The 1,131,739-nt window shown below is 39.9% G+C and overlaps 5 protein-coding genes and 1 long non-coding RNA gene across 14 annotated transcripts; 4 read left to right on the forward strand and 2 right to left on the reverse strand.

The window, feature by feature from the left end:
• Positions 1 to 39,357: 39,357 nt before the first annotated feature.
• On the reverse strand, positions 39,358 to 745,474 carry RBMS3 (RNA binding motif single stranded interacting protein 3). Of its 7 annotated transcripts, none has more exons than XM_063408744.1 (17): positions 744,654 to 745,474; positions 743,821 to 744,011; positions 639,485 to 639,553; positions 531,870 to 532,043; positions 388,210 to 388,379; positions 360,991 to 361,049; positions 300,613 to 300,704; positions 193,104 to 193,261; positions 181,705 to 181,784; positions 128,468 to 128,574; positions 117,540 to 117,586; positions 110,289 to 110,385; positions 107,667 to 107,717; positions 78,220 to 78,330; positions 52,036 to 52,116; positions 49,398 to 49,525; positions 39,358 to 45,492 (listed from the first exon to the last, which is right to left on the reverse strand). In XM_063408744.1, exons 2-17 carry the CDS (start codon positions 743,998 to 744,000, stop codon positions 45,486 to 45,488), a joined length of 1,611 nt encoding a protein of 536 aa, XP_063264814.1. In that variant the 5' UTR covers positions 744,001 to 744,011; positions 744,654 to 745,474; the 3' UTR covers positions 39,358 to 45,485. The 7 variants fall into 7 exon arrangements, with proteins under 7 accessions (XP_063264814.1, XP_063264807.1, XP_063264823.1 ...); XM_063408737.1 differs by lacking the exon at positions 744,654 to 745,474 and adding an exon at positions 744,403 to 744,606; XM_063408753.1 differs by lacking the exons at positions 531,870 to 532,043; positions 744,654 to 745,474 and adding an exon at positions 744,403 to 744,605.
• LOC134556331 (uncharacterized) lies at positions 95,282 to 101,630 on the forward strand. Its single transcript, XR_010081650.1, has 3 exons — positions 95,282 to 96,260; positions 98,017 to 98,133; positions 98,792 to 101,630. It is a non-coding gene; the product is annotated as an uncharacterized LOC134556331 (long non-coding RNA).
• Positions 745,475 to 804,866: 59,392 nt separating the features above from the next.
• Positions 804,867 to 829,956, forward strand: AZI2 (5-azacytidine induced 2). Its single transcript, XM_063408796.1, has 8 exons — positions 804,867 to 805,095; positions 813,388 to 813,617; positions 817,064 to 817,189; positions 817,512 to 817,611; positions 819,276 to 819,424; positions 821,870 to 821,931; positions 824,721 to 824,836; positions 827,573 to 829,956. Exons 2-8 carry the CDS (start codon positions 813,393 to 813,395, stop codon positions 827,959 to 827,961), a joined length of 1,167 nt encoding a protein of 388 aa, XP_063264866.1. The 5' UTR covers positions 804,867 to 805,095; positions 813,388 to 813,392; the 3' UTR covers positions 827,962 to 829,956.
• A 4,281-nt stretch (positions 829,957 to 834,237) lies between these two features.
• Positions 834,238 to 876,963, reverse strand: CMC1 (C-X9-C motif containing 1). The gene is made up of 4 exons (XM_063408797.1): positions 876,806 to 876,963; positions 863,839 to 863,931; positions 835,772 to 835,862; positions 834,238 to 834,498 (listed from the first exon to the last, which is right to left on the reverse strand). The coding sequence occupies exons 1-4, from the start codon at positions 876,828 to 876,830 to the stop codon at positions 834,384 to 834,386; spliced, it is 324 nt and encodes a 107-aa protein (XP_063264867.1). The 5' UTR covers positions 876,831 to 876,963; the 3' UTR covers positions 834,238 to 834,383.
• Positions 876,964 to 934,839: 57,876 nt separating this feature from the next.
• Positions 934,840 to 1,061,265, forward strand: LOC134562933 (basic proline-rich protein-like). 3 transcript variants are annotated; one of them, XM_063420612.1, is made up of 5 exons: positions 934,840 to 935,661; positions 1,030,912 to 1,030,991; positions 1,058,574 to 1,058,747; positions 1,059,495 to 1,059,584; positions 1,059,697 to 1,061,265. In XM_063420612.1, the coding sequence occupies exons 2-5, from the start codon at positions 1,030,972 to 1,030,974 to the stop codon at positions 1,059,794 to 1,059,796; spliced, it is 384 nt and encodes a 127-aa protein (XP_063276682.1). In that variant the 5' UTR covers positions 934,840 to 935,661; positions 1,030,912 to 1,030,971; the 3' UTR covers positions 1,059,797 to 1,061,265. The 3 variants fall into 3 exon arrangements, with proteins under 3 accessions (XP_063276682.1, XP_063276665.1, XP_063276673.1); XM_063420595.1 differs by lacking the exons at positions 934,840 to 935,661; positions 1,030,912 to 1,030,991 and having other exon boundaries at positions 1,058,317 to 1,058,747; positions 1,059,495 to 1,061,265; XM_063420603.1 differs by lacking the exons at positions 934,840 to 935,661; positions 1,030,912 to 1,030,991; positions 1,058,574 to 1,058,747 and having other exon boundaries at positions 1,058,755 to 1,059,584.
• Positions 1,061,266 to 1,066,526: 5,261 nt separating this feature from the next.
• EOMES (eomesodermin) lies at positions 1,066,527 to 1,072,678 on the forward strand. The gene is made up of 6 exons (XM_063420625.1): positions 1,066,527 to 1,068,428; positions 1,068,777 to 1,068,931; positions 1,069,186 to 1,069,307; positions 1,069,757 to 1,069,915; positions 1,070,011 to 1,070,072; positions 1,070,597 to 1,072,678. The coding sequence occupies exons 1-6, from the start codon at positions 1,067,674 to 1,067,676 to the stop codon at positions 1,071,330 to 1,071,332; spliced, it is 1,989 nt and encodes a 662-aa protein (XP_063276695.1). The 5' UTR covers positions 1,066,527 to 1,067,673; the 3' UTR covers positions 1,071,333 to 1,072,678.
• The last annotated feature ends 59,061 nt before the right edge of the window (positions 1,072,679 to 1,131,739 follow it).

A 1,131,739-nucleotide genomic window follows, 5' to 3' on the forward strand; every position in this document is an offset into this window, starting at 1 on the left:
AAAGGCAGTATATAAATACACTCAGTACACATAAACATATAAAGAGATATAAAGCATGTATAAAAATAGATATGTATACAAAATATGTGTGATATTAGAAGCATTAAATGTGATTCCTAATTCAATTTTTTCTTAAGGAAGAAGTCAAAACCAGTACATCCCAGATATGGTAAATATATTTTTTAATGAAACACTATAATTCAATTTATTCTAGCTTTCCTAGAAGCCCTATACAATGGTATCTACTGACAAAACATTAGTGCAAGTTTGACTGAGGCTAATGTCTATACAAAACAAGGTGTAGAGCATTGAAAATTTAACCCAGAATAAGATAAACTTGATTTCAATATTTATGGATACATGTTATGGATAAGATGAAGAAGCATACAATCCTTATTAAAGATTAGTAATATCTTACCTGTTATCTACCTTTAAAGAAACTTTGAGTAAATTTTTTGCTCTCACAATAGGTTTTTATTCAGAATGAATCAAGTTGTTAGGATTTGTATTGCAGTAAACATATCTGATTGAGTCCTGCAAGTATAGCTTGCCATGGAGATTCAGTTGAACATTTGTGGATAACTACCCCATTTTTACAGTGTCCTTCTGTCTGCTTTCTGCAGTTTTGTATGGTTGAGAGCTCTTACCACAGGGATAGCAAGTAAAATATTCCCCAAAAGAGAGCTTAGGGTGTTTTCCATAAGCACTTGTGTGCATCATATAGTATATATAGATATATAATAAAAATACTAAAATTTGCATTGTTATATCACATTTTAAATACTGCAGTTATTTTAGAGATGACTAGACTATTGAAGTAATTCCATTTGTAACATTTCCTAAAACCTCCAAAATGAGATGAGAGAAATAAGGCATAAATTAATCTCCTAAATGGCCCTTTCCAAAATGACCTAGGTTAACTCCTTGTATTTCTCCTAACAAAAGTCAATTGCTAGCAGGCAAAATGAATAGCTGTTAATCTTTGTTGCTAATAATCTTTTCTCAAGACTAGGCAAGATAAAAGTTGAATTAGTTCTTCATGGTTCAAAGACTACCTGATAGAAGTTAATGCCACATAAAGTGATATTATGGCCTTCCCTGACAGAAAGGGGGCAGAATGACTTTATTGGTATAAGGGTATTACTTTACCAGCCCAACAGAAGAAAATGATTCTTCCATAAGGGATATCTTTCCTCAGTTGCTAATAATTGATTTCTTGCTTTAAGTCAGCAATTTATTGCTGTGCAACTGTACAAAGTTGAAGACATTATTCCAAAAAATATGAAAAGTTTTTTTAAGTTCAAATATTGCCTATTGTAGTAGTTTAAATAAAATATAAGGAAAAAACAGAGTTCCTCTATTATTTTCCATGTATTGTGCTGACAACACTGTTACAGCTCATGAAAGATTTGTAGGTTTCATGATTTTATTTTTTCCTGACACTTCACTGATTTTTTTGCACATCCTGCTAAAAAGGCAGGGAGTGCTAGATTTCCATGTGTGTTTTTAAACAGCAGCTCATGAGGCTGATCACTATTTGGATTGATTTATGTTTTAATTTTATGGATGATATCACACAATTATCTCCAGATGGAATAATCGGGATGAAGCATTGCCAAAGAACATTAGACACTAAAGAAGTCAGCCAATGCAATCCATTCAGTACTGTAATTATTTTTGTTTTGGCTTCAGATATTTCTGCAGAGGCACAAACTCGTTCTGGTAGGGCCTTGTTCAGTATCTGCACAAGTCAATGGAAACACTTCCACAGATGAAAGGAGGCTCTGGCTCAACACCCCATAACCCTGCATTCCCTCCACACATTCCCCTGTTGTATATCTCAGATTCCTTCACTGCATTTCCTTTCCCTTGCCTTCCTCTCTTCTGGAGTCAACCCTTGCCTTCCCACCCTTGTGTCCACTAGTTGTTTTTTTTTCCCTTCCCAGAAATCTGCAGCTGATGTTCAGACTCATTGTTTTTGGTTTGCTAAACATAGACGAAATCAGAACTTGTTCAGCCTGGGTAAACCAGGAAAGTTTTAATTCCTATAGCAATCTCTATAGTTCTTATTTGTATGCTTTTGCCGGATGAGCAAGATTGATGACTTTGGATTTCTTTGTGTTGAACTCAACCAAATATTTCTTCCTAGATTAAATCTAACAATCTAAGAGACAGAGAAGTTTCTCTTTTTTGTTTTCTTCCTTAGAAAACAAATACTTGTCCTGAAGTGTTATAAAAACAAACACTTGCTTTACAGGTCCCATTTTACTCTGCACCCAACATTTCAATACATACAATTAATTTTGTAGAAGTGAATTTTCAGAAGGACCTGCCTCACCTAGTAGCACACATCCCACTACAAACACACAAACTATATTTAGAAACTTAAATAAAACCAAAAAATTGATTCTGAAGTATAAGTGTAGACTCGAGGTTGTGCCTATTTCCTGCTGCAGAACCCAAACAATCACCACAGGGGAGCACAGCAGATGTCCCTCTCAGGACATGTCTGCACTGGTAAATGCACTAGCAGAGAGCTAACCAGCTACCTCAGGAACGGGAAGCAGCATCACGACACTAGTGCAGCCTGCTGAAAGGCAGAGATGATTGCTGTGGATTCAGAGCTGTGCCAGTGTCTCTGTAATGCTTTCAGGACGTGCCTTCCATCGTGGATTGCTTCTATGCACCCACACAGAAGTAAGTCAAATTTCTACAAACAAGTCTGACCTGACCACAGACCTGAACGAGTTACTTTGTCTCCCTGACACACTCATGCTACCTCCAGTATGTTCATTTTTTATCACCTGTTTGTGTCTGGCTGGGTGAGGCACGACAATCTACATTGTGTCAATGTGTAGGGTTCCACTTCCTTCTGCTCCTGAGTCAATGAATGAAGCTTTCACATTTAAGGGGTCTGAGCCAAACTTTCTGAGTTACACAGCTTTCAACCAGGTTTTAGATCAGCTGCATAGGCTGTGACTGGCACTTGATATTAATTGAACAGCATGTTCTTTTTCTTCCTAGATATATAAACATACAAAGATTTTAGGGTAGGGTATTATATCCGATTATTCCAACTAATTCCTGAAAATGCAAAGGAGAATATTATTTGATGTGTTTGTGTCACATCTGGGAATCTTTTAACATCATTTTATTAACCCCCGCTATAGACTTTCCCTCAGCTTTTTCTGAGACATTCTCTGTAGACTAACATTGACTTAAATATAATTAGGAAGCATTGGAAAAACAGACAAAAATTTGCCCTTTCTCTTTGCACTGGTTCACAAAAAGTCAGATAGTTGTAATGACCATTTCCTTACAAAATTCCTAAGACTTTTGGTCAAAAGTCATACAAAAGAAGGGTTGCTTGCCTCGCATTTCATATAAAATAAATATATATTTAAGTTTTTAGCCTTAACCTAAGAATCCAGGATATGAGTTTACAGTTTATGAGCTACTCCAACAAAAGTACCCCTCTGTGTGGTCTGTGGTGGCTTATCCTTTAACAGGGCAGCAGAAAGCTACCTCAGGGGGTAGAACCTCCACAGCAGCTGTCACAGATCAGTTGATGCTGTGTGAATTTGCTGAGCTAGCCCCCAAAAAAAGGAGGTAATGCAGCCACTTGGTTATTCTTACTACTTCATCCTACAACTCAGGTGATTTCTCACTTCCTATAAGTAACCTGGCAGGACAAATCCCATTTAAAAAGCTACTGTGTCCCATTGCAGTGCATGCAGAAAGCATAAGAAAAATAAACAAAGCTGGGATCTGAAGCACTATAGGCACCACAGGCTAAACTGCAATACCTTTCACCAGAAACTTCACGCTGAATTCAAAAGGCTCTTGCTGAATAAGGTGCTTGCCCTACAAGCAGACATGCTGACAAGATGTGATTTACTAGATTGGCAAATAAATCTTCTTGGAACCTCCTGAGCTGTATAGAGATGTCCAGGGGGCACTCAAGAAGCCTGGCTGGCTTTGCACTGCCTCTGTGCAGTCCCATTCCTTGTGGAAAATAGGAACACAGCGCTGAAACCTTCCTGATGACTCCACAAAATGAGACTGGGTCTTCAGGGCTATGGTTTGTGTTCCGAGACACAGTGTGGCTGAACTGCTCCCAGACCCAAGCTGGCTGGGAAGGCAGCACAGCTGCCTCTCTCTGGCACTGGGCCTAAACTATTAAGTGTGGGCAGCCCAGTGCTGGCTGGGGAAGGAGAGAGGCTCAAGTGTTTCTGCTTCCATTGTATGATTAACCTCAAACTGGTTAAAGCATCCACAGCTAACTGAGTGTTGATTACAAATAAGTTCAGGATCACACAGAAAGCATGTGGCAGGGCTCAGGGCTCATTCAGATCTACACCTCCTGCATCCCAATCCTGTGCCTAGCATACAAGAGTGTTTCCCCTCACCAGAAATGAGTATGTTCTCACTCATGTGCCAGTAAGCAAAAGGTAGCTTCTGTCAGTGTCTGACAAAATCACAATTACAAACTGCTTATCTGAAAACTGCAAATCATTTCTTACCAAGTTCCCTGTACTCCCTGCACAGCACCAAGACAAAATTACCAGTGAGAGGTTTTATTTCAGTCTCTGGATTCGGAGTGACCCATGTGATTACTGACTGGACTGTAATCTATCAGAGTCTGCAGCTTTAAGCTGAAGTTGGGTGTTGCATGAGCACATTATGAAGATGCTTGAGGGGTAAATTCTGCTGGCATTATGTTGACAAATCATAGGAGAAAGCACCACCAGACATATGGCAGCTTTACCCAGTTGTCTTCCCACAGGGGGAAGCCTGTGGAGTGTGCACTTTCACAGAGTTGTACCCATGTGGTGTCTTAGAGAGCCAGACTGTATGACCCAAAACAGAGCTGGGGTGGGGAGGAGGTGCAGGGTGGGCACTAATCCTGACAGTCCAGGATCCAGAGCATGAGTGTTGCCTGGTCCCTTTTTCTTGAAGTGTGTACATTTACCTTGATGTTCACAAACTCAACTGGTTTCAAAAAAGATATAATTACATTTAGAAGGTATTCATGTATCCCAGGAGTGATGATGGACAGAACATGTGAATATTGGCACTACTCAGTAATTTCTTAGACATAAAAATAAAATAGCCTTTGTTGAGCATCCTGACAAGCTTTCAAATGAAAAGCTTGCTAAAGTTCATTTCATTTCCATCCTAGCGTTGTGCTTAGTGCTAAAAGAACTGTCCTAGGAGGAGGCTATAAATATCTCTTTCTCTCTGTCTCCTCCCCTATTACTAAAAGAAAACACATTCGATGGTGAGGAAAACAGCCTGAGAGAAAAAAACAAAAATCAGAACTTTTCAGAAAAAAAGGAATGCATCTACCATTGTATTGTGACACATCTCCTTGCATTTGTTTGACAAACACATCTAGTTTGTACAATACAACAACTGAAAATGAGAGAAGTCACCTTTGCCTCCCCCTAATTATTATCAAAGATTGTGCAATGAGTTTGAAAAATTCCATTACTGGCTTGTGACTTTATTATTTGCAATAAAAAGCATCTGTGCTAATAAAGATAACACAAGTAAAGGAAATGAAAAAGCATTCTGCATGGATAGCAGGACAGAAATCAAAATTCAGCACCAACTTACAACATCCCTCCTAACCTCTCAGTGAAGATCAGCGCATTCTCCTCTGCATTGACAGATCCCTGTTTCAGAGGAACACAGCAGAAAGAATGCAGAGGTGGAAGAAATAAGATCACAGTCAACTCAGCTAGCCCCCTTTGATTCCCAGATGAAGGCAGAAAAATCTTCATTGACCCACTCTAAAAAATTTATCCTCACCTTGCACAGCATTTGAGGGAGCATAATCTTGAGCACTAATGAAATACTAAAGCCATCAGCAGAAACAGCTGTGGATAAAAGGTGTGGTAGACATTCCTAGTATTTGGGAGGCAGCAGAGGGTGTTGGTGATGGCTGAAACTGTTTCATGACCAATATATTGCTCCATTACCCAAAACAACATGTCACTTTCCCTGCTCTATAGAGTGACACAGTAAACAACAGCTTGTGGGTTATGCTAGTTCATAAACAGCAGTATGAATCTTTTGTCTTCTAGCACCTCCTCTGAAGACAACCTGAATCATGGCAAGTAGTCATAAGAATAGCAACTATTTATTATTGAGACTGTAGAATTAACTTTATGATAAAAACATGCTCCTGAATTATATATAACTATTAAGAGGCCCTGAAATTTTCCAGTTAAAATCTGTCCTGTCACCTAAATTTCCTTCTATGCTACAGGAACTGCCTTGTGGCTGCAATGGGGAGTGAGGGTTAAAAACCCACTAGACACAGTATATCTTGATTTTGACATAGAATTTCCATCAGCAGTCTATGAAATGAACTAATGACTCCATTACAATACAGTGGGTGAAAAAAACCAGTTGCTTTGGCTTCCAAATGGGTTTTAAAGGCATGTGCTCTAGGCCTGATTCCACTCAATGCTTTCTAAATGACCAGGATGAGGTATGAGAGAATATGTTTATATATTCAGTAATGATAATAATTAGGACTGCAAAGGGTAGGGTTCATCATAGCACTGAAAACTGAATCTGGCTGAAATAACAGAAGTCAAAAACCTCAAAACAAATGTAAAATACTACAGGCTGAAAGGACAGATCAAATATAAGACATGGGATAAAATATGTAAGCTGTTTTGCAGCAAAAGAGAAGCCAGGGAATTGAATTAAGTAATAAATAAATTTTGAGGCCAAAACATGGCATCACTTTTCCTCAGTGCACTGTATTTAGTGGAGGTGAAATTTTTCTGGCGCACCTTTCAATTTGGGACATGAACTATTGAAGAAGGGAAGAAAATAATAACAAGAATGGCATGAAGGATAACATGCTAATCAGTGAAGAAAAGCAGATAGGTTTGATGAAGTAGTCTTCTCTGCAAAGAAGAGAATTAGTAGAGTTGAAGATAGACATTGCAACACTTTTCCAGTATATACAATGGAGAAAAATCAAAAGCTACTATGGGAAGCCTAAGAAATATTCTGAGCTTCTGAGTGTAATCAAGAATTGCAACATATCAACTAGTAAAAAGGAGTTATTTAGAAATATTTTCTACTAGAATTTATTTTTTTAGATAGCTCCAGGAGAGGCTGCTAGCATATTAATCCTTCCAGCAGGGGAAGTTCTCACCCACAGTCTCTGAAGTCCCTCCTGCCCATATACTCCTAAAATTACACCAAAATTTATTTGTATGACAACAAAGAAGTGTTGGTACAGTGCTCCTGCATAAATATGCTTGGAGCTGAACAGCCCCACAGTGACTCTCTTCTGTGCCTTTTAGGTATTTGTGCTAGGACTCCACAGGAGTTTAAGCAGACAAACACTTCTGTGCTTCAAAGGATACGTTTACCAGAAACCGGGAATCTTGATCTAACAAAAATTTACAAAAATTGTGTTTCTGGTCTGCATTTCTGTTTTTCTTCTCTTGATAATAGGACATAAGGTACAGAATTACACTTTTAGCAGGTGGTGGGAGTTCAGTGCACTAACAAGTGCTTTGACCCTCCAGAGTAAACATTAGCAAAGGTCAAAAGCTGGTTTAATAACACACATTGTTTAAGGTAGCAATGCCTCATATTTAAAATGAAAAAAAAAAAAAAAAAAAAAGTAGTGGAAGTCATTCAAAGAAAATTCTTACACATTGGAATTACTCCTAAAAAACCTGTTACTGACTTATCTGTGTGTCATGAGGCCCATGCACAAACCTGTCTGGACCACTGAGGTGTGATTGGTCAATTCATTACTTGCTCTAATTCTAGGAAATCTCCCCTTGAAGGCTGAAATGAAAATCAGCCAAAAGGAGACATGAAAATGGTGTTTGTGATGTCTCGAACTTTGTGGACATCGAGCACAAACAGGATCTCCTAGGAAATAATCTTCAACATGTAACTTTTGGAAAGCTCAGTTACAGATCCCCTTTTAACCTAAGACAAAACTAAATTTGCATAATCTGCACTCACTTTCTCTCTGTCACCCTGTCATAAATGGCAGTCTTTTGACTAGTCAGTTGAAGAAATAAAGAACATCATCTTCCCATGGCCCTAAAGTTTGGCTGGTCATAGAAGGCAAGGCAGGGCAAGCTTTCTGGCATAGAGTTTTAAATTAATTTACTTCCTCTCCTTAAATTAAACTATTTCATCATTAATGCCAGTTTCAATAGTGTAATAAAATAATTTATGGGGCCCAAAGTTGATAAATACTTAAAAAAAAAAAAAAAAAAAAAAAAAAAGTCCTAGAATTGATGATCTTAAAAGCTCTTGCAGAACAATAAACTATTGTTAACTGCTGTATGGCAAGACCTGTGGCAGCTGTCTGTTGTAAGGAGAAGGTATTCTACCGAAGAAATTAATCTCTCCTTTAGGTAAACTTTGCTCTCAGTGGAAATAGAGGCAAAAACCAGAAAAAAAAATCACCACAGCTATAATTTTACACCCACCTGCTGGGAACATAAAGTCTGTCTAGCTTTGCCCTGGCACTGCCTCAGTTCCTGGAGCAGTACAAAACACACACTCCTCTGCTCTAGTTCACCCTGACGACGCACGCAGAATAGGAAATGCTTACAAGGGTAATTTAGTTTATCTGGCCTGTGTAAGGCTCTCCTGACAATCCTGGATGCTGTGCCATGTCTTTGAATAAATGAGAAGTATGCCTCCCTTTTTTTTTTAATTGAAACTGATTTCAGTGTACAGACTTGCATTACCACACCATTCCCCTGAGATTCTGCTGAATCCAGGTGATGACAGTATTGCCAGTATCAAAGTTTATTTCCCTGCAGTCTTGCCTAACATTGCCCTGTTGGGAAAGAGCCCCCAAAAGGGCTTGGAAAAGTAGCCAGTCTGGATAAAGAAAGCAAGCAGGCTTCAAAATCTGAATTCTGACTGCCTACTGCCAGCCAGTCTGAAACACTGCCCAATTGTCCAGGCTAGCCTGCAACCATGTGAGAATACAAAGCTACACTTGTAATCTAGACCAGCAAATTGGCTGCTGTTTCCTGCACAGTGATATGGATTTAACTGGAACGCTCTCCACTGCAAACACAGCCGAGGTAAAATCCCTTAACTGTGTTAACCAACAGCCTGGATTTCATCCTTTCTTCTTTACAAAGTACCAGAAGACTAAACTGAAAATATACAGATTTAAAATTGGACACATGCCTATTAATATTCAAAGTACATCTGCTTGAACCTCATTCTAAAAGGATGACTAATAATTAGATCTTCTTTTTTCAGAATCTAGGATGTGGTAGTCCCTATTTTGGTCACCTACTTAAAATGCTAGCCAAGTTTCTCCTCACCACACTCTGCAACAGGTCTTCCTTCAACCTAGACAAATGCAACCTTGCCCTGCACTTAGCCATTCAAAGATCATTTTCTTATCTTGCCTTCCTGCTCATCTCATCATCCATATCTTTTTTTAATTCCCTCCCTAATTTTCTTACTCTACCCAATCTAATCCAAGGTGCTTCTCTTCACTTTTTTTACATAGACCACAGATTAACTTTAATGTAGCTGTTTATTCACAGTAGAAAAGCTGACTTTTACCTCACCATCTGTACCTGCCATCCTTGCCTTAACTCACATTTGCAACCAGTTATCTGAGCTGTAAAACTGAATAAATTGGTGCAGAAATCAGCTTCTAGCATCTGTAAGTATGAAATTTTATTCTATAGCAAAAAATTCTCAAATACTGCAGAGATGTAAATTACAGAAAAGAGTACTTGTCTAACACTCTAGAAATCTCCAGTAGTCCTCCACTGACCACTGGGCTTAATATTTTAGTTACTAAATATGTGAGACTGAGCTTTCTAAGCTCAATAATGTACTTAATAATTTTCAACCACTCCAGTTCCTCCCACTTAACCTCACTGTTGGTGTGTTTATACTCATTAGCAATGGAGCCCACAAGCCTGGTGACAACACTTCCCTGTAAAAGACAATTTGCCATTTTATCACAGGTGTGGTCAAAAACCACATGTCCCAAAGCAATACACATCAGCTGTAGATTAGACTTCAGACTGAATTTTCATCCTCAACTTAAAGGACTGCCATCATATCCTCTAACAATTTAAACATTTAAAGGGTGAGAACTCTTCACTAAGATTCTGGCTTTGCCACTTAGAGGAGTTGAGGTATAAAAGTGAATTTCAGTTGTTTGCTGTTTATTTAGAAGGAGTACCAGAAAATATGGGCCCTTTGAATCTCTCCCTCTCCCCTACGCTCATATGTATGTTTATAAAGTTTTCAATCCTTACCTATATATATATTATTGTCTCCAGAATCTGAATCTGGACTGTTGTGAGCTGAATGGGTCTGAGTTGTTGTTTTGCAGAAGTTTTCTGAGAGATACAACAGATGCTGTTTTCAACCAAATTAGACTTAATAGACCTAAAGATTCTTTATTTATTTAAAATTTCTGCAGTTGCAGAGATCACAGGCTACTAAGTCAACAGAAAAATGCATATTTAGTCTAAATAATTCCCACAAAATGCTTCTTTAGCCTGTACTCAGAAACACTTTCCTTAGCCTGACTGGGTATTCACCAGCTGTTAAAGTCAGCATCATTCTCAGTTGGAAAAGAAATCTCACAGAAATCTAAGTCCACTTCTTGTCTCACCTGTCATTGACAAGGAAAGCAAAGACTCCTTCCTTCCTTTACACAGAACCCTTTCATATTTTTGAAGGCTGCTACACTGTGTCCTCCCACTCTTCTAATGGAAAAATCTTCCTAGATCCTATTTCCCAGGTGTCCAACAGCTTTCCTGGGACTGATGACTTCTCTACATCCCTTTGCAACATGTGTTTGCCTCTGTAACACAGTAGCTGCTCTGGGGAACTGACATGCATTCACCTAAGTCTGACAGGCATTTAAATCCCTATTTGTCTTGTTTTGAAGTTTTTGAGACTCCTCACATTGCCTTCAGCGGGGGCAATGTCAGATCCCATTCACAGCAGCCCATGCATTCAGCTTGATTACTACAGGTATTCTGAAAGCTATGAGAGAGCCAAGGTTCTCTTCTGAAAAAGGATCACACACATTCTGTAATTCCCTTCAGAGCTGAGATAACCCATGAGAACAAAGCAGTAATCTTGGCTCCGACACGTACTGGCTTTGGTCTTTGTGTTACACTTCAGTGTTCCTTTTCTTTCTGAGCAGCGTTTCACAGGGGCTGTTGCCTCTCTATCAGTGAGGCTCAGACAGGTCAGCAGCTCACAAATCAAACTTTCTTGGACATCTGATTTGCAGTTAGTCGAGCAGTATGTATACAAGTTCTTTAGTTGATTGAAAACCTAATTTGCATCCAGGAAGTCAAAAGAATTGCTTATTATAATTATAGCCTAACATCTATCAGTACAGTGTGTTTAGGCTTGAAACTGAAAAATAAGAAAAAGCTAAACCAACCACTTTAAAGATATTGAGCTAATGAAAATATGGTTTCGGTTTCCCCTCCACCCTTTCTTCATTAAAAAAAAAAAAAATATATATATATATACACACACACACATATATATGTATATATATATATAAAGAAAGAAAACATAGGATCAGATATGGGCAGGATAGCAGAGGAAAAAAAAATAAAAAACCAAGTGAAACAGCTATAAGCTTTGACTGAAAATACACATAAAAATTGAACTTACCCCTTTACCTGTACAAAGAGCAATAAAAAAATAATAATAATAATAGGCAGTAGTATAAAATCCTAAAATACCAAACTGAATGAAAAAGATTGTTTGGGAGTGACCATGAATGAACACTGAAGCTAAACAATTTTCAGACACTGTTTGATAGCCTACAAGAATGGACAATCTTAGAATAAAATCCTTACGGCTTTATGTGGTTTTATCCAAATCTGTACTGGAAGAATTTAATGGAAATAGAAACCAGCAAATAACAGCAATAATCAGTGAGGCCAGCAGAATCTAAAGAGGTCCTTTTCTTAGCTTGAAAGGTGTTTATAAACACATTGCCTGTTCATTTATTATGTACTTTCTCTATGTATTTTTATACCTTAACGTGGTTTTTCACCTGCAGAATTCACCATACATTGCATGCTGCACAATGAGTTACCCATACTGCACCTTAGACAGGAAAATTACCTCATTTCAGCTGGAGTGACAGATCAAAATAGGTGAAAAGCCTTTAAATTACTTGGAAAATATTTTTGACTTCACTGGTCAAGATCCATAATTTATGCATTCTCTTTTGAACTACTTCTGTGCAGCCTTTTGCTGCATGGGACAGGACAATTTGTTAGAAACTGATTCTAGCCAACAGTGAGTCAAATGTATCTTCGTGATTCGTGGTGGAAGGTGCTGCAGTCCTGAACAGGGTTTAAGAAAACAATTGGCCAAAGTTATTTCCTGCAGAAGTCAACACAAACTGCAGTATTAGGTTGCTATAACTAAATACATGTAAAAAGGATGGGTTACAAGCATATAGAATATCTAAACCACTCCTTCCTCTGAAGCAGAAGGTGCTGGCAAGAAACTCATTCCCCAAACTGGGCAGCACAGCTAGGATAGGATTAGGATGGACAGGGAAGAAACAGATTTATCAGCTTTTCATGCTGGCTTTGAATGAAGAAGAAACTTGTCAGTCCTCAAGACAGAAACTGCTGCCCAGAGATGTTTTCCAGGAAGTTTAGTGTTAGAAACTGTCTTTATTGGGAATATATGCTGCCTAACAAGGGGCTCATGCTGTCCCACAGATATTTGAAATTCCTTCATAACTAGACCAAGGGATGTCTCCACAGCACAGAAAAAAATATTTTTAGTAGGATCAGGACAACAGGACAGGTTGGATGAATTATTAGCATATTTGGATAAAATTCAGCACATACTTCAAAGAAAGACAGCTGCAGTGGTCTCTTTTGGCAAATACAAACCAAACCCATTATTATTTCTTCAAACATCATTTGCAATAGGATGAAGTGCAAATCCCTCCCTTCTAATGCATGTATCCATATTAAGACACTGCTTTAAAAGGTAGGAGAATGAGGGTCACTTTCCACCCATACCAGCTTGGGGTAGGGCCTCACTGAGAAGCCTCTTCTGACTGAACTGTGCCAAAATGAAAGTCTTTCCATCTTCCAAAGTGGATGACATCCAATACTCCCAGCTAAGAATTTAAACTTCACCTATGTGTGACCACAGATGGGTTGAAACAATGGCTCCCACCTCTCTCTAAAGTGCCTCCCATCACAAGCTGTCTGTACACAGCCACTGCTTTTCTTCCTGTCCTGATGAAGCTGGGACAGGCCATTCAGCTCTAAGAGAAGATGCCCACCCTCTCCATACAGTATTTTTGCAGTGGCAGCACAACTCCTTTCTCCTAGTAACACAAGTATCAGAAGGAATGATGATCAAAATTTCAGTTCAGAAGACTATAGGAAGCTGCCTGTGATATACTTCCTTTTATATTTAAGACTGATTTTCCACCACATTTTCTTAAAATCTATTCCAGCAAGCTTTCAGCTAGCCACTCACCACTTTTCATTGCTATTCTACCTTCTGAGGTACTGCAGGAAGGAAGGGACCTTTCTGCTTCAAAATATCTATGGAATTTAGGTCAGAATAGCATAATACAAAGGCTATTAAATTACAGAAGGCTTGCTTTCTCCACCTAGTGGCTAAAATACAAAGCTAATAGCCTGTACAATAGTAACACCCTAAGGAGAAAAGGCAAAATAAAAAATAGAATAGCAATAAAAAGGACAAAAGATAAACCCTCTGATTCACTAATACTTAGTGGCCTAATGTTACTGAAAAAACTGACAAATTTTTCATCTTTTCTCATCCTCAATAAAAGAATTTCTGCTTTTTCAGGCAAAATTTGGATTTTGGACATGGATTATGCCCTCATGAAAGCTGCTAGAATAAGATCCCTGGGGGTTCAAATCTCCTGATTTTTTTCATGGAAGAGGCATAGTGCAAACAGAGAAGACCACTTGTGTGACACTGAGAGCTCTCCAGATGCTGAGCAACACGACAGGAAGAAATGCAAAGGAACTATTTTTCTTACATTTGCTCTTGTAAGCTCACTGTGGGCAAGTTTTCCTGACTGCCATAAATAGAGCAGCCCAAAAGGGGAAGAAAACAGTTTTTTCTCTGACTACTTTAAAGTAAGATCTCACCCAAGCCTGGGGACCTCAAGTTCGACTTCTACAGGCAATGTAGTTTCCCTGGGCTTTCTTCACAGTCAAGGGAGATAAACAGGTGCCTCCTAAGACTGAGTCCTCTGGCCTTTCTCAGAGCTGGGCTCAGTAGGAGCAGCACTGGCCCCAGCAATGTTCATCTCTTTAGAAGAAACCTAGGAAAACTAGCTCAGACTCAAATAACTTCTAATATGAGGTGCTAAGGTAGAGTAGAAGATTGGTACCTAGCATAGAAGGATGGGAATTTTTAAATATTACATGCTTTACTTTTCCATCTGAAGAGGCACTGGCCTCTCTGAGTGATTAATACTCCCAGTGAGCACTTTGTTTTCAAGATCAAAAAGCCCTGTCAGCATTTTTTTTTACTATTTCAAAATAGGATTGGGGCAGAAGAAAGTTTTCTGTCATATTTACCTCCCCAATCAGCTAATCATGTAAGCTAACTGGCTTCACAAAATGAAGAAGCAAGAAATGGAGGAAATGCTGAGGTAAGTTTTACCACTTTCTAAGGCCCACTTGGTGAATTCTTCAGTATTGCGCAAATAATCTGGCTCAGCAGCCACCACTGCTCATTGACATACACAGATTTGTTTGGAGATCACAAACCCCTTGCAGGCTGTGTCATAAGAGGCATGGTTCAGAAAAAAACATCTCAGTCATCTTTCTGGTAACGAGAAACAACAGAAAAAAAATCCTTCATTCTTGGTGTCCAATACATCCAGGCCCATCTAAAAGCATATGTTTGCACATGTTCTAAAAACCTTAGGAATTCAATGTGCTTGTGTCTACAAAGAGGAGAACCAGAGCAGAGTCAAATTCTCCAAGCAGAATGAACTTTGTAAAATAATTGCAATTACTAAACCCCTGGTTTTGGTTGCGCAGAACACACAGGGTTGGTTTGAGTTCAATGGTAGTTTTGCTTGCACTTTTATTTAAGCATATGCTTAAGAGCTTTCCTTATCAGACATTGATTTAAACCTGCATGTAAATGTTTTTTGAGATCTTCTTACATCAATGACAGTCATAAACAGGACCTAAGAGAACCATTTTGATTTCAAATTTTCAACATCACAGGAAAATTACAGAAGACAATGTGCAAAATATCCCTAAACCTACAAACACACCAACAAAATCCCCCCACACCCCCACCACATGGGGAAAAATAGGTCTTATTTTTATGGTTTCTGATGTCATAGGATGTGCTGGGGAAAAGGATTTTTCTATTGTTTTGGGGATTTTTGTAACATTTGCACTGAGAATATTCAGTTTATATATCACTATCTTCATCAATGGGTCATCAGCATGAAAAGCTGGACTATATCATACTTAGGAAAAGTTTATCACTTATATTATCTAAGATTTCTCTGAAATAGTTGTTTAATAACCCTTAATGTCCTTTCAGATTTACAATACCAGATTTCTCAGAGGAAGGCACTTCCTGAACAATATATTGAAAGAAGAATATTGTTACTGACCTACTTTCACTCTTCTCTTCAAGCAGTGAAAAGTATTGAACAGATACTTGCAAGGCTATGGAACACTGTCAGTTTAAAGAAACTTAAGAAGAACCAACACCCAGCAGCTCAGCACCATGCTTCAAATTAATAGACTTTTCTCTTTTTCTAATTAGCAATGGTAGTTCATAATGCATATCATTATAGTTGTGTATGATACAGTAGTATACACCAGTAATATGATTTTTGCTCTCAGATATAACATCTTCAAAAACAACTTCTTCAACCTGCCTCTGACAGGTTGAAAGAAGCCCATGACTTCTGCATCTTTCACTCTCCATCTCTGAACAAGCTTATTACCAAGAGATAACTACTGCATGATTCATTCACCATCTTTTTCATTTATTTTAGTGTGTTTTTCTGTGCCAAATTGAAGGGAGAACAGCATATTCTGCATGTTTCCACAAACCAGTAGAGGGTCAAAACACCCTCTTCAGCCAAAATAGGTTATGTTATTATTTCAGTACTGCATTACTGACAGGGTTTTTCTACAGTGTGGCAAGATTACTGTAATATGCTAACATGATAACATTACTAGTCACACTGCTTTTCTCTCCACAATCTATCTTAGCATCTCCCTTTTCAGTGAAGGATAACAGCAACCCAATGATGTATAATAGCTGACATTGCTAAATCTCCTTTTCTATGCTGTGAAGACCCATGGTGGAAATCTTGGAGCAGCTCCTTTGTTAAATCCCTCACTAGCAGTCTCCAATTTAAGTTCCCTCTATCTGACCAAAGGTATAGAGACACACATCAGTAGTACTGGGAGACGGAATAAGATGACTCTTTCAAGAAATTCATAGCTTTTCAGGAAGAATTTGCAATTGCATTTCAAACAGAGTCTAGAAATACCTGTGCACTGTGAGCTTTCTGAATTGTTTTAATAGCATTATCTGAGCACAAAATGGATTCTTTGACCAATTGCTCTGAAAACTTGTGCTTTGGATGAAATCTACTTTATTAAACTACTTCTGCCCCCAGAAAAAGACACCCCAAATATAAGCAAGGACATTCACATTTTCAGCTAAGAAATTTACCCAAATATTTGGAATATGATACAGGTTGACAGAAGTCCCACAGACAGACTGCCAGAATAGAGCTGTTTGCATTTCCCACTCAGACACAGGCTATTTTTAGATGATACTGGTTCAGCAGCCAAGCAAGATTTACTGCTGTCCTAAAGGTGAGATGGAAGGGAAGTACAACTCTTCACTGGCTCAGTAAAAATGATTGTTACTGCTGCAAGCGTGAGAGGATTTTGCCTTTATTTTTTTGAGGATATTATTAATATTCTCTGAGTTAATTAAGGGGGAAAAGCATTTTGTTTCCTTTTGCTTTTCTGCAAAGATTGCTTCATATTGCTTAGATACACAAGTTACATGTTGCAGCCAGCAGTCAGAGGCAATCGTGCATTTGTATACTACATTTCCACTAGGAAAGACAATATGTTGGTGGTATAAATGACAGCTATTTGCACCACTTGGTCTTCAGATCTGGCAAAGGTCATTAATAGTCAGTTTGTACAACAAGACTTTTTCCCTGTGCTCTTCTACAGCACTCAGGGGACTGAAATAATGAAGCTGTTGGTGACATCTCTTCAGAAGGTAATTGCAGGTAAAAATACAAGCAGAAATGAGAAATAAGTTAAAAATTCCTGGCTATAATTAGTGAATTACTTGGGTAGTGATGGAGAAGAAAGGGGAAAAAACACTCACCAGCAAAGTCTGATTCTCACTGGCTCTGCTCCTGCCCACTCTGTCTTAAGCTATTTCATTCTGCTGAAGCAATTTCACATTGTAGTGACTGAGACTTTCAGAGGCTGATTCCTCATCACCGCACACCTTGTATTTCTGGTGCAGTGTAGTTTCATTGTACAATGTTTTACTTCTGCTCATCTTGAGCAGACAATTAAATACAGTACCACATTAAGCTTATACTCTACCACTTACTAGGAGGCAATCCAGCAGACGAAATGTAGATTTCAAAGCAGAGCTTCTGCAAATAAGGAAGAGCTTGTAAAAGTAGGAACCTAAGATAAAAAATTATGGTTTATACAAACCTGTTTTCTAAACCCCTTAGCCTCTATTTTAGCTTTCTGAATCTCTAAGAGATTCTGATTTAGACTGGTACTTAAGGGTGAGGCCCCTAAGTTTCAGTTTGGATTTCAGTTTGGGTGTAATTGAGCTAAGCCATGCTTTCATTTAGATATGGTCTTACATTTCCAACTGCCAGCTATACATATGACTTTAAATGAGACACATATTAAGTGTCTTAATGCAGTCCAGATAGATGACCTCCACCACACAACATTTTTTGTTGCAAATGGGGTCGTTTGAACAAGTAATTTTTTACCTGTAGAAACTATTTATCCTTCAACTTCTGCCTAGCACAATGCAAGTTGTAATTTCCAGATAAATCTCAGGAGACAGACTGACAGCTGAAAGAAAGTGAGAAGCCTGCAGCTATGCAGTGCACAGTACATGACTAGCTCTCATCTACAAACTGCTCCTAAGTGTGGCTTAGAGTCATAATAGACACTGATCTGATGGAAGGCCTTGTTGTTTGTTTGTGGGTAGGGTATTTTTATTTTTTTTTTAATCATAAGCCCCACAGAGTGAGTGCAGTATTGTAATCAACACTGTAACATGACTTTTTTAATTTCTCATACTTCAGTCTGACTGATGCCTTTCAGCTCGTTTCAGTGCTCGCTCTATACTAGTGCAGCACTGAAAAGCATCTCTCAAGATTTGCTTTCATGACCTCTGAAACACTTGAAGGTCACTTCAAATGCCATGAGTTCCCTCCTTGTCTCCTTCCTCTCCAAGCAGACACCAAATACCTAAAGTTCAAGTATGCACAGGTCATGCCTAAGTGGTGGCCAAAGTATATGGTGGGTGCTCAATAGTCCTGCTCAACAGGAGCCCTTTGAGGGAGCAAAGGAGCATCTGTTCAATAGGTGCACCCAAGAATGTCCAGGACATGCTTCTCTGTCTGCACTACAAACAGAATCTCTGTCACCTAAAATCAAAAGGATATGCCAGATTCATGGCAGGTATAATTCTTTGGTATAATTGTGTTGCTGAAACAGAGGGAGCAGCTTCAAGTTGAAGTTTCAAAGACGCAGAGTCCTGCTTCCTCCCTTAACCGGAGAGCAGAGCCACAGCTAATGGTTCCACAACTGGTTTCCTGATGCCCCCTCTTCCTACAATCCTGCTGCAGCACCAGTATCAGTGAGCACAATATGAACTCCTGTGCCTCAGAGTAGTCCTCTGCCCTCAGCAGCTTTTTATCACCCTGCTGAAAAGATCTCACTTTTTTACTGAGGCACTAGGAATACACCATACACTCACATGAGCTGCTTCCTTACAATCTGCTGTAAGTAAACATTTTCAGTTTGTAAAAAAAAACAAACCTAACCCAACAAAAACACCAACCAACCCTTTCAAAGCAAAAAAAAAAACCCCTCAAACACAAAATACCAAAGAAAACAAAAAACAAAATCCACACAAAAATGAACCCACCACCCCATACCTCAAGCCACAAGGGTGAGTAAACATAAATAATCTGTGTGGTTTGGTGAGGTTTTTTTTTTGTTTGTTTGGTTGGTTTTTTTGTGGTTTTTTTTAAATTATGGAGATTTTTATGTTTTCCTATTGTTTTCTGCCTGTTTGGATTTTTTTTTTGGGGAACAAGGTATTCCTATTGTTTAACTGATCACAGCTCATAATTTCTGAACTTCTTGGTTAACTTTACCAAATCTGAGAGTGAAACAGAGATCTCAGAGCAAGAGTATGTTCTTTTAATACATGGTTTTTTTCATAAAATGGGCAGAAGGGCAGTTCAAACAGGAAGCAGATGAAGCACTCAAAGGTTAGTTAGCCTAAACAGGCTTGACGTTTGCCACCCATCAACCAGGCAGCCAGTCAGGCCACATTTATCTGTGACTCAGTTATGGTATGATGGACTTCCAGATCTGGAAGGCTTGACAGGGGATAGATTAGAGGTTTTACAATGAGACAATAAGAGCACAATGGGGAAAACAGCAAGAGATGCAACAGGAAACTCATGGGGAGGCAGGGGAGTGAAGAGAATGCAATATCTAAATTTATAGCAATTCAGGATTCATTAACTCAACTGCAACCAATTTATTTTTTCCCAGTATTCCTGTTTGGAATTACAAACCACAGCTTCATTTATTCTTCCTGCTTTGTTTGTTATTTCTACAGGAGACTCCAGTAAAAGTACATACAACAGCAACAAATTAAGCTTTTCACAACTGCACACACACAAACCCAACATCCTTCTTCCACCTTCTCCCACACCCTCAGAAATACACAGCTGAAGAAGGGCTGAGCAGAGAGCTAAAACTTATTACTTTGCACTAGTATGTGAAAGTGCACTGTCTGTGTATGTGCTCTCAAATTCTGATGCAACCCTCTTGTATGTTTGTACTCATAAGAAAAATAAAAGATGGCTGAAAATTAATCTTAGTGGGAGATACACTAGATTTTAGTTAAGAGGGCATATTACTTAATATGTTCATCTTCCTTAATAGCTCTAAAGTAGGCAGGCAATTGTGCTGCATGTATTTTGTATAAAATTGATTTTGTATGAAAATTACATTCCATAAAAATATTGCAGCACACTCAAGATTCAAAGGCAGTCATATATCATAATTCCATCTTAGAATGCACAGTGGCCATGTTTTACCATGTGCTTTGTTTCTAGGAAACACATCCTGGAAATAATACCACAATGCAGTACACACATATTAAGTAAGCACAGGGAATTATTTCTCCTCTGCCATGGGTCTACGTCTTCCACTTGCTTCAGAGACTGCACAAGGCAGACCTGGACCTCTGTTTTCAGTGTAAATTTAAATGAAACATTAGAAGTCTACCAGCAGTAAAGCAGAGAGAAAAGAATGCTGCTCTGCCTGAAATAAAGAGATAGGCTATAATTTCACTGTATTTGCTTAGTTTTCAGTTCATTCATTAAGAGATATTAAAATATAGCCGTGCAACCACTACTTTAGTTAATTATAGGCCAAGAATCTCAGAGGATGATCTGGCATGCTTCTGCCATTGTTAATGAAGCAATAGTCGTTTATACCAGCTGAACACATGGTTTCTGTTATAATGGAGAAATAGCTGGCCTTGCCTTTGTACACTTAGGGAGCAAGAAGGAATGTAGAATGAGAAGGCAGAAGTACTGAACACCTCCTTTGCATCAGGCTTCACTGACAGGACCAGCCCCCAGGAATCTCTGGCCTAGGTCCAGGGAAAATCAGAGGTGGAAGGAAGTTTTTCCCGTGGTCAAGGAGGATTGGGTTAAAGATCAGCTCATCAAACTTGGCATCTGCAGCTCCAGGGAGCCTGAGAGGATCCATCCACGAGTGCTGAGAGAGCTGGCAGACAAGAATGTGGTCAGGAGCAGTGAGCATGGATTCACTAAGGGTGAATCCTGCTTGCCAACCTGATTGCCTTCCACAAAGGCAAAACTATGTGGGTGAATGAGGGGAGAGCAGTCCATACTGTCTACCTGGACTTCAGCAAAGCTTCGGGCTATGCTTCCCACAATATCCTCACGGGCAAACTCAGAAAGAGCAAAGGGTGAGGTGGGCTGAGGACTGGCAGAGTGAGACTTCCCAGGGGTCATAGTCAGTGGCACAGGGCTGAGCTGGAACCTGTCACTGGTGGTGTCTCCAACAAGAAGCAAGCAGAAACTTGATTGCACAGGAAGTTCCACCTGCACAGGAGGAAGATATCTTTTACTGTGCAGATGACTATGCACTGGAACAGGTTGTCCAGAGAGGGTGTGGAGTCTCCCTCACTGGAGATATTCAAGACTTGTCTGGACAGAGTCCTGTGCCACGTGCTCTAGAATAAGCCTGTTTGAGTAGGGAGACTGGACCAGAAGGCCCACTGGTAGTCCCTTCTGACCTTACGGTTCTGTGACTCTGTATTTAATTACAGAGTAATTAAATTATTATTAATAATATTAATAAGTAGTGATAACATCAATAATAGTATTAATAATATTAATAAGTAGTAATTATTACTACTTATTATTATTTATTTATCATTAATTTATTAGTTATTTCTGAGAAGCTTATATTTCAGGTTGTAACTTCTAGCTACCAAGAGAAAATTCTTTAGAATCTGTTAAAAAAAAAAAAAAAAAAAAAAAAAAAAAAAAAAAAAAAAAGGCTTCATTTGATTTTATGGTTTTGGTTAAAATGGTGTTTGTCTTTCTGCCAGGCTTCTTAATGCATCAAGGAGTCATACATACAGTTGAGCTACACTGCTTTAGTATGATTTCATTCTAGGATTGGAGAAAATACCATGAAAGAAAAGGACTCAATCACACCTTACTTTAGCTCCAGAAATGCTTCTCTCAGGTACTGAAAAAAGTAAATACAAATCCAGTAATAGTACATTTTACAGTTGGTTAACTCACTACCTTTATTTTGACTTTGCCTGAAATCAAATCCTGTGCTGCATACTCATGTGATAACATGTTCACCTGCCCAAACAAACTTTCTGGTCATTAAGTCCCCCCCTCAAATAAAAAAACCCAAAAACAAAAAAAACAACAACCTATGAACAATTAAAAAAAAACCACCCAAGAAAACAAAACAAAGCAAACAAAAAAATAACCAACCAAAAAAACTGAAAAGGCAAAGTCTTGTAGCATTCGCTGTTGGTGTTGAATTACATATCAAGGAAAAGAGTTTTATTTCCACAGGTTTGTTTGCTGTGGTAATTGATGTCTCTTCCTCTTGTGTTTTAAAGCTGTCTTTAACAAAATGACAGCTTAAAAGCCCTCCTTATTCACAGCTTGAGGCTGAAATGGAATCAAGCCAGAGCTGGAACAGCTTTCCAAATTAGCAAGAGAACCTACTGTTGAAGTAGACTATTACCCTGCATGTGTTTGTGCACACAGCCTTGTTTCTCGTACCCACAACAGGGCTAGCTATCATTTACTCACCTCACAAAGCTGCCTCCTTCCTGTTCTTCTCAAAGAATTTAGTTAAAACAAAAGAAAAATCAACTTAAAGTCTTTTGTGCTTGAAAGCGCTTTTCACTTCAAATGGCCGAGCGGCATCAAATCATTTAGAAAATAACACAGAAAGAGGCTTGAAGTGCTCAAGGCAAACACAGCGGGCTGCAGTTTCAAAGGGGCTGTGTGAGAGGCTCTGAAAGTCTCATGTCTGGTGAGTACTTACACGATCTGAGCAAGAGGTACACAAAAAGCCAGGGCTGCAGTCACATCAAAGTCACAGTCACAGTGCAAATTGCACAGATCATCAGGCTTGCAGGTCTGCTGGGGAACCTCTTAATGCACATACAAAGATAAGGCTTTTTTTGTTGTTGAATTCAGCCAGTGCCATCCATACATTTTGGGGAGACCAACAGGTGCAAGGCACTTTAGAAATGGGGAATCTAAGCCACATAAATGCACCAAAACATAAAAAGAAGACTCTCAAAAGGTTAACAACAAAGGCAGAACATGTCCTTCCTGATCTAAGCTTTCTACCCTTGCACAGAAGAATCCTGAATTTCAATGGAGATTAACAGAAATTACCTAGCTGTTGGGCTTGCTTGCTTACCGATATTAGCGCTCACAAAGCAGCCTAGCATGCAAAGATGATGGGCAATGATTTCCCAGACGTCTCTTGATCATTTTCTCCTTGATTTCAGTTTGCACTGAAACCCATACAAATCGCCAGTAAATGTGCTCCTTACAAAGACACTCCAGAGCTCAGGAGCAGTGGAAAAGGGCAAGATGAACAGCAAAACTACTCCACAGCTTTTTGGAGATAAAGGGAAAATGTCACACTCAGTCAGCTGTGTACGTCTATTTGCTGCAGTCAGAGCACTATTACACATTGCTACCCAAGAGCCCTGTGCTAACAAAGCCTAAATTAAAGGAGCTAAAAGTAAGAATTTCATAACTAAGTAAAGGGCACATGCAGAGCCTAAAACCACCAGCAAAATTGCAGCAACAGCAAAATGAGACCACATGTCAAGAAAACTAAAGAAACTGCTGACTATGATAATGAACTACCTTGGAAAAATCACAACCTTATTCCACCTTGCCAAGAGAGCTGGATCACACATTAGTCCTCATAGCAACTTAATTATTACTCACAGTTTCCTTTCTCAGCTGCCTTGCTGCACTCCTTGGACTCCAGCAATAACCATGGGATGGAGCACCACACAGTCAGATTCTGCTGGGTCAGCATCAAGGGCTAGGTAAAGGGAATCACATCTGATTCCATATGCCTGGTTACTTTCCTCATCAGCTGCAAGCACTTCTATTTAGCTCTCTGAAAGAGCTAATTAGGAAAATATGTGAAAGGAGGTTGTAGCCAGGCAGTTCTTTCTCCCAACTAACAACTGATAGGATGAGGAAATGGCCTCAAGTTGCATCACAAGAGTTTTAGATCAGATATTAGGAAAGATTTCTGTATTGAAAGGCATGCCAAGCATTGGAACAGGCTGCTAAAGGAAGTGTCTGAGTCACCATCCCTGGAGGCATTTAAAAGACCTGCAGATGTGGCACTTCGGGATGCAGTCTGTAGCAGACCTGGCAGTGCTGCATTAATGGCTGGGGTCAATCTTACATGTATTTTCAACGATTCTGTGATTCCCTGGAAAAAGTGGTTGCAGTTGGAATTAACTCAGTTTTCCTGCCTTAGGCACTAATCCCCAAAACCCAGGTGAAACTCAGTCTAGCTCTATTATCTGCTTCCAGTGACAGGTCATCAGAAGGGACAGCATGAGATGGCTGCCCCTTTCTGCATGGCCCTGAAGGGGCGTGTGTGCCCTTTCTCACCTCCCTGCCCACAGCACAGCCTAGTTTGCAGGGCATTCAGGTGTTAGTTTTGGTAGTAAATCCCAAAGCCAGGCAAATGTTATTGTGCTTCTGGTATTTCACTGGGCATTTTTTTCATAATTTTTAGGGTTTTTTTCCAGACTAACCTTATTTCCTAGCCGCAGATCTTTCTTTTACTTAGTTTATTGGAAATTACATGGTTTCAAAAGATGCAGAGCAGACAGGGCCTTGGAGTTTTTTTCACCACTAAATTAAAAAAAAATCTTGAATAGCTTCACAAAATCTCAGTTTTTAACACAGTTTTCTACTTGAGAATCATTATCTCAGCAAAGTGTTTACCTTGGGATCAGAGATAAGTAGTGTGAAATAGAGGAGCTGTAGATGAATGCAGAAGCAGCAAGGGCAAATCCTGCCCACGCTCCCTAACCTTGGTGAGAAGACAACAGCATTCATGTTGTATGCATGTTGCAAGAGGCCAAGGTTTCTGAGGTGACGATGGAAGAGAGATGTACCCATGGCCAGCCGTGGTCACTCAGGGTGCTGCTCCCGGCTGCAGCAGCTGAGCAGACACCCACACACAGGTCATGGGGACATGGGCTGCCTGTGCTGGCCCTTGCTCTTCAGCCACTCTGGTGGGAAAAGGATAACTTGCAATGGCATCAAACTTCCTCCAGTCTCTCCAGACCTTCTGTCCCATGTCCTACACAACACTCCCAGGGCCTGCCTAACCACAGTCCCCTCATACGTGCCCAGCTGCAGGATCCATACAATTTTGCTCTCAGAAATATTCTCCTGATGGGACTCAGGGGAGTCAGAAAGATGAGCTGGCAAAGGGGTGTTAGACATTAACCTTAATGGCCAGGAATACTTGGAATTTATATTTTAAAATAGAAGTGAGTCTTAATGCCAGCATGTTTTAATATTATATAAAACGAAAATAAATCAAAACAATTTACTGGGGAAAAGCTTCAGATTTGCAATACATTGGTGGGGGTGGGGAGGAGGGAAAGCAAACTTTCTGTTTTTCTGGCTTTTTATTTCAGGTGTTCCATCACTCAACAGAATCAGTCTTCACTTAAAATTTATGTGCCGCTGTGATGTGTTACTGTTTTCAGGGGACCTATTTTCACAGCAGAGTGCTACCTGGCATGAGTGAGCCCATGTGGCACGTTCTATCTGTCTGAAAAAACCCGCTTGGTTTGGGGTGTTTCATCATTGTACCAGCAAGCTTGATATTCATCTCTCTCTAGCCTTTGTTCTCTGACCTAGGGCTCTCCCACCTTTGTCTCTCTCTCCTCTTTCCCAGTATCTCCTGCCTTTTGTTCTTTTCTGTGTGTTGCAGCCCTCGAATGACGGCCCTGTTTGTGTGCATGGGCACTCGAGGGCGCAGCGTGTGTCCCCCCCGGCAGCGCCCGCTCCTTTCACACCCGGAGAGGAGCAGCGATCCAGCGCAGCGGGGCCGCGTACGGAGCGCAGCCTGCCGGGGAGCCCGAGGAGACAGAGCGCTTTCCTGGAGCTTTCAGGCTCCGTTTAGCCTCTCTAAAAACAGTAGGTTAGAGTATCCTGATATTAAGGACCATGTGAAAGCGGAAAATGAAGAAAAAAAAACCGAAAACACCGGCCTAGAGAGCGGAAGGAGGAGGAGAAGGGAGTCTTTTTATAGGAAAAATTTCCTTGCAGGTAATGCACATAGAATTCCTTCCTGATGTGTAGTACAAAGGATGGGATTATTGTGCTTGGCTCAGGTGTTTGCAAGTGTAGCGCTTTTTTTTTTTTTTTTTTTTTTGCCAGAGTCAGGTCTGAGCTGTCACAAGCCTAACCACTCTTACTTCAGCATCTGGGTTTGGTGGGGGAGAGACTGAAGAGGAAAAGGTAGAAAAAATATTGTCACTTACAGTTCATACAGACAAATCCAAAAATAATCTGTGCTGTATCCTTAAAAAAGGAGAAGCATCTGAAGGTCCCAGATTCTTTGTAAACACAATCAATTATGCTTTCAAACAGGTGCTGAAGTGCTGAGCAAAGACTTTTATTCCCATTTTTCCATGTGGAGAAACTGAGGAACCTTTCCCAAAAGGTAGTGTGAGACAGCTCTGGACTGGCCAGACACAGGTGAAGGGATGGAGACATCACCATTAAAATGAAATGTAAAACTGCTTGTTAATGGAAAACACTCAGAGAACCATGAGGCAGCTACTGCTTTAACTTCATTGCAAATACTAATGTAGACTGATAATGAGGGGGAAAAATAGATCAGCGAGCCAAGGCAGTTTTTTTAACCCTGAGTTATGATGGATAAAGGTGTTTGAGTGGGATTTTATAATACATTATTTCTGTTTTAATCAGGCACTATAAAGTAGCAACAGGGCTTATATACTTCACAGCCACTTTGGATTATTGAATGCACACAGTAGGCTGAAAGAGCACTTACAGTTCATCAAATTAAGCAAAAATATATAAATTAGGTACCATCAAGCCCACAGGCCAATGCATTTATGAGGAGTGAAGAAGGGGAAATAGATTTAAAGGATGAGGCATTAAAATGTACTTTAGAGTGTGCTTTTAAGAAATGACTGAAAAAAACAATTAACAAGCATCTCAGTCTGTTTCTATCCATTGTGCGAAGCTAAGACCTATTTCTATGTGTCTCCCCAGTCAATTATCCATCTTCCCAGGCCAGCTATCTGTCTTCCCTGGTCATTGACTATTGCAGTATTTCCAAAGAGCATGATTTATTGTCTCCCACACATGTTGCAGCTTATACAGCACGGCTGTCATGCGAGGAAGGCTCAGCCTGGGGTTTAATGTCTGCAATGTGGGTACAAAACTCAGGGTCTCACACACAGAACCTGTTCTGCAGGACACCTGTGGGGCAAAGGCACTGGCATGCTATGAGACAAAATTGCAGCCTTCTGAATGCAGAGCAGCTTTCCTTTTCACATAGATGCCTCATCCAGGTTTAATGATCCTAGGAATTTTGGTACTTCTCCCTGTCTCTGAGCCATCAGAGAGGGTACCTAAGGAGAGAATCTCAACTTGCTTTTTGGCACTATGAGTTTGCCAGTCAGTCACTATTCCTTTCCTTTGCTGCTGGTTCCTGGGCACCCACCATAAATCAGTGATGCACTTTTTCCCCTGGTGGTTCCCAGGCAAGTTTTCAATATGTTCAGGATTGTTTAGGCTCCTAGTTAAGACTGGAGGAAAAGACAGCCTGAAGATGTCTTCTGCAGGTGCCAGCCCACTTCAGAAGGGGCTGGAAATTAATGTCTTACAGGCGTAGGGGGAGAAGAGGGCCGTGTCACCTTTGTGACACCTAATCGTCAGGAAGGAGGGAAGGAACAGCTGGACATGGACAGATGGAGAAAAAAGGCAACCAACCTTTTTTCTTCCATATACACTAAAATGGTATAATTTCTGTTGTGTCCTTTGCTGTTGTGATAAATTACGAGAATTGCCGCAAAGTAAAGATAACAGCACAAGCTAACACAGCTCTTCAGAAGCATGGAGGAAAAGTCATCAGTATTATGAACATGTCAGAAATTAAAACAACTTGGAAATGAATCACAAACCAAAAGCCTTTATGCATCTGATAAACGGTTTGTAAACGATGGTCATATATCTTTAATCTACATTGCAGCATGAAACATCACATTTTCAGCAAGGTCTTTACAGTAACAACTAAATACAACTGCCCTCAAAACAACTACAATTATTTCTCATCTCTATGAAGGCAAGACCTCAGACATAAAGTAGTCAGCTGAAAATCCCCTTGAAGACTTTTCATATCAAGGAGAGGTTTTGTTTCTAAAGGAAACTGAAACAACTGAGAATTAACTAAGAAAAAATGGGAATACTAATTAACAACCAAATTTACCGACTGTGTTTTAAATACCAACCTGCTAGATAAGGAATATTTTATGAGTATTATTTGCCAGTTTCTTCTAAAACAGTTTTTCTGTATCTATTATCAATTTCTGCAGATCTTTTAGATCTCTACAGTATTCTTACAGGGAATGTGTTAGATGAAGCTACTGAAGAGTCAAACTAAGATAAGGCAGGTAACCATTTAAGACAGAAAAGTGTTCCCATTTCCTACAGAAACATTGGGTAGGCAGCCCATATTTGGATGTGGAACAGCTGGTCTAAAAGATTTCAGATCTGGATTACATAAAATAATCCTTCAACTGAACTTTATATTGGAATGACCATGCATTAGGTCTTGCAGTTTAGAGGAAATTGGCTACTTCAATTTATACTAGGAAGTAAAATTCTTAAAATGCACTGCCTCCTTAATATTTTTTTATTTTAAGCAGTACAGAGTGCCTGTACCCTGAAAGTGGCAAGTACAGAAGCATTATTTTTTAGCGTGGTCTCACTGCTTGGCGTTGGTTGGTCTTGCTCCTCCTTCTGCCTTGTGTGGTAGGATAAGAGGCAAGGGAAGTGAGGATTGCAGCTGGGTATCACTCATAGGTTTTCTCCAACAAACACATATCTGTGGCTACGTTCACATGCGCATACATTTATACAAATATGTACACACACACATATAGAGCGCGGCTATGGCTCACAGTCTGTGGTGCCATCTGGTGGAAAGAAGTCAGCAGCGGCCCTACCGCTAAGAAAATAAACGTACGAGTAGCCTTAAAATCAGGAAGGAAGCGATGAAACCCCCAAAGGAGGAAGGCCTGATCATATGATTAGTGGAAGCCGCAGTGCTCATCAAAACACAATTAATTCCAGTCTGTCTCAACACCGAAAGTTTCTTGCCTTGACTCTCTCAGACTGTCACGCTCATTGATATGGATCTGCAGTCACTGAGGAACATTTAAAGCCACAAAAAAGCTTGAATGGCTGATGGAAAGACTGAAATTCTCCCTGACGTTTCTAACTGTCTCCTTTCCCGGTTCTGTCTGTGTTAGCAGGGTTGGAGTCTTTCTGACATAATGGAACAGCAAACATCTTCAATGTCTTCCACATCTGCATTTCATAGACAGCCTTTAACGATGAACAAATATCTACACGAATACAGGCTTTTTTATTATTTTTTTAAATTTTTTTTTTTTAATTTTTGTCCCCTGATGCCCTGTCAACTTCATCTGGTTTCAGTTGTCTCCTTTCCTCTCAGTAGATGCAGTTCTTGTTATAAAACTGTATGCTACAACTTTTAGACAATAAAAGCAATCATCTGGTTTAAAGATTTCTTGGAGTAATGTTTCCCATATAGGCAAAAGGAGAAAAGGAGGCAGTCATGTTTTATATGAAGGATCTGGGTTGGTTTTCTCCATTTTTTTTTAAGAAAAAAGGATGGACCATATTTTTTTTAGAGAAATATTGTATCTTCAAGGACAGCACTCACATCAGAACATATCAAGACCTGAGGGAGCCTGCCCAACATGAGTAGGGTCTTATTCTTAGCTGGGCTATGCAAAATTTGGTCATTTGTGAAATGTTCTTTTATACAGAGTTATGATATATTTCTAACTGTGTACTCACAATTACACTGAGGACGAGGGATAGGCATAATATTGCTTCCATGGCAGAAATGCATGCAGAAAAAACAGCTTTGTAGAGAAAAAAAAATAGTTGAAATGTTCATCAGTAAGGGTGGTGACACTATATCATGTTCATATTCTCATAAAGTAGCTTTAAATAACAAAATGTAGCTGACAAATATCAGCTTTCCTTTTTTCAGATTAAGATCCTGAAATTATTCAGTGAATTAAATAATGCTCAGGGTTGTTTCTTAAAAGGCTTGAAAGTTTGTCATGTGTTCTGTGTCTCATAAAGAATATATTCTGGAATGCAGAGACTTTAAGTACATAGCTAAGCAACCACAAATACATATCCATCTACCAGCTGTAATTAGTTTCTGCAGCTGAGGCAAATGTGCCCCCTACCCTTCTTCCTTCATTTTCTTTCCCCAGGTGCCCTTTATCCTTTGCCCATTCAGTGGTTATATATCACTTCTCCACTTAGTTCTCAGGCTCTCTTAAGACTCCATCCACCCCTCTGACAGCCATCAAACCCTCTCAAAAAATGAGATGGAAATGCAGGGGGCAAGGAGGTGATATGACTAAATAAAAGTCCCATCCCTGCTGAGAGAACATCCTAATCCATTGGCAGTCTTTCTTGATAAAGAAGGAGAAAAATCTTGGATAAGATTTCAGAACTTGAGTTGTGCTTGAACCACCTTCATAGCTGCCAAATTAAATATATCCTCTAACTTTCAAAATTCATCATTGTCAAAATGTGTCCTTAAATCTCACTCAAAAAAGAAGAGTTAAAATGTATGACTCTTGTTTCAGCTGTCGCCTTATTTCTGCAATTCTTGCCTTTTGCTCTTGTGTTCTTTTGTTTCCCACTGCTTATATTATGATGTCTGAATCACAGGCTGCTTCTTGTATCCAATGAACTCAGCAGAATAATTTGTATTGACTTTACTTGGTATAGAATTGGATTTACTATCCATTGCTCTAATCTGTTAGATTACTTTTCTCTTGCTATTTCTTTCCTATATGTAAATAAACAATGAATATAGAGAAGTTGTACTTACTGGCTAATGTGGTTGTTGGAAGAATGGAAACTAAACAAAAGAAATGTCTATTTTGGAGAACATTCTTCACACAATTTTTTAACAAAATATTTGTCCATAAGTTTTGACTATGAGTTGTTAAAAAGCAAACTTCCATTTATTACAGAAATGAAACATTTCCAAGTAACTATAACCTCCCTTTCTGCCTTCCTGTAGCTGAGATTCTTCCCCACCCCATCATTCAACAAATCCATTGGGAGAAAATTATCTTTTTTTCTCACAGTTTTTCTAACAGAATTCCTTAGTTTCCGTGCAAGCTCAGAAATAATTAATTACTGAGAAAGGGAAGGTTTCATTTGTAGGACAGTTCAGCAAGTTCAGTGGTGAATGCCTGGAAGACCCTGCTATGTGCATTGTACTATGATTAATGACTCTTATTATTGATGCAGAACCATAAATTTATACAGGATCTGTCAAGAATAAATAAGAGAGCAATGTGTTCTGCTATAAAGAGTTACGTCAGGAAAATAGCTAAGATTCATAAAAAGCAAATCTTAACAGATAAACAAACATACAATCTAACTGTGAACATGATATGCTCCCTTTGTAGTTCTTGGAATGTTGTCTTTGAGATGGGAGGTGGACTGGGCTCCTAGTGGATATAAGAAAACCAGAACACAAAAAAGAATTTGAATTTAATGAGGGAGCTGATACATTTCCTCCTGAAACCTTGAAAAAGTCGTTTGAAGACAATTTATTTACAAACACACACCCATAATGAAGTCTGACTGAAGAACTGACAGTAAATGGGATGGTGTCACAATTTTGGGGAGCAGGAAAGGAACCTCCTTTTCAGCCCCAGTGATTTCTGTTCAAGTTCAAAATGGGCACTACCCCTGTGGTCTCGAGCTGCTCTTTTCTCTGGGGTGCTGCTGCGTATCCTCACTCAACCATAAACTCCATGCATACGTAGTGACACAACCTTGGAGAGTGGCAAGTAGGGGCTGATAGTGTCTGGCAATCTGCAAATTATTTAGGTAACCAACAGCCAAAAATATACACTCTGGGATTTGGTAGTATCTGCCTTGTTTATATATCCACCTCTGCCTAGGGCCAACAAAGGGAAGCCAAAGTAATTCAAGTAATTCCACCTGGGGCCTCAAGAGCTATCAGAGAGATACAGTAGAAAAATCCATCAGGGAATTGTGGCTTCCATAATAAAAGGAAGTATTCTCATACTGTGAGTCAAGCTCATTTCAGTGGTTTTTGGTTGTAAAATGGTAGGAATATCACCTATTTTTGTTCCTAATGGAATGTATGAAGTGGAATGGAATATCTGAAGTGATTGTGATTTTAAAAAATATAATATGGAAAAAGTAAGACCTAAACTCTTGAAAAAACCTCCAAAGCTTGTATTTGGATATAGGAGTGAAATCTAGTATGATGAAAGAGTACAAAAATGAGAAACCAAGTGCCATATGGATGTTGTACTGGCTATATGCAGGCAAGGAATGGGTTCACATGTGTTTCAAAGCTGAGGCAAGAGGGCGTAGACAGGATTGGCTTTTCCCCCTTACCTCAGTGTCACAAGAATACCTTACATGACCATGTGCATCACAGTTCTGAAATCACCTCTGTCTTTCCTGTGTTCTCATACCGTACTCAAAAGCACAACTGAGGCTCCTTCCATGCTTGATTCTTCTGGGCTGCTCTTGTTTTCTCCGTGGTGGTATTCCATAAGGTTTCCCATTCCATGTCATGCTCAGCACAGGGACTCCTTCTGTTGGCACCTCTCACACGCTGCTTCTGGCTTCATTCTTAGAACACCTCATAGGTATTTCCACTGCTTTTTCTGAGCCTTAATTACTGAAAATGTGTCTGGGAAGCATCAACTGACACTGAAATGATTTCCTCTTTAATGTCAATTGAAAAATGAGTTCCGTTTCTTGCTCCAAATGCTACTTTCATGTCAGTAATTTCACGAGGCCCCCGAGAGTTTTCCTAGAGCTGCCAGCTGCCGTGGCGGAATTGTGCCGTGTTGGACCAAGCCCTGTGAGCACACACTCAGCTGTTACTGGCACTCTGCATTTTGAGTGTTCAATACTTACAGGAACACCAAATATTTTGAATAGATCCGCACTGGGTGAGAAGTGGAGGCTGTGCTGCAGGAAGCTACTGTGCAGACAGAAGCAGTAATGAATTCTACTGCAAGAAAAGGAGGATTGGAGTCTTCTTAAGTAAAGCTATGGGAAAGGACTGAGAGGGGTTTTTGGTGCTCATTAATGGTGAAAAGATTTCCCTGCTTAGGTCTTTCTCTGACCTCTGCAAAGAGATAATTTTTCCTGTCTAGAGACATGGACTTCCATGCTTTTTATTCTCTACAGACTACATCTCTGCTGTGTCTGTTGCTCCTAATGGCATCTGCAGCTACTAAAAGGAAGGGTGGCCAAAGCCCAAGCTGGCACTGTGGTGTGGATCAAATAGACAGGCGCATTTTGCACGTGTGCCTTGCTACCAAGCAGTTTTTACTGCTGAAACTCTTGTAGGAGGAAAGAAACAGGTTCTCAGCTCTGTAGCTTGTTCTTTCATTTGAGTTGTGAGGCTGGGTTTTGGGTTAAAGAAGACTGAGTGTAATGCACCGTGCAGTCCCTCTCACGTAAGATTATCCCAGATCTGTTTATTCACGTGTACACACAATCATATCCACAGCAGAATGCCTTTCCTAAATGGCATTTGATAAAGGGGCAGAGAAAGGACAATTTTGCAAAGGATGGAAAGCAGACATCTTTTGAAACTCTGGTCAGCACCTTATTCTGCAAACAAACTTACCACACAAGTGTGAATCTCCTGTAACTCTTTCTGAAACTACTCTGAAATACTCAGTGTCTCTCACTGCACTTCTGCTAGGATCTGTTGGTAGGTGTAGCTGTGCTGATTAAATGTCTGTGTGTGCCGGGGTTGGGGGCAGGCAACAGGAAACTGAAAGAGGAAAGTGGGGCTTTTTTTTTTAATAATTTATTTTGGACAATTGTAGATATCACTACCATAAAAAGTAATCCTGCTATAAATTTTTTCATCCTGTGTTTCTGAGCCCTTTTCACAAATAATGTGAAAGCTTGTTTGTGCCACAAGGAGAGAAGGAGAACAATTTTCTGGGCCAGATGCTGATGTCTTGCTATTTACTATTCAAATTTCCTTGTTCCCTCACAGCCTGCATGCACCTCAGCCATTCAGGCTGCTTCAGCTCTTTCCCTTTAATCTGTGCACAGAACTAATCATAATTATTTGTTAATTCACCCACCAGAGCAGCTCACGGTAACTTATCTAAACCTTTGTAGCAGTCTCCAAAGGCGAGGCAAAATAGGATAGAGATTTACTTCCCTGCTAAGCCTAGAGAAGATTCTTTCCTACCTCTTCTCTTTGGGAAGTTTGTTTAGTTTTGTTGATAATTTTTGTCCAATTATCTAGAACATTTAATACTACTACACAGCAGACAAACTGCATCTCTCAGGTAAACAGTCCGCATTACCACAGTGAGGTTTGATACTCAAGTCCCTGCTTTTTTATAAGATCTTTCCAAGCTTAATAAAAAATTATATACTTTGGGAAAAAATAACTGAAGAATTCCCAGCAGAGAATCCAGTGTGGTTATAGCTCATTGAAGCTATACTTTTTGAAGATTTCTCTTTGGTGCTGTGTGGGTAAGTAATAGAAATCCCCTCAGAAAGTTACACTCTGCATGTCAGAGAGGATGTGTCATAGGGAAGGGAGAGATAAATGAGCTTGAGGTGGATTGGGAGGAGCAGGATGTTCTAATAAAACCAACTATAATTTAGCCAAAGAGCGGAGGTTTTTGCTTTTGTAATTCCCTGATCCTGGGTCTCCACAGCTGGAGGAAGTTTCTGACACCTGTGTTTTTTGGGTTTTTTTTTGGTGGAGAGGAGACACGAAGGCCTTGTTCTCAGGACTTCCTGTCAAGAGGAGATGGCTGCAAGAGCTGAAATATATTACAGTAATAAACATATTTCACACAGGCAGGACTGGCAAATGGAAGGACTATTACTGCAGTCAAGGGAAGCCCTTGATGTGGAAGAAAACCTTCTTTGTCCAGGGGCCTCTCGTGCCTCTGTGCAGGGGCAGAGTCCTCACTAGAAGTACAGACACGATTTCCAGCACACAGTGAGCATGGAAAGGGCCGTTTTCCAAGGGAAAGCACGGAGAAAGTGTCCTTTGCAGAAAACACTTCCAACTCAAGCCCTTTGTCAAGCAAAAGACAAAAAGCAGGGCCAGTTTTACGGCCAGCTCACTGCACAAGACATTAAAGTTATGTTCAGGTGAGGCACTCTTCCACAAAGACAATTCAGTTCCCTTGTGAGGTAGAAACAACCCAGCTGTGAGCATCCTGTCCCAGTCATTGCCACAGACAACACTCATCACTGCTCAGAGCACGCTCAAAGCTTTAGTACCTTGTAAAGGTCAGCCTGGCCCCCAAAGTCTTTTTGGATTGAAGAAATATTTCATCCTCGCCATACAGGTCTGCAGAGGGCTGAATCATACACTTCAAGATGGTTTTTGTGGCACTGAAACTACTGGGTAACTATTTTTCTGAGCAGTAGTAGTAGATGTTTCTTTTGAACATTTTTTCTTCTGGAAAAAAGAATTGGACATTCACCAAAAATCAGCATCTGCAAACAGCTGTTTACATCCCAAAGCCCTCACAGCACAATCAGTATGTGGAAAGGGAAAGAGGTTTTGGAGAGCAGTCCTTGTACTCTGTGTTATAGCCAGCTATTGTTGTAAAAAGTAACCAGAAACACCAAATCCCATCAGAGGGTCTAGCAGAAATCTGAATCACTGAATAGATTAGGCAGATCATTTTTCCTTCCCTCATAAGCCTAGTAGAACATGTCTTTTTTTCTGTCTGCGTGGCACCTGGTGGAGACTGAGGCCACTGTTTTGTGTTACTGTAATAAATATTTCCTTGCTCATTTGGAAGCATGCGTGAGACATAATACTAAAGGGTCACAACTGAAAAACAGGGAAGAAACATTGCCAATCTCTCTTTTTTTTTTTTTTTTTTTAAAGTTGCTACTCTCTGGGCCTCTCAAAAACTCACCTCTAGAGCAAGAAAGCCAGGCTGTCAGAGTGCTGGCTGCTTGCTAAGAAGAGAGCCTGGAACTTGCAGCACAAATGGAGAAAGGAAGCACTGGGTCAGCTCTCCACCTTCTCCTGGTGGCTTACTGAGTTTGCTGTGCAGTGGTGGTTCGTTACTTCAGCTAAGTACTGCTGTAGAAGATTGTCTTGGTATCAGCTGAGGAGACATGTCTACTTCCCTGCTTTTGCCCTCTGTATTGACAGAGACTCAGTGGTGGCAGAGCAACTTGGCATGTCACCAAGACTAACTAGAAAAAACTAAGATGATGTGTGGAAAGCTCAGAGGAGCCTGGACTCCACTGAAGGGTATTTCATACAAGATAAACACCAGGCAGAAGTTGCTGTACCTGAGGAAGAGAGCATCCCAGTCAGCTGCCATGTGATGTAGCACAACTGTTAATAAGGAGGAAATTATTTCTGAGTGAAAAACATGGAGCTCAATCCCACAGGAATTATGTTCAAGGAGCTTACACAATTTTCAGTTGGCTGTGCGTCAATGGCTGAATTCCACAAAAGACAGAGAATGTACTGACTGGTAAAAAATGGTGAAATAAATAAAATGATAGGTGTAAATCATGGTTTATATCTTTTTCTCACACAGATCTATTTTTCAGCAGCAGTTCCATGCAGCAGAATCTAAGGCCTCAGCTAGTCACACTGTAAACATAAGCCCATTCAACTTTTAAAAACAGCTGCATCATTTTAACTGCATCAACTTTCAACTCCTCCATTTAAAGCAGTGTACATATCTAGTAGATTATTTAGCTACAATTTATGCTCCTTCAAGTAAGTTCAGTGAGGTAACAGTGCAAGGCATCTGCTAAAAGCGAGACCACCATTGGCAGAGGCCGATACACACAAACTTTGGAAAGGAAGGAAGCGGTTTGGTCACAGCATCTTGCCAGAAAGCGGATTTTTTTCAGGAACATTGTAATGTTGGTAAACAAACCCTGATGACCCTGCATGTGTTTCCCCAACTGACAGGCTCTGGGAGGGCTTTAGTGGAGGGATGTGCTGTCTCCTGCCTGTCTCCCATCCTCACCGCTGCCTGCCGTGCGTGCAGCAGTGGGCAGCTGCAGCCCGTCTGGATGTGGTCTGGATGTGCTGGGCAGCACGTTCCCCTGCAGGCAGGCTTCTTATCTGCCTGGCACAAATCCTCCCATGCTGCGTGCAGCCCCAGGACCACTTCTGCCAGCCATCAATGAGTACTCTGCTCCTGCTCACCTGAGCCAAAGGGAGGTTTCTGCCCAGGGAACAGCGTTCTGCTGAAGCTCAGCTCCACACCAATGGGCCAAGGAGCTGAGGCACACAGACAAAGGCTGCAGAAAGCTTACCAGCAGTCAGGTGGACACTCAGGTTTGAACCATGGCCTGCTTGGTACTTTCCATAACTTCTGCTGCAGTCCTGTCTGCTCCTGACCCTTTGCTTCTGTGTTTGCTGATCGTTATTGGCCCACTGGGACTTTGTTCTTAATGTGCAATCTCCAGTCATCCAAAAGAATAAAATTAAAATTTACATAGACCTGCTAATTACGAAATTGTGCTAAATTATGCTACACCAGCCAGCTATTGATTTGTTTTCTCTCTTTCTCTCTACTTGAAATCTCAAGGAGTGACAATCAAAAGGACATGGCTTTCTCCACATGGAAGTCATGGACATCCATTCCAGATGCAGACCACTGATATAAACCCTCTGGAAGAAACACATGCCACACATTACAAACCCCCATTTGTCCTTGTTATTTTAATTCTAAGCCAGATACAACCATATAATTTGCCAATTAATTTTTTTTTTTTTTTTTTTGACAGTGGGACCAAGGGGATGAGAAGACAAAGCCTTCTTACCTGAACTTCTGTGGAAGCTGCTGCAAAGCCCCCCTTAGACTGGTTCCATGTGCACACAGAGAGCAAACTGACAGACAATAAAACCAAAACCACCAATGCCACAGTTGTTAGCAATTTCCTTTTAGCAGAGCTTGAAGTGGAATGATCTTGGAAATGGAGTAATCCTGGCAGTGACAAAGATGAACCTGACACTAGAACATCAGATATAAACCACATTTGCACCATCTGTTAGTGGAACACAGTGTCCCACTTCCTGCTGATCTCCCCAGCCTCCTCAGCCACCACTAAGAGTTCCAGGCAGGCTGCAGTTTCAGCCTCCTGCCTTCCTCCTCTTCTCACCATCATCATGGCCAGCAGCAATGCACATTTTAGCACAGGTGCACTTGAAAAATCTCCTCTCACCTGCTTCCTCATCTCATTCCTCTGTCTTCTAAGGATTTCTTTGGTCTCTCCTGGCTAAGCTGAAGGGAATTAGAAGCTCATTGATATTTGTTCATTTGCCCATTTCACTGGGCAAAACAAAGTGAAAAGAGGGTGTGCAGGCAATCCCACAAAACATGTATAAGGCTGAAGGAGACAGGCACATTCCTGGTAGGTAAAAAGGAGCACTCCGTGACTCCCAGCCTGGGAACAAAGCCACTTGGCTGAGGAGGAGATTGGAGCTGGACCCTTCCACCCCATCCTGACCTTTGCCAGAGAAACTGTGTGGTGGAAAAAATACTCATGGCAAGAAGAGAGCTGCTGAGTGAAGCAGCCATGGGGAATGCACCAAATATCTTTCTTGTTCCCTGTGAGATATGGCTGAGGAGGCAATTTACTTTCCAGTTTCCTTTCAACATGAAGTATGGCTCTCTGTACCACTGCTTAGGCTGTACTCACTCCACAAATAAAGATTTTCTGTCTTCCATATGGCAACTTTTGCCCTGAAGTCACTCTTTAAAACAAACCTCAGAAACAGAGGCACTGTTCTTCTGGCAGGTGCACAGCTGAGAGCCTGGGCAGCAGATACCCATCAGCATTACACATTCAGTCCTGGTGTGAGAAACACCTCCTCCTGTATTTCACCTCCTGGCACACGGGTGGCTGTGCTGCTGGCAGGGCAGAGCTGTCCCGTCCCTCTGATTCCTCCCTCCCATTTGGTGAAGATGCAGAAGAAGCAGGCTTTGCTCTGCAAAGTCTTTCTGCTCCCTCTGAGCTCAGCACAAGAGTCACAGCCTTGGGAAGCCTCGCCAGAAAGGTGCTGCAAGAACACAGAGTCACCCAGCTCTTTTTTTATTTTTTTATTGAAAGCTTCATCAAAGAAAACAGAAGTTTAAACCTAACATCCACTGATCTACAGAAAGCCCCAGGAGTGGGAAAATGGCAGCTATTTAGGACTGTGTTACAAATGGAAAACATAAAAAAAATCATAGCAGTACAGATCTTTCAGAGACATTCTGAGACATCAGCACACAGATGTCCATATAAATAAGATTCATAATTTAATGTATCACAGAGGTTCTGTATTTTACATTTTGGCTGCAGTGAAGTCTGTAAGGGCTGTAAAGAACCTCTGAACCATTTTTCTGATGCATGTTTTCTTGATAGGAAGTTCATCTGCTTTCAAAGCTGCTTTGATTTTTCTTACAGATAGAATCTATTCATTCGCCTTTAAAAAGGAAAACAATTAAAATTCCTAAATTAATTCTGTACACTTCCTGGTTTTACATAAAATTGTTTTGCCTCAAAAAGATAGTAGAATTTTCTTCCACTCTGGAATACATCATATTTAATAATACTTCAATTACATAAACATCATGTTCTCTTCTTTAGGCTGTATTTTTGGGCTCTTAAAAATATAACTGGCTTGAAATTTCACCAAATTCATAAAATTATTATCCAAGAGAAAGACACTTAAAGGCAGAAAATCAACATTGGGCAGATATTCTTTTAAGGACAACAGATCCAGATCTTGGAAGGTGCTTACACCTTGCAGGCTTTGGACCTACAAGGAAAAATGGATTTGTGAACCTGTCAGGGACTGACATTTTCCACTTCATTACACGTTTTTATTAAGGTGAAAGAACTCAGCTGTCCCTGTTGGGGAATTAACAGCTGAACCGAACAACTTCAATAAACACAAGAATTTTTTTCTTATCATGGATATCTGAACCAGCGCTGGGATTAATTTCTTTTACAGCTTTACTCTCATAATTTTCTGTTCAATTTTAACAAAGAGCATGTTAATAAAGGGGAGAAGAAAGGGTCTCTTCTGCCTGCTTTGAGGCACAAAGGTGAATAAATCTCTGGGGTACATACAGAGCTCTAGCCTATTTCGGTGACAGGAGCAATATAGAAAAAAGTTGGTGCTCTTTTTGAGAGGAAAATAACTCTCCTTACACTGCATCTTTGCTGCCTGCTGAGATTCTAGAAATCTGCTCCACTGAAGGGGAGGAGAAGTCTGCTGCTCACTCAGCCCTCCTTCTGAGAAAGTGTGCGTGCATGACTGTGTGTATGCGTATTAGAAATGAAAGGAATCCTCATTACCATGGCCAATTGTCATTAAACAGAAAAGGCTAACGCACCAAATGCCAGCAGTTTTGTTGTTTTCTGTTTTGCATTTCCATCACACCGTGACTGTTTTCTTGGCTCACGTGGGCTACAGAGAAAGACCAGGAAAATCCCTTACCCTAGGGCACTTCTTTTATATCCGGACCAATTTCATGTTAAATAAAGTTTTGAAAGGAAATGTTGACCATGCGTGTATCAAACATTACTATCTTCAACCACCACATTTGGTCTCATCACTAAAAATGGATCGATTCATTACCTTAAGCACATTATCACTCTTTAGCATGACTCTTGCCATAGGTGGAGTTGAGTCTGCCTAAACCTGTTTTGCTCATGTCAACCTCAGCATTAAAATGAAGTGGCATGAGGAGCACCATCAAGCTTAAAACCATGAAGCATGGCAATTTTTTAAACACTTAGGATCAGTCTCAATCTTCAGTACCATAAACAACATAATATAGATCCAAGTACTATGACATATTAAAAATAAACTTTATTACAATGCAGGCTTCCTCAAATTTGCTGTGTTTTGGTACACATACATACATAAATATTACCCTTCATTTGATTTTTACTCGAGTAAAAATCCATTTGAATGCTACAGCCCAACTGCCCATTGAAAGTTTAAGCCCTCACTTCTCTAATGACCAGCCTTTATCTTCCACGTTTGGGCATGCATCCATAGCAGAAGATGATACAAGGTGATGCAATTGCTCTCAGATATGCCTCATTCTGCATTATGGTGAATTTCTTGACCAACACAACCAAGGCAGTCTCTTGGTAAACAGAACTATACAAGTAAGCACAGGCTAAGGACATTTCAAGAGTCTGTTTCACTGGAAGGCAATAAGAGGACATTCACAAATTGAGGCCTGACTGTCACAGGTGAAAAGTGCTTACAAAACCAGCAGTAGAGCCAGATAGGAAGAAGAGTCCCTCTGCAATCTCAGTGGGAACAGCGAGATTTTTTTCAGTGCCCTGATCTACACTTGGGTCAGCACCTGCAAATATAATACTCTCTTCAGTTTCACTGTATCTTTTTTTTTTTTGTTAAGTGACGAGCCCAGGTATTCAGAATTTTTCTAGCCATAATTCATAGTTTTCTGACACCCTTTTTGTATTTATCTTTTAAGGTAAAAAACAAACAAACAAACAAAACCCAACAACCAAACCTGAACATCCAGATTTGATTATTTACAAGAATTCAGGTGTGATGGAAAGTACACACGCAGTTCAGTTTATGGATTTGATGCTACTTCTAGACCTTTGGGCCAGGCATCATTGCCTTAGACATCCAGAGTTGTTTCTGCAATCTTTCAGGAACTCTCTTGATATTTAAAGCTAAATTGGCAAGACAGATGAAGATATTGACTTTAACAATTCACGTCTTCAAAAAAAACCAAAAAACCCACAAAAACCAAACAGAGCATAATAATAAACCTTTAAAAAAACCATATTAGCCAGAACAAAAATAAAGAAAACCAGTTTAAGATTTCAGAGGCCACCAAGCGACAATACCCACGTAGCAAATGTGTTGCTATTTCACTGTTCACTTTTATCTCATTTTTAACTTTTAGAAATGAATTACCACTTTCTGAGCATTTCTGTAAGCTCCAAATAAGCTTTTTTCTTACCTTATGATCTATGACTGCTTATAGTCAAGGCTCACAGTGTTTACAATTCACAGATTTCAAGTACCAGTTCACTGTTTTTTTGGGATCAGGAAGATGATGAATTGTATTTAAGGGGTCCATTTTCTTTCCTCTTCTTCTTCCTCTACTTCTTTGCTTTGTTTCTTTTAATTTCAAATACTATTGAACATTATAGCATGGAAAAGAAAGGGAACAATTCTAATACAGAATGCACTTGAAACACTTTAAAGTGACAGGCACTATGATACCGTGTTGCCTGCCTGGCTTAATAAAAAACACTGAAATTGTTTAACTTTGCTGAAAAAAATAAGAGAAATGTTTCTGAATGTATAAATAAAGCAGCAGAGTTCTGAATAGAAACAAGAAGGTACCTCAGCATATTCATCAGCCACATGGTAGCTACCTTGTAGCCTCATTGTTGATAGTAAATGAGACTTTTTGTGTGTCACATTAAAACTAACACAGAAACAAATGTCTTTATTTCATATTTCACTGACTTGTGCCTGGGTTTATCTCCATTTGTACAAATAATTCAGAGAGAGACAGAAAGAGAGTATGTGTAGAGAGGAAGAAAATAAGGCTAGATCGATTTTTTTCCCTCATATGCCCTCTAAAGAAAGAGGGAATCTTTATCCAAGGACAAAATTCAAGTGTCCCTCTCAAAAAGCAACAAGTAATGAGACAGCACATGAAACAGAAAGAGAGGTTTGGGGTTTTTTTCTGAATTGAAAACATGCTGTGGATGATGTTCTTTTACTTTGGCATCATCTGGTTTTCAGAAGTGTTGAGTATCAACAACTACTCTGGAGAAAGCAGAAGTTTTATCACTTCTGAAAATCAGGCCCTCTTCCTATGTTGAAGAACTGTGTGAATTCCCACTTCTCTCTTTTCTATGTTGCATACTTAGCAGCATTTACTTGGGTAATCCCCTCCCCCCTCCCACTATGTTAAAAAATACGATCTTGTTTTATTGATTTAAAAAAATAATTGTGTTCTTTTCCCCAAAAAAGTCAGGTTAGGGAAACACAGGCCTCTTTTTACGATAGGGCAGCTGAATCAGATTGATCCAATACATATGTTTTTATTTTCCTTATTTTTAATGGATACCCTGTCTCTAATCCACCACAATAAATGTGATGAGCATTCCCCTGTCTTCTGGATGGAGGAAAGTTTAAAAATGTTTGGTTTAATTTTTACACATAGGTATGTGTGTGTGTATGTATGTACATACGGAAATGCTGCTTCACTTCTGCCTCCTTAAGGAAAAAAATCATCTTTTGACTTCCTTCTCACCTTTTTCATTTGCCTGCCTGGAAGAAGTAAGGGCCATAATCAAGATTTCTGTATGGAAAATAACTGTCATTCCTAAAACAGGTTTCGGTGGATTAAATTTAGTGCCTTTTTTAAATTTAAATTTGCCTAATCATACTAATTCGTGATTGTCAGCCAACATATTAAGACAACAGAAATCATAGCAAAGAAGAATAATTTTAACTTCTTGCCTGCATGACAATACAACGTGATTTTCAAAATTTCTGTTTGCATGGAAAAGCTAAAATGAGAACAAAGATCAAGTTTGCTTTCTCTTTTATCTACCTGGCAACTCAAATGCAACACCGAGAAATAAATGCAGAATTAAGGTGGCTATGCATGCTGGACGATGACAAAGACTGAGGTGAAGAAATGAATTGTTATGTTGGAATTCGGAAGGAAGACTGTTGTTTCAGTAGAAATACCAAAGATCAGGTAATTAAAGAGAAAAACTCACCAAAATTAAAGCCTGCCTGGACAGATTAGTTGGTAACCCAATCCCCCTTGCTTTGAGATGTTCTCCAAAGCGCACCATCAAAAACCCGCACAGTTTGGACACCAACTATTCTGAAATTTCCACTATAAACATATGCAGTATGTAAAACACCAGTGGAAGATAGTTTAAACAAACAAGAAAGTAAGAACTGGTCCGGCCATGTAGGTCAAATAAAGATAAAAAAAAGAAAAAAACCCCTCTATCTTCTGGACTGCGTTAGGGTGTCACTTCATCTTTGGTATAAAATAGGCCATCCATAGGCTGCATTTGTTCACAACTAGGAAAGACTACAGAAATTGTCAACAATTTCTTCTATCTATTGCTTTTTTTGCACTTTTTTGACCATAAGCTCCTATCTACTTAAGTTTTTTTTAATGCTCTTAAGCTAGGTTTTTGCAATGTGACAAGCAAAGCGGACTAAAAACTTCTTAAAGCTCATAAAAAAGACTGCAGATAAAAAGCACTAATGCTTTTGCTAGCGATCACGCTTTGTAAATAAAAAAATCTGCATTCTGCAAGAAAAAAACCCTGCATTTTCTATAATGCAGCAAGTTTTTTTCTCAATTCAATAACTTTACTGTAAAATGCTTTAGCCTTCTAGATTTTTTTTCTGTCAACACTTAAGACAAAGTTCATAAAAGTCCCAGCATTTTTCCAATTCTTTCAGTTGCCACAGTTCCTTTATCATCAACTTTTCTTCAAAAGAAGAAAATCATTTTCTTTTAAACTGTACAGTTTATTTTTTGTTCACCCCAAAAACTCAGTCTATTAAACTTCTGCACCAGCACCGGTGTGAGCAGTTTCAATTCATTCTCGGGTTTTCTAACAAGACGTTGACAGCTTGCCTTGAGAGCCTTTGACGTCCTTAAAATTAAGGCAATTAAGATTCAAGATAAACCTTACCTAAACATTTCTTTAAAAAAAACCAAAAAACAAAAAACAAAAAAATACTCTAGTTTTAAAACAAGAAGAAAAAGAAAATGAGAGAAAAAGAGTAGCTTAATTTTTGAGGAAGACAATTGGTTTTCATCGCAACTTGCTCCCTCTTGACATCATCAGTTTTTCTGTTTAAAAAAAAAAAAATCTAGCTACACCTCCAGGTAAATTCTGAATTCAAATGTTCGTCCAGATGAAATGTCAACCCAGAATTTTTCCTCTGGGTTTTTCCTTTAGTTGAAAAAAAGAAAATAGCAAAAATAAAATTGTCAGACTACATGACGGAACCATTTGCACAGCACATAAAAACACTGTTTTGTTTTCGTTGGGAAAGGTAGAAAAAAAAAAGCATTCATTTGACGCCTGTGCAAACTGGAAGCCAACTTCTTGCTCAGTGAAGTTTCTCCATTCAAGGCAAAGATTTCAGACCGACATTCTTCAGTCCTGTTTATTGTCTGTAAAAACAATTGAATTAAAGTGGTCATTAAGTCAAAACAACTTTGAAATAGCCTCCTCTCCTTTTTTTCCACCCAATTCCTTTTAAAAGTCATCCAAGCTAAACTAACTTTGCAGCTGTTTAAATATGATACCACCGCTAAGCTGAAAATAGCCAGGCAAAAATAGGGAACTCCTACTTTGGGGACGTTAACACATCCTAAGCAGATGAATTTACTCTTTGAATGCTAGGCATTAATAGGCAGTCTAACTACACTGAAATGAGATGAATAAATGGCTTAACACCGTGTAAATCTTTCACAGGTAATTCAATAAGAGGGTGAATATTTTCATAATAATAAGTGCTACTATTTATTTTGAGTATTAATAATAATAAAATGAAAAATAAAATTGCAGTAAAAGTATACAACCGATTTGCTAGAAAGAACGCATTTTCTGATGGCAAGAACAATTAGAGTGTAGAGCAGTCTGCTTAATGAGCCAGTTAAGGCTAACTTAGCAGACACCTTAAAGGCAATATTAATTAGAAAAAAATACTTTATTTTTATCATATAGTGTCATATCTTTCTAAATTTAGCACAGAGAATAAGCAAAATTATCAACCTTTTTCCTACAGAAGATACATCCCATTTTGTGTTTTTGATGCTTTGTGCCATTTAAAGATATGTCACATCTAGCTTACTTTAACAAGACTGGATGAGATCTTTGTAACAGAGACCCAAGACCTACAAAAAATTCTATTCAGTGTCCAGGGCTATCTGTAAGGGCCAGCTGTGGCTTTTCCTACAGTTTTTAAAGATTACATGAAAAAAATCCTTTCCTGACCAAAATCCAACTCAAAAAATTCCAGCACCTTTCCTTTTGCAAACATTTAAAACATTTGCTTTGCCTAGTTAAAAAAAAAAAAAAAAAAAAAAAAATAAAATAAAAAATAAAATAAAAAAAAAAAAAAAAAAAAAACCCAAAAAAAAAATTAAGGGTTAAATTGTGAGGCACGTCAATGACCTAACATTTGCCACAGAACTTTTTGTCTGGAAGTGTAAACATAGAACTACAATTTTAAATATTAAATTTGCCAAAGGGTTTTTTCATTGCATGACATTTAAAAATTAATATTTTGAACGTTAAGAACAGATTTATGTGGAATGCAACAATTAACTCTTTTCTTCAGATTTTCTATGCATAATTTCTGTTAGGACTACTCAGGTTGGAAGCTCAGCTCCTGAGATCTTACTGCCCCTATGGGTCGAGTGGGTGCCATACATCACCAATGACATCACTAATGGGTCACAGCACATGCCCTCTAATCTAACCTGGTGCTGAGTTTGCCTACAAAAGGCTCCAGAAAAACATAATTCTTTCCACATTTAAAATCAGAGCATGTTGTCCAGCAGAGTTTTGCTTGGAGGTAAGAGAGTATACTTTTTGGGGGCAAGGATATCCATTGATCTCCGCTTCATAATCTTCATGCTTTTATGTGCAAAATTAAATATTTACAAGGAAAAAGGGGGGTAGGGTTTAAAATATTTAAGGAGATTTCCTCATAAAGTAGATTCCTCTGCTCAGAATCAAGGACTGTCTTCATCTAAACAATACATAGCCAGGTTTTTGCCGTGAAGTTACCATTTCTGAACTCTGTGGGTGTGATCCTCAAGTACAGCATTCAGCATATTAAATAAAAGATCACGTATGCTGATTAGAAAGTGGAACTTAAATTCCATGTTTCATGGTTTATTTTTACTTACAAAGAGAGTACAGAGTCCTTATACCACCCAGTTCATTCTTAGTACATTGTCTCTCCTTTGTTGTCTGCAATTTTGTGATTGTTAAAAAGAAAATAAATATAAGGAAATATGTCATTATAACCTTTCTTCTGACTGACCAGCTTCCATGAAATAATTTTATATAGCCTGCCTGTTCCTTTGTCTATATCTGACAAAATCATTGTCCAGTCATGTTAATTACTTTCTCATACCTCACATTGACAATTGCCATTTTATATCTGGCATGATGTTTGTTATTAATAAATGTGCCCTTTGAAAAGCAGAGTAATAAAATAATATTTTAATTTTAAAACAAATTCACTTGTTTTTATATTAACAGTGCCTGGAATATTTTCTATTAAGTTATTTTTTGAAGGCAGAGATTGTGTATATTTTGGTGTGTTTCTGCAGCTTCCCACACTGCACTTCTGCCTGCAACTGGCAGATATAAATAGAGGGCCCATTTCAGATTAAAAAAATACTGAAATAAGCATAACAAAAAAATCTGTAGTGGATCTGCCTGTCTGATTAAAAAAGAAAGAAAGTCCTCTGAATATAAATGCCAGTGCCATTACAAGTATATCCATCACTGCAGAAAGGCTGTAGCTGACGAGGAAAGATGAGGGATCTCATTTTCAGGGAATTCACCACATGAGCAAGAAACACAGCACCCATTTCAATAAAGAATTGCAATGTAGTTTTCTCCTGTGCTGGAAAAATGCCAGAATCTACCTTACGAGGACTTCTAGACCTAAGTCCTTATGAGGTCTTGTAAGTCCTTTTTCTTTGAGATGTAAGAGAAAGGGAACTGAGATACAGAAATCATCAGATACAAATGCTACAGAGCACACTAATTAAAAACAGCCAACAGGATGGTACAGACATATATTTCTCTCTCTGCCTTTTATATTCTGTAAGTATTTTGCAACCACTTATTTATAGGTGCTAGAGAGACTGGCAGCTAGAAAGGATAAGCATATGTAGCCTGTGCCTCAATTGGGTAGCTTGTGATTGATTGTTTTTGCAATATGCACATACAGACAGACAGAGGCAGGACAAAAAAAACTTCTGTTTTATGGTGGTCAAAACCAGCTAAATCTGAAACCATTTGATATTCATATGGTAGACAAACAAATGCACCTTCCACTTCCAGAGGTCAAAAATGAAGTAAAGCAATTGACAAAGTGGTATAATTCTAATCTTTCCTATACCAGCACATATCTGATGCTTCTGTAAGAACAGAGTCATGATGTATTGACTGACATATCTATCACATTTCTTGTCTGGCTGTTTCTCTGCTTTCTTCCCCAAGATAAAACATGTATAATTCTATTTTCAATGTGATGCTGGTGTTCAATATACATGTGTTAATGAAAGACTGATTTTGTGCTCCTTCCTAGAATCTGTCCAACATTTATCAGTCCCAGAGAGTATCCTGTCACTATGCAACCTTCCCTTTGTGAAGATTTTTATTACAGCAAAGAGAAGTTGTGTTTGAAGAGATTATTCTGAAGTTGAAGGGACGCCTTAGAAGTTCTAAATACAGTTGTCAGTTTATAAATTTTGAACTTTCCAAGACATTCCCTGGGACGTAAACAAAGGGAGTGGAAAAATGGAGACAGATCGAACAGTGCTTCTACCCACCTCTTTTTATCTCTTCTTCCATTTCCAGGTCCTGCCTACTCCATGTCTGCATGGCAGCTTTGCAGAATCACAAATACCAACTTGGGGTAATTTATACTGCTTCATTACCTACACTTTCAGAAAGAAACCTTTCCATGTGCCAATGTGCACCGTGCCAATATTTTCACCACTGCAAAATTTAAGCCTTCTTTAATCCCTGATGCCGGATGCAGCTTTACCCAGCATGATGATTGTTAACGCAGTTTTTGAGATCCTTCTGAGTCCAGAAAAGCAGCAGACAGTTAGAGAGCATATCATTGTGGGCAGGAGCTCAAGGACATTTTGCCAAATGGAGGCCGCCAGCCAAAACCTTTTGCTAATTACACAGCTATATATCCAGAATTCATCTGAACTTAACGAAGCTGCTCAGAATTTATATTTCTGAAGGAGGGAGTCAAATTTGGCCTGCTATGATCAAGAAGCAAACCCTTCTGGCTCCAAAGCCTATGCCTACTTACTTAGACTGTTGGTAAGAATATGCAGGGGCATGTTCACTGGATGTTTCCACTGTCATCTGTTGCTGTTGACCACTGGCTTCCTGTGATGAAGATGCTACTGTCTGTGGAGAAGTATCAGCAACAACACCCTAGGGAATCAAATGAGAACATGAAAAACTTACTACTTTTGCTCATGGCGGTGAATTACGTAAAAGAGCACCAGCTCACCGTTCACGCATTTCTCTAGAGATTGGGAGAGTTTGAAGTAGCAGAACCACATGCTAACACAACAAACTCCATCAGTTTTAGAAAGCTAATTCAGCAACAAGAAGCTTTCTCAGCCTACCAGTAGTACTTTGCTCCCACAGTTTTCAGTGAAAAATACCTTCCCCTGTGAGGGCAGTTCCCTGCCCATTCAAAGCTAGAGGCAAATCTGATTTTGGTGGATTCTGGGTTTTACTTCTTGGCTTTTTCTCAACATATATATGCCTCTTTTAATTTTTGCTTACCTACCCCAACTTCACAATGAGTTTACATTTACTTTGTTTGATTTAAAAGGTGATAAAGTCAGAATCTAGGCCTACTGCTCTCCACTTTATTACACATCCAACAGAATTTTAGTCACCTTAGAGGAGTGCTGCCCTCTTCTACACACTGTTTCTATGCATGTTCCCTTCAAAAATAAATTTGCTTTGATCTGTTAAGTCAAAGCTCCAATGAAGTTTTGTTTTATTTGTATGTTTGTAAAAAGTAGATAAGTAAACACATAAAAGACTACATGCATGAATGTAACATTGTGCACAATTTCTTATCCTATTTAGACAGTCTGAATAATACTTGGTTTAAGTTTTTTGTATGCTTTCAAAGCAAGATACATTTGCTTTCCTCTATTCTCATGCTGGGTGTGTTGGTCACATGAATAGCAAGTCTCTTCAGGGAACATGCTTTATTACTCTATTACACACAACAGAGCCAGAAGAGGGAGCACAAAGCACTTGCTTTGTTTTTATTTGAGTCCCGTGTAAACAACAGGTAGTTTATTTTAAAGCATCTGTTAAAATATCAGTTTCATTTTTCAGAAATTCTTTGTATCTACTGTTTAGCAGACTGCCAGTATCATCTTTTTCTGTCTACTTCCTTGTCTTTATCCTTCTCCTTTTGTCCATCTCATCTTGAGATTGCATGCTCTCTGGGGCAGAGACTGTATTTTTTGGTCTCTGCTTGTGGAGCATCCAGCATGGTAGGGTTCTGGTTCATGATGCTACATGAATACAGATAAATATTAACACTAATCATCATCACTGGATAAGAGCAAAACAGGCTGTATATTCAGCTAATGTTTTGATTATTATAGTAGATAATTATGACATCGAGTTACTTTAGAAGGCATGAATATACTAGTGAGTGATGGCAAGGAGGGCTCGACAAGTAATTAAAGTTAACCTTAATTCTCATTTGGACAGGTCAGCATGGTGTGCAGCCAATCCCGTGGTATGAACCAACTCCCTATCCCACCATCTCCTTTTAATTCAGACTTGAATCTGCCTGACTGAGACTTAATGGTAACTCAAAAGAGGCACTCATAGTGCATTTGCAAACAAATGAGGATCAGGGCAAAATTATACTGAGGCAAAGAAGACTGAAACACAACCAGCTCAGTGTGACAGAACAGTAGTAGCCTTTTCTGTGGGACCTTATCTGGGAATAATTGCAAAGATGTAGGAGAAAACAGGATAAGCCCACTTGACTGCTGGTGAAGCCATGCCAGCAGTATCACTAACTCACGTCCTCAAAGCACAGAGTAGTAAAAGCACAAAATCCAAAGTCCACACAGATGAAGACAGAAGTAGAGACCCTGGCACTCCTTGCCCTACCCCAGGGCAGGGCAGAAGTTGTTAATAAAGGAGGGTAGTGCCAAAGAAAAACACACAGGGAAGAGGACGCCAAGGCTCCCTCCTCTTGCTGTGCTCAGCTGCCCTTATGAAGCTTCACAGAAGTGGAGGCCAAGCTGACGCTCTCCCAGCAGCTTGTGGTCTACAGGGTTGAGTAAATACTTACTCATTAGACTGTCATCAGCATGACTCAGCCCCAAGGAGGGAGGGAGCGAATCCTTCCTCAAGGATGAAAAGCACTCAGTCAGTGCAGCATCCTCCACGTCTGTATATACAAGAGGAAGGTTTCCATTGCTCAATCACTTTTTCTGGTGGCTAAATGTTTCAGCAATTACCTATGCTTGCTAAGGACCGCATCAAACCCTCTTGCAATCTTCTCTTCTTGAAATCTCTTTTGGTTTCGTGGTCTGCCTGCTGGGTTTGTTTTCCTGTCTCTTCCCATCTCCCTCCCAAGTACATGGGGAAAAAATAGTCATAATCACTGATGTTTTTATTCCATGTCCTGCTGTACAACAAAACAATGTAAAACAAGAGCCCTTGCAAATAATTAAAAAAAATTTAAGAGGGGTTAGAAAAAAGAAGGAAAAGGAAAGAAAGAAAACAAAAAGAGAAAGAAATGTGCAGTCCTCATTTAAAAAGCTGGCAGCTTCCAGCCACCACTCCATAAAGAACCTTTTGGCCCCTTTCAAACAACAGGTGCAAGAAGGCACAATAAATAAGAGTTCTGCTCCCCCTCACTCTACTTTGATGGCTGGAGATAAACTTACTTCAATAGGGACAGCTGTTGGAGGCACAGGAGTGTACTGGGGAATGTAGGTCCCTTGCATAGGTGCAGCAGCAGTCATGTACTAGAACAAATCAAAAGCAAATGAACAGTAGAAAACCACAATCAAGACGCATAAAACCATGTTCAAAGAATGATACTATTTCAATTTCCCATTCAGAGCTTTTAGTTAGGATATTATCTCTTTTAAGTAAGGACTTTAGGTAACAGTACAACTTAACCCAGCTACAAAAAAATCGTAATCTTGAACTTCAAACTCAGGTCATATCTGAATACAGACAATAGTAAACCTTTCACTGACAGAAGCAGATTGTTCTCTAACGTTGAGAGACTCCTATTTGTACTTACAAAGATCTCAGTGGAGACATGACAGCAGCATATATATATATATTTATATATATATAAGTGGTTACAGATACAAAGCAGTATAAGCAATATTATGGAGTCTTATTGACCTTATCTAATGACACCTACAAAATATGAAGCATGAAATTTGAGAGGGTAATTCCAATCTATATTTAATCCTATCAAGAGCTGCAGTTGAGTTTACAGGAACACAAAGCTGTAGATAGGTGCAATCTGAGACAGGAGAAATAAAGCAAGAGTACGATCCATCTGGAGTTTCTCCTTTTGTACACAGGTACCTTAGCTAAATTCATATGGCTTATTCTAACTATCCAGGGATCTTTCCTATGCAAATTATTATAGAAACAATTTGTATTAGCTTCCCTGAAACACTGTCTCTCCCCAGTACTACAAGACAATCTTAAAATTCATGTGTGCATGTGAATTTTGTCATTGTTATGGCACTGATTTCTTTATATATAGCACTTCTCAAAAAGCTCTTGTACTGAGTGCCACAGTCATTGTTCAAAAGTTCAAATAAATTATTGGTATTAAGTCCTTAGATCTATATATTCTTTTCTTTCTACAATCCTCTCCTAACTACCTGTCTTCACTGACAAGAATCTCAGAATGTGCCCAATCCCCCAACTGACTGTATGACACTTCCACAACATGTTATCTTCAAAGACACACCAAAGATCTGAATCAGCCCACAATGTATTTGATGAATTTTAAAATGAGTTAAATATAGCTTTGCTTCCTGGCAGAGCTAGGAAGTGCTTGCAAGATTTTATTCCACTGTTTATAGTAAAATTTACATTTAAAGCATTCTCCCACCTCAATTCTAAACTAACTAGATGGTTTGATATGCCTGTCACAAACATGCATTACAAAATTGCAAAGTGGGGTGCAGACTGCAGCAATGCTGGAGAAACGCCTAAGGGAATGACAACAGCATATGTAAGAATCTCACAGCTAAATTCTGAAGTATTCTTTCACGCAGAAGAAAATAAAAAGTATTTAGGTGAAATTGTTTTCTATTAAAAAAAAAAAGTGAGGATCATATGTGACGTAGAATGGATACTCGCAATGTGAGCAAGCATACAGTGTTGAGAACCATCACAGTATTTTTCCTCAAATTCACAGTGTTTTCCTGAACTTGAGCAAAGAGACAGGAGTGCTCTCAGTGCATGTACCTATATCAGGCCATGTTTTTCTGCAGCTCTTTTTCCTTGCTCTTCAGGAAGAGAATTGAATCCAATAGTGTTTTTTATGAAGCCTAGCCCACCACAAGCCTTAGGCCAGTTCTCCCTGTTGTACTCAGTGCAGCTGGGCTGTTCTCCTGCCTCACAGATTAGGAGCTGATGGGAATGCTGCAGCGGGGTGCTGCAGAGCTGCTTCCACCCCACTCATTCTGCCTTGCAAGGGTGCCCGCACACGTTGGGAAGACATCTGCTGTGTAGCATTGTTCTAAATGTGTCAGCATTAAACATTAACCTGAAGCACACATTCTGAGAGTTGTGCAAAGCCCTGCAAGGGTTCTAAACATCCATGCAGTCTAGCTTCACTTGCACAAATATATAGAGAGGTTTTTTGAAAGTGTTAATTTAAATAATAAAGTGGTATCATTCAACTTGAACTTCCTGTTTTCTTCCTTGAACCTGGCAGAAGATCAACATTCAGACTCTTATAAGATGCAGTTGTCTGCCATTCCCTATCTTACACACAAACCCATGTGACTTAATACACAAATATTAAATTATTCAGCTGCCTTTTAATTCAGATCACTCAATTTTTGCAAAATCCTTTGGCACTGTGTTGTGTAGCACAACAATGGAAACTGTCTGGGAATTAACTGATGTCTTTGCTGACTCTAAAAGCAGTCCTCTCAGTAGTTGTGCAGTTTCTTACTCTATTATTTTTTATCTCTTAAGGCAGATCCTGATCTCACTTTCCAGCCTCCTTCACGTTGCTTCTTTCACTGCCAGACAATCTCAAGGGAAAACTGTACTGTTGACTTGAGTGTCACTGGTGGCCCTGGCCAAAGCCTGCTTGCCCCGGTCTTTTCAGATACCAGCACCTCCTGGTTTAAATATTTTTCGCAGAAGTTTTAACTGAATTCAGCCAAACAGCAGTGATTTAAAACACCAGGGACCAAAGCTATCCAGTTACTTGCCAGACTCCCTGGAGAACTGTAGAAGAGTGAATTCTTCCCTGCATATAACATTCTGCATCTCTAAATGTCTGTACTAATGGTGGTTCAAATTTTTGGATAAATCCTTTAGAGTTCTACAATTAAAAAGAAAAATGTTATCAGCCAAATTAGTTCCACCAATGGCACAAATGAAGTCACAGTACTTGTGGCAAAGAATTTGGTCCTAGGAAAATGGCCAAGGCTGGGTGCTGGAGAACACTGGTGTCTAATAAACGGCCCTGGATCACACAGGAGCAGTGGTCTGTATCACAGGCACATGTACTGTGCCCTTCAGTGGAATGTGCAAACATATTTAATGTCTTCCTCTTTACCAGTGTGACGATACCCTCATTTCAGGCAAGAGTTATCGGGTTGACAATTAAACATGTTATGGGAGATGGAACTGATTCTCTGTCTCCAGGGTCTCACTGAAGGGTTCATTGACGTTTCTGTAAAAACCTTTACCAATCTATAAAGGACAACTACAACTTAATTCTCAGAGAAACATAATTGGTGTCCAGTATCTGAAGTCCCCTTGCATGCAGCACAGGGAGCCCCAGCTGAGACCACATGAATTCTGGAGCGTCTGCCCTGCTGGATCAGTCTCTGCCATGGGAAGACTAATGCTGAGTAGCTGCTTTAGCTTAGATTGTTTACTAACAGTGTAATGAAAAAGAAGACAGATTAATTTTTATTATAACTGACACTAGCTCAAGCAAGTTTACATGCATTTCTTTCCTTTATGAACTACATAATCCTGATTCTCTGATCTCACAGGATAAATAAAGATTACGCAGTGCTAAGGCACAATATCAGTGTTGATACTTACATCAATGGGTTTGGATAATGCAGGAGTTGGATTCCTTGTCATGAATATTCATGGTTATTTAGCAAAAAGCTTCCTGAACACTGCTGTTCAGTAGCTTCCATATCCAGCACACAATGAGCCCACTGGAATCTGTGTCTCTCCCTGGGTCCCCTGGACATTTTACCTAGCTATTCTATTAAAAAAATGTGCTCTGGATCTGTTAAAGTGAGTAAAGTCCACGCTAGGAGGTGGAAAAGAACTTCAGAAATTAAAAGTTAAGTATTTTATATCTACTCAGTTTAAGACCACCCAGGATGAAAGTTTTAGTCTAAGGACATCCTTGAGCTGAGGGACTCTGTTGTAATGCAGCTTGATTTGGATTACAGTTCCTGTAAATGTACATACTCTGCACATGGCTTCCCATCTACCTCAGGAACCTCATGGAACTTGGAAGTGGCAGATGGCAAACAAAGAAGACATCTATGTCAGAAAGCCATCACTGACATTTATTTTCTCCATGAACCACACTCACTACAGTTTGTTATCCACACATGTGTGAAACAGTCAGCATGACTCACATGCTCAGCTCAGCAGCACCCAGCTAAATCCACTAAATATTAATATTATGAGCACTGAAATAAGAGAATCTGAAAAACTCAAATGCATGCTTTCTTTGTCATGTGTTTCCACCCGGATTAAAGATTCTTGAGCTGTGATGTGATTGGCCATTCAATAAGGTATGTGCAAGGCAGAGGAAATCACTGCTCATTCTTCCACAGCTGTGGAAGGCTTTGTAGGCCTAAAAGTAGAAGCTGCTCATTTCTGACAGTAAAATGAATAGTGACTGTACAGGCAAAGATAGTGGATCTGAGGTAATAAGGGAGCTTTTCCAGCAGTCTGATCCTTTAAAAACCAGTAACTTCTACAACATAAAAGGACTACATTGCTGATGGCAACAGGCTCTTAATTTGGTTGTAAACTATTGTTTTCTCTATACAGTACAGAGAACAAATGTTCTCATCACTGAAGATGTGCAGTATTTTAATATATTCCATGCTTTATGATGCCAAACTCTTTCATTCACCCTGCACTTAGCAGGTACCAATTTAGTCTATATGCTACATTAACAACTGAAGTCATGCCTTTCCCCTTTTTCATGGGTTTCTGTTTTTTACCATTTTGAAACTACTTAAGTGGAAGAATACACAGCTAGGAAACGAGAGTGTTAATGTACACTTCCACCTCTGTTCTCCTTTCAGATACTGCCCCTCTGTGACTACAAAGAGTTAAATGCAGTCAGGTAACAAATGAGGAGGCGGGCTGAGGGGACAAAACGAGATCCCTCAAGAAGGATCATATTTAATTCAGAGAGCAACATCACTTCTTTGAGATCTGCAAACAGCAGGGTGTCCCAGCCTGGCTCCAGCAAGGATCGTGTTAAGCCTGCAGCAAACACCAAACCCATAAAGGTGACAGGCACTGGGAAATAAAAACCAGAAGGAAGGCAGCTGCCTGTACCCAGCAGAGTGAGGGAGCGTGCTGCAGCAGGATAATACGGTGTACCCATCAAAGGTGGAGCTGAGTCACCTGCAGGGAATTTGCAGGAGCTTTTACACTGAGACTGTGGCACAGGTAATGTCCATTTGTTCATCTGCCCTAGAAGCTCTTAGCCTGCTTTTCTCAGGCCCAGGTTAATGCAGAGTCAGGCATCTGCCTAGCAGCTGAGGTACATAGCAAACACGCCTTACACCAGCCATTAGTTACTGAATTTCAGCTGAGACACTGCCTGAAAGAGTGCCTCTTGCAAGACCAAACTACTGCACTGACATCACCAGAAGAGTTTGGCTGCACACTCTGTTTAAATTCTGAAGACCATCATTAACAGAATGTATAGGAAACCAGCCTGAAGTTCAATTCTATTTATAGGTCTAGTTGCCTATGAAATAACACAGCTGGGATTAGACAGAGGCTGCTGCAGATACATTAACTCTCTTGGTCACTACTGTGAGATTGTGGAGAGTGACAACAGCTAATAATCTGATCAATGTTGAGTGAGTTTCCCGGTATAAAGACAACAAAAAAGAATTTACAAAATGAGGTAGCAACAGATAGGTTGCAATAAATCTGGAAATCTCAAACAACACACAGCATCAGTAGATTTATTAAGGACAAACAGCAATGAGCGAGGAAAAAATGTTAAAGAAGCCTTTTATACTTTCTACGTGCAAATGCTCTTTTCTGGTGTTTTGCTTTGGTTCTGTTACATGAATCAAAGATCTCTTTCCTTGTATCATCAGCCTTCATGTTCCTGAGAAGCCACAGAGCCTTTTCAGTCAAGTGAGAGCCAAAATGCAGAAGCCTTGTACCAGAATATGCTGGTAAGTATTTACACCAACCACCACAGCCTGCTGAACGGGGATTAAAGGGGATGTCTAACATGGGCAAAAGCTAAACCACGCATCTGAAATAAGCAAGGATTCCAGAATCTGGTCTTCAATGACTGTTTGTGGTTTCATATCACTGCATAAACTATAGAACAGTGATAATGACTTAGCTTTTCAGAATTCCCAGAATTAATGCCAGGGTTTGTTTCTGCCTTTATTTTATTTTTTTTTTTTTAATCTTTTAAACCCTCTGAGAAGTCTAGACAGTGCATCACTAACAGAATTATGTGAAAAACATTTGCATTGCTGGAAAACTGAAGGAAATGAGTCTGTTGGCTGAATTTATCTATGGTGGTGTGTTTTTTTTTGTTTTTGTTTTTTTTTTTTTTTTTTTTTTTTTTTTAACCCCGTGAGGGAAACCTGCCCTTCCACTTTCAAATCTCTTTCCCTGCAAAGAACAAAACTTGCATCTCTCTTTGACCATTGTCAAGCGGTTATAACTTTAATGAAATATAGAAGAAAACCACAGCTTTTTTCTCTCTGGTTCCACCTTCTCATTTGAAAATACCCTGTTCTCCAATAGAAAAGAACATTGTCTTGCTGTGTCTTCTTATCCCATAGTCTGGCACGGAGACATGGGAACTCAGGAAGAGAAAAGGACCATCTAGTTCATCAGTGCCAGTGGCAGTTCAATGAAATACAATATCCACCTGCCACAGTTTTCACTTTAAACTTAAAATATCTTTTGCTACCCAGAAGCATTCTCATTTTCCAGCTCAATCCTGTACTTATTCAATGGCTGTTATTAATTTCACTTTCTCCCAATTAAAGAATGGGAGAATAAGTGATATGAAGTTTTTGCATATATTACAATAATTTTGCTAATAATATCAGCCAGGCCAAAAATACAATAATATAATTCCACTTTACTGCACAATTACCACAGTCCTATCAAGAGCAGCTCTGTCATTCAACAGAATCCCATCGCTGGGCCACTGCACTCATTGTTCAGGCAGAGAATAGAAATCTTTACCGGATTTAACATTCCTTCCCTGCTGCTCGGTAATACAAATGTATTTAGGAATGCTGGCTATCAATTCCCTTTCAACCTTCCTAATGAGATGTTACCTAATTCTCTGAGCAAGTTAAATGAAGGTAGAGAGAATAATAACTTCAGGAACTATATTTGCAAACTAATCTCCTTTTCTCTTCAGGAGTTCTAAACATCCTTCACAAATCCCTATCTTTGGAAATCAGAGTAATACAAAGGTATAGAAGAAAAACTGTGGATGAGCTAACCCCCCCATAGCTAACAGGTCTTTTCTTCTTTCTGAAATTCAGTCCTGCTCCTAAAGCAGAGTGATCAGGACTAATCAGATAGAGACTATTTAGAGTAAACAAATATGAGAACAGTCAGATCCCCACATGCAGCTGTGCGCCATGCTCTCACTAGCACACAATTTGTAACAATGGTAGTAAATGCAAACAGTATAAACAGATAAATAAAAAAATGGCTCACTCACTTTAACCACTCTTTAGTCTAAAAGCTGGCACTACAAATGAACTCAGTAAAAGTCTCAAACCAATTCCAGTTATCTCATCAATACGTGAAAAGGGTGAAAATGGAGGAAAACTCATCAGGATGTGAAAGTAAGTTCACATTCTGATTGAATCTTTCATTAATTGGAAACAGCCTTTAGGAACTTGACCTGAGGGTGCCAAAGATCCTTGCAGTCCATGTGAGTGTACCAATGCCCATGATATTTTCACTCTTCCTTGTGCCATTGTAGGTGAGGATGCACGGGGACTGTACAGAAATGAAAACTGATCTCCCATGTATGACTGCATATATGAACAGCCCCAAGATGTGAAAACTGCTTTTTTTGCATAATTTGAAATATGCCACAGGTCTGATGGATACATTTGCAAGAGAGGAAGACTTCTGTACTTAAAACAAAGCACAAGACTCTAGAAATTTGTTGTATTTTCTTAATTCTTCAGTTCTGACATATTTCTCTACAAGACAGGCATTTTTATTTTTTTCTATTACCCTCCATGTACCTATGTACGTGTTCTATGAATGCACATTATGAGCTCTCTGGGGCAAGTTTCTGAGCATGGGTTAGTGCTTGATTTATTACAGTCCTGTCTGCAGCACCCTATATAAAATGAGGGTATAGTGACTGTATACAACATACGAGTATACTGCAACAGTCTTGGTCAACCAGGGTTGGTAATCCCTGAGATTCTGTCACATTTACATTCCTCTTTCAAATCCTGTATACTGAAGAATTAAGGGTGATGCAGCAGAATTATAACTGTGGCTTCTGATATGGAAAAAAATCCCTATGCACCCTTTTAGTTGGAAGTTCTTAGACATTTCCATTTAACTGAAATTCTGCCAATTAGTCCCTGATGAATAGCTGCTAATAAGATGAAGGAAAACTGATCTGTACATTTTCATATTTTCAACATAAGTAAAAGAAAAAATAAATTGTGTCAGTGAATCTCTCAAATATGAGCACATTGAGCTATTATTAATAACACATCTATTTATATGAACAAATAATTGTTTTCTAGAGGTAAACATGTCTTCTAGATGCTATTAAATCTCCATGAATTTGAAGACTGCGGTATGCAAAGGTCCCTACTGTATAGATGAAGTTGTATAAACAAAAGGAGAGCTGCTTAGACTTGTTCAATAACAGTAGCTCACCAATCATCACATGTACTTTCCATTGCTCTTTCAGACCAGGGATAAAAGTGGACAGCTCATGGGCCAGCTGTCCAAGACTGAAGGATATGAAAGCCAGGACAATTAGTTGGAAGCTAAACCAAACCAAAAAAAGGACAGCAAAAACAGACAAAAGGGCACGTGAGTATTAGTATTTCCAGTTTTCCTAGAAACAGGAAAAATTTCAACACCTCCTGCTTGAAAAGGCAGTCATGCCAGAGAGAGGAAAGGTAGTAAGATAATAGAATTACACCACCAGTGTACACCTTGGATGTTGTTAAGAGCAGCTAATGCATGATATTCTTCAGTCCTTTACCTCTAAAAGATACCTAGAATCCAAAATATTTGGCTGAGTAGAATGAAAGATATTACTGTGGGAAGGAGGGGGAGGGCAGGGATCATTTCAGTCCTTCATAAAAAAGTCCTGGTGCTGCTCACCACTACCCTGCATCCAGAGAAGGAGGAGAAGTTGTCAGTTCAGTGAGCCTGAAACACCTGGGAGACACCACCTTTTTGGGCTTACCCTGGGAGAACAGAGGTGCTGGGGATGCCTGGCAAGCTGGCCTTCCTGAGCTGTTGGTGAACATGCCAGTTCAGCCTTAGGCAGGGGGAAACACATCCCCTCTGGGAAATGCTGGGCCCTTATGCCTAAGGATACAAGGAAAATCAGCCTGCTGTTGGGCATGGGTGGATGAAAGTCCCACAGATCATGCACTCAGGTCCTCCAGGCAGCTCAACTCAGAGATGGCATGGCTGAGTAGGGAATTTGCAAGCTGCAAGAGCCCTGCTTCATACAGGCCCTCCTGTGAAGCTCTGGGATGTTTTTACCTCTTCCTACACATCTGGAAACTGGCACTCCCTCTTCAATCTTCAAGCCAGTGCCCCACTTTTTTTCCCAGGAGAGGCCCACCAGGTTGCCTCACCAAAGTAACATTCCTGGGTTATTGGCTGCAGACTGATCTGGCCCTCAGTGAGCAGACCTGTAAGCTGACCCAACAGGAGGTCTGGAAGCCTGCCCAAAGCATTGGACATGGTGAGGCTGCTCTGGAACATGAAATCCTGGGAGTGTTTTGCAGCTGCTGCCTGAGAACTGACAGAAACCAGGATGGACATTTAAGCCAGTTGGCAGCTGCCAAGATCTTGCAGACTAGATTTTGTAGTGAGAACAACATGAGGCATTGTTTCTGAAAATTAAATTTTGTTTGGAATTTCTGGCTCAAGGGAGAATCTTTCTGGTTTGTTCTGAGCTTTTAGAATATGAATCAGAATGAAACCAAATTTCATAAGATTGATTTCCCACAAACTGGAAACCTTGAATGTTGCTTGGCCAACTCTTCTCTCTGCAGATTCAGCAAAAGGATCAGCCATATTCGTATTTGGATAGGGTGGAGAATACTAACCTTTAAAGGCTCGTGCCAACTTCAGTGCATTTACATTAAACACTTTACTTTTAAAGTGTTTTAAAGTGATGCAAATACAAAATATTGCTTCTCACTAGCATCAAAATTGTTGTGTTAAAATCCTTAAATGTATTTACATGATCATTAGCTTTGCTTATACGGCAGGGCTGTGGAAGGTGGTAGTAGTAAGAATTTTTGGGGAAGACTGCCTTTTCCTTTTCCCGCCTTCCACAAACTTTTGAAATTCTTGTGGGAGAAGGATCACCTTAAAATTCAAGTCAATGCCCTACTGATAATGTGACTGTGCATGAATATTACAGTCTGCCCCTAGGTATTGAAATTATCAGCTGTGGGAGGATCTCTGAGACACATGGGACCATATCAGCAATAGGGCTACAAAGGCAAAGGAGAAACCTTGACTTTTAGCAGAGTGGGCTGAACTACACTGCTATGCCATCATCTTATCTACCATGTAATGATCTGATAACAGTGCTGAACTCCTAAACATGCCTGATAAAAATGACACAGATTCTCTCCTAATTTGTCATTGTTTCATCCAAAAGATGAGGGGAAGAGCTGAGGAAAAAAAAAAGATACCAAAAATTAAAACAAAACAAAACAAAACGATGAAAACCAGCAGAAGAAAAAAACAGAAAATGCAAGAAGGAAAAAAAATCCCAATACCTCAAAAAATAGCCCTCCTGTCTTATCACCTAATCAATATTCACCTCCTACAGAGAGACCCCTTTAGAATGCCTCCCATTTTTTACTCCTGCAGGTCTTTCATACTATTTCCCTTCAGTATTTCCTTAACCTACTAGATACTGTTTTGTTGGGGAAGTGTGATCAACACAGCTGATGAGCCCTAAGTGAAGTAGCCAAGATCATGAGCCTGATGTTTCAGCTTTAACTCTCACCTTGTACAGGTGAGCGACTTAACACATGGGAAACATGAGGTTTGTTTGAAAAATAAAAAAGTGCAAGTGCTCATTTTTCATAAGACGCTATTAAATAGAGCTTTATGGGTGTGCTTAGTAGTTATTTTACCAGGAATAACATGAGCAATGCTTGAAGGGGCCAGTACAACAGATGTGCCTAAGTGCTGGCAGAACAGCAGCATTCCAAGGCTGTTCTTTTGGTTCTTTCAGTGCTAGTTTTCCAAAGGAGACAGAATCACCTCATATGTATTCAAATTATATACAATTATCATTTGGTATGGATTTGTGCTTTAACACCTCCTTACAGTTCTGGAAAATACAAGCACTGAAAGTTTTCAGTGCTAGTGTATGAATTTTAATAATTTCTAGGCCTAATAAAGACTGGGCCAAGTATAAAGTAATTCCCATCACTGGAGAAAAAACATTGTTAATCAGTCTTGTCCTCCCTCTCACTGTACTGATTGTAAAAAGTTTTAGACAGGGCTAAAAAAGAAGTGTAGCACCAGTCTCAGCTTGATAGATGCGTATGCTGAAATGGTTGCTCTTGATACATTTTTTTCAGCTAGCACATTCTGTGGAAAATTAGAAGCAAAGCAAAATAACAAAATCTTCCCAATTTCCTCCTCTCTCTAATTCTGACAGAGATTATGAGGAGAATAATCCAGGATGGGAATCAACATTGGGGAAAATATAAATACATGTTCAAATACCCATATTTCCTCCTTATGAATGCCCTTTATATGGCAGAGATGTCCAAACAGCACTTAAGGAGCAACAGCAAAATTTCTGACAGACAGGCATGATAAGTAATGGCTCAAAATATTTGCAAGCCAGACAGAAAGGGTGACTTTTTCTTTCCTTTTTTTTTTTTTTTTTTTTCCCTGAAAATCCTTTAAGGTAAACTCACTCCATGTCTGCTGGCATGCAGCCATTTTCCTATAAATTCATATTACAATGCTGTATTTCTAATGGATTGGGTATGGTGCTTTTCCATTTCGCTAATGAGAAAAGCTAAAGGCCATTACTTGTTCTGATTAAGATCCCAAGGGAAGAAATGTGATGTGTATATTACCAGGCCATACTAAAGGAAGTATTTGGCATTTCCAATCAATCAGATGAAGGGTAGAGAGAAAAAGTCTTATCCTGTTACTGCAGAGGAAGAAGATATAGGGGGAAAAGAAACCATAGAAAGTGTCTTTAAAAGGTGACTTACAGGAATCAGTTATAATGATATTAGTATGATCAATGACTAGGGCTACTATCTGGGAAGGATGTAATTACCAAAATGAAAACTTTCAAATGGGAAGCCTGATCAAGGGCAGAGGTACTGTCATATTTCTCAGAGCACTGTCAGCTCTCATCCAGGCAATGTATTAGTGTGTCACTCACGAGCACTACGAGGTTGTGCTTCCCTGGGCTGGGGGCAGACCAAGGAAGCAAGGGGTTGGGAAACTTTGCATCCAGCTCAGAGACATGGGGAAGTCTGGCCCCAAAGGCAAATTCCAGATAGAGAAAGATAAGGCTGGGAAAAGGGGAAACCAGAAAATTCCCAGTCATGATTGGCTTTAAGGAAGGATTTGCAGCAGTGGACATTTAAAAACCATTTCAGGAGAGAAAGAAAATGCTGTAGACCATTGAGCTACTTGTCATAAAGGAGAGGAAACAAAAAGGTGTACCAAGAGGGGCAAACAAAAAGGTGTACCAAGAGGGGCACTGCGCAATTAGCAGAAGGATAGTCTAGAATATCCTCCAAGATCTTTGAATATGCAATTCCAACATGTTTAATCCTGTTGTCATAGAATTTCTCAAATTTATACCTGAATGAAATACAAAGTTTAGAGACAGTTTTATATCCCTTTTTCAGTGGCTGCATAGTAGCTTGAAAACAGTACAAGATAGATGCTCCAAATGGCAAATAAAATGAATAGAGCTTGGAGATAGGTGTTACAAGAGAGAACAAGATCCCTTGACTGTGTCACAATGCATAGTCAGAGGTGTAGATATACTTTAAATAATATATTAATTTCACATTATGAATCACTCTGGAACATTAAAACTGACAAAAAAATCTACCACACTACATCCTTTGAGAAGAAACCCAGATTAATGGAATGTTATTGTCAATGACAACAAAACTATAATAACTGATAAGGTCAGCAGGAGAGATAATCTCCTGTACTCTCCCAAATCTGTGTTAGGGCACTTAGCTTTCCTCTTTAGGACACCACTGATTCTTTACAGAGGCTTGTGAACACTTCAGATACTTCAACTTGGGAACAGAAAGAAAGGCTGTAACACTTTCCCCCATGTGCTTTAAAAGAGCATCTTCAACCCTTCCCTTGCTCATGAGATCAGGAGGCAAAGCTAAGAGATGTATTTCCCTTAAATATCACTGGTGACAAGGCATGGATGCAACATACAGTGCTGGAAAAAATATAAGAACCACAGCTGAGAAAGCCCATCTACAGCTATCAAACTGAAATTCAATCATCTTCGGCTTTCCTTAAAGGCATATATTTAAAATATTCCACACAGGCCCTAACAGGAGTTCTCAGTGAGCTCTTCTGATCCCTCTGCTCCAATCATGCAAAAAGGAACAAACTCTGCACAAATAAACCCCAGTCTGTACAGGCAAACAATTCTGGCCTCTTCTAAATGCCACAGCCGAGTCAGGGAATTGTTCCTCTCAGGAGGATCTTGCAGAGTATCTGTTTCTAGGCTGGGTTGTCTATTCTGGTTCTTTGATGCACTTCTGGCTCTGGCACATGGACTGACTGGAAAGCTCAGACATCTTCATTTTGCACTGGTGCTCACTGATCAGCATAATGTTCCTTTTCTCCTTTCCTTTTATAAATTTTATATATATATATATATAAATATATATATATATATATAAAGTGCTGTGCAAATATTTGCAGTGGACAAAGTCCTAACTGCACCACAGATTTCCCTGCCCAAGAATATGACAGAAATGACAAAGTGGCCATTTTTCTGTCAAATAAATTTATATCAAGACTTTAAAGCCACAGGACTTTGCATGATTTACCTCACAAAGAAGGATGGCTGCTGACATACAAGTGTTATACTGAACTCATAGGCCACACTGCCAAAATACAAATTAGCAGAGTTAACACTTAGAAACTATAAAAATGGCTATTCCTGAAGCTGAATGAGGGCATCTGCAGATTCCTCACACTTGGATGATGTCAGGGACAACGAATTTCATCTTAGGATGGGAGGGTGTGTGGGGGACGGTTTGCCAGCCTGCCCAGCTGTAATATCCCCTAACAGCCTTGAAGGAATGGTAACTGTGAACTGAAACAGCATCTGCTAAACTGTCATCCTTGCCTCAGGACTGGAACTTTTTTGCTTGTTGTGAAGACCATAGAAACACTACACGGAGCGTGAAGATGAAAACAGCACAAGATTAAAAACATTAAATACTACCACCAAGACACAGCTGTCCATACTGCTAGTCAACTCAGGGAAATATAAATGCCAAAATGTATTTGACATTCATGATATAATTTGGTATGGGAATTTAACCCAGTTAACGGAAAAATTATATTTTAAAATATTTTTCATTATTATTAATATAGAGGACAGATTATTGCAGATTATTCAGCAAGAAGCAATTAATATTCACTGCTAGCCAGTAAAGCCAAATCTAACTTCAATTGGTAAAATCTTCTCTTTTCTTACTGAGAGGAATGGGACAATTAGTTCAGCTGCCTTGACCAGAACAGCTTAAGGCAGTCCATCACACTGAGGCTTTGCCTCAAATGTACAGCTGAGCATCCCTGGGTTTGGAACAGGAGCTGCTGTCCATAATATAAGAAAGACTACACTGTATGGAGGTCATTTACCTCAAAAGGAATTGAAGAAAATTGTTTGCAATTATTTGATTATTTTTTAAGTGATGCTGTAAGGTTTAATTAAAATTTTTAAAACACCTTGAGAATATAAAATTCAATATAGGTGCTGCTGTTGCTATTTGTCAGTTGTTCTCTTCCTCAGGATGTCTGAAAAGACTGGAGGCCTGTTGTGTTTGGGAGGAACAGCTACAGATTCCCTCCCGTATAATTTGTACCTTAGGGAAAAAAAAAAGAAATATTTGGCATAAATCTGCAGGATATGTGCAGATGGAATTTAAAAACTTCCATAGAAATGCCACAGCTTCATAAACTGAACTAACTGAACTGTCTAAAAAATAAGTGCTTCAAACTATCATCAATAAGTACTGGAATTTCTTAGTTTACAATAGGATCAGCTCCGCCTGCAAAGATCTCTGTAGAACAATTACAGAAGAGAGACACTAATACTTTACACTTCTTTGCCAGACTTGTAATTGCAGTCATATAATTAAGAGTCCTTGGAACACATATCCAATAGTGTGTGCAATAAAGCCAAAATCCTAATACTAGAAATAACCTCAAGATGATGCCTTGGTGTTTAAGCCATATTTTTCTGTTTTGAAATGCAAGAAAATATAACACTGCTCATGACATTTGTATGAAAATCAATGGAAAAGTGGATTTATAAGCCTTGAAATGTATTCTTTTCTTTGCCTTCTGTTGCAGATTAATTACTTTAAATTTTCCCATCAATCATTTTCTGATTTCCAACTCTGTTACACTCAGTTTTAAACAGAGGTAAAGATTTCAGCAAGGTCAGTGGTCTTCTGCTCTCAATATCATTCAGGTACAAAAAAAAAATAAGGAAACCTCCTTCTCCAACCAATGGTCACACACAGAGTGGAATTTTTTTTTGTTTCTAACTATTTACTTACGTCCCCTTCCACATCAAGGAAATCTGAAATTGTTGCTACTTGCATTTTTTAGTTATGGATAAACTTCATGTAATACAATAAGCTTATAGAATGTGTATAGGAAAATATTACCAACCAATCAAATTATGGCCATTTTGTTGGAACAGCCATTTATTTCCAGAAAACTGAAGATTCTGAGGTAAGTCCATTGTCTTCAGATGAAATCAGTTCTACTAAAGCTAGTTAGGAGCATCTGTATATTAAAAGAAAGTCAGCAAGATAACTTTTGCTAAAAATTTAACTTTGAACACTAAAATTTTGAGCACCACTTTGGATTTGGTGGATAAACTAAGCAAGGTTATTGGTGGGAATACCATCATAGCTCAATTCTCACTTCCCCTGGTTACTGTATTTTTGTCACTCTGATTTGCACTGTCAAAAACTGCAATTGAAAAAAAGAACAAATACAACCAATTTTTGGTCAAGTTCAGGTGTTTTAGGCAGAAAAAGCTGGCAGCAGAGCAAAATCAGAGAAGTCAGGTGCCTGAGCAGTTGAAAAAAAATCACTTTGGAAATCACAGCACCTTTGGTCTATACTGCAAACTGCACACAGCTGTGGTTCACAAGCCAGAGAACACAAACAGCACGAAGTTCTTGCACCAGTGAAATCAGGTTGTGTCATATAAATATTTATATTGATCTAAGAGAAATCCCCAAGGGAAACACAGCAAAGGAAAACTGGGAGTTGAGGTTGGCAAATGCATAAGAATTTGGACATTTAGATACTAAAGTCTTAACAAAGTTTCTGTTGCTGTATTACAACTACTAATATTAAAAAGGCAAAATTAGAATTATTTAGGAGTGTCTACCACATTCAAACGTCACAAAATGTCATGAAGGATAGAGCAGTCCTTCAGGGGAGCAGAAAAGGGTGTGTCTCTGGGATACGAACAGATCCCGATGAGGTGTGGCTCACCTCTGCCACACAGCAGAAATCTGCTGTGTTCAACAGTTCATCACCTTGCTAGAAAAACAATTCAATTCAGCAAACTCCCAAATTCACTCAGCACAGCTGCTCTCAAACCCCTTGCTACATACAGCTCAATGAAAGGTGCTGACTGAGCTGTTTCATAGTAAATATTAGGTGCAGCAGAACTCTCCTCCCAAATTGAGTCTTTTAGGAGCAAGAGGATTCTACAGCCTTGTAGCCCTGACACAGAATCACCCATAACTCACAGATAATAAAAGACCATCTGAGGGCACAAAGGTTATTGCCATCAGCAGCTCCCTATAGAATTGTAAATCATTTGAACAAAGCTTATCCTTTTCAGAGAACTTCAGGCTGAAATCACTGTATATACAGGATCCCAGTGTCTCACACAATGTAGGAAGACTGTACCTTTAGCTCCTTCATTTAACCTTGCTTCACAAATGAGTGAACCCTGAACAGGCTGCTCTTTCCAGAAGGAAACAAGAAAGATCCCTCAAAAGCACTGGTAATTTGTCTTATGGGAAGTTTAAACCTTTGCGGTACCAGTTTGCCAACCATCTGATAAACCATGTGGATTACCTGTAAAGTGCACTGTGAGCTGAAATTCAGTGGGATATGATACGGGAAAAAGCAGTGATATTCAATTGAATGTTATTTTTGTGAGCAGCTGCAGGTCCAGGACTTTGTCCAATACACAGGTTATGTTATGTCTGCCATTGTGATTAAAATACATAAAATAAGGAACATCTTTCAGATTAAATTCACTTTTGACTCCAGTGTACATGTTTTCAGTAACATGGCAACAGGTCACCTTCCAAAACCTGCAACACCTGCAATCTAGTGTTTCTCTGAAGTCCCAGTGTCTCTGGAATTAAAAAAAAAATCCTTTATGAAAGAACACAGGAAATGTAATTCAAAGGTTGCTGCTCAGAGTAGAAACATTTTGCTTAACAAGATGTACCTATCTTATTGGAAAGAAAAAAAAATAATCCAAAGAGTGCAGTGTACTTACTAATCACACAACACATGTTGAAATGAATTAATCTTACCTCTTGGCTCCAAATATTTTTTAGTAAGAGAACACTGTGAACGGTCAGTTGCAACATATACTTACTCTTTGACTGTAAACCTCAGACATTGTAAATAAAATGTTATTTAGATGCACAGCTCTTTTCTGTGTCCTGGTACATCATGCTCAGTAAACATTTTCAAAAGTTTTTCTAATATCCTGAAGTCTCAGTACTTAAATGAATATTACTTGTTTTGAACTGAAATAACAATGTTTCTCTGTGATGAAAAACAGAGGTTGGAGATGAAAAAAGGCTATTAGCCCCTGCTCTGGGTTTGTGTCAACACCTGGAAATCCCTCCTGTGGATTTTAAAGTGTTTGGTCCAGTTGATTGCTAGATGTCCCAAACAATGAACTTCCTATGCTTCATTTCAAACACTAGTCCAGCTCTTAATGTGTTATCAATATCTGCAACATAATAAAGTTATGCTTTCCCTAATCTACTTTCACAACCTTATTGGAAGCACCACTAAAATTTCTTTTCCTTTCCATGGATACCCTTCTTGCACCTGTGCTGTGTTGTAAACCACTGCTGTCTTTTGCCTTCACACCCTTTTCTTTCAACTGAAGTTCACATCTCTCTCTGAAGTTGATACGGCTCATGTGCTTCACCTTAGACCTAAATAATACTGTGTGAAGGACTGCAAAAATACTTAGGATAAACTAGCTGGTTTTCCATATAATTTATCAAGTTGCTCTTTTCCACTGACAACACAGCCTCTTCAAGGATTTCAAGACTTCTTGCTCTGTTTTTGTGCACTGGTACATGAGGAGAAGTGACCCCAGATCTGTTTCCCAGCTCTTGGCAGAGAAGAATTGTGGCAGCAGCACCTCTGGGAGACACTTCTTGCTTTTCACATGGGCAGAGTTTTGAAAGACACCCTTCACCTCTCTAAGATCCTCAAACTTGCCTTGTATTACAGAGCCCTACAGAGCTTGTCTTCACCACTTATGTTTGGATTTACTACCTCTCTGGAAAGCCATAGTCCTCATTTCAGTAAAAACTACCTGAGCTTTGTTTAAACACAGGCAGGACAATAAAAACAAATTTCATTCTACTAAGGCAAAGAGTTCTCTTCCTGATTGAAAAATGGAAAACACATTTACAAAAGAGAAACACATCAAGAAAATACAGATGACAGACCTGACATTTAGAGTACTTTTGTTTTCCACCTCTTATTGAGTTTGCCAGCTGTGTGTGTGGCAGGATGTTCCAAACCTAGATTTTCAGGGTTTTTTTTTTAACCTATTATTTGTCCCTCTCTTCTACTTCTCTGCTAAATAAAGAGATTCTTTCTCTCCCCAAAACTTGCCCTGTCATTTATAGCATCAGCCCAATTTCACAAGAAAATGTGTGAACATTATATTCTTCCTCTTGAAATTCAAAGTATTTAGGTAAATGACTTACTAGTAGTTAGAAAAATGAGTTCACAATCTTAGTTCATCTGTAGGAGAGATATCAACAAGAAATTCTGGGAGTATGACTACAGATGAGCTTTTTTTGGGGGGAGATGTTCTGCAGATCATTAAGTTTATGCTGGATACTACCAGTTTTATGGCTTTCAGTTTCTACTCATTACTACAAATAAAAAAAGTTCATTTTATATGCAGTGCATGGAAAAAATTAAAAAAAAAAATAGTGCATCACTAAAAAAACAAAACAAAACAAAACCAAAAACACACCCAAAAAACCCCACCCAAAAACCAAAAACAAACAAACAAACAAACAAACCCCCAAAAACCAAAAAAACCCCACCAAAAACCAAAAAAACTCCAAAAAAAGACATGCTTGGAAGAGGTGGCTTTGAACTGCACTCCCATTCACCAGGTGGCTCTTCTAGAAATCACAAAAAAGAACTGCAGCAGTCATATTTTAAAAAAATATATGAGAAACAAGCCTCTAAATGTTCTAGCTTACAGTTATGTGAAGTCATCTGCAAATCAGTTTGAAGTTAGTTTGATGATGCAAATGCAGTTATATTAGTTAGGGCTTTTCTGGCTGATACCTTTTGCTTTGCTGATCCATCACTCTTGCTTTGTGTTGATGCGTATTTTTATCACCACAATCAGGGAGTTGATTCCTTCTCTGAAAGGGAATCTGGGCTAATGTCACTTTGAGTCAGTAGCTGATACCTCAAAGAGAGGCAAGGAGTCCTTAACAAAAGCTCTTTGTTCGTTTGTGGAAGTGTTGTGTGAAGGTAAAATTTAACACAGAATAAGAGCTACTGACCTGCTGGGCTCAGATGAAGTGCTGCTTGGACCAAAAATGGAATTCCCTCCATCTGTGTTTGTTTATCTTTTACATTTTCTCTTCCTGCCTATGACAGGTAGTGGCTTTGAAGATTGGCACACTTGCACATAGAGACAAACAGTAGGCCACTGCCAACAAATGGTAGGAAAGTTGAGCTGAGTTCAGAAGAGAAGGGGGAACACTACAGATACGTGTTTTACAAACTCTATTAATTCAAAAATACCATCTAACCACAGCTATGGTCAGACAGACTGTGGAACCCGTGTTGAAACAGGTGAGCAGAAAGGGTCTCATCTGCACAAGAGCTGATCTGCCCAGTTCTTCCATGAGTCTGTGGAATTTCAAGATGGTCCAGAAAGTGAACAGATCAAACCGTTGCTTGCTTACTTGAGCAGGTATTTGGCCTATGCTGTCAATTTAAGAATTTTTCCTCAAAAAATGCTGTTGCATCCACAAATGTTTCCTTATAGAAATGCTGAATCTATTTTTAAGATTGCTAACCTTTTTGTCTCAATAATATTTAATGGCAGTGAACTCTGCAAATTGATTTAATCCTTCATGAAAAAAGTTCTTAGTCTCATGTTAACTGCTTAAAATCTGGTGCTTTTCAGTTGCACTGTGTGCCCCTTTTTATCTCAAATTACACATGAGGTAAATTGGAACTGCCTTTCAAGACAATGTTTGGGAAGAAAGGTGCAGGGAGAGTTACTTTTTTTTTATAAATCTCATAAGAATTTTTTCTGATCTTCTCCCTTCTAACCAAAATCAATTCTCCTTAAATAGATCTCCTGCCCCAGACAGCTCCATGTTGTTAATCACTTACATTTGCCCTGAGTAAAAGGATAAGGAAGATCTTAGTTTCAGTCTGAACTAGGCTATTTCATTTGAAATAGGCTCAGTCCTATATTTTCCACACAAACAGTAACTGAAACTGTCAGCCAATAAATAAAATAAAAGAGCTCAAAGATTAACACTTGATAATGTGAAAGGCACAAGGCTGCAAAGAAACTTTGCTCCTGTAGCTCTCCAAGGACCTTGTGACACACAATTAGAATAACAGAGAGTACTTTTTGAACAAGAATCTGAACACGAGGGGAATGTGATGATGTTTCAGCTCCATGTAGCTGTAGTATCTGCAAATAGAATGGAAGATTAAACAATAAAAAAAAACAACCCTATCTGACAAAGCAGTTATTCTGCTGAGACCTTCAGGTGACACTTTAAACCACCGGTGACCATGGAGTATCCAAAGGAAATAAAAGATAAAAAACCTATAACAAGCTTGTTGTTCCATTGAAGGGTTCTGGAGATATCATCAAGCCTTGCTGGCAACAAAAAGAACTAACAAAGTAAAAGATAAGACTGATGTACCTGCATAACAAGCCTGCTATTCCACTGAGAAATTTTGGTGATACTATAAAGCCGGAAAGCTGACTTAGGGTAGTTTGGAGTTACAACAGGATCCCACATTATATCATTGCAATTCTTTCACCTGACTGCATTTTTAAGACAGAGAATCTGGAACAATTAAACTTTTTTTTGTTTGTTTGTTTTGTTGTTTAAAAAGTGCAATGGAGGGTTTATTTTGTAAGTTGACTATCAAGTTTCTAAATTAGAAACTGAAAGCAGAGTGAACTTCAAGTGTGAAGAACAATTAAGCAGCCAGTGGAACTACCAGTTTTAGTAAAAAAACTTGGCTTCTACTCACTCTCCCATTGGTGAGGACCTCAAAGGTTTAAGATGAAACAAGGCTACAGCAAGGCAGTTCCAAAGGAGAGGCTCCCCCTCTGCCTATGAGGACTAACAAAGGCTGCCTCAAACTATTGAATGAAACTGGAACCCAAGCAGTATCTGAAATGGATGCTAACACCAGGGAGGGGAAGGAAATCCCAGCCAAGAAAGTGCAGAACAGCAAACTTCCTTCAGGAATGACAAGCAGAGGAGAAAGAATAAGCAAATCTTTTTCCCACCAAAGTGGCAGATTATTGCTGCTGATGGCCAACTTGGAAGTGCCGAGCAGCAATGACTGAAAGCAGTGATCAAACTGCTCAGTTTTTACATTTATAAAGGTTTTTGTATTATGTGCACTCAGGCATCAATCACAACATTATTAAACAACGAAAGAGATGTCAGATCAATGGCTGTATCGGAAACATTCTGAATGACAGGCTGATGATGGAACAATTCCAGCCTCCATACATTATTAAATACACTAATGCTACTCCTCAGTGCTACCCTTACAGACTCACACATTGTATTCTCCCTCTACAGTACCTTTCTTAATAGCAGACCTAATTGTAGATGAATATTACATAGGAAAAACAAGGCTTACTACAATAAATAATAATAAACTAGTAAAAAAAAAATATCAAGCTTTAAACCTCTTGTCTATCTTCACATGATGCCTTCTGGCATTAAAATTTCATTTTAATACAATTGTAGGAGCTGAGACTGGGTTGTCAGCCTTAATCAGAATATTCAGAGATATTGCTTTCTTGCTGTAATGTTGACATAATTTAAGCTTAGGTTTTCTTTATGTATTTGCCCACAGCTAGCATAGCCATGTAAATGCATTTTGCTCTTTTTGAGTGAAGAGGTATCTATGAAAAAGACATATAAATACGGCAGAAATGACCCCTCTGGCAGATTGTCTGCTTAGCTCCAGATTTCAAGCAGAATGGGGAAGTGATCAGAGCAGCACATGTGCCTCTCAATTCATCAGCAACAAAAGCTGCATTTTCACCGGCAGAAATCAATTTGATTTTCATAAAGGCAAAAAGAATTATGTTCTTGGTGGATGAAGCACAAAGCAGAGTAACTGGGACATGCAAATGCTGTACCAGTTTCTCTCACAACACAGGAACACAGGGTGGAGGTGCCATAAATGGCCCACCTTTACCTCCTCTTTCCCTCCAGTGCCCTATACCATCCTTTGGCACTGGAATCAAACCAAGGTGGATTTGCAGCTTTTCCTTTGGCCTGGAATCTTGATAGCCTGGTTAGGCATCCTACTGATTAGGGAGTGCTTAGTATAGCAGAGATGACTAATTTTATGCAGACAATTCAATAACAGACAAGAAATAAGAATGTTAAAAATATAATAAAATAAAATGAAATACGCATTCTTTGGGAGTTTGGATAGAAGGAAAACTTCTTGTTTCATTCATGGCAAATGGTTTCCTAAACAAAATTATTTGTGTTTTGGGGGGAAGGCTTTGGGAAATGCAGCTGACTATGAGTGAGTCTGTAGGAAAACTACTTTGGTTTGACTGAACTGGATGCTCCCAGATGGAAGCAAACAGTCCTACCAGCATCAAGCTCAACCTGAGCTGGTGACAAAATAATCGAGTGGATGGAGGCAGCTGCCCCCTGGATTCCCAAGGGTTTTAATGTGTGCTTCAGGGCTGAGAGATCAAAACTCAAATCCAGTTTTTGGAGCAAGGCAGGAAATGGCAGAGGCTGCTGTTACTCAGACCACTTGTCTCACCAAAGAGCTAAAGACTGCTCCTCTGTGAAGAGAGAGGGAATGGCTCCAGCCTGGACAGAGTACTTTAATCTTTTAAGGAGCACCAAAAGGCCAAGTAATTCTCATTAGATACAAAACTACATAGGCCCTTATGCCATGTCTCTAGCTCACTCACTAGAGAATAGAATTTCTGTGGAAGCAATGTTTTAGAAATCCATGTTCAGCCTGAATCAGGTAAGTGTGGAGGTGGTTTTGAAGTCAACTCTCACCGAAGTGACCACAGGGGTCTGTTTTGGCTGAAAAATATGTTAAGTTAATTAGCAAAATGCTTTGTTTAAGGAAGTGAACATATGAAACCCTTCCCATAAAAACTGCTTTGCATACTGGAAGCTTTTAAATTAAATTGGGACAGAGTTACTGCCAACAGTGAGTAGAATTATTTGAGTAGAATTATTCGTGACTTTTTGTCTTGTTTCCCTAAAAAAGTCTGGCTGGTTTCTTGCAAGGTAGCAGGTGTGTCTTTACTGCACTCTGTTGCACAGTTTTAAGGATAAAATTGAAAAATATATTCATAACAGAAATCTATCATTTATATCCTTTATCTCCCATAAAACCTAGTCCTGCTGAGGTAGCCACAGTAGTACAGCTTGGACTTGGCAGAATTCTTCATGCTTTATGCTCTCAGTGCTCCTCTCTCAGGACCAAAACTCAGAATTCCAAATAAATGAAGAAAAATATCTCTAAATGAATCATATCTCTAAATAGCTTGTGTTCCTCATATTAAGTGTGGTGTGTGGTTTTTGTTGGGGGTTTTTTGTTTGTTTGTTTGTTTGCTTTTTGTTTTGGTTTGTTTTGGTTTTGGTTTTTTTTCTGTAACAGAATACATGCCAAAGAATGAATTTCACATCTGAATTTATACATCTAACAAAACTGCTTGTGGCAGCCCAAATCATGATTTCTGATAGGAGGAATTCCCAACAGGAGGAAATCTCAATGACATCCATGACTATACCGCCTGCATGAGTACTTAAACAGAATATGGTGCTGATGCTTTTTTTATCTAGGAGAAATCCTGTATGTGATAAGATAGGGTGCCACTGGAGATGTTTGAAAAGCCTATGGATACTGTAGCACTTATCAATAATTTACTCTTTCTTGCTCTTTAAGTTTTCTGTAAATGACTTAGGAGTTATGCAGATAGTAAACATAAACCTGTATGGTATACCTCTGAATGTGTTTCAAGATATCATCACAGGGAATGCTGTGACCTTGAAAGACAAAAGTCTGTAAGGAGCTAGGCAAAGACAGGAAAGATTTTAATTTGGTTGCAGTAACAAATTCAGGATCTCATTGTCACCACTGGATGACCCACTGCCTCTCAGCGTCCTTTGCCTGACTCCCCAGATGGATTTGTTACTGTAAGCACTGTAACAGCAGTCTCAAGCAAGAAGAGAACATTAACTGGAATTTTCTAGTTTGCATTAAGATTGTGAGACAATGAGTGCAGAAGACAATGTCTGTTAAGAGTTATGGAATTGAAAATGACAAGGCAGAGGAAAAAATTCATAGGAGCTGCCCAACAGCATAACCAGAATTCATTTTCCATTTCCTTGTCTTAACTTTTAAACATGCTTTAGAATCACAATAATTACACATGCAGAGATTCTTGCTAGACCAAGTATTTCCTTTAATTCCATGATGGGGAAAATGCTGAGATTAACTTTGCAATGTAATTCCTAATTCTGATTATTGAATGCAACATTTAAAATATCAAGAATAATCAATAAGTCATCATATTTAAGTTTTCTAGGGAAAAAAAATACAGAAGTCTTAGATCTTAACACAGTTTTTTTAAAGAAGTGTGAAGAGACATTGGAGTTAGAATTAAATTCAACAGATAAGGAAGAAGGAGGTGAAGAGAAGAGATCAGGAAGAGACTCAACACAGTGGGTTAAATAACTTTGTACAGATGCAACTGTATTAAGTACCTTATTAAATTAAAAACAAAGTTGGAAAACTGTGTTCCTATAGATTAGTATCCAGTAGAACAGTGGTGAAAAAAAGGGTAAGTGCATAACAGAGCATGTTATGTAATCATGTTTCATATAATTATTACATAAAGAGTATGTGCTAAAGATACAGAAGTGTAACATAATAATATGTATGCCTATATTTTTGCAAAAAGTTACATTGCATGCAGTGTGCACACATTCACATATCACACCACCATATATAGTCTGCAGTTGCTTTATTTTAGGAACTTTTCAGAGAGCTTAAATGATTTTAATTAAGAGGGTTTTTTACCTTTCTCTGACTCTGGGGATTTAATTGAGTATGACCTACATACGCTTAAAAAAAAATTTGAAAATAGTTGCTGAAATATGCATGTTTAATTACGATATACTGGAAACACAGCTGGCCTTGACCAAAAATCACATTTCTAAACCTGGAACAACATATATATGGCTGGCTGCTATGGTTTGAAGTGAGTAGTGGATCCTACCACAAAGCCAGAACTCCTGATCCCAGTGGTACGCTTTCTAGACTGACAAACAAACAATTTAAAAAACAAATTGATAGATCAGTACTTCCATAATTACATGAGAAGTAGTACAGATAGTTCCTCTTAAATATAGATCAGGTTTTGTTGGCCTACCATTTTACTACTTATACTACTTTGTCATTTCTGCTCTGTCATAACTAATGGTGCCTGTATGATGGTGAAGCCCTGAAAAGCACTGAAAATAGTAGTAAATTACCTTAGGAGACCCACTAAGCAATAGGTGCTTTGCAATGGAGAAAAGTAGTAGTGATCTTACCGTTCCTGTTGTGCCCAAGGAAAGGTGGTTCATCTGTTGGGTCAGAGGGCCCATCATGCTTGCTGGCTGCATTGACATAGTGTGGTCCATTGTTGGTGTTATCACAGCACCCTAGAAACACACATTATTTACAGTTCAACCTCTCTCATTTTTAAAAAAAAAAAAAAAAAAAAAAAAAAAAAAAAAAAAGGAAAAAAACCCTGCATTCTTTAAATGAGTAAACCTGACTGGAAACTTGACATGAATCTTAAAAGACACTAATATATGTGTCAGAAGAAATATGTTTTGTTCCTATTGACAACCAAGATACACACATATATTATTTGTACTGCTAATGAGGCCATTTTATGTCAGTTCCAATTAAGTGTCATTTTTCACTTCATCGCTTCTGACAAACAAATGCATATGTTCTTTCTATGATGAATGCTACTGTACATTGCAAAATGCCTGTCATTTCCATTTTCCATATCCTATATAGAACAATCTTACAGACAGAACACATATGTCCCAAATTTTCTCTGACTTCTAAAGCCTTCAGTCTCAGAGATCTTCACCCTGTTATGGTAATTATCCTGGATTTTTCCAGTCTCAGTTAAGAACCCTTACTCAAGATATTTTATAGCTGATTAAATAAGACTAGCTACTGACAGTGAGTTTGGTAGTAACATCCATTTAAAACACATACACAGGGTATAAAAGCATTTTTCTTCTCTGAATGAAAAACAAAGACATTAATAACAAAGAGCATATGTACTACAGCAAGACTGAGACTTTGACCAAAAAATGAAACAAAAGACATCCCAGAGGAGCTTTGGAGAGAGAGCTTCTTTGCCATTCATATTCCTTGGTTTTTGCTCTCCCACTCCCCAAGATCCCATGCTGGCAACACCATGACTTAGTGAGGTGCTGATTCTCTTCAGTTCTATGTTGTAAAATGCTATTTCCTGTGTTGGTTAGAGAAAGTCAGTCAGAAAGTGTGGTCTGCTCTTTTTCTCGCAGATAATGACACAAGGTGGTATTTCCAGTCATTTCTTCATATGAAATAATAACTTTACTTTGTATGTACCCTTGCGTGCACAAGTCACAAACTTGCACAACCACATTACTTCTGCTACAAAGTGTGAAAAATGTAGATGAATGTATTTGTTAAAAAAAAATTACTTTTTTTTCCCTTTGAGAATACTGGAAAAATTCAATATAAAATTCAAAATAAAACAAACTTGTTTAACCATCCTGTAAAACAAACTTGTTTCAAAACTCATAGCATACCTGTTCTTACACAACTGTCTCCAATTCACATAGATCTATTTTTGCCAAGGATGTGATTAGAGGCTAAAGATTTCAAATTTTCAGTTGCAAATAAAAATAAAAAAAATACAAAATTCTGGGAAATACAAATTCAATTTTGCCTCATCTTCCAGCAATATTTTTTCCTGTGCACATTCTATCTGTGAAGTACAGAGTCTGCAGTCCCTGCAAACTCATTCCTTGCATGCAGTGGAGTAAGAAGAGTGGATAGAAGAATGTATCATTTCGGTCAGTTCTTTTTGTAATACCCTCAGCATACGAAATAAATACACACTTGTTTCATGTCACAGAGTGGATTACATTTCTTGCATTGACAAGAGTCCCTAGAGAAATCTGACAAATTTCAGAAGCTAGCCTCCATGGACTATCTGTCCTTATTCCAAATAAATGCTTAGGAAACAAGCTGATACAAGTGTGTGTGTATCAAACCTGCAACACTTGCCACTTTTGCCACTTCATTGCGATATTAATTTGCACTGGTTTACATAGATTAATCTATTGATTATCTTATTTAATGAACTACCACAGTGAAATCTTCCCTTTGGGTAAAAGAGTCTAAAAGCAAATCTGTGGGGCACACACCCATTCAGTCCATCCAGCAGTTCCTGCATAGCAGCTTCAGTGCAAGAGTCTGAAGAAGAGCCATGCGCAACGAAAAAATAATGTTCCTGTTTTGTTTTTGAAATCAGTGGTCTCGGATACCATGCAGCCAGATGAGGTCCTAGGGTTTGGACTTCATCTGCACTTTTTGGTTATGATAGGAAATTGTGAGCTCTACATTCAGGGTGATCAGCATTTTTACTCTATCAAACCATATGCGCTCAAATTAAATCTGTCAACTGATAAACTGTTCTCTGTTCCCTCTACAAGCAGTGTTCTCCTTTAAGGCTAACACGTGGAGAATTGCCTCAGGGCTTTCCATGGCAGGCAAACTGGGCTCCCACTCGTGATGTCAAGGAAGGTGACTCTCCCTCTCCTCTCCATACTCCTGAGATCCCACTTTGAGAGATGCATCCAGCTCTGGGGGGCCCCAGTATAAAGAGAATGTGGACCTACTTGAGAGGGTCCAGAGGAGGGACATGAGGATGATCAGAGGGTGTCAGTGTATGTAAGCAACTCAAGGAAAGGTGTAAGAGCACGGAACCAGGGTCTTCTCAGTGTTGCTAAGCAATCAGGCAAGAGACTGATGCTTAGGATGTTCCTGAGGAAGAACTTCACTATGCTGGTGATCCTTACTGGATCTAGGTTGCCTAGAGAGGTTGTGGAGTCTCCCTCACTGGCGATCCTCAAGAACCCTCTGGATGCAATCCTGTGAAAAGATGCTTATTGCAAAAGTATGGTTGGAGGAACTTGCTGTGATTACATATCTGTCAGACTGATAACTATTCCTGGATATAAATTCAGGAACCTGGAAATGAAGAAGGGGCAGTGGTAAAGGAAGTCTTATGGTTTAGTGTAAGAAACGCAACTGCCAGACACAGAATGGAAAAGTCTGAGAGCAAATGTCTTTCAGCAAGTAAGTAAGCAGGACAGGTATTGCAAACAAACTATTAAAAAAATATGGACTGGAGAGAAAATATATCAAGGACAAAAAAATTGTTCAGAGACAGAAAACATATCATTTTCAAATAGGAAATAAATATATTCCTGTTCCTAAATATATGCCATATAATATGCTAGAAAAAAGAAGCTGGGAAAACAAATCAAGTATTTGCAGCCTTCCTAAGACAGCTTAACATGTTTTAAGCTGACAGTTACCTAGAGCAGAGAATTAGATGCATTTCCCAGATCATTAATTCACCAGTTCAGAATCTTCTTGTGATCACGTAGGAAAGAAATTATACTTAATTAAGGAAATATCGTCTGGTTGTTAGGGCGACACGCAGTCTCCAGACCATAATGCCTTTCATAATACAGGCTGTCAAGTCCATTCATATTCAATTTATTTAGCTGTAGAAGACAAAAATGTCTTGCATCAGATGTTGCCATCATATTAAAAGTAATTTGATTCTTTTCAGCCTATAATATGTAATTGCTGATAAACATCCAGTTGGTTACCGGCAAAGGTTACATCAAACATATTGTTTCATCTTCATCTGTTTGGATGTCTGATTTTACTGAGTTCATAAATGTATAGAAAGGCATCTTAACATAGCAAACTATTACTCAAGGCCCAGTTTAATTGCAAAAAACCTGTAGAAGAAATTATCATGAGGTTTTTGCCACTGTCTTTGCCAAAAAAAGTACTTGGCTTGTCAATTATTTAGATCTCTCCTGGTGCCCTGTTGCCTCAGCATGATTACCTTTTTGTTGTTGTTGTTGTTGTTGTTGTTGTTGTTGTTCCCAAGAAACAAGAAACTGATTATTATAACGACTTTTAAATTTGGCAAGATAGTCTCAGCATATCATTTGTCCTACAATTGTGTCAATGCTAGAGTGGTTTTAAAAGAAATTAACAGGGCAAATGGTAAGGAATAATGATACAGACCTGCTTGTTTTTTGCAACAATTTGATAAACTTAAGCTGACATGAAGATTTGATTTCCTCGTTTTTATTTACTTTATTTGAAACACCTTGCTGTTTTAGAATGCTTTAAGCTTTATGAAGGTACTTTTCTTATAACAAATTAATGTATGTATTTCAGAATATAGTTATCACTTACAAGCAGAGAAGCCTGGCTCATTAACTATGAACACTGCACATCCCCTCTATGGCAACAAACTCAAATTACAGGAAGGACACCAAATACAGTTTATTATATGAGGTAAAATATCTTTAAGTATTTGTCAATATCTAAAAGCATCAGTGGAACAAGTCTATGTTGGTGCAAAGACCTATGCCACCTTTTGTCTCTTGAAGGGTGGGAAAGTGACATCAGAAATAAAAAGTGTGTTAGGAGGCTTTAGGAATGGAGAGTTCACTAGCTGAGAGATGCACTTAGGGTCCAGTGGGAGGATGGATTAGTTAGTCACAGCTTTCTCCAATAATGAACAGCATTAAAGGCTTCTATTTTATTTAAGTGTTCCAATACTGATTTTGGACTTACGGGGAAAATACCAGCTGAACAAATAGTTTTTAAAGCTTACAGTAAGCATCTGTTTATTTTAGAGTTTACTTTTCCTTTATTTAAGAAGTTTTAACAAGTTAACCATACTTACAAATTCTGCTTCGTAAATACTGGCCAATGTAAAGCCAACAAACTTTACAAATTACTTTTCAACTTGAAACTTACTTTTCAAATTTGTTTACAGATATCTTGTGCAGACATATAAACACCAGACCATTCCATCTGAAAATGTATTACCCTGCTACCAAGGGAATGTCTTTAGGTTATCAAGAACATGTTGTTTCTTGAGGTTTTATTAAGCTGAGTGAAAGGATGCCATATACTTATCAGACAGACATATCTATCAAGAATTAATATGAAAAAAATCAATGTGCATGCTTTTTTGCAGATAAATACACTCTCTCTGCACACAGAACAAATGATGGGCATATTTCAATTGATTTACTGTTCTGACTAGTCTGACTTGTCTGATCTTCTTGGGTTTCTCCATAAGGAAGCAAAAAAACCCAGGTCCCTTTGTCAGAAATGAGTCCACTGAACTACTCCAAACTGGCTCTGGTAAGGGCCAAACTCCTATGACTGTTGCAGGAAGATGAAAGGTAGCTTTGAAATCCTCTGTCATCAGCTCTCTGGGAATACTTGTTGATATTCCAAAACAAAATAAAACTTATTTCCCTTTCTCAGTGAAAAGGTAGCAATTGTCGTGACATTTGGCAGTTTATCAGAGATTAAATTATGATTTGATTATAGTGAAGAAGATCAGCAAAGTACAGTTAAAAATGTATACTCTGCAAGTGTTAGGATTTGATTTGATTAGCTTGCTAATTTGTTGATTTCAAAAGCTTGCTAAAAATGTGGTAAAGCGAGCAAGAAGCCCAAACCCTCCACTAAATTAAAGCAGCTTTAACTTTGGAATAGGCAAACCTGATACACACCTTCATCAGTGCTGAGCCCTGCTTCTGTACTGAATACTAAACCATGAGTTCACAGGTAATATTTTGAATCTTGGGCATAAATTCAAATTCTTATTTGACATCGCCGTCATAACTTTGTTGAACCTCCTAGGAGCAACGGGCATATTTGCTTTCCCTTTCTTATGTTTTTGCTGTATGTTTGTGAACTTCTTTCCTCAGCTGAAAGTATATGTCATAGGTCCAAGAGAGTTACTGCCCAGAAGCAACTGGTTTTAAAGGATTAAGAATCCAAATATAGTGTGGTAAATAAAGAACAAAGGTGACCCTTGTGTAGGCTTCACCTTTCTTACAACAATAGCCAAGGGTTTTTTTGATGGTTTCTTTCCCACTGTCCTTCTTGCCTTGTATTTCCTTTCTCCTAGTTTGAAATACAGCTTTTGATAATGTGCAGATACTAGCCTACATGTACAAATGCAGACTAAAAAGATTTAGAAATGGGAACATCCAGACATAAAGAAAAGACAGTTGATACAATAGGATGAGTTTTATATTAGTAACTGTGTGCACAAATAAAGCAATACCTGAAACAGCATTGTACCAGTTAATAAATGTGTTATATCAGGCAGTACTAGAAGGGAATGAAAATCTCATTTGCTTTTTTTCCTGCTCTTCAGCTTATGAGTATGCACTTGGCTGTATGATGGCTTTATGTAGCCATTCCACGTATCAGTGCTTTTGTTATGTCAAGAACAGCCACCACGAACAAAAGAATCCTCACAACTCTCAAATAGGGTTTAGCATCCCCGGAAGACAAAAAAGAAACACAAAGGTGGTAATTTGCCTGGGACATAACTACTGTAATACACAGATCAAATCTTCTCCTTCCCTTCCCACTATCAGATTTCACAAAAGAAAGATTTCAGTCTATGTCAAAACAAGCAATTTCACTCTGTTTATATTCTTACATATATATATATTCTGATGTGGATTAAATCCTTCCTTCCTCCACTGTCTCCCAGCAGCTGATGTGCCATCCCAGTAAATGGGATTCAGGAGTCTCTTTTCTGTGGACTAGTTTTTCTTATCATCGGAATGGAATTTCATCTATTAAAGTTAAATCCAAATAATACTTCCCCTCAAATAGTTCTGTTGTATTCCTTCCCTTCTTGCCTGCAACCAGGTGTGAAAATTCACTTAATGGCCTGTCCTAGTTCTAACAAGGTAATAAATGGATATTATCAAACCATACGACTAAAATACAAGCCAGCACCAGTCTTTAGCCTAAGTTTTCACTTCCTTGTCTTACTGGGTTCAAATGAAGCTTTCAAAAAGGATGTCATATTTGTATTCTCAATAGTTTGATTTTACACATACATATAGGCACACACAAAATTACACATGGGAAGACAAATTGTACTGCCAATTCTATTACACCCACTCAGGCCACAACATTTTTTCAGTATGTGAAAAGGTTTTCTTTAATGTTTGAAACTCTCAGTGCAGGATTTATCACGGCAAAGGAAACTAAGAGCAACAGTGACTGGTTTTTAAACTTCTTGTTGATGAGCAACATTTAATAAGCAATGAGGACAAACTTCTGTTATTGCCTGAAAATGCTCACTAATTTTATTTTACTCAGGCAAACATGCTCCTAAACCAAGGAAAATGCTTGACAGGAAATTTTGCCTCCAGAGGCTTGTGCTTTTATCTCGAGGTACAGAGAAGGTTGGTGACATGAGAGCACGTAAGATGTGAATTTATTAGTGATGGACAATACAAATAAGGCAGCTTCACACAGCTGCTCCTGGACCTTGTGTCAGCCCTTCCAACGTCAAGCCAAAGGCAACTCTTCAACATCAGAGCTAACTCCTAGGCTAAGCCCAAATCTAGGCTGCACTCTCAGAGCCACGCTGATGTAAGGGCTGCCATGTAATCCGGCCACACAGCTGCATGGGGTGGGTGGGAAAGCCACCCTGAACTGCTGAGGTTAATGTTGCTGTATCACTCCTGAACTCAGCCACAAGCACAATGTCCATCCTCCATGAGGATACACTATGGTGCACTGTCATCTGCTGCCTGTCTCAACTCCTTGTTGGCAGCTCCTGTACAAAGGAAGATTAAAGGTATGGAGAGTCTAAAAATTATGTCCTTTCCCTCCTCATACAATTTTTCAAATTTAAAAGTTCTGGAAAGCTGATGAGGACTAGTAATATGCACATAATCTTCACAAGAATCCTTCTTATCCTACCTATTAGGAAAGGCAGATAGCAGAAGATGCAATAAATGAAATCCTGGGTGAGTAGGGATGCTTTTCTAAAGATATGCTTCTGTTCAATAATAGATTTTAGACCTGAAGAAGATAGACTGGGAAATCTTGTACTAAGCCACTGTTCATGTTATGTACCAATTCAGTTCTAGATCACAGTGATTCATACCAATCTTTAAAACTAAAACTGTGCCCTTATTAGAGAGGACAAATACAGAAATCCATCTCTCTGTCAGGTTCTGTTAGATTTGTAACCTGTAATGTTAAACAAAGCCCTTTCCCATACAGTTATGGAAAGAAAGCTATTCCAGCCTGCCTTTCCTCTCATTTAAACCCCAAAATTTTCACAGCCTGTATGTTCTGCCCCAGATCCCAAATTGCATTTCATTTTCTGGACTTTTAACTCCTTAGGGGAGGCTACGGATGGAATCCACTCCATTCTGCATTGTGATTTGTCCTTTGACTGGTGAAAACTGGCAGTTTTCATAGTACTTTGTGACAGACCTCAAATCCAAGGCTGAGGCACATATTTCCAACATTGCCTTCTTACCTTATATTCCATCATTAAAACTAACACAAGACTATGCCTCCCTCGTGCCTTTACAAATTTTAAGTGTGATTTTTCTGACTAAAAACTCCAGACCAGTTGCTCCTTGGACTCTCTACAAGCAAAATGCCACCAACACCTGGCTTTTGCTGCTCCTGGACAATCCATCCCCAGCTTTGGATGATACTCCCAATGACAGTATTGCAGTTCATACACTGTTTTGAACAACTGAGACTACAGGCACAATCTGGACAAACCGTGGCTGCAGAAAAGTGTCGTTACCTAAAACTTCCCTCCCAGATGCATGAGACCTCAAGAGGCCAGTAAAGCTGATGGCAGCAAGCAGAGAGCACGTCCTTCGAAGGTAACCACATCCAGATCCATGGAGGCACAAATCATATAGATAAAATCAAATTCAAGCCCTCAGTATGTGTCACTAGTCAGAAAAGATGGAGTCTAAAGACGGTAAACAGATATTTTAAGTAAAAAACAGGTATTTTAAGTTCTTGTTGACTTTAAGGTACTTCCAGTGACACCAGTTGATGTCAAGAGTAAACACTTAACATTTATAAGTCTTCCTTCTACCAAAGACCTCAAAGTGTTTTAAACCCTGTGTGATATATAGAGGACTCAGGAGCTGGTCTGTTGTCAGGGTTCTGGGATGAGTCTGGATCTACATCTGAACTTTCCCAGGTCCATGAGTGTTCAGACTGGGGGTACATCTTGGGTCACCACCACTGCAGGCCCAAAGAGAACAGGTGGTTCTGATTACATATACCAATCCAAATTGATCACATTTTCATTCTTGATTCATACGGAGCAGATTTGAAATAAATAAGAGAAGATGGCTAACTCGAGTCTACTTCACTCCACATTCCATTATCTTTTAAAAGCAAATGAACATATTGAGGAAAAGCAATTTAAAAGCAACCTAGTAAATATTCAGTGTGAAAATGATTCAACAAGTCTACGAAGTAGACATGAAAAGTTCAGAAAGATGCAGGTTTTGGCTATTATTAAGCTAGAAAGGAGAGAAAGTAAGCGATCCAGCAAGGATTACTCTACTTTCTTTTTAATATATCTTTACTGATTAAGAATGACTAAATTGATATATTTTCCCTTTTGTTTTCTTCCAGATAAAGTCACTCTTGGGCAGAAATCTTCCTTATAAAGTTTCAGCCTAGAGCACATTTTTACAGCTGAGTTATTATCCTTAAAATACGAGTTCATACTGGAAATGCTGGCAGCTCTCTTAACTATTGTATAGCAGTGAGCACAGCTGTAACATGTTAAATATGTTGAAAGTACATGGTGGGGGGGTGGAACAGAGTGGCTTAGGGGCCTGGTAATAGAACAGGGAGTCTCAGTGCTGGGTCACCAAGTTCGGTCATTGCTGGGACTGAAAGTTAGCCAGCAGCTGCTCAGTTATGTTCAGGTATCAGCTGCCCACAGAGAAACATCACTGGGACTGGTGGTGTCCAACAGCCTTCCCAAGGGTTGGGAAGGGTAGGGGGCTGCATCTCCACAGGTTAGCTTGAAGGGGGAGAGCACTGATGACACAGAAGATAGAGACTTGCATGGTCCTTGTCGTGCATGCTGCTCCGTCTACAGAGGGTGCTGCCACCAGCCCATGGCTACTGGGTCTTTTCAGGTCACTCAATTTTATCAGAGGGATGGTAACCACCAAAGACTGCTCCTTTCTCTATGCTAGTGAAGACCCATGCCATCACACTACCAGTTTCAGAGGAATTGCCAAAGCAACATGGACAAATGAAGACAAAGTCTGTGCTTCAGTTTTCTCTAAATGAATTTACTGGAGTAAATCAGGTAAGGAGCTCCAGTTTACACTTATCTATACATGCTGCAGTAATCTCTACAAAAAACTTCGATTTATTATAGCTCTTTTTTGTATACCACCATTTCCTACCAGCCACTGTGTACTAGTCCACGTGAATGCACAGCAAGCAGTCAGACCCTGACATATGACAAAGATCTTCTTTACTTCTTTGTGACTTTGTGGTTTCCACACACCGTCTGATTTGCAGAAGTTTAGGCCGAAATCAAAAAAACTTTTTTGGCAGCTTTCTTGAATTTCTTTCATCTATTTGAGTATTGTAAAGGTGTTCTGGAAAACACCTTTTAAAGGTTTTCTCTGGAAAAAAATCTTTATGTTTATTTTCTCTGGATATAAAATTAACTGCCATTGTGGTCAACAGTAATTTCAGAGGTTCCAGGAATGAGCCAAAAAAGAGCAGTTCAAGCTTTTCAAAGTAGTTTTCTAAGCCCTACCTGAAGTAAATTCTTCAGGCTCCAAGGCAACTGATGGGAACTGCCTGCTACCAAATACTGCTCTGAAAATGTCTCAGACAACAGAAAGCACCTTGCTCTGTAGCCAGAGAGGAGTCAGCTGGTGAGTCACTGCTGTGGTAAATGCACCAGAGTGAGTCTGTGACCCAAAGAGAATGATCAGCCTTCTATGCAGCACTGATCAGGCAGCTGAGGCTGCCATGAGTTCAGTAAGATGTCTCTTACATAATGGTAAGAAGATGCTTTGGAGGAACAATTCACAGAGCAGGCTAGAGAAAAGAAGGCCAGCTGGATGGTATACATATATTGCTGAGATGAACAGTAAATTCTCTGGAAAAAAAAACCAAAACTCTGAGGGAGAATAAAACATCCTGTGAATCCAGGTCACACTTGGCACATAATTGTGACCAAAAGAATGAAAAAATTGGAGCTGTCAAAAAGCAATGTTTCCACCATATTTCAAAATGACAAGTCATTTCAGAATTTATCTAAATTTGAAGGGAAAAAAAAAAAAAGCTTAAAATTAGTTCAATAACCCAGAAATGAAAACAGGGAGATTATTTTGTCTTTGTTCTTCTTCTCACCCTTTCCCAGCTCCCTAAGTTCTCTCTGAGAGTGGAGTCAAAACAACATTTTCACAACTTTTTCCATGTCACTACCCTCTCCCTCTGCACATTTTCACTTGAAGACAAGTTTTAGAGCTATTATTTGATTCTGCCCACAAAGCCAAATTTTATTATCCACAGAGTATTATATATGTAATAGTCGTGTCAGTCCTAGCCAGAGGCAAAGGGTAGTCTCAGAGGTAAAGGAAACAAGAAACATCTAAAGGAAGATAAATAGGAATGAGATGATAGGCAAATGGCTAATACTCCCATCTTTTGTTGAGAGCTGTGTGGATAGAAAAATAGTGCTCTAATTAATTCCAGAGTGACAGAGACTCGAGGGCTGGGTTCCGTGCACTGCATGCTTGTGAATCTTCATTATATGTGAAACCCCCTTCCTCCAAAAACCAAACAAACCCTTGTTTGGTCTTTGACATCAAAAGATGCATCATAACTAACAGCAGATGTTCTGATAAACTGCAGTAGAGACCAACCTCTTGGCAGCCACATTTCTGTTCTGCAGCGACCTTTCCAGGCACACAGAAAATCCACTTGTGGGACTGAAAAGTACATGAAATGGTTTTCTGGTAGTATTTCCTGTGGTATTTTCTGTCACTATTGAGGACCTGCAGCATCATGAAGGACTGTCTCCTGGTGTTTCAGTTCAGTGTCACTGCAAATGATAATGAATTCAGGGAAGCAATGCAGAAGTGCACAGCTTGAAGAGGGAACTAGATGAGGCAAAAATTTTAGCAGAAGCTGTTTGCAATTTCAATGGGTCAAACGTCCACAATTCAACAATCACAGTAATGCACAGATCTTAAAAATTTGGCTTGAAATCCCGGCCCTGCTGAAATTAATTACAGTTTTGTCATCAACTTGAATGCTACCAGGATTTCACATTGTTTTAATCCTCTGAGACAGTTGCCAAGCTGTACATTACTATGCAGGTATCCAAAAGATTTTTATACCACAGACAGATTTTCTTCAATTATCTCTAGCAGAGATGATTCTGCTCTTGTTTTGAGATTCAGATTGTAATTCAGTGATTTTGGGGTTTTTTTTTTGCAGTAATCCAATCGTAAATTTTGTGGCCCTATGCTGCCTGCAGACTTGTTTAATCAAGAAACAAAATTTTATTTTCTGTCAAGACAGCCATCTTGTCTAGAAGCTGAAGTAATTAATAAAGATAAGGACAATCAACCTTGGAACAGGAAAGAATCAAGTCTAATAAAAACTTCCAGTAAGAAACCATCTAATAAATACTTGTTATGCACACTGAGAAGGATCCTTAGGCTGAAATGTTGCCATAAATTATTCATATGGAAGTTTTGGACTGTAAACAAATTTATGAAGATAATGATCTCTTTGCAATTCATGAACAAAAGTGGAGGGAGGGGTCAATCCCCAGAATAAACTGCGATGTATAAATCCACCAGCTGGAGGCATAAAGAACTGATGCAGAGATTCACTGCAGAAATTGCAGAATAATCCCTGTGTGTTTTCTCCTTCCAGAAAGACAGCTTTGAAGAGTAACTGCAGAGCCAAATAATTTAGCGTATCCTCGTTTGCTGTTCTTGACCAGAGCAGTAATCACAAGTTAGAAATCAAAGCCTTTGGACTATAATGGGTGAATCAAATGAGAACTGTGCACAGCATTAGCCTGTGCCTGCTTATAACTAACAGCAAGTGAGCGTGAAACCTTCGTCAGTACAGACCGCAAGGGGTTGTTGCAACTTTGGGAAACACTGATGTTCATTTCTGTTTGATGTACCAAACTGCTTCTCCTCAACTGAGGATTCATACTGACTGACTAGGTGGTTTAATAGGCTGAATGAATTTCACAATGGCAAAGTTTACTTCCAGTACATTTATTTAATGGCTGAGGGAACTGATGAAAGGGAAATAAAAATCTGAGGAGAAAAAAAATTAGTCTAGAATCTAGACTCCCCCAGGACAATTTCTTGTGCTTTGTATCCTCTGTACTGACAGACAACATATTTGCTTTCTAGCTAATTACCAACAAGACTAAAATTTTACATCTTTGATGTGCATGAGATCAAAGAATATTAGGAAATAAAAGTAAGATTAACATAATTGTCTTGTACAGCTATAATAAATTATGACTACATATACAATCAGACGCCCTGCTCATCAGGAAGGCATAAACCAGAATCAATTGAACTATACAAGAACCTTGTTTAACTTTGTTTCCTCTGCAGCTTCTCACCTCTCCTGACACCCACCACTGGATCCCAGATGGAAAGCCACAAAAGAGGCCCACTCCCAGTGGCCTATCTGACACCCATGAGATTCACACAAGCTCCTGTTTCAGTTGTTGAGCCTTAAAAAAACCTAGAAGCCTTGTGCACACATGGCAGGGGACGAACTAAAAGATTTCCAGGTCCAAAATCACAAATCCCTACCACATGCTTGATCTAAAGTAATAATTTCTATTTAGTTTTTTATTTTATTTTTTACTACTATTGCCTATTTAATGTGCTTACACAGACTGGGTACCCAAACCTCTTTGGGAGCATTTTTGTGGTAGTGCAACCTTTTCCTATTATGTATCTAGGACACGATTCTCATCCATCAAATCTGTGTGACAGTTAGCATGCTCAATTTAGGAAAAAAGGAAAAAAAAAGAGGGGAACCAATGCTTTGATGTATACCTGCATCTAATTCATCATTACCATGGCTGAAATAATGTATTAGGAGTGTTGTGGTTTTTTTAGGCTGTCCATGAGAACAATGCTGCCCTATAATAACTGATAAAGACCTGGCTTTGATTGATTTGTCTTCAGTCTTAATACACACAGCATGTTTGTTTACTCCATAAATATCTCAGTATTCCTACTTCCTCACCAGCTCAACTGCGAGAAACAAAATCAAAGGCAGCCAAAAGTAACTGCCTTGTAAGAGTAAAATGAGGTGGGAATGTTTGGATGGCTGTGGCTCATTAAGGTGACGTGAAAGGTCTACTTCTGGCTAGGAGCTGTGAGCTAGTCCTTCAAGCAAAAGCATTTTGAAGGTTTTATTTGTCATCAGGTGGCAGTGACAATGAAAAACGTCTAATGCACTTCAAGACAGGTGGTAATAAAACAGCAAGGGGAACGACTGACAGAGTAACACTGTAGCTTCTATGTTTTCACAGCCACTCAGCTGGAGTTATACCATTGTATTAAACGTGGTTTAGGGTATAAAAAAACATTTGGTACAGAGGGGTTCTCTGCCTCCCCACTGCTGTATGAGGAATCAGTGCAACAAAATATGGGTAAAGACGGTCTTTTGTTTAATTGAATTTATGTGTTTTTACTATGTAGCTTTGCTTTAGTTCACACAAGGGCAAGCCTAAAAATGTTTCTGACTTTCTGACAACTGCCTCATTCAGCACCCTTGCAAGCAGCTCCCAACAAATCCCAGTCTTCAAAGGCACATTGTTTTTGTTTGTTCTCATTGTAACAGATGTTTTGTATCATGTACTTCAACGAACTAATTCATCTGCAGAGGACCGCCTACTCTGGCTGGTGTGCATCCAGCTGTGGAAATAGCTCAAGTGTCATCTGTGACCACTTCCATTCCATTCTTCTGACCTCACAGGATCTCAGTGACCACATCCAAGCCCATTAAAAATAAACGGACTTGAGAACATCCTTTAAAAACTTTCCAGTGGAGGAGTAACGCTACTCTAGGCAGGAAGCCTTTCTGGAAAGAATGTAACTGATGCTGAAGGAAGATTCACTCAGCTCTGGAAGTCTCCTCCAAAACATGTTGCTTTCAGCATATGAACTACCCAGTCAATATTAAGAGGCACAGGAGCAATGTCATGTGTGATTTTGATGGAGCTGAGAGCTTCTGACTAACTCAGTGCCATATCAATTAGCCTGAGCACCAGACAATCAATCACCACTTCTGCTCCAAATGTACTGAGCTCCCATTAGAAGCTGCAAATATCATGAGGCTACTTCATCTCAACACACTGAGCCCTTTTATATACTGTGGCTCTACTGTAATATATTTCTGAAGTAGAAACAAAATCAATCTGAATTGCTCTGGAGTGGAAGCATATCCCATTAACAGCTGTGCACCAAGATTAAAATGTATTAGTGGATAAAAAATAGTCTGCGTCTGTAAGAAGACAATTACTGCTTTCTTGAAAGTGACCAAATGAAACATCCAATAGCAATAAAGAATAGGCTTTCTGAAAATGCCTTTAGAATCAGTTGAGATCACTTCATCACAAGTCAAAACATGCCTGGGATGGTCCAACCATTCCTTGATTAGCTTCCTTCGAAGCAGAAGCAACAAGTTGCTTTCCGAATCTCTTGAGAAGTCGACCGCAGTTTTCCACAGGAAATAAGCAGTTCCTGATAAGAAGCTGAGCAAACACTTGAATACTGGGTCCACTGTGTTTGCTAATTACTTTCAAACCACTTAGTCAAGTCACCCATTAAGAGGAAGTGATTCAATTGCAGCTCCACTGAACTGAGAAACTAGGTGACCAAAACTCCTTGAGGAGCTAGAATTATCCACCTGTGTGAGAGGGCTCGCAATATGTCAAACCAAGTACTTAATTTTGGTTTTGAGAAGCAATCATGGCTGTAGTTAATTAGACAGCTTGGAAGGATTTTTAATATCACCACCATATAATTTAATATCAACACCAATAACTAGAATATTTCAGAAACATTTCAGAAGCCTTTGAAAATCTTCAGGAAAATTAGAGCCTTATATCAATCATCAGAACTGATTCATCAGAACTTTCAGGAAGTGGCATTCCAAGCCCCGTATTCTGCAGAGAAAATTTTAGAACTTTCTGGCAACTGTCCTATATTTTAAGGGTGGTAATTCATCTCTTCACTTCAGATCAGGTGTATTTGCTGTAAACTTGCTATTTGGGTATATCTAGGGGTCAGCTGCTTCAAGGTCTGAGCAGATCATGCAGAAGGCATGAACAGTTGGCTGCAGCTCGTGACATTTTCTGTAGTTCCTAACTCAGAGGTCAGCAAAGTGGACTCTCACAGTGACATTAAATAATTTCACATTAGTTTTCACTGACTTCACAGTAGCTCATTAAGTGGTGATACCTAGGGTACAAATGTGTGCCTGACAGAAGACTCTTCTGGGATTTTAAGTCTTTTGGGATTTTAAGTCATTCCAGCCTTCTGCTGATTTTGCTGTTGCCTGGTTTGTTTCATTTGGGCTTCCACTTTGGAGCATGTCAGAATGATAGACAGCCTTCTTTGAAATAGAGAAAATACTTCTCAGAGGGAAACCAGCACATTTGAGTAAAACTATCGTGCTTCAGCACATATACAAAAGTAATGCCTGTGATGCTCCAATGATTTATACTGGATATTGGAATTGTTAATGTCAAAAGAGTTCTGTCCCATGTATTTACCCACAAGAATTTTACCACCACAGAAGAGTTAACGTAGCATTTCATGTTTTGAGAGGCAGAACAAATATTGCATAATGTCTGGTTACATATTGTCCCAGCTTGGCCAAATAGATGAAAGGAAACAGCAAAGCACAATCTCATACTTCACTGGATACAACAGCACTTATGACATGTTTCTACTTATTCCTTCACTTGTCTGTTGAATAAAATAATGAAAAGAAGCTCAGAGAGGATTCAAATACATTGTATATTGTCGAAACAAGAGAATATCACCACAAGCAGATCACTGCTAATTACCACAGCCCACACTCTCAGAGCCATGACCTGTACCCCTGATTTTATCTGGAAGACAGATTTGAATGGCACGTAAAACTCTAGAAAGAAGAACAAATGTACCCATTTTGAATACTGTGAGAAAGTTTGCTTCAGTTGTGGCATTTAAAACTTCCCAAGCTCTCTTACAGCACATTTATAATGAGTTCACCTGGCTTGCACACATGTCCAATATGTTGTTTTCCTGAATGGATGCAGTTACACACATTGGTACATTTATATTATCTCAGCTAAAACATCCGTGGTTGCCTTCCACTGAAGTATGAAGTCTAGAATCTCAAATATGTGAGATCTTTGAGTCACAGGCCCACATCACCTGTGTGGGCCAAGCTAAATGTTTGTCAGGGTTATAGCCAAACCTGAACTTTGTCATCCAAGGATAAATAGTTGTGCTTTTCTACCCTGGAAAGTGGACTGCAAAGCAAAGGAAAGGGCCAAACTAGCATGGAGTTCTCAGTACTCTATGTCCATGCTTTTAACATGAACACTGGCATGGATTGAAGGTATGTTTGCTGTGAGAGTTCAAATCTGAGCTCTGAGCCATAATTCTTCTCTAGGCAGCAGCAGCAGTACCAGGACTCCCTTTCAAAGACCAGTTCCCCCCCACCCCATTACCATGCTCTAACCAGCTGCCTAAAATTTGCTTTATAGTCATCTCCTGGTAGAACCAACACACCCAAGGTGTTGAATACCTGTGAAGATTTAGGTTAAAGGGTTATAAAATTGGATATCAAGTGAAAGTTGAAGATGTGAACAGGGTGTTACTGTCTGCAGAAAGCAGCATGAAACCAGGGGAATTGCATAGGACTTTCTCTTCAATTTTTTCTTATTCCTGTGTTGTTCCCAGGGCAAGATGTGGCCTGTTGTCACAGCTTTAGCTGTCATGATGAATGCCTGCTTGCTGCACCTGGAGTGGAGTTAGTGAGGGAGCTAATACAGCTTTGCTACTTCCATACACATAAATAACTGAGATGGGGTTCTGCATCTGCTTGTCTATCAGAAACACTCAAACTCCCCCCAACAAATGTCCACCCCTTTCTCTCCCTGAAGCAAGACCTGCGACAAGCACCAGGAAACGATCCTTGCATTAAACACTTCATCCTCATTTAAAATAAGTACATCCAGAGCAATCCTCTCTTTTCCACAAAAATGACATGGCCTGCCAGCAGGAAGAAATGTCAGTGCTGGAATGCATACAACCATGCTTTTCCTGGAACACTGCTTGTTCTCCTGGACCACTGAACTCTGGGTTAGCAGCTGTGGCAGTGCGGATGAACCAGCTCCACAAGGGTAGGTCTCTCTCCCTACCTGCCCTCGGAAAATACACTTCTAGCCACAACCCTGTCAGATGTGGGACATCTGTGAATGTGACACCCACCCTCTTGGCTAGAGGAAGGCATTAGACCAGTAATTTCCAAAGCTGGAAGCAGGAGATTTTATTGATAGTGCTAAAGAGGAAGGCTATCAAGCTGGGAGCTGACACAGACTCACATCCTGTGTGGATTGGGCAAAGAGGGGGTGCATAATGATTTGCAGATTGCTGTACTGCAGAAGTACAAAGGCTGTTTGAAAGCAGGCTGTGTGCTGTGTGAATCATATGCAGCCCTCTTGTCCCACCACGGATATCAGTAGCAGGGTGTCAATCCTGTGATCCTCAGCTTGAAGCTGAAGTAATCATCCAAGTTATCCCAGACTGAACCCCACACGAGGACTCCACGCTCTGTGAGCTTACAGCATTTTAGGAGGCAGAAGTAGACAACTGGTAATGAGGAACCCAGTTGTCTTCTTGCTTCGGAAAGTGCTTACATGGTTTGCCAGGCACAGAGAAAAGATAACTTCCACTCAATTGCTTGCTCGGAAGAGCGCAGCGGTGAAAGGCTACCTGAGATTTGGGGTGGATGTTAGAGACAGGGTCTCTCCTCAGCAACAACACCTGCAGTGACATCACAAAATGTCCCAGGTAGCTCATTTAAAAGACACACATTGGGAAGGGCTGTCCAGAAGATATCCTTTAGCAAGAGGCTGTAGTCAGTAACAAGAAATAACAAATTGCATTTAAACTGTGATAAGAAGAAGTGAGATTTCAGGCCCTAATTTCCAATATCTTGTTAACAATAAGATTCCGTTTGATAACGGAACCTACCCTGCTGGAAGTGCATCTCTTTGGCAGGTAGTCCAAAGGCAGTGGTTTCACTAAATAACAACTTGACACTCCTTCAAAATTCTTCAGATTCTGTTGATCTCTTACTGTGTTACACAACTCATTCTTCATCAATCCACTATGAAACAGCCAAAGAATGTTCAGTGTTTATGCTATTACATTTCACTATTTGCTTTCCCAATCATGTAAGAAAGAGGTTGGAACCTCAACAGCACGGCAGATACCACTGACTCACAACAAGAGGCTTTGTGGCAAACACTGCTGAATGCATGGACTTAATCCTAATTTCACACTGTTTTGAGAGGAAAACAAGGCTACAAGGTTACAACCTGAAAACTATAATTAAGCAATTACTCCACTTCAGTGGGACTAAAATCAGTTTAGGAAAGATACGCATGATTTGCCTCTGTACTGCAATATTTAGGTCAATATTATATTCTTCCTCAGGACATTTGAAATGCAAAGAAAACATTTTACCTATGAGAGTAAAAAAATGAATGTCAAATACTGTTAGACTACATTCAATAGTTTCAATAATAAGCTACTGCTTATGATATCTTGAATGTTTCTAACTTCCAGGGTGTCAGACCACAGCGTACATTTACACACTGAGATAAAAATATAAATTGTTAGCACTGCCTCTGCAAAAATAATTTTAAAACAATTATGTTACTAAGATGCTTCAGCAGTTACAGTTGAGAAGGTTTTAATTTATCAGCCACTTACTCAGACACCTCAATAAGTCTATCAGGAATGAACACAGATAGGAAGGGAAAAAAAGGCAAGAATATGCTACATTTAAAGGCCAGAAATAAGATTGGCTATAAGTGTACTTGAGACTTTGTAAATGATATTAAAACACCTAACAAAAGGTTTCTTACACAGATAAGTGACAACCAAGGGACAACCCAGAGCTTGGCTTGCCATGCAGGGTGGATGGTGGACACATTAAGGTGTTTGAGAAAGAGCCCCACCAGTAGAAGGACACTACAGCAGAATAAGGTCAGTATCTCAATTTCCTACATGAACCAGCACACAGCAGAGGCAACACTCACAGAATGAGTGTTTGGGCAGAAAAATGAATACAAAGGAGATGAAAAACCCAGAGAAGTCACTAAACTCAAGGTGAATTGAGGAAACAGGACTGGATGATCTCTACTGCAGAGCTGGAACATATAAGTCCAGTGGCCAGGACTAAAGGATATTAATGAAGATATAACATAGATAAATCAAAGACAGAGCTAGCTAACCTAATTTTTTTTTTTTTTTAAATAAAATGACCTATTTTCTCAACAAAGGACATGCAGCAGATCTAAACTCTCTGAAGGTCAATAAGGTATTTCAAGCAGTGCTACAGGCAGAAATTACTAAACTTTGGGGAGGATAAAGGATTAACTAAACTGTAAATGGTAACATGTTGTGCTAAAAGACAAGCTATCCTTCTTCAGTGGGAGGGTCAGTAAAATCTCCATCAGGATTGCTCTCATCCAATGTTTTCAATAATTTGCTTCAGTAATATTCGGGGAAATTGCAAAGTTGTAGGGCACATTAAGTAGAGTAGCAAATTAAGACTACTATACAGGAAGGACTAGATTAAACACAGCAAGGCACTAACTCATCAAGTCAATCAGGCTAACATGTGGTTTCCTTTATCATGTAGGAGCATCTGCTGGAAATGTAGAAGGAGAAAACCTAGATATATCAGTGAATTCCAGGATGACTGCATTACCAGTCATGAGCACCAGGGAAGGAAGATATTTTACAATGCAGCAAAGTCATCCCAGAGAAGGGAAGGAAGCATTAACGCTATTTGCACAAAAGGTTTGAATCCTGTGAGCATTGGCTGCCCCAGAAAAATGAATTCAAAGTGAAATAGATCCAAGGAAGGCTCATCGTTGCAGCCAGAAGTATAAAATCCTTACATTACTGCAAATGAAGTGATGTTAACGTAGTTAGCCTAAAAATGAAAACACAGGTAAAATTTTTGTCTATAAATTAATGTGGAACGCTGAGAAAGGACAACAGTTACTGAATGTAAGAAGAATGTTTGAACAAGAACAGATGGAGGCAAAATGAATAGGAGCACCTTTAGGTTGGAAATTAAAAACTTAGTGCTAAGCCTCAGAGCAAAGGTGTTTTGAAACAAACCTCCTGATAGGATTATCAAGAGGCATAAAATCAAACTATTTAATCAGGTTTTGCATGGGATTATGTAGCGTGCCACTGAGATTAGCTCAGTTGGTTAGAGCATGGTGTTAATAATGCCAAGGTTGTGGTTTCCACCCCTGTATGGGCCATTCACTGAAGAGCTGGACTTGATGATCCTTGTGGGTCTCTTCCCCAATTCTGTATGGTTCCTGGATACAGGAATTTTGAATCTTATAAACTGGTCACTAAGTCCTTAGAGTACATTATTATAATTTTTTACACAAGTCCTGCACTAGAAAAATCATGATGCAATCATAAGTAATACATAGATTAGCTAGTTTCCCCTGCTTATGTAAATTGGTCCTTGAATACAGTTGGTGTAACATAACAGTAATTTATGGAAGTGCTTTTGTTCTAAGTCTTAAGAAGGTGCCAGAGTCTCCTTCATCAGCTTATTGCTGCAGGCATGATTCTCTTCTAATTCTTGCTGTTTCACACCTATGCAATTCAATTTTCTTAAGTGAAGTTAACTCTTGATTTATACTGGTAAAAATCAGATCCAATTTTTTTTCCTTTCATAGCTGGGGCAGGTTTATTTTAATAATTAACATGAAAATCCTAATAGTATCACTGTGAGGATGTGTTTAGAGGCATCAGTCAAGACAGGATCTTGTTCCACCAGACTTTTCACAAACTTCTACCAAAAACTATTTAGCAGTATGACAATTTTATAATCTGAATAGATTGGTATTTTAAAAAAGAAAAACTGGAAACTAAGCCTGAGAGAAAGATGTTTTCTCCAAGGTCAAAAAGCTGATCAGTGGCAGATGAAAAAGTATCTGTCACCAAGTGCTCTAAGTGTACACGTATTCTTTGCAGCCAGTGTGAGAAAAGGCAGGCTCAGGTCAAAAAGGAGCTGCAGCAAAGATAAATATAGCTATAGAATACATTTGTAACTGAACAAGTATGCATGATTTCCATTTGGAATTTTCTTTCAAAACCAGCTGAAGCCTCTGGGACAAAACCCCGAATGAATACCGTATTTTTTAAAATAGTAAATTAATTAACCTTGATTCATACACGATTTTCTTCCTACTGAATTGTTTATAAAAGGACATCTTGTCAATAGTGTAAAACTTGGCTTGATACTTCATGAAAAAGAATTCACCTTTACAGCTTTGACAGGTTGTACCACTCTTTTTAAATCCTACTTTGGAGTTATCACAGTTACGGTGGGGTCCTGGCATTACTGTAGTTGTAAATCACAGGCTTTCCTCAAGAATCCTCTTCTGGGCTTGCAGAACCCCAGAATCTCTTTCCTTCTCCAAAGCTGCCCAATGCTTCCTCTGTAAATGGAAATTCTGATTTCCTGCAGGGTAGGGCATGGAGTGTGGGAGGCAGAGAGGGGATCCAGGTCCCCTTCTGCTGGTGAAGTGTCCTCTGGTAACATCTTGTATTAACTGCGCCATGGAAATGAGAACCAAATCTCCAGCATGGGAAAGGCACCCAGAGCTCATTCCCAGCCTTGTCACCAGCTAGTGTGAAACCTCTGTGCTCTCAGACCACAGAGCACATTCAAAGCTCTCTGCTGTCTGTGGCAGATGAAAATTGTTGCCTTTCCCTTCCACCATCCCAGAGCTCGCATGTTTGGCAATCCCACCACACGACCACCTCTGTCACAAGCAGGCTTGGGTTCTGTTCACAACCCCCACATCCTCTGTAAGCTGGCAGAACACTGTCTGCGGAGGGTGCGTAACATCAGCATCAACTGCGAGACAGCAGACAATGCCAGGCACAAAATAAGGGAAAGGCTCATGACAGAGGGTAAATTTGAAAGGACTGTAACACACATGTCACATGCCTCAGCCTGTTCACAGCACACATATGTATGCACAACCAGAATGCATCACATGGGGCAAAACACCTGATGGCCTGCTAAATTCAGCACTCTGCTGAGCCTGTTACTTTCTGCAAACTGATTAATCTAATTCTTGGCCTACCATTAATAGCATTTGTTTACACAGTCCACCACTCTCCCTGATCCTATCACAATCTGCCTATTTACTAACCTACCTGGTAAGTAACTAACTTGACCAGTGCCCACCAAATGAGGAACTTTTGCTTAAAATGGCAAACAAAACATATGAATCTTGCAGATTTATGTTCAGGATTTTGACTGTGTAAATCTAAAACTTGATGAAGATGCAAACCTCCATGAAAACAGAGATGTTACATATATTAATATTATATAAATTAAGTATTGCCGATATTCTTAGGTGATGTACATGGAGTGGGAAAAGTGAAAGCAGAATGCAGGCTTTGTGCAAAATTAGACATTGATTTTTTTTAAAAAATGCACTACATTCTTCCATAGAAGGTACTCTAATGTCTATTGATTAATAAATACCTTAAAAAAATCCCCTTTGATGAAACTGCTTTTAAACAGCTGTTGTATTAAGGCTTTTCTTGACAATGAAGGTTGATGGGTAAGGTTGCATCTTTTCTGTTAAAAAGAAATCAGTATTCCATAACCTCAACCAGAATTTCCTGGCTTCAAAAAACTCTGGGGAACCTTTCAAATTTAGTGTCAGACACTTTCTTTTCCAAATATCTTTTTCATTTATGTTTATAGATTTATATGAAACATAGACATTATGTTTTTTTCCACTAATGTAAAAGTCTTTAAACAAACTGATGGTTTATCCATTTAGTGTTCATGCTATCTGTAGCATATTTGAAAGAAAAGAAAATTTTACTAGCGCTCTGAAGTCTTTTTAGGATAAAACAGCACACCACAAGTTCCTCAAATGCAAGGGCTTGTCTGCTGGAAACATTTGTGGTTCTCCTGTCCATGTTTTCTAAGTGCATCCATATGTGGTGTGTCTTGCTGCCATCACAAAAAAATGCTCAGTTTCACTAGGGGGCTCTAACAGAGTGTTAAAAAATGTTGGCAATCTAAATTAAATATATCTTTTTCTGGCACACACATTAATATCTACGACAGCAGAACAAAGGACTGGAGCAATACTTTGATATGATTCCAGAAGCATTGTATAATCAGACTTAAAAACCACTGCACTTGAGTAGGAGCTGTAGCTTGGCTGAGTCGCTTACACCTGTTTGCTTTTAGAGGTCTAAGTTGAGCTTGGGCATTGCTTTTCTGTCCTGGGTGCTCTCCCCAGTTCAACAACACCTGGCACCAAAGGAGGTCAGCAAGCACATGCTCACCCACGTCTGCAAAACCCGTTTAGGCAGCACTGAGACAACATCTGTGTACAGAAGGTGCTGGGTGAGAGGGAGCCAGAAGTGACCTCACGTGAGCCTGCCTGTCCCAAAGGAACATTGCCAATTAGTGTCTTGATTATCAGAGTTATAGAATTTGCAGTCCTTGATTTTCTGCCTCGGGAAACACTGGAATTAAAATTGCTCAGCAGAACTTAGTCATTGGTATTTGGTTAGTTATTTCAACCTCTAAACACTTTAGCCTTAAGAGTTCAAGTAAGTTCATGTTCAAAGGATCTCTTAAAAATACACAGCTAAAAGTTGAAAGACTTGCTGGAGATTCCAATTTCTAAGGATTATTTCCTGTTTACTTTTCATACCAGCTAGCTGAATTCTCACATTTCATCTTGGAGGCAGGACTCAACTGTCTGCAGTTGAGGACATACTTTGTTTTCTTACGCTCAAACAGGCAAACTCAAGATAGACTCCTGGCTCTGTTTACTGAAAAGGTAGAGCAATAAACGTGAGGTAGAGAAAGCCGTCTTAGGAGAGGGACGTGGATTGGAGCACAAGGAACTTCTTTGTTCCAGAGTGTAGGAATCAAAACACTGAAACTGCTGTGGTATTTTGGGTATTATCCAAAACAGCAGACTCGCTAGTGAGAAAATGAAAACTGATCCATTTCAGTTGAACAATTTGTACCTTTTATGCTACTACATTCATGTACTACAATCAAAAGGCAAGAATCTGGAGTCCTTAGTCTTGCTTCTCATCAAACTAGGAGTTTTACACTGCTTATAAAACAAGGCATGTTTTTGTTGATGGTTTTAAAGAGAGACAGATTACATTCAGCCATGGGCCACAGGAAGGACAACAGAAAAAAAAAATAATAAGGGTGTTTGTTAAGACATTGACCTTTCTATAAGGGCTATGAGGGCTTGAGAAACTTTCAGAACACAAGTTCTCCCCAACATACTTTAACATTATCAGTGGTACATTTTTCCCTATGCTGCTCTACTTGCACCCTTCCTGCTGCCACTGGCATACTCTTTCTCCAGCTATTATGCAGAAACTATTCCAGACTGACATGAACATCTATGTGCATACACAGTGACTACACACAGTTTTACTTGCAAATAAAAGAGGATAAGTGTAAACCCAGTGTGTACTTCGAGCATTAGGGTAGGGCATTTCTGTTGGTTCACTAAAAATATTGCTTTGAAATAGGAAGAGTACATGCATTTTTTGTAATAAATATTTGAATCAAAATGTTTTGAACAAATGCCCTTATCAGTATAAACGAGATTGTCTACACAAGAATTGACACATAAACATGTTTTTCAAAGTATCCCATAACTTTCAAAGCCTTCAGGGACTACAGGAAAAACACAGTAATATGGCAAATGTCATAAATCTCCAGAATAACTCTTATCCCGTTTATGTTTTGATTCTGTCACCACTATCCATCTATCCTTATCCTGAGGCAGTAATGAAATACAAACTTGTTTCAAACACGGAAGAGTAAGCACTGTGCTTGGAAAGATATAGTTAACTAAACTGAGCCTGGACTACCATCAGTGCATTAAATGTTTTGCCAATTTTAACCTAAACTCACACTGCTGCAACTCTTTTGGAGCTTGTCTTCCATTAAAACTGTGGAGAGTGATCAGGGCACATGGCAAAGCAATGAAACTGCCAAATTTTAGGTATTGTTACTTTGACACAGTGAAATCAATATCGGAAAAAGTGGTGAAGGTTCAATTCACAAAGGGTGCTTTTTTCAAAAGTGTCTGAGTAACATGTGAACCTCCAGGCAGATTTTGCATCATGTCCACATGATTCAGGAATACTATATTCCAAAACCTTGAAGGTTCTATAAGTACTAGGTTGTGAGAAATTTTCATGTGTGACCCTTCTATGCCAGCAGAAGTTTACTTTTGATACTACTTATTCAGAAATAGCAATCTACCTCAACCTATCAAGACCAGCAAAAATCACTGATAACCAAAAATAAAACCTCTTTAAAAATTGTATCTGCAGTTGTTTATTAGCAACACCCTACAATATCAGTTCTATAACTGCAGAGTCCTTGACTGTTCATCTGACTTTCTCCTTTTAGGACAAAAATGTTCTCACTGTTATTTTCTTAGAAAATGTGATTTTGTTTGATTTCTGTTTTTAAGGATAGCACAAATGTAAGAAGGCAAACAAGGCTGAGAAAGGAAACCAGTACACATAAATATTTTCCAGTTAATATATATGTCATTTTTGTTTGTTAGGGTCAAAATTTATCTGGTTGCAGTTAAAAAGCTACAGAAGGAACTGGAGATACAATCTTTTGCTATCGTTGGCTTTTTAATCCACCAAGTAAATGGATGAAGAATGCACACATGAGGAAAATGCGGCTGAAATCGAGATACGAAGGGAAATAGAGAACAATGTCTGGCAGGCTGACCTGCTGCAAGGGATCTCACTGAAGAAAGAGCTTTGTATTTGCAGCACGGGGAGGCAGGTGGGAAGGGAGATGAGATGGGCAGGCAGAAGAGGGACAGGCAGACACAGGATGGTAGTGCTGTGCAGCATGGCTCTTCCCTCCTGTCAGCAAGCCTGCCAGTCTGGGAAAACACTGCCCTGTCTGTGCACAGCACACTGAGTGAAAAACCCCCTTTGTCTGCTCTACAGCATGGTTCTGCCTACCTTTTTGTCATGAGGGATGCTCCGTGATGTTAAATTATACATAAATATCAGGTAGGACTTTCTGTCGGAAATGAAAAGCTAATCATCCAGTAACATGATTTAGTGATACTTATCATCAAAACAAAGAATTAACCACCACTGTTTGAGCAATTCAAACTGTGCTTTCTGTATGAGTTCATCTCTACTGACAAAGAATAATAGAGGCTTAACAAAATGTTCTCCTTCCCGGGGCAAGGGGAATGCAATATTTATCTGCAGTGGTGTCCAGGGGGACATCACATGCCGCAATAAATCACCTCATAAAATACTATGAAGCAATGTCGTGGCAATTTAGATAATAACATGGAAAACTAGCTTACAAGAAGAAATAAACAGCTAACCAAATTAGAAAATTTCCAGTTTCATCAGCTCACAGGATTAACAAAACTCACGTACTTAATTCTCCCAACTTTATTGTAATCTTTTCCCTTTTTTTTTTTTTTTTTTTTTTTTTTTTTTTTTTTTTTTTTTTGCTATGGAGGTGCCTAGAATAGAGTCTATAGGTAGGCATGAAACTACAGAAAAATGAATACAGATTCTTTATTTTCTTTCAAAACAGACCATTAATTCTGAAGTCTCCCAAATTCTCTGTGTGGTAATACTCTGACAAGTTTTCAGACATTTCTACTAAAGAATTAATCTCTGAATGAAACCTGGGGAATCGTAGTTTCGCCTTTTTGCTTTTATGCTTCTTTGGTACTAAATGCCTCATGTCCTCTTACTTAAGAACACAGTTTTGGGAAAAATCTTTCAGTGAAGAGACTAACTACAGAAAACACATGGAAGTAACCCATGACAGCAATGAGACTGGAACAGAAATGGTACACCACTTATTTACTGTCCCTCTGCTTTTCCATCTAGAATCACACTTCCTTTTTGACTCTCTGGTTGACAATGAACACCAATTTAAGCATTTTGAGGGTGTCACTCACTATAAAAGACAGTTTTCTCTTCATGTCCTTACTAAGGGGTAAATACATTGAATTACCTCATCATAATACTTCTCCTAGTACTGCAGAAAAATGGTCTGCTCAATATTGTCAAATAAAACTCAAACACACACATACACAAAATCTGGGATTGGTAAAATGCTTAGCTTTTCTTTTAGAAAGGGAGTTTTTCTGCAAGGGTTGGAGATTCTTTGGCTTCAACAAGTCTCTTAACTCATCATATACACATATACATGTAAGACTTCTTGTGGTCTGCTATTAAATCCAAATATTAGGATACAGGACCGATGTTAACTGTAAATTTGTTCAATACATTTCATCTCCCTACAAGGGATACAGCAACAGCTTTACTCCACTGAGATGGAAACTTCCCCCAGGTCTGCAGAGAGGTGTAGCACTGCAGCAGTAGGAATTGGGTTCCCAGCCAGTCCCACAGTACAGTCCTTGCCTTGTGAGAGAACTGAAGAACTTGCCTCCAAAGAGCTGAGGGGTGTGGAAAGGAGGCTGCAAATTGGGATGAGAAACTTGTGCAACTACACAGATATCTAGTGTAATTATAGCCCTCTTTCTGTTCAGCTAACTCTCACCAGAAGTTATACTACTATGCAGTCAAAATATTTGAACAAAAATATGAATAACATACAATCCTAAGCCATAGACCTTCATTTTAATTTCACTCTTCTAGTATAAATCAATGTATTGATGATTATGTGGAGCATACATTTAAATTTTGATTAATGACACTGTCAAGTGGATCTATACCTGAGAAACTCATCAAAGGCAGAAATGTAACTAAAGTGATCTGTCTGCAGTGGAATTCATTATGGTGTTTTTTGCTGGTATACTGCTAATATTTAGGCAAAGTGCATCGAAACTCTTCTGTGAAGTAAACAAAAAATCAGTTGCACTCCTTTTAATGAATGTTGGTTAGAAACATAATGCAGCTTGAAGTAGCCATAAATTGATAAAAATGACTCAGTGGGAAAAAAAAAAAAAAGAGTTGACTGGTCAAATCATACAGCAGATTCGGGTTTGGTAGAGACTCGCTAAGACAGTTGTGCTTCACCCTTTTCCACTATGCTGAAATTACCGAGGCACCGAGGATCCTTTATCTAGAACTACAGAGGACGTTTTTGATGGCTAAGCATATAAGGGAATGGTCATGTGTTGGTCCTGGCAATTCAAAGTATGCAGGAATGCAGTCATCTTGCAGTCCCTAAAGCAGAGCTTCGGGAGCAACACTTCAGAACTTGTTACCCTCTTACAGTCGATGCAATTAGATAACACATCACCCATCCTCCCCTTTCCACTACATCAAACAGTGCTCCTCAAAGAAACAGAACCTTTATGGCAGAGGGCTCTTGTCACAGGGAGCAGCTGGCTGCTCTTACATGACCCAGGACTTCAGTGTGGCTGGACAAGCAGAGCAAGGCTACAATGGAAGCACTTTTAGCCAGAGATAACCAAGTATCCACTTACTGTTGGTTGCATAACATATGGCGGATGGGGCATCCATGAAGTACTCTGGACCTGCACATCAAATACTTTTAATTAGCACAGAAAAGTTTAAAACCTTAAGATTTATTTGAAAATATCCTCTCTAGTACAACTGAGGTGCTAATTTTTGCAAAAGACTTAAGTCTTATAACGCAACACAAAATTAATTTACGCTTCATAAAGTTATTGACAAAGGAATAAGCTTTCAAATTTCATTTGATAATGTTTTCCACCAAAGTCAGAAGCCTGAGTGATTGCACCACTTCTGTGAATCACAACATTTTATCTCGTAAAGCAGTCTTCAATATTCCATGGTGTCCTGTTTTTTTCATTTGCATTGTTTGCTTTCATCCATCAATATAATCATGAACATGTCATCCAACCGACAGTGCAGGAGACATAAAATATTCAAAGTTTATTTTCAAAAGTATCTGTATGAACTTTTAAAGGTATAACATTTTCAGAGATCCCAGAATGACTTATTCTGTTTCCAGTAAGAATTACAGACCTAATTCAGAGTTTTTGAAAATTATTCTAATTGAAAGCTTTCACGGCAAAGCTGGTTTAAGAAGACTGCACCTCCAGGATCATTCTTAGCTTCAGCATCCTGGGGCCCATTCCCACCAGAACTCCATATGCATCACCAAAGGCTTCCTTTGTTGTTCTGCTTTATGACTGCCATGTAACACATTTCAAGGAAATAACAATATTACTAAGAATAAACACGTTATAGTGTTTGCCTATTTGTGGTGGCATCTCTGAGCCATAACTCCCTTTTGTGCTGTGTGAGAGGCCCACATGCTATCATCACTCAGGCACAGCACCAAGAGTTCTGTATTTAAGTTTCCTTTTGCATCAGTCTGGGCACCACAACACACAAGTACACAAAAGATGTAGCTGTGCTAGAGCCATCAGAGGACATCTCCGTTGGTGTCACAAGACAGGTGTGCAACACCTCAGACTGAGCACGACCAGGAATAACAAGGGGAGAGCTACAAGGTCCCACTCCTCCACATGCCCTGTGATTTTGTTCATGAAGAAAGTATGGACAATTAATTGTATAACAGTGTGCTCCAACGTTTGTATATGTTTATGAAAGTCTATTTTTTGTTGAAAAGCAAGTTCAGCAAAACATCTTTAGAACCCAAACCAGCACACCCACATGTAAACACACCTCTACTACAACATTTTCTGCTGTGAATCCCCAGGAGCTAAAACACACTAGAGCTGCCACAGCTTGCTGCTGCTCATTGCTCTCACCCCTGCACCACTGCAGCTCCTTCACGGTGCCAGGGCAGATGTCTTTGGGATTACATTGCAAACTATGTAAGGAAAATGATACGGGTTAAAAAAAAAAAAAAATGAATGGTTTTGGTGCAAACTCGTGAAACCACAAACTGATGCAATGGTTGAAACCAGAATGGGAAAAGGGGAGCAACTGTGAACTGTGGAGCAGTGATGAAAGTAAGTGGCTGAGTGGCCTGAACTCAATGGCCTGAATGGGAAATAGTATGGCTCTTAAGCCAGCTTTGCTACCAAGAAAATTGTGTGTGAGCTGCACTCGTTTATCTCTGGCATCCACTCTACTTTGGTGCTGCCATTACTGAAATTTACTGAATTTACCTCATCAAAACAACTTTTGTTTGGCAAGCGCTACATAGCCATCTAAAATAAAATAAAACAAAAGTCAAAGAGAATTACAAGAATCATTTATCTTCAAAGATCAAGGTTAAGGTAGACTAACTCCCCAGAATTACATGTAAGCAGTACCATACCATCTGCAATCCCCCAGCCCCAACAAAGCAACCCTAACATTAGGAAAAACCCACCATGCAGCTTTGAAAGTTTGGACAGCTTATTTCAGGTTGGACTCAGGGCTGGATAAGCACTGATGGCACAGGAGAGAAATAACTAAAATTGGAAAATGTATAGTCAATGACCAGCTTCTGTGAAGTGATAAGCTCCCAGACAATGGCTAATAATAAAAATATACAATCTGGTTTTGACTTCCATTTCAGAAAGCCAAAACAAGACAATAATTTCCCAGTGGAGAACTGAGTGGGATATGCTGAAAAGAGAAATTCTGAATGACATGGTATGTAGCAGACTGAAGAATGATTTGAGGACGCTCTTCCTCAAGTAATTTGCTTTGTCAGGGATTATTGGATAAAAATTAGTACTTTTAAAGGATACAGTTACTGGAAAAAAAATACAGCTGAGGTCAAAAGGTCAAAGTATAATGCAGTCAACATAAATTATTAAAAAAAAAAGCACTTAAAAAGATTTGGCTTATGAAGGGGAGCCAGAATGAGGATACAGTTCAATAAGAGTGTTAAGCTTCTGGTATTGTCAACTGGAAATTAAGCAAAATGTTGTTTATCAGAGAAGCTGATTGAAAGGAAGAATTACAGTGGCTTTCATTACTGCTGTAAAGAATGCAGGAAACAATTAAAACACTACCCAATGATACCTGAATATTGCTGGAGAGCCCTTTGTTTCAAGTGTGACTCAAGAGTGCAAGCACTCACACAATTTTCTGCCTTCATCCACATCCGAAACATAATTAACTGGGAAACAGAGTAGACAAGTGCATATCTGACGTACCTGATATGTGGAGACAGGGGAAGCAGCAATGAATGGCGTGATTGATGTCTGTGGGATCATGCGGTTTGTTGGAATACTGTACGGTGAGGAATAAAATCTGCAAACAAAGAACAGAAGCGAGATTTTTTTGAACCTTTTGACTACTTAGGCTCTCCTCCTGGGCAAAGACAAAAAGCGTCTACCCAGGTAATTATGTCCATCTATTTCCAAAACCACAATAAAAAAGATGTGATGGCTCCATTGAGCAGATCTTGAAAATGGAAAGGAGGAGGAATATTTACACAAAGCATATTTTTTTTCACTTCAACTAGCACAAATATAGAACTTCACAATATAAGAAGCAATTATCTGAAATGCAAAGACAGCTGATTTTCCTGGGTGCTAGCTAGCAAAAGGAAATTTCTTACACACTATTGAAGATAACATTACTGATTTCATTTTTACACAGGGTACTGTTTTCTTTTCATATCATAGTGCTTCAGTGCTGAGAATAATACATTCTATACATGCCTGAATTATTTTATTAAGGGGTGGCTACAAAAACTCTGGCTGAAATTTTCATATTCATCTAGGCAGAGAGCAAAACCCCCCTTTTTCTGGTGAAATGTATCAGGAATTATGAGGCTAAATGCCCCAGGCAGCACTGAAAATCTCAGATTTAGTCAGTTTTATTTCCACTGTTGCACGCTATGAACAGAAGCTGCACCATCTCGTGCTTGATGGTAATAAATGTTATATTCTTTCTCCTTCCCTGTGGGTTAATGATTATTGATAAAATTATCACTTGGAAAATATCATTACTACTACTGGATTGTGTTAGTACTTAATATGCGTGTGCTTGTAAAGATTTTTGCATTTGCCCTTTCTGCAGTTTTAACTGTAAGCCAGAACGATAAAATTGCTTAAAAAAAGAATGTTTTACAGTGGTTTTACAGTTGTCTAAATGTCTGTATTTTGGACTGAGAGAGAAACACTCATGTGCAGTGTTCTTTTGTATGATTTAAACCTCATGTACCTCCTTCTCATATAGGATGCACCAGTAAGTAACAGAAGATTCTGCACAGTGAAGTGGATTGCATTCCCTCTTTTTTATATTTTTCTCCCCTCCTTATTCTGAGGCAATCAAGAGCAGCTTTCCATGAGAGCTATACAACAACAACAAAAAGTCATTACTGGTGTTTAAACAAGTGCTCTATTTCCTGATCTCCCTGGCATCACAGATTTAGTACTAATCAGTCTAGTTCAGACTGGATGCATTCATTCTGGATGAAGGCTCAAATAACCACCGACTTCAACCAATAGCCTTGGAAAAACAGGCTGCTCTCTTTCAACGTTGGGTGGAAACATTCAAAGTTAGGAGGGGAGAGGGAGACAGAGAAGCAATCATTTGTTCTTTCTATTCCAAATCAGATTTTAAAATGCCAAAAGCAGCAGGTGGCATCTGAGTGATTTTTTGTTTAATAGAAATATAATGCTATTTTAGGACCAGTTATCTGCCCTCACAATGCTCGCACAGAGACTATTTTAAAATTGTGCCTTTGCCCAATTTTATATATATCCTATTATGAGAACTTGGAGGCATTTGTATCACCATGCTTACAGCAAGTATTAAGTTCATACGACATTGAGGGAGAAGAGATTTTTACACCACTAGGCAGGTTCATCCATGGCACTAGCATGTTGCATGTCATCTGACTCCTTTTACAGGATACTGCTGCATCCAGATCAATGTTAACCAGAAATCACTTGGGCTATGCTCTTGCTAAGTGGGTCAGCTAAGGAATGCTGTGTGCAGCAAATGAAAATAGTCAATGGCAGACTGACAGAATTTAGTCTATGGGTAAAATGTGTAATGTACAGAGAAATATGTAAACCTCTTAAACTAAAAGATAATATAAAATCAAAACTCTTTTGAGAAAACCACACATTTTTTGTTCATTGTTTCTCATTCTTTTCATAAACCTGGCACTGAAGCTGGGCTCATACTCATAACCACGCATGAACTGCTCAGACAAAGACAAGTACAGGGAAGAAACAACTTTCCATTTGGAAGTAGTGCTGACTCTTTGGAATAAACTCTCCAATAAATCCCAGCAAATACTAACAAATTTAGAGAAAATGTGTGCTAAGCCAAGAATTTGACAGACAGCTTGCCATTTCAGTTTCAGCTTAGAGATGCATTTATCTGAACAGTACACAAGCCTGTAGAATATATACTACGGTAATGTGGAAAATACAGCCCTGCCAATACCATTTATCTGTCGCCATTTGGAATGCTCTCAAATAAGCATCAAATAAAACATACTACCAGGACACTCAGCTACATCGGGAAAAATTCGTGTCCAAGGGCATCAAGGAAGAGAAAGGAAGAAACTCTGATGCTGCAAAAGACACCGCATGAAAATCCAGTTCATATATTTAAATTTTAATAATAATAATAAAAAATCAAGTGTAACAATCCCAGTCACTGCGACAGGCTGCAAAGAAATCATTTTGCAGTCAGAAATTTCTTACATGAGGAGGCAAAGGCTTGTCTTTCCTCAGTGCCACTTGTGGCCAAAAGGATCTAATAATAAAGGATGTGGATGTCTCTGCCTTGCATGAAGTACAGTGGTGTGGTGAGGACAGAGGTGTCCTTGCTGGGGATGGACTCAAGGAGAGCCACCCTCAGGAATGGGATGCTCACCTGCCACACTGCTGGAGTCACTGCTGCCAGGACAGGGCTCATTGACAAAGAGGGCTCAACATGCCCTCACCCCTGGGACACCAAGGCATCTCCCTAAATTCTCTTTACACACAAATGGACTAATATCTTCAAATGTAACTGGCATAACTGGCATGCTGGGGATCTATTAGGAGACAAGGGGAACAAAGACACAAAACCAGAGTGGCCTGTTCTGGCACAAACCCTACAGCACGACAACAAGATTTGCAGCTGAGGACCTTGCTATATTCAGTCTTCCCTTTCTTTTTTTCTTTAGGCTTAGGGAGAGGTGAAATGAGGTGGAAGATGCACGTTGTAAGTTCATTCAAGGGAATACAGGACTCTCAGTCATCAGAATAGCTACATCAAAAAGAGGAGTAGAAAGAGATATGAATTATACTGGCTTTGACTTGTTTTACATATATTAAATTATGCCTCCAAGTTTCCTGGCATTAAAATGCACAGTGTACCTAGTACAGTGCACTAGGTACTATGAGAGCGTGTGGTGTGGTTGACCTGTGAGCTCTAATGAGAGTTCTCCAGAAGGCTCAGCAAATTTCCATTTTCAGCAAATGCAGTTTACATCTTTACATTGGTCCGTGCAGTTTTTTGCAGGTGCAAGACAGCGTCCCTGTTCTTCAGCTGCAATTGCAATACTAGGAGCACAGGCATGCAGGTGGCAAGGGCAAGGCAAAATGGACATCACCCTTGTACTAAAAACAGACTTTTTCAGCATGCCTAGATTCCATAAGCCAAGGGGAAACTCATCACTTGTTGGCAAACTGCAATGCTCCTGGAAGTTCCTGAAGGAGGGTTTATAAGGGGCTCAAAGAACACATTTTTAAGTGATGTAAAAGAAGCATATTTCCAGTACATCATCAGGCACACAGAGGCAGCGCTTTAACAACAGTTTCTGTTGCTTAACAGACAAAGCACATACACCCCTGCTACACCAACCCTCCCTTTGCATTTGGGGACTGCATTATCTGCAGTGTCTGGTCACTTTTTCCCTGCCAAAAAGTGGGGAAAAAAAATCCATATGGTTGCCATTCTACTGGGGAATGTGCAAGCTTCCAGACAGAATCTGCACAAGAGCAAGATCCAATTTGTGCTGCAATAAACACCATTTGCTCCTGCCTCGTGCCTGCGGGCAGTACTGAAAAAGTTTGATTCATAAATAGTATCCTGGGGCTCACATAATGTAAGAGTATTACCAAGCATTATCAAGGCAGCAATTTTCTGTTGCAACAAGCCACACAGTCAGATGTTGGAGCTGGAAAAAACCTATCTGAATATTGAGCCCATTGGCCAGCAAATGCACAGAATTGTCCCCCAGATATGAGATACTAAATTGATACAGTACATTGCAATCTTAGACAAATGGTCAGGAGGACACCAGCCTCAGGAACATTTTAAATGAGCTTCCTTACAGTGCAAGTACAAGACCTCTATCCTGTTCCTTGTATGAGTGCATAAAACTACTGAAATAATGTTAATGCCACAAATTGAAAAATCAATAGCATATCACAATAGGCACACTACTCCCCAAAATAAAACCTGAGTACCTTTGTAAACACAATTCAGAAAAGGCTGATTATAAAACAACAAAAAAAAGGCAGAGTGGTTGCCAAGTGAGATCTTATCTACTGAAGTGTGTGCTTACCATATCTTCAGTACCTCATACTGCAATGCTATGGTACACTATGGGCTGCATTCTCCACACCATTATACCAGTTTTATACTGATGTAACTCCACTGGATGCTTAAACAGAGCTACACGGGCATAAAAACAATATAATGAAATGGAGAATCAAGCTTTACAATGTAATAGACTCAGAAGAAAATCATCTATTCCTTAGTGGGGAAAAAATCATAGTAATTTTTACTGAAAGCCTCTCTCACTCTCTCTTTAGTTTTATTCCTGCTATAGATTTTCAAGGCAAATATGCAGTTATATGGTAATAAAAGTGATAGTACGACACCATGAACAATAAGAACCTACCTTTTCATTTGGAAACAAGAGTCCAGATTCTTCCCTGAGGTTTGGTTACGGCCCAACTCAAAACCTAATATAATCCACGCCTCTTAAGGAACTGTGAATTTTAAATACCACCCCATGACACCTGCTGCAGAGACATGTTTCTTGAGTAAGCTTCCATCCTCCACATAATCCTGTGTGGACTTAGCAACTTATATGCCTCCAAAAGCAACCTTATCAACCTTATGAACAACTCTAGTAAATGTCAGCATGTGCAGTTAATATTTCTATTAAAATTTTGTTGGTGGTTCATAACTCTTCTGAATATCACCTTGACTTGGTATTATCTTTATATTTCTCATCCCCAGACTTAGCTCACTGAGTTCCACCATGGTGGCCCCAGCTGAGTGCCACAAGGAAAAAGCCTTTGTTTCACAGATTTTTGGGTGACACTGCTCCACGTAGACCTTAGTGGCTTGGCCCAACCTACAGCCAAAGCATTCTGCACTCTTCTAAGCACAGGGTGGGTGTGGGCACAGCATCAGCTCTGGCTCACTTCCACACTGCCTTCCCCGTGAGGGAGATGCCCCTTGGCTGAGTTAACCTGTGTTACTTTGTAGAGCTTAAGAGCCTTTAAGTCTCTTTCCCCACGGCCACACACCGATGCCTGAGTCTTGTGTCAGCGAGCAACAGATCACACCTACACATTTCACAAGCAAAGCATCAAGGTGCTCCCAGACCTTACTAAAATAAAACTCCTGACCTAGAGTTTCACTGTACTTGCAAGTAAAGAGGCTTATGAAAACCAGAAAAACTTAAAATGACAGGATATGTACAGATTACTGTGTGAATGTCTGGGGAGATTAAAAAAATCCTGTGGAACCAAAAGGGCCCTGGTGATCCTTATGATACTGCCCACAATCAAGATCTCACCATAAGAGCATTTTGAATGATGGGTTAGTTTTGATAAAACTGAAAATATTTTGACAATTCAGAAAAAAATACATAAGTCAAAGTAGTAATTAATTGTCACTCTTGGAGAGATATCTGGTACTGTAATGTAATTAATTTCTTGCCTTAAAAATAAAAGAATATTTTAAAACTGCAGAATAGGAATTCTCCAGTGGGTACAATTTCATTACTCAATGATCTGACAGCATTTTCAAACAACTAAGTGACCAAACCACCTGAGCAGCCTGAACACCATGGGTGTCCTTTGATATAAATAATGTCTGATACTGAGATAACTTTCATGACTTCAAAGAATTATTCTTGAATTAAAATGACATAGGTCTCAATGGATCATTCAAACTGCGATTCCCAAAACACTCATACAACCAACATGCAGGAAATTATATGAAAAAAAAAGCGCCATTTCTCCACATGAAACACTGGTGGATTATGAACCAGTGATGTTTTTATTTATAGATTGCAACGTTTTACCAGCTGAAAAGTATGGCAATAGAGAAGAATGACTCTTTGGAGGTCAAAAAGGGGAAACAGAAGCAGAGAACTCTGAAATCACAACTACAAACAAGCTCTCTATTCTTCTGAGTTTGGCCTCTTCTTCCACAACACAGGAATATCACAAGCCCTACAAAATTACTGCTTGTAAAATTAGGCAAAATAGACCAACTACCACAACTGATGGTTTTTTTTAGCTACTTGGAATGTTAGGGGACTTTTTCCTAAATGCTTCAACTAGCAGCGCCCTAACAAATATTTAACAAATATTTAACAAATAAACCCACTCTTATTAATATCAATAAATTCTCCCCTTCAGCTGGAGAGCACAGGTGGGAGTATGCACGAAATTGGATAATCATAGCATACATCTCTCTGATCAAAGAGTCACTGTCAAAGAGTTCAGGGCTGAACTTCCTGCCTTTTTTCAAATTGTTGTTAACCTAGCTGAAAAGAGAGCTAAATTTCAAGGATGTGTTTTTCAAGTTTATGAAATAACTGGAAATGTAATCATGCAGGTAAATAATACAGCGATGTGATTTCACTGCTCAATTTGAGAAAAAAATGCAATTCCTTGTGTCAGCAAATGGTAGCTGAGAAATAAAGAAGAGTGTTGCTCAGAATTTTACCCTTAAATCCCATCTGCTTACACACTAATTTAAGGCTTTCTCCCTATCTGGCATTTTTATTCAGACAATGCCATGGAAGGCAGCCAGCCTGCAGAAAGAACCCCAGATGAAGTAACAGTTCTATTATTCAAAATACATTGCAATCTTCAATGATTATTTTAACAAAAGCCAAGTCAGTAAAGGGAAACTTTACTGGTTTCCACTTCATGACAGAGAGAGATTAAAAAGACATCTACTAACATTTGCCAAAATAGAGATGGAAACTATTAGGAAAAACAACTTCCCATTCAAATGGATATTGCAAACAAGAAGGCACAAAAAGAAAAGGAAAACTAAAGAAGAACTTGACAATATGCTTCAGACAAAATATGACTGACTGGATAAGCTTTTCAAAAAGTTTCACTACAGAAAGAGAAAACAGAAGATGACATTCAAAATAATTTAAAAAAAGACATAAGAAAACATGCATTTCTTACCCATTCTGTATAGCAGCTGTTGGATCATATGTCAAAGCCATGCCAGCCTGCACATAGTTAGGGAAGAAAAACAGATTTTTACTATTACTGCAGAAAAATAGGGGGGAAAAAAAGAGATGAAACATATTCAAAGCCAATATGAATAAAAACTTAATGCAGCTTAAATACAAATCTAAATTCTGAAGGGAAGCTTAGATGGCCCAAAGCAGCATGGACAGATTGGGTGCCTCCCCAGCCTGAGAGATCACTGAGAAACAGATCTGTTCAGTCTGTTGGTTGTCATCTTTCCATAACATTTAGGGCAAATGGTGTTTTTGTTGCACCGGTATCAATTAATAACTCCACTGAGATCAATGCCTTTACAGCTGATTATTCACTATGACAAGACAGGCCCAAATCCTGCCGTTGCCTGTAAGATGGGTGGTTGGTAAATATTCCAAAGCCAACTTCATGAGAGCTTCACAGGAAGGAGTCTCATCTTTCCTACAAAGGTCACACCCCATATGACCCCTGCCTACCATTTCCCTGGGGTGTAACTCGTACTTAGAGTTAATTCATTACCATGAGACAAGAAACAAAAAATGGGCTGCGAAGCACAAAAGCTCCATCTTTCAAACAAGGCTTTTAAAATACTTCAGAGATCTGGACAGCAAAAGAATTTGTTAATGTGTTGCACAGAGCTGTTCAGCTGCCATTTACCACCAGGCAGACTGTGACCTGTGCAAAAGGATTTGGCAGTGTCAAAACACTGTCCAGTTAACAACTGTCATCACTGCCACCATTAGCAGACATATCCACAGGTACCACAGGAAAGGCAGTGACAGAGCAGGGCTGCAGACAGAATTAAGCACTCCACCTTACGCTCCAACATAGCAGTCAGGGTCAGACAGGAAGGACCTTTTTTCCCCCAGCATTTACTTAAAGACATGGAACTGACAATCTCTCCTCCCACAGAGTGCATTTGCTTTGACTTTTTGCCTTCCTTATCGATTTTTATCCCTCCCTTTGTGAAATGCTTTCCAATGTAAGACTACCAAGACATGGGAAGACATTGTCCTTTGTGCAGGGTAAAGGAGCATAGGGGAGAGAAATTCTATTGCTCAAGGTACAAAAACGTCATGGCACCATCCCACCCCAAGACACTGTGTTCCTCTTCATTTTGCATACACATCCGACTCTTGTTGCCTGAGACAGGCAGCATTTCCTTCAAGGACAGATGCTTTACCCACCACGTGGCACAGTGCGTGCTCCTGCTGGGAGCTTTCCATGCCCCTACAGCCGTCTAGCAGAGCACTCTGAATAATGGCATCTGCCCCCTTCCAGATGGCTGCGCAGACAGGTCAGGAGAGCGCCTGGGCTTGGCTGCCTCCCAGGCAGGCGGGTGTGCAGCCAGGGCAAAAGCACTGGTGACGAGCAGGCAGCGAGCGGGCAGCGCTCCTGGAAGAGCTGGGTTAGCCCAGCAGCCCAAACCTGGTCTAGGAGGAGATGGTCTCAGTTTCCAGAGGCCAAAAACAATTTCTGATCTGAAAGCCCACGTTTCTCGCTACCTTGTGCAGCCAAAGAAAAGGTTCGTGTCTTTATTAAATTTGTATATTTCTCTCATTATTCTTTTAAGCAGATGCTAGGGTAAACATTTTGCTTTATGAAAATGCCACTGTTTTAATAAAATATGTAGTCTCTCTCAAGCAAAGGATAATTCAGGAGACTAAGTCCAAGTGCATGTGCCTATTTTTGAAAGAAGTATTGATTTCATACAAAGAGAAATAAAATGGCTATTTCTGCAAGTTTAAAATGTCAGAGAACTGAATATAGGGAGACCCAAACCACTACTAATTTTGATCTAAAAAATAAATTAGCTTAGAAAATCATAAGCCTTTACTTAACTTGGCTTTATAGTCTTATGTCTTATGCTTGCTCAGCACATTATTTCTTTGGTAAGGTTGCATTAATTACGAATGGAAATATATAAATTTCTAAATAAAGAGAAAAGAAAACTTTTTGGCTGCAATACATTTTGAGGAAGCATACTGTCTTGTTTTCCTTTCTCTTTTCAACACGCATAAAATTTATTACTGCTCTCTTTTTCTATTTCTACACCAGTGAAGACAACTTAAATATTATGTACAAGCCCTAGAGGGACAGAAAAATTAATTCTAACTTTTTTTTTAGTACTCTTTAAAATAACTTAAGATATTCCCTTTAAACTGAGGTGTTTACATTTTACCTCTTATCACACATCTACTCAGACTAAGGGGAAAAAAATTGTAATTTTGGGAAAGGACAGATCCAAGCTTTCTAAATTAAGGAGTTTCTAGATCTAGTTGTCCTTTGAGTTGCTGGATCAGGGCTCACTATATCCTGCAGCTTGCTTTAGTGACTGGGGGATAAAATGGCAACAAGGTAAGTGGGTCTGGGAGGAAAAGTGAAAATAAACAACCTGTCTTTTTTTTAGGTTGACATAAATAAGAATGAAGATGCAGGAATGAAACCTGCAGCAGCTCTTTCACTTGCTGTCCTTGTGAGACCTGCAAACATGTTTGTGCTGCTTTCGTTTACTGTCCTTAGGGATAGTTGGGCACATGGTCATGGCATAGACACTCATCTCACCCTACAACCCCATCACACCCAGACCTGTGTGTGGGTCCATACAGACAAACTGCAAAAACTCAGTTCTCTCTACTGGTATCAAGAACAGGGGACACAGCTGTGACCCTGAAGAGTAAAAAATATGAAAGGCACTCATCTCCTCCTTATCCATGTCCCACATCCACACTGGATGGAGACAGACTACCAGAATCTGTTCAAGCACTGCAGCAGTGACCACTATAAATACCACCATCACATTTACCAGTAAATGGGAAGTTTCACATTAGACAAATAGGGCACAGCATGTGGCAATATGTGCATATGGTAACCACCTACGGTTGACCCAGTAATATTGCTAATATCCCCCCTTGCTGCATTGCCTTAAACAGCTGCTATTTCAAATAGCTGTTAACACAGGACTATTTACTTCTTTCTCATCAAGTTGTATAATTTCTCCCTACAAAATTATGCTGGCTAGAAGCCCAGAAGTGGCAACATTTAGCCTGGACCAGTCAAAGATTTATGGTCTGAAGCATCCTCATTCATCAGGAATAAAAACTGATGAGCAATAATAACTTACAGGAAAATTGTCTGAACTTTCCCCAATAGCAGACAAACAAGAATACCAAAAATACCAAAAATTCTGTGTGACAGAGGTCGAGCCCATTCTGTTAAAATCAGAGTGGAATATAGCTGTCATAGTGCTAATACAGGCTGAACAGTACCAAGCACTGGCTGATGCCTCTCTAGCAGAGGCATACAGATACCTCTGCTGTGCTGAGAGACTCTTCTGAGCCTTTTCACCCGCTGGTTTGCTTATGTCTCAGCAGAAGGAGAGGGCCTCGTTCCCTCTTCTCACAGTGACACTTCCTGATAAAATGGCGCCTGAGGGAGTGGCACTGACGATGGAATGCTACTTTAGGAAAGTATTTGTCAGATAAATATTCTGTTTAGGAACACCTGAACTACATAATTTTCATGCCAGTCAGCCAGATAATGGCCCTAGACTCAGCTATTGAATGAAAGCACGCTAGTAGAAATAGAGGTCATTCTTAATGACTACTGATCTGTTCAGAAAGCCAGATGACACAGAAATTAACCCAGCTTGTTAAAAATACTGATTTTTAAAGAAGATTACTTAAACCACATGAGTTTATTTATCTCTTATTTTCACAGAAGTGTCTGAACTTAAAGAACATGAAGAAAGGATGAAAGTTTTTTTGGGTTTTTTTGCTGCAGTTTTCTAACAGTTGACATCAGTGAAAGAGATTCTAAGAACAAGAGATTCAGTCTGCACCTGTCATTAAATTTAAGCTCTTTCATTCACTAAAGAGCAAGAAATGTCAAAAAGCCTCTGAAAAACAAGGGTTTCCCCAGGAAGTTTGAAGGTCTTTTGTTCAACACTTTACTGTGAATTTTTTTCCATGGGTAAAGACAAGATGTTCTGTTTCTGGTTTCATTTTTTTCCCCTCTTTGTTATGATTTGAACATAAACAATCAGATCTTTAATATAATGTGAAATAAAGTGGGTTTATAATTTCTCTACCCAACCCCGGTGATATCCCACAAGAAAAAACGTATCAGTGCAGTATCTGTCTTCCAGCAAACATAAATACCTATAAATGACTGATTTCTTCTGTACATCTTCTGTGCAGCCCAGTGTCTTCTGTGTTGCTGGGAAGGTGCTTTCCTGAACAACTTCACCGTTCTATCACCATCTCCTCTCAGGGTACATGTCTTTCTGACACTGTGTAAAAATTCACCACAATGCTGACCTCTACAAGGCGAGCTTTGCCTTTTCCTCAGAGGTGAGACCTCCTCATCATCTCCTCAAACCTGCCCTGTCCAGTCTCTGACTAGTGCTGGAGACCCTCTGCAAGGGGAGGCTGCTGCCACTGCAGGATCTAGGGCTGTGCAGGAGGCCAAGTCCACTGGAAAAAAAAATGGAGAGGCCTGAAAATGAAAAAGGGGTGAAATGTATGGAGGTGGTGGGTTTTCCAAGCAGAAGGCCCCTTGGGTTTCTCCTCCTTAAGGTGATATTTGGGAAGGTAAGGTTGTACAGTTGCACTGAAGGGATTTCTGTGGTGAACTGACGTGGGAGTTAGATGCAAAGATAAGCCTCCCCATCTCCACTGACTCCTACCTTCACCATTTTACACTGGAGGATGCCATCCCAGGGCATGCTCTTGGCTACTACAGTGGAATCAATTGAAATTTCAACACTCAGAGTCTTGTACTTGTTTTGTTTCCATCACTAATATCTGCCAGGCATCACAACACAAGGATCTCTTGTGCCCTGACAGAAGATACCCTTACTGAAATGCTTTGAAGAAAGAAGAGAAAGTAGGGAAAAGAAATCATCGACCCAGATGAGATTCATGCAAAATACTGATTTAATAAAATAAGCTCAGTCACCAGTAAACTTGGCAGAATTCCTTTCTTTGATTATTTAAATAGTTCTGACAGAAATATTCAACATTATTAGAAAGACTTCTGAAACACCGCCCCTCACTTTCCTTTTTAGAGAAGGAGAAATCTAGAATATAAATGTGACACCTCCTAGATATCTAGAGGCATATGAAAGGAATGGAGCATTTCCCAGTGATGTGTGCTCCTTAAGCAGCTGTAGATTTTGAGGGGAGAAGTGGTTGTGGAGAGAAAAATATATACTGTTGATGTCAAACTTGGGAAGTGAGCCTCAGAACATCAGAGACTGCACTAATAAACACGATAACAAGTTCAGACACCCAAATGAATGACAAGAAACCCTTTTGTCCTACAGAACTGGAATGTAAGTCTGACATACACAGCTTCTGCTCTTGGGATTGAGTCATTTTCTTCCCACTTCAACTAATCCTGTTAGTTAAAACACAAGTGCTGAAATCTACAAAAATTGAAAAGAAAAAAAAAACAAAAACAACAAAACTGAAAGAGAACATATGTAATATAACAATTATTCTGTTTCCACAGCCAGTCTATACATTTAACCATTTAATCTTCAGGTCAATGAACCATCTGCTTTTGGGATCTGGCACACCCATTTTTGCCATCAGTGTGATCCAGTGCTATATCAGCTGTGTTTTACATTGACTTCTGCACACGAGATGCAGTGAGTTGGGAACATTTCTGGGGATGGCTGGCAGCACTCCTGATATCTGCTGGTGATACAGCAGAAAAAGGTATGTTCTTTCCCTATCTCCAACATTTGTTTATTCTGCCTAAGAAAACACTGTTGTAGCAGCAGAATTTGGAGGACAACCCAACTGCAGGAAAAAATCTCCAGGGCAAATGGCATGACATTTTTCACCAGAGAAGGAAATTCAAAGCTAAAACAAAACAAAAAACCCCTAATCTCTAAGAACAAATACACTGCTGATTCTATTTTAACCAAACTATGGTCCTTTTAAAATCCAGACCGCAGTGACAGTGATTCCACTTAGGCAATTGGTTTAAATTATTTCTATGTACTTAATAAGCTCAAAATCCAAACTGGTCTGTGGTACTTGCTGAGGCATCCACTGAGGCATCTTTTAAAGATGTTGCCCATAGCAACAGCACCTTGTGTCATTATTCTAGGTCTTTCCACCTATTGGTCAGATGCCTTTTGCCCTTCTCTTTCTCCCTCTGGAGTGAGGGCTTCTTTTCAGGTTCAATGTCTCTCTTTGTTAAACTAAACTTTTGTTGAAAATAAGCATGCAAAGTGCCAGTGTTTAACTTACAGGCATGCTAAATATATACAGTAAATGTCTTTGTGCACGGTTTACATATGAGGGTACTTGTGCTTATCTCACAGAACTGGGAATTGCCTCTCACAGCCAAAAAAAGTTACTTGTTTAGGTATAAAACACATCTGCCCTAGACACCCAGGGTTATGGAACACAACTAAGTAGTACCTATTTCCTTGGAAGCATAAAAACAATCCATGCCTGAGTTATAAACAGGCCTGACACAGAACTACTAATCATTTCCAAATGTATCTGCGGGTAAAGAAGGGGCCACTGGCACCAGGATCAACTGCTTCAGCCCTTCACTGGTACTGACTCCACAAAACGTTTGGGAAGTGTCTCAAATTACCTGTTGTATGTTTTTTTCTCTAAATTGCTGCTTGCATTAGGCAAAGTTGTAATGAATCGTGGCTAAAAAGAGAAACTGCCACAAAAGCAACATTCCCAAACTACCAAGTCATTTTGTTTTTTTAATAAAGCATTAAAAACATGTTTAATTCTTTGGATATTACACAAAATAAGCTTAAAAGAAAACACAGGAGAAGAGAACCAGGAGGAAGAGAAGAAAGGGAAGGAAAGGAAGGTAACCTATTGACCCTTCAGAAATAAAAAATGTAACTTTGATTATGGAAGCAAAAAAGAAATCAAGGAAAGAATTACTAGTGACAATTATTGAACATCAATATATACATCAGACTAAATTCAACAACAAGAGGATTGAATTCAATGGTGCATCTCACTGCTGTGATAAAAGCAACAATATTGTAAGGGTGGTACTCTCTTACAAGACAATGCAACTGTTTAAGTAGCCCAAATTTTACAGAAACTTGCAAATGAAATATCAAAGAGTTCAAAATACTGTGACCATTAAAAAACCTTAATCACTTTGGCCTGACCAGATGTAGAAAAGCTACAATTTCTAGAAAACAATAATAAACTAGGCAGAATTCTCCCTGTCTACCAGGTAATTTTCAAATAAACCTGCTCTTAAATACATGTATCAAAATACTTTATTTCTGAATAACTAAAAAAAAGGTTTCCTTAAATCTGCATAGAAGATTATGTTGCGAAATTTATGCTGCAGTTTTTAATCCAATCTGATCTCATTTTGTGACTACACTTGATTCCCCAGGTGCATTTTTGACTAAAACATTTTTGGGGATTTATGTCACCCACCTCTAGATTTGTCAGTTGCAATTTAGAGGTAAATTGAATCAAATATTTTACAGACAGAATTTGAATATGATTATCCTCTATCACCTCTATCATCTCAATTCAATCTTGTCAGGTTAAGCTTCAAAACAGAGTGCTTAATTAAACCAGTGTGAGGACAAACTAGCCCAAAAAAACAAATTAGTGAACTTTTTGCAGAAATTATGTCAGTTGCTGGGTCAGAATTTCACTGCAAATATTTCCAACACTGACAGGTTTCACTGCACATTTATTGCACCTGTCTATTGGATGCCTAATTTGACAGCCTCATATAAAGCCATCACTAACATAAACTCTCAGCTCTGTCGTCCAGAACTGGTCAACCATCACAAACACTCAATTAAATGTCTCAGTAAATCTGCTGAACATTTCCTGAAACTCCAAACAGGAGTGTAAGGGTAAGGACTAGAAAGCACTACTCAAGATCTGGCATTTTTCCCTGGTTACAGCTGGCCAAGTAACCAAGCACCAACCCCACCGCCCCAGACCTCCCAAAAAGCCCTAGAGAAATTCAGTGAATTTCTAAATATTTGACTTTAAAAGGGCAGGTAGTCAAAGTATTTCTGTATGATTATGAAGCAATCTACAAATGTAAGATATGAATAAGAATTTCTATTACGTTCTGCAGTATGACCTGACAACTTTACAAAAAAAAGAAATCCTGCCTTAAAAAATTCCATAGAAGCTCTTCACAAAAGAGAGCAAAACCTCTGAGAACAGCAAGCCTGCTCCTCCCCATACACCTCCTGCCATTCCCTCCCCACAGCAGAGTGCCGTGCCCAGCTGTCTGTCCCTCCTTTGCCTGCTCCAGTCTGAGGCCCGTGGCAGAGCTGTTGTTATTTCCCTGGGATCTGCCCTTCCCAGAAATACCCTTATGCACGCTTAGGGCTCATGCTGGCTCTAAACCTCACGCTTTAGAAATGCCCTTCATGAAAGTATTCAAGAATGCAAAGGCTTATCTGAACAACAGCCAAAATACATCTTGCTGATACCACAGGATTTGGCCAGGGTGGAAACAGCAAGGGAGTAATCTCTTGGATGCTCTTTCTTTCCTTTGGGGAAGAAACCAAGAAAAAGCAGAGGTGTAGGGAATATTTCCAGATCTCATTTGTCATCAGAACTATGACCCTTGTCATAGATCAGTTGTTTTTCACTACTCACTGCCTGTTCTTTTAAAAAGAAATTAAAAGAAATTAAAACTTACAGAAATAACTGTAGGAAGGTTACTCAAGTGCTGCTACTTGAAGAACAACTGAATGGTTGATCATTTTTAGAATAAGATTGTTAAAAGACAAAAAATTTGAAAACCCTTATTACATATGAAATATGAGAGTAATTATACAGAAAGGATTTTATGTTGGAAATAAGAAAAATAAAGTAGAGAAGAAACCCAGTAAATGAGGGACCCTAAAAGAGAACATGCATTCTTGTCTTTGATGCTCTGGGTAGTAAATATCCAATGTGCAGCAATGTATTAACCAGATGTTAGTAAACAGAGAAAATCTGAGAAAATCTAGCCTGGCATATTTCTGAGTTTGTATCTTTACAATCTTCTCATGTGTGTACATCACACCCTGAAAACAGCTCTGTAGCTGTCAGTGATTGACAAGGAATGACGGTCAGCAACAAGGGATGACCAGCACTAAAAATCAGTTTTTAAGTGTTAATACTACAAACACACCAGCCACACCCTGCCTGTAGGTCACCAGGATATCAGTGAGCTTAACAGGCACCACTCCAGCAGCAGCCAATGAACTGCACAAGATGCAACAGGCTCATGTCCTGAGGCCACAGGCATGATGGTGACTTGCTGGCTTCAGCTTCATATTCTCCTTTATTATTGATTTTAACTGAAGGAAGTATAAAACAGCGGACATAACAGCTACAATGCTATTTACTTTTTTAAACAGGGATTTAAAGGTCTTAAAATATGGATTTTTGACCTTATTGAGGGTTTATTATTGTCTCCTATACACAGATCTTTGTTTTCCAAGCTCTTCATAGGCTGACCTGAGCCTACTGCTTGAAGTACTTCTCGGGCACTTGCTCCTCAGTAGATCCCAAATATAACAAACCCTAATGGCTCCTGAGAAGATAACTGCATTTTTTGAGACATACAGTGTAAGACTCTGCAATGAGCCTTTGGAGACTTCTGCAATGTCCTGAAGCAAAAGTGTCTGCCACTCTGGGATTTTCAGCCCTCAGAGCTAAAATTGGACCTTTTTCTCTTGGAACAATGTAGAATAACCATGGGATGGTGGAAGAAATTTCTACACTTTCAAAAGGCCTTTTTGTTTGCTTTAGGAGCTCACCAATAGTGCTTGAGTAAATATGTCATAAACAAATGGTCTGAAAAGTATCAGCTAGAAAAATCAAGTAGTTACAAAAAAGCATATATACTCTAGAAACACATAACTCAGAAACAGCAAATATTTTTTTTTAGTTTGCCTTGTAAAATTGAAATAAACATTGCAACACTAACCCTCCCACCCAAAAAAGAGACACTTTCCTCCCCCAGCTTGTATTCTAGATAAGCACAATTGAGACCAATACTTTTTTTCCTTGAATGCTCAATCATAAACACAAAGAATGGTTGTTTAGGATAGAAATACTTACAAGTCTTTCAGCCTTGATAGCTAACACCATGAAAAAGAAGGCACTGTGATCAGATCTACCTTATTTATTCAAGTCTTTTCTAAATAATAAAATTCAAAACCAGTAAACAACTCTTGAAGAATCAAAAAAATGCCTTTCTTATCTCACCTTCATTTGGAGTCACTTCACATAAAAGAACACAGAAAAGGAACTCTAGTAACAGACTACTTGCAGCAGAGCAGAGGGCAATCATTAGACTACTTTATTTTAAAATGTATAATGATGCAGCTGAGGCTACTGTAAACTGCTTTGTCTGGAACAGAATGAAAAGCTCAGCTCAGATGAGCTTTTGGAAAACTTACATGGACCCTACATCTGGATGCACATCTCTCTCTTTTGGAGCAGCTCTCATATTCCCTAAGAATATATTGTACCACCAGGGACTAGATAGAGGAAATAACATTGTTGAGTTGCTTCAGTGTAAATTGATTTGGTTAGTAAGAGGCACACCTTGGGTGCTGGTGGCTCATCAGTTAGAGAACCCTTGGCTCAGGTCCACCTGCAGAGCATCACAGTGGGACCAGGCTGTGCACAGCTCCACACCAAGCTTGGAAATTCTCCTTTCCTGTAACTTTACACTCTGCCCATTATCATAAACCTCCATCTCCCCACTGCTTACATAGCTTTTTCCATATGAAACTATTGCATTTTGTGTGCAATCTTATTTCTTCACAGCCTGAAAGGCAGACCTCCAGGTCTGTTGCTGACTTCTGCCAAACCCCAGGAAAATAATTGCTACGTGGCACTTACCTCTCCTTCTCTGGGCCATGGCCTTCCATTCTGTGTGTATTTGCTTTGATTCTGGCGCTTCTTTTGCCCTCCATCAGCAAATTTGCACAGCAAAGGCTCAGTGGGGGCTGTGAAGACAAGAACCAGTCTATATTAGCATCCCCCCCAAAGAAAGTGATTATACCAGCAACAGTAGTGCTTTGTAATACTGATCTTTTGAAGTAAAATCTTGCCTTCTGCAGATATTTTTTGCCTCTTTTAGCCTTGACTCCACTGGCAGCTGTTCTTATTAACTAAGCTTCAAAAAATATATACTGGCAGCCCTTAAAAGAATTTAGCAAATATTGTTGAAAAAATAATCAGCCTACGCAGAATGTTAAGTTGCTGTAGTGGAACAGTATAGTCAGGCATTAGTTCCAGCTAAGTTAGACACGTATTCATAACCAGCATTAGTGCAAGCATAAACACGGCTTTACTAAAGCAGCTCTCTGTTTTTAATTGTAAAAACTTTGCAAGAACCTGTTTAAGGAATAAGAGTTCTCACTATTTTGGTTTTTCTCAACATTCAGTCCTTTCAAAACCCGACTAAACAGAATAAAATGGAGATTTTGCCAAGCCCAGTCCAATCAGCTTTCTTTTCCTCTTAACTCCTGTCTTAAGCCAGTTGGCAGCTGAGAGAACCCTTTTCCTCTCCAAGTGAGATCTGGAGTATGTGAATACAATAGTCAGGGGGGGCAGAGTCCCAGGAAGAAAGGATAATCACAGCACTGCACACCCCAAAAGGCAGCCAACAATAGGGCCCCCTAGAGAAGAAATTAACACACATCAAACAGGCACAACAGGAAGGGAACTGGGTGTCTTGGGATCTCTTTCCCACCTACCCAGCTTTTGACAGCCTCCTAAAACATTTTTTTAACCAAAACTTGAATTACTCTGCTGCTGGGAGATTGTCTCTCCTGCTTCATCCTTAAAAGGGGGGGCCAAATTCTACCCATTAACATGTATTTTAGGGTTGAGCTTTACTGCCTACATCAGCAGAGAAGTAAACCAATAGTTGCCTGTTTGAAAGAAATCTAAAAATCATGTGTCACCTCTGAGTCTTTTCAGGAATCTTTGAATTCCCAGGCATGGTAGGTCTGTCATTAATTAACCAAGAGTTTTGATGGAAAATTTAAGAAATCTCCCCATTTCCTGTTTCTGAGAGCCCAGAAATGTTGAAAGAATACAGCTGCAGACACACAAAGTAAATTTTTGGGTAGAGGGGCTAATCAAGTTGTTGACTTATTTGTTTGTAATAAAAAATATGATTTAATTAAGGGACAAGTTCATGTGGTATTAAAACAAGCTATACTCCATCAATCTCTGATTATAACCAATTCAAAATGTGTCAGAGTGTAGATTAAAACTGTGATCACTCAAAAAACTGCAACCAAGAAACAATGCACGGAGAGAATCTCACATCGAAAACACAATTTCACATTGGGACAGCGTCACTTTGGCTACTTCTGAAGCTATAGCAGCTTTGTTTTTTCATTACCATTTTACCAGGCTAGTAATTTCCAAGGTCACTAGAAACTGAACTGCGGGAAACAATCCATTATTGGCAGAAAGCTTGACTGTGTGACCCCAGAGGTCCTTCCCCACCTCCAACTTTGATTACTGTATCAGATTTTTCTAGAAGCAATGCTCGGCCAACCATTTTAAATTTAAAATAATGAAGGTTTAAAAGCATCCAGGTGGCTTTGGAGATTCTTTCTGCAGATGGAGGGACTTTACAGGGCTGACTGCCCTGTGCTTTGACTGGTTTTACTCCATGGCCTGATGCTGTGTGATTTCAGAGTGGTTACTTACAGTTCATTTGATGTGATTGTGAGGGAGGAGCAGGAGCTAAGCCAGCATTAGAGAAAGACCCATTAAATGTCACATCTGAAGCTTCAAAAGTTTTTTTGTTTTAAACACTGAGCAACTACCAAGCAACATATGATACTGTCGGGAGGACCAAGCAAAAAGCATCTGCACAGTGGATATTTACACATGCCCTGATCATCTGCTAATGAACACGTGGTATTAGCCCATGCACTGTGATGTGGCTTAGCAAGCTGGGAAATCTACACATCCTCTCTCTCTGTGTTAGCCAACCACAAACAGGAAGCTGTTACCATTTCCAGAATTCCCCTCTCCAGCATTACCATCTGACCCCCTCATATTTGTTAATTAATGGCTTCCTAAAGTCGATTGAGATTGAACAGAGCTACCAAACAACTTTACTAACCCCATCTAGAAAAATGTGAAAAAATATTGTATAGGTACTTAGGAAATATAGGAAAGAAGGTGGAAGAAGACAATGCTCTACCCAGGCAAGTTTCTGCATGGGAGATTATACTCCTCTATGATGAACTGAGGGTAATTCCGTGACTAAATTCAGTCTGTGTTGGCCAACATCAAATGAAGTAACAATTTCAAAAATGTTCTGACAGGAAGACAGAGCCCATCTAGGATGGGTTTGGGTTGATGATTTTCAGGGTTTTGTTGTTTTCGTTTTTTCCCCTAGACACAGGCATGTAGCATCAAACAAGACAGAAAATTATCTTAATAACTCTGAAGCGGTGTAGGTCCTAATGGTTTACACCTGGAAACAATTATGGTAACCAACCTCTATTTATATATACTTATATATATATTTATAAAACCAAATTAATAATCTCTCTTCTTTCAGGACATAAAGTAGAATGTAACAGTCTTGGGAGTTCAAAGATGTTGCTTTAAGTACACAGAAGAACTCAAATCTTGGTTTACTTCAGCCCTCTAGAAATGTTTTGTAAGAAAGGTCCTCTAGGCTTTCCAAGATCAGATGCACCCGAGTATTAATACCATCATTCTTACTGGTCAAACACAGCAGCAACAGAAGACACTAGAAAGAACACATCCCATTCCACCATATGAGCATAATTATTTCTAAGTAGAATTCTTTTTTAATGGTTTCATTAAACTTCCAATGTGCTTTAAAAATAATAAACTTACTTCAGGCAAGAAAATAATCACAATTAGGTACCTTGGTTATCAATTCCAAAAAGAAAATATTTAGGAACTAGTCAAACAATATCAACATTAGATGAATAATATTTATGGGTTGCAGTAGAAGTGGTATATTTCACCCCAAATACTTCAGAAGGGGAGGAAAGAAAAAGGGAATATTTTAAACTTTTCTGTTTCTTTTCTTTTCCATTCCATGTAGACAGTCTTCAGTTTATGGACTGCATTTTTACTTTTCTCTTTTTCCTTTGTATGAACACATGGACTGAAAATAAATGCCTGTGTCTCTGCCTTTTCTCTCACCTTTTGTACTGCTGACTTAATAGAAAATGTAATTTGGATATCTGCAGATGTTCACATTTTGAAGTGATAAGCAGATATTTTTGTGTGGTTCTTGACATCCTCTAAGTTTTAAGCATATGTGGTATTTTGAAGCATATCTGGAAAATCTACTGTTGCTATTTTCCTGTAAAAAGAGTGAGAATTGATTCACTTGAAACAAATTTCAGGCTATTCCATCCTGATAAACTCTTCAAGATAGAAGGCACTGCTCTTTCATTGACTTCTACCTGACACCAACAAACACAAATATCAAGAATAAATAACTGCTTTAACCTGAACAAGGTTCATTAAGCCATAACCCATTTTTCAAGGCGAAGACTTAAATGCTTGCTGCAGTTCACATCAAAAGCCTTCTCTAGTTAATAAGACATAAATAGCCCTGAACTTGGCTTTGAGTCTTGAGAAGGAAGTGGGATCAAATTGATAGTGCTTCTAAACAGCATTTGCCAAGATATTCAGGGCTGCCTTAGGAGAGGGCAGTAGCTGCTAGTGTTCAGATTCTGTTCCCATGGAAGTCAATGGCTAAAACCCTATCTCACTTTAGTCAGGCCCTGAATTTACTCTAAGAGTTCAGTGGAGGTGAAAGAGAGAGACTGGCTTTGTGTCAATCAAGCCTGTCGATATTGTTGGAGCTCCCTCAGGAGATCAGCTTCTCATGCTCTGCTACTTTAGATGGACAGATTGTGCAGACAAACGGTGCAGAACTGCCAAAAGGCTGCTAGCATCACCAAAAGCAGCACTGGTGCTTAAATAGCACAAAAACTCCTGGAGGAAGGAGAAGGGGTAACAGTGCCCCCTTCTCAAATCTGGCAGTCTCTAAGAAATGTTCCAGCTCAGGAAGGGAATTTCAATTAAATTGGAGAATTCAACAAAATAAAGCAAACTTCTAACTAATTCTGAATACCTAATTTCCGTATGCTTTCATTCATCGGAAGGCAGATACACTTGAGCTCCTACATGTGCAAGAATGTATATATTCATGAGCATTTGCTTCATAAAGGAAGATGAAAGCTGTCATTTGCATTTGGTGAGTCTTTTTCATTATTTCAGGTGCTCTGAAACTTTTACTGTCTTAAGAGTTACTGAGAAAAGCTTGTTCCCCACTGTCATATAGCATCATCTGTCCAGCAATGGGAAGAATTACACATACAAAAAGCAGTAACAGGACATTTCAGCTGCTTTTACTATGAATGTTTTTGAAGACAGAGTATTTTTCAGCATGTCAGGAAGAGTTTAATCTCTTCTTCTCATTTTTTGCAACAATGAAAGTAACATTTTCAGTAAAAACAGCCATGTGCATTGTGACCATTCATGTGGGTCTTTAGCCACTTCTGTTTTGTTAATGTGAAGAAAAATAATTAGAAAGTCATTGGTATGACAATGAATGGTCAGTGCACAATTAATGATCTTTTTCAAAGTATGTTTTAATGAGAAAGTTGGATTAATTTCTTTTTCAGCCTTGGAAAATCCTCCTCCACAATAAAAAACTGTAATAATTTGGTTCACAATTAGACCAAGCATTCATACTGACCAAGCTCTGATAACTATTTTAATTCCTAACTGCCTTCCAAATTTTAAGTACTTTGGTAACATTTTCATGAGGAAATCACACAGAACATCTGATTGAAGCACCCATGTAAGAACCAACCTCTTTGTCTGTCACAGGTCAAACATTTGTAGTCTTTAAGAAAAACTTCACCTTATGGTAACCCCAAAGCCATTTTGTAAGGAGGCAGTATTTCACAGGGAGACATGAGAGACACAGAAGCTCTAGAGCAAGGCAGGACAGAACAAGTTTAAGTTTTGATTTAATATCTGGGCTCAGATGGATGTAACCAGCAGGACTATGGTATTTACAGAGACTACAGAGTTTATTTACTAAATGAATTTTGCTGTTGTAAGCTTTGAAAATGTAGAAGTTCCAGGACCTCATCAACAGAGTCGCTCTCTGCTCTAGTGAGTCCACTGGCTTCTAAGAAAGCCCTGCCATGCAATACTTTTTCATCCCAAAGCCATAAATAAACAAAACTTGAGCTTCAGGGAAGATTACAAAACAAAACATTGCTATTCTGCTCTTAGGAAATGAAGATGAAGAAATACAAAAGATGGTACGTGACAGAAAAGGCCATGTAAGGACAAAGCATTAGCTGAGTAAGGAAGCCATAACTAACATGGCCAATAACCACTTCATCCTGTCCTGCATGGAGTTGTTAAAGGACAGAGTAACAGATTTCATCCTAGAAGTCCATGATCCACAACGTGATGTCACAGGAGAGACTCTAATGTACAAGAGTTAGCTTTTAGCAGAGGTCGAGCCATAGCAGCACATTTCACAGAAACATAGAATATCCTGATTTGGAAGGGACCCACTAGGTTCATCAAAGTCCAATTCCTGGTCCCGCACGGAATAGCCTCAAGAGTCCCACCATGAACCTGAGAGCACTGTCCAAATGCTTCTTGAGCTCAGTCAGGCTTGGTGCTGTGATCACTTCCCTGGGGAGCTGTTCCAGTGCCCAACCACCCTCTGGGTGAGAAATCTTTTCCAAACTCCCAGCCTAGACCTCCCCTGACTCAGCTTCAGGCCATTCCCTTGCGTCCTGTCACTGGTCACCACAGAGGAGAGCTCAGTGTCTGCCCCCCCACATTCCTTCAGGGGGAACTTATGGACTGTGATGGGGTCTCCCCTCAGTCTGGTCTTCTCCAGGCTGAACAGACCAAGTGACCTCAGCCACTCCTCATTCGGCTTCCCTTCAAAACTCCTCACCATCTTTATATATCCGGTATCTTAGTTAATCTTAACTACATTATATTAATTTGATTTGTACAGATGATTATGAAAGCAAAACAATGAGTTACCATTGCATTTTAGTTTCTGTAACACATCACAATTATAACATAATTATAAAAGCTAGGGGAACAGCTAATAGAAAAGTATACCAAAGTGAAAAAAATATAGAGCAAACATCTATTTGGGTAAAGAAGAAAAAAAAGTGATTTACTTTTGATAAATTGCATCACAGCTTAAGTGATTATCTTTTGTTCACCTCTTTATTTTAAGAAATGGGAAGCAATCCTTTCTTCTTTTTGTATACTGATTATTTCTAAAGAGCAAGAATATGTTAGAAAAGAAAAATAAATCTAAGAGAGAAATAGTGTCAAGCACAAAGTTGGGACTTCTATCCTGTGAAACAGAAATTACTTAGAGCAGGTGGAACAGGTAGCCATGTGTGTATATGTTGGAGAAACAGCATGCCAGCTTGGACGTGTAGAGCAAATCTTGTTGCAATCAATCTAAACACTCAAGCTAGTATATGGAGAACTTCAGCCTAATCATATTGTTGTCAAAATGTCCATAAATATTTGTTAGAGCAGACCAGAAACTGGAGTCGCCTTTCTATAAGAAACTGCAACATTCACTTAACAGTCTGGTTTGTTTTTTTTTTCTTTTGTTTTGTTTTTGTTTTTTTTTTTAACTGTTTTCCTTTTAAAATTTTCAACGGAAGGGTGGACTGAGAGCAGTTGATTCAGGCCTATTAAAGTGCCCCATTCCAATCTGCTGATAAGGAGGAACGGTTGCAGAGGTTATAGAACCAGATGCTTCAATATGGTATGGAAAGTTAAATCAATCAAAATAGCAAAAAAGAGATACAGTATTAAAAACATGCTGAAATGTTGTAATATGATGGTCTTTTCTTATTTTACCAAACTCCATTTCTCAAACAACTCTAGTGCTGGTCTCTGTTGGAGAGAATGAATACATGGTGCGCAAATCTAGAATATAATTTGGAATTTTGTCACTTAATTTTATTAACTATTAAATAATTATAAAATATGCTGCACTTTAACATTGGATTCTGCCTTTATTTTAAACAAAACGCCTGAATTAGTGCTCACAGAAATGAGACATTCTCGTTGAACCCAAAGCCTCTCTGTGGAACCCAGCTTTAAATCTGAGGCAAGCATAAGCAAGAGCAGATGCAGGCCCGTGAGTTTTGTCAGAGAAATCAGCTTCCTCAGACTTGATAATACAGCAAAGTTCCGCCCTATCAGAGGTCCCCAGCATAATGCTGAAAAATTCCAGCTGTAGCTCATCCTTTGTACCCAGTGCTGTGACAGCTCTTCACAACCTTTAACCTCTGGACAAAAAGGAAGTGGAAGGAGTTATTTATCTTGCAGTTTTAAAATTTCTCCCAGAGCCTTTCCAGCAAAAGAGTAGATCCTCTTAGTGAATAACTGTCCAACCAAACCAACTAAAGAAAGCATTTCACACACCTACGCTTAAACCTAATGTGTTTTTTTTCTATGACTTTCAAATAGGATCTGTTACAAACTGAAATTTAGGGTACATTCTTTTAATGTGTCAATTCTAATTGCAAAACATGGCATTCAGCTGCGTTAATATCTCCTCCTGATGCCTTAAGTTTTAGCTTTCATGTTTTTCAGATTCTGTGCTACCTAGGGCTGTAGTTCTGAGACTCATATCAAGTGCTGGTGAGCTCTCTTCACAGAGTAGGTAGACAAAACAAATCCTTTTCCTGCTGAAGAACAAGGACAATTTCAGGCCCAACAGCAAAACAACGGTGGACTGAAGGGAGGAACAAGAAGGTTGAGACATCACAACCTGAAGCTGTAATTGGACAATTAAACCTCAATATGCAAATGGAGCAAAACTGATAAAAATATAAGATCTCATGACTGGTCAGTCATTTTGTGATCATTCTTGATCCACCTTGGCTGTAGCCCTGGTCAGGCCCTGTCCTGCTCAAGGTGTATCCTAGAGGCCTTTCTTTCTTTATTCACTTTATTCATTACCTCTGTCCAGTCTCTGTTTCAGGTCAGCCTTCCCAAGGCATCACTCCAAAAAACTCCCTTGGATTCATCCCTCATTAGAAAAGCCATGTACAAAAGAAGTGAGATAGTGCCATGTTTTGAAGAGAAGCATTTGTTACAAGTCATTGTAACAAATCACTGCACATATTATCTGTGAGACAGATAATAAATAAGTATTGAACTGTCAATTTATGTTAAATAAGAAAAATTTCTTACTTGTTCAGTCATCACTGTTAAAAGGTGAATGCTTAAGAAACCCACCCATCTTCCCTTATCTGAAGAATTTTTTGTGTGGAACTTCCCTGTTTTTCTATCTTGCCAGAGTAATTAAGCAAGACACCGAAGAAAGAAGAGTCTATGTAGCTATTCTGGAAACTATGCAAGTAATCAGTGGAATAAAGATTTATGATAATATAATGGTTCCCTACCAAGAATTTCCTCCCATTGACAAGAGCGGACAACTGTGAACAGTTTTTCAAAACAAACCAAACAAAACAACAACATTTATATTTTTCATGTTTTTGTATAGATTTTGCAAATATTAATTATTGTCTGGGATTCTGACTTATATAGTTAAAGGGGGAAAAAACCCCAGAACAAACAAAAAACCCGGAAGGGTCACTTGTACCAGTTTTATGCTATTGACTTACTGCATCAGATGCTCATTGGACTACCTGATGGGCAGGAGATGATTCCTCCAAATAAAATGAAAAAAAAATCCAAACTTAAAATATATTCCTATATTAAAAATAATTTAAAAACAATTTAAAAACCTTTTTGTGTCTTTCGTCATAAATTTCTATTTCATGCATGATTTGCCACACAGACACGCACTTCTCCTGAGTGTGACAAGAAGATTAAATAGAGATGTCCATCCCAAGATCCCAAATCCCAAATCCCAAATCCCAAATCCCAAAATCCAGTGCAGTTGATGAAAACATTTTCAATACCTTTAATAGGCTGGCTCCTAGCCTATGACTTGAACTGGAAGTAAACTGGAATATATCTTACAAACTTTGTTTTAGTGTTTTATTTAGTCTTTAAACTTAAAGCTGCAATCCCTTCACATTGGCAACATGCCAAGAGAGTGAAGACAACGGCTAGCCTGTCATCAGAACAGTTTTCAGAAAAAGAAAAAAAAGTTACAACATGAGGTTCTACTGTCTTACTGTGTTGCTCGTCATCCCAGAGAAGCATTAAAGCTGAAAATTATTAACCTCAGTGTATGCACTGAGGCAGTGAACTAGAGGAGAGGTCTGAGTTGTGTCACATTTTTAGACCAGTAGTACCCTGACTTTCATGAACGTGCTCCATACTGGTGCTCCTGAAGTGGCTGTGGCTGATACACCTGCTGCGTGGGGTCCCAGCACTCCAACCTGCAGGCACACACTCACTGAGGAAACCTGGCCCTCTAAACGTGAGTCCAAAATCACTCTTTAAATCCCCCTCTGAGAGCATCCTGTGAGCTTCTAGGAAGATTGTACTTCACATACCTTTTTCTCCTCTCCCATCTCATAAGTTACTTTCATTGAATGAAAATGGAGATCTTGTATTTCTTACTGTTCAATTATTAAGGAACAGCAACAGAGTTGGCTTCATCTGAAAGGCTGAGCAGATTTTAAATGATCTCATGTACCGTAATTTATAATGGAAAATGGTACAAATAGTGTGAGATGCTTTCTAGTTTCTCTCTAATGGAAATAAAATGAATCCCTAGTAATGGGTGACCCTGCTTGCTTCTGTGGTCATCCCTATTACTTTTTCAGTGTTCTCTTTAGTAATCTCAGGAGAAAAGAACAAATGCAAAGCTTTTATCCAAAGCTGCTTCACAAAACAATAGCTCTATGCTTCTGCTATAAAATCTATTTTTACTATTCTCAGAAACAAATATTATTGATCACACAGACTTTGCTATTCTCACTGAGAAAAACTTACTTGCACTGACAGTCCAGAGATAAAATTATTAGGATTTATGCTGTACAAATTATTAATTCTGGTTCTGTTCACAGAAGGTTATTTCATGTAGCTGTTTAAGCATTACTCTAATATCTAGTATGGAATCTATTTATTTTAAATTTAATATTATTATGCTCTGTGTTATTTTTTTACTTTGTAATTATTTAGGTAAACCAGAACATTACCATCACATATTCCTCTGCATGACACTCCTAGAATTAACACTAGTGAGACAAAAAATCCTCTTCAAACATGTTTTCAATATAAACTAGGAAACCAGGATAAAACAAATATCTCATGACAACTCAATGATTTCTTTCCACCAGCATAATGGTAATTGCTGTGCATACACATTTATTTTTTAATAACTGAGGTTGAGTTTTGGGATTCCCTGCTTACACTCCAACACATATATTCTATTAAGGTCCAGAAGAGCTTATGCAACTCAGGGTTATACCATGTGAGGAAAAAAAAGCTTCAGTTATGACCACTGGCCTATTTAATTCACATGTGTGTGTTCTAATAATACTTTTTTTCTTTTTCCCAGTTAAGTATAGACACATTTGTTATGTTTTTGTGAATAGCCACTGTAATTTAAATAATAATAAAAAAGTATATATAATGCTAACACTATTTGCAGCTCTGCTTACAGCCTGTTAAAGAGTAGCAATAGAAAATATATACAATCAAAAAATATTTGGTTTGTGTAAAGATGCCCTGAGTGTCATCAAAGTAGTAACACGACCTTGTTGATATCTGAATTGAAACAATCTATTTCTAAAAGCACTCATTACTGCAGATGCATTAAATATTCCAGTGTAAATGTAAAAATAAAGCTAATTTTCAAAGCTAATTTTTAACTAGCTACCAATCTGTTAAAAAGTTTTAAAATATTCAGCAATATTCAGACTTTTTTCTCAGACTGCCTAGTGAAAATCCTTTTATTTGAATCAGTTCTAATTAACACACATTCTAGTAACAACTGCTGGGTGCAGCAGCAAAAACTCCAACCACTGATAATCTAAAACATAGCTCAGCCATATTATTTTGCCATTAAAGAAAGAAAGAAAATCTGAAGGGATTATTTTTAATTTATTGCCTTTCTTTCATTTTATTCTCCTGCATAGCTCTTATAATTTCCATTGAAAGTTGTAGGAGCTAACAGATAGCATTACTGGCTTTCTCACTTCAACACAGGAATAACTTTAAAAAGTGGATTTGACCCTGACTGTGACAAAACCAGGGCTGGGTACAGATTCCAAAGCAGAAAGCATTAAAAACCAGTTACTGACTGATTCTTAAAGGCAGGAGTTCATTTTGCTGTGGTAGAGAATAACCAAGTCACGGTAAACACCTTGGACAGAATAATTTGTGTACCACAAAACCCCACTGTGTGCTCTCACCATCTTCTGTAAACAAGCCCAAAGGGAGGAAGGGAATACTTTGGAAACAATACACAGGCAGGGATGCTGATACTCCTTACCTTTTTCTCCCCAGAAGGGGCGAGCAGCAGCTCAGAACAAGGGCTGCAAACTATACAGCACCCACGGGACACATCAATACCCCTTGCAGCTCCAGTCTGACGCACTGGCTGCTCCTGCTGGCAACTCCCAAGCCCTGAGTCTGACAGACAGACTTTTTTTGGGTAGTAACTGTGCTGAATAGCTACTGCCTCCTTCACCAAGCACCTGAAGGCAGGGAGCAGATGTGGCACAGGTACTTATGTGCTAGAAAAGGAAGATAAGACCTTGGAAAAAACATGCTCAGTAACTCCCATTTCCTTGAAGGGCAGGAAGGCAGAAAGGCCCCGTAGCACGCGACCACCTGGAGTTCCTGTCACGACACAGAGGCTTCAGGCACCAGCTTGAAGTAAGCCTGTGCCTTCAAGGCACATCTGTACTTGTGGCTTCCATGACAGAAGTGCACAGTGGATTCACTGGGAATTTTCCACTAAGTCACCTATTTATGATGACACTTTATCCAAAGGAAAGACAAAAAAAGTGAAATGACAATCTTTTCCCAAGACAATGGAAGCTCTTAGTCATACTTCTCAGCTCTTTTCAAAATGTGTTGATGATACCAACACTAAATCTAATGTGCTATAACATAAGGAAATTCTATCCCTTGTAGCTTAAAAATCTTTTATTATCATCTGAGACAATATCCTAGAATATTAAACAGATAACACTAAACCCTTCTGAAATTTTCAACTGCAGAGCTCTCAGCTGTGGGTAGAAAAGGAAACAAGCTTAAATATTATTGACTGAGTGACAGAGTATCTTTAATGTAGTACATTGCTCAGAGATTTTTGTGAAGGTCATACTAGATCCTACTTTGCCACGCACCCAAAAACTACAAAAGGAGTAGGATTTCAAGGCTAAGGATGGCAAAGCAAAAAAATCAGCTGTCTACTCCTTCAGTTAAAAATACTGGCATAATCAGAACATGAGAGAGCCAAGCACAGCAAGGAAGAATACATGGAAAGGAAAGAAAGGTGCAGAAATATTCGAAGAAAAACACTTTAATAGAATGAATGGAAAAACAGGGAAAGAAGAGAGAGCAATGCTTCTGAATTGCCTTTGAAAATGTTCTAGCTTTACAGAAAAGCCAGTGCAACTCATGTCTTCCATTTCTGGATGACAACAGGGGCCTTCACAAACACTTCACAGAGACTGCAGCAAAAGGAAAATTCTAGCAGAAATGGCTGCTCAAATGTCACTGCCTACAGCAAATACAATGACAGAAGTTTATAAAAGATATAGTTTTATCTGAAAACAGAAAAGGAAAAGCTGTTCTGTTGCATTATAAGGAACCTCCTAAGGCTGTGGATGGTCTCAGGGCAATCTTTTGGCATCAGATCACTAAAGAAACTGTGGGAGACTACTGAGTCTCCTCTACACAAAAATAACAAGGCTCTGTTATCAAAGTCAATTCAAAAGCTTATCTCAAAACTCTACAGATGAGCCAACACTTACATGCCACAGAAGATAAAATTAGAGATGACTACATGAATGATGAAAAAGCAAGGACCTCTCTTCCAGATAAATGACATTATGAGGAACAGTAACAGTTGCTTACACCAGAATGCATCCTTTTTTAATGTTTTGTCCCCATCTGAGTGGGATCCTTCTTTGGTTTACTGGCACATGGGTGCAGCCATGCTGGCATGATGAGTCTGCGTGCTACTCTATTCAAAGCGCGACTGTAACTCGACAGCAGCATCAAAGTCTGCTCTGGCAAAAGCCGTTTCCAGCTGATGTGGAACAGCAATTCTCCTCACAGCAAATTATTCCATGAATCAGCCAGCAGGGAGTGACAACATTCTGCCGCCAGTGACTAAGTATGTGACCTCTGGGTTGTAATTTCCACCAGCTTAAGAAGAGTTCATTGCAAACATGAGCGTATTTTTCACTCTACTGTTAAGAGAGATGCTAATCTGGCTCTTGGTTTCCTTCCTTTCTTCTTTTCTCTTTTCTTTTTTCCTTTTTACCAGCTTTATTGCTTACAATGTAGTACTTCCCTGGAGACAGAAAACAAAGTCCAGAACAGGTTGCTAATAAAACTTGAGGACAACACAGTAGAGTAAGAATTAAAGGGCAACAACTTTTCTACTTCAAGCAATGTGGCAGGCCTAGCAGAGACCTCATGAAAAGGCAGGTTAATACTGAACCTTGCAACTTGGCAAGAGACAAGCAAATGAAGTGAGGGGGGAAAATCTTTTTGAGAATGCTTTCTGATATAGAACCACAAACAGGAAAAATCCCAATACTGAGCAGGGTGAGAAGAGAAACAAAGAGTTTTAAATGAAGGGTGAGGTAAAGACTGAGTTATGAAAATATGAATATTACCAAAATTATTAAATGTTCTCCAGGTACTTCAGATAGGATCTGTACACAAACAAAATTTTCAGCTAATGAACCTCAACAGTCAGTATCAATGCTACTGAACTAACACAACAGTGTAATACTGTACTGCTTTAAGTGACTCGGTTCTAGCAATAAACCATGGTAGAAATTGCTTTTATACCCTTAACAGAAGTGTTGAGTAGAGGGAAAATGGAATCCTAGATTTTATTCAGCATTGAGATTCCATTTGATTGTTGATCCTAGAAGGAGTGACAACCAATGGATAAAAGAGCTGTTATTAAGCCACATTTGTTATTTCTATGCAGTGCAGTTCTGCTTCTTGGGTTGTTCCCAGTGGGAAGAACAAAATCTCGGGCTCTAGAGCTCAGCTCCGAATTGAGAAGGACAAGCGTCTCATACTGATAACCAGTGACTCTTAGACTCTATAGCAAGAAGAAGGAAGCTGTGTTGAAAAGGCCAGCACGGACTTGTTGGTGGAGCAGGAGATGAAAAATGCAAGATTTCTTTGTCTCCACCTGTGTCTGAGGTGCCCTAAGAACTGGATTACTGGGATCTGTGCCATATTAATGTGGGTCTATCAAACTGTGCATTCAGAAGGACAGAGTAATATGAGATTTCCTGGAAACTTACTGGTTGGCTACACGGTATGTGTGGGGTTTTTAACTATCCTGGACAGAATATATTACTTGGACTGAAATACAAGCACATATGACATCAGCTAACATCACAGTGACCCAGGCCTCAGCACAGCCTGTTTCCAACAGGCTGCTTTTGCTAGTGGATAAGCAAAGATGAAAGCACATTTAGACAAAAGCTTTTGCTTTAAGGGTGCCTCTGTGCCAAACCAGAATAACATTGCATGTTTGGTCCAGGAAGACTTGTTTTGTAGTACCAGAAGAAAAAAATGTATTTGTTTGAAATGGTCAACTTAGCTTACTAGCCAAACTAGCTTACTTTTATTATCAGTTTTTACTGTGTTTACATAGCATATAAAATGAGCACAGTTTTATTCCAGGTTTAATCCTGTATCTTTTACTCCTGCTTTGTAATACCCTTGTAGAGAACCTTCTCATACAAACAGAACTATTCATATTATATTCTAGTGCTGCAGGATTAAGGTACAAACATGCCCACGTAGTTCTCAAGCTGTGTCATGCCGTGCTCCTTCAAGGTAACGTCTGCTGCCACTTTTTGCATACTAAATAAGGTGGGAGTTTTTGCAGTGCTTATCACTGACTCTGTTTGCAAACACCTTACAAGCACTAATGATTTCATTCGCCCGGTAGGCAGCAAAGTATTTCCTTTGTTTCACAAAGGGTTGAGATACAGCATGGGGATAACACAAGTTGTCCAGTGTCACGGTCACTGAGTACAGATCTCCTGAGTTGCTGTGCAGTATTTATTCACAAGTTAACCCTTCTCAAACAGTTCTCCCTAGCTGCAGTTTTCTCAGCCTCATTTCCTATTTCAGCCTATGTCAGGAAAAATCTTTCACCGATCCAAGTTTGCAATGCCACCATCAGCTCATTGAAGTGCTTTATCAGAAGGCAGCCTGATCTACAGCACATAAGGACTGGATGCAATTACAGACACACACATTCGTCTATACATGTTTGTACATAACACATGTGCATGTACATATCTGTATTATCAGCTATCTGTAAAAAGGTATCAAATACAGAACATCAGAACAGTCAATGTGCAGTTATCTAAAGCTTCAAACAAAGTTTATTTGTTTATTCACTGTAATATTGAGTTATTCCAGGCTTACACTCCTATCTAGATCCCTAGAGGGCAATGTCACCTAAGAGCTTGTGCTCACGTCCCTGTCATCTTCATGTGAAGTCAAAGATAATGCTATTGCAAAGACAGAAGTAAATTTGTACTTAATAAAATTTTCTGTAATTAAATATAGACTTGCCTCTGTTTATATTCAAGAAGTTTTGAAGCCTGATTTCAAGAACAGCAAGGTATAGTTGATTACCCCAAATTTACCTACCTTCACTGGGATTTTCCTACTATGTCCCAATGTCAAACAGTGTAAGGCATAAGTAGAGAAAAAATTCAAAACCCTAGGGTCTTAGAGAACAGCATGAAGAAAACTAAATCACAGGAGAAACTCGAAGGGAGAACAGAGCATTCATTTTCTTCCATACATTTACTGTCTTGCTGCTTCACAACTAATATTCTTTCTTCAAAGCTAAGTTTCCTGTTGGCAGGGCCTCTGTCTGTCCCCAGGTCTCACTCCACATTTACTCTCAACATTGTTCAGCTTGCAAACTACGGTGCTGCCAACTCTGGTGGACATAATTTCAATGGTCTCTTCTTCATGTGTGAAATGAAACCCCTCACTTCAGCAACAACATTCTACCTCTGAACAGAAAATGATGTTGTGGTGGGGAAGTTTCCCAGCAAACCTTCTGACAGTGCAACTGTCTTTTAAAATCGGAATAATGCCACATTATTGCTTTATTGATGGATTTAGCAGCCTGGATTTGCTCTCTGAAATATGAGAAAGAAGGCTTCTGTTGTTTGCTTCCTTTTTGTTTTAAATGATTGATAATTATTTCACAAATGTCTTCCCCTGACATTTGATTTGCTAGATAATGCACAAGCATACAGTTTCTAATGGGTTTTCTGGCCTTTTAACCTAATTTCTTTTCTCATTACTTTTCATTTTATTTCCAATTCCAATATAAAATCTGTTTTCCAGAAGACTTTTGCATGATCTGAAGCTTCCTCACTCTGATAATATACAGAATGATATTTTAAAACAATACAGAACCAAGATCAACGATAGCAGAGAAGCAAAATCAACCCATATTTTTGACTTTTCTTTGTCTTTTTGACTTTTTCTTTGTTGAATTCCTTCACATGCATTCTCTTCAAGAAGGTTCCAAAATTATGATGGAAATTAATAATAATTTTGTGTATGTTAATCTTTTAAAAAAATCTGCTACTTGAAAACAATTAAGTGAGGACAAAACAAGAGAGTTCAGCATAAGATGTTTTTTCTGTCAAGCTACTAGCTGGCATTGTTACTGTATTGCAAGGATATATTAGCAAATTATTGATTAGGGAGATAACAGAGATAATCACTAAGAAATGAAAATTATACAGTTTACAATTTTGTAACATAGAAGAGGAACTAACAGCTAAAACTTCGGGGTATCTATATGAATGTGCACAAAATAATGAAAAAAACTCAGTGTTAAGGGAAGTAGTGGGTTGGAATTCGAACATACTCACTAATTGCAGTGGCAGTGACTAACAAACTCCAGTAATTTATTTGCTACAACAGCATTTACACTCTTTGGAACAAAGCAGGTTGTAGCAGCAATGTACTGAGTGTATCTTTGGGATTGTAGTAATTTACTCAAACTTTATCTGTATGAAGAATTACACGGCTTTTTTTGTTTGTTTTGTTTTGTTGTTTTGTTTTGTTTTAGTTTTTTTTAGTTTTCCTCAGCCAATATGAATCTGGTGAAGTCAGCAGGACCTTGTGATTATTGGTCTTACGGCACTGCAGGTCCACCCACCCCTCCATTCATAAATGCATGAAAATGCAGGTTGTCTTCCTAAAGAAAACTACTTAAAAGTATAAAGGACAATAGCCTTTTGTGTCCTTTGCTGGAATCTTACGTGACCAGGAGGAAGACAGAACTTTTTTTTCCAGTGAAGATTCTCAATATGCCATCCATATATCACCATTCCTTACAAAGACCTACCGAGAATTCCTAGCACTGCATTAAACAAATTAAATGCATTTTTGTATTGCTACCCTATTCAAAAGATTGCTCCCATGCTCTAAGACTCAGAATAGAAGGAGCCTTCTGAAAGAGAAGTCTAAAGAGATCATATCCAACCTGCTATTTAACCCATTTTTCCCATTCTAAAGACTTTTTTTTTTTACCCTAAGGTGTGGCTCTGGTTAGAAAGGATAACACAATAATGATCTCCAAGCAACAATACCTGTATTGTAAAATGGCAATTTTTTCAGATGTCCTTTCCAGTGTAGCCAAAAGAAATAACCTGACATGCTAACGGACAGGTTTCTATTTAAACAAAAAAGAAAAAACAGAAGTCCTTAAGAAATGGCCTCTAAAAAACATGTTTTTGACTCTTCTCCTTGAATTCCACTGACAAAAGTAATAAGTGAGGTGACAGGAAACCTGATATTAATTCTGCAAGTTCTAACTAGATGTGCAAGAGATCTAAGTTCAAGGAATAGAGCTCAAATGCAGAGCAAATAGGCAATTATTCTGAGCAGAATTCTGTGCCTGATGATGACTTGCCTGTCTCCATTCTCTGGGGTCGGTTCTACAGAGACTGTAATCTTCTATGCTGATGCCTATATTCAATCTTAATGCCTGATACTGAGCAATGGCAAGCTGTAGGGATTCTTGCAAGATTCACTGTTAATAGGTTTAACTCAGTCGCCGTGTCTGCCGGGATATTTCATAAATACGTAACCCATGCTATGTGATCGGAATAATTAACTAGAACCACACTGAGCACACATCTCAACACAGCTCTAAAACTTTTGCCATCTTCTGCTTTAGCCACTCGTCTTCTTAAAATAACAAATGCTGGTAAGAAGGCATGGAGTGATTTCTCCTTTGCATGCATTCATGGTGCACTCACACAGCTCCTGCCTTTCTGCTTCTGACAGAATCCAGGTTTCAAAAAACATTTTTTTCCCACATGCTGGGATGGCTACAGTTCTTCTCTACCATCTCTATGGACCATTCCACAGAATATATGCAAGTTATACTGAGAAACTGAAAATTCTTGTCAGAAAGAAAACTTCAGATGTTGAATGGAAAAGTTTTGCAAAAGAAAATCCTGCTGCAAACTTACTTTTCAAGCAGCTTAAAATTTATCCATCTGCTTTTTCCCATTATTAATCTTCTGCTTCTTGGACCTTTATTTCCCAAATGCAACATCTGCTCTTTTTGTTAGCATACGACTTGCAGGAGGTTTATTTTGTCTGTAAGGCCTCTCCATACATAATGCAATTGCTATGGCTTCTGACCTATCTGAACTCCAGCATTTGAAGTGGACTGCATTCGTTTATATCAATGAGCTTCCACAAAATGGATCTCAATGATCCACCAGGAGCAACCTTCTCAGTATTTGCCTTTCTTGCATTATTGCATTAAACAGAAGGAGGAAAATGACATAGGCTCCACCCCAAGGGAGGGTGATCAATTTACTGTGCCAGGTGTCTGACACATGATTCAAGCATAGTGGCCCCATGCATGGCTCCTTCCTCTAAATCTACCTTCTTTTTTCTACAGCCTTGCCAGTTCCTTCAAAACTAAGAAAGCATCCTGAACAAAATATCTGCTCAGAGGTACAGGACTATGACATGATGTAAAGTGTTGCTACTCAGTCCATATGAGAGAATCCCAGGGGTACACTCACTCTGCTAATAACAATCTTACTGCATCATCACTACAATGCAATCTTCATTTCCAATCCCAGAAAAACACATGGCTAAAAAATGTTTCCTGAAAGCTGGATCTCATCAGATCTTCTCATAAGAGTTAACGTGGCTTTCCTGATCATCAACACGAGCATGAGAACATTGGTCCCAGAAACTCCATAAGGTAAGGGTGACAAGCATGAAGCCAGCAAAATTAAAAAAGGAACAACCATACGGTTTGAGTTTTAAGATCAAATTGACAATGGGTTGTTTTTAATAGTCATGCCTAATAAATTCCCTTCAATTAGTAGTTGTTGAAACTTTAGTTTGAATTAGAAAAAATGATATTACTAAGTAATTTAACAATAGTTATTACTGCTAAAGTGTTTCAGATGTGCAATTATGAAAATGCACCAAGCACCTTTCTGACTATATTTTCACTACTTGGCAAAAATTGCTGATAGAGGAATGAATTTACATAATGTCATCTGCTATTTCATTTACAATTTGTATTTCAAAAATAAGGTGCGGGTAAGATACAACAGTTCCACTGTTCCTCACCTCCAATTGTTGCCATTTTAATTTTTTCCTACTTCTTTAGTAAGGATGCAAACACAGGACTGAGAATAAGCAAGGAATCAAGAACACAGCTTAGGATATTTCCCAGTACTGGTCTCATTTCCAAAGCACATGCTCTCTGACATATGCATACTTCAATTTAGACATAGCCAGAACATAAATGCACATCTAGATACAATAAAGCAATATTTTGGTGTACTCATTTTTGGTGCATGATGAAAATGCGTATGTTTTACAACACTCAAAGCATAAAAACAAAACCTGAGATATTCATCTGAATGCTCTCTTCTGACTCCCTCCTCCATTTCTCCTGAGTTAAATATTTGAAGATTCTGGGCTCTTCAATACCCCTTCACATAGCAAATTAAAAAAATGATCCTTTATCCTTACAACCTTGCTCTACTGCATTTCTGTCAGTTCTCACTGTGTATTCTTTGGATCAAATTCCTTACCAGTCCAGTTTTCTGTATTGCACTGAATGACTCCACATTTGGTGACTGTATTTTCCATTACACTTTTTGACTACCTACTTGGTTGACTTGAGTATTACAACACTTAATGAGTCAAAAGTAAAAAACTTGGCTAAAAATTCCTTTATGTTTCAATAACCTCAATGACACTCCCAGAATAATGCAAAAGAAAAAGAAGGAAAATAAGAAAACCACTCTAAAGGTCTAAACAGACCATTTTATTCCTACAGTTCTATGGCATACTGGGCTGAACATCCTGTCATCACCCTCACCTTTACTATGGGCTTGAATTAATGGAACACATGGTATTAGCTTCCCTACAAGGAACAAACAAAGCATTTACTGCTGAAGTACAACTAGAAACAGAGGACACAGACAATATTTGGCATTTTTCTTTATGCACAAATAATGTAACTCATCAGTTTTCTGGTAGTAGATAGAGATTTCACAAACAGAGATTTTAGGATGGATCACCAGGAGAAGAACCACGATAGGGACTTTCGGTCACTTCTACATTCTAGATAGATACAATACAAACTAAATGAAGAAGAAAAACCATGCACATTTTACAGGAAAGATGGACCAAGGAAAAGGTGTTAAAACCCAAATGAATGGTAGTTCAAACTCACATTCAGGAGCATTGAAATATCTCGTGTTTGATCACGAGGAAGGAATTTTTTGTGATTTTCATTCAAGACAGAAATGCTACAAAATTGCATCCCTTTGGACAGAAAAACAAATACTTTGGAATAAAATAAAATACTGTACTTTTGCCTGGTTGCAAGTTTTCTGTTTGTTTTTGAATTTTCTGTCCTTGTTCCAAGTCCTCTCTATTATTTCAACTTAAAAGTTTCCTTCTCATTTTTAAAGGGGAAAAAAACCAGCACTTCCTTTAGAGGCTAGCAACTCTTCCAGAGTTCTGCAACTTGTGCCCTTGTCTAGAGATATTTAACTTTGACTTCAACTTCTCCTGCTTTGAGTGACAAAATGAAAATTAGATCAAAGTAGCTGGAGTTCAGAATTGTTGTTGTTGACACTTTCTTTGTGAATTCTTTCTCTTCCTATTTTCACCCAAGATAGTTCTTATACTTGTTCCCATTTTTTTCATCAAAACATTTCACTTTTATGTATCTGCGATACATTGTGCTGCACAGCTTCTGGATATGAAAACACTGAATCTGTGTTTTAACTGACCATAAGAAATAACAAAAGAAGTAAGTTATGAAACAATTTACAAAATGTTTTTTCCATTCTTTTGGTACTTTGGGACTAACTTGAATTTTAAAGTTGATCAAAGAAGTTGTTGTCTCCCTCTGGAGACAACAAAACCAAAGTTAGTACACACATTCATTGCACATACTTAAATATACACATTTATACCAAAATTCAGAATGATTCAATAGTCAACTGCTACTTGTTTCACCTCTGTATAGAAAGAATCACAGAAATAAGGACTGGCTCAGTAGGTGATTATTCAATTATCACTAAAAGTGGTGGTAGCAGTGTGTGCATACTGACTTGGAAAATACCAATATAATATCCATGCCACACAGAGTACACTCTAAATTAGGGAGACAATATAATGAGAAACACATAGAGTCTCTGAATAGCACATTTGCACATAAATGAATTGAAAATAACACATATTCCATATAAACACTTCTTGGTCTTTCTTTTTTTAACTCCTTTAAACACATCTTACCACATTACAGCAAGACTGCTATGTTGCAAAGATACCAAAACCAAAAAAAATCTGTGTAGGTGTTTATTTCTGCTTGTAGCATGCATTTAAGAACCGCAAAAGAACAAGGAGACTAGATCCAAAATTCTTTGAAGCCTATTCATTCAATGTCAGCATTAAAAACTCAGTTTCTTTCAAAAACGAGGCTGAGATCTGCTATTGGGCTTTCCATTTCAAGCCAAGCTGCTAAATAATATTTTGATTTTCTACGTAAATGACAAAAACTTGCTTCTGTTACAATAACCCTGAATATTCCTTTCCTTCCCCTTCTGTAAGAGGGACAACCCAGGATGTGTTGATTTGACACTGGAGACTGGCACTGCCTAGGGTACAGCATCTGGTGGAGCAATCACTATCACCACAGTGGCACACTGCAACTCAGTCCTGAGTGTTTGTGTTCACAGCACAAAGTAAAGAAAGTTTATTACAGATAAACTACCAACTTCAAGCCAAGTATGCTGCGTTATCACATGTTTTATTATAACTTGTGATACCCGACTATGCTCAATGTGCTGATCTGCAAAATGGCTTTCTGAGGGAGGAGATGGGGGAGTCTCATTTCTCTGCCAGAATGAACAGTAAGACATCCAAGTCCATAATAAAAGATTGTGCAGTGCCATCCTCAGTTCATGTAATTTTTTATATTTTACTGCCTTCAGTATTTAGCTTTAACAATGAACAAGTTACTTCTCTCTTGCTGACAGGTTAAGACCTTCACAAATCTCTTTTTAAGAGACCTGGCAAAACCTATACTGCTCTTCCTCTTGCTCTGTGGAAGAGAAACACACTTAAACCTCCAGCCCAATACTAACTGTAGGTACAATCAGAGCTCATTTTCTATGAAGTAGAATTCATGTAGGTGGTTTCTCAGGATGGTTTCCCAAAGCATCACCTAACATGACAGAGATGGTGGCTATCTGCTTCTGCTGGACCCTGCCTGAATAAAACAAACCCAGCAGGTTTTACTTGGAACAGCTGTTAGATTTTCCTCCTAGTAATGTCATGTTTCCTGTGAAGTTTATATACATACTGACTGGGTAAAAACCCTGCTTGAGGTACGTGTCCTCTTACCAGAGGCGGAGGAAAACGCAGCACAAGTACACAGAGCAAATGGAACCACACCACAAATGCAGAAACACTTTGACATCAGCCCTGTGCTTTCTAAGCAAGATCCTTTCATGTTATTGAACTTCTGCTTTTCTGAAGGAATTGTTTCTCCTTAAAACAGAGAGGGGCATTTCAGGTCTCTGCATGTGAGCTGCTCCTCCTGAGATTCCTCTATAATCAATTAAGAGATAAAAGAGCAGACTTGGGACACATAGCCAATTTCAGAACAAGATGAAACATGAATTGAAAATGTTTATTTCCTCCTCTTAACTGTGAGAGGAGACCAAGTGATGTAGCGAGATTCAAGCTTCTACATCCACCTTCTAGTAGGTAAATTCAGGCCCTTGAGCCTAAAGATTAGAATTCCTACTCACAGAAGTGCTTACCAAAATGGAGACAGATTTGATCTTTTCTAATCTGACTAGCAATACTATAAAAACAACAATATATTTAATGTACCGATGATTATGGTAAGAATATATAGAAAGGATAAAAAAAAAAAAAAGGACAGTAAAAGCATAAAATCGACTAAGAAAGTAGGCAATAGTACTTTACATATGGAAGTTAGTGATTCTGAAGTTAGTTATTCTGATTAAAATAGCAAAATTTCTTGACTGCTTGTTGATGACATGGCAAAAGTTGAAGTCACTGATTTATATCAATGCAAAAGGCAACTTATGCTGCAGTATTATGTCACTGCCCTACTGTAAACAGAATTCCTTCTCCAAAGCCAAAATGAAAATGAACCTTGATCTTGTACATTAAATGTAAGTGTGCATATGTGTTGGTGACAATCTGTATTTGTATTAGCTGTCTCCAGTATCAACTGAAGCTGCTTATGCACAAGGACATTCTCTTTGTATTATGTCACTGTTAGATTAATTTATTTTTTAGCTTAACAGGTCTTATTTCTGACACACTGATACACGAATGTGAATGAGAGGTCAGGGAGGATCCCTTTCAACCTTCTTTATTGTGTAAAACAACAAAGAGAACCTAATTATGAAGAATTTGATTAAGACTCCGGTCTCCCTCTCTTTTCTCCTTGTCTGTGAAAACTGTCCTCACCATATGGATAGGTGAAAGACAAAAATAATGACAAAAATTACCATCATCTCATTTTCTTTACCTACAGAAGACACTCATATTTGATCCAAATCCTGGACTCAGTTATTGTCTTCTGTCCCTTACTTATCTTAGCCACTCACTTACTTGCATATCACACCAGTCCAGCATAGCAGATGCTTTCATTAAGTATGCTGAGAAATGCTGGTCTGGCCTGGAATTCAGAAAGAAACTCAATTTAAAATCAAAATGAATTTAAATGTCTCTGGATATGACACTGCTGAAAGCAGTATTGCTGAATCTCTCAATTTATTCCATCAAGAACTTTCAGGTTAATATATATTAATGTATTTTTGGTAGGTCTGCAATGCAGGTTTGATTTGTTTCTCCTAGAAGTAGTTTAAATTTAAATTCCAAAGCTGTAGACGTCTGAAGAATGCTTAGGTTCTCTTAATTATGGTAAAACACCATATACAGGGATTAAAAGAAGCAAACAGCCTATAGAAAGTGTATTTAGAGAAGTGGCCACTTGATAGCATTAAGGTGGGATCAAAAAAAGAAAACAAAAAAATCCCTCTTAAAACTTCCAAATAGATTTTTAGACCCAGCAGGCTTGATTCTGGTGTTTAACCAACAGAACTAATCACCTTCAGCATAAGAATTGTGAAAGGAAGAAAAGTGAAGAGACCTCTTTAAATCAGCATCTGAAGGTGTGTCCAGTTCTGGGCTCCTCAGGACAAGAGATACGGAGCTCCTGGATCAGGCCCCATGGAGGAGAACAAAGATGATTAAGGGAAGGGAGCATCTCTCTCACAAGGAAAAGCTGAGGGAGCTGGGCCTGCTCAGCCTCCAGAAGAGATGACTGAGAGGGAACCTCATCAATGTCTGCCAGTATCTAAAGGGGGGTGCCAGTGGAGCCAGGCTCTCCTTGGTGGTGCCCAGCAATAGGGCAAGAAGCAACAGCCAGAAAGTGATGCACAGGAAGCTCTGCTGGAATGGGAAGAACTTTTCTGTGCAGATAACCAAGCACTGGAGCAGGTTACCCAGAGAGATTGTGGAGTCTCCCTCACTGGAGATACTCTGGAACCGCCAGGACACAATCCTGTGCCATGTGCTCTGGGATGGCCCTGCTTGAGCAGGGAGGTTGGACCAGGTGACCCCACTGTGGTCCCTTCCAACCTGACCCATTCTGAGATTCTGTGATTCTGTAAAAGCTGTCTTCACATCCACAAGCCCACTCTGACTCTTTGAATTAAAGAAGATGCTGGAGGGGAAGCTACAGCAAACATTCCAGCTGCAGTGGGCAAAGGCTGTGAGTCAACAGCTCTCCTCCATGGAGGACAGGGTTTTCTTTTCCTATTTTCACAAAGTCTGAACTAGCAGAGACAGCTGTGCCCATTGGGACTCTTCTGTCATGTAGGGGGTCTGTGGCCTCCAGCTGTCAGAGGAGGAAAGGGGAAAGTGTGAGAGTGAAGGAGATGATTAACCCTTACAGTCCCCAGTAACAATCGCCACATGCAGAGCACCCAACCAAGGAGCACTCCTTGGAGAAAGGGTTAAGCTGGACTTTTTGAGGCTTGACTTGGGAAACTTTTTTACAATGATGTTAGAGGAGTAGTCCACCTTCTCTGTCAACAAGGGAATGTCAGGTCTACTTATCCTGGGTTTTCTTATCTTCATGCAGCTGCCTTTCACAAAACTGGCCATTCATGTCACGGCAGTTCACAAATTTATGCACAACAGGCTGGTGTCAGTAAGGAGAAAGTGGCAGGTTTCTAAGTGGTCTGGTTTTGGTTTTGCAATTTTATTTTTCTTCTGGAAAAGGTGAAAATTCTATTAAAATAACCTGGCTGTCTTTCACTTTCTTTACTAATCAGACTGGCTAGTAAGTGATTTCTTGGTAGCTGAGAAATTCCTATCTTGCAGGCTTTACTAGCAACACCAATTAACACAGCAGGAATTGTAAACATTTCTACCACAAAAGTGATTATTTTGAGGCAATCACACTCTGTTGGCCAGGGTGAATAACTCCCAATACCTGAGAAGCTTTCTACTCTCCAGCACTGGGAAAAAATTAAAATACTAATAAAAAAAGTTGGAGAAATGTTTTGGTTTTTTTTTACATCTTCTTTCTCAAGAGAGAAAAGCCAAATTCTCAATGAAAAAAGAAATACCCAAACTGTATTTTTCAGAATGTGAAAATGTATGTGAGATGTAATGTCTATTAGCTTCTATTTAGTGTCTTCCTCACACCAGGGAACTTTATAATAAGAAGCAGCTGAGGAGAAATCAATGTTGGCTTCCATGGATGTTCTGTATTCATAGGGATGGCTCCTCTGATTGATTAGTTGGCAACATGAGATAAAAACAATTTAAATTAAAAAAAAAACTTAATGAGAGATAAAGCCTATATGAGAGAAGAGTGAGGGACTAACACTAAAACAAGCAAAAGATTTTTAACAGCTCCTCTAACCTTGCTTTATTACAATTTTTGGGGCATGGACAAGGACAATGGAAGGAGAATGGTTTCTCCCCTAAATTTGACCTGCTAAGATAAAATAATCAGGTCAAAACACTTGAGGCCTTGCACAGTATGAGAGGACACATTTGGCTGAATTAATACCGGAGAGACATTTATTCTTTTCCAGTTTGCAAACTAGATAGCCCTAATTTTATTTTTTATGCTTTCTTGTTTCCTATGGGAGACTTAGTCTGCTTGCTGTGTGGCAAAGCTAATCCTCTAAGATTCCACAAAACACTGTTGGGACAATGCAAGAGTACACAGTGGCTTGTGGGTCAATCCAGCACCTGATACTACTTTCAGAATATAGTCCTCCCCAAAGAAACACTTCTCATAACAACTAAAGCACACACAGAATGCCTCTTGCCTCTTCCACACAAATTTTCAGGCTGTACTATATACATGAATGCTTCAAAGCCACACATAACTATTTTAGCTAATATTTAAACAGGGAGCCTCCACCTGAAGGCATCAGAGGGGGACCTGGGGCATTCACAGAGGTATTAGATGAACGAAGCTTGAAAACGGTGTGAAACATAAATTACACTGCACATAAATTCAGCTCAGTGTCACTCTCCACGTAAAAAGCTAACTACATGTTCTGGGTGGGCAATGCTCTGATGCATATTTTCTTTCCAACCAGTATTGTGCATCTCTTATCTGCACCACAGGTCTCTGCTGTATATCCTGACAGTGCCTAGTGCACAGAAATCCTGTTGAGATCAATGAAACTTCGACGCATAGAAGGGACAGGGAAGGAGCAACAGAGATCCCTGAGGTAGATAAGTCTTTAAAATCAAGTTCATGGAAGGTGAATCTGCCCTGCGTGACTGGTAGCAGATTTATTTCAGGTTTTATACAATTCACTGAATGCCAAAGATAGGTCTGGGGTTTTACCTGTCACTGTTTAAAGGAACACTGAATTAATTTTATTTAGAGGCAGATCATGCAGGTCTGTACACTGACCAACAAAAAGAAGCAACTATGACATCCAGCAGAGACACAAAGTCAGCGTATAGATGCACTGAGGTGTAAAAATTCCAAATCGAGTAGGATTCTCGAGCCTTATGTATAGCTGTGCACTTAGTCTGAAGTGCTTTGGGCAGAAAAGAATCAAGATATAACACTTAGGCTTAACAGCAGAGCACTTACTCTTGTCTTTTGTCTCCTGGTGGTGGTTAAGTGGCAGAACAGAGCTGGTTATAATGCAAAGTGCTTTCATCCATGCAGGATTATGCCACTCTCTCTTCCTCAAAATTTCCATTTTTGTGCTTTCCAGGATCATGTATATTTTCCCAACACAAGACAGAATTACGGGGGAAACTGAGCTCCCATGAGGATTTATACCTTACCATCACTGAGCCCATCCTAGTACTTTATACAGACTTCCTGGGACAACAGTTGCTGTAAAACACAGCAAACTCTGAAGGACACCAAGATTTTAGGACAGCTGACAACACCACCAGAACACAGAGGAGAACGTTTGCTTTAGAGATCATCTGTTTTTGTGATCCACCTTGTCTCAAAGCTATGCAGTTAGATAAATGTCTTTTTTCTTCATCTGAGTTAGTGCATTCCAATGCAACATCACAGTCTCTGCAGCTCATCCCCCGTAACTCATCACTATAATCAAAACGTTAACATGAATGACCCAGAAAGCATGCAATCACTCAGCATCGACACAAAACTACCTCTGGCAGGCCACATGGGCTTACAAGGCACAAAAGAGCTTTTGGCTGTGAAGGACAGATACTTCAGCAAGCACACTCTGCTAAACATCTGCCTATGAAAGTTAAAGCTCTTCATCACACAGTTCTGATCATACAAGTATTCCCTAACTAAAAAATAATATGCCCTTGTATTTTAATCTCTGCAGCAGATTTCCATAACTTGTCAGTCCATTCCACTGCATTGTATATCCACTCAGCTCTATTTTCCCCCTGATTTAATGCTTTACCATATTCCTTACATTTTTAAGATTTTTTTTTTTTAAATAAAGGAATTTTCTCTCTCCAGAATGAGGAATCACTGCCTGTTCTGTGCATGATGAAGTACACAAGCTGCCATCCACTACAGGGCTTCCTCTGTTACTAGTTCAGTTTCATCACAGTGAAACCAGTCTGCAACTGTTCCAGCAGTCCACTACATTCCAAGAGTAATCACATGTTACTGACAAACTGCTGAAACTTAGAAAAAATACCAACCAGTCAGTGCAAATAAATGCATTGGCTTGTGCTGTATTTTTGTCCCATCCAGGTTAGTAGCACAACAGACAGCACTTCATCATTTGACCATAAAAAGTGTGGAAGGTGTAAACCTGGAACCCCTAGCAGAGTACGGCCGGGGGCTTTTCCTTGTGTCAAACTCTGGAGCATTAGGAGATATTTCAAGAAAAAAAATCAAGCCTCAAATCCTTTATATAGAAAAATCTGTCATTGTACTCAGAGCAGAGAGAGCTTTCCTCAGTTAGGGATGCCCAGCTGATGCTGGTTATGACTGCTATGCAAACTTTGTTCAATTCCTGACTTTGGCAGCACAATTTATTTACATACAGGTGATAAAAAATCAGCTCAAAAATATAATACAAAACAATAAATCATCTATTCAGATATACTGGTCTACCACAAATGAAGACACACCAATGGAAATCAGTGAAATATATATTCAGCAAAATGCTCCAAAAACATAGGGCCCAACCATTTACACTAAAATCACTTCTCACTAATCCCAAGATCTATACTGTTTTGAGGGCAAATCAGTAGAGATTAGGAGGATTACAAACATATGTTGTGGTCTCAAAATTAAGACCCAGGTATAGAAAGCAGGAGATCTGGGCTCTGTTTCTTCCCAGGCCTCAGAGACTCATGCACTGCACAGGAAAAGCAGAAGTCTTTGGAAGGTGAAGTCAACTCATCTCAGCAGGATGCTTTTCTGTAAAAAAAGGTACCAAGCACTCCAAAACATCATCTCACTATATCTTTACTGGGGAAACTGGGATGTTTTCCTCATACACAGGAACAGAAATAAGCTAAAATAACAGGTATTTGGAAAACATTACTTTGAATACTGCTGACAGAAACCAGATTTCTTAATCTGTTGAGAAGATCTGACAGAAGAAAAAAGACAGTATTCCTGTGCTGGCTCTAAATATGAACAACTTTTTATCCTGAGGCACGATGAAAGAAAGGGGCAGGTGTGGTCATTACTTGCCACTCTGTGGTGGCACCATCAGCCAGTGAATCTATCACCAGTAACGGACAGATTTTCATCGTTTCATCCTGCAAAACCACTTAAATTAAGATTAGCCTTTGAAAAGCACCCTGCTCCTTTTAACACCCATTTTGGCATTTAAGACTGCACACTTTAAGGATCTGAAAGACTGGATGTTTTATTTTTACTGGGCATCACAGGAGCTCAAACCATTAAAATCCACTCACCATTGATCACCCAAAAGAAGAGAATATCCTTCAAAGTCATGTAAAATTTTCAACAAAAAGCATTGACTTCTTTTGCACCAGTTTTGAGAATCTCTACAATGCAATTTCTTTACATCGTATGAACAAGATCTTCAACAATTTACTGAGAGAAGCATGTGTGAATTTTGTTTTACTTTCCTTGCCAACCTTCCCCTCCAAACACATAACCAGGCCCAAAGAATGATTAAATACGTAATGGGATGAGGCACAGTGCAACATCTTACTGAAAGATAAGAGGGCAAACACAAGTATTTAAACTTTTCTTCTAGCATGTGACAGATAAAGCAAGCACCATTATGTAGAATAGGCTTCATGTTACTTTAAATATCCTGTACAATTCCTATAAAGCTTTTGTGTAAAATCCTGCCCTGCATATATAGAAATGAATCATATCACATTATAGCTTGCTAGGCATTCTTCCCGAAGCACACTATGTTTTAAATTGCAAAATCAATTTTTATTTTCTTTTTCATTTGTCACCTCACCACTGGAAGGAAGGTTTCCTGGCGCGTATTCCATTGCATGCTTGACAATATCAAGTCTGTCTTCAATATATTAGTATAAAAAATTGAGGATAAATGATTACATGAGGTCAATGAGCAAGCACAGGAGACAGGAAGCCTACAAGATTCATTGTATTTTCTGCTACAAAACTCTCAGATTTTTTGATGAGAATACAGATACAATAAGTAAGCACTTAGCAGAGAAATAACTCTCTTTTTTTAGTACTCTGATAATTTTCAGATAATTTGGATAAATAAACCTGATATGAATGTGTCTTTTTTGTTACCTGTCATCTAACAATATAACAATGTGCTGCACAGTGCTAGCCTCTCATAGTCCTTAATGTAACTCAGCCACTTGGAGATGAGGCACCGGTAGAATTTCTCTCTCAGGCATTCTCCTTTTTTAATTCTGAATTAGTACAGCACCCCAATCAATGTATACATTCACAACACACACAATAAGGCTTTAAAACTGGTGCAAGCACCTTATAATGCTTTGTCACGCATGTGTTCTTGAAAAAAAGAAAAGTAAAAAGAGTAACATGTTAAACATGTATAAAGCAGAAAGGCTGAGCATGCTCTGCAGGGCTGAAACACTTTTCAGAGGACTAAGGGAGAATCCGTAAATATTTAACGTTGCTACAAGCAGAGGGATTAAAAGAGTAGAGCTCTTTGATCAATACTTGCAGCATCATGTATTATTTCCAGCGGGCATGAACAGCAAAATGCTATTTATTGACTGGAGTATGCTACACATCATTGAAGTTTAATAAAAGGGGACATGAAATTCTCTCTTGATCAGAAGTAAGCCCTGACCTGACCGTAGCCTAATCAACCATTTCTTGCACTGCAGTAGCACTTGATGGTTCCCAGACTCATTTTTCTGGGAGCTTTCCAAGACATAGACAAATCCAGTCTCTGACATCAAGAGATTAAAGTATTAGATAGTTTAAGATGAAATTAAATAAAGCTGGCGCAACAGAATGAATAGAAGTACAAGTAGTGAGAGGGCAAAAAGCACAAAATCACTTGGGTTCATAGACTAATTAGGACTTCAATTAGGAGTTCAGAATAAGAAACTTTTGGTTTAGTTTTCTAGCTTATAAAAATAATAAGAAGGAGTTTTGGTAGCTTTTGTCCCACTATCACTGTATGCAGTGCTATGCAAGCCAAAAGGGAATAGCAAGATGAACACAGCTGCCAGACAGAAGAGAGTTCTTGTTGGGGCAAACATGAAATGTCCCACTCAGACCAATGCCCCATCTGCCACAGACAGTGCCCCATGTCAAATACATATAAGGAAAATTCCAGGAAGCAAACTGTAAACATCTGTGAAACAAATGGATGGCAAGAAAACATTATTTGCCCTGTCATCCTGAGTCTCTTAAAATATATTGCAGGATTTTCACTCAGTCTCACTGGGATGCATATGAAATTACCTAGCACTACTTGGGAAAAATCAGCCTGTGAACTTAACTCTGCTCTTTTAAATTTCACATGCTTTCAGTAGCTGAAACACCTTGAAACAAATGGCATGGTCCCCATCCTTAATGCAAAACCCTGCTGCACATACAACTGCCAAGGATAAGCACAAACAAGGAATTTCCATCAGTCATTCCTAACACTAAGACTTTTTGAAGATAAATTATTGTAGTCCACTGTCCTCCAAGTCTGTTCCAAATCGCCACCTTTTCTGTTGCTGTAGCATGCAGTATTTGTTGTATTTATGATAAAGTTGGAGTAGATAATTGACCAGATAAAACTCCATAATAATACAAGCGCATTCGTCTAAAGTCCGGAACCCACCCCTAGAGGGACAACCCAGACAACAGACTCAGAGTCCACATGAAACTCTTTTGCTGTTGGTGTTGAACACGGATGAATTAATCCCTCAACAGTCAGCACCTTAAAACTGTGGCTGCCTGCTGCTGAAGAGCCCGAACGCTCCCTCAGGTGCAAGGAGAGGCCTCCAGAGCACAGGGGCTCAGCTGCCTCCAGAGCCACCCCCTCGCAGAGCTGAGCTCGTCTCCCACAGTTCATAACCTGTATTCCACACTGCTGAACCCGAACCTGTGCTGCTTGTTTGGAACTAGCTAATCGGGATAAAATGAAATAACTTTTCCTCAGAAGGGAACCCGCTCAATTTTCCCTTCACAGCTGCACTTTCTGGTACTCAATTTCAAGGAAACCAAAGTGACTGAACGCACCTGACAATCTTTTTAAAGGGCTCAAATATGCCTTTCAATCTCTTCCTTGCTGACTGACGTCGTACCACATCCAGGAAGCAAAGGGGTGCTTCCCTTGTAAATTCTGAATAAACTTTTCCAGTGAGTGTATTTCAACTCTTGTTTTTGAGAAGGACAAAGGTTATTCAAGTAGACAATTGCTACTTCTGAATTTCACTTAGCATATACCTCTCATGGGGTTTCTAAGTGATACATGTCAAAAGCTAAATGCGAAATTCCAAAGAAACCATAAACCCCTTACCTAAAATGTCATTTCTTGCCAAAGAATGATTCTGGAAGGCAAATCCTTAAATGACCATTTTATACTTTCTTCTTTTCAAATATGGTCTTCCTTTCACCTGACAAAGCATTTTGAGTCCTTTTATACAGTTATAAGCTTTTCTTAAGGTTTTTCAAGTGTTATGATAACATTTTATGATTGCTTTTAACAATCACACATAATCCTAAACACCTATGAGGGATTTCAGAGAACAAATTTCAGCAGCCACTGAAATAAGAAGTCATCAACTTCAAAAGGTCGCCACCTCAAGCTACCAGACTGACTTGTTTTCTGCATCTGGTTTAAAGGATACAGTAACTCCACAATGCTAAAATAAATGAAACCAAATCAAGCAGTGCAATGGTTGAAAATACTGACAAAGAAATTATGAATGGAATAAAAATCCTTTTCAGCACTCCAGCCAGCCCACAATAATTCCTTGGAGCATCTGATAGGTATTCTCTTGGCTGATAGCAGGACTGATGCAGAATACATTGTGGACATAAATTACACGAAGTGATGAAAAGAGGACGAAGAGGATATATGCACTTAAAGAGGAACAAAGACATCAGGAATAAGTGAAAATATCCTGAAGGAAAATCCTAAAGGCACTAAAGAGGTGAGTCAGAGAGATTCAGAAAGGCAAATGATAGTGTCTGCTGAGGTAGGTGGTTAAAAGCAGTCCATTGGTATATATTTAACAGGCAAAAAATGAAGGAAGAAGGGAAGCTGATGAACCTCCTTGCCATGAAACCCTTTTCCACCTTTTTTTCCTTTTAAAATATGAATTGTGTACATAAATGTGTGTAAGGAATTTTAATGAGATGTACACTTTAAATGTATTAAAATGAATTATGCAGAAAAGCAGTAGGAGAGCAACAGATGTACAGATTCAAGGGTGACATGCTTAGTTTCACTTGATGAATGTTTGTTTTGTTGCTTTGAAAAATTAATGTAATGAAATATTTAAAGTGAACAAGAAACTTTAAAATTAACTTGGGAAATGGATTACTTCCTTACAAGGATGGGGTTTTATTAAGGAAAATATGCTCTTAGCATTTGAATCAGGACTCTATGAACAACCATTAAAATAAACCAGATATTTTAGGAATGCCTTATAGACAGTGTGTTTTCAAACCATGGTATAACACCTCTTATCAACCATGAGACCAGAGAACAAAGTCTTCACAGCCAACTTACAGGTGGTGTTTCCAGTTTAAAAGGTGGTGACATAACAAACCTGAAAAGCTTTTACTGACTGATAGAAAACCAAGGCTGTCCACTGGTCCAAAAAAAATTCTGGACCACTGCTTTTACCTATACCAAAATAGTGACAGTAATAATTCTAGAAACTTCATCAACATTTAATTGTCTTCTTTGCATGTACTTTATCAAATAAGGGAATTAGAAAATTATGAGAACTCCTTCCATCCTCTATTTCTGTTATTAACAGTGTCTGTTTTCTTGTCTAGAGCAGGATTTTCTGAAGTTTATGTTAAGCAGTGAAACTTTCAGTGGTCTTTAGATTCAAAAACTAAGTTCAGGTATTTAAATTTAGGTATCTACACCAAAAGGACATCCAAAAACTAGACAATGGGTTCTCTGCCTAGGTTCTTCAGCTTTCACTGCCAGCAGTTATGAGGGGGTCACATGTGTCTGCCTGATTCCTCAATGGAGTCTGTACATCACATAGAGAAAAAGCAAGTACCAAGCTTTTGATTTCTGAGTCCAAGGTAAAATTCCAGAATTGTAAATAAGAGGCTGTAATGCCCAATGTAAAGTTGACTGTGAATGAAGCAACAAACTGGAATTGTTAATTTTGCTAACAGCACCTCAGAGAATCAGAAAATTTTTTAGTTTTCAAAGAGAAAACAGATTTTTGAGAATATCCAGCCTCTCCTCCATGAGAAAATTGTTCTTGAGGCAAGTAAAGGAGAATAGAGGAGGTTATGATGACATAGCTTGCATGCCAAGCCTTTGAAATGATAGCCTCATGAGAAATAACATGAATCAGAAGGATTCTTTGATTTTTCCTTTTTAAAATAAGACCCCAAAAGCTCACATTGTCCAGTACTATGCACTTTACCATTTAGAATGGCTGGTAGCCAAGAAACGCAAATTAACCACATATGAATGATACACATCAAGGTTGTTCTGCAAAAACAAAAGAACTTTTTGTGGCCTAATAATATTCCCTGACTCTAATCCATCTATGAAGAGATTGCTACTGATAACAGCACCAGCAGCAACGGGAAACCTTCTGGGTGAAACCATAAATTCCACAAGATGTGGAAATCGTATTATTTTTGTAACAATTTAACCTCAAGTCTTATCTGTGTATCTGATAAGACACCCTCCCTCTCCTCTGTATCTTGATCCCCTATATAGAGGATCAACATGTAGAACACATTTTCATGGCGGACTTTACCAAGATCTATTTTACTATCACAAAATTCAGTTAAACAAGAGAGTGCAATTATCTGTTTACTGGCAAACAGGCAGTCCACATTAGTTCAGCTCTGCTTTGGTGAACTGTGTTCATCTGCTCAAAGCATTCACAAGTTTTATTATGAGATTTCATCAGACACCCCTGGCTCCAACACCATGGCACAGAAAATGGAATGCACAATGCCCAACACTCTCCATATTCTGGCTGCAGCTTCAAAGCTGACCATGCTCTCTACAGAAACTGTTCACAAGTATAGCAAAGGTTAGGACAGCTGCATACATATATGATTTGTGTTATCCACATCCAGGCTACTCCTCCTTTCCCTTTTTCTAGCCTGGAAAATTGAAAATTAACTTTCATGGCTTTGCTTTTTCCTCACTTCGACCATGATGCCTAAAAAATCAATGGTATATATAGTATTTTATACTCCTTTAATCCCATGCAGCCTTATGTCCTGGTGTAACTTCCCACCAGTGCACACAAAGCCACCCTGTCCCCGCACGGCTGAGCTGGCAGCCACGTGCTGATGGCTCAAAATACACCTGACTGAATTGCCATTTAAACCTGAAACTCCTGACGGAGCCAGAAAAGGCCTTGATCATGGGAAATGTTTTAAGTGAGCTGTCCCCCTTGCTGAAGCAGACAGATCTCACATCAGAAATGTCACACCCAATTACCCTAGAGTCTTTGACTCTGAATCTCCAAACAACTCCGGGCATTATGCAGGCTCTCCTCTTCCCCCACCAACTTCAGGACCTGATTTTAGTGAAATATAAAGATTTTTCTTTCAGAAGTAATGGCTAAAGTGAGACCTATGACTTGGTATAGGAAAAGAAATATTACAACACTGATTCTTACAAATAAGCAGAAGAATGCAAACTGATAGGAAACAAATGGTAAGACTGCCTCAATATATGTAGGCCATCTAAAGATTTCCAGGCTGCTTTTTAGTCAATCTGTGTTTGGGACTTCTCAAATGAAGACAAAACGTCTCTCTTTGTGATGGTGGAGTGTAAAAAACCACGGGCATTTTGAATCAGGTTTGTGTTGTGATTCAGTATTGTGTATTACAATTGCTGCATCATGCTTGTGTTGTGATTTCCACATATTGCTACATGAATCTTACAAATCAAAATCCAATGTAACATCAAATACCTTCAAAAACCTACGTTTGGCATTAGAACACTGATCAGTCCTGCTACCTCAGACGTGTTGAAGAGACCACAGTTTGCAGGCCAGGACTGGCAGTCACCAGGTTTTCTTAGCGCTACAAGGACGAGGAGCTTGGGGAGTTCTGTGCCAGCAAGAGGGGTCTGTGGTTCTTGGGGCTCAAGAAGTAAGGCATGTGGCAACTCAGGACATCAAGAAGTTTCTTTGGTGGTCACATGCAGGGACAGTCACCTGAGTGACCATCAGAGCAGTCTTCTGATGCTCTGTGTCCGCAAGGATACCCAGGGCAAGCAGGACAGAGGAAAGCAGAGGCTGCTGTCCTTTGGTGGCATGCCAAAGAGACACTTCACTGAGCCATGGACTGGATCGCTCTCCTTGGCAAGGAAAGGCAACAGATTAAGAAAAGGGACACCAGACATCTTTGTACAGAAGTTAGCACTATCAATTGAGTGGATCACCTGTTTGTGTAAAGGGAGCTCCCTGACTCAATCCAAAGGGTGTGAATGTTCTTCTTAACCATGGAGGAAATGTCCACAAATTTCAGGCCCATGTAAAGTATAACATATAGGCAACTAATAAAAGAAATTTTGAAAAAAAAGAAAAAAAAGAAAAAAAAGAAAAAAAAGAAAAAAAAGAAAAAAAAAGAAAAAAAAAAAAAGCAATGGGTTTGAGCTGGCTTTGAGCCACATGTTCTTCTGCAGTGACTGGGAATGTTTGGCATCATAACAAGGCAGCATTAGACTGGCCCTGGGAATCATGTTTTTATTCTGATTTTGTTGTGTAAAACCATTGCCATGTCATGCTTTCAGTGTATTCCTCTTCTAAATCACAACCCCACATAATGTCAAATATCTTTAAACAAATCTGGAACTCTTCTCATGTGAAATGTCTAAAGGAACCAGATTACAGAGTACTGGACTCTGACAAGCGGAGTCTCAGGAGGAAAAATGTTTTTTGTGGGCTGTTAAAATGATACTACTTAAAATCTAGGGGTCAGAGATTCCAAACTTTCCCCTTTTTATTTTTGTACAGTGAAAAAAACAGTAATTATAACTAAGAATATAAATAGAGTAGATAAGAATCTTTTCTCTCAACCAAGCAGTGAGAGCCATGGGAAAGCAGTGATGATGCCACTAAGTGCTTATTCCCCAGCATCCCCTTCCTGTGAGCTCACAAACCCAAAGACATTCTCAGAAGTGTCATCTCACTGTGCAGGGAAACAAGCAAACTATTTAAAGGCAAATAAGGCTGAAAAAAAAAATAGAAAAAAAAAGAAGGTGAAGTCCTTTAACCAGGAAATTAAATTCAGAATCTGGAAAAAGCCTTAAGCATGTTTCTAATTTTGGCAAAGGAAGAGACTGAGCATCATAAAACTGTCTTTTTGTTTGGAATAGAGCTTTGAGATTTCCAAACAGGCAACAAGCAGTGAAAAAATTTCAATGCCCAGCAAAAAGAATGAAACTAAAGACCAAATATTAAAAGAAAAATCTATCAGGATGTCAAAGTCAAAGGGACTTTTCGAAAACTGGATGTTTCTAAGATTGATGCAACTTTTAAAAGCTAGCACGGAAGAGGAGGAACTGTTTTAAGTTGACAGATGCTTTTGAGCTCTTAACACAAGAAAACAGGAAATACCTAAGGAATTGTTATTTTGGTTTTGGCAGATACTGGGGACAGACCTTTAAAGTGCCACAAGAGCAAAAGGATATCCTCTTGAAAGGAACACAAGTCCTTTTCTGAGAGCTGAGCTCAATTGCAGAAGCTCCTAAAAATGAACTAAGGCAAGTGAACGTTAACATTCATGGCTCAATTCCCCATCCAGCTCAGCTGAGATCTAATTCCAAAAGACAGGTATTTCAGCACAAAAGCATTTGCCAACAAATGAAAGCAGTATGCAGAAGGAAGATGCAGGCAGCAGTGGTCTCAAAAATCGGCACACAATGGTAAAATATCAGGAAACTTAATTCCTTAGAATGGATTACCTAGGAGAACAGATTTATAATCACTAAAACCAAAATAAAATCCATCAAAACCATCAAAATGAACACAATCTGACTTTAAGAAGAGTTAATGAGCTTGAACTAAGACGTAGGATTAAAAACTAGATTTCTTTTGAGCTCCATTAGTAAAAAAGTATATGAAAAAGCTATGCATTAATTATTGTTATTATTAGCACTCCAAACCTCCTGCATGATATTTTCTCGTTTTTGGTGTCACCGTCGCTGCCAAAGAATGGCCAAAGATTTTTCTGTGTATTATCCTGTGATCTAATTCATTTGTAAGATGGTAAAATACTAGGGACATTGAATGCAAGTAGATATGCATATTGAACAAGCAAAAATGTCCAAAGTATTCTGAGTATAAAAGGAACATAACTTTTTTTTACTGTAAGTGGATATCAATATGCCTCTAAAGATTTGGTGATTCAGAGGAGTTCTTGGCTTGCTCAGTCAATTCAGGTAAATTGATTTTGTTCTATCCAAAGTTTTTAACTTCCATTTGTTGTTAAGAGAAAAATAAAAACCATCATTCAAAACCTTGGCAGATGTTAGAGAATGAACTTTGCTCTCTCACCCAGATGCTCTTTTAATCTTTATACAGTAGGTTCAGACTCAGGAGGCCACTGCTATTCAGGTAAAAAAATCAAGCATTTATTTAAAATTTGAGTAGAGGTTATTTAAGTATGTGCTAAGAAACCTTTCTCAATCAAGGTCATCAATGAGATTTCAGGGGGAAAATAAACCAAATATATATATATATATATATATATATATAATTTTTATTTTTATAAACACACAGAATCCTGAGATAATCGGCTTTAATGGAAAATGGGCTTGCCAACAATTCTGGCATGACAGGTGGAAGCACAACTCAAACTTTCCTATGCTGTTGGACTGTATCTTTATCTACAAAAAGCAACAATGCAAGGCATATTCAAGTCAGCGTATTTCACATGTATCAGAGCTTGAAAAGCCCGAGCAAAAGGGATATACCAACACAAGTAACTGTCACACAGATTTAGCTCCAGTGACACAAACTTGTTATCAAAAGAGGTTATCAGAAAACAGAAGGTTTCTGCTGTCTAATCTGTCACAGGCTAAACCATTAAGCAATTTTGACTGCACTGAGAAAAGGACACAACAGTCAGGCTCTAGGTCAAAGTCACTGTGCCCAGTGTGCCTACCAAGAGTGGAGGAATCTGTGCTGTGTCATCATCCAGCAAAGCCCTTCCTTCAGGAGAGGATAAGTGACAAGATGCAGACGGTGTCTGATCTAGTGCTGCAGGCACAGCACATGGAGATGCAGGATTGTATTTACAAGAAGTTCAGTGCAGCTGAGGCTGCTCAAAACCTATGGAGGAAAGTTTTGAAATGTTGGCATAAAAGAGATGGTGACAGCAAGGCAATGCTAGCTGCAGGGAAGACACACTGCACTGAGCCTGCTGGGAACAGGGAAGAGTGATGGACAACCATTTTATTAATTGAGATATACTCTGCAAGGTGCAAGGAAAGTGAGAGGCAGTCAGCTGTTTTCTGAGTAGTTGATTGTACAGGTTAAGCTGGTTCTTACCAACAAAGTAGCAGTTTAAGAAACACTAAAAAAAATTTACAAACTGTGGATTAAACCAAAGACCAAACATACCATATTCCTAACAGCTGAACTCTCTCACAGAAAGAATGATGTCTGGAGTTTCCAAAGGTCTCTGCTCACAGGTGTAGTAAGACTGACATCTCAATGGACTTGGCATCACATCTTTCCCTGCCTGATCTTTCCCTGCCACATCCCTCTTAGATGCTGAACACAAACCATCGACAGACCCCAGTCTGGAATCCATCAGCTATGTTAGGTAACTGAGGTACTGTGAGTTCTTAACTAGTGTTTGTAAGTTCTGACAGCCACACTTAGTTTTATTAAATGTACTTGTGCTGGCTAAAGCCTTTCCCAATACCTCCTTAGGGCACTATTACAGGTTTCAAATTGAGACTGGACTGCTTGGAAATCATTGTGTTCCTGGAAAATGGGCTAATTACAGTGGCAATCTTGCACAGCAGTTACCACTAGTCTCTGCCTATATTGTTTTTCCCCTGCAAAAGGTTAGAAGCTTGAAAATAAACAGAATTTAGTCTGTTTGTTATTAGAAGATATGCAGCAATCAGGCAGAAGTGTTTTCATGTTCACTGTTAGGTACAGGATCTGATGCATGAGAAATGGTAATGAAATAACAAATTAGCCATTGATTCAGACACATCAGTGATGACTGAAAGCCATTATGTGGTGACTGCTCTTTTCTGGGGGTCTGTTTGAAGTATGTTGGTGGTCCTCATGTATTTCCTAGGAGAAGAACATCTGTTGAACAAAGACCACTATCAAAATCAATATAATTAGCATCTTTTTGAAACTCTTCAGTTAAAGGAAGGGTGGATCCTTTTCCTGATCCTGAGTTGATCTTTCTTGTGTGACAAATAGAAGCTTTCAGCTTCCAAGTTGTTTTCATTGGATGAAGAAACAGTTTTATTTCCCAGGTCTGAATGTCTGGCTCTATCTATTAATTTTCATACACTTGGTTACATTAATGTTGATTAATGGTCAATAGTTTCAATTAAGCTTAAAAGACTTCAATACCTAAGTATCCCTGCAAATGAATGGGACTGACTGACTCTCTCACTCAAACTAATTCAAAAAATTCGCAAAATGTTAAATTAGTACCAGATACCAAAGGAGTAATATGCAACCCACTTACAGAATAAGCCTCCTTTACGTCACTACTCTGGCATTCAGAAAAACCTTCTGGAATCAATGATCAAAAAAATGATCAAAATGATCAGAACAGCAGAACCCTGATTCAGACCACCCTTTATGTATATTTTTAGGGGTGCTGAATATTTTTTACTCTTCCAAAGCCAGCAAACTGCTTCCAAAGCAATGTCCTGGGGGGAAAAAAGCTTGAAAATTAAATTCAAGGCACACCCCAATTCCAATATCTTTAATATTTTCCACCTTCAAATATTATTTCCCATCTACATCTCTTATTTTCTTAGCACTAAAATTAAATCCCACTTTGGATGCAGCTCCTAGTACACAATACTGTATCAGCAGCCTGGGTCATGCTTTACACAAAAGGATTATTTGGTTGAAATTACAGACAGGCAAAACAGATATAAATGAAAAACTGCCTACCAACACTTTAATTACAAAAAAGAAAAAGAAAAAGAAGAAAAAAAAGAAAAAAATAATTTAAGCTTTTCAATGACTATTTCTTCTTACATTATATACAGTATGCCAAAGTAAAGATAAGTCAAATGGAAAAGGAACTGCTCAACCTTAACTTGTATCCACCACACACTTGTTGGAATTAAAACCTCCTAAGGCAAAGGCAAATTTCTTGGTGCTACTGCTCACATTCAAGAAGAATGTTTTCAAAGAATCCAGCTCACTTTTCCCTGGTTTCTATTAGAGCCACCCTTGAGGCTAGTCTGAAACAAGATAAATTAGAGATGAAAATAACCAATGACATTAACTCCTACATCAGTGAAATGCAGGCTCTTGCAATATATTTACTCCTATGCTACCAGGCTTCCTTTGAAAACTCCAAATGCTGAGGTTTTCATTACACTGTAATGTAAAATTCAGATGATGAAGAATTTCTTTGAAGGGCAGGTGCTCATTCATGGTGCTGTTACCATGGGGGAGGTTGGAAGGGGAAATCCAGACAAGAATACAGTTGGGAAGCTGCTGGGTCATATTTTCTCAATTTGAATGCATATTTCAATTTTTATAATATAAGCTCTGAAACAAAATGCTTCACATATGGTCACAAAGTTACAGTATCCACTGAAATGGGGACAGAGGGAGAGGAGGTGAAGAGGGGAGAAGAGGGAAGGGGGAAAAAGGAAGAAAGAAAATGAAGAGGAAAAGGGAAAGGGAAGGAAAAAGAGGGGGAAAAAAGGCTCAGAATCAGTGAATTAATTGTGCAATCAGTAATTGAGAAGGATGCTGATTGTATTCAGTAATACAACACTGTAACTGAAGAGCCACCCATGACAACTGAGATACGTATCTTTTTAGATTTTGAGGGGGGCTTTCTTTTGTCATTATAAAAGTCTCATGTGAAGTGAGGATTGTTAAACTTGGCATTTGAAAGTTATTTTTTCCTACCATATCTGTGCAATCTAAAAGTTAAATTACTCCTTTGCCCCTTTTCTCTCATTTTTTTTGGTTTCTCTTTCTTTGCTGAATGGCAGAAATTCCAAAAATACTACATAGTGAAAGATTATATACTGGGTGGTAGGGTAAAGGCTATAAACGAAATGCTGCTTTAATGAGCTTTAACAAAAAGCACAAATGTAAAATCAGATATCCATCACCTTTCCCCTCCCTCTTGATGTCTCTTACATTGTAGAAGATAAATTGCAGACACATCATAGATACTGAGGCAGCCCAAGTAAAATGTAGGCTGCTTTGCCCTTCTTTCAAGTTCCTGTGATTGAACCTGGGAAAGACCTTTCTATGATCCTGTGATCAAATGCCGACATTCAAACAAGAAAGGCTCAGAGAAATGGCTAAGAAATGGGGCTTTCACAGCTGCTCAGGACTGCTGACCAGAATAACAACATTGATGCTGCTGCAAACAAATAAAAAAATCAAATAGAATCTTAGCCTTCTGCTTTCCCAGTGCTTTCAAGGCTGAACTGCTTTTCTCTGTGCTTTGTAGCACCATTCCAGGAGAAGGGTAAGAGAGAGACTTCAAGTATGCAAGAGGCTCCTGGTAGTCAAAACATATGGAAAAGGGAGAGAGGGGATTCTGGTGTTCAAAACATGGAAACTGCTATTGTGATACCACTCATCTCACTTTGTCAGGATGAATCTCAAAGGGAAACACGTTCACAGGTTACTTCAGACACTTCATGTCCCTTCATGCTCAGGGGGAAAGGACTGCAGAAAGTCCTCAATGCTCCTCTGGTGCCAGGGACAGGTTTACATTTGGAGGGAGGGAGTGTGGCAGAAAGGCAAGACTACAAAGGGAGGACAGGCCCTGTGCAATTTTTCCCCTGCTGTGTCTTCCCTTTCTCGTGACATCCACTTTCTCACTACAAAGTCCTTCCTAAAGGCATTAGCACCAATTTTTTCCCGGAATGCTTAAGGACACACCAAGCACCTTCAGGATGACTTCTGTTCAGACAAGTACTCAGAAGTTCAGATATGTATCCTCTCTTTACAGCTACCAAATTTTTCACATGGTCTGCTGGTGAAAATGTCTTTGTAGAAAATTCTCTGTACCAGCCCTGATGGGACAAACCCAGCTGAGAGCCTCCATAAGGCTGTCTGCCACCTGAGGGCACTTCACGGCACCTCTCCTGGATGTTTGTTGATTTACAGTGGTGTTCCAAAACATTTGAAAATTCAATACTCCAATTCTATTGGGACATCTGAAAAGTCCATTCCTAGAGGCTTCAACTTCTGGTTGAAATACGGATGCCTAAAGGAGTGTGTCAAGAAATATCTATTTGCACATTGTTAAGCTTCAGTAAAACTTTTTTGTTCAACTTAGTTGGAATTTAGAGGGTAAAAATAAAGAAGATTGAAACTTCTGAAAAAATTTTTCTAACTTTGAATTTAAAAGTGTTCAATGTGTAAGCATGGGAAAAAGTGTGAGGGAGGGAGGAGGAAAGAAAGAATTTTTCTATGAAAGGCCTGAAAAGGAAGTAATTTTCCTCAGTTAAAAAACATGAGATCATGCAAACTACTTGCTGGGTATTATTATTATTGAGCATAACACACTATGAGCTCAAGTGGTTAGTCTGTGCTCAGCCTTGCTCAAGTTGGCTTTTTAAATTACTTTTAAACTAGTTGGCTCAGGTGTGACAACACTATACTGCAGCAGTAGGGTCTGCAAAGCAGATGTACTCCATCATTTAAAGTGTCCTGGAGGGACTAATAAAGTAATGCAGGAGGGGAAGAAACAGGAGGAGTTGTGCCATTGCTGGCCACAGCTGATGCAGAAGCAGAATTCCTCCCTGAAATCGGAATCACGTACAAATAACTTTACAACGTTCCACACTGTTCCATGCTCTGATTTGCGTGTTTTTATTTATTTGCATTGCTTTGTTTTAAACTGCCAGCCCTTTGGACCTAAACAATCTGAAATTCAAGCTGTGAATCTTTCTGGCTCATAAATTTTGCCTGCCACAACACCTGCGCAGCTCGTCTGTCTTGTCTCGGATTTTATGAGTGCATCCAAGGAACAGCACTGTCCCTGGACCAGAAACTTGTCGACACTTCTCCTGCTGATGTATGAGGCAAGATAGACTTTGGTGCACACACTTGCAGCTGTGCTGGTTATGCAGCAGTAGCATACAGAAGGGACTTTTTTTGTTCTTAAGCAAATATATCCACCATTTCCCATCAAGGGAATGGATTTTCTGAATTAGAAGATTTACATAGTCACCCCTAACAGCAAAAAATGCCCACGAGATAAAAGAAAAAAGAATATATTGAAATTAGTTCAGATAAACTGTGGCACAGTTCATTGCCACTAGATATTATGAATGAGAAAGGAATGCAGTTCTCTGTTTATGCTGCAGACTTTTAGAAATCTTAGGAAAGATATGACAGGTGCTACTGTGGCAGGAAGGAAAAAAAAGGAATAATCTTTTCTCATTTATATGCCATATTGTTCTCTAACTTCCATTCTTATAAACCAAATGGAAGATTTTAATCCAAACTGTAGTAATGCTATTTTATACATCATGACCTGAATTACTGTGATATCACAAACAAACCAATCTCATGCACTTTTAGTTACAAAGTAATACAACCCCCCTCAACCCTGCAAAAGACTTTCTCCTTAATTATACAGCCAGATTACAAAACTCAGTATTTGATCATACAGGTTTTTGAAATACAGAAAGATACAGTTCTTTTCCTAGGAACTTACAGACCAGTACAAGATCAAATGAAACACAAAATCAATATGTAACATTCAGATCTTTGAGACTGTCCCCATCATCAACAACTTTATGTATTTCTGGAAAAGCAGGCTTTAGATGATGTTAGCATTCTGTGTTCTCTCACACAGCCTTCCTCATGAGCTCAAATCACATGACTTAGCACTGATACACACCTTTTAATATCTTAAATACAAATTGGCTCAGCCCTCATTCCTCCAAGAAATTAGTGTGTACCAACTACTGGGGTTTACTGAGTAAACAAATAATTCTTTATCCTCCTAACCAAAGGGAGTCTTTTTTGAACTAAATGGAAATGAGATAGGAATTCTCCTTTTTTGCTTTTTAGAAAAACAACCCTTGCCTTTAAAGAATCAAAAGAATATACAATCTTTAAGATCAAGAAACCTAGGAAATTGGAATGGATGTTTGCATCCATTTGCACAGTATGGAAATATATGCCATGAAACCAGAAGCACCTACAGGAATGTCAGCACAGTAAGGATAACTGAAGGTTACATAAACATAATTCTGAAGAAATTAAAAAACAAAAAAACGGAGCTAAAAACAGAGAACCCTGCCCTGTTCAGCAGTACAAAAGGACACACTTCACATTTGAAACTCTTAAGAATGCCATGAAGCAAAACAAGTATCATCAGATTTTAAAGGCTGTCTTTGGAAGGAAGGAAACTTTGAAAGTCCAAGAAACACTTGACTCAGGTGAAGTCAAAAGCTATGGGAAATCTATTGCTGAAGAAGTGGTACATGTTGGATTAACTACAAATGATGTTTGGCCAAGTACTGGAAGGAGGGTGAAGCCAGGAGCCTGTGCTGGTGGTGTTTGACAGCTGTGACTCTAAAAGAGTGGGCAGAACATGGAGCAGTGATGAAGTTTTGGCCATATCATAGAAGCCTGCACGAGCCACAAACCAAAGCCAGTGAGATCTAAACAGGGAACTGCTTGTTAAGTAAAAGGTTTTATATTTTCCAATAACTCAGTACCCATTCTGCAGATCCTTGGTTATAAAGTCCATCTTTACGACCACATTCTGCAAAGTCAGTGTGATGTCTGGAAAATGAAACTGTTTCCCTAGGGACCCTCTCTCCTGAGAGCTGTACACACCACCCACGCACCTCTTAACACACAACATGACCCAGGCAGCAGGACCAAGAGCCCGTTCTGCATGGAATTGTTTGTCAGAGAGACTTGGACATTGCTGAGGGCATGGGGAGCACACGGGGTCCAAAGCAGGACAGGGCTTACAGAGGCCTCATGGCCATCAGCAAGGCTCAAGCAGAAGTTAAAAATTTTCACTGCTTGTCAAAGATGAAGACTTTGAAAGAAGATGGAACCAACAGAAGTTAAAAGAATATTCAGAGGGTTCGCGATGTAAAAGAAATCTCTGCTAACATTGAGCTGAGTTTGTGTATTTACGGAGCACAGAAACAAAAAATGACAGCCTGAAATTAGAAATGAAAATGAGAAACAGAAAATTTGTTAAATGGTTATTTTTATGAAGGTCTTTACAAAGATCATATTTTCTGATACCAGAAGGAAGAATTTATATGGGGCAGTCAGAAGATAACAATTAAAATATTTACAAACTAAATTCTTAGAATTCAGGTAGACAATACAAAAGACTCAGGAAATATTAGTATCAGATAAATGAAAGGAACTGAGAATATAAGTGAGAAAATTTGGGGATTTTTAGTAAAGAAAATTTTTGTGGATAACAATATGTAAAAGGTAAACTTTCTAAATGAGTTTCACTGAGTATTACCAGAAGAAAATCTGGGAGAATCTCCTTTATTCTGAGTTCTCTATAGCATTCAACAAATGTTTTAAGATATCTACAAACCAATACCTGGTTTATAGTTTTGGCTGCTGTTTTACCTAGTTTAAAATGTCAAAAACATATATATATATACACAGACAGCTACACAAATGCCCCAAGAAGAAATATTTGGACTTTTCCAGTGTTTTATCTACATAAATGAACAGAGAATTAAATAAAAGAAGGCAAAGCGCCAAGAGACAGGGTCTAAAAGTTATCAAACAAAAGTTTTAAAGTTCATTCACTCAGAAAAACAATTTACAGCATCACTGATGACTAACAAGATAGCATTTGTTCATATACTAAGAGAAGAAGAGTGGAAAATGTTGATAATATCCAGTACACAGTTAACCCTCAACTGGAATACCATTCCCTCATCACCATTTAAGAGACAATATCCTAGAAAACATGTTGTTCTGAATAGAATATTCCAAGTTCTAAGTCCACTTGTCTGAATCAAAGGTTACTATTTGAATTTACTCTCTGTGGTGGAAGAACCTGAGAGACATCCTAAGAGAAATATTTAAGCTAATAAGAGAGGCAGAAAATATCAATTGATTTTGGTGAAATGAGTCTATAAAAATGCAGCACTTGGAACCCTTTCAAGAAGAAGAAATAGAAGCATGCCCAGTAATGATTAAAGCAAGATATGAGGTATTTGCAAATACATCTGTATTGCTGCAGATAATTTCTATTGAAGAGTTTTTCCTCTAGTAAAAGTCAGTGTCATCAAAATGACACAGTCACTTGTTACTTGTGGGGTTCTTAATGTACACAACGATAATAATTCCCTCTTCTTTCTTTTTGTCAGATATCTGTAATTAAATTAATAATAAGAAAAGGAAGATTCTTGACCATGTAATGTAGCATTCATGTCTCACTTGCTTTAAATTTTCTCTGAGGAAGTAACTGGCCCAATGTCCTCTGACAACTCAAAGCATCTACAAAGCAAATGATATTTAGGAAGTACTACAATAAGTAGAAATTTCTGTGAGAGAGTATAATGGACATACCAACATAGGATAATTACTGCAATTGAGGCTTGTTCCTATGAAATTCCAGAGAGAAAAGTAAGAACTCGATAAATTTTTGCATTTATTCAGAAAGAGAAAATAAAGCTATCTAAAATAATCCAAGGATACCAAGACATGAACAAAAAATGTGTAAATATCATACCCTAAACTTGCCCATCCAAAGAGAAGCCAACTTGTTACTGAGAGATGAGCTAGGAAATTTTAATTTAATTCAGTGATTGAAAACCGTCAAAAATTAGCAGGATTTCATATCAAGTCTCCTATTCACCAACAAAAATACAGAAATACGGTACAGAAAGGCCGAGAGAGAGCTACCTTCATTATTAGCCATGCTCTTCACATCTCAATGGAGATGCAGAGTGATACAGAATTCATTTGCTGACTTTCAGTGTGGCTGTACAGAGTCTATACCATTAGTTTCATTCACATGGGGCTGAATTCTCTACAGGATAAAAATATACCCACTAGGCCATGTAGGTCTATTTATCTCAGGAAAGCAGTGCTAATAAAGGGAAAACAAGAAACCTCTAACAAATAAAACCCACTAAAATCATATTCATTCAAAGCTGCTCAGAATATTTATGAAGTTGACATGGAATCTGCCAAGCATTGAAATTTTGCAGATTTCTGGAGATGACTGTGCTTTCGCAGTCTGAAAAATTACTTTCTTTCAGAAAAGACATTAACTAATTATTTATGGGACAACCAATTATTTTGTACTGTAAATCTAAGACTGAACATCATGAAATGCTTATTAGTTGAGCAAGCAAGAGAGTGGAACAATTCCTTTTGGAATGGAATGAAGCCAAGGAGTTCAACAGAGAAGGCCCCTTAATGAGAATGATTCACTAACACAGACACAGTGATGCTCAATTTACCTAGGCACTATACAACTGACCATCAAAATGTTTAAGGAGACAGAAAATAATCTTTACATTATGACTGGGTTGAAGAAGAGGGCTCTGGAGCTATTCACATGCTCAGTTCTACAATTTTTAAGAAACAGACTGTGAAATTATAAAGTCAAAGAAGGATGGATGTGTTTTTGCTTTCAGAAGGTACAGAGAACAGTGCCTCCAAAGTGCTCTGTGTGCACTCCCTTCCTTGCAGTTTTAACACTGCTTTCCTGCTGCATTGCTGGCCTGGGCCAGCTTAGATGTGTGACTCTTGGCTAGACTCAAACATCCAGATACAAAACAGTTACTCTCTTGTAACTTTTTTCTAACTTCCAACAAGAAAAAAAAAAAACAAACCCAAGCCTGACAACAACAAAAAACAAATTAAAAAAATCCAACTGCATTTACATCTCATTTGCCAAGAAAAAGCTAGTCGAAAAAGAGCTCTGTATTCAAAATTAATGTTTGAGATGACTTTTTGGGAAGGTATAGCCATGCTTTATTCTGACATGAAAGCCAGAGCCATGGCTCCCAGTCTTTCTAACGGGCTGCCCAACATCATGTGAAAGTGCCTACTCCAGATCTTCCACCACGACTGCGTAACAAGGCAAATCTGCCCCTGTAGCACATGAGCATTTTATCCTCTAAACATGCTAATCTCATGAACATACGTCCCACAGAGCGTATGGTGACACAGCACCAGGATCACATCTCAGGGAACCCAGCAGGGAAAGCTAGGATGCAGGAGGGCTGCCAAAATGGTTTGTACGGTACCAAATTCCACAGCCTCAGGCCAGTAGCACATGGCCAACAGCCAGGCTGATTTCGTTCTGGATGGGCCTCATGAAACCTTCTAAGAGCTGGTGAACCTGAACCAGAATATTAGAGCTCGGATGAGAGGTATGGACATAAACGCAAAAAACTCTTTCAGTTCACTGCTACACCTGAAAGAAATCCATCTGAAAATCCAAAATCAATGTAATTTAACCCTTGGATTGATGAATTGATCCATTTTCCCTTTCAATAAGATCAGGCCTTTGAGTAGTAGAGGTTAATAACAGATAGCATTGCATATTTCTGCTAATGTTCTCTGGTTCTTCATTTTTTAACTGATATCCATAAGGAGGTCACAGCAATAAACTAGAGATGATTCTCCTTCTATGCCAATTACTGAGATGCTGGGAGGATCCTTTTCAGACTTCAATTGTGATTTTCCAAGTACATTAAGAGACTTGATTTTCCTTCCTGTTTCATGCAAGGCACTTCTATCTTTGCTGAGAGGCTTAAATACAGATGTATGATGTATGTATGGATGTAGAAACTGAGTTCAAGACTTAACAGGAATCTACAACATGAAGAAGAAACTATGAATGAATAATTTTTTGCACTGGATAAAATGTAAATGATCCCTTGAATAGATCCTTCTTCTAAGGTGATCATGTTTGTGCCTAGCTTCTTAAGAAGAAGAGTAATGAATACAACATATCTTTTAAATATGAATTTAAAGAGTGCTCTACTCTAACAAACAGCCTCTTTTATGTGGACCACATATACTTTGACAAGTTCTAAGGACTTGTGTTCAGAGATGCAAACTCTGTCTCTCAAAATTCAAAGATAAAATGGGATCTTATGGATACCTCGTGCATAGTTGAGTGAGTTCAGTTAATGGTTCAGTGACTTTTTTCCAAGATGCATTATGTTATATCTGCATCTGAACAGTACTCAGGTAAATTAAAACCCTTAATATAATAGCTTCCCAAATAATCCTTGTGACTTAATGGCATCTGACAACAACAATGATGAGACAAACATAGTAGACAATCTTTTCACATGGACACCTTTTCTTCTTCAAGGAACTAATTCATGCCCTTTAAGAAAGCATCAAAAGTTATAGCCATTAAAATCCAATTTCAGTGTATCTCTTGAAACATGAGATAACAAGAAGTAAATAATCATGCTATCTTATCAAGACTCCTGTTTTGATTTCTGACATTATTCATATTGAATATCCAGTAGATATCCTGATTATTTAAAAATTAAAAAAAGAAGAAAAAAAGGAATTTTTTATACCTTTCATTCTTTACCATTTAGCTTTCTGTCTCAAGCAGTCTCTGTAGGAATATTCTACTTCAATACTGGATCTAATGATGTATCCTCTCTGAGACAACTGGGAATGTGACCATGGAGCACATAGGCTCATACAGACAAAGCCAGCCTTACTGACTCCTTGCTATTCACACTCCTTCCATTGGGTGTTGCTGTGATATTAAACAGATTACTGCTGGGACTCAAAGTGTGTGTACAGAAAGGCAAGCCAAAGGTTAAAGTTCTTTGCCTGTGTTGCTCAGCCCATTGTTCTACACAGCCCAAGTTTGTACTTGATAAAGTTGGTGGTGTAACTCATTAGCTGGTCCTGAGAAAAACTGTAAGTGACTTCTTTTGAAAAGGCAGTCTTAAAATGGGGTCTTGCAGCTTGTACTAAAAGCTTTATATTCTTTCATGAAGGTGATCCAACTAAAATTTATATGTACATTGCAGCATTCAATTACTGTACACTGTAGCTGTGCAGATGGCTTTCTTTTAATTAGAGTATTTAGTACATCTTCTGCATAAAGAACCAGGCCATGAATAAGAAGAGATTTAATGAAAGTAACCAAAAAAGGAAATAGTTTAAAGGAAGCTGGGAAAAAAAAAAAAAGGGGGGAGATAACAACTTTGGACACAATTCTTGCAAGTATTTCCTGTTCATTTAATGCAGCCCCTAAGAAAACCCAGAAGAGAAATCCTTGCAAATCTGTGGCCCTGGAGAGGTCTTGTCAAGCAGTAAGGATCAAGCAACTGATCACTAAACTTTGCACAGCTGATAAACGCACCGATGATAGCTAAAGATTTGAAAAGCAAAATAATAGCTGGAACTTGGCTTTCAATGTGGCACAGACACACACCAGCGAATGTGTTCTATGGGTATTGTGAGAAAATGTCAAGACTTCATTAAGTTATGGTAAGAAAAAAATTATATAAAATAATTTAATATTTGAAATATTCTCAGTATTAACAGCTACTGCTGAATGAATATAAAGCTTGTACAGCCTGAAATCCTGGATATTTTATAATCAATAATGAGGCAGCTAGGCTTATATTCTTGTATAAGTTATATTCCTAGTTTGTTAGAAAATCATTGGCATCTAATTATGTCGCCTCTATACTAACTGGAGAAAAAAAAAACAAACAAACCACCAAAACCCAAAACAACATTCAAAAGGAAAAAAACACAGTGAGACAACACAAATTTTATATGTTCTTAAATTTGCTGCTGTCAGGCATAAATGCTTAAAACACACAAACTGGGGAAGAAAAAGTTGCTATGGATAGGCTTCAGCTAGGGAAGTTATATGCCTTCTTAGCAGGGGTAGTAATTTAAGCCACCCTCAAGATAAATTCCAGTATTTCTGGATTTTAAACTTTTCAGTGAATTTTAGATTTCACAATGATGGCTAGACTTACCTGGTAGACCAGGTGGGGTTTTCAGATATTTGCCATTAAAATGTTGAATTACTACTTCACATTTTTCTGTAGACTCCATTCTGGAAAAGAGAAGAGAGTGGGATATGGGTAGAGGCAATATGTGTTACTAGACTGTTATGGAAGCACTCAGTCAGCAAAAAACCAGAAAGCAGAAGGAGAGAAAAAAAAGGACAAGCACAGATGCTGAGAGAAATCTTCAAAGCTGTTGTTGCTGATTTCTGCAGAGAAACTGGTTGAGCCCATTAGGGCAGAATGTGGCTCTGGAGGAGGACCTGCCACCCTCCCTGCCTGCAGCTGTACTCCCAGCTGTGTTTGAGCCACGGCCCTGTCAATGAACAGTCCCCTTCTGGCTCCAGGGCATCACCCTGAACAAGGACACTCTTTATGCTCTCACGTGCTGCTTGGAAAAGCAACGGACACGTTTCCATGCTCACTATGCACCCAAAATAACTTCAAATGGCTTAAAGAAATGAATCGCAGGATTTGGAGAAGAACACAGAGGATTAGACAACAATTATTAAGGATTACAATGTTAAGAAAACAACCTGCAAAGACAGACTTTACAGTACAACCAAAGACAATGCACATATGACTATAACACCATGAAGCCGAACTCTGGGTGAAGACAGTAATTTATGTGTAACACTGGCAGGGGAAATGCCTGACTGTTCATCTTCTGTGAGTTAAGGATAACTTTCAGCATCAAGACATCAAAACATTAACAGTGAATTAGTAAATGTACTGTATTTTAAAAGAATTTTTAGGAATATAAAGTTACTAGTCAAATTCCAAACCATGGTTATACCACATCTGGGAACTCACCATTGTTTCAGATCTTCTAAATTAACTGCATACAAATCCAGAAAAAGAGTTAACTTTGCTACAGAGGGAGTTTAGAAACTTTGAAAAGAGGAAAGAGAGAAATGGAAAGCTAGTAATTTCCTAGAAAAGTTGTGTTTAAAAACCATGTTCAATGCTCCTTCAATACACCAGTACCTACCTCCAGGTAGTCTCCACAAAATAACTCTGCTGACATATATATTGCTTACTTCTCACCAGTCGAGACAGTTTTAAATTAATTTATCCACTACCCTTCCCGTCACACAGTTTGGGGAGAGAGTGGTTCACATACAGCAGCAGTTTGTCTCCCAGGATACAATTTTGCCAGAGTCCAAAGGATCACACCACACCACCAAAAAACCCCAAAACCCTAAAAAATTCTGCTTGTCCATTCAATTCTTTGAGGAAGTCAGTCTATTGTCCAGTTGTTTCAGGTGAAGTTATTAAAACTTTCCCTTTCCAGGCTGTATCGCTGTGTATCGTGGGCTGGGCTACTTCTACAAGCACAAAGACAGTGACTTAGATTGTTCACTTTGGCTTCATTCAGATTTAACTAAGGGAATGTCTGCGCTGAGCCTTTAGAGACTCTCGTCTCTGAAAGAATAAATGCAATAAAAGTCTGTTTTCTGTAGCTGCAGGCACTTGGTGTCAAACCATGTTATGTTGCACCACACAGCAGTGACAATTTCATTTTAATACATGGGGTACGTTTTAACAAGCCAAAGCAATCCCTGCAAAGAATGCAATATATAAGCTGCTAAATGAAAGAGACTCAGTGCACTTCATGCGTTTTATGTGGGAAGAGAATAAAAGCGAAACCCACAGTGTTCTGGGATAAAGAGCCCATCACTCGAACAGCACTCTGAGAAAGAATGTGCCCATTTTCCTCTCAAGTTTCACAATTAGCGGCTCTCAAACGCCATTGCTGGCTATCTGTAATCTGGCACACGCTTCGCTTGAAACCGACACCGGCGCTATCGACTCAGCCTGGAAAGGCAGCACAACAGACAAAGCCCTCTATGCACGTTCCCCTCGGACGTGTTGCTGAGTAACAACTGCATCCATCCTCTGCCACCCCACCTGAGCTCTCGTGTGCTTTCTGCACCTCCTGCCTCTGGGGGTGGCCTTCCCCCGGCCGGGCACAGGCTGGCCAGGCAGCCACTCACTAATCAGGAAGGTGTCCTCCCCAGGGCCACCAAAACCTGAATTATAAATGTCCACAATAGCCCTTTTCTTAGAAATAACCCTTTCAGTTTGAGTTCTTCAGGGTGATTAGCTCACTCACTGACTGGGAGAAATTAAGGGTACAGAGCAACTAGATATATTAACAAAATTGTCTGATTCTTGCCACAACAAGACCCTGGTTTCAGTTTAGTCAAAATTCTAACCAATATTAACCACTTAGGTGTCAATGCCTGTGTCAGGCACCTACACAAGTTGAACCTTAAAGAAATGAATCACAGGATTTGGAGAAGAACAGAGAGGATTAAACAACAATTATTAAGGATTACAATGTTAAGAAAACAACCCGCAAAGACAGACTTTACAAAAAACCACAGACAACGCATATATGACATAACATCATAAAGCCAAACTCTGGGTGAAGACAGTAATTTATGTGTAACACTGGCAGGGGAAATGCCTGACTGTTCATCTTCTGTGAGGAGAGGAGAGGTTCGGAGAGGAGAGGTTCGGAGAGGAGAGGTTCGGAGAGGTTCGGAGAGGTTCGGAGAGGTTCGGAGAGGAGAGGTTCGGAGAGGTTCAGAGAGGTTCGGAGAGGTTCGGAGAGGAGAGGTTCGGAGAGGTTCAGAGAGGTTCGGAGAGGTTCGGAGAGGTTCGGAGAGGTTCGGAGAGGAGAGGTTCGGAGAGGAGAGGTTCGGAGAGGAGAGGTTCGGAGAGGAGAGGTTCGGAGAGGAGAGGTTCGGAGAGGAGAGGTTCGGAGAGGTTCGGAGAGGTTCGGAGAGGTTCGGAGAGGTTCGGAGAGGTTCGGAGAGGAGAGGTTCGGAGAGGTTCGGAGAGGTTCGGAGAGGAGAGGTTCGGAGAGGTTCGGAGAGGTTCGGAGAGGTTCGGAGAGGAGAGGTTCGGAGAGGAGAGGTTCGGAGAGGAGAGGAGAGGAGAGGTTCGGAGAGGAGAGGTTCGGAGAGGAGAGGTTCGGAGAGGAGAGGTTCGGAGAGGAGAGGTTCGGAGAGGAGAGGTTCGGAGAGGAGAGGAGAGGTTCGGAGAGGAGAGGAGAGGTTCGGAGAGGAGAGGAGAGGTTCGGAGAGGAGAGGAGAGGTTCGGAGAGGAGAGGAGAGGTTCGGAGAGGAGAGGAGAGGAGAGGAGAGGAGAGGAGAGGAGAGGAGAGGAGAGGAGAGGAGAGGAGAGGTTCGGAGAGGTTCGGAGAGGTTCGGAGAGGTTCGGAGAGGAGAGGAGAGGAGAGGAGAGGAGAGGAGAGGAGAGGAGAGGAGAGGATTATCAAAACCATTGATTCACACATTACCCCTCTTCTTCTTTTATCCATAAAGACGAGCTGTTTCTGGGCAGAGGCCCCAAAAATACACTTTCTTTAGGTTCACATTAATAAATTCCTCCTACTTTTCCTTCAGAAAGTTGCAGCACTCCTCTATTGTAGAATGTGCTTTGAATTATTCTTCCTCTATGAGCTGGCGATGTTTCAAAATGTTGCTTGAGACTGGTATTTGATAAAAATATCACTAATGGAATTTTTACACGTTAAAAGATTTTTCTGTAAAAGAATGTCACCTGAGCACAGGTAAACTTGGGAGAAGAACATACTTAAATACATTTTTTAATATTGGCATTCTTTTCAGAATTGATAGAACAAAAATATGAAAAAAAATGTAATATTCTGCATAAAAGATAAAGACCCTAGATACTTCAAAACCTTCTACTGACAGATATAGATATTCAACATTCCTGCTGGAAAGGGAAGAAAAAAACCAGCTTCACATGATAATAGAAATTTGGTTCTGATTTGAATATTTGTGAAGTATCACTTTCAAATTCCTTTTTTAACTGTATATTTTTGGTGTTGATCCTAAGAGGATCTAAAATAATAATTCACGTTTAAATGCAATTTGGAGATAACTATACTGGATCTGAATAGTATTTTGAACCCGCAAGTGCATTGCAGAAAAAAATAATTACCAAAACCATAGACTTTTATAATTTTTTAAAGGTAGAGATAATGATGTAAGGAACTAATAAAACCATGATAATTTATTTTTACCTGTGTCTATATATCTCCCAGTTCTGGAAACCAAGTTGTAGGGTTCCCAAATATAAACTAAATAATAAGACTCTCTATATTCTATCCAATTTGAAAAGAAGTAAATTTAAAAAAACCCAAACAAACCTGAAGATTTTTTTTTTGTTTTTTTAGCTATAATTTGTAAACTAAAGATATTTCAATGTGAAAAGTAAAAGAAAAAAATCCAAACAAATCCAAAACAGTGGGTACTTAAACAAGCATCAGAACCAGATACTTTGATGTGCACATCTTGCTATTATATAATCAACTTTATATATATATATAAATATATATATAAAAATATATATAAAAATATATATATGTACTTTATATATATAAACTTTATATAATTCTATTATAAAATAATAAAAATAATTAATTCTATAATATAAAATTTACATTATACGACACTCTAAAGACCACAATGGAACCAAAGTAGTCATTATGTGTTGTTAGAAGTTATAGGGGAGGAAGAGGAAGAGGAAGAGGAAGAGGAAGAGGAAGAGGAAGAGGAAGAGGAAGAGGAAGAGGAAGAGGAAGAGGAAGAGGAAGAGGAAGAGGAAGAGGAAGAGGAAGAGGAAGAGGAAGAGGAAGAGGAAGAGGAAGAGGAAGATATTTTAATCTCCCCTAAATCTCTTATACATGCTTTTTATAAAGATTGATGCAGTGTCAAGAAACAACTTAATACAATTTTTATACAAGGAATAACATGGTGATTACATAATTATTACCTGAGAAATGTTCAGTACTATGTAATTACCACTTAGTGGAAAAGTGTGGGTTTGGTTTACATATATTCTATAGTCACTTTGCTTAATAGTAATAATGTAAATGATAATCAGGACTATATTTTTTTATAAATATTTAAAGATTAAATTGTTACTACCACATTTATGTTATAATCAACATATGACTATTGTTTGCATTTACAAAAGCAGGAATTATAAATCTTTGATAACAATGTTTCCTTATTATTTAAGGCATTTTGCAAAGATGGAAATGGGTAGGTAGTAACAGTATTATACTGTGATGGGAGCCCAGAGAATGGAGACTAGTTAGAATACACACCAGAGAACTGAATTTCTTTAGCATATCAAGAGGGTGACTAGAGGGGCAGTCTGACAGCACTGCCTTTGTGGGGAGAATAAACTAGGGAGCAAGGACTTCTTGACTCTTCCTGAGAAAGTTGTGAGAGATGAATTCGAAAGAGAAATTAGGCAGAAATGTTTAACTGCTAGGAAGATGATCCATTGGCAAACATTAGATAGAAAAGAGGTGGTCCTTTTTTTCTGGCTGATGTCTTTCAATAATTTCTGAACCTCTAGTTTTAGTAAGACACCAGTATTACTGCAATATTAGGTAACAGGCAGTATTTCAATTGCCTTTGATATAAAAGATGTGAAAAAATGTAAAAAAATATCTTCAGGTCTCAAATACTCTAAAGCTACAAGATAGTTTTGATTAGCATGAGGTTTCCTATGCTTTTCATCCTTCCATGGAAACACATTCACTAGTATTTTAAATTTACTTTGGTAATTTAATTCCAGGCATTCTAAGATCCTGATATGGCTGCAACCTGTGATTTCCTCCTCCCCTGTAAACAGACTTAGGTATCTTATCTCCCCGATTTTTCAGTTTTCAGAAGAGATTGCTTCAAGATGTTTGTGTTTTTTGGTTTGAATCTATTTTCTGCTGGAAAAAAAGCTATTCCTTTTGCCACTCACAGCCTAAGAAGACATTTATTTTGACAAGTTCTCCTCATTGCTCACAAATTATATCTTTTCCCAACACGTCTTGCCTGTGTTTTCTTCAACTGTCTGCTTGAACAACAGGAGGCTGTTTGCTTTCTCAGATAGATACAAAAAATCTACAGAAACTACTCTTTTCCTTTCCTCTCGAGATGTGGATCATTCTATACCTTGCAGCATCACCCATTATGCTAAGGTGAGCTGCCCAAGTATGTCTGCCCTACAGTATCTGTATTTGCAGTGCTTTCCATAGAGAAACTTCTTTGGGTCACAAGAAATAACTTCATTACACCTATATTACCCTGAAAACCTCTGAAAGATGCATGGCTTCCTTTAAGGAAAAAAAACCACAAAAACATAGAAATTAAAGCCTCATCTCTCTCATTTTACTTCAGTGGAAACTGGAGCATAATCATTTCTACTGAAATCCATGCAAAAATTCTATAAATAGTATAATGGTCCTGTGATGGCTAAAAATCTTGTTTCCTAGTTTCTGTTGCTCCCTTCCAGTTGCCGAGCTGAATATTATTTCCAAAGACTAAATTTAAGCCATATAAAATGCGGACAAGCAGGAGCTACGTTTAGTAAAAGAGAGAGGCAGGCAAAGAAAAGCAACCCATTGGAAGCTCTTCCAAAAGAATAAGGTAGGGGAAAGATGAGGATGAGGCCCAAACTCCCAACAGCAGAGTGTTTAAATGCCTCACTACAGACCCCCCCAGCCAGGTCACAAAGGGACAGAAGCATCTCCGCGATGTGCACCTTTGCTCTGAGGTGACAGCTAATTGAGAATCTCCTGACTTGGTCATTTGCTGGGAACAGCACCGTAACATTCTTTTATGACAATTTGTGTTGTACAAATTTCCTCATGTTACTAGAAAAGAATAGTATGAACAAACAGTCATTTCCACCTAGAGCTGGGTTGATTTATGCTACTGTCTTCACAGTCTCAGGTTAAGTATTATACGGGTGCCCGCCAGCAGTGCAATACTTGACTGTCTGACTGTCAGCATTTCCATCATAAATTTCTGTTTTCAGAAGCTTATGACTTCGTTGTAAAATGTCGCTTGGGGGAGGAATCTTGCAAGGTCGTTTTAAGTTACAAGACAGCAAACAAAATAAAGTTAGTGGTTTCTAGCTCTTTCTTTGCACTTTATCATTTAAAAGGACCCATAAAATGCTTGTTCTGCTGTTCAGCTGAGTGTGACAAACCTGTGTATGGTATTATTAATACTACTATCTCTTTAGGGAAGATACTTAAATAATACTTGAATGGTATTTTATTGTGGGGTTATAAAAAGCAATTTTATTTCATTGATTCAGTGGTACCAGCTAAGTCCCTCCCCAAGGTATATACCAATATCTCCTTGCTCCCTTTTTCAAAGCCCAAGGAATTCTTCAATTAAACTCATGGTACCTCAGGCTTGGATTATGCAAATTACTCAGCCAAATTATCTGATGCCTCCCAACCTTCCAGTTTCCTCCCTCATCACCTTTCAGAGCTGCATATTCATTTTCATCTTACAGAGTCCCACTGTATTTGTCTAGGGATCCTGACCCATCTGTCCTTCCCTGGAGTTTGCTTCTCCCTGAAAGTGCTGTTTCATGCCTGTCAATTTTCTTAGGGTTATACAAAGTCCACCAACATTTTTCCAGGTTGCAAGAGCAGATGGATATGTGAGGGTCTCAGAGATACACCCCACACAGACCACTCCACCACCCTGCAGCGTTGCTCTGAGGCTTTTCCAGGTAATGGAAAATTCAATGGAAATGCATCACTGCAGGCATCGGAATATTTTAGGTATCATGCAAAGTCTTTGGAGCACGTTTGGGATTTCCAGTTTCACCTGAGATACTCACATACAAAGCAACTTCCTTGGTAAGATACAGGATGTGACAGATCACTCTTCTGACTGAAAGTAGGAATGATCCTTATAATATCCAAGCCTGTACTACCATCCCAGGTGATGGATTTATTCAAGCTAAATTATAGCACCTTTTCAGCTACCTTCACTTAAACCCTTGAATAAGGAAGAACACTTTTCCTCTTCACAAATCCATCCCTAAACTGCCTGAATGCTCTTTATCCCCTAGTGCTGCTGACACTTCTATTTCTCCAAAGTAGCAACATCACTGATCCTCAGAAATCTCTCTCTAAATAGCCCTCCTTTTATTTAGCAAAACAGCAACGCTGCTTTGCCGCCACTGTGATTTTGTCATTCCTTTATCTTTTCCCACCTTAACATCTGGAACTCATTCTTTGTGGGCCTGTGGAAAGCCAGGTCTTCCAGCACATACAGTTACCTCTTTATAAGTGGCAACACTTCTTCAGGATGAAGATAAATATTTCCCTCCATGCTCTCAATGTAATCCCCTATCTAGTAATTCCAGCCTCCCTCGAAGACCTTCTTACTATATCTGCTCTGCTTTTTACTCATACCATCAACCACACCATTAATGTTGTTTGCCAAACTCCTAAGATATCAACTTTAAAATTATATCTTGAAATAAGTCTTCAAATTCAGTTTCTGTGGATTTCTTTCCACTTGTTTTGGTTTTTGTTTTGTTTTGTTCTGTTTCATCTTGCTGATTTTTTTTTTTAAGGATGAAGGTCTATGATTTTGTTCTAAGCTCTGAAGAATACACTTACATTTTTAAAATGAAAGATCAGCTGCTGAAATCATTAAATGACTCCCAGCAACAAGTATTTAAGAGAAACATCTACAAATGTAAGTGTTGTGATGGAATTCTGTGCAAGGGCATCACGGTGTCATTCCCTCTTTTAACAGGCAATATTACGACAGATGGAACTCAAAGCTTCACATCTAAAGAAGTGCTTCCTTTTTCCCAATATCCTACATTTAGTAAGCATTTCTGTCCCCTCCTATTTCTTCTCATTTCTCTCTCTCCTCTAGGACAGGCTGTGTTTAGTCTCAGCTTCTGCTCGCTGGTGCCAACAGAAGCACTCCTGCCGGAACCGCGGCAGTGTGAGCCCTGTGGAACGCCAGCTCCCACAGCGAGTCCGAGGGCAGGTAATACATACAGCCTTGAAGTAACAAGCATGGGCCAAGGGTGAGCCACAGGCAGATGTGCAGAGTTTATAGCATGGACTGGCCTTTATGAAGCCACAGTCAGAGTCTAAAGTTTCCCTTCTCTGGCCCCTTGCTTGTAACTCTCCTCCCCAAAATTTCCCCTGGGGTGTACCCAGGCACAGTTGGCTCAGGCCACAGTGAAATGCTCTGGAAAGATTCAGGAAAATTTGCTCAGTTTCTTTTGAAGGATGCAGAAGAGAGGAAATTTTTACATGGTTTAACTTTCACTCGGAGCTAGTTTTGTACACACATACTCTAAGGGAGGCTGTTTATGTCACCAGACATAACTGAGATAATTTTGATCCAAGAACATTTGAAGTTCTCCAGGTTTTAAATGATTAAGTAGCCACCTGCAGTACTATAAAACTGCTAATCATACCCATTTAGAAGAAAAACGTGACAATAGCTGCCTATCTTCAGTCTTTACTTCTGATTGCTTTTTGAATGAATGTACTTATTTTAGATTGACTATTTCCATGATTGGGCAGACTCAGAAAGTGACTTTTAATCATCATAAAACGTAATTAATAACTTTGAAACATCACATTTCAAAATTATTGGATGCTGCATCATTTCAGCACATGCAAACTTAACTTTTTCTCCGGTTCTTCTGTGCCTCTGTTTAGAGCTTTGCTAAGCACCACGGCACAGTCCACAGGCAGGCAAGATATACTGTGATGAAAGGTCTCAGGTCAGAATAGCCAGGATCCTCACCTGGGGGGCTGATCTGAACTTCCAAAATCTTATTTGAACTGAAAATCCAGCTTCTATGCCCAACCTGCGTTGGTACCCACTAAAAATGTGCTCATGCCATAGATACACTAGAATGAAACCTTCATGACTACAAGCAAAGCTAAACAAATTAACAACCTGTTTGGTTTGACATACAGGAAAAATATACCAGATAGCACTTCTTTACAAAAAGAAAGTCAGCTGGTAATGAAATACTGTATTGATAATTCTGCAAAGACAGGAGTCAGCATTCAGCTATGGTTCTAAATTCCAGGATTAACTTTAGCCTCACTCAAATCAGTGGGAGACTTTGACGGAGTGAAGATTTTACCCCACTGTCATTTGCACGGTGAATTACACAACCTACAAGTTAGATCATTACAGGGTTCCTGAAGTATGTTCCATAATTAAATACATTTTCACAAAGTAAGTCAATTTTCAAAAATGTGAGTTTATCCATGACTTAGACTAATCTATATTTAGTGAGATAGAAAAATTCATGTTATTATCTGCAAGAATGCACAAGGAACAGTGTGCCATCTTTCAGCATAAATGTTTTACCTTTTCCCACTTGAATTCAGACAATATTATCTTAACATTTTTTGGGCATGATGACCTTTCATATCAAGGGCAGTGGTAACACTACAGTGTCACTTTCTTGAAAGCTAACTTTTTATCACACAGTACCTCATTTCACTCAGTGGTATTATGACATGGACAGAAGTGCCGTGATATATCAAGATATGATTGATTTCAGGGAAATCTGCAAGATGAAGAAGTCATTTTGCCTCTTCCATAAAGCACAGTGTTACGAATATTCTGTAGAAACAATGATCTGGGATTTTTTTCCCCTTTTATTTTGAAGCAGAAGACTGATTTGCAGCAGAATTGCAAATTTCTCTTGTTTTTTCAATACCTTTCTATATATAGCACTCTATTTCTTGGCTTTTGAAAAGAAAACTATTTGATTAGAGAATGTTTCAAGCTGAAGAGAATCTATGTAAATATTCCCTGAGAGTAAACATGGAGCCTTGTCTATCTGTACTAACAATGAAGTACATGGTAATAGTATGTTAACCCATTCTGTCTAAAATGTCTGACTACTCCATCAGGGTTTGTTCTATGCAAATATTTCTTCTTAAGCTCTTTTCATAGCTGCAGTTCAAGGAAGCCGCAGCTTTCAAGGAAGACATGTTTCTTCAGCTACAGTTCCTACCCTTTGTTCTTCCAGCTGCTGAGTTTACTTTCTCCAGTTGCAAAATCTTTGTCAAGTATTTAAACAGTTTCATAGAGTGATTTGGGTTGAAAGAAACCTTACAGACTATCCAGTCTCTCTCCAGATTTCTTACAGGTACTGAAAGACTGCAATAAGTTCACCCCAGGACCTCCTAAGCACAGGCCTTGGTTTCTTTACCAAGTGTGTGCTTTTTCCTGTAGCACATTTATTATTACCCGAGCTTGATCCTGAGTGGATAGCTCACTATTCCTAGCCATTTTTATTTACATATACCTACACAGAATCAACCAGTTTTTAGAGCAATGAAATGAACATCCTTCTGCACTGGCATTTCTGGGTGGAAAGAACAGATACAATCTGATAACGGTGCTGCTCTGCATCTTCCATAGCTGTGAGATTTTAGAGCTACAGAACAGACAGCATTTGCAAAGGACCAAAGCTGAAAAAATGTGCATGAATCAAAGTAAGAGCAAAGGTTTCACCTGGCAAAGCCGACTCCTCTGCTGACTCCATTTGCATCTCTTAATATTCTGGTGGAAATGACATGTCCAAAGGGTTTCAGCATATTCTCCAGTTCCTGCTCATCCATGGACACAGGTAAATTTGAGATGTATAGATTTGTGGGATCTTGCTCTTGTTGCTGTGACAAAATAAGAGAAATATCCTCAGTTAGGCTTAACACAACAGAATAGCTTATGGCTTGTACAACAAGGGCTACTCAAAATTGGACCAAGCCAAGAATTCATTTCTGCATTAGAAGAAAAGCTGGGTAATTTCTTCATGATGGCAACATACTTGCCAAATTTCTGCAAACTCTCATGCATGTGCTTAACTCTGTGTGTGATTGCTCTTATTGAACTCAGTGACACTATTCACTTATAGAAAATTACTCTCAAGCGCAATTGGATTTGTGTCCCTGTTTAGCAGATTGTGAAGAAAACGGGATTTCCACAAATTTGCTAATGTTAACATAAATAAAGAATAAAAATTCAACATATACTTTAATCAGATGTGCTTCCCAGCCTGAACACTTCCCACTCAGCCTGTACATCATGAAAAAGGTTGGTTGAAAACACAGAACACTTTTCACAGTCTCTTTTCCCTTTCTTTCCTAATCAAAAATGTCTTTCTTAATAATAAGCAACAAGATCTAACTGGGTCAGGGGCAGGAGACGGAGTTCTGCAGTTCAACCTATGGTCCTGCTGAGATAGGTCACGTTTATTCTGAGACTAAATCAAAAAATCTTATAAAACAAAGCCTGTAGCATGAATAATTTAAAAAACAAATTTGAAAGCAGCTTTCTTGTTCTATTTCAGATCTTTAGGCTAAACTTTCCATGAACCACTCCAACTCCTTTCTTTCTGAACTACTGCAAAGAAATATGAAAGAGATATAGATGCCATATGTAAAATAAGTATATTAAAGCAGTAAAAAAGCCCCTTGTCTACAGACAACCAGGTCTTGATTGCATTAAATCAATTTAGTTATGCCCTTGCAAATTTTCATGGCTCTGTCCATTTTTATTGATAAAAGCTTTACATTATGTCTGATCACCTGCCAGTACAAGCCCGACTGTGATCATGTATTACTACATAATTTCAGCTAATATTAAATAACCAAAAATATAAGATGCAATCATTATACTGTGCAGTAATCCAGATAACACCTTCTCTGAGAAAGTTCTCTGAGACAGAGTTTTTCATTCTTTTTATTACACATTTTAATGGGCAGAATTAATTTGTACTTGTTCAACATTGAGTTGACAACAACAATATCCTTTTTTTGCTGAGTTGTCCTAAAATCAGATTAATAACCTTGCAGCAGCACTGCAGCCTAGCACTATTATGAAATTACACGCAGCCATCTGTCCTGGTTTAACTAAACTAGTTTCAAATTACACTCCATTAAAATCAGTGAGAATGTGTCTTGTCAAAGACAATCATGCATTCTGTTTAGAGAAGATGTACGAAGACAGGACAGAACCAAGAGGTCTGCTCCATCACTGCCTTGTACATTCAAGGCCTCAATATTGGAAAGAGAAATTGCTCCAAGCTGTGATCCACTCACACCATCTTTGCAGGGGCAGGAATGACTAAGGCAAATCTAATGTAGCTAAATACCACAATCAGAAGCTGAAGAAAGTTTTTAGCTTCTCTTACCTCAGGCTCAAGGGAAATTTTAGCCCTTTTGGACAAGACAAAAAACTGCCAATGGATACCCCAAAAGGTCCAAAATCAGGAGGCTTGTAATACTGTTGTACTGTTTAATGTGGAATCTGCTCACAGGGCTATGGATGCTTGTCTTTGGAGGTACTGGCTAATGACCACTGCATTCTAGCTTTGCATCTCCAGACTCGCTACCCCACGAAACAACACATTGCCGTGCACAATGAATTCTGCACTGTTTTACAAAACATAAATAAAAGACCACAGGAGGCATGTTTTCAAGCTGCTGAACTTAAAAATATACCCAGTTATTACCATGTCTTACAGTAAGGGGCAGAAGAGAGGAGAGAACATCACACACATGAACACTGAATTTACTGCAAATTCAACTGAAGTTACAAACCTCACATCTAGGAAAACCTTCTTTCCCTTTCCAGTTATCTTTCCCTGCAGCCATCTTCCTTCCTCTCACATCAATTTACATTTATACACATCCAAAAGCTAGTTCCTCTCCAGTAACCAAAAGATGCTAGTGAGGGGTCAGAACTGCTGCAGTACTGACAATGGAAGGGAAATCATGCAAACAGTCCCGGAGGGAAGGTAGACAAGAAAAGAAAAGGAATATGAGCTTCAGATCACACTTCTAGGTTTTGGAAAAGCAAGGATACAAGAATGCAAGCTACTTTATTTCTTTCTCTCTCTGTCTTTTCTTTTCTTTACATTTTTTACCTTATCTGTATGCAAACTATTTAAATTTTATTGATTGGTACTTCCCCCCTTTATCCACCCTCCACATTCCGAAGCCACACAAAAAAGTGAAAATGTAGGAATTTGGAAGCATCTTCATTGTTACTAAGTACTTTGAAAGGGTGAGCAATAGAGGCAGGTAAAGCAGAGGCATTCAAGAAGAAAATTGAAGGAGAAAGTTTTGCAATTCCAATTGGCACACTTCTTCAGAAATAATTCCATTATTATGCAAACCTCTACCTATTGATTGGTTAAGGGCTTTGATTAATCCACCAATCAATGCTCAAGGACTAACATCACTTGCTAATATTTAGAAAAAAATATGCTGATGAAATCCCTATAGCCAAAGAGCAGACTAATGTGGAAAAGTGGAGTTATGCTTCAGTAACTTCATGACAGCCTCTGCTTTCACCGAAGCAACTCAGTCCCGCAGCACATTAAAAGGAGAACTCTTCCTTTGACTACTCACTTTTCAAGCTGGGGCAAACAAATAAAATAAATAAGAACCATTGCCAATGTGTCTCACTTGTGAACCAGGAACACATAAGCCTTTTAACTGTGCCAGAGATTAAATGTCGTTGTTTTAAATATCCGTGGAAAGTTAGCTACCCTCTGAGGATGAATGAAAGACTAGCAGACCATAGTCACTCTTTCACAGGGATTTGCCAAGCCTATCTTTTATCAACGTGATAAATAAATGTTGCAAACAGAGAGAGACAGATGAAACCACTCATGCTACCTCCACAACACAACAGTGTTTTCTAAGAAAGGGAAAAAAATCACATTTTTTTCCTTACTATACAAATATAGCATTTAGAGAAATACCCCTTTCCCTTACAGAGAAATATCACCCCACAGAAGCCATAGATCACAGAACAGACTGAAACAAGATGAAATGCCTTCACAGTAATGCAGCTGGGAGCTGAGCAGGCTTTACAGGGGCGGTGTGGAACCCAGTTGCCCTATCACTGTGCAGTCAGGCCCCACTGTCACCTACCCTCATGAGACCCTGTTTCTCAGGCTTGGTCCCACTCCCAGCCTCTGGCACTGAAGCTCTTTGTGCCCTTTTTCAGTTGTGCAGAGAACTCTGATGTTCGGCGTGCAGGTGCTGACACACGCCTCTCCTTTTGCCGAAGCCTGTTCATCCCAAATTCCACAAGCTCCTGTGTGAGATTTTCTCTTCCCCATCCCAATGCCACTGCTGAGCTTTTCACTGTCGAAGGTAGAGTGTCCTGCTGTTCAAAATGTGCCTATTTGTTGACAAGATAAGCCTAACCAGAACCATAAGTCTGAGCACCCCATGAACTACTTGCCTTTCATAATCCTAAACAGTTGACAGCTCAGTTTCTGCCTTCAGTGAAGGAACAGCTCCCCAGGTTGCAGGACTGATGGCAATGTTGGTGTCTGAATCAGGCTTCCTGTGGTTCATTTAATTGTCTCTAACACTTCTCACTAGACATTAAAAAAAATGCAGCTTCCCATCTTGGGCCACTAAAATCCCATTTATTATTGTCTCCAGTCCCAAAATGCATTGACTGACCAGTCATCAGTGAGAGAGCTGGAAGCCTTCTGTTTGATTCTGAAGGTCACTTCAGAGCTGCATTTTCCTCCTATGCCCCTACATAGTCTGGGTACGAACCAGAAGGGTGGGTGGCAGAAAGCCACACGCTCACCACAAACAACTCCAACTGCACCATGACTTGGATGCCATGCAGCTGCAGACTCGGAGCCAGCGCTGTGGGGACACCAGCCAAGCAGAGCCTGGGCTTTGCTAGCGATTTCATAGAATCCTAAAATCATTAAGGTTGGAAGAGACCTTCCAGATCAAGTCCAACCATTAACCTAATGCTGCCAGGTCCACCACCAAACCATGTCTCTAAGCACAGCATCTACATGTTTCTTAAAAACTTCCAGGAACACTGATTCTTCCACCTCTCTGGGCAGCCTGCTCCAATCCTTGACCACCCTTTCAGTGAAGACATTTACCCCTCCCGACCACACAAGAGACACCATGCTGGCCCTGCGCCGTGGGGGAGTGACACACCTGTGGATACAGCCTTCCCAAAGCACTCCTGTCCCTTGGCCCTGGCCCCCACGAGTGAGAAGGGCATCCCCAGGGGAGCAGGGCCAGCCACTGCAGCTGACCGCTGTGCTGGAGGTTTGCAGGAGCAGGGGGCTGCTGGAGCAGTGAGGAGCACTGCTCTGCAGTGCAGCAGCACAGCTCCTCCTCTTTCCCAGGCCCCCAGCCAAACACAGATAAATAAGGGGTACAACGCCAGGCCAAGTTGCTGCTTCATGAAGAGAGCGGTGAAGCAACAGTGCAGCCTGCTGCATGTGCCAGCTGCAGAAGAACCGTGCTCCAGACATGCAAATTTGCAAGCACAGCCTCAAGGCTCCATCAAAAGCCTGCTCCTGGCTATCCTCACAAATGTTCATGGCAGCCAAGATCTCCCATCTGACAGGCCAAGGATTTTCCATGTACAGTTTGCTCTCACACTGCAGCCCCAGAGAAGCAAGGATAAACTTATCCAGTCAGTCCCAACCCTATGAAATCCTGGCACAGCCTCGCACCTTAGGCGATGGCATTCTGGGATCCTGGTGTGTGCCTATGTGTGTGGGTACCCTGAGCGCCCAAGAATGAGCCAACAACAACGAAAAAGAAATTCAGTCAATTTAAGATCCTCTCCAGAGAAGTGCATGGCTTTTTGCAACTCCCTTTGCTCCCAATGCAGCCTGCTTCACCATCACAGTATGAGCATAATACCTCAGCTCCTCCGGCCCTTGCACTCCAGGGGCTATAGCTGCATGCATTTGTTGCAGTTGGGCAATCTGGCTGGGGATGTGTATGATAGACACTCTCAAAGTGGTCAAAACCACACCCAGAAAGGCTTAAAATTGTGAAAAAATAATAATTTTTTTTAATTCCAATTTGAAAAAAATCCAATCTTACAATTGGAATATTTAAAATTGTGAATACTGCAAACTAACAGTAGGTCAAGCCCATGTTTTCAATGAGCTCAGACCAGCTCCAGTGGTCAGCAGAGGAGGTGTCCTGCTGCCAGGCTCTGGAGTTCAGCAGTCAGGAGTAGTTGTACTGGGGAAACAGCCAGAAATTTTGTCACTGCCTTTTAGCAAGAACTGGGCCAGTCACTCAGCTCCCAAGGCCAGTGCCAAGAAGCAAAATAAGTTTATAATGCAGAGCATTTGCATTGCACTACACCAACAGCATTTCAAACAGAAAACAAAACAAAATAAACCCTATCAGAGGGTGTGCTGCAACTCCAAGTTTGCTGTTTGCTTTGCTGGGCCCTCCCAGACATTTCTGAAAGGGAGGACAACGTTCCCAAAGATGGGATTTTCCCTCCCATCTTGAGATAATCCTTGGAAGCAACGCGTGAAAAGCTGAAAGAACAATTCCTGCTTGTGCGAGCTGAGGCTGAGCCTCTTTACACAGGACGTTTAGTAATGCATTCTTTGAAGACACGTGTAGGGAGGGGCAGACAGCTTTTGGCAATGTTATTTTTTTGAGAGGAACTCAAACCTCTTCTAATCTGTGATCTCAGTAGGACTGGAAACTGAATGTGTTTGGTTTATCTGGAAACCTTATGTACCAATTTCTTTTATTGAACCTAATTTATTTCTCCTTAGAGCTGCTTGCTCTAGGAAACTAAGCTCTGATTATGAGTTCAAATGATTTCTTTTTCCATCTTCCAAACTTATTCTGGGAATTTAACTTTGTATGTGGATCGATACGAGATTCTGAACGCCTCTTTTAAAAGAGATAATCAATATTTATACTAATAGATCATATCTTTTCTTGTCTTTAATAAATTGAGACTTCATAATATTAATTTTGACACAGGTCAATATTACGGCTCACCTTTAGAAACACAGTTCTTTTTAGATGCAGGTTCAAAACACCCTCAGTCAGTATTTTCCCCAAATTAGTTCATCTCTGCCTTATGGCTACTGCCCAGATCTTCAGCCTATGGATTGAACTCCTTGTCTTCTTTAAAGATTTGGGTTGAACTTCTCCCCTTAAGATAAAAATAGTCATTTTAAAAGAAAAAGCCATTATGTGGAAGCATATGTATGAAACCAGACCATGTATATAGAAACATTTATGTGCCATTTCATACGTTTTCCAGTGTTTGCTCACTGTTTTGAAAACTGCAGTTGTATGTTAGCATCAGTCTCATCTCCAGGTTATTAAATTATTTCTAAACTGGATTCTTCACAGCCACTAAGGTTAAATGAAATTTAGAGGAAGCATGTAATACTTTCTCTTAGTAGATTCACATTCAGTAACTCTTCTTGTTGTTCTCTTTTGTAATATTTATGTTTTTAGTACTGCAGATCGTGAGAACTTTTTAGGACATCTAAAAGAGATATTCATTTAAAAGCTGATTTTATGGGCATTTGGTTGGAGTCACACACCAAAATTCTGAATGAAAATACTTTCCCCCTAGTTTTCTATTGTTATTTATTCCATTTATTGTTATTTACTCCATTTATTCCTGCTGTTTTTCCACATTAATGTGGCATGTTTTTTCACATGTGAGAAAGATGCCTGGTTTCAGACAGAGTAAGGTACTGAATTCATAATCCTGGTGTGTAACTGCAGCTCTAATACCTAATGTCTTAAAGGAACATTTGGAGATGTTCTCCCTTCACTTACCCATCCAAGCATGGCAGGATGCTCCTAACTTACTTAATCACTATTACATAAGATGAATATGGGCTAGTAATGTGACATTTGGGAGAAAGTCACCCCAAACTACACCACCTCCTGGTGTCAGAGAAGTGACAGCAGGAGCTCCTTTTTCTTTTTCTCAGTGAGGATGGGAGGGAAGGGTATGGTGTAGTAGTTGGGGGTGGCGATCTTGCCCATGTACGTTCATGTGGTGCCTTTCCAGTCAGTGAAGATATACTGATATGAATTCAGTGACAGTAGTCTGCTCTCAAAGATTTTTTACATTACATATTTGTTTTATAAAAGGAAGGAAAAAACAAACTCTCATGAAACCTTTGCTATAGCAATGGTCCAGATGATGCAGCCTTCCAGATTTCTCAATGACATATTTTGAGCCATCATTCCAGTAACACGAGGTGAACAAAATGAATGAAGTGCAGCTGCCAGGGTTCCCTTTGACTTTTTCCTTGCTTATTTTCTCTCCTTTGTGTGGGCACATTTTTAACAACGTAGACAGCTAAATCAATGGCCAGTTAACTATTGATCCCTGGCTAGTTTCACTGTCTTGTTGAGCACCACACCAAAAGGCTTACAATGCTGTATAGAAAGCCTAAACTTCGCATGGATTTTATTAGTACACAATGTAGTAATAATATAATGGATACAGTTGAAAGAAACTGCCAGAAGTAATGCAGGCCTCCTTGTCAAGAGTATTTCCAAAGCTCTTTCTAAGAATCTTGGAATTGTTTAAGTTGGAAAAGACCTTTGTGATGATTGAGTCCATCCCTTAACCCAGCACTGCCAAGCTTGTCATTAAACCATGTCCCTACCTGCCACAAACGTACTTGTCTTTTAAATCCCTCCAGAAATGGCGACTCCACCACTTCCCTGGACAGCCTGTTCCAATGCTTGATGATTCTTATGGTAATTTCTTTTCCTAATATTCAATCTGAACTTCCCCTGGTGCAACTTGAGGAAATTTCCTACCACTTGTTTCCTGTGAGACTGACCCCTGCCTGGCTGCACCCTCCTTTCAGGCAGTTGTAGAGAATGAAAAGGTCTCCACTGAGCCTCCTTTTCCCTGGGCTGAATAACCCCTGCTCCTTTAGCTGATCCTCACAGGACTTGTGCTCCAGACCCTTCACCAGCTCTATTGTCCTTCTCTGGACTCACTCCAGCACCTCAGTGTCTTTCTTGTGGTGAGGGGCCCAGAACTGAACACAGGATTTGAGGTGTGGCCTCACCAGTGCTGAGCACAGGGGGACAATCCCTGCCCTGGTCCTGCTGTCACACTTTTGCTGATACAGGCCAGGATGCCATGGGCCTGCTTGGCCACCTGGGTACACATTGGCTCATGTTCAGCTGGATATCCAACAGCACCCCCAGGTCCTTTTCCACCAGGCAGATTTCCAGACGCTCTTCTCCAAGCCTGCAGTGTTCAGTGGGGTTGTAACCCAAGAACTTCACCTTGTTGAATCTCATACAATTGGCGTTTTCCCATCATTCCCGCCTGTCCAGATCCCTCTGTAGAGCCTCCTTACCCTTCAGCAAACTTTCCTGCCCACCTTAGTGCCACCTGCAAACTGACTGAGGGTGCACTCGATCCCTCATCCAGATGACTGATAAAGAAATTAAACAGGCCTGGACCCAACACTGATCCCTGGGGAACACCACTTGTGACCAGCTGCCAGCTGGATGCAGCTCCATTCAGCACCTTTCTCTGGGCCTGGCCATTCAGACAATTTTTATCAAGTGAAACCATATGCATCCAAGCCATGAGCAGCCTGTTTCTCACAGAGAATGCTGTGGGAAATGGTGTCAAAGGCTTCAGTAAAGTCTAGGTAAACAGCATCCATGGTCTTTTCCTCATCCAGTAAGTGTCACCTTGTCATAGAAGGAGATCAGGTTGGTCAGGCAGGACCTTCCTTTCACAAACCCATCCTGCCTGGGCCTGATGCCCTGGTTGTCCTGTACGTGCTGCGTGATGGTGCTCAAGATGATCTGCTCCATAACCTTTCCTGGCACTAAGGTCAGGCTGACAGGCCTGCAGTTCCCCAGATCTTCCCATCCCTATAGATGGGTGTCACATTTTGTACCTTCAAGTCAACCACAAGCTTCCTGCTGGGAAATGATTGAAAGTGGCTCGATGAGCACTATGTCAGCTCCCTCACTATCTTTGGGTGGATCCTGTCTGGCACCACAAACTTGTATAACAGAACACTAACCATTTCCCCTGGGAATATACGGGCTTCATTCTGATCCCATCCCCATCTTTCAGCTCACCTGAACAACTGCTGGTCTTATTATTAAGTACATCAGCCTTTTCCTCATTCTTTGTCACTGTTCCCCTCTACATAAATAATGTATGGAAATTTTTCTTAGCTCTCCTCTTATTGCTGACGTATTTATAGAAGCAATTTTTGTTTTCTTTCATTGCAGTAGCCACATTGCCTTCTGGTTGGGTTGTCAATCCCAACATGTTTTTTGGGGAAGAAGCCCTAATTATTACATGACCATTCTCAGGTGCCTCTGAGGTTTCTAACCCATCAAAAATCCCCGTGTTGTTGCTCCTGCATGGATCTCCATCCCCTGTCTCCACTGAGACAGCAGATCTTGCTAGCACATTATCCCTCAAACATTGGCATGATGCCCCCAGGCTTATCTCTACTGAATCTGGCCTTATCACTTTCCCACTTTAAATTTTTTAGCATTGGACATTGTTGGAAGCATGAGCTATCTCCTCAACCAAGACTGTTTAAACACGGACAGTTTCACAGGGAAAATACTGAAGAACAGAGGACATTTGGTTATTCAAAGCAGCTCATTTTGTCTTAGGTATCTTCAAAAGAATCTGTGTGGTGTTTGATGGTCTTCCAAAGACTCCAAAACACAAAGATTTAACATCTTGAGATGTTAAATCTCAAGATTTCACCCTGACAGATCAACTTCACAGTAGTCACTGTGCCTTTTTAGACTTAGTGCTGACTACATGTTTCATAAATTATCTTCCTTGTGTGCCCAGCCCTACTTGATATTTACACTATGATGGCTCAAAACTTATTAACTGTGTTTCCAAACAGTCACAGATTTGGCCACAGAATAATTATGCAACCACTACACAGCAATAATTAAGCCAAATCCATCAAACAATATAAATACAGCTAAAACTAAACCTGCAGCATCCTTTTTCTGTATAAACTTGATTGTCACTAAGTCATGTCAAAAGTCTGTTAACTATGAGGTCACTTTCTAAAGAGACACAGAAGCTCTGCATATGAACACAGAAAACACTCATAAGTGCTATTCTAAAGAATTTTCCCAATGATTTTCAAAAATATTTCATTGTTATTTGCCTAAGTAAATTTAAGCATTTCTGAACTTTATAGTGACCCAAGAAAAGAACTCGTGCCATTTGAAATCCTTCTCCTGGAATCATCTAATCAGAAAAGAGAGATGTGACCTGGCACCCATCACTGAAGCACTCTTTGCAGCTACTTGTTAAACAAGGCATAGGCTAAAATTTACTCTACCAAATTTTGTCCAAAAATTGCAAACAAGCAAATTCCTACACCCCATGACCTATGAAGAGAAGAAACAAAAGATATTGTAGAAATTATTTGTCACAAATACCTGTATCAGCTCCACAGTGGAATATTATTTATACGTACTGTTTTAATTAAAACCATGAACTTTAAAAGAGTTCAGAGTTTATATATGCCCAGGATTTCTTCTCTCTGTGCAAACTATCAGAGTGCTGTGTCTGCTGTGTAAGCTGGACTCAGCTTTCTTTTAATTAAGTTTGTTCATGGACAGCGCAGCATTTGCTGAAGCTAAATATTGCTGGGGCTGAATTGTTACTGCTCTGTCCAGCACAGAGCTGCTGCAAGACCTTCCATCAGGTAATTCACCTGCCAGTGGGGATTTGATTTGCCTTTTGTCTTCTGTGGAAAATATGGGCTTGAGTCACCATGGTTGCTGCCTTCAGATTCTATAAGATACCTGGTACTTCCTTTCACTTCCACAGAATACAAACCAGAACTATCAAAGACTGACATAAAAACATCTTATTTATATTTTTGCTATTACAAGGTGATATTTTTACAACTCCTTACTTCTTAATCTTCCTAGAAACAAATTTCCAGCTTCCAACTTGCACAGTACAGTGCAGCCAAAAGGGCAGATCAACACAAAAAACCAAATCATTGTGTCATTCCATCTTTGAATATGTTCAGTTGTCTCCATATTCTCTTTCATACTGTTTTAGTGACTGGTTTGCTATTTTTACTGCTGTTAAGTACAAATCAATTAATTACCTCAGATGATCTGATGGCTGTCTATAGCAATTTCTGAAAATGCTACACTAACCCCTACCCGTGAACCTGAAATCAGAAAATCACTTATAACCTCTGGAAGCAAGAGGCTAATTTGCCCGATGAGATGCAATCTAGGTTGAATAACTTATCTATTCATTTTGATTTGTCATTGATGGTGTGCTGGTGAACTTATGACAGTTTCCTATTGCCCATTGGACAAAATTGCCTCAAGTAAGTTTGTTTCCTTTATGCTATACTGGCCCAATGACATGCTGATTGATATATACTTTGCAGGATTCTCTTACTGATGTTTAGACAAGAGTCAAGTCCTTTTTCCCTGCAGAGAGATAATGAATCTTGCAATTTAGCTCTGCTATTTGCTTTTTCCCAGAACTGTGTTTTACACGATGCTGTCCAACAGAAAGGATGCATTTGTGATGTGCAACAGAGCACTAAGAGGCCATGGAAGAGATTTCTTGCTTTGCAGAGGACAGAGCATGAAATCAGGCCACAGTATAAAGTTTCCATTATCAATAAGGGAGGAAAGAGAACTAATCTGACCTAAATTTCTGTAGGCACTAAGTCAATAACATTAAATTAACAACTTAATTTGAAGTGCTCTTAAAAAAACTCCAACTTAGAAGAATGCACTCAAATATCCCATTTTAATGTATTCTTGTGATTATTTGTAATTTTGAAAAACATGATACAGCAAAAAATAAGTATTTAGCAGCAGTGCTTATTTCAGTTCTTCAAAAAATATCTGCAGTGCCAGTGACATTAATTAGTTGAAATGCTTTTTATTATGTATGTAAAATGCTCAGTGAAAAAAAAATCTGATTGCAATAATATATGAAAAAAGAAATTAACAATTATTTTTGCTCTACTTAAAATCATACTTCCAAACACCTGACATAAAACCAAGTATTTCAAGATGAAACTCTTGTTATGTTGAGGTAATATCACTCTTACAAAAATTCTACAGTTCTACTTTGCATAAGCTGAAACAGCAAGAGTTATGATAACTGATACTCAAAAGCTGGATTTTGATGCAGTGCTGTGCACAGAACAATGCAGATTCTAGAGTAAATGGTTTAATTTATTACAGAATTTCTAGATCTTGCTTTTTTAGTCTACTTTTGTCAACATGCCAGCTCTCAAGAGTGGTGAGTCCTGGAGCTGACTGGGCTGTTCTACCTCCTTATCTCAAAGTTTAAAGCAGAATGTCTGTGTTCTCATGGCAGTAATATTAGACCAAAAGGATTGCAAATGGCAGTGGAAACAAATGGTCTTCTCCCCAATCTCTCTCAGGATACAATACCACTTGCTCAGTGCAGAGGTCAGAGTGCAGTGTTATTGTAGAGGACAAAACTGGGTTCCTCAAACTGTAGATAAGAACAGTAGTTTAGACCAAGCTGTGCATTGGCCCCTCCTGTGTAAGTTTTGGAGACTGTAGCAGGTGTTAGAGCAGAGGATAGATGCTCCTTCCTTGGCAAGAGAAGCAATGGGACCTCAAAACAACAGGAGCATGGCAGAGGTGAGGACCTTGCTGTCTGATTTTCCAGTGGCTACAGGATGGCATAATGGAGCAGCAGAGCCACAAGTTACAGATGTGTTCATGCACACACAGCTGTACTTGGCCATGGTGACTTTAGGACTTTCTGTCCACTATTTTTAGCAGCTGTTCTTTTCAAGGACAGAGTATTTGCCCTGCCATGGCCTGCTCCTTCTCTAACTGAATGCTACAGAAAAATTCTCTTTGGTTTAGTTGGTATCATCAGGATCTGTGCTCATAAAATATTTTCAGAACTGCACTCAGTTGCAAATAGCCCAGTGAATGCATTTCTTCTGATTATTATGACAAATTTATTGTTTTTCTTTAATATTTCATTTCAAAGCTGCCAAAAATATAAAGACAAAACAGATTTGCACACGAGGTTAAATTAGTGTCAATGTTGTATCCACCTGTAGATCAGTAGGAACTCAGGTGTTTCTCTAGATTTTGGGCTAAGACTGAGGAATCTAAGGAAACTCAGATTCCTTTGTTTAAAATGTAAAGACTTAAGATTTAACTGTCTACATTCGGACCGGAAAAATACCATAGCCATTAACAGTAGTAAATTATCAGCACTGGGACAGCATTAAAAGCTTTAAAAGGACTTTTTGGGACAGTAAAAGGCTTTTTAATATTTGACCTACTGACCCAAAGGCGAATTCAAGCAGTGCACAGGTCCCCTGTGATTGCCTGTGAAGAAACGGAAGGCTTTCTTTTGTCATGTTTTGTGTTACTTCCTATAAACCATAAATGAAGTCAGAATTTTCTAGTCTGGGAATTCCTGTTGGGATAAAGGTTGAGGCCTACTTAGCCTGAGTCCATACAAGCTGCTAGAGAGCAGTTATTCATCTTGATGCACATGCCAGAAATAGAAACCTACTAGTCCTTGAGGATGCATCAATTTTCAGGGAGTCTGGATATTTTAACTACTACAGAAACCTAAGGAAAAAAAAAATCTACATAGACACTACTTAAGGAAACCAAAATCCATCATAAAACACTGCCTTGACAGCTTTATTTTGAGAAATCTGTATTTAAAACAGACAAAAAACCCCCATTTCCATTTAAGATCAGGCACAGCTCACAAAATATACACTTCAGAAATACTTGCACTATGTCTAAATGTATCAGATATAAAAAGGCAACGAAGTCGTGTTTCAAATGTGACAAGGGATGGTTATCACTCAGAAGTACGACAGACACAACACTACCACATTCCCTCTATTTGTGGAATTTCCAAAGCTGAGTCAGCACGTCCCTGAAGAGGGGTAGCAAGAAGGCCTTGAAATAATCAGTTTCCACTCCTGCTGATGAAAATGAGGAAATATTATGAGTAAGGGAGGAAAAGGATATAAAGTATGTTATGCTTTATTTAAAGCATAACATACTAAAATAGAACAAAAAGGCAGGGTTGAATTGCTGTAATTAACATTGCTGAATCCCACTGCATGACACAGTCCTGCACTGCTGAGCTGCCTGTGCTTTCCTCAGCACACATCAGAACAGGTTCTGCTCTGTGTGATGAGACTGCCCTGACAAATGATGGTGAGATTAGGGGCCAGCATCAGGAAAGAAACATGCAAGGGTTAATGACGGGTTAAAATCCTGCCTCTTTGCCAACAGAGCAGGCATGGATGGCCCCATGGTGTCCAGGCTGGAGTCTCAGCAGTGTTGGCACTGTCTGTCTAGATTTCTCCTGCCAGGGAAGTCTGCTGCTCCACAGCTGCAGTCATTGTCAGAAAGCAGAGCCTAGACAGCAGATAGCTGAAGGGGAGACTGGGTTGTGTGGGATCCCTTCCCTCCCTGCTCTGCCCTCAGCTAACCTGGGGCCGTGACCGGCTCCAGGGCAGCTGCAGAGGCTACAGCTAATGAACAGGGAAAACACAGCAATGACAGGAATCAAATCAACAACCCATGGTGGCAGGGAAGAGGGGCCAGGTGTCTGTATTTCCTCACAGCCTGCTTGGGAGAATAAGATGAGAAAGTGTGAAAGCTTACCTTCTCTGACACAGAAACCAAGTACCACTGGGGAAGGAAGCATTATTTAAGGATATATTATGCTTTGTGTAGGCAGAAAATAAGGATCTGAGGGGTTCAGTGGATTACCCAGAGGTTTGAAGAAAGTCAGGAGAGAGTAGTAAGCACTCCTATGTCTCTACAATACTGAGAGAGAAAGGAAGGATACAGAAAGCAGTACAAGAACCATGGTCGTCCTCTTGCCATTTGATGAGCACAGAGAGGAGAGGGGATTTATTGTACTTTTCCATCTACAAAAGAACATAGGGCAAGATGATGGTGGGGAGAAGCAGTGAACCAAAAGGTATTCTGTGAACTCTCTTACATCCAAAAACCAAGGTAAGCACAAGTTCTTAATGAGTTTTTCTACAAACCTTTCATTAGTTCTTTCCACATTTCATATCAGCTAGAAGAACACTGTTTTCTCAGCAATGAGCACTGATTCAAGTTTTCCAAGCCAATGAATGTTTCCAGTTGCATATTCACAGAGAAAAAGACAAAGTCAACAATTATCTGCAGAAGGAAGCAGGAAACCACTCTGAAATTAGAATAGGGATAGCAAGGTGAACAATGTGGCCAGTTCTATCCACCTATGAAGACAGAATTGTAAAGCAAATTTTGTTGAGCCATGAGGAGCCATAACCGAGTCCTACTGTGGAGAGGAAAAAGAATTTCCCTCTGCTCAAGAGACTGGTGTGAAAGGGCACATGTTCTGTTCTTTTGACAGAAACAGAGTTTTGAGAAAGCCAGTAGGCAAAGATATCTGGCAAGCAACATGAAATAACAGATTCTGTTGTCAGCTGGTCAGCTGGTGAGGTGCATCGGGACTGGGGTGGCGGGACAGGGCTGTGCAGCACAGGGCTGTTCACAGTGGGAAGGACAAGCCCAGAGGTGCTGCTGCATGAAGCTCCTGCAGTTCATTGCCTTCGTAACCCAGAGACCAGGAGGCAAACCTTACAAAGATGGCACAAGAAGATACAAAAGAACAGGACAGCAGAGATTGAAAGATACTACAAGTTGAATTCAAACAGAGCACAATACTTGACCTTGAGCACACATGACCAGACCCTGCAAGAAGAGAAATGGAAGAAGGAAATTGTCCAAGCCCTGTAACTCCATATTTCCTTTTGTTTCCTGAAATCTGGATTTGGCTGGCTGTGACTGCTCACTTGTCAGTGACTTGCTGTGTTGTACTGAACTGGCCTGTGAGAAAATGCACTAGCATTTCAATATTAGGCTCCCTGAGGTTCATGCCTATCTCTTCTTATGTCTGTATAGTATTTCAGCTGTGGGTTAGGTGTATATGTGTGTGTGATCATCTCTGTGTGTGTGTGTGTATGGGAATCATAGAATGGCCTGGGTTGGTAGGGATCTTAGAGGTTTGCTAGTTCCAACCCCCTGCCTGTGGGCAGGGACACCTTCTGCTACATCAGGCTCCTCAGAGCTCCATCCAGCCTGGCCTTGAACCCTTCCAGAGATGGGGTATGCACAGCTTCTTTGGGCAACCTCTTCCTGTGCCTTGCCACCCTCATGGTGAAAAATTTCTTCCTAATATCTAATCAAAGTCTACTCTCTCAGATTTAAGCCATTTCCCTTTGTCCTGTCACTACATGCTCCTCTAAACAGCCTCTCTCCATCAATGATGGAGTAATGTGTTTGAGTACATAAGTATAGTGCTAAATTATATGCATAACAAAAAAATACACACATAAAAGGGCATTCCAGTTTACATATGATTTCACTTTTGAAGATCTGGCTAAACATATGCCTATGTGTAAAAACATATAAGGCTGAATCCAGACTTCCAAAAAAAGGATGCACATTTGCAATTATGCATCATATGTGTAAGTGACTGTGCATGAAAAGTAGGTATTCCCATATAGAATCACTTAATGTGTTTAGCTGGTGGACTGCTTGTGTGTGATTAAATATATCTGCATGCAATAATATTTTACATTTACTTGTATATGTGTATAAACTGTTCATATAAAAAGTGATGGCTGCACAAATACAACAAATGAAGAATGTTATTATTCTCTTTCTCACTTATAAATCATAAGCAACTCTAAGAATTTCTGCAGTAATAAAATTGTGCGACAAGATGTACAGGCATTCCTTGAGTCCCAGACTGGAAAGGAATTATAGTTTGGCATTTTGGATGTGGTGGATGGCTGGAAAGTTAAGACAAAGGGGAATCTTCTGCAGGGTATAGAGGGAGTGGTGTGGTCTCCTTCTAGGATGCTGAAAGTTGGACCTGGTTCTTGGGTTGCTCCTTAAATGATCTGAGTCATCAGGACAAGGCAGAATGGGTTCAAACTGAAAGAGGATAGAGGTTTAGGTTAGATATCAGGAAGAATTTCGTTACTCTGGGGGTGGTGAGGCACTGGAAAAGGTTGCCCAGAGAAGTTCCGGATGCCCCTTTCCTGGCAGTGTTCAAGGCCAGGCTGCAGTCCTGAGGGGGAGTTCAAAGCAATCTGGTCTAGTGGGAGGTGTCCCTGCACATAGGCAGGAGGGTTGGAACTAGATGATCTTTAAGGTCCCTTCCAACCCAAACCATTTTACGGTTCTATGACTTTATTCCAGATTCAGAATCCTTTTTTTATAATGAAAAAGACAGCATCAAAGAAGAGAACTTGAACTACTGAACACTTTAGCTCAGGTGCTGTATTCATAACTTGTTTTCAGAACAGTTTTAGTGAAAAGAAAAGCTCAAGACTTAAAAGTGGAACATCTTAAAAACTCTTAGCTCTCTAATATTATACCACTAGAGCAGAGAAGTAGAATAAGAGAGAGCCATTTTATTATGTAAATCAGGAGTGCTTTATCTGAGGTGCACTTGTTATGCCAGTGTTTTTCCTTGCTGATACTGATATCACCAGCTGATAGCATAAATAAAAAAAAAATCAAAACAGCCTCAACAATTTTTTGTGGCGGTAAAATGCAGCTGTTTCTAAAAGAGGTAAGGTGGAAAAGAAACCTGTGAAATTCCAGAGTTTGTGTGAGGTTCTTGTCTTGACTGTAGCAATTCCTGGTGGCACATGGTAAAACATACTGCTGTGGGTGTGGGAGCTTTCTTTACTAGCTGTGTAAGCACCTTAAACCTAAGGGACCAAACCTGACACTATGCAGTCCTGAGAAATCTGTGTTTAAGTCAACTTTTTCAACAGATTGAGCTAACATAACATGTATTCTGTGGACAACTTAAAAAGAAAAAAAGAAAAGAAACCAAAATCACCCCCCCCCCCCCCAATCTATGTGCTAAATATGGAGTTGGCCACAAACCCCCGAATCTACCAAAACAACCCTTAAAAATGCTCAGGTTCTCCAAGAGAAAAATAAATATCCACTGGATCCCACTGAGTGATGTCTCAGTGTGATGTTGACTCAGTTGTGGACCTGCAGATCGGTGACTGCCACAGACAGATTGCACATCCAGCAGCCTCAGGATGGGATCTGACACTCAGAGGTTTCCCAGCCTTCCCACGCCAGGGAGCGGATGAGGCTGGCTCTGCTGGGGAAAGCATCAACAACCTCCGCAGCTTGTTTGTTTTTTTATGGGAAATAGTTTCGAGTTACATGACCCTACTTTTAAAGATCAATCAACTAAACCTGCTAATCCACCTTTCACAGGTTCTTGAGAAATTACATTGTTTCAAAAGATCAAGCAATTCGCTGAGAAAGTGAATCGCTAAGGAGTAGTCATTTGCATTTACTGTGCTATTAATTTTAAGACCTTAAACAGCAATATTTAAAGGGTTCAAAATAGTCCAGTGTGAGAAAAAAATATTTCAAAGTAGTCAACCAAATCACAGGTCATGCAGTGAAACAAGATGAAAAACCAAAATACACAACCAGCTCCTGCCACTTGTATACACCTAAAAAATTGTATAGTTCTGCAGTGTTGCTAATCCCTATGTAAGTAACAAATTTCCCGACTTTTAAATTCTGCTAAACCTGCTATCCAGTCCATAAGCTCAAAAATTAACATGAAGGCCCTGAGTACTCTGGGACAATTAAAGTGCAGCCTGGGTATATTAATCACAGTCTTCTGGCCCATTTCCAAATTGGGCAATTACAATCTGCCTACCTCAAATTCTCCCCAGAGTTTCAAATGCAAGAGTTATTTGTGATTTCCTTCCTATAAAAAGTGTTGTTTAGCACAGTCAGTAAAGACTGGTTTCATTCAAGTGATGGGTAAATAACCCACATTGACTATAGAAAATGTGTAAAAGCACTTTAGGATCCTTCAGGAAGAAGGACACTTACTACATGGTCATTTTATGGTGCTTTTATTATTCTAAGAGGAAGTACTCCTATCTAGATATTTCTTCACTGGCCTCCTAGTAACCCAGTAGTTCAGAGGTTAGACTTGTTTTTCTAAAATTAAATTATGGTAGATTGGTGGGTTGTTTTTTTTTTTTTTTTTTGGTTAATTGAAGATGAGAGATTTGAAATGCAAGCACTGTATCACAAAGACAGTTTAGGAACATATACACAAATTCTACTTTGAAAACTATTCAGACAATTTCTGAGCCAAAAAAGATTAATGATTTATTATGGGCCTCATTAATCAAAAATTGTGTGTGCATGTTTTTTAAAGGACCAATTCCACTGTTCAAGTCAATTAGGCCCTCTAAAGCTATTACATCGGGAAGGAGCCACAATATTACCAAGACTTCCTGCAATATTGTTGAGACTTCCCCAAGTGTATTTAGAGTATAAAATAAATGCTATTATTCAGGAGATACTGAATTGCTAAGCTTCTTAAATTTGTACAATTGGGAACTTGAAGTACATTAAAATGCTGAAACTCATTAAGAGCCCTTTTCACAGCTGCAAAATCGTTGGCATTCACAGCACCGTGCAGAACAATAAAACACTCCCCACACCTTTGAACAGGGCGACTTCCGTTCCTCCAGCTCTGCTTTAATGAATCACTGAGGCAGAACTGGTATCTCACCTCTCCGTCAACCTCTTTCATTGAAAGTGAGAAACAAAAAGCCACAATAACACTAATATTCTGAACAGAGAAGGAAAATGTACAAGCATATTGTACTAACCCTCCCCTAGCACAAAAAACTCAGCTATCGCTGTGCCTTTGTTAGAATGTAATTCAATTTTCTCCATCAACAAGAAACAAACCATCTTCAGATGCAGAAAACAATCCATGCTTTTTTCTCAAGCCACCCACCAAACTAAGTAGACTTTGTTTGCCTGGGTGTCACTTTTCTGAACCCAAAGCACAGGACTCAGCATCTGGGGACACGTTTCCTCTAACACTAGCTGGGTAAGGTCACTCTGCATGCCTAAATGTCCTCCTGCCCTAATCATTGAAGGGCTGGATTTTGTGCCTCCAAAGGGGTACCAGAACAAACAGCCCAAGTCCTCAGGAAACTTGTGGACACCCCATAAACGTTTCTGACACATTCTCCAGCAGATGCACAGTGCTGTCCTGATGATCAGAGGGCAGCGCCTTTCTGAGATTCAACAAAATTCCATCTTTCTCCAACTGCACCAAGGTAACCAGTGCCCAACCCTTCCCAGCCAGCTGCCAGCCATTCTGCACATCAGGTACTGCAAATAGCACTTAAAGCCAATCCCTCCCTTTAATGTGGGAATTCTGTCTTCTCCGAAGCCAGGAAGTTCACAGCTGCACCTCTCATATCTACAGGTCTCAGCAACTCCAGGGCACAGAAACCCAAGTCCTATCAACACTAGTGTGCATCAGTCTGATTTCTTCAGCTGAAGGATTTATTTCTAAATAAATCTCCATTGGGCCACCTACTGTGTTTCCTTTGGTATTTGAAAAAATGACGAAAAAAGTCAGCAACCAACTAAAAATTAAGTGTGAGTAACAACTATGGGAATAGTGACTACTCTAGACATTTCACAAGATTCATCATAATCTTGGTGCTGGAGAAAACTGCAAGAAACAGTCTTGAGGTTATTATTTAGTTCATTAAATTCTTTGTGCAAACTCTATCTTTATTTCAAACTATTCCCCAAAGCAACAAATGGATTGTCTCCCTGAGAGGGGGAAATTGTTCCCTTTTCTCCTCTAAACATTTTCTGAAAGGAATGGAGGAAAGTACAATGGCAAACTGGTGAAAAGATTATCTATTTCAGAAGTGGGTTTGAAAGATTCAACAAGAGATATTCACAATAACGATCACAGAATTAATTACAGAAAAAGAGGGGGTAGGGTTCTGTGTGGGAGTTCCTGTCTACATCAAACAAACTCAAAGAAAGCAATATTATGAGGGAAGATTATAGTATGACAAAAACAAGGGATGTGGTTAAAGCAAAAGATGCTTTGATAGTGTACAAGCTGAGATGTTTTTGTTACTGACAACAACAAAAAAAGTAGTTTTCAAAACTTAGCTGAGGAGTTACCCCAGCCCTACAGTTCTTGACAAAACATACCACCACTGGCACATGGCTCTGGCTCCATATGTTCAGCTGGGGATGCCTAATGCATGCCAAGTGAAGAAAGCAAGAAAACTCTCCTGCTGACTGCCACAGGAGCACACACAGGTATATGTGTATGGTGTATATCCCCTCCAGGATCACAGATCACCCCTCCTCAACTGCTTCCTGGCCACAGAGACCTGGGACCAGGCACTGCTGGTGCATGGCCATCAGCACTGTGGGCAAAGCAGGCGTCTGCCTCCATGTCAAATGCTGCAAGATCCACAGCAGTGGCAAATCCCACCTTTTTTCCTGGAAACAAACCCAGTAAATAAAGGGCTGTACCAGTTTCATCTGGCCAATTGTTTGGGGAACTGATTGATACTTGCATGGAGACAGTAAAAAGAAGGAAAGGAGACCTCTAAGTTTTTCAAAACATAAGCAACTTTTTTCCATCTGAACAGGAAAACAGTGTCCAGCAGAAAGAGAAGCATTTTCAACAGCTTTTTAACCTTCATGTGTTTTGGCTATCCCTTCTGAATCCATCTTACTCTTTCTATTGCATCATTTCATTACAGCAAGAGGGAAGGGGTCACTGTGGAATCCATTCCCCTTGCTGAGTCAAATAGAACTCAGGCTTCCACCTTGCAATCACACAGTAAAATCTGTCTTATGCTGACAGCTGAGGGCCTTCCTTGTCCTGTAATTTAGAGTAACTGCACTTCACCATCTTGTATTTTGCAAACTTAAAACAGAATAACAACCTTCTACCACAGTCTTATCAACCATCGTAATTTATTTAGCCCAAGCTTTTGTTCTGGAAAACAACACAACTATGCTTCCATCCAAGCAGCACAATTAAACCTCTCTCCTTCTGCAGTGTGATCAAGTACACCTTAAGAGCTCTTATTGGTAACCATATTCCTTTCAGAGTATGGGCCAGTATTTTTACACAGTAAGTTCCCATCTGTAGAAAAGATCTTGGCGAGAATTATTTTAAAATTACAAATCAAAATGTTCCATTCTGCATCCCAAAATCATTGCACTTGAATAATACTGGGCATTTGGAGCTGAAAGCAGATGGTTGAGCTGAAAGCTCCTTGCTAATAGTGACTGAACTGCACACAGAGGGAGAGGTATGAGCTCAGCTTTCTGCATGCCCACATCATGGAGGTTTGGATGTGCATTATGCACCTGGCTTTGTATATCCTGCTCTGGCTCTGGGAAAAGGATTTGCTTGATTTTAAACATGGTGCCTTCAAGCATGAAATATTTTCTATTTTTCAAACCAACTTTTGAGAACAGTTCGAATTATTTGCTTTTTTCATTAATTATGCTTTGACCCTTAACATGGGAAGTTTTTTCCTGAAAAAAAATAAAATCTGAATAGTTTCCAGGCATTGTCCAGACTGCACACTGAGGAAAGAAAATCATCCACTAATGTTTTAGGCTCACAAATGAAATATTAATATTTATATGCAGTATTTAGAGTATCTGGCTTTGGAGTTGGGAGTAGGTGCCTCATCACATGGAGTTTCCCCCCCACATATGTAAGAGGCATTTAAGAGATGTTTTAGCTTGAGCTGTTGTCATAAGGGATCTCAACTGCAGTAATCCAAAACTGCCCTGCTTTAGCCCCTCACCCTGGTGCCAAGATTCACATCCAGGCAAAGACTGTGTGGACTGCAGACCCCAGCCCGAGGACTGTGTCTGATTTTAAAAGCTTTTTCTATGCACTGCCTATGATTACCCTTTTAGAAAAGGAAATGAGAGGAAGAAGCCATTCTAAATGACTAGACTAAATTTAACTTTGGTATCTTAGGTCAGACCAATAATTTTTGTTTAAGAGTTTGGGTTGTGTTTGCTTTTACTCCTAAATGATCCTAGAAGCCGCCTGTGGCAGCTGAAAATGGTACCCTCCCTTCAGAACTCATCCTCATACAGATCTCAGTACTATCCCCTGCAATCCCCTGTGGTTTTGAGCATCTGCTTTTTCCTTGCCAGGTGACATTAAAAGGACGAGTGTAAGGCTCCGAGTGGGGTGAATGAACAGCTCATTTTCATGAGCAGCACCTAATGTGCAAATACGGTCTGAAAAGACATGAAACACCAGAACCTGTATTTCTAAAACAAACAACAGCAAGCAGAAAAAATCCCAAAAACATCAAACCACAAAAAAACCCCGAAAACAAACCCAACGAAAACCAAACCACCTCCAAAAATCCTCGCCAAAGAAGCAAAATAAAACAAACACAAAAAAGGATTTCTCTTTCAGCTGTTTCGCATATATAAGTCAATGATGTCCTAATCAGCCAAGCATTTTGCTGATCTAACTTACACTAGTTATTAGAAAGCCTCTAGCTGCACCAGAAGCACAGAACCAAAATAATCAGGGAAAATATCTTTCCTTATCTTTTGCTCTAAATAACCTATGCATAAGTAAATCTGAAAGTGAAAGACTTCCTATGTTTTTGATACAAGGTAGCTAAGATTTAGTCCAACCTCATTGAGGTAATTAGTCAATTACACAAGTAATAAACAATTGAAAAAACCCCAGAGACTAAATATTAATTTGGCCAAGCAGGTTCAACACCAAATTATGCTGAATGGGATGGGTTATGCACAAGCTAAAGCACAATACTTGTTTGTAAATCCCAGGATGAAAGGCTATAGAAACAATAAAATAGTGCATATCACTAAACTCACAGGGTAAAAGAATATCTAAACATAAGGAAGATTCTTAACCAACATAAGCATGTACCAAATGTTCTTTGGAGTTACTTTTGCAAATGCAGTCCTCTGGGTTTAGGTTTGTGTTTTGACTCTTCTACACTTTTGCCCACTCTATTACAAAATTGCTAATTTATTTTTTTATTATTATTATTATTTAACACGTCAAACTTATAGCTATACTCGGACTACTAAACTTCCATGTTCACATGGTTTTAAACAAATTAATTAGTTTGCTAGCACAAAGAGAACCAAAATAAGTTCATTTCTTCTTATGGAAACGTGTTCAAAGCTAGGAACAGACTTCTGTACCTAGCAAGCTGAACAGAGTTGAAATTTAAGCATAGTTCAAATCCCCTGAGAACTACTACAAGAGCACTTTCCTTCTGAAAATACCTAAATAGTTAATAGAGGAGTTAACATTAAATGATGCTTAAAATATGGACCTTAACTCATGAATTTTATGAGAATGATCAAATATAGTGATGGGCTTTTCTAATGGCTTCCACAGTTCAGCCATCATCTCTTAATGGGTAGGACCTCAGGCTTTATGGTAAGCATAAAAAGGCAGCACTTGCCATCCCGGGTGAGGTTGCTGGCCCACCTCATGTGATGATTACATCCCTTTACATCAGTATTGGCATTGAAATGCAAGACTAACAGCAGCTTTCACTAATAGTTGAATTTATTCGTATATATGGGAAAATGAAAATACAAGTCATCACTGCTTTATGCAGTACATAGAAAATGGCCTAACTGAAGATACATTTCAGATCTAAAGTTTCTTCAGGACTTGTCTTTGTCTGCTGTTAAAATAAAAGACTGGGTTAGAAAATTGCAAGACTACGTTATGACATTGGGCCCTGCCTGGCCCTTCTATTGCCTTCATTGCAGTGGCCGTGGTTTAGGAAATCCACGGTCCCTGTCTTTGGAGACCCCAGGACAACACCACAGTTTCTGCCGTGTGGAGAAATGACAAAATGTTTTCAGCAAGGCACATCTTTAAAGCTGACATCATCCTTCCAGAACATGTCAAACGCAGCCACTAAAACTGCAACCTTCATATGGTTTAGATTAAAACTAACAAACAAACAAACCAGCCCTTAAATTATGAGGCCTTCCAGCAGCAAGAAGCCAAAAGTACAGTAATTGCTTTATAGAGCACCGCAGGGACTGCCAGCAGAGCAGCACATCCAGCGCCTCTCAGAGGAGAGGGCGCTCCCCGTTTCCTGTGAGCACCATGGTGGGACACCCTCTCCCAGGGCAAAAGGGCTGCTGGGATGCTCCCATCCCTGCTGCGCCCTGGCTGGCACATACCCCCAAGGGCACCTTCACTGACAAAGGAGTGAAGAACATAACACAAAGCACAGAAAATCCCTCCGTGTAGCTCTGTGCAACAGGCTTTGGACCTCTGCCTCAAGGAGAAAAGAGCTCCAGGATGGTTTGGTACTAATGACAAAAATGAAATTAAATTTGTGCAGCTTCCTACATTTAGGGAAGGAAATTATGCATTTCCCACAAAGCCTAATGCCAGCTCCACAGGGATTATATTGCTATTTATTGTTTTGTTTGCTCAAATAAAACACCTGTTGAGGTCAGCTATTCAAAGAATTTTTAATATACAAGCCTTACACTATTGAGAGTAAGAAATGTTTATAGAGGCACTCCTGGTAAGATTGTTGGCTTTTTTTCCCCCCAGGTAGGTGCATAATGATTTAATAACAGAAACAGCATGCCCACAAACCTCTGAACCTCAGATTTAAATAAAAACTAATATATCTGAAATCTGGATATCGGTCTTCACAGCTCCTTCAGCTTTCCCTGTTATGGAAGGAGGCGTAACCCTAGGATACGGCATCCTTCTTTTATAAAGTCCCATCTTAAAGTGTCAGGAGTCAAGGAATTAAAAACAAAAGCAGCATAAATCGCTGTCAATCATTAAAGTCTTTGATCTGCTCGTTTCTTCAGAAGGCATTATGCCTCCTTAATGGAGGGATCAATCACCCTACGCCAGGCCCGCTGCTGGGCACCCCTGTGCCGCGCCAGCGCGGAGGGCAGCCCGTCACAGCGCATTCCAACTCCCCTTCCAGCCAAACCAAGGGGCAAAACCACACCAGCAGGAAAACAAAACAACACAACACAACCCCCTTTGTGCAGCTACACAACATGACTGCCTCCCCTTTTGGCATATCTTTAGGCTTTTCTGTTAAACAGCAGCTCACTGTGGTCTGTCTTTCCCGATACGTTTTTCAGTGCGTGTTCCACCATCACCATGCCTCACTAGCAAACAGGATTATTGGGGATGTTTTTAAAATCAAGGAGAATATGTTTATATTTTCACTCATCCGTGGCCATATGAAATTATATGTTGGCCTGCCTTAGCTTGTCTCCTCCTCTCTTACAGTAAACAAACAGGCTGAATAAGTAAAGGGAGAGAAATTTATTCACCTCTTCCTCAAAAGCCAAACCTCCTCAAATGCAGCACATTTATCTCACAAGGAAGACTGAGCAGTTAAAAGAAAAGAAAAAAAAAAAAAAAAAGAACTTTCTCACCACGACATATATGCACATCTCTACCTATGCTAACTTAGAAAAAGCCATGGTTCAACCCAACAGGCCCTGCTGTCCTGTGAGGATGGATTCTGCAAGAAGGCTCAAAGGGAATGCAACCTCAATGCCTTGTGCCAATGCAGGAGATGCAATGAACTCCAAACAAATTCAGCAGGATTAGGCCCTCGATTACCATCCTGGCTGCTGATAGAGTTGTACAGATTTGATAGAGAAAAAAAACGGATTTTAATAATAGCAAATGGTATCAATCAACTGCTGGCCAAGAGGGGGTATGAACACCTGTTTAATATGTGTGTGCTTGGCCTGTGGCAAGAGTTAAATAGGTTTTCATCCTAATTCAAACATGTTTGTCACTTAAAGGTTCCTATTCCTCCCATGTCTCCCAGGCCTTAATTCTGTTGCCCTTCCTCATTTTGAGAACTCTTTTCCATAAATATTCCTTTTAATTTCAGATTATGGCAATCACGAGCACAATCTGGTCCTTATAAACAGGGAGTTGAAGAAAAAACAAACATCAAAGAGATAAAAGTAGCATTGAACTTTTAATTATCAAAGTATTTTATTTCTTTTAAAGGAACAGATTCACTGGTCCTTTCCAGCTGCCTTGCACCATCAGAGCAATGCAAAGTATTGTAAATCCAGTTCAGGGGAATGGTTACAGTGAGTTAGCAGCTGCTTTACATCACTGGAGCAGCATAAAGCAGCAAGCATTTCAGCCTAACCCCTAATCTTTCAAGGTACTTTACAAAACAAGAGGAAAGGCTTTTCTCTCCCTCAGTGACTGCTGCCTAAGTGAGAGCACAGAGGCATCTAGTTAAGAGGAATAAAAGGGACCAGAGGAAAATCTCTGCAAACAGCTTTGAGGAAGAATTCGTACACTTTATTCTCCTTTGGCTAGCAAGAACACTTAAGTCTCCTCAGTGTAACAGGTGGGAGAAAACTGTTTGAAACAGTATGCCTCATTTTCAAACCTGATTTTAGACAGGTTGCAATATAATGCTTCAACACAAGTTGGAAGGGCAGATTCACTGTTACTTAGAGCTTGGAGCACAGAGAAATCAATGCTCCAAGATAAAGACAGATAAGCACTTGAGGCGAATATGAAATAGGAAGAAAAATACCACTCTCAAACCCCTCCTGCTTACCTAATGCAAGGTAAGTGGAAGTGTGGGATCTCCACAAGGTGACTGCAATGCTTCTCTCACTTCCGTTCAGTCTTGAGTCTGTTCAAGGCTTCCTCCGTTCATGAGCTGCACTGCAGCCTGACCAGCCGAGCCATTAACTGTGCCCTACATTGTTCTTTTTCACCTAACTATTGCTTCATTTCTCAAGTGGATGGAAAAATTGCTCCTATTTGGCTAAGCTCTTAACAACCACAACTACTAATTTCCCATGTTTTTTCAGGCAACCCGCAGTTCAGAGCAAGTATTTTTTTCTACCTGGATGCCATAGAGAACGTGGGAATAGGGCCATGGGAATGGCATCCCCCATCAACATGTGCTCCACTGCACATGTGCATGTACACACACACACAGTTATTCACTTTCAATTGCCTTATTTTTCCCTGCCATGTTTGGAAAATGACTACAAAAACAAAAGCAGACTTCACTGCTATCTCCTGTCAGTAAACAGTGGCTGTTTTATCCAAGTTCCTAGGCAAATAAGGCAAACATGGCATCATAGAATACCCTGAGTTGGAAGGGACCCACAAGAACCACAAAGTCCAGCTCCTGGCCCTGGACAGGACAACCCCAAAACACACACCACATGTCTGAGAGCATTGTCCAAACACCTAAACTCTGTTAGGCTTCATGCCGTGACCAAACATGCTGGTTTCTGTTCATAATTTTTTAACCTAATATTTGCCAAACCCTATAGAAAGATAAGGTTTTCAAAGACAAACTACAGGTCTACATGTCTTTTGTCATAAAGGAAGATGAGAGACCGAGCAAGTTCCCCCACCTGTAAGGAAAAAAAAAAAAGTATGTGTTCACATTTTGTTGGAGAGGCCTTACAAGTGCTTTCATATGAAAAAAGTGTCACTCAGATCTCGTGAACTTCTGAAACACCACCACTGATCAACTTTGCAACAGAAATCTGCAGGAAAACCAAGGCTGGCTAGCCCTGGTCTTGAGGGAATGATGTGTTAACAATGCTGTTGCAGATAACTGTGCAGCATCCTTTCTTGGCTCCACTCTGTGAAATGCCTGCACTGTGGGTGGTTGCATTGCAGGAACACTCAGGTTGCCTGAGTTACCTCTGTATTTGCACCCCCATTGATCTGCACCCTTGTGCCCAAATGCTTAACTTCATTTGCCCACAGGATTTCAGCATGTGAAATTCTTCATGCTTACCTCCCTCCCTCCCATTGACTGTGGCATGTGAGGTTGTTGGGCCCAGCACTGCAGCCCGGCTGCTGCATTACCCCTGATGGACATCCTGGAAGCACTTGGCTGGCTTCCCCATTCAGAAAGTGAACATGGGAGCTTGAGCACAGACAACACTATTCAAATGACAATTACTGGAGTGCTTTCTTGCAAGCTGTTTCAACTCAATTACTTCAGTGAACAGTAACATTTAATTTTACAGCCTGGGAGCGCAGTGATTCTGTAATTTAAATGTTCCTAAAAATTTCAATCCTACTACAGTCTTCGTGCAATTTTGTTGCTGACATTGAGTGGCAGAAACTGCAGAATTGATGCCACTTGCCACAGCGGCACACGCTCATAATCCTGCTGTCACAGCAACCTGGCAGCCTGGCACCCATGCCACCACGTCTTGGACACATCTATAGCTCACTAGCACTGACCAGCCAGGTAAAAAGGACAGCAGATGATGGGGAAGAAGGCAGAGTCCACACTAACACACCTGCTGCTACTTTGGGAAGCCAATGGCTGTAACAACAGCAATTCACCCTCAAATATCCCATTTTCTGGATTCCTTATAACACAGGAACACCACATAAAATCCCACAGACCTCACACCAGTCTGCCAGTCTCATTTTCTACTACAGGCGTTACACACCCAGAATGTGCTGCAGGAATGAGATTCTTTCTTCCCCTCCCCGAAGTGCAAGGAGGAGCTCAGTGTGGTGGGGGAAACTGGCAGCTCACTAGGCAGCAACACAGCTGTGCAGCTCCCACCTGCTCTGCATTTCTAAAGGATGGCTGAAGTCTACATCCCTGAAAAAGAAGGACCTCACTTTCAGAGGGAAGCAGAGCTGCAGTCATGCATTCATCAGAAATCACAGTGAATGTGCACACCTCCTTCTCAAGAAAAGCTAATAATTAAAACAAAAAAAGGAAACAACATCCCTATTTAGGTTTGAACGCATAGAAAAAGCAAAGCTTTTAGACTTGTCTTTCTACAATTAAAAAAAAAAAAAAAGGAGAAAAAAATCAATTTGGTTTAAAATTTAATTATGAATACCAGTCACAAACATTTCTGATGACTACATGGCATCCAGTTTGGACTGTTTGGCCTTCTGATTTACTAGTACTGACACCCTCACTTTCTATTTTCATGCTTGAGAAAGTTAGGGATGAGTGGCAGACATGGACAGTGACCTGTCAGACTTCATTTTCCTCCTCTACCAGTCAAAATGAAGAGGAAAGAGAAATTAACACCTTGGTGAAACAGGGGGCAGCTGAATGCAATACCATTGGCACCATTGCCATTCTGCAAAGGCACTCTTTCATTCCTGTTTATGCAGCACTCCTTGCCACCTCGCCAGCACAAAGCAAGGCAAGCTGGAGGAGAAGCGAAGGACAGCTCTCTGACCACTGAGCAAGGAAAAGTGCAGGGATGGCTCAGCACCGGGCACAATCCTCCTCCTTACTTCTAAGCTAGACATGGAATAACATTTCCCATTCTTCCTTGCTTTCCCTCCTTCCTCCACCCAGTTCTTTTCTCCCAGAGGACAGGAATTATCATTAGGAAGGTCACTTCATAGCTGCCAAGTTTCTCCCTGGCTGTACCTCAGCTGAAGCTGAAGTTAGCACACTGCTGGGTGTGAGGCACAGCCCAGCAGACCAGCTCCTATCCAAATCCCCAGCTCTATAATTAAAGTAATTGCTATGTCCAATGAAAGAGGTTTAATTTCACAGGGATTCAGGCAAAGCCAGAGTGTGTCTTTCCCTCCTGAGAGCTACATAACAAATTTCAGTGGCATGGAATTTTATTTTGTCATTTTTTAAAGTTATTAATTTTGAGTAAAACACCTCAAATGTTTCCACAAGTACAATCAAATATGTTAAGCTGTAGAAAATGTGCTATCTGCAATTGAAAGCAATTATAGACAATGTATAAGAATGCACGACAGAAAGTGATTTCTTTCTCAGAAAAAAAAAGTCTACTCCAAATGAATATGCTTCCCATGAAGCAGAGTTTTACCTACAGAAGATTTTTTGTGCTGGAGCAAGTATTTAGTTTTGAAAGACAACCATTTCTTGACTTCTTGATCTAAAGATAAATAACACAAATAAAACCTTTTTTTTAAAAAAAACAGACACAGTACGCAATTTTAATGCCATCCACATTAGTTTTTCTACTTACACCTTATGAAACTATTTTTCTGTGTGAATTCCAACCATTTTATCCAGAAACCTTTTGGAGAGAAATCTATGCCTATAACTATTGCACGTATTTGGTAAATGCAATTCAGAAACACTGTACTCTATATGTTCTTTACAAACAGTCACCACGTCCACATGTAAAAGCCAACACGACAAATGCTGCAATTATTGCTTCACACAAATCATCTGGGTGACACATTCATGGCTCAGCGCTCTGGATCCGCTGTGCATTGCGACACAGCAAAGCATGCATGAGCAGTGACTTCAACCACGCTGCACAACATCTGCACACTGTGGACATGGCTACGGTGCACCGAGCTGCCCCGGGGACCCCTAAGATAGTTGGCAGGGAAAGTGGAGTTGAGTTCAGTCAAACAAAGATCTCATTTATTGCCCAAATAAAAAGTCTTGAAAATCCTCCCCCGACAATTGTGTTTGTAAAAGAAAGGCATTAATGGAACAAAGTGGGTGATGATCCTTTTATGAAACTCCCCTCTGTACCTTGGTTATCAAGAGATGACCATTGCAGGAGCAGGAGGACTGTTTGGGTGGTTGCTTGTTTCCCAGGGAGACACAGGAGCTGTCTGCAATGCACTTATTTCAGAAAAGAAAACTTAAAACATCTGGAGTTTTTATTTTCTTTCCTCCCAAAGAAAAAAAATGAGTTAAATGCTTAAGAGCCTTGGGAGAGTTGATGTGCAACTACTATTAAAGCATCCAGTCCCCTCTGTGTGAATTGGCTGCTTGATACAGCTATGTGGAAATTGTGGGGCTCGGGGAGCTGTTGGGTAAAAAGGATGAGAGTACATTTTTCCCTGAGGCTGCAGTTTCAGTCCAGCTCCAGAGTGCCAGAGCTGTTGTTGCCAGACACCATTTCAGTTATTCCTGTGAAATGATGAATGGCCTCAACCCATTCCCTAATGAAGATTTCATCAGGAAGGCTGCCATCGCCATCAGCTTCTTTTTAAGGGCAGCCTTAAAGGATAGGCTAAAGAAGAGAAAAAACAACAAAAAACCAAACCAAAACACTCACATCCCTGTGCAGTTCTCTGTGCAATTCTGAAAAGTTGAGGTGCTAAATCGCAGCAAAAAAGTCTTTGAGAGATTCCTTTATTGTATTTATTAGCATCTCCTTTGTGTAAAGCAGAGAGGAAAGAGGGAGAAAAGGCCTTTCCTGCAGGCTAGGACCTCAATGAGCAGTAGCAAAAGATGGTGTTGAAGGAACCAAAATGTGCATGCCAATTCATGCTATGAATCCAGGATATCAGCTAGTTACTATGAGAAGGAATTTCTGTTAAATTCTACAGCATAGAGGTCAACTTCATTGGATACTTCCACTACTGAATGTTCCACCAAAACCTCCCTCAGGTGCCTCTTGTTTTCTTGAGTGTGTTTACAACAAACTCATGTCATATATTACATTTGATTTGAGAGAAATACAGGAACAGAGGAAGGCTATACTCCTGTACACGAACAAATACATTACACCAATGTATATGTTTTATATAGATATAGTATATATATATAAAATATATATAGCAATATGTATATTATATATAGTTTTGTATATATTACACCAATAATGAACCAACAAGTTCATTATTGAACAGAAAAAATAGTTTTGATCATTCTTTTATGACAACGACTACCTTAATTAGAAGTGCAAAACAGAGAATAGTAAAATTAGAATTGAGCATTTTCTTCTAAACATGAAAATATAAGTTGTTCATGTCTACTAATCAGAATAATGTATGCCATACATAACATTTGCTGCAGTGAGCAATAGTTTTGTTCTCTAAATTGAGCTGGTGTTCCATGTTTGTTGAGGAAAAAATGGTCCCTCTTGCTTAGTGCTTTTAGCCATAAAATATACTTTACATGTAGAATACATGAAGTGTTAACATAAACCTCTGAATATTTTACAATAGATCTGTTTTGGTTCACAGTTCTGGAGCCATTGTTCACTAAATTTCTGCTCTGGTTTTTAACACTGTCAAATTCCCTGGTTCTCAGATGGAAGAACAGAGCAAAATGGAACAGAGTATTATTTTAGCTAAATAAAAACCAAAAAAGAGCAAACCTTACTTTAAAGTGTCTTGTACTAACTAGATATAACAAGGCCAGACCAAAACTCCAGTAAAATAAATACAACCAACCACCTAAAAACTGATTATTCTTTTAACCATATTCTTTTTATCTCAAGTACTACGGTCATCTTCATCCATCTTTTTAGGAAGAATAACTTGTTCACCAGTATTATACTACTTTATCAGGAATTGGATACAAAGTTTAAAAAAAGGTGCCATTTAGTCATCTCCTCTATAAGCATAGTTTATAGGAGGATTGTCCCTTCAAAAACTAAATACAGAATAATGCAAGTAGCTGAAACCAGGACAAACATGCTACATTTTTTCTAAGGAAAGAGCACTGTCTCTCTTAAAGTAGAATAAAGCCTTAAACTTTCCACAAAGTCAACAGCTGAGTGAGAGTAGCACCAGGCTGCTCCCACTGTCTTCTGAAAATCCACAGAAACTTCTTGAATTCAGATCTTTAACATCGTTGCTTTTAATTTAGTACCAAGAAAGAAAATGGCCCTGCCTTAAATTTGTCCATCTTAAGAGTGCACAAACAGGTCATCCCACCAGCAGAAGACTAGATGAAGAATTTATTTGTAACACCCCCAAAGATTAAGTTGAAAGCTGAGCAACATCACAGCTGAGCAAGGTGTGATTTTAAGAGTGCCAAGACCCGGGAAGTCCAATGCACTCTTTACTCAGCTCCCACTGCTGTTAGCAGGGGGGAAACATTCCAAAGAATATTGACAGTCACTATTTCCACAGCTCAAAATCTAAGGAAACATTACTGCCTCACCTAAATTCCCATATATTGCTTTCAAAGAAGCACTTTTGCAATGGCAATGTTGATAAAGCTGGACTTCATAAGAGTGGTGCACACATGAAAACTTCAGGGCACTGCATCTGAAAGTTCCTGATACACTACGGATGCTACATCAACAATCACAGAGTTGAGTTCAGTATGAAAACCTGGGGGAAAAAAACTTTTTTCTCACACTCAAAATTCAAACTGTGACTTTATGCACATTTGGAACAGACTGCTGGGCTTCTGACTGTACTTGCTGGTATTAGCAGCACCTCCTTACACATTGGTGATATACTCACTCCCTGCCTCCATCACTTGCCACGTGGTGAGTCAAACCCTATACCCAGTCAGATATTTCAGGGTTAATGAAGACTAATTAGTTGAGGTTCTAAGGTCAGTTTTATGCAGAAAATCCTCTGTTGCACCAGTATCTATGAATGATATGAGTGCCTTGTACTTTCAGAAAGACCAGCTGTGAAGAGAGGTAGCTGCTCGCAGACAGAGACATCTTTTCACACAGCTTTTGTACTTATTAATAGGTTCCTTCTTCTTTAGTGCTTCCCTCACATCTGGAGCAAATACAAGGATGTAGACTTTAGCATCATAAATAGGGGGTGACTCCTTTAGGAATGTGTTAGTGTTTCCAACAATCATATCATATGTCTTTGTTATTGCTCACTGTTTTCCTGTGTGGAGAAGCTTTCCTTGTTAAAAAGTGTCCGGTAAAAGAAGTGCAGAGAGTAACAACAACTGAAGATGTTTTCGAGTCTTACAGAAAATAGTTTTTACCCTGGCAATAATATTAGGATTTAAAAGTTTAAAGTCATTCAGGGATAAAAACAAATATTAGATCACTGCAATAATGGGTGTTTCTAGTTTCGTTTTACGGAAATGAGTTCCCCTCCTAACTACCAAAAAAATGTATTATTGCACTGTTTGGAGAAATATCCCACTATACTTGCACAGTACTTCAGCCTGTTGCTTCCACTTCTGCTAAGAGCCATACTGCATTTGGCCAGGTTCAGCACAACTGCTTTTACCTTGTCTGGTCCAAAGCTGCAACTTTCACTCTTTTTAAAGTGGAAATGACATCACAGCAGAAAGATTACCTTCTCCTTTCCAGAGCATCAGTGATGTGTGCTTTATGCTGTTCAAAATTTTGGAATGTGACAAAAAAAAAAAAATTCAAGAAAGATGAACTAGAGGAGTATGCAGGTCAAAATGTCCAGATTTCATCTTGTACACAAGCTGGCATACTCAATACTTTTTTTCTCTCTCTCTTTTTCTTCTGTTTTTTGTTTTGTTACATTTATTTACCTTATAAATGCAACTCTGGAAGTAATTGTCATATTCTGCCATCATATGTATAGAGAGACATGTAGAAATAATATTCCCTCCACTGGTAATTGGTATTATACTTTAAGACATACAAATTATACTTTAAATAATTCTGGTTGCTGTTCTTCTGTTTATTTGAATCAAATTTTTTTTCAACTAAATGCTATTTTATTCTTACTTGTCAAATCCCTTTATCAAACAATAAACAGGAAATGTCTCTCTTTACTAGCTCCATAATACTATAAGTGCAATGCAACTAAGCACTAAAAAAAGCATAAGAAAACCACTGTAATAGATGACAAACTGGGATTGCTTTGTAGCTCACTTGAGCATTGTGAGGAGTGGGTCCAACCTCAGCAAGCCCTGCTTAGTTTCAGCACACTGTAAAGCTATCTCATGTTGGGACTAAGAGAAAAATTGAAGCTTCCATTCAATACAACAGGCCACGTCAGAAATAAATCCTGCCTGGTCCTCATTAAACTTGTAAAACATGACTGCAGGAGGGCAGTACATAACACCCTCTAACAGCACCATTTAAATACCACTCAACACTATAGAAGAGGCAGAGAAACATGACAGAAGTATTAAAGCTAAGTCAGCCCTGAAACGTCTGGAGTTTAAATGTCTCTCCAAATCTCTTTGGACTTGGAATAAAGAAGAGAAGTCTTGTGTGAACATAGAAATGTTTTTCTCCAATATCTGTTTGCATTCAGGCTTCAAATACCAAGAAAAAAAATAGGAATATCACAGAAAAAAATGTATTGTTGGAATAAAAAGAAACATATCTTTTCCTTTTCACCTCTCACTGGCTGAAATCGTTCTTTCCCCCCACAGAATACTTAATTCCAATGAAATGCTTCACTTCAAAGAGTTCCTCCATTATCTTAAAAAGGAAATATGAAGCAAGCATTCTCCAGGGGAGAGTAAACACTAATCTAACTTGCTGCCGAATTTTAAGAGTGAGGGTTGGGGGAAAGACCATTCAGTAAACATTAAAAGCAGGTCCAAATAAAATGAAAACAAAATCGGGAAAAAAAAAAAAAAGCGGAGGAGAAGCATAAACTACAAATCCAGGGACAATACAAATTGATTTTGAAAGGAAAAGCACTTTTCCCCTTACCATTTTCAGCACTATGACAATTTTCTTTTAAAAACACTTTATCTGTTATTTGTCTTTAAGTATGTTATGCATGTATGTGTGAGTTGTTCCTCTATTTAATTACTGTTACAGCATTATAAACAGGAAATTAGGTAATACTGAGGGGTTTTAGTTTTGCAGAGGTGTGTCTAGCCAAACTTTCAAGCTTTGCAGGAAAGACTGTGCTTGTCTCCAACGTTTTTAATTTTGGAAGAATTTTCTCCTTTGAGGATGACATCTAGTAAAATTTCAGTGCTGTTGACTTCATGGAATTTATTTATTTTCAAACTTCAATATCAATAAAAATTCAGTGCAGTTGTCTGAAAATAGGCTTATTGAACTTATCTCAAGCTCTACTGATGGATAGGAAAATAATTTTCAACACAAATAAATGTATAAAACATTTCTAAGGATCTGAAAGGCTCTCATCCAAAAGCAGATTGTTTCAGCAAGTCTTTTTCTACCTTTCTTGCTTAAGTGCTGCATGAAATAAAATTATTTCCAAAACGTTTCTTCATAAAGTAAGTGTTCAAGTGAATCAGTACGTGTAAACAAGCTCTACTGAGGATTCATGCTGCCAATTTAGGATAAACTATTTTGTATATTCAACTCTATTTCTCTGGTAAAATTTCCCTAATGAAATGTAGTAAAACTCACAAACCATCAGATCAACACACACCAGCAAAATTAAACCCCTGAGAATATTCACTGCTTTATTTTTATTAGTACTGCTTTAAATATTCAAAATGTATGGGTCATAAAATTATGCTTAGGGCAACATTTTCTCATAAGTTCATTTTTGCATGTTTTAAAATAGATTTTAAAACTAAATAATTTTAAACTCAACCTTAATGCAGACAAAACCAGCAGAAGTAGTGATGGAGGCAGATCTTAACAGCCCCCCTCCTCAAGTTGTTAATTTTAGGGTGTTTTAAGGCAGGAAAAGGAATGTATTTAAAAGCCTGAAGCAATTTATTTAATGCTTCAAATTTCTAGAGCAGCCCCCACATTCCCTTCCTTACAAATACAAGATAAAATTACTTGGAATTTCCTTATATTATTACTGAATATAGGACAAACAATAACACAGTCAAGAGTCAGACAAGGTGACCCGTGATTATTTTTCATGGAAAGATCACAGGACAATGTACAATCTGAACAGTCGACTAGAAAAATGGGCTTCCATGTAGTTTAGACACATGCATCTCAGCCTGCAATTTATCATGTTGTTACCCCAATCACAAAATGCAAGAGGAAAAGTTCATGTCTACTTTCTCACAGATGTAGGGCGTCACTGCAGCCCTATGCACAGGAAAGTCACAATGGGATTTGAATGGGAAGGGGAGTTTAGGGGGTTTTTGTTTGTTTGTTTGTGGGGGTTTGTTTGTTTGTTTAAAAAAAAATTCCCTCTCAAGGAAGCCAAGACAGCCTGTGATATGACACAGATACCTTCAGAAAATAAAAGATGCATTATTTGCAGCAACTGGAAGAAGGGTGCCCTCATGTTCACCCCAAAAATCAAAAGATGCTAGACCCCTGCTAAATCACAGAGGACAGCCTTGCAACTCCTCCAGAGCTTTTTTCCCAGGTCTGAATATAAAAACAAGACTGAAGAAGAGGTGGAGGAAGGTAGCAGGTTGTGCAGGGAGCCTGGCAGCACTGGAAAAAGAGAAACTGCTGCTAGCAGGATCAGCAGGGCATGTGACACCTCATATTTATCCCCAAGAACTTGGAAGCATCAGGGAGGATATTCAGCACAAGCCAGGCAGCTCCATAAAAACACTTCGATTTGAACTGCACCGTGCCCAGCTTTTGGGTTATCATGAGCAAGAGGGTAGACAGGCCAGTGTCCAAGCCTTCTGATGAGGTATTGCTGCAGCTCTGTGTGTTCCACCAGGAGAGGATGCAGAAGCTGCAAGAAAAGTCACTATGAACGGCCACCTCATGCACATAAAAAAGATTTCTCTCCTTTCCTTCTCTTTCTTTCCTTCTTTCACCTCTTTCTTCTCCCCCTGTCCCTCTCTCTCCACACTCCTAGTAACAGATATTACTTTTCACTTCCTTTTACTTCTGCTTGAAGGCAGGAGCAGAACCTTCCACAAACAGAAAGCTCCAATGCCAGTGACCTCTGGGTGCAGGCAGTACAACTGCCCAGTGCTATCAGGGATTCTCTGCATGCAGAAATCAGGGGTCAGTGTCTGTCTCCTGACTTCATAAGAACTATTGACACTGTGCAGACTGCCTGGAGACTGCCTAGAGCAGACGACTGCCTGGCTGAGGCCTTGGTGTTCAGGTAGCCACAGACAACAGAGCTGGCAGCACAGCCTAAGAATACTGGGAAGGAACAACAGGCTGGGGGCTTGATTCCAGCACTTACCACCAGGATAAGTTCTGGAGCAAACCCCAGACTGCTCCTTTGGTCTTGAGGTAAATCTACGCATCGAGTTTTGTCCTTCCACGGTACAAAATTTTGCATCCAAGAAAAGCTTGCCTTGGCTATTACTGAGAACAGGCCTAAATGTAATTTCACAGAAAGTAAATTAATAATTGAGAAGAATCTGAAAGCATACAACTGGTCATCCCTACAGAGAAGATCACTCTTGTAGGGAAAAGGAATGAAATCTGATGCACATCACTTAGTGCAGGATCTTAAGAGAGACAAATTGACCCAAAATGAATATCTAATATTGCTTTCCTTTGGGATATTTTTTTTGTTCAGACCTATCATGCCAGAAAATAAGGTATCTGGATAAGAATCCAAACTGATTTGACATAGAAAACCCACCATATTTGACTATGCAATGAGGGCAAGAAGAAACTTTTGTCTGAGTTAAAAACAAACAAACAAACAAACCAACAAACAACAACAAAAAACACTTTCTTGGGAAATACAGTCAAAACATAGACTAGATAGCAAGAAGAAATGACACTGGTGAGGTGTAGAGCATTGTAACATTTCTCTAGAAACTTGTCAATGTTCAAAAATGACAGGACACAAACCCACAAACATGTACCCCATAACAAGACCACCCCAAAACCACCATGTGATGTTACAGCTGGTTGAAAACAATTTTTAATGAAATAAACCTTTCAAATGCACAGGGAAATAGAACAGCCAAGAAATTACCTAAATGCTTTTCATAACAGATTCTCAGTAGAACATTATTTAAATATTAAGACATATAATTGATGAAATTACTATTATAAAATATTATGTTAGCAATAATATTCCCCAAAACCTCTTTGTAGCATTATACTGCTCCTTATTCTATTTTCAGGCAGCCTTTCTAACTCGAAATGCCAACACTGTACACATCAATGGCCTCGAGGGTATAATTAACACTTGTTATTTACATTTATTTTTTAAAATAATTAACTGGGAGCATGTCTAACGAATGGTAATGGGGCCTAAATTGAGACACAATATGTCAACTACCTTGCCACTGGGAAGCGAACTCCCACGCAGCTCGGTGTGATCCCCGGGAGCACGGGGCCGGCGCGGGAGCGCTGCGGATGGCGCTGCTGGTATGAAGTCAGTGGCACACTTTGGCTGGTGGTTACTGTGAACCACCTGATTTTCACAGATATCTTCATTTTATGTAGAGCATTGATGAGTTAGGGAACTGGTTTGGTTTTGATAGGTGTCAGAGGTTAAGCAGAGGCTTATCCATACCCTCAGCCAAACCTGCTGCAGTCCTTTGTTACTACACTCCCTCTGTTTTCCACTACTCATAGGTGTGTCCTCAGTTGACACGGTTTATAGGACATAGCATAAGCAGCTACTCATGCCAGAATAAGCTTCTGACTCAGGGAGAAGCTATGCATAAAGAAAATCCTCACTCACAGTGATGCACTTTCAAAATGCATGACCTCATTCTCCCCCAGTCAGGCTCTCAAAGGAAAACAGACCCAAACAAAACATTGTGTGGAGTGAAACATGAAACCAGTGTCTGCCAGTTCACTTCCAAGAGTGAAAGGCAAATTGCGAATGTGTAATCAATGTAACAGTGCTTTTGTCCATTTACTACAGGTATAATAAATCCATTTTCCCAGCATCCTCAAAGATTTTGTCAACATGGTGCACTTGGGTCAAAAGCAAAGAATTGACCTATAAATGTGTACTAATTCAAACCTGATCACTGCCTGATGGTGCTAATCTTGTCCATGAGTTTAAAAATATATAAAAATCTACTTGCAATATTTTGTCTAATGTTTTCTCTAATAGACTCTTGTAATCAGTTCAATTCATGTAAGTTTAGACAAACTCCCTAGTTTTTATATATGGCTTCAAATGTATTTTCATCAAAGATTAGCAGCTTTTCGTGTGTAATACATGCATTTCATAGGATGAACAAAAATAATCTCACTAGGAAAGAAGCCTGAAGGTATCCATGTCAACAGTAAAACACCTACCAAACGTCAAATAATCATATGAATGAAGGTGCAGGTTTTAAATACAAAAGGAAGGAGAAAGAACATGATATTTTTCAAACACAGCATTCATAAGCTGAAGAATAGTTAGATATGTGTTATCACTGTTTATCTTTCCCCCCCAACGTTTAACTTCTTTCCCTAGGTCTATCTATTTCCAGGCTACTTTTTCCTTCTAAAATCCTTCTTGTCCATCCTCCTTCCAGGTAATTTTTTAGCCTATTGTTGTGGGCTGCACTGCTAATATTTGATGCAACCTAATTCAGGCAAGTCTTGCACACAGCAATAACCATGAGTTTGTAGTAAAGGCTGCAACACCTAACAAAGCTCATTTGACACCAGCATGACTACTTTATATGGCTCTGTGAGGACGAGTTTAAGAAATACAAGTCAGGGATAAAGAAATAAAGTGATTTATTTATCTAGATCTATTTTATAATATGTGCTTGATACAGTGGAAATCACCTCAAATAATGAGGCAAAAATCCATTACTTCCTTACCTCAGCTAAAGCGAAACTGTGGCCCATACAGTTATCACTTCAGACTATAGCAAATCTACTCTTTTGGTCCAAGGATCTGTTCATCTTGCTTTAGACATAAATGTGCATGTATGTGCATCGGTTCAGGGTAAAAACAGAAGAGAAACAATGCTTCTATTTCAACATTAAATATTTCAATTTTCAAAACAGCTAAAAATTTTTGAATAATTGTACAGGCCAGGGCAGTTGTTCTAACTAGGTGATGCTTACTTTGTATGATATACAAGAAGCAAGGGCATCACACTCACATCTATACAGCTGGGTGCACTTCTACAGAGCAGGTAGGAAAACAGCAACCATAATGCATATGCTAAGAGAAAGTAGAAGGTGGTATTCTAGACAGAAAATGTTCTCTACCTGTAATATCTGTCAGTGTGAATAATTTCTTGGCTGCTGGCTAGAATATATTCCGCAGTTCATTTTGTTTTATCACATTATTCACACTTTTTTCTGGAACAAACCGTTCTCTTCTTATAAGACTACACTCTAGTGGAACAAATGAGCTCAAGCCTGTGATTGATTCTCCAACACAGCTGAGATGCTATAGCTTTATTCACTTTTTTTAAACTGCTTTATTCATTTACTACCTCCAGCATGACTCCAGAGTATCAGCTGCTGGGAAACAGCATTTTGAAAAGTTCTTTCCATGCTCAAGGAGGTGGTGGTAGCTTTTTTTTAATAGTAAATTCCATGATAAGGAGGAGGAGAAGTGCCCGACACAGACAGACTGTCTCTGCTCACCAGTTCATAAAGTGCACTCCCAGAAATATTTTCTAAAAGCTTATCAGTCTAAACATTCCTCTTCAGCTCTGTTTCCCTTTTGAAATGCTGTGTGAGTCTATTTGGATCAAGGCAGCAACTCCCTGTTTTATTTCCTGCTGAGGAACTGGCAAGGGTGGGAAATCAACAGCAATCTGAGCAGGGTCCCCGGAGAAGCTAAAGCCATGCTATAGCTGAGAAGGTTTTGTACAATGCTGCTCTGTCACAGTGTCGCCAGAAAAAAAACCAACCAACCAACCAACCAACCAAAAAAACGAAAACAAAACCAAAAAAGCCAAAAAACCAAAACCAAAAAAAAAACCCCAAAAAAACACCCCAACCCCCCCCTAAAAAACAAAAAAACCCACCAAAACAAGACACAAACAAACAAGACAAAAATTAAGCAACCCCAAATTTCAATAATGTAACACACCAAAGCAAACAACCACTACCCTTTTTTTCAAAGCTATATTTTTTCTTTTTCCTCTGCAGTAACGAACTAAAATAAGCATATTCTGGGGGATACAAAATTCACACAGAAGTCACCGTATTATTTTCTTGAAAGACTCTCATGTTAAGAGCAGAATGACTAGGACTACCAACTACCACGGATTCCTCTTTCTCAGGACTTGTTTTGTTCAGTGAAATTTTTTTATAGGAAAAAAGAAAACAAGACCCCTTTTCCAAGATTTTCCTTGATGTCTTAGACCTGCAACACATCAGCTAAATAGCTCACACAGAGTTATTTCTGCTCAGGAAATCCTGTGAAGAAGTATGGGACACATTTATTTGTTCTCATTTTCAAATCCAGACATTCAGAATAATCCTGTACAAATAACTGCATTCCTTATGCATCCCAGTAAAGGAGAGATTTCCAAAAAGCCACCAGGAAAGAAAAAAAATTAACTAAATTAACTGCTAGTTTTACAATTAAAAAAAAAACAAAACAAACAAACAAAAAAAAACCAAAAAAAAACCCCACAAAACAAAACAAAAAACCAATATCAAAGGAAAACATGGGTTTTACATACAATTTAAAAGGTACAGATTTAGTCACAATCAGAAAGTGACCTAGGTTGCTTTTCTTTATGACCAAGGAAAGCACCTAAACTGAATTGGGCCCCATCAACCAGAAACAGTATGAACATACAGCAAATTCAGCAGTGTAAATGTTAGGATCTGCAATAGGTGAAATTCAATGGCAAATGAAACTGATAGTAGAATAAATTGTGAAAATAATGTTGCACATGTGGAATGATAACAGCCACTGATACCTCGCACTATAATATTTTTGTTCTTATTTTCCAGAAGTATTTAGTTTTTCTTTTAAAGGCAAGAACTTTACATGGTGCAGCAACCATGGTTTATAAAAATGTAAGTCTCTAAAAGGGAGACAAGAACTAGAAACATGCATGAATTTAACTCAGATCTCATGTAACAAAATGACCTTTTAAAGCTCTGCTTAAAAGCAGCTGCATAATTTACTCTGCCACAATCTTAAGAATGCTCAGAAGGCTGGATAGGGAACAAAATTCAAATATTTGGAACTCAACCACTGAATTTTGGACTCTTTCCTTTTCCAATGTCTTAACTTTGTTTATCAGCAACCCTTCTGCTCTGCAAATAAAATTATAATCACTTAACTGAGCAAGCAAGAGATGCCTTAAATTAAAAATGCTCTGTGAAGAGAGCAACTGTGTAAAAGCATCAGGCCAACCAAAAATGACTAAGAGCAGAGGCAAGCTAAGCAAGTTCATGAGCTCAAGGATCTCAAGAGGAGAAAGTTTTCATTTTCCAAAAGCCCTGCCTCCCCCTCCTTTTCCAGCATACAGGATGGGAGAAATGTGAAGGGAGCAGAATTTCCCAGGGATTGCAGGGGTAGAGAAACAGGGAAAGCCACAGCCAGTTCTTGTGTCTGCTCACAGAAAGGCTCCTTACCTTTAAAAATATCTTAATGTGACCTCTTGCTGGGAGAGAATAAGCCTGCCGCTCTGTTATAAAACTAATACTCACCAGGTGCTCCAGCAGCAAAATAAAGAAGTAGTAAACATCATCTTTGTCTCTCTGACAGACGTAGGGGTGGGAATCACTGATTTTACACCATTTCCTTTAAACTTGGAAACAAACACCAAACCCCTTCCTCCTGCAGTAAGGGACCAGCCTTTCTGCACTGCACCCTGCCCCAGTGCTGCACACCGCTCTGCCATTCTGTGCTACTACAGTTGGTGTGATTCACCTCCGGTACGTACTACACGTGAAGCTTTTTTTTATTTCTGCTCATTTTTAAAATAATTAACGTAATTTTAGGCTTTGGAGAGAATCTGTAAACTCTTCTGGGCTACCTAGAAGCCATTCACCATTTGTGGTTTGCGTGTTTTCTTCATTTGGCTTCTTCTGACATCCTTGTCAGCAGTTTTGGAAGAAAGGGACTCCAGAGCTCCTGCATGACCCAGAACCCCTTCACCCCATCCCACCAGCTGCCTCAGGCTCTGCAAGGCAGCGCAGCACTGCAGCACCAGCTTCTCTCTCTGCCTTTGGAAGAGACTGAGCACTTAGCACTCTGCTGAATATTTATTTCAAGCACAGCTAATGGGAAAGAAACGCGCACTTGATCTCGGCCTCCTCCTCACAAGCAGGGGCTTCTTATCTCTCCTCCTACCTCTTCAGCACTGTAATTTAGAGCACAGTTCTGGGTCTGTTATGTGCTGCTTGGAAGTTATCATTGCTCCAGCTATTCATGGCTCATAAAGTATTGTTCTCTCAATTGCACTGTGTGGCTCTTTGTGTGGAAATGATGGATGAAATGGGATACATATTACTTAATGATTAGACTTCTGCAAAACATGTTCAAACAGATATGCCAGGCTTGATGATACCTTATTATCATCAATGAAACAGAGACAGCATAATGGTGCCATGTATGTATTTCTCAACAGTAAATGCAAGGGAAGTGTCTCTGTTTCAAACCACGACAGCTCTTTAGTCTCAGTTATTTCAGTTCAGCTAAAGATGACATGCTAAAATGAGGGCATTTATTACTAAGTGGTATTAAGAAGGGGGATATTTAACCTACCATTGCTTACAGCAATGCATGGAGAAATCATCTAATGTGTGCTGGCAGTAATTTATGACATTGGAAAAAATGCTATCATCTTTTCTCCCCCGTCTGTGGTCTGGCTTTGCAAACTACAAGCCCTCAGGAGCAAGTTTGATATAATGCGGCTAATGAGAATAAGTGAGCATACTGCAATATTCTTAAAGGGTTACACTGCTGAGTCTTTGACTCTTTATACTTTTTAATTTCCTTGTACAAACAGTGCAGTGAAAAACGGCAAAATCCATTTGGCTGGTCTGTGCTACAAATTAAATCCTTGATTAAATTTTGGCAATTACTTCTCCGGGTCTTTTTCATTTAAACATTTTTAATTCATTTGAATAAGCTTCTTAATCATGATTCTGGCAATCCATTGTATAGCAAGACAAACTGTAATAAATACTATAATGCAGCAACAGACAAACAGAAAGATGGATGGATGCTGAAAAGGAAGGGTTCTGTCTTTTGGGCTTTTTTTTTTTTTTTTTTTTTTTTTTTAACTTGGTAAGTGTTGCCTGTATCCATCTTTCATGAAAGTTGTATTCCGGTCTTCTGTGATGTTGAAATTTATCTCATTATGTGTTGACATTTCCCTTTGTGATGTCAAAAGCTAATAAAGACTCCAGGCAGGGTTTCAAACCCTCATAATAAGAGGGTGGAAGAAAGATTAAATCATCCCTAATGCACAAATCAATACTATAGTCAACCAAAGGGTACAAATTAAGAGGAAAATGTGAAGGGCTGTCACTCATGTAGCAGGAAAGATGCTAGATGGACATTTTCAGCAAAGGTGCTTGAATTTAGCTGCTCAGCCTGTGCTGCACAGATCTATGGAAAAAGTATCACAGAACCTGAGCTATTCTCTGGAGGTTTTGGGTGGATTTTTTTCATCTGCAAAGACAGACAGGAGACAGCAAGAGGTAAAGTACCTCCTTAGTCAGAGAGGGACTGTCTGAGCATGGAGAGCAGCACCGTGCGGTTTTCTGTGCAAAAACAGTGTGAGGAAAAGCAGCGGCAACTTCATGAGCACAAAGAATCAGCAGAGAACAGAAATTTAAAGAAATCCTACAGGAAAAACAAAACTTGGTGGAAATAATAAAATGTTAACCATTTGTTTCTAAGTATTGTACTACTACTTCACTTCTGTTAAAATGTGTAGAAAATATAGATATAGAGATTCAAAATTCATACAGGGTTTATTAGTGGCCTTAGAAAAGAAAGAGTTAAAGTCTTACCACAAGGCCAACTCTCTAGTCGGACAGGAAATATGCTAATATTTAACCCACAATATCCCTGTTCTGTAACCTCTGCAAACAATCTCACCAAAACAGAAAAGGAACCTCTGTGATCCTGAGAGGATGAACAAAGGGGAATGCACATGCCCTGTTTTTTTCCTCTTCACTCTAAGCCAGAAGTCACCTGTAGATAGATTTTGCTGCTTTTTCCCACCGCATTCCAGAGGCCTGGCTTTATGCAGTTCATAAAGGAGAAGAATTTAAAAGCTGCACATTGATTTAGGTGCACCTAATTGCAATTTCACTATCACATTACATTGCAGGCTCGGTGTGAGGTAAAGGCACAAAGAAAACAGATATATAGAACACCGACAAGGAATACCTAGATCATACTAAGAATTAAAAGAGGGGAGACACTACCTCTTAGCAAGCTGTAATAATGCTGTATCTGCCTCTTCTTGTCCCTAAAGCCAAGGCACTGACTCTTGGGGATTTAAGCTGAAAGGTGAAGGTTCTCCATACAGGTTTGCTAGCATGCAGGGGGTACAGAGTGGGTGAGCTCATCTGTTTGGTATCAAACAGCAGTGGATGAAGATATAGTGCCCAAATGATAAGCCTGTCAATTCCATATCATTATGCTTATGCTCAGTTTCACCAACAGCACATAAAGACTTTTTAAACTTCAAATGCTGGGCCACCACAATTTAGTGTATGAGTTAATAAAATCAGGGAATTTTTTAAAACCTCTTCTCACGACAGAATTTCATTCTCTGGAGTGTTCTTATCAAACTTCTGTTATGATCCTGAATAAAAACCTAGTGCCTGAAAAATACTACAGTGAAGAGGGGGGGAAAAATCCCAAACGAAGTACAGGAGGGAAAAATCCTTACCAAGATAAAAACCTTCAATATATCACAACAAATCATATTAGAGCACAGGTGACAAACACTCCAAATCCATCACCAAGGAAGAAAAATAAACTATGATCTATTTATACAAGTATAGTGATATGAAAGGAGCAAGAAAAGAATAATTCACAAGGAAATTACAAGCTCTGAGCTTCTAATTTTGTAGATTATTGTCATTTTCTCTACAGATGTTGGCACAGAGAGACAACTTTAACCCTGAATTCTCTTCTTGCATAAATGAGGGACTACAAGCCTCCTGCTATTGGATTCAATATAATATGAAAATTAAATTTGGCAGAAGTAAAAGTAAAATGTTGTGTAAAAATCTATTGAAAGGGTAAACCATAGAAGTCACATATAATATCTTCAGGATCAGCATTCTATTGCAAATGGATTTTTTTTTTCTGTAGAATCCCTTAATTTAGTAAAGACTGGTAGAAGATGCAAAGACTTGCTCACTGTGATTAGAAATTTAGGTCTGAATTATACTTCTGGATGGCCAGGGATTTCTGTAATTGAAGCATAGGAGGGGGAGACATGCAGCTCACTATCTTTGATACGGAACCGCATGATGTCAAGTGAGAAGAACTCAAATCCTGCTCTAAGCTGGGCTCCTCAAAGGTGCCTGTCATCTGCTGGTAAGGCTTTCCTATTTGTACACCTTCAGAACATTACCTCAGTTTTGGTGTGAAGGGTAAGACCCTCTGCTTTGAAAGCAATGAAAATATACCTACTGGCTAATTAATTAGTGTATCAATGCCTTTTTATAGCAATTATTATGTACTTGAAGCTTGGCCAAGGACTTCCATAACCAAAAATCTGGCAAGGATGACACAACATTCAGACAATTCCCTCTCTCAACTAGCCATCCATCAAGCAGCAGGCTTTTCTCAAAGCTTTTTTTTTTTTTTTTTTTTTTTTTTTTTTTTTTTTTTTTTTTCATTTTAAAACAAAATCTTTTTATGAGCCTCAACTCCAGCACATCACAGCCTGCCAAATTCATCTGCTTATGGCCCTAGGCAGAAACATCTTTTAATGCTCAGTTTCTACAAAGCCTGAGAAGGACAATTCCAAGGCCTGTGTTGTATCCACTCCTTCCCTACCCTGCTCTATCCCGCTGGCACCTCCTGCCCAGCCCGAGGGGCACCTTCAGGATCTGGCACTGGCAGAGAGACCCCCTTTGTTAGTCAGTGCTGGGGGCAGGCTGCAGCCCAGGCTCATCAGGACACTACCATGCAAGCCAGCATGTTGCTCTTCTCTATTCAGTCCCTAAAGGAATCGTGTTTGACAGAAGCGAACAGCTGCTGTGTATTTAGAGATGTGAATGTATTGCATTATTTAATGAATTGTGTCATTTTAATATAATTATTACTAAAAGTCCAAACGTAAGCCTATTTTTATTTATGCTTAAAATTCTTACCCACTAAGCATTTTCAACTCTGTTTGCAGCCAGAAGTGCTTTCACAAGGTTAGACCACCACAGTACTCTCAGTTTTGTTTGTGGATCCTTATTCAGCCCCTTTCTTTTCAACAAGAATGATCTCCTCCTTTCCAGATAGTACCAGGACTGTAGCTGCACTGCTTGCACTTAAGCCAGCTCCTCTGCATGCCACTAATATTGCTATCTCACGTATGCTATTTCTGGGCTTTTAGTAAATTACATCCATGCAAGGATTCCTGTTTCTACGCCTTTTTTTTTTTTTTTTTTTTTTTTCTGTAAAACTCTTTTATTTCTCCCAGTGCCTCCACCTACATGTTCACTTTTACTTAATATCATGACAGTACTACCTATGCCAAAAAGTCTTGACCATGAATTATTCCTTCATGTGCTAAGAGAGTACCTCATGTGGAGCAAAGGATGAATTTCAACAAGCCACTTGATGCTACCAATTTCTTAGCACACAGCAGCCTAACAGGCACGGCTGCAGCTCAGCAGGTCTCGCTGTCAAGCCCACGGCACAGCTTGGCTCCCACCACGTCCAAGGAAATTACAAGGCAGTTTTGATCCCGGTGTTCACTTTCCCTTCCAAACAGCACCGCTAATAAACTCACGGGGTTTTCAGAACAAGAGGGAATAAAAAGGGAACACGGGTTGTGACACTTTGCTGCCTTATTACTGGAATCCAGAGCGTAACTCGACTCTGCCTACATACCGCTTAAAATTACAGCGAGGTGAAAGGATTTCAGGAGCCGTGCTCTGCCTCTAGCAGGAGCTGGATCCAAAACGACTGGTCACACAGCTCTGCTGATCACAAGCATTCACAGGCATCTCATTTTATGCACTTATGCAACAACCTCATTTCTGAAAGTCATCTGGAACCATTCTCCGGGGCTGGGACCCCGGGCCTGACACATGTTCTTCTTGGAAGGTATTTCTGGTTTCCCAACTGTTGTTCTGCATTGCTCTAGGGCTTACAGACACTCTAGCGATGGCCACAGCCTCATGCTTTATTCACATACCTCTATATTGCTACATTACTGGGTGGATACTGCATTAGTCATCACCAAGGGTCACTGAAATATTCACCTATTACTTCATTTGCAGTAGATATTCGTGTGGATGCTAGCCAAGTTAATGCTGAATATGTATTTCACTTGCAGTGTTAGACAGATGATGTCCTTCTTTTTTTTCTAAAATACCTGTTGCTATCAGAAGGAAAAAATGTCTATCCATCTTCCCATATATGTCACACACATCTGTATGAAATCTATATAAGACAGGAATGTTGCTAGCCCACCTCAAAAATGCTTAGGTAAAATTTATGGACACCAAACTACCACATGTTGGGTTTTTTAAGATATTAAGTGTTTATTTAAAGTAGTCAGACCAAATAGCCACTGGGATAAAACTCAATTCAATCTTAAACAGCACAGAGAGAGTGACAACAGAAGGGTAGTGCCTTATTTCTTTCTAAATAAGTAGAGAACATCCATCGTATGAAACTCTCAGAGGCCTAAAACAGATACACAGAATTAATAAAACTCACTGGCACAGGATGTTTTAGATGTGTATGCATTCACAAAGCGGTAAGTACGGAAAAAAGATCCCCTGTGTGTGAAGCAATATGACCCAGGGATGTCAGGGTACACCCAAAAATGTCTGTATTTGCACACCATACCCCTACATGCCTGAGAAGCAGGACATTGAAAGCCTCTCTCAGCAGTGCACCCAGGCATGATGCTGTTTAATCTGCCCCTTGTTATTAGTTTTCATTTGCAAACTGAAAGGGGGAGCTGTGGGCAGGAGGGCTGTAGCTTGCTCCTCCCAAAGGGGTGATTAAAATCCAACCCCTTTTTTGAGCAGCCATAAGAACAAAAGCAGCAAAAAAAATCCTGCCTGGCACTCTAATGAAAACACAGCCTGTTGTAGTCCCTGTGATAGAGAAAAATTCAAAGAAAAGGAAGGAGCAGCCGGCGGGACTTCATGAGGGACTACTCTGAGGGTTTAAAGAAAAAAAACCAGGGATATTTGAAATAGAGGGGATCCACATAAGGCTACAGAGGATCAGTAAAGACTTGCAGGGAAAGTAAGAGTAACAGAAAAGCAAGGGGAGTTCATGCTAGCCAAAGGGATTAAGGGGAGTAAGAAAGGCTTTTACAAATACTTCATGTCAGGCAGGAAAAAGATGGAAGAGGCTCACTAATAAATGAACGCCAGGACAAAGAAAAGACAGGGACTCTAAAATGAATAAATCGACTTTTAACAAGGGACATAAATAAGAGAAAGCCGGATAATCAGAGGAAAACTGAGTGATAAGAGGTGGGTAAAGGGAGGCCTGAGTTGGGTGTTGCAGCACTGAGGCACAGGGAACACAGGGAAGCAGGGGAGCCTCTGCAGGCACTGTTCCCTCTGCATGGGGCAGAGGGGACAGCACAGCCCACCAAAGGCTCCTCACTAGTGCCATAAGGCACAGCATGTGCCTGCAGCTCTGCTGTGTCCCTCTGCTAGAAGGTAAGGAGGAAGTGAAAGAGCTCTCCTCTGCCTCCTCACAGACCTCAGGAGGATGGGGAGCTTCTCCCAGGATCTTGCAGATGTAACTGACTGCACAAAGCTCAAAGGCATGTGAAGTCAATAGTTCATATTTTGGATCCAGAACCACGTTGTGAGGCCACTGGGCAGAGAATTTAGTGAAGATCTTCTGCCTGTCAGTCAATTCTGTCTCCCTTTGATGATACACCTGTCCCCATGCCCTGGTTTACAGATCAGACCTGCCGTGACATCTCTCATGGCACCTCCATCAAGAGTTTAAAATTTAACCTGCTGATCACGTTTAGGCTTTTCCCCAAAGAAGCACTAAACCTCAGTGGACAGCAGAGGTGGGGTAGCAAATCTCCCCCAGAAGACTTGACCTGTCCACGACACCCATGGAGGTGGGTGACATACAAGGCCAGCAGCTCAGGTAAAGGCTTCCAGAACAAACCCAGTCTCACTGCAGAACATCTATAATACAGGTAGAGATAGATCAAAATCACCCATCAGTTCTAAACTGCCCTTCAAATGTGACCTTGAAAAATGCCTCCCTGGAAAGGATCAGACTTGCCTCAATCTTTTATTTTTGGATTCCACTTATCAAGAAGAACACTACCAATATGATGGAAAAGTGTGGGCCACTTGATTGCTGTGTGCCCGTTACCATCTCTAAAACTAGGCCAAAATGACAGCAATATAGTCAGATCCCCATGCCTTGAGAGCCACACAGCAATTTCTGAAAAACCTTGAGAAACTTTCTTTCAGAGGTTAAGATCTTAAATAATTTATATATGCTTATGGAAGTTTTCCTGATAATCATCTCACCCAACCAAATAAACATGTGTCAAATGTACACTCTGTATTTTTGGACTCTCCACTTTGGCTATATTAATATGTCTCTGGGGAAACTGCAGCAAGTTCTCGAGTGCAGCCCTGACCCAAGCAGGGAGTGAGCCTGCAGTTCTGAGCCCCCTTACCCTCCTACAGACCCTGTCTGTGAGAAAGTTTACATGGCTCTGAGGACCCAGTGCTGCACAGAAAGCAGCTCCCATCAAACCCACTGCTGCTAACTCAAAAGCACCCAAGGGCTGCAAACCCAGGGCAGCCTTGCTTGCAGGGGTGGTGGGATGATGCCTGCCACCTTTGGCCCTTCTCATGCAGCCTCCATCTCTCTGTGTATCCATTTCCTGCTTCTTCCTTGCCCCAGAAGAGAATCCTTTATCAGTTTAGGTCCTATTCTGCAGGAGGCCCTGGTGCAGGAAGGAGGGCTGCTGAGCGCTGTGGGGAGGCACGGCTCACCCCTGCTCTCAGCAGGCACTGTCCCCCAGATGCCAAGGCCACCTCCTCCCCTGCTGCACTAACAGCTTCCTCCTAATGGTCCTCAGCTCCACACCAGCACAGAGTGAAACAATTTACACCGGCAAACGGAGATGCACATAACCCACGTACCAAACAGCAGGGACATTCAGCTTGTTCTCTGCCTATTCTACTCTCAAATGCACCCAGTCTTAGTAAATTGCTGAGCAGAGGTTATTAACTCTGAATATTTCCTTCCATTTGTCCATCTGCCTCTTGGTTTTCCCCATCACCCACCAGAGGAATCCACTAAATTTCTACAAGAGTTTTAGTCAGTTTAATAAATTTAAAAAGAAGCAAGAATGAATGGAGCTCTAATACAATGTGTACCAAGTGGAAAGTAGTCAGAGCTACTATGTTGTTGGAAAATAAGCAAACACAGCCATTTACACTGAATCTTTCTCCATATATCAGTCTCTAGACAAAAGCACCTGACACCACTTCTCCCGTTTCAGACAGGACATACATTAAATTTACTTCCAACAAGGATGGATAATTAAGCTCAGGATCTATTAAAACCTTGACATCTGATTTAAAGTACAAGTATACATGAAACAATACAAGTCAAAGGCTCCAGAAATTTCCAGGCATTAGGACACGGGAGAAGCAAAATGCTGCAACAGATTGACCCCAATTAATTATTCCACTGGAAACCCAGAAGCTGTCAACATTAAGTATGGATACATCAACTACGTTAGAGAAACAAAAATTTACTTCAAAAGATATCTATTATTCTTTGCTAATACCCCTAACCTCTCCTCAGTGTTTTTGGTAAGCTATTGACAAAGGCTGCTGGGGGAAGAAAACCCTGTCATGAAGGAAGAATTGGGTAAAGCCAGAAATCACATCTCATACAGGAGTCAGAAAATCAAAATGATTTTAGATACAGGATAATTTATGCACTAATTTTGCTTTTTAGAATAAATTTGCTGCTGAGGCCCCAAGGATGCCCCTCACTGAGGCAGAATATTTTCAAACAGGAATGAGTGCTTTGCTTTCTCGAAATCCCAAAGAACTCAAAGAAGAAAACCTGAAGCTTATTTACAAGCATCACTTGTGCACTCTCAGCCATGAGTAACAGATTTCCATTAACACTCTGAAAAAGAGTATTTGATTTTTACAGACAAGCTACAGGCTATGCTTAACTTTGGATGCAGCCAGTGACCAAGCCTCAGTGATTAATTTTTATGTGAACCACAATCATTGTGAGAATGTCTGTGCTGTTTTCTTCATTTTCTGATTTTTCACTTTCATGTATTTATGTCAGAGACTGCAACAAAACAGATTTATAAACAGCGACTTGCATTATTACCCTTGACTCTTTCATCTTCTGAAATAATGTAGCATCTAGTGTAAACTTGGACAAAACCAATGAGATATACACAGTTTATCTGCTCACAATAAAATTACACAGAATAAAAATGACTTAAAGATTATTTCATCTTTTCTCATCTTTCATGTAAATTGAATTTTGCTACTCTGAGCTCTTTCTGTACACACAGGGGTGGAAAACCAACTACTTTTTATGGCATAATGAACACTTAGATAGCTGCAGAGAGAAGCATTCAATTGCATTTACGTTTCACAATTATTTAATGTCACCTATTAATATCCAGCTACTGTCTCCAGCAGTCCTACTTTGCAAGGTGGCTGAGCATGCAAAATGTGCTAAAAAGGAATTTCCTCCTCATTTCCATCTTTGTTCTGCTAACCCATGGCTCCCATTGTCCCTGCACACCATTCCCACCAGGAAGGCAACTCGCATTAGGCACAGCCCCAGCACACCAAGCCTGCTGCCAGCACACTCTCAGCGCTGCTCCTCCTTTCTGCTCACACTGCCTTACTCTTTTTGGGTTTTGTTTTCTGTAATCACTACCCTATTGTTGCTTGGGAGGTTGAGTTCCTTGTCTCCCCTGGAAAAAACCCCAACAACACAGCTTTGAACGCCTCAGGCTGTGATTTTGTCTTATCCTTCCATCTATCGGGAAGATTCAAGTGCAACATTGAGACTTGCAGAGCCAAGTTTATACTGCGCTGCTGGTATTGCAAAGATCATCTTCTGAGAAGCAGATATCTGTCTAAACTGATCTCATGGCTAAATTTCAGTGTTCATAGTTTGGATCCCTGCACACCTTACATTTGATTACTGTTTTCCAACCTGCTGAAAGCACAGAGTGGAACTGCTGTGCCATGAAAACCCTGTGGTGCACCTGTACAAAGACAGATGCATCTCACCCATGCAGACATCCATGTCAAGCCAGACGCAGAGTGATCTGAGGTCTGAAGCACTGAAGGAAGCTTGTAATAAGTATGCTTTCAGAGATTTACCATATTATAGACCCTTTTCTTTTACTTCAGCAGCCTGCCCACTTTTAGTTTCCTAACACACCTTCCTTCACCAATTCTCAGGTGCATCAGCATCTCCCTCAGAAGCCCTCATCTCTCCTGAAAACACAGTGAATACACATGAAGTCAGATCAGCTGACGATTAATCCCACTATGTCTCTAAAGGGTCAAAATGTTGGCAACAGAAATCAGTGGTCAATCATGTAATGACCTCAGCAGGACTCTGATTACACGAGCACAAGAGAGCTTACACAGAAAGCTGGCTGCCATGTGGATCTCCTTTGAAGCCCCAGGGTACTACAGAGGCTGGCAGCCAGAGCACAGAAGGGCAGCAATTCTCTCAGGCACACGTGCAGATGGATTTGTAGGTACGCTGCAAGCAAGTCCCAAAGGCAAGACAAACCACCCCAGCTTTCTTCCTAGTGTCATTTCATTGCTAATGACTGGTAACACCTTTCGACTCTTCTCTTTTCTCCTTTGCTCTATAAAGTCTGTGCTAACAGAATAGATCCCACGGCATGAATCCATGAAGACAATTGACCCATCACACTAGTGCTGAAACTTCCCTTGGCTTCAGTGTGAGAGGAACTGATCCTCCAAGTTTCATTCAAAGAGCCTGAAGTTTACCTCTGAAAACTCATATATGAATTTGGGCCAAAACTTGCAGAATTCCTACAAATCTGCTACGACCAGCTCAGAAAATACATTTATTTTCCCTTGGGATATGAAAACAAAACTCCAGAGAAAGGCCTGCTGAAGACCAACTGCTACTCTCTCCAAATTTTAAGAGAGACCCTCAAATGTTTACACAGCATTCTTTCAGCAACAAATAACTATTCCAATCCTATCTACTGCAGTCACATCTGGTTTAGACAAATATTTTAAAACCATTCTGCCCAGGTGGGAATTTATTTAGATACACAAGCCAATTAGATACACAAACTCAATTTGGAAGAGGATTGTAGAAATGCTGAGAAGAGACTACTTCATGAAAGCTTTCTGACACTCTGCTTTGGATTGAGTGGATCAGCAGCCAGCCCAGGTGTAATTCTGAAGTGTTGCAGATGGCAAGATCATACAAAACATGTAAAACAATCTCACCAAAAAGCTGAAGTGCTGAAGAAGTCACTGTGCCAGTGCAAAAGTTCTGTAGCATCAGCACTGAGCCAGTTCTTTCTGAAGGACATTGATTCACATCCATGGAAAGACAGTAAGGTTTCCCAGGATGTAAAGAAAATCCAAGATGCAGTTTGAAGTAGAAAGCCTTTGAGAGAGGTATGGCCACCAAGTCTCTGTACTTTTTTTGGGGAGGAGGGTGGTGGAATTTTGCTCCTTTTGTTTGCTGTCCCAGACAAAACAAGGAAGGAAGAAAAGTTCTGAGAGATTCAAATCTGGCTTTTAAATAAATGTCCCACTGTCTTGTGAGAACCAGTCTTTTGTGGAACAAGTGTCCCTCCCTCATATGGGGAGAGAAAAGGGAAGGTTTTAGATCTTGACTAATAAAATGAATCTATGAAATACTGACCAGAGCTGCTACTCCTCACAAAACTGTTACACAAAGACATCATTTTGTGTTGCTGATATCTGACCAAAGGCAAAGAGTCTGAGCAATGCGCCTTCACGTCAGGAAAAATAATGCAATGCTTAGATTGTGCCAAGTGTGGAAGCCCACTGGGGCTGAAAGGGAGGAAATGCAAACAATAAGCCTTTAGTTTCACACTCCACAGCGCTACTCTGAGGCTGAACATCCCAGACCCTTTCCAAGTGCTTCCTTCAGAGACTTACAGTATTCTTTCTGCATGACTGAAACAAAATAAAATAAATAAAATAAAATAAAATAAAATAAAATAAAATAAAATAAAATAAAATAAAATAAAATAAAATAAAATAAATTGTAAATCATAGGTTATTCTTCTTTCTCTGAATCACTAAGCCATTTTCTTAAATCCATCAGGTGGGGGTTTTGCCCAAGAATCTTACAGCCCAGATCTCATCTGTACCAGAAGTTATATGGTAAAATGTCCCCAAAGATACTAAGAAGGCTTTGAAAACTGTTAGTCTGATATTCCTCTTCTAAAACTTGGTGCCACTGAGGTACTACTGATGAAAAAAAAACCCTGATACCCAAAGGCTCCAAAAAGAACAATATCCAAAAACACCGATCTGCACCATGTTTCTCAGCCTTCTTGCAAATCTAGCTTTTAAAAAATTTAACTGCTATTTTAACTTTCTTAATTAAAAAATGAACTAAAATGAATCAAAACTATTTTTGGATTTAACCTGCTTACCTCTTAAATAAACAACTACCTTGAGACCAACTGTCTGAAACACACGTAAAAATGAATATTAAACTCTTAGTATAAAAATACCTCCTGTGGATTTCAATTTTGTTTTTAGGCTCCTCCTGGGAAAATTATTTTAAACACAGGTGCAGATAACAGTAGGCTTAGATAAAAACTGCTTTTCAATAATTTGGGGCTGGATTACGAGCTTGTAATTCCTCTGTAAAGCCACAACAGTAAAGAGAGCCTGGACACACCCTGAAAGCGTCCATTTGTACATTATAAATCTTACACAAGATTAGATACTGCACTTAAGGGTGTTAAGAACCTAACAAAACACCCACAGCTCTCATGAACAGAGCCAAGAAAGACAACTAAAACATGTAGTTTTGGACACCTTTTCCTCCCACGAGAGGCTGAATTGTCTGAGAAAGATATTCAAAGCATACCATTAGCCTAAGACTTTCCAAAAAAGCACTCTGGGTTAGATTTTTTTATGGAATTTCCATGTTTAGGAGTTAAGTATCTGCTTTTAAAAATCTGCCTTCAAGCATAAGTGCATCTTTAGATATCTAAAATAAATTTAAAATTCTGGCCAATAATGCCCCATTTTCTCCCATCTAGCCTCCATAACTTAATCAGCCAACTCATCACTTTGAAAGCAAGAGCAATTAAATCCTTGTATTAGAACTGGGTCCCATTAGATCTCCTCCAGCAGAACGTCTTCCTAAATGAGATCTGCAGGAAAAAGACATCTGCTGGAAGAACTGGGCTGTAAATTACTATTTGAATGCTGATGGCACTGAAAAAAAGGAGAAAGAACTAAAGGCATTTAAATTCCTATACCTAGAGAGGTATGTTTTTTAATTAGATGAGAGAGTTAACAAGGCTTGGAATAAAAATATTTTCATGTGCTCTGCCTGAAAATACAGATCTCTCTCTTCAGTCCTAAGAAAACTCTCAATTGGATGTGATGGTGTGCTATAATTCTATTTATGGTGGAGTCTAACACACTGCACCAATGTGTTCCAAGAGGTCCCTCCCTAGGAAAAGCCAGCAGACATGCAAGCAAGGAAAAAATTTGCCTGTGGAAGGCATGGCTTGCCTTGCAGTGCAGGGGGCCACAGGATGGGTGTGTAAGTACGGATCCACCGTGCACTGTGCTCTCTGAAGGCAGATAAATAGCTCCAAAATGAGAACAATCCCACTGCTCCACATATTAAATCAATTTGTCCTCAAGGAGGCTGTGCTAATGATGGCAGAAAGAAAAAAAAAAATCTGTCTCTCTTTTCCTAGTTTGACATTGGATATAAATCTGTGGCAAAAGAAACATTTGTACCTGGTCCAAGTAAGTTGTTACTGAGTGAGTTTGACAGATTGATAACATTTTCTTTGATGCAGTAATAAACATTTTCAAACAGAAATCAAAATTCCTCTTTTCTGTTTCAAATAAGTATCTGAAGAGGTCCAGTATATTCAGTTCAATATTCCAGGCATATATTGAATTAAGACCAGCTTGGTAATGAATATTTATATTTTTTTTTTTGTCAAGTACTATAACTAAAGAATGATGTGGAAGGACAGCTTTTACCCCCTTACCCTGTAGCTAGCACAGAGATGCCCAGTCTGACCAGCATGTGAAAACAGTGGCAGGAAGGTTAAAAGAGGTGCAGCAATGTCTTCAAGAGGTCTCCCAGCTCCTAACCTGACACAAGGCTAAGTACATTTACTCACTGTCCTTTATAGGGCACAAGATTGATTTCAAGTGCTGGGTAAGCAACATGGATGAGCTGGAGGAGAAACCAAGGTTAAGGAGATGGTTTGAGGGAGCATTACTATGCAAACTGGATCTCTCCCCATTTGGCAGGCCTCTGAACAGAGATGAAGGGAACTGCTTGCCATAAATATATGTAGGGCTGCAGTGCACCAGCTCTCCTGTGAGGAGCAATAAGGGATCAAAGCTGATCCCCAAGGCTGCCATGTGCAAGATGCCAAGTCTCTTATGGACTTCCAAACCCACGACATTTCTTTCCTCCTTCCCTTTATTTTTTCCCCCGTTATTCACAGATGCCCAAAGATCTCTGATATTTCAGCAATCTACTGGGGATTGCCAGATGAATAAATGGCTGGAAAGCCACAATAACAGCCCACACCCTGCCCTCTTGCCTGGATTCACTGAGTAATGCCAGGAGTTTCATGCGCCCCAGGAGCTCAAAGAGCAGCACGGGCGACTGACTGTCTAGTAAAATAAGGATGATTAAGTCAGATCAGAGTCATTGTTTGCCTTTATGACCCACGTCTAGTCTTTCATCACATTTACAACACTTAATCCTTAATAGGAAATGCTCCATTTATTTTGACCACTGATGTATTCAGGACAGTCTCAAGGGTCAGCACAGTTTCCATCTTTCTTCTTCCCAAGCTACATTATTATTACTGTCCCATGGGAAAATCAGGCTTCAGCTTATCACATCAACTTCTTGCAATTTTCTGAAGATGCTCACTGAGAGAAAAGTGAGGGAGAGCCAGGGCAGAGCTCTTCCCCCCCAGAAGCATATCTACCAAATACATGTTACATGAGCTTTGGCTAAGTGATCACAGGGAGATTCCAGCAAAGCTTGGCTGACATCAGCAGCATTTCCCCCAAAATAAGGACTGCAGGATACTGTTCCTCCACCTTGACTTGTGTTGAAAATGGTATTTACATAATATAGCTAACCTGGGGTGATAATCACTGAGATTATTAATTGTGTTCATATTAAATTTTTAACATATTTGAGTGATCTGCATTAGGATAATAATGACTATAATACATTTAAAGAAAAGAAGTCATTATTTCTCCTTTATAAATAAGTTATTCTATTTATTATTCACAAAAGACCATGTATTTTTACATCATTGCATTATTTCTGTGGTCTGTTCATTTGTAAAGTCTTGAAGTCACGGATATCACATCACTGAGAGACCCGATTTCTTTAAAATGACTTCCCAACTTCTTTTACAGAGTTTTGAATCAGGATAAAATATTTCCCCTCACAAACACAATGTGACAGCTCTGCACTTCACATATTTGTCATATTTTTATTGTTTAAAATAATGTAACGATAGACAACCAATGGAACCCTGACAAACTAAAATATGTAGGCTTATAAAGGAGGACTGCACAAATGGGTACATTTAGCAAAGTCATTTTCCACCACCCTATGAGTATCAAATTCCTAAATTCTTAAGTCTTTATTCATTCACTCTTGGAAGGTTTAGATGCCAATTCATTTTCTCAATCTCTCAACTTCATAAATTTTCATTATTTGCATTTTAATTCAAGCACGACCTTCATTCTAGATTTAGAATGAGTTAAGATAGGGCAAGAACAAAAGAAAAAAAACCATTCTTATAGATGGTAGAAGTAGAGTGAAATGAAGGAAAGGATAAGAATTGATTACAGATCTGGAAACTTAGAAACATCAGAGAGAAAGCTATTTATTAAAAAATGGAAAAGAAGAAGGGAGAAACTCCCAAAATAAATGGAGCACTGATTAAAACCTCCACATTATTAAGCAGGATGGAAAGAAATTTAACATATTTTTAAAAGAATGAAAAATATTATAAATATCAGAGGAAATCATAGGCAGGGGACAGCCTCAAGATGAGAAGATGTCAAAATGAAGAACATGGAGCACAGAGGAAAGGTACCCTTAAAAGGTCATTCTTTCTATTCATTGCATAAGTTTGACTTTGCCACACATTTCCAATACTCACAGCATTTTCTGTGGTATGTGCTGACCTTTAAGGTTTGTCTACTGTAGTATTTTCTTTTGCTTTAATATCTTTTCTTTAAACGTTTTGAATCAATTATTTAATGTCTTGTAAGGTAGAGCACTAGTAAAAATAAACCCCTCCGCAGAGAACAAAAAGAAATTCCATGAGAAATAACCCTCCAGAACATTTCCAGCTTTGGCTCTGGACATGGGCGTTAGACCTCCTTCTCAGGGCTAACCTGTGAGCTTTTCTGGGGTCACCTCAGTGTCTTGTGGAAAAGCTGCCTGGTACAAACACTTCTGTAGGCAGCATCTCTTAGGACACTAAAAGCTTAAGGATTGATGTAGCAGAGTGTGAGCCAGTGACTGATGTGGCACCTGAGTATTACGCTGGGAGCAAAGCGATGGGTTATAATGCCAAGCTCTGACATAATGGCCTCAGCCAAGTGATTTAAGCTCTTCGGGCCTCTTTCTCCTCCTACAATCTTACAAACACTACACAGACCACAAAGACTTTTGTCTCTCAACATTGCCTGCTCACGTTGTTCCACTTTAGGGATACACAGGCTGTCCAGTGCTGGTGTTGAAGAAGAACAGAAAGGGAATTTTTCACACACAGCAGTGGTATCAGTAGCATGATACCATTTTTCACATATCATCAATAGTATTTCTGGTCTGGCACTAGGATTAAGCAAGACTGACAAAACCCAAACTCAAATGAGGCTGGAATTCATGGTCTGGTTAAATACAAATGCTGTACTTCCAGTCCAGAGTATTTCATTTGATGGCCTAAAGAGATTGAAAGACTATAGCAACAACATTGATAAAATCAGTCAGGAACCTGACCACAGTTTATTAATACCAAAAACGTGAAGCAAAACAAACAAGTGAAAAATTGGATAAAAATTGAACACCCTATATATTACACCAAGATTTGAAATGATAACTCCAGCATCATTATCCAGAGTTCAAAGTCCACAGTTATTTCCTTGTACAGAAAAGCAGACTGATAATTCCCTTACGTCAATTACGGTCTTTTTCCCCCCTCACTCCTTACACAAAGCCCCTTCTTGTCACTGGGAAATTCCTTAGACAGCAGCAGGCTCTCTTGTTAAGAATGAACAAGACACAAAGCTCAACTTCTGCAAAGCCCTCCTCATTCAGCAGATATTAATTTGAACACTGAAATCAAAGTGTCTGCTGACAAACAGCTCAACATCACTGGAGAAATGCAAGACCCCTGATGTAAAGCTGTGAAAGGGCCTTCAGATTTGTACATACCTATGCATTGGTGCTGCCCCGCTCAGCAGGAGTTTTAAAACCGATACTCTGAGTCTCAACATCTCACTCGTTAATCACAATTTAAATAATGAATTAAAATGGACCTCAAAAGACAAGGAAGCCTTTCAGCTATCCTATGTCATTTGGAGCAGAAGTTTGAGGATGGTTTTTTTTCTGCTTAATGAAGTTGGTTCCACAGGCCCCTATCTGCACATTGAGGCAATTTTACTTAAAAAGTTATTTTTAAGAAAAAAGCCAAGCAAAGCATGTGTATCTTATTTAGCCACATAAGGAATACTCAAGGCACAAATCTCTAAACACAGTAACGAGTCCTGCTTGTTTCAAGACACTGGTTTCATGGTCTCAAAAAGTCAATCACATAAGCAAATTTTGCACATAGGTAGCTAAGAGTAGAAATATAATTGATTTGTAATTTTTTAAGGACTAATTATGAAAGAGGATTCCTGAAGAACTTCAGGAGAATCTCACTGATATTTCCAAAAGTTATAGATGACTACTGGCCAAGAAAAAAATTAACTAGAAAAGGGGGATCTGAAGCTCCTGAATATAAAACAGTGTTTAGAAGAACTATATTTACATATTAAATACATTGCTGTTCATTGCTACTTGAGATAAAAATGTAACTACGTTGGGCATACTAACAATTGTGTACATAACTCTACTAGACCCTGGGATGGAATGGCAGCACCTTCAGTTCTTAGAAGTGCTCTGCAACTGCTGTTTCCACTAAATCAAGATTAGAAAATGAACCATACTTTTGCAAAGATGGCTCCTGCAGACTTTTTCTGTCAAACTTTACAAGTGCATTTTTGAAGATCGGCTCAGATCTGGTACTCATTTGCAAGTGAAATGCTGAATTTGGCATGAAGTTTAGCTCAATTCTTCTCACAGGGTCACTTCTTCCCATTCTCCCTTTTGATGCGTAATGCCTCCTTGGTGAGTTCTATTTAGTCACTAGAGTCTCACAGGAGACATTGGTATATCTTCTCAAGGAATTATTGTTATTTTTAATTAGAGCCATTTGCCCTTCTGAGAAATCCACAGCACTGATGGCAGCTCTTCTGTTTCTGACCTCCACCACCTCCCTGTCAAACCAGAATGGAAAACAACCAGCTCTTCCATTTAAATCAGCTCCTGCTGTCAGTGACAACACCCAGAGTTACACAAGTAAAGCTGAAAAAATGCACAACCAATCTCTACTGCTGCTGCACAAGCTGTCTTCGCTCAGTTCAACTCCCTTAATCTGAGCAAGGTGAGAAAGATGAAAGGAATTTAGTTACAGCAAAAATCAAATTGAACTGCAACATCTGGATCCAAAGTGTAATTCCTATGTGACTGCTGGAGGGAGAGACAAGGAGTTTCAAGATGGAGCAAAGATGCAATTTAAAGCACACTGAATAGGAACACCACCAAATTTCAAATATTTCATTAATCAGTTGTTTTCTAGAGATAGGAGAAAACACCATACCCATCTTTCCAGGCAGAGTTGATATTCTGGCCTGATATAAGAACAAGCAATCTTTCAGGCAGGCCAGCTGCTTTAGCGCTCTTTCAATTAAGCAAGGCTTAGAAAGGGGAACTGAATGGGCATTTTTCTTCTTTCTTTTAATTCTTCTATTTGAAATTTATTTCTGCTTTATGTAGGGGTAACTTTTTCATATACAATGATGTTGTCCAGAGACAGAACTGCAGTCCCATTGCAGGGAGTTAACCAAGCCAAAAGGTACCTGATGATATCTAAACCTTCAGCGAGTTCAAGCCCTCTGCTTTCACAGGAAAAGTTGAGAAGTGAGCATTTAAATATTTTCTGGAAGCCCACAAGAATTCTCTTTTAAATGCACGTGTAGGAAATGCCCATATTTAGAACATATCTTTCTTCTTCTCCTGAACTAAGAGCAAGGCATATCTTGCCCACTTACAAGAACAGCAGGTTGGACTGCAGAAATAAATATATGACAGCACGAGGTCTGCTGCCCTTGCAAAAAATGATGAAACATTCAGGGATCAGCATTTTTTGCCCCAACTACTTACAATCCAAAGTAGATATTTCAGGCTGGCAAGTTATACCTCTGAGGACAGAGTTATGAAATAATTTCTCCCCTGGCTTGACAATAAAATGGGGGAGAAGAAATGACAGTAAGGATAAATGTGCCTGTCACACAACTAGCAAATAGGAGAATCAAGCCTTAAGCACTCTTAAATAAAAAAAGAACAACAAAAGCAGAAAACCCAAACAACTGAACTTTTGCCACAAACTGAATTAATTTTTCTCCATGAAAAATCCCCCCACAACCCACCTTCCATACCGTAGCTATGTCACGTTGTTTGACAACTGGCCTGAAGACAATTTGACAATTGTTGGCTAGGTATATACTAAGGTATTGCCTGATTTTGGTTTGTTGTTATGTTCCTCAGTTTACCATAGGACATTAGGGAAAAGGATAAAAAGGAAGGAGGAATGATGATTTTTGACAATGTTATCAACGTTAACCTTGTGTGACACCCCTTTTCCTACATCTTAAAATTAATAAGTACTTTTCATAGTTAATGATTGATGGTGAACTGAGAAAGTATCAAAAGAGGTTATCTCAAAGAGTGAAAGCAAGTCTGAACAGAAATGCTTTATCATAATTTAGAAAAAACAACCTGACAACAAACAAAGACAATGACATGATGCCTCTCTTGTGTCTTCCACGGGCTGCACTGGGCTAAGAGCTCATCCCTAAAAGCTCTGCGTGTGCAGCTGCTAATGCACGGGAAATGTGATTAACTGACTTGAGAAAGGCCCAGAATTACTCCCATTCTGACTAGATTACTGGATAATTAGATTGGTGGCACTCTTCCCTTACTGGGCTGTCAGATTAAATCCTGCTGGTTTTCTTCAGATAACTGTCATGTTTCACAATAATAAACAGGGACTGACACCAAATCTCTTCGTGTTCAAAGGAAGCAAGTGCCTTTTCTACCCCCACGCATCCAAACAGAAAAATGCTCAATGCACTTCCTATTTCATTGAAAATGTCATTAAATTTGATTAAAACATACCTAGTCGATGAACCTGGTCAGAAACATTTAATTTGACTTGATAAATGGGAATCACAGGGCTTTGAATACTCATCTGGAAGATTACTTAATGGAAGGGCAAAATCAAATTATGCTTTAATGGGGATAAAGAAGGAACATTTCAAAGTTCTGCTTACGGAGAAACAAGTCTCTTCTTCACATGCCCCTAATGGGGAATTGCTCAGTCCTGGAAAGGAGCTGGCAGGTATGTTTGGATCTTCCACATCTGCTAAATGCGGGAAGTGAAAGATTTTTGTATTCCTCAATTCCTGTAACCGGTACTGCACCGCATGCTGTTAGAACAATAATCAGTGTATTTATGGTATTTGGATCATCTCTTCCTTCCATGAAGACCTTGATATAAACTCTATAATTTGACCAGAATGTAAAGTTCAATTACCAGTTCCCAAAATACACAAAGAATGCTACCATTCTCAAACCCACACGTTTAAATCTCATGAGTGTCAGTAAGGTTGATGTTTCTTCCTGAAGTAATCAGCGGGTGGGGAAAGTCTTCTGAAAGATAAGAACAGACACACACCAAACCTGAGCCAGTATCTTAACTCAGCTGAAAACAGTGCTGAGCTTCCCATTGTCCTGAAGAGCGCAGAGTAACAGACCTTGAAAGAAGGGCCCCTAACACGGGGAACTTGGCTGCCCCATTGTAACCCTACCCCAAAACCAAATCAACCCCCCCACTGAGGCACTCACAAGCTCTCTCACAGCACTACTCCTGTTTTGTTCCTGCAGATTTCGAGAACACTGCTCTTTGGAACGAGGCACAAAGCTTGATATCCCAGGTTTTTTTTCTTCTTGTTTTAAATTACATAATAGTGCCTTATTTGAAGTATTGCCACAGCTAATTAATAAAGACAAAGTTTTCTGTTTGTCTGGTCGCACTGGCAAATTTATGCAATGTGATGAAAAATGTCTCTTTTGAAGTTTGCACAAGAAAGAGGAGATCGAAGTCAAAGTAAAGGTGAAACATCTCTGATAAATGTACACCAGAATATCAAAAACATTAGAAAGTGTAAATCTATACCTGCTTTTTTTTTTTTTTTTTTTTTTTTTTCTTCTCTGCCTTCTAAAGGCTTTTGGCGTTTTTGCTTATTTTATACTGCAAAAGTTGTTTACACTTTTGGATGAGATTATGTGCAATGAAATGGGGAAGGGGTAAAGGGGTAGAGTTATAAACCACAACGGCAGTAAATTAGAGGGTAGATAAGCAGCTAAAACAGTAAACTATAAATGTAAAGAGCATAAGCTAGCATTAAAAAATATGTCACTGGTATATGGCTTGCATTTACAACACTAATATATGTTTACCATATTCAATATGAATAATAGTTCCAAGGACTCGCAACAAGAGTCAGAATAACAAAACTAATCACGTTAACTATATGGAGATACTTATCTAGAGAACCTTTCTTTTTTCCACCCACAGGTTCTGTTTTCTATAAAACTAGATTAGAATCATTTGTCTCTTGCGCTTATGGCTGAAACAAAACCACCTTGGAGGGAAAATGAACTGGCTGATCTACAGTGCCCAGCTACATCAAATAGCAAGTTTGGATAAGAAGTGACTGACACTTTACCTAAGGAAAACAGAAAAGGGATTACAATGAATTTCTTGAACTAGAATTTGAAAAAAATGTTCAAATTAACTCTTTCCACTCTCATAGACTAAGATAATATAGTGAGATCCTCTCCATCCAAGTACAATAAAAAGGGAATGCTCAGATACTTATATTAACAAACTCTATTTGTGAATACATGCTAAATTGTTGTCTTGAGAAATGAGATTAGCAACACAGTGCCTTGAAGAAATCTTGACATTTGCATATGTCTGCTGAATGCTATAAAAAACTAAGTTCCCACAGAAAACTGATGTTCCCAACAATTAGGGCCTTTGTGTGCCTAACAGAGAACTGGTGTAAAACTTTAAAATTCCATTTGCTTCAGTGGAGCCAGGCTGATTTGTATCAATGATTTATCACACACCCTCACCCATTTTAAACCCAGTTCTATGACATTTCTTTAAAAAACTCTGCATAAGAAAATCACTAATGAATTAGAGCCTTGGACTGATAATTTTGGGCTACTGGGTATAAACATGTTCTGATCACTACTGAGGGGGCTGGGATTAAAATCAATACAGAAAGGGGTTCGGAGTAATTTTTTAATAAAGAATTCTTTCTCTGAGTAAGGGAAAGAAAAATATCTTTGACTACTTGACAGAAGTAAAATGGCACTTGTTTAAGGTTGCTCGGGGACTTGGAATGGCAGAAAGTGACCTGTGAGAGATGGATTAATATAATGTTAATCTTGTCATAAGTACAAAAAATATTATTCACCTGTCTGTGCTGTTTATGAGATGGACAGATACATGTCCATGCAGCCATGCCCTCGTAAAACCTTGCCTAATATTTGAAATGCTTTGCTTTTGCTTAATTGCACTATAGCTCTTCATGCTTTGAGGCTGCTTTGACAATGCCTGTTGAAGGAAACCTTCTTTTAGCAGCAGAGGAACTCCATTCTCCTGGGTTTTCATGGTCAGGCTCGCTCAGGAGCAGGTGTGTTTATGCTCACTGTGATGGAGGTCTTCCCTGGACACCTGTCCAACGTGAGCTGATAAGAAACCCCTGACACCCTTCACGGCGTCTAACAACTATCAGATGTTAATACCTTTTGGCTATTAACGAGTGGGCTTATGATTAAAGCCAGCATCGCAGGAGAAGGAGGATTTTAATCACATTCTTATATACACTGGGGAGGGAGAGCTCTCCATTTTGAAAAGCTATCATCCAGTCCCTTTGTGAGAACTAACCCCACAAAACCAACAACTGAATAGTATCCACCACTTCACATACTTTGGGTGGCCTTTCTCAACAAAAGGTTATTCATGCTGTTACATTACAAGAACCTCTAAAATCTCATTAGCAGCAATGAAGCAGATCCAGTGGCACTAATAAACTCCAGTTTAAATTAGAAACAGCTACATTTTGCACATTCACATGCGTATACATGATCTGTTTGTTGATAACCCAAAATGACCATTTTATTAAAGTTTAAATAACTCAGAGATGAAAAATAATAATCAGCAACTTCTGCATTTAGAGTAATAAATCCTTTATTCATCCTGCAGCTGAGCTGCTCCTCTGATCATTAAGGAAAAACTAATTAAAACAGGGGTTCATACACCTTTGCAGAAACTGCATCCCAGGGTGAAATGTGGTAGAGCCAAAGTAGGCTCGCATTTATTTGCAGTGTGTGGTCCCTGCTGTGAAAAAACACACAACTTACAAGAGTCACTCACATTTTAAACATTTCCAGCTTGAACATTCACTGCAAAACATCATTGCTAAGTTTGTATTCAAAAGACACAGCGTAGTAAGAGTTCGCTTTAAATGCAAAAGGAATGCTTTTTGTTTTACAGCTGAGCACTCCTCTCCCTTTATTCCACCAAGGAAAACACTACATACTGCAATTCAAATCAAGTCAAGTTTGCTTTCCTGTATGAAAATTCCTATTTCAACATCACAACTGCTATTAACTTCAAAGGAAGCTGACAGTTCTGCAGTTATTAAGTTAAAAGATGGCCAACTTTCAGCTGGAGTCATTGCAAATTAATTCTGCCTTACAAGGCCACATTAGGTCATTTCCTGAGCTGGTGGTAATAAATAGCCCTTTCCGTAATGCAAGAACAAATGAGCGCAGTGAGGCTGTCCTGATGTGAAAGCAGGAGGGCCAGGCTAGGCTGGGCTCAGGGAAGTGCTGCAGGGCAGCCTGAGCCACCCACACTCGCACCCACCTCCAGCTGGAACCTGAATCTTGCCATGCAATGAACGTGGGTGCATGTCCAAGCTAGAGTGTGGCAGCAGGGATGATCTCACAGTGCCTCTTTTACTGCCCCCTTTGCTTTCTCGTTTTACATTTTGGGTTGTAACTGCACTTGCCAGCTACAGGACAGAGATGGCAGAGTGGAATCGAAACGGGCTGAGATCAGCAGGCTTTGTCTTACAGGTTTGATCTCTATTATGTCTTCAGCTTTGAGGGGCATTTATTTATTACTGGATGTATAGGAAGGAATAGATTTGGCAGGAACATGCTGTGTAAACAAGCATCAAACTACTGGCATTTTCCCTTCCTGCCTTTGTGCTGAGTAATTTGCCACAGCCATGTGAAAGCACTATTTAACAAAGCCTAAAACCCAGGATTTTCTCTTCCTACTGAACTATTCCAGTAGCTTAATTTCTTAGAATGCAATGACCTCCAGGCAAAACATTTCCTCAAGTGGTGGGGAAAAAATAAATTCTGCCTAAACCTTGCATGGTCTCAGATTTGTGTAACCCTATCTCTATAGATACAGAGATGCCACAATGTGGCCACCCTTTAATACACTGTATTATCCTGCATCTTTCATCACCTGCTGTCTTCCACCCAAATCTGTTCTGCTTATGGAGCAAGGATTGCTCTCCTCTTTTGGTTTGTTCAGTACCTAGTGGAGTCATGGGCCTGATCCATTACGACTCTAAACCCAAAGTCCCCACGAGGTCCGTGTGACAATCAGGATCAAATGACACAAGCTGGTGAAGAGACAGTTTTTCTGAAAATAGCAACAAAACTTAGGGGAGTTTTGCCATTAACATTTAGGGAAGCTACCACTTAACCCAGAAGATCCACAACTCGCGCTGCAAGGTGAGTAGCAACAAGTCTGCACTGGGCCTCTGACACCTTTCATTATGGGAACACAGATTTCCCTTTCCTAGCATTTCTGCTTTTTATCATTGAAACCTCCATATCTGCACTCTACACTGGTTAAGTGAATTTCAGGGAGGATGGCACAGATTAATTCTCATTATTACTATTACTATCATTATCACTAATTTAGTACAAAAAAAGGCAAAAAAACCCCCCAAATCTCAGACTCCCTGGCCAACAAATGAGCTTAGGTTTAATTGTAAACAAAATGGGCTTGATGGTAGGCTTTTGCACAAGCCTTAGACAATCAACACTGCAGATAAGCAACAGGCATTACTTACCATGGGAATACACTGTTTTTTGCTTACAAAAGAAGGAAACCTGAGAGCTGGGAGAGCAACAGGGTACCTCCATGGATTAAGAAGTGTATCTTACAGCACACAACATATTAGTAGGAAAACCTATACAAAGATGGCCACGCAGCCCACTGCTGGGCTTTGAGGGACTGAGGAGAATGCAGGTCAGGAAGAATAGCTGGTGGATTATCCCACCTTTGCCCAAATCAGAAAAGAACATTAAAGCACTGCACACACAATCTGACAGCGCAAGGCTCCACAGGGATTCCAGGCTGCTCCAGCAGGATGTGAGAGCTCTGGGTTCAAGGCCCTACATCCCTGATACCTAGCAGGCTACAGCTTCAGTCTCTTGCCCTGCCCCAATGATTATTCAATTATTCATACAAGGTGAGAAAGGTCTGGGTGAGAGAGAATGTCTTCTTTCAAGACAGCCAATAATCTGATGGAGGGGCAATCACCTGGCATGTAAAAGACCCTCCCTAGAGCCATGAGAGATCCTCCCCAGAGGTCCTGCTGCCAATTAGACTGACTCAGGACTGAGGCCAAGCCACCAAAACCAAAGTGAGTTCCCTGAGCTCTGAATTATTAACTGTTCCAAAGAAAAGAGATTCTTTCACCATTAAACTTGTGCAGCTCTTTTCTTTTTCTTCTTTTGGGGGTAAGGTCAAAAAAGACCTTGCCTTTTTTACCATCATACTTATCTACTGTGGTAAGTGGCAAAGCAAAGTGAGGTTAAGTGGTCCACTGAGACTCACGATGAAAGGTAATACACAGAAATAAAAGAGATGTACAAGTATTTAAGTCCAGAAGAAAGAAGGTGGAAATATTGAAAATTAATAAACAATCTATGTAAATTGAAGTTTCATTGACCCTGCATTCAGAAAACTGCAGTGGGAAGGACTTTTGGAGTGCATCAAAGAATTAGAATCTGTGGGGTCATTGATACCTTAAGTATCACCATGATAAACAGAATTTCTTCAAGAAAAATAAAGTTACTTAACACAGTTCAGCAAAGAATACAGCAGCTAGTCAGGTGATATCATAGATATTTAATATATACAATCAGGATAAAGATAATTTGTTCATACAACACACTGCAAAATAAATCAGACAGGCTGATTATCTCCAGCTATACTGAAGTCAGACATAATTGCTAACACATCAGCACATGCTATTCATCATAACACCCATCTCTTTCACCTCAGAAAATAGCCACTCATTGTCCTTTGTAAGCATTTAGTCTATTCCATTGCTCGGAGACCTTAGTATTCTCGTTGTCATATAAAATGCATTATGGCTACTACACAAATCCTTTGCAATCACAGTCAAATTTTCTGAAAATGGAAAGAAACCCAGCAATATAACCAAGGGAAGCTCATGGAGCTCAAAATCCCAGGAGAGCTGTACAGTGCAGACAATTAGTTTCTGCTTACCGGTAATGTTTTGCAGGCAAACACAAGAAAATAAAATAAACAAAAAAAAAAAAGTCCCCTCTTAAACAAGGAGAATGGATAAGAACTCTGAAAGGGAAAAATTGCAAAGCATAGGAAGAAAAAAGATCAAAAACATAATTTGAGACTATCAAAGCTTGCCTGTGTTTCACCTCTGTAAGGTCTCTGCACGTACCTCTACCTATTAATGCATATCCACTGACATTTTGAAAGCAACATGAAATAAAGCAGGTCTGTTTGGAATAGCATCTTTCATTGTTTATTTATTTACTATAAACCACAAACTGCTATGCAATGCATTTGCTGTGATTGGGAAAAAAATACCTTTTATTACAGTCTGAGTCATTTCCTATTTTCTTCCATTACCGAATAATAATTTAACGCAGTAAACAAATATCCACTCATTAAAGTTTCTTAACAGACAAAAGTCAAAAGTTTTGAGTCATTGTTCTGGCAAAATTTACTTCTCTGAAAGCTCTGTGAGATGCTTTGTGATCAATGTTACACAGGTAATGAACACATGAAGATAAACAACAAATGTTCCGTGTTTCAGCACACTGAAAATCTGATCATGCAGAAGAGCTGTACATTTATTAGGTCATGCTCATTTTACAAATGTCCTTTAGCAGCTCTCAGGATGGCAGTCACCAGCCTTGTCACTGGTTTAGCCCAAAACAACACTAAGTGGATCTCATCAGAAAAAAAATTCTGCTGATTAGTACACAGCTCTGGGATGCAAAGTCTTGGTTCCATGATGGGCACAGAGACATGGGGGAATAAGGCTGAGAACAGCACACATAATATGGGCAGTAACAACCATAAAATCAGAGTAAATGATTGAAAATTACCTCCTGACTGCCTTGATTAGGTTTAACACAAGGCAGGGTTCAAACCAACCATCTTGAGATACATGGTGAGGCGTGACCAGCTCTGTGGGACTGTATCTTGTCTCCAGGGAAAGCACAAGTTCACAAATGTGAGTGCTGAAAGTTTAGAGACCAAGAGGGAGAATAGCATTTAAGAAGTTTTGGTAGAATGGAGAGAGGAAGCAGGAAGCCATTTTCAGGTGTTCTTCAAGATTATGCATGGCAGAGACAAGAGAAAGTCTGAATGAATCTGGCCTTCTCCTAAAAAATAAAGGTGAGGACATGTGCATGCACTTTTTGTTTAGACCTGTACTTCTCCGGTGTTTTGGTCATCAGGCAATACTGCTTGGGTGTAAGCAAGGGGTTTGCCATTTATGATGGTCAGTATTGATGGTGCTCACAGAGGTCAGGGAGCTGCACGTGCTGAGTTAAAACTAAACCTGCTGAGATAATCACCAACATGTGTTCCTGCCCAGGGTATTCAAATAAAATATCGAAAAATTGCACAACCCTGTCCCAAGACTTGCAGTAACCAGGATGCCAAAGACTGGAAAAGACTCTGGGAAAAAATCAAGAAGTGACAAAAGTCAACCTGTAGCACAGACTGTTAAAATCCTGATTTTAAAATTAAGGAACAGATCCTCTTGTCCTAAATAACCTCTATCAACTTTCATGTAACAATAGTAAGATAGGGCCTATATATCCATGAAAATGAAATTTCAGCAAGCTTTTGGTGAGGGGGACAAACATGGCCCAGCCTGGGCAAGCTGAAGTCAGCATCCCTTCCCAGGAAGATTGGCTATGCAGCTACACAGTTAAAAATAGCTGGAGCTGCACCTAAAAATCCCTCGGGAACAGAGTGGGAAAGCCAGGACGTCTCTGCAGCATCTTCTACACCCATGCACCTGTGCCCTCTTCTGCTAAGCTCTCACAGGAGAGCTGCTGAAGACTTCCCCAGTTTGCAGAGAAAGCATTAAAAAAGAAAAAAAAAAAGTTCAACAAGCAAATCAGACCAGAAAGTCAGACACAATCCTGTTTTTCCATAATGTATCAGTGAAATATTTTCAAGCTGCAGGCCCGCTGGAGACACATCTCCTGTGCAGTGATGCTGGAAAAGGAGATTGAGCTGTCCCAGTCCCAGGGGAAGCAAGAGACAAGAAGCCACAGCAACACCATAGACTTCAGCAGCAGCACCAGAGGGGAGGACCTGCACCCACCAGCCCTCTCATGACACCCTCTGTCCCTTACCTCCCAACATGTTCTGTACAAAGAGGAGGCCAGAGCTTCCCTCTGAGGGACCTCCTACAAATAAATAAGGTGTTACTGTTACAGCAGATAGGGATCTTCTTGCAGCTCTGATTTCTTTTAGGTTTCTTGCTGCAGGGGTAAGACCTCTAGAGGACTGAAAATGCACACCACACCAGCATTGTCATGTACAGTGAAACCAGTGGCTCTGAGAATATTTGGAATTCTCGGCTTTTTTTCATTAAGCATCTGGGACGGGTTATTTCTCTCCAGAAATTTAACAAAGGGCACCCCTTCTCCCCTCCCTCAACTCTTTGCAAAACATTTCTTTTTCCAAACCATAATCAAAATTTATTCAGCAGGTATTTTAGCACCTGGCATTCAAAGAGGCTGCAGAAGAAGGAACAAGCTGAGAGAGATAAGGAGGTAGAGCAGAAATAACCCGAGTTGAGAGGGAGGAGGTTCAGATTGGTTTTGCACATTTCAAAATATTTTACATTTAAAGATAGGACTGTGAAGCTCCAGAGAACACAGAGGTCTACAGTGATATTCCCCACCACAGTAATCTACAGCAGTGATATAAAATACCAGGGGAAGAACAGATGTAACAGACAAATATTATAAAACAAACAAATAGCCAGTCTTTTTTTTTCTTCTTCCTTATTTTTAAATCCTTAACATTCAAGAATTGCAAATCTTCTGTCAGGAGTGGCTCCAGAGACTTCTGAGCACAGTTTTAAAGGTTTCCTTTTTATTTTATCATTTCTTTTTCACTTCTTCAACCTCCTGTCTCTCCATTTAATTATAGAGGTGTCAATGAGGTTGATTAGAGCAAGGTTTTTAGGAGCCAGGGGAATGCCATGATAAAAATCTAAGGAGAGACAGTTCTGATGAAAATCTTTTATAAATAGCTGCAATTTGCAAAAGAACTTAGTCTACTTAAGAAAAGAGGCCAGAGGAAAAGGGCAACTCTACCTCCTTCTCTACCACTGCACGGCTCACATCACTGCACTTCCTGATCCAGCCTTTGAGTACCTGGCCATACCCACCTTTACAAAACTTCCCAAATCCTTAAAACCTCAGGTACAAAACCCTTACAGCAATCCTCTGGTAAAGGTATATTAAATCCTCTGCATGCCTGAGTCCCCGAGCCTGCAATCCTCCTCAACGTGAGCACTCAGTGCCTTAGCTCCGGCTGTACCACAATATGCTTTTGAACTCCGGCAACTCAGCACAGACTCTGTTTGCAGAAACATGAGAGCAGGCATTGCATGTTCCCATCTCCATGCTTTTAGATGACTTACTCTTGACAGTGCGTGTTGCAATATTCTATACTGAACAGAAATTTTGTTACAAAGGCTCAAGGGACTAAACTTGTAACTGAAAAACAGAGTCTGCACTGCTATGAACAAATAACAATACAGGCAAAAGATGATACAGTATATCTTTTTTAACCTTATAAAGCAATCTACTTGCTCTATCAGGCTCTTTTTCCAATAATGGCTGTATGAAGTTATTTACAACATAAATTAAGGCAATTACCAGCCTTGATTCCCAGTTACCCAGACTACAATTATTCCCATATCCTAATCTGCTCTCACTTGTTTCCTTCACATTTTCCAAGAGGTACAAATTAGCTTGAATATAAACAGGCACGAAGCTCACTGAGGTTGCATCTACATTTGCATTTCAGTGTGAATCAGGAATGTGTCTTTTATGCAAATTTCCTAATTATTCCCATTTGACATGTGCTGGTTCATATCACAGAGCCATTGTGCAGCACAGGGAACTCAGGTACTTTCAGATTTAATTTACCCAGAAGTTCAGTTCAGGATTTCACTTGATGTATTTCCACCACGACCAAGCCTGCTGCCTCCAAGGCCTGATGAGAACTGGTGTGAGATAAAACCTCTGTGAAATGCACAGTGTGGCTGTCAGCTCTGCAGCGCCGATTGTCTCCCCAGATCTGCTCCTCTTAGTCCAAACCGCTCCTTACTGTGGACACAACCTGAACTGGACTCGGGCAAAGACCTACAGTTCTCAGCTGAGCAAACTGCCCAGCTGGAAACCACAAACCCACTTTGCTCTCTGTTAAATAATATACCTGGATTCTGCAGATCTAAAGCTAAAGCAAGTGAGGGAGGAGTTCAGAATCAGACATCATTTTGGTGCCCCTTGTGCCACCCCAGCATTGTCCTTAGCAGCAATGCCCAAGAATGTAACATACAGTAACACCTCTCACTCTTTACTGAGTCCTGTTAAGGACAGAAAGGTTGACTGCCCACTGCTGTCCCCAGGTCTGGACAGAAATGATGAATTCTTGGAAGCACCAATTTAACACCTAAAAACTCCTTTGTGATTTCTGTGGGAGTACTAGTGCTAGTTTCAAATTACTCATGTATTTATATTTTTCTGGTAGTCTGAAACTGAAATGGTTATTAATTTCTTTATATATATTTATGTATGTGTATATATATATATATATGAAAAAGAAATGGAATGACCAAATTTGGTTTTATTAACGAGGACATAATTCTTACAATGAACATGCCCTGAAAAGTTGCAAAACAAGTGAAGGAAAAAAAAAAAAAAAAAAAAAAAAAAAAAGGTCCCACTTTGAAACAGAACTTATGGCAACGTAGTCCCAGTGATCATTTGATCATTAAACAAGATCTCCTTTCATGGCAATGGCAAATGCTGCCTAGGACAAGGAAAAACATATTCTGCAAACATAAAACAGATTTACTATGTCCTGAAGTGGTTTGTAGGACATTTACTAGTATCTGAATTTTAGAAGTTATCTTAAATTGGTAAGTTAAATAACATATCTGTATCTAACTTCTTATAAAGATAATAAGCAGATACCTGTACAGTTTACCCGCATATTTGCTGTCTACAAGACAAAAAGCATCATCATACTCTCCTGGGGAAAAACTGTATTTCTGACAGGACTTTTTCTTGTCAAGGACAGCACAAAGACAACATAATACACAAACCACAGAATAAAATGAAATACTTAGAATAAACCTCAACCTATCAAATCATCATTCTGTCTGTATAAGAGGTGTCTTGTTTAAAAATGGCAGGAGTATATCTCTTCCAATTTGCCAGTTCCACGCCATAGTAATATCAATGTTGTGTGTTTCCTGGCAGTTTTACTATAACGATTTGCACAAAAGAGAATGTTTGAATTCAAACATTCTCTTTTGCTTTTGATGAATGTGGATTTTCTCCCCCAACTCCTCCTCATCTTCATTTGCCTTCACAGAACGGAATTAAGAGTTTTCAAAAGTATATCCAAGAAAATAGTTTTGTTGTGGCAAATTATAGAAAAAAAAACAGTAAAGCACTGTTCAAAAAACAAACAAACAAACAAAAAAAGTAGGCTTTTTCTTGTTTTTTTTTTTCCTCTGGAAAGGCTGAGCAACAAAGCAGGTGCACTGGGGAAAAACAAATCTGCTGGCTTTGCACAATGGAATGGAAAGTCCACTTTGTTTTATTACCATTTCAAGCTGCTTACAGACTTCAGTGTGGAATGAAAAAAAAAAAAAAAAAAAAAAAGAATTAACAAAATCCAGATTTTTCTTGTATATACTTCAGGAAATTCCCTTGCTAAAGCAGAGCAGTAAAGGTTTTCTCTTGTTTCCCTTTTCTCTCCTCCCTTTAGAAAGGACTTTTGTGATCTTGAAAACATAATCTGGGAAGAAACATCTGGTCTTCACTTTTTAATTACATCTCAGTCATCTCAAAGGCTTTCCTGGAGCTAGACCTACCTACAAGGGCTTACTGTCAAAACTATAGGAGTTACGGGGCTGCTGCGTAAACGGATCAACTGTAACGGTGGATTTGGGACCAGTCTAAATAAATAAGATCATGCCGTGTAAAACTTCAGAAGTAGGGACTGCACACAAGCAGATTGGGAGTTTTTGATGCTGACAGAAGCACGGCTTGAGGAAGGGCAGGGAAACCTTCAGGGAGAAGGTAAAGCCAGGGACAGAAGAAGCATCCAAACTGGATGGTGGGAATAATCTAGCAGCCTGCCCCTGGCCACTGCCCAAACCTTTTTACACAGAGAGCAAGAGTAGTGCCTTGTCAAGGTGAAAAGCAGTGCCCTCCCTCAGCATTATCTCCAAATGAAGATGGAGGGAAGAACAGTGGCGGGGTGGCGGCAGCAGGGTGGGGAGCCAGGCAGCCACGCAGGAGGGCTGCACCGCCTGCCCCGCGGCTGGGACTGGCTGCCTGAGCCTCCCCCAGCTCAGGTGCTGGCACCCGTGGGGGGAGCAGGAGAGCTGCCAAGCACAAGGTGTTACCCCGGACACTAAAATGCCTTGCTACAGCTCTGGAGCATGCAGTAATGGAGATACAAGAGGATAAGGAATTCACAATTTGTTCAGGCTGCGATCCAGCAAAAACCACTTAAGCAGGTGTATCACCAGCAGAGCCACCAGCTCCATCACACACAGGAAGCAAACATCCAGCTTCCCAACAACAGGATTCACACCATCCCGAGGGAGCGGGGGAAGCACTTCGAGAAAAGCCCTTCTTCCCACTATCCATTTCCAAATTTCGTGTCAACCTGGCCACAGTATTCCCTAGAGTGCAGCGCTAACACTGAACAACAATCAAGAGAAAAATGCCTCTCTCCTTCTTTTCTCTAATATTTATGCTACAGTGACAGGAACAGGGCTGCTCTGTGCTACATTCTGCACAGATAGAAAGTGTCCAAGAGCAACAAGTATCAAAAAGGAAAAAGCTAGAGGGAGTACAAAGAGAGAAGAAATGTGTTGTCCTGTGTCACACAGTAAACCACCAACAGAGCATGGAAAAGTATCCACACTACCCTGAATTTTTTGCCTCTTAATCTTGAGAGTCCGTACTATCTATTGTGTCATCCATGCTCTGGCAGCCTAGAATGAAGGATCAAAATCTGAATTACCAGATGTAAATATTTTTTAATAATCAGTACTATGTGCCATACTTAAGAGTACTTTGGGGACAACATATCCCGTGCCAAAGCCCTGAATCCTAGCAAGTATTTTGCCATTTTAAATTATCTAATAAAAAATAGTTAAATAGTTCTCTTTCTTTTTAGAGCTCTGTGCGTGTATATATACACACATATGTACATATTAAATCTCTGACAAGGCAAAGTGGTTTTCCCCTATTCTTTCCTTTACTTGAACCTAATGAGGCTCTGCAAGGCTGTTATGTCTCAAAGTACCGTCAGTGACAGATAGGTAAATAAATAATTGTGTCATCCACATCCCTTTTTAAGATCTCTGCTCACAGTGTCTCTTGCTGGTAAGGTCAACCTGACATAAACCAGTTCTCAGCAGGCATCTCCCAGCTTTCAAAACCCACTGAACTTAGGCTCTGCAGACAATAAAGCACCTTGTGTCAATACCAGTGCCTTGTGACTTTGACCTTGCAGTTAAACCTCAAAGGTCTGTTCTGAAATTATGTAATCCACAAATTATTTTTATTTGTTACTGTTTTTGAACTTCATAATGGTGAATAGATTAACAGAAAATCATGGCAGGCTAGAAAAATACTTACAGGTAACAAAGTGAGGGCAGAAATTACTCTTAAATTTTCATTAGCCTTCCTTACTACAGGTAATTAGCAAGATGGAAACAGTTGATACTACTTGAAGTAGCCTAAGTCAAACAAAAAGGTCCCACTTTGATTAGCACTCAAACTCCCAGTAACCTCAGGTTTTTTTCCCAGGTGGCAAGGAATGAGTGTGACTTTCCTTGTCCAGAATAGAAGTGTGCTGACCCTGAACTTGACTCAGCCGCATTCAGGGCATGGAGTTTTCCCAGCTTTTACACCTTGTGCTGGCTGCTGTTAGTTTACACAGCCTTTCAGTTAGACACAAGACCTTTCAGTCCTGAGCTAGCGCCACACTCCATTTAAAAACCCATTTTCTAAGAAGGAGCAGCTCTATTAAATAACACTCTCAATGTGATCCTGCCAATATTCATATTCAATTGCTTGACCTGTAGTGGCAAAAATACTTCACTTCACAAACCTATTGCTACACATGCACTAGACTTGCATTTGGCAGTGATGGATACTGCTGGCAGGCAGTGCTGTTGGCCTAGTCCAGCCACACGAGGCAGCCAGTTGGGGTGTGGATGTGGTTTCTTCACTACACTTACTAATTTCAGCAGCTTAGATGATATGTGATATTCATGGATTAGAGGCAAAGATGGGAAACAGTTAAATTTTAAAACCACTAAGCCTTAAATTTGGGATGAGGAAACACAGAAGGAATCCCAGCTCAGAGGGCAACTTGCTTTTCAAACCACTGCAGCCAGAGAAAGGCATGTGTTTGGACAAGATTCATTTTTATGTACTTGGGGATCAAGAGTAAAGCCCTGTCACACCCCTTCCAAACAGCTCATGAAGAAGTAGTCAAAAAGCCAAATTGCTTCATCCTGTTCCCCCTTCAGAAACCCTGCCACACACAGGTGATGCACATGATGGAAGGCTGCCAGAAAGTTAGTTAGACCCCCAAATTAGTTTCATATACATATTATTTATCTTACTAACCACCTACTACAAGAGAGAGACACAAACAAGCAAACAAAAAATCACAAAAGAGGCCTGGAGCTGAGGTACCCTGAACATTTTAGGGAATAAACTATCCAGACTACAGGGCCTTGTACACTTCAGAGTAAAGAACTGTTAAGAAAGATATGGAAAGGACCCTGAAAATTCTGGGTATTTCAGAAGTACAGGGTACTTGAAGCCAGGTTTTACAGCACAGAAAGTTTGGTATATTGGTTCTGTAATGACCTTTGGATTTCTGGTGAATAGAAATACAAGCATTCACAAAGACACACAAAGCTGAGATCAAGATAAAAAGAAGCCAGCAGTGCTGCAGTTAGAGCAGCACCAGTGACAGTGGCACATGCCTTTTTGTTACCATAACATGAAAACATATGTACAGTACTTATATCCTGTGCCAGGGAGCCTAAGCCCCTACAACTTTCTCTTGAGTGAGAAAGAGAGCACAGAATTTCTGATCTGAATGTGGCCTGGACAGGCACAGTCCTTGGCATGAACAGCAGTGAGGGCTGGTTGTCTGCCTGCTGCGCAAAGTTTTGGAGGGGATGTGAAGCTCCAGGACGAATGAGGACAGCACCTCAGAGCTGCTGAGCCTCCTTGCCAGGACACGATCCAGACACAGCGGCTCGCTTCCACGCTGCGGCTCTGGGCCTCCAGTCCCTCTTCCAGCAATCAGCAGTGCTCCAAATGGAAACACAGCCATGGGAATTTGTTTCATTAGCCTTCTGCACATTACATGGTTCCTTCACACTCCTTTAATCTTTAAAGAAGAGCTACAAGATTTTAAAGATCTTGGCATCTCGTCCTTCTTGTGCACTAACCCGTCCTGCACAAGACAAGTTACCAGCACCTTTATATATCTTTCCAAAAGAGTCTCTGGTTTCTAAAAGAAAAGGAAAATGAAAGAGATGTGATTCTTCCCTGAAGTCTCCATGGATATTTATTTTCTCCAGATTACTGTTCTACATTTCAGCAAATGGCCTGGCTGTGTGACCCTCCCCCTCAGCACCTGGGAAGCACATTCTCAACTCTGGAAGTGTTTATTCTCTGTAGATTAAACAGCATTTGCTGGACAGCGATCACAGAAAGTTGTAAAAACAGATGGACAATGATCTGTCCAGACTTCCAGAGCTCACCACGAGAAGGCTACTTACATAAAAACATTTTGCTGAAGGATCAAAGGATTTTCTTCCCCCCTCTCTATACTCAGTTACATGAGGTCTTTTATATAAACATGGGAATGGAAAACAATCATCTTAAATAATGCCTAAATTCTGACTTTTGAAACTAAGATGTCAAATTAGGCTAACAGAATTACTGGATCTGTTTAAAAACTTCCCACAAAACCAAACCAGTCCTATGCATGGTCTTTTTCCCATTTCACCTGCATCTTGAAGTCTTTTTCTTTTTTTCCGGATATACAATCATTCATCTAATAATCATGCTATTTTCAATGAAAATAGTAAAACTATTTATTCTCACTAGAGCTCCAGATCACACTGATTCAAAATTTGACATCCGTGTGCCCTCTCATGCATCAACACAACTAAACAATGCGCTGTTTAAAAACATACAGGCATTCATCTAGGAATAAGAAATAGCGTTTTTCTAGGTGGTGAGCTCAGCCCTGAGCTGTACCTCTGAAAACTCTTGAGGTCAGGCTAAATGAGAGGATGAACATGAATTCTTAGAATAGCACTGCTTCAAGAGGCTATGATGTGATGAAAGGGGGATACAGGATGAGTAAGCACAACACCTTGGCTCTAGTGCTTGCAATCCAGGAACTGTGAGGTCCAAGTTCTCACTTTCACTACAAGGACTTGGGAAAAACTAGAGCAGTTGCTGGGGAAAAAGCAAGAAGAATGATGAAAGGATCAAAGCACTTGCTTCACAGTGTGAGATGCAAGATGATCAATTTATTTAACTCATCAAAGGGATGGTTTAGAGGTGACTTGATCTCAGCCTATGAGTGCCCATATGGGAAACAGAAATTTAATAGATGGCTTTCCAATGCAGGAAGAAATTGCTGAGATCAAGCAGCTAGAACCTGGTTTGTTCATATTATAAAATCATTTGCTACCTCTCTGCCACCAATCCCAACTGTATAACCATCTGGTCCTTCTTCACATACTTGGAATTGAAATTTACACACAAAACTAACCAAAGAACTAAACACAAATATATAAAACAGGAGAGAGAATTTACATGAACAGGAAAAACACCAGAGATCTGAGCAGTATGCAAATACTTTTCTTCAAGGTCTGACTTCTCCATTCCATGTTCATGCATTTTGTGTTTCTAATTATCTCATTTACTGTTTGTTGGCAGAGAACTAACTTCTCTGCCAACAAACATTGTCTTTACACTTACCTTCATGCAATCAGCTTTCTTTATTGCCTAGGAAGTCAGTATGAATAGTACCCTTACTTTGTGTACCAGAAATCTTGGGTTAATCCCTCACCTGGGGAGCAGCAGTTTTCAAACTGGAGACAGAGCATTGCCAGTTTAGTGGCCTTTGAGAGGTTATCAAGGGGACAAGATGATTAGCATTTCTGCTCCTGTACAAAATGTGGTCTCCCATGCTTTCAGGCATTTTGTGATACTCTTTTGCAATCCTCGCGGAGCATGCATCTTTGTACAGGCATTTAAACAGTTGGGACATTGGGAAAATCTACTGTACAGGAATGTCACAGTGCTACTGCCCAGAAGGCAGCAGTACTCTTTTGCCTTTTTTTGGCTAAAGAGGATTTTTGTATAATGTTTTAAAAAGTCTGGGTAATATTATAAATTTGCACGTGCAACTTTTAGAATAACGTCCATAATGTTTTGAGAGTAATTGATGTTGTTTATTTTCTTCTTTTATGGTAGTTAAGCATTGGGATTTGACAATCAGTTTAAAAATAAAACATAAGGAAACTCCCAGAATAGGTTTCAATCTAAACAAGGCAGATAAATGTTGGGAAAGGGAAAGACCCCATGTCAAGAGCACCATATTGCCTGGCATGCAAAGCACCAGCGTGACTGGAGCTGTGTGCTTTCTTGGTCACATCCTCAGTATCATTATGCTGCATCCAGAAACTTATAAGGAAGTGGGCAATATGCCAGTCTTTATCAGAGGAGGCTGAATGCTTCAGTAGTAGTTCAAAAGCTGCTAGTGCAGGAGAGCTGCATGCTGTACATATTTAATCCACAAGCACCAGCGCTGTGCAAACTCTCTCAGACAAGTATTTTGACTTGTGTGGGGTTTTATTTAATACATTTAAAGCACTTTGTAAGAGGAACAGTCCTGAGATGCATAAAAAGAAAAGAGTTTGCCATACCAGTGTGCAAAATCCCTGAGCTGACAAGCTGTGTTATAACACAGAACAGAAGAACACCCCACACTTGACTTAGCTAAAAAGCTCTTCATGAGCATCTGAGTTGGACTCAGAGTCCAACTAAGAAAAGGCTAATTGGGAGCTTTCTGTTGTGAAAAGTTAGGAGCAAATTACAAAAGTACAAGGGAGGACAGAGGGACATGAAAAGCCCAGCCCTTCACCTGCAGGATCTTTGTAGGGCAGCAGGGTGTAGGGAGCCCAGCAGTCTCTCTGTACCTGCTCTGATCCCATGAGCAAGCAGCCTGCCTCTCAGAACACAGTGCAACGAGGGTGACAGCCTACTCCTTCCCTGTCTAGACTCTCACACTGGGAAAACACAGACACTCCCCCTGAACGAATAAAATAGCAGACACTACTAGCAGGGAAGGAATGAGAAGAATCCTCTCAGAAAGTCCTTCAGCTTTCATCCCATACCATAAGCTGCACCTTGGTGACATAACCATGCCTGATGATGATGATGATGATGATGAGGATGAGGATGAGGATGATGATGATGATTATTTAGAGGAGCATCATCATGGAGGAAGTGACAGTTCAACTGCCTTTTTCAGTGGTGATGTTTATAGAAGATGTCCTCTGGGTCTGGCTAAACCATTGCTCCTCATGGTCCTAGTCCTGCCAGGCCCTGGTGTGAATGTCCACTCTGGGGTGTGAGACCAGGACCGCTTTTCAAATGACACATCTGTGTAAACATGCTCACAAGAAACAAAACATGAGGGAAACAAGGGCAGTTACGTCATTCACTCATGAGCAAAAAGAAAGCCATTTAAACAATGAAAGCCAAGGATGAGTTCAGTCTGTCTTACTCCTTTCTAATGATGTGCACAAAGTTAATTCTCCTTTTCCCTATCTTTGTCTTCCTCCCTTCTCCCCTACTAAATGATATTACACATTAATACAAGTTTCAAATGGATTCTTTGCCCCTGACAATCGGCTCTTCTTGCTCCCTGCCTCAGGAAACACAAGATGTTTGGCTAACCCTCCTCTTTTAATTTATGGAGAAGAGCTACAGTGCTGACTAGCAATTATAAGCAAGATTAATGATTTGCCAAGAGACCTCTTTGTACTTTCAACTACCTATACAAAAGCTGCTCTTTGTCTGTAGAAAACAAATAGTATTTTGAGAGAAAATATGACACAGTTACTAGACTGGAAATTTTCCCCAGAATATTACAGTTGAATATTTTAAGCCAGCACTACAGTAAGGCCTGCTTTGCACAGTGTCTGTTTGTATTAAGTATGCCCTACCAGGCAGAAACTCCTCTAGCCTACTCAAACCCTTACACAGCAAAGTTTTAGGGAGGGAAACGTTCACGAGAAAGTACCAACCACAATGCAGACACACCATGTAACTAGTTAAGCTGCCTTAATACTGATCTGATTTTTTTTCAAAATGCTGCTACTTCAGAAATAGTTGTTGGATCAATTAATTGTAGAATCAAGCAAAGATAACTTTTTAGATACCTTCTTCCTGTCACTGATAATATTTTTTGAAAAATTTGGCAATTTTTTCTAGGAAATGAGAAAGGGATCATGGCTCACTCGTACAATGAGTTAAAATATCTTTTCCCCAAATCCCTAGGAAGCACTGGTATTGTTTCTAAGCCTCACTGTGTTTGCTGTGAGGACTCCTAAATGTCCTTTCTCTGTGTTGAATTCTTCATCTTTGTGTAGCTTAAAATTTAACAAATCATTTAAACATATCACTGCATGAAAAAAAGACAGAGGTCTAGTAAAATGCATCTAGCCATTATATTTTCTTAATACGTCTTTCCTGCTGCTTGCCTTTTTGCTTAATTGCAGGGAAAAAATTATAAGCAATACTGAGAAAAAAAAAAAAGGAGAGTTATTCAAAATAGGAATTGTGGTACAGAAAACAGATTTCAATTTAATAGGCTGTACATAATATGCTCAAAACTGTTTACTACCTATTACAGCTCCAGCCTCACATATACATGTACATATACAGAGTGTAGCTGTTTCCACTCTGCACATCTGGAAAAGAACTGATAGCTTGCAAATCCCACTAAAATTGGTAAGAATTGCTGAAAATTAATTGTATCCTGGAATTGCTCTACGACTTGGAAGAATAAAAACTAGGACAGAAGAAATAATTGCTGTGACCAACAAAAATATAAATGGTTTAACAGGTGAACATGCTTATTGCCTACATCTATCCTTTTTGGGGGCAAAATTATTACAAACAAGGAGTCACTGTAGGTGTTCTCCTTATGACTGCTTATCATTTCAACAATAAATTTATGTATAATTTCATTTTGCTATGGATATATTCAGATTACCAACAAAATAGTGTATATACCAAACAGCGGCATCTGTTTTCCAATACAAAAACTTTTTAAAAAAGACAAACAGGTCTGAATCTTATGCCTTCTGACATTGCTACCATATTCCTGGGAAAAATATTTCAATAATTATGATTAGTGCTACTTTATGTTGGGTACTAATAGCCCTGGATAAATGTGATTTTCTCACCATCTTTATAAAAATACATCTTTTCCTTTTACTCCAGGTAGTTAAACTAAACACAGTCCAACACATTTTCCCTCACACAAGCTGGGGAGGAACCACAGTCAGCCTAAACATATGTGAGGCTGTGACCATCTCTTGCTTACACAGTGACATCAAAATCACCAAGCAAAAAAACAATTCAGGCTAAGACAGTTTATTGGAAACCTCTGACTGAGCTCACTGCAAATGACCCCCTGCTCCAAGGGCAGTGTCAGTTCTCTTCCTCAGCAAGGAGGCTGTGCTTGTAGGGTAATTCTGTAGGGATTTTCCCAGGAACTCATTCTGCCCATGTTATGAACAAAATGAAAATCAGAGAGCTGAGGTTAGAAGAGAGCCCAGCTACAGACAGAAAAAACTGGCTGAGCAGTTCATATATTAAATTTTAAACACAGTTAAGCTCATCTGCTGAACAAAAATATGATCAATTACAATACTGGAATTGCAGCATATTTTTAAATATTTTTCTGAACTAAGGCTGGGTTGCAGTATCAGATAGAATTTGGTAAAAAGAGGGAAGAGCAGCCTTTCCTGATAAGGCTGTGCAGATGTGTTAATGTAAATGATTTGTAATTCAGTTGCTACCAACAATAAAGCACTTTAAAAGATGATGACACTAAAGGGAGCACACGTAAAATAATGCAAATGGAGAAAAAAATGTAACCATAGTATTGCAAAAGCTGAGAAAATAGTGACAAGATACACAAATAGAGAATGAGGTTTATTACTCAATCACAATGCTGTTTGCAAAATTCACTATTTTTTTCTTTTTTTTTTTCTTTTTTTATCAACATTTGACCTGCATTTCAAGTAGAGAAGCATGCAGAGAGGGAGTGATTGCTGCATTATCTGTTATATTCAAAGATTAATATTTGCCTTAAAATCTGAAATTTCAGAAATAAAGGGAAAAATAAAGATGGTTTAAAATGTTTGACAAGGCAAGGCAATTAATGCTTATTTCTATGAGCCCCAGAGCAGAGTCTGAAGAAACCACAGGCAGTTTGAAGCTGGTTCTAGAGCAAAACTTTTGGAAAAGTCTGCTTTATGTGACATAAGCTACTTTAATAAATGAAGGCAAGCTGAGTATTTAAACAAACATTTTCACCATCAAATTAAATGCCTTCAATGAATGTCAGCCTTCCTTCCAGAAAAGCAAGCCTTCAAAGCTGCTTCCTACCTCCACAACAGCTACAGATTACCTGGCTATGGATGGTAAACACACTGTGTTGTATTTAAAGTATGTTTTTTTAAAATGCTGGGCATAGCAACCAGGCATTTAAACAAGGTATTATGCCAGTGTCATTATAGCACTAGGTTTGCAGGTTGATTGGTAGAACAGAGCATAGTCCCAACTATCCCTATTTTTGTTTTCTGCAAAGGAGAGGATTTGTGAAGGAAAGGCATAAAGCATGCCACGTATATCTGCAACCAAAGGTTCAATTGCATTCCTATTTCTCAGGATGGTGGGTCATTTACATTCTAACACCTCCTGAAACATTAATGCTTTTTCTGTAATTGCTCTCCTTCTGATGCTTCCAACCCAAGGCCGTGCCACACACTGGAAAAGGGAATTTAAACAGGGAAGAAGAAATGCTACCAATGTACAGGAATAATGGAATAAATTCCACCTGTTGGAAAGCAAGGGGCATTTATTTTCTACATGGAAAAATGCCAAATTTTAAAGAGGCATCATCTTAGGCTTTACATCTGGCTTAGCACTAAGTTCCCCTTGATGTAAAACAATATATACACAAAGATCAGTACTTCTCTGTGGTAAAAAACCAGCTACTACAGAGTTCCATTACCTATATGTATAATCATCTTCCATGATTTCTTTATGCTGGCAAATTTTCTGTGGATTACATAGACAAGGAAGAGACTTACCGGGAATGCTATGAATTTATACAGCTTTTTATCTGTCACCTGTGGACCTGACTATTCTCACTGCATGTAGGACTCAGTACCATTTGTGCATTTGCAAATTCTTCTGCCCAGAGAAAACCAAAAAGATACATATTTTTGGTTTTTTATACCAGTTCTTATTGAAAAAACTTCTCTTTTTAAAGTTTCTATTACTCACTCTGAATCCATTCTAATTCATTCCTTATTTTTACTTATGTCTTTTACCAACTATCTGTAAAGATGTTCAGGAAATCTGCCTAGCACCAGTGGCAAAAACAAACAAATAAACAAACAAACAAATTAAAATCCCAAAGAAGGACAACACTTTCTCTTATCAAAGTTTTCCACAATCAGGTCTAACATACTTGCCATAACTACACAACCTACATAGACAAGGCAAAAGCCTCATTATGTAATTAGACCAAATCTTTTAATGCCACAATGTGCACTAAATGTCTACCTGACACTCAATAAATATGTGGGAGGCTTTCCATTTACTTCAAAGGTTACTGGACTAAACTCTGTGTGGGCTCACTAATGAGCAACCTGACTTGTGCTCACGAGCCTGGCAAAGCATAGCTCCAAGAAAATGCAATCTCTACAGCTCATAATTGTTTAGATGCTGGAAAATGAAAATAATGAACTGGTAGAGACACAGTCCATGACATATTTGCTTTTCATGTATGCCACTAATCAAAATTTGTGGCGTATGACTGGAAGAATGAAGAATTTTTTTGAAAAACAGGAAAAAAATAGAGCCTATATTTGTTATCTAGGGTGGATTGACAGCTCATTCATAACTCTGGCAGGAAAAGCCTGTCATTTATTTGGAGACATGCATGGAGACAGTGCAGAGAGAGGCACACTTAAGGGCATGTTCACACTGCAGTGCAGGAGAAACCCAGCCATGGTCTTACAGAGTTCTCAACAAGCTAATTTATCTTGCTATGCAAATTAGATATAGACCTAACAGGAATTATTTTCTCCAAAGCATCTTTAACCATCACACACCCACTACCTAGTATCAATCTAAAGCTTCTTTAAAGCATCAAGTCCTGATCAGATTAGGTTGAATTACAAACATGAGATTGATACTTTGATTTACTTTGTGCTAAAATACAGCCAGCACACAACATTGGTTTTTTACTGTTTTATGGAGTATACAATTACATGAAATACACATCAAACTCATCTAAATAGCTGGCCATTTAACTGTCTGTTTGGAGCAGTCGCACACTTTGTCATCCTGTGTGATCTAAAGCACAGAGTCAAGTCTGGCTGCTGTTTGTAATTTAAGATAGGTAGCTCTGAACAACAGGGCCTTTCCCCCTCCTCCCTCCCAAGCAAGGGAAAGCTCTTAAAAGGTCAGGCACCAATGCAGTTTACTGAATAAAGCTCAAGTTTGAAGAATGTGCCTTCTAAAGTGATTTTACTACCTGGGATGTAATGAGTTTTACAGACTCGCTTTGTTAAATTGCCCTGACAATTTCCATTTCCACTTGCTTCAATCATATTAACAGAAGCTAAAGTTCACAAGTACTAAAATATTTCAGAGTACTGAGTTGGGTCTCTAAAAAATAGATCACACACTTGACAAACATATAGGACATAGCATTTGGCATTCCATTTCATGTTTGGCTTGGCATGTCTCGTTTAGGGCAGGACAAGATGCCCTATCAGAGTGTCTCATTACTCATGGAAATAAAACATGGTTACACCGAGGACTTGACAAATCCCATTAAGTATGTCAGAAGGACAGGACTGCCCCAGTGGCTAAGAGTGGGAATGAAAAGGGAAATATTGGAGATGCTCCACTGAAGGGAAATATACTTGACATCATAAGACATGAACATACAAAACCTGGGTAAATAGGTAAGAAATCAGAAATCCCTCACTGAAATGAGAAAAGGGACCGAAAAAGTGAAGACAGTGAGGATAAGTCTTGTAAATGAAGGGATAATTCATTAGGACATTACACACACTACTCTGTCACTACCTTGTGTGATTGCCTTTGTATTGTTAGATCACACAGTCCTTGGGCCATAGGATGGACCTTCCTCTGCCTTTGGTAAGTGTCCACTGCTCCTTGGAAGGTACTGCAATCCAAGCAACAATGACCAACAAATGACAGTTTCACCTTTTCCAATGCTAAAATAGTTCTGAAATCTTTTTAGAGCTTGCAGAATATAGGAAAGAAAACTTCAGTGAATGATTATATCATGCCAAAGAGGATTTGAAATCTTGCATTAATCCAAAGCAAAAATTTATAACGTGCAACACAACTCACCCATGTATGTTGATTTGCAAATTTTACTTACCGAGTGTTTTTTCTACATTATTCTCCTTAAGTGCCATAGCTCTGGCTACCACAGAGACATCAGCACTATACCAAGATTTAAATCGACTTACTATGACTTCAATTTTAAATGCAGCTTGGTGCAACCAAGAGAAGAGCTGGGCCAAGAAACGCTTTTGCTCAGCTAACCCCCACTAAGTGACACATAGAACAAATAGAGCATCTCAACATATGTGAAACATCCAATAGCAATCTACAGACTCACTGAATGAGGGTGCCTGACACATATCTTTAGGATGCTGGTGAATGGACTACTGAGGCTCTTCAGAGGAAAAAAAAAAAAATCAATGATTTTAAAACAATTTTAAAACAAAAAAATTGTAACTACACATTGTCATCTAATTATTCTCACAAAATTTAATAATGCTGAAGCAGGTTCAGATACAGTCAATACTTAACATAAAAACAAGGGGAAAACAAACACCACATTAAATAAATGCTGTGTTCATCACTCATTGCTCCTCCTGAGTCCCCGACTCCAGTAACTGGCCTGACAGCACGGTAACCAGATCTGATGTAAAAGATCTTTATTATATATACTCATCTGGCAGCACTGACTGAAGGTGGCAGACAGTATGTGAAGGGAAGATGAGTGCATAATGGGAATACAGTTCCCAAGATCCCAGAAGGAATAAAAACCCGTAGCGATCAAGGTAAATCAAAGCGGAATGAAAAGAAACGCTCATCTCATTTAGATGCAAATATATCCGGATGTCACTGTCCGCCACCTCTAAACGGGATTGCACAGACAGTATTATTGCCATTGTACCAACAAATGCCTGTCTTCGCTCTAATAATGTTCTCTTTGATGCACATGCTGTGGAACAGTTAAGGCGTATTTACATTCAATCAACAAAACTTCATCAGCACAGCAAGATGAACAGAGATCATACCCATAGCCCGCGTCTGACCTTTTCATCGCTCTCTCCCTGAATGCACACGTGAGGCAGGCAGGCGTGCACACGCACAGCAGAAACCAGAGATAATGCCTGAAATCAGCTGCTGCCCAAGGCATCCTGATGGTTCATCCTGTGGTACGTATTTTACTCACTTCAAACACTGGATTTTAATTTGTAACGTCTACAGAGCTATGCACAGTGCTGGTGCTCAGGTAATGAGCATTGAATGGAATGAGAAGAAGAAAATAAATAAAAGAACTCATGTTTGTTAAATAAGTGCATTACCTTTAATTGAAACTACATATTTAGTAAATTACTTATTTACTATTTCACAGTATTCAGCCAGATTCATGACCTACGCATCACAGACCTGTGCATATTGCAGGACTCTGGTCCAGAACCAGGTTATTACACATCAACCACTTTTCAGAATCCATCCACATGAATATTTTTCTCTGAAAATACACGTAACAATTTCAGGTTAGTTTATCCTTCAGTAAAGGAAGGATAAATCAGCAATGTACTACTATGATGTAATCTGTTTATGTGTCAGAACCTTGTGAGTTTTACACAGTTGGACCTTGATCCCACCTGTCATTCAGCATCTAGAAATAAAATCCTTACACATACAGCGAACAGCAGAAGTTAATAACACTTTTGATGCTACAGTTTCATCTTAACAAACACAGGGCACAGTAAACTGTATTGGTATAACAGGGCAAACTGTAAAGGTGTAACAGGGCACTGGATGGAAAGCTTCACATACAAAGGCTTCTTTCTCACATTCTGCAGAATGTGAGAAGCTATTGACTTCTAATTTTAAGCAAGCACGTTAATTGTGGCTTTTTACTTTGATAGGACAGGTTTTGAAAATTCTAAGCTGTCCTAAAAGAGCTAAAATTTTTGCCTTAATGTACACTGCTTATACAAATCAGCTGTGATCTGCTTTTGAAAGGGATTTTTGAAGAAACTGCTGGAACCTCACCTATGATTTAGGTCCCAACACGGCTCAGTTGCACCTCCTTTCAGCCCTTCAGAGTTGTGAGGGAGGATTCGGCAGGTGAAAGCACACATCACTGACTGTGGCTGATAAAGAGAGAGTTCCCCAGAAGGCCAGATGCTTAGATTTTGGGTTCAGCTTGATGGGCCAAGCTGACCTCTGGGAAAAAATCTGTTATCTCAGCTTTGCCTTCAGGCTTTAAACTATCCACAGCAGGCACAGAGGGACACAAGAGTTTTGTGGAATCATTTAATATGGATATTTTCCTCTATTTGGGACTTGAGTTTTAAAGGCAAACTTGACCCCCACTTCTAAATTCTTCCAGAATAAAATCTTGCACCACATCACTAAGGGTGGAAACAAAAGTTTGTTGCTTGTTTTCAAAGAAAAAGTTTTTGGTTCTTTTTGTTCTTACTAATATGTTAAGGAAAGGCAGCTACATTATTGATGACCAAGAAGAACAACATCAAATCTTTGAGGGTTTTTTTGCCAAATAAAATTTTTTGCCATACTACCTTGAATTAGTTTTTTCTAAAACAAAAACTAAGAAAAAGTGCAAATGGAATTAAAATTAAAAGACCAACAGAGATCATCTGTTGAACAAAACCCTTTATTCCATTTCTGCTGCAAGATACAACAATGAGCAGAGATGACACACTGAAGTATTTTACATAGGTAAAATTACATTAGCTGGGGACCCAGACTGTGAAAATCTTGAAACAATCCAGGAAATCTTTCTAACAAATGACTTTATACTCATTATTGCCAACTGAATATACATGTGTATATGAACCCAGTTAACTTTGGGTACAAAATATAGGTCTATATTTTAAACCAACTAACTTCAGAACCACAAATGACTGCTATGGGACTCTGAGTAATCTTGTTTTCAAACATGATTAGAAGTGGCAGTACAAAAAGACTGAGGGTCATCTGAGTCATCCAAATTTTCAGATCTGAGCTCCTACTCACAAAAATCAAGTTCTGCCTTAAAACAAATGAACTTGATTCCCTGAAAAATATTTGTACATGTACCTGTCATCTGGATATTTTTATTGGGACAACAAGAATTCACAGTTGTCTAAATCAAGTATCTAAAACATGTATCTCAAGAGTACCAATTTGAACAGAGTGGATCATTCTCTTAGCAACACTTTGCACATCTCAGGGTTTTCCTCTACACAATATTTACGTGAACAGTAATTCTGACAAAAAAAAAAAAAAAAAAAAAAAAAAAAAAAAGGACCACAACACAAACAACCAAGAACATGAAAGCAGAACTAGTAAAACACTCATTTGTTTCTTATTAGCTCTCTAACTTAGACCTATATTTCTCACCATTCTATTTTCACGTTAAACCTTTTAGCAGTGAAGTATCTGCATAGATAATAGAGTTTGTGGTGGCTGCTTTTTTTGTAAAAAAAAAAAAAAGAAAAAGTAATCTTAAATGTAATAAAACCCTGCCAACTTCATGGAACTTAATCCTCATTTCTTAAAATGTGAGTTTTATCATAATTGAAGCAAGTGTTCCCATGGGGCAAAAATTCCAAGATTTAATATGTTAGAAACCCATCTATCCCCTATTGCTATTTTCTCACATCCACTTTTCTTTGTGAAATGCAGCATTTCAGGAAGCATTTAAAGTTTAGAAACACGTAACTGTAACTTACTTTCCATATCTCCTATTTGGCTTACTATATTTTTGGAATTATACATAGCTAGAAATTAAGCTCTGGGACACTAAGTCTCTCCTAGAACAACTCAAGACACTTGAGGTGTCACATTTATGGTGTTAAACAGCAAACCAATTGATGTACTCACCAAACACAAGCTGAAGAACAGACCTTCAGCTGTGAACGTTTGCAAACGCTTTTTTGTGGCATCATTTTAAAACTTGTGCTTATAAAATGTAACATCTGCATTTGAATCTAGACCTGGTAGGGCATCCAGAGATTTAATTGAGCAAATGAAATGTAACAATAGATCATGCAAAATAGTGTAGATTATACAACTGCTAAAAATAAGAAACTTTAAAGCAAACTCTACAGTGCCCATCAACTGACTAAAAGGCAGTGAGATATACATATTACAGCACTGCAAACTCTCTGAAAAATAGCATACAGCTCCACTTAACCAGATTTAAGAAAGATGGCTTGTAAATAGATAAGGTATAGAAAAACACTATCAGTCAGTGGAATATCACAAGAACAACTGTGAATATCCTAGAAGAGAGACTTTGTCTGCCTATTGCAAAATCTACACAGCTCAGATCCAAATGTGCAACAGGATTTTGATAGGTGTGTAGGAACACCCTAAAAAGAATGTGTTATATTCACAATAGCAAAATGCAGGATGCAAATGTGGTATCATTCTGCTCTCCAATGCTTTGTGTGGATTGACTAGAGTGAAAAAGACTAAAGTGAAAGGACTACACTTACATGGGAACAAAGGGGGACGTTACAGAAGGAAAAGCATTTGTCAACTACCATTATAAACTTCTAAAGTATTAAGTTAAAGACCAACACAGCGGGTTACCAAAGAAATACCAGCAAACAGGCAATAAATAGTATTTGCAGCTATTATTCAATGCTTGATCTGATCTGATCTATGGACCATTAAGAACAGGTGACTTGAGAGTGCTGTGTTTTGTGAGAGCTTTCCACCACAGTAAAAAGTGCTTCAGGTCTCAGCTACTACACATTCAAAGGACCTTTAGACAAAGAAATGGAGAAACCTTCAGTAACACCTAGTATAAAGGATCAAGTACCAGATGATGCTCCCAGGAGGAAAGTGCCTAAGTTGCTACTTTTTCAGACTATGTCCTTTAGGTAAGTCTGCACCAGTCTTCCCAGATATCTTGGGATCAAAGACAGCCAGCACAATAACCACTTAGAGGAGTGCAGAGAGGTGCCCCTGTAATTAATCTAATTGCTCACTGACATAAAATGTTGAGCCTCTTCAAGGTACCCCTATAAGCCAATCTGGAAATTATTTATGTACTTGAGAGAAGTAAATAACATGCAACAATGTGATCGTGCAAGATGAAACTATTTGTTTGAACTTCAAGCAAAGCAAAGCAGAGTTTAATATAGAGAGCCTGACTTCAAGCAGACTCAGAAGACTGATCACACAAAAGAGAGCCATTATGTATTTCAGCTAATTAAATTTTATTCTGAAAGGGAAGGATTTCCATTACTCTAGGCTCAGCAGCCCCAGGAGAGAGGGGAAGGCAGCAAGACCCTTGAGACCCCGTTACAGCCAGACTTCAACCTGGTTTGGATCAGTTCTGGCTCCTTTATCAAACCTGTGATTTTACCATGTGAAATGTGCCATGCAGCAGGAAGGCAGGCTGAAGTGAATCACGTCATGCTATTAGGAGTGGTGACCTTTCACTGATGAACAGTTTTTAGGTAAGGGAAAAGATTTTTTGGAAGCTAAGACACTGAAAACCCTCACTTCACTGACTCCAGGTGCTGCTTTATGCTGCATCCCTATAATAAAGCAACACAGACATATAAATGATAGTCTTGGCTTTCCATAACAAGCTATAATTGGAGTAGGTGACTAGGAAAATGTTTAGATTAGTGGTGGGATCATAACCTTTTATGTAAAATGGACAAATAAGTTATGGAAATATCTGGGAAACCCTGAGGCTGTGTAGCTCTATTGCAAGCCATAGGCACAGTTAAAGCAGAAAGTAAATCACTGAATCTCATCTCAGAGTTTACAATTTTGGTGTTGTTTTGAAGTTTTTTGCCAAGTTTTGCTGACAGATGGAAAAATATTGGCTGATTATGACCAAAATTTCCAATTTCTTTCCTATTTCTACAGCACATTCCTAAAAAACATATACTATTTTATTCTCAGGGCTTAGAGGTATTACAAGCAAACAGTCATACTCCAACAGCACATATTACGAAAATACCACTGTAATACTTTTCGCTACTCATGAGAACCTTATTGTATTATAAAATTTTCTCAAGAATATTTCTAAATCATCATCTATAAATCTGGGCATACATTGATATAAATATAGTTTCTTGAATACTTATCAGCTAGGCGTGCCCAGAGTAAAACCCCCCATGTCCATACACAGAGAGACAGAACTGTGATACTGCACTGGAACAGCATCATCCATGCACTAAGAGGGATTGTAAAGTGCCAAAGATGCCTTTGAAGAGGGGAAGCCTTTCTTCAAGGTGTCTTCTCTTTCTTTACCTGTCTACTGACTGAATTTAAAGCCCAAAAATGATTCAACTGCATGAAGAAATGACGTCTGAGACACAGACTTCAGTCTCAACTACTAGAAAGGTGTGCTCACTTCTTCTGAGCAATTCAAAGCCAAGCTTTCTAGCACCAAGCCTTAATTATCCCAGCTCCAAAGTTTTTGACTAGAAACGAACATCTTTTTTCACTATCTCATTTCCTCTTGTGAATCGTGGTGGATAGAAGATGACTGGCAAGTGATAATCATTGAACACACCCCACTCTGTTACTTACTGGCACACAGATAAACAAAGCTGTATCCATTTTAACAAGGGAAAAACATACCTCCTACCAAATACCATACCCATATTCTGTGTGTTCATGTGGGGGAGGTCCAACTTTTCCAACTACAAAAAAGCCTTTACAGCTGCTTTCATCAAAATTTTCATTGTGGTTTCTGAGAGCACAAAGTGAGGCACAGTAGAGGAAATAACCATTGCACCTCCATTAATGGAGTGTAAGAGGTGTCTTTGGTAGGTGTAAACCTCCCAGATATACTCAGTGCATACCTTTGGGAATTACAGAAAGACTCCATCTGCCTACAGAGTAGAGGAACTGGAAATTTAGGGCCCCTAGGTTCTTCTACGTGTCCACCATTTTGAACTATGACTAATAAAAAGGTAATTTTCTTCCACGAGCTCTAGAGAAAGCAGAATATGAACATTAATCTCTCCTAAATAAGGCTTCATTGCACAGCACGACATCTGCTGCAGTCCTTCCCTTGGTTTAGAAGGCATGTGCTGCAGCACTGCTGGCCACATCATGCCCGAGCTCTGGGTGCAAGACAAAATGCACAGGGGTGCTTCAGCAGCAAAGGTAAAGCCCTCAGGGCTGCTGACAGAGCTGGCCAGATACTGATCCACTGGTGGCATCAGTTCCAGGTATTGTCCATCAATATGACAGATACTAATTTGATCTAATATTTAGGAAAGCTGTGACTAAACAATCCCAGACTTTAAGGTAGGTGTTTATAAAGCCTTATTTAAGCACAGATGGCGGGAGTTGGGTATATTTCCTTTTGATACATTGAACACGTGTCCTCGTACTAGAGGTTCTAGTTCTCTTCACTTGCTGCTTTAAAGGAATAGCTCTGTTACTTTATTTTAACACTTCAATTATTTCTGGGGTACATTTTTCTAAAGCTGACAGCTCTTATTTAAAAAATTGATCTTCCCAGGTTTAATCAAATATGTGCATTTATCCTTGTGCAAAATGAGGACTGCCTCACAAAGTGCCTGATACCAGTCAAATGTACCCTTCCTCTATGTGTCCATTTTCCCATTTCCCAATTGTCCATTTTCCATTTTCTCATTTCCCAGGCTGCAGCATTACACAGCATTAGCAATACTCGCCTCATGTCCAGCACATTGATATAAAATGACCCTCTAAGCTTCCTGTCAGCTCTGCTCTCTTATTAGAAAGCCACTTTAACATGCTTCACGTTCATTACTTAGCAACTGCTCCTTGCTTCTGAGAACCACATCCTTATTGACGCACACACATCCTGGCACATCTTTCTTAAAACTGGAAACAGAACAGGGATTAAAGGAAGTTATGATTGCATTTTATAAAATTGTAAGTGCCATGAAAAAGGTTCATAGGGAACGAGAGCCTTCTGTCTATTCTCATACAAGAATTAGCAAGTAATCAATGAAATCAGCATTGCAGGCCTAGAGCAGGCAAAGGAGATGGATCTTTGACATACATGAAGATAAACTGAAGAATTTATTATGGCTGGATGTTGTGCTGCCAAAATTTTAAATGTAAAACAGGCAGCATAAATTGTTTATTTGGGGCTGGGGAGGCAGTTCTACAAATGTCTACTCAATACAAGCTGAAGAAATCCCAAATTGCAAATTGCTGGAGGCTAAGAGACTGCTCTGGGGAAGTATCCTCAGATGCTTGTCTGGTTCTTCTACTCCACTGCTGGCACGTGCTGTAGTGCATTATCAGAAAGAGAATCTGATACCAGAAGAAACTTTATTCTGGTCTGATATGGCCAGTTTTGCATTCTTATATATTTCTTACATTTATTTTGGTCACATTAAAGCTAATTTATCATGGCTACAAATAGAATTCAGCTGTTCATGTCATCATTATCTCCCTTTCTGCGTACAAATTTGTAAAGGGAAAGGACTAAAAAATTCAGTGAGCTGCCATTATGACTCAGTATACTGCATGTAGCATGAGCACAGCCTAATTTCATATTTTTGTACAAAGGAAAAATAGAGGTTCCTTTTATAGTGACAAAAATTATCATTCATTAGTGAACGAAACTGCATCTAAACCAAAATTTATTTAGATTACAGCCAAACCACTCAGACATGTTGGCTGAATGGGAGACAGTCATTAATAAAGAAATAACGAGCAGAGTATTCACTAATAAGTAACATTTAGATATTCAGAGGGGGATGCATAGGTGCAGAGGGAATATCTATGCATATTAGTGGTAGATTTGTGTTTACTGGCAGAGGGTGCACCTGTGTATTTGCAGGCTGATGAGCTGTTCTGCAGGCACTCACATCGACTCAAGACATGCTACTGAAGTTTGCACACCTGCTTTCCCAATCAGACCAAATAATCAGAAAGTGGCCCGGTTTGCACACAAACTGCATTGCTTTGTTGAAGCTGTGTCTCAGTCCAGACTAAGTGGTACCCCAAAAAGCATGCACACATCCTCTTGCTGGTGGGCACATGAATCATCATGCTAAATACAGTGAATTTTTGTTTCTCACCTTATGAAAGCACTGTCCTCAGGCTGATCTACAGAAGAACATAAATTATATGTCACTGAAAGAAAGGCTAAGTCCATTTTCTACCACAGTAATATTTTCTAAAACCACCGTTTTTTGATCATTTCAGAGTGTGCTGGATTTTTCCTGGTGAGTAAAGCTGTGCTTACTGAATTTAGAACATAGTTTTGCTCAGTCTGAGCTCCAAATTCCCAAGCTGCATAGTTGTGGTCGGATAACTCCTCTGTGGGGCATTTGGAGTTTCCTGAGTATGGAGGCAAAAAAGAATTAATCTGACTCTAGTGTTTAACTCATTTGCAGGACTCAGATTTCCAGTTCTGCAAACATAAAGGGGTTTGCAAAGAGTGTGTAAGAGCTTCCAAGATGTATAGCTATGTGAGTGCTAAAGATAGGGAGCCCCATTCTTCTCCCCAGCTTAGATTGCCAAAGCTCTGTGGATTTCAGCTGTATTATTACCAATTCTAATGTGTTCCAAGTCAGAGGAAAGTCAAGAACAATGTGTGTTTATGAAAAAAGGCCAACTCTTGTTTGGCTGAAGTTCATAACCCGAAAAGAACCCAGTAATTCCACTATTGTTCAGCCTAAAAGTTGGCTATACTTTTCACTTCCAGCATCTGTTCTGTGGTGCAAGGCATTAATAGCATGGAGGTGGATATATTTACTGATTGTTTGTATCTTCATTTTCAAAGGCAGAAGAATGTTTTAATGTTAGATGAAGTTACCGTATGGAAAAAAAAAAAATCAAGTAAATGTAGAGACTAAAGCAGCACTTGAAAAGGGAAGAAAAATACCACGGCCAGGTCTGTCTGAGGTGATAGCTAGAGAATAAACAGGATTGTGTGTGCTGTAAGATTTTCTAAGCTAACTTAGTGGTTAAGAAAGATGCTGAGCTACAATTTTTGGGAACAAAGGAACATAGTACTGACCTAATTCCTCTCAATTAGCCAACAGTAAAGTTCCATGCACTTTCAGAGAGCAGAATTATGTCAAGTTAAGCACTTCTGAAAACCCCCAAAGAAATTTTTGTTTATAAATTTGGCAGGTGTGGTTGAAACACTGTCTATGTGCATACTCTCCTTCATGCTGATCTATACGTTTCACACACATGCAAGAGTGAAAGGACTGCTGGTTTTTACTACCCCCAGGCTAACTTGATGTTCTTTCAAGAATGGTTCAAGCTAATTCATTCTATATTGGCTTGTGAATGCACATCTAAAACCAGGAAAAGAATCCTAGGATCATTTCACATTGACTACCATACAGTTCTCAGGTAGAAGCATTAAATTTTCAAGGCTGAATAAGACTAGCAAGTCCTTCCATTAATGTCACATATCTTTGCTATCTCCCCAGTCTATCATTGTTTGTGCAAAGCTGCTCATTGCTTTAGTCTTGATTGTCTAGGACATTCACAGGACACTGTCATCTGCCACTGCAGATATTCTGAAATTTAAAGTTAGCCCTTTGCTAGCACATCTGTGATACGAATCCTGAATTTAGACAGTATTTCATCTGGGGGGAAAAACAAAAACAAAAACCAAACAACAACAACAACAACAACAAAAACCCCACAAAACCAGCCAAACACAAAAAATCTTCCAGGTTTTAAAAGGCATATCTTCCTAAGAATTTTTGAGATAAAACCTAATACAAACAAATAATTTAGCATCTTGTTAATGTTCTTGCTTTGCCAATTGTTATCCTTTAAGAAATGGAAAAATATCCTATATTTACAAAACCTGCACTTAAAGACCAGCTCCATCTGGGAAACTACAATTCCTCATCCCAAAAGTAAAAGATAGTTTATGAAAAACAGAGGCAAGCAGACAAGAGAGGATGAGGACAGCATGATTTGGTAAGCAGCAGTACATGAAACTTGGAGGTCTTGGTTTGTGATTCTGCAGGACACCTCTGGTATGGCTGACTTGGTAAAAGAAATCAGAGGAGAGAGACACTTGCATGTGTAATTTCCAAATCTAAACTGAACTACCTCTCATTTCTTTCCAGCTATAACTTTTCATTCTGATTAAACCCAGGACTGTTACCAGTTCAGGTCAGTGTTGGTCAGCCAGTACATGCTGTGCAAAAGCACAGGGAGAGAGGCTGCACATTTTAGGAGGATAAGAGAGAGCTCACTGGAGAGTGCTGCACACACTTGGAGGGGTTGTGCCAAACGTCTCTGACAACTGTTGCAGCAGCAGCAGCCTACGCCTGGCTGTGCAATTCATTCACAAACGAGGTGGAATGTGGCCAGCACAGCCATGTTCTCAGCTTCTCCTACGCTGCTGAGCATGGAGAGGTTTCCAGAGGCTCCAGCTCCTGCTCCAGCAGCAAACGACAACAGTGCTTTATAAATCATCCATACAAATATTAGACTTCATAGAAGTTTACTGGGGATTGGGCATCTGATAACTAAAGCACGGGAGTAAAAACAAGCCTGACAGTTTCACTACTGAGCTCTAAAACTCCTAGAAACCCACTTTGGTTTCAAAAGGAAGGTTAGCTCAGTCAGTAGGGCTGTTTACCAAAAATGTTATCAAAAAAACCTCGACCAACCAGTATCCTGAAGTTTTGTTAGCTAAAATTTGCAGACGTTTCAATCATGAGTTAGGAAACCAGTGTATCATGTATAGGCCATATTTCATATTTTGTAGGAACTGCATTCTTACTATTTTCAATAATTTTTAAATTTCAAAAACAAACAAAACTTTTCATTAAACATCTAGTTTAAAAAATATTGGAAAGAGCAGTCTTCACCAGCGTTTTTCCATTTTAAGGATCAGCACTATAGAGTACTGGCGTCTGACAGAATAAAAGGAAAGTAATTTAAAAAGAAGAGAATGTGAAGCTGAAAAATAAGCAGACAGAACGAACTTCTATGGTCAGCTAACTCATACCAGAGCAATGCTTGAAACCTACACAAAAGTCTAGAAAATAAATAAGATTCTTCTGTGGGATTTCCTTTTCCTTGGTCCTTGGAGAAATCTGGCTATTCAACCACACAGCAACCAGCTCTCTGTTCCTGTTTAGAAGCTCTTGTACTTGGCTCTGCTCTGTGGGAAACAACTCCCTTTTATCTTTCACCTAGATGGTGATTACTGCCTGTATTTAAGCTTCTGCATGATGGAAAGATGAGAAAAATATCACACAAGAAGCAAAATCACTTTCTGCAATTCCACTTGTGGAGGAAAACACATCAGAGCCCACTGGCACAGCCCTTTTTCAGAACCAGATCCTGCAGCGTAATTTCTGGGTGGCAATTACTGCAGCAGAGTAGTCAAGAAATGGTCCCTTGGACTTAGACAACTGCCAGTGCTAATTAAATATTCCTCCAATATCCGCATTTTTCACGCAGGACTTGAGGATGTCTAAATGCATTATACGTACAAAAGGAAAACCCAGAGAAGATACACAGCATCACATACATTTTTAATCCTTCTAAAAGCAGGACTGAAAACACTTCCTTGGTGAATGTATTTGTTTCAAGACTCCTGCTGGGCTGCTAGGTATTAAAGAAGCTATTAGATACTCTGCAAGAACCTAACTTCGCCTGAACTTCCACATTGTGCAATCTTACAGCAGATTAGGACTGGAAATAAAAAATGGTAGAGAGGAGTTCAAATGTCTGCGAAGGGATAGACTGATTGCACAGTTCAACTGCAGGCTGACACAAGCTCAGATGCTCAAATTTATTTAGACAGCAGACTTCTATTGATTTTTCAGGTGATTTAGACTCCTTGGCATCATTAAAACTTACATATAAAGTAGATTAAGAAGTTTCCTCATGAATGTGTAATTCTGGGTGAAGGACTATAGCAAATCCCAAGAATAGATGTGGCTACAGATTTTATTAGAACACTGATACATTTTTCATGTGTATTAGGCTTCCTTGCCTACTTGTCTGAGCCAATTCCCATATTACTAAGATTCTCCTTCTTAATTTTCCATGTTCTGTCTATAATATTTTTCTAGGAAATGCAGGGAAGGAGCATCTGGAAAAAACCTAAACTGATATATACATCATGCATATAAGCAATGTTATTTCTGTCATGTTTCTGTAGTCCCTAGCATAAGGAGACAACAAAATCAGTAATTCCGGAGAGATTATCCACAGGCATATCAGTTGTGCCATTTTTAACAGGAGGACAAACCCAAAAAAACACCAGGACTCTACGAGCCTCAGCAAGCAGGCACTACATACACACAAATGAATCTGCATGTCCAAAGGCACGCAGGAAACACACAGCAAAATAAGCCAGGCCAGCTCGGAAAACACCCCTCAGCAGCTCCATTGCATTAATTCTTCTCAATAAATGAAATGCTTAAGAAGCACTTCGGAAAAAGATGGACAACTTAGATGAATATAGGACAGCAGTAGTGGCCAGAACTCCTGGTTCATGTGCCTCTGAGAGAAATGCTAAAGAAACCAGGTGACAACACACGAGTGCAAAAGCCTCACACAACTCTCCCGTGGATGGGAGGTTATGTGGGTCCTTGTGTGGGTCCCTGCCATGAGACCTCATCTCCTCAGCTGCCACAACCACCCCTGCAGGCACACTACTGCTGTTCCTCTTTCTCAGCCGAATCCTTGCCTGCCTGCTTCAAACCAGAACAAAAAGAGAAATTCAGACATGTTTAACAGTTGGGGTTTTTTCCCTTTGTGGGTTTATGGGGTGTATGTATTAGCCTCAACAGAACAAGTTTTCCAATACTGATGGGACTTGGAGCATCAATCCACCAGAGTTTAATCTTCTCCCAGAGGCAGCACTCTCAAACAAAATCAGCCAAAATGGTGTCCAAATGCTATAAAAAAAGAGGGAGGCGGCTGTATTTTAGCATTGATAAAATGAGTATATTTTACCCAAGTATCCACAAGATACTTCTGCTAGCCAGCATGGGCGGGGGTTCAGTTCTGCTTTTTGTTTTTCAAAGAAGATTCCTGGATTTCTAGGAGAAAAATTATATTGTGTTAAAACTGAGAAAGAACCACTCTTTCCGAGCAAGAGTTCCCTCCAGGAAAACATCACAGACAATGCCGACACTTCAGCATACTTTCACTACCGAAGAAGGCCAGCACATAGAAAAAGCTGGAAGATGCCTCTTTCACCTTTACTCAAAAGCATCCACAGCTGGACTGAGATTTTTGACATTTGCTGAAACCCAGGTTACACTCTGTCTCCTCTCTGGCCTCTACACGGGGCAGTCTCACTGCTTTGCAATGCAAAGTAAAAGATAGATGACACTGATATTATGAAAGCACGGCACACAAAAGGTTTAGGGAATTTCTTCAGACTTGACTGTTTTTATTTTGATTTCATTTGAGAGCCACCATTCCCCACTAATTAAAGCAGCTCTTGTAATAAAACTGCTCTGGATAAACTTCCAGAAATGCAGGTTAAATTATTATTCTGCCCCTTTCCTCATAAGCTCTTCTGAGCCCTCACTGTTAATTCAGACACTGGCAGGTAATGCTGTCTTTCAGTCCTGTTATGCAACTTGGCTCCCAACATGTGCAAGAACTAACATGTTTCTCCAGATAGATTTGCTTTCCCAGGCTCCTGCCTTCTCAGCAATGCAAGGTACTTTGTGTGGAGCCATCTCAATTTCCTTCGAAACCCCATTTTTCTAAATACTTTGATTTTTTCAGAGATAAGAAAAGTCAGTTGTGTATTTCTCTTGAGCTATCAAACACATTAAAAAGAATCTATCTGAGATTCCAGGCACCATGACTAAATAATAAAAATACAGTCAGTCTTATGCAAACAAACGTGTTCACACCAGATGCCTCAAAATCTCACAGGGCAAAAAACTACTCCTGCCACAGGTTCCCCAGAAAACAAACCAACCAAGGACTGGTTCAGCCCTTCCCACTCTGAAAACATCAGGCTTTGCTTTTAGTCCCTAAATATTGGACAACCCAAACCACAATGCTTTAAGTCGCCGTCTTTTCTGGTGTTTCCACGAATACAAGTACTGCAACTGTTCGTTGTTCTGAATCTTGACAACCCCAAGCATAGATTTATCTTTCAATTCTATCTTTAAATCTATATTTTTAAATCTATAACTGTAGAGTTTTATATGGATTTAGATTTTTTACAGATCTATATAGATTTACTCCTTTCTAGAAATGGCTATTTGATATCAATCATTAGGACAAACCATATCTCCTGTCTTCGGTTTCTTTTCCACAGCCTGACTAATGCATTAAATTGCCTATATTTTAACAAGGAGATGCCGTATATCGGAGAAATAAAATAGCACAGTCCTTAGTAGAAGTCCACATTCTTCAGCTTGCCATCTTTTACCCATTTGAAGCAAATATCTTTTATCACCATGTCAATAAAAACTAAGAGCCAATAAAACAGCCCAGCTTGCATTGTGGGGCACTGTTAAACAGAAATACATCTATGACATCCCCTTTCTTTCAGGCACAGTGAGTGTAATTCAGCAGAAGGCAAATGAACCTCATTTACCAGCAATTACTTTTCTCTGTAAAATAAAATAATAATAAAAAAACCCACAAAACAAAACCAAAACTATGTTTTTACTAATACATCCTTGAAAAACAACATTCCTTTAAGTGGAAACCTTCAAATCTGACCGTTGTTTATTAGTTGATTTCCCTCTTTTTTTGTAATTACCTGTTTGCTTTCACTCTTTTAGATTCTAGGACAGCATCATTTCTACAGAGACTAAATCAGGCAATATTAAGTGCTTTTTGTGATTCTCAGGCAAGCCATTTTTAAAGTACAAAGCAACAGCTATTTTTGCTGGCTGACACAGTCCAGAGCCCAAAGACACATTATTCCACCTTCAGAAAGGCAACAGCTGGACCACACGATGGTCATTGCTGTAACCCCTGTCCCACCATCAGCCCCATTGCCTGGGGATGCATGACGATTCTAAGACCAGAGTGACTGAGCTCGCTGCACTTGCTACGGCTCCTGCAGTCTCTGTGGCATCTGTGAACAGATGCCAGGCACCTCCAGACAACTTTTAGCAGCTATTCTTTCAGCAACCTTCTACACTTTCATTCATGTCCTCAAAATAAAAAAAAAAAAAAAAAAAACCAAAACACCACCCCAAAAAACAAAACTCAACAAGCAGGAGAAGCCAAACCTAGGCAGATCAACCAGATTTTCCTTATGCTCAATCAATCGCTCCTTCAGAGAAGCCCACCAGCCACGTCAGAAAAGAGTAACTTTTCCAAAGCAAAGGAACCCACTGAAGACAACTTCAAGGTGAAGAAAAGGCAACTCTTTCACCTGGTACTTAGCAAAGGGCATTTTCAAAGCTCTTCCACTTCAGTGGTGTCTTAAAACCCTCTCCAGACAGAGGGACAGAGAGAGAGTCAGAGCAGAGCCCATTACATGAGACACAGCTCTCAAGAACACAAACAAACCATGGGATTAACAAGGCGTTGGAGCCAAAGGACAAAAGAATCTTTGGAATAAGCAATCCAAAACCTTAAGAAAAACAGGAGCAAAACAAACCCTTGGAAATGTAACCCAACAGCTGAAATAATCCTGCAATGACATAGTTCTTCTTACCTTTGCCATCTGCGCCTGCACGCCATTTGCTTTGAGAGATGCTACTGCTTTCTGTGCTGCTGCGGGACTGTCAAAATCTACAAAACCATAACCTGAAAAATAAACAGATAAATACAGATTTTCAGTATTATCCATCTGTATGAGCACAGATAAAGATTTTCAAAAGTAAGGAAAACCTTTCCATTCTCTCACACTGTCTCACAATCTTCCAGTAGCATTGCCACCACACCTCTGTTTGTCACATCTTTTCTCCTGAACCTTGTTGTGGGGTTGTGGGGTTTAAGGGAATGCAGTGAGCACAAGGTTCAAAGTGCCAGAAGATATGCAGCAGAGGAGGAGTGCAGGCAAGTCTCTGTCTGTCCTAACAGATTAAAGGTCCCTGGCAGCAGAAGGGCACACATGCTCATGGGACTTCAGTTCCCTGGAGTCCTGCCCCATGTCTTTCATAGGAGAGGGTAACATTGGCAACATTATGGACCTTCCTGGGATACAAAGCTACAGCAATGGCTCGTTTCATGACAAAACACCCCTTCTCCTGTCCTTTAAACCCATACAAAGATTAACCTTCAGATGAGGAGGGCAACAATCTCTGTGGCAGGCTGGGGCCATATATGCAGGGGCAGGGAGAGCAGCCTTCCAGCAGGTGGGACCAATTCAGGGAGAAATCCCAGTGTGTGCTCTACAGGCAACTGCCAGATAGCTCTAGAAGATGGTGAGATAGCAAAGTCCCAGCTTTGGTTAAACCACATCCCTTTCATCTCACTGCTCTCTGCTGGAACAAGGAACAGATCTCTGCCAGGAATTGCTTTGGGGTATCATCTGAACAACAGCTTAGAGGTTGGATCTTAGGGATTGGCAAGGGATAATCATCTGCTTTTAAGTGGCTTTCTTACTCCCGGTATTTGCATTAGTTTAGTATATTAATCAGCCAGTCACTTCCTATCTTCTCTTCCTCCCTCTCCATTTTTTTCTTCCTTTAGCCAGCAACACTGGAATGTTCAAGGAAGGCCAGTGCTGTTAAGGCCCTACTGGATAGCAACAACTTGAAAGTATTTTTATTTTCCTCAAGACATAAAGAAGGGGTAAGAGGGCAAGGAATCAACTTTTCACGACTTTTAAAGCACTGAGCTCTCTCTGATCTTCAACAACATTCAAATGTCTTGCTCATAAAGATTTCAACTGAATTAGGAAGATCTAAAAGTCTCACCAAGCACCTATTTAGGCAGCTGCATATATTTCACAATCCATCCAGGGAAAACCCCTACATCTTATTAAGCAATTACAGTGCAGGTAGGCATGTGCTGCTCAGACAGGCTGTGGCCAGGGGCCACATCTTTGGCATCTCCCTGGAAAGCCATATGGATGAAACTGAACCGCCTGAAAGCATTAATAATATTAGCACAAGCATATTTATAGCTGCTTTGCAGACATCTCCATTTACTAGGTCAATACACATCCTACAGGAGGCAACCACAGATTTTCTGCTGTATCCATTTGTATTTTTTTCCCAGCCTTTCTTCCTGCTCCTGGGAGGCTTCATTGCTATCCTCTCTGCACCAAATCTAGGTATAAGAGCGTGCACTTGTGATCACCTTGCCCCTCAAATTACAAACATCTCTCTTATTATTTTGGTATGCATACATTGCTCAATGCAGGAGTTAATCCAATCATGAAAGAATTTTGTGTACATGGATGTTTTTGTTTCTTGACTTAAATCTTATACACAAAGTTTTAAGAAAATTAAAAGAAAGAAGAAAACTGCTGACTTAAGGAGAGTGAAAAGCATTGTTCTGTAGCAAAGTCAAGATCTGAACCTTTCTTTTCTTTGCTCAGTTTTCTATTTTGGTTTGTTTAGTGGAGGGTTTCTTGTCATGGGGAGGACTGGGGGAGATTTTTTTGATAGGGCATTACTACAGATTGAGGGACACTGTGATACAGACACTGACAGATTGAGGTGATAAAAAATCTAAATCTAAAAAATCTAATAAACACCAGAGTTTGAACTTCAGAACATGAGGAGTGTTTGACCTTCTCTGATTCCCTCATTTGATTTTCCCTTTTTACAGCAAGCCATTTTTAAATCAGCTTGTCCTATATCGTATTTTCCTTTGCAGTGCTGTCCAAGCTCTCTTCTCACTGCAGAGCAGCAGTGAAGCTGATGCTGCTTTGAACTAAAAAACATGCTACAAGACAGCACGAGTCCTCTCTGGATTTCTCCAATGCCTTTGCCCTCTGGGAGAGTAACTTCTGGGAGGAAGAAGGAGACACAATTAGATGCAACTTCCATTTTCCTATATGAGAGATCCTGACAAGAAGCCAGAGCTGTCAAATGGGAAATCTGAAATGTCTGGGGAAGTGATGGGATGGCTTGGATCAAACACCGAGGAAATTACTTTTTAGGACAGTGAGGAGGTCTTCTCAGGAAATGAAATAGTTTTTTATTTCTCACCATTTCCATGCCCAACAATTAGGAGGCAAAAGTGCAAAAGTAATTTTAACATTGTAATTAAAAACAGATCATGGAGTTAGATTTTTATTTTTAGCATTGGTGTAGAGTGTAAGCTTCATGTATGAAGGAATAGAAAGGAAATTATTTTTAATATGACTTTCTAGACAGCACAGTAATTATTTACATCTAAGTTTTGCTTGTAAATAAAAACCAAAATTTGTAAGACTGTTCCAGTGTTGTATCATAGATATCAGATATGTCTAGCATAATAAATTATTGAAGAGTAACATCAGGCCATAATATCTAAGTCTAAGCACTTTTTCTGTGCGCACCAGGGGTTATATGACCATATCAGAGAACAAGCGGAGTCTGGAGACAAAAACCCCACATCTTTGGCTGCCCGTTATGCATTCTAATATTACTACTCCCAGGCTCACTGCAGAGCTGTTCTTTTTCCTTCCCTCAAGCTCATTTTCACTCCAAGTATCTTTTTCTAGCCCTCCCCGCTCCTGACACATCTCTCCACCACACACAGAACATCAGGACAAAATCACTCCATGGCTGAAAACCCGTCCAAAGAACATCAATCTACCGCAAGGGAAGCCAAGTTCCCAGGCTGTTTCAGCATTCAAGTATCCTTACAAGAACCCTGCAATGCTATATAACAGAAAACCAGGCATGCTGCCTTTTTGTACAGTTTCCGTTCTTCCACGTAGATGTTTGTAGTCTGTGTTAGTGACCGACGCTAACATATTTCATTGGTTTATCACTTTCATTGGTTTATCTCACTTTATTTCTTCTGTCTCAGGCACTGACTAAATAGTGTTGGTTTTTCTGTTGGGGTTTTGGTGTGTTGGGGTTTTTTGTTTTGTTTGTTGAGTTTTTGTTTGTTTTGGTTTCTTGTTGTTGGTTTGTTGTTTGTTTTTTTTAATTTACTTGTCTGGGGAGATGAAATTTAGCCCCCACAAAAGCTAAAACTGGGTTGTGGAACATCCTCTCCAGTGTTCTCCAAAGTGTAAATGAAGCCTCAAACTGCCTGTGCTGAGAGTCCTTCCCCCTTGGCCAGGCTGTGGCTGAAATGGGTTGTGCTGCCTGTTAGCAGAACTGGGCTGCTGTGGCTGCCCCTGGCAGGTGCACTGAGGCTGGGTTTGGCTGCTCCAGCATCTATCCCTGCTCTGTTTCCTGGCTCCTCCTGGGAAAAGTTGGGAAAATGGTTCAAATCATCCCCCGGGATGAAATTCAGATCAGGGTCTGCCAGTCAGACGCTGCTCTAAGAAAACATCTACATTTCTTTTTCCTCCTTTAAAAACAAGTGCATTCCCACCAGACTGTCCCTCTGCTAGACTCAAATTCCACAGCTTTTTTTTCTTTTCTTTCCCCTGCATTTTTATTGTGTGTTCACTGCCTTGTAAACATTCTGGTCAATGGATTATACATTTTTCCCCCTCAATTTTTATGCAGAACATCATGAAAAAACAAACTCAGACTGCTAAAGAGGACCTTCAGACTATGCTCACAAGAATCCATCACCACCACAGGAAACCAAAACCAAAACTATTTCCCCTATTTGCCTGAAGCATCCTGACATTTTCCTTTAAGAACTCCAAACACAAATGAAGAAAGCTCTGTTGTCCCCTGCTGCTTTGAGAGATGGGAATTGAACTTATCACTAACATGAGCCCATCACCTCAAGGGTACTTACACTGATGGTGACTTTGATACTCCAGTGCAACAAGTCCTCCAAGATCCCAAGTTTGTTTGTTTTTGGGTTTTGGGTTGTTTTTGGGTTTTTTTTGTAGAATGCCATATCACAAGTTCCTACATGCAAGCACACACTCAAAGAAACCCAGGACAAGACTATCTAGAATAATTGTTAAACCTTTCCTTTAAGAAATACAATGCCTGTAATTTTGTATTGGACTGATGCCATTAGGACTAATTAATTAAATTTAAATAATAAAAACAGGGTGTTTTGTTTGTTTGTTTGTTTTTAACCTGTGGGGGAAAGAAAACAGCTAAGCATCAGCAAACTCAAGTTTATGGCCAGCTGCAATAAGTGCTACCCAAATACACTGGCAGACACTAAACATCTCCGTCTCCTATAACCTAAATGGCTGGGGGCCTCCCGGTCTCAGTTTCTCAGTTCCATAATTAAGCTTGGCAGCAGGTTCAAATGAATTAAAACTGAATGTCACTATTTCCTCAACAAATCCCTCATCCTTGTTTTTTCTTACTTGTCAGGAGAAGACCAGCAGAACAGCAATTAGTGGTAAGCAGTGCAGTGAAAAAGAACCAAGTATACACTAATTAGGTCACTCGCCAAACACGTTCATTTCATTGGCAGATTTAATCAATGTTTTCCTGAAATGTCTTAAATCTCCTATGCTAATTTAAAGTTTTGTTATTGTTGTTGCTTTAAACACAGATGGGATGCCTGGAGATTTTCAATTGCTTTCCACAAATCCATTTCAAAATAACAACCCCTCATATAGTATATCATCAAAATTTCGGCACAGGTTTTAGGAAACGGCCTCTAATTTTATGCCAACATTTTTGTGCCTGCAAATACCTATGGGTGCAATTTTGTGGATTTAAGTAATTGCAGGTGTGAAGAGGTCTTCGACATCAAACTCTGAATTGCCATGATGGATTGGGTACTTAGGGGTAATGCCAAGTAATTTAAGGGACTGCCTGCCACCTGAGGTTCCCGTAATTCTTGTGAAGTGCTGGATGGTGGCACAGAGCAAAGGTGAGCTTCCACTGGCACACAAGGGGCTTTGCACTCTACCTCCGGGGAGCTCCGCTGGTGTAGCGACAGGAATGAGAGCCTTGTGCCCTTTTGGAGTGTTGAGGCACCTCCTCAGGCACTGCCAAAAGCAGCACGAGTTGCTCAAAGCAGATGGAAACAGAGGTTTCAGGGTGTGCCAGCAGCTCGGTGCCCCGATTGGTGTGAACAGCGGGCACACCCAGGCGCGTTTTTGCACGGAAGACGCTCCGTCGGCAGCGGTCATTGCTGACGCCGTGGGAGAGGAGCTGCCACACTGCTGAGCTGATGGGCAGCACCCCAGCCTGCTCTGCCCTCCCTCCCGTCCTGACTGCACACCCCCGAGTCCTCGCAGCGGCTCCGTCCTTCCTGCTGCTGCTGCCCCCAGAACCCGCAACCACCAACTGAAAGGGTAACACGCAGCCAAGCCACAGCTCTGCAGCCACCTGATCAGCCAGGGTCAAAATACAATGGGAAAAAACCCACCAAAGAGCAGGAGAAGTGTGGTTTCCTAGAAGTGAGGAGTGGAGTGCCCTGCCATGCTGCTGAGCTGGAGCTCTGCAAAGACAGGAACCTCTGGCAGGGGGCTGAGAAAGGAGAAACCATGACCAACAAGGGAAGATAAGTTGGGGATGGTGAGCTCTGAGCCTGACCCCGACCCAAGGCCAAACACCACATCTGACCTCTGACCATGTGCTGCTTTAAATCTCTTGAATTCAAGTCAACCACTATTCTCTCTTTTCTGGCTCCCACACAAACACAGACAAGAGACAGAAGACCTGACCCATCCAGCCAGGAGACCAGCATGGAGTCTGGGCACTAATCCAGCCAGTGTTCCTGGGTCACTAATCTTGAAAGCTCCTAAATACAGATGGGGAGCTCACATGTACTGAGGAGCTCTTCTGGTTCCACTGATGCCAACCAACTCACTTCATCAAAAGAGTTGATGCTTGGTTTCTGTAAGTTAACATCTTTGCTTCCTTCCTGACAGACTGAAAAGGCCGACTGTCCCAGGCAGCCCCCACTCCTGCCAGACCCTCTGTACTAGGGGCTGATGTGGGCATTTAAGGGAAGCTGTGGCACAGCAGGAACTCCAACTCTGACATTCTCCCACCTTGGAGAGCTTGACTTGGTCACAACGACTCCTTTCGGCAGCATAAGAAGTGTAAATTTTGCATAATATTACACAATAGCAGAGAAACTTTTAAAAGATGAACACAGATTTGCTTGTGTGTAATTACAATTCCATTATAGCTAAACTTTTTTTCTAGGTCTGATGTACCAGACCATTTGGAACGTGTTTCCCACAATGTACAAAAGTTCCAAGTCCTTGTTTCTGACCATCTAGAATTCAATATATCAGATCTGAAATACAGAACAGAGAAGACTGAGCATATCATACGGGTTGGGTCTTCAAGAGTGTAGAGGTTGTTTGGACAAAAAGAAGGATAAAGTAATTTTAAGAGAGTGTTTGCTCTTTTTTTCATCAATGTTTCTGCTAATGTTACTTAGAGACTGGAAATCAAAAACCACCACCAAAAGGAGACGTGATGAGAGTGAGGAATACCAGCCTAGGGAAGAGGCAGCAGTCAAAATTACTTGATGAATTAAGAAACCATGAAATAGAATATATTTATCACAAATACCTTATTTTAACTTTATGATATCACCTCCACACATCTGTACATATATATGCATAGACTTGAAGACACAAGAATGAAGTTTTGACACAAACACTAGTATAAATACACAGCTAAGCAAATATGTAATGATCAAAGAGATGTTTCTCCACACTTAGAAGAAACCACTAGGATTTCACAAAAACTTAAGTTAATTTGAGTTGTTAAGTTCACTTTTGCCCAGCAGTTATTTAGAGTGTCTCTTAAAAGGCAGTATTCGTTTTGACAATCAGGTAGTCTGCAAAAAAAGTGATTATCTAGTAATTTACTATGCAATTTTCAGACATTGTTTTATGCTCAGATAAAGAATCAAATTAAAGTTTTATAAGCCTGGGAAAATGAGAGCTAGCGAGCAGAGGTTGAATCACCCTTGAACACAAAATTACTGAAAACAGCTTTTTCTTTCATTGTTCAAATTGTGCTAAAATATTCCTACAGCTCCAAATGCTCAGAGTAATAGTAAAATAGTCTACATCATTACTATTTTTAAATCTCTACTTTATAAAAATGTTCTCAGTAGCTAGAAAGTGGTGAATCATCACCTTTTAATTAAAACAGCTAATACATAGTTAGAAAAATAATTGGAAGTGGAAACTCTTAAATGCAAGAAAGAAAAGATAGTCCCTTCATTTCAGATCACTCCCCAGAGATGCACCTACATTGTTAAGTATGCATATATTGCCGATTTTTGTTTGTTTGCTTTAGCATGATATGGAAATACAGCACAAAACTGTCACTTTGATTATGTTTTTGCAGTGATTTCTTTTGTCTCTTGCCTTATTTGAATCCCCTTTATAAATGGAGAAAACCAGCACTAACAGAATTTTTAGAGATCTCTTTGCAAACACCTTCTTAATTTAAACACTCAATTACTTTGATTTAAGCAGAGCGTACATGAATACAGGTTATTATTAGTTGCATTGAGTAATTAACGATAATATTTCAATGCAAAACTGAAGTATGGAACTCATGATGATATTTTAATGTATTTTAAACTGCTTCTAAATTATTTTTGTCAATTTCCGATAAGTAAATGAAACAGTACAAAGAAACCTGTAAAATTTTGCTACGTGGGAAGGAAGTACTTATACAGTAAGTATATGTAAGTATCTACATGTACATGTATATTCATGTCTATTTTTCTGGAACTGCATGCGTCCAAAACCTTCCTCTCTGAAGGAACAGAAGCAGATCTCAAAACTGACAGAAGCTCTTTGTGAAAGATGGCTGCAATAACAACTGTGAGGGGGAGAGGCATAAGAAGTTATGAATTTAGCAAATATACCTATCAAGAAAGCAGTATTGCACATGAGTACCCTCTCTCCATTTACACTGCATTCCTGGCAGTTCAGAACCCCAAAGACTGGCAAACTGAAGAAAATTCTAGAAAGAGCACAAACCTAGCCATAAAAAGCCAGATTTTGCAAATGGCAGAACACCATTGGTTTATCCCTAACAATGACAAATGTTTGGGGCCTTGAAGGTGAACCTACACGTGAGTAAATACCTATGGGTAACACTAATTGCAGCACGTCACCAGCACAAAGGGAGAGACCTGAGACTCTGTGAGGACCTTTCAAAGAACTAAAATCTTGATGAAAATAAACTGAGAGGGAAGTTAAGAAACATTTCCTGGTATTTGCTAACAGTGCGAACTTAGATTAATCACACAAAACCAATGATGGAAAATTCATTGCTCAAGTTACTAAATATGGACTGAATAAAGAAAAAAAACATATTGGAAATCTTGCAGTGGCAGAACAACAAGAGATAAACACACTTTTCCATCTTTAACTTTTGAAGTAAATCTCTCTGCAAGTCTCATTGATTCACTGTCAAAATCCAAAATGAAGATTAACTCTATTTTTAAATACAGGGATAGCTCACATCTACAATTGCCATATAAACCTATGTATGATTCAGCATTACAGTTATTTATTACCATTACGTTTTTATCAATATATTAGTTGCATAATGTAACCAGGAAGATTATTTTTGGTAGATTTCTGTAGCATGAGACAGGCATTGTGGCTCTGCAGCTGAGCCAGATTTCACACTTGAGGCAGTGATTGAAGAAAGCAGAATGTTCTCCCAAACTCAAGTACTGCAAGAGGAGTGCTTAGTTACATATTTATATAAAAGGGAGGGAAGGATACAATAGCTGTTTCATTCCTCGACTGGAGAAACACTCAGTGACTCACAAGCGATAATATTTTGCAATACCCAGAACAAAATAACCACAATTTGCAGTTTCAGATTTAGATCACCTGCTTTGAGATCCAGAGTTACGGTATCAATTAATAGCTTCCCTGAAAAACTTGTGAGGAACCCTTACCCCTAAGACTGGAAAGGGGTTGGCTTTTTAAACCGCTATTTTTCACATTCACTTTCCTCTGATTACAGCGACGTCCAGATGCTGAAGTTTCAAAATACCACAAGAAAGACTATTTTCTCGGTATTTCCAGACAGCAGGAAACTCTGACACTCTCATGAGAAAGTCTGTTCTTCTGAGGTTTCATGCTCAGTTATGCAGACTCCAGAGCTTTACTTAGCTTGGATAATGTTTGGGTAAGATATGAAACCAAATCTCTTGAGATTTGTCCATCACTTATTTTGGACCTGAGTGACTTGAGTAAAAAACCTGGTGTAGAGAAACAGTTTAGAAAAAAATCATTCAGCCATTAGTTCTGAAAGCTCCCAGTGCCTGTGTAAGACAACTGATTTTCTCTTCTAAATACAGGACCTCAGTTTACCCAAAGTAAGCAAGTTATCCACCAGCTGCTCACCAAAAAGGCACATAACCTAAGAAACTATGAGACTAATCCTAGTTCCCGTGGACTAGTTAGAAATGAACATTAATGCTGTCTGCATCTCTCAAGGTTGGTATCTGGCATGGCATTCCAGCAGGCATTTGTGGACAGACAAAACAAGATCTATGGGTGCTTTACTTCCAGTGCACCACACCTACGGAAGACAGCTATGAAATACTGGGAGGGGGGAAATGAAATCTCTCAGCAGCCAACCCTGCCAGCATTCATTTTAAACAATGATACTATTCTAGGAGGCAGAGGAGGATGTTGTGTATCACCCAGGGCCCTTTGTCAGCAATGAAATATTCCATTCTCTTCCTCCCAACATGGGATTGCTCAGCAATCTTACCATTAAGTAACTGCAAATCCTTGCAAGTAGGAAGAAACAATCTGACAAGAGAAGATGCACTTGGTGATCACACTGTGATTACTGTACTTTATTAAAAATAATTTTCTTTTCAGTATGTTTTGACAAGAAAATAGAAAGCATCTTGTGCAGGCTTCAGGAAATATTAAAATAACCCAAGGTGATGAACATGTTATTATCCAGCCTGTTCCAGAGGGAGGATGCTCAAGTACTGAAATGGTTTTCATTTCAAATACACATTCATTTTCAAGACACTGCACTTGAAAAATTGGACTGTATATTTGTCATACAGTAAGCAGTGATAAAGAGCACAGCAATTTATGTTCTTTATGCAAACCACTTGTAATTCAGAAAAAAACTATAGTTTCTAAAAGGCAGCAAAGTGATAACACTTTCCCAAGAAAGTGAAATGGTTTTTTTCATGCCAGTTGGCCAATTTTGGCATGCCAACCTTTGCTGTGATAAACATTTTGGATAACATGCAAAGAGATCCTATTTCAACCCATCAACACTCATGATGTCTTGGACCTTTAGGCAGAGATGAGCAATACCTTCTGAATACTTCATATTTCTAAGAAAAGGATCCTGATACCACCACCACCATCATGCTGAAATATTGATGACCTTTGAGCAAGAGGTCAATGTGCTTTCAGGAAATGACTGGTGGTAACAACCAGCATTCCACCTGGGCTATGAAGGAGAAGCACAGCAGAGATGGACAGCACAGAGCAGGATCAGCCAGAGCACACAGGTGGGAAAAAAATCCATGTCAAAGACACAGTGTACATTTATGGACCAATGATTTTGGACTTGGACAGTATTTCAGACAATCAGAATTTAAACATCCTTATAGCTTTATAGCTATATTGCCCAGGGTTTTATTGTTCTTTTGTGCTAAATACCAGTTGCACCTTCCGAGCCTTTTTTCATGTATCTACCACATTTAGCTGTAGCCTGAAGTTCAAAAATGCTATTATTATGGCAGCCAGAAATGGCTACTAGTTTTCCAGGATGTAACAAAATGGGGAAAAAAAAAAAAAAAAAAAAAAAAAAAAAAAAAAAAAAAAAAAAAAAAAAAAAAAGGAAAATCAGAAAATCTCTTTTCAAGATCTCTAATCCATTTTCTTCAGATTTGAGATAGTTCTGCAATGTAGGTAAGTGGAAGACAGTGATAAAGTGGGTGAAGTGCAGGCTGTTAATCAAGTCTGAATTGCAAACTAGTAGAAGTTTCCTATCACTACAAATCACATATCTCTAATACACGAAAAAGAATCAAGTGAATAATATAACATTTGAATCTGAAACTAACACCTTCCTTGCCACCTTGAATTTAAGGTAGCTCCACAGCATCAGCTTGTGTGTAACACTCCCTGCTGGTACAGAAAGGGGGTCACACGCCACAAAGGTCTGAGGAAGGTGCTCACTGAAGCCACCTGGATGATGACTGTGGGGCTTCAGGAGGTCAAACCAGCAGGAGCACAATCCCCTGTGCACAAATGCAAATATGTAGGAAGCTTCTTGCACACTGAAATTCATAGCCACAACTAGCCTTCACAGAGCTTGTAGAGAAGAAAAGGCACAAATATGGGATTGGAAGAGACATCCTGGGTCTTTGTGGAATGTGGATGATGAAAACCCAACATTAGATGACAACATGGGGCTACATCAGTGACTGACATAATTCTTTTAATATTACCCTTTACTTACTGGAAGGATCTCACCTGACACATCCTTGTACCATATATATTGCGTTCACATCTGTGCCCAGTACTGGCTTGGGCACTTACAAAATCATCTCATATTTTCCCTATAAATATTCTTCCAACTTTCCATTCAGAATTTCTTCTATTACTTGCTAAGTAAATGATTTTACTATTGGATATTTTCTCTGTTCCTCAAAATCCAATCCTCAGAATTATCTAATTACTTTTCCATGTAATTGCCTAATGTTTCCCAACTTTATGTAACAAGCAGGTATTGAGGGAGCTTTGGCAGCAATATCATGGAAGAATAAATGAGAAATCTGATACCTGCCTTAGAAAGAGGGGGAGGGCAGGCACTGCTGATGGTGGTGTCCTATCCTGATTCTGTGATTGCTGTGTCCTATCCTGAGTTCAGATCATAAGAATATCAGCAAGGACTATGTTCAGTAGCTTTTCCTAAATGCTCAGGCATCCTCTGAATATAAAGGTGTAAGGTTTAGGGTCTCCAGAGACCCTTTAGGATTAACTAAGAAGCAAACTCATTGATATATATTGCCAGTGAAAGGCCAAATATACAATGGAAAACAACTTCCACCACATTAACCCAGTTTAAGGTATGAATTTCAAGGCTTAAAAATAAAAGGGAAATGTGAGGAAGGGAGATATGCTAAAATATTATTTTTAAAAATGAAAGTGAGGACAAGTCAGATACAGTCATGTTCTGCTATTAATGAGGGATATTTTATTATTTAAAATATCACCATTTTTATAAATGATACAGAGAATTACTGAGATGCCCAGGTCTGTAATAGTTTGCAAAGAGTGACTGTGCATCAGTGTAGTACAACAAATAACCAAAAATAAAAGAGGAAGCAGCGAGGAGTTTTGCTGGGGCACACAAACCCAGCAAACGCATTTTGCCTTGAAAGCCAAAATGCACAAAGAGAGAAAAAGACATTTTTCTCTCAATGCCCACCAGGATCCTCAGACACCGCATCAAAGAAATAAAGAAACAGCAACCAAAAATCATTTTTTGGTCTTTCAAGGCAGAGTGTGAAATCTCCCCACAGTTTTGTGTGTGTGTGTGTGCTCTTGGTCAGTCACTCGGCCCATGTTTGCTGTGGCAGGCAAGGCAGAGAATAGACACAGGCTCTGCGGCGCATCTCTCTCGCAGATGCCAAATACATGTTGGTGTTGTCAATGCAGAGATATGTAAATGTTTTGAGCCTGAATGTCTGCTTCCTGTCAACAGCAAGAATTAGCCAGACAAATATCCGGCAGGCACGACTGTGCTTTCTTAAGAGTATAAAACTTGTACTACAAAATTTTCTGCTTGCTTTATGGCTGGCCTGTAGCTCTCAATGCCATTTTTGTGACCAAATGCAAAGGAAAGCACCTTCCCACACCACCACAGACCCTGAAAGCAGTGAGGAGAGTGTATGGAGGAAGGTGATGAGGTACTCACTGTCTGAGAAAATGAACACAGGGTTACCATGACCAAAAGGGTGCCCACAAAAGGAAACCTATCTCATTTCCATTACACAGAGAATGCAGCCTTGGCAACAGCTTGCTGCTCTACCCCTACACCTTCCTAGGCACTACTTTGTGTTTCTGGGGCAGACCTGGGACTCTTTCCTCCAGAGGCAACACAGGCAGGTGGTGCATCCATCAGATGACATCGTGTTTCTGTATATAATGCAATCAGAAGATCCTGTACTGGGTATTTCTATTGCACTGAGTGACATTGTGTTATACGACCCTGAGAGCAGGTTTATTTGTCACTGTTTAAGGGCACAGGTAGGGGGTAACATGGAGCTGAGGTGTAAATTCCTTCACACGCCAGGTTTGGAACCTTTGACAGAAATGGGGATTGCCACTCTCATCTATTCATGGGGTGGAACAGCTTCACCCTCCCAGTGCTCTCTCGTGCACTAGAAGACAATATGAGGTTCCAGCAACAGACAGAAAAGACATCTGGAAAGAGAAAACCTCCATAGTCTTTCATAAATTACAGCATTCTGTCATTTCATTACTTATTTTTTCTTTTTACTTCCCAGATGGTTGGGACGAAGAACATACATGAAAAAGAAGTAGCCTTTCCTTGCCTGTATCTAGAAACAAGCAGATGGAGCAGATGAAGGACCTCATACAAAGCATGATGGTGTGACATGATGGGAGACAGACAGTATTAGACCGCCTTTCCCTCCCTTACTCTACACTACATCTAATTAGGATGCCCATTTCACCTTCCTATCAGGGATTTTGTCACTTAGGAAGTCTGCATTTACTGCATCGAGGCATTGTTGTCCTGGATAAAAAAAACCTAAGAGCTTTTGAAAAAAGAAAGAAAGAAAAAGTCCAGTAAATCACGTGACTCCAATCCTGATTCACATATGCAGCAGAAGTGCATTGCACCTGTTTAATGGGCAACCAACAGAACCAAGCTTCCCTTGGGAAAGTCAACATTTGAGTGTACACTAGGAAAATTAAGAAAAAGTCATCTTCCAACCAAAAAATAAACTCCACATTTAATAGCTTAAAATGAAGCCACTGAAGACTAAACATCTGGGCTTTTTGGATATTATCCCAGATCCTGCGTGTAGCTCCGAAGCTCCTCATCACAGTATTCTCTTAAGAATTTGAGTAAGATCATTCCTCCAGTATATGTTGCTTCTCTGCAGAACACCACAAAAACATGCATGTTGCAGTAAGATCTCTTTGCTATGTGCATGGAGATCACACAGAACCACAGCACTTCAGATTTCCCTGGGTTCTCCAGGACTTCACATAATACTAATCCCCTATCTGCAGCAGTAGCAACAGCAACCACCCATGTGAACCACAAAAGCCAGTTAGAGAGGGATTATCAGAAACACTCTAATAAATCAGCAGTCTTTCTAGAACTGCCACTGGAGGCCAGTGGGATCTTTTGTTCCTGAAATGCAGCAGGCACATCCACATCCATCAGAGACCTTCCCACCAGCGCTGAACAAAGCAATATTGCCTGCAAGGCAAAGAGGAGTGCCTGAACAGTGTGGTCCTCCCAGAATATTTAGGACTGTTTCTCATCAAGTATAAAAAGAATTAGCAGAGCACCACTGTGTCACCGGTTTCAATACTAGTTTGGATAGATCTACTCAGTACAACACCGTGCTTTTGAAAACCCCAGTTCCTGAAGAACTTGTTTTGAGATCTCCACTGGTCCCATCTTCCAGGCTATGCCAGCTGTGCTGAGATGCAGCCTGGATTTACTGGGACCGCTGCACAAAGTTCTGTAGCTGGTTCTGAGCAGAAGGTCAGACTGATCAGTGGATACATTTAAGCTCTATGAACTTCTGAGAAAGAGTATGTGGAACATGGCCACTGGAAAGCAACTGAACCAGCACAACATTTCATAGGCCAGAGGCACGCCGATTGTAACTATAGCCAAACTACACAGTGTGAGAGAGCCACACAAAAGACAAAAGTATTGGATAAGGCTGAAACAGAATTAGCCTTAATAGACAGTGCCTCCCTAGAGCTTTTATGCTCACAGCCAAGCAAAACGGTTCTGCAGAGGAAGACAAGAACTGCAGACTTCTGGCATGGGTCTTGAGACATAAACACTATGAGAGACTTGTTCCCATAGTGGAACAAAGAGGTGAAGCAGACCCCCTTGAAACAAACAATTCCTGGCCATCATACCATCCAAACAAGCACAAAAAAGATTGTGTATTTCATTTAAGCTTTCCCTTTATTTTTAAATATATAAAGTAGAAAATAACATTTTTAAAAGCTGTGAGCTTTTTTTTATTGACATTCCTCTACTTCCTCTAGCAAATCACCCACAACAACATTCTCTATTTTTTTAGAGATACATTGGTAGTAGGAAGCTCTGTTGAAGACTATTTTTATTTCTTTTTTTTTCCCAGACAGCCTTGTCCATTCTTTTCCAGTCCTGAGATGATCACTCCTGTTCTTCATTCCTCTTCTCCCTGCTCCTCTAAGATGACTTAAAGAGAAAGACTCACACATAGGCTAGGAAGATGGCTTGATTAATGACTTTTCCACTCCTGTAAGTAATTTCAAAGGTATCATTCTACCCAGGGATGACAACAGGAAAGATGTTTCCATAAACCCCAGTACGCTTCCTGAAAACACATAAGAATTCCAACGCAGGCAAGGAGAGAGTTAAGACCTCATTCTCTGGCAATGCAATTCTTTTCCTTTTCTGTTTGCTTTTCTCTCCCCATATTTACTGTGTTTTATATATTTCTGTCATTTTCAGCCACCATCTCTTCTTTCCTAGCCTATTTTTCTAGCTTCTCCAGCCTCCAGTTTCATTTGTCTGCTAATTTCAGCAATTAAGATGGAAACAGTAGTTCTCAAAAAAACCCAACCAACCAACCAACCCCACCCTCCCAAAAAAAGGTCTCAGCTTTTAATGTTGAAGTAAGAAAACTGGACTTTGAAAAAGGGTGAAAAGTAACCACAAAGGTCTGTTTTGAAGTGATAGTGCTACAAAGGAAGCAATTAGGGAACAAAAAAAAAGTGGAAAACTAACCCAAATTTTCACTTGGAATTCAAGTTTTCTTTCAGCTAAAAAAACCAGTTCTTGTCCAATATGTTTCTGTACTCACTGATTTTATCCATAATGGGGAGTAGACTTGTCAAACTATCATGAGAGTCTTACTAGTAATGAGACTTTTAGACAGAGAAAATGCCAGAGTTTCTAGATAAATCAGAAACAGAAAGTAGTAAGTATTTAAATGGAAAATTTCTCTCATGAAGGAGTGCAGCCCTGTATCTCAAACAAAACCAGGCCCACAAATTGCTGTACTTGCAGTTTTAATAGTCTGCCATGTTAACTTCCTTATATTCAGTCTAGCTGCCTCAGGAAGGGCTTTGTTATCCACACCCTGCAACATGCAGGAGAGTTTGGTCCTGGCTGAAAGGCAAAGGTCACAGAACAGAAAACGCAAAACTTTCTCTTAATGGATGCTGCAGTTTGAGGCTGCAGGACATTTCTAGTGCAGTTCGAGAAAGCCAGTACTCTGCTGCTGTCACGGCTTTTGGTTGCCTGCTGCAGGGATTCCCTGCTGCAAATTGCTTCACAGACACTTGTTTCTGTCCTATAAACACAGCTAGAAAACACTGAAAATGAATTTGGGGCCTTGGAAAGTTTCTGAACACACTTAATATAACTATCTTTTTTATCAAGGGAACATGTATTACAAGATTACTGTTCTGTTTCTCAAAGTATGGTTGCTACAGAAGAAAACTTGTTCACCGAAGGACAACTCAGAAGATAGCTCAGCTTCTGAACCTCAGTTTTGCCCAGCTTCAGGTAATGTTGACTAATTTAGGAGACAGGAGCACCCCGTTCTTCATGTGTCAGAGGAAATGGAGAGCAGCTCCTGTGCAGGGCACTTCAGAGCCCCAGAGGTAAATTCATTTTCTGAACCACCTCTGAAGGGCTTCTCTCTGCAGGGTTCATACAGATTCTAGGAAAAGCAGTTTTTAAACGGAGAGTTTTGCATTTGTTTCTGAAACTGGGCAGGGCAGACATTTCCCTCTGCAAGTGTCACTATTCAGCCTTTATCAAGCTTACAGCATGGGGCAAGATCTTGCCAGCTCATGGCATGTGCCAAAGGGAGAAGAAAGGAGGGAAAGGAGAGTGAGACTCTCACACTGGGAATCCTCACGCTGCACAGAGGAAGAAGGCACAGGGTAGCGAGGCACTCATGCGAGGCACAGCATAGGTGGATAAGGAAGCAAAAAAAATTTAGGGATACATGCACATTGGATTGTAGTTGTAATAAATAAAAACTAGGGCGATGCACACATTTTTATCAGCAGGCTTCACTAATGAGAACACTGCTAATGAGAACACAACATGGACAAAAGCTTCTCTCAAAGCTTTTTTCATTCAACACCAAACACTTCCCAGTTAAAATCCAGAAAGACTTCCTAACAGGGATTAGCTCATTTTCATTGTGAGCCAGAGGCCTTTGGAACAAAAATACCAAGTGTTTGGTCAGGAAAAGTAATTTGGGCCAAATATTGTTCTCATTTGCGCTTGGTCTCTCTTTCCCTGCTCTCTCTGTTCTCTCCCAGTGATGATGAAGGGTACGACTGTCACCACTACTTCTTCCTGTTAGCACATAGGAAAGACTCAAAAGGCTCCTGCTCGATCCCATTCATTGCAGCTGGGTCATGCAGACAAACCACAGCAAGCTGATACAATGGAAAGCAAGTTTTAGCTGGAAAGCATGATTTTTTTTTATTTTTGCTTCAAATTGTTCTGCTCTCTTATATAATTTTAAAGCAATGTGCTACTATGTGTATTTTTAAGAAGCTGAATAAATTGAACCAATGAATCCTTTGTTCTTGAATTCTTTTTCATTACAAATCAGGCCGTATTATTATATGTACGCATAACTTTTAAATAAAACTAAGAGGTCAAGTTTGGTGTGATTTACTATACTGACAACATATCCCCACCAAGTGTGCAGCACCCTAATAAATCCTGAAGTGCTCCCTTAAATTTGCATAATGTGTATGCACTATCACTCAAATCCAAGTGTGGATTGATACAGACATCTCAAGGAACAAATAACTCACTGCACAGGCACAGGCTACAATAATAATCATTCTCCGATTGTGGCTGATGCCCAAAAGATTAGCCAGCTAGCAGAAACAACAATTTACCAAGCTGGCTCAATTTAATGAGCATTTCATTAACCCTCAATAAGATTCTCTTTGAAATAAAAATGAAAAAAACCCAAGACTGTGGTGGGGTTTTGCTTAACTGAAAGTGGAAAAAAGCGTTACAGACTTCAGGTAAATCTGCTGTAGTTCACCATTACCATGGGAGATCAAAGCATTTCTCTTAATCTCTTCTTAACTAAAACAATTTAAGCCCATTTTCATTGTTACTTCCCCAGGCTGTCCCTTTCAAGGACAGTTCCACTGTTTTTAATCTAAAATACAATAACCCGCTTCATACACAACACACATAAATTTCCAAATCTCCCCTTGCCAGGCAAGGGCAGTAAATTGAGAAAAGGACAAGGACAGTAACTTCAGGTGTGCAGAGCCTGTTTCCTAGCAGGGGATCAATAACAGCTGACTGCATTATGGTCACAGAAAGCAGCAGCAGCTTTGCTGTTTTGCTGCTGGAGGTCACCACTACCCTCAGTGCAACTGAGCCTGATGAGGTGCATGCCCGGGGGGAAAGGGCCAGAGATCCCTGAAAGAGCTCCTAACAAATCAGCCTGGTTGTTGGAAGCAATAGAGCTGCAGGACACAGGGAAAATGGTCAGGGCAGACCCAGGTTAGCACAGCAGGTGCCTCACAAATACCTTCACTTCTTCCACAGCTTAAGTGGGACTATTTTTAACTCTTTTGGCCTCACACATCACAGCTTTACCAGCTACATCCATCTCCCTAACAAAAATAATAATGCCAAAACAATTCTGAAGTACAAGTCTTATGAGGAGCAGCTGGATTGTTCAGCCTGGAGAAAAGGGGGAGGCTCAGGGAAGATCATATCACTCTCTACAACTAACAGAAAGGAAGTCAGAGGGAGGTGAATGTTGGTGTCTTTGCCCAAATAACAAGACATAGGACAAGAGGAAATGGCCTCAAGTTGTGCCAGGGGAAGTTTAGATTGGATATTAGGAAAATTTTCTTCACTGAAAGGGTTGTCAGGCATTGGAACAGGCTTTCCAGGGAAGTGGTTGAGTCTCCACCCCTGGAGGTGTTTAAAAGATGTGCAGATGTGGCACTTGGGGATACTGTTTAGTGATGGACTTGAAGTGCTGGGTTAATGGTTGGATTCAATGATCTTAAAGGTCTTTTCCAAACTAAATGATTCTATGGTTCTTCTCGTCCTAGTTTTGGTCTTTGCAAGGGTTACTCTTTCCTCTCAGAAAGGAAGGATGAGTTGGTCCACCTCACAGAGCTACAACTAAAAGGGTGAAATGAAAGACAGAGCTCTCACTGATTGTCCTAGAGCACCAAAGAGGGAATGTTACTTTATCTCCCTTTCTGTTTATCAGTTGGGCTTATCCTTCTTCTTCCCTTTACTACACCAATGCTAGGGTCTGCAGACCTTCCTGTAACTTAACCTCTTGCTGCCTCAATTTCTTCTTCTGTAAAATGGGAGTAATACATTTATATTCACCTTTTGGCAACTAGATTAACTAATCAAATTAACCAGTTATCACACATTTGTAAAGAACTGTAAGCTCCTCAGAAGCAGAGCATTACAGTAACACAAAGTTTTATTGTTATTGTTGTAAAAATAATCAAAATTCAGAGGGAAAGGGAAGATGCCAGCTGGCAGATGGAATATCCAGTCTCACTTACTGGCAGCAGGACCACTGCTGATTATGCAAACTTGTACTTCCAGTCTTCAACTGGTTAAGGAGCTGTTGTCAGCTTATTTCACAGAAAGCTCCTTGTGGTTCAAAATACTGTCTGATCAGCTTTTTTTCATGGATCCAGGATTCCCCAAAGCAGAAGTCCTTAAGCACATGCTTAGTGTAAACCCAGCATTTAGGTGCTCTGGTTAATCAGACTCACAATAAAAAAACCTGCTCAGTGCAAGAAAATAAGAAGGTTTTTTTCCTCAAAAAAATACACACATATTAGAGTATTCGTGGCCAAAATTTCTCTTAATTAAACTCATCTCCAAACCTTGCATTTGCACAGAGTTTGTTTCAGCTAAGTATATGCATACATATATACATAAAAGCATATATAACACATAACATACATATTTCATTTATTTTAAATAAACTTTTTCCCTGGTGCTTGGATCTTGGTGTTGCAGAAAGACTGTAAGACTCTACTAGGCTTTCACTCCTATTCAAGATATCTGAACTATTCTGGTCTAAGGGATATATTCCAATTTAAAAGGGCCTTTCTGGCTAAGAAAAGTTGTGTGGCCAGGGACACAGGAAGATGGATGTGTGGCACAGAACACACCAAGGTAATACTCTATACTGGCAAGCATGGAAAGTTGAACAGTAACAAAACTTGTGAGGATGTACAACAACTTTTGAAATAGAAGTTTGGAACATTTGGAGCATGGCTGCATCAGCAAAAAGGTAAAAACAAAGGGTTATGATAAGAGTCAACAAACAAAATCTCCTCCTGGAGTAATTACTCTTCCTGGAATAAGCAACAGTTAATAATGAGAAGCAGACAGCCACTGAAAAATAAAAATAAAAACAGGACTTAGTCGAAGAGAGAAGATGGTTACCACACACAGGAAGCATCATTAATGAGGATTTCTAAAAGAAGATTTCTCATCTTGAAGGAACTTATTAGCAACTAATTGCTCCAAGGTAGGTTTCAAAACATGTGAAAATAACAATTATAGAATGTTACTAGCTGGAAGATGACTAGGATGATGAGATCAAGGATTAAATCTTCAGGTTTTTTGTTGGCAAATTTCCACAAAAGAGAATGGGAAAATGGGAAACTTCAGCATAATGGAGATATTGACAACTGAGTAGAGAAAACTACAGGCAAGTCAGACACTGATAACCATTGCCTACTCATTAGAAAACCAAATTAATCACCAGAGAGCTGTTTCCCCAAATCAGTGCCACCATATGCCCTGAAATGTATGCATGTATTAGACCATTTCACCAGGATGTTAGAGGAACTAACATCATGAGCAATGCAATTCCTGATAGGTAAAGATAAAAATCTAGCTTGAAAAAACATGATGCTCTCACTCTTTTAGGAAAAGCAATAGCTAGCGGATGGCTGGAGGGTCCAGCAGAAGATTTGATACCACTAGAGGAATCTGGGTTGACCAGAAGAACAGGGTTCAGTGTTCTTAGATCAGACCTCAGGAACTGACACACCTGAGTTTTGTCTGCAACTGAAAGGCAATGCAGCAGCTACAGCTGCAAATAACTCCAGGGAGGCTCATCTGAAAACCTGCATAAGCGAGGATACCAGCATGAGAAAGAACACAACCCAAATAAAAAGTTAATTTCTCCAAAATATGTCCTCAAAGAAAAAGGCAGGCAAACATAGTGTGTAAATCAAAGGTGATCTCAATGAGTCTCATTATTGGTGACAGGGAAAACAGATGACCCATATCAGCATATCTAAAAGAAGAGTAGACTGGATTTCAGAGTCCAGAAGTTCGTGTGCCTACCGCATTTTCACCTTCAGAACAGTTACTGAGAAGCACATCAAGTGGCAAAACAAGCTCATTAACTTAATCAGTTTTTGATGGCATCTGACAGCCTCCATCACTGCTCACTTAAACACTAACAGAGGCATCTGAAGGTTGATCAGAGGCAAAACAGACCTTTGTTGTTGCAGACACAGGGGGCCACGGCTGGATTGTTCTTTTCACCAAAGAAGAACAGCATAAACGATTTATTTTTTCAGGTCTTGAAAGACAATGTGAAAAGAGTCCCCTTACACTGTGCCCTACCCCAGTAGTAGCCACCTTCCAGCCTATCCCAACACCTTGTTGGCCACAGCACCAAAAAATGTAGGTTCTCTATAGGCCTCTGGACAACTGACAGACATCGGGGTCACTGCTATTATCATCCCCGTTGTTGGTAAATTTCCTTACTTGTAGCACCTCTGTATCTTTATATGCCACGGATTCCTTTAAAAATAATGGCAAGCCATAACATGAGCTATCAAAGTGAAACAATAAAGGCACGGGAGCCAAATATGTTGTCTTCTGCTGGACATTGTCACAGACTTTGACATAAGGAATGGATAAATGGATACTGTCTAAAATTAGTACCCTTTTTAGCATGAGGCCAAAGTTTGCTATTCAATACCAAAACAGCAAAGTAACAGTTCAACTATCACTATAGATGCCTCAAAACTTCATACCTAGTAATGATAACACAAACAAGATGCTGCAAATGCTAAGTTAACAAAACCCATAAATCACAAAAGAATTTGTAAAGCAGAAAACAAGGCAGAAAAAACATATATTTGCACTGGCACGCACGTTAAGAGGGATATTCACAAAGACCTATCAGCAAGGTGTTAAGCACTTATTCATTCAAACAAACTCAAAATCTGGCTGTCAAATCCAACACCTAAGACTGCAATACATGTCCTCCTTCCCTTAACGAATTGGCATAAAACAATACCCTTGAAAGATAGATTTGTGGTAATAGTCCCTGTGATTTATCTTAAAAACAAGATGAAAATACCTAGTTCATTTGCTAAGAACAAAGCCTTACCACCAGGCAGCTGGGGAACATGTAAGAGTATCTCTCCTTTTGTACTTCTTTTCTTCAGGAAGAGATAATCTATGGGTGCTGATGGAGAAAATGCACTGAGACCAGGCCAGAGGTGTCCAAGAGTGAGTTACCATTGGAGATCACAGGATGTATTCCAGTTAAAGTACATCATCTATATACATTTATTGCCCTTACTCCATTATTGTCTATACTCCACAGGATATATCGCTGGACATAAATGCATTTCTGGGGTTTTCTTGCTATGAAAACAAACCCTGGGTTTCTACTGTTGGTAGTTCTTTTATCTGAGATTTCTTGGTATTGGTGACTCATCTCAAAGTCAAACTCAAGAGTTTATTTTCCTAGTAATTTTTGATCTGTTGGTGGTTTTCTTTTCTCGTGTTTGGGTTTGGCAAAAGATGAGGCTTCAGGAACAGGAATAACAAACCTGACTAAGCACAATGCTATCTCTTTGAGTGCTATTTTAAAAGATGACAAAAAATATGACACTGTGATAACCATTGATTATTTGCACTATATTGTAGAAGAAAGGCTTGCACTACAGTTGGGGCCCACATTGCAAAGCCCTGTAAGGCAACAAAGAAGATATATTTCATGTCTCAATCAACTGTGGATAAAATATGCATGACAACTTCAGCTTGGGAGGCCCAGAAAGGTTATTTATTTTTCCTGTCTGGGAAAGAGTTATTTGTTTGTTTAATTGTACTGTGCCTTTTAATAAGGAATGTTAAGGAATCTTCTGTTGACAGGAAAAACAATACAGTCCAAACCATTTCAGCAAGAATGCCTATTATTCACTGGATAGTATTATGCATATGACATGCATTGTATTTGCTGCAAACAGGGAAAACATTTGCTGTTTTGCTCAGCTGAACAGAGAACAGCTTCTCACCCATGCTTTATCTATTTTTTTCAAACACTAAATATTACATCACTGTGAAATAAATTAATTGACCTGTGCTACGAATAAATAAATTTAAAAATGCAATATGCTGCTTTGAATTTGCAGCTCATTTCTCCAAGACGGTTTTGCAGTAGCTCTAACATATGAGTTAAGTAAGCCTTTCTGACAGGTGTAAAAGCCTTTCATACCGCTGCAAGGTTATGCTAGCGAAATATGACAGAAAACGTGGACTAGTCACAATATCATATGTTCCATATCAGCAAGTATCATAACAGAAAGGCTCACTACACCAAATAAAATGTACTGTGTGGTAAAACAATGGGTATGCAGAAATAATGACAGAACAGATAGGGCTCTAGATTAGGGCTCTAATTTGGCACATTGCTTTGCCATAGGATTAACCCAAATGAGGCTCATTATCTGGGAAAAATAAAATAATGAACTTTTCCATCAAGACCATTACCTTATGCTTGGCTAAGGAGAGAGGAAGAAATGTTTATTTATTGGTTTGGTTTTTTAGAGCTGAAACAAACTCACACAAGATTTTGGCAGTTTTCATATGTACTGCCTTTCTCTGCCACCCTGTTGCATGCACTTTCTCGAAGGGACTTTATCGATCTCTCTTCCCAGATGTTTCATATTTGAGGAAGTGTCATAAATCACTGCTGGAGAAGAAGACATTGCTGGCTTTCACCCACACAGCGCTCCAAATCTGAATTTGATTTTGTTCTGCCTTTTGAGTTAGTAGCTCATGCCCAGCCCTTGGCTCCTGCGCCTGTACCCGGCCCATGCTGGGGATATCCTGCGTACTGCACAAAGAACATTATCATGGCCTTGGCCAAGGGATGCTCTTGGTTGCTGTCAAAGCTGGGTGACTCTGCTCAGCCACTCCATTCAGAAGAACATGGAATGCTAAGAAGGAACTATTTTTCTATCATAAGACTGAACAGCTGATGAGCCAAACATCATCTAACTACTCATTTGTGATTTTGGAAAGAGCTCTACCCTGGAAAAAAAAAGGAGTCTGTGTGGAACTGTGAGCTGGACTTCAATGAGGGTCTCTGTGCTACAAGGCTCGCACTTCATTTGGTATGTGATCCAGAAACTTCTGCAGAAGGTTTATGTGAATTACACATTGCCTCATGTTGAGAGTCAGGCAGTTAAGACATACTGTTCTAAACATCCTTGTTCACATGAACTTCAACCATTATTTACTAGCATTCAAGAGAAAAAAATAAATAAAAATGACATCAACACTGATCTAATGCTTCGATTTTTCACTAGGAGGACAGCTGTTTATACCAGTCTGCCTCACATCTGTGAAAGAGCACAATTTACCAGGACAGCTGAGGTATGTAGGAAGCAGTACTGAAAACAAGATTTTAAACTTTCCATACCTGAACTGACACAAAAAAGTAGGGGTTTTTTTATTGCCTCCATTAAAAAAAAAGCCAAACAAACAAAACAACAAAACAAACCCACAACACCATAACCAGTCTTCAGAGAAAGAAATATGAACAAGCTAGGTATCAGCAAACAAAAAACCAACCCACCAGGATATAGAAACTAGGGATTAATTGTTTTGCTCTATGACCATCAACAGAGTCTATCTGCTAGCATCTATTTCTAGAACTTCCAAATTCAAATTACATCTAATGAGTTTACAGTACAATTTTTAAAGGGTCTCTCCTGAGTCATAAAGACTGAAGCAACCATTAAGGCCCATTTGTTAACAGCTATGATAACTGCACTGTCATTACGCTCACTGTAGGACATTGTGCTACACAAAGGACTAATGTTATTGCACCAGACTAGAAGCACTCTAAAGTCATCTTGTGCAACTAGTAAGACAGGCAAAACACATTTTCTGATGGTAAAAAGCATTCAGGAAATTGCCAAAATTCATGCATTAGCATCAACTATACATGTAAAATATGACGTTATTTTACCATTTAAGTAGACTGCATTAACCTGCTACGTTTAGCTTTGAAATTTCATAACTACGGTTATCTAAACACCACTGTTACTGTTATCTATGCATTTAGGTTTGATGACATTTTTGTCCTCTTATGCCCTTTAAATTATTTTCATTTGAGGCACCAAATTTGTCATCCCTTCTTTTTTTAACAGTATTAATTAACATGTTATTTGTATTATAACTGTTCACAGAGTCTAGACAATGACACAGAGTGTCAGCAAGTATCTTAGCAAAAGTGATGAAAACTGTGGATCTCTGCTTGAAGCTTGACGGGTAATCAGAGCTTATCTACTTGCAATTAAATTGTCACCAGGCTAAAGATTTCAAATTGAAGGCTACTGACCAGATCCTGCTCTTAATATTTACCTGGAGAACACTGAGGATGTGAGAGATGATTCTAATTTAGAGGGATGCAGCTAAAATTGGATTCTGAGGGTTTGTGTCTTCAGCTCTAGAAACCAGGGCTTTTAAAAATGCACATCTAAGATATTGCTAGGAGAAGTAGCTTTATCTCAATCTTAAGGATATCTTTATGTTCCCACTTATTTATAGAAAATCAAAATGGAGCAATGGTACATCACAGAACCTTGTGGCTATGACCTGTCAGGCTAAAAGTCAGACAGGAGACCTCTGATAGTTCTTTTGTATCAGAAGGGAGATGTCTCTGACAGCACTGACATGAGGTACTGCAAAAGAACTGAATCAGTTTTGAGAGGACTGCTGGAACAGGTAACAGCTGCTACCCTACCGTACCTTCACCCCAAGAAAACATGTAGCACTCACACAGGCTGTGTGAGTGTTTCAGTTCAACATTTCATCCAAGGTATTTTAAGAAAGCCTAATGACTTAGAACCAAAGAAAGCGGAGATATTGCACAACATGCAGTGGTTTAGAGAGACAGACCAATCACAACATGGCATTATGCTTTACACGGAAGGATGTGAAAGACAACTTGGAACAAAATTTTAAAAAGCCAGTCTCTTGAAACCCCAGTAATGATCCATTTATATACAGCTTAACTATGATCCTGTGATGACTTTTCTAGATAAGCAGGAAGAATTTTTATATAGACTCAGGAAAAATAGAAAAAAATAAAGTCTTGGTCAAATCTGTGTGTTAAAGGTAGAATCTGAATGTTGTATGTTGGTGTGTCAGAGAATTAATTATAACACCGTTTGTTTATACGCTTCAGAATAAATAAGGCATCACAACAGGGAATGAGTCCACGTCCTCTCTTCCTTACAAGTCACTTTATCATTATAATTTTCTGAAAGAATTATTTATAAAAGATTCTCTATAGATATTCATTTGGGAGCATATGCCTAAAGAGATAATCATTTAATATACAAACATCTTAATTTAGAGCTAACATTTGGCAGCATGTTCCTCTTAATGTTCATCTGGTAACCACCAAAATGTCTCAGCTTAAAGAGGGACTTTCATCTGAGGGGAGAGGATGGGAGGTGCATAACGTCTAATGTCAGAGCAATGTTTTAATCCTCTTATCAGTCATAAACCTTATGTCTTACAGTGTTTATACTACTTACTGTAGCTATTTAATTTCTAAATCAAAGGCTTTCCCACATCTTACTACAACATCTTCCTACATGCTCCTGCCTGCAAGGTTTTCACTTCTACTTCCCACATACGAGCCAATACCGTGTAATGCCCCACACAGTTACAGCTGTGTGCTGGTGGTCAATTCATGTCTGAAAGCTGGATGTCTCTTCTGATTGAATTTAACTTCTAGGCCTCTAGGCCAGACTAGTGAACTCCTCACTGCTCTGATTATCTCTGGTCTTACAGCCTTAGTGCCTGCACAAACTATGCCAAACTGCTTCAGGCTTTCCTCCGAGCAGGTGCAGTCTGCAAGCAGTCCTGCACACAGGCGCGTTCACTCTCCTGGGCTACACAACCCAACACTTTGGCTCTCCAGGTCATTAATACTTTTCTTTGCAACTTGTTCCCAAGGCAGATACAAATACTGCAGGCTCAGCAGCAGAACGGGCTGGGAAGTTGCCAAACAAATAGCTCTCCTCTGAAAAATACCCCAATCTATTTAAATTAACACAAAACAATATCATGGTTTCCATAGACCTTTCACCTCCATATCATAATTTCTACTAAAAGTTGTGACAGAGCTAAGGGAGGCAGAGCAGCCTGAGGGTCAGGACACCCTCACTGGGGGTGGAAGGGGTCAGGCTGGGTGCTGATTCAGACCCAGAGCTCCAGCCTGAGCTTTTCACCTCTCAGCCAGCTGTCTGGATGGGGTGTTTCTTTCCGTGGTTACTATTTAACAGTGCCAAGCTAAGAAGAGGAAAAATGCAGGTACAGACAAAATACATTTTACTAGACAGTTGGAAAACATACTTTAGTACATACAAGTTTTCCTTCCAATTTGAAAAAGCTTCTGTTTCTTCCCCTACTCCCTGCCTCCATTTTTTAAAAATCTTGAGTTCACCCCAATCCAGAGTAGATGAAGAAATCCTCAAAAAGACTTAACAGATGGGAAATCCCAGTTTCATCCAACAGTATTAATTCACTGCTTACTGCAGCTGACAGAAAAGTTGGATCTCAAGGGGAAAAAAACCCTACTGAAACAGCACTCCAAAAGGACACAGGAAAGTACTATGCAAAAAGCTTATTTCTAACTTCAAAAAAATTCATGGAAGCCTTGTTCCAGCTGACACAGCCTGCTAAGGCAGTAACTGGCAAAAAAAGTGACTATTTGGATTAAAAAAATGCTGCAGAGATTTGGGGGCTTGAGTCTGAGGGTCTTATCTTTGTGATGGCTATCTGCAACTACACCTACTTATAACTAAAATATTTGCATACAAGAACATTTATGCCTGGGAATGATCCACATTCTTGGCTTTTTCACGATAGCCAAGAAAATAGTCCTTTCATTAGCTCAAACTCTGCATTGACACATGGGCTTTGCTATCCAAACAGTAAAAAACACAACTCAGCCGAGCTGCACAGATGTTTTGAACTGGCTCAAAAGGCCAAGCAATGTGATCAACATCCTATCACCTAAAGCTGTCTCCCTGAGCACTCCAGTACACATCTGTACTGCATATTTCTTCTTTCACCAATGACATCCAATAAAAAAACAACTAATTTAATGCAATTGCCAGCAGATTCCTCAATATTTCACTTAAGTCAAAAAGAAAACAGATTATTTTTAAGAAAACACAGCTATTTAATGTATCATTGCTGCTTGGACTTGGAGACCAGGCAGCAGACACTCAGCTTACAGAAGTCACTGAAAGCGGAGAATAAAAATGTATTTTGAAACAGTGTATTGATTTTTATTTCTTTTCTAAGGGCATGTGGAATTTTCCCTGGGTGTAATTCAGCTTGCCTTGTCGAGGAAGCGTTCTCTTTGTGTGTGCAAATGGAGTGTTTATCCTTTCAGCCACTTGGGAGCCGGTGGCTTTGTGCTCCTGGTGCCCCTCATGCCAGCACCACGAGCACGCTTGGCTCATTCATTTCTCACCAGCCTTTCAATGCTGTGACACTGGGGCCGAGCTAAACACTGCCTCTTAGCTGCATGCACTTGTGATATCATTGTGTTTCCTTTGTAGTCCTTCAAAAAAGGACAAATGTCAAAGAAGCCGTCTAATACTCAAACTCTGAGCCCCTCCACGTTCCCAGTTTGCAGCCACCGCTGGTGCCCACTGGTCTTGCCCAAAGGCACAAAAAGTTTCCAGTGAACACACACATTGCCTTCTTTTGTCTTCCATTTCACAATCCCACCCCCTCTTTTTTTAACTCTGTGTATTTTTAGGGTAATTTGGTCCTTTTTACTATACGTGATCCATTAGCTCCATAACTTACCAACAAAGATGTAGGTTCCAAAGGGATTCTCAGGCACCTAAAACCTTGGAAACTAAGGAAAAAAATGGATTAAAGGAGCCTAATTTGTCTGGTTTCCCATGCCAAAACCATAAAGATGACATGAAAATCAGAGACATAAATGCAAGGATAGGTGGTCTGGCTCCAAAAAATGATGGTTCTTGAGTCCTAACATATGGGAGTGGGATCATTTTCCATGTGTAATAAGCTCAGCTATTTATTAACATAAAAGCATTTTAGAAAGGGGAAAGCTTTTTTTTTTTTTTTTGAACAAACACACAGTTAAAAGGAACAAAAGAAAAAATTAAGACATTTAATTTTCCATATTTAACAATGTTTGTTCCCATAAGTATAAAGCACTGCTTTTCTTCCTTTATGCTAATTTAAAAGGTATGCTATTAAGAGTACAAAAATACCAGGAATGTATAGAAGGGAAAAATAAATTAAATTGTATTGATAAATGACAGGAACAAATAATGGCATTCTACAATTAGAAATACGACCACATTTTTTCCCCTGTTTAGTATTAGTAACTATTTATGAAATTTTTTTTGCAATTTTTTGGAAATGTTGAATTAACCTCACAATTTCCCCTTATCCTCCAGCCATTGGAAGCAGCGTGTTGACACTCAAAAATTATCTGCAAGTACTGAAATGTTTCAGATTGGAAAACAATGTGGAAGTTAGGTTGGTTGTGGGGACACTGCCCTAGTCTTTCACCTCTGTTGAGCTGGGAAAAGAAATCTGTCTTAGGTCATAAGTCAAATGGGCTTCGTGATATGAAGGAGTCCCTCAGGAACACAGACACAGAAATGAGGAATGAGAGAGACACACACACTAAGACTCATAACCTACTTCTGTATTGCTCTGAGCCAGCTTCCTATTAAATCCTCATACAAGCAAGCTCCTTCCTACCAAATTTTACCTGGACATATCCTCAAAAATCACTGAAAAAGCTAAGCTTTCAATCTTCAAAATCACATGCACAGATACACAAAAAGCTCAACATTTTTTGGACCTAGATTGATCTTCATTCAGCACACTGAGCTTTTGGCATGGAAAATGCAGGCTTAGTTCTTCCCACCCCTGTCTGCATAAACAGGCATTTGTGTCCCATGCCCTGTCATGTTCAGAGAGGTGACTCACAGCAATGCCCGGCCACTGCCCTCAGCAGCCTGTGACACAAGCTTGCTCTCTGAAAGTGGGTTTGGATGTTCAGCCTCATCATTCTTTTCTTTATTTAATTCTGCAAGCCTTCATCTTACTCTCTTGAATCGTCCTCCAGGCCATGTAGTTAAGGAATCTCCTATTTCTATCAATCCCCTGTAGCTCAGGACAGCAGTAAAATGCTGGTGTGCCAGGAGGATTACCTGAGCAGAGAGGTTTTCACTACAATACTTTCCAGCCACATGCACTAAAAAAGCAAGAAAAATCCTATAATGCTCACAGGGAGTAGCAGTGACTTTCTGTAGTCCAGCTCAGGTAGCTGAAAAGCTTTGGGGCACCAATGACTTTTTCAGGGCCCCCTGTTTGGTCACTGCACTGCTGCAGCTACAGCTATATATTTATTCCCGTGATAAACACGTATCTATATGTGCACAGAGGCATACATTGATACATGCATGTAGCAGAGGAAAGGAGCCAGACAATGAGACATTACAGGCAATATGACAAACACATCCTGCTACAGGCTTTGCATTAAAGGACATGTCCAAATCCAGTTCTTTCCTCCAGCTCCTGAAGGCTGTGCTTAGGCTGGACATATTGCAACAGAGCTGTAGCAACCATATTAAAATTGTTTTCTGACAAGTAATAGCAAATTTTTACGAGGCTTTACACATGGTCAGAGATTCAACACTGCCATTAAGAAGAACAGTCAGCCAGTAAATATCTTGTGCTGTTCTTCCCTAGCAGGGGTGTAATTACACCCCAGCACACCAAACCGCTCTACCTCGTCCTTGCGACCTTTGTCCTTTAGCAAACCCACATAGGGAAAAGCTGGTATCCCTGCTCCAGGAGCATCGCACACGGGGTTTAATCTGCCTCAAGACTGCGCTGCCCTCAGAAACACTGAACTCTGCTCTGTGTGAACAACCTGACAAGACGCCAGGCAAAGGGCCACGCGCCGGTCAACAGGAAGTGAGCTGGGACAAAAGGTCCAAGTTGAGGAACGCTTCTCTGGGCTCTCTGTCCATGTGCAGCCTCGGCAGCCTGCGCTTGGGGCAGCGCCAGCAGAAAAATGTACTCCGGGTAACTGTGGGCTTTGATTAAAAAGCCACAGTGCTTAATAACAAAACCTGACTGGAGAGAAAAGAGGACTGAAAAAGAAAGAGCCAAGCTTATGAAAAATAGCTCTTGCCTCCAGGCTCATTTTAAAAATGTGTTTTATTGACTTTTTACTCGATTAAAGGATATTCTTATTCTCTCCTTAGATACTGTCCACTGCTTCATACTGCACATCAATAGATGACGAACCAATGCAAAAAGCTCAGGTATAGCAATCCAGAGCCACTGTGTGAACGGGTTCAGGTTTCTCTCAGCATCTTGGAAAAATGAGCTCTTGAACTATTCGGAAATCCCATTAAACCCACACATGGACAGAAAATAATGGCATTTCCAGAAAGTCTGTATGTACACTGACACCATGAAATACTAGGCAAGAGTAGAACCGATGTGTTCCACGAGCACTTCTGAGTTAACTGTTGTGAGAAGCTTGCAGGCAGCAGAACCTGGTGGCACTGCAAGTACCAGAAGATGTTTTTCACTGAAAAATCTCTGAAGTAGGACTTTGAGCAGAGATACGAAGGCTCTTTAGAGATCACATCAAGTGCTCAAAACCAAATCCCTTTCCTCACTTGAAACAGCCTTTGTGCATACAAAGAACATGTAAATGTGTCTCATGTGGGAAGATCTGTCTGTAGTCATCCCTGCAATTTTACTGTATGCAGCTTTGGGGGACTCAAGTGGATGTCTCTTCCTCCTCTCCCTCTCACCCTTTTTAAAAAAGATTATGAATTTCTTTTGCACATGAGGAAAAAAAAAATCCTTAAAATGAGATTTAGCACAAATATTACTTTCTAGAACAGGACTGTGTATTCATCTCCAAGTAATTTTAACTGAATGACTAAACATTTCGACTGAATTATTAAAAATAGAAAGATTCTATTTCCTTACTGCCAGAAAATTTCTGAGTGCTCTGAAGTCAGTTGGCTCAAAAAGTATCACTAATAAATAGAAAGAATAAAAATAATTCACAATTTTAAATTCAGCAATACAATTTCTAGTTTCAATTAGGAGACTTTTCCACTACATTATAAGTTATGCATATGAAGGCCTTCATATTTAAAATGTGGTTAGTTATTTTTTCTTATCGGTCAGGATGAAACCAAAGTAACCATATAGGAACAAATTACTATTCATCATGTGTTTTGCTACCCCCTTTGCAAGTTCTCACTCCATAACAAATGCAAAGCAGCTTGTTGCTCCTTTGCTGAAAGTAATCTCTCTGGTAAATAATGTGATTTTACCCCAGTGTCCTGAGATGTGTGTGGACCTGAACAGTCCCTGAGGAGCATGCAAGAACTTGCTGCTTCACAGTAACCTGCACATCTGAGTCTTCACTCACTCCCTCTCTCCTTCCGTTGTTGACATCGCCATACAAATAGTGAGAACAAAAACAAAGTTTTAAGAAGAGATTTTGCAACGAAAGAAATCTAATACGATGCTTAGGTCATACTAGGGACATACCTTTAACTAAGGAGGAGAATGACTGCCTGGCAACAGCTTTGAAAAATACATGCTGGAGTTGATAGTGCTAGCAAAGTGACCAATGCCATCAGGGCACCGAAGGGCAGATCTTTACTGCAGTGGATGAACGAACAGGAAGGTGGTGCAAACACCAACTACAGCAATCTTTCCACTGTTTAGTTTGGAGGTTTGTGCCCTTTTCTGAAAGCCACATTTCATGACACACTGGTAAAGCCCAGAGTCGAACAAGAAAATAATTACAAGATTAGATAGCACGAGCTAAGAGAAAAGACTGAAAAACTTAGGGTCCAGTTGCTGGACAAGGCTGAGCAGAGACAGGATGGCAGTAATCTGGCAGATTAACAGTGCTGCAATGTATAAAACTATGTTTGCTTGTTCATTGGGAATGGTAGCCTGAAACACAGGAAGAAAAACAGATATGGTGTCAAAAAAAACTCCCAAACCCTGTGGGTAAGCATAGTATGAATTGCCTACTAATACTTAGGAATCCAAATCATGGAACTTTCTGAGGACAGGATGCAGGAATAACTGTAGAAAATACATCAACCTGCCTTAAGATAGGTGAATGGACTAGATAAATTCTTCCCAGCCCTATCTCCTGTAAGTATTATTTTATCTAGCCTCATTTTAATCTCACTTGGAACTGCAGAATTTATGCTAATATTACAAGGAATATGTCTCACGACAGGTTTATACTACCAAGAAGCCATTGATAATTTGAAGCCTGTAAAAAATATGTTTTGTAACTAATGAAAAGTTATACATATTAAACTACTAGCTGAAGAAAGACTGCACATTTCATGGCAATATTTTTTTCGCTTCTAAGGATAGCAACATTTTTCTCACGTTAACCTCTGTGAATTAAAAGACAGACTAGTGTTCAAAAGCTCATGTATGATGTGGATATACAAATCTCAATTTTACAAAGAAAAAGAACTGCACAGATATAAATTTGAGGCTATCCAGATAGTAAATTACTACCACAGCTGGCACTTCTGTTGCTGTCTATTACAGTCTGTTTGAAATTACGACCATCTCTCACTGTAAAAGCTTGCAGAAAACTTGACAATGGTTTCTGATCCCTTTTTTTATTTTCACTGCCCAGTAACAAGACCTGTGGAGGACACCTGCTTCTACCTTCTGGATGTAACTTTTCAGTAGAAAACAATAAACTTCATTACTTCATTATAATAATAAAAAACTTTAAAACTTCATTATAGCAGCAGCCAGCTCTGTCACAGGGGTTTTCCATAGTCATCCCCTCTAGAATTCAGAAATTTAGATTGATTTATTAGGAAAATCTGAAAGATATTCTGGAGTACCATATCTGAAACACCAGGAACACTGATTTGCTATTTCCTTCTTTTGTGCATTCTGTGTTGCTTTCCTCATTTGTTCGTGTGTTGCACTGTCAGGCACACTGGAATTAACCAGAAGATATGACCCAGATGTCAGCGCATTTGTAGTGGAAAAAGGCAATTTCAGAGTCTAGTGCTTAATAAAATTTTTGCATGATTTCCTACAGCTGTTATCCATGTGTTATTTCAGGATAGCTGAAACACTGCACTGTTAAAGAACTGAAACAAACACTCAAAACACGCTGAAAACGCAAATCCACAAGTTACTTTCATGTGGGATGTAAGCCTAACAGAGTATTTGGGGCTAGCGCTGATAAATAACCACTGTGTTATCCTTGCCACCAGGTTCTGGATCCCAAAAACCTACTAAACACGTGTATTTGCCATACGTAATTATGACATCCTGATTTAGTCACTGGAGTCTCTTCTATCCCTGAGGTTTAATCTTGTTTATTTTTGACACAAAGTGGGTTCTTGTTGCAATCTAGAATCTAGAGACAAATACTAAGTCTGTGGATTAAAACAAAATTATATAGAAGGATTTCTATATGAAGTCCATATCTGATGATTCTAAAGGCCACAACTATATGTAAGTTTCAAATTATAGCCCTGAAACTTTAAAAAAACAACATTGTGCTTTCTCTTTAAACATTAAAGACAGCAGGAATTGATTTGCCCTACGCTATGAACCAGGATGTGATCCTTCTTCATTTCCTACCCCACTTTTGAACACAGAGCTTTTGGCCTGTCTGTCGCTCAGTAGATATGTGAGTTCAACAAGTGCTAAGCTTACCCTAAAAAACAGATGAAAACAAACATCCATGCTTATGAATACACTGCTACTGCACTTGGGTGGCCATCTGCAAGGGAAGAGATGCTGGGACCAAAGTCTTGTTTGGTACATTTCCAGTGACCTCAAGGTTACACCAAGACCTACTTGCCCACTGCACTTACTGATACACATCAGGATTTTTAAATGAAAACATATCTTGGGTGAGAGAGTTCCAGAAACAGATGCACAAAGCCTTAGAAGGGTTTTGTACTCAGCATGGTGTAACTGAGTGATCCTGTCCAGCAAAACACCGGAAAAGCACATTAATCAAGAGCCAAAAGCCCACATTCTGGATTTTTTGTTTATCTTAACATAATTTGTTTACATAAACTTTGCACAATATTTTCAACCCACTGTTCCTTTGGTATTTACTTATCTTCCTAGAAAAAGCTTCCTGCCAAATAAATAATTAGAAAATACATTTTCCCCTTCCTAATTATTAATTATTGCTGCTTGTAAGAGAAGATATTTAAAGAGACTTGATAGCCAAGAACAGCCTTCTCTGATACGTTCATCAGCAGTCCCACAATTTCAGCCCTTTGCACTGTTTCAGACAAAAACAGAATAAATGGATAGATAAAAATAAATAGATAAAAATAAAATTATTAGAAAATATAAGGTTTATATTTTGGCAGATGGCTGAAAAGATCATTTCAGGTACAAAAAAAAAAACCAAATAAAACACCAAACCCTGGGCTGTGTTTTAAGAAGACCTTTTGTGAAGGAAAGGATATTTTGCAGAATTTCACAAGGGCAGGAGTTAGAAAGAGGAGAACCAGTAGCAGACACCTTGGAGGTGGCCGAGTATTCATTTCTGCAGAGTAAGGAGCAGGATCCAGATCAACAGAGAAACTCTGGGGTCTCTAAGAATGAACCTTCCATGCCCAGAGCTCTGGCTATAATCCCAGGTAAATGCTGACAACTGTGCTGTCATGCTTCAGAGCAGAACGCTGGATACCTGACCTTCAAATGCTCTACTGCTGCTGAAAAATTGTTTTTATAAAACTATTGGAACTTCATGTATCAAATCTCCTTCTAATACCGCCATTAGAAGTAATTAATGATGGGAATTTATGGGTTTGCACAAAACTAGTCACTTGCAGGATAAGTCCCTAGGAGTGTTCATGACAGAACTTGTTTTTCTTTTTTAAAACACCTTAAATAACCACTGAACAGACACCTTTGAAACAGGTTTCGTTGTTAAAAAAGTGTTGGTCTATCAATAACAAAATAATACATCCTCAAAACCAGCTGCTTCCCATTCCATTCATCAGTCTTTTGGTTGCTTATGTCAAACATTGACAGGTTTAATGTATTGAGAGGTAGGAGTTTGTCCTTGGCTGTAGCAGGAGGGAGGAAATGACGGCTGAGCACCAGCTCACAGCACACATACTGAAAAGCCTCTGGACTAAACTGGGGCCTTGAAAAAGCTCATCTTTCCATGCCCTGGGATCACCCTGCACAGACACCACAGGAGATGCAGATGTATGTGCGTGTCACCCTGAGCAAGGACAAAAATAGCAATCCCTGAGCTTCTCTTTGGATGCACTTTGGGCAATGCAACAATACCAGATATGAGCCTCAGGTATTCTATACTGGGCAATTCCAAATCTCCCCTAGGCTTAAAAACAAACAAACAACAAAATAAGTATGTTTATACAAACACATATCCCAGAATGCTCTGCACTAACACAAAGCAAATAGCCCCTGCAAATGTAAGCATACCCAAAGCGGCCAAATAGTGTGTCCAGTTTCAATTTTGTGGGTGAATCTGAACCATGGAAAGAAAGTACAGGTATCTTCAAAAAACACATGTGTCCTCAAAAGAGCAAGTGGTAGTACCTGCTGTCTGATGAGACAGCTGGCAGAGGAGAGAGCTGGAGAAAAGAGAAACAAAAGTGGAGGCTGTTGTTCTGAAATATTCCCATGATTTAAGGAAATAAAAGGCATTGGTGTTACTGAATTAAGATCTCTGTTTCCCAGCGGGAGTTTTATACATAGTGTTTGGGAAGCCATTTGATCACAGCTAGCACTGGAATTTTGTCCTGTCTTGCAGTGTCCCTGAAACAAATGTGTTTACCCTGGTAATCTGCTGATTAAAGGAAAAAAACAGGGCTGCAAGGCAGAGCTCGAGTTGGATCTTGTTTCCCAACAAAACTGGGAGCATCTCCAACAGTTCTCAGGACAGTCCTTGCTTTCCTTGGGGCTTCTTCCCCCCAGCTGCCTCACAGCTTGCTATGAGAATCAGGGCAAGCTCATTCCCACGTACACATACCCAAGATAATTTGTTTGGGAAAGAAAGGCATCAGCTTCAACCACAAAGACAGCAATCTTTCCTGTAAGTCTGTAACACCCTCTGGTGCAGCAGAACATATCAGTATTGCATAAGAAATCTAAGACACTTACTTCATTCTATTTGTGGTATATGTTATTATTAAATTCATGTTGAACACCAGACTGAGTAGGTTTTAGATTTTACCAAAAACCTGGTCATATTCCCATCCTTACACTGGGCACCATTTTCCAGACAGAAAGAAAGGTTACGTTCACACCCTGGTCTTGATCTACTTTAGCCCAGGAAATACAGTGGCTGCATTACTGAAGCCTCTTGGGACTGCAGCCTCTGTCTTATGAAAATAGTCTGAGGGAACTCAGACTCAGTTCAGTTTTGAGAGCAGATGACCAAGAGAGGGCCTCACCAATGTATATAAATATCTAAAGGGTGTGTGCCAAGAGGGTGCAGCCAGGCCCCCTCAGTGGTGGCCAGCAATAGGGCAAGAAACAACAGCCAGAGTTATGCACAGGAAGCTCCACTGCAATGCAAGGAAGAAATTCTTTACTGTGCAGATAACCACGCAGTGGAACACATTGCCCAGATTGTGGAGTCTCCCTCACTGGAGATACTCTGGAACCGCCAGGACACAATCCCATGCCATGTGCTCTGGGATGGCCCTGCTTGAGCAGGGAGGTTGGAGCAGGTGACCCCACTGTGGTCCCTTCCAACCTGACCCATTCTGTGATTCTGTGAACAGCAGCTTTGGCCACCCAGCTCTAATCTGATTAGGAATACCAACATTTGACTGAGTAATACCAGTGGTGTAGTCAGTGTCACAGCATATTTCCTGAAAGATTGTCCTGGTTATAATGTAAGCAGGGCCTGCCTTGGCTAAGAGAGGCAACAGTTATTTAGCCAGCTCAACTACCCAATTGACCCCTTCACCAGGAGGATAATAAACAAAGTAAATGTTACTCTCAGGATCCTCCACCTTCTCCGGGTATTATATACAGCTATAGGGAAAAATGTCTCATACCAAACACTGACCTGCAAAATCTGCTCTACCACACATTCCTTAAAATTCTGTAAAAGGGTATTAACAGTATGTCTCCCACATCCTGGGGTGCTGGGAGATCAAATACATCCACGACTGGGAGGCACTCAGATACTTCAGTGATGCAAGCTACGGAAGAATCCAAGATAGACAGATAATCCTCATTTATACCATATGGGGAAACACTGAAGCAGAGAGAAGTTAAGCAACCTGTCACTCAAAAAAAAAAACATACGTGCAGAGTGCCGCAAGGAGAATTTCATCCCCTCTCCCCAGTACTTCAGACATTTGGAACAAGCTTCAAGATGAAGAATATTACTGGGAATAACAGCATGGAAGACAAGTGACTAGCGGATTCCCAACTACATAGCCCAGTGCATATAAAACAGCCTCTCCTCTATCCCGTCACTGGTATTAGCATATAGAGCACAAAATGACTGAAAGCAGCATGACTATAATCATTTTGATAGCGATTGTTTAAGTCAGTCAAGAGAAGAGCTGGCTGTCACTTCTAATCCTTTTGCTTGAAAGGTGGCAGCACCAGCCCTGCCTCAATCCTTCTGCAGGATCTTACACCTCTGAGCATCAAGGGCTTGTTACTACCAAAGAAGTTTCATGGCAATGTATCAACTAATGACATTGGAAGAATGACTCTGGATTTCCACTGGCATTACCTCTGCCTGGGTGGTTTAAAGAAAAGAGTTGTCAGTTCAGGAACAGCAATTTAGAAGCCATAAATGTGGGGACAGAGACGCCCATGGGATCTGTGTGTTAGCTTTGCTTGCAACAATAGATTAGAAAATCAGATCAAGAGTTCAAGAGTTACAAAAAAAAAAAAAAAAGGAGGCAAGAAACTAAAGATAGACTGACAAGAATTACTGCAAGCCCTGCACTTTTGAAATATAGGTCTAATAAGAAGATATTCATGGGTCCAGAGAGTTTATACTTCCCATGTGTTCATAACGACAGTTACACGCCTACTGTATTTTCCATGTCCAAAAAAATCATATGTAGTGTTTAAACTACCCATGAAATCAACACCTTAAAGAATTATTGTTTTACTAACAAATGTTCAAATGAACACTCAATGTTTTTCAAAATAGTTTACAAATCAAAAAAATATAATGCCACATCATTAAAATAATAAGCACCAATATTTCACCAGGTATTTTAGTACAAATTTCATCAAGCTCAGCTATCCAGAAATGTCCACTTTGAAACAACACATCTTTTTAGAATTATTTGAACTACAAAAAACATGTTTATAATATTAGCAAAGAATGTGTAGCAATTTTCTGTGGCAACACTACTTCAGAATGATACAATTCCACAAGAAAGCAGCTTTCCTAAATATGAAATTTTATGTCTGTCCTTATATGACATGCATATTTAAGCTTTTCTAGGAACAACATTGACATTCATGTCAATCATCTAAAAGGAAACACAGGTGTCTGATTTTTATTTAGCTATCAAAATCCTTTCATTGTGTACCACTACATTCAGCAGTTCTATTGATTCTCTCCAGAAAAAAACAAAGTGCTGAGCTTGTCAAGTTTAAACTTAAAACAGCAAAGTACCATGACACACTCCTGCTTTCTGATGGCAAATGCTGATGGAATACTGTCCTCCCACCAAGACTACAATGTGTCTCACACTAATCTAAATAGTACTTTCCATAAACAATGACAACTGTGAAGCTCACTGCATTCAAACAGTAATGGAGAAGGACCACAATGATGTATGGCCACAATAAACTCATTATCAATTCAAGAGCATATGCGTGGGAACATATCTGCAACTGTTTATCCATCACTACTGCTATATTTTTATTTTCATGAGTCACTGTAACTATAATTTGCATGATGTGTACTGCTACATGTTTTAGTGGATAAATGTGGAATTTTCATAGCACTTCTAGTAGTTTGCATGGCCAGAAATCATAAAGTTTCCCTACAACATGAAAAAGGGAGATTCTCCTTTTTGAAACTCAGGTTTACTACACAGCATTTTAAAATGCAGACTTCATTTTTATCGTTCAATAATTTTATTTCACTTGCCAGGACTCGCTGTTTTAGTTTTCTTAACTACACCAATTAATGCAGACTTTTTCTGGTTTAAATGGGTTTTATAAATTCTCTGCCTCCTGGAGAGAGTTGTAAAGAGTTTTGCAAAATGCAGATGAGACAGCAAAGAAAACTCAGAAGGTTTAATCCTAGCTTTGCCAACACTTCCCCCTGAGACTGTGGATAAAAGACAACCTCACCCTCCCTTCTCCAGTAGCTTCGGTTTCCTTGAGAGGATCTCAAAATAGACTAATAGACCACCTGCGAGGAGATCTTAAATTCATTAAACTCTTATAAGGAATAGAATTTCTCACTATTAATAATTTAGTCTTATTGCTGATCCATTTAAATAGAAACACTGCAAAGGCACTTCACATGTCTATTAACTCTGAAGTGACCAGTAGCCCATTATTTGTGACGGTTCCCAATCTGAGCTTACTCAACCTTCCTGTTACATGCATTAGGACTCCTCTCTGATCTCTAAGGTAAAATGCATGAATTCAGAGCACTCTTTCAGAGTATTCCTTATTCTTACTTTTATTAGTGGCCTACAGCAATTTTCCTCAGGCCAAGTACTATCCTCAGTGCTTTTACACAGCCAGGCCTTTTTTCCTAATCAATCATGGAAACACAGTACAGGGAGGATTTCCTCTTTGTCAGGTGTCAGAAAACCAGATTGTTTTTCTGTTATTCATTCTATAAAAATATTGAGTCCTGGAGAACTTTCAGATGATAATTTACAGGACATTTTGCAGAAGGAGTTGGCCAACATAACCTAACAGACATAATTTCTAATAAAGGATTTATTCTTTTCAGAGAAAGCTCATATCATTCCTTCTTTTTGGAGTAGAATGTACCATATTTGCCAAGTGACAAAGACATGTTCTTTCCAGCCTTTATTTGCTCATCAGCTGGGTTTGGTTCGATTTTTTTTCCTACTTGGGTTTGGTTGGGTCTTTTTTTCTTATTTTTAAGGTGATTGATAATATGTGATGGCACTGTGCTCTGTTTGAAACAGGACCACAGACTATTAAATGTAAAAATTATCCAAAGTGCCCTTTTTCACAGAACCATTAAGGTTGAAGAAGTTCTCTGAGATCATCCTTAACCCAGCACCACAATGTTCACTGCTAAATCATGTCCCCAAGCGCCACATCCACTCAGTTTTTTTAACAACTCGAGAGTGGGTGACTCAACTCACTGCCCTGGGCATTCTGTTTCAATACCTGAACCCTCTTTCAGTGAAGAATTTTTTTCCAAACATTCAATCTAAATTTTCCCTGTCACAACTTGAGATAGTTTCCTCTCATCCAGTAGCTTGTTACTTGGGAGGAAACACTTGACTCCACCTTGCTACAACTTCCTTTCAGATGGTTTTTGAGAGTTGTAAGGTCCCCTCTGAGCCTGGAAGGTTCTCTAATACAGACAAGATCCCAATTTTTAGAGCCCAAAGCTTTGCTCCTTGCCTTGAAAGCCTCCTGTGTATGGACAAAGCCTCATTTCAGGGTGAAATCTCCTCACTTACAGTTCAAAGCCTCACGTTCTTCATTTTTAATACCTCATTTGGAGCATCCAAAGACATATTTTTAGGGTGTGAAGTCCTGTTTTTAAGGCCAAAAGATTCATTTGGGTCCAAGACTGTCTATTAATGCCCATGGAAGGAAGAGAAGAAATGATGGTTTTGTCAAGGTTCAGGTGACTAACGACAGACTGAGCACTTGTTTCATCACTGAGTTCTTAAAGTTTACCTACAGCTGGCATGTGATATCTGGGGCACAGATGATAATAGCAGGGGAAAAAATGTGGGAGGGTAGATGTGATAGCTGTGTACAAATATAAGATAGAATGTCATTAAGGAACAGAGAGTCTAACTACTTATTTAACCAACAAAGGGTAGAGTAGTAAAGAAGGGCCTCAAAATGTTAGGAAATCATTCCAGAAATAGCATTGATGGAAAAGGAGAGACACACAAGCCAAGACTTTTGAAAGGTTCATGCCAGGATACCCACATATATATCAAATGGCAAAAATCAACAAATTATTAAAATCATCCATGCCCTAAATACTTATTAAATAGGACTTCCTAAGTACACCTAAGTGTCAGTCTGGTTTGATTTAATATCAGATCATTAAAAAACTACAATCAATCTGCCTCAAATTAAAAAAAAAACCAAAACCAAAACCAAAACAAACAAAGAAACAAAAAAAAATCCAGCAGCAACAAAAACCGAAACCTTTTTGGGCTAATAAAATAGCCCAAGAAAAAGCAAACAAAAATGGTTTAAAGGCATTGATATATATATAAAACCCCAGTTTACAATGTCACTCACACATTTACCTGGGGTAATGCATCTTGTTCTGATGAGTTTCATACGAGCAATTTGTAAACAAACCAGAGGGTTTTTTCACTGATGAACAATAACATTGAACAGAGGTCAGCAGAAAGTTTTACAAGGAAAGATTGCTGGAGCTCAAATATATCTGTTGAGCTGAGTAAATACAAGAAAAGAAGAGTGCATTTTAACATTGAACTATAATATTGAAGGGTAAGAAGCAAAAACCAAAGAGGGAGATGAATTAATTAGCGTGGTGCCCAGAGGTAGGGGAGGAAGGATAATGAAGAGTAGTGGGATTAAATTAGGAAAAGCAAAATTTAGGCTGAGTATAAAGAAAAAAAAAACTTACTAATAATGAGTTTTATTATTTCGGGAATTAGTCTCTCAGGTGAAATGATGGCAACACCTGTCTAAGATTGAGGTCTTTTAAATTTAGGTTAACGCAGAGGCGTTAACACGTGAAACACGAAGCATGCACAGAGGCACACACGCTTTGGGGAACAGGACAGTGACCACATCCTGCCTCAGCTCCACGGCTCCAGTGCAATTCCCAACATCCTCCTCAAGAGCTGCCCAAAGCACGGCCTACACACATGGCACAAGCTCTGCTTGGAAGCACTGCCCGCGTGGAAAGGAGAGGGGCACGTGCACAAGCAGTGTTTGGCAAGAGTTCCTGGCCCATTGGGGTTCCAAGCACAGTGACCCCATTGCATGTGCATGTGCAAGGACATATCAGCACACCTGGTCTTTGCTCTCCATTCCAGCATTCACTCTCCCTGCCACCTTTCCAGGCCTTCCAGCTTGATGGTAACAGCAAAAGAAATCCATAACCAGAATTGTAGCATTTTGCTGTTCTAAATCAGGTAACTGTGTTTGGAGACCAGCGAGCTCGTGCCACACCATTCAGAGGCCAGCCTGGGTGCTCCAGTCACAGCTCTCTGCTTTTGAGCACTTTCTGGAGTCAATAGTGCAGTTCAGAGGAACAGCTGCTATTGCTCCTGCTTCTTCATTTAGTTCACAAAGGCCAAGCAAGCCAGCTAACACCATCATAAAATGAAATAAAGCATCCCTTCAGAAAGGGCTGCAAGACGAAAATGCCATGCACTGCAGTTGGCAAAGTGATGTCTCACTTATAGCAATTTTCCTGCTATCTTAAGTGGGAAGCATCACCCAAAACTGTTATAACATTTTTTTTCTGGGGTTTGCTTTGCCTACCTCACATAAAAGTAAAAAACATCGAAACCCTTGCAGCAATTCTGAGAGCACTGCTGGGACCACAACTGGATAAAGAGTTTGTGCCTAATAACAGGCAGGCTGTTCACCCAAGTGAAAAAGAAGGGTTAAACACTGTAGCTTTATCAGGAAATTTGAGGCTTTACACTGGAAGCAATTTGTTCAATGGCTATTTTGACCATAGAACTTCCTAATCTCAGTTCCCATAAAGTTTGGCTTGGAGCCAGCCAGAATGGTTCGTTTCAGCTGCACAGATATCTTCCACAGAGGAAATAAAAGGATTTCAAACCCTGGAGTCATTTCCTTTGGTTCTCGGCTCATTCAGAAAAAATGTCCTTTCGGTCAGTGATATCTCCAACTTAATTCCTGCAGCATGACTTTAAAAAAAAAAAGAAGAAAAAGCCTTTGTGGGAAACTTTTTCTGAAGGTTTGGAAGTGTGCCCTATAAGCTCTTTGCCAGTTGGTGTAAAATACCTTCTTTGCTCCCAGAAGTTTGTAAAGAAAAATGTCCTCTTCAGTTCTCCGTTAACTCTGAGCTTTTACTCATCTAGCAGTCCTCATTTAATGATGAAAGGAGATATTTACACTGAAACACACAGATGTATGAGTTTACAGAACTGTGCATCAAAACAATCCACTAAATGTATTTTAATCACAGGGACTGATGCACGTGCAGCTTCACAAGTAGTAGTGCAAGCAGAACAAGAAAGCACTTACTAAGTGCAGCAATGTATTTCCCAAAAATATCATAGACTTTGAGACATTGTAAGCCTCAGTATCTTGCTTTTGAGAGTAGTTTGCAAACATTTGAAGATTCATCCCTGAATCTGAGAAGTCATCCAAAAGATCCAAACAGGATATGTTTAAAACAAGCATGCAGGCCAGCCAACATAAATACCAGGAGTATAATGTCCTCTCCAAGTGAGGGGGATACGTACTCCGCAAGGCTGCCACCACCTTAAGCACGTAGTCAGGGTTTCACTGAAATAATGGAGATAACATTTTTGACACGCAGTCTAGCTGTAACGATCAAATTCATTCCAAGCACGTGAGACCCGTGACCACCACCTTTACATCATCATGAAAGGGAGAGGAAGCTTTTCAAATATATCCTTGTGCCTGTGATGTTTCTAAGGGTTCTATAAAACAAAATAGCGAGGTGCAGGGCTCAGTGTAAATGGCAGCATTTGTGGGTTCTGTAATAGCGAGCTGACGCGTCCTTTGTCCTAAGATGAACTTTGAAGCACCAGGATGCCTAGGAGCTGACACATGTTTCATCAGGAAGATTGATTTTAGTGAAACCCAAAGCCTTCTTCAGTATTGTGCTTCAGCATGCATCTAATATGAAGGGTACACATCCTGAGGTGGCCCCGTCTTATGTTTAGAAAATTCAGAAAGCAGAGTAAATGACACATGCAAAATAGAAACATTAATGAGTTGAACCCTACTGTCAACCTCAAATGTCAGCGCCCATCTTGATAATTAAACTACTCTTTCTAGGAAAGTTTATCACCAGACCAAAATTATAGTTTTAATTATTATTTATGTATTGAGCCTTGTATAACTTATACTTAAATCAGAATTGTTTCATCCTGCATTACAATGATTTAAGATGTTATATGAGATGGACTGACACATCAACTCCTCACAAAGTAGTACACTCATATTTACATGTATCTCCATATATATCACAAGCTTCTTGATAGCACTTTTCTGCAGAGGGCAACTGAGGCCTTAGAACGGAAGACCTTCTTTAGCCTAACTCAGTTATTTTCTTACAATGTCTCGAATAGCACAGATTAGACCTTCAATCTGCGGATCTCTACAAAGAGAAGTTAACCTATAATATTAGATCCTATTTCTGTTTTCTAAAGGGATGGTGGGGGGGTATTCGATTTATTAAATAAATAAAAAAAGTAAAATAAATAATGAAGCACAATTTTCTATATGCCAATCCAAACATTTCTGTATTGCAAAGTTCCCTCTATTTAAATCATTATTTATCAGGATAAAACAACAGTGCAGAGATACTGATGAAGCATATAGAAAGAAAGGCATAGGGGAGATTTAAAGAACAGACAATTTTTCTGAGGATAAAGTAATGATACCTTTTTCCTTTTTCCCATTCTTTTTTAAAGCTGCATGTAAATTCAAACCAAATGTTGACTGGAATTTTTTCCCCTTTTACATTCCACTCTTCTTCTCCCTTTCAAGAATGCCAAACACAGGAGCTGAGTGTCAGTAAAGACTGTCCAAATTAAAACAAAATTTCTGGTTTCACTTAGTGCTATGGGTAACATGTGCTTCTACTCTTCACTAAAACACAGTGGGAACATGGGGCTTTAAAAGTGTAATCTGAAAATCCTATTTTCCTACAAGCCTTATTAATAAGAAATGACTCAGTGACAGTTAGAGCTTCCACTCAAAATAATAGAAGAACATTTCACAGCCTATCCTCACTTCCAAAACACTGAAAGCTCACCTTGCTGGGCTTTTAAAGGTTAATTTGACAAAATCCATTTGGGAGGGTTATTTTTTTTTCCCCTTCTTTAATGTGCAAACCTGCAGACATTTCCTAGGCCTCACACTGGCAAACACACAGGTAATTTGCAAGGAGATGAACTGTAACAGAGCCACACTTCACTCCTCCAGCTCCTGCTCCCAAGCATTTCAGCCAACCCATCACAGCTTCCCCCACACCCTCCCATGCACCCCAGGACACCCAGTCAGGCTGGCTCAGGATGAGACAGCTGCCCCCTGTTTTAACCCTAGAGCCAGGCTTTTTCTTCAAAGAGCTGCCCTAGGAGCTGCCTTCCATGTAAAGATCTGTTCAGAAGGGCTGTAGAGAGCGTGGTGGTGTCACAGTCAGAGCCCCGAGCCACCACCCAGCCACAGTGGCCCCAAGGAGAGCAGTCTGAAAGGGAAGGTGTCTTCCAGTTCCCTCCCCAATGCTCCTTGTGGGGCTGCAGCTATGGAGACGATAAAAGCAGTTGTATGAAAATACAACTTACAATATTTGCCTGTCTCCAGACTCAGAACACTGGGGGAACTCTTTGAAATAAGTGCATGCAGGCTCATGCCACAACTCCTGCTGTTATAAAAACTGAGTTTACTCCACCCTCCATACCAAAACAGCCTGTTTACTCTCACTTATTCTTTCTGCCAGCATTGTGCACACTTTTTTTTTCCCTTGCCTAATACCAGACACTGACTTCTTCAGAGACATCCCTATTTTGTTCTGGTTTTATGCATGTTCTTTTAAATGCTGTGTTTTCCATTCCTCACCAATCCTCCTCTATACTCTTTCGAGTATGAAGAGCCCCAGCATTTCCAAGAACTAAGCTGAGACCACAGGAGCATGAGTTTGACTGCATGGAAGAAGGAATGAACTCAAACTTTTGTCTTTAGGGCAACAAGAGGAGGGGAGGTCAAACAGGTTACCTGGAGAGAAAGAAGAGGTAGGAACAACCCTATCAAATAGTTCACTAGAAGAAATTAAAGTAGGAATTAACCAATTTAGTATGCCAACTGTCATTTCTATGTTTTGCCCATGGGAGAGCTGCACACAAGGGCAGCAGGTCCAGATCTCTTAGGGCAGCTCCCACTTCAAGGCAGGACTCAGGTGGTAAAGTCGGATGTAATCCAGTGCTGGATCTTTCCCACTGACAGCTACTGACATTGCATCTTCTTGAATCGAAAGTGTCCCTCTAGAACTTGGAGCTAACCACAAGGCAGGAGCAGGCTGGAGTGATGACAGTCTCTCTCTCCAGGCAAGCAGATGGGGGAGTTCATAACCTTTGAGAAAATCAGAAGGTGATCACTCAATCTATCCCTCTTGCAAATAAAATACCAGGCTGGAGAAACCAAGTGGACATACTGTAATGCAAAGTAACCATGGGGTCACTCAAATGCAGTGCTGACAACACAGCTGAAACATCAGTGGCTCCCAAAGTGTTTTAAGCCTTAAGAAATAAGATGGGTGAACTTATATACTACAGTCAGAAAACAATCACAGAAAAACTGTGAAGGCAAGGCAACGAGCATCTTAACACCAATATCTAACATGCATGGCAAAGGAAGAACACTGTGCCAATAGGTTAGAGGTGATCAGACAAAGCATGGCAGAGATATCCTGCAAGAACTGAAATGCAGAACTGTGCAGAAAAGCAGTAAGTGCAGTGCTCATAGAGGACTTTTATCATCCCTACACAGATTGGGCAAAATAGGATGTAATACAAATATCACATTTTTAGGTGCTGTTTCAGAGAGCAGCTGCTTAGGAAGCCCAGAACAGATGCAGCTCTTAATTTTAAATGGCCACAGAGAAGGTTATAGGACAAACGGACAAAAGTGAACACTAACAAATTGCAACAACAGATGGTATTCACCCTCCCAGTTTGAAAAGAGCTCCAGGACGCAATAACAGACTACACACACTAAGAAGTGGTGAGCACGTTTTTTTTTTTCCTGAAACTGACTTTGTACCTGAGGAATGGAGGACCCATGGTCCCAACGTTCTGAAAACACACCAGGTAAGATCCAGGTGTGGAAAGATCTGTAAACTTGATGTCATGTCACCAAAAATTACAGAAACAGAGTAAAATCAATGGAAATAAAACACGTTGAAAGAGTTAACCTGGTTTTAGTAGGTTTGTCTCAGGGACTTATTGGAGTACTTTGAAAAGGTCAACAAGCCTGTGGATAAGGCTGATCTGGCTAATAGAGTCTGCTCAGATCTCCAAAAGACATTTGACAAGGCGCTCACAAAGGACTTCTCAGGGAACTAAACAGCAATAGCTTAAGAGGGAAAGTTCTTGGGTAAACAACTGGTTAAGAGATAAGAACAGAGGGTAGAGGGCATGATCCTTCTTACACGCGAGGGCAGGACCAGTGCACTTCCACAAGGAACTTTGCCAGGACCCATACTGTAGAACTCGCTCCCAAATAACAAGAAGAGGCTAAGCAGTGAGGTGACAAGATTATTTAGGAGACAAAACAGGAGATGCATCTGTGACGAGCTGCAGAAGAACCTTATTAAAGTAAGCAACAGGGTAATAAACCAGGAGAAGAAATTAAATGGAGATAAATGTAGTGATGCACATGGGAGAAAATTCTGGCTTTGCATTATGATGCCCTTTGAAATGTCCATAAAAGTGTCAACTTCCTATTTGCTCAGAAAGGCAAATTGAATTCCAGGAATTACTACAAAAGAAGCAGAAAGCAAGGCAAAGAACATCCAGAAGAAATATCTACATATATTTCCCTGTCAGTCCCTCCTTTCCCATGACTTTTGAACTGACTGACCCCATTCAAGCAAATTTGACAGAGGTAGCAATCTCAAACACTTTTAAGTTCCAAAACCTCAATCTCATTACTAGACACTGGTGAAAACACAGCAGAAGTTTGTTAATCCCAGAAGCCTCAGAAGGATTTGTTGCACAGCATACACCTCTGTCCTTTAAGTGTAACAATTTTACCACTTCTGCAGTAAAAACTCAAGAAAATAGAACATGGTAGGCAGGGCTCTGCAATTCTTTCTGATGCAAGAACTCAAATTCACCCAACTTCATAAATATGTATGTCTCAAAAACTCAAAGCATATTTAATGTATGTTCCATGACTTTCTTCTCTAATAATTGTCTATACAAGCAATAAAACCTGTTTCTGCTTAAAAAGGAAATTGTTAAAACAATGTCTAACAAATAAACAAAAATTAAACACTAAAATATTGAGCACAGATTTTTTTTTTCGTTAATTTTGGGGCTTTTTTCTAAAGATATTTTCCACCAATTATGTGGAATTTACCCTGCAATTTACTGCGAGCTGAAGTGACTGACAAGAGCAACCAAGATACCTGAGGCAAACCAGGTCACTCAGACCTTTTTCTTGCTGTTTTGCGATTAAAGGCTGTCCACAAACCCCTTTACGTTGTGCAGAATGACATGCTTGGTTGGTTAATATGCAGGCAATTAACACAGAGATAACACGCATTTAAATGGCGGTCCCATTGACCCCCATCTCCTGACTGCAACCTCTGCTCTGAAAGCAGACAGCTTAGCAAAAACATTCAATTAATAAAAAGCCATGAAGGGCAACGAGTCCATTCCAATTAATTTAAAAATAAATAGTGTTTACTGCTCCACATTTAATAAGTTAATAAAAAACAACAGCATAGTTAATATCACAAGCAGCAGAGGAATGTGCCTGAAAGATCTTTATAAAGATCATATAAAAATGCCCAACCCTTTTTCTCCTTTGTTGAGAACAAAACAGACCATTCTATATGCAATGAAATAAAGAAAGCCTGTTGTTTTATACATTTGAGCCCTTTCTTTCTTGCCCATGTCCTATCCCAAGTGTGATGCTACAACTCGCTGCAGTGACTCCCATCCCTCTCTTCAATCATTTCCTACTGTTTACACCTTCTACTCTCATACCAACACCTCCCTCCCAAACTCCTTGTTGGCCAAAACCAGCACAAGCTCTGGCTGGTTCCACCATAGAGGAGCAATTAGTGAAAAACTGCAGTTACTTCAGGTGAACCAAAACTAAATCCATCCTGTGCTTCTTGTAGCAGGACAACTGAGTGTCCATTCTACATAACGGCCCGTTTTCTGAAAATATTTGACTTGGTTCTGTTTGAATGTCCCAGCCCTCTTTTGCTTTAAACTGGACAATAAGTCGTAAACTTCCATGTGAATAAAAAATTGACAGCTTGGAGACTCTGAAATTGGAAACCAAACGAAGAAAATTTAACCATTTGTAATTTTTTATTAAAACTTGTAGTTTGGGGGTCCAGAGAAACCACATATCACACCACTGCCATCTAATGGAAGAAAACATCAGCCAATTATTCGTCCTGGGGAAGACCCAGTCAGACAAAAACTATTTCATCAAGTAGAAGAGTCATTTCTAGCACTCCTAACATGGCCTCCTCCTTTTCTCATCTATAAAATTAGCTCTCCTCAAAACATTCTTGGTTGAAAAAAATCACTAAATGTTATCCAAATGTATGATTATTCTCATGAGAGCTGAAAGACTGGTTTGGTTTGGGGTTTTTTGGTGGAGAATTCAGTAATTTAAAGAAATGTCGTTTAACTTCATTCAAAATCCTAACAACTGCTTACAGTACCTAAACTGGTTGTAGACTCTGCTCTTTTTCAAAGACCTGGGCTGCAAAGTCCATAGCACAAGGTTGCCTTTTAGTTATTTTTTTGTAGAGTTGAACTGTTTTCTTTACTGTTGATTAGCGCCTAGAGCTTTAGTGCTCACATAACTGCATATGGCCACCATAGCCTAAATAGATGGAGTAATATTATTAAGGCTGGCCAGTTCCTTTCCCAGAAGTGGCGTGGGTGGGTTTTTTGATCAGCATTGAGGGAAGTACATCTTTATTGCCAGCGGTTATGATTTTTCCTCCTGTGTTGCAATCAATTCCTGCTCAAGCAATCCTACACCATCTCCAGACAAGCAGCCCTCAGACAGAAAGACAGATGTAATAAAAACAATGGTACAGTCTCTTAGCATTTCACAGTACACTCTCTACCAAGAAAGAGAACCTTCCTTAATTCACTTGGGCAAGCGAGCGCTGCTGTTCGAAACAAAGGCAGGGGGTGTGCAGTAACAGGGGAACAGCCAGCAGTGACCTCTCTGCTGGCAAACCACAGCAGTGAAGCCGTGTTGTAATTCAGAGATCTGATCCAGAATGGTTCCTGTTGAGTACCCACGTTCAATAAGAGCCTGTCAATTGGATTCATTATCAAATTGTCACTATATCAAGGCAGCATATGTTTGGCATATGCTCTATACTCTGAGAGAGCCTAACGGAGCAGGGTCTGGCAAAACTAAGGAGCTGGGCACTGTCCTGCCCCTCCTGCCTCTGCCCCAGCAGGTCGGCTGCTGTGCCGAAGGTCTTGAGACTTTTGAGAAAGTAATTTCTGAACAGAGTACCAGCACTTTTGGAAGAGATGACTTGCCTTCAAACAACCAGAGGCCAAACAGATAAACTGGTATACAGGATGCTGTATCCTGGCATCAAGAAGAAAAAAGTTTAAGCAAAGTGATTCTTCAAGACATTTGAAAAGCCAAGGTATTGTAAGGAAGCTTTCAAGAAAAGTGACTATGAGCCATTGTTAAGTTAAAAAAAAATCTCTTCTGTTCGTTTCTGTGATATGAAATAGATATTTCCAAATCTGCTGAGACCACTAAGAGCCTACTAGCATTACCCAGTCCCAAAATGCACTTCAAGTGCATGCCAGGCTATTGGCAAAGTTTTATACAGACCAATGAATCAAAACATTAATCACTGTGTACAAATGGAAATTTTACTTTTTTTATTTCTCTGGAAGGAAACAAAGTTAAACCAATTATTTGTCAGTGATATGGGCCTGCAGATTTTGGAAGCAATAAATTAAGAATAATCACAGATTAGATATGTCACAGAATACTTGAGCATCTTGGGTCTCCTTACAGAAAATATTTGCTAGGCCATGAGTTCATTTATGAAAAGATAATGACCCAGGAAATTTTTTCCTTAATTGCAAAGAAGCCGTTTAAGAAAGTGTCTGGGGAACTAATTAGGAAGGAGTTTCCTCTGTAGAAGACCTGGCTTTAAACTCAATAAACAACTTTTAGAGGTCTTGCTTGAGACAGAGCACTGTTTAGAGGCAGTCAAGAGTGCTTGCTGAGGTGCAGCTGCGTTTTGCAGGCATTGGGGTGAGTATGTCTCTGAGTCCTCACCACAGTGATGCGCTGGCCAGTGCTGGTGTGCTCCAGCAATGATGATTCGCTGGGCACAACACAGTGAATCCTTTCCTATTTCACTTCAGCAGATGTGAAAAGCGTTCAAAAACATACAGACAGCAGAATCTCTACCTCCAAGCTAAAATCAGATTTTGCAAAACATTTGCACATTTGCCAAGACATAATAATGCCTCCTGGCCAACCCAACAGGTGCCAGGAAAATTGCTGTGTTATAATACTTAAACACCCATGAACACATCATCTGTAAATTCAAGGAGACAATTATGTAGTTATTTTTAATATATAGATGCAGCTTTCCTACCCCTCATATAGTTTCTGGTAACTTCTTAAAGTAGTCAGATTTACAGAGCATCATAGCTCATGAGCCCAGAGATCAAACAAGCTTTTATTTGCTAAGCTAGGGTGTGAATTTATACTTAATTTGTGAAGGAACAACCTCACGAATGTTTTTTTACTGGCAATTCCTTCCACTTTCATTTTGATGTATGCCTGCCATCATGGTGTTTAGATGACTCCTTCAGTTATTTTTTCTTAAGACTCGACTCTTGGTCTCATGTGGTTCCACAGCAGTATCACTTTTTAATTTAAACAGAAAAAAATATTATCTCTACCTTTACTTATAAAAACCACAGAACTGAAAGTAAAAAAACCACTGAGGTTTAAAAAGACATCCCAGAAAAGAGATGAAAAAACCTCCAAATAATTACAAATTTTAAACAAGCAGCCTCATGTTGTCTAATGTATCTTATCAAAACACAAAGCATTGCAGCATTACAAGTCTGTTTTTTTCCTTTCGGCTGTTTCAAAAGGGGAACCCAGTGATACTGTTGAAGACTTTGTCCTTCTATCTCTGGAGATTTGGTTTTATCAGCTGGCTTGCTAATAGTTTGTGCACTCTGTTCAGGAGATTCAGGAACAGAAGGACCAGATCAGCTGTGGCTGCTGCAGGTCAGTGGTGAGATGGATCAGCAGAGCCACAGAAAAAAGGACCAGATGAGATGTGGCTGCTGGTGAGATGGATCAGCAGAGCCACAGGAAAAACTCGCCAAGCGCCCACCCCACACTCAGCACGTGTCTGGCTCTCACAAACACCTCACTGTCACAAACCCTGCTGAATTAAAATATTCCCTATTGCTACACTTTTAATAACTTCAGAACTATTATGCCACTGATTACATAATGCTTTGGAGTAGATCAAAAATAAAAATAAATAAATAAATGCAAACAAACAAAACCAATGCACAAAACCCAGCACATCTATTGCTACTCTGGCATTGAAAACAGGACTGATTTATTAGCTACACAAGTCTAGAGTTTCAAAATTAAATAAGTCTGTTTTACAAATTATTTACTTTCTACAAGATCCATTTCCCCTTGAAGCACACTGTGCATGCCCTCCTAGTGTGAACAGTTTACAGTCTGTGATCAGGCAGAGACCTACTTGTCTGGATTTTTTTCCCTTTCAAAATGGCAATTCTGAGAATCATAAATTACACAGCACAGTTATTGTAATTCGAGCTTATTCCCAATAAATAAAATTTATTAACTAAATAGCTTTCTATGTCGCTTGGCTCTTTCCCAGCAGCTTATTATTTTACATAGGCTTCCTTCACATTGCTAGTCACAACTAAATTGTGCCATCTTAATTATAAGAATATGAATTTAAAAACATAAAGTAAAAATGCATCATTTCATATAATCACAAATAACTTTCACTCTTCATAGAATATGTCCAGAGAATACTTTGTAAAATTTGAAGGTTTGAAAGTATTTTATCTAACACACATACCAAGGTGTATCTACTCTATGAATATAAGCTTTGTTTATCAGAACACCCAAGCAGAAGCCTCCAGCTCATTAAGCTCCAATGCATTAGAGTATTTGGGGATGCTGGTGAGCTTAAGCATAGGAGTAGCAACACTGAAACACAGCAGGACAGACTCCTTTTGGGAGATACGAAACACCACTTTATCATGCCATTCCAATTATATCCAGCACTTATAGTAAGGCTCCAGTTATTCCATTTTTGTTACACAAATAAAATCTCAATTTATAAAATAGGTCATGGTAAATTTTATGTCCTGGTTTAAAACAGCAAGGCAACTTGAAGAAATAAAATTGTATGTGATATATGGTGGGTTAACACAGATGACCTCATGGCTTTTTTTTTTTACCATAAACCTACCACAATCCTAATGAGTGCATAGCTGCATTCACGGTTTTCATATTTTGAAAAGAAATAGCTCATTGCTAACATTCCTCAACTACAAAAATGTCATAATGAAATACTAAAATTATGAACCAAGTCACTGTAGTTCCCTTCTTCATGTTAGGCACATTTCTCTCCTAAGACAAACACCGCTACTCAACATATCAAGTCATTCATAGTTTGAAATATATATATAATGAAGAATATACTGCTGAAGTGTTTGTCTCCTACAAATTACTGATTCATAAGTTTTATTTATTAAAAAAAAACCCTCCACAGGTGGAATTTCAGACTTTTAGTCATTCCTCTGTGCTCATCTTCTAAGGTCCTAGCAAAATACTCAAAATCATGCAAGCCCCTGATTAAACCAGGAAGCCAATCTGCATGCATGCAATTACAGTGTCTGCAAGGGCAGACACAGATGACAGTAATTCATACTCTAAGAAATGGGCTTGTGTATTTGGCAGATTAACTGTTCTGTATTCCATTGCTATGAGGTATGGAAACTGTACTGTGAAACAACCATTACTCATTCCCTCAGCTCTGAGCACGTAGGTCTATCAAAGGCAAGCCAGGCTGGGGAGGGTGGGGGGCCAGGGCTGGAAAGAGAAGAGGCTACACGGTTCAGATTAATGCTTCTCTTGAATGGTTTCTTTTATTTAATTTCCCCCACTTTTTAAATTAGCAACTACAGTAGGCCCAGAAGGGGAAATGTGCAAGGAGAAGAGGGAGAGAGGGGAGGGAAAGGGAAAAAGCAAAAGCAGCCAAAACTCTCCAACTGGTTCATTAGGGGGTTTGTGTTTGAACATCTGAATGAATCATGTGTCTGTTTTTCATTATTCTCCATATGTATTTGTTCTTTGCTTTGTTCAGAGATTTCTGGCCATGTTGTCATGACTGTGCTCATTTTGTTTTATATATTGTTCTGTTACAGGGCGATTGTTACTTCTCCTCTCCCTCACTTAGCAGTTACACCAACAATAAAGAGCAATCTGAAAATGAGAGGTTATGTCAAAAGGTGTCCCTGGCGAACTCCCTTGCAGCCTATATGGTTACTTTAGATCTGACTGCTTAATTCAGACCAGGGAGAAATCCTTAGGTAACACTGCTCCTTATCGTGACAGGAATGTTGTGGGTATCTTTTTAAAAATCTGAGGAATAATGGAGAATTACTTAAAGTATATCACTGAATGTTTTCCTCATTTCTCCAAAAGGAAACCTAACACTTCTAGCTAAGCAGTAACCTGTTTTAACAGATTTGCTGTTACATGGAAGTTTGGAAATTATTTCCTTGCTAAATTAAATATTTCTACTTTCAGCTTTACTCTACACCTTGGTCAACACGCAAATGACACTGAAATAAATTCTGAAATCACTCATCATGTGCTAATTTCTATCATCTCCTTGAATTTATTCCACTCTACTTCATTGGATGCACATCACAGGACAATGTGCTCATTTAACAAGATAATCTCATACTTGGCAGAAAGTGAGAGACCCAAAAGACTGGAAAGGAGCAAACAAATAGTGTGGTTTTTTTCCTTTTTTGTTGTTTGAATACTAGCTTTTGTTTGAGGTTTTTTTAGGTTTAGGGGGAAAGGGGGATTGTGTTGGGAGTGGGGCAGTTGGTGGTGGTTGTTGTTTGTTGAATTTGGCTGGGTTTTTCTAAGGCATAGATGTAGATTCCACTGTTTTAGAGACACTTTCAACTTCTGGAAAAATCTTGGAGGAAATATTTGCCTGAATCCATTCACAGAGCCTCAAAGGTGGTGATTAGTCCTATGCAGCACAGATTCAGAAAGAGTAAAAAAGTGTCATATCATAATTTTGTCTAAAAGTATGTAACCAGCCTTATGAATAGCTCAGTATTACATATTTCGGTTAAACCTTGCTTCTCTTTCATAACTAGAGCAGATAGGAGAAAAAAGGTCTAGCCGAAAATGCTGTGAAGTAGGTGTCAAACTGATCAGCAGATCCAATTTAAAAAATAAGTTCTCAATGGCTCAGTATTGCACTGCCTGGTGTACCGAGAGGGTTTCCTCAAAAGTCTTCCCCAGGTCTGTTATTATTCACTCTTTTCCACATTATCTTGTCCAGTGGATTAGAGAAACCATTTATTAACTGTGAAGAGTATACTAAAGAGGTAAGTGCTGCAAGCACTCTGGAGGCTTAAGATTATACTCAAACCTTAGTAAATTAAGGAGACCACAGGAAAAAAAAGAGGATAAAATTCAATACAGACAAATGAAAAGTTCTAGCTCTAGGAGGGAATAATCAACAACCCAGAGCAGAGCACACAACAAGGAATGCCTGGCTGGCAGCAGCACTGAAAGACAGTAACAAAACCAGGGGCTGCACAGACTCTCTCAGCAAAAACCAGCACCATTTTTCTCATGCAACACCCTGTGCCTCAGAGATGCATCTATATTTTAAATAAATATAAAATTATTTATATGCATGCATCAACAAAGAGGAGAGTCACATGATCACAGAGAAGACAAATGAAATCCCTCTATACTATTTAAAATGATCAAATTTAGGCCATCTAAAATCTTATGCCCAGCTTCAAGTTCTTCAGGTAAGGACAGAGCTGATTAAAGAGACCAGCAAAGTGCAATATATTGAGAAATTTAAAACAAATTGCCTTTAAGGAAAAAGTTAAAAGACTAGTGTTTAGTCTAAGGAAAAGATAAGGCAGATGCAGATCACTCTCCAAATATATATGTTTGCCGCAAAAAGGAAAGAAATAAACTGCTCTATGTGTCCACTGGGGACAAGAAAAGAAGCAATAGACTTGAATTGCATCAAGAGAGATTTGGGTTAGACATTAGGAAATGCTTCATTATAGGAGGAGAGGGAGTGTTATCACAGACTGCCTGAGGAGTTCGAGGAATGGCCACCACTGGAGACCTTTGAGCACAGGTTACAGAAATACCCCTCAGCAGTGGGCTAGAGCTGATCCTGCCCCAAGGCAGGTCTTGACCTCTGCAGGTCCCTTCCACTTCTGCTTCCTAGGAAGCTTTTTTTTTTTTTTGACAGCCTTACTGAAGAGAAAGGAAATTGTACCCAGCATTTAAAGCAGTAAAACATCTATTCTTTTTATGGCATAAAGCATACTGTTAATAAATCCAATTATGTTTATGATCTTTTAATGGCACTACTTATGTCATAAAGATCCATCTTTGAAAATAGAAATAGATATCTCTGCCCTACAGTGTAATACAACAGCACGAAAGCAAACTAACAGAAAATATCAACTCATTGTTATATGGCTCATATTAAAATAATTTTAAAGCTAACTATAATATAAAGAACACTAAAACCAGGCATTTTGCTTTCTCAAAATTCTACCGTTCAAATTCTTTACAATATTTTCACTTCACATTTTGTGTTTCAGAAACAGATCCACTCCTTTCCTTGTTTACCACTGGCAATGAGAGCAAAGGAAGTTCTGCTCACAAGGGTATTCTTTTGTAACGCAATCAAAAAAAAGCAAAAACCACCAAACCCCAAACACAATGAAGTCTTGTTCCTGGTGTGATATTCAAAGAAATACAGAGTGATGTTATCAGAATTCTGACAGAAGAGTGCCCTGAGGAAATCAAATGCACATTCAGGCAAAAGCAAATGCATAGCAGTGCAACTTATGACAATGGCCCATGACCAACTGGGTTGGTGGAGTTTTCTAAGACTACAACTGCAGTCTTCCAACTTGCTTTTCTCCTGAGCAGCTAATAAATGCTATTTCTGGCAGGCAATAGATTAAGTCACACACTTCTACAAATCTCAAAAACATCCTTGGTACGTGTAGCAGGATTTTTCTCCCATCTCATAATTTTCCCAGGATGCTGCTCTGCTGCTTCTCTTCACCCCATATCTGGCCACTCACAAGATAGTCCTAAACTGCAATTCCTTTTCTTTTTACTATCATAAATGGAAATGCTATCCAGGAATGCTTCTTTTCAGGAGAACTCACTCTAGTAGATCTTACTGCTCCAAAAGTATTCTGTACACCACTAGTGGAAAGCTCCAGAATCATTTTAGGGCACAGTTCCTCCTCTATAGACTCAGTGACACTGCAGACTCATAAATGAGGAACAATTCTTGTCCTGAGATACTACTACACATTAGTCAATATAGCAAATATAGCTACACATACACACACAAAACATGCTATATTTAATTTAAAAACATTCTCATACATTAGCAGAAAAATTAAGGACATAAAACTGGAAGAGGAATTATTTCTGTATCTTGGTATTGCAAGATATAGATATATTGTAGATATATTGTAGATCTATTTGTGTCATAAAAAATATTTCCTTCTTCCATTAGCATAAGCCAAGACTTCACAAAAATATAAAAATTAGATCAGGTTTTCCTTGGGAAACTTTTCCCAAAGGTTCCTCAGTTTTATATAGGAAATCAATTTGCATCACTGATGATATCATTCAAATCAGACAACACTATGTGGTTAGAAGGTAATTTACTCTTCTGCCGAAGCAATTTGATACTTGTTCTGATTTGTGATTTTCATTTTGTTTGTTAATGAAAAAAATTAATGAGCAATGTTACTGGAAGCACAACTCAAAGCTTTGGCATTATTAAATACGTTTGTAATATACTGTGCATTATGTTGATTGCACAGTTGGAGCTAGAGCTTTGGCAGTCAAGCCACCAGTCAATCATTCAAACTGATAATGAACTCACAGGGTGGACACTTTGCACGTACCTTTGCACTGATTTGTGTTTTTGTCAAGAATTGCCTTTGTGGATACAATTTTCCCATACCTATGGAGAAAACAAAAATCAGAGATACAAGTTACTATATTTTAGTAAAGTACATAGTGATTTTTGCATGCATATATAACACATCTCCTAGGAAGAGGTCTAGAGCTCTTGAAAAACATTCATCTGATAACCCTGGAGAAAGCCCTTATGCCACCAGTTCAAACACCTTTAGAGCTCCCCTGCAGAGCACTTGTCACAGCCTGTCCATCTCTGCTCCGTGCACTGCCAGCATAAATGCCAATCATAGTATGGATTTTACATTGACACTGGTAAAGAGGCTTCTTTGACTAAATTATTTTGAGTTTGTTTAGTTTAAATACAGAGGGACCACATTCCTTCAGGATTAACCAAAATGCAGGAATTTCTGTCACCTTTCATACACAGGCACGCACCGCTGTGTTCATGTGTGCATCCATGTCTATGGATACACACTCTATCTAGTTTGGATAAACAGAACCTTTGAGGTTTGTGTGCCATCTCCCAGCTCTTTCCAAGATGAATGTTAATACTAATTTGAATTTATATCACCTCCCATGGATAGCATGGCACTGCAATTTGATAGACTTAGCATGGTGAAGAGGGAATTCGGGCAGCTACAACTTGTTATAAAAAGCAACTAGACCATAAAATAGGTATCTGTGTTTACCTCACAGAAGTTAAGATTAAAAATGCAGACTTAATAGTAAGTATCACAAAATCATGGTAAAAGATCACAGAAGATGGCATTTATCAGAAGAATAAGTAAAACCATTTTGTTTCTCAAATCACTGATACATCTTGGTCTTCACAGAAGAGAACTTCTTTTAAAATGCCCTTGTCCACATTTTGTAAAAAGCATTATTGATACTCTGATATACTGGGCTTTCATTTGGAGGATTTCTCCATGAAACACAGGTTTCTCCACAAAGGACATATTACTATAAAAGATTTAAGAAATTATATCTTCTAATGGCAAAGCAACACCCATGGAAAATAACCAACATAAATTATAAACCATTGAAATGTACGGTAGACAAATGCTTATTTGTTAATCTTTATTAACAGCAATATAAATTTGGTGTTAGTGGCTCCTACTTGAAATCCAGAAACTGGAATGTGGAAAACCTTGCTGCTATTCCTTTCTCTGTCTCAGGAGGAAATCCATGTCTCTCAACATACAGAAAAGAACTCAAGAACTCTAAGGGCAGCTAGAGTACTGTACTACATATTCAGCGACACACTCTTCTTTGTCCTATGGTCTGTAAACATACTCAGGAAACCAGGCAAAAAAAGAAAGAAAAAGAAAAAAACCACACATCACTGGGATCAAGAAAACACTTGAATAGTTCATGAAGGGGAGTAGCACCTACAAGAGACTGGCAATGGCCTAACTGAACATACTCTTTGATACCAGCAAAAATTTGAGACAAAGTTTTCAACTGAAGTTTCCATACTGCAAGTGATACATATCCATTCAGCTTAAGATAAAGAGCACCATCTCTCCCTCTCTACTCTGCTTTTGTAAGTGATGCAAAGTGAGACTTTCCATTTCACTGTTTTTCCTTTCCCTAAGAACCCGCAAAAACATTTGTTTCCATTTCATTTGAGGAGGAAAAGCATGCTGTACTTCATTTGGTTTCAGTCTGAAACCAGTCAGGAGCAGGAGGAAAAACCGACCTAAGGGTATTAACAATTTGTGTCAACTAAGTCAAGCCCCAATTCAGCTATCTTTTAGGAACCAAAAAGAGTCACACAAGCCTTCCTCCCCTTCACCTCTCTCCACCCGCTGGTTTTTGCTGACTCTGTAGACCAGAAGGACTTTGGGCTCTGAAGGCAGGCACAATCCATTGTTCACTGCATTATGATGGGTACATGGGCAGGTAGTTGAGAATCTGTTTTGCCACAGCTGGCTCCACTCCAACCAAATACATAACGGATTTAATGTTAACCCTGAGATCACATGCTTTTCTAACCTCAGGTGTTTCCAGAATTGGGGCCTTTAAACTCACTCATGTTCCACTTAATTTTATAATTCTTCATGGTAGTACCTGAAGTTGACTTTGGCCTCTAAGATATTACAGCATATGTCTTAAGAAGGCAAAGAAAAATTCAATTCAGTGATTTATGGCTGTTCAGTGGGTCAGCCTATCCAGCAGGAAATTTGCCCCGTGCAGTGTATCTTCATTTATTTGATTTACTTAGATTTAATAGCAAATATGTGAAAAACATGCAAAATCACACCTATCTTGTAGAGTAATGTGCCTCTGACAGATATATGGAAGAAGAATCCAACAAAAATCAGCAGCTAACCCACAACAACCTCAAATAAAACACAACTCCTACCTAAACTGCCGCCAACAAAAACCAACACACCGCCTCCATTTCCGTCCCGCCACTCCTAATGAATTGATACGTTGTTTCACCCAAGTCACCTGAGAGCTAGACGTTTACATCTCTTGCCAGCAGAGACAGGCATCTGTGGTTCCACTTCTTTTATTATAGATGTCACAGAGTTATTTGCAACATACTGCAATCCTGCAAACACTTAGTTACACTAGAGATTTTTCTCACAGGATTCTGTTCAGTTCAGCAAACGCTTCTCCCCACACTCAAAGTCGTGTGCACACCTTCGCATTTGCAGGAACAGACATCAGAGTGGCAAGAGGCACCACAACAACAAACACTGCCATAGGCAATTAGCCATATGTTGGCGATTTAATCTGCTGCTGTAAACCCTGAGTGCTGCCACAAGAAAGTAATTGGAATTAATTTGGACACTGTTTTACTAAATATTTCAAGTGATTATTCTACAGTAATCAGAACATCAGTTCTGATGAAGAATGTTAGTTGGTGTGCTGCATGAAATCAGGAAGGTATTTTGTTCCTACAAATGCAGTCATATTTCTTTCTCTCATGTGTGAAGTGTGATATTAAGCTATAGCTCATCTCCAAAGTTGTTTGGCTTTCTGCTTGTTTTACCTTTAATCGTGATTTGATTCACCCAGAAGTACTAAAAAATGTACTCAATAAGAATATTCACAAAAATAAGGATAAAATACATCACAAGAGCTTACCTCTTGTTTTCTTATATTTAAATGGAAATTATTACAAAATTCAACAGCCTGCACACCTGTGTTCTGCAAACTACTGGTATTAACGTAAACAAAATAACAGGTATGGTCTCCTTTTTGTGAGCACTATTTAATTTTCTCTTGAGTACATCTCATGGAAGTACTCTTTCAAAGATACTGAATCAAAAATTCTGGTTAAAAAAGGATGACTGTAGAATTGAGTTCACCTCACTGCCATATTTCGAACCCTTCAAAATAATGGCTGTATCGTTAAGGATAACCTACTGCATCACACTGTCCAAGGAAACAGACGTAATGATCTGAGATGGCTACCTCAAGAATGTCTATTGAGCGTCTGAACTGAAATTGCTGCTCAAAAAGGTTTCCAGACAGTCTTCCTGAAGTGTTATATAAATGCATAGTAACCACTAAAAAAATTGTTCAAGTGCCTTTAAAAATCCTTCTGATTGTTTATATTCAATTATGCTTTGGATTCTTATTTATGCAATAATTTTCACAGAAAACCAGGTGGTCAGATTTTGAAAGAGTTTCCATGTCAGAAGCAGCTGCACAGACTAGGACTTCACCACATTAATGAAGAACCCGTGCAGTGAAATAATGACTAGTTGTCTTCATTGTTTCTCAGAATATATAAGGACTGCCCAGAAAATTATAAAGTTTAAAATCTGCAGGTTCCAGAATAAAGAGCTACTTGAGGAACTCATTGCTACAGCCCAACCAATGACCCAACAGAGAGATCACTACAAAAAGCTATCCGACAGCTTCTAGGAGGGAAAATCTGTCATAAAAATAAAAGCAAAGTCATACTTGTGCCCTGGAAGTCACACACCACCAGAAACTGAGAGGATACCAGAGCAGCATCATCACGTTGTCCCTGTTTTAACATCACGCACCTCCACAGCTGCCGAAACAAATTCCTCTCAGGCCCAGCCCAGCCACTCTTACATTCCAAGAAAACATTCAGCTGAGGCTAGAAATACCTTCTTACCAACATAACTCATTTTACTATACAAACATAACTAATTTTACTGACAAACATAACTAATTCTTGTATATAACAGTGAAACTGTTGACGTCATCTGACATACCCTATTAAAATTACAAAGGTCACTTAAAAACTCTTCACTTAGCAACAGCATCTGACACCATCTCACACAAAAGCTAGAACTAAGGGAAGAGCCCACAGAGTTCTGTACAGAGAAATAATCTCCCTGTTCAGTCCTGGTTATAGAGCTGTGTCAAAAATCACTTTTGAGACCCCATCCTGTTGCACCCCACGTTTTCAGAGTACTCAGCAGACTCAGAAAAGATGCAAGCAATGCAAAAGAAGCCCTTAATGTATGTACATCAAAGCAGATCACTTTAAGAGCTTTCAGGCAGGCGGTCGATCAGCACTTACACTGCAGACAAAGCTCAACGCGATCATTTCCGGGACGTTATTTGATAACTGTTGTTAAAATGGAGATAGTGCCTGAAGGAAACCACTCAGCTGTGAGTGATAGCCCTTGTAAGACGCATGAACCTTAGCCACAGCCAACTCCAAACACAGGGAAATTTGCTGTCTCCAAGCACACACAGAATTTGAACCATTTCTCCTCCTAGCTGTGGGAAGCCAGGGTGCAGGGAAGGTAAGTGGACAGCTAGGGTTAGGAGACAAGTGAGATCAGCTAAGGACTAGCTCAAGGCAGAGGAGCCAGGTGCCACCCACCCCACTGCTGGCAGGCAACACGCCAAGAGGGGAAGCTGGCTGAGTAACAGCTGTGACCAGGAGCTGCTGCATCAAAGAATGGATTTCCTACAAGGCCAGGCTGGTGGGGGGCCACTCGAAATTTTCAACCCATGTCGTTAAGAGAAACAAAACCTCTGGGACAGGCACAGCATATTCTGTCTTTCAAGCCAACCTTCAGGCTGGCCACAGCTAGTGCTGTAACACCAGATGTCTGTGGGGCCAGACAGGATAAATCTCTCAGCACTCACCCGACTCTGTGCTGCACATGTGCTGCCATCCTCATCCACAAGGCAACGGGTGCACAGGCAGGTACAGAATACAGCTTTTACCCACCTCCAACCACTGCCTGCGCCCTTCAGGAAAAAGTGAGCCTTGGAATTGAAACTCAAGTAACCAGTGTACAGAACTCTTCCTTGCTTAGTAAAAACCAATGGAGTTATCTCGTAATTTCCCAGTTCAGAGCTTAATAATTATATCCCCAGCATTTGAGTTCACTCAAGGCCTCAAGCATTGCTCCGAGCACAATCCACCCAACTGAAAACAGTCTGCGTTTCTGGGCATTTAGGTAATGTATGCTTTTATCTTGGGAACTTTTACACTGGGATGAATTTGACCAGCAGTAATTGGATTTAGATAAGCAACTCTGAGGCTCTTTCATTCTTGTGAATTAATATCTAAATACCACAACCAGGTTTATTTTGTTTAAAGCAGACTCTATTAGGCAAATCATGGGTTTTGGGAGAAAGTAAAGCCCACATTTTGATGACCTAAAGTATGGAAAGAACTGCTGTTGAATTTCTTGGAGAGAAATTCTTCCTATAATACACGGTGGCGTGAACTTAAAAAAAAAAATTATATATTTGCATAATAATTTCTGGGCATTTCATCTACTGCATGGTATTCTAAATGCTTACATTTTTTTCCCCAAAATATAAGACATTACTATTCTGTCCCTTAACAAAGACTGAGTTGCTTTGTTGCGCTTTCTCTGTATGCTATTTCTAATTAAAAAAAAAAAAAAGACGAAATTTGTATATTCACTCAAAAATACAACAGAAAAACACATGCCACTCAGAGCACCTCACACAGACCAGTGTGTGGCTTGGGGAACAAATAAAAGGAGCCACTTGCAGGGAACTAATGGTGTACAGGACTGACCAGACCATGCTTCAGTAAGAGTTTAATGTTTGGATGCTCTGCTCTAATTACTTTGGTCTGGCTGTCATGTTTACAAAAATCATTCCTTCACTCAGGAAAACACAAGCTTTTGACACTGTCTCTCACACTGGACAGCACACAAAATGTCCAGCACAAAGCTGGATAAACACATTGTGCAATAATGGGTGAGCAACTGGCTCAATGGGTAGGGCACAAAGGGTTACAGTGGATGAGGGGATATTTGGATGGGCATGGTCACCAGTGGGGTTCCACAGGGCTCCATCCTCAGCCCAGGGCTGAAATCTTCATAAATGGCTTGGACACACGACTGGAAGGGATACCAAGTTTGCAGAGAGGAGGAGGTAAATAAAATTGGGAGGAGCTGGTGTGTCTCTCAAGGGCAAGAGAGACCTTGATAAACGAGAGGACTGTGCAACCACCAACAGCACGAAGTCTAACAAGGGGAAGTGACAGGTTCTGTTCTTGGGACAGGGCAACCCTGGAGGTACGGACAGACTGAGGAACAACAGGCTGGAGAGCAGCACTGCACCAAGGGACCTGAGGACCTGGTGGATGCAAGTTGAATGTGAACCAGCAGTGCCCTGGCAGCCAGGAGGGCCAACCCTGTCCTGACAGGGACAGCATCGCCAGCCAGGCAAGGCGGAGCACTTGTCCTGCACTAGCGTGGCCTCACCTTGAGTATTGTATGCAGTTTAGGGTGCCACAATCTAAGGTATAAAGCTAGCAGAGAGTACCCTAAGGAGGGATGTGAAGATGGTGAAGTGGCTGATGTCATCCAGTTTGTTCAGCATGGAGGAGGCTGAGGGGAGACCTCATTGCAGTCACAACTTCCTCATGATGAAGAGGAGGGGCAGGCACTGATCTCTTCCCTGTGGTGACCAGGGACAGGACCCGAGGGAATGGCCTGAAGCTGTGTCAGGGGAGGTTTAAGTAAAAGGTTCTTCACCCAGAGGGTGACTTTGATGATCCTAGTGGGTCTCTTCCCATTCTTCACAGAATACTCTGTGAAGTTAGTAAGCAATTCAGACTAACAACTTGTCCAAGAGTTTCAGAAACATCACCAAAAAAGGGACAGGGTCCTCTTAAATCTTTTGTTTGTACATCTAAACCAGCCCAGGACTTTCAGAAGGGATCTTGAGTCATTAGCACCGAATTATGAAAGGGCAGCTCAGCAGTTTTGAAACTGAGACCCATTTCTGTTCCTAACAGCACAATTAGAAGCCTAGATTCAAGTAGACAGTAATGAACATTGTAGCATGTGGGAAGAGTCAATTTCCAAGAGAATGCAAGCTGATGAATCACTAAAACAACATATACATATTCAATGGTATCTTCTGGTAGAGATATTTACTACTAAGGCTCTAGTGATTTCACACATACATGGACCTATTAGTCACTATTATCCCACATCCACTGAAAATATACTTTTCAGAACTAGGAGAGAGAAAAAGCTATGAAATCCATAAAATAGCTGTGTTATATAACATGTCTATAAACACTATTATTGCTTTAGACAAAATCCAAGATCTTACCATCCTACTGAAGAACAGTTCCATGTTAGGAAGGAAGAACCTAAAAAGCTATTTCAGATTATGTATCATGCCATTTACTTTAACACTGCATTTACAGATAATTTCAGAAATCCCACTTTTCAGAAGATGCAAGCACCAATTATCTCAAATCACAGTGCTCTAATACAGCCCTGGAAGGCTGTGTTAGGTCCTTTGGTGCTCTTTTATTGAAGAATAGGGAAAGCTTGGTAGTTTTAGTGAAGTTTGCTTCTTGTAAAATTTCAACAACCTCAGAAAGATAATCCTGTAAATAAATAGGCATGTAAAGAAACACCTATAACTAAAAAATTCCTCTGCTGTGAAAATTCTAGCTTTTCTTTCAGAAGGAAAATCTACTGCTATTAAAGCTCAGGAATGCGTGTCACCTTCACCCTCACTAAAATGAAAGATGTGTCTCACATTCAAGTTAGAAATGTATTTTCAAGACAACACATAGTTACCAAGAAAGAGAGAGTCATACTTTGTATTCAGACTAATCTGCATTTATATATTTATATATGAACCCTCACTTCTGGAAAAACAGTTTCATATGAAAATGTACAGGCTTGAAGGCTTATTGCAATTGTTTTAAGTACTTGGGAAACTAAACCAGGTAAAACAGAAGTTAAAGTAAATGAAATTTAAATAGACACATTTGTTGAAATAGCAAGACCTTGAACTTTCAGACCTGCAAGATGTAGATCATTCTAGTAGTTCACAGGAAAGTTTTCCTGTAGGCTTTTCCCTTTCTTTGCCAAAATCAAAATAAGACTTTTTTTTCAGCATGTAAATGAAATTAAGTGGTTTAATCTAATACTTGCAGAAAACAAAGATATTTTTTTCTTTGCCTTTGAAAGGTACAAACTCAAATCCTACTGACAGAGTTTATAATAAGGCCATCACATCCCTGTTACCCAGGACAGAATAAAACGCCACTTATTAATGTGGCACTCCCCACAGCAGCCTGACGTTTTCCAGAGTTTCTCCTCAGCTTGTTGCAAGTAAGACACTTGGCTATTAGCTGCAGTTTCTATTCTAAACGCTGTTTATTCTTAATTAGTGCTATGTATTATATTCATATTAAATCTGTATATTTAAATATTGAAGCTATTTAAGACTATTTAAAAATTGATTACATTATTGTATATCATATTAAAATTACGACATTTATGTTTTTACTTTGATAGAAAGCTATGTTTTTCCCTCACAGTTCTGCCATGAAAAATAACCAGTGTTAATAATTAATTAGCAAAATATTCTACAGTTGCTAAATTAAGTATGGAAAATGAAATTCATGCACAAATTAATAACTATGATTTCATGCAGTACAGTTCAGTTCTTTTTCTGGGCCATCATTAAATCTTCAATTACTAATTATTCCACATTTTCAAGAATTCAGATGTCTTAAAAAATAAAATGCAACTTTTGTTTGCAGACACTTAGCAGTGCCTCTAAATTTTCTGTATGATAGGAGGCACTCTTGGGAAGAGAGTTTAGGGATCTGAATGAGATGTGGTTTACTACAGCTTGTCACAAATGACAATGCCAGGCATATCCTAAATTTCGAAGGGAAGTGGATTTAGAAAAGTCCAAACCTTTTCTACTGTAACGACACTGCTCATTGGCACTGGAAATAAAAAAAATGAACCAGTTCTTCAAACTTGAGGAATTTCCTCTATCCAACAATTCAATTATTTTAGATGTTGTGGAAATACCCTCCCTCCTCCCCAACATACCATTCCAAAGTGTAGACTTTATTTGCTCTGTATGTTCTAGCATGCTGTGCTGTCTTGAATCTGATGTCTAATTCACAGCCTTGCTTACTTAAGGAAGATTCATTGTTAAATTACAGTTGGTATGAACCAGCATGCCAGCATACCATGATATTAATCTCTGAAGTGTTCAATCATTTAACAATAGCCTCATTATTCAAGGGAACTCAAAGCATTCAGTTTGGGAAGATTTTCTGACACTTCACTAAAACAATTTACTCTTAAAAGAATTCAATGACTGCAACATATTGTAATATATATATATATATATATATATGCCTCAATCAGATGGTTCCTCTCTTATAATAGACAAGAAAAAGAAGAGGAATTGAAAAGAAAAGGAATTACAGATAAAAGCAAGAACACCAGCTACCACCAGGGACCATGAACTCAAACTGATAATTTAAAGCTAAAGTATTTTATAGGGTTCACACAGAGGCCACTTGAGTCAAATGTGTGAGTGAGACTTCTTGAGTTTACGCAGCTCTCATTTCATTATTTATAAGTCAGAAAAATCAGGTACTTGGGTTGTTTTTAGAAACAATACAGTTTTGAGAGGAACTGTTTCTTCAGTATTTTAAATTGCAAAATACATCATTCAGGAACTACATCATAGAAAATATTCTTTTTCTTCAATATATTTATTTTAATCCTTTTATTTCCAGGGCTGGAATGTCACAGTTGTATTCATTTTCCAAAGGCTGAACTTTGAAAAAAGTGGCACAGAAACACATATTTTTTTCTGCCTGAAATTTTCAAGAAGAAACAACAAGCGCTTGGATTTGGATTTTTACAATTATGCGGGCAAAAGTTCACACTGCTTACCCAGAACTGGGACAGAATACCTCTGGGTTTGAGTTCCTTTGAATTTTAATTCCATCTAGTATATTTATAAAAGCAAAGATTTTGCAGTCCATTTATTTGTACAACTCTTACATATCGACAGGCTCGGGAGAGTGTGTGAAAACAGATTCGATAAGCTATTTGTTCGTGATATTTTTAAATACTCATGCACGTGTACAATTCCAGGCATGTTGAACTTAAACAGGACGAACAGCATTTCTCAGGGCTAAATTATGTTGTAGGCTCGTAAATTAACGTGCTTGTTTGGTGTGGAAGGTCCTCCCTACAGCCTCGACACAGCAAACAGATGCACACAGGACATACAATGGCATGTTCCCAGCCAGCCAGGGCTTTGCTCTCCTCAGTGCAAGGCCTACAACCACCACAGTAATTAGCCTGAAGAAGACAAATCTGCTCTAGCTGGTAACTCACCACAACTCCCAGGCATTCACCAAAACCTTCTCCTGAGTGATAATTATGTCAACAACTAAATTCAAACTGGGCGAAGCTGCCCCACATGCAATACGGATACATAATTTATGAATCATGTAATAGTATTTTTTGTTTTCAAATCCACTAAAAACTTGCAAGTGAATGCAGCATTAAATGAAGAGTCACCTGATATAAAACACATTTACAGGTTTAAAAAGGTATTTAGTTTAGAGTCTTTGTCTATTGTATAAATAATTCTTTGCTCTTTATTATCCAAAAATAGGTGGACATATTTGAACATATTAGCCTCACTATGTCAGGTAAATAAATATATTTGGAGAGGGAAAGCTTATTAAAAACTTCACTTTGGATCAGACTTTTGCTTTCCAGAAATGTGGCACCCTTCTGCTGGCTGCCCTGATTTACCCTGATGGAGCAATTGCCTCATGTGCTGAAGTTCTGCTTTAAGAAAACGTCAAGGGGCAGGTTGTGCAGCATAACTAGGACATCCTGTAGCTCTCTGCTCATCAGTCAACACTTCTGAGCCTAAGAAAGACAAGATTTTAGTTAACCAAAAGCTCAGGTTTTGTGCCAGCTGCTCCCACTGGACACCTTGGCCATGAGTCTTCTACAGAAGAAAAGCCAACACTGGCAATTGCTGTGCTCTGCTGTGGCTAAGTTTGTGCCCAAAAACAGCCAGCAAGGACCAGAAAAGGATGAAATAAGCCATGGGATTCACTAATGAAATAAACTCTTTGCAGCCATAGAGTCTTCTGTCCTTAAAAGGACACTTGGTTGGTCCTGCTACGCAGAACCCTAGATGGAAAGCAATAAAGAGATGCATTGTAGCCCATCCTTTCTGAAATATCCATGGGCAGATCTACAGAAAAGCACAAGAATTTAAATATTTTATGTTTCTGCCGAAAATTTGTACCCCAGGAACAAAAGACTCACTGAAAAGACACAGTGAGCACATTTTGAAATCTGACCAGTAATGCTGAATTTGGAAGCAATTTAGCTTCAGTTGCTTGGGAGCCCTCAAGAAAAGACTTTTGTATATTACTGGCTTCAGGCATTTTCAAATAAACTAATTAAATAAGATACAATCCTCAAACCATATAAAGATACACATGGAAAATCTGAGACCTCATTCTGAGTATTGGGCTTACTTGAAGAGAGAGAGAGAGAGAACTGTGATTCACTGGGATAAATCCACATCTTCCTGAAACTGGTCAAGGACCACAGCACTGTCAATTGCTCTTTAATGCACAAGAAAAGGTTAGGAAATTTATTTTGACATTAAAAAATTACAAATAAAGATGAGACGTCCTTTTGCTTATATATTTTAAGCCTTTGTGATAAACTCAGGCTGTATTTTCATGCTTCTCTTTAGAGCCATGAGGGAAAGAAACCTACATTTTTATAAGAATTGAAAGCTGAGTTCTCTACCTTATCACATGCCTAAGGAACTAAGGGTTTAAGAAACAAATACTGTGAACCTAGCAATAAAATTTTAAGGCATGGCAACACCAAGGGCTACGTCTTCATCAAATATTAGTGAACAACCTCAGGTAGGGTAAGAATGCTCCTTGACAGCTGCATGGTTTGGTCCCAGAAAACAATACGAAGGAAAAAAAATATAGCAAGGAACAAATCCAGCCTGTGATCTATTTCCCACCTTATAAAAAGAGCTGGATTTAAAGATGGATCAAAACTCCAGTGCTGACACCCCTCAGTTACTGCTAACACACACATAAATAAAAAGTATATCCTATGCATAAATTATATTATTATAAATTATATTAGATAAATTATATTCCAGCACGTGTATTCTGCCACACAGTCTCCCAAAGGTGCTGGGTTTAAAAATTAGTAACACAAAATTTACAATGATCACTTATAGCAACTTTTTGAACATCCAATCAGAAGTGAAAGTACAAAACCTATGTAAAAGGTCACAGTCATCCTTCACGGAGTCAAACATATTCTTTGAGAAACAGGCAAATATTCTGCAAATATTTACAACTGTGAATGACTGAATTCATATCCTGGACAGCCTTGAATGCACCCAATGGCCAGCTTTCATCAACCTAGCACTTGCAGGATCAGACCATATATTTATGCATTCCTGAAACATCTTAGTCATCCACAGCATTTGCAGTCTTTTCTCCCACTTACTCAGACCTAGGGAGTTTCTGATCCTTTCTCTTTCTGCTGTTCAGGAAAGGAAGTTCTCAAAACACCAACATCTTGAATAAGAAGCCAAGGCAAAAGAAAAGGTCTGCTTTAGCAACTCATTTTCCATATGCCTTTGCCCTTCGCTTTACTTGGGCTTGCTCCAGAGACCACAGAGATCAAGAGAAAAACCTGTGGATTTGCCCTCTTTTGCAATTTCTGAGAGGCATTAAATGTTACTCTAAAAGCAACATTCCATTTTGTAAGACCATTTCCTATGTTCAAACTTCATTTTCTTTTTCATTCCCACATTCTCGGGACAACAGTTTCTTTGTTCAAGCTTCCATGTTTATAGTATGTTATCTTATCTCTGGTTTAGCCTTTAATATTAAGCAGAGTCAGAAAAGAATCATCCTCTTGTTTGAGTTGCAAAGGTTTATGTTTGCTTACATTTTTAAGATATACAAACATACTTTTAAAAGTCTAAGAAAATATACTCTTATTAATGCTGGTATCTGCATGATGATATTTAACACCAGTTGCATCTTAGTTCCCTTATCTCCCCTGTGAAACAGCTTTTTTTTTCTAGGATGCTGTTATTTTACTCTCATATCAGAGCTTGAAAAAACTTTCTCCATCTCTGCAAAGGGAACATCAAGGTTTGATTAGAAGGAAATCTGCAGAAGTGAGAGTGAAGTCAACTATTACAGGGGGGGAGGTGGGGGGGGGGGAATTTTCGTGGCCTCAGGGCCACCCGAAGTTGAGAGAGACACTCAATGTCACAGTGAAACTGATTCAGAGAAGAGACAAAAGCCTAAGAGTGGAGAATGGCAGAAAAATTCCAGCCCTAGTCTGAATTCCTGCACATGGTGAGGAGCACAAGGACTCATCCACACCACAGGCATGCCAGTTTTGCAGGAGAACATGGAGCCACCTCAGCTGGCTTTGACCTGGCCCCAGGTTTCACTGCCTGGCTCTAAAACCCAGAAGCATCTTCAATAGAGGCTCCTTCAAGAACTGCACACTGAATATGAAATGCACACTACTTACTCAGTTCTGCATGTTTGTTCTCCATCTAAAAGAAAAATGCACTTTAAAAAAGAAAAAAAGAATCATTTGTTTAAACCCCAGGCAGTTTTCTCCCCAACCTCCCCATGTCCCGTGTCCCTGACCTTCTCCCAAAGGCTGATTTCTCCCACACCTCCATGATTAGTATGTTCAAGACCTGCTCAGTTTTGACAGGGAAAAAAAAAAGCCACCTGGTGCAGAAAGCCTTTTGAGTCTTCCCTTACTTTTGAAGCCTTTGTATTTTTTAATCCCTGCTCTGCAATTTTGTCTCCCTTTCCCCTCCTTCCCTTCAGTGGAAATTTTCTACTCTTTACAAGCCTGGCTCTCTGCAGAAAATTGATTTCCCCTAGGATACAGCCATCCTACTGTTCTATGCATGGTCATTAATGACCATCCTGTTCACCACAGAGACAGACAGACACGGTGGCACTCCTCCCCAGCTCCGTAGCACAGAAAGCAAATGGGGAAAAATTGTAACAGCCTCAGAGCTCAACCATACCAAGAGTTCATCGTCCCCAGAAAACACCATACAAAATCCCCAAATGAGCTATTACACGAATAAAATGATTCTTGCTGGTTTCTGTCACTCTTTACTTCACTGCATTAGATTGATTTTTTTTTTAATCTCTCCCAGGTAAGAGTCATTATGTAGTTTCCTCTCTCCCAGAGGAGGTAGTTCCCTTCTTCCCCCACGTAGGAACAAACTCTAATCAGATGTTACTAGGACTCGCACAGGTTTTACTTGGGGACTGGCATCCAAGGGCAGAATACATCTCAGCACAGATTGCACAGTCTGCCTGAAGATGTGAGAAAATACCTGGGTGCTGCACTTCTTGCCATTTTAACTGTTTTGCAAGCAGTGTACCTGCTGGCTTCACCATTCCTGGGAGATCTGCCATCTCACATCTGTCTGCAACAACAGCCCATCCTTGGAGGGACAGACAATTCTCCCCTTAACTCTTGGTGCCTCTGATGCCAATGGGTAAAACAAAATGACTGTACTCACAAAACTGCTTAAGCCTTTTGTATAAACATCTTGTGAATAGACTCTAAACTGATTCCCTATCTCCTCCTTGACCCATGGGGTTCTTGCAAGAACTCCCCTCTGTCTTTTCTGTACAGGGAGGTACAATGGAGGATTCAAAGTCACAAGCTACATAAATAGTTTCAGCAGTACCAAAAATAAAGAAAAATATTCATAAAGCCTAAAGATGGATATAGAGCTGGCTTTTATGGGTTCTGTTTAGTATTCGGCTTGGTTCCAGTGAATTTACATTAAATAAACAGTAGTGTCTTTAAATTAAAAGGTAAATTTTAAACAAAATCTTTTTAGTGACTATGATCAGAAAAAACCCAAATCTAAAAATTAGTTTTGAAACTGGAGGAGGGCCTTAGCTACTGAACTGCAACTTGATCTGAAAAATGTCAACACTGAATGCCTGATGCAGTACTTCAAAAAAGCTGGGGTGGGGAACTGCCCAAACCAAGACATTCATATTTAAATCTCGCATTGTCCAGCTACACTTTGTATATTGTGCCATGATTTCTTTACATAACTCTCAATAATGCTGGCTGATATTAACCAAGGAAATCCTCTGCATACAAAACAGGACAATCCACCCCACAATCCCACAAAATCACACGCTCTGGAAATTTCCAAATACCTTGACACAATATGGGTGAGTTGAGGATAAAATTTCAAGCCTGAACTCCACGATTTCCTGTCTTTTGCTGGTCTAGGCAGCCCTTTAATGTTACGTCAGTATCATGTCTGTGGGTGCGATTGGATTACCCGCCACTCCTGAAGGCAGCATTAGTGATTTCTGTGTAACAGGAGAGCACGCTTTCCTGCTCCTGCTGCCACTGAATACCATGAAGCAGAGCAGCTGAAGCCCTCCTCATAGCAGGACTGCAGTGCTACCTTGTTAGGACGGGATAAGCACTTCACTGCTGGCACACAGCCTGAATCCCAGGAGCCCTCAGCACGTCCAATGTGCCTCGATGTCCCCACCGGGCAGCCTGCCGCAGCACATCCCTCAGCCAAAAAGGGTCCCCAGGCCTGTCAGTCTGCTGAGGTGCAGAGAGCTCTCTCACAGGCTCCATATCGCGAGTCCTACACGATGATGCCGTGACTTGGCAGCCTGAGAAGACAGAGATGTATTTACTGGGCGACCTTTCGGCCCCAGGTGCAACAGAGGGCTGCTAAACTGTCCACAGGGAGCACACCTCACACACTGGTGACAGCTACTAACTAGGGGCACCGTGCTTCAAAAATCCCTTTCCAAAGTTTTTGTGGAGAGACTGCAACGCCACACGTACACGAACTGTAAAAACTGCATGGCAGCCTCCAAAGGGAGATCTAACATGAGTTTCTCATCAATACCCTTCCACTGCTAACCAGCACCTAAGCAAATTACGAGCCTGACTACACTGCAGACACATCCCTCTTTAGAGGAGGATTGCATTAGAGAAGAAAGGAGGACATGAGGAGCCATGGAAAAAAGAATGAGGGAGAATGAGGAGTTTACTTCTGTTCCACATAGGTGGCTCCCTACACACTGACAGACAACACCATCCAAGCAGTTGCAATGTGCTGTAGTTACACCTCCTGCCTCTCTAATCCACCTCTTCCTCACCACAAAACGCCTGAATGCTGTCCATAGAGCTATACTTGACCAGAAGCAGTGGGAGATTCGGCTACTAGTGCTGAATTAACAGCAGCTCCATGTCCTCAATGGACCATGGGAACAGCATGGCAGGGACACAGGAGGGACAAGAAATGTGGTCTTGCGATTGAGAGAAATTCTTGTTTCTCCATATCTAAGTTCAGTAAGAATCAATGAACACAGGAATCTAATAAGAACTAACACTTGCAAATCCCATGTTATAAAACACAGATTTTTTTCTTACCACTCCATGAGAATCGAGATGGAACAACTACAATTCCTGAAAGTGCTGATAGCATTTAACAGCTGTATCATTACAACCTGCCTCCCACATCTCTAAGACCTGTTAACAGTCATGTCTGTGGTCCAATCCTTGGACTGACCAAAATCATGTCATGAGTATAGCACCCTGCTTTCATTTAAACCCACCAAATACTTGATCATTTTCCATTTTTTCCACCACAGGCATCATTTTTCCTTTCCTTCTAGATGCACTTGCCTTGACTTCATTTTATTCTGAGTCAAGAGATTGTCCTATATAAATGTTTCAGGTCCTTGAACTGGCTGTGTGTTCATATATGTGATAGGAATTCATTTATTATAAGGCACTTCATTTTTTCCTGAGGCATTTAATAAACTTTCTATTGAATTATTTGTGCTAAATTATTATAGTTAAAAAAACATTCTAGCCATAGTCCATTTAATTGGCGATTCTAAATTTGATGTTGATTTAAGTAAAGCAGAGGAGACCTGGTACTTTAAACATGAGTAAAGACATTGTTAGGTATGGCTTAGATCCAAATTCCTTACTTTTAATAGTAAAGCTTCAAGGGTGCTGCAGTTTTCTCATTCATAGGGTTTTGTTGCTCACAGCCGAGGATGGACAGACACATGACTTCAAATTAAAGGTAATCAAAAGCACAGAGGATTAGAGATGAGCTTCTGCTTCTGACATAATGCTGGTCCCAGTGTTCTGTGTTCTCACAGAGTGCATGTGCCACCTCCTGACACTCCCACTAAGACACCACAGCAGCTTTTGAGTATCATTTCTTGTGCTTCATAGGAACACAGACGTTCCACTAATACATTTCATCCACTTAAGGACACATACGAACATACATAAACTAAGGATAATAACAAATGTCCATAAATATGAAATAATTAGTTTTAAAAACATTTAAATGATGCCTGCAGTCCTTGATGAAATTATCCAAGGGCTGGAGAAAACTGCCTTACAATCAGATACTTAAACTGCGCCATCTATTTGGATTCTTAAAGAAAAAAAATCCACAAAGTGACTGCATAAGTGCATCTGGGAGAAGAACGGAGCAAGACGATCAGAGAGATCCTTAATCTCATTACACCAGGAACAAACAACGAAAAATTAAGACCAGAAACTTGATTTGCAGATGGGTTAGAAATTCTGACCAGAGAACATGGTTAACAGGAACAAACTCTTAGCAACAGTGGTAGGTTTGCTGTTGTTTTCATACCTTCAGTTCCAGAGTGGGTTCTTTCCTAGAACACATTCTTTACATCAAAATAAATTTCTATGTTTAGTCCAGGAACAAAGAAAGGAAATTTAAAGATCTGAATCAACTAGAAAATTATGGTAGACCATCCTTTGGTTTCTTCTGGATCTTAAATTCTATGACTCTGTGAATAATTTTACCCCTTTTAATTATTAGTTCCCTACTATAAAGAAACTAAAAAGTTAATGTTCTTCTTGAATCAATGAATTACAGAAAATAATTGAAGTTTCATAATTGGATTATAACCCCAGGAGAATATGAAAATGCTGAACTGGGAAGCTGAAGCAAGGAAAGCATGTCTGTTTTCTTTTTTTTTTCATGTGATCACCAGGCAGTAATAGCCATAAATGCTTCACTTATTACCTGTATTACACTGAAACAATAACATGCCTGTGATCCTTCAATAACTGCTATTTGAACAGACTGCTGTGCTTCCATGAAGCTTCCATAGACTTGGGTGTCTGTTGGCAGAATTTCTGTTTCCAACTAGGTCCTGTAATTCTACATTGCTACTGCCTTCATTGTTTTATTTCGGGTTTCCCCAGAGCTGTGGCTAGATACCTTCCAAGAGAACTAGAATCCAGAGGACTCCACATTCCCTAAGGCTCATGATGGGCACATAGAAAATACATGCCCAAAACAGAGAAAATCTTTTTAGATCTGTCAGTTTAACATCTTTTAAAAATTAGGCTGAAAACATTCCATCATTCCCGTCTCTGTTTATAACGTGGCAAATAGAAAAACTTCTGACGTAGTTGCAACGACTCTAAGAAATTCCTTCTCTAGTGAACATCCTTAAAAAAATTAAACCCTTTGCAGCCTTTAGCACAAATGTAGTAGCAACACTTGTCACACAAATAATTCTGGGAAGTTACAGAATACTTGGAATGAAGAACATTGCATGCTACATAGCACAGAGCTCTTGTCGATGCTTGTTTGGAATGGTATGAGAAAGTCTAGCGGCTGAACACAATGACATTTTTGTTTCGTGCTGATAATATTCAATAGCTCTGCCACCAAAGTTGGCCTGCCACTTCCCCTTGCATAGAAACTGCAGGCATGCACTAAGATTTTTGCCATTAGCTGGAAGCAGCGCCCAGGTTATTGTTGGATTGGGGAGGGGGGTTGTTAAGCATAGCTCGTATTGTTTTCTTTCAGTAAAACTTTAGGACAATGTAGTTCTCAAACAGAGCAGAACATTATCTGCGTCATACCTTCAAGGAAAAGGTTACAGAAACATTTCTGCCACACAAATGTCAGAACGTGAACAGCATGTCTCCATCTCCTCTCAAAAGCTGGTGACTCCTAAGGAGTATAAACCACATGCCAGTCACAGAACTTCCACTCTCTGCCCATGTAAGACAGCAACTGGTTCTGCTCTCCCACTGCTGCCAACAGCTCTCAAAGGATATGAGATCACAAAGACACACTCAACCTGACACCATGGAATTTAAAAGAACAAACACCAAAAATGCAGACAAATCTAAAACACATGGATAAGCTTCAAAACAGAAGAAATAAAGATAACCAGAACTTGCATTGCCACTAAAAAAAAACCCCAACAAATCACCACTGTGCCTTAAAGGACAACAGTGAAGCAACCTTTATCAAACCAACAGCATTCAGCCAGCTCCCTCACCGGAAAACAGAAACCAAGCACCAGAGTTTTACAAGACACCTTAAGGGGCTGAAAAATTCAGCCTGTCGATAGATCCATGGTTATGAAAGCCCTTCCACAGAGAACATCCACATTACAAAAGTTTATGTCTCACAGACTTATATGGTGGAGAGCCTGTCCATCCTTTGGACAGTTTCTGGCCATGAGCAGTTTCAGACTCAAAGGGATGCATCAGTAGCCTCATGGATGGATGGTGATGCCACGGCTGACTGGCTGCACAAAAAATATGCTGGAGAAGTGGAGAAAGGAAGAGGACAAGCAAAGACTGGAATCATACATCTCAGAACAGGTTAGTAGAAGCTCATTAACTGTGTTGCCCTCCTATCTCAACATCCCACTTGCACAGCAAGCAAAACAAGTGGCTGTTATGGTCATGCCCTTCACACTGCTACAGAAAACTCAATATTTCTGAGTTCTCTTTTTAGTTGTGGGTGGGTTTTTTCTTTTCTTTCTTTTTTATTCCACAAGGACTTTAATTAAAATTCATCAGAAGAAATATTTTCAAGCAGCAGTGTCTGAAAATGCTGCCTCCTCCCATATCTTCCATTAAATCAGGTTCATCCAACTTGAAAGGAGATGAGAAACTCTCACTGACACTGTCACACTCCAGTGAAAAGACAGGCATGTTCAAAACAGGGGAGAGTGCAGGTGCTCATTTATTATTTTACGCAGATTATTTTTCTGCCTTTCTTCCTGACAATGGGAACGTTCACATCCGAGATGGAGCTCTCTGTAGTGCTGTGGGCATTTGCTGCACTAAAGTTTTGTTTCCCCTGATGAAAGAGGAGGTAAGAAAGTTTTCCCTGATGAAAGAGGAGGTTTGTTTTACCCTGAAAGGTAAGAGGAGGACTGGTTCATTGCCTGCTGAGGCAGCTTTAATGTTTGTTTCTAACAATGGAAGACATTTGGGGATTATTTCAACAGGAATGAATGTACAAATAATTTTTCAACTACATCAGGTAAAGAAGAAAAACACCTGTACACATCCATGTCCATATTTACACACTGCAAAAATCTAATATTCACATAGCTGGCTGCAAAAATGCAAAGCAACTGATTTCAGAAACAAAGATGTTGTTCAAAGGGAATACAAGGTCACTGCATTGCATCATTTCAGACCTAGAGAGTAACCCCCACAGTGTTTCCCCTAGCACTGAGAAGCATCATCACTATAAAGATGTCTTCAATGCAAAAATTAACAAATCTGGTTTCTCTGCTTTTATGCCTACTTTATGCATCCTTAGCATTCACCACTTGGCTCCTGATCAAAAGCATTTTGACTTAAAAAATTAACCTTTCTTCCCTATCCTGCCCCTCTCAATAAACTTTTAGGAAAAGTCCATGATATCAAGAACTTGAGAAGAATACAGATTTCTCCACTCTAACCCATCAGTGTGTTTTCCTCTGGTCTGGAGATACAAACTTAACAAATGAGAGGAGTGTACTCATGTAGCTCCTTCGTTGCTTTCTATCAGCACATTAGTCCAGCGAGGTGCTTGGTCCAGCACTACACCCTTCTTGGGACTTTGCTTTCCTCTTTTACTTGGAAAAGCAAAGAAAATCCAGGGGAGAGGAGAGGGGGATTTGTGATTTTTTTTTTCTTTTTTTCCCCCTCAAGTGTGGGCATTTCTTTAGCTCGCATGAAGACTGATCTCTTCAGCAGATTTCATAGCCGTTCTCATATTACCAGGATACACTGAACCAAAATACCCACCAAGATTTTAAGCAGGAACTGTTCCCTGTGATGCCACATGGTTCCTATATGAGCTAATCCCACTGAACGAGTGCTCTCACCTTCATGCCCTCTCAGTCTCTGCTGCATCACAGAGCAGTGGTGTCAGCTGATATTAATTACAGGAGAGAGGAAGGTTGTGGTTTTGTTTGAATTAATATGGCAGACAGAGTGCACATTGCTTGAACATACAGAATGTTACAGAATGCAGTCAATTCCTTTACCACTCCAAAGATTACTTCTTAAAAACTGAGGAGCAAACACAGCCTAAAACTCTGTAAGTCTCAGACAGTTTGGGTTTTGTTTCCACCAGGGTCGGCATGAGAACATCAGTTTACACTGGGTACAAGTTTTGTCTGACTTCATTGTGGAACAGATTTACTGCAGAGATTGCTTTGGTCTTTTTGGTCCTGAGCTCACTATGGCAATTGCATTTTGGTTAACGTTTATTTTATCCATAGTTCACAATAATTATTTGTAATTAACTTTTTTATGCAGTAAGAAATGGGAAAGGAAGGGAATTTTCTTTCCCCACACCTTCATTTCATCAGTTTTCATATAATATATTATAATATAATATTGTCTCGTTATTTAAACAAAATAAAGGGAAAATAAAAATAGTCAGGAATGTATAATTCTTGCTGCCTTAACACATGGCAGAAATGATCATCATGAACTTGCTATAAAGCCTGGTCTAATGGAAATGTGCTTATTGCAGTTGTTAACAAGACAACCTATCCTGAAAGGCACCTTGAACCCCTCTGAAACCTCAATGAACTTGGCCTTTTTCTGTGAGGGCAAAAGGAATGCTCACAGTTCATTTCAAAAATAGTCTAGAATTTAAGTAAATTAATGTGTGACTTTTCAATTGATAACCTTAGTTACATTAGCCTTGGGACTAACCCTTTAGTAGAACCTAAACAGTGACAGCCTGAATATTTATTCAGACATTCCACAAGACAAAATCAAGGACATTCAAAATTAAATGAGAGGCTAAAATCTCACGCTTGATGAATTGTCTAGGAGTCAATCAGGATACCTTCAGACAAAAGAAAAATTAAAAAACCAACAACAACAACAAAAAAAACCACAATAAAACAACCAACCCCATTAATCCAAAACAACCCCAAAACATTGAATAACCTGCTCAAAAGTATCAAATCCAAAGTTATTTAAAGAAAGCATCACTCATGGAAATCATCAGGCAGCAGAGATTTCCCATACCTGGAAAATCTCAGAGAATTCTATCCCATCTTCCTCAAGAGTTAGCCTGAGCAGAATACAGACTTACTCTCTTTAGGTTTAGATATTTTTATTGTTGTTGTTGTTGTTATTTCAATTATTAAATAGGCCCTTAATTTTACCCTGGAACACAAAGAAGTCAATTGACTGAACCAAGATGGACAGAGGTTATCTTTTGAATACAGGTCAGTGTCTTAACTGTGGCATGCAGAATGCTTTGGTTTTAGCCAAATGCTGGAATTTTAAGCCAACTTTTCAAAATTACCTGGGGGGGAGGAAGAGATATAAAATAACACTTTTCCCAAATTTTCTTTCCCTACTGAAAAGCTTATTTTAAGACATTTTGGGCCTAAATCTTCTTTGGTGCAAAAATATAAGGACAAACAGAAATACCAAAATCTTGAGAAGCAGACTGACTTCTTTAAATTAAATATACTTTAAAATCATAAAGCTCAGATATTTAGTCTGTGCGTGAGATTTCTTTCAACTTATCTTCACCAGGATGCAGTCAGGAAGAACAGGATGTGGCTAGTATAATAATAAGGCACTAATTCATCTGTGTATGTTTTTAAGAAGATCTTGGAATTTTTCTGGGTGAAACTTAAGACAATGCATGAAAATTCAAGTGACAGATTATGACTATTTCAGAGATAATAATTTATATTTTGCTTGTACAATGACACACCATACAAATTTTCCTGTCTATAATGTTACATTTTAAGGCTGATTATCTTTCCCTTTTGATGAGAAGCATATTTTGACTGGACAGATATACAGACAATGGTGTATATCACCACACCAGCAAAGAGTGTGTACGTTTGAGAAATAATGTGATATACTTACTATTATCTTTACGGAATATATAAGCATTTAAGTTTTAGACTAATAAGTTCTGATGATCAATATAATCACAGATAGGTATAATGCCTCTTTTTTCGAAAACCTCAGAAAAGGTTAAGAGAGGCCAAGGTCCATTTCTGGAAGTTCCTTTACTCAGCACTTATGAAAATCCAGAAAATGATGCATACAGAAAAGAACAACAGATTCTTGCTTGCTTTAACACTTTCACTCTTTTTTGATGTAACTTTTGAAAGAGTTATACTATGAGTCCGAAAAGTTACAGTGCAAACTAGCAGCTCCCTGCTGCAAAAGCGAATTTGATGAAATTCTGCTGGACACATGTTAAACCAACTACTGACGACCAGAACCACACAAAAAGAAAAATCTTCCGGTAGCAATTTTTCTTTTTTCATTTACTCAGCTACTGTACAGCCTATGATGACTTGTTTTCCTTTAGTTATATGAACAGTTTGACAGATTACTGTGACAAGGTTACTTTCAAAGTGATAAAAGGTTTGATAGTGTCAGAACATTTGTCAGAAATGTCTCACATCACGTGTAATGGACTCTGCACTTCAAGCATCAATGGTACTCCAGTCTGTTGTTTTCTGTTTAGTGTGCAATGCACACCAAAAAAAACACACAGCAGAAAGACAGAAAAGCAGGCAGGATTCATCAAAACAACCCTGTACTTTATCAAACAATTCTGATTAAAGGGTTTCTCCTCCTTAATCCACCTCATAAAATGCAATTAAATGAAAAACTTTACACGAGGCTTGAAGGGTGGCCTCCTTATGGGACTAAACCTGAAAATGGGATGGGATGTGATAATGTGCATAAACATAATTGTTTCCAGCATTTCCTGTACTTCTGAAAGAGAAATGCTGTGGGTTTGGAACATTAGCCTCAGCCTGCCAAATGTGAGACATTAGAAGTGATAGTTGTACTGCTAGCAGCCTTATCCCAGGCTAGAGCAGAGGAAATGGGTTCGGAAGGGCTCATTTTAGGCACTGGCAGCGAGCCTGTGGGAACCAGTGTGCTGGACAAAAGCCAGCTTTGGTGAATACTTCCCTTAAACACAGCTCTCCAAAAATACTCTACTACAAAATAATAATAATAATACGGTTTATGGATTGGAATTAAGGTTTTCACTTCACATCTTGCAGCAAATGATGCTAATATTAGGCTGTGCAGGAAGCCTAGGAGCCAGCACCTGCTGCTCATTTGTAAATACCTGTTCACATGAAGACTTTAATGCTTGGTGAAGCCCCAGGCATGTAAGCTACAAGAGAGCTCTACAGAGGACAACACATCTGAAAAAAATCGTTCTTGTCCATATAGCAGCAGACTGTTTGGTTAGGTTTTAGTGGGGTTTTTGGGGAGAAGGGTTGGGTTTTAGGGTTTTTGGGGAGTAGGGGCAGGTGAAGAGATAAGAGCTTTGGACCTTTATCTATCTCTACTGTGTAACCACCTGTAAAGAAAATATCTTGCAATACATTACTTAAAATCTACACACTGCTGTCATTAGAGAGAGTGTCTGAGATTGCTTAAAAAAATCACTGACAGGGGTGTGAGCAGAAGTCATATTTACGTATTTCTCAGATCACACTGCAGCCTGGAAAGGAGGAGGGGGGTAATGCACCACCATAGCTGCCAGTAAAAATTCTTGTGTTTTCAAATGTTTAAGCTTCCCTACATTGTATTTCTCTTATGCTTAAATAAATTCTTTTAATTTTCTGAAAAAAAGTCAGAAGAACTATCTGGTTTCTCCTCACTGACATTCAGCCAAAGGATAGAAAAATCAGCAAAATCAGTGTCAGCATTTTTTCTGAAAGAGCATCTGTTCACACAGGAACCCCATGACAGCAAGACAAAGCCCTCTAATCTCATATCAAGATTAAGTTTGGTGGAGCACGTTAAAAATTTCGCCACAGAGCTAAAAGGAAGCTCTCAGATCCTTGATGTGCACTTCCCATATGCAGACAAGGGGTAGGGACACACTCTCTGAACTTCATGGTTCAAGTATCACTGCTCACACCACGACAGCAGCACTTAAGCACCAGAGCTGTGAGGCTCCTTTAGGAATAGCTAGTTCAGTCCTGATCAGCTGAAAGCATTTATGTGAACTGGAGAAGGGTCAGACTGCAAGAAGATGTATCGCAAAACAGCTTTTTGAACATCAGCAGACTACAGTCAATTCATACCTACTGAGGATCTGGCCCCTGAACTGGGATTATCTGCCACTGTCACATGTGGAAAGCATCAATGAGTGCAGTTTGTACAAATGTCAGACAAGTACACTCACATTTCAGCTTGCATGAAACACGAAACGTCACCGGCACACTATTCTCCTGTGAACACTGAGTCAGTTCTACCCACAGGAGCTTTAATAGCAGAAAGTCACAGGGATGAGTTTCATGCTCACATAATTTCACTCAAGTCTGGATATCACTTCAGTAGGACTGTTAGCTCCACTCCTGGCCAGTCATGCCCACCTCAAGTGTACTGAGGGAAGTCTTTTAGGATTTTAGATCAAAATCAGAAAAGGCATAATGTCATAAAATTGTAAAAACCCACTAAATGGTTACTCCTGTTGCAAGCTTCAAAACAACAGTCATTTGGATTAAGGTCTGTAGATCAGCCCCAGACTGTTCCTCACTTCACCAAATTTCATTTATTGATACCTATTTGAAAGGCTGATTTTTGATGACAAAATATAGAGATGATGCCATCTTTTGGAATATATGACTTTATGGCAAAAGCACTGCAGTTCTGCATCATAACAAGAGTGGAGTTTTATTTTTCAAATTTCTCCTTGAGATTATTTCAATGCAAAAAATTGTGTTATGCTAAATTCCACCATAGTGATCTCTGGCTGGAATCTCAAACTGGATTATTCCCCTCCCACATGTCATCAATAATAATCAAGATTTTGGAATTCCAATCAGGTTGCCATATCATATTGCCCACTACATTTAGTCAAGAGAAGAAGGGCAGAAGAGTGCAACATTTTAGGAAGTAGTTCTTTTGATGATGCATGAGGAGCAAAGAGCTCTTTTATGCCACCTCTTTGGTTTCAACACAAATAAAACACAATAAAATCAATGTTTATCAGTGCACTCTGCAAATACGAATCTCAAGACAAACAGGGAGGTAGAAGATGCCACTTTCTACAGCATCATTTTTCAGTGGCACTGCAGTTAATTAGATGTTAATTATATGGCTACAAGGCCACCTTCAGTGGGTTTTATACTTCTCAATCTTTGAGCCCAGCAACATGTGACACAGCAGTCATAAAAGGTGATAAATGATGTTGTGTTGTGCACCGGGTTGTGATTCACAGATCATTATAACTATAAAATCCGTCATTAGGGAGGTTTTCCTGCCTTGCAAGTTTTCCTTGTAACATAAGAAATGAACCAGATTACAGCAAACACAAGTCAATGTGAAGGCCCTCACCTGTCTTCCCCTAAACTCATTACCTGAAGATTTTCAGCAGGCATTAATTAGCCATTCAAATTAAAGGAAAACCAGTCAACCTTCAAGTGCAGGAGGCCTCTGATCCCTTCTAGTGGCCACACCAGTGTAAGCAGGAAGGCCAGCTGTGGCACCTTCCTGCAGACAGACACTGAGAATTTCAAGGGCACTTACGGCTGGCACAGCTTGATGAGGTCCTGGTCGGTGGTGCCGGGTGGAAGGCCTCGAATGTACAGGTTGGTTTTACTCAACTGCTCTCCGCTGCTGTTGTTGCTGCTGTTGTTGCTGCTGTTTGTGCTGGGGCTGGGAGGAGCCATGGGGTGGGGAGCTGGTGCATAGGACTGCTGGAAACAGAGCAAAACAAAAAGGCTGTTAGTGGAAGAGGCAAAATAGCGTGGCAGGAGCGTGTGCTTGACCTAGGTAAACCCAGAACTATACCATGCTTGTCCTGCCCTCCCTGACCACTTCCAGGTGCCCGCTCCTACGGCATCTCTACCCACTGCCAGCCAGCAATGCCTTCCAAAATGCAAAACACACCAACCAACATTCTGGGTTCAGCCATAGCTGTGAAATGCATTATTCTACTATACTTTTTAATTTGGAATTAAAGTAGCTAGATCACAAAACAAAGCTTTGAAATGACAGCTACTCAAGGTACTCCTAATGTACTAACATTAAAGAAAGAAATTAAACACAATCTGCTCTAAGAGTACGCTAAAACACAAATAAGAATATTGAGCCAAAGGTACAGAAGCTGATGCCAGAAGCCAAGCTTGTCTTTTTTAAACACGAGGAGCACCCAGTACACACAGAGTCAGGTGGCAGAGGGTTGGCTAGTCTGAGAGGAAAAAAATTCCAAAGCAGCCTGAAAACACTCTGTTGTTACGGATGTCTTTTGCAATAGAGAAACAGGATTTGGAAAAGACGATCAGGCCGAGACCTTCTGCTCTCAAAATCTTACCCACTTCTGAACAACCACAAACCACACACAGCAACTGAGAAATATTGCTTAAGAAGGGAGGCATTCTCACAGGGAAAAACAGTAATCTCCCCTAACTCACTGGTAAATACATGCTGTGAAAAAAGACACCCACACGCTAGAAAAGTTACCTAAACATCTCTGATCTGAGGCAACAACGGGGAATTTCAATTGCTGCAACCATCCCTGGCTCTCTGACCACTGGAGTATTTACTCACAGCACAGGGTGCTTGCCAGGAGAACAAAGGAGCAAAGGAGGAGGCCATCCTGTCACCAGTGTGACCTGTGCAGAAAAGCTGAAATCTAGGGAAGAACTTGGAGGAACTGGAGGATCCTGAGCACCGAGCTCCAGACAGGCAGCCATGGGAACTGGAGTCAGAGCTCCAGGAATGTAACTGCCTGCTGAGAGGGAGAAAATCCCATTTCCACAACCTGATCAGCACATTCAGCTGATCATACCAGCTTCATGTGTAGTGACAACTGCAGGTAAATGTTGGGCCAACGCTAAGCTAACTATGCTATGCTAATGGACTAATAAAAGCAAAACATCTGCAATTTTCATTACAAGCAGCAATGACACTTTAGTGACTTCTAATATGCTTGTTCTGCATTTAGGCCTTGAACAGAGAAAATATTTAAGTCTGTGAGTAATTCTGATCATGCTAATCAACTGCCCCTTTATGTCAGTGGCTCTACTTTAGTGCTTATAATCATGCACACACTAAATCAGTCTTGGTAGATGGATGTTTCTAAATAAGTAGCTCTAAACTCTTTCAAACAACTCCCTTTATTTAGTCCCTTATTTAGAGGAAGGAAAAAAAAATTGGAGAGCATAAGGGGAGCATCAATGACAGGTGATGATCAGATGTTTCAATGAAATGAAACACCACACTTGCACCGATGCCTTTCCTCCTGGCATCTTTCCTTCTTCCCAGTTTCTCCCATTTAAACCAGGGGAGAGAGAACATAGCACCAAGTGTCAGGACATCAGAATTCCTCTGCAATCTCACCTAGTTGTAATGTGACTGAAGTAGGAGCTATTAAAAGAAAAAATACTGTTTTTTAGTGTGATCACCATGCTATCAAGTAATGACAGTCACTCTCATCTCCAGTAAAAGAGAAGGGCAATGAGCTCCCTTCCCCAAGTCTCTGCACAGATACTTTTGCTGACAATCAAAAGCACTTAATGCATATGGATCATATTTCTCTGCACACACATTTTATGACTGGGTAATCCCCACCCACTCGAGCTTCAATGTCATTCCCAGAAATAGAGAGCTGAAGCAGCAGCCTGGAGCACCAGCACAGGCAGCCAGCTCAACTGAGCCCCAGCACTGGGGACACATCTTGGAAATCAGCTCCATGTCTTGGCCACGGCCCAGCTGGATAACGCTGTAGGCAACATCAACCTGTATTAAATACATAGGCATCTCCATATCATAATGTCCTGTCTGAAAGCATATTTAAATCTCTGTGCACTGCAGGGCCATGGAAGGAGCAGGTATGACTGTGTATAACACGTTGGGCTTTCACATAGCAAGGGCTCAGGAAATATCCCGTGGTAATCTTGCACATTTTGAGCATTACTAAGGTTAAATAAAAAGACAAACAGAGTTTGAGGTTACATCCTTACTGCTTTACTCTACACCTCCCAGATCACCATGCATACTGAACGCACGTAAATGACGTAAAGCAACGAAAGATCTTTCCATAAGCCAATGAAGTGTTATATACTTTAATTATTAATTGTTATTCTTGTATATGTCTTAGCAGGAGATAATGAGTAAATGTCCTATTCTCATACCAACCAAATAAGCAAAAAAAAAAAGAAAAAAATAAGTGGAAATTTACCTTTGAAATACAAAGAGTCGTTTTCATTCTATTACAAGATCTTTATCCTCACACAGAGAAAAATACTGGGGGCCTAATCCTAATTTAAGTGTAAGACATTTCATCCCTCTCAACCAGCTGAAAGTGGATGGAGAAGTGAATACGAACTACATTTACACCAATTCTGAGGCCACAGATATTTTAAAAAAGAAGAAAAGTCCTCAGTATACAGAGAATGAGGCTATACAACAGGCTGTGCCCCAAGTAAGAGCTGCTCAGACAACAGGCACACATGGATTCACAGCAGTAGCCTTGGAGATGCTTTAAGGGTGCGCAGAGAGGCAGCCACACTCCACTTTGGGGGATGCTGGTCTTCTCTGCCCAGCACACACTGCTACACTGCAAACCCTCTTGATTAACAAATCTCAGCCACAACAGCCCACAGTAATTTCCATGCATATCCAATACCCCAGAATACCATCTGCAGAAAGATTACAAAATTGCCTCTACTGAGGCTGATGACATCTTCTGGCTGGTTGCCAGACTAAAACTTCAGGTCAGAAGAAAGCTTCCAATTCTTGTTTCCTGAGCTGCTGAGTGGATGACTGATGGCAGAAGTATGTGCTTTGCCTCTAAATGAGCAAAGGATCTGGTTTGGTAATCTCCAAGTAATAACTGGGGTGAAAGAAATGACTGGCAACCTAATGATGATCCCAGATATGGACCACTTGTACAGGATCCTGGATGATACCAAAGTAGGGTGCTATCTGGGGAGCCACCTCCACAGCTGGTAGCAGGAAATCTGTGCCTTGCTCTGATGCTGGACCCCTCCATGGCTGGGGGCAAAGCATTTAACTTCTCTGCCTCGAGAGCCAGAAGGAGAACCACTGTCAAGACTGGCTCAAAACACCCTGACACCAGCAGTAGAAGTCTGAAAAAGAGGTTTTGCCACCACAACCAAGCACAGGACCTGCACCTCTAGGGAAAAAAAAAATATACATATATAGGCAAAATCTAAATGTTTCACTTCAAAGGAGAGCTGGAATTCAGAGCTGGTTTTGCCATTAATTTTTTTACATAACCAATGCAACCAACTCATTTTTCAATTCTCATGCTTCATTATTCAGTGGTGAGTATGTGGGGAATGAACTGGTTTGTAGATCATTCCAAGCAGCTTATTAATTTAGGATGGATGGCTAATAGGATTTGTTTTCATCTTTGAAAAATGAATGAAATTTCTCCTTTTTCATTATTTAAAAGTGAAAAAAATTAATGTGCTAGTTCTTATCCATTCTCAGGAATGCACCCTTCTGCTTAAACCTTACAGTTCAATTCTCTGAAACAGTGTCCTGTGAAACTTCACACGGCTAAGCATGAATAATGAGATACACCTTGGTCTTTCTAAGGAGCCTAGAAATGCTGAACCAGAAACCTCTTGGATACTAAATGAACAACGCTCCTCCTTCCAACATCCAGCCTCCTCACACAAGAACAGTATTTATCTTTCTATGGCAACCAAGTACTCTTAGGTAGTTTTTCACTAGTTGCGAGCTTAGACTAAAGTATTTTCTTTCCAAAGCAAAACACTACTTAAAAAGACAAATTTCAAATATTTTTCACATACAATTCCTTTTGGATGGGAATCACAGGCCCCAGATGCCAAGTTGTGGAGCCTGCTTTATTAGCAGCAGCTGGCTCCTTGGCAGGCTTCTGAGGCGGTCGGGCTTGTGGTTTTGGAGTGGCCTCAGAGCCTAGGATGCAGCTGGACAGCTATGCTAATGGACCAGCCAATTTGTTTGTAGTCACCTTTGGCTATCCCAGATTTGTACTCTTTTATCCACTTGAAAGGGAGGTCTTGGAAAGATTCCCTATTAACACCGATATGTTGACTTTCCCTCTCAGAGTTCATATTTTATATGAAGAAATGAGTGCAACACACAGTCCTACATTAAAATATGCGTTATTTAAGAAATTGTGAACACACACTATCTATTTCACTCTGAATGGAGTGTTTTCCAGCTGCTAGATTCACCTAAGTGCCCAATTACAACACAGTTCTCTTCGCTCCCAGTTGAGAGAAATAAAATAAGACAAAGTAAATACAAATAAATTGTGCAAATACCACTTTACAGATCACATTAGGAAAACACTGCTCTCTCTACACCCTACGAAGGAGTAATTTTTGTGAGCTGGAGAGTTCTTACTAGTGAATTATACAGAGGATGCTACCAACTCTTAGTCTGTTGATGGGATTTTGGAGCTGAGTGAACAGAAAATCTCCTATTAAGCAAAAGACAATCATCACAGTTGAAGAGAAAGCAGAGCAATAAGGGAAATATAGGAAAAAAATGAGATCAAAGTAACAACAACTCTCCTGCCTTTGGTTTGCTTCCTCAGTGAGCAACAGCACCAGAAGGTGAGTTGCATTTCTCATCCATAGACAGGTGGAACAGAAAGGTGAATAAAAGATGAATAAAAGTGAATAAAAGGCAACACAGACTCCTCACATATTTTGGGAAGCCTGCAGTCAAGGGAACCCGAGTTATAATTTCCTTCCCAAGTCTGCAGGGCATTCACTGCTCTTGCAGAATCGAGCCATGACTATTGCCTAGCTCCCAGCTGGCCAATGAAGGCCTGGAAGACAGGGCTCCTTTTGGATGCTTCTCTACAGTCAGGTCTTTCCCTAGACATGTAAGAGAAAATAAACAGATGTAAAAGAGTCTGAGTTTTCTAACCCCTCTGCACAGTAACAAAGCCTCCTAGGCTGTTTCTGTAGAAGCACCAACTCACCTCTTGGCAGCATTTTCAATTTGTATAGGAATGGCATGTGAAAACATGAGTAAACTCAGAAGATGAACACAGACAATAAGGTTCAAAGTCTATTCCCTCTATTCAGTTCTTTCAATCAAGAAAACCAGAACACACCTCAAGAGGATTTTGATTTCTCTGAATTCCTTCCAAGACCTTTAAAAGTGATTTGCTAGATACAAGAAGCCCACTGGGTCAGAGCTGCTAGGTTACACTCTCTGTACTGCAAAATCACTGCACTACTCCAAGCAAGTCATTTAAGTTCCTTACATCTCAGTTTACTAATCTGTAATGATTCTTCCTTACCTTCTTAAGGCATATATAATGCTCTGTGATTACTGGATGAAAGACACTACTAAGGATTGCAATATTACTTAAAGATGGGGAAAATATTATTAAAGTTTAACTTAATATCTAGAGCTAAACCTAATTCTTTGGCAGATAAAAATGATTTCTGCATAAAGTGATTTTGCTATTCTGTATCTGAACTGAATAAAATAAATAATTTGAAATAATAAAATACCAATCAAATTAGTTCTCATTAATAAGTTTTTTTAATTTAAAAACAAGGGCTATTGTGATGGTAATGTATGCATTGAACTTACTTCATTCCAAATGATATCTTTATTACATGAGGAAAAGATGTAATTGTGTCTTGCTTACCCTTTCATTTCACACAGGGAAAAAAAGGTCACTTGGGGAAAATGGAAATTATGAAAAAAGCCCGAGTCCTCCAACAGATACAGTAGTCATTCAACAGTCAGATTGAAATTGGGATTTGATGGATCAGTAAAATACTTTAAGATCTTTGCTTCACAGAGAAAGCTGTTGAAATCAGTAGGCTAAATACTCCTGAGGCTTACAATTCCCTTGAATCTGGCACAAAGCATTAAAGATCTGTAGAATGAAAGTACAGGCAGAATTTGGCTCGATTTTCTCTGTTCCAAAATACTTCTCTTCCAAATCATGACTATGCAGATTTTAGCATTCTATAAATATTTACAGGGAGACAATATAAAGAACAGAGAAGTTCTTTATTGGAGATTACCCACAAAGTAGGTCTCATGTTATACCGTTTTCTGAATTAAAACCAAACAACAAAGCAAAGAAAAAGCTCCAGCAATTCACTGTTCTGGCTATCTTGAAGAGCACTGAGAGTTTAGCAGTCATTAGCCAGGGTGACATACACTGGAAGCCTGAAAATCTTGTCACTAACAGTATCTCCTATTTCCAGTAAGACAGACTGAAACAATCTGCACTACTACCATTATCAACAGGAAATTTCAAAAGCAAATTGGCCAGATGTAAAGTAGCTCATTTTGAAGTGTGAGGAAGTCAAAATAATACAGTGGATTGGAGAACATATCATTAGGAGAATCTGAAGATCACCCCACCTGAGGATGAATGGGCCCCAGCAAAAACCAGTCCAAGAGAGAGGGATGGCACAGAAATCAGAAGCATTGTTTGCAGATGAAGAACACCCTGGCCATCGCTGCCTGCCTGGGTTTTGGTCACTGAATAGATGTAATAGATGCTGCAGAGCTGCCAGCTTCAGCTCTCCACCCTCTCCTGCCTGCATATTGTTATACCACAGATGGAGCTACTCGTCCCTCATATGCAATCTTCTGTTTATCCACAGACTACCTGGAGTTCGGGTCTAAAATACGGTAACTTCTCTGAATTTAGGGCTTCTTACATCCAGCCAGGAGGGCAAAATTTAGTCCCTAGCATTAAGAAGCCAAAAACTAGCAACAGGAGCTGTGTCATCAAATAAATATTTTCCAGAGTGGAAAATAACCTTCACAGCCTTGTCTCCTCCCATTCATTTCATGGCAGAAGGGTCCCATGACAGAATATTCCTGAGGCATTATTTATTTCTCTGCAAGGGAGAACAAGAATTCTTTCTGTAGATAAAGTATTTTGGCACTTTGGCAAACTCATAAACAATAGCCTATATCCTTTGACATAAATTAGCGTTATTGCTTCATTATCCAATCCATTCATATTTTATTGATGTACTGAGACTAAATGTGAACAGACTCTAGATCTTAAAATTACTAAATCTGAGCAATCCAGACAATAAAACATTGCAGTTCCTCTAATACGAATATTTTAGACCACATATCAAAATATGACAGCAATTACTGTTTGTGATACAACAACTCTGTGGTAAAAAAAAAAAAAAAAAAAAAAAAAAAAAAAAAAAAAAAGGGGAAAAATAACAAATTCAAGAAATTATTGCTTGTGTTTACATTTCTACATAGCCAGTTTTGGGGCTATCATGAGCTGTTGGTCCATTTGAAGGTTAAGAATAAAAGTGCAGACCAAGAAGAGGCTGATACTTAACTTTCCTAATGTTTGCAAGAACAAACACATATTTGGTTCTGAGAAATTAAATTCGCTCTCTGGGTGTTTGTTTACATGTGGCAGACTAAAAGCATCTTGGAAATGAGCTGCTGCAGGGGCGTGCTGCATTGCTTTGCTTTTCTGCACAAAGTCCACACATACCCCACCATCAACACTGCTGTGAGAACCTGGCTGCAATAAAAGACCCCCACATAAACCTGAATTTACAGCACAGAACAAAACTAAACGTCAATATCATCTCTTTCCTCTCTACTTGAGAATTTGGCAAGCAGAGATCAGAAGCACATGTGTTTTCATTCTGCATAAAGAAAGCCCAACCAAAAAGGGTTTTTCAAGATCCAACCCAAGTTTCCTCAGTTTATCTTTCTTATAGAAGAATTAAGCAGGAAATCTGCCACTGTTGACATAAGCACTGTTGGGATGGAGGATTCAGGGATGGCAGAGCTCCCCAGGAATGTTGCTTATCATCTCCCCATGTTACCACAATGACCTTTTGTAGATGTGCATGGGGAAGCTCTGCCTCCTCCACCCAGTATATATAAAGACGAGTTGTGCCTCTTGTCCTGTGGACAAAAGAATCCACAGAATGCAGAGTCTGGGAAAGGCTTTTCCTTTCCACAACAGCGTGGCACCATCACCACAGAATCTGGGCATTTCACAACAGGCACAGTTCATGTTTTCTTTGAGACCCCTCAAGCTACAGCAACACACTGGTCCCAGGCAGGGTGCCAGAGGATGCCCACAGAAGATATAAGCCATCACAAACCTGACCACATTTTTGCTTCCAGTGCAAACTCATCCAGCACATTCATCACAGAAAACAGCTTTTAAAAAAATTGCCCACACAAGTCATTACAGTTCATACATACATAATTCCTCACTTAGGAAGAAGGGGACACGACCAACCTGGTGAGACCAATGTCCGCAATTTCACTTATAGGAGAGCTAGAAAGCCTTCAGAGAATAAGCTGATATGGTGGGGCTAAGAATTTAAGTCTAGGATAAAATTAAGGTGCCAGCCTACAGACATAGTTGGCCAAGGTGGTGCCAGTCACCTTCATGCTTCTGACAGCCCTGAATACTCTACCAAAAAAAGGCTAAGGGAGACAGAGAAGCTGAGGTAGGGCTCACTGGAGGCAGCTGGGTGTGAAAACCCATGTTAAGAACCTCTCTGTCCCATTCTAGATACTCCTCTACATTCTTAAAACCTCTTGACTGTGTAAGAGAGAGAACTTCATAATGAAGTCACTGTTATACACAACCTGAGAAACTGGGCCCGTGGAAAGACTGAAGGATTGGGACTCCACCAAGCCTTAACCTGGTGAGGAGGTGAATTCCAGACTTTCTTCAGGTCAAAAGGAACTTTGAACATCACATTACTGGCATCCCAGGAGCACACAAAACATAGTGAACATGGGAAGGTGAGCAAGATATGCCAGGAACATTCTGGGATGTCAACTACAGACTTTAAATCATATGCTAAGGGAGATGAATAAGCACTCTCCACTTTGTTACTGGAGAGTCTGATACCTTATCAAATCTCCATTTTCTTTGGATATCATGTGGCAGACTTGGGAGGTAGTATGGGAAAAGCTGTTTAATTTTATTTGCTTTAACAAGCATCTAATATAACTTACAATTAAAATATCTTCTAGACATCAATCAAATCCACTTGAGGCAAAATTTACTAAATAAAATGAATAATTAATGCAAAAACCAGAAAACTTCTTCGTTCTATCTTTGGAATTTTCAGAATTACACCCAATTTATTTACAGACATTTTTTCCCCTTAAAATTCAATTTTCTGTAAATTTTCTTCATTTTGGAAATGAGCTTACTTAAGCACGCTGAACCTGTGAAACAAAATATTGCCATACTTTTGTTTCCATTCATACTCTTACAAGGAAGTCATACCTACCTTAGGCTGAACTGAAGCCTGAGCACTAAACTCTCAAGCTATACCCTATATTCACACCAAATGCAGATTGAGGCAAAGCTCCTAATTGATCAGCCCACTCTCAGGGGTATTTGGTGACCTGAGTATTTGCCACAGCAGTTAATGCCCAGCAGGCACTTTGTTGCCATGACTTCAGGTCCTGGAACCACACAACCTCTGAATGATGGAAATTCTGTAATACTCTCAGTCACTGAAAGATGACAACTATATATATATTTTTTTTTTTGGCAACTGGTGAGATTATGGCATGTTTTTCCTACAAGGCAAATAAAAACTATGAAGCTTTTTTTGAAAGGTAAAAATAACTTCAGAATGCCCATTTGGCTTCAATAACAGTGAATCTGAATATAGATAAACCTGACCTGCTGCTTAGATACGCAAAAGACCCATCACTTTAAAAACTTCAGTATTATTCAGTAAGTCCTTTCCCATCTAATTCCCAGGTCTTTCTTCAATGTTTCTGATTTTAAGCAATTCTCAGGGCAGGGAGGCGGGAGAATTTAAAAGATCTACATTTACTATGGTATAAGTTCTCAGTCTCTTCCCATTTCTTCAACAACAGATCGTGCCACTGTGCTTGTCCGAAGATTCAAATGTCACTTGACTCATGCACTAAGAAATGTTGACACAATTAAACTATCCACACAAAACTAGCTTTCAGTTTGGTAAAGGCAGCCTACTCTTTTTTTTCTGGTATGCTTCGGATGTCTCATAGTGCAGAAACTTGATTTCACCACGACAACTTGCTTTTTCTCAGTTCCCCAAAGTCATCACTATTTTCTGCTAAATGTTGTGGCACGATGAGCCAAGTGTTTTGCTAACAGACACAGACTCAGCTGAAGATGCTCTGCCTAAACCATTTTGGGCTCTGTGCCAGGTGCTTTTCCAAACTGTGCAATGTAACAATACGAAGAACCCGAATTTCTGCACTCAGAGGTGAGGAGCTTTGCAATGTGGGGACGCAGCTGCTTCGTTACGCATCTGTGTAAAATCCAACGCACCACTAATTGGGATAATGAGGCACTCCTGTTGCAAGCAATAGGAATTCAGAGTAACACGGCACATATGTTAAATTCCTGAAACAAACCACCATTTACTATTTACTGGTTTTCATCCAAATTATATATTTCCTGATAAACAAAAGATTAAATTTCCTTCTGCCTCCAATCTCTTCTGTTAGATTTCTGACTTTTTGACCTTTTAATATTCTTCATTCACACATGATTTATTTTTTAAGTTGGCATTTTTTTTCCTCTGGAAAGAATATTTCAAATGTTAAATCAGGATAAGCAAAGGAAGAAAGAAAATCTTCTTAATACATTTTCGTAACAAATTTTGTACCGTGCTTTAGAATAGAGGCTTGAAGAATTATGGCATGTAGCAATAAGGTTTATATTTCAAATCAGATACATATAAATATTCTACAAGTCTTAATACCACTTAATGCCTGTGTCATAGGCTCATATGCACAAAATGTTGGGAGGGGAAATAAAAAATGGTTCAAATCTAAAATGAAAAATAATTTACATTAGAAAAACCAAACCAGAATGGAGAAGAGTGGCAACTACAATACTTCTAGCAAGTATTACAACTTTTGTGACAGTAACACACAGTGTTACCAGCTGGAGCATAAAGACAAACTGGTCAGGAATACCAGCTTGTCTACATATGTGTCAGCAGCAAAAGGAAAACTAAGGAAAAGATTTGCCCACTGCTCCATAGAACAGGGGAAAAGTGACAAAGGACAGATGAAAGCACTTGGGCGCTTTCTTTGCCTCAGTCTCCACTGGCAAGGTCTGCTGCCAGTCCTCTTGGCTGTCTTCCCCTAGTAGTAGGGCCTGGGGTGAGAAGTGCTGCTGAGCAAGAGGAGCATTAAAATAGAAACTACTCCAGGAAGCCAGGGAGAGGTTACTGAACACAAGCTGTAGGGACCTGGCTGGTGTCACCCAGAGGCTGCTCCCTCTTATCTCTGAAAGGCCATAGCAACTGGAGGCCATCAGGATGTTCCTGATGTCTGGGAGAAAAAGCAAACATTTCATCTGCCTTCAGAAGAGAGAGCATTTGGGAGTCATCAAGCTGGCCACAGCCTAGCATAGCTAAAGAGAAAAGCCTCATAGGTGCTGTGTCTAAGCATGTGAGGGACAACAGGGACAGCAGGGACGAGCAAAGTCAAACAAGACTTGGCCACCTCGCTCAATTTCTGCACTGGGACAAGCAGCTCCACAGATCAGGGGAGAGGAGTGAATGTTGCTTGCCTCGACTTGAGCAAGGCTTGTGTCGTGGTTTGAAGGGAAGTGAGTTTTTTTGGAAGTAGTGGTCAAACCAATCAGTCCTTAGGTCTGAGTATTGGCACCTTTGTTGGCCACTAAGAGGTTGGACACGCCTCTGAGGGCACGAGGGGTTAAAAGCCGGATTTCCCAGCAGGACTCTCTCTTTCCCTGCTCTGCTTTCGGAGAGGGAGCGTCTTCTCCTCTCCCCTGCCCAGGCCTGGCTAGGCCGGGTGGGGGAGGGGAGCAAGGTGGGCCTGGCTGAGCAAGGTGGGCCTCGGGGTGGGGAACAGAGGGAGCTGGAGTGGAGCTGGTCCAGCTTCCATCTAGAATGGAGGGGTGGAGGGAGAACTTTGGAGGTGCCTTCCGTCCCCCTCCCTGTCCCATCCCCTTCCCCCCCCTTCCCCCCCCCGGTCCCGTCTCTCTCCTCCCCCCACAGAGAGAAGGTGCCGAGCTGGAGCTGCTTGTGAGAGCTGCAGTGCCTGCGATCGCCTGTGCCTGACCTTGGTGGTGGGAGATAAAAGCTTTTAACTCTTTCTAAGGCAGAAGAGAGTTATCCCTGGACGCTGTATTCTCATAGTTGGTGGTTTTAGAAGAGAGAGGACAGCCTGGGACCGAGAGGGTAATGTGAAATGAAAAGAAGCCCCTTCGATTGCCGGAATGAAGAGGAGTGGCCTATGAGGCTGGACTTTTCCTGCATAATGATAGCCATAGACGGACCCTGGACCCTCCTGACTATAAATAAGACTGTGTTTGGGTGGATGTTTTTGGCTCAAACCCAGAGACGTTCTGGCCTGCTTCTTGGAGCCCCCGGCCCCAGGGGTAAATGGGGGGGACCTGAGTCCCAAAATGAGAAGATGGCTGGTTTTTGGTACTTGGCCAAAACATCCTTAAAAAGAGCCCTGTTGCAGTTCAGGTCCATGGACGGCAGTGAGAGTGCTGGACATGGAAAGGAGGGTGTCACCCTGGCAGACTCTTCTAGGCAGTGCCATGGGTGACGTGGGAACACGGGATGGTGGACCTGTGTTTCCTGTGGGGGGGGGGGGGGTCTGTGGTGCGAGAGAGACTCCTCTCGTCCTGGATGGAATGTGGATTGTCTGAATTTTAAAGGATGATGATTTGGATTAGGAACCCAGGGTTGTTGAGGGATTAAGCAAGTAGATGAAGGTAATGTGCTGGAGTCAACTGAGTGAGCATGTATGGAATGGAAATTGGGGGGAGGAGAAGCAGTGTTTTTGGGAGGTTTTCTCTTCTGCTTTTGGGTGGTTGGGTTTTTCTTTCCTTTTCTATTGTCCATTGTTATGCAGTATAATAAATTGTCTGTCTGTTTCAAGTATTAGGCCTGCTCTGCTCTGTTCTTGACCACATCTCACAGTCGTTCATTAGGTAAAATATACCCTCATGGGTGCATTGGCATTTTGTCTAATGTCAACCCATGACAGCTTGCCATGTGGCACTGTCCCAACAAGCTGGATGACAGGAGGGAGTGCACCCTCACCAACACTGCAAGTAACACCGAGGTGGGGGAGTGGTTGGTCAGCTAGAGATAAGGGTGTCTGAAAATATTACTGTCAGTCTATCCAGTGCTACAAGAAAGAACTGCTCAGCCCAAATCTCCTTCACCTCACACATTATGTATGCTAAAAGCTCTCCAAGTTTACTTACAGAACAAATGACTACTAAGTGATTTGTGCAGGTACATCCTATAATCAAATTCAACTGCATAAAAAGGATTTACTAAAACTGAGACATCTGAACTTTATTCCTTTGCTATGCTTTGACCTCAAGTTTAGTTCATTTGCTAAAGTCATTATTAAACAACAATGTTCCACACAGATTTCAACAGCAGTAGTATTTACATTAATGCAATATCCGTGGATTAAAGGAATTAGAAATTCTGAATATCCTATTTCTCAGCTTCTTTGAAGATCTACAGAGTAGACTAAGGAAAGACTCTCTAAGAAAAAGCAGCACTAATTTAAGGGCAGTCTGGTTCTCAATCATTTGAAATTAAATAAACTGAAAAGTCTTTAAAAATCCCTGAGACTAAAAGTTACACAATTAATGGCACTACCAGGTGCCATCAGATAATCAAAGTTCAGTCTGGGAAAGATTTTAATACATTTTATGGATACATGTATTCATAGTTATAAAAAATTGATTTTTTTTTTCTTTTTCTTTTTTAATCATCTTCTTAAAAGAGTGAAGGGAATCTGACTCCCTCAGTCATATCAAGGCATAGGTCTCAATGGGCAGCATACTCTGTCCAGGTACTCAGAATCTCTAGGCTCAACATCACACACAAAGTGTCACACACAATAGGTCTAAAGGGCTAACTTCACCTTTAGACCAGGTTTGGGGAATTTAGTCCAAGAACATTTGAAAAACATCTGCAGTGGGACACTGAAAGACAGCAGCACAAATACTGCAGGTCTTCCAGGTGGGTCTAAGGACAACTGCAGGACTGAGTCATAGTTACAATGAACCAAGCTATCACTAAACACAGCAAAGCCTGGGGTCTTGTGGAAAGCACATCATATCCAATCAAGTGTTCAAATGACCACATGCCAATGACTACTCACAGAGAATCCAAATTCAGCCTCATGAAGAATTCCAGTATTTCCTAAATTCTGACTGTTTGACTATATAATTTTAACTTCCCCGACAGGATTAGCAGAGCACAATAAAAGAAGCTGAGACTTAGCTTCTGTAAGAAACAACCCATTTGGGAAAACAAAAGGCCTGCCTAGCAAAAAGACTTACATTTGGGTGTTGCTAATAACAGGTGGGAACATCTCAGGAAACGGCATGAGAAATGCAAGCAGAGAGTAAATATCCCCAGAATACTTTTCACTTCACAACCTCCTAACCAGATGTTGTACACAGATAATCATCCTACATCTTCTGTGATTTGACCCATTAGACTTAAGTCCTCTAAAAACCTAGTGGGAATAAGCTTTAGAATTAGATTCTATAACAAAGAAAAAAAGAATCTGTGTGTTTTAAATCTGTCTCCCAAGAAGTGTAATCGATGCTGCTTTCCCCTACTCTTGTTTTACAAGAAAAATTTTGCAGTGCTTCTTTTCTCCCCCTTCTTCCCACCATTCAGAACATTTTACATGAAACATTTTATCCCATGTCTTATGTGGACAATCCTCAAAAACACGAGGAGGTGGCAGCCACACAGTCAGGGGACTGCTATCACATCTTTTGCAAATAAATAGAAACACTGTTAACACAGTGATGCGTTTGACAAAATACAGAGACAGACTATTAAAAGCACTGGATGTTTTTAATGCACTTTTAAAAACAAATGTCTGTATTTAAAAAAGTTTTTTTTCAGAGGGATTTCTCTTAAAAGAAAAAAACATGGAATCCTGGACTAAAAATATATTGATACTCTTAACTCTGCTGGTGTTAAATATCTGTGTTTCCCCTCATATGCCTAATATATTGTTTGCAATGGCTTGCCACTAAATTTCCTTTTGTGAACCCTGGACTAATGCAGTTCTTGCCAGGCAAGAAGTCTGTCAATGATAGAAAAAACTGGTAATCAGGCTATTGTATATTTTACTGAGGTCCATTTGCCATTACAATTCCCTCATCCTACCACCCCCAACAGATGAAATGCTGCTGCAGAGGAAGAAATAGATACAGCAGCATGACACCTCTGGGGAGGACCATGCCACAACTTTTGGCTGCCAAATAGAGCCCAGGTTTCCCTGCTCCCATCTCAGATCTTGAGACCTTACCCTGCTCTGAACACATCTGGAACAGCTTCTGCGTCCAGCAGACCTTCGATGATCCACTGGTCTGGCAAAGAGGACACAATTTAAAAGTTCCTTTGCAGGTTGTATACTGAGGGCTTCAGAGCCACAAGTGGTCTCCTGACATCTTCTACCCTTTCTTTCCCTTTCCCCTTCTAAACATCATCAGCTGCATAAAGATGACTCAGAAGATCTGGAAACACAGGGTTTGTTCAGGCTCTGATGGCAAAATGGGGGAGTATAGGTGAGAGTCAATCTGCAGAGTGATTCCTGCAATTCAGTACCATAGCTCTGCAAAAATACAGCAATGGCTGTGAAGTTGCATATATGCATCCACTGCGTTTTTCAGTGCCCATATCTTACATTTATTTACCAAAGTAACAGCTTTTCTCTTCTCATTAATGCTTTTTACAGTCCTGAGTAACTCTTCTGCAGGACACCATTGGTACATTAACACTGGCCAGGAGAACAAGATGTTGAAATACCCTCCCTGTCGCTCCCTGCCAGGAGCGTGGCACAGTGCAGCCCACTTTCCCTCAAAGCACTGCCACCCTCCCGAAGCCTTAGCTGCCAGCTTTCTGCAGTAACAGGTTCTGCAAAGCTAAAATTAGCCAGCAGCACCTTCCCTTGCACCTCATCACATGATAGGAAACAAACATAAATAGTGAAATACAATATGTTCCTAAAGGTGGAGTCGGATACTTTCATCTCTGTAACAGTTTCACAGAGGACACTTATACAAGCAGCTTCTCATAATGTGTCATCTGTTACTTGCACCGTCATATGCTTTCTGCATAGTGCTACAGAGGACCACCTCTAACTGTGCTCCTTCAGAACCATTTCTGGCCTGAATCAAACTACTTAATGTCTGTGCTACAGACAAATTGTTTCATTAAGCAGCACTGTGTTATCAGATGCCTATTTATTCTTGCACCCTTCTGCACGGATAAACACCAACCTTTCAGTGAATTCATATCCCTGGCAGCTGTCGCACATTTCACCCTGGACTATCCCAAACTCCTCTGCCGGCTACATCCCTCCCTCCTGCTCTACTGAGGTGCAGCTAATCGAAGGCTGCATGACAGACTTGAAAATAAAATACCAGGTCATGTTTCTCTTTCTTTTCCCTTTCCTAAACAGTGCCATGCAGGTCTTAACAGACATGCAAAGCAGCCACAGCTCTTCTTCTTCAAAATGCTGTCGAGAGCACTCACAAAAAATTAGGTGTATTAAAGTCAGTTTGCAGATTCAAACATAACAAAGGGCAGAATTAAATCTGCTGAAGTTGCATCACAGACTGCACACGTAAAGAAAATGTAGCCAAGTTATTAACTCAGTTAGGACCTTTATTTCTCCTGCACAGGCAAGCATAAATAGTCCTTTACACATACATCACAGACATATATCACAGTGTTACATAACATGACACAGCATACAACAGGAGGGCATAGAGCTAATGTGATTCAACTCACACAGAGCCCTGAGAATCTGCTTCTAAAGCTTATCATCACCTCCCTGGCTCAGGTCTAGCACAGCTCAATCAACTACCTCATGCGCTCCTCTTCTTGTGCACTGTGCCTGGGGTTAAGGAAAAGTGCCTTCTCCCTGAAGCAAGGTTCCAGCTTGGCCACAAATTCCCAAGGCAGGACCCGGGATGTGCTGGAGCCACAGCCGTGTCAGCAGAGCTGAGGTAGGGAGAGGCTGAGATTTTGGGGGGTTTTTTGTTTTAAATCCTCAGGGATCTGACTGCTTCTGTTTTAGTATCCTTAATTACCAACATGGTTATTTTGGTCCTAAAATGTTCTGCATTTTATAAAATTAGCCATGGCACTTGAAGATGCCCTGGCAGAGGGTAGTTCCACAGACTAGCAGCCTACCTGCTAAAATAGCATTTATCAGCTACTCAGTTGATCACAATAATATTTGTCAGTTTACACTTGACTTCAAATTTAAAAACATCTTTAAAACACCAGACCTCTTGATTAGCAGTTCTCACCCAACATCCCAAGTGTGCGAACTGACCTTGATGTTTAATAAAATCATTTATGCCAATAAAAGGGAATTAAAAACAAACAAACACAAAATCCCCTCCCCTGACACAATTGCTAAGGAGCAAACAAGGCCATCACCCTTGATTCCTCTCAAGCCATTTATCAAACTACTGGCATGAAAAATAAAGCCCAGCTTCATTACAAAACGAACAATAAAGAAAAAGAAGATTGAATATAAAGAAAGTAATGCTCACAGACAATAGATGAGTTTAAATTTTTTTTACAATATTTTTAGTCAATGGTCCAGGCACTAGGTTTTTTTCTCTGCACTTAAAAATTACCAACAAAAGTACTGACAAAATAATGCATCTGTTTCTGATTGTTTCATGATTTTGAATTTAAATTTGTTCTTGAAATATTTCATTATTGATCAGAGCTTTTAAAAAATATTTTTATATATACAACATTCATTAATGAAATCACGGCAGGACAAATCACTTTCATCTTCATAAGCAGTAGCTGGTCTCACTCAAACAAACACCCAAATTAGCTTACTTGTGCTGCTTATGTTCCCAGACTATCATTCCTATTTACAGGTTTTTAAAATGAGCTCAGCCTTTTTGAAAAACAAAAGAATATCAAAGTCCTACCAAAAAGAAAAACCACCACCTAAGAAAGAACTTTCAGCACTCTGAGAATATACTTATATTTTCCAAAATAAGCCCGCAATTTTTGTATTCTGCAATCATGGGCTTACAAGTGCCCTAGCTGCATTTCTTAGCTATGGGTAGCATCAGAGGATCAGCTCCCTTTGCCATCCCACACAGACCAAGAGACAGACACGTCTCCCATGAGGTTGTGGCCCCAGGGTTTGGTTGTGCTGTTGTCATCACCAAGGAGAGACAGCACTAACACGCAAGGACCACCACAGTCCCCCAGGGCAGACAAGCTTCTTAAGCAGGGGGAGATGCTGGGCAGAAGAGCACGCAAGTCCCACCAAGGAGGGGATGCCAACCCTGAGGGTCTCAGGGCAGCATCACTCAGCAGCAGGCCACTCCTTGCAGCTGCTCTTGACCCCTTCTTCACACTGGTCACTCTGCGAGGGAGCGGAAGCTCTCTGGAATGAATGTGGGCAGTGCTGTTGGCGCTTTGTACCAATTAAGAAATTGTAAAATAAATAATATCAATTGTGTGACAAGGCTGGGGAGTGATTACCAAGATGCTGCATAAATCAGTATCAACTTGCCATATTTTGAATTTAAAGCAGTCACAGCTATGAAAGGACAGCCTTTTTTTAGGGAAGGTAAAATTAGCAGGATAGGAGGTCTCTTGACATCTAGTACCAATATTAACACTTGCACACTAAGTGAGGTAGTAGGATAATTACCCTTTCTGAAGATCTGGAGTATTGGTTACATTAGCAGGTTAATTTTCTCCATTTTCTAAGCTCCCTTGCAGTGATCCACTGACAGTTTATCCAAATAAGTGACACTATTGCTGTTATCATTAGAATAGCTTCTATTCAAGCTGCCATTGTTTAACAGCCATGGTCTGTGTATATGAAAAGAAAACCCATTAAAACACATTTCAAAGATCTCTGTTAGCCTAGGAAATATTTAACAGCAGCAGTAGCTATGCAACAAGAAGGTTAAGCTATTTAGTGTTTGTGACAATTGCACTTAGCCATTCTATCCAGTGGCAAGAACATCTTTGCATTTACCAAGGGAACAGATTTAGTAAGAAACTACACGCAGCGAGAAATAAATGAGAGATGCGGGGAAAACTCGTATTATTGTGGCATCTGCTCGAGCTATTTTAGAACGGTGTCCCCCTGTGCTGCTCTACTGATGGGCTTGTGAGTATTGACTAAAATTAAAATCTGTTTCTCAGGCACTTGTAAATAGGCCACAAAAACTTAACACGTCTCAGGTTTTGTTTTGGTTTTTATGTAGTCCCATAATTTTCTACATTCATTTAGAAAGTGTTTCAGCCAATATTTGTGCCCTGGACCTGCTGTGAGAAAGGCTCTGCACTTCTCTCCTCCTCTGCCAAAGAAGATATCCCTTACGGCACACCCTCATCCCTCTTGCACATAGGGCCAGTTGCAGCAAGAGTTTGCCCTAAGGAGTATTCATTTCTCAAACAGGACTTCAGTATTAAATCCAAAATTTTTGTGAGGACAAAGCAGGCTCTTTGTTCCCAACAGCTTTGGGCATCCAATTTTCTTAAAACGTGTGCAAAAATTCTGCTTCATCTTCTACTTTGCCTATGCATAGGAATCCTTTCCACAGAGAAGGCCAACCATTTATGCCTTTTCACAACTCACCAACGTTTAATTGCATTTTGGTTCCCTTTAGGATGTGGCAGTCTGACCAGACAGCCAGAAAAACATAAACCCAGAAATGGATTTGAGCAAGATTGAAAGCCCTCTGCTCCCCTTGGCAAATCTGAGCTACTCACACAGACACTGAAAGAATTGGGGCAGCTGGGAGAACAAGGGTTGTGCAAAGCCAGCCACAAATATTAGAAAAATGCATATACCATCTCTCTTACCATGATATTTATATTTTTTTATTTAATTTTTTTTAAATGCAAGGTCTATGTTACCTCCAGAGACAAAGAGAGGAAAAAAGAAGGTCTGGGAGCCTAAGAGAGAGAACCAAACTGGTACATCTGAAATTTGGACTAACATGCTAATCTAAAAGCCTCCTTACTACGTTATTGAGTTTGGAACACAGAAAGCAGAATATGACATGATTTGAATAAGTTGCACTTGGCAATACGAAGGAGAACTGCTGAATCACTGATTTCTATTTCTGGAAAGATGAAGTTTATACTGATTCTGGCTATACCAACACATTAACCCTTCATGGTCATCAGTCTCCACACAGTACTATCCAAAGTGCTTTTCCTCCTCCTCAACAGGATGATAAAGGGAAATCCCACCCTTGTAGCTATGTAAGTGTTTCCATGAAAACCACACTCCTTACTTTTTGGTGGGAAAAACTGTATCTGTATCATCAAAACAGTCATCAGCTTAGGTAGAGAACATTCTCTGCATGCTGAAGAAACAAAGTGCCAAACTGAGAGCAGAGCATGTGCTATAGAGAAGACTATAATTATCTCACACATCTGAACACCAATGGGCATTGAAGTTACTCCAGCTATTTTGCCAGATACTCTGTGTTCAAGACTCTTTCTTGACACCAGCTGGAAATAATCAAGAGCTCGAGAGGCCTGTCAATATAGACCTTACACACTTCCAGGGCACTACTTTTGATGTTGTATGCCAAGTCTTCTTGCTCTAATGGGACGAAAATCTGAACTATTTTGCTACCACTGTCTCACATTACAAAACTTCTGTAACACTGCTAACTGTAGCACTTGCAGGGTAACAACCACTTCTGTACCATCCATCGTGGTGTGCTTCACTGGTTAGGCATTTTAATGGAGTCCTTGGCAGAAAGAAAGCAGAAAACAGCAAAATTACCACTCTGCCACCTTACCTCCACCCAGCAGAAAAAGCAAGTGGTTTCCCTCAAGAGATGTACAGTAACTGTTGTGGCAGGAACTCTTCCCTGGGGATGCCAAGCAGAGAAGACCCGAGTCTGCTCCCAAAGCTATGTGCAGGAGCTGGGCTTCTCTGTCTCTGCAGAGGCAGCTCCCAGTCCCAGGCCCCACATTCAAATCCTCTCAAGGAAAGTCTTTCACAGGTGCATTTTTGGTATTTTGTTAGCTTATTATGCACTTCTGGTCCACTCACAGAGAACATATCAACTGCAGCTGAGCCCCAGCAAGACTTTTTTTAAATCTCCACCTCATGCATGTCATCAGCAGATCACACAGGAAAATATGAAAAAAGCTTTGTAAAGCTGTTCTTTCAGGACAACACATAGATACTGTTCTATTTTTCCACAAGTAATACACATAGATGTTCACTTATGGCAAAGCAACTGAAAAAAAAAAAGTAAAACACATCTTTCCCTGTTAATTCTCAGCCTATGCCTGTGCTTTTCTGGAATGGGGATCAAGGTAGAAAAGGAACGATAAAAACACAAACAGCAGTAAGAAGAAGAGCGTACAACAATTTCCTTTGATTCTGGGAACACTAGAGGCTAAAAGAAACTCGGCTGCCTGGGTATCTCAAGGACAGATTCCCACGTGAGACTCCAGCCCGGCTGTGTCACAGACACTGACAGATGGGTTTCCCCAGCCTTGAACAACCTAATGGAGCTTTTAGCCAATTTGCATAGTGGCTGTCCCTGGGTGAAATGGGTACGTGTCAAGGACATTAAGCAGGCCAAGACAAAAGTGTAATAGCCTTGTATACAATATCACTTCTTACTGCTTGCTATTTTTAACCCCCAGGGGGAGGAAAAAAGAAAAGGAGATAAAAAGAAGCCTCGCTGAAAGCCAGTTCTGAGGCAGCAAGTTTCTGCTTTGGGGAATGGGCTGAAGCAACAAGACACTTTTCTTGCAAAATGGAAGAACAAAAGCACTGTACAATTACTAGCTAGTTTCTTTTCTTTTTTTTAAAGCAAAACATTGTTGGGAGTCTCCCAAAGCCTGTCTATATTAGTGATCTATTTTGATCTTAAACCCTCAAAGAGAAGCCAATTCCTGCACCTGAAACAGAAGCCAAAATATCACCTCTAAAGCCCCACGCAGGTACAAGAGCCCGGCTGCTGCAGCTCCGTACAAGAGTTAAACCTAAGACTAAATTTTCTCAGGCCTAAGTCCAGATTTTCTTTCATATCTCCTAGCACCTCGTACATGGCTGCTCCTTAACAAATTAGGAAGAAGAATGAAAAAATTCAAACTGGACTCAAAACAAGAATGTTGTGAAATATAAGGTCAAGCCCCGAGGGTGGCCGAATTACCTGCTGAGTTGCTGCAGCCCTCACGCACTCCAGGGAAAAGCACGTGTACTTCGTATTTGCTCGGCAATCACCACAACCTCCTGGCTAGATTCTGCTCTCAGCCACATTAGAATAACTCAACTAGCAGACAATAAGCTGTGATTGAAAAGTGGGACTGAACTGCAACTTGTGCAAAAAGAGCCCCTGCACAGAATAGCTTAATTTTGTTGTCTTGCCTTCTTTTTCAGACTTGTTCCTTTCAGCTTGCTGTAATGCACAACAGAGGGTCTGCCAGTGCTTAAACTAATTCTTTACCATTTAGTAGAGATCAGATTAAAAATTAAGCATGCAAACAGAGGCTTCCCTGAGGAAAGATTCAGCTCTGGCAACTAAACTCTGCACACAGCATATAACATACCACTGAAAGTTTCAAACGGTATTTTTGACAGAAACAAAACCCACACCAAAAAGGCTTAGGATTTAACCCAGTTGAGCCATAATACTTGAACAGTGAGTGAATACACGCACATGTGATGCTACTAAAAACTAGAGATCTTCAGCCTGTGCAGATCTGAGATCTGTTTATGATCCTCCTGCTCATAGTGAATGATTATCCATCCTGAGAACACAGGAGGGACCAAGAAGGTAGGTCCTGGTTTTGAGTGCAGCTACCTCAGTGCTATTTTTGATTTTGTCATTAGCTGGCTGCGTGATTTTGACTAAGCTGTCACTAGGGACTCCCATTTCTCCTAAGCGAAATGAGAACACTAACTTTATTTTAGGCACTTCTGAGGTCATTGGATAGAAAAGCTCTATAAATGAACATTATTACTGTCAGCAATACTGCTCTACCACTTCCATGGTTATTCAAAATCAAAACCAGCAGCAGTGCACAAAAGAGCTATCTAACCACTATCTGCAAATCTAGGTTAAGACATAGGTCACCACTTTATGTGTTAAAAAGCTGCAGGATTTCCAGAAGAGCATCTTCAGTCATCATAATATCTCAAGCCCAGTTCTCAAGTCCATTTAATTAGAGGGGATGGAGAGGGATAAAGCCCAGAGGGTGTTTCTGATTGGGTAATGTGTATACCCCTGTTTATTTAGCATTACAAAAAACTGCTATGAGATTAAGTGTAAATCATTTCAGCCTTTGGCATTATTCAATTGTATATGCTAATTTTAGATGGAGTAGATTGTACTTGAAATAACAGGATTGCATGTGAGCAAAGCCTTCTGTGGTGAAATTGAGTTGATACTCTCTCAAATCTTCTCCCTTGCAGAGACCAGCCCTTTCTCACTGCTGGACTTTTATTGTGAAGAGAGGATTCACTCTTGGTGTGACAAATAAGCATTTCAATTTAAGCTCCTCATTCAGTTCAATTACACAGGAGCATGCATGTATCTACTCAGTAGCTAATGATAGGAAGCTGTAAATATTCCCACATCACTTGATTTTAAGACTTTCAATGTTATTAGAAATATGTTATCTACTGAATCTGTAAATAATTTGATTTCTACAAATTAGGTGAAAAGTTGTGGTCATTTAAAATAAGTAAGTTCAATTTTTTTAACATGTTAACCAATACAATACAGCATTTCTTCCCTTTGTCATTTCACCTTTTATAGATGTAGACTGGATGACCAGCAGCAAAAAGGCCAGTATAATAGAACCAGAAGAAGTAAGGCTGAGACTTAGTCAAAGTAAGGCTAAGCCTAATAGTAGAGATAAACTGCTTTTTGCACCTGAGTTGGTTGCTCTGCAGTAGCAAGCACAGACCCAGCAGCTCATTCACAGTGAGCTGAATTAATTTAAGGTTGCATTATGACAGGTAGATAGCTCCTTATACAATTTGAAAAAGAATGGTGTATAAAAAAACCAAATATGCAGCAACAATATGCAGCCATATTATACAATAAGGCTGCATATGGTCACAATACCCAATGCCTAAAAACCTAGAGCCTATGTAGAAACCTATCTTCCTTATGGAAACATCAGAATAACATGCAAAAATATCAGGGACATTTAAACGAGGGAGATTTTTTGCTTCTTCTGTACCTGTCCTGGAATTAGGAAAAATTAAATTCATATCAGAAAAAAACTATTCAGGGGTTGACTTTGGTGGCCTTTTCTTGGTTTCAGGTTGGTGGGAGGGGATGGGTAGTTTGGTTTGGGGGGTTTTTGCTCATTTTTAACTCAGTTGCATTTAATTGATAAGACAGACATCTATCAAATACATTTAGAAGAGCAGAGACCGTAAAAGTGAAAAACAAATTTATCATTATTATTAACAATACTTCCTTCACTAAAGAAGGTTTAAGAGTTTTATATACACAGCAGCAGTCTGAAATGCTGACTCCTCTAGGTCTTGGGTTCACACCTCACCCAGCAAGGCAGATTCAAGATTTACAGCTCAGTGACAAGTCTGCCAATTCATCACCACTAAACCATCTTGAGCCCTCTTTGGAAGTGGCACAGGTCAAAAGAGGAAACCGCCAGCTGCTGAAGAAATCCCTTCTCAAATAAATTCATTCCACAAGTAGGCAGCCTGGCACTAGCTGTCTCATACACCTTCCCCCCCCTCCACCAAAATCTGTGCTGCAGTGGGGCCACACTCATCTTGACTTTTCCACTTATCTTCCAAAACCACAAACATGAATTTTAAAGTGTTACCAAACTTTAGAATGAGTTCATAGAAAGAAGTCAAGAATAGAATAAAATACAATCACACAAAGCTCCAGTGCTTCAGATGGTTGAGTTTTCTCTAAAGACAAGAGTGGCTGTCCTATTATCCTCCAGTCTATAGAGGCACAATGGTTAGACATCTTAAGCTGTAGAGTACATGAAAGAGAAAATTTACTTCTATCAATCTTTTAAGGAAACTACAAAATAATTTAACAGCTTGTGCAAACACCCAAAGAGAGGATTTTTGTGGAACTAGTGTTCTGGCAAAGAAAAATGAGGCAATTTAGGTTAGTTTGATCAGGAAATGCATATCCATATCTATACACCTTCAGTATGCCTACCTGCATAGGTATTTTACCAAATATACTCACAGTTCAGTTTAAGAGTGACTACCTCAGTTTAAATCTTTGTCCCAGATAATTCAAACAAAACTATAAAGCCAGCAGAATGTGGACTTAGGCTTGTTCATACCATCTTTTGCATCAGTTTAACTACATCAGTTTGAAATTACACCTTAAGTTGGACTAGAGTCATTCTGCATAAGCTTAGCCTTTGCAGCATCAGACACCTAAACCCCATCGAAATGCTGTGACATTCTTGTGCTTAATTCCCTAAAATTCCTTAGGAAATCCTAGCCTAAACTGTGAGCAGGGAGCAATCAGGCCAAAACCGTTCAGAAATGAAGTGGGCAGCTCACATCTCCACCAGAGCTATTGCTGTTTTCGTAGCACCCCTTGCATAACAGAACACTCTAACCACATGCTCAGTATTTTACAGAGGGATGGCAGAGTTACTCAGGTGTTTATGGACAAGATGTGCTCAATTCTTTGCTGGGACCTCAGAAATTACTGTTTTGGTTACCTCTGCATCAGGTACAATATCTCTGCTCCTCAAAATCTGCCAGCTATGCTTAGCAGATTTTGCATATTATGCATAAAGAGCACTATGGCTTCACTGAGGATTGGTGGGTTAGGGACCAGCCCGCTAGGTCATCTTCCCCATCATCCAGTGCCCTCTAAAACATGCAGTGGGGAGGGCTGGAGCGCTGCCTGGCTCATCTCTCCCCAGAAAACTGCCCCCAAGAGCTACTGAACAACCACTGGACAGCCTGACTGAAGAGACACTCCTAGACTGCCTCTCCGTCACTGCAGTTACTCCAGGGCAGCTAAAAAACACAAAATAGTCTGAAGGTTGTTCGCATGTAATTTTGCATACTTCATGGCCGCTATTTCAGAAACAGTTTTCAGATGAGTAATTTGGCGAGATTCACTGTTTGCAAACTGCATGATTAGTCTAAAGAGCATCAATGCTCAGGCCACAGATCTCTGTTTACCCTGCTTTTCAGACCACCCAATCTGTCTGCTTCCTCACACTGTTGATTATTACTTACTCTTGTAAAACTTCTTCTAATGGCTCTTCTGACACAAGGACTTTTTTGGGTTTAGTTTGGGTTTGTTTTAGGGGGACTTTGGGGTTTTTTTTTGGGGGGGTTGGATTTTTTTTCTTTTTCTTTTTTAGAAATAGGGAGGGGATAAATAATAATGTTAAAAGTAAACCCTAAACTAGTAAAGTTCATGTCCTGTCATTCACCAGCTAGGAGAGCTGTGAGGAGCAGCGGGATACAAAAAGACAAGTTCTCTAACTGGCAGGTCTCCACCAGCCTCTACAATTAACAAGCTAGCTCATTGTCTGGGTTGTTATCTAAATTACAGTCTAGGCATTTTCTGCTAACATATTTTCTGACTTTTTAAACACTATACTGTACAGTACCTAGTACAAAGGCGTCTTTCTCCAATTCTATTTAAATCTCTATTTTCCTGTTTTAAAAATTAACTACTGTAACCATAGCCCTAAGCAAAGAAAAAGAGAAGGGGGAAAAGGAAGAGAATGTACTTTTAGCAAGGGGGCAAGGGAGTTCAGGTGTTGGAGTTTTCTTTGAGGCAGAGGCAATAAAAAAACTCACCACTTGTAAAAAGACTTAAAATCCATTTTTGGTCCCATCACATTTGTTTTATCAGCATTCATCAACAGCAACAAGCAGCTGACAAAAGAACAAGATCAGTCCTTCCTTATACCATAGCTGAACCACTGAACATATCTTCATTTTCTTGTTTTCTTTTTTGTTGTTTTTGTTTTTATATCTAATTCCAGTAGAAAGTAAATTACTATGAAACTTTTTTTAAAAAGGTATCATATAGTAGAGGCTACAAAATAATAAACGTTATGTGTCATAATGAAAATATGTTCCACTATATTTATTCTAATTATAGCACATAAAAGACAAAATGCACAAAACTTGGGAAACATATATTAGCCGTTTTACTAAATCACATAAACAGGCGTCTTGGATCAGTCCTCCCAAAAACAAGCACTTTTTCTGCTTTTACTTAATTTCTGTTTCTTGAGATTCCCCTCCCAAGTCATCTTTTGTATGTGTAAGTCTTGCACATATAGGCGGGTATGCTTTTATGCTTTTCAACCATTATTTTTTATTTCAGATATTGGAACTGCTTTTAAAACACGTTAACCATAATTACACATATCCCATACTCTTCTTTTGGCCAAAGGAAAAAGGATTAGGGAAAAGTAGAACCTGCTTCATTTGTTGTTTATTTTGCATCTGTGGAGCCCATGAAATGAATGTTTCACTCCCAGTTAAGGAAACATTGTTTTCTTCCATTCCAGAAAACAGAAAAGCACCAAGGATTTTTTCACCATGTTTATCATCATCAGCAGTATTACTTCTGTGACTGAAGGCAATGTAAAAGAAAAAAAACATTTGCCATAACTTTAATAGTGAAGTTATAGGACAGCCCATCAATAAATCTATTAAAAAGTCAGCAATAATTACAAACCATTGAACAACTATAAACAAAATTTCCATATTATCTTTGATGTTTGCTTTTCAGCACGGAGTTTTACTGGTGCCACTTGTCAAATCTGGCTGACATTATTTAAACTGGAGAGCAACAAAAATAAAGCTTTTTTTTTTGACCAAGAAAGATTACAGATACGAGAAACTTCTCAAAATTTACTTCACCTTCTTACTGAATGGTGGTCCTGACACACTAAATCATTACACTATGGGAAAGCACACTGAATGCCGAAAACCCCCTTTAGAAGATATCTACCAGCCATTAAGTTAGTGTTTTCCAAGGAATTCATTTTCAATTAAAATACATACTAGTTGAAATTCTAGAGATTGATTCAGATGGTTCAGATGATTCAGTACACCAGTAAAGAACACGGATTTGGTTTCACTGAATTCCTTACATTTCTCATGGGATGGAGTGACAACAGCCTTCCCTCTACAGGTGCAGACACAATTTAACATGATCATGGGTGGGGCCGTTTCTCTCATGCAACTTCATTGAGACATTGGTAATGCAAGGAAGTGAAGACAAACCCTCTCACTACTGAATGTATTCTGGTAGTTCCTCATTATTTCTGAAAATTGTTTCATCCTCACTTTTCCCAAGCAGCATTTATAGCAGAGACATGGTACCATCCCCTTGCTTACACTCCGCACAGCCAGACAGTACAGGTGCCTCACAGCAAACCCTGAGTGCCAGCAGCAGGCTGACACCATGAGGTATAAACTGCAGCAACTTTTAGTCTGCTCCATCTGGCACCTGGAACAAAACCAGTGCTCTGATGGAAAGCTGTCATTGGTGTCAAGCTAAATCTGACCCATCCATTCAGCTCAATTCCAGCCAAAGCACAGAATCACTTTGGGATCAATAACTTAAAAAGCTGTTTGCTCTGATTTGTAATCCAAACAAGTGTGTGGGAGACAAAGAACTGGAGGATTGAGCCCAAAGTCATTACTTCTGACTTTACACTTCCAGAAATATGCCTTAGCCATGCATTTTACTGGTTAGCCTTAAAAATATCCATATTTTGAAGGTTAAACATATATAAATTGTAAAGAGAGCACAGCATAGACTTAACACAGAGTTTTGAACAAGAACCATTAATATTTATTCAAAGTGTAAGGCTTTTATGTGAAAAAAATAATACCTTCTCTTAGCTGAAACATGTTTAAAGGTTCATCTTCTCTGAAGAAAGTATCAAAATGCAGTGTGACAGATAAAAATCCAGCACATACCATGTCCATATTCACATATAAAAAGATATTGTCAACCTTTCAATTCAAAGACCAGCAATAAAAAAATCCCTCTCCTTAGGATGCTAAATAATCATTTCATCCATGTCTCAGTATTGACTTACAAAGACATGACTTGCTTTTGCTCTGTAGTTTTTATATACAAATGAGCTGAGGACAACTCATTGTTACAGAAGCCAGTGGGATTGTCAGCTTCTTTACAAAAAAAAAAAAAAAAAAAAAAAAGTCAGCTAGATGCAGATGGCTCACAACTCTGGAAAAATATTAAAGATGACAGAAAGAGCATGATGTTTTGGCTCTTCTGCAGTATTATGATATTGAGCAATATGCTGCAAAGAGCCATTGCAGTAAAGTGCTGCAAGACCACCTCCTTGTTGAATAAAGGTCATGCAAGGACTCTGTTAACTACTGTGAGCTGCATTGCTATGTCTGCATCTTCCAAGTTATGATTTTATGCATCTTTCCACCATGAATTTTGGGCTCCTCACATACTGACAAGTTCTGGGTTGGTGAGTAAGATCTTCCAATTCCAAACATGACTATAACACCTAAATTATTTGTTTCATTTTTACCATTGAAAACGTATTAGCTGTTTGGCTCATAATAGCTTAAAGAGCTTTTCAGATGTACAGAAAGAGCCCTGCCCATCTGACAGGTCCTGACATCCACCCAGCACCTGCCTGGCCAGTACCCAACAGCCATCACTAGCCTGGGACTCAAGGAGGTTTCCCTCTACTCTGTTTTGTTTCCATTACGTTATCCTTTGGTGCCTTATATATGAATATAATGTATACATTATATAGATCGTGTATATTTGTGCCTACATAATGTATACTATATCTAAACACGCACAGTAGGGAACATACTCCAGCAAAAGGCCTCCTTTATTGCAGGGATTGCATCGGTCACACTAACAGCTGACACGGTAAAACAATTCTACAATTTGTATTCTCTCCCATATTTTATATTTTCAGAAGGGGAAAGAAAGGGAAAGAAGAGACTGGAATGTCTTCCTCTAGTTACTCAGACCACAGAATCAATGTAATTCTGTTGTCTTCATTACATTCTTTTTCCCCAGAAACCATAATAATTCAAAAAGATTAAATTAAATAACACTCAAAAAAAAATCAAGCAGTTTTTTAATTTCATTTCAATACCATCTTGTTCTTCCAACAGCCTCTCAGATGTGCAGGAAATGGCTTAATGATGTGCCTTTATTAAAGGGAAGTGCTGAGGTATCTCTGTAGGTTGCTCCCATCCCCCAAAAGTTTGCACAGCAACAACTCTGAGAATACATATCTGCCAGCAAAAAATGTCTTCCAGAGCCTCCTTTTATCACAGAAGTTGCAACAAAAACAGCACTTAAAGGACATAATCATCTCTACTCACAGTACCTCCTGAACTGTAAACACAGTTTAGAAACTGCACGCCATGGAGCTCAGGCGTGTTATCTAATCCTTTAGAAACTCTATCCTACTACAAACACAGGGAGCAGCAATGCCAGCCACACCATGTGCTTCCTCTCACTGACCCACTCCCTTTCCACAGGCACACACACACCCTCCCTCGCCACCCAGCACAGAAATGCTTACACAGCTCTCGTGCCCGAAACACTTGGGGCCTCACCTGGGAAGCAAATCCTGCCCTGCCTGTTGCCTTCCCAACGCCCCCAGACATAACAACAAGTGCAACTATGTTATATATGCTGTTGTCTAGAGTTATATTCCCTCACCCTTGCCTGCACCCCCCCAGCACTATAGCAGAAAAACAGAATGAAAGGAGTGGGGTTTTTTAGTGTAGTATCTAGGGCTGCTGAGCTTACTGTCTTGGATTATGTAACCAAAAAACGTGTATTCTATTTTGTCTGTTGAAACCAGTTGCGGAGATGGTTTTTTTTTTCTTTATCTCTTGAAACTCCAGGGGGTAGGGGGGCAGATGCCTTCTGATAATAGACCATCTGTTAAAATCAGGTGGGGCAGTGTTTCTTATCTCTTCCACCACTGTCCACCCTTGGGGGATATCTTCTGTTAATGGGCCATTAAGGCTCACCAGTGACATGACACATTGCACCATCCCATTGTGAGATGCTCCACCCAGTGAGGGGGGAGCCAGTCGTTCTTACCAAGATAAAAACTGAGATGCAGGAACACCAAGCAGCCTGTTTTCCACTGGGTTCTCGGAGGAAGACTGGACCTATCTCACCAGCACTGGATCCTTTTTTTTCTACAGAATCATCTCTACTCCACAGAGCAACATCTGTTACTCCAGGAGGACTTGTTTGGACTGTTTCCAACAGCCTGACAACAGGGTGTCAGGTCATATCTCTGACTCTGTCAAGGTTTTCTAAGACTTTTGTTTGCTTGTTTGTTTTTGTTTTTTTGGTTGGTTTTTTTTGTACTATGGCATTTGTATTTTTAATATTCCTAATAAAATACTGTTATTCCTATTCCCATTTTTTTGCCTGAAAGCTCCTAATTGCAAAATCATAATAATTTAGAAGGAAGGAGTTTCACATTCTCCATTCCAAGAAAACCTCCAGTTTTCCCTGACAGATACCTGTCTTTCCAAACCAAGACAGTTACCCTGGCTGGTGGCATGTTAGAAACATTACTTACCTGAGCAATTGTTGCAACACTCTCACCACACTTATTTTCTTAGCAAAACCGCCAAACAGCTTGGGTGACTTTGCAACTGCCTTGCAGGGCAGCACTGCAACAGTACAGACTCTTACAGCCAGACCTGTCATAACAAGGAGGAAACAGCTTTTTTTTTTTTTTTTTCCCTTTTTAATTTTTTTAAGATCTTTTTTTTTCTTGCTAATAGTGCCAAAGACTTCTGACAACAGGTGTGAGCACAAGCCTCACTCAAAGTGGCCTTGGGAGCACCAAGAAATGCTTGGTACCTGTTTCAGAGCTTCATGTGCTGGGGCAGGAGCAGCCCTTCACAAGTCATCCTTCCAGTGGTCATTATGGAGCCAGGGCCTCATTTACAGTGCCAACACTGCCGTAACTTGCAATGGAATACAGCTTCTCCACAATAAAAACAGACAGCAACTGGTGGGTGAATAATTCTGGGCAAGACAAGATAACTGAAGGGTGTGGGCTTTGCCCCATACCCCAGATTGAGCCAGACCAAACCATGCCTGAACAAACTCTCACTTTTGTAAATCCTAGTGCTGTGAAAAGCTGATGGTTTTTCTGAAGGGTAAGCAGAGCTGGTTTTTTCTGGCTCCATACTTTCAACACTACTTAGATGCAGTAGTTTCAGTAAGGACCAAATGTCATTTCGTAAAAGCTGTTACCCATTTCTGCCTTTGTTAGTCTCTGTCCCAACACTCGACATCACATTTGAAATGCTGAACCAGAGAGCACTGAAGTCCTAACTTGCACTGATTTAAAAAATCTGCCCACAGAGAAAGAGGAATCCTCCTCTACAGATCAATCTACATGACCATCATGGCACTAAGGTTACAGACACAGGAACAATCTTCTGCCACACGGCTACCCTGTAGGACCTGAAGGAGTTCTCCTAGTAAAATCAGCTTTGCCACTGGAAACACACAGGACCCTGCTTTGGATGATCTGAGACTCAAAAACTACATTTCAAAATCACACATAGAACAGATGAACATTCAAAGGTTTATCTTTTACCTCCTCTATTTCTTAGACAACATTTGTTTAAAAAAATTAAATGTATCTTTGTTAAGGGTCAGCCATACTGTAGATGACAATTTAGGTCAAACAGTACTGATCAGCTTCATCCAGCTGCTTCATGCATCTCAGATCGTGTACTCACCAAGAATAACTTCAGTACCAAATCATTCTTCACACAACTACTTCAATGATCCCCATAAAGTTTACAAGATCTCAGAGACAAAAAATGAACATCTATACAGGTATGAAAACAAGAGCAGAAGATGATGTATCCCTGTGCCCAAAACTGTACATTCTAAGAGAATTCTTATATTGTGCCCAGATTAACTACTTGCTCCAGTACAGGACAATTTTTACAGGATTAGCACACATTTTTCTAACAAAGGGCTACAAAAATTTTTGCTTGCTTCAAGACAAACATGATTTCCAAACACTAGTGAAAGCCACACACTAAGCTAGACCTTAGCAGCACCCACACAGAGCTGTAAGTCATGTTGCATTAGACCCTACGAAGTGAAATTACAGCCCACATCCAACACACAGATTGTGTCCTAGCAGGCCAGATGTTGCATGCATGATTAACTACCAGCCTTCTAGGGGAATGCGACAAGCATACTTGTACATGTCCTCTACTCAGACTGTCCCTGAAAATCTTTTTTCTACCTTGTGAAACAGAGCTAAGCTGCATTTCAAACAGATTTTAGGTGCTGTTTGATTCCCATTCTCTCACTGGTGGGTAGAGTGATCCACAGATAGGAAAAGCAGCCCCAGCTCTCAGGGAGCAGCAGCTGCCCTGCAAGCACCCTCTCTGGAGCTTTGTTGGGAACTATGCACTGCTGTACACCCAAAATGCTCTCTCAGACTCAGTCAAAACTACATCATGACCTTAAGCAAGGATTAATCACAACGACAGGGAAAAGATGCCTGTCCAAAGGCACTGCTACCCTACCTAGAGAAAGACATCACAATTGATTCTCATGGAAGAGATGGGGATGGAAAGGGGAAAAAAAGGGGGGGGAGATATGGGGGATCTGGACTATGAAACACACTGGGCAAGGAAGAATGAGTGAATCTTCACTGGCCTTCACTCTTGAGGCACTCAAAATTAAGAGGGCAAAGATGCTAATCTGACATTACATGGTTGCTTTTTAATTTCTTTTTGTTTTATTCTTTCTGTGTAGAAAAAAAAAAAGAAGTTTAGACATCACATGTTTAAAAATGCAGCACAGAGTTCTTAAAAGGTTTCAAGGACAGGGTATTAGCAAAGACCTTACAAATCACACCTGGCTGAAAACTAACAAAGACCTTAGAGAAAGCTAACTCACATTTTGAAAGCCGGTCTGAAGACATTCTATCTGTATTTATCTTATTAGCATCAAGCAGTTGATAGTACCATGAACACTGCAATGCAAAGGCATCATGAATCTGTATCATCCATAAGTGTCTCCGTTGTACAGCTGAGGACTTAGGAGAGCGTCAGGGGGAGGAGGAGATTTTTCTGCTTCCTAATTAGCTGTCAAGTGACACAGTTCTCCTTATTGTCTGCAACAGCATTTTGGGAAATGGTTTCTCAGTACATTAGGTCACACAACCCATGGAAAGCTAAATGCACAGTTACTGCCACAGAGTGTGAGGGGGCTTTAGTTTTCACCTAGTCTACTTATTCTGCCCTTATTTGCCAGCTACTCTTAATTTCTTCCACATCTCACTCTTTGTTGGTCTGTTCCCCACTTTACCCCCAGTACAAATAACATGGATCTTTTTGAGCTCTTCATCTACATTGGGCAAAACATTTGTTCAACTGTTTGTCCAATAGTTCTCCACTGTCATTTTGCAGATGTTCCACTGAATTCATTTAAATCTTAAAGCCTGCCACCGACACAGGAAAAAAATTTTATCAGCACATGCTTCAAATGTTAGGCAGGACTTCTAAGAAACTACGAGATTCACATCAAATTTTGCTTCCTTGAAGGGGAAAAAATGTTCTGCTCACATTTGTGCCAATTTCTTGGACTAAATTTATCAAAACTTAGCTGCACCTGTAGGTCACTGAAAAATAAGCCTCTATCTAGGAGCTTTCTGCACCACACAGTAACAGAGTACCTCAAACAAGACTGCAACTCAGAGACTCACCACTAGCTGAGCAGCATCATGAACCCTTTCAGCTCCTCCCTCGCATTTTGTGATCATTTATACTTCCGGATGAGTTTTGATTATAGCTCAGCCAATGTTAGACAAAAAGTAATTAACTATAAGTGTGTTCATTACAGACACACACCCATAAACTGCAAATATGAACATCAACTGTGTTTCCCTAAGTGACAGGGCTCAATTACTTGCCACTTTTTGCTCCATTTCAGATGTTAGCAGCGCTACTCTTCTACATGGGTAATAACTACCAATAACCATTTACAAGCAGCAATTAAGAGTTTTAAACCAATACCAGTGACTTCTTTCAAAACTGGGACCAAGTTTTACTTATTTTTTCCAATTTCCTAGATAATTATTCGAGCGTTACCCGTTTCCTACATATTTACTGAATCACTATTTTACACAACATACATGTTGTTTATTGAAAATCCCTGGTCTGTAATAGGGAAGCTGAAAGTGTTGATAGCTCAGATGAGTTCTTCTCTATAGCATAGATCCAAGAATGGTGACTAACTTTGGGTGAGGCAGTTAGTTCAGAATATCTGCTCATATCCAAGTACAGCAGACAAACCAGGCTAAATAAGTTTTCAGAGTCCTACTATTCCTGAAACCAACTTCTACCCCTTCTCTATAACTGAGCTTAGCATGCCAACATAATTCTAGGAGCTATTGGAAGGAATCAGTATCACACAAAGATTAATCACGTGTTAATTAACTGTCTGTTGCACGTTTCCGTGACCACGCTTGCGCCGCTCCTGCACTCGGCCATTAGCTGCACACACACCCATCTGAGACAGGAAACACCACAGGACACCCCAAGAGAAACAGGACCTGTCCCAGCACACCCAAAGTGATCAGCCAAACCAGAGCCTGATAACACCCTCTGAATGTTGACAAAACATCCGAATGCCTGACAGCCTGCAAAAAGGAACTGAGAAAACTCCCAGCAGAGGCATCTGAGCTGATCACAGCAGCGAGACTCTCATTTCACAACACAACAAGAGCGAGCAGAAGCCACAGAGCTCTCAGCACCTGAGACCAGCAGAATTACGCTGAGTGATAAAATACAGTGTCAGGTGTTTCAAAGTCTTTATCAACACCCGTTAAAAATATTTCCTTTGTTATCTAGATTTTTTTTCCTTTATCCTTTTAACCTGAAGAGCATGGCACTTTGCATTCTACTTTATTCACTAATTAGTGATGGTTTTATTCTCATAATTTCTGTTAACCAGTTTTATATACCAAGTAGATATTTCTATGAATTTAAAGAAAGTAGTGGATAGGTACTCCAGACAGTAATTTAAAGATAGTGCAAATGTTCCACGTGTTAAGAGTGAATAATGTACCCTTTTTACATTCCTTTTATTTAGGATTCACTGTAGAAGAAAAACTCTACTCTTCAAACTTTTTAAATTGACTTTTTTTAAACCCTTTTGTACCACCTGCATCTCTCCTTCCCAAGGTTACACAGCTTGTGGCAAAGCATACATATGGAAGTAGAGTAAGAAAAGTCCTTTCACAGTTATTACCCTGAAACCTAGTTAAATGCCAGACCTAAGTAAAAATTAAATGAAATAGTCTATATTTTTGATTGTTCAACTCTTATTTTTTGGGGTTTTTTTGGGGTTTTTTAAATTATTTTTAAACCAAGTTCTCCATTTGAAAAGAGCAAAATTTTAAAAAGGCACAAACAAAACAAGACAACCCACAATATAAAACAATACAGAGGTTAAACATAGTTTCTGGTGGGTTTTCTGGTGGTTTGTTGTTTTGTTTTGGTTTTGGTTTGTTTTTTTTTCCTTATGGTACTTATATACTCTAGTCAAAGCAGGAGACAGAAAAATAGGAGAGCATAATATATTCATCTTCCTTCAGAGTCACATGAAGATGTACTGGGATGAGGCTAAGGGAAAAAAGGAATAGAAGTGATGTCTTTTTTACAGTGCAAACTTTCCAGTTAACATCAAATATCTAAACGTAGCATCTGTAGTAGTCAACAAAAAACCACAGATCCAGCTAACAATGTTGTTGTTTTTGCCGTGATCTCTGATGCTGATCCTGTGCTGCCTTGAAAACAATGAAAATTAAGGCTCATAAGCAGCAGCAGTCAGACCTCTCAAGAATGTTGATACCTCTCTCTCAGAGTGCCATCGGCTCCTGACAGCCAGCTGCAGACAGGCAAGGTAAAACGTTTCAATCTGTGCATCCCTCTGGTCTGTCTGCAGTGCAATGTACGGCTTCAAACAGCCCTCAGTAAACAGTCTTCTCATCACTCCAGCCTGGGCTGAATTTTAATCAGGGTCCTTTAAATGCCATTGAGCAAATCCATATACTATGGATTGCTTCTTGCGTGCCTCCGGCCAACCACTATTTGGAGGGTCATTTATTATTTTTAGAAAGCCCAAACAATCCAAAGTTACAGTACCTATCACAGCACATCTCAAAGCCAAGCGCAGTTATTTCTGGACATTTCATATTGCATGTAAATGAAGCTTTTAATTATTCCTTTAACGTGACATAGTGGATGCATCCATCTGTTAGCCACATGAGAAAAGGAGCTAGGTTTATCTCACGATAAAACAGCAGTTAAGTTCTCAGGCTACTCAGATGTAAAACTTGGTTTCTAAAATTCACATATTGTGCACTGAAGGCAAGCAAAAAGCAGAAATATGGGTAGAGCTCCCAACCATAATAGTAGCAATAAAGAGTCCACAATTCAGAAGGGATCGTATGCATGATGAAAACGCTAAGCCTGCTCATAAACTACTTTTTTTTTTTTTTTTTTTGCAAATCTGTCCCAGGGAAGGACAGGCTGTGTGCATCAATTATCAAACCAGGAGTATGTCCCCAGCAGAACTACAAGCTCAGCAAAACTCATTAGAAAGTGTGTGTGTGCAGGGGGGGGAAATGTGGTCATTATTTGACTGCTCTGTTCGGCAAAGAACTGTATTAGGGAGGAGTAAGCCAGCAGAATGCTGACTGCTACAGTTCTTTCCATCTCCCATAGATAAGTCAATTAATCAAACTTTGCTTACTCCTGTCAAAAGCCTGTCTCTGTCCTCTTGTTGAAATACAGAAGGAATGCAGGGGCACTTCCTCCGCCTGCAGGTCCTCTCTTGCGTAAGGAGTGGTTCCAGTCATTTTGAGAAAACATTATTTCATCCTGTTAAACAGCTTTAGGAAAATCTCCTCCTCTCTGTCTTTCTTGCAAACAGAGCAGCTGACAAGCAGGGAGTGAAGACTTTCACCCGAAGAGAGGAGTGGCACTTAGCACAGCATCTGAGTGCAGCCCTCAAAGCCACTGCAGTGCTTCTGACACCTCCCTCCTGTCTAGGGCTTGGTTTGGGCCAGACACCAACGTGGGCATCATCCCTTGGCCTCACAACTGTCTGTTCGAGTTTGAATTTCAGACTGCATGGGCAGCCTCAGGACCTGCAATCCAGGTAGTTCTGCTGGCTCAGAGGAGGATAACAAAAGCAGGTCTTTCAAGAAATACATGTCTGGGAAAAATATTCCCTTTGCCTCTCTGTCAGGCCACCATGATAAAATCAGGGCAGCAATGTGAGATGAGATGATGTTTCTCTTCTGCCATAACAATCACAGGCATTACTTCCATTATGGGAAATGTTTGAGTTTATTCTTAATTAGAGGCTCAATAAACATCCTTTAAGAAATGATGTCATGTCCTCTTAACAGGAGCAGGGGGAAAAAAAAAGGAGGAAGAGTTTTCCCCTACACCTTGAAAAGCCTGAGGAGCTGGATTTGTACATATCTGGAATTCAGGTAATATACAAGTGGTGTCCATAGTTCTTGGAAGGTATCTCAAAAGAGGGATGTTTCCCTGGGACTTTGTGGGAGAAAAATAGAGTGCCACAGAGGCTGATTTTCATCCAGATTTGAGGAAAATGTGAGAAAAGGCTACACATATAAATCCTGAAAGATCTTTGTCAGGGAAAACAAATGCAGGATAAGGACATTATTGCTATTGCTCACCCAGGCCAAAATGAGCCCAAGAATCTGGGCAAACAGTCACCAGATGATGAATTTAGAGTCCACCAAAGTAGATGGAAACACTACTATTTGTTACCATTTGTGCTGTCCACTTCTGGCCTGTGATTGACTAGGTTTTTCAGCACTTTTATAGTAGATATTTCTTTCACACTATTGCTTGATGAAATGCTAAAAATGACCAGTTGTTGAATACAGCCAATTCCCAGAATACTTTTATTTTGGATTAGTTTCTGAACTAGGTTCAGACTAAGCATTTTTAGGTCTATTTTTATTTGTATTGAAATAGATGCTTCAGTGTGTTTAGCTGTTTGAGCAGCAGCTGTTGCCACAGACTACTTTGTGGCAGTATGAGCAAGAGTTGGATTCAATGTTATTATTTGGAAAGCATTTGAAATTTTTTCCCTCTTAAAACTGTCCTGCATATAGATTTGTTTCTTATGGTTTCTGCAGTTTCTATAAGAGAAAAGAAAATGTTCTCAATTAAGCTCCCCAAACCAAGCATGAGTGTGAGAGGCCACACTTAAAACATGAAAACATAATTCTGGCTATGGTTGAAGACAATAAGACATTTAATTCCTGTTAAAAATGTATCCCTTCCTAATTATTGTTTATTAGACTTTCTGACTAAACTACTTTATTAGGCAATCACAGCCTAAGGTATCAACTAAGAATTAAATTTCTAGTTAGAGGATCCAGCATCCTCCATGATCATAACCTCCAAACATTTTTAAAAAGCCTCACCAAATCAAATAGTCTGGTGTTTTCATTCACTAGCTTTTAGGCAGAAGCTTTCAACTCACAACAATCTGTTTCATTAATTGAATTTTCCCACTGAAAAAAATCAGAATTTTGGAAATGGAAGAAATTGCAACTTCTGCCTAAATACAAGTATTTTTTTTCTCTCTAGTGAAGTCAAAGTAACTTTAGTGAAATTTATGAAGGATCATTCCACATCAATTAATCAAGGTATAAACCAAATTCTTAATTGGAAGATAAAGATTACAGCCCCCTTGCAAATCTGTCTCCAACTCTTCACTATTTTCCTCGTGTATTTGTCTTCCTTCACACATTCTGTGCTCCTCCCCCTCAGTCACAGGCCTGGCATCGGTGAGTACCCTGTCATGCGTTAAGTAGTGCAAAGCAGCTAAAGGTAAAATGTTCCAGGTCAAGTAGGTAATTCTAGTGGTTCAAGAGACAATTTTTGACAGAACATGAAATATATTCTTTGGTTCTGGCCCACTTCACTAACTGGCTGATAAGTACCTTGAGACATCCAAGCAAACACACTCATCAAATGAAGCAATTTAACGCAAGCAAGTTGGGTTTGGGAAACAAAAAATTGACATTAAAAGGCAGTGTTAGCCTTTCTTACAGAATTGACTCTGCAGATTTGTACACACACTACCCTTACAGACTTCTCCATGAAAGAATTGCTCCCACTGGCCCCCTGATTTTTGGATTCTTCGAGTTATTATTCTAAGCCATGTTGCTCCAGGTGCAAAATCTGATGAAGTTCATTTGTCATCCTGATTACACAATGTATTCAATGAGTCCATTTTACAATATAATATTGACTAAAATATTAATAGGAAGTGTTGACATGAGCCAATACAAAATAGCAACATGCACTCTGTTATTAGCAGTGTAGTTTCCACCATTAAATAGTCTAAAAAAGCTTACTTAAATTTTAGCAGCCCTAGAAGTCAAGAAAGGAAAAGAACCTTTCAAAGTATTAACATCTCAAGTTCTGCAGCACGTTTCAGGAACCAGCATGGCCCAGTGACTTGTTATGCATGTAAAATATTGCAGAAGATCACCAGTCCTTTCCAAAGTCTTGTTTCTCTAGCCCTTGAAAATTAGAACGTGGCATATAAGGAATTTTCACCTGAAGTTTAAAATGCCTGTATACATAGCAGTTTAATTTATTATTCTAATGACTTTCACAGCTTGAGATTCTCACTGGGAGACATGCCTGTATGCATTTAATAAGGCTGCAGAGATTGGGACTATTCCTGAAGGACTTTCCGAATCATTTCCAAAGCATCTTTTTATAGCTGGCAAAGTATAAATTATGTAAAAAGGCAATTAGATAGATACCATCAAATCTATTTGACTGTTAACCCCTCTTTGTTAGATTAATCTATAAACCTGAAAAGAACCCACTTTTAGCATTCCAAGACCATGCTCACATATTTAGATGTGAAGACGTAATCATTCAAATAACTGCAGCAGGGGGGCAGGGAAGGGAGGGAGGGAGAGGCAGGAAGTCTTCATGTTCTCCTTTTCTCTCGAGGCCTAAACAGCACGTTCATGACAAATATGCTGTCCTATTGCTATGATGCTGGTAGCTCATAAACATTACTAGATTCCCAAAAATCTAATGCTGGTATCATTAGTTGAGCTCTGATACGCATATGTATAAAAAAAAGATTGTTATATCTCCTTTCTTTACTGATGAAATCTTCGTTCTTTGGGGATGCGAGAACTGGGAAGAAACATTCCCACACTTCCCATAAATCTTCCAGCAGCAGAGAATGAAGAGAGCCAGTGGCACAAAACAGAGTTCCAATTAAGCCACATAATTTTTTTTTCCACAAGATCTTCCCACAGGTAACAAAATATCAGGGTTGGCTCCACAGCTCTCTGCTCCTTTTCATAAAGGGCCCTTCATTGCCTTCTTGGAATTCACATATCACAGCACTGAATATTAAATGCAAGTTTCACAGGGACAGCAAGAGCACGAAATTCCCTAGAGTTTCTACTAGAGCCTAACTCTAGGTCAAAAATTTCTCTTCTCCTCATAAGGAAGTTACAAACAACACAGGGTGTGTTTCTGCTATTCGAGGCCAAGATACTCCTGAAAATTGCCTGTCTCCAGTGTCAGTGCCCTTGAAGCCAGACAAGATCATTCAGCCTCAAACACGAACTGCAGCCTGCCTGTAAGCCAGACTCAGATCTGAACACCCTCTTCTTCAACCACCTCTAATTATGGGTAACCTTGATTTGCTTTTTAGCTGGATAAACAGACAGGCTGGCTCAAGCGTTTCTCACCCTGTGGCAGAAGAGTGGATAATACATACATCAAAAGTGCTCTCTTCCCCTTCACCGCATGACTTCTGTTTTACGAGGCATGCCCAGAAGTAGAGATCATGTTAAACCATTTGACAAGAACATTCACTATTTTCCTCCCCCCTCCCAGAAACTGACTGCGAGATTCTAGTTACAAAGACATTTTGTCAGTTCACTGCTGTAAGTGGCCACTTTTCATAGGTGCCAGCTAAGCAGAAACAACCTGAGAGTTATGAATACTTATCAGATTGTGTGAAAGTCACAGGCATCACACTGCTGTCTGCCTCTCAATAGCAGGGGACTTCTGGGTGTCATTTGGGAATGAAAGGATGCTGTCATTACTCCAAGAGGAGAAAGAGAGCCAAATGAGACTACTTGTGAAAGCAGCCCAATGATAGAACATTTTGATTAGAATAAATGACACCAAGAAATTGTCTACTGGCAACCACACTTTTTCCCATTACAAAAAGATGATACAATAAAAGGGAATTTCTTTGCCAACTCTCGTTCTACTGGGAGGTTTCTGAAACCTCAAATTTCATGAGACAACAGCTTCTAGAGATGAAGAAACAGAGGAAAGTACTTTCAGCTAGTGCTTTTCCGGGGGACAAGAAAAATGTTTCCTTTTTTATATATACATGCAGTTCCCTTCCTACAACTGATCTTGTTCCTTTAGAGGGTAAAAATCTTGCATTTCAAAAATACCAGACTGTTAAGAACACTCTTCAGTAAAACAATGTTGCCCGGCCTGAAAGCTCACCAGTAGTACCAATGGGTGCTGCTTGTTCATGGCCAGCAAAACTGGTCTTCACAAGGAGCAGATGAGCACTGTATGAAGAGCATTTGAGAGCTGCTGCAGCATTAAAAACTGAAGCCCAGCCCATTTCAGAGCTCTCTGCATGCTCTGCACCTCAGTCAGTGACCCATCCCAGGGCAGGGGTTCGGAGGCATCTGTGCTCAGCCATCAGCCTCTCTGTCTCCAGCTCTTCTCTCTTCCCCTGCTGTTTTACAGATATTTCTTCTATTCACATTTGAAGAAAAGAGGCATTGCTAGTACACAGCTGTACACGAATATAATTCATGCCTTTCCTCCACCAGATCCTTTCCCTCTCAGTCACCAACTAGACATTCCGCCCTGGAATAAAGCTCTTTTCCAGACGCCTCAAACAGATGGAAGGATTCGAAAGAAGTCGTTCTGATGTGTGTGCCATAGTAAGTGCCTGATCCATGCAGCTCGAGAGCCAGCCCTTCCTGAATGAATTCATACTTAATTCTACAAAACTGAACCAGTCTAAGAGAAGGGAAACAAAGTGTTTTGGGTATGGGAAACCCAGAAACCAGGGCCCACATCCAACTTAGAAAGCAGCTGGAAACTGCACTGTCATCATGTTCTTTGCATGGGGTTAGCCCAAAAAATGCATTAGTGGCTACACTGGACACTCTTCCTTTTTCTCAATTAAAAACTTAGAGTACACCTCAGAAATATTTATGTAGATTCTTGTTGAAATTGGTAGGTACTTGAGTGGTAAGTCTGGAAGAAGAGGTATTCTGTAAGAGGTATTCCTACCCAGCTTTGCCTGCAAATCTCTCCAAGTGGTTATTCACAGTGAAAATTGGTTTAAATGTTTACTGAGAGCCCCAGCAAGCCTGAAAACTGAACTGACCTTGGACTGAGTCACAGTTTGTAGAAAGCTAATCATGTACCTGCAAGACCAAATAAAAATAAGCACATAACACTTTCAGCTAGATCAGGGAGAAGGGAGGAAATCAATACTAAATACACCGCAAATTTTATTTTCTGTTTTGAAATATGAAAAGAACCTATCCATGGTTCAAGCTCAGATAATAGTTTCTGTGAAAGGAAGGCTTCAGCTCCTGTATTAACTGAGAAATTTAATCCATATAAGTAGTAAGGTTTTCCTCCACATTTTTTCACTAAATCACTTGCAACTGACATTGTTTAAATATTAAAACCCCAAACAAACCCAGAAGTGAGCAACACTAGCAGCAAAAGGTGAGGTGTTTGATCCAAACACTTTTACCTTAAAGGACAAAGTATCATTAACTAAGATGGAAAATTTTAGATTTATTTGGTTCAATGCAAATCAAAATTTCAGCCAACTTTTCAATTATTTGTCAGACTTGAAAACCCCGTATACATCCAGATACAAGTAATGTATCTCCCACCTTGCTCTGGTCCTCCAGCTCTCTTTTGGGTCACTTCCTACGTGGCTTGAGATGGATGTCCCCAAAAAAGTGGAAGCACTCAAGTACAAATGAGCTGCTGAAAAGCCAGTGGGTAAGTATGGCAATGCTACATCTCTCTTACTTCTCGGAATTCAACCGCTCAAGTTTCTGGAAGGTAACTTGCAATGGATGAGTGCCCAGGACAGAGCAGTTTCAGGGTGCCCCAACCAGGAGGAACCTAAGTACCAGATCTAAAAATAAAAGCACTGTTTTGTCAGGTCACCACTTCAGCGCTCTTGGGAAGTCATCCAGGTAGGAATTGAAGTCTTCCCCCAAGAGCCACATCCAAACAGTCTGAGATCAAGGTGCTGTGATCAAGTTGCAGCTGTGGTGTTTTTCACATTTTACACCAAGACACCAATCTCCACATCAGCTCCTTTCTGCCATATCCCAGAGGTGTGGCAGCCTTGCAGCTGACCTGCGGAAGATGCACCAAAGATGCCTGAACTGAGAACAGTTTTAAAGCTACTCTAAGTATCACACTTGTCCCCAGCAGTTACCCTCCGGAAAGCTGCAATACTCTCACACCACCACTCATGCAGTGACTACAGACCACTTACACAGGTTCCAACCACATGGTCGATGCTTAAAAGCCTTTTCTGGAGCTCTTCACATGGGTAAACCTGACAGCAAACGCACGACAGCCCTGCATGAGCAGAGCCACCCTACGCTCCATGGAAGAGGGACTCCATCTCGCTGCTTTACAAAGCATCACACACATCCTTGGGACTAAGGAACACACACTAAGAGCCAGAAAGACTTAAAATTAATATTCATCCTACAGCTTTCTGATCACAGCGAGGCACTCTCCTAGGCACAGGGGCCTGTCAGAGCAGAGTTTAACTCTGGCAAGCAGTCATTTGCAAGCTAATGCTCTTATTAGAAAATACCGATTCATACCTTTGAGGATACACAAACAATGAAGTTCTGTGGCCAAATCAGACCTCAAAAAAGTTCATCGAAAAAAATCACCTGCTTGTAATTTAAAGGTTTGAGCTTTGGTTGTTTTATTTGTAGTTAATTCTCCCAAAGCTGTGCTAAATTCCAGATAGATACACCACTTTTCAGTACCATTCTTGCGTGCTCTTTCCACCACATTTTATTAACGCACACTACAAATAAATTCTATTGTAGAGCGAATGAAAGAGAGAATTGTAGAGAGAATGAACACATTTAGTAGCACACTACAGATATTAGGCATTCAAGTAAAATACAGGTCTCAGAACTCCTGATGTAAATGTGAAGACAGCAAACTGAAAAAAGATGGGAAAGAAATGGGAAGGGAAATCTTCCTTTTGCATTGAAAAGTTACTTTTGTTCTGAAAAAGACTAAATCGAATAGTAAAAATTCTTGTGACTCAAACTATATTATATTAATTTGGCTCCAAAACATAGTATGTTGCTACACTGTATAAACTGACTTTCCTTTTCTGGAGACAGTAAGTACGGAGTGTTTTGTCTGGCTATATTAGATCATGAACAATGTAACAATTTCAAAGCATTCCCTTCACGTAAAAAAACCCCTCTGCATACTGTTAATATATCCTGACTAGATTAAAAGTCTTGCAAATGATTTTGCCTAAAAAGCCCTAGTATGAGATCTCCTTTAGGGAAATATCTTCAGCACCAATTAGTTTAATTGACAAGGAAGCCTAGAGAATAGCAGCAAGAGACAGAGACAGAGCAGACCAGGAAAGGCTCTGTTTCCCCATTCACTCTCACATCCTGGAGTCTATTTGCTTTTAGTACTTGCAGCCTTCCCCACCCTAACTATTTATATTACTACCACTTCATGGAGATGTTGAAACTTTAAATCATGGGAGACCAGCAGAGTAAAACTCAATAGGCTATCGGCACCACAGCCATGCCTCACACACCTTTTTTTTTTTTTTTTTTTTCTTTAAAAGCCCTACTTTCATCACTTGCTGTCCCCAAATAGCTGGTATGCTTTTGAACAGTTTTAGCACACCACCATTATTTTCCTCCACCCTCCAGGGAGGAAACAAAGGAGAGCAAATTTAACCTACTCGGTGTGATAACAACTGTGAAATCTTCTGCTTTCCTTCCTCACTCCCCCCACAGTGCCCTCCAGAAGTAACCCGAGCCTACCATCCCATCAAATCAGTGACATTTTAAGGCCCCTGTGTAAGGGGGGGAAGAAAAAAAAAAAAGAAGTCGTTTCAACCTTGGGAATCATGTGGAATTCACATAATTTACTATTTCCTGTGATTCATCAAACTTCCTTCTTCCCAAGAGTAATTGGTCACCACTTATTTATACACCACAGAGAGGCTTAACTCCAAAGGTCAGTCCAAGATTAAAAAAAAAAAAAGCAGACCATTTATTCAAGAAACCTGGGTGGTTTTGGGGTTCTTGGTTATTTATTGTTTTTTTAAATTTTTGTTGGGGTTTTGGTTTTGGAGGAGGGGGTTATTAAATGTGCAAGAAAAATAAACTTATATGTCCTAAGCAGGCATTTAGCTTTTCAGAAAATGCCTGTGTTACCATCGCTAAGGCAGTGTCACAGTGTAAACTCAGGATGCACAATCTTTAGCAGAGAGAACTGCTCGCATGTGTGGTAAATCAGGCCTCAGTTTCAGGCAGAAGAAGTAGGAAAACTGGGAGCATCTCGCTTTGGCAACTCCTTTGCCCGTTTTAGAAAGGATGTCACACATATGATGCAGTCCTGCCTTGATGCCCAGGCAGATGGGGTGAGCGCCGGGAACAAAAATACTTTTGCAGGAAGAGTGTGTGTGTGTGTGGCTTTGTGTTTACAAAGCAAACCATTTGGTTCCCCTACAATAAAAATGTTTAATCTTTACTATAATAAGAAGTCAGGAAAAAGCAATTATGAATCTAGAAGCCCAGAGGAGAGAAACAAAATAGTCCTTAAGCTGCATATTTCAGACAAAACTTTCATTCTAACATTAAACATCTACTCTTAACATACATGTAATAAACAAACATATTTAATAAACAGTAAGAGACAATGGAATTGAATGCTTTTTCTCTAGCTACAACTTCTGCCCAGTTTTCATGTTCTCTCTGCACCTCACAGCCCTGTAGCTGTGAGGTAATATGAGAAGAGATAAACAAGTTAATATCACATAAACTGCAAGCCCCAGTTTGGGGGAACAATTCATATTACCCATGTTAGAGATTTGAGTAATTAAACACTGAGATATAAGATGTCCAATCAAAAGGAAACCTTACATATAAAAGCTTAAATGCACATATATTACAACAACCATGAAAATACAGCACATGACACAGCTGACATTAAGAAGGGGACATTCTAATTCAACCTGTTTAAAAACTAGAAAACCAGGCCAGCTCTTCTTTTAGGATATAACTGAAGCATATCAAACATAATTATTTATTATATCAAGAAAACAAAAGAAACTCGCAGAAGTTAAGCCAATTCTTATAGAACAACCATGTTTTTTCTAACCCTCTTACAGATTCCAAAGATCTCCTTTATGGGGAGCAAAGGAATTCCAAACATCTTTGCAGGGCACTTTGCCCCAGGCATTAACTGCAATTCTCACAATGATCAAGACAGAGAAAGAGGAAAAGAAACAATGTGTTTTTTAAAATATATATGTATACATACACGAATATATATATAAAAGTAAAATTATATCTATATATGCAAACAATATGTAGCCAATTGTATTTCAGATGAGGAAACAGATGGAATTAGTCATTAGGAATATTTATACTCTTAATTATGATGTTAAATATGATTCTCTGTGACAAAATGGCACATGGTGAAATCCTAAGATATTTAGGAAAGAAACTGTATGTAACTACTTTTATTCATATGTTTAGGTCAGGTTTTGTTTCACTTTTTTATCTTCATTTTTTCATTAGGAAACATCTGATGTCTGAAAAAAGAGGGATCTGAGACAAAGCCTTCTCTCCTCCAGCTAGAACACTTCAAGTTGTTTTTTCCCTTTAAGCATTTCAATGTACCTGCCTAACACTGGTCAGATGTATGGTCAAGATCACAACCATTTTTTCAAATTAGTTCAAAGTACTTCTTCTACTCCAAATTAATCATTTTAATTATGCTGTCAACAGCTGCATCAGGGTTTCAAACCAAATCTGTTTCGTTAATGAGATCCTGTTGCCATACGCTTTTTTACCCAATATTCTTTTAAATTGCTAAACTACATGTTAGGATATTCCATTATAGGCAGGTCTTCATATAGACAATCACTTCAAATAATTTAAAGAACACACTCTGAATTTTCATATGCACATAGAAAAAAAAACCCAACCTCCAAGAAGTCTTGTCTCAGGAACACAGGAATTTTTGTCCTTCATTCGAATTCTCATAAAAGTAACAGGGGGAAAATCGGTTTAAATGCAAGTGTAGCAGAGCAAGAAGATAATAATCCATTCCTTTTTGCTTTGTGATGAGCTGTGATCCTTCCTGTTTCTGCATTTGCTTCAGTGAAGCCTTCCTAAATTGGCAGAATTTTAATGCAACAAAAATATGTACTGGCAAGGTTGGGATTTTGCTCAGCTTTTTCCTCCCCTCCCTGGTGTTCCTTTAAACCTTACAAAAGAGCCTGTAGACAGGACTGTCAGGTAAAATTCACAGAACAAAAGAATGCAAATTGCCACCTATTACCTCTCAGGCACATTTCAAACCACCAAAAGAAGTCTAGATAAATGATAAGATTCCAGTCAATAGCTCATTTCTGCTATAACCACACGGTTCTGAAAGGAAATACACTGCCGTTAAACCAGTAGTGATTACTGGACAAGAAAAATATAGTTACCTTTTAACCATGGCACAGCAGCATTTACAGATCAAAAACATGTTATTAAACTCACAGACTGGCCACTCTCCACGTCTTCTCAGAATATTTCTCAAAAGCTAGCATTTCTAGGAGCACAGCACCTGAAAGTATGCATACCTCGCATTTTTTTGTCCTGGCTACAGCTTCCATAAATCCCATCTGCCCCTCTAGGAGACTGAATAACTATCCTTTTAAGAAAAGTATTAGCCTTTGTAAAGTCACACGCTTAAAGCTGTCACTGAAGCAAGGTGCTTATAAGCACTTTGTGGTGGCCTAACCCACCCTCTTTGGAAAATACCACCCTCCGGCAACTAAATCCTTGGCCTAATTTTCAAAATTGCTGAAGATTCAGCAGTCTCTAATCATTGCAGAGGAACTAATGGGGTGTTAGCAGTTTGAAAAACAGGCCACTTATTTGAGTCCCTTAGGACCAGAGCTTGGGATGCTTAATTTTACACAGCCATTTTTAAACAAAACAGCCTTAAGCCAGGCTTTTTGCCTAAACTTTGCCCAAGCAGCCTGCCCCTTACCATGAGAGGCTAAAAAGGCTGACACATTTGAATATGGAGAGGGGGATGGGCAGTAATAAGAGCAAAGTTCACAAAACCAGCATGGGCAGTGGAAGAGGTGAGTGCAGAACTGCTACCCCACAGAACTGCTGCTGCATGGCAAGTGCCAGGAAAGGAAGAAAAGGGGAGCAACTAGAACCATCATGAATTGGCTACATGGAAACGAAAAATATGTATCCATCTTACAGGAAGACATAAATGAGGGCTATAGCACTGTTGCTTAGGCTCTGTGCTGGATCATAAGAAAGCTGTGTTATGAAAATGCTGCTTCCCCAATGTCCTAACTAATATCCTAGCCTCAGTATGCAATCCCCCCCCAGCACAGCATTCCTCAGTGTAATTCCTGCTGTTTGTCTAGCAGTAACAACTGGAACAGTGTGACAGCACTGCTGACAGATCAAGGTGCTGGTGTGCCCTGGCCTGCCTGTGCTGCCAGGGAAGAGGTGAGCTTGGAGGGTCTCAAGGCACTGGAAAACTCTTCATACCGGGCATGGCATTTGCAGTCACACGAGAAGCTCCACCTCGAGCTTCAAAACCAGCCTCCAGCTGCTGCTGTACTTTGTGTGGCTCTGTCCGTATTACAGCTGCTCCAAAACTGAAAATAACACACCCGGGAAGGGACAGCCTGACCCTAAGAAAGCAGTTCTCTTGTGGAAATATCGAGCATCTGGGGTTTGTAAAGCAAGAGGCAGCTCGTGTTTGTCACCAAATTTCTGAAGACTTAACATAAACAGCCATATCTGACGCTTAACAATGTAAAAGACACTGCCTTCATGTCATTGGGCAACTAAAAGGGGAAAACAATTATACCTAAGGTCAGATTCTAGGGATTTCCACCACTTTTACACAGATTTGCAATAACTGTTTTCATTCATAGAGCAAACAACAGAAACAATTATCAAGGCTCGATCTAAGTTTTTTGAATATCCCACAGGAAGGCATTTTATAATGCACTGAATCTATTTAGCAGTTTGAGAACACCAATATCATCAGCCAGCTAATAGAAAAGTCAAACCATTATCTGGGCAAAGTAACATGCAGACAAATTCTATCTCCTAAAAGTCTGAGCTGTATTGGAACGTATTTTTCTGCATAAACATTACTGGTGTAATCCAACAGATTTATAAGATACATTCTTAAAAGCTTATCATCAAACAAAGGTGTTATGAAGGATGGTATGTTGTGCTTTATGGCAGGGTTCTGAGGTAAACTTTCAGTTAAATGCATGCCGTAAAATGGTCTAGGCATTATTTTGGCAACTTGATGTGCACGGAATTCATCCCTGCTCCAATTTTGTAATATCTTTAATAAATTCTTGTCGACCGAAATTGTGCCTAGCAATTATTTAAGAAATATGACTCAAAAATCTAAATATAGATTACAAAGATATTTTATTGCTAAAATATTTACCAGGAAAATATTGAAGCCTTTTCACTTTCCCCATAATGTAGTTAGATTTCTCTTTGGGGTTTTTTTCAGTGATGGAAAATAATTTTTCCCTTAATATCAGAGATACAAGATCAAAGGACAGGGCCTGTCCTGGTTTAATCAGGCAGCTCTGAGTAAATCTATTTTGCTCAACTGATGATCCCCCTCAAAGAAAACAACTCCTGCTTTTTATGCCATCAAACGACTTTTCCCACCATGAATTTCCATTGCATCTCTCTTTTATGGAAGATGAATTACAGCAACAGCTTACACATCTCTTCTAATTCACTTCGACATATCAAGGTTTCACTAGCCTCTGTTACCTCCTTCTTTCCCACTACACTCAATGCCAGGATTGCTTTCTTCTCTAAGATGTCCTTCACATGCAAATGCTGGAGTTAGCCAGGCTGGGCACCTCTCCCCTCTCAACAACAGAGGGAAAAGAAAAGCTACCTGATATGATGAATGGCAAGACTTCAGTGCTGTTTCTAATTTCAACATTTCATGTTCAAGTAATGCTGATCACAGACTTTTCTTTCCTAATTCCTGTTTTGGATGAACTATATGATCTTTAGAGCTGGTAGAAGAACATCAAAAATGTACAATAGGCAAGCAGGGCTGCTGAGAACATAACACAGGCTAGCAAAGGAAAGCCAATAAATAAGAGATTGAAAAGGGGAGCTAAATGTATCATTAAACAGTTTATTCAGTGCAAAGTAATTTAAATAAATCAAGATTTGAACAAAAAAAATTATTTTTGATGATGATGTAAGTCATGTTGGTATCATTTCATTCCTCCATATATTTCCTCTTCATGCTCTTAGGAAGAATTTAATATTTGCCCATTGAAAGAAAGCTGAAATATTTGGCTATTTTACAAGGCTGTAATAATAGTAAAAAAATATTTCTAGTTAAAATTTGTGTCTCAGCAAGGCAATGTGTGATAACAAAGATCTGCATAATTAAACAAAGGTGGTTTTGCCTTCCAACTCAAGCAGCACCAGATACAGAGAACAAATTCAAAAATTCCCATTTCCAAGCAAAGAAATTAAAATAGAGCAAATTTTATTAGAAATGCTTTTTCACCTCAAAAACCTTTCTCCAAGTCTCTCTGCATGCCACAATCTTCATGTAAAGAAGAAAAAAAACACAGCACAACAGAAACAAAACCAACATGTCCATAACCCAAGCAGCCTCATACTACTACCTTGAAGTGGCTTTTAGCTAAAAATTTGACCTGAGAAATCAGATCCTAAAAAACAGTTCAGTTCACTCAAAAAACAAGTTTCTGGAATTGGTTTCTGCCCAGCCATGCTTGCTCTGTCCTGAGCCTGCACATGTGCTGTTCACACTGTAGACTCCTGCACTTTGTGCTCCCCATCATATCCACACATCTGTGTACAGGTAAGAGTTTAACTGAATGAGTTACAGTTACTGACTTCTAACACGGCAACTCTATTTCCATGGTGCAAACTTTTACTGAGACAGATTACTTCCCAGTTATCAAGCACAGTTGGCTTGCTCCTTAAACTCCACTACTTGGGGTTCCCCTCATCTCCCAATTTCCAGTTACTTTGTCCTGAATGATTGGTTTTTTCTCAGACAACTTAGCATTATGAAACTTTTGGATTTATGCCATGCAAGTCACAAATTAAAAATTACATATATGCCTATATCTACACATGTCCAAATGCAGAAATCTCTGCAGTACATATCTAGGTTATTCAATTTATTCATGGTATACACTCTTAGGACCAAGTCTCGTTACCACTATTAAATTACCAACAGGGAGGGCGAGTATGAATCCTGTGGTTATATCTATCTTAGTTTTCAGCAATCTTAAGCAAACTGCTCCTTATGTATTTAATACAGAAATTCTTAAGCAGACACATACACGTTTATTGTTATCTCTATTCTATGTCCACTGTTATCTGGAGAATATTTTGATGCATGTGTAGTATTGGTTGACATGCTTTGTTATAAGGAAAACTACTATTACCTAGAGTAACTTCCTCTAAAAAACTGAAGAGCAGTAAAACATTTCTTACAATTCAGCAGGTTTAAGTAAAACAAGTATATGGCATTCAACTGCTCTTTTAGCATCAAGAACTTGTCTGCAAATTCCCAAAATACTTTATTTGTCATATTTGCCTGGCTCATTCACTAACATTTTAGGCTGACTCAAAAGCCAGGCTACATAACCAGGCACTGTATGATCATCCTCAAAGTTTAGGTGGTATTTTTACCCTATTTCAACAAGCCAAGTTTAAGGTAGAGAGGTAAATGGTGATCCAAATCATCAAAGCTTTTGTTTCTTGGCAACACTGAGTTTAAGCTATTTCCAAGGGGCACTCAATAATCATGAACTCTCATATGCTGCAGTCCTAGTGTTTTACCTTGACCCTGACTAAAGGTGTTTTGGGTTTTTTTTCCTACATCCTGTCAGTAAAAAGGATTTTCAAGAACTGCATCTCATCATGTCAGCTTCTCCTTGCAGAGCCAACGTCTTTGCAAGTCAGAGCCTGGAAGCATCAGGAGAAAAAAAGCAGAGCAGCTTCAGCAGGAGTCATACATCACTTACAAAGACCAGACAGACTCGAAATCACATTCACATCAGTGATGCTGAAGTTACAATACAAAATCAAGTCCAGGAGTTCTCTCCCTCCTTCCTGGCATTTTTTCTCTCCAGTCATTCCTAGTCGACTGTAAAAGCTGCACATTCCTGAAAGTGAAGCACACTTCTTTTGGGGGCTTTCCCAACATTCCGGTGTATTTCCCAGAGGAATTTTTTGAGAGACCCTTTTTTCACCAGAATAGATCAAGAGACAGACAAATCACAAGGAAGCACTAGGCTACTGCAAAAACACTCAGAGAAGAGAAGACAGGACTACTGGATGAGCCCCTGAGCTCCTGTGCCATGACCTGAAGAGCTGAAGCAGCTTCTGCTGCCTCTTTTCCTGACACTGCTGTGGCTGGAAGTGTAAGTCTGGATAACAGTCCAGCTGTGCTATGCAGAAAGGGATCTTTAGACTCTTTAAACTCCACCCACATCTGTAGTATCATCACAACTCAGGTGCATTACAAAACGCATTGCATGTGCTGAGAGCACATTTCTCAAAACCTATAATCCTGGACTATTCTCTTGTCTTTTCGACTTCATGAAAGCCCTGAATTTGGGGTATCTCCTCTTTCCACACTGGACACAATGTAGCAGCACTCCAGGATCTAGGGAGCATTCCGGAGTCAGGCCACAGATTACACACCAGGAATTGGTATTCCCTAATAGCACCTGACTCCTAGTTAAACCAAATGGTCTGAAATGTGCTATATAAGAGATGGGTATTATCACTATCATTTGTCTCTTCTGTGCCAGACAAAACATTCTGAATTGCAGCTTTCCTTGTTTACATGAAAATAAGGAAGTTACCTTTCTATCCAGGGAATGAAAAAGGATGCCCTACAAGAAAGGCTTTCAGAGTTTGCCACAATAAAGGTACTTCTGGGCAGGAAACAAAAACACCTTTGAAGTGGGAACTGCCACTCAAGGGCATCCTGAATATGAAATACATTATTGTACCAATCCAGTTATTAATCTGTCTACTAAATCTTATCCATATATTAGTACTCAGACATACATGATTACATAATATTATAGTTATTATGAATATTAATTATATTTAATTAAAAATTGTTATATTTGTATAAGTTACATATATAATTATATTTTATGCAGAAACACATTTCTAATCCAATAGCCACATATGCATAATGTGACGAAAATTATTTCCTTAAGAATTTAGATGCTGGTTTATCAATATAATTCCTGAGCTTGTATGCTCTTCTCTGATTGCCTACTTTTCTTCTTAAAGGACACTATGCCAGATACATCATATAAAGAAACAGAGAAGATCTCAGCTGGCTCTTTTTTTGGTTGTTTTTATGGGGGGTTGTTGATATTTTTGAACATAGAGCAAGTCCACCATAAGGAAAAGGAAACACTGTATTTTAATTGTACTCAGGGATACTTTGTAGTTAATTCCACTTGTGCTTTCTCAAGCAGCTCAAACACCACAAAGTCACAATCCTAATGAAGTAGGGAAATATTATCTTTTCAAATGTGAAGACACAAATAAAGATGAAGTGACTTTTCCAAGGCCACTGACAGCCTGGAGAACAGAAAGAAGCAGAAATAGCCTTTCAAACATTTGATCTCTTACTGGAGAGAGGCCTTCTTCTCAACTGAAACAGGTCTATTTTGAGGACAGTTAAAAGAAAGTAGTTTCAGTTGAAAATCAGGGGCTTTTTCTATTTGGCTTTCTGACTTAGTTGGAATGGGTAAGTAATGGAGAGACTCATTAACTCCCGTGCTTTTCACCACTCCTTTCAAAGCAATCACGGAATTAGCTGAAAATTGTTCTCTGGCCTGTCCGTGTTTTCTATTGAACGATTCTCATGATAGAAGAGCCAAGATCTGTGACCTAAACTTGGCTCCAATAATGCAGAGAGCAGCCTCTCCTCTGTGATGAACTGAGCCTTGAACAATTTCATTAAAAGGAATCATTGGAAATGATGAAATCAATGCTCTCATAACACAATAGCCTAAATCGTTAATACAGATCCTAATTTCAAGCAGGCAAAAATGTAAATTTTCCCTATCTTCTTTTACAGAATGACATGTGCCAGGCTTTCAAGAGAGGCATAAACTCACCTGCAGTGCTGATAGCAAAGTCCAACATTTATTAATTCCAACAACGTGAAAAATAACAAGAGTGACAGTTCCATTCTGTAACATGGAGCTGCTCTGACCCAAGCACAAAGCAGCAGCAGGTGATCTACCATGCAAATGAGATAGATGGATGCAATGAGATTGTCATGTTTGTCACCAAATGATCCTACTGCTGCCAAGCAATTTCAGTCCATGCACAAATAGCCCAAGCACAGGTCACGGTAAAGCATTCAATTCAATACCAAGAACCTTATTATATTATTTCACATGAAGAAAGATTGTACAGCCAAGCAGTCTGACAACTCTGCCTATGAAGGACAATTTCTCCAAAACAAATGCCAACAGCTTATTAAGTTACCAATACATTGCTAAGCTATAGTGACTTAATGCCACCAGGCCATAATATTTTCTGATGGTTTTAAAAGGGCAGTGCTGGGAGGCTTGCAAATCACACATTCACATTTTAATGAAAGGTGCAATTACCGAACATTTACCTTGTATTTAATAAGAATGAAACATCAATAAGGCTCATTTAGCATCTTTCTGATATGCCAGTAGTTTTTTTTAAAGGTGGTAGCAAGCATTCCTTTTTGATTTATAGTTATGCAGCTTTGCATTTGCTGGGTTGCTACTAAACGACTGAATGACAAACGGTGCAGTTTTGTCAGTTCCAAAGCAAAGATAACTCTGCTGTGGTTCCTGCACAGAGCTCAAATCAAAGACTAATTTAAAATCAGTATAATTTCCTTTAAAATAACAACAATGGATTGGATTATCATATGCAATTACAATGAAGGAATGCATCTGTTTTTCTGACCTAGCTGTCAGTGTTTTGGCTGCTTCCTAATGCATTCAAAATTACAAATAACTGATGTATCTTTTTCGAAATTAAAAAAAACCAATAAAGATAACAAGGCAATAACACAAGAAGACCTTTGCTGAAGACATCATATGCAACACAACCCATTCTACTTTGCCAGTCTGGTTTCAGCATAAGCTGTTCTTTAAGCGGCATACCTCAAACTCCCTTTCAGCTGGTGGCACAGTGACAAACCAGACACAAGGTGTACTAATACATTTCCTTCTAACTCCACAGTATTTTGCTGTTTCAAGCATACTTGTAGTCACAAGACTCCAGATCTAGATCCAAATTTCTCTGAAGATCTGCTGATCGAGGAGCAACGCAATGACTCCAGCTCCCCTGGATCAATTTCTTCAGAGATAAACTATAGAACCACTTGCAGCTTCTTTCCCAGAGACCAGAAGAAGATGAGAGGAGTAATGGAATATAAACAGAGGAAAAAACAACACATTGGAACCTTACAAGGTTTATCCAAGAAATGTTTGTGTCCAGACTGGAGCAGAACTTGCTCCTTACATCCAAGTACTCAGGTACTTATGTATTAACACAAGCTTGCCATGTAATGCTGTGGCAGCTGGGATGCACACAGACTCGTGGAAAAGACCATGGCATGTTTGGCCAAAGTGAGCTCACAGCATGCTTGATTAACATGCTGCTTAAACAACAACAACAAAAAGCACCCTTATGACAAATGCCAATATGGGAGATGTCCCATGAAAGCCAACAGAACAATTTCCATGCCTTTACTCAACAGTACGAGCCAGCTGCAGGTGCTAGTTGCTACTGACAAGGCTCTTCTGCCATGACATTCTTTGGAAATAAAACCCTTAATGCCCAGAGTAGGCACGTAACCACAAAATCATTATTGAAAAATCTTACTTTCCTCCAGCTCAATGCTTGTGCATTACAACCTAAACAAGAAAACAACTTAAAAGAAACTTGCCCTTCTAATTCAATATTGAGCAGCAGCCTACCAGGTAGGAATATATACCTGTTACAGGAAAAATTAAATATTTAACATCTTATGTGATAAATATCTAATATTTACTCAAGCTCATAATAAAAGCTTATCTAGGAGGAGGACATGAAACTGCACTACAACTCTGTCATTAGTTAATTAAATTTTTCTTTTCAAAAAATTCTAATTTGCCAGCTAGCTTGCTAATGATTTCATGACCATGCTACGTAAACATTATTTCCCTGATTTGCTGTAGATGTTTTCAAGCAGGTATTGAAAGGACATTACATTTGCCAATGGCCTGTCTGCTCTAATTCATGGGAACTCATGAAAAATATCTGCCATAGAGGGCTTAGGAATCAGAGGAAATGGTCAGACACATTCAGAAGGTATCCTGAACAGGTCAGGGGTTTGAAATAAAGCAAAACTGACCTTTTCAAGGCTTTCTGATTATTGCCTGATCCTTACAGGTCACCCGTGCACAGTCAGGACATTGAACCAGGAACATCTTTGAAAACAAATGACTGCAAGAGACAAAAAGGACCATTCTCTGACAGAAGATCTGGACTGCATCTCATGAGTTTTGAGTTCAAGTTCAGGATTCTGCCAGGCTGACTGTGGGATATGAGATGTTTCACCCTCTTTGCCTGTCATTTCCAAAGGGGGTTGTTTGTATGACTTACACTTCTATGAGGCCATCACCTACAAAAGGAGCGGGGTTTAGGGGCACATACATCCCTGTGCACATTCTGCAATTACAACCAGAAATCAGTAAGTTTTGAACAGATTGCAAATATCCTTGTGCTACAAGGAAAGGAACAATCTGTGAGAGCATGTGTGTGGTAACACTGACCCCAGCTGCCCTCAGAAGCAGGTGCCAGGTCTCCGTATACTTACAGAGGATTTAAAAGCTCTTCTGTCAAGTCACTCTCAGGCAAGTGCTAGACATCCTTCTGCCTAAGCATACCTCAAAACTTCTTTGCACTCACACTGGCAGGTCAAATTCGTGTTTTACAAACAAGGCACACACACAAAATAAAAAAACAAAGAAAAAGCTGGAATTACATTTTTTGATGGAACTGATGTAACAGACTGAAAGGGGAATGAAGTCTCAGAAGAAAACTCTAGCAAAACCATACTTAAATGTGTTTTTAATTTACAACAATGCTAGAATCCAGGACAATCATGAACTTGGTTTGTTCTCAGTTCATGCAGACTCTTTCTTCCCCAGAGTAACCGCACAGTATTTCTTGCCCTCCCAATTAGCACGGTCTCCCAACCCTCACCACAGATGAGGTTTATGTGAGGGATGGAAGGCAGCTCTGCCTGTCTTTCTGCAGGTAGCAATTCTGTTACATCAACCTAACACACACCTGTCTCTGAGAAAACTGCTCTGTGTCACAGGCCATCTTGTAACCATCAGATGACAAGTTTTCAGCACTGCTGAACCGCATTCAGGTAATGACAGCATTGACAGTTCTTCTGATTTTCTCATATTTGATGTTTTATTTAAAACCCCAGCTGCTCCAAACAAATGATCCTCTAGGAATGTCAGCTTTCACTTCCCAAAGCATACTTTCAGCCCTCATGTTGTACATAAAAGCCTGGGAACAGGAACCAAATGTACCTTGATGGCTCAAAAATTCAAAGCAAAACGTAACAACACAATGTGTACTTACATATCATTTTAGGGTATCAGACTCCTTTCCACTAAGATTAGGATTTTTTTTCTAAAACCAACATGACTAGCTAGAAAATTTACCTTGAATTTCAATGAAAAATTTGCTTACAATAGGAACTGTTTAAAAGGCACAGGTGATACTAAACAAGTTTGAACAAAGAGCTGTTTGGGTTTTTTCCTTCTCCTTCTCTTTCCATCCCTTCCCCTGGTCTTGATGGGTGTTCATTAATCCAAAGAGATGGAGGACTTAATATTGGCTCTGGCTTAGTATTTATGAGGTGCCTGAATATTTCAGTGTAAAGTGGATTTGTCTGGAGTTTTTAGTTGAACTTGTACAGGGACTCAGAGATGGACTGATTGGTTAGAAAGGATGTCCTGAGGATTTTGACAAAAATCTTTAAGGCAAGAAGATACTTTAAATTATCAGAGAAAGAAAGGAGGGCACCCCATTGCTTAGCCGAAACAAGAACCACAAGGAGTTAATTTCTGACCGACTTGCACTCTTTCCTCATTTTTCACTCAAATGCAAAAGAATGAATTTACAATGCCAAGCTTCAACTTTGCAAAACACTGCTCTCCCAGCATCATGCATTTTAAAAACTGGTTTACTAATATATATTCATGCACAAACCAATGCTATAATTCAAGATTCCTTAGAACAATGAAAGACTAAACAAATCCTAAATTCACAAGGCTCTGTGGTACTATTTAAGGGCATCCCTGTGTTACTGTAGAATTTCAAGCCCAACTCTCACACTCCCTTGCAGGGAAGACCCAGCTAATCCTGCACAGTAGGGGGGTTTAGTAACTCTTTACAATCAGCCTGAGATGAAGACACGCAAAGCTACCTCCATCCCACTTTGGGTTGTAACACGCTCAGACTCCACAAGACTTAGAAAGCCCTTATCTCCCAGAAGGGACCCCAGAAAGATGAAGAGAACTTCTAACTGGGCTGGACTGGGGGAGAAGCCAGTCCCCAGTTATTTGTGAACAGCTCCCACCCAGCTGCCATTTGATGCTGCAAGACAAGGAACCTGCACACAGACAGGCTGTGCTTGGGTCCTTGGGAACAGACCATCCAGGAAGGAAAACATCACCAAGGGAAACTCAGCTTCAGTTCAGCATTCAGTGTTTTCGTCATCATGGGGTTTTGGGAAGAATAGCAGCTTAAAGAATACAGCAGTTTGCCAGGAAAGAGAGAAATCACCACACAAAGAGACTTCAACTCAGAAATACCAGTCAAGGACACTTTTGGCTTTGTTCTCCTCCTATCTACCCTGGTGCAGTCCTAGTAACACACCTAAATTCAAAGGAATTTTACAAGAGAGGATACAGTATGTAAAAGAAAAATCAAATCTGATGGGACGTTCCTGATAAAAGTGTAAAAGGAGCAATTATAGGAAAGTAACAGATATTGTGGCACTTCACATTTCCAATCAAAAGGTGTGAAAGAAAAAAAAAAAGAAAAAAGGCTTGCAGTCTTTCTACCTTTTGTATTACCCACAACTGCAAAAAAAAAATCAAATTTGGAGGACTAAGGCTCCTACCCCTTCCAGTGGGTCATTGCATGTACATTTTCCATGCCTTTTTCACTGCAAATCTAAAGAATTTCAGAATTAGTTTAAGAATGCTGATTTTAGTGCTAACTTCTCAAGACTTACAAATGAAAAAGCAACATGCCATTCTGAATTAGTTTCTCATTCAACTTCTATAATCCTGCAAACAGGATTTGCACACTCATCATCCATACGCTATCTTGAAACTTTTCCCCAGACTGACTACAGAGGCAAATCTAATGTTCCTATCCAATAAAACTGCTTTTATAGTAAGGGTAAGAACAGAGTTCCCCGCACTTGTATAGTCTCGAGGTTAAAAAAAAAAAAATTAAAAACCCACAAGCCAAAATAAAAAAATATCCTAATCAGGAGACATACAAATTGATTGATATTTGGAAGAAAAGATGATGATTTTTTTTTCTGCAGCTATTAATATTTCAATCAGCTGTGCTGTAGACCCATCACAAGTAAGATGTTTGCAACACTGATTAGACAAATTCAGAGATTACAAGAGACCACAGAAGCCTTCATTAATCCGTGGTCAAACCTCATTATAACTTCAGTTATGTGATGTGCAATCCCAACTACATGTGTCCACAGCATTTCTGAACAGCACCAACCTGTGTTTCAAGGCAGCCCTCACAAAATGCTCTCAAAGCATCAATGCTTTGATACATCATCACTGATGGTTAGAAATAAAAGTATCAGTGATGGAGTATCAGTGGAAGTGAACAGTTAAAGAAAGTGCCCTACTTTAATGTAAGGAAAATCTTTTCCCACTTTTGTAGCGATATAAAAATTGAAGGTAATAAGCACTACAGGAGACAAAAGTTCCCCACTACCCCACCAATTCTCATGGAATAACCCCATTTACTCCAAGCAAAATTTCTCCAAACTACTGTTTAATATGGCTAGAGAGGAGGAAGATGAGCACTCTTCTCTAAAATCTGTGATAATATTTCCCCTAAATTTTATTAAAAACATATGGCTATTTCTTTCACTCAGCAGCTAACTTTGAGTTAGTTTTTAAATACTAACTCCATTCTCTCTTTAGCTCCCCTTTACAAGGACAGCAGAACAGTTCCTATAGAAGAATTAAAGCCGGATGCTGACAACTGGGCCATGAACCAACATATTTCTTAAATCCTGTATTTATACACCTCCAACCTCCTTGGTATCTCTGGCCAGCTGTACCAACACACCTGTTGCTCAGGGTACCATTTGTGAGTGTGAGGAGCAGCACAGTCAGGCACCTCCAATTCTGAAAATCTAGCTCTTCATGAAAGACAGTAAAGACACAGAGTCAGCAATATACTTTCAGAATTGAGAGACATTTTTATTGAACCGTTCCAAAACTATGCATATGATAGCAAAGTCATCCTTCTCTCACTTGCCTTGAAAAAGGATGTATCAGCAAAAAGAGAGAACAAAGTAACTGGCATGAACAATCAGACTCCTTTCTTTTCAGACCACAACTTCCCTATTACCAAGGAAACACATGAAGGAAAAACAAAGTACCGTTAAGGACAGAACTTCCAAAATATGTAAAAATAATCTCTACTAACATGTTTGGTAATCCTGCCCTTTGATCAGATGAGCTCAGTCATGCCTAATATGGAGCTGGGAGCTTTTGCAGAAACAAAGTTTCAAGGATGCAGCAGTGATGGAGCGAAACATTCCTGCCTTCCACAGGCCTGAAGGATCCTGCCTCGGGACAGGGTGTCTGGAATGGACAATGGAATGGACTCCCACAAATCTGTAAGCAGATTTGCTCTGGGTACCACCACTGACACTCAGAACTTCTCCTCCCCTGTTCTCTCTAAACAGGAGAAGTAGAACCCAACCCCCCGATGAGTGATTTTGCCAGAAGGTATCCCTGAACCTTTTCCTCAGTCAAATACCACGAATCATGTGAGCAGAATAGGAATGGGAGAAACCTGACTCTATAGAAATGCCTTCAAATAGCCTACGGACTTGAGCTGAGATTTATGGGTCTGATCTAAATCCCTCTGAGGGCAGTGTAAAGACTGGGGAAGGCAGGAATTCTGTTCCTGCTGTGAGAAAGAACAGAAGATATGCCATCCTCTGTTAATTATTTTATTTCTACAAGGAAGTCTCAGGAAAGGAAAACCAAGCCCTAAAACATGAGAAACAATATATACTACTCAACATCAAAGCTTACTTTAGCAAATCAATAGGATTTTATCTTTTTTTTTTCCTCAATAAAAATAACAATACTCTGCCTAAGTTACAAGCACTTTGATATTATATACATCTTTATTAATCAAATGAGCACATTCACTAAGAAACTCTTGATCAAATCACACTGATAGGCAGTTAAGAATGATACTCACTGTTGTCGAATAACAGCCCTGGAGTAATCCCATTTGATTATTTCTTACAAATATCTGTGAAAGAATGCTCTTTTATTTTGCTATATTAGGTGTATTTGAGGGTTTATAATGCACTTAAGGAAAGTACATTACAGTTCTTCTTTGCTGTTATTCACTAGAGTTTCCACCTGCCATTTAATATGTATACAACAAAGGCCAAACAGAATTGAAACGGGGCATGTGCAAGTTTACACTTCTACTTTGCATTACTTCTCACATTTTTAGATATTCCCCTCCCTTCAGAAACATACTTTTAAGGGTTTTTTCCTAGCAGCACTGACAAGTCCAAGCCAAAACCCTGCTCCCTGCACAACCTAAAGTCAGATGTTTCTGCTTCAAAATGTTTACAAACTAAAGAACTAGGAAAGCAAAACAAATGGATAGAACAGTTTCTACTGGGATAAATGAACAGACTGCCAGTGGAATGATTTTTCTTGCACACATACCTCATTTGTAAAGCTGTATCATTCATATGTCCTCAATATCAAAACCGTGAACTTAGCAAGTCCTTGGGACAAAGAAGGATAAAGATACAGAGATGTCTTAATTTAAAAAAAAACTCTATTGCAATACTAAAAGTTGTTTTCTTAATGAAGACAGGATTCTACTGGCAGCTGTCTGCATTGCACTACTGAGGTTTTAGGGCCACTATAATTTTATTTCTTTTACTCTTATAAATGCAGAATATGTAATACTGCATTAAGAGTGATGCAACTAAACTGAGTTCTTACAGTGAACTGTAATTCTTCTTTATTATCTTTATTCAAATACTGCTTGCAAGCTGTACTCTGGCTGCACAACTATTTATTTCAGGTTTGCTTTCAGAAAGCTAAATAGGAAAAACATTGTTTGCATCATAAAACCACTTCTTTTTTTGTTAGCTTTGCTCTACATTATGAGGAAACTGTTATAAAAGCAAAGATTTCACACAGAAGACATACAGATTTCCATTACTACATTTGTGTTTACTAATGGAAGAAGCTGCATGTAGAAAACTAAAAACTGCACATTTGTTCCTGGTTCCATTCTTAGCAACGAAGCCCAGAACTTGCTGAGGCTACTTGTGTGGCATCCCACTCCACAGGCAGCTCTACAGAAACTGCTGGGTTTCTACATTTGGCTCAAATGCAATTTACCACCCAAACCGAGCACACAGGCCCTTGGCAAATGCCTGGATATCTGTAACCACCGTGCCTTTGCTCAAAAAGGAATCAAGGCTTTTCCTAACTGCTGCACCCGCTCTGCAGAGCAGTATGAAACCCCTGCCCAAACATCTCCCCTTGTGCAAGCCTGAAGGCTGCTCCCAAAGCCAGCATCACAACCCAGTGCCAGCATCACCATCAGCAATATCAGGCTGGTGAACCCCTGTCCCCATCTGTTCCTGATACCTGGACAGTGAAACATCTCCTAAGGAAGAAAACATTTTGCTTAGAGCTCAGCAAATTTCTGCTTTGCTTTTGCAAGGGTTGTAGTACTTGCAGAAATGCAGCCACAGCTGCATATTTTAGAAGTTTTAATATTCATGATATATTATTGGATACAATATATTCATGATATATTAGTGGAATGAAAATCAGCCAGCCAATCTCCACTGAGGCTCAAACACGACTTGGATACCATACTCTTTTAGAATGTCTTAGGGAAGTGAGGAAAACAGAAACCTCACGGTCCAGACTTGTATCATTTCATAAGGATCACAGGCAATGGGTGAGGGGAAGGAAGAGACAATTGTTCAGGAGATGGCTAATGATATGAAGGCTTTCCTCACCAGCACAATGAGATGTTTGTAAACAAGATGCCAGATCAGTGATGACTCATCAGTTTTTAGCAAGGGCTCAAACATTGCCTTCTGCGCCTGAAGCTTTTACTCTCATGACAGTTCTCACCCATCATAATGAGATTCAGCCACGCTGGGGGCAGCAACACAAGCTTCCTCATGCTGTGCCTACTCATATAGATTTTTGTACCAAAGACAGGATAAAGACTTCAGATCAGCTCAGGCTAAGCTAAAATTGGAATACTACTCTAGCACAGCAAGAGGCAGTTGTGCTTGTGTGCTACTCTGCTTACGCAACAGCATCACACACTTGAGAGGAAAACTGAGATTTACACCAGGCACTTCTTCAGTATCACCCAATCTCTCAAATGCAACTAAACCTTTGCATAGTGCACTGAGCCCACTCTTCTCAGGCAAACACAGTGCACCAAATACCCACCACTTTCTGAGCAGCAAAAGCAGACATTGAAAATAAACACTTCTGAATAACGCAAACCAGTTTATGACTACATTAGACCCCTTCAGAGAAACACTCATGCCAAAAATCACTTCTACATGTAAGAAAACCTACAAATCAGAATTACTGCATAGACTTTCCCACATATTGAGAAATAACATCGATAAAAGGAAATCTGATACTTCATTCATAACTACATCTTGGTAATAAAGAGGTTAAAGGCAGATCATAGACTGCAAACACAGCTTTCATCTCTACAAATGGATCACCTGACAAGCAACGCGTATGTGTGTGCCTGTGTCTGTGCGAGTGAAATATTCAGCATCTCGTATGAAATCAGAATTAGAGGATGTTAATTATTTGCTTTCTAAAAATTTAGACATGATACTTTATTTCTTCCTTATTTCCTATACACAGAAATACACACTGGTTCCCAAGTACAAGCTAATAAGCAACTTCTAAAATTATTATAATATATATTCTAGAGATATGAACTGTAGAGCATGCTCCCAGTAATAGCAACCAAGTCACTTTCTGACTCTTTCCCCTCCCCACAATCTGTTTATTTCTAGCAAAGTTGTGCTTGTGGATCATCTTGTTCAAAGAGAGGATTTTAAAGTAAATACAGACACATTTCTTGCTATCAATCATGATCCTAGGGATCAAAGATCCATTGTAAAAAGAATTTCCACTTCTTCCTCCCAAATGCATTCCTTAGAATATAAATACAGAGAATGAGACAAGTTGTATAAGGTTTTCTCTCAACGCACACCAATGTGCAGAAAAGACCTGGGGACACGCTCTTAAAGGACTGGTGACAAAGAAGCACAATGGGTGAATTTCTGTATCACTAACCCTGAGGCCATTTGGCCTGTGCCACTCCAGGCAGAATGATTTCCCTGCCTTGAAATCCTAAAAGTTCCACAGGACTACATCTTGAAGTTTAACAGAAGGAAGAAAAGATCTCTTACATTTACATTGGGAAAACATGTGAATCGGTTGAGAAGACTACTGCTCTGATTTCAGAGTATAATATTAGGCTTCAAAAATTGTCTGATTAGAAACAGGGCCTCTAAACACATCTATCTTGATGGAAAAAGTAATATAATGTTTATTTTTGCAGGTATTCGGCCTGGAGAGAAATATATGAGGCAGACTGAAGTTTCCAAATCATTTTCAATTACTCTGTTGGACTAAGGAAGAACAGATCCTTCTTGCTTGGACAGCATTCTCCATAAAAACACAAACCCTCCTGAAGGAATCCATTTAACATGGTCTTTAAACAATACATTTTGTCTAAGCCATTATTGTATGTCTACTTTTCTGCATCTGTGAGAGTAATAATGATTTCATTCAAGTATCCATTTCCTCATCTGGTCCCAGACTGCACTGCAGACCAGCTCTGCAAGCTCAGTATGCCACATCCAGGGATACATTTTCCAGATAGGAACTTCAGCTCAAAACCAGTACCAACAGCACAGTGTTGCTCTCCAGAGTCTGAAAAAATACAGATTGAGACACAGCCCAGTTTCATGAATCATGCTGCACCCAAGGGAGATGGTCCAAGGTACAGTACTAGTATTTCAAAATGCAAAATGGTCAACCACCAAACTGTCTTGGAGTGAAAATAAGAGAAAAGAGAAAGAAAAAAAAAAAAAAAAAAAAAAGGTGATAAAGGGGTCAAGTCTTCATTCTGTTGAATTTTCCCTCTATTAGGCAATGCTGAGAGGTACAATAAGCTCTGTATTATCCAAGAGAGGTTTGCTCAGTAAATCAGCGTCAGTTTGAGTAGGTTAGCTGCTCACAGAAAAAGCCTTACTCTGAGATCTTAGTGAATCACCAAGTTCAGCTGGATGGATGTTTTTCCTTTTTCATTTTGGACCTAAGTAAGCACCTTTCCTCTCTGCATCTGAAATGAGGATTAAACTGACCACAGAGTCATATCCTCTATTCAGTCAAGACAGCAGAGAAAGAATAAAAGATGATGATCATCATAGCCAAGGTACCTTCTAATGTGAAACAGGGAAGAGATAACAGGAATTAATGGATATCTTTTGGATTCACAGAAGATCTTTGTGCAAGAAGGGCTTTCCCAGAGGGTTCAAAAAGGATGTATTGTTTTGATTTAGCAGCAACAGCTCTATTTTTTCACAGTGATTTTCATCTTCAGTTAACATTCATCTGAGCTGAAACTCATTCTTGACAGCATTTATCCCCTTGTGTTTGTGGTTACAGCAAATCCAGGGTAATCCAGGAACTAAATTACCACCTATGATTCCCTCTGCTCTGTCTCTGGACAGAACTCAGATCAGGTAGAAAAAAAATTCTGAGAAGTAAAAATGAATACACTTCTACTTCACAGATAGGCTGGCCTTATCTGGGAAAGCATTTGAACAGGAGCTACCTAAGGCTGAAAAGAGAGGCTACCATTCATATTCAAACTAAAGAGAGAACCAGGATGCACCTATTTTGGAATCTACTTAGATACACACCACACAGAACTTTACTCATTTCATTCTCTGGTCACTTTAAGTCAGAGGAGGTTGTCAATTGGGTTGCATTGTTCCAATCTCACGAACCTGAAAAAAACAGCTTCATTCATGTCTGTGCAAGTCCATTGGTAACAACAAGAAAGCACATCTGCACTCCTGATTTTTGCTTATTTTCAGAGCACAGCCTTGCTGAATAAAAATGTCATTAGGATAAATCGAGCTAATAGCACCAAAATTCCCAGCCAGGCAGCAAATGTAGGGAAAAAAAAAAAAAGCTCAACTCCATAGAAGACTTCTCACACACCTTCATTTACATCCATGGAAAGGAGAATTTGTAGCCTCTTTCTCCCTAAGAATAATTTATGGTTTGCCCCAAAGCTCTCCCATTCCAGAACAGAAAACCTGATACTACATGTAGAACTTGCCAAGCTCCATAGAAAAGAGATCAGAAAAGAGAGTGAAGAGGAGGGCAAGGACACTTGCTTTCATCTTTGACATGGCTCAGGTCTCTTTCCTAGAGGTCTGTAAGAGCAAAGGGGGACACAGCTCCAAGAAACAGCAGAATTAAGATTACACTCTCCTTGTGAGACAAAAATCTGTCCTGTGATGTCCTGTAACTAAAAATGAGGCACAGACAGGGTACTGCTAGTCCAAAACTTGAGTGTCTCTAATAATAACTCAGAAGCACAAAGGCGGTTTTGAGCCAGACAGAAGCTAAGTACAGAGCATTCGTGATTACTGCCGTCCAAAGTTCCCCCTTACCTAAACTGATCAGGCTGAAGCATCATGTTAGGCAGAGGACCTTGACAAGATGTAAAAAGAAACACATGGCTCACAGAATGCTAATTATTTGTTATAAGTGAACTTAGAATAAGATATTAGATAATACATTCCAACCAATATTCTGTGGGTTTTATTCCCAAATATGTGGCAGTACCACAGCACTAGCCATGTCAAGACAAATGCACACTAGCACTGTGTAAAAACAGCAGCACTAATGAAGTAGATATCTTTGGGGAAAAAAAAATCACTGATGGTAGGAAAGTTACTGAGCATTAAAAGAATAACCTATATAAAACTAAATTGGTTCCCTATCTTATTTCTGCTGGGGAAAAAAAGTCAAAAGCTGGATTCATTTTTCACTGGATCATTATTATGCTCTTCTGGATATTGTCTGCAGTGACTTTCATTCCAGGAAATAATATAAATCTAGTATTACAGCTGAACTCAGGAGTCACATGCACTTTAAAACCACAAGTTTAATTGGGTTCTGGGATCAAAAAGTTATATCCAGGTTGCATTTGCCATTCTTTCAGCCTCCAATTGTCCTTTCCAAATCAGAATTGCTAATAGAAAGTTTTACAAGTCGGTAATAGTGAAAACTCTCACATACAGATAATGGGCTGGATTGTGCCTGGCTCTGTGAAGGTGTGCAAATGGGAAAAGATCACAAAAAGCCTACAATACACAATATATTTTCTGCAGGGCAAGCCAGGATTCGCAGCCTTCCAATTTATGGAGCAGAGACTAGTGCTAGACTCTCAAAAGCACTCGAGGAGGGTTCTGCCAGCAGCAATTGACTTGCCTTGCACAAGAGAAAAGGACAGACATGGTGCACCTTCTCAAAAGGGGCAGTAACAGCCAGGCTTTTAGAGAACAGCTGCAAGTTTTTCTTCTGCTCAAGCCATAATGGTCTTCAGGTCTTTACAATTGTACTAATCTCACCCCTACTTTTAAGAACCCTGCCAATTCTTATCTTTGAGTTCTGGCCAAGCCAGAGATGCTCATGTAGGTTTTGAAGAGAAAGCAGATTAAAACTCAGTACTTCTTACGCGCTGCTCCTGGAGAACAGCACTTCCCAGCTCTGATTGCACCCTACAGAGCTCAAAACCACATCCCTTTCTATGCCAGGAGCACGATAAGCTAAGCCTAGCTGTTCTCAGAGAGGATGCTAGTATGTAGCACTGGACGTGCAGGAGCTGGCTGACAGTAATAGTTTTAGAAGAAACACATGTTCCAGTGACAGTAGCAAGTTTAAGCTCTGGGTCATATTAGTGATTCTGTATAGTGCTGATAAAATCATGATGGCCAAACTGCAGCTAGAAGACCAATAGTTTACATAATAAATGTTCTTTCTCTGCTCTAGAATAGGCACTTAACTTTTTTCCCCCCTCAGGAAAAAAAAAAAAAAAAAATCTATCTTTGCTATCAGAATCAGTCACCAGTCTTTCCTTTCAAACAGACCAGGAAGTCAAATCATCAAGGGAGTTAGCTGGTGTTTGTTTTGGGAGTTTCATATTTGCAATTCAAATTATCTAGTACAGTAAAATTTAATTCTATATAAGTTGCATATTATTTGCAAACATTATTCTAAAATAATTGCTGACATTAAATACAATCACTTGAGAAGGAATGAACATAAATAACAAAAATTAAAAAGGAAAACAAACAAAAGAAAAATCCTGCCACTAAGGTGTCCTAACATCAGGAAGTTACTCAGAGGGAGCTTAAGGTTTTGCATCAATCTCAGCAAAAATGTGGGAAAGAATATAATTCACCTTGTTTGTGGAAATCCTCAACATTTTTCTTTTCTGTTAACATGTACTCACAAATATGAGCCCAGAACAAATCTATCAGCTGCAGGGAGTGCCTGTACTTTCAACATCCTTTACTACCAAAGAATGTTTTCCATTCTGCTGAGGAAGTGCACCCCTTTATAAACATATGAATCAAAGCCCTCTATTCTTTAACAAAACATGTCTCAAATTAAAGCATTAAATCTTTCCTTAATCAAAGGAGCAGCAGAGGTTGAACAGAAAAATGAGTTGAACAGAAAAATGATTCTGCTCAGATGTTCAGATTTATCATTATTATTACTAAAGTAGTGAGCAGCAACAAAAAAAATGGACTGAGAGCTCCTTTGGGCAAAGCACCACACAGAACATGGGGACCCCGTGGGCACAATGGAAAGCTGGGGAGGTAGGACACCCTGGGACACCACCCCATCTTACTCAATACATGTGTGCTCCTCAACTATTACAATTTCAAAGTGAGTGTAATCTATTTCAATGGCAATGCTTCAGGATAGTTTAATTTAACCTGCTTTAAAGTGCAGCCACAATGGAATTCTGCTGAGAAGCAGAACTTCCAGCAGTGCAGAGCCAAGTCTTTGAAATGCTTTGCCTCACTTGTGACTCTGCAAGCGTGGCCTAAGAAAGTCCTCAGCTGACAGAGATGGCAACTGAAATGGGAGCACAGAAAAAGGGTGTGTGTCAGGAGAACAGGAGAGTCGAGTCAAACAGATGAAATAACTTGTCCTGAGCTGAAGAGCACACTAATGGCATAGCTTAATTAGAGAAGTTAATGGGTTCCCCTCCAGACTACCGACCCTATCAGGGTAGCTGTCAAACCCACTCACCATGACCCTGTACACAAACAGGGCAGTACACAAACACCCCTCCGAGGGCAGGATCTCCAGACTGGGTTATCAAAATCGCTGTCTGAACTAAACTCTTGTGCCTACAGTTACAATACTCTACTTGCTGGATCCTGCTACTTCTAAAAGCATTCTCCCATCAAGTCGCAAGAACGCCTATGTCAGTTCATAGCATTTTTCCATCTAGCCCCAAAATCTTGTCTTCAACAATAAGCAGAAGTAGATGGTAAAAGGAGAGGACAGGAGCAGAGGAAACATACAGATAACTACCCTTGATCATATTCCCAGCCTTTAACAATTTGAATGTTTGGCACTTCTCAGTCGTTTAGAGGCAATTACTCAGTGATTTCTATGCAGTGAAATTATCAATTCTGATTTGGAATCCAGGTGAACTTTTAGCATGCCATTATGCTATGGCAAAACATGTTTTTTTCTCTTAAACTGGGATCAAATTCCCAGTTCTGAGATTCAAAGTCTGGTGCTCAAGCCATGCAGCTACCCAAGGTGACCCATCACTATGGCTCCAGACAACTTTTAAAGTTTTTTTCCCCTTCACTCAGTCAAAAGTCACCCTTGTCTACATTTACCACATTACCCTACTTTTCAAGTATCCCTGTCCTTCTGTTCCACAAAATATTCAACAACGAAGCCAACACAGGCCCCAAGAGCAAATGCAACAGGGAGGAAAAGCCTCTTTGAAAACAGGATATTGCTAAGGGTGGGAAGCAGGCTATCTCTACACCTGTTGTCTCTCTGTATCAAGTCTCTATTGGATCAGCAAATAGGCATTGTCCTCACAACACAGGAGATGAATACTGGCATCGTACCTATATAATTTCAGGTAGAGAGATAAACTCATTCTACTGCTGAAGTAAAACCAATCATGTCATTCTTGATACCCATGGAGTATTGCCATCACAACACAAACAAAACCATGCAACTGTTATCCAGGCTGCCAGTTTATCTTACCTTAACTTTGAAACAACTTCTGTGACCAGTACACATCAAACATTCCTGTGAGGGCAGGATTCCCAGATCAGTTTATCAGAACAGCTGTCTACACTAAACTGTCGTGCCTATGGTTACAAAAATGTGCCATGGCTAATCTGGATCTGGGTGGGATTAACTCCCTACAGCTGCTGGTGCCGAGATTTCTGGCTCTGTTTAATTTGGCAAAGAACTGCACAGGAAGCTGAAAGACTCACTCACTATAGTGAAGCTTCTGACATTTGTGTGCCTGGACCCTGGAGAACCCAAACACAACTCGAGCCAGAAGTCACTAAACTATTCTATTTACACAAACATGCATGTAAACTCAGGTCGCAGTTTTGTAACCAATTAAATTGCCCAAAGTGCAAGTTGTCTCTGCCCTCGGTACCTCCCTTGGCTGGGTATTTGCACTCTCTCTTGGATGCCAGTTCTAGTGCTTGTTAGACCATGTGCTGAGCTGGCTCCGAGAGCCCAAGGACAAAGGGAAAAAGAAAAAAAAAAAGAAATAAGTGGCAGAAACCAGAATGCCCTAGCTTTCAGCCATATCTGCTCCCTAGCCTGATTCTCCTGGTAGCCACACAAACACAAATGTGTGCACCAGAGAAGGTGCAGCTTACAGCAAGGACAGAACTACCTCCTGCCACTAGGACTGAATTAAATAACCATGAAACAGCAGTGTGGTAGGGCTGCACTTGTCCTCCACAGAGCTCAGTGGTGTTGCAGCAAAGGAACAGGTCTGCTTGTCTGCAGCACTGCATAGATCATGAGCCTGCCATGACTCTGGACAGCCACTCCTTAAGATGATTTAAATAAAACTATAAACACTGCCTGTTCAAAATTAAACAAATTAGTTGATCTGACAGTGCACATTTACTAATTACTTCACCAACTCTTGGATAGTTTATCTAAGCCAGTAAGCCTGGCTCAGCTCTCTTAATAGAGAACACACTTTGGCAACAAAGTGCTGTACAGAGCCCAGCCTAATTTCACAAGGAGTTTACAACCTGCCATCTTCATCTCTGCTGAGTCAAAAAAGGACCACCCTTTGTTCTCAGCCCTTAGAGAAACACAAAGGTCTATGTAAACCTAGGGCAGAGTACTCCATTCTCCACAAGACGTGATTTTTCCCTATTAACATTAAATGGGATTATCAGGGAGGGATGGGACACTTGCACTGACCCTGCCTGTTCTGTGTTTGGGAAGCTTAGGTTGCTGGGAATGCCTACATGGTGCCTATCCACAGCTAATTAGTGGTAAAGACCCCTCCTGTGGAGTCCATCAAAGCCACCCCACCCCTAACGGGGTTGCCACACAGATCTGAAGCTCTGCCTTCCTTCTAGAGGGAGACAGGTATTCCCCTGACCATACAACAGTGAAAAATCAAATCCAGGAATCAAACTCAGGTATCTCACTCATGAGATCACTACGGCTGGCAGAAACATCGATTTTAATCAAAATCAAATAAAAAGTGAGCCATTGAACCTTCAGAGAGCTGCCACAAGCAAAGCATGTACAGCTTCACTTTAAAAGACAATAACAACAAAAATATCATAGCCTCATCTGTGCTAAAATACCTTTGACATCAGCCACATGAGCCATCCCAGTTGACTTATTCCCACTGGCATGAGGCTTCAAATTGCATCCCTTTATACAGAAACACCTAAGAGGATTTGCCTCAAGAGAGAGCTGTCATGACTGCACCAACCTTCACACAAGGGTTCTTCTCTATGGAAAAAAACCCTTTAATTTGCAGCTAATGCTTTACAGTACTTTCTCCATTTGAAGCTGCAGGGAAAGAAGGCTGAATCTCTGCATCTCTATGCAGCCAGGACCAACTACACCTCCTCAGTCTTTCAGAGAGAAGGAATCTTGTCTTTTCTCTACTGAGAGACTCTTTCCTACCACCAGGATCTTGGATCCAATGTCCTCACCAAGAAGAGGTCCAGTCCATGGACTTGTGCATTCTCAAATATTTTGTGCTTCTAGTATGCCTCCATTTGATTTCTCAGTGACTTCCTCACCAGGAAGCTTAACAAAGGACTGTATGAGATACAGCCAGAAATGTTTCCCCACACATCCCCTTCAAAACTTCCAAGATAAAAGTCATATATATAATATCTTCTGTTAACAAAGGACTTTCTGGAACTAAAATCAGAAACAATCTGTAAGATACTGCAGGTGAAGTTGTGGAAGGATGTTTTAGGAATTAAGTAGAGGTTTAAGAGTCCTTAGATAAAGAAAGAGCCATGATGTCCACAGTTAAATATTTCAAGCTACTTATTTAGGCCTGTCAAGCAGCATTTGTTTTTCCCCCTTACCCACTCCATCTCATCTGAAGCATCCTTCTGTACCTTAAAAAAAAAAATTCTACCTCCCACGTAGCCAATAGATTGCACTAAGCAAAAATAACAGAAAAAGTAGAAGAAAGACTAAAAGAGTCCCAAGAAGATGTAGCAGGCAACACAAACCTGCCTTCCAAGCTGGCCTTTCCATTTTAGTTAGGGAGTTTCATCCTTGTTATAGAAACAGGGACGATTATGTTCTCCAGTCTTTAAGGAGGGTGGCTGAAAATCATTAGCAACACCTGCATCTGCAAATCATTTTGTAATGCTCTGAATGAAAGATGATAATAAATTGCACTGACATTCATGGAACATTTGCAATTTCATCATTCAAGAGAACACAGGGATTCTGGAGGAGAAGCACGATTGAAAATCTTATATGATAGGAAATAATATGGGTAGTTTGCATTTATATAGCTGCCACCACCTGAGAATATTAAAAAAAAAAGATATCAACTGTATCTCTGAACATCTTTCATAAGAATCTATAGGCCTTCTTGCCAACCTCAGATCAGAAAAGGAAGACAAAATAGCGAGTTTTTCTTCAGTTCATACAGCAGGGTAAAAAGCAAAAGAAGAAACCAGTCAGGAATTCCTTGCTCTACCTACCCTACGGCTTCCTAAATGCTTAAGTGCTGACATCAGAAAAAGGAAAAATTCTCTAAAACATAATGAAGTGGCACAGCAACATTTATCAATACTGCAATCTGGAAGAGAGTTTAGCCTCTTAGCAATATACTCTGAACTGAGAGATGAAATAAGCTGCATAGCTTGTAACTTATTCCTAAAGCAAATTCTAATGTAACTTAATTAACATACAAATACAATTTTTCTTCTATTCATTAATAAATAGAAGGGAAAATCCATTCTATTCCCTAATGAACTACAGTTAAAATTTCCTTTGTTTCATCTCTCCAAGAGTGGAAATGTTACTAGTTCATGCCTTGACTTTTTCTTTTAACCTTGTTTGTTGCAGGAATTTTGGGGAGTACAAACAACCATAAACTGAGAAAACTTCCTAAAACCACTTGGACTTGTTTTCAACACAGTAGTTTATATTTCAGCATTATTGTGCTGTCTGCTCCTCTTCTAATTTTCCCCTACCCTCAGAACATGGTTAGCTGGGGAGCAAAGAGGAAACCAGGTGGCTTATGAATAATTAGCACTTATATAGTACTTCTTCACATGCATTTCTACCAGCACACTGTTCCAAATTTAATGGGATTCTGACTACTCTGAACATAAAGAGAAGTATTTACACGGAGCAGCATTGTCTGTCTTGATTGATTTATTGTTGGTAGAAAGAACTCATTAGCTGTCAGGCCAGTTGCTGAAAAGACTGTAATGCCAATGCACAAAGTTGACATAATGAAAATAAAGGAAAGAACCTGGGCCAAATTCAGAGTCAATCTGTAAGGTAATGTAATTTATACCCACTTATGTTCACTCAGATTCCCTTAGAGCTTGTTCAACCCACTCTACTGGTGCAGGAGGGAATCTAAATTGATGTAATTTATATATGAAAGAGTCAGAAATGCTATAAGGCCCCTAAGTGTGGGGCACTTTAAGTCATGCTTTCCTACATATTGTTCTCTCTGTTAATCTGTCCTGAATCCTCCCTTTCATCCTCCAGCCTGTGATTTATACCATCAACAATCCCTGAAATGCAATGGGCCAAGTGAGAGGCAGAGTGTAGGTAAATGAACATGACTTAAATGAAATCTAAATAGATGTAATGCAAAAGTTAGGGAAGCTAGATGTCTCTCATATGCACATCCATTCTTCCCAGTGCTTGGATTCAGTTTGAGATTTGGCTCTACATAGCCTCCATTACCACTGACAACTGAATTTGTTACTCAAATGATACAAGCAGTCACAACTCAAAGACCTTCAATTTAGGGCCAGGGGAAACACTACAATGGCCTAGTTTGACCTTTTGCATAACAGAAGTCATCACATATAACCCAGAAACCTCTGGACTGAACACAGCAAAGATGAATGAGAAAGACCCAATGTCAGTTTAAAGACTTCAAGTGATAGGGGAATCTGCTGCATCCCTCAGCAATATGTTCTGGTGGTAAATTACCATTGTCTTTCAAAACATGCACTGTCATCCCCTGAATTTTACTGGCTTCAACTTTCAGCCATCGGCTCTTTCTTTGTTCTACTAAATTTCTCTATATATTTCAATTGCCTCCTACCCTTCAGTTCACTGTCGCACATTTTCTACATCCAGACTCAAGAGAACATAAACTTTGTACTCAAAATAGTTTTAGAATGAGTTGAGCTTGCAATGAAAAGTATTTATATATGCACTCTGATAAAAGCTTTTTCATTTGGGAGAAGAAACAGGACAGCTGGAATCTGGTGACCACAGTCTCTCCCTTCAGTATCTGAGCACTCCAGGATACTATCAATTGAAGTATTTACTCTCTCTACTCTATCTGAACATACTGGGAAGAAGGGAAAGAGAGCCACGGTTGCAAGAGGCTTGATTGTTAAATCACTGCTCTTCAGTTCCTTCCACAGCTCTCTGACTGACAGCTATTCTGCCATCCCATTCTAAGCGAACACTCCAGCACACAAAAAAATTCCGATTTTATCACCATCTGCCAATATACAGAGATGGGTGGCCAGCAGTAGCTCTAGGGGCAAGGATATATGGTCATATTTTCTGGTTTCCTGTTGAACTACAAAATACTGTGTAACAAAAAATCCTCACACCTTAAGGGAAATTACAAATTACATTACAACATAAGGAGTTGCAGGAACATATGAGAAACACATAAAGAGATGCTCTGGAGTGGCATTCTGGTTTTCTATCAGCCACTAAATGGGACTGTCCAGAAGAGGATGTTTTCACATTGTTTGCATTTTTGTTTCTAAGCCCTCCAAGAAGATTTGTCAGACAGTACAATATATGCCACTGTTGTTTCTGATTTCAGAGGCTGGCACATTAATGTGCTCTGCACAGGCATGGTTGATGCTACCTGTCCCAGTCAGAGAGATGTTAAAGGTCTATGCTCTGTATGACTGAAAGGGATGAAGCAAAGACTAGCTCAATTTCTCTTCTGGTCAGAATCTAACTCTTGGATAGAAACTAGCTGGCTCTGGGCAAAGTTAATGTTGCTTTATTATCTGTCAGGACTATCCATTGTTCATTTGGAACATCTGCTCCCCAAGAGGGGGACCGACTTTGCACAGGAGCATCAAACAGAGCCAGGAGGAAGCACATGGCTGCAGCGAACCACAAAGAGCAGCCAGCATCAAACACGGGTTCAGCGCTTCCTATCGGCTAAGGCCTTTCATCCCATGGCCTCCTTCACCTCCAGACTTGGCCTCTGTCTGCATTTACACCTTCCCAGAATAAAATCCTTGCTTCCCCCACCCACTTGGTAACCATCATTCAGCTAGTTTGTCTATGACTCATGCACTTCAAAACCCTGCTGACTCACAGGCCTCAAAAAGGAAACTTGCTCAAAGATCATACTGAGACGTGGGCACGCCGTCCACGCCAGCGAGGAACCCATCCAAGCTGACCCGGGCTCTTCACCAGTGAAAGGGAAGGAAGGGGTGTTTTCTTGGGGAATCTTTATCATTTTAAAGCCTAATTAGCTTACAGATATTTATAACCAAAGTATACCTCGATGGCCTGATTTCCAAAACATCATGCACCCAGGAGCTCCCACCAAACCTAATGGGCACTCAACAGTGAAAAATAAGATAAAGCTGCACAGCTTTTCAAACAAGAATATACAGGCTGACTTCTTGAACCCATGGGTAAAAACTGACAACTCATGTGACAAGGCATGTTTAACACCTTTGAAGAGCATGTTAAATTAAAATAGCAGTTATAGAAAAAAAAAAATTTAGACATTTCAGATGGACCTGTCACACCTGAGTTGACCATGCTCCTTTATCTTCACATGTCTAAAACTAAGGGCGTTATGGAGGAGGGACAGCAGGCCCTCCTTGGAGGAAAAAATTAAAGAACCAGAAAAATTTGCCTTTGTTTTTTCCACTTCACCATATAATTACAAACACATCTACACAAGTAGGTAGCAGAGCCCTCTCTAGCCAAGGGTGAGGGATTCAGCAGCTGCCTCAGCCACATCTCTCACCATGAGGTAGGAATTTCCTGCGCCTCCTCATAATACAAACCACTGAGACATGTCTGGAAGAGTTTCTGTAAATCCCTTTGATTTCGCTTCTCAGGAAGGGAGCATGCTCTGGATGAGGTCTCTTCTAATACTGCACACTTTCTAAGAAAATGCTATCAGCATATTGAGGAAATGAAATTTCACACTGCAAGATTATCCTCCCTGCTCTCCCCATTTCTCCTGAACTCTACCATGATTCCTCCTCCAAAAACTGCCTACTAAATGCACAGCCTAGTTCAAATCCATGCCTTAATGATGAGTGGCTTACCTTCAATTTTCTCTAGCTATGAAATGACCACCAGTAATTTTTCAGTCAAATCCACCTTCACTAGGACACCCCTGGAAGCACTCATAAATTGGCAGTGGGACAGGTCTAGCTTGCTCTAGAAAAACAACAACTAAGCAATGACAACAGGATCAGTCATCTTCTGAATTAACCACAGGACTCATTAGTACAATTTGAGTTTCTTCAAAAATTTCTTACTGTTCACATCCAAGGAAGACACCCACGCATATAAACTAAATATAAACTAATCAAGGTGTTTCTCTGACAGACTAGAAAGAAAGAGAGAAAACGATGTTATTTTTATTTCTCTTTGAAATTATTTGGGAAGAGCCAAGTACCTTGTTTAAACAGAGGACATAGCTAGATAGATAGATTATCCACATAAGATTAATATTAAAATGGTTCAGAACATAATATGTAAACCAGTTAGTAAATCCTCTCACTGTAATCTTTCTAGCTTTAAGAACTTCATCCTATGTATTAATTTAAATATTTACTCTTACTAGAATAATTTTGAAAGGTAAAATATTACATCTAACAATTTACATTAGCTGATATAGATCTGATATGCATCACCTGTAAAAGTACAAATATTATTCGAATGTTTTTCAAACAATTTAGATAACATAGAACAAAAAGAAAACCTCGGTAACACTGGATATTTGATAACCTATCCCTTATCTGCTTGATGTGACATTTAGGAAAACACACTTTTAAAAGTCAGTAATTTATTCTGAATGTAACACTGAACTTCTTGTACCCCATAACCTCAGTCAAATCATGAAAAGGAGAAGAAAAAATTTAAAAAAAAAAACAAACTTAACATATTCCAAAATAACAACATTAGAAAATACTATTAGAATGGAAAATTACATAATACAATTATTTTATTTAAAAAAAATCCCAGCTGGTATATTTTCTCAGCCCCTAAAGAAAGATGTGTCAAAGATTGCACAGTTCACTGGGGACTTCAAAGTGCTATCAATCTCTACATAGAAGGCATTCGGATACTGCTGTGATAGGCAGCAGTATAAAACCCAAAGAGAGAGAGAAAAATAGATAAAATGCCCTCAGGAACAAGTTTCTTTCCAAGAAAGCTTACTAAACCAAGGCTTAAATTGAAACAGTATTATTTTCCTACGTAGAAGCAGTTTTTCATCTTTTAACTCTCTCTTGTTTGTAATACACGCACAAAATGAAATTTCTATCCTAAAGGCCAAATTCTGCCAGTCCTCTTCCCATGGAATAATTCCTCATCCTGTATGCAGTGCTGCAGTTTCAGCAGAGTTGCTTACAAGGCACTGTTCAGCTGTGAGCACACCTGGACAACAGGATGGGGCCCAAAGGGAAAACACCTCACAGGTTACCAGTCTCCCAACACCAGCACTCCATCTGTCCCAATAAATCACTCCTACCAACCTCACTGGGAAGAAAATACAATTAAACAAATCAGGCATGTTTTTGTTGTTTTGTTTTTTTTCCTCTAGTTGTCTGCTTTGGATATTCCCACTGTAAATGCTGAGTAAGCAACAGATACAGCAGCACTTGGCATCAATATGAAACATAAACCCAGAATTTCAAAATGCATGTCTAATTAAAAAAAAAAAAAGTCAATCATCAGCTGAGTGTTAAAACTACTGTCTATAAACTCAAAAAATACTCAGCACTTCAACCTACACCTAAACAGGGAGCCCTAGTTGGGCTGCATGTTACATCCCAAGCTTTTAAAGACTGCATTCTGCTTTTCACTGTTGACTTTTGAACCTTTTAGGTCTATCTGGATTAGACATTCAAGCTTTTCCCTACAGTCTAGGGGGAGATTAGAATTGGTACATATAAAAACACACATTTTGACAATTTAGACCCTTTTGAACTAATATACCTTAGGAAAAATAAATTCCTGCTATCTAGTATAACTAGAAGAGATGGTAACAGACCAAAGCAGTACAAATTTCTCAAAATGCATGTTTAATAAAAATAAACTTCACATAACTGCTATAGAAGCTTCTGTTGCATTTTTTCTAAGCAAATCATTTCATGGCAATCCATGCATCCCAAATGCTACAGTTTTAAAAATTAAAATGAAATAAGGGAAGAAATCACATCCCTCTTCATTATCCAATCTAAGTTGTGGAAACTAAATAAACTAAAGAACTAAGTAGTTCTTTAAATCATTAACATCATGCCACTAACAAAATGAAGAGTTACCTGTTAAGAGAGATACCTGCTTTTGGAAATACATTCTATTCGTGGCCATAAAAAAAGAATACAAACAAACAAAATCACCCCAAAAGACTCCAACTTCTTCTCTTTGTCTCCCAACTCTCTTTTTTCCCCCCCTACAAAAAATACAATAAAAGTGAGAAGCTTCCCTATCAGCTTGCAAGTGCTATTTGCAAAGAAAACGTAACATTTAAGCCCTCAGGAGCTCTTGGTCTTCAAAAATGCAAAGTACATACGGTTCTAGTGGAAATTAAAAGGAGCTGCAGGTGACCAACACTTCTGGCTCTGAGGCCCCAGGCTACTGCACAGAGCGCTGCCCCTTTGAAATCTCAGCATTTAGCAGCAGCCAACTTGCTGAAGTGGAAGACACATACACGCCTTTGCCCCTCAGTATATCCTTTTCAAAAGCACCGAACGGTTGTGGGCAGCATGGCTCTCCTGCATCACTGCAGCCCTGATGAAACGGGAAGCAAGCATGACAAAATACCAGCTCTAATCCTCACCGAGCACGAGCCCCCAGCCACTGCACACAAGGATATTTCCAGAGCTCTCATCTGCTGGGAACAGACTTCTTGTCTCGCACTGACCTCAACTGCTTTGCTCTTTTGTCCAATTCCATTACGTTCTCTGTGAAGTCAGCCAGCAACATCAGCTCAAGACTCTGTTTGTTCCGTGCCAGTTTACCAACACAGGGAACTCCAGAAATCCACTCCATGGCTTCCTTCACTTGGCACACTTCCTTCACACCCCAAATCTGCCAGACAATGCATGGGAGACTGGCCACCAAACAGGAAAGATGGAGAAATTAAAGCCCAGGTAGGCACAAAGGTAGAAAAGAAGAAATGACCCCACACAACTGAAACTCTAAGTATTGGGGAAGAACATGAAAAAAAAAATCAGCAATGCATGAATTGGGAAGGCAGAGTGACTCCTTCCCAAGGTGATGGAGTAGCGTACAGTGCATGGGTAAACAGTAAACACTATTTGCCATCTACCATCCAGGTCCTGGCACTGCTTTGCAATGCTACCTCCTACCTGGCACTTCTCTCCTTTGCTGTTCCTACCCAGCTTTGTGAGGCTGCCTGATTTACATTGCTCATAAACTCTTGCAGGCAGGGACTACCTCTTACCCTGGCTTTGTATGCCGCTCAGCACAACCAAACTGCACAGTCAGAGGCAGTCTGCAAACAGCAAAATACCATGAAAAAAACAAAGAGGGAAGAATATGACTGGCTTAGGAAATACAACAGCAATGTCTATCTGTAACAAAAAAGTTTTGATGGTCAAATGGTAGAACAAACACCGTGGCATATATATTTAGAATTAGGTGAAAGAAAAATGAGAATCAGCAGAGTTCTTAGAAGGCTAAGAAGAAAACCAAAATAACGGAGGGGGGAAAAACCAAAACTAAGACATTGGTAAAGAAGTAAATTTGCTAAATCACAAATGATGGGCAAATTGTAGAATAGAAATCAGGCTTCTGGCTGTCCTTACATTAAATTCATGGTAATGATGCCCTTATGCCTCAGCTTTTTCAAAGGCTGTCCTTGTCACCTAAGCTTCAGATCACCTCTTTGACCCTCAGGCTGGTAAAAAAATTAAGCATGAACTTAACTGACAATCTATCCTGAGAGCAAATGAGAATGTGGGAAAGAGGAGGAAGGAAATAAAATCCACCTATCTCTACCTCAAAATAGCTGACTAGTGCAGAAAGGAAATCACCCACTGAAGGTTAAGAAATAATAAACAACTAATAATTTACTCCCTTGCTAAAGGACCAGGAGAGATTAAGCATAAACGCCTACTTCATCGGCTGTTGCTGGGGCATGGCAGTCCTACTTCATTCCTCAACACACATTGTAAAATCACAAGCTACATCTTTGTGGCCATTGGCACAGTTCCTTGTTCAGTTTTAAAATGCCAATAATCAACCCTTGTTTGTAGTGTTTTCACATATTTAAAACAAAACCCTTGGGACACAAGAAGTTATCAGCATCAAGAATATCATCATTTCTCTCCCACCCATGAAGTACCTTTGAGCCAAACAAGATGTGATTTTTAAAACTGCAACTATTTCCAACACAACAGAGAGGGAAGCACATATGATACTGCTACAAGCCAAGGTGAGAGGAATAAAAAGAGTAATGACAACAGAAAATCTAAAATAAGTCCTGGCAAGGCACACGACGTCAGGCATGAGAAAACCAAAGCCAGTTGGCTGTGACAGTTTTGTATCTATCAACTACTACTTAGACTAACACCCACCCATAAATAACTTCTTTGCTATTGCCTTGGTGATTAACAGGGTGCTGTAGATTTAGAATATTAACCTGAAGGACTCTAACACACCAGTTTCCTTACACAATGTTGGTGGAATTGTGACAGTTGTTTTTTCTATAACCTTCCCATCAGTGCCTGACAAAGCTGGCAAGGGCCAGTGGGACCGGGGGCTGTGCACATGCACTGTTTGAAAGAGTTTTTCTCTCTTTTACTTGGAAGAATGAAGAAGCCCTTTGCATCTTTGTCCAGGTGTCTGCTAAGTTTTTGTCTCCTGGAAACATTTGATTTGAATCTCTAAAAGATTGCAAGCTGCCCCTCGTAGCACTGGTCAAACACCACAAACATCTTTTTCAGTCACCTTAGCAGTCAGCCTCCTTCCCCAACACTGGGGGGAATTCCTCTCCTCTTGCCCTGCTCCATGTGTCCTCTTCCCTGGCAGAAAGGCTCAAGAGGAAGGTGTAATGTTAAACCAGCAGGCAGGTTCAGGCACTAGCCTCGGGTAAGTGGTCTTGCACAGTGCTCTGTAATTCTGTGAGTCACACTGGGTTTAGTGTCAAACGTCTTTGAGAACTCCATCTGCTAAAGCTGTGGGCACTCAACACTTCTGGATAACCAGAGATTAACATGTCACCTTCTGAAAATGCTTTCCCCTTATTTTTGTCCAGGTTTTTCTCCACTCTTAGACCACTCATGCACCACATTTGCTCAAAACAGCAACAGTATTCCTCACCTCCAGATTCTGCCCCAAGAGAGAAGGTGTGGATGCCACATATGTCTATCCCCCAACTCTTGACAGTCCAGTACAGGCTCCTGAAAGCTGAGGTCATTACTTGCATGCAGCATTGTATAAGCAAATAAGGTGTTTAAGGCACCTCTCAGAATGGGCTCTGAAGATTAGTTAATGTTTACACAGCCCACTGAAAATTGAAATGACTGCTACATGCTAAGTATTACCATCACCAGGGATCCGTTTAAGTCAAAGCAGAGCAGACAGTGAAGGAAACAAAACTTATTTTTTCTGTCCAGCACAATTACTGCCAGACTTATGCATGCTAAAAACACCCAATAACCCATCTAACACAGTAAATTAATGTTTATGCTATTAAGTTTAGACAAGCTGAAAGCTTTTCAAACTGCAGGAAATTGCATGTTGCACAGGGACAACTGTATACAATTACAGTGATTTCATAAAATGGCAGAGATATAAAGCAGAAACTGAATGGCCAGCAAGGCTCCTAAATCACACAGATAACAAGTATGTCCTGGTGGGCCAGGAGTCTACATCTTTCTCACAACTGTTCCTAGAGACAGGAATTACATTCGTAATCTCAAAATTCACGACAACTCAGGGCATTGCACACCTGTATCTGTGAGGCAGTGACAGACACATCATTGATCAGCATGTACTATTACTGCCATCGTGGAGTCACCGTACATCAGCCAGATTTATTATCACCCCATCTTGCACCCCAGCTGACACTCGCAGCAAAAGCAACACCAAAAAGGACATGGAAATATTTGGACCAACCCATGTGTTTCTTTAGGGTGCAAAAGCTCCAAAGAGACACAAAAAGCACAAACATGAAATGCAAGGAGTGCGATGCTCCCCCAGGCAGAAAGTTCCCAGCTGCTTTGCTAAAGGCCACAGCAATATGTCTGCTTGCTTGTTTTCACCAAGGATTGTTTAACAGCACACTTAGTGCAGCTCTACATTGACACAGTAAACATCATCTTAATACAACCTAGGTAAAGCTTTCAGCTTACCAAGTCCTGCTGCACGCTTTGTCAAACATCTGAAGGACTGCAGTGCCTCTGACTCTTTTGTGATGTCTTGCAGGTACAGAGTCATATTGAAGGTAGTTTTCATGAATGCAAAACCAGGCAGAGGCTTGTCTGAGAGCTATCAGCCCTATTTTTTTACCTCATTCATTGTACTGTTCACAGCACATTTTTATCGCCAGTCTCCCTTCTGCTAAACAACTCCAGAAGTGTCATTTGCACACCGAAGGAGTGGATATTGCACCATTCAGTTACATGGGCTAGGTTACCGGGTGGTGTATAGCAGCTAAGCAGAACATCGACAGCTGCACAGCCACATCCCAGCCGATACGAAAGAAGCCTTGTCGGCAGCTCTGATCTCAAAGTAAATACACTGAAAAACTTAGCTCCAATTAGGTTGAGGCTGATACAATTTTCTGGAGTGAACACTAAACGAATGTGGCCGATAACACCACCTTTGCAAAATATCTTGTTCGGTTTGTCTTTAAAACATTACATTTTCAAGATAAAAATGTTCTGAGTTAAAAGCAGTATGTCTCTGCTGTCCGTGTTCACAAAAATCTGAATTTTGTATTTTAAGCCGTGTGTTATGCTTCGTTAATATGAAATCCCCACCCTGCATCACTGACATATTAGCCGAGCTCCAAATGACCTAATTCATTTTTAATATTTCATAGTTTGTTAAAAGCTGTAACGAGAGATCACTAACACGGCTCTGACACTCCCTGTCATGAATCAAAAGATGTAGGGAAAAGGTCATGTACTTACTAACTGGCACCAAACCAAATTCATCACTACAAAATGAGAGAACAGAAATGAAGACTGCATTTCCCATTATGCTTCTCTCTTTGTAAGAGTATCTATCAACTTGTATGACACCAAAAGCAGAATTTATTTATATGCATGTCCCCCAATAAAATGTCAGAGAGAAGTGAGAAAAAGAAGAAATAAGGATTGCCGCCTTTGTCTAAGCAAGTAGTTCCTTCCCTTTAAAGCATACTCAGCAGCAACAGCCTTTGAAGACTAAAAGGAGAAACAATTCCCAGCCACATAAAGAAACGAACAAGTCCCTTATATGGCTAAGAATTGCAATGCCATTTTTTTCCACAGCCAGAAAAATTAGAGCAAGAGGGGAAAATAGAGCAAACTTTAAACAGGCAGTTCTCTGAGCACCAGCGAATTCACACAGGCACATCATTCCAGCTTTAAGAACTGTCAAACACTTTCTTCTTTAAAGGGAAGGAGGACATTACACCAGGTGAGTCCCTGAAATCTAGATTTTACCTCTCCTGTTGTAACTATGGATACCCAGCTTTAAAAACCTTTTGTGATGTATCGGTACACCAGGCTCCCCTATCTCATCCTCTGGTGAAACGCCTCCATCTGAAGTTCCCTAATGTCCCTTTATCTCACAAGTCACCCATGCACCACCACCAGGTTTTGCCAGCTCTGGGGCTGCACATCCGAAACTGCTCTCTGCCCTCTCCCCTGCATCTTCAGCCTGCCTTCCAACCCCCATAAGCCTGGCACAAACGTTGCCAGCTTCTCAACATGGAAGACAACTAGACTGCATCACGTGTCATTCCAAATCACCAGAGACTCTTGCAGGCAAGACACAGGAGACTCAATGGTTGATGCAGTCCTGCCATCTCCCATGGGCAGGAGGCAGAAAGGTCAGGCTCCCGTGCATCATCGATACTCAACTCCGAATGGCTCAGCCTGGCTGGTCCCTAAATATAGCTGGGCAGAGGAAGGGCTGTGACAGTGGGTGGGGAAGGGAGTGGAGCAGAAGCCAAATGAGCAATCAGTTAAATACAACAACACCATGTTGGTCCACCAGTAAGACTTCCCCTCTCTACTCTGCCAGGTTCTGCAGCAGAGTATTTAAGCACAACTTCAGGATTAAGTCTATGAATGCAACTCACAGAATAAAAACAAACTGCTAGTTGATTTATACTTGGGGAGGGGGGAACACAGATCTGTTCAACAACTTATCTTCTTGAATAAATTTAAATCACACAGCAGTGACATCACTTCCACAACATGACAGCACATAAATCATCATCAAACACATGGTACTAACCATAAAACATGTGTCAGGAAGACACCAACAAGGAACAAAATATCAGAGTGCTTTACATTGTAAACACACAATCTTATGCGTCTTCTGGCTTCTACTATGATCTATATATGTCAGGTGGTTTGTTTCCTTCATTTGCATCTGAATGAAGTCAATACAATTAACAGAGGAACCCTCATAGAAAATCTGTCCAAACAATTTCATCTGCATAAATATACCACAAATTATGCACTTAAAAATGTAAATATTTACTTTTAAATGAACTATTACATTTGATGCTGAAGTTAACTTTACAACAAATAAGAACAGAGGGAATTTATTTCCACCATTTATTTCCAAGCCCCAAAACAAACAAGATAAATAAGAAAGAAAGAAGGAAGGAAGGAAGGAAGGAAGGAAGGAAGGAAAAAAAATCTTTCCATCCAAAAACCAGGAAAAATAACCTTGTTCTCTTACTTGACAATGTCAGACCTAAAATCTTTCACATAATAAAAAACTTCTAGGAGAAGAGATTAGACTTTGCTGTAAACCAACAAAATATAAAAGATAGTATGACTGAGGAATTCAAAGGGAGCTTCCAATCTGTAGCTACAGCTAGGACAAGCAACCTTTGCTTAACTTCTCCATTTGGAAACAGTGTATCCTCAGAAAAAACCTACACGGAAAACTGACTTGTTTCAAATTTCAGAGGCCACACAATATTTTTATCTTAAGAATTACATAACTAAAAGCAAAACCAGCTCGCTGATACTTATTCTTGTGGATTAAGCCCACTTAGACTCTTACAGAAATTGTTAATCTTTATTATAGGCACTGGGCTCCAAGTAAGAGATCTCCTGTGACAATTAGACTTCCCCTCTGTATAAAATGTATCTCAACCGGCAGAGAGAGAAACAGACAAAGACAAAGCATCTGGTTTATGTTGCTCATTCTCTAAAATTATAAATCACAGTAAATATTGTTAAATAAAAATTATAGCCACAGCAAACACAAAATGCTGTTAAGTGTCAGATGAGGTATGTCCTCAGCTCCTTGCACAACGTAGAATCATTTTGATTTACTGTTTTTGTTTCTTTTGTGACTGTTATTTGTTTGTTTTTTTTAAACCTGCATATAGTTCAGCTGTCCTGGTTTTGCCATGGTGATCAGTATGTGCTCTGTGGGCCTGATTCTGTCTTGCCGAAGACAACTGAATCCTTTTCCTTGATTTTTCAAAGGAATCAGAAGAGATCGCTCTCATTACAACTTCTGTTCAATAATATCATTGTTAATCCTCTACTTAAAATATTGGCACATCATTCTGCATCAGTCAGCACCATTCTTGGGCTGTTACCTGCTTGTTTAGAATAGTTCTCTTGGTAAACCTGTTTACTTCTAACCTTCCCTTTGTTACCCAATCTTGCCCATATGAGCGGGAAAGCAACTGCCAAACACCAGTACAGGAATACTCCGAGTACAGGCATTGACAACATCTGAGTAAATCACTGTTCTCTGTCTTCCTTCTCTGCCCATCTGCAGTCTTTGGTATGGAACAACTATATCATAAAAGCTCTTATTCACACATGCTTTTGATATTACACTATTTAATCACATACAGCTGTAGCTGATGAGACTGTTACAAAACACAATTTTAATGCAGCACTGGAAGCAAATTCTTGAGACACATTAACTATTTTCCTCTACATACAATTTCTAGCACTAAAATTCTTTTCTTAAAAAAAAAAAAATAAACAGACTATTTGTTTTTTTTAAAAAAGTCTTTAAAAAAGTGCTTCTCTTCCTGGACAGTCCAGAATGGGGTTGTTTGCAAGCAAACTCAGTCCCCGCCTGGGGTATGGATAGTGGAAAATTCACTTCCCACCCCTTTAAAAAAAAAAAACTGAATTATAAAATGCTGCTTGCAATTATATGCAAAGGGAATACTATACAGGCTACTCACAGCAAGACCTGAAATGAACTCAGACATCCTACTTGAAATACATCCTTTCTTATTTGTTTTTTAATTCATGGGAATTTAAGAACTGACAGTCTGATGATTTTTACCAAGATACTTGAATTAAAGTGCGAGCATACCATCATGCTTTCTTTGAAAGGACTTCGTGCATTAAAAGCAAAACCAGTTCCCTTCTGAACTACTGCACTTCATTTTGAAAGGGCACCTTGTATAAGGCATTCTAAATTATAACTATTAACACACTTGCCACAGCAAGATCTTTGTAGCCTCATCTGGCAAACGCTTGCAACTTACATCTTTTGTTACAGAAACAAAATATCTGCTTGCAAAATAAATAGCCATAGAATATCATAATATGTAAGTGTTTGAAAGAGTAAAAATTTGACTATTCCTTTTCCATGGGTTTGGTCTGGGGTTTTTTTGTTGTTGTTGTTGTTGTTGTTGTTGTTGTTGTTGTTGTTTTTATTTTTATTTGGCGCTTTCATTTGTGGGTTGGTTAGTTTTTAATTTAAACAGACTTGCATTGAGCACACATGAAAGGAAGATCAATCAAGAAATTTAAGATCAGTTTAATACATATCATAATGTCCCTTAAAACAACATATTTTTATCCAGGCGTGCAAAGATAAATAGAAAGCAAATGAGTTCATATATTCCTGCATTTTGCAGAGGAACACAACTTTTATCTTCCTTATTGTTTAAACCAATTGGCAAATACTAGAGCTAGATATTAATACTACTATCAATATCATAGCCAGGCTCAAATACTTTTAAATGGCATTTAAATGAATCTGTACTCCTTTTGGGCAGCTCTCTGAGGCATTTAAAACATGCTGCGATATACTGAATCAAACAGGGGCTAAATGCGAACAAACTTCATTCCTAGAAATGCATTTCTCTATTTGCAAGTGTTTGCCTTTACTTTGGCAAGATCACATGGGCTCCAGCTAGACTTTTGAGCTCTGGCAGTGATCCAAGCTGCAGATGGTTGGAAATGCAGCCTGAAATCAGTGTGTGGTTGATGAATTACTCCTTACACCTGACCCCTGCTTCACACCAGGCACCAAACACAATCTGAACACTACCAGCCAGAGAAGCCCTGTCAGGCATCTCCGTATCTGGAACGCTTTCTTCAAGGCCTTCTGTATGGCCAGATGGCCAAAAGTGGGGAATGCCGTAAACCCGCTAAACAGAAACGTGAGTGGCGAGAGACCACAGGATTGGGAGGTAAAAGGTGAAGAGAGGCAAGAGCTTTGCACCAATCCCAAATGCACCTTTCCTAAAAGAGAGTGATGGAGAAAGGAGGAAGGTATGCTCATGCCACACAACTGAAGGAAATCCCCAATTCCCTCATGCCTAAAGATGCCCTAAAACATGTCAAAAAGGAGACATACACACCTGAATGTGTGCCCATAAAATCCCTGTATCAGACTTTCTTAGTACACCTGTTTGAACTCCCTAATTGTTTTTCTGGGGCATGTACCTGTCATTTCAGGAACAGGCCCATTAAGCCCTCCTGCCTGCAGGTCAGCCTGCATCTCTTTCACAGCCACAGAGCCGGGTTTTATTCAGGTAGGTGTTGGGAAATCACACTTCTTTCTTTTGCACACGTTCACACGTGCACCAGGCATACAGAGATGAAGAGGTACTGTGGGTACTGTAAACACTGCCTCCCCTTTTGGGGTCTTTCTGCCATCTGACTGGGTTACAGAGTCAACACCACCAGAGTTAAACAACCAGACCCAAACCATGACTAATAAGTAGGAAATATCTGGAGAATGCATGAAAGCAAACCACACGGAAATAGCTGCTTAACTGGCATATTTTTACCCCGAGTGCACGTATAGAGATCGTAAACCAAACAATTCCTGTCGACAGGTAACTGGGGCACCTTCTCCTTTCTACCCAAGTGATTCAGGTTTTTCAGCAGACTGTTTGCAAAGAAAGCTGACCCCAGCAAGAGGTCTAATCATAAGCAGCAGAGGACAAAGATAAAACACATCACCTACTAAATCAATGAGACTCTTTCAAATATATTCAGAGTTAATTTTTTCCCTTTTTTCACATCATTACATGATAGTTCATAGTGCTTATTTTTGTTTTCTTCAGTGCTAAATGGCAAAGAGAAAAGAATTTGCTTTGGCAAGCAAGAAACAAAAGAAAGAAATTCAGACCATAATGCAAGATTTGGCCTCATTAACATTCTACGTGACAATTTGCAACAGACTCCTGTAAACCAGTTGTTTGAGTAGTTACACCATTAGCAAGGATGCAACTAAGGAATTTCTCTTAACATCTCAAACTACAATAAAAAAACTACCACAGATTCTCATCAGATATACATGAGCTGAACCACCTCTCGGCAATATATTTTGCAACAAGAACACAAGACTATGTTTCACTTACAACAATAAACAGAAACACTCACTCTGAAATAAACTCCTAGGATAACTGGACTCTCCCCCTATTCTCAGCATGTGCCTAAAGTCCCAAAACTGTACGTTCAAACTGAAGTTGTCAGACAGAGTCACACCGAAACAGAAATAAGGTTATGTCTTGCCTCAAACTCAGTGCTTGTCCTTAAGAGACATATTAAATTCCTTATAATTTTTTCATAAGGATTGATGAGACTATCATCAATCCTTCTTCTCAATCATCCTCCCCTTCTTCTCTTTTTTGTATGACAATGGCTTTTCCTAAACCTGAAATTAAAGTTTTAGCTTCAGCGGCGGCATTTGATAATGAAGGAGCACAAGTAAATGGAAGGAGCGCATGCTTTGTGTTCCACAAAAGGCCACAAAACACCAAAAAGTTAAAGCAATCAGACAAACATATGGAATCCATTTTTTCTATTTATAATCCCATTACCCATAGAGCTATTCATTTACACCCTTTCTGCACAACAACATGCTAGCCACGTTAGGAGGCACACACGCAGGCTGTGGGCTGGCGTCCTGCGCAGCTCCCCCGTGAGAGGGACGTGATGTGCAGTAATGCAGTACTTCCCAAAGGAGAACCAAGGCAACTTCACCAGGCAAGCAAAGCAAAAGCAGCACTTCACCCAAACATGCTGGGGAGCATGAACTTCCAAACTCTGCCTGTTGAACACGGTGCTACTCTGAATTTCAGAAGCTGTACAGAAATGCTGTAAGAAAGCCTAGAATTTCTTCCTTAATTACAAATGAATGTGCACCCCCTCCCTTTCCCCCCAGCATGCATGACTATGAGCATAAAAACACATTCTTTCTGTAGAGCTGAATCCTACCATGCTTGGTACAAAGAGCAGTTTTTGGAAAATAAGAAGCTGAAATTCTCAGGCCGGCTGGAATCATACAAAGGTTTATTTATACGTGTTGCTCCAATAGGGATGATAAAAGATACAGCTCTCCACCACAAGATTATTTGATTACCCAACTATTAGCTTTAGACATACAATGGATCTAACTGCTTTAAAACATCCCAGAAGCTGATGGCTAGCTTTAAGGTAACAAAATCCAGATGCTGCCTGTCTACACTACTTTAAAGTCTTATGGTCTATAGAAGAGAAATACTTGCATCTGTGTGTGTGTGTGTGTGTGTGTATATATATATATATATATATATATATATATATATATATATATATACACACACACGCACGTGTATGTGTGTTTATTATTTAGAGTTTAGGTACGTCCTTAACTGGACCGAGGAAAATAAGGAAAAAAAAAAGGCATATAAAATGGATCACCAATTTGAAATTTTACCTGTCCTTACTATAATAGTGCAAGTGTGCCAAGACTGATGCACATGATAGCTTTGATAGTTTTATATATTGGCTATAAAAATGCATTTAAATGATTTTTAAAAGTAAGGAGTTAAAAAATGTCATGGTACAGAAAAGCTACTTTTCTACTTTAAACTCAAATATAAGGTAAATTTTATCAAAAAGCTTATTTTATAAAGTTAAAAAAACAATGAAGGAAAAAAGAAAGAAAAAGGACAACTGGCAAAATGTAAGCTACATGAGTAAAAGGGATGGAATGTCCAATATTTCTCCTCCAATACTCGAGGCTATTGTACTTTCAAAAAAACACCATCAATTGTTTCATGTCCTTGGCTTGCCAGGTTTTGAGGAATAGCATCAGCCTGCGTTCCCCCAATCCCCCAAACAGTTAAAGCTATAGGCAATATTGCAGTCAAGCTAGTGACGGGCTGCTGCTGCTGCAACAGCAACATTACACACTAAATGGTCACAAAGGTAAAATGCTACTTGGATTGACCTTGAAATGAAGGCAGGGAGAAATGATAATTTTTATGCCAAAACACAAAATTTTAAAAAGGATGAATTTTATACAAAAAAAAAATATATATATATATATCTGCATGATGCAGTGAAAGAAACAGCAGAGCAAAGAAGTGAGAGGTAAGCCTGCCATGAATTACAAGGCTGTAATCATACTGAGTGCTTCTGGTGTCATCACAACTCCAACCAGCCTGAATCGTGGTTTTTACAATTAGTTAATTTATATAATGCAGTAGTCGGGCTATAAATGTTAACGGGAAAGTAATTTTTATTAACAAGGAATATAATTTATCTTTTCGCAACCGCAGCCAGATCAACGTGCTTCAAACCAACAAGTCTGGAGAAGTCAGGCTCCCTTGTGGCCCTTCACCACCCACAGCTGCACACATCCAGTGTCCCATGTGTTAAATTTGCCACGGGAGCGCAGTGTGTGTATGTGCACGCAGTACCATATGCACGTGTGTGCGCCCTGCCTTGGCTCTTCCCCCCTAAAGGATGTTCCTTCATTTACTGAAACTGTTAATCCGTGGCTGCGGATGTGTATTTTTTCCTTTTTCTTTCCTCCAAATTCAGTGTCCTGACAGGGTTTGCAAACTTTCGGTTTAGGGCTTTCTTTTGCTACTGTCCTTTAGTCACACAGGAAATCTTTTCAGAGAGCAGACTATTATACAATGGCATTATAAAAATAAGGCTTTAATTAACTAACTCATGGCCAGGTAGCATAGGCTTCACTCAGCCTTTCTAGAAGAGGCCAGCCTGCTTTCCAGTCTGCTGGCATTTTAAAAATTATTAAGAAAAGAAGAAAGAAAACGGAAGAGCGTCCGCGCTTGGATACAGTCTCCAAAAGTAGTTACCCTCTCTTTCTAGACCTTTTATAAATGCACCAGAGTACAGCCGTATCACCCTCAATATTTAATGAAATATTAAAACCAGTGCAATGCACTGAAACAAACTCCACCAGATTTACAGACGGCTAGCTCCGAGCTCTCCTCCGAGCTCCACAGCATCTCCTCCTCAGCTGATTAAAAGTTTGAGTTGCCACAGGCAGCTTTTCTAACAGCAAAATGCTTTTAAGCTGTGAATAAACTGTAGAGATCACTGGAAGACCCACCAAAAGTGTTTTATGTCCGATGCTGTCCAGAGCAATCTTTATCCCGTGTCATAACAAACACACTACCTGCCCACTGTTACGATAGCGTTAACCACACTGTTCTCCCCAAACAATAAATGGAATTAGCCGACGCCAGCAGCCCTTGGGAAAAAAAAAATAAAAGAAATAAAGAAATAAACGGCAGGGCAGACAGTAACCTTCCTGCCTCTCTCACGCCTGCTTTCTGCCTACCAGCTCTCCTCTGTGTGACAGCAAACCCGAGAAAGAGACAGAAAAATCGCGGAAGAGAAGAGGCGAGCCCGCAATTCGCGCGGCTCCGCTCTCCATCCCCCGCCAGGCGCCCGGCCCCGCCAGCCTTACCTTGGTTTGGAGATAGTGGGGGTAGTAGTAGGTGTACTGGGGGTACATTGGCTGCTGGTCCAGGCGTTTGCCCATGTAGCTGGAGTCCTTCTGGCTGGTGCGGGGAACTCGTTGGCAGGGTCTAGTGCCCCGGGGCCTTTCTTCCTCTCACGCCGCTATTCCTGACAGCGCGGGCGACAGAGGAGGCTGCCGAGACTTCCTCGCCGTCTACCGCGCGCTACTTCCAGCGCAGCCAAAAACGCGCCCGCACGAACATATACGTGTGTGTGTGTGTGTGTGTGTGTGTGTGTGTGTGCGCCGAGGGGTGTGTGCGGTGTGGGTGCGTGCAAGCCCCGGGTGCCCGCGGCGGAGCAGCCCGCCTCCCCCGCTGGCAGCGGCGTGCCTCCGGCGGTGCCCGCTGCCCGGCTCGGGAGGGAACCGTCCTGCGAGAGGAGCCGGGAAGACAGTGCAACTCCAAATCTCCGCAGAGCCGCCCGCCCGCCCGCTCGCTCGCTCGCTCGCTCGCTCGCTCGCTCTCCTCGGCTCGCCCCGCTCTCGAGCCCTCCCCTCTCGCTTCCCCACCCACCCCCCTTCCAACCAAATGCAAAAAAAAAAAAAAAAAAAAAAAAAAAAGAAAAAAAAAAGAAAAAAAATAAAGAAAAGAAAAATAAAGAAAAAAAAAGAAAAGAAAAAAAAAAGGGGGGGGGGGAGGGAAGAGCCTTCCCCAGCCTAGTTGCCGCTGCCTCCCTCACGGAGTGACATGGTGCTGAGGGCTCGTCCTGTCTTTCATTCAAACCCCCTCCGCGCCGCGCCGCCGGTGGGAGGGACCTCGGCGCGCCGCTCCCCCGGGAGGTCGGCGCAGGCCGCGGCCGCCCCCGCGCCCCCGCCCGCTCCGCGCCCGGGCAGCTCCGAAAGCGGCCGCGGGACTCGGGAAACCCTAACGCCGCGGAGCGGGGGACGGGGGAGACCAGCCCTGAAACGCGGGCTTATATTTATTATTTTAATTTTTAAATTCTTTTTTTTTTTTTTTTTTAAACAAGCGGGAGGGGGAAGGTCACGGAGCTTGGTCGCCGAGCAGGGAAGTCGTCGTGGTCCTCCCCCTTCAGCAAACTACTCCGCACCGTCATCCGGCACTACGCGGAGAGGCGATCCCGGGCCAGACATATTAAATACATACTTTGTTAGACCGCTTATATAAGACTTGGTTTATTTAAAGTTGGAACAAAATGGAGGAAGAGGGTAAGGAGGAAATTCGGCCGGCTGACGTGCGGGTACCTTCCCCCAGACGTGTGAAAATACCACGGTGCCACAAAAGTTACCCGCGGCTGCGTTCCCCGCGGCCGGGCTCCCCCGCACGCCGCAGCTGCCGCCGCCCGAGCCCAGGTGAGGGCCAGGTGCGGCCCCCGCGTCCGGCCGGAGCCCCACACCTGCCACAGATCCCAGGCGTGCAGGACCCGTGTCAGCACCGCCATCCCAAATATTTATCCTCCGAAAGACTCCAAGGAAGAGTCTGTCTTGCAACAGGGCTATAAATCATCGGGGGGAAAAAAAGTGCGTGAATAACAAAATGTTTCCTCTTGTATGCAAATCCTAGCGTCTCTCCTTTTTTATAATAACATAGTTCTTTAACATGTCATCAGATTCCTGGGCCTTTCTACAGTGGTTTTGCCTATTTATAAATTTTTTGGGAAAAAATGTGGGGCAGCAGTTTCTTTTTGTTTTTATTTAAATCATCCGTAGTATGGCAGTGGGATTGTCAGCTGCTGTATTATCAACCAAATTGCTTCAAAAAAAAAAAAAAAGGAATTATAAAAAGAATTTCTTTAAAGGGACACTTCTCAAGGCTGGTAGATCTAAAATTAGACTTGCCAGCTGTGTTTTGGTTTGCGGGCACGTGCTTGCCCATGACAGGAACATGGAACGATCACGCTTCACTCGGGCAGTTTGCTGTTCTCGTAAGCAGAGGGTTTTGTTACGGATTCCCGTAACTGCCCCACAGCCGGTCCAAAAGGGCAGTGCGGGAAGCCGTACACACGCTCACAGTGCTGCCTAGGCACTCTGCTTCCATCACCACGTGTTCATGATCATCGGCACTCAGGTACCGGCCCTCTGCCGTACAGCGGGAACACCATGCCATGCTCGCACAGGTATTCACCTCCTATGGCAGGAGAAAAACTTCTGCAAAACGAGTGCTCTCTTCCCAGAGTGCTGTGCAGGCATTCAGCGGGTTCTTGCACACCTGGATGAACCCTGTGGAGCACTACCACTGCCCCAGTTTTCAACAGATGCAGAAGAAAAGCCTGGTTGAGTAAACTACTGAGTATTTTGATTCCCTATCAGTAGTGTTATCGTTCCAAGCTGGCCAGGACCGTGTGGTCACTCTTCTGAGGGTTTCTCTTTTTCATTCATCTTCTCTTCTGAGAAGTGACTTTAGAAAAAAAGATAGGAATGGGAGGAGAAGCCTGCAATCCCCGCCTCCCAGCCCCACGGTTTGTATCACTGCTCAGCTTTAAATACGCTGCCTCTCATTGTAGTGCGTGATGCTCTTGCTTACACTTTCTTCTCCCCTCGCCCGGCTTTCCCTGAGGGTGAAATAGACTGCTTGAGGGTTGGGATCTGCAGAAGTGAACAGTGATTACTTGACGGTACGTGATACTTTGAGCCGAGACAACTTTCAGATTGTTCTTTCAACTGCCAGAATTAAGTTGTTGTGCTTCTCTCCTCACCTTCTCAATTTTCCCTCAGGATATTAATGCAGTTTTTCTTGCTAAGCAGTTTGCTTGTAGACGTGGATGTAACCAGATTTGGGAGAAGAAAGAACCTATGTGTAAAGGGTGAAATAAAAGATAAATGCTAAAGGAAGTAGAAAACTGTGCATTCTGACCAAGTAAGCTACATGAACATGCAAGGTTTTCCATGGTCATTATTTTAAATCCAGGAAGGTCTGTTTTGACTATGTCATCCAACTACTGTGAGTATTTCAAGTCATGCCATAAAATTTCAACCCAATATTTCCACACACCTCCCCATCAGATACACTGGCTAGTAGCTCAGCAGTCCTAGCAACTGAGAAAAGGTGAAAAGCTTCAGAAGTGGGACTATTATCTGAGTGGGGAACAGCTCCACCTTTCATCTGCTCTCTCTCAGCAAAAATCTTCAATATGCAGATGCTTTGGATTTCCCTTTTTACCTGTAATCCTGACCAGGTGCTGAGCAGCCTCTGCTGTTTGCTCTGAGTGCTCAGCATCTCGCATGATTGAGCCTTCAGAGATGCAAGACAGAGTGGAGGCAGCAAAAATAGGAATTCAATGTAAAAGAGTGGGGGGCCAAGGGGAGAAGACAGGAGGCAATATAGCATAGCAAAAATGCAAATGAACAGCCACAAAAGCAGATTTAGATAGCATACAGCCTCTGAACAAATGCTACTGCTGGAAAATGGAAAATTTCCATTTGCAAAATACAGACATCAAAAAGATCATCTGTGACTTGGGAGCACACTGTTTAAATAGAATCCCCTTCATTTTCTGGCCTGTGCATTTGAATAACTGAATCCACTTGCACACTGAAATAGCAGTTTGCCTACCGAGTGTTAAGTATAAATGTTCCTCAAAAGAAAAGACAAGCTGTTCGATCCCAGTCAGCAACAGTGAGCAAACTTCACAACTTTTTTTTTTTTCCCCTCCTATGGGAGGGCTCATTATCAAGCCAGTCCCAGCCTCGGGAATCCAGGGATCGAGCCAGATCCCAGGGCATCTGCAAAGGCGCTGCTGCCACTGGGGCCACAGACCCAAGGGCAGATTCAAGGGCCAGGTGAGCAGTAAGGATCTCTTCAATGGAAAGTTTAGAAATGAAATTAAATAAGTGGGAACACGTCATCTGTAAACTTGACAGCCAAGTACATTCAAAGACAGGCACCAAAGGATATTACTAACCCAGCAACAACCAAAGCTGTGGATAAGAAACCTGGAGTTAACCAACAGAAGGGGAAAAGAAAAAAAGAAAAATAAAGAGACTCATTCTCCTGGCAGCCTGAAGTACAGAAAAATTACATATGTTTGCATGTATTTCTACCTGTCATAGAATGCAGATTTCTTAATTCATTAAAACTGAGTTGAAAGAAAAAAGCAGATACCTAGTAGATAATTTGGGGGCTTTTATCTGATAAAATACATTTCCACATACACCTTTTTTTTTTTTTTTAATAATAAGCTTACCTATCCTATTAAAACCTTCTAAAGTCATAGGCAGCAGAGTCAGGGAGCAATTCAAACATTTTCTAGCTCCTTGCTCTTGAAAAGCAGCAATACATATTCTAGAAGATTTAACTTCTGGCAAAATTATGTCAAAATTTTCTAAGTCAGGACTAGAGAAATAGAGATACAACCACCTAAAGCAATATAATAGGTTAAACAACTACAAAAAAACAACAATTACATTTGGCTTACATTTCTTGTCTTGTCTCTCTATTTTTATTCTTTCTATTTACTCATTAAAGCTATTAGAAAGGAGACCATAGTGATGCTTGACAGCTTGTTTACAATGGATTACAAGAGGACCACTGATTTAATTTTTAGATCTCTCGGCTCCTTCAGTCCAGCTCCCTTAAAACTATATTGATGAATACAGAGTTTTACTATTTCATGGATCATTTATCAAGGTGATTTACCTAAGGAGAGCTAACCAAGTTTCTAAGAAGGGACATGTCCTGGTGCAACCATGAGTAAAGCATGTGATAGCCACGGAGAAGGTGAAAAGACACAGAGGATCAAAACATTAGCTTAATGACAGCATTAAGTGTCTGGGATTGACAGAACCTCTCTGAGTCGGGGTATGTCACTGTTTTCAGGCGCTTTCCTTTCATAAGAGACCAAACACCACTGGAGGTGGCTTTACTCACACACACACACACACACACACACACACAGCCCTTCCCTACCTGTCTGAAAGAACCCAGCAGGTTTGCTCTCCAACCCTCAGCACTAACCATCACAACAGCACAAAGTGTAGAATTAGGCAGAGCTACAGATGGCTTAAAGTAAATCTGAAAGAGTCAATGGATAAGATTTTGGACAACAGCAAAGGATTGCCATCTATCATCATACTTCATTATTTTTCACTTTATCATCTTCTGTCTTCACATTATGGCTCAGGAGTTTCCATTAGTTCTACTTTTACCTAAACATTCAGTCCTAAAGGAAATCTTTGGACAGCAGCAGAGTGAAAAGTTTTAGATGAAAAGTGAACAACAATGATCAGTCACTAAATTGTTTGTGTTTTCCACCTGATATAATCCCTTACAAGCATAAGCCAGTGAAACTAGGAGTCAGTTGTACAGAGTGAAATTATGCACTAATGTCTTCTTTCTGCAGATGTTAATGGATACTACTAAAGCAAATAATACTTAGTCTTTTGTCTACAGTCTTTTTCTACACATCTCTGAACATTTTGCAAGAGTTAATTCATCCTGCAGTGTGGAAGAGGATAAAGTAACATGACCAGTCAATAGCAATGCCTGAGTTATGATAAAAATGGGGAATTCCTCTTGCCCTCCAAATCTTCATTACATGATAAAAGCCACAGAAAATAAGACCAATGAGGCAAAAGGTTGGTAATTTCAGTTCTGGAAGGATTCACGTGGGGGGGAAGCAGTGCAATGGCAGTGAGTGCAATGTGAAGAAATGGAAGAGAGACATTGGCTGTAGCATATCATAGGATCACACATCAATAGTTTAGGGCTTTCAGAAAATGCCAGGATTGTGCACGGGTTAGAAGAGATGTCTTTCAAAGGTGGCATTTTCTATAGCAGCTCCACATCATAAGTTAGTAAATATTGCATCTGGTCTTGAGTCTAAACTCTTAGGATAAAAAAGGCAAACAAACCCCCGAACACTAAGAGGACTAGCCAAAGCCATTTCTCTCTTGCAGCATATTAACTTAATACTACCAGCATTAGATGTGGTATGGTTCCACAGGGAGAAAATTCTTCACCTCCCACCTTCCTCCCTCCAAAGTCCTGCTTACTAGTCACTTTCCCCACCCCTTGTTTACTTAAAATTAGATTGTAATCAGGGAACACGAGTTTTTTTGCCTTCAGGAAGTTTATTTCGGAAGGTAATGGGGAGACGTAAATATACTGCCTGTTTACTGAGGCTCATAAACATATACTAACACAGGCAATTTACTGTCACTGAAAGAGTTCCAGCAAAGATGGAAAATCTTAGCTTTTTAGGGCATGTTTGACTAAATGTTCACCCATCATGTACTGAATTACTTAGTGAGATATTAATTTTGTGCTCCAGCTGAGGGTAATCACAGAACAAACTGGCATTATTCAAGTTACTCTGTGAAATTACAGCAAGGGTAAGCTTAAGAACAAAGGCCAGCAGGAGTTGAGCCTCTCGACTTGATAGGAATTATCTTTTCCTCTAATTGAAGTGAGGACTGTTTTGTTTTATTTATTTCTTTCCTTCCTCTTGCTGGATTTCCAACGACACTCTTGGGCAGAAGGTCTCCTTGCAACGGGATTTTATGCTTAAAGTCCATGAGCAGGGGCTCATCTGCCTGGGAAAGTTGACTGGGGTAATTGCACCAGCATCCTCAACAGCCAAAGTTATACCCACGTAATGCCTCATATGGGCATTCTTCCCCAAGGGTGATTACGCTGGTAAATGCCCCTATGTACACAAACCCAGACCTCTGGGTCCGGTTTTCCTGCGGGTGCTGCCACTGACCTACACCATGACCTTGGACAAGCCACTTCTCCTGCTCCCTCCTGTCTGTCTCTGTCTCATGACTGTCAACTGGAACTCTTTATGGTGAGAGTTTTTAAAGTACCACAGGGGAACCACAGTTTTGGTTGGGCACCAAAACAACACAGCAGAAATATGTAATAATGTATGTAAGCAGTTTGCTGTTCTACCATCCAGACAGCTGCTATTAGAGAATTCACTGGCTGTGGCGCTTTTTTTTTTTTTTTTTTTTTTTTTTTTTTTTTTTTTTTTTTTTTTTAATGAGAAGAAGTTAACAATAGACAAGAATGGAGGGTCATTTCAGGCGACGTTCCATCACTATCAAATATAATAGATTCTGCTTGCTCCATACTTATATCCTCCCCAGCATGCCAAGACACATTTCTTTCTGTCTCGTTTGTATCTGGCAGGCTTATTTGCCCACTAAGTAACACTTTATCTATGCTTGCTGTAAATAAGGCCTGAAGGAGCCTTTGATAATAATTTCTATTTCATCTCCTATTAGACCCCCTTCTAAAACATGGTACAATTATGGCACTACCCTTGCAATTTCATCCAAAACTTCATTCAAAAGTGTTTGTAAAAATAATTTTTCATTACAACTACTGGAAATTTTATGGGTTTGATGAAATCTCAAAACATTAGCTCAATTTCTTTTTTTGTTTAGTTCAAATTTGATTTTTTATTTTAATTTTTCCATAAAAAAATTTGCCTTCACCCAACTGCAATAAATATTTTCCTAATTAATCCCCCTGAAAAAGGAAAAATGAAAGTCTAAAAAAATTCTCTTAAATATTTTCAAAAATATCTTGAGCCAAAACTCTCTTTTATCTCTACACATGCTGGAAAATATTATTTAGGAAATATACAAATGAAATACCCCTATTTAAATCAGTCTCTAGGGAAATGTGTTCATCAGTTGTTTGTTTTTAACTGAAATTCATGACTGGGAAAAGCAATCTGCACTTTATCTTGTGCCAGTAAGCCCTACAGTAATTCTGAGTCTATTCAGTCTAAAGTATTTTAGTTATAAAGAAAAATCACAGGTTGGGAGGAACTGTAATCTTCAGCCATTACAAAATGCTATTCTTTTCCTTCTCACCTAAACACAACCGGGAACTGAAGTGGAAAGCACAGAAAAACACGTACTAGGACTGCTAGTGCCTTCTTATCAACATGTAAAGCTTCCCTGAAAGCATTACAAGAAAAATTGTAAGTGTCCACTAAATATGGAATCAAAAGATTGTGTGTAACGATTCCCAACAGAGGGGGAATTTCCGGCTCTCACATTCTGTCTCACCAAGATAGGGAGAGAATGCGTGGCAAATGGAGAAGTGCAATACTGGGAGCTGGGTAAAAAGTTCCATGTCCAGGTAAGCTGCAGACTTGAACCAATTCTCCATTTTTCAAATCAGGTCACTCTTTATAGGAATAATGACTTTTTTTTTGTAATGGACAGCTTCCATTTACTACAGAACCAATGCAGCCCACTGTGCAAAATCAAACCTTATGTCACACTAGATTACTGTCCATCATAGCCAAAGAAAATGTATTGAACTGAATATATTTGGTTCAGGAAACCTGTATTTTGTCAGCTGCAGTATAGCTCATTGTCCACTAAACAGTACCAAGCCCGTTCTGAATGCTGTAGAAATGTTTAACCTCCTAATCCTGACTTGTACACTTGCCAGAAAAAAAGGGAGGGTAGTACCTGACATCTAACAAAAACAGGGTTAGGACTGACACTTTCCTGTATCCAAAGAAAAATTCGTTGGGTAAGAGATCATTTATTTCCTGAAACAGACAAATGCTAATTATAGCATATTATAATTATAGGGTTAGAAGCTATATCTTCCCTCTTTTTCCTCTACAATCTTTTTTCTTTTTTTTTCCTCCCTTCCTTTGCGCATCTTTTCTTCAGTCTTGTTCATCAAATACTTTTTGCCTTCAAAAAATCTCATCAAATCTCTACATTCTCCTTCATCTGAAAGTTATCTGACTTGAGAATAATTTCCCTGCCTTCTTTTATGTATTCCAGCTGGAGTTTTTAATAAAGCACAAGGACTCAAGGCTACTGTATTTTTATTAGGAAATAGTGGAAAGTTTATAGTGATTTCTCTTCACATTCAGCAAATGTTCATCCCTATTGTTCTTGCCTATTTACCGCTCCCAACATCCTATTCCCAAATAGTTTTTACTCTTTAATCCTTCGTCTGTTTTGTTTCCTCTTTATTTCTGTCCCTGCCTAACTGCCTGTCTTGCCAGCACAAGCACTTACTTTTGCTCAAATTTTCTCTTCATTTGTTTTTTCTGTTGCCCCCATTTCTCAGCCACAGATGCTTTAGGCTCCACTCATGTTGCAGTTCTTTGAATGTAGAACAAAAATACTCACAGGGGGAAAAAGATACCACTGCTCTGTTCTTTTTAACTTGGAAATCTGTCCTACTAGATGGAAGGAGAGAGCACAGTGCCATAAACATCTAAATTCATGTCAGCCAAGATGCCTTGGCAGGGTTGTGGACAGAGTTCAAATAAAGTAGAAAGTGAGAATATTAAGTTCATTAACAGAGGAAGAATTTGGTCTCACAAACTGAGGATCCAATCAATCTCACCTCTTACTGACTTCTTTTCAATAAAGGGCTTTAAAGACATTTCTGCTAAGTACAGAGTTACACAGGTCCCCTTCTCCTCCCAACTGCGAGTTGTACACCCCCAACATCAACATGCTTGTCTTTTCAGGATCCTATGGCAGCAAAACATATCAGCTTAAAACCTTAAGAGCAATCTTTGCCAAAGAATTCTCACCTCATATAGCAGGATAAGAATTACAAGCAGAAACCACTGAAAGTGAGTGGGAGTTAAATATTAATCTTTTGATATAGCTTTTCAGATGAAATACTGACACAAATTCAGCTTGCAGATAATTTGCACTTTGGCCATTTGGTACATTCCCACCAAGCAGAGGTAGATGTTTCTGTAATGTGAAAAGCTTGTAGGAGAAAAAAACCCAAGCAATAACTTAATATCATTTAACTGGGAAATTGTATTTTAGCAATAGTTATTTATCTGTGCTAGTCAATTCCTTGAATGTTTTATCAGAAGGGCCAGGAGTGTTCTGTCACTGTGGGGGCTTGACATTTCCCGTGGTCTCAGACATTCATTGGAGTGAAACACTGGTTTGTCAGATCTCTAGCACTGCAGTGAAATATTTCCATCCTGCAGATCACATCCTCCCTTCAAATTCATGGTGAGAAATTTCAGCCAAACCATTTGTCCTTTTCCTGTTTCTCAAGACAGATAATTTTTTTTTTACCTGTGTTGGAATAAGGTGGTGCCAAATGAAGGCTAAAATAGCCATGCTCATCCAGCTTCTTCTCCTTGGAGAGTGGCTGGAAGGAGCCCTCAGGAAGGCAAAGTTCCTTAGAACATGTGGAAGAGGAACCAGAAATTTGCCCTAATGGGTGACTCATTCTGCTAGGGATGTACCTTCTACCTTGAAAACTTCCCAGGTATGGCCACATGAGAAACACTTGAAAAGGCACACTCCCTGCATCCTCAGCATATCTCCCTGAAATCCCTATACCTGCTTCCCTCCCAGCTTCCACAGATGTGTGCAGACAGATACAGAATGGCACTTTCCTCCCAGGAACAGGAGCTGTACAGAGCAGGAGACAGGGACGACAGGCATGGCAGGAGACGCTGGCACATAACTCTAGCACTCCTGTGAAGTGTTGCTCTACCTCTGCTGGGCTGTTGGGGGGCTGCCCAGCACTCACTGAGATGAGGAGGTGTGGAGGAGAGGACACAAAAAGAGACTGAGGAGTGAAAGAGGGACTTGCCTTGGTTACAGGGGGAGTGAAGACAATACATCATTTTACAACTGATGTTGCAAAAGGACCCCAGGGTGAGTAAGCATTGCGGTCTGAGGTGGAGAAGAGTGAAATAGGGATCTCAAAATACCTGAGGAAATTGGGATCTGAGATTAGGAATCAACTAAAATTGAGAATGAAAAAGCAGTAGTGATGGCAACCAGGTAGTTAAGACGATCCAAATTGATTAGGAGGGCTAGGCAGGACATGAGAGGAGCCAAAATGGGTGAGAACAGAAGGACAGAGAGACATACCAGGAAAAAAAGAGGACAGCCCTTTTCCCTCTGCATCCTGGCTACAGCCCCCAAATTCCTGACATTGTCCACTCCTCTGTTGTCAACAAAAATCATCTACACCCAGCTGCCAAGTGATCCAGCCCCTTCTAGCACTAGTCCACACAGACTATTAAAATCTAATGCTGCCAGACTCTCCATGTCTCTGTGATAAATAGAAAGATTTCAACCTTGCTGACAATCCATTTGTCAATATGCCATGGGATGGCATTTTCAAGTTCCTTTATTTTTTAAAGCTAAAACATTTTTCACTCGTAAATTAAATTAAAAGAACAAGTGGGAAAATTCCATATGATCCCACATTTAAGGTTAATGAGTAATGGGATAATTATAACAAATAATAAAATGATAATGAGTGTTCACAGAGAAACCCATTACAACTGCATAGACAACCATTACTCTGTAATTTTATACCTTTTGAACACTTGACTTTGCAACCTTAATGCTTTTTTAACATTGTTTTTGCCTGTGTAATGAGATATAACAATCTCCAGACACCATCTGCAGTCTTCATATTTCCTTGATGCCTTTCAAACAAATTTTTATACTGAGTATGAGAAGAGGCAAGTGATTATCTCACTGAGCAACAGCCAGGAAATAGGGAGGGATGCATTTGTTGTTGCCTCTCTGGACATTCATAATTCCTATCTCAAGAGCTGGGACGATGCTACAAACTCTTGGGCTTGGTTCATCATTTTTAAAGCCTCTGTTTTTACAACAGCTTTGTAAAATTTTTCTGATTCTGCAGTTGGCTTCTCCTGTTGTTCTGACAGTGGAAGCCAAGTTAACAAGGTTTTGGGACGCAATTAAATACTTTGCTTTATTCAGTTAGGGTTGTGGCTGAGAGCAAGGCATCAACCATTTCCTTCATTCCTTTCCATCTGACACTGCACCGATTTACCCCAGTTTTATGTGCCGTCCTTCACTGCTGGACTCCTGCTTAGACACGGTACTAGGCACATTTTTTAATTGGAAAGAGGCATTGCATGCTTGCAGACTATCATCATATTTCAAGTTTACTGTTAGGAAAAGCCAATATTAATAAGGGCTGTTTTGCATTTCTTCAGGCGTTACATATTTTAGCTGCAAATGTCAACTTTTAGCAAGCTCTTAGCTCTTCTTTCCAAAGTATTGTAATAATAATAATAAAAATAAATGCCCCATAGGACTGTCCCAAATCCTTGTCACTCAAGCAACTCTGGGTCACCTTAAAACCACAGCAAGTCCCTGAACATCTGCATTATTCAGACTAGAATCTTAATGTGTACCATATAACAGCCACACTACACTACCTGCATGCTTATATGCAGGTGCTTCTCTTGGCAGCTGAGAGTTCTGTTTGCAATAAAAGAAAAAAACCTGTTTGTAGTAAAGAGCAGACACTTTGGGGGGCCAGCTAAGTGAGCTGACTACCTATGGAGCACACATTCTCATTTCCAGCCGCATGACCCCGAAGCAGTCATTGCAGTCTGAGTGGAAAAGGGGAGTTAACACTAAATAATATTAGATAAGAGTCAATCTCTAGTCAGCACTCTTCAAACAGCGAGAGAAACATGTCTTAGGTGTAAAGTGAGAGATCAAGTAGGAGGTAACAGTAGTGAAGAATGACAGGGCAAATGAAAGACCCTCTCTGCATGCTTCTCTGAATTGGTCTTTTCTGTTATTAAGTTCTTGGCTATAACAGAAAGGTGATGGATCCTATGCTCTCATGGTCACAGCAAGTCGTTCACTTGTTCTTCAGCATCACAAAGAGCAGTATAGGAACTTCACCATATTTATGTATCCATTTTATGCAGTAATTTAGTTGCTACCTCCTCCTCCTCGCATGTAGGAAACACAGTAACATCTAATTCAAGAACTAGAGAACTAGTCTTGCAACAGCACTAACCAGCAAGACAAAAAAAAAAAAAAAAAAAAAAAAAAAAAAAAAAAAAAAAAAAAAAAAAATTAGGTGATGTATGGATACTTAGTTGCATAACTCCTACAAAGATGAATGAAAAGAGATCCTCTGATTTCCAACGTGCTGCATTAAAAGGACCATCTCTGAACTGAAATGATGGACGGCTCCCTATATACAAACACTTACACACACGTAACCCATGGTCCAAGCACGCTGGTAGATGACAGGGTGCCATGGCACAGCTGGTTCCACAGGACTGCATGGAAGCAGTGGGAACTGGTTCAGCAGAACTCCCTCTTACTCATCACAGTCATTTCCTGAACCGGCTGTTAAACCCCATTTCCAGCAGTGGACTTTGCAGGCTGCACACCCTGCCGCTCACTGCAGCTCTCCTAGGAGCCCTGCAGCGCCTGTGGCTCTGCCTGTGTGTGGCTCTGCAATACCTTCAGTGCTCAGTCCCCAGCTCTGGCCTCCTCCTCAGAGCTGGTGGTTGTTGCACGTCTGCCAGCACGAATACCAGCACCTTTTGGCCGGGGAAGAGGAGTCATACCAAGCCTGGGATTTCTGGAATATGATACTGGGATTTCTACGTAAGCCCGATAGAGCTTCTAAATTTCCACCTAGTCACTTTATACAACACAACAGAAAGTATATTAACAGAAAAGACAAGTTGCAAAGTGAACAGCTGAAATTCCTGGAGCAGTGGAATTAAGACTGCTCATTCCACCTGAACTACACCCCTGAGTCTCTTCATTAGAAAAAATCTGCAGAATCACATCTGATTCTAATGGGAGGCCCCTTGCCTTGTTCTCAGTGTTGAATGGGCGCTGCTAGACATACGGCAAAATATTTCATATTTTATTTTCTCATCACTTTTTAATGCCATACCATATTTCCTGTACAGAAGACAGAATTATTAATGTTTGCATAGACTCTCAAGAAGGTTTTTTTTCACTATAGTGACAGTGTGCTTTGTAACACATGTAAATTTATCTTCCTAATGCCTGAGGAGATAGAGAACTGTGTTCATCTCCAGTTAACAGGTAAGCAACAGAGGCACATACAAAATTAGCCAAAAATCCAGCCAGTGCTGGATTTTATTGCACATTTTAAGGAAGGGCCTACATTTTCAGAATACTGTGTATCATATGCTCAAAGCTCAAGCTTCTGCCAGTCATTAGCCACAAATGGAGTGACCAGCAGCAACAAAACCTCCTGTCCTCCCCTATGGGATCAGCCCACCACTGCAGCACCAAGCTTCACGTATATCCTGGCAGCAGAGAGACCTTGGCAGGCAGGTGCTGCTCCAAGCCCCAGACCTGCACACTAATCTCCATCTTCTTGGTCAGTAAACTCAATCTTACTCTTACAGCAGCTGAAAAGAAAGATTCCTAATGGGAAAGGATGGGAAATCTTAACAATAAGTAGTTCCATCAATCCTTTTCTATATATAAAATTAATGATACTGAATTGTAAAATTATCAGAGAATGAAGCAATAATTTTATGAAATAGAGAGTTAAAATAGACTCCAAAGTATTAACATCCACAGCAGATTATCCCCTCCATACTAAACTGGGTAATGGATTTCTTTGAATAGGATATTTCTTTATAGCAGAAGCATGAGACAGTCTTTTTAAAAGATCTGTAATATCTTACCTTACGTGTGCCTTGTGTTTTCTTTTGCTACTTCCTTCATTTAGAAGTAGTGATCTTGACTGATGACACAAGTCCATATTCTTGTTGAGATATCTTAATATAATGGGGGGGAACACACAAGCCACGCATGATCTTCTTTGGAAAGAAAGAGCAGAGGTCTCCATGTGAAGATCTCTGGTCACTAATGGAATATGGTAGGACACAAGTAGGCAAAAATAGCAGTGTGGTTAAGATACAAGATACTGGACTAAACTTGGAAGATATCTTCTGGTTCCTGGCTCTGCTGAAAACATCCTGTGTGTCCTTCGATATATGTCTCTTGTGAGGTTAATTTCATTTATGTGCTCATGTACATAGTAATGAGTCTCATAAACAGCCTATAAATATAATCACTTGAAACAATTTTTAAGGTACAATCTCTCATACTCAGTGAGGGATTTCATATTCTCTTGGGAAATGAAAGAGTGTTTTCTATGCTAAAGACATGAGACTGGTTTGGAGCCATATCTATTTCAGTGGCATCTGTGTGCACATTTAGATTTGGCACATGCAGAGAATTATGATACAAAAAAGTCGATATTATTTGCACTATTTCTCATTTTCTTTCTCAGACTGGGATTGCTCCTATTTATAGGAACTCAAACTGTAAGGAGCAAGGAGAGACACATATATAGATGATGTTATCTTTGAAATATGTACTGGCTCCGTGTCGTTTTTGTTCAAAATTCTTGGAAACATGCTGTAAAAATCTGTGTGCATGCAAAACAGTTGTGATTATTCACATAGACCGCACTGTAAATCACAGATTCATTCATACATCTGCAAGTTGCACATCTCCCCACACACAATATGCTTAGCTACACAATTCACAAGTAAATTGCTACAGGAAGGGCGGTCCAAGAGCAAAGGCAGATCTGCTGAACCAAATCTGCTAACCAGCGTGATATTTCACCATTTGTCGTGCAAGGTACTCCTTTACTGTTTCGGGGTGGGTTTTTTTGGTGTTTTGGCAGCCTCTGTTACAGACATCCAGAAAGGCCAGGTAAAAAACTGCTGCTCACAGCAGGTCTGCATCAGGTGGGCAGAAAATGCAATACACCACGGACCTTGGGACTAGCCAGCAAACACAAACTGTGTCAAGGTTAGACCACCACAGCACTCCCTGGTTTGTTTGTGTATCCTTATTCAGCAACTTCCTTTTCAAGAATTATCTTCTCCAACATGTGTCTTTGCAGTTGTTGACCCTCTGTGGCTTAGATGAAGCATAAAGTATCAGGAAAAAGTAAATTATGAAAGTAACTTTTCTAAGTCTATCATCTGCACCTAGTGCCTATGACTTAGTAAAAATACAACTACCTGCTTTCCAAGGTAGTCATGCCTTATTTGGGATGGGTCATTACAGAAACCTCTTTTTTCTTCTTTTTATTTTTTCTTTAATTTAACTTAATATATCCAGTTAAGAAGCTATGCATGTGCAGTCATTTCTCTATGGATCATTTATGGGCAAAACAGAGTGCAAGTTTGAAAATTCACCCCATCAGGAATATGTTTGCCATAAACCAAAGAATTTATTACTGTGAAAGTATAACAGAAGATACTCTTGATGATAAGCCAGGAACTAGTGTTCATTAGTAATCTGTAAAGTAAGTACTGTTGCCCTTAAATCTCTATAGCATTCCTTGCATCATGTTACTGTTTTCATATAACTAGAAATGCCAATACCTTAATGAATAAGACTGCTACAAAATAATCTAAGATTGTTAGAATACAAAAAAAAAAATGCAATTCCTAATATAAAAGGGAGCATGCAATAAGACAAAGTCAAGGACACAAGAAAAAGACACCTGCTGTCTCCAAATAAAAAGCAGCAAGGTGCAATGCAGCTAAAAAACCTGTGACTGCAGGTTCTACAAGAGCTGATAATTCAAATGCGATCACTTACATATAATCTGTAAAAGTAAGTGCATAACTACTGTGATAGTTGGGTAGTTAAAGGGGGGTTTAATAATTTTTTTCCTGGATGGGAGTCATCATGTATTACAGTTACCTAAGTGAATTCAAGTTCATTTAAGGGCAAAGGTATGTTTCTGGAACTACTCCTGCTGTTTGATCTGTCAAAGAATTAACAGCCTTAGCAGTTAGGAACAGAAGCCTTACCAGGCAGGATCCTTTTCTAAGGGAAAGGAAAGAAGACATGAAATTAAGAACCAGGGCCTCTCAGGAATGGCCTGAGCTATTTGTTAAATGCCTCCACACTGAGATGTCCCAGCAACAATAAGGCTGTGGCAAATCAAGAATCTTGACACCCAAGAACTTGTGAATCCTGGCAAGTAAGTTATGTCTGGGGAGATGAAGTGAAGAAAGTGAGGATGTACTAATTGTGACATTGCAATATTGTAACATTATGAGTAACATTCATTGTGCCATCCAATACATTCCCAAAGAAGATTCCTGATACAGAGAAAAACTGCCCCTAACGCTGGCTCTTACTTTATTAAAGATGAGGATACAGTGACAGCTCAACAGTAAACTGTATGTAACAAATACTCAATAACAGGTTGTATAGAAAGCTTTGATGGTTTCTTGCTTGTATTGTTTTGGCCTTTTTTTTTCTTTTTTTTTTATTATGTAATGACAAGGACATTACCATGTTCACTGAAATACCTCCAATTAATACAAGCTGTGATCAGTAACACATTTACCAGCATCTCACACTGCCCTTATATTGCTATTTTCTATTTTTCAGGGAAATACATTCAAGACACATGCACAGAGTAAATCCAAAATGAGCCTTAAATAATCTTGTTCAGGGCAACAGAGAATAATGAGCATGTCCTCAATAAGGGGCATAATTACAACAAGCTGTCAAAGGAAACTTTAAGAAGGTTTGGGGGCAGGGGGAATTAAAAGCTATTTACCTCTATCAAAGCAGAATGAATAAGGGTAATGAGTAATAACCCTGAGAAAATGACAACAAAGGAGAACAGTCTCTGCACCATGAGTGGGAAATTAATCAAATTCCTCTTTTGTTAACAGGTGTTACACAATAAATTCCCTGTGTTCCACCCTGAAAAAGCATCCTTAATAACAGAAAAGAAAAAGTTCTAAAAGTAAACAAACAAACAAAAAATGCTACCTTACAATACATCACTGGCAAATGTCTCAAAGCACCTTTAGTTCAATACAATTAAAGAAATAACAAAGCTCAGTGTTTCATGGCATTTGGATTTAAAATTATGGCGAAAATCTAGTGTCCTAAACTACCAAGTGGGTGATGGATTCATGACTGGGAGATCCATTTGGACAACACCAAAAGGTTTGCAGGAAGCACAAGGTAACAGCCACCAAAGCCCCAGTGTGCCCACTGGAGACAGGCGAGCTTGGGTATCTTGATTACATCTACCACACCTCAGTCCCTTAAGCCAGGGAATACTCAGTTCAAGTCAGAGCAGGACAATGCAGTTGTGTAAACAGAAGACTGAAAATCAGGAAATCCTTAGTTCTAAAACGGGATCCAACTGTGCCCCTTTTTCCTGTCCACAAAAAAGTTAATGAGGCAGCCTAAGCAACCCGCCCTATCCTCCCTCCTGGACAGAAATAGGAGTGTGTAACTGCCACTCAGAGAAGTGCTGGGAAAACTAACAGGGATGGATTGGATACGTTCACATCTTTAACATACTCTGAGGAAGCAAAAGGCTCCATAAGAATTAAATACCATTGAAATACTGAGTAGATCTTTTCAAGGGGAAATTACTACATTTCCTTTCCTTATGTATCGATTACTCATTAATGCAGCAAAACCAAGAAAAAACAGATTTGACAGTTCTCAAGGAATGGTTTTCACCCTTACATATGCTCTTGATTTGACACTACAAATAAAAATGTAGTTCAGTAGACCCCAATCATCTTCCAAAACTACTCCTGAGGGTCACAATTTTTAGACTTTCTGTGCAAATTATCTTCTCTTATGTCCGTTCCAGCTTATTCTTGCATACTTTTATCTACTTGAGAAAAGCATGCACAAAGATTGCTACTGCTGCTTCTTGTAAAAGTATTTGAGGACAATTTGTTTAGATGCTTATTAATTTCAGAATTTTTGAAACATGCTTTGCACTTTCAGATTTACCTAAACTTTAAAAAAATCTATTTTTATTTATTGAAATAAATATAAAAAACCACCAAAAAACAAAGGCTACTTCTAGGCAACACACAAACAAACAAACCAACAAACCAACAACAAAAAAACCCCACCAAAACCAAACCCAATCCCAAGAGTATTAAATGTTCTGTATGTAAAAGCTAATGAATGTTAGCTGTATGTGAATGCCCAAGAGATCTGTGTATTTGAATGAAAAGCCATGGAAAACACAGATGAAGGTATTATATCAGATCATGGAACTGTGAGCTTAAAAAAAGTTCAGGAAGCAGAAACACAAGAGGGACAATGGCAAGGTCATTTTGTCCTTTATATCAAATGACATATTTACAAACTGCAGTACATTGAAGTTTAAAAAAACTCAACCAACCTCAAGGAAAAGGAAAAAAAAATTTAAAAAACTCAACCAACCCAGAAAAAAAGAAAAAAAAGAAATTAAAAGGAAAAAACCCCACATAAACAAAAACCCCCAAACAGCCAACCAACTCAAAAATAAATCAATACCAAAACCAAACAACACACCACCACCTTTTCTTTACTTTTTGCAATTAGGCAACTGACATAGCTGTGTTGAGGGATGTAGGTAGATGAATGGCAGTAGGTAATATAAATGAGACTGAATAGGAGGGCAGTATTTGGAAAAGACCCTCCAGAAAGAAATGAGCCTTGTAGAGAAAACGTGAGAAACCTCCTGCAGAATACAAGACACTAAGTTGCATTTGAGTTTTGATCTTCTTTCAGAAGCTATTTGGAAAAAAAATGTTTTTCAAGTAACCAGAACTAATTTCTTTAAAAGGACAATGGTCCTGTACAAGAAGGGTCTTGTGTCTCAGTGTCAAGGTCCAAAGAGAAAGAAAGGATTTAGAAGGCACAAAGTCCAATTCACTTTCCTCCTTCATCTCTTTTGGAGAATCTCCCCCCAAAACTCTCACAGCTTTTTTATTATGCAGTTTTGTTTCATGGTGAATAAATACAATTAAAAGCAATAGTATATAAATGTGGGGTCATGGGCCTTGGATAAGTCAGTGAACCTTGCAGCATATTTAGCCCTTTAGTGAGATTTCACATACACATATACAAGCTTTAGACCATGTATTAAATTGTTCTGTTCAGAATAAGACAGGAAAGTTGATCCAATCACACTGAATCCTGAAGAACCAATTTATGTCTGGAAGTACAAAAATAAAAAAAGAAATCTCCTTTACCCGAACTACATGCTTAGAATGCATTCCAAACTTCCTGTGTGTCACTGGCCATGCTGAGCAGACAGGCCCGTGATTTCTAATCGAATCAACCTCAGAGTGAGTGTGAAACCAACAGCTGTGTCTGAGCAATCGGAAAAATAGATACAGAACAAAGGGTTAGACCAACCCATCAGGGCTTCTCCCTCAAGTGCATAAACTCAACTTCAGTGGAAAGTATAAATATTTCATTCACTATTTTGTACTGTATTTCCCCTAGGATTTGTGCTCCAACTACTTTCTTTTAAAGGTGCATTAATGTCTTCTTTTAACAGCATCCCTTCTAAACTTTTCCCCTTGCTTAATGGGCCTGAAGGGATTAAACCGTTAGCAGAAAAGTGCATCTGTTGTACATAACATCACAGTATTAGACTATCATAATACCAACTCATTTATTTTCATTTTGTGGAAGTATACCTTCCCTTGAGAATGATGCCACAGGGTATATTTCCTTCCTGATGCTCCCTTTCATGTATTGTATGATATTAAGGAGAAACACTTACATTCAGACATCGAAGCCCAAGGCCCACTTTTTGCCTTGCATGTTGAGGCCACATTACACCAGAAAGTTATCTAGGCTGGCCAGCAAAGAGCTCCAGAAATTCTGCCTGTCTCAGAGAATATACATTGTATGTTCTTTGTGCTTGTCACAGCTCTGGCCATTGACTAGACAGAACTGACTTAAATTTGCTTTTGGTTTAGGTAACCTCCTTCCTGTGCGTCAGAGAAAACTGAGCTGAAGGTTTCAGTGAGGTCAGCCGTGGTCTAACTGCTCGCACACACACCATAATAGTCAGCACCAGCCCAAACAGTGGTGCCATTTGTCTTGTGCTGGGCAAGGCTCTGTCTACGCAGTTACAGCTTCCATAGTCCTTTGGCTTTGCATTAAATGGGATTCCCTGCAAGTGCATCATAGTCTCCATCAAGACCAGGTCTCCAAAACAGCCTTGAAGTCAAGAAATTAGAGGGACTACAAGTAAAACCTGGTAACTACTCTCAGTTACTTTGGTAACTTAGCTTTGGTAAAGTTGGCAAAGTTTAGAGTTCACCTGAATGGAAAGATGTTACTTCATCTGTAAACTAACTTCACTTTAATACAGGTAAAAGAACTTGTGTGTATTTTGTGCCAGAATGAAATGTAAGATGGACATTTTCCTACTAGGGCAAGAGAGGAAAGACAATCCTAGGCAAAATTTTCCAGGGGCAGTTTTGAAGAAACCCTTTTTCGAACTGAATGGAGAAGGATGTTTAATTCTCCTACCTAACATGACAGTGGTAAGGAAGAAAAATAGAGCCAATGTTTAATGGTTCAAATGGAGATGCTGGCAAGGAGCTGGCTTGGAAAGAGACAGATCTGCAGAGGTTTTGACTCAATATTAATCTATGTTGAACTGAAAACCCCAAGTGCTGGAAAGGGAAAAGTACCAAATTTTCCTGTTTCTTCATGCTAGCTTTTTTGCAGGATCTTACACTCTTCCAGCTTTAAAGGCAGTCATCCGTCTTACCTTAAGAGAAAATTAAGATGTCTGGTAAATAACAAAGGCAGAGGATGAAGGGGTCACTCATTCAGAAAGCAGATTATGCAGCCTTCAGTATGCTTGCAATGTGACAGACTTCCTCCAGTACACAAGTGTGTTAATCAATAGTTAGGATTTGTCTAAATGTGTAACAAGCTTCACCTTTTAAAAACTCATATTATCCAAGGGGGGTGGGGAGTTAATGAACATTAGCACAAAACAGAACCATGGTTGCAAAATCCTAAAATGACAGGGAGGGGAAAGTAACACCAGCTTGGAATCATTGCAGGCTTAGCTGCTGAATGATGCTGAGAAGGGCACAGTCCCTGTTGACTGAAACTAGAGATGAATTCAAGCCACACAAATTCCAGCTCAGTTTCAGAGTTGCCATTATTTTTGCAACCCTGCACAAATCAGCAATCTTCAGTGACTGGACTGCCCTTGCTCTCCTTCTCAGGGCAAACAGTGGAATAGTCTCTCTACCTAATGCACAGGATTACCAAGGAGGAAAAAGGTGCTTCTTATCCCTTTCCATGACTTTTCTGTTTATGGTAAAGCTTCCCCTATTAGTCAGAAAATGTAAATGCATTTGACTTCCATATTGCAGCAATGTATGGTTGCATAATGTTTCAGTCTGGTCAGCCTTCCCAGTTGTCTTTCATCTTCCCTTCACAGCATCTGTTTTTCAAAGACAACAGATTCTCTGCTGTTGTTCTGGGACAATGCTGGGACATCTTCCCTGAGGAAGGCATTTTGTTGCTGTTTTGCTTTGTGTAAATTAGCAGCGACATCTTATGAGGCTTTTGCTAAACCTTTGGGGCTGTTTTTCCTTTGTAAGGTGTCTGGCTAAAGTGTCAGCTGTGTTTTCACACTGGACAGCCAACACATATTGTTTTGTTGGTGCCTTCACTATGCTGAACTATGTAAAAACCAATGCACAGTGTTAAAGGCAGAGTATAGTAGAACTGTATTATTAGCCTCAGCCTCTGAAGCATTTTCTTGTCTGTTTATCTCAGAGTATGGATAGAATACCTTAGTCAGGGTGGCAACTGTTAACAGATTCACTCTTCCATATCACCCTTACATGTGCAGCAAAAATACACAGCCCTGTTGTGAGATTTTGTGGTCTGTTTTACTTTACCCTCAGCTGATAGTTCTCATTTATTTCTTGACATCATAGTATATCTAATGTGGAAGCTCCTGAGACTAAGAACTTTACTAAAACATAAAAATTGACTATTTTTGGTTCTTCCTCCATTATGGAGAAACGTTCAATTAGAAATCCCCCAAAGACACCAAATCTTTAATGTCTGACATCTTGGCACTTTTAGAGAATTAACCCATTTTGAATTGTCTCTTGATAAGCATTGAGGATCAAATTTGCTTATCACTTTTAAAACTATGGATACATTTCTCTCTCTCTCTCAAACTCCTTTTACATCCGTAGAGCTATCCACACTCCTAATAAATCTGAGATGCATCCAAGACTATATTGATCTTCAGACACTGGCTGTGTATATTAATCTCCACTATTTTTCTCAGAGTGTATTTCACTCATTGACGAGGTAATTGGACCACTGGGCAGGTACAATGCTACAACCACAACTGTTTCCACAGAAAGCCCCTTTCTGATCGCATTTTAGGTTACTTTTCCCCAAGTCTCTCCCATCAATAAATGCTGACATTTTTGCTGCAGTGGAAGATTACCTGAATCACGTAGAAAAGGAATATATGAAATTACCAGGCCCTTGTAATGGCTGGCCAGAAAGGTTATAAAAGCGATAAGCACCTGAGTCAGGTAAAAGGTTTGAATATGTGTGTAATAGGGGAATATTTATTTAACTATTCTGTTCTATTCAAATCTGAAATAAATGCCACCATTCAGGTTGTGTTTCAACTTGTCAGACTGATCAAAACAGAAGTTGTGCATGTGAACTGAAAATTAAGAAGGAAAAAAAAGTTACATCTGTAATATGTAATTCATCTTTCAAGTGAGGAAATAATGACTCTGCATGTGGGCCTTCCTGTGGGATGAAGGCCACAGCTTTTGTGAAACACAGGCAAAGGTAAGACTGGAAGTTAGATTTGTTTTCTTATCCCTTAAGATGGCACATAACAGCTATCCCAAGTATTTCTAACAGGAAACAAAGGCTGAAAACTCTCCATAGATTTCAAGGTAACACAGAAGCTAAACTTGAAAAGACTGCATCAATATTGGGTCAGTCAGGCCAGCATCCCTCTCATTGCAGGCACAGTGTTAGCCCAATTTCCTTCTCACCAAAAGCCAGAAATCACCAGGTGGTGATGTATGCCGTGCTTCGACAGGAAGATCATTTCATTATACTGCTGGGGTCAAATTCTGAACTCAGATGTATTAGCACAGAGCTACTCCATCAAAACCAGAAGAACTGTTTCAAATTATTAAGTACAAGAGGAACACCAAACTTTACCTGGATATAAGGAGACCATTATTTTATTTTTTTGCATGTGTACACAACTATTTTGAGAGGCCAAATATGACATCAAATTTAAGGAGACCTCAAAATGCTTAGATTGCATAAAAGAGAAACTTGGCTTTCCTACATCCTCCTCTGCTCTCCTATCAGATCCTTGCCTGATTTCCCAACTCCTGATCATTGCTCTTCAAGCCCTCTCCCTCCCAACCCACTAGCAAGCATTGAGATGGCAGGAGCTGGAGTCTGAAATGAGATCCAACAAGCCTGCCTCATGCAAGGCGAGGTCAGATGCTGAGCAGACAGATCTTGCTAAATTCCTGCTGGCTGCCTTTCACAGCAGCAGGAGAGTGCAAACCAGCTGATTGACAGTGACTGGCTCCTGCCTCCTGCATAGATTGCTCAGATTTAAGGGCAATATATCTATATTGCAGAGTCCTTGGGAAAAGGTTCTCTTTAACACTTTGTAATATGACAGAATTGAGGACTCGTGTGTCCTTTTGCTTTGTATTTAAAACCTTTAGCTTCCATTTTGGAGAAGCTGCGTGATGTAAATCCTCATCTCCCCCTTCCACAGTTTAAACCAATAAATTCACAGAAACCTGGTGACACAGAAACCTGATGAACACAGTTTCCATCTCTCCTCCTAGGCAGCTGCTAAAGTAACCAATTCTCAGAGGGAGTATTTCATGTTCCTCAACTACTCCCATTGCTCTTGTCCCTCAGAAATTTCATAAAGAAGGCTTTGCTCAGAAATGGTCATTAAAACGGACCACCAAATTAATGTAGTTTCCCTGAAGACAACAATTGATTTTATTTAATCACAAATTTCATGCAAGCTGTATTTCTGTATAGTCAACCTTCTAACCACTCTCCAAACAATCTCTTTTCCAAAAAATCCCATGTTTGCCATACCTAAGGATCATACCAAATCTTGAAGTGATTTAACAGCAAAGAGCCACTAGCCAAAAAAACATCATTTGCAACTTCAGAAGCTGCAGAAATTCATTGTTTCTTTTAGCTGATTATAAGCTCATAGCTAAGATTATATAAAACAAATTTTAATAATTGCTAAAGAGCAATGAGTATAAATCTAAGCTGTCTCACAGAAAAAAAATTAAACAGCCTATAAATAGTATCTCAAAATAAAATGCACTAGCTACACTGTGCTAAAAATAAATTATCCTGGTAATATTCTAGTGAAATATTTTATTAAATCTCCTAAATTACGATCCAAGGCTCTGGGATTCACCCCCAACCAGTAAAGTTGGTTAGAGAGAGAGCAGAGACAGCTCACAACTACACTGTTAGTAGAAGAAATTCTACATTTTACTTGTGAAAAAGGACAAAATAGTGCTGTGTGAAAACACATCCTCTCCCCATTTTAACAGCAGTCAGACCACTGCAAGACATCAAAAATACCTAACTTCCAATTCAGGCAAAAGGTTTAAACCCACCAAAATATTAATTGTTTTATCTCAGCAAGCATAAATAAGCATTGCTAGAAGACAGCAAATACCTCAGAATCATGGGAAATTAGAAAAATCTTCAGGTCATTAACAGTTACCAAATACTATAATTTACGTGTAGTTGGGACAAGGAAGTCAGGCTGCCAAAGGCTCCAAATTATTTTACTGGAAATGCCACTCTGTACTGCCCTATTAACAGCCTGTCCTTGGCCTCTGGCCTGGCCTGAGCCTGTCCAGGTGCCCCTGCATATCCACAGGCAGGGCCAGGGGCTTCTCTCCACAGCTCCTGGGTTGGGTCATTATGGCTGACTTGACCTTGGTTGCTCCTGGAGCCTCGGGATGTCCAGGTGTGCACATCTGAGACTGTGAACAGAGCTCACCCATGGAGCGCTGAACAGTCAACGCTTTGGAGCTGGTGGAAATACAAAACTTGCCAGTGTCCAGGAAGGAAAGGCTATTATCTGCCAAGGAGCAAAATGATGATCAGAATATAAGGCCTGTTTTGCAAAGGTGATTTAACCAAAATTTGCCCCATATAAAGTAACTATTATCCATAACTTATAGAAAAGTTGAGTATTATTTATTTTATATATAATTTTAATTCTGAAATTTATGAGTTATTTTCCCTACAATTTAATTTTTAAAAATAGTTTTCCCTGATATGTCCACCAGCATGGGCAGTTGTCCATCTCACAAAATATTACATTGCCCCAAAAAGAAAGAGAAGGAAGATAACAGATATACTGGGAAATGTTTACCTAATGTGACAGAGCTCTTCATACTTTGACAACTCAGTCAGGGGTTCTGATGGCATAATCAAAATCACACCTAACTCTGTTCAAAACCCAAGGACTTTGCTATATCTCAATTTTATTCAGAAAATAACAAGGGATAAGCAGGTTTGGTTTTGTTTTTCTTAATATATTAAATTCTACTTTCTATTTTTTATTTAAATAATGTCTTGTCAGATTTCAAGTTCTTTGTTAACACCTGTGAAGGCGCTTGTACGTAACCCCAAGAGTTACTGATGACTAATGAAATACTTCTCTGGGAAAATACAGAAATATTTTCAGTTCAAGTGTGTGCTCAGATGAGAGGTTTCAAGTCAGTTGGCAGCACTTCAGTAAAACCTCGGAAAGCACTTGAGCCCTTCTACCATCTTAGCTGCTCAGTTCTTAACCCTTCAGCCCACGTGTATCTTGACTTCAGTTTCAGTGCCACTAATGGGTGTTGCAGCTTTTAGTCCTTGAGGCAGCATCTCTTCCACTTCAAACACTACAGGAAAAAAGGCAACTGAGCACAGGCAAGGCAATACTGTCATTTCCACCAGAAGCTACAGTAATCTCTCTTTTTAAGGATATCCTCACTCTCACATGCAACAATTAAATATTCTTTCTTATTTTGCACCAGTAAGTCAGCTCCTACTTGGAATTCTAATCTTGGTCCCCACTAATCGTGCATTAAATTGTTGAAAATAAATTTTCCTCAGACTGTCCCTCCCAGGAACCGCCTAAGGGAGGAATTCTCCCTGAAAACCACTGAGAACAATTGTTTTTCCTATTTTTCCCTAGATCTGCTGCAATTCCTCTAGAAAGATTGATAGTTTAAAAAGAAACAACACTTCTGTCTCAGAAAGCATGCCAGCTGCAAGCTCTAGGAGGCTGGGAGAGCGGCAGTGCCTGGCCCTGCAACTTTGCCTTGCTCCATACCATAGCTTAAGACAACAGTATTGCCACTGGTGAGAAGAGAGAACTGGGTACCAGAGATCTTAGTTTTGCTCATTTTACCTTCCTGTGTCACAAGCTGCCTGTAACCTCAGCAAACACCCTGCATGGGTCCTTTGCGTTGCTCCCCTTGTCCTGCCTGTGTGCTGCTTTTACTGCCAGCCCATCATTGCCTTGTGGCCTGCATCACCTCTTTTGCTCTTTTCTGCTTCAGCCCAGCAAGGGCCCTGGGGCCCCTGGCTATGAATTTATGAAAACAAACCACAGTAGCAGCCTCAGGGGGGTAATTTCTCTCCAGAGAAGCAGGCTATCTTTAAGGTAATATTTTGAGATACGGCCACATTCTTCTTTACAAACCTCAAACTTTTGGAGAGAAGTGGGGAGTCCAAGCACAGGGAATGACAGACAAAGCCACCACATCAGCAAATGAGTTGTTCCTGTCCCTTCACTGGCAGAAACTTCCAATCCTGCCCAGATTACCCGAGCCAAATCCACACTCTATCAGCCCTGCACTTTGAAGTATATTGTGGGGAAAGTGCCTCAAAATGGAAAGAAAAAGTCTGAAGCATAAACTGGCAGATCCATACTATTTGCATGAAAGTGAAGAGTAGATAAAATGTTAATGTCCGTTATTTGGGGAGTTATATTGGAGACCACTGTTTTGAAAGCTGGTTAAAATTGCTATTCTGTCATGATGTTACTAGTGAACAGCAGGCAAAACTAAGGTTACTTTTTTGAACTCTCCTTCACAAAATAAAAATTCTTCACCTTTTTTTTTCCCCCTATGTCTTTTAGAAGTTCAGGAAGAAAACTTGCTGGTTTTAGGATGGTTAAACCACTGGCAGAAACATTTAGAAATTCATTCCATTTCCCATGGCATCAAATTCTCGGGGTTATTCCCTTTACATGTTTACTTAGATTTGAAACTACAGTTGTGCTTGTGGGTGGTTTATGTAGCTCTCTCAGTTTGCTGCTTATTTACAGCAAATTGAGCTCAAACAGAAAGGGCTTCTCCCTCTGTACCCTGAAATTAATCCTGATAGGTGACTACGGCTCATTACAAGTAGTTTAAAAAACAAAATCAAATAAAAAACCCCAGCACAATCCCAAGTACAGCATCTCCTTTCTGTATGGCAGGATGTCCACATATGCAGGGAGAGGTGCCTCTTCAACTGGAATGAGCTGTCATATTAATGGAAAATGGAAATTTGCTGCTTACATCTGCAGGTGATTTCTACATCATCTGAAACATTACAAATTGCATTTCTCATTATGAGGAGAAACAAAATCACTTGGGAAATTAGTTTTACTTCTCACCTTCTTTGTGTAAAAAGCAGAATGTAAAAGTCTGAATTGAAAAACAAGAATAATTGACATATTATTTCCCCAGCAAAGGGTTATTATGGGAACACATAAAACAGGACAAGTATTCTAAAGTCATCCTATTAAAAAAAGGAAAAAACCTTTTTTTGTTTGTTTTATGCAGGTATAAAATAAAAATCTTTCTCTCCTACAGACTACAGTCTTGAAAAGACACTCTTAAATGTTCTGTTTAAGACCTCACTTATCATCAGTGCTAAATTCAAATGAGCTTCAAACATACTATCACTTTGGAACATATTACTTACCCAGGATTATTTTAATTTTCATCCAGTACTACTAAAAATTCAGCTCTCCTCCTCTGCCACATCATTGTGTACATAATGAACTTTATGATTTCTTACAGGCACAATCTATTGCTTTTGGTTTGACTTTCAGGAACTTTTTCCCTAGTAATTTTTCAGCAAATGAAGAAAGTTTAAATAAAAGAACTTCCCTAATGAGATTTGGCATCTTATTTTATTACAAGACGGGATACTTGGGTTTTTAAAAGATTAATGTTTTGAATAGATCTTTTGCAGAGCATATGCTTAAGAAGCACTCACCCTCATGTCGCCTCTAATATGCCCAGCATCAGTCTTTTGGAATTAAAGAACAAAGAACGAAATAAAACAAAAACTGTGTGTAACTTCTTTTAGTCATACATCAAACTTGTAGAGGCTTTCACAGGTCTGTGGAAAAAATATTTCACTGACCAGGTCAGATTTAATTTGATTTTGGACTTTGTACTTTGATTTTCAAAGTGAGAGATCAAAGATGTTGGGGGAAAAATATCCCAAATGCCGCAGGGTGATCCATGTGGGGAGCCACCCTCATCTCTACCTCAGGCAATCATCTCTGTGCACGTGGATTTAATGCTGTCTTAGAACTGACAATAGTTTCAAAACATCAGAAGGCCAATGGTAAGTATCACTGTGTTGTTCTGCTTAGGGGGTAAAACCCTACAGGAAAAAAAAAAAGTGTGAGTAACAACTTCTGGTCCGTTTAGTGAGGTGGTAGGTAAGAAGAAACATGAGTGCCAATCCCAGTAGTGCTCCTCATCTAATTTCGTTCCACCTTAGTCCTCCTAAACTGTAAAGGAAACATTCCCCCACTGAAATCCTGAGGTTAACTGCTAATACTTGTAGGATGCTACGGAATCCTTTTATGAACTAATCTGAAAAATATCATCCACCAAAGCACAGGAGAACATTTCATTTCCTGGGTCTAGAGCCTGGGCTTCTTTCAACAGCCTGTGTTGCCTCAAAGGGGACAAAGGCAATTTTCAAACAAAACCAGTGGTGGACACATATCTTCAGCAACTGTCCAAATAATTTCTAAAAATTACCATACCAAAAAGAAACCAACAAACCCCAAAAACTGTTAAAGTAAGCAAAAGAAAATAGCGAAGGTATTTCTATGGGACAGAGCTAGGTGCTGAGAGAGGAGTTGAAGGATGAAGTCTAGCTTTGCACAGCTCTGTGAGTGGTTGTATTAAATATACTTTATTCCAGCATTTTTAAGCATTCTGAACACTTCTAACAAAATGGTTGGAAATAAGAACCATCCACAGTTGACAAAACAAATGTAAGCAACAGCAACCATACAAACAATCATGTAAAATGTGTCTAGGGAATTTCCCTCCATCAACTGAGAAAACAACAATGAAAAAAAACATATGGGGACGGAGTACAACATGAAAATATTTTAACTGTTGCATCAATAGGAAAGAGTGAGGATTTTTCTTAGATGCCATTTCTTAGAGACTATGCATTTCTCTTCTTTACCAGTTGCAGGAATATTGTTATTTTTACATTTGTGTAATTTAAGAGCACGTATAGACGTGAAAGGTGAATTTTTTAACCACATTGAGAAATATTCCAAACATTACTACTTCTGTATTCTGAAAGTGATGCAGCAGAGTACTATCAAGGCAGCTTCTTAAAATAGTGTGACTACCTCAATCCCCACCCATCCTGCAAAGTTAGTTTACTGTCATGCAGTACTGCAGGAAAATTATTGTTATGTTATGATTTTATATAGATTTTATTTAATAAAATTTACCAAGCTGAAGATTTTTTTCTCAAAACTTACAGATTTAGATTGACCTGTAATAAACATGAATAATTTGTAGGATTTCATTTAGTGAGATTTGGAGTCCTTTAGGATTTACCAAAATATTCAGTGATGTTAATGTCTACAGTAATTAATCTCAGGAAGGCTCTGTGTTCTTCTTGGGGTTTGGGGGCGTTTCTTATCTCCTTGGGTTCATTTGCTTTTACTACTGCACATCACTCTCCCTCTCGATACACAAAATCCAATGCAAGCAAAGTGACTAGCCAAAAATAAGTTCATTTGCAGGGGAACACTCCCATTTGCAGGTTCTGGTCTTTGGATTTTTCATGCTTTGCTGAGCACTCCATTTGGCTTGGCAGATTCGGTGAGTCATATGGTGACAATTCTCATTTTCTCCAGCATCTGAAATGTCCACTCATGGCATCACTGACAGCTAAAATTAGATATTTGGCAAAGCAGCCCTAGGAACTGAGAGCTTGATCAAGTTGCCTAATTATAGCTGCCTAGTGCCATTTGAGATGGCCTGGAGTACCCCCAGCAACCACAGAGACCTGGCAGGTTTCACACAAAACCTACAGGAGACCTGTGGCCCTCCAGAGCGGGAGCTGTAGGCAAGGAGGAATAACCCCACGCCATTTCAAAGGGCACAGGACCTTTTGTTCAGACTCATTTAGGAACCGAACACTATGTGCTTGCCACGGGGATATTGAAGAGATCAATTCTCCTGTCTTAGCTTGTTCTTGCATCACATTCCATCTCTTTGCAGGCGGGTGCGTGAACTCTCAGTGTTGCTCTGTGCCTGCTCTCTGGCACAGAGCACAAGGAATAAAAAATATGAAAATAGGTCAGAGCAAGCGTTAATTTTGGCGGGGTGAAAAGGTTGGTAGAGAACCTTTTCCGGGGAATGGAAAGGAGGGCTTGCATGCTTTCTCCATATTCATCTTATCATTGTTCACTTGGAGGAAAAAAAGAGATCTGCTTAAGGAATTGTTCACGTTAGTTCCTATTGTGTCACGGGTTTTCCTTGGAGGTGTCCAAAGCAGAATCCAGTCTTGCTTAATTTGTGAAATTCGACATGATTTCAGACCGGGGTTGAGAAGGCTTGTGTTTAGGGAGTCTTGATGGCATCTCTAAAGACTGTAATTCTTCACCCACCTCTCTTTTCTGACAAGATTGTATAAAAGTAGAATAAAAAATTGCTTTGTTCTTCTTTACCACATTAAGCAGAAAATGGCTTTCTTGAGATTATGCATTTGCACTGGACTCAAGAAAACAGACCCCTGCAGAGCATGAAATGACACTGGGGAATATATTTTCCTTGACATACTGGGCATTTTTCATCTGTCTGAGGCAGCTTTCCACCATTCCCTCCCCTTTTTATTTTTAACATAGTTATGCAGTACCTCATATCAGCACTCATTCTTATATTCTCCTTAAAAAGAAAATGAGCACCAACAGTACAGAGGGACAAATAATGCTTATCATAATAAAAACATTATGGTCTCAAGGAACTAAGCATATCTGGAAAATAGAATGAAAAATACAATGCTTATGTAGTTTCCCAGTGTCCAAAATTTCAAATTTACTCATGAAGGAGTAAAATATTTCCTAGAAACCTGCTGAAATTACATGAAATCTAATAGTTTGATGCCCAAGGCAGGGCTAATAAACCTTCCCTGCTTCAGGCCAACAATTCAACTGCCTGAATAAACAATATTCAACAACTACCACAGCTCAAGTGTCTCCTGAATATTAGATCCTTTTTTCCAACAAAATAAATCTCACTGAGGCCAATATTGATTCTGACTGGCATATATTTCTGTTCAGATCAGCAATTTGCTTTCTTTATTTTTAAATCTGAATCAATGTACATTGGTCTCACACTTTTCTGAAAGGGGAGCTGCTTCCAAAGCTCTCTGCTTTCTGCATTAACTCAATCTGTTGAGCTGCACAATAGATTGGTTAAGATGATTATTAGTGATGTGACTGAAGTTACTTGCTCACCATCATTATCAAATAGTGCATTCAGAGCACAAGCTAGAAATAGCATGCTTAAAGAGTGTCTAAATGGAACAAATGCTTAAAACTAGTGTGTAGTCAATGAACAAGGATATTCATTGAAGTACTTCTCAGTCAGAAATGGAGATTAAAAAGCTTGCTGTTGAGTAAAGATCATTTAAGATATTTCAGGACCCCATGTGGATTGGTGGTGGCATGAGAGCCATGCCAGGAGTTCCTGGTAGTCAGTGACTTCTGGGGGGTGAATTGTCACCACATGGCACAGCCTCACAGGCCTAAATGCCACCTTGCTCTTGCTTCCATAGAGAAGCCCAGAGGCTGTGGAGTCTCCTCTCCTGGAGATATTCCAGAACCATCTGGTCACAATCCTGTGCCATGTGCTCTGGGATGGCCCTGCTGGAGCAGGGAGCTTGGAGCAGGTGACCCCACTGTGGTCCCTTCCAACCTGACCCATTCTGGGATTCTGTAAAGTCTGGGAAGCACAGCCTAAGGCACAGGCTGAATGGACACACCCAGAGGTGTTTCCTTAGAGTTGGTTTGGTCTCATTTTCATGTTTAAAAGCTTACACACTCATTTTAGTGTCTAAAAGTATTAGAGTCTAAATGTTTGAACCATTTTATTTTCTTTATAACTGTTAGTCATGTTTTTATGAGAGCAGGATGCAAGAAAATATCTTCAGAAAAGCACATCACAAATTTATGTCATCTTAATATTAAATGAAGGAAACTTTGTATTTGTTTCAATATTAGAAAATTATAAAGTATAGAAATATATTGATACCCTATTTAATAAATAGCCAACATTTAGCAGTCTCAAACAGTTTAAAGTAATTCTAGATAGAAAGGATAAGATCTGCAGAATTTTAAAACATATATCTGCCTGTTAGACAAGATTTTGAACAAATTTTAACAAATTACATTTGGATTAAGTAGATCATGTATTAATTTATTTATGTCTTGTGCTTCAGCTGGGGTCTTAAATCTGTCATAACGCTACAGAGGAGAAAAATATTTTAAGATGGATATACATGGGACAGTTAGGAGAGAAAATTATAAGTTTATGAACTGATCTCATTCCTACACTGAAAGAAAAAAAAATACAGACTTCGTATTAAAACCCTTGATGCAACTATTACTTGAGTAACATCTGACAGTGTCAGGTTGAGTTTCTTGAAGACTCAGACCTTTTGGCTTCTAAAATAGTAACAAATAACCCAAACCAGTCTTTTTTTTTCTGGTATCACCACAGCAGGATTAAACAATCTGTAGAGGGAAGCAGATTTTTCAAGGATTTTTTTATGTACGACACTAGAGAAATGATGTGGCATCTAAATCACTAGTATAAATCTGGTGAAAAGGTTGCTTTATTTGCTGTGGGTATTGCTTAAAAGTAAACACACAAGGAATTTGACAATCTGAATCTTCTGTTTATCTGAGAAACTGTACACCTATTCCTTATACTCAGAGAGAGATTTCCTGTCAGCATTCATGAATTTCTCTCTTGACCCTGAGCAGCAAGAGAAGCAGCCTGAGATATATTGCAAAGGCAAATGTTTAAAGTTTATATCAATATACACGTGGGACAAAGGTAATTTACTCAGTGAAGGAAGAACCCCCTGCTACATTTAATCATGCTCAAGTACATGGGAAAGTGCCCTTACAGCTGTGCTTTGTCTCTGCCTTTTTAACCCAACTAGTGAGAAGTCCTTTTCTTCTCATGAAACACCTTAAACCCAAAGCCTAATTAAACTAGTAAAACAGCACTAACCCTGGTGGGCAGACTTATCTCCAGACTACAGTTTGCAATTAGATTTTGGGTGAGGGTACAGGAAATCGATGTTATGTTCACCCCTTAATGAGAACATAAACACTTCCATATTAAAGAATTATTTTCTTAAAATTCCCACAGGTAGGCAGGGGATTCTTTCCCCTGCGAAAGAACAAAACATAGCAAAGAAAACAGTGGGAAGCAAACCAAAAAAATCTCTTTTCCTTATGTTGAAAAGGTATTTTCCTTTCCCCCATGATCTCACGAAAAGCCAGATGAGGACAATATATATATATATGTATATGTGGTCAAACCAACAAGGTCAGGGCAAAACTCAGAGCCATTTTTGCTCTTTAGAACCACCTGACCCAGCCTTGTTTCAGTGTGTTGATACAACAGATAATAAAGACACAAAGACAAAGAAGTCCACGTTGGCATCAAACACCTTCCATCTACTTTTGATCATCAGTGAATACAAACAGGAATGTCGTGGTTGAGGCCAGTGGGACTTCATCACCTCTGATCATGTGAGAACTTGGCTGATTGTATTCTCCAGACAGAAATTGCAACTGTATATTTTGGGGCTTTTAGAAGGGGAAAAGCAAAAGTGAAATATATGTGGGAGACATTCTGCAAAGCAACAGAGACTGGAATCTGCATTATAAATGTCCAACATATCAGCAAGGAGTCTCATACTCAGCTGCATATCTGCTGATACCAATGCCATCACTGAACACAACTGTAGTTAGAGACTTCATTGAAGAAACCTTCCCTTCCCCATGAAATTCAAGAATTGTATAAAGAAAGAAAAAAGCTTCTCCTTACAATATGAGTAATTTGCAGAGAATGACCCTCAAGTTTCTCCTCCATTTCGGACCAGCAACTAATACTTTGTGATCACTAGCCTGTTTATATCTGCTTTTAAATTCCACTTTATTCACTGTCATTTAAAACAGAATTAAGTATTTTCATTTTGGATGTAGTAAAATTAGATGGTTTTATTCTTCCAGACTTGACTCCTAAAAATGTATAGGGTTGGTTTGAAAAGAATTCATTGAGTGGGAATGACATCTCTGCTGCGTCTTGGGTTTTCTTGAAGGGTTTTGGTGAGGAAGGGCAGGGTATTGGGGTTTTTTTAGAACAAATTTAAATATGGAAAAGTACTTAAGAATGTTAGAGTTAACAATGTAAGCTCACTTTTCCTGAAAGAGGTTATATTTAGTTTTTTTTTTTTTCCTCCTTCTTTAAGTTTGACATGTTTTTACAGACAGTTTAGCTGTTTTCCCCAAAACATAATACAACAAGCATTTTTCTTTCTGTGTGGATTTCTTCTTCCTTTTTCAGATGAAAAAAATCTTTCCACTTCCCTCCCCACCCCTCACACTTTTTCTGGTCTTAAATAAGGAAAAATATTTTCAACCATGCCAGTTAGTCTATCCAGAGGGACCACCACCAACACAGACCCCCCCTTATGAGGTTAACAAGACTAGAAAAAGGTGTTTATTCACATGGAGCATCTTACAATGAAATATCAAAACTGGATGTAGTCATTCAAATAATTTAATTTCTTTTTAGTCAGTTAACAAGATTTCAATGTTGGTTGCCCTTTAAAAAGCAGTTATTCATGAAGCCATACAACTTAGCCACCACAAAAAGACTAACATGCTTAGCTTTCTTTTATTAGTGTTATGTGATTTTTTTGTTTGTTTTCTGCTTCACTAACATTTCAAGAAAAACAAAGTGATTGCCATGCGGTACACTCAGTCCTGGAACAGCAGCACAGCCTTTTATTCCCAAATTCAGAGAATTTTTTTAGATCTACACAGCAGCCTGTATTTTCTCTGAAGTGAATTACACATTTTACCGTAAGCGGATATGGTTTCCATAGTCAGTTTGTCTACTGTACAACACTTGGCTCTAAGAACAACAAACTGAATTCTTGTCCTCTTTCTATTGCCCCTTTTACCTTGAATTAACTCCTCTGGTTAAAAAGAAAAAAAAAAAAAAAAAAAAAAAAAAAAAAAAAAAAAAAAAAAAAGGAGGGGGGCAGTGAGATGTATAGAGGACAGTGTGGACACCAAAAAGGTAAAAAGATCATGGCAGAGAACCACAAAACAACTCCATTTTACATTTCAGAAAAGTTAAAATGACCAAACTTCTGCTTCAGACACCCTCTACTGGAAAGCATCAAGTTTATATCTCTGCTGCTGATGTAACTGAGCCTGGGGGAGGAAGTGTAGAAGCACGAACATTTAACTGCCAGAAGAGACTGGTATCTATTCCATAAAACCTTGTCTTGCATTTCATGGGAGCAAAAGATTTGATGAATAAGGGCGTCCGACTTTTTTGACTATGAGTAGCAAAAAGGATTCTGTTCAAAATTACATGACGACATCCCTTTAGCACACACCACACTCGTAGGTTTCTCTGGAAAGGCACAAGTGTCATAAACTTATCAGCAAGTAAAAATAGGACAGAAATGAAAAGGCTTTACTATGATACACACAAGCAGTAACCTGACTTATTTGCCCCACAGGTGGGATTTTTTTTTTAATTTGAATTAAATATCTTTAAAATAAATCTGTTCCTTTTGTGTAATTCTCATGTAACAAGTATGATGAGACAAAGCTGCTCCCCACTTCCATGTGACCACAGCTCGAAACTGTTTACCCAGTGCAGGAGTTTGTTCTGTAAGCAGATCTCTTCTACCATTAAGTTTTCAATTATCTATTGAATATATTCACTCTGGGCTGAAACCCATATATAGACTGAGTATCTTAACTCAGTGGTGGCCAGGTTTGCTCTTTAAGGAAAGGGTGAGAACTTTCACTCTTCAGAAACAGATTCTGAGCTACATTTCTGAAATCTTGGTCCCCATTTTCATCATGATAAAAGAAAAAAATATTAGATTATCTAAGTAATGATGGATCTACTATCACTGCTATAAAATCTACATCCCAATTTGGAGAATCCCAAGTTGGAGAATGCTAACACATCCTTTTCCTCACACAGAAGTGCCAAGAGATTTTTAAAAGACTGAAAAGGCAATTCTATCAAGCTTCAATATATAATGAATTATTTTGCTTTCCAACTCCCAAACAAAATAATAAGATAAACAGCTTGACTTGGTATGAGGCATTGTTCATCGTATGCTCTCCTTTACAATGCTTCAGCTTTCACAGTTCTGTTTGTCTTGCATAATGTACTGTATGTGGGACAGTGAATTACATTCCTTTCTGAGAGACCATGCTGAATTACTATTCCTTTCCCAGGACTCAGAGGTGAATAATTGCACCTGTCCTCCTTAAGCAGACAAAAGACATTAAGTAGCAGCCAAATGGAAAGAAAGATTTAAAAAGAAAATCACTTTATAGTTTGGCAGGAAAACAACTCAATCCAACCTTTCACCCAGCTCTATACAACATGAGGATTTCTATGAGCACAGCTTCTGAAGAAAATGAAGTCTTCAAAGAGAGACTGCCCTGATAACAAAGCAAAAATTGAGGTGCTTTCTAGAAGTTTAAAAGATCCTACTTTTAAAATAAATCATTGACAATACAAAAAGAAGAAAAAAAAAAAGAAAAAAGCTCAATGACAAATCTAAGTGTTTGTGGGCAAATGTTCTCATTTATAGGATACAAACAAAGAAATAAAGTAGGATGAGGGAACAAATAAAACCACATGGCTTTTCCAAGACCACACAGAGATGCAGTAGGAGAACCTAGCACAGAACAGAAGTGAAGATGCTGGAACTTCCTGACAACCTTGACACTGTGCCACGGATTCGTGGTATCCTTTTTAGGTGGGGAAAGACCTTTAGCACAGAGTCCAACCGTAAAGATTTTGTTGCCATGCCAAACATAAAGGCTGAGTTTTGCTCTCCCCGACTGCAAGCAGCTGGCAGAGAGATCTGCAGCAGCTCTGGTTTCAGCAGAGCAAGCCGTGCTGGCAGGCAGCCAGGGACAGGTCACCAGGGCAGAGGGACAGAGCCTCAACACAGCATTTGCCTTTGGTGCCAGGAAATTCCTAGCACCTGACCATGCCAGAGGGCTAATGCTCAAAAAGACGAGAAAAAAGCATGAAAAGTGAAAATACTGTAGAGAATCTCTGCAAAGACCTTTGTAATATTTCCAGAACCTCACAATTTTGTTTTCCTCTTGCACGGAAGCTGACTGTATACCCAAGGAAGAAAGGTATTTGTACATAAATAAAAAAATATTCTGTTCCTTATGAAACCTAAAGGTAGTCAGTTTATTTGGCAAAATCCAGGCAGTCCATCTTACAGCTAAAAAGGTAAATGACATGGAAATTATATTAAAATATTGACAGCCCCCAAATAAGAGCAGAAAAAAAAAGGAAACAAAGGAGTGATGCCTTGAGGGGAGATGCCCTTGCAGAAAGCAACTCTCTTTTCCCAAAAGCACAAATGTCTGTATTGGACATCCTTAATGAGAACCTGATACAGCATGCAAGAGACCCTGGTGGAAAGCAAAGAACATAACTAACCACACCTGCTTACAGCTAGAACTTTTGGGCTTCACTAAAACACTCCCATCACCCTATAGTTACAGGTTTTAGAACAAAAGCAAACACTGCCTAGTGTTATATACTTGGAAAAAAATACAGAAAAGAGCCTGGTTTGACAGATAAGGTACCACCAACTTGGAATGAATGAAACCCAAAGCTTACTGCCATTCTTTTCCTCCAACAGCTGCAGGAGCTTGGGTAGGATCCCTTTCAGTGCCACTGCTTCCCTTCCTATTTTCTGTCCCATCTAGTTACATGCCTTGGGATAGGGACTTTCTTTTACAGTATTTTTGGTTCAAATCTGAGGTCAACACAGTCCTTATCAAGGAAAAAGTCAACATGGCACTGTGTTGAGTTGTTCCCTGGATTTATAAATAAAGCCTGTTATTTTGTAGATCTCTGTTTTTCCTCTAAAAACCCCCAGCTGCCTCCTTCAAGAGTGATGCAGAAATATCTTCTACACAATACCTTCAGTCTCCTCAAAATAAAATTCTCCCACAGAAACCTTAAAACTGGAGAAAAGTAGAGAAATTAATTAAAAACTTGCCCAAGACAGAAACACAGATCACAACATCTCTCAGGTGTTTCTTTTAGATGAAACCCAGATAATAAAAGCAAACATTTCAACAAAGGTGACAAAGATGAAAATTTAGATTGCTTAACAAATTAAGCACGGTTATGCAAAGAACTCTAGGATTTTGATCTTTTTTAGATCAAGTACTCTCAATAGAGTGTTAAAATCACTGGTGGAACATATGTCAGAAATCAGCAAGGGACAAATGATCTTTGGTCAGCATTTGGGTTTACAGTAAAGCAACATTTCAAAATTTTCAAGGGTAAAAAACCTGAAATGTCATCAAAAGAACATTTCAATTTTGACAGATCAATATTTCCCACAGACACGCATTTCTTCCATCTCCCTTTGTAAATAGAAGTCACTGTTGACAGTGCTGTTGAATAGCATCCCTGATGTAAATAAATCCTCAAGGCAAGGAGATAGGTCTAAATGCAAAAGGAAAATTTCATTCCATATGCCTTCACTGAATTGGGTGGCTTTGTATTAAATCAATAACCCCAATTAAAACTAACAGAGATGAGAAAGAGTCCATCAGCAAAATTATTTGAAGTATTTGCTCAGACTAGTCCAAAACTGTTCACCCTTGGAGTCTGCAATACAAGGAAGTTGCCTGAGCGTGTTAATTATTTAAAATGAAAGCAGCACAGTTGCTGGCCTTTTGCAATAATCAATCTTTCAAAAAGTGTCAGGAGTCTCCAAAAGATGTGACAGGTTGGCAGTTTGTAGCATCTACTGTCAAGCCCTAATACCAGGATTTTCTCTGGAGCCTGAAGGAACTCATCACCTTAACTAACAAATCCTAAAGACAACCTGTCTGGCTTACTGAAAATGAGATGGAGAAGCTAAATTAGAACCATACACCTTCTATTTGCTAAATTAAAGCAGAAAACCAAAACAAACACTGGGAGTGTGCATATACATATACATAGATACACATTCATGAATACAGACAGAAATGCATATAAAGATAGGTATAGGTAGATATATATCTGCAGCTGTAAATTATAGACATTTACTAAGATGTGTATTTACTGCCTCCTACAAGCCTATTTTACAGTCTAAATTTAGGGAACTTTCTTCTCTTGGAAAAAAAAAAAAGGAAGAAAAAAGCAGCATCTGGTTTGGGTTTTTAAAGTCTATTAAAAATACCATCTTTCTGTGTTTTACTCCACTTCAGTACGCAAGAATAAAGAATGTAGAATCAGCAAGAAAATTCCCATGGAGTCTGTTTATAAACAAAAGTTCCCATCTCCAGAATGGCTGACTTTATTAGCATTTGGAGGTGATGAGAAACTTTCCAGCAGTAGTTATTTCACTAATAAATAAGTGCTGTGGATTTACCTGTAGAAGTACTTATGGTAATTTCAAAGATCTCAATTATACTTCCCATGAAGAAATCTTTCTTCTTGAAAATAAAGGCACTATTTATACACAAAGGATTTTTTTTCCCAATCTTGTTAACATTAATTGTTGAGGAAAAAAATATTTTGTCCAGTGTTTTTTGCCGAAAATTTGACTTTTTTCTGTTAAATAACACACAGGAAACAAATAAACAAAAGGCATCAACATCAATCTACAAAATTCTTAGCTTAATCTGTTAAAATTAAGAGAAACAATGATAAACACAATATGTGTGATGTGTGAATGAGTAGAGGATACTGGAAAAAATAACATTAAACAACATTTACACATAAAACCCAGAATCCTGAAACCAAACATCTCTAAACTCACTTACGTGGAACTTCTCCATTTCCCCTGATTTTCTGAAAAATATGTGTTGCGAGTCAGTTGAAGAGTTTTGTGCTATCAGTGCTCTCCCTCCCCTCTGAGAGGCGCTGCCCTTTTGGAGCAGGGCATTCAACTTCAAATCGTAATTGCCATCCATCAGAAGTCCTCCAGAAAGGAAAAACTCACTTGGTCAACCTGAACCACCCCTGGGCAGTGGCCTTTCACACACTCCACAGATCTGGCAGCCAGCATCCACAGCACTGTCCCTTTGCAGGAGCAGGCAGAGCCACAGGCAGCATTGAACACAATTATTACAGCATCATGTACACATTTTTGAATAAAACTACTCTTTCAGGTAAAATACATTAAACTACTTTGGCTAGAGTTCTGTATTGCTGGTGACTTTTCCCTGCAACCCTTCACTAAAGTTCCATTTCAAAGCTTAAGACACAAAACAAATATGCTGGATAACTCAAAGGCTGAATGTGAAACACATTGGTGGATTTTGTGATTTTGTTTTAAAGGCCTGGCCAAGTTTTAATGGGCTGTCACACACGAATTATTATGAAAGCACTACAATGAACTGAGCTGATAAGCTGATCTGATCAGAATTAACTGCATGTGATTGCTGCTTTGAAAAGCTGGCCTAAAGAGGCAGCATTGAAAGCAATCTCACAAGTCACTGGTACCGCTTGCCTCAGCTATAAGTAAGCACAGATGGTGAGAAAAGTTAATTAAGAGACATATTTGTTTGGGGGTTTGAAATTTCCACCCTCTCTTCTCCAAAGAAGCCAAGCCACAGTGAAAAAGTGTTTTACGTTTGTGGCCTAATAAGTTCATGTTTTTGAGGCTCTGTTCCTGTAGATGGAGGTAATAGATAAACAGAATAAATAATTTATGTCAGCAGTTAGCATATGGATTTGCAGCTGATCACTAAGCTACTCATTGCACCTGATAGCTACAACATCCCATCAATTAAAAATATTCCTCTCTCCACAATCCTTCATTACTTTCTTCCTAACTGGCCCAGCCTCTCTCTTACAGCACAACTGATACCTAGCAATGGAGATGTCATCTTTTTAATTCCCAATTAAACAACTGCCTTTTCATTTTATACTCTCACTTGTTCTTGCAGAATTTCATAAGGAACCTGTCGACAACTACATAAAATAGCTTCTGGTGATACACTCTTCTCTTTACTTCTGGCTGGGAGCTTCCTTTCCTGCTTCTTTCCAGCCAATGCTTGATCTTTCCCCAGATCAACTAATGGAGGAAAGCTGGGGCTGTCACCAACTTTAGAAGATCAAAACACATCCTTTAAACTTTATGTACTGTTAGACTGTGACCAAAATGGCTTCTGGCAGATATTTTGCACAATGGTCCTTAGACAGTGGATCTATTTCTTAGACCCATTTCCACTTTTTTCCACGTGTGGCTTTGTAATGACAAGGGACAGTACCACCAAAAAAATAGTGGCTAGAGAAGGGCAGGGAGCAATCCCGCATGAAAGGCCCATGAAGGTAAGAAAGAGTTAACACTAGGGACAGAGAAAGCCAAGACTTCAGAACTTCAAGTGTAATTGAGAGGTTCTTAGAGAGACACTTCCAATTCATGCCTATGGTACTATTTATTTCCTTTCCCATCATTGCTGATTATAAGGATGTGCATGTGTAAAAAGAAGTTTCTTCCTCTCTAATCAGACCAGCTCTACTCCGTGAATCCACAATCCACTGTTCGTGACATTACAAAATGAATCAGGCAGGAGGCTCAAGTCAGATCAGAAAGTGACCGCTTTTGTTTAAACAGATGTCTTAGAAATTAGTGATGACAGGATTATGCTGCATAAGCATTTCACTCTTAGCACTGCCTCCTTCTCTAAGGAGAGGTGCAACAGGATTACTCACTGGAAAGATCTTAATATTAAAGGAAAACCAAACCAAACTTGATTGCTGATCTGTTCTATTTATAATTCTAGAGAAATAAAGGTCTGTTCTGAATAGGACACCTATGCTATGTATTGCTTACTTGCTGAATTTAAAGAAAGATTCTTCTCAAAACATTATCTTTGCATTATAATGTATGGTCACATCATTTATGGTCTATCTTATGAATTTGGTATGCATCAGTAAATTACTTCTGTCAGTCGTATTTTGGTGTTATAGAATCAACTCTGAGTAGAATGTTTCACTTAAAAAAAATGTGTTCACTAATTAGGTTTGCACTGATGAGAGCAGGATCACATCAGAAAACTAGAGACTGATAACGAACTGCAGCCCTGCACTGAGAACCTTCCTACACCATTCTGCAAAGGTTTTAGCCAAAAGCTTGATCTGTGTTTTATATCTAGATATGTACACTTAAAACTAATAATTTAGCATTATACGTATGCATTCAAATTAATAGTTGTATCTCACACCCCCAGGTGGTCCCTAAAAATTGTATAATTTAATCCCATAAAAACGGCAGGTTTTATAATTTTATAAATCTATACAAAGTAAGTTGTTAGACCCGTCAATCACGGAGAGCTCCCTACAGATGTTAATCCAATTTGTGTGGTAATGATCAGAGCAGTCAGTTTACATAAAGCGCTGCAGCTGTGCAGTGCTGCAGTCCGGCAGTCCTGTCGTCGGCAATGAGTCTTACCTACCTGGGACTGGGGATTTTTCCAATGGACTCTGCATAGTCATGCTGACAGTGAGTAAGCCCTTCCATTAGGCTTGTCCACAGTGACAGCCTTGCTCCCTTTCTGCTTTTCTGTCCAAGGACTGTCAGCAGGAATGTGTAAAAGGAGCTACAGCTCCTTCTACTGGGTCTTGAGATTCCTAAGATTAAAGACTTGAGATCCTACTAGGGCTTGGAGAAATGAGTGGAAGAATGCCAGTAGTGCCTCATGGTGCTCTGCATCACTTTTTTTTTTTTTTTTTTTTTTACATTCTGCTTTTCACATTCCAACTAACAGCATAATTTTAGAAGCAATCACGCATTTAAAGAAGCCATAGAAAGAAGTCTGGGGACAGACTGTTGGAATGGGGACTGCTAAGCAAGCTGATGTCTGATCCATATATGACATCTCAGCTGTAACAGCTTGTAAACATTATGTGTAGAGCTCCAAATAATAACTCTACAGATTTAACCAATCATGCTTTGAAGGCTGTCACTGATCTAGTGGAGCATGACCAAATCCTGTTAGAGTGCAGAATAGATTCTAGCTGAAAGTCTTACACACCCTGGGTTGAGTATCTAGATAAGGATTTCAAAGACGTTGTGCATGCTACAGAGGTGTATGCACATGGAGAAATTAAAACACGCAGCTAAATTCATCATCCCATGGGCACGCAGCAAAGGTTTCAAACCCTGCAGGGTAACACACTGTAACACTTCTGTCTGCTTCATCTGAGAGTATCACATGGCAAAATTCCCTCATAAGGACTGACTTTTACAAAGGTGAGCACGGCAGGTATCTGAGACTGCTACACGAATATCCAAGAGAGGCGTAAAAGACTCCCTTACAATTCAGCTGTAGTACTCCAAAGCTGATGATATCTGTGTTTGTTTGCTCACTTTACAGATACGTTTCTTTAAAACAACAGTACAGTCTAAGTAGTTCATCTGTTAGAGTTAATTCAGTGGTCAAGATTTCTGAAGATCTGTGAAATTCTATCATCCTTCCAGCAAAACGTGGAGAAAGGGAAATGAAGTGAGTCTTTGAGACTTTTTCAAAAGCATGGGTAGGAAGCCTGTGTAGATGTGAAAGTGCTCAAAGGACACTATCACTCAAAGATTCCTATCTTGCCCAGCGGGGATAATCAGAATTACTTTGTCTATTTTTTATCTTCTTTTGTGAAGAAAGTTCAAGAGAAAAGCATGTTAGATGACTAGGTGTCTTCTCCTATTCTCAGCACTACATGCTGTATTTTTTCTGGCTGCAACCCTCTCAATGTGAATGCCAGGAGAATTTCAAGCCTCTAGTATCAAAAATCATTTACTATGTAAGGACCATCTACCACATTATCATTTATATTAGTATATACAGATCCTGCAGGGTATCCTGCTTTCAAGTATACCTAGAAATTAGCACCTTCTTGTTTGTTCAAAAACTGCATTGCACTGTAGACTGGGATGATATGCAGTCTGTTCCCTTAGATAACTCAAGAGCTGAAAAATTACCGTTTAAACAAAATTCCTGTTCTTTTCTTTCCTAGGGTGAAAAGAGTGCTTTTGATCAATGATTGCAGCATTAAGGAAGACAGATGCCAAGGGTGCTCTCCGATAAAACAAAATAAAAACTCCACCTTTGGCTCTGACATACTCAGGACCAGCCAGAGTCATAAGGGTCTATTAACACTGCACTTCAAAAGATATTTTTTCTTTCATTTAGATTAAAAAAACAAACAAACAAACAAAAAATTAGAGAATTGTTGTGGATTTTTTTAGTTACATTTGGCCCAATTAAAACGAATCTTCTTTTGTCTCATTCAGCTTTTCTCAAAACACTACAGAAAACCAAAGCTTTTCTCTTGGCACTGTCTTCAGGGACTAATATCTTTAAGTACTTCAAGGGCAGATCCAACTCCCTGACATTTGTCTGCCTTGAACTTACAAAGCACTTGTAAGTTTGTTAGCCTCCAAGGTGTCAAGGAACTGCAATGAGATCTTTAGACATACTCCATGTGGGAGGTTTTGCAGAAACAGCTTCATACAGCACTACAACCTACAACTTGTTCTGGTGAACCTGTGTCAGATGAGGGCAAATAAAATCCTCTGAAGTAAAGTAGATATCCAGTTGAGCACGTAATACTGGGAAGATTCACAAATAAAGGAGCTCCCCCATATCCAGATTTTACTGATGTAATTTATCATCAAAAGGTTGGTTTGAGCCCAGATTAAACAAATCCAAACTAGAAACAGGAACTAGACTACTTATAGCTTTATCATATACAAAAAAACAGATATCCAACCAAATATTAAGGCTTTTTTTTCTCTGGGGAACTTGGACTTCATTTGATGTTGCAGAAGGGAGGAGCTGGATTTCCTGGAGTGCCTTGCCCGGGACCTGCTAATGGACTAACCCTCAGAGAATACAGAAGTAGGGAAGGTACGGGAAAAGCGTGTAATCACAGTGGTAGGCACTGCAATGGCAGCAACCTGGTACAACTTCTTACCACCAGCTTAAAAAGTCTGTCTGATCTCTGCTGAGTAGCGCTGCACAGCTCCTCAGATGTGCTGGAACCAAGAAATGTCCCAAGTTTTGTGAATGTTTGAACCCAGGGACAATGAGGGCAGGACTAATCGACCAATCTGCACAAAGGTTTATGCAATTTTGCACTTTCTAAAACCTTTGCTTTCCAGCAATCAGATAAATCAACTTCCAGACGAACATGTCATTTCCAGTGACTACATATTAGTATGCTCAATGCAGACAGGTATTGTACAGATTGTATATTTACAACATACAGATCTTGTACTACAATTCTAGTGGAGCTACCCTCAACTTTAGTATAAACAAAGGAAAGAGGAACTGTGGAAGTAGCTTGAAAAGATTGAAATTTCAATTCAAATTTTAAGCTCTCTTCCAGGAAGCAGAGAATTCTTCCTGTATGCTCTTTTGCTAAGCAGAGTCAAAGGTTGGGTCACAGAGGGGATAGTGCTTATTCTAAATGAGGAAAGTTAAGGAGCAGTTCATGATTTGAATACCCACAGTTTAAGATAAATTAAGCTGTCATGAGACTCTTTTTGAGCCATCATTCTAAACCAGGAAATTATGGCCCTTTTGATGTCAAATACTTTTTATTTCTTCACAACAGTTTTATCATTTTCAATGACACCATGATGGAAGTGAGCAAACAGAAGAATCCATAGAGATGTTTAGTTTATTCTGAGAACTCATCATCTCAGAAAAAAAAGTAAGATTTTACAAATTTATTCTTCTCTTTTATTTCAATTACCTTGTTAATGTTTGAGACAATTCCTAACCCAAACTTCCAGTCAGAAGTCTGTTCGCAGGTAAGATGACAAATCTGAATCAAGTCACAAAGATCTCACAGTAAGACTGCATGGCACAATTTCGATTCTGTACCAAAAGCTACACTTTCCCATTTCCCTACTGGAATTCACTACAGGATGGCAAAACTTCATTACGTATACACGGCAGGAGGTTAAGATGCTACGTCCTTTAAGAAGTTCTATAACCAAATGTCCAAAGCTAAGTTCAAATCCAAATGTTAAAACAACAAAGTGTGGAGGGAGGAAGAAAGGAAGATTGTTTACGTGAATGAGATTTTTCCCCATTAACTCTCTTGAGGTCTTTCAGAACCAGAAACTACATGAATGAAAGGGCTCTGCTATAAACAGTCAACAATACCAACATGACAAAAATTACCATCAGCCTGTAGTTGTGACCCTTTCATGAATGTCAAATTAAAACACACAGCAATACTGAGCCACCCTTCCCCATTCTTTTTGGCCACCAGTTCATGCAATTACAGAAGACCAGTAGCCTTTGCTTAGCAACAAGATTGCATGTTCACTACTGATGACACTAATGATGAAGTAGTGAGTCTAAACAAATCTAATGAGGAGAAGAGATGCTCTCCTTCTCTGACTAATCCACACAATTTAAAATGTCTGAAATAGAAAGAATCATTCATTCATCTTACAGGCTCACCAGAAACAGAAATGAGGCCATCTGTAATACTGCTTTTCAGGCTATGTTTCTGACACCAAAACCCAGGCATACAACAATAATTTCATGCAAGGAGAAAGAATGGTAAATGTACAAAAATATATATAGTTGTCCTGAGGCATAAAACTTTCACGTCTGCTTATGTCAAAGACTCATTCTAATATTTCTTTTTAGAGTTAGAGTTAGTACATGTGAGTTGTTCTGACTGGCATGGGACACAAAGACTGCTGGAGAAGGGTGCTGAACCATCAGCCCCTGAGCGCCTCCACCTCCCAGGGAATCACAGAGCTCATTCAGGTAACTGCAGAAAAGGTTTTCATTACTTACAGCAGGATGTCCAGCACAGTAGGTGTAGCTAGCATGAGACTGGTAGTGCAAGCTTGCTCTTGGAAAGGTGTATGTATTCCAAGCAGGTTGGCTGCTATTCCACTGGGAGCTAAAGCCAGGGCTCATGGTCACTCTTGATTTACTGTTTTGGTACGTTCTCACTGTGGAGCTGGACTATCAAAAAAGAAAGAAATGCAACGTAAAAATAGCTTTTAGGGTAGAATACAAATAATGCAGCTACAAATCATCATTGTGCATACATATAATGACACGTGGTCTGGAACTAACTCGAATGTTTCCTGTAAGGGGCTGGGAAATGCAAAAAATGGATTCCATCAGAGATATCAGTGAAAGAGCTATGTCACTGTAATGCCCAAAAGGAAGACTGATGACTGTTCGGCTTCAGGCGGGGATATAAATCAAATGGACAATCGATAAGTGATAGAGGTAAGGGGATGTTCTGAAAATGTGTAGAATGTTCAGTCCCAAGATTAATTGCAGAAACTTCCATATCTTTTTATTATATTGACATTTATTGACCAACTGATCAGCTATGGCCATCTTACAGTAAACGGCAGTTTGGGGCCAATGTTCAGATCTATTTCTTGAAGATCTGAAATCCCATCTAGTGGCTAAGTAAGGCTGAGCCATCAGAAAGCTACATATCAAATATGCAACCTTCTATAAGCACACTATAAAATGTCAAGACATTCTACTTACTTGAATTAAAATCTTGAATCTAAAATCTTGAATTTTTTTTTTTAAAAATTCAATAATTTAATCTGAAAGTAATCTGGACTACAGATATGTAAGTCACATGCATTCTTTCTGTCCTCTCATTTTACTATAATTGGAGCTTTCTGCTTCTAGTCCTTGTTTTATAAAAAATATTCCGCATAAACATCTGCACTCTTAGGGGTGGTTTGTTAGGACAGCAAAAAAGAAACAATTTTCAAAAGAGTAGAAGATGCATAGGAGTGGATGCATTTTTAGCAGGTATTTATGTTGGTCTTCAAAGACATGCAAATGTATTTTTTATTCCATATTCTGCTCTTCACTTGGGTTTCTTGCTTGCTTACTTGCTTTTTATTGGCAAAGGTATTTTATATTTCCCATGCAAATTTACCCCAACTAATTATAGTTATTATAAAACTAAACATATTCTTTTTAGAGCGTTAAATTTATGGTGACCTTGTTTATACAGTGAAAGCTTGAGAAATACGAACATAAATAATATTTCTTAGAAATGCTTATAAATGTCCCTGTTAGCAAATTGATGCTATCAATTTCAAAAGCTATACTCAAGAATGACACTTCATTTATTTTTACCCTCCTTTCAAAGACAACTTTTATACATCATACGTGTAGCATTAACCAAATATCAATATGGGCCACCATCAAACAAGGTGTTTCACATGATCCAAGACCATCTTTACCCTGAAGTGCTTACAAGATAAATGAGAAGGTCAGGAAAAGGATGAAAGAGCAGAGTCTGGTGTAGAAGCATGGAAAACATCTTCATAAACATGAATTTCAGTTTAATTTCAGTGCTTCAGCTCAGTTTCATTGGGAGAGAATTAGAGAAGTGGAAAGAAAAGATGACAGAGAGAAGACATACAAAAACGTTTCAAGGACACATTCTAGCTGTAAAAATATATATGCTGTAATATTTCCAATTTTTAATACTCTATTTAGACGAACGGGTTGCAGAAACTACAGGCCATGCTGGCATGGGCTGAACATGCCCTCTTCATTTAATTTAATTTTCAAAAGTTTAAGTACACAAAGTTTGCCTCAGTTATCAATTGCTGTATAAACTTTAGGTTCAAGAAAAGGCCAAGCGACTTCCTGCGTGTGTTTATTTCCTGTGCCGCCGATTAGGAAGCCTGAAAAGAGCAGTTTCCGCTCACCAGCTCTCAGTATCTCGACAGATTCGCCTCCCGCCCCCACCCCTGAGAGAAGGATTCCTGCGGTGTGATTTCTAAAGATTTAACTTACGACTAGCTGAACACAAAGCCTATGAATGAACACTAAAACCCACACTAAATTCTCATTAGTCACTGTGTGTGACAAGTGGTTACTTTGTTCTTACAAAAGGCTTTAGGGAAAAAAATAAAAATCTGCCCCTACAGTTAAAGGGTTTATTTGAAATAAATCTTTTTGTATGAATTTAAATCATGACAAATCAAAGGAAAGAGACTATAGCTACAGCTAGAAAAAAAAAATCCAAAAAGAAAAACAACTGAGGAGTTTTAATGTGAGGGTTTGTTTTTTTTTCCCTTTTACCCTCTTTCTCCAAGGAGCAGAAACTGCATTTTCTTTCCTTTGACATATTACTTATCTTTCAGATCACTCCTCAAAGACAAATCTTTCTTTCTAGGCCCTGGTAGACTTGCTTCTACATAAGAGATGAAGGCCAGGTTTTGTTTTGGCCAGATCAAATAGATTTTTACCCCTAGTGTACTTTCCCATATACATTTCTCTCCTTTATAAACATCAGATATTCAAGTGGCTGCTTATTAACTCCTCTTGAGAAGCTGATCCCCCATTGAATATTCTGTGAACACTGAGCTATTCTATCCTAATAATAACTTTGCTTCTTCCTATTATTTCTGATGGGTTTTCATTGTATGGACCAGTGGAAGGTCTCTGTGGCTGATGGGATGTAAAGGTGCATTGTCAGCTGTGATAATTGTTAACTGATTATTTTCACAATGGCAGCGAACTCCACCACAGTAAGGAGAGGTGTGCTACTGGCACGGACGTGCACAATACCTGCTCTCTTGTGAGAGAACAGGAGCAAAAATGACCCTGTTTTTTCCACAGCCTGCTTGAGTTGCTGGACAACCTTCTGCCTGGCTTTTGTTTGTGTGCCACACAAAACGCCCTCCCAGATCTGTCCCCATGCTGGAGGCACGGTTCAGTCCCAGTGCGAAATCCAGGTACAGAGTTGAGCCCCTCTGCCCTGTTTCTATTCTTCCATCCAGCTCCTACCCCACACGGGGTGCTTTAGGAACTCAGACATTCAGAGCACTAAGGATGCACAGGGTGTCCTACCCGTGCAGATGTCTCAGGACACAGAGGCACGAAGGGACCACACAGACCCCATTCCCCTCAGGGTGGCTGGGAGAGAGGAGACCTGAGAGGAGACCCCTCTGCTCTGAATGGCTTTGGTCAGGGACCACCATGTCTGAGCCCATAAAAACTGCTCTCTTGCTGCTGGATCACCTCCAGAAAAAAACCTAAAACACAAAGTCAGTGGAGACACTTACAGAATAGTTGGCTTTAAATTCTTGAAGAAATACAGGCTGCCAGAAAATAGAGATCTCTGCACCACCAGCCACAAAGACCCAGCCTGGTCCCCTCAGGTGGTCGGGGAGCAAGGATGTGAGACCAGGGACACCGAAAGCTGATGGTTTGATTTCATGGTGTCCTCTGCTCAACAAAACACTGTATATCTCTGCAGCCTTCTCAGCACAGTGAAGATGCAGCTGTGGGAAAGACGCTGGGAGAACTGGGAGAGCTGGGAGGGGAGAGTGGTGTCCTGGGGCAGGTGCCGGGCAGTACCCTGCCACACACAGCCACTCCCAGCCCTGCAGCCAAGGCGGTGCTGCTGCTGGGAAAATGGATCTTGGAAAGAGCAAAACGCTGCCGGGGAATGAGGGGAAAAGTGAGAAACATGCCTGCGAGTACCCGGGGAGAGAGGGAGGAGGGTGAGGAGGCTCTCCTTAGCCCATGGAGAGCCCAGCTGGAGTGAGTGTGGGACAGGATCTATGAAGAAACCCACGCTGGAGGAGGTGGAGACATCCTGAAGGAGTTGTGGCCTACCCTAGAGCAGAGGATGGGCAGGAGAGGGAGAACATCCAACCCTGTGCCAGCAGGGATGGGAAGCTGGCTCAAGCTCAGGAACAGAAGAGTGAAACTGAGCCTGGAAAAAGACAGGGGGAAGAAGGGACGGGCATTGTCATGATTTCCCCTTCTTTCTTACTATGCCAATTTATTTTAAGCTGGCATAGTGAGAAGGAAGGAGAGTTAGTTGGTAGTTAGTTATTTTTCCTATGTGGATTCTGGTTTTGCCTGTGAAGGTAATTGCTAAATGATCACCCTGTCTTTATCCTGACCCACAATCTTTTCCATCCCTGTTTTGTTGAGGAGGGGGAGTAAAAGAGCCTCTGGATGGGTGTCTGGCAGCCAGCAAAGGTAAACTCACCACAAACTGGCAAGTCTTGTGAGCTTCAGGATTTAAAAGCATGTCTGTTTCCCCTTAACTACTGCTTCCATCAAGAAAAGGAATCACCCCTCCCCATAATCTTAATGTCTTATTTATAGCTCTTAGGTTGTCAATGGCAGACCAACACTGCCACTTCTGGGACAACCCACTCACCTTTTCTCAGAAAACCTTTGCAGAAAATTATCAGATTTAAATAAACAAAACCCATCATCAAGCCCAAGCAATCAAAAAAACAAACAAACAAAAAAACCCCCACAAAACAAAAACAAAACAAAACCCCAAAAAAACCCCAAAAAACCATAAAAACCCCCAACAAAAACAGAAACACCAAACCAAACCAAACAAAAAACCAACCAACCAAACAACAACAACAACAACAACAAAAAAAAAAAAAAAAACCCACAAAAACTTTTGCCCTCCTTGTATGTCTTGCCAGAAACAAGAAATATTATTAAACAAGTGGAGAATTTCTTTTCCAAGAGTAAGTCAGTCCAGTACCTTTGTACCCCAAAGGCCTAATGCAATATAAAATTGAGATCAGTAAAATTTGAATGTCTAAGCACATTTTAAAGTGTAACCTTTTATTTTTTCCTGTGCCTTAATTTCTCTGGTTTATAAGTATGGATAATCTTACTTTAAAACTTTCAGACTAACCTTTTCCCTGTGTTTTTAAAAGATTTGAGTATTTTTGGACATAAGCATGAGTGAAGTGGAAAGTGTTATTAGTATTATTAGTACTTCTTAAGCTTAACTGCTTTCAGTTCTTAGTTCTTGTAATAGCTGATGTGTGAAATCTAACAGTGGAAAAAATAGAACATAGTATTTATGGAACACTTTTTATCATCAAAGCACTGTACACATTTTAAATGGTGGCAATATTTTTGACTGGTGCAACATTTCCAAATTTTAAAGAAGTTTATATGATGTAAGAACTAGCAGCCACTCCTTTCTATTTATATGTGAATAAAGCACACCCTTTGACTAGGACATTAACAAAATTGATAGTTCTGACACAGCCTTAGCCTCCATGTCATCACACCCATGCCCTCCACTCTTTTGCATTACAGTGTCACCGTTCAGTAAACTAACAGGAAAACTGTGTGCTAACTTCTGAATTTCTACATCACGACCAGTACAAGAGTTACTACATCTACCAGACACCTTTCAGCCAAACATTCTGCCAAAAGATGCTATGATTCTTATTGGCTTTGGCACTCCAAAAGAAGGGAGAAGCTCAAGTGTTCTCCTCCACACTACCTCTTGACTAACATTGACTTTATAAATAGCAAAACCAAAACCAAGAAACAAGTGGGATTAAAGATGTGTAAACATCTGAATTCAGCCTCCCACTTCCTCGTCTTTTAAAAGCAACTTTACACAGCTATAATGTCACTTTCTTAGCCCACACAATTTGCGCTGTTTTCAGTCCCCTGGATTTTGATTATAGAATGATTCTGTCTTCAGCTGCATCTTCTGGGTTTTTTTTTTTCTGAAAGGAACTGTGATTGAAAGGGTATCCACCCTCTTCCCATACCCCTTCGAGGGATTTGACATCCCTTATTTTGGATGGTAAAATGATTATAGAAGATGGGAAAAGCCAGGGAGAGAAGTTGCCATTCTGAAGATACTGCTTCCAGGAACTCTATATGCCTGCATTTGGATCAGGCCACGATGCAAAGCACAATCTTATGCTCTTAAAAGTTTGGATGCTTTGCTTTTTTTTTTACTGTTCCCATAGAAATCAAAAGTTTCCTATAACCTGTAAAAGTAAGAAATGAAAATAGCTTCCTTGGAACATTATTGCATGAGCTAAAATGTTAAGGGGTTTTTTGTGCTCAGAGAAAATATGAAACTGGCAAACCGAATCTGAAGTTAGTTCATCACAAAATCCACCTGAGAGACCTTAAAGACTTGGGAAATTGAAGAGCGAAGGTTTTTTTTTTTTCTTTTTCTTTTGGGGTTGTTATGAAAACTAAACATGGAAGATGTTGCAGATTGGTTTTGGTGGGGTTTTTTTTAATGTCAAAAAGTGGAATTTTGTGCTGCTACTTCTTCCAACATAATCATTCACTATAGCTTGCAAATCTTTTAAAGTCTAGGACCAGATTCTATCTGTTTCAGTAAGAAATGAGTTTTTAATATTTGGCCATTGCAGATTTCAAGTTTATCAAGTTTGTCTCAAAACCTTTTAAAAAAAAAACTTCAGAGACATGACCAAATTTGAGAGAAACAGTTTTTCCAGATGTGGGATTGAAACTCAATATGCTCTACCTGGAAAAACAGGATCAACTGAGAGAAATAGCATTCCACTGAAACCACTGAGAAATGATGAGGCTGTATTTCATACCTCGCCATACATGTAAGGTTCCAGCTCATCCAGTGGATCCAGGAGAACCGAGTGCTTGCCCACATCACACCAGAAGTCAGGATGTGCAGCCCATTTGCCGCCTCCCAGTAAGTGAGAGAGGAATTCTCTCCATGGGACAGCCTTGCTTGGCAGGCAGGCTCCCTGCCAGCCAGGTGAAGGGGACCCAGCTCTGCACAGCTGGAATACCTACAGCTGGGGCCCTCTACACATGCTGAGTTGAGAGACTTTTTAGGATAGGTCTCAAATAACTCAAGGAATGTATTCCAGAAAAAGAGTTTGCCATTCATTTTTTTCCCCCAAGGGTGATTATGCCTTGAAAACAAAATATATATGGCTTTCACACTTTCTGGTTAGAATTGCTGTCATTTCCAGTGACAACACTGTAATTCATGTTGTACTTTTAACTGTTACTGGAATCCCAAGAGCATTTTTTTCCTGGGCAAAATATGAAACATTGCTCTCGTAGTTACAAGAGAGTGAGCAGAGGAGCTGAAAAAATGAAGGCCTTCACAGCTGGAGGAAGAGGCCATGAAGAGGCCAGTTTTCTGCCATCTTAGCACCCACACCAGGGGCAAAGAATTAGTGATAGGAGATAGGCCAGTGGTAATCCAGATTAAAGCCTTAAAACCACTTGGCAACCTGTGTGGACACACACACAAAAAATTGCTGTTACCTGGTGGTTCCCTAAGCAGGAGACCACTGGGTTTCAGCCACCTTCTGCACACACACCCCTCTCCAAAAGCACTACCACCACCAGTTCTCAGCAGGCAAAGTCACTGCAAAGGCCAAGAGTCTTAAGAAATGCTCCTGTACTTCAAATTAATTTCTCCAGAATAAGAAAAGGAATTTTTTCATGCATAACCTCTAATGGTTTTGTTACTCGTGTAGTACCAAGCCATAGGGAATGGAGACATTCATGCTTTTGGACCACTCATTTGCATGTCTTCCTTCCACAGAAAGGAAAATGGAAGGTGACTTTCCAAAATGTATGTTTTTATTTGTTTATCTTTGTTACCTTCTTTCTAAAAAGTAAACTGGGATTAAAATGCATTTCTGCTAGATGGGACTCTTTTTGGTCTAGTTTAAACCTTTGATTTACTTTTAAACACAGTGAATATCTTGACTCCAAGTAAGGCCATGTCAAAGTTTCTTCTGTTCAGAATATTATTTAGTCAATGTATTGTGATAAATTTAAATCATAACAGCCTCCGAAGGGCATTGAATATGACCTTGTAACTGGAGGTCATTAAGTAATTATTTTCTGAAAATAAATCACACTGGCATTTGTTAAATTTACTCCAGCCTTTTTAAAAACATCACAGTTACAATTTAAAGCAGTAAAGCGTTGTGTTAACTCAAGATGAGCAGGAACTGAGTGTTTCTAGCAAACTCTGGTAAGACAGCACTGGCTAAGACCCTTTCACAGATGACCTGAATACTTCTGATTTCTAAAGAAGTCACCCACATAAAATAAACCCCTCAGTGCAATACCCATACGAATGCATATACAGCCCATCTGTACAGAGTGACTTGAGAAAACGAGGTTCTTCCACCAGCAGCTGTTAAGCACATAAGTCACAGAGACAAAGAATTTGCTCTAGATCAGAAAGTCTATTGGTGAACACTATTGTTAAGGATATCTGTTGATTACATACAAAAAATACCACTGAGAGATCTCCAGGGTAGTATTTTTAAAAGGCCTAAGAATCCCTGTCTTGTGTGTGCCTGTTGCCACTCTTAAAGGAATTTTCTGCAAAATATGCAGCAGTATTTGAAATTTATAGCATTGCCTTGGTAAAACAGAGAACAAAACAGGGTGCTGCCAAAACTGAAAAAAAAAATTCTTATAAATATATTTCCTTAGGATTACATTTCCAAGTACACAGAGCTCTTCTATCAGTTTTGCTCTAAGTCAACAAAGCACATACACCTACATCATTTTTTTTTTCTGTGTAACACTAACTGCAACACAAGTTCAGGAGCTTTACAGATTAATGACTGATTTTAGTATTTACCTGTGTGCCAAGTTGGGACTTTTTACAGACAGCTAACATCTCTTGTGAAACTCATTATTTTTTGATAGTTTGAGGAGAAAAATAATTATTTCATTAACAGTTGAATTCCTTCCCCTTTTATAGTACCCAAAGGTATTTTTCACTACGTTCTGCAGGAACTTAACATTTTTTCTGATGTATCTGTTTACTTCATGTATATTGAATTACTCCACGAACAATAAATCAACCACTGTCTTGGATACAAAATGCATTTTCCTCACACTAGATCTGCAATACACAGTTTTTTTTAGACAATCCCAAGAGTAACAACTGGCTGACAATTTAAGCAAATCTGAAACATTAACCAGTGAACGCAATACGACTGTGATACCAGGGAGGAGGGAGGCTTATGAACAACTGAAAAACGTCAGTGGCACAACATCACCTCTACAATTCTACCAAATGATAAAAAGTCAAATTTCTTTCCTTGGCTGCAGTAGGGCAAGTCTTGATCTCAGCATCACATGCATATTACAAGCCTTCATGTACACAAAATGCTTACTTTACTGAATGCATGCAGTTATGAACACATTTGGCCACTGGGAAGAATTCTATAAATCCTACAAACCTAACCAATGTACCACTCCCCCGCTAACTCCCGTGGATGGGCTTGCATGCTTTTGTAGACCTCCCCAGGGGATTAGGACATTTATCAAAGCTATGATTTCCTTCCCATAATGTTATATCTATTGTATACCGGGGCTCTGCAGGTGCATGATTTATCCATCCTGTCATTAGCTACAATACCCTGCAAACAGTTTTTATTTTCTGCTGGAGAAACAAATACTCCTCCCATAAATTGTTTTACTGCTGACTGGTGAGCAGGCTCCTGCTCCCTTGACAATAAAACAGCTTGCTTTCTCTGACCATGGAGTTATAATTTTCAGGAGAACAATCTGAAGCTCAGCACCATTTCTTATGGAATTAAGTAATATAGGTAAAATTATAGTTCACTTTTCAATATCACGCCTGAACTCTCATTATCTGTTAAGCACCAACACATTTGATCACTTGAGGGACATTACAGACAATATAGCCCTAAAGATCCAACCAAGGGAACACAGGAGGATGAAGCAAAAGGCAGGTAAATAGAACAGACAAAAACATCTTTTTAAATTAAAATGAAAACCTAATATGAATTTTGCCCCTGAATCAGGATTTGCCAATGGTTTCTGTTGGGCTGAAAGTGCTCAACGAGCATTAAAAAAAAAAAAAAAAAAAAAAAAAAAAAGAGCAAACTGGATAGCCAGGAAATCCAGCAATGAAAGGCTATTTCTTAGTCAGTGAAATCATACTCAGACAGGCCTTTCATTCAAATTAATTATTCATAGAACCACATATATTGTATATGACACATTTGAATGTGAAAAGGCTAATATCCTCTGTCTTTTCCAGTGCTCAACTGATCCATTAGAAATGTAATAATCAGTCTAACAATTCCATGACTTCAGTAGGACAGACAAAAAAATAAAAGAGAAAGCAGAATGAACTACAAAGAGAAAAGAAAATAAGAAGACATTTTCAAGACCAGCTCTCAGGGTATTCCAAATTAATTTCAACTGCCTCAGATATCTGTTGAGTATCAAATACAGAACAGAGGAACATGCACACAGGGATACAGAGTTTTCTAGAAAAGCTGCTTTTTCTTCCCTTAAGCTTTGGCCACTTATACTGGAGAAGAGAGAGATGAGTAATTTATTAAAAGGTATGAGCATATTATAACTGGGAAGTTGACTGTAAACTCTATGTACTCAGTGTAGCAAGGACTGGTTTTCCAGGATACATCAATACATGGTTACAGGTTTCATTAAAAAATAAGTAAATCTCAATGAAAAATGACATTAAAATTCCCCAAATAAAAGACAATAGAAATACCAAAGAGCTAGTATGCTAGGCACCAGAACTTATGATATTTGCTTAGTTTTGATTTTATTCCCTTGGGAAAAAAGAAAATAAAAAGGGCAATGAAAGGCTATTAAAATTCAAATAATTCTGCAGATCATTGACAATCCTTAGTCTAAACTAGTATGAAGGAGACACAGGCATCAAGAAACAAACAAAACAAAAATACTATTAAGTTAATGAACCACTTAGTGAATCTGAAGGAATGGGGCAGCAGGAGGTACACATGGGGCACTCATGCTGAACATCTGACCACACACAGCTTCTCTGGCTTTGGTCTGCACAGCATTTGTACCAACAGGACTACTCATGACCTCAAAGTAAACCATGAGTATAAGCAAACAAATCCCTGAAAAAGCTTTGTCAAAACTATTTCTTGTGTTTCACAGTTCTCTCACACATCGCTGTCTACTGTATGTAAAGATAATATCAGTCAAATGTTTCTAAATATATTAAAACACATTTACTATAAAATATCAACATGAATGCAAACAAGCAACCTCCACATAGTAACCTCCACACTTTTCCTTCAAACTATAAACCACTCCTTTTATTCTTACCAGCTTATCTAAGGCTTACTTGCTTTTGGCCAAGCCACAAGTGTTTCAAATTTGCATTTTATACTCTATGTATTGATAAATCAAAGTAACAACAAAACGCCAATTACTTACATTTTAGAAAGGTTAGTGCAGTAAGAAAACACGGGCAGGTCTGAAAATATCTTCAGTTTTCATGAAATTACACTGCTGAGAAAAAATAAGCCCAACACACTACACATGGAGGGGCTCTAAGTGGAAAGCAGAGATCTTTTGAATCCGGTTGGAGGGTGCTCAAATAAGAGAAGTCATTGAGCCTCAAGAGAGGAAATCCAGCTGAAGCTCCTCAGAGCCTGGCATGTGGAGCTGTACTTCTTCACTTAGGAAGCACTGACAGCTAGGGGAATAACTCAGTGCAACTCAGCCTAGGGGATTTTCTTCCTCTAGTGCCCAATGGAACGAAGAAGATTCAGATCCTTCCTGTTGAACTTCAGCATCATAAACTTGACAGGCAAACGAGCAGACAGAAACCTCTACTTCTGTGTTTCTCCCTGATGTAACCAGAGTCCCCCTTCATATTCCCAAATGTTTGTTAAAACGTTAAAATCAAGATTTTAAAATACAAGTACAGCAGTCATGTCCAGGCTGCAAGAATCAGATGAGAAATGAAGAGAGACTGAACAGAAAAGAGAAGATGACCACAAACCACAGCAGAAGGCTCTGAGGATAAACTGATACTGTCCTGTCACATTGTTCCCAGATGGTTCAAAACCTCTGCTTCTCAAGTCAAAGGCTTTCTAGAGTTGATGACTGTATTTCCAAAGCCTGAGGATAAGTAGAATTTCTTACCACTCTATAAGGATCCGGATCTAAAAATACTAGAGAATTAACAAAAAATTAATATCCTAGAAATAACTTTGAAAGACATATTTTGAATCGTACGTTTCTATGTCAGTAGAAGCTCTGTGCTTAGAATATACCTTTCAGGAAAATTTCCCATACACTATTCAGTCATATCTTTGTTTCCTGACATGAATGGGTGCCATAACCTTATAGGAGAAACAAGAAAAAAACAGTAATAATAACAAGATTTGTACAGAAGCTTCCAACATTAAGTTATCCTATTCTACCTGAACAGTTCAGAATGACTGGTGAGAATGCTTTTGAAGACTGAAACGAGATATTTTTGAAGGCACATTATTTGTTCAGTTTAAAATATATTTTAAAGGCTCCAATCACCTATAAGTAGCTTCATGATTATTTTAAGTGCAACTTTCAGTATCTAGTGAACTGTTAGACAGATATCAAGATGGTAAGTTAATGAGTGTAAGTGTAGAAGAAAGGACTCTCATCTACCATATCTGGAATAAAAAGATGGTTTTTCACCTAAAGAGGAAAACTATTATTTGGAAGATGAAAAGTCACCATTACCTCTGAATCAGGCTTCTTATGTGACTTAAACATTGCACAGCTATTTCCTGGCCTCTGTAATAGACTTTACTGCTTCCTCTTTTGCACCCTGTGGGAGAACGTGTGACATCTTTTGTCCACTCAAATTTTAACAGCAAAGTCACCAATCATCTAATTACCGAATCAAGTTTTTAGTCAATTTTCAGTCATGTAATGAGCATGAAAGCTGGTATGATCAGAAACAAACACAACAAAAGAGACAGAACGGCTTCTAGTAATTCACATGCATACACACAACTATTATTAAGTGGAATAAATAACAACTCAGGCAGAACACCACAGAGGATGTTTCCCATTTGCTTTAAATCTGATGGTAGAATAATTTTTTAATGAAGCTAAAAGCAGGACCATGAATTAGATGGATTTAAGAAATATAAAGACATACAAAAGAAAGGATGAGGAAAGCAAATCTGAGGAGCCGAATGATAATAATAGAGCTTTGCTTCATCTTATTCAACTATGTATATATTTACATGTATACATCTATGTCTATATTACATAAGGGGAAAATGTTGACATTAAAAACACCTTGTAACAACATTTGGAACATTCTTTTTTAAATTACATGTTTTAAAAGAAATATCTAGAATCATTTATTTAGGAGGAAAGGGCAATTATAATTTTTTAAACTGTTGGCTAGTAAGATTTTATGTAACGTGAATGCAGAAAGACCCAGGGAAAAAAAACCCATTACAGTCTACAGCTTAAATATTGAAGAAAGTCCAAATATATTTATGTCCCTGTCTCCTCTAATTTCAGAAATATCTGCTGGAGACTGTCATTATACCCAAATTGTTTGCAGATACTGCTGCTCAATGGAATAGTCAGACTTAAGCTGTTGGAATATTTGATGGCATTTTCAACTTTTTAACAAACTAAAAAATATCAAATGGATGTTGAATAGATGCTAGTCACACTAGGATTTTAGGTTACCCACCTTTTCTACAGGTCTCTTTTACCTAGGCTGTGATACAGAAAAATGAATATTTTCTACATTGACTTTCCTAATAAGAATTGTTAACTTAGATGGATAGATCAAATTGATAGAACATACATGAGGGTTTTTTTTGCTGCTGCCTAAAATTCTGATTTGAGTCAGAAACATTGTAATTCATAAAAAAAACTCTCTAGAGAAAATATTAACTAATGCAAAACAATTTAATTAGTTGATAAAAAAACATTTTTAGTTTAAATATATTTTTAAGAAGCAGAAAAATTTGCTCTATAAAAATTAAAAATTTTCTTCTATGCTCAAATTCAAGTAAAGATACACAGGAATATAGATGCTCTAAAAAACAACAGAATTCAGATTTAGTAAGACAAACTTTAAGAAATTATTTGATTTCATGGATAACATCTAGCTGATCAAAGAAAAGCAAATTCATTAGATGAAGCAGAAATATAGTGTTTATCAGTCTCTTTAACATCAGAGTCATACAGCTTGACGAGGTTCTGATAACCATTCATCTGCAAAAATTTGGTAGCTGTAGGAAGTGTCACTCAGGCCCCAGATGTCAGTTTTGTTCTGGGTGCCAAGGTGCCAGTGCACCAAGAACTGTAAACATATGCACAGCTGGAAGCACAGGAAGAAGTCCACAGGAGCTCAGAGGACTTGTTACAGTAATAGAAACATAGAAATCACAGATTTTCATTTGAAAGACTTAAAAGATCTAATGGAAATGATCCTGTGCTGAAGATAAAAACTTTATTTCTTTGCAAGAACAAAAAGATAGAGGTTTAGATTGGAAAGGGGGGACTTTGTTGTTTATTTTAAAAGGACATATATCTTCCTGATGCAGGCTATACAAGAAAGCCAGAAAGATTAATACTCTCTGGGCAGGATGTTCTACTCTTATTATGCACAGTATATCTTACACCTTGTTCTGAAGCATTTAGCAATGGCTCGTGGAACAAGAGATGTTTAATGGTCTGATACGGCCTTGCTGCATCGATCACTGTGATACAGCAATCAAAACCAAAGGGTGCACATGGCCCCATTTGATCTCTACATGAGAATTCCACTATGCTAATCCCTAAAACATAGCATCAGATTATGCATTTCCCTCCCCTGTGCTTTTCCTTGCTTGAAAATAAATAAATCAATCAATACTGTATGATGCAAAATTTCTGAACTTAAGGGAAGTCAATAATGTTTGTAGGTTCCTGGCAGAATGCTACCTCTATGGTAACTGGATTGCAAATTGCAGAGAGCCCTACTGACCTTCTTCTTTTAATAAACTCATTTTTGGAAAAAACACACTCATTCATTATGTCTCTTACTTCCTTGAGGAAATACTGGTGCAGCTGAGGTCTGGAAACAGGAGACTCAACAACAGGAACAAACGACTGAAATATTTCACTGTCCTGCCTCTTCCTTCAGGATGCTTCCTACTTCTATTTACTTTCTATTAGGGCTCCTTTTTTTCAAGAAGTGAGTCATCCACTGTAGCTTTTTAAAAATACCCACATTTTTGCATTAAAAAAAAAAAAAAAAAAAAAAAACAAAACAAAAAAAAAAAAAAAAAAAACCAGAAAGAACTGGTTGTATAACCTGTATTTACATTTATTTGAATACAGAAGCTCAAGAATCTGCAAAGTAAGTAAGCAACCAGCATCTAGATTTTCAATTATCACCAACTTCAGACTATTCCTGGGTATCCATTTCATCGTCCTCATGACTCTTCCATTCCTCTTTTATTTCCTCACACTTCTTGTGAAACTTTCTTCACTCCTCTCTCATTAGATATTGCTAGCAGTTTATAGGTAGGTCAATATATGTAGAATCCTTGTCTGATAATATGTATCCTCATAATCTGACTCTCAGGAAACAAACAACTATTTAAAGTACAAGACTAAACGGGCAATAAAAGAAATTGAGGTTTATAATGGCCAACAAAGCCTCAGTAACCAAATGCCTGACATGAAAAAAACTCTACTGTTATTAATTGCTTCTGATAAGAAGCACAGACATCTCCACTGATTTTGAGAGCTGATACAAACTTTACTGGTTTTTACTTATCTTTTTTTTCCTCTTCAGGGTTCAGTGAGTTATGCTGAGATTGATATCCATGAATTTATAACATTTTTAAGAGAGATAGTGGACTTTTTTTTTAACTACTAAAACTTGAATGTATAGGTTGAAAAGTAGTTTCTCAAAGGCAGACTTTGCATTTTAATAATAATAAATTATTGTTATTGATATTAAATATTATTAAATATCAAGCAAAATGTGTCATAAGCACATTCCAGTTGGACTGATCACAGAAATGAGAAATGAGAATTTATGCTAAAGTCCAAAACTGAGCAGCAGCAACATAAAAAGGGTTTAATAGAGAAATTTTCAGAGAGAAAGACACACACACATTCTTGTAAGCACACTCTATTAGCATCTTATATGAGTTTAGTGTTTTCTAAGCAAAATATCTCTTATGGCACTTTGGCAAACAGAAACCCCCAGGGGTAGCCCTCTTTCCACTTAGTAACGGACAACTTTCCCAGTGAATGCACAACCCAGGCTTTTCCCTCTTGCCAGTACAATTAAAAGCCTACAAGAGCAATGCATTTGTTTTCCAGTATCCACAAAGAGAAAGGTAATAATCTGAAAAAAAATCTACAGATGCCTGAACATGGGAGAAATTTTGAAAATGGCAGAGAACCACCCATTGGGAACACTTCTACACAGACTTGGTTATGCAAAGAGAGAAACCTTATACTTACTTAATGCTGTCTACAAATAACATTAGGTAATTATGGGACCTGCACAATCATGGCACACTCCACCTAAAGTTAAATATTCAATAGGTAAAAACCACTATAAGTCACTGTGAAAAACAGTGAGTTTCTTCTATTGAATATTCCACAAAGGTCAGAAAAGGCCAAGTCATTCTGAGTGTATTATCAACAGGAGTTTCTTCCTTTTAATTAATGTTACCCCAAACTAGGGAGAAACAGGAGAGGGTGATTAGAAGACCTGCTTTTTTACTTTTTCTTCCGAAGGGGGGCAATGAAGCATCAGTCCGACACCAGCAGGTGCTAAATCAATTTTTTTTTTCCAACTGTATCTAAGAGAGAAGGTTGTTTCTGGAGAACACAATTCAGTTGCTAAATTAATATTCACACTGTATTTCCACATTTCTACCCCAGAATGAGAAAGGTCGGATCATGTGGAGACAGATCTGGGAGGTGGGGAGAGCCAGCTCCTGAAAGAACAGTTAGGAAAGCTATAGGCATGTTGTGTAGTGCAGAAAGTGGAAAGATCACACAATGAAGCACTTTGACTTCTTGCCAGGTATACCCTGTGAAATGAATTTCAAAATAAAGTTTTAGATTACAGACAGCTTTTCCAAGCCATTGCTGGCAGGAGCACAACTGTGGAAAAGCTGTGACACCAGCAATTAAGGATAGAAGAACCTGAGATATTAAGGGAAACTTGTCAAGCAGAACTTAAAATATCTAAATATTTCTCCTAAATATTTGCCAAAAGAAGAAATAGAAATTGCTTTGGCTCTGCTTGCCTATAAATTTGCACCTTCTGGATTTATTTTTTTTAAATATTCACAGATACTAGTTCAGAACTTCTATAAACATAATACTAATTCATGTCTAAAAGCATCAGGAACAGGGAGGCTAAAGATAGCATTCTTTGAAAATATAGCATGTGGTGTGCCAGCCACACAGTCCTATGAATTTCATGTTTGTCCTATCTGTCCAAGTAAAACACACTGTGAGCATCTAAGCAAAGCTCCTTGAATTCCTTGCTCAATGTTTGTAAGGAATCCAGTTGAAGGAGTATTTGCTGAAACAATTAAGTTGAAGAAAAGAAAGCATACACATTTAATGAGTGACAAAAAAGGCAAAGTACTTAAGTCCTGTCTTAAATGACCCTTAATATTAACCTTTCATGGGGGAAAAAAATCCAAACCAGTAATTAACATTTTAAAACCTCATGTAATGTCTGCACAGATGCTAGCACTGCCATCAGAAATGACCACTTAGATGAAAAGAGTCACATGACTTTTCTAGAAAACCCTGAAAATTGTAAAGAAAAGATGCATTGAATAAATCATTTCCCAGTACTTAATGGAAAATGATTATGTTTTTGTAAATGTGGATCATTCACCAGTTAATGAGCTTTTTAAAAATAGGACAGAAATGGTTCTATAGTCTCCAACATGCAACACCAGGGACAAAAATTATTTGGTACCCTTTAACTGCCAACAGAAGATGCAGAAGGTATTAAATGTAAATGCAAACAACTGGGCTGGTTCCTGCTTCCACAGGGAGACTGAAAAATTGCCATTGGCACTGTTTCAGGAAGGATTTATTTCTAAAAATATCATCCTAATGTACAGTACCCCTCTAATGGCTCCACCAAGCTGCTTGTCACTGTCCCCAGCTCCTTAGTCAGGTCTTCTAGGACACAGAAGTGGAAGAAAAGGTGTCCAAACAATGCTCCAGACAACATGAGGTTAAAACCACATAGTTCCAGTTTGCTGCAGCAACTATTTCAGCTCTCAGCAAATCTCACAGCACACAGACTTTGCCTTTTACTTCTCCCGCTGGGTCTAGCTAAGGATTGAGCCCCATAGCTGAATTTTGAGTATCCTTAAAGTTTGTGGATCACAAATTGTAACAGATGTCCCTGCTGTGCAGGGAGTTTTGTTTAAAGGTCCATCTGCCTGCAGACTGAAATCTGGGATTCTTTGTTCACATCCTGCAAAACCAGATCTTTCAGGCCATTCACCATAAGAACACAGAGATTTTTCTGAGGGGTATGAAAGATCAATATGTTGCATACGTTTGTTCCTTGTCTGTTCCTTAGCTTGAGACCGTCTCAGGGTTTGGCAGGACAGAGTCTTATTCATGGTAATGTTGCCTCCACAGAATTGGCTGCCTGCTGCAAGGAGGAAATGGATATGTGCACCTATGGCTTTTTCCTTTAAACTCCACATAAGACTGAATGCTCTACACATCTGGGGATGTGGCAAGGGAAGAAGAAACTTCATCACGCCTAAGAATTCGGGCCAGGGAGGAGAACATAGGGTCCAGAGTGTTGTCATTTAGAGGAGAAAGGCAAAAAGAGCACAGCACTGGTGTATTTACTAAAAAATATATAAATGTTTCCAAAATCTGAACAAAAGAAGATAGTAATGATGAAATGACATGAAATTGGAATGGAAGAGAAGTGAGAGACTATGAAGGAATGAAAATCAGGACATGGGAAGAGAAAACACCAGAAAGGGTACAAGTGAAAAGAGAAAGAAAAAGTATTTACTATGCAATTAGATTTCATGTGGAGATGCACTCAATTCCTTCCTCTGTCCAGCTTACAATACCACTTTTCAGAAGAAATTCTCCACACTCCCCACAGCACATGAAGGGGGAGGGCTGGCGGGCGGAAGGGCTTCTTCATGCTCATCAGACTCCACAGCCCTTTTCCAGGTTCTCCCATTAGATCAGAACATTTTGGCTTTTGGATGAGAAACTTGCAGGAGTGAATGAGACACTTGCATTTGAGCAGAGCCAACCCCAGCCTAGGGCTTTTCTGAGCAGGCATTCACCGTACTCTTGGGAAAAGAGGCTCCAGTTTCCTTCCTTGCCTTCCTCAGCTCACTTTCAGCCCAGCAGTTCTGTTTCCTTACAGAAGCAACACCTCATTTGTCTGCACATTCTCCAATCCCCACCAAGTTCCAGTGGGCCTATTTCCCTCCTGTTCATCCTCTAAGAGCAAGAGGTTATCTCCTACTCATTGTTTTAATTATCTTTTTCTCAGTTCATCTCTTTGTGGCCAACAGGCAGGCCCACAAGCTCCAGAAACGACTGTACAGACAGCCAAGAAATTGTTCTAGTTTTCCAAACAGTCTCAAGTGTTGTCTTTGCTTAGGTCAGATCTTCCTAAAAAAGTCTTTGCTGGCCTTCCTTTGACTTCTCTACCAAGTCGTGCACAACTTCTTTGCAGCCAGCTTCCTTCCTCCTGGACCGAGTCCTGCATATGCAGTCGTGTCCAACACAGGCATGCCACCCTGATTCTCTCCCCTGTCCAAGTTCAGAAATGACATACCTACAGATATGAAGCCTTGAACTGAATACAGCAATTTCACAAAATTGACCAGAATTCACAGTTTATTACAATGTTGGCTTACTTGAAACTGGTTGCAAGTTTCTTGTATTTTTAATTCTTTGCTGATTTAGAACAGTGTGTTTGGTATCAGAGCCAAAGGAAGTCAAATAGTGCATCTTCCAGCAATTTCAGAAAACATTTGAGAACAGGAAATATATATTTTCCAGACACTTACAGTAAATCTTTGCCATTGTGTTATTATCTGGCATCCTGTTCAGCAGTTTAATCTATTAGAGAACTCAGAAAACAAACCCTATTATACACCTGTAAAACTCAGCAATACTACTCATCAGCACACTTATTTTTTTTAAGATACATTTATATATTGAAACCTAAGAATGAATTATTTTTGTATTTACATCTTTGCAAAGGCAGTAGGTACTGGTCATAAGAACCACAATATGTTTTATCCTGTCAAAATATCACAGGTTCAATATTTTCTGCATAAGGTATTATTTTTTTTTTATGGAGTGCTTGTATATTTTGTCAGAAATCAGATGTCCACGTTCTTTTATTATTAGCAGAATTAGAGAGATGGGTTAAATCTTCAGCATGGCATTCCTAGCTTTTCATGTATTGGTGAAATGTACTGTACTTCCTTTTCAGGTTTATTCTGTCATTTTGTCAGTTTTCTGCACTGTCCTCTTGTTCACATTTGAAAGACCTGGAAGTTTTCTAAATTCTATTAAATTTACCCTTTTGTCATATTGGGCAATTCAATCTTTATGCTTCACATTAGATTCCCGTGTACAGTGGTCACAATTTGTTACAAGACTTCTTACCTGGCCTCATCAGTGGCAGACATTTACTTTTCTGCTCCAGGCATCTATTTAAACTATTTGCTTTTAATTCCTATTTGACAAACATGATCTTTCACTGCCTATCTGTGATTGCACCTCCTAAACTGCCAGTCAAATTGGGCTTGGAGAATTTTTAATGGGTATTCTGTGCTACTGATAGCTAGAGAGAAGTTCATCCCTCCTTCCAAGGAAAGACTCCTCAGGCAGTGCAACCTTTGTTTCCATAGTTATTCAGCGTGTTCAAGATCCAAAAGCTGTCATACAGCTCCATTTCCCATTTACAGGCATGCTGAAATAGGGTGAGATTTCCAAGTAAGGAATTTTTCTTCCCCCAAAAATAGAATATGCACACAAAAGCAGACAAAGAGAACGCATGCTGAAGATGAAAAAAGAATTCGCTCCACTCCACTAAAAGAAACCAATAAATGCTTTTACAACAACAGTGAAAAGCTAACTGGGGTCTGAACTTGCTCTCACTAATGTCAGTAACAGTTTGATTCAATGGGAGCAAACTAAATCCCATTAGAGCCTTTTACAAAAAAATCCTAATAAAAGCAGGCACTACAAAGTAAAGGCCCAGTTCAGGCCTCGCTTACACCACAGCCATTGTAAAGCCACACCATCATATCTGGGGTTGGCATTCAGAGCTGGAGCTTTTCAGTCCTACACTTGCCACGTCAGAGGAAGCCAAAAGGAGATGCTGCTCCCAAGTGAGAATTGCAAGTCTCCGCTGGCCATGGATTTAATACACCATTGTTAGGTTTATATAAGCGCTGGCTGGGTCTCAGTTGTGCATTCCCTGACACTGACACTGCCTGATTTATGCTGTCTTATTTGGCTGGTAACAGAATCAAATTGGTGACTGGTTTTGAATGAAGGCAATTAGGGTGCTTGATTGGTTTTGTAATTTGGAGAACACTACTCCAGAGTGTAAGTCAATTGTGTAGAACTATCCAGGTCTTTAATCACTGGTTTCCCTGTGCAAAGAGCTGATACTTTACATCATCTGAGATTTATACCCGCTATAATCAATTCCATTCTCCCCATTAACCCCTCTTACTGCTTCCTCCCTTGCCATGCACCTGGCAAAAACACTACATTTTACTGGAGTAAAGTTAGCTAAAGTGTGGCCAATTACTTCAAAGGTATATCTGAATTTTATTTACAGGGTCAACCAAGTATATGGGGGTAACTCTCTTTACAGAGCATCTGAGAGCTGCTATGACAGAGCGGCCCAACACTTCCTGTTAAAAATCTGTTGAGAAGAATTTTTTAAATTTGAGTTAGGATAAACAAGAGACTTCTCTCTGCAACTCCTAGAACCAACATCATCAACAAAGACAACAACTTTACGTAAGTCTCTTGGGTTCCCCAGAAAGACTGGCAGTTCTCTATTCAAAGAGTTTTCTTTCTGAATGGATAATAAAATAAGATCTGCAGATTTAACACAAAAAAAAAAAATTAAAAAAAAAAAATCAAGCCAAGAACAGGACAGGAAATCATACATAATTTGCCAATGTATAGTAACCATATACCTTTATGAAACACAGTTTCTTATTTAAATATACAGGCTTCACATATTCCAAAGCTGAGAAATAAAATTGCACTCAAGAGTTTCCTCAAGCAATTTTTTATTCTCAACAGTGGACAGGAATTGAAGTGTACATTTACAGAATAAATAAGTAAAGAAAAACTCTGAAGAGTTATGTGATATTCTAGGCAATATCTTCTGTTCCCCCATCACAATCTGCACTCCTGACATTTATTCAGAACAAGGCTGTGCTCTGCATAGTGGCTTTCAGATCACTAAGCCCCAAACCTTTGGGCCAGTGCTCTGCTGAAAGTCTCTGCCATTGATCACTGACCACTGCAGAAAAAGTCCAGACATTTACCTGAAACGTCAGCTCCTCTTACACAAAGCTGTAAGCAGATGTGAAGCACTGAATTTCACTCCTCAGCAGGGCTGCACAAGAAATGACATGTGCTTCACTGAAGGGTGCCACAAAACCCCTGGTCAGCTCAGAAGATGTGAGGCATCTTCAAGGCTTTCCATAATGTGCCCTAATTTTATACTCCTCATTGAAAGTCCTCGCTGTAGCTGAACCCTGAAGCCCCATGCAAACTGACCACCACTGACAAATCACAGTTTGGAGAGCCAAAAGTTTTATTAGTAGGTAATTAAGTAACTAATTAAGTTTTATGAGTAGTTAATAACATGTAGGGTTATGTATATTTGTGCGAATTCCCTGCATACAGCCTTAATTTACTGTGGTCCTGAAAGTCGTCAGATTTTAATAAAATCTGCCAAATAGAAGCAAACTGGTTCCCACTCTCAAGTAAATAGCAAATCTTACTGATTATGAGGCAGTAATGAAACCATGTCAAAAGGTTTGTACAGCATGGAGTAGATGATGTTAGTTAGCATTTAATAACAGTCAGAGTAAGCAAATTCCATTGCAATTGAAACGATCTTTTCCTTGAAATAATATATACAGGATAGGAGAAAAGTCTCAGATTACTGTTTTGTTTCATCACTTACAACTGACAATGAATAACTGAAAATTCACCATCATCCTTGGTACTGTAAGCAGCTATGCTGCTGCTATGCAATTTAAATACCCAGTCATCCCATTCCACCTCACCAGAACACTACTCATGGCATGTTCAAAAGAGTGATAAATTTGAACTTGACTGACTTTAATGTAGCTGCTCACCTAATAACATTTGCATGCAACACTACACACAGAAGCATTTATGCAGACAAAAATTGGTTTTACTACTGCAACCATTGTGAAATTAGTGGCACGTATTTGTAATAATCCCTAGGAGCATTCTGGATAAACCCCCACAAACTGGACAGATGCTCTGATGGAGGTTCTCCTCCTAGGTGACCACATTCATTGGAGAAAGAGGGAGGAACCACATCTCTGCCATCTCCCCAGACCACCATTCATGCCTGTGTGACATTACTGGTAGTGCCTGGAGTCAGCATTTCAGATTAACTTTTATCTTAAAAAACCTCCCCAAAATGATTTGAACAATTTGTTGTGCTCATCATATTGACCTAAAAAAAAAGTGCTTGCAGTCCCAACCTCGGCTCCCTGGAGCCAGCAGCCATGGGCAGAAGGTGACACTCCTTCCAAGGACAAGGGCACAAACAGGTAAAAGTCAGGGACCTGGTTGCAGGTATCAGCCCTCTGTGAGAAGCTATGAGTTATTTCTCCTCTCAAGTTCTTGATGCAAACCTGAAGGGACACACAGCGTATTTGTGACTGAAGGTGCATGTCTACAACAACTTTGCTGCCTTCCTATAGATAGAGAGTAAACTTGGGAACTCAGATTCTTGGCTACAAAAAGGAAGTGTAACCAGATACAGCAAATACTGTCGCAGGGTCAGGAATTCACACCTTCAGCAACTCACATCAGGGTCCAGCAGCAAAGCAAAGGAAGGTACAGAAGCTTCTAGTGATCCCTCCCATTTTTAAGTGTGTTTCAGGCGGTTTTAGAAACAAGAGAAGAACCCGGAGCTCTGGATGCAGGCAGATTGATGACAGACTACAGGCCATGCCAGCAGCCTTACCAAGATAATGGTAGCAAGGCAGAACAGGATTATTTCCAAAACTGTTGCCAGGCACAAGGAAATGAAGGAACAGCTCCAGTTTGAAGGCCTCAGTGATACCAGAAGCACAACACAGGGCAAACCAAAGAGCATTGAGCAACAGCCAGCAGGAAGGGGAAATTCTTCCTTGTGATTAGTGGCACATTCCAGCAGTGTATCTGAAGGGGATGATGGCAGAAAAGCTTCACATCCCTCCCTCAGCAGCAGGGAGGCTGGCTCCAAATAAATCAGGAGATTAAGAGATCCCATCCTTTGGAATACAAAGGAGGAAACAACTTGCCAGAAGCCTCTTGTGCCAAAATCCTTTCTTACAAGCCTCTGTTTGGGGGTAATAGCAATTCAAAAATTAGGAGTAGGATAGAATGCTGCAGAAGAGAACAGGAGGGTAAGAAAGGATGCAAGTCCTCCTCCTAAAGCACTGGCCTCCCCTGAGACCACAGTCTAAGCTGCAGAACTCCAGGCTACTAAGCTAAAATGTCTGAATAACATCTGGATATAGGTATAATTATAGGAATTGTTCTTTTAAAACCCATGACATTGTAACTCACAAAAGGGTAGGTGTTTCATCCTAGCACTGTCCACCTCTCATTGAAAAATCAGACCCCCAAGAGCTGGGAGATTTAGAAAAGAGCAATGCAGTACACTTGAAGCTGACTTTCAACCTCCCCTCTGGCCCTCCGGAACAAGCTGTGGAAGGAAGTAAGACATAAGTTTTTCAGCCTGCAGTTATGCTTACAAACACTCTCCATGCCCCCTACTGCTCGAACCGAGTTTTACCTTCAGGCAAAAGAGCCATCATCCCACTTCTTAAAAATGCAAAGAATTTTCTTGACTGTGTTGTTCCCCACAATCCCTAAGAGCCACAGTTTTCTTCACAGAGCAGTAGAAAGCAGTGGGAGGAGGGGAAGTACTGCTGCCAATTGATTTTAATAAGAGAATCTCAGGTGTAAAAAAAAAAAAAAAAAAATTAAAGATTAAAATTTGGAAAAAGCAGCAATCAAAAGTGCTATAGCTGGACAAGGTACCAGATTTTTTAGCTATTTTCCCTAAATCCTAGCTCTAAGGCACCAGGGTTCTGCCTGAATACATAACAGCAATGGTGAGTTCATGTCATCAACTCTGACACTTTCACTAGAGATATTTCCCACTTCATCCCCAAAACACCTCCTAACAAACAAGCTTTGCACAGTGCTGCAAGGTGCCAAAACGACACAATGCTTCTCAGGAGATGGCTAAACATTTCTTCTTGAAATGGGAGCAGGAGGACTCCCCCGAGAGATGCTGGAGAAAGCTGACTTGAAAATGTTTAAGAACCTCATCAATGAACAACTGACTAATTCTGATTGGTTTAATGAAAGCGCTCTGTACTGCTGAGAGGGTATTTACAAAGGCAGAGTTTGATGTGGTGAGACTGTGTTCCCTCCAGAGCCAGTGAACAGACACAGGCTTGCCCTGGGCAGTGTAGGGAAGGGAGTCATGCTGAAGGCTGTCTTTGTGAAAGGTTCCGCTGTCTCCCACCACGCACGGAGCGTTCGCTTGCTGACATGGACCATTTCACGTATCAGGTACTCCTTGGGAAGAGCTTGCATGATAACCTCAAGAACAATTAACACAGAATTGTTTCAACTAATTGGAATAATGAACACACTAAAGAGGTTAACTGTAAATGATTCTGATTTCTCCAAAAGCTAATGTGGAGCAAAGAGCAAACACGTAGGAAGTACCAGAAAACATTGTTAGAGGTGAGTTTTCTGAGGAGAAAATACCTGTAAGCCTCACGACCCAAACAGATTAATGGAGTTTACCAGAGCTGCAAAGCAAAAAAACCAAGACTGAGCTTGGAAACCCTGGAAAAAACTGATCAAGAGCATTCAACAGTAGGGTCAGATTTGTTTTGGATGTATCTTACATGATGTAAGACGTGTTACTGTATACATAAGCACATAAAAGTTAAGCTCATGTAAAAAAAAAGAGTAATCCTAGGGGCTCCTCCTACAATAAACTGCCTTGATTTTCATTTTTTTTTTATATTCTACAGATTATTGAAACAGTTGCAATTCAAAATGAATGCAGCAAAATGTTGCAAGTAACGGGCAAAGCACACACACCCTGTTATCAGACAGATTTAGCAAAGTCTTATGAATGCTGCCAGAATATTGAACAACTCATACACTCCATTAGTGGTTTAAATAGGAGAAATTGCCTAATTTGTAGAGAAAAACAATACCAATATACTTCAGAGAAAAAAAACTCAGAGAAAAAGTCACTCAATCACACAGGTCAATATTCTAGATAATCAAATATTGGCAGAAATCTTGCAAACAGACTCCACCCTTACCACTACCACCAGATGACTTGGGCTAACCTGGCTACATTCCACAGGCACACACAGTTACAAATATTTGAGCACTACACATTATTCATCACTTTAAAATTACTAAAATAATCCTTATTTGTTATTATATATATAGATAAAATGGCCTATAAATATTCTACTATATTTTTTATTATTTTTAGCCCAGGAAAAATTCAGTTTCTGTCAAGAAAGTCCACAATATTCACTATGCCTTCCCCAACTGAAACAGCTCTTGATTAGAGAGTCTACCCCATAAAAAAGCATTGTAAAGCAAGTATATCTCTGGCCACTCCAAGTGTTCATTCTACAAATTTGACCTTCTTCAATAAGTACCCTTGACTCATGCATTTCAGAGCATCCCTACACATGCTTATACAAAGAGAAAGAAAAATCCTTTCATATTAACATCTTTCTTTCTTGTAATCAAATGCAGCCTTCATTCAGCATCTTAAAAAGCTCCAGAGTCCCTTGTACCTAACTTTCAGGTAAATGTGGCCAGTGGGAATTCTTGCCCATAAACAGCCAGATTTTCCATGCTGCATTTCCTATGCAATAGCCTAAATAACAAAACTAGTCTCTCCCTGCTGCTTTAGCTTTTATATTAAAACAGTCTGAACAAAAAGTGTAAGGACTTTCTCTGTAGGGCTCCTCTCCTGCATATAATCAAACGTCTTCTAACCTGCATGATCCAAAGCAGAATTCTTGCACAGCCATGACTGGAACAGATCTTTTCTGCTTGCTCAAATCCCAAGACCAAAAAGTAGCCCTAACAAGAAATTAGTACCCAAGGCAGCAAGGAGACACATGTACTTTGATTATTGATGACAGATGCCTGATATCCCAGCTATCTCTGCTGAAAGGAGAGGATCGTGAATCATGGTTTACCAGGGTGGCTAAAGCCTCTGGCCTCAGTATCCTTCTGCCAACTCTGCTCTGGCTGCATTATTTGGATGTTACCACTTCCAGTCTTCGACAGCTGCCATCAGGTGTGTCAGAGACAACCTGCCATGGATAACAAAGCTCCACGATTCAGGAAGAAATGGGTAATGGAAGCATTTAATAGAGTAAAGCAAATTTAATGGGATAAAGCAATCTAATGGAGTAACTTGGTGTCTATCTCTTTCATGTACAGATGCTTGCAAGGGCTTGTTACAAGTTAAATATCGCTTGAAATTCAAATCTGAAAAGTCTCTGAAGGAAGCTTTAAGGCAGCAAGATGGGTGCTTCTTTTGACTCCAAAGGGAAATGTTTCAGAGAGCTCATCCACTTTATTCCATTCACCTAAACAGTGGAGATGCTCAAAAAAGTGCTAATTAGTCAACTCATTAGATTGTGCTTGGGTTACGGAACCAACATTATACAGCTCAGCTCTGTCTATTCATTCTACGTTTCATTAGATTCCAGGCAGACATGGAAAGGAAACACTTGAGGGAAGCTCCTTGTATGAGCTCCCTGCCATGGGATCATGTCTGTGTGTGGAGGACATCTGTGTGCACAGAGAGCTCACCTCAAACCCACAGACACTACCAAAGGCAACAGAGAGCTCTGCAGGCAGCGAGACAGCTGAAAACCAGGCCCATTGATCAGCACCAAAATAAACTCTGTGCCAACTAAGGGATTCATAGAGAAATATCACAATAAATAAACCAGCAGAAAACTCTACTGATTTCAAAAACTACCAGATCAACACCCATGCTAACCATTTGGGCAAAATATATTTGGATCAGAGGGACAATGAGGAAAAGGTCCTTGCTTTAACAAGTACTATCAATATACAAGAAGACAGACAAGCTTTCATTAACAGCAAGAGATGCCTCAGAGCACACTTTTTTCTTGGCAGACATCAAATGCAGAATTCTATGTTTCTTCTCTTTCCTTTATTCTGAATGTAATACAAACAAAAATGAATATTTATTAGCCTAATTGCTTGAAGGCCTTTCCTCCTTCAGCCCTCTTACACACACTTAATTTTTTATTCCTTGTCCAGTTGAAGTGATGCCATCAGTAATCAAAGAAAACAAAATGAGTATAAAGAAGGGAGAGAATTTTAAAAATAAAGAAGTCAAAGAAAAAAAATTAGGTGGAAGAATCAGCAAGAGGCGCAGAAAGCAAATAAGTTTGGACTGCAGGAATGGGAAACTTGAAAAAATGCTTTCACTTCTGATTTAGCTAGTTCCTCCCCTTTCTTGTTATTTCCTTGAGTCAAGTGTTTTCACTAGATAATCCAGTTCACCTTGAAGTGTTTTTCAGGGCAGCAGACCTCAAAAGCTCCTTTCACTGCAGAAAATTGAGCTAAAATGGACTTGTATTACTACCATTACTAGTCCAGTTTCATTTATTCCTTTTCATTTATTGTTTCATTTATTTACAGCTAGAAAAATCCCAAGGTCATATTTTAGAGACCATCACATAAGATTAGAGAGAAGAACAACAAGACTCCGTGACTTTTCCTGATGCTTGCATGGCTCATCCTGTGATTTCTAGACGGCGAGCGGCTGGAGCAGTGTGTGATAATATGTAAGGATCTCATCGTGCAGAGAGAAAACAAGTTGGTTTTAAAGCCCATTGATATCATTAAGGATTTTACGAGAGATTATGTTACTGCAGCAAAAATTGCTCGGTTGTCTTTCCCTTCTTTATCAGTTCCCCTATCCTATGAACTCTAGCTGTGCAAGGAGCATCTGTAATCCTAAGGGGAAGAAATAAACACAGACTGCATTGGCTCTGATCCTTCCTAAATTCAGATTTAGCGACCTTGCTAATTTTCCTGGGTTAGTCTCACTTCCTTCAAGGCCTGAGAAGCAAGAAAAGGAGAGATGGCCAAGGCTTGTTTTAGGCAAATGCAATACGACTTACAGGCTGGGGACAGTGTGGCTGGACAGTGTTCAGGCGGAAAGGGACCTGGGGGTGCTGGTGACAGCCGGTTGGATATGAGCCAGCAATGTGCCTTGGTGGCCAAGAAGGCCAAGGGCATCCTGGCCTGGATCAGGAATGGTGTGACCAGCAGGAGCAGGGAGGTCATTCTTCCCCTGTACTCGGCGCTGGTGAGACCACACCTTGAGTGCTGTGTCCAGCTCTGGGCCCCTCAGTTTAGGAAGGATATTAAAATGCTTGAGCGTGTCCAGAGGAGGGCAACAAGGCTGGTGAGGGGCTTGGAACACAAGCCCTATGAGGAACGCTTGAAGGAGCTGGGGTTGTTTAGCCTGGAGAAGAGGAGGCTTAGAGGTGACCCTATTGCTCTCTACAACTTCCTGAAGGGAGGTTGTAGACAGGTGGGGGTCGGTCTCTTCCACCGGGCAGCAACTGACAGAACAAGGGGACACAGTCTCAAGCTACGTCAGGGAAGGTACAGGCTAGATATTAGGAAAAAATTTTTCACTGAAAGAGTAATAAAGCACTGGAATTGTCTTCCCAGGGAGGTGGTGGAGTCACCATCTCTGGATGTGTTTAAAAAACAGACTGGACATGGCACTTAGTGCTATAGTCTAGTTGAGGTGTTAAGGCAGAGGTTGGACTTGATGATCTTAGAGGTCTCTTCCAACCTCATTATTCTGTGATTCTGTGACTTTGAAAAAGCATAATTATTTTAATAGCTAATGTATGCCATTACCTACATCAGTAACAGCTCATGGGACAAATTCTCATGAAAAAACTATTTACAAATTTCTGAAAATGGATTTTTTGCATGAATATGTTAACAAAGAAGAAAAAATACCTTCCTTATTGAAGTATTTATAACAAAATTATTTTTTTCTACACTGCTAATAAAAGTAACAATAATGTTATCATGAGAGTCCTTGAAGTAAAAACCATTAAAAAATCTGTAGATGAGGGGAGGAAAAAAAGCATGTTGCAACCTATAAATCACAAATCATTGTAATATTTTGCAAAACGGTATTTTTGCATTAATTTGCATTAAATAATGTGAATGAAGATATAGACACTGATCATGAGGATTTACAATTTCTGTCATAAAAAGTTTATAATAATTAGTAGTCTTGGTAAAAACTCTTGGTCACAGATGCCAAATTCAAAAGGTTACTCCTATACATCTCTTCCTGCCAGATGTAACAACTGTCCTTTAAAAGCAGTGGCTCGCAGTTCATTTTGTATGGTAACACAGCAGTGAGACTAAACACTAGACATATCAATACCTAACAACATGACCTACATTACCTATCAATTACTATTACAGCAGTTCATAATAAATGCACTAATTATCTGACAAAGGTCCTTGCAACTGATGAGTGCAATATATTCTTACAAGTTTGACTTACAAAGATTTAAAAGTACTTGGATGCTCCTTGTATGAAGATATCCCCATTCAATAGTAGAGGGATTTGGGGTTTGTTTGGGTTTTTTTAAACTAGTTCCTAGATGTAAGTGATGGGACCTTGTTATTGCTAGTTCATTTATGTGCACAACATGCACCATCCTTTCAGGGAATTTAATGAACCATGCAGAAGGAGGAAAAGAAAATATCAAAGGAGTTAGTGACCCTTGCCCCAAAAGTAAATTGTAAAGCCTTCCTAGTATTTTTGCTGAAGCATCTTTCTATATTTGCAACGTATCCATGCTAGAAGTCGAGCTGTGATCAGAAAAAAAAAAATTATGTACAACCTGGGAAAGCTGATTGAGGTGTCAAATGTTCACAGGTTTAGAGAACAATTTAATCAATACAAGAGGAATAGGGCATGCAGTTTGTATCGCTGTAACTTGTCTCCTTTGAAGCTTTGCTGTTTATTTACAGCAGATTGGAAAGCTCCTCTGCATTTGAACCGACAACAAACCCACTGAAGTTCCCACGTTAAGGTCAGATGCCACTTGCAGGAGAACTTCAGAGGGTTCCTTTACCCTTCTCCTCCTTTTGCAGGAAATAGCTCCAACATGCTTTAAACAAAAGAAAACTACTCATCATTCCAACCCAGAGCTCTGGATCCAAAATACCAGAATTTGGAAGTCTGGATCCAGATTTTGCCAGTCCTTCTTGGATATGCCATTCTTCATTGCAAGCAGGAATACATTGAGCAATGATAACACCAACTATTTGCCTAATTTTAGTTTTCAAGTATTTAAGCCCCATTTTTGGATCAAAAAGGCAGCTGTTTTTCCTAGGATAACCTTTGTAACACCCCAGTAGCCAGCTTGTCCAAACAACATATTTCCACTGACTTAGATAAATACTTTGAAGTGAAAATAGATCATATCACTTTGCACAGCAGTTTTGATTTACTCAAGCAGAGAATTTAAATGTAAAGAGTAATTTAGAGGTTAGGTTATTTAATTTTTTTTAACCTCTACCTATTTCCCTGCCATTATTTATGGAACAACCTACTAATATTAAAGGGTTGTATTTTCAACCTAATTTTCTGGAGTTTCCTTCAATAAAATTCCCTATACTTATTGAAAATTTCAGAGGGAATGTAAATGTTTCACTTTTAGTAATCACTTTATAAAATGAAAACCCTTCTTCAACATTGTACTGTGCCAGGAGACCAAATGTAACAATAGAACCAGATTGAAGGAAAAACTTTCATTAAAGGCAGAAAAATACTGACATTATAATTAGTCAAATCGAAACCTGATAGAACAATGACAGGATTCTTCAGGTAACAAAAACTTTGCTTTAATTTATGTTAACATGCTGTAAAATGCAGATACACACTGAAAAAACCCAACAAATCTGACTCTAATTTTCCCTCTGACTGATACAACAATTTGGATAAGTGGAGCTGTTATCTCCTACCAGAAAAATCAGGCACTTTGTAACTAGAGGAAGAGTGTAGACGTGGAGGTAGGACACAGCTGTGCTCCTCACACCTCAGTAGTCAGGATGATCCATATTTAAAGAAAACAAAATGAAAAAACAATAGCCACAAACTCCAACTCAAAACCTATTTTTCTGTCCAAAATCTGATTTTATGTGATTTTTTTTTGCCTTTTTATATGTCATTAGAGACCAGGTAACGTTGAAAAGTGTCTGTTTTGCAGGAAGAAATAAATAAATTGGTATCAGCAACACTTCTTTCTTCAGGAGGGCTCAGATTATCCGAGTTATTAGAGTAAGAAATACGCAAAAAGTGAGGAACACGCGATTACAAATTTACAGTTTTTAATGAGCTCCACCATGGGAAAGTGGGTGGCTATTTCATGCCAAACCAGAATTCAGTCACTAGCAAAGAGCAGCACCTTGAGACCGTCCTTTCCAAGCCCAGTTGGCACAAGGGCTCCAGGGTGGAGGGGCTGAGCCCTGGGCTAGAAAGAGGGATGGCCTCCAGAGGGACAGGACTTCACAGACATCACTTATTTAAGAATACAAACAGAAGGGGCCCTGTTATGCTCTGCTGCAACTGCAGCTGAAACAGTGCTTGGCTCTCTGGGTACTTCATCTCACAATAACCACACACAGGAAATTGAGAAGCTACAGGAGGAAGTAACAGAAGTTATCAGAGGTGTAACATTGCTTCCACTTTGGGAAAGAGACAAAACCTGGAGAACAGGGCAATAAAAGTACATTAAAGGAGTCACGAGTAATGTGGACAAGTGGTGAGGAATACAAGGATGGGCTGCCCAGAGAAGTTACCTGTTAGACTTAAAGCCAGCAGAAGGAAGAGCTTTCTCAGGAAAAGCCCAGCTGAGCTGTGCAGCTCACACCACACAACACTTTGGCAGCCAGAAGTAAGAGGAGCTGGAAAACAGATCACGGAGGAAGGATCCAGTGATCACTGTGAAGGTTAACAGCCTGTACGCAACCTTGATCTCAGAGCCACAAAGCCATTTGTTGCCAGGAGCTGGGCAAATAAGCAGCACAGCAGGACTGCTCTAGACTAGTGCTTTTCATATTCAATAGATATTAAAGTTTATACATACAACAGTGCTATTTTTTTAAGGTAATTTTCACAAGAAATTCTACCTAGTTCTTTCCCAGGAAAACTTCATCAAAAAAAGTTATGTTCCTTGTAAACACCTCAGTTTTGACAAAACTGGCTCTTTCCACCTAGGGGACAAAGAAAGAGAACATCCATCCAGTTCTTACACTCCATGTGGGTGGCAATTTTCTCCTGAGCTTCTTCAAACCTGAAAACGAAGATACAGCAGAGCTCCTAAAAGAAGCTTCCACTGAGTCACTGTGTGCATGGGAGCTCCGTATAAGGTGAGCCCTCAGTTAGGTCTCCTGCTGACCAAAATTAATTTCATCTTGGGTTGGTAATTTTACATAACGAGATGAACATGCAGCTTGTATTGGAATAGATTTTTAGTAGAAATTTAAACTAAATTACTTTAAAAACAAAGGTCATTCTCTTTCCCTGCCTTAGTTTTCCCCACTGACACAGTGGCAAAACAAACACAAGAGAAAGAAAAGATACTGTGTGAGAATTTTCATTGTTTTACACAAAGTAGCTCAAGTACTATTTTTCAGTCCTGTTGTCAGTCACAGCAGCAGTTGACCTGCTTATTAGAAACAGAGGGAACTTGCCAATTTCAGGCAGAGGTTTCAAGAAATAATAATTTCATATATATGTGTGTGTGTGTGTATATATATAATATCCTTAAATGGCTGGTGATACTCCAGTAAACAGCTCTATGTTTAAATCTCTAGGCATAAAATGGAATAGAGATTTTCTTGAGTCACTATGGAATAACAACAATAAATAAATTAATAACAGCTGGGATAAAAAGAAAGTAAAGTTTTGGAAAAAAAATCTTTATGAATGGAAAAGAGAACAGCAAAAAGTCTCCTTTAGAAATTACAGATGCCACAGGGTTAAAAAGCCTTCCTGTCTCCACTTGGAACAATTCTAAAATCAGAAGAGAAGGAATGAAGGAGGTAGAATGAGGAAAGTTCACCTGAGAGCACAAATGAAGCAATCATTCTTTTGGAGTACAGTTATTTTTGAAGTTTTCATATAGTTTTTCTTAATATTAAAGGATTCTTAAGATCAACATCTAAGATTTTAAAAGGTTTTAGATCTTATTTTTAACAGTGACTCATCACATCAATGAGCTGAAATACAGATCTGTGTCTAGGATCAAAGAAGACTCATCACAACCCAAATACAATTTAAACTTGCAGTTTGTCAGTGTACCACCTCCAAGATATGAGCACATTTTTTTGCAAAACTATTAGGAGTTCCTCAGTGTGCGCCATGGTGAGATCAGCAAAAATGTGTCTAAGTTAAGAGAATATGCTCAACAGCATACCAAGACCTCTTCATATTTTTTCTTTCTTTGCACATAATTCTCCTATTTTAATGCATTAAAAACAAGACCAGAAATGAATATTGATGGCAAAATAGCTTACCTTGATCTTGAAAATATCCCTGTTTTTGTACAAGAGAAATGCCATAAAAATTAGACAAACTGCAGGAAGAGAAATATCCCATATTTTTCAGAGAAAAATGCTAATTTCCATTCCCAGTTGTGCTGAGGCAGTGCCAGAGATTGGCTCCATATGTTTCAGCAATTGGAGTCATATTAACATTCTTACAGTTCTTTTGCTTTCATATGCTTTGTCTTGGTTTGCATTATGCAAACCCAGGAAATCCAGCATTTCTGAACACCCTCCCCTGCAAATAAAGACCAATTCAGTTTCTGACTGCAGTGGATTCTCTAAACCAATCCCAACAATGGTGATTTCTCCAGACAATGCAAGGAGGTAGAATGAAACCCATACCAGCTTCCAGAATATGTTTATTTTTCCAGGAAACTATGGTTGAGTGCATAGCAACATGCAAAGATCACTTTTAAAGGAAGAGCATCCTGGCTTCTCATTACAGCAAAATGTCAATAGATTCTACTTGTATTTTGCCTTGAAAAAAAAAAAAAAAAAAAAGGCAAACAGAAGTTTTCATCTTGACCCAGTGACAAACAAGCAGTAAAATACAAGTTGGGCTGAGACAAAGCAGGCTAACTTAATAACTGTAATTTTCATCAGCATTGGAATATGAGTGGTAGGATGGAAAACCCACATTCCAGTGCATAACACTGGCAAATATATTTTTCCAAGGCAACCTGTTTTTCTAATGCTGCTGACCACAAAGTCATCCAAGTGCATGGTTGCCTTCAGAGCAAGGTAGATCTGCTTAAGATGAGTAAAACTACCACAGCAGGAATTTTACATAAAGGGTTCACCAAAGATTATGCTTCATCATAAAAAGTAAAGGAGGACAGTAACTGGGAGTGAATGCAATAGTTCTCTTTCAAACAATATTACTGAAGGTCAGTGAGTCAAATCACAAGTTGTTTTTCACAATAAAACTCCTACTGAAGTTAGTGCTGGGAGCAGGAAGGTAAGTAAGAGCAGAGCATCAAAGAGAGGAAATACTGCTTTCTTGGGTTTCACTGCATAGCTGCTTATAGGGTGGTAGATCATATCCATACTCCTAAGTAAAAGATGAAACACCATCATAAAACAGGCTGGCATGAAACAAGTGCTTGCGGTCTTGCTGGTATGGGGTTTTTTAATTTTAAAATCTGACAAAACCCAAATCTGATTCAGATTCCTATTAATCTGAAACAAAAATTCTTGTGTGACTTCCAACCTGCAATTTCTCAAACCAAAGCTTTGAAGTGCCACCTAACCAGCAATAAAGGGGGTGTCTATGCTATGGAAACACAGGGGAATTCAAAAAATTCCTTTCAAGGACAGTGGAATTTTTAGGACTGTGCTCCATTTAGAGATACCAAGCATTTTCAAAGCAGTAAAGAGAAGAAAAGAAAAAAAATCCCCTCAAACTGAAAGCAGAAACCTTCTGCTAGCCAAACCACAGATTATGGATAGTCTTTCTGACATGCATTTTATGGTATTTACAGAACTTAACAAATGAATCTCTCAAGACACTGGTGACTGAGATCTTGCTGCAGCAAAGCCTTTAAAACATCTACTTAAATATAAGTCAAGTGGAGGGAATGAGTTTTGAGCATGCATCAAAGATTACTCTGATTATAAAGTCATGAGGATATGTCAAAGGAACAAAGTAAAACAAAGACACTAAAACTAATCAGATGATATTTATGAAACACACACTTTCAGGACTAAAGCAATTTCTTTATAAAACAAACCAGGGAATAGTGAGAAAAGAGGAAGAAAATCATACTAAAATTGTGAAGGAAAATAACTGGCAACTAAATGCAGCTGTATCATTGAGGAAGAAAACATAACAATTACTCTTACATTTAACAGATCTTCTTCCCCCCTGCCTCCAAAATAGGCTGACAGAAACTCTGCAGACATAAATTATAGTGCCACATTTGTCAAATGCCATTGTGAAATCTTAAAAAACTATTCAAGTTCTGTTGATTGTAAGCAGTGTCATTGTAGACTCTTCCCAACAAAACACATTTGGGTTAAAATCAAAATCAAGATTTTGCAGAAGCATTAAACAATGTTGGCAAACTGACTGACTACAGTTAAGGAAAAACATATCGTCCTCTGCAAACTGGACAGTAAGTATTCCTAATTGTCAGGTTCCTGTACTGAATCAGCAGCGAAATCTCCACTGTCTTTAATTTCTAAAATCTCAAATTCTATCATTTACAACAGACATTTGAGAGTTGTATGTAAATCCTTTTTCACATGTAGAGTTTCTATCTGAAACTTTTTAAAAATTTTGAATACTAAATACACATTAAGAAAATCAATAATGTGAATATGACAGGAAATACTTTCAACCAAGACACTTTGTATTTTTAGAACATTCAAGGAACTTGAGCCATATTTTGCTCAACCATCCTCATCCTCAGTGGGAAAACAAGGGTGGAGAAAGTCTGAACAGTTTGTTACGGAGTGTGTGACCTTGAGTTAGAACAGAATATAATCTTCACCCCAAGGCCCTAAATCTAAGACTATGGTGCTTCCCTGTGCTTTACTCTTCAACTTATACATTTAGCATGAAGACAAACACAGAATCCACACAACCCTTGGCCACTTAAATACAGGATGCAGGAGTATTACCATTTGTCTCTGAGGTCTTTGAAGACCTTTGTTGAACCTCCTCATCTCTCACTCTCAGTGACAAGTTAATGGAGATCCTGCTCTACACCATTACCTTCTCACCAGATTTCTTGATGACTTTGGAGATTATGAGAAGAAAGGTGTCATGTGGTGCTATTTTAACCAAATATTTCTATACCGCTGAAGAGGGGTATCTGTTTTCTTCCTTTTATTTACTTGTTTGCCTGCAGAGAGGCTGCTGATGACCCTTGAATAGTCCCGAGACAGTAAGGAAGGCCCTGAAGTACAAAGAAGCAGAAAGCAGCAACATCTCCCATAGTGGCAGAAGCATTAGCAGCAGGAAAGCAGGAATGGAAGCTGGATTAACAGGGTTAAGCAAAAAGTTTCAGCAGCAGTCACCAACTGGCTCCTGAAAGGAGTTTGAAGCAAGGTAGAGGTCGACCTCTTCTACCAGGCTACTAGTGACAAGGACAAGAGGACACAGTCTCAAGATGTTCCACGGGAGGTTCAGGGTGGGCATCAGGAAGAATTCCTTCATGAACAGCTTGTCAAGCATTGTAACAGGCTGCCGAGGGACATGGTAGAGTCACCATCCCTAGAGGTGTTCAAGAAATGACTGGACACATAGTGCCATGGTCTAATTGATAAGGTGGAGACTGGTCAAATGTTGGATTCATGATTTCAGAGGTCTTTTCCAACCTAAATGATTCTGTGATTTTCTCAGGGATAACATCCCAACAGGATGTATCCATTTTCCTCCTGTGTTGAGTAAATACTTACAAGCTGAGGGACAAGGACAAGTGACCATTGTTCACAGGGATTCCCACACCAACAGTAAAAAGGTGGCAAGCAGGTTATTCCACTTGATCACACCCACAGACATTACTTGGCAAAACAGATAATGAAGTAAAGCAACTGGGTGACAGTAAATAACTGCTAAGGTGAACTCAGAGTCCTTTTGTTTTGCAAACAGTACTGTGTGCCATTAATTACAGGCAAGGAGAAACAAGAGTACCTCCAGGGCAGATACCTGGAGAAGCAGAACACGACAGGACCAGAACCCTTCTCACTGGCTACAGGATGATGCCCAAGAGGGAGTTACAAAATGCTCAGACATAACACTGCCTCAAACACTCAGCTCATCAATAAATTTGCCTCCCTAACATGAACACTTGATCAAATGCAAATATCCTGAGAAACAGAAGGCTTTACTACTTTCAGCACAGATGTAAAAAATGTTGATATATTTCTGTATGAAACAGCCAAGGAACAATAAGCCCCCTTCTCTGTGTTTGTAAGAGGCCAACTGTCCTGATTATGAAGGACAATAACATGAGGCTTAGCTTTTGCAGGCTTTTTAATTTAATTTCCTATGACCCTTGTTGATAGCAGTACCCCTTTTGTTTATATTTTAAAATTAACAAATAATCACACTGTTTCAGAAAACTTCAAGAAAGGGAGTCCCACCCAGGGGTGGGAGACAGCTTTGTTTACAACAATGTCGTTAGGACTTTTCTGTCAGTAACTAACATCTCTTCAGGACTCAGTGGTCTGGTGGTCTGGACACGCTACAGCGAAAACTAAGCCATGAAAGGCCAAGCCCAGAGACTTCATTCATCTGTTTGGGCACCATAGAGACCTGACAGAATAGAGACACACTGCATTTCCACGGTACAGCTCCAAGGAAATGGCTCTTTTAGAAGAAAAATTATCACAGCAGGGAATCAGAGTGACAGCAGGAGACTCCCTTCTGTGTGAGCAACAGCTTTGAGAGTGGGTCCAGCTTTTTTCTGTTGAATGTACCCGATTTCTCTAATGGACAACATGGAGAATGGAGAGATTCCCCCTGCCACAACTCCTGTCTGTACAGCTCACCCCAAGCAGCTAATCTGGCCAGAGTTACCATGAAGAAATCAATTCAAAAAGCAAATGCTATATTTTGGTCTGCACACATAAATATTAATGATCTCTGACCAATAATCACCTCTTAACGCCAATGTAAGAGGAGCGTGCAATGCTGTTGTCAAGCTGATACAACACACAGCTTCAATTTCCAAACTGGAGATGCTGAGTAAATGGTCAATTTCATACACTCCCACAGGAAGCCAAATTATTCATTCAGAACACCTTATTTTTATACACATTTGCATTCAAAATCTGTTGTCACCTGTTTGCATGAGTTACAAAATGAAAGCTTCTACTTTCTCTGTTTTCTATTTATACATTAATTTTTTCCACGCAGCAGAATGTATCCCTTCACTGCTTCCACAAAAATCTTGTCAACAACCCACAATTAATGATACTATGAATTATTTCACTGAGATTAAATAATACCATGTGCTTCAAGAACATTTTGAATAAATGGCCTCCACTCAGCACAACAAGGAAGAGTGCGTAAGGCCAGCATCTGCTAAACCACCAGCATTTTTACACTATCCCTACTGGAAATACTTACCATTCTAATGAGATTTAGCAGAAGGCATCCCATGAAAAAAGAGGACAGTGGCTGGCAGAAAGGCTGCTTAAGGTCCCTACAGGAGTTTGTGCACACTCCCATTTGTCAGGGTCACTTCAAAGGCTTTGCTTCCTACCTTTCAGGGAAGAAAGCGTACGAAAGGGACTGTGAAGGACCACTTCACTGCCTCTTTTCCTTCTTCCACTAATAGCTACTATGAAGAGCACTGGGGGTGAGGAGTGGAACTACGATAACCTGTTACATGCCCTCTCATCGAGTGCCAGATGCAGCGCTTCCCAAGGCTCCACACCAGGGCTGTGCAAAGGGGTACAGTGCCTGTCTGGGGACACATGCAATTCAAGCTCTTTCCCACTTAACATTTCGAGAACGTAGGACAAAAGGTGTCTTGAGCAAAAAGTTCCCAGGATTAACATTTTCAAACCAGCTACCTAATTCATTGACTGTTCTGGAGGATCAGTTCAATTTGGGGAGGAGATTGGGGTAACTATGAGAATTCCAGCCCTAAATGCCACAAGGAAAACTAGTATTGTAAAGATACAGATTTCATATGAAACTAAATGAAATTACTAACTTTGCTGTCCCCAGAGTTCCCTCAACTCCCATAAGCCCAAAAGAGGAGGTTGTTTCTCAGTTGAAAGACCTCAGGGCCCTAAAACTCACCTTCTGGGTCTATCACATTTCATACCATTTCAGAATGGGTTAACATTTCCAACATGCCTCTGTCTTGTCTAATTGAACTGAGTGGTTCAAGGAAGTCTCTCTCCAGGTTTGCATAGGCAGCCTGATTCCAGTTAACACTTCTGGTGAAGAAAGGGTAACGCAAAGTAATACACTTGCAAAAAGTCTACCAGGCTTTATTTAAGGAGAAGGAAAAGTATTTAAAATATCTAAAGCATCTACTTCTAGAGTTTCTGGGGACTCAGTCACAGGTCACTTCCTAAAGTCACACCAAAGAAATGAACACCTGTTTTTGAGGACCCTAAGTGGCTCCCAAACCCACTGTGGCTCCCACTTAGGTAGCAGTTCATGTGGAATCTTCAAAATAATTTAAGAACATGTATAGCTGTTTGCTTTTTTCATATATCAAGAAGGAGAAGCACAGGACTTGACAGCGACTTTGCACAAGGACAAACAACTCAAACAGCCAAGGGAAGGACAGAACTCAGGTGCTTTATTCCTAATAAACTGCCTGGCCCTCTAAATCATTTTTTATATTGCCATTTCCTAAATACACTGTGGCACAGCAAACTCATTAATTTAGTAACAACAGTTAGTAAACACTTTCCTGTAACATTTCCCCAGTTACCAGCTAATGTTTCATTTGAAAACTGAAGCTTTTATTGACAAAGCCATTTAAAATGTAAAATGAATCATGCAAACCTGCAAACAGGAGGGGAAAAGTAATCCACTGAAGAATTACACAGGGACGTTTCCGAACGTGAGAGGGAAGGGCTGAGGAGACCTTGCCTGGCAAGGCAAGTGGGCAAGGAGAGCTTTCACCTTGAACTGGAAGCAGGTGGTGTAACCTGCCTAACCCCACCAGAGTGTACTGGGGCCGTGTCTCGCTGGGGCTCTGGCATCAGGACCATGGCAGCTTTCCTGTGGGCAAGGAGCTAACTCACATTTCTGCTGTGTTATCCTGAAAGAAGTTACCATGGAGACTGGCATGAAAATGGCAACAGACCAGCGAGATAGAGATGGAAAGCACCAGGGACACCGAGTCCGAGGTCTCAGAGTTCTCAGGCCAGGCGCTGGGCTTTCCACAAAGGGCCCACAAAGTTCAGCTCCATCCTCCCGTGGCAGCAGCCTATCAAAGAAGGTTTGATGGAGTAGGTAAACGCCAGCCATTAAAAGTAATCTATCACAGCTCATGAACACCTAGTTAACATACATTAGATTGCTTAAGATGCATTTGTGTGTGCAAAGGTTGTTAAAACAGTGTTTAAATGGCACAGAAAAGGTAGGTGTTTATTTCCCAGGACAAAGCACAGAATGCCAATGGCTTTCCGGGAGTGTCCTGTTTTGGGGTTTTACTGAAACAAAATAACATTGATCAAATACTGTTCTCTGATTTCCTATATGCAAGAATGATCTAACTTTCAAGGGAATTAAGAAAAATATCTTATTTTTTATGGAAAATAACAACCCAATTGTTTCACATTCCTGGTTACTATGGTGCACTTTGAGAAGTGCCAGTGGGAGCATCAAGAGCTGCCCTTTCTCAAAGAAGGACTCAGGAATACTTTAACCAAACCTTAACATGCACAGGGTGGGGAGAAGGAGGAAGGCAGGAGATTCCATTCCTGCCTGGAGATACTGGGAGCCTGCAGAGGGATGGGTGAGAGCCCATCCAGAACACGTTGAACTTGAGGACTGAAATGTGTTCCCCATCCTGTTCTGTTTGTGCACTGCTCTTTAGAAAACATTTACATGAAATTCAAGGCTGCCCAGGACAACAATAAAACCTGTTCAAAAATAGAATAAAACAAGGTTCAGGATGAGAGGAACTTCCCCATGCATGGCTTCTGGAGGCTTTTTTCTGTGTGTTTGTTTTTTTTCCCCTAGATGAAGGCAGAACTGATGAAGCACAGGCTCCCCACCGCTGAGTTTAGCCACTGAGCACAACAGGATTCCAACACACATTTCTGCTTTTCAGACCCATTGTGAACTTTATGGACCATGTTCTTCCTCCAACCACAGGGCAAATGCTCCAGGAGTGATTCACAAGCCCTGCCACTCGGTACCAAAACACGCTCCCCTGAGCTGGTTAATTTAAGACTGGAATTAGTCTCTTTGTGCTGAAAACCTTTTTATGAAGGCAGCATAATCCCACAGAGCACTTATTGCAAGCATTTCAAATCCTGATGTTTTATAGTGTTACTTTTTACAACATATGTGTATATTTGAAAGGTTTCTTTGATACATTCCTTTACTGCAGTACAAAGCATAAAATATAACCCACAGAGTTTCCAATTTATTGACATTACTGCTTGCATTTGCATACATAATGACAATGTCATCTAAATTGTCCTGAAGTACAGTTTACAGTCTTAAGCAAAATGTTGATTTTTAAAACATATTTCCAAATTTACTTTTTGAACCACAGTGCAATAAAGGTGGTTTAGTCCAGACAAAAAAGGTTGTTTAATCCAGTAATCTCTCTATAAACTACAATAAATATCTATTTCTGCATATGTGTCTCTGGAAAAACTAACAAAATTTCTGACATTTCTGGAGATACTAAAAAAGCCATAAGTTACATGTGGGTATTCTCCATAGAAAGTTCTGAGGTCAGACAAGGAAACCAAAGTATTTTAACTGACTGAATAGTTTAAGTTTGCATTTTATGACACTGAGTAATGATACATACCCAGCAGTTTTACATGTCTACCTTAATTCCTCTTAAAAGTCTCCTTAGCAGCATAATAAATGCTGTAAGTCTGCTATGGCGGGGCTGGTCCTGAGAGTGCTGACAGAAACCCATCAGCCACAGCTCCTGGGAATGCACCTCTTCCATTTTAGAAAGTGACTTCACATAGGACATTACTGAGAGAGCAAAGCAGGAAGCAAGTCATGGGGTGGGGGATGCTAAAGGACACAGAAGTTACTTCTGCCCCTTTTGCCCCAAAATAAATTATGCTGAGAATGTAACAAAGAATGAAAAAAAAAAAAAAATTCTCATTCTCATCCTGTACCTTAAGACTTCAGCTCAGTGTACCATAAAATCTGCAATTTCAACTGCTTGTTGAGCAGTTGAAAGGAGACAAGATGGACAAGTCTTTCCTATGTAGCAAAGGGCATCATACAATCTGCAAGCAAGGTGAAGACCTGATAATGCACTACATCCAGCTTCCAAGGAGAAAAAAATTCCCAGGGAAGTGGGGAGGGGGAAGGCAAATATCTCATATTTCAAGATAACAAAGAGTCCTTTCTATTCTGAGCAGTCCAAACCAAGAAAATTTTTTCCAAACCAGAGAAAACCAAAAAGTGCAATTAAAAGTGTATTTATGAACCTATGAAAAAAAATTACACACACACACACACATATATATATATATATATATATATATATACACACATGTAACTAGCCCACTTATTTACTGTAAGATAATTTTATACCTGATTTTCTGGAAAGGCCAGAATAAAAAAGAAAGGGGAGAAAGGCACACCAAGTCATGCTGCGAGTTCACCATGTGTTCCTTGGACATCCATGTAGGAGCGTTGACTCCTTTAAAGACACATTTAATTGCAACTTTCCCTATGAAAATAGCAATGCTGATATTTTGTATTTTCCACTTTGCTGCTTTTCCAAAATACTTTTTCTGATTAATAACTTCTTGTTACAAAGAAGAGGGGAAAGAAGAGAAAAAATCCCTTGAAATCACAGATCCTTAAGATTTTAGAATTAACAGCAAGTGTGATAATTGATCAGATATTACCCTGAGAAATGACTGCTGACCTTCAGCTAGGCTAGCCACTACTGCCACTCACCTTATTTCAAATTTTATATAAATAAGTGGGGTATTTTTTAACCCCACTAAGCACCTGTCAAACATTAGCACAGCCTCAGTTCACTACTTTCAATGGGGTCAAAAATTTTGAAAGCTAGGGGTTATAATTACTCACTTTTTTTGCATATACACACACCAATGCACATTTTAACACAATCCTGCCTGGCACTCCTGCAGATTATTTGGGACCATTCAAGGCTTCACTAGTGCACCTTGCACACTGCGTCTCTGATCTCTGAAAAGGTGTTTGGATGAGGAACACGTTGCAACTGCAACAGAACAATTATTATTAGGCCCAAAGAATTCCTTCTACCTTCTTTTATTCACACCCCAAATCTATTTCAGGAACTATTCCTACCCCTCTGACTCTCAAGCATTAATGCATGTGCAGCTATAGGCAGAATACAATGGCAATCAAAAAAAAGAAGTATCACCCTGGCAGAAATGCCTCTCCGTGAGGAAAAAAAAAACAAACATGCAGACATAGTTTTGTTCACAAGAATTTACATATTAAAAGCTGTATTTATCAATATTTGATTTAAACGTCTGTGCCTGCACATTTATTGAACAAAGCCAGATGGGTGCAGGCAGCTGCACATCTGTATTCATTAATAGAAAGGAAGAGAGACATTCACAGTCAGCCACAGCAACAAATAACAGAATAAAAAATGTTTGGCTGAATTGTAAGCATTTTACCTCTGTTCATCAACAAAAACTGGAGTCTTCCTCAGGCCTACGTTCATCCTTAACTTTAACAACCAGAGTCTTAAGTTAGGAGAGTAGCTGATGCAATCAGTGGCGAGAGATGTTTGCAAAGGTGCTACACCTCACTTAAGACATGATTAGGTTGACCTCTCCTCCTTACCCACATGGAAACTACTGTTCCTCAGTCAAACAATAAATTTCGCCTCAATATTTAACTGCCAAGAACAAATTTGTGTTTATTGTGAACTAAAATGATGAAATGCCTTTTATGGAGTGGGCTTACTTTATCACAAATACAATTAAGTTTTCAAGGATGTTCTTAGCATAAGAATTGAAGCAAAAACTTCTATTTGTCCTTAAAATTGAAAACTAAAGTTCACTTTCTGACTGAAGCTGTGACTGCATCACCTATTCAAGCATCATATGAGATGGAAAAGGATGTACAACCCAACTTCTCTTTCAGTCTGTAGTGATGGAATCAAGATAAAATATCTTCTGCAAGAATTCATCAGTTCGTAGGATGAGGCCAACTATTTGGGACAACCTATTTTTAGTTACCAGACAAATAACCTTCAGGCATGCAAAACAGCCATCAGTCTGATAGCTACCATAAGCAGGAAAGGGCAACTGGTCATAGCTGTAGCACCTAAGGACTCAGATCTAAAGCCCCCAGTTTCCAAGAAACACAGTTCTGAAATCTGAACTATCCATGAAACTCCTCCTGATTGCTAAGTGTGCTGGGTATGCAAATTTTCAAATTAAAGATATTTTCTTTCTTAAGTGGGAGCTGAGTCCTGCACAAAAATTAATGGTAGGTGCTGATCACCCATAAAGCTTCACCAGGTATGGTGTTCTCTCCAGGCTGTGGGCCAAGGAAGTCAAGTGCACTAAATGCAAAAACACACAAATTAGTTATTAGGAGAGAGGACTGACACAGGCAGTGCACCTTAGCTCTGATGGACCTTTCTCACAGGGAAGACAAGGGAATGGAGGGGGAGCAGCTAATCTGTTCTGCCAGCATAATGCAATTCAAAAATGAGCCTTGCGTCAAACTGAAGGCATTGTGAGGAAAGGTCTTCTACATTTGGATCCTCCTTACAGTACTTGCATGTACTTCCAGGTGAAATGGGATAATGGGACCGCAGTGTGGGACTTAGAGATAACACAGGACCAATGAGAGGTATGTCATCTGCCTTTGCACTCAAAAATACATCTTCTGGAAATATTACTGAGATTACAGAGCCCAAACCATGCATGGTTTAATCTGAGTGAGAAGAAATCTCTGTGCCTTTCAGTCTAAGTCACTACCACTGATAGCTCTGCTTCCAGAAGGAGACTCATACACAAAAATGTAACTGGATACTATGCTGTGTGCAACAGATCTTAAAATTAAACACTGACATAATCATGGAGTTTAGATCATAACAGCCTCCTGCCAGTCTACAATATTATGCTTAAATCTGCCAGCAGAACATGGAACAACATAAATATTGCATCAGTGCTTTGGAGCTTTCACTTTGTTACAACTTTGCTTCACAAAGAATATACTTCATATACTCTCCATTGGGAGCTAATATCAATTCAGCAGCTCACTGAAGTGCTTTGTGCAGAATAAAGGCAAATACCTTAATGCCAGAAGTAAAAAGTTCCTTCTTATAACAGGTTATGGAATAAAGCCATCCGGCCCCGTACTTCTGTTGTTCTAGGAAGGATGCAGTGAAAAGGTTGTCCCAGCTCCAGCACTGGGCAGCAGGGACTGAGCATGCAGTGCTGACATGGGAATTGCTGTGCTTTGCATCCAAGAACACTATCTCTGCAGAAAAGCCTTAGCTACTTATCATGGTTGCTAATCACCACTTCTGGGAAAACAATAATGTGACAGGAAAAGCTTCAGTTTTGTTCCAAAATCCTCAATGCAAAAAGAAAAAAAAAATTTAAAACACCCTCTTTTTAATTGTTTTTCTATGTCTCAGAACTGAAACAAAGACAAAAGCCCTGCTGATACCCCACACTGCATGAGAGCACACATCTAATTTTGCAGGGAAGGTCACTTCCACGTGTGGCATAAGTTATGGACAGAGTCATGACCTAGCTTCCAGTATCAGCCTCCCAGAGCCACCTAGGCAGGTTGCACACTGCAGCACTGGAGCTGGGCAGGCTCCTCCAGAAGCTCTGCTGGTCCCTCAGGGCTGCTCTGCCCACTGAGGATACACGTGTCCTTTTGTGCCCTTCACACTCCTTCCCTACAGCGACTCTGAGGCAGGCCTGCTGAAAGCTTCACCCAGCTTCCTGCCAAAGTTTTAAACAGGCCGTCCCGACACCTTCCCTCACACACACGCACACCTTGTCTCCCCAGGAGGAAATTAAGAGCCAGATGAGAGGTGCCTGGAGCGGCATTTCTCAAACAAGCACACAGGAGCTGCGTGTGAGGCTCCCCAGTAAACTGTCAAAGCTCCAGCTACACTGGAAGTATTATACTTGCTGTTCTTTGAAATTGTATGTTTTCACGTGGTGACCACACATGAAGTCCCTCACGGTCACACATGGCCACCAAGGCAGTACTTGGGGGATGCCTTGTTTACCAGCATGATTTTATGGACTTTTACTGCCAGAAAACCAGGATGAGGAGTACTGGAAGGGGACAGAGTGTTTATATTAAAAAAAAGATCTCTCAGCCTTCCAGGAGCACAAGCCCTTCATGCCTTGGCCCTTCTATGTTTTTTGTTAATTTCCTCATGATCCCATTGGAACCCAACATCCACACACTCAGCAAGAGAGCATTTGCTTAGTAAGAACCTGATGAAAACCCCAAGAAACACAGCTTCATGACTGAACAGCTTCCTTGTGTCTTTTCCTAAGGGAGGAGATCTGGTCTTGATTCAGCTGAAATCTCAGCTGTGGTTCTACACAATGGTAAAGCCTGACAGGTAACATAAAGGTACCTTCTACTCTGTGCTACCAATCACGGCAACTTCACTGATCATCTTCTGCATTACTTGCCCTTCACTAGCAGCCAGCACAGTCTGGGAAAGAGTAGACATTTCAGTCTGTTTTCCTGTGCCTAAGACCTGCAATGAAAATCACCCAAATTTACTTTTCAACCACTTTTGTAGGACTGGGCATCGCTCCTGCTGAGCCGTGCAGAGTCGTGTCAGGCTGCAGCTTGCATGACCATGGCACTTACAGGCAGCCACAAAGACGAGGCACCTGGCAAATCTTCATCTCAGAAGACCAAGGGAAAGTAGATGCAGCTACATCTTGCACTTACTGTACACTGAAAGCAAAAATCTGACCGACTGCCAGGCTTCAGATCAGAGAAGAGCCACAGCTCCTGGTTTGGCTCAAAAGAGAAACTCTCATGCATTTTAATAATTCAGCCTTCTACAGCATGCCATGGTAGATGAAATCACATATATTTCCTTTCCAGAGTACTTTCAGTTGCTTATAAATTTGCCAGTGTTGTTTAGCCCAAAGCCAAGGGCTTGGTTCCTGCATGGGAGAGGCAGACCTCAGCCTGGCTGCACTCAAGGGTGTCCCTCTTCTGACACCTTCTCTCCTGCTCAGTCCTGAGCAGCAAGAGGGGGCAGGAGGCTGCAAGTGATCATTGCTCAGCCACGGCACGTCCCCTTTCAACCGGTGACCTGAGGGGCAACCACTTATCTCCTTAGCTGTCAGAAGAGATGGGATTACCCAAAAGGTGGTTCCAGTGGTTTCTTATAGATCTGACACCAGAAGAATGGCTGCTTTGACTGAAAGATCAAGACCTAAACTCTGGGCGTGGCCAATTTTTAAATTCCTCAGCAGACCCCCAGCTTTTTCTGCCATAACTAAAGAGAATTCTGTCTCTACTTCTTCAGTGTCTCCAGCTGCTGCAAAAGTTCTCTTCCTCTTTCTCTCACCATTCAAAACTGCCTTATGCTGCACAGTCTATGAGTACCTAGGTAATTAAAGAGACCAAAAATGTAAAATTTTAAATGGGTAATTCTGAAGGAGTCTTTGCTACCTTTGACAGCTGAAAAATTAGTCAAGTTTCCTTCTTGAGAGTAAATCACTTCAGTGCAATCAAAAGATTTATTTGGTTTTCAGCCAACCATACAGATCTGCTTTGTGCAACACCCTGTGAACACCTGAGAGTTCACCTGTGAATCCATTGATTTCAACTCTTTTCTCCCCACTCTCCCGCACTGGAGGCAGTCAAATACCCCAGCGTGAAGTTTGTATCTCTCAAGGAACCATGGTCTCACAAATGGTTTTGCGTGTAAGGAACAAAGAAACAACCGTCCCATGAAAGACTCATTCCCCTAAATATCTATAAACTTGAGTGGCACAACAAGTCAGCCATCCTCAGATAAACAAGAGTTACTTTATGTGATGCTAGTTAGGGAAGCTGCCCTCATGGAACACTTTGCTGCTTTCTTGCTCACTGACAGCTGCACACACACCAGCTCAGTTCCTCACCACAGCCCAAATCACTGCTGAGCTACTGAGAACCTCTGCCTACAGGTTTTAAAAGCTAAAAAAACCCCTGCGTGCTCACCTCCACAGGAAAAAAAAATAATCCGAGGCTAAAATTCTCCCCCTTAGGTGGGGAGGAAGGGCATGAAAGGCAGACACCATGGCAAAGCCCTTTGTATTAAAGGACTGAACCCACCACTCTCCTGCAAGCACAACTCCCACACTGAGATCAGAATTCAGAGTCCAGGGTCAAGTTTTGTTCCAATTTTTGTTACAGAAATTGCTTGGGGTGAGGCTCCCTTACCTGCACTTTTGACAAATACGATTTACCATTAAACTAATTCAAGACCCATGGGCTTCTCTCTGCTTCAACAACATTTCAAGTCATTGTCCCCCGGAAATAAGAAATGTGCACAGTGTGTGTTGTAATCAACATCACAGGAGAATTCTGCTCCACTTTACACAAAACTTAGCCAGCGTCATTTTAAAAAGAGACATTCAGCATACACAGGTAAATGGATAGATAACAGCAGATACAGATCTATAGTCTCTATTTATGAACACAGGGAGCCCTAGATCCAGCTCCCTCCTTCATCTCAGGAAGAAACAGATTGGCAAATGGTTGGCAGCAGGGCATTTTACAGTTTAAACAACACACACAATCCACAAATGCAATTCCTACCTGAGAAAATCCCATACTGTGCGCTGACTGACATGTCTCCTGAGGTCATTTTAAAAGCTACTTGTGTCCTATGGGTTTATTTTGCCGTAGAGTTGTTCTTTAATCTCCCAGTACCTATACATCAGGACCATGTCCCATCTGTCAGTTAGCTGATGGGCTGAGGCAGGGTGATGGAGAGCAGAAAGCGATGAGATTTCACTGCCTCTTGTCAGTCAATGGGAGGGGATGTGTGATTTTTCCCTGGTGGAACATATAATGAAAGGTTGCCCACCACCACATACTTAAGGCAGACAGCAGGATGATGAGCTTCTCTGAATCTCAAACAATTTCAGCTCACATTCAGGACTGTGGACCTCAGTGCACAAATATATCCTGACTGCTAGAAATGTCACAGTCATCAAAAAGACACACCTAGGAATGAGGGGAAAAGCCATAGGTGAAGAAACAAGAATTTTGGAGTAATGGCCTGGTCTCTTCCCGAGCTATGTGAGACCATGTCTTCCTTTTTATTGTCCTTTCTCACTGTTAACAAACAGGAGAGGCATTTATTTAAAAATAGTTAATTGCCAGTTAAACACCCATGATAATCTTTCGTTCCAAACTCTCGAAGCTTCAGACTGCAGATGTTCTCCCCTGCTACAATGAATCCTAAAGAGCCTGACGGTGCCAGGACCCTTAGAGCTCGCTTGACTTGTCATTACTTCTATAGATTACGTTTATGGAAACAAAGCAGGGCACTTTAAATGAACTGCTTTTCGAGGAGCAAACACAAGCAGTGATGCTGCTTGCCATGAAAAGAAGCATTTTCAGCATCTTTTTTCCACGTGATGTGGCTTTGTCTCTCAGACCTGAGCAACCTGGTGTTTCCTATGCTGCAGAAGTCTGTGTTCCCAGAGTCCACCAGCCAACAAGTAGGATTTTGTGGTTATAAAGAAAGCTTAAAGCATAAAGCACATTTGGAAATGCAGCTCTCTAGCAGGAGCCCTGGGAAACATTTGAGCCCAATGCCTCAGAGCTACAGAGGCAGAGAGAAGTGAACAGATGTAGAATTAAGTTGAACACAAAGTTCTCAGTGCTGCAGTTACCAAAGAGAAAGGGAGGAATGTAAAAAGGTAAGGGATTTATTACAACCACGATCTCATTCCCTCTATGCTGCCACTAATGCATATAAGAATTTTGCAGTTTTTAATGGATGCTGTTTCCATGGGCACAGAGGTAGTACTGGTTGCACAAAGGCAACTCTGACTGTCCACAAAAGGCAGTGGATATTTTTATCAATTAGTATTATTTCAGTAGTATTCACTAATGTCTCCATACATAGCCACAGATCTTCCCCCAAAAACCCAAATGAAATGGCAGCATATTTGTTCTGTCAGTAGTGCTAAATTCATAGGGATGCATGGTCAGAAAACACCAATTTGTGCTTTATTTTTGCATGGCTGTGGGTGCTTGCTTTCTAAATGCACCCACATAGACCACAACATATGGCATACAGCTTCTGCTAATATCACCCTGCGGGGGACACCGGGGGAGTTTACTGGTGATGTGGCTGTTGTAACATCTCCAGAAACCAAGATCAGTGGCCTTGTCCTTCCCGTTGTGTAAGTTGGTACCATGATATGCATTGCTTTTCAGAAGAAACATCTGTGTCGCTTTTATTTGCTGAGTGTATGCAAGCAGCTTCATGTCATCATATGGGTGCACAGGCAATTAATCCTGGCATTTCCATTAGCCCGTGCAGCACGAGTGAGACCAGGCTGCTTCTGAGCTGTTACACTTACAGGTCAAGACAAACTTAACCTATCGGTTCTTAAGTATACTTGCACTTTATTTTGACTCATCCGTTACCAGTGATGAAAGCATCCCATTTTCACAGCTAATTCAAGTTTAAATTTATCCTCATTCACTTTCACATTTCCATGTGGACCAAGCCACTTCACTATGTTTCCTTTGACAGGACTTCTTTCATAACTGAAGATCTCCAAACATTTAAATGCCCCGTGAGAAAACTTGCTTTCTTTCAGTTGATGCCCACTTGAGACAGTGATCACTTCTCACTTCTACCTACTTTTTTTTAATATTCACAATCTTTTCTCGAAAACCATCATATTCCAGCAGCATGTAATTCCATGGAAAAAAAAACACTTTTTTTTTCTAATTAAGTAAAAGCTAAAATGTTATCTGTTATAACTAGAAAATCAAATGACTCAAAGTCACAAGCAAATAAAAAATAGATATCTATCTTAAAATTGTAAAGCACTGTAGGATTTTGAGGGGAAGGGGCCAACCATGTGGTGCCTGATTGCTGTGGCTGGCTTTTCCTGTGCTTTCACTGTCTGGGACGAGGTGCACACAGCTGCAGCATCACTGCTATTGTGCCTAGGCTAACACAAGGTGAGGTGAATGGGAACTGCTGCTGCCACTGCAGGCCAGACCTGATCTAAGAGTATATTTAGAAAACAAATCAGAATATTCAAAACCAGATGGAGTTTTCTGTCAACATCAGTGTGAAGGGAGTTGATGCCATGGTCTGTTAATGTACATAAAGATAGCAAATGCTCCCATTTGGGATTCTGTAAACTCTGTACTGTCTAAAATAACCTCTAAAGACACCAAGAGATATTTACTCTAAAGCAAGCTTATTGTCATAGACATTCTTCAAATTTCTTGTTGACTTCATTGTTTATAAATGATGTTGAATTTACTCTTTAAAGTGGGAAAACAAAATACCCACTACCATTTTCTACATGCATGAACAGCAGGCTTGCTGTAGTGCTTGCATAATAGATGGTGGGAGCTCTCTGCCTTTGATGTCATCTTAATGAACTCAGCATAATTGCCTTTGTGGAACAATGGCAAAGAGCACAGCAGTACTTAAATACAGCTCCACTAAAGCAGGGACTGCTCTTGGTGGAGTGCCAGCTTCCCATCTCCAGGTTCTTCATTACTTTGTCTCTCTCTCTTCTCTCCAAAATACAGGGCCAGGATCTCAGCTGATACAGAAGGTTATAGCCTTGTGTTATATTTAGTAATTAATCAGTTCAGAAAAGAAGAGACATGAGTGTATCCCAGCCTTCTCCCTGCTCCATGCTCAGCTGTGGCAGCTCCAGCTCTCTCTGTACCATTGACTGGTGGGTTGGCTGGGTTTGGTATCAACCTCTTGGGATAGGAATGGAAATCCTGCGGCTCTCACAGCAACTTCCCAAAGCAAAACACTTTAATTAAATATAAAAAATTGATTAGCACAGCACTTGATTTATCTCTGGGTTTATCTGATTCTGCCATTCCAGTTTTCAGTATTTTGCACTATTACAGATTAGTAACAAACAGCTGTGCTGCACGCACCAATAAACTGAGTGCAAAAAATATTTTGGGGTAACCACTTATTTTTGAATGCTCGGTAATCACTGGATTACAAAAGCCAATGTGACAGGAAAGTTACAAGGAAATCATGCTTTTCTTCAAAGCCAAATTCATATCTGAAAACATCTCTCTGGAACTACACAAAGCAGGGTATACTTGTCATCCCTAATTTGGCAGTGACAGGCTTGGCTGATTGTGATTTAGCATTTGAATTTTCACTTTGTTAAGGAAAAAAAAAATAGGAGGCCAAATCTTTTAAACCTCAGAACTGAAGTTAGATGCTTATATTTGAGGCTTGTCAAAATAAAAGTGCCCAGGAATATGGTGCTCCTTTTATCTTCTTTTAAAGAGATTTTGATAGAGTCTCATGGTGAGAAAACAATGCACAACAGATCATCCAGTAGCTGGTTTTGTATAGATCTGAGCAGTACTGAAGAATAGGGCTTGGAATAGTGGGTATCATCACATTGTGACTTTTAATCCAGCTCTGACACTGCTCACACCAACTAAGTCTTCTGATGAAGCTAAAATAATCAGACAATATGCTATTACAGGATGAGAATGATTGTTTTTCTTTAGACTTCTCTCTAAATCACCTAAGACCTTTGCATGCTATATAAATAAATTACAACCAGTATTTTAGCTTCTTTCAGACACAGTCATTATAACAACGTCACTGACATTTTAGTCAGGATATTCTATTTAGTTTGAAATATGATAGGAGCCTAATGAGGTTTTAGCCATAGAAAGGTAAATGCTAAGAAGCCCGAATCCAAATATACCTAGGAAAATTAAAGGAAAATCCTATAAAAACTATATAGAGAGCAAGCTGATGGTACTTAATGCTGAGCATGCCCTTCTTATCTGGAGCTCTAAACAGCAGAGCCGTAGCAGGAGGACTGCAGCAGTGGAGATGTCGCTCTGGCTGCGGTGCATTTACAGCAGCCTGAGCGCTGTGGTGAGGACACACTGACCGCAGCTGCCCAGCCTGGGCTGCAGGGCCAGGATCTCACGTGGCAGGCTGAGACAACGCACCCTGCAGAACATTCTCCCTCAGGCTCCAGATGATACAAACTAGGGAACGAGCTGGGCAGCTGGCATGACTGAGCCCTACCCAGAGCCCTTGCTCCACCAGGCAGCCATGGAAGGAAGCACTCTCCTGCCTTCTCACTTGTCTTTACCTGGCACATGGCAGGGTGCACAACCTATGTGACTTTCTACCATTGTGCTCTTTCATTTATTTATGAGTTGCAGAGTTCACCTAACAATCAGCCACTCTCTATTTCTGCTTGCAAAAGCTAAACGCAGAGGTCCTTCAAACCATTAAACATCCATCAGTAAAATAACAGTGCAGTAAGTGAAGGATTAACATATTCAAAATATGTATATGTTCTAAAGTTAATTAATTTCCAAGTACAAGCACTCATGTGACCACTGGTTAGAACCACCTAAAAGCAACACTTGAGCAGTACAAATCAAATTAAATTACAAACCAGTTCTGAAGCTGTGTGTTTAGAGTGCCCCCATCAACTTGTACAAAATTATAAAAACCAGGAATTAGGAACAAAACTCTGACTTGACATTCATTTTCTTAATTTGAATGTAACTGGATTACATGTGAATTACTAATTGCTGTTTGTAGTGACCCATGGTGATAATATGAGTTCTGTATTACAATGACCTGACATTTAATTAGTTTGTATGAGCAGATTATGCAAAGTTTTATCATGAAGTGATTTAAACTGATATTGCCCTTGGTCATGCAATACAGCAATAGTGAAATCTGAGCGTTGGTACAAACATAAAATTTCAAAGAGAATCCATTAAAGGCAAAATCAATTGATTAAATGTAAAATAAAAACAAGCTCTTCAGAATTTTAGGTACTAAATTCTATTCAACTAAGCTTCAAACTTTGTAATCATCAACTTGAACTACGTAAAACAAGTATTAGTCACCCTTCAACCACCGAATAACCCAGTTTGTATATTGCTTGCAATTCAAAAAAATCCTGAGAGCTCCACTAGACATTTACATATGAGCTACAAAACCAGCTAATCTAGAAATCATTTTGTGTGGGAAGGAAGCATTTGCCTGCCTGGTTCCCATCTGGAGCAACACTCCAAAATGAGAAGCAGAATAAGACAGCGTGGACACTACACTGCACAAGAAAAAAACAGAAATTACTCTATGACAAAGTAACTTCCCAACAAGCTGAGAATGTTTCTGAAGAGCTACTAGCAAGTTCAAACAACACAATCCAACTAAAAAAAAAAGACACAGATGCCACTGAAGACCAGACTCCACTTAATTTCTGCCCATCACTGGAACATCTGATATAAATCAATAATGAAAATGTTGGCCCTTAGATTTATTAGGGGAAAAGGAAATATTGATTTGAAGAAATCCTACTCCCATATAGAAAGAATTTTCCTCCTACTGAAGAAGAATTTACATAGATTACAGAGTTCCTACAGGCTTCATCTTTATCTGATAACCTCTAAAATGTGTTTCTTTGCTGAATCATTAGACTGACACCATATAAGTGCTGCTTGGTGAAATTTTGGACATCTCTACAGAGAAATGAGTCCAGGCTCTGGAGGAAATGCTTTCCTGTCTAAAACACTATGGAGTAAGAAAAGGAGATCAAGTGTCATGTTTACAGACAACCATTAGAGACACCTTACAATATTGCCAAATAATCAAGAGAGCTATTAAGCAATAACCCAAGGCCTGTCCTTGGAAAACAGATGCTGATCTTTGGTATGGGGAAATGTGTGATCAAATGGTCAGGCTGTACGTTTCATTTGCTGTTCATTTTTGTTGCTTCTGTGCCAGGAAGGGCCATGTGATCCTGTGAGACCTGCACAGGAAACATGAAGCTGAGTCAGGGAAGGTCTAGGCTGGGTATGTAAAAGATTTTAGTACAAGGGGTGGCTGAGCACTGGAACAGCCTCCCCAAGCAAGTGGTCACAGCGCCAAGCCTGACAGAGTTCAAAAGCATTCTGACAACATATTCAGGCACATGATGTGATTCTTGGAGGGTCCTGCCCAGGAGTCAATGATGCTGATGGATCTATTCCAACTCAGCCTGTTCTGTGATTCTGTAATAACCCTCTTGCATGGGCCAGTCTGATGTAGCCTGAAACATTTGTAGAGTAAGTCTCTGAGGGAGTATTTCTACTTCACATTTGTATTTCTTGTGTATGTGTGTATGTATATCTTTCTAGTTTCAGATTTCCGCTAGCATTCATATATGAGCAAACACTTCCAAAAATTATGATTCCTGATCACCTTACTGACTTTGTATCTGGGGGAAGGGGAAGGGGAAGGGGAAGGGGAAGGGGAAGGGGAAGGGGAAGGGGAAGGGGAAGGGGAAGGGGAAGGGGAAGGGGAAGGGGAAGGGGAAGGGGAAGGGGAAGGGGAAGGGGAAGGGGAAGGGGAAGGGGAAGGGGAAGGGGAAGGGGAAGGGGAAGGGGAAGGGGAAGGGGAAGGGGAAGGGGAAGGGGAAGGGGAAGGGGAAGGGGAAGGGGAAGGGGAAGGGGAAGGGGAAGGGGAAGGGGAAGGGGAGCCAGTTGGATTTGAAAAGAACCTGAATACTAGGCAGCTCCTCAAAACCACAGGAACCAATTGTCTGTAAAGCCAACACATGGCCTGCAGTTAGGAAGCATTTTGCAGAACAAAGTGTGGCACACCCAGTCCTTGTCTCCTGTGAGTTCCATACCAGCTGCTCCCAGAGCACGGTGCTGCAGGTCACCTTTGCCTTTGGTGCTGGCTCAGGGCAGAGCTGCTGGGTGGGAGCACACCTGTGCAGCCTGGGCTGCAGGAGCACAGCTGCTGCCTCACAGGATGGTACATCTCCTCCAGGCCCCAACACACTTCAGCAGCACCCCAGAGACCACCTTGCATCCAGCAGGGCTTACAGCACCTGTCTTGAAGGACATGCCAGTCCTCTTTAAATACTTTCTCATTTTTCAGCACTACAGCCACTCAACTCGTTATTGTAACAGCTAAAGGAGACCCAATCTTACAGGAATTATTCCTGTTTTTCAGTTAGTCTGCCCTACAGCCCCCTGGGTAAGAGGAAACAAATAACCAAGAACCTGTGGGTCACAGATCGCTGCAATCGTACATTTTGCCATGCCCATCTGCCCAGTGCCAGAGGACTTGAACTTCTGCTAAGAAAAATGCAAAACCCAAAAAAACTTACAAGAACTTGCACAATCACCTTTACAAATACAAGGGTATTTCACTCACTTGTCCTCACTCTTCCTAAGATGTCTCTACTTCACTGAGTCAAGGCTGATAATTTCCAAAGTCATCTCCTGGCAATGAGGTATCAGTATTATCCATTTCTCATTAGATATTAAGCCCTTAAAATATATTGCTGGCTTTGAAAACTACACACAAAGTGTATATCTCTAAATTGCTTGTAGTATTTGAAATCTACCCTACAGACAGAACTTGAAAATTGCACAGAGCTGAAGTCTAGCTCTATTATTCATTGGCTTCAATGAGACTATTCATGCAAAAGGTCCAAGACAGTTTTAGGGCTTTCAGTAATATGTGTGTAGATATATCTTTTTACTTTTAAAAATGAAGGGGGATTTTGGAACAAGCATGAAGATCATAAAGTGGGTAAAGATTTTTTTAAACCACCACCAAAATGCAATCATGCTGGAAGAAGCTGACAAATTTCAGCAGCTCTTTTTCATTAAAGTGCATTACTTTAAACAAAAGCCCCCAAGGCAAGCTCTGTGAGAAGTTTGCCATGATGGGAATATACTCATGTGAAAGAAATATAGCACAATCTAGCACATTCATAGAAACATCACTTTTAAATATAAAGTCCATTATTCATTATTAAAAGAAATGGATACATATGTGAGAAAAACACCCGTCTTGTGGCTACATGCCTGACAGCAGCTTATGTTCTTTGCAGAGTATTTTACATCCACAATAAATGTGAAAGAGATGTATCTATCTGGGTTTTAGGATGTTTCTTCAGGTTTATCGCCACTGGGAAATAGCTGTGTCTGATTCAAGAAGAAAAGAAAGCTGCATTTATCAAGTGAGTTAAAGTGCCAGGAAATTCAAAGACATGGGAATGCTGGACAAGTTGAGACACAAATGGCAATGGCTGCTTTACACTGTAGGACACACGGTAGCCCTCAATAACAGGGGGACATTGTTGAGAGCTTGAGAAAATACATTTCATAAAATAAAGTGGTGTAAGTCTGATTTCATTACAGGCACAGCGGTTTATGATGCAAGGTATTGCCTCAGCATTTTGTGGGGAATTATTTTGGACTCCTGTTTGAAACTACCCAGAAAGATAGATGGATATTAATAGCACTGATGCACAAGCAAGTTATCAGAGTGCATCTACTTTAATTGCTGCTGTATTTCTTAACTCTAGCAGGGCACACAAATACTGAAAAACAGTTACTTGTGCCAGAGAATCCATATTTAACCAATACATCAGGTTAAGATTCGAATTTTTCTTCTGCAGGATATTCCCACTGTTAAAATTTACAAATGACAGATGCTCTGAAGTTTGCCACAGTAAAGACATTTTAAGGAATGCTGTTAACACTTTCTAAGACCTTTGTGGCCCTGAAATTGCACAGATGGCATCTCCTTAAGCCCTGATGGTCCTCTCCAGCTGTGCAGTGAGACAGTGCTTGGAGATTGGTGGTAGCTTTTTGTTTTGGAAGTTTCTCAAAATATGCTGCCTTGAAGTGTGGCAATTGCAGTGTGCTGAAGCTTCTTTCCTTCCCTTCAACAATAACAGGAAACACATCCCTGGGGAATGCACAGAGAGTGGAAGGAGACAGAAGTCACCGTGGATTGTATGTTCCCATCTCAGCTGGAATAATAAGTTAAACAGGAACACATTTTTGCTGCACCCGTCACAGTGGTTGATCCTGCAGAGTTGAACTACTTGTTTTTATTTGGGGTTGAAATTTGGTTGAACTACTCAGAGACTCACTTGCACAAGGTTTACATATCTAAACACATACTGGAAGTGAAGTGCATATTGCCTTGCACATAGGACAGTATCAAAGGGCAAGAGAAATCATCCGAACCCCCTGCCTCTGCAATTACCATGCAGCACTAGGTTTTAGTCAGGGTCTTTCTTAAAATTAGAAGCCGCTTTTGCTAGTCTAGGAGCACCAGACTAGATTTGGCAGGTGCTGCACAACAGGAGCAAGCTGGTTTCTGGGGACATGCGAGGCACCAGGTGACTCAAAAGGTAATTTGGGGGCATTGCAGAGAGCCCCAACATGTTGTGGAGGGCAGCAAGGGTACCTTAGTTTTGGTAACATGGATCAGGTTCAAGACATCCATCTACCCTGCCACCTTCCTCTGCTGCATTCAGGAAATGCTTACTCAGCTTGGTGGCCTGCACTGCAGGGCTTTACAGTGGCCAGGTGCAATCAACACCTCTGTGACTGTAGAGACCATTGCCTCCTACACCACAGCACCTTCTCTTTCAGAGTGCATGGGCTGAATGTGGGATGCGTTCTGGACATTCTTGTTTGGCACAGTTTTTCCCTGAGATAAGGACCAGTTGGAGGAGCAAGGCCCTGTCACTGATGTCTAAAGAAGCTCAAGCCCTCAAGGGTACAACAGGGGAGGATGAGCAACAGGCTGCTTGAAACCTGCACAGGGAGAGGGAATTTCTCTCTTCTCCTCGGAGAACAGTAAGTAACTTTTAACCATGTAACTGTAACCCCTACATCGCCTTTCTGGGACTCATAGTCCTTTCTCCACCTCTGCAGTTGTAGCACAAGTGTGAGAGCCTGGCTTTAGACTTTATAGTGATTTTGGTGGGCTGCCAGCACTTCTTGGAGCACACAAGGCAACAAAGTGAGGTGGCACTTTTTAATATTTGATATTGCAAGACAAGTTGGATGTCATCCTAGGGAATAGGATAAAAAAAAAAATAAAAAGAGGCATTTCCTTACCCAAAGGGCATCCTTAGTGCTGCTTATGATCACTCACTACGAACAGGAAAAAGACAGGAACACCTCAAAGGAAAGGCTACAACCATCTTTTGTAATGGAAAGTTTTAAGCAATTTACTAGTAGGAACTGCTAGTGACTCTTCCATTAAACATGGAAGATAAATCAGTTAATCTGGGAAAAGTATACAAACCCAACAGCAAAAGGAAAAGTTTCCAAATGGACCTATTTGAACTAAGAGCCATTGATTTCACACAGACACTGCTCCTGATTAGAACTGGAAAGCCAAGTTCACTACCGTGATGTTGTTTTGCTCTTGTGATTTTGAAGCAGTGTGAAGGGCAGAGAGACAGAGGCTGGGTTTAACAGGTATTACATCTAAACTCTGCTCATCACTGAAGATAGAATGTAATCACTTAGTACAACTAAGGACACTGGTGAAAAAATTTTGGATGTCAAAATGTTGTTGAAGTGACAGCTATATCACCATGAGAACAACACTGCAGGAACAAAACTCTGCCATAGCAAGATCCTGACACACTAGTAACCTTGAAAAAACCTGTGACAAATGTGCTCAACCCCCTAAACCAAACCAACAGTAGTTTGATACATGCTTCAAAAGTGAGGTAGATTTTGAAGTTTCAGTCACTCGGTCACTCTTGTACATTTACAAAGTGCAAAATCAAGAGAGAATGTGTGTCTTAGATTCACAAACCTAAGCATAAACCTGCCTGCTGAAACTACATTCCATTTCTCATCTTAGTAAGGTTGAACAGCTCTCTTGCCTAACTGAGGAAGAGAAGCCTATTATTCCAAAGCACTGACAAACAAAAACATTCCCTGTGGCCTGAATAAACTAGGTTCAAGAGGCTGTCAAATATGAAGGCCAGCCAGTCTGCAAAAATCTTTTTAGCTAGGCTGACAAGTGCATTGAAATTTGGGACTAGATATCAAAATATGTATGTTAAGCAAAGATCCTGTGCCCACAAGCATCTCCACAACAAAATGAAAGTGGATGGGTAGACAAATACATATTTTAATCCAGATAACAATATTCAGGAAATCCTGAAAAAATGTGTTTCATTTTTTCAAATACCTTGTAAAATACTTGCAAGTAGCAATTAAGCAGACAATGAAAGCTGTAAAAAAACATAAATGACTCATATACATAACATATCCTACAAGCAATTTATTCCATGGCATCATGGCTCTTGTGGAGAATAAAAAAGCAGAGGCTGTACTAGGTCTTGACTTTAGTAACTATTCTGACACTTGTTCAAAAATTTATCATAAACAAGACAATCAACAAGGTATAGGTGAAACTCTACAGTTTGGTACATGATTATTTGCAAAATCATACAAGCATTACTTCACAGCCAAACAGGGAAGCTGAATTAAGTGCAGGAACCTGTTGTCATTCTGTGAGTTTTCAGTATTTTCATTAAAAATTCGGTATGATGAAGGAGAAAACACCAGGTTTGAAGAGAGTATCAAGGTGATAAAATATAACAGATCCTTTAGAGGAAGAGATTTAGTGTCAAAGTAGTCCTGAGACAGAGGTGTCTGAGCAAATGAGGATTCACTTCAGCAAGTGTGGAGCTGCAGACCATGAAATGTGATGACTGCATGTATATATATACATATATATACATATATCTATGTACCTGTGCAGCTAACAAAAGGCATAAGAGAGGAAACAACTGGAGAGGCAGTGAGTCTTCAGAACAGGATTTGGGAGTCATAATGGATCGTAAACTGCATGCAAGTCAAGAATATTTTGCTTTGGAGAGAACGCAAATATCGAAGTGGGATGTATAAACAGGAGCACTGCTCCTAAGACAGCTCATGTAAACCTTCTGCTCTGCTCAGAAGCAGTGAGGCTCCCACAGCTGGGGCACTGCAGCCGGATTTGGGCGCAGTATCCAATACCAGAACAAGGCAGGCCGACTTGAAGGACTTCAGATGAAAAGAATTATCACCAGAGGTCTCAAAACCTATCCTTGGAGGGAAGTCTGGGAAAAGCTGAGTTGTTTAGTCTAAAAATAAAGATGTCTGAAGGGAGATGCGATAATGATCTTCAAACATAGAAAAGGGTTGCTAGAAAGAGAAAGGAAATAAGCCCTTTTCCACATGGGCCGGGGTTTGTATGTGTAGAAATAGGCTGAAAAGGCAGCAAGGGAGATTTAGGTTAGACTTCAGGAAGCACTTTCTTCTAGTGGGAAGAATAGCTAAGTCCTGGAAGAGTTGGCCTACAGAGATCTTGGGTTCACCATTATTTAAGCCTTTTAAGAACAGATATATAGATGCTTGTTGCAAACATAGTTGTATCTGCATTGTCTTGGGACAGGGGGATAGACTGACTGACCTCTACAACATTTTTTGCTTTCAGTTTCCACTGTAACTATGAAAAATAAGTGATTGGAGTATTAACATGTTTGTTTCTGGCAGAGCATCTCTCTCTTTGAAAGTAGGAGCAGTCCCTAGAGCAGTGCTTGGTATCATCACAGCATCTCCTCTGAGTTTTGGGACACAGATAAAGGCAGGGGAGGGGAGTGCATCAGAACTCACAGGCAGACCTGAGTGTGGTTTACAACACTGTTTGGCTGCTGTCCTGGAACAAAGAGGACACAAGCTCAATCTCTCTTTCTCCCCAGGGAACAGGTGTTCAGTGTTTGCTCTCCACCATCCAGACCAGAAACAGAGCCACAGCACCTACAGAAGGAGTGGGAGCTGGCCTTTATGCCACACCGTCCAAAAAACATTTTCATCCTCCAATTTTATTGCAGGAGATTTGAAATCAAGACTTTCTCTGTCAGTAAAGGGGCAGGCAGGAAGACTTGGTCCATTTTCTGACAGATACTTACCCAGATGACCTTAAAAGCTCTGCATGGATTTTGGACCAACTTCTTTTTCTCTTGTGGGAGTGCAGTAAAACACCAGCTGCTCTTAATGTACCTTGGTGAATAATCACACTCAGCTAATTTTCAGCTATGAATGATTAAGCATTTCATACAGTATGTGAATATAAAGAGCCATTTTCTCACACTTAAAATATATTTGATTTGAGAACCCAGTGAAGCAAACCAACCCCATACCAGTATAAGGAAAAGCTGCAGAATTAGACAATTACTCTTTTGAATCCATGATCTTGTGTGACATACAAATTCTACAGGAAAGCCATGACACTCCTGCACAAACTGATACTCCTGCAACACTGTTCAAGAGCAGACTGTGCAGCATACTTTTACCCTGGGATTGCCATGCACATATTGCACTTTGATTCTTCAGGAAGAAAGAAAATCTTTAGAAAATCATCTCTAGGAAACCTGAGTTTTTTAAGAGGAAACTGTCAAAATTTGGCAGGTCACAATTTTGTAAGCCTTACTTATTACTGGTATTTACTCCTGCAAACCGTTCTCTAGAAGTCAGTTTGACAGAAAAAGAAAATTGTTCACTGATCTGACACAAAAATTGCCAAGTCACGCTATTACTCCACATGAAGACAATTGCTTTTGCTTCAGCACAGACTTGGGTTTGGGTTTTCAGCCTCAAGTCAACCAAAAGCACACTCTTACAAAGCTTTATTACAGAAAAGATTTAAAAATTCTCCTGAATCTGGAAAATCCAAATGCCCTTACTCTCTAGAGACAGCTCAGCTCTCTAGTCCTTTATTTGCTCTTTTCCTACATGAATATGTGTTGCTAAACAGGAGCGAGGATTATGGGCTTGGCCACTAAAAATGTGCTTCCACCAAGACTGGTTATGCATTGTTCTCCACTACAAAACAGTAAGAAAGGTGTTGTATTGTTTTAGTGCTGACATGAATTTTGGGGTCACACGCCCTGAAAAAGCCCTTGTAGTTACACACAGAAGGTGGTCATCCTTTCATGAGTGGTTTTTGCCACCCTCCATCCCCAAAAAACTCTTTTGCATGACACAGGCAACACAGCTCTAAGTCAGGAAATAGCTGTTCTGATTCTACACCGGCAAATGGAGCTCTGTACGTATGGTAATAACAATTTACTTTTTATAGAATAATAATAGGCTTGGGTAATTCCTGTGCCAACAGATCAGCGGCTACTGTTTCCACTCAGAGGTTATGAAAGATTATGCCCTCACCCTTTTCCAATGGCCTCTTGTTCCAGAACAGCTGAGCGTTATTTTTAAGCCATAAAATTGTAGGAGAATGGCTGGGCAGCTATTATTAACAATCATACAGAATTCCGAATAATGTGTGTCTCAGTCCACTTTATATTCTACCACTTAGCACAGAAAGCACAGACTGAAATAATTTACAGTCAAGTGACATTTTGCTTGTATAAAAGATACATCTATTTGAACAAGGTGAGTTCAAATCTATGGTCCCTGTTCAAAGAAAACTTAAATATAAGTCAATGAGAACAATGTCTGTGAAAACAGGGCCTGCCTGGCTGCTTTCAGAGCGTAAGATCAGGTTTATTCTTTCCAAAATTCCTTAGTATGCAGGACTCAGGAATAGCTCTTTTATCTTCAGGTTCTCCATTCCCCTGATGATCCACCTGCAGTTACTACTCTAACTGTCCTTTTCCTGAATATAATGAGGTTTTTTTCTGCCTTTTTTAGTTGATTCACACCTGCTTTCTGTTCACTTCTACCTTTTTCTGACAATGATATCCTCCTCCCCTTGTCCACCCTTTATTATGTCACAGGAGTTGAGAGCAAGTAAGGAGAGGAAATTGCCATGGTGGCTAAAGGGATAAACTGGCAGAGAGAAGAATTTAGGTCCTTTTTGGGAGGAGATACAGCAACTCCTATTCAGATTTCCTGTGGATTTTTTTTCTCCCTTTTCAGATTTGTGAGAAGGAAGCCATAACTGAATCTTTTCCTTTCTCCTCTCAGGTTCAACAGGAAATTAGCTGAACAGCTAAACTGCCCACTCTGCAACCCTTCCCCAGCAGGCCGTATGAATGTCTCCAATTGTTACAGTTTGTTAATTGCCACACAGAAGTTATCACATTAATGCAACCTTGATGCCAAGAATAGTTTAAACGAAGTTAAATGAGTAAAGCATGCCTGGTAGTTCCCATTGTTCAGCCCCATAGACAGGCAGTGAGTTGGATAATTGGGCATTCTGACACTTCCAACTCATTTGTTTCATTACGCTGTGTTGCTTGCACTCAAATAAACATCTGCAAAAATTGTGAACAAACAGATCGAGGAATTCTTCATGAGGAAAAAGCTGCTGTATTCAGATTGATTATGCACTAAGAACTTGTAGGATTGGGGGGTTATTTTGTTTTAAGGATGAGGGCTTTTTGCTCCCAAATGTATGTCATGCTAGAGCAACACAAGCCACTGAAGTCAAAGCCCTGAATATCACACAGTGGACATCATATTAAAAGCAGATTCCTCTAAAATCCTGAATTTATCCTAACATCACATCCCATTACTATTACGTAGGTGCCTTTCACCCTCACAGGGACACACAGCACTTTGCAGAGTCAGATTCCCACAGCCACATTATCACAGATCCTGGAATTCCACCACTCCTATGGGTGCCAAGAGCTGTCTTGCCCTTAGAGACAGGCATTCGTATAATGCCTGCCAAATAAAACACTCTTCAATGGATATAACTTACTGTGAGCTTTTCCTGGCTTTTTTCTCGCTTCAGTATAGCTCACTTGACTTCCACAAATTTTCCCAGCAGAGACCCACTCTGCCAGCAAGAGGTACAGAATTGCCAGGTTGGGCACCACTCATTTTTGTGGCCTAACATGATGCTGGAAGCCAGCATGGACCCTGTCGGTGCCTTCGTGCTGGCGCTCTCGGACGTGCCAGAACGCATCAAGTGCACTCGCACAACCAGCTCAGTAACCTGCCTCCAGCAGTACCCCCGTGCTGCAGGGGGAGACAAACCTTTTGTGCTGTGTGTAATGAGAGGAGAATTTCCCCTCTCTAGCTATTCATACAGCAATTTGTGGATACCCTGATGGATGAGAATTGATTAGCAAGATTTGAAAGGTCAGAGGTACACACAGACCTCATCTGCAGTACAAAGGACAGTTTATCCTCCATATCACAGAAAGCATATAGTGAAATTTTCATTGTTGCTGATATAGTATGGGACATATTGCAACAGCAGCTTGAATTCTAATGCAGCCTTTGTCATCAAAAATCCCAACACAGCTCTGTTATTCATCTGAGCCCACTTTCTCAGCCTTCCCCAGTTAGATGGTTGTTTTTTTTGAAATCTTGTTTTATTTGCTAAAATAAATTCACAAAGCTTCCCCACCCTGAGATGTGTCAATTAGCTGGGTGACCAGGTCCCCTCAAAGTCCTAGCGCTAGAGCAAGATAATTTTATTTCTATGTTATCTTACTGAACTATTCTCCTTTTGAGAAATGCTATTTTCTAGAAATAAAAAGATGAAGATTCTCTGCATAAATGCCCTCACTCTCTGAAATTCCATTAAGAAGAAGATCAAGCAGTTTGGAAAGAAATAGATGTTAGCATTTCTACAGAGAGGATATCCTGTGCTTGAACCAGTTACTTTCTACCCTTATGAACTTGTGAATGTATAGTGGGTTGTAAATTTTCTTTGGTTAGTTGGTTTGGAGTTTTAACTCCAGTAAGTTCCACAGCGTTTGACATAAACATCATATAAACAGATTTAAGGTTCTAGCCCTGAAGGTTGTAAAGAATCATGTAAAATCGTGAACCTAAGTGTCTGAAATCCATATGGTAAAAAAGATCAGAAAAGTTTATGTTTTACAGTTTCTAGCAGTCTTGAATCAATCTCATCACTTGGGAGCTGGAAGTGTTCTCCTGAATGTGAACATGGGCAAAATACTGAGAAAGGAAATGAGTCAGCAAGCTGACTAACAGGTTTTGTACAATGTAAGTAAGTATTTTTTGTACAACTGCAGATGCATGGCACAAGATTTTGGGATGACTGCAAAGAGCAATGGAGGGAGCTGGTGGACCAAATACTTGTTCACCTAGGACTGAAAATAATTCTTGCTTCCTTTGTCTCTAATTTCATATATATATATATACAGACATATGCACATGAACACGTTCTAAATAGCAGATGCAGTAATTTTTTAGTATTACTTTAACTTTTCAGAACTGGGATATTAAGCACCAGGTGTTGGAAAGATTTCCACAAAGTTGTGCCAGTGCAGTCAGTGGGATTATGCCAGCAGTATTACATTTACAGAACCAGGCCCTAAGGTCATAACAGTTGCTCTCTCATAGCAAGTGATGAGCAGAATCCCTGGGAATACTGTAAAAGTGGCAGATAATTACATATTTTTACACTTTTATTTAATAATTTTGTTAGCTCTTTCATTCTTGCACCACTCTCCCATACTTCATAACTCCTACAAATGTTTCATTAACATACTTAAAATGATTTCGTTTCTCATCCTGCAGCGCCTGCATGAATCATCATTCCCACAAGAAGGGAGGGAACAGCTACACTAACCCAGGACAGTGCAGAACTCTTAGAAACCTCAATACATAATTCACACATGTTCCTATCTTTTTTTTTTTCTTCTATAGTTGCATCCTTTATATTTCCCCCCTGGCCAGGAAAAGTCCGTAACTGCAGACAATGAAGCCTCACAGCCTGGTAATAGGACCCATTATTTATTAATATGTACAAAGAAGATGCATATCATATGACATTTTTCTGCTTAATTCAAGTCTGTATTGCAGAATTTTCTGATAGCCCCTGTGCCTTAGGTTTAGTTAAACACAACAAATACTACCCTTGGTATGCCATTTGGATAACTGAATCCAAAAATGGAGTTTCCTTAGGATCCTCTTTAGTATAGAGGCATCCCTTCATTTAAAGAGAAATCCACGGTTGATAACATAGCCTTGAAGAAGTCTAGAAAACAATATGCTATGATATAATTTGAAAAAAGGACAGGGAACCAGCCCCACTATGCTGTAACCATTTTTTAAATTCAGGACTCATTTTGTATTTTTTGAGGAGCCAGTGTTCAAAGAGAGGAAACTAATTTAAGTTTTGTATATGTACATAACACAGACCAAGATTTAAAAAAAGCTTCACTCCCCTCAATCATTATTTTAAAGCATTTCAGAAGTATCTGGCAAATTTGCATTCTCCTCTGCTGCCCCCATCAGATTTTCATCCTTCCTTGAACCTTAGCATTCTCATTAGTGGGAAGTTTTTCCCCATCTGAATCTCACAGAGTGGTTGTAAATACAGAAAGTATTAGCGCTAGTTTCATCAATATTTTGAACTCAACATAAGTAAAGAGCACTTGAAACTGTTTTGGGCCTGGTCCCTGAATGACCTTAATTCAAAACTGACTAAATTGAAAAAGTGTTGTTAAAGTGACTTGGAGCTATGGCTACCCTTTCTACTACGTCTTTACAAACCTCCTTTCCAAAGATCAAGATAACCTTCTCAAAACTGAAACGTCGTGAAGCATCTTGCATCTGATACTCAGATAAAGCTTCTCAGTTAGATTTCTGAACTTCTAAATCAGCCAAGAGTGTGTAAGCACACTGGAAAGAAAATAAGCAAGCTGAGGAGAAAAAATAAAGACCTGAAGAGAAGAAGCATATGTGGGAAGGGTAGAAGAGCAGAGGGAAGACGTGGGTGGGGAGGGGGAAATGCGTAATAAATCACAGTCCTGTTCTACCAGCAAAGAGCAGTAGATTTCAGCTGAAGTCAAGCTAAAATCTGTCTATAATTGCAATGAGATTCTGAGCATCAGAAAGTTTAATAAAATTACCAAAATTGGCCAAAATCAGAATTTATATCTTTTTTAAACACATGATACAGTTTCCATCAATGACAATAAAAGCTTTGCCAGTAAACCCAAATACGGGCTCAGACACTGCTTTCATTAATTTGCAGTTCTTAGTACAGGGCCATGAAGTGTCTGTAGTGAATAATCAAGCTTAGAGCCTGGCATAGCCACCCAGCAAGGCACTGAGCCTTTGGCCTGGGCTGAGGACTGCATTTCAACCCCAGCACATGGAAGGCAAAAACATGGAGATGAAGAGACACTCGCTGTCACCAAGCAATATTATATTGTCACAAGAATTTCACAGCACACACAGGCATGTACATACCATTATAGACATGCATATACATATATATATATATATATGCACACACATTATTCAACTAGAAACAGATCAGCATCAGCTAAATACAAGTGAACACAGATTACAAAGAAAAATTGCACAAGGTAAAAAAGTGTTTGCCTGCCTGTGGCATCAGTTGAAGAATAAATATGATAATAAAAATCATCATGAAATGGCATATGGTACATTTTTGTACACATATTATTCACTCATTTTTTATTGTATTTGACTTGACACTGACAATATATCTTACTCATTAGGGGAGCTTATATTTTAGTTTCAGCTGTATGTTAAAAATCTCCCACTGTCATGTGGCAAGAATACATTAAAAAAAATAGGCAAAAGCATGCTCGCCTGGAAAGACTTAATATTTCTCAAAATGTTCAGAAATTATTCTTCCCATTAAAAATCCAAAGTCAAAGGGAGAAAATACAATTGTTACCCTTGATTTTTCCCTGTTGTTTCATTTATCACATCAAGAGTTCCTTGATTGGATTCAAATGTAAAGTTGCTCCCATGGCTTCAAAGTCAGAGTAAATTGAAAAAAGCGCTTCAACAACATTGATACTCAAATAATATCCGAGAATACTGTCCTAATGGCTTTACTCTTATTAAACAAAAATATAACAAAACTTTGGGGCTCCTTTTAAATGAAATAACAGAGTGATAATAAAAAACAACAAAACAAACCATGTACTAAAGAAAATCTTGTCCCCTCTTTAAACCCCCTCTAGAAAGACTTGTGAGTTTAAGTTTTCCTGTGACTCTGAAGAACTCTCTCAAGCACAGGCACCAACATCCCACACAGACTCCAAACAGGCCTGCCACGTTCTAAGGGGAAGGCTTTCAGGGTGGGCAGTGCTTTGAGCAAACAGTTGGCTGTTAAACCAGACCAGAGCTGGGAAATCCCAGGAAGAACTATTTCTCAGAGGGAGCATTTTGACACCAGATTCTCTCTCACAATTCTCAGCAATCCTCACCAGATTTCTCTCCAGCTATATCCATCTGTCTGCAGAAAACCAGGCTGGAAAAGAGGTCCACAAATTGCTGTCTGAAAAAAAGCTCTCCAAAAGGTTCTCAAAAAGCATTTAAATAATCTAAAAATACTGCAGGGTTGTTTTAGTATCTAGCACCTACTCTTTATTTTGTTTGGCTCCAGAGTTTTAGATTGCCAGTTCATGCCATTTCAATAAACCAGAAGAGGTTAAATAATTTGGGGTCAATGAAGAAACAGCCCAAGAGCTGCTGCCCTTTGTAAAAAATATCAGATGATACCACCACTCTGATTCCAGTCTTTTGGGACTCCATATAAGTTGAAACCACATTAATTTCAATCCTTCCTCCTTCCTGGGAGAAAACCAGTGCAAGGACGGAGCAATGACACTGCCACTGCTGGCAAAGCCAGTATTCCTTTCCCATGAGGTCACCTCTTGCCCTGTTCCCAGGTGAGCTTCCATCTGGAAAAGTTTTCTTCAGAGAGAAGCCATGGTTCGACATTTTCTCTTTTTTGCCTGGTGCTATTCAGGCAAAAGCAGTGTATTTGTGAAAAGCAAATGGGGGAAAATGCTATATTGTCCTGAACCAGTTCCCCCCTCTGGACAAATAATCAGAAAGCCCAGGAGGAGATTCGCCTGTTGTAGTGACATCAGCCCAGTCAGCTGCAATGAGCATGTCATCCCCTTAATGACAGGGGATAAAACAGCCATAGACGTACCAAACTGGGATGGTGTCAGCGCAGTGAAGCAGCTGGACAAACCCCTTTCAGGCCACATGAACACATCAGGACAGTGAAGAGGCTCATGGCTCTTCCGTGTTGCTAACTCAGGAGCTGTCAGGATGTCAGTCACACTGTGCCACAGAGGGACAGATGCACAGGGGGGTGTAACAGGCTTTCCTGAACTGGACCAGGAGTCCAGACAGGAGAGTTTCTACAAAAAGCATGTGCTGCTCAGAAGAGAATCAGCCAGAATGGCCTATTTTACCGATATTTCTTGCTTAATAGGAAATTAATACTCTCTGACTCTTTACCTGTGTTATAGCAAATATTTTTAAGTGTTTTCTAAGAGTAAAGACATGAAGCGGGTAATCTACACCTAAGCCCTGAACTTAAACTGTGATATTTCCACATCACATAACCCTTGGAACGATGGCATTTTACAGGTTTATCATAGCCTCACCTAAATTGCGGTGTGATTAAATGAGTTTTTCGGCTTTCACTCTTGCCCCTCCAGGATAACAGTCCCAGGCTATCGCAATTGAGGTATTTCAACTTAACAATACCGTGAGACAGTATTGCTCTTTAGTTTCCATCCAGAGAAATAATATTTTTGCAAGCAATAAAGAATATTCTCCAGAGGGAGAATGCCAGGGTTAACAGACATCAGGTTCAGGAGCACATCCATTGTCACCCAGGTGGCCCAGCATAAAAGGATGCTGCAATCTCTGGCCACTGAGATGCATGAGGGGACTGCATCTCCAAGCCAGATGTGACTTTCATTACACTTATGAATTATGCCTGACATTTATATTTGAATGTAATATTTTTCGTTTTAATAAAGAATCACTGGATCATCAGAATAATGGATAGCACTGGTGCAAATATAATGAAAATGCCAAGCTTTAAATAGCTTGTTTAATTATTAAAAATGTTACCGGAAAAAACTAACTTTGCATTGCTGTCAAGATCAAATGAACATGAATTTCAATCAAAAGAGAGGCTATTGTACAATATATTAAAACATGAGGTTCTGCCTACAGTAATTATTGTGCACAGCTCACAAAGGGGAAAAAAGCTAACACTATCAATCACAGTCTGTCCACATTCAGTCAATATGAGCCCCTCCCCTGCTTTGTTGCACAGTTTTTCCTTTGTTAGCCATATTATACAATACATGGGGCTTTCAAGAGTTTGGCATTGGATGTGCATTAAGGAAGGCTCTCGAGATCCTTCTTGAAAGGAATTCAATATCTTTTCTTCTTTGAGAAAATTGCAATAAACTATACAGCAGCTTCTTTTTATTTATTTATTGTTTTTTATTGTTAAAACATCAGTCATCTGCTACTTACCACATTATCCTTTCTATGTGATCATGCTACACAGAACAAAACCTTCTCATATGTTCGTCCGCGTTACAGTGACAGTACAAGCACCACTCATTCAGGCTGCTGAAGGACTTGATTCTGCGTCCAGGAGAAACATCAGGACTAAGGGTTTCATTTTGCACCACTGTGCAAGGCTTGCTGAATAAGTAGATGCTTTTAATTTTCATACTAAGCAACTGCTGGGGATAATACGGAAAACACGGTCTTGCAAGAATCCCACCACAGCATCTGTGCATGTTAAACCACTTCAACCGCAGAAGCACATCAAGCCTGGTGGCTCCAGGATTTTTCTTGTTTTTTTTAGAGAAGTGGGAAGTAACACTACACATGTAGTTGTACATCCTTCTTGTCCATCTTTCTGCTTCCGCTTTCCAAAATTTTGCTGGTAGGCAATTTCTATCTCAATCAGTATGTGTAGTATGCATCCTTGGCAGGAGTCCACTGACACTCGAAAAATATTCCCACCCTTGCTTTCAAAATTCGAGTTCCTTACCACCATATTTTTTTCCTTTTAATCTGCACTGTTTTAAGATTGTTCTTGATTTCTAATTTTTCTATTTTTGCTAGAAGTTTTATTGCAGTATGGCAAAAGCTCTTGTGCTGTATTGCTTATTTATATATCAATAAAGTACATTTTAAAAGGTAAGAGTCAACATTCACAAAGTTATAGCTTATGGTTACCCAATAAATTCTGAGCTATATTTATATAATGCATACACTAAAAACATTGAAATACAGATATATATAATTTCCTCCAACTGGCTGTAACACTTTCTGTTTCTGTACACCTCACCACATCTGTGGATCTAGTAGTAAAAGATCTCCTTCCAGGGTTAACTTTCTCTTAGGGAAAGCTCCTATGGAACCAGTTTATGCTGAAACTGATGGGAATTTTGTCCTCAGACTTCCTACCAAAGTCAGAGCAGACATGAAAGCTCTAACACATCTCTGTTAAAAGGGTAGGTCTTGCTGCCCACTTTACTGATCACACAGGTGCTTGTTTATTTACCCATGTCTGTGAAAATCTTTACATTCTCTAAACTGAAGATTCACAGGGGTACTTGAAATTAAACAGAAACAAAATGTCCTCCTGCACATGCTTGAGGGTACGATCACAAATTCTGTAGCCAGGGCTTTATCTCAAGAGAGCTATAAAGCTGTAATAAAAACCATTTTATTGCCACGCTGTCCCATGATGGGGCTGCTGTTCTCTCATGAATATTGGAGATGTCCTGCACTTAGCCATAAATGCCCCCAGCATTACAAACCACTAAGCACTTGACTCATTCCAGCAAAACACTTTAAACCCACACAACCTCAAGTGTGTATCCAACCCCATGCAGACTATTTCTAAGTTCATTTTCAGAGCAGAAGAATGGTTGTGTGCTATACACAATGTTACAGACAAGAGGAACCAAGGCAGGGTAAGGACAACAGTCCAGTGGATGAAGCCTGAAAGCTGAAACCACAGCTGCTGACTGGCCATATTTTTTCCCTAACTTATGCAACTGAGCTCATCTCCTCTGAATTCTAATGATTTTCCTGGGAAAAGAGGGAACTATTCCTTCCTACCATGCTGTCACCATGATACCTTATCTAGGTAGCCATGAAAGTTACAGTCAAAATACAAAAGACTGATTAAAGAACACATAAAATGGATTTCATAAGAAGCCTGGCATTGAAAGACTTGCATAAAAGCTGTAGTTAATTTCCTGTTATTCATACCCCATGGCCACTACCCAAAGCTGGAGAGAACAGCACCTGGCAGAACTCTCAGAAGCAAGAGGCAGATTTTATAGCACAGCATCACATTTGTGCAGTAAAACCACTTCCACCCTACAACTGGCCTATCTGTGGCTAGCAGTTTTTAAACACCAGCACTGTCCCTATACCTGCTCAGTCCTGAACACAGTTTTCCATCCTTAGTTAGTGGTGTTAGAACTAACAGCAGAGAAGATACAGAAAAGTAACTGCAGTGATGCTTCAGCTTTGTGCAAGTCACGGGGAAAAAGCATGTTCAAAAGAAGCTGGGAAAATGCCAGGCAATAAATTAAAAATTACTGAATAAATCCACCCCATCCCTCCACCCCACAGCTTTTGTGGACATGACTTCAAAGGATCAAACAAGTGTAAGTTAAACACAAACTCAGCCAAGACATCTACTGAAGCATTGGGCTCTCTCTGCTCTAGTTACAACCTCTAGTAAATCTGTTCCGTAAATTTTTTTAAACCTTAGTTCCAAGTTTCACAGATCTTAACACAAACATTTTAACTGATAATAGCATGGAGAAATTGTTAGAGGAAAGTCACATCTTGTAGCTACTTTAAGACTGCCTGTGTTGTCCCAAGGGAATTAGTTGAGAGGACAGGGACAAAACACTGAATCTATTAAACATGTTGGGCTAAAAGCAGTAATTGGCTTTACTTGATATTCTGCAGCCCTAGTTGCATTATGCTGTATTAACTTCTCATGGCTTCATGCAGTGTACATTTTTTGACATTGCTTTCCCCTTGTCCCCATGAGAGCAGCGTCTTTGCGTTCATCTCTGTTTACAGTCTTTCAATAAATTACAAGGATAACTCACTATTTTGCCAATTCTTCACTACTGGCATTTTTAGGCTTGCATTTACATAAGACATTCTAAGTTTATGAATTGAATTGGAGGCCATAAAGTTAAAACTAACAAGGCTATAAAAATGAATTTGCTTTAATACTGCAAACATGCTCACAGCAAAACATTAGTTGCTGCATGCTTTTCCTCATTTTCTCCTGCTTCCCCTTCTCATACAGAACTTGCCTCAAGCCATGGAGGAGAGGGCACCTCACCCAAGCCCTTCATTAGCAAAATCTATCATAGCATGGCATATAGATGAGCATCTCCATTTATAAATTTAGTTCTGGGGCAATCCAACAAGCCTATCCACAGCAGCATCATAGTTTGGGAGTAAAGGAGCTCTCATGATGTGGAATACAACTGGAAATGCACCGAGATGCACCAAAATTTCTGATGCTCAGAAACTTCCCATTAACATCTGTACAGCTGGTCAGAAGAAAAAGATACTTACACAAATATATTCCAGGGAAAAAAAAAAAAAATCAAGATTCTGCAATCAGAGCAAGAAAGATATTTCCATAAGAAGAGCCATACCAAAACAAAGGAAATAAGAAATAAATGGGGCTTGCCAGCCTGCTCCATAATTTAATCTTTACGGCATCTCTCTGGAAGGTTGGGTGCCAGTCAGTAGCTGTATTTTCACATAAATGATGCAGACATCAGTTCAGCCTTTCAGACACTGACAGACCTCTGCTCAAGAGCAAGTACTGTGCCAAACCACCCCAAAAGACCAGAAAGGTGAGACGCTGCTGAGCTCTGTTTGACTCGCATTACCTACTGACACAGCCTGCACCACTGCTGTGTGACACGGCCCCAGGGAGGAGCAGGAGGCAAGGCAGTGGCTTTGCTCGCTCTTAAAGCAGAGAACTTGTAGACAAAGATGTAATTCAATGCTAGCTGAGAAAGTTCAGCTGTTTGCAAGCCCAGGGCTTTCAGAATTCTGGGCCAGTCACGTATATTTAAAACTGCAATGCGTGTAGTTAAGGCTGTACAGTAGGAAGCATTTTGAAATAATGGGTTAAAACACTACTTCAAAACATTTTAGCTAGACAGCAAAACCTTGATAAAATTCTAATGTCATCTAAGAAACTAAATTCAAGATGACAAGAAATTCAGTGGGATTAATCATACATACAAAGAGAAATTTTGTAAAAACAGTCTGAACAAAAAAATGAGAGACCTAATAGCAGATCTGATTATCCAGTCCTCAGAAAGACTGCCTAACAATTTCAGGTCATTGATATGAAACCAGTTCCTACCTTAAACAACCAAAGCTAATTGGAGTGTTTAATATATGAGTTATTAATTACAATTAGAAACACTTGTCATATTCCAGACAGAAGATTAAGATTATTTCCTTGATATACATGGTACATTATCCTGATACTATCTAAATGCACAGCTTAAAACAAACAACAGCAAGGAAGGATCACTCACAAGAGCACAACAACAACAACAAACCTGTTAGATTGGGTTGAAAGGATTTTTTTTTTAGCCAAATTAAAGATAATGGATTAGCTTTCTCCAGTGATTTGCATTTAATTTTTGGATTGCTAATGAGTAAAACTTCCAGATTATGCGGGACTCATAATATAACTTGGGAGAGAAGTCCAACTATTGAAGGCAGGGAGCAAGAGCTATTAGAGCTGTTGATAAGCATTTTCCAAAATAACATTCCCATGACAAACAGCATTTCAGCAAACAAGATTTCATTCATGAAAAAGAAACCCAAAACATTCCTATAAAGCTGAACAACTTTGACCTTTTTAGAATGCAATTGGTAGTTTTTTTGTTGTCTTACATGAAGTAAAAAAATAAGACAGTAGAAATAAAATGGTTTTTCCTAAAGGGAAAGAAAAAGATTTAGGTATCTCATACAAATTTTTGAAGTTTTGTTGTTAGTCTGCTTAAAAAAGAATTTTTCATTTGTCCCAAAATTTTGTATCAACTGGAAGAACCCATCTCCTACAAGATTCCTTGTTTTCATAACTGCTCCTGGTGCTAGAAGGTACGGGTGTGTGCCTGCTTGATCCTGGGAGTCATCATCAGAAACCACAACTGGGCACCTGCCATTTGCTTTTGAAAAGAAACAAAGACTTTTCCAAGCTAAACTGAAGAATGTATCTGCCTGCTCCTGGCTACACGTGTGCATTTTGTTAATTTGTGAACATCGGCTCTGAAAGATTGAGGAAGACAATAAAATACTGTTGCCGCTTGCAACCTTTGTGATATGTGTGCCTGAAAGTGGATTTGAAACTGAAAAATTCCTGGCATTCCAGGCAAATGAGAGTCTCATCACTATTTGACTCATGGGGAAGACAGGGAATGGAACGAGGTGTTACAGTTATTCCATGTTATCCCTAAAGTTAGGCATGACAAGCTGTGTCCTAGGCCTGAGGGGTCCATCCAGGAGACCAGCTCTCCCTTATAGGTCCCAGGCTGCTCCAGGAGACAGAGGCAGAGATGTGCAAACCTACAGTGTAGCTCAGGAAGGCTCTGAAGGCCCCAGGCTGAGCTGCGACATTTGCCCCAAGCCATGCTGTGGAATCACAGATAAACTGGATGAACACAGAAGATTTACAAAATCCGCACTTTGCACAGTTTTTTTTTTTTCCAGATTTCTTCAAGTGGTCAAATTACCTAAAGAAAATCCACAACTCTCACCCCCGTCAGAAGGCACATTCCTTTTTCCCCACAAAGTGACAGGACCTATTTGCAGAATGGGGACACAATTACCCATTCAATGCCTTCTGTTATTGCAGAGCAGTGACGAAATGTGGTCAGAGATTTCCTCTGCATGTACTGCTAGGAAAAGGGGAAGAAGAACAAAATAGAACAATTCCTCTGGAAGGGAGCTGCAATGATCATTTAGTCCAGCTGCCTCACAGCTTTGGGGCCTACCACAACTTAAAGCATTGTATTAATGGCATTGTCCAAATACCTCTTAAACACTGACTGGCAGGGGCCATCAACCTTATCTCCAAGAAGCCTGTTCCAGGATTTGACCGTTCTCTTGGTGAGGAAGTGTTTCGTCATGTTAAATTCAAACCTCCCCTGACAGATGCAGCTTTGAGCCATTCCTATATATATCCTGGTATGGGATCCTAGGAAGAAGGGACCAGCCAACATTCCCTTCTCCATTCCTTCTCAGAAAGCTGTAGAGAGCAGTGAAGTGGTTTCTTAACCCTTTTCTCTCCTAACTAGACAAACCCAGTGTCCCAAACTACTCCTCAGAGGACATTCCTTCCAGCTCCTTCACCATCATTTGCTGCCCTTCTACAGAGTTGTTCAAATATCTTAACATCCTTTTTAAATTGTGGGGAACAATTTATGGGATTATATTCCTTTACTGTGTTCCCTCACAGTACAAGAAGGCAATTAGTACAGTTACAGCTAATTGTTTCAGGATGTGCTATGTCAGCCTTGTACAGCCCTCTGCAGACAAGAAAGCATAGTCTTAAAATGCAGGTTAAAAGTAGCTCTTGGTTTGTTTTCAAGCATAAGTTAACACAAGGGCTTTAACTCATAAATCCCATGCAATTTGAAATCCTTGCTACTTAAAGATTGTCTTTTTCCTAAAAGCTCTCTGGACAGGGGACACTCATAGTAACCAAATTCATCTCTAGACTTATTCTGGCTGCTGGTCTATCAGATCTTGGTTTAGACACACTGAGCTTGTATCAAAATATTAAAGTTCTTTAACAGAACAGACAGTCTAGCAGCTTTCTGCTGCCACTCACTACATTCACTACAACAATTTTGCAAACTAATTATTATGTGTGTGCCAAAAGATTGCTTTTCATGTTTCTTTTATTAATTAAAAATTCTGTCCAAATAACAGCACACTGATATTCTCAGGTTTCAGGTGGACATATAGAAAAAATCTTCAGTCCTGCTTTGCAGTTATCTGAGGTGTGCAGAAAGTCTTAGAGAGAGGCAATCATCTTTCATTGTCAGGTGGACACCTGGCCAGTCAAATCTTTATCCACATCAACATTATCAGCAACAAGCTTTTTGACTAGATGCTTGCAGAATTCCTTTAAAAACTCAGCAAACCTTTATTCACACTGCTGGAGAATAAAGCATATCCCCATAGACAGGAATGCCACTAACTACATCACAATAATCCACCAGCATTTCACCTCTTGTGGCTTTCTCAGTACCTGGGCTGATTTGGCACTTTCTCCATAGGAGCTTCAGAAATGCAACCTCAGTTAACACCAGCTGTGGTTATTCACATTCCTAGGAGGCAGGTATCCGTTTAGAAAGGGCTTAGACTGCAGCAGCAGCTTCTTGTTCAGAGCCCATCATGACAGTTCATCCATTGCTCAGCTGGCAGGCAGAAGGCTGGATGTGCTGGCCATGGCTGCATGGAGCTGTGGTCCAGCAGGATACTGATGCTGAAAGTCTCCCTAGGGTAACTTCCAGGCTCTACCCTTCTTCTCTGGATGTCAGCAAACATATGAAACAGTGAACTGCATGGCCAGATCTCTTAAATGTAGATTGCAGAAAAGCATATTTCAGGAAATTTAGATTTCCTTGTCAGTATTAAAGTCTTGATTTCATGGCATCTGAACAAGGTAGTGCATAGCTGTTGCTGCTCCTGATTAAACTGAGAAAAGCAGTAGACATAGAAGGTCAAAACCTCAAACTAAATATCTCCACCATGAACAAGGAAGACCAAACCCAAACCCTCAAAATGCCGTTTATGTTAAAAAAAAAGTTCCTGTAAGTATTTTATTTGCCAGCACATAAGAAGTTAGGACTGAGGTCACATCCACACACTCCCTACAAGACCACACACTGCATTCAAGCACTTGCACTAGCTGCCTCTATTTAAAGATAGAAGATGTGCAAATGTAACCTAAAAACAACATCTTTATAGCCTCGTTTTCCCATTACAGGAAAATTCACTAATTTCTTCATTGTCATTACATTTAGATCTCATGTATAATATCCTGCAGAACATTAGTCTCTGTAGAAATTTGTCAGGCCTTAATATTTGGGAGTAAAAGCAATATAAGCTTGTTTATAGCTCTAACTACAACACTTCTTACTTATTTTGGCAACTTTTTCACTCACACAGATTGACGTTTCAATTTTTTTTTTTAAAAGGTTTTCCTAACCCAGCCACATTACACCAGCAAGAGTAGCTAAGCTAAATTCAGCATGTTCTGAAGATCCAGAAAGAGACAAACAAAAAGCCACATCAAAACCCACCTCTGATGACTCCTGCTCTCCCTAACAGGTCAGCCAGGCTGTAGATTATCCACACCTCAGGTTTAAGAACTTCCCTATGTGGAACTAGTTTCTATCTCCAGTTCTTGATGGCTGAACTGGCACCACATGAACCCAAACACTCTCCCTGAGGTAAAGAAGTTTCCTCAGACAGTGAAAAGCACAAGTTATTAAACCCCCTCAGCTACAGTAGGCACAGTCAAGCCAAAGTGGGATTTTTCCGGCATCCATCGAAGTAGATGGCCAAAAATCTGCTGGGGCCAGGAGGAGGAGGGTTGTGCTGAGTCTTTGTGCCATTTCTATCCACAGCCCATTGCACATCTCTGCAAGGCTCTTCTGAGCTTCTCACAGCAGCTCAGAGCTCTCTCTCATCCTTCTGATCCTTCAACACCCTTAGGGATCCTTGCTAAAGGACTAGATCATCTGTAAAATAATTTAAATATACAGATACTAAACAGGAAAATATAAACAGTGTCATTCATCCATCTGTTCTATGATGAACGCTTTGTATACACATGGAGCAACTACCACTTTCACCACTGAAGTGCTTTAAAGCTACAGTGGAATGCTCTTCCCTGCATGGCACAGGCATGCGTTACACTTCAGTATTCACTCAGAAGAGAGAATTGGTGCCAGGGCCTTGCTTTGTCGATTCTCTGTGTGCAGGACCTGTTTTGTAACACTTGCCTGGCCTCCAAAGTCTGCTGCCCATCAGAGATCCCTGTGCTCCAGAGTCACATTGTGAATCCAGCCAGGGCCTTGCAAGAAGGCAGCTTTAGCAGGCTTGCTTTAGAGCAGCACTGCTGCTCTGAACAAACCCCTAATGTAGGTGCAGGCTGGGATGCTCTCTCCATTCAATTGAGGTCGGAACAACTTTTTTTTGCCAAGCAACTCAGACCTAAGACTAATGTCAGAAGGAAATGCAGCTCTCACCAGAAATGCTTCTAAGGTCCAGTCTTATGCACTTGATGTCTGCACTGCTCAGCAGAAAAAAAGTGCTTTTGGCTACAGGAGCAGCATCCTAGTCTCTTTCAGCAGTGTAGCCTACCAAGGGGCACCCATGTGTCAGGATCTCTGCTCCCTTCCTCCAGATGGCATGAGGACCAGCAGGACCTGTTACTTGTTTTCCACATTTTGTTGTGTTCTCTTTGGAGCACTTCTAGTTTAGACTCTAAAGAAATCATCATAAAAACATATTACATTTGCACATAATGCAATGCCTAGAATGAAGTGCCAATTCTTAAATTTTGTAAAGTTACTATACGATCGTTGGCTAAGTATTACTATAAAAAATTATAGGAATTACATAAGCATAAAATCTCTCAGGTCTCTTTTCCTATTTTCACCACTTGGAATTTAAAAAGCCAACATAATTTCAGTGTCTTAAACAAAAAAATGGTAAGTGAGACTAGTACAGAAAGTAAATATTAATCACACATTTTTCATCCCTCTCAGAACAATATACTTCTTTTAAAACAAATAAAAATTCAATGTCCTAATAGTGAAAACTGAGCTCTTTTACTGTACTTCTCATTGAACAATTCTATTTCTTGACTTTGGCTTTATTCTAGTACAGAAAACCCAACTGAATGAAGACGGCACTGGTCCCATTTCTTCCAAAAACTGCCAAAGACGACACACTGCAACCCAATGTGCCAATATCCATAGCACACATCCACTCATAGCGTGGTCTCTCATTAAAAAGGCAACCTGACTACAAGAGTATGGACATTCTTTCACAGGGGGCTGCAAGGCACAAGGTAGGTGTAAGAGCAATTTGTGTATTTTCTTTCATGTCCAACTGCACCGAGAGTAAAGATTTGATCAGCTGCCTGCTGACAGATGTATCGCTGTTTACTCTGTGTCCTTGCTCGTGGGTTTCTCCTCTGATCTCTAACAGGATCCATTGGGGCTTGCCAAGCTTCAGCTGCTCAAGTCTTTTCTCACAGAAGCCTGTAATGCTCATCACAGGAAGCCATGTAAAATTCAGCTACCAGAGCATTATATTCTCACTAAAATCCAAAAGGGACCACATCAGTTCTCAGATGACAGTGAGCAGATCTCAGTTTCAAGAAAAACAGCACTCACACATTTAAAGGTGAAATACAACCCAGGAACAAACCCTCAGTGCTGGGAATAACTGGTAACAATTTACAGAGTCAAATACCTGCTTTTATCATTTTGTGTTTTCATATTGAGTTTCTCTCCTTTTATTCAGCAGCAGAAAATTTATAACAATAGGGCCATCATTATTTGTTATACTTCCTTAAAGGCTCTGTTTGATTTATTCAGTGAGCAAACCAAAACAAATAAAATAGCTGCTTCTAAATTTATGAGTTAGTGCTACAGACTGTCAATATTTTGCAGAAACGGTATTGCAGTGGCTAAGAAAGACAATCAACTCTTTCAACACTGAGATATTTTAGTGCTATTTCCACTAACAACTTGGGGGTCTTACTGTAGTAAGACATTGCCATTCCTACACTGTGCAGCACCTTCAGGGGTGCATGGGCAGCCAAAGAGACAGAACCAAAATAACACTGCTATTGGGTAAGAAATAAGCATCTTCCCATGAGAGAGGCAGAATTACTAACCCAGAAGAGACATGAAGAAATGCTAGGGGCAGAACACCCTTGTATGTATATTCAGAACAGGATTAAGGCTTATAGGAAATTTCCTAGATAACATTGCCACATAAGACTAGTGTTATCACCCACAGAGACAGAAAGCAGCTATGAGCAGCTGAATTATGCCTTCCTGATGAATATCATCTTTACTGCTCTCATGCCCTTAAGATCAAATTAGCTCACACTGGATAATTACCAATGTCCCAAAAATGTGCTTATCAAGAGTAAACTCAGATTCATCCATCAGAACCTTAGCTAGGCTAATAGGCCAGGCCACTGCAGGCAGGGACAGTTAGCAGCATGTCTACTGCTAAGACAGCACATGCTGATGCTTCTGAAGAAAGCTGCAAGAGGATGCTAGGGTTAAAGCTTTTGTCATTGCGCTGTCACTAAATTTGCAATTTTAAAAATGCTTTGGACATCTGGAAAAGGGAAGGCTTGGGGTGACCATATTGTGGTATTCATGTACCTGAAGGGAGCCTACAAAAAGAGGTGAAGGGACTTTTTGCAAGGCCATGTAGTGATAGGGTAAGGTAGAACAGCTTCAAACTGAAAGAGGGGAGGTTTAGATTAGACACCAGGAGGAAATTCCTTACTGTGAGGGTGGTGAGGCACTGGAACAGGTTGCCCAGAGAAGCTGTGGATGGCCCATCCCTGGCAGTGTTCAAGGCTAGGCTGGATGGGGTCCTGAGTAACCGGGTTGGTGAAAAGTATCCCTGCCCATTGCAGGTTGGAACAAGATAATTTTTCAGGTTCTTTCCAAACCAGGCCATTCTATGATTCTTTGACATAGGTTTTTTTAAGAATGAGACTGCCATCACCTAACAAGGCATATTAGGAGCTTTCTACAAAAAATGGCAGATCACTGACTTATTGCACATCCAATTCCTTGATATGCCTCTAATTTTCTCTACTGTAATATACAAGAGGATTGATGTAAAGCATGACAGTCAAGATCTGTGGCAGGGTAAGTGCATTAACCAAGACAGTGCATACTCTCAGTCAACAGTTCAGACACTCCATCAGCAATCTAACATCAAGGAATATTTTACAAAATGGGATAGGTGTATAAAAATTCACAAAAGCACTTGTCAGCTTCTAAACTCATAAGAAATTGAGTAACCTCAGAAATTCTTTCTGAGCTCATGTCCTTAAGTACAGTTTGCAGTGTGATGATGACTACTGTGAAAAAACCTGACCGAATTATAATGCACATCTTACTGTTACTGGCAAGACTACTATCATGTTATTAAATTAATTTTTCTGTTATTTGTACTTATCAATATATTCAACTTCAATGTTCCTGAATTTGAAATGTGTATTTATTAACTTCTATGGAGAAATTAAAGAACTCTGCCTGAATCTGAAGACAAAAGATGTCAAGCTCCTGAACAGACAAAAGCATTTTCTAAAATATTCTACAGGAAATCTGTATTTCACGTAGACCTTGATTTCATTGTAAAAAGTCATAGCAATCACAGAAAACTTGAGAAGTACCACTCCACTCAGAGTCAGCTTAGGCAGAGTACAGCCCTACCTAGATATTTCTCCTGGGCCTGATCATCCAATCAGATTTTATTTAAGCATCTATTTAAGCACCTGCCCCTAACATGGACCCACAATATTGCAGGAGAACACATCAAAAGTGTTTTTAAAGACAAGGAAAATTATACCCTCCACTCCTCCTTTGTCCACAGGCCTAGTCCTTTTATCACAAAAGATTAATCAGATGCTTTACTCCTGGTAAATCCATGCTGTTTCCCCTCTCACCCTTTTTCTCCTTTAATCTGTTCAGAAATATGTCATTCAGCTGTAAAATAGATCTAAAAACACAGAGCTTTTTTTTTTTTCCCTTTTATTCAACACTCACAATAGTAGACCAATGGAGGAGGCCAGCAGGTGCTAAGAACAGAAGTCAGGCACTATTTAAGACATTCATACTGCTCTGTTCTTTGCATAATAGCCCAAATTCAAAACACTTGTGCCAATTCATATTATAACTTACCTTCAATAAAGAAAAAAAAGTAAAGCATTATATCTGTCTGTCGTGTGCACACAAGGTATGGGTGGAGCCTTGCAAGCAGTTCACACTCGAGACCCTGGGAAATGCATAACTACAGAAAAATTCCACCTCTGACTGAGCTACCACAGGAAGCATCAGTTAGAGCATATGTTTAAGTGTGGTGCTCCAAATTACTACCAGTGATTTCAAGAATAAATCAAAGTCTTTCTGCTGGAAGTAATAAACATTCATAGCCTTTAAGCCAACATATAATCATCATTTGGTTAATGCTCCTTGAAGCCAGTAATACCCGAAAAGTAAATACTTAAGAGCAACTGAGAGGATTGGGAATAAATACTATTTTCTAAGTATCAGCATTATGACTAATGCAGTTTATCATCATATCAAAAGAACAGTGTAGGGTGCTGTGACTGCTTGGTCCTTGATGCTACAGCTACCAACACAACCCCACTAACTTCAAGGTTACCATATGACAAATAAAAAATTATGTGGCAAATATTGTCTTCCAAGTCAGCAAACTCTTAATTAGATCATATGGAAGAGTCATGATTTCAGTCCTCAAGTGAAATTGGTCTACTTTAAAAAGCTAGACTGTTTAACTAGCGAATGATCTGCATATTCTTAGAAATAGCAAGTCAGTATGGGGAGAAAAAAACAACAACGAGGTTTTGTTCAACAGGAACATATGCTGGGAAGAGCACTGATTTTAATGTTTGCCAGTAATATCCATCAAGTCTGTATGTTTGCTCAGGACCCTGAGGTTAAGTATATAAATAGTTTCAAGATCAGACTTTCATAGCTCAGCTGCAGAGAGGTCAATACAACACATATGCACATATTGTTGGGATGTTGTGCTGACATCTCACTATATAAAACAAACAAACCAAGTTTTGCATCAGACATCAGAAAAAAACCAGAACAGACGCATCCACTCTTTCATGTATGCAGCACGAAACCTGGGAAAAAAAGGGAATAAAACTAAGACCTATGTTTACAACCACCAGAATCACATTATTGAAAATAATACAGATTCTGAACAGGGGAAAACTGCAGCTTTCCAGGAACTCTGCTTTCAGAGGGTATTTTAAAAGGGACCACAAAACATTCATAAAAATGAACATTTATCTCTCCTGCCTCTAATATATGCTAAATATTAAATGGAAGGGAAAGCCAAAGAAGCTCCTACAGGTATGTTCAAAACCCGAAATTTAGATTTCTGAAAAAACTGCAAATCTTCAACAAAATACAGAAAACTGATGCCACATAAAATCTGTCTCAGAGCAGACTGATGTATGCAGATATTTGCATCAGAAAATGTCATTCATAGTTTCATTTTTGATCAGAAAAAGGAAAAATCCTTTTAAATATCTTATATTGTTAAAAAGATTAATAAAAAGAACAGTAAGAGTAGCCCTACTCTTAGTCATAGCAGGAGCTTTTCAGAACTTGCCAAAACCATCTGCACATTTCAACAGTACAGAAAAAGTACCAGTAATTCCTAGAAACCCTGTGCAAGTACATCACTCAACATATATCCCTCCTCAGATTCACTCAGGTGAATCACGCTGCCAAAGAACCACATGCAACTATTAGCTAATTAAAAAGAAACCTCTTCAAATCCAACTGAAAAACAGTATTTACCTGGAGGGAAATAAGACCAAGAGCTGCTTTTCCTCTCTAGTTACATCTTCACTTGCAACTAGAACAAGCTCTGCCCAGGAATTCCCTCCAAGTACTTTGTCAGTACCCATGCTGAATATATTTCTTGGTTTTGTTTGTTTGGTTTTTTGTACTACAACTTCTTGGGAAAGGTAAAGGACTACAACAGTATGTTTTACAAACATCACCCATTATTACACAAGGAAGCCTGAAGAGTCACTGGTATCTACTAACCATGTTTACGGCAGTGGAACTTCTCTCCTCCCTCCTCAAATCAGAGGTGTATTTGTGGGACTAATCCTATTTGAGGTCATACAATTTTTCAAGTTCTATGAGCAGAAAAGAGTTGAATTTGCCATCAGAAGGTATCTGATGCTCAGAGTTTCCTGGCAAAGGCACTTTTTTGGCTGATTCCTCCACTCTGCAGCTCAAGCTACATTAGATCATGAAGGCCCAAGAGATCAAAGGAAAAATAGTGTCACCTCAAAGAATCTCATGTTTCTTGATTGCTCCCCAGAGATGAGCTGCTGCAGCCAGATCCCACCAAATGGCAGGAACACAGCCTAGCACAGTGGCCCAACGAAATTGAGCGTATAAAGCGTATCTGAGCTCAGGTATCAGCTCGTATTTTCTCCACTGAAGTCTCAGCCTCTGTTCAGGTCACAGAGGACTTTGCACAGTTTGTTCCTGGCATGCTTCAGGCTCAGCTCATACCATGAGTATGACTCGCCAGAAGTGAGAAATTATGAAAGAGGAAGAGGGCAAGAGTCCTCAGGGCCTTTTGCAATGTCACCACTAGCAGGTACCTAAGAGGGAACAGAGATATGAGGAAGAAACAGGAGCTTTATAGTAATAAAAGCCTTGGGCATGCTGAAAAATTATTAATATAATAATAATTCCCAATGAGGACAGCAAGGCATGCTGGAGCTTTCATGCCTACTGCTGGGGGAGTGTGGGAAAAAAAGAAAAAAAAAAAAGAGAAGGAGGAATAAATTCAACTGTTAAGACAAATTCTTTATGTAATTCCACTTGGATACAGTAGACCTGACAAAAACCAAAAAATGTCTCCAGAAAGAAACAACTGCTGTTTCTTTTGCTCATCCTATCTCATGGTTTAGACAGAGTGAGTCGCTGAGTGTCAGAATTTGAGGTTTCATTTCAGCATGTCTAAAAGAGGAAATAAGGGGCTGGCAGGAGGAGAGACAACAAATGCTATCAAAAAATGTCTCATTTCATAGCCTCCATTCTAAACTTAGTTTTGCTCTAGTGACTAAAAGGAGAAGGTCTGAAAAAATTATATAGTACATCACCAATGAATTCACCTCTTACCACGAAGAGTGCAAGAAACAGGAATTTCCACAAAGCTTTCAAATATTCTTTCACTTGCCTGATAATGATCTCTGTTAAGTAGCAGAGCTACAGTGAGCACCAAAACTGGCACCACACTGGTCTCATCTCTTGCTTGAAGTCATGGTGGGTCAGGTTACCTCCAAATGGTGAGTAGGAAAGAGCAAGTGGCTGTCATCCTTGGGATAATGATGCTTTAGCAGATGTTTTTAGAGGTTTTCCTGAAATAATCCTGGAAGTAATGCTGCCAATCTTATTCGGTGTAAGATTCAAATGCCTACTAGGTGCATTGTCCCCACAAGCAGTGGAGGCAATGAGAGTATACATGTGAATTTGAGAAGGAACTGCAGCACATAGCACCAGGTTAGAGACCCACCTGGAATTCCAAAGCCATACGATGATGGCCTGGTTAAAAAGCAAAGACTCTGAGCTTTGCTTCCAGGAGTGGTGAGAGGGGGCTCTGAAGAGGGAATCTCTCAGACAAGCAAAAAGAGAAAGATGTAAGAAGACACAGAGCTGTACCCAGAGTCAAACAAAGGAAGCACAGCTGAATGATTTACACCACAGGCTGAGAGGAGCTGATAAGAGAAAGACACAGCCTATAATACATGTAGGAGGGGGGTTCTATACACAGTGGCTAATAGGAGCATCTTCTGGCTTTCAGGGTTCCTACAAAGCCACAGCACAATAAAAACATATGACAAACACTTCAGGAAAGGAACAAGGGATACACAGCTGCAAAGACAGAAGTCAGAAGAGAATACAGAAACTCCACCAAGACATGAAAAATATCAGCTAACAAGTTCAAACTTCACTTCAAGAAGCTGGGGAAGCAGACATACAAATAATTCACCCAGTAGAACTGGAAAACTCTAAAAAAAAAAAAAAAAGAAGGAACAATATGATTTTGTACAAGACACAAGGTAAAAAAGTTAAACAGAAAAGCAACATATAGGTACAGTAGAGAAAAGCCAGGACAAAAAGAAGAAGACTTTGCATACAGAATCAGAGCTAATAACTATTACAAGAAGATGATACCTTTTGTTGCAAACAAAGGGAGAGCACACAATAGTAATACCACAGGCAATCTCAAAAGATGAAATATTGTATGCATATGACAAAACTAAAAAGAATGAGAACAGTTTTAAATCACAGGCTAGTAGCAACACCAAGGACATATTTGTGTATGGCAGGCACAAAATAGATAACACAACTAAATGGCTCCAGAGACAGCAACCAAGATCAGAAATATATCTTCACATCTCTGCTAGAAACAGAGAGGGAGGTAAAACAAAAGATAAGCGAAAATCAATACAAATCTCTAAGAGTAGAACTATGTCCAGACCTTGTGCTCATTGTCCACTCAAAGACCATGCTGTTACCTGAAGAGCTATGAGCTTTATAACACAAATCTTTCCTAAAGAGATTAAATACTCAAAGGTTATTTAGCTTTACAAGCTGTAAAAGTGTCTTCTGAAGTTTTCAACTCACAAATGTGCAAATGTGCTGCAGTTATTGAGTAGGCAGAGAGTTGCATCTCACTGAAACGGTGCTAAAAAAAGTCTGAAATTTTTCAGTGAGGCAAAAGGGATCTTTCAACACACAGTTCTGAGGTTCCCAGGGTCCAGAGCTTTTGGGCCATGTTCGCTTCTGCTAAGGGAACAAACTATCACCTCAACGCAATTTTTTTTTTTTTTAAGTATGAAAAATAGTTAAACTTGCACCGTACCACTGTAATAATATCCAAGAGTAGGACACCAATAGACAAAGACTATAGAAAGGTCACTGCTAGTACAACTACAACTTAAAAAAATTATCAAGGGATATATCAATGACTTCCGTAAGACAGAAGACAGTCTAGTAGCAGAAAAGCATAGCATCTGAATAAGAACATGAACTGTTAAACCAAGCTTGTTTCAGACCACTTCAAGGTAACAGCTGGGGGTGGGGGAGAGGGAATTAAAAAGGAAAAATTTATATCAACTGCACCTGCATAATCAGACACTGCAGGAAAAAAACTTGATACTCAAGCACATTTTAACTGTCAAGGTGTTTTGAAAAATACTTCAGTGTTACACACAGCAAGAGAAAGCACTTTTGCAGTCTACTATAAAATTATTTTCAAAAGTTTCTCAGAAGTATGTGGGAGTCACTCCGAAATAGAACCATTTCTCTGAGGTCTCTAAACATACAGTGCATCCCCCACCAGGGCCATGACTGTTCCCAGCAGAAAGCTGTGATGTGCATTAGGATATCCAGCTTAAGCAACAGGCTGCAGTTGTGCCAAAATGCACAGCAGATTCTCCAGCATAGAAGAAATTGCCAATTTCACCAGAGGAGAGGGAAAAAAAAAAAAAAAAAGGCACACAATAATATCATTATCACAGGCTATTATCTGGACACCTGGGAACTAAAAAACCTGTCAGACATTACCTCAGTGACCACTGTAATCAAAGCAATGGACCATTTGCTCAGCCCTGATACCTGAAAACGTGAAGTATCATTATAGTAAACCGGGCTCCCTTGTCCTTGTGTAATTTACCTAATTTACCTAGAAACGGAGGTCAGGCACATCACACACTATTTCCATAACAGAGAAGTCAATCAAATGGCAAAACTCAACAGAGTTAAAGTTGTTATGACTAGCCAAGAAGAAAAAAAAAATGTGGCCGGCCATTCTGAATTGAAGAAACTGATAAAATATTCAAACAGCAGGAGTGAGTTTAAGGCAGTCCTATGTGATATTAAGGCATGCCCTCTGCTACGTGACAATCACACACAGCAGTTTGTGCAGTCTTGAGATGCACGAAAACAACCCTCCTAAACACAGCAGAAGAAAGGTCAGTTGCTAGAAAGGTTAAGTGATTACTTGCATTAGCAGGACAACATAGATCTTACTGGTTGTAACAGGACATTAAACAGCTGACTTATACAAAACATTTATTTTATGCTCGTCATAGTGGTTTTGGAGCATCTTCTGCAGGAGAAGAGTTTACCAGTATGTAAGGCCAGTGACAGAACAACACACCACTGATTATTTTTTTCCTGCAAGCACATTAGGGAGTCACAAGAAAGTGCAAAACAAAGGAGAGAACCTGGATATTAAACTGCTTTCACTATCTCGCTTTTAACTTTTAAAAATGAATAAAATAAAAACAGCAATTATAAAAGCTACACTTTAGCTGAAAATGTAAGAAAAGGAAAATAATTTTAGGTCAGAAGCTAGACCTTACCTTATCATTAGTTACAATCCAAAGCTTCCATAGGTTTAAAAATAAAATCAAAACTCCCCCATTTAAAAGTAGGCGTAACCACTCTTTGATATACACCGTACCCAAGAAAGAATGTAAGTCTATTGATGCATTATTTACTCATCCACCTTGTATACAGTCTCACTGGATATTAATTAACACATGAAAATGTCCAGTGTATTTATTAACTAATTAGAGTGGAAGCTAGACGATGTGATCCCCAATTCAAGCCCTGGGCTGAGGAAAGCCACGTGCTCAATAGGCTATTGAAATATAAAGACAGTGCTTGGAGCAGAGGAAGGTTACAAGCCCCACATTAGCAGAGCTCCCTGCAGCAGAAGCGGGGGAGCACCCGCCTGCCCTCAGCAATGAGCATTTGTGGTTGCATACAGGATGAGAGCGAAACAATAGGCTGCTCTTCAGAAATGCATCTCTGGTATCAAATGCCTTCTTCCTTCCTTTGCAGTTGTGAGCCACAAAGCCACAGGAACATCGTGACTGTACATCTGATTGCTGCAAGAGTATCAGAAAGTATCTCTGTAGTGTCATAATCTGTAATTTAAACCTGTAATACATCTTAACACAATGGACTGCAATACCCCTTCACAGGTAGAAGAGCTCTTCCTTACACAAACATTTTTAGTCAGGAAGACATTTCTTTTTTAAGCGGATTTCAACATACAAACTAACTTACATTAACCAACACAGCAGTCTAAGGCATACAGCAGAGGATCTGTATTTGTCAGTCAGATGAAGTCTGACAGATGGTAACACGTAGGACATCTGACATTACAGATGATACCATGTCCTTAAACAAATTCCATTATGCCCAGGTACGTATTGAGCTGCAGTAGTTTCAGATAACAGAGTGACCTTTCTTCCTTATGTGCTTCGACACTTAAGTAAAGGAGGACAAATTCAGGACAAAATACAAGCTTTCACTTTGAATTTCGCCTCCCCTTCTCCATTTCTTTCATGTGCATTACCAGGTATAAAAAGCATATACAGCAAATCACCACCAAGCTTTCAAAACTGTGTTCACCAGGATGCAAGTGGGATTTCATTCGCATTCAGTAGCGCTGAAGGGATCAGACTCAATTAAACCACTCACACTTTTTAGAATTCTTTATAGTTAACTCTCAGAGAATTACCACAGTGCAATCAGATCACATTCTCACCATAAAGGTAGTCCAGAAACACGAATATGCCATGCTGCGTTTCTGAATTACTGCAAGCAGCTGAGCAAGCAACTTATTAGCTGAACAGGAAACCAGGCATGCTTGAAAATACAATTACTGCAATGTTAATGTGTCACTGTCACCAATCTGGACTTTTGAGTTGCCATCACAAAGGGAAAGTGACCAAGAGTGATAACTATGAAATGCAATGGGTGGGAAACTGCCATGTAACTGCAGCCAGAGGTGGGGGGGTGTCTTTGCTTTAATCACTGCTTATATGTTTTTATAACACTTTTCTCTACCTTATCAAAACACCAAGTAAAAATCTACTATGCACAAAATACTTCGATATTTTGGATTCCCCTCTGTAAAATTTCCCTCTCCCCAAGCATCTGTATACATCAGAGGCAGTTATAGATATTCCAAAGCATGGTTTTAATAAACTGAGATACATATCAAGGACGCTAACTAAAAGTATTTTAAGATTTAATGCTTCTGCCTCCTTGTGGCAGATGCTGGCACGAGCCTCCCTCCAGAGCTGGTTCAGCTGAAAACACGTGTCAGCTCCGAAACACACAGAAACATTGGCTCTCCTATAAAATCATCAAAAAGCAGAATATAATCAATATTTTAACTGAATGAGAAACCACAAGAAGTTTTGGGACAAAAAGAAACTGGAAAACAACACAGGAAAATTTGTGGTGTTCCTGCCTCTTCCTGAGTTAATGGCTGTTTAGCACATCCCTGAAGGCTCCAGCCCAGTGGAAAGCAAGGCTGGGCTGGGTCCTGGTACTCATCTAGAGGCCTTAGCAAGCTGAGCCAACAGGAGTCTCTGGCTTTGATGTGGAAAGCATTAAGTTGCTTGAGACTTGGTCTGTGCAATGCTTACTTGTCTTTTTGTACACTGACACAAATACGATATGCCTTGGTGATGGATTACTGTCCCACTGCAGCAGAAGCTGGAAAAGCTGACCTGCCCTACATATGAAAAATATTCTCCTATAACCAAGAACAGTCTTCACCTTTAGATCACAATAACACACATTTAAGTAACAATAGAACAACTGCAACAACTCAGAGTAAATGTCCAAGTGGGTCCAGTATTCCTCCAGTCCTGAGATAAGCAACAGCTCCTGGAAAAGGCACAAAACAAGATCCCAGCGTGGAGTTGTACTGCTCCTGAGTAAATAATCCTGTCTTCTGAGCACTACTAAAGTGACAGCATTCAGAGCCAAAGGTTAGATGTGCATCATTATGCTCAACACACCTTGGGAGACTTCCTGAGGCATTAGTGAGCTTTTCAGTTTGTTTTAGGCACCTTCAGTGAAGGACTTCAGTCAGACTCCTAATGTTAGAACCCATGTATGCTGCAGGATCCATGTTGCTTTTACCTAAGGGTTTGCCAACTCCTTGATAGAATCAGGCAGATTTGCTTCCTCATGGCACTTCCAAACTACAGAAGAGGTTTTAATCAGAATCCTTGCTAGCTGCAAGTTTAATATATATAATGGATCAGTAAATGTATATATTTACATAATACATAAAAATATAAGTAAGATCCAAGCATCTCTTTGGGAAACTGGCTTCATATTCCACAACTCTGAGTGACAAGGTATGAGCCAGAGTTGAAAGTTTGGTGCTTTCAGTTTAGTTTACTTGCAGCCCTTCAACAAATGCTTTAATAGCGATAGTTTTGTTGTCTTCAGGGACAAAAATGGAGTAGTCTCTGAGAAAGATCATATCAAGGGCAGAAAGACTTAAATACTCAAAATTGATTCTGTAGATGTTTCCATACGGTAATGAGGTGTCTTGAGTTCAATGCAAGATGTGCTCAATTGCCCATCTGTTGAAACCTGTTGGGAAGGGGTTTCTTTCTTTATCTCTTCTATGACCCGTTCCTCATAACTCCAGTGGGGAGAGGGTGGGTATCTTCTGTTAATGGGCCAGCTGTTAAAACCAGGTGGAGCAGTGTTCTTTATCTCTTCCATGACCTATCCTCCCTCCAGGGGATATCTTCTGTTAATGGGCCACTGAGGGTCACTGCAAGACTGATAAAATTACATCGTCCTATTGTGAGATGCTCCAGCCAGCAGGAAGAGCCAACTGTTCCTACCTGGATAAAACCTGAGATCCAGAACACCAGGACAGCTGTTTTCACTGGATGCCCAGAGGAAGACCAGACCTATCTCGCCACCACTGGACCCTTCTACAGAACCACATCTGTCACTCCATGAGGACTTAATTGGACTGCTACCAACACCCTGATCAACAGGGTGTCACACTGTGTTCTGACTCTGTCAGTGGGGTTTTTTAGTGTTTTGGGGTTTGTTTGTTTGTTTTTTCGGTGGTTTTTTTTGGTGGTTGTTGGGTTTGGTTTTTTTTCACTTCTACCTATTTATTTTTAAATATTCCTAGTAAAGGAATACTTTACTAGGAATATTAGTAGTAAAAAACTACAGTAAAGTAAAGAACTGTTTTTCCTACTCCCATACCTTTGCCTGAAAGCTCCCTAACTTGAAAATAATAATAATTCATAGGGAGGAGGTTTACATTCTCCATTCCAATGGAAGCTCTGGCTTTCCCTGGCAGACACCTGTCTTTCCAAACTAAGACATGGGGAAAAGTATGCAGGGAGTTAAAAATACTACAGACTATGCCCCTAAATGAAAGCTTTCTCACAAAGACAAAAAATAATCACTGCAACCTTAAACATGAAGAATTCCAAATCTGTTCTGGCACAAGAATAGCCACTTAATTGTGATATGAAAACACTATTTTATGGACATTTCCCATATCAGTCAAAACTCATGGCCTTTTCTGTTTTGGTTTGGTTTTTTTTCCTCATACTTGTTAAAGCAGATATATCAACAGTTTTGCAGCCATTGTTATAGGGAGGATTTCATATTAATATTCATACCGCAAGCCACTATTGCTTAGTAACTATAAAACTTCTCATATACTATGTTTGAGAAATAATATCTTAGAAGAAACAAGATTAAGAAGTTAGAAAACTGGACTTTAAAAAAAGCTTAAGACAAAAGTTTCAGCTTCAAAATACAATTTACTTAGTTAAATACCAGACTGAAATAAAAGCATACCAGACTACTGCTCTGAGAGAAAAGACAGGCCTGATGACTAGAACTGAAAACAAGTAGACAAAGGGCATGGAAATTAGAACTTAATCCTATTTTTACCTAGTTACTTTTCAAAATAATTTTAGCACTACAATCCTAGATTAAAATCAACACACAGAAAGTTATGTGAGCATAGATGACAGTAGCTCAGATAATGCTTCACAACCTGCAGTTTGTCAAATGTAGTCATTTGATACGTGCATTGCGTTATTGCCCCAGAGAACAGGGAACACAAGTGATGGAAGCTCAGGTGTAATACATTCATTTCTCCAAACTGTATATTGATTGTAGAATTCACACTTCCCCTTATAAAAGTGGAACCTCACGAGCATCTCCTACAATGTCCACCTCTGGATGGTTCATGCTTTTAATTTTTACTATCAGTATACTACAGAGTATATTTCACTCAGTAAGACAGAGAAACTCCTCCTTCAGAAGTTCACACTGTAGTCTGGAGAGATGTACTAAATTCTTTGGGGGAGATATTTCATTGCGGCTTTACTTTCCAAAGGAATCCAAAAAGAGATTGCTGGCCTACTGCATATAGCGTCCTACTACAAGGACCAAGTATTCTGTAGTTTTCTCCTTGTATGGTCTATTTTCAGTTCAATACAGCTACATTTCCACTGAGACCATAACATCATCTGTTTATATATTCTGTCAAGTGTTCCCAAGACCTACTTCAGTTGTTTTTCTAAGTGTAGGGCCTCTGCTGTAGGTCCTCAAACAAAACGCGTGCAATATTGATCAAAGTCCTGCTTGCACTCCATGCAAGATTCAATATTCCTATTAGATGGGTACAAGCAGAGCTCGATGTTTAGCAGGATAAGCAAGCTCTGTACTGAAGGACATAATAGAGCTCAGTTGTTCTAAGCGGCTTAGAATTTTGTCTAGTCTTTGGAGGTCCATCTAAAAGTCACTGGGAGGACTGACAACAATTTTCTCCCCTGCTCCTTGCAGTCCAGCCATGGTTATGAAGGCACACAGCATTATTTTGCTTACCATTTCCACTGTTCATAAATGTAAACCATGGAAAGAAAGTCCACATGCATTAAATCTAGGACTCACTAGCATACTCTGCCAGATTATCATTTCCCTCCACACATTTTTGATGGGTACATTTGCAATCCTGAGCAGTACTGTAGTTTTCCCTTCTTAATTTTGCAACAATCCAGTTGACATTCACATTTTAACCTGTTTGTGAAGAGGGATCAAATCAATCTCATCCATCGAGGCACTGCCATTCATTCTTGGGAGTTCAGATGCTTTCCGCATTTGAGCGCCATTCATACTTAATAGAAAAAGAAACCAATAAAACATCTAATTTTGCCACAGTCACATTTTCCTGATATTGTTGGTCACAACTTTATGTTTCCATTGAAGCCTGTAGGATTTCTGTTTGCACTACTTCAGCTTTTTCAATAACTTCTTAGTTATTATTTTTTGTTTGAAGTTTTAATTCAAGTTTCTACATCTATGCAAATTTTGCCCTGATACATGAATTGTCTTGCACATCCACTACAGCTGAAGCAAGAAATACAGTGGTTTTATGACAATATGTAAGTCAAGCTTACACAGAATCGTTCTTTCTAGTTCTCTGCCTACATTACCCCTATTTCAATTCCCTTCTTAGAAAACTTGAATATTTCATTTAGAATGGAATTAAGGTTCTGGCCTCCCACATCAGTGGACTTTGAGGTATTACTGTAAGTTACTCATAGGCCCTTGGTGTTTTTAACAATGCAGCACAAACATTGGTGTTTTTTAAAATAATCCCAGTCAAAGCTGAAAGCCCATTTCACAGACAGGGTAATGGTTGCTCTACAGAAGGCTCTCAGACACTGGCAGAACTACAGAGTAATAAAGATATTCATCATGGACCTCGAAAACGGAACTTTTAGCTAGGGTACCAAACTATGGATAAGATCAACTAATGCAAACTTTGGTGACTTCAGGGAAGCTAGCTTCTGCTAATTCTCAAAGAACTTCCCTCTAAGTGTAAAAGCTGGTCATCAGAATGAAAGAGGATCTGTAAACATGCTGAGAGAATCAGCACCCTGAACTTTACATTAATTTAAAGCACCAATATAAAAGTCTCATTTTCTTTCTAGCACCATACTCTTGCCTTTCAGATAACTGCCACCAGTGCTTAGCATTAACAAGTGACTGAGTCACTATTAATACAGAACGGGGGGAAAAGAAGGCTTTCATTTCCTGATTACAGTTTGATTTCAAATATCAACACAGCTTGATGGAACCAAAATGGAGCACTCACACAATTAAGATCTTAACTCAGTAGGCAACTCATCTGTGCCTTGAAACATAAGGACTAACAAGCATCTTGATACAACTGAATTTTATCAGTGTTCAGTGACTATTCAGGATTATGTGGAGCCATGTAATAGACAGTAGAACCCACAAGCTTTTGAAGCAAAACTTAAATACAGAGATCTCTAGTTAACAGAAGCTTCTTAGCCAAGACCAGCTCCAAGATTAGACAAAGGGACCCTTTCTAGAGTCCATGCTCAGAAAACCCAGGACAAATAAACTGACTCTGAAGACAGAATATCTCTGGCTTTGAGTTAAACTGAATTGTATCCTTTGAGGCACTGGTCCATATGTTCAAGATGTATTTTCCATCTCCAGCTTTTATGATTCATACATAGATTGCAATTTCATTGCTATGGGGTAAATACATTTTAAATTAGACTATATAAAGAAGCTCTAAAGTTGCCATGACAGTTGCAGCAAAACGCCTTGTCGTTTCTCATTACAAAGCATAACCTATCTTTTTAACCAAATTAGCTTTTTCAGCTATTCCCCCAAATGTAGCCTGCGGATTTATTTTTGTTGATCCACCAATTGTTTCTTTCAGATTTGCATGGTTAATTATCAAACAGAATGATCATCACTTAGATTATTAAAACAATCCATCAGGCAGCTTTGTTCTCTTTCATGTAAAAGACGAGAAAGGGGAAAGGCTCTTGAAGTTTTTGTCTGGACCTTGTTTAGAAAGGCAGAGAAACAGTTCTATGCCACCAGCCCTGATTTGACCGTCTTCCCTAGACATGCCTCCAGCCCATGATCAACCCCTGGACACAGCTCAATGGCCAGCTGTTTCTCCTCCAAAGGTTAGCCCTCCTCCTCAGCCAATGTTTGCTCTGGAAAACCATCAATCCCTTTGTTAGTGCAGCTGATGGTGGATCCAGCCTTGTCTCTTGGTTGCATTTCCTTTCCAGGTGTAAGGCTTCAGAAGCATGAAAGATGCATGAAAGCACAAAGAGCAAAGTCCATCTGTTACTTTTAAATACCAGAACAAGGGGGCAAAAGGCCCCTAAAAATAACTTAAACTCTTCTGCTCCCACCTATCTTGCAATCTTTAAAAACATTGGAACACTGAAGAAAATGGTGGGGATACAGTAGTGTGCGTGTAGGCTGCAATTATCATACTAATTATCGTCTGCATCAAATTGATTGCATTAACCAGAAAGCAGAATTTTAGGGAAAAAAAAATCCCTCTGAACTGTTCATTCCAAGAACAATTAATTCTAAAATAAGAAGAAACATGACGAATTGCTGACAAGTGTTAAAACATCATCTGTTGGCAGCTTCTTTTTCTTTTAAGATGTCATAGCAAAGTCAAAACGAAGATATCTACCATGGAAGATATCAAATGACACATTTAATAGAACATGAGGCAAGATGTTTGTGTGTAACACGCTTTGTCAATCTTTGCTATTAGTCAACACATCAGGGATACTACAGATAACATAATGAAAAGACCCTATTGTAAGATTATGTGAGGTTTCAAACAACATTATCTGAAGTTTAAATGACAAGATCTGAACCTTGGGAAGAGTCAAGAATAATGTTGCTAGACACAGCAAGGAGATTGTTTCCTTAAAAGACTCACAGATTTAAAGAGTTCTGAATTCAATCAATCCACTATAGAATTTTGTTAGAATTCAACTGTGTAGCTGTGTGAACAACAAAACTAATTAAGCCTGATGGTGAATGTACACACATCTTGCAGCTGATTGACTTTAACTGAATTATTCCTTGAGCTCTGGGGTAAGCTCATCCCTTAACCAGAAAATCTGCACAGGAAGAAAAGTTTAGCCTCATTCTTGAAAAAACACAGACACCAACTGAATTTTTTGCCCAGTGTTCAGAAATCCACAATATGGCCAACATAAGAGAGCTAACTGTGGACACCAAGACTGGAGGGAGTTGACCATCTTTCAGTGATGATACAATATGGGACACAGGGAGAATTTTATCTTTATGGTTAAAAAATTTGTAGAACGTAACAATTTTCAGTCTTCTGAAATCTTATTAAAATCTCCTTCTAGAAGAACATAGTTTTGAGAGACAACATAAGTGCAGCTGAAAGGTAGCTTCTGGAAGTGTTTTACATCTACAGAAGTCATTACAAATGCTGCTAGTTTCCCTTATGCCCAGCACACACATTTCTCTAGACAAACCTGAGCACACTGAGCAGACACTCAGCACAGTACATACATTTGGTCTTTGTCATCAAAAGTAATTACACAGCAATTGAAGGGACTAGAAACTTTGCTGAGCTAGGAAAAAAAAAAAAAAAAAACCAAAAAACAACAAACCAGCTTTTAGAAACATAAATTTGAACAAAACTTTTTCTTTCCCTACATGTTGATTTTTAAGATTGGCCAAGCTAAAGATGGAATCTTCTGAATCTCAGCTTGAAGGTGCAACATGATACCAGCGGTATCTGACAGAGTAATGATAACTTTCCCTTCCTGAGAAAGGAAACCTGTTATTTCTTCCTCTCACCTGTAGAAGAGAAATACACATTACTGTGTCTTGGAAGAGTCCTTCTATGTTTTCATAACACCTAAAGTTTAACATTTATACACTATAATCAGGGGAAATTTCACATAATTGGTTTACTATGACTTAGGTATTGGGAACTAATGCCCAAATCCCATGCTTGGTGAGGAATACATAAATCCAACCTACAGAGTAGACTAGAGGTACCAGATGCACAGATTGCAGAATAGAGCCTGCATCTTGTAATTTATAGTGACTATAATACATAAGCTCTTCTTTTATTTAAAAGTTTCAAGTTCTTTCTAAAGGTACCTCAGTCTTCATCCTGTTGTGTTAGTAGTTGTGTCAGACACAAAGTGTTTCTCCACAAGCAGTTAAGAGAAAGCATGGGGTTGGCTCTTACAAACACCATTGCTTCCCTCTGGGCACAGGCTTTCACCCTATTGGAGCTTACAAAACAGCTTGATGTTCGGCTCACTCAGATGCTTGGTGATTATGCCCAGACAACAGGTAGCATACTTGGGTAGGCAACCTTTGAATAACAGTGAATACATTTATACTCACTCATATTCTACCACTGACCAAAAAAAACCCACCAAAAAACAACAACAAAAAAACCCACCAAAAAAACCTCAAAAAAAACCCTCCACAAAAAAAAAAAAAGTTTCCTTTTTTAGTTCCCTTTTCATTTCATTTACAAAAGCTGAGTTTATGTTGTACTTTGGTTGGCAACAGACAGAACTGCTCCTGAGTCTCATTTGGCTGAGTTATCTTCACACAATAAAAATAGCTTACACATCCTGGTGTACTGATGCATTTAGCTGAGCAGCCAACTCAGTGTGCCCTGCTCTCCTATTACTTGCAAAGCAGTCACTGAGATTAACTCTGCCCTTGCCCCTGACCTTGGTGAAGTTGGGGATGGCAGTGCAGATTCCTGTGGCTTTACAAAACATATGCCAGGTTCAATCTTCCCTTATGCTGTCCTACAAAAAGCATCATGCCAGAAGCAGCAGCTCACAGATTTCACGGAGAAAGCATCAAACTTTGGAAAGCAGAACCTTTAACATCGGGTTTCCAGTTGAACTTACCACGCTGCAGCAGAAGCGATGGACAAGTGCATGAGAGGTGGGACACACAAGAAAAGAGAGAGAGTGGCTAATATTTTGTCTGCTACCAATAAAGACTGACCTAATACATGCGTCAGTCCTTATCAACAGTAGACAAAAATCCCACAGGGCTCTCCTGTGCCTAACATGGCATATACAGTGGATGTAATAAGAGCAGCAGACCTGGAGTGATGATCACAGATATTCAAATTTTCCAGACTTTCAGTGAACTTAGTGCAACACATGATATATAAAGGAATAATTACGCTTCTAAATGTTTAGCTAGTTAAATTTGCTCTTGCAAGGCACTGTCTCCACCTCAAATTCAAATTTAATGAGTGATGTAAAGTCAAACTAACAGAGGCTTGTTGAAATTCAGTGAGTCCCTTTGACATGTCAAAAATTCAGTTTCTATCATTGCATACTTGATTTTTCCATGTGCTTATCCATGTAACCAGGATCAAAACGCAATTTTGCAAAACTGTGATGATGTATAGTAAAGAGGAATGTGTAGTTCTGAAAAGATACATTATAGAAAGGAGGTATTCAGGGATTTTTCACTCCATTTATTGCAAAACTTGCAAATTTCCCTTATTAAGTCTAATTAAGCCCATTGAATTTTGCTACTTTTTTTGGGTGAATATCAAGTGCCAGGATGAAGGAACATGTTTCTGTGGCTTGGGTTGTCTGGTTTGCCTTTGGAAATTTGCCAGATCTCATCTGACCCTTAAAAATAAGGTTTAACCCTAGCAGCAGGACTAAGTCATTGTCATTTAGATAAGCACACTGGTGCAGCTCAAACCTAGGTCAACAGTGAAGGAATGTTGTTGCCCCTTGACAGCTGTTCAGTGGCTTCTGGGAAAACTGTTGGTGTTCTCAGTAAGTTTCCTTGTGGACAGGCACATAACCTAAAGTTTACTGCCACGGTGTACTGTGCTCAGCAGAAAGGCAAAGAGCTGAGTCATCAGGGAGACAGTGACTTTCTCAATACTGACTTTTCCCAAGTCAGACTTGAGGCACTGAAGGAAAACAAACAAGATTCAAGGCAGCTAAGTACATTACTATTTATTTTTCTTTGTTTAGTATTTAGAACTAGCTGTCTTCCACCAGTTTAAAAGAAAACTCACTTCATAGGAATGGATCTTCTGAGCTATTGCTCCGATTATCTTTGTGTTAAGGTAGCCTGCCAGAACCCATCAAGGAAACTCAGTATTACCCATCTTCCTGCTCCAAATAGTCATGAGTTCCACTTGGAGGTGTCTTAGGCCACAACAATCCCAACTGCCACCAGAAGCCATACCTAGTTTGGCTTCCTAAAACTAAATAAATTCTCTACTCTCATGCTGCACAATTAATCACAAGGCTCATTTTGACCTTGTGCAGTATGAAAAAGCCTACCAAACAGACACCTGTCTAATTATCTTCTTATCAACACGTTACTGCTCCAACACATACACAGGAAGAATACAAGGGCAAAGACAAAGCAAGGGGAAAGCAGGACACACACACAACAGGGACAAAGAGAGAGAAATTACATATCCTGAAATCTCTGACCTGAAATTCAATGAAACAGCTGCCACAGCGTCACCTTTCCTAGCTTCTGCCTTCCTCACTGGTGTACTGGTGTTTCCATCATCTCTGCCACAAAGGAGCTGTGTTATAAACTATCACATGGAAAGCTAAGCTATTTCAGCTGTTTGAAATACTGACACTACACTGAATGTTTATCAACATCCACTGTCTGCTCAGATTTCTCTGAGAAACTGCTAACCACCTTGTACTAAAATATAGCACTTATCCCTGTATTCAAAGAGCAGGATATTGAACAAAAAACACGTTCTGGCCTTAAGGCACTGATTCCAAGTTCAGCAATGGACAAAGCTCTAACTACCAGCAAGAAAGCCATGAGCTTGTTTTGCCTCTACCAGAAAGTCAGAGCAATAACTCTGTAACAAAGCAGCAGTGGAACCAGACAGAGGAACATTATGGAATCACAGCTGAGAGCCCTCCTGTCCTGTGGCCCATTGGCCAAAGTTTCGCTTTCTGCATTTTTCACTTCATTAGCTCATAAACTAATGCCTTGCTAATAGATATGAGGAGAAGAAAGATGCTGAAATGTTCTATATTATTTTTAATGGTATTTAATACACGCCAATTATTCTGCAGGCTCATTTAGCACCTAATATTGAAGAGGCATTTGAATATTTCTAGAAAGTAATATAATCCAGGCATTTCTAAAGATAGTCTTACTAACAACCTTTGTGCAGGAGACCTGGAATATTGCCACTAAGATGCCAACTGACGGTGGAGACCAAATGAACTGTCAGATTTCACCAGCTCCCTGGTGTGCTCATGAGCAAGAACAGTCAGCCTATCACTATCTTCTACCTGCATACAAGGTAGAATGATTTGTGAGATCTGACTAGGTGCTACTGACTTTTTGCCTCTCGTTAACAGTTAGGACATGGCAAATTAGGAGGATTGTTGTCCCATTATTCTCCCTTTTAGGACACTTTATCTATGTTTTCTTCCAGTGCCTCGACCTTAAGCTGGCATCTGAAATATATGGTTTCTTCTCTTTCTAAAAAGAGGGATTTGCTCTTAATTTTCTTCATCTTTACTAGCACACAGTTTTCAAGTCATTACTAGTAATGAGTGAATCGTTAATGTCAAAACTGCTTTCAGGAACAACCGAGCTGCAAAGCTGAGTGCCTTGTGTCCCAGCCTGCCTGTGTACCTATGATTGCTAATGTCAGACAGACTGTCCCACACAAAGATTTGCCATCACTACAAGAAGCTCTGCCTTGGCTGTCATCCCACTCAGCAAAAGCAGCATGATGTTAGGAACAGCTATATCATCATCCCTGATAAAGTGCCACTTCCTCATTCACTTTCATCAGTGGTAAGAGCCACTTGCACTTCAGGAAGCAGCCTTCAGAGTACCACAGAAGAACTAACTTCAGAGCTTCTCACAAAATTGCTGCAGACATCTTCACACATCAAGCAATGCCACTAGCCAAGAACACAGTATAGGCAATTTTGGTTCATTAGCATCTGCATCTCCTCTTTGATTCCATCCCTCAAGCCAGTTTGATACATCTGAAGTCAGTAAGATCCCACATAGCTCCATGGATGCCAGTTCAGAAGCTGAGATTTGGTTTGGCTTTCCTCTCCACCCCTCAAATTCCTTAATTCAATAGATTAATTCCTTGAATTCAAAAATTCAGCCTTTTAAACTACTGGTTTCTTTTTCTGACACTGAGAAAAAGGAATGCTTGAAGAAACCTAGCTTGAACCAGGTACTAACATCTCTTTCCCAGGGCAGTCAGAAGGAACCTCTAAATCAAGTTTCAAAGATGCCTCCCCTGCAACAAGACACTTTCCCAGGCTCAAGGGGCAGTGGAAGAAAAAGAAACCCTAACAACACTATTCTCTGAACAGCTTTGTATAAAAAAAAACCCTGGGTATACAAATTCCACGTGTCCATGAGAGCAATGAGTTGATAGAAACTTATTAAAAACCTTCCCCAGATAGCATATTTGAGATAGATAAACATGCTTCAGTTTATCCAATACAAAATATAAGCATGTCTGGGTAGCACAAAGCAAAACAAGTCAGGGAAAAATGTGTTATTTTCTGTGACTCATTGACCTCACTCTTTCAAATCTCTCACCTAATGGACCTTCCAACTTCACATAGATAGAGGAAATGAAAAAAGAAAAACTTAAGGGAAAAGAAGGAAGAAATCAATTTAACTTTTAACATTTCTTAGATGCATCAAAGGTCTCAGCTATGTAGTTCTATTAGGTTTGTGTGTGGATTCTTATAAGATGCATGTGGAAAAACCTTCACTGGGTTCACTGCATGAGACTAAAGGAAATGCAGACTATGAATTTTGAACTTTAATCTTTTTCTTTCCTGGAAAGCCATCTTAAAAAAAAAAAAAAGTTTATTTAAACTATATATAGATGCTGGCAAGTTGCAAGGCTGAATACAAATCCCTTATCCAACACAAATACTTTGCCACTCAGCTCATGAGAGCGCACAGCAGTATTCCAGTCTCCCAAACGGAGCTGCAGCAAGCCTATACATCCTCACAGTTGGTACTGGCATTTATAATATCCATGAGGCAGGTTTATGAGCTTATTAAACCCAAAACACAGAAGACAAAAGCTGACAATAAACAAGTAAGAAAAAGAAAAGATTAGAGTGGAAACGACAAAGGAAAATGAGAGTCAAATGTAAGGAGTACAATATACGTGGAGGGAAATTACCATGGGCATGATTTAATATATTAGAACATTTTTTTTTTCCCTGCAGATGTTGGATAGTCCAGACATTCCTTCAAGCAACATTCCTGGTAGTTAATCCCTCAACCCTGCTAGTGGTTTGACAGGGTTGTAACTCTACAAGCAAACTTTATTATGTACTTATGTTTCCCTCCCTTCTACAAAAGGAAATCAAGTGTGTAGAGCATAAGGTGCATTTCATATGATTTTTAGGATGATCCTCTCTTTACTTAGGAACTCTTCTCCCATTAACAGACAGCTGCAGACACACACAGGAAGAGGGGAACAGTGCTCATACATATTAGTTATACTCCAGGAACTTTTTCTTGCTCACTCTCTAATGCCCTAGGATGGAGAAAGCAATAACCACTGAAAAGAGTTAACCTTTTGTCTACTCTTTGTTCACTTTTACCCTCAACAGAGAAAACTCAATGTCAAAAAAGTGAAAGACAAAATATGGAAAACTTTGTGAGCAAAAGAACTATATTTTCAAATGAGGAGAAGGCACAAAACTCTCACAATACTTGGTGAAAACAGAACTATTAACACTGAATAGTGAAAAAGGTAGCTAATAGCCCATGAAGCACTTAGCCACGTTTTTTCCCATCCTAATCTGAATATAAATTAAATTCATTGTTTCTTTTCCTTTAGTTTCTGAGGCCAAATCACAACTTAGTGGAAGTTTCCCCGCTTAGTGTACATATGTCCTTCAAAAGGAAAATCCAGCATGTCAGATCAAGGGTTTGTTCACCATGATAATTTAAATTTTTCATAGTGCCAAGGGGGAGTGGTACTTTTGGTGGGTTACTGGGATTTTGGTGGGGTTTTTTGGGTTTTTTTAAAGCATATTTAGAAAAAGGTAGGAAAAAACAAAAGTAGAAGCTGCAAAAAAGCAATGTAAATACAATCATCGCTGAAAGGACACCTGAAGAGTTTTTAAAGAAAAGTTGCTTTAGTTGAAATACATTGTTCTTCGACAACAAAAGCAAGCCATATCCTTGTCTATAGTCAAAAGAGTCTTTTGATTTTGATAAAGTAACAGAAACCCTGAATACCATTCGAATTCTTATATGGAATCATGAACTATAACATTGTTTCCTGGCTATCACTTAATAGTTTCTGGCTTCAGTTTCAATTAACAACAAGTTTTCCTGGAAGTTTTGACCACTGTAACCACTTGACAACAAGATCCTGGGGCAGTGGGGCGAAGGCTAGCACAGGAGAACACGACTTCATGCGTTGCCAAAGGGCACCAAACACACACCCTTGTAGCTTAAGTGACAAGATGAAAAGGACAGGGGGATGCAGCCACAATAAACATCCCTGACAAACCAGAGAGGCACCACTGCATTAGAGGTGGCACAACTGTACAGGCTTCTCCATGAGCAGCACCTGCGTCCAAGAGTTTGCCACAGGATATCCTGTAACAACCCCAGAGACCAGCGTGACCTAGCTGTGCCAGTGCAGGTAGGTAATGCTCCTGGATCCTCCCACAGATTCATTTTAAAAGGAAGCATGTGTCAACGTGAGCTCCATATCCTTTTTGACAAGGGCATATTACCTGATGGGGCTGTGAACTGGACCATCTGCTGTAGGAAGGAGCACCAGAAGTCTTGTTGGCTGTAGGTCTCTGCAAAACAAAAGAAGGACATGTCAAATAGTCACCAACACGTCAGACCTACACACAGGCAACTTTGCCAATCTAAACCATGTAAATATGTATAGCAAAAAACCAAACAAACCCAAAACCCTAATCAAGAGCCTCCAGAAACCACAAATACAAGACAGTTGCATTAAAATCACATAGATGGAAGTTTGCTGAATTTGCAACCAAAGCTCTGTTCAGCCTTGAACCTCAGGACCTCAATATTCACTTCAATTTGTAGTTTGTCCCCTACACTGCATTTTTAAATGCTAAACCCCAAGCTAAACAGAGGGTACAAAGCACTACCCATCAGGCAGATAATGTACTCAGATTAGGCAAACATGCTGTAAAGGAAGATCAACTGACATCATCTCTCTAGGCTTGTGTAAAGCCTTTGACACTGTCCCACACCAGACCCTTGTCTCTAAATTGGGGAGACACGGATTTGACAGCAAACCATCCAGCAGATAAAGAGCTCAGACCACAACTCAGAGTTGTGGTCAATGGCTCACTGTTCAAGTGGAGGTCAGTGACACATGCTGTTTCTCATGGGTTGGAGGAATTGAACGGACGGTGTCAAAACAAAGCAGAATTGTTCTTTCAGAATCACTTCACCTTATATAAGTTTCATTTTGGAATACATAGTGGATTATTTATATATCATTTTTCTTTTTAAGAAAAACAGCCTTTATGATTTATCCCTGCATTTCTTTCACCCATTTCTCTAATTTTTCTCCCCAAAGCCCTAAGAAAAAAGACCACACCATGTACTTTCACATCCATAGCATTTTTCCATGTCACGTATGTCACATACAGACTTTACAATCAAACTGCCTTTGAGACTACTGAAAAATCAATGCAATATGGCATCTAATAGAACTCCATCAATTACTTTATTGCACATTATCTCTGGTTTCCAGATTATTTTATACCATCAACTTCAACACCATCAACTCCCAGTTTAGGCTAGAGCCTGGTGTAACAGAAGACCTTCAAGTTCACCCCTTACTTATTTGAATTTGGTGCTTAAAAACAAAGAAACAAAACCCCCAACTAAACAAAAAACTCCAGTAGAAAAAAAACCATACAACCCCCCCGAATACCACAGCCAATAAACAAGTTTCTTGCAAGCATATCACTAATATACTGTGTAAAGTCATGTATTACAAAATCTTCATGACAACAAGGCTACTTGTATCAGGAAGACCAGGTAGCTTTAAGTTTCTTTTGCATGAGATCTGAATTCACACAGGCTTTCCAAACATGAGATACTAATTTATCAGTACATTATGTCACCAGCAGGATACTAATAAGGAGGACAGATTCATATTTGAACCATATGGACATAAATTACTAAAAAAATGCAATTATGACAATCCATGTGAGATTTATACCACAATGTAGTACATTCTTTGTAAGTATGAAAATAAATAGCTTATGGCTTTTAACACCCAAGGATATAGTACATTTCTATGCCAATTATAACCACCAGGGCTTATACACCATTACATATTCTAAAGCTGGCATACCATTCCAACTAGTAAGAAACAGCCACTGCTGGAATTGTATTTGTTAGTCTAGCAAAAAGCAGTTATTTTACAAATTTAATTATTAGCATTACTGTATAGTGTATTTATCTTCTCCTAGACACCCTTGAAAAGATAGGCACTTTAAATGTACACATACACAGTGTAACAAAATTAACAAAATAACATTGTCTTTTGAAGGAACTTCAGAAAAGACAAAGTGCACGCAATGCTGGTCTCACTTTTGTGAAAAACTATCTCCATCTGCTTCAGAAGAATGACCAGCCAATCTCTGAATAACAAGTTGAATAATGAGATAGCTGGAGTTTTTTCTAGAAGCACCTGGAAGCTGTTTTCCAGCGAGATGCCTTTCCACAAGCACCATACACCTTTCTCAATTAATATGTATGTAATGTATGTCTGCCTTTAGTATCATCCAATAAAACTGCATCTTACTCCTGTCTAAACCAGTCTTAACACCAGTCATAAATACCAGTCTTGGGTTTCATTACTTACTCTAATACCTTTACTAGGTACATTTCTGACACAACAATCACTCTTTTGAACTTTTCTGTCTCCTTTTCAAGGACATCCGAAAGATAAATATCCCACAGAGAAACAGTACTGCAATATTACAGAGAAACAGGCAAATCCTTTCCAGGACAAACACCCAGCAAACAAATACTTCCCAAGACAAAAGCAGAAGATATATATTTTTTTTTTTTAACCTCAGAAAAAAGAAAATACTAGAGCTTCAGAAGTATTTATCAGATGACTTCCATATACCAATATGATTAAGGAGGCATTTTAAAAAAACCTGCAAATAGTAGTGTAAAAGACCTAAGATCAACTTTTATTTTCCCTGTCCTTACAGGTTTTTTTTTCCTTCTCCATTCACAGACCAAGAAGCAGCCTCACTTGCATGTTCCAAGGCAACCACACTACTGGGTTGTACAGCAAAGGCTTGCACTGCTCCCACACAGAAGTTTCTGTATCAGACCATTCAGCATAGATTCTGAAAGACCTAAAAAATACTTTCATTCAAGTTTTTGTCCAGGTTCTAAAGAACAACAGGAAAAAACCTGAAGGCTAGGCCTGCTCATCTCAATAGTTAAAATATTTCAAGCAAGTGACTTGAAAAGTTATGCACGAGCAAAAACCCCAAACACACTCACCCTCACCCCTATTTTGCTGCAACCAACAAAAATTAGACAACCACCTACCTCTAGGAATATGACTCTTCATGCCTAGCACCAAAGGCCATAAGCCAGACTGCATTCTGTGCTGGATGAGTATCTTTTGCATACAGCTTTCACCTCCAAGAGCTCAAGGTGTTGCATTTTCACAAGCTATTTTACCGGCAGAACACAGGTTACACTCAGCCCTTTAAGACACATCTCTTTCTTTGTTTAAAATCACCTCCCACATCACTCCTCCTCTTGAGAAAGAAAGAAGGAGCATGCAGAGCATTTAAGAATGTTCCCTCTGGCACAATTAGCACTCTGACATAAACCCTGGACCCTCCCTGGTCTTGCAGAGCTCCCTAACAGCATTACTGAAACCACCTAAACCAAACAGCCATCAACACCTCCAGGAGCTGCAATAAGTTGCTCTCTTAGCTAACTTTATATCCATTCTGCTTCCCCAGCTCATTTCTGCTCCCTAAGCTGCCTCTCAGCCATATGCAGATACAAAACCTCCTCCCCAACTATTAAAAACTAATTAAGACTGACTGCCCTAATTACCTGCACATCCAAGCTGTTCCTCACGTCCTGGCCCCTTCCCTCATTCCCCCCACCTGTGAGGAGAGGTCAAACCCACTGAGCTGCAGGTGACCACCAGTTGTTTTAAAAGACCACAAAGTTCTGCTGAAAGTTTCAGAAAGGTTTCAGAATCACAGCAGACTGTACTTCCAAAGGCAACAAAACTGGAAACTGGATGTGTGAGCTTTGTGTCTGAGATGGAAGTTGTGGAAAAAATGGAGAGGGAAGCTGGTGGTCTGCACACTGCTGCCCAGGGAGCAGTCAGTATGAGAGGAGAAAATCTGATGTAGATTCAGGTGTAGTGGTTCAAGCACATAGCCAGACTTCAGCCTGAGTGTGAGGAATGCTGATGAAACATCAGACTGCCTCCAAATCCCAGTGAGAGCAAGAAAAAAAAGTACTTCTCATAGCAGTAAAGTGGCACAGATAAAAGAAGAGCAAATGATGCAGTATATGTGCAAAGATGCTTTTTTTATATGCAGCTTGCAGGAAAACTGTTTTCTCAGAAGATTCCTACTACTGAACACAGTAGATAACATAAAGAGCCAGGGAAAAAAAACCTTTTAGAAGGATACATGGAAATCAATACAATGGAGCATGGCTCAACAGGAGAGTTCATGGAAATATGTGTTACTATTTCATTCTTGGGATATGGCTACCAGTGACTATATGCAATACAAGCCAAGAACATATACAGTCCCTAAATAATTCTTCAGTCAGTCAAGGTCATCTTCAAGATAAGGCCACACTTCAAATTTACAAAAGAAAAGCAGAGCCCAGAATTACAAATGTCATTACTCTCACAATATTTCTAAAAAAAAAAAAAAAAAAAAAAAAAAAAAAAAAAAAAAGAATATATATTCTGACAACAAAGGCAAAGTTTATAACTTGTTCTACATCCAAATAAACTTACAGAGTCTTGTGATGGGAATGGCAATTCATCCCATTAGTCTGGAAAAGTATCTTGAGATAGGATGATTTACTGTCTGGAAGTACCTGTCTCTTTCCATCCACGCACTGGAGAGGAAGGCTAAGCAGGCAGTTTAATTGAGACATCTGACTGGGAATGGCTAATGTTAGGTGAAATTAAATCTACCCACAGTCCCTATTCTCCTTGCTACCAAGGGACCTAAGCAATTTGTCCTCTTCTACGTTTCAAAGGGTTATTATGGTAGCAAATTTGTTATGCAATTGGGGTACTTGTGAACTGCCTCGTGAACTCTCACAACCTGTGTTCATCTTTAAAATGCAGCTCATTGGTAAAGACATGAAATACTGGCTCAACTTGCAGGACTTAGAATTTTTTGGCTGGACAAGAAAGGGAGAAAAGAATTCTCTTTCTAAGTAAAGAAAATAAAATATGAAAAGAAATGGAACATATACTAAACATTTAGTAATATCACAACCATTTTTCTTCAAAGAAAATTTGCTTAGACTTACACCTGTAGTTCTTTGAGAATACAATTATGGTTACATGAAACACCTGATACACCATCAATTCCTGGGCTCTTTGGTTTTCTGGCCTAAAATCTTGCTGGCATTCAGATGGTCTCTAGTTCATCAGATTTACAAGAGATGCTGCTTCTTTAAAGAATATAGAGTCCAGTTGTTTATGTATAGGCAGATATGAAATTGAGGATATATTATGCAACGTCCAATATCTAGATTTCTTTTTTTCTAGCATTTGCTATGGAATTTCCCTGATTTTCTCTTAATTTTTTCAAAAAAAAACATTCCTGAACAAAGTATTAGAGACAGCTGACAACTCTGTAAGATGTTAAGGCAGTGAAGTTCTTTCTCAGAGGTTTGTTTTCTTTTTTTTCATATCTGTGACTTTAGCAAAGAGGAACCAGCAATTGTTAAAAAGAAACAATATTCAGGGGATTTTTCTTGTGCGACACAAGCTTTTGGGTTTACTTGTTTATTTTTTTATTCACAGCAGGAATTTTTGAAGAAAACATGAGTGAAAAATAAAGTTTTAACTTCTCCTACTATAAAAGGCTATAACATCCTTTATGACTCTCCAGGAACGAATAATGGGTGAAGTCCTTTTGACATTAACCACAGCAGACTGGAGCAGTGGGAGCTGGTTTTTGAAGTAATGAGTTTTATTTCTTTTTACTTATTGAGCTTATCCCGCAACAATGCAGCACAGAAAACGACGAGCTATTAATTTCTATGTACAAAGCAAATAGAAATGGTGACAACTTGTCTGATACTATCTGATCAAAACTGGTGCTTAGAGGAATTACAGAGTCTGAAATTTGAATCAGTGATATCTCATGAAACAACACAGACTTCATGCCTACATATCAATCCACACCTGCCTCTGGTCTGGCTCCAGACACCCTTAAGCCATGCTGATTCTCTGTGTGAGGTAAGACCTCACACACTTGATAATACTAAATCCTTTACAGCCTCTTCCTCACAAACATCATCTCAAGGGATCAGAGAAGTCAGCTCAGTGGAAAGGTGTCTCTGTGCCTTCAATCTGGTATCACACCTGGCTCCATGGGGAGACAAACTCCAGTAAAGCCTGTTCATTACCAACGTGCTGCTCACCCATGAAGCCATTTTCACTTCTGTGAAACAAATACACACAATTCCTTGCTCCCTTCCAAACCTCTTCCCATTTTTCAACAATACCAATATTACACTGGAAATTCATAGTTAGCGCTCTGGACATAAGACTAAACAAAGTTCAAGTACTTTAAATATTCATGGTTTCTTCAAAACCATACAAGTAAAAAATCCTCCAAAACTTCCTGGAAAACTGCCTGTTTTCTAGTGATGCTAACTCTACAAAATAGAGTGATGGATTTTTTTTATTTGTTTGTTTGTTGTTTGTTTGGTTTTTTGTTAGAACCAAGGAAGACAGAAAAGGTCAGATAATCAGATTAATACCAGGAGTGTCATTTCATCCCAGCTATGCAGCAGCTTTTACCACTCAGCGGCGAACATTGCCGATTGTGGGGTTAGGACACGAGGTGAAGTGCAGCGATGTTGGCAGCAGGAAGGATGGCATGGGACAGGACAATATGGCCTTCTCCTCCCTGTAAAGGGTGCATGACACATCCTTCAGCCTGCTTGGCAGCTGAGAGAATAGCAGATGTCACAGCGACATCATTGTTTTGCAGTGATGAGGTGATGCAAGGGAATCACCAAGGACGTTGCTCCATAAAAGTGTAAAATCAGGAAGAAAACATTAAGAAAGCGGCCAATCTGGATAGAATGGCAGAACATAAAATGTAACAGGGTTACAAGAGGTAAAGTTTGTAAGTAATGAAATACATTTATAAGTTGTGTATGAAAAAATGCGTAGTGGGAAAACAATCTTTCCTTAACGCTGTTACACAATGTCATTAGGGATTACTTCCTCTAGCTTACAGAAATCAATGTTATGACAGGAAGAGACAGAGCAGGAGAGATATTGACTGAGCTGTCAACCATAGGAGTACATCTCTCTGAACCTGTGGGTTTGAGCTTTGATGAAGCAAATGCATTCAATAGATGCTTTTATAGGAACTCAGGCACTCACTCAAAGTACTCACATTTCATATCCACTGTCTAGTCTCGACCATCAACATTGTGACTCACAATTTTTGAGATGAAATTGCCAAAAGTAGGATATGTCCATCACTCGCCCACATCCATGGATTCTTGACACCTAAAAATTTGACATGGGCTCTGAACCATGGTGCAGGGGTTGTCATGACACTGTGATTCCCTCTCTTTTTTCTCTTTGTCCACTCCTGTTTACTTATTTAATAAAGACATTAAAGAAGGAAAAAAAGAAAATTTCTAGACAAAGCCAGAGATAAAATATCCTCTCTTCATAAACTCTCTTTACACTTAACAACCAGGAGCTTTGTGCTAAAAAAACCCCAGACCTTCCCTATATGACTTCCCATAGCCTACTTGATTGTTAAAAGTAATAACTAACGTATTATAAGTTTCAAACTATGTATTTCAATGATGATGAAGTCCACAGGCCTTTTATATCTGACAAATCAAACAAGAACTGATATTAGAAATTGTGCTATCCATCTCAAACCACACTTTCCTTAGCAGAACTGACTGGTCAACTGTAACCACTTATTCGTTTTCTATTTGTATTGATCAGGCCAAGTGCAGCATCCTTGAAATCACAAACAAGCTGAACAGCTGTTACTGTTGGTGAGAAGCAATAACATATTTCTTAGGAATTTTATACGGTGAAAAAAATTCTCTGTGGAGATGCTATAGACACCATGATTTGCTGTGCAGTCAGCACTTTCTTCCAAAGCCAGAGAGTTTGAAGATAAGCTGCAAAGAGATCGAGGAACAACCTTCAGGTCTTCCAGATGGAGTTGACATAAAGTTGGCATTCTTACCCCATAAAATGTACAATTAAGGAATTGTAAGAAAGTCACAAGACATAGAAACATGCAATTAGATAAGGAGGGGAATATAGCTGGAAAAAAAAAATATGGAGACACACAATTTTTTGAGGTCAAGAATTTTCCCAAGCACTATAGAGAATGTAGGGGAGCACAACACAGCCGTATGAGAGAAAATTTAGTAATAAGTGGCTTTCTAAAGCAGCTGCTTCTGTGGAAAACAGAACAAAGTGTAGCATTATATAAGCAATGTTCTTATATCAGCAATCAGAAACTTAAACAATGAGCCAGGGAACACCACAGTATGGATATCACCAGGACACCCACTCCTATTGAAAGAATCCTCAAGGAAGTGTAAGATGCATTATAGAAGAACTTAGAACATATGACATCTTTTATGTCCTTTAGACTCTCACCATTTTCCTAAGTAAATGAAACACTGGGGCGCGAGGAGATGTAGGGAAAGTAGCCACAGCACCAAGGCTAGCAGAGTTCAAGAAGTGTTTGGACAACACTCTCAGGCACACGGTAGAACTCTTGGGGATGATCCTGTGCAGAACCAGGAGCTGGACTTGAGGATCATTGTGACTCCCTTCCAACTCAAGATGTTCTATGGTTCTACGATTCTATGACACAGACAGTCTTGGCTATGGCAGAGAGGAACATGGGATTAGTTGTTGGGACTAAAAGACCTGGCTTTCTTCAGAAGCTTGCACAGGCCTGCAAAAATGGACTTAACAAGTCTATGTTGATTTCAGATAAAAGAACAACACCAAGAATGTAAAATAAATTTATTATAATGAGAGCTGTTCTCTTTGAGCAGCTATTCTGAGAAAGATTATCTGTTCCATTACAGTAGCAGACAAGAAATATGAAAAGTGACCCGGAATCTTTGAGTAATATTGGGTCTGAGGTATTAAAAGATAGCAAAGTGACCACACTGAAAACTGATACTTATTAGGAAACCATCAGATATGCACTTTAGAGAGTGTCAAAAAACATTCGAGGAACAAATGCAAATGTAAAGGCAATGGATGCTCTCATAAAGATGTGGGGAGACCTTTCCCTTTTTTATTAATGTTCACCAAAGAAAATAAGAACTCAGATTTATGCTTACATTGAAGATTATAATAAAGCCAGAACAGAGAACAACCTTGATAAGACAATGAAAAAGACAACAGTGCAGAAATTAAAGTAAAATATGGCATACAGTAGATGTAATAATCAGAATATTTTACATGTGTTTCAGTACTGGGAGGCAAGGGCATGAATCATGAAGGTTTAGTATACAAAAATAAAAAATCTTTATTTGCAAACAATGCAATCATAGAAAGGTGGAGGAGGTATTATAATGATCTCTTTAATGGTGAGAGATAAAATTGAACAACAAATGGTTATTTTCTAGATAAAGGAGTCATTCTCAGAAGAATCAAATTTTAAAGTATTCAAAAGGCAATTAGACATTCAGGAAAACTTCTGGCAATTCCTGCTAAATTATTAAGCCTTGGATACAATAAGCTTAGTTTTTTTACAACCTAATTTTGATAATATTTCATAAGAGTGGAAAGAGAAAGTCACATTTCCTATTTCAAAATAGGGATGTATTGGGAAATGTAGGACTTGTTCTATGTTTCTTCTCATTTCAACCTCAAAAATCCAGCTTTCATTCCTTTTACAGACACATACTCCTTAAACACAGAAAACAGTGAGTGATGGCAAATACTAATGCGTGGCAAAGGGTTCCCTCTCAAGATTAGTCACAAAAACTGAAAACATAGCAATCAGTTTTAGTTAGGTGTTGTCTCCAGGAAAAATGCTGATATAAAGACAATCGAGGTGTAATTTCTTAGAGGATTTAGGAACAATCTAGTGAGTTCTTGGCCTGTAAGGAGAGTATCTGACATCTCAGAACATCACAGCAAAGGTATGCAACTGTTTGTTATGTAGGAAATTGGATGCTCTTCAAGTAGGGAGACAATGAAATTTCTGCTCTGTTTCATAGCAATCCAGTGCTGAAGTGGGAAGATGAAGAAGCTCCACACTTCTCAGATTCAGTCTGGTCATTGGTTGGAAGGCATTAAAGCAATCTGCATTGACTTTTGAATAAGTGGTTGCTGCAGGAAAGACGAGGTCAGAAAAAATGGTGGGTTTGGATCAGTGAACATGAATGATATTTAAGGATTGTAAAATCAGGAAAATAGCCTTGTAATGATAAGATTTTGAGCAGGCTTTCTGTCAGGCAATGAGGTTGTAATGAGTTTGGTAGCCTAAACAGTTGGCAGCTTTAAATAGAAGTTTGTGGGACAAATAAATTCAGTTATTTGCTGCTTTGAACCTAATGACAGAAGGAAAAAATTCTTTGTACAAAAGACCCTAAAAAGTCACCAAATTAAAAAAAAAGAATCTCTTGACTAGATTGGCACTGGTGTTGTCTATTCATCAGCTGAGAAAAGCTGACAAGTGGAAGGGGTGACGTTGTACTGCAGTTTGTAGTCATTGCAAGCACAACGTAACTGGCATGGGTGACAGCTGCTGTGACTGGGATGTGGTACAAGGTTTGCTAGCTGTCAATCACCATGGCAAACTTACCGAGCTCCTGGGTACATGAAGTGATCTCACTTTGTTGTAGACATTTCTAGAAGAGAACTGCTCAGCTGACAGTTCTGCACAGTATTCACACCACCACTATTACTGCCCAAGCAATGTATTGAACATGGTTTTCATAGGGGTTCTAATCATCCAGATGATGTTCTCTTGCAAACAGGATGCTTTTTTATGTGAATGCTGTGAAATCCTACACCTATTGTCTCCACCTACCTTCCTCTTCTGCCAGCAGCAGCTTCCAGGTTCTCCCTGTTCCAAACCCCTGTGCTCATTCCCTATGTTCAGCCAGCACTCTTCCTCCCCCAGGCCAATCGTGCAATCTAAACCCCAACACCGCAGAAGGTGAGACAGGCGTTCAAATCTGGCTGCCACTGCAAGAGGAGAGATGCGACATAGTGGCTAGAGCAGCAATAACTGCAAAAATTTATCATCCCAGCTTCTTCAAATGCCTCTCCCTGCTCTGTGATCGAGCCACACCAGAGCAATAAATTCTTTTAAGAGCCCTTAAATCTATCACACTAATTGCTAAATGCAAAGTAGCCATTCATCTTTCCTGGTAACATGGCAATGCATGAATTTGCTGTAAGATTTCTTTTTCCTAATGTTTCCTTATGATTAAACTATAAAGTAAAAGAAAATGTAACATCGCTGTCTACTTTTAGGATAATGCTTTTTTAAAGCCTGGAAAGGAGTTCAGCATGAAAATCATAAAAGATTAGGAGGACTGTCAGCACAAAGGGACAGATTTTTTCCTGCTCTATTCACATGCAGTCTTAGCATTTAAAAATGCAAGTGAATAACACTTATTTCTAGACTTCAGAAAGAATAAATAACACCCATATTTCCAGAAATTTCCTAATAATATTCCCTTTAAATTTCTTTCTCGAAATATCACAGAAAGTCTTCCTTCATTGAGCACTGAGAATAAGTGAAATTGGACTGTATTTTACCAGAGGGGTCAAATATTTAAAATAATAATATTCTTTGCAGTTGGTTGATAAATATACATGGGGAGAACCTTCAGTGAAAACACAGACAATAATAAGAGGCAAACTTCAGATCGTGAGCTTGTCCTTTGTCAATTTGTTCAGCATACAGTAACCTTGTCAAATTAAGAAAATTCCAAGTGTATTAGGAAAGGCTGCCCTCTTCAGACAAACTTAATAAAAGGTACTCAAAAGAAGTTCTGAGTGTCTTGAAGTTAAAATAAGAATGTAGGGAAGTCAAGTGTGCAGCACAATATTAGCATATTAACTCTCTTCTGTTTAATCACAATTTGCTATCACATAAAGAAAAGCAATTTTGTCATTAGCTACATACTAATGTGTGTTTGTTTAGATTCACAACAGACCCATTTATAGTGTTGCTGTAAGGCTGCTATAACTTTAAGTCATCTGCTGAAATATAGATACATAATTAATTACAAAATCTATTGAGTCTGAATTTTCCCTATGTCATGCTTTGTGCTGTCACATGGAAAACCAACATATTTTGTAGTACTGAATTTCTGTCACAGGGGAATTTTCATTAAACATGATAAAATTGCCTTTTTTCCTCTAACAAAACTTGGGGTTTAGATAGGTTTTGATCTCCCTAATGATCCAAACTAGTGAGTGGAAAAATGCCTTTGTCATCACTATTAGTGTTTTATACTTGATGGCTATTTTTAATTTCATTTGTGAACAACTAGAAAACAGTTTACTTAGAAAGTAATTTTTTCTTTTCCTTGCTATTTGTCTTCAGAGTGTCTTCACAGGTGAAATTGTGGATTTTTTGATTTTTATCTTGCATCACACCAAGTGGCAAAACACAAGGCTATGAGGCATTTTCCTGGTGAATATCACAGAATATTCATAAGGAAAACCACCTGTATGAACTAACTGTATGTGAGTTAATGACTGCAAAAAAAGCTTCCAATTTACTGGGGAGGTGAGGTGGACATAAATATTTTTAATTGATGTTTTACTTTGAAAACTGAAAGCTGTATCATAGAATCTTCTGAGGAGACCTAGAAATACATATTATGCTCCACAATACCAAGTTTAATTCTTATCTATCCACATTTTTCAAGACCTTTACCAAGACCTGGAAGTGTACTAGACAAAAAAGCCATTAACTCTCAATATAGCCCCCTAAAGTTCTCCAGAACAGGGAGCAGAGACAATGCTATTAAAAGAAGGTCCTAAAGACAGAAATATATGAGGGATTTAGCTGCCAGTTTGATAGGAGTCTCTCCATTCATTAGAAAAGATCTTTTTTCTAGCTTTTTAGCAAAGCCTCCAATGTCATGATGTCTCAGAACAAGCCTAACTGCCCAATAAGTTTGTGACTGCAAGATTGCTATTTTCCTTGCAAAACACCTTTTTTCCTTTTTTCTATCTTGTCCTAAAGCATGATAAGTCCAATTCATTCTATATTCTGATCCAAAATTTGAATCAAGTTTCCTTCCTCCCTCACCACATCATACAGGCTTTCTGGACAACAGGTAATTTCATCCATCATGTCCCTTTCAGTCTCTGAAATAGGCAGCATTTCTAAGTTCACTTGAAGAAGCACCCCATGCTCTTAATTTTACCCATGTGAGGAAGTCTCTCTGAAGACTTGTGGGGGGTTTTTTTCCCCTTTGTTAAATAGGATTTGCCTTAAGATGTACTTTCAGTTAAGAATTACTTAAACGCTTTGTTGAACTGGGGCCTGAAATGGGACTTTAATTTCCTTAACAGCTCTCAGTATACCATTACTAGAATAAATGCAGAAAAATCAGACTTTCTGAAAAAATGTGTCTCGAGGGTGCTAGTACAAGCAAATTATGGAGCAGTTAAATAATGCCAAACTATAAATCTCATATCTACCAACACTTATCCATCTGTCTCACCAGTATGCTAAGGAGTAGGTCTTGTTTAAAGACTGAGATGTTAGAGCAGGAAATGAATACTTGCCTTTTAGTCCCCTCCTATGCTATGGCATTCAGTTTCATGTATAATTGATGGGTTGAAATTTTAAGACAGAGTAAATAAATTATGAGTATTCAAAATATCACCCTTTTGCCAGGAAACCCCTGTTATTCTTCACACTGACTCAGCCACCTCTCATGCTGCTATCTTTATTTATAGGAATAGTATTTTCTGTGATTTTGTAGTATACACTTACTAAAACTATTTCAATGGAAATTATTTCAATGTCAAACATAACCATGATTTTTTAATAATCAAAATACAGTAGAGCTTTGTTTGGGTGTTTTTCCTTCATTCAATTGAGACATATGTAAAAGAAAGGCATATTAGTCGAATAACATTTTTTATGCTATTGCTAGTTCTTCTACAATAGAATTCATAAGAACTGTGCTGTAATTCTTTCCTGCAGTGAAACACAGGGGTGTCCACATTGGCATTCTTGAATTTTCTTAGGCCGTTAAATCATAAGGCTGCCTGTACTATGCAGAGAGATTGGGTTATGAATTTTCTGAAGTGACAGATCCCATTATATAAGCCACTGGTGAGTCTGGGAATGCCATTCAACATTTTCAGCTTTGGAATTAATTTTATTCTACTTTTTCCCATGAGAAAAATGAAAATGTTCACAATTTTACTGGTAAGGAGTGCAGTTTCCTTGACAAAAATTACATCCCTGGGAAAACCCCAAGGATTCCTTCCAGTTGTGGGTATACAGAGGTACAATTCTGACCTGACAGCTGTGCACCTGATGTGACTTATTGAAAAATTCAAACAAGGATCCTAAAATTAAAAGGCTGCTGGACAAGATAGCTACAGCATATTTTTTGTAAGAGGCAAGGCTAATGGACTTGAAAAAAAATCTAAGAAATCATTTTTATGGAATACATTATAAGCCTCCTTTATATAAAAATACTGGTCTTTTTTCTCACAGAAAATTCTTTCCATTTCTTTCAGGTCCAGGCTAGTGAGAGGGCTAGTCAGGTACTTCACTGTCCCTCAGTATTACAGAGGTGGCATAAAAAGTGAACTGTGACATAACTGTTGGATACCGCTTACAAAATTTAATATCATATTCTCACACAATTTAGTTCATTCTGTGACAATCTGCAATCACAGCTTACTGAGCCCTTCCAGGATAAAGTAAATGATTGGAGCAGTAAGAACTCTTTTACAGACAGCAACTTCCAGTAAAAAGAATTGAACAGGTAAATGAACACGTGCAAGTTTGTTAACAGAGAAAGAACATAAGAAATGAAATTTTGCAGTGAAGTAGACATTCATTTTAAAAATTAGAGGAAGCCAACATAAATTCAGAGACAGCAGAGATTACTGGTTTTTCTTCAATAAAAATAAGACAGCAACCTAACTCTCTCCCAAATAGCAGCTGATCAATTCACTCAATTTGGCCTGTACCCCTTGTACCTTGGATGTGGAATTTTCAAATTTCACTAGTAGATGAACATGAAATACCCCTTCATTCCTTTGAAGAAGCCAGTCTGAAGCTGCAATGAGCCTGCAAATAGTGATTAGCATTTAAAGTGCCACCCTGAATAATAAAATGTCTTTGAGCTGGATTCTAATTTTCTGGAAGTGAAAGATACTCTTTACATTTACCTCACAGGTGCCTAATTTTGGTTTTGTCGCGCTAAATGAGAGGTCACAAGGTATCAGCTCCAATGAATCTCTCCTAGGCTCTTTGGGTAATATTTAATTCTTGACATTTCATTTGCAAGTTTTCTGGAGGCTGTAGCTCGTGGCTCCCTGCCCTGTTCCCTTCCAGCCAGAAGAGCACTGGATGTTGTGAGCCAGACTGCAGGAGGCTGCAGTGCTGCCTTCCTGCTCCGAAGAGCTGCACCTCCTCCCAGGCAGTCCTGAATAACCATCTCTGAAGTCTGACTTTCCTACAACACTCAAAAATCCTGCTCCCTACCTCTGGACCCTGATAGAGGTATGGGGCTGTGAGGGTTTGTGTGGTATGGTCTGCACCTCTCCTAGCTGCTGAGGCAAAGTTCATGGCAGCCACTTACAGTGTTCAGCTCAGTCTCCAGCCAAGTATTTCATCATTAAATGTTGCACCAGGCTAGTTAAAAGCACACAGGAAGGATTTATCATGACATCAATCTGAAGCCTAGTACAACCAAAATAACAAATGAAGAAACCTGCAGCTTGGTAAAAATATCTGAATCCACAAGTGGGGAAGTGTTCAAATAACAGTAAACTCTCATTCCTATCTGCTTCTGGGGAAGTAGTGTTAAGCAGAAATGCCTAATGGAAACAAACCTAGCCTGGGCAGGCTCTTTTAGGAGAGCAAATAGAAAGAGGAGTCTCTTGATGCCCATGTAAACGTCATTACCTCTCTTTGTGCCTTCTGCCGCAGCCCACACAAGGACGTTGGTCAAACAGTTCCCAGAAAAGGGCAAGCACAGGCTTAGGAGTTGTACGTTCCCCAGAGAATACCTCCTCTGCTCTGATTTTTAAAAAGCATAAAGTCTCTTGCTTTTCTACGCCAATCTTGAAATCTGTTCCATTTTCCACGCTTGACTATAGAAATCCTCTCTGGATTCCCAGAAAGAAAAATATTAAGCAGAACACCCAAAGTTTTTTAAAATACTGTAGCACTTGAGAATCTGCCTGTCACTCTGAAACACAGCAATTTAAAATTATTGAAGCTCTTAAATTAAGTGCTTATATTTGAAGGTGATCACCACTCTGAACATGTGAATTGTACAGCTATCTGAACTATCAAAGCTCTTCAATTTACTCCAAGCAAGTAATTCTTGGAAGTGATAAGGGAGACTGTGATTGCCCAGACTGTACTGATTTAAAGCTTCTGTTCAGTGTTCTGCTCCTTTTACAAGTATTTGAGCAATTCTGCTAGCTTGTAGAAAGACTGTGCTGAACACATTTGAGCAACTTGGGGGAATGTGCATGACTTTTGTTTTGCTTGTATGTAACCATTTTGGATCAGCATTTTCCTTCAGGAGTCATGTCAAAGCAAGTGGTTTTACCTAACTCTTCAACCGCCATGTGGAGATAAAAATTGAACACCCATATCCATTTTCAAAGTCTTCAATTCACTTAATAGACAATGTACAATTTTCTGAGTGCACTGAAAATGTCATTGCTTTGTAGATACAAATGGAAACCTATAATGCTCATCTCCAGGAAGCAATTATTAATGTCTTTTTTTACAATACAATATATTTATTCTTGCAATTTTGGCACACAGTGCCTTTTGAAAGCATTTTCTTAAACGAACTAGTAACAGCTAGTTACCCTCTGTAATATATTACTCAGTGATGAAATATTTCCATTCCATACACAAACCTCTTACAGCTGCGAGGACTATAGAAACACAAGAGATTTTAAAACTCCTTCGTGATTCTTCCCCGTACCATCCAAAGTAGCTTCAGGCCAGAATGAGGCCTTGACAAGTTTGGTTTTTTTTTAATTTGGACAGCTTTCTACATATTCCCAGGATTGTTAAATATTGCACTATTTCCCACACTACATAAAGTTCAATTAGAAACATTCTTTCTGAGGGCCTTTTTCTTGTGCTCCTCCAACTGCCCCATGGCACACATGTCACAGCTGATACTCTGCTTTGATTCACAACTCTCAGCAAATATTGCCCATTTTCCTTGCTGAATAGCATTCATGATAAAGCATAATTATCTGAAAACTCTGATGAATTCTAGTATTTGTTGAAATTAATTCCACTTAATGCCTCTTATTTTTAAGGCACTCTATCAATCAGAAGTAAGTTCTGAGCTGAAGATTTGTGAGTTAGCCTTCTAGTTATAGACCCTTGAAAATCAACTGTCTTTCAAGTGGAGGCACATCTTGACTATTTGACAGCAGACCCTTTTATGCATCTGTGCTGACCCATAATCTATTGCCAAGGAGACACATTAACATTTCTGTGCTCTGCCTCCTAAAATGACACATGAGCTGGGACCTGGGAGGTTCTTGCTGCAATATCTGTTGTTTACTCACACCTGGTAGATAACCAGCTCATATTTACAATGCTAAGATGTCTTGAATGCTGGGGGGGATTTTTTTTTCCATTTCAAGGACTTCTGCAACCAGCAAAATCTGATTCCAGTCTGATTCTGAGTCATATGGTGCTTGTGGTGTATCCACCTACTTTTTCTTTTAATGGCCAGTCAAATGCCAGAGGTTAGATAATGCAACAATGCTTGACATTTATCTGTTATCAAAACATTTGCTCAAGATTACATTGATCTAGCTGTGCATGCTGCACCTCAATAAAACTATTTTACAGGTACACTGTGACATATCAAGATGTTTCAGAGTAATTTGTAAAGAAATCTGTCATGTGATTTCAGAAAAAGTATGAAGGTTTTTTCTGTTTGACGTTCTCTTGAATGATTAAACTTTGTGTGAAAAATGAGTTGACAGGTTAATTTTTCATGTGAAAGTCCAGGCTGCAGCACTCCCATTTCTCTCATTTTGGTTTACATATCAATGTGGAAGAGTTTGCCTGTCAACAGAAGAGCAACAGTCATAGTTGCTTACTTTGTTAATTGCTATCACTTTTTACATCTCTGCTCTTTGATATTGTGGCTATAATACTGCATTCCCCTTTATTCTGTGGGATTTTTTTCTATTTCTCTGCTTTGCAGAGGAGTGTAGTAATTTATCAGCCATCTCATTCTCACAAGCATTTCCCTAGTGATATGAGTTCATCTGAAGTTTTCTCAAGTTTCTGAATGTTTATTATATCTTTCTACTGTACCTGAAAAGCAAGTGCAGTAATAGTAATTTCTGAACAGTCAAAGTCTTAAGGCATTAATAATTGATCTGATAGAATCCTTTACTGCAGCTTAACTGTTTGACCTTCTTGATTAGATAATCTGTTGTTCCCTTCATTTCCACTCACATTGCCTTGTACTACACTGTCCTTAAAACTTTTTGCTATCCCTTTTAAAAAGGTATTTCTGAGCAGTCAATACTTTTCTTGTCTTGTTCCTTTACTGTCCCTCAGTTATGCAGATTTCAGAGACACTTTTCTGAAAATCATGAACAGCTCTTGCAGCATCTATGATATGGTCATTCAAAACATACAATGGCACATCAGGGCTGGTTTGTGCAGGGCCTGAACCTCAACACATGTAGACTCCTCTCATTGGTACAACCTGAAATGTGGGGTTTGTGTCTTGAATTGCCTTTTCCTTATGCTTTTTAAGATTGTGAAAAAGAAAATTTCAAAAAGAATTGCAAGGCAATTTTGGCCCCATTCTTTGCATTATAAGCTGGGATCGAGCAGGTCTAGAGTACCCCTGGCACAGTTTCCTTTAAACACTTTTTTTAAAACCCCTAATGAGGAGACCTGAATGAGTGTCCCAGTGCCACAACAATTGCTCACTGTTCCTTCTCATCATTCATGTATGTTTTGGAAGATGAAGTTTCCCCTCAGGCCTCTTTTTGCTAAATTAGACAAATCAGTTCCTTCGCTTGATTTCCATAAGCACGTTTTCTAATCCTCTTTTCCTGTTAGTCTCCTCTGGGGTCTATTCAGTCTGTGTACTCTTAAGCCCATCTACCAAAAACCATATTTCAACTGCAGTTACACCAGTGTCAGGAGGAGCAGAGCACGTTTCCTACCACTGAGAAAAAAAGTTAAAACATCCCACAGCCTCATTCTCATGTTTTTGCATCAACTTAATAACAGAGTGTCCTTTTTTGATGAATTTGTTCTTACCAAACAAAAAACTTCTAGCATCAGCTCATCTACACCAGCTCATGCCTTCAAGAGTTGAGCCAAATTTCTTTTTAGTAGAAGTTAAAGCAATCGAAACAATCCCTGGTGACTCTATTTGGATGACTCCTATGACCTGTAGACAGCCAGATCTAACAATGATTTCCACCCACTCTGAACTCGGACACTGGGCACTGATTTTTTTTTTTCCCTCATGCTGATCTAAAATACAGAGATGGTGCTTGCTCATTGCATTCCCCAGTATATTTCAACTTTTGTTATTGCCATTATTGCAGAGATCCTGGTGTAGCAATGTTGTCAGTCGGAGCATGCTGATGACTGACTCCATAGTCATAACTGGCTCTTAGCCTACGAGGGATGGTGCTGTTTCTGCATTAACGTTATGCTCACTGAATAGTAACTATCTTGCACCCTTGGATTTGTTACAGATTTCCTCATTTTTAAAATGTTTTTTGTCAGCAGTGATGTTTGTGCGCTACAAGGATTTAGGGCTTGCGTTTGTCCATTTCTTTCAGTGCCGCTATCAACTTTCATTATTGCAGCTATTGTTCTAAATGCTCTAGAAATTCTTGTACATACTTACCTTCAGAAAAGTCTGTTGAGACCTGGCTTTCCCAACGACTCATGGAAAGACTTGCAAAAATTGCCGAGTGCATTACCTTGCTTGTGTGACTACCTTAGAGTGCTTTTGATCCTTGACTTTATTTTGCTAATGAGTATGACTTATAGAACTATCAATCACCTGCCAGTCTAGCAAAACAGTGAGATTCATTTCATCTGGCCACTTTGACCTGTTAGACTTAAGTGGCCCTACCAGGAGTTAAAACTCCAGCCAGCAGAGATTACAGGCTCACTGAAACACAGGCTCTTTCATTACCGCAAGAGGTAGCCCTCAAAGACCGAAGTCTCAGTGGTGGCATTCGCAAAGATTAACATTGCTGCCAGAAATCACTGCCCAGCATATCAAAACACATCTACCTAAAGCCAATGCCTGAACGCAAACTTAGGCATGAAACTGAAGTAGCCCAGTCTGGGAAAGTGCTGAGTACTCACAGCTTTCAGCAATTTTATGGAATTGAATGAAAACAGCACATGAAATAATAGACCTAAGAGAGACAAACACGGTGGCACATGGCTATACGCTTTTCAAAACAGAAATAGATCTTTGTGTGACCTTAAATAAAAATTCTTAAAAGGTAAAGTGACTAATTGCTTCTTTTTATATAGTTTAATTGATGGCCTAAAGCCAAGAACAGATTTAAAATTAATCAAAGTTTCCTAAATGATTGTGACTTCATGGTGATACAACCCTGAATAATAGACTGAATAATAGGTTAATCAATTGACTGATTCTTTCACTGAACAGAATGTCAAATGAAAATATTCACCTATTATTTGTATTCACTTGAAGTTAGATGTAAGCACACACAGACTTGGCTTCCTGCCATACTGAAAAAGGATAACGTATTACAGCATGAAGTGTTCGGAGAGAATTTGTCATCCAAACAACTGAATTGCGAGCAAGGGTGACTGTAACACCACCTCGTAGAGCTCACCACCCAGCACATGCTGTATTTGCTGTGCCACAGAAAAGGTACCGACACTTGTCCAGCCCATCCATCAACAGCAGCTCTTTGGAAAAATCCCTCTCTGTTCTCTGCAGAAGATTCAGGGCCATGCAAACAGGACATTCAATCTGGATAATACAGGACACCTACCCAGGATGAACATGGCACACACTGTCTGACACCAGCTTGCAGATTTGGGGTGCAGAAGGGACAATAAATGCAGTAAAGAACCTCAGCCAAACAGAGGAGTCTTTACCCCTGAAAGACTGATACCACTGCCTCTCTGAAAGCACCAGTGCTCCCAGACAACTTCATACAATTAGATTTAGAGGGCACTTTTTGTGAAAGATTCAAGCCAGCTTATAGTATGCATTAGGAACAACTATTAGGAGTTGTTCACAAAAAGAACAAAATGTAGAGGAAGACATGGGGATAGTCATGTTATAAATAAATCCATGAGTCTGCATTAAAAAAATAAATGTTTTAAATGTAGGGCATCTTTGAGTCAGGTGCTAAACTAAGAGGTTGGCAGGCCAACACATTTTCTTTTACTCCTTTTGCTAGTTCTAGGTTATATTTTCAAGTGTCAAGTTACTTTTCAGATCAGTACTGCGTTTTTTTTTTTTTACTAAAGCAAAGCAATACAGATCTTCTGAAATAAAAGTGCATATTTATTTGACAGCACCCTGCATGACAATAACCAAATTAAAACACATTTAATATTTCCTGTGCTGGCTTTCTATTATTTATCAAATGTTTCCATTTATTTAGATATATATATATATAAGTGTACATATATATGTGTGTATATATATATATATAAAACTAAATATGAGCATCTTTGAAAATTCATTATCATTTCTCAGAAGCCTCCAACAAGGGCTTTATTGTTCAAAGCTGCTGTAAAGAGAGCTGCACCAAAGGGAGCCATTTGGACTGCACAACAATGAACTTTATTGATCCTACATAAGTCATAAGCACAGTTACAGTTTTCTGAGTGCCTTCTATGGGCACATTTTCCTAATGACTGTGTATGTGTGCCTATGTTAATGTTAAAGACAACACCACTGCGCATCACAGCATTCAGCCAGCACATGGTCCAAAATTTCCAGTTTTGGAGAGGGATCTCTGCAACCTTGCTGTATTCTCACTGCCATTTTATAAGTTTACTTGGAGGCAACCCTCGACCCACACTAAAATACAAGACTGCAAAGATTTTCTGGCTTTTTATTTACACTTGATTAAATTGTTCCAGTTGTGGTCTTGACAACTATACCAGTATGCTGGTCCATTCACTCACATTAGGAAAAATAAAAGCAGCACATGCATGGAAGTGAAATAACTGTGCCCCGAAGTAACTGTTCTCACAAATAATCTGGCAGGTTACTCAGTAAGCACCGTATTTGGATAAATTCTTTGTGTGCCCAGACTGTGAAGCACAGAAAGGAGAGCTCTTGCAGACTGGTACCATAAACATAGCCAATGTCAACAGGTTTTATTTTACAGCAAACATTAAAGAGGAGGTTTTCAAAGAAACTTAAGAAAGTTATGAGTGACCAGGGATCAAACACCTTTAGGCTCCATCCTCTGAACAGCAAGAAGTCAAACAAAACGACCAGTACACCAGCCCGTACCAATTGTCACACTGTAAAGCTCCCTGAGGCTTCAGTCCAAGAAATCAGGACCTTTTTAAGGAAACATAATTAAAACACTTTCTTTTCTTTCCTGTAATAGACGCTTTAGCACCTGGTAATCAAAGGGAAATACCTGAAAAATCTGTTACTGGCTTTCACTAAGGCCATGCATTAGAAGCCTATTTGCTTTCCTGTGGCAAATTCGGTTGCAAATTCACATGCCAGGGCTTCTTTGACTCACTAGTACAAACCAGAGAGCACATCCCTAAATCTTCTGCCACTTGGTGAGCCTACCTGCAGAAGCTTCCTTGCCCTTACCACTAAAAGGAATTTAGTTATCCAGCATGCATTTTTAATAGTCTCATGTCACCTGCACTGTTCACATGTTTGGACCCTAACATCTGCTACAATGCTGAGAATATCGAGTGGGAATCCTGCCCTTAACACCCACAAGTGATTCACATATATGCTTCCCCTGGCTCAGACTGTGCTCAGGCCCATCTGTTGGGAAGCACCAATCCTGCTTTGCTGGTCCAGTGCTCAGGCAGCGATGCCAAGGGACAGGAACAATGAGCAGGATACTGCTTGCTCACGTAAGGCTACAAGGGTCCTGTCCATTGCTCCCACCCTGCAGTCACACTAGGTCACTTCACTGCCAGTCTCCCTGAAAAAGGCCTCGCATCTCTCACTCAGAGCACGGGGCCATGGAAGTGGGATACAGTCCAAGGAAGCTTTGGCCACATGAGCTGTCTGCTGTGGGTGAAGCGTGTCTTCATGGGCTTGTCCAAGAGCCCATGCCCATAGCAGAAATTTGCAGCTCAGGAAACAAAAAGTGATTCTACTATGGAGAAATCTCCTTCTCATTGGAAGGATCAATACAGCAAAGCTGCCACAGGGACCCAGAGCTCCCCATGCAGATACTCAAGTCCGAAAAAACTAATGAAAGACACAAGTCAGAAACAAAGGACTCTGAGTAACGAAATGATTAAAGAGAAAATACAGTTGGAAACTCCTGGAACACATTATAATTTAATATCTCATTATTTACTAGGCACATCGAACATAACACGAATTTCCCTCTGCTCCACCAAGCCCACTTCATATTCCACAGAGCCTACGCTTCTGTATCTCATCCAAGCCGAGATGAAATTGTCTTGTATATCAGACAAATGTACTAGAGAGTAGCCTACACTTTGGTAATGTACAAGCTGAATGTTCCCAACAGTCCAACTTCCACATCGTTTAGAGAATTTGCACTCACACATTTTCAATGCATAATGAGGGGTTTTAGCAGTTCATAATTATTAAGTAGTTATTTTACATGCCCTTGTGTGTAGAAAATAATACCACGGAGAAAAAAAGTAACCAAGGGTTTGTATAAATGATTCTGCATAAACCTACAAGCTCAGGTTTTAAATCTGCATTATCATGTTGGTTCAGATCTTTAGGCTTAGGTCTGAACAAACATGAACTTCAGGGACATTTGAAATTCAACTCTGTATCCTGGCCTGGATTTTCTAAATGACCTTTGAAATTTGGAACTAAATCCGAGTGTTGCAGAGTCTCTATCTGGAAGCTTTTTGCTGATGGATTTTCATTCAGTCTAATGTAGGTGGCAAATTATGCTGGGAATAAGTAATTTTCAAGAGATCCAAGGTCTGGCATACAGACTACTGCTTCCAGCCACTTTAAATGGAAAACAAAGGTTCTTCATTTAACTCTGAAGCTTCTGTCTGATTTATTTTGCGTCTCTTGTTTGCATTTATTTGATTGTTCATGCCAGGTATAATGGAGAAAATGCAGGCATTGCTAGAAAAGCTGCAATCTGCAGTCCCTCAGCCACACTGACCTCTTGCAGACACCCCTGAACTGCCGCAGAAAGGAAAGATGACAATTCCCAGCTGGACAGGCCTTTGCAGCTTGCCCAGATGTCAGAGAATTAGTCTTTACTGGCCAAGACTGAGACAGCCATAACTTTTATAAAGCAGTGAAGCAGATACTTTACTCACGTATTTTAACTTAAGAATGCACTTAACTGCTTTGCTGAACATGGGCGGCACCTGCTATGGCACACAGGCAATGTAGGGTTAGTCACAACACTGAAATATTGTCCAAAAATCCTGAAAATGGGAAGTAAAAAAAATCCTATTTACCAGGTAACTAGTCTCATAAAATCACTTTGAGTGGGAAGGGACCTTAAATATCACCTGGTTCCAACACCTCTGTCATGGGCAGGGACACCTTCCACTGGCCCAGGTTGCTTAAAGCCCCATCCAACCTGACCTTAAACACTTCTAGGGATGGGGCATCCACAGTTTGTCTGGGCAACCTGTTTCAAGCCCCATCACCTTTACAGTAAAGAATTTCTTCCTAATATCTAATCTACACCTGCCGTCTTTCAGTTTAAAGCCATTTCCCCTCAACCTATCACCACATGCCCTTGTAAAAAGTCTCCAGGCCCCTAAGGGTACCAAAAGGTTCTCTAAGAACTCTCCAAAGTCTTCTCTTCTCCAGGCTGGACAACCCCAGCTCTCCCAGTCCATGTTCCCAGGAGAGATGCTCCAGCCCTCTGATCACGTTGGTGGGCCTCGTCTGGACTCGCTGCAGCAGGTCCACATTCTTCTCATGCTGGGACCCCCAGAGTTGGTGCAGTGCTCCAGGTGGGGTCTCAGCAGAGTGGAGTAGAGGGGCAGAATCCCCTCCCTTGCCTCGCTGGCCACGCTGCTTTAGCCATTCCCTTGCGTCCAAAGATGGAAATTAGGAAAATGTCCCTTCATCTGGCAACATCTGATACTGCACGCCAACGACCCCAACAGTCTTCTGGCCCTTTCTGTGAAGGCAGACATTCAACTTATTGGTAAGCCAGCAGATCTTACCCAAACAGAAACCAAAGAGAAACATCATCCCAGCAGTCCTCTTATGAATTGTACTATAACTAAAATGAATATATAAATGCAATTCTGAAAAACTGACTTCTATTTTTTACTACTGTCATATGTCTTGGTTATATAGAACCATGCACAAGTAAAATTAATGATAAATTGTTTTTGAAATGCACAGGAATTCAGAGGCAGAAGTCAGTCATATTTTCAGGCATCCATTAGTTGCTTTCTTGATGTGTTGAAGAAGATTAAAAGAATCAGTCTAGTTATTTCCTGCATGAACTGATTGTCCTTTAAAACAACTTCAGTTTCATTAAAATGTAAAACCCCAGATCTTCAATGCAGTCTGAGAAAAAAAAATCCAAGATCCAGGGACAGTAAGAAAGCTACTGAAGCAAGTCTTTTGTTTGCCTTTTGACCATTTCTGCATGCAGAACTCCCTGCAGAGTTGTCCAGCTCTGCTTCCTGAGTGCTTAGAAAGAAGCAATCTACCTTTGACCCTGCCTTAATCTACATTTTTCAGGACAAAAAATTCTTGGCTGCTATGCTGATCCCCCAGCTAGAATTTTTAAGTACCTTCCAAAAATCTCACATCAAAATAGTGCTATGTCCTCTGCCCATTTTGTTGTCTCACTTTTCATTCTCTTCTCTTAATGGGAACTGTAGACACATTTTATTTCTGCTGTACTGGCAGAAGATTTATGTCCCTACAGATTCTTCGGCATAATTGTCTCTGCATTTTGTGTGAACAGTTGTAATTTTTTTTAATTGCACTTTTTAAATTCATATTTTAAATAGAAATTACACACAGATAAAGAGAATTAAGTTCCTGCTGAGATGAAGACCACTGGAGTCAGGATTTGTCAAAAAACATATTGTTTTTTGACTAGTATTATGTGTGGTTGAAAGATGACCTGAACTTTCTTCCCTTATCACAAAAAGAAGAAACATGAATCAAAACTCAGCCTCCCATTTTAATCAGATTGCCCTAATTATCTGGTATGGATCTAAAGAAGAAAGGTTTAAACACCTCCTACAATGGAAATATTTCAGATTTAATCTGACAGTACAAGCAAAAAGAAGTAATTGATAGAAGCAAATAAACTTACATTGTAGTGATCAGGGAAAACTCAGGAAAGGGCACAAAAATTTCAAGAACCAAATGACTGCTGTGGATTGTTTCTACATTAAAGAAAATTAATTAATCTATACTCTTCAGGCTACTTAAAAGGAAGGAAAAAAAGGAGAACATAAATTTGTCTGTCTACAGAAGTGCATTACTGGATTGCAGTTTGCTGAATTTTACAAAAAGAGAGTAGTTTCACATTAATGAAAAAACTGATGTAATGATATCGTTTTCTTTCTGAAGAATCAAAGATAGTTTTTGCAATGGGGTTAACATGGGTGTTGACTAGCAGGAAATCCAGAGTTAGACTTCCTGCTGAATGCTTAGGAAGGAAAATCAAAATCCTTCACCAAGAACAGTATTCCTGTTTCTTGCTTTTCCTATCACAGCTCCTGGGAATAATAAAGTTTTATATTGCCCAAAGAGCCTGTTATCTGGAGGCATTGCTGATAACAATGTCATCTTCTCACCTGGACATTAGGGAAGATACTGGGGGAAAGGCATTGGGCTGTGCAGACAACTGCTGTGAAACAGCTGAGGTTCACCTTACATCAAAACAGAGGTTTGCTGTTGATCCCTGACCAAAACAAAACCTGACAAACCACTTAAAAGACCCTATGAAAACTGTTGAGTCCTACTTTATTCAGTGAGAAGTAAAGTATCTCAGGTGTGCTGCCTAGAAGAATTTAAGAAATCACAATCCTTACCACAGAGCACCAATGAAAAGAAATTTACATATCCAAAATTGTAATTTGTCAAAGGTCAGACCAAATCTACCGCATGCTGACAGATTAGTACCCTAACACACTTCAGAAACATTTTCACCCTGAGAACTAGCAAACTACAAAATAAACCTGCATTTAATGTGTTCCAAGGACATGGCTGTGATTGCCTTTAACAAATGGTTCTTCTTGTACCATTCATGCCTCAGTTTGTCAAATGTTTTTAAAGGCAGAAACTACAGCGGAGCTGGACGTAGCTGTAACACTCTGGAAAACCCTTTTCTGTAAGAAGATCAAGTTAGGAGACTGTGGAAATTAGAGAGCTGTAATGTGAAACCTAATGTATGGTAACTGTCAAGTGAGGTAATGTAGAAACTGGAAAGCCTTGTCTTAGAGTTAATGCCTTAATCCCAACATACCATTTACACTGTGAGGAAAAAATGTCAGAAACTGAAAATCCATGAAACAAGGTTATGGAACAAAGACAATAAAATAAACATTGTCAGTGACAATGTGTTGAAATTGATTTGTTTTCATTCCTGCAACAGGTACTTGCTTTCTGATTTGCCAAAATCTCACAGCATCCTTTTATGTTCAAGTTATTCTGAGGTCTGTTCTAGACACTAAATATTAATTATGAGTATCTATGACAACCATTAGCACTAAAAATGGATTATTTATGCCATCCAATTCCTGAGCTCTGAGGTGTTAACCTCTCAAAGTTTTGGATAGCCAGAAAATAAAACTGTGACGCTAAAGGATGTGGTTATGTGGTGAATGGTGAAAAAATTTCCTTTTAACTAAAACAAAGAGTAGAAGAGTTTCCTGATTATTAATGATAAGCTTGTACTCGGGGCCTAGCAAAATCAAAGCCAAGTGTTCTCAACCACAGAAACAACAAAAATATGATTGCATGATAATCACATGTGTTTTGATTATATGCATCCTACAGGCTCCTACAGAACGTCCCAGTCGTTAGCCCAGGCCAAGCTCAGCTGCTGTCCCATGGCAAACCAGGCAGACCCAGACCCACCAACTTTCACAGTTTTGACATTAAAAAAGTGATGAGGGGATGGGCAAATGTAGGCTAAGGACCACCACCTTGTCAGGGCCCTGCCTGTATCTGTCCCCCTGGAGCAGACAAGGCAGCAGAGAGCACCTACAAGCTCAATCACATGTGTAGCTACGTGGAACCACCCTCGACACCTCTGTGCCATGACCAGCAGACCAGGACTCTCCAGCATGTCCCATCAGATCCTTTCACCATTTCTCAAGAGAATACAGAGGGGTTTGGATGCCTTTCCCTTGGAGACAGCTTTGGTGGGGAAAAGGAGGGGAAGAACGGAAAATCTCACTCTTGGATTTTCTACTTGTGTGCACAGGTTTTAGAGGACTTTGTGTGCCTTCTGAAAAGCACTGAACCAAGTCACAACACCAGGGACAAGAAATGGGGACACGCGTCAGACAGACATCATCAAGACTCAGTGAAGGAACACAATAAAGACCACTGGCATCAGATGTGTTGGCCCTTTTCTGTTAATGTTTGGAGCAAGGATGGTGTTGATACACACCAGACACAGGTCAACGTACTAGAGACAAGGACGTCAAGGTGGCCTCAAGGACCACATCAGTGCTGCAAAAACAGTAAAGCCCCACAACAGTTAGTGCCCAGCTCCATGTTTCCCACAGGATGCTTGAATTCTGTCCCCAGATTTTGAGGGGCAAGAGAGTTTAGCAGTGTGCACACACATTGAGCCACACCCCTTTGCTTCAGGGATATCAAAGGACCTTCGGCATAACTAAGTGTATTAGCAGCAGCAAAGTTCTGCACTGCCCTGGTTATTCCTCTCTCCGTAGCAAGGAAGCATCCTGGCAAGAGTGCTTGTAAATGCAGGTGTCCCCATGCCCTGAAAAACATGTCAGTACTGGTGCTTTCACCATTTCAAAACTGCAAGGAGTCAGGAAACTGCCAGTGACAGTGGTGCCTGCTGCCACTGTAACTACATTACCCTTCAGAAGAACCCCTCCCCTAAGAGATGGTAGGAATGACAAATTAAAGCGTTAATTTGCTAAACTGCAATAGCACTGTCAAATTAGCCTGGCTGAAAGTTAAAAATAAATCCATTCATTACTACACAGCCAAAAGAAGTATCAACTACAGATCCAAAACAAGCATCGTACCCTTTGATAGTAAAATTCTGCATGCAGAGCAGTCTTACAAGTCCAAGGAAAAAAAAAATCAGGGAAATGGGTAGGCAGTTCAGAATGTTTGGTTCATACAAATGCAGCAAGTCCGACAAGGACGCTGCCTCTGAAGAGACTTCAGAGAGAGAGTGTGCATCTGCTGAACACCCCTGAGGTTCACCAAAGAAGGGACTTGAACCCTCATTTCTCTGACTGCTGCTCTAGTAGTATCAAAGACTGATCACTTGTGACAAAACCAACAAATACCAAGGAGTGAATTGCCTCCTAACAGATAAAGAAGAAAATACAGTGTCACAATTTTTTTACTTTTTTGTGGATGGAGGCCAAGCTGCATCTGTTCCAAGCACCAGGGCCAAAATACCACCTACAATTAAAGCATTGCTGACAATGTTGTTGAGGCTACATGAAACAGGGCAGATTACAGGTCATGCTGCAGCTTGGAGGTGTATTGGCACTGTGATGGTAGTGGTAATAAAAATGGGTTTGTATCAGTAAAATAAGCAAATATGACTCAAAGCACACAGGCAACAGACAGGATGAATAAGAATTCACTTTTCTAAATGTAACCACAATTTGAACTGCCAAGGCATGGTGGCTTACAGAGCCTCACTGCTGGACAGCTGCTGTGGAAATTTAACAGAACATAATTGAAATTAATGAGAGAAGAAAGCAACACTCACAAGCCTGCCACAATAACTGTTTTGCAAAAGCAGAAGTTCTTTTCTATCACTGATATATTCAGGAAGACATTACACAGAATGAATTATGACATTTGATAAAATATCACAGTATAGAAGTCTTTGAAAAGGGGGATAGGTCAATTCAGGCACTGTGGAGGCCCTGCCATATTTTCACAACTGGAAATAAAGAGTTGTGGAGATGGAAAAAAACCCGAAAACAAAAAACAAAACAAGTACAACTGGAGCAGAGAGCATAGCCTTCACCATCTGGGAACTTACATCCCTTGTCTGGGAATGATCTCTAAGCCCATGCTGAAAGATCAATGAGCTGCAAAAGATGTCTCAGTCTGCCTGGGAATCTGAAGAATGAGTGGAATCTGGTTTTGCTTTGATTTCAATTTACTCAGCCCACATTACAATTCTGCAACATACTGTCAACCCAAAAATATTTGTTCTATTGCCAGTGTCCTATCACTGCTGAAAGGGAAACAGTGATATTTTGATCATGATGGGTAAATGGCAAAAGCACATGAAATAAAGTGGGGGTGCAATGGCAGTGGGAGAGAAGAATAGCTGGGGGAAGACTCCTTCCCTAAATAACTCAGTAAGCCAATACTTTAATACTCATTGTGCAGCATGATCATGCTGCTAATGAAGCAATAAATCCTCCCTTGCATTGGTGCTGAAGGGAGGGGGGTCAGAAGGTGGAGAGAGCTCCCATTCCTTTCTCATTATAAGCAGCAATGCAAACTGCTTTAATAAAGCTCAGCAATGTCCTAGAAGGAATAATCAGCTAATGCTTCTCCTTACAAAGCCATGCTGCAAAATGGCACATCTCCTTGGCTCTTCTGGCTCCCCTCTTGGGATTCCTGCACTAAAGTCAGCACCAAGCCTGGCCCTGCCCTCCTCATCCTCCCTGCCAGCCTTCATCCATTTTGGGACTTGGACGGTTGACTTCTGGACCTGGATCAGCCAATTTAAGCATAAGCATCACTGATTAATGCCTAACCCCCTCCCGCTGTACATATACTCTAAAATGCCTTTATTTTAAATTGCAAAGGAGAGACATATTTTTCATCCCAAAAACTGAAACTGGCAACGAAAAATGAGCAAAGCCTATCTCTAATTAACGCTAATCTGTCTGCCTTGTGTATGCACCAGTGAGGGAGCCACAGTGCGCTGCAGATCAGAAGATAAAAACACACTCAGGAGTTCAACTGCTTTAGAAGCACAACATCTGTTAGCCATGTTATTCTGCAGCTATCCAACAAGCAGAGCACTCTTCACAATGCTTAATAGCTTATGCATTATGGATGCTGCCGTGGGTACAGAGGTACTTGGGCTCAGGCTTTCACTCTGCGCAAGTCTCAAATTAAAAAACGACGGGCAGATCTGGGCAGTGTCTCCTCCCTCTCCTTCCTCGCATGGGAAGTGAGAGTTCTGGGCCAAATTCTGCTATCAATTACACTAATATGGCTCCACTCAAAATCAGTTTGATGTAACACAGAACAATATCTGACTGACTCCATCCTTAATTCACTCAGTATGTGGAATTAGAATAAAATTGCAAAAAATCTCTTTAGAAGAGAACATTTTAAGTCAGCTATTGTTGTAATATCCTTGATTGATTTAGCCACGACATTATTATTACAAATTAATAAAGGAAGGGCACATATTAATGGAGTTTATAGGTTTTTCAATTACTGTTTTTCTATTATTCTTCCTATTATTCAATTCACCAGCCTCTTCATATAGTTTATCTATAATTCTTATGCATTATAGTGCTTCAGAATTTATGAAGTATATACAAAGCATATAAATCCTATTAACTAGCCCATCATACTTATAATTGATTCAATTAAAATGTTATGTGTGTCTACAGTACATAAAGGGAAGGCAAAATAAAACTGAGAGCAAGGGGTTAATAAATTCTTGATTATTTATATTTTCTTAAACTTCTCTGCCACAGTGGAGACAAGACACAGCATGAATATGCTACACTCTGCTCCTTAAGCCCTATAGCCCAGCATGCAACATAAGGAGTATAACAGACCTGAGAGCAACTTGAAATGATTTTTCTATTCATTTTAAGGCCAAAGGGACCATTTTGTCCTTCTAATATGACTCTAATATTTGCATGGCATGAACCATGGTATTTCACCCAGAGATTCTTTCACAAAGCTAATGGTTTCTGGAAGAGTTGGAGTTTTTTCAAATATCCAGCCTTCATTTAGGCATTTCCATCTATTTGTTCCAATTTTGTAAGATAGCCTTGCTGATAAAATTCTACATTCTGGCAGGTTTGCACATCACACATGCACGCCCATGTTAGGTATCTAGCTTAGGAATGATTCAACATACCAGAGTGAAGGACTGGAGTTTCCTGCCTAGTCAATGAAAGCAGGCAGTCAGTCAGCTTCAGCATACTGAGTCAGAGATGGCTAAAAGAACTAAAAGCAGACTAGGAGAATAAATACCTACACCAGCTTCTGTTCTGAATTGCTTGAAATCTTCCTCCCACTGATAACTGCTCCTTCCAACTATTGTCTTTGGCAATACAGTTCATTTGCCAGACTGAATAGGCAGCTACTTTCTCTATAGCCATACATGCAATTCTGTAATAATGAAACCACATGGAATTTACAATATGACAGTGAGACAGATTTTCCAGAATTCGGATCATTCAGTCTTTATTTCTTCCTCTTTTTGCTGCTATCTTTATTTCAGTGCCAGCTCAACATAGGGTTCAGGCAACAGAATCCTAAGTGTCACTGAATTGAATTTGTGCCCCAAAGTCATTTAAGTGCTTTTGTAAATCACACCCTTGAACTCTGGATGGGACTGCAGCATTATCCTTGCCACAGAATCCGAGTGCAACATCAATGTGTTAATTCCTATTTCTAAAGCACTTTGAAGATGCACATATTACTGCTTTGCACCCTGCAGACTTTCACTGGTGCTAACATGGTACAACTCTGTTTTCTCCCTCCCTCCATCCTGAGAATAACAAGAAAGACCAAAAAATGTTTTTCCCTTACATTTGAGAAGACAAATTTTGATGTCCCAGCATGAATTATTCTGCACCACACAAAAATGCTAATTAAGCCTTTATTCTATAACCTGACAGATGTTTCTGATGCACTGTTCATCCATTTCATACTGTACAAAAGCTAAAGTTTTAAACTTTTTGTATTATGACGCAATTAGCATTATTCATGAAGACAGCTATCAAAAGTCTGCTTGAAGCGCTGCCCCACTCCTCAGAGAGAAGAATTTTGAAAGGCATTTTAAAGATTGCCCTCGCCGTGCACTAGGTAGACTCGATGCATACACACACATATGCAAGGGGTCCACAGGCCCCCACTGCTTCTCCCCACACACCCCCACTTGCCTTTCCTGCTAGGAAAATCTTGTGTTGCACATAAATTCCAGTCCTGGTGGCTTACACTCACCACTTATACCCAGCCCACGCAACCTAGTGTTGTGCATACAGAGAAGCAGTTCGAGCAAAGAAATGGCTCCTTTTGTGACTGCAGCATCACAGAGAACAAAAATTGAATCAAAAATCTTGGTAGCTGACCACCCTATTCCTCTGTGACATAAAAGTTTGTCTCAGTGCCCTTCTGTCCCAACAGTGACCCCCATCAGGAGCAGCCTGCCCTGCAGTTCCCATGCATTCTCGGATGGATCACAGCTTTTGGCCGATGTTCACACCGCACCTTTCCTTCTGCCAAGCTCACCAGGATGGGCAGGCAAAGACAGACTCATTTCACACTCTGCTGTCCCATGGGTGTGGCATGTACACCCCGGGGAATGGCCCAGCCTTGTGCCTTCCCTGTCCCCTGAGAGCAGCCAAATAACCAGGGCTGGGACTGCTCCCACTGTCCCCCAACTGCAATGCTCCTGACAGGGCAGGTGGGAGGGGCCCTGGCTGCCATGTCCTGCCCTAACACCCCAAGAAGTCCTGACTATTCCAGGATCCCAGCCCTCATTTTTGCCCCAGTGCATCTCCCAAGGAAACCACCACTGGCTCCCCCTGTCAGCTTCCCTGCAGTATCACAGCAAACTCATCTTCATCCCTGTTCCTTTTGTCCTATCTTCTACACATCTACACAGTATCCTTCTTGTTGTTTTTTGGGGGTTTTTTATTCCTCTTACTTACCACTATTCCTTTTCCTCCTCTGTTCCCCTAAAAGAGCACATTAATACTCCAGCCTTCTCAGTCTCCTGCCCTTGTCACCAAATCAGCATCTGAAAAAACACTTGTCCTTTTCTCTTTCTTGTTCTTTTCTCTCCAATTACTCTGGAGTAACTGTCAGGAAAATAAAGACTTCTTTAAAAATACAGATTCAGCAGCTACACTCTCTTAGTTGGAAGGAAGCTTGTCCCTGGGGTAGTGATTATACATATAAAGACAATAATAAGACTGAGGACTGCAAAGCTGTGTAGCAAAGGTAGAAATCTTGAAGTCTATCTTTACAATTCTCCAGAGGTTTAATCCATAGCAAAAAAAAAATCTTATTTTATACACATATAAGTGCCGTGAAAACAATGCATTTGCCTGTTCATCACAAATTACACTATAACACAACTCAAGAAATGCATCAGTAAGAGGATAAACAGAAACAAATAGGCATATAAAATGTTTATGAAAGGGATGCACAGAAATGAACATCCTTAATAAAGAATCAACACAATTTTTTCTATTTGCAATTTTTTTAATTGTATTTATTAATAATATATACCAGAGTTATCTGTTACTATAAAGCTGAAAATGTAAGCTATTTGATCTGTGACTTAACAAAACAAAGCTAAATAGACACTTGATCATTACTTTATGTACTTAACATAGTACATCAGGATAAAGATTTCTAAAAGCAGACTTTAATTGAATCAAATTAGGTTATGTCAAATTCCTCGTTGCACAGAAAAGACAGTTAGGTAAGTGAAACCTGGAAGTGTGGCACAGATAATTTAGCTATAAGTTTATCAAGAATCATGGAGTATTAAACTGAGGATGACACCCAAAAAAACCCCGCCAAAGACATGAAGACTTCCTCTGAGGATCTTCCAATCCTAAACCTAATGTCCCTTCCTTCTCCCAGAATCTAAACACCAGATTTATGTATGGGATCCCTGTTCCTGTGAAGAAATACACATATGTCATGATTTAGGAATGGTACTCTCCAGTTTAGTGCTCCCACTGAGAGTCTCCAAGTCATTTGCTGCTTACCCCCTGCCCTCTGCCTCAGCAGGATACACAGGAGAACTGGAGGCACAAAAGTTGAATATCACAGGTTGGGGTAAGAGCAAGTTACTGGAAACAGCAGTGAGATAACAAAACAAACAATTGCAGCAAGAATACTAAGGACAGAAGGTAAAAGAAAGAGGCAAAATACCCAAGCGCTCCCTCTGCCATGCTAGAGTGACCCAGAAGAGAGTCCTTCCCCCAGCCCCAGCTATGACATGAGGTGATATAGAACAATCTCCAGGAAAATGCCCCCTCCTGGCTACTGCAAAAATCAACCCAGTCCTGGCTGGAACCAGGACAACACTTCAAAGAGGCAGTCCAAAACAGTCCATACTCTCATGATACATCTAGAGCAAGCAACTGGGCAACACCATGAAGAAGGATGTGACACTGTCCTTCCTGTGAACTCATGAGAACAGTGAGAAACAGAGAAAGATTTCCCTGCTGAGCTGGAGGCTTGGCAGGAGAAACAGTAAGGGTGTACCTTTTCTGTCTCACACAAACACTACTACTGTGTGGTTCAGGATTTGTAACACTAGCAAATAAGAAAAGCAGGGATAAAGTTTCAATTATAGCAGACTTGAAGTTAAGGAAGTCTTTTTGGATGCAGGCCACTGAGGTTTGAATGAACCCAGACTGGGACAACAAATGACTTCGTTTTTCCCACTGAAAAAAATAAAATTAAATGTTCCTGATCATTATGGATTTGTATGGAAAATAGCGCCTTTCATCCTCCAGTGAGTTAAAAAGATAATGGCCACTTCTGCCTCTTGGTGAACTAGACATAACAAAGAATTTTCCCAGAGGTATAGTCGATGCCTCATCCCTGGAAACATTCAAGGTCCGATTGGGCAGAACTCTGAGCAACTTGATGTAGTTGAAGGTGTCCCTGGTCATTGCAGGTGATTTTGAAGGGTTGACCTTGAAAGGTCCCTTCCAACCCAAACTATTCCATCATTCTGTGAAGGACTTGGTTGTACCAGCCTGTGTCAGGGAGAAGTCAGCAAACCTACAGGGAGGTAGCCAGCAAGAGGTTTAGGAGCATATCGCTTAAGAAAAAAGTAAAAGCCAAGGAGCTGCTTCTTCCCTGAATAAATGTGAGCCATATAATCCCAGATCCTGTTCACCCAAGCAGAGGAGCTGCTTGTACTCCCACATACCCAAGTCACTCACCTTCCATCAAAGGACCTGCACAATCAGGGGGCTTTCCTTCACTGAAGGCTTTCCACTGTCTCAGTATGAAAATGTTTTGTCAGACAAAAGCAGCCCTGGCCACTTGCACTAGAGAGAACAGCAGCATGGAGAGTCTCAGGGAGAAACACTCTGTAAGTAATTTCGGACACCTCCAGGCTATGGCAGTGGCTGTTGAAGCACTCTTTTTTTCACTGTTTGTGAGATATATGGCACACAGTGGGAATAATCTAATCTGTAGCTTGATGTCCATCATATTGACCTAGTCATTCTCAATCCCCTTTTTAGTCTATGGCTCTTTTTAGTCTAGGTATCTTTAGGATGCAGTCAATTTCAACTGGTTTAGATATCTTACTTAAGAGGTGAAAATCACATCCTCCCTCTTGGCAGAAGAACAAGCCTAGAGGACCAGGAGCCAGCAGATATCTGCTGCATGCACACTGATGTACCATCAGAGGCTGGATCTGGTTTCTTTTATGTCACTGTGTCGTGTGGAGCCAGCCCCAAAGATCACAATGACTCCTTCAGTCCTTTAAATCTATTAATCTTCTAATTAGAGCTAATTAAAATGAAATGCATTTTTACTTTTTTTTTAAACAACTTTCTCTTTTATCATTAAAACACTGACATTTTTTAAATGAGCTCCCCTAATAACAAGAGAACAGTAATATACCTGATTAGTATTCTTTTCTAATAGTTAAGACCTTGGCTTGTCCAATTACACATTTTTATACCATTAGAAAACAAAGTGAGAAGCTACATGTAACAGCACACCCTGGTTAGCACAAAGAACCCAGTGTAAACAGAAAACAACCAATTAAGTGGTTCTTCTGGGTATCAGGAACAAGGGAAAATACTTCACTGTAGTTTGTGAATTGTAAAGTATACACAATAATTTTGTATTAAATATCTGGGATAAACCTGAGTGATGTAGAAGTGGAAGAACAACAGCAAAAAAGCAAGAGGGTGCATAAGTAGGACATGTCTCCTCTCAAGCTTCCATCTTTCTCTCTATAGCTCTTATGAAAAGCTTACAGCAGCAGAAGACAACAGGAGATGTGTCATTTAAACAGAGGTAGGCCATTAATATATTGTTTAGAGTAATTGAAATGCATTGCACAGGATTAGTTGTCTGCCAATCATCCCAATTAAGCAGGCGTGTCATTGATCAGCATAGCAATTAAGAGGATTCTAGGGTATCAGCAATTTATTCTTAGCAGTCTCAATACTAATTGCTTTCAAGCACAGAACCAGGTTCGACACTCTTTAAAAGAGGAACAAGAGAGTTATTGGAAAATATTTTGGCCTTTTCCCATGAATGACCTGTGGGCTAAACTAGATTAGGAGAATTCACAATACTGCCGAGTTCGAACATAGTAACAAATTATTCCATCATTATCTACTGCTAGCAACGGGAAATGACAAGATCAAATGGAGCAACACTTGGTGTTTATTTTAATCTGGATTTTGCCATGTCCCTGTAAGTCAACAAACAATTCAGACTCCAAAGTCAGCACATAGTAAGGCAAAGGCTCTGTGGCAGCAGAGGAGACAGACTGTGCTTTCCTACAGGTTCTTTGAGAATGAAGAAATGTAGCCCTGCAAACCACCAAACTTTTGGCATCCATTTAAGTCCAGTCTCAAACTGCTGTGACTCCCCACACTAACACTCTCCAGCTGGTGTCCTTGTGCTCAACCAACTGACACCTAGGTCTATCCTCTGAGCAAATTGATTAGCTTGACACCAGTCTGTGTTTTACAAGTGTGTTGGGTATCTGGTGGTGTCTGCTGTGTCAGCCACCCTCAGGAGATCCTCTGTGCAAGCAGGTGAGACTGAAAGAACAAGGCATTGTACTCCAGGTAGATCAGAGGCTCTCGGGAGCCAAGTTGCCACAAGCATGAGCAGGATAGAAAAAAATGGATAATTACACAGGCAGAGTGAGGCACTGCTGGGCCACAGGAACAGCAAGGAGTCAGGCTTGGTCATAACCTGAGCTTTGGCACAAATCAGAAACCAATAAACCTCATTAAAGTTCCAATGAGAAACCTTGTGCGTGCTGCAGAATGTTGCTCTGTGTTTTCAGGCTTTTTTTTTCTTTTTTTCTTTTTCTGTTCATATAATTTTTATTTGTGTGCATCAGTGAGGAAATAAATAACGGACATCTAAATTGGAATATTTACATTTTTGCTTTTCTTATTGTTTTCCTTTAACATCAAAACTGCTGTGAACTGAGTGAAGAAATTAACACACACAACACCTCTAAAAGCACACCGATTATACTTGAACGCTTATGAACAGCAGCATCTGTGAGTATTATTTTGATGTGTCAAAATCTTAGCACAGATTCAAAAACTTAGCACAGTTTTCTTTCTGAAAACTCAAATATTTGGTACTACAGAAATACATACCCACTTTTAAAATATTAATTATGCAGAAAAAATAATGTTTGCTATTAATCAAAGGATACAATGATTACATCTATATAAATAAGCTATTTTACAAGGTACTCTCTACCTAAGGTGCATTTTACTTTAAGCAAATCATTTCCCTGACCAGGCTCTGCAGTTCCTAAGGGGAGATGACAACAGCAATGCAGACCAACACACAGGAGACAGTGAGAGGATGGAATCATCTCAGTCTTTGGAAAATCACAGAATCACTAAGTGTGGAACAGACCTCTGAGATCATCTAGTCCAATCTTTGACTCATCACCACCATGTCAACTAGACCATGGCACACAACTAGACCAAGTGCCACATCCAGTTGTTTCTTGAACACCTCCAGGGATGGCAACTGTGTACCACCTCCCTGAGCATGTCAGGCTATTGTTTAACAACTCTTTCCATGAAGAAATTCCTTCTGATGTCTACCTGAATTTCCCCTGGTACAACTTGAGGCTATGTCCTCTCATCCTAAAAATTCCAGATCTCTGCAGTTCATTTTAAAACTTCCAAAGCCTTATGCACAAAGTAAAGACTACATTTCAGCCTGGAGAATAGAATGCTCCAAGGGAGACCTTAGAGCACCTGCCAGTAGCTAGAGGAGGCCTACAAGATATCTAGAGAGGGACTTTTTACAAGGGCATGTAGCAGTAAGACCAGCAATGATGGTTTTAAACTGAGCATAAATTTAGATTAGAAAGCAATTATTCACAATGAGGGTGAGACAAAGAGAATGCCTAGAAATGTGCTGAAACTATGGCTAGAAAAGTTGTGTATGCTCCATCCCTCGAAGCACTCAAGGTTTGATGCGGCTTTAAGGAACCTGATTTAACTGAAGTTGTCCCCAGCCCCAGCAAAGGGTTTGGAATAAGATGATCTTTATGGTACCTTCTGACCCAAATAATCCTATGATTCTATGGTTTTTCTGGTACAAACAGCCCACCAAATTTGTATTCTAGCTTCACATCTGTACAAAATATAGACATCTCCTTTTCCTTTCCTACCTGAATTTAACCTCAGACCAGGGCATGGCTAATATCCTCATTTTAGAGGTGTGAGACCCAGAATGAATCACTCAGTTGAGACCACACAAATAGCCCAGACAGATCCCAAATGGGATTTGGAATTTCAGAGACCCAAGAGTCTATTGCCCTAACACCTGAACACGCAAACCAGGAGTGTCTTCTAAGTAGCATCTCTTCTTTTTTAATGAGCTTGGAACTTGACACTCACAATTCTTCCTCAGGTCTTGTTTTGCAGTTTTGAACAAACAGGGATGTCTATCCCCCAGTATTTCTCCCTGTAAAGCTAATGTTGGCATCATTTTAAAAGGTTTTGATATCCTGGCCTGACAGATGCAGTTCTTATTTATCCATTAAATGCTATTTGGCATATTGGACCCTTGCACCAAGAGACAAGAAAAACATCCTATTCACATGCTCCTAGCCTAAAGAGTAATAACTGCAATTAAATTGTACATTGCCTTTTGTAGAGGTCAGTGAGGCTGCTATGGGTAAAGGGACACAGAGTGCAAAACCAGCAATTAAAATAGCCTCAGTGTCTCCCAAGAAAAGATGCACAAGCATGCAGTAGGTAGACACACTATGCATGCAAACATCTGTTGTAATGCAGATTTGGCAACTCAGCAGATAAACTAATAGGTCAGTGAGTTAAGAAACATTGTTTCTTTGCTCTGTCATTTCAGGAGGGTAAAGCCTGCAGCAGCCTGCATTTTAAGTAAATCAGACTCTTTCTACTTGCAACAGTGGCACTCTTGATTTGCACAGCTTCACGACTATGCATTTGCTTAGAAAAAGGGAGTGCAGCCCTTGTCCCCAAACCAGCTTTTTCTTATTAATTTCACTATGCTTGCTCTATGTGTAATGGAATAATTTGAAATCCTTCCATCTTGTTTGCAACTTGAATCATGCCTCTATTTTTAGCGGACTTGGAGCTACACTATGACTTTACCAAATGGAAAATGTAATCATGTCTGTGTTATGTATAACAAAGTGTGTGCTTGTCCTGAGCCAAATGAACTGCATCATCGGGATTTTGGATGGAGTAAGAAGTTGGGGACAGTAACAACCCTAGGAACTAGCCCTGCCAGCAACTTTGCTTTCCTAACTTGCATGAGCTGGAGTTTTGTGATAGCTCCCCAGGGAAAGGCACTGAGGCAGCACAGCAAGAAGACAGTGTCTCAAGGATGCAAGAAACCATATTACACAATTTGTCCATGTAGTGGAATGAGATTTGGTCTATTCAATGGGAAGGGACACGATATTCTTGGGGAAAAAAAAACCCAAAACCTTTCTTTAAGAAGAACATGTATGCAACATGCTTATAACTGACTCTTAGTTTAACTAGCACTGGCAGGGATTCAAGGGTGTGAAACACTCCTCCCAAACTCCACGGGGGCTGATTTATGCTACTGGGCAGCCTTTTCACATGAGTTTCCCTCACAGAGGGTCACATTTACTACTTCTGTCCCACTCCAGAAGCAAATCACATCTAGCTTCCAGGCTCTGCATTTAACAGGAGCAAGAACAGCAAAGCTGACAGAGAAACTGAAGAAACATATGGCAGCTCTGTGCATATGGAAAGGAGAGGTGTGACTGCGAGCATACTGCATGTTGTTGCTATTGGAGCCCCTCAGAAGACCTATATACATACAGTAGGGAGAAGGAACCCTAAGCTGCTTGTTCATACACTGGTTTTCAGAGATTCTTAAACTAACACCTACTAGATGTGTTATTCAAAGCATTCTGGATTAAAAAATCAGCCATTCTTTTTCAAATACCTAAAACATTTAGATATATAGTGTGCCTTTGCTGATGATAATAGCAAGGCATAATGTAAAAATCTAATCTGGTTTTCCTCTTTCAGCAGTTTTATACCAGTGTAATGTCACTGATCCCAGAGAAATTGCTACAGACTCACTGGAAGAGAATCCTGAGAGAGAAAAACCATCCGGTGAATGTCACTGCCTTAAGACTGGTACATGATGCTTTAAAATGCTGTAATAAATGCCCACAGAAGCCACAAAATCTCTTGCAAAAGGAATCCTGAATCCTCCACATGTGGGACAATTGCTCCTCAACAGAGTGGTCTTCCCTCAGTGAAGGAACTGTCAGCATACAATTATAGATCTCTGAAAATCATTAAATCTCCATGTTTACTGGGAATACATTAGTGAGAAAACACCATTCTATTTCTCCAAATGTCTTTTGAACATAATAGCTTTTTTTTTTCTGAAAATGAAATTCCCAAATCTGCTAAGAAATTACCACAAAATGTCACAGTTCTGTAATTAATAATTCAAGTCTTTTCCCTACCCCAACCCATAAAGAAATCAAAAATACAATTGAAATGTTGTTTGCCTGGCAATATGTATTCTACTTCACAGCAGCGGTTGTCAGAAAAGTACTTTTCGTGTTAAGAAAGACACTTTGGGCTTGGTTTATAAACAAAATTTTGCTGGTACAAATGACATAAATCAAGCTAACTACATGATTTACATCAATTGCATTATATCAAATTAACTGCTAAAATCGAGCAAAACCATTCTGTTCTCCTAAAAAATTGTTAAATGAAGAAAAGCAATTCACATCAGGCAATTTGTAGGCATTTCCTAGTTGTTTGCAAAGTTATGCTCCCACTTTTAGAAAGGCTGCAAAAATATTTGGCATAACATCACTCCACCATACGGTAACTTTGTTCTGTATCAATTATAATCTTGCCTTAGCACTTTGCTCTTCAGCAATTCTGATGCTCTGCAATTTAATTTTGTCTCTGCTTCCACGTGGGGGAATAAAGGAACAGAAGGAGCGGGTTGAGCCATGGACCCTGCCATTTTCCCAATTTCTAAATAAAAACCAGTGCCAAGAAGCACAGCTGTGGAAATGAAAAGACAGAATAAATTCTACAGGTAAAGGATGATAACAAATGCTAGAGACCACAGATCCATCAAAAACATGGGTGTCAAAACAACCTTCTGTAGAAATGCAGATCCACCTAAAAACAAAGTTATTCACATCTTCTAGTGCTGTTTGGATCTGGATGAGTATCTGACACTATGAAGTTGGCCCTCCATCTCAGAACACTAGTCCAGTCACATTGTAAAAAGCTGCCTGCAACTGAAAAGCTCCTCTCTTTGGAGACTGCATCAATTCACTTCTAAAGTTCCCAGCATAATTTTGTTGGATCTCACAAAGCACCATCACTAGGCAACCACTTTTTGGTGGGCTTCAACTTATTGCTTAAGACAAGTTTCTTTCTGCTATATCCATCGTCTACCACTCCTTCCCTAGGGGTGTTGAGATCTGTCAACATTTCTTAAGACAGAGGCAAAGAGTTTTGTTTCTACTTGACCCCGTGGCAAAATGGTATTGCTTTCCTTCACTGCCTCTAAATGTCTCAGCATCCATTTGCTTCATATTGAAACCGAATTGGTTATTGCCCGGAGTCTTGTCTATTGAAATGGATTTAAATCCTAATCCATGACTGTGCCAGACTTTTTTTAGAGTATTTGAGTTGCATTTTAAAAGCATCTAAAGCCTCTGATGCTCATTCTATGTACAACAGCAGCAACAAAAATGGTGTGGAAAAGAGCAAGTCCTTAAAAAGTTTGCAGGCAGTGGAGAGGCCTGGAGCCCTGAGTCCCTCAGTGCCCTCCAGCTCCCTACCAGCACAAGACCTGGCTCTGGAGCATGGGTCAGCTCTTCAAGGGAAGGTGTCAGGCCAGAGGAGTGCAGAGATCACTCAACACCTCACATCCTATAGGCTGCAGCCCATATGTAAGGATGAAGCCATTGCTTCCTTTTTTTAGGAAGTCTTCTCTGCTTCAAAGTCCAGACATTGGCAAACAGGATCAGGCAAAGGGATGTGTGCACACTATGCAAAGTGAAATGTGGGATGTTTCAAAGAGAATCTCTCCTCAGTCTGCTTCTTTCCTCCTGTCTTTTTCTTTTTGTTATTTTACTCTTAACCACCTCTCCCCACTTTATGACAATCTTTCACCATCAGAAAAGTGTTTTAGAAACATATTTCATTTCTCCAGTCCTACTGTCAGATTTGCTGAATCTGTCTTGACTTCTAAAGAGTTCCATGTGCTGGTGCTTCTTTTTAAGACTGCTTACATTTTACAGACGGAATAAGACATTGGGAAATATTATTTTATCATATATGATTAACCTGTGGCAAGTCAGGTCCTTGAATTAGGAAGTTTCCTCAAAGAGCTATGCCCCTATTTCACCCGCTCAATGAAAAAAAATTATAGTTTGTACAACAGATTTTTGGAAAAAAAGCTTTTCCTGCATGGAGGAATTTTCCCCCTATAGAAAGATTATACCAGGCAGGAATCTTGCTGAATCTTGCCTTATGCTTGACGAGCTGTATTCCTGTTTTGAAAAGAGTACGCTTTTGGCCAGTCAGCATTTACCTTATTACAAGCACAATATAAACCCCACAGAGGAAATCACTACTACTGGAATGCACCCAGAAAAAAACAGAAATCTCACACCAGTTGAGTGGAAAGTTAAATGACCAGTAAATGCTAAAGTATTCATCTTGCAGATTTTGGGTTGTCTATGAAAATTATTTCAAACAGCTATCAGAAGGTGTGTTTGTGAAAAACAATATATACTATTACATCAGTGCAGCAAAGAGGTACAGCTCCCAGTTTTACACTATTCCCAATAAATCCTGTGCACCCTTTGTGTGAGGTATTTCTCATTTGCACAGCAATACCACACAGAAGCTCTAATCAACAGTGTGGGCTCCACGGTACCAACCATTAAATGGATACAGGCAAAAAATTACTTTTCTTACGGAATGTGATGAAGGGATCCAAAGCAGAAGACTGACCTAAGGGAGAAAGAACTGTTTTAGAAATCTATCCAAGCTCAATTGCCATTCTTTCATTCATTTTACTATGCTTGAAATGCTTACATTCCTACAGTTCAGAAATCATCTGATACATCTTTTTGTTTCACACAACACATTTGGAGTTCGATACACCTAATTATGCTCATATGATACTCCTAATTATGGCATAATTAGTTAAACTCTGGGTCTAGGAAAGTCTGAAAGCTATTCAGAGCAACATCACTTAAATCAAGAGCTATTCAGTATGAAACTGAGGTCACATGGACAGCCATAATTCTAAACATTTTGCAACTTTATCAAAACATTAGGAAACCAGGAACCATATCAAATTAAGAGGACAGATTGTTTTACAATGCAAACTCCTGGGTAAAAGGAATGAATAATAATAATAAAATTATGGTGGTTGTAAAGCAATCATGGTATAGTGTTAGCCTATGGGATTAACATTTATGGTTACCATTACACCACAGGATAGTGCCAGAATAGTTCCAGTGCCAGAAGGCTTAAAATCAGCATTCAGATGTACTCTGGTCAACTCATCAATAAGTCTCACTCAAACAATCTCATTTGAATTAAGCAAGACTGAGCTGCCCACACATAATGTTTACAAAAGACTGATAAATATTAAACTAGCAAAATAAAGGTCAGTTTTAGGTAAGTTTTCCAACTAGTTAACAGAGTGATCTTCCCTTCCTTTTCACCTTTTTTGAACAACAGCTCAATGAAGATTCCATTTGTTTAAGTAAACAGTTTTAGTAACCAGAGATCAGAATCAGGTCCTAAATGGATAAAAACAAGTAGCATAACTAGTAGTTGGGAAGCAGAACTGACTGAAACAATTAAGAAATAAACCCCTATCACTAGAGCTCACATAGTTGGAGCTCTATGTCAATACAGAAGACTGTGTGTCCAAGCCATCAAAACTGCAAGTTTGTTTTTGTTAGAGAAGTGAGAAACCTCTTGTGCACAGTGAAAACTCTAAATGTTCCTTCTTGCTTAACAAAAGAGGTGATCTCAGGCAAGACAAGAATCTTGCAACAAAAAATTCCGGTATCCATCAGAATTTGTGTGTGGGACCCAGAGGTGCTAGGCAGTCTGCAAACACACAGGGTGGATCACTTCTGCCCCAGAAGGGCTAATATGAAATACATCACCATCTTTTGGTTAGGAGCAATCGGAGCTGGTTTATAATTGTAGTCAGGAAAAAACTTGAAAAATCCTATCTTGCTGTGTGTTTTATCTTCCATTGCGGAAAACTAAAACAGCAGCAGCAAATAAACCTCGTACCAATTCAATTTGGAAATCACAAGTTCAGCAAAATCGCAGAGACACAACAAATTATTGAAGTTGCCAGGTTTGAAAAGACCTTTATAGGAAGACAAGGTGAACTAGAGGTGTAAATAAGTTTTTAAAATTGAATGAGTTTTCTAAGAAAGCTTTAAAACAGCCAAATTACAAGGTGAAGATAGAACAGATATTTAGAATGTCATTTAACCACGGGAATTCAAAGCAGGGAACAAGGCTGCTCACCTCTGGGACAAATCCTCCAGCTCCCTAGAAAATCTGCTAGACTGCAAGGAACTGATAACTGTTGCAGCAGGAGGTGGACCAGGGCCCCACGGAAACCTTTCCCACAGCTGTGCTTACGACAATGCCAGAAGGCACTGAAGGCCTGTTCCATAAATCAACAGGGATGCAAAGGCACATGAAGAGCAGGACACACACACAGGATTCCCAACACAGGCCAAGTGCCCCAGGCATAAGGAGAAGTGTGTAACAGAGGCTGTGCATTGTCTCTGCAGCAAGGATGCTGGGATGATGAGAATGGCAGAGGCCATGGTCATGTCCTCCTGATCCACAACCATGGCACAGTTAAAACAGGACAACACTACAGACTCATCGCTTCTTCCTTTCCTTCCCGTCCAGAAATTGGCCCAGAATACATGATATTTTGGTGGTAATACCAGTGAAAGTGACAGAGGTTATGGGCCTTTTGGCTCAAAGTCAAATTATTGAAAAATTTCTCAGACTTTCAGAGCTCCTCCCATGACTGCCCTAATTTATGTCTCCAATGCAAACAGTGAGTCAACAAAAAACCACCTAAAGAACTCAGATTTTGCAGTTTGTGAGCCTTTTCTTTTCTCCTTTTTCTCCCCACTCATCCATGCTGGCAGGTTGATTTTTTTCTCAATCTGGACAAAAAAAAAAAAATTAAAAGAAAAGACATCAATTTATTTTTTTGAATACTAACAAAACCCACTGGGAGAATCAGGCAAGAAGAAAATTGCAGGCTTTTCAATCTCCTATTGTAGGGAAGTATGCTGGAAAGACATTCATAAAATGAAATGAATGTAAAGAGTACATCCAAGAGTGCAGATTAGTGAGGAACGCATGTGCTAGGATTTGCATAATTCCAGCTGGTTGGTGGAACATTTCATATTAACAATAATGCTAAAAATAACGTATTTTGAATATACTTGAATAGACTACGCTTAAGCACTGCTGTTTTCTTCACAGTCGATGGGTGCTTTACGACAATCAAAGGCAATGGCAGGGCAGGAAAATTCACCCTCCAGTGAGGTGGTTACAGACAGAGTTGCAAACAGCTACAGCTATTGCAGTGAAAAACGCCAACATATATAACCAAGCAACACAAAACTTTCCTCCACCTACTCATCAGTAACCCTTTAGTGCCTGCAAGAATCCAGACATTAAGTTTTTGGCCAAGTAAAGTTCAGACTTGTTTGATAGTGGGTCTAAATTAAGCATTGCAAGGAAGAGAGAGAGACTCCTGGAACTCCACTGTCTCAAAAATTCACATCTTTCAAGAGTCTTTACTTCAGTGCCTCTAAGCTTCGAACTGATAAAAAGATATTATTTTATGTTTATAGGTTACTCTTCTACCCCTGGCTCATAATTTTATTTTGTGTCTTTTTATTTGGATTATTCAATGATATGTTTATGTAAGGATTTCATTTTTCCTTTAAAATAAAAACCCTAAGATGCTAAGATGCTCTTAGCCTTCATTGTTGAAAAGAGGAGTTTTGAAAACATCTCCAAGCTGAAGATAAAAGATCAAAAACCAGAAGGCAAGTAAAAAGAATGTACATTTTTTTAAAGCCCCATTTTTTTTCAGCCAACATCACGATGTTTTTGAAGTATAACATGATGTATAAAGGTTGGAACTGGAGAAAAAAAAAACAAAGAAAATGCCTCCCCCTGCAAACATGAAAACACCTGTTTGACCATGCATAGTATGCCCAAAAGGTTAATGGACTTATGCATAAGTGTGAACATGTATGAATACTCACAATATGTGCTTCAAAGTTTTATTCATTTTTGTTTCTATGTACTAAAAGTGAATATCAGCCTTGAGAATGTGATTGATCATGGCTCAGTCAACAGAGCACCCAAAAACATAAATCAAAAGTGTTGCACGTAGACATACAGTATGAAGATGAAAAAATACACATCAACCAAGCTCTGTAGTTACCAGATACCCAACCCAAAATTATTTACAATTATTTCTATTCACAGGCAGGGATCTGTGAATAGAAAATACCACTTACGTAAGGCTAAAGTTTGGGTTGTGAGTTGACAAAAAGAGGGGATTCTTGAACTGACAATCTCCTGAAAGACGAAGGCAGCAGCCTCCATTAAACTCAGAAAGAGTCAGTTCGTAAGTCTGACTTACGAATGAACAGTAGATATTTGATTGACTCATTCATACCTCAGCTTTAATTTTTCAGTATGTCAGTAGCTTGATTTTCAGTCCCGGAGCACCTACAGCTCCACTGAAGTAGTAGGAGATGTGAGAATTCAGACTCTTTGAAAATTCAGCTAAAGGCACTTGGAGTTATGAACAAAACGCAGGCTCAGTTGCATGCCTATTACTGTACCATCATTATGACTGCTCACAAATTAGGCACTGAGTCTCACACATGGTCTTAGTCATATGGGGGACAGTTTCAAAGACGCATCATGAGCTGATATGAATCCAACTCCCTATAAAAGTACATACCTTTGAAAAGCTCGCCCTGGGCTTTGAACAGTTTTTCACAATGGTTCTCTTCGAGGATTTGGTGGTAATAGAAATAATTCCTTATATATCACTGGATAAAACCTCAAGATTATTGAAAAAAGGCTTAGGTTTTGTGCAAGAGGAGGGAAACTTCGCACATTGCCTCTGGGAAATCTGTGTTGCAACAAGAGGAACAATGTAGGGCAAAGATCATGCAAGACTGAAAAAAAATATAGCTGCTACACTGGTACATGAGGGACATCTCATTTTAGTCCCCTAGTAAATCCCGTCTTTTTTTACAGCAAATTCATGCCAGAAGGGCAAAAAAATAAGCTACCTTCCACTTAAACCCATTCACAAAATCAATACAATTTTGAACCATCTCTTGTTTGCTTTCATTGCATTACAATTTAGAATTAACATAACCTAGTTTATTGGTTTTTCGTGCTCTTCAACATTTGTCTTTTTATACTAGACCCAAAACTAAACTTCAGAGGCCAAAACTGGGGCAGGGAAGAGGGAGGAAGGCAGGCCCCTCTCATTAATCTCAGTAAGTGTTTGAGTCTCAGATTCACATAGTATTCATAGTATAAACACACAGTTAGCTTTTAAAATTACCCAAATGTATTCAAAATGTTTGCTTAGTTCAATCTGTTATGCTTTGATAGCATCACTCCATGCCATAAGGGTGTAGCAAGGAAATACAATATGAATGATAGCACTAATAAATTATCATTGTAAACTACAACCACACCTTTACATGATGTTGTGATCTTTACTGTGAAAAATACATTTAAGCATAGGTAAAAAAAAGTTCCTTGGAGTATATAATCTTCTGAAATGTTATGAAGAAAAGGAAAAAGAGTGATTCCTCTGATAAAATTGTAATTTCTTGTGCAGTTCTGATGAAGCCAACAGGAATTTTGTTGATATTTGGGGGATTTTAATCTATCCAGAGACTGTTATGTACATTGTTATGACCTGTCTAGCTATTGTTGTCTAGACTTTTTCTCCGAACACAAAACCTGTGTGCAGATAAGCACCTGGTTCTGAAAGAGGAGGATGAGCACAGGACAATCATCCTTACGGCTCACACAGGATAACAGAGTGATGCCATCCAGAGCCTGGGCAATATATTGGCCCAAATAACGTTTATGACCTGTACCGTAAATCTGCTTATCAACCCACATTTGCAGTTTCATGAGTCTCTCTTCCTCTATTCCTTGGCTAAGGACTACTTTGGCTTCTTCCTAGGTTAATTATTGTGAAGTATAGGTGGATTATTCAAATCAGTTTCAATATGATTTACAGTAAGCCTGATCTCTAAGAGCCAATTACGAAACAAGTAGTCGGACATCTGAAAATTTTGTCTCCAAACTCATTCCTCCCCATGGATGAATGCTTGATGTCATAGTAGATTTTGGTTACAAAAAGAATGAGAGATTCCTCCCCTTAAGCCCCGTAAAGCTTGATTTACCACCTAATCCCATACTTATGGGAAACCAAGAAGGTGAGCCGAGCATAATAGTGATGGCCAGCCTTTACCCAGGGAACTTAAAAAAGATAGTTTGACATTCTGGAGACAGATTTTCAATCTGAAAGCAGAATATAACCTGAGCTAAAGATGTGTTAGAACACTATCATAATATTAGTTGTCCACAGAACATCTGCTAAGAGGAGGGAGGAAATATTTTGGAAGTCACCACTACTTGATTATCCATGATTTAAGGAAAAAAAGTGAAGATCCCATTGGAAGAGTACACGGCATTTGGAATACTTAAATGGGCAACTGATGATGTTATGTATTATCTAGTATTCAAAATGTTAGCTTTCCCTCTCTCCTTTGATTTTGCCAGAGTATTTAAGCCTGAAGCTTTTCAGCAAAGTCTTTTTGGTTTTTTTCAACTTAGTTACAAGAATAGTCAGAAGTTTTATATTTTCTGAGTTGAATGCAAAGGACAGATGCTTATACATACAGATGCTGACAATTGGTCTGAAATTAGGCATCAGGCAGCAGCAGTGTCTGTGTGAAATCATTCACATAATATCTTCACACAGGCCTGAGAACGTGGCCTGGGAAAAATAAAGAAGGAACCAAAAACAATCCTTGGGAAGTGAAAGGTGTTTACAAAAGGGTGTAGACTCTAAAACCAATCATACGAATTGTGCCAAAGTACTCTATAAGTAGAGAATTTAGAAGAATAAGGATTGCTCTCATTTCATCATCATCGAGAGTCATGTCGTTACTTCTATGCCGTCCGAAAACCATAACGACAATACGTGCTAAGGGACAGTTAATTTTCTCTTTGTGCTCATACCAAGACAGGAGTGAGGACAGCATTTTGCAGGCTTTGTACAAAGGAGAATACCAAGAGAAGAGTTGTAGTTATGCATTAGAGTTCAGTCACTGCAGCTGGATACAGTCCATATGATTTGCTTACATCTTCACAAGATCTTCAAGGCGTATCAGCTGCAATGTGTTATTTGCAGTGTCAAATATTCTAGACAGGCCAGAAATAAATCTGTCTATGAGCTATTACTTAGAAGTCATCCATCAGCAACACAAAAGTAATCTCTGCTGTAGTCTAGTCCAAAGTCCAGTTGAGAGGGTCTAGTGCACTGAGAGAGTCTGACACACTGAGGCTGAGATCTGTTGCTTATGAGCTTGGCTTTTTGCCATTTTTTCCGTCATCCCAGGAAGAAACAAGGAATTAGGCAGTGTGTTAGCTTGCCAAACTAATGACATCAAAAAAACTATTAGTCCTGATTGGATTATTGTGTTTTCAAGGAAGGTGACAAATAAAAAGAAAAAATATTTGACATTATGTATGTCAAATTACTGTTCATAATCTGAGGTACATCAACTATTTTTTTTTCTCACATTCTTCCTCTCTCATAAATCCTCTCCAAAGTGCTGATATGCATCAAATTCTGAAGACTTGAAAGGGATGGGCATAGAAAAATAATCTAATTTGATACTGTGCCACTGTGCCCGTATGGATGAAGAGCATAGGTATTGTGCGAAATGAGAATTTGTTTTCTGTAAGCCTGATGATAAGAGAAGGTTTTAAAACCCACAAGCATTCATCCCTCTATCTGAAGAACTCCTACATGTAGGTCACCAATAGAAACAGCCAGGTTTGAATGGGGAAAAGGGAAAGATATGCTAAATATTGATAATATTTTGGGTTTCTTCCTCCTCGCCAAGTCATGTCTTTCTGAACATTTCAGACGAACAGAACATCCGTTACTGTTGTCCTAATTTCTGTCAACAGAGAACTTCAATACAGGCCTAAATCTGCTGCCTCTGCAGATGGTGAGAGCACCTCTTTAATAGGACCAACGTCAGCCACTGCTGCCAGTGCAGCCTTACAGCACAGATCAGCATGCCCTTAAACCACTTGGACTGGAATACCAGTTCCGCCTAACACTTTGAGACAATCACAAAGGAGAAAGGAAAGCACAACTCCGGGTATTTTCTTCATCTTGGGATTTTTTTCAACAAAAGCAAAACAGGCAGCCCATGAACTCCCTCTAGAACAGGGTGTACTCAACTCATATGCTTCAGTCTCGACAACAAACAGCCTGTGCTGCTGGGCTTAATTGCTGTCTGGCAGTTCCAACACACGAACTTCTCCAGCAGTTTTCAGATGCTTCAATAGTGCAGCTCCCTGGAAAACCATCAGAAACCATTCACTGTCCTGTATTTTTCCCACTTGTCCTGACGATTTTTCTTCGCAGTTCACGCTGGGTCACAATTGTCAATCATCAAAAATAATGATGCCACCCAGATCATACTGCAGGAAAGTAATATATTTGGGATAGGATTCATCTCACCTAACTCACTTTATTTCAGAGTTTAAGCATATATCCTTGGCTAGCCAGCTAATTCCCATCATAATCAGAATCTTCAGGCAGCTGAAGATTCATTTAATTCCAACATAGGTTTCTAAATTACGTGCAATGAATTTATCTCCGTAACTCCTTGACTATAGAAGGAACCCAGAGAATTGGCTCTGGCTAGTTGTTTCCTTTTTTAGATCTGGTTTAGCAGTGATTACATGATCTAACTCCATGCAACAGTGTCAGATCCTGGTGGGAATTTGATTGGCGTATATATTCTAAAAGATTTCAAATATCATTTTAGTGGCTCTCTGTTTACCCAAAACACCATATGTTCAGTAACTTCAAGCCAATCTCTAAGAAGTCTAGCTGAGGTGTTCAAATGTCTTAATCTGTTCCTTCTGGAAACTGGAAAAATGTATTTTATGAGATAATACAGCAGGGTCCATTTTTTCATATGACAATCAGCAATACTTTCTGTTATGTTCAGTTTAAGACTTGCATAGGAAACAAGATGCCTGTATTTTTCAATGTATGATATTTTTCACTTTGATTTTTCATTGGGCTTTCAAATATGCAAGAAATTTTTGCTTTTAAACCAGCTGAACATATAAACACAACTATAATTGATTTTGGCATTCAACAGAAGAAATAGAGTCTCGTGTATTTGGGGTTTCTATTATCAGAACCCATTTAGCTACTTTTTTTTTTTTTTTGCATAATAAAATGATTATGCAAGAAACTACAGTGGCATGCTAAATCTTCCAGACATGAGAACAAATTAATGACTTAGTGGGTGAAACTCTGGAATGCTGACAACTGCAAGCTTGGCCTCTCTAATGTACTGGTAGCATGGTTAACAGCCTGCAAACAAAATGTCTTATAATCCTTATGTGAACCATCAATTTAAGCCTTTAAACTTACACTGCTATTATACCATTAAATACCTATTTTTTCCTTGCCAAAGCGTACTTTATTTTCTTGGTCAAATTCTACACTAACACAAAATGTTAGCCTGGGGTTGTTTGGAGAAACAGGTGTATATAGAAATGAAATGTACATCAAATTTTGTGGGCATTCACACAGGGTAAAATAGATTTAGCTTGCAGGTTGAGGTGCTGGGAGAAGTGTCTGAAAGAGTAATTAAGAATAAAATACCAAAAAAAGACACGTATCCCTTTTCTCTTACACCCTCTTTAACTTCCTGCATTTCCCTCAGCTTTCTCCCAGTCAGATCTTCTTTCATATAACTTACATATTAAGTACTTTCATGCTCTGTGTAAAAATAGTGTCAGGTTGTTCTAGTTTCTAGCAGAGCAATTACTGAGACGCAGGTGTTATGAAAAAATAGATAAAGGAAACCTTCTTTCAGAGCCTTGTCACAGAGAAAGAGAAAACAGATGTTGCTCCCCCTGCTCAGCCCCCCTCTATTATTGTATCTTTTAGCTTAGGAAATTCCCAAATCTAGGAAAGGATAACCAAGTGGTATCTCCACAGGCTCACTGAGACATCTCCTACTTCCTTGTGCTGGAGACACTACCTGGACATTCACACTGAGCCTGTTTCTGTGGCTTCTTACATTTACTAATTCCCACCTGCTGAAGCTGACACATCAGCCTACAAAGCCAGGCGGCTCTGGGGCCATCCTTGCCATGAGACATCCTCTAACCCGGCCAAAGTCATTTTTCCTCCCTGCAGAAACCTATGCCAAGACCCCGTCATTTTGAAATCTCTATTATAACATTTCATAGCCATTCCAAAAGACACCACTGCTTGCAGAATTTAGTTATAAAATACTAAGCCATAAACTCTGAAAACTATTCAGGGGACTATAAAATCATCATATAAACTCTCACCAAAAACAAGGGCGGGGGGGGGGGGGGGGACAACTAATAGAAATTCAAACTTCTTGAAGGAAGGATAGTAAATATGTTCTTATTTTACAGTAATTAACACCACCTCCTTGTTATCTTCAGATCTTTTAAGGTGTCACACTAAATGATGCTCTTTATGAAAAGTAACTTTTAGCCATTTCTAAAAGGCAGAAAAATTAGTTCTGAGTAAGAAAGCTAAACTGCTTTTCTTAAACAACATATTCAAAAAGTCTTACAGGTGTGTCTTGACAGAAACAACTGCATCAAAACCCTACAGATTTTACTTGAGTTTTATGCTTATAGGATGATTTTCTATTCCCACAGAAGCCAATGGAAATTTTGACATCCATTTCAATGGTGACAGAATTTCACTCACTGAGTTAAATGACATTTATTAGATTTTCATGTTAAATGCAGAGGAAAATCCTGTTCAGGATTCCTGCTAATCCAGACTCAGAGTTTCTACATGACTAAAGCAAGAAAGTTGGTAACCTCAGATCTCTTCTAAACTGTACAGAAATGACCCAATTTCCCACATTCTTTTGAATACTAAATCTTTGAAGCCTGTGATGAGGGAGGAACCGCTATGTTGCACTTTGAGTTTCACTCAGTATTCTGACTGCAGCCTTTGTGAGTCTGCAAGGATTTACATTCATTGTCTCTCCAGAGTCACTTGCAAAATGATTTCTAAAAATTCTCTCTTTCAACTACTATTAGACACTGTCTAATACAGGAACAAGGAATTCCTGGCCCAAGGGCCGGGTACAATCTGCAACCTAATTTCAGGCAGTCTCCAGCCAAATGAGTTTTTGTGTGTGTATTTATTATTGGCTGAAAAACCAAAGTGCTTATTGACATACGACTTGCCAAATGCCTCTGAGAGACCTAGCTGGTCCTTGTCAAGGAAAATACCTCTACTCCAGGGCTAATAAACTGCAGCTCAGTATCACAGCTACCAACCAAGCAACACAGAAACGCAGTGTTGCAGATTGTTCCGGGGTACATAAACGCAGTATTCCAATGAGACTGACACATAAGTTTGCCACGCTGGAGCAGAGGGCACCATTAGCAAGGTGTTAGTGAGGCTACTCAGTGCTGGCAGCTTCAAAACAGTCAATGGCAAAGATGGAGAAGGAGGAGGAGAGAGGGAAGATACAACTATACCTTGAGGTTCAAAGAAGATTTGGGAACTGCCAGGAAAACAAACAAACAAAAAAGCATCTTTTTGCTTTCAAACATTTTTCGAGCATTTGAAACAGAATGTGAGGAAGAGAGAGCATAATTTCTGCAAAGTTCCTTTTTAAGCAAACTGTACTTTTACATCAAGCAACATGAAAAGAGAATACAATAGATTCACAGGGAAAAAAGAGTTCAGAATGGAGGAAGTGGCTCACATCCTCCTGTTACTTATCTGAACCATCTCATATCCATCTAGGTTATTGCTGTTTCCTCTGTCTGTCACAGATAAATGACTGTTCACGCAGGAAGAGCCACTGCTATGCAACAGCTGTGCTCTAATGGACATTTTAAAGCTCCTTGGGTTGGCAGAAGCAGAGAAGGAAGGAAGGGAGAAGGGGAAAAAGAGAGGGAGGGAGAGAGGGAAGGTGGGAAGGCAGACAGGAAGGAAGGAAGGGATGATGAGGTGGAGAGGCAAATGAGAGAGAGGCAAATGTAATGGGTTTACATTGTCGCCCTTCATAAATCTTGATCATATCTTCAACAAGATCTAGAAAAATCACAATTTCACTCCAGGACAGGGATGTTCATTACCCAGGTTCAAACTGTATGAAAAATTACTGTGGGAGAATCACTCACAATTGATTTATGGCTAAATTGAGGGAAGTGGAACTGCCATGGCCAACCCATTGCCTTCAAAATATCTTCCAATCTTGTACCAACACTAAAAGCTTTGCAGGAAGCTACTTCCATCATTTGTGTACCCAAACACAAGGCATTAGCCCAGCACATTCCATTAATCATTCCAGCCACTTACAAATGAATGCTGTAATAAAATGGAGAAAGGGGAAAATTAATAATTTAGTACTTGATCTCTATCTGGAAAAATATACCATTCTAAAATAAACACTTCTTTCTTTATAAGCCTGACAGAGTCTTTAAAAGTATTTATACTAAAAAAATTTAACCAATTTATTAATATTTCTTAGGAAAAAAAAATCTTTCTGACAAAAGTAAGATCCAGGCTTCAGAATATTTGTTCATCTTATTTTTAAAAATTATCTAATTTTTTTAGAGAGTTCTTCAAGGCAAGCTAAACAAAGGGATGGCTTCATACAACAGATCATTTTGGAAATTAGCTGTTCAATGTCTCCACATGCTTCAAATCAATACAAAGGGCATATGGATATTTAGATTAATTTCTGTGCTCTAGGAAGTGCAAAAATATCTACAGCCATGCATTCTATGCTCACCAGCAAGTTCATCATCAACAGACACATTACTTAAGAGCTGCATCATGCCTTTAGGAAAATTTAACTCCTACAAAGAGTTTAATATATTCAAATAATATATTCCAGTTTGAAAACTGGAGCATGAAGAAACTAAGTAACAAACCCTCTGAGGAGGCACATTTCTTGGGAGTTAGGCTCTTGCAGGACTACAGCTGTCACCTATCCTTTACCCCTCTTAAAATCTTAAAGTTGAGGTCATGACATTAAGACCGATCTGTTAATATCACCTCCCAAATTAGTCATAATCACTATCTTTTTGAACCACTGTGGGTTTTCATTCTGAATCCCTGTGGGCCTACACTATGGGAGGAGAAGAGACTAAGTTCCTGACCTCTCACCTCCAACATATAGCAGTATCCTCCATACTTGTACCATTTCTCCTCTATCCCCTATGGCTATATTTTTGGTCCTTCTTCTGGCAGGAGCTTTCTAAGGAATGTTCTTGCCACCCTTTTTCCAATCCCCCTGTTTGTCATGTCATTTTTGAGCTCAAGAGGCCAAACTTATGTACTGTGTTCTAGTTGAAACCACAGGCACAGCCTTTTATACAAAAGGCTGTACAATATTCTCTCAGTTACTCAACTTCTTAGCAATCTTGAATGATGTGCAACCTAATATCACAGTTGGGTTCTGGCTATTGTAATTTGGTCACGTGTCCCCACTGATTTCTCATACTCATCTCTTCTGGATCTGTCAGGACTGACTGTTCACACTCAATCGTTCTTTATTCACCACTGATTTTCATCCAGCACTGTTCTGCCCACTTGGTGGAAAACTTTAGAATTAATACTTCTTGCTCCTCCTGAACAGACTGTGCAAGTATTTCCACACAGATTTTGCAATATGGTGGCTCCAGCTCTCTCTCAATAAATAGGTAAACAACAGAAATCTTTGTTAATTTGCAGATGTCCAAATCCCAACTTAGGTCTCTTTCTACCGCAACAAATTAGCCAACCCTCTGCTTTTCCTCTCCTCCCCAGCTTTCAGCCTGATAATAATATTTTATGTGTTACTCTACAACACTGGAGTGTAGAGAGTAGGTCCATAGCTCTGTCACTCACAGCATTTTGTTTTCAATTATTCATTACTTTTCTAATACATTCTCCATGCTAGAAGATCACTGAAACATTGGCTCTTATGGGGAAAAAACAACAAACAAACAAACAAAAAGCACCCCACCAAACTGGTGGGCTACATCATGCCTCTCTGGTACTTTGCTATTGTTTCTAAATGAGGATTTCAGTTGGTTGCCAAATCCAGATGTAAAGTGTTACTTAAATATATCACTGAATTAACTAACTACTTACAGTCTGTGACTGATTCACAGCTGAAGCTCTGTTTCCAGGAGAATTTATAGGAGACACAAGCCTCAAATCACTGTGAAATCCAGCCACAAATCAAAGTCCTCTGGCATATGGGACCAATTGGTCCAGCAGAGGTTTGCTGCTGGAGCAGTCAGCAGTTCCTGTTTGAATCCCAACCCTAGGCCACTCCATTTCTGCTCACGGCATTTTGCTGTCTTCAGTATTGCACTGCTCTCCTTTGCAGATTCACGGGTGTTTCTGTATGACTTCTGGAAACCAGAACATGCTCTGCTATTCTAGAAGCCTGTCAAGGGCTCTTCTTGCCTCAAGGCCCTCCAGTATTTGAATTCTGAACTATAAAGGCTCATCTGCAATGAAGGAATTCAAGACTTTGAGACACGACACAAATAAGCAATCCAGGAAGGACAAGAAAAATGAGTAGGACACAGTGTCTTCCATGATCTCTGCTGCATCAAGTAAGCAGCTCTGTCAAGGATGTTTTTTTAATCCTTCTGCTCCAAGGAAAGGTCAACTGGATTCTATGTACCTTTGAGGATGAATGCTAGGAAATAACAAGCCAGAAGAATTCCACTCAACCAGCATTTTGGAGAAAGGAAACAAAGGAAGAAAGAAAACCAGTGTGTATGATGTGGTCCAAGTTCACTTTCATCATCTTAGATGGAGAGACAGAGACTGCTGAAACCATAGCAGAAGCCAATATGACAGCAGGGTTATTGTAGATGATATCCGTAATAAAAAATGCAATAAAATTACAAGGATGCACTGGTGTTATTACACTTCAGAAATTAAATTGCAGCACTGAGAAACTCAAAGGCATAGACATATTCTGAAGTCTTTCAGACAGCCCTCACAATGACAGCATTGCTTCCTCAGGGCTCAGTCCTGTCTTGCCTGAAATTAGTCTGCCTCCTTCTCAGTTTCAGCACTGCAAGACTAAAGCTTGGCGTCCTTGTTCCATGTAAGCATCCACAGGTCAGTGGATGAAAGAAGAAGAAACTGCAGCCACTCTCTCTTGGCTCTCTGTCCCACACTTGTTTGTTCACGAGTCTGCAACATTACCAATGTCTCATTATTGAATCAAATGCCACCACAGTGAGAGAAACGCAGCCCAGAAGTGGGCACTTCTGGTCTATTTGCCCCCAAGTCAAGAGCACACAGGGCAAAAAGACTACAACAAAAACCCCTATGTGTGACAGCTGCATTTCATCATGTCATCCACCCCAGGATCACTGTCTCTGGGTTGGGAATAGAGCTCTGTTCCCAGCATGCTCCCCATTTGCCTGTCAGTTTAGTGCAGTGGGTGCTGAGTAACCCTCTGTCTTCCTTACATCAGCATCTTTAAGGCTTTAATATTCTGTTTGATCTGTTTGAGGCTGTGGGAGGAGTAAGCAATTTTCTGTCTGGCTTATTAGCTATGTAGGAAACACTCCCCAGTAACCACACTCTGTAGCATTGCCTTTAGACCTCTTATCCATGACATTGTTCTGCCCTTTTTTTTCGGTTTTTATAAGACATTTTATTTAACTTTGTGCATTCAGGCAAGTAGATATAATGCAAATAACCTGAGAGCCAGCGTTATTTATAACTTTACTGCACATAACACCCTCATTTGCCCCACCACCCTTTCACTCTATAAAAATATACAAGAGTAAACAGGCACTCCAGAAAAAGAAACCCAGGCATCCAGTGTTAAAACTGAACAGCTAAGAGCTTAGCAGCAGCAAATATAACCTTACCTCCTTGAGAATAATGCTTTGCTATTTAGACTGGTTACAGATGCACTATGCTGCAAATACTATGCTGTGGTATCGGCTTTTCTCTACAATCTGTACCACAAGTCTGGAGGATTATGTAAGTGGAGGCCAAAGAACCCATTTTGGAGAATTGAAAAAAAGCAAGCATGTTTAAAAATTAGGACTTAAAAAATTGTCAAATCAGAATGAAAATGATGAAGTATAGGCAGTGTAATCTGAAAAAAATGACAAAGGGAAGGGAAGGGAAGGGAAGGGAAGGGAAGGGAAGGGAAGGGAAGGGAAGGGAAGGGAAGGGAAGGGAAGGGAAGGGAAGGGAAGGGAAGGGAAGGGAAGGGAAGGGAAGGGAAGGGAAGGGAAGGGAAGGGAAGGGAAGGGAAGGGAAGGGAAGGGAAGGGAAGGGAAGGGAAGGGAAGGGAAGGGAAGGGAAGGGAAGGGAAGGGAAGGGAAGGGAAGGGAAGGGAAGGGAAGGGAAGGGAAGGGAAGGGAAGGGAAGGGAAGGGAAGGGAAGGGAAGGGAAGGGAAGGGAAGGGAAGGGAAGGGAAGGGAAGGGAAGGGAAGGGAAGGGAAGGGAAGGGAAGGGAAGGGGTCTATCTGAACAACTTTAGAGGAATGACTTTGCCCAACTTTCTGCCCAGTTATTGTGAGCAGCCTTTCACATCAGTTGCCTGCAGTTTCTTTCAAGGTACTGATAAAGGAGTAAGTGTCACTTAAAACAGAAACATCTATTACTCAAGCCTCCTGCTCATCACAGATGAGGCATATCCCTGGTTAACAACATGGGTTTCATCTCTGTGGAGGCTTACAATAGCTTCAGAGCACTTGGCCAGAAGTCCCAACAAGCCTGCCATCAGGCTGAGAAGTGAAAGGGCACTCAAATGCTTCTTTTGTGTTGTTTCATGAAGAAAATCTTTACAAGAATTTTACAGGGAAGCTTTTAGAGAAAATAAAAATATTTATTTCTTTCCTCTAGTGAGGATTTCTGAATTTACACTGACATTTGACTGAGCATTTAGTTAGCATGCTGTACACCACATTTCACTTACAACAACAGCGGACACAATAAAGCTCTCTTTTCCCCCAGAAGATGACAATAGTGCATATTTTTTCATAGAATGTTACAATTTTTCAAGGTTTAGGGTTTTTTTTCTTCTTTTTTTAAAGGCTCAAACAAGGAGAAATATGTTTGAAAGGAAGGATCTATGATGAGAGGGACACTGAAACTGGAGATACAAAACTTGCTTCTATGATACATTAAATATCCTACCATGGTCAAACAGACACACACAATAACATTTATATGTGCAAAGGATCCACAACCATAGGTCTTCCACCACCTCTAGAAGCTGCTTCAGCAGCAGATTTTGTAATCAGTCACAAGCACCTGTAACACAAAAGAATAAGGAACAAGTGTTAACAGAGACATTTCTCCCATCCACAGCTCGTAGCTCATTAGAATTTGCAAGAATCTTTAAGATCAAGGGTGACTAATTCATCTCCTTGTCCTGCGCTATTCTGTGATCAGTGTATGGCTGATATCTGATTTATCTGTGATCTAGGTGTACAGGCGGGGCAGCAGGGCTGTCCATGGAGACAGCAGTACCCAAACCTATAAAAGATGGAGGAAGTGAAGCAGCACCACACCTGTCAGCCTCCAATCAGCAAGACCACCCTCCATTTGGTGCACAAAGTGGGTGTTTTTACCCACCACGCAGCATTATGGTTTATGTCACTTGTGTTGTTAACAGCACGCTGGGGAAAGGTAAGACAGCAAACACGCATTTGTAATACACCACCCAGCTCATCTACAGGAGCAGTAAAACCTTTAAAACAGACATAACAGCAAAAGCAATTAAGGAAACTCCTTCAGTTCACAGCTACCTGGGGCGAGCACATGAACTGGCATACAAGCTGCCTGGAGGCCCTGGAGAGCAGTTGCTGAATTAGTGAGGATTGGAACAACTAATTGGTGATTGTTTATCAAATAATACAGTAGCAATTCCACTGTGCCCTAAGAGGGAGGCAAGAATAAAGCCATTTCAGGTGCCACCACTGTGAACTTAGCATTTTTCTAAGATACCTAAGACATACTCTTCAACTCTTTTAAGTGTCCATATGCAGACTAGACAGAGGCTGGCAGGAGGCACATTTATAAGTGCATTTATTTCAAGTGTCTCTGCTAGTTCAAAGGACTCAAACAAAAACTGTTGTCTAAAAAAGCACAAATGTGGTTTGGAGAGGAGAAGGACGACAACTTATCACTTTTGAGGTGGGAGGAAGGGATGGCAAATATGGTACTAATTAATACAAAACCTTCTCCTTTCTTGCTGCCCTGATGTCCTCAAACACACAAAATGAAGAGTCTACTCTGCTCTGCTCCCTCAATACTCTTGGCACGTACCTCCTTCTCTCTCCCGCTCACACTCCCTCTCTCTCCATAAAGGGGCATGAAATGAGAAATTTTAGCAAGGTTTCTTCACAGAAGAGAGGCCTGGCTTCAAGCCCAGTATACATATGTGGGAGGGAGTCTTCAAAGAGAGACTCCCTCAGCACTGCCCAAGCCGTACTTCTCACGGTCCGCAAGCGAGGTTTTCTGGGACTCGCTGGCTCAAGCCCCACCAGTCCCTCAGAGACAATAAACGCCCAAGGAGGTAAAAAACATCTGTGTGATGCTGCCTGGAATTTTCCTCAGTTTCAACTTTAGGAAAAAATTACTGCATGTCGAGAGGAATGGTTGTAAGAACCCCCAACCCAAACAAAAATCAATTCAAAAAAACTTGGGGTGTCACTGGATTTCCCTTGTATGTAGCATGTCCAGTTGTATGAATTAGTCAATTTATACTAAGTATTATTTGTTGTCTTTAGCTTCATACAGATTTCAACCAGTCCTTGTAGACTCTAGTAATGATGTGTTGGTATAGTTACACGAGCATATACAATTTACAATTACAAAAAGGCCATTTTCAGGTATAGTTTAACATCATTTTCATGACCAAATTGAGTTATCCAAGAAAAAAATCCTTTTTTCCCCTGGTCTAACTTCATACATTCTAGGGCTTTTTCTAGCATAGCAATGATGACAAAACTGTAATAAATCCCTACCTGACACAGCTATGCCAGCAAGACTAGAGCCTTCCTCTCAATGACGTTGCAGTACTTCACATTTAAGCAACATTTATATTACAAGCTTTTCCCCTGACAGCACAGTGCACCCTCCCTGATCACCTGGCTTTGCATTGCTTCCTGCCCATAGTCTGGTAACCATGGATCTCCTAGACAGCATTTACAGCATCAAGTATGCAACTGCAGGCTAACCTAGTGCCATTTAAAAGGAGTTTATTTTTGATTGTTTAAAGAAATCTCCCTCTATCACACAGGCAGAAATTCTGTAGACATTCTGCAATTTCTAATGAGCCCTCATCCCTAGCTTACAGCCAATTCTGACACACTTCTTGGTGTTGTGGTAGTAAACGCTGTACCACACAGTTGAAATAGTTTGTTTAGTTGTTTGCTTTAGTTGTGTCCCCATTCTGTTTTAAAATGCACAACATGAATCAAATGCATCTACTTTCCTCAGCCATATTTCCACTTTGAACATATCAGGAGGCAAACAAAGCAGACAGCTCTTAACTGATTCTTTTTTCTGTAATTAAATGGGAGTTTCTTACCATGCCCAATGAAATCCAGAATGCTTCAGTGTAGATGCCTGAAAAAGAGAGAAAAGTGTTTAAAAGACAGTCTTTTGCTCAATGAAGGTCTAACTCAAAAAAAATAAATAAATAAAACTATTGCCAGCATAATTCTATAGGTTAAGTTAAATAAATAAATACTTATCTGATTAATTGTTGCCTGGAATCCATTTGTGCTTGTATCTCTTGAGTTAGAGGCCATATTAAAAAAAGTGCACAGGAGATTTGAAATCTGAGGACAACCTAAAGCTTGATTCTAAGAAGGCTCAATGCACCAGTACTTTCCCTTGGCGTGGCTGAGACAGGTTTAGTCATCAGGTGTGACAGAGAGCAGTCTGCTGCAATTCAACATTACATGGAGAGCCAACTAGAAAGCAACGTATTTAGCACATACACTGCACACATTACAATACCCTCAAAGAAAAGAAAATCAGGTGTTTCAGTACATAGGTTTTATTCAGGTCAGCTGCATTTCAGTCACTCTGAAAAGCTACAGCGAGTGCCTGGATAGAAAGGTGTTCACAACCTGGAGATTATTGCCAGACATCAACATCACTGTTATTCACATGTGGGTGACATGCTAATGTACTATGTATACAGCTATTAACACAAAATGACCCTTCAAAATTATTAAAATGTTTTTGCAAATTAGGACTTCCCCAGAACGTGGTTTTGTCCATCTCAGACTTCTCTTTTTAAAAATCCTTCTGCCTTTCTCTTCTGCAAGAACACCTACTGAAATAGTTCCACAAAAGCTCAAATTGCTTTTTAAGGGCAGAAGCTTGTTTGTCATGTATTTAAACAATACCCTGGCACAGAGTGGGTGTAATTACATGGGAAGAGACAGATGGGGTAGGCTCAGAGACTGAGGAAGTCGAACATCCTATCACACTCACGACTTTCACTTTTTCCTCCTCAGGCAATTGCAAACAGCCTCAGCCCCTTCTCCAGTCCCACTGTCCCAACCTCTGGGACTCCCTAGCTCCCAGCAATCTCTGGTGAGGTGATTCCCTGAACCAGAACTGCATTTTTGTGTACAACAGCCTTTGGGAGAGTTTTCTTTAAGGGGTATGTCCAAACACCCCTGTCAGCATGGGACATCTCTTGGCATCTATAATATCCCAGGGCAATTTCACAGCTGCAGAAAGTCCTTTATGAGAGCTTTAAAACTGTCACCTCACCATTCTCTTGAGGCTGCTTGGCTCCCATGGCATGAGAGAGTGAATGGGCATTTTCTTTTTGCTTTCTCCGTGCCGCTTGGGAGTTCAGAGACTTTTGTTTCTTCCTGCTCAGATAGATGCCCAAGCGCTGTTTTCCATATGAGAGTCACTCCACATTCTTATCAATATTTCCTGTATTATCTCTCCTTCTGCATCCTTTCTAAAATGATGGAGCACGGATGCAATATTGAAGTGTGCCATGCATTTCTGCTGTAGCATAAAGAATTTTCTTTTTGTTCATAATTTCTTTGTTCAAAAGAATTTCAATGTTCAAAATTTCTGTCTTCTCCATCAGTCCCAGTAACCAGGTTTTTTTCTTTTTCTCATTTCTACTGCACATTCAGTAGACATTTTTATACAATTATTATAAACCAAGGTTTCTTTCCAAATTATAATTTAGATTCCATCCCTGTGTATTTCAATTTAGAATTGGTCATCTTCCTCTGCACTATTCTATGTTCATCAGCATTGAATTTCAGCTGGCAGGTCATCCTTCAGTCACTCTCTGTGGTGGGGTTGTTTTACAATCCCATAGCACAGGCTCACCTCAGCTATCCTGTCTGATCTGGTATCATCAGGAGGCTTTTTTTCCTTCATTCTCCATCTCTTTCAGGACTATGCTGAACAGCACCAGACTCAATATCGAGACTTCATTGGTCTTTCCATCTCTTCTCTAAAAGTTGTCCAGTTTCCCCTCACTTTTATTTCCTAAACTGAAATTAATAATAATTAAGGACTTTGCCCCTTATCCCATGGCAGCTTGATTTCATTGAGTTTTTGAAGATGTGTATAAATAACAAAACAAACAAAACTTAGAAAATTGGTTTATGTGATTATAACAGGAACACAAACATCCCGAAGCTCAAAAATCTCCTGTCCAAAATTTACTGTCCAACCCCTTCGTTAAAGTAACCCTTATCCTTCATACACCAAGCTTTTAGCCTCTTCTTGAAATGACAGCACACATTACCTACACCCTGGAACAGCTCCTCCGCAGCCACAAGAGTTACCCCATCTGTGGGGAAAGTGTCACTCACTCAAAGAAAGCTTTTCTCACTGTGCTCTCTTGAATCACAGAGAGCTGCTAACAGGAGGGCCAGTGCCAGACCCAGTTATGGGCTGCAAGTGCCCCATTGCTTCCAGGACCATCAAGCCAAGGTATGTATGCAGTAGGAGACACCAGCTCTGGAGATTTTTTCCTGTATAGTCCATCTGGAAAGGCATTTTTCCCTGTTCTTTTGTATTTTGGAAAAGCTGAAGCTCTTCTCTCCCATTCTCAGCCTTCTTGTACACATGCATAGGTTGAACAATGATGCATGTTCCATGCTCACACAAACCCTCTGGTTTTGAATGTCATTCAAACAACACAATCCCACATATGGTTTCCCAGTGTTCAAGAGCAGTTCAGAAGTCCCGATTTAGACTCTGAGGCCCACCAAATAAAAAGGAATGTGATGCATATGTTCCCAGTTCTAGCTCAGCAAATATAGGCTAGAGGAAGAGAAAAACATGAAGCCTGGTAACTTAATATTACACTAGATGAATAAGTATAATTTTCTAAATAAAAATAATTGGCTCAAATATAATGCAAATAACCCTTCAGGGACTTGAGGTGGTGAGTACCATTGAGAATAATAAAAGAGGCAATTCTTACTGCATGCAAACACTTTAAGAACAAAAACACAGTGTGAGAATTTTAATTCCAATGATTTGGATAAAGCTGGCTGCCTTGAATCAGCAAGCAAAGCACAAAGGGTATAGTGAAGTACAAAACCAAAAGAACTGTAACTTTTAGACAGCAACCCAACCTCAGCTAAGCACAACTCCAGGACTACTAGGACAACACACTGAGTGAATGCTGTGCTACAATACGTGGCTTCTTTAGGTACAGGCCCCTGGCACACACCAGTTCTGAAGTGGCTGGTGGTCAGAGAGCAGTGCTGTGGATGGAAAGGTGTCTGCTCAGGCCCTGCATGGCCTTTCCTGCACCAGAAGCAGTACATCATTGCTCCTAAGCAATGAAGAGTTGAACAAAATAAAACTTGAAGGAAATAGATACTGGTATTATTCTGATTCTGCTTTCTCCAGCATAGTTCTGCTCATTGCAGCCTTAAAGCGTAGAAGCAGGTGGTACTTTCTCCTCAGAGAAGACTACTCCAGAGACTGGTCACCACTGCAATTAGAGGATGCGCTTCTTCATTACACAGACCCTCTAGATTTCCCCAAGGTAACCAGTGAAATCCCAGTCTACCTTTTTCAAGGGCATAAACAGTGTGGGAACAGAGCAGTCAGCCCCTGCCAACCTGGCCAGGATGCACCTCCTGCAGCACACATTGCTTCCTTAAGACCTGGTGCAGCAGGGAGCAAGAAGTGGATTTAGCCCAGCTCATTCACCATTTAAAAATTAATGGCAAATGCAGCCTCTCTAGCTGGAGGTAAGGCACCCCAGAGACCTCTGAAAACCAATGTCAGCCCTCCAACTCCTGTTCCTATTACAGCACTAATCTTCAGGTTCATCCACACACCGGTAAATGCTTAAAGCAGCCTCTTAACTTTACCAAGGACTGATTTTCACTCGTCTCACATACACAGAAAGGTAAATGCAACATGCCGATACACACATTTTGCTATCAAAGAATGACTTAGAAGTATCAAATTTTTAATATCGCATACTTATTTACTGATGCCTGCCCTAGCAGGCATATGTAACCTAATACTGTATTTTACTGATATTGCAGACAGTATAACCAATCTCCTAAACTCTCAACACTCTCAATGGATTAGTATGATGTGTGGAGCAGTTTTAGCTTACAAAGCACTACTTTAGTGTGTAGAGTTATTGATTTAACTTAGAAATTCTGCTATGTCGTGTATTTTTACTGATTTACCTTTACAGTAGTGTAAGAATATCTTTTCTCCCCCAAAAAATCTTTGACACACTTCCTTATCCAATACAAAATATTGCTCCTAGTAGGATTTTGGGACAGACGCTCAGTAATCAAAATTATGGACTTTTGGAATTTTTTTTTGTGTTGCAGGGTTCCTCCCACATTACTCATGTCTTTTTTTCTAAATAAACCTGGCGTGCTCCCTAAACTTTCCAGAAATTTCTCAAAGAAACACGTGCAGTTATATATCAGCGTATCCTCTCCTCCAGCCTTGAGCTGGGCAGATACTGATGAAACACAGGGAAAAAAAAATTCTCCCATTCTGAAACACTTCCCAAAGGTATTGATACATTTTCCTTCTTCTCAGCCCTAGTAGTCACTCAGTCCTCTAGTGTCCTCTCCTTTTGAATGTTGCAGGAGTCTCCCATGTGCCAAGCCCTGGTCTCAGTTAACTTCTAGCACATACAGAAAGCTGCAGCTGAATAGTGCATACAAATGATACCAATAAAATAATTCTGTGGCATTGCTAAAAGCTTATTTTGAAAGTACATTTTAAAAACAAGATCAAACCTGAGGACCATTTGGGAATGTCAATGGCATTCTCCTCCAGCTTTTTTCATCAGCAGCTGTCTCTGCAGCCATGCAACTACAATTCCTACCTTTTGCCCTGCACCACACCACCTTCATCATTGTTTGTACAAGTATATTTTCTTCTGTTAACGATTCTGTATGTTTAAATCCTCCTTTACTCTTCTGTGTTAATCAATAACAGCCCCCACCACCTCAATATTTCATTCCTCTCAAAATCAATGTGGCATTGAAAGTGCTTCAATTTTACCTTATGATGACTTCACATGGCACAAACCATCACCAAAAAAGAAGCCAAGTCTAGCTCTAGAAATATACTTTCCCCCTTTTTCTTTGAGAGGTAAACTTACATCAATAATTAAATATGCCAGAAGGCTCACCTGGTCTGTATCTTGAAGTACACTAGCTCACCACTTTTCTGTACATTCAATTAATTATAGTCTTTGACTGTATTCATCAAAGCCCTTCATATCATCCCATGGCCAGTAGCCAGTGACATAGTATGTGACTTCAGTAAGGGCTTAGACTTACAAATAGTTGCTGCACATCTGTTGATTCACATTCACCAGTTACATGTGTGTTTTTCTCTGACTTATAGCAAATAACTCACATTAGCTTCACAAAAATCTTGCCTCATAGAAAGAATGCCATATGGTTCTATCCTACTTCAGCACCACAAGGAAATTCCCACAGAAAATTGCCATTTACACATTAAAACATCACTTTAGTCTGGGATACTTCACCTTGGTTTACAGTGTTTCCACAGCTTTACACTTTTAAGATAACGTTATCATAGTATCTGGATGCTACCAAATTCTCACTATGTTAAAAAATATATTCAAGTCTATATCTAAACTTCTGCTATGGTAAATAAAGCCCTGTGATTTCAGAAGGCACATAGATCATAGATAAATGGGTCTAGCGACCAAAATCTTCTCTCTCACACAATGATAAATTGTGCCATTCCAGCAGCTATTTAGACCTCACTGCCTGAACTCATGCTGACCTGAAACGTACCCATTCCTTCATTACCCCAAGCTCTGTGTCATGTGCAGCATCAAACAACTTATCTTCTTCCTGCTCACAACACCTCCAGCAATAGCACTCTCTTCAAAGTTAAAAAAAAAAAGAAGGAAAAAGGAAAAAAGCAGACTATTTAAAATGAACTGATGCTTATGAAGTTAAAACAAAACAGGACAGCACACATGACTCTGATCTGTATTTTTCAGCAGCACAATATCCTGTGGTGGCCTCAGCCAGCTGGGCTCTGTGACCCTCGGACTGATCCCTTGAGTGTGTTTCCATTTTATCAAGCAATGAACACTCCAGCCCCAAAGCCAGCAAGAAGTTTGTCACCGACTTCAGCTGAGAACAGGAACCGGCTCAATCATAGGAAACCTTGAACTAAATAAAGCAGCAAGAAAAGGCACAGGAGGGAGGTGGGGGGTGTCAGCTCCAAGGGCTGTGGGGCACAGTTCTGCTTGTTACCAAGGTTACTTGGTACTTCCCCACATAAGATTTCATTTTCAATCACCAATAAATCTGAAAAAGTTTGACCCCTTGAATAGGAAACTGGGGTTGAAATGCATTAAATATGGGCTGCAGCCGGTTTGGGAGGGAGGAAAAGGTTTCCAGACATAATATTGTAGGCAATTTTGAAAAAGAGGTTACAGGGAAATATGTGGATGAGGAAAGCTCTTTTCCAGTAAAGACTCACCACTATGGCTCTGCTTTGGGTCTGACAATAAGCATGACACATCAAAAATTTACTGTTTGTATCAGGAATGTGTCTAAACAAAAACCTGCCTGAATTTGAACAAGGTGTAAGTCTTCAAACAGGATGGAAAAGAAAAACACCAGTTAAAAAACAGTCAATAAAGATTTATTCAATTTTTAGCTGCTTTAGCTGATAAGCTGCTTAGGCAATTTCAGCCATTCCCTCAAGGCTCCCAAGCCAGCAGGTTTGCTCCAGGCTGGGGCTGAGCAGGACTTTCCCTGAAACTGCAATTCCAGTGTGCTGAATGCTGCTCTTTATAAAAGCATGGATACCCTCTTCCTCCACCAGTGTCTCCCCAGCCAACAACACATTTCCTCCATCGAACATGGAAGAAAAAGTTTTCAGAACCAAACATAGTCGGGGGAAAAAAGTGTCAGGCTGGCACCATTTAGAGAGAAATAGAGGGGGAAAAAGTGTGTAGGTAGAGAAATTTCTGTCCCTAAATCCTTAATGACTCGCCTGGAGAGGCTGAAATTACAATAGACGAGAAATAGGATCTGAAAGTCATGGAAACAGATCATTCACAAGTCTGGCACTGAAATCTGGCTAAAAAACATGACAAGGATGCGTGTCAATGTGGGTGTGAGTCTCAGCTCTGATGATCTTGGATGCAAAAGAAATGCTGAGACTATATCCAAGGGGTACCAATTGGCTGAAGAACTTTTGGGAACAGATTCAGTGGGAACAAACCAACATGGCAGAAAATACCAAAGGCCAACCAGAGACAGACCAGAGGAAGATCCTTGATCAGGGTAATTTTTGTGGCTGAGCCAAAAATTGCGATTTCTGTCAAATATCCGTGAAGTGAATCAGAAAGGGGATTGGTGCTGCCTCATGCCAGCCTGTGGGAAAGATGCTTGGTGGCCACCCATTATTCCACTAGTGGCCCTGCTTGATGTGGTGGACAGGAAGATCTCTGGTCTGTCCAACAACTCACAGAGGTGCACACCCTAACATTAATTTGGGGTTTGTAAAAAGTGAGTTGGCAGGAAGGAACTTCTTCCCCTGTGCCTTTCATATTCATATTCTGGTCTGTTTGTGTAGTTCTATTTTAAAAGGCTGGATTCTCTTACCTACAGCTGAATCCATTTCTGTGGTGCGTCAGCCTGAGGGACCACAGAAGGGCTATTTTTCCATGATTGAGAAATAGTTAGGACCATATTGGAGAGTACAGCCTCCTTCCCCTCAAAGAGTGTTTTAATCCCAGTATCAAACAAGAGGATAATTTTTGCACTACAGTGAAATCTAATCTGAGCAGCCTCATTGACTTAGGACAGCATTCTTTCTCATGAACAAGCACAGACTGTATTGTTCTGGGATTTTTTCATTAATTTATTTAAAACAAGGTGATTTTGAATTTTGCTTGCCAGTTTCTGTTAGTTACTCAGAGAAACTTTGCTAAATAAAACCTGTCAGCATCACTACAGATAGGAAAAACAGAGCCCCACGAGAGAAGAATATTTGCCCCAACTCCTTATGCAACCCAGGAGGTGATTTAGAAGAGAAGACATAACCTCCTACAGCACAAGCCTCCTCTATGGCAACTCAAAAAAGAAAACAGATCCAAGATTATTAAACTCATGGTGACATTTGCCTTTCAGTAAAAGGGCTGAAAGAAATCTTGATCAGTTTCATAGTTTGTGAACTTACACAGAAGTTTCCAAAGCACACAATAAATGTGGCATATGGCCTGTCTCACCTGTCACTCTGAGAACTACCAGGTCATTTGTTCCCTGGAAAGATCACTTCATTTAGATCCTGGTGCTGTTTCTTTCCCAGTGCTACACTGGTTGTATGGCTGGCAAAGGAAAAGACATTTCTTGCTAAACTTGCAGCATCTCAGAAGTTTCATCGCCTCCAGGGGATCTTCTTGCATTTCCATTACTACTCTTTCCCCCTTCAAATGCTGCTTCCTGATATTTGCTGTTCAGCACAGATGTACTGTTTTCTGTGCAGAGGCTGGGCCAGCACAAGCCATTAGGCTAAATTTTTCTTCAAACTACCAGGCTAAGTAATTTGAAGAAAAATGTTAGAATGCCTTTTACAGAAGAACAAACATTGACTCACGTTAGGAAATGTCACTTGTGCGACGCACTATTTTGCAAGACCACCATGGCTGCACTGCTTCACTCTGATCAGCCACATTAATATTTGAATACTGGATGAAAACAGTTAAAGATTAATTCCAGTAAGTTATTCATGCCTGGAGGTTCAGATTTCCAAGCAGAAGCATGTGGGCTAGACTATGGCATTTCACCACATCCCCAAGGAAAGGGTGGTGGGAAGCCACCTAGGCCCAAGAGGATCAGAGTAGCTTGTACCTTTGCAAAATAATCCCTCTTCCTGCTTCTCTGTATCCAGAACACTTCACCATCAAAGATGATATGCCAAGGGCCTTTTCTTGCTGGCAGCCAGCACTGCCAGACAGTATGCTTACAAAAGGTGTGGACATACTCAGCCTTGTATCCCCGCTGGAGGAAGACACGTCATTTATTTAGCCAAGGAAGCAAAAAAGGCCATTCTCAGACAAGCAAGACAATGTGTTTCTGTGCTGATCCAGTCAGGACCTGTTTGGCCCTCAGCATTTTTTTCAGTCCCATGCTCCTTACATAAGAGTCTTCAAGTGAGAAAGGCTTTGAGAACATGACAGTATGAGAAGAGATACTGTCAAAACATAAGTGTGAGGAACTATGTGGTGAAGAGCCTCTCAAGAATGTTTTCTGCCACAAGGACAAACCCTTTCCCTGGGATTGCTTCTGACGCACATGGAGATGAAACTGATGTCCAGGAGCATTACTGGAAAGCCAGGGCAGAAGGGTTCAGCCAGCCAGCACCTAACCCTCTGCAGGAGGAAATCCAAGGAGTGCCTGCATCCCACTGCTAGTTCGTGCCTAGGGTTTGAGGAGTATAAACACCAGTGAGGTTATTTGAGATATTATATATTTTTTCCTGAAGTCATCATAATACACACTTTTCCTTCTACCATGTCTTTTTTAAAATAAGGAAGAAGCAGTCTGCTTCTCAGGAGGGCCCAGCAATCCCAGCTCAACCCTAGCAACATCTAAGGGAGGGCCTTCTTCAGCATGCAAAATTCCACTGAAGACAGGACTAGAAGATATTACTTGCTAATTCCCACCTTTGAAATGGAAGTCCAGAACAAGCAAAAAGAAAGTCTCTGGTATGAAATTCAATACTACCAAATCACTACATAGAAGCCACCAAGACATCAAGTCTTAAACACATGAATCTAGTTATTATTGCCTTCATGAAACTCCCTGCCTGACATCTCCACATAGCAAATAACAAAATATGAAAAATTTGGCTAAATATTAATTAAGAAATATGCAAATGAGAACAAATTGAATTCTTCAATATAGTGAACACTATTTTAACAAATGAACCTGTGTTTATGCTAAGCAGAAGTTCAGACAGAAATCATCTTGAAATGTAACTTTCACTTCCCACATAGGAACAAACTACAATTAAACAATTATTAAAAATAGCTGCAAGTTCTCTACTGATTTGTCCTGAAAATCAGAAAGGTTTTTAAACTAACCAACAAGAGTGTGAGAAGTTTTCTTGGTCTAAATATAAACAGTAAAAAACATTGATCTTATAGGCTTTCTGAGAGACAAAAAAGTCCAAATTTAAAGTCCTCTCCTTCTCCCCCCTTCTATGACCTGGGCAGAGACAGAAGACATTTATAATGATGTGCAGTAAAGTCAAGTTTTCCACTGCTTTGCAGTCAGGTACATCCATAAAACAGACAGAATGCTGCCAGTGGAAAGACAATTTCTGGTGTGTGCCTTTTATCCTGCTATTTTACAGCAGCATGGGCACAAAACAGGCTCACACAGCTCTCGTGGATCATTACAGAAGTCCAGGTTAACAAAGACTGGGCTCCTTGCCTATAACTGTCAGCTGTGACCCTCATGCTGGGATTACCTCTTCCAGGCCCAGGCCTTTCCATTTCCTCTTCCTTTCTGCTAAGCACACACGGAGCAGCCACCCCCATTTCATCCCCACCTTGTGGCTCACTCAGGGCTGGGGATATTGCTTATGTGATGATGGCCAGGCTACTCAGCAGTGCCCAGCACACTGTGAGAGTTTGGAGGGCTGCAGATGCCCTGCCTCTAAAACACACAGCACTGCTCTGGCAAAGGACTGCTGGAAGTGATTCTATGCTGTTGTCTGCTGAGATTACACAGACCACTTCAAAGATTTCCACCCCTTTCACATCTATTAGCCAGCCGCTGAAGTTTAGTGCCACAAATTATCTGTATTGTAATGCAGCGTGTTTTATGCAGCTACAGGTTACTCAAGATCACCAACACCTCGAGAAGCTGAGAAAACAAACAAACAAACAAAAATTAACCAAAAAAGAAAAAGGGGGAAAATGTAAACAACAAGCTAGAAAATCATCTTCACCTTAAGCAAGCCATGTTAGAAGTTCTATTTTAAAAGCAGCAAGCTCAGGATTTCAGGCTGAGATACAGTCAGTGTTGAGACAAGGGGTTTACTCCAAATTCAATATAACTACTGTTTACCAGAGGAGGGAAAAGCTTCAGAATATAGAGCAGGTCAAGCATAAGGATTGTGCAAAATTGAAAACACCTGCAAGGTGGAGCACATATGGTAGATGTGCTGACTATACAGGTAGGAGTAGACAGGAAGAAAAAGGGGCTTGTATTCTGGATGGAAAGGAGCTGTCTACTGCCATGAACCAGCATCTGAAACTGCTGAAAACCATCACAGCTGTGTTCCCAAGCAAACAGCATTAGACTGTGTTGGGCTTAGTCCTCTCAGCCTCACAGGGAACAGCATGCAAACTTATTAGACAGAGGCTGGTGCTTTCCCATTTTATCTTAGTCCTTCCCAAAGAGCAAAGAGCAGGTTCAGGTGTGAGCAAACATTTGCAGATATGTGGTTGCCATCCTGCTCAGGCTTCCTTCAGCCTAAATTCCAGCAAGGCACAGACACAATCACTCTGAGCAGATTGTGAGTAAAATACTGGGAGGGATTGGAGGTGGGAGGGAAGGACGCAAAAAACCACCCCCCATTTATTAAACTGCAAGGGATAAGACAGTGAATTAACTTAGCTGGGGTTATTTTCCCTTCAAGTTTTGCATAAGAATAATTAGGAACTATAGAGATAGGAAAAAATCTGAAAGAACAGTTGAAAAGATATGGTTTTACAGCCTGACGTGGCCTTTTTTCCTAAAACAAAATTGGTTTATTAAAATATTAAATATTAGCTATAATAAGCTATTGAAAAAATGGTGTGTTAAATATTAGCAAAAAGCTTTTTAACAGTGTTGTTCCAGAGTGGCACCCAAGACCCAGCTGGGAACAGGTTGCGACAACTCTGATGCTTCCAAAAGGGCAGGAGCAGGGAAGGCAGTGGTAACCCACCAGAGGTAGCTTTCAACATTACTCATTTTGTCTAAGCAACAATATCAAGAAGAAAACTTAGCTCCATTCCTTCTCTCCCCCACACCCTCAAATGCAGTCCCCCAGCTAGGTTCTAATCCTAGCTATCCATAGGTGTAATCAAGTCTAGTAATAGTCATTAAAAGCATGAATTAATAAATAGATAATTAGATCCAAGTATTTTCATGATCCAATCTGCCCTGGCTCTTGCTTCATTAATCCATGCACAAATGGCCTTCAAGCACAGGTGATTAACACTGCCAAAAGCCAGACATCCCACTTCTGTACTTCACAGCAGTCAAGTATCTGAGGATGCAGCACACTCTCTCACATTAACTGAAGCTCCTACTCATCAGAAGCCCAAAGGAGCTGTCCTATTGGAAATGCCACTTGATTAGTCCATGACTCAAGAAAAAGATCCTTATTTATTATTAAAGCAAAAATTTTCATTAAACTGTATTTTTCAGTAAACTTGGGACTAGCTGATCTCCACAGCTTTTTAGTTTGTTCTGGTGCAGTCTTAAGCAGTGCCCCAAATACAGTGTTTCACAAAGTTAGTTGGAAAGAGTTTGCAGAACCTTTTTACCTCATTCCAATTTTAGCTAGTATAATGAAGATGGACGTAGAAACATCTAGTGGAAAAAAAACCTAGGATTTTTCCCCTTCCTCAAATTCTTACAGAGCTTCACTTTGGGGGCAATTCAGCCTCCTTTCAGAGCTGCTCTTAGAGACTGTCTTAAAACAGGTAACAACATTCAAGATTTGAAAAGTGAGAAGTCACATAATGCAATTACTTCAGATAATCAGATCTTCAGAGTTACTGCGACATCAGCAATGTTTGTCACTGCCTCACAGGAGCTTAAAGCACATAAACAAAATCAATTCCAAGTCCAGAATCCCGAACAAATAAATCGGTTACCCAAACAGATGAGAAAGAGGGAAGCAGTTTTGCCCGAAGCCACTCAGATTTAGATCAACAGAACAGAGTAACCCACTGTTTCCAACCACTTTAGAATGTTAAAAGCAAAACATAAATTGACATCATAATGTCATTTTAATAAACACAACCAGCATCAGTATCACAGTCCAAGCCTACCTCTTTGAATTTACTATTGAACAGGGAAACAAAATATGAAGGTGTTTGTTTGTCTTTGAAATTAATTGGTGAGTCAGTGTTCACCAACAAGTCACAATAAGAACACTTCCACGCATGGCCCTCCTCCATGAGGCTCCAGCAAACTTTCTGCAGATATCCTTTAAGAGTAGTGTCTGCATAAGAAAGAGTTCAGCCAGGTTCTGTGAGAATTATGGTGCACAACACCTATTCTATTAGAAATAAATTATCTCATTTACATTTTAATTCTGTGGAACAAGCCACTCTCAACAGGGCAGTTTGCTAGAGTTACTGAAGATGTACAGAAGCTGTAATTTTCATCATAAATGCACATTATGTTCTCATCAGAGAAATGAAAGGACCAACAGGCATATTAGAGAAACTGCCTGTCTGGGAGGTCCCTCCAGATCTTTACAAACACAGTCTCTTCCTATCTTGCAATGTATTGTTGCACAGCTAAATATCACAAGAAGTCTCATTAGTCAAATAGAAATAAGTACAGAAAATATTGTACTTTTCATTGACTCTTTGAAATGAATAACACCATACAGATGGAAATCACGCCCAAACATCTAAAGCTGTAAATAATTTAACTGAACAAGCTCTAAATACATTTCAATAACTACAGAATGTATTGGTTCCTCTCTTTTATTTAGAGTTTCATTTCTTTGAATTGTGTACTCCTTAAAATAAGAACCTGCCATCCCTAGTGGATCACAGGATGGAAAGGCAAACTCTTGTGTAGGTGCTGCAGTGCACCAAAATACCATTTCTAATTTTCTTCCCTTTTAGCAAAGACTGCAGTCAGGGCTGGGTCAAAGTCTGCTTAGAAGATGGGGACACTGGTTTTACTGCATGCCTTTTATACTCACTGTGATCTTAATATTGTTCTGGAGAAATTCAAGTAGTATTTGGCAAAGTATGGCTCAGTGAAACAACCAACACCCACTCAAATATTAAAAGACCTTGAAACACACTCTTCACAAGTTATTTCTACAGTGGCAATCACATGTTTATGGGGTGTTAGTACTTAGAACAAACAGAGACAGAGTCCTTATTTTAAGCTCTTAGGTAGGGAAGTAACATTAACCCAGCACTTTCATTTCTGAGGAGACAGACGCAATCATTAAGTTGAAAGCTATCCTGAGGCAGATTTTTCTTCAGCATTTCTAATTGGGCTTGCATCACTTATACAGAACAATCATAGGAGCCAAAATGAGAACCTTTCCAAGTCACTCGTACTGTCTTTCTGGCTTTATGACTATCAGCATTATTGTTTTCATGACTGAAGAGCTTCAGGACAACAGAACATCCCAGGAGAGCCTATAGCTCTTTAGTGAGCATTCCCAAAGTAGGGCGAGAGATGGTTTTGCATGACGTCAAGATCTGGGTCAATGCCAAACACAGCCCAGACCAAGTCTCTGGGATATCCAGTGGTGGGGCTTCAACAAGCACTGTTTCCTTCTTTCTTCTCTTCCCTTCCCATCTTCTGGGTTTTCTTAGAAAACCTCCAGATGAAGTGGGGTTACTTTGGGATGAGATCAATACCCATAATTGACATCTGGTTACCCATAAATGACATCTGTAAAAGGCTTTCTTCCAAGTTTCTCAGAAAAGAAAAAACAAACAAACCCACGGAAGAAACTCGTCTCCCAAACCCCCTTTCCTTCTACCCCAAAAGAAGCAAAGATTATTAAAACAGCATTATCCACTGATACAGCTTTCATTATGCATTGAAACATATTCAGATTATTTTCAAGATGCTGTCATTAGTAAAAAAAAAAAAAAAAGGAGTAGCCTGATGAAGAATTTTCCTTAGATTTAAAATTTTATGTGTAAACAGAGAGTATGAATTTAGCAGTTCTACCCACCTTATAAGCACACTATTGTCAAAGGAAATCCTCACCTCAAGTGATTATTTTTTACATTATTTTATAGACCCTGCCAGAGAACTGGGGCAGCGCAAGAAGGACACCTCACAACAGCACACAGATGCTTGAGTACCACACTGTTATCGTCTCTAACCACTTACTGAAACATGCCTTGCAGCAGAGAGAGAAAAGGAAGTCTGTAGCCTCCAGAGCAAGGAAAGAGTCAAAATGATTTTGCTCATTCGCTGAGTCCCCCTCTCCGCTTATCACCATGCAGGAGGAGGAGGGCGATCTATTGATACCGGGTGTAAAGACAGCTGCTCTTGTGATCCAGCGTGGCTTTTGTTAGCAGCAGCAGAGCTGGTGAAAGAGAACAAACGCTCTCCCATACGTGCATTGTTAGGGCAGGAGACAAAAGAATACCTGTTTTGAATCACTGAGGACTATTACTGTAACAAAGTACAAGATAACATTTCGCCAGAGGATACAAGAGATTCTGAGAGGAGCAACAATGAAACCAGACAACCTTTCTGTCATCTTATCAAACACTGCTTGGGGTACTTACTGAACAGTGGGGGGGGGGGGGGGGGGGGGGGCAATAATAGCAAATAGAGAGCAAACACAGTTAATCTTTGCACAAAGGCTTTTTGATAAGTAATAAAATAGAGTTAAGAGTGGCGTGCTGGCCTTCGCCAACTCACATTGCTTAGAAGAAAGGATATAAGACAGGCCTAAACAATTTTAAAATAAACAACTCCATACACAACAGGAGAATGTCGCATGAATGAATTTCCTCATTCTCATTTTTCAAGCAATTCAAGAAGCAATCAAAGCACTCTGAGGTTTGCTATGCCTTTACATACTTTTTTTGACACATTGCTTTACAGAACCTTCACAACAGCCCACTATCAGTAGCTTTGGTGTCACTGTATGGTATGTAAATGGAATAGGCAGATCTTTGACATAAAAATAATAATCTCTGGTAAAATTACAGCACTACAGTGTATCATAGCATCAGAACTATGGAAATATTAATACATGGATCTTTGACAATACAATGTAAGATGTCACTTTGAGCAGTTATTATGCTAATAACGGATACTTATTATAAAACAACATGAAAGAGGTAAGCTATGTGGGTGTAGAAAGGGATCTTTAGTATTCAGAAAATGTATTTAAAAGGGGGGAAAAGCAAGTGCTTCATACAGCATCTAATCCCACATTAGGCAGATGAGGAGTTCCCTGGCAGATGGGTGTCAGGGTACCCTGGGACTTGGATGAAGCAGCACATTATCTCTCGAGGGAGCACACAGGCCAGTATAATTTACAACAACCTTCGAGCTTTTGTTATGCAGTGGGCCAAACTGGGACTCAAATCATGAAGGCGCAGGGAAAAGTGGCACCAGAGCTTTGAGGATTAACTAGAAAAACTGCTCATCAAGTCCAGCAGGGTTTCAATGGAACATATTCTGCTGCATGCTCACTGGCTTCAAAATAAAATAAATTCCAATACTAAAGAAAGAAAGAAACCACAATGAGGAAAATACAAAATACAAAATTCCATATACAAAGCAAGTAACAAGCCAACATCATGACTGGTTCCATTTAAGCTACAAGAAAGTGTCCATTTACATTAAAAAAATACTAAGACTATTAAATGCTGCATTTAAAGCCAAAGGAAATATTTACAAACGTTTGTAATGTAAGAAGGAATCCAAGGAAAGAGAGTCTCTGTTTGCCTGATGGCTAAAGAGTAAGTTTGTCTAAGATTTTTGTAGTTGGGAAGTTATAGATATTCCACACAATTCTCACCTGGGCTTTTTTACTCTGTGCTAAGACCCTGTTTTTCACCTAATCTGAACTACCGAGTCACTCAGGGGGCTCCGAATCACCCAGTTGGCACAGGGCTACTACACTCTGCATTCAAACCTTAGCTGTGCTTTACAAAAACTCCCATACCGCCGAAGCCAACTGAAGCCATTCTCGTCCTTACAAATATATTCCTCAGCCCTGAAACAAACACAAATGCCACGTTTGTGAAGACAGAGCAGAAGATGCAACACTTCAGACAACAGCCATAAATAAAATTCTTATACACACAAACATAATCCATTTCAAACAGGAATGTTGGTGCTTGTGCTGCAGCGGTTGGAAATACCTGTCTTTCAACATTAAGCCTTGCGAGGATAATGCTTAGCTGCAATCTAAACCTTGGTGATTGCAGCCCAAGCTGTGTGATTACTTATTGCAGTTCCCAGCCAGGGAGAGGGAAATCTGCCACGTACCTCACATGCAGGTACAAGGAACCCCTTGTCTCAAGCAAAATAACACACGCAATTGTTTGGATTTTGCATACAGTTGCAAGGACTTCCTCATGCACATTTGTGTGTACAGATACATCTCCAGGACAATTGCACTGCCCATGGACTGATCACAGCTCCTTCTTTTAATTACTTGGCAATTTCCTGGGCCAAGTTTATTCAACCACTCAGCCATGCATCACCTATCCTTCCTCTTCTTTCAGATTCCTACAACTTTTCCAGGTTAGATGCAAGCTCCCTGATAACTTTATGGCCTTTTAGGTGGTTTAGTTAACTTCTGTGGTAGAGAGGAGGCAATGGCCACCTGTAAAAGCTATCAAGAAGAACCTGGGAGGCTGCAAACTGAAAGTTACTGCTTTACTAGCATGACAGCAATAGACAGCTGTGACCAGCCACTGCTGTGTTCAAATCCCTGATACCTCCCAATCTACAACTTGTCCTTCCCCTACTTTTCATTCTGAACTTAATTACTGCCCAACTTACTATGAACAAGATTTGGACAGTGGTATTCATCCAGTAGAAAGCACTACTGCTCTCCTCAGTTTGACCTGCAGCAGGCTGGGAAGACAAGAAGAACACAAGGCATACAGGAGGGAGCAATAAGTTTTCCCTATACACACCTTTTGGAGATATGCAGATGGGGGGAGGTCAGGGAAAAAAAAGCCTTAGGCACATTCCTCCTAACTCCCATGATTAAATTCCTACTTTTACAGTATTTAAGGTGGGTTTTTTTCCCTAAACCTTCAGTTCTAATAATCAAGGTATTTTGTCATACTTGCAAATTTCCCTTTACAGAAAGGTGGTGGGCAGAGCATAAGAAAATTCTTGAAAAGAAGATTCCTCCAGAAGCAAAAAAGCAAAAGTCATTCATAAATCATTCATCAGTCATAAGCCATACTCATCACTGGGATCCTGTTTCATGACTTGAACTACAAAGTCTACCATAACCACTGAATTTCCCTTCCCAACAGGTGAACATAACTCATTTTGCTCTGTGTGCTAGGAAGCCCTGGAATTTTTCTTGACATTTTAAGATAAACTCTCCCTTCAGGCTCTTACAGTCTCCTTTTCCTCTCTAATACTAAAGCCTCAATTAGACCACGATTAAAGAGGATGTACTTACAGGTACCAGCAGAAGGTAAGGGTTGTCAGTTTTATTACAGGTCAGGAAAGCGTTTCTCTCTGTACTCTCGAATTCAGAGTTTAGTGGGGAAACAGGGTTTACTAACAGGCAAGTCAGATTTTCTCAACAGGATTCAACCTTGATTATCAATTAAACAAGCATAAAAATATCTAACCAGATGGTTTCTGCCAGTCAAGAGAAGTCTTAAGGGGAAGAGAACTTACATGCATTGACAGAAACATCTAACAGAAAACTAAAACAAATCCAACAGGAGATGTGTTTCATGTGATGCTTTAAACTCCTCTTTGCTAAAAAAACAAGAGAGAATCTGTGTACTGTAGAGTATTGTTTAACAGAACTCTTTGGCTCCATTTTTTGTGTGAATTTGTTTATCGTGCTTCAGAGTGCTGATCAGTTTTTAGGAAAATGTGATGAAAAATTCTCAACTACTGTGGCATAGAAGCCAGGCATTGAAGTCCTCACTCCATTCACATTGAGGCCCAGGTATATTTAATTCTCCTTCTTTGCTTTTCACCAGTTTCCCTCTGCTTTCCTCACACTTCAGCTTCTGCAAAGGTTCAAACAGATACCTATTTTTTAATTGCCAAAGAAAACATTGCTTTCTCCCGCACAGTTCTTCACGTGGTTTCCTCACAAAGATGACACTGTCCCATAGTATTTAATGCACAACATTCCTTTTTGGACCAGTAACAAGTTGAAACTCTGGTAATGCGCACTCTCCTAATTTAGAAATGGAGCTTTATAACACTGAAATATTGCAAGAAGCTCCACTTCTTGCCCTTCCATTAATTTTTTACTTACTGTGTTGGATTCTCATCAGCAATTCTTAATTGATGTACTCTGAGCCATGCCATCAAATATTCTCTATGGATCTGGTTGGCAATAATGGTTAATTTCTAAATTTTGGTAAGTTAGTGATTATTTAGGTTGTGATTACTTCAGAGTAAATATATTCTTGCACTTTGGAGAGCCCCAATAAAGAGTGGGCACTGCGACAGATAAATAATATACTGCAGTAAGTGTTCTTATAATGGTAATGTATGATACACAGCCATTTTCCAGATGCTACAGAACTAATTGTGCTGCCAACAGAAGCAGCCAAATCCAAAACAGAGCCATATGAGGAATTACTGTTGAATCAACCTCATCAGTGAGAAAAGCTTCTGCCACACAAACCTTTTTTCACCTTAGCATAATCCTCATAAAGTTAATGAAATGCAACCTACCCCTGTTATAGCTGTAAAACCAAAGTAACTCCTATGCAGGTGAGTTGGAACTGACATAAAGGAGAGCCAGGACTAAGAATATTTTCCATCAGAAAAAACATATTTCTCCTCAGGTTTTAAAGAAGTAGGCGAGTAAGATGTATGGACTTTAAGACCAGAAAGGGTGACTAAAACATCTAGTTTGACTTTCTTGAAACAAAAGCCAAAAGCCTTCAGCCAAATATACAATACAAACAAAACCACCAAGAGGAAGACTTCATCACAACCTTTCCTCGTCATCACTTAGCTAGTCTTTAGATTTTTAGTACTTTTAATCCTCCCTCATAAATCAGTACTTCTAGCTCCCAATTATTTTAGTAACAGGATCTTTGAGTTGTGTCATGTACAGAAAATTAATGACCTTTAAAACAGGAGGTTTACTTACACAGACATTAATTGCTATTGTAGCACAAATGAATAGTTAAGCAGGCCCATGAGATGTTTCACTCAAGCACCTAATTCCAGAGAAGGGAATACTTTACGCAAATCCTTGGATGACAAAAGGTCAAACGCAATGAAGTTCCTATCAGAGAAAAAACCTGCTTAGGTCTATTTGCCAAGTACTGCAAACAGGTTAACCACACACATCATTAAGTTCTGAACCCCATTACGACCCTATGGCTTCAACCTGATGGCAATTACGGTGCCTTAGGCAGAAGATGCCATTTTAAGTAGAGAATCACTGCTCTGGACAAGTTTTATAAATGATTCTCATTGATTATAATTTCCAATTAGAGGAAATAAAAGCATTAAAATGGCCACTTTGATGTTGGAAGAGACCTTTCACCTGGAGTGTTTCCCTAATGGATTAGGGTTAAATTTACTGTGACAGCACCTAACCACATTTGGTACGGCCTAAAAGTTGATGGTACCAGTATCACATCAGCAGCAGGCTGAGTTGGTAAGACCCTGACATGCAGTGTTTGTACCAGAAGTATGATTATTAGCATCCTAGGGAGTCAGAAAACCTAGGCATTTTCCAATTACCTACTTTACATTTCAGTAGCTAAAAGAATGACACAAAGCTACACAGTTATATGACCTATAACAGGATTTTCAAAGGAACACACATTTTTCTCTTTTATATTTTTTTTCTGCTTTATGTATCTCAACTTTATTAATTTCAGCTCCAAAATGTTTGGATTCCCAGTAACAACCAACAATCCCAAGTAAGCAAATCAAAGGTAACATCCCTCTCTCCAAACAAAGAAAATATTGTATTTCTAACATAGTAGTGCCTCTTTCAGTTAGCACAGCCATGTGAAATTAAATCTAAAAGCTCCAGTGAGTGATTTTTATACTAATCCTTTGTAACACGTTTTACAAAAGTGTCAAAAAGAAATATAGTTCAGTTGCTGAAAACAGAATGGAAATTATTTACTTTACAATCCAAACTTCTCTATTTACATAAAAGTAACTTCAGTACAGCAGAAATTTTAGGCTACAACACAATATTAATGGAGTTCGATTGCATATTATTCTAAATGGGTTGTTTTACAGTCACTGTAACATTAGATTTAAATACAAGACATAGACTTATACTTGCAGTATATTTTAGTGTGCAAACAATATCTCAAAAGAGCCATAGGTAAGCTTCAGTAAAGAGCTTTTCTAAAGCTACCACCCTCCTAAACGCTGTATTTGTATACAGGTACAAAACTCTATTTTAGTATTAATGTTATTTATCTCAGAATTACAACCTTATATTCCCATGAAAAGACTGACAAATGCTTCCTGGTTGTAGAATGAGCCATGTATCACCTTTGCTTTATCTCTTCACTGACATTTTTTTTTTAGTGTTCTTTTTACTGGCATGGTTTTGTTTTATATTGGTTTTACTGTCGTCCTAGCTGTAACTGTGTGTTACACATGCCTCTCTACAGTCCATCCACGAAGGAAATGAATCATTACAGCTTTTACTTACAGGGCCTGACTCTTCATTGCAAGCTCTAAGGCTCATGCTTCCATCCTCAACATCACTCAGCACAGGAGTGCTTCCATTAGATTGTGTTATTAGCCAGGAGTCCTCTGGAGAGCTCGGCTTCCACGGGGAAGTGCCATAAACATGAGCCGCAGTGAATGTCAGCTGGGAAGAGAAATGCATCGCTGTCTCCCTTTAATGGGAGAAGTTGCTCCCCAGTGCAGCTGGCAAGTTGTTCTCAGGCTCCCCTTTGGAGCCAGCCACAAGACAGCAGTTCATGTTCACCAGGAATTACTTTCTATTTGCTTTCATCTTCCTTTAGATTGAAGTAGTATTTTAGGAAATGGAGTAAAATTTTTAAAGCTGCCACTACCATATGACTGGGACAGTCTGCAGGCTTCTGCTTCGGGAGGGAGGTGATCCCCACCCCTTCTCTGAGCCTGAGGGAAACTGGAATTGGTGTCAGCAGTTGCATGAGCTTGAGGAACATGTCATTTACTCCAAACAGCTGTCACACCTCCCAGGACCAGGGCTCCAGGAGGGCTGAGCGCCCTCCTGGCAGCCACACTGCCGTGGACTGTGAAACCAGAGTTTTCACACCTTTGGTTTTGTAGCCTCTCCAGAGCTATCCAACCTTTTGAAATCTCTAGGCTTTTTCCTGAGGACCTAAGAGGTAAGCACCATTTACTGGTTGGACTTAGACAGTTCTGAAAGTCTTGGCTCCACACCAAGTGCCAAAGTGCAAGGGTATCAGACTTTTCTGCAAGGAATATCTTCACCTAACAGGCTCTTGTTCAGCTTGCCATGAATACATATCTGGCTGTGAGAACCTGTCTCTGAGTTACTGAAATAAGATCAAATCTGAAATTCTTCTAAGGAAACATTTTGGAAAAATTCTTTTAACCAGCTCACCTCCCCCATTGACCCATCAACTCTCCCTCCAGTCTGCTGGATCTGTTGAAGCTGCATTCTCAGAGATCCATGAAAAGGGACTAAAAGAAATGGAGACGAGGAGAAGAAAGTAGTAGGCAAAAACTTAGTCTAGACTCTCTCTTGTCCAGTGCCTAGCCCTCACACTAATGAAGAAAAATACAATAATAAACAAAAAAACCCTCAAACGAAACCAAGGAAAAAAAAAAAAAAAGAGGAGAGGAGAAAAATAGAAGAAACTTCTCAGACTTTGAGTATAACTGGGTCATTGTCACCAGGCTGTGACTCTGTGGAGTACATAGCTTGAGAGACAGAAGACTTGGTGCACAAAGCAGGCCACGATAATGAGCAATGGCAGATTTGCATGTCAGGCCTTCCCACCATAGTACAATTAGTCTACTGATACTGTAGGCATGACTAAGGATGGCTGGATATGAGGGTGATAGAGACAAAATGAATGATTAAATGGCCTCAGACCTAACTTGTGACCTCATTCTATCATAAACAGCAAAAAGTGAGAGAACTCGTGTATGGATCAAAAACCTGGCAGGGTTAGTTGAGCACATGAGGCAAAAGGAATAGCACAGCACATTCTTGGGCTGCCACGATGTTCAACCTGCACCAGCGACACAGAAGTCTCAGGTAGCATCAGGGTCCCAGAACAACCTTGCTAACTACCAGGGGAGATTATTAGGCTGCTTCCAAAGATAAAAAGCAGCTGCTGATTAAGGAGAGCCAAGAGGCAGCAGAAACACTCTTGGCATCTGCTGCAGAGCAGTAAGCAACAAAAAGATTGGAATCCACATGAAAAAGATGTCACTCTCCAGATCTCTTATCCATGTAGCACACAGCTCACTAGGCTGAACTGGGACCAATTCAAAAATGCTGGTTAGCTCTGCACTGCAGTCTTACCCATGGTTGCCACAAATCCAACTCAAAGTCCTGGTTCTAGGCTCTTCTGTTTGCTCTGTGAAATACAGTCCCTGTTTGGCTCTAGGAAGTGTGTTCAAGAGGTGCCAGGATATGTCTAAGAGACTAGAGTCACCAGGGTATGGCAGCGGGTGAGAACAGGTTATCTTAATTTTCCTGCTCTGTCTGCATTGCTTCTTCATGGCAATTTACAGGGGCCCTTCCATTAGACTGTGATATTAGCCAGGAGTCCTCTGGAGAGTTCTGTCATCCCAGTTCATTTAATGAGCAGCTACAACCATGAACAAACCACCTTGTCCTATGATGCACTCCCATTCCCAGGAACCAAGCATTATGCAACATTGAAAGTTTTCCAAACCTGTCCTATGTGACACTCTGGTAACCAAAGGTACCTGCTATTATCCACATGTGTGGGAGAGACAGTCACCTTTAGAGGCAAATTTGTGGCATTTGCTCTTTAGAAGCACTGAAATGCAGTGATTCAGATTCCTAATGAGACCACAAAAGAGTCTGCTATGGCTTTTAGAGAATAAACAGACATGACGAGATTTTGGAAGGAAATGGGCACAATTGTGGTAATCTGTACAGTAACAAGAAATTGCTACTGGAGGTCTACCCAGACACAATATTGCAACCAAAAGATTGCACAAGCAGCTAAATATGGGGCAAAATTGGTCTCATCAGTAACAGAGCTGCATCTAACAGGCATTTGTCTTTTCCACCACTTTTTTTTTTTTTTTTTTTAAATCCCTGCCATTGTAATTGATAAAGTCGTAGAATTATTTAGATTGGAAAAGACATCTAAGATCATGAAGTCCAACAGTTAGCATTGCCAAATCGACCCTTAAATCATGTCCCTTAGCCTATCCTGTTAAACTCTTGCCCTCAGAGCTACCCAGTGGCTTCAACTTCTACTAGCAATGAGTTCCTGGTATGGCAGAGCATTTCTTCTGACTTACTTTTAACTTTGTCACTTTTAACCTTCACTGAATGCTCCTTGTTCTTCCCTGATGGTAGAAATAGCATTTCTTGCTCTGTAAAGCCAACACCTTTGTTGTCTGTAACCTTTTATCGTCTCACTTCTGATTCATTTCCTCTCCAAGGTAAACAGTCCCAATCTTCTCAATCTTGTACTATATGAAAGTTTTTCCTTGTCTGTTTAAAAACTGATTTATGTAAACAGGTAAAAATTTACTCTGTTAGCTTAGCTTGTATCTATAAATTAGCCATGCATATTAAATTTGTATTAGCTAGGTTTAACTGAATTAAGTGTATCCACACAGGATTTTTCACCAAATTCCTAAAGCAGTTAAAATTACACCTTTTGTTAAAGCAAAGCAAATGAAAGTGTAGTTAGGCCACAGACAGTTTCTGATCCACAAATACTTCTAAGAAGAATTCAGACGGTGCTTCAGGAAAGGGTATATTTCAGCAGACCCCTTAGAGATTGTTATCTCCATTATCATGAAATTCATGAAGCCTCCACACATTGCAGGGAGTTATTCTTCTGAAATATTTTCCATCAGCAACACAGGGATTTGTTACAGAATTAACTTAACATGTTTTACCTTGATAGCACCTCCATTTGTGGGAGATAGTTTATTGCCTAGGCAAGACAAAGTGCTATTAAACCACAGATTTTAATTCAGCTGCAAGTAAGCTGCCCTACTGTACCCAGAACACAACAGCAATATAATGAAAACTGCTATAAAAATTAATTCTGAAAATATCAAATACAATTATTGTTAAGTTTAAACAAAGGATATTTCCTAGTTCGTTCCAAGATTTAGCTGCATTCAAAATCCAGTGAAAACTGGCTTTTACACATACAGACACACAGAGACATTTGCCTATGGAATAAAAGTTTTAAATTATGGCTATTAAATGCATGGTGTTTCTTAATGACAGCATTCATTGTTATCCTTGTAATAATACATTTGACAGAGGAAGAAAAGAGGAATTTATCAAAAAGCTGCCAATGGATTTTAATAAAAAATTCTTCCCAATAGAAGGCAATAATGTCCTTATCTACTGGACCACAAGTGCTTGAATACTTCTCAAGGAATTTAGATGCACTATTTTGCAACAGAAACTTACAGAAAGTTACAAAGAAGCAAATAATTCAAAAAATTAAACATACAGGCCACTGAGTTGAAAGAAAGTAATTTCCCACATTAACATTAGATCTATTATACATGCACACAAATTTCCATGCAAATTAGACTCCACTTATTGTGTATTTTGCCTTATTTAATGAAAAATGAAAAAGACAGAAGAACACCTAACCCTCTCCATTTTGCCTATTAAGTTGCTGCTGCCAGCAGGACCCTGGTGATGGCATTTCTATTGAGGCTAATCACAGAGAAGAAGTGTGCACATAAACACGACAAAACTCATGCTCAGGTTAGAGAGAGCAGCCACCCGGCTTGTCCATCACATTCACCTCTATTCACACAGTAATTGCTGTACTCTGGAAAGCTGACTAGACCCATCATGATCTCAGAACACTAGTTATCCCCTACTGAACCATTTCCAAAATTGATAAATAATACAGCTAAGCATAAAAGGAGATATCATCAGACAATTCAGCTTTAGAGAACTCACTTTTCACCGTATGCAGAGAGTTGCCCAAAGCAACTGAATTACGCAGTCAGTCCTGGTCACTGCTACAGCTGCAGTCCTGGCAGAGCTGGCCCTTGCTCAGACTTCTTTTGTGTCCATGCCATGTGTGTGCCCCCTTGACACTTCCCTATAACCCTCATTCCTCTTTTCCCACAGGGAAATGTGCTGGCAGTCTCCTGCCCCCCTCAGCTCCACGCTAGCGGCAGGTGCAGGCTGGATGGGCAGAGCTGCTGTGGGAAAGGCTTATGCAGGGCCTTATTCTGCTTCAAAATGCCTTCCTGCCAGCTCACTTCTCCTGCCTAACTCCACTATCTATAGCTTTCAAATGTTTCCCCTTCATAATCACACCTCCTACTATTCTGAAGACTATTTTCTGGGAACGCTGAACATATTTGTTGGCTCACTGGCCCCTAGCACACTGACTGCTCATTCAATAGCATTCACACAAGACTGGAAAAGACTTGTCATCCTCTTACTATCTGGCACTCCATTACTAGCTTACTACTGTTTCCCTCTACAGTACAGGTCCAAATTGAATGTCAGACACAGGAAAATGCCAGCAAAAGCTCCGGTTCACAGTCAGGAACCAGCCACAGGATACAGTCCAAAACTAGATACACACTGGCATGTTACCATTATTAACACAAGGTTTGCCATGAGTAAAGCCCTTTGTCATTCTTCTTTTGGACAGTGAGGACAGGGAAAATTAGGGTTATTACAGTATTTCAAATATCTGCTAGGTGATAATATCCTATAGCGGTAACATTAGTCAAAAACTCAGGCAGACATTAGGATAAACAGATTCTCCTGCTTCCGTAGCCAGGACTTCTCAGAAGTAAATTCCCACGGAGATCACAAACCTACAGTGTAATTGTCTCCTGGTTGCCTAAATATTCAGACACGGAAGGAAGGGATTAGGCCTGTAAGTCTTCCTGCTCACTAGCCAGCCTGCCAAGCACATCCACCACCCAGCCTCATTCTTCCCGCTGCCTGGCTCTGTGACTGACTGACCTTCCCAGACTCTGCACAGCCACAGCAAATGCACCTGGGGCATTCCTGATGGTGCCTGAATTGTCAGCTAAAATAATCACCTGCCTGTCACCAGGAGCAACACAGGTAGGGCAAAGGGGAGCAGCTCAGTGCGCATGCTTTCAGTAAACAGCTAACATATGGTAATTCTAAGGGGGCTGAGATGCTGCAGCAAATTATTAAAAGGCTGACACTCAGCTGAAAGAGCTGACACTTGAAAGTTCCTCCCTAGCACAAAAGAGAAAAAATGAAAGTGAAATGCGACTGAACTGTTGTATCACATGCTCATATTTTGTTGACAAATTTATTTGTAGGTATGAATTTGGCCCTTTCCTAGGAGTGTCACCATCAGCTGCTGATAAAAAAGCAACCTGACTCTATTACAGATGTGTTACTTCACAAACTGGCACTCCAGCAAGAACAAGAGGACAAAGAATTCCGCTCTTATAATCTGCTGTGCAGGCTAAAGCTAAGCTATCAACTGCAACATTTAACATTGTTACGCATCCCTTCTGAAAAGGGCTACTTAGAATTTGAAATATTGTATTATAATGAAATACCTCTTTAAATATGTCAACCTTGGAAAATGCAAGTTAGCCAATAATTTTCACTTCAAAATGTATTTCTTTTTTAAGGTGCTTCAAACTACTGTTCAGTTATGACACTAACACTTTACATCAACTATCTATTACCAAAAATAGATTCAGATTAGGTATCACATCCCCAGCACACTGGTGTTCCTGAGCTCTAAGATTGTTTTTGATACAGTAAGGTCTGAAATATTATACTGTTGAAATGTAATACTTACTGCTACATGAACATGTAAGTGTACAAGTTTTGTTGTAGCAACACTGTTTAATTACATAAAAGAAATGGTGCTTCTCACTTAAAACCTCAGAATTCCAAGATCTGATCATGCAAGTATGTAAAACTGCAGTTTTATTTATAGCTGCATTCACTTGAGACAATTGTCAAATAATTCATATCAACTTTTGGAGTCTGAGTACATCCGAAAACTCTCTGTAGATGCCATTTCATTTGAAAAAGATACAAAGCATTTTCCAGCACATAATCATACAGGAACTACATGGAAGATTTACAGCATTCTCCTGCTCCAAGGAAAGATAATTCCTAATCCCAAACAAAATCTCATCAAGGGACTTTCTAGAGGGTTTTGTGTGGAACAGAGTAAGATTTGGACTATGCATGTTCAATAAAATTGTTATCTTAGTAACCTTTAAACCTTCAGATTTATTTGAAAACAAGACCTGTCCATGTTCTTTCCTTTTTCTTCAACTTTTTTGTCAAATGTGGAAATTATTCCCAAAATTATACTGCTCAAAACAATTGTCTTACAGCTCTGAAGAATAGAAGCAAGTTTCAATTTCCCATTGATACTAAAGAATGTCATTCTCCTAAATGTGTAAAGGTAAGAATTCTGTAATGAAAGCTGTTAGAGCAGTGACAATGCACATCTGACCCCATCTGAACCCACTAATACACCTTCCTCTGGATTATTTCTTAACAATCTGTACTTCTCCATGTCCTGCTGCATAGTTTCTGCTTGTAACAAGTTTTACTTGGTCATGAATCATTTTAAGTCAGTAAAATATAACATGCCTGTGAAAAACATGGTGAAATTCCTTTACTAGTAGGACACAAAATTTGTCCTTAGCCTACTATGAAGCAAAACATTAGATCTCAGCTTTAAAGATATTGTTAGAATATTAGAAGCACATTTCCAAACCCTGTGTTTTTAAAATTTAATAATTTACCAGTCCTTTTGATCCTTACACATCTGAGCTGATGCTAAAATGCTGTCAGAGAGGTACAGTGATACTCATGGCAAGGGTGTGGTCTCTGTTTTCTGCTGCCGAACCCGCAGGAGCACTGCCAGCACACCCTGGCACTGGTTTGGAAGGAGGTCAGAAGAAAGGGTAGTAACAGACTTGAGATGTAAGACTTTGACCCTCTCTGTGGCCAGTATTGCACTGGCATCCAGTACCAGCTGCACAAATGGAGTATTGGAATAGTACTTTACCTATGGTGAATGTGCCTCCAGATCCTACAGATCAAGCAGTGGCCTGCCATACAGGCAGGTCCCATTCCCTCACACTTGCTTACTGAGGGAAAAGGATGAACTGACTCATTCTTCTTTTCTGTAACTTAGCCTTTAAAATTTTTCACTAGATCCCATTGTTGCATTTATGCATTTTACATTGGCTTGGCTTTTAAACATGAGTTTCATTATTTTTGCCTCACTGTTGTACGTATGCTTCTCCCCCATTATTTTATGGACCACGATAACATAAAAAGTGTGGCTGGAAGAAGAACCCAACATTTTCTGCCTTTACTCTGCAGAACACATACAGTTCTGTTTGGGCACAGAGTAGCTTGGTGCACAGTGCGCTTCTGTGCTTTTCATTTGGCAGCTCACCTTTTAAATTCTCTGCAGTGATCTCCACACCACCTTTCAGAGGCCCTGACCCTGGCTGCTGAACCTCTGTACTTCTCACAGTGTTCTGGGTAGCTGTAACAGTCTCTGCCACAGGTGTATGACAAAACAAGGACCACACTGCATGCTGAGACTACTGATACCACAGAACTCTGTGTCAACAGGTGTAACTGCTCTGACCTGCGTCTTAAAAATGGCAAAAGTTCTACCTATGACAGATTCATCTATAATTTTCCTTTGTGTAGGTGAGAGACAAGTCATCTCTATCAGCAAATAAAAGACTAATGCTTTAGGCCCCTGTTAACTGTTGTGTCACTGTGTCTTCCTGCTCCTAGTTCTTAACATCACACAGTACATAATACATAAGCACTTGTTATCTATGGTTTTCTGACTTTCCTGTCTCTCATCTCTTCCAGTTACTACCATCAGATGTGGATGTACGACCAAGAGGTGTCACAATATGATCATAGGTAACATGCACAGTAATTTGTGAAATACAGACTGACATTGCAGAATGACACCTCTCCATGGGCTTTGCTTGAATCTGCAAACATGGGCAGTATGGATAGTTCTGGCTACCAGGAATAATGCCACAGTCAGTAGGATAGTGTGACCAAACAGATAACCTGCTGTGAGAAGTTAACTCTGACTCTAAAACAGCAGTTAAGGACAAGTGTGACTGCATCACTTGATGAGTTAGGAAGACCTCAGTGTTTTGTGTGCAGCAGCATGCAAAAGCATATGACTGTGAAACACTGCCCAAAGACAGAAAGTTGTTGAATCTTACCAACAGGCAGAACATGCAGAGCAGAGAACAGACTGGAGAGCTCAGAGCCTTTTTCCTGCCCTGAGCAGCACTTCCCAGCACACAATGATCCCAATTTTGATGTTGATCTGGCTGATTATCTCATGACAGTCCTGTGGTGTAACCCTTCTTGTAAAGATTCCCTAAGACACATTGACCTTGATCACTTTTGATGCTCTAACCTCCAGATGGCCTCTCTCTGAATTGATCCATCAATTATTTATCTTCTGCACAGGGTGTGTCCTCTTGACAAGTTCAAGAAGTGGCACCTTTGAATGCCATTTTAAGGTCTAATAAGGCTCTGCTTTGCGTAAGACCACAACAGCAAGTGGCACCGCATTAGCCACCTCCCTGCTGTGGGAGGCAGATGAAGTCTGACTCTTTGTTGCTGCCTTGTTCCTCTTGGTCTCTTAAAAATCTTGCATGCCTTTCCTTCCCTCTAAGCTTGGTGCTCCTCTCTTTTCCCTTTGGAAGCACATTCAAGACCTCCTCCAAACTTAAATATTCTCTTTTTAAGCAAAAAATTTCCCCAAGCACACAACAGGCACTCTTTAATTCCATGCGCTGAAGTGACTACAGAATATCTGTGGATGTCTGTCTTTGAGGCCATGCCAGCAACCTTGCCATTTCCCTGCATCCATCTTTACAGCCATCTGATAATGATGTGTCATTTCCTGTGCCACATCATGTATGCAGGGATGTAGAGGATAATGTGGATGATGGCTGCTCTGCTTGAGAAAAAAGTCATTTTATCACTTGGAAATTTCAGAATGTTCCTGACACAGTAAAGTTGAAACATGCTTCCAGTTATAAATTAGTTCATATAGAAGGACTCTAAAAATGTACTGATCTTCCCAAAACCACTTACTAGATCAGGGAAAATTTAGTTTAAGAGCACATCCTATGATAGTCATGGGAAAAATAAGACAGGACAAAAAATGGGGATTATTTAAGTTCCGAGATCTTTGGGGAGATCCTCTTTAGCCTGTCATATCTCAAACCAAACTAACCTAAATATTTTTTTATCTGTTTCCTTTGGCAATGACTTGCTGTTGCCTTTTATTAGATATGAAACAATGGGTGGGAGAGAGTAAGCCAATTAATTATTAAAAGTGGTTTTCAGATACTTTGAAAGTCTGCATGTCCTGGAAGCACACTCAATAAAGTTAACAAGGCTAACTGGCACACTGCATAACGTCTGTGAAGCCTCAGTAGGTGTTCTGCGAATGCTGTGGAATTCTGCTGTGTGCTTCCTCAGCTCCACATGGACCCAGTGCACACTTCATAAAGCCTTTTTGCCTCAAAACACAAACCTTACAAACATCTCTCTTCTAGCCCTACTCAAAAGTTGCTAATTTCAATCAGCTTTCCAGCTACTCCCTCTCTGCCCCTCCACATCACTCCCTCTCTTAATTCATGTGAAGAGCAGAAGTTATCTACAGCCTACCCCCACACATCATGCTCACCTGCCCATCTCTGACGACTTCTAATCACCCTTCCTGTGTCATGTCTGGGTGACACAGTAACTACCTCAAGGCAATTAAGTACTCTTTTTGAATCCACAGAAAAGCACAATGCCTATTTATTTATACTATGTTGAATATAAAATTGTTACTAAATATAAGAGCAATAAAATTTATCTTTAGTAGATGGTAGCCCTTTAATGCCCTTTCCACAAAGACCTTGAGGATGTTTGTTTGGATCCAAAACCAGATTTTCTGCTATGGCCTCCTAAAAATCAGTACAGACTAGGTAATAACCTCAGTGAGAAAACCATCACTAGGTAATAGCAAATAAGGGATGTCAGTGGTGCTTGAGGCACTTGTTGAAATCAATTAACACAGACTCTGTGCTGATGGAATAGGCATGGGTTCCACAGTATTTTAATTTCATTCTCCAATCAATTATCAGAATCCTTTGCAGATGGGTCTAGAACTAAAGGAGGGTATATTACCTTTTTATTTTCCCTGCACTTGCTGATCACATTATCACTTTGAATAAGTTGTGTCAAATAGCTTTTTGGAGACAATAAACTCTGTAACCATAGAACAAGGTGTTCAACAGAATGAGCTCCTAAGTCCAGAAACCCTAAGTGTATTAACCAAGCTCTGTGTCTTGAGCTTGTAATTTTTGTTCACCCAACGCTTGCTTTTCAGCCAAGGAAACTATTCCTATTCTGCTTCTGTACCGAGATTGGTCTTCATATAATATATAATGAAAATGACACCTGCATTTAAACACATGGCAGAAGCCATTAGGCATGGAAGAATTGCTCTTTTTCTAGTAAATCATGGCTGTCCAACAAATTTTATACACAACTGTCCTTGTCCATACTATGAGCCAAATGCTGTCTTGTTTTATCCCAGTTAAGATGCACTGGTTACTAGAGTTCCTGAAACAATTAATATTGCCCCTATATCTCAGAATGCAGTGTGGGGAATTGAAATAAACCAGAATTTTTTGTTATAGGTGGAGGATAATTTCAGAGCCGCACAGAAAGAATGACAGTAAGGAAGGAAAGAAACTACTGTAGAATACCAACATCTGCATTGCCTGTCAGATCAGGTTTTTTTTCATTCTTCTACACATTTAAACATCGCACTAAAACCTGATCTGATCCCTATTTTTATGGAAATTATGATCAGTGGTCCTGTTGTTACTTTTCCCATTTGCAGCTGTAGTCCCACTTTCTTTACTGTTCAGGTATTTTCAGAGACAAGATGTTAGAAAACAGTAACTCTACCGAGACTCTGCAACTTTTTATACTCTTGCCAGACAATTACCACTGGCAGCTAGTCAGTACAAAAATCCACCTAGTGCAAGGTGCTAGGAAATAATCCCAGTCACTATATGAGCAGCATGGCTACAGCCAGGCAGAGAACAACAAAAAACTGGAACCAAACAAAAACTGAACCACTTCACACATCAGTAACTATACATCTCTCTTAGCTTGGGCAATTAAGTAAACTGAAACCTCAGTCTAGTAAAAACTGCTGTGCCGTAAGGATTCGACACAACACAGTAAGTTTTTACCACAGATAGAGATAGTCTAAAAACACTGCGAGCATCTAGGAAAACACTGGGAATAGCATGCAAAAACATGGGTATTGTTCGTCTCTAGCTTCATTGATTATCCATTGTTTGAAGCCTCAGATTTGTTACAAGCTGGCACTCAGCTCTTGGCCAGGAGCTCCTGTGAATACTGGGCTTTTGAGAACAAGCTCTACTTAAGTGGGAAGGATATGCCATGCACTGGCCAAGCTCTGAGCTGTCATACGCAGTCCTGAATAGGACTGCTTTCCAGTCTCGGCACATAGGCATGAACACATACCACTACATCCGAGTCAAGGCAATGTCCCAACTGCTTGAGAGGAAATAACAAAGCCCTTTTCAGTGCTGTGTCTTCCTCCAAGTAGGAATCCTCACAATCCTCCTGCAGCCAAGACAAAATTGCCTTTAGCCAGAGAGTCGGTTCTGTGTCTTCTGCGTACAAAACTTGTGGTTGTGTTGCCGATGATTCAAGAGCATTGTTCAGCTCCCACCCATGATGTTCATTGTTTATGGCCCTGGGTTTGTTACCTAATCAACTACATATGCACCTAATTTCACTTTGTATTAACTCTAAGCAGTATTTACTTTTCATGAAATCTCTCTATTACAATGAATAGCTCTATGTTTACCCCAGGTACCAGTCAGAGTGTGATCATCTTTTCAAGCTTCATCCACTTATTGATCACTTGGATGAAAAATTTAAACAGCTGTAAGACTGGTAAATTTCCCCAAAACATTTCTCACACAATTTATTTGAGAGGATAACTATTTTAAATAGCATATTCTTTCAGAAATCTCAGTACTGAGTAAAATTTTGAAGAAGCATTCACATGCACTATCACGTGTGTTGTTTTAACAGACACAGGCAAATCGCAGCAGTCAATTCCTCACTCTCAACTTTATGCTTTAACAGAAAACCCACATTCTTCACATTCCACATTCTGGGATACAGTTAATTTTCTTCTCAGTAGCTGGTACAGTGCTGTGTTTTCTACTTAGTATAAGAATAATGTTGTCCTACTGTTGACATTCACTTAAGGTAAGATTTTTTTCCCCATATCCCAGCATCATAGAATCTTAAAGTAGTTTGTGTTGGAAGTGACCTTAAAAACCACCTAGTTCCAAACACCTTGCAATGGGTAGGGACACTTTCCACTGGGTTGCTTAAAACTCCATCCAACCAGGCATAGGGCATCCACAACTTCTCTGGGCAACCTCTCCCAGGTGCCTCACCATTCACACAGTAAAGAATTTATTCCTAATGCCTAATTAAGAATTATCTGTTCCAGTGTAAAGCCTTTCCCCTTGTCCTACCATTCCATGCCCGTGTAATAAGTTCTCCTGTAGGCCCCCTTTACATACTGGGAGGCTGCTGCAGGGTCTCCAGAGCTTTCTCTTCTCCAGGCTGAACAGCCCCAGCTCCCTCAGCCTGTCTCCACTGGAGAGGTGCTCCAGCCCTCTGATCATCTTTGTGGCCTCCTCTGGACCCACTCCAGCAGCTCCATATCCTCCCCCTATGCTGGGGTACCAGGGCTGGATGCAGTGCTCCAGGTGAGGGGCACAAGAGTGGAGCAGAGGGGGAGGGTCACCTCCCTTGACCTGCTGGTCCTGAAGTAAAATGAATTCCCAGAATGCAAGACAAAAAGTAATTTTGGAGATATGAAAATGATGAGGTCTGGTTCCCAATATCTTGTCTCTTTTTGGATTCTCTGACATCTAATAGAACATGAGTTTGTTATTCTTGCCTATAGATACTAACAGTTCCTCTCTTTCTCTCCTCTTTGCATCTGCTTAATTTTGTAACAGAGGCACAATCCTAGGTTCATCTAAGGATTCCTTCTCTCACTAGAAAGCAAGAGAAGAGTGAGGCAGAGTACATGAAATGCATCAAAATGCAGAAGGAGACCTGCCTGCAAAGCAAGGCTTTCAGTTCATAGTGAATTTCCTCTTTTTGATTTTCTTTTTATCTGAATTTTTTACTTAGTCTCCTCAAAGCAGATGGCTCTTGGGTCTTGCTCATCAAAACAGGTTAATGACAAGATTAATAGCTTTGCTGCCCACGTCAGCAATAAAAGGACTGAAACCTCCCTTCCAGAGGCACCTGCCAGGCACTCTGGCTTTGGGCAGCCATTCCAGGAACACGTGTCCTGGAGTCTCCCCATATTGTCGTGAGTTAGCCTGCCCCAGAGCTGTGATCTGGGAATGTGCAGGATAAATATCTGAATATGAGGGACCCAGAATATCCTGGGTCTGTGGCTTTGGGTCGGGCTCACCACCCAGTTAGCCACCAGGCTCTGGAAGAACAGGATGCTGACTTTTTGCTGACATCAGGAAGAAACTGAAATATGCAGATCAATACCAATATCACGTTGGCCCACAGCACAGATAGGAACAGCTTAAGAATGAAGTACAGGTGTTTAAGAGTGGATCTGAAAAAGACAGAGTTGATGTTGCTGGGTTGGGGAATGATTTCTGAAATGTTCTTAGCAATGATTTAGACAAAGACATTATTCTCCAGCTCTGTAGTCACTTTAAGCATACACGTGAATTTCTGTCTGACATAAAACTCTCAGAACAGCAACAGTCACAAGAATAATTTTCTGCCATGTCTGTGTGGTGAAGAATTTGTCCATCTATGCAGACAATGGCCTGACCTTAACTATTCATGCCTGCGTTACATCTCGGCAGAACCACAGCCCATGATACACTTGGCACAAAGCCTTCAGTATTTGGAAACTCCAGCTAATCCAAGGTGCATTTTACACTATTATCAGGAGAAGCTGATACCATCAGCAACCAGTAGTGTTGTCTATTTCTGCTTTCTTCATCCCACACACCCCATTACCGGTTCCTCATATCCATTACGGATTGCAGTTTCAGCTTTTGGTTCTTAACTGCTGATTGTCCAATGGGATGGGTCCCGATTATCTGGCAAAAGAAAACTCAGTCAAATCTCCAGGAAACAAGAGAGTGGTTGACAACTCCTCTTCCATTCACAATGGAGCTGCCTAAGGTAAGATAAGCACATCTGATCTGAGACTGGAGTGATCTACCTCCTGAAAGAATCCCCACCATCTGCTTCAAGCATAAGCTGCATTTCTTGAGCCTTCTCTCTCTAAATGTAAGCATACAGTAATATTTGGCTTTCCAAATCAAACAAAACAAAATACATAACAGAAACTATTAAAAAATAATCCCCCTGAAGTCTTCCACTGTTCCTGACCTACTGCTTGTGTCGGGTGAGTGAACAAGCACTGTATAGTTGATAGCACTATTCTTATAAATACTCTAGCAGAAGGTTTTCAGAGACTGATGATCAGATCGTGTGTACAGCAGAATAGAATCCCCAAGTTAATACTAAGTGCCTTTCCCCAAAGCATTCAGCTTTTCCCCTCTAGAAGCTCACACTTGGGTGCCATTATCACACAGCAATACCACAGGTGAGCATCCTGGGAAATAACATGCAAAAAACTCCACAAAACACCTCAGAACTCTTGCATCAGACACTGGCAAATTGGTTGTGAACCAGAATACAACGTACCCACATAAAAAACCATATAACCCACATAAGCTTGGTTTTGCTATAACCTCAGTGTGCTCTTTTCCATGTAAATACACAGAAAGTTCTTCACTTTGGAGCTGTTTCACAGATGGTTTTAAGTGGAATGTAGGTATAAAGTGAAAGTTCTGTGTGTGCTTGTAGATAAATTGTGCTAAAATGATTTGTGCATACCACAGAAATGCAGAAGTCTCCCTCAGTATGAAACATGACATTACTAAATCCATAGGTCAGAACTTTTGGAAAACTTCGGGGCTTTGGGAAATGGCAGCACTGTAATAGACTGGCTGTACCTGAGGGTTTGAAAGTCCTAACACAGGGCTCAGGGTACCATCTCTGGGAAAACTCTACCCATCCTGAGCTGTGAGCTGTGATAAACCTCACCCATAGTCACCAGTGTGCAAAGGAATTGCAAAGCTGCCTTCTACTCCCTAAGTGCTCTGTACACTGATCCTTGTAAAGAGGCAACCATTCCAAGATAAGCTGTAAAGAATCCCTGGTACAATTTAGGGGCCTGGATCCCTTGGCACCGAGTCATGGAGTGCAAGATGGTGTGACAATCCACCCACACAACCTGTCACAGGCATCAGCTGCACCTCCAGCCAGGAATGAACAGCCAGGATTGCAGGTTGTTCTCTCCCCCAGTCACTCACTTTGCCATGCTGGAGAATGTCAACATGCTTCTGTATATAGGATTAGACCTATATGCTTTCAACTAAAATAACAGAAAACATTGTAGGAGTGTTGAAAAATATTTTCTGATGTGTTTTGCTTTAAGAGAAAAAAAATTGTATCCATATAGAGTCAGCCTATTAGCTTTTTAAATCTTGCACTCTACTATTTGTGCTTCATTTTCTCCCACCGAAATAGCAACAAGGCTTTAAAGCACCAAGTACTGTATACTTAATAAATTATAAAGTCAATCTTCATAATTTCTATTTTCATACATCAGTCAGAGATGGTTTCAACAGAAAGATATATGAGAAGTAAACTAGGTCTTCCTCCAAAAGAGCACTTAAGCATGTCAACATCCCAGCTGAAGACAATGGGATATATTTCAAGTTATACACATTTCAAAATTTTATTGAAGCTCAACAGCAAATAATAATAATAAAAAAACCCTTAATATATAGCAGGCAAAAAACCTTCAATATCCAGGTAAGTGAGACTATGGTAGCCTCTTCTACAGAAATTCCATAGACAAATACTTGCTTTGGTTAATTCAGCAATGTTCCTTTTGGAGGCAGTGACAAAAATATACTTTTATTAGCACATAAATTTGACCTAGCTCCATTTAGATGGAAGTAAAACTCTTTTTATGTCCACCAGAAATGAAGCTCAAAGATTAAATATAAGATTTTTTAATAATTGAAACATGACCCCAAAAAGCAAATCTGTCAGTGAAATCATGAGACATTGCAAGATCTCAATATTTAGTTAGTCATAATTATACATTGTCAGGAATCCAGTTTCTAATGTCCTTTACAATTTCCACATAGAGTGCTTACACTTCTAGGATGTATCAGTGTGCCTAGGAAGTTTGCATAAGGGCCAAAAGAACAATGGTACAGTTATTTCAATCAATTTAGAAAGTTCTTAGATGATGTTTCCAGAAATGCTTGAGTTTAGTTTTGTAGCTGACTTGGGTTTTTTTCACAATAGTGTTGGATTTTACTATCGCTGTAATGGGTTTTCCCCTTCTCATCATATTTCTTTTGCCAGTACTTTACCAGATATCTGAAATAGTTCTGCACTAATAAGAAGTACTGGTTGTCCTGGGACAGCATCCAGAAAAGATACATACATTTAGGGAGGTTTGAAATATCACAGCACATCCCAAAAATACAAGCTAGTCATTGCAACAACCTTGGCAATGGCAAACTTGGAAAAGCTAATCGTGGAATTAAAAAAGAGGAATTATATTACAGTAATTTAGCATGCGTATCGATAGAACAAAAAAAGAAGAAACAACAACAACAACAAAAAGGTAGTACTTTTGCTTCCATGTCCAGAATATGCTGGCAGATACAGAATAAAATAGTGCAATCCTGAGTCATCTAAACACATTAATTAGCCACACCACAGAGAATCAGGCCTTCTTTGGTGTCCATTCACCTTGAGTCACACCTGCTTTCCCTTCCCCATGTCCATGATTGGTAAAACATTAGACAGACTGTGTGGCACATCAGAAAGTAATTATTAAGCATGGATTTCTGCTGATGGCAGGGTTTTAAAATTCTTGAGGCAGTGGCAAAACGAAGTCATGTCAAAGGCAGTCTTGGCTCTACATTTTAATTATTTTGAAATGAAATAATTTTAAGTTTAGTAAGTAGCACAGTGCAAGGGAAGGGATCCTAGAAACAATCACACACGCACACAAATCATTCAGCTAGGTACAGTAACATGTAGTCACGACAGAATTAAATATTCATAAACTCAAAGGAGATGAAATTCTGTGTTCATCTATCACAATATGTAAACCACCAGTTACCATTTTAAAAATAAAGCCCTTGCATCCACCCTCTTAAACTGTACAGGCCCTGTTTAAATGATCCAGTGTCGATACCCTCTTTTAATTAAAACAATAGCACAGATTTTACCAAACAGTAGCAAACCTAAAAGTGTAGGAGGCAAAAATTGCTGAAAACTCGGAGTCTACATTTAAAAATACGATTTTTAAAAAATACTTTGTCTTTCTCATGACAACTGGAGCTCTAGTCATGCAAATATGCTGTGTGACATAGTTGATGCATTGATTTATTGCATTGCTCGCTTACATTCCTTCATTGTGTTACTGTTCTCTTACACATTTGTAACAAAACCAAACTATAGTAAAACTAGTTGAAGAAACACGGCTCAAATCCAGTACATGCCAACATTTCTTTTTTACATTACTCTAGGATTATAATCTGTTTAGGGGTATCTGTGCATTCAGAGAATTACTCGGATTTCAATAAAATAGAAACGGATGTGTTTTACAGTCTAGCACACACGGATCACACCTTGCAACCATCACCGAATTACGATGGAACTTACACATTTATCAGTCTCTGCCTGTCACAGACCTACAGATACAGAAGAATTCATCGGCTTCAGTTTAGCAAACCCACGTAGAGAAAAATGAATGGAAATGAAGACAGTGCCCACAGACAAAAGCACTGATCAATGCACTCCGCTGACATTATCTTAATGGCAACCTTTTTCCATCCCATCCTCCCTACTTTCTGATTCTCCCGGCAGCAGACACATCCGCACCAAAGGGTGCGATCTGACCCATTTCTCGCTCAACTCCGTCACCCGCATGTTCTCACTCGGCAGCGAGCAGCCGTCCCCCGGTCCGCAATGACACAGCAGGGCTGGAGGGACACAGCGCCCGGGCTCCTTCCCCCAAGTGACTCGCCCCTCGCCGCCGCCTGGAAGTCGAGGCGAGGAGCGGGGAGGGAAGGGAAGGGGAGCGGCGGCCCCGCCGGCCGCGGCCCCTCGAAGTGAGGTTAAACTTTGGCGGCGGCACCTGGGCCGCTCCCGCCGGGCGGGCGGAACAATGCCCGGCGCCCCGGGCCCGGCGGCGGCGGCCCCGCGCTCCCCGCCCCGCCGCCCCCGTGTCCTCAGACAACCTCCGCCGCCGGCCCCCCGCCTCCCGCCGCCGCGCTGACAAAGGGCGGCGCGGGGCTGCCCGCGCCCGGGGCCGGCGGGGAGCGGGAGCGGGAAGCGGGAGCGGCCCCGCCCGCCCCGCCGAGCGCGGCCCCGGGCAGCCGGCCCCTCCGGCGGGCGCGGCGCCGGCCGGCCGGCGGCGGAGCGGACCTACCTTTTTGTCCTCTTTCTCACTGCCGTGCCTCCTCTCCGGGTGGCCGCTGTCGGCGGCGGGGGCCGGCTCCGCGGGCTGCCCATCGCGGTGGTGCGGGCGCTGGTGCGGGCAGCCGCCAGACCCCGCCGCCGGGGGGATGGGCTCCGGGCACGGAGAAACTCCCTTAACATCCATCTCCATCTTCCAGTTCACTGTATTGCGAGACAAAAGCAGGCAAATACTTTCCACCACCCCGCGTCTTTCTTCTGTTTTCCTCTCTCCCTCTTTTCTTTTTTCCTTCTTTCTTTCTCTCTTTTTTTTTTCCTCCTTCCTCCCTTCCTTCCTTTTCCCCCCTCAGGAGGCCGTGACACGCATGGCTCTGGCCGCGGCTGCTGCACCGATCCGGCGGCTGCAATTCTCCCTTAGATCCTCCAGACTTTTGTATCCAGCGTGCGTGTGTAAGAGTGTGTGTGTGTGTGTGTGTGTGTGTGTGTCCTTGGCACGGCGGCCTTCAATCGCCCCGAAACAGCAAACGCTAACTAAGCAGATCTCTCGCCACGAAGATCAACTCGCGGCCCCAGCCTAATTGTGGTGGTTATTTACTTTACGCTATCTGTGTCCCAGGCCCGGACAAGCCCTCCCGGCTGCAGCCCTTTGAACAAAGTTAACTGGAGGGAGCCGAGCCCGGGGAGGGGGTGGGGGCGAGGGGAAACCACCGGGGTTTAACACGGGGGAAGTGACAATAACCCGGTAATGTCAAGTAAAAGTTAAACCTCCCCCTTCCTCCCCTCCCCCTCCCCTCTCCACAGCCCAAGCAAGCGCAATACAGCAAAGCAAAACAAGCGATTTCAGACCTGTGCAAGGTACTGGTGGCGAGAAGAGACGAGCATTTACCCGATTGTTGCTTTTATTTTATTTTCCCCTCGCCTCTCCCCCCAGCACCACCCGCTATTGCAAATGTGGGCTCCTTGATGTTAATCTCCTCTCAGCGGTCTGAGTCTATGCGTGTGACTGGAGCTCCCTCTCTCTCAGGCTGCCAGCGCCACGCAGCACTGCACAAGGAGAACTGAAGTAAGGAGAAAAACAAGAACAAATCCAGGCTGGAAATCTAAATCAGTGCTAGCCACCGGCTCTCCGATTTTATCAACACAGATAGAAGAAGAGAAAAGAAAAAAAAATCGCGTGTAAGCTTCTAAATCAGTTGTGACCGCAGTGCACTCTCGACTGTTTTATTCTTTGTGTTATCTTCCTTCTCAGACTGAAGTTAGACATGATAGAGAAAAATGCAATCTCATTAAGAGTGTTTTATACCAAAACAAGAATTTCCGTAGTGGTGCCAGAGCCAAGCCAGCTCTTCAGCTATTCCCCTTTTCGTTTCAAAGAGATGAATGGTGAGCACAGACCTGGTCGTTCTTAAATCAGGACACCATCAGGTGACCAGTCTGCACTTCTAAATATATCACCACATTGTCCTGAGGAGCAGCTGCTCTGGAAGTTAACTGGAAACATCTCCTAAGAGCCTGCGGTGCAAAGATCTCATCTATACATCATCCAGCTGATGCATGTGCTGTCCTCTCCGAAAGCAACTACCCGCTCTGCAGATACTGGGCTACATCCTCAGGAGCTGGTCTGTTTTACACCAAGAGAGAACCTGTCCCAGGATATTTTAGGAAGCGGGTGACTATCAGGTACTTTATGACACTCTTTTATTCCTGGCCTTGGGTTGTGTTATCCCCAATAGTATCATTACTGTGGGAACCTGAACAGTTCTTATTGCTACAATATATTCAGACAAAGGGCAAGAGATAATATTGCAATAGAGAAAAAAAAAAATCTTTGTCACACCCAAGCTGTTTTGTTGGTTTTTTTAATACACATGTCTAAAGATCCTTTTGTATTATTCTCAAAGCATATCAAGTATTTGCAGTCCCTGCTGTTTTCTCAGATTGGTGCAAATGAGGAGCCTTTCAATTGAAATTTCCAGCATAAATGTTTAAGATTGAGGTAAGTAATTAGACAATCAAGCCATATGTATTAACTTTTATAATCAAATACTTTAGAGTACTTACAATCATCCATTTGTAATCATTGCAGTAGACTTTACTGAAAGAGTACATTTTGGGGTAGAAAGCCTTAAACCTTCTGGACACTCTTGCAGTTTTGGTCTCATAAGCTAACAGCAGTAGTAACTGCAGACAGGCACTTTGGAGGGCAGGGTTGCACAGCCACAATGGCTGTGAAATATCTGCCAAGGTGGATTTGGTGGCAGAATTGCCCAGAATGAAGCAGTGAGCCCACGCATCTGATAAGCCATCCAACTGTCTGTCCACCTGCACAGTCACCCCTTCCCTCCACAGAGAAGACATGCAAGGGACACACTTTGTCCTCTAGAGCTTTTCAGTCAAAGTACTCCAAACACAGATTGGAAAATGGCAAAATAAAGTGAAAATAAATATATTGTTCATTCAGGCACTGCAGTGCACATTTATAAAAATAACTGATAAATTACATAGAAAACTTCCCGTGGTGGGTAATAGTAAATTATCCTGTTAGAAAATAACAATTCCCAATCTACCCTCTCGAGGACTGTAAAGCAAAATATGAAGCAAAACCAAATCACCTAAAAACACAGAAAAACTTACCCAAATACAAATATTTGTCCACATGCTCTGAAGATTACTGGAGCTGGACATTGGCAGAGAACCAAGGAAAACTAATTCCAAAGGTGGGGGCCCTGGACTCAGAAAGCTCTGCTCCTAATCCTAGAGAATTTAACCCCCAAAACCAAAATAAACTTCTGAGATAGTTTAAGTGAACATGATCATACATAAGAAGAAAAGGGCAGGCCCTAGGCTACATGAAAGTCAGTACAAAGTTTTGCATACAGCTGCTGAATTTCAAACTTCCCTTTCTTTCTCTTTTTCTACCCTATCTTTCTTTTTTGTGCTGCAAGAGATTTACAACTCTATTGCAAAAAAAAAAAAAAAATTAAAAACAATTCATCATAACAGTGTGCTCTCAGTTGTTCTCTGCACAAACCAGACTGCTGTTATTCAAAGGATTTCAAGAGAACCCTAAGTAGAACATATATTTTTAGGCTAAGGTAAAGTTCTGAATAATCATTGCCAATCTCAGTGAGAGAATAAAGATCTCCAGGCTAAGCACACTTTGAGATAGACACAGTAACTATAAATCTAGAAATACTGACAGATTGGACAGGAAAACATGATCTGAACCAGCGGCCTGGGGATATAGGAGGTATGACCTCTTTCCAGTCTCTTCAGTGGTCCTTCTGAAGAATGGAACTACAGACCATGAGAATGCAATGAGCCACAAAACGGAACCGTTCATTGGTATTGCCTAATGAAAAGGTTTTGGAACCTTCAACTTATTTGGTACATACATTGAGCTAAAATTGTACTAAATTGAGCTACAGAATTGTAGTTGGAGCTGAGGTGGAAGAATGATGAATCAGAACGTTTCACCACATGGAGAGGGTCCTGGAAGAGCATGCATCTGAGAAGCAGAAAGCAAGAAGTCTCACTAGAGGGCAAGCCAATCCACACCAAAAAGGCTGAGTTCCCAAGAAAAGAACATTGTGTTAAACACTTTTCAGATGTGCTGACAGGCTGAAAAAGTCAGCATAGATCTTTTACTTATGTGCACTGTGGTAAAACAGCATATATTTTAGCTTCTATGTAGAATAATAAAGTGCATTACTGAATATGGACTATCTATTACCATACACAACATATATTAAGGATTTCTGAGCCCAGATCTTTTGTTCATTTTTCAAGAGGAACAGCACTAAAATATTGCTGGTGAGATCAATACTATGACTCATTAACATACACTCCATGCTCTTGCATATTTTGCAGTTGTGTGTTGTACTGTAAAATGGGTGTAGGTGACTAAATAGACTCCAGAGACAGTGACATTCAAAAATGCAAAAGGAAGACCTTTCATGACCAAGTACATTCTTCGTAGCTCGAAAAATTAAACTCAGGGAGTGATGACAATATGAATTTAATTACAGGCCAAGAATTGGAACAATTTGATGGAACGGGTCAAAGACTTTTTCTTCTACAATCCAGTGCAATTTTTATCTTGTTATTCTTGGTTATGATCAGATGACAGTAAAACATACTGTGCAACCAACATAGCAGGAACATTCTATATAGTCCTAATTAATAATGCTAGAAATGGTGGGAAGACATACACAAATTAAATAAGTTGCCTAAGATCATAAAGTAGTTCAGCAGCAGATTTAAAAGAACATTTATGCCTTTTCCACAATCTCTTCTTTTGGTCATTTGTTTCACTTAGCCATTTGTCACTTCTTCTTATGAATAGTTAGGATAACGGCTCAGAAACTAACTAAAACATTTCTTGATATTTACTTACATAAGAATTAATGCTCAAAGATATTTTCAGGTCTTTCTCAAGCACATTTACATTTAAATTAATGTGGATGAACTGAAGATGCTGCATGTAAAATGTACAGAAGTGGCTATTTAAAGTTTGCAAAACTTATGCAATCTTTATAAAAACAGTTATCAGAGCATTTTGCTTTCTGCTGACTCACAAATCTGTTCTTTCATTATTCATCTATCCTCTGCATTCAGCATTTGAATAATTTTGACCTTTTAACGCCCTTAGACAATTCAAATGAAAGGTTTCCTGTTGTCAACACAAGCTCCTTGGGGCTGCCCTCAACAGTCCTATCTGTCAACTTGCATTCTAGGCAATTTCATTTCTCACTGAACACTTGCAAACATGCAAAAGCATGAGTTGCTTTCTCATGAAAGCTCTGACTTTATGAATGATTCCCTCCATACTATACCTTTCAAAGTGGCTAATACAAACATCCAATGAGTCGTTTTCCCACTCATCAATCTCTGCTTCTGCATTCTTAGGCACTTTATTGCAGGCAAGCAAACATTTGGTAACCTGGGGACTTCTGTAATTTTTGAGATCTATCTATGCAGGTATTTTCTGTCTCAAAAAGTCTATAATTTTATATGCTTAATAAATGCTATCCTAAAACAATTATACTGCACTGGGATATAAGGATATGCTGTAGACGTTCGCAGATAGTAAAAGCTGAATACACTATTTGAATTTCACCATTGTCTACATAGTTCACATGAAAATTGATACGTTACAAGCTACATTTTCAAAAGCATCGTCTTCTAGCTTTCCACCCACAATTTTGATTCAGTTCTCCCCTGCATTCTAACCCTTTTGTTCACAGATCCCAAAACCGCAAAAAATGGCTGCACCACTCGAGCTTTGAGTGATATTTTTTGACACCTTTAAAGACTTATCTCTGTTCCTTATTTGGAATAAAGAATCCTGTAACCCTTGGGAGATGTACTGAAGTTCTACATCCCCTTTTCTAGAAAACCATCAAAATAGAATTGATAGACTTAATGACTTTTAAACGTGAACATAGCTCCTTGTAGTTTAAATTCTTCATGACTGACAAACAAGACTATTCTCTGGCCATAGCCAGAGCTTCATCCTTCCTTGCCCAAGACACTGCCATGAGAGCAATGGTCATGCACTCACTTTCCATAGCAGCATCATGATTTGAGCACACAAGTATCTGCTCTTTTTGTGTGGAAGGCTTTATTCACCTCAAAATTATTACATGAAGTTGAGAAAGAAGCAGCTATTTCTGCTGACTTTTCTGAGAGATGGCCTGGACTCATAGCTAGTCAGGACATCACTGGGTGGGAGGAAAGGCCTAACCTGGGAGATTCAAAGGGAAGAAAGGAAGCTCTGAGGGAAATGGGTGGGCAACAAAGCCACATTTGTTTCACTCACTGAAAATATCTGTATTTCTCTGGGTGATGCTGCAGACTTCTCAGTTCCTGTGGTAAGTCCAGATCTGTGTCAGATTGAAAAGTTTGACATAGTTTTCAGTGCTCGGGAAAGGAATATCTCCACTGTGTTAACTTCAGTTAGAAATTGGGAGAAAAAGTAATTTGTCTCTATAATAATTTTTAGAATTTTGTCTCTATAATAATTTTTAGAAACAAACAAAAGGGAGATGATTTAAAACAACAGAAAAAGAATTTGTCTAGATAATTTCTTAGTGGATGCTAAATCCTCATTGCTAGAGAAAAAACTTACAGAAGTAGACAAAGGCATGAGAATGTTCTACAAGGGATACATCTCCAGGGGCAGCCAAGGGTTGGTGTGCAAGAACTGAAGTTTGGCGTCACACTAACAGGGAGGGATGGAGACAAGATGATGTGTGGGCTAAGCCCTTCAGCATTTCTGCTTCACCAGCTGATCTGAAAGCCACACACAGCCCTGCTGTGTAACGTGCAGGAGGAACTAGGCTTTGTGGAGGAACCAGTGCAGGTGTTAGGAGCACCAATTCCTCTCCGATCTTCCATGCTATGGAGCCTTTATATCTGATATTCTCATGGGAATTGTAGGGAAACATCATCAGAACAGGAGCATGCCATGGCATAAGGAGGAAGCTCAGAACAATTATGTGTTTAGCTCCAGCAATCCCTTTTTTTCTTGTTTGTGGGTTGTTTTTTTTTCCTTTCCCAATCTCTTTTCATAACTTCTGTCTCTTGTAGTAGGGTGAAGCATAAGGATTCAATGTGCTAATAGCATCTTATTTTTTTCATAGCAGACTGCATATATACATATGCAAATGCAGTTTTGAGCTGGGATGATGGGTTTTGTTTAAAACTGTCAAAATGAAGTCTGGAGAATTTTCTTGATGATGAAAATAGATGAGTAATCTGCTTGGTAGTATCTGTGTAAACAATATGCACAAACCCACTTTCTTAAAGTATTTCTGCTTTTAATTCTTAAATTAATGCATACTGCTCAATTTGACTACTTCTTTCAACTTCTGCTGGCTCTCTGGTCCTGCTGAGATATGCCCCATTCTCTCCTTGCTCCTTCTGCAGACTGGAAATACATTTAAACTCATCAAACTTCTTAGAGTAAAAAAACCCCAAAGTGTTAGGCATAAATAAGACTGAACAAAATTCATCATATCTTCTTAAGGATAAGAACTGATAACAAACGTCTATATTATCAGCTACTCTTCTAGTCAACTGCTGGGACTTGAGTACAGGACTTTCCAGTTTTGTCCACTATACTCATGCCTTAACCTGCAACTGATTTAATCCAGTGAGACAGAGAGTACGTATTTAAACAGTATAGTCTTCAGCACTTTATTTAATATTTAGAAAAGAGTCTGAATTTGCTCTCTCTGCCTTTGATAAACCTGTTTTGATGTCACTTTTACAACTACAAGGTGAAATAAAAGACATTATTCTGAAGGGGAAACACAAAATCCAGAACTTTCACTTTCCAAAATAATTTTAAATTCCATAAATAATTTCAATATATGTATAGTTTGGAGCTAGCAATGTCTCCTCAATTTTAAAAGCCATGTTTTCTTTTTTTCTGCTTTTGTTGGATGCCACAGAGGAAAAAAAACACAGACTAAAAATTTGAAAGAAACTTTTGCTGAGTGGGATATCATATCTCCTCAAAAAGCAACCTGAAAAAATTATTTTTTATTTTTCTTTTCAGAATTGTCGAGTTAAAATAGACATTTGAAGGAGTGAGTATTAATGAATACAACACTGAAGCAAATTGATGAGGAAATGAGAAGACTAGAAGATGCAAAAACCTGGGAAACTGAGGAAAATTAAAAACCCTGCAAACAGTTTTCTGACTGAATGGCATACTCAAGAGAGATGAAAGATAAATGCATCAAAAAGAACATCGTTTTGTTCCTTGAAAGAATAGGTTATTGTCTACTTGTGTTTCTTGGACACCATCACTGGTAGTGCGCTCACAAAAAAACAATGGAAGACACATCCCTGCCCTGAGGAATGTCCAATTAAGAGAGCCAATGGAAAAATGTCCAGTTGTTGCAAAATGAATAGAATTAGATCTAAAATTAAGCAAATGTACTTAAACAGCAATGCCTCCCAGCATATTAGCAATAGCTCAGCAAAAGACACCAGTCAGCCTAACCATTCAAAGATAGATGTTTTGATGACAGATTAAAAATAAATAGACATGGTAATGGATATAAAGAAAATAAACTGAAGTTGCAAGGAAATGTTTTGATTTAAAAGCTGAAGTTCTCAGGTCAAATATGCTGTCAACAGGGTGTGACACTTAAGGTCTCAAAAAGCACTCAAAGCTAAACTTCAGCTCTGTGCATGCAAATCACTGGTGTGTGTGGTTGTTTATCACTGTCACTTGTACAAGCAAATGATAGAATTTACATCTGTAAAAGCCCGTTTGTGCTTAGTTTGTATTCAGTTAGCACATACAGCTGAGGTTTGTATGCATATCTGTATATTTTATCATTTGCTTGCAGAAAAAGCAATGCTCACATTGTACCTGAAAAATAGATGTCATATTTTGAAAATCTGGTTCTGAGTAGTTCTCAGAAAAAGCAAAAATTCCCAATACAATGCTTCAGATAGGATCTAATCTATTTCCTGCAATGACACCAAAATAAGATAACATAGTTTACAATCAAACAAGCAACATGCCAGACATCATGCAGATGTTAGAGTATGTTTGTTCCTTTCTCGTACCCTTTAATTGACAATGAAGTAGTTCATAATTTTAACACTTTACTTCAGAGAAGGTTCTAATGCTTTGCTACAATTAGACACAATTCATAATTCTCAGTACTCTTGTTTGCTCCTGCCATGAAGACTCATGGCACGTTTGTTCTTTACAATGGTGTCAGTCATGTGAACAGAACCAAAATTCCTGGATCGGGAGAGAGTGAGGCTGAATTAGTCTGCTAACCTCTCTCTACGCTGTCTTTGGCATTGAGCTGGGTCCTTCACCAAATTCTGTGTCACAGTCCGAGCTATCCCTAGTGCACAGGGATCCATTGGCCTTTGTGTATTTGCCATTAATATATATTACTTTTATATTTATTCATGTTTGACAGAAACTTAACCTTATAGAAGGATCTAGATGAAATTTATTTAAAGTGCTTAGATTCTGAAACACAAGGCCTGTGAAAAATGTGAAATGGTTAATTCATGTTCTTATGGTAAATTGGAAAACTATAAAATTGTATAAATTTGTATTGGGTAAAAGTCTATGTTTTAGGAGACCTTGTAGCAGATGGTGAAACTAACAACCCTGAAAAAGCAGGCACCTCCATTCAGAAAGGAACAAAGGATTTTCAGGAAAGCCTGCAGCCTTCTCAAGTACCGGGAGGAGACCTATCGAGATAAGGTGGCATCAGCAACTCACACCTTGGTTGCCACCTTCACAGATCATCAAGCAACATCATCTATATCTCGATCATTCACCAACCATAAGGATCTATAGAAATTGAACATTAACATATGAACTGAGAAAAGAACTCTTTTCTGCCTGGTCGAGAAAACTCCTGAATTTGTATAGCTAGTCGGGAAACAATGGGAAATACAGGGAAATATTGCCGAGGGCAGAATAAAGTGTATAAAAACCAAGCCCCGAACTGGGCAAATTTGTGAACCTTTGGGGGAGATAGCAGGCTGCCAGACCCTGTATCTCACGGTTCACCCTTGGCATTTTCCCGGAAAAAACTCTGTCAAGCATCTCCGCTGTTGGTGGGTTTACTGAAATTCTGTGATTCGATCTTTATTAATAAACCAAATTATTATTTTAATTGGAATATCGTACTGGCATTTATAACAAGGCCCAACTGCCAAAGAGAAGAGTGGGACTATAAAGCTGTTCACTGTCCAATTTAGTTCTTGCATTTGCCTCTAAGAGAGAATGTTAGCCCTCAAACAATAAACCACATTCATTCATAGTCTGGGAGTTTGTCTATATAGCTATTCATCTAATTTCATGGGAGCACCAGAAGAACTCACAGCTTCTCTTACGCTGCAATGCAGGATGTAACCAAAAGTATGTATTCTATTACCATCTGTTAAAACCAGGTAGGGTAGTGTTTCTTTATTTCTTCCATTCCTCATAACTCTGGGGTGGTGGGTGTCTTCTGTTAATGGGCCAGCTGTTAAAACCAGGTGGGGCAGTGTCCTTTATCTTTTCCCCAACCCATCCTCCCTCCAGGGGGATATCTTCTGTTAATGGGCCATTGAGGCTCTCTGCAAGACTGATAAAATTACATCATCCCATTGTGAGATGCTCCACCCAGCGGGAGGAGCCAACCGTTCTTACCTGGATAAAAATCTGAGATTCAGAATGCTAGGGAGCCTGTTTCCACTGGATTCCCAGAGGAAAACTGGACTCATCTCACCACCAGTGGACCTTCTCAGGAAAACTACGCCCTTCTACAGGATCATTGCTTTCAACAGAACCACATCTGTCACTCCAGGAGGACTTTATTGGACTGCTACCATCACCCTGACCAACAGGGTGTCAGGTTGTATTCTGACTCTGTCAGTGTTTTCTTTTTGTTTGCTTGCTTTTTTTGTACTACTACATTTTTATTTTAATTTTTCTAGTAAAGAACTCTGATTCCTGTTCTCATATATTTGCTTGCCTGAGAGCCCCTTAATTTCAAAATTACAATAATTCGGAGGGAGGAGATTTACCTTCTCCATTTCAAGGGAGGCTCCTGCCTTCCTTAGCAGACACCTGTCTTTCCAAACCAAGACACAGCTGCAGAAAATAGTTGAAGTCAGAATCAAACAGCAGTCCAAGAGATTATGTTTTTACTTCTTCATCAGCCATTACTCTATTCTCAACTTCCAAAAGGAACATTCCTTGGATCTACCTGTATCTACTTCAGTTGAAACTCATCTTCCAGATAAGATAAATGGTATCCCACCACAGCAGAATGCAGTATACTTAAAAATGGAATTTGAGTTTGAGAGCTAGAGGGTATGTCCCTGAAGAGAAGGCCTATGTGAAATCAATCTAGTGAATTTTTCTGGTTTTGTATGGGAAATTTTTCTGGAAGATGGTCAAAGAACTGAACAACTTTTACTAGAAACAATAAAGCTGTATAAGAGCTTGTGCTGGTTTGGTCCTGGGAAAATCCCTATTTTCTTAGAACTAAGCCAACAGCAAGATGCCTGTTGTTTCTAGGGGCATTACCACACTGATGTCTCACAAGAAGAAAGCAATTTTGCAGAAAAACCCTATTTGGAGTGCCTTCTATGAAATCAATTTGCATTTCTATTACTTTCTAATGAAAAACATTGCAGTTTACATACTTTGCTATATTTATACGACTTTTATAAGCTTGTCAAGTTATCTATTTTGTTAGCCCTCCATTAAGTGCTCTGGGGTAACTGTGTTTACTGTATTAAGCACTTCTGTCTTTTCTAAAGAAAATTAGATGAAAACTAGGGGTTGATATCTAAGACCAACAGGCCTCCTACTCCGGTATCCTGACAGTGCCCAGTGTCAAACACACTTCAAAGGAAAATAAGTAGACAAAAGTGTCAAATAAATATGCAATAGCTAGTTGGTACTAGACTTTCTTCCTAATTACCACCACACTGTCATTAATTTATGCCAAAAATAACAAAGTATGTCTACAATGTAAAAAAATTTTTTTGCTGTATCTCCTGTAACGTTTTTCTCTTTATCCATATAAAGCTCTAATACTCTAAGAATTTTAAAAGGATTTTAAAATTCCAAAATAAGGTACAGCAAAGCAAATGCAAATCAGCAGACATTACATTCTCAAACATGAATAATGACTCAGCATTGTTCAGATGTGCATTTTGATTTCTACAGCTGCATCTTGCAGTGCAGTGCTATCAGTCAGATTGAAGCTCTAAACAATCTGGTGATTCTACAGTTGTGTGACATCTAATAGCTCATTTACTTTTTTCTACCTGTCACAACAACATAACAATCTATTTAAAGAGCTCTTATTTAAGACTTGCCTCCTACTAAAAAAACCTGTGTTCTGGGACATGATTCAGAGGGATGGGAGGATTAAATTGGTACAAACAGATAATACTACATTTGGGTCATTCTTTCTGAAGAAACTAACTTCAAAAATACCATTTAGAGTGAGAATTTTCTTATTTTTTGTTTAGGAAACAATATGGTTCAAGTATAACTGCAATGTGCAAAAACAAAAAGGGCAAGAAAATATTAAAAATAATCTCTATGTTTCATTAAAACGTCCACTCAGACCATATTGTGTATTTGTGCATTTAAACATATGGGTATATATCTTTATATAAAGCACAAACATATATAAAGCATGTATTTCCTTATCATATGGATACACTTAATCCCCATATGTGACATGGAATAGTGGGTAGATGGTAAAGTAAAACATCCCTGCTTGTCATTTGCCATGTTTCAGGATGAACCGAAAAGCATTTACAAGCAAGAAATGCTTAGGTATTGGGGAAAAATCATATTCTAAAAAAACGAAACTAAATGAAATGGTGTTTATCAATGGAAATTGAAAAATTCCTTTCAAACACATAGGCCAGCTGAAAGCAGTCTCCAGGGGAGAAAAACAAAACCCAAAACAACCCAGAATAAAATCTTGATTGATGAAACAATTCTAAAATGTTTGAAAAAGAAATTAATCTGAACAGAAATCATCTAATTGGTGTCGCTGATTATGGACAAGTGTTAAAAGAACAGCAGCCTGATTCAGGAAGCTAAGACTAAATTTAAATTAAATGGATGCAGAAGACTGGCTGTAGAGCAAGTTTATGATTCAAGAGTAGCAGAAAGAAGAGATAAATTGAAAGGATGTAGGACCATATTGGCTGTACACGCTCTCAAGTGGAATTCAGAAAATCTGGAAAGTTAAAATTACAGGTATTGATTTCACTAAAAAGATAAAAAGTTACTATTATATTGGAAGATCTCATTTGGCTCGTTCTGGGTAACAAGTTTAGTATGTATTACTTGTCATAGTACAAAGAATTCTTAATTGCTTGAGATGCAATTTCACAGCTCAAGTCTTCAAGTGAATCCATGATTGCTTATTTAGTGCTGGTGTATATTTTAAGAGTTGTGGGAAAAAAAATCTCTGGAGTAATTTCTTTTTCAAAAATGAAAACTTGACTTTTTGGCATAGCAACCAAGTTCTCTCTACTGGTAAAAATACAGCTCCCTGTTATCTCAGTAATACTTGGCTAAATATGTTTTGTTTTCAGGAGGCAACTGAAAGGGATCTGATGTATGAACAGACTTTATGACCGATGGTGATGGTTTGACGACTGAAATCCCTGTTCGTCTTCAGAAGGAATTTTACATCAATAAACCTTTTATCTGCACTGAAATATTGGGACTTCAAAACAAAATAGTTCAAAGGTGAGAGAAGTTTTTAAAAATTCTCTTGAAATACTTAATTTGGAGAAAATAGCTTTGTCATAATATTCAGGTGCTCATTGGTAATCAAATTTTGGGTTTCTTTCTGACTGTTTAAGCTTTGTAATAACCAGGACGCATTCAATATTGTTTATTATCTTTAAAATTTTTTCTTTCGGGCCTAATTTTTTGAAAAAAAATTCTTTGTAAATGCAAAAGATTATTAACCTATTAAGTACAATTCAAGGCTAAAGGAAATGCAGCTACAGTGTATCACTTAAAATGACTTACAACTAAACTATCTTTAAAAAGTTGTCACAGTGATATTTCAAGATTTTTGCATGGGCTAAGAAAAGCTGTACTTAATACAATATCCAAAGAGATTAAAGGGGATTCAGTTTTTATAGACATAAGATCGTCAAAGGGAAACCTTTAAGAAACTCTAATGGAAGGTTTCAGAAAAAGGTAAATGTGATCCAGCTTCATAGGCTTCAGCCACCAGAGGATGATACAGCCTAGTTGTAAACAAATGGTTATTTATTAGCTGTGGTATTGGAGAGATGATGATTGCTAGGGATTTATGAGTAAGTAATCTCATTTCTCTTAATCGTGGCAATGACTCAATTTTCCTAGCTAGAATGGAGTTTCAGTATTTTTCACCAGTCTTCCAATACACTTTATCACTTGGGTATTTGGGTTTTTTCATAACTCTAAGCAAGAGTGATCATAAGACATGGTATCTGTGGGGAGCATTTACTGTGACAAAGCATTGCATACTTAGCAGAACTACAGTTAAAATACTCTTTTCTGTTTCATAACAAAACTTCATTTGTAATTTGATGTAGAAGTAAATATCAGTGGTATTAAAAATGACAGCAGGGAAGAAATGGTAAATAGTAAGGAAAAGTATAAATGTTGCATAATAACCCAGTTAGTTCTACTGCACGATGACAAAGGAAGCTCCTAAATGCTTATTAACATAATTAGTTTTTAAATACAGAGCACCATAGTGTGTGGGAATGGGTCAGTTCCTGTCTCCAGAGCTCTAGTAAATTGGGCAACAGAGCTGAAATGACCAGAAAGTAATTTACTGGATTTTTGGCATTGCAAATTTTCCGTCACTGAACTTTTCCAGGCAGCTGTATTTTGAGCTTATACATACACTCCTGTCTTTTAACTTCATGAGCTGAAATATGTCTCAGATACTTCCATTACTTGGTTATTCTGATTTAGACTTTTCATCCTCAGAGGCATGTTGTGAAAGAAACACAAAGTACAATGTAGACTCTTGAAGATATTCTAAGAATGACTGATTCATGTCAGGTTTCAGTAAAGCCTTGCCATTATGAATTTTTGAGGAAATAGGTATGTTACTCATAAAAGCCCAAAGAACAACAGGACTATGTTTGGAAAGTCAGTGCAACTGCCCAGCTTTTAAAAGCAAAAATTCTAAACTGATGTTACATCATATGTACACACTCTCAACCAGTTTGTGTTGGTGGGTGCAGCACAGACCTCTGACATGTAACCTAGAAAAGTACTTCAGTTGTGAAATCTGTCCCCCTTCTGTGAATCAGCCAGAAGAGGTAGGTGAGACACGTATGTTATCTGGCCTACAGAATTATTACCTGGCAGGAGCAAAACAGTAGTTCTAGGGGCAGACAAAGGTAATACCTATCTATCATTTTCTAAAGAGAAATCCTTCACGGGTGCTATTTCCCTTACATCCATATCACAGTCAGAGATTCCTCGGCTGGCCTTGGTCCCAGTCAAATAATTTCTTTCTGTGATCCAGACTGTTCCAACTCCTTTCTATTATATTTTTATATTTTTTTCTATATTTTAACTCCACTTTTCTCTGCCTTCATTTCTTTTCCCTAATGATGTCAGTTACTCTCTCTTGCCCTGTGCTCCATCGTTTTCCCCATCCCTGTAACATTCAGGCCCAGGTCCTAATGCTCCACTTAGGCAGTTTTCCTTTTATTGCTGTGGCAACAGCAGGGGTTCTTTGACACTAGAAGAGAGATAATCTCCTGCTGCAAGCTCTGTTCTCCAAACCACAATAGTTGTCAAAGAGAGGAGGAATTGCACAAAGCCCCACTTGGCCCCTTCAGTCCATGCAAGGAGCAGATCCAATGAAGGTGAGGCTTTGGAGAAGGTAACTGCCAAACCCCAGTGGCTAAAAACATGGAGACTTTTTCTTTCTTTTTTTTTTTTTCTTTTTTTCAAGGAGGTTATAAATGCAAGCCAAATGTAGGCGGATTTTCACAGGGTAGCTCATGCCAAGCTTTAGGCCACTGCTCCAGAACATAAAGATAATACAGTTTCCTTGGTAATTGTAAACATTTCTCATAGGAGCAAATATATTTTCCTAAGAAATCTATTGTGAGGCATGGACCTGCTTGCTTAAGCTTTCCAAAACAAGTAAAGTACTACATTCATTTCAGCCTGAGGCAGACACCTGCCACAGAAAACTTCGAGTTGAGTATTTAAAATTTAGCAAAATTGTATTTTATCTGAAGACACTTAATAATGGGGAAAGACAGTGTCTTAAATAAGGGGATTTCTTTTAGATTTTAACTGTACTCGGCATTGTGGGGAATGAGTTATTTCCTCTCAAGGGGATGAGAGTCATTTTGCAGACAATCTTAAAAACAAAATTTAACTACAGCTGTCTGCTTTGTTCTTCAAGGGCATGGGAGATGCTTCAAAAAGGCTGAATTGTAAACTGAACAAAGCTTGTTTTAATAATTTCTGTACATGCATTTGCAAGCATCTGAAAAAATACCCATGTGAATTCATCAGATGCAGTGATACTGGGTGTGCTTCCCGGGATGAGATTAGGCAGATTGCCTTGGGTTTGCTCCACAGGGGACAGGTCAACTACCTTTATTGCATGCCATCAGCAATATGCCACTGAGACATTTCCAAAAGATTAAATACTTCTCAGGATTAAGAGGCTGGTTAAAACAGAAAATTTCCTTTTTTGTTTTTGCTACATGTAATGCCTATTAGGGGGCTATAAAGGGGATTATGGAATCATAAATCATCAACAGTATTGTTTGCTGAGGTCTTTTTGTTCTTATTGCTTATATTTATGAAAGCGCATGCATTTTCAAATTGTATATGCATGTATATTTTTATTAAAATAAGTGCAGAATAATATGTTGTTTAGCCTCCCTAGACAACTGCTGCATTTCTCAAGTTATTGTGCCAGTTAAGCTTTGCTTTGTGGCTGGAAGTAGCAATTGGTATAATTATTAAAGAGAAGAGGTTTTCAAGGATTCAAAGGATTGCTTATCAGCAAGTACTCTTTATGTGACTCCATAATAATTCCCTCTTCTGTAGTAGAGGTTTCTTTAAAATTCCCTCTACAATCAAGAAGAATGAAATTTAAGAACTATGCTAATAATGGTAAACTCTATTTCTTGTTAATTATTTCTCAGTCTCACATAGTCACTCTTTCAGTTTATATTATCTGACTGAATAATACAAGACTGACATATTTTGGAATTTACTCTTTTTGATCAAAATGTTATTGAATACAAGATACAGGATCTCAGTCAATCAAATAATAACTAAAATAATTACCAAAGCCTCACATGACACTTCCATATTTTTAGTATTTTTTTTCCCCTTTTGGAAGCAGTTGTAACCTCTTCTTGTGTTTGTTCAATACACAACTGAAGGCTGGCATGAAGTTCATAATTTCACAACATTACAGGTCAGTCTCAGAGGGTGCAGGACTATGGATGGAGGATCTTATTTTTGGCTAAAGTCTCACAGAGTCCCCACTTTATCTTTCCAACTTTTATGCTCCTGAATCTGACCCTGTCTTTAGAACGGGTATCATGCAGTGAAGCACACAAGTTCAGGTGGCATAGATCTATTTTGAAACTTTTACTTCCAATACCTCTCCTCTAGAACTTTAAGAAAATCAGACTCAGATCAAGGTCCCATTGTGCTAGGAGCTGTAACCAAAAAAAAAAAAAAGAAAAAAAAAATATAGAGAGAGAGAGAACAGAAAGAACAAAGATGACTCCTACTCCAAAGAACAAAAATCAAAAGGAAGACTGGGGGGGATGTAATAATTCTGATAGATTTTAATTGGCACTTAGACATTAATATAAATATTAGTAGGTATTAATGCTGTATAGGAAGATGAATTCTGACATTAGAGACCATGCTATATAATTTAAGACTTTTAAACTAGGTAAGAAATACCAAAGCAAGTGCCAATGGAAATAGTCTGAGATCAGTTAGACTGTACTTTCCACTTCTGTCAGACTTAATCTCAGACTAACTGAATTAGTCTTAACTAGGTTTAACTTAGCCTATCTGGAGAAAGACTGACAGAAATAGATACACTCATTTGCCATATTTGTACTAACACTGGTTCAGGTCAGGGCTCAGAGACAAAACAGGACCCTGTCCTGAGAAAACCTTTCATCGCCACTGATTCCATGTTCATACTCAGTGTCCCAGCTGAGGATACATTAGGATCCTTGCTTCTTTGCAACTTATTGTTTAGAACTAGGATAAGGGTTTTCCTGAACAGCTGCCCAGCTGTCGACATTTTTCTACTCTTTTAGAACTCTTTTTTTTTATCATAGGACTGCAGTCCTTCTGCCAAGCTTATCAATAATGCACTGAATATGTGTATATTTTACAAAATATTCATATTGCTCTGTTTTTAAAATGATTTCTTTTGTCTCATGTCTCTTATTTTCAACATTTTTTAAGCCTCAATCCTTTGAAATATTTTCTCTCTTTGGAGCAGGAACATTGAACTCTATCTGATGCCTAACTCAAGTGTGGAAATCAACATAACATATCACATATACTAAGTCTGGGATATTGAAATGTCAACTGCAATTCTGAAGAAGGTATGAAGGACACCCAGTGCCTAAGGAGACAGACTGAACCACCATTTCCTGAGATACCTGCAGCCAGAAAGGATGAATGTGATCATGGCATAAAATAAAGCTATTCAAACCTGGCAGCTCCTTTGGAAGACAATAGCTGCGCGAACTTTCCATGTTTGGCTCAAAAAAGTGACAAGCAACTGCAGAATAGTCTAGTGACAATAGCAGTGCAGATTTCCAGTACTTTCAGATCCTTTGGGATGCAGGATACATATCCAAGGTCTCTTAAGACCTAGCACTTGGTAACATCCTAACATTATCTCCTCATTTACCGTTGCTCATGTTAAATTGCACAGTGCTGTACACATGCCAGTTACAATTTTATTTTACAGGGTTTGTTTTGTTAGGGAATGCTCATTAAGTTCTCTTCAGTTAGCTATTAGGCATGTTACATAGGCTTTATATCTGTTTTTATGGAGTGTGTTTAAAGCTCATTTCCTAAGGCCTGTGGTTGGCCCCACACTGTTTGGGTATGAATGGTGTGTTTATTGCATACTGGAAAACTGAAAGTGAAATAGATTTGGGGTGTGCTGCAGACTGCAAACTTAGATCATGTCTGAGCAAGTGGAGAATGCTTCTGTCTGAATTACACATGGCCAAGCATCAGCTGCCCTGCAGTGCTATAACATGGTCAATGACGAGTCAGCCGTGTGACTCTTCAGAGGAGGGTCTCAATGTTGTGAAATACAAGGGCAGATGGATTTGTAGCTGTGTGAAGCCTTTCTAAGCCTGTAGGGAATGCTACAAGTGTCCTGAATTTGACCATGAAAAGCGCTAAGACACATCAAGGGGCACAGCAACTTTAGTGAGCTCCACGGTCCAGCCTCCAAGGTGCCATGCAGACATAATCATATTCATGAACATATGTCTAGTTATTTTACCCTCTTCCACAAGCCAACCCTTCCAGTATCAAGTGTTTAAATTTTGATTCTTCCTTACAGAGAAAAGAAAGCTCTGAGATACTTAGAGCAAATAATTATAATAATTACTTGACAACATTATTGTTATAGTGCGTGTTCCACCTGCTCTCTCGTTCTCCACCATTGCACCAGCAACTCATTTGTTCAGTCTTGACTTGAGTGAAGCACTGCAGTTTCTTTCCAGTTCCTTCAGTGTTTCTCCTCGGTGGAGAGAAACTGCAGTGCTGTGCAGGACCTGAAAATGTGAGTACAAAAAATATGCTTTGCAGCTCTTCGGTTGGCAGAATGCCCCAGCGTATGACCCAGCCTGCAGAGAACGACCTGAAACTATGGAAATAGGACGCAGCCTTTCCCTCTGCCATCAACAGCTGTAGTGCACCTACCTCTGGCCTCAGAGATAGTGAGGGATTATAGTTCTGCTTATAGCAATGTAGCTCACATCGTTCATTAACTTTGTGCATGATAAAAATGCTTCATTGTGGTGATAGATCCTCTCTTGCATCCAGCTAACAAAATTGGCGAGATAAACTTCAGAGAACAAGATGCGCTATTCTGAAAGATGATACAGTTTATTTACATGCTCTGCAGATCAGAGAGCTCAAGAAGGGGGTTTGCCTCCAAAATAAAATTGCTTGGTTTTCTTCTATGTTCCAATTCACAATCATATACTATTTGTTGTTCAATTATTGTCCTTGTAGCTTCTTTATTTCTACTAATTTCTATATTTCTGATGCTGAACTTTATTCATATTATTTTTCTCCATATAATTAACTTTGAATTTTCTAAGCAAACTTTCCCTGGTTTACTTATTTCCTTCCTATATTTGCAGCCTCCTTTTGCTCTTCTCTTTTATCTCTGTTTTCACTAATATTTGCAACACCTTCTAATTTAGCATCATCTATGAAATTCGCTATCTTCTTTTTAACACTCCTCTCTTTCAGATTATTAATAATACTGTTAAATAAGACACATTTAAGAGATTGTACTGCTTCCTTTCTTGCATTCTCAATGACTCTTTGCAGCATGCAGCCTGAAGAAATCTGTTTCCCTAAAGACTGATGTGAATAAATGGTAGGACAGATTGGTTAGGGAGCATATTTTGTTCTGAGGAACTGGCACCTCTCTGATCTTTCAACAAAAACCACTCCAACCTTACTCTCAGAGAGTTCACAAACTCAAGTTTTACTAAATTTAACTAGAAAATTCACAGATTGTAGATGTAGCTAGAGGTTTTTTATAAATCCACAGCTCTGAAGAGACTGTCCTACCAAGACACATCAATCTATTAACTCTAACTTCAGCTCCTTCCGTGCATGCTAAAATCCTGCTCTGCATGCCATTCTTGTCCAAGTACAGCCAGCTGAAAGAAGGTGATGTGCTGTTTATCTTCCTGCAAGGTAGCCAGAAATGGTACTGTGCCCATACTGCTCATAATATTTTGGCTGTCAGTCATCTGCTACAAGCACCTCAACAGGGAAAAACTCAGAGATAACTCCTCTCCCATATCCACTACCAACCATCTTTGGTCAAAATGTTCAGGTATAATCAAGATATCAAGGAACCAGGGAATTTTCTGTTCTATCTTTCTCACCTCCACATTAGATTTGGTAAAACATAAAGCTATTTATTCAGTTATTTGCTTAATGGTGAAATTCTACTGCTTTTTAAAGACTTCTGTATAGCAGGATACTCTTACACCAGCATTTAACCTAAATAATTAGCCTTTTCTGACTCTATTCCTACTAAACAACTGAAAAAATACAAAAGATCAATTTGTTTAATATATGAGAAATGCTATATTAGCAAGCATATTTAATAGAGTACATCACAGATATTTATATATTGTTTTATAAATCTTCAGGCATCCTGTAAAGTTCAGTTACACCTTCAAGTATTTCTCATAACAATGCAGACAAGAGTCTTCCAGCTCAAAAGAATTTTAATATTTTTTCTTAGTGATTACCAGTTTGATTGTTTGTTCTGCAAAGTGAAATGGATCCCAGCATAGCTGTCTGGTGAAAATCAATATATAGCTTAAAGATGTAAATATTTTATTACAGACCTTTTAGGGTACCTCTCCTCATTGCATTTTCCAGAAATGTCTTGCCATTTGCATTTCTGTCTGAGCTAGCAACTACTAGAGTTCAAGTCTGAGCTGAATATGAGTGACTCCACTACCTGTTCTACTGCCTGAAGCTATCCTTTTCACCATCTGAATCTGTTAGACACAGCTTCAAAAATAATGTGAAGAAAGAATAAACAGGTATTGTCATCAAAAGAGGGAATTTCCTGCAGCCACTATTCCTGCCCTTGCTCTATTCCCTCTCTTACATCACCAGATGTGCTTATGTGACCACACGGTGAACTGGATAAACAAAGTAACCTGGACAATCTCTAACTCCTTGCTGGAGAGGATATGGGATTATTTTGATCCAGATTGGTTTTCTGATCTAATTTCCTAAATACTCAGACAAATACTTCACTGCATCAAGGGACACTGAAAAAAAAACAAAGCACTAAAGTCAGAAGGACTGGACTGCAGCAACGTCAATTTGATGTTTTGAAGCTGTGATACTAGAAAAGTGTAACTAAAATCAAATGGTACCTAAAATCCGTCAGTGGCCCTAGTGAACGCTGTGAAAAGGCGTTCATGAGAGATTTCCTGGAAAACACCAGTCTAGGTAGCATCACTATTGAAACAAGGTAAATTATTAGCTAGTTGGTGAAAGCATAACACCTTATTTTTGCTTAAGTGTTTCATAGGCTTGGTAAGAATTCCTCCCTAGTATGAGAAGAAACTATTTATTAAAACTTTGCCTGTTTTCACTTGCTTACTTTCAAGCTTTCTCAGAACTTTGGCCCTACCTCTTGGCTGTTTTATTTTCTTCCTAATTTCTTCTGAGAGATTTTGTCAGAAATCCTTTTGAAAAATCACAGTAAATTACTTCCTCAACATGTCCTTTATACACTATACTGTTGACTCAAAGAATTTAGTTGGTCAAGAATGTGTGATTTACCCTTGTGGCAGCTAAGCCAGTTTGATCATATGAGCATATATTTATCCAAGCGTTTCATTGCTTTCACCTTAATTATACTGCATCAGTTCTTACAGTACTGAAGAGCAATTTGCAAGCCTGTGATACCTGGAGTGATTCTTGAATCCTTTTAAAGATGGGAACAATGCTAGACATTTTTCAAACATTGGATTTTTTTGCTTTAAGTGATGTACAGATTTTAGAGCTTCACTTTCATATTTTATGTTTATCTTTTGCTCTGAGTTCTTTTGTCTTTTAGTCACAAGCAACATGTAGTGAAGAAGAAGTATTTTAAAAGATAAGCTATGTTTGCTTGAGGCCATAAAAACACTAAAAAGTGACTGGCCTAAATGAGGTTATTTATTACTTAAAATATTTCTTAACATTATTGTGTAATTACGTGACACTTTAAGAAACCTTAGTAACAAGAGCTGTCAGAAATAAAATTATCTTGAGAATAATTTCAGTAATATTATCTTTATAAAAAGTCTCAAAAGGAGTTAAATTATTGTAAAAATTGAACAAAATAATTTTAAAGGGCTTTTCACTGAAAAATTAATGTGAGGGTGGTGACCATTTATGCCATGAAATAGTGAAGGAAAGCCTTTATATTTAAAATTAGTATTTTATCTGTCTCTGCCTCTCTCCTAATTCCATTTTTATTCACTCTGTTCTGTTTTTCTTTCCTACTCCTTTGGGTGGGAAGGAAGAGGTTTGCTTTGATCTTTATTATATTTTGTAGGTTTTTCTTTTTCAAGTATAATTTCAGTTGTAGGACAGTAAAATGAGCATGCCTTGGATGTTCTCAACCATAACTAAAAGCTGTGTAGCTGCTAATAATCCTCTGGACAAACATACTATTTTTGAAGTGGAAAAACTCTTAGAGACCACTTACTGGTAAATTTTCCAGTACTGAACTTAATGTTAGCCAAAAGGAATATGAGGATCAAACAACAATTAAACCCCATTTTTTTAAATATTGGAAAAAAAGGAGTGTCAAGACTATACAGCTGAAATGCAGTTTCTGACCACTAAAAGATATGTGCAGATCAGTTCCAAACATTTAAATATCCAGCAGTTTCCTATAATGAATTGAAAATTGATTTAGAATCAGAGAAACTTGACTGGTTTTATTTTAGCAGCTATCTAAAGCATCATATTTCAGTTATCTGCACTTTTTTTAAAATCTAAATAAAATATTTCTGTGTGGTAAAAAAATACTACTTCAGTTTTCTACCTTAAACTAGAAAATACAGCAAGCTTTTTAGAAATTGTGTCTTGTCTTGTGATGATCGCTTAAAGTAATTATTCCTTCAAACTACTCTATCTCATGAAGAACCAGTGAATTTGTGAGAAAGTAGGCAATATGTGAGTAGAGTTCAGCAGGACAGTAGTGAGAATGTGGTGACAGAAGTCACAAAGGGATTCTCCATGGCTGAATCCCAAGGTACGTCATAAAGCAAATGCAAAAGATCTGGCTTTGAGCACCCTCATCTAGGGAAAGATGTTTCTGCCCATGACTGGGGACTTGGATTCGGTGATATTTAGAGTTTACTTTCAACCCAAAGCATTCTATGGTTCCCCCAAAAAATAAACTTAATAAAGAAACATTTCTTAGATGCTGTCATTATTTCTGTACCATCTACACTTTTACAAAAAATTATATACAAAAAAAACCAGACCTCAGCATTTACCAAGAGTGCTGCAAAAAGTATCTCATGAAGAGCTACACTATTATTCTGGACTGTGAAAAATTTTTCAAGCCTGGCTCTATCTCATATGACTGAGTGGCTCTGCAGTATTTCCCCTGGTACCAGATTCCAAAAAAGCCTTAAGAGGTGAGATTATCATGGGCAGTGATATCTGAAGATGGTACCAACAAAACAGAGTAAAAAGAGTGGCTGCTTGAATAGCGTGAGCTTCTGAAAAGAACTGTGGTAGGAAACAGCATTCAGTTCATCCTGAAGAAGAGAAGGCTCAGGGGGATCTTAGCAGTGTATACAAACAACTGAAGGGACACTGCAAGCACCATAAGAGCTCCCAGTGGTGACCAGCGACAGGACCAGAGCCAGTGGGCACAAATTGAAATGCTGGGCTCTCCCCCTGACAATAAGGAAACACCTCTTCACCATGGTGTTGACTGAGAACTGGCACAGGCTGCCCAGGAATGCCATGGAGTCTGTCCTTGGAGAGATTTAAAAGCCACAGGAGCATGGTCCTGGGCAAACCACTCTGAGTGTCCCAGCTAGAACAGGGTGGTTGGACCAGACAACCTGGGAGGTTATTGCAACCTCTACCATTTTGCATTTCTGTGACAATCCTTTCATGATGGAGTAATTTTGCACCAGGAAAGGCAAAACAATGCAATAGACAAAAAACCACAGAGTTTTAGTCCAGATTTTCTGGCATTTCAAAGTATTTGTAGATCTGATGCTGCAGAATTGCAGCAAGAATATGTTGAAATAAAATATTAATAACTGGGAGATTGAAAAATACTATTTCTACTGCATAGAAATATGAAAGGCAAGATCCTGTGAATGCAGTCACTAAACTACACTCAATCATTACATTTTTCATTTTCAAGTGGGTACGAGGAGTACAGTCCCTTCTGGTACCACTGCTCCTCCTGTTTTCTTTAAAAGCATTTGTGGGAAGAGGCCAATTTTCTAAACAAATTCTAGATAATTTATCTCTAATTTTTTGCACATACATGATCACTTTTAAGAAATGTGATAAAAATGTCTGATATATAAATCTTTCAATAAGAAATTACAGTACATATAGTCTTGCCAGAATAATTTTTAAAAATAGAGAGTAAATAATCAGGAGATAATATTCTAAAGCATGTGACACTACAGCAAAGTAATTCAAAAGAGAAAGGTTATTTGATTAAAACTTTCTAATTGCTAGAAGGCTTTTGGAAATGCTGGAAGATAGCAACTTTTTTCACAGGAGATAATGCAAGTAGTAAATAACAGAGTTTGTAGTTTATCCAATTTTGCTTTTAACATTTGGAAATGATTTACTTATACTCAGAAATAATGAAGAAACAAGAAAATTTCTTCCTTACCGACACAGGATATGCTGTTACCATAAATTTAGTTTATCAGAAGTCAATCACTGTTACAAGTTTCCTCTGTCAAAACCTCAGAATTTTAAGATAAACTCTGTCTCAGCATCTGAGTAGGTAAAACCTAAAAGACTTTAGGTTTCAATCAATCACTTCTAGACTTTAATTTCTGAGTTGCATCCCTTTGGATGATGTCTTGGATCAAATGACTTCAACTGACTTCAACTACATGGAAATGCGCTTCATGCATTCAGCTTAGTCCAACATGCCATTTGATATCTAAAAGGAAAACTTTTGGTTTTGCAAATTTTGGAATAGACTTATAATAAATCGCGGTTGAAGAAATGCCTTAGGCCAAAATGGCTGTCCTCAAAGCACACTGCACAGACAATGCACAAGTCTAAAGTTTCTCTTAAAGCAAAAGTTATGACCCATTGCCTTATAAATAAGACTAATTTCAATCTGACCTCCCTCTGCATGTAAACACAAAACCACCCTGTAAAAAGAATCAAGAAAATTTTCAGATCATGCAAAATACTTAAATGCTGTATAACCCTTTCTAGTCACTTTTCAAAGTAGATGTAGATTCTATCTACTGTAGGGGAAAAAAAGCACACGAATTCATAGCCCCATTCTATGGGATGGGGCAACAGGGAGGTAAGTTTCTATCCTTTTCACAACAACTTTGGCTCAAAATGAGGCCCTAGAATACAGGTGAAACAAAGAACTTCCAAACCATGCCCAAGAGGCTCTAGAAGCAGTATGCATGAGGGTGCATTTCCATGCTAATAACATGTAGATTATATAAACACAGCCTTACTGTGTCTGACCTAAAGGGCCATGATGAGAAAATACAGACACAAAACAGATGAGAGCTGAGGGAGCTCAAGTATGTCAAAAGCATTACTCTTAAAGGGCTTTCCTGTAATAAATAGTATAATGGGAACCAAACAGCCTGGCATAAGATAGAACAAACCCTGGGCTTTCCTGGGATAATGCTCCCAGGAGGGAACAGCAAAAGAAATGTATTCTCATGTCCAAAGACAATGCAGACCACTAAAGTTTCAAGGGCTGTGAAAGGAACATAGTGTAAGAGAGTCTAAAAAGTTATCCCAACTGACAAGCCTCATTTCTCTGAAAATAAAAAAATTGTCATTTGAAAATTATCCAAAATATTTCTTTTTCAAATAAAAGAAAGTGCATGGAACAACAAATAATATTAAATGCTGTTATAATGCTGTCTTTTAAAACAGACTGCAATACAGAGACCTCTATATGAGGCATGGAAATTTCTTTCTTCAAAATCAATTAGAAAAAATCAAATAGAAATAAATTTTAATGGTAATGAAAGAGCTGAAGTGAGGATCTATTGTAGCATTATCTTTTCCAGCTCAAATGCTGTATTTGTGTTTAAATTTCAGTGTGTGCTATTTATTGTTGTTCATAACTACCACTGAAACACCAGCTCTGTGCAATCAAAGAAGTTTGTGAGACTGACATTCTCACTTGATTCTTACATTTTATCATTTCCACAAACCATCAGGAATAGGCAGACTATGCAAGTTATCATTATTCTCTGCAGTTCTATAAATTAATTTCCTATTCACAAGACAGAACTTGTATTGAATCCAGTTGAGACCCAGAAAGGCAGATCTCAGGTGTAATATTTTAGCACGGGGTGAGGCAGAAGGGAATAGCTCTGATTTTTTTCCATAAAAGTCTGACCTTAGAAGTGCACTCAAGACCTGTACTAAGACCATGATAGCCCACTTGAAAGCTTACAAAAAGCAAACCACCAACATTCCAACCTATGCATCCTGCCTTGTCTGAGAGAGGCAGCAGAAATGTCAGTACAATGTGAAAATAACTTTCCATATCTGACTCTTTGTGATAAACTGGATGCAAAATGAGAAAGCTAAAAGTCTGCCTTAGAGAAGAATACAGAGAGGATGGTAGGATGCAGCCCTTTGAATTGCAACACTCTGGACTTGATCCGTGTCAGGGTAATCAATCAATTCTCACCGATCAAATGAATTACAATTAAATATAAATACTTAACTAGATATATGAACAGAGTAGCAGTTCTGACTAATATAGTACATATTAAAGCACTACACTGGTCTAAGAGTTGTCTTCCGTTTTACAGATGAAACAAGAGTTGTCTTCCATTTTACAGGGTGAAGCAAGTTGCTTCAGAATGAGTTGCAAATTGTTCAAATTATGGAGTTCCTCACAGGAAGAATTATTCACCAGATAAAAATGCTTGGACATCTCAACAACATTAGTTGCTTTTAGAAAAAAAATTTATTAATTGAAAAGGAATATACTTGCAAAATACAAGAATTACTCTAGTCATGAGTTACCAGCAAAAATAAGTATAATTTACACCTTTTTCCTTGTATCTCTCATTTTTGTTTCTATTTGACTCACAAGCTGTTTTTAAGCAACAGCTCTGCAATGTGCCAGATATTTTATGCAATATTATTTCTAATATTTGATAATTTAAAATAGTATCTCAGAAGGGCACTATTTGTAAGAAAAATATTATTTTAACCATTATAAAAGCATATAGAACTAAAAACAGCAGATAAAAATATCATCTTTCATTGATACAAAGTCAGCGAGGCTAACTCTATTGTAGGTTAGGACATAATTTATCCCAGAGTTTTTACTTATTTGAAAGAAGTGAATAATATTCAAACAATTGCATCTGAAAATAAAATACTTGGGTCAGTACTATAACTGTTGATAGTAGAAGCACTATTAAATATCAATACTTTAGAAAAACATATTATTTATACAAAGAAATCATAATAGACATCTTCACCTTTTTGGGCAGAACACTCTGGAAAAATTGTTACAAAACATCACAAGAGAAAAGAAAGTTCCTGAGTCTGAACTCTCTGGAAAGGGCTATGGAATCTTTGGCTACGGAATTTTTGTTTGGTTGGTTTTTGCTCATCTGTCTCTCAGATACGGAATTAGGACAGCTTGTGAGTTCTGCTTGGAGAAAAGACTGTGGGACAAAGGACCATGCACAGCCATCTTCCATGTTTCCATACATGGGTATAAGGCAAATATAAGTGGGAAATAAATTATTTATATATTGGAATATGTGTTAAAAAATTTGGTTTATTTCATGTTTACCACAAATACTTTTCCATTGTTTCTACTGAAAATAAGATAATTTAAAACTGGTCATACTTTACAGGGTTAATATGTTTCTTCACATTTAAAATTTACCTCTTTAGCCAAGGCTCAGAGTGCCATACGGGAAATCATTAAGAAGTATTTTACTGCTTTCCAGCGTGTTTACATGAACTAATTTTATAACATACCTGCAAAGATGGAAGAAGCCAAAGAATTATTGCTGGTAGCTATTTTTAATACAATGTAGTCAGCAGATAATTGTGTTTGCCTTAATGTTAACTAATGCCCCTCCTACTGTGTTTTAAAAGGAAGTGGATCAGCAGGAAACATTTAATTTACAGCAGCTTCTTGCTGTTTATGTGAAAATCAGCTACCAGAATACCAAATGGTTATTTTATGTATGATTTATTTCTTCCTTATTGACTAAAAATGCCTCTTTTAGAAGAAAACACACATACCAAGAAACAGGGAGAAATATTTTAAAAATACATGAAATGTCAAAAGTTCAAATTTTTTTTACATATTGTTGTCTATTGTAGTCAGACTATTTTAGAGTATTAAGAATATTTGGGAAAATGTGTCCCTTAAAGCTGTAGCTAAGGAAACATAGTTGTACTCAACAATTCTATGTCATAAAAGTTAATACTATTAATCCCTTTCACTGCTAAGAACACTCATCAAGAAATCTGAAAAGCAAAAGCAGAAGATTTTCTGAATTTTGTTTTAATTATTTCAGGATGTTTGGTTTTGCTTTCTTTTGGGGGACTTGATTTCATTTTCTTTTTGTCTGATTGACAGTACATATCTTCATAAAGACCACCTATAGATGTGCTTACACAAAATTCCATACAGTATTTTCAAGAACTTTTAAATCAACCTACAGCTAGCTTGTTGGGAATTCCAAGCAGGAAAACAGGGAAATAAAACAAATGGTTGCCATTTAGCCTCTAGTATAATTTTAATATTACACTGAAAGGTTATTTCACTTAGTTTTATTTTCTTACACTTTTAGGTACTGCAACTCACAGTCACCTCATAGGTTTATCTATCAAAAGCACATATTGTAAGACTGGTTGTGAAGCCTAGTGTTTTTAAGGATTTTTAGCGCAGTTGAGAATGGAATTTGGTCAAATATCTGCTTTTATTTCCTGTGTTTGCCAGTTAACAATTTCCCTGGAAAGCACTCCCTTATCCTGGAAAGGGATATCCAGCAAAACCAGAACAGGCTAAAGAAAATTATACAAGCAGTTGAGAAGGTTTACACAGAAACAGCTGGAACTCCACTTGGAATCAGTATGACAAAACAACTTGTGAATAATTACTCTTGTAAAATTGGGAAAAAGAAAGTATCGATACTGAAATTACTTCTGTAATTCTTGTTTATTTCAAAAATGCTTTTATCATTAACTGTATAGATGAGGTTCAGGTTCCTAAGTTTCACTTCTTTGACCTCTTAGATAAAGAACATAGAGAACTATATATCCAAACAAGGTAAGAGCAAAGCAAGCCCAGCTTCTCTTCCCTCAACCCTGCTACTCCTTTCCCATCCTATCCTTTCCAAATGCTCTGCAGTTTATATGGAGATGAATTTGGCTAGGAACTGTAGAATGGCTGTTTTAGCCTCATTTTTTCCAACAGCTCTAGATTTAAAATTCTTAAATTTCATAGCTCTTCCTGAGTGGAGTTTTTTCTCAACACACAGAATATAAAATAATTAACTAAATTAACTGATCATCTGAAATGCTGCACACAACAACGTGTGGCATGAGAATACCACAAAACTGAGTATTCTTTTGGATACTAAGGGCACCATTTGGATCTTTTCAAAGATCTAAATGACACCATTTACTTACATGTTGGCTCACCTGGTTTTAAACTAAATCTAGTCCAATAGAACTATCTCAACTAAAAGATGTGAGGCAAAGTAAATGTTGTAATCTTTCCTTACACAATATTTAATATTGTACATGCCAGTAGGATAGCAAACCATCCTGTGTTCCACTGCCAAAAGGAAAACTATTACTTATACTGAAACACTAAGAATATGGCTGCTGAAAATTAGGGGTTTACTTGCTTTTGTAATTTATATAATCTTGAAATGATCAGAAGTAAAATGTGGTATGGCAATAATAAATGGCTTGGAAATTGTTTTGTTCTTACACTGTTTCTATATACTTATTGTAACTATAGTAGTACCTTTACAAATGTAATCATTTGAGCATATTAAAAAACAATAAAACCAAACAAATCAAATATTGTAAGAAGAAAATCTTGTTTTAGGCAAATAATAGAGCTGGGTGAAAAAAAAAAAACATTACCAGAAAAGCTGGGCCTGAAGTACACAACTGACTTGACTGCTAAACATTTCTATATAAGAAACAAACTCTTTTCTCCTCACAGAGAAAGTATTAAACATTTTACGTGACTTATATGTAAGTAATTTCTGATGGTACAGCCCTCATAAATGAGGACTTCTATGTGTCTTACCTTCCCACAAGAACTGTTTCAACAGAGCATCTTAGCACACTTTTCCTTTAAAAGGATTGTATAGTTTTGTGAAATGTCATTAAATACCCATAAGACTCACCATTTCAAAAAACGAAATATTATTTCCAGACATACCATTTCATGAAAGAGTTGGTGGCTGGAAATTGACTGTGGGAAAAGAATCATTTCACTATTTAGCAATAATTATAGTACTTAGCTTGCTCTGCTTATGTTTTTTAACAGGGAAATAATTCTACAGTTCCACATGCTGAAAAACAGCTTTTCTATTTTACAGAATTCTGTTGCCTAAATAGCTCACAAACTACTATAACTTATGTAGACCCCTAAGTAATTACTTTCACTGATAAATGAGACACTGAAGGTATAAATGGCCTGTCCTATAACCCAATAAGAACTGTATCTTGATATAGCTTGGATCAGAAATTAAAACCTGGTAAAAATCACAATGAAAATCTAACTAATTAGAAATAGCAATAAGTCATTTACCAAGGAGCAGGTGTGATTTTGGGAAAAAGAATTCTTACTTCAGAGTGTCTACCTTCTGAATAAAATAATTTTATATTTACTCTGAAGATCCTTGCAATTCTTAACTACTACCTTTTCTGTGTCTTCTTCAAAATTCTTTATTACAGGGATCTTGCAACCACAATGACCTTCTTCCTCTCAACAGTGTTGTGAAACACTTGGGTTATATAAAAGGGGTTAGCTTTCAGTGCCTTTCTACAGTGCCCCATACAGCAGGCTTTTTGATGCACTTAATACATTAATAAAAGTTTACATTTATCTATTAAGATTCTCTAAATTAGTACACACTAAGGAAAACCAGGTAAATTTATTGTGGTATTTCCATTGAATGGTAGATAAGTAATCATTAAAAAATACTAAGAGGTCACATTCAGTCCAGAAGCACAAATCAACCAAATAACAAATCTGCTTACACTTAAAATCTAAAGCAACTTCATGATTTGTCAGTCTGTGCATTGAAGTCAGCTTGAGGAATTACTGCCCACATCAAATATCGAACCTCTTTGCACAGCTAAGATTTCTCCTTGTAACTGTTCCTAAGAGCCTTAATATAAGCCCTGCAAACAAAGAAAACCTATGTTCTCTCACTTTTACCTGTACCTACATAAATATATGCAGTTCTCAGAGAGGGTCTGGTTTAATAAAATTTATTTGTGTCTTATACCTTGTCTCATATATAAACCAGCCAGGTTTCTTTTCTTTTCTCAAGCTTTTCTCTCTCATTCCCCAAATCTCATTAATTTCAGATATTATCCACCCTGTCAGAAACGTCTTTGGGCATTTGCAGAGACTCAAAAGAGAAATTCAGTAGTCACCCATACTTGTTTTTCAAATGCCTAGAAGGACAAGGAGTCTTGAAGTTTATACTTAGAAATTCTATCAAACGAAAATGCATTACTCCTCTCCAGGTCTGTTTATTGCAAGCCTTCAGTCACTCCAATATTACTGGTTATAACAATAATTATTACTTTCCCTTCTTACGGTACTAAAAGTTATATTCTTAGAAGAGTCTGCTTTATATGTCATTATAGCTTATCTGATTCTCTCACTCTTACAATATTGTTCTATTAAGTTCTGTTGAGTGCAGCTAATCTGCAAAGCTTTTACTTATCAGTAATGCTGTATTCAACAACCACAGCTCTTGTGTTCATATGTAATTTAAGAAATAGCAATTTTAATATTTTCAGCATGTAAATTTAACTTATTTTAAGGTGATACTAATTTTATGCCTCTTTAACTTTTTTACACAATATATTTGAACCCTTTGCAAGTTCCAGTGAACAAGAAGTCCCATATAGTAGTATGTAAAGCCCTGTAGTCATTTAGTAAACAATTTTTATCAAGTGATTCTGTGTGAAGAACAAGCATGTTTAAGTGCAGCAGAAACTGCTACAGTAAATTCCAGGTTTGGATTGAGGCTTGTTCTAATAAATTGTGCAATTTTTAACAAGAAGGTATCTAAGAAAGATGATATCAATTTGTCAATTATTTTTAAAACATCCATACTGAGAACCTACTACAGATAAACTGATATGCTTTAGTGCTGGCTGCTGTAGATTTCCTCTAAACGTTTTTCTATAGGGCAAAATGGTGCACTGAAAACTGCTGAAGCAATATGCCACTATGTAGCTAGTTCAACATTTTAAAATGGAGTAGGTAGCATCCCTGTAGCCTCTACTAGATCACTGCAAAACCCACCAATCTGGCATGATTTAACATGACACATAAAAGCCGGTGAGAATGGAACAGCAACAGTACTACAATTTTAAAGTTATGTAATGTACATTTTTCAGAAAAACTCATATATCTTCAGCATTGAAATAATTTTCTTTTTTTACAGCTATTTCCCCTTCAACTCTAAATATGAAGCTTTGTAAATCCTCTGTTTAAAGACTAAAATAATTCAATATTCATCCCAGACATCTGCTATAACAGACAAATCCAGATGAACTTTGTACTTTCGCTTCAAATTTGCCCTCACAAAAAGAAATTATGTAATGATATACTATTATGTTTCACCTCATCATTTTTCAAACATCAAGTAAATGTTTCTTAAACCCTTTGTATATTCAAATCAATGATTATAAGTATTCTGGACCTAAATGCTCCATAAATAGATAAAAATATTACAGAATTCCAGGCATGGATTAAGTACCACAGTGCCTATTTACATTTTCATTACTTACAAGACAAAGGCAGGCTTTTGCAATAAGGTTCTATACCATATTTTAATGATTTTGAATCAGGTGCCAAACAAAAAAATCAGTATAATTGTTATTGAACACCTAAGAATACTCTATTTTCTTCATATGATTCTGTAAAACCCCATTGATTTCCTGTCCTCAGATCCTCAAGATTCATGACAATTCATCAGTTTCAACTTTCTTCTGGAAATTACCAAAATATATTCCTCAAAATGGTGCAGAAATTAAACAAATTTTATATTAAAAGTGTACTAGGTGACAATCTATTACTCCATCTGTCAAAGACTGCTTATCCATTTTTACTTTAACCATCAAGGCTGAGATTTCTCTTAAATGTCACAGTTAATTCAGTTTTCTGATTTTTACTTTGTGTGCAATGTCAAGGAATGTTACCACAGTAATCACTAGTTCTGTGCTTATAAAGTGAAAATGTTCCTAAACTAAAACAAACAAACAAAAAAACCTTCAATGTTTATCTCTCCGTGCATGCTTTTTTTTCCCTCAAGTCATGCTAACTTTTAAATTGTTCAAATTACACACAAACAAGTGAAATGACATGGGAAAAAAGAAGACAGAGATACAGCAAAATATTTTAAGATGCAATATTTTTAAGCCCACTCATTTTTATTTCCTATTTCCTCTGTCTGTTTAATAGAAACCTTTTCCTTAATTATTTACTAATTAATGAAGGCTGGAGAGATATAGAAGGCTAAATAATTTCCTTTTTTTTTTTTTTTTTTTTTTTTTTTACACTGAATGGGAAAAGTAAAGCATAGAACTGAGACAATTTTTGCTAAAAAACCCCAGAGGTCCTTGTGCCAAAGTCACTTCAAGCACTGGCCCTTCTACCCCTATACTTTGTGTAACTAATAAAATCAGCACCATTGCAAATCTCTATGTCTGCCCATCTTTCTTAATGAATTTTTGTCTCTTCCCATGAAGCTTGGCTCAAAAATCCCCAATACTTCCCTGTCTACAGCAGGTTTCCCCCATACAACAGAAGTGCAGCGTTTTGCCTTTTTAAGTGGCTACCAATATTCAGCATATGGTTTTTTTATTCTTAGTTCTCAAAGCACAAAGAAAGCAATGCTCATTTGAAAACAGACTGACTAGGAATTAATCCAAGCTGAAATAATCTTGACTAAATAACAAACTCTGTTGTATTATAAAATAAGGTAGCATTTCCAACATTTTATGGCTATAAAATGCCATCATTTACAGATTATCAAGGCAGGAGGGCAAGCAGATTTCATTTTGTAAGGTCTTTTCCTCCTAAGTATAGAAAATGAAGATAAGTGCATTGTACATGGCAAGCTGAGAGAAGAGGTTAATGTTATTTCCATTCTTTTGCACATTTGAGGGACCTGTTTTATGTATCAAAATTTTAAAAAAGAAGCAGAAAAATATCAAGGCCAAAAGGGACTATAACTAAATTAGCACGACCACACTTCCTCTGCAGGCCAAAGAATCTAGGATCTCCTGCTAATACATCAAAACTAAACGTCTTTGTAAAGATTCCAAGTAATGACAATCTAAATCATGTGTTCCAAAGGTTACTTACCCTCACTGTTAAAAGATATGCACCTTTTTTATTAGTCTGAATTTGTCTGCATTCAGTTTGAAGCTTCTGGACCTTATTACATTCTGCACTGTTTAAGGCCATTTAATACTAGAAATCTTATTTTCATGCACCTATTTGTAGACTCTGATCAAATTACATCTGAATCCTCACTCAAACGTATTGAACAGATTGAGCTTTCTAAGCCTCTCCTTACAACCCACATTACAAGCAGCACACAAACATTCTTATAGCTACTTCTGAATATTTTTTCAATAATTTTTCTTTTTTTGAAATATAACAACCATATCTGAAAATAGTATTACAGCAATAGTCTAACATGTCATTTGCTAAGGTTGTCCTACCTCTCTATTCATATGCCTATTTTATGTCAGCAAACAGTACAGAAAAAAGTGATCTACACACCTGAACACTTTACTCTGATCTCATAGCACTAAAAATCTAAAACAACTTTTAAGAAAATAAACCATTAAATATATGAGGGTAAACAGAAAAGGAGATAAAATGACATGACTAGTAAAGCAATCCTGCTAGAATGACTAGATATCTTTAAAAAAGGAGCAAATTTTATGAAAAAATAAAAAGCAGAATAGTATTTATCTAGATCTCTGTAACACTCTACATAAAAAGGTTTCCATAAAATTCGAGTTAATGTTGCAATTGTAAGAAGTAAGGAACTGGCTGTGGAGGAGATGTCAGCTCCTATGAGCTGGACCCCTGCCCTAGAGTGAAGTTAGTCGAGTTCTTCAAAGATTCTCTTCAAGAAAAATCCTATTAAATATTTTTAAAACTGCCTGGCATACAAAGTAGGAGTGATGTCAATGCTTCCTAACCATGTGTCAATACAGAAAACTGAACTAGGATAAAGGAAAAACTGGGTGACTCGGGTACTGGAGTTATAGAAGTGTCATGACATTTAATAATATGAAGTATAAGGTTGGGGCACAGGCTCAGTGCTCAAGGCTTCTTAGCAGTGTATACTAAATTGGATTTTGATGCCCTCAAGGAGAGGATAAAATTACTTATTTTCTCAACATGAACAGGCTTCAAAACTGTATTTTGTGGCGATGACAGAGGAACCAGGACAGGAACATCCTCCCTGAGAAGTTTGTGTTGCTAAGCAAAGCAACTTCCCTACCATCAGTAACAAACAGCCGTGGTCCCACTGCCTTCTGCACAGCCCTCTCTCTGTCTTGGGGCTTGCAGGCCGTGCACCCTGTCTGAGGAGAACAACCGAAAGCTACCAGCAGAGAAGTGAAAGTGCACATCCCAGATGAAAAGAACTTCCAGTTCCACCATCAGATAGCCAAGATCCCAGTTAGCTCTGTGCTCACCTCTGTCGATGGCCAAATCCTCCTAGAACACTTTGTTGTCTCCAGTCTGGAGAAATTAGGCAGCGGTGACAAAGGTCACAACTAAGAAAAGCTTCCCAGTCCCATTAATATGTGGCTATGAGTCCTAAACCAGTCAGCCTTGTTAGAAGCAGGGACTAGCTTAAACTCTTAAATCCATCTTCCACTCCCACATATTGAAATGAACTCTTTTCTCTTTTGTTATTCGCTCTAGCAGCCAAGTTGACAGTGTTGGGGAAGAGGTGTGAGCAGGGGGGGACAAGTACACAGCCAGCATAGCAGCAGTCACATGAAATTAATGCTCCTGTGATCTTGGCACCCTGAGCTGCTAAGAGAGGATGAAATATGGGAGCAATTCTGTACCATGATGATTCTGCAGACACATCAGTCTGTCATCATACACAACTATTTATGCCTAAATCTAGTTCTGTGACGGTTCCTCAGAAACTAATACACTGAAAACCTATTAGGGAAATGAAGATCATAACATATTAGTCAATCTCAGGACAACTGAGCCACGAATGTGATGCAACCCTACAAGGCAAACATGACCTTAAATCAGAAATGATCATTTCAGGAGAATAAGAGAAGCCTTTATGTTATTTTACATTGCACTAATGAGCCCCTGTGTATACTGCTACGCAGAATTCTGGCAACTTATACTAAAGAAAAATGGATTCAAACTGGGACACATGTGGAGAACTGGGACTAGGATGATCAGAGAATGGAAATTTCCCAGTTTTTGTAAGATCAAAGTTAAAGAGAGTGATAGCACACTGCCTGTTTTCCTTACCTCCAATTCACCATAGTTTGTTTTGACTTCTGCTCAACTGCACCATTCTACCAGCCCAAATTCTCCTATATCTATAGAGTGAACTGGGTCAGGGAACTCATAATCAAGAAGAGCCTTTCAACATCCGTTTCCTGATGGGATTTCTTTTCTGAGTGTGTAAGTCTATGCTGGCACACAGAAAATAAGGCTTGAAGCTAAGAGTAACAATGCCAACTTATGATGCAAGTGCAGATCATGGTTTGCTAATAAACACATGTTGAAAGGAAACGCCAAGAAGGAACAAAGATGTTTAAACATAAGGACAATGCAAGCTTGGAGAAAATGGTTATACATCTATTAGAAACCACATTTCAGACTGGAAATCAGGAATTTGACCTGTCACAAAAGTACAGTTGTAGTTCCAGTTTCAGGGCCAAAGGCATTACTTGTTATTAGAGTACAGCTACTATCTGCTAGCACTTTAGAAGTTCTTTTTCAATCCCATATTTGACAACTGTTCCATACTTTTGATGATAACTATCCATTTAATTGTGTTGAAGTGTAGTCTTTTTTTAAATTAATTTCGAGGAAGTCAGAGATTAGTAAATTAATAAATTTAAAAAGTAGTACCACTTGTACATCTGGACAAAATGTAACCTCTGGAAATGCTACTAATAGTAGAAACTTTGGGCAGGGTGTAATTTCTCTAAAATTCCAAAATTACTCTGACAGTTTTTTTCAAAAAATTGTTTCCTATATGTGGTGTGAGACTTTCAGATATGCCTTGTACACCCCAAGACCCATTGCAATATCATGACCTGATTTTTAACAGAATTTGGTACCTAGTATTTTGAAGTTCTTGAAACTTGTCCACCTGTTCATGCATCTACAGCCATTATTTGGCCCCAAAAAGGTGAAGTATGCAAAAAAATATATATATGTAGTTAATTTTTTTTTTTAATCACCAAAAAAGTTCTAAAGTGTAGGTAATCTGTTTTCATGGATTTTAGGTGGGAGTTAAATCTTGGAGGGGGGGAGAAAAGGAGGAACCTTTCCAAACCTTTGATGCCAGTTTTGATCATGGTTAGAGCTCATGATTTTGCATGAGAAATTTGACAAACTCTGTATTGTGTGGACGTTGACAGTACAAATCAAGAAATGGAACTTTCACAACTATTGAGCGTGTTTAGGGCTCTTGCTTGAAAGCAGCATCAAAACAAATTGAAGACTGCAGTATTTTTCTATATATTTACTGAAACGTGAAAACTCTCTGGGCATCTGTAGGAAATGCAGCGTAGATCTCTCTCTTCCACTCTGAACACTGTTCAACTCTCATGATGTTTCATTCAGGGAGCATCAGGCCTCTGACTAAGGATAAAGTTTCATCAGCTAGAGTGACTTGTGTACTATGCCATTACCTAAGATAAAATAGGGATTATTTTCCTACAGTTTCTAGACTAACAAGGTGTTACTTATGAAAACTAGTGATTCTAAAAAAAATTAAGCATAAAAGAGAATATAATTTAAAATTAACATTTTTAGTAACTATTTCTAAATTTGATACAAGTCCCAGGACTACCATATATTAGGACTAGTCTTCAATATTAGACATTACTTTAATAAAACAATAATAAAGTCTATACTTGTAACTGGTATACAAAATTAAAAGGCTTCTAGATTCAATATCTACTTTATGGCTTCTCTTCAAATCTCCTGTCCTTTTGAGATTTTTGGTTTCACAGTTTTAAAGAAGCCTATCTGAAATTCTTTATATTGGTAAAAAAGCACTGAACTGAAACATAGTAACTTGATCAAAAAAATCTACCTTGAAGGATATTTTTGGGATCTTTTTTTTCACTTTTTGACAAGAAAAAAACCCTGAATGTCTTTAAGTTTTTGGCTTTGGAAATTAAGCAAATGTTCACATCAGAAAACAGAAATAATCTTCAACATATTCATAGCACTCTTGGATTTTGCCATACCCAGGTACCAGGACTTGCATCTGAAGATACCCAACACTGCTCAAATGAAGCAGAAAGACAACTACAAAAATATGGACCCTTGTACTTGGTATTTTTTGGATGACATTATAACTTGATGGTTCCTATTGAACACAACATTCACCTTGACTGGGACACAGTTCAATCACACTGGACCAGCCACACAGCTGTTGGCCACTAATACATGTTCCATTAAAGCCTCCTAAGAGTAGCATTATCATGATGGTTTGCTGCTGTCCAAGATCTTTCCCCTCAGAATCCTGAACAAAATCTGCCTTCTGCTCCATATCACTGTTTAGAGTGAAGCTCCTCCAGAACTGCAGCTTGCCAATGAATTATGAGAAATAAACCAGCACCTTAAGAGTTTTGAAACTGGAGAGACCTAGCCAATGGGAGAATTAAATTCTTGAGCATATGTTATTGAGGAAAATTTACCTTTAAGTGTTACTTCTGTATATTGTTGTTTGTGGAATTAGCATCCTCTGATTATAAGCTTATAAATCCTTAACAAATCTCAGGGTCAATGAAATGAACATTTGAAAGATAAATGTTTGTCTTAAATTGTATTTCCAAGTACGAATATATTGTAAACTGGCACAATCAACGGGAAATTCACTTTTTGACAGCTAAATTTCAATCTTCCTTTTATTTTAGAGCAAGGACTCCAAACGAAGGACAGGAATTCCTCCTCCAGTGGCATTGTTCTTGAAGGTATTCATAAAAAATAACTTGGAAACGTCTGAGAGTGAAGTGACCACATACTGAGTTAAATCTCTTCAACTGCGATGTTACCTTGAGTAAAATAAACTTTGATGCAGAAGATGAAGTGGCAGAAAACTTGTGGTGATAGTTCTAGGGGAACCATCATTATTAACAAGGAAACTACATTCCTTCAAGACCTCAGTAGATACATAGAACATAAGGAGGTGTAAGCTGTTCTCCAGCTAAACAAAGGAAAAATGTATTAAATAAAAGACAAAGCATAGTATTTAAGCAGAATTTCTGATTAGGTGCTGGCTGCTGAAGAGGAGACATTAACTCTCTCATGGCTACTCTGCATATTTTGTTTTGTGCTTCTCCAGTTAAGGCAATGGTATGCAGAGTAATTCAAATCCGGGACAGAAACTTCAATCAGACTTACCAGTGAAGAGTTACCTGCTGGGTATGTACCTAATATTTGGATAACTCACCAAGTTTCTCAGGAAAATGGGACAGAAATATGTTCTGTGAGAGCCCAACATGTCTCCTCAAGCAAAGGCAAACTGATACTTCAATTCTATAAGCACCTGATCCAGATAGAATAATGCCAGTAGTAATGAATATATCTTTTTTAAGTTTGATATTTTTAAAGCATTGGGAAAATGAAATTATACACAGAGGTTGATGCTAAATGAGCCTTCAGGATGTCAGAGGTTGAGCTATTCACCCAAAACCCAGAAAAAAAAAAACACCACCAACACTTTCAGATCACAGGGATCAAACACAATTTCAAAGAAAAACCAATTCAATCAAGCAACCAGACAAAAAAAAAAACACACAGAAAAGTACTGCCATTTTCATTCCAAAATAACTTGCACCAAAAAATAATTTTCCTATTTCATTGCTTTTTCTGAACATTGAATTTTTCTAACTGAGACAGATAATGCCATGGCTGAAGAAACATCCACAATGAGAGTGTAAAGGCTGTACCAGATGAGTTTTAGGATACTGTGCTGGGATGACAGTACTAGTATGGAGAAAATAGACCTGTGCAATGCTGATGAATCATTGCTTAGGAAAAACACTGTTTCTCAAAGATCCTTCAGACGATAGGCATACTGAAGCACATCTTATCACAGAGAATGAATACAGATGTAAAAATTATTACTTCCACTCAATCTCCTTGAAGAAGTCTGCAAGTATCTTGACAAAGAAATCAGGTTAATACAACCTTGAATTTCTGAAAGGCACTTAATTCCTTACTATAGACTCTTAAGACAAGTAAGAATGTCATGGTTTATGGATCCTCAGATCCATAAACCATGGACAAACCAAAAGCCACGGACAAAAAAAAAAAAAAAAAAAAAAAAAAAAAAAAAAAAAAAGTAAAACCATATGTGGTCTGTTTTCTCAGTAATGACTTTTCACTAATGAAATCCAAAAATGGTCTCTGCTTGGGCTTTTCTTGTGCAACATGTGCATAAATTATCTGGAAAAGTGAGTAAACACTGAGGGGGATCTCTAAGTATGCTCCAATATTGATATTAACTTGCTCCAGAAAGAGAAAAGGCATGGGGATAAGGAACTGAAAAACAGCACCAACAAATCAACCAAAATTTACCAAAAAACCTTACACAACTTTCTAGTCCTGACTGGGCAATAAAATGGCAGACGAAACACAGGGTAAATTAAAACTTAAAAGTGAAGAACATGGGAAAGAAATTGCCTTTATAAACATGACAAGCTGAAAAATTGACACTTGAACATGACCTTGAAGTTAAGACAACTCTATGAAAACATTGGTTCAATGTTCAGGAGCAATCAAAAAAGGAAATCAAGTATTTGGACTAAGATAGAACAGAGGAACACATCACCATGCCACCGCATGCTTTCACAAAGCTCCCAAATCTTACAGGCTGCATGTTTTTTTGTTCCACAGGAACAAGACAGAACAAAAAAAGAGAGAGGTAATGAGGAATCAAGGTAGAGAATACCTTTCAAGTACCGCAACGTAAGGTAGAATTTTTTACCACAGAAAAGGGATAGCTGACAAGATCATAAAATGGAGGTATACTAAGTCTTGACTGGCATAGAGAAAGTGAAGAGGGTTTTTTATCATTTCCTATTTTGCTATTTTCTCACAAAAATACAGACTGACAACAATAGGGGAAGCAGTTGCTTAAGGGAGAAAAGCATAACAGTACAGCTGTGAAGGAAGTCCAATGAACGTTTGTCACAGAACAGACAAAGTATTTTGACGACCGAATTAGCAAATGGAGAGCAAACGATAAGGCATCTGAAGACAGAAATACTTGCCATTAGGAAATGAGTACTTTTCCGAAGACAGTATTGGGAGGGAGTGGTGTGTGATGCTCCTCGAGAACAGGGGCAGAGAAGGCAGTCGGTGGGGTGAAGCCGAGTTCCGCACCCGCAGCTGGGCTGTGACATCTCGTGGTCACACGGTCTAAGTGCAGTCCAGAACACCGAGCTGCAGGGTACCATTCGTTCTGCTTCGATATTACAAGCAGTGACCCTGAAGATGTGACCAGTGATGGGGTGGAATAAAGGGTGAATGATGAGGTGGAATAAAATCAGAAGTGTGCACTACTTATAGGCTCTCTATATAGAAATGAATATTCTTAAATTTAAGAAATGAGATAATTAAAGATATATGGAAGTTGACTGAAACGCTGTTCTATCATTAAAACAGGCGCACTTTCATTAAAACTGTTAAATGTGACTTAAATTATTGAGGAAAATAGACTAAGTTTTAAGCCTAATCTGAATCTAAAAAAATCACAGACCATCAGCTGTGAATGGACTTGGATTTGGGTTTCATGACATGCAAACTGTATGGTTCTAGCAGACACAAGGACACGGAATACTAAAGACCTGTGCCTTAGAAACAAAACATAACTCTTTATTTGAAAACCCTGCTGGAATGGAACATCCTCCTAACCCTTGTTTTGGCTCTGTGCAACTTTCAAGAGCAATTCAGCTCATCATGGCTAAAGCAATACTGAAATTTTATTTTGAGATCCTTACAAGAGCAAGGTATGTTGAATTTCTCACACCTATAGTACAAGATTTCAAGTCTTACAGACGCTTTCACTTACTTACGTTTAGGTTTGTGAAGAGATGGAATATTTAATTTTAAAGGCAAATCCTAATCACAGAATCAGCAGAGCTGGAAGGGACCCAAAAGGATCATGGAGTACAACTCCTGGCCCAAGGCAATCCCCAAGAGTCACACCATGTGCCTGAGAGCATTGTCCAAACACTTCTTGAACTCTGTCTGCTGCTGTGACCACTGCCCTGGGGAGCCTGATCCAGTGCCCAATCCTATTGAAATCAGTGTGGAACTTCAACGCATAAATATATTGGATAACTTGGTCACTGAGACCTATCAAGTGAAAACTTCCAATATAAAAAAATTGAAATTACTCTACTCATCAGAAATTTTAAATCAGAAACACAGTATCTCTTAAATAAAATATGAATAAAGTAACAGAACATGTTTTTTAAAATCCACACTATTTTCTCTACTTATGGTCATTTAGAATTGTTGAATTTCTCCTATTTTATCTGCTTACAGTAATCACAAAAGTGTTCACTTCTTTACAAAGTCCCACACAACCTTTTATAAGGGTTTTTCCTTCTCCTGAAATCTCAATTAGTTTTTGGTTTAACATCCTAAAAGAAGTTTATATATGACAAGAGCTCAGTAGTGTTGCAAATCATATTCATCGACTTTTTAACAAATTACAGTCTTGGTAAGAACATAATATTAACAAAGTAAAATGAGCATAAGTAACACTCCCTTGTTGTTAAGTTGCAATCATAACTTTTCTTAGCATTAAAATCTCCCATTTCTATGTATTTTTTTAAAGTAATAAAAATGCAACCTTCAGCAACATAAACAAATGTTCATTCTGAACATTTTCAGGAGGAAAAAATCTAATTATCAGCAACATGATGAAGTCATGTAAAAGTGTTAATTCTGTGAAAAGGATTGAAATACTATCACCTTTCATAAAACTCTTACTCAAGGCATAAGTAAGTTCAGAGAGAAGACAGAAGTACTCAAATAAGAGGCTAGAGAAACTAAAGATGTTTACACAATAAATAATGTGACTGGATACATACAGAAGGAGGGGAACTACGTTGCTCTGCTACAGTGTTTCGTCCCACACATAAAGTTGTACAACAGACACATTTCCAGAGAGCATCTTGACTTAGAAAGTCAGTTGTAGTCAGTCTTGCATTCACTGAGCCACAATGTAAAGGTAAGGATCAGACAGCCTTTTCTCCATATGGAAAGGAGATACTGCGGGGAGGTGGGAAAAGACGAATGCTGCCGCTGTCAGATCTGTATAGAAGACGTTTTGATACATTGTGATTCACCACGTATCTGTCTGATTAACACTGCAATTGACAGAAACCCACAAAAGTAAATCCAACACCAAATTATTCATGACCAAGCGTCCATCCACTTACATTTGACAGCAGAAACTGTGAACACTTCCTATCCATTAGGTCATATATTGTCTACAGGTAGATCAAGGCCCCTCCTGAATAGCAAACTCAGTGTAAAACCACAGCCTAAGCAGCACTTGTGAAAACCTGAAACTTGCAGTTGAGACCTGCTGGTAGAGTTTTACACACCTTTGGCAAAGCTAGCATCAGATGTACTTGAGAAGGTAAACATCAGTCCCAAAGTGCTACCAGAATGAAAATATATATACTCCTTTGTGTTCATTAAAACACAGGGTTCTTATTTGTGCCTGCTGCTGGAAAATGCACCTCTTGCTTGGATTTGAGGGGAGGACAGACGGAGAGGGGTCAGAGTTCTGGAACACTTACATAAAGCTCCTTCTCACACCCTGTCCCTCTTGGTCAGGGATGGCCTCTCCAACAGGGAGATCAGATGTGTCTAATGATCAGAACAGATGGATGTGAAAATTAAAACAAAGTCCTAAAGCATGTTATCTTGGAGTTCTCACAAGCAGATGGTTCTGAGGACTTTTGGAGGAATGCTCCACAGACATCATGTATAGTACCCATTTGGAGGTAATTTTGCTGCCAATCAGTGCTGTAGGTAATCACCTTCTCAGACAGGTATTAGCAAAAATTCTATGAAAGAAGTCAAGAGGACTACTAATCTCAGGTGTAATCTTGCTTGTCTAGCAGAGTGGCATGGCAAGCTTCCTCACTATCTTAGCTGTGAGATATGCTTCAGCCAAAGGCAAGAACACAGTAATTCCTTTAAGAATCTTTTCCTCTCTACAAGAATGGACACAACTTTATTGAGAAAAAGAATTGAAATGTCTGAAAAAAAGAGAAATAAATATATTAAGAAATACAGGATGAGCTGGATGAATTAAGCATAAGTCATATCAGACACCTGACAAATACTTCTGGTCCATCATAAAGGCCAAAGGTTCAGTTTGCCTCCAAGCACATAAAAAATAATTTCAGCCAATCTAAGAAGAACTGGAAACTATTTAAATTGCCAACTCTGCTTGGGGCCTATTTGTCTACACTCCACACCTGTATGTTTAATAATCTGTTGGAGGCTCTAAAGATCAGTGACAACGTGCTATCTTTCCTAGAGAAACCACTCCAACACTTATCAGAGAAATAAAAAGACAGATGGCCTTTTGTGGTGGGTTGACCCTGGCTGGCTTCCAAGTGCCCGTGAAGCTGCTCTGTCACTCCCCTACTCAGCTGGACCGGGGAGAAAAACATGACAAAAGGCTTGTGGTCAAGATAAGGACAAGGGAGGTCACCCAGCAATTACTGTCACAGGAAAAAGAGACTTGACTCAGAGAACTTAGTTCAATTCATTACAAATCAGATCAAAGTAATGAGAAATAAAACCAAACCTTAAAACACCTTCCCCCTACTCCTTTCCTTTCCAGGCTTAAATACTATTTTCCTTATCTCTTCCCAGTGGAGTAGGGGGATACGGAGTGGGGGTTACAGTCAATTCATCACACACAATTTCTGCAACTCCTTCCTCAGGAAGGGGACTCCTCACACTCTTTCCCTGCTCCAGCATGGGGTCCATCCCATACAAGTCAGTCTTCCACAAACCTTTCCAACATGAGTCCTTCCCACAGGCTGCAGCTCTTCACAAACTGCTCTGTCATGAGTCCCTTCCATGGAGTGCAATCCCTCAGGCACAGACTGCTCTAGCATGGGTGCCCCCTTGGATAAAAAGTCCGGCCAACAAACCTGCTCCAGTATGGACTCCTCTCCCCATGGGTCCATAAGTTCTACCTGGAGCCTGCTCCAATACAGACTTCCAGAGGGTCACAGTCTACTTCAGGTGTCCATCTGCTCTTACATGGGGTCCTCCACAGGCTGCAGGTGGATCCGTGCCCCGATCTTAACCTCCCTGGGCTGCAGGAGCACAGCTGCCTCACCACGGGCTGTACCATGGGCTGCAGGGGAATTGCGACACTGCCTGGAACACCTCCTCCCCCTCCTTGTCCAGTAACCTCACTGTCTGTGATTGCTTCTCTCATGTATTCTCATTACTCTCTCTTACTTTTTCACAGAAGTTTTTCCCCTTCTCAAATCTGTTATCCCTTTTGTTCCCTTTTTAAGTCTGTCATCCTGGAGGCACGATCACCATCACTGCTGGGCTCAGCCTTGGGCAGTGGCAGGTCCATCCTGGAGCCAGGCTGGCACTGGCGCTATTGGAATTGAGGGAAGCTTCCAGCAGCTTCTCACAGAAGCTAGCCCTGTAGCCTTCCCATTAGCCAGACTCTGATATACAAACTCAATACACCTTTTCAGATTTTGCCTCTTATAATGGCAGTTTGAAAACGAAATAAAAACAATAAAAAAGGACATCTGTATTTGGACTAGTAAACTTATGCACAAATAAGAAACATTCATAGTAATATTACAGAATATTCCTTTAAAATTAACCAGGACTCCTTCTGCACAAAATATTACCTCTCTCAGGACTATTTTTATTTATTTAAAACCAATTTCTTTTTAGTTCCAACATTCAAAATTCCAGTTTATTAGTATGCATATATGCATGGGTATATATCCACAGACAGAAAGCTGTGCTGTGCCTGAACATTCAAAAATGACAGCACTTCGATAGTTTCTAGCCCAAATAAGTGAATATTGAGATTTACAGACTTCTGTATGAATACATTGGCATTCTGCTGTTTCTATCAGTATAAACCAAGCAAGCGTTGGCTGTGAGTAACATAGCAACTATCTTGTAAGGTATTATTGATTTATTGAAAATTAAGGTCATCTGAAAAAGGGTTCAAATAATATTAAACAAAAAAGATTGCACTTTTGAGCTCTCTGTTTTGTATTCTTCTAAGTGGGATGTAAGGAGTAACATCACCCAGAAAAAAACATGTTTGTCACCAATGAACAAGTGCCGATACACTGAACTGAAGGAAGAATAGATTGCAGTTGATGACAGCACACAGAACATACTCTCTTAAAATATCCATAAGCTATATTATATTCAGAATTCCAAAATAAATAAGGCAGAGATTTCATATTTGATTTGTTCTGGCACAAATCTGGATAAACTAGAGTGCAGGGCTACCCAACATAAAGTTATTAAAACAAAATTATATCCACAGTCTAATCTCTGGCAAGCATTCAAAAGTAGTCAAAGCAATAGTCATGAGATAGTTTTATTTTGTGGTAAATATCTGACATTTTCATTAGTATACACTGGCAAGAAATGCATATTGATGTTCCAAATGCCTATAAAAAGCAAAAATTAATACACCCCCCCCAAAAATTGCAAGTAATTTAGAAATTACTTGATATTTTATATCAGTTTTAAGCTCCTATGAGATTGCCAGCAAGCATGAGTAAAAAAATATTTTAGTGAGAAAAATTGAAGGTTTTTTATGTAAATACTGCTAAGTCAGACAAAAGATCCACATAGCACAGCTCTTTAATTAGCAAAAGGAAATGCTGTGTAGGGAGAACACACATGCAGCCAGTTTCTGCTGTGTTGGGTTAGGAATGCTAGAAACACTTGCCTACTTCTGTTCTTACTAAGTAATTACCTTGGTTATGACAACAAATCCTTTTTGAACCACAGGTACTACCTGACTACAATCTCCAGTAAATTCCAAGAGTTCAATGCCTACTGCACAAAGCAGCACTTCACTTGTCTGTTCTAAATTCACCTCCAACTACCTTAATTGAATGCCATCTAGTTTTGTACTGTGAGATTTAGCAAGCAACAGTTCCACATTTCTTTTATCCACTTCTTTCATGATCATAGGAACTTCAGTCATATTTCTGTACCTTCTTTTTTGCCAATTGAACCTACAGCTTTGGTTACACTACTGAATGCATGTGTGTTTTCAGATAGACTGTGAGTGTAACTTTCATTTTTCAATCTCCTTTGTACTTAAATTTCACTTTTGAACACTTTCACTTTTGAAAGAATTTTTCAAGCCACTTCTAAAACACAGTTTTACTTTTCAACTTTCGACAGTCAAAAAATCTCAAAATTCCCAGAATAACTAGTGTATTATTCTTATGTCTGTTAATACCTATATAATGTGAAAAAATCAGTTTCCAACTACCTTAAAGAGTAGCTATATACAGTAACTCATATCTGAAAATATTCTATCAGTCATGTGTGCATAATGTGATATTTTCTCAACCTTCAAAGAGTTTGGAATGACTGTTAATGTGTTTTAGTGCAACCCAAGCTCTGGAACAAAAAGTAACCAGAAATTCAGCATGATAGCTTTAACAAAGACATCTAAATTGTAGATCATGCACTGTCTGTTAACTGGATTGGAACTAAGTTTGTCAGAGCACCCTAAAAAGTAACTGAAAGAAAAAATGTCTTCAGAGGAACTCTATTTGGGAGATGTATCCATATCTCTGCTGCCATCAATTACTGCATGGAATGCATTAGGGGAAGAAATAAAATCCTTATCTTCCTTTGAAAGCTCTCACAGGTGAACAATTATAATCCACATTGACTTCATCTGAATTTTGTGATAAACCTCTGTACCAACAGAGAGCAAGTCCAATCTGATACATTTAACAAATTTACTTTTTCCATTTCATTGCTGTTCCTGCAGTAGCAGGACATGCTAGCTGTTCATTTTTTACTTTATGCTTATTATAATTTAAAAGCACAGAAAGTAAAGATTAAAAACTTCAAAGATCCTTCATTGATCAATTTTCCAGTTGTGATTGTCTTTATAGACACTCAGAAATTCTTTTAATGAATTTGAAGGACCTGTTGATGCTAAAATCCAAAAGTACTGTGATACAAACCTCACAATGTTGTCCAATTTTTCTCAATTGGGGATCATCCTGCCCCAAAATAAATAATGATTGTAAAATTTCAGTTGAAAGAACTTCTACTGGAGTAACATGCAAGATGCATGTTTGGTATTTTTCATGTTCTTAACTTTGTTATAAAAGCAAAATCCACAGAAGGACTTAAAAGCTTTCTTGTTCACACCTTAATCCAAGCATTAGATGGTCAGAAAAGTCAGCTTTGCTCAAAGGCAACTGGTATTAGAAGATGGAAATCACAACAAAGGCCTCTTAAAAACATTAGTCAGTAAAGTTAAATAGGTATCAATAGAGACAACATGAAGAACAAGCTAATTAAAAAAATACACTGGTGCCGAAAATTTGATATAAATCATCCTGCCTCCAGTACAGGAGCACAGATTCAGCAGTGATTGAAATAATATTAATTGGTTTTCTACAACTAATTTTTATTTTTCATACTCTTGAGAAAAAGAGCACATCTAAAATATTTCTGTATATAATACAAAGCAAGTATGTGCATGTCTTGCCAAAAAACAAGATGACCAAAAAATTAGATTCATAGCCCTGGTAATCTTACCTTGGCTATCTGCATATTTTTCCCGGCACTTCTTCCTAGAGGAAGCTCCAGACAGATATAATTACTTGCACTCTTATGGGGCTCATTCTCTTCAGGAAGATACTTGTCAGAAATCCAACACCTAAAGTATGGATGAGTGTCCATATTGCAATACCATGGCTGAGTTGTATAAACTTGCATCCTCAGTCCCTGCTTTAAACACTTCCCATTTTCATTACGAACCCACACTCTATATAGATAAATTTTTCTTTTTTTTCAGCCATAGGAAAGTAAAGGCTTTGCAAATCCTTCATTACAAAGTGTAAAACTCTATTTATTCTAATTTTTTTAAAAATACCTGAGTTATAACAACTAATGCAACAGATGTTTTTTCAAGGAAGATTGACGTAGCAGGAAAGTTATTAGTTCTTTTTATGATCTAAAAGTAACATCTTGCAACAAAAGCATTTTATCTTTTCACACCACAAGGATACCAGGAAACTGTCAGTCAGTGCATATGCAACAGATTACTCCAGCTACTGACTTCTGTGTCACCTTGTGAAGAAGGTAGAAGGAAAAAAAGAGAAGAAAGTTTTGTGGAGAAAAACTAGGATTATGTAAAATATTTATGTCAGTACAGTTCCTTGAGATCTCCATTTCTCCATAGTTCTTACATCCAAATGAATATCACATATTTAAAATGCATAATTAATTACATGAACATTAATGACATTTCAACAACAAAATCATTACACAGCCTTCACTCATTTTTTTTGTTTACAAAACCAGGTCTGTTTTCTTTTATCATGGAAGCATGACCACACCTTAAAAGTTATTTTAATTTTGTCAAATCAGAATATTGCACACAGCAAGGAGGGGAGTATTCTTAAAAATTTAATTGCTTTGGTAGTGCAATCAAGTATGACAGCAGCAACCCTTGCCTACATTACAAGGTCACTGCAGTGATCAGGGAGCACGGTAGGCACAACTTGAACCAAAGACTGGTTTAACTGCAGAATGTGACATTGTTGGTACATGTATACAAGAAAAAGAAATTTTAAAAAATGTAAAAATCAACAATATATATTTTAATATCTGGATGACATGCCTGGATATTTTTCTGTCATATACATTCCAGGTGATCAAGAAAAACATCCACAAATGGAGTCTCAAACAAGAGCCCAGTAGAAAAAAATAGAGGAAGAAGAGAGAAAGGCCCAACAACATAGAGCCCACCTTCAGTACAGGGTGAATCTGCAGTACAGTATTCAGTATACAATTCAGTACAGTACTATCTACAACTCTGCTTCTTCTCATGGCTCAAAAGAGATGGAAAAGCCCCCAGGAAAATGTTTTTCTGGGAAGTACATTATTATTATTCAGTCTATCCTGAATTGTGATTATTCCTCCCAAATTAATAAATGAATTCTCTTTCTTGGCCTTCTAGAACATGCTGCAGGCCCATCAAGGAGCAGACAGGACTGGAACATCTCTCTGCATTTCTTTCCACATCACACTTACCAACTAATGGCTTTGAAACTGCAGTTTTGGAACTTGACTGGCTCCTCAGTATTTAATTGGTAGAAAACAGAGATGGAAAATTATGCCAAAGGACCCTCCTATTCATGAAAGAGATCTATACCTCTGTAGTATAAGAAATTCTGATGTATTTTGTTATCATCCAAAGGCCACACAAGAGTCATTCAGTTTTCCTGAGCTGAAAAGTGACAATTCTCTTGAACTCAACTAAGATATTTAAAATACTGAAGCTGTTGAAAAAGAGTTTCATTGGTTAGGGAAGACTAGAGAATACAAAGCATTTACAGTGTGTATCACTTAACTGGAGGCTTATTAAGCCAGTCTCTAATTAATGTAACTATCTCAGCAGAAAATTACTCACTCTTTCTTTTTATAGTACCAAATCATCTATTTATCACAGTACCCCTTAATAACTTCCATGAATAAGGAATACAAACATTTCCTTCCTATAGCCTACTTCCCCACAAAACACCTCTTCCTCCCCTCAAAAAAAAAAAAAAAAAAAAAAAAAAAAAAAAAAAAAAAAAAAAAGAAAAAGAAATAAACAATCCACAAAATAAACGCTACAAATTCTTCTCCTTTCCCTTTGCTTACTTAATGTGTTTCACTAAGAATTATACAAGAAACCAATAAAGAAACAGCCAAACAGTGGGGATACTGGCATTTGAGCAAGTTTTGAAGATATTTAGTTACAAAAAGTAGCTAAATTTCCAACTCTAAATACTCATAACTGAGAGATGGGCAGTTTGGGATTAACACTGGAATAAAATTCAAAATCTTAGTCAGGAAAGGGTAATGGAATTTTAACTGATTTTGTCATACTGGCATGTGGAAGTTCAAACTTGTTGCAACTAAGAGGAACAAGTTCAGTGTACTCAAGACCAGTTCTCTTTGCTCAGCTGAAATGCTACCAGAACACACCGCCCTGACAGTCAAGAGATGGCTCAGGCACCCTGATTACAGCTGCCAGACACCAACCAAACACTGGGTACAGCCACTGCAGCACCTTCCACAAGTGAAGGCAGTGCTTATGGGGTGGGACATGGTAGTTCTTGAATTCAGATCATTTAATGTCCTCAAAGAGCTGCAAGTGCTGACCATTTCTCTACCTCGTATTTTGACATTTTAACAATCTGTTACTGGAAATGACAGCAGCACTCACACAATGTAAAAGCTTGTGATAAGAAAGGTTATGAATAAGATGACAGAAGATGCTACGCAACTTAACCCTAAGTCATCAACCTAAACAGTAATTAAAACCAAGAGTTATGCAAAACTCTAAAAACATTTCACAAGGAAAGAAAACATTAGAATTCTGACTGTGGAATCAGACAAAAAAAATGCTACAGGAAGCTGTCTCAGCACACTAGAATGTTCTGAGGGTATTCTTAGCTCTTACCACTTTCTTCTGCTGTAATCCATGAAAGAAAGAATAGACAGACATAGCTTTAATGTAGGAGACATTCGACAGACAAATTAACCCAGAGCTAACAACTAGCTTGAGAATAAAAGTTTTGTTTATTCAGCTTATGAATTGCTTACTACTCATAGTTTCACGTTTTCTTTATCATACTGAAATGATCTGAGTGTGCTTCATCCTGGCCCGTTTGTGCCACATCCTAGTAGCACTGCAGAACAAAACTAAATGCACACATGAAATAGATAAGAAAACAGTACGAATAATTAAATATCAATTAAAAAAATAAGTGCTTAATAAGATTGATACCATACTAAGCCAGTAGCAAAACTCTAGTCATACTCTAAGCTTCCTCCCCTCATCACTGATTCCTTTCCAATCTAAAACCTTCTCCTATAAAAACTGTGAAAAAAGCTTATGGGAATAAATTGCCATATTTGGAATGGCAATGGCCATGCCTCAGAGTTTATGCATTTTGTTGACAAGATTGTCTTGCAGAACAGAGTTTCCTTTAAAAAAAAAGAGTGACCACTCCAAAGCGTGCTGTTTACCACCAAATTAGTTCTGGACAGACCTCTTTCTGTTTCCTTTCTCTTCTCATTCACACACAAATGGCAACATCACACAAAAGTCAAAATAGAACTTCCAAGAGTTTTCCAGATATTTGTATAATTGTACAAGGCTTCAAACAGACAGTTCTTTGATTTGATACACAGAACAAACCTGATTGATGTGTCTTAGCTACAAAGAAAGAAAAGTTAATCAAGTTTACTGAATGCAATAAGGACCTAATATTTTGTTTTAAACTTCAAGTGGAGGAGGGACAAACTAGGAATAACTAAAAATAATATTTGCTTAAGCACAAACAAGATGTGTTTGATTTTAATGCACAAAACAATTTAGCATTTCAAAATCTGGGGGATTTTGGGGACATCATTAAGGGGACAACAAGAGAAATTGAGCTCAGCTGAATTCAGTAAAAGGTTTGACTCTGATTTTTGTCAATCAAAACCCACCCCTACTCCTTAAATTATAGATGATGATGAAAGCTGTATCTTCAGTACTTTATATGTTTAGCCTCTTTAAAGTACTATCTTCTTTATTAGAACTTACTATCTTTCATCTGCCAAAGCATCTGTTCTTTGCAAGGATTCACCATTTCAGCTAATTCACCAAGGCAGCACCATTAGGCTCAAGGAACATAAACATACATGGATCCATTGTGATTAAAATATATATTCTTCAGGTTTGCTGAGGAGCCTGCTAAGGAAAAGGAAAAGGAAAAGGAAAAGGAAAAGGAAAAGGAAAAGGAAAAGGAAAAGGAAAAGGAAAAGGAAAAGGAAAAGGAAAAGGAAAAGGAAAAGGAAAAGGAAAATGAAAAGGAAAAGGAAAAGGAAAAGGAAAAGGAAAAGGGCCAAACCACTCCCAGCCACTAAGCTCCTATGATCTACCACTTTTTCGTTCAACTTGTTACGTTCTGGATGAAGGGAATGAAGGGAGGTCCCTCGGGGGGAAGGGCTCCCGGGGCGGCCCCTTTCTGCCTGCCTGGCCGGGGCTGCTCTGCTTCCAGAGCTGCTGCTGCCCGAGCGAACCGGAGCGGGCGCGGTACCTGCGGTGTTCCTGCAGTGCCCATCGCCTCACGGAAAGCCGCACCCGAGCATCCGCGGGCACCTGAAGGGAGGGGAGGAGGCGGAACCGCCCTGTCCGTGGCCCGGAGCCCTCGGGCCGCCCTGCTGAGGGGCGAACCGGGCATCGCTGAGCGGCATCACCCGCCCTGCTCCCCGCGCCGCCGGACAGGGAGCGTGGGGGAGAGCCGGGCCCGCCGCCGCTGGGGGCAGCCAACACTGAGGGGAAGAGGACGCAGCCCGCGCTGAGGGGAAAGGGGGCTCTGCCCGCGCTGAGGGGAAAGGGGGCTCTGCCCGCGCTGAGGGGAAAGGCTGCCCGCGCTGAGGGCAAAGGGGGCTCTGCCCGCGCTGAGGGGAAGGGGGCTCTGCCCGCGCTGAGGGGAAAGGCTGCCCGCGCTGAGGGGAAGGGGGCTCTGCCCGCGCTGAGGGGAAGGGGCGCAGTAGCGGCGCCCCCCGCCCGCCCGCCCGCCTGACGGCACATCCCGCCAGGAGCCGCGGCCGGGATAACGGGGCTGGGCAGCGCCGCTGTGGCCCCCGCGCCTCCGCCCCGACCCGGGGCCTCAGCCGCTGCCCCGCACCCTGCGGGCATTCCCGCAGCTGTTCACGGGCTCGCTGAACCCGTCAGGCAGCGCCCGCCCGGCGGCCGGAGCGCGGAGCGATGTGAGGGAGAACGCTGCGGGAGCGGCGGGTGTGAGGGGACCGGACCCGAGCAGCAGTCTCGGGGCTTGTCAGCTTTTCAGTTTGGAGTTTCATCTTTGCTGGCAACCGGGTAAGACAGTTCTTAGTCAGAAACTTGTGTTCATAACCTTTTCTAGCAGAGGAACCACTGGTGCCCAAGTCAGCAAGATCTGCCTGGTGAAAACCAGCTTTACAGCTCTTTCTCAAACTCTTCTATCTAAACCTTTAGAAATTATTCTGCAAGGCCATTTGCTATTGCAGTCGGGATAATTTATATGCTGTAAGGTTCACAAGAAAGATGTTCTTCTAGAGTAGTGTCCATAAAGCACTTGGTTCACTGGAAGTGTCACGCACACCTGTCCCTCATACAGGACTGAGCCTGTGTGGGAGTTTTTAGAAATAGTTTTCTTGGGGGACTGTAAATACCTCAGAATTAATTAAGGAAAATATACCACTTTTCTTAATAAATAAAGGTGAGCTTTGCTTTTCTTTTGTTCTTAGTCTTCACTTGCTCTTTGCCAGTCATAAAATTATCCAGTCATGCTTCTACACTTTAATTATTAACAGAAGTCCTAATAAAGTAATGAAGTATAAACATATCCTAAATAATTTCCCCCAGAAAGACCTATTTTTTTTTCTTTTTGTGTTATCAAATTGAGAGGAAAGCTAATGTCTTTACAAGCAATTTGTTGGGTGAAGGTGAGGATGTTAATCCTCACCTTTGAAATAGGTCTTAATGTCTCTACCAACTTTGGGCAGCGGGTTTGTTGCAGAGCCCAGGCAGTTCAGCTGCTGCAACAAACAAGCGGCTCTGCACAAGCCTGAACTTTAGGGTAAAATAGTAGGTTCAAGGGGGGGGGATATGTGGTAGGCGGCTCAGGAAGGTCATACCTTGCTAATACCTCAGCTGTGGGGAAAGGAAGAGGGCAGCATGTGGCCAGGAGTTCAGGATAGAAGGAGGCTGTGCCCTCCAAAACCTCGAGAGAGAAAACCCAGTGGGTGTGTGCCCCAGTGGACTCCCTTTAATCGAATACAGTTGAAGGACTCCTTATCTCTGGGGTTTGTGGATTTTCCTGACAAAATCCTTCCTGTCATAGCCTTCCTAAAGCAGCCCTGTAACAATAGCCAGGACAAAACAAATTCCAGCTGCCTGCCAGCGTCACCAAAAACATGAAGATTTACCTTCCAGTATGGCCTGCATCTGTCAAGATAGACAGATAAAAAAATACCAGTCTAATCATCTTACAAAGTTTAATTATTTTGGCAAGGCTAACATTGTTCCCATGATCTTGCAGAGCATGTGTTACTGCGTGAACTTTTTTTTCCCTCTCTTGTCTAATAAAGGGTTTGATTGGTTATAAATCCATAAACAATGCACTTCAGAAATCACACTGTGTGGTGTTTTGGCCTTAGTTTGTTTGTGGACTCTTTTCATTTTTTTCAACCTCTACTGTTAACTACTGACCTTGAACAGACTGCGGTGGTTTGTGCTGGGGCAGTCTTACTGTAAATATTATTTGTGCTTTATCAGCAGTCTAGAGAAATACACAATTTTTAATTGCATGTATTATTATTTGGTATTTCCAAATTTTTACTGTAGTGCAGCTTTGTGTCCTACTTTGACTGGTGCAGGATTGCAAAGAGTATAAACACCGCAAAGCCATTATCTTTGAGCAGGACAGATTTTGTGATCTTTGTTGCTTCTGTGCAATGTCAAGCACAGAAAGGGATCAGAAGAAAGCAACTATTGACTTATTTTTGTATTTGCAAGGACTTGCACTGCATAAATAGATGTGTTTAACAGAGCCTTTGCATCTGCCAAAGTGAAATCTAATGCAATGTGGTTCACAGAATGCTGATTTTTATATCAAGTTTGTTCTGTTCTAATTATATGCAATGAGAATTTTGTATCATTCTAATTATACTTATTTAAATCACACATAATAGAAGTAGTCAAGAGAATTCAACAGAGTACAGGGAGTAAGCTGTTCTAGGCACACACTTCTAATGCATCAGAGTTAACTGCCATGGAATCATCATGGGATGTTAAAGGGTTGGAATAGACCCTAAAGATCCTTTAGTCCCAACATGGGACAACTTCCACTGGAACAAGTTGTTCAAGGCTTTATCCAACCTGTGTTTGAACACTACCAGAGTTCTCACTGTCATCTGGGGCCTCAACATTTCTGAATATTTTATCTTCTACTTAGTTTTCTAGGTGAAAATCTGATGTGGTGTCATTTAATATTACTTATACCAAACAACCATATCTGATTGGTGATCAGTGGGCTTTTTTCATGATAGAATTTTCAACTTTTCTCTTTTGTAGCAAAACACAGTCTGCCCATAAATCTGAAAAACAAACAATGGAATTAGTTAACACACCTTTCTGATGGGTCATGAAACTGGAATGTATTTAGTACTGGAAAGTTACTAGTCTCAGTTAAAGACACACCTTTTGACACTAAATGTTCTGGCACACATCCCTGTGGCCGTCTGTTATGGTGAATTATTTGCTGAAGTCTGAAAAGAGCTGGGATTTGCTTTTGGTGGGGTTTTCTTGTTATGTTTTAAAAGCCATGTATTCTGGTAGTGCAGGGCTTATGCTTGTCCTGGCAATGTATTTCCTTTGTATGTGCTTAACACGTGCTGGGATTACAATGTCAGACTGAAGTACAGGGAAATGTCTTGCTAATTAGAAGATAATTCTTGTAGCATCCAAGCTCTAGGCTGGACAGCTTACAAACAGCTGTGTAGCAACATGATTGTATTACAGGAAAAATCTGTCAGTCTAATGATATGTTCCATTATCCCTTTTTTTTATTCCGTAGTTGTTCAGCAGAACAATGCATGCCCATATGCAGCTGAACTATGTATGTTTTTACACTTTCTAATTAGCTTTTTAATCCATACCCTGTTCGAGTATTTTCTCGCAAATGGGGTGATAATAAATTCATTTTTATCTCTTCAGAAATCAAAGTATGTTTCTTTCAGAAAAGATAAACCATTGTCCACCTAAGCATTCCACATTTCAAAGAAAAAAACAAACAAAACCAGACTGTGATAAACGCCAATAACTCACTTCTTGAAATTTATGAAAATTTAATAAAGAATAAAAATTGGTTACAAAAAAAGTTAATACAATAATAAAAGTTTAAAAAAGTTTTCAGAGACAGGACAAATAATGAGACAATAAGAGCAAAGAAGGTAGCCCGGGTCTACCGTCCCCCCTCCCTCTCAGACAAAGGCTGTGAAGGAGAAGGGCCTCCTTCGGGAGGAATGCCCCCTTTTTGAAGACCAAAATTTCAAAATTATGCAATCTTTATCTTAAGACAGACCCGTTTGCCCAGAGTCCCCCTTCTAATCCTGGGCGTCCAGGAGTTGGGCTTGACCAGGTGGTTCGTGTGGATTCAGTCTGGGTTGACCAGGTGGCTTCTGTGGATGCAGGGAGATATGCCTCTTGTCTTCTGAAAGTCCTAAGGGGGGGTTCTCTTCTTCTTGTTGTAACTGTTATCTCTGTTGAGAAACACCTCTGGGCCTCTCCCTTTTTTTTTTTTTTTTTTTTTTTTTTTTTTTCCTTCTTGAGCTAAAGAAAATATCTTACACACAATTCTTTTATTACTAAAACTTAATGCTAAAAATTACATTTACTATATTATTCAAATGTCAATACAGCATAACTTTTCTACCTAGCATTATTGTATATAGTAAATATCTGCATAGAGCCACACACACAACAAGCCTTTTTCACAAGACCTTTACTATTTGAAAATTCTGACATTAATTTTAATATGACTTCTTTTAGCTGGTTTAAAATGTGTAGCACCAGGTTTCACAACACTGGCCATTGTTTGCGGCTATTTTCTGTTTAGATATTCTAGACAGGATGTAGCTAGGATGCCAAATGTGTATTTTAATGGGAAAAAATATTACAAATTAAATACATGATTAAAAATAAATGTGATAATTAGTCGGCAAATGCTATCCACAAAAATAGTGGGCATATTTGATAGCCCAAATCCTTATGTGCATTCCTTCTGGATTTCATAATGACACTATTTTAAATCACTGTTAATTTATGGAGTAAGACCTCTGTTCTGTAACTTAATAACATGCAGAGGTGTTTGTATCCATGTCATACAAATTGTTACAGAGGTGTTAACTTGGAAATAGTATTTTTTGCCCTTCAACTGAAGGCCACTGCTCTTGGTAAGAAATACAGTGGAAAACAGCACTGTACTACTTTGGCTCATAAAATAAAAAGCAGTTTACATGTAACATAAACTTCTAGTGAAAAATTCAGTAATGGTAGTATGCTACAAACTTTTTTAAAAAGTTGTTTTGAGGCCTGTGAGCATGATTAATGGAGAATTTGTGGTTTTGGTTTTTAAATTAGATGCTTGTCCAAATAACAATTCCCTACCCACAGCAGGAGTCCTGTTTCCATTTGGTCTTTAAGTATTTAAGGAGTACACAATATTGCAATATTTTTCCATATATAGATCAATTTGGCACATTAGCACACTTCCCTTGCTCCAGCTGACTTTGTGGCATAGTTGCCAAAAGTCCTTTGGGACTTGGCTGAAGAACTCTCACAACATAAAAGCAAACTGCTTGTTTTTTTAGCCGCAAAGGAAACTCCCGTTAGTTTTAAATTAGGCTTGAACAGCACAGCTGCTCTCCCCTGTAGATCTACATCAGACTTGTTGAATCAGCTTGCTTTTATTCCTTGTAACAGAGCTCCTGACCTGCAATTGAGATTTGTTCTTGCTTCGTTTTGACCTCGGTGGAGGAACAAAAGCTGTGGTTTTGGCAGATGGGGTTACATGCGATGATCTTTAACCTCGCTGTAGCAATAGAGCATCCACTGCCTTTCATCTCTGCCTCTGGCTTGTGGGGAGAAAAAAAATTAAAAACAGTATGAATGTAAAATGTTACACCATGTCTCACTAGCTCTTCAGCTGTGTGCAGGTGTAACTTCTCAAGAAGTTGGAAATAGTTTGAAGAATGTGAATTGGATGGGCTCCTTTGCTGTGGAGGAGCAAGCTGGGGGTAGTTAAAAGTCACTGATCTTTATTGCTCTGCTACAGCCTTATTTTGAATGATGGCAGGGAATGCAGCGAGCCTCAGAAAAGGGAGAAAAGCAGGGTTTTAGTGGCAATGCCCAGGGGTGCTGGAAGAGTGGGTGCTGCCAGCGAGTACCTCTGTACCCTTGCAGTCGAGAGTGGAGTGCTGTGCCCGGTTCTGGGTTCCTCAGTACAAGGAAGACAAGGAGCTACTGGAGAGGCTCAGTGGAGGCCACAAAGATGATCAGGGGTCTCTCTTTTAAGGAGAAACTGTGGGAACTGGGCCTGTTTAGCCTAGAGAAGAAACAACTGAGAGGGGATCTCATTAGTGCATATAAAGATCTCAAATGTGGATGCCAAGAGGGTGGTGCCCAGAGACAGGACAGGGACCAATGGCCGTGAACTAAAATACAAGAAGTCTCACCTCAACATGGGGAAGAACTTCTTTATGCTGAGGGGACAGAGCACTGGAACAGGCTGACCAGGGAGATCGTGGAGTCTCCCTCTGCAGGAATTCCAAACCCACCTGGACGCGTTTATGTAGCACCTGTTCGTGGTGACCCTGCCGTGGCAGGAGGCTTGGCCTGGATGATCTCTAGAGGTCCCTTACATCTCTAACAATTCCGTGATTCTGTGAGAGAGTTCCAGGTGGGAACGCCGACCCGCACAGCTTCCAGGCCGCTCGGGGCTGGCGGCAGTCCCGCCCACGGCCGGGCGGAGCCAGGGCTGGACGCGCTTCCCGGGGGCCGGGCCGGGCCGGGCCGGGCGGAGGCCCGCTTGCACGCCGGGACTTGCAGTCCGCCCTGCCTCCTCCCTTCCCGGTCAGGCGGCGGGGCCGCCTCTCTCCTTCCGGGAGCGGCGCCCGCCCGTTGGCAGGGACCGGGAGCGGCGTTTGTTGACTTCCTCGGAGGCGGCGGGGGCGGCGCCCAGCCCCGGGAATTCCCCGCGGTGGCGGAGGCCGAAACCGCGGCCGGGCCGGCGGGGTGGGGGCCATGGGCGCCCGAGGGGGCCCGAGCGGAGAGCGCGAGGGGCGGCGCTGCCTCCCGGCCGAGCTGAGCGCCCGCCGCTGACCCGCCCGGCCGAGCGGGGCCCGGACAGGTTGGTGCCGGCGCGGGGAGGAGCGCGGGGCGGCCCCGGCCGGGGTGCTGGGGAGCTTCGTGCTCCGTGGAAGAGGAGCGACTCCCCCTGGGAAAAGAGGCTGGTCTTTCGTTTCTCCCCTTCAAACAGAGTCGTCCTCGTAGAAACCCGGAATTGTTAGGGTGGGAAGGGAGATCATCTAGTCCAATCCCCTTGCCAAGGGAGGGTCATCTCGAGCAGGTTGTAGGTGAGACAGGATCGCGTGCAGGTGGGTTTTGAGTGACGCCGGAGAGGGAGACTCCACGCCCTCCTTGGTCAGCGTGTTCCAGTGCTCTGCCTCCCACATATAAAGTTCTTCCTCATGCTGAAGTGGAACTTCCCGAGTTTCAGAAGGAGCAGGCTGTCGGTCTTGTGCTGTGTTCGTGCCCGGCACACTTGGCCGGAATAAGGGGTCATCCCACGGGGGGACGGTGAGCAAGGCTTACAGGTACCGCTACCAAGCTGGGGTTGGGCCTCGGGCAGGCAGTCAGGCTGGTAACCTTACAGAGCTGCCTCTGATCGAGCTGAAAAACTGTGTGGGTTCTTGGAGCTGCACTTTGTGCCTTGATGCAGGTGGGGTCTGGCAAGGAAATGAGCAAAGTAGGACTACGGGTGTGAAAACAGAAACATGATGGAATATTGGAGCTGACAGGAATACAGGTGCTGCAGGCCGTGTTAGTTTGGAAGAAGGGAGTGCAGATGAGCATTGAGGTAGTTGTGTATGCTAGTGGTGCTTTCAGCTTTTAAGAAATTGTCTCTTTAAATCCTGGTGTTTCACCTGGTAGGGAAGATAACCTGATCTTCTTAAATAAATTGATCCCCTAGCAACTTAGAAGTGAGTGTCAACTCAGCTCAACTCCAGCAAGTGCTTTTAGGAGCTTTTTGTTTCTTAAGGAATCATTTAATTTCCCCACAGCCTTTCACTGTATGTATGCAGTGAAATCAATGTGCTGGAAAAAGTGGAGTTAGGAGGGAATTATTGCCAGGACAGTTGAGTCTGCCCCGGCTCCAAAGGTCAGTCTTTCTTCTGTGACAGTTTTCTGGGAAATGTTGTTATGGTCTAGGGGAAACGTCATTTCCTGGATAGTGGTGTGCGATCACGTGCTACTAATAATCCAAGTTGTCTGTTCCCACATCTATTTTAGGATTTTAGTAATTCTACTAGAATTATTGTAGAAACCGAAAGGAGTTTAATATAATGACTACTTTTTGTTCTTTAAATAATTGCTGTTTAATAACTGGACTTTTGTTAGAAGTGTTTATCAGATAATTGCCCTATAACCTAAGTAGGTGACTATTGCCTCAAATTTTAAGCAGAATTTTTTCATCTAAATCTCAGTGAAGTCACAAGGCAGAAAATACTGGTTGACTGAAGTCTAGATTAGACTATATGAATGGTTTAGCCACCTTCTCACTCCCCAAAACTGTATGTTTTGCTAAAATTGATAGATTTTTCAGAACCTTGTTTGCTGCATTTGTAGTTTAGAAAAGTGTGAGGTGACCATTGCCTGAGTACTAGCTAGGTTATCTTTTACAATGAAAATTAAATAGTACAAAGTTTTTCAAAAGAGCAAAGAGGGTGAAGTGACATCTTTCTGCAGCAAAAATGGGTAATAAATTAGAGATAATTTTAAGATTGCCTAAATTTCAGCAAACATTCTGTTTTGGTTTTCAGCATATCTTCATTTTCTATGTGATACTCAAAAGGTGGGGAAAGTGTGAAAATTATTGGTCAAATATATGAACAAACTCTGCTTAGTGTAGCCAGGACAGAGAAATAGAATAATTTCATCTCACAGCACTGGAAAAAATCATAGAGTTTGCATGGAGTTGCAAATGCAGTCACATCTGTTTGTATTATTTCAACAGATGCATTGCACTGGAGATTGTGCACTGTAAAATGTTAAATGTGGGTGCCTGCTTAGGAAAGTGGAAACTCCCCTGTCACTGCACATGCTATCCGTGTCTGGTTTCTTTAGCACAGAATTTGAAGAAAAAACGAGAACGTGTAGAAGAAAGCAGGATAAAATGCAGTGTGGTTTTACCTTTTGGTATATGTTTTCATTTTTTCACAAGGATTTTATAGACAGAGGAAGTCTGACAGTCCATATTAAATAAAACAGTGATAGTGAGATCCAGTTTGCTAAGATAGCAATTATAGGATTAACTAAGGGGTCAGGATAGGAACCAGCTTGGTAGGAGTCAGTGGGGAGTTCTGCTGAAGGAGACTCCATACCTGTGTGCATCATCCATGGTTCACTTTGGAATCAGTCTTATGTTTTTGCTAAATGTTTATACTATAGTTGCATTAATTAGCTACATCATTGTACAATGTTTTTATGTGGAGTTCTTAGTGTGTGAAATTGTAGATGCAACTAAAATTTGACAGGACCTTTGGGGAGGAGCATTTAAGTTTGAGAGGGTAAGTGAAGCATAAATGGCTTGCATGTTCAAAGTCATCCATTTAGAAGCTGCTAAGGGGAACTTAGGTTCAAATTACCAGATTTGTCTGAAATATTGCAATATAAACCTGAATGTAGAATTTCAGAAGATAGCCCAAGTTCAAAAGGATCTGGGAAGATCATCTGGTCCCCCTGTAAAAGGGAGCCAGGATCAGATTTGCTGGCATCCTGTCCAGTTGTGTTTTGGGAACCTCCAGATGTTGTATCCGTGAGTTGCAGGATGACTAAGGGCCATAGGTGAGACTCGCTTTCAGGTGAGGCACATTTCCAGTTGAATTAAAAGTTAATGCAATTATATAAGGCTTATCACTGAACCTGTGAATTTACTGAATGGTAACTAATCTGGCAGATTAATTGAATAGAAGGAAATGTGATTGGGAGGTAGGACCTGCTGTTTGGTTTTCGAAAGAAGATATGAAAAAAGAAAATCCAAAACAAATCCTCCAAACTTTTGGAAATAGTTACTCCATATAAACCTTTTGAAATGGCAATGAATGAACAGCAAAAGAAGGGTTTCAGTAACCTTTAAAGATACTTATATTAGTGCTAGAAATGTTTAACAGCCAAAAGCCATCTTGCTCCTACTTATGTTTCTTTGACAGTACTGCTTTGAATTAGTTTCAACATTAAATATAATAGTTTAATAAATAGGATTATATGATCCTGAAAGGGTAATATTTTATTGACTTCTGCTTCTGGGTTTTTATTTTCCCCTTTTTCAGGTAGTTGTCTGGAAAGTGATTATTGTGACAGCATCCACAGAAAGGCAGACTGAATACTTTACACTGAGGATGCATAAGGTTTGCAAATCAGCAGTGGAAGTACTGGAGTCTGACACTGTTCAGAGAAAGTAAAATTTATCAAGCGCTGTTGGCATAAAATGGGCTTTTTATTGTTTTTCTGGTCCTTGTGAGAGTAGATTATTTATTGTAAAAACCTTGAGATTGAAAAAAATTGGCTGTTGTACCTAAGGAGATTTTGCCTGGCTTTTGTAGCTTACCCAGATGTTCAGGATAGATGAGCTACAGTGATGTGGTGTGTGAGCTTAGAGACAGTGAGTTTCCATTTCCTGAAGGCATTAAAACGAAAGTGCTCTGGAGGTCTGGTGTAGCTCACACGCTGACGTGTTTCTGAAGGAGATGACTGGGCTGTGCTCAGGGACTCTCTGGGAGGGCATTGGGCCTGTGGACTTTGGCCGTACCAGAAGGATGAACAGTGGCCAGAGTAGCAGCTGCTGAGATGTGTGTGTGTGTGTGTATGAATACTCTTTACTCTTTAAAAATGGAGCAAGTATGTGTAAAAAGTGATGCCTTTCTCTGTAGAACCGTCTGTTCACAACTGGAATCAACGAAAGCCTAAGATTTCTGAAAGAGAGGTGCAAAGTGATGGATGCTTAAGGAGATTGGAAGTCTTGCTTGTTTTAACATCTTGTGTCAAATACTCCAAGTACTGTGTGGAGTTTTTGATGCTTGCTGCAGTAATTCTGTATTATTCCTTGCTGTGCTGAAGTGTCTTTTAAAATAAGAAAAAAAAAATCAGTACAGCTTTTCTGAAATTAAGGTGAGGGTTGTAACATGCTCACTCAGGATTCCTTTGGTTCAAAGGTATTTCTTGAACTTAAAGGGGTTTTTTATGTCTACATGCATGTATGTATACCTTTCTATGTAAGGTAAGATAAATCAGTACAAAAAAATATGCTGTTGTTATCAACAGCTGAAAACTGTTCATACTACCATTATGAAGTCAAACCCTTTGAGTCTGGAAGGTAAACAGGAAAACAATCATCTTGAAATTATTTACATTTGATATTTGGAAATATTTTGAAAACTGTTTTATTCTCTTTTAAATCAACCGTTAGGCCAAAATGAGAATCTGCTTCATACTGGGAAAAATGTAATGTAATCCTGCTTTTACTCTCCCTCCTTCTGATCCTAGAGTAAGATTAGCATTCCAAACTACAGAGCTCTGTTTGTGCAGTGGTCTGTTTGCTATTAGAGCCTCTGCATCCCATGTTCCTTGTATGTAGAATGTGTTTTATATTTAACTGCCTCCCATGGTGTTAATGACTAGTACTCACAAAGCTCTTTAAAGAGAAAAGCTATGTTTCTGCCAAGCATTAGTAAGATTCGGGAAAACATTCTTTTGCTCAAGACATTTATTGTAGTGAGTCAAAGCTGTTCTATAACCTATGGTGAGCAACAGAAGTGGTTCCTGTTAATTCTTCTTTTCTTCACATTATGTGAAAGAAAAAGTGGTGCCACCTCTTCAAACTCATTTGCTTATAAACAGAGAACATAATTAATCCTGCTAGAACTTAATACTGTTTCCCATCAACAGTGTATGTAGCTTGGTTTTTTTGTTTGTTGGCCCTTAATCATTAGTTATTTAATACAAGCAGTAGTACAGGTACTGATTTAGTGTATTTATTTTTGGATGTAAAGATAGAAGTCCCTTTAAGTAGGCTGTTTTGTGTGAAGATCATTCTAAAGTGTAAATGCAATATATTTATCACAGGCAAAATATTTAGCTACTGTGCTGAAGTAAAGGGAGTAAAAAATATTAGGGAGACCTTTTTGGGGATGGGATGGGATGTGTGGTAAAATGGGATTGTGAAGTTTGCTTTAAGGTGGCTGAGATGGACATCAGTTGTATTCATAGACATTAACTTGTCAGTATATTACTTCAAATATTTTAGTGAGAAACCTTTCACTTGAACTGGTTACTCTAGGACAGATTATCTCATGAATTCCAGCTCCAGAGAGGTCAAAACTCACTCAGGTGTTTCAGAGTGTCAGCTCTGGGGCATTTTCAGCAGTGCATAAAAGTGTGACTTTGAATTAGGAGAAGTCAAACAGATTAAAACGGGGCAGAAGTCTGTGGCTGGACTTGGTGAAACATCCTGAAAGCGCTTTTGGCATCCTTGTCCAGATTTGAGGAGTCGTAACCTGTGGAATAATCAAAGCACTTCTTTGATTGTTGCTGTTAGTTCATATTTTTAAAATGAGATAATATAAAACTGGGGAATCTAAATTTGGATTCCTGTCCTTGAGTGAATTTAAAGACTACAGCTGTGGTTGGGGATTTCTTACAGATATAGCCTCTTTTTCTGTACTGAGGGTTTCTGTCCATCCTGACAGCAAAAAAAGCTGCGTGAGCGGTGCATTTCACCATGGCCTTTTATAGTACTGTTGATCTTGGACTGTTTAATGGCAGCTTGTCATCACTTAGCTGTACCATTAGTCAAAAATGTGTCTATTGGATTTTTTGAAACTGTTATCTTGGGTGAAGAAATCTAGAAAAGCATGCAAACAAAGTCCCTTTGAATTATGTGGAATTCAAAATAATCTATGCCTTATGAAAAATCTCCAGTTCTGTCTTAGAGAGCAGCATCTGGAAACCCAAGCTGAATAATGCTATAAACTAAATGAGATCTTATCAAGTAAAAAAATATTAGAGTAACTGGTCTTCCTAGCAGGTGCAGGCTAGGTGTGTACTTGAATTTATAAAATAGTATTTGTGTATGCTGAGTCTTATTTGGAAGGTGCTTCTCTCTTGGAAGCTCATAAAGGCACTTTTAGTTAACAAAATGCAGAATAAATCTGGTCCTGTTTTCCCACATTGCCATCTCCTGGTAGCACTGATGTGTGCAAGAAATGGGGAGTGTATGATGCTCGATTTTAGGAGCTATAGGAAAACATGGGGACAAAGATCTATTTTATGTACAAGGTCACAAATCTGCTGCTTTCTTCGAGAGATAATGATGAGCTGTGACACTTCTTTAACGACATTTGAGTCAAGTGTTCCGAGGAAAGGAGATGTGTTGCCTTGAGAGGGCAAGCTCTTGGGAATTTGATGAGATGGGTGACAAGACTTGCAGGGCCTTTGGTGAAATGGGGGAGGATAAGCTGGTATGTTATGCTCATCTTGGAAGACAAAATGAGCAATTCTTTCAGTCAGTTAATGCAGTTTGAATGATGTGGTGCTTTTGGTCAAGGTCACCTTGGGCATGGAATGAAACTGTGCTTACAATGAAAAGGAAGCAAACCTTTTTTGCAGGGTTCTTTCTACTAAAATATCACAGAAAACAGAATATTCAAGGCAGAACAACAAGCAAGGCTGCTTTTTTTGTCAGAATGCATCAAACAACATAAAAGTTATCTATTCACCTCCTGAACATAACCATTAAAAGGAGTTCAGCTTTGGTTTGTAGTGTTCTTGTCTTTTTTTTCACTGTTGAAAAACCCCACTGCTGTCTTATTTAGTAGAAATGAGCTGTCACAGTTTTTTATCATGTTGTCTAACTGGCTTGGAGCAAATGGAGACAAATGTGATAACAGCACCATTGTTCAGCAGTAGCTGTGCTACAGCTCTTCATAATGCTGCACTCTGAAAGCTTTCCAGCATGGTGAGAGAAATTTGACCATATAGACAAGCTCCAGGCCTTTACTTCTTGTAATCTATAAACAAATGGAAGTCTAGTTTGAATTCAAATAGCAAATACACAGTAGAAAACAGCAATTGTGGCCGTGGGGCTTTTTTGCACTAATGCCTGCCTTTTCTGCAGAGTTCTGCTGATCTAGTTGGTTTTCTGTTGAAGTAAGTTTTTCCTGCAGTACAAAAAGCTGTCTTCATTATGCTCAGTTCTTTCATTCCAGCATTTCTGTTGGTTCATTAGCTAATCATCAGGAACCTAAGGATTTGTTGAAGGGGAAAAAATAAAAGTCTGCTTTTTGTAGAAGTCACCTCACTAGCTTGTTTAACGGGGGGGGGGGGCGGGTATTTTCAGGCACTTTGTAGCATTTCTTGGTATTGCACAGGAGTACAAGTAATCTTGATGTTCATAATTAAATGCAATGTGTCTTTTTCTAATTGGTTGGTTTTGTGCTTTGGAGGTTGGCTTGTTTTTAAATAAAACCGCAAATCTTGTTCCAGATAACTTATAACTCTTAAGGAAATGCTTTTGGAGGTTTTCCCTTGAGACCTGTTGCTCAGGAAAATATATAGAATTTCTTTAAGGTGGTATTTTCTTACTGAATGTTTTGCTGTGCCTAAATGACGTAGGTTGTAACAAAAACTCAGTGTAACATCTACTTTGCATTTGCAGTTTAGGTGGAGCTGCCTGATATTTTAGAGTGACACTTTACTAATTATTAGATTATTGCCAGTTTTCTCCATGCATATTGAAGCAGGTCATGTTACTGTGCACGTTTTCATTCTCATCATATTTTCAGTCAAAAACTACAGTAATTGTTGTTCAGAAGGAGGTTTTCCATGTGACCAAGGAAAGAATAGCTACTCATGCAGTCTTTTTAAGGACAAACACAAGTGTACTTTAGGATTCCATGTTAAAGTTTGGGAAAAATATAAATATTTGCATTCAAAAGAAGAAACTTTGGCAGTTGTGCTCAGGAACTACAGGAGTTAGTTGATTTTTGGAACTGTACTCTCTTTTATTGCTTAGTGCTTGCTTGCAAAAACTCTGATATAATATTCCTTTGGAGATAGATAGTTGGCACCAGCCAAATTCTACATTGGTGTTAAGACTTAATAAAAATGAGTTTGAGGGTTCATACATCTGATAGGTACTCAAAATATTTTTATCAAGTAACAGGGAAATGTGTCTTTTCTAAAGAGTGTATTTTCAAGGTAAAATGGATTTCAAGATTTTTCCGCGATATTAAGATACTTCCTGATTATTCTGTCTTGTCATACTTAGACAGAAACACCCTTCAGTATTATTTTGGAAGGTTTTCAGACTCTTGATGAATTTGTCTTTGTGAAAACCTAGCACTTATATCTGTCTTTTTAACAGCTGTCATGGAGGAGTTGGTAGAGGATGACATCTGTATTTTGAACCATGAAAAAGCAGACACTGCTCACAAGAGAGACAGCGATATTCCTGTTCCGTCGTACAGTGGAGATGAGTCTGTTGCCTCACACTTTGCACTTGTCACTGCGTATGAAGATATCAAGAAACGACTGAAGGAGACAGAGAAGGAGAACTCCTTCTTGAAAAAAAAAGTGAGAATTTTAGAAGAGAAGGTAAGAAAATAGTTCTACCAGTTTCTGGTAGCATCTTCTCTTTTGCTCCTGGATGGCAGAGAAAAAGGTTAAGGATTCAAAATATACACGTAAAATAATTTCCATGGTAAAACATTTTTGTAAATAGTTTTATTTGTTTAAGTGAAATGCAGTTTGTTCCTCTAGTAATGTAGTTGTGTTATACTAGCATTTTTGATTCTCACTGGGCACATATATGATGCACTGCAAAGACAGTGACTGTGATTCAGACAGATGTGTAGTTGCATAGGATTTGTCACTGTAGTTTGGGTGCCTCTTTATGGTGTTTATTAGCTTGGGCACATGTGACACAGTATTGTTGAACAGCGAGGTGCAAAGCTTGTAAATTATCAGAATCCAGGAATTGTCTATCAAAACACTCTCTTGGGCCCAGCATACCAAATGATAAGGAAAAAATGGTTGTTAAGAATATCCAGCTATGTCTACCTGACCACAACCTCAAGCGTGAAATAAAAAGTTGCAACGCTTAACATAGATGGTGGCTGGCTGGCTTTTGATGCAGTAATTCTAAAATGTAAATGAGTCTTGGAATTTGTTTTCTAGGCAGTTTCTCGTGGCCATAAACTAGTGAAGTTCATTAAAGCTAAAAATTGACCAGGGCACAGGTTTTTTCTCTGCAAGGGATGAATGCTGTCATTAAACATATATCCGTTGTTCAGTACCGAGTGTCTTTGTACTGCAGAAATTGTTGACTTGATAGATTGCTTTCTTATATAAGATGCAAAGATAGATCCTAGTGTTAGAGCTGAAACATTTTTTAGGAATTACTCTTTACTGTATGCTACTGACTCTTAAAAGTTTTCCAGTTGTGTATTATTTTGTGGCATTGGAATGAAGAACTTGAGTCACACTTGGCACAGCATTGAAACACTTATTCAGGAATTCTTGGTGAAGACAGGATTGACTTTTTCTCAAAAAGCAAAACTATTCCAGGACTTCCTTTATATAAGGTCTGGGGGGGATGTTGGGAAGAGGAATAGAGCTTTAGACCTAATATTCTCTGAACCATGCTCAGTGTAACATTTCATGTGGTTACTTGTAGGAGAAGGGAATACAGGTGCCCTTGCTCCTGGTAAGTAACAGCTGTGTAAATCACCCCATACAGCTTCACCCCTGATAAGTAACAGCTGTAGCCAATAAAGATAAGTGTGATAAAAGGTAGTGGTTAGCTGGGGGTGGGGAATCATGACAGAGAAGGATCCTGGGGAGAGACTCAGAGCCTGTTGTTGGATCCTGCAGTCACAGTCTAGCTAGGTAAAAGCCTGCACTCAGAGTCTGCAAACTCATATGTGCAGTCGTAGTTTAGAAGGAAATAACCAGCAGTCAGAGGCTGCAAGGGAAGCGTACAGCAGGAGCTTGCTGCAGCCAGAGTCAGTGAATAGTTGGGAGTCAGGATGGCTGAGTTGTAAAGAGGAATAAACCAGGACCCTTTTCATGCTGTGATAAACAAGGAGTCTGGGTCTTGGCTTATTTCTCCCCTTTAACTAGAGGGCTGCTGCCACAGTTACTCAGAATCACAATAAACAGGATCTGACCTTGAGAATTTCTTTAGCTTGTGTCTTGGTCTGGCCTTGTCCAACTTAATTCTCTTGAAGATGACACTTGGTTCTCTGTAGATAAAACTGATTAGTATGTGAGTACCATGAAAATGTTTCTATGAGGGAGGCATATTGAGAAGGCCAAGACTGTTGGTGACTTTCAGTCTTTGTCAGTAGCTAATATACCTGTATGCTTAAAAATACATGGGGAGTTGTCCCTTTGGAGTTTTCAATTTCAATGTGCATGGAAACTTCCAGAGAGCTTTTTAAGGCTTGTGTTTTATTTGAGTGGCTTTATTAGGAGGAGAAAAATATAAAGGACAAAACTTAAAAGGAGTCATACACATAGGAAAAAAAAAAAGCAAAGTGCAGGAGCTTCCTACCTCCTTGGCTGGTTTCCCATACTTTCTTTCAAGCAAACACTTAGAAGAGGAGATATTTAAGGTAGATAGAAGAATGTCAATACTTTTTCATGATTTTTTTTTGTGTGACTCCTAATTTTTAAGAAAATATGTGCAAATCTGTTGTGAATATCTGTAAGAGGTACACTGTGTTTCAAGTAGGTGTGCAGGATAAAAAGAATGAAAAGGAGAATGCAATACTGAAACTCCCCGGGGTCTGAGCCTGGATGGTCAGACCCCTTTGAGCTCCCTTGGGACTCTGCCTCGAAGGCGACTTGGGAGAGAGAGGCAGCCTTGATGCAGTTGTCTGAAAAGGAATTTTAATAATTCAAAACCAATAAACAATAAGGTGTTCACTGTGTAAAAGCGAACTGGAACAAGGCAGTAACAAGGGGCCAAAGAGCCCCAGGCCAGGGTCAGACAGGGGTATTTATACATCCTGGTGTGGGTGGGGAGTTAAGGTGGGGTCTGAGGGAAGGGTCCAGTAGGGGAGAACAATTAGGAATATTAAAATTCCTGCACCAAAAATCAACCTATGATAATACAAAGAGCCAAGAACTTTCTAGTAATAATTTGCATAGAGAGCATGTGAATAACCCCTGAAAACAGCGTTTCCCAGGGCATTATTCTAGGGTATTTCTCTTCCCCAGGGAGACTGTTCTTTACACAATACTTAATTAAAGCAAGAACTTTTTCTAGGAATGCTTGTAATTTAATGTAAGACTTTTCTTTCTGTCTTATGAAAAATGCTGAATATGTTTTAACTCTCTTCCCCTTTTTCTAGCAATCCAGTTGATAGTGCTTATTGTGCCTTGCATGTCTTTTGCCATAGCAGGCAGTGAGATGGTGATCACCTGAAAGTTCATATTTATTTGTAAAATAATTCTGCTTTGGCTTGTCTCACATAAATACACTGAAAAAAAAATCTTTATTTATATTCTGGGGCATTTAAGAAATTATGTTTGGTTTCCTTTGAATTTTCTATATGTTGTGCATGTTCTATATGCTTTTTTCAAAAGCAGTTTACATTTTTTCAGGGCCTGGAAAAAGTACGATTAAGGGATTGTCAGTGTGAGTAATCATGACTTCTGGATGGTTTTTAAGTACTCATAGGAGTGAACTCATAGCAGTCTACTGGAAAGGGTCCCTGTCCATGCCAGGGGGGTTGGAGCAGATGAGCTTTTCAATGTCCTCTTCCAACTCAAACTACTCTATGATTCTATAAATTAGTGAGCATTAAGTATTGTTAGTGATTTCAGATTTTGTAGACAGCCTTAGTTGCACTTTTGTAAGAAACTCTGGCCTGTATCAGTGTATTTGTTTAATTTATTATCTAAACAGGAAAAAAAAGGAAAGGAAAAGCTGTTAGATTAATATTGCAGGCTGTACCACTGCCTTTTTAAACCTTTGCAGTTCTCAGCACAGCGTACAAAACTTCTCACTTCTCCCTCGTGTGTTGATCGCTCAGGTGCTTGGCTCCCGGCTGGAAGAGGAATGCAGCTCCGTCGGGCGGGAACAAGTCAACAAGGCCTACCAAGCCTATCGAGAGGCCTGCATCGACCGCGACCACCTGAAAAACAGACTGGAGAAAATGGTGTGCCTTTTTCACTAGTGACCTCAGTGCATGCTTCATCAGTACTGCATACTTTGCACATGTTTACTGTAGGAGGAACTTCATATGCTTAACATCTGTGGTGTTGGTTTTGTCACTCTTTTAAAGTACATGACAATACTTTCTGTAGGAACAACGATTTAAAGTTAACTCAGTTTTATTACTGGGCTAGAATAATGCTTAAAAAAATCAAAGCAATATTTTTTGTTGTTGTATTTGTTCTAAAATATTGAATTGTCAGACACGATAGAAAAATGCTTCACAAGTTATTTTGGGTTGGGGTTTTTCTCCCCTCTGAAAATAGGTGAAAGAAAGTGCGGAATCCTTCAAACACTTGAATGAACAGTTGCAATCTAAAGAAGTAGAGCTGTTACAACTAAGAACTGAAGTGGAAACTCAGCAAGGTATGCATTTGGTTACTCCATCTTAAGGTATGTTGAGGAGCCCTAGTGGTGATATTGTGATGTCAGGGCTTGAAGAGGTTTAATCCTATATAGGGGCAAGGTAAGAGAGACATGAACAGCAGTGAGGTGCTTTGAACTTGTCTCCATTCTTGTGAATGATGACATGTATGTTCTGAGGCTGTTGTGTTCTTCTGCCATAGATTAGTTACAAATTTGAGAAATGGGCACCACATGACAGTTTGTAGGCTGTGTCGTACATCTCTGGACCCCACCAACCTTTCCTCAGAGCAGGGCAGAGGCTCTGAGGAAAGATCAGTATAAAGATCGTTCAGTCAATCCCACTTCCTCTGGCTCCTGCAGAGGGTCCAGTATATTGCTTTGTCTCATTGCTGGGATATGACAAATACAAGAGGATGTTGTACAGTAACACCTGTAGTCGCCAACAGTTATGAAAATGGCTGGGAAATGAGAAAAGATAGAAAGATGTTGGTTGTAGAGAGCCAGGTGAAAAGAGGAAGGAGAAACTAACAGTATACCCTGGCAATTCCAAAAGCCCAAATCCAGCTTCTCTTACTGCAGTTGCAGAGTGCTCTGTACGTGATAGACATGTAAAAAAAACACCATGAAAAGAAAAAAAACCCCTTGATTAACTTAGTTACAAGAAAATGCCGTCTGTATAAAGTTAGAGATATGGACTAACTTCAGAGCCTGTACAAATGCAGTAATTTGAAAGGCACCTTTGAGTATGGCTGTGCTTGAATTGGACTACTCTCCAAGAGGACCTTAAGCATGTAATGCACTACTTCAGTTGCACAAATGTTTAAACCTAGAAGAACAAACTGCAGGTAGTGCTAGTATCACTGTTGAGGACCTCATCATTTCAGGAGGTAAGAATTGCAGAGTTTGTAAGGAGAGCTCTGAAAATGTGATGATTTCAATCTTTATTTGTAACTCAGTTTTACTTATAAGTGGACTCTGAGTACCTTCTTTAAAAAAAAGAATCAGTGTAACTTCAGGTTGTTTAAACTATTAAATCTGGAAATAAGTGTACCATGCAGTTGAAGACTTGTGGGTTTTCTTCCTGTCATGTTCTTCCTTTTCTTGCTGTCTCATTAATCCCCTGCTACTGATCTGATGGTAGCTTAGGTTGATGAGCTGATGAGCTTAGGTTGCTTCTGACCATGTGAATTGCTTCAGTCTAACAAGATCTGTGTAACTTTTATGCTTTCCCCTTTTGTTTCGATCGTATCTTTTGTTGTTCTAGTTGGAACTTCTTGATATTAAACTTGGGGAAAACTGAATGGTAAATGATGTAACCATACAAATCTGAGGGCCAAAAGGCTCATGTTTTCAAAGCATGTAAGAAGTATGCAAGTTGGCATATATGATGTGTGTTTGCCATAAATTGATTTTTCTATTTCCAGTGCCTTTTTATGTTGGTACTTCCTTTTTCTCTGTGTCAAATCTCCAGTGCATTCCTAGAAAGCAGAGCTCCATGATTTAAACCCTCTGCCAACTGCATTACCAGTGTTATATTTTCTGTTGCCACAGACTCCAGTTTCTTCAGAATATGATGTTTTTGTTGGGCATGGGCTGGTTCCATATTGAGTTACATTCCTTGGAATGAGACTGGAATCTGATTGTCTTGCTTGTTGTCTTTACAGTGATAAAAAGTCTGAATTGTACTCAGGCTAGCTGGGAATTAGAGAAACTGAACAGTGACCTGAAAGTGCACAGTCTGGAACAGGATCTAGAAAAACTCAAGGAAGAGTGCAACAGTCTCAGGAAGGAGCTGCAAAATTCCAAACAGAAGGTACCTTAGTTTTTAAGGAATTTTTGTATTAATGGTTAATTTTAAATCCCATGATCAGTCAGAATCAAGGGTTGACAAAAATATGAAGTATACAATTGAGTGAAAGATGACTATCTTGGTAAAATTAACCTTAAATATTTTCATAAACTGTCACTTGGAAGTAGGGACAGGGTCCTCAGGGAGGTGTTCATGGCATCAAGCCTGTCCAGATTTCAGAAGTGCCTGGATGACGCTCTTAATTATAAGTTTAGGTTTAGGTAGTCCTGCAATGAGCAGGGAGTTGAACTTAATCCTTAGGGGTCACTCCTAACTCAAGATATTCTATGACTCTATACAGGTGAGATTTCCCAGCCATTGCCCATATAACAACAGAAAATAAAGATTTATGATTTTTTTTTATAAGTAGCCACTGAAGTTCTGTGTAAGCTGGGCTACTAAGAAAGTTTGGGCAAAAGCTGGTCTGTATTATTCTTTTGTTTTTTAAACAACAGCGGGATGCTAACTTTCAAAGATGTCATGAACTTTGTTTAAGGAGGTCTGGAGCTTCTCTTTAGGGTAGTTGCATGAAGCTTGTCAGGAAAGTACCTCTTTTGGCACCCTTCCCTGCCATTTCTGGGACAGATGTCTGTTTTGAGGGACACGTTTTGTAACCTAGGTCTTGTTAGGATCTCAAAAGAAAATTAAGATAACAATAACAAAAAGCAGTAAGTTATTGTCTAGTGCATTCTTTCTGTTTTCCATGTTACCTTTGATGAAAGGTACAGTGTCAGTCTCTCCAGTGCCAGGACTCTGCAGTCACATTGAAGTTACACAGTGAATGTGAAACATTTAAATGTGATTGTTTGAGGAGGCAGACTGTTTTAGATTCCTTATGGTCATTAATAATGATGGTTATGTAATCTTGAATCACATAGCATTTGAATGAGTCTGTATTTTTTCCACTAGGTGGGGATAAAGCACTTGAGGTGTTAACTTCCCTTACTGTTGGGTGTTTCACTTGTCTGGAGCTCTTTCAGGTGCTTTCAATAATTTGTAAAATCTGAAGGCTTCCTGTAACTTGTGTGCAGTTCTGATGTCTCTGGGTAACACTAGAACAGAGTAACAGCTGCATAAATAACTGCAGATTGTATTGTGGGAGGGAATGATGTCAGAGAGAACAGACTAAAATAGCAGTTGTAAGGAGTACTACACATGACAATGTTTATATAATGTTTATGCTAGCAGCTTTTGTTGCACAGAACCAATACAGGGAACAGCTTTTTGTTTTGTTTTGGAGGGGTTTTGTTACATCTTTTTTTCTTTGTTCTTTTTTTTTGTTTGTCTGTAATACAATTTCTTCTTGATCCTGGTAACTGCTTAATATAGGAAATAAAAAGTGCATGCTTTCAAGTGTGGGGTAATAAAGTGCAACTTTTTTTTAAGCTATGAATTTGAATCTTTGGGAGATGGTGAGAAAGTTCAGGAGAGGAAAATCTGTCAGGTGAGATAGTCAGGTGTGATCAATGGAAAATGACAGATCAGCATTATTTCAACTCAGCTGGTTATTTTCATTATTACTTATTTTCATTACATTAGTTAGTTAACATGTAATGAAAGTAATAATGAAAATGAAAACAAGATAACATGTTTTCAAATGTTTCCTACCTTAGGCAAGTGTAGTTTCTATTTTTCTGTACTTTTAAATAGTCTTACTCAAGTTTTACTTACTCAACATCGTAGTTGATACAGTGTGTACACTGTATTGACAAGTTGCTTGAAATGTGTACAGGCTGTCTTAAAGCCACTGTAAAGGTAAACAGCTTTGGCTAAAGGGAATGATAGGAAGTGAATGTGGAAAGAAGGGTTCTGAAAGGGAAGGGAGCTCATCACAAGTGAGGGTCTAATAGAAACACAGCTAACAAAGTGAGCCCAGTGTTTGTTTGATTTATTAAACAGTCCTGGTAAATTCAGTGAGGCTGCCATATGTGCAATTTTAAAGTGGGCTTTCAGACTGAAGAGATAAATTATGTTCTGTCATAAAAGTAACCTGTGGAAGTAAATCTACACTGAAACAGTTTGCTTTAACCTAAAGATCTTTATATACTGTCATGGGGAAAGAACAAAAAAAGACTGTTTAAAAAGCAAGAATTGAGAAAGACTTTTGATATCTATTAAAAAAGGAATCATTCTCTAATTCTGAGAGTTCAGCTCTTTTAAAAAAGAAGTATGGAGGCGGATGAGCAATGCATTCATATAAGTAGGTAGTTTAAGCATTTTTTGGTGGAAATTCTTAGGTGGAAAGTCTTTATATCCCTTTTGAAACCCACTGCAGCTAACACAAATGAAGACTCCTTTACTTGTGAATTTCAGTATTAGGGAACTTGAAGTTTCACTGCTGTTTTTTGAGAGAGAAGATCTGAAATCATGTTCATTCCTCCTCTGTCTTCCCTTCACTCTGTTATGCAGGACCAGGCTCAAGAGGGAAATCCATTACATGGAGACCACCTTCAAAGGCAAGACATCCAAAGGTATGAAATATTTTCAGTGTACTGAGGGACAGTTTGTTGAACAAGTAAAATATTCTTGCAGACTCTGTAGGTGTGTTATTTCAAGTTACATAATTCCATTTAAAGTCTAGGTATAGTTGTTTAGCAAGCTCATTGCACATTTTTTTTCTTTGTTATGTCTGTAGTTCGTTACCGTTTGTAGGGATGCTGATGATGAACATTTCTAGTTCTGCCTGTTGGTGCACTTACACGGTTTTCCACCAGAGGGAAGAGCAGCCCTTCACAACGCCGGGCTGGAGTGCAGTGGGCCTTGGTGCTCCCTCGGTGCTGAAGAGACGGGAAGGGAGATGAGCCACTGATAGAGAAGATACAGACACTTCCCCTCGTGTGTTCTCTGGAGCAGTGATGACAATAACGCACACACTACACACAAATCACACTTTGTCCCTTCACCTTAACTGCATACTTACTCCTGTGCTTCCTCCTTTGCAGTCAGCCTTATAAAAGATGTTCTCTCAAGACACAGCAGTTACCTCTCTGATCAAACTGATCATTTGACCAAGTACTTATTGATCAGAGCAGATTTATTCCACCGAGTTGTGCTCAGGTGGCAGCCATCTAAAATAGCATATGGAGAGTGTAAGGTTTATTGTAATACAGCTGCTGATTTCATAATAAATATGAAAGCTTATCCAAAAATCTGTGGAGAAAACACTTGAAAAACCGCCTATGAAAAACATTTGTTGTAGCAAGCAATCCTGCTTTTTATAGCAAATGGAGGCATTTGCACTTAATTAACTTTTGGGAAAGTAGTTACCTCATATTTGTGAGCAGCCTGCAAATCTGACTTTAAGTTCTCAGTATGCAAGTCTAATTTGCTGTCGGTTTAAACAGGCTGTGATAGTGAAGGTTTTTATTACATGTTAGAAGGCAGTATAGGATAAACCTCCAGGCACAGGGAATCCTTGGTTTTCAATTACAAATTCCTTGAAAATTAGGCTTTGCAATGAGAGTCTAGGTCAGTATCCACAAAAGCAAATAAAATCTGTTGCATGTGATTTAAGTGGAATTCTGGTACCTGCAGCCCTTTGCAAGATGCTTGTAAAAGTCCTGAATACATTTTAAAACATTCATTCAAGCACTTTCCTTCTGCTGGTGGCACACACTGAGCTGTCCTTATATTTACGACTGTGTTAAATATTGGACAGTTCTGGTTTGACATAACTAAAATTTTTATTTTAGTTATTTTATTTAATTTTTTAATATTTTTCTTATTTAATTTTTTTTATTTAAATTTTATTTTTTAGATCAAAACATGAGAATTAAGGAAGTGTGGTTGCTGCATCAGCTTTAAAATTAAGTTGTCACCTCTTAAGAGTTCAAAGAGCCAAAAGGAGTCTGCAGTAGAAAAGCCACAGGCTTAGCTGAACGTCTTGAAAAATCATTCTGAAAATTTTAACTTTCTATGTGTCAGAATTACTGACACTTAATACATTATTTAAATATCAGCTTCCTGTGTTCTTTAACAGAGCTTTATGAATCTGGACGTTTGTATTCTGGGCAGTATTTCTGTGGATAGAAGTTCTATTTCTTTGTTTTAAGAGAACCCTCTTAGCATTGACTTGTATCATAGCTACTTCTTGGAGTGATTTTGAACACATTTGTGCTTGACATTTCATGGAGGAGTGATCCTATATTGCTATTTTCAAAGGACAGCATTACATAAAGTTATAAAGCTTATTAATTCTTACTTATCTCAATAATATTGAGCTGTTTTCAAATAAATGCTTTTTAGGTGAATGTAGTGAGGAAGAAAAAAATCTGGAAACTCTCATCCATTATATTTGTCTTCAATAAATGCATTTTGGTAGAATGTAAAGCATTAAAAAAGCATTAAATCAGTGATTTCATGGTTAAGTTGAAGTAACTACATCTTATGTCTTTGAACACTAATTATTAATCAACATAAATATGATATTCAGTGAGCCCTTGCTAGCAATTTTACCAAGAAACATACAGTAATGCTGACTTCTGTCTATTTCTTTTTTTTAAATCTCCTTACCAGTTATTAACCTGCAACATCAGTGTTGGAAGAGTGCTGCTGTTGCTAAATATGTTTCTTGTGTTATGCTGTCTTAGAGAATGAATTGGAACACAATTTTTTACACTGTCTGATAAGGCAGTGTATTAACATAAACTGGATGAGTTGAACCTGAACGAGTGTGGTTTATATTTTAGTTTGGACTCTGTGTATATGCTCAGTTGAGTGTCAGGTATTTAGTCTGAATTCATGTAGCAACATGCATGGTATAGGACCCAAATATTGGTTTTTGATTATTTGAAATGACAATCAATATTACTAAGCTCATAGTATGTGTTGGGGTATGTGGTCATTTATTGATAGGTATCCAGAGTTAACACTGCCTTTTTTATAACCTGGTGGCACTTCATTTAAAGTATTCCTTTGAGATTACTAGTTTTATTGGAAGATGGTTAATTTCAGATACTGAAATGAAAAGTATGCTTCATATTTCTTTCCTTTGGGGAGTTGCAATTATTATTGTTACCTAATATGTCAATATATAATGCACTGTATATTGTAATAGGCAAGAATCAAAATATACAAAGGTCCATCTGTTTAAGGTAATTCTCAGTTCTGTTCAGTCCATTTACAGTTATGGTACTCTAACAAAATTTGCAGTGTGTGTCAGGCGAGAACAGTTTATTAACAATTAACATTTGATAGGCATGTTAATAGAGTGCTTTAGAGGCATCAATATTTAACTTATAATAAATTTTTGTTTTGAAAGTGTGCAACAAACATACTGGGACCTGAAGAGAGAAATGTCTAATTTGCGTGTGGTGACTGACAAGCAATCTGAGGTCCTACGAAAACTGCAAAGGAACCCACCAGGAGCCAAGAAAGGCAAGTCAGTGTTTGCAGGAACAGACCTTACAAACACAGACCGTTGATTCAAGCTGCAGCATTTTAAAAATAAACTAGCTATCATATCTTATCAGAATCTCATCAATTGAAGTTGATAAGCCAGACTGTATTATGGTTCCGGCTTACCCATTTTCTGCTTTTGCTTCTGTCTCATACTGGTCAACTTCACACATAAAGGTGTTGCTGATGTGTTTTTTCTTCAGTACTGTATTCTGTTCCCCTTGTGGCTTTTTTCTCAGTCAAGTGTTGCTTATGTGCACAAGGCTGAGGTGTTAAGTTTACTCGTATTTGACCTTTTACCACAACTACTTCATATTAGGGGGAAAAAAAATATTTTTGCAAATGCAGTCTTATTTTCCCAGTACAGAATATATGAAGTATTAAATTTGCAACATTTTAAAATCAGACTTTAAAAGACTGGAATTCCCCTTACGGTTCCATATTTCTTTATGTTGTATTCAGAAAAGTTGTCTTTTCTTACAAAATGATACACAGTGTGACATTTTTTGAATGTCAGAATACTGGGGAAGCAAAACTGCCTTAAATAATTTTAAGGGTTAAATATTTTTCACATAAACGATTTTAAAATTTCTGTGAGCATTTCATCAGAGAGTTCTTCTGTTCCACACGTATGTTTTTCTCAAGCCAAATGCTAGACTATCAGTCAGACAAACTGTGGTAAAGAGTCGATTTTCTTTGTTTTCTGCTCACTTCAGTTGTGGTTTTTACTGTGCTCAGAATGCAGTGGAAGACAGTGAACTTGTACTGGTGACAGTCTGTGATGTCCCTGTCCATTACCAGAAACATTTTGTTTCTAAACAGCTCAGTGAGGTAATGACAGGATTCACCTCCCGAGCAGTCCCTGCCTTTGTGGTCAGCAGTGACTAATGATCACTTTGTCTCTGGTACTTGGCTGATACAAACTGTCAACCCATTTTCTAGACTTGGCCCTATTGATACCAGGTGAGTGTGTGTTCCTACAATTCTACAACACCTTTGTCAAATAACTTCAGCAGAGAAACTGGGAACTGAATGAGTGTAAATAATCTTAAATCTGTCAAGGTTTGAGGTGATCATATACTGTCTTTATGTCCTTATTTTTAATTTGGAGTTACCTGTCTTGCCACTACACAGCTACTGATTTTTCTCGTCTCCTTGATGAGGAGTCTCATTTTCTGCAGTTCTTATGCAGTTGTTCATCCACAGCCACAGAAGGCAATCTTGACTGATCAGGATACAGTGGACTTCTGCCTTTTCATCTGTAGACTTTTTTCAGTAATTTTTCTGAAGTATGTGAGAGTGGACAGGTCTGATCTTGGTCACCAGCCACACTTATGAATGCAGTACAGATAAATCTTTGTTTATATTTAGAGACAAATCTTGGCTTATGCAAAATATGGGTACAATTGACTGAAGCCTTCCACTTCCTATACCTGCAGTACTGACTTTTAGCATCTACAAACCAGCTGCCATTGTCAGAGGTGCATTAATTCTGCAGAACATGTGTTCATTACTTTGTGTGGGGACATGAACAGCATCAGTTAACAAGTGGATTCTACTTAGCTGTTATGTATGGAGGCAATTTCAACAAATATGTGTGCTTGTAGAGTTGTTTATTTTTTTCTTGTTGCTGTTCTGGGGGTTTTTTTGGTTGTTGTTTGTTTGGGGGTTTTTTTAGTCCATTTTCAATCTGATTTCAGTGGATTTAATTTTTCTTGAACTTCTAAAGGTCTGTAGGCCTTAATTTGCTTTTTACACCTGCCAGCACAAAGATGCCAAATCCATCGCCTTAGCATGCCTTTCAGACATGATGCCCATGCTATTGGAAAGTGGTTTGGGCTGACATCCACACATTTTAATTTATTGTGACAAACAGAAGTTGTATTCTTTGACCAAGATACCAGCTTCTTTTTCTGTCCCTTAAGAGCTAAAGTTAAAAATTACAATTCATGCTCAAGATAAACAGCTGCTCTAGAAAACTGAATGGAAGATGTGAGTTGAACTGCAGGAAGCATTAATCTGCTCTGATTACACATTTATGTACATTATCACTACAAAACAAAATGACCTGCTTGTATCTGGCCATATGTTCAGATGTGTGTTGAAGGTACAGCTCTTCCATTTCAGGTAGATGCTGTTCTGTTTCAAAATCCCCCCCCTTCCTTAACAGTTTAAAACTCCTCTGGAATTTCACATGGCTGAACATTGCAGTCTGTCACTTCACTTTTGGAAGTCAGACAAAAACCTATGAACACCATGAGTTTCCCTCTTACTGCTTCACGGGCAGCAAGAATTTGGGTTCTGGGCGGCACAAGAACACAACTTGTTAAAAGAATCAGTAGATTAGGAAGCAGCATTCAGTCCTCTGCATCTGGCTGATCTCTCCAAGCATGTGAAAATGGTCTCTGTTTCAGCATTCATTTCAGTCTGGTCAGAAAGATCCATCAGTTTATCTGTGTTGAAAGGAGAGTTGGGAGATATCCTTGGAGTTGTGGGTGTATTTTAAACACTGTGATTTCAGGGTTTTGGGTTCATCTCGAGACTGGTGAGGGTAGTATGTTGTTTGTAGCTTTCAAGTAGTTACTGAATATGGTCCAGAAACTTGTGGCTTGAAGAAACTGTGTTTAACATCCCTGCTAGACTGTAGTACATTTGGAGTACATGAAAAATGCATTAGATAATGTAATTTGAAAATCTTTTATCTTCTTCCTTCAGCTGCCTGTACTGCACCAGTGCAATGTGTTGACTTGAACATTTCAAAGCTGAATTTGACAGCTGGGGTAGTCTATAAAAACCTCTCACAAAACGATAAAGCCCTCGGCAACGCTGTGTCTCCCCCTCTGCTGAGAGATGCCCATGTCCCATCGGAAAGGGTGACCCTACGACCTTGGACAGATGAGAGACCAATTCCAGCTGATGGCAAAACCTTTCAGGAACACCATTCTTATGGAAAGAGTTCTCTGGAAGATAACTCCTGGGTATTCCCAAGTCCTCCAAAGCCCAATGAGAATATGTTTTGGGAAATGAAAAATAATCCAACTTTGTTAAACTGTCCAGCAGATTACCTGGATCAATGTAATCAAAACTGTCTGCACAAGAGTTAAACAATTTTTAGAATGAACTGAGGCGTTTTTGGAGTGATTCTGAGTAGGCACCTTAATGCTCAAACTTGTAAGGAGAGATAACAAATTGCTTGAAATGTTCTTTCTTTATTTTTAATTCTAGTTCCAAATCAGAAAGCCTAGTCTTTCTCTGCTGTAAATCAGGAGCGAGTTCCTTGATGTTAAAGCTGTGCTGGTATAATGTAAATACAAAGAAATCTAGCATGGGGCCTAGATAGCCTTGTACTGCAAATGACATACATTTGCCTAAGGTTACACTGAAAGTGAGTTTGTGGAATAAAACAAAATAATCCAGTTCTGTATTTGTTTGCTATTTGTATGTTATGAAAATACTTGGTATCCAGTGTTAGAACTTGTACCAGCTCTCAGCTTATATTTTGACAGTGTTCTTTTTCGGAATAAGACATCATATGAAGAATTGAATTCTCTCTTCCTTTCTCCTTTCAATTAGTTTTCATTCCTCTGGTTTGTAAAGGTATTTTTATGTAATTTTTAACCAAGAAAGGTAAGATTTTTTAAAGTTTTTTTCAACCTTGATTTATATATAATAGTGGCAAGAGAAGAATCACCGCTAGGCTGTCCTGTCTGGATTGCCCCATTAGGGCTTGGTGGTGAGTTGTGAAGACTGAAAGTAATGCTGCTGAACACTGTGAGTCCTGGAGGTTCGGCCTGTTTCCCTCAGTTCCTGCTGAAGGAAGCTGCTGTAACTGCACAGCAGTGCTGCCGTATGCTCACAGTGCAGTTTTCATATTGTGCCTCCTTTGCACAGCACCACACCTCTGACTCTATTCCTGCGGTGGTGAAGGCTACTAACTTCTTTTTTGTTAAAGAAACAAAGCCTTAATTTAATCAGATTTGGTGGTGTTGCGTTGTCGATATACAAAAATAAGTGTTTCTGTGGTGTCTTTAGTATGCCATTGAGAACCAGAGCTACTGGAATTCCAACTACCTGCTTTATAGATTATGGGTGTTGAGGCACTACTTTTTCTTTTTTTTTTCCTTTTAAGGCCATGAACTCTCTAGACAAATATAATTTATGCTTTTTTTTTCTTTCTTTTTTTTGTAAACATTTCTGCTTCATATCTGGCTTAATACAACAGGGTTAAGTGAAATGTCTTGACTGCTCAAAAAGTTGAAGAAAAATGCATTGTGTTTTAGATCCATGATACCTAACTTGTGATGGGCAGGAAGATACTTAATACTGAATACGCTATTTACAGATGTGTGGGTGGGTGAAGTACTCAGCTTCACAGATCCAGCTTAACATCAAAGTAATAAAAATTAATTTCACAGCTGTTTAGTAGCAAATTATCTTAAGATTGCTTGCAAATACATGGGGAAGCTCTGGCTGTAGCACAGCCCTAGTAACGATGGGCTGTACAAGTGTTACGAGGGTGCTCCGTGCCCTGTGTGGTTCCTGACACTCTTCCCTGCACAGTAAGTTCTTCAGACAGAGCCCATCTTTCACTTTGTCTATCACAGGCAAAAAAATGCCTTCCAGATACCTTCCCCTGTAGTACAAACAGCATGCATAAACAATGTTTCCCATTCACCAGATACTGTTTTTATCTTTCTATTATCTTGCTCACGTATACTGGCTTGTCTGTGATTAATGGAATTGGTGTCAGATGCTGGAATTTATTCTGACCAATGAACACAGCTGACTCAGGGGAGTACAATCTCTTGGAAAGTAATAGAACAAAATCCAATATGCATAAAACAAATCCAAGTCACTATGCTTTAGCTGATAGAACCAACTACCTATGTAATAACAAAGAAAACATTTCTCATGTGGCTGCATAAGCTATATGGTACTTAGTTCTAATGTAGCTTACTTTTGGGGTTCCCCACCTCAGCATTACAGGAGGTAATAGAGGTTTTCTATTAAGGAATGTAATATCCAACAGGCATTAACATGATTTGTGCAATGAAGGAATTCTACTGTGTAAGTTATTAAATAAATTTATTTTTGTTTGAAATTGGTTTCACTAACAAATTTCCTTTCCATATTTGGCACAAAATTTTTCACTGAAGTTTTGATTCCTTTATTGTGTATAAATGTTATTCCCAATACAAACAATTAGATTTGAGGTTCATCACTTTGACTCAAGGAAAAAACCCAGCCATCTGCTGTTGCCTGCTTCAGCATATTCTGGGACTAGTAGCCTCCTGGATGCTGAAACCTGAAGGATTTAGTTACCTTGAGCTATGGTGCTTTGAGTACTTGTGTGAAAAGGTTGCCAGTCAGCCTGTCATGTCGTGTGTGAAATACGATTTTCTGTGCAGAGCCTGAGAATTTCCAGGTTTTGCATTTGACTCTTGGTTTATATTCTGTGCTCCTTCCCATGCTGGAGAAGGGAGCAGCAGTGTTTGCTGAGAGGGACTTGAGAAGCACTGCTGCTAACTAGGGAGAAGAGGGACTGATGCCAGAGAGCTTGCTGCAGGCAGCATTTCCAATCCAATCACTCACTGCCATGTCCAAGCTGTAACATTTGAAAAGGAAGTCCCCAGATTTGGAGTCACTTGGGAGCTCCCTGGCTTGTGAAGCATCTGTTGGGCCGAAGCTTACAATCAGATTTTGACTGAAGATGGAAGAGTCATTTAAATCCACGCCACTAGTGGCTTGCAGTGCTTTTTCCATTTTCAGAAGTGAAATTTTTTCATCGGTGACAGCAAATTACATGGAGAAGTAGCTGTAGTAACGGGGTTCTGGTGTTACTGTGCATGTGTTACATAAAACTGTAAAAATCGCACATAGTAAGTTCTCAAATAATTATATTAAATGGCCCCAAGAAAATTTTAACTTGAATGCAAACTCTGAACATTTTAAAACCTTCCCCAACCCACCAATTTGACAATTTTTAATTTAAGCAATCACTAACTCCATTTAACAGAAATGAAAGCCAGCTTTTGGGACAGGAAGAGGTTGTTGCTTCACAAATTCAAAAGAGCAAATGGCAACTTGATGAATGTGTATTCATCATGGATATTTGGTGAGTTGGATGAACCTTCTAATAACTTATATGTAAACTTGCACTGTTTGCCTAATTTTAAGTATTTTTAAAATCAGAACATTTCAAGTTTCCCTGCCAGTTTTGTGGTGTACAGCTGATCAGTTTTCCTCACATATGAACTAGCCATATTGAAGAAAGCAAACCCCCAAATTAGCTGTGATGCACTCTCCAATTTTTACAGCTGGAAAAAGACAGGAGCAGCAAGAGACATATGGTGGAGTTACAGTAAAACAATACCCATTCCAAGTAATGAAACACAGGCCCATGTAAGTATTACATGAACTGTACTGGTGGTGGGATAAAGCACATTGAATTTCTTTCCAAAACCAAAAAAGGTTTTGAAGAGTCAGGCTTTTGACCCTTTCTTTAGGGAGAGTGGTGTTACTACTTGCAATTGTATGAACATAGGGCAGTTGATGCACTTTATGACCAGCAGTAAAGGTAAACACTCATTTTAACTGAGTTGCAGTTGAACCATTAAAAAAACCCACCCTGTGCAGTAACTGTCCAGGAAAATTAATTTAATTATATTTAAGATACAGTAATTAAAGTGGTACGAGGATGATGTTTGAGTGTGGCTATTTGCTCTAGGGAGAAACATGTAAGAAACACCCAGGTGCTTACTGTTACTGAACCAATTTTTAACTAGGTGGAACACTTACATTGCAAGTGTATTGGACCAGGATTTGATCAGCAGAGTAAACAGGACAGAGCAATTACTTGCAGTGATTACCTGAGGAAGAGCATGGCTGTATTAGCTGTGGAGCAGAATGGCTTTCTGGCCTGCAGGTTCATTTCTGGGTGACGTCTCAGACTGCAGCGGCTGTTCCACGGCCCTTTGAAAACCCTGTGCATTACAGACTGCATTACATCTTCCCTCTGAGTTTGGGTTTTACTGCTGAAGGCAAACTTCTAAATAAATATATGACACCTTCTCCCTCTTTCCCCTCCAATCTTCCATTTGTAGGGGGCTGCTCTCAGGAGTTTGAAGAGACCTTTAATAGAGCCAGAAAGTGCAGCCTGCAGTGGAAAATGGGGGTGTCCTGGGTGCCTGCCAAGTGCTCTGAAGAGGACCGATAGGCCCCTGTGGTATTTCCTTACACTGATTAGAATGCAGGGCTGCCTCCAGTTAACCTGAGTAGGAAGGAGAGTTTACAGCTGAGACAAAACCAAAACCGAAAGTAATTCAGTGGTATGAGTTTGTCATGGGATGGTACTCACTTTTTATTTAAATTTTAATTTAAAAGATGTAAATGCAATTCAAGTACAGGATACTAAGAAAATGAAAGGGTGAAACCAAGAATTCAAAGCTAGGGAACATCACATTAAGGCTAGAGGTGTGTTCCAGAGGAAGCTGATGCATGATCCAAGGGCCAATCTGCTCTGAGTGCACACCAGAGTGAGCAGAGGAGCTCCAACACTCCAGACGTAGGAAAACAGAACTAAATGGCTGACAGCAGCATTCAGTGCATGCAATTCCAGGAGTGACATCAGTGCAGATGTACATTGTGGCTGCTGTTTCACATACAGCCTGTACTGAAGGCTGGGGAGCCATACCTGCAGGTTCCCCTGAGCTTTGTTCTATTCCACACCTCCATTCCTCCCCTGCAGTCCTGCTCACTGCACTGGGGGTCCCCCTCACCTGCTGCACACAATTTCTGCTGAGCCAGAGGAGGAGACCTCCACTGCTGGTGCTGTTCTCTGACTCAAACTGGGTCACAGCTGAGGGTGACCCAGGTGAGCCCTCAGTGCAGGCACTGCCCCTAAGAGAATGCTCACTCCCACCCCAATCTGCTGGGGAAGGGCTTTTGCCAACACTTTCAAACACCCAGCCTGGCTTTCCAGAGGTCGAAAATACAGCAGATTTTCATAGTGGGACAGAAGAATGACAGTCACTGTCATTAAAAACACTTGTCACCATCTACCTTAAATGTCCTCCATTTCAAAACACATAGAGCAAAACAACTAATTAGGAATAATTTTGTTTTCCAAAATGCTTTAGCTAAGCAGCCGAGAACATGTGTAGGACACTGTTCCACATAAGCTAGTTCAAGGTGGCTAGCTCTAGAGCTGAGTGCCACTTGAGTTTTCCTAACAAGGCAGAATGCTACACATCTTTTCAGTTCGTCACTCACAAGTCCAGTCCTCCACCCAATCTGCTGAAGCAACATTATTAATGATTATTCCAGTAAAAGGCACAGAATGAAGGGCAATGACTAACCTGCAGCATTAAGTCCTGCATGTACATACATGTGTCAGTCTGAGTTTTCCTCCTTGAACAGAGGAATACTGTTTGTGGTGAAACAGTATTAAAATATACAAGTGAAGTTTCTAGGAACAGTATCAAATCCTACTCCTTACTGAGAAAATTGCGCTTTTTTTCTTTAATCAGAGCATTAAAGTTACCAAGTTTAAGTGCAGCCTTTCCTTCCTTTTAAATGATTTAGTTTTATTTCAGAATGCTTGGAGAATACTCCAAGAGAATTTTTAAAACTTTATATTAGTAATTTAAGCATTTGAGTTCTACAATGAAGCAGCTTCAAGTATCAGTACATGAAAGATGGTTTGGTGCTCTTTTTAAATTAGGGATGTGCTTAGTTCCTGCAAGAGAAGATCTGCATCCTCCATGCCTGGTTTAGTTGTTTACTCACCTCTACCTGGAATAATTTTGCACATGTGGTCACTCCCTCCCTCCTGACGCATGGCAGCTTTTCCCTGTTCTCAAGGAAGGTCTGGGTGAGATTACTTTCTCCTCTGGAGTTGAAATGGTCAGGCTGGGCCATGCACAAGCGCAAGGCATCCATCCCTTCTGAGAGTGTAGGCTTAAAAATGAGTTACAGTGCAGGCAGAAGTACTACCAGGGTCTCATCTGGTAACACTGCTGAAAAGGGTAATTCTCATTGATCTGAGCAGCTCTTCTGCATTTGCCACCCTTCTCTTCTAGTAAGTGCATCTCCATACTCAGTGAGCTTCAGGTGATGACTAACAGGCCAACTTTAGTGTATATCCAATCTGTGATCAGTTAATACAATGTAAATTACTCACCCTTAGGGTTTTACGCAGCCTGACTCATCTGGCTAGATACAGGCTTTGAATTCCAGATGGACATTCTGGAAATGTACACTCCAAATTGTACACTGGTAACAAAATCAAGTCCTGCTAGAGGAACACACCTTTGCAGCCTCTTTTGCAAACTGTGACAACATGCTCTAGATCTTTAATTATGAAAAGTTCTAAAACTGACTCCCAGTTTCAGACATTTTATTCTCCATTCATCTCATTTTGTGTATTTCAGCTAAACTCCACACAGAGTGGTACAGACAATTTAAGTCTGTTTAAATCAAGTGACATCCAAATTGCATATTCAAAAAAGTTCATTTTAAGTTTCAATCACACATTTGAAGTAAACTTCTGTCTTTTTTTCTTAATTCCAGTTGCTCTATATTCTTCTCTTTGCTTCAAATATTCTGCTTTGCATTCTTCATAGAATGATGGATCAGAATAGCTACAAGACAGAAAAACACATATTGTTTTTTATCTTGGAATTCCGAACAGATATTGCATGAGTACCACTCGTAACTGATCTTTCACACCCAAAGAAAACTTGCCTGCCTTTAACAGTAAAATAACTTTAACACTTAGTTACTTTATAAAAAGAGGTATCTGTCCTGATACTGTTCTCTTTTGAAGCCTCTGCAGTGAAGCCACCAAGAGGAGAGGCACAAAAAAGGAAAGAGATTTGCTGTTAAGTCCAGCTGAAGAATTCATTTGCAATTACTCTCCTCAGCATGGGAGGCTGCTGGAGTTGACTTATTTTTTTTAATGCACCCAAGTAACTGCTGGGAATAGGTTCAAGTGTATGTCTTTAACAGTAGATATAGATGTCCTTGATCATTACAGTGAATTCCTTTCTCTCATAATTTCTGAAGTGTAACTATTCAACACTATAAACCTTTTTTTTGTCAGAAGCATTTTGGTTTTTTTTGGTTTTTTTTAAAGGTGAAGGAACAAACAAATAAAACTGAGTAACTCCAGCAAGTTCTGACTGCAGTAAGGCCTAAATTCTTGCCTGGCTGCACATTTTTTTTTCATCAGTTCTTAAATACTTGAGAATAACTGTCACTAGGTTCAAAGGCATTTATTTTTAATCTAAATTGCTGGTTTAAGAGAGCAGGACATACCAAAAATCAAACCAACCTCCTTTTTCCCCCAGTCAAACTCAAAAAATTCACAGCCCTCACCCTGGGAAATTCAAGAATCTTAACACTTCAGCCTAATGGCACTGAGGACTTCCAAAAAAGATGTTTCAATCCACCACAGCATTGAGTTGACCTCTCATAAGTAACAATTTCCCATTGCTCCTGCTACTGCTGTTCACAACAGCAGGACACTTTCAAGACAGACTAAATCTTAAAGAACAGAAGCAAAATGAAAACCAACTTATCCTGTCTCACTAACAGGTTATGAAGAAGCTTCACTGTGCGCCCCTATCCCCACATCTGTGATGTACCAGGGCAAATAAAGGGCTGCAGGTCCTCTGGGCTGAAATCTGTCCCCAGGTGTATCGAGAAGAGAGTCTCTGTAGCCATATATTCATAAGGGAAGTAAAATCCTGTCACTAAGGGCCCTGACCAGCACCATTTTAGTAAAGCAAAGATACCATTTTCAGAAAATACATCCAAGTCCCTAACCCTGCACAGCCCTTTTCAGAACAGTTAACATTTCTAGATTAGTGCAGGCCATGCACAAAAACCCAGCAAAAACTCATGAGGACTTACTAGCCAACCAGACAGTCCTTCAGCGCCGTGTTCTCCTGCCGACACTTCACCACCATCAGAACACCAGTTTCTTGACAGCATTTAGTAAATGCTAGGGAAAAAAACCCAACACAAACACAATTGAAGTTAGAAAAATGACAATAGGTGAAAAACCCCTGTGTGTAGGAGGTAGTAGATCAGATCTGATTACTAATATAACCACAGCTGGCCTAGATTCTTACACTGTTTGCAAGGTCTTCGTCACTTGTTTAGCAACAACACTTTAACTGGGATTCTCCCCTCATCATGTAGCACATTCACACACACACTGCTGTTGCTGATACCATTTCTGGAGTTACTCTTGCAGCAAATCCATCATTCTTGTGCCTGCTTTTCACATGCTCTACTCAGGGCTATCACCTACATCTCTGGCATTTAAGAACAATGAAGTTGCTCAATGAAGTGAAAGTACCTGGTCTGTTTTAAGGACCTTAGGACTTAAAAACAAGTCGGTGAGGTACTAAATCAGAACAGCAAAGTCATGGCTAAGGACATGGGATTTATCTGGGAGTAACTAAAACTATACCTCATTGTTAGCAGCACCCTGTGCAGATGTTTCACTGAATAATAACCCTAGATAAGAACTGGCTGTTATTTCTATCAGGAAATTTCAAACTGTTCTAAGAGGTCTGCTAAGAGGTAATCAGCTACATTTAGCAGATGGAAAAGAGAGGGAAAGAGAGAAAGCCATGTGTCCAAGATCAACCAGGAGCCAGAACAAGAAAATGTTCCCCCCTACAGCATACCCTTCCAGAATTCTATCCCTTTCTCCTCCTCTAAGGTCTTTCTGATAACGATTTAATATCCAATAAATTTAGGGCATACAGGAATCGTTATTTTCTTGCACATTCTTAGCAAAATTTACAGCTGATCTAGCAACATCGAAACTTAATGGTACTCCATCACACAGCAGGTAAATCACATTCCCTATTGCTCAGTGTATAGGTACATCAACACTTAAATAAACAAGAAAGCAGAGATTTGTGCCTGTTAAGGCAGCACTCCTGTCCCGTCCTTTGCTCATAGCAGATGCCTGCTGAAATGGGCATTATGCAATTGTGGACCTCAGTGGAAAAAAATCCACCTTCTAGGGTCCTGGACACTCCTAGCAAGACTTTGAGAAAGTGATCCAACAGCTGCAAGCAATCCCTAGGTGAGATTAATCTGCTTGTCCACAGCTATTATTAATTAGGCTTTCCCTAAAATAGTTTACAAGACAAGGCAGTGTTTGCTGAAAGTGTTGGTGACAGATTTAAGTGTCCTTATGCTGCCAAACTTTGCAAAGAACTGACTTCTTGCCTACTTCAAACATACTATTTATTGATGAACACGTAAAAACCTTCTCCAACACAGCACCCAGCATTACACACTGGCAACTCCACCACACCCTAAGTGAAAAGAGATGAAAGTGTGCAGAAAATGGGTTTAAATTAGCCAGTTAGTTACCAGCTGGGAAGACACTGTAACCTGTGCTCAAAGGTATCTAGTAATAATCACACCCAGTGTCTAAGACCTATGTGTTTTAGACTTAAAGTTGTCCAAATGTACAAGCACAGCTCTGACGAAACTTGAGGACAGCACAAGTTTACTAAGCAGTTGAAGCTCAGAACAAGACAAAAGTGTTATTAGGTTATCAGAATATTTTTTTGGTTTTCAAAGGTGGATCTGACATCTCTTCTGTTCCTTCCTGGACTATTTGTACTGACTGTGCCTACATCAGCATCTCAGAAAAATCATACCTATTAGTACATTTCTGAAAATGACCTTTGTTTTTTTCTGGGAAAAACATCCAAAGCTTTTAAAAGCTTACGGTCTGTCTAGTGACCAGCTTGATTTATACTCTCTACAGGCACTTCTTTAAGTGCTATGTTGAGGTTTTGGGTTGGGTTTTTTTTTGTAGTAGTAATCATTTCTTCTGGAAACTGTGAAGTACAAAACCACTGCAGACAACAGGAGGTCCCTCTCACTTGTTAGCTCACCAGTCTTGATTGGTTAAAGGCGTGATGTCCCAGTGAACAAAAGCAGCCTGAACTGCAATTGCCAGCATTCCCTGGCTCCAGAAGGCCCTGCCTGTGGTACATGGCCAGGCACTGTTGCAAAGTGATAAAACTGCTTCCAGCTGTTTAGCTTTAACATTACTGGTGCTTAACAACAGAGAGGAAGAAAGAAGGTTAAAGCATATTAGGAATCCTTATATGAGCACACAAAGCTTGATTATCCATCTCTTCTGTTTGGCAGTCATGTAAGGAGTGCAAGACAGGTTTAGTCATAGACAATTACCAGAAACCTTCCACGAGTCTGGAGAATGTTTTATTTTTAATTGTGCTTTGTCTTGCTCACAGAGGGGCAAGTACCAATCTCTTCACTCTCCTAACCAGCGACAGGACTCAAGGAAACGGCACGAAGCTGGTTCAGGGCTGGTTTAGGTTGGATATCAGGAAAAGATATCCAGCCAGAGGGTGGCTGGGCACTGGAACAGGCTCCCCAGGGAAGAGGTCACAGCACAAGCCTGCCTGAGTTCAGGAAGCATTTCAGCAATGGTCTCAGGGACATGGTGTGATTGGGGTGTTCTGCACAGGGCCAGGAGTTGGACTCGATGATCCTGATGGGCCCTTCCAACTCAGCTTATTCTATGGTTCTGCGACTCTTCCATAAAATGAAATGTGTCAATATTGAGCACAAACAGTGTCTAAATTACTGGTTTGGAGAATAATGTCAGAAATAGTGTTCAGTAGTTCCAGATATCTCAAACCAAGAATTAATCTCCATGTCTGACAAGCCTTACACATTCCTCACTCAAGCAGTATCTGCATTGTTGACCGAAGTTTCAGGATGCATAGCAAGACACCACAAAAGCAGCAGATAACACAGGATCTGATTACAAACCTATTGTAATTTAACACTTCAGCAGCTATGAGGGGTAATCAGAACACTAAAGAATCCAAACAGACTACCTTTACAACTTCAGGAAATGGCTATCCATGACTTTAGAAGTTCATGGGCTGGTATGTTTTCTTTCTTCTTGCAAGTAACAAGCTACCAAAACCAAACCTCAAGCAGCAGCAAAACAAGAGGTAAATTTGGGCCAGTCTGCAAATTCACTGCGAACTGTAACACAAGAGAAAGTCATGTTTCAAACAATAAAAGTTATCCCCAGTATTGCCAAATATAAGCCAAATAAACTGAGGAACAGAGCTCAACACAACAGAAGTGAAAATGCCTTGTTAGAAAGGGGAAAAAGGCTTGCCCTCCATCAAATCAACCCTTTGCCAAGGCTTTTCTAGGACAGCTACATATGTCCATCACTGAATGCTCTGTGCACAGACAAGGACAGATCCACTACTGCGTCAGCGAGCTGCAGGTGCCTACCAGTTACCACGGAAACTGGCTCCAGACCCCCCTTTCACCTGCAGCAGCCGTGGTTCATGACATCAGATCTGACACAGGGCACCCACAGGCTCCTCTCCGTGCCACAGCCTCTGTCTAAGGGGATGCACACGGAGCAAGGATCTCTTCTCGAGGCTACAGCTCCGAGAGACTTCACTGAACAGCTCATCACTGATGTGAGGCTGGATTCCTTCTTCATCTCTCATGACGAAAGCTTTGCATTTCTGTCGCGTGAGTTTTGGTCGCAGTTTGGAGAATTTTAAGTCTCATTACATTTTGGCCATTACAGCCACGTGGAGAGATTTTAACTGCTAAGGCAAGGCTGTAATTTAGTACCTTTTCTAAATCAACCAAGTATGTAAAGCAAAAATGTATCTTTGCCAAGACAGAGGTCTGCTGTCAACTGCACAAAAGCTGAGCAGCCATGTCTGAATACAGAGCAATTCGGTTTTGCCAGTTCTCATCTGCTCTCTATGGCGTGCTGGCATGTGCAGGGGATCTGCCTATGATGCGAAGAGCGCATTTTCAGGGACAGATAAGAGGGCTTTTTGGCTGAGGCCAGAGATGAATGAGGCCTTCCAAGGACTGACTCTTCAGCAGGGAGCATCTCCAGCCCTGAGCAGCTCAGGGAAACTGCTGAGTTTGGTCCCTGGCACCTCCAGATCTGCCCTGGATCCAAGAGCTGGATTTCACTGGGTCTTCCTATCCCACCTTACCCACCTGAGAAAGCATGACACAAAGAACTAGGAGAAACTAGATCCTGACATATGTAAAGTCACAGAACAGAAAAAAAGGAGCTTTTAAAAGCCTTCTTAATTTATCTGTAAAGCTGTACAGACATGCATTTTTTTAATAAAAATCCTATTACAAGTCTTTCTGTAATTCCCTTCAAATACAGAATTATACAAATTATGTTGGAGGTATGAAGAATTAGTTTTGAGTGCCCGACTTAGCATATTTGATGGTTGATTAAAAACTTCTTTAAGTTACAGAGCACTCTTTTTATTAAGGTTTCTTTGATAATTAGCTAGAAGGTTGGCACGGTAAAGAACACTTTGTTTACAAAGATCCTTACAGTCCTCACTAATCTTTGCTGACAAAAACAGTATATCTCAGAAGAATGTTTTTCTTTAGTATTTCTAATTACTTTTTCCCCAACTCTGTTTTATGACTTTACGACAAGATGATATGAGAAGCAGATGGAAGCTGAAGTGAAACTAGTTAACAGTTCACTTATCACAGATTAAAGACTGGACAAATTATTTCCCTGTCTATTCAAGCAGACAGACATATGCAATACACACTAAAGTATTAATTATAGAAGATAAGATACATTAACAGAAAGCTGCAACAAAGTTGGTGGGGGTCCACCAACAGATGTCTGGGGACATACAAGTCCTAATTTAAACAAAAGAGATAAAAGGCCAGGGTCCTGCCCATTTTAACTTTATAACATATCCATAGGTTAAATAAATATTTGCTCTGTATGACAAAAATAAAAAACTTGTAGGATTTTAGTCAAAGGGACAAACCCAACATCTGGCATAACACACAGGCATAATGAATAAGGATGATGATTTTCTTCTACACCATTAAACCAGACAAGGTTAAATTTAACACTGTTAATCTCAGAGTCTGCAGGACTACAAACAGTGGACAAAAAACCAAGGCATCATATTTATGATGCAAGTGTTCTTTATGTAGCCTACAATACTGTCCTGCATCCAAACAGAATTCGGCTGGTCTCTTCACAGTGCTGCATTCAGAATGAAATGGTGGAGCAGGGGTGTAGGACTGCTGAAGTTTCAGTTATGTGTCTGTAAAGGAAAGACTTCATGAAAAAAACCTGTTATGTCCTGCCCCAAGCTTAAAAACAAACTGAAAGTTGTGGGGGTTTTTTTGCAATTTAACAAGGAGGAACAACCAGCATCAGATTATATTTGTAGCAGATTTCTAAAGGATTTTTTCGCTTTACTTGAAATATTTTAAAATATTAGATAGTTAACTATTTCTTCCTGCAAACATCAAAGTCTTCCCATGTGCAAAGTAAGACAGGAATAAAAAGAGGGACTTATCTTTAGACAAGAAGCTGCATGGGAACTGTATTGATATAACGCCAAGGAATCATCTTGGTTATTTTCAAAGTATGAACTGTTTGTAGCGTGAAGGCTATTTCTGAAAGTTCATTTTTTGCAGATTCAGATTATAAAAATACTTGGCACTTTCATATCACCTCATACTGTGAAGTGTTGTACATTTCATATAATATTGGAACTGCAGTTTTAGCAATTATAAGTGTGCATCTATTTTGCAGATATTCTTGTACACAAAATAAATGAAATATTCCCCATTATCAAGATAAATTGATCCTCTCAGGTCTGGCTCTCGTTTATTTAAAGACTTTACAATTTTACTACTTAAGAGAAAGTCCTACAGAGGTGTTATCTCACCATTTATATTTTCTCAACACTTATGATACTGCTATCACACTCTTAAAATAAAAAAAAAAAAGAATCAAACCAGCTTGCATTATGATCCAGACCAGACTTATTCTGGGGTAGGCTTTTTCCCTCTATAAAAAAAAAAAAAACCCCCCAAAAAAAAGGAATAGTTTTGTCTGGTGTTTGGGTCATTCCTTGGGCTGTACCACTGAGGAGAAAAGATGCCCAAATAACAATGGGGATTTGGGGGTATAGGAGAAGGAAACAATTCCCTTTAAAATGTAAACAAGGGGAAAATTTTAAAACCTACGTTTGTAAAATGTGTACAAAAACATTAAATGATCCAAAACATTACCAGCAATATTTTAAAGGTAGTTATCATGCTTTTCATTTTGCAGTAAATGACAATTCATTAGCTTGTTACTTTGAAGATTACTCAGTATGCACAGGACAGATTACTGGTGCATTTAACGAGCCAGAGGAAGTAGTAGCATGAACATGAAGAGATTGTTTTACATCGTAGAGTACGAGCTATTTGATATTTCTGACACAGTACAAAAGAAAGCTTCTCTGTAGATTGCTCATGGTTCAGTTAACATCACTGAATATCTAATACCTCCAACTCAATTAATTCTCACCTGATTAAGATCAGTCTGATATTCAAACTAAATCATCTCTCCAGTCAAGTAGAAATCAATATTTCTGATTTTACTTTTAAATTACAACAACAAATAAAATACATGCATCGTCAGTATGCTAGGAGTAGCTTTCCTATTCTAGCCTACTATGGCATGCATAACACAGCTGATTAAAGAATTATTCTAATTTGAGCAACAATATATATAAGACAGATTAATTTGAATAGAAGGAGATAGCATGAAATAATTAAATGCATCTTATATAGGGCAGAGAGAAAATTGACATAAAATAACCTTGATTCTTTCAAGTGAACCTCTGTTATCAGATCAAATACTTTGTCTCCACAAAAATTCATTTGCTATAACATAAAAATCATATACTTTCCATTTTCCTGCTTATCACCAGCCCCCCAAAATCTGCTGCATTTCAGCTTTTGTAGCTGGAGGCATCTGTCCTAGGAGAGATGATCAATACATACTAGCACACAATACAGGACTGGGGAGCAGAGAATCCCAGGAATCCAGGAATTTTAAGGAAGGGATATTCATCCTCCTGGCCAATCTTTTCCAGGGAACTCTCAGCACAGAAAAGCAGCTTTATCTTCAAGTACAGAGTGCAAACAGAGGATACCCCAGCAGCCCACAGCATCTCTGGCACTCCAGAATGAAATATGGACACCTCCCTCTGCTCGAGACTGAGGCAAACATACGGCAGGAGAGACTCATCAAGAAGGGAAACAGCACAACTGTGATCTGCAGAGGAAGAATGTTTCCCAAAAAAACCTAGAAACTGTTTGTCCAAACACAATGCCTTGGGGATAAAGAAAGCATCTTACTAATATCCTAGAAACAAATCTGAAGACTTTGCTTCAGGGGACATTTAGAGATAAGAAAATAACATATTGAATCAAAGGGCCTGTTTGTCCTGTATACCACCTTTCTCAGAACCCAGTAATAGCTGCTTTAAAAAAATGTGTGAGAAAGTCTACATTATGGAAAAACATCTTTTCAAGTGAAGTTTCTTCATAATTCCTATCAGCTGTGGGCTTGGCTTATACCTCCTGAAGCAAAAAGTTCTCACATGCCCTTCAAAACCCTTAGGATGCCTTACATGGTGGGTCTAAATGGACAAGCATCCAAAAGAAGAGGAAGAAAGAGGGGGGAAACCTCCAGAAACCAGAAAGGTGTATGCTAGCCTGGATTCCTTCAGCCTCTATCTGCCCTGGCCCACTCAAGTCCTGCTGAAGTCCCAACTATTGCAATTGTAGTTATTTGTTACATACCGTGTATGGGGTTTTTTTCATTAGCAGGTTTTCAAAATCCTGCTGCAAAAATTAATTGGCCTCAAAGTATCTCTCAGCTGGATACAGAAACAGGCCAGAGGAGTAGGGAGCAAAGGCACTCTACACAGATCAAAAATGATTGAGAGTTGGGTTGGGTTTTTTTTCAGAACATCCAGTTACTTGCTCTGTGAATGCCACCTACCTACCTACCTAGGAACAAGAGTCCCTAAAGTTTTCATGTCCTACATACATTGATATTACAAAGATCTACACTTGGTCAACTGCTTACAATGGGCTTTTAAAAATAATATAGGAAATCTATGGCTTATTTAAACGTTCTGTTTCAAAAATTATAAAAAAAAAATATATAGGGTTTTTTTAAAACCACAATTCCACAGCAGTTCTGGAAACTCATGTAAGGCACATAGGGATCCTCCAAAATCAGTTAATTCAAATCAGAAGTCATTGCTCAGCTGCTGATCTTTTTTATTACAGAAATATTAGCAAGGTTTCTCTTGTTTTCAAACCCAACAATCATTAAAGACAGAATTTGTGCGGAAAAAAAGGAGGATCTTAAGAAACTACCATCAAGGAACGACGAGCACATTCACGAAAGCCAGGAACAATGAAGATATAGCCCCATTCCCGTGCAATGCAGAGGCTTGTGCTGGGGAACCTCTCTCACCACACTCACCACACGTGTTCTGCAGCTCAAACTTTGCTACCAGTCAGACTGAGAACTGTGGATGTTTCTAGGAGGCAACCTCAAGCAACAGCAGCAAAGCGCTTCTGTCTGTCCCAAAAAACCCACACTTATCCACAGCAGATCCTGGGACCCTTTCTTTCCAATTTTATAATAAGCACCAAGAAACAGAGAATAGAACTGAAAAGCAAACTTTAAGGAAGAGAAAAATTCTTTTGTTTAAGAAAAAGAAAAAAAACCCATAAAACATGCTCAGGAACACAGCCAAACACAGTAATTCAAGCCAATCCAGTCAGTTCAACTAACAAAACCCAGACAAATACTTAAAAGTGTTAACAAAAATATGCCAGATTAAAGTAATTAAGAGTTAAAAAAAAGAGTTCTGAAAATAATATACACATGCAATCTCAGGATACTTTCAGGAGCATTTAGTTCTGCCATTACGATAAGAACAGGTCAGCTCTGCTCATTCTATGTCCTGCACACATGAGATCTGACCAAAATGTCTTTTTGGGGACAAGGACTGGAAAGACTAAAGTTACTTTTCAGTTTGATATGAATACTGAATGCACACATGAAACTTGATGAGGGAAAGCGCTTTCCTAAGAGTCACAGAGTCAGAAAAGAACATATACCTTAAAATGTCAGGCAGTGCTTTCCTGACTATTGCTAAATTATGAAATACTGTGGAAGACAGAATTTATTAGCAATATATGTTTAGTTATGTCAATTTACTAGAATTTCAACAGAACTTGGACATTAACAGCAAAATGAGCTTTGGCAGAGATGATACAGAGAAATGTCTATTTATTAGTTTTGGTTAGACCTGATCTGATCTTCCATCCTGGATGTACAGAGTTGTCATCATTTTTTGTATGCATGAGCACCCACACCTACCTATGTATGCGTGTGTGCATTGTGCCCCAAACACACAGAAATCCAGTACACTGTCATATTTTTTAAGTTAATTCCAGCAACCCAGCTCTATAAGAGCTACAAGACAAGTCCTCCTGCTTCTGACTAAGCAAGACAGAGCACAGCAGTACACAAGAGGGTTATGTCCTCGGAAGAGACGGGAGAAACAGCAAGGGCATAAGTATTATGTATAAGGCTTTACAGTGACTACTTTGTCAGTCAAGGCAGATTTAAGTGCTCGAAGATGACAATCTGCTGGGTTATGCAGGCAGATTTTTCCCGAGAAGCAGAGCTCCTTTTCTTCCTAGTGAAATTACAAAAATCTACCACTTTAAGCAAAGCAAGCACATTGCTGTGAAGCAGTTTATTTGGGTAAATTGTGATTTGTCCACTAAAGAAACCTGCTTGAGGAATGTTCTTGTCAAGTACAAGCATTACCTTCTCTATAAGGCTCCAGGCAAAGCACGCCCAGCAAGCACAGCCACCTGGCTAAACTGCACTGGTTTTAAACAACTGCTTCCTTTAAGACTGACTTGATCTAATTTTCCTCCCAGCCTGCAGTAAGTATCCCTGACATCAAGCGTTACCGTACCAGGCGCTGGAAGAGGCAGAACTGGAACAAATGCAAGTTCCCCCATGGCTACTGTCTGTCACTGCCTGCTTTTGCACAAACAAGCGCATCCAACTTGAGGCGCGCAGAGCAGCCTCGCCGCTGCTTGTGCCCCCGCCTCCTCCGGGAGCTGCCGAGCCGCCCAGGGACAGCGCAGAAGCTCGGGTAACAGATGATTCAAAGAAACAACATCCCCTCCTCCTGTCCCACAGTGACTGGCTCTTTAGCTGAACTCCAAAGGCAAAATGGATCTATTTCTCAAAAACAGCTTCAGAGTGGAAGAAACAACAGTAATGTCCTTCTACCACACGGTGGGGGTAGAGCAGGGCATTTCTGTAACCCCTGAGGAAGCGTTTGCCCAGCTATTCCACCTTGACACCAGCTCTCAGTTACACCGTGCTGTGTCAGGGATTCTTCCTTTCCCCCGGTCTAATTTAAAGGACTTCCAAACCCACCCATTTAACTCAGAGCTCCAACACCGAAGGGTGGTGGTGGTGGTGGTAGCAGTAATAGTAGTTCTCACTCCTCCGAATGAAACAAAATACTCTCTAATCAAAAGTGAAACTGGTTCCGTCTGGAGGGTGAGGGTGAGATGGGGCACTCAGAATAGTGTCAAAATCTCAGGTTTTTTGAAAATATAGAATATTCCCAATATATAGAACATAAAAGATTAATACAGATATTAAAAGAGGAAATAACCTTCCCTCACAGGTCACAATTCATCCCCAACCACTGCTCCAACATCTCCAAAACAGTTATCATGTACTTACCCCCTACTTTGCAGTGTATGTTTAGACTTGTTTTCAAAAGTGACTAGCCATAGGCTGGTGTGGAGGCAGGAATTCACCACCAAGAATTCCTGCTTGAAGAATTCCTGCTGAATGAGGTACTACTCAATGCTAGTAAGGATCACAAAACCAAAGTGCAAATTTTCCAGAAAAACAAAATTCTGCTGTGTCCATATTTTGAAGGAAACAGTGAAGAGTAATTTGACTCTTTGCAATTGTGCAGTGTGATCAAGTATGAAAACTTACTTTTTCAAATAAAATTACATCACTGACTATGAAGGCATTTAGAATTTCACACTACTGTATTCATTTCATGATTTTGATGAGATGACTTTAAACCACGTGGCAGGAAAGCACGCCACTAAAACTCAGCAATATTTGGAAATTTGGTAGTACCTGTGTAATATTTGTCTTCCATCTTCTGTAAAATATTTTAAATAAAGGACTGCAATAACCAGGTACATTTCCTCAGAGCAGAAGTTGTAATTTTTAAGACAATAAAATAAAATACTGGTAGACAGGGGATTTACAAACAAGTCTTCGATGAATTTTCAAAGCAAAACAAAATGCACCAGCAACCAGGTATGAAAACTCCTCAAAAGAGAGAAACTGATTTTCAGTGTAAAGCTTAATAGCCAAATGGTATAAAAATCTGTATCAGACAATTGACTTTACTAGCACAGATCCAGGTGTAGTTTGGTACAGTGAAGCCTCAGGGACACCACTCTACCTTCTGAAAGCTGATCACACTGTGCTCCTCAAGCTGTATGCAGAGGGACTCAAGTTTGGCAGGAGGGGGCTGTTTAAGTGCATCTATTCTCCCTGTTCCAATTATCTTGTTTCTGATGGAAAAACATTTTAGAGTAATACAGCATCAACAAGTGTTATGAGAGACACAGCAAAAACAATCACATAAATGTGGTTTCCATTTTTAGAGAAACGACCAAACTCTTATGAATTTATTTCGTAATTGTTCAAATAAGTATGTTAACAGTGCATCTGCTACAAAACCATTGGCAAAGGAGATACAAAAGACAAGAGGCTATGTATACGTAGCTCCAGTTTAGAAGCCACTTGTTACACTTCTTCCTATGACATGAGGATACTTCCTAGGAAATATCACACACCTATCCAAGCAACTGGCTTTGTCAATTGTTCTCTAAAGGAGGAGACAGAGTTTATTTCTAACACATTCAATCACAGACCAATATCCAGGACTCAACCTCCTGTAAGACCAGAAGTGACAGAAGACCCCTGTGCATTAGAGGCAGCTGAGGACACAAGAACCTGAAGCAGCATTCAGCAGCTGGGACATGAGCAGAAACTGACTGAGGGTCCTGGGGCTGCCACTACAACCCCCTGTGACTTTTTGTCTTCTCTTTTCTTAGGACTGAAAGTAAGGATCTTTCCCGGTTTGGACTTCAGTGCTATGACTGGTTGACAGTGAGTACATTCTCCACTGGTACAATGAAATTAAAAAGAACCTAATCTGGCTAAAAATCTTTCCTCCATTTTCTGGGTTTTGAACTAAATGAGTTTTACTCACTGAATGCAGATGTACACATGCCTCGACCACCACAGATTTGTCAGCATGTAAGTTTTTTCCAAAGACTTGTCTCACCTTTATTCTGAAAGAAGAAAAAACCACCCAAAAGCTAGCATATGCTGTATTAATGTAAAACCCCTAGAGGGCAACTAAGCTTCAATTTCAACCTGCATAAATATTCAGCTCCTTAACTAGTTTACAGATTATGTAAACTATTTCCTTCAACCTTGGTTTTTTTTCCCCTCATTTAAAAGAAATGAATCCTTTTCATTCTCAAATCACATTATTGCTGCCTATTTAGTGTAAGTTAATCACCACTGCCCAACCAGAGACTGAGTCCTCAACCCAACAAAGCTCAAATGTGCGCAAAAGAGAACAATAAAGAAAACACATGCAAAGGCTTCATTTAAACAAAGAGAGAAAACAAGCATATGAAAGTCTGAAATCACTTTCTTTGCATTGAAGATCTTTAACAATACATCTTGTTTGTTATTCAGCTTAGTATTAATTTATTGCATGGCATCTGTTTTCTTGTACAGCAGTCTGGTTGCAAGTCTCAAATTTATGAATCAAAGTTTACACTGTTGAGATGATTTGCCTATTTTCCCCTATGTACCAAGATATAAGCCTTATATATTTGGTGACCAAAAAAAAAAAAAAAAAAGTGATGAAATAGGAAACAAGATGTCAAATTAGTTATGAAAAATAGCTTCATTTAGATTTTGTTCTTTAGCTAGAATCCAGGACTTCTGGCAACAGTGAAAGTAAAAAAAAAAGGCATAGTAATTGGAGCCATAAAAGTAAAAAGCCTACGTTCAATTACAAATGCTCTTCCCAAATTTTAAAATTGGTGATCAGTCTCCAGCTGAGCCTTGTTTGCCATGAACCAGCAGGCACCAACTGCCTTTCCCCTACTCCCACTAGATCTTGTTGGGAGCTGAAAGACACTTACTATCCTGCCAGTCCACACCTGCACAGAACCTGCAGACACACTGATGCTTAATGCTAGAGAAAGCACTGACAAACCACGGGATTGCCAAGATATGGAAGCAACCAGAGACACAGGAAAAAAAACAGCTCAAAGGAATCCTTAGGAAATGCTTGTAAAGTCCAAGAGTTTCTACATGGCTTTTGGAGGAGATCAAATACCCAAACAAAAACTGACAGCACTGCCATCCTTGCTTTATGCAATGCAATCTCCCATATGCTTTGATCATGACAGCTCTCCTTCATTTATGGTCTTATCTACATTTACATGTCTGAACAGAGACTAAGAATGACTACCAGTAGAATGTACTTCATCTCATTTCAGCCACCCAAAATTTCCATGTCCCACCCAAAGCTGATACTTAAAGTACCTTCCTGTCCTTGTTGCCTTGAGCCTTGACAAGGAAGGGACAAGGGGAGAGAAGGGGGGAGAGAGAGAGAGAGAGAGAGGACAGACTGAACTGGGATGTGATGTCTTCCATCTTTACATGATGTAACCAAAAATCAAAGGAGGAGTTTGAGGAGATGACTTAAGTGTCCAAGGGAGTTCCACTTATAAGGGTCTCCTCTCTGAACACTGCAGAACAGGATGAAGTAACTTCTATCCCCTTGAGCTTTGAAACACTGCAGAAGGGAGAAGAAGGCGGCTAGACTCTATTTCTAACTCAGATTCATCCCCTCTGGTTGCTTGAAATACAGTGAGCTTTACGTGTTCATTCTGACTTTTTTTGTCACAAGTTCAGCCAAGGCTTAGAGAACTAAGGACTTGACAACTGCTAGCACAAAAATGCCCAAGTAAAATGTTATTGTACAATCAGTTCAGGTCTGGAAACACAAAGATTCTAAGTACCAGATCTCTTTATAACACAGTAGAACTCAGACATCAGTGTATCAACTTTACAATCAAACTTAAGACAGTGATTATATTACATCAGAAACAAGGGGATTCTACCTGCTTCACACAGAAGAACTATAGTCACTGTTACAATTTACTGCTTATGTGAAGCGTATCTGGCTGAACCTGATAGCACAACCCAAACACTGTTACCTTTAAGTACTTTTAACACATTCACAGAAGCGATTATTTCTCCTCTTTATTAGAGTGGCTGAATTAGCTTTCGGGCAAATCAAGTCATTGCAACTCAAACATTGGGGCCACAGAGATCTGTAAAAGCAGGTCTGGAACAAACAGCACTGCACTGAAACAACTACAGAAAAGAAAATAATGAGACCAGAACTGTTCATCTGAATTACTGGTGGGAGAAGGTAGCCAAAGCAAAAGTTTGCAACTCTGTTAAATATCTTCCCTCTATAGAAGCGCAAAAATTATTTTGGGGGGTTGTAATTTACTAAGTATTCTCTGCCCGACAGTGAATATTTCTCAATAGTTTGTGCACAGTCAGTAAGTAGTATCTGGATGAATTTGACAGCAGAGTGGGACATATTTCCCCAACAGTATTTTGGTTTAAAACTGCTGAAGTTTTATAGTTGCTCAACAGATGCAGCATATCAAAGACTTACACAAGTCTTGCTGAAGCAAAAGCATCTTTTCCACACCATTCTCACTCCCCACAAAGAACTCAAAACTTCCTCAAGCTGTTTGGAATGTATAAAATAAAATATAAAAAATCATCACACATACACACATGAAAATGCTTTTTAGTTTCCTTAAATTTGGAATAGTTTTCAAAAGTATAGGGATGCCTCTATTACAAAGAAAAAGCTGAAGAACCATTCATGCTATTACTCAACTGTTATGAAGCGTAGTTACACACAACTAATATAAAATATTTTAAACATAGGACTTTTGATGTAAGTCACTGAAGACACCAGAGAAGCTGTGACCTCTTCCAGCACCCCATTAAAGATTGATTAATTAATTACTAATTAAATCTCAAGTTAAATAACCCCAAATGCTATACATTTTTTTATATTCCTCTTTTCCATATGCTTTGGAAAGCAATGGTAGGTTTCTGTTCATTAACTAGATATATGCTGAAGCCTACATTTAACATAAAAAACCCCAAACCACTCAGAAAAGACATGCAAAGAAGCACAAGGAGGACAGATCAGAAATGACAAAGATTACTTACACCAGAGAAAAATAAAGAGCTCTTTTCACCATTGGCCTTATGAATCATTTTGACTGGGCTGTCAGAGTCACTGTAGAAAATTATCACTCCAAAGGCAGGAAAAAATGAGCAACAAAGTTTGAAGTTGCAGACTGTGGTCACTCTTGTTTACTAGATATAATTTTCTCCAACCTGAAAGCACGAGTTCTGTCTGTGAATTTAAATGTCATTTTTAGTATCACAGCATTAAAGATTTGGAGTGTTTGTGTTTAAAATTCTTCACACTCCTGAAAACAACTCTGGAATCTCAGGGTTCAAAACCTTCCCCAAGCCATTTTGGGGACTCTGACAGAAGCAGTTTTCTAGGACAGTTACTGAATAAGTCTTTTCTTCTTCTTTTTCCCTTTTGCCTGTTTAACTTAAATCACATCATCCTATTTCTCCTGTTTAAAGCCCTGCTTTTATTCAGATCACCACTAGGAATCTGCCCAATGTCTGAGAACATAAATTGCTCAATATACAAAGTAAAGTTAGTTTAGGCATTAAATCCTCAAAATACTTAGAAGGCAAAGAGCATTCTTTGAATGTTACAATAAAACTAAGCACTGAAACAGGTTGTCTATAGTAGCTGAAACATTAACTAGATTACAGGACAAACACAGGCATAGTAGGTATGGCCCCAAGAGAAGATGATGGCCCAAAATGTCTTTTCAAAGTCCTTTGCAGACCTGCATCCCTTTCATGCTTGATAAATGACCCCTCTCCAAAGCCACTCAGGTTTGATAAGCATTTCACAGAACTGAAGTTCACGCTTTTGAAACATAGTTAGACCAGTCTAGATTGCATCAAGGAGTCCTGCTTTCAACTCTGTATGTCTTTCCACATTATACACTTTCTGTACATTTCGTACATATTAAACCATAGCATTCAGAAGTTCTTTTTGCAAACATTAGCTGTGTCTTAAAATAACTTTTTTAAAGTCTGACAGTCTACAGCCATAGGTGAGATTACATCTCAAGACCCAACTTTGCAGTGTTTTATTTTCACCAGCTTCACCAGCATCCCATTGCAGCAAAGAGTATGGGACATTTCTGTCATCAGGAAACAAAGCAGGACCTGTATCAAGCCTGGCACCCAAATATAACAATAAATTTTTGATTTTGTGCTTCCAAAAGGACTATTTAAACATCCCTGAAATATGTTGTTGATTTGAAAGCTTGAAGGGCATATTTAGCGTATATTGAAGAGAAGGGAAAAGAAGAATAACTAGAACCTCCTTGAGAGATTCCAGATCACAGCCAGAAAGAAGGAAAACTATAAAGTGCATAACATTATAGGTGATAAAAGTAATACAAGGAAATCCCGATCTTGAATATCAGAAGCCCCCAACAAAGGCATTACTGACTTAAAGAAACCTTTCTTTAAACTCATTTTAGGAAAAAGGTAAGAAGGCAGATATCTTAATACCATAATTAAAGTCCAAATTCCCTACAACCATTTCAACCTCTTCCCAATACAATGGATAAACACTAAGAGAAGAATCTGTTTACTCCATCCAAGGGAAATTTTCAAGCACAAGTCTTCTACATTATCTTCTCAAAATTCTTCACATAAGTTCTTTTCCTATTCATTATCCCATCAGAATAACTACCTTCCCTCCTTTCCATGATTCCTTTCAAATCCTTTACTAGTATCCCTCTCAAATCTAGGATACAGCAGCTAAACTGCTTTTCTTCCTCCCTGATCACAAATTTAAAGCCTCATCCCTACCTCCAAAGCTCTGTACAGCTCTAGCATTCCTTGATCATCCCCTTTCCTACCCTCTGACCAGCTCTGCAGCTCTTGACACCTCATCCAAAACACCTCTCACCTTCCATTACATGAATACACTTCCTGTAGAGGTATCCATCCTGATTTGAGGCAGCAAATGTTCCAGGTGTTCTTTTCCACAGGACTATTAAAAATAAAATCCAGAGGGATGACAATACAGCACAAGTGTTTTATGGCCTTTCAATACTGTAGCCTTTACTCTCTTCTTAGGCATCAGACCTTTAACTAAAACACTTTTCAGAGCACAAATCTCCCTACTCTTTTTCTATGCGGCACTACAAAACAACTACTGGAAAGCAATTACAGCAGCAACAACACTGACTTTGGGGGTGGGAAAGAGGGGGATTATTTTTTGTTGTTGTTACTAAAAAGACCTGAAAGATAATGTACAAGAACATAGTTTCATTCAGCAACAGACAACATTGTCTCTAATATAAAAAAAATCCACTTGGGCACTGTCGGTGTTGCTACCCCAAGACCCATTAACTACTACATTATAGAATAAGTGCTAGAGGGACAATTCACTCAGTTTGAGCTACTCAATCTTTAGAACTACTGCTCTACATGGAAAAAACCTTAAAATGTTTTCATCCCAAAACAGGATGAAAATTTGAGGTCATTGTTTTCAGAAAACAATGAAGAACATTTATACCAAAAAGCATGAAGAACACTTAGAACACCACATCTTGTAAACAGTGTGTGTATTTGCCAAACTATATTTCAACTTTGTGTTCCCTTGTTGCCTGGTAAGTCCTGTGATTCCTGACCCCCCCTTTTTTTTTTTCTGACTGGTTCTGCTGAGTCGTAACATTCTACACAAAGGTATGTACAACAGGTCCAGGTCTCCAAACAGGAGATCAAAACTGCAAATCTCATAATCAACTGTCTCATTAAACCAAAGCACATAAAGTAAAACCACAACTCCTATTCTGATTTCCATTTAGTATTAATTCCTGTTCAGCCTCGTTTCAATTTCTGAGATTTGGATAAGCAACTTTCTTTGGCAAATACACTTGTCAACTTCATGCGTTATCTAAAGAATGGACAGAAGCTGTCCTCTATCACTTTATGCTGAATACAAGGACAATATATTGCTTTTAGGCTGCCTGAATGCTCACAATTTGTTGTATTTCTGAATACACAGTAGCACCTTTTTGACCAAACTAAGTTTTATTTTCCAGTGCCAAACTTAATAGTGCCTATACAACACATTCTGACTTCAATACTTGAAAAATAACCTATTTTCTGTGTGGGGTTAGTGTGAAACTAACCCCAGGATAATATTAATAATTCATGTACAACATAAATATTTATACACAGGCAATGGGGATATAGCATTACTTCTTCAAAGTATTAAGATTTATTTACACTAAGTGTTAACTGTGTAACTGTTGAATGTAGTATCTAAGAGGGGTTTATAATGCAAAATTGCAGAGCAACTACTTTATACATTGTTAAGGACAGGCAACTAAAATAACAGCTACTGTAAGTCACATGAACTGCCTTTGCTCTGTCCACCTACGCCACAGTGACACCTCACTGTCACACTCTGACACTGCGCCCACAGGTTACTGCCACCATCAATCGGAGGGATACAAAAAACCCCTCACGGAATCCCAAGTCTGGGCCCACTTGCTGGTAATGACTGACACAGAAGTCATTGACAAAACGTGTCAACGGGGAAGGAGAACTCTGGGATCAGCAAACACGATATATAACATCTGGGAAAAGGTATTAGGCAGTGGCTGGAACAGTACCCTCGCCCTTTTGCTGGGAGAAGAGCTTCATCATGACTCCTCCACTATGGACACTCACCTCACACAGTTCCCTGAAGACTGATCTAAATACCATGAATCCCTCAAGATCAGCAGATACAGGCAAGGTTGAATTTCTCTGTTTTTACCATCTGTGGCAAATCTTACCTCACCAGGACCCTGAGACATGAAACCAGCTATTCAGCTAACACTGTGCACTAGTGGAGAACTGGAAATAATTAGAGCATATAAAAGGCATATACATCAATATTAGTGTCATTCCTGAAAAAAACAAGTTTGGAGAAATTATTATAGAGAAGAGACTTTTCAGCTTTTCTCATCAGTGGGCAAAGAATTTCCAGGTACAGAAGTCAAATGAAGACAGCAACAATCACTCAGCTTAAACGGTGAGTTTGTCAGGGAGTGGTAATATGACTAAAGGGTAGAAACAACTGATGATTCTGATGCTTAATTTCAAGTTCAACTCTTCCAACAATTCAAGAAATGATACAAAAGGACAAAGACAATTAGTTTTTTCCTTTCCTTATACGCAGTTAAAGAATTCCCATTCTGCAGATGTTAAAACACATGAATCCAGTCTGGAAGAATAGTTTTCCTCCTAAAACTGGATTACCAACTGAATACCATAACACAATAATTGTATCTCACCGTAAGAGCTGCAAAAGAAGCAATCCTACTGTTCAACTTTCAGCAGTTAGCTTGGGGAATGCTCTTGTCATGGATATTACTACCATGTACTACAATAATCCAGAAACACACAGGCATCCTCTATTTAAACCAGCATTTGTTAAGAACATGTAATTAATCTGGGCTATGTTAATCTGTTTATGCTGGACAAGGAAATCAATTTGAAATTCAGGATCTTAGCTGGAAACCAATAAAACTTGTACCTTAAGAAAAGCAAATTGCAAGACTGGACAGAACACAGGTAACCTCCTGAGGTTCTCAATCTATGAACTCTGAACTACCAATATCACTTTAGTATCTATACATAAAAATCTCTACCAGGTAAGAGAATCAAAATCAAGACAGGGCTTGTAAGATATGGCAACCTGGCTGAAATTGATATTCATTAGAGTACTCTTTGCATGAATAGGAGCATTTGGACTCTGTGGTCTTTATCAGAGCCCCAGCTGGTAATGGTTGAAGGTTAATGCCTTACCCCATTCTGTTCAATTTTCTGTCCTAATTAGTCCTCTAAATCTATAGCTGTGAGCACCAAGTGTCTGTGCTCAAAAGAAACTAATTAATGCTAGCAAATTAGATCAAGTCCAAAGATCCAACAGCCAAACTCTTAAATGCTCCTTGTTAATAGGAAGTGTAGCTGTCAATAACTGCTGTTGGTGGCTATAATGAGGCCTCTTTCTTTCACTGAAAGTGATTTCATTTCTCTTTGTCCCTGTAAAAGCTGTTCCATTCCCTAATAAATAAAAAATATAAAAAAATAAAAAACCCTACACAACTAAGTTGCAGTGGTAAAGCTAGCAGTCTGACCCATTTCTTGTCATCAGCTGGGTAGAAATGACATGGACAGAGGGAAGAACAAAAGTAATCAAACCAGGCGAGTTCCCCCCCTGAACATTTTCTTCAAAGTCCTAAAAACTAGTTAGAACACTGAAATTTCTATTACCAAGCAAGATAATATGCCTTCATATTTCTTTTCAATAAATTAGCTCAGAATAGTTAATGCTGTTATCATTCACTCAAACAAACTCACACAAATCTAGAATCTCATTTCTTCAAGTTCTAATTTACATATAGCTGTTCTCTCTGCCCAGTTTGTTGGAGCAAAGCTCAATATACCATAATCCCTCTAGAGATTGTATTAATTCACGTAGTTAAATGTGATGAGAGTAAATGTTCATTGGAAATATATAGCATCGAATAATTTTTTTCCAAAATAAAAGCTATTGTGTGCAAACAAGAACATCATATAAAAATTCATCTTTAGCATCTTACTCTCGAGAAAGAGTAGCCAGAAAAAAGCTCATAGCGATTTACTGCCGGTACTAAATATAACTGTACACTATTAAAATATCTAAAATAACTTAAATTACTGGCAACTGCACAACACATACAACATAATGTAATATCGAGTTTCATACAGGGTCATGTGGTCGCACACAATACGATTATAATATACTTCAATATTCAGATAATAAATACGGTAACAGAGGACAACAGTTCTCCTCCATTCTCCACCTGCAGTTTTGTTGCTGAATTGAAACTATGTTCTCAATTTATACTAACCTTCCTCTCACAAAAATGGAGTTGCAGATAATAATGTGGCATTTTTTCTTCATCCTCCTAAGAGAAGGCTATTGTGGTCATAAAAAATATGTGATTCTTCCACTGTAACCTCTCAGGCTTTCCATCAAACTCTGAATAATATGGACATAAGCACACGTAAGCAATTTCTGATCACAGCAGTTCAACTTAAAAAAGGTACCAGCAGCTGTCATGTTAACTCATTGATTTTTATCAGTCACTTGATCTTTTTGCTTTGGTCAATTAGAAGATCACTGTGTTCCCAGATATTCCTAGGAGATGTGAACTTGAAAAAAAAATGTAAGGATTATATTTTCACAATGATGCAAGGTGGCTGAGCAAAGTTCAGCTGTAAATGGTGATTTTAGTTTTAATTTGCTATAAGACAAGAACATTCACCACAATTTTAAAGTAGAGCTGTCATGTAACTTCCCTCTACTATGAGTCTTAGCATCTTCTGATGGCAAAACTCTAGGTACGAACAGGTTAATCTCTCAGCATTCAACAAGGGTTGGCAGCAATTAACAGAACTCAATCTGCAATACCAAGGAAAGTGAGCAACATCAGGCAAAACTTGCTAAGGATTTCACACGTTTCATTATCTGCATTTCTGATAGGGAAGTTAAAAAAAAAATGTTTTTTTAAAGAAGGAATATCTAAAGGTGTGCTTGGGCATTTAAATGTACAGCACCACATGTAGTTCAATCAGAAATTTCTTTGGATTTATGGACCTTGCTATGTCAGGTGTAAGGGTCATGGTCTAGAGCAGGTGGCCCCCACGGGGACAGAGATAATGTCAGTGACAGGACTGTTGATTAAGTGCACATTATCAAAACTCCGGCTGACACTGGTCATGCTCTACTGTAGAGAAGCCCGCAGTAGTGTTGTATCCCATCATCTTCACTAAGTATCAACGTGAGCCCTGAGGAGGAGAGGGCTAAAGGGAAATCTGCAGAATGGGAGGAGGGTGGTTGCCTGGAAATGTCCTTTTCCAGCCATATACTCTCCAAACCATTTTCAAAGCCCTGCCAAGTATCATGAGATTTTTTCAGCAATGTAACTCCAGTTGCTTTAATTACACAGCTCCTACAGATGACAGAACCAACACAAGTGTTTTCCAGTGAAGGTCCTCAATTCAGCATAAATAGAAATATCTTGTGTCTCCCTCATAAAAATTTTAAAATAGATTCATATTTTTTAAAAAGGACAGAACAACTTGTCAACTTGATCAAATGGATGTCTCCCACAATATGCTTAAAATAAGAAATGGCTACATTTAATTCATCATCTTTCTAATGGCAGAATCAGGCTGAATTGAACTACCAACTGCCCCTGCAGTCACCCTGAAAATCATGTAGGTCTCTTTCCTATTTGAATATTTCAACCTTACAAAGGAGTCTCAGCTCCAGAAGGTAAGTGCAGGTCCCTCTTTGTGACCTTAAAGGCCCAAATCTAGATGATGGGACAGTAACAGACAACAAAATTCAGAGGAAAGAAGTTCAGAACTTAAACCCCTTGTCTCTGGAGCAAGTTGTTCTTCTCCCAGAAAAAAAAAAAAAGGTTGTGAGCTTTTGGAAGGTGGGCAGAAATGTTTTACAATAAAACACATATATAAGACATTCACAATAAATATAATACAGAATTAATTTGATGACTGACTCTGTGACCCAGTAATTTCTTTCTGGGATCTCAATTCAAGACAACTTCTTCAGAGTCTAAACTCACAACATCTCAAAATCACTCAGTCATTTCTATTTTCCAAGCCAAGTAACCCCAAATTAAACCAAATTAAGCTGACAGTCCAGGTTTGTGTATTTCTGTTACCAAAAAAAACCCCATAAAGTTCAGTTTCAGAATCTGTAACTTCGGACAACAGAGTAAGTGCTCTCAAGAAATTAGAACAAAGTTTTCTGTAAAACTGATCAAGAATCAACCACAGTTGATTCTTGCAGTTTTTTCCATGACTGTCCCTTGTTTTAGAGCATGGAGTCACAGAAAGCAAGGCACAGCTGGATGAAACTACTTTTGATGTGCTAAAGGTCACCATTCTGATGAAAAAAGCTAGCTCCAGGTTCCTGAAATTTGCTATGATTTTGCTTTGAAGAAGCTTATTCATATTTAAATGTGATAACTGGAAATTAAAGCAAAACAGGAAAATAGCTTGCTTAAGAAATTATTTCATAAAAGCAATAAGGGAGGCAATGGCTAAGAAATGATCCTTTTTTACTTAGGTTTGAAATGCAAGGACATGCTGATACGGAAGTATATCTTCTAATATTATTTCAGGCAAGCTCATGCTACAATTTGTAAAAATACAGCAAAACATGCCTGCATGCCTATGTTTCTGGGGGCTTTAGTTTGCTTGTTTTTTGACACTTTTGCCCACAATTTCACACACACACATAGAGTACATGGATATGAACACAATAAAGCAAATTTACATAATGGTCACAAAAAATTGACTAATGTTTCCCAGAAAGCATGTTAACAGAATTACTACCCAAGTTAACAAAACTACTAATATATCCATTTTCACTGAAAAAAGTGCTTGAAAATCTTAAATCACACAAATATCATTCTGAAACAGAGCTACAAAATTCCCAAGAAACACGCAGCACACACAAGAACTTATACTGGACCAATCTGAAAAAAACAGTTGTAAGCAAATTTAAATAATCTAAGTAAAATGAAATATGACCAGACACAATACTTAATTGTTCTGAAAAGTTATCAGGTGGACATACTTTCCATGGTTATTTCTTCCCTAAGCCATTTTGATAGGCTAACAACCAAGCACAGCAATGAGCCATCCATTTAACTTTGCACTAGGGTAGCAGGATCCCTTCTTAAGTTAACAAAACCTTTGTTTGTTATTTATTTTTGTAATGCTTGGTGTTTCTTCTCCCCGGGCGGCTCTGGAACACGTGCTGGCCAGGCTGTCACTGCTGCATGATTAGCTGTGCTGAGCACAGCTCTAGGTGGAATAGCTGCAGGCTAAGGTACCGGCCGGGTACAGATGGATCCCTGGGCTCACACAGAGCACTATTGAATGTATAGGGCTCCCCATGGGGACACATGTGAACCCAGCCTGGTCAAGCCAATTGTACGGGCCCTCACTTGTGCAATAGCTTTATTTCCTAACTACCCATGCATTTATCACAATTTCCTAAAGACAAAAAGAAACAGTGGTCTACTAATAGGAGATTCTGAAACATGAACTCAACATAAAGCAGAAAAATCCTACATTGAGAGCAAGTTAAATGAGTATCCCTGCCCTCAGTGTAAACAACTCCATCTCATGTGTGTGTGTACACTCCACAGCACACAAACCAAGTCACAAGAGCTTTGATTGCTTAATTACACAGCTTATGTTCATAGCTAATAATTGTTTACAGCATAAAAAATCATAGCCTATTTACTCTGATTAACACCTATCCCTGTGTACTAACAAGACAAATTTATTCCAGGAATAATCTCACAATGGATTTATGAGATGGTAAATCTACTGATCACAAAACTGCTTAAGCTTCATTTCTCATGGTTTGGTCTTGCCCCTCTACCCAGACAAAAAGTTGTACAAGAAAATAACTGAAGAAAATAACCTTTTTATTTTAATAGAGGTATTAATGTGGGGTTTTGTTCACCTATTTGATTAAAAAAAAAGTTTCAGAAATACTCAGTTTCCACTTCTAACATTCACACAATTTGATCAAAGCTGGCTTACAGGTGACAGAGGAGTGACAGGGAGATAGATGTATCCACAAACCTGGTTTTCCTAAAGATACAAAACTAAACTCTATACAGGAGAAGGAAGGAAGAAATTTTAATTTTGCCGAACGTCACAGAAAGAGAAAAACCGTAACATTTGGCTTTAAAATTTATGGAGGGAAAAAGATGGAGAAGCTGCAAGGTAATAGCTCACAGCTCAGTATCCTCCAATATTGGTTGCTGCCACAGAAAATGAAGATTCTGAAACCAAAGTCCTCATGTTACACAAAGTTCAGAGGAGAAAAACACATACACACTGTCCCTTTGGTTAATCTCAAAGAATATTATACAAATAGCCATCTCTCAAAATATTTTTAACCAACATCATCTTTCAAATGATCCACACTACTGAAATTGCTTTTCATTTTTTCCCCCCAACAGGTATAGAGTTCAAAGTAAAAATGATTCAAAAATTGTTGAAATGAAAAAAAAAGTCTGTTAAGTTCTTCTGGCAGCTTTGGAAGGCACCTGTTACATGATGCCACTTTACTCTGGCAGATATTACTGTAACACTATTTTTTTATATTTTTTGGAGAACCTCTAAAAGCAGCTGCTCAAAAATACACTGGTCCATTTTACCTCGACTTGACTCTAGTGATGGAGTGCCCTAGTGATAAAAGCCCAGAAACTTCCTTGGAAGTTTCTTAAATAACAGCAAAACACAAAATGCCACATGCCGCTGGGGAAAGAATTGTTCTTCCTGCCATGGCTAAAGTCGGTGAAATAATTCAGGGAAAATAATATGGCAACAAACTGAAATGCACTCCTTTGTCAGTAAGTACTGTTGGAAGATGCACAGAAGACACTGATGAAGATTTGAAGAAAGAAGTGTTAAAACAAGTTACAAAGCGTGGGAGTTTTGCTATGCAGCTGAGTGAAAGTACAGAAGTTTGTAGCTTCTCACACCTTGTGGTATTTGCATTTCAACAATGAAATATACAATTTTATTATTTTTTTGGTGAGCCACTGAAAGGAAGATGTACTGGAGAAGATCTATTCTCAACAGGAAGTGGATTCTTGAATAAAAACCAATGTATTACGGAAAAATTGTGCAAATGTAGCTGCTTACCGGGTGGCTGCTTTGACTGGAATAAAAAAGGGATTTCAGACTCAGGCTACAGAGAGCACTGCATGTGAAACTCCTTCCTGTACCCACCACTCAGGGATGAGCTATTGCAGCAAAGCAGTTGGAGCAGGAGTGCACACTGTGCTATAGGAGGATATCAGTGTTATAACTTGACAAAAACAAGCCCTTCAAACAGGGCATCTTTACCAGACTTCATAATGAGATGGAGAGGAGCCATGAAAATCCCTGGCACCACAGAGAGGTTCATTCTCCGCATAACTCGTGGCAAAGTGCTTAAAAGAGTTGTCTTTTCTAAAAAAAATGTGTCAGGTTTGACAAGTGCTCCAAACCCACTGACCTTTTCGGTGATGACAAGTGGCTGCAAGTAGTTTGCTACCTAGCAGGAATTTCCAAAAACTAAACACTCAATGTGTCCCTTCAAGGTGAAGGTGTTATTTTAACAGTGAATAAGAAAGTAACTCCTCTGCAAAAGAAACTTCTGCTTTGGAGAAAGCATTTTGAAAATAGGTATTTGGATATGTTCACCTAATTATGTAATTTTTGGTTTGGTTTTGTTGGTGAAAAAAATGTGTGTCACCTACAAAAAACTTCCTCTATCTGTATACTTTGGAAGGATATAAACAGAACTTTCTAACCTGTTAAAAATCTTCCTAAGGAGAGTTTTAGGGGGTTGAAAACACTGACATGCAACTGGTTAGTTTGGAAGAAAAACTGATTGACATCAGGGCAGAAGATCATTTATTAGCCCAATTTCAAGCAAAACACTTGCAAAACTTGTTGATAGGACTGAAAAACAGGTATAATGAAGTAAAATTTAATAAGTGCAGCAGCTGTGTGCTGCTTCCATGAGGATCCATGGGTCTCTATAAGGTATCTTTTCCAGGCATAACACCCTTAAAGATCAAGTGTTGAAATAAACTGAACTTAGAACCAGGTACTCAAATTGCTATATCACCATGTTAAAGTTTTTAAAATATGACGCATGTTCAGTTGTATAGATCTCAATAAAAAGGTACCTTATTTACAATAATCTTTTTAGATTAATAAATAGCTTAAAAATGCTTTACAGTACTGCTTATTTCATCTTTATCTCATCCTTTTTTAACTTCTATTTTTATGTTTTATAATGTACATAATCTACAAGTACATAATTTATAAATTAATATACCTATGTTGGGATTATGCAGTGAGAAATTTTTTACTGATGGGGTGCATGAACCAAAGAAGTTTAAAGAGCACAGATCTGGATGACCAGATGCAAATGCCCTCTGCTGAAAGCCAGCACTTGTACAGAATAATTCCCTGGCTTTTCATCCATTCTTACATCCCTCTTACAGCAGCATTCTTGGCTAACCTGTGTGTAAGTAGCTCTCAGCAGAGGCGGTGACACCACTTTGAAGAGTTATTGTCTGGTACTCTTCAAAAGGAAATGAAAGCAGAAGTGCACTGCATCACTCCATTGCAACATCTGTCTAGCAATGTGTGTGTGTTCATGTGCATGGACCATTTCAATGCTAGGGCAAGGAAAGGATAAGTTGGGAATATTTAAACAGATTTATTATAATGAGAGATGCTTAAGTGAAGGTTTTGCATGAGGCAATTGAATTTATATAAGTATTAAATATTTCATAGAGAAACCCTAACTCTTGCGCTGCTCTGTCACCACCAGAGTGAGACGTGAAAAGTTTTGTATCAATCAGACTAAATTCTACAGCCCTTGTGAACAAATCATTTTGGAAAACAGCCCACATCACCAAGCAGCCAAAGCCTACACAGCAGATTTATATGCTTCAATACTGGTGTCACAGTGAACTGGTAAGATGGAGATCACACATATTAATTCTCTGACTACATGATTTCAAAAACAAGGATTATATTCAGGGCACAAAAGTGAGTACATCTGATCTCCTAATGAATATTTGACTCTTACCTTGCACCTTATCTGAACACAGCTCCTTGGCTCGATCCCTCATTATTTGTGGAATTAAAACATCTTTTTCTACATGTCTCAGCTTGGAGTTTTCTGCAAAAGTGAAAGACAATTTTGAACAAAATTGTTATCTATACATCAGAAAAAGTCTATCTAAATAATTGACACGGCATTGTTTATATAATATACAGGAGTACACTAAAACTGTCACAAACAGCAGCAGAAAGTATTATGAAAGGACCACACAGATCAAAAGTATGGAAAGTCCAAAACTTGTTCAGATACAATTATGAGCATTATGCTGAATATTTCTACTCTGTTTAATGTGCACTAGGAACCAAAAATAAAGGAGCAAATTCTGGCAGCCCATTTGAATTTCTGCCTTACTGAACAAAAAATCTGCACACAGACAGCACAGCAGTTAAATACTTTTATTTCTGGATCCTAGTATTTTTCTATGCACATGATCTGTATGTACTCTTTCATTCACTGACAGAAAGCTGAGAAAAATAGCACATACTAGGGCACAACCTAGAATTTGTATGGCTACGTGGAAGACTTCAGTTCTTCAGGAGAAAATGAACTCTCTTCAATGAAGGATCTAGGAGCTTTTTCCTTGAGAAATCCAACTTAAGAAGAAATGCTGCTGCCTGATTTTTGTACTTAAAAGTACTACAACTACAGCTGTAATTTGCTTTCAGTTGTCTCCAGAATTCTCTTGAGTACAACTAGTGATTTAGAATAAACACAGATCATTACAAAAAAAAAAATACTGCTTTTCCAAATCTACTTTCTTCAAAATGAAGGGATGAGAATTTATCAAGAGCAGTTTTTTATTTCTCAGTTTCTGAGTTTAAAACCCTTCAAAGGTCATTTGTTCAGAACACTATAAAGTCCAATGCAGTTATACCAAATACCTGGTTTTCATCTTCAAACACACTATTTATTCACCCTTTGAAGATGATATCACATTTCAGAATAGCATCAGTTGGGATACTCATCTGTGAAAATTCTACCATCAGATAGTTATTTTGGGTGACAATCATTTCAATTTAAAATCACTTATTAAAAAGAAAAGGAGATGAAATGAAGAAAAAGTGCAATGAATTCAAACTACGGAAAGAAACAGGTTTTAAGTTACCTACAGCTTTCAAACACTATTTTGCAGAGCATTTTTGGTTACTTCTCCATAAAAAACAACTGAAACCAACATCTGTCATTCTTAAGTCATCGTCTTTTAAAGTTTACTAATGCTAAGAGATTACATTCTGAGATTACACAGTATTGCATAAGTGATATTACTAGTGAAATCTGGCAACAACAGAGGATTACAATGAGCAATATACAGAATCTGAACTAAAGATATTTCTCCTCAAAAATGTCCTTCTTAGCATTTCCAGAGCAGGAAGAAACCCCCATATTCTATAAATACAACAAAAACACTAAAAACAAATAGTTCATGACTTAGATTTGCTTCCATGCTCTGATTTTCATATTAAAATATTACATATATCAGATTTCTACAAATATATTATTTTACAGATAAAATATTATAAATATTCTTCATTTTAACCTTCTGCAGAGTATCAGTGCACTTACTGTACCAAACACGTGGTACAATACATAAGCTACAGACAAGACAAAGCTGTCAGAAAATCTCCAAGCATGTTTTGTAAACAGGACAAATCAGTTCAGCTGAATGACATGACAGGAACTGGCACCACCATGCTACGTGCCTTAGCTCCACTCACTCCAGTCAAAGTAAGCTGGCACTGCAGCCTTGCTGCCCTTTCCCCATCCCTATGATGCTCTTTTCCCTCTGCCCACACAGGCTCAGCAGCCCTGTGGTGAATGAAAGGGGAAGTTAATTTCCTTTAAAGGCAAATAAATTTCCTATTAGACAATTTTTCAGCTAGGTAAATTCCCTGATCTAGTTCACTGCATAATTCCAAAGCTGCCCATATGAGGGAATTCAGTGAGACTAGGACAGGAGGAAAGACTGAAGTATCGCGAGTACCACTGGCTCAAATTACAGCCTGAACTTCTGCTCCTCACACTTTCTAAACTCAGCTTTGTTTAGATTAAACTCAGTATTGGTGCTTGGAGTACACAGAGTACAAACACAGATACAGTTAAGCAAGTAGGTTGCCACCTGTCACCAAAAGGGAAGTTTTACAACTCCTGCATTACCCTCATGTGGGCCTGACATTGGTCTGAATTTAGGCTTCAGGCTCTGCTAGTGTCTGTGTGAAAGGCAAGTGAGTAACTTTCTCATGTTAGCCTGAGAATCTAAAGGAGGAATTCAAACTAACCTTGGGAAGTGAGAAACCATCCGCAGGTGGTGTTTTTCCAACATGTTTACTGGAAAGAAATGTTTACAAAAGGGTGTAGACGCTGAATAACCAATCATGTTCTTTGTACAGAACTACTCTATAAAAGTAGAATTTAGAAGAATAAAGTTTGCTCTCATCTTTACCATCATGGAGAGTCATGTTGTTATTTCTGTGCCGTCCGAAAACAATAGCAACACCCTCACTCATTCCCATCACATCATTATTATGCACCTAACCACGCAGTGAGTGAGCAGGTCAAAAAAGAAAACTAACTCGAATACATGTAAAAAAAGTGCTTCTCAGCTGATTGACACCTTGTAGTAATGAGATCTACTTATCTACCTCCCATAATTAGCATCATAGAATATCCTGAGTTGGAAGGGACCCACAAGGATCAAGTCTAACCCTTGACTCTGCACAGGTTCAACTTTTATACCATGGCAAACATGGAAACGTAGCAGAGAGAAGTCTTCAGCGCCTGGGAAGAACAGCTGGGCTTCCCCTGCTGGCAAAGGAGCCAGAAGCATCCACGATTTTCACAGTAACAAAGCACAGGGCTCCAGTGCAAGGATCAGCTATTGACAAAGAGGAGAAGTGGGTAGGAATGCAACTAAAGGCTAGAAGGGGAACAGGACAAAGGGGCATCTGGAAAAAAAGCAAGCAAGCAAAGAAAAAGAAACCCAAAAAGAGAAGACCTCCCTGATAGCCCAGAACAGTCAAAACAGATTGTCGGGTTTTCTCTCAGGTTAAGCACCCAATCTTCTCTTTGATTATTCAAAAGAAAAGGAGAGTAAGACTGATAGCAAGGATAGCTCTACTGGTGTTAACACCAGCGCAACCAGAACCATGACAGAACTGTGCTCCGGGCGAATTCCTTCCTTTCAGTCCCATGCTGTCAAATCTACAGAGGTTGAAAACGCAGGAAGGAGAGGGCACATCGGGACACTGGGCTGCATCCAGTACGAAGAGTGAGAACTACAACAGTAATTCAAAGGTAATTATACGACAGTATAACAGAAACGACAGTAAAGACTATTTATAAACTCATCTACAGTTTTGAAAAGAATGTCTAGTGTGAAGTATCAGTTATGATTTTTTTTAATTTTACAAATGTCTGTATTTACAGGATTTTGCTTTTGTATTTTTATTATAAAATGTTTAGTGCTTAATAATGTTTGGACTCAATGGTGTTAAACCTAGCCTAAGTGAGTCTATGAAAAGCCCAAGCAATTTTAATTATGTTATACTGTCCAAGTTTCAGGCTCTGGGTGAAACTACCTCTCCAAATAGTTCAAATGCAGATGTTCAGTTTGGGCAGTACTGTATTTACTTATGAGTTTCAGCTGGAACACCTTAAGTATTTGAATATTCTTCCTTGATTTTAAACTATCCATTGCATTACAATTACAGTGATTTTACTTCAACAACCTTAGAACACTTTACTGAAGTCAGTATCCCTAGCATTTATACAAAATATTTCAGAAAAATAAGGCACAAATATTAAAAATAGCATATACCAGCTAAAGCAAATATTCACATGCAAAGTACCTGCATTTCTGATACTGATGTACAAGCACTTGCAAAATCATCATTAATCCAAGCTATCTATCTTTGCAGTAACATATACTGCAAGAACTTTCAAAGAACACCTCAGAAGCAAGACCTCATCAAAAAACATGACACAACCATGATGGGAAACCATCAACTCCTTTTTTCAATTATATTATTTTCAATTATATTCAGTTTCCAGAATAAAAACCTTTTTTCCTGCTTTTGCAAGTTTACTATTCTGCACCAAGAAAGGTAATTTTTACTCTAATACCAGATTTGCTGTAGACTAGTCCTTACAGAGGAATCTGAATTTCAACAGTCTTACTTTGTTTTATTTCATCATGAAAACATTATTCCCAGATAAGTAAGAAATATATTTTCCCACAGTTTGCCTTCTGCATTTGAAATCTGATACCTTTGGCTCCCACCCACATTGTCCACATTCTCCTGGTCTGCTGGGTAGGCTGTTTGAGATCACCACCTTTTCCCACAAAGTGAACCCCCACGTTACCCCACGGCTTCCAGAGGGCCAGACAAATGCTAGCAGCAGCTTCTTCTCCTCCCTCCTCCCAGCCCAAACAAGGGCATTTTTGCTAGATCAATTTAATAATCTGAGATTTTACCCTTACCTTACTTTCTGATGAAATTTCCAAGTACCATCAAATATTACGAGGGACAGATGGACGAACACAGTTGATCAAGTAAAGGTTACAAAACACAGACTAAATACTATTAATACTAAAAACTAAGTATTTTTGTAAAAACATACACAAAAGTTAGCCAGAATTAAAACCAAATGCAGGCTTCCAGGGGTTACAGCTAAGTCTCTAGCTCCTTGAAAATGTTAAGTCTACAGGCAAGAAATCTGTGTGATAGACTATATACTAATGTTTCCTAAAAAATCATCAACAGATTCCAGAATGCTCCTCTTGGGGACAAGGAACAGATGAGAAGAGCAGTTAAAGATGTTTCAAACTTGCAGGGAAAAAAAAAGACAAAAGGGGAGAAAGCTACAGAAAGGAGAATACCTTTGTGAAAGAGAAATTGTTTTCCATAAAATCTCACCCCAGTGTAAAGAACTGAAAAGAGAGATTATTAAACTGGGAGATATCCCCATTCACCAAATCACTAAGAAACATTTATGAGTTGGTTTTTTTGACAAATAATATCTGTGGGGTTTGGCAAATCTCAGTGCTCATGGTTCTCTTGTTTTATACAGTATGTAGGGCACAAGACTACAGTTGTAATAATAGGCTTCTGTGGCTGATCAAAACCCTCAGCTACAAAAGCTCTTTATTGCCATGGAAGGCCAAGGACCACAGCTGGTCATTTTAATAGTTTTTGTTATTTTTGTAAAAATGACCAAACCCCCAAAAACTAATATACATTAATAGGAACAAGAACATCCCAACCACTAGAACACATCGAATTCACTCTGCATGGAAGCTGGGAAAACAGATGACAAATACTCTGCTGACTTTCCAGCCTCTGACCAAAGGACCCAGGATGGCCTTGAGAACAACATGAGCACCATAGAGCTATGCTGCAGGCAGCAAACCTTTAAGGGGAAGAGGAGAATGAAATACAAAGCTGCTTTACAGTCCTAACAACAGAAGGGACTGTAGCAGCTTCTCATATTAATTAGAACACTATTACAAGAAGAGGATACCAAGACAAACGCTTGCATAGAAGAGCGTCCTGAGAGAAGTCACACCATCTCCCCACGTCATTCAACACAGCTGGTAACCGACTTGCTCCCCCTTTACGCGTCCTGCGGTAGTTACCAGCTCTGCCCTCACCTCCTTCATGACTTCAGGTAGCAGGGACACCGATTACTGAGGAAAGTTGAAATCTGCTCTACCCAGATACTTAAAGGAGCCTCACACTTTCTCCATCCAAGGGGAACTGAGCCAAGCAATTCCAGTAACAGTCTTTGAAACGTGCATTTCTAGTTATACAACCTACAATTTGGATTTCCTTGATTTTTTTATTTATCTGCATTCAAAAAATGCCCAAAATAGTACTTTAAATACTATTGCTTTTTCATTGAGAATCACACTATATATAAAGAACAGAGAAAGTTTTAGTAACTTTGTATCACTTTAATTAGCAACTGTACTACCTCATGTTTTTCTTGAAATCCCAGTTCTACCAACTTTTAAACAAAAGTTACATTCCTTACTAGCAAAAATGCTGTAGAAAGTTCAGTCAAGGTTCATGAATCTGAGTTAAAATACGACACTCCACAAAACACATAAATTTTAAGTGCAATCACTTTCATTATTTTGGGAGATTGGTTGAGAAATGTGGAGTCATAAAGGGGACCTTCTTTTTAATACACCTTAATATTTTTTTCCTACCAGTTACCATCACAGCTAAGTAGTTGTGAGTAGACAGATTTCTAAGATATCTTTCTTTTTTAAGGTAAGAAATAAAATTGAAAAAGTATCAATGAGAACTTTAGCACTAGAAATAGCAGTTGTTGAAGTGAAAAGGGAAGAAAACCAAGGAGATACATGCTGAATTACCATTCTTTAACCTACATCACATTTAAAGAAAACCTTCACTGCAAAGAAGCTGTTTTCCTGAAAGGCAAGGTCTTGTTTTAATCTGTGACAAGACTACTAAAACTTGAATTGAACAGCCATTCTGTCATTTTTTCCATATGCAGACCTATAGTATACACAACACTTGAGATGGTTTGGAGAATGAATAAGAATGAATAATATTACTAAGTTGCAAAATTGCATTGATTTAGAGGGTTCAGTTATTCTTCAGGTCACTTGGTAAAATTGTTTCTGTGAGGTAAATACTCCATTCTATTACAAGGTTTTGTTTTAAAACCCTTGCTTATGAGCTAATTATAAAAATACCCTGTAAAAGTAAACTTCTCTTAATAACAGAAGGGGCAGCACAGTGTCCACTGCCTGCTTATTGGCAAACATTCCTTTCATCAATCACACTATTGGTTCTAGACATTATTTTTTTTTTACAAAAAAATCAGATCTATTTTAGTGTACCTATAACAGTGCTTTGAATAAGCAAATATAATTACAGCTTAATACTCCGCCAGGAAAAGAATGCATTCAACTCAAAATTTTCATCTCCATCATTCTGTCTAGTTTATTCTCCTTGTATTAAATAAAAATTACCATTCTTAGGCTAATTCATCTAAATCATTTATGCATATGTGCATCATAAAAATTTATCCAAAAAGTCTGCATCATTGAATGTATTATCAATTACTCAAAAACTCTATTTGAAAACACTAAGTCACACATTGGAACAAATTCATTTAGAGATAGACTCATTAAAGTCATGGGAGAAAAAAAAAACAACTTATCTTTCTGAAATCTTAGGGTCTTTTCCTACAATTGTAATTTGATGTATCAATTAACACATTAAGTATCCAATCCTGTAGCCTTTGGGAGGGCTTCTGTTCCTTTAGTGACAAGGAATCCATGGGGTCAAAGCTACAGCATAATTTCAGCATCCTGCTTTGTAAACCTCGTCCTAAAAAAATCCAGCGGAATCCTGTTAAATGTAAAGAATTTTATCAGTCAAAGACATCCAGTGTGAACTGACAGATGATGGATCAGGACCAGACAAACACCTCTATACATATGTGAAATGCTGCTGAGTTTGGTAATTTCATTTGCACATCGGTGTTTGCATACAAACTGGAACCTTAAGTAGTGAGTTTCTACTGAGATTTTAAAGTATAGAAGCACAATATGAAATGACAGAAGTGTTATAATCCAAGTGAAACTAGATCTGTGATACCCTGAAACCCTGCTTCAAAAGCAAAAGAAACTTATCAATGCAGCTTTTCCATGCAGTATCCTTTTTTCTTTTTCTTTAAATGTATATGAATAAATTTATTTGTATTTAAAAAGTTCCAGATTTTGAGATCTTTCTAATACTGACATCATTTTAAATTAAGATGGAGTACAGGGATGACAACACCAGGGAAAATTTCCAAAGCTTTAACTTCTCACCATTCTATCATCACCTCAAAGTCAATTTTCACCTTTTTCACTGGCTGAATTTGTTATCTTACATTTTGCTTTGGGGCTCATGTTCCTGCAATATGGCAGCACTGGATTACGAGAATGCTGTTTGCTAAAAGTGAACAATGGCTGTATTACAGCAAGTCTGTAATACCTAGAAAGAAAAGGAAAAGCAGACCTGACAAAGCACACTTTCTTGTTAATTACATGCAGATTGCAAATGCTTATACATCTAGTGAGTAATAAGTAAAGCCAAGCCGACACAAGGAGATATTTTTACACTGCTGATCACACAGCAAATCCAGCTACAGGACCTGAAAATTAATTACAGATTAGGACTTAATATTTACTACTGGAAATAATGCAACTTCATTAACACATAGCCTGTACCACTGTTCAAGTATGAAGACTTGCCAGTTAGGAAAACTTAAGCTGTGAGCTCCCTATAAAGGGAACACCTCAGCCCACCTCAAATCCCATCTGACAGAAGATGAGAATTCCAGCAAAATGTAGAACACACGGAGTGAGTAACAGCTAGGGCTGTGGACTGAGCAAGGCTTAAACTAGCAGAGCCAGCCCTAATTCCACCTTTGTAAAGCTTCTGAGTGCTTCACTTGGTAACTGACGCAAAATCCTCAACAAAACTTTGTCACTTAACAAAAACACCCTGCAGCAGAATTTCAGCAAACAAATACACACTCCAGGGGTCTTCTGAGATGCCAAAATACACTAACAGCACAGATATAATTCAATTCCTACTTACAGGATAGGGTTGCACACTTTTTAAAAAGTCAAGCCCACACATCTGAGCACCTCCTGTCTGAAATCAGACCCAAGTGTATAATCCCTGTTTCTTCTATCCCTTTCTAACTAACAGTGAATGGTGTGAAAGAATTCATTGCTTACTTCCACTTGGAATAAGACAGAGAAAGGTCCTCAAAAAACACAAACTATCTGAATTGCATAAACCAAACAGATCACATAAAATACAGCTAAACTGTGACATAAGAAACTGTGCAATAATTTGCACGAGAAACAAGAGATGACTAAGAGGTAAATCTAGCACAGAAAGAGCAAAGTACCCCATATGGACAAGGAAGGGATGCAGGAAAATCTACCAACCAACAAATCCCCCAGTTATTACAAGACGAGATGTTAACTACCTAAGATTTGCCACCATGCCCAATACCTTTAATCAGCTGCTCCAGCACTACAGTCCTCCTTACTAATTCTCAGAACTATGTGACAAGGTGTAATGAAAAACAATGTAAATCACAAATAAAAGTTTCATTATAGAAATAAATCTGCCCAGCTCCTTGAGAGCTTGAATATTTAGCTCCTTAGCCACTCCTTTCAAGATAAAATTTATACCTTTCATTCCAAATAAAGAACATCACACACAAATGAAGAGCAAGGCTTATGAATAACAGGACTGAATACCATTCTTCCTGCACTTTTTAAAAAGAGTTCTTTAACTGGAAGTAAGGATTAAGAGACAAATAAAAAACAAAGCCTACCTTTGACTTCTGTACCTGTGTAGTAAATGAACAATCAGCACATACAACATAAATGAATTAACGTCTTGGAAACTAACATCAGAGATATGATCAAAACACATCAGTGTTCTCTTAAGTTTCAGAGCATGGGGTGACACAAGGCTAAAAGCTTTCAGTTACATTAACACAATGATTGCAGATGTTATTCTGGAAACTTATGTTATTAATCACAAAACTTATCTAAAAGAAGTTTAATTGAAAGTTGAAAAAACCAGCTGAAAAGCAACTTCTCCTTTTACTTCTACATTTTCCCCTTTAAATTCAACATTGCTTTATTCCCCATGATTTTATCCTTTCTATCTTTTGAAGCTCTAATTTCATTCTTTTAAGTGTATTCTTCTAGTTCTATTCTTACTGCCCTTATTACTTTGAAACAAGTGACATACATTCTGCAAGCCAAATTTTCTCCATCCACTGATAAAACTGCTGCTGTATTTAACAACCTAAACTTCCACCTGACGTGAAGAAATAGACATGTTAAGTAGCTTAGGAAAAATATCAAATCGGTCTTCAGACCCTCTGCTTTATGCCCTGTGTCAAGGATAGGTACCAAAACCTGTATTGTCTATCTCAGCTATTGTCCATGACTCCATTTTACACATCTGTGAATCTTCAACTGGGGGTCCAAACATCACCACCTGAAAATGACAGCTATAACCAAGTCCACATTAAAAATAACATGAGCTTTCTCATAACCCATGGCCTCTCCTACTAAAAACAGCACTCTACATAGCTTTGGAAGCGCTGCATAGAAAAATTAGATTCAATACTGGGCTGCAGTACATTCATTTTGGAGTAAGATAAAACAAAATAGTGTAACATTCTCCTAAACTGGGAGGAGCTGTTGACTCCCTCAAAGGCAGAGAGACCCTCCAGGAAGACCCCGACAAATTAAGGGCTGAACAATCACCAACCATGTGAAGTTTAACACAGTTTAGCTGGGATGGAGCAACCCTGGATGTACAGACAGACTGGGGAAAAAGCATCTGGAGAGTAGCCCTGCAGAAAGGGGCGTGGGGGTCCTGGTGGATGGTGAGTTGAATGTGAGTGAGCAGTGCCCTGGCAGCCAGGAGGGCCAACCCTGTCCTGGGGGCATCAGGGACAGCATGGCCAGCCAGGCAAGGGAGGGGATTGTCCTGCTCTGCTCTGCACTGAGGCAGGGTCACCTCGAGTCCTGTGTGTTTTGGGCACCACAATACAAGAAGGATATAAAACTTTAGGATAGCATCAAAAGGAGAGCTACAAAGTTGGTGAGGGGCCTAGAGGGGAGGAAGGGCCTAAAGCCACTCAAGGAGCAGCTGAAGTCACTTGTTTATTCAGCCCGGAGACTGAAGGGATACCTCACTGCAGTTTACAGCTCTCATAAGGGCAAAAGCAGAAGCTTTAAGCTGAGTTGGAGGAGGTTTTTTAAGCTGGATAGTAGGAACAGGTTTTCCACCCAGATGGTGACTGAGCACTGGAACAGGCTTTCCACGGAAGTTCTCTTGACACCAAGCCTGACAGAGTTCCAGAAGCACAACACACTTAGGCACATGGTGTGAGTCTTGGGGAAGTCGTGTGCAGGGCCAGGAATTGAACTTGAGGGGTCTGTTTCAACTCAGGATAATCTGTGATTTTATGAACATAAAATCTTGTGAACATGTTTACTACCAATTTATTTATTGGCTATAATCACCTAATGACACAACCACAGTTTCTTCCCAAACTATGGCTATCAAAAAACTCCTATACAAATCACAACATAATTCACAGGTTCTACAATCTGAGCTTCAAAGGACTCCTTGATAGTCATTCCCTAGTGCTTTTCAAAGCCGTAAGTATACTTGTATCTTCTGTGACCATAAAATGAAGTAGCAGTCACGGTAACAATTTACAGAACTGTGATCCTCCTTTTTTTTTTATATGAGCCAAGAAGCAGTTAACAGTGATGACATTAAAACCTACCACACCAGGGTATTTGGGTTAACACCTTACTAACAAAAAAAGGGCAGCTCACACCTCTTGCAACTTTTGTTCCAGTTTCTCTACTACCTCACCTAGACATCTCCACTTTTAGTTCATTCTGAGGTTTTCAACAGAGCTGTATAAGGCAGAAACTGATGGGGAGTGGGAGGAGGGAAGCAAAAGATAGTGGATAACAAGGTAGCAGATTTAGAGAGGTGTCAGTAAGCACTGCCACTGCTCAGCAGATGAATCTCAGTATTGGTATCACATAGCAGGGACCCAAAGCACACACTTAGCAGTCCTACCACAGCTAACATACAACCACAATATGGTTTGGAAGGGACAGATCATATACATAAATGAGGACGCAGAATGCTGATGACTTCAGTGTTTGGTGCCATGTTTTTTGTTCTGCACTGAAATCACAACAGGTTGAATCACTGGTATTAGCTCAGTTGGTCAGAGCATGTGCATGCTGCTAATAACATCACGGTTGTGGGTTTGATCCCATTATGGACCATTTATTCAAAAGTCAAACTTGATGAACCTTGTGGGTCCCTTACAACTCAGAATATTCTGTGAATCAACTGGTGTAATAACTAGGCTTTTCCCAAAGGACAACTGGGAAGTAAAATTATGCTGCAGATGAACATCCACCACTTGAAATGCTGTGATAAGTTTTATAACATTTTCTTAATTTAGTAACAGATCAATGCTTAGAGGATACAATCAATAAACTCAGAACTTGAGTGCTCTATGAATGGCCTGTTTGCAAGGTCCAGGACAGGCTTCCATCAGAAACCGAGAGCCTGGCCTGGGCCAGCATCCTTGGGCTTTTGGAGAAGCAGCTACAGGCGGCAGGGACCGAGGTACACAGCCACAACCACTGCAGGTCATCACCTCCTACGGGAGACTCAACACCAGGCATTGGCTGCAGGGAATGGCCTTTTAAGACACCAAGCCAAAGGCACCACACTCGGGAACTCTGGGCACAACGAGACAACACTACACGAGGTCATAAAGGCCAGGGGCTTACACTCATTCCTGTGGACACATGTCTGTATCCACTGGGACAAGATCTCGCCAGCACGAAGTCGAGGATCACATAACCTTAGTGCTTTGCCTTTACGTTGGTTACACAGCCAGAGAGGCTCCAGCAGGCACCCGCGGTCGCTGGACACCCAGGAGCTGCCTTCGCCCCGCGTCCTGCCGCTGGAGGTCACGGCGGCAGGGAGGGGAGGAGGGAGGTGGCGGCGGGAGCCCGCTGAGGGCGGCGGGGACGGCCCAGTGCCCCGGGAACCTCGTGGAGGCCAGGCTGGAGTCCCCCAGGGTGGCCCTTCCCAGCACCCACGGCGCTGCGCCGCAGGCAGGCCACCGCCCTCTCCGGCGGGTGTGAGGGGCCAGCGGAAAGCGACGGGGGTTTCCCACAGGAAGCCTTGGCGAGGCGAGCGGCGGTGGGGGCGAGGAGGGCGGGGGTGAAGTGAGTAGTCTGGGAGACGCTCCGCCGCCCCGCCGTCCTCCCTTCTTCCCTCCCTCCCGCCCGCTCGTTCGCCCGCCCGTCGGCCGCCCCTACCTGCGGCGCCGGGGGGAGGCTCCATCTGCGGCCCCACGCGGCGGCGGCAGCTGCGCACACCGAGCGCCGCCGCGTCCCCGGCCCTGCGGCGCAGGCGCGGCACAGCCCGGCCGCTCCTGCCGCTCCTCCCCGCGTCGGGCGGAGACCGGGGCGGGAGAGCCGAGGGCCGAGGGTGCCGTGGGCGGGGGCAGGTGGGCGCGGCCCTGAGGCGGCCCTGAGGCACCGCCGCTGACCCGGCGCCGTGGAACCGTGGGTGGGCTCATACTCTGTGAGTCACCGAGGGGTTACGAACTCACAGGAAGGGACAGGTTGAAAAGGGACCGCAGTGGGTCATCTGGTCCAACCTATCTGCGCAAACAGGATCATCCTGGAGGATTGTGTCCAATCGTTCTGGAGTATCTCCAGTGAGGGAGACTCCACAGCCTCTCTGGGCAAGTTCTTCCTCATGTTCAGGTGGGACTTCCTGTGTATCAGATTCTGCTTGTTGCCTCTTGTCCTATTGTTTGGCAGCACCAAGCAGAGCCTGGCTCCATCCTCTTGGCAACCCCACTTTAGATATTTATATGCATTGATAAGGTCCCCTGTCAGATGTTTCATCTCAAGACTGAACAGGCCCAGCTCTTTCGACCTTTCCTCATAAGAGAGACGCTCCAGACCCCCACTCATCCTCATTGCCCTCTGCTGGATCCGCCTCAGGAGCTGAATGTCTCTTTTGTACTGAGGAGCCCAGAACTGGGCTCCCGACAGGCCTGGGTGCTGAGCACCATGTTCCTGGGGAACCTCAGGGAAGCTTGTGTGTGTGTCTGTGTGTGCAGCCTCTGACGGGGACTGGTGTCACATCCTCCAGCCCTTGGCGTGCCCGAGGCTTCCACAGCAAGGACTCGAAGTGGCAAATGAGGATTTAATTGGTGGCTGTTTTCATCAATGAGTTGGTTTCTGACCATAAACAGGGCTCCCCAGTCAGCAGACAGGAGGTCCTTTCTCATGCCTCAGTGTCGCTGGGACCACGGTGACAGCGGTGCGGTTGATGGAGGAATGAGGAAATCTGGTGTCCCATCATCGACTCTTATTTAGGCGCCTGCAATATACTTAAATGACTAACCTTTAGTTACTACTTGCACGAGGCAAGAATAACCAGTTCAGGACACAAAACATGGAGTAAAAGATTAATTTTAAGAAGTGATTAACTGCCAGAAATTGTCATACATTTAAAAACCCAAGAACATGATTGCCTAGAAATAAAGAGAAATGAGAAGCAAGGAGACATATCTGAAACTTGAGACTTGTTTTAGCAAATACAAGCCAGAATTTTCAGAAAGCCTACCCCCTTTCCTATCTTTAACATTTTAGACTGACAAGTGATATGAAAAACCAGTCATTTTATGCAGTATCCTCTTACAGGAGGCTACAAAAATTCTTCCAAATGTAGCATTTCTTCTGTTACCTAGCATTGTTATTTTCTGTTCAGTGGAAAGGTGAGTTTTAAGCATTGCATTCTCAGGGAAGTGAGGAGCCCAAGTCCCCAAACACCAGATAGACCTGGTATGCCTCTGGAAGGTAATGAGCAGTCTAGAAAATTCAGTCGGCAGAATTTAGATAATGCCATGTTATTTATTATTTAAATTATTTTCCATCAAAGTTTTAAGTGCAGTTTTTCCCCAGATTGACATTATTTTCCCCATATGAAAATTTAGTCTCTTTATTCTGAAACACATTGTTTCAACTTGAGGCCACCCTAAGAGGCAAGTTCTTCGTGTTGATACATTCACAGAAATTAGTAGAGCGTGATGTAGGCAAAATCTTCCACACGAATGCTTTTGGCCTTACTGATCTAGAGTACTTCTGCTTTATACCATTAAGTGCCTTTATACTTTTCTTTTTTTTAACCACAAGTTTGATCTCACTTCTCAGAGTAAAATATGAATATTACAATTGATTTCTGTAACTTTAAATGATACCACTCCAGTTAATGTTTATAAACTGTTTTGAGAATTTTAATTGAACAAAGCCATACAAATGCAACGTGTCAACTTATTTGTATTTGTTTTATTAAGGGATTTCGGCTATGCCACTTCTGCCATGAATATAAGAGAGTGTTAAAAAAAATAGATACCAGCCAACCTGCAGAATTCTTATATAATCTGCAAAGAGAAGATACAAGAAAACACATGATACCAAGAGGAACTTTCAGCATGAGAGCCAAAAAAAGGGGAATGTATGCTTTCAAAGTAAGTTGAGGTTTTCTTAAAAATGACGTTATTTAAATTAGTAATTTTTGCTGCTCTTAAACTCTTGGCTACTGGTGTTTATATATAACCTGCAAAATTAGAATTTTGAAGATTCCTTTTACTGAAGAAGATCTTTGAACTTACATGTCAACTCCATGTGTTGTGTTAATTTGATCAGTTTCAGGCCAGAGCTTTGCTGCTTTTTCATGGAAAGAGTACATGCAAAAATAAATTTCCAATAGCTTTGTAGCTTGGAGAAGTTGTCCTCTGCTGCTGCTTCTTCTGATAGCAGGTCTGAAAAGCAGAAAGAGGAATTTCTGGGAGTTTTATTTCCAAGTCTGACAGACAAGAATTATGAACACTGAGAAATGCAAAAGGGAGTAAGGCGTTGCTTGAGGAAACCAGAACAAATACAAAGGAAAAAAAGTTGATAGAACCACTTTGTTCTGGAGATTTGAGTTTTTGAGGGAGGGCATATGCAGCTGTGAGTCTAATAACAATCTCATGCTATTTGGGGCTAGTGAAAATTGTCAGAAATGAGAAAGTATCAGAGAAAGTGTTATCTTGACAGATAAGCAAATGAGACTGACATTATGCAGGGCAAGAGTGGCATAAGACAGTAAGGTAGAAATTGTCCACAAAGGGCTTTAAATTGGGATAAATATCTGTGTCTGATTTGGGAGCCAGTGCAGTGATCCCAGGAAGTGGCACAATGGCTGACTCGATGACACAGGAAAACTGTTTTCTTACAGCGGCTTGAATGACTAGAAACAGAACAGTTTTCATCACCAGAGAAGAGGAAGTTGCTGTGTGAGAAACGTGAAGTGTTAAGTGCCATATCAAGAATTTTAGTAGCACAGATAAAAAAAGTAAAACACTTTGTGAAAACATGTTCTTTATGCTTTTATATGCAGTCTTGATGTTAATAAGATCATCGACTTATATGAAGATAAATTCGCTTCCTTCATTAATGTGGAAGTGCCTGTGAAAATGAATTCCATCCTGTAGGAGCATCCAAGGGTACAAAGGGATGGTTTCATTAAAAAAAAAAAAAAAAAAAAACAAAAAAAAAAAAAACCAAAAAAAAAAAAAGAAAAGAAAAAAAGTGCAAAGTGGGTCTTCCTTAAACATGAGGTCTAACTTGTATCTTATCCCAGGAGAGAGTTTTGAAATGACAGTCTGGAGTATGCAATTTGTGTTTAGTCAGATCTTTTTTAATATGAATCTTGCACAACTTGGGCAGCCCTGTGAAGTTGTGCTGAAATGTGTGGGGCTTTTGCCATGTAGCACTTTGATACAAGTTCGTACCGTATGCTTTGTTTAACTGAGACATTTACCCGGCAAACTTGCTTAATTGGGAGATCTCCTGGGGCTCTGGTGTGAGACCAGTACTGCTTAATACACACAACTGCTACTTGACAGGGCCCTAACACAACTGGGGCTAGTGCTTAGTGCTCCTGGTTATTCGGTGCTGCTTATGGCATCTTTCTGTCACAGTTCCTTGGGACTTGTCTGTGCAAAGGAAATACTCCCTGCAATTAATTCCCTGTGGGTAAAATACTGGGTGCAGTAGTGGAAATAGACTGGTGATGGTGGTCACAATTTCTTCACTGATTGTTACCATAGGGAAGATTTGCTAACTTCCCTTACAGTCGTGAAGGATGCTTGAGAGAATGTTTTTCTTATAAAATTTTAAAAGCCCTATATAGTCAGAAATAGTGTTAGGTTACAGTAATTTCTGTGTTTCTAAGATTTATATTGTCATTCAATCAGCTAATCGCTCATTTTCCAAAGTTGTGAACATATTTTCACACTTCAACCAAGACAGTGTTAACAAAGAAACTATAGATAGCAATAGAGATTAATTATCTATCCCATGAGTCTCCCCACCTTGTTCTTACCAGATAAAAGGCGTCTGTCTGCACACAGGTGTGATTTTTTTTTTTTAACAATAGCCTTGGTCAAATGAGTTCAAAGGCTTTTTTTTTAAATGGCTCCTCCTTGACATGTTTGTTCGCTGTTGATATTTTTGATCTTGTTTCATGAAATATAACTTCCAGTAAAGGGTTGTGATTCTTTGCTAAGCTTACTTATGTGAAATATATTCATTCATTGGTGTGAGATATGGGGGAGCTTTAAATGAGAATATTTAGAATCAAAGAAACATTTTCTTTTTTTCTGGAGGGAACGTACTCTTACTGAAGTCTCTGTAAAGTTGTTGAGGGCCGTATTTGCAGTTGCCATCTGAGATTTTCACTGACTTGAGAAGTTTTCCAGAAGAGGGAAAAACATGAAGGAGGAGTTTTCGTGTCTTTCTGTCATACAAGCTGCAGCATTTTGTATTTATTCCCCCATAGAATTAAGCCCATCTATATGTCTGTTTAAGGATAGGAGGTCTTCACAGCAGAGTCTGTTACTGTAGAAAGAAGCATTGGGCATACTGAACTATTTCTGCCCTGTCTTATGAGCCTCTAATTCTGCCTGTTCTGTATATTAGTGGATGCTAGTGTGTTGCAGACCTCTGACCCTGCAGCCTGTCAAGCCTCACATTAGTCCCATGAGACTTGTGTAGTGTTTTCACAGTGCAGGCACTGGCACTGCGTTGCTTTGGCCTCTCTCTTGCTCTCAAAGAACAACTGGCATGTTGCTCTGTGGTGGCAGTGCCTATCTCAAGTCCTGCATTTCTTACGACTTCACCAAGAATGAAATCTTTCCCTTCATGGGCCTGACCTTTCCACTCAAGTTTCAGGGCAGGTGGGACCATCACCAGCCAGGGTGACCACCAAAACTTGCTGTCTCTAGCAAGATGTCACTGAAGTTGTATATAGGGAGCTGGCCATCTGCTGAAGTAGGATAGTTGCATCAAATAATAGTAATTCGTTTTGCCAGTCACTATTAGATCTGATTGGCAGAGTAAAAACCAGTCCAGTTCCTTTTCTTAAGTCTGTACACAAGAGCACACTCTTTCACTGGCTTTTGTTTCCTAAAAATTCCTCCTTTATATCAACAGATTCAGATGTATCCCAAAGTTATAAACTCTATAGCAGGTGTAGATCTCTTGACCATCATTAAGATTTTTATGTATTATTAGTTCAGTAGTGTAAAAGGAATGGAAAATCCACCACCAAAACAAAGCAGACTGTAAACTTTCATAATTTGATTTACCTTGCTTACAAGAACAGTTACTTTTCAGGCTGTGGTCAGAATACTTTTCTGTCTGAATACATTCACAACAACTATAGGGTAACTCTCACTTGTATGACAAGTTTTGTTTACCAATTTATTTGAGTCATTACTGGAGCTTAGGATTTCCATTTTCCCTCCTTGCGGCTCTCCATCCAGTCACAAGTTTTGTTTCTGTTCGTGATGTTCTTTGAAAAGCTACTTAGCCATTCTCTTGCTTTACCCTTTCCCATTTTTTATATGTGCCACACAGAGAAGGGCTAATCCTGGATGATAAATGTTAAAAAGGAAATGGTTCAGAGTTCCATGTGGCTTCTAGGCCACAGTAATCACTGTGTGGTGCAGTCCTCTAGGTATGAGCTGGCACAAGAGCCCTCTTGCTGTCTTTCCATCAGTACTAGCCTGGATATTTTCAAATCACTTCTTGGTATGGTTTTAATTTGTTTGGATTTTTTTTGTGCCACAGCAGAGAGTATTGCTATGGAGGCAAGCTCTGAAATTCTGAGGTACTTTCCAATCCCTTCTTTAATGCAGACAGAGGTTACAGCTCCAACCTTGGTGTCAGGGGTTGTATTACAAGTGCAGAAAAAGAAAGTCCTGTTAGAGCACTAGTCTTATTTGTACATACTCATTTTGTTTAGTAAATCCCTGCTTAGAGATACAAATCCTCTTAACTGCTGGTTGAGCCTCTTGAGAGTCATTGTCTGTTTCTTAAGTTCTGGATATGTTTGCTTCTCACAGGGCACACCATCCTGTAATGTAGGATCAACATTCTGCCTTGAAGTTCAACTGCAATAGTTGCTTCTTTCATCTCTAAATCACAAAGAATCTTAGAGATAGGAAAAAACATCCCAAAGAGCTTAAGCAGTTTGCCTGGCTCTGTGGAGGAATGCTAGTGGTAGAGCAGAGAAGACCAAGCTCCTCAATTTACAGTCCATTCAGGTTACTTGAGATTGTAACACTACTTATAATTCAGGAAATTAAGACTAAGTACAATCCATACTTCTACATTTGGATTGTCATCGTTGGAAATGATAAGATCTGAGTCATTGGTACAGAAGAAAAAAATGATGAGACAAAAGCTACTTATTAATGTATGTAGAGAAGGATGCTGAAATGAAAGAGAAAAGAGTGTCATTGCTGAATGTGATCCTGATGCTATCTCAAAAAATCTTTCTGTCAGCAGATGGCTTCTTTTTGTATGCACCAAGCTCTCAGTATTTAACTTACTGTAAATCCTCACACCTATCCAACTAGATTTACAGCAGGATAGTGTTACATAATTATCTATGACATTATATTTGCATACCTACTTATGAAATCTTTGGTTGGTTGTCTTTTTCTCCATGAAATAAAAAGTACAATCTGAGGTACTGGGATTTTTTTCCTTAACATTTACAATTAAATATATATACTGTATTTGTTTCTAATTCAAACTTATCACTTAAAGTCTGATAAACAGAATGTGACTTGGAGGAGATGCTTTTCTACTACGACAGATATGGTCAGAACATGTTTTTTTCTAAAATCTTTTCCCTCCCCTTTCATTTTTAGGTGTATAAGAGTGATGCAACAATAATAACACTGAACACTTAGCTTCTCTATATTCACCAGTCTGGAAAATTCAATGTGACTTTAAGTTTAACACTACTCTGCTAAGGAACCTCAACTGACCAGCACTGATTCTAAGGTTTTAGTTACTGAGATATGGATGTTGTCAAGAGGAAGAATTTGCAGTCATAAACTCGATAACATGAAATTCAGTAAGGGGAAAAAAGTCTTACACACTTCTTTGTGTTCATCCATTGCTTTGAAAATCAACTTCTTAGTTCCTAGAATCTTATCTACATTGTACAGTTAATCATTTGCCTGTTTGTGAGTAGGGGAGACTTATTGGTGAAGGCAGTGAAATTATAATGTCCCATATTTTTGAGCTGAAAGATAAATTCTCATTGTACCTGCAAACATGTTATTTCTCCCCTCATCTCCCTTTCTCATCTCTTGTTTTGTGTTGCTGGGTGTGGTTTTATAGCTGTTGTACTTTCATCTACTGACATTCATTTCAGTGTTAATGAGTGCTGAATGCAGGGGAGATCCTATTTGAAAACTCAGCTCTCAACATGTGTTTCCCTGCAATCTGATTCTGGAGTGTACCTAATTCCCTGCCTGGGATTTTTGCATCCCTAAGTAGTACAGGCTTTGAGTGACTCCTGTTCTGATGGCTGCTTGGTGGGAGTGCAGCCAGGGTTGGTTGCTGCTGATGTGTCAAACCACAATATTGTCTAAAGAATCATGAGATATCTTTTGATTAATGTGACATGTTGTAGTACACAGAATCCAGGTGAAAACCTGAGGGATTTATCCCATTGATTCCAGTCGCATTTAGGAGGCCATAAGAGTCTGACAACTTCTACATTCAAGTTCTTTGCTGCAAAGCATTTGATTAAGCATGTCCTTTGCTTTATCACCTATGTTCAACCTTTACTCACAACTGAAAATTATATGAGGACATGTATGTCCTCATATGCTTGATACAGAAATGGATACTCAATAGAAATCCTTGGCAAAATTAGTGAAACAAATCTTTTAAGATCTAGGAGGTGCTGGACAGTTCTGAAACTTCAGTGACAATGGTAACAATTTTAATTTAGAGCAAACTGAAACTGGGAGTTGAATATAGATGCTGCAATTTAGGATTTCATAGCTCTCTCTTTGCTCTCCAATTAAATAAGCTGTTAAAGTGTATCCTATGTTTCTCAACTTTTCCTTATAAGATGCGATGTTGGATTATGTCGTGGTTGGGGGGGAGGTGAATTTTTCCAGGGGGATGTAGGCAGTCTAATCAGTGATCAGCTTTTCTGCTGGCACCTGGATTGGTCACTCAGAGGTTTGGACACGCCTCTGAGGACACAAAGAGTTAAAAACAGGAGTCTAGGGGGTTCGGTCTCTTTTGGGTTCCAGTTTCAGCAGCGGAAACATCTCCTCTCTCCTGCTCAGCTCTGGGCTGAGTGGGGGAGGGGGAAGCCACGTGGCAGGGCTCAGGACAACCACACGGTGAAACTAAAGTAAGCTGGGGCCCGGGGGGAGAAGAGAATGGACAGGACTGGAACTGAGCTGCCCCGTCCAGGATGGAGGGGTGGAAAACTGTGGAAGTGCCTTCTGTGTGTGCTCACCCCCCTCCTCCCCCCCAAACTCCGGGAGAAGGTGCTCAGCCACGTGGGGGTTTGCGGAGCCTGGGAGTGCCTGAGCCTGCACCCTGCCGAGAAAAAACTGTTAACCCTTGCTTGGCAGAAAGAAACTTTTCTTAGACATTGATTCTCATGACTGGTGGTTTTCAGAGAGAGGGAAGCGGCCTGAGACCGAGATGATAAAGCATGATTGGAAGGAACTCGATGGAAGAATGAGAGGAGTAGCCTTTTGAGCTGGAATTCTCTTGCATAATGCCAGCCATGGACTGAACTTAAGTCTCTTTTGAACATAAACTGCATTTTTGAGTGGATGCAGCTGCCCTTGCTTTTGCTACAGTGACTGGCACTTGGAAGAGTGGAGCGAGCAGAGAAAAGAGGGGGAGGGTGAGGTAGCGCCCTCTGCCCTCAGGGGAGACCTGCTCCTGGAACCCTGGCCTCTGGGTAAAAAGGGGAGAGTTCGGCATGCAGCATCCTTAAAAAGCCCTGTATGTAGTTTTGGCCTATGAGACAGCGGTGAGAGCGCTGGACATAAGAAAAAGAGAGAGTCACCCTGGCAGACTTTCTCTGGGCGGTGCCACGGGTGACATGAGAACACATAAAGAGTAGACCTGTGTGTTCTGGAGAACAGTCTGTGGTGCCAGAGAGACTCCTCTCTCCCTTGCTGAATTGAAGATTAGTTTTTTTTGAGTGGTGATTGTTTGATCTAAAACCCAAAGGTTGGTCTGTGAAAAGTAATGGGTGGAGAGGTAGAAACTGGGAGAAGAAATGTTCTAAGAAGTTTTTATTTCTGTCTCTGTGTGTGTTTAAGAGTATTTCTGTCCCTGTTCTTATGTAATTAATAAAGTTTTGGTGGGTTTTTTTTTGTTTTCAAGATTTAAGCCTGTTCTGCTCTGTTCCTGATCACATCCCACAGGAGTTGTTAGAGAAAAAACATATATTCATGGGTGCATTAACATCTGGCCAGTGCCAACCCATGACAGATTATGAATTTGCTATTTTTATTATTTACTATTTATTCAGCATTATTCTAATTGTTGTGCATTATTAACATCAGTATGAGGGATTTGAGTATGTTTTTTGAGGCATTGTTGGCATATCTGTTCCAAAAATCTTGCAGTATAAACAACTGGCCTAACAAGCAGAATTAAATAAGGACAAAGAGAGTAAGAAGACATTACAAATGTCATATTTAGCATGAAGACATCTACTGTGTATCTGTTGCCAGTATACATTGGTAATATTTGTGAAATGTAGTAAAGGTTTCATATATACAGATACTTAATTCTCTTTCTGACTTATCGTACAGAATTAGAAAGGAGCATAGCATCAGATATGACTGAATGGGAATGTGTCAAAAGAAAGTGTAACTTTAGTGTTTAGCTTCCTGTCATGTTTTTACATAACTGGGACTAAGTGTTAACTCAGAAAAGCTGGGATTTTTGCTCAGGTATTTTCGAATTCTTTCTTTCTTGGAGTTTTTTTTTGGTTCTCCCCCCCTACACTTTTTATAACACCTTTTATTTAATTTCAATGACTAATTCACATTATAGAGAAAAGAATATTCAGTGCTCTAAACTTTCAGTAAGGTTCATAACATCTCTGAGATTTCCCAGCACTTCTACAACAAAATTATGGGGGAGCAAATTTGGTGTTTCTGGTAAGTCAAAGGATTGAGATGAATGGAAAACAATCCTTTTAAAAATGAGCAGTTGCATAAATAAACCCAGACAAACAGAAAGGCAGAGAAAACAATTAAAAAAGCCCATCCTTTCTATCTTTCTGTGCTTTATTTTGAATGGGTATTTGGAAATGTAGCTGAATCCCTGCGGTGTATAAACCAATTTTTTTTTCTAGGAGTGCTGTGTTCTATGACACGAACACGTAAATCTCTCTCAGTATTGTAATTTGTATTCAGTTAAGTACCAAAAAGTTGATTGCAGTGTGTGATGAATCAATTCCCATGCTGGGATAAGCTGTAGAAAGGGAAGTTGAAGTTTGAATTTCATGATTTTCTGATGCAGAGCAGATTAGGAGCAACAGCAGGATTTTAACCCCTGAGCTCTAAAGAAACACTGCATTTGGATTGTCAGAATAATTCTTTTTCACTTGGCTATATGCCAGCTGTGCTTGCATCTCTAGAAATAAAAGTTCTGTTTGTTCTGAGAGTCCTTTCTTGATGCTTATAAAAGCAAGTTTTAAGATATGGACATTTGCATAGCTTGGTATTCATTTCCTCAGGCAGGAAATCCTAACAAAATGGAGACAATCAAATTAGATAGAGAAATCATAGCGCCCTTAGAGAATTACAGGGTTTTTTAGTATGTTTTCATTGGGTTCCTAACAAGTGCTTCTTCCACCTCCTTGTTATACTTCTTGAGTTTCCATTCGAGAAATATATACTGTAAGTGCAGTATCTTAATGTTATGTCTTTTCTTCCATCAATATATCATCCATGGAAAAATATTTTCTGTTCTTTTGCTCTCTATTACAATGTGACAGCTTGGCTTTTTGCAATGCATAACGATCACTTTTGGTCAATTTTAGCAGGAGAAGAAGCAGTATGTAGAAAACTTTATCATCTCTGGCAAATGCTATTCTTGCTAGGGTTCCAATTTCAAACTCATTGGTATGCCATGGTTATACTGTCATCCACTGTCTTTCAGTTCATTAATATAATTTAGTTTTCAACACAATTCATCTCCAATTTTGTTGTATTAATTGCCTTTCTTGCCATTCTTTGTTGTCCGTGAAAGTTTTGATTTACTTTTTTATATAAAAAGGTTTGGTTGGTGAGTGACATCTGCTCTTGTACCACCACTGACAGATGTACAATATTAATCAGGTGCGTGGCTGAACTGCAGTTTCTGCAGATGCAGTTTTTACAGTCACTTCATATTCACTGCTTAGCCATTCACACATTAATTCACAATAAAAAGGAATCCAGAACCTGGAATGTCATTAAAAATACTGTATATGCATTGATGCTACCTTTTACAAGTATTTAAATATATTTGTATTTTAACAAAAAGGGTGGTAGATATTAATATTAATGGTACATAAGTACCATTGTAATTCAGTTCTCATATTGTTTGAATTGACTCACAATTTTGTTAGCCAAAAAATTAGGGGACATTTTGAATTTAATTTTTAAGCTCTATATGGTTTGCACAAGCAGGAATAGATGTTAATTAAAAACAAACAAACAAACAAAAAACCTTAAAGCTGTTTTCTATACCTTCAGGCTTCTAGAACAATATGATGTTTAAGAATGTCTCACACTGATTTCAGTTCTGGATTTCATTGTGGAACACAGAGCTACTCATATGTGAGAGACATAGAACACAATCCTAACCAGGACACCCAGCATTAGTGCAAAGTCCCTCTAGGATGGTGTAACCAGCTGTGGTGGCAATTTAAGCTCTATTTGTGTTCTAATCACATCTTCGACAAAGATCAAAATCTAAAGGATTGTTCCAAAGAAAATGTGATGGTACCTACTTTTGTGTAATTAAAATAACATTCTGAACTCTTTAGCATTAAACTGAAATGACTCTGCAGGTGGTGGTTAGGACATCCATCCACTGAATGCCCTTTGCATTGAATTCTGTCTTACCTCGCCCATGTTCTGAGCTAACACTCAGAGCATGGCTACTGCACTGACATAATTCTTTTGATATTGGGGCAACATATGGAGTCCATTTGATTGACTTTCTGTTCATCAAGCCATGTTCCTCCTGAATATAAATAATTCAAAATGTCCACTTCAGCAGAACTTTTCCCCCATAATTTCCTTCCATTGGTGCAGCAAAGACCCCCCAGTGTGCCACTATCTGCACATTGTGAATGCCAAGCAGGTTAGGGAGCTGCGAGCTTGCAGCCTAGGAGTTCTGCTGCCTTAGCGGGGTGACTCTCACTCTCCAGGGCCAAGGCCGTAGAAAGCACCTTCGGGAGAGCTCCTGCTGCGGCGAGCCAGCGCTGGGAGGGTGGGAAGCAGCTGCAGGCAGAGCTGCTGGCCAGCCTGCCTGCGGGAGGGACGGGGCCGGGGCAGCACGGGGCCGGGGTGGGGAAAAGCGGCACAATCTCCACGGCGCGGTTCTTGCCAGGTTAGGGAATGTGTAACGGAGCAGCTGCTGGATATGCAGTGACAGCTACCACGACCACCATGGCTTTGCTGGCTGACAGCATGTCTCCCAAAGGGGGGTAAAGCATGGGCTACTCTAGTCAGATGTTCATTCGGAGAAAAATGAACTTTCTGTCATTCAAGTCCTTGCGGGTACTGCAAAGAGAACAAAAGAATACAGTCATTAAAAAAAAAGTCACTGGCTACTGACCTGCCTGTCAATAAGCATTAAAGAAATGTGATGCTACTGCTGAGAATCTACCAATTTTTTTTTAAAGGGCAATGCTAATGTCAAATACAAATTTGTGTATTGGTGTTGTTTCTGTAACAATCACGTTGGAAATCAAGAGATACTTTTGGTTTTATTTTAAAGGAAAAATCCTCCGCAACAGATACTTGCATTAGCAAGGGGGAAAATATCCAGCTGAATTAGAGAGAGAGTAGAGGAGTGAAAAATGTAACTTTTCATTCCACTCGGTTTGGATTCCTCACAGTTCACAACAGCAATTAGGTTTTTGGAACTGGCAATAACCCCTTGGCAATAAGAAAGGATGAGTGTATCGTCAGAGTACTTGTTTATTTTAAAGAAGTACATTCACTCAGACTCAGAGAGGAGCTGGAGTCTGCAGTGAAGGGAGAACAGCAAGCACTAGCATACTTAAAACTCCTTGGAGGCTTTGCTACCATAAAGGAACCATTTTTTTAGGAAGGATCTGCAAGACCTTCAGAAGAAGACATGCACATACCAATTCTGTTTCTGCATAATTAAGTTCATAACCTGCTTCAGAAAAGAAGAAGAGCTTTGAGGTCTCACTTCAGCTTTCACTCTGTTTGATGTACATCAGAAATACCCTCCTAGCTTTTCACACACTTCTAGTCAGATGACTACTGTAATCCTATAAGTACCGTGCTGTTCTGGCTAGGTGGTTTTGCCATAACCTCTTCTTAACACCTTTTCATTCAGTTTCTCTCTCCTCTGTCATTTATTCCAGACCACTTCTGACTTCTGCAGTATGAAAAAAACCCAACTAGTAGTGTAAATAAGTCTGAATCATACTCGTTTAAAACTAGTGGTTTTTTCACTTCTGTCCATTTTGTCATCATGTTTGAGGCTTCTACATTTTTCTTGTATGTTGGTGGTTAGCTGGAAGGACATATAGACATTAGGGCCTTTGGGAGAGATTTTTCCTGCTTTTCATTTGAAAGCAGGTCACTGCTCTTATTGATTTCTGGACTACCAGATTGTATGTGTCAATGTCAAGTTTTAGGTCCCCTCTTGTGTTGGCAATGGTGATGAAGAATTCAGTATTTGGGTTTTACGGGGGCACACCTAGGTCATTTTACCATTAAAATTACCAAAAGACCAGAAATATTCTCTTGTTTTCAACTAACAAATCTCCAGATTGTTTAAATAAATTTAGAAAGGTGATTTGTATAATTTCTTTGTGTGCTGGTGGGTTTTTTTCTTTTGTATTTCCAGCAAAAACTTAACAAAGGACTTTTTTTCATCCTCTTATTATTTCATAAGAACTAGGCTCATTCCTGGAATGTTAATATGGGTGTTATCTGTTTTACAGAAAGAACATTGAGATTGAGAGAGAGTGAGTTGTGATGTAATTGAGTAAATTGATGATGAATGATGACAAAAGTATCGATGGGAAATATGTGAAACTACTAAGGTGTGTAGGCACTAAATGATGTTTAAGATCATCTGAAATACATAGAACTTTAAAGAATATTGCTAAATGTTTAGCTAGAAATCTATAATTTTCTCTCCAGCTCTTATTCTAAATGTTAAAAATAACTTTGACCCACATTTGAAAGGGAGGTTCTTGTATTTTTCATATTAAAATATTTATTATTTTAATATTACCTGGAAAATCTCCTGATAAAGCTTATAAAACTAAATTCTGTTTTGGCTGGGAAAACTATCTTTTCCCTTTCAAGCAGCACTGAATATTTTGCAACATCCAGAAATGCAGACCAAGAGCAATCTCTTTGAGGAGAAATTCTCAGAACATTCAGATCCCTTGTATGCTCAAATGACAACTGTTGTTTTTTATTTCCCCTCTTCACTTTCCTTGTCTGGAGACTGCAGTAGAAACCACCTGACCAGACAGATGCCTTTCAAATAAGTTCTTAAATTAACCTGCTGTTCTTGAAAACAGATACAAAACCTAAGAACACCTTAAGCAACCCAAAAAGTTTACAAATGTGCACATGGATTTGGTGGGATAGACATGTACTATTTCTTCTAAGCATAAACTAGTATATTACAAAGGTGAAAAGTAAACTTGTATTTATAAATTAAAAAGAAATCCTTGTAAGCAGTCTAGGAAATGGTTATTCAGCTGTCAATGTTGAATGAAGTTTGCATGAGATGCAGTGTGTTGAACTTCTAGTCTGAAGTTCATGCAGAAGAGAAATTGCTTCAACAGTGCTATTCATGTATGGAGGTAGAAACAGACACATTCTTTTTGACTTTGAGCTTGGCTTTGACTTGGCTGGTTTTGTACTGTAGGAGGAAACTTGTGCCTTATCAGTTTACCTTGGCCTAGAGTTCACTTTCTCCAACAGAAATTGGATAAAGTTACCATTCAGGTACTCTGTAAGCCATCTTTATGTGGTTGGATTGATTCTTTCATTGTGTTAAGGTACCCTTCTGGACTGCTTGGGAAGGAGCTCTGACAGCATCATTGCTTTAGAAAGTCCAGCAGCAGGGTAAACTCTGCCTATCTTCAGCAGCTGTCTTTACATTCTTTCAGTCCCTCTTAAGCAGACTTTATTTGCCTCCTGCCTCTGACCAACAGTACCCAGTGGTCTGCTCCTCACAGTCACAGGCTTTGAAAAGTGTCCCTACACACTCATTGTGTGCAGCTGTACTCAAGCAAATGGCTTAAGGGCAGATATAATTATTTCAGAGTTTTCTGAAAAATCTCAATTTGAGCATTCTGGGCACTTTTCAACATTGTTGTCTTTTTTACTATATTACCTTTTAGCTGGCTTTTTAAATGTCATCTTTCTGATGTAACTGTTCCATATTTGCCAAGGGATTGTCCTTCAGCAGGTAATAAAAATGGCCCTATGAATATGGGTTCTCTAATCTTAATATTGTGTATGTAGGAGACAAGAGAGAAACAGAGGAGGCAGGTTCAGAAAGGAGCAAAGAGCATTAAATGACTTACAAGTTCACCAGGATATCACACAGCTCTTAAGGTAACTACTACCAGTCTTGTTGAAGAAATTACATGAACCCTATATCCCAGCAGTAATTACAGTGGCCAGACAGTTCTGGTTTTTGGTGTGGGAGCACAAATTCTTCCACCAATCCTACTTCAGCAATGCAATGTATTAGGACTTCCACTCAGCTGGAGGGGGGAACAAAGAGAATTACTGTCCTAATCCATGAACTAGCATTCAGATGTTTTCATTCATTGTTAAATGTATTCTGGAAGTGTTCCTGTTTATTGCTGAGGTGTCCTAATTTATGAAAGCCACAATATGCTTAGCATGCTTTGTAAAACACCCCTATGAACCCCAAAATCTAATCTCCCTACGTCTGTAAAATGTACCAGCAGTTAATCAAAACTCTAGAACGTGTCTTTGCCATAGTATTGGTGAAGGTGCAAAAACTACATATAAACTAATGCATTGCTTGACTATGGTATGTTGTCAGTGCTTTTAAGACCTTTCCTTCGCAGGTAGGCACCTCAATGTGCTCTGCCACAGTGATCAGGCAACCACTTCATCTTTCCTGACAATGTGTCCCCCATTCCTCCTGGAGCTTCATAGATGCTCTCAACCCAGCAGGAGTATTTGTTCTAGCTGCTATGTCAGTCCACCAAACAAGTAAAACAAGTATGCAATATGAAGTTTCAGAATAGAGAGAAGGGATTTTAGGACTTTCTACTTCCCTGAGAGGGGAGGTAGTAACACATTGGGAACATGGGAAAACATTCCAGGAGACTGGCCTGAGGAATAAGGGACTCTTGAGCTAAGTACTCCCATAAAGGTTCTGGGTTTTGCTTTCAAGCCTCTTAATGTAAATATGAATGTGCTTGGTGGTGTTGGTAAACAGAGTGAACATTTCATGCACTGTAGCGAGTTTGTGGCTGGCTGTCACCGTAAATGCATGGATAATATTTTCTCATTTAACCCTTTTTTGGTGATAGTTTCAGTTTGACTCATTAGTGCTCACAAAGAGTCTTACAGTAATGGAAACCTTTTCAGTTATGAGAGATGTTATGTAATCTCATCAGTCATTTTGTGTTTGCAATGTATACTATAAATTTATCTTTTTTAATAATTTGAATTCTTTATAGATACATTGCCAAAAGTTTTATATCAAATTTTAATTATAAATCATTGCAAAAACCCAGTAAGTTTCTTGAAGCGGGCTTGAAAAGCTTATGAAAAAAGCTTTTAACTAGAGGATACCTTAGGACATATTTTATGGGCTTGTCCAGGGGTAGCATGTTTTTTGGAAAAAAAGATAATTACCGTTAGGCAAATTGAAAGACAGGTAATTTGTTTTGAGTAGCAGCAGATAAAAAAATCCATATCTAATGAAAGGTGGTTCAATTTTACAAGTTTTCCTTTTAATTGTATGAAACATTTTGAGGCTGTGTTGCCTTGAGATCATTTCATGTCTCATTTTTTAATATTTGCCTGTTTTCCTAAAACACTAAATGATACCCTGTGTGTAATTCTGGTCTTCAGGACAGCAGTCGTGCCCTGCTTTGGGAGCACTGATTAGTTGTGCAGTAGGGAGCAGAATTAATTCATTGCCCTGAGTTTGTGTTGTCTGTTGCTGTTCCTTCGTATTCTCCATGATTGTTTGGCAGCACATTAAGAAGAAGTCTTATTTAGTGGCTCATTTGAAAGAACAATGTACTTGAGTTTGTTGAGGAAATAACTACTGCTTCAAATTTGAAGATCCTGACTGCCCCAAGATGAGTCCCCCAACAGTTGGTTGCCTTACACACTAATGCCTGATGGAAGAAGAATCTGTGCCTACAGATAGTTGCCACATCAGAAATAATTCAAAACTGCAAAAAAAAAAAAAAAAAAAAAAAAAAAAAAAAAAAAAAAAAAAAATAGCTGAAGCTCCAGACAAATTGGCAGGCTGGGTTGTGTAAATAAAATGGCCAGCTAATTGTATTCCCTGGTGAATCCAGTCCAAATGGACCAGACGGGTTGAGTGCATAATAGAACACATGCACCACAGTTTGAAAATCTCTGGGAATACTGAGCTGTCTTGTGCCACCCCTGATGGAGCTGAAATTGTAGTGAACAGAATGCTGGAACCATGTTGTATTATCAGAGGACGTGGAACCACTTATTTGAACTAAACACTTAGTGCTGTCATGCTGGTGTGACAGAAAATGGCACTAAAGCACAGCTGAGTGGCTATTTTTGTCTGGATAAATACTCCAATTTGTCAAGCTCTGTCTTCTGGTCTGCTAAAGCACAAAGGTAGAGTTCAAAATTAGACATTAACAACTTTGTGTTATGTTAGCTCAGGAAGAAGAGTCACTTCATTCCATTTTTTTCTGTGTGAAATTCCAAATGTCGAGTAAATTAAAGTGGATCTCAGGTGATTCAAAGAGTATGCTTAAGCCTATGTTTCATTTTGTATTTCCACAAAAGTAAATTTTGTGTTAATTTACCTTTTGCTTTATGTCAGTTCATCAGGTATTGGCATTTCTGGTGGTGGATGTAGTCTCCAGTTTAAAAAGCATTCCTTGTAAGAGATGGGCTTCACTAAACAAATATGCTTGTAAATCCCACTTTTACAATTATCCTTACTGTGCTGGAGCACTTCAGATATTTGCTTTAGTATCCTAAGACTAACAGCAAAAATAACAAAAAAATAGAGATTACATATATAAAGATTAGAGTCTTACTGATTGAGCAACCATGCTTGGGATATGAGTGGGAGTTCAGGGTTTCCATTATTGAATTAAGTCTAAATTTAATACTCGCTTAATAATTCCAGGCAGGGGGAGTTGGAATTTTTGTCATTAAACTAGGCTAAAGTTTGGGTTCAGATGGATCAGGGGGAAATTGTAAATTTAGGGCCCATGATTTCTCTGAAGCATTTTCTGCAAATGTGGACCATTATCCCAAGCCATGTTCATGGCACTTTGCAGCTGGGGAATGCTCTGTGGCAAGCCAAACAGGATCAGTGTGAAACTGCTGTCTCTTGTTGGAGTGGAGAGCCAATAAAGATCAGAGAGAGGGTAGAGAAGTATTTCAGGCATATCCCAAAGCACTCCAGGGGCTGAGCTATGAGTATACAAAACCTCAGTCTATGGGCTACACATATAGAGGGGCTGTGCTGCTGTGCAGCAAATATCCTGGCTTTCTGTCAGGGCTGCTTGAGTGGAAATTTTTTATTTGATCAATTCTCAGAACTGTGATTTTATACTGAGTTACTACATAGAACTTAGAGAAAGGGCTCAATAATACTTGAGTCTTGAGCATAACTAATGGGTGTTCTTGTGAATGAATGCTGCTTATGTTGCCATGAAGTCAGGAGTGCTGTGCCCTGAGAGAGCAATGGGGAAAGGCGAAAACAATGTTTTGCCTCTGTGGTCCCCTAAAGGCAAACTTTCGCTACCCTTTCCCTGCAGATTAAGAGAAAATTGTTTGGCCAGTGTGTGTTTAGAGGACAAGAGAGGAACAAAGGAAGCTGGTTCCTCAAGGAATGAGGAAGAGCAGTAAATGGCTTCTAAGTTCACCAGGGTATCACACAGCTTTTGAGATCACTGAGGGCTACTACCAGGCAGTTTGGTCAGTATAAAGTAGTTGTCTCTTCCTTTTTGTTTTCTTTCTTTTCATCTGAATTTTTCTTTTCTGAAATTGACCCATGTAAATAATGGTATCCAAGATACTAAAGTTAAGAATTGAGTATTGCTTTAAAAATGCAACTTATTCAAAACCTTTTACCCTTACAATTTTAAGAATTTTTATAATACATTTTAAACTCTTCATATTACTCATACTGATTCACAAATGTTGTTTCTGAATTTTCAGGTCAAAGTGTTAAGAAGCAGACTGTAGTCTAAAAAGTTTTGTTTTGGCATGAGGCATACATTAATACAGCTAGATTGTGCATGGATTTCTGTGGGGAAATTCTGAGGCTAGAAATGAAAGCAAGACAAATGAAAATGAGCAGCATGGTCCAATTTTTAACATGCAAGATAAAAGAGTCAGTATCAGCTACTTTTCCAACCAAAATGGTTTGGGTTTGTTTGGGGTTTTTTTGTTGTTGTCTGGTTGGTTGGTTTTTTTCTGTGTAGTTCTGTAGCTCAATTGGGACTTCTTGTCTTCTTTCTGAACTTTAGTCTTCTTTGCTCAGGAAGTCAGCCACAGTAGTCAGAATGATTCCTTCAAAGTAGGTGCATAAATACATGAAAGTAGTGGAATAGGTGTACAGTCTATAATAGATGCATTGCCCAGGTAAATCAAGATACCTTGGCAACACTGGTCAAAGCTGTAGTGGATCTGCAAGAATTCACTTGTTACCTCTTGAGAATATCTGATTTTATTCCTATTTCAAATCTGTATTTTTTCACTTTTCTACCCTGTATTTAAGACCAATATTCTTTCTTTAGTCTTTAACATATGTCCAATTTAATATGAAAGTTATTTATGTTACAGTCACAGAGGAAGTTTCATTGTGCTGTGTGCACTGATCTGGTCACAGTGTGAATATGCATTTAGCTTTGAAATATAGGAGGCCATACAGTTTGAAATTCTTCATGGTTGGAATCTGCTTTGAGTGTAACTTGTTTTTTTTAAAAGCAGCAAAACCCACTAAAATAAATCAAAACAAACAAATCAATCTGTTTTCTGGGGAAATAAAAAATAAACAAACAAAACGGAACCACTGATAAACAAACCCAAAATAACTACAAAACCAATAACAACAAACCCCAACCAACCCAAACAAACATTAAAAAATCCTCCCCCAGAATCCTACTGAAAAAGTTGGTTTTTTCACTGTGTATTAGTTTGCTTGACTACTGCTTTCCTGCGAAATTCTGTCGCTTTAACATTTTTAAGCAGTTCTTTGCAGTTTGCAGAGGTTTTTCCGTGTACAAATCTGTTCAAGTTTGGATGGCCTTTTAGTTGGTGTATGTGTACTATAATCAAATGTGTCTTACCATTTTACTTTTTCTGTTTTCAACATTCAGAAAAATACTGAGATAAACCATCATCTTTCTGCTGGTAGGATATATGCCTCCCTGATTGTGCACACAGCTCCTTTTGGTGCACATCAGAACAAAAATGCAATTATTTGAGCAAATCAGAGTACAAGACTCTGATCAATTTAATTTTGATTCATTCTTATGATTAGGTCAAAATGGGGTGGTCTGAGACTATAGCCTGTGCAAACATAAAGAAGCAGATACAAAAACACTTGTTTCATTATGATTTTTTTCCCTGCCCTGTAGTTTTAGCATTACTTTATAATATTATTTTTCATTAATTCTAATAAAGCAGGCACTTAATTATTTTTAAGAAGAACCATATGATAATATTTCAAGACAAATAACCTGTAAATATTTAAGTCCTTGTTTTCCCCTTTGAACAGGAAAAGGACTCTAGTGCTACTGAGCTGCATGTTGTAGCTGGTAACACTAACAGAAATTGTGTCAGAATTGCTGTACATTCCTCAGGACAAAACCAAAGCAAGTGTAAACTTCATTATGTATTGTGCTCTGTACACAGCTTTTCCACAGGCTAGACAGACATTTCCAAATGAATTTGTTGAGATGGTTCACTCTTGCATTATGTGATGCCAACCTAGAAAATTGACAGGAAGCAATTATTCAGATTCTTTTAAATTTTTAATTTTTAAAGCGCATTGTTATGTATTTCTCTACTAGGTAGGGTAAAGCATCTTCCTGGCAATACTGGAATGCCCTGAGGATCCCCAAAAGCCTTTTAAAGGATATTTTATTTACTGTGAGGAGGACTTGAAATAACCCTTTTAGGTGCCTGCAAGATTTGTAAAGTCTGGTGAGAACAGATTGGCCGTGGATGCCTTCAGCTCAGACTATACTGGGAAAGGTTTGCTGTGTATGGTTTAAGGCTGCTGGCAATACTTGGGGCGTTAAGAGTGCCACTGCAGCATTAGTACTGATGATATGGCAGCTCGTATGCATGGCTGATGCTAAGTCCTGTAGAGGCTGATCCACCCAAAACTCAGAAGTACGTATCTTTCTTTATTTCCTGATGTTCTGTGGTTCCCCAGAGTCTTGTTTTGCTTACTAAATCTAAAGAAAACGAGGTTCTGGACAAAGCACAAAGAATTTGGTTTTGACATTTGGAACTCGTGGCAAAGCACTTCTTGTTTATTTGCAAAGAAAAGTAAATTTGCTTTCATTTTCAATCAAGAAACGAATTTTCTTACAGTGCTCAACCCTTGGTTGCAGGTAGATCTCTTTATGGCAAAAGATCTGAGTTGGCACAAGAAGGAAGATTTAAACTGGGCATGCATGTCATTGAAAATTAAAACATTTTTAAGTTTAAGAGGAAGGAGCCCTGAAACAACCTCTTTAAAATAAAAATGGAGAGAGCAAATGGAGTTGATTTAAAGAGTGCATTTCATCGGTTCATGAACAGGATTAGAGGGCCCAGCTGCCTTTAGCAGCAGGAGTCTGACACCAGTCACGAGTAACACAGAAAGACACTTTTGAGAGCTGTGTGTTACCAGTCATTGTAGTTCTGATTCTGCCTCATCTGTTTTCTTCCAAATCTTCTGCTTTGGGATACCATTTTAACTGAGCTGAAAACACACTAGAATCACAACATTTGTGATCTGTATCTAAGTGCATTTTCACAAAGAAACAAGTTCTGCACAGCAGTATTGGAGCAATTCTGCAGTCCTCAGGTCTGTCAGCACAGAGCAGATTTCTTTCTCTACTAAGTATGAAAACCCATAATTGAGGTGGTAGGCTGGTCTGTAAGGGTATTTGGCCATGAAACAAAAGATAGTCATTCTGTATAAAAGGTATTCAGAACCATCTGATGCTTCTGCTTCTGGTATTTGAAAAAAGATTCTATGAAAAATCGTTAAGTAACCTCTGTCTTTTGTGAATGAGTAATGAAGTCAAAAGTTGAATGTGCCTAATTATTTATTCATTCAGTTTAATCTCAGGATAATAGAAAAGTTGTTTGGGAGGAACCTATGGAGGTCATCTACTCCAGCCTCTTACTCAAAGTGGGAGTGATTTAACCAGTATTTGACACTTTCCTGTGTGACATCCTTGTCACTAAACTGGAGAGACATGGATCTGATGGATGGACTATGCAGTGGAGCGGGACTCAGATGGATGGTCATATTTGAAGTAGTCAATGGCTTGAGGTGGAGCCCAGGGATAAGTGGTGTTCCTCAGGGGTCTTTACTGGGACCAGCAGCATTGTCTATCATCATTTTGGCAATATTGTCAGTGGCATTGAGCACACTCTCTGCAAGTTTGGTGCAGTCAACACACTGGACGGAAGGAATGCCATCCAGAGGGACTTTGGCAGGCTTGAGGGGTGGGCCCATGCTAACCTCATGAAGTTCAACAAAGCCGGGTGCAAGGGCCTGCACCTGGGTCAGGGCAATCCTGAGCACAAATACAGGCTGGCCAAAGAATTGATTGAGAGCATAGGTACAAGTTTAAATTGAGAAAACTGGCTCTCAGTCTTTTCATTTCTGTTTGATTTCTTTAAAACATGGGGAGGAATAATTTCCTGTATGAAATAGTCACTTAAAATACCTACTGCCAGACAAAGTAAATCACCACTAATAGGTAGGTAAGTTTCCTGCAAATGAAAAGGAAAAATAAACTTCATATTCAAGATAATTAATCTATGCAACATCCTGCTAAATGAAATTTAATTGTACAATGTAACTGAATAGATTTTGAAAATATTCATTGCATCCCATTATGCTTATTCTAGCAGGATGCAGTTAAAATTACTTAATTCATTCTATATTCTTCTCAGCATGTTAGGTTGGGAGCATTAAGGAGAGAAGGAAATATAAATCCCTTCTATACATCTCTTCACCTTTTCTTAGCCTGAGCAAGAGTCAGTTGCTAATTTTCCCACAGGCCTTTTCTGTGCCAAACTTCATGCAGGTGAAGCACCACAGGTGTTTGCACATTTATAGGTTTTGCAAAGTCTATGATGCTCTCTGCCTTTCCTGTGCATATTGAGGCCATAGCTGGGTTCAGATAGAGGATCAATTAAAAATGTCAGCTTGTAACTTAAAATATAAGAGAAAGTATGCAAAATGTGAAATCAAAAGAGGAAGTCAACTTCCCTTTCCAAAATAAAGTCCTTTACCTGATACTACCTCTGAGTATCTTAAGCATACTAACAGAAACAGATGTAATTCTTTAAACAATGCAGGCTACAAACTAAATTTGATACTTTTGTTGTGAGCAAGGATTACATAATGTATTTGCATTATCTGAGATAACTTTGTAAATGAGCAGGGACCACAGGAAAATATCTGAGTAGGTACAGAGATAAAATACAGAGATTTAACCACCTGCAGGTTTTAGCATCAGCAAACTGATGAATTGTCCCCCAGTTTGGAAGTATGAACCTACACATCTTGATACACAGAATTGGATTCATGCTATGCAAAATGAGGAAGAGGGATCCTATTTAGAGAACAGATGTCTGAACTTTCAGTCCAAAATTGAGACCTTATTTATTAAGGTTCAGTTGCATACAGTGACCCTTCTGAAATGATAGGAACCGCTTTATTTTCACTAGACTTCTGTCTAGAACTAAAAAGAATGATTGGCAAAAATGGTGGTTGTTCTGACATAAGCAGCAGAACAAATGGCAACCATCTTACTGGAATGACTCTTTCCATTCAGTTTTGCAGATTGAAAAAGGTCCTGTAGTGTGAGCAAAATTCACAGAGGTAGAAATATTTAACTGAATTGGGTACCCATCAAAATTAGTTTAACTTGGATAATTCTAGAATTATTAAAAGTTAGACATATTCACGAAAGGTCAAGGCTTTGCATGTATGTTGCTTCTTTTATAGTAAATATTAGACAATCTTATAACATCTGTGGAAATTACTGTTGGCTTGGGTGAACTTATTTAGGCTCAACATAAAATCAAGATGGTCAACACAAGATACAAATTTAGTCATCTACAAGTACATAAAAGCTAACTGATTTATTTGTAGCAGTCAAAATAAATTTTATGTACTTGTTCAAGGTGATATGAATAATAAAAATACTTACATAATTCACAGATTGAAAAGAAAAAGAGGTTAATGATTTCACAGCTGTGGACTTCCAATTGTAAAATATCTTCTGTACATCTTGTTAATGGAAATGCTTGGAAGTACTTTTAGAGGAGAGTTCTGTTTTTTAAAAATTCAAATATGCCTTTGTTCCAGTTAGTAAATGTTCATTCATTTAGATAGCTAGTCTAGCAAGAACTGCATACCAAGAAGGAAAAAAGACAGAAAAATGCAAACAAAATGTAGGAAGGCAGAAACTGATATTCAAGGTAATTTTTTTTTAAGTTTGAAGAAAGTTTGAATAAAATCCATTTATTTCATTAGTAAAGGGACTATTTTTTGTTTTTCTTGGCTCTTCTGAACCATTCATAAGTGAGTTTCAGAATCACTACAAATTCAGATTTCTTTATTTCCGCCAGTGTTGTGTATGCTGAAAAACCTTCTGAAGTTTAAAGATTTGTCAGGATTGCCAATAGGTATTGGGTATTTTTTTTTTCAGTTTGAAAGAGAATTAGCAAAGAAATTTACCTCCCTGATTATTTGAATAAAGGCTGACACCAGATTTAGCTACGGTAGGAGTAGTGGTAGACTTTATTTGACATTTATTCATATTCAGGTTGCATTTTAGTTCCAATATATTATTTCACTGCTTATTTTTCAAAGATTCGGACACTTGCCAATTAATATAATAAATATATTCTTTCTTATTCAGACACTTCTGTATTAACACTATCAATATATTCCTTCTCAGCAGATGATGGCAAACATATCATTCCTTTTCAAATTACTATCTGCAAAAGATTTCTTTAATTACAACTTTTAAATAGGCTCTTGGTAATAACAATAACCAGCTAAATAAAGCATTCCTGTTCTTTAGCTTCAAAACTGTCTCTCAGCTGGCTTGCATGTACTGTATGAGTCAGATTTAAAAAAAAAAAAAAAAGATGTGCAAGTTCTTTGACTCAGGCTATACAGCATATGATTGAAGTAAAGAACATCATCTGCTTTGTTCACCAGGGGGTTTTATTATTATTATTTCTCTCTGGTCTTCTACTTTTCTGCTCCTCAAATAAGGCTAATTACAAAGGAAAAAAAGTTGAAACTGGTAGAGAGAGATCCTTTAAAGCCATTCCTTTTGCAGAATGGAACAAAAGAAAGTACCAAGGGCATGGATAGGCCTTGAAAAAAAAAGAAAAGAGAAAAACCATCTAATGAGGATGCTGAGATAAGTGCTTGTGAAGAAAACTGGCAAAAAAGGGCTTTTAGTCTAAAATCCATAAATAAGTGGGCATTAGATGGGTACTAGAACATTTTTAACAAGAGAGGCCACCAAACTGTAGCATCCTATGCAGGAGCTACTACCCTAAAACTCTTCTTCTTAACAAGAGAAGGGTTTTTCTCTTTGAAATATTAATTTGAAAAAGATATACTTGAAAATTAAGGAGTATTATTCACGTCTGTGAATCCATTATAGGGGAAGACACCATCAAAGCTGCTTTAGATATAATTATGAATGCTGGAGATTTTCTAAAGGTCAAAGATCCTAAACGGTATGAAGAAATTGTTCACAGCATATCATGGTTCAGACAGGGTGTGACCTCCAGTCTCTCTTTGGGTCTTCTAGTCTGTGCTGAAGAAGAAGCATGCACAGCGTCAACTACGGAAGAGTTTAAGAATCAAATCATTTGCCCATCCTCCAAACCTATTTCTTAATACTCCCGGGTAATTGGGCACTCAGACGTGCTTGATATCCATAGATGTGCAGGTCAGGTGTTTGAAGCTCGCTCTAATTACCAGAGAATGACTGCCAGCTAAGCATTGTCCATTTCAGCTCTCAGTGCTGCTCTTGTAACACATAAAGGAGAAAAACAAATCTGAAAGGGAGAGAAGATAAAAGGACAGAGAAAAATAAACCATAGGACCTGATCCAAAGACTGTAGAAGTTAATGGAAAGTCCTATTAGCTTCACTGAGGTTTAGATTAATCTCATTTTTCAATGAGACTGGCAGTCCTTTATCCTGTCATGCATTAGATCTCCTTTCACCCATATGTACCAGAAAGTTTGCATTTAGTTCCAGTGATCTGATTTTGAACATGTTCTGGCAAACTAATGAAATCAGTAGGGAAATGATTTGATTTAACTTTGGATTTTTTCAGAAGTTTCTCTAATATTAAATTTTAAGAACTTTGAAAAAAAGGTTTCAGTACAACAGCAGTAGTCCCTAAAATATAATAACAACAACAACAACAGCTACTACTACTACTACTACTACTACTACTACTACTACCACTACTACTACTACTACTACTAGTACTACTTGTAATACCCGTGGCTAAAAATCTGATGATTACACTTTCTTTGAAGCATTTTGGTTGTGAATTAAGAAAGTAATAAAATATTCAGTGCAGATTTATTAACCATTTCTTAAACATGTGATGAACTATACTGCTCCTTTCTAGCTCACTTTTAGTCACACTTCTGGCACATGTTGTGTGCCACAGATGGACCAAGTAAATACACATGTATCTAGTGATCAGGTGTTTGAATTTGATTGCCAGCTAGCAGATTTTGGTGTGATAGAGGATTCACCCACAGGCATCCTACACACAGGAGAGTAATTTTTTGGCACTAACTTTTCACAGCAGGTTACCTGTGTGGCTGGTAGCCATTGGCCATTTTAGGTCACTTGCTGCAGCCTTTCCTTGCTTCTGTGTGAATAGTGAACAAATACAGCAGGATACTTCCAAATGGTTTGGTAGATGTCCTGCAATTATCCAGTTTTATTTACTATGGCTCACAATTTGACTTGCTGATTAGTGAAGCTGAACTAATATGTTGGGTGGTTTTCTTTGTATCAACGATTTTCTTTTTTGGTCAGGGATTTTCCTGAACCATCACTCATAAAACCGATGTTTTATGAGTTTTTGATAGTCTAGATATTATGACATATCTTCTGCACACAGATTAATAAACCAGCTACAGCTGCAGACGAGATGGCAAGAGGGGTTTTTTGTGCTAGATTCAAGCTAGAGAGATAATAATGTTGTTTTCTTGTGAGACAGTCTTTTATTTTGCTTTATAAAGTGCACTCAGTATTAGGGACGCATCACACATAATTCCATAATTAAGTTCTACTGATACTTACTTTAAAAGCAAAATTATAATCCTTCTGTTTCACACATTGAAGACTGAGTTTGGTCTCTGAATAATGCTGCAACTCTTCAGAGGACACTTGAATTTTCTTTATCACATTTTAAGAAAAATAATTACTGATTCTAGCAGCGAAAATTTATATAAATGATCTCTTATTGACATTTTGCACAGTTTTCTCACATCTCTGAGTTCAATTAGCTAAATAACCATTATTCCATGAACTGCAGACTTCACAGACTATATAAAATAGTGTATTTGATACATTGAGTATCTTGAAATAAGTATCTGGCTAGATGTAATAATAAATACATTGATGGAACCTGGTGTCAATGACTAGTGTATTTGCATGCTTCTCACACTGAGAAATTTCAAACTTGTGATAGACCCCCACTTCTCCCCTGTATCTAAATGCCAGCTATTTTTAGACAATCCAGACAGAACATCAATTGTTAGAGAGTAAAAATTTTGTTATAGGAAGGGAAAAGTTCTCTTTTTAATAATCTTTCATATAAGCAACTGAACTATAAATTGTCATCCTTACCCAGGTCCAAACCAGAGCAAGTTTAGCTAATTCAATGCAGAAAAATAGCTTTTTATGTTTAATGTAAATGCCAAAGAAGGGGTTCTGTAATTGGAAAGGAGCTTCTAACAATATAATAGAACATGTCAGATATGTGTCTGTGGAGAAAAAATTGATCCCAGAAAACAAATATTTTTCCAGAATATTTCACCTGTGTAATAATATGGGGGAACCATGCAGGATGTATGATATTAAAATGTACACTGAAGCTGTTGTTTAAGTTAGAATTCCAATTTCTTCAATTTGTTCACAAGGGAAAATGATGGTATGGGCCATTCACTTAAGAATTGGACTCTATGATCCTTCTGGGTCCCTTCCAACTCAGACTGTTCTGTGTTCTGTGAATCCTGTGATTCTGATATGAGGTTGAATGAGCAACAAAAGTGGCCTTGCTGGAAGCATGGTTTGATTCTTAGCTGTAGCCTGCCTGCTCAATGGAATGCAGCTGGGGAAACAAGCAGAAGTTCTCTGAGAGTAAGAACCTAGACTGTGGTTAGCACTGTACTTTGTGCTTTAATGGTAACTCAGCAAGCTCACATATTTGATTTCAGAGGCCCCAAGTACCCACTGTTGGCTCACATTCAATCTCTTCTTTGGTGCAAAGCAACTGGTACCCAACAAGAAAGCTTCAACTGGAAATGCAGAACATATGGAGGAGTTGACTAGACCATTGTGATTCTCACAAGACTTGAAGGGGTGGGTCAGTAAATCGGTCATAGGCACTTTGAAGACTATCATGCAAGTCTCAGGAGTCTGCCTAGATCTAGACAAATGTAGAAGTGTACTGGTTGGGATTGGACTTAAGCCTATCAAGATGACAGTAAAGAGCAAAGAAGTTCTGTGTCTTGTAACTTCAGGGGTGTTGGCTTCAAGGCAGGGGAGCCACTTACACCTCAGATTTTATCAGCTCAAAAATGCTTATGCAGCTTGCTTGTGCAGGGAGTTCAGTCCTGACTGAGCCAGTGAGATTCTCACAGAGCGTGCTGGGAGATGATAAGGTGTGTGAAATGCACAAGAATCACTTCATGTTTAATCCTGAAAAGGCCTCTCATTGCTGAGTGCATAAGCAAATGAGCCTAACAAGCCTCTTAAAGTGAGTTGCATGCAATGGGCATCAGTTGTGAGTGAATGTGGGATGACAGTGGGGACACAAATGGCTTTAGCCATCTGTCTTTGGGACCTTAAACCTGGCAGCCAAGAGCACATAGACACACCCATAAAATGCTCCAAAAAGATGTAAGACTGTTAGCCACCTCTTTCTCGGTGGTGCAACAGATTTACAATGGTACACTGAAACAGATTTATTGTGTCCAGACATAAAGAAAATCTAAGTAAATTGTGTGTTTCAATTGTAAAGTTGCATTTAAAAATGAGTCCGCTGCATTCTAGTTTTCCTTACTAAAAGGATCAAAATTGTATGGCCTTTATAATATTATTAGCACCTATCTGGTAAGACACTTGCAAGTTTATTGCACAATCTAATGTAAGCAGAATTTTCAGGTCTAAGTTTCATGTTTTAGTTGCTGTTAAAGGACTGCAATAAATACTGCTTTACCTGCATTAAGACTGATGGCTAAAGTAGCAATAGGAAAGCAAAATGAGGGAACAAGGCTGAGTGTCAAAATGAAACCAAGATGAAGGCTTTACACCTATACTGCAAGGCTTCAGTCATCACTGCGGTTGAGTCTCTGCATCTCAAAGAAGTTGATTGTGATGAGGTATTCAGACCTAGGGCTACTTTACTTTTTTTAATTGACTGTGCAGCTAAATCTGCAAATAGTTATGTGAGCAAACATCATTTGTGGAAGCAAACTATATCTGTGTACACGTTGTTGTTGTACCAGAGGTATCATATGGATAACTTCTCAGCTCTTGTAGAAACTGAAACCAGGAACCAGAGGGACAGAAACTGTGTCCTAAATGACATTTGGCTTAAAGACAGGAGTCACAGTTCTCAGGTACTGCCCTTCATAATGAAAATATATCTTCCAAGTATGTATTACTGTATTTGTCTACTGATACTCAAAATATGTACGGAATATATGGAGTAGATTTTCTTTTTAGGCACAAGCTTACAAGCACCATAGGGCCAAAAACATATGTATATTTATATACTATGTAAGCTGCACTTGCAGTCAGTGAATCACTGCTTAGGCAGGCTAACATATTATCTGAGCTCCTGAGCCTACATATATTCAACCAAAGGTTTGAGAATATCCTGATGTAAGAGATTTTCACTGGCCATCCAAATATGGCTACTTTGAAAACAGAATTTGCATCAACATTAGCCACTGTGGTAGGAAAGAAGGTGAAAGAAATGCCCTGTTCAAGGGGTCTGAAGAACTTCCTCTTTTAAAATTTACCGTGTATTAATTATGTGTGACATTTCAGGGAGTGAGAGTTGTTTGTAGCCTATGGCAGGGAGTTACTGAAATGAGACAGAAAAAAATGTGCCAGCATATCAAATTACAAAGATATCAGTAGCCTAGGTGTATTTACTGATTTGAAAGGCTATGTTTGATGTTGTGAAATTAAGGTACTGTGCACTGGGTTGGGATGGCAGTACCACATGTCTTTTAAAATGACAATACTGAAGTAGTTGGGTGAAAAGAAATGTAATTCCTATCTCGTGGCAACACTGCAAAGAGAAACAATAAATAAAATATCTTCTTATAACTTATTCTGGAGCTAATAAAAATGGTGATAGAAATACTGAAATGCATTTCTCCTCCCCTCACACACACAAAAAAAAAAGCTTAGCAACCTCCTTCTCATACAACAAAATTAGGGAAAAGTTTATTGAGGATTATATGATGCATGTAAATATTCTATTTGTTTTTCCACTTCTTTGGGAGGATATCTTTCCCTAGTAGTGATCTTAGCTACAAAAATTCAAAAATAACTTCTCCTTCGCATAGGAGAAGGATCCCCACCATTCTGAGGATCAGTTTTGTTGTTGTTGGTTTGTTTGGGGTTTTTTTGTTGTTGTTGTTTGTTTGTTTTTTATTTAATAATGCTCTATTTTACAGTATGCTGGATGTTACATACTGTATTAGCTGTGTTTTTACAGTATGTTTGGTTGTTATTTTTATATCTTTTGATCCCATGCAAAGAGAAGCTGTCTTTCTCACAGCCAAAGACAAGCTGTTGAAATGGCTGCCAGCAGAATTCTGCCGTTAAAGGAAACCAACAAAACCAACCAAAAACTATTCAAAAAATATCTTCCAAACTGGAAATGGTTGAACCAGTCATAAATCTTTTGACATTCCTCCTGTCCTACCCACTCGGGTGCCTGTCTCCTCAAGTGTGAGGTTCATGAGTATTAACCAGCCAATTTACCAATAGTATCTGAGGAAGATTATCTCCTAAGATTTTCTCCTAGCACCTCTGATTTTTTAAGGACATAGGAAGGACACACCCTTTTTCATACTGCTGCAGTCTCAATTGTCCATTGTAGGGGAATCTGGATGGGAATTTCTCAGAGTCTCAGGACCCACTGCTGCAAAGTGCAAGATGATCCATTCTACGCCTGGGTAAACATTCTCATCTGTGCTGGTACACGTTGTAGTTAAGGATTTGCAGTCCTGCAGCCCATCTCAAGGTTAAATCAGTTAGGTACATACAATTATCTAATGGACTCAACATTCCAGTTTATCAAAATGTAAAAGCAATGGCATTTATGTTAGCAAGCAAAAATTTAAGGTGGAAATAGATGTTCCTACCATATGTGCAAATATTGGCTAGAACATCTGTGTACCCTAGTGTTCTTTTCTCACTGCTGCCCCTGTTTGGAATTCTCTGGTTTATGCTGCCCATATTCAGTACTGCAATAGCTTCATATCCACTATTCTTACAGGAGACTTAAGAACTCAACAGAAAACACTAATAAAACGTCACTCTTATCGACCTATTTTTTGATTTTGTAACATCTTCTAGCTCATAGTTCTCATTTGTTTTTTAATATAAATTAATTCTAAATAATTTTAAGTATTTTAACATTTTCCAAAGTATTTCACTTTTGTTTTGCAGAAGTAGACTGTATTATTCTGGGGTATTAATCATGGTTTCATACTCAGACTACAGGCTGTACACAAGCTATGAGTGCTTTTGATTTCAATGACAGGTAGTACTTCACACTTAACAAAGGTTTTCTCTTCTTACATTTTGCTATGCTAATGCTCTTCCAGTCAATTATATATGTACTGAAGTATTCTCTTCTCCTTACGTTTTACCATTTTATCCCTGTGCCTTCCATCAGTGTGTTAAGATGACTAATGTCTGTTGTGTTTGCTCTTGAAACTCCAGTGAGGCAGCAGTGTGTTCAGTACAGTGCCTTTATTTTGAGGTTTTATTAAGAACTCAGATGTATCTACTGTAGCTTGGATAGGCAGACATGAGGTTTGTGATGGTCTGTAGTTCCCTAAGAAGTGGTGAAATGAAGAAGCACTTCATAATCTGCATCTTCTGTGCAGGATAAAACTACCAGGATAAAATAATCCTGATGGTTGAAAGCTCCACTGAGCCAAGCAGAAAATTGTTGTCAATTGTCATCTTTATGCATGGGCATTAGGTCATCTTTCATACTAATAAACCTTGTGTGAGCAAATGAATGCCCTCAGTTTTGATATTCAGTGGCAAACCAGAAAAAAAAGTGGAGAATAGGTTTTATGCACCTGGTATATGGTAGTTGGGAAGAAATGCTGCAGTATTTTGTATCGTTGATGTCATACATGGTTTATGATATTGCTTAGAGCAGTCTAACAACCACATGGTTAATGCAGTTTTGGGGAGCAAGTTATGATGGTTCAGCAGGATGGAGAAGTCACCTACCCAGGTGAAGATAACATTCAAAGGACTGCAAGGCAAAAAGCATTAGCTTGCTAAATTACATACCAAGCTTGTCAATTGTAGAATGCAAGTCATGGATTATGTGGTTGTACAGAGAGTGGTTTCTTTATGATACAAATGTTCATACAGTGCTTCTCATTCTTTAATGGATTAACTACAGAAGTTTTTCACTTTGTCTTTAATGGAATGCCCCAACTGAATGAAAGGAATTCTAGTAATGGAAGAAGTAGCAGTAAGAGCTGCAAACAGTGCAATAAGTAAAAAATCTTAACTAAAAGATATTTTTGAGAGACTTTGGGCACGGGCTGAAATTAAGTGACAGCAAATGGAATTTAGTAAAGTTATTGCTGTTAAAAGTGAAAGTCATGTTAAAAAAATGCTGTTGGTTCTTGAAAACAATAGCAAAAATCTTTCTTCCATCTTTCACTATTCTAAAAGAAAATTGGAGCACAATTTGAGAGGATATGACTACACTTTAGGCATTTATACTGCATTCATCTCTATCATATGGAACTGTGTTCTGTATTACATATAATAAATTTAAAAAAAATAGAGTCTGGTTTTGACGAAAGTTAGCAAAACCACTGTGAGGATTGCTTCTTTACAGTGAAAAAGGAAAAATTATTCTTGCTTACTTAAAATCCCTAATCTTTTTTTGTCTACAAGGACATGCATTTCTTCACTCTTGTCATCTTCCTCCTCAGTCCCTGTTAATGTCTTCTTCTGGTCTTATCCTGCTGTGACTGAGCATTACAAAGTTTTTCACGCCTCCATGCGCAAGTCCATCAACCAATTAGTTTTCAGAGCACATGATACATATAGATGGCATGGCAGTGGGTTCAGACCTAGGTCAACATGCTCCCAGCTTTCAGTCAATATGAAGAAGATATAGGTCTACATTATCAGTGGTATCGATTTAGAGAGTGGATTGTTAATTTTTGCTTCTTTTTCAAACTTACTCCCAGCTGTGATGACCGCTATTATTCTGATTTCTGTCTCAATGTTCACCACAGAATTTCTCACTGTGACAAACACTAATTTTAAACAGGCACCTGATATGTAGCAAAGTATGAGTCTCATTTGTCAAAATTTGTCTTTATGGAGGTTTGTTGCACATCTTGTATACCCATCTTTTAGAACATTCCAGTAATATATCCAATTTTTGCATTCAATTACTGTCTGATTTCCTTTGAAAAGGTTTGGAAGACTTGTTGATGAGGACTTTTGAGGAAAGTCTGCCTGAAAAATACATCTTGCTCATAAACTAATGTAGAATATAACGGGTAATGTATTTTAATTGAAGTAAAAAGTCAGGTTTTCAAAGTCTGAATTGAAATAATCAGATATCAATTATTATCAAGTTTAATGGAAATTGAAAAAATATGAGTAAAACAGTGGGACATCCTGAATTAGAATGGACTGATCTTGGCATGATTTTAATGTCTCGATGTTGATGGAGACAGTGTATCACTTTATAAATATACTGAGGGTTTGAATCAAGTGTATCTCAGCAGAAAAAAGGGAAATGCTTTTCAGAAAAATATGTTATCTGCAGCTTTAGGAGATAGGAAAAAGCTTTTCTTCTGGTTGCTTTGTCTTTTATTTTATAGTAGAGAGGAACATTATACCTGCATGGTCTCTTTAATTTTATTGAGCATGCTAAAGCATAAATCTGTAAGGCTGTGATCTACCTCTCTCATGTATTAACTTGATTTTTTTTGTAGAATTTCTGTTTTGTCATTATAACTAAAATGAAAAGTATACCTAATAGTTTAAAATAAATACACCTTTATATTATTGTAAAGTTCAGATATTAGAAAATTAGATGGTACTTAATGTAGTTAAAGCAACATAAAACTAGAAGCATTGCTGGAGATGAAGAGAGGTGTTCACAATTAGAAGGTGCTGCCAATTTGTTCCATTTCCTTTCATTTCTGTTTTCTCCATTCTTTTTCTGCTGTGAGATGTGAGATTTCAAAAGCCCCTGTAATCAATAGAATTGAAATTATTTATATTAAATTAGACAAAAAAACCCAGTAACTGGGATATACTGATATCAAAGCTTACCTTAGGGAAGGCAAAAATACTATATTTATTATATTTTTTGCTCTATTTTTACCCATATAATAATTAAGTTCTAATGATGATAGTGTCCCACTATCATTTATTGCAATGGTAACAGAAGTGTAACTTAGATTGGCCCTTCACTGCATACCATGAGTCAAGAGAGTAGGTCTGCAAATTTTCACATTCCAAAGTCTATTGAAATCAACAGATTTCCATCTTTTCTAGATAAATAGTCTCTGCTGCTTTTACTCTCTCTGACAGAGGTGGAGCTATTATAATTCCATATAAAACACTGAGTAACTGTATTGTAACACAGCACATATTTTAAAATAGTTCTGATACTACCAAAAATATAATGTTTTATATATCTTTTTCTACAGAAGTGTTGGTTATCAGTGACTGTAATAGAAAGAGGCTGGTAAAATACATTTTTTCTGCAAGTTTAAAAAAATCCAAGATAATCCAAGATAAAAAATCCAAGCCACCCAAGATAAAAATCTCAATTCATACTTAGGCATTCAAAAACTAATTTGATATTTTAGAAGTAATAATTGCTCTGGACAAGCTAAATGGGTAAGCAGTGGTGCTGATAATGAGTCTTCCTGACTGAGCTGACTAAGTATAAAATACAAGTGTTTAGCTTCAGACAGCAATCAAAACTAAACCAGAAAGACCTTGTTTCCTTCTTTAGCACCAACTGTATCCTGCTTTGCTTAATTCCCAAATCCACTCAACTGGATAGTTCTTACCACTCATCTCCAGTTGTATGAACATAGATAATTTGTTCTTTTTGACTAAAACAAGTGAATTTTGCCCAAAGATCTACAAAACAAACCCTATGGAATTGTGAGGTAGATGTGGTATCATTGTGGGAAATATGGTCCAGGAACAGGTCACTAAAGCCTTTTTTCTTTTTCTTTTTACTTCATTTGAACTATTGACCTTGTGAAATATTCAGCTTTCTGTGAGTTGTTTTTTCGTTGTTGTTATTGAGATGGGTTCTGGTGCCTGGGCTTTGAAACATGTATGATCAGCCCCAGCTTATCTGTGAGGCTGTTGGGTTTTCTAACTCGCCGTGCTGGAAAACACACCGATCTTGGGAAATCAAGCTAATGTCTCTCAGCTGTGCAGAAAAAGTGTGAACAGCTCTGTCAAATGAGCTACCCCCATCTCCTTTTTTTCAGGCAGCATCTTATACTGGAGCAGTCACTTCACATTTGCCATTTGAGCAGTTGTGATATAACTGCTGTTTTATTGCCTATAGGAGAGTTTCTGTGAGGAATCAGAAGCTGGTCTTTCCGCTACCCTGGCCAGGAAAGGTTTTAGTCACAGGACTCCATTACTGGTGAATGCATAAGGAGTCCTGACAGGATTACGAGAAATATGAACACATAACTCTGGCCTAAAGGTTGCTAATTGACCAAATGGTAATACGAGGGGAAGTATTTTCAAGCCTTGAACCTCTGCCCCCAGATAAGTATATTAAATGCCATCAGTTAACCCCTTGAGTGCAATGACCCAGTGCTGCCAGGGACACTCCTGGTGTGATAGACCCTTATGTGTCCTAATCAGTGGTGATGTATCAAGTAGAATCATAGCTCCAGATGAGTCCTACGTGTGTTCCTTTGTTGGATGGAAAGATGTCTCTAGACTTGCAAAAGGTTAAACAAAATTTAAAGTGCACAGCTACAGTGGCTTAAAACACATGAAAGTTGTAAAGCAAAAGAGCAGTCAGGAATGAAAACAGAAAAATGTAAAGTGAAAAACATAATCTAAGTAATTTTGCCTTGGAATTGAGTTGGGTTTTTAAAATTTGTTTTATTGGATTTTTACTGTTTTCTCTAGATAGTTTCTGAATGAGTGAATGTTCTTAGTTATCTTTGGCTTAGTTCCTTCCTGCACTTATTCTCAGGTCACGAACATTACTACATTTCACTGAAAAATATCAAAGCTATTATGTCAAGTGAATTTATGAACAGTAGGTTACACTTCATAAAAGAAGGCAGTTCTATAAGATATGTTCTATATCCAGTTCTGTAATATATGTTTTCTCTACTTTTTTTTTCCTGTGGCATCTTTTATTTAATTTCCAGGCAAAATATTTCTTTTAAGATGGTATCTTCTAAATCAATGTTTTTCTGTAGTAAACTGATGTTAAGTTCTGTACCAATTTATATGTATAGAAAATGACAGTCTGGAGTTCACTTCTGTTGTCTTCAAAGGTGTTTAAAAGTGAAATTGTCCATTATGGGAAGTTATTACTGCCCTTCTAGTTCAGTAAATACTGGGATCTTCTTTATGCTTATGTTATGCAGGGTTTCACCTCTTGCCTGATTTCACTGAAATTAGTGGGGTTACTCATGTAATATGGTACCAGTCAGAAGATATATCAATGGCAGACTCAGCCATGTGGAAGTTGTAGTTATTTAATAAAGGTTTTCTCTTTACTGGCACAGAGGTATTTGTCTATATTTTTCAATGCGATGACTAATTCTTTCATTTATTGTGGGTATCTTACAAATTATGTATATTTGGCCACCAGAAACCATCTCCATTGCCTTGAGGCACCCCACATTGTTGCATTAATGGATGAAAAATTGCATTTGCCATTTCATAATTTGTGTCCTTTTTTTTCATGGTTTGGCATCAAGTCTGATAAACTTAGAAGTCAGTAACTCATAAGCTATGTTGTTGACTCTTGGATGTTAAATGTGTTACACAGGCTTAATCAAAAGTAACACTTCCCAGTGGAACTATTAAAAGAGCCAAGTGCTGATTTTTCAGGCCAGAGAACAGAGCTAGAAGGCAAAAGTCCTCCAGAGGAATTAGTATGAGACATTGTAGGTTTTGAGCGTTGCTTTTGATCATGAGCTGGTACATTAATGGATATGGCATTGCCTTTTAAAGAGGGACATTGCAAATTGCAGGGAGGAGAGTGAGATACTCATGCTCTGCATTGCACAGCAGTGCATATCAGCAGTTCTCTAGCATGGGAAGTTTTTTGACCTTTCCTTGTAAAGATACTTCTTTCAAAGCACCAGTAATTCTGTTATTGTTCACCTGGCACTATATTAACTGAGGCTGGACAAGGCTGTTCATCAAGCTGACTCTGTGCAGACATGTTGGTTCCAGATTCCACACTCTGACTACAATCTGAGCTGAGGCTTCCTACAAACAGTTGCCAATCTGGCAGGTGATGTTCTAGGAGAGGTTCCACTGTCATGTGCTACCTGCATGTGTGTCAGGCTTATATGTGCTTGGACTCAAACTAAAAGGCAGCATAAACCTGAATTTTTCTTCTGTTTGGACAGCAGACAAGCTTGGACATGAGTGTTTGGGGGAGTTATAGTGCTCAGTTTTTTCTGCCTGTGGTCTTTTCTGTCTGTTAGAACTTTATATACATGTTCCTAAAAAGTTTTATCCTGCCTGTAGCAGCTGAGGCAGCTGGGAATGCCCACTTGAGTTCTCACCAGCTTCAGGTCAGTTGCCACATGATACAGATGTGTGCCCATCCCTTACAAAGTGTCTGTTGATACCAAATAAAAACTGGGTATCCCGCCTCAAGAGAACAATTGTGCTGGTGTTTCACTGTCTGTTTTGCTTACAAGAGCCTGCGTAACAAGTGCAGGTCCGTGGGGTACCTGGTTCTCTGCTGTACAGCTGTTTGCAGTGGTTGGATTGGAAACATGCTAATAATGCAGATGGTATCATAATATAAATATGTATGTATGATGTCTCTTTAAAGTGCAGCCTCCTAAAAACTTGTGTCTTGTCTCTGGAGTGCTAATAATGTTCATATTAATCCTGTCTTTAGTGTACTTTTTCTGATTAGGGAGGAATCATCACTTCAAATGTAACTAGTGCAACTGGTAGGTGGGCATTTTCTAGGAGGAAAAAAATTACTCTCCTTTTGGAATATCAAGCTTTAGACAGAACCAATTCTAGATTTTTCTTCCATAAGCTAAGCTCCAGGGCTGTACAAGATCTGCCTTCTCCAGTATACAAATACTACCAAGATCTTCTTCATGAGGCATCAGAGCAGGCCAGTCGGAAGTCATACTTTTTATATTTGTATTAATTTGGTTTGGTTTCTGAATTATAATAAATTTAATAAGCTTGTAGTCGCTTGACCCCCAGGGGCTTAATTCTAATTTGCTCCTACTGCCTGATAACTGGTTAACTAGGTCTAGACATGAACCATTCCTGGCAGGGCTCTCTACACATTAGTTTTAGAGGCCATCATTTTTTGTATCCATCACCCTTGCCTTCATTCAATCACACCTCTAAGGTTTCTCCAATTATACAAGAGATAGAAATTCCTCATATCGAATTGCCCTTTGCCATGTATGCCATCTTTATCCCATCACATAATACACATCATTCTAGACTCTCATTTCTCCTGTGGGGTAGTGTGGCTTGTGCCATTCCTGCAGAATTTATGTGCGTGCACTATGCCTTGCACTAACTGTGGAGCTCTTGTCCATCCCTACTTTGCAATTCATTAACAGAAACTCACATCAAGTAGTAGGTAGACAACCTATAAATTCAGCAAGTTGCCTGAAACAACTGCCATGGTCTATCACAAGGCATCTGTGTGGTGTGATAGACCATGGTCTGCAAGACAAAGACTGCAGTGTAAATTCAACAAAGATTAGATCCCAGACAATCCACAAAGATGATGTTATTTAGTAAGACCTGTCACAAAAGAAGCTTTAATTACTGATAATATGCAATGACAAACCGGGAGACATCAGTTCTGCTTTTCCTGGAATTATCTTTTTTTCTTTTTTTATAAATAATATCTCTTACTATTCCAAATAAAGCTGTGTGGGTGATCAGTAAAGAGTATTATCCCCAGCTTTACTGCAGATTTCATTACATAGAAAGTAGCTTAAAAGATGACTTAAAATGTGAAAGAGTATTTTGTCTGCTTTTTAATCCTTGCTTGTTAAGAACATTGTAGTAGAAGGTAATATTTGACTACTGGGTCTGGTCCCTGCTAACAGTGGAGATCCCACTGTGTAATCCTTTTAAGTAACTGGCCAAGCTCCACGTGCAGAATAGCAGTGTTTCTTGCCATGCATCTCACTCTAAACTGGGCACACGATGCATTATCAAGTCTAGTCAATACAATGGAGTAAACAACACTTAGTAAGGTGTAAAACTGGTTCATGTTTGCTGCTAATGCCTATTTAACCCAAACAATTAAGAGGGATGTTTGCTGTTGTAGTTCTTTCCACATTTCATCTCTTCATTTCAGGGCTGAAGCTTAGTCATGGGAAATGATTAGAAAAGCTGGAGTTACAGGAATAGTTCCAAGGCACAAAACAAACACTCAAAAATATAAAAATTGTATATATAATGTGGCAAAAAAATAGAGGAAATTACAGGGGAGATTGCAAGAATAAGGGAGAAGAAAATGTTTCCCAGTACCTTGAGACATAATATGATGGCAATATCACAGCTTATTTTTTTTTGTCCACAAATCCCTATACCCACCCCAAAAAAATAAAAATTTAAAAAAAAAAATCCAGATTAAAATTGTTTCTTTAAAAATTGTTTCCTACTTCCATAATTTCTGTTTTATGCTTTTGTGTCACACAAGATAAGTTTAATTTTTCTGATATATTTTATTGCTTCCTCTACCAAATGTAATTAGCAAGCATGAAGTGCTTTGCTCTTTTTTTCTCATTGAGTGAACAGATGAGAAAGAGGCATTCCTATTTCTCCTAGAACAATCTGATTTCATTGCCTTAGTGTTATTCCTAATTTATGAGTGTTAAGATATTTGTTTTCTGATAGTTTATAATAGATCCTAACACAGTAACTGCTATTCACTGTATTTAATATGTCTGATTATGAAGTAAGAAAATAACTTTGTTATCCTACCACTTATATCACTGGGAAACCTTCCTGATCTCTCTTTCTCTTTTCAGATGTCTCCCCTCACTAATTTTAAATCTGCTAGACTCAGATTTCATCAAATGTCTCATCTCGCTGTTCCCTGTTTCCCTCAATTTGACCAATTTGTTCCTGATTTTCCAGGTTTCTGTACACACATTTCCAGGCATACACAATTGAAAACTGTGTGAAACATCACATTCTGGTTAATCGTGAGATCGCAGTAGTTATGTGTTTCCTTGAACACATAAAATGAATCAAGTTATCTCAGCAAAAATCCAGTGATTGCTGAACAACTAGTTGCAGATAGAAGGATGAAATAGTCTGCATAAGGAAATACAAAATACAGTTAAACATTAAGATCTTGTCTAGAAGCTTTCAGAAGCCTTGTTAGTGGGTCTAATACAATATAACAGAAGCCAAAAGGATCCTGCACATTTTTTAACTCTTCCTGTACAAAATTTCAAAACAATATAATTTTTGAAGATTGGACAGTTTCAGACATGAAACATGATTGTTGTAACCATCATGACCCTCTAGATTATGAGTGTAAAATCCAGAACTCAAGAAGATAGGAATAGGTTTCAGAGACTTCTCAATCCTGTCACTGGGACCTTTCCTATTCATTGTGCATTTGTTCAGATCTAAACAATAGACATAGTGGAGAGAGAAGCAGAGGGGAGGAGGGGATAACAGAGACAGCTGGTTTAAGTTTTGTACATATTAAAATAGTATAAATAATAATATCCTTATATGTAACTCTCCTTCAGTGATCAACACAAGAAGCTCTAGAGTTGCTCTGGGCTGCTGTTGAACAACAGCTAAAAATGTTATAAATGGTATTCCAAAGCTCTATTTTAACCTTTAATTTATTTTCAGATAAAAATTATTAATTTGTGCTAGTGATATCAGTCTTAGTTCTACAAAGAAATTGATTGTCATCTAGTACTCTTAGGCCTGCTCATTCGTTTATTACTCCCTTCAAGAGTAACAAGACAAACAAGAACAAAAAAATAAAGAAACTCTAGGAAAAATCTTGAGGGAATGAGGGACTATTTATATCACAAGGCCCAATATCATAACCCCTTGCATATATTGTGATTCTTAAAAGTGTGAGTAGATGTACAGCGCTATCATTTGCAGGATTTACCACATAACATTTTTCAAATGTGTCTTTCCTGTGACCCTCATTTCTTAGAGAAAAGAATAGAGTACATTTTCTGTATTAGCAAAGTATTTCTTTCTCTTCCTCGAGCTTTATCAAGAGCTGTCATGCATTATAGTTTGGTGACAGTGCTAGAAAAAAGTGAAGACAGAACTGACCTCTCATAGCATTTTTGTGACCATGGGGCTCACACGAGCAGCTTGGCATCTGCCGGCACATCTTTAGCGAGTTGGCAGCCCCAGCGCCCTTTGCAGGTTGCAATCAAACCTGCCTTCTACAGCAGCCTCTTTCTGGCTGATTAAGTTTAATGTAATTTTAATTAAAAACCACAGTGTCAAAGGGTTTAGCTGCTCGAGAAATGAGCACAGATTGTGGCACAGTGGCAGCAGTCACTTGGAAAATGGAAATGCATCCTGACAATATTGTGTAGGGGCCAGATAAACAAAGCTGCAGCTACTGTACCTTGCAAAAAGCTGGGAGAGACCATCATTGCAAGGAACCTTTTTCAAAAATAAAGTATAGAGGTACTTGTCTTTTAACCATTTTTAAATGCACCTCAGCAACTGAGTAGAGTAATAATTGCCAAGAATTAATTGTAGTTTTCTCTCCACTTTTACTTTTATTCATTGGCAATATTTAAATTTTCAGATTTCAGTCCTGATTTATTTTGAACAGCAAAATATTTGCTTCACATAATAGACTTATACAACTTTTCTCCTTAGGCTATAAAGAAAAAAAAATCACAGATTTTATCAGTGCTGAAAGCAGGTTCCATTTATAGGGATTTTTTTCCTTTTATCTGTTTCCAGCTTTTCTTGTCCCTTGAAGCAGATCTCAAGGAGATTTTAATACTTTACATACTGCAGATATTGAGCAACATTTGGAGAATGACCAAAAGAATCATTTCACCAACAAAAGGTTGCATCATATCTATGAGATTTATTTTCACTAAGTCTCAATATACATAGAAATATTGGTAGGAATACTTTCCAAAAGAGGTATCTCTGTAATATTTTATTTTCTTAGTTTCCATAGTTTTCTGAGTAAAGAGAATTGCTTTGGAGTTGTTAAAAACCCTTGTCTTGGCAAAAGTTGCTATTTTTTAAACCTGTCCTTTGAACACATGTATTTCTGGAATGAAGACTTGATCCAAAATCCAGTGAGATCAGTGGAAAATCCCCAGTGACTTAGACTTTGGAGCAGGTCCTGGGAAATATATGTGCAATAGGTAGGTAATGTAACATTGTTCCCAGGAATTCCTTTCAGCAAGAAGCCTTTTTATTCTTCGTAGATGCTACTGATGCTCAGGGGCCAGAACCCCAGGAGAATTCCACCTAGTGACGTCAATTCTGTAGAGGAGAACTTCCTCTGTCCCCTTTTAGGTTTGTGGGACATTTTCGAACAGATGGAGCCTATATAGGTGGGACGGGTTCCATCTGAACAGAAGGGTCACAAATGCACCAACTGAGAGGATAGACAGAGCTATGGGGGAGAGTTTAAAGGAGTGGACAAGGGGGATGGGAAGTCTGTACAGAATCCAGCAGAGAGGAAGAAGCAGCTAAAATAAGCAGATGGGTAGACAAGGGGAAATAATGTAAAGGGTTGAAACATGTAGCACACCTAGAGAAAAGGTTAAGAGAGAAATTCAGAAGACAGAACTGGTGTTGCAATACTGTTAGGAGGCATAGAAAAAACATTATTCAACATCACACATGAAAGGTCTGGCAAAGAAAGTCAATTTTTAAAAGTAGTCATGTTCCAAGGGAAGGGTTGTCCTGAGCATCATGTGGTGGATGCAGGTAGTAGAATGTATTTACAGACTTTGAAATTGCTTTGTTGCATAGAGTACATGATAGAAAGACCATGAAGAGTTCAATTAGGCCTCTAAACTAGAATTTACTGATGAGTAAAATGCCTTACCTGAAGTACATGGATGTATGATGGACTCTCTATCTCTGAAGAGAATAGCAGGGAGGGAGAAAAAGGAAACAGAAGGAAAACTAAGCAACATCCCATCACAAAATCTGAAATGCAAACCACCCTGGAATTAACAAGGCAGGGGATGCACAGAAAATGACAACTGTGTCTAACCAAATTTTATAGAAGAAAGACCCTGCAAAACTGAAAAAACAAATTTGAATGTCAGCAATACAAACAAAAAATGTGTCACTTCCATTTATACGGACCGTGGATCTTGGTGGAAAAAGATACTTGAATGCAGCTCCATTTATCAATGGTTTTGGATGCTGGTTTAAAAAGGACTGTCTCCCACCTTTTGCTCACCATCACTATTACTTAAATGAAAATTTAGATGAACATAACCAGCTTTTAGTTAGTAGTGGTTATGATGTGATGATAAGATTAACTTCCTAATATAATTTTGCAAAGGCAGTGATTTTCTCATAAAGCAGCTATGAAACCACCAAGAGTTTCAAATTAATAAGTACTACCATCCATTACCTTACTAATACTATTATTTTATAAGTATATATGCTATATTTTGTTTCTATATAAATGCTTTAGACCAAAGCATTTATAACTTGTAATTACAGGTGATTGTCAATTATGCAGGTAATATCAAGATCTATCAAGTCCAAAATTAATATCTAGCTTTATAACAGACCAGAACAAGCACTGCCAAACATTTAAGAATAGTAAGATATCTTCCATTATTTGTAGCACATTGCGATGTACACGAGAACCTTCTCCTCACAGTTATTATCTCCAACATCCTTAGGGTGCCAGAACCACTCACATTTGCTTCTCAGTTCTCCCCTATGTTTGTGAACAAGGTTCTAAGGCTATTCCATATGGAAATATGCAAGTGGTGCTTTTATGATCACCAAAGGAAGATGTTTCCCTGAAGCCTTTATATGTTTTCAGAAAAAATCTGAGCATCTGCCTGGAGCCCATTTGAATCATACATGCAGTTCACTTCTACATCAAAATCTGACTGTGAACGTAAAGGAAAATGCCCCAAGGGTTACATGACACAATAGCAGGTTACATACAGCACTTCACTGACATATATATAATCCTTTTATTTATGAATACAGAATTAGATGTTTATCTAGGCTTGTACAAATAGCTAGTTGTATTTGATGAAGCAATGGACTAATTAATACCTTCATAATGGATAATTTAAAAATTATGAAGTGTCAAAATATTTGACTTTCAAAGCATGCTGAAGAGAAATGGTCCTATTACCTTGTTAAGAATGCTAGGATATAATCAATATCCTTCTTTATCTGGTTTCATGGTGAAACAAATATAATATGTAAATATTTACATAGATTCCAAAGGATTGACTGGATACACTGGGAAATCTTTGTATTCTATGAAGTCCCTCAAATTTTGTTATGAGGACGTACAAAGTTTTGTGTATTTCCAAACTATTGTAGATCTTATATTACACAATATCATTTTCGGTATGTCCAGTCATTCCAGTTCTGTTGCACGAGTAAAGCAAATGCAGGTTAACTGGGTGACCAGCCAATATTTATTGAATGCATTTAGCAGCATATAAATTACACAGAGTAAGTCTCAGTGAAACCAGGCACTAGTGGTATTGCAGTTCAGCTAAGACTGGCTGCAAACATGCATGACAGAAGGAAAAGGGTACAACTCTGAGAAGAGTTACATTTTTTCAATATTCCTAACAAATGCCTTGATCTACCTCCTGTGTTGGTACAAGCATAATGTTTTATATTTACAGAAGATATTATTGTATAAGCAATAGTCTACAGAGTATAAATAAGGGGTTTTTAATGCTGATTCTTACAGAAAGTATTCACTAAATTGTTTCCAGCTTTCTATAGCCCATTAAGTTTTTAAACACTTAACTCAGATGGAGATAGCATTAAAACATTGGTGCAAGTTGAATTACTAGACCACTAAAAATTACAAACTTTAACCAAAACACATGACTTCAGCAAAGCTTCTTCATTGAGGGGTCTTGGGTTTTTGTTTTGGTTGATTTCCTTGTATGTTTGGTTTGGGGGTTGGGTTTTTTTAACTTCCAATACAGCAAAGTGTTTAAAATTTATTTATAGTGTTAAATGAAAAGTTAATTTAATATTTGTTTCACAGTACCTCACTACAATCAGGCTTGATGATAATGATTTTCTCTCTTGTGTCAGTAAAAATATTTGTGTGAATCAAACACCTTCTACTCTCAGTGTAGCAGTTCTCTCTGCTGTGCTGCTTGCAAAGTGGACATCATATTACTGTGCTCCTATTTAAATTATTTTTTAGGTTTTTCTCATTAGTCGTGCAGTCTCCCTTCTGCTTTTCTACAACAATAACAAAAACTTGGCAGATTGGAAAAGTGTGTACTGTATACTATTTTTTCAGTCCTTCTAAAATTAAATTAAATCCACTCAACATAGCAAAAGAGCCCTCAGGCATAATTCTGCATACTATGTATTTGCAGTATTAAATATTCAGTATTTTTTCTTTTAAAAGCATATTTTTTACAATTGTCATAATCTTCCATTCTAAGCCATATTTGGAGTTGCATTTAACCTTGTTTTTTCCAGGTTGTCAAAACTAAGCTTTTCATATTCATCAGTCTTTCTGATATATTAAAAACTCAGTTGATATGGAGGGATTTTTTAAGTAGCATCTTCTATCTGAGCTTACATCCAAATGTTCTTTATACATAATTTAGAAGAGTGAATAAATGGGTAAATTAGTCCAAGCAATAGCATAGATCCAAGATACTCATGAACATTCATGATTCTAAGCCATTGACTGTTTGTTTGGGTCAGTCTGATCTATACTTTTCATATATTATCTTGACTGACAGTCACTCCAGCATTCTTATTGGAATTAAACATACACATTTAGAACCATAAAAAAACCTCAATTATAAAATCAGTTCAACACAGTGGCAACATAATATCTACTGCTAAGACTGAGTCATGCTTGACCTTTATTTACATGGCTAATTTTAGTATGCATATTATGCACTGATTTGAAAATTTGCTTTCTGATTTCCTCTAATGATCTTTCAGATACTATATTAGTGGGATTTTAGGAACAATAAGAAATGTGCCAATTACTGTCTTTGAAACAACAGACTGCTAAACAAGGATATGACTTGGATACAATTCCACCAGTGACAGCAGAACTTGTGTACACTCTCCAGTTGGAATGAGCAGCCCTACTATCTTTTGCAGAGATGTAAGTAATGAATTTTGAACACCTAATATATAGAAGAGTAGTTTAATATTGCAGCATAAAATACCTCTCTGTGGTACCTCATTGACAAATTTCATTTTCCCAATTAAAAGTGTGTGAACAGAGGCCTTCAATACCTCAGAACATCTTCAATAAAGCTCTTTTTGTGAGGCTACTTTTTTCACAGAATCACAGAATGGGCCAGGTTGAAAGGCGCCTCAGTGGTCCGACCTCACTGCTTGGTCAGGGCCGTCCTAGAGCACGTTGCCCAGGATTGTATCGAGAAGGTTCTTGAACATCTCTAGTGAGGGACATTCCACTCCTCTCAGGGTTATCTGTTCCAGTGCTCAGTCACCTGCACAGTAAAGATGTTCTTCCTCATGTTTAGAAGGAACTTCTCATGCATTGGTTTCTGCTCATCGTTTCTTGTGCTGTTGCTGGGCACCACCAAGAAGAGCCTGGCTCCATCCTCTTGGCACCTTCCCTTTAGATACTGGCAGACACTGATGAGGTCCTGTCTCAGCCATCTCTTCTTGAGACTGAACAGGCCCAGCTCCCTCAGCCTTTCCTCCTAAGAGAGGTGTTCCACTCCCATAATCAAATTTGTCACCCTCCCCTAGACCCACTCCAGGAGCACCATGTCCCTCTTCTACTGAAGAGCCCAGAACTGGCTCTTTTTCCCCTTAGAATTAATCAAGAAATACTGCCACTGGTCCACTGAATCAGAAATTAAATTTTCTTATTAACTAGTTATTCATTAATTTTATGATGGATTTAAAACTTTAATGACATCACATTCCAGCTGCCGGAGTGCAGCAGTGACCGGGGTACTGCAGGCCAGGAGAGCAAGGACCTTGTCAGGCAGGGTCTGTCCCACTGCCCATGGCAGCAGAGCAGGGCAGGCACAGAGGTGATGGCTGGGTCCCACCACGAGCCGAGATCAAACAAGAAAAGTCTCTGGTGTACCATCCACAAATATTCTTGACCTGTGGCCTTCTATCCATAGCAAGGAATGGACAATAGTTAAGTGTGATTCCACCAGAAAATTGTTATGGAGATTTGAATCTTTCCTAGTATTGGCTTACTTTGAGATGATGATAATTTGTTTTCATAATGTGAAGTCATAGACAGAGATACTAAGTCAGAGACATTTACACCTTTGTAAATATGTAAAGCCAAGCTCGCATTCACAAGTTCCTATCCATTTTAATTTGCTGACCACAGAAGAAGTTGTAGAAAGGGTAAGTTGGCTTTATTTGGTGAGTTTGTTTTTGTTAAATTCTTTTTTAGAGTAAAATATAAACATCTGAAATTGAAATCCTTTTTATAAGTATCATTTTATTACAATAGGAAACATTAAACAATATTGATGCTGCATAAAATGAAGATAAACCTCTCTCTAAAGATCTTATATCAGTCTGTAATGGTGGCTCTTACGCTATCCAGTTCAATTCATCCATCTCCTGCTATCATCTTGATGTGCTCTGAAATTGCACCAAAGTATAGCTGGTCACAAATTTCACACTTACCACTTTAGACAAGTGAAAGGTCAAGGGCTTACAGCAGTTGAGCAGCTCCTTATCAGTAGCACAAAGCACAGACAGGCATGAAAGTGACTGCAGGTCAGACCAGCTGTAATTTACACTAACTGTGTAAATCCACACAGATCAGTCCCACTACCCTCAGACAGCAGAGTGTGTAAGTTTGAACGTGGCTCACTTGTCTCGCTTCTCACCTGCTCTGTGCAACATTGGAATCAAATATACAAGCACACTTTCATTTAGTGCCATTCTTTTGTTTTCAGAAAAACAAGCATCAAGTAGCTCTTCCAATAAAAAGCCTTTTCATATTTGGAGGGACCAGTTTAACTTTTAAGACAGAGCTGAGATTTAAATCAGCCAGCTAACAGAAGGAAAATCATGAGATGGAACTAGAAGTGGTCTAGTATCTTGTTGAAAATGCTGTTAGAAGGAAAATATAAAATTACATATTCAGTACATTCTAAAATCTGACAAATAGGCATTGTGTGTAGTCTACAGTGAGAAATTGTACTCAGTGTTGATCTGAATATTATAATATGGGATAAATAAAACCTAAAATGTCCTGATTAGACTCCCTCAAATCATATTATCAGATCCCATTTCAGCAGGCAACACTGGATTTATGGATTTTTGTTTACAGGAATCTAATGTAGGACTTTCATTGATCATTTTAATGTTCTCAAGTGAAAGGACTGAGTTTCGGGTGTCTCCCAGATAGAGAGAAAAAGCAAAATAATATTGATGACTTAGCTTGCATTCCTGAATGAACTAAAACCAGTGACTGAACCTAAAAAAAATACCAAACCAAAACCAATAAAACAATTAACCACCAACTTCTGACATGTAGCTACTTTAAAAGTTAGTTTTGTCCTACAAAAGCCTCAGCTACAGGTTCACAATCATTCTTGGGCAAGAAGAAATTAAGATCTCTTTGTCCTGAAATAAACCCCATTAATCTCTTTTATTATTTTTATTTAGAACTGGGGCTGTTAATGTTCCGATTATTAATTATTTCCTTCCTGAATTAATTGTCATGTTTTAAAAGGAATTTAGATATACGATGTACACAGAATAATAATTTTTTTAGATAATCCATTTTTTTGGGTACACCAACCCTTTTGTTTGTTTTCTAAATCTGACATTCAAGTCAAGCAACTGATTTTCTTTCTTACGTGGTTTACCCAACAGTAAACTGGGTTTACCCAGTGCAGTTCAGCAAATCAGTTTATTTCTGATTAGTAGAATCCGTTTTGTGGATATCCGGTTTTCACTATCAGTGAAAACAGGATCATACTATAACAGCATTTAGAATTTAGAATTTAGCACTTAGAAGCTATAACAACTAGAATCATACTATAAACAGCATTTGTGCAAGCAGTTCCGTAGTTACTATTATCAGACACTATAAATTTTTTAAAAAATTTAAGTAACTTTAAATGGTACGATATACCAAGTTATTTTTACATAAGCCATGCAAAAGGCACTTCAATTCTCTTTTAAAAGAGAATTAATTATTCCCCCATATCTAAACTACCTCTGAGTACAAATAACAATAATAGCTTAAACTTTCAGTGCCAACATTTGGTAAAAAAGGGGTTTAGAGTCAGTTGCAATTGTTGGCTTAGTATGCACCACATCCAGTCTATCCATTGCATAACACTTAAAAATCTGTTCAAGTAGAATATATTTATTTTGTCTTGAAAAAAAAAATATATTGCTATTCCTTCAGATGTGATATTGACATAGACTATGCCATAGTTGCTTTAGACTATGGCATTCTAAATCAATAATGATGAATCTTGGCCTTTTATGTCATTGGACACAGTTGAGGAATGTGTAAGTATAGTTACAGTGTACTGCATGTACAACTGGAATAGTTGCTGGAAATAGATATCAACAAAAAAAAAACCTGAAGGCATCTTCAAAAGCAAATCACAATCAGCTACTCCTCTGGCACTGATTTTTGGAACTCAAGGAGTACTGGACTTTTTTAAGCATGACTGTCTATCTTTCACATCAAAATGGTGGCATAATACACGTAGGAAAATATTTCTTAAGAGAACAGCACGAGGATTTGCCTCAAGTTGTTGCTCCACTCAATGTGAAGTTGACTAAAATTCAAATCATGAAATAATAAATTTGACATAAATTAAAAGTTTATTCTTTGTCTCCCAGTGCGTGCAATAACTTAAAGCCAAACACCAACAAACAAATTGGCAGCTGGTGTTTTAGTCTGTGAGGTGTTAGCCATCTGTTCCCACAAAATAAAACATTTATTTGATTTGTTGTAAGTATGTAAGTTAAGAGATATCCAATATGCAAAGGCCTTAAGCCTTTGCTTTCAGAATGTTGGAACTCCTTTTTCTTGAAATTTCATCAAGAATATACATGCTCATTACTGTGTATTCATGTCTGCTAAGTCAGATGAAGAACTTCAGAATAAAAGTTGTCTTCAGAAATTCCCATATGGTTTTGAGTAACAGCTGCTATAGCACAAGCCAAGTGGCACACTCAGCTTTATATAACACTGCCTACATGATGCTTTCTGTTCCAGGGTTGCTTTCATTTGTTCCTTTCCTTGCAACAACTATACTGGTCCCACCAGTTAGAATATCCAAAGGAATTTCTTCTTTCATGAAACTGCATTGCCAATGGTTTCTGCAATACTCCTGATGTCCAGTGATGTTAAAAGCTTATTTGAAAAGTTTAATCACCAATTTTGGCTTCAGCAATAAAACAATTTGAAAATATTATCTATCCTTCTTATGACACTGAAATGGTTGAATACTAACCTAATATTAACAAGATAATCCAAATTCTACCAAGAGCATTTAACGCTGTCCTGAACATATCATTTGCCTGGGAATGTTTCATTGTTAGATGATAATTTACAAAACTAAAACCAGTTGCCCAAAATGAGACTTAGAAGAGCAAAAAATTCTTCTTTGGTAAGATTTGGCAGTGCTCTGTACCTATTCTTCTTGCTCAAGACATTGGATATGCGCAGGAGAACATCAGTGGTATCCTGGCTTTCTAACTCCAGAGGCTTTCCCACAAAGCAAAGGGCTTCTTTCAATGCCTTTTCACTGAGGTTCTGTTGAAATTAAAGTTGTAGCTGCTTCAATCCATGCAAGTCATGCCCACAGGCCCTGAAAATTGTTCTGGGACACTGCTGTTCTCTAAGGCTCTTAGGTTTATTCACATGAAGTTGTCTGTTCTTAGCCAGGAGGTTTTTTTGCTGATGTGGATTATCAGTTAATAAAAGCTCACTTACTAGTGAGGAACGAAAGTTTGTATACTTCAAAATGACAATGGAAAAAAAAGTAATCCAAATTCCCAGTGCCAGTGTATTTACAAATAAGTTCCACGTAATTTACAGCTAGAGATATCCAAAGAACTTCATTTAATAGTTATCCCAAAACATACTGCAGGGCAGAATTAATATTGATCATTTTATAAAGGGGTTGTATTATTATTTTTTTAACCTTATGCTAAACTTGGAACCCTTTCAGATGAACTACAGGTATGAATGGTCTTTACAGTGTGCAGGGGTCGTGAGACACCATGCATAACTTCAGCTCTCCAGCGTGTTTGCTGTGGGGACAGGATACAGAAAAAATCAAACTACTCTCTGTTCTGTTGTCTACACAGAAGTGTCACAAATCTAAAGAATGATGATGGGTTGTAATTTATAATACAAAATGTCCTCTCTGGGTTAAGTGAACTATTAACATTTTGCACAAAATACACAAAGCATCCTTTTCCAAGTGGAAAACAGTCAAGTGTGCCAACACTCAATTAAAGTACTTCAATTAGGAGACTGTCACTTATCATAACAACATGACAGAATATAACAAGGTACTGCAGAGAGGGTCTGAGGCAAGAAAACTCGTACTTAAGTAGAGGTTTCAAAGGTAATAGAGAGATCAATACATATTAAAGTTAGCCAGCAGCCTTGAACTGTAGGGAAGGAAACAAGTAATGTTTTTGAAAGCTTCTCTTCTGCAGTAAAATTCCAAGTGCTGCCTGTGCTGTTTTCACAGTAATGCTTTGACTACATGCTTACCTCCCAATAGCATGCATTAACCATTTTTACAGTTTTCATCAGGGGCCAGCAAGGGCCAGAGGGCCCCTAAGCAGAATGGAGCCAGGGGTCAGCAGGGCAGGGGTCTTGTCAGCCGGGGGCCACCCTGAGCAGGGCAGGCCCAGAGGTGGTAGCCAGGCCCAACCAAAAGTTGAAATCACCGGGCAAGTTCATGATGGTGAAGCAGGTCTGAGGTCAAGCCAGGAAGTGAGTCTGCAGGTCAGAGTCAGGTCCAGCAATTGCTGGGCAGGCCCCAGATTCAAGCTGGGAACGCAGTTCATAGGGTCAGTTGGGTGCATTGACGGGCAGGGGCACAGCAGCAGCAGAACTGAAAACCAACACTCCTCCAGAGAAACTTAGGAAAAAAGCAAACACTCAGAGCTGAGCTTGAGTAAATCTTCTGGACCTCTGTGTGTGTGTGTGTGGAGACTCCAGCTGAAGCAGCCCAGGGTTATTTTGGCTATTAGTGCACTCAGGCACCTTGACTACAGACTCTGTGTTACCTAAAATCCTGCTAACTCCTGTGTTTATTACATGTGACAAATATTGTTGGCCCTTGTGCTAAGGTAGGAATATTTTAGCTGGTTTTGCTATGTTTCCACTGAAACTTGAGTACTTCTTAGCTGGATTCTGTTGGGTGATTATAAGAAGTAAATTTTTTTCACTCAGGAAGGCCTTTTCTCAAAAACAGCCCTTAAATCTGCATCTGAAATATTCTTTCTCTGCATTTATATAAAGGACACCTAGGTCTGTTCCTCTATTTAAATGGTCAGTGAAATGGTACAGAGTGGAAGGATGAGATGAGAAGTAGACATGACCAGACAGAAGCAGTTGTAAGTCTTGGACTAAGACACTAAAGGCAGGATTTAACTGTCTAAATGCAAGTACTTTCCATTTGAGGTGCCCTAGAGTATCCAAAATATCCACACATATGATCTTTGCCAACAGGCTTTAAACCAGGTACGTCAGGGAATGGTGATGACAGCTTGCAGATAAGTGAGGGAAGAGCAGTCAGGGCAGTAAATACATGGGACAGGGTGACAGGAGCAAGAGAGCCCTCAGGAAGGATAAGACAAGTTAAAAGAAGGTTTGCCTCAAGTGTTTGTGCACAAATGCACACAGTCCGGGAAGCACACAGGAGGAGGTGGATCTATGTGAGCAGGTGCAGAACTAAGGCAGCATAAAAATAACTCAGATGTGGCAGGATCTCTGCATTGTAAGGAACACACAAATTCTTTAGGAACAGCAGGCAGCAAGGACAAGGAAGAGGGATGCTATCTATGCAAGGAAGCAGCCTGGATGTATTGAGCTCTTTCGTGGAACAGTAGGTGGGGTGATTGAGGACTTGTGAGTCATGATCAGAGGAGAGGCTGGTAAAAGCAACACTGTAGTGGGAATCTGCTATAAATGTAGTCAATATTGGGAAATAGATTAAGTTTTCTTTAAGTAACTCAAGGAAGCCACCAGATCACCAACCCTTCTTCATACAGATTGCCACACTAGCACTGAAAGATTCTGGAAAGGACCTGCAGGTCCTGGTAGGCAGTAGTCTAAGTGCATTGGGAGATTTCAGCAGGAGTGTAGCCACTAGATCCAAGTGTGATTATTACTCTCTGCCACTTTTTGAGGCTGCCTTCAGTTTTGGGCCCTCCAGTACAAGGAAGATGTTGGTAAACATCAGCAAGTCTAGCAGAGAGCTACCAAGATTGTCAGGAGGCTGCAGCACGTGACTTGTCAGAAGAACCTGAAGGGACTGTGCTTCTTTAGAGAGCAAGACTGTTTAGGGAAGGTGTGGGGCATCTGGTAGCACCTTTCTGATACCTAGAAGGTGTTTTTTAAGAAGGCAAACACGTTTTCTTTGCTAAGGAGCACAGTGGGTGAATGAGAGCTGTAAATTGAAATAGGAAAGGTTATAGCTTATAGGAAATAAGGAAAGAATGTTCCACTGTGAGAATAACTGAGCATTGAAAGAAGGGCCCAAAGAAATTATGGAATCTCTGTGTTTGGAGGTTTTGAAGACCCTAGCTGGGCAAAGTCCAGAGCAACATCCTCTGAATGCTGTGTTGATCCTCTTTTGAGCAAGGTGTTGGACTGGAGACCTCTTGAGGTTCCTTCCAGCTGGAAAGATATGCAGTTCTATTGTATATGGGATATATGTACAGATATATCTACATGGTGCAGAAACCACAGGAGACACTAGCTCTTCTGGTGCTGTCATATGGCTTCAAGGATTGTGTTCAGGCAAAAGAAGACCTAAATGACTTTGAAAAATAGCCAGGTTACATGCTTATCTTCCCACAAGAAATGATGTTTATCCAGAGTAGTATATGCCTTCCTCTTCTTTTTCCATCTCTTTTTATCTGTTTTGTCATTTTACAATTCATTTCAGAGGAGTTTCTCATTATGGTCTTTTTACCAGATGGAAAGACTTTTCTGGCAATTCCTAAAAAGTAAAATTCTCTTTTCAAAATGCCGTTCAAATTAAGGAACATGTTTCAAGGTAATATCGGCACATTCCTGATTAATTTCAAGTCTATACAATAATAGCACCACTGAGGCTAAAAAATAGAGTAGTAAAATGGACTTAAAATCATATAAGTAATAGTCCAATGGAAAATATAGTCTGATTTATGATACCACTGTGAGCAGCTCACACTTAAATGTTTATTCTTCTTTAATTTAAATGCTATTGGGCATGTGGTCATATGTTGCTACATTAAAGATGTGTCTGATACAGCTTCCTTTCCACAGGTCTTTTGCGGGTTGATATTTCATGTTCACATCCCAGTATATACAAGTGAGATGGGTAATTACTTCCAATTTTTTTTTAATATAAAGGAGATAAAATGCAAAGCAGGGATTTTCTAACTTCAGCAACTTTCAGCAGCTCAGAGCAGATTCAAGTTTTGTTTTCGCTGTCTATATATTATGCTCTAGTCCTGCCTATTAAATTCAAGCCAAGCAGAAGGAAAGGATGAATTTGCATATCCATTTCCATTCAGGTTATGGACTTTTAAATCCATGTTGCTTGTGTCTATAGACTAATGAGTGCACCATTATAGAGGAGGCTTAGTATGTCACTGCATTTGGAATGCCCAGATTTTTTGCTCGGCATATAATATTTTGAGAGCCATTTTTTTCAAGCATAGTGTAATAGGCTTTAACTTTGCTAAGCTTTTCTGCCAGGCCTCCAGTGCCCTGCTGTTCTATTATATTGAACTTGTAAGCAGGATGCTCTGCCAGGCTCACCCAGATTACTGCTGCAATAAGGGCCCTGCTGAGTGACTAGTGTCATGATAAGTGCTAGGGAGGGAGTTCACCATCTTGGCATACTGTTCTCATCTTATTAAATTCAGCTTTGTGGAAGCAGGGAGTCTGCCTCTCGGCCTCACTGGCTCTGGCTCAGTCCAACTGCTACTGTCAGACAATATGAAAATAGGAACCACCACAGCTAATGGCAGGTGCTGCACCACCATAGCTGAGGAAAAAAAAAAAGGAGATTTTTCTTTTTTTCTTTTTCCTTTTTTTTTTTTTTTCTTTTACTAGGTACTTGACTGGATTGATTAGGAAACACTTACTTATTTAATATTATTATTATATCCTTCATACCCACAGATACTTGCTGAGGTACTGTTCTTTTTGAATTTATTCTGTGCACTTTATGTAGATTCCTTTGTTCTTGCTTACTTATATTAAGGGAATGTAATGTAGCAAAGCCCTTGGAACAGGTCTGATACTATTCAGATTTAGTAAAGGATGGCATTGTAAAGATACAGTCCTGACATCCCTATTCAGACAGAACTCCCTACTGGGTACTGCCTGAGAAAAATTTCCCAAATTCCAGTCTTAGATTACTACTGAAGGTGAAGTGAGTTAGCTGTTCATCCCCCCTAAACTCATTAACCCCTGCTTGCCTAATTCTCATATTTATTTTAAAAATCTAACCATTAGTTTTGGGTGGAGGATTCCGAATCTTCCCAGTGCCCTGAAATGACCAGCTGTGATCTGAATGTAAGCTATGCTGCTGAATGCAGCAGGGAAAGTGCAACATTCATAGAGAGGAGAGAGGGAACAAGGGAATATGTGTTCGCAAGCCATACCCTTGGAGAGGAAGAAAATGAAAATGACTCATTTTGTAGTATGAATCACAGTAAGGCACACCTTACTTCTGAATCAGAGAGTATTTGACCATCCATTTTTGAGCCTAAGGCTCTTTTGAGCTACAGATGAAAAAGGGTTTTCCAAGGGCTTGTGGAAGGATAGATAAATCACTTCTGCACTTGCTGATGTCTGAACTCTTCCTTGACATCAGCAAATACATTGTTTCTCACTGTTCAACAATAAATGTTCAAATAACCCCATCATTGTCACTTCAACATTTTGTAAATTGAACACGAACAACACATGCAGTAACCTTTCTGACAGAAATATTGATGGGGTCTAGCTACAGAAGTCACCTTATAACAAAACCAAGTTGGGATCAATAGAAAATCCAGGTTTTCAACTGCGTTCGTGGCAGGAGTTGCTAAGTCTGGCAGGTTGCATTTCAGCAGCACACTTGTTGGCCATGTCAGTCTTCATAAGAGTGACAGGTTTGATTAGACTCTTTGAGAGAGACTGATTCAAAAATTCGGACAAAACAACAGCTTTCTGCCAATTTGCAATATCATATTCACAATCCATTCCAGACTCATCAAAGCTAAGGAATAAAGGATTTAACATTTTAATCCCCCCTGAGAAAATGAATTAGAAAATTATGTCTCTGAAAAGTGTGATTTTTTTACTTGAAAAAGAGGAGTGGAGAACTATTAGTGGAACTGACTACCATGAATGTTGTGTGACAGACCTTTCAAATCCCAGGCAATTCGCATGCAAGAGAATTCTTATCAAAATTCAAGGGCAAATGAAAGGATAAAACAAATCTATGTGGTCACGTTCATATGTAAGGCAAGTCTAATTTGTTTATACCTGTTCTTCATTTCTGTATCGCATTCAAAGCTGTCATTTTCAAAGGTTTTCAAATGTTCCTTCTAAATCACTGTTTTTTCTTTTTCTTTTTTTTTTTTTTTCAGTTCCTTGGTCGTTCTTGTTATCCTGATTGACTGTGCTGTTACTGGGGGAGCATGGGTGGAGTGGTGTTTTTCTTGCTCTGGTCACTGTGTAATCCACACAAAGTAAATTGCCAAGAAAAAAATGATTCATTTAGAAGAGGTTTGAGCCTTAACTTTCCTCTTTTTTCCATCTCTTTTACTATAGCCTTAAAAAGTTCAGTTGAAATTCAGAACACTGCAGGTAATGACTGAATTACAGTGGAATGGCTGCGGGAGAAGCACAACCAAGAGGTAAGTGGAGAATGCTAATAATCTGAAGTTTTGCATTATATGAAATTCGTTTCATTTTGTTTTACTTTGAGAAAAAAACAAACATCTCAGGCTTAGATCTTTGCTACTGAATCCAGGCTTGGAATCAATAAATGTGGGATGATTGTGGCATGATTCCAAAAATATTTTACGAGGAAGGTATGGAATCTACTCCAACTTAGAGATGACATCAATCTCTAGCCATTGTGCCTGAGAGCATGGAACAAAGAAAGTGTTGCTGCTAATCAGACAGATTTATTTTTGATTTTTATGCCATAATTTAAGTGATTCAGTGAGGAATTGCTCCTCTGTCAGATTGTGAGGGATTAAATGGCCTTGGGACACGACTTCTCTTTGTGAGGCATGACATCAATTCAGGATTCAGTTTTTCAGATTTTTCTTCATTTTAATATGGAAGAAGAATGCCTCTGAGATATTCCAACTGAAAAGCAAAATTGTAGCAGGATAGCAGAGCTAGAACCACTCTTCTCTGCAATAAATCTGGACCTTGAAACTCATTTCCATCTTCAGTGATTTTGGAGCTAAAGAGTTTAGTGCTTTTAAATTACAACAATCAAGTGGGCAGGGCATTAAGGTGGGCCTATAAAAATATTCACATTGGTCTTCCATTTGTCACGTAAAATTAACACAGAGTGCTATACCAAAGACAAGACCTTATCATCACTCTTCAGGCATCCTTTGTCCTGGTTAGCTGACAAACTTTTTGCAAAAGGCTTTTGTCAAGTACATCAGATATACACCAGCTGTGTAAACCTAGGCTTGCCTGTAGTATATCGGGAAAAGTTACTAACATAAAAATGTGAAATGTGAATGTGCAAATCGTGCAGTTGTTTTAATTAAGTAATTTGTGTCTGGGGTTTGGTTATTTATTTATTTGTTTGTTTATTTATTTATTTATTATTAGCTGTATGAGAACAGCATCTTTTGATTTGGCAGTCTGGAGATAAATATACCCTTGCAACGTTTGTAGCAGAGACACTGAATCATCATGCTAATGCACAAAGGTGAAACAGAAAAAAATTAATCTATTTTCACTTTCCAAGTTGAATGAAATGTGAAAAATAAACAAACAGCACAGATGGTGGAACAGTTTAAATTTTTGATACTCTCTCAGTGTTAATAATTTCCAATATTTATAACAGCATGATAGCAACATATATTAAAGTGTTCTATTATTTAAATATAAACTTATTTAGCAGATGAGCAATTCACTGTTTTCAGCAAAGTCAAATCTAAAAACATATTTTTGGAACATAATCGGTTTAAATTTTGCTGCACAAATATTAAACAATATGTTCAAATGCTGAATCTATGGCAGGACCTTATTGCTGTCTACTGCAGATGACTTACAGTTCCATATGTTCATTTCTTCTTCTATATTAATTTGCCAAGTGAGTGTAGACAAGCAGAACTAGAATTCTCAGTAAGTCTCTTCATTGTTTTTCAGTATTCTCACAAATGAAACACAAATTTTGGAGAGAATCCCAAATGGCAGGTGCTGACACTAAGTAGAGACAGGAACAGCCTTCTTGTTAACATATTATCCACTCCTCACCTACCACTGCTCTGTTACAAAACTCATTGACAATGAAAGCTAAATGAAGCAACTGAAAAGTAATTCAGTACTGTTACAAATATTTCACATAGCTTTCTGCAGCTTAGGAGCAAACAAGCAAAGAAATTTTCTCTATGCCTAGCCCTGTTGGATAATATCCAAGCTACTATATTTTCTTTCCAAAGCAAATTTAAAGCATTCTTTGCAAAAGGTGGTGTCCTGGAGTGCTGAACTGGGGAAACAGAAAGACAGATGGAGGAAATCAAATTAATCAGGTACTGCTGCTTGCAAAAGGAATTGAATGAGGTGGACAAGTAGTTGATATGACCTTAGCAGAACTATTTTGCTGTGTAACAGATCCATTAACAAATTTTGTAATGCTAGGGTGCTCTATATGTTAAAATTTATCTAAGTAGTCTCATCCCAACCTAATCTAATTTATTTCTTTCAGAAGGTTAGAAGGAATATATTAGTTTATGCAGTGTTGCAAGTAGTTTAGGTAATGATATTTATTTATACATAACCTTTTCACTGTTCTTCCCTTCCTCCTGTCAAATCCCAAAGTGTGCCTGTTCTTCTCATAGTCTGAAGAGCCGAAGAGCTTTTCATGCTTAATATCAAAGACAGCTATGTGGGCAGTGACTCTGAAGGATATCTTTTTATTTAGAGTAAGTGTTCGTTCTGTAAAGTTACTGACTGGGCTGTCAGTTCACAGAACTTTCTTTTTTATTTTCTCCTTTAACTTGAGGATTAAATTTCAATATTAGTCTGAGGGAGCTAACATCTCAGTGTTCATACCCTTTTTGGAAACCGTAACCCTGTGGTAAATATCTTGTGAGTTTTGCTGGGTAAATATGAAACTGCAGTACTAGCTTGCTTCTAGGCTACTGAAATAGGCTGGAGAGGGTGCCTGTGCCCCCGCAGTGGGTAGGCACATATTGCATTGCCAAGATTTTCCAAAATGGTTAGTGGCTGAAGGAGTTTTGGCTGGTGGGTGCCACAGCTGGTATAGCTTACAATGAGCCTGATTTTTGGAAAATAGCCTTCAAAACTAGGCTTTTAACAACAAGGCTCTACCACGCTCAGATTCCTGGCAGTGTGCTGCCTTGTTTTTCTCCTCGGTTTTTGTAGCCTTGACTGTGAACCATCTCTGGTGACCATCACAAAGGCCATCTATATTGAATGTTAATTTATGTGGTACCTGTGATAGATTCACATCCTTTACATAGCAGCCACAAGAGGGGGATGTGGAACACTCACAGAATTTTAGGGTTTACTCCTCTCAGAGTTGACCGTGTTATCGATACTTTCTCTGATTTTTACCATCCATCCACTTTTAGCACCAGGCTTATTTTTCTGGAGATCGTGGCTTGCAATAGTTTATTTTTAGTTAGGCGGGTTCAGATTCGTTTAGTTAGAGGGAGTTCAGATGGAAATATTCTGTCACCTAAATCTTTAATAGAACAGTTGCATCTGTTAAACACTTCCAGAGGACTATGCAGCTATCTCAGCACAGAAAAAGGGATTAATGGAACAACATGGGGTTTTTTTTCCAATAAACAAATTCTAATTGATACATAGATTGTAATCACAGGATTATTTTTTTTTCTGCAACTGTGCTGTAATGGGCTATTTTTAGGGGCAGAGTAGTACATACTGTAGAAAATTTGTACATGAGGGCAAGAGGAATAGACAATTGCTTTTGGGGACTGTGTAGATTAGTACATCATTGCATACTAACAAAGTGCTAATTGCTCCTTTTGACCACGGGCCCAGTTTACAGAGCTTTAGCACAAATGTGTCCTGTACATTAAATTACAAAACGAACACTGCATTATTTCTCTCTACAGCTTGCAAATTCTTGCAAATTCTTGCTAATTACCCAGGCTGCAAATCCTGCATTTGTTTTGTGGCAGTAATAGTAAAAGCAAACAGTATATACATATTTATATAATTTTAGGATTGTTTTAATACTGTATATAAATATACAAGTAATTTACCTCTACTCAGTATGTTAGCTAAAAACAAATAGAAGGTTGTTGGTACTGATTTTATAGAACTTTTAAAATAGCAGCTGTTTAGAATATTTGCCAATTATTTAATGATCATTTAATAACTGGGAAAAACAAAACCATGCTGAACAATCTCTCTTCTTTATCTTCATTGGAATCACACTCAGAATGGTAGATGTTTTAGTTCAGAAAAATAGTATCTCACCTCTCTGCACCTTTTATAGAAGTCCAGAATTATTTGCTCACAGAGTCTTTCCACCCCTCAAACAGGATAGAAAGAAGCATTGCAATGAGACACATGCAGAGTCAATAGGAGACCTCATTTGCTTGGAAAGGCATAAATCTTCAGGTGTCTCTCCCATTCTGCCCCACATCAGTTAAGCCTTTTTTGTATCAGCTCTTGGTTTTGTTTTTCTGCTAGCAGGGAAATTTGAAGATTGGACTACTTTCACGTATCTCTTTTGGTCCCTCTTGTCTTTTCATGCAAGAGTTCTTATAGGTCTGACACTCTCTTTATATAAGCAGCCTGGCACTAGGAGAATTAAAAGCTATTGTAATTTAATTCTAGCTCTCCAGATTCTTCATTTTGAATCTTAAGAATCAAGTACTAGAGACTGAACCTGAGACTTCAGTCATGTGCTGTAGTATTTGAGGTTAGAGCACGTATCAAAGTATTTAACTAAAGAAATGTATTTGGTAAGGGAAAAGATACTATAGGGAATAATCCAGTTTTGTGAAAAGAATGGACTAAAGCATTTCATAGGTTTTCCTTTCACGTTGTTAAAACACTATGAATACTAAATAACATGAATTCGACTCTCTAGTCTATTTTTATAATAAACAAGATGATTGAAAATAAAAGACAATGTATAAAAAGTAACTGAAAAGGACAGGTATGTGTCACCATAAGGGCACTCTGTGTCACAAAGCAAGTATGCCTTAGTTCCAGCCAAAACAACCACCCACTCAGGGTACTGAAGGGTAGACATGCTGTTATGACCCAGATTCAAATGGTGAGAGTAGGAATGAGAAAATGAAAGTGTTAATAATATTCCAAGCATAGAGCTAATGGGAGAAGAATATCTGGGATTCCCCTTTCATTCCTATTCTCTCTCAAAAGGAAACTACAGACTTCCCTCTGGGGGGAAAAAAAAAATGTAGTCTCTTTGGCTTATCGCCAAATGTTTTGACTGAGTGATTTGTGGCAGAACTGTGCACCTGTCCTGGTTGGAAATATATGTGAATACTGAAGAGGAATAGATGAATTGAGAAATATAATATATGTGAGGACTTGAAACTTTGACTAGTGCTGAAACATTTTTTGAAAATGGGAAAAGATTTGTCATTTAACATACTGACATACTTCTTTGTTTTGCTGCAGCTGACATAAGTTTCAAGGACAATAAATCTGTTGCAGCTATCAACACCAAACCAGCAGCCTACCCCACCAAATAGCTTGCACAATGGCATTTTGGAAAGGATGGAACATATGCTTACCATATTGCTGGAAAAACTCCTTTTTCTTACTCCTTGTTGTGCCTAATTCAGTTCATTCTTATTAGGCATTTTTATGTTGCTGAATTTATGTTGTCTATTTTGTTTTGCAGAAATATTGGGAAACCCTCCAACTCAGATAGGCTTGGTATGATATTAGCACTGAATATGATTAAAGAAAAGTTAACATTAAAAAATTCAGTTGTTTTATAGTAGTGCTTTTTCAGTTTTTAGTTAAGATTAATAATTGAGAAAGCAAAGCTTTATCAGACTCTATCAGCTCCTATGTTGAACAACACTCAGATACAAATTACTTGATTCTTTGTGTGTGTCTTGTAGGTAGATTCTCTATAACAGAAATAAGGATTGTAACATCAAGCTCTCTGAAAACTTCTCTCCTCTGGAAGTCCTGTATTTAACCCATTTTCACCTAGTAAGTGTAGGACAATAATCTTCTGGTAATTCTCCCCTTACCTTGTTCAAACTTAAGTGGGTTACAGGGCTTCCACTACTTTTTTTTCTGTTAGTTTTCTTCCTTTGACGTAGGCAGCCTTTTGGTTGGAAAGAATGAGAATCATAAAGTCATAGAATTATTTAGGCTGGAAAAGATCACGAAGTTCAACTGCCAACCCAGCACTGCCAAGTCCACCAGTCAACCACGTCCCCAAGTGCCACACCTACACATCTTTTAAATACCCCCAGGTATTAAACACCACCATTTCCTGGGCAGCCTGTTCCAATGCTTGGCAAACCTTTCAGTGAAGAAGTTTTTTCTAATATCCAGTCTAAACCTCCCCTGGCACAACTTGAGGACATTTCCTCTTGTCCTATTGCTTGTTACGTGGGAGAAGAGTGTGACTCCCACCAGGCTACGCCCTCCTTTCAGGCAGCTGAAGAGAGTGATAAGGCCCTGAGCCTCCTTTTCTCTGTGCTGGACACCCCCAGCTCCCTCAGCTGCTCCTCATAGGATTTGTGCTTCAGAACCAGCTTTGTTGCCTTTGTCTGGACCCACTCCAGCTTCTCAATGTCTTTCTTGCAGTGAGGGGCCCAAAACTGAACACAGGATTTGAGGTGTGGCCTCACCAGTGCTGAGCACAGGGGACAATCCCTGCCCTGGTCCTGCTGTCACACTTTTGCTGATACAGGCCAGGATGCCATGGGCCTGCTTGGCCACCTGGGTACACATTGGCTCATGTTCAGCTGGATGTCCAACAGCACCCCCAGGTTCTTTTCCACCAGGCAGATTTCCAGCTGCTCTTTCCCAAGCCTGCAGTGTTCAGTGGAGTTGTTGTGACCCAAGTGCAGGACCCAGCACTTCACCTTGTCCGACCTCATACAGTTGGCCTTGGGCTATCATTCCAGCCTGTCCAGATCCCTCTCTAGAGTCTCCTTACCCTCCAGCAGATCAACTCTCCTGCCCAACTTAGTGTCATCTGCAAGCTGACTGAGGATGCACTTGATCCCCTCATCCAGCTCATCAATAGATATTAAACAGGCCTGGCCCCAACACTGATCCCTGGGGAACATCACTTGTGACCAGCTGCCAACTGGATGCAGCACCTTTCTCTGGGCCTGGCCATCCAGACTGGTTTTTTTCCCAGCAAAGCATGCTCCGGTCCAAGCCACGAGCAGCCAGTTTCTCCAGGAGAATCCTGTGGTAAAGAGTGTCGAAGGCATTACTGAAGTCCAAGCAGACAACATCCTGAACAACAGCTTTTTGTTCAGCCATTATATGGGTCTCCATGTCACAGAAAGAGAACAGATTGATCAAGCAGGACCTGCCTTTCATAAATGCATCCTGACTGGGCCTGATCTCCTGGTGATCCTGTAAATATGATGGCTGTGTCATGAACCAGTGACATTCCCTATCACCGAGGTCAGGCTGACAGACCTGTAGTTCCCCATATCCCTCATCCAAAACATCTTGTAGATGGGCCTTACATTTGTTAACGTCCAGTCAACCAGGACATCCCTGGTTAGCCAGGACTGCTGGGAAACAAGTGGCTTGATGAGCACTTCCACCAGCTCGCTTAGTATCCTTGGGTGGATCCAATCTGGCCCCATAACTTGTATTTGTCTAAGCAGTGTAGCAGGTCACTAACCATTTCCCTTTGGATTACGAGGGTTTCATTCTGCTCTCCATTCCCATCTTCTAGTTCAGGGGGCTGGGTACCAAGAGATTAACTGGTCTTGCTATTAAAAACTGAGACAAAGAAGACATTAAGTATGTTAACCTTTTCCTCATCCTTTGTCACTATGTTTGCCCCCCCGCCCCCATTCAGTAAAGAATGAAGATTCTCCTTAGCCCTCCTTTTCTTGCTGACATATTTTTGGAAACATTTTTTATGTCTTTTGTGGCAGTAGCCAGATCAAGTTCTAGTTAGGCTTTGACCCTTCTGATTTTTTCCCCGCATAATCTCACAGCATACTTGTAGTCCTGAGTTGTCTGCTCCTTCTTCCTAAGGTCATAAGCTCTCCTTTTTTCTCCCAGTTACAAGCTCTTTGTTCAGCCAGGCGAGTTCTTCTCCTGTACTGGCTCATCTTTTGGAACAGGGGAACAACCTCCTCCTGCGCCTTCAGGATTTCCTTCATGAAGAATATCCAGCTTTCCTGGACTCCTTTGTCCCTCAGGACTGCCTCCTAAGGGGCTCTGTAAATCAGGCTCTTAAACAGGCCACAGTCTGGTCTCTGGAAGTCCAAGTTAGCAGTTTTGCTGACCCCCTTTCTAACTTCTCAGAGAACTGAAAATCACCATTTTGTGATCTCTATGCTCCAACCATCATGCCACCTACAAGTCCTTCTCTGTTCACAAAACAAGAAATGACAGTATGTGGTTTGTTGCTTACAATATTTAGAATGACTTCAATAAATATGACTTTTGTGTAAAATACAGATGATTTATTTACATTATCAGTTGTGCTTGCAGAGATGCTCCCTTAAGATAGAGCATAAATTAATTAGAAGTGGGGCTCCAGGTCAACTCATTAGCCTGCTTTCCTCTGAAGTTTTTCGGTGTTTGCAGGAGAGGGTGATGGAAGGTTGAGGAGGAGGAGCAGATTATCTCCTTTTTTGATGCCTCTTGTGAAGGCTTTTTCTCCCACTGACTGAGCACAGATATTGAAAGTCTGTTCCATCTCCCAAAAGTCTGATGTCAACATCAGATGTCATCCACAGCAACGGCAGCAGCAGCCGCTGTGACAGCAAAAGGCAAACAGTGGAAGACGTAGCCAAAATGTTGAAGTCCCTGCTTCCCTCCTCAGGGCTAACAAGGCACGCAGAGACCTCTGTTCTGAACTTGGGACACAGCTGTTAAAAGCACTTTAGTTTTCCAACCTGCATGTCTGGAAAACTTTGTGATTGCAAGTGGTTTAGACAAGTCTGGCTTTTGAAGCAAAGCAAAAACTGAATTCTTTAGGTTTGAAAGTGTAACAACTGAGTAAGAATGGCAGAATTTCACACCTCTTAGTTCAGATTTTCAAAAGAGGCAAAATAATGTTCCTGGTATTTTAACTCAGCTTTGTATAAAATAAAAAAAAGTAAAAGAAAATTTAAAAAATAAATAAAATAAAATAACATAAAATAACATAACATAAAATAAAATAAAATAAAATAAAATAAAATAAAATAAAATAAAATAAAATAAAATAAAATAAAATAAAATAAAATAAAATAAAATAAAATAAAATAACTATATTGATGGAATTAAATGAGCCCTATAACACACCCCAGAAACCATAAAAAATGGCAGCTGCATAGAAATTTTCCTTTGAAGGGGCAGTTTGAAAATGGTTCAGTTCATGTAAAGGCTATTTGTTAGTCTCGTCACACTTCCTGGTACAATGGAACTGTTAGTAATATATAGCAGTATTGGAAAACACTTTGAAATGACCCTTATCCAAGGACTGGAGTGAGTTGCCTTACAGTAGGTTGTCATGCTGTTTCTTTTTCTTCTTTTTTTTTTCAACTGCCATCTGTGCTCCAGAATTCAGGTTTTCATTAAAGCAAAAATCAGCTGTAAGGAGTTCAGTCTCATTCACATTAAAACCCCTTGGAACAACCAAGAACTTGATCGTATAGTCACAAAGAAAAAACCCTTCCATCCCCTTCTTTTCCAGTTTATTTGTGGCCCTCATCAGTTTAAAATCTGGCAGTGCTAAAACTGTATGGAGTCCTCAGGAGGCAGAACCAGAAACCAAATACCAAGCATTGCAATGAAGCTCTTTTACTCTTCTGCAAGCTTGCTGTTGTATCTCTGAGAAATCAGAAATGCCCCATTAATCTCATTGCAGTATCAGCCTGGAGATCTAATGCCATTAACTTAACTGTCAACTTCATTAACCATTTCATTGTTTATTGAAGTGTGTGGCATTAGGTATACAGAGAATGGCACAGGTTGCTCTATGCAGTAAACATGAGTAACTGGAGAGATAAATTATCATCAGTCTGAATTGCTAATTAAGGCAAAACCTAAAATTTCCTGTGACAACTCTAAACATGTCTTTATTTTAAATTGGTTAGGTTTGTGGGTGGGCTTTTAGGAACTCATTTTTCCTATTCTTGTGTTTGTGTAATTTTGAACTGTAAAGAACCCAAGTGCAAAAAACCACAAGATCTTACTAGTAATTAATATTACACTGATACCATTATCCAAAATGTTGGTGGGTCAGATGTTGGTTTTGCACTTCATATAAAAGAGGCCATCTGATTGTGCTGGTATCAGCATATCTCCAACTTGTCTTTGGTGCTCAGAAAGTGATGCCATCATGAAGTGTTACAAGAACAGCTGTAGACTGAAAAACAATCAATGAAGTAAATTGCCTTCTCTTCTCAATGTTGCTATTTTTAGGGGGGAAGGGGGTTGGGTTTAACCAGTTTTAATCTATGTTGTTTTGTTTGTTGATGTTGGTTTCCCATACAAAAACACAGTCTTCTTACTGTTCCAAAAAGCTTTTAAGAATGGCATTGGCAAAACCAGGCTCAGCATAACTCCATTAAAATGAAAGTCTTTTTTATTATTCTGAAAGTTTGCATTCTGAAATTGTTTCATCTTTTCTGGATAGCACTCAATTGCATCTCTCAAATATTTCTGTTCTGAATTTTTGTGATTTGGGGAGGCAGGAGGAAAGGGCTCTATTCAAAGTACTAACCACCCATGACCTGATTTAAATTGTAAAAACTGACACTTATGAAGCCCAACTAATGTTTGCACAGCCCTTGGAAGGTAGATGGTACAATATGATTGCTGAGTGTAACATAATTGTTAATTATTTGGCTTCAGGCAACATAAAAATAGCAGTGTGCTCACACTCTTCTCTGTAGGAGACACCAGAAATCACAAGACTAAAAAATACTGTCTTGTATAGGCCAGTTAACAAGAAAAAAAAGGTGTGGGGGAGAAATCCTGGGATTCTGAAACTCTGATGATGACTCTGCTAAAGCAGTGTTTTATGGGAGATTTGTGTGATACTTAAAGGTAAAATGTTCATCAGTAAACTTCATATTGCCTTGGGGATGGGCAATAGCAGTCCTGCTGGCATTAAAGGGAAAGAATGCAAGGCAGGTTGATGGGTTTCTTCTGAAACGGTTCAGCAGATTGTTTTTCCTTTAGTAATGCAGCACAGAATGATGCAACACTGGTAAAAGGAAAAAGAGCTTTGAGAGCAGAGGCATCAGTGCCTTGACTAAGAGGTGATGCAGGTCATTCATTTTCCAAGTAAATCCCTTAGAAACTGGTGTAATTGGTGAATAATAATTTACTGAATTGGTCTCTGCAGAGTTGTCATTGGGACAGGGTGGGAAATTGTTGTGCCAGCCACATGCTGCAGGTGCAGTTCTTTGTGAGGCTGAGTCTAACTTCTGGCCAAATGAAGACTACAGAGATGATAGAGGCTTAAAGCCCCTGAATCTCCTTGCTAACCTGTGACAGAGATGTTCTGGGGTGAAATGCTGATTCATTTAAGTCGGTGCCAAAGCTCCAGCTGACTTCAGTGGGAGCTGGGTTTCATCCTTTTTTTTTGCCCTTAGTAAAGGAGACACCATGAGTGTGCTTAGGCATCTTTGTGAGAATCACACTTAGTTGTGGCTGGGCAACATCTGAACAACATGGAGCTGTGTTTTTTACCTGGGATCAATACCCATCCTGTGTCAGCTCCATGTGTTGCGTCTCAGTTTCCCTGCTATGCAGCTGTAACTGAGCTCACCTGCTCGGACAAAGTCAGAGTTTGCTCTCCCGTTGGTCTCCTGTGTGGATTCTGGTGCACAGAAATGGAAGGGGTTTGCAGACCACGCTCACCACTGTGCCAAAGGAAATTATTGCAGGTTCTGTTTGCTGTGGGCATGGACAGACCCAGAGTTTTGCTACCATGGTTGCTCTGGTCTCCAACGGGGTTTTTAACTTTCAGCCTATGAGTATCTGCAGGGCAGAAAGAGATGATATGAAATGATACCCAAAAAAAGATTTGGTTCCTCATCTACACACACCAGTGCAAAATGAAACAATGAAGAAAAGCTTTTTTCATATAGCTATTATAACTGAGAGAGGGTATCATTTCACACTATAAAAACCCTATGGAATAGTCAGGCCTGATAATAATATGGTTTATGTCACACAGAACACTGTACACCAGTACAAATAAACAACTTGATGTTTTGAAAGGAATGGTACATATTACTTATTTGTGGGCTTCATGTTGGAGATGTTATTTTTTTATATTGGAGGTAGTTTCACATGCAAAACTTCACCAGCAACATATGACTCAGACCTAATACAGCAACCCCAGTGAGAAAGCTGCTTGGTAAATGATGCCCTGCCAGAGACATATTGAATCAAAGCAGTTTGAATACATCTCATATGACTCATGATTTCATTCACTGTCTCTCTGCTGGGTCTAGCATGTGTGCTATATAAAAACATTCTTTTGCAAAGCCTTTATATGTCAGAGCTATTTAAGCAGCACACTTACAAATCTGGTAGAAATCTCTTCATCTAGTTACTTTTGTTACCTTGTAGCTTTTCCCACTTCAAAGATTAACACAAATCCAACACAATGCAAATACTCAGTTGCTAATATGTAATTTTACATTAGATCTGGTCAATCTTATATCTTTTGTGGAAGCTTGATGGGGATCTTTCTCATAGGCACAGTAATTCTAGCTACTCTCAACTGGTTTGTGTCAAAGCCTTGCAGATTACTGCATTTATCAAAGGAACCAAAGGGGAAAGGATCTAGAACACTGCATTGCTGATGGGTTTAGTGAAGTAGGACATTCAGGGGAGTTTTTGATATTTTTCCTCTCTTTTTCTAATGTACAGTGGGACTTAGAATATTTAACTGTTACTGTAGAGATACTTATGGTTCAAAAAAACTCCCTCAAATTTAGCTGTCTTTTATATGCAAAATGCTTAAATGTAGGTGGATTCACAGATTAATGAGATGAAATAGCTATAGACCTTTAAATAGTGCTGCAGTCAAATATGGCCTATATGCCACCTACTAGCCAAGACAGATCAACAGACATGAAACAAAAATGGCTGATTGACCCATGCAATGTTAAAGGAATTAGAATTAAAGTGATGGCTTAACAAGAAAACAAACAAAAATAAACTGCATTTTAATTGTCCTGATACAGAAAGGCTATGGAGAATTATTTGAGAGGAAAAAAATTAAGAGCTGCAAGTACAGACATTATTTGAAATTCCTTTGAAAATAAAAGGCAGAGATAATCAAACTTATATCACAGATTTGGTACCTACGTGCAGAAGATATTCTGCATTTCAGAGACAAGGTTTTCTAATGTAGTGATTAGAAAGTGTTTAGTGGAAGAACTAATTCTCCAAGTGGATAAATATATCAGCCAGATCAATACAGCAATGACAATGGGTATTTTAAATGCTAGTAGCAAAAGCTGGCTATTTGTATGAAAGGCAAAATGTGTTAAAATAATTTAAAATAGTAGAACAGTTCAAAAGTCTTATTTAAACCATAAAGTGTAAGTACTTTTCTAAATAATCAAGTATATTGCTATAGAAGTAGACTCCAGTGGGTATGTCAGTTCAGTTATTGCTTAAAACATGAAGTTTAAGTAAGTTATTGTGGAAGAAACAGAAGTATGACTTCTATGTTGACTCTTTTTGGTTCATTCCTACTGAATTTCCTTGGAATGTGATTGATATAATTTCAGCCACTGGAAAGCAATACCAACAATGGCACAGTTCTAAGACAACTGAATTATAAGCCAAGAAAAAAAGAAATGCCAGCTGGCTAAATACAGAAAGTATAATTCTGTCAGGTTTTTAGTCTGTATGTCTCTGTTACAAATGAAAGTATAAAGAAAAATCTATTGTTTCTAGCTCCTGACTATGCTAAAATTTTGCTCCCATATGAAAATGTTGAAATGCCTCTCTGCTATATTGGTGGTATTGTCATTTAATTTTGTTTATATTTCATATGCAGATTCATAATTCTGTGTTCCAGCTTTGAGCACAAAGTATGCTCGTCTAGCAATTAGTCGTCCAGGCCATGTTGCCTTACTTGATTTACAGGAATATTGCAGAAAACAGTAGCAGAATATAAGTGACAATTAATTATAGCACAGGTACTGCTTCTATCCTTGCCTGGTGCTTGTCACAGATGGAAATCAGCTTTGAGGAGTGGAGTAAAGAGGGGGTAGGAAGAATTTTCAGATAAATTGGTTCCTTGACTTGGCTTACTACATAGCTGAAAATAGTAAAAATAACAGTGCTAGCACTAGGGAGGTGGACAGATGTGTGGGACAAAGTATGCCTGCCCTGTCCATTGGCTGCATACATATATGTTGGGTTAAAATGATTATCAGCTCTTCTTTTTGCCTGTGCAAGCCTGCATGCTGGTTACTTTTTTCCAGTATTTTAGCACCCCTTGTATCTTCAAGGTGGTAAAAAATAATTGCTAATGGGTTTAAATTACTTTATCCATTTCTCTAGGAGCTCTAGGCCATAGTGAATTTCACCAGGTATATGTAATTTGGTAACCTCTAACTTACCAAAGTAACCTCTGACTTGTTCTCTTCCTTTCCTAACCTGAGTTCTTGCTTTATGTCACTGTGTTAGCCCTCTGGTCATTGCTAACCTCCTGAAGCTGCAGCTCCATGTTTGTTGGCTAAATAGTATTCCTGTCCCAGTTGCTCTGGTGTTTGTCATGGGACATCACCCTCCAAGTTGTCCTGGTGCAAGTGGTTGTGAGTCAGTTTTGTGGATTTAATCAGGGAGTTGATCCAAGTTGAAAAAGTCATGTTTTATTAATTGTTTTATTTTAACCCAAATCCCCAAGGGGTGAGCATGCCAATGGAAAAAAGCCAGGGGTTGGGAATACCTTAAGCCACTGACCACTTTCTATTGTGAAAACAAACCCCTGCAAAGACTTCAGCAAAACAGCTTTAGACTTACATGATTACAGCTGAGATTAAAAGCTGGCCTTGATGTATCCAACCATCTGTTTCCATCACAAGAAAAGACTCTCAGCAGAAATATTTGCAGTTTTGAGGACAGGATTCTGGTTTCATTCCCGTAATTATATATCACAAATAACTCTAAAACTGGTGTTAGAGTTATTTTCTTGTTTCTTCCAGTGTATATTATTTGGGAACCTACTCTCCAGAAAATTACGGAATAAAAGCGCTTTAGAACAGTTCTCGTTTTTAGTTTCTCCAGCTTTACACCAACAAAACTTCAGTGGACAGCTCTGGATTCATACCAAGCTACCTCAGAATATGGCCTTTTTCAAAGGTATTAAATGTATATAATTTTGTCTTAACAACTTTGGAAGAGTGTACTTCACTGCTATCTTCATAGTTCTAATTAAATGTGACATTTTTTCACTCCTTGAATTTTGCTAATCTCCAAAGTGATCTGCATAGGTAGTGTATTAAATCTATGAAGGAAAAAACACGCAGATGCCTGTAGTTTTATTTTCTGCAAATCCATTTAAAACATATAAAATTGAAAATACATACAATGAGATTAATTTCAACCAAATTTATCAACCCTTGGGGATATCATCTTGCTGACCGTTGTTTGTTAGCAGTCATAGGAGTTTTACTCTCCAAAACATGGATAAGCATTTTGACTAAGTTGCTACATTTTCTGCTGTTCTTTCTTATCTGTTCCCACTACTTACGTCTCATGCACAGTGTCACCCACTAATTAATGTCACCACCAGTATGATGAAGTGCACACTTCAGTTTCTTGAGAAGAATTAAAAGAACTGGGAACCAGTGTTGTAACACATGATGGAGGAAAATGTTACTTATCTGTTGACCTAATAACTAAGAGAATATAGCAAAAGGTCAGGCATGAAATTCCCTATTCCTTTTCATACATCTGTGAGCTCATGTTTTACATCAAAGGTGATGCACCATTTGGAAGGGCTTGGCAAAGTTTTGTCTTTTTGTCTGATTTGCATACCTCTTCAAATCTGTGCATAGCATAGGATATATTTATTCAGTATACAATTGTTTTAATAGTGTCTTCTTTTTTGCCACATCATTCCTCTTCACCTCAGTCCTGATTTTGCCTCCATTTTCATCTTGTATCTTCCTCCTGTTGTGGAGTAGATGTGCATATAAAATAATTTGTAAATACATCAGAGAAAGAACATCAGGTTTTTGCCAGTCTCTTCTGTGGAAGCCAAATATTGGAAATATTTACAGATGTTGCTCTCTTTACACCTTATCCTCCTGCATCATCAGCAATTCTCACCACCTTCTTCTACATGACCACACAGGAACCATCTGTCTTCCTTGCAGGCTTAGCTTCAGTCTCTCCGCTTCTGCAACTTCAGCATCCTTCTCAAAGGCTGCGAATTTACAGGTCTGATTCTCCTACTCAGTTTCCTAAAAGGCACCATCAGCAGAGCTGGCTTCTTCCTTTTTTATAGACCAAGGCAGATTCTACACTGAATGCCTGCATGTCTCTCAAAGAGTGATAGTGCCTGGATCTCATTTTGAAGGAGGAAACTTCACACGGATGCACATATAACATGACAGAGTGCTGAAAGAAGATACAACTTGTTAGTCTGTTAATCCACAGACAATTTGTTTGTTTGTTTGTTTGTTTTTCTTATTTATCTTAGTACATTGTAAAGCACTTCTGTTTTAAGGATCTTTTTTTTTTTCAGAATTTGCTGTGAGTCATGATTGTAATTGTTGCAGGTCATCTCTGCAATCTAAAGAATGTAAGAACTACAAGTATTATATTTGGTATGCATGAGAACGTGTGATGTGTACGGATTTTGCCCATATGCTATAGTTCCTTTTTTAATAGCTCCAGGGAATTTTCCACTAGATGTGTGTGGGTTAATGGGAAGATTTTGGTGTTTAGGTTATGAATGTCTAAGTGGTCATATATAGAAATGTTGATGTGGCATTAGGATCCTTAACCACGAGTCAGCCATGTAGCCCCATACTGCATTAGTAAAACAGGGCAGCAGGCTGAGGGAAATGACTGTCCCCCACTACTTGATATCTTTAAAATCCCTTGTGGGAGCTGGTTTCCATTTTGAGGCACTGGGTACAAGAAAAATATGGTGGGGGGTCTATACTTTGTTGTGGTGGTCCATACTTTGTGTGTGAGGTTGTGGTGTCTTCCATTCTTGAAGATATTCAAAATCATCTGGACACAGGCCTGGGAAACTAACTCTAGGTGGCTCTGCTTAAGCAGTGGACAATGTGGCCTTCAGACATCACTGCCTGACTCAGCCGTGCTGTGACTCTGTGACATGCAGGAGCAAATCTATTGAAGAGTCAGAAAGTCGATTAGGGAAGCCTCTGTTGTAGAAGGCTGTTGATAAGAACATAGTGAGGATGGAAGGAACAGTGGAAATGGGGCTCAGACCAATCATGGAATCTCCTTCCTCAGTGGCATTCAGAACATGATTCATCAAAGCCCTGAGCAACTTGGTCCGACTTACAAGTCAGGTCTCAGTGTTGATCTTTCAGGCAACCTTTAGGCTGGCCCTCCAGAAGCTTAAATTATTCTGATTGATTCTGATTGATTTTGTGTGGAATTTAAGCAAGAATTTCTGCTCTTTGCAGGAAGTTCTTAATTAATGCAGATATGTTTAAAGCAAGATACAACATAAAACCCAAGCTGCTGGGAAAGATTAGTGGTATGAATATATTTTGACATCTCTGTTATTATTATTATTACTTTGCATGGCATGTGTGGAGCAAGAACCACAGCTGTTGAAGGTACTACACTGAACAATATCCATTTATAACTTGTTTCACAAAAGAGTCCCCTGGAGATGTGACTACAGGAATCTGGGCTATAAGATATGCCATACAACATGCTCTTTTGGCTAAGTGTTAATACCACAAACTTTAAAGACATGATATGAACACAACTTTCAGGAGAAAACTTGGACACTTCTGCAAAAAAAAAAATTATGGTAGATCCATAATCTTCCTGCCATTTCAGCTACTCCATTTCTACTCTGGCTTATATCCACACTTTAATAATACACATGGAGGCAACAAGTTCCTCTGTAGAAGAATTAGCTTTGCTGGACAGAAATGTCTTTGCACTGCTTCTACTCATCAGCCTTGGCACAAAACTCAAGGCAGGACTGATTGAATCAATACTTTCTCATAAGCCTTTGTTAACTCTAGTAGCTAACTCTCTGCAAGCCAAGGAGGGGAAAAGTAGGTGCAGAGAAGGCAGTTAGTGAAAATTTGCTCAGGATAAGATCTGGAGACAAGTAGTCATGTTGAATTTGCAACAACCAGTAAACTCAGAGCACCTTGAGTCTGCTGAATTGATACAAGGCTACTTGAACATGCTGGCATTGACAATGGGTTGTATAACTTGGACCACATGCTGGGAGACATTGGCAGCTGGATGAAAAGAACACAGGATTGTATGCCCACCTCATGAAACATAAGGACTCTCTGAAGGACTCTCTGAATTACTTACCTGGAGGCTATCGATGCTTCAGCATGATCCTTAACTTCCAAGTATACAATGGATTTGTTGTCCCTACTATTGCTCTGACTGGTAACTGTGAGTGAAAGCATGAGGAAGTGAATATGTAACATAAATAGCTATCTGCTATCAATAGTAGCAACTTAATGATCAAAGAAATATCTTGCATCTTCCCCACTCAAACCCCTATCAGTGAAAAGGGAATTTACAACACTTCTAGAACAAATTAGAAATATGGTGAGATAGAGAAGGGTTCAATGCTGCTGGTTTCCTTGCTTTTTATTTCCAGTTAAAAACAGGTGGTATCGTAGTTTCAGATGGGACGGAGTTAATTTCCTTCCTGGTAGCTGGTACATTGTTGTGCTTTGGATTTAGTATGAGAATAATTGACATCACACTGATGTTTTAGTTGTTGCTAAGTAATGTTTACCCTAATTCAAGGGCTTTTTAGTTTTCCATGCTCTGTTAGAGAGGATCTGCACAACAAACTGGGAAGGAGCATAGCCAGGACAGCTGACCTGCACTGGACCAAGGGATATTCCATAACACAGAACATCATACCCAGTATATAAACTGGGGGGAGATGGCCAGGAGGTGCCAGTTTCTGCTTGGGGACAAGCTGGGCATTGATCAGTGGATAGTGAGCAGCTGTAGTGTGCAGAACTTGTTTTTCTTGTGGTTTATTCCTCTTTTCCCACCCTTTCTTCATTATCATTATTGTTGTAGTTGCTATTATATTTTACTTTATGTCATTATTAAACTGTTCTTAACCCATGGGTTTTTCCACTGAGGTGAGCCTTGTAAGTGAGCAGCTGCATAGCACTAAGTTACCAGCTGGGGTTAAAACCACAACAGTGGAAACAGATCAAGCAGCAAAGTTTTGAAATAAAGTCATTCAATAGACACCTTCAATGTCAATATACAGTACTAATAATTTTGATTCCAGCAGTTACTCATAGCAGCGTCCAGAGTAAATCAGGTCTAAGGTGTATTGTCTTACCTTGAGCAGTAGGTAGTAATGCAGATATGTTAAAGAAACTGCAGGAAGTCTGGCAGTGTATTGCCAGGGAGGTGGTTGACTGTGTAGAAGGGTGTGCTTCCAAAAGCTGTAATTGCTGGTTGTTGAAATTATCTGTTGTGTAATATTTAATATTATAATTATAATTATATATAATTTTGCTTTGTGTGAAAGATTTTCCTATTGCTGCTTTGAAATTGACACTAAATTTCCATTTCAGTGGATGCTCCCTTGTACTGAGAACATGTTATTTGCTACTGTGATTCTTTTTGGTGCTCCCACTTAATTGCCTTCTGTCTAAGGCAAACATAGGAGAGTCTGTCAGTGTGTTTCTACTATTTTTTTATCTCAGTTAATTCTTCTGTCACCTTTTTGATAGGGATAATTAAAATTGTGCAGTGTTCCGGATGACAAGAGATTTTTTAGTTAACTAAATTGCAATACATACACACGTAATTTTATTTCTGTTCTATTACCATTGTATTTTATGCATAGCCCACTAACTGCTTGATTTTTCCACTACCGTTTCATCATGAATAATGATCTTTTTTGATCTAGTACAGTGTTTGCTGAGTCTTTTCTGAGGTGCAGTCAGTTTACAACCCAGTAAAGCAAGCAGTTCCAGTGATTTCCTTTAAAGTATTCCAAAGAGACTTGCCAGCATTGGTTTCATCTGCCATCATGTTTTCCATTCACTCAACTTGCTTAAGACATTCAAAGTTTTTCACAGTTTCTCTGGTCTGCATCTACTTGAATAGTTTTGGAATGTCAGCAAAACACTTTCCAGATAGTTGATAAATAACAGATGCCCTGGGATGGAACCTTGTGGCACACCACAGATAACCTCATGCCATAGCAACCATTTTTCTTTCTTTTTGTTTCTTATTACTTCACCATTTTTAATCTGTGCAACTACTTTGTCTTCTCTGCCTTCTCCACTTTTCCCACTTAGCTTCTGTAGCTGCTTTTTACCAAGTCTGGATAAAGGACCAGAGATCTTCATAATTTATGATAGCTCTCTCTTTTACCTGGTATACTACTGACTCATTTAAAGAAATTTTAGAATTTAGGTCCTTTGCAGAGGTCACAACCTATAGATCTCATTTTATTCTAAGTATTTTAAAGGCACCAAATGCAAATAATTTACCAGTTATCAAAAGCAAAGTATTGGTCTGGAGGTCACTGAATGACTGCCCACTCTTTCATCTAACTGCTTGTGCAACACTGACTGTCCTTCAGCACTAAGTATGGCAGTCAATCCTACCCTCCCACTGAGGACAGTAAAAACTTGTGTGTATAAATATCCTGTCTTTCAGTGCTGAATGTTTGCATAAGCACAGGTACTATCCCATTTAATGCAATGAACACAACTGACCACTTATACATGGGGATATGCTGGTGTGATTGCATGTGTTAGCACTCACCTTTTACTCTCTTGATTTGAATCTCACAGCTTACTCCCTTTCTTCCCATATTATCTTCATAACAACTTTATGCTTTTCCAAACTACCTGTACAAATGGTAACATCTTAAGTTATGACAGGCAAGAATTTACACATTTGCAGCCACTTTCCCAAAATTCTTAATCCTGGACAGATCTATCTGTGATCCACTTCCTACTCTCTGCTCTTTCTGAAGGGCCTGTTACCAGCCTGTCTCTTGCAGCTTGTCAGTGTTTGCTTCTCTAGTGCAGATAACGTAATGTCCAGTCTCTCCTGACTATGGGGATGGGGACTAATCTGTCTGTAAGGGAGCCTTATGCACTGTATACCAACCAGGCTGTATTGACTTCATTGCTTTTAGATTAGTCTATAGCACCAGATGGCCTTCTGTCTTTTTGGCACTCTCACAAAATGGCCAGTCTTACTCTGCTGCTCCTGGGATGGTGAGTATTTGCACATGGGGCCTGATGGCTGCATTCAGAAGTCTTCCCTTCTCTGCTAGATTGTTTTGCATTTAGAGCAGAGACTCCTGAGGGCTCAGATAGCATATCCCGACCCTTTTAGATAAAACAGATATGTTTCTCATTACAGTGGAAGAATCTAATTAGACTTTTCCACTACCTCTGGAAACAAGGACATAGAACTTTCTTTTCTCTCTGAACGCACACCTAGATATACTGGAGCTCAGAATGAGCAAAGGTGTTCGGAATGCGCAGTAAGCAAAACAAGGAGTAAAACTGGGAAGAATTTGTTGCAGACAGTTTGGGATCATTGAGCTTTTTGTGATTTGAATTGATGGTTAATTATGAGCACAGACAGATCTGCTGTCGAAAACTGATTCTAGAATAAGTAGATTCATCCTCCTGGAGATCCTGTCGGGAGACCACTCCTATGACAGCTCCCACACTAATTGCAACTTCTGTCTAGGAGCATAGAAGCACAACTCATGACGTTGTCTTGTACAGCTGTCCAGCTGCAGCAGCAGCTCTTTGCTTTGCAGCTATTAGCAGTTACAGCAGCAGCTTACAGCAACTTTGGGCATCTCTATTCCACAGGAGAAAGTGAACTTAGCTCTGAAGAGAACACTACAATTATACGTGACAATTATGGCCTGTAATCGTGACATGTTCTACCCGCAATTCTCTAATCATAACCGCATGTTCCTTTGCAAATGTAGAACATTCCTCTCTACCCGCCAAACTAGGGAGAGATGAACTCCAGCAAAGAAGATAAATGGGCTAAAAAGGTGGAGATATAAGTTATGACAAGGAATTTGTAAAAATGTAGAAATCAGAGTGCAAACTTCGGTTTTCCCAGGAGGAAAGATCCTGAACTCTTGCACCTTGCCTCTTCAATGACCCTTACCTCAGCAGTCCTCCTTTTTCCAAAATGACCTCACACTCGTTGTCTGGTCACCTTCTTTAGAACCAAAGTGTGAAAATGAGATGGCATTAGCTCTATTAACACGTTTGGTCAAGTGAAACAGAGAGATGAGGAGTCAAGGCCTTGTCATCTTCTGTGCTTAGCTGATGCAACAGGCTCTGCTGGGGTTCTTAGGTCTAGAGCAGTACCTGGCTAGGAACAGCTAAAACTTTGTTATCCGTGTTTTCATGCACTATAGCAAATATGTATCATTTTATACTGGCTTCCACAGTATATGACAAGACAAATTATTTGCAATGAGCTCCTCCTGTACAAGTGGTCAACACACATTTCATTACAGAGCCGACAACTTGCAGATCAAAAGTGAAGACCTGGTAGTTCATTAATTCACTTTCCTTATTTTTTTTCTTTTTTTTTTTTCCTGGCTGATCTTTTTTCAGTGTTTAGTCAAATAAATGTCTTTGCTGATTTTATGGAGAGGTAACTAACAAGGGACTCTTGGTCTGAGTTCTCATGTATTAGCAGACAGCTCATCTTTGGTCCAAGGTAACAGTGTTAGTGGATACCTGTCCTTGTGAGTTTCCCTCTCCATTTCTGAATGATCTTGAGGAGCTCTTGAGGAGATACCAGAAAATCAAAATTGTGGATTTCCTTCTTTAAGCTTTTTAGGGAAAAGGTATTAAAAGAAATTTGTAGTTTTAGAAACATTTTCATATCACACAGGAGGCAATAGTTGATTTCTCAGTTGAGTTATCTGAGATAATTCAAATGCTTTTAGAAGGAAAACCTTCCAGAGGACTGTCTAGATGAATTCATCCATCATCATGCATGGGAATTTCAAAGTGCCCATGGGGTATACAACACCCAAGCAGGAGGAAGTAACTGGTTAAATCACTCTTAAGGCTTTCTTAAAACTGCAGCCTACATGCAGTCAGTGTCATCAGAATGTTTTTTCCTTGGGGGAAAGAGCTTAGCAGAGAGACTGGTGTTCTAATGTTCTGAAAAGTTCACTGAGTTATTTTCCCTCTGTAGGGTCATAGGTGCTGAAATAACTTTATTTTACCTCTGCGTTTCCAACTTCATTTGAACATAAATATTGCTCGCGTATTCTTCTTTCTTTCTTTCTCTCTTTCTTTCTCTCTTTCTTTCTTTCTTTCTTTCTTTCTTTCTTTCTTTCTTTCTTTCTTTCTTTCTTTCTTTCTTTCTTTCTTTCTTTCTTTCTTTCTTTCTTTCTTTCTTTCTTTCTTTCTTTCTTTCTTTCTTTCTTTCTTTCTTTCTTTCTTTCTTTCTTTCTTTCTTTCTTTCTTTCTTTCTTTCTTTCTTTCTTTCTTTCTCTCTCTCTCTCTCTCTCTCTCTCTCTTTCTTTCTTTCTTTCTTTCTTTCTTTCTTTCTTTCTTTCTTTCTTCATGGTATATGTAGCTTTTGTACAACCTGGAAACTCTTCTCTTTCTAATGTGAAAAAGCAACTGTTTGCAACTCATTATAACATTGCCTCAGTTTAGGTAGGGTTCGTAAAGAGCACACAAAAATTATTTGGAATTCTTCTGACCATACGATCTTAAAAAATGGCCAAAAACCTCTCAAGCTATGAAGGGAGAATGCCTCATCCACAAATGAAACTCCAGGCTACACAGGCATATAGTCCTAGTTCTCTTGATTATATGTTTGAATGTGCTCTAAACAAGTATCTTTCTTCAACTGTGTGTAGAAATAAAAGCTACACCAGTCTCAAAACAAGCAAACAAACCACCAAACTTATCAAAAATACCCATCTTTTGCAAAGATTATTAACACAATTCAGCATATCCTTAACCCAAGTGTGGAAGGCAACTTCCCCCCTGGTAAGCAAGTGAATATGTTAGTGTTTACGAGAGATTTTGGTAGGGAGAGATAAGGCTTGGTACTGAGAGGCAGGGATATTATGTGAAACTGATGTCCTACGCTATTGCTGTGAAAGTTTACTCCCAGCAAGCTACACGAGAAATTCATCAGACTCCTATAGGTTTACACTAAAAATCTGCGGAATAAATAAATTATTTATTCTCCTGTCAATCAGGGTCTCCCTAGTAAATGTTCCTCTTGACTGACTGAGAGCAAAAGGGAACATGTTACCACGGCCTCCAAATCCCTGTTGCTTAGCTAAAGTACTGCACCGAGTTGAGAGGACAATGTTTGCATGTTGTAAGATTATGGAAACGGTGTGCAGTGGAAGGCTGGATGTTAGCTGGGTGAGTGAGTAGACTCTGAGCACTAAAGCACTGGTGTATGACAGTAGAACACAACACTGAAGGCATATCATATCACATGGGCTTCTCTAGACCGGAAAGGCAATGTAGGTCAGACAAAGTCAAAGAAACAATGTTCTTGTGCTTGTTGTAGCCGCAGAGGGAAGATGCTGGTTGAAGAGATTTTTCTGATATACTCACGAGCTGAGTTATTGATTAATGCTAGATATTCACCTCTTCAGATAAAGCACAGGGTTTTTTGCCTAGTAGTAAGGAAAAATTAAATAAAAGCCATTTTTCTCAAATCTATCTAAACAGATATTTTAAAAAGTATGTTAATAGTGTTCCTATGCCAAAATTTTCCTTGTTTTTTTGAGCATTGTGGCCAGCCAAGGATCACCATCAATAAGATGACTATCCCTGTTTAGATCAACTGGCAAACATAAAACCCATCTGTGTGTTGTTTAACAGGTGCCATTTTAGATCCATGGGGAGCAAAGCAATCTTTGTGCAGATGGACAGTTATTCATTGGACCTGCGCTAGCAGTACAATATTTGTTCAGCCACTGCCTGCCTACAAGCTCAATATTTGAAAGAGCCAGTGAAAAATGTTTCTGGTGGAATATTTTCCTGAGAGGGAAATAGGAGGAGGAAGTAAAGGAAATTCCATTAAAAATTGTTGGCTTACACTCACCAACAGTCTCATTTTGATCACGAAATGCAAGTTCCGGCGAGTGTTCTGAGAATCACTTGCTGCAACCCAAAGGCTTTGATTATTAATGGAAATACTATTAAACAGTATACTTTTTTGTGGAAAGGAATGGAGTTCCTTCTGCTGATAGCAGTTGTATAAATTGACATGGAAACTGGCAACTCACATTCACTGTGCCAGGTAATGAGGGATGCTTTTTTCCACTTATGTCATACCTTCCTTTTTTTTTTTTAATTTTACAGATTACCTCAAGAATGGAGGGAAGGTATATTAATATTTTCATTTATATGACTGATGAAAAAATATAGGAAAGAAAATTTCAAAATGCTTTTTCTTAAGTCTAGTGAAAAACAATTGGTTGAGCTGACTTGTACTGAAGAGGAATAATTTTTGCTGTGGAAAACACTGCAGAGATTCTGTGGGTTACTATGAGTCCTCTGTGCATGTAGTGAAGTGATCCTCTTGACTTCAACCTCACAGAAATGCCTAAAGGACCAATGTAGTTTTCAATAACAGCCTGCTACTTGTTCTGTAGTCTATGCAGGAGCATGGGCATACAGACATTTTATGGTGCTTAAGCTTCGTAAAGGCATCTCCATGTAAATGACAATAAGTCTCCAGCATGGCAAGGCAAGCAACAAGTTCTTGGAGTAAGCCAGCTGAAGCTGTTATTAGCACTACCTGCAGTTAGGTGAAAAGTGATTCAACCAGTAAAAAACAATCATTGTGGTTTGGATGTTAAATACAGCACCCTTTGTGTTAAAGAGTGGGTAGACTCACAAAATCTAACATCATTTGATGCAAAACTTGCAGACTTGCCAACTCTCAAGCACTGTGTTCAGCTTCCTGATTGTGGCCACTTTTTCTCTCAACACGGTTTCTAACTCAGGTGAAAAAAGTGAGTGCAATATATAAGGATTACATATTTGATGTTAAAAACTAGCTTATGAGACCTTGGTAACAAGGGACATAACAAAGTATTTATGTTATCTATTATAGCTTTCAAGAAAGTCATAATTGCTTCAGGTTGATTAAATTTTAAGATATGATTAAAAAAACCATGATGACAGCAATTGAGCATAAAGCAAATTACACTGACAAAATTACCATTTCTGTTACTACTGTTAAAGTACAAATACTACCCCCCAAAAAACTTCGAAGTACTGATATAAAACTAGGTACTGACATAAAAGGACCAGCTTTTGCCAATTTTATATTATTTCTCTAGAATCAAAGAGTGGTTGAGTTGGAAGAAACCTTTAAAGATCACCTAATCCAACTCCCTGCTATAGGCAAGGAATATCTTTCACTAGATCAAATGCTTTAAAGCCCAGTTCAGCCTGACCTTGAATACTTGCAAGCATGGAGCATCCATAGTTTCAACCTGCTTCAGTGTCTTACCACCCTCATTGTAAAATATTTCTTCCTTATGGCCAATTTAAATCTACCTTCTTTAAACTACTGCCCCCTGACCTAGCACTACATGCCTTGGTAAAAATTCCGTCCATCTTTCTTACAAGCCCCCTTTACATATTGAAAGATCACAATAAGATCTCTCTAGAGCCACCTCTTCTCTAGGTGGAATAAACTCAGCTCTCTGAGCCTTCCCTCACAGCCTTCTGGCCATTTCCATGGCCATGCTCTGGGACTCTCTCCAACAGGTCGATGCCATTCCTGTGCCAGGGACCCCATAGCTGGATGCAGGTGAGGTCTCATGAGAGCAGAGCGGAGAGAGAGAAGCATTTCTTGGCCACCTTCGGATGCAGCTCAGGATGCAATTGGCTTTCTGGGCTGTAGGTGCACATTATCATCTCTTGTCCAGTTTTTCTTAGAATTTTTTGTAGTGTGAATATAGCATCCTGGTGACTTGGAAAAGAAATATTCTTCATCTACATCAGGTGGTATACAGTGGTATACAGACTGCATACAGGTAAAGAAAGAGGGGAAAAAAACCCCTGAAAACAACCCCAGAACCCCACTTTCTGGTTGTTTCCAAAAAAAAACCAAGTAACATTAAAAAGAACATTAAACCACAATAGAAAAGAAATAACATAATGTTCATTCCCAAAAGAAAGCATTCAGGATTAAGTTGTGAAAGTGTCCAAGAAAACACAGAAATACAGTTCTCACTAGACTATGAAGAGTTGCCTATAATAAAGTTGTCATCTAAACTAGTCACTGGTGTGGACTGCATGGAGAGAGCAGACTCTTAGCATGGATGGGCAAATATTGCCTATGCTTTATTTCAGAGTTTTAAAGAAGACCCTGATCAGAATTACAGTTATTTGTATAGGTGGGACTGTTAAGAAAGGAATGCAAATCAGGTTTTCTTGTAGGCCAGTGAGTCAGAGCAAGAAGTGGAAAATCAGGGGCAAGCAGAGACATTTGTGTTATGTTTTAGAAAAATAATTTCTGAAAATATCTGTAAAGGCCTTGGCTGTGGCTATCAAGTTTCTGAAATGACCCTACTGGGCTAAAATATGTGCATTCATTGATCAGAGACAGAAAGAGAAAGTTGAACAGCACTAAAACAACATTGTAACTACAATAGTTTGGGTTCTATGATGTTAGTCATTGCTTTTACTTACAGGTTTCTCTATGGAATCCTGATCTGCCAAAGATTATGCCTACAATGCAGATAAAAGATAAAAGATGGGTAGACGTGAAAATATATTTTCAGGTAGTTCTGTCTTCCTTAGAACAAGGAAGATTGTTGCTTCAGATCAATATCAGCACCATAGCTTGACTCTGCTCTCACCTGCTTTTACTGACTGCCTCTCTTGCTCAGAGTTCTCCTGTTTCCTAGTGAACATCATCCACATAGTCCTATTTCTTTGTTGTTCATCAGTCAGACATATCCTTCTGTGCATGTGTTGGGGGAACCCTTTCTCCTGCTCCCCCTCCTGGAAGGTGTGAGAGACCCCAGATATGCTAAAGGCTCCTCATTTTTTTCCAGGGCCTACTTGGCTTCCTTTTCCTTTGGAGACCTTATGAGGTTTTCTCAATATGCTCCATTGTATTTTATATCTAAGTTCACCTCTTATTTTGTATTATGAGTTCATTTGTTTTCTTTGAGTTTCCTAAGTGCAGCTAGTCCGTGCATGGCTCATTACATTACTTCTAAACAGCCACAGCCAAACCACTGCCGGAAGCCGCTGTTGAAGAAGCGGTGTTTTCCTTGCTTGCTCTCTTGCTCAAGGAAAGTGATCGAGTTTGTATAATTCATGTTTTAAATTCATCCAATAAAAAAGGAGATACTTCAACCTGGTTTTTTTAATACCCCAAGTGTGAAAATTAGATTTATCAGTTATTAACTTGTTTATTTTTTTAAGGTATCTAGCTTTGTGTCACTGTTGATTTCACTATTTGCAAACTGGCTTTGTCATTTTATTGATAGCACTTGAGTGAAGAACTCTCTGATAATATATGCAAACTCACAGCTCTCAACAAGCTTTACAGCTCCGTTAATGAGGGGATTAACAAGAGCACTGCAATGTATTTAACCTGCGGCACTAGCTCTGTTTCAATAAGACTTCAACAGCCTATTAAATGGAGTGGGGGCTCAATTAACCCAGACAAAGGCCACTCTACAGAACATGGCAGGGAGGACCACAGTTAGCATCTGCCTAAGCAGCTTGTTCCGAGCTGGAAATAAAGAGGGTGACATGTTCTCGCCCCGAGCTATGATATAACTGAAATGGTGATTCTAGTTCATCTGCGCTGACTGAATAGGTGCCGGCATTGAAACCCACCACTATCTCGCCATATGACAGTTTGTAAAATCCGAGTGCACTCAACGGTCACCCAGAGCCTCCTGCCTGCGAGCACCGAGCTATTGTTGCCAGGGAGCTCTCCCCGGCACAAGGATGCAGCGCCGGCATGGTGTTACGTTTGGACAGTCAGGGGACATCACGTCAGTAGATCTTCCAGGGAATGTTTTAACGATCTCCTGCCACAGAGGGATTCGGCCGCGGAGGTGTTACTGGTCTTTGTGTGATCTGATTATTTCATTGGAGGTTAAAATAAGAATGGGAAAATGACACATAATCAGGGTGAGAGGGAAACAATTTTTTTTAGAAATGCAAATTTTACAACAGCAGCACACCTACATTTCTCAGTTCTTGGTTAAATTTCAAGCATTTGTTTTAAACGATATTACTCATACTTATGGTTAAACTTGTGTTGACAATGGTTTACTGGGTGACGTTCCAATTCTTCCCTTGGTTTTGGCATGAGAAGAAAGAGGTTTTGCTATTTCTAGGGAAGAACTATCTGCAGAAATCAGCTATTATTTTGTTCGGTAATCTAGGCTTAGGTTTCTCAATAGATATTGTTACAGACCACAGGTCTTTATCAAGAAATAGTCACTGATGGAAGAATGGCATTAAAGTAGTGTTATGTGCCCTGGTGTAAGAATCTAGAGACCATGTTGCAATTATTTGCAAGATAATTGGAAATACTAGAAAATAGCTTTTTTCCCTGTATTAAAAAGTAGAAAATAACAAAAGTTTTAGCTAATAACCACTCAAAAATGCAAGAATAATAATGTCTACTGCAAAATTTGTTAGAAAGACAAAAAATATAGGGGCTATGAATTCATACCTAGATTATTGTAACTCCTTTCAGAAAACACAACTCTGCTCAAAAGGGTGTGACAGTTTTCTTTCATTTTCTCTTTTTCTTGAAGAATGCTATGTGTTCTTTAGAAAAACATGTGCTCATGAGTGTATACCAAACAACAATCTTGGTATATTGCACATGCCATAATGTGTTGGCAAGGACTGATTTATAAACTTACGCTGTCAGCAGAATAGATGGAGGAGCTAAGTCTACCAAAATAATGTGGAAGAGCTGTATGGGCTCTGCCGAGTGCATAACCAAGTGGTAAATCCATGGCTTACCTGAAAATAAATGTATATAAATCACTTCCAGGTTAAAGATTCCAAAGTGCATCTGTTTTTTATAGATATCAAGCAGGTGGATTAGTCTGCCTTGTTTTCGGTGATAAACATGCATAATACTTTTTCTCAAGACCATTTATTCTAGTGCTCTGTACATTTGTTTTTATTCAAGGCCGAAAAACCATAAGAATCTTGCAAGCCCTTCTATGCAAGTCACTTCCAGGTTTATGTGAAGTCTTAGATCTCAAGCCTTCCAAGGCAGAAAACATCTGCATTTCTAATGCAGAAAACAAACAAAAGACAATTTTTTGTATCCCCTCCAGAGATAATTAAGAGACACAAAAGAGCAGAAACCCAATTACTTTTGCTTTGAGGTCAACTTTAAGTATTTCTGATTATCATAGTAAGGACACGTGCTGCTAATTTTATACTTTTATGCAGAGGCTAATTTTCTTTCCTTGGATCTGTATGTTATTATGGTCTGAGGATAAAACAAGTGAATTACCACAGCAATGTATTGATTTCCAGCAGGGAAAAATAAAGGGGAGTTATTAAATGAACACTGGTTTTCTGTTGGGATGTATTTGCCTTACCTTTTTAAGTCTAACCTGAGGTTAATAGAGCATTATTGCCTCTAATCACATCTAACTAGAAATGCCTTATTGGTAGAATACATGCATTATTGAAGGTTCTAGAGGCAATATTGTAGTTTTTTTAAAAAGTAGGGAAAATTAGAACAAATTATGTTGTCAAATAATTAGGAACTGCATCAGGCCTTCAGCAAGTATTTTAGGTAGTTTCTGTAGACTTGGGTGTACCTTCTTAAAGTTTATTTTGATTCCTTAAGCCTTTGGCACAGAGTGGTCCCTGTTGTGCTGGAAATGGTACAAGCATGCATAAATCTGGATAGAGGATGAGCATAGAGGATGTGATGCTGCTGTTAGCAATGGTCTGATCCAACAGGGCAATTTTTGATTTCCTTTTCCTATCCAGTGTATTCTCCTCAGCTGTGACAACAGCAGATGCTATTTGGGAACAGCATGCAATCCTAACTACTCTCTGCAGTCCTTTCCTCTTGCATTCTCCCACCATCTACAACTGCTGGATAAGGGATGTTAGAGAATGCATCATGCTATTAATGTTAGTGTCTGCTTGTGGATCTGTTGTCCATATATTTATTCAGACCTCTTTTAACCTGATGATAACTTCTGCATCTATGACTGCCTGTGGCAGTATATTCCAGAGGTTCATCCCTGTTGGTTAAAACCAAGCTAACTACTTAAAAACAATTTCTAGGCGGGTCACCTATTTGTTGTGTAACCCCTTGTTCAATTAGTTTGGAACTTGCAGCATAACCACTCACCTTGTTCACTGCCATCATAAGCTTCTAAACCTGTCCTCTCAGCCATTTGCTGTCCAACTCAGAGTTCCATCCAGTTTAGTCTCTCACAAAGGAGGAGCTCTCTCTACTTAAGTATTTTATTTGCTATTTACTTAATTATATATTTGCTTATATAAGTTCTCCATACTTTCTTAGCTTTGCTCTGCCATTTTTAAACATGGAAGTGCAAATAGTACTTAAAGAAGTTCTTGCTTATCATGTGCATCATTCTCTACTCATTCTTTCCTTTTAAATCATGGTCATTGAATGATAATAACAATTTAACCATAAGACAATAACACATTAGGCAAAGTGATATAATAGGAGAAAAAATTGCTTAGCACACATTGCTACTGCTCCTCTTCCAAACAATTTTTTTTTGTCATTAGGAAAAACATACACAGTATAGAAGCAGCAGATAGATCTTTGCTCCCTGTCAGTGCCTTACCAGATATGCTGGCTTTCAGCCAAGCCAAGTTAACTGGAACTCAATTAGCATCTTTGACACTTTTAAGCAGTTATTTTTCTACTTTTATTGGCAACTGATTCCCTGTGAGTTTAGCTGCACAAGAATGAAGACATCTGTTAATTTTTCAACTTAATGAATGGCTTTCAGGAGAGGACAAAAATCAGTGTAGTATTGGAAGTTGAAGTGTGAACAGGAAATGAACAAGTTTGTTCATTTGAACAAATGAACAAATAGCAATATTTCAGAATGTAAATAATATACTAATTATACAAAATATAAATCTCAGGAATAGCCATGAGGCAATCCATCAAGTTCTCTACTAAGGAAAAATATCAACACTGTTTGTCTTAAATTCTTACCAAATGTCAGAAAACAAGAACGCATTGCAATGTGGGCATTTGAATGAGGCAAAAAAACTAGAAAGAGGATGAAAGCAAAATTATAAAGAGTAGTTGAAAGAAAGTACACAAAAAAATCCCCAGTTCATAAAAGTATATCTCACAGACAATTTATCCATACAATTAAGAATTGTGGTTTGTGGAAACAAACCCACATTCTCTTGTTTCTAGATCCTCAGGTGAAAATTGTTTCCTTCAAAGGATCACCAAACCTGGTGAGAGGTTAGACTGTGCAGCTTTTGACTGTCACAGTCAAATAATAAACCAGGAGTTCAGGAAGAGACTGAGAACCATCTGAGCAAAGAAAATAAACATCTTTCTGGAATACTTGGATAGCTGCCAGCTCACACATTAAGCTCTGTTTTCCAAACCAATTGTTCTGTTGTTTCAAGTGAGAATAGTCTTCATCCTCTGCCTGGACTTCTTGTTTTTCACAAAATGAATTTACCAGCCTAAACATGTGTTGGTTTGGGTTTTTTTCCGTAAGTGCCTGACATATCCACATTTACCATGGTATACGCATTGATATAATTAATATAAGCAGGAGGAGATAATGCTAGGTAGCTTTACATAGCCCTTGGAAGATACTCAGGAAATGCAGTTTGGTCATGCTTTTTGCTTTTTTGTTGTTTTTGTTTATTAAACACTAGTTTGCAACAAACAAAACAGCTATTAATTATTAACTAATACTTATAATGCTGGACTCTGTTTCAAGGCTAGATACTGCTAAATGCTGCTAAATCTATAATACAGATGACTACCCAGAATTAAAGCTATTAGCCAGTATGAAAGATGTAATTATACCATTAATTGTTCATATCCTGAAAAATATTTGTAACAGATGCCAAAGGTGGGACTAGGTACATGCCAGTGAAGCCTCACTTCTGAATGGCTTTCAAATGCTGTAAATTACTTTATGATTATCAAAAAGATACACATATGAGAAAATGTATGAATTAGCTTTTCAGCCAAATCAGAAATATGGAAATTGCTTTACTGGATCAGTTAGAGCACAACATCCAGTACCTGACAGTGAATGACACCAAGGTGTATATTATCATCTAACAATTAAGTTCTAGTGAACCAGGTTTAGCATCCCTTCAGGAATTTTATTGTTGGTTATGATATGTATGGATTCTCTTGATATCTGTATAATGACGTCCAGCCCACTATTTCATCTTGTTGTGTTCTTTGTTTCTTGGCTTCCCATGACAGTTCTACACTTCAGCTAGAACTTGTGTGGAAGAAAATTCCTCAAATTTTTTTAGTATCTTCCAATGTAAATGAATGTTCAGCTTATCCTTGTAGAGTGGAACTCTCCTGTACTGTGCGTTTTTCAGACTTTCACTTTAATTCTCTTTTCCTGGTTTCTCCAGCAACAAGGAGCTGAATGTCAAATAGGTTGTTTCCTGTACTCCTGAATATTGCCTCCCTGCAGGTAAGCAGGATAAATGGATTAGACAAGTGTGGCATGGTTACTTTGTGATTCTAATCACTGACTTTACTTAGGATTTTATCAATTATTATCATAGTTATAGAGAGTTAATGTCAACAGTAGCTAGAATGATGATCACTGACCTTTGCTTTTTGTGTTTTTATTGGGGCTGAAAGAACAGAGATGGAAGAGGAGCAAGAAATATGTTCTTTCTCTAGGCCTCATCAAACTATTTATGATCTTTTGTCCTCATTGAACCTCTATCCATTTTTTGTTCAGAAAGTTTTTTGAGTATTTGAAAACACGCCAGTTCTGAACGTTTATGAGATGTGAGATCTGTTGTACTTATGATCATAGAAATTATTTTAATTCTTTTAGCCAATTGAATGTGAGAATAGATGCTAGCCTATGTACATTCAAGTTAATACCTTAATGAACTTGGGAGCATTGAAGATACTAACAATAAAAATTAATAACTCACATCCAGCAATTATCTCAGGTAACCTGATGGAGTGAGTGGTGGTAAGTTGATCCACTGATTTGTAATGTTTTTTACACATGCATAGGCAGATACATTGGAAATAGCTGTGTTTCTTAAACCTATAGGTGCTAATCTTCATTCTGTAAGTTTTGTGCGAAACAATAGCCCCAAGTCTTTTGGTTCCCTCTTCTTTTGTGGGTGCCATGTCATGGCCCAGTTACAGATGAGCATTACTTCCTGGAACAGGCTCTGACTCCACTAGGCTAAGCAAAAATTCTCCACTGTTTTTGGCTTCACACACTGCAACTTGACTTTAGGGAAAAGAGGAGATAAGCTACTACAGGAGGGAAAGTGAGAGAAGGAAACATCTGTGATGGAACTGCTCATCTCAGACTGCTTGTGGAGGGCAATTTGCTCAGATTTGGTATGTTGTACTTTGTTTTGGCTTAACTAGTTTGCACTGTCACTATATATATTGCTGCATTCTCGGGCTTTTTACATTGCCTGTACTGCTGGTGAGAAGCGGAATCTTATTTTTTCAAAAGGCTGTCCTGTGGATCAGATCTGTGCACAGGCTTTTAGAAGGAAAAGCTTAGCACTTGGATTTGAACTGAAAAAATACAGCCGCTACTTCTTTCATTTTAGATAAATTTTCTTCACTCCTGTAGCAAGACATTGTGGTAACTGTTACAAAGGGAGTCGTATATATAATGCTTTCTCTGATTATTTATTTCTAGGAAAGATGAACTTGTCCATCCATGCTGGCCCCAGATAACTTACTCAGTCCACCTGGAGCTGCTCACTGCCAGTGTAATTTTAAGTGAGATGTCAGACAGTTAGTTTACCAGTTCTTGAATTTGAATAGTTGAAGAAGGGGGCGGGGGGGAAGGAGGGGGTAGGGCTGTTGGTTGGGATTTTTCAGAGGGGGGTGTTTGTGGTTTTGTTTGTTTGTGGGTTTTTTGTAAGGGCAGTTATTTTGGTTTTGTTTTGTCGGTGTTTTTGTTTTATTTTGGTTTTTGCTTATCTATATATTCACTCTTTTTTACCAAGGAACATCTGTCCCTATAAACATCTCAGCAAGGCAGAGGTATGAATGATGCTGGTGAAAAGATAAGTAGTGGCTTTAATAGAAAGCTGTTAAAGATCTGTGAGTGAAATATTGTAATAGGCCTCAGCTCATATTAATATAGGAGGTTTATTCTTTTTTTTAAGGCAGTAAATTCATCCCTGTGGACAGCACTTTTGAACCTGATACAATAAAAGAGGCTTGTACTGGATACAGCCTCTACATCACGCCCAAGCTTTTAGCAGAACACAGATCTCTGAAGATAAAAAATTGCTTTTCTGTCTATCTTTTGCCATACCCATTCCTTTCAGTCAGTTGTAAACAAAGGAAGAAAGGACTTTTCTAGATATTCATTTAATCAGAAGTGTTAACTGTAGCAGTCTTTCTGCTTAGGGGAAATTGTAATATTTATTTGACTCAACAGGGAATGATAAAGGTAAAAATATAAAGTAAACAGAATTACTTTTTCCTTCTTTTGTGTTTGTGACAACAGATGTGACTGGACCATCATGATCTTGAGAACACTGAAATACTGACCATACCACTAGTTTTCATACCCTTTTAGCCTTTCTGGGTGGGGAAATGCAGATGTTATTTCTCTGTCACCAAGGGAAAAGAGACTGACACTTCATAATGTTAAGACAAGACTGTCAGACTCCACTGGAAATAACGAAGTTTGACAGTTCCTGGGTTAATACTGCAAGTACCAATCCTGTAAATTTCAATTAGCCCTGACAGCAGTAGGGCTTAACGTGATGTTTATGTGAAGTGGTATGTTGGTAGCTTTCCTTCACACTTACCAGGAAAAGGATCTCTCTCTTCTCCCTTCTCTCTCTCTCTCTCTCTCTCTCCCTCACTCCCTGCCCCCTCTCTCTCTGACACACACACACACACACACACACACACACACAGAGTAGGGTTCAGCCTTCACCCTATTCATCCTAATTATTTCTTGAGATGTCATGAAGATACTTTAAGTGTCTCACACTGTGTGGACAGACTTAGGAATCCAGCTATTCAGAACATATGTATTAAGAATAGATGCTTAAAACTTGCCACAAAATATTCCAACTTTAGCATTTAAAATTTTCACAAGCACTCCACTACCTGAGCTCTGTGGAGTCCTGGTAAAGGCAAGACACCAAACCCGATGCACACCTTCCTGCATAAAGCTGGCTCTGGTGTAGTCCTACTGTTGCCTTCCCCTCTGGAAAATGCAGGTTTGACCAGGAGCAGCTTTGCCAGCTAACAATGCTTGGTCCCTCCTCTCCTTTTCCCTGTGGTATGTACCAGTGAAAAGGTACTTCTGTGATACAATGTGATCACAGCTGTGCACCCACGTAGTTTCAGTCATTATTGATGTCCATTCCGACTTCTATCAGCAAAACATCTCTTTTTGCTACATCTTGTGTTAGTTCCCTGAATTAAATAAGCTTTTACAGGAAAGAAGTAGTTTTTTAACTGTGTCCGTGCTAGCACTCTTGCTGACATTAGCAATGCTGCACAAAAATCACACCTCTAACCAACTCTGTGCTACAGACTGCTTTAACAGCAAAAGTTTCTAATGCCATCCTGCTGTCATGTAGTCCTCCATGTCAATTTGGTGCTAAATATAGGTGTTATGTGTGAAAATTTTGGCCTACCTGCTGTTCTTAAGAGAAGTCAACAATAAACCTCGACTAGGCAGAGGTTCCTCTAGCAAACATGTTACCAACAAAAAGCCATCATATCTATGCTTGAGGTGGCCACAGGTATTTTTGTTAAACACGTACATGTGACACATACAAAAGTGTGAGACTGAGGAGTGAACTTCTGTCAGTGGCTTCCTTGTTAGCTCTCAGGACAGACATTTTGTGCATGGGACTCATCAGGACTGGCTTCCCTCTGCTCCCACTGAGACTAGTGGGAGATGGTCTTGAGTACACTGGACAAAAGAAAAATAGCTCTAGGGCTGAGTTCTCTCTTAACAATTAAAGATAGCAAAAATATATTTTAAAGACACATGTTAAAGATAGTAAGAGTCTGAAAAGGACACCAAATTTTTAAGTTCTATAATAACACTGAAACTGATCTATTGGCACTCTTTCTACCCTGCACCATCTCTGGTGCTTTCCTGATCCTATACTGCCATGGCTGAACTTGCTGAACCAATAGATCATTATGCAGCAAAAGTAAGAACAGTTTAGTGCTGAATTTGCTCCAGAGCTGCTGCCACAGAGTGGAAGTGTAAGGCTGGAAGAAGTGATTTGGCACTGGAATGTATTAGTAGGAGCAGAGCAAGAGGGAAGCAGCTCTCTCCTATCAGCTGATGGCAAGTTATTAGAGCATCTCAGACATGTGATTTGCCCATATTTTCAGCAATCTTGTGTTTAATTCTGCTCAAATCTTATTTCAGCATGCAATCTTCTTAGTCACAAACTCAGGAAGGTATGCTTAAAATGTAATGACAATACCATAAATCTGGGCTATGTTATGCTTTTCATAGGTCTTGGGCACCAAATGCAGCTGTCAGAGGAAAGATATTTGAGTTGTTCAGCAAGCTGAATTTTTATCTAGCTAAAAATCTTGCCATTCTAGAATGATTTCTGCATAGACATAAGATAAACAGAAAGAGATAGTATTAAGGAACAAATTCTGAAAAGTCACAAATTTGAATAAGTGTGAAATGTAAAAATTTTGGATTTGAAATGAAGTTATCTCGTGTTAAAAAAAAAATAATTGTAAGGCTAACATGGAGCTTTTTCTCATTTCAATCTGCTGAGTTGGAAACGTGGAAAAATTAATGAAAATCTCTGCTTGCCTATGAAAACTGTGAAAGAAATGCGTTCTTGTAATGGGAAAAAAATCAAATAGCTCAAATATTGCTGTACATATTCATTGTGGCATTCTGTGTATGCTTTAATTTACCCTATGGTCTGTCTGTCTTGTATCCTTCCGTTCGTCCTCTTCCCACCTCCCTTGTTACTTGTTAGGTGATTTACTTCACACTTGGCAAGTGCCTCTTCTGTGCTATGCATATTCAGTTTATCAGAGCTTCTTAGAACAGGTGTCCTCAGGAGAGGAAGTCTTTTTCTTTCCTGGCCACACTTTCTCTACACAAACAGCAAACTGCAGTAATTGTCTCAAGAATTTAGAGAGTCAGACAGCAAAGGCAAAGGTCCTCTTTTTTTGCCTTGTCTAGCAAGTGTGCTGATTCACTTCGGAGAGCTAGTTCCTCTTCAAAAGTAAGAAAATTCCTCACTGGGAATAAGGAAAGAGGCTGTTTTCCCTTGTTCTTTGACTGGGGACTCCTGCTGTCCTGGAAGTCTTCAAGTTGCATTTCTTTTAAGAACTAAAATTTTGGAAGGACACAGTCCTATTGCAGCTTTGCTCTGCTGAATTATTGAAGGTTTTATAATAGCTTCAGTGGGATACAATCAAATCAGCAATGGATACAGTGCAAAATCCAGTCCTATCTCTTTTGTATTTTCACTGTTGTTTTCATGTGTCTCACATCCCATCCCCATTTTTGCAGACTGCTTTCAGGAAGAGACAACCATCAGACAGTGAAGTCATGCTAAAGAGGGGAGTGTTCAAGTCAGAAAGAAATTTCCCTCTCTTTGCTTTCACCAGTTCAAAGGTATTTTGCAACAGCGCTATGGTGCTTTGCAGTGCCAAAGTTTCTTAATTACTCTTCCATGTTTGTGCTTTAGCTTCTGTCTATAGCATGGTACAATGCAACACATGGCAAAATAACTCCTGTAGGTTCCTGACTCAGAAAAGCTTAATCTTCTACTGTTTGGTTCCAAAGAGTCCAGTGAGTAATCTTGTGTGAAAGCAGAAGTCTCTGTTGCTTGCTTAGGAGTTTTTGACGCAGTTTAACTTTAGAGTCCAATGTAGTATCATCCAATTCAAAGCTTTTATACTTGCAGATATTTACATAGTACAGGAATTCATTTTTCCTCTCCTTTCCCTTTCCTTCCATAATTCCTTTTCGTGAAAAGCTAGAGTGATGGAAATCAGTTGCAAGTTTTACAGTGCAACAGTGGCTTGCTTTTCATGCAAGAATACTTTTGTACACAATAAATCTCACAGGAGGAGTACAAGGCTGGAATATCTTATACTGGGTCATTTAATGAGAAATCTCTGGTAGCTCACAAACCCCATATATACTCTCTTTCCAGATAATTTCAGGTACTTGTTAGTGCCCTGTAGGTAGCCTCATGAGCCATTCTTTGGTTTGTTCAACTCAGAGTGTCCCCTCAGCTTAGGCACCGAAAAGCAGACACTTCACAGTGCCTCTTTGAGAAGACCCTACAGTGCAAAATGTGTGAGCCTGTGCTTAGCTTGGCACAGCATGAGTTTGGTTCTGCAAAGCAATGAATGCTCCTGACCCAAGCAGCCTTGTCCTCAATCGTGTGTTAATTACATACTTGCTATAAATGAGTAGGCTGAGGGCTCCATTCTGGGTGGATGAAAGTGGGACATGGCAGACTACAGGATTTGTGTAACTCATGGTTCTTCTTGGAGCTACAGTGCATGAACAGCTTTGAGAAACCAAACTCCATTCCCATGCAAAAATTTAGTCATCAAAGATTAGAGCTCACCTGTGAACTCATTAACCTTGCCAATGCTGAGGTTTTCAGTGTGCTATCAGAGCCTGCCAGAAAAACACATTTTACATACTGCAAGAAATCAGATGTTTCCAAACGCACAGAAACTACTAAAGGGATTTGTTTATCATAACCAGAAAAGCATTTTAAGTAAAAATAGGTTGCATTTTCTGTTTGTGGTGACCTTTATTAAGAAACAAAAATTGAAAGTAGCATAACTGAATCCAATTAAGCTAAGGAAAGAGAAGATATCGCAAAAGTTTGAGACCTTTTGAGAGCTAGGCTTTAATGGATTTATTTACAGTGTTTTAAGACCCTGTTGAGCCAAACAACTATTCTACTCTTTGGCTGGAGTTTATATCTTCATTAGTAAGTGGGAGATAGAAGTCCTTCCTCATACATCAGCTTCTGTGGATCTCATTTCAGTTTATGAGTGTGAGCCCACTGCTTCTGGTAAGACAGTAAATCGGAAAGAATGGGGGAAGATTGAGAAATAGGTGAGAGGTATGAAGGAAAGTAATTGAAGTCAGTACTGCCCTACATCTGTCAAAAAGAAATAGAACAATTATTTGCTGTGAAGATGAAGAAAAATGTGTACTTTGTAATTTTCTTTCAGCATTCAGGGTCAATATTCTTCAAAGTGTAAATAAGCAGTTTAATGGAGGGAATTAAAGGAAAGGCCAAGTCCTGTAACACAGCATTATTGTTTCACTTCACTACGACCTGGTTTTAAATGTAGCTGAGTCCATCTGACACAGATCTACTGAACTGGTACCAACCTTTACTGGTAAGGGACTGGCTCAGTGGTTTCTGATGCAATCAGTCACTGCCAGTCTTAGAGCAATGAGAAACTAGCATGGCTGGGAATCAGGGCAGTTGCTGCAGTGACTGCCAGCCCCAGTTCTGGCCTGTATGGCTGTAGAAGCCCAGCAAGAATCTCACCAGGACTGTAAATTGTCATGGAAACATTTTTGCATGAGCAGCACCCAAAACCAAGTCAAGTGGCATGAGCTTTATTTCCTCCTTAAGCATATGGTTCACTATATGTTCATTGAGTTTTGGTGAAAGTTTTACTGGATCTGGGATGGTGGAAAATTGCATCTTGAGCCCAGTCCTCGTTTGGGGAATACATCTAACTTCACACCATTGGAAAAATCCCAGTATGCTTTGATTGACCCTGATGATACCTGTCACAGGGGAAACCTGCAGAATTAATGACAGTAATTTTTTTTTGACTAAGACTTGTCTGTCTTTACTTGGAGTTCTGTTTTTACTGCAGTGCAAGCCATGATGAAGTGACAGGGCTGTGAAGATTTAACCTTGATTTCATGGTGGGAGGGAATAACAGAGAAGGGGACAAAGAGGGTACTTGTGACAAGGGATGTTGTGTAGGAGAAAGTACTTACACTAAGTGAGGTTTCCCTAATTATGTATTTGCTTTTTTTTTTTTTTTCCCCCAGTAAGTATTTGGTAAAAAGATTACAAGACAGGTTTTGCCACAACCTTCTGTGTTGTTACTTCAAAATAAGCTGATTGGTTTTGAACAGGCTACATATACTTTTATCTTAGCTTTCAGTATGATACTGAAGCTACAGACAACTGCCATGATAAAGTAACTAGCCTCCTCTGCTCTTCCCTCACTACCTCCATGCCCTTTCCCTTATTTCAGCTGTAGCAGTAACTGGGCTCTCCTATGAGCCAATTTAATTCACTGTAACAATAGAAAACTGTCATGGGTTTTCCTATATTTTTTTTCTTTTTTAGTGAATTAGACTGGCACATATCAGGCTGGATCTGATGTGTGGAATAGCTGGTACAAAGCCATACCTGTGTTGCAAATCAACCTCTAAGAGTGTGCCCTCCTGTAGATATTAATGAAACTTTGTGCATTTTTTCAAATGGTGGGGTGTTTTTTTTCTCAAGTATCTTAGGGTTAACCCTAATTATATCATGTCAACCTTGCTACCCACATTTCAAGAGGCTCCAAATAAACACTCATTCTGTCCTCCTGAGATCTCGTGACATTAGAGACTTTGTGCTAAGACAAAAGGAAGGCAAAGGGACTTACACTGATGTTTCTAATGCCCAAATGGCAACATTAACCATCTTGTAGAGAGCCTGGTGCCCACTTTTGGCAATAATCAATTGCCAGTTGGCCAGACAAGTGATCACTGCATACATGCAGAGAAGCATCTGTGGCTTTTCAACATGTCTCAGACACTGGGGATTCATGGCACATGTGGAACAGTGGGATCAAGCACAGAGAACAAATGTGAGAGTGAGTCTGTGCATGCACGCAGCAAAGCTGATTCATGGAAAGTCAAGCAAATCCAGAAGCGTGTTAGTCCTACTGAGCTAGTCAACAGAGCTTGCCTAGTAGGCCTCTGCTGGATAGGGTCAGATTCCCATCACTCTGATCATGATAGATGTTGGGTGAGTTCATTCAGTCAATGCAAGCTCCAGTTTCACTATATTTACCTGTACCCATTATCAACATTCAGGATTAGGTAGAGACAGACTGAAGGAGGAAGAACTGAGAATGGGTGGGAAAGTGAGTGACCTGAAATTTCACATTATTGTGAAAGCAAACTTTCACTTTATTCTGTACAAAAGAAGTCCAGAGCAATAGGAGCACTTAATTTAGGTAATCATCCAGAGAGGATGAGGAGTGTTAAAAAGCTCATAACCCCTTCTCTGAATCTGTGTCTCAAAACCCAGTACTTGAGACCTTGCAAGCCTTGAAAACAGGCCAACATTGGTCCTTTCTCATTTTGAGATTTTTTTAAAACATATAATCATAGAATTTTAAGGTTGGAAAAGACATCTAAGATCAAGTCCAACCTCCTCCCCTTAACTTGTTCAAACTTAAGTGGGTTACAGAGCTGCCACTACTTTTTTTTCTGTTAATGTTTTCTTCCTTTGACGTAGGCAGCCTTTTGGTTGGAAAGAATGAGAATCATAAAGTCATAGAATTATTTAGGCTGGAAAAGATCACGAAGTTCAACTGCCAACCCAGCACTGCCAAGTCCACCACTCAACCACGTCCCCAAGTGCCACACCTACACATCTTTTAAATACCCCCAGGTATTAAACACCACCATTTCCTGGGCAGCCTGTTCCAATGCTTGGCAAACCTTTCAGTGAAGAAGTTTTTCCTAATATCCAATCTAAACTTCCCCTGCATTTGAGGACATTTCCTCTTGTCCTATTGCTTGTTACGTGGGAGAAGAGTGAGATCCTCACCTGCCTACAGCCTTCTTTCAGGCAGCTGAAGAGAGTGATAAGGCCCTGAGCCTCCTTTTCTCTGTGCTGGACACCCCCAGCTCCCTCAGCTGCTCCCAAAAAAATTTGTCCTCCTAACCCTTCACCAGCTTTGTTGCCCTTCTCTGGACAGACTCCAGACCCTCAATGTTGCTTTTATAGTGAAGGGCCCAAAACTGAACACAGGATTTGAGGTGTGGCAATTAAGTTTTTTCTTAAAATAGTAAGATTTTTCTTGAAATAGCAGGATTTTTGTACAGTGAAATAAAAAACCTTTGAGCTTTAGTTCAAAACCCTTCAAATCATCTCATATAGTGGGAATGGAAATATTCATGTCACCCTTTGGCATCTTTGATGCCACTTAGGTTCAGCTCAACATGTGGCATGGAGACCTTTGGAGCTGTGATATGCAACTCAGGCATCTTTGCCTTGGGGTCCTTCAGTTTTCCTTCTGATCCTTTGATAAGGATGTCATAGAGATGGCACCTTTATATAAAAATTGTGCAAGTCTCTCTGAGCAGGTAACTCAAGGCAAATTATTTGCTTATACAAGGTAAATAAAATACTCTCTTCTTTGACAGTAAGTTCCTCCCATCCACAAATGCCTGTCACTTTATGTCCTGATCTGTGAGTCTTGTTTCTACACTGCAAACATGTTGAGGCAAAAGTTCCTGCTGACACTATTGAGTCCCGCTTGTTTCAGTCTGTGCTGCATGAAAGAGACATTTTCCAGCACCTGTGTTCTCACTGGCGCCTTCAGCGAAGCCCTGCAGATGAACCATTAGAAATACATGCTGACCTTAACAAAGAAGGAGCCGACATACTTCACTCATAAGACCCAGAGAGCAATCAGACAGCATCCCAGTGACATTCATCACAGCTGCTGGCAACAGCCTTTAATTCATCTGGTATTTAACCAGGGTGAAATACCCTGTAGCTATATCATGTTTGTTGGTGTTAGATGAACCCAGCTCATCACCCGCTCACTAAAGTTCAGGATTTAACACCAATCTGTGGTCTGCAGGCAGTTCATCTCCTGCACAAAATACTTGTCTCCTCTTTGTCCTTTATTATAATTTTTATTCGCCACAACCTATTTTCTAAACTCCAATCTGCTCACCTCCAATGTGTAATTGAATTCCGTTTGCCTGAATTTGAAAGCTATGCGGCATTCTGACACAAGTCAGAGATGCAGACCATCAATGACACAATTAAGCCCAGTGATTACAGGCAAATTTTCCACTTTTCATTGTTAAAAGTTAAGAATATTCAAGCGGTGAAAACTGCGAGTGTGTTTTCAGTTTGAACAGTGAAGTGATTGGCTGCAGCATCCTTTTAAAAAGATGGATGGGAATGGGAGATAATTAGGAACAATAGCTCAGATAATGAATAGCTATGTGTCTCATGTGCATTCACTGCTGAGTCTTTAAAGGAATTAATTGGACTTCTTTCAGTGTGATTCTGATCAAGAGAAGTCAATGAAAACTAATCAGTCACTGGGGCCTAGAGCAAATTTAGTGGGTATTAAATATGGCATGGTGCAGTCTTATAGGATGGCCTCCCTCAGTTTTATGATACTTACATCTTTCTGCATATAGGATGTGTTCTAACTGAATGCTCTGATGCTGTAAAGTCAGAGAAGTAAAACTTTCTGGATTAAATCCTGGTTCCATTGAAGTCTAGAGGCTCTTACTGATTTCAATGAGGCTCGTTTCATGCCCTGTGCAAGTCTAGGTAGGAACCACATTATTGTTCACATAAATTTTTAGGGGGAAAAAAGCATGTAGCCTACCTTTGAACAATTCACTTATACAGTTCTATCTGCTTTGAATCTAATTTAGCTTTCAGGATATCTAAAAGGATATTTAACAAATATTTTTTCTTAAAATTAACCATCTGTATTTAAAAAAGAAATCATCAAAGACTTCTTCCTCCAAAGGCCAGCTTCACCAACTTCAATAGGCTAACTGGAAGCCCTAGACAAGTAATCTTCTTGACCTTGGAAGCAAGAATAAGGACACAATAGCTGTATAGAAAACACAAGGAGGGAGTCATGAATCTTACATGAATGATGCTAGACGCAGAAGAAAGTCCACATCACTGATTGAGACGGATCAGTTATTCCAGGCTAAAAAGTTAAAAATAGTAAAGTACCTTTTTATGGTTCCCAACATTCAAAAAAGAATGACTGAAGGTCCCCAAGTAACTAGATTTAAAGAGTAAATCTTGACTACTTTTTAGGGCAATGATAAGACTGGATTTGGGTTTCCGAGTTTTTCATCGCAGTGTCAAGGGAGGAAATGTTCTCTTCCTTTTATTTCTTTTCCCCTAGATTAAAGAATATTGAGGTTCCTGGATCATCATTTGACACTGGTAATACAGTACATAGACAGAACCCCAGGTACAGTGAGATTTTTATTAAAGCCATAACAGGTAGCAAAAATTAACATTATGAAAACAGTGGAATTAAATCTGGCAAAGCACCAGCAGTGGTACAAGGGTCTTAATTCTGTGTTCATCAACACTGAGCAATCACCTGACAGTGCTGAACCAGACATCCTTACTCTTGGGCTGAATTAAGTGGAGTGCAAGATATGGACTTCAAGCTATTTGTGGACATGCAGGACTTAATACTGGATATCCTGAAATCCCATGTATGGCTTTGTGGCCACTCCCTTGGACTGTGTTGAGGTAAGGAGATCTCAAGCAGTTAGCTGATCTTTATATATACAGCAAATAACCAAGGCCAGAAGAGGCAGTTTATAAACTCCTACTCCAGGTGAGATACTTACCTGAATATACTGTCAGTAAAACTCTTGTGGTACGAATGGCCCTTTATATAGTGCTAAAGGCCCTGAGTCAGTTGTGTGGGTGAAAGTGTTGTTACCTTTCCCTTCCTCTCTGCTGGAGAGATGACCTAGAGCAAGAATAGCACAACAGGGCTCGCTCCTCAGCCAAATTCACAGCCTGGTAGTTAACCTAAAGCAAAACTAAGGGTGCAATACATAAATACTGCAGCACCTGTTCCTAAGGTGCTGTAATCACTGACAAGTGATTACAAATTACTGTTCCTAAGGTGCAAGTCACTGACATCCATGGGAAGAGGGCTGTGACCTCTGACAGCAGGGGCATGTGGGCAATGGAGTGCAGTAACTGCTGTAGCTGATCCCCCAGATATGGAGACAAAACCCTTTGGGCCTCTGTCCTTTAGTTGGAGCACACTCTCTCCCCCTACACTCAGCAAACACAGATGATTCAACACATCTGTAACAAGGAAAGATGCTGTTGTTGCAGGCGAACTCTTTGCATCTATGGATTGGTGTATTCAAATAATCCTGTGTGTGACACCTACAAAGACAAGTTCAAGCTGATTTGAGTCAACAGATATGATCATTTAACACAGTGAACATAGAACAGATAAAGCAGTTCTTTTCTAGTATCAACCCTCCACTGTCTGCGTGTTGACACTTCCCACACTCCAGGATCGATGTTTTATTACTGTGATTTCTTCTCAGTCTTGGTGTTCTGAAATTACCCTTTTAAACCTGATTGGTGCTGTGTAAAAATGATCATACCCATGAAACACACACATATTTATTCTTATGTGTGCCTGATAGGTAAATTCAGAATGAAAGAGAAGGACCTTCTTAAAATATCTTTAAGTGTAAAGTATGTTTAGAACATGTATTTAGGTCCTGTGGTGTTTCCTGGGCATTTGACAGCATATATGAATATTCTGAAGGCATCACTCACACAAATGAGTGGGATGTGATTGCAATGAAAGATGCAATTTTCATGGAAGTTTAGTGTAGCAAAATCTTGAGTGAAACAATGAAAAAAACCCTGAAATGTCATAGAACCTGTCTGGAGTTTCTGAAGCTGTATTTGACATTTAAACCAGAATTGCTGCTGGAGTTTCATTATTAAGAACGAGGAAACAGAATGTTAGAAGCAGTTTGTGTAGGTGGCTCATTGGAAGTTCATATTAAGATCAACTTCATAACTATCCTGCTTTTTCTTTGTATTGAAATATAAATTGTGTGGTTTTGCAATACCAAGAATTATGGATGATCTATTAGTCTGAAGGACATTACAAGGGATATCAACAGAAGACATAATCATTACACTGGGCATTCTTATTGTCATTATAGTTGTAACATTTATTCCATGTTATGATGGATTGACACATAAAATTTGCCATTAAATGCTTGTATTTCACCATTTTCCAGCTTTACTGCTGTAGTTGCTTTGAGTTTTCTCCCACATCAGTCTGTAGCTCCAGTAATTGCAACGGTGCAGAAAAACCTCCAGTCCCTGCTCCCATCACACAGACACACAGATCCAGTTGAATTTGATGCTGGTCAGGGATGCTTCCCCTCAGTGTGTCTGCTCCGGTGCAAAACACTGAACGATGCCAGCCCCCATTTCAGTGTGCAGCCACAGAGCCCGGCTTGGCAGCGCACATCCCGCTGCGGCTGGCCCTGAGCAGGCAGCGCTGTCACTGCTGCCACATCAGCTCTGATCTAGTCTGATTCAGCCTGCTGCTACGGAGTCACTTGAGGGGATCCTTGTGGGGATACCAAAGCAAAAACACTTTTTTCTTCTAGGATGAATATTTCTATTTTGGACACAAGGATCTCTCTTTTCCTCTTGTGGGATTTGGAGCAAAGACCACTGGCAGTTGTACCACCTGCTGGATGGAGCTGCTGGAGGGTGTCATCTCCCCAAATCCCCTTTTGTGCAGTTCTGGTTTAATATATATACATACACCAGATGTGTTCTCACAAAACAACAAAATACTAGGGCTAATTACAAAAAAGGAACACTTCATGCAAAGAAGGTTGGTCAGGTCATTCCATTACTGAGGAATTCTTTTTAACCTAGGTGCTACACATGAATAAATTTTGCCCAAATGCCAAACACATGATGCTTCCTACCTGCTTGCAGAATATCCTGCATTTCTTCCCACTGTACTGGAATACTGAGAAACAGCAGCAGCATGAAGCTACCAAAGCAAAAATGACCCAACAAAGCTGAAGCTAACACACCACAGCTGCTTCCCAATATCAAAACTTAGATATCTATAGATTAAATTCACAGTTGACTAAGTTTCCTAATTTTTGATGCAGACTTCATCCTTGGGACTACATCAGTTGTTTTGCATTTTACAATAGCTGAAAAAATTGTGGGAACATGCCACTTCAACAATTAGCAATTTGTAAGGTTAAACTTTAGGCATTCTCCTTTAAATTGTGATCCTGTTAAAATATCAGGGCAAGGGAATTGGATTTGGTAATTCTGTTACTTTTTTGTTTGGTGGTAAACAAATTGGTATGCGTGACTTAACTGTTCAAAGTTTGTTTTTCCCAGCTGGATGTGCCTTCAAGGATGGACATTGCCTTTGAATTAGATTTCGCAATTGCCGTTGCCTGCATCCTTGATTACTGAAATTAAGGATGGCTCAGACTCTTATCTAAGAAGAGCAGGGCGTAGAGCTAGGTAAATGTTTCTTCCCTTGTCCTATCTCAATGACGGGACAGGGAGGGGTTTGTTTGCCTAATCAACCTGTGATCTGAGGGTTTGTTTTGCAAAGGAGCATGTGGGGCTGGTGTCCTTGGGTTCCCAAGCCTGAGGCAGTAGTGCTGAGAAAAAGGCAATTGGGGCTCATCCTTAATATTTATACAGAGGACATAGAACTTTTCTTTTTCTTTTTATAACTGAAGCCAATCATGCAGCATAGCAAAAGTAAGTCAGAAATAAGTAATTTATTTATAACTCAGTGCACTAAAAACCAACCAAACAACCCCAAATGTAGTCCAGTTCTACCTTTGTCTTATGTCACCATGTTGTACTTGCTCTTCCTCTTCTCAAAATGACAGTTCTGGGATCTTAATGTCGACCTGTGGAAGAGTGGTTCCCAGACAGAGCATCTGGCTCCTAGTACAAGTCCTGAGGCAGTCAGTTGTGTTGGGGGCCATGGAGTTGCCTCTGGCTCTCACACGTGGTTGTGTGAGTCGCCTGAGATGGGGCTCAGTGGCAGCTCTGCCCTGCTGAATACTGCCTTGTTTTGACTTTCCCATCTGAGTCAGTTTGCACTTCTTAATTATTTTTGTAGTGACCATTCCCTTTAGGAGGTATTGCCCTTCCCTCTCAGGCTTTTCTATTCCTACAGCTGGGTGCAGTAAGAGCAGTGCTGTAAACAGCATCCTCAGCCTGCTGAGGGGCACAGCCTTTCCAGTGCTACATCTGATGCAATTACTTTTTTTGCCTTCACTTTGCACTCAAAGCACAATACTTATGGCTCCTTGGCTGAGGAATTTCAAGAAACTACACACAGGAGTAAGGATATGGATGTTGAAGGCATGAAGGTGGAGGGGGTTTTTGTACAAGTAATGCAAGGAGGATTTAAGGATTTGACTCATGAAGAGGCTTTATCTGCTAGCAAGGCCAGAGGAAGAAAACACTCAGTGTGCGCTGTGTGCCGTGACTTCTGCTGATCTAGTGTGGGAGTGGTACACAGCACTGTGCAGAACTGAGCCCCTCTGGTCTCAGGGCTGGATACTGCACATGCATCCACACTGGCACAGAATTAAACACAGTCCTTTCCTTTAGTAACTGATGTACAACTGTTTTACATGCTAATTAGATTAATGTCATGACCTGTCTTTCACTTATAGACAGGTCCTAGACACAAGAACAGAAATTTTAATCCCCTTCCCCGTCCAGCCTGAACCATTTTCCTAGATCAGAGCCATTAAAGCTGCAAGTGCACAAGGAGGGTGTGTAACTCAATTACAGGCGAGAAGAATATACCCAGCCGCAACTGATGTGGAAATTGGGTATGGCTACTGCAAATCACTGTGGAATTCTACAAGCTGGCATTAAACAAGCAGCAGGGCAAATTAGCCCTGCACTGAGCTGCATGCTGCTGTGCTTACACAGCTACTGAGTTAACATGTCTAAATGCAGCACAGCTATCTCTACATATTGCTGCATTTTGCTTGTAGCTAAATCCAGTGGGGACCAAGGAATAGGAATTGTTTTAAAAATATCTGGTCTGCCTTTCTGCAAGTTTAGCGTCTTCTCTCATCTCAAAGCTCAAGAGACTATTCTGAAGCAGGGCAAAATCCTGTTGGTAATTAACCAGCCCTGGCTGTGTCCCTGAGGCCACTTTTCTGCAGACTAATTCCCTGGAGCTAGAGCCAAAGAGTGCTGCATTTGTGCTTTGGTATGAGGCATGCTGTGGTTGCAAATCCTGTCTTTTTAATCACTAGAAGCCATGGAGCACTGCCCCATGAGTAGTAGCATGGGACCCAGGAAGAGACAAGAATTTCTTGGCCTGGATTCAATTCCATGCAGTGAGACTGGTACTTGCAGAAAGCACAAAAGGCATGCAAGATGCAGCTGTAGAAAGGTTAGAGATGCAGAAGAGAAAAAGTGTCTGGCAAAAGCACCTTTATAAAAATGAGCAAAGTACCAAAATAAAACAATGTAGTAAGTACTTTTAACAAGAAGTACATAAACTAAGAGGGCACCCATTTTGCTTGAGAGAATACCTATGTTTTCAAAATGCATAGCCTTGATGTCTCTTTTTGGCAGTGCAACAGACACGTACTGAACATTTTTTAGAAATTATACCCAAAACACTGAAAGCTGGATCTTCCAATTAGGTGTAGACCAGCACAGTCTGTTTGGTAGAAGTCACAACTAACATTAAAAGTCTGTTAGTAGCAAAGTTTCTTGCCCTGCTGTAATTAGCACTGTGTGATTTTTCCCTTTTGCTCCTTTCCAAAAAATCAGTTATTTCAGAAGTAGTCATAAAAGTCAAAATATAAAACAAGAGCTAATGGTCTTTCTGTATGATAATAATTGCTGACAAGTGGCTTGAAGCTTAAATACACAAAGACTTTTTCAGGCAGCTACTCTGGAGTGGGCTTAAAAAATGTATTTTGCAAAAACTCACAGCTTCTTTGTCAAATGCTTCATTTTCGTTCAATTTTTGAGCAGAGAAAGACCATCTTTAAGGGGCTGGATTGCCCATCTGGGGTCAGTGCAAAAGAATGGAACAGATTTTTTTAATAATTATTTATAAGATGTCTGCTTTCATAACTCTGTTCCTTGAGTGTCAGACAACCTCGGGGGCCCTTGGCCACCCCCCTCCATGTGTTGGTCATCAGTAATGATTCATTCCTTGAAAAGCACAGAGCAACTCTTAAATCCATGTATGTTCCCCTCCCTCCCCATGTTGTCCATCTCCTTTTGGTATGCTCCAAGCAAACTGCTAAGGACATGGAATTTAAGGTTTGAGGGTAACAACATTTCTTCAGGTCTCCCTACAACTAAGATGCTGTTTTCAATGGAAGCATCATTGGCAATGTATTTGTAATGTTTCTTTTGATCCTACAGCCCCACTCCGCCAAAAAGCTCCTCAGAGGTGCACTCTGGGCATTGATATTACCTCACTCACAGTCTAGTGACTGGTCCCTTCTGTCATAATTCTTATTCATAGTTTGGTAACTCTAGTGGCCCCAGTCATTGTGCAAGGTGCTGCACAAATCCTTAGGGTTTATCTAGAAAACATTTTACATTCCTAGCTTAAATGGCTTGGCTGATTGACTGATAGTATAACAATATACTAGTCTGGACAGACCATTGATCCTCATTCCAGGACTCAAATGTTATTGTCTCTCTTTACATTTACTGTAAATGCTCCAGAAATGTTTGTGCTCTGGGGGAAGGGGGAAAGAAAGTGCAGTGTCTACCTCTTTCAAATATATGGGGAACAACAATCTCAGCTAAAAATATAATCTAAACTGTCAACCTAGCTGTCTCTTCCAAGGCCTGATAAGGTTTATAGTGTAAGATCACAGTGAAAGGTTCTCTTGCAAGACTACCTAAAGTAGTTTAAGCATCACCACCCCATTTCTTCATTAAAACAGTGAATTTGAACAAGCAACTGCACCAGCAGTCCTGTTTCACAGTGCCAGCAGAACCAGGTTCATTTGAAGAGCCTCTGTCCTCAGTAACTTCTTGAATTTCTACAGCTATACTTGCAAGAGAACATCTCACTATGGCTGGGATAGACAAGACAGGATCAGAAACATCCACAAAATGACTGGTGTTTTTTTCTTGGCTTTTGACCATGGTTCCTAAAACTAGTAAATAGGATGTTGCTTTCTAAAACTAGTAATTAAGATGTTCCAAAAATCTAAAGCAGTTTCCCTGTAAGGGAGGGAAGAGCTGCTTGCTGGACATGTCCTGGTGAATGGCATCTGCCTACAGTAGGTGAACAAAGGTGGAGTTTTTGGCACTTTGTCCACTATCATGAAGTGGTATCAAGTTAAACACTGGATGAATGTGTCAGACTGGTCTATATATGCCTTTGCAGCTAGAACTGTAAATACTTTAAACTTCAGTCTGCTCTGTGTTGCTTGGAGTGGATAAATGCATTGCTTTGGCTGTACCATTTTCCAGCTGATCTACAGAAAAACAGCAACAGACAATCCCCCCAGGGGCTGACCTGTAAGAAGAACCAGTTGAAATTTTTCCATCAAGTTCCCAACTTTTTCATTAAAGGTGTTTTGGCTGGTTGGTATTGTCTGAAGATCTCTCAAAACCTTTTTCACAGAGCAGAAAGGTTTGTTCACAATTCTTGGCAAAGTCAACACATGTTGTCAGCTGATTGTTGGAAAGTGCTTCTTATGGCGCTCCCCTCTCTGGGGATAGAGGTCAATGTTGGAAGGGAATGGGCAGACAAAGAGGGACTCTGTGGGCGAATGCTTGGCAAGAAAGACTGAGATTGACAGGAAAATGCATTCTTTTCTGAAACCTGGGGATGGTATCACATTTGGTCAAGTTGGAGGCACTTTTTTATCAGGAGGCCTAATGACTGGAAAGGACAGCAAGTCTGGAACAGGTCTGATTCAGTGTTGTGCCACAACCTGGCTTTACACAGAACTGAGGTTATACCTACTATCTTCTCTCTTTTCTGGCTGCCCTGTGCTTTGGCTTGTCCCTTCTTAAGAGCACTGTGGAGGAATTCACATGGAATTCCATGTGGAAGCACCTTTGGGGCACAGCAGCAGAAATTTGAAATAACTGCACCACTAGAGGGCATCTGCTCGTTCTCACAGCTGGAGTGGAATACTGAGCGCAACTGCAGAACATCAGCGCACTATTTACAGCTGAAGGTATAAGGTCCTGGAGCTCAGAGACTCCCACATAAAGTTTTTCTTTTCTTTAATGAACACATCCTTGTGCTTTGTCTCCTCGAAAGAAGAATACACTGAAATGCATTAATAAGCAAAGTTTAAGATGTATATCAAGCTCTGCCGGTAACCAACATTTGACAAAGATCATCCTGAATGAACAGAAATGGATGTTTGCTTATTTTCCTGCAGGTTCAGAGAAAGCAAATGGGCTTTGAGAGAAAGAGGGAGGAACTCAGTTTGCCTAGTGCCCCCATGCATACACTTGGGATTAATCTACGTAGAGATGCTGAAGGAAGTCAGGAGAATGTTCTCACTATCTAATACAATGGCCTCTTTTTGTTATGCTTTAATGCTTCCTGAGAACTAAAGAATTACATATGTTTATAAATTTTAATTTGGGTGTGCTCACTTCATGGGTTTGCTTGATTGCCTTTGCTTTTCTGAGTACTGCATGTGGCTGTGGCTTCACCATGGTACACTAGGTTTTACGAATCCTGGGGAGCAGTCTCTGAGCCACACTGCAGCAGAAGACCTGCACACAACTGGCTGGAGGTTGACACCAGTGAGCCTATTGATTCACCCATGGTCAGTTTTCCTTTGTGTGTAGACTTTCTCTGCTTCTCTCTCAAAGAGCACAGGGGACGTCAGTCCTTCTCTTCGACATCGCCATCTCCAGAGAGGAGGGAAAAAATTTTATTTCAGCTCTAAAATAAAACTCCAATGCTCTCCACTTGACAGATCTGATTCCAGGTTAAAGATAATCCAAACCTTCCTGTCCAGTCCTCTCCAGGCTTACTTTCTGCAGCTAATGGATGATAGTCCTGCACTAGTGCAGGCTAAGCCTCATCCCTTCCTCCACTCTTTCTGAGCAGAAATCCTCAGACGTGCCATACTGTGCCAAATCCTTTACAGTGGTTTTGTGATGTGAGTTAGTATCTGCTGGAGATGCTGAGCTGAGATGTGAACTCGTTTCACAGAGGGCTCGACCTGAATTCCCTGAAGTGAGAGTCTCGTCCTTTTACTCACTGAGCTCCCTCTTTTTGTACTTAATCAAATCCTAAATCCTCTGAAGTGAAAAAATGCACATTTTGTTTTCAATGACTTGCTGAAGCTGAATGCTTCTCACAACCAGCAAGGCCTATGAAACTAGTATTTATTAAGGATGAGTGATTTCTCACACTTATTCTGTTTCTATCCAAGGCTGCCGACTTGGTCCACCTGGGTTTCAGAACTGAGATATCACATTTCCCACGTCTCATGCCTTCTCTATACTTGCCCTGCATTATTTATTAAGGCACTGAGTGCTCCTGGGGTTCGCTGTCAGGCAGGGTCAGAATCCTTTGGGCTCACCTCTGCTGCTGCAGGGTTGGAAGACTGATGCACCAGCCAGTTTATTGAGCAACCCGGTGCTGCAAATGGGAACTTAAAAGCTACTCAGTGGAGAAATTCAGAGGAGACTGGGAATCAAAGCAGAAGTGAGGATCTGGGGTTTCTGACTCTGCAGGAAGATAAGTAGATTAATTGATGTCTCCCTCGGAGCTGTTTTGGCTATCAATTCTTTCAGGACAAGCAAGGTTGCAATATCCCTGCTGGCACTGACACTCTTAATGACTGAGTTGATCAAATCAGTGTGATCCATTTGGACCTTTCTTGCCAAGCTGGGCTTGTAAAAGAGTTTCAGCAACTTTTCCATTGAGAGGCTTACCAAACTAGTTTGGGAGGGAGGGGAAATGCTATTTAGTATTGAAGATTTATAGCTGTTTCCAAACTGATAATTTGATGCCCCCCTCTGAATCATTCCAGATCAAACATGTATGTGGTTAACTAAGGCTCTAATTTGGAAATTTTTTGTGCTACCTTTTGTCCCAGTGAAAGAACAGTTGTAGTAGCATGGCCTGCATGGACACTTTATTTTCCCTACAGCTGTGATATTTCTGTAACTTAGGAGGAACAGTGGCTGTTTACAATAGGAGAAGAGCATAAACAGGCATTAGTGACTAGGGGAAAAAAGTTCTATGAAAGGTTACAACGCTGTGCATTTTCATGGTGTTTTTTTATTTTCCAAGAGATAGGCAGTGTGGCCCAAATCTCCCTGAGATGGTGAGGAGTGTGGTTGTTCCATTAAAGCTGGTGTTTGGATGAGACTACAGACTACTGCTAGCAGCAAAAGAAGATGCATATAGATGTGGTTCATCCTTGGACTGCAGAAGAGAGACAGACACTTCCTTGATCTTGCAAGTCAAGTTCCATATTTTAAAATTCTGGATCACTTCATTAATTAAAAAGTTATGTTTTTAAAATTGTTTCTAATCAAATGCACTGTGGCACTGGGAGCTGGAGTGTTTTTTTGTCTGAAGCCTATATCATCCATCAAAATGTGCTTCATAAAAACAGCTGGATCTCATGTTTGAGTCTTCATAACTGAAGTGAATGTTTAGACTGTCTTTTTCCATCAAATGTGTGATTTAACAGTGCAGCAGGGGAAGAATCTAGGACAGTTTCTGAATTGCAGATTTCTGTACTAGCTGTTTGTGAAGCAGGAAGAAAAAGAAATTACAGACTGCTGGCAGAAAAGTACAATACTACTACAATAAGCATACACCACATTCCATCTGATGGACAGCAGTGCCTATTCCTACAGAAAAGGACTGGGATTCATGTGGATTAGTTCCTGGCGAAATGTGCATAGAAATCCAAATATTCTCTTCTCAAACATGTTGGTTGCCACTCCATTTTCTTCTAGTCACATACTAATATTAGAAGCTGCAAACTGTGAAACTGAAGTTGCAGGAAAGGCATTGTGTGTTAGCAAAAAAATAAAAATTAGGCTTGTGTGGGTCCATCCTGCAGTCTTTCCTCCTGCAAAGCTTCCCATAGCCCTGTCTGTGTCTGTGTCTGTGCCCACGCACGTGGGTTCCTGTTTGCTACAAATGGCTCTGTCCCTTTTCTTCAGGATCTGTCAGAATGAGCATCTGTACAATGTTCAGCTCTGCACTTGACTGAAAGCTTGAGAAGTTAAAAGCTTTTAGAACAGTCTCAAAAAAAATGTCAACAACACGCACATATAACTAAAAACACATGAGAGATGAGAAAAAGAGAAATAATGCAGCACGCAGTAACATTTGGAACCTTTCTCTCTTTTTAGCAGTATCAGAGAGGCTCAGCAAGAAAGGGACCCCTGGAATCCACAGAGTCCCTCTCAGAAACACAGCAACAGCTGAACAGTGCATGAGAGCTGAGGCTTCAGGGAAAACCTCCATGAAAAATAAAAGGAAAGGGAAGAAAAAGGAAAAAAAAGAGGGCTTTTTTTAAAGCTCTGTACAGATGCAGTGACAATTTGATGAGTCCTTCTGGTTTTTTTGCTTTCATGCAAATTGATAGCCTGCTCTTGGGAAAGGTCTACTGTCACAGATGACACAAAAAGAACTGCACGAGGGCACGCCGGTGAGCAAAGAAGGAAAAAGGGACAAGTTTATTTACAAAACTCAATGTTATACATTTCCTATGGTGCCCATGAATTGGAGGACATCATTCCACCTCTCAAACCACATTGGTCAAGCCAACTCTCAATCAACTTTCTCTTCCCACCTAGAAATCTGTAAACAATGAAAGACAGTTAGCAAAACACGGCCATTGTTTATAGTACAAACTGTGATAAAGTAAAAATTCTGACTCCAATATGAAGAACAATACAGAAGGCTTAGAAGAGTCTTCAAAACCAGGGTGACAGTCTACAGTGGTTGTGAGCATCCTATTGTCTGCTTGAAGTTACAAGCTGACTGGATAAGCTAAGAAAAGCAGCATTGTGGAAAAGTGAAAAGGTGTTCGACAATGTCAGGAATTCCATGTTGCTGGTGGACACGCACTCAGAGCTAAGGCTCATAAGCAAATTCACATCATCAAGCAAAATTGCAGAGGAACCAATGTGATGCCAGTGCCAAACACTTGAAAAGACACTAAGTTCTGCCTCAAAGGGTATTTGAGGGTACCCTCAAAGGGTATTTACCTTCAAAGGGTAAATGAGAGTATTGTAATACTGCATGGCCTTTTCAGGCAATGATGTGCTGTTTTGATATGCTTTCTCATTTTTTAACTGCTGTGGGTTGTGTTCTCACAGTTTGCCATGCAATTACAGGGATACTTTTGTATTTTTTAGATGAAAGCTGTTCCTTTGGTTTCTTCAAGAAGAAAATTGAGAGTGCGGTCTTTAAGAAAATGATCAAATGTGACAAGTGTTGCAGTAAAGTCACAAACAGTGAACCAATGATGATTTGGCTTCTTATGGATAAGAACACTGTTGCACTTCTCTTCTGCTTGCTCTCTAAGGCCTTGTGTGTATAAACCCTGCCTTCCCCTGTCGAACCAGCTTTTCTCTGACCCCAAAGAGGACAGCTAGACTTCTCAGGCATCGTTAGCTAGTGTTGCCTGTGTTGCCTCTCTTGCCTTACTGCCTGTCAATATGAGAATAGATTCACTGCAGCATTAACGTGAATGAACATCTGAGCTTAAGCTGTTGTAGAGGGTGAGCAGTCACAGTGAGCACAGTGAGTGTTGTAGAGGGTGAGCAAAACCAGTTACAGGCACTGTAAGGGCGCATGAGGATTTGTCCCCTGAAATTTATGAGTGTGGTAAGCTGAAGTGCTTGTGATCCTTTCCTAGTCCATTGTGAAAGGGTTTGTCTTTCCTCCCCATCTCATCACAGAATGATACAGAAGATGTTGGAAGACTGCTGACTACAAGGAACAGTTTTGTGTTCATTGCAACACAAGAGGGTTAAGAGATCCCTTACTGAAGGTTTTACTTGGGAGTTCACCCCCTAAGGCAGGCCAGAGAGTTAATTAGCCTGAATTACCCCAGGTGTAATCTGGTAGCTTTCCTGGCAAGAGAACATGCAAAGTTAGAGAGTGTGAGTTAATTTTGCAGTTAATATGTGCACCTGTGAAAAAGTGGTGGTGACCATATTTTACACTTTATTTATGTGGCTTCTCTGTTGGGGAATTACTGTATTACTAGCAGAATGGTGAGAAATTCATAGGGAAATGCCTTGGTTGGTTGGACTTGAATACTTTGAACCTGGCTGTACATCAAAGTACTTTCACCTGCGTGTTTTGGTCCAGAGCATGTTGAGTCTGAACTTCCATTGTCCTGAAACAAAACCAGTTTTTTACTCCTATGAGAAGTAAATAAAAGAGGGTGTAAGACAGGACTGCTCCCATGTGGTAGCATTTCACACCCATAGGTGTGACAGGTATAAGTGACTGTACAAGATGCAGGACCAGGGAAAATCAAGCTGGTTGTTATTAAGTCAAAGCTACAACCCATGTCAAGGCTCTGAGCTCGTCTTCCCTTGAAAACATTAACTGCTAGAAGTGTACGATAAAGCCTCAGTGGAAACTCAGCTTATACAAGCAAGAGTTCCATTACAAAACACTGTCTTTGCAGGAGTTCAGTTTTACACATAAAAAAGTAAAAATGAATTTTGTTTGGGTACTGGAGAGATGGCCCATCCTGATCAAGTAAAATCATTTGAGGCCATGAATTAATCTGCTACTAAGTTTCTCCTATAAGCTCTCTAGGGGTTGAGAGTGCAGGATATGACTGGCAGTTTTCTAGTACAGAAGATAGATGAAGTGTAGATAATGTTGCAAGAGAGTTCCTTTGGGATTGTAGATGCTCACATTAAATTAAATAAGCTATTATGGCAAACAATTGGAAGTTCTGCCCTATTATTTTCTAGCTTTTTGCCAGCATGGGTATTTCAACTCTGACCCAGCACAGCTACATCAGGGAAGCCTTTCAAAGGAACCCAGACACATTTTCTTAGCCTGTGTAGATAAGACATCAGAGTAAGGCTTGCAATATTTTGATTGCAGTACAGCAATCTGAAAGTTCACAAGGTGAGGAGTACTTCTCACCAAGAATATACACTGCAAACTGTATTTAGAAATAACATTTTTAATTAAAAACAGCATTTCTGATCCTGTTGGCAGTAGCTATGGGACATAAGTGAAGATATATAATCTGACAGGAGATGTTTGGAATCTTGATGCAAGAGACTGCAAACCAGTCTCAAGCCTGCTTGAATAATCAGATTAAGAACTTCCCTTCTTAGGCGTACGTTTCTGAAGTGGCACGTGTAGGTCTGGCACAGAGCACTCATTATTGCCTATAACAGCTGACATCAAAGGCTTTCCTGTTATGAAAATTTGTAAAGATGCAAATACAGACCCTTTGTGTAGATTCTGGCTGTAGATACCATTTTTGGTGGCACAACCATCTTTAGAAGTTCTAGTTCCTTCTGGTTCCCAGAGCTTGTTCCTGTGTTTGTGCTGCAGTTATCTCTCTACTGTGCTGCTATATTGCTTTAGAATCCAGGAGAAAAATAAATCAAACACTTTTATTTTTGGTTAGGATTATTTTACTAATTTACTTTGCAGCACAGCCCCCCGCACAGTGATGTGTGGCAAACTGTGCCATGAAGGTGGCAATAAGTCATTAAGAGATATATTAGGAGTCGGATTGGATGTGGGTGAGATCACCTTCCAGCAGCTTTATGATGGAGGCAGGGTCTTGTGAGACTGCGCAGTAGTGGGCAAAGTCTGTCTTTGCAAGTCCCACCATAATCTCCTTGGCTCTAGGGCTTGCAACCCCAGCCCTGGAAACCACTGCATAGGAGTGCCATAGGTGGCCACAACCCAGCCACAACCCCATTCTATCCAATCTGAGAAAATGGACCTTGGTTCCATTGCTTTTTTATGCTCTTTGTGTGAATTCAAGGACCCATGGGCTGCCAGAACTTTCCCAGCATAGCTCCTGCTTCTGTTGGGCTCACAGCATCACCTCCAATGGAAGCAGTGGCACTCCTGCTATGAGCACTGCATGGTCATCACTGCCTTGTAGGGTTGCAGCCCAGCTTTGGGCATTGCCTGCACTGAACTTACTACACAGCCTCACGCTAAAAAACCAGAGGACCTGTGTGGCATTTGAGGCAGACTCATGCAATGTAGGAATGGACCAGCCCATGGCCAGGGCTTGTGTCTCTTCTAGTGACCAGTGGAAAATAAGAGACCAGAACAAGGATCTCTGCCCCATTCACAGAGGCATGTGGCTCATCATCTTCCTGTGCTCCAGGGAGGCTTGGACAGGAGGCAGAGGGGTATCTCTCTGGTGTGATGCAACACCAGAGGGAGTGACAATTCTTGGGCAAAGGGCTTGTCCAAGTCCCAGTCACTTATCCCACATGTCCCATGCAGTGCAGGGGGGCAGGGAGACATCAGGATCAGGCTGTGCCACCAGAGCCACTGAGCAAACACATGTGATACAGCCTCAGCCCTTGCTCTCCCCCACAGCCTCTTTGATGAAGGGGGCCTTTGTTTGACCTTTGTTTGCTCACCCTCCCAACCCTTGGATGCTCACTTGGTGACTCTAATGCCCTGGTACCCAAGTACCTGGCAGCAGGCATGCCCTCTCTGGCCTGTGTCCCAAGAAAGGGCCATCCAGACCTCCCTGTGCTCCAAGCAGGCAGCTCCAGAAGGAAAAGACACTATACATCCTTGACAGTGTGACTGCAGCTTATTTTAACACTGCTGGTTTGTCTCATCACTTGTCACTCGCCATGTAGCACAGTAAAAACTAGAAAGCAAGCTGAGTGCAGCAAGTAAGGGCAGTAAAGCAGGATCTTGCACACTGAACTTGCTTCCCCATTGATCTTAGTGCATCTTGCCTTGCCAAAACTAGAGCAAAACGAAATGCAGAGTGGCTCTGAATGACCTACCAGGGTTTTGCTTCTAAAGAGATTTTAGTCTTTAATGAGACATGCAGCATTAGGAAGGACTAAAGGCTCCCAATTTAAAAGCATTTTTGGTTCTTTTTTCATCACTCGCTCCAGCAGTGTTCACCAGTGGAACAACTGGGACTGCTGCTGTCATTCAATGTCACCATCTTTATTGAGTATTCATCTCACTTCTGTCACTGTAAATTAGAGGCAGGTTTATTCCATTCAGTTTCCTATGCCTGATTCAGAAAAGCTACAAGAGTCACAGAGAAATCTGAAGCTCTCTTAGCTCCTTTGGAGTGTGTCACCATAAATCATCCCAGCCAAAAGGCCATATGCCACTTTGTGCTACACTCTCTCAGTTAATAAAATGTGTTAGATCTTAATGCCTTGAGGCAAAAGGATGAGTCTAATGGGTCATGCTTTATCTATTTCAAGACACCAGGTAAGCTGATAGTTCTGCATTAATGATGACTCCTTTAACTTAGTTCACACTGAAGAGACACTGAAGAAATAGTTACAATATTTTTCATGGCTGTTCAGTGCCTTTCAGCCACTGCCTCAAAGTGCATAAGAAAGGAGTTAAAAAGTGCATAAGTAAGTTAAAAATCACAACATTTTACAAATGCATAAGCAGATATGTTCCAGGCATATTTACAAACCTCAAATGGGTGTTTCCCCTGTTTAAGCTTTTCACATTCACCTTTTCTTGCTATCCTTGCACAAGGCAGAAAAGTTATTTCACTGAGAAGATCAAAAGACCAAAATTGCCACTTAATCACAGGACTTAAAAAATCAGTACTAACAGGTAACTTCTAAACTTGTCAATTAATACCAGAGATAAAATTTGCAAGGTTTGGCAAAACTGATAATATAAAATATGTTTACATTTTCATTCTAAAAGGCTATCAGAGCAGATTTCATTTGTGTGCTATAAAAATATAAAAAAAGGCTGTGGACAATTTAGAAGATTTTCCTAAAGGAGGTAGAAAATGTTATTTTTGGCATCATTTAAGGAGCTCTCTATTAGCTTAAGAAAGGCAGTCCAGTGTATGGATGTGTTCACAGATAAGATTTCTCTTTTTAGATTTTATACACATTTTATACTTTGCACATAAGGCAAAGTGAAAATTAATGTAGGTTCTCCTGACAGGTTTAAACAATTATCTTTCTTATAACAATAAGCTCATTTTATCCCTGAACTGTTAACCAAAATAAGTGACAGAGGACAATTAAACCATTCATCTCAATTTAGGATCCTAATGCACACCCATGGTCAGAAGAGCCCAAGTCCTTAGTTTTCATCAGCACTCATTTTTAAATGGTTTAATGCTGCCTCTGATTGTCAAGTGCTAAAGTATGAATCTTCACACTTGTGAGTCACTGATGTAACTAAACTGTGACTTTGGCATCAGAGAGTTTCCTGGGAGTAGTGCAAGCTGGGGCTATGAAAACATCTGAGTCACGATTTCCGGGGTAATTCTAGCCCACCTTTGTCAAAACTGAACAAACTCCCACGTTCTCCCTCTTTGCCTCACCAGCAACCCCCAGCAGCTCCCTTTGGTGGTGACTGGGTGGTTGACAACTCGATTTTGGGCTTTTTGTCAGAGTAAAAATTACTCACTGCTCCTGCCTCTTCTGACAGCATCAACACTGGCTTCCATAAAAGCATTAAAATACGTGTCTTCCTCAGATAGGCAAATTCCTCTTGACAGAACATCCTCAACCAGTGGATGTACAGGTGAGTGGGAATAGGAACAGGTACAGTTTTGCTTCAGGTCTTACAGTTTATCTTCAGGCCTGATAGCTGTGAACATTTTGCGTCTCACACTCCTCCAGTTAGGTGTGTGATGCAAAGAGCTGTAGCTACAGCCTTAGCTGGACATTTTTAGATGCAAATGTCTGTCTGTAAATAAGAAAAGATGAAAGCTCTAAATCAGTAGACCAAAAATATTGTCTTCGGTGTGATGAGCTCAGTGTAATGAGCTAACTACCCATTTTCTCCCAGTAACAGGGATGAAAATGAGGAGATATTTTATCACATTGAAAGAAACAATAAAAACATCTTTATTCCATGCTCTGTAAAATCTAGCAAAAAAAAAAAATCATCAGTAAAGTTGAAGGAAACGGCTTTTCTTTCTTTTGATTTTCTCAAGTCTCAGAATCTTCTGGAATCTTCTTGGATTACCTGGGTTGAAGACATGGCTATCAAGGCTGTGTGATGAATTTTTCTTTTTAGAGGTATGGAAAACAAACCACAAGGAGGAAGGAGATAGGAAATCTAGGTGCGAGAGGATGGATATTGTCCTCATAATGGCCTGTTAAACCTCACAACTGGGATGAAGCACACCCTTAGCTGCACACACTTTCTCCAGAAAATCATTTTTCTGGAACAACTGCTGTTAGCAGCAGCTGGGACTGAAGCCCTAAGGTACTGCCTGCCAGCAGAGGAAACTGCAGTCCACAACCTCCTTGGGAGCCGTGGCGCTTCTGGCCCAGGAGGCATTACCAAGAGCAGAGAACAGCACCCCATTTTCCCACTCCCTCCAAAGCAAATCACAAGTACCTCAAGGGGTTACTCACCCAGATGCCTTCACTAGCTCTCACTGGAAGTTTTCCTTTGGAAAGGTGGATTTGAAATGTTCACTGTCTGACTGGCACTCTTGTGTTCAGACTGTTTCTTGGCAGGGCTGTGGCTGCAGCCTGGCAAATTAATGTTTCTATCAAGTATGAAAATCAGAGAGGAAAATGCTTTTGAAATACCTTCTCCCCTCAATCGAAGATATGTAATTGTGATTAGCAACTGTAGAACTAGCCACTGTCTATGTTACATCAGTTATTTCTTCCATTTTTTCATACTTACATTAAATATATCTGCTTACAAATAGAGAACAAGCCTAATCTCTCCCACTTTCTGTCCAGCAAGTCAGACATAGTACAATTATATTAATACCAAAGCTATACAAATAATTCTGCAGTTCTGGTTATTAGTAATAATATTTTCACCAGAGCCTGAAAATTTATTGTGATCCTTTCAGGAGTGAACCAACTCTCCTGGAAGCCCTTCTGAAGGATTTAACCCCAGTACTGTTGTTTTGGTTTGGGTTTTGCAGAATGGATGACTAAAGGGACCAGTCTAAAATTAGGGTCAGGTAAGAGAGTTCACAATGAAAATAGTTCACAGAGTTATCTGCATCTGACAAAGAGTTATGTGCAGTCTTGATGACTTCAGTTACACCATGTATGGGTACAGAGATCTGGTTTTGCAATGCTAAGCATAAGGACCAAAGGGTTCAATAAAACTTTCTCCAAGAGCAATTTCTGAAGACCACAGTTAAGCCTGTTAATTGACTGGTTCCTTGCTTGCACTGAGGTCTTCAGCGGTCTAAATAAATCCTTTTCTTCCTTTCTAGGGATAGCACCTAATTTTTTGGTTTTGAGGGGGTTTTTTTGGTTTGGTTTAGTTGTTGGTTGTTTTTTTGGGTTTTTTTGGTACTCAACTACTTGCTTTAGGTCAGTCAATTAATTAACTAAAAAATATCACACAATAAACAAACCCACACAAACAACAGGATATCTAAAGGGAATGATTATTCCAGGAGACACCCTTAACATTTTCCAAGGTCTGACATCTACACACTGTCTGAGCAAAGTACACAAGTAAATATTTTTTATTAATGCTGAACAAAAATTATGTCTAACATCAAAACATTTATCCCTTTGCAAGGGCTAGCCATACACCAGAATTGTACTTTGTGTTTTGATTGATGGCAAATTCTACAGTAAATAGCTTAATAGCACAATATAATTGATTGCACAACTAAAATAAGGTTTATTTTAGATTGTAGGTTGCATATGAATCTGTAGGTTGCATATGAAGTTAATCAGAATCTTCTGTGGACTTCAGATGAGGCCCCAAATTTGCTAGAGGGTTAAAAATCTTTGGGTGGAGATGCTGGCATTTGGCTACAATCACAAGTGGTGTAGAACACCTGGAGACCAGTAGCAGCAGCTTTACCTTACAAGGGTTTGGGATTTGCCTTTCAGCCTAGGATGAGGTGTCTCATAGAAAAATAAGAGTGAGTATTTATTCCTCTGAACCTTTCTCCGTGTTTAGCATTGGGATCTGCATGAGAAAATAAGCCTGCTTCCAGTGCTGTTGGTGGAAAAATAAATTATGCACAGTGTCTTGTCTGATGCTTGTATACAGCAATGCCTTCGTGTGTGACCATACCATCGGTCCCTGCGCAGCCTCCTTGGAGAGTTATTTGCATTTAAATTGTCCAAAACTGACTTTGAAAATAATATTTCTTTGAGGAGATTGAAGTGATGTACTTATGTATTCAGTTGTTTGTTTGCTGGCAGTTGTTTGCAAGAGTAGCTTAGTAAGGAAGTGAAATTCAGGTAGTTTTACTTGGGCAGCAATAACCCGCAGGACTTCTGCCAGCCTTCTCTGTCTTCAAAGTCCTGTGCAAATACAGGCTGATTAATCACACTGATGAGTGCCGGATAGGCCATCGTGTTGGGGAAAAAAGCGCGTTTTGTTCTGTTGGGGAAAAAGAAAATAACAAGGTAATGAGCCATTAAAAACACAATATCCATCTACTCCCCCAATGTCTAAATAGACTGAAGCTTTAAATAGTTTATAGGTACGCCCAAATCTGCATACATTGGTAATTCAAGGAGTTTTGTTCCCTCTCCCGGTGCCTTCAATCTCAGTTAATTTTTCTCATTGTCCTTACATTTCCTAGCATCTGAAAACTTCAGGGCTGTGGAGAAAAAAACAGCTGAGGAATTCAACTTCTTTTTCACCTGGCTGTTAAGGTAATCAGCACGCTGTTGTTTTGAGAGGAGAGCCAGACGGTCTGGAACAATAGCAGCGTGTATAAACTTTCCCCATTCACCTCAAAGGGCTTCAGTTCTAACACCTCATTAAGATGGTTTAAATGCTAAAGCTGCCTTTTTGTTGTTGATTATCATATCAGAAACCTTCACCTAACATACTTAATTAGTACAGCTGCAAGCCCTGGCATGTCTTCATGGAGGACGAGGTTTCAAGTTTAAACTATTTCAAGACTGGAATCGCAAATCAAGTGCTCCTTAAGGCTGGTGGTCCACAGCTGGTTTTGTCAATGATTGTGGTCTTTCTCACTTTTCTACTTTTCTTTTGTCATTCTTGTTCCACAGACATAACGTTGTTTTAGCCCATGTTGAATTTGTACTCACATAACACTTATCACTAGGATCACAGCTGTATCCCTGCAAGAGGTAGTAATTAATGTTTTCATGCAATTCGGTGTGATGTATAATTTTGAAGAGTGAATTTCTTCCTCTATCTTTCCTTCCAAAGCCTCATAGTAATAGGCGCTGCTAACTTCCTCCTCCGTATCTCGTTAGTGCAATTCGAGCTCAGATAAAATGAGGCTTCATTGGCAGGGGAAGCTATCCAAGTGTCATCCAAGTGTTAGGGAGAAAAGAATCATGCTGCTCTGAGCAAGAACCAATGGTAAGTGCTTGATAATACAACCATCACTGTAATACAAACGTATCAATATACAACCATCAATCAGAAAAAGGAGGGGTGACAAAGCAAAGGTTCAGGAGGCGAGCCCTAGTTGGTCCCAGCTCTGCGGATTTGCTGGGAACCAAGCAGCAAGGTCTTCCAACCACGGCAGCTCTTTTGGAGTGCTGAACTGTGCTTAGCATTGCTGGGATGTAAGGTGGCCGGGGAAGGGATGTGTCTGAGCAAGGAAAACGCCAGACCTGAAACACCTGCACTATAGTTTGTGAATTCCCTAAATCGCAGTCAAATGCCATCAGTATCAGTGTGCTCCAAATACTTAGCTAAGGCAGTTTAGGAGACTGAAATTAATTAGCTGTCTTTAAATAAGCAGATGGACAGATAAGATCTTTACCACTCTCAATTTGCCTGTCCTATAAGCACTTTCTTTCCGGATACCCTGACCATCTGCATTTTTACAAAACAGCACATCTAAGGTAGCATCTGGATGCTGTCTGAGAGAAACTATATGTGATAATTCCAGATTTTTTACCACAATAGCTTGCCCTTTTGGCCCCTCGCATCCCCAAATTGTTTAGTTTGCATTTAAATATGCATAGCATGTCTCCTTTGCCCGCAAATGGCACTTAACTGAAATTCAAACACAGCTCCTTGGCTCAGAGAGTCCCTGCACTTCTCATTGCTGGAGAAAGGATGGATGTTTTGAAATGCTTCGCTGCTCTGTTGGAGGGGGAGAGTAGGCTGGGTGGACTTAGGTTTGAGCAAGACCATTCTTACATTTTGTATCACAGTGACAAGCACAGGTGAACAGTCATTTCCTGCTGCGACTGGGTTCATTCGCGTTTGCCTAATCCCAGTTTGACCGTCGCAGCTCCTGCCTAGGCTGCAGTTTGAAACAATAGTTTAGCACGACTTCTTGGGGTTGTGCTCCAGCATAAGATTTTCCTCATCTACAGGTACTGTGGCCACCTGTTGTTAGCACTGGCCAGTTTATCTAGTGTAAACAGAAAGTAATTCTATTCAATCTAATTGTCAGCTTGTCTGTTGACTCTGCTAACAAACAAAATGGTGTCAGTTACCAAGAATATTTTTAGGGGAGAGAAGTGGAAGGAGGAGGAATGAAGCAGATTTACACGATTCTATACAGGGACTAGTAATCCCTCTGACACTGCACACAACCAGAGTTTAAAATACAAACGATCTTGTATGTAGCTGCTTTTGCACAGCAGAAGACTTCTTCATGACTAGGTTATCTCATCTTTCTCTTCCCACAGGGACCATGTCAACCAACCCCAAAAGAAATAAGCTAGCTGTTGTCATGATCTTACAGTGATCTTTTCCATTTTTCTGGTTCACAATGACAGGCTCTGGGCTGGAGTTTAAGCAATGAAGCACACATGATTGATTTCACATGGCTGTGAAAGCTTGTAGCATGTGCCACTGACATGACTCTCCTTTGAATTGAGTAATGTGGTAGCTGTAGTGCTGAAATGAGCTCTGCTGAACTCTTTTATTTTCCTTCTTGAAAACGTTCCTTCGAGCTCACCCCTATCTACAGTTCAATTTTCTCTGCACTGGAGGGTATATTTTAACCTACTAGACTTGAGAAGTAAAACAGTCCAGTGGGAGCAGCTTACTGCAAGCATAATGCAATTTCAAAAAAAGGCCCAGGCAAACCAAGAAACGTGATTTGTTTAGTCAGCTGTTGTCACATAGATTGGAGTTCACCTATGACAGCAGTTGTTGAGGAATAACCCAGGAGGAATTTTCTTAAGAATGTATCTGTTTTCACTTCGTTGCCACAGATCTTGAAAGAGAATTAAAAAGGAATGAGCCCTTTGAAATAAGAGTTTCATCATGAGCTTTTTTAGAACGGACCCAAAATATGGTAAAACCATGCTTAGTCTAATTCCTAGTCATTAACACATCAAGTACAAATTTCTAGTCCTCACTCATATTGGCAACCATCTGTGTGAATAATACCTTGTTTGACTAGAAGTGGTCCTTGGGTGACTCAGTATTCAGCGGTATGAGTAAGAGTTAGAGTCAGGTCCCCAAACACTGAGCAAAGGTTCTAGTATTCTTTACATGTCAGTTGCATGCACAACCATCATTGAATTAAAGATGACCCGTTGCTAGTCCTGCAACAGGAAGAGTTTCCAGTGTGTAGGTGATTTTTAAGGAATCGCTTCTCTCACGGGGGATTGCCATTTCCCCATGCATTAACATATCATTTTCTTAGACTAATCTGAGACTTTTCTTAGTCTAATCTGAGAAGAAAAGCTGCTCCAGGAAGATTCAGACTATCACATTAGTTTATAACCTAAAAACAAAGCAGGAAGCACAGACCAGTGTAAAGCTTAGAAAAGGATTTAAGGTACATCTTTTATGGTATAGAATGTAATTAAGAAGTAATTGTGTAGATATTATTTGTTAAGTGAAGGAGTAAATCAGGGGAGGAGAAAGATCTTTACATCTCACTTTTTAAAAATAATGATTTCTTGTAAAAGAGAAAGAAACAAAAGAGAAACTAGAGTGAGCAACAAGATGGGGAGGAAGGAGAGCTTTGTGGTTGTAACACTCAACAAGGACCAGCTCAGTAGATCTGGGTTCACTTTCTTGGTCTCCCAGAGGTTTCTTGTCTTTGAGCAAGTCACATCTTTTTACTTCAGTTCTCTCTATGCGAAACAGCACTTCATTTGGGCTGAAATCTCTTCTGGGCTGGGATTCTTCTTCACCTATATGTTACCTGTTACACATAGCTGTTATTTTTCAAATAACACGTCCTAATATCCTTAAAGAGTTTCGATTAACTTGTACATGGTTTTGTAGAATTCTTGTTATAGATTGGCTTTTTATAATCCAGTAAAAACCTGATGGTGTCATTTTTCCCAGCCCTTCAGTACAATGTCTCTCATGAAAGTGGAGAACATCCACAGAAGCAGATGAGAAAATACAGGAGGACACACAAACACATCAGCAAATATACCCAGTTTTTGCAAGGTAGGGATCATTTATTCTTCTCCTGTACCTCCTGGAGTAGTTTTTCTAGGTACCAATCAAGTCTTATCATTATAAGAGCTGCAGCTTAGCCTTACAACACCGGTCAAGAAAGGGAAAGCAACAGCTCCCATTAGTGAACAGGTGGAACTGTAGCACAGGCTAAATTCAAACTCAAATTACCTGGGAACTTAGCAAAAAACCCAGGAATAACTTCACTCTCCTCAGTCAGTGCATTACTTTACTCCCTTAAAGTTTACTTCAGCTCACTTAACTTTAGACAAAAAATATACAGATGCAGTAGAAAATCCCAGTGAACGGTGGAAGGAGTAATTTACCCTAATATCTAAATCACCATCACTGGAGAAACGTCTAGTTTTCTACTGAATATACAAAGAACCTCAATGAGATGTTCAAAATTATGTAAGTAATTTGCTATACCATTTAATTTTTTCATTGTATAATTCTTTCTTCCTCAGGAACAATCTTTGCTACATAGCAGTGGTGTTAAATACCACAATTTTGACTTAGACATTGATGGCATTACTTCTATTTTGATAGTAGAAATAGATATTATAATTTATATATAATTATATATATATTATATATAATAATAGATAATTTGTCAAATCCTAGCCAAGAGTTATTCTGAACTCTGGATGCTAGACAAGTGAAGGAAAAGACCTTGAAATACTTGATTCCCCCCCCCATGAATCCTAAAATACTCTCTTATATAAGTAGGAAATTTTAAACACGTTGCTGATTGTGTGAAACTTCTTTAAAATTCATTAATCATTAACAAAAATAGAGTGGCAGGAAAAACGTAAGAGTGAGAGAGAGAAGGTTTGACCTGGTGTTACCAATATCAGGGTAAAAGCCCCCAGAAATTTAGCTTTGTGCCATGCACTGTCTCACACATCCACTGTGTTCTACAGAGCTCTCTTGGTTGTAAGGTAGTCTAGTGTTGATAATTCCCATTTTCTGTTTATTTATTTGTTTTTCCTACAGTTATTTTATCTAAGCTACAGTTCCCCTGCTATCAGAAACATTTACTTTCATTTTCACTTCATGGCATTTTGAACTAGGTATTTAAAGTGTCTGAATCACTGCAGATATATGTGGATTGCTTTCAGCAGTGTGTAGCTGCTCCATTAATAGGAGCAAAAAAAGGCGGCATAGTTTTGTATCTCGATGTATCCTCTAATGTAGTTTTCCATCTTCCACCAGACTGGTTTTACTGTTGTTGATATCCCTATGCAGAATACAAGAAGAAATAAGCTCACTGTGGAAATAATGGCATTAAATAGAAAAGCTTCTTGTAAATGATAAGAGAAACCTGAAATTTTTACTTTCTTGGAACAGCAAACCGATTATATTAAAATAAAAAAAAAATAGGAAAAGCAGAAAGTGAAAACTAGGGAGAGGAAGAACAGTAAAAATTCAGCAGCACTCTATATAGTTACATGTATAATATATTTCCAATGACTGTAACTTTAGGTGTTAATTAAGACAAGAGTTAATAAAATAGCACAACTCCATTCTATGTTTAATACAGAGAATTTTATGCTTTATTAAACAGAGATTTTTCTAATAAATGCTGATGATTAAAGCAGTAGCCAGTAAAGACAGCACATTCATCTCTATACTGATACTACAAAACAAGAGGTAGCCTAAATGACCTGAAGAGGTAGCCTTCAATGACTTTTTGGCTACTCTTAATCCCTTTAGGCAACAGCACTTTCTGCAGCATGTGTTTGTGTTTCAGCACAGGCTGCAAAGAAGCAGCTCTTTGAATGCATTTCTGAGAGTGCATCTCTAAGTGCATCTCTAACACGATTCATTTACTGCTACTTCTCACTGAAAACTACATAATATTTATAAACTACATTTCATTTTTTAATAACCAATCTCCCAGTTGTCCCAAGTGTAGCTTCATAGTGCAGCTGACCATGTGCAGCTGTGACCTTGCTCTGGGCACTGAGCTCAATGCTGCTCACGTAGCAATAGTCACACTAAAACCCCCAAACAAGTTGCTCTTCCTTGGTATTGTTTGCTCCTGTGGGGCTTATCCCATGTTTACTGGTCCTGCGGGAACGTGGTCTGCTCTGGGAGATTGGGCTAACAAACTGGTAAACATGCCTGGTGTTGACCTGCAGGGAAAGTCATGGACAGGTGCTGGAGAACTGTTGGCATTCCAGTGGGTTGGCAGGCGGTTTTACTGCCAAGTGAGTAGGTTGTTAACTTGAGTGAGAAAAATGAAAGCAAATTTTAAGCTCTTCAGTGGCATTGTTAACTGGAAACACCAAAAACATAGCTAAGATCAGGTCACAGGTTTCTGTGTGTTAATGGGGCTACATGGGGGCAACTGCAGAGCACTAGACTTGTTTAGTTCTGCAACCGAAACATGTGAATAATGGCCAGCAAAACCCCTGAACTGTGATCTTAAAGCATTTTCTGCCACCCCAGAACACTACCACAACAAAACCAGCAAATCCACATGGTTATACTAAAGACATGAGAAAGATAAAAGGGGAAACAAAAGTACTCTACAAGCACTGCCACGTTGATTGTTCTAGAGAAAACACTGTGTCATGTCAGTGATTTGCTTAATTTAAGAGACAAAAGACCAGACAAAAACCTTCGGACTCTGGATCATGTAATCCAACTCTTCTGGTCCTCTGTTGCTAAAGTTGACTTAGTTTATGTCGAAACATGTTTCTGATACGGTTTCTCTAACAAGCATAAACCTGATCTCAGGGTTTTTCTTTGAGAACTATGTTAATCAAAGGCCATTAATAAGTCTTTGTTAGACTCTGATTCCAAAGGACAGTAAATCCAGTCACAGGGTTTCTAGTACAAGTGTTGTGCTCACTCTGCAAGGTTTAATTTTTTCAAAGAAGTGGTCAAGGTAACTTCATCCTGGCAGGCTCTACACTAGATCAGTTATTGTCTGTCATGTTGTGAGGAATCACAGCCAGCACTTACAGCAATGTACCACATATTCTGGCATCCTTTGAATTTGAATGGAGTAAGGATATGGATATTTACAACTGCTGGGAACTAGCTGGTGATTTTTAGGACCACACTGTATTATGGACTTACAATTTCATTTTTCCACATCCTGTATATCACAATGAGTTGTGTATGTGTCCATATGTCAAAGGTTTGAATTCTGTGGGAACTATTCTGGTTTAAGCCAAGATACAAATTTTGACAGATACAGTTAAAAACATGTGAATTATATAGATCATGCCTTAAGGAAGGGATATTTTAGGTTGGTAAAAAATTATGAGAAGCAAATTTGTCTCCAAATATGGCATAAGCATACCCCCAACTAGAATATTGTACAGCATTCTTCTACCTGCATGGGGACAATGCAAAGGAGGCTGAAGAAAGCACCTTCCAGTGAAGCACTTTTAAATCAATTCTTTAACACAAGAAAAATCAAGAATTACTTTGTTGTCATGTATATATTTATAAGTCTTTAACCTAACAAACAAACAAATAAAAAGATTCAGTGACTTAAAAGGAAAGCTAAGTAAATTCATGCTAGAAATAAGATGTGCTGCTTAAATTGGTTAAATTGTGAGGAGAATAAATGATTGATGGAAGGGAGTGGCAACAGTTGTAGAATTTCAACTTTTTGGTGTTTTTATACCAAGGCAAGATATTTCTTTAGAAGATTTGTTTAATTACGTGAGTGTTCCTGGGGTCAATTTAGGTACAACTCTGTGAGACTCTGAGTAATATATGTAAATATTATATAGCAACTTGTAGGCTGGGTGAATAACCTCATACTAACTTTACATAGTATGGGACTATGTGGAGACAGGGTTTTAGCCAGTTTTGTTACATTGCTGTGAAAAGACATCATGATATTTACTTCAGTGAGGGATTTGACCCATGCCTCTCTGCAGTTCTTATCTGCAGCATAGAAACTTAAACTGCTAGATCAGCTCTGGCTGGCAAGACAGAAATTTAGTATGGTCTTGTTTGTGTAGCTGTGACTGTTTGAAGACCCTGTGAATAGTAGGGTAAAAGTGGGAATCAACATCTAATCTATTTGGTGTATGACAATTTGCTGTGAGAGTGTACAGGCCCATTCCTGGTCATTTTGCTTGCAGTGATGCCTTGGATTTGCCTTCTGCTTTGACAGGAACGTGCCATTATAGTCTGGGGCATCCCCGTGTACACAGCCTATGTGGGGCTGCATCCCCACAGGCACTGTATTGGCCAGGATACTGACTGTGCCTTACTCCTGGCCTGAGCCATAAATGTAGATTAGGGCATATAGTTTGTCTCTGGGACAAAACTATTTTGACTTCATCTGCACCAAGGTCTTATCCATTGCTGTTGGTGTATTGATCAACATAAAATGTTGTGTAATGAGGAACAAGAGTCAGGTGTTTAAGCTCAGCAGTGAAAAGAGGGCAAATTTTGTTTTCTGGGAGTAGCTCAAAATACAAGTGAGACTATGCTGCTTATCTTGGCTGTGTCACTGCCCACTGCTATGCCTTGAGGAGCTGGAGGTACAGGTCCTTAATGCAAGCTGAGGACTTGTATTCATCGCTTCTCAGTCATCTTATTCTTTCTGTTTCGTACAAGACAAAGTGAACATTATTCTTATTTTATGATATTTCTTGTGCCTTGACAAAGCAAACTCCTGGAAAAGGCCATGGAGATGGAAAATTACAATAATTGTGCCTGGAGAAGACACAAGTGTGAATAAGACTTTCAGAAGTGTGACTGAGACAGTGTTGAATATAGGGCAATATAGTGAAAGTGTTAATAAGCAGATTTACAAAGACAGGAAATGTGAGAAACAAAGGTAAGCTCAGGATCAAAAAGAGCAGATGGATTTCTTTCTTCAGACACAAAATGGCATCAAACTCTTAAAATTACCAACACACAAGTTAATGACTTTTCCATAATGGCCACCAATAGAGTGAAATGGAAAAGTCAGATTAATAATAAGATTGAGCTTTGCAACAAGGCAAGCAGAATCTTCCTAACTTAAATTTATATACCATTAATGGATACATACCTGTATGTAATAGATATTAACAAAGACTTCTGAGCAATGAGAGAGTAGAAATCTTCACTAGCCCAGCAGAGGGTCTCCATGGAGAGTTTGGTGTCCTGAGATAAGAGGCATTTTCTAAAAACTTCCTGCTTGGCTCCGTTTTCTATATTTTAAAATATCATTATTTTCTGATCACTTTGAACTGCTTCAGGTCACAGTGAAGCTGCTGCAGTATCTAGTGGTGTAGGTAAAGGCAGCCCACACCTTCAGCAGCAGAGACATCAAATCCCTGTGCTTGCAATTATGCTAGCATGGCTTTGTGTGCAGGAGTGCATTTGCCTGCATAAGGTCCTAATACAAACAGTACAGCATTTTTTTCTGTAGGATCAGTTTCCAGTCTGTTTCATGACCTTGCCTTACAAACAGTGTGTTAGCTCAGATGGTTGAGGAGAGTTATGGAGTAGTATTTCTGAGTTTTTAGACTTTGCTGAAGCAATTGCCTCTCCCAACCTTACATTTCTAGTGAATGTTTGTTATAAGGTCTTTGATGTGATCCCCTAAAACATCCTTCTCTCTAAATTGGAGAGAGAGAGGTTTAGTGGATGGACTGTTTGGTGCATGAGGAATTTGTTGGGTGGTCTCATCCAGAGGGCAATAGTCAACACTCGGTCTCCAGATGGAGATAGGTGGGTCCAGGGGACCAGCATATTGGAACCAGTGCAGTTTAATATCTTATTCAATGACACAAACAATGGGATCAAGTGCTCCTTCAACAAGTTAGCCCACAGCATCAAGGTGAGTGGTGCTTTAGACATGCCTGAGGGACAGAGTGCCATCCAGAAGGACCTGAAAAGCATGAGAAGCAGGCCTATGTGAATCTTACAAGGTTCAAGGCTGAGTGCAGGATCCTGCACCTTGGTCAAGACAGGCACAGGTATCAATACAGGCTAGAGAATGAAGAGAGCAGCCCTGCTGAGAAGGACTTGGGGGACTGGTGGATGAAGAGCTGGACACGATCCAGCGGTGTATGCTCACAGCTGAGAAGGCCAACTGCAACCATGTCCTGTGCTGCATCCAAAGCAGCATGGCCAGAAGGGCAAGAGAGGGGATTCTGACTCTCCGCTTGAGTGAGATCCCACCTGGAACACTGCATCCAGCTCTGGGGCCCCCCAACATAAGGAGATGGACCTGAGGAATTGAGTCTGCAGAGATGATCAGAGGACTGGAGCACCTTTGCTATGAAGACAGGCTGACAGAGTCAGGGCTGTTCAGCCTGGAGAAGAGAAGGCTCCAGGAAGACCTCATTCCAGACTTCCAATACTTAAATGCGACCTGTAAGAAAGATGGGGAGAGAAACTTTTTATCTGGGCCACTTGTAATAGGACAAGGTACAATGGTTTTAAACTAAGAGTGTCAATTTAGACTAGATATTAGGAAGAAATTTTTCATGGTGAGGGCAGTGAGACACTGGAGAGGTGGTGGATGCCACATCCCTTGGAGGTGTTCAAGGCTGGGTAGCATGGGACTCTCAGTAACCTTATCTAGTTGAAGATATTCCAGCTCATTTCCAGATGGTTGTAAAGGTCTGTTCCAACCTGCATTATATTTTTCTGCATCTAACTGGGACTGTCTGAGCTTTTTCATCCAGCAGCAGTGCTAACCAGTATATCCAAGCCAACTGAAGCTGATGTATAGCTAGTTTAATAGGCCAAAGTGGTACTTTAGGATCTGGTTTATGAGTGGATCAGATGGCTCAGCAAACAGTGGTGTGTAATGGACTATTGCAAACAAAAACCAGCCCTGGCTACCTAAGCTGCCCGGTATCTGTCATTATTCTCAGAGAGGGATCTGTTCCCCAAGGATCCTTTTAACTGTGGTCATGGTTTGGCTATTAAATTGCACTAATTGGTTAGGACATGAAACACTCCTGGGATACCCCAGATTTCCTTTAATGGGGGACTGAATGTGGAAAAAATTCAGAAGACAGTACAAAATTAAATTGTGTGTGATATTGGAGATCTCTTTACTCTCTGAGTTTCACCTGTCAAGGTTGGGAGTTTGACAGTCACATTTTCCTGTTTTTAATACACTTTTCTCTCCTCTCCTGTGTGAAGCCACATGAATGGTGGGCAAAGGCGACAGAGCAGCCAGGGTGGGGGAACTAGAATTTGTCGGTACACAAAGCACTGCCAGATGCATGCACAAATGGAAACCTTGCCTCTAACAGTCCCCCCTGCTGAGGTTTATATTCAGTATTGCCTTTTATTGCCATGAATACAGACTTGCCTGATAGAAAGTAAGCTTTGGGTTTTTACAGCACTTTTTTTTTTTTCAAGTGGCTTGGGTGGAGATCACAGAGGAAGTATGTGACCCCCTTCAACCTTGATACCACAAGGTTTCAACCAAGATAAAACCTAAAAAGGGCTGTCCCAAGCTTCCCCAAGATTCTCATACAGAACAATACTTTCAAATTTAGAAAAGTTACTTTCAGCTTGGAAAGACATGAATGAGGAGCATTACTCCACCACAACCCTTTCCACCCCCATATCTACCTAAGCAAGGAGACACAGGCAGTTCTTGAGGTCCCAGAGCTGTAGTATATCAGAGGAAGAGTGAATGAATTGTGGTTGAACAGCGTAAGAATGAGATAGACCTACAGGGGTGTTGTACAAATTATGTTTGTCTTTGAGTTTAATTATAATGCTAGAACCTGTAGAGGACTAACTTGAAGAAATATTTGCTTTTAAAAGAGGCAAGGAAGGACCCGTACCTTGCTGGGGTCAGCGCAAGGTGGGCAGCACTATTTCCCACAGATTCCCCTCAAAACATTATTGTTTGAGATCCAACTTCATACCCACCCAAACCATAGATATTTTTCAGTATCCTTACTGCAGGTTCCTGATCTTGGGGGCAGAAGGGACCTGTAACGCTATTGGAAGTCTTCCAAGCTGCAGCGTTCCCACAGGTACCATGTAACAAACTTTGCTCTGTGTGGACATATTGAGAACAAATATATAAATACATATTTTCTGATTCCCTAGGTTGGATTCTTACCCCCATGGACTTCTGGTAACAATATCTTAGGAAAGCTATGACCAAAAAAAAAGTATTAGCTGTGACAATTATTTGAGAAGAATATACTTAAAGTGAGGGCAAACTCTAGGCTTGCTCCTGGAGGTCTCCCTTTGGAAGCCTCCTTCCCTACTTGAGCATAAAAACAAGGGCAGTTTGGTAACCAAGGCTTTGTAGCTGGTCCTGAATTCGTACAAACCCCTGAATGCAAAGGAGCACTGTATTTTCTTGGTACGGTTTATACCTAGAACACTGGCATATCACCCCCCAATTCCTTCTGTCTAAACTGTCCTTCATCAGTTTCCCATTAGTTTATCAGTTATTTCTGCACTATAGATGTGGGATATGCACCCTGAGCCAGCAGGCAAATAGAAATGCTGTTTCCTGTTGAGTTTAGCTCAGCTATGATAAGTTGGACCACAAAAATATCTGCATTCTACACCAAAATAGTAACACTGAGTTTACTATCTAACCCACAGAAGCCAGGAAATTCATAACCTATTCTAGATTAAGCATAAAAAGGGGATTGTAAAAAAAATATTTTAAAAAATAATCAGAAGAAAAAGAAACAGGCACTACAAATACCAGTATCTCAATGTCAGGACAGAATTTTAGATGGAGTATATTAACAATAATTAAGGAGGGTGGAGGAGAGGATGAAGCATTCCCAATAGCTATCCCCGGAAGCTGCAAGAGAGTCCCAGGGGTGGATTTGGGCACCCCAGGGGAAGGCTGGGACAGCTTTTCTCACTAAACTCTTAACAAGGCATGATCAACACTTAGATCCCACTTCTGTCTCTTATTTGTTTGGTTTTGACATTTTGTTGTTACAAGAGCTTAAAGATTTTTTTCTGTCTTTCCAATTCTTTCTGTGGGACTGTTGACAGCCTTTGGTGCATACACATTTCCATTGTTTTCTCTGCTTAAGCACTTAGTCAGATTTGCCCATTTGTTTGTGGGTTCTTCAACTGGCAACAAAAAGATTTTTTTTTTTTTTAACATAGGAAAATGTGATGCAAAACCACAAACGTTGGGGGGATTCAGGGACAGGTGTAGTGACTAGGAGTGCAGTTAAGTTTTTGAAATGGCCTAGATTTCAGCTGTTTCTCTGTTCTTTAAGTGTTGCTTTAGAGTATGAACAACAGGGAAGACAGTAATTGCTTTCCACTTTCTAATTATAAATAATGAACAAAATTCACTAGAGCTGAGCAGGAAAAGTATGAGGCAGGAGAGAAGAGGAAAAGAGGCCCTCTCTTTCCAGCAGAGGTGGAGATTTCCATGAGGGGGGCCCTTCCAGCTCAGTGCCTCCCACAGGTTTCACTGGGAGTGCTGAGCTGTCCCGTTGACTGACCCTGCACACACATTGCTGGGTTTGTGTTTTGGGGTGGAACTGATGCCTGGAGAGGCTACCTGGAACTGAGGCTGGACAGAGTTAAAGGAATAAAGTAGGTATTTATTAAAAGGCCTTTAAAGGATACACCTTGGGCAGTACAAGAGCCCTGCCGTGGCTCTACCCAAGATGGACTACCACTCAGGAATTTTCACACTTTTATAAGTTTTGGTCCATTTACATATTGGGGTCAATTGTCCAATTACAGCTCCAGGTTATGAAGTCCCATCCTCCCAGTTTGCTCTCCTCAGTTCACTGTTGTCTGTTCTTCTTGGGCCTGAAGCTGCAATGGTGTCCGTGGTTCTCAGGCTGGAAAAGGATTGTTTTGTCTAACTACTCTGTGGAGAGAACTTGCTAACAATTTGTATGAAGTTCAGTATCACACACTAAGGCAGTACAGAATCTGGAAAATATGAATGCTGGAACTTAAGGCATCAGAACAGTCCCTGGAGACACCTGCCAGTGCTAGCTAGAGATAGTGTTGGGTGAATGTGAGATAATCTTGGGATAAAACCTACACAAGCTGGCTGACCTGGCTGTGAGAGAGTGCTTTGACCTGCATCTTCCTTGGCTTGTGCAGCTGCAGCCCACACCTGATCTGCCTCTTAGAGAGGAGCAGCTCAGCATCACATCCCTGCATGCAGGGACTCAAAGAAAGTACTGCATTCAGATAGTAGTCTCATCAGCGGAATATCTTCAGCGGGTGACACTGAGGTCATAGGAGGTCAAAGAGTTCTTACCCAGAGATTTTTTGGCAGAAGTGACACCAGGGCTTTGGGACAGTGGCAGAGACACGTAGCAGATTGAGACCAGTGACCACTTTATTGTATGAAGATGACTGCACTGCCAGGATGACTGAGCATGCCCTGAATTGTCTTGCTTTTGTTTGCTGGTTCTCAGAGTGTGCAGGGCTCAGACAGGCCAGGGCGTTAAGTCTCTGGAGTCTGTGATTTCTCAGTTGTGCAGAGCTCTTCATACTGATAATATTCAGAGGAGAGCATGGAGAAAATCCATCCTTTAAACACAGGTATATGCATATGTTTGGGTGTTGTTGCCTTTGTGAGCATACATTAGGTATAAATAAACTCAACATAAATTTAGAGGAACCACTAGTAACACACATTCCATTTTATAGCTAAGCATGCTAGATAAATATTGTGGGAAAATACAGACATATGGCAAAGTGAATATTGTATTTGAACTTGTACATGCTGAAAAAAATCCACACAGACAACCATATCCATTAGCCGAAATGTGCAGAAGAAATTGCTACAGAAGCAACTGATGTCTGTGTAAGAGTGCTGGCTCTGTGCCTACCAGCATACAACACAAAGCGAAGAGGGAACAAGCAGCAGAAGTACCAGGGGCGTACACAGTCATTCGTTCCTCTTTTTAACCTCAGTAACCTCTTTTCTCCCACTCATACCTCCACCTTCACCCTGAACACCCAATGAGTATATGAATTAAAAACCATATGTGTTAGTTATATGGTTCATGATGACTAATGGAGACTTGGTTGAATAAACTAGTGGGGTTTGATTTTTTTTTTTTTCATTTGTGGTAAAAGTACATTAAAAATTACTCATGAGCTGCAGATGGGGACTGTTTGAACCTAATATTGGAGAAATTAAATTTATGTGAATGGGTGAGCCAAAATGCAAATGATCACTTAAAATCAGTTTTAATATCAGAATTTAAGTCTGAATGGCTGGAAGGTAAGTTATGTTAGATGAGAGCTCAGATATAATGTGGGAGACTAGTTCTTGGATTGAGAGTGGGCAGGGAGAAATGGACAAATTGGGGGAAAAAGTAATTCAACAAAAAGAACTCATTCATTCATGATCAATGAAATCATGGACAGAAATATACAGTGCTTTTAGGTGAATTATTCATTTATGTTTGTGTAAAAGCACCATGCTTTTTTCTTTTGAATGTTGTCATCTTTTTTTATGTAAATAATAATCAATATTCCTTGGATTAAAAAAAATATATATAATGAAGAGAAATTGTTGAAACAGCTTCAGATTTGTTTGTTTGACTTCCTCACCCTTCCCCACTGAATCTCAGTTTTATTCCCAGTTGGTTTTGACTTTTTGCTATTGATAAATCTGGCAAAACAAATCACAGAAACCAAGGTCCAAGCCCTATATTGACCATGTTATAACATGTTATAAACATCTGTGTGGGCTATTTAAGTAGCATGAGTGAATGTGGATCTTCTTGATTTGCTTTTTGTCCTCAAAAAAAAAAAAAAAAAAAAAAAAAAAAAAAGGCAAGCAGCCAAGAACCTGAGCTTGTCATCAAATGGCGTGGTTTTAGGATACAAATCTTTCATGGAGGTAACACATTGATAAGATTTATGACAATCTGTACAGGCTGACAATGCCTAAAGTCAGCAGACATTGATTATGATATATAGACCCCTATGACCTAAGCTGCTCATTTCCAAATTTAGGTTCATTATCGAAGTACATTGCATTTGTCTTGAAAATACTGCTTAGATTAATGGCAAATCATAGAAATGCTAGCATTTGCTCCTAGTACTTCACAATGAAGTGAAAAAGTGTCCCTTTGTCTGAAGCTGTTACCACAGGGACCATTAGCTGTGTTCTCTGAAGTCCTAAAAATGTTGATTATCTTGTGTACTGACTGAACATTTCAATTTAAAGTCTTTCTGTGGAGGACTTCCTCCTGGTCTGGAAATGGAAACATTGATGTATGTTGAGAAAAAGTGTTCTCACAGTGTTTCCTGCCTCTCTTGCAGCTTCTCTTCTTTGGGCTTCATGTTTTCAAGTGTCCCAGTACTCAGCCAGACCAGCCTTAACTTCCTAATCCCATCAGCCCTGACCATCATATCTTCATAGTTAGTGAGAGGAGAACAAATGTTTTTCTACTTAGTCAAAAACATTATGTCCTTGTGATTCTTTTTTTGTAAAAGGAAATGCTGGCAGGGAAGGGGAGGTAGGATGGGGACTGCAAGCCTCAGAAACAAGTGCAGCCGGAGGAGTTTGCATTGCACTTTTCAGGATTGAAGTGGTAAATTAATTACATTAATTGCACAGATGTAACAGGACCCAGCTGAAGAGCTTTGGTTGTCAAATTGACGTTGAATAAAAAGTGATCTTGGGTTCTTACCTACCACTTTGAGGTGTTGGCCTGGGGAGTACAGTGATCAGCTATATGCTCATCAACTTTTGAGGCTCGGAATTTCGTTTTCATTTATTCTTCAGATGCTGGGCTGATCTGGAAATAGTCAGCATTTCTGGAAACCAGGCAGTGACTTCGGGGCAAGGAACTTGCTGACTCATTTCTGGGTAGCTCGTGTTAACCCTTGTGTCACATCCAGCTGCCCGGGAAGGAGGAGGAGGAGGAGATGGTGGTGGTGCTGCACGGGCAGGAGCTGACAGTGAAGAGTTGAGATTGCAGCAGGGAGAGGTACTGAACTCTTGGCAAGGAAGCCGGTGGTAGATGCAGCTTTGGCATACCCAGGGCGGTCTGCAAGCAAGGATGGGCTCCATACGTGCTAGACAAAAGGGATGGCGGGTGGCCAGGGGCTCTGCGAGGCAGCAGCATGTGCTTGTTGTTGGGGGTGAGTGTCCTTGGCACAGAGCTGAAAGGGCCCTGCCATTGTCAGCCTCCTCTTGATTGCTCTGCGGGCCTGGAGGGGGATCTGTTGTGTGTTTTGTTTGTCATCTTTTGTTTGCAACTTGAAGCAATCGGCAGAGGGTAATTGCGTTGTTTGTTTCTGACAGCCCTAGCAGAGCATCCTCTGTTGTTTGTCAGGCCTTGCTAGCTGTGCGGGCGGGAACCTGCGGAGGAAGGACAAGACAGCCACGGATCCCTTTGTCGGTGGAGTGGGCCTGGACCAAGGGCAGCTGGGGCAGTGTCTGACCCTGGCTGTGCCGCCTGCCAAAGCCCCGCTCTGCGCCCAGTGCTGGCTCCTTCCCCTGAATCCACTTGCTGGGTGATCACTGGGAATGGCAGCAGGGGATCCTGCCAGCCGAGTGCAGACGAACCCGAGCTGCTGTGGAAGGTGCCAGAGCACCAGAGGATCAGCGGCCCAGGGAGGACACAGGTCACCACCCCGGTGTCACTACCAAAGACATGATACCATGAAATCATAGCTGCAGCAGGTGAAGCTGAGGCCCAGCTCTGGGTCACCTTTCAGGGCTGAGCCTTTGCAGTGGTTCTGCCCATCCATCACTTTATAAGCAGACAAAGGGCACATTCCTGCTGCAAGTAACTTTTAGGGAAGAAAGCACTTTGCAAAAAGCCAACACTTCCATTAGCCCAAACAGCCTGCACTGTCACCCTGGGCCTGCTGCAGGACCACACCAACCTGCTGCATGGCCCTGGAGCGCTGCAGCCTGCCTGAAATGTGAGGGGTCCCGAGGTCACCATCCACAGCCAAAAATATCCATCTCCTGAACATCTCCTGGTTGGTGACAGGGAGGAGAGCCACCGGCCTGTTGGGCATCGTGTGGTGGAAGGCTCGTGCCAAATTGCTGCGGGTCTCTGCAGACAGAGCCCACTGCAGTCGGGCGGCCGTGGGGCTGGGGCTGCCTGTATCAATTGGCAGAGATCCGTGTCTCAGACTCATGTGGGGAGTGTGCTGACCCACAACAGGATCGAAATCAGTCATGCCCTGAGAAGTATAAGCTACTTTCCGGTTTGCAAGCAGCAGGGTCCCCTTGGTGGTTTGCACCTTTCTGATTATTTTTAAAAACATTTTGATACACTGCCAGTGCAAAGAGAAGTGGTTTCCGTCTGCTGCCTGCTCTTTTTAACAACAGGATTTTCAACATGTTGATGTATAAGTGATTTACATTTTGATTTAATGGGGTTTTTTTTCTCTCCTTTCCCCCAGCTTGATTTTGCCTTGCCTGTTTGGCACAGGAGAGTGCAGGTCTGTGCCACACACATGGCCTTTGTGGCTTTTGCTCTGCATGGAAGGCATGAGGAGCACTGCTGACCTGCCAGTTGAGGGGGTTTTAGGCACTGCTTGGTTAATGCAAGGACTATGCAGGTCTGGTCCTGTTCATATCACCTGGTCACAAAGACCAAAGCTAATTCAGAGAGACCAGGGAGTAACATACCCGTCATCTGCAGCATTTGGAATTCCCTTTTGATCTTAATTTTCCTGCCATAGGGCTCACAACTTTTTTATCTTTTCTTCTTCTTCTTCTTCTTTTTCATCTTTTTTTTCTGGTCTGTTTATCTCTATCCCATAAAAATCAGCTGTGAAAATCTGAGCTTTGTGATCTTTCTGTGTCATTGCTGTGTAACACATTAAGATGACTTGTAGTTTTCCTTATGTTCCCATTGCCTTTTTCTCCATAGAAAGGCTGAGGATGCTCTGGTTTTACTTTAAAAACAGATTTTAGTGTGTATCTCTCACCTTAAAGTGTTTAAACTGGTGCATTTCTAAAAATGTCCCTTCTCTGAAGTGCTTATCTAGAATTAAAGCTGCATAAGTATAAAAATAAAGACATGCTAGATTGTAGACTTTATATTTGGGATCCCATCCACAGAAGTCAGGTCTCTCCTTTCTCCTGTGTCTTCTGTATGAATTTTAGCAATTTTCTAGTCTCAGGGACCAGAAAAATGTAACTTGTATGCAGACAACAATCAGAACCCTTATTGCCTTCCTTTATGTGTATATTTTTTAACTTTAGAAACCCCTCAGGCACTCTCTATGGATAAAGAGAAGCCACATCTTTCACAGAGTATATTAAGAAAGTACCTGATCACAAATAACACTAGGTTTGTAATTTAACTGTTTATTTTTAGTGGGCTAGGTATTAAAATGTGAAAAAAGAATAATAGTAACTGCTGTGATACATGAAATTATATGGTTTTAAAACAATTTGAGTGTATGTGAGATTTTAACTATTATATGCATATTCCAAGATGCATAAGTGGTGACAAAGCAAAATGTATTTGGGGAAAAAATTATAATATTACTGATAATCTTATATTTTTGCTGATACAATGTAATCTAATTACTTTGAACTTACTTTAAATATCTTTGAAAACTTTTATGTTCCTAACCTTGTTGTGGAAAAAGTCACACTTCTGGCATGGTCTGTATTTAAACTGGACAGAGACAAACCAAGAACCAGTGCTCTGAACTTCTTGAAGCATTGCCTCTATGAGAAAGGGGCACAAACTGGTTTTGGGACTTTTGAAACAGTGAGGAACATTAAGAATCTACTTTGGTTTAGAATCCTGTAGACTGGCAATGCTGACAATGGGTTTTTTACCGATTTAATTCTATTTCCACATCTGTCTGGATCATGTTTAGAAGCTTCCGGGAGCTGAAAACACTGTAAAACAACTTTTTTTCCCCCCTGTGGTTTTGATTCTGTTTGAATTGTAGATAAAAAAAGGAAAAGAAAATCAAACAAACCCCAAACCAAAAATTTTGCAGATTTTCCTTGAGAAACAGATTTCATCTTGGCTGAAATTGGCTTTGTCTTGCCTGAAGTTGTTTTGGCGTTGCATTTCTCCAACTACTTTTCTGGTTTCAATGCTTTTTGAGTCTGAAAGCTTGTGGGAACAGCTGATTCCTAGCCCCAAGGACGCAGGTTCAATCCCTGTATGAAATTAATTTAAAAGCTGGACTAAACGATCCTAGGGATTTCAATGGGTCCCTTTCAAATCAAAATATTCTGTGATAACCGATATTGTTGTATACAGATTCTAATTTAATGCCAGTCCTTGTATCCTTGCAGTTTGTCATCATGTTTCATTTTGCCTGGGTGTGCTTTCTGAACATCCTTGTATCTTTGAGGAGGGGCTGATGACTGAAGATATACATAGCTCTGAAGAGCTTTTGTAATGCCATTAAAGCTTTGTATTCTTTTGATAAAAACTTCACTTTGGTACAAAAGCAACCTGGTCATACATAACTGAGGAAACTTATACTTAGCAGTTCAAAGAGAAGTCATGGGACCTGGAAAGATGGCTTTTGAAATTATTAAATGGTTGCTATTGTACAAACCCATCATTGTGCTTGATGACATCAGAAAGAGCTTTATTTTGTAATGGAGCTCAGAGTTTGCAAGGGGAAATTAGGGATGATCAAAGGAGAACAGCTGGGACTTACACAGAGAAATGAGCAGAGTCCAGTGCAAATTATCTGAGGAGAAAGGTCTCAAATCTGTCCTTTTGCTTCACCTCTACTTCACTGCTGGTCTTTTTCCATTACTACTCTCTTACTGCTCTAAAATTATTGTAAGTTTTAGATTCTTCTACAAAGCAATATATTCCTACTGATTATTGCTAGGTTGAATAACAAAAGAGAATGAAAAAGACAAACTTTACTTAAATCTAAGTTCTTAAGTTTACTTAAATCTAAGTTCTACACCCACTCATAACCTTTTGACTAATAACATAACTTCTGAAAAATCCTGTTGGGTGCAAATGCCTCCATGCCACCCCACACACATTGCTGGGGTAGTCCAATTGCTGAACTCTCTGCAGGTAATTTTGTTCAGTCTTCAAAAACACTTCAGCTTTTTGCTGAGATCATGGTTAGAAGTCAAGTTCAGAAATTAGTCTGGAAAGAGTTAAGAGTGATGTGAAATGGGCAAAGCTGCATGTCAGCTGTCCAGTTTCTTCTCAAGGGGCATGCTCATTGCATATTCACTGCCAAGGAAGCAGGATGGACCTCCTCAGTCATCACCTGCAAGTTCTCACTTGTCTTTGTTAAGACTTCTTCAACAAACACATTCTCTTTATTGCAGTAACTGCAACAAGAACAGCAACATTTCCTCCTACCTGCCAGTTACCTTTAGATTAACAGATGGATGTTAGATAGACAACATAAGGACATTAATTTGAGGAGTTTTCTAATATCTGTTTGAACTAGATCATATTTTTCAGGTGTGTTTGATTTAAAGCTTAAAGGAGAAAAACCAAGCACATTTTAAGTTCATCACTTTTCCTATTGTGAGGTGCAATAAGGAAATTTAGGTCTATCCTGAATCATTTTGTCTGTTGTCTGGGGGAAAAAAGAAAGGGCAAACACAACACCTAACTAAAATGTCTCCTCTTCACCCTGTCTTTCACTAGTGGCTCTTACCTCCTCAGATAGCATGTGACCATGCAGTCAGTTGAAGTAGGATTTGGCACATCCAAAGGAGCAGAAACATCTGCAGCAGCAGTAGGATCTGCCTCCACCAGACCAGCTGGGGTTGAACTACAAAACATCCATGGCAACAGATAGACCCCACACTCTACCCCTGACTCTAAATAGGGGTCAGAGGGGAGCACATGGCCAGAGGAATCTTAAAACTATGATAAATTAGCAAATGAAGAATACTATGAAAGTGAACATTGATAATCCAGCCCTGTTTACTCAGTATTATCCAAAAGCACCTTCCCTCAGCTCCTAGCCATAGCATAGTGTCATGCCTTTACAAGCTAAATAAAGAGCCCTCTACTGCTAAAAATCTACTTGACAAGGTGCTTAAGCTGCTGAAGTGTACAGAAGATAATAAGGTCAATTTGTCTAGCTAAAGTAATACTCCTCTCTGCAGAGGCTCGGGTCAGATAAAAGGCTGTCATGATTTTGTAGAAACTGATTGAGGAAGGGAAATAACATTTATGTCATATGGTGCGTTTATATTAATATAACTGCACTTGCATGTGATATCTTCATGATACGTTTGTCTGTGACAAACAAGGCACCTCTCTGGCATGGTTACTATTTCCAGGTTTAGAACAGGCTTTACAGGAATGGAGATGAGATCTGGCTGCATGGACTGTTCTACACATTGTATTGAAAGACATCAACCAGTTGGAGTGAGTGAGTCCAGAGGAGGGACACCAAGTTGATTAGAGGGATGGAGAAGCTCACCTACAAGGCAAGGCTAAGAGAATTGGGTTTGTTCAGCCTGGAGAAGATGAGGCTTCAGGGTGACCAGATTGCAGCCCTCCAGTACCTGAAGGGAGCCTACAAGAAATATGGAGAGGGACTTTTTACAAGAACATGTACTGGCAGGACAAGGGGTGCTAGCTTTAAAGTGAAAGAGGGTAGATTTAGATTAGATGTTAGAAAAAAATCTTTACTGTGAGGGTGGTGAAGCGCTGGAACAGGTTGCCCAGAGAAACTGTGGATGCCCCATCTCTGGAAGAGTCCAAGACTGGGTTGGATGGAGTTCTGAGCAACTTGGTCTAGTGAAAAGTGTCCCTGTCCATAGCAGAGATGGAACTAGATGATCTTTAAAGTCTCTCCCAACCCAGACCATTCCAATGATCCTACAATTCTATGTCATCATCTGTCTTTAGGAGATTTTGCTATTGGGTTTTGTTTTCTTTTTCCCTACATTGCACATCCTTGTAATAAAATGGCCTCAAATGACAGTGAAATAACTTCTATTAAAACTATGTGACCATATAGCACAGTGTCAGTTTCAGGACGTTCTTTTTTTGTAAAAGCAAACCCCCCAAACTAACACCATCAGTCCAGACTTACGGTGTGCTGTGGCCTTATTTCAGCTTGCCAGTGCTGAGAGACAATGCATTTGCCATTTGTAGTCACCTAATCTACTCAGGGCCAGGCTGTTGCCCCTCCTGTGCTTTAAGTTATGCCACCAGAGTTCAAAAGCCAGGCTTACGACAAAATAGCTTAAACCACTGCTGTTGTGGTGACTCACATTACAAATCTGCTGCCTCTGAAACCTAGTGGTTGGTACTCTCACCTGAGGCAAAATAAAGGGAAACCTGTCACCTGCCACCATGGGTGCTTAAGGCAAAGAGTTTAACTTAAAGCAGGAATAAAAGCAAAACACATTCCCAGTAATGTCTTCCAGGAGTTGTGTCTGTACCTATTGAGGCTCAGGGGCTGCTGCTGTCAGGTGGAGAGTGAGGAAAGCAGCTGAGACAAAGCTCCCAGGCTGCCTCATGTCTGCTAGGGGCTGTCAGACTGCTTTAGCTCTGTTAGTAACACATTATAGTTTAAAGCTTCTCGCTTGTGCCTTTTAAATGTCATATCTGAAATCCTCTGCCCACTCACTGGAAGCAATCTCAGTGGCTTCAACAGACAATAGGGATGCCACATTTCCAGGTGACCATATGTTATCTCTGTATCTGCACTTCTGTCTTTGCTGCTGTTTGTCAGTGCCTGTACACAGAGGATACCTGACTGCAGTATTTCACAAGGACACATGAAAACAGTTAAATACACATCAAAAAATATTTCTCCTTTTATCCAAGAGGATGCAACAATTCCAGACAAAGGTAAATCCATAGAAATGCAGGCTAATACCCAGTTCCTAAAAATATGACTAACTTCAGTCAAAACATGGTGTGAATGACAGAGCTGTGTGCAGGTTGTATCTGATGGATGTGAACCACACTGTGCAGTGCAGGAGGAGGACATGGGAGAGAATCCACAGGAAGCCTCTTGATATTGCTCACGAATCTGCTACGTGTCCTAAATGGTGTCTGCCTTCACATTTCTCTTCCATCTCTTTTTCGTGAGAGGATAAACTGTTTTGAACAGCACAAAAGCCACTGTGATCCTGTAGTGGGCTTGAAGAGACAGCCCACGGACAGATATTTTCAAGTGTGCCATCCCAGTGGCAACTTCCCTGAAATGACTGAGTGATGGTGCAGTCTGCCTCATCCACTCCAAAATTAATGAATGGTGAAGGAGCACTGCAACCAGTGAAACAAATAAAGCACAGAAGGAAACCCAAGAATACCTTAAATTGAGTTCAATATTTTTTCCTCTTATTAAGTTGAACCATTCTTAGCAAACAAATGTGGATTTGCCCTTGCAAATTAGAAACTTGCATTTAGAACTCACATATATTTATCTGTGGTTGTGACCATGGGTTTCCAAGAACACAGAAAAGCAATTTGTATTATGCAGTTAACTTTTCAAACAATGTATGAGAAGCACCCTCCAAAAGAGAAGTCTCAACACCAATATGGCCTAATTCTTTTGTTTCCTGTAAGAAATCTGTAAAAGCCAGTGATAGTTAGGAGGCTGATTGGATCTGATATGCCTTCAGGATAAACCTGAGGCCAGTGATGACTTGATTGAATAGCCCCATCACTGTACATCAGAGGTGTTTGGAGAATTTATTTTGCTTTTGCCTTTTAAGTCACTTAAGTAGCTTAAGCTAAGTTGTTTCTCTGATGCCCTCTGTAGACAGTGAGGAGCCTGAGAATCTTTGGAAAACCTTCCAGTCCTGTCCTTCACTCTGCTTTTCTGCATATGCATGGCCTTGTCCCCTGGTAGAACAGATAGTTTGTGGATAAACCTTGAAATTATTTCCTATTTAACTCTGGAAAACCTTTGAGGAATAAGGAGATATGAAGAACACAAGAGTGAAGCTATTACATGTGTATATGTGACAAAAAATTCCAGCTGTATAGTATATAAAGCATATAGAAAGTATATAAAGTATATAGAAAGTATATAAAGCAGGCTTCCTTCATACAGTTCAGTGTTTCGTCTTCCCCTAATGAGAAGTGCCCACTTTGCCTTTTCTCTCAACTCTTCATTGAAAGCTCCCAAGCAAAAACCAGAAGCATGGCATTTCCCCTCATATGCACAGAGAGCAGTGAGAGCCTCCAGGTCTGCTGAGAGAATCTAAGCAGTCTGGACTTGATCCCTTATTTCAGCAGAAAAAAAGGAGAGCACGGGGAGGCTGAGGAATCCTGTCATTGAGTAAATAAGAACTCAACACTTAGTCTGCACAATGCTAAACGTAAGGGAAATTTCCTGTAATTCACTGATGCATTTGAGGATATGCAAAAATTTGGTCTAATAACCTTCAGAACAGAAGTATAGCAGCTATTTCAGGTTGAGAATATTATGCTGCTGTATGGTGCAAATAAATAACCATGTCCTGAGAGAGGAATCATTGTATTCAGAAGCTATTTGTTTTTACTGTGAGAATCTTTAAATATGCACTGTTTATTTATCTCTTAAGCTACAAGTGCATCTCTCCTTCCCCACTAAAAAATTTCCATGTGACATTGTCATTTAACACTTCCAACTGTTGGTAATACAGTACATCTGTTTTGAACAGGATTAAAATTTGGTTTTACACTCAGTCCCCTCTTAAATCTTTAACAATAACAAAATCACAAATTTAGGGCAGATTACAAACATATTTATATTTTCTAAACATTCAAGAAGTTTCATGGCTCCTAAAAACCCAGCATGAGAGCAAGAACCTTGTCAAGAGATAATAAAGCACCCATCTAGAATTAATTCTGATCTAATCAAATCTAATTTGATCTGATCTAATCTAATCTCATGTCTGTCCTACCAGTAGGACTTTGTTATCTGCAGACATGATGCTCACACAATGGATTGGGAAGTTACTCCCTGCTTTAGACATGAGTATTTTAATAGCTGGGCTGGTTAGTCCTCAAATTCTGGTTTCATGGGATTGTGCCATGGAAAGGGAGGTAGATTGCTCTGGCACTGCTATTTGTGTTTGCATCATGTCTAGAAGCAGCAGGTGTGGTTCTTTCAGGTGATCTACTCCTCTGCAGAGAGTGAGAGTAATTTTAACAGTAACAGCTGGACTGGTCTAAGGAAAATATCTAGGGGAGGCAATCTGTGTTACTAGCTCAAGTAACATAGTTGAATAAGATAGTTGGAAAAAAGGGATAACCTTTCAGAAACATCAATTTTTTAAAATTGTTTTCTTTAAAGTTCATTCTTTCCAGCTGTCTTAATTGCTCTGGTAAAAATCATTATTTACTCCTGGAGAGCTTTCCTTGCTGTTGTATTCTTGTGTGGTTTCTTCATTTCCTCACCTCTAAAGAGCTGACCGGTCACTGAGAGATATGTCAAGTCACTGGGGGGATATGACAGAGCTACAGGGACACCATCTTCATGCTCAAAGTGAGCAGGTTCTGGTTAAATACTGTGTGGACATCATGATGACTACCACACATATGCTGCAAAGCTGCAGGAGGCCTCCAGAGGATCTGCATTTCCTACTGGTTTTCCACTTTGCTATGGAAAAGCACAGAAAGAGGATTCTTTTTCCCAGATTTTTACCTGACTCATAGCCAAGCATATGTGTAAATGCTTTGCCGAACTGTTCTTTGTGAAGGCTGTTTGCTGACCCAAACCTACGGAGTCCTAATCCTTCTGTGCAATAACGTAAGTGAGGCTCTTCAGTACGTGTTGCAGTCTGTGCAGACACCTTGTCTGCGTCCATCTGAGTCAGAAAACAGCGGCAGGGAAAATCCCTGGGACGGGAACTCAGTCATCTGTGCTGCTACCCGGTCCAAGCGGGCAGCAGCCCTCCCAGCAGGTCGCAGGCAGTGCTTGGGAGCCAGCATGGGCCATTCCCAGTGACCAGACCGGAGGCAGGTTTTGGAAAAGGAGAGCAGCCGGTAGCATAGACACAGACCATACTGTGCTGGCTGGCCTCCGTGGCCAAAAGCAGTCCCTGGCAGGTTGAATTTAAAGATGTATAGGTGCAGGTTTAATTTAAATCTCTACAGGTATGGCTTTAAAGCTGAAATATCTTTGGGTGACAGAGGGATGGCAAATAGTGTCCTTGTGCCAAATATTGATAGGTGTTTAATATACACTTTGGGCACATGCTGTGACTGGGTAAGATTGCCCACTGATGTTGTGTGAGTGCTCCTGATTCCTGCAGTGCTGTGGTGCGGGATGAGCACGACAGAGGAGAATCACAAGTGTAAAGTGCTTTAAAGATCATACTCCAGCAACTCTTACCAGAAAAATACTCTTCATTTGAAGTGTGATTTTTTTAAACAGCGGCTCTATACTACCAAAAGCCTTTTGTGGATGCAGTTACACTAAGGAAAATGTAAAAGCAATGACCAGTACAGCTTCTTTGGTTTGAGGTGTCCCTGTGAGCTGCACGGTCAGAAACCTGATGTTGTAGGCAGAAGCAGTTCCTCAGGTGGAGGGCACAGCCAATGTTACCTGGTCTTCTTCTTCTAGTGCACATTTATCTACCCTTTGCAGCACTACTGAATTTTTGGTTATAAACCATTTTTGCATCAATTCCCATGGGTAGTTTTAAAGAGTTATCTGTTCTCAAACTGGTGTCAGTTCCAGTGACCCTTCCTGCCAAGAGCAGTGATGGGTCTGGTCTGAGCACTCACAGGTGTTGAGGACTCCCTCCTGCCTCTCCATACCTTATCTCATGACCATTGCCACTTGGCCACATGGTGCTATCCCTCTTCCTTGGTGGACAGGATCAAATCTCTCACTAAGCCTGCCCCAGGGGGTCAGTTACTCTGAGTTTGCATTGCAGCAAATTACAGTGCTTGATTTTTCACTCTAATCTCAGGAATAATAATTCTTCTGAAATCCGTCTGGAGTGAAGACAGAAGTAAACCAAGTTTAGAATATTTACTAAAGAGAATTTAAGGCAGGCAGCTTGGAAGTCTCAAAAAGATGCCTAACATCAAGTAGAAAAATTCCTTCTCCAAGGAAATCTTGTGTGCTGCGGAAGAACTGGAAATGCACTATATATAGTATAAGAAAAGAAAAAGTCAGATCTGAAGTGACACAGTGACTGACTGGTACCATGTTCTATTACGGATTGCATAGGGTTTACTGTACAAGCATCATCCATCTGCACACATGTACACTCCCTTGTGCCTCTGGTATTAGCAGTAGAAATTCACATGCACACACATATTTCTAGTACAAAGCATATGGGGCTTAAGAGAAAAACCTGTCGGTAAGCAAACTGGGCAGTGTTTGGATTGCACATTAACAGTGCTGTAGGGCCATCAGCAGGTAGGTGGTCCCAGGAAGAAAAATAACACGTCCATTATATTTCCTGTTTTCTGAAAGGAGGAATTGATACCCCAGTGCCAACACATCACTGCCCCAAGCTGGCAAATGTCTCTGCGTGTGCAGGAGATAGGGCACAGCAGGGAACTGCAATGCTGGCACTTAGTGGATTGCATGTCAGCCTCCTCTCAGTGGGCTCTGCAAGCCCATCAAGGGCACAGATAGAAGACAGGAGATTTGCCACTCACTGAGAGGCTGTGGGAGCAAAATGCAGCTACATAAATGCTTTTTTCCTCTGCAATAGACTTGGTATTTGAAAAGAGCCTCAAGAGCAAAGGGTAATGGGAACCATTATCTGTCCCGTGTAAAATGTTTGTCCTGTAGTGTAACAAAACTTTTCAGAGAAGAGTAGTTGAAGTGATTTGGGCAGAATTCTTGTTTTTCCACAAGCTCTTTGAATAAGAGATGAAAGATTGGACTGTGTTTGCTCTCAGTTCAGGACTCCACTATACCAGCAGACTGGCAGATTTCCAACAGAAAGATACTCCCCTTGGAGAACTTGTGATCTGAAAGGTAGACAAGAAGCTCTGAACAGAGACACGGGTCCATCAGTCAGAAACAGTGGGGTATTTCTGCTTAGTGCTCCTGCAGGAGATCTAATGAAAAAGTATGGGTTGGGAATAACATTACTGCTTTTTGATGTAGTTTTCTGGAAATGCATCTCAGCAAAGCACAGAGTTAAGAATGATAAGGCTGAGTGAAGGGAATTAATCAACCTGGTCACAACTGTGTGGGATGCAAGGGACAAATCTCAGTGATTAAAGGCTTACAAGCCCCAGGGCAAGTGATGATATGACTGTTGTGTGGTGGTCTCAAAACTGGGCTGGATTTATTTCTAGCATTTAATGTGGCTTAAATATATCCTTGAGCTGGGCATGGTGAGGGAAGATGGCTCTTTGACATCAAGTCCTGACCACAAAACCCGTCAATGAAACAGCAAATGAGAGAAGGCATGGCTACCACCCTAGTCCAAAGAAGGCTGCCTGTCTACAAGCAGGTCATGCAGAGAACTGAACGAGCTGCACAGGCCTCTGCGTGGCAGGGCTGTGGCGCTGCAAGTACAGCGAGCTGCGCCTGCTCTCATTTTCCTGGTGATAAACACCTACGGTCTGATTCTTCTGGCTCTGCACTCTGCATGGTCATTAACACCGCTTTGAAGAGTTGGGTTAGTGGGTGTAAAATACTACTGTTTAGTAAGGCATCATTTTACCACCACTTCACAGCACTGCAAAATGAGAATCTAGACTATGGAGCAGTGAAAACCTGAGCCTCAAGTATTCATCTCATTAGAGAATCCTTTGCTGTGTATATGGGAAATAACAAGGGCAATTCCATCTGTCCTGAAATTACACAGGCTGCCGGAGTTTGGTCTGAGATTTTAATGGAAGACTACAGCAACAGAATAGAAAAAATATTAAATTAATATACAGTAGTGGATTTGGAGCAGGGGCTGGATTTTACTTCCCATTTTCCTGCATTTATGTGAAACATCAAGCAACACCTTCTCTACTGCATTTAAAATAATTTGTATAAATATATGCATGGATAAACACATGTATATGTAGGTAGTGTAAATACATATTTGGAGATGACACTATTCTCAATATGTTTTTCAGGGAAATTCTGTTTGAAAAAAAAATATTTTGCCCTTTCATGTGGATTCTCACACTCTTGATATGTGTCTTGCCTGTGAAAGGTAAGTACTTAATGTTTTTTTCTTTCTTAGTTTAGTTTGGGTGCTTTTTTTTTTTTTTAGGTCTTCTTTGCCATAGGCCCTGAAAACAATAATAAAAAACTACTGTGGCAGTTGCTTCAGTGTGGCTTGCCAAAGGGGTGTTAAGAAATTTTTCTGGTTGTTCTGTATGTGTGAGCTGCAAAGAGGTGATAAATTGCTGAAGGAAATTAAAGCGGGGGGTTGAAGCTCAAGTTTTGTGCACTTCTGATTCAAGCAGTCTGGGTTATAAGCTGCTGGTTTTGTTAGAAATCAAAAGTTTAGTTGCTCTAAACCCAGGGGTGCTGCAAAAACAGATTAATAGATGAAGAACATCATGCAGCCTCTGGTGCTCCCTGTGCTTGGTTTACTCAGGTGCTGGATAAAGAAACCAGAGTATATCAGCGAGGAGCAGCTGAAGTGGTAGTCGTAATACTTTGCACAAGCAGTCATTTCTAATCATGGCAATTCCCGGAGCAGGGCTCTGCCGCCCTCCCCTTGTTGCCATGTGCAGGCACCCAGCCCATGTGCCCATCCCATCAGATGCCAGCTCCTCCTGTGCCACTGCCTCACTGACAGTGAAGAAGGTTGGCTATCAGCTCAAAATTTGTTTCTTGGATTCTTTCAGGCCCATTTAGCCACCACTGCCTCTCAGTGAATGATGCTGTGCTGTCAGCAGGGAAGTTGTGGCTGCCAGTTGCGGCTGATAGCTGGTCACAGCTCAGCTGTTTTGCTTTGCCCTACAATGGCCTGAGTGTGCTCATCCTTTCCAAAATTAAGATCTTTTTCATTTATGCATTCAGCTGTGGTGTTGGCATGAGTCCCCATGAAGAGGTTTTCTTTCCTTCCCTCCTTCCCCCAAGTTCAAGGTTGTTGCAGTTTTACCTTCAGCATCATCAGCTGAACACCAGTAATGCTGGCTCTTAGCTGGAACTTTGGGTCCAAACATTTTGCAATGTTCCATGAAGGAAGGGAAGTTCTATGGACTCTGAGCTGCAGATGGGAACACCAAGGTGTAGGGCTGTAGCAGGCTGCTGCATTATTCAGCAACAGGCAAGGAAGCCTGGCCAGGCTGGATGATGGCTCAGAGCAGCACGTGGCTACACTGCTAGGAAGGACCTTCAGTCATCACTCTACCATCTTGCCTTAAACCTGCGTGAAACTTGCTTCAGCCCCAGCTCTGACATGGCCTGAGAGCTGCCCGCAGCAGTGTGGGGGGTTGCACAGGCTGCTGCTGCCCTGCTCTGCTGCTCTGGCTGGCTCCTTGGCCACAGCTGCGCTAGGTTGAGAGCGGTATTTGCAGCCACACTTCACACGCCATCCCCTTTCTGCAAGCTGATTCTCTCCTTCATCGATGGCTGCAACTTGGGAGCTAGTGAGGTGTGAGTCAGCATCTGCTGCCTGCTTTTGGGGTGAGAGCAGAAAGGCAAGGGCAGTAACACCTACAACACCCAGTGTGCCTTAGATGTCTGTCACTCCCAGAGGTCCAGATTACACATGTTTTCTTGGACTTGCTGCAATGGTGAGGACCCAAGAGGAGAGTGGGATGTGCCTGTTGAGATCAGCTGCAAGTAGTGATGCACAGGGCAGGGGCTTCCCAGGCTGATGACCGAAACTGCAGTGTTGATGTCTGAAGTCTGCCACTTCCCTGTGACACTATCACTGCTTGAAAGAACCATACTTTTGTTCATTTGTAAGGCTGTGAAAACACATACATGCACAAACACATATCCAGGATGAGGCTGAAGTGAGATATCAGTGCTCAGGTTCCTACAGATGTGCGTGAGGCTCAGGCATTGCCATACCCATGTGCAGCCTGGCAGGGGGTATTGTAGCACTGCCCACCAAATGCTGCTGGGCAAGGCATCCCAGGCACTTTGGGCCAGCTTCAGCACATGCAAAAGGATGTATTACCTGACTGCAAAGAGGCTACATGAAAGAGGAAAGGATTGAGGCTGTCCTTTGTCTCTCGTATGCCTTGGTCCCATGAAATACCCCACAGTGCTCCTGCCTGCTGGGGAATGGGCTGAAGGCCCCGTATAGCAGACTGTGATGTTCAGCAGGTCAGGAATTGCCCACACAGAGTTTAGGCTCCTATGCAGAAGTAGGGATGTCTTCCTTTCCTCCAGGAAATGGGAGTTAAAAGGGATTCTCCCTTTAACCTGATTTGCCCCAAACCCTTTTGTTATAAAAAATATTGCCATTTGACAAAGAAAAGAGTCCATTAAGGCAAGCTTGCAAAACCCTTCAAAGCAGCAATGGCAAAACACTAAAACTGAAAGCAACAGCATATTGCCCTCAAATTGCATCCTTTGGCATTCACTTCTGAGATATGGGACTCTGGGAAACACCTGCTGCTTGGGGGGAACCTGGTGGGACAGGGTGGGAATTTCTGTAGCACAGATGGTGGCATGCTGCTGTATCTGCCACACTAGCACTGGACACAATCATGGACAATTTTCAAGGATCTGGGAAGACATGTCCAGCTGTGGAACACGATAAAAAGAGATGTGAAAAGAACATGACAATGTCCAATTGGATGGTGTTGGGTGGTTCAGTGAGAGTTGTGAATACATATGTAACCAGTCTACTGACAAGCCAGAGCTTACATCTTGCCCACAATGTGATTTATCTTACAGTTTCAAGCAGTAAACCAATATAACCAAAATTATGTTATTCCTTCACAGGAAGAAGGACGGGAAGCTTTGTTTTCTCAATAATGTGTCAGGAATATTGCCCTCTGCCCTTGCACAATGCAGTGTAAACTTGCTTGTAATTTGTGCTGGAGGGGGGATGTCAGCTCTCTGTCTGTGTTTCATTGTAACTTACGCTTAAAATCCTTTCCTAGCATTGATCCTGGCTTTGATATGCATTAGTAAACATTCATGACACCGACATTAATCCAGAGTGAGCTTATAGTCATTTGTTATATTAGACACTAAAAAACAGTCACGAGGCCATGATTTGATAGTGTTATCTCAACACCTTGCACAGAGATGCAAGGCTGATTTGGTGACATATCATCCTTGACACATGACACATAGAGACCATGCTTCAATCAACACGCCATGCCTCTGGGCAGTGTGGTGTTACAGGCTCTGCAGGGGAATGCCACTGCCTGCAAAGCCGCCTCTCCTTCAACTAGTGGTGATGGCAGGGCTGCAGAGACTGGGAAACAAGAAACCAAGCCTGGTATTCAAAAATCAAATCCACCAAAATGTAACAATTTTCCTGCATGTTAATGATGTTTCATTATTTGCAGGCATGTCTAAGCAAGAACCTGCTTTTCCTATAATTACTTATTCTGCACATAAATTCAGGAGTAATGACCTTAGAGCTCAGATGGCCCTAGATGTAGCCATAAGCACATCATAATTTGTATTATTTCATTTAATTATTTAATTTAAATTTTCTACCCTAAATCATTCTGTTTATTTAAATTCTAGTCATCCTGATTTACTTGAGCATGGTGTGCCTGTGTGATGCCCCTGAAAATATATGATGGTCATGAGCAGTGGGTTGCAAATGGAGTTGCATTACTATTGGGGAGATGTGGTGGCCAATAAAATTTTCTAGGTATTAAATATATATATATATATAGAGAGAGAGAGTATTACCATTTGTTTAGAAGTGTAGTCAGGATGTGTTTTCTTAATCAGTAGCAATCTGTTTTTGCTTTGAGCAGGATCTGTCCTTAGCTGTCCATGAAACAGCAGGTTTCATCACTCCCCACACTCAAGTCTGTCTTCCAAGAGGGAGAAGAGATTGTGACAAACCTTTCTTGGTGTTAAGTGCAATTGATTGTGGTGTGACAGTGGCAGAAAATACAGGTGAAAGTGCTTCCTTACAGAAACCAGAGTTCATGCCCAAGCTCCTTCTCAATCCTATGTTTTAATGATGTGGATGTGCCTGTGTGGATGTGCCTGCCATATGAGGTGAGTGCTGACTTTTGGCTATACTAGTGGTAACAAAGGGTTACAGAAATGCTGAAACTCAAAAATACAAACATAAATACCAGGCCTCTGGCCCATCCACTGGGCATTTCTAATTGTCAGGTGAATGGATGAGAACTGTTGTGATAAATGTCATGTATCTCTTGGGTTGTTACACAACGGTGATAAGGAAAAAGGACACAGAAAGGAGAAAGCTGGGGCTGCCTGTCTTTACTTGGGAAATAACAAGCCCTTCGTTAGAAATGCCTTTTAAAATATTATCTGGAATTTATAAGATGGCAGGGTGAGTCTTGAAAAGACTGAGTTTTGAAGCATCACTGGTGAATATTATGTTGCTGCCAGGGCTTTGCACACACTGACACTCAGGCTCAGTGGCAGACAGGCAAAAGCACAGGTAAAAGCTGGAGAGATGGGAAAGTGCTCCCATGCTCAGCCTGTGCCACTTGCTGCGGTCAAAATGGCTTTCTGTCCTTGCAGGAGCTGTGGGCTTCAGTTCAGGGTCCCTGACATTTCATTGCCAAAATGAAAACCATACATGTATGTAAATATTGGATTGCTCAGAGTACCATTGCCAAGGGGCTGGAATACTAACATAAGGTGGGATTGATAGCAGTTTAATTTTCCAGGTTGCAAACTCTGCTTGCAAAAGCTTGCATACCATTCCCATCTCTCCTAGTGCCTCCATAAACAGACATACAACAATAAAGCGCCCCAGAGGGACTTGCAGGAGCTAATGAGTCCTCAAGGATTTACTCTGCTATATTCAGGCAAGAGAGTTTCCAGAAACAACATTGATCCTGCTAGGACAGTTAAATTAGGACTTTGGTCTTATGTCATCATTTACTTTCAAAAGAAAACTTACATATTTTTCCTTTGTGGCTATTCACAGGGCCATTTTGAGGGAGGCTCTTCTAATGTCTCCTTTAAAGTCTCTTGCTAACTCAGGGTGGCAAAAATGACCCCATGGCATGTTAGTAGCTCTGGTCATAGCTTGATGTGTGTGTGCAGGCTTTGATTAGGTACAGAGACTAGTAAATGACAGCAATTTTGCAAGCACTGTGCTACTGTGTACATGACGTGGGAGTTACTGTGGGTTACTGCTGAAATTTGCGGTGTCATGGGTAGTATGTAGGCATTCTTCAAAGCCTTGTGCACCCAGAAAGGTTTCATTGGTTTAATTTAAAACAAGTTTCACAGTGGGGAAAACTGTACAAGTACTTGGTTTCAGTTTAAACACAAATTATTTTAATGTCATCTCTTGGGCGAGAGTTATTTTTAATTTTTGTACCAAAATAAGTGGAATGAAATGAAAGCACTGGATGCCCTGGCACAGGTGTTGGGACCCTCAATTTGCATTGTTTTTCTTGAAAGCCTGTCAGTCAGTGGGGTCAGAGAGGAGTGCCAGACACATCCAGACACATTCTAACATCACAGTGTGAAGGATTTGTGTTTGGGAGCCAGAGCTAAGGCCACTGAGAAAGGAAAAGCCAAGAAGAGAGTTCTCTTAGTTGCACCTAATTCTGAGGATGTGCAAAAGCTCTTGGTCAAAGACATTGACTGTCTATTTCCAGCTTGGGCACCTTAAATTAAACCTTCTCCTTTTTGTGTCCAAACTGTTTGCCTTCTTTTTGCATAGCTCTCAGCCATGAAGCTTTGACCTGGCAATACAACACTGTCAGGCTGCTGCTGCTGTGGGAAGAATGAACCCCACTAAAAGGATGGACACATTTGTGAGGAAAGCCTCAAGTACTTCCCACATAGGTGATATATTCCTATGTCCAGTATTGTCTTAGCTGTAGTTTCAGCACTTCCCACTTAAGAGAAATTAATGGATGTGCAAAACATCACACAGTGAGTTAAGGACTTCCACCCAGTCAGAGGTTCGTCCCTCTAAACTGTGACCTTGTGTTCAAGCCAATGTCTTTGTAATATATATTTTAAAAATATATGAGCTAACATCTTGCATCTTTATTAATATATTGAGGGTCATTCCACAACATACACAGTAATTACTTTTCAGTGAGGTCCTAGATATATGAAAGATTTTTGAAAAAACAATACTTTTCACAGATGGCAAGTTTTAAAAAAATAAAGCTAACTTATTACTTGGAGGAGAGAAAAGGCCATGAAACAGGTATTTTTATTCAGCAAAAGAGAAAATTTTTAGCTTTTAAATGTGCAGAGACACTAAATCAACTATCACAAATGTGTGCTGGTGATGCAGCCAACAACACTTAATTATCAGTTCTACAGGAAAATTAGGTGAGAAAATGACTTGTCTTTTTATATTTATTTTATTTATAAAAGAATCCAAAGACAATGACAATTCTCTCACTACAGCATGTTAGACAAAGATGGCTTGTCTGTCTTTTTCTTCTGCCTTGGTGATACAGATTGATAAAACCCTGCGATGTACACAATTTAATTTGTGTTACTCTTTTTCAAAGTTGTTTTGTTGTTGTTGTTTTTCTTCTGCAGTGTTGAAGGAAGCTGTTTTGATAGACACAAAGCAGACTTATCTTTTATAAGGTCTAAGATTAGAAATATTTGAGATATGGAGACAAAAATGCTATTTGGTCTGATACATTGACCTTCTTTGCAATGTGTGTGCCATTGCTTTTCTATGTTGATATTATTTGTATAAGTATCTCACTTCTTTCTTCCTCATAAATAATTTGGTTCAGTAAGCGACATCTAGGCATGAAGATAGTGGTCATATTAATATGGCTTGATGTGTCCTCTGACATCCCAGCCTGATTATTTCTTTGCTGTGTAAGGGCAGAAATCAGCAGCCACAGGTGGAGGGAAGAGGAGGCCAGAGCCATAGAATGGGATTCCAGCAATACCACAAGCCTGTTTTGTGGCCAAATAGTTTGTATCATGAAATCACAGCCCCATGGAGCGTGGAAACAACAGGAGATGCTCAGCATTTTCAGGACTAATGCTAAATTTTATCTATGCTTTGATTTGGACTATGCTAACCCTGGAGCATACAAGAAAAATTCCACACTTTGAAGATTACTAAATATGTGATTAACTTTTTGTTCCAGATCAGGCCTTAATTCCCTCATGCCTGGGTGTGTAGTAAAACAGGAGTTTGCACAGACACTGAGTCTGTGTTTGGTCTATGATTTGTCTCGTGTAGATGTCCTCGCTTCCTAGATGGATGGAGGTCACCTAAAACCCACTGAATGCTTTTGTGCTAACAAGACTGGCTTTATCCCTAAAGAACTCTAAAGGATAGGATTTACTCTATTTTGTGTTAAAGAAGGTAACTTAGATAGCAATGGAAGAATTGTCTCAGCCTGAAAAGGTACTGAAACAGTTGGGGATGAATGATTCCATGGGTGGGTTTTTTTCTCCCAACAGCAAAGTGGACTGAAGCAGCACTTTCTTCCCTTCTGGCTGCTTGGTTCTGCCCTGCAGCAGCTCCTAGTTTCGACTGAGCAGGGCTTTCATCACCCAGGAGTCTATTGCCCCTAAGGGTAATCTTTATCTTGCTTTTGCTTTGCTATATTTGAGCTGAATTTGTTTCTCCATCTACAAGTGGATCCTTCTTTCCAAAGCCTTTTTTAGAGGCACTGAGTTGATTGTTGGTTTATTGCTGCATTCCATTTGTCTTCAGCTGGCAGATTTCTTCCACCTTGTCTCTGCTAACCATAAGAAAGCTAATTACATGTAGATCATGTATAGGTGATAAACAAAATCTGCTGTTGTGTAAATTCCTTTTCACTGGAAAATCAGTAAGAACCTTGAAATTTCTGGCCATCTGCATCACTTTCTGAGAGGCAGGTAAAGCATAGCAAGGTAATCTGTAGATTAAAAAGCCAGGGAGTTGACTGACTTTAAAATTACAGTTACAATTATGTTGTATAAAAGTGAATCTGTGTTAAAAGTGGTCTATGATGGAGATCCCTGTTGAATGCAAGTGTATCTCAGGATATGAATTCTTTTCAAGATAAATTAAGGAAAGGTGGAAAAGCAGGAAGACAAATAATTTTCTCAACATTAGAGTAAGAAATAAATTATCAGGAACTAAACAGGTTTGGATTTTGTCTCTGGTGCCCATCTGTCACCATGACCCAGTGTAGGTGCTACACATGAATATGGCAAGAAAAATCCTGGCCCCAAAAAATCTTATCTCACGTGTATGATGGAAGATGAAAGAAAAGACAAGGGTGATCTTGAGAGGGGACAGTCACCTATGTCTCAGCAGTGAGCAATTTTCCATCAATTATGTCATCCTACACCAGCAGCAACTGCCTGGTCACCAGTGGGAAGGAGAGAGTGCCCCTGGGAGAGTGCGGCATTTCAAGGCAAGAAGATTATAGGCAGTGTCCTTTCAGATGTGGGTTTGGTTTTTCCTTGAGTTGAAAAGGAATATGTGGTGATCACATATTTTCCTGATCATTTCTTAATAAATATGCAAGCAAGGGTCTAGTTGGCTGTTGGCATTGGTACCAGTTCTGGTGCTGGTGTGCCCAGCCAATTCCTGTATTTTCTAGGAGGGCCCATGCCATTGGTGCCAAGGAGAACATGTTCTCCTGAGACTTAGATCTAGCAGTGTCTAATAAAAGGCCTGATGAAGAAAAAATTCTGCAAGGTTTATTTTCCCCTGGGAAATTAAGCATTGTATACCACCATGTGCCTGACATATGGCTGCCTATCCATGGGAGAACTGAATCCAGTCCCTGACTCAGCAAAGTACTGAAAGCTGTGTTTAGCAGTTAAAAACAGGTCTTAGGCACAGGTCTAAAGCTGGGCATGTGCTTAACTGAATCAAATTCATTTCACTTGTGCACAGAAGAGGTAAAACACTGGTATTTGTATTGTGACACAAAGCTATTTTTTTTCTTGTGTAAGTGCTGGATCAAAAAAAAATTGTAGTGAGCCTATTTTCCAGATTAATTCAATTTATTTTAGATGTGTGTTACTTTGTCTCTTCACCTTGCAGATATCACTTGCAAACGAGACAAGGTACACAAAAATTGATTTACAAGACCAAGTGCACAATCCACATAGTGAAATAGCTCTTCTGGCTGTTATCTTTATTATTTGTATTGTATCACCCTGTTCTGACTGCAGGAGACAATAGCCATATACTTTGCAGTGGATAGTTAATGAACTGGCAAACAATCAGCCCGATTTCTTTTCTTGGCTAATCATTTACAGATTTGTTAATGCTCTAATGTCAAAGTGTTTCTATCCTGCTGTGTCTCACTGTCTAGGAAAGAACCCACTCTTTCTGCCTGCCACCATGTAAGTGTCCAATTCTTCTTTTTAATGCTAATGGTAGCTTGTACCAGAGAACCCTACAACAACTTTTGAACTCTTAAAAATCTAGTCTCCTTGATGGTTTTAGTCTATTTGCTTCTTAATTACTTTGCAAATTTCTTGGCTCTTGCATTTAAAAAAAAAAAAAGGAAAAAGATCTGAGATGTCATTTTTTCTAAACAGTGCTACTTTGAAACCAGAGACGTGCTTGTGGGTGTCACTCTATGCTTTCAGACATCACCACCTTTCTTTTGGAGGTTTAGAAATTGGTATGCAAATACCCAACACCCTTTTGAATCAACCTCATTAGAGCCAATAAACATTTCACTTTAAACATCAATGTTCCCAAATGGAAGGGTTGAAGATCCTGCCTGTTTATCTCTTTTCAAACAGGTGACTCCTTATTACCCTCTGAAAAACTGGAACACAAAGCAGTCTCTCATCTGTAGCTATTACAGCCTGTGATGCAGTGTAGTCAGGGTTTATTTTCCCTCTTCCTTTGGTGGCCACTTGGCCATCAAATTCACACACACTCTCTTAAATATTCATGCACTCACACTAGTGTCTTAATATTTGCACTAATTTCATTTCTCTCCACTTTGCATTCAGCATAGAAAACTCTTCAGACCCTTCACAGTGAAAGTGGGGGACATAGCAGTAGTGGCAGCTGGACAGACACCCCATCCACACACAGCTCCACTGCAGCTGGGTCACCAGCAGAGCTTTTACAGGGTGTTTGTGTGCAGGGAAACGTGGGTGCGGTTGGGCTGAATGAAGGACACACTGCAAGGAAGAGCAAAGGCATGAAATGCTAGAACTAAAACAGAAAACTGAGGGTTTGTGCTAAACTTAAAAAGAAAAAAATTCTCTCTGCATCCAAGAAAGAAGCATGGCTTGGTGGGTAGAGCAGGCAGCAGTGTCAGAACAGAGGTGCCATTTCTGACTTTGTTACTGGGTGAGACTTTTTTGATGGCCCCATTTCCTATCTTTAACATGAGGGTTGTACTTGCTAAAATGGCAAGAACAGTGGCTCTGCAGGAGATTTGGCTGACAGGCACAGCAACTACTAGGGATCTCTTCTGTGACTCATTACAGATTGTAACTTCTTCAAAGTCACTCAGGTAAAGAATTAAGTGCCTGAATTAAAAAAAAAAAAAAAAAACTTATAAATTTTTAAATTGCTTTTTAATATTACAGCCTTTAAAAACATTGGGACCTACCCCAGCATTTGTTGCTCTTCCAGAATTCCTTTTCTTGCCAAAATAACTTATGCAAGAAGTGTAAGTAGGAAGAAGAGGGGAGACTGTGCCCCTTCTCCTCCCTCACACTTGGAGCCAACAGCTGAGATTCAAATGCAAATGCCAGTATTCTCTAACTCTCCAGGAACTTTTGAGTCTTGGTGTCTTACACCTATGTGACAACTTAGGCTAAATTAAAAATCAAAGAGATTTCCCCTGGAGTAAGGTACTGCTTGTTATGAGTGAGGATATCATAATTGGAGCTGCCAGGAGGTTTATGAACTCCACTTGCTGAAGGAGGCTTTGGGACTCTGAAGCACCGAAGTCTGTATTTTCTGTCTGGAGTCATCCTAGCTGCTGCCCTCCCTGAGCCAGATGTGTAAAACCAACAAACATGCCGCAGAGCCCATTTAAATGCTAATACGTGTCTCTCTTCTCTGTGAACTTGGTAGATCTGGGGGAATGAGATTGTGCCTGCTCTCATCCTGCTGCTGTGGTGGCTCCCAGGTAAAAAGAGAGGCAGGTCCTGGGTGCAGGTGCCCTTTGCAAGGGTGCTGTGCAATCTCCTTGTCACGTCTGACTGGAGCTGCCTGATGTTGACAGGTCAAGGTCTCAGCTGTAGCTGTGAGTCTGTGCACTTCAAAGCTTTGATTGCCCCCTGCATTTTCCTCACCATCCCCTAAGCACGTGCCCACCCATTGTAGCTAAGGTGGTAAAGCGGGGGAAACAGGCCTTTGGTAGCTTTATTTTAGCAAATACTGGATGGGACATTCAAAGTCAGTAACTAGAAACACAGAGGGGGTTTAATGGCAGAGGAAATTTTTTTCTTTGATCTCTTTCTGTCTGCTCTTCATCTTTATCTTTCCTCAGTACCTTAAATGACAGACTCTTCTGGAGGAACACATCATAGCTGAGGATCACATTCAGGTTTTTTGCTATATGTGAAATTTCAGAATCAATTTTAAAACTTAATTAGGGTATAGAAAAATGTACTGTACCTCTGCTGGCTTGATTTAGTCACAGGAATCTACACATGCAACAGACAGAGAGGGAGAGAGGAAAAAAAGACTGATACTGTTTGAAAGGAGAGTGGCCCCGAAAACTTGATGGGAAAAACCCCAGCAAATTTGCTAACTTCTGTGAAGTAGTGGAAGTCCAGCTTCACTTAACCGGTGATGCATTGGTGTTTCTTCACTATAAAGTGGACTGGTTGAAGTGATTGAGGTTCTCTGTGCAGACAGAATGTTTTCTCCAGGTGTCAAGCCTATTAAAATGTTGGAAATGCCTATTTCCATTTGACAGGGAAATGGTAATTTTAAATATAGACAAAGCTTGGGGTTTGCGGGTTTTTTTTTCATTTTTTAGGAATCTACAGAAGGAATAAACCTCCGAAAAAGTTCTAGAGATCAGAGAAATCTAGGACCTCTAGATCAATTTGCAAAAAGAGAAATGTGATTCTGTATACAATATTTCACAGGCAGAATTTGTTAAGTTGACTGTCTTTCTCCAGTTTGTAGTCAATGGGAAAACTTCCTGTGGAATCAGTTTGCTATTGACTAACACTGCAACAGACATTTTTGATAGCAAACAACAAGTGTCAAGTGCTGGCACTTTTTGCAGCTGGCATCACTTTCCCCTGGTGCAAAGGACACTAAAGAAGACAGTACACAGAGAATCCAGCCTGTGGACACTGACGATTAGCAAGTATAACCATAACACCTCACAGGAGGTGTTTGGCTCTGGCCCATGTTAAAGGCTGACACAGACACATGATTTAGGAGACTCAAGCCTCAGGTAGAAAACTTTTATATAGGGGGGTGTGTGTATACATCACTGGATCATTCCAAACATCCATCTGTCCTCTCCTTGGCAGTGGTACATATGCCACACTTTAAACAAGAAATGCTCCCTGGCCTCCCTGCATCACATGAACGTGCTTGGCAGCACCCTCTTGGGTGTGTTTTACCTGGGCTATTCCAGGTCCTTTCCCATCTCCTCAGTAGCTTTTCTCGGTGTATTATCACCGTATTTTCAATTATCACAGTTATCCTTGTCTTTCTGCAAGTAAACAGTGAGGCAGATGAGATTTTTAGACATTGTGAAGTATTTTACCGTAAATTTTTTTTCTTCCACTGTCAAATCTTGCACCTACTTGTTTTCCATTTTCTATCAAGCTTTCTGCAATTACAGCTGCAGCACCTTCTTGTTGTTACTCATACAGAAATGCTAGTGAGGGAAGGCTCCATGTACAAACACACACACACTATTCTTTTTCCACGTGGTGACTTCTGTATTAGCAACTGGTTCCAGATTTTTATCTACTACTGCTAAAATCATTATTGGAATTGGAGGAGTTGTATGTCAGTTTTAAAGAGAGAAAGCAAGTTCTAGAAATGTGTGCTTTGTGCAGGACAAATTACCCTCAGTCTGTAGTGCAGGGTTTATTTTTCAGATCTCATAGGAAAAGGATATTGATTCTGCAATTGTATTATTCTATGAGAATCTCTTAATTTAAAAGGACACCGTGGATTGCTTGTTAACTCACTGGCTAAAACTTAAGTAAGCAGAGGCTAATGTCTTTTTACTGGTTTAATTATCAACGATTACCTGTCTAAAGATAAAGTATTTCCAGCCAAAAGCCATCTCCTTCAAATCCAGATCAGCTGAGAATAGTTCGAATTAGTTTTAGGGTAGGGTCAAAGACCAGAATTTTAGGGGTTTGAGGTTTTTTTAACTGAGCAGATCAACACATATCTGCCTTATCTGCCGGGAGAATACACATCTAAGTGAAAAGGGGGAGGCTGGGATTTCCATCTGCATGGAAGTGGATTGTTTGGGAGCTTTAAACAAATGAGTTAATGAGGTGGCACTGAAGCACACATCTGTCCTCTCTGGGAGATCTGAAGTCCAGCACATGGTCCACTTGGCATCACAAAGCGGGGACTGCCTGGGACAATCAAACCTCCAGAGGGCAGCACCACTGGGGGAGGACTCATTAGGAAAAAAAAAAAAAAAGAAAGAAAAGAAAAGTAAATTCTCCCTCTGATTGGATTTTTTGTTGTTGTTGCAAACAGAAGCCAGCTCCCAAGGCTGGCATCCCCAGGGACAGTGAGTGAGAAATGCCCAATGGCAGTGCAGCCTGCACTGGCTGAAGGCCTCCCATCAGGAAAGCTTGTCGTGAGGGCAGCTGAGCTACACAGCCAGGGATGGTTTGAATGAATGAAGACTGTGTAGCTCTGTGCTTCAGCTGTATCAGCAAGCTCACATGCTGCCTGAACTTCTGCAGTAACTAAATCCCATGGCTGTGACTCTCCTTGCCTCACAGGACCTTGCCTTCACAGGGCAGGCAGACAGGAACTTTGGCTTCCCAAGATACTACACAGCCTCCACACCCTTCTCTGGTGTTGATCTCAAGGCTCAGGGTCCACTAATATTTGTACCTCCTGCAACAGATGTTTCTGGAAATGTTCCTTCAAGAGGTGATCTTGAAGCCAAGGCAAATTTTCTACTCAACTGTATAGGTATGGTCCAAGCAGAGCAGGGACAAGGACCATGAGTCTTCTACCCTCTGCTTGTGCTGATTCTGGTTTATTGGCCTGCAGAGCCCAAAGGGATGGCTGAGAGCTTGCCCCACTTTTTTGTAAGGATCTAAAGCTTTGTAAAGTCCAGAGCTTTGAAAGTCACGAGGCACCTAGCTTCTGTCAACTTAGGACTTAGATAAAATAGTTTTTGAAGTTTGGTGCTGGATGACTATAGATTTACATGCTCTGTTATTCTGCTGTCTCCCCATTCTCCTTAGTAGCCCTGCTCATGGTGTGTTTGCTGCCTCATGGGTCAGGAAAGAGGCTCTGCCGTGATCACAGCCCCCTTCTGATGCCAAAGACAGGGCTTGCAGGACCGCAGGACCCTTTCTGTGTCCTGCAGAGGTGAGAAGAGTGCATAGGTGGGTATTGTAAACTGAAGTCTTTAATGGCCCAGCCACATTTCAGTTGCTGGCCAGCAACTGGTCTCTAAAAAAGTCCTTGTTTAAGGGAAGAAAAAATAATCTGCTTCTGTTTCATTGTCTTGGTTTGGGAAGACAGGTGTCTGCCAGGGAAACGCCGGAGCCTCCCTTGGAATGGAGAATGTAAAACCCCACCCTCCAAATTATTATCATTTTGAAATTAAGAGGCTTTTAGGCAAAGATATGGGAATAGGAATAACACTTCTTTACTAGGAATGTTAAAAATAAAAATGTAATAGTGGGAAAAAAAAGAAAAGCCAACCAAAAAAACCCAACAAGCAGACAAATAAACAAACAAAAATTCTAGAAACCGTGACAGTCAGAATACAACCTGACACCCTGTTGGCCAGGGTGTTGGAAGCAGTCCAAATAAATCCTCCTGGAGTGACAGATGTGGTTCTGTTGGATTACAGATGATCCTGTAGAAAGGGTTTGGTCCGGTCCGACCTTTTCTCTGGGAATCCAGTAGAAACAGGCTGTCCTGGTGTTCTGATTCTCAGGTTTTATCCAGGTAGGAATGCTTGACTCCTCTCACTGGCTGGAGCATCTCACAATGGGATGATGTAATTTTATCAGTCTTGCAGTGAGCCTCAATGGCCCATTAACAGAAGATATCCCCCTGGAGGGAGGATGGGTTGGGAAAGAGATAAAGAACACTGCTCCACCTGGTTTTAACAGCTGGCCCATTAACAGAAGGCAGCTGCCCCCTCCCCCCTTGAGTTATGAGGAATGGGTTATACAAAAGGGAAAAAAAAAAAAAACAAACACCTCCCCAACCAGTTTCAACAGATGGCAAATAGAATACACATTTTTGGTTACATATTGCAACCCAAGGCACTCTGGGAATCCAGTGGAAAACAAGCTCTCCTGGGGTACTGAATTGCTAGTTTTATCCAGGTAGGATTGCTTGACTCCTCTCGCTGGGTGGAGCATCTCACAATGGGATGATGTAATTTTATCATGAGGTCATGAGGTGAGCCTTAATGCCCCATTAACAGATGATATCCCCCTGAAGAGAGGATGGGTCATGGAAGAGATAAAGAGCACTGCCCCACCTGGTTTTAACAGCTGGCCCATTAAGAGAAAACCTGCAACCCCTATTGCAGTGCACCCCCACAGCCTAGCAGGTATTTCCATATTAGGAAAGAGTGTAAGCTTCACCCCTGAACTTTTAAAGAAAAAGAACCAGAAACTTCTATGCTCTTCTCACTGTAATTGGCCCAGTGCCAGGACAAAGGCCTCTGTTGGACCCTTGAGCTGTTCCTCAAGAAATCTAGCTATTTTCTGTTGGACAGCATACCAAAAAACCCTCCTAGATTGTTGAGTATTTGAGAGCACGGAGTTTCTCGGTCTGTTTTCAGTGTGTCTTAGCAGGTATAAGGGTCCTCCCTGCACCATGCATGGCGTTTACTCTTTGTATTGTATAGTTTGTTATTTTCGCTTTAATTAAAACCTTTTTCCTTTTCCAAACACTTCTGATCATGCTGTCTCACTAATTTTTATAAGCCATTTCTGAGAGGCTGCTGGCAACTCTCAGAGCTTGATACACCTTCATGGGGCTAATAACACGCTGGCCTCACGCAGCTAGATATCACACCCACCCCCTCCCCACCAGGAGACACAAGGAACGGGTCATAAAAGAGAAAAACACCTCCCCAACCAGCTTCAACAGATGATAATAGAATACATTTGGTTTCATCTTGCATTGCGACCCAAGACATTCATTCAGCCTGGTGAAGGGATGAGTAGTTCACTCTCAGCTGTTTGAGTCCAGGGAACACAACCACATCAGAGCACAGATTCTGAATTTTTCAGTGCAGCATCTTTGTCTTGGCCATTGTGAATTGTCTGAACCTATCACCGTGGAGAAACCCATTCCTCAGTGTGCTTGTATTTTCTCTGGGTTTCTGTGGCCCCAAGGAGCCAAACTGGGAGTCAAGCATCTAAGGACCTTATAATAATTTCTAGGCATTTCTTTTTACACTGTAAGAACTACAGAAAATAGGACTCCAGAAGTTTCCTGGCCTTTTGTCCACAAACACCTACAAGTTTTTTCCTCCGTTCCCCCAGCTGTATTAGACAATGCCATAGAAAAGTAACCACGAGCAAAAGGGGCAGGATACAGTTATGTGGCCACTTCTTCCACATAACTGCAAGCTCAATCTCTGGAGCAACCTCAGATTGAATTTAGTCCCTGAATGCAAACCCTCGAGGTTGTGCTGAGGATGCTGGAGATTCAGTGACCCGTTTTTGTGTACAGATCTGAGTTCAGGGACAGAGGGGCATTCAACATATTCCTATGTCAAAAGGAGAGGAGCCCTTTTTCCATCTCTAATATAAAATTTGGCTTGACCATTGTCTGATGCTGCTTAGTGAGAGCCAGGACCTTGGCAGGGAAGCAAATACTCTAACAAGTGGCTTGTTAGTGAGGAATGTCCTGCAGTAAGTACGGAGCAGCCTTGTCACTTCTCAGCCAATCCTCCGAGGACAATAAGGAAGGAGGACAAAATGAGTGCAGCCCTCCTGGGCCTACCCTTAAGAGTTTAAAAGCAAAATATTGATTTTGAGTTACCCTGCTTCAACTCAGCTTCACTCTCCTGATATTTTTATTCCCTTGCAGGTTTCTGACTCCATTCGTTTTCTAAACAAATCACTGGTGAAATTGTGGTGTGTCCGTGTAACATTCCTGCACCTAAAAATATGGTCAATTGACACCTTGAAGGTTTCCAGGCAACTCTAACCATTTGTGACATCTTTAGCTGCATCTCCAGTATGTTCAAAACAGATGAAGTGAATGAATTGATTTTAGCTGCATAAAACCCTTGACAAAATTCTCTTTGTGGCCATCCAGTTAAGTCTCTTGATGATTTGTAGAGTATTTGCTTATGCCCTGAACTTGATGCTTCCCACCTCTCTGCTTGTTTTTCAGCTAGCTCTGCCGTTGGTTCCCTGCTCCTGAATGCACTGCAGTTGCCTTTCCCAGAGCTGGAGTAACAGCCAGTCAAACAATGCTGGACCTACAGCCCACTATGTCATCAGGGCAGACATGAGCACTATATATGCCAAATGTACCATATGAACAGCACTCAATGATGGCAGCCTTGTTAAAATTATTGTCAGACCCAAACTGCCTAATAAAATCAGCAGATTTGTGTAATTTGATTCAAAGTCCCAGCAAAGTCAAAATGATTTTTCAATTTGCTTAAGGAGATAGTGGGTAGAACAACGCAGCAAAAACCTTTTCTTTTGTCCTCAGAAAACAAACAAACCAACATTTGCATGTGATGAAACATGCAGTTGGCCAGGAATAAATTAAGTGCAGAATCTCAGCTCCTTTAATCAAATAATTTATGTGTGTGGTCGAAAAGAAGTTATTTTGAAGACATATGGTCTTTTCATTGTATGCTATTTTGGATCAAATTCCACTGTATTAACAATCATATAGATAAATTGTTGATGGGGCTTGATTGTTTTGGGTTTTTAAAGGTGCCTCCAACCCTGGGATTCAGGCTTGTCCAAGTACAATGCACAGTAATCACCCCTGATAAGTAACAACACACAATAATTGCAGTACTTAACATTTGGTATCTCAGGTCTCCTTGACCTAAATGAAGAATGAATCAGAGAAAGGAACTAGACACACTTCCAGGGACTGCTGGAAGGGCTGGAGTACTGATAATAACACATCTTTCAAGAAGTGCAAGATATTACTGATTTACTACAGAAAGGCTTATCTGAGTTCAAGAAAACCAGCAAACACTTCTTTTGGTAAGAGTGTGCAGCGAGGTGTGAGCAGGACACTGAGGTCTGGCCTTGGCAAAGTATTGAGTACATCCAGGAGAATTATGCTCTTACCTGGTGCTTTTGGCTGGCTAAACTGGCAATCACTTCTGAATGCCTCTGACCTCCCTTCTCTGCAACACAAGCCATAGGATTTCTTAGCCAGTCCTGCATAAAGCATGGTCTTTCTGCTTGAGCAAGAGCATTTTCTAAAGGAAAACATCAGATCTGAAGGAAGAGTGACAAAGTGTCTGATAAGCTGATCTTCTAATATTTTTTTTTAAATCAAAAAAGCTGCTTCTCCAAAATATGTTTCATCAGAGGAACTGAGGTGATGCAACTAAGCTGGTCTCTGCCATCAACAGGAAGATGTCCTATTTCCTTCTGCTCATCCCTTCTCTTCTCCACCTGCCCAATCTGCTCTTCAGACCCTGCTGTGACTCAACTTGTCAAAATGTTAACACAGAGTAAATCAGGATTTTTATATGAATGGTCACAGGAAAATCACACTGAGGATTCTCCATCAGCTGAGTGAATTAAAGGGCCACATGAATACTAACAACTAGGAGTTCAGTGTGGGAAGGAGTCTTTGAGGCAAAAGCAGTGAAAGGGAGGAGCGGGATGTAGGAGGAATGGGATCACCACTTGGGACAGAAATTCATCAACTTCAGCTCTTTTGGAACAAAAGGCGACTTGCATAATGTACAGAAACATGCTGCAACTTATATGTTCTACAGGTAGTGATACCTGTAGAACATATAAGATGATGAGAAGTTTGCATCCTCTCCCACTGTCCATATTCCTCTTTCCTAATTGCATGAAAGTAGTCAAGACCTTGGGCTCTGCATGTTGCGGGTGTGCAGCAGACCCAGCACGGGTGAGTCTGTCATGCTCACAGTGATACCCACTGTTCTGCATTGTGGCTGTCCCATGGCATATGGGCTGTGTGACACTGGTGCAGGACCCCTGGCCAGCTGAAGGAGCCTTTCCAGATGCATTGAGAGCAAGAGGAACATCAGCCATCCATGGATGCAGCATCTGATTCATTCTGCATTGAAGAGGTGAGGCTGGATTCCTGCTGGCCTGATGGCACCAGCTCAGGCTGGGGAGGACCTGGCACCAGTTGCAGTAAGGTAAAAACTTTACCTGAGAGCAAGAAATGACACTGCAGCATGCAGGTAAAATGTGTGTGGCTGCTGCAGCTGGGGATGGAGGAAAGGCGAATCCCTGAAAGCCCATAGGTTTATTTTGCCACCTGGCCCATCACCCCAGCTTCACCTTTGGCCCAAGGGTTGCAGCATCCTGGCCCAGGTTTCTGGCTGCTCTCTGGTGCATATGTGGCTTCACGTTGAGCTGTTCTGAATTGCACTTGTTGGGAGCCGCCACACCAGCCAGCAGCATGCTGAAAAGCATCATCTGAGATGTCCTGGCTTTTGCAGCATAGGCTTGTTTTAAAAAGCTGTGATTGTGTCAGCAAACAGCCCGTCACTTCCCTCCACTGTCCTGCTGAAACTGTGGTGCACCCCATGCTGACCACCTGGCACTAACAGCAGCATTTCCTCCAGCTGCTCATGTCCATGTTTCAGGACAGTCCCAGAAACTCCAGCTCTCCCCTTACCCTTGTGTGGACAGAGTGGGGATCTACAGCAGCTGAAGTCTAGTGAAGCATCTCAGCTTAATACAGCAGAGCTCGTTGGGTTTGGGAACAGGCATTGGAGTCTGGACCAGGCAGGATGGGGGTGGGGGGTCTGGGATTTCCTTTCAAGCTGTGCCAATTGACTTCTGAGGCTTTTCCTCCTCTGAGCCAGCCAAAACAAGCTGAGGCAAATCTGCTGAGTGATTGCTTCTTCCTGCTCCTTGTGCTGGCACCAGGGAGGAGAGGGATGGGGATGGGGCAGCCAGAGACAGGGGACATTTCCTCCCTGTTTCTCTACATGGAGAAGACTCTCACCCACGAGAGCAAGGAGGAAGCTGAAGAGCAGCTGTTTCTGTTCATTGGTGGGTTTCTGGCAGAGCATCTCTTTGAGAATTGATAAGCAGAATTTCCTCTCTGATTCATGCCCTGCTGTGAGGGAAGGATGAGCTGGGGGAAGCTGCAAGTAAAAGTGTGTCAGAGAGAGGCTGGTGCTGCCTACTGATGCTTTTGGTTTTGAGGACTTCACTCTAACACCTCCCTGCAGCTGAATGGAGCATGTGCAGGCAAATTGCAAGCTCTCACTCAGGCTCAACCCATCTGCCAGGTGAAGGGGGCAGGTGGAGGTGCTGGCTCTCCCAAGAAGGACGTCAGCAGGGCAGTGCAGCCCAGCTCTGGTGATGCTCTCCTCTGCCCCAGTTACTGATGCAGTGGGTGTCTTGGGAGGTTTCTTCTCGGGGTTTTGGTTTTCCCATCGGGGCACCCATCCCTTTATACCCACACCTGCCCTCCTGCCTCACAGAGGAGATTTGAGTGAGGAGTGAGTGGAGCAGCTGCCATGGTTCCCCATGGGATGGGGTGCCCCAAAGGTAGGAGGAGAGCTGCTGGCAGTGCCCAGCTGCACAGCAGACTGAGGAAAAAAAGAGGTAGAGATAGCAGGTCCTGCCTATGGTAAAAATAAGGGCTTAACAAAATTGCAGAAAAACATTTATCGTTGGATGTGCCCTGCCTTCAAAGACACCAATGTCTCCTCAAGCTAGTGAAGTGAAGGCTAAACATGAAAAACACCGACAAAGTAATTTCAGAGCTGGCTCTGGTTTTCCTAGTTGGGCACTAGACTGGTCAGCAACCCAACCCATTTCCCCTCAAACACGGTAGTTTCTCACTAGCATTTATTCTAAAGAGAAAAATGTTATTCCAAGCCTCCAATTTAAATATACAGAAATCCAGATGGGAGAAGTGTTAATTTGAATTTACACATGTGATATCACAGCCTGTAGGGGTTAAGGAGAAGCTAGGAAAATAAACCTGTACTTTTTTTTCTTCTAAATAAAGTACATGAGTTTGGGGTTTTTTGTATTTCAACTGCCATCACTATTCTCAAAAACATATTTAACTATAAGAGATTGCTTGGTAAGATTTGTCCCTATTTCAGTGTTAAGAAGGACAAATTATTTTGGTAGCCAAGACAGGTAAGGTAGCCAAGCTGGACCTATGGCTATTTCTGCACCTGTCCCCTGGAATGTAGCACAGTTGATTTCTAACATTACACGTTTTCAATTGCAGAGCATCAGCACTGGTGGCCGAACCCCTCTCATATGGCTGGTGCAACACGAGCCAGAGTAATAGCAGGGAAGGACAGAGATGTAGGTGCTCAGGTTATTTAGAACTGCTAGTGGCCTTTGGCCAGGCTGTGCTTTCAGAAGACGTCAAAGGTGAATTGCTCCCAGTCCGGGCACCATCTGCTCTGCTTTCTTCTCCAGTGGAAGTTTAAAGTGTTGAGACCATAAAAAGCTGGTTGTATAGCCTGGAGTACTTCAGTGCTGGCTGCAGGAAATACAGCTGGATATGAACTACCCCCAGATAAGCCAGCTCCCTGGACATGATGTGCTAAGAGGCTGATGGGGCAATGCATGGGTGCCTGCAGTTGTGGGATGACATTAGGGCCTGTCTCAACATGCAGCCACCATGGTCATCCCCCAGCAGGGACAGTGCAGCGCACAGGACAGCAGGACACAGATCCAGAGTACTCTTGGGAAGGTAGGCTTGAGCCTGGGTGCTGGGACAGACCTGTGCTGCTGCAAGACCAGGCAAGTCTATAGTAAGGATGTCTACACCACAGACACTGGAAAAACAGAGGTAGGAAAAGTGAAACTGGAATGCTAGGAGTGGGACCTGCTGAGGCAGCAGGGGACAGAGGGGCTGGGATGGGGCTGTGTGAAAAACACAGTGGCTAAACTGTGCTTTTTTTAGCAGAGATGTTTGAACCCCAGTGAATCTCTGACATATTCATGTGAGTCGCAACCAGGAAGAGTTGTTCTCATTGCTATTGAGAAATATGATGAGGGGGAACCTTGTAATTTTTTTTTTCATTTACACAATGGTTTATTTTCCTGTGAATGATAGTAACAGTTGAGTCTGAAAAGCTGATGTAATTGTGAAATTTTTTTCAGCTGTCACAGTTCAAATGCCTCTGCGTGTGTGCCTTAAAGCAGACTGCCTTAACAGCAGTTTGGCTACACCTAATTCTTTTATATAATCTTTTTGTTTAACTCAATTTTTGTAGTGGTATTATGCTAAGCAATTTTAGTGCTTCTTTTTACAAACATTATTTCTACCTCTTGTTTTTCATAACTGTTTGCAATTTCTATTAAGTCAGAATTTCTAAAAACAGCAAGCTGTGGCTAGTCAAGTATTCAATCAGGATTTAATGGATATCACTGTGGTCCTCTTTCCTTTGGAGGCTGTTCACCTGTGTCTTTCAGGGATTCACTACAGCAGAGTTGAGCAAATCTTCTAATTCACAGACCTTTGAATATTTTCTGTAGAAACTGCAACATATTCTTGAAAAAATAGTATGTTACTGAAACTCTTGCAGTTTTACAGAATATAATATATGGCTGAACATACTTTTCTCAGACAACTTTTAGAGGTGCTTTAGATGTATCAGTTGAAAACTACTGATGTTTAGTGAGATAGGCTCTGCATTAGGTTAAAGAGTTTCACACAGACCTGTCACTAGCTGAATAAAGAGACTGAGACAAATTTCATCTGAGTAGCTCTGTACAGAGTCCACATCTTTGCAGAGAAATAAGAAGTCTCTGGCAGACTCATACTTATTTGGAAGGAGAGGATGGATAATGGGGAGCAAACTCAAAGACAAGCTTGGCAAAGCCTTTGCTCAGGTAATGGGCATAAAGTGCAGCTACAGAAGTTTGCAAGACTGTGGTTTCAGCATGCTTTAGTAGTCATAGGGGTTCATGGGGTCACCTCGCCCCTCTGCAATGGGTTTTGGCCCCTGCAGCATTGCATATGACCCCTAGCACAACCACATGGGGACTGGGATATGAGCATGAATTTTAAGCACTGATTTAGGTTTCTGGCTGACAAGGAGATCCCACCAATGGTTGGACCAGCCTACCTGACCAGGCCACAGCTGGGAATAGGAGTGATGAAAAGGGCATGCCCCAAAGCAAAATGCTGTGAACATGCAGCAGCCTAAGCTGATTTATGCTAACCAAGCATAGTAAATCATCATTCTAGCTCTTAGCCATATCAAATACCACTAGATTACACTTTGGTGAGAGAGACAGAAAGTGCAACTAGGCGTGATCTGCCACTGCCTATTACTATTCTGAACTGGCACATTTTTGACTCTGGGTTTTATGCAAGTGAATATAGAGGAAGGCAGGCAGTGGAGAGCTGTTCCAGAGAGGTGTAATTGCCTCTGTCCTGGGTGTTTGAAATCAAATCTGGGGAAAGAAATCAGTGCTGACTGATTTAACTCTCTAGTTGCTGCTCTGCTAGGAGGCCTGACAGTGTTACTGCCTCTGCCCCTGCCATAAATACAGCTGTGCTGTGGGCCAGGCCAGCTGCCAGACAGCCAGAGTCAAGGGTGCAACACTTGCAGGAAAAATGTCATTTATCTCCATATGCCTTAAGATGCTGCAGTGGGTCAGGAGCTGCAAGACCATCAGACCATGGTTCCACAAATCTAGTTTTAAGGTTCTTAGTACTAAATCAGAAGCACTGTGGGCCTCAGGTTGTTGGTCAGTAAACTCATTCCTAGGCTCTCATTTCTTTAAAACATGGCAACAGATTGACTCTGCACCAGCAGCCTTTGCCCTAAGTCAGGTGCTGCCTCTTCATCTGCAGAGGGCTAAACCTCCCATGGGTGTGTGGATGGATTTGACAGAAATCTGACCACATGCCTGAGCCTAAACTGGGTCAGAGGAGCACCATGGGTGCTTGAGCAGTGCACGGATCCAGCCCTGCTGAGCACAGAGCCCCAGCCCCGGGTGCTGAAAGCAGGCAACCGGCAAGAAGCTGGCCAACCTGCCCCTGCTCATCTGCAAGGGAGGGTTCAACAGGATGCCTGCAACACCAGTGGAGGAAGTTTCTACCCTACAGTTTTGGTTTTGGTCCTGGAGTGCTGCTTGTTGCCTTCACTGTGCTGATGCAGCTATTGGTAAGATTGCACCGATCACCAAATGAAAAAATCAAGGTTAAAATCACACTCTTTTGGAAGGAGGCAATTATTAAGTAGAACTACCCTCAAAGTTTGACTCACAGCCCAGCCTTCCAAATGTTCATAGTGACTGAGGGCCAGAGACCTGAGCCATAGGTGTAGGCAAGCAGCCTACTCCAGGGAACTGGAGACTTCGTGGTCTGTTTCTGTTAATAAAGCCAATACCTGGTGGAACTGCAACCAGAGTTTTTTCTCTGCTTCTTGCAATAGTTATTCTGTAGCTGGCACACTGCACTTGGACTGTGGGCCTTTCACATGATACAGGATCAGGTTCTTGTACATACTTCTTACTCTTCATCTGAACTATGTGTACCACTTTGACTCCTTCCCCCCATGGGACAGGATTTTGTTGGCTTGCAGATTGCATTCTCTCTAACAACAGATTTCTTGCATGCAAATCAAGAAGTTGAGAGGAAGATAAGGTGATGAATATGCTAAGCATGGAAAAGCACTATCATGTTATGGTTACACTTGTATGCATTTAAAACGGGAAACAATCAAATATGAATATCACAGAATCAAACCCAGCAGTTCTACATTGCAACAGGGGAACAAAGATGAACTGTTGTAGAATTTAAAGTTCTACTGAAAATAAGTGATTGTGGCTTAAAATCTTTATTGAAAACAAATGGCTGTGTTTGTAAATTGTTTATGAGAAGAAGAAGTTATTTGCCGTATTTCAAGCATTTCTGCTTTGGTGCAGATTCCTTCTTTAGGATGCTGAGGAAGGCATTGTGTTATATGGTCAGGTGAGAGGACACAGGGAGGTGGAAATCTCAAAATAAAACTTCAGGAAAGGTTAGAAAAATGTTTAGTGATTCTGACAAGTCAGTAAATAACAGTATACTCAAAGTCACAGGGGTTTAACCTTTTTGTTAGCACAGGGTTTCCACATTTCTCAGTGCCCAGCTCTGAACAACAACTACAGGAATCTGTCCCCTTCCTTATTCATCACCGTGCCTCTGGATTTCAGTTCAACTGGAATATTCTCCCAGACCTGATGGAACTGGTGGTGGTTTATCTCAGTATATCCCCCTATAAAAAATGGATAGCCATAACCAGAGGGTGCCCTGCTGCCCTCCCCTCTGTGTGTTTCCTGCTTTGCTGAAATATGTGAGCAAGAGGGAGTGCGGCTCATCTGCAAAGCATCCTTGGTGTGATGCTCTGAGCTCCTACTTAGGCCAGCCTCCTGGGGTAGAGGAGTCAGGCTTGTAACTGGGAGAGCAGTTACAAGCTGAGCCCAGGCAGCTCAGTGCATGAATGCAGGCAGCCAGGGACCTGGGCTGAGGAAAGCTGCTAGGCCATCAGGAGTTACGTTAAGGCTGAGGGCTGTGTCTGTCTTGGTGTCTGAACTCTTCCACAGAGCCATTGTGGAAACGATTACTTCTACCTTGCCTACTTGCAGTTGCCATGGATGTCTCCATGTTTTTCTCCCACCTTTTCCTTAGAATGCCTTCTTCTCAGCCTTTCAGAATTTCTGAAGGAAAAGAAAAAGAAAGCTGTTAACATGCAGCTTCCATTTTGACCTTTCTTTGGTATCAGTGGTTCTCTTCTACAACACCATGTGTCTTATCAGGAAACCCAATTCTTCATTGTCACATGATTGATATATGTCTTTTATTTTTTTAGAAATATTTTCTCATTCATTAAAATGAATTCCTGCAATTATTAGATCACCAAAATGAAATTAAATAAAATGAAGCCTACAAAATGTAGCAGCCTGGCCCTCTCTTCCTGTGGCCTCTCAAATAGAGGTGTGCATAATAGAGATTATTGCTTTCTCTTTTCTGTTTAATATTTTCCTCAACAAATGCCTAATCATTTATTTCCATGAAGCTGACTCTCTTCTTGCATTTGGTAACCAATTTAATTGTTTTTCAGGTCATTCCCAGCAAATCAAAACTGATAGCAAAACTTGACTTCAGCAGGAGTATTGTCTCAATGGGAACTTAAAGGATTTTGACCACCTTGTGTTGAAAGCGAGCCCGTAGACATTTGTGTGTGTGTCTGCATGTACATTGTACACAAATATATATGTATGTGTGTGTGTACAAAAATATCTGTGAAAATGCGTAATTTCTTGGCTCTCATCCTAACCTTTGTGCAACTGGGTGCTGGGATCTGGATATTCAGTGCGCTTAGCAGCACTTTTTAATGAAGAGGTGTTTTCTCCCTTGGAGCTGTCATTCTCTGCCACATCACAGACTCTTTCAGACAGAAAAATAATTGGCCACTTTCTCCAGAATCAGGGAGCCCCAGAGACCGGCAGAGTGCTCAGCGAACCGGGACAGCGGCTCACAGTGGAGCCCACTGGTGTCACCCAGCAGGTGCTGGTGCTGCTCCCACACGGGTCTTGCCCTCGGGGGCACCACCCACTCCACAGCTCCTCAGTGAGATCTGGTCGATGGTGAAATGTGACAGGCAAGACCCAAAACTTGAGGAGGAGAAAGGTGAAACAAAATGGACAATCACTTCCAGAGCTGCTCTGCTACCAGATGGAAGCACAGGAGTGTTTTGATCTGTTTGTTTTCTGAAACCTTTGTAATGGCTGCCTGGTGGGATAGTTTTCCACATTTGCAGCAGAATTTTTTATTATTTTTTTCAAAGGTGGATTTTTAAACAGCATTTATTCTACTCGGGATTTGCTAATACCCACCTTTCATCAAATAGTCCCAGACTTGTTAGCATTCAGAGATAGGCAATGCACTAAAAACCCATCCCTTAGAACTTCCCACCTACTACACCCATGTAGAGAAGCGGTGAAATAAATGGTGAAGGCTGGATACTAAGAGCACTAGCCTGGCAGGAGCACGCCAGTATCCCAATCCAGCCAGTGGCTCAAATGCAAACACAACACAGCTTAACCTGCTCGGCAAAGTTCCTCTGGCTCCGGCTCTGTCACTTCCTAATCACTGCTCACTGTCCTGACTGCTCCTGTTACCACAGCACAGCCCCTGTGGCATCCCGCTCTTTTTTCCAGGGGTCGGTGACTGGAGGAGGGGTGGCCCGTGCTCTGCTCAGCTGGTGGCCACCAGCTGCCCCGCGGGGAAAAAGCTCCTGCTCTCGGACCTTCCTGGGCCGAAGGAAAAGCGTGTCCTTTGCTTTGCTATCTCACGGGCCGACTGCTTATCTCTGACTCACTCTCACGTGTCATTTAGGAGAAAAGGCTGGGAGGAGGAGCAGCAGAGGCAGCATTCCTCTCAGGAATCAAGGACATCCATCCTGCCGGCAGCAGGAACACAGCCTTGGGAAGACATCTGCAGGATGGACGATCCCCTGTTTTCTATCACCATCCCGAGGCTCTGTATTTTACCTGCCCTGTTGTTCCCCAGGTGACAAACCCTATGCCTTGGGCTGTATATAAGACGAATTGGAACGTGGGATTTTAGCCTGAGTAGGGCTGAATAATGTGTAAACTAGGCAGAAATGTTGTCATTATAACATTATGCTTACCAAGGCCTCACCGCCATGTGGACATCAGCGTCTGACTGCTCACACCAAGTTCCTTGCTACTTTCTAATGGGTTGTATCTTAAGGGCACTATTTAGATGTGTTTTTATTTAGATCCTTTTCCTATTGGCTACATACTTTTCTGCCCTTCAATCCATAGCCGTGGGCAACAGGAGAACCAGTAACTGCCTGAGATATGAATAGTGGAAAAAGGAAAAAAATAGTAAACATAAAATAAACAAACCCCAGGAATTAAAAAAAAACCCACACAAAAACAAAACAAAACAAAAAAAGCATTTATGATATGGTTTAACAATCCTCTGTGATGTTGCTAATTTGTCTGTACTCATCTGTAAAATCCAAATTCTTCAAGCTAAAATTTTCCTTCACTAATGTGCTAGGAATTAACACAGCCATCAGTGCTAGAAAACACACAGTTCATACTTCATCTTGAACTTATTTGGAGAGAAGTGGTGCAGGGACTAATCATGTCACGGAAAAGCAAATTGTGGTGGTTCTTTTGAGAAGAGTGTGGGGGTTTTTGGGTGGGCTCGGGAGTGAAGATGTAGGTCACATCTTTTTTATTTCTTCATAATGGAAAATAATTCCTTCTGCTGTGTACATTTCAGATCTCCGCTGCTAAACAAACAAAACCGAGGAGGGCAATTCTACAGGACTGGTACCAATGGCGGGAACCCTCCTCTGCCCGGGGTGAGGAGGTATCTCACCGGGGCGTCCACAGCCGTTTCCTCCTCAGCTAATGTTTTTCTTATGGAAGTTGTTTTGATGGCTTTTTTTTTTCCTTTATTTTTTTTTCTTTTTTTCTTTCAGGCCATTTAAGCGGAGCAGGGGGCCAACCCCGCCCCCTCCCGGCGACCCCCCGGGCTCGGCGCTCCGGCGGGCGCAGCTCCGCAGGTGTGGGCACCTTTGAAACGGCCGCTCCTGCCAACGGGACTCCAGCTGAAATTCACGTGGCAAAGAAAGTGCCCATTTGGCTCAATTATTTTCTAACGACTCCGCTCACTTGCGCCTTTGGTCTTGGCGGTACCCAGATGGGTAATTTTGGGGCTATTTGCCTGCATGCCCTTGTTTTGAAGGCGCAGAGGTCTGTGAGCTCAGGTACTTACAAACGCTTAGTGGGAATTAACAACTGAAAGGAGAGCCCTAAGCACCCCGACCCGGGATCACTGCGGCACCCGGATTTCAAAGCGCCTGGCGTTAATCCGGCCGGATCTCGCTCTGGCAATGGGGATGAGGATGGGGATGGGGATGCCATGCCCGCCTGCCCGCCGGGGCTCTCTCGCGGGGCCGCAGCGGGTTCTGCCCGAATTCCCCGCAGCAGCTGCGGGGGCCGAGCTGTGCCCGGTCGGTCCCCAGGTCGGAAGAGTTGGCAGCGACGTCTCGAAACTGGTAAAAAGAGCGCGGACAGAAGCAGAGGCCAGCATGTCCCCTCATCCCCCTCCACCACCACCCCCCAGCCTGAAACTGCCTGCGAGGCAGCGTGTGAGAAGCTGGGCTTGGGCAGAGCTCCGGGCCGGGATCGCTCCCCGCCACCCCACGGCCCGGCCCGCCCCGGCCCGGCCGCTGCTGCCGCCCTGGCACCGGGGAGCGCCGGGGGCAGCGGTGCGGGGCCGGAGCTGCCCCGCAGGTCCCACCACCGACCCCCGACCGCTTGCGGGGACACCTTCGGGGTACGGTCCCCCGGCGGTCCCTCCTCCGCTGGGCTCCTCTCCCGCCCCGGTTACCCCGAGAAAAGGTGCGGACCGGCTGGAAGGGAAGATGCCGGCTCCATCCCGCCCCCGGTAGCAGTGGGATGCTGGCGGGAACCGGAGCGGGCAGCTAGCAAGCCCGAGCCCTCCCTGGGAGGGGAACCCTATAGCTATCTTCTCACCTTCCCAGAGAGTACATATGTCGCCCCCGTTCTGCTTTCTGCTCATTTTTATAGCAGACTCTCCCGTCACTGCAGTTATTTAATATGTGGTTCCCTGCTAGGCCTTGCTATTTGATTGCTGTCACAAAAAATACCAGGTGAAATTCCTCATTGTTTCTGCAATTACACCGTAGCCCACTGCTATTCGCTTTTTCAGCCCCTAGAGTTAATTGTTTTCCCACTGTACGCCTCGTACCAAATGCACACAGAGCAAACAAAACCCCAAACCTTCCAGAACTCATATTTCTCAGCTATTATGTTATCAGCAGGAAATATTTCATAGCTCTGACATCATAAGCTCTGAGCAGCATGAAGTTTATCAGGGCCTTCACATGATGAAATTGTACTTTTTAACACAAGAAAATAAAAAAGAAGAACATCTTTCTACTGGATTTGAGCTGCTAATTTTAATTACTGTGATTGCTGAATCCAGGCATTTTAAATAGCCATTTCTCATACAAAGCAGGAGAAGCAAGCCAAAATTAGCTCTTTAAAACTGTCTGTAACAGATCTGTAAATACAAATAGGAACAAACGGCCCAGATCTGTGGCTGTCACACCCATGACATGGATCTTGTTATGTTCTCACATCTCTATTGTGTGACTCTCAGGATGGCTATGGGCACAAATCTATACATGATTGGGCAATGTTGCTTTAAAACCAGGGAAAAGGTGCTAGGCATCCCTCACTAAATTTATTGAAGGGTGAAAAAGCAAGCATTTATGAAGAGCTGTTTGGAGATCCCTATGCATAAATAATCATAGAATCGTTTAGGTTGGAAAAGACCTCGAAGATAATGTAGTCCAGCCTCCGACCCAGCACTGCCAAGTCCATCACTAAGCTGTGTTCCCAAGTGCCACGTCTATAAGTTGTTCAAGCCCCTCCAGGGATGATGACTCAACCACTTCCCTGGGCAGCCTGTTCCAATGCTTGACAACCCTTCCAGTGAAGAAATTATTCCTAATATCCAAACTGAACATCCTCTGGCACAATTTGAGACCATTTCCTCTCATTCTATTGCTTGTTACCTGAGAGAAGGACCTGCCCCCCACCTTGATGCAATCTCTTTTCAGGCAGTTGTAGAGAGCAGTATGGTCCCCTTTGAGCCTCCTTTTCTCCAGGTTAACAACCCCATTTACCTTATCTGCATAAATTTTGTTCCAGACCCTCACCAGCTTTGTTGCCCTTCTCTGGACTGGCTCCAACTCCTCAGTGTCTTTTTTGCAGTGAGGGTCCCAAAACTGAACACAGGATTTGAGGTGTGGCTTCACCAGTGCTGAGCACAGGGGGGCAATAACTGCTCTGGTCCTGCTGTCACACCATTGCTGATACAGGCCAGGATGCCATGGGCCTGCTTGGCCACCTGGGCACAGGCTGGCTCAGATTCAGCTGGCTGTAGACCAGCACCCCCAGGTCCTTTTCCACTGGGCCACTTCTCTCCAGCCGCTCTTTCCCACGCCTGCAGTGTTCAGTGGGGTTCTTGTGACCCAAGTGCAGGACCAGCACTTCACCTTGTTGAACCTCACACCATTTGCCTTGGACCACTGATCCAGCCTGTCCCTCTGCAGAGCTCTTCTGCCTTCCAGCAGATCAACACTCCTTGGTAGCTCCAACCCAGCTTGGTGTCATCCATGAATTGGCTGGTGGTGCACTTGATCCCCTCATCCAGATCATCAATAAAGAAATTAAACAGGCCTGACCCCAACACTGATCCCTGGGGAACACCACTTGTGACCAGCTGTCACCTGGATGTAACTCAAACCACCACCACTCCCTGGGCCTGGCCATCCAGATGTTTTTTCACCCAGCAGAGTGTGCACCTGCCCAAGCCATGAGCCATATTAAAAATATGAAATGCTGGTCATGGCTATGGTTGTGTTGGTGATTCTAATTTCAGTCTCTTTCTTTCACTAAGTTTCTACAATTCCATTTGGAGCAAGGAAAGTAATCTGGAAGCTAATGACAATTTAATACTTTTCCCATCTCCCTTACTATAGATTCCCCAAATATTTGTGAAAACAACAAAGGCATTCACTTTACAGACTCACACTTCGACGAACACACTTTGTTTTTCCATCTTTAGCCAATAGGGTACCACAGGCCCAATGGCAGAAAGGTGTTGTGTGGTCTTACCTACCAAAATTAGCCATTGCCAAAATTTCACTTCAAGCATTGAATGTTTACCCTTGTCTGTCCATATTTTACCAACCAGGATCAGACTTTGAATATTTTTTACTAACTGTTGCATTTCCATTTTATTTAAAATTACAGCTAAAGATTTTTAGGTGCTATTTTTCTTTGAAGGAGGAGAAAGGAAGTGACCAATGAAGTTGCTTTGTATACCGCTTTATTTTCAAATACTGAGTTGCTTCTTCCAGGTCCCGTTTCACTGACTTCTGTCTGTTCTTCCTGTTTTGTATACCTTGGCTGGAAAGTGCTGTTCTTTACTTTCTGATTTTTTTATAAATTAGCCCTGCCCTTATTGTGGGGTTTATGTCTACCTATGGCTATTTCTTAAAAATATGTATGTCTGTATACTGCCTTTAAAAGAAAGTGGCAGCTAAATTGAATCATTAGATAATAGTTCTTTCATTTTGTAGGGCTATTGATTTCCACTATTTAAAGTCCATATATATATATATATATATATATATATATATGTTTCTACAAGATTTGACTACTTTTTAACCCTTTTGGGTTCAAGTGTTTTCAGCCTCAGAGTAGATTTTAAGCTACAATTGTTTCTTCGGGACTGTGTATGAAAATCCCACTTGGCATTAACTAAAATGGATTGATGTTTTTTTGCAGCTATAGCAGGACTTGTTTTCATCAGAAAAAATAAAGAGCACTTTCAGTTAATTCAGTCTCCTAACATTGCTATGAAAGAGATGGACACTGACTGCATGTGACAGAAGAAAGTCCCTGGGCACTGAACGGGTGTAGCTGGCTTCTTCAGAAAAACAGCCCCCAAAGTTCAGCGACAAGCTGAAATTCAGCGACAAGTGACTTGCACAGCCATAGTAATACCTCCTCGATTTTTCTGAGTGCTGTAAGGACTCAGTGGCCGTGAAAAGAAAGGTATCAAGTATATAAAAGGGAAGCACTAATATTTGACTGGCCACATCTGAAAAATCCCAGCTTTAGTGATTTTTAAAATGCCATTGAAACATGGTGAAAGAGCAGAAGTTAAAAGTATCTTCCTTCATTTGCCAGTGTGATACTCCGTGTGTAAGTTGAAAGGGGGGAAAAAACCCACAATGAATTATTGGAAAAATAGAAAGAAAATCTGCAAAATCTCTGCACCAGCTGGACATAAATATGAAAGTATTAAAACCCTTTGGGAACCAGATGCTAGCAAATTGAAGAGGATATCCAGAAACTTACAGATAGTTTTTAACCAAAATCAAAGAAAGAAATAATTACGCCACTGAAACTACACAGATGTAGCATTCAGAAAATACCTGTGAATCCTGCCATGGTGGCAGAACTTCAGGAAAAGATTACAGCACTGGAATAGTGAGACAGGTCATTCTAATAACCAGCATTTTCAAAGTGTCCATATAGATCCAGTGGAGTGTGTGTACATATCCAGATCCATATTTATAAGGATAAAGGTCATATATGGCTATAAATGGTGATATGTGGATTTCCATATGTACATACACACATATGTAACAGCTTGATAGATTTCTTTGTTCCCAGTTTCTCCTCTTAGGCCCTCCTGAGCAGGGTCCTTCAGTTGTACAGTTTCAGTCACAGGAGTCCAAGCAATTTGTTGAAGCGGAGGTTGTTTTCTAGTACTCTGATCAAAGAGGAGATGTCTCAATCCCAGCCCAAAAGCAGAGTACTAAGTATTTCAGTCCAGTGTCCCACTGCTGTAACTTGGGCTGTAGAAAAAAAACCCCTCTTCTGGAACAGCTTTTTTAGAGCCAGAGATGCTCTTTATTTGAATAAACCCCATGAATATATTTGAATAAAGCTCAACGAAACAAGATAATCTGTAACCCCTCAAAGACCCACATCTTCTTTCTAAAACGTTTTCTTTCTTTCTTTTTTTCCCTTGTGGTTAAGAGGTTATTTTGGTAGATTTACAAACCTAACATGCTCCTTTCTGCTTCACCAGGCTGTGATGTTTCTGTAGTGTTATCTTTAAGATAGCATCTAAAGGGCTGCGGGACCCATTCAGAAGTCTCCGATCCCACAGGACTGAAACATCCCGCAACTTCTTGCGGCGATGTTCCTGGCCAGAGGGCTCCGGGACAGGGAGTAAGGACGGATACAGTTTGTAGGGGCCCCCCCGGGCATTCTCCCGGTTGCCCCCTTGATTCCCGGGGACGGTAGATCGGCAGGCGATAGGAGTGGCAAATACTGAGTACTGAGAATTTTGTGAGGTGACTGTGGTAACTTTAATTTACGGGACGCGGGAGGGAGTGAATTGCAGCTCTTTCCTCAGCGTTCAGAGTGAATGAAGAAGCCCCCGCGTTACCGGGGTTCCCTCCCTGCCGCTCCGGGCAGTCGGGTTCGATGGGACTCCCGGGGGGCAACCCCGACCCCGGCCTCCCCCGCCACCGCCCCGGCTCGGCGGGAGCTGCGGAGCACGAGGCAGGGATGGAAGGCAGGCTGCTGTTCTCCCGAACTGAGCTGAAAATAACCCTGAGTCTGAGAAGGATTCATCGATCCTTCGTTCGTTACGGAGAGCTTCACCCCGGGCGTATTTCGAACCAAAACGGAAGGGTCTCCCTTTCCCAGGACAGCCACAGGTTTTGTGTCCCCGTCCCGGGTGCAATCTGCAGGAAACCCAAGCCACATCGAAAATTTCTCTACCTTGCCCAGCTGAAGGCGAGATTACCTGAGTTTTGGGGGAAAAAAGCGCAATAGCCTTGAACTACGCGGCACCCGAAGGAATGTTTGAAATAATGTGTCCCTTTCAGTCTACAAGACCGTGAAATTAACTCCCGTAAAACCTACACAGTGGTTTTGTAAAATCTCCTTCCTTCCCTGCCCCAGCCCGGGAGAAGCAGAGCCCGAGGGAGAGGGCTGCTGGGGCCGGCCCCGCCGGGAGGAGCCGCGCCGGGGCTCTCCGTTCGGGGAAGGGGCGCAGCGGCTCGGCCCCGGCAGCGCCCGGCAGGACGCTCCTCGCCTTGTTCTGCCTTCAAAGCAGGGCAGAGCTCCTCGGCTGGGCTCTGCTCCGCCGCGCACCTCGCGGTTCCAGCGCCTGGTGCCCTTCGTGCCGGTGCATCGGACTTTTCCGATACATTTTTGTTGTTTTATTCGGTCGAACGAGATCCACGCAAAAATTGTGGCAAACATGATCCAGGAGAGAATGTGCGTGGTCAGGGATGGGGCTGGTATTTCCTTGCCGGCTGTGAGCATCCTAGCCCGGGCTGCCGCCCAAGCGGCCACAGCCAGAGGTGGGCACAGCAGGGGCCGCTTCCCTCGACTCTCGGCTCCCACCGGGGGTGGGGGTTGAGTCCCGCCCGTCCCCGGCCGCGGCGGTCACCACCGGGCGGGCCCCGCCGCCCGCACTCGCCGGCGCCCGCCTTGCGCGTCCCGGTGGGGCCCCGGCAGCGGCTCGGCCCCGGCTCTCGGCGGCCGCGCTCAGCTCTTCGCCCTTCATCTCAGTTGCCCGATGCGGCGCGGCCCGGCGGGAGAGGGGGATCAGCGGGCAGAGGCGGCGAGGACGGCGGCAGAGCCGAGCTGCTGCAGCTCGGCCGGATCCTTCTGTCAGGCAACGAAATCCTGGCCGCTCAGCGGGTCTGGTTTAAAATTCAGCCGTGAGGTGGAGGCAGGTGTTAGCCGCGCTCCCTGCGAGATGGCCGGTGGCGGGCAGGGGGCGAGGGGCTGCGGATTTGTAGCTGCAAATCGTTCGCGCCGGCTCTGCTCGCTCCACAAAATCACACGGGCATCTACCCCTTCCCAAGCGCTGTTCCCTACCCTTTTGGGGCTAAAGGCTCTGGGATTTGCACCGAGAGAAAGCGCCAAAAAGATCTGGCACCCGCCTCAATTAAAAATCTGCCTTCCCGGTGGGAGATGCTGAAGGGGAACGCGGGTTGTGAGAAACCGGCTGCCGAGTTCCTGAAAACTGGAATGGCGAAGCGAACCCGCCACTTCCCACAGATAAGGTGAAACGTGTTAACCCCATGATAAGGATGCTGCTCAGGGAGCGGAGAGGGAGGAAGGAGGATGTTGGACTCAGCAGAGACACAAGCAGAATTGTTGGAACGGCGAGGCGGCCGGCGGGGAGGTTGCGGGGGGCCGGCGTCCCCCGCCCCGTCTCAGCGGGCCGGTTCATCGCCGCCCTCCCTACCTGACCGGTGCAGGCTTTCCCACCCAAACCTTTCCATTTCGCCCCCATCCCTCGCCCAGCCCCGGGGATTCTTCCTTACGCGAGAAGTAGGACGGTGGCCACCTCAGCAAAAGGTGTTTTTTTTGTTTTTTGTTTTTTGTTTTTTGTTTTTTTTTGGAAGAGGGAAGCCAGGCCCTCACCGCAGCCACCGTGGGTGATCACGGTGGTGATGCGGCAGTTCCCCTCAGCCCGAGCGACGTGGGGGACGGAGCGAGCCAGAGCCCCTCAGGTAGCCGGGTGGGGGAAGGGGGGGGCATGGAAGGGGACAGGGCGCACACCAAAGTCACAGGTGACTTGTTCCAATTAGTAGCTGTCTAATTAAATTAATGTTACGCGGCCCAGCCAATGGGCCGGCGGGGGTGGAGGGCGATGATGAGGCAGCCCGGCGCAAGCCCCTCCCCGGCGGCCCGAGGAGCCCGGCGTGCTGGTATAAATCGCCTCGGCGGAGCAGCGGCGAAGCACAGCCCTGCGCGGCCAGGGGTCGGGGTCGACTCAGGATTGAGTGGGAGCTCGGACGCACCGCCCATCGAGGATGCAGCTGGGTGAGCCGCTGCTGACGGCGCCAGGGGCACTGCCGGGCGCCCCCTTCTACCCGCTGGAGGGCGGCGGGCGCGGCGGAGCTGCCGGAGCAGGAGCCGGGACGGGCGCTGCTGGCGGCTCCCGCGGGCAGCCCGGTCCGGGATCGCCGCCGCGCCTCGACCTGGACAAGATGCCTAAGAAGTTCGGGGCGGCCCCCGCCATCCTGGGCGAGGCGGAGGCAGTCGAGCCGCCCTTCGCCGCCCCCAAGCCGGACGGCCGCAAGGCCACCCCGTGCGGGGACGAGGAGCTGCCCCCGGCCGCCGCCGCTCGCTACTCCATGGACAGCCTGAGCCCCGAGCGCTACTACCTGCAGTCCCCCGGGCCGCCCGCGGCCGACCTGGGCGGGCCCTGCGCGCTGTTCCCGTACCCGCCGGCGGCGCAGCCCGGCGCCGTGTACCAGCCTGCCGGCGGGCCGCGCTACCCCTACGGCTCCGTGCTGTCCCCAGGCGGCTTCGCGGGCGCCGTGTGCCCGCCCGGCGGCCGGGCGCAGTTCGGAGGCGGCGGCGGCTACCAGTACGGGCAGACGACGGGCGGCGGACCCCTCTACGGCCCCTACCCGCCGGCGTCGGGCTCCTGCGGCGGGCTCGGGGCTCTGGGGGTGCCGGCCGCCGGCCCGGGGATGCGCGCTCAGGTCTTCCTCTGCAACCGGCCCCTTTGGCTCAAGTTCCACCGGCATCAGACGGAGATGATCATCACGAAACAGGGCCGGTAAGCCAGCGCGGGGGGTGGTGGAGGGAAGTGGTGTGGTGGTCGGGAATGGGTGGGGGAGGTGGCACCCCCGGGGACGCTTGCCCGCTCCCCTGGGAAAGAGGTGCGCGCTCTCTCCGTCGGTGGTGCCCCGGGATGCTTTCCCCGAGATGCGACTCCCCAGTTTCCCACACACGGCGGCCGGGAGATAAGGCGGGGGTTGCCTGGGGCTCGCCGCGTGGTTCCTTAGTCTCTTTAGTACCGGGACGGACTGGGCACCCCACGGCCATCTACACCATCCGCTAGCGCCCGCCGCCCCCTCCCCCGGCCCGCCTCACCATGCCTTGTGGTTTTTCTTTCTTTCCCCAGGAGAATGTTTCCCTTCCTGAGCTTCAATATCACCGGCCTCAACCCCACGGCCCACTACAACGTGTTCGTGGAGGTGGTGTTGGCGGACCCCAACCACTGGCGTTTCCAGGGGGGCAAGTGGGTGACCTGCGGCAAGGCGGACAACAACATGCAAGGTAGGTGCGGGTTCCGGGGGTCTCCTCGCCCCCTTTCCGCGCGGGACGCTTTCTCGGAAAGGGTTCCCAGTTCGCTGCCCCTTTTCAGGGTCTTCCCCACACCGGGCATCCTGCTAAGGGACGAGCTACGCTCTTGAAGTCATCTTGGGGCTCTTTTTGCGGGGCTGTGTGGGAGGGTGGCCATCGGGGGGCTGCGCGGGTGGCGGAACAAAGCCCCGTGCCCGGCCGGCGTCTCACTGCCCTGTCTTCCGCAGGCAACAAGGTCTACGTTCACCCCGAGTCGCCAAACACCGGGGCGCACTGGATGAGGCAGGAGATTTCTTTCGGGAAGCTGAAGCTAACGAACAATAAAGGTGCTAACAACAACAACGCGCAGGTAAGGAGGGGGTGGGAGGCTTGAGGGGGTCTTGGTGGCTCAGCGGGGGAGCCCTAGGGGTTTTGGGGCTTTTACAGCATTTCATCCACCCGCTAGTTCACTGTGCTTGTGACTCGTTCCCTTCTTGAACTGGGTCATAGAGCTTGTTTTCTTTGTTTCTCTATCTATTTCTAGGAATAGATGTAAATGTTGGAAGATGATGTGTGAGTTTCTTTTGTTTTAGCAAATATATTGATCCTCTGGAGTTACTCAAAAAGTGGGAGGGTAGCTGATAGCTCTGGGTGAAACGGGGCTGCAAGCTGTGACTCAGCTCCTGATAACAGTTAAAACTGCCCCAGTTCTAAACCAAGAGGTTGCAATTTACAGGAAGAAAATGTGTTGTAAAATAGGTCTCTTAGTGTTCGATGCAGTTTGTCTAAAGATATTGTCACTTTCATGATTTCTTTTAGATGATAGTACTGCAGTCCCTACACAAGTACCAGCCCCGACTTCACATTGTGGAAGTGACTGAAGATGGTGTTGAAGATCTGAATGATTCCTCAAAGACTCAAACATTTATTTTCCCCGAAACGCAGTTCATAGCAGTTACAGCATATCAGAACACTGATGTGAGTATGGATGTATAAAATTGCAATTAAGAATATTAGCAAATTGACTTGTGGGCTCAGCATCTCATCTTAATATATTCTGCTTTCACTTTTAGATTACACAGCTCAAGATTGACCATAACCCTTTTGCAAAAGGCTTCAGAGACAACTACGACTCGTAAGTACACCTCTGTCTTTTTTTTCCAGATGTGTCAGTCTAAGAGGCATGATTCTGGCCTGAAATGGTTTTCCTTTAGACACTAATTCAGTTCTTCAGCTCCAGTACTTCTGCTGGCAATTTTGCTTATGTTTAAATGTCTGAATAGTGTATTATCTAGATGGCCTGTCTTTCTACTGGCTTCTGAATTTTGGTAGGAGACTTGTGCTGGCAGAATCTAGCTGGCCTGCAGATTTTACTGGAAGCAGTATTTTTAGAGAGAGCTTCTTTAAATTGTCAGCAGACTTGCCTAATAGTCACTTTCTTCCTTAACTTGTGCTATTGCTTGTAGCAGTAACAAAATTTACAGGGGTCTAAGAAAAGCACCTACTAAATCAGATTAAAACAAATCGTCATCCAGTTAAATGTAGTTATGATTCTAATTAAGAAATATCTAGTTTCTTCGTGTTTGTGTCTTTGTGTTGTGTTACTGTCATACTGAAATTGCAAAGTAAAACACTCAGTATTTCTCTTTTATGTTGTAGCATGTACACAGCTTCCGAAAATGACCGATTAACGCCATCTCCCACGGATTCTCCTAGATCCCACCAGATCGTCCCTGGCGCCCGGTACAGCGTGCAGCCCTTCTTCCAAGAGCAGTTTGTCAACAACCTGCCCCCGGCCAGGTTCTACAACGGCGAGAGAGCCGTTCCGCAGACAAACGGCCTGCTGTCCCCGCAGCAGAACGAGGAGGTGGCCAGCTCTCCCCAGCGCTGGTTTGTGACGCCCATGCAGCAGCCCAGTGCCAACAAACTGGACATGAACTCCTATGAGACCGAGTATTCTCACAGCACCTTGCTCCCCTACGGCATCAAATCGCTTCCCCTTCAGACATCCCACGCTCTGGGATACTACCCCGACCCGACGTTTCCGTCCATGGCAGGCTGGGGGAGCAGGGGCTCCTACCAGCGAAAAATGACGACAGCACTAACCTGGACCTCGAGAACAAGTCCTCCGGGATTCACTGAAGACCAGCTTTCCAAGGACAAGGTGAAAGAAGAAGTCGGCTCGTCCTGGATAGAGACTCCACCCTCTATCAAATCTCTAGATTCAAATGATTCTGGGGTCTACACAGGCGCTTGTAAAAGAAGACGGCTTTCCCCTAGCACTTCCAGCAACGAGAATTCCCCAACGATGAAATGTGAGGACATTAATGCTGAGGACTATAGCAAAGACACTTCAAAAGGCATGGGCTACTATGCTTTCTACAATAGTTCTTAAAACATCTTTTTTATTCCAATTGGCTGATTTTTTTTTTAGGGTTTTTTTTCAGGGTGGCCTTGGGGTTTTTTTTGCATTACAATTGCCAAAAAGACTCTTGCCTTCCACCTTGAGTTGTTGTGTGCAATTCTAAAGAAGGTGCCAAAGCTTTTTGACTGTTGCAGGTAACTAAAGTAGGGAATGAGCAAACAATGGGAGAATTCTTCCCCTTGTTGAGAAGGAAGCATATGCAGAAGCTGTGAGTGTCTAAATATGTGGCATATTTATTGGAGACACTAAAGTTTACAGTTTGGGTTGGCTCAGAGGCCTGATCAAATCTATGCACTTCTGAGCAAGGAAAGAGGGGGTGGGATCCCAAATTTAATTTTCTTCCCTGCTTGATAAAAGGGAACTGGGTTGCAGGGAAGTGCACAAATGCTATGTTCTGCTTTAGACTGAGCTGGTTTTTTTCAACCCATCCACAACACAGTTGGCTGAGTTGGATATTGCTCAGCTACAGCTTTTTTTTGGCAGAAAATGCCAAAATAAGGCCTGCTTGCCAGGCAGGATTTTGACTTGAAGGTCTTGTTGCCAATGACAGGATTACAATGACCAAATCTGACTATTCTTAGCTTAGAACTTGCATTAAAAAAAACACCCTGCCTCCATCCCAACAGCCTAACCTTTACTGAGGTGGCCAAAAACAAAGTGTACAGTTGTGTTTTGTCTAGGTACACTGTGTAGAATATTGTGGAATAATGTATAAATAGTTGACCTATAGCTGTTCAGTTGGAAAGACATCCGGTGGTGATTTGAAGTTCAAAAGGCATTTTTTTGGTTAAGCAAACTTAGCATATGAAGCATTGCACAAGGAGATTTCTATTTATGTGTACGTAAAGTGACTTTTTCAGCTGCCCTGTATGAAACTGGAAGTGATGTAACTTTACCCATTCTTGCCTATACTTTCAGCCATTTTAAACTGATCAGCCCCAGAGCAGCTGGCCCACAAACTTTTTCCCCTCCCAAGAAACTTGTTTCTGTTTTATTTTTTTTCTATGTATATAGTAGTAATTTTTAATAAATGTGGTGGTGCCAGGCATAAAGAAACTATGGCTCTGCCTCATCTTTGCTCTGCTGAGTGTCCCAAAATGGGAGGAGGGAGCACAATCCTTTGGGTTGTTGTCTCTAAATCTAACCATCCTTTGCACTGCTGATGCTTTATCTGTTGCACTCTCTGCGTGAAATTTCAGTTTAATTTTTTCGTTTCTTTTAAAATGTCTCTTGGCTCTTGCTTTGCCACGGTTATCCTGTGCATCTTCTGCACAAGCCGGGAGCTCCCGGCTCCCCCCAAAATACGACGGTGTCCTGTCCCCTGCCCCCTCCCATCCCCCGCCTCTGCGGTAGGCGAGGTGCGAGCTCGTCCCGCCGCCCCCTTCTCACCCCCTCCGCTTCCCGGAACAAGGCAAGAAATTCCCCTGCCCGCTTATCTGAGGGGAAAGCCTCTGGCAGAGCCATTGAGCGCCCGCTCCCGCGGCAGCGGGACCTTTCCTGAGGATATGCAGGCAGTAATGGGATTAAGCTGTTAACGATTCCCGGCTGCAAACAAAATAAACGCGGGGCTGGGGCCGGGGCTGTCCCCGGTGGCGCTACCGGGGGGGCAGCGGCGGGGGCTCCTCCTCCTCCGGAGCGGGACGCGGCGGGCGTCCGAGGAGATTTCGATCAGCGCTTCGCATCTCGGGGCCACGCTACCCTGTCAGCTCTTCCTCTGCCCCGGGACCCCATCTGGAACAGAATGGGGACTTGCCGCAGTTTTTAAGAGACTAAGGACCGAGCATATCACTCCTTCTTTAATTTATTTTTTAATTATTATTTTTTATTTAACCGGAGGCCCCCCTCCTCCCGGAAAAGCCCCCGGGCAGGGCTGTCCCCCAGCACCGCCGGCCGTCCCCACCCGCCCTGCAAACACCGATTACACGGCGCGATTCCGCCGCGCTGTGTTATTAAAAGCTGTATATTTTTGCACCGCGCGGTGAAGAAGGAACTTAATACTTGTGAAAAGTCCTCACACTGTTTAATAGAAACGTAAGTGCCTGGCTGGCCCCAATTAACACCTTGTGATTATAATGCATTCCTAAAATGGGGTGTCAGACGCCAAATTGTGAATAAAGGTATCTAATTAATCTTCATAGGATGACACCGATAAACAACGCCAGATTTAAATAAAGATCAAGGAACTGAATGCTTTTTATTTGTTTACATTAACGGAAGATAAAGTTAACTACCCTTGCACTTTCCTTGTAATGTGATTTACTGCCGCGAACGGCGGGCTGCGGGCGGAGAGCCCCGCCTCGCCTCGGCGGGCTTTTTCTCGCGGCTGTGGAGGGAGGGGACGGGCCGGGCCGAGGGCGAGGGGCCCTTCCTGCGCAGCCCCTGCGGGAGGCGGGCGTGTGCCGGGACCGGCGGCACCAGCCCGGCCGGGCAGCGGGCGCTGCAGGGAGCCCGCCCGTCTCCGCGCTTTCGGGTGAAAACTGCGAGTTGGAAACGCGAGCTGGACGAGCACGGAGAGTCTAGAGCGAATAAAGAAATAAATAATAGTTGTTTACACCACTGCTGCGGTGTGCGGCGGGAGGTGGAGTGCGAGCCGTGCCCGGCGAAGAGGGAAAACTTCGTTCTAGGTCAGGGTCAGGGAGAATCCGAACCTCCGCGGCTGCCGGCGGGGCAAAGGCTCTGCTCCTTCGCCCCGGTCGGCCCCGTGCAGCCGGGATACGCACCCTGGGGCCGTTCCCCGCGAGTTAGCAGCTCCTGGGATATTCCCTCACTTGAGCCAAGGGAGCGGTTCGGGGCTCTGAGTGCGTAGCCCTGATTTTAAATAGCGTTAAGTCCCCGGCGGGGCAATAGAGGCAATGGAGACGGGTTCGTCCGACGGATTGAGGCCGTCCCTCGCCGAAGATTCTGGTTTTCGGTGTTATTTTCGTTAAAGCAGGCCTGGCACGTCGAGAACAACCCTCTGGTAATTTTTTTCCAACGAAACTCCATCCTTCGCTGCTCGCCCCAAACCGCGCCGCCGCCGCTCCACACCCGGCGGGGGAAACGAAACGAGCCCGAACCTCTTTCTTCCGACGGGCCCGCCCGAGCCTCTCTGGAGAGGGGGCTCCTTCCTCCTCAGCGCGGACACCTCAGCGCTCCGGGGAGGAAGGAGCGGGTATTTCTCGGTACGTTTTCTCTTCGAGTAATGGGATGGAGTTTTACTTTCGGTCTGATTTTCCGCTCCCACCTCCCTCACCGCCGCCTTTCTAACACCTGCTCGCCTGTTCCCACCTCCTCCTCTCCGAGGGGAGCGCGGCGTTAACCGAGGGGGCTTTCCCGGGAAAGACTATCCTGACAGACCCCGCTGAGGGTCCCCTAGGAGGCGGCGGCCGCAGAAGTGGGAACAGGCCCCCGATGGCTCCTGCGGTACCCTGCACTTCAGAAATTCCCCTTCCCAGCGGGAATATCGGCCAGCCGTGCCGGGGCAGCCGGCGGTGCACAGCTGTGGGGTCTCGGCTCTGGGTAGAAAGGGGAGGCGGGGGGAATGAGACCAGGCCCGCCGGCACCTCCCTCATGCCCATCCACCCCATGAAATTGTGACTTTCATTATTATTATTATCATCATCAATATTTTTTTTACTGTCCTACATTTTTAAATATATCCAAGCCCAATTCCCCAGCCCCCTGAACACTGTAGCCCACACATCTTTTCCCCCAGATCTTCATAGCCGTGATCATCATGAGTATGGCTAATATAAATATTAATCTAATCCTTACTGGAAGGATTTTAGTGCTTGCTGGGTATCACAGATATGTAATCCAGGGGAGAATGATATTAGCCTGAAAGTGTGGAGTGCAAAATATGATTTGAATAAAAAGATAGGGTGGTATCTAATATTTCCTTTAGGGAGTACTATACTCTGAGCTGTCACAACCGATTGTGTAAATAGAGGAGACTGAGGGATGTGATCCTAATCATATTGATGAAACATTCATCTGAAAGACCGAGCGCAACCAGAAGGGACTCACTAGGAATACAATTAAATCCTAATCTGGGCAGGAGGAATCCTCTGCAGGCTTTCCTTTAACCTGCCGCCCTCTCCCCCGTTTTCATTTCAGAGTGAGATAAAATGCAGGAGAGATGGAGTGCTGTGTGGTTTGCCTGCTCTGAAGGACTGCATGAACACAGGGAGTGCTGGGTGGAAAGGGGGTAAATCTGCTGTTCTGATCCTGGTGAGTAAAAATAAAGGCCTAACTTTAGTCACAGGGGAAACTACCTCACACAGAGGGTTTCCACCTGTGAGTGATGTTAATCAGGTGCAGGAAGTCTGTTCCTGGAGGAGGAATCCTCCTCCCACCCTGGCTTTGACTGTCAGCTCAGTTCCAGACTGTGAAGCAAAATTTATGTTCCTGTCTGTTGTGTGCTGTTTAGTTTCCATCTGCAGCAGAGAACTGTTTTCTTGCTGATGTTTATTAGCCAAGGGGTTAATTCCCAACCTGTTTTGACCAGTGCCCCTCAAAAGACGATCTCAGAAGATGGATGGGACAGGACTCCAGAAGATGTGGCTCCTGTAACAGTGCTAAACCCCAGGTGACTGCTCTTCATCCACCTTGCTTTTGGGGAAGGCACGGAGCCAGTGTGTTTTCCTAGCACGTGCCACTTTCTGGCCTACACCACTAAAATGAATTAAAGTAACAAATACCTACATTCATATAATGATGTTTAAAGCTTGAAAAGCAGCCTGTATTCTTCATGCTCTCACTATCAAACTCTGAGTGTCTGAGACCCAAATCTGATCAGGTGTTTCTAGAGCTTCTCTAAAGTCACTTGCCTTTTATCATCAAGCTCAGGCAAAAAGCAAACTGCTTTCCTTCTTCCTGGGGTGTTCTCCACAGAAAGACAGACCTCCCCCAAAAAGATCAGTTCTTTCTGTGGGGCGTGATGTCTGTAAATGAGGAAAGGATGTGTGGAGGGGGACATCCATTAACAAATCTGTATTAGGAGCTCCGTGTAAGTCCATATTCTGCTGAAGTTTGAGCTCTGCAGTTTTACTGGTTTATAGAAGGCCTCTTGTGGATGAAGTAGGCACTGCTAAAGTTTGTACCCCATAAAGCAGTATCATTTTGACAGGTTTGAGAACGGAACTCCATGTTAAGGTTCCTCTGTACTGTGATTTTGTATGGCAGTACACAGTAGGAGGGCCAAGGGGTCTGTTCTGTTATGATCCCTGGTTTTCTTGGAGCAGGGTTGGGTTTCTGTGGTGTGGGTAGGGCACTGATCATTAAACTTCATGGAGTAGTTACATTTCCATTTGTCTGCAAAGCAATGTAGTTTTTGTAAATTGCTTGGCATAGTTGCAGACTTCCTTTGAGGAAGAAAACAACCTTTATTAGGAAACGAAATAGTTTGGTAATAGAGTGTGCTTGGTTTTAGTGAGATGTTCTCAATAACAGAAATTGTATTGCTTTCCTCTCCTCACCTCCCATGCCAAGTAGAAATATTATAACATGATATTCATGCCCTGATGCAGGTATGATTTGAGCAAGCAGACCTATTAAATTGACACTGCAGAGGACACGTCAATGCAAAGATGACTTTCCAGGAGCTGTTCACAATAGCATGTAAATTTTATCCTATCTCTTACTCCAGATAGGACAGACAAAGCCTCACCTATGCAGCCTGCTGTCCCCTGATACACTGATTAGCTTATTTTCCATTAACTTTGTGTTGTATATTGCAAGATTATGGTTAACCCAACTCTTCTGTTACTTCTTTCAGTGAAGGCAGGATTCAGTTCTGCTGCTTTTGTATTGCAGTGCCTTTGCAGCATTATTTGAGAGAAACTATCAGGTAAATTTCTTATTTTCAGGGGAAATATCTTTGATCCAGAAGAAAAATTTTGGCAAAATCTGTGACATTTGAGTGGTCTTACTTCTACTCAGAGGAAAAATTAAGTTCTTAAAGTTTGTGCCAGTAATGATCCTGAACAGCAGATAAATCTGTGTTGTACATCTCTGTTTCAAATATGCAATGTATTTCCCTACTTCATCTGCTTAAACTACATGTGCCTAACAAATCTCTGGAAATGTCTGCTGTCGGGGTAGGGTAGAGAACAGGGTTATTTTTCAGTCACATCAACCCTCTGCTTCAGTTCACTGTGCAGCAGCAGAAATGCTCATGCTGGCACTGAGCAGAAAGAGGAAATGGAGCAGAGTGTAAATATGAAAACTTGTGTATTCCTGCCAGGGGTGACTGCTTTCAGCAGTTCAAGCAGCAGTACTTGTGATTTTTTTTCCTCTACCACCCCTCACCACACAATTACTGCATATGACAGTGAATGTCTGGATGGTGACCTGACCAGTTTAGGTGCTGAACCCCAAAAGCGTTTAAACAGGCTGGTGGTATAAACACTCCTGTCTGGAAAATGATGAGAGGAATTTTGGATAGGGTGGAGATGCCACAGTGGTACAATCACAGCGTTTAGCTCTCTGTGGGCATGTGGTGAAATGTAGGTTTAGAGCACCTCTCACACCCCAAAACAGCTGTCTGTGGGCATGCACTTGTTCTGCCATTTGCTTTGTGGTTCCCTGACTGTGGTTGGGTCTTTCTAGCAGTTTCCTTATTCCAACCATGGGGAGAGAAACCCATTCCCATAGGGATCAGCAAACACGGGCTCCTTGTTTTTGCTTTACCACAAAAAGCTTAATTACTGCATAGTATAACAGAACATGTGTAGTAGCCAGAATGTGGTTTCTGCTCCCAAAACCTGTGATTAACATGTGGGTTTCTCGTTTCTCACATTCCCACTGACTGAGAAACCTTAGTGGAGGTGCCATTCATTCCCCTGGAAATGGGCTGAATATTCAGGGCAGTGTCTCCTGGAGCTGCAGGAAGGATGCTCTATGGCAGACTGCTTTTCATTTCACATTTGGCTGGCTTGGAACAAGGGGGGTGTCTGGTTCTAGTACACTACACAAGAAATGAACAAGCAAAAACCAGTGTAGTATTTCACCACAGACTTAAAAAAAATAGATCCCACAACCACAGATGGGATTGTTCTGAACGTTGGGCAATGACTGACTTATGCTAGACTGGATTGTGGGTGTTTTTGGTAAGTGGTTAAGGTGTCTCACTCTGCTCTGATTTGTATTTAGTCTCTGTAGAGAAGCATGAAGGACACAAAATGAGACACAATGCCCTTTTAATGTTTTCTCAACCTACCCGGGGACTGAAGATGGGAAAAAAACCCAAAAAAACCCCACAACCAAATAAACAACAACCCCCCCCCCCCAAAAACCATGCCCCAAATCCACAGATCCATTTTCTTGTTGGGGTGTTCTCCAAACCAGGAGTTACAGGGGGAGCAAAAGCAGCAAGAAAGGACAAGTTGGGTTCCTCCACCCTGTTCACATCCATCACGCTTGATCTGCATCATTCTCCACGCTGATATTTCATATTGTTCTGCTGAGAGGCGCTAATGGCTGCCCATCGTGTTTAAAGATCACCGACATACAGAGTGAAAAACACCCCATAGAAAAGTTTAAAGATTGATCATAGCCACACCTAGAAAAAATCCTGATGGACCACAAGTAATTAACTCTCTTTTGTCTTTCAGTGTCCTCTATCATAACGGCTGCAGGGGTTAATAGGGCAAAGCTCCTCAAGTACGGCATTAAAACTAAAACCTCTCTTATGGTTTGTCTTTACTGAAGAGGCAGAGTGAATCTCTGGGAGGGGGATTGAGCTCATTAATGGTTCCACGTATTGTGACAGAGAGAAATGAAGCTATCTCTCTGTCGTTTTCCTTTTTAGGCTTTGTTTCCAGGTCTGCTTCTTACCTTGCACCACCTGTGGGGCTCATCCAATTTCTCTGTGAGTCAATTATTTTACAGATTTGGCAGAAAACACATCCAGGAGAAAAGAACAATTACATTCCGTTGGGTTCTCGAGTTGGGCCAGCTCAACTAAGACCCAACAAGAGCAGAGGCAGAGGAGAGGATCTGGTTTTGGTGTAACCTTATGTTGACTTATTTTGTAATATTGTGAATCACGAAATTGCAGATTTATCATTCAAAAAGACAAAATCACCTCCTTCAGATTAAATTATGCTTTCCCAGGCTGTTGGGATAAATATTTCATGCCTTTCTGTTCTCGAGTGTCCAGAAAGGCCAAAGTCCCTAGGAAGGAATTGCAAAGTCACTCACTGTGCCATGGCTGTAGGAAATACGGGGATCAAATGGGAGGAGATGACAGGGAACACAGGAATGCAAATATTGCTTGAGTGTGTGGCTTTCCTCGTGCAGGCTGGTGACCCTGAAATACCACACAAATTTAACTGCAATTAATGACATCCCTGTTGGGATAGGCTTCCTGGGGCTTATTTGTGAACAAGGAGATATACATTGAGTCAACATTTTTTACATTAGGCTCTGGAAGTGGAAGACGTTTCCTTTATCTTTGTGAGGAAGCTACAGTTGGAGAAAGCTAAAATCCAGTGTGTGGGTAGCAGGCTGTGCTAATTTGAAAAACTAGAAGTTTGTTATTGTGGACTGGCTGATTAAGACATGGTCCATATTGTGCTGCATGGACAACATCACGTTTGCTGTCATCTCACAGGACACACGGGGATTGCAGCCAAGAGTGACTGAGGAGAGAGAGAGACAAGTGCAGAACTGTGTGGTGGCAATTGCCCAGGCATGGTTAGTTTAAGTGGCTTACACAAATCTTAGTCTCATTTCAAAAAGATGATGCATGCATTCAGGAACGTGGGGCTGTAATTCTTCAGTCAGAAAAAACAAAAAGCAGCAGAGATCTTTGGGTCTTGCAGAACTGTTGGTTCAGGAATGACACACATACTTCATCCTTGTGTTTGAACTCAGGAGTAAGGTACCCTCTTCATCCCTGTTGGCCTTCCACCATGCCTGCTTGACTTCCTCCCTGCAGGAACAGGCTGTCTCATGCTTTGAGGTGGTTCTTGAGGACCAGCCAGCTCTCACAGGCTTTCCTTTCCCTTCCTCAGCAGTCTTCTATGGGATGCTAACCAAGAACAACTCTGAACTAAGCTGAATTCTGCTCTGAAGTGTCAGTTTGTAAGTGTATTATGTGTCTTTCTCACTTCCCAGAGCTTTAATCACAATCTTGCAGCTGCCCTTTACATCCCATTGTAAGAAGTCCAGAGGACTCATTAGTCACATGCACAAAGAAATTACCATCAACACAGACCAGAGATGTGGATTGTCTCTGCCCAGATGCATTACTGGCAGATATCTGGATTATCTGCAGATATCAGAGTGGTTCTCACCCTGAGTACTAGTGGGGACCAGAGCTCTGGAGTTCCAGCTCATGGAGCTCCCGTCCGTCCTTTGTTCAAACAAAGGCTTCTCCTACTTCCCCTCGGGATCAGGAGGTCTGTAGCAGGGCCCTAGTCATGAGTGTTGGACTGTTCTCCAATCCTCACACGTGTCTGGACACAGTTGTCACTTGTTCAAAGCAAGCAGTGTGTCTTGCAGCCAGCCCTTTGCATGGACTCTAAATCATCCATATTCCTCACCTCCCCAGTGTGTTTTTTCTCAGGAGCTGGTATTCATCCTTAGCAACAATCCAGCTCTGTGAGCTATCCCACTGTGATCCTATAACCCCTGTGAGATACCTCCAAGCAATCTCCTTTTTACACGTTTTCAGACTGCAGGTGCTTTCTTTAGTTTCCTCTGGGATTTTTTGCCACAGTCCCTGGGATTTCAGACCCTCAGGGCTCAGTGCTGCTTTTTAGATCTGTCTTTTTCTCACTCCTGTCTCTCCCTGAGTGCCCACCTCTCTTTCAGCAGTGCCTGGTCCTTGTCCCTTTCATCAAGTAGATGGGAGTGCTAAAGGCATTTTAGTTCCTCACTGCAGTAGTTTGGTTGCAGTGTAGGAGCTGGATGCTGCAGCAGCCCTTGAGCTTGTCACTGCTCTGAGCCTTCAGAGAGGCCTGCCTGAGGTCAAGCCTTAGCCCTGCATCACCCCGAGTTCCCGTGCAGGGGATCTTGCTTTCTGGAGGCACTGGGGGATGGAATAAGTCCTCACAGGGCAGTAGGGTCTCACAGGGATGCTCTCTAGGTCGGTGTGCTGGGGTTAGGGAGCTTCTGCTGACTGTGGGGACCCAGGTCTGCCTGCTCAGCAGCAGCCTGCACAAGGATAGAGCCTGGATCAGCAGGCTGGGAGCTGCAGTAGCAGAAAAAGGAAGGCCTGACTCTGGTGCAAGGGAAAGAGAAAACTTGGAGGCCTGGATCAGCATTGGAGGGCATGCCAGGCAGGCACTGTTGAGCACTGTGAGCAGAGAAGAGGAAGGTACAGGATGAAGATCTGAGATGACTTAGAAGGTCAGTTGCAGAGCCAGGGTGAAGATGTGATAACTATCAAAGAAAACCTGCTGAAAGAACGGAGCTGGAGTGTGTCCAAAAAAGGACAACAAAGCTGGTGAAGGGCCTGGAGCACAAGTCTTATGAGGGGCAGCTGAGGAATGTGGGGCTGTTTAACCCCGAGGTTCAGGAAACCTTATTGTTCTCTACAACTGCCTGAGTGGAGATAGCAACCAGGTGGGGGTCAATCTCTTGTCCCACATAATGGGCAATAGGATAAGAGGAAACTGCCTCAAGTTGCACCAGGGGACATTTAATTAGATATTAGGAAAATATCTTTGCTGAGTGCTCAGGCGTTGGAACAGGCTGCCCAGGGAAAGTGTACACGCTGGAGGTGTTCAGAAAATGCATAGACATGGCACTGGGGGATATTATTTAGTGGTGGACATGACGCTGGTGCATGGTGAATGGCTTGGACTCCATGGTCTCAGAGGTTTTTTCCAACCACCCTCCAGGATTCTTATGTACCTTTCAAGACTTAGCCGAAGAGTTTTCATCAAGAAAAATTATTTCCTGAAAACGTACTGATTTATGTCATGTGATTCTCTCACCTTTTTAAAATCTTATGTTAAGTGCCCTACAACCAGAGTTACCATTTTATGGAATAATGTCTATATTCAGTTTTAAAGGAGAAGTGTTGGTAACTGCTAGGAAGTCATGCTTAATCCTCAGTCACAGAATTATCACTGTCACGGGTATGTTTGATGCAGTATGGATTTTGAATGCTACTATTATTATTAATAGGCAAAATGCACCTTCAGTTTCTATTTTGCAACTGTGTGGAAAACTCATAGAATACCATAAATTATTACAGCCTCACCATCACTTGCATTATGATACAGTGTCAGAAAATCAGTGTCAAGAAAATCTCTTCTTGAACCAATGCTTGAAATCGCTGAAAAGAATCAAAATTGTAATGAGAGGTGCCAATCTGTCAGGTAAATAAGAGTATGTATTGTATTAGCTGTAGTGAAAATACCATTGAAGTTTCTGTGCAGTAGCCTGCTGCAGCAGTTGCTCCAAAATCCCATGTAGGGTAGTGAATAAGGCAGGGTTCTACTGCCTTTTAAATGGAAACATTCTGCTATCAGATTGGAATACAATAACCTTTCTTATGGGATTAGACAGGCTGAATTTAAACAGAAAGTTTTCACTCAGAATTTTTTCCAGAAGTGTCTGAAATGCTTCGGATCAAATGACTTGGAATGTTTTGTACTGATGTAGATTTTTTTGAAGCAGAGCCTCACTTTATGACCCCAGTGTAAACCTGTAAGAGTATATTTAGCTTTCTGACAGCACACAGGAACAAATGGTATCTTGGGTTCACTACTGTTTATTAAGAGCAGCATTATAAGAGCAAAACTTTCACTGAAATGGATCAGTAGGAGCTGGCCTATTGGTTCCTGTGTCTGCTTTCCATGTAATATTCTGACACTTTTGACCACTTCCATTTCAAATGAGAAATTCCCTGTTTGTTTCTTGTGCAGTCCTGAGGGTCTGTCACTTTCTTCTGTGGATCACACAAAATCATTGAGCTGCTGAACTCTGAAGGGGGTTCATGCTTTTCTCAGAGTTGTTTCTGAGTGGATCAGGTATCTTCCCTGCTGACCTCCTGTTGAAAAGTTGGACATAAATCCATAAGGAAAAGTGTGGGTGTGCAGAGGGTGTAGGGTGCTGGGCATTGAAAAAAGAACTGACTGCAGCAGAAATCAAGTGGTCAGCACTTCCCAGGGACAGGCCCTTGAGCTGTAGCTTTTAAATGCCAAATCAGAGCTTCTTGCTAATTTCCACGAAATGAAGTCCAGTTCTGCAGCACGAAGCCCAGCACAGAGTAACGTCAGGAAGACGTGGGAAGGAGTTGCATATGGCTTCTCTCTGCTAGTGCAGGATCTTAGTCCCCATTGCATCCCATTTGTGCATGTCTGCTCTGGAGCTGACTTCCTTTCAGCACTTGAGCTGGACACCTGCAGACCCATCAGGAGTCCCTGCATCAGTGCACGGTGTTTCTCACTGCTGGGGTGTTCTAACTTGCTTCCTTTCAAGTTCTGCTCTGTAACGCCGTGTTAGCGATCTCCACATTGTGGAGCTGTTCCCAGATTGTGAGAATTCCTGTGTCAGTTAAAACAGGACAGCCCTAGGAGGAAGGCCTCCCCAGAGTGGAGGAAGGTTCCAGGTGTCAGCCTTGAGGGATATGCCCAACTTCCATAAACATCATAGTCTCTGTTTCCAGCTCCCATGCAGGAACTCATGCAAGGTTTACAGACCTGTTTTGTGGGCTTGCAACTCTCCAGCATTTCTGATTGCAAATTTAACACTTGTCACAGCGAACAGGGTGTGTTTTTATGGTTATGGACCATCCAGAATGCTCCTAAAAGTGCAAAGGGTGTGTACATACATAAAGATCTAGTACACAGTCTTTCACCTGCAGCCTGGAAAAGGCAAAGGAGTGTGGTTAGGAGAAAGATAAAGTGGGATACAGTAGGAAAGCTTTTCCTGGAGAGCTAGGAATGTTTCTGGAATTATTGGAATCAGAGGCTTTCCAAAGGTAGGGTGCCTTCAGACTAGCTAAGAGAGACAGGTCACAAAAGCCTGGATATGGCAGTCTGCACATTGATTAGTATGTACCAGTAGAAGAAGTCTCACTGAATACTATTTATTCGTGCGTCACTATTGAAGTTAATGAGAGTAGAACATGCTGAATTTGGCCCTGGGTTAGAAAGACAAAATTGTAGCTCTTTAAAATGGATCTGAACAGAGAGGTACGGTCCAGTGCTGCATTGGCTCTGAAAATTGTTGGTTTGAGGGGATTTGGGATTTTTGTTCTGGCAGGTTTTCTTTAGGTGTGGGGGATGGTTGGTGGAAGAACAATATGATTTTTTCCTACAAATCTAATAAGAGAAGAATTAGCCTTGAAAAGGAGAAAAAAAAATCTATTCCTTTAGCTGTTATGTAAAGTGCTGTCTTATTCCTCTTAGAAACAGAGCTTTCATGTGTTATATTGCATGGTAGGCCCCCCAAAAAGATGCATATCTTTTGCCTGGGGTGAGCAGCTCCTGAGATTTCTGAAGTCAGGCTAGTACATTAACACCTTAGATTTAGGTAGCACAGGGCTACAAGCAAATGTCTTTGGATGACAGAAGCAAATCAGACACTGCTTTTGTATGTCACAAGGGATTATTCTGTTTTAGTGCTATGCCCTTTGGCTTTATAAATGCACCTGTAGTGCTCCTGTGGTTAGTGCAAAGGATCTTGGTAGAAATAATTTACTATAGTTGTTTTGTCTTTATAAATAGCAAATGTTAGAGCTGGCTGTACACAAAGAGCTTTTCAAACGTTACATGTATTATTTGCAGTAGTTCATAGATAGGGAAGTCTTCTGTTCTTTAATGCTAGTACTGAGTGCAGCAAAATACTTTTCCACTCACAAAAGGTGATCTTTGCGGAAGTAGGAGAAATTTATGGCTGTGTCTGGGCACAAGAAAGATGGGAGATAAATTCTAGGAGATCTAGGGGTGGGTAACCAGATACAGGTTTTGGCTGTGCCTTTGCTGAGAATTAAAAAAATTCTCATCTGACTCCATGTCGTCTGCTTTGTTATTTTTTAATTGGAATAAAGGGCTCTGAGAGCTCATGATGTTTATGTGACTCTGTCACCATATAGAAGTAACCATTATCTGACATTTTGGGAACAGAGATGCTGGTCTGTGAAATACTGTGGCAAATGATGAGCAATTTGAACCTTCTGAAGATACGGAGGGAGATAAATGTTTGTAGTATTAAGAAAGTTTGTACCAATATCCCCTACTTGTCTTTTATTAGCTATAGAAAGGATTTAAACTAAAAATATATGCAATTCTATTTCAAAGACAGTTTTGTAGTTGAGGTTTTTGGTTGGTTTTTATATGGACAACCAACCAAAAATTTTACCTTTTACTTAAAGGTGGTGTCACGTGTCCTGTGATTAGGTGAAGTGTGCTGAGCACTCGCTGTGCTTTTTGTTGTCCAGCTCCGCTTCACAGCAACAGCAGAAGACAAAAGTGTAAAAGCAAAGAAGAAAGAACAGGAAAGAGAGGCTATGACTTGTAAGACTAGGTGGCTTTCTAATTATCTTGCTAATAAATTCAGCATATGAATTTATTAGATGTTCTGGGACCTGGCAAATTTTAATTGATATCAACTGCTGAAGGCATAGGTTTTTAGCTGCCTTTTTAATCTGAGTGTGCCAGGATAAGACACCACAAAGAAGCCTTACCTAGGACAGGCTGGTGAGCTGTGGGTTTTTTCAGTAGAGTAAGGTCACAAAAAGTGGGGCAGGAAGAGATAAAAGAAAGGTGTTAAGAGCAGGAGAATACTTGGAAGTCTTGTGCTTTGAAGGTTGGCACTTAGAGGAAGGCGTGGCGCCCTCGGCTGAAGGCCTGATGAGGTTTGCTGGGTCAGCTCTCAGCGTCAGCGTGGTTGGGGGATTGCTGTGTGCCAAGGGTGCACAGGGACACAGAGGTTATGTGGCATGTGGTCAAGAGTCTGCCTTGAGCAGCACATTGTCCCCAGAGCAGCGATTGCAGTGTGAGAATGAGACACATTACGGATGGATGGCTCTCCTGAGAGCTTCCAGCCACCAGCCTTAAGGATTTCCTGAGCTCTTGCTGGACTATCATGCTTAACACTTCCTTGATGTGGTTTAATCCTGATTCCCCATAGGAACCCCTTAAATTCTGCGACCTTACATTGCAACAATTTGGTTGCAAATCTCCCCATTGGAAATCTCAACCCACGTTGCTGAGATTTATTCTTTACAAGCCACTTCTGTTAATCATCAGTGCCAAATGAAAAGTGCCAAAAATGAAAATCATCAGTGCCACTCTAAAAGCACAAGTGGGATTTTCTTACGCTCTTACTCTTTAATTTACCAGGAATGGCCCCCTTTGTTGTTGATTTTAGATATTATTTCACTCTTCTAATTTTTCCCATCCTAATTTTGTTTTTGTAAATAGCCTACATTAGCCACGCGGTGCTTGAGTCAAATCAGAACATAAATACAATTCCATGTCACAGACTTCTCTACTTTGTTTCTAGAGCTACAAACAGTGCGTACTTTGAGGAACCGAGATAGGACGTGTTTCGCCTTTTTGCTATTTGTTATTCATTATTATAAATGTAACTGAATATATTAAGTGAGGAGCCTAAAGTATCCTAACTCTGACAAGTGTCTTGTGTTAGTGGTAGGCCGATATTTTGGGGTATGTCATGCTTATTACTTGTATCTGAATTAGTGGAAACTCTGAATGCTCTAATCCTGAAGACAGAACATTTATTTGGAAGCATAAACAGGCCTGAGAATTTATGAATGTGCAGATACACTAATAAGTTTTTATTACCCTTCACCTGAATCTGCCATGAGCTCTTTTTGGGCTGACCCGTGAACGAATGTCTGGGTTTCTGTTTGCCAATATAATCTAAATATTCACATTATAACAAGCACAGAAGATCGTTTTCTCCGATAGCATAAACTGGAATTTAAAATTCTTTTTAAAGAAGCCTTTGATATTTTCCCTGACTTCAAATCCCTGGGGATGCAGGTAAACCATAGCTGTACAATTCTATTCCAACATGGACCGGGGATAAGCTGTGCAGAGCGTACTTTACCCGGGAGTGATGCACTGTACCTGTGAGTGCAGGGTGTGCCCGTGCAGCACGGCAGTGCCGCGGCTGCTGCCGGCCTGGGTGAGGGAGGACGGGGCTCTTGGCCCAGGGCAGACGGATCCGAGGCGGGTTCTGCTCAGAGGGACGATTAGCTGGGCTGGGGACCCGTGCCCCGATGTGTGTGGCTGCAGTGCCCTCTTGTGCGAGCGAGCGCCGGTGAGCAGCGGCTGATTCCAGAGCTCTCCCCACAACACCCGGCTGCCGGGGAGGGAGCGAAACCGAGCACAAAAGCCTCTTCTGGCTGTCACCTTTGGCAGCTGTGTTTTCACCAGCAATTTATTTGCTTATGTGGTACAATGCGAATATAAGGACAACCTCTAGGCTTTTGCAGCTTGAAATGTGCTTTGTCTTCTGCTAGAATTTTGGCATCAGTTGGAAAATGGACATTTAGTAGTGGTGTTGAGGTGATGCCCACAGAACCTGCCGTGGAGAGGAGCTCCCAGATATGTTAGATGCTGTCTCCACATTCACAGGCTGGTCCTTCGAAGTGCTGTGGAACTTCAACTTTATAGCCAAAAATAAGTGTCCAGACCTGGTTTCCTCTTTTCTCTGCCTCAAACTTGTCAGCTGCACTTCATCTGCCTCTGAAATTAGGGAGATTGAATTAACATGTTTTGATTGGAAAACAGAAGAAAACTTCAAGGGAAGAAAGGGCACAGTGATCAGAACTAAGTGAGCAGGACAGACCCAGGAGGGTTTTGACACATTATCATTTGAAAATGGCAAAGCAAAAATCCGCTGTGACCGCAGTGTTTCAAGATTACAAGGCAAGAAAAATACCTGCCTATGCAAATAAGTTCAACTGTGACACAGAAAATTTAGGGATGTGTCCCACTCATTTGGCAAAATGCCTTTTGATCATTCTAAAAATAAAGCTACCCTTCTGGGAGTATAATTCAGGACAAAACTGGAGGGAGTGTGACAAGCAGCTAAGGAAGGAAATTATCATCGTAGTACCAAGAGCTGAACTGTGTAAGCAAGAAAGTTAACATTAAAAAATGAAAAATTCAAACCTAGTTCCTCTTTAGAGGCCATTGGACTGCACAAATCTAGGGAAAGAAAAAAAGGACTTGGCACTGGTTGAAATGCAAATGGAACTGAGTTGCACAGAAAGCAACAGAGAAATGGGAAAGAGAGGAAGGATGTTATTCTGACTAGAAAATAAATGCAGAATGCCAGAGCATCTGTATGAAAATATCTGGGAGCAGAATTCAGCTGTTAAAATGCTGTCATCCTGTCTTCCAGTCCCACTGATGTCCCATCCTGCTCTCCAGGCTGCCGTCCCTGGGCACTATGATTGCACCTGCAGGTACCACCAGCAGCCCTTAAGGTGGGTAATGTGAGATTTGGCTGGAAATGCCATGTCTTCTCACTTACTGAAGCACAAAAAATTCTTGTATGTTAGGACCCTGTCACAGAAAGGAAGTGACTATGCCACAAAACCAGTTAATTCACTTTGGTTTAATAAAGATAGGCTTTGTTTATTACTCGAATGCAAGACATTAACTCAGTTAATAATTATCTTAAATATCACAAAATTACTTTCAACCTGAGATCCTATTAATTAAATGCCAGTGCTGCTCAGCAACATGAAAATGTAAAAATGTACTTGTTATGTTCCATACTTACTGGATTGTATTTTTTCCACCTTAAGTACCCTGATTATATAGACACAAGATTACTGGCAAAGCCTCTGCCTTCTGTGGGTTGTCCTGAAGACTTATTTGTGCAGTGCAAAGGTGTAAGGGGTGACTTGAGCTCTGACTCTCCTGGGATACTGCTTCTGAGCTGAAGATACCGCTTCTAGACTGAAATGCCTTCCTGCAGAGTGTGTAACCAGGAGATTTAACTCTGAAATACATACTTACTTTTTTTAGGGGGGGGGGGGCAGGTGAATAAGGTATTTTCACATATTTCCAGCTGCAGTCTTTTCTTCCAAGAATGTGGCTGTAAGCTTACTTATAAGGGTTTTCCAGAAGTTTCAGCATGTCTGAGGTATTTGCCACTTGGCAGGTCAACTTTAGTATTGCTGAGAAATTTTCAGATTTCCAGTGCAGGATCATCAGTGCCTAGACAGACATGTGGATTTCTAGTTGAAATGAGAGCACAGTTAAGTGCAGCAGCCTTTGCCTTTCACAGAAACCAAGTGACTGGCTAGGTTGTCCGTTTTGTTCTTCAGGATGGATGCTGGCTACAGCTGGAACAGGAAGGAGCACAGCAGAATCCCGGAGCTCCTGGGATAAAAAACCACACAGAATCTGTTGGTCCCAGCCAGACCATGACTCCCTAGTTTTTCTTCTCTGCCAGGGATGCCATGGACTAAGCTGTGTCCCTGAGCACTTTGCAGGTCTGTGTGAGTACAGCTCATAGTGAGCTCTGGAGGAGCCCAGCCCCAGCAGTGAGTGAGTGGACACCTTTGCCTGTGCAGAAGACTCCTGCCAGGTGGTGCAGAAGCGTGGCTGAGTAATGGCACAGCATAGGTACTGCCCAGGGAAGTGAGCTTCAGTCCTCAGAAAGTTGCAGGATCTGATTACAGGCACTCTGTGAAACTGTGGAAGTGGTTAAAAGTGTGTTTGATCACCTTAGATCCACTGATGTTTCCAGCCCCACCTGCCCCACAGGAGTACTAAGATGGGGAATCACATCTACAAGAAAGTCATCTCCAAACAGGGATGAACAGTTTTGCAGATCTTGGGACATGTACAGTGACGGTGGCTGCAATCTTTCAAGTGACCCTGTGTGTTTGTGCAGAAGGACTTGTGCAGCTATTTACTGGCATGAAGTCCAGGAAAAAGCAGAGGCTCTAATGTAAGTGGCCTTGAAGTTCATCTCTTGGCACAGGTGTTTTTTTTAAAACACGGGTGTTTCTGGCCATTAATAGCTTCTTTTTGGCAGTGTGCCCAGGTTGGATAAGCTGCAATACCCAGGGGTAATGAACTGGGGGATTTAAGTGTGAGGCACAAGTTAGCTTTCAGTGGAGTGAGTGGCTGCTGGAAGAGATAGGGCTGTTCTTTTGCAGTAAGTGAATAGTACCTGTAAACCGTGTATTTACAAACATTCTGCAGCTTTGCAGGAAGGAAAGACTAGTTCATTTGGACTGGCTGGTCCTTTATTTGCAAGGAGACTGAGTTTTACAAGGTTATTTATTTAAAGGAAAAGTGACATGTTTGTATCAGGCCGATAGGACTTAAGAGTCTATTTAATATGCATTGATCTTTGTGTATGGGAATACAGAATATATGCTGGAGCTTTTGAAGCAGTTTTTTGGCGTTTTTTGTAGGCAAAAAATAATTGGTAATATACAGGAATGGGACAAGACAGCAATGACAGATATGATTTTCACAGTTTATAGAGAGTGACGGTATTAGAAGAAAATTTAATATTCCCAGAGGTGAGATGCAGATGTGCCTTTTAGTGGTGAGTTTCACGAGGAAAGGAAGACATACATATTTTTACCATGTCAGTGCTTCCTCTTCACTGTACCAGCATTTGCCTTCCTTCATAGGCTTAGTAATGCCGGATTAGTAATGTTCTCTTGGTAGATGAGATGTTGTTCTGTAGCATGGAATAAAGTGGATTTTTCAGAGTTTGAAAAACCAGTTCATTTTCAGTCCAAGAAAGATAACATACAATGTGAAGAAGCGCTGTTCGTGTACAAAAAAAAAAAAAAAAAAAAAAAAAAAAAAAATTACAAAAAGCCTCCTTTTGGAAATACAGTTGGATTCTCTTTTGTATTTGCCATTTTCTTGTACTTCCAGCAGAGGGCAGGTTTGTGCCACAAAACCTGTTTGCTCACTTGAGTGACTCCAATGTGACATTCACCAGGCACGTTCAATCCTTGTCAGAAAAAAAAAGAAAAAGGTCTTATTCTGTGGTAATTTTCCCTGAAAATTATATCAGTTTTTTTCTGTTCAGTTTGGTGTTCTGAGTTTTTTTTAAGAACAAAATGAAAAAAAAAAATAGATGGAATTCTACTGGTAACCTTGCTAAGAATCTAGTCCCCAAACATATTCCTCTTGTTTTCTAAAACTGTTGTGAAATTGCCAGTGGTTCATTTCTCTCAGTGCAATTCTTCCCTGTTTCTATCACAGTAGGAATATTGAAGATGTTTTCAGTATCAGCTTCGTGTGAGGAGAACCATGCAATTCACTTACTGTTGCACAGACATAACATGGTGGTGTTTTGTTACAGTTATACAGCATAAAATGCTGTTGTACCAGAAAAACACAAATATAATTAAGGCCTGGAGGCTAAAAATTGTAAAAAAAAATTGTATAATCCTGACATGCAAAACACCAAGGAAAAAAAATCAGGTGGTTACATCACAGCAACAAGCCCCAGCAGGGTTAACCACATGCCCATGTTTGTGTAAGTCTTCTCAGTGCCATTTTGGTTTCAAAGTGACATGTTGTGGCAATGCCAGAACAGGGTGTTCTGAAACAAAGGAGGTGAATGGTTTTCTGATTCGTGTGTCATCCCTAGGAATCTTGCTCTTTCTGCTGCAGCTACTTCACCTTGTGTTGCTCGTGTTCAAACAAGGTGGTTTGAACTCATCAGTGGATGCACCAGCTTCTGCTTCCTTAGTGTCTCATTGCTGCTTTTGTGTGTTCCATGTGATTTTGAGCCTTGGATTTTACCTTTTTTTCTATTGCCGCTTTGCATGCTGTGTCCCTGAATGACATTTTGATGAAAAGACACGTATTTTGCAGCCATTTGTACCATTTGCCAGTGTTGCTGTTCACTTTCCTAATCTGCTGTACAAATTCACACGAAATGCTCTTAAAACTTTTTTCTTTCTTGCTATGCTTGTTACCCACTGTCCTAGATTTGTGTCATTTTGAATAGTATGGACTAACACAATATGTTGTCATCATAATCTAATGTTTTGACAATCACAGCACAAGCGTAGCCTGCTGCCAACAAGCTGTGCACTGCTGAGTTAGAAGCCTTTTTTGTCAGAGTTATCCAGGATAATGCCTTCTCCTCACCTTCAAGTTGGTTTTGTGGCTTCATGTTGTCTGTTCGTTGGAGGGTGGCAGCATTTTCCTCTGAGTTGGCTCTCACTCCCTCCGGTATTAACATTATTATCTGGATGATTCAGTAGTAGCTAAGGAGAGAGTGAACTTCATCCAGTCAGAAAGCATAGCCTTCAGTTAGCTGGTGAAATGTTAGTGAGGACTCCTAGCCTCCAGTGTGCCACTGGTGTGGCCAACATTGAACCCAGGTCTCCAGAGGTGGAAAACTGGCCCAGGGGACGGATACCTCTTCTAACTCCCATCACATCCCTGACAGTTACTAGGGCAGAATAATGTTTCATGACCTTTGGGTTGTACCATTATCATAACATAATCTAGCTGTGCGAGCTTTGCAAAGGTCATTGTAGAAATAAAAATATTGCCTGCTGTGATCCATACCCTCAGACACCAAGGAAAAGAAATATCTTAATAAATGTAGTGATATTTGCACTATAGGGCACAGTGCAAGGGTCACAAACCATTATTCTGCACTAGTAATAATGTCACTATTTTATTCTTGCCCAGTGGTTACTGTGTGACATTTGTGCTTGCAGGGAAATTCCTGTGAATATCAGTAACTTAAAATACATTGCCTCGAGGGCCTCTTGCTCTCCCATTGAAGGCAATGAAGTCAATTTGCCATTTGCTTACCAATATCTGGGCACAGGACTGACCCAGCATTCCTCATGATCAGAACTGAAATGGTTTTAAACTGGCTTTGGAGTTTTGTTTTCTTTTTCCATTAAAAAGTATTTGTTCATTGGACCCCCAATGAAACATGTTTCTTAAAAGATTGTAACAGATAATTTTATCATATCCATGGGAATTGCCATTACTGTATATGCAGAAGACAGATTATATGATGAATTTTTTATTAAAAAAAAAAAAAGTTCAAGTCCTAATACTCTTAGGTACTCGTGTGATGATTTATGACCTAGGAGAGAGGTGTTACCCATTATTTCTTCACTACATTCTTATGTGATAGGTAAATGACTGTTTCCTTTATTTCTCCAACAAAATAATCTGTTAATTCAGACTTTTCTGCATGATATGGCTGGAATGATATAACTGAAACGTCAGAATTCTTAATCTTATGGCCTGAATTTTGCGGGTATGGAAGCTGCTGGTTTTGTCTGACAGATTCTTGTTCTTATGCTAGTGGAACTGTCAGCCCTAAAGCTGATTTTTTTTTTCCCAGCTAAAGTATGTCAGCCTTGGTCCAGCCCTAGGAGATTATGAATTATGGCTGAGCTCTCAAAGGAAGTGGTGGACAACTTGCATGCAGCTGTGGCCCATGTTGGCATTGGCCTTTGTCTAGAAACACCCCTTAGCCATCAATAGGTTTAATGTACCTCGGTGATAAGTCTAAGAGCTCCACTCCTCCTGTGTGAAGAAGCCTATCTGATAGGAAGGAACTATTTGAGAGCTCAGTCAGTGGCAGGATCATTTAATTAATTGCTGTGGATAAGGTGGTGCCTGCCTGTAGTCTTGCTCCACCATGGATGAGGTGATAAATGTTTCCTTCCCCAGCCTCAGTATGTCTGTATCAGAGAAAAACACAATGTTAGTTGTGAGAGAAGTGCATTGGCTGTTGTTTTTCAAGAGCTTGTGGTGATTAAAATTGTCCCCAGCTGCAAGGGAGGGTTCATGTTTACAATCTGAGGAAGCAGGCAGCATTGTGTCATCCAGGGTGCCATGTCCTGATTGCTTCTCAAACATGCTGCAGCCAGGCTTGTGACAGAGGAAGGTTTTTGGTGCAGAGCATTGTGAGGGTGGGCGAGGGGCCCTTGTAGATCAGGTGTATCCTTACAGCAGGACTTGGCTGAATATGGAAACACAGTAAGTGGGATCTAGTGGCAAAAGAGCTGTCACCTCTTTGTGATCCACTAAGCTGACCCCAACTGTCACACCAGCCTGTGGCTCTGCCTTGAACGTGAAGTTTCACCTGGCTCCAGACAAAGATGAAGTGGGAACCACTCGTGTGGGCCACATCTAGTGCCTGAGACAGCAAAGTCATATACAGGGCTGACATTCAAAGTGTGCTCCACAGAGCTGGGGAAAGACTGGCTGTGCTTCTCCAGGGCCTTGTCACTGAATGGCTCAGACTGCTCCTGTCCTTGTTTTCCTGCTCTTTTTCCAGGCCAGGACAGCAGACAGGTTTGCATAGTCTGTAGGCAGCTGAGTACAATTTTTCCTGTGGGTGGTATTTAGTATTTAGTATTTAGAAAGTGTCCCGCCTTGCCGCTTTCAGATTGCTATCAGCCACCCCTGATGGGATTAGGAGCCTGGCTTCACAGGCACTGCCTGATCCAGCTGGCTTTCATAGGGATGAGGTGGGTAGTGGTGAGAAAACAGGATGGGTGATGACTGTGTAGCTGTGGTGGTAAACTTTGCTTGGGGGAGGGGACAGAGGGGAAGACATGGGGACAGAGGAAAAGTTATAATTCTCACCCATAGAAGGAATTCCTTTAACATTTGAAGGAAATTATCAGGGAGCAGACACTAGTCATGCTTTTCTGACTCATTGTCCTGTTTTCAGACAGTATCCCCCTCCAGTCTCCTCCTGCCTGTTGCACTGCTGTCCTGATTTATTTCTGTAAAAAGTTATCACAAGAATTTCCCTCCTTAAAAATATAATTAAAGGATTAATGTTGTAATACATGAAGTTTTGCAATGTGCTGAAATCACTGAGGACATTAACTTTCCTTTTTAAAAAATAAAAAGCAACAACACTCATGTAATCTACAACTTCGATGATTTGAGATGCTCTCATGAGCACTTCACTTCTTTAAGTAGAGTCTGCCCTTTGCTCCCCGATAATCCTAACACAGGATGCCTTAAGAGGGACATAAAATACACTTTGGTCCTATAATTAATGACTTGCACTTCTCTCTAGCTTTGGAAGGAGGAAGATCTGCAGAAGAGAAATGTTTTCAATGTCAGTGGAATCTGCAAAAAAGCAGGAAGAGTGGTCTGTGAGGTACAAACCTGGATGTGTTTTCTTCTAAGTCTGCTTCCCAATTTTGTTACTAATATGCTATTTGGGAGTACTAAGGGACAGGCGAGTGCCCCTTTCCAAGCCTCTTTTATACAGTAGAGCCCAGAGGTGAGAGGCTGGTATAACTTTGCAGTATCCTCATGAAAATTGCTGTGAAGACTGATTTTGCCACAGGTACCTTTGAAAGCTTGACTTAGCACGTCTTTAGCAGCAGCCACAAACACTTTCACTTCTGGATCCAGAGTTTCAAGGATCAGCTTAGTCAGCAATAGAAACTCAGTCATCTCATTTGATACCCTTTAATTAGACATGCATGCATACATAAATGCATAGATTATCTAATACCTCCTACTGCAAATTTCTCACTGAAATTAATGAGGTTATTCAAAGAGTAAACCATGAGTAATAATGAATAATATTAGTATTCAGCATGACTAATAGTGGTAAGAGGGAGAGTCTTAATGACTTAGACAAGGAGGGTCTGCTGGGAGCCAGCATAACGATTTGCACAAACAATTCCTTTTCAGAGTGGTGAAGCTTGGAGCTGACTTGGAGCCAGTCATTAAACTACAGACCCCATTTTATCACAGGCTCTTGTTCTGTGTCTCTGTGCCTTTCTCGAGGCACAGCTTACATGTGTGTCAGAAAATGAGTCATGCCCAGGCAGTTGCTCTTCTGACCCCTTTTCTGTCTAGTGTAGTCCGCATCTTTGCAGCAACTTTTGTGGAGAGATCGTGTTTCAAAAAGCCTTTGACAAAGCTCCTTGCAGGGTCTTATTTTTCATTTAGCTGAGAGAGAGAGCATGAGATGAGGAACTGGCTAAGCAGTAAGAAAAAGCAGAATGAGATCATGTTTTGTTCCAGTTAACAGTTTCTGGTGCAGTGCCTGGGAGTCTATCTGAGGTTAAGCCATATTGTAACATATTAGCATCTATGAGGGATCTAGAAGAGTGGAAAAAAATGATTCAAAATTAACAAAAAAAAGCAACATTCCTGAAAGCTTTTAAAGGAATGAGATAGGAGATTGTTTTCCCTGATACTGGGTGCTAGATGGTCAGCTCTGAATAGATGTCTCTGAATATTTGAAGAAAGACAAACTGGTGTGTGTATATATTACTGTTGAGTCATAAGCAGTAAAATAAAATCTGCTTTCATGCTATTCCTCCTTGCTGTAATTGCAAGTTTTTGGGGGAAGGCTTGTGGTGTAAATTAGTTTGGGATGGGAAATGAGGAAATTAATATCCCTCCTCAAATGCAAAGCAATAGGAATTTCTTCAGAATGAATACCGAAAGGGTGAGTCTTTTTTATCAGTGTAAAAATTCCAGTTCCTTTCTAGTTCTTATTTCCAGTCCTTGCCACTACTTCCCCATCTGTGGTGCAGCTGCTTTTCTCATGATACATTTTTCAGTAGTTTCATGCCACTAATACAAAAATCTGTAAAATGTTAACAATTCAAAGACATCCTTGGTAAGGCTGGATTTCGGAAAATAAGGTCAAGAGGTTTGGAAAAAAAGGCAAAGCTGTATAATTCCGGGGTTTGTCCTAATCTATCATTCAGATGTTGCCATGGCACCTAATTTTAACAAGTTCCATGACTAGAATAATTAAACCAAATAGATGTATTGGATAATGAGCATTGAAAACCAGGTCATTTTCAGGCAGTCTTAATTGAAAATGTTGTCTTGGGATTTACAGTCCAGGTCTGGACCAGAGTAATATTTAATAGTTTAAATGTCTTCTGTTGGTTGAACAAAACTGTGAGTCAAGGTGTGAAAGGATTAGTTCCAACAGAGAATCTCCTTCAGATACTGTTTATGTATGATTAAAGCTTAGATCAGAGTAGTCTGTGTATTAGGGCCACATAGAGTCAATCTTCTCTTAGCAGTAGTATTGCAAGATGATTAAATCACCAAAGGCATATTCAAAATCACTCAATTAATTTTAATTCTTCTTTTATATCCTACCCAACTCCAGATTTTCTGATGGTGTAGGCTAATGAAAAATAAAATCTATTCTGCCTGTCCTAAAGGAGAATATTACTGTAAGTGTTCTTGAAAAGCTGTATCATAAGCAGCATCTAAGGCATGTAATTTTAAAATAATTCTTGCTTGTAGCCCTCTCATTACAACATTGATCAGATGATCAGGCCCAATGTGTTTAAATGCAGTTGTCAGCTGCCTGCTTGTCTGATTACTGCAATATTGCCCCTGTTGCACACTGGAAGAGCTTTAAGGTGATGTGGATCCAGGGGCTCAGTTAGCCAGCACAGCAAGCCTTTTCCATGAATTTGACCAAAACAACCACTCCTCTTCTGTTTGATGGATTCAATGAATAGGCTTCTTCTTTACAGAAGAAGACTCAGCAGATTGCTTGTTGCATGAGGCAATGAAGGGCAGCAGAGGGGCATTGTAAAACTGATGAATTACTCTGATGGATGGAACTTTTATTCCTAGGCATGCAAGAATGGAAATCTCTTTTATGAGAGCTAACAGAAGGCATGCCAGAATACCAAGAATGTTCTTGTTGATTTATCTGCAGCTGGTATTGGGACTGCAGTAGCGATTAAGTAAATAACTGCAGTTCTATCAGTGTTTGCAAATTAGAGCAAAATCAACAGCACATCAAAACTGAATTTAGATCTCTAGGATATAAGCTTTACATAGACTGTACATTTTCATGGAGCACAGATATCCACCATGAACGGTCTCTGATCTCACCATTGCTGTGGCTGATACAGTGTGCAGCTTTCAAGAGTGCAGTGTACTTGTGGCAAACTGCAGTTTGCTGTTTCTTCTGGAATCTTCTCTGAGTTTTAAATCAGAGCCTAAAAGTGAGAAAAGCTTGTGTGTATGGTTATTATATACCACCTGCTTGTCACTCAGCAGCAAACTATGTTATCTTTTAAAGAGTGTTTAAACATTTGAATAAATTACAGGAGGAGACGTTTGGGTTTAATCTTGTTTTGTTTACCTTGTTTTATCTTCATAAACAATTGAAACGGATTCAGAAACCTCCATTGCAAAAGAATAATGTGCAATGAACTTCTATATGTGAAAGCTGTTAATTACATCCTTCCCCTTGCAAAGGAGATTGTTCTGTGTGGTATAGCATTGTTAATGTCTCTTAAGTTAGCTCTTTATCATATCCTCTAAATAAAGCAGAAGAGCTTTACTGCAAAATAGCAAAAAAGCAACACTGCAAATGGAATACATTCTTGATACCTTTGGAATTACTCATCCACTGTGTTGGAAACTGTGAAGAAATCTTTCATATTGTGTATCCTTCTTTGTCTGTTATTTTGAAAGAAAAAAGCTGCCACCAGCCAGCCAGAGTCACCACTTAGGTCTTCAATAAGCAGCTGCTAGGAGTTTGACTTAGAAATGAGACAGAGATGAGAAGCGGAAAAAATCCGCTCCAAGTGGGTGGGAAGGAAAGAGAGCTTTTATGAGGAAGAATTTCTGGATTTCCTTCCTTGCAAGTATATTACTAAAAGTTGCCTTTGTTTTTCAGAAGGGAAATGCTGCTAGTGAAGTAGCTAAGGGTGAACCATTGTGTCAAGGTAGCTTGCTAAGGCCTGGACATGTGTTTCAGATCAGCTCTCATGTTGGTGGTGATTCTTATGCCAGTGAGGTTTTGCTGTTGACTTAATTGTGAACAGATAATTCTGTCTCTTTAATGGTTTATGAAGCTATATATGATAGCTAAGATCTTCCATTTGCTCTCCAGGGAATGTGCTCATCATACAAGACTGTCCATCTGATCCTGAGGTGTTCAGCTTCATTTTTTCTATTTTGTCAATAGAATTAAATGAACATTTTGAAGATTTGGTATTCTGTAATTCCAGCAGTCCACACAAGCATGGACTAAGTGAGCCTAATAACTGGATAAATATATTTTAGGGAAATTACCATGTTTACTGACAACAGTGTTCTCATCATTCCAGTGCTTGCACAATATTAACAATTGTACAGCTTTCTTGCACTGACCTTCATCACATTCTTCAAACTAGAAAGACAATCAAATCATTGCAAATAGGTTTGAACACTTGCCAGTGAAGAAGCTGGAACATAAAAAATAACTCAGGAGAAGACTATTGAAGTGTTTGTTGACTGTCATTTGTTTGCTGACAATGGACAGATTGGTTCAGGCAAACACATGGGGATTAAAGCTAGACAAGACCTGAAAACTAACCCATTTTAATTTTGGACTCAAAATGTTTGTTTGTCCATTTTCTTTTTCCTTTTTGTTCTATTTTTTTTGCTTGCTGTCCATCTCTCTGTGTTTTTTCAGTAGCTTCTGAGTTCTTGCTTGAGACAGAATAGGAAATATCAAAAGAATCTGGCAAGATCAATTATTTCAAACATGAATTAGTCCCCCCAACAAGTTAACGCACCTGGCATGGTACTGCAGATGGCTTTGTGTACTTGAGAGAGAGATGACGTGAGGGTGGTTACTTAACCCTCACTGCAAGTGAGAGAACAGTTTTCAAAATATGGTTAGTAAGTTTAGACTCATGGATTTCTTGGAAAGCGGGATGGATGGATGGAGAAGGAGTAAGTCTCAGAATTCAGCAATTCAGACGTGTTAAGTCTTCGAGAATGGGCTTTAAACTAATTACTTACTAAGTTACTTATTTTGGCAGTGGGTTGGCATGTGCATCTCCTGTTTTCAGGCATTTTCCTGTGCATGTTCATTTTTCCACCCTCCCCACGTGCCCCTAGAAGTGGTGCTGCTAGAGCAGCGTGTGGGACAGGGTCCTGGGTAGGATCAGAAGGCTGATTTGTCTGAGGAACAAACTGGCTGCAGATGGTTATGTGTAACCTGGGTCAGGCCCCGCTGTGGCTCCCAGTGCAGCCGTGGTGCAGCTGGGGGCAGGTGGGGCCCTGTGGAAGCAGTGCAAACTGCTGCTCCCCAATTCCTGTGTGCCAGTGCCCCCAGGGCCGTGGCTCCAAGGTGGGTGGTTGGCAGAGGTGTGTTGCTGGGGGGCTTTGCAACAACAGCCTGCCTGTGGTGTCAGGAAATGCTCATGTCTGTTTGCTGGACGGTGACAGACACGATGGGTATCCTGTCTCCTGAGCTCTGATTTCACCTCCCAGGAGGAGGAGGGAGCTCTGGAAGGGCCTCAAACTTCCAGCTGTCTCAGGGTTATTGATTCCCTGAGATTCTCCTAGGGGTTGCTGTTCCCCAAGGTACTAAGGGTTCCCCCAAGGTTGCTGTTCCCTGGGAGTTTCCTCTGGGTTACTGTTCCCAGAGGTAATAAGGTTTTCAGTCTTCTCTTTGCCCTAAGTGTTTCACACCAGAGGTAGAGACGACAAGCTGAGCCCGCCAGTGCATGTTTCCAAGGTTGTTTATTCTTCATTATCTCAGTTCTTTCTCAGCTCTGCCAGGCCTCCCTGGCAGGGTACCTTATCTTAGTTCTTTCTCAGCTCTGTGAGGCATCCCCAGCAGAGCAGGACACGCGGCGGACTGGGCGGATCAGAGAGCCCCGCACCTTATGTACAGTACCCCTGACCCAACCACCATCCACAATGTACTTTTTATTTACAAAACTGTACCAATACCTACTACCTATGCTAACATGTTGTTTCTACTCTAAACCAATCTCTAAAATCCAACTCAGCAGAAAATGGGGGATGAGAGCAAGAACAAGGAGCACAGGGGCCACTCCCCAATTCCTCCATCTTGCCTCTTCAACCCCATATACTGAGAATCCTAGATTCTACATTTACATTCTATGATAAACTAAATACTACTTATTTTGAATTCTCCCAGCTTGTGATTCTTCATACAATGTGGGCATTCACTCCCATGGACAGGGATCAGAGGCAATGTCCTCCTGGGCTCTGTGTGAGGCTGGGTGACCTCCTTGTACAGATCCCAGACCCCCCTGTCCAGTCTCCAAACCCTCCAGGGTGGCCAGAGGGATGTTCTAGACTCCAACACAGCTGCTCACCAAGAGCAAAGGTATTACACCAGAGTTTGCTTTTCTGATGTTCTTACCCTTGACTGTTTGGAGCAGGAAAGGCAGTGTTTGCCTTCTGAATTGGCGTGCGCTGAGGTAAATACATGCAGGGCTGCAGGTAAGGTGCAGCAGATCTCTGCAGCAGGGACTGTTCTTCAGATGGTTCCTGTGGCCTTTTTAAGGTAAAATCTTCCTGGACACTGTGACTAGGAGAAATGCAAACAGTCATGACTGGCTTGACAGAAATACCTGTCTGGGCTCCTCAGAATCCCCCCATCCTTAACATTTTAATTATAAGCAGAACTTCAAAGTTCCAGAACACTTTCTTCACTAAGATTAGTCTATTTTCCATATTTTGCAGGGTTTTTTTTTTTTCTCCCATAACTTAGAAAAGGAAAACCAATACTTTTTGTTTTAATTTAGTCTTCCCTTCTTCCCCAAATTTACCTATTGCAGTTCATGAACAGGGATAATTTAAACTGGGAATTTTAAGAACGTGGATCTATTTTCCATGTATGGAACTTCCTTTGTCATTTTAGGAAACTAAGCAGATTGCCTTTGGCAGCATGGAACGGTATGATAAATCCAATTGATAAACTGTATATGTAAATTAATTACAAACATATAATTCCACATCTCATTTTGTGGAGATGTCTAGCTATCAATCTAGATATGCTATGCATTAAATATGCATAGGTATTGAACAACTACTTCCATAGAGGTGAACAGCTGCTGCAAATTCGACTTTCCAGAGTGAAATATATTTATTTAGTGATCCTTTATCTAATGGTCTTTGCTGACAGCAAAATTGACAAGATATGAAAAAAACTCTCCAGCCCTCTGAAAATACACCACTTTGACCGATAATATGAGGAAAGATCAAATACTAAGTGATGCCTGAGACATACTTTTAGGTGCATTAGCTTTTACGCAGCAGTGCTGATCTTCTTGGAGGGAGCATTGTTTCAGAAGACTGGCAGTCAGGTAACAGTCATCAGTCTGCTTTCTCCTTTTAGCTTTTGCCCATGGAAACATGCTATTCAGAATCATTATCTGCATTGCAAATATATTTGTAGTAATTATGCCTCTTCAGGCTAGATGAGCCATTACGTGTTTTTATTGTGGCATAAAAATGGTTTTGAAATCTCTGTACCAAAGTAATTAGCAATAGTGAAGGAGGAGGTCATGAGGCTGGAATTTTTTATTTCACTCAAGTAACATGGATTTGCTGTAGCAAGTTGGAGAAGGCTGATGTTTCATTGTGACTTCATCAGAACTGTAGGTGCAGGAACAGCCATGAATGCTGTGCAACTGACTAATGGATTTACTTGGGTGATTAATGCCTATTATCTGCTTTACTTCAGAGTCTGATACTTGCTAAACCTATTTTAATACCTACAAATATGCTGAAATCACCTCAATTTCTTGCAAAATTACTTCTTGTGAACAGGATGCTACTTAATGCAAGCTAGAACATGCAGTCGGTGATACCATTAGGGAATAGGCCTGCAGAGAAAACAAAACCAACTTTGAAAACTATTGTATGTTTAAAAGACAGCATGAGTTTGGAGCTAACAGTTCCCAGATGTGGTGATGCTGTTTCTTTCCAACACCTAGCATCCTCTGGACTGACACTGTGTCCATTAACCTGTGTGTCAGTGCAGGCTCACAGGGCATGCATTGAGGTAAAGTGTTACCAAACCCTAGTCAGATGCATAATTCCTATTAAAGCTAACGGGAATGACATGCCTACATGTTAGTTTGTGCACATGGCCTGATGCTGTCCTGTGAGGCTATTTGTGATGATGTAGGGGTTTTGCAATGCCAAATACATGTTATAGTAAGTGTTATTATATACCAATGTTAACATGTTTTTCTGCTATTGTGATCCTTTTGAAATGCTGTACTCCTCCTCTTCCTATCTCACCTGCCATGTTTCTCTTCTCAACCACGACTTGTGTTATTTGCACAGCCTCTGTTCTCCAAGGATGCCACACCTCTTTTTATTCACTCTCTCCTCAACTCCATATGGCAATGTTTTTCTCTTTCTCTAGAGAAGTCGCAGAACAAAGTTCAGTGAGAGAAAGGGAGTTACATTTGCCAGAGGGATCATTCACCAAAAGATTCGTGGAGCATTATATGTGCCCTGTGACCCTGTGCCAGAGACATTTGCCAACTTCTTTCTCCTCTCAACAGTCTTGAGATTAGTGGTAGAGAGAAAAAAGTGGCATCCCATAAGACAGACCCTGCTTTCTATTGGGGCCAACCGACCCAAGGTCAGTTTATTGTGACTGTCTTGCACTCTTAATCTCAAGGGCTCTTTCAGATACTTCAGAGTCCTTCTGGGTATACTGTGCATCAGTGCCCTCAGAGCCAAGCTCTGCAAACCAGTAAAAGCTGTCTTTGGGAGAAAGGCTGCACTGTTTCCTTGTTACACATCAGTTGTTGTGGCACAGATTGCCTTTCTCTGTCTCACTGTGGAAATTGATTGCTGAGTTGTGAAGTGAATTGAATCAGTCTCAGTCTCTGCAAGAGTATCCTTCCCACTTGTTTGCAACAGGGCAGTTTTCATACAAGTGGGACATTGCTGCAGGTGTCTCCTGGCTCTTCTTTCAAGGCTTGGCACTGGTGGCTTAAGCAGGTTAATTTATAAGGAAGGTGAGTGTAAGCACCGCTGGGAAGTGCCAAATGTTGTGGGCAGGCTGGCCAGACAGTGCTGTGCAATCCCTTCTTGCCCTTGGGGCTACAGGCTTGGATTTGACTCTTTTTCCCATGCCTCTTTAGCGCCAGTAGTTTTCCAGTGTGTGTGCTTGGTAACCTGGAGAACGACAGTGAATGTTTTTCCTCAGAACAGAGAAAGGCAAAACTGCAGGCTAGGCTGCTCTGCTCTGGAGGTTTATAGCCAGTGAAATGAGTGATCTGAATGTAATGGCTGCTCCTTGTCAGGGGAAGCCCTGTGTAGGGAGGAATGCATATGGCAAAGTGCCCTTGATGGCAGGGCCTCAGATGTGCACAGAATCAATGGTGTGTGCTCACCTGCTTAACAATTCTCTGTATGAGCACGGTGACCTTCAGTCTTGTGGTCTTTGCTGGGAGTCTGAGAGCCAAGTACAGTTCAAGCAACTTGAGGAATATGTCTCTGCAAATTCTGGCATGCCTTGGCCTTTTTTCTTGTGCCAAGCTGAGCCTCCAATCATCTATGTGATGCTCCCAGCACAAATTCACCCTTTTAACCTCTTAACAGACCTTGTATATGTGCGTGCACATCCTCACGCTCTAAGGTGAAAGGGAGCCAGAGGTGGCAAGCGCTTTTGGGGAGGATAAGTAGGTGCAAGTTAGATGGATCTCCAGGGCTGGTAGGTCTGCAGTTCACACAGGCAAACTGAGTAATCTGAGAATAAGGAATACTTTAATACTCTATGAGCAAGCCATGCAGGAAACTTTCCATAACCTGTGAAACAGAAGGTAAAGTCGGGTCACAAAACTTTGTCTTTCGCAGGTGTCAAAATTTGTAATCAAATGACTGTTGATACACTTAAGCATGATATCGCATAGGCAATATTCCTGAAAGAGGGGAAATGGGGAGAAAAACCTTGGGATGACCCCCAAAATCTCAGTTTTTACTCTGATGTTAACCTGTTATTGTTGTCAGCAAGGTTTTATCTCTTGGTGTTTTTCCCCCCCACCCCTTGCACAGATCATGTTTAGAATAACTCAGACTGCCTCGTGTATTTTTGATCACGAGTCTCTGCCTGATCCATGTGAATGCAATGATAATGTGAAATCTGCTACTGGCCTTTTTAGCTTCTGCAACATGATGTTGGGTATATGAGAGCTCCACACTTTCAACTATCAACTGACTAAGGCATCTCCTCAGACGATATAAAAGACATTTATTTACTTATTTTTACATATCCACTGCATTCCTGGATCAGGCTAATGCCTAGGATTTCTTGTCCTTCTTTCCACCATCTACCCTGGCCCACAGTTAATGTACTTGCTCTGACTGGTCAGTAGTTCATAACAAGGCCAACTTGAAAGTTTGGTTGGCATAGGCGTGTTGCTTTTTTCCCTTTTTATCTTCATTACTCTCCTCACAAAAATACAACTTCAGGTGCAGTTATGCCACAAAACCCCCACTCCAGCTCTCATCTTCTGCTCTCCCAGCCATAGTTGTAGTTGCACGTGTTTGTAGCAGCACAGCAAAACAAGACATCACCTGGGTTTGAGTGCCTCTGTGTAGGGAGGGCTTTTGGAGCCAGTCTTTCACCCAGCAGCAGGTTCCCAGCCTGCCCTAAGTTCAGGTGGTGTCACAGTCTGAAGCCTTCCCTAACACGGAGCTCAGGGGAATGTTGCACAGATCATCACAGCCTTGTGTGGCACCTTAGCTCTGTGACTGAGGTGCAGCTTACAGAACCTGCCGGCCCGTTTGGAACTGCCAGAGTGCTGTCCTTTCACGTACACATGCAGGACGAAAGGCAATGAAGCTCTGTCACAAAAGTCTGTCTGCTGCTCGCTGTGATAATTGCTGCCCCTTGAGTAGCAAAGGAAATGTAACAGGGCTGGGCACAAATAATTTTTAAAAAGCCCACTTAGAATTGGACAATTTCCTTAGAAAACTCTTATCTTTTGGCTTTAGGAGTTCTATAGAATGGGCTATACAATGAAAAGCTTCCTAAAGACTTCCACAAAGGGGGAATTAGCCAAGTGCTATTCATAGAATTCTATGTCTGTGCTGAAAAGGTAGCAAGCGTCCATTCTGCAGGGGCTCCCCCACAATAGCCAGGAGTTACTAAGCCTTTCAAAGGCAATAATGCTTTCAGGCTTTGTGTGCCTCCAATCCCCACAAACGACCCTATAGTTTGCTTGGGTACTTAGTAGAAAGTGTTTCAAATAGCCCATTTTCCTGAGCTGCCAGTGTGCTAACAGTTTCCCTGACAACTTGGCTATAGTAATTTCTCCTGTTTTGTTTTTTTTTTTTTTTCTATGCCGATTTCCCAAGAACTGGTAATTTCAGTTAATTCTCTCTTGGGAGTATGGGAGCGAGATATTATGTTTGTTTTCCTGTGATGAATTCTGCCTGAATGGTTTCGCCCTGCACACAGGATGCAGGGAAGGGAAATTTAAAAAAAGCTTATCAAACAAAAGAAGAAGGGAAATAAAAGGGAAGAAATGGTGAATTAAAAAGCCTTTTAAAAGATGGAGAAAAAAGAAAAAGATATCATTCTTCCTTGCTATGAACAACCTTATTTTTCTTTTATTTACCTTATTTACATTTGTGTGAATTACAATAGAAATAGTTTTTTAATTACTTGTTGAACTTTACAGTGTTGTAGCAGGAAAAATATTGGTGTCTGTAGCCTATATATCAAGAATCTTTAGTGCAGGCCACACTTTAGAAGGGTTGGTATGAAGTGAATTCTCCATTTTTAATAGAATAGATCATATTTTCAGTTTTTCTTGACTACAGGAGATCTGTATGGGCAACTCTGATAGCAACTTAAAAAAGAGAAGGTTAACTTTAGAATGTATTTATCTCATCTTAATGCCATTTGGTGTTGGAATATATGGGAATTGTACTTTACTAATCCTAGCTGTAGACTACTAGTTGTAGCCTAAAGGTTCTGCTAAAACTATTAGCTCTCCAGAGTGTGAGGAAGCATGTAATGCACTGCTGGAAACAGAATGTGTGTGTGGATGCTGTGTGGTGAAACTGTCCTCACAGAGTATCCCTGCCATGCCTTTCCATCTGGAGTGGGTTCATGGGTGAGCCTTTCTTGTTCTCAGAACGTATCAAGATAATTTTCCATCAGTTCTGTCAGCTATTGAGCACTTAAAGACAGCACAGATAAAAAATGCTGTTGGTGTGGGGCATACAATAACAATGAGTTATGGTTTCAGAGGTCTTCAAAGAGTGAAGAACTGAGGTTTGGTAAAACATCCATATTTAATGGACTCTGGCTTTTAATTAAGAGACTTAAGTTCACCATTAAGATCACAGTTTTCCAAACCATTTAATAATCAATATTGCTAAATCAGACATTGTTCAGAGTCCAAGATGAAAGCTTCTGCAAAGCAGCTGTAGTTGCAAAGTCCCCTTTAGTCCTGGGTTCCCAAGGTGCTACTGAACTTCCTTAAGTCTGCTTGTCTTCAAAGCATTTCACTGAGGCCTTCGGCATCTCACTTAGACATTTAGCATCAAGAATTTAGGGTTTCAGTTGAACTGTGCCCCGTTCATCATCACCTTATCCAGCACACAAACCTTGTCTGCTTTAGGGTTACAGAGACAGGTTACAAGTGTGTAAAAACTAGAGGACGGGAGTTGACCTGATGAGGGGATTCTCACTCCAGATGAAACCTTCCTGCTTGGAAATGAAAGCATTGCTACGGTTTTAGCCAGTAGAGGGAGATGCTAGACATGTGTAAATCACACATACTGCATCAGGCAGCCGTGCCCCTAGGGGGGCGCACCAAGCCCAGCCCAGCACTCACACGGAGGGCTTCCTATTTCCTTGCATGCTGTGATTTAAAATGATTTTCAAAGCTGCTTTCTTCTAGGAGAAGCTGACACCAGAAAATTCAGTAAAAATCAAGTTGTCCTAAGAATGCATTGTAAGGAGCAAGAGTTTATTCATTTATTCAAGCAAATAAGTGTTCAGGCAAAATAGATATAAATGTACACCACTTGCAGTGGCACGCGGATATTTTCAGGTGCCTGCCACATTGCTTTTAGGAGCTGTTCTGATGACACTGTGTTTAATATTATGAAGTAATGATGAATAATGGTAGCAGTGAGATACAGGAAGTATATGGAACAACTACTGAGTGTTATATTAGGGCTGTATAATAACATCAGAGCTAAGTTTGGGACAGTCGGCTTCCCTGCACAGGTGTACCACCCGGGTACATAGAAAAACAAATGCTTTAGTGTAGTTTATTATGGGTTTGTTTGTTTGCTTTTAATTGTTATTATATGTAATGTAATTGTGGGTCATTAGACATGGGAAAAGAAAAGTGAGAGAACAGTGGAAAATCACTACAGACTCAATAGTTCTTGTCTTTATAGTGGGAATGATCTGAAGCAACATAGCAGGGAGTTGACATGGATGATGGCTGCTTATTTCTCAGATGTCTGTGTATATAGAAACACAAAAGTATTTAGCCTAAACTGTTTGTGGAAGAAGGAGATGCTCTCCATCATGACAATTCTGGGGAGATCTTGATTCTCCATGTGTTGGGCAATAGGATTCAAGGTCACAAGGGCAAGCTGGATTTCGGAGCTGATACAGGCACAGCCTACACCTCTCTTCTCTATACTAAACAAGATTTCTTGGGAGGTAGGTGGACAGGGTTGCATCAGAGCATTATCTGTATTAGTTCACTTGTCACCACAAAATTAATTTAACAGTTTGGAAGGCCATCAAACCTCCATGAGAATTGCTGTGTTCACTTAAAACACAACTAATGTAATGGTTGATTAATTAAACTCTCTCTGCTTTGTTTATAGCAAGGTTAGATTATTTTTATACTATCAGACTATGGACCCAAGAATCTTTTGTCTCTTTTACTGCTACTCGTAAGTTCCTTTGGGACCATACTTTGAAACACAGGTAGTACTCAGTTTCAAATGTGTGTTTGGTATGTCCTATAGTTCTGCTCTTGGGCAGCATCTCACAACCATCTTATCCAAAGGAAAAAGAAAATAAAATTGAAAAAGGTCAGATACTGCCTCTGGCTTTACTTTAAAAACACACTGCTATTGATGTGCCTGCACAATATGACCTTGACATCCTCCACTTTAAATGCCTGTATTGAATATCTGAAATGATCTTTGTGTATAATTTTTTCCCTTCTCCCTGTTTTAGAGGCTTTCCTTTTGTTCTTTAGATTACTTTAGATGCTGACTTAGTACTGTAACGTTCTCGTGGCAGGAAATGTCTGTATATGGAAATCTTGCAGCTAGACTTCAGTAATTCCCACACAGACTGTCAGTCCTATGCAGTGACTATGTATACTCTGTCCTCATGTTGGCAAGAGAATTCAATTGTATTCCTACAATGGGACAGGATTTAAAGCTTTTAGTTGCTTTTGTTTCTTGTGGAAACGATGGCTTCTGGCCATTGGAACGGAGAGTGACATGGCCTCTTACACAGGACTTTTACCCATGCTAGGGAACCGATCAGACTTGATTTTAAACCAAAATTTCAACCTGATACAGAGGAGACTTCAGGGACTGAATTTTTTTCCCTCCCTTCACTCTTAGCAGCTCAAATTTTAATGTACGCTTGCAGAAATAAAGGACTTGGTGAACACTGAGTAAAATGTCAGCACAGCCAGACAGATTTAATTGGTTTCTGACTACCTCCCTGGCAGACAGTGACCAAATATCCATGTAAGCCAACCTCTTGATATCATGATAACACAGTTTCAATAGGGATTATTGCTTCTAGTATTTATGATAAAATTCCAGGCCAGTAAGTGGTGAAGATACTTGGAACAACTGGAGTTCAGACCTTTTTGAGAGAGTAACAGTCAATAATATTGCATATCCCCCAAAACTGGATTTAGAAGGAGGATGTAAAGTTAAGTTAATGATCATCTTTTTGGCTGTGAAATATAAGAGACCCTCTCTGCAATCAGTTCAATACTTTATTTGTGAAAGTCCAACTTTATCCTAACTTCATAAGAATTCCAGCCCAATCTGCCCTTATCCTTCATATCTTTTATCCAGTGCTTACATTTTTCAGGCCTTCTTGCTAACTGCTGTCTTTGGCCATATTAGCCCTGTGGAGTCAATGGAAAGACTCTTATTAACACCAGTGAAACTGGACTAGACCCTTTCCATTTTTCTCATCTAAATCCTTTTTCTTATGCTATATGTCTGTCAGGAGCACTGATGGTTCTCATGCCCAAGGGGCACTTCTGTCTTTTTAACTGATTTCACTTGGAAAATGATTTTGAAATTTTAGGTTGTTTATTCAGAAAAGCTGCCTATAATTATCTCATCAGTTACAGATGTAAGTAGTGCTTCAAGAAGTTTTTTTCTGCTTTGATTGTTTTTGATGGCTAGATGTGTTTATTAGGTTCTTGGAACAGCGACAACATCTGTTCTTACGACAAACGTAAAACGTATGATAGTCTGTAAATAATGTATCTAAAAAAAACAACTCTGAAATAAGCAGAACAGAGATTTTCTTTGATTACTGCTTGACTCCTAAGATAACAGCACTTGGTATGTGGAGGGACATAACTGTACTAAATTGTGGAGTTACCTGATTAAAAACAAACCAAGACAATCTACCCTGTTCTTTGACCATATTTTCATCTTTAATCTTTCTTTGCTTTACTGCTTGCCCAGATCCAGTTCTAGATAGGGTTGTCATGTTGGCCTTAACAATGTCATCTAAATACAGATAAACTGTTCTACATAGTCTTAAAATATTACAAATACATTGAGGACATAGTTCTGTCTTTCCCAGAATTGTATTGTTTGGACTCTTGGCAACTAACAGAGCCTGGGTACGAATTAGCTAGAAAATAACCCCAATATATAGCGTATATTAGCAAACAAAACAACTCTCTCAACCTCAGTACTGAGTGTTTCCAAAATGGCTTGATGCACAATTATCCCGTTTCTTGTGGCTATGTGTAAAGCTTATTGCTTGTAGCTGTGGACTGTTTCATTGTCCCCTATTCTGAAATGGTAAAATTGAGGACAAGTGACCTCCCTTCTTCAGGTTGTTAGCACGACCAGGAGCAGAATTCGGGTCTGTCTGCTTTTGCCACTCCAATGCTTCCACCCTTTAAAAGAGATAGGGATATTATTCATAAAAGTTGATGAATATTTGAGTGTATTTGAATATTTGTATTTGAATATTTGAATATTTTTGAGTGTAACTTGGGAAGCCACATTTCAGTTGGTCATAGAAAAACTGTTTAGCAACTGGGAGTAATTTTTTTTTTTCATAAATTGTGATGGCATTGAGGGCACTAATGGCTATGCCCAGCTTTCCCAAGGCATTTCCCTCGCCCTGTCAATGGCTCAGGCCCTCATTTCAGCCTAGCCCTGCCCTGATGATCCTGCTGCAGTTAGTCTCCAGCTCCCTGAAGCCCCTCACTGCCTGATGATGGACTTGTACAATACCTTGAGACAAGCACAGGAGTTAATCCATTTCCAGATCAGCTTCAGCATAACAGTTCCTCTTCTCCAGCAGTGGACAGTATAGGATGCTCTAGGGGAAGGCACAGCATGCTTTTAATTAGTATGTGTGAGATTCTGGTCCTCAAAGGAGCCTCTTCCTTGTTGCAATGCAGTCTCTAAATACTGAGCCTGGGAACACGTAATTAGTTGTCCTTGCCCTTTGAAAAAAACGTCTGTTTTATAAATGTGCAAACCCTGGTAGAGTCTTGCCTAACTTGTAGCTTCAGTGTCTGACTGTAGGGTTTGGCTGAAATTCTTATATTACATATATATTTATAACAACTTTCTTATCAGTTCTGAATTTATCATCTTGCAGTTTGCTTCAGCATTTTCTTGGCTCTTCTGCTGTGAGGTAACAGAAATGTCTACTTTACCTATTTCTTTTTTTTTTAATCAGCCAACATTTTATCTACTTATATCACCTTGCCCAATTCATCTTTCTTTCAAACCAGCTCTAACAAGGGAACTGAGATCCTGTCTAACTAAAATCTGGGAAACAAGGCAGATGTGGAAGCCTAGAACTAGCAAGGCTCAGTCCCTCTCTAGCAGTAGAATTACAGTCTGAAGTATCTATATGAAGCCTGACATTGAGCAGACCATTACAGGTCTTTAGTCCTTACAGTCGGGCACAATACTTAGTTTTCCCAATCTTGTGCCACAGCTGGAAGCTTGTGGGCCCCATCAGTCTGGGTTGCTTTGTCATCTGGGATCTTTTGACACCCGGTGGATGCTTGGCTGCAGTTGAAGTTATTGCCAGCTGTTGAGCTGCAGTAACTGTGTCATGCATCAGTCCAAATTTCAAAGAAATCATGTTGGTTAGACAAATGACTAGATCTTAGCTGTCTAATGCCCAATCCTTGCTTTTTGTAGTATGCATGTAAATACCCTACAGCTGACTTTTCTTTGGCATTTGTTTTAGTGCATTTAAAAACAATGAGCTTGACTTTTCTTTCCACACACATTGTGGAGTCACGACTGTGCTGTTAAAGGATGTCAGAGGTGCCAAAATGCCATTCTACTGGGTGCTAGCAAAGGGAACTTGAGAGGATGGATAAGGACAAATTTTCAGGAAATAACTGGGCCTAATAAAGTTAAAACTCTTTACTGGTAGTTTCAGGTGTACTGTTATTACACACAAGCAGTAATAATGCCTTCTGTTGAATGACTCTGGCTCTCCTTTGTTAATGTATACAAAAGTAAACAGCCACACACTACACCTTTCTCGCAGCTGGAACTATTCTTCTGATATCTTTGAAGGTAGCTCACAGTTCTGTTCTTCAGATTTTTGTTTTCCAGTTTCCTTTTTCAGTCCTCTCTTCTTGTTTGCTCCATTAGCTGCACTTCTTAATTTCTGTTTCTTGGGCCAGTATTCTAAGAGATCAAGATAAACATTTGAGAGGATTTCTATCTGGGCAAGGCAAAACTTTTGTGGCCAGGAAAAACATTTCAGCTGTATGAAACCATTGTGGCTGAAACCATAGAACTAGCAGGTGGCACGGCAGTGAACAGAATGCAGATATTCTACACAAGTATTGAATACCAGGAAATGTAAATTAAATATCTTTGTTGCAAGGTTAACTCCAATTCTTCCTTATGTGGCAGCTCTGCTCTGCCTTGAGAGCAGAGACTTCTCAGCAGCTCCAGGATTCTGGACAGCCTTCAGTGGGGATTCTGGGATTCCTGTGTGTTACCCTAAGCTTTCTTAGCATTGCACTCCCTGCCATTTTGTACTTAGTGTCCCGTTTAAAGTCAGCTTTGGGGTGTTTCACACCTGTCAAAACCCCGGAGCTGTACTCCATGACTTCTGTCCACTTGCTTAAATAGGCCCATCTGTATCTTTTCTCTGGCAAACGCCCACCCATGAGATAGAAGTCCAAACTGCTGAAATACAGCCTCTGTTCAAAAGAAGCCTGTGATACAAATGGGCCTGTTGTCATATGACAGTATAATCTTATGAAACAGTGCACTGACAGGATATCATAAGGATGTGTACATGTCTGTTCACACAGGGACTTTTTTTACCATTTTTTTCAGTATGAAAGGAGAGTGATCAAATTTAAAATCCCTTTTTAGGTCCAAATAGTCCTGATTAATGAGTATTTACTGACCATCCCTTCTTAAAAATAGATTTTCAGACAACTTTGAAATAAAATACAAACAGTGAGGACTTTCTAATATTTTTATCTGAGTAAAAATAAAAAAGATCCTAAATTTGAAGGCATCAGGAGTTATTACTGACAAAATCACTGGTGAGAATAATTCACCATATCTATGCTGACTAACACTTCTGATTTTGTTCAGGTGGAGAAAGCAGAAGGAAATGATAACCAAATAGCCTGACAACAGCCTCTGCACACAGTTTCTGTCTCTCTGGAGGAGGTGCTACTCAGTTTACTGCACCATTAAAATTCAGAACAGTTCCCCATTGTGGCCACAGTTTACGACAGCAAAGCTGTGTTTCAGTTTGGACAGCTTATTCTAGCTCAGCTCAGCAAACCGAGCTCTAGGTTCAACACTGAACTTCAGCCACTGGTGTCTGAACAGCATCTGGCTGTGCCCAGAGGGATTCATTGTGACTGCCCACACCAGGTCTTGGTTCCTCCTCTGCTGCACCACTGCCTTGCAGTCAGTTCTGCATCGGCGCCCTGCACCTTTCAGAGGAGGAGATGGGGCACTGCTGCCGTCATCTCAGCCCTGCTCTGGTGTCCTGCTGCCTTGCAGAGCAGGGTGGATATTACGCCTGGGTAAAAGCTCTCTGGCTCCTGCTCTGTGCTCTGCTGTGCCTCCACTTGAGAGGAACTGGTGTGATAGATGAGTACTGTGAGAACCGTACGCACCACTTCCTGTTACACGAGGCAGAACTATCAGCCTAAAAGGGGTTGTTGGCATTAGTTTCCCATGCTGAAGTCAAAGGTAGTCTGCTGTAAAGCACCTTCCTGGGGGGGCTATTTTGGTTTTAATCATGCCATAATTACAACAGCTTCAGGTTGACCTTACGGGGACTGATATGTGAACATGTTTTTTGGGGCAAGCAAACTCTAGACAGAAAAATGTAAGAAACAACACATTGTATCCAGAACACTTTCCTGTCAGATGTTTTCATTAATGAATTAAGCCTTAGGATTTGAAATCAAACCCCAGTTTACAACCTGAATGCTCTGATTTCTGAACTAATTTCTCCCACCTCACTCTCGCTTCCTTTGAAAATGTCAGTTGTGGGGTATGTGGCATATGATGTATTGTAAAGGAAACCTTCTAGATTTCCAGGATGCAGAGTGTATGGTATCTGAGTATCCAGCCTGAAGATTCTGGTTGAATATGATGGATCACTGATGAAAAATCAGCCAAAGAACTTGGATCATGTGCTTAGAATCACAGAGGGTATTTATAACAGCCAGTGGTAAAGCCCCTGTCTCTTAAGTGTCAATTCTGTGCTTTGACTGTGGCATCATCCCTTCTCCATTCCAGTGACTAAATCATAAAGCTTTACAGGATAGAGAATACAGGCCTATTTTAAATCCTCCATAGATAATTTATTTTTGTGTTATGACTTAAGTACCTTTTAGGATCTAGTGAAGTGTTCTACTCCCCCCTCAAACAAACAAACAAACAAACAAACAAAATCCACCCAAAAAAACCACCCCCAAACCCACCATTTAAAACTATTAAGCAAACCAAAGTCATATCTAAATGATAACAGAGACAGTAAAGAGGATATGTGTTGTAGTATGGAGGCTGGCCCTTCAAAGGCTGTGGACATGTGTATTCATTTGGCTGGGAGTTTGGAAAATACCAGTGTGGTGGGGTGAGGGTGGTGTGTAAAAGCCTGTGAGGTTTTATTCTTGGCTCGTATTTCACTGTGAATGAACATACAGTATGTGATTCAGTGTCTCTGAACCGAGTGAAAAGACCACAGGTGCCAAATTTGAGAGTGCCTTTTATTGCCATCTTAGCTCCAGAAGCACCACGGATGTTGTGAGGGTGTTTGGGTACCACAGTGTCTCTGAGACGTGGGAGCTCCACCCCATCTGCTTGCTTGGAAGACTCCACAGTGAGTGTTTACAGAAAGTTCCAGCCTTTCTGGACCGGGGTCTGAGCAGATCTGCTGTTCTGAAACTTCTCTGTAGCACAGGAGACATCCAGTTTCTTCCTTTTGTTTTTCTAATGGCCTATGCTAAATCCCAAATCTGTGAGTGCTTATGCACGGACTTTTGTGGGAGCCCTCCCACAGACTTTACTACTGTAAGTAATTCCATTCTGCTCAGTAGGATTATTCATAGTCAAGCTGAGCATGTGTGTTCAATGTTTGCAAGATCAGACACTGCAGAAGCTGGCTGCTGTGCCATTTGGGGCTGGCAGTTCCACCCCTTAGGCTCCAGTATACTTGCATAGAATGATTTCATTTTATATAGACTTCACTTTGTTTGCCACATGTCAGGCCTCAGTACATGCACTATTAGTACATACCAGAGCTGAATGCTCCTTCCTTAGATATTATATGAAAAGAAAGCAAATTAAAAGTGCATGCAAATTTAAATTCAATTCCTGCCCAGTGTGCTGTCCTGTGCAAAACATTCAGAATACTTTAATGCTGAAAACAATCATCACTTTTGATAAAGAAGAGGCCTGCCTGGTTTATGTTGGATTTTTTTTCCTTTTCTTTTAACTGATTTGTAACATGTAAGCTGCTAGAAACCACAGCAAAGTTTTGGGATGTGCAAATACACTGAAAAGCAGCTCTGCTCAACAGGAACTTGCAGTCAAGCATCAAGTTGTGACAGCCTGAGAGGAGACACAAAATTGTCTGGATTTGGCCAAAAAGTCTTGAATGAAAACACAAAATGGGTGAGGGTAAGCATTAGGACGTGTCAAATTAGGGGATTAAAGCTTGTGTTTTGCATAAGGTTTAGATATGAAGGAAAATACAATCATAGAAAACAGGACCAGAGACCCAGTTACTCATTGCTTTCCCAATTGACTTCAGTTGTCATCTTCCAGAGTGCTCACAGCTCCCTCCAGTCTGACATTGTTTGCAGATGTAGTAAGTCTCTACCAGTTTTCAGATCACAGATACATGTAATGACTAGCTGAGGCTCTAGAGCAGTGTTCTGCATAACACAGGTTGATATACCTTCCAATTGGACAATTTCTCATCGATAGCTCATCATTCTGAATATTTTTTCCATATTTTGTACCTGCCCTAAGATGTTGACATAGCTTGTCTATGGGATTGTTATGTGATAGAGTAGGAAAGCCTTAACGAGGCAACAATCCATCAATCGCTCATATCTCCACTGGATTTTAGGCTTGCTGTTTGCCTTAAAGAAAACTAACTTAGATTGAAGTGATTTGCTACTGACAAATCCCTGCTGATGTGTCTTTATCTGTGAGGTGCTTACATAGGAGTTGAATGGTTTGTTCTGATATCTGTCCAAGAACTTAAGTGTTAGGCTAAGTGCTCTGTCATTTCTAGGGTCCTCCTATCTCTCTATTTTTACAGATAAGCACTGTAGTCACCTTTTATCAAAAGCCCCATCCATCCTCCACAAGTTCTCAATGATAATTGCTGATGGTTCTGAAGTAGCTTCAGTCAGTTCCTCAAAATATTGGGGGTCAAACTTCACCAGGCTCAATTTAAACCTGATTTCCTTCCTTGCTCGAATTATGCCTGCATTGTTAGTTATATTCTGGCTAATCCCAAATGATTAAAAGTGTCTGCTAAACAGATTAGTGGCCTAGAGTGTCACTGTAAAGGGCTTTATGTTGTTACTGAGTATAGGTAGTAAGTCAACTCAGTGAACTAATAGAGAAGCCAAGAAATTTTGGCGATCTCAGAAGCCAGAGCAGAGTACTGGGTAGGAAAGTGGCACTGGAAGAATTCAAAGGTTGGGGATGTTTTGAAGGAAGGGTTTTGCCAAGGTTATTCTGACAGTGGAGGTTATCTACAGCCCCGAAGACCACGAATGGAAAATTACAGAGTCTGTAGTAGTGTATGGTTAAACATCAATGTATCTGAATGCAGTGGTGTCTTAGAGAGTTTTTTGTAGTTTTTTTGAAAAAACATGAAGACTTTGGTGTAGCTTGGATCCAAGGCTCCATAGAGGAGGCTGGGTCACTTATGCCTGTAGTGGGCTTGAGATGCTGGGGCCTGTTCACAAGTGACAGAGTGGCCCCATCTGTGCTTCAGATGATGTAAGAGTTAGCTCCGACCAGCTCAGGTGTTTCGAAAGCAGTTAAGCTCCAGCTATGCTGAAATTTTAATATAAATTTGTTCAAATGTACTGACTGTCGCTCAGAGTGGAAATACAAAAAGACAAACATAAAAGGGAACGCTACATGACAGTGTATAAAATTATGTTTGGAACTGAACTTGTTTAATCCTCTGTCCTCTGCTTTCCATGGAGAGAGGCATAAAAATCAGTGCTATATCTCTTCTTATGAATGTTCTTACCTGAGTGAGAATCATTTAGAGACAAAGTTTTGACAGATCAGGTCTCTGACTCGAGACCACTTGCTCTTGAACACTTCAGTTAGTTACAGAAACTGCTTAGTTATATGAAGCCTCATTCTTTCTTTTTTTCTCTTTGTTAAGATAGTACTTGAGTGTGGTGTTTTTCTCTTCCCTTTGCTCTTTGTTTCTAAAGACTTTTAGTTACAGCTCGATTAAAGTGTCTGTATCTAACTCACTGAAAAGAAAATTTATCCTGTTTTCTGTTCTTGTGAAGAGGGCTTGGAAAGCTAACACCCTTCCGCAAAAACATACTCAGACATCACACCCTGGTTTCAGTTAACTTGGATGAATTACACTACTAGCTTTCTAACTGTTAATTACAGTGCCTGATCTTGTTACCAAGGATGATGAAACTGATTCATCTGCTAAACAAAGAGCTTTGTGGGGGGTTTTTTTCCACTTGCTTTGTTCCAGCAGTGCTTTATACTGTTAGTGTATAATTTGTTCTGATTTATTTCATTATTAATTGTCCATGCAGGCTACATTGTAGTGGTGATTTTTAACTATGAACACCTGAAGTATTCCACACTTTTTACGAAAGGATACCGAAGTCTAAACACCACAGGTACTAAGTAATTTGCAAAGCAGATACACCTTCATTTTTCCTATTGAAAACCCAGAAATTGCTTTCTGGTTGGAGACGCAGAGTTAATGATTGAAGTAACTTTCTTGTCTGTGCACACTTCCTGAACAGATGTGGTTTTCCATTTCGACTGTGATAGTTTATCAGTTGTTGGTGTGGAGAAAGCATATAGGTAAAGTATCTAATTAAAAAACAGATACTGGAAAAATTGAATAATGTGTTTGTGAAAAGGGAGGGGAAATAATCTTTGATTTCTTAATTTTGCTGCTAGTCAAATTATCTTGACTATGGCTGTTGTCAGCAGGTGAAAGCGTAGCTGACTAGAGGAGTAGCATATTCTTCTCATATATTATAGAAAAAAGTTATGGTACCCAGTGATTTGCTGTAGTCAGATGAGCTGCAGAATAAATCAAATGAAAGTTCTATACACCTACAAATCATTTATTTTCATGGCACAGCAAAATAATACAATTCAGTGGTAAATAAAATTAATGCATTTATCAGTGAAGAGACAAAATGTCTGTTGGTATATGTCATAATGACTTTTGAAATTCTAGACAATTAAATAGATTTTTAAAAGATAAAGATCTTCAGGCATAAAAATAAGTTGTCGCTATAGCAATCAATGAAATGCGGTCCTCCTGCTGGTAACTCCAGCTAACAGTTAAGATCTACAAGACAAGACAGAAAAAATGCCAGTTCCTAGTCTAGGAAAGAGCAGTCAGAAGAAAGATTTAAAAAAGCATCAAATACAGACAAGATAATTGCAAAATGGAACAGAATGAATGATGCCCTGTGTTATCTGTGCATGCTACTTGAGTTGCAGCAAGTGATGTTTGGACTGGATGCAGGCAGGGCCTCATTAATAGGTGAGGTAGTTATCCTTTCTGCAGGCTTTGGAAGGAGAAACTGCACCATCACTGTGTAGAGAGACATAAAGGTAGTGCTGCTTCAGTCTCAGGGCTGGGAGAGAGACTTCCATTTCTTCTGGGCCTGTATTCTGTGATTTCCTGTTACAGGGGCCCAAAGCAGAGCCCTTTCAGGCAATGCGAACAACAAGGGCTTGCTGAGAGGCAGCAGGCTGCTGTGTTTCTGAGCAAGGCTTACATGTCTAGGGAATCTCCTAGTTATGTGGTTGATGCTTGTCTGGTCATCTTGAGTCTCAGGAATACACATAATGAGGCTGCATCCTGTACTTGTATATGAGGAAATAGACATCTTACAAGAATCTCCTTGAAACCTGAGGGGAAACCCCCAAACAGCAACCAATAAACAAACAAAAAAATCTTAATTGCTATTTGTCAGATCAGCATATTTTTGGGACTCTTGCTGAAATGTGATGGGGCACTTTGATCCTACTTCAAGGAAGGAGCTAAGAGGATGGGCTGGAATCAGCTAATCTTATGTATGTGAGTGTTGTGAAAGGTGATGCCTGCATTCTTCGTCACTAACTGGTTTGAGTCTTCCTTCTCCTCTAACAAGTCTCTTTCAGGCAAGAAAATTGCCAGTTGAACTTCATGGTGTCTGAACTTGTTTCCTGAGGCCCGAGCTCACAAGTTGAGTGCTTTTGTTTGTGCAATCTGTAAGATGATGTAGCTCATCTCTTTGTGTTTGGCTCTAGCAGATGGAGGAGTGGAACATGAAAACAATCACAGAAAAAGAAATGTACATGCTAGATAATAGACTGATGTAAATATGTAACCTATGTATGATATATTTCTTAGCTTTTAAAATTTTAGATCCAAGTGTATTGAAGAACAGTGACATTTACACCATAAAACCGTTAAAGACATTTTCTGGTGACCAGTGATTGTCTGCCTGATTTAGAGTATTTTCTGAAATCAGCATTCATGACTTTGTAGAGAAATATTCTCTGTCTTCTCCCTGTGGTAGATCTTGTATGTTAGACTAATCTGTGAAGCTTTGAAATTGATTTTATTTAACCTAGAAGGAGAAAAAGATTTAAATTGCATCAATAGCAGCTGATACACAGTGCTCAGTGTACAAGATGCTGCCTTGATGAGCTATAGTAAGTCTAATAATTCTTCTCATCTCTTCTACTTTGTAAGCTCTTTAGATGCAGCCATGCATCTAAGAATCAGTCTAAGATTCTATCAGTCTATCAATCTATCAATCTAACAATCATTTAGTTTGGAAAAGACCCTTATGATCACTGAGTCTGACCATAAATCTAACAGCTAAGTCCACTGTGCCCCTTAGCACCACACCTGCCATACCTGCAGGGATGGTGACTCAACCAGCCTGTTCCAGTGCTTGGTAACACTTGCAGAAGGTGAAAGATTGCAATGGGCAAAACATTTCCTCCTCAGAGGAAAGACTTCACACAATGAAGTCCTCGACATTTTTCACCAGTCTACCTGCTGTCCAGTAAGGAGCCCCTTCAGGTATGAATTACCACTGGCAGTCAGAAGTGCCAGGTTTTTGGAAGTGTAAGCATTTTAGTTATTTGCTGCAGGGAGTTGTGGGATGTGGATTGCGGAGAACAAAGTGAATGATCCATATCTAGCATAGGGATTTGGGTAAGCATGTGTTCCCAGCAGGGTAGGTGTTTTCAAATACGTGTTTAATGAGGCAGGTTGAATTACTTGAAGTTTAGATTTGGGTTCTCAAAGACACGCAACTAACCAAATTCCTCAGATGAGGAATTATGCACCTGAAAATAGAGACAGGTAAAATATTACTGACAAGTACCGGTAAATGATTTTCTGTGCTGCTCTGGTGGCTGATAGGCATGCTGGTGAAAGTTCACTGGGAGGCTGGAATAGGAGGGAATGCGTTTTTTGCATGTCTTTGAATGAGCTGTTCTTGGCGCAGCTCTAAGCAGAGCACGTTTGTACCTGCTCTCGTTTTAAAGGTGTAACTGGACTCACCACTTTTTTTTTTCTTTAGTTTTATTTTCCACTGGGATCATAAATACATGACACGGTGAAATTATGATAAACCTGCCATGTCTGCTCTGAATGCAGCTGTCTGCAGAGAGACACAGTTTAAGTTATGCCCATCTGAGGTGGTTCTGTTTATGCCAGAAATGACACCGTGTGCTACAGTTTTAATATAGAATTACATTTTTTTTTCCTTCTTAAAGCCAAGAAGACACTTTAAGTGGGATGTAATATTGTGACAGTCCCTGTGTGTGTGTTGTATGAAAGAAGGGGTTTTTTAAGGCTTATCAAATATGTTTAAAAGGAAAGACCAAATAATTCTTTCTGCAAGTAGGATTGACTGTGAGAAAGCTTTGCTGAGTGTGGTTCCAAGTTTTAATTTTGCTTATTTGTGCTTATTTAAATCTAACATATTTACACTGAAGTCATTGGAGCTGCATGGAATTAAGCTTTTGCAGAATTTACATCAAATGGTCGCCAGAGCTGTTTGTGCTGCTGTAAGCAGTTACCATTCATAACAGTAAATGAGCTAATATGTGTATGGGAGATTCTTTTTGGATAGTGTGAGATACAGACACTGTCAATCCAATTCTCATGAATGGAATTTTCTACAGCAACACTGAAAAGCACATTTCCTCTTAGTGGAACTCAGAAAACTTAGATATACAGGATATTCACTTGTATTTTAAAAATTTAATTTCCTTCATTGGTATCTGGGTGATATTCTGTGATCTTTTTACAGTCCTCAATAGAGGCATAAAGCTGACAATCTTTCAAGTAATTTTTGTCAGACAAAATAGGCCTAATGTTGGGAGTGCCTGTTACTGCAAAATTAGCCTTTTCTGTTTCTGGTCCAAGGAGCAGAAACAATGTTTTATTTGGATTGTCCTATCTGTAGGGAAATAATAACTTGTGCATACAACCTTTGAACTGTTAAGGGATTTGATGCATCATTTTGGTAAACTAACAGTATTCCACACAAAGAGTTAGATTAACTCTGTCTGACATTAGATGTGATGTGTTTGATCAGAGTTTTCCTTAGGCAACAGAAAAGCACAAAGCTAAAGGAAATCAAAGCAAGAATCGAAACATTTTATGGATAGCCATCAGTCTCTTTTCTGCCTTGCAGCCTCTTCTCCTTTCTCTGATTAATAGACTTTATTCATTTTTTATTGTGAATCTTTAGTCACCTTCAGCTGAAAAGAGCATCACCATACTGCCAAATACACATTTCTCAGGAAAAAAGGTATTTCTTGAGTCCAAGTCTGCTCGCTTTCTCCTTCATTAGAATAGTGTAATGTGTATCTAATACTGGTTCTTCAAGAGTCCTGAGCTCATAAAGACTGTTGTAGTCACTTGCACTTATGAGATTCAAAATATATACCTAGCATATTGAACATGTATAGCACTTAGTGTGTGAAGAAGACACACGAATCATACATTGCATTTAAAACAATGAAAATGATATTTAACCATGAGATAGGATGCATATCCATGTACAAACATATCTACTGGCCAAGTTAGAAAATAGTTCAACTTGTCTGACTACACACAAGAAAAGAAATTAAGTATAAGTGCTTTCATGGGCATAGAAACAAACAGAAAGTGGTCCACAGTCAGTCAGATTGCTTTTCACAAACAATATCCTTCGCAAGAAGAGTGGAAAGATAAAACCCAGCTTGAAGCTTGGATAAGGAGTTATTAAATGACCTCTGTTTCTGCAAAGCTGTTCCAATAAGATAACATAAGAAGCAAACATCATAGGCACAGTAGTCAATATACAGAAGGTTGGTTTCAACCTAGCAGCAGTGGTTTGTGTGACACAGGTTCAGGCTGCCAGAGTGAAGCCTTGTCCTTTGGTACAATGTAGAGCACTGGATGCAGATCAATCCCTGCTAGCAGAAGTAAAGAGAGGAGCCATAGTGCTTAGGCTAATTCCATATAGATGAACTCAGGCCAACTGTTCCATTTCTTTATGCCTGTCACTAGTCTTGGCCCACATGACTAAAGCCAGATCTGACACTAAAAGCTAGAGTGGATAATGGCCTTTGGCTGCTTGGCTGTTATGTGTGTGCTCAGGATCTTTGTGATATGCCATCATTATGAGTGGCTACAGACACTAAATGCACAGGCATTGTGAACAGCATCCTAGCAGCATCCAAAGTCCTGTTCTGTAGGACCTTTGCTGTGCCCCACGTCCATGGAAAATCCAATCTTCTAGTGAATGCCATCCCATGAGTATCTCATCAAAACTGCTTGACTAACAAACAGATTTGTGTGTGGGCACTTGCAGAGCTGTGTTAGTACGTGCCTGTCAGCTGCACTGACACATGCATGGCCTCTGCTTGCTGCAGCCATGAGGCAAAGAGGATAATTTTAAACTGCTCGCTCTGGTGCAGTGGGGATGCACATAGCTGCATAACAGAGGGCCAGTGGGCTGTCACATGCTACTTTCCAGAGTCAGGACCATCAAGACCACTTTCAGTGTTCTCCCGACCTCCTGGTGTGCTTCTCAGTGGAAATTCTCAGTCCTTTCCTTCAGTCTGCTTCCTTAGGACACACACCTTAAATTAGTTGGTCTTAAAAAGTCAAAATTTTTTATTCTCCAACTGCCTGCATACGTCTCATACATAGCAAGGGGGGGAGAATGTAGATTACAGACTTCCTGAGCGAGAAAAATGTGTGCCAGAGTAATTTGAACTGCCTCCCCTTGCTTTTACTGTGTCTCTTTCAAAGTGTAGATTTAACCTGACTTAGGACAGAGCTATTCCTGCTGTAAATGAAGTCCACATCCTCCTCCTCAGTGTATATCTGCCATTAGGGTTAGATAACACCTCAAATCCATTCTCAGTGGGCACTGCCAGCTGTTCTCCTTCTGGGTCTTGGGAGATATGAGAGACAAGTGACTACATGAGTGACAACACTGGAGTGGCATCATTGCCAGGTTTATCAAGAACCTGTCTATTCTGGAAGAGAGCAGCCTGGATTATATGTCTTCTTCACTTCTCAGTAAGGCTCTTTGCTGTGCCTTTATCTAATGTGTTTCTAGCAGAGCCCACTTTTGCTTTCCAGGCTTCAGCAACCAAGTAAATGTATCCTGCAGTGTGATCCAAGAGACACTACAGGCCTGCAGCCTAAAGGATCCAAGAATCCTTTCTGAGGCAGCAGTGCAGTTTTGTGTTGTAGTTTATATTTTAGGGGAGTCCCCCAGGAGACCCCCGGGGTCCTCGGGTCGTGGGTGTTCCCGTGCTGGCAGGCAAAGAGACTTCAGACGCCGGTGGGGTGCTGATGAGGTGAGGGTTTATTCAGAGTCCCACTCTAGGCAGGGAGCATGGTCCTGCGGGAGAGGGGGAAGGGAAGGGGAGAGGGGGAAGGGGGAGAGGGAAGGGGAGCGTCTGGAGGCCTCCAGGGGAAGAGGGGAAAAGAGGGCGAACCCCCTTGCGTTAGCACTCTCATCACAGAGGTTCAAAGGGGCGCGGTAACATTCTCCAGACAATGAGGTTACAGATACAGGATACTGCAGGGAGGGTACAGACTTGGGATAAACCATACATTTTCCAGGGGTGAACGAGAGTATACCATTTCCATAAAATGCAATCCCACAGTTTTGAGATGGAGATTTTGTCTGGCAAGGTGGGCTAGGAAGTGAGCTTTTCAGAAGAGTGATGGTGTCTGGGTTCCTGGGTGGAGGAGTGCTAAAGAGCAACTGCAGTTTATACTACCTGAAGAGCAAAGACAGTGTGGAGGATTGCTCTTATCAGGACCAGTCATACAGAACCTGTGCTAACAAAGTATGTCCAAAGAGTGCTTAGCTTCTATGGTCTTACTTCAGTAACATAGTCTGGACTTTGTTACCAAGAATCACACTTGGGACTGTTAATAAAGGTTCTTTGAGGTGTCCCAGATTTATAGCATGCAGCTTGCTTGAGGACTGTAGCAAGGGCAGAGGGAAGGGCCTTCAGTTTGTCCCTACCCTCTTGCCTGAAAAAAACATGCTAGCAGTGCTGAGTGACATTTTCATCCCCCAAGCTTGGTGTTTGTGAGGAATCTCTACCTTTGAAGAAGCATGCAGAGCAGTGAGGCATCCTGTGTCAGCGGTGTGTGTGTGACATTCAGAGCTCTTCCACCAAAGCCAAATCACTTTGCTACAACTGGGCTGAAGATGTGCTCAGGGTTCACACATGTCTGAGGACAGGGTGGAAGAGCTGCTGTGTGGGGGGTTTAGTCAGTACGACAGATTAAGCACAGCCCTTCCTCTCTTTTATAGTAAGTCCTGCTGGCTTGGGTCGCTCTGCTGCTCCTGAAGCCAGCTGCAACTGGCAGGGACTTTTCATCACAGACCCCCATTTCTCTCTGCTGAGCCTCACAAGCTCAGGCACAGTGAGCATGCATAATGGGTAGCTTATTTTGTAATGCGCAGCCCAAGTAACACAAGTGCTCCTTACCTCACAACTCTTTTCTAAAAATGTAATTTAATTTAATTTGTTTCTATGCATCGGTGATAGTAATGGCAATTTCCTGCAATGGTAACAGGTACCAGCACTGAAAGTACTGGTACTGATCCACACATCACATATTCCTTGAGCAACTGCTCTTTTGGATCTAGGACATGGAACTTCTATTGCCTTGTGCCTCCAGCTGAAATTTTTGTTCTATATTTGAGCAGTATGTAGTACAGACATAGACTTCAAAGACTGTCTCATACACAAGTCTTGCAAATAGGCAGGGTAAGTAAACAAGGGGGATATTTTTGATCTCTGTTTATAACAAGTTGTCACTGCATGTCAGCATTTCACTGATGTTAAGTGCAGGGAATTGGAAGTGGAAGAATAAGATAGCTCAGGGGATGCTGATGAAGAGCTTCAGCTAACTGAGAATCTGCAAGAGGAAAGCACAGGGCTCCAGTTAGAAGATCCAGTGGAGGAGATGGAAGAGTCTGATGTGATGGACAAACTGGAGATGCAAATGAAGGGGCAGAGTTGCAGCAATTGTAGCTGAACTGCTGGGGGCTGCCATGGTCCGCTCTCCTTTGAGGTCTGAGCCAGACAAAAATGAATCCTTTTTTTTTTAGGATTGGTTTTCAGCTAGCTCACCTCACCAAACAATTGCAGAAGCAGCAGTGCTAGCAAAGGAGAGGTGAATGGTAACATGTGGAGGAGAGCAAGACTGCAGCAGCCCAGGTGCAGATCAAACCACATAGCTATGGGATCACACACCAGCCTTCTGACTCTGAGTCAGAAATAATAGGTGCAAGGGAAGCAGTCTCACAAGTCAGGAGTTGATTTTTGTTCGCTGCCATGAGGTCTGCAAAGAGCTACTACAGTCTTGCTCTCAGGGTCTAGATTTAAACAGAGCATTTCAGTGGTAGAAATAGATGGTAGAATAAACTCCTTTGCATGGAACAATGTGCAAAACTTGAAACGTGGTAGTAGCAATAAGCTCTAGAATTGTAACTTGTCTCTGGCCCTGACATCTTGAGAAAACAGTGATATACTTGAGTTATTTGGGGTGTAGCCTCTCACAGGGGAAAATCCTTTCCTCTGTAGCCAGAGAGAACATAAAGTAGCCAAAAAAATCTGATTACTGTTGCTTCTGCTCTGAGACATAATGGAATTTATCATCTCTGTTGAAAGCTGTCCTATTTTAATGGAACTATTTTTCCCCACTCTGGGTCTTCTCCAAAAAGACTAGAGTCAAAAGAATTTTATATTAACTAAAAACTAAGAAGAAGGAAAGCCAGATACGCTCTTGTAAGCTAATCATTCTGTCTGTAGAAGAAACTGTTTTCTAAATAACATAAGTCCATGCAATCTCCTAGTGCCAGAGTTCTTTGGGGAATTATTCTAAACTCTAGTCCTCAGCAAAGTAAGCTTTCCTTCAGCCAAGTATTAGAGTTAAACTCCCAGCTTTATTTTTATCTACAGTTTTCTTGGCAAATTGTGAAGCTTATGTTTGGCATTTTATTTCCCTTTACAATCTTCTATCTTTGGTTTGTGTTACACTTTGCAGAGCTTAGGGTTTATACAGGGTTTTGGGTGGGTGATATAAATTGTAATAGGCTTTTATATAATGTAATTTAGAAGCTTAAACAAAGAAAGCCATATTCTGTACTGGAAGATTTGTGCAGAGCTTTGCTGAACTTATGTTAATGTTGAATTAATGACTATTTTCAGTAGTGTTTTGTTTTTCTTTGGAATGAAACTGTAATGGAGAAGAAGGTGGAGAGCAAATTTCTTACTGAAATGCAATACAACAGTAACACTTCAGTATCTTGGATGATCTGAGAATAGAGACTGAATTTGGGGCCCTAACATTGTGATTATTATGTATATTTTCTTTGAGAAACCAAATCCTAGAAACTTTTTTAGTAGACAGTTTTGGTGTGCTAGATTTCTGGGATCTATTTCTCAGTAGCTATCATAGTAATTTTTTATTAAACAGAAAATAAAGTAAGTGTGTATAATGATTGCAAGACTTTATGCTCTTATTGTACCTTGCAATTAGGGATCAAAAAGCATTACAATTTACAATTATTGGTTGTACTGAGTCCGAACGGAATGTGTAAACATGATTTCTGTATCTCCTGATGTAAATGAATGTTTTATTCACAGCTTAAGCAGGTCTGATTATAAATGACACTGCCAAAATCACTCCAAACCACACCACAGAGCTGAAGATAAAAGAGTTGTCTCTCTTTGTTTTCAGTTGTGACAGAACAATATAAATAAAAGCTCAAGACAAATGCTGATGGGAAGATAAGGTGGAAAGACAAACCACAGTGTGTGTTACCTTCAAACTTCAGCAGGCTGTTGGTGGCAGCTTTAAACTGGGAAGTCTCATGTGGGTTTGTTGAACAGACTTCTAGTATTGGTTTAGATCCAGAAACTGGGAAGGAATAAAATAAGAACCATCTCTTGGCTATAAATGGCAGCTCCCATAAAAGGCAAAGGAGAGCTGTAAAATGTCAGCAACTATCTGGGGGTATATCTCTGTGGACGCTTTCTCACCAGAGGGATCAGCCCAGCAGAGTTCCCTGCTAATGTGCCAACTTGGTTCTCAGTTTAGAATAGTCTCATTCCTGGTCAGCTTCTTTCCTTCCATCTCTCCCTGCACTCTCCTGAGATGATATACTGCTATTGCTTGGGATGTACGTGGACTGCTTGACACAGATGCACTCAAGCCAGGGTACCCAAGATGATTTACACAAGCTGCAAATCTTTAGTAAGGAAGAGTCTTGCTCAGAGTATGTCTTGTTCAGGAAAGAATGAAACAACAGAGACTGTATTTGGCTTTTTCTACCCCTTCTACATCCAGGCCAAGATTATTTTCTGCTAGATACAGTTAGTATAGGTCTTTAATCCAATATTTTTAGAGTATTAGAACTACAAATATGGAAGAAAAAATAATTCCTAAGCTGAAATAAAACAGATAAACTTCAGGACAGCTATGTGCCGTAAATGGGATCTTGAAAGTGGGTATATATTAATTTTAAGTGCAAACATCCCTTTAAATCACTCACAGGCATCACCAAAGTTTATGTCTTAAAAATCAGCCCAGTGTAGATTCTTTTATGTAGTACTGCTGTTGTCCTATGCTATTTTGTACTTGTGGCAGCATGCTTCCTTTGGTGCCATAGGTACTTCCATTGTCCTGGAGATGGTGATAACATTTGTTTCCAAAAATCCTCTTATATACATTGATAAAGTCCTTAAATTGAGATAGTGAACATTATGTTTGTTTGTTTTAAGAAGAAAGAATCTGAAAATCTGTATCAAAATTAGAGATGAATAGAAATTCTGTGCAACTCTTTACAAAGCACTAGTGAATCTGCTGAGGGACTCAGAGCCACTGTTTTCAGTTAATATTCCCACCATGGAATTAATACTCACGTCACTTTCAAGAATCACAGAGTCATAGAACTGGACAGGACTCTGAGCTACCCCATGGGCTGATGTTGCTGCCCATTGCAGGGATGTGGAGATGACCTTTAAAGCTTTCCTCCAACCCAAACTGTTCTATGATTCTGTGATACCACACCTGAAGAAGTAATACAGGGGTAATTGCTTTGCTTTTACTTTAGACTGAGAATACTTCAGCAACAGTCACTGAAGTAAGCAAGACTTTTGTAACTGTGAGCTGACTGGAAATGAGAGTAATGAGTTAGCTTCAAGATTTATGCCTATTTTCTTGGGGTTTTGTTCCATGTTTGGTTATTTGAAATTTAAATTGCTACAAATGCACTAAGTAAAGAACCTAGATTTTCTCAAATTTTGGAGTATCTGCTGTAACCCATTTGGGACATGGTGGCAGTCTAGTCACCAATAAAGACATCTGGTTACATAAAACATTTCATATTAAGTAGCCTAGTTTAAAAGATGCAAATAATTGTGTCTTGTAAAATTTTTTCCCCAAAATTGACTTCCATATTCTGTTTCCACAAATTTTATCTTTCCTTGTTATTTATTTTAAATTAATTTATTTAGATATTGCTTCCTCTTTAATATATTTTATATATGATCTAATTTTACTAAAGTCCCGTGGATGAATTTCTGAGCAAATATTGTGTATGAAACCTTCTGCTATGCTAGGTGACCTGCATGATCATAAAAAAGGAAAGTTCTTCCTTTCAAGAAATTTGACTTTTATCAGATAGGAATTTGAGATTGTTCAACTATGTTGCACCTTTAAAATAGGTCATACTAAAGAAGTGGCAGACGAGTATAAAGGGCACTTTAGCAGCACGAAGAAAGTAGTGCCTATCCCATCTACTTGTACACCTGCACAGAAAACCCTTCTTGCAATATGAAATGCACAAGATATGAATTCATACTACAAAGGACTTTTGAAGGCACCTCGTGGAAGCTGAATGTATCAGTATATCCAGATGATTTTTGAGGACAGGAAGACAGGATAAAATTTTAATGTTGCAAATTCAAAGGAAGCAAATCCAAGAAGCTCTTTTCTGTCTAAATTTTAGTATCAATAGACTCCAATTTGCTTTCTTACTTCATCCCCCAGTAATACCAATCAGTTGAAAAAAAGCCAATTTTGAGACAAAATAATTGCACTTTACTCAAACTGGAAATCCATATGCTCTTGCTATTGGCATTTTAATCCTTTTCTAGACAAATACAAGTGCATTAGCAAACTTTTTCTGAACTTCTATGGCTTTTTTTGCCCAGATTGGCCTACAACTTCATAGGCAAATTGTTTTGCAATAGCTGTGGAATTAAGGTGAAGTCCATATTTCAGATCTGAAACTCTTAAGTGCAACTTCTCCATAATTGGAAATTCAGTGACTAGATGTCTGTCAGGGCCACAGCTATTTGTATCTTGCCAAAAACAACTCGGTGGTTCGCAATCACAAGGGAAAACTCAGCTTCCCAGCTGGCTGATGGGATGTAATCTGACTCCTACTCAGCCACCAGGGTGCTGCAGGAACATGTGTTCCATTTGTTGACAGAACGATTGTCCTGGGTAGCATTTACTTACAATTCAGTACTTCCATAAATATTCTAACAACTTACGTGGTGCAGCACAGAGAGTGCAGGTAGCAGTTTCCATTTGCACTGATGGCCTAGGGCCATCACTTCTAAGCTCACTGCCAGCTCACTCAGCAAATCCTCTAGACTGGAGTACAGGCCATTTAGGAATTGAGACAGGTCATGCTGTACCTTGCTTTCCTTAGCTGGCCATTCTCAATTCTGCCTGCTTTCTTTTTGCTCTAAGCCTCACAGCTTCTTTGCCCAAAATTGTCTAATGGCTGGAATTTGTGCCATGGTGATTTCCATACGGGAAGCAAAGTCATTAGAATTGAAAGCACACATGTGAAAGAGTCCTGAATTACAAGAATCAGAGTCCACTTTTATAATGGCTCAGGAAAATTTTCGACTCTGATCTGGTTTTCTTTTCTAGGCTTTTTTGTGGACATCATATCTCCTAATACAATCTGGTGAACACCTCTTCATTAAGAAAAAGATACAAGAATAGATTAGATTACAAGGACCTGTAAAGTATTAATTTGTTTCATGTTACCTATTGGTGATGAATTGCTTTTGCTAAGAAGAATATTCTGAGGGACAGTAATCTCTGAATTTATGCTGTAATGACTTTCTCTCCTGAATAATACA

The sequence above is a fragment of the Prinia subflava genome, chromosome 1 (genome assembly GCF_021018805.1).
Source record: "Prinia subflava isolate CZ2003 ecotype Zambia chromosome 1, Cam_Psub_1.2, whole genome shotgun sequence".
Classification (NCBI taxonomy): domain Eukaryota; kingdom Metazoa; phylum Chordata; class Aves; order Passeriformes; family Cisticolidae; genus Prinia; species Prinia subflava.

Coding starts and splice junctions, on each gene's coding strand:
- CMC1 (XM_063408797.1), bottom strand. CDS start 876,830: ATGGAGCCTCCCCCCGGCGCCGCAG. Junction 835,863..863,838: donor GTGTTCAGATAAGGTGCAAG/GTAAGAGTCAAA, acceptor TTTTTTCCCTAG/CATTTACTAAATGCTGTCAA. Junction 834,499..835,771: donor AAGGACTGTCTGGTTGGCTA/GTAAGTCCTCAT, acceptor TCTGTCTTGTAG/CTATTCTGATCCATCATTCT.
- EOMES (XM_063420625.1), top strand. CDS start 1,067,674: ATGCAGCTGGGTGAGCCGCTGCTGACGGCGCCAGGGGCACTGCCGGGC. Junction 1,069,308..1,069,756: donor CTAACAACAACAACGCGCAG/GTAAGGAGGGGG, acceptor GATTTCTTTTAG/ATGATAGTACTGCAGTCCCT. Junction 1,070,073..1,070,596: donor TTCAGAGACAACTACGACTC/GTAAGTACACCT, acceptor TTTATGTTGTAG/CATGTACACAGCTTCCGAAA.
- RBMS3 (XM_063408737.1), bottom strand. Junction 361,050..388,209: donor CTCATCAAGCTGTGCCAGCC/GTAAGTGCCCTT, acceptor TTTTCTCCATAG/GTATGGGAAAATTGTATCCA. Junction 300,705..360,990: donor AAACACAAATCAGTGCAAAG/GTACGTGCAAAG, acceptor TTTATTTTTCAG/GTTATGGTTTTGTAGATTTT.
- AZI2 (XM_063408796.1), top strand. CDS start 813,393: ATGGAGGAGTTGGTAGAGGATGACATCTGTATTTTGAACCATGAAAAA. Junction 813,618..817,063: donor TGAGAATTTTAGAAGAGAAG/GTAAGAAAATAG, acceptor TTGATCGCTCAG/GTGCTTGGCTCCCGGCTGGA. Junction 821,932..824,720: donor CAAAGGCAAGACATCCAAAG/GTATGAAATATT, acceptor TTGTTTTGAAAG/TGTGCAACAAACATACTGGG.
- LOC134562933 (XM_063420595.1), top strand. CDS start 1,060,140: ATGCCCGCCTGCCCGCCGGGGCTCTCTCGCGGGGCCGCAGCGGGTTCT.